This window comes from Schistocerca cancellata, chromosome 4 (assembly GCF_023864275.1).
Source record: "Schistocerca cancellata isolate TAMUIC-IGC-003103 chromosome 4, iqSchCanc2.1, whole genome shotgun sequence".
In the NCBI taxonomy this organism is placed as follows: Eukaryota; Metazoa; Arthropoda; class Insecta; order Orthoptera; family Acrididae; genus Schistocerca; species Schistocerca cancellata.
The window spans coordinates 721,764,697-722,918,129 of NC_064629.1; the positions used below are offsets into that span (position 1 = coordinate 721,764,697).

Sequence of the window (1,153,433 nt, forward strand, 5' to 3'; positions counted from 1 at the left end):
GAAAAAGAGTATTCCAGTCAACATTGTCAAAAGCTTTCTCTAAGTCTACAAATGCTAGAAACGTAGGTTTGCCTTTCCTTAATCTTTCTTCTAAGAGAAGTCGTAGGGTCAGTATTGCCTCAAGTGTTCCAATATTTCTACGGAATCCAAACTGATCTTCGCCGAGGTCGGCTTCTACCAGTTTTTCCATTCGTCTGTAAAGAATTCGTGTTAGTATTTTGCAGCCGTGACTTATTAAACTGATAGTTCGGTAATTTTCGCATCTGTCAACACCTGCTTTCTTTGGAATTGGAATTATTATATTCTTCTTGAAGTCTGAGGGTATTTCTCCTGTCTCATACATCTAGCGCACCAGATGGTAGAGTTTAGTCAGGACTGGCTCTCCCAAGGCCGTCAGTAGTTCTAATGGAATGTTGTCTACTCCCGGGGCCTTGTTTCGACTCAGGTCTTTCAGTGCTCTGTCAAACTCTTCACACAGTATCGTATCTCCCATTTCATCTCCATCTACATCCTCTTCCATTTCCATAATATTGTCCTCAAGTACATCGCCTTTGTATAGACCCTCTATATACTCCTTCCACCTCTCTGCAATTCTGACATAGGTGTCTATATTTCTCTCAACCTATTGAAATGGTTCAAATGGCTCTGAGCACTATGGGACTCAACTGCTGTGGTCATCAGTCCCCTAGAACTTAGAACTACTTAAACCTAACTAACCTAAGGACATCACACACACCCATGCCCGAGGCAGGATTCGAACCTGCGACCGTAGCAGCAGCGCGGCTCCGGACTGGAGCGCCTAGAACCGCACGGCCACCGCGGCCGGCACCTATTGAAATATTTCGTTCTCTCACACCATTGTATCGTACATGTCTCCTAAACATCCAATTTTAAAAATACACTGAAATATTCCCCTTTATTTTCTTGCCTTAAGAGTTGGAACATCAGTAATGATTACACAGAATTAGTGCAGTTGCAAGAGGTCTAGCGAACAACGCAAGCTCCATCGCTAGCTTTTGACTTGTGACGTCATACGTTACTTAGATTGTATCTACGATGTTTTTGTTTGCATGTCTCAGTTGTAGATATGGTTTATGTGTTTTGTTTACAGTACATCTATTAGTTTTTGTGAACGGTGGTTTAGATCATGTTGTTTCTTAAGCCTAAGTAGCCCTATGGACATGGCGAGTGTATTCCAGGCCACGATACAGGCCTTCTGCTTCGACCAATGCCATCACTGTCGCAACCTTTTTTCTGGTTACAGATTAAACTCTAGCACTGCCTAAGGTCTAGGTTAGTTTGGAAGGTGACAGTTGGAGCTGATGAATGTGTTATGAAAACATTTTTTAATACACTGCGCAGTCGATATTTACATTAATGAAAACCCCTATTTTCCCCCCTATTGTACAATATTTTCAATTTCTTATTGTGACTGAAGGTGTTAATAATACGAACAACCCCGTTCAAAGCCTCTTAAACCCGTGGAGTTCTAGCTAGCTCGTCAGGTTTTGTCTTGCTAATGTTTTCGTGTTGTTTGAGGTCCATAATCTTCACCGTTTCGATGATACCATCGGTCTAATGGCACAGTGTCACGTTTTTATTAATCCCGAGAAATCAAACTTCGGGTTGATCAAACTGCAAATTTCTAGTCTTAAGCGAATTTTTTAAGAGAGGTAGGTACATGTAATATGTAAAGGTTTTTATAAAAAATTACCCCTACCAGTCACAAACTTTGTCAACTATTGTATTACTTAGTTATTTTGCGACATGTTTCGAGGTAAACCTCATCTTCAGGCTAAATGGCAGTGCAAAAACAACTTTAAAATAAGGCCATACTGATGTTACATACTCTTTTCGTAAATTTTATGGTCGGCTTTTTTCTTCTGGGGTGGCAGACTGGCAGTGATGCGCTGGGATGCCTCAATTTCCGTGCCTCTCCTGGTCACTGTTCACAAAGAGTCACTAACATAGCAGTAACTTGGAAACACGATCACAAACAGTTCTGTAGTGCAGTGGACAAGATGGCGGTGGAAATACAGCTGGTTGCACCCCAGCGCATCACTATGAGACTGCCACGCCAGAAATAAAAAAAGACCACAGCATTTACGAAAAGACTATGTAACATCAGTACTTATTTTAAAGTTGTTTTTGTAATGCCATTTAGCCCGAAGATGAGGTTTACCTCGAAACATATCGCTAAATAAATAAGTAATACAATAGTTGACAAAGTTTGTGACTGGTAGCGGTAATTTAAAAAAAAAAATACCTTAACATATTTCTTGAGTCAGTCACGGTCGAAAAATAGTCAAAAAGGTACATGTAACCTGTCCGCCGCTGGCGTAATAGCCAATCTTAATCAGTTGTACTAAGTTTTAAGCCTCTACTGTCCGCAGCTCGTGGTCGTGCGGTAGCGTTCTCGCTTCCCACGCCCGGGTTCCCGGGTTCGATTCCCGGCGGGGTCAGGTATTTTCTCTGCCTCGTGATGACTGGGTGTTGTGTGCTGTCGTTAGGTTTAAGTAGTTCTAGGGGACTCATGACCATAGATGTTAAGTCCCATAGTGCTCAGAGCCATTTGAACCATTTTTTTTAAGCCTCTACCTATATCTGGTAGTTTTTGGGGAACTCTGATAATCTGATGTTGAGAAGAGAGCAATGATTGTCACTTATGGTATCTGGCACCATGAGGAACATGCGCGCAGAATAAACGTACGGAGTAGTAATCGGAGGAGAGGATAACATTAGACCTACAGTAGCACATATTCGGGGGAGGGAGGGGGGGAGGAGAGAAAGGGGAGCCAGGTTCACATACCACCTCAGCCAGGCTACCTTTAGCTATTATCATTATTTTAGGGCAAAACTCCGCCCAGTCGTTCAGTAGTAGACGTGACCTTAAAGCTTACCAAAGGAAACGAGAAAGGGGAATTATTATTACAACCCACAATCTGAAAACTTCTACGGAACTGTCTTCAGCCCCGAGTAACTCCTCTTCGCTATAGGACACAAACGTTTTATTGCTTTATTGCGTATGCGTTGCAGTACCATTTGCGAACTGCGTCTGTTTGATACAACGGACTAATTAAAATAATTATCTGTGTCAGTAGCTTTTTCTTTTCTTCCACGACTACTAGTTAGTTACTTGATGTCTTAAGATACTGAAGTCACGTCTTAAAAAAATCTACTTACAAGAAGTTACAGTCAAAATTACTCTGCAGGCCATTGTAAAGGGTGTCCCAGGACGAATGGTCCATATTCGGGGATACGACAGGAACGCTCATTTGAAGCAAAGAGCTTCATATTGACATATGTTTCATTCCGAATAGCTTCGAGATAGAAACACGTAACGTATATTTGTTTTGGGCTAGTGGAGCGCGCGCGCACACACACACACACACACACACACACACACACACTCACACTCACACACGTGTGTGCCTTACTCAACCAACCCCTTTGACATTTTATTCTAGCTCAACCTACCTCGTGCTTTCAATCTCTACGCTCGGGATCTCTTTCTGCCATTAAAATAGCCCGTTGAATGCACGATTGTCTCATGGTATGTTATGAGTGCAGTAGTGCAAGCGACTAAGAGTGTATCAGAGAGAGGCATCTGTTGATTGTGTATGTACACACGCTGATTAAAATACCACGCCTTCTACGATGGTGGTGCTCCTGCTGCTGTTGAAGAATACCGTCGGCGCTTCCCGACACGTCGAATTCCTGACCGTAGAGTGTATACCACTGTTTTCAGCACACTGGGTGAAACAGGTATTCCTCCAAGTTCCCATTTTTTAGTTGAACCTGTAGTTCAACAACCTGTGCAGAAATAGTAGTACATTGCTGAAAAGGTGCAGCATAGTCCTATTACCGGCACACGACGATTATCTACACGTATCAGTGTCTCACGAGCACGTGTATGACAAACATTACATGTGGAAAACTTGTACCCATTTCACATACAGCATATCCAGTCTTAGCATTGCTACACTGCTACACAACTTGAATTTTGACGCTGATTAAACGACAATCGCGATTTGCTACCATTAATACTATTTATTGGTGATACCACTTTTATACGGAATCAACAATACATGCAATATCATCTATGGTCACAGAAAATCCACACGCCACCTTGGAAACCAATTTCCAGCTTTGTTTTTCCATCAGAATTGTGTAATCAGTAACATGTTGTTAGATCTCCTCATTTTAGAAGAGCGAATGATGGGACAGAATTGCTTGAATTTTTCGGAAAATTCATCTGCTGTACACCTTGAGAATGTTCCTTTCGCCACGCGAACTCTGATGTAGGATGCCGTGCTGAAACGTAATTCCTCCGAAGTTTTTTATGTGAAATCTCTTAAAACTTTTTAAATAGAACAACTTTATTAACGTTCCACATGTTTATTCTTCATATCTACATATCTATTTTTCATTGTAGTCACCCTGGCAACAAACCAATTCTACCAACGGGAGACCAGTTTCTACGTCACTTTAGAATGTTCGACTTGGTTGACGGACACACAATCTTACCTCTGCTTGCATCGCTTCATCACTATAAAAGTGAAGCCCTCAAAGATGTTCTCTAAGTTTCGAAAACAGATGAATATCGGATGGCAACAAGTCGGGGCCGTATGGAGGATGATCGGACAATGAACACAAGGCATCGGATTATCGCAGATGCTGCAGCACTCGTGTGTGGTCTGGCATTTTCATGAGGGTGCTCCATGTTTGGAAGAACGCTTTGAATTCGAAACTCGATTACAGCACGCTGTTTCCGACACACCGACATAGTTACATTAAACACTGCCATGTTACACGCTACAATTCCTAGTTCTCTGGTGGCAGAAGGCTGCGAATATGTAGATATGAAAAATAAAGACATAGAACGTAAACAACATTTGTTTTATTTAAAAAGCTTTAAGAGTTTTTACATAAAAAATTCGAAGGCTTAATTTTCAGCACGCCCCGGTGCTTCCAACACAACGGACCCACTCCTCATTTTACCTGACGTGTGAGGGAACATCTCAGCCGCACTTACCCTGATCGCCTAATTGGTCGTCATACTACAATTAACTGGCCATCAAGATCGCCAGACCTTACGTCATGGGGGTTGGATTAAGTACAGTCAGTTCCACAAGAAAGTGTACGGCATAAGTTTAAATGTAACGTCCGCAGCTACATCTCTGGTAGTTCAAATGGCTCTGAGCACTATCGGACTTAATATCTGAGGTCATCAGTCCCCTAGAACTTAGAGCTACTTAAACCTAACTAACCTAAGGACATCACACACATCTATGCCCGAGGCAGGATTCGAACCGTAGTGGTCGCACGGTTCCAGACTGAAGCGCCTAGAACCGCTCGCCCACTACGGCCGGCATATCTCTGGTAGTGGTCTCGAATCTGTAATCAAGGCGTTTTTGCACAATGTATGGATAATCAGTGTGAGGGTTGAATGTTCTGTTTTGTAGGATTATTTACAGCCAATTTAAACGCTGAAAAAATATGCAGTATTTGTCAAAAATGCCATCTGAGGTCCGTTAAGAAGCTATTCTGATTCGAACGAGGAAAACTGGGTGCTTCAAGAGGATAATGATCCGAAGCATCGCAATCGTCTCTGCACAGCGTGAAAACAAGACAAAGGGGTGTCCACGATGGATTGGCCTGCAATGTCTGCGAATGCAAATCCGATCGAAAATGTTTGGTCGTATATTGGCTCAAATGCCTCTGAGCACTATGGGACTTAACATCGGATTTCATCAGTCCCCTAGAACTTAGAACTACTTAAACCTAACTAACCAAAGGGCATCACCCACATCCATGCCCGAGCCAGGATTCGAACCGGCGACCGTAGCAGTCACGCGGTTCCGGACTGTAGCGCCTAGAACCGCTCGGCCATCGTGGCTGGCGGTCGTATATTAAGATGAAGCTTAAACGAAAGCCAATGTACACTTTGAAGCAGCTGTCATAAAATCAGGACGATATGGAGAAAGTTACAGAGAGAACATGCAGAAAATCTCGCGAAATGCATGTCAAAAATGTGCCAAGCTATGATCGATAATGGCAGCGATTGGTTTAACTATTAGGCAATTGTGCAATTAGTGATAACATGTATTTTCATGTAAACGTATATTTATAATAGTGTCTCTTATTTTACAGGTCTGTGTGAGGTGTACAAAAGAAAAGTGAACACGCGAGATGACCCGCTAAGTTGCATCATCGACGCTGCTTCCCTCATTAGCGAACGCACAGAGACAATGAGACAAGCAACACAACATGTTCTCCCAAGAGTGCACAAATGCATTCAAGTTGACGGTGAAATATTCAAACATTTATCGTGAACTATACAATAGCTGTAATATGACGCATACAATCCCGCTTAGATGCGAATGTATTAAAAAATGTGTTTTTCAAATGATAGTTTGTAAAACGCATGTTATAGTGTCTACTAACTGTTGTTCATGCGTACATATGTAAACCTGACAATGTACGAATAATACAGAAAATAAATAACAATGTACGTGTACATTAAGTGTTTTCTAACTCCGAAACCAATCAGAATGGGGCATATGTCAATATGAATTTTTTTGCTTCAAACTATCGTTCCTGTCTTATTCCTGGTTATTGACCATTCCCCCTGAGACACCGTGTATACACACATTTGTACCACTGTCGCACGTAACCACAAAACGAAAACAGTCCATACATGACTCTGATATAGAAATATTGTCTTGTAAGTCAGAGAGCATTGTCACCTTACATAACGAATCAAAGGTATAAGCGACACGCACATACTTGTTTACATCTTTAGAACTTTCTAACGTAAACATAGCCTTTTTAGACAAAAAACTTATGTACATTTATTTGATGATGAATCGGTTTGATGGGTTGGGAATTAAGTGCTGGCTTGTCAAATACATATAAAATAAAAATACAAATAAAGACGAGAGGACAGTACCAAGTTACTGTCTGTCATCTAGTATTCTTCAGAAACTTCTAGAAAAGTTTATTGAGACAGCCTCAATTTCGTCTTTGAACATACTCTGTCCATGTATTCTGATGAAAATGAAAATTTTCTATCTTCAAAGTATTTATTTTGTGGTCTTTGTTAAGTTTATTAAACACTGTTAGAGTATTAACTGTATTTACAGAGGCATTCGCTGTCGTTAATGCGAACTGTTATTGCAGATTTATTTGGGGAGGTCTACCTAAATGCATTTATATGTTCGTTAAATCTAGTTGGTAAACTTCATCCAGTCTGATCAACATAGTCTGTAGCAGTATCATGTTTTCTAGTAGGAGACTTGTGGAGATGAACGAACCTACTACAGACTGGTGCAGCCTCTGGGGTGCAATACGGGCTATTGAGGGTGACATACATATTGAAACCGATCAAGCCAACAAATAACATACAGTGAGTCTCTAAGAGTCGTCATGCGCATTTTCTCTACTGTTTCGGCGGGTAACTACAGTTTCGTATTTGCAATATGTAGCTGAAGTCAGCCCAAACAAAAATCACTCATCACGTCCCTCATATGACGTCGGAAAGCATTGGTTTGTTTCCCGTTGGAAACAAAACAATATTTAAAACGGAATTTTACTTGCCCATTCGATAGAGCGGTTCCAGATTTGTCTAGTGCAGTTTTTTTTTATAGATATATATTAACAAGGACAGTAAAACACGATGAACGACCAGTACTCCAGCAACGACTGAACAGCGCTACTGTGTGGCGGCACAGTCAGCGTGGGGCAGAGCGGCACTGTCGTTGCAAGATTGCAGGAAATTCATCTTGCTTTACTGTACTTGTTAATACATATCGATAAAATCAACATCGCACTAGACTAAACTGGGAACGCTCTTTCGAATGGGACACACAGCACTGCACTGTTTACGCGCTCGATAGTTACTCACAGCTAAGAAGGTACAAACATGAGTGACTGGTAGTACATGGGAAGCAAATATATCAGTTCTCTGCGGAGCATCCCTTTAGTACACTCTGAAGCAGAATATTGCGCACCAGTTTGGTTCTACAGCGCTCGTGTGAAGAAAGTAGACGTTCTTTAGAATGCAGCTATAAAGACCGTTAGTGAGACAGTCAGATATACACCTACACGGTAGCTACCAATACTATCGAACATCTGTTCAGCTCACCTTCGTCAAAATGCGGCTCTCTAGAACCTTTGTCAGCAAGTTTATAAAAAATGAATGAATCCCGCCGGCCGCTGTGGTCGAGCGGTTCTAGGCCCTTCAGTCCGGAACCATGCGGCTGCTACGGTCGCAGGTTCGAATCCTGCCTCGGGCATGGATGTGTGTGTTGTTCTTAGGTTAGTATGGAGACAACCCCATGAATCCATGGATCCTGCATGTCAGCAGGGGACTGTTCAAGCTGGTGGGGGCTCTAAAATGGTGTGGGGCGCGTGCAGTTGGAGTGATATGGGACCACTAATACGCCTAGATACGACTATGACAGGTGACACGTACCTAAGCATCCTGTCTGATCACCTGCATCCATTCATCTCCATTGTGCATTCCGAAGGACTTGGGCAATTCCAGCAGGACAATGTGACACCTCACATGTCCAGAATTGCTAGAGAGTGGCTCCAGGAACATTCTTCTGAGTTTAAACACTTCCGCCGGCCACCAAACTCCCCAGACACGAACATTATTGAGCATATCTGGGATGCCTTTGTAACGTGCTGTCCGAAAGAGATCTCCATCCGCTCGTACTCTTACGTATTTATGGATTACCCTGCAGGATTCATGGTGTCAATCCCCTCCAGCACTACTTCAGACATTAGTTCGAGTCCATGCCACGTCGTGTTGCAGCACTTCTGCGTGTTCACGGGAGCCCTACATGATATTAGGCGTACCAGTTTTTTTGCCTCTTCAGTTGGGGGTTGGGTTGTTTGGGGAAAGAGACCAGACAGCGAGGTCATCGGTCTCATCGCATTAGGGAAGGATGGGGAAGGAAGTCGGCCGTGCCCTTTCAGAGGAACCATCCCGGCATTTGCCTGGCGTGATTTAGGGAAATCACGGAAAACCTAAATCAGGATAGCCGGACACGGGATTGAACCGTCGTCCTCCCGAATGCGAGTCCAGTGTGCTAACCACTGCGCCACCTCGCTCGGTGCCTCTTCAGTGTATGATGCCTAGCTAAGTTAAAGTATCACATGATGATCCTTTGATGAATTAAAAAAATATGTAACGTGTTACTTCAAGACTTTACATAACACTCTCAATGAGGCTGCGAAAAATTAAATCACAAAAACACCCTATTATTCTTCAACACACGCAATTAAATGTTTAAGGACACATTGCACGCCCCTCCCGCCGGAGGTTCGAGTTCTCCCTCGGGCATGGGTGTGTGTTGTTCTTAGCATAAGTTAGTTTAAGTAGTGTGTAAGTTTAAGGACCGATGACCTCAGCAATTTGGTCCCTTAGGAATTCACACATTTGAACACACTGCACATGTAGTTTCTAGTGCCTGCGATCATGAGGCAACAAGATGGTGACTGCAAAGTTAAAAGCGTTCCAGGGTAGCACTTAATTTCACTGGTATTTCCACTAGCATCCCACAAAGCCCTGTGGCCTGTAGGGTCGTACCATTTCGTAATCCCTGCAAAGTGCACTATCGGTAACTTACAGATCGACAACAAGTGTGACGTCTCCAACACACCTAAAACAGAGCTCTTTGGTTTCAACGCTATTGTGTGGTGAAATATGTCCCGTTCCTGTCTTCGAGACCTCCGTTTTGGCTTTTGGGCACACACACATTAGTGTTGTTCGAGGAAACTTTGGTACACGGGCAGGTTTACACAACAAATCGTCCACGTATTACTTGTTGGAGTGCTTCAGTAGAAGCGTCACAGCCGTCACATGCACTCACGCCGTCACATGCACTCTTCTGCATAAACCCAAAGAAATTACTGTTGAATTACATGACATAATTTGAAACGTCCCCTTAGAAAAATTAAACATGACTGTGCTTAAACTGACACACAATATTTTTTTAGCGCAACGCAGTCTGACTTTTAAGAATCCCTACAAAAGAATGGCCCTGACTGACAATAACCTATACCTTTCATCAAATCACTTGCCACACAAAAATCTTCGTTACTCGAACTACTGCAATACAGCGAGCGCCACTACTGCCAGCTAAATAAAAGATTCAAACTACGGAAGGCATTAACTACTGATAGGCATAGTTAGCAAATGAAAGATTTTAATAGAGAACAAACAATGTATTTACCTTAATAGTCATAATATATATAGCAGTTCATGACATCCATTCTTACAAATATATTGTTTCTGATGGACACACCTCCAGATTATCCATTCTCAAAAATCCGTCATCTCACTTCCCCACATCCACCACTGCTGGCGGCGCGCCTCCAACTGCGCAACGCTACGCGCTGTTAACATCCAGCTGCCCAACACTACAATGGCAGACAACAACGCAAACTAGCCACAGACTGCACACAGCACAGCTAGTGATTTTCATACAGAGCGCTACGTGGCGTTACCAATAACAAATCCTAAACAGCCTACTTACAAATTGATGCTACGCAAATGTGTGTAAAACAAAATGTTTCAAAACAAGTATTATAGTCAGTCTCATGGTCTAGCTATGGGTTCACCTGTCAGCCCTATACTTGCAAAAATTTCCATGGGCAATTTCAAACAAAATTTCTTACAGAAAGAGAACTGAATTGTAAAATTAATCACTGGTGCAGATATGTCGATGATCTGCTGTGTTTGTGGACCAGTACCACTAGACAGTTAGATACAGTGTAAGACGTCGTGGTCTCCTGACCTTCATTGCTTACATATTCCACCCTCACAATCATATTCCGCACTTCAAGACGTTTCATTCGAACCCAAACTCGATAAAATAAAGTCAGTGTTGTATGAATTTATGTAAACGATATGCAAATAACTAATAAATCGCAAGTGTGCACCGTGGTTGAAATACTCGAGGCTGGCGTACACACATACATTTCAGACACGATGGTCACAGGAGCTTTTAGTTCGAGAGAGGCAGACCACACACCAGGAGGCCAGTCCCTTCAGAGGACGGGACAACCTCGGCCGCCTGTGGAGCGGAAAGCGTTCGCCCGAGGGAAAGGAGAAACAACCCCGTGTTCGGCTTAAAAGCAAATTCTGCTACACTGTGTGGGAACGTCCAACCTACGCATTCTTTACACATAGCACGCAGTTTCAGAGATTTTCACAGGGAGACAGCAAACGCCAAACGCAGATACTACAGATATCCGGACTGGTCGCCTTAAACGAAACGTCATTCTCCCGTTTTAGAAGAGCAATGCTGATTGGCAGACGATATTTCTGACGCCTTCAGCTGAAGGAGTAATGGAAGAGACCGAAAGATATACCCCTTCACGTCTGGTGCGGAGAGGCGCCGTTCCGTTGTCGCTCTTGGAGCGAGGAACAAGTCTCTTCTCAGTACTTCACTGGGAGAGCACCTCTGTCGAGAGTGAATCGAAGTGCTACTCTATATTGAGTCCTTACGATTAAGCATTGTTCACTGTGTTGGCCGACACACTTATTGTGGGGTGTGAACGGACAGAGTTAAACGCCTGCGAGGGAATTTTTGAGTGGCATCGCGGTGGACTGGTTATCTGACCAGTGTAACACGCCAATAGCTAGACTAGGGGCGAATAGGAATCCTTGACTTCATCAAGGTGTAGGGAGAGTTAAATTGGCGAAGGTCAATTCAGATAGAACGAGAGTTATCTTATTTGTCAGCAGTGAGCGGCGCAGACAGCAGTCATCGCAGCTTACGGTATTGTGTGCTACAGCTATTGCGAGCCTCATATTTTCTCCACAACAGTACACTTCACTGCATTTCACATGCAACAACCTTGACCGTACCTATCAACATTCTAAAGGATAATTATTCAAGTTGAGTAGGCGCGCCTCTCAGCCATTCTGCCTTGTCAATAACAATCTTAAACTTTGTATAGAAATTTCATTAGCGAATCCTATCCTTGAGAGGTAACTCCACATTCCGAAAAGATCCAGGATATAATTTGTTCCATTTGTAACTAAAGTGCCATTGTGATTTCTCAGAATTTTTGCAAAATAAATAATAATTTTCGTTAGTTTCATGTTTTTCTTACACTAACTAGCACTACTCCAGTACCCAAGTATCCCACTAGTTATGTAAGAAATTTTGTGAATTTTTGTGTCATTTCTTTACAGAAGACAACTCCAGAAGATATTTATTTGCTGAAAGTTTTTCAGGCATTTCTCTTTAGAACGTTAGGAGTGTCTGTCTGACTTCTGTAGTAGTGTGGGGGTGGAAATTGCTTCTTGCAGGAGCCACGGATTAATCCGTTGGGCAGAATAACAGAATAGCAGATCAACCCCACGTTCACCACAGAAAATGGTGACCCTGCCAGGACAGGTAAAATAGGTAAGCTACCAGGATAAGAAAGTGTCAGGATAGTTAGGTATGGCAGGTCGCAGCAGTAGCACTTTGAAGACCTTTCTTTCATGTATTAAATAGCTATTTGCAAAGATTGGTATCAGAATAAATACAGGTAGTAAAGAAAACAGAATTGTAGGGAAAAGGGCGTGTGTCATTGTGTTGGAAAATTTTGCATTTTTTACTATTTTTGTGTAGCTGTTAGGGCATAAGATTTTCAGGTGATAGGCACAGACGCAGAGTGACGCAGAGACGCAGTGTGACACAGTATCATATAAGTTAGAATTAAGAAATAACATTTTTCTCCCTTTGCAAGCGCACAGGTAGAGATTGGAGACTATAGCAGAGCAGACAGGACATTAGCCGAGACGTCACGACGTTGTTGTTGTTGTTGTTGTTGGTTCAACCAACTAGTAAGTGGTTGTACAGTTTTGTAGATAGGGTTGCGGTGTGTTGAAAGAATTTCCATGTTAACGATAGCACAAGCCAGAAGGTTTACACTGGACTCGCATTCGGGAGGACGACGGTTCAATCCCGCGTCCGGCCATCCTGATTTAGGTTTTCCGTGATTTCCCTAAATCGCTCCAGGCAAATGCCGGGATGATTCCTTTCAAATGGCACGGCCGACTTCCTTCCCCAACCTTCCCTAATCTGATGAGACCGATGACCTCGCTGTCTGGTCTCCTTCCCCCAACAAACCAACCAACCAACCAACCAGAAGGTTACGTGAGAGACAGCAAGTAGACAAGATGGGGGAGAATCAACCAGATAGACAGCAAGTAAACGAGCTTATTGAGAATAGGACAGAAGGTGAACCTGAGAATTGGACAAACGGTGAATCAGAGAATAGGACAGTCGGGGAGCTGCAGAATCAGCAGGCTCAGTTAGACTGGGATAAAATTGAGAAAGATCAGACAGAGGGGAATCGAAGGAATGAGAACATCGAATTTCCAGAATATGAAATTCCAGGTAGGGCACATTCTGAGCCAGAAATAGACAGCCCACGTAGGAAATGGCAAAGATTAGAAGCGAAACGAGCACAGGAAACGCGTTTGTTTGCCGCATATTCAGGGACAGAATACGCGTCAATACAGTCAATGAACCGGCAGTTAGCTAATGTTCAAAGAGAAGTAAACAGTGAGGAAGAGGGGGAACATTTAGAATACGTCGAACCTATCGTACACATTGTAAATATGCCCCAACAGCAGACACATAATTTTGCGGAGTTACGAGCGCCACGAAAAGGTTCCGTAACAGACGCAACTGTACCTGCAGACACAAGACATACACAACAGTGAGGGCAGAATGCGGAGATGTTTGCGCCACGTAATGGTTCAATGACAAACACAACTAGTCCTCAACACAGACGGCACGGGTATTGCAGTTATCAAACTTAGAAACGCCACAGCATAGCCCAGTAAACGACGTAACTGGCCGAGTGGAAAACAATAGATCGAGAATACATAGTTCAGCACAAGGTAGTGTTACAGGACAGGACGCGATCATGGAGATGTTACAAAAAATGAACGCTAGTATGACGAAACAGAATCAGGATATTAATACACAGATGACAAAACAGTATCAGGAATTGAAACAGGATAATCAGAACTTGAGACAAGAGATAAAGACATAGATTCAACAGGTCAAAATTCAGATGGAAGAAGGGATCGCCAGAATTGATAGTCAGATCACTCAGATAAACAAAGACGCGAAAGAATCTAGAGAAAGAATTCAGGTACTAACACAAGGTCAACAGCAATTACGCACTGACGTGGACAAGGTCCAGCTGGACATCGTAAACGTTGACAAAAAGGTGGAACGTTTTACGAAAAAAGCCACTCGAACAGCAATACAAAGTTCGGAAGAACAAGCAATTCAAAGCAAGGTCACAAAGGTTGCACTGAAAAAAATATGATCAGCGGATCAATAAAATACAACTTAAAAACAAAGATCAGTTTGAAAAGCTTCGAACAGAGTTGATACAAACTATCGAAGAAAAGATCGAGACCGATTACACCTGTAGCGAAACAACTGACGCGTCAAGCATTAATTCAGTACACGAACACGCGCCGTCTAAGAAAGTTCAAGTAGAACCAAGGCTAGACGTAACACTCGCGCAGAAATCGAAACAGAAAACCCCGATTAAAGTAATACATGACATGCCACAGGACCAGGCACAGTACCTAGAAAAACGGAACACATACATTCAGCCGATACCAATCGAAAGACAGGCAACTGAACCAGTAAATCCAACGACACAACATAATAGCAGCACAGGTACGATATGACACGGATATGAGTCGAGAAATTGAGAATAGCAGACAGGCAGTAGATTACCAGAGAATAAACACGACGACACAAGCAGTGGCAGATTATTTGAGTCCATGAATCAGCCACAAACCGGATTTATGAGTAGATATGATACAGACCACTTCCTTATAGTTAGAAAATTTCAATATTTCAAGGAAGAAGGTGGTAGCTTGCATGCACGCACATTCATCGACCAGTTTCAAGTAGGCTTACCAAACCACTGGAGCGTAGCTCACAAACTTGACTTCATTTGTGCACACATGTCAGGGACAGTAGCAGAGGTGATGCAAAAGATCGCGGCTACCTGTACGTCTTACCTATAGTTCAGAACAGCATTTCTCGAACGATATTGGTCTAAGGAGGCACACAACAAAATTAAATACGAGTTACTTCAGATGACACCATATGAAAACGCAGGAGAGAAAAGCGTGGTAAAATTCTTTGACACAATGGACAAAGGGAATCAATGCCTAGACAAACCATATAGTAACGGAGAGCTGATACGTCTGTGTAGAATGAAATTACCGGTAAAGTATCAACAGGTGACAGTAGGAAAAAATGAAAATACCGAAGAATTCAAAGAGGTTTTAAGGGAACTTGAATTTATGTTTAAAGAAGACGAGGTGAAAGAAAAAAGAAAGGAAAGGGAACAGCAAAAGGAGAGGACTAGGAACGAATCCTCTGTAAGTAGGCTGTTTAGGTTCTTATATTGGTAACGCCGCCGCCACGTAGCGCTCTCTGTATGAAAATCACTGGCTGTGCTGTGTGCAGTCTGTGGCTAGTTTGCATTGTTGTCTGCCATTGTAGTGTTGGGCAGCTGGACGTGAACAGCGCGTAGCGTTGCGCAGTTGGAGGTGAGCCGCCAGCAGTGGTGGATGTGGGGAGAGAGATGGCGGAGTTCTGAAATTTGTAAGACTGGTTGGCATGAACTGCTATATATATTATGATCATTAAGGTAAATACATTGTTTGTTCTCTATTAAAGTCTTTCATTTGCTAACTATGCCTATCAATAGTTAGTCCCTTCAGTAGTTTGAATCTATTATTTAGCTGGCAGTAGTGGCGCTCGCTGTATTGTGGTAGTTCGAGTAACGAAGATTTTTGTGAGGTAAGTGATTTGTGAAAGGTATAGGTTAATGTTAGTCAGGGCCATTGTTTTGTAGGGATTATTGAAAGTCAGATTGCGTTGCGGTAAAAAATATTGTGTGTCAGTTTAAGCACAGTCTTGTATAATTGTTCTAAGGGGACGTTTCATATGGCGACCCTGCCAGGATTCGAACCTGGAATCTTCTGATTTTTTTCTTGTAGTTTGTGTAATTAGTGTAGCTATTGTTTATTGCTAGTGCGTAATTGTAGAGAGAATCTCCTTTGTAGTTGCAGTCTTTCATTGTTGTACAGTAAAACAGTTGTGGCCTGCATGTAGATTTGCACCAAGTATTTCGCAGCTGGGCTCGCAATTAACTAAATATTATTTTCAGTGCTATGTTAATGTGTTCTCTTATTTTTGCTCTTCAAATTGTGCTTTTCTGTGTTATCGTGTGAAATATTGTAACAATAACAGCGTGTGAAAAACGTAACACTAGGCTCCAAAGTAAACTGAGAAATAATAGTGACGACGAGCGTAGCTTATCAGCACCACTGTGTAGTGAATTAACAGACATTCGAAGTAGTAATTTGGTAATTGTGCATAGGGAAATGGAGCGGGCGGCAAATAATGGTGTAGACAGTGAAACAGGTAGTGAACAAGGAAGCATTATCGATCGATCGGTCGGCAACAGCTCGCCTCAGGAATCCGAAATGACAGAACACAATATTGCAAATACTGTAGACTTAGGTTTTGGGTCCTCACCGTTTTCTCAAATGAGTCAAGACACAATATCTGCTTGTCAAAATGTGAATGCTGCCGGTGAAAACGCACTGCCAAAAAGCATAGAGAAACAGATTCCATACACTAATACATTATTATTGCAATTAATGCAACAAATGGAACAAAATCAGAGACAAACACAGCAAAAGCTTCAAAAGTTAGACACAATGGAACAAAATCAGAGACAAACACAGAAAAAGCTTCAAAAGTTAGACACAATGGAACAAAATCAGAGACAAATGGGACAAAGGCTTCAAAAGTTAGACACAATGGAACAACACCAGAAACAAACACAGCAACAGTTAGACACAGTGGAACAAAATCTTCAAAAGTTAGACGCAATGGAACAAAATATTCACACCATGCTTGAACAAACACGCGAAGATTTAACTACTGAGTTACATAAAATCGAATCGAAATGTCAAAAAGTCTGTAATGACGTAAAAACACAAATTTGTACGCATTTCCAACCTATTTTTTCGCGTCATGAAAATGCATTACAGAATCACGAAGCAGCCATAAAAGAACTGCAAACTATTGTTCATGAAAATCATGAGACCTTGCAAGCTAAAATGGACTCAGTTGCATCTACCGATTCGGTTACGCAACTTGCAAAAACTCAGGAAAACTTAAAGGACACAGTAGAAAGACACATTGAGGAAATTAGTTCATTATCAGAGAAAGTAGTTGAACTTTCGGATCAGCTAAATAATTTATCTACGAAGGTAGATGATAATCTGAAAGACACAAAACCAGTAGTCTTTAATGACACAGAAGAGTGCGAACAAATTAGGAAATTCAAACAAAATCAGAATCAAATTAATACGCAATATAAAAGAGAAATCCGGAAAGTACAAGATCAGTTGGCACAAGTAATACAAAAATTTCATATTTCAGAGGACACTCGCACTCCAACATAGGAAGAGGAACTTAGAAATACGGAAAAGCTACAAAATAATAACACAGGACACTTCGGAAATTATGAAAGAAATTGGCAAGGCGCACCGAATTTTGAGATGGAACCGCCGAAACGACGTAACAATGACCGACATGTGACTCGCCGACATGATGATTTTGACTATAAGCTGTTCATTACTACATGTAAATTCAAAAGATTTAAGAATTCTGGCAACGACATTCATCCACAAGCATGGCTCCATCAATTTTCTCATTGTTTTCCTCCCAACTGGTCGTTAGAACACGGATTAGAATTTATGTGTGGCTACTTAGAGAAAGAACCAGCTGTAAGAATGCGATCTGTCATTCACGATTGCCACAGTGAAGGAGAATTTTACCATGCCTTCCTCTCAGCATATTGGTCTCAAGCCATACAAGACCGAGTAAAACATAACATCATAATGATGAAACATTTCGAACAATCTGAATTTTCCAGTCTTGTGAAATATTTTGAAGACATGTTGCACATGAATCAGTACCTGTCAAACCCATACAGCCCTTCAGAACTCATCCGCATTTGCTTAATGAAATTGCCTGAACATTTAAGAAATATTATTTTGGCAGGACGTTGCAAAGACGACATTGAAGCTTTTCAGGGACTCTTACAAGAATTAGAAACTGACACAGACAGTCGCGGGATGTGGAAAATGGAAAACAATCACTACAGGTCACATCCATCACAATTCCGTGACGACAGAAACAATAACTGGACACGACAAGTCTATTCTTACAACGCAAACCTAACCAAAACAGACACCACCCATATGACAACCACTGGCAGAGTAATACTAGTTACAGAGAAAGATTGCATTTCCGTAGTAATGAATATGACAGAGATTACCATAGAAACAGACAATATGGGAACAAAAACAATTGTTATCAAGGGAGACAGAATAACTTCAGACGCAACAGTTCAGCGCGCAGTTACGATTCCGGGAGAAATTCTCCACCACATGACCAACAAACAAGAAACTATGTAAACTACCGACAAAACGACAGGCCTGAATTCCATCAGAACTGGCGAGATTCTAACAAGGCTGGGCCCTCTCGGCAAGGCGAATTTGTAGAAGTTAGGTCTCCTAATCCCAGGAACGACGCGCGCCAACAAAGAAACAGACAATGACTCGCACCACAGGCAGCTACATGCGCCCACTGGATCAGGGAAAAATAACATAGACGCTAACCTTGAGAAAAATTCCAGTATTCTTTACCGACGTATACCACATGATAATTGGGTTAAAGTTGAAACTCTGCATACTAGGAAGAGCAAAGGGTTACACCACATTTCACATGTAAAACCATTTATTGGGAGATAATCTGCTTTTTAACTTAGTCTTTGGTATAAAATTTTTCACTTCACGTTACTAGTACTCTTTTTCCATCTTAGAAACTGTTACCATGCAACAATGTTTGAAGTTAAATATCCAGTCAAGAACCAAGAGAACTTATTTAAACAGAAATTACGAATGCATTGTTATTGCGAACAGACGTCACAGTGTTATTGTGTGTGTACATTCTTGCTTGTTAGTTGCACGATTACGAAACGGTTATAAGGCTCACATGCTTAGAACAGATACTGGTACTGCTAGAAAGATTTTAATGCCACAGTTTGGTTTACTTGAAAATACATTCTGGATTTAAAGTACTTTCTGTGAAATACCAGATGACACAGTGGTTAGTTTATGTGACAGCTACACGATTTTATCACGACGCTACTAATGAGTGACAATTTACAATGTTGCTTTTGCAGTGTATCTGTTTTATATCTGCACAGTTTTTTCTGAATTCTTCTGTAAAGTAAAACATGTTTTAGTAGTAACTTTTGTGCTATAGCTACAAGGAGACAGCCTTTTCCGTAGGACAACAATACGTTACAGCACAGTACTTCCTTGATCACAGTAAGGTACATAATAACTACGGTATCCATACGCAAAGCATTTCACTTTCGTTTATGATGAGGTAAGTACATTGACTTCAGCAGAACTTTGCTTACAGAGGACAATAACTACGACACTTCCACAGAGATTATCTTACAGCAAGACGCACATTTAGCGCTACAGGACACGTATTTGAGTGATTAATTTTGTACTTAAATCATTTATTTTTAAAGATATTTGACATACAATGACACAAAGGTTTTCCGTAATACATTTCATTCCATTCTTGTAATCTGTAACACCTGAGGGTATAATTACATTAATCCTCAGGGGGGTACACGCCTACTTTGTGTACCATGTGTTTGGCGAGGACAAGGAGCCCTAGCTAATATGGTATTTGCTTATACAACTTTTCACATCGGTACCATATTTCTCTAATACATAAATTACACAGCTATCTGATCATTCAACTGAGAGAGACAAATTTTTTTACTACATCAGTGACACATGTTTACGCAATTACACAGTTGGGTAACTTCACACTTATGAAATTGTATGTTGTCTGTACTTTGTGAACTGTTCATATTTTTTTGGAACCATTGTGATACTATGAGAGCTTTGAATGATGTATTTGGTAAGGGAGCATGATTTTAAAGTACGTTCGAGGTAGATGACGCTATTGAAATGAGCAGAGAATATTTTTTATGGTTTGAAATTATTGCAGAAAGCTACGCCTTTTTTGTGATTTGACTGAGGTGTTATGATGTTATTTTTATGATGACGATGTGTATTATGCTGTTGAGGTATGTTTATGATCAATAAGCTGATGCTATATGAGTTATTTGATTATGCTACATATTTATAATGATGAAATATTGAAGAGTGTCGATGAATATGTATATGTGTAATAAGGTAAGGAATAATGAGTAGTGGTTAGGGACTCTGATTTATGAAAAGGATGTTGGAAACCAAGAAACGTACTTTAAGAGTTATGAAATGTATGTAAATAAGTGAATGTATTACAATGCCGACGAAAATTTTTGGACACTGTTATATCAATAGGATTTTGTTTCTACAGCTTTGTAACGCAAATTCTTGACCAGTGAAATATTTTTATACGAGACTGTCACTGTACCGGAAACTGCTGTCGTAAATATTTCCATAAGAAAGTTAAGTGACCACCTGCATGTAATGCGTCGTGGGCACCCAGCTGTGTCAGACGGCTGGAGAAAAAGCCATTAGCGTGCGCCTTTTCAGAGGCACAGGTAGAAAAAAAAGGGAGGCCATTATCCTCGCTATTGACATTCCTTTGTAGAAAGCATCGTAAATACGACATCCTCAAACTTGAAAACATGATAACACTGTGGAGCTATTAATTTATGATATTTACTAAAATCCCTAATGAAATGATTAGAAACATTTTACATCTATTGTCTTTGTAGTTGAGAGATTGCTCATTTTGTTTAATATCTGGTTTCCAGCTGTGTTGCAGCATTAGTTTTATAAAATAAACTTAGATGCATTTGCTAATGTGAACACTTTCTGTCAACAGATCTATTAAATAATTATTTTACGATTCTCATTCTTCGAAAAAGGAGCTCTTGGAATGGAAAGAACAATAAGAAGGGACTAATAACAATAACTGCATATATAATTTTCTTTTCAAGTACTTGGTAATTTTTTCTAGAATTAGTTTTTGTGGTGCACCACTTTAATTACATAGACATTAAGATGTCAAATATAATTTGCATTTATAGTATGTCATTTTCTGTGTAAAGATGTTTACACATTATTAATTCTGTTCTGTTTCAATTCTCATGTGTGAAATTAATGTTTCGAAAACTATTCTCATTATTTTATTTATTTACTTATGTCATAATTCTTGTAACACTGATGTATATGTTTATTTCTATTCTTTTGTAAAGCCTGCATTACCACAAATGTTATCTGTATTATTATCTTTTTAATGATGTATTTTATACCTTTGTTATTGTATTCTTATGTTATAAAATTGTAATTGACACCAGTTTATCACATTAAGTAACTTGTAAGCATTCATTTCACTGCACACATTGCTGTTGGTCATAGTATATGGACAACATGTGAGAAGTAGGGACTGATAGTGTTTGCACGTGTGTTAATAATTCAGCAAGGGACTGGATAACAGCATTGCTGGTTCTAAGGACAATTCCAAAAACTTTGTGAGTGTACAAGTGGTGGTTTATGGACTTGCTATATTGTCTGCAAGACTTCTAAGGACAATTCCAAAAACTTTGTGCGTGCACAAGTGGTGGTTTATGGACTTGCTATCTTCTCTGCAAGACTCTTCGATGGTGATTGTGCACCTGCACAGTCGCAGCAGATGGCTGCTGGCCATCTCTACAAGGACTACAGTGGGTCTACACCTTTGCTGACTCACCAGTACCATTATTTTTACAAGGACTGCAGTGAGTCTGCACCTCTGGTGGCCCACCAATACCACAATCTCTACCAGGACTACAGTGGGTCTACTCTGTGATGACCTACCTACCAATATTCTTCAAAACTTCGACTGACTCTGTTGTGGGTTTGCTCTGTTGTGGCCCATTACCTGTCTGCATGTCAAGAGTCAGCACTGTCTTTCCGTTGGAAGGACAACACTACTTCTTCAAGACTGCATGGAAATCCACTACTTCTGTGTGCAATTTCTTTTACTAATGAGACATTGTGAAAAAAAAGTGTAATTACTATTATGATGAGTGATCAGGACTATCTTTATCGACTGTGAGAAAATTTTAGCTTTTGACCAACATTGTATAAATAAGTGTGTGCATTTGATTTCTTTGTTATTGTAATTACGATTATGAAAAATTTTAACAAATATGTATTGCCCAGTGCCCAAAACAATTTGTAAAATTTTTTGTGGGGAGCATGGGGGCTATGTAAGTAGGCTGTTTAGGTTCTTATATTGGTAACGCTGCCGCCACGTAGCGCTCTCTGTATGAAAATCACTGGCTGTGCTGTGTGCAGTCTGTGGCTAGTTTGCATTGTTGTCTGCCATTGTAGTGTTGGGCAGCTGGACGTGAACAGCGCGTAGCGTTGCGCAGTTGGAGGTGAGCCGCCAGCAGTGGTGGATGTGGGGAGAGAGATGGCGGAGTTCTGAAATTTGTAAGACTGGTTGGCATGAACTGCTATATATATTATGATCATTAAGGTAAATACATTGTTTGTTCTCTATTAAAGTCTTTCATTTGCTAACTATGCCTATCAATAGTTAGTCCCTTCAGTAGTTTGAATCTTTTATTTAGCTGGCAGTAGTGGCGCTCGCTGTATTGCGGTAGTTCGAGTAACGAAGATTTTTGTGAGGTAAGTGATTTGTGAAAGGTATAGGTTAATGTTAGTCAGGGCCATTGTTTTGTAGGGATTATTGAAAGTCAGATTGCGTTGCGCTAAAAAATATTGTGTGTCAGTTTAAGCACAGTCTTGTATAATTGTTCTAAGGGGACGTTTCAACTCCAATAACAATAATAATCGTAATCCTAACCCAAATAATTTCAGGCAATTTAACAGACAAGGACAGTGGCATAATGGGGACAATTGGCATAGAAACGATAACCAGAATAATTGATACCGGAATAGGAACGGTAATGGACACTCATACAGTGGCGGATATGGATTTAGGAATCAAAATGCCAATGGTCAAGGGTACTTTGAAAGAGGTCACGATGTTAGAAACAGCAACTGGCGAGACCAGAGCGCGAATAATTACCGAGGAAATTGTGGACCACAAAGACAAGAACAACACAGCAAAGAGAAACCAAACGTAGAAGTTAGGCCACCGAATACTGCAAAACGTAAAAATTTAATTGAAAAATGCGGAAGAGGTTAGACAAACTAACAGCCACCCTATCTTATACTAACCACTAAATAAAAGTTAAATTAATAGATCAACAAAATAACACATTAAATAAAAGAAAAAAGAGACACAATACACACTAACAATCTCTTGTAGTATCAAGTACACTACAACATGCACACAAACAATAAATGGCACACAAACAATAAATCGCACACAACAATTAAAAGAATGAAGAAGTGGTAGGACATAATTAGCATAAAGAAAAGAAATCATATATATACAATAGTTTTCGCCACTATCAGAAAATTTTTGCATTATATAAAATCAGGGTTTTTTGTACATAACAAATATATGTATAACAAAAATTGTAAATATTTCTAGGCGTCAGAGGGACATCGCCACCAACACCAATCACCAGCTCCCTTAACACCAGATGCTTCGAGATAGCGACGGAGAGGGTACAGACATGTTGAGAAAGCACTTATGGCAATAACAACAACATGAAGACCAATGCCACACTGGAAATGCAGGTTGCAACCAGGTTGGACTTCAGGAGGACAACGCGCAACACGGACATTTCATATGTCACGACACTGCTACACAACAGAAGAGCGTGGGGAGAATCATAATATAACGAGACGACAATGAAGGTACAAAAAATTACTAAGATCTACGAACTCATCAAGTAACAGTTGGAAAGGCAGTCAGATCCTATAAATCCTATACCACTCCTACACTAAAATTCACATATTCCTAGCCCAAGAAGAACAGAAGAATGCAAGAAAGAAGAGAAGAACAGAAGATGCAAGATGAAGAAGGGCAGAAGACAGCAAGATACCTTTCTTTCCTATTCTAAAAAGCAAATTGCTTCAAGCGTCATTCCATGAACTTAAAGGCACAGCAACTACTACAACCACCTCTCCAAAAATAAACCTTGAATCGTCAAACAAATACGAGCGAACAGCAAACGGAATATTAAGTAGTACCAACCAACATTATCTAGAAATAGATTCAGCAAAATGAACAGTATTCTCCCTACCATATCATCAATTACCATATCGAACCAGGTGTGAAGTACCAAGACGTCACAGCACAATATTGGGTGACGATCGTCGGTAGTCAACTACAATCACCGAACTGCCATACCGTCCCAGGTGTGACAGCAAAGGAGTACCAAGACATCACTGTTTATGCAGTAAACCACAGTCATCATCAACGGTTAAAAGTACCACTCCATGATGCGAATGTCAACAAGTAAGACCCGGCATCGCATGCTAGAGTGCTTCTCTCATGATTTGTGACGCCCATACAAATGAGTCGACGCCTTCCAGTAGTTCAGTGGGGATCATCGAGCACAGAAACTGACGCAGAAAAAAAGGAAAAAACTCACAAAACACAAATGTAGAGTTACGGAAATGACATATTTGTAAAAGTACCTTTTTCCTTTCTTGTAAAAGTAATTATTTTTATTACGTATGTTAAGTCCACAATTTATAGATACCTTAAACCTTTTGTAAAAAAACTTAGTTAGTGTAGTTATATAATCTCACAAACTCATGAAAAGTCTATTTATTTCTTTTATATGTAAAATTAGAAACGATTTATGCAGGGATTTTCTTCTTTAAGCAAGATTCAAAAACACCTTTTTGGGGTAATAATATTAACACCGAGGATAGAATTAAGAGGAAGTACTCCTTCATTCTTACAATTAAAAAGAAAGTGACACATAAAGAAAAAGATAATGCCTAAATAAATAAAGAAAAGTAGCACAACAGAGGTTTTGCAAACATTTGCGAGAAGCTTAACAAAGAAAAGATATAACCACACTAATACATGATACACTGTGCACTAACGAGTTTAGAAAAATTAATAGTGTAAAATCAATTTTTGGAAATGAAAAAGAAAAACAGAGACACGTACTGGCAACGGCAAAGAATAACAACCTTTGTAAAGTCTATATTTGCCTAACAACAAAACATAAATTGTACAATTAACAAATAGAAACAATAGCTATAAAGAAATCATTAAAAAATTGTTAAGAATGGCTGAGAAAAGTTCATTGGAAAATCTAAAAGAACAATTTTTGCCTGACTTTGTCAATGTTTTCCTCGGCATTGACAAACCCCAGACAAAAATTTTGTCAGAAGGAGGGAGGTATGTAAGACATCGTGGTCTCCTGACCTTCATTGCTTACATATTCCACCCTCACAATCATATTCTGCACTTCAAGACGTTTCATTCGAACCCAAACTCGATAAGATAAAGTTAATGTTGTATGAATTCATGTAAACGATATGCACAGGAGCTTTTAGTTCGAGAGAGGCAGACCACACCCTTCAGAGGACGAGTCAACCTCGGCCGCCTGTGGAGCAGACAGCGTTCGCCTGAGGGAAAGGAGGAACGACCCCGTGTTCAGCTTAAAAGCAAATTCTGCTACATTGTGTGGGAACGTCTAACCTACGCATTCTTTACACATAGCACGCAGTTTCAGAGATTTTCACAGGGAGACAGCAAACGCCAAACGCCGATACTACAGATTTCCGGATTGGTCGCCTTAAACGAAACGACATTCTCCCGTTTTAGAAGAGCAATGCTGATTGGCAGACGATATTTCTGACGCCTTGAGCTGAAGGAGTAATGGAAGAGACCGAAAGATATACCCCTTCACGTCTGGTGTGGAGAGGCGTCATTCCATTGTCGCTCTTGGTGCGAGGAACAAGTCTCTCCTCAGTACTTCACTGGGAGAGCACGTCTGTCGAGAGCAAATCGAAGTGCTACTCTATATTGAGTCCTTGCGATTAAGCGTTGTTCACTGTGTTGGCCGACACACTTATTGTGGGGTGTGAATGGACAGAGTTATAGTTAAATGCCTGTGAGCGAATTTTTGAGTGGCATCGCGGTGGACTGGTTATCTGACCGGTGTACCACGCCAATAGGTAGACTAGGGGCGAATAGGAATCCTTGACTTCATCAAGGCGTAGGGAGAGTTTGATTGGCGAAGGTCAATTCAGATAGAACGAGAGTTATCTTATTTGTCAGCAGTGAGCAGCGCAGACAGCAATCATCGCAGCTTACGGTATTGTGCGTTACAGCTATTACGAGCCCCATATTTTCTCCACAACAGTACACTTCACTGCATGTCACACACGACAACCTCGACCGTACCTAGCAACATTCTAAAGGATAATTATTCAAGTTGAGTAGGCGCGCCTCTCAGCCATTCTGCCTTGTCAATAACAATCTTAAACTTTGTATAGAAATTTCATTAGCGAATCCTATCCTTAAGAGGTAATTTCACATTCCAAAATGAACCAGGATATAACTTGTTCAATTCACAACTAAAAGTGCCATTGTGATTTCTCAGAATTTTTGCAAAATAAATAATAATTTTCGTTAGTCTCGTGTTTTTCTTATACTAACTAGCACTACTCCAGTACACAAGTATCCCACTAGTTACGAAAGAAATTTTATGAGTTTTTGTGTCATTTCCTTATAGCAGACGACCCCAGAAGATATTTATTGCTGAAAGTTTTTCAGGCATTTCTCTTTAGAACGTTAGGAGCGTCTGTCTGACTTCTGTAGTAGTGTGGGGGTGGAAATTGCATCTTGCAGGAGCCATAGGGTAAAGGGTATATCTCAGATTAATCCATTGGGCAGAATAACAGAATAGCAGATCAACCCCACGATCACAACATTACTACAGCTTTTAAACCGACAACACAAAATTCAATTGACATTGGAGCTTGGAGGCTCTTCTTTAAATTTCTTGCGCCTTGATGTAAATATCAGTACAAGAAAACAAGTATTTAGCATTTACAGAAAAGAACGTAGTTACTGATACAGTAATCGCTGCAAGCTCCCATTATCCCCACAGCTACAAACATGCAGCTTTCCATTCAGCGGTCCATCGCCTCATATCTGAGATTTTCAAACATAGGATTGTCACGCGTTCCGATGTACCGGGACCGTTACCGTTATGAACCTTCCTGTCCTGCCATCGCGACAAGAACCAATTCTGTCCCGGTCACCAATATACTGTTACGAGCTTGGCTCAAGTACTGAAGTAACGCCATCTGTTAGCACAACATGTATATGCAGCCTCAGTTAGTTTTATTTGTCAACAAATTTACGTTGACAAGGCCGTCTCAAAGATGATGTTGCACGTTGCATATCCTGTATCGAAAATGTAAACACCTTCTAGATCAATCCCCATCGTACGAGAAAACATCAGACTTCTCTAGTAGTACGGATCTGGAACTATTTTAGCAGCGCCACGCGGAAGAAGCGGGCAGTTCCCATTTGACTGGCGATCGGATGAGACCATTCTTTCTGAACGTAATATGAACAACGAATGCAAATTAGTAATGTTTGAAATGTTTACTGCGGGTCTACAGGGTGTGAGGTGTATAGTGACGTGTACTTCGATTATTAAAGTGTTATTGTCGACTGTTTACCGTCTAATAAACTTATCATAGTTTACGAAAATGCATAAGGATGGAAAGAGAAAGTGTCACGTTTCGGATTATTACACAAAATAGTGGTCTTTTGTCAAGAATGGACGTACGGATCAGGATGCGCTGTGAGAGATATGTGGCTGTTTCATCTCAGTAAGTCATGGAGGTAAGGCAGATGTGAGGCATCACATTTGTACGAATTCTCATACAAATAGATTCACGGTAGCATCGACATCAAAGCCTATTTCTACATTCATGGTAAAAGAAGAAACCCAGGAGGAATTCCTCGTTGCCCCTGTATAACTAACAACAGCTTGTAAAGCTGTCAAGCATCCTCAGTCCTTCAGTGCCCTTGACTGTACCATAAAACCGAATGCCGCGATGTAAATTGACTCCAAAGTCACCGCAAAGCAGTCTACAGCCAGAACCAAAGCTACAGCGATTGTTAAAAATATTCTCGCACCACACTCCGCGCCCGAATGCATAAAACAATTACAAGAAGTTTCATTTTACGGCAAAGGCACCTACACATCGGACCACAAGGCTGAAAAGATGTTTCCTTTACTTGTGCAGTACTTTACTGAAACTGACGAAATCCAATAGAAACTGTTGAGGTTTGATTCGCTGGAAAACGGAACAAATGAAGACAACTGCAAAGTTTTGTCTAGACGCTTTAAAACAACTGCAGATTCCATTAAATAAATTAATCGCTATTTAGGAGACAATACCAATACCAACTTTGCAGGGCTTCATCGACGCTGCCAGCAGAATGTGTTTCACCAAATTAAAGACGAACTAGAAAAAAAAATGTAGAAGGAACCGGATGCCCTGCCCATATTCTCCACAATACTACACTCCTGGAAATGGAAAAAAGAACACATTGACACCGGTGTGTCAGACCCACCATACTTGCTCCGGACACTGCGAGAGGGCTGTACAAGCAATGATCACACGCACGGCACAGCGGACACACCAGGAACCGCGGTGTTGGCCGTCGAATGGCGCTAGCTGCGCAGCATTTGTGCACCGCCGCCGTCAATGTCAGCCAGTTTGCCGTGGCATACGGAGCTCCATCGCAGTCTTTAACACTGGTCGCATGCCGCGACAGCGTGGACGTGAACCGTATGTGCAGTTGACGGACTTTGAGCGAGGGCGTATAGTGGGCATGCGGGAGGCCGGGTGGACGTACCGCCGAATTGCTCAACACGTGGGGCGTGAGGTCTCCACAGTACATCGATGTTGTCGCCAGTGGTCGGCGGAAGGTGCACGTGCCCGTCGACCTGGGACCGGACCGCAGCGACGCACGGATGCACGCCAAGACCGTAGGATCCTACGCAGTGCCGTAGGGGACCGCACCGCCACTTCCCAGCAAATTAGGGACACTGTTGCTCCTGGGGTATCGGCGAGGACCATTCGCAACCGTCTCCATGAAGCTGGGCTACGGTCCCGCACACCGTTAGGCCGTCTTCCGCTCACGCCCCCAACATCGTGCAGCCCGCCTCCAGTGGTGTCGCGACAGGCGTGAATGGAGGGACGAATGGAGACGTGTCGTCTTCAGCGATGAGAGTCGCTTCTGCCTTGGTGCCAATGATGGTCGTATGCGTGTTTGGCGCCGTGCAGGTGAGCGCCACAATCAGGACTGCATACGACCGAGGCACACAGGGCCAACACCCGGCATCATGGTGTGGGGAGCGATCTCCTACACTGGCCGTACACCACTGGTGATCGTCGAGGGGACACTGAATAGTGCACGGTACATCCAAACCGTCATCGAACCCATCGTTCTACCATTCCTATATCGGCAAGGGAACTTGCTGTTCCAACAGGACAATGCACGTCCGCATGTATCCCGTGCCACCCAACGTGCTCTAGAAGGTGTAAGTCAACTACCCTGGCCAGCAAGATCTCCGGATCTGTCCCCCATTGAGCATTTTTGGGACTGGATGAAGCGTCGTCTCACGCGGTCTGCACGTCCTGCACGAACGCTGGTCCAACTGAGGCGCCAGGTGGAAATGGCATGGCAAGCCGTTCCACAGGACTACATCCAGCATCTCTACGATCGTCTCCATGGGAGAATAGCAGCCTGCATTGCTGCGAAAGGTGGATATACACTGTACTAGTGCCGACATTGTGCATGCTCTGTTGCCTGTGTCTATGTGCCTGTGGTTCTGTCAGTGTGATCATGTGATGTATCTGACCCCAGGAATGTGTCAATAAAGTTTCCCCTTCCTGGGACAATGAATTCACGGTGTTCTTATTTCAATTTCCAGGAGTGTATATCAAGCGCTGTTGGAGTCTTAACTGTCGATATTGAAATAATCGTCATAAAAACATTTAATTATTTTTAGTGTACACAGTAAAGACAGATAAAATGAAAGAATTCTCCTAATACGTTGATGTCAATCTTCAGACTCTTCTATCTCATTCGAAAACAAGATGGATGTCGTTAATGCCCACAGTTGAGAGAATTCTGAAACTTCGGATTCCATTAAAACATTTTTTTGAGGCTGACGATAGGCCATCTAAAATCATTTCAAATTTTCTTCAGTAGTCTGATCAGTGATATTTACTTCATGTTGTTTCAGTCAATCTTGGCTCTGTTTGGAAAAAATATATATAAAAATCCTGGAGGAGTATAAAGTCTCGACAGTTGAAATAAGAAATATATTAATCGATGCTCAAAGATGTCTGAATGAAATTAAGACTGCCGATTTTATTGGCATGCAAGCCGAGATGAATTTGAGCAAATGAAAGAATGAGAACCCTAACCAAGAAATAATTAATTTGATTTCGAAATTTGCGGAAGAGACAATGGCTTTCTGAACCACAGAATTTGATTGCTTAGAGAAATGGGCTATTTATTTTAATAAATATCAAGTATTTGGCTGGTTGACGCTATCTGAAACCCCAGATTGGGTGAGGATTGAAACACTATCATATTCCTGACTAAAAATAGTGTGAAGATTTCTGGTGACAATTGTTTTCAGGAATATATGTATCTGAAGAGTTTTTTTAGAAACTACGCGCAACTCGAAGAATGGGAGTCTAAACACTCTGTGGAAGGAAGGTTGATTTATTTTCTTAAGAAAACCGGAACTTCTGAACGCAAATGCCTACTGGTAAAATTATGCGAGTATCTGTTTGCTGTTCCCGCACACAACGCCACTGTGGAAAGAGTATTTTCGCTGATGTCGGCCCAGGAGACTGATGAAAGAACTCGACTGCTGCCAGGAACTGTGGAATCAACCTTACAGTGCCAGTTTAACTACAAGCTGCCTTGCATGGAGTTTTATAAATACGTAAAAGGGAAAAAGACTTGCTGAAAAAGTCGAAATCTTCCGAAAAATATAGTGTACCGACTACTCCTGCGGGAACAAGTCGCATGTAATTGTGTTCTAAATTAAAAGTAATTATATTAAATAATATTTTTACTTAATTTCTGCACCCCCATCTCAGTGTAACTCCGCGCGGGGCAGCCGCGTGGCCTAGGGCGCCTTGCTACGGTTCGCGCCGGCTCCCCTCGTCGGAGGTTCGAGTCTTCCCTCGGGCACGGGTGTGTGTGTTGTCTTTAGCGTAAGCTAGTTTAAGTTAGGTTAAGTAGTGTGTAAGCCTAACTACCGATGACCTCAACAGTTCGGTCCCATAGGAACTTACCACCAAAAAATTTCAGTGTGTCCCGACAACGTACCAGTTATATATGGCAACCTTATTCAAACATAACTACAAACAATCAAACAAACTGTTTCCAGCAATGGCTATAGCTATGCCCTGATTGATAATATTCTACGAAAAAAGAAAACGAATAAAATTAAACCACTTGTGTACGCTGGCCAACAACAGTCACTCGATAGTTTCAAAGCCTGCTGCAAAACTTCATACCGCGGTAACATTTCAGACAACCTTACAAAAAAGCCAAGGACTCGCATCTACAGACTTGCATTTTATAATACCAATAACATATCAACATTTTTATTCAAAAGTAAAAAAAAAATGCACCCTTGTGACAGAGTGGTATGTATAAAATCGCTTTCAAGCAGTGTAAAAAAGTGTGTATTGGTCAGTCAGGCAGAGCTGTGGCAACTGGGCTACGTGAACATGAGAGAAGCTGGCAATTGAAGAAAGAAAGATTCGACCTTTTCTGATTATCTTCCTGATGTAGAATGTGAACTTTTACATGCCGTAAAAAAAAACCGACAATAATGGAAATCGACAAACTCATGACACAGAATGCCAGCCTAGCATTAAATAACCAGACTCAGTTTCCATTATCTCTTCTGATAAATTAAGTTTTCGTTACAAATACTAGAGTCAGTCCATAAATTCATTTTATTTCTCAGCATTTGTTATATGTGTCTCTACATAAAAACTCTGTTTATCCCCATCTTTGGTTAATGTAATTACTGTAATGTTTTCCTTATGTAATGCTGTGCAAATACTTTGACACTTTTGTATTTTCTATACAAATAATATCTGTGTAAGTCGCACGTCATGTTTATCTGTGTTTGCAACATTCAGTTGTCACTTAAAGATGACCTAAGGACCCGAAAGCCGGTTCATCACAAAATAAATATAATTTTGCGGAACATTAGGAAGTGTTTTTCTTTTTAATATTATTATCATGTTCTGCCAAGCACAGACGGAAAATTCGGTAAATGTTATAAACGGTAGGGTCTGTGTTTCATCATGTTTTCCTACATTTCTCTTGAACCCAGACTGGTATTCAATGAAGTCGGTTGCTACCAATTTTTTAAATTCTTCTGTAGCTAATTCGTGTTAGTATTTTGCAGCCATAACTTACTGAACTACTGGCTCCGCAGTAGTCACACCTACCAGCACATGCCTTCTTTGGATTGGTACACATACATTCTTCTCTAAGTCTGAGGTTATTTCGCCGGTCTCATATTCATTGCCCACCAGGTGAAATAATTTTGATATGATTTGCTGTCCTAAGGATCTCAACAATAGTGACGGAATGCGCTCAACTCCAGTGGCCTCGTTTTCACTTAGATCTTTCAGTGTGCTACCAAATTCTTCTCGCAGTATCGTATCTTGATACTCATACAGCTGCTTTTATTTCTTCCAAACCTCTCTTTAATTTTCCTGTAGGCGGCACCAGTCTTTGCGCTTGTCCTGCGTGTTTCTGCAGCTTTGCATTTGTCCTCTAACCATTCTTACTTACTCAGTTTGAATTTCCTATCAACGTCATTCTTTAGACAACTGTATTCGCTTTAGCCTGCTTCATTCGCTGTATTTGTACATTTTCTCCTTTCGTCAAATAAATTCACTATCTCCCTTGTCATCCAAGGATTTCTATCAGGCCTTGTGTTTATATCTATGTGATCCTCCGCTGCCTTCACTGTTGCATCTCTCAAAGCTACGCATTCATCTTGTATTGTATCCCTTTTCCCTGTTTAAGTCCATCGCTGCGTAATACTCCTTCTGAAACTCTCAACAGTCACTGATTTCTTCACTTTATCCAGGTTTATATCCTTAATTTCTTAACTTTTTGCAATTTCTTCAGTTTTAATCTACAGTTCATAACAAATAAATTATGGAAAGAGACTACATCTGCCCCTAGAAATGCCTTACAGTTTGAAATGTGGTTTGAAATCACTGTATTATTACATAATGGATCTGAAACCTTCGAGTGTCCCCAGGTCTCTTCCACGTTCACAGCCTTCTTTAATAATTGTTAAGCTATGTGTTAGCGGTTATTAAGTTATGCTCTGTGCAAAATTCTACCAGGTAGTTTCCTCTTTCATTCCTCTCTCCTCCCCCCCCCTTCCACCCCATCCATGTTCTCCTATTATTTTTCCATCTAATTCTTTTCCTAAGTGATATAGTATAATACTATCTGGCTCCCTTTATGACATCATAGCGACAGGTTATATCATCACATATGTGGGTAGCCTACTTTTAGGGTAGGGCAGTGACGCTGTAATCCAAGATGGCGGATCTAAAATGACGGTGACAGGAAATTCGAAAATGCAAGATGGTGGGACCTAGGATTGTGGAACTAGCACAGATCTGCTTTTCAGTCAGTCTGACATTAAAATCCTATATTGCGAAACTAACTCACTTGTGCCAGTGGCCATCAAAACGAAGAAGCCGACCAGTATGTCGACCCTGGTTCACCACCTACAAACGCACATACATTCAAACACACATTCATTCATTCATTGTTTCTTTTATGCTTCGCTAAAAATGTTTATGTCAAACAGAGGACCTAAAATCACAGCCTAGTATTTTACCAACCTTTAAAACGAAACAGCCAATCATTAGTAGTCACAGAGCTGTCATTTGGCGATGTTCAAAAGTATCCAACCGACATGAATTGTGTAAACTGGTTCCATGTTCCAAAGTATTGTACGGTGTAGATAGAATCAAGGGTTGGGGTGGATATATATATGTAGTTATTTAGATTCGGACTAGCACGGGGAAGCAACTCGACATTCGAGTATCGCTAAAATTGCAAATATTGACACCTGTATAGTCCAGTAATTGATTAGGAAAAAGTGTAACAACTATAGAAAGGAAACGCTTAATCCACATGACAAATAGACATTTAATGTTGTTTTCAGGATGTACAAAATCAAAACACTTTAATTAATACTGAATTATGCGCAACACAGTATCAAATGATGGATCATTAGAGCATCGTTAATATTACTTGTCGAATTCTCGTGTGTGCGGACCGTAGGAAAGGCGGGAAAGGCAAAGGAAGCAAAAGTACATTCCTCTCCAATTGTTGAGGCTCTAAGTTCTTGTTGGCTGGACTGTCATTCAGACAACTTCTTCCATTCCTGCAGCTGAAAAGTCGAGTACAGCGTTCATTTGTGAATTATTTTTACGAGTTCCAAACAGGAGCGATTATTTTCAATTACCTGGGTTGTTACTAGTGTAATTCTTAAATTTATTACCTGTTTATGTGATTACTAGGCACGGACTATCCTTTTAATAATTGTGTAGTGTAGAGTTTTTCTGTCTTTGGTATGGATAGGGACTGTGATGGCTGTATGTGGATGCATGCTCAGTCTGTGACCCTTCACTCACAGCTCCAGGCGGTGCTGGCTTCAGTCGTGCAGCTTGAGGCTGTTACCAATAGATATCACTTTGGGGGATCTAAGGTATGTCCAGCACATTGCAGGTTGTAACGGAACTGAAATGATGGTGGGCTGACAGTAATTTGGAGCCCGCGCGTCGGAAACGGGCGCGCTTGTGTGAGACTGCCAGGGAGTGCACCCTGATGCCATCTATTGGCGAAACTGGGAATTAGTGCTACCTGTCAGACAATGCACTAAGCTCTCGGAGTCAAATGTGTTCTTTTTCTTGGTAATTATAGGTTATTACTGTATAATTTAATGTTGTAAAGCGCTAGTAGTAAATCATTATGACTGGTATGAACTCCAGGGTAATAAATATAAATATTCTTAAATACTAAATGATTTCGGTAAAAAGGTGGTAGGGGAACGCCCCCACTCTTGGTGATACGAGCGTAGCTAGAGGTAGCTGGAGACACAGGGACTGAACAATGGAATGGCCTGGGGAGTGTTGACGTGATCGGACGTGCGTAACTGTGCTCACGCAAAAGTGATTGTGCAACAGAGAAGAGGCGAATATCGTCGCCGTTTTTGGAGTGAAACGCGACGAATGGTTGTTGAAGCCGCCTCTATGCCACTGGGGCTGATTGTAAGAGTTTCTGCTCTCAGATTTTATGGCGGACGTGCAGTAGCTTATACGAGTGCTACAGCTCGTAGTTCCAGCCGCCATTAAGGGCATGAGGCATGAAGAGCTGCGTTAGCCACATGCATCTCACCACCAGCACCGACACATCTACCCAAGGAAGACTGCTTGCAATTGTTAAGTCGAACTTTGTATACATGTAAAAGGAGAATACCAGTTTTCTTTTATGCAAGTGCAGAGGACAAAATATAGTAATGACTAAAATTACGACACATGTTGTTCATTGTAAAGTGTAGTAACCTCAAACATAGTATAGTGAAATCAGACTGAGGCCACCATCGCCTCTTTCATTTACAATTCTTTTGGTTGTAGAATACTTTAGCGTATAAGAATGTTGAAAAGAGCAATGGTCACACCAGAATGAGTCGCCTATTTATAGTTACTTAAATTTTTCTGAGTAACCTTTCAAGTAAAGTCACTTAACTAATTCTGTATCAATTGTCCAAAGAGTAATATCCAAAATCATTAAATAAGTTGAAGGATAGAATTTTGTTAACCCAAGTTGCATAAACTGTCTTGGTAGTAATTACCAAGCCAACTCACAGAAATTGAGAGAGTATTTGCTTTGTAGAATCATCTAGAATGATCAGAAATAGTAATATTCAGAATTAAGTTTAAATTCAACTCAAGCCATTTCACTTTGAAACGAGCCAAAAGTTGATTTATTCTTTTGCTCCTTCAGAGCTGGCGACCGTAGTTATAAGTATTTTCAGGAGGATTCGACGGTAAGTCTGCTGCTCTCGTCGTGCTGATAGGATTATCCACTGCTGCTAGCAGTGGTGATTGGATACATAAGCTCACTACCAAGTTAAGTGGGTCAGGTAGGCAGTGTTACCGTGTGAACTGTAGGGCACTGTAGGCCGTGGATCGAACCCGTTCAATCATCACAGCTCTTAGGGAAATAGTCCGGTTAGGAGTGTACTAATCATTAGGTAAATACTGGTGAGTAACGGTCAAAAATGTATACGCAAGTGAATTTAGCAAGGTCCACGTAGCACCTAGTTAATGTGGTGCAATGGCGAGGGTAGGAGTGGAGTAAAAGTGAGCTGAGCTTGTGGCAGCTGTGCTGTATTCAAATATTAACAACGTGAATTCACTACTACCTCTTACCATTAGGACTGAGCTATTTGCAGTTAAAATACGTAGCACTAAGCGCAAAGGCGTGACAGCTACAAGTCCGTATTGGTTTTATACATACGGAATTAGGAAGCGGGTCATTCCTTCAGTGGAGGGGGTTAAAACAACCGAGTCAGTTGAGAACATACCCCATTTACTGATGGAAAGATTCGGCGGTTCGGTCGCAAGGTGTCCCCTGATTGTTCCACTACTGTTCATGCCCCAGTTAACTGCTCACACTGAGGTTGACCCCTCACCAGTGATCAAGTGGGAGGTCGTTCCAAGGTGTGACAGGTCAGTGTAAGACTTTTGTTGGGGAGCAGAGGGAGGGCGTGGGGGTGATCGAAAGGCCTCCCTGGTTCGTCTGCCAAAAAGGTTTATGGTGCTAGACACGGCTGATACAGATCCTGAGCCATATGCTGTCACTTGTCCTGTTTTAGAGGAAGCCTCTCAGCTTGCAAGATCTGAGCAGTCGCAGAGAGTTAGATTATTGGTAGTTTGGAGCTCCAATGTTAAGCACTAACAGAGCCTGTTAGGGATATGGCTAGCAAGGAGGGGAAGAAATCTGGCCCTTCTGGATGCCATTGCGAGCACAGGGATGAGTGGCTGATTTGTGTCAGAAGAGATTCCCTTTGGTTTTGGGTGGCTAGCTGAATTGATAAAGACTGCCAGTCCTGTGAGATGGAGGCAGAGCTCACTTCCTGTAGCGTCATTGAGAAGAACAGTTGTGGATTTTTGGTACAAAGCCGAGTGGAGGATCTGAAACAGAGTCTCAGACAGTTCTGCGTCCATGTAGGCTACAGATTCTTCTTCTTGCGCCGTGAGGTGGTGGGGTATCGGGTCCAGTTAAGATATCAGGGATCCACTAGGTACAGGGAGGGGAAGGGGCTACACGGGTAGTGTGGGCTGCATGGCGTGAACTGGACGGTTTTTTAGGTAAGAGGGTCTCAGGAAAGAACAAAAAGGGTAACGTAATCTAGCTAAAACAAGAGATAAGTTCAGGAGAAATTTGTACAAAGGACCTGACGCTGCTGAAAAAGAATAGAATAAATACAAAACTTCCTGGCAGATTAAAACTGTGTGCCCGACCGAGACTCGAACTCGGGACCTTTGCCTTTCGCGGGCAAGTGCTCTACCAACTGAGCTACCGAAGCACGACTCACGCCCGGTACTCACAGCTTTACTTCTGCCAGTACCTCGTCTCCTACCTTCCAAACTTTACAGAAGCTCTCCTGCGAACCTTGCAGAACTAGCACTCCTGAAAGAAAGGATATTGCGGAGACATGGCTTAGCCACTGCCTGTGGGATGTTTCCAGAATGAGAATAAATACAGTTAGTAGTGGCCTGTTTGATGCTGTTTGAAGTAGTTTATCTTGTAGCGAAATTGAAATAGATAATTCCTGTGAGTTAGTATGGGTAGAGATATACTTGACAATCGGAATAAATTAATAATTGGTTCCTTTTACCAACATCCCGACTCAGACGATACGTCAAACAGACACATCATTCATACAACAATAGTTGGTGATGACTTCAGTCTACCCTCGATATGTTGGAGAAATTAGGTCTTTAATGTCGGTGGTAGGTATAAAACGTCGTCCGAAATCGTATTAAATACTTTCTCGTAAAATTGTTTTGAGCAACTAGTTCAGGAACCAACTTAAAGTGTAAATAGTTACGAAAACATACTCAACCTCTTAGCAACAAATAGCCCCGAACAAACAGGAAGTATTGTGACAGATACAGGAATTGGTGACTACGAGGTCGTTGTAGCGAGACTGAATACCAAATCACCCAAACCCACCAAAAATAAACGCAAAATATATCTATTTAAAAAAGCAGATAAAAATTCACTTGACACATTCCTAACAGACAGCCTCCATTCCTTCCAAATCAACTATGAAAGTGTAGACCGGATGTGGTTTAAATTCAGAGAAATAGTATGGATAGCAATAGAGAGATTTACACCAAATAAATTAACAATGGACGAAACTTGACCCCCATGGTCCACGAAACAGGTCAGAACACTGTTGCAGAAGCAACAAAAGAAGCATGCAAAAATTAAAAGAACGCAAAACCCCCAAGATCGGTAAAGTTTTACAGAAGCTCGAAATGCAGAGCGGACTTCAACGTGAATTGCTGTTAATAGTTTCAACAACGAGTGTCTGTCTCGAAATTTGACAGAAAATCCAAAGAGGTTCTGCTTGTATGTGAAGTACACCAGTGGTAAGACACAATCAATGCCTTCACTGCACGAAAGCGAAGGTGGTGTTACCGATGGCAGTGCCATTTTTTTCGTGTGACTAGCGTCTCCCGTCGGGTAGAGTTACTAAATACAGTTTACCAAAATTCTTTCACCAAAGAAGACGAAGCAGATATTCCAGAATTCGAATTAAGAACTGTAGCCAACATGAGTAACTTAGAAGTAGATGCACACGATATAGCAAAACAGCTCAAATGACTTAATAAAGGCAAGTCCTCCGATCCAAATTGTATAGCAGTAAGACTCCCCTGGCTGGCCGTAGTGACCGAGCGGTTCTAGGCGCTACAGTCTGGAACCGCGCGACCGCTACGGTCGCAGGTTCGAATCCTGCCTCGGGCATGGATGTGTGTGATGTCCTTAGGTTAGTTAGGTTTAAGTAGTTCTAAGTTCTAGGGGACTGATGACCACAGCAGTTAAGTCCCATAGTGCTCAGAGCCATTTGAACCATTTTAAGACTCCCCTCAGAGTCTGCTGATATAATTGCTCCGTACTTAATAATCACATAAAACCACTCATTCGACGAAATATCCGTAACTAAACACTGGAAAGTTGCACAGATCACACCAATACTCAAGAAACTAAGTAGGAATACTCACATGAATTATAGGCCCTCATCATGAGGTCGACTTGCAGTAGAATTTTGGAACGCATACTGTTTTCAGACATCATGAATTACCTCTAGGAAAACCATCTGTTGATATACAGTCAGCACGGATTCACAAAACATCGTTCTTGTGAAACACAGTTGCCGCTTTATTCTCACAAAGTAATGAGTGCTATGGACAGGGGATCTCACATTGATTCAATAGCTCTAGATTTCCAAAAGGCTCTTGACAACGTTCCTCACAAGTGGCTTACACTGAGGTGAAAAGTCATAGGATAACGATATGCACATAAACAGATGGCGGTAGTATCGCGTACACAAGGTGTAAAAGGGCAGTGCTTGGCGGAGCTGTCATTTGTACTCAGCTGATTCATATGGAAAGGTTTCCGGTTTGATTATGGCCGCAAGACGGGAATTAACACACTTTGAAGCTGGAATGGTAGTTGGGACTAGACGCATGGGACATTCCATTTCCGAAATCGTTAGGGAATTCAGTATTCCGCGATCGACAATGTCAAGAGTGTGCCGGGAATATCAAATTTCAAGCATTACCTCTCACCACGGACAACGCAATGGCTGATGGCCTTCACTTAACGACCGACAGCAGCAGCGTTTGCATAGAATTGTCAGTGTTAACAAAGAAGCCACACTGCGTGAAATAACCGCAGAAATCAACGTGGGAAGTACGACGAACGTATCCGTTAGGAAAGTGCGGCGATATCTGGCGTTAATGGGCTACGGCAGCAGATAACCAACGCGAGTACCTTTGCTAACAGCACGATATTGCCTGCGGGGCCTCTCCTGCGTTCGTGACCATATCGATTGGACCCTAGACGACTGGAAAACCGTGACCTGGTCAGATGAGTATCTATTTCAGTTAGTAAGATGTGAGGGGCAGGAATCGAGTGTGGCAAAAAGCCCAGGAAGACTTGGACCCAAGTTGTCAACAAGGCATTGTACAAGCTGGTGGTGGTTCCATAATGGAGTGGGCTGTGTTTACATGGAATGGACTGGTCCTCTGGTCCCACTGAACCTATCATTGACTGGAAATGGTTATGTTCGGTTACTTGGAGACCTTTTACAGCCATTCATGGACTTCACTTTCGAAGACATGTCACCGGACCACAGTTGACTGCGACTGGTTTGAAGAACATTCTGGACAATTCGAGTGTATGATTTGGCCACGCAGATCGCCCGACATGAATTCCATCGAACAGTTATGGGACATAATCGAGACGTCAGTTCGTGGACAAAATCCTGCACCAACAACACGTTAGCAATTATGGACGGCTATGAAGGGTAGATTTTCTGTTCAGGACTTCCATCGACTTGTTGAGTCCATGCCACATTGAGCTGCTGTACCACGCATGGCAAAAGATGGTCCGACACGATATTAAGAGGCATCCCATTATTTTTGTCACTGCGGTGTATAATCAAGTTGCCTACCTATGGAGTATTTATTTTATTTATTTACACATCAAATTCCGTAGGATCAAATTGAGGAGCAAATCTCCAAGGTCATGGAACGTGTCAGTACATGAAATTACAACATAAAAGTAATAACCGATAAAAATACAATGTTTATGAACCCAAAAAAGTCAAGCCATAAGTTTAAGTAAACACAATCAACAACATAACATAAGAATCAGCTTAATTTTTTTTAAGGCACTCCTCAACAGAATAGAAGAAGTGATCCATGAGGAAACTCTTCAGTTTCGATTTGAAAGCGGGTGGATTACTGCTAAGATTTTTGAATTCTTGTATGACAGCTGCTGTATGACAGCTGCTGTACCAGATTGCAACATTGGTAGTCTAAATAACTAAGGGTGAAACTATGAAGCTACATGAAACTTAACTGTTGGATGGATTTTACGAAAGTGCAGTACAGTAAAGACTCTAGTAGTAACTGTACTAGAGGACTGCTCCAGTGCTTGGGCTCCTTATCAACTCAATTTAACGTCGGATGAATTCAGATACACTGTGCTGGCATAGGTGTCCACAAGGGGTGGCTTGTCTTCCCCTGGAATATCAGTACAAGTCTTTATTCATTACAGAATTATGACGAATTTCCAGAAATGACTGTCTGCCACTCTACTAAACTGCAGGTTTAACATTGCCGAGCGCGACGAGAAATACCGTGGCTCTGGCAGTCTCTATAGAGGATGCTCAGAAACAGTCTGAAAAGCTGGTAAGGGCGTTGCAGGGTAGTTTGGGCTGCGAAATAAGTCTCAAGAAAAAAATTAGATACATTGCGCCGTTTCAGAGTTAATTAGCAATGAATTTGGGCAATCAGACCTTGCGCGTGCAAATTCAAGCAGCCCGCCGGATACAGTTAGTGTCAATTATTCTCATAGCGTAGATGATGGCACTCGAGACTGTTCAGCCTGTGGCTCCATTTCGATCCTTGCCACCGTTTCATGTCGAATTTCTGTTTCGCTTTCTTGTTCGGTTTTAAAAGCTCCAACGAAGGACAGTCTGTCGACATCGTATCTGTAACACCCTTATAATCTTTCCAGACTCTTTATGACTATCCTGTATACCATTGGTTTTTTCGATTGGCGCACTGTTAGTTGGAAATTTTGCCGATTCCTTGGTATGGCGGCGGTTTCGGCACTATTATGTACGCAAGACGAATTCGAAACTTTACAGCACCATGTCTAATAAGTCCTCTGTCGCCTAATCGCACAGCCCTTGTCTAGATGCAGAAAGCAATCGACCAAACACCTTGAGGTGCGGATTCCCATCATATCATATACAGTGCATTGCAGCTATGTGTGTGCGCGCCTAATCCATCTCAAAATCCCTAGACGTTGACTCTTCCCCTTGCTGTACAACGAAATCACAATAGTAGTATATCAACTGTATGTGGTCAATAATATCTTGACAATTCTAAGTTCTCTTTTAAACGACAGAACTGTTGAAGTGGATCCAGAAGAAAACGGTCATACAGATGTGTACTTCAGTATTAAGTCTCTAAGCCCAAATGCATCGTTCGAAAAAACAGAATACCATTTTCTGTGATCGAAGCGAAGACAAATATGTGAAATTTTAAGGTCCACCTGATGTCCTCTCCAGGAATTGGGAGCTTTTTAAATACTATGAAATGCAACACAGCGTCATATGCAGTTGTAGAGTTGAACATTTTGGAGCCCTGTTGGCATACCTACGCGACGATGTGACAAAGGGAGAGTCCAGGAATTACTTGGTTCAGCCTTAGGCTGTTAAAAGTCGATTCTACCGTCTAGTTGAGGGGGGGGGGGGGTGGACGAGGAATCTCACATATTCATCTAATCGTATACTGGCAGTGAACTACGCTTCTCGTGACCAAAGCAAAAAAGTGAGTTTCAAAAATTATTTTGTTCTACTTTGATTATGCCAACATTAGAAACAAGAAGCATAAAAGTAATACGTTAAATCTATCATTGTGATCAAATGTGAAGTTTAGTAAGCAAACAAGCTGTCATGTTTGGTATGAAAGTTGAATAAGCCGTTTCCTGTATTTCTTCTCTGTTTCTCCACTTAGATACGAATAAATGTGACAATTTTTGTTTATTTTTGTTCACACCCAACAGAATTTTCTCACTAGTTATGATTTTGATTTCTATTACAGATTTTTGATCTTCGGTTTCAACTTAACATGATGCCAATACACACATGAAAAAAAAAAAGAAATTACATCACCTCGGTTCCGAGAGTTCCGGAACTGTACAGAAAATTAGAATAGATATCAACATAAACATCATTTCCGCCTTTTTTATTGCTCGTGAAAATCACACATTGCATGTTGCACCACCATACAGCGAGACCTTCAGAGGTGGTGGTCCAGATTGCTGTACCCATCGGTACCTCTAATACCCTGTAGCACGTCCTCTTGCACTGATGCATGCCTTTATTCCTCGTGGCATAGTATCCACAAGTTCATCAAGGCAGTGTTGGTCCAGATTGTCCCACTCCTCAACGACGATTCGGCGTAGATCCCTCAAAGTGGTCACGTCATCCATAAACAGCCCTTTTCAATCTATCCCAGGCATGTTCGATAGGGTTCATGTCTGGAGAACATGCTGGCCACTCTAGTCGAGTGATGTCGTTATCCTGAAGGAAGTCATTCGCAAGATGTGCACGATGGGGTCGCAAATTGTCGTCCATGAAGACGAATGCCCCAATATTCTGCCGATATGGTTGCACTATCGGTCGGAGGATGGTATTCACGTATCTTACAGCCGTTACGGGTCTTCCATGACCACCAGCGGCGTACGTCGGCCCCACATAATGCCACCCCAAAACAGCACGGAACCTCTACCTTGCTGCACTAGCTGGACAGTCTGTCTAAGGCATTCAGCCTGATTGGGTTGCCTCCAAACACGTCTCCGACGATTGTCTGGTTGAAGGCATACGTGACACTCATCCGTGAAGAGAACGTGATGCCAATCGTGAGTGGTCCGTTTAGCATGTTGTTGGGCCCATCTGTACCGCGTTGCATGGTGCCGTGGTTGCAAATGGACCTCGCCATGGACGTCGGGAGTGATATTGCACATCATGCAGCCTATTGAACACAGTCTGAGTCGTAACACGGCGTCCTGTAGCTGCACTAAAAGCATTATTCAACATGGTGGCGTTGGTGTCAGGGTTCCTCCGACCCATAATCCGTAGGTATCGGTCATGCACTGCAGTAGTAGCCCTCGGGCGGCCTGAGCGAGGCATGTCATCAACAGTCCCTGTCTCTCTGTATCTCCTCCATGTCCGAACAACATCGATTTGGTCCAGTCCGAGACGCCTGGACACTTCCCTCGTTGAGAGCACAAAATAACAATGCAGTTGCGATCGAACCGCAGTAAGAGCTGTCTGGGCATGGCTGAACTACAGACAACGAGAGCCATGTACCTCCTTCCTGGTGGAATGACTGGAACTGATCGGCTGTCGGACCCCCTCCGTCTAATAGGCGCTGTTCATGCATGGCTGTTTACATTTTTGGGCAGGTTTAGTGACATCTCTGAACAGTCAAAGGAACTGTGTCTGTGATACTATACTCACAGTCAACGTCTATCTTCAAGAGTTCTGGGAACTGGGGTGATGCAAAACTTATTTTGATGTGTGTATTATCTATCTTTATCTCATAATTCGTTGGATACCCGGATTTAGCCATGTGAGAATGTAATTTCAGATCGTTGAATAAAAAAGATGGCATCGACGTTCATACGAGTAACATGAAAATATGCACTTTGCTAATACAAATACTATTTAAACTTGCACACTGTTATGTATCAAAGCCATCAATCTCAAAAATACTTATACTATTAATCGTTTGAGATACAATAAATGTTGAATACTTCTAGCCCAATTCTTCTCTTTGGTGCACGAAACGTTTCTAAATTCACCGAATCAGCTATATCGAAGCTACCCATTTCAGTATTTTGTCCTCTACTGGAAAAATTCCTGCAGACGCCCATGCCTGTAGCAGGTCTCTATAGCCCGTGTAAGTGTGTATGTTCAAGGAACTTAAATGGGAACCGTTGGAAGAAAAGTGACGTAGTTCTCGCGAAGGCGTGTTAAATAAAGTTAAAGAGACACACAGAGAAACAGTTCTAGTGCTTCCATCACATACTTCGCGCTAATCCCGAGAATAAAATACGATCCGTTAAGGTGTGAGTAAAGTGTCTGACAAGGATCCAGCGTCTACTCGTCATCACCGATTTTGTCCAAATTGATGTTATATACAGGGCTTGGCCAGAAACGAAAGCGACAGAAGTGAGAGCTCCAAATGGCCAAGCGTTTAAAAAAAAATACACGGTCTAGTAACATTAATGTGACCACCACCTATGGTCGAAGTCAACGTGCAGTAACACTCACAGTCGGCAGGTGGCAGCCCTAGCACTGGAGAGTATATGAAGTGTGTCGTTTGGGAGGCGGAAAACAGCGCAGTCGTTGTCGAAATACGGAAACGTGGTTGCTCTTCCAGAAGCTCTACAACGATCTCAGAGATTACCACTTTGTCAAGATCGTTGAGTCTGTTTTACAAAATGACAATTTTACGTCGTTCTCGATGGGATAAAGAGCCGATGGAGAAACCAAATACTGGACCAGAGAAGCGTTCTGCCCTCCTCCCTTTTTAACCTAAACACTAACGATCAGCCAACACCTAATCATACTAAATATTTCCGATTTTCAGATGACCTGGCAAACACATTTCAGCGGAGGACTTTCGAGGGAGTAGAGAAGAAGTTGGAGAAAGCACTCAGAGACTTGTCAGAATTTTATCAAAATAACTGCCTTAACCGAATCCATCTAAAACTCCGCCTTGCCTTCTGTATCCGCCTTCCTTCCCCCACACAGCTCCTGTATGAACTCATCCCCTTCCCCCACCTCCTCCTGTTCCTCCAACATCTCCACATCCTTTACATTGTCCACAGGCTTGATCCCCCCCACCCTCTGGTTTCCTCCTTCCTCTCCACCCCCCGCCTGTTGCCGCGCCTCTATCGCTGTATCCCTCCCTCTCTCCACCTCCACACCCTCCATCTCCTTCATCAGGGCAATTTCCAGCACCTCCCCCTCCCAGATGATGAACTTCGCTGTGACATCTACCCTTCCTTCTAACTATAACCTGGCCTTGACCCCCCCCCCTCCCCAGGGCCCCTTTTTCCTCTCCCCTCCTTCTTCCAGAGCGGATTTTCCTCCTTCCCACCCCTGAGACCCTGCACCCCATCCTTGCCTCTTTCCTTCCCACATCCCTCCCTACCTGGTCCTCTTCAGCGCGCCCCCTGCCTATCTCCCCCCCTCTCTTCCCCTCCCTCCCTTCCTTCTTCTGGTCTCCCTCATCTCCTTGCGCCTGGCAGATCCTCCGTTTTGATCATCATCAGTGTGCCACGTCAGTGTTGTGTTCAGTGCTGTTTCTCCTGTGCATCAAGAGGTGTGATTTTAATTGTGTGCTGGCCTTGTACTTAGTGTCACTGTCAGTGTTTGATATGTGCTACACCATCCGTCAATACTTTTATGCTCCGGTCATACTGTGTCTTGTGTTCTTTTAACTGTCCCAGTGTGTGGTTTTTTGTGTGCGCTACTTTTTTACGGTTTTTATCTCCATTTTACAGTAGCCCCTTTTTTTGTCTATTGCCTTCCATAATGTTCCCCCTTTTTTATATCTATGTTCACCATGTTTTCTCCTTTGTATATTTTTAAATGTCTTGTATTGTTTGTTCTATGTCTTTCGGCTGAAGAGCAGTGCATATGCTGCTGCCAGCCCGATGGGGAATTGAAATACAATAAAGGAAAAAAAAATCCTTCTAAGACACACCTTCGATGTCAGCATGCAAAGCAAAATCTCAATGTTTCCTGGAATAATACGACATTGGAACACACAGATAAACCAATTTATCTGTGTGTGACGTTGCATAAACTTCTGACATACAAATAGCACTGTGGAAAAATGCCTCGTAAATAGCAAATGGAGAGCAAAACCTACTATTTGAGAACCACCACACAAGCTCTGTGCCTCTCTATGGCTAAATACGCCTGCCCGGTATGGAACAAATCAAACTATGTGAATAAAGAAGTCGACATAAGCCTTAGTGAAACATGTCGAATAAGAACGGGGTGTAAGAAACACATGCCCCTACCATAGCCCTACAGAGCTGCTGCTCTTGCGAATCCCTACTCCCAAAGAACATCTCACTATTTCAGAGAGGCTCAGACAAACCATCGACAATCGCCATCCTCTCTTTGGTATCAAGTGCTAGCCGGGACGACTGAGATCCTGTAACAGGTTCTTAAACGCGGCCACTGAAGAACCATCCCTTGACTATCCACCAGCACAAGCAGTGTCTGGCGGCTCCACAACAAACTGGAAAACATCGAGGACCCTGCACCGCAAAAGAACAGGGATGCCTCGGTGGAAAACAAACATGATCGGGGGGTGGGGTCATGGTAACATGGATGACAACAAGTGTGGCTGTGATGCTGTGCAAGGCATGGAGCACCTCCTGGCCTGTCCAAACTGACCTTACAGGTGCACCTCGACGATTTTTGGCTGGACAAGAAAGAAGCACTGGACGAGGCCCAATACTGGGCAGAAAGACTATGATTTGGTTTCTGCACACAAAAAAGGAAAGTAATCTGAAACGGAGCGATTTACCTGACGCCCAAAAGGGCATCATCATTTTCTTTCGGGACAATGGTGGAAACATTTCCGAAACAGCTAAGTTTGTAAACCGTTCGCGTGCCGCCATGGTTAAAGTATACCGTCCATGACAAAATGGCGCTATCCAAAAGTGGTGCCAAGGCAACCATGGTACAGCACAGGCCACAAATGACAGAGGTGAACACGGCTGTGGATATGTTTACAGGCGAACAGACTTGCAACTTGATGATAATGATGAATGAAAACTACCTCAGCTGTATTTTTACATATTTATTGTGCTGCGGCCGGTTTCGTTTCTTTGAACATCTTCATGCCGAGTTGTGCTGAAGTCAAGACATAGATGGTCTGGTTGTCATATGTAATGCTAAAGGTGACATCCAAAAACACTCATCGCTGAAGGTGCCCAAAGAAACGAAACGGATGGTAATTTAATAAATGTGGTGGTTTTCATTAATCATCAACATTAATATTGGCTGTGGGCTCAACATGATCAAGATTAGACTTGCAACTGTCGAGCAACTGACCGCCCAGATGAGCCAAGGAGCTACCACCAATGTCTCCCTAACGAACGTTCAGCGAACGTTCTGCATATGGGCCTTCATAATAGATGTCTGGTTCATACGCTCATGCCGGCTGCTGTTCATAGGCGACGTAGGCTGGAATTTGCACCCCAGTACTGCAATCGGTCGTTCAGAAACGTCTGAAAGCAAACACCCTACAACAATCGTAGGTAGTGAACAGGCTGGAGGAGGGTTTAGGGAATGTTTTCGTGGCACAATGAACCAACACAAGTATGCATCTCTCCTTGGGGATCACGTCCACCCCTACATGCAGTTTGTTTTTCCTCGACACGATGGAATTTACCAGCAGGACAATACAAAGTGTCACACAGCACGCAGTGTACGTGCGTGGCTCGAAAAGCACCAGGATGAGTTTACCGTACTCCCCTGGCCACCAAATTCTCCGGACGTACACCCAGCCGCGTATCTGTGGACCACCTCGATCGGGCTGTTCGTGCCATGGGTCCACAACCGAGAAACCTAGCGCAGCTTGCCACGGTACTGGAGCCGGTATGGCTCCACATCCCCATTGATAATTTCCAAAATATCACTGACACTCTTCCTGCACATCTCGCAGCGGTCCGTGCTGCAAAAGTTGGTTGTTCAGGCTTTTGTCAGGTGGTCACAAAAATGTGACTGGTCAGTGTAGCATATTTGGTGCAGGTCGTGAGAGGCACGAACCATTTACGTTAGCCTTGACACCTGGCAGACGTTAGCGCAGCGAAAAGAGTACAGAATGGTAATTGAAAGGTAATGGGGTTGAGACCTTACGTTACTTACATTGCAAATAAACCGAAATAACGTCAAGTATATTGTACATCTGTATCGACATCTACATGATTACTCTGCAGTGCCAGGCAGAGGGTTCATCGAACCACATTTAGGCTACTTCTCCACTGTTCCACTCTCAAACAGCGCACGGGAAAAACGAACACTTAAATCTTGCCGTGGGTGCTCTGATTTCTCTTATTTTATTATGATGATAATTTCTTCCTATTTAGGAGGTGTCTTCAAAACATTTTCACACCCTAAGGAGAAATTTGGCGATTTAAATTTCATGAGACAGTCCTGCCGCAGCGAGAAACGTCTTTGTTTTAATAACTGCCACCATGTATCATATCCGTGACACTCTCTTCCTTATTTCACGATAATACAAAACGAGCTGTCCTTTGAACTTTTTCGATGTCCTCCGTCAGTTCTATCTGACGCGGATCCCACACCGCATAGCAATTCTTCAGATGACGGTGGACAACAGTAGTATAAGCAATCTCTTTAGTAGGCCTATTACATTATCTAAGTGTTCTGCCAATAAATCGCAGTCTTTGGATTACTTTCCCCGCAAAATTATTTACGTGATCGTCCCATTTTATTCGTAATTGTAAACTCTAGTTGAGTTTACAGCCTTCAGATTTGTGTGTATTTATCGTATAACTGAAATTTAGCAGATTTATTTTAGTACTCATGTGGATGACTTCACACTTCTCATTATTTAGAGTCAACACAGATATCTTGTCTAAATCATTTTGCAATTCATTTTGATCATCTGACGATTTTACAATATGGTATATGACAGGATCATCTGCAAACAATCTAAGAGGGCTGCTCAGATTGTCTCCTAAATCGTTTATGTAGATCAGGAACAACACAGGGCGTAGAACATTCCTTTGGGGAACACCAGATATTTCTTCTGTTTTACTCGATGACTTTTCGTCAGTTATTACGAGCTGTGACCTTTCTGACAGGAAATCACGAATACAGTCAGACAGTGACGTCTCAGTTGTGTGACTGGATTCGTGATCTCCTGACAGAAAGGTCACAGTTCGTAGTAATTGACGGAAAGTTATCGAGTAAGACAGAAGCAATATCTGGCGCTCCCCACGAAAGTGTTATATTCCCTCTGTTACTCCTCATCTATATAAATGATTTATTAATATCTACGTAAAATGCATAAAAATGAAAGACAAAAAAAAATTGTAGACTGCAATTAAATTTCCAAAAAATTATTGCACCTACAGCGTCGACGAGAACTCTACAAATAAGTTTCCAACAAGGGATTGTAATTAAAGCTTACAGGACATAGTATTCCGTTACCTTCATTTTGACTTTCGACCAGCCCTGGGCAGCTGTAGACAAGCTATAGTTTCCCGGTACTGGTAAAATCAGCCCATGGATGGAGAAAATGAAATCAGAGCCCAAGAAGACTATGTCAAACTACATTCCATTGTACGTCAGGTGCTATTCTCGCCAGTATTTAGTGACACGACACGTTATGCGTTTTTTGTTGCCGAACTGTACGATGAGGCAGAAACATTTATGAATGTAAACCAAGTCTGTTTTTCTACAGAAACTTTAAAACAACTGTGTAACTGTAAAAATGCGGCGTTTATAGCGTGAGAAAAATGCAGAGACACTGCTTGCTCTGCTTTTGCGATAAATATCACTCCGGCACGTGTAAATCACCAACTGTAAAACAATGAACGTGTCTAATTTTAACAATTTTGAGGATATTCAGCACATTTGTCAATCATGTGATTATTGCCACAACATGTTTCGGGACAACATTACCCCATTTTCATTTGCTAAAAACAAGGCAAACATATAAAACAATCCTCCTTATACCGATAGAAATATAAGGATTACAGGCGTCCTGAGTTGTGACCTACCTTAAAAAAATTTTATCCCATTAGACTTCGTCACAACTTAAAAATAAGCTGCACACGTGCACTGTAAATTCAAATCGTAAAAGATAAAGCATCACAAGCGGTGCATCCACTGTTCCCGACGTAGAGTTGCAAATTAAGGCCGCTGCCATCACGTACCAACGATGATATTTACTTAAACCTATTGCTCAGCAGCAACGATATTACTGTCTGTCATAAAATCCTTGAGAGGTGCCTGCCTGGTCTTAGGCCATTCTAACTTAAAACTACCTCTACGCTGAATTTGAGCACTTGAAAATGGGGTAACGTTATCTCGGAATATGGTGTTGGAATAATCACACGACTGACAACTGGGCTACATATCCTTAATATTACTTGAAGAACAGTTGTTTAATGGCTTCACATCAGTTATCCAATTATCTAATACGCCTCACAACCCATTCCTGGATACTTATTTACAATCTAAAATTTCTTTTGTTTTTCATTTTCATGCCTTTTACGAAAATATTAACAAATATAATATACTGAACATTGTTTCGGTTTATTTGCGGTGTAAGTAACACAAAAATTGAAAATAAAAAGTAGTTCCTGCGTAGGGACTCAACACAGCGCCTCTCAGATTACCGTTCTACACTACTGGTCATTAAAATTGCTACACCAAGAAGAAATGCAGATGATAAACGGGTATTCATTGGACAAATATATTATACTAGAACTGACATGTGATTACATTTTCACGCAATTTGGGTGCATAGATCCTGAGAAATCAGTACCCAGAACAACCACCTCTAGCCGTCATAACGGCCTTGATACGCCTGGGCATTGAGTCAAACAGAGCTTGGATGGCGTGTACAGGTACAGCTGCCCATGCAGCTTCAACACGATACCACAGTTCATCAAGAGTAATGAGTGGCGTATTGTGACGAGCCAGTTGCTCGGCCACCATTGACCAGACGTTTTCAATTGGTGAGAGATCTGGAGAATGTGCTGGCCAGGGCAGCAGTCGAACATTTTCTGTATCCAGAAAGGTCCGTACAGGACCTTTCGTGCATTATCCTGCTGAAATGTAGGGTTTCGCAGGGATCGAATGAAGGGTAGAACTATGGGTCGTAACACATCTCATATGTAACGTCCATTGTTCAAAGTGCCGTCAATGCGAACAAGAGGTAACCGAGACGTGTAACCAGTGGCACGCCATACCATCACGCCGGGTGATACGCCAGTATGGTGATGAATACACGCTTCCAATGTGCGATCACAGCGATGCCGCCAAACACGGATGCGACCATCGTGATGCTGTAAACAAAACCTGGATTCATCCGAAAAAATGACGTTTTGCCATTCGTGCACCCAGGTTCGTTGTTGAGTACACCATCGCAGGCGCTGCAGTCTGTGATGCAGCGACAAGGGTAACCGCAGCCATGGTCTCCGAGCTGACAGTCCATGCTGCTGCAAACGTCGTCGAACTGTTCGAGCAGATGGTTGTTGTCATGCAAACGTCCCCATCTGTTGACTCAGGGATCGAGACGTGGCTGCACGATCCGTTACAGCCATGCGGATAAGATGCCTGTCATCTCACTGCTAGTGATACGAGGCCGTTGGGATCCAGCACGGCGTTCCGTATTACCCTCCTGAACCCACCGATTCCATATTCTGGTAACAGTCATTGGATCTCGACCGACGTGAGCAGCAATGTCGCGATACGATAAACCGCAATCGCTATAGGCTACAATCCGACCTTTATCAAAGTGATGGTACGCATTTCTCCTCCTTACACGAGGCATCACAGCAACGTTTCACCAGGCAACGCCGGTCAACTGCTGTTTGTGTATGAGAAATCGCTTGGAAACGTTCCTCATGTCAGCACGTTGTAGGTGTCGCCACCGGCGCCAACCTTGTGTGAATGCTCTGAAAAGCTAATCATTTGCAAATCACAGGATCTTCTTCCTATTGCTTAAATTTCGCATCTGTAGTACGTTATCTTCGTGGTGTAGCAATTTTAATGGCCAGTAGTGTATATTATCTCCTCTACGCCAACCGCTGTCTGGTAATTGTGCTAACATAATGGCTGATATCTCGCCCGATCCGCGCCAAAAGTGCTATTTTTGTCTAAATGCTTGGCTTTCTGGAGCTCCCACTTCCGCCACCTCCATTCCTGGCCAAGCCCTGCATTCACCATAAATGTGAGTAAAAACGTCGACGACGAGTAGGTGAGGTCCCCTTGTGAGTCATACTTTCCTCGCTCTATACGCAAATGCAATAACTAAAGGAGTTGCTAATAGTCATACAACATGACCTCCACCACGTACTACAGCGTGTCTTCAGATTATAAATGCAGACGAAGATACTCTCTACTGTGATGGAGATGACATAGGTCTGTTTCAAGGCCAAATCTTGATTTTATATCTTGTAAAAACTAAGACTGTACAAGTTTAAAGTGTAGTTCCACAGTGAAGACAATGTGGAACCCTGTAAAAACGAAATACTATAAGAGGAAAACAACTGTCAGGCCAAGGAGAGAAAGCTATACAAATAACAGCATATGTTAACAACGAAGCAAATAAAAACCCTACTGACACATGTGGGGACAAAAGAAGTGAAAATTGTTTGCTCAATGAGTAATCTATTCAAAAACAAATTTAAAATTTGCGACAGTACGTTACTCTCCACATCGTTATGAAGTGTGAGACAGAGGGCGTACTTCATTGTACAAGATTTTAAGGTCCTTTTTTTAAATTTATTAGCTTTCCGAACGTGCTCATACAGCCATTTTTAAAGGTTCATCCTGTTCCACCGCTAGATGGAGTGTGAGAATGGTAATGTTTGTTCACCTCCGTTAGAGCTGTTCCTCAACTTACCTTCAATGCAATGGCGGCTTGTGGTGGCTTCAGTATGTCTTACATTCCTCGCTGAAAATTTAGTTACTAAGTGGATTTCCATCTTCGAGAACCAACTAATTCAGACCTGTCGCCTTTGTTGCTACTCCCTGCCACGAGGCAAATCGGCCTCGCTACTCTTCTTTTCATCTACTCAATATTCTCTACTACTCAAATTCGATATGGATCCCTCATCATCCGGTAATTTTCCTGAGCGTACTTTGAGCATGCATATAGCCATGCATGGAAGTGAAACATGGATGATAAACAGTTTAGGTAAGAAGAGAATAGAAGTTTTGAAATGCGGTGCTGCAGAAGAATGCTGAAGATTAGATGGGGAGATCACGTAACTAATGAGGAGGTACTAAATAGAACTGGGGAAAAGATGAAATTGTGGCTCATCTTGACTAGAAGAAGGGATCGGTTGGTCGGAGGCATCAAGGGATCACCAGTTTAGTATTGGACGGTAGCGTGGAGGTTAAAAACCGTAGAGGGAGGTTCAAATGGTTCAAATGGCTCTGATCACTATGGGACTCAACTGCTGTGGTCATTAGTCCCCTAGAACTTAGAACTACTTAAACCTAACCAACCTAAGGACACCACACACACCCATGCCCGAGGCAGGACTCGAACCTGCGACCGCAGCTGCAGCGCGGCTCCGGACTGGAGCGCCCAGAACCGCACGGCCACCGCGGCCGGCGTAGATGGAGGCAAAGAGATGAATACACTTAGCAGATTCAGAAGAATGTAGGTTGAGGTAGTTACTCGGAGATGAAGGGGCTTGCATAGGATAGAGTAGCATGGAGAGCTGCAGTACACCAGTCTTTGGACTTAAGAGCAGAACAACAACAGCTTTGAGCAGTTTCTTCCATAGATGAATTTCAGTTTTCGAGTACCCCTTCGATTTAACCAGGCCTTGGGTCTGCCAATACATCTAATTCCAATTGCGATTCGTTACACCGTAGCGAAAAATAACAAAAATTTTACGTTTAATGAAGTGCATAGCTATATATTTGTCTATATTCATGGCTTGCAATCTTTGAAACCGACAGAATCTCCTCAACATGTTAGGAGATACACGTACAATTTTCTTCTTAGTATGTGCCTTTACAAATAACTCTATTATTTACGATATCTGAATTTAGAGTATGCCGTAGAGTTCTCCAATATACTGTATAGCTGTCAGTGGTAATTATATGTACCAAATATGTCGCACTTTTCCTGCTGATAAGGGATCTGCGGTAAATTGGGGTTAATAATGAGGCTGATTCATCTACAGTCTCCATATCGAACACGACAGGGAGTACATTGTAAGGCGGGTCTTGTTGAGATTTAACGATTTCTGTCGCTCTCTGAGGTCACAATGATACGGTCCTGAAATAGTCAAATATTCCTTGATTAAATTTTGTGAAGAGACGTTTAAAAATAGCACTCCTGCTCTCATTCTAATGTTATCAGTTTCGTCCCCGCATTGTCAATATATGTCTGGACACTGATTCTGTTCGCAGTGAAGTAGTGCGTCATCATGGAGCACTGTATGCAAAGTAACATAAGGCAGAGTTGTTCGCAATTCGTGGGTTAGTTTTGTTAGTAAGTTTTTTTTGGAATTCGTACACCCTTGCTTTTCTCCGACCGATGAACTGACTTACCTAGCCGACCAGAGAGGATCCTATAGTTTAACAATGTCTCTAAACCGTGGTGCAACGTGTCATATTACGTATATACAACCACAACCATAGTCAGAGGTAAAATAAACAATAAAAATATTCTTGGGTCCACTGAGGACTGAATCCCAGGCCTTTGGATGTGCGGTGCAACACTTATTCACAGAACCGCCGAGGCTCATGTAGATGGAACATTTAGCAAAAAAAGACGAAGTATACGAAAAATGTTTCACTTAATACTATCCTTCCTCATTAAGGTCGAGTTGCACCAAGTTCATTCTGTACGAGTGAACAATTTAAACAAAATGACTCAAATGGCTCTAAGCACTATGGGACTTAATATCTGAGGTCATCAGTCCCCTAGACTTTGAACTACGTAAACCTAACTAACCTAAGGTCATCACACACATCCATGCCCGAGGCAGGATTCGAACCTGCGTCCGTAGCAGCCGCATGGTTCCGGACTGAAGCGCCTAGAACCGCTCGACCACAGCGGCCGGCCCCAATTTAAACACCTGTGCTGCTTGTACCGTAGGATAAGACAAGACATGTCAGATTAGTGGCAATAAACATCCATTATTTATACAAGCAACTTTCAAAATGGGTCTTAAAAGCATTTGATATGCTCGGCTACTTCAACTGTACAGCGACTTATCTTAAAACTATGTAACAGGCAGTCAGCAAGCCGTGTGGCCTGATTTCCAAGTATTCCCTGCCCTGAGGGGTGAGGGTAGGGGTTTGGGGGGTGGGGGGGGGGGGGAGGATGGGGGAGATGTTAGGGTTTAATGTTCCTTCGCGACGGGGTCATTAGGAACAAAAGACTAGCTCAGTTTGCACAGGGATGGTTAGGAACTCGGCAGTGTTCTTCTAAAGGAACCTTCCAGGTATTTACGTCTATCATTTTAGATAAACCGTAATATCCAAACGAAGACTGATAAAAGAAGATCTCATACCAGAAAGCAGTAACTGACTCAGCTCTCTCTATCCACTCTTATTCGCTTATTTATCAACTAACACTCATTTCTTCTATCAAGAAAAAGGCGAATAAGGAAAGAGTTTGATGGACATTAGCCGTCTTGTCGCTACACACCCATTCTCCTAGGCTCGACAACATTGATAAGTATGTCTCGTACCTCCTTAACATCCTAGGAACAAGCTGATGTGACGATACTGTCATTCAAGGCGCTAAATAAATTAAATAACTTCCGTCATCACTTTCCTCCGGAGATAAATCTTAACAGGACAAGCGAGCTGTTAAGTTGACCTAGAACATTATTCAGAGCTCACAATTTGAGAAACATGTGACTACACCGCTGTAAACAATTTACAAAGAGAGTACACATGCTTGTGTTTATAATGATGTCATTGTTGACGCAATATTCGCTGCGCACTTGTGCGGCAGTTACGGTTTCTCTCAGTCGCGAGATCCCTTCAAGATGAAACATTCCTTTGTGGCGAGGCTTCTTTCCTTGTCTAACTTATTTTCCTTTCTGATGTGACGTCAGACAAACTATGTTTATAATAACTTTACTCTATAGAGACGAAACGATCATTTTTCTGAAAAATAAAAGAAATTATCTTTCTACAGCCATCAATGGATATTGCATATGATGTATAAGGGACGTTCAAAAAGAAACGAGCAGGAGGCATACTTACATACTTCGTGATTTCCTGTCACAAAGGTCACAGTTCGTAGTAATAGACGGAAAGTCATCGAGTAAAACAGAAGTAATATCCGGCGTACCCCAAGAAAGTGTTATAGGCCCTCTACTGTTCCTGATCTATATTAACGACATAGGAGACAATCTGAGTAGCCGTCTTAGATTGATGATGCTGTCATTTACTGTCTTGTAAAGTCATCAGATGATCAAAACGACTTGCAAAAGATTTAGGTAAGATATCTGTCTGGTGCGAAAAGTGGCAATTGACCCTGAATAAGGAAAAGTGTGAAGTTATTCACATGAGTACTAAAAGAAATCAGCTAAATTTCGATTACGCGATAAGTCACACAAATCTGAAGGCTGTAAATTCAACTAAATACTTAGGGATTACAATTACAAATAACCTAAATTGGAACGATCACATAGATAATATTGTGGGTAGAGCAAACCAAAGACTGCGATTCATTGGCAAAACACTTAGAAGGTGCAACAGGCCTACTAAAGAGACTGCTTACACCACGCTTGTCCGCCCTATTCTGGAGTATTGCTGTGCGGTGTGGGATCCGCATCGGGTGGGACTGACGGATGACATCGAAAAAGTATAAAGTAGGGCAGCTCGTTTTGTATTATCATGAAATAGGGGAGATAGCGTCACAGACGTGATACGTGAATTGGAGTGGCAATCATTAAAACAAAGTCGTTTTTCGTTGCGACGGGATCTTCTCATGAAATTTCAATCACCAGTTTTCTCCTCCGATTGCGAAAACATTCTGTTGGCATCCACCTACACAGGGAGAAATGATCATCACGATAAAATAAGAGAAATAAGAGCTCGCACAGAAAAATTTTAGTTCTCGTTTTTCCCTCGTGCCGTTCGAGAGTGGAACGGTAGAGAGACAGCTTGAAGGTGGTTCATTTAACCCTCTGACAGGCACTTTATTGTGAATAGCAGACTAATCACGTAGATGTAGATGTAGATGTACAGAAACCAGTACCTGTATGTTAGAAGTATTGACCCTGGCTGTTGAGACATTTGTCCCACTGTGAAACAAGGCAGTGGATGGTTGTTTCATAAAATTCCCGGGGCTGCGATATTAACCAGTTCCGCACGTACAGTTGGACGTCTTCGTCCGAGGTGAATCATTTGCCCCTCAGAGCCTTTTTAAGGGGACCAAAAATGGTGTAATCACAGGGAGAGAGGTCCGGACTGTGTGGAGGGTGGCCGAGAACCTCCCATTTGAACTTCTGCAGGAGTGCCCCGACTGTGTTGGCCGTACGAGGCTTTGCATTGTCGTGGAGCGGAATGACCCCACGAGTGAGATTGCCTTGTCGTTTTGATTTGACCGCTTGGCGAAGGGTGGTCAAGGTTTGCGAGTAACGCTGGGCGTCCGCAACTCGTGGTCGTGCGGTAGCGTTCTCGCTTCCCGCGCCCGGGTTCCCGGGTTAGATTCCCGGTGGGGTCAGGGATTTTCTCTGTCTCGTGATGACTGGGTGTTGCGTGCTGTCCTTAGGTTAGTTAGGTTTAAGTAGTTCTAAGTTCTAGGGGACTGATGACCATAGATGTTAAGTCCCATAGTGCTCAGAGCCACTTGAACCATTAACGCTGGGCATTCACTGTTGTAACGTGCTGCAGGAAGTGAATCAGAAGGGGGCGGCCATCTTGGTCAAAGAAGAATGTCAGAATAATCTTTCCTGCACTCGTATGTACGACGAGGTCCAGCTGTAAGTGCGGAACTGGTTAAAATCGCAGCCCCGGGAATTTTATGAGACAGTCATTCACCGCCTTGTGTCACAGTGAGACAAGTGTCTCAACAGCCAGGGTCAATACTTCTAACATACAGGTATTGGTTTCTGTAATTATGCCTCTGGATCGTTTCTTTTTGAACGCCCCTTATAGAATGGACACAGTACTTTGTCCTAGACAGTGAGTGTTCAACACAGACAAAGAGTATCGTCAGGAGTACCCCAGGCAGTGTCTAGAATCGCACTTGTTCTCTATATACACAAAAAATTTGACAGATAAGATGAGCAGCAGTCTGCCTCTGTTTGCTGATGACGCTGTAGTGTACAGGAAACTGATGTCGTTGAGTGATGTAAGGAGATACAGGATGACTTGGACAGGATTTCTGTTGGGCGTGATGAATGGCAGCTTGCTCTAAATGTGGGAAAGTGTAAGTTAATGCAGATGAGAAGGAAGAAGAGTCCTGTAACGTCGAATAAACATAAGTGGTGTGCTGCTTGACACAGTCAAGTCGATAAAATAAACTGACGGAAAAAATCGCTATGCCAAAAAATAATTAATGTAGAATAATTAAATTTCGGGAATACATTTGTCTAAGCTACGTATTTAAATGATTAACACTGCAAGATCATAGTTAGTGTAAGTGCGTCATAAGCAATTGCAAATGTGAAATGCTGGTACATTAATAACCGGTGTAACCGCCAGCATATTTAATGCAAGCATGGAAAATTGCATGCATTACGTTGTACAGGAGCCAAATATCAGTTTTTAGGATGGAGTTCCATGCTTGTTGCACTTGGTCGGTCAATACAGGGACGGTTAATGCTGTTTGTGGATGATGCTGGAGTTGTCGTCCGATGATGTCCATTATGTGCTCCACTGGAGACAGATCTGGTGAATGAGCAGGCCCAGGCAACATGTCGAGACTCTGTAGAGGTTGTTGGGTAACAACAGCGGTATATGAGCGAGTGTTGTCCTGAAACTTCCTGGCAGATTAAAACCGTGTGCCGGACCGAGACTCGAACTCGGGACCTTTGCCTTTTATGGGCAAGTGCTCTACCAATTGAGCTACCCAAGCACGACTCACGACCCGTCCACACAGCTTCAATTCTGCCAGTACCTCGTCTCTTACCTTCCAAACTTCACAGAAGCTCTTCTGCAAACCTTGCAGAACTAGCACTCCTGGAGGAAAGGGTATTGAGGAGACATGGATTAGCCACAGCCGGGGGATGTTTCCAGAATGAGATTTTGATTCTGCAGCGGATTGTGCGATGATATGGAAATTCCTGGCAGATTAAGAATGTGTGCCAGACCGAGACTCGAACTTGGGAAAGTTGCCTTTCGTGGACAAGTGCTCTACAAACTGTGCTACCCAAGCACGACTCACGACCCGCCCTAATAGCTTCAATTCTGCCAGTACCTCGTTCCTACCTTTCAAACTTCACAGAAGCTCTTCTGCAAACCTTGCAGACCTAGCACTCCTGGAGGAAAGGATATTGGAGAAACATGGATTAGCCACAGCCGGGGGATGTTTCCAGAATGAGATTTTCACTCTGCAGCGGAGTGTGCGCTGATATGAAACTTCCTGGCAGATTAAAACTGTGTGCCGGACCGAGACTCGAACTCGGGACCTTTGCCCTAGGCTGTGGCTAAGTCATGTCTCCGCAATATCCTTTCTTTCAGGAGTGCTAGTTCTGCAAGGTTCGCAGGAGAGCTTCTGTAAAGTTTGGAAGGTAGGAGACGAGATACTGGCAGAAGTAAAGCTGTGAGGATGGGGGCGTGAGTCGTGCTTGGGTAGCTCAGTTGGCAGAGCATTTGCCCACGAAAGGTAAAGGTCCCGAGTTCGAGTCTCGGTCCGGCACACAGTTTTAATCTGCCAGGAAGTTTCATATCAGCGCACACTCCGCTGCAGAGTGAAAATCTCATTCTGGGTGTTGTCCTGTTAGAAAACACCCCCTGGAATGCTGCTTATGAATGGCAGCACAACAGGTCGAATCACCAGCTTGACGTACAAATTTGCAGCCAGGGTGCGTGGGATAACCACGAGACTGCTCCTGCTGTCATTACGAAATCGCACCCCAGACCATAACTCCATGTGTAGGTCCAATGTGTCCAACACGCAGACAGGTTGGTTGGAAGCCTCCTTCTAACCAACACACGGCCATCACTGGCACCGAGGCAGTACCAGCTTTCATCAGAAAACACAACAGACCTGCACCCTAGCCTCCAATGAGTTCTCGCCAGTCACCACTGAAAGCAGAAATGGCGGCGGTCTGTTGTCAGTGGAATGCACGCTACTGCCACGTGGCCGTCCGGAGCCCGGTCTTCTCGCGACCGTACATTCCCGTGTCTACAGCTGCCACCAACCATGCACAGTGCCTACATTGCTGCTAAGTCTTTCTGCATTACAGCATAAGAAACATCCAGATTCTCGTAGCCTTATTATACGACCTCGTTTGAACTCAGTGAGGTGCTGATAATGATATCTTTGTCGCCTTAAAAGCATTCTTGGCTAACATCAACTCATCACGTCCATTCTCAAAGGTAAGTAACGCTCATGATCGTTACAGAGTGTATTTAAAACAAACCTGATTTTCATCCTCGTAGTAGTGCTAGTAGCGCCACTATTAAGCGATTGTCGAGAAATTTGAACAGACGTTATCGTTCAGATGTAGAAATACGAATACCAACTTTCGTTTATGTCACACAACTTCTTCTTTGTGTCAGCGACGTTTTTTCGTCAGTGTAAATAGACGTAACCCTGAAAAACGTCATGAAATCGATCGAGCACGTATGGTCGATTGTAAGGAAGTTGAGTAGTCGATTTTTGATAATCGGGAGAATTGTAGGAAAGTATAGCTCTTCTATAAGCGAGATCACGAATAGAACCCAATCTTGAGTGCTACTCCAGTGTTTGTTATCCCCACCAGGTCAGTTTAAAGTAAGACATGGAAACAATTCAGAAGCATGCTGCTAGATTTGTTACTGGTAGGTTCAGTCAACGCATGAGTGTTACAAAAATTCTCTGTGAACTGAAACTGAATCCCTGGAGGGAAGAACACGTTCTTCTAGCGAAACACTTTCGTGAAAATTTAGAAAGTTGGTGTTTGCGACAGTCTGCAGAACTATTGTACTACTACCAACATTCATTTTGCATGAAGACCACGAGGACAAGATAGGATGAATCAAACCTCTTGGGTGGCATATAGAGACTTGGCTTTTCCTTCCCTCAGCTTTCAAGTGGAACAGGAAAGGAAATGACTAACAGTGATCCAAGGAACACTCCGCCATGCACTGTATGGTGTCTTGTGGAGTGTGTAAGTAGTAGGGCAATGCGAGTATCAGCGCGTTTTTTAGTGCAGGTAGCATACATTAAGCGGCAAACTTGACTGATTTATGACCCCTCTCCGCCGGCTGTGGTGGCTGAGCGGTTCTAGGCGCTTCAATCTGGAACCGTGTGACCGCTAGGGTCGCAGGTTCGAATCCTGCCTCGGGCATGGATGTGTGTGGTGTCCTTAGGTTAGTTAGGTTTAAGTAGTTCTAAGTTCTAGGGGACTGATGACCTCAGATGTTAAGTCCCATAGTGCTCAGAGCCATTTGACCCCTCTCCCCCCCTTAAATTACTGTCCTGTTAATTAATTTATGACCCCATCCCTCCCTCTCCCCCTTCTCTCCCCCCCCCCCCAATCCCTCTGGAAACCTCTAACCCTCATACCTCCTTGCCAATACAAGTATACTTTCAGGCCTGAATTATTAAATTAAATTGACTAATTAATTAAATCGATCCATTAATTAACCCCCCCCCCCCCACCAGGAAATTGGCTGGTCTGTGCTGGAGAGGAGAGATCTCACAACAGGAAAGGATATGCCATTTACTCATAAAATTCAATTTTCAGGGGTTGTATCTCCATTGCTCATCATTCTCTGCTATTTGGGAAGATGCAGGTATTGTAAAATACATCGAAAACAAGTAATTAAATCGATAGCCTTTTTCTCTGATCACGCAAGGAATACCATCAAAATAACTCATTGCAAATAATTACACTGTTAAAAACCTCCCAATCGTGAAGCACATGCCACCCGCCATCCACTGAACTGCACCATGTGCCAGCCACCTTGTGTATTCCCACACATGCAGATCGCACTACAACCACTTGGGCCCTGTGACTGCTGTTGGCTGCACCACACACCAACAGCCTTATGTGACATGCAGACTGGATGTCCCCTTAATCCCCAAACAAAACGTCAGGTGGTAGCAACCCTTTGATATTTGATACCTGAGTAATTCCTGTCGAAACACATGCTCTCCCTCTCTCAAGTAGCCATGCCCTGCTGTGTGCCACTGTTGTGTGCACACATGCCTTTGGTCACAGTCAGATTGAATCGAAAGGAAAGCAGCATTCACCTGGGAAACCCCCAAGCCTTCCCCTGTGGGATTTTGGCGTACACAACAACTTCTTCCAATACAAATGCCTGACTGGGAATAAATCCAGAAATACTGCTGAAGTCAATAAATTGATTGACTAATTTCTGGTCACGTGATCATGACGTAAAGGATATAAGGCAGATGTGGTAGCTCACTGGTCCTAGTTGCAGTCAGTCTCTGGATGAAAAATAACGATGAAGTGTCGACAGCACCAGTCTAAGTCGTCAGCCGCCTCTTCATCGCAGAAGAAACATAAAAGTAGGTACTCATTACATGTTGTTGTTACTATTACCACATGTTATGGTTTCTACTCCTCTTCTTTGTTAATTTCCCTTTCTTTGCTCAAATCCATGTCGCCGTCCGGAGTGGCCGTGCAGTTATAGGCGCTACAGTCTGGAACCGCGTGACCGCTACGGTCGCAGGTTCGAATCCTGCCTCGGGCATGGATGTGTGTGATGTCCTTAGGTTCGTTAGGTTTAAGTAGTTCTAAGTTATAGGGGACTGATGACCACAGTAGTTAAGTCTCATAGTGCCCAGAGCCATTTGAACCATTTTGAACTCCATGACATTGTCTGTTGATGCTTATTGTTTCTTCTTATTCTTTGTTCAGCGGCCTCTGGTGTGTCTGGACAGGCAGCAACATTCAGCATATCTAAACCAGCCGCAGCTAACATCAGCTTATCGGGACCTGCAGCAAACTCTGGCCTGTTAGGACCAGCAGCAGTAGCAGCACCATGGGATCCTGTAGTGCATCTGATCAGCATGTCAGAGCAGGACAATGAGCTGCTATTCTCCATCCCGCTCATTGATTTCATCAATGAAGACACCCAGCAAGCCCTCAACTCTCAGGAGAACTGTGCTGGGCCCTACGCAATGTGGTTCAGGTCTCTGACATACGCACCATCCCAGAACATTCTGGTGTTACTGCAAGGACAGAGCTCTGCTGTGGTGGATGAGAAGCTGCCGATTCCTCCCAGTGCTCTGCTGCTTTTCACTTCAACTTATAATTTAATAGCTACCGGATCAAAGCATTTACATATTAGTATAGAAGCATCCGTGGACAGTGACTGGCGTGTTGTGTCAGAGATTGAAAATTCATCGAGTAGTGTTAAAGTGCTCTTTATGAAGTTGGAATGGGATGAATTGTGTTGTGCAAAGCACTACATCAACCAACAAATGACCTCCAAGTATTCTCCATCTCCAGACATATACTGTACTGGCCTGATTCTGTCTATAACATTATTGTAGAATGGTGTCACACTCATGATGAGATCTGGAGGTTGATCCATTTATCTGCAACGTTCCACAGTTACAAGCTTGTTAGGCCTACAGACAGCGTTATTCTTTGTGCTGGAAAGACTGAACCATTGGCTGCCGTGTGTTCAGATTGTGTATAAAGACATTGTGAACTATCTCCGTATGTATAGTGTGCATGCAAATGATTTAGAACATGCATTAATATGTTGTCAAAAGAAGAAGCTAAAGTAATACCCATCATTTTGAGAGAAATATATGTTGAATTTACTGCATACAAGAAACATTTATTCGGGAAATAAAGTCAGAAATGAATCAGATGTTTGTATTGTTGATGTCATACAGCCTACATATCACTGCAGAAATTATATATATATATATATATATATATATATATATATATAACCACAAATCTTTGTTGTCTTTCTTATTTAACTACCCTGTCATTATGAAATGTTAGGTGTAATCATTGTAGCTCACTCAGTAAGTTTATTGCACTATAATGCTTACATCTATTATTATTATTATTATTATTATTACAAGTGATCATTCTTCTGTAAAAGCCCATTGCATACTAAAACTGGACATAGTTGATATCATGGCCGGCTGGGTGAAGCATCAGGACTTCGTTGTAAGTAACTGGTCCTGTGATGGTGTGGAAGAAGACCAGAAGAAGAAAAAGAAGAAGAAGAATGGTGTACCCCTCCCCTATAATAAAAGAGCGATTATTGTCGGTCCATCCAACTGTGACAAAACAAATGTTCTCATTTCAAGATGGAGTCCACCTTGAGCACATATGTGTATTTTAAAAATCAACCCAAGAACCAGCTGCTACAAAGGATACTGAGGATATTGATGGTGTAACATATACGACATTCAGTCAAGGCACTCAAAATTCCCAACCAGAAAAAGTAAAGCTGAACACAGTGTTCGTATTTGACATTGTAGCTGCGGGAAACGAAGATCAAATTCTGCGATATTTCTGTTTTGATCATCATATGGGTATTGACATCTTTTATTTGAGTCAGACATATTCTACAATCGTGAAACAGTTGGTGGGAACAATGCAGCTTTCAGACAAGATAATCTAAATCTAAAACACTTTTACCAAGCACATGTAGGAACCAACAAGTCATTTAATGATTTTGTAAATGTATGTGCAGATGGCTGGAATCACAAACAGTATGGGTTTCTTGCTATTGATAAATCAAGAAAACTGAATGACGGTAGGTATAGATGGAACTTCCAGAAGTTTATATTAAAAAAAGAGATGAGTATGTCAGTATACATGACAGCATGGACAAGTTCAGCGTATGTCAGGCACTCAGTCCGGGAAGATAGCAGTGCATAGACAGAGAATGAGTCTGTATAAAGATGGAAAATTTCAGTCTCTAAAACGTAAAGTTAAGGAGCTAGAGACGTATTCCCAGTCCCTTGAGAGTAATTAACGAATTAGATCCTAGGGTTAAGGAACTAGAGATGTACACTCGCGTCATTCTGAGAAAGAAAGTAGACAACATAGCTGTAAAAGTTCATAGAATTGAAAAGAGAGTACCTGACTTGACTGTAAAGCTTGAGTGAAATATATATAAGGGGTAGCAGCCCACTTACCATCTTGCAAGATGTCCACTAAGAATGAAGTCATCGCTGCATGGAAAGCGGTTCAAGAGAAGTTACTGTTGCTGAGGTTAGGGCATTTGGATCGAGAGCACACACTGAGAGAAATGTTTAAACCAGTTATTGAATCTCTCGATGAACTTTCAGCGAAATTACACAACGCTGATGATGATGCTATTTCCGGTGTCATTAACTGTCACAATGATGCTAAGACACATTCAGTGTCAGTGCTGAAAAACCATACACCTTGGGCACACAGTCTATAGCTTTAAATGAAAAAAATAATACTGATAAGAGATCGGGAATTTCAAAGCACACCGGGTCTATTGAACCTCATTTTCCTAAAACCCTCAAAAACAGTAATATTTTCACCCAAAGATCGGAAGATATACCGGTATGGTGAAATACTACAATTGACAGGTGTACACAGGAAAGAAGGAAACTAAACCATGGAGACGCTATAAAACCATTATTGTTAGGTGGTCGTTATAGCAGTGGTGATTGTATTGATATTCGGCATAAAAGAGTCTCCAATCAGCCCCCTCAGTATGTGATCAAAAGTATCCAGACACCTGGCTAAAAATGACTTACAAATTCATGGCACCCTCCATCGGTAATGCTGGAATTCAGGATGATGTTGGCCCACCCTTAGCCTTTGATGAGAGCTTCCACTCTCGCAGGCATACGTTCAATCATGTGCTGGAAGGTTTCTTGGGAAATTGCAGACCATTCTTCATGGAGTGCCGCACTGAGGAGAGGTATCGATGTCGGTTGGTGTGGCCTGGCATGAAGTCGGCGTTCCAAGACATCCCAGAGGGGTTCTATAGGATTCAGGTTAGGACTCTGTGCAGGCCAGTCCATTACGGGGATGTTATTGTCGTGTAAGTACTCCGCCACAGGTCGTGCATTATGAACAGGTGCTCGATGGTGTTGGAAGATGCAATTGCCATCCCCGAATTGTTCTTCAACAGTGGGAAACAAGAAGGTACTTAAAACATCAATGAAGGCATGTGCTGTGATAGTGCCACGCAAAACAACCCGGTGGCAAGCCCCCTCCGCGAAAAACATTACCACACCAAACCACGATCGCCTCCGAATTTTACTGTTGGCGCTACACACGCTGGCAGATGACGTTCACCGAGCATTCGCCATACCCACACCCTGACATCGGATCGCCACATTGTATACCGTGATTCGTCACTCCATCCAACGTTTTTCCACTGTTTAATTGTCCAATGTTTACGCTCCTCATACCAAGCGAGGCGTCGTTTGGCATTTACCGGCGTGATGTGTGGTTTATGAGCAGCCGCTCGAGCATAAAATCCAAGTTTTCTCACCTCCCGCCTGTCATAGTGCTTGCAGTGGCTCCTGATGCAGTTTGGAATTCCTGTGTGATGGTATGGATAGATGTCTGCCTATTACATATTACGACCCTCTTCAACTGTCGCCGGTCTTTGTCAGTCAACAAACGAGGACGGCCTGTACGCTTTTGAGCTGTACATGTCCCTTCACGTTTCCGCTTCACTATCACATCAAAAAAAGAGTGGACCTAGGTATGTTTAGGAGTGTGGAAATCTCGCTTACAGAAGTATGACACCTGACCATGTTCGAGGTCCGTGAGCACCGCGGAGCGCCCCATTCTGATATCTCACGATGTCTAATGACTGCTGAGGTCACTGATATGGAGTACCTGGCAGTAGGTGGCAGCACAATGCACCTAATATGAAAAACGCATGTTTTCGGGGGTGTCCGGATACTTTTGATCACATAGTGTATTTCCCTATTGCTGTCTCTCCTCGACAGAAACTCGAAACATTTTTCTACATCTTCAAGGAGCGGAGTAATATGTACATAATTTTTTTGTGAAAGCTGGTTGGTTTTATTCAAGATTCCGGTACACCATATCATTCCCCACTGTTTTTCAATGTAATCTCCGTTCAATTTGACGGCCTTATTACACCTTACTGGGAGGGCATGGTATCACTCTACTGGTCGACGTCGGAGACAATTTCTTGCTGTATCAGTACTCTCCCTATTAACCACGCACTACTACTCATCAAGTCCATCGTTCATCGGGTCAAACAGATGAAAGTCGGAAGGTGGGGTATCCGGGTTGTAGGGTGGATGAGGGAGAACAGCCCAATGAACGTTAGTGAGTTCCTCTGTGGTGCACATACTTGTGTAAGGCTTTGCGTTTTCGTGGCTAAGAAAAAGTTCGTTTGCGTTTTTTGGCGACCAGTACGCTGAAGTCTTTTGTTCAGTTTTTTCGGGGTAGCAGAACACACTTCAGAGTTGACCACTGCACTGTGAGGGGGAACGTCACACAGAATAATCCAGTCAGAGACCCAGAAGACTGTCGCCATGACTTTACGAGCTGAGGGTGTGGCTTTGAACTTTTTCTTTGAAGGAGGGGTGGTGTGGCGCCACTTCCAGTTCGAAGTCATGAACCCATGTTGCATCACCTGTGATGATGTTCGACAAAAAGTTATCACGATCAGCCTTGTAACATGCAAGCAATTCCGCACAGATGGGCCGGCCAGAGTGGCCGAGCGGTTCTAGGCGCTACAGTCTGGAGCCCCGCGACCGCTACGGTCGCAGGTTCGAATCCTGCCTCGAGCATGGATGTGTGTGATGTCCTTAGGTTAGTTAGGTTTAAGTAGTTCTAAGTTCTAGGGGACTGCTGACCTCAGCAGTTAAGTCCCATAGTGCTCAGAGCCATTTGAACCATTTGAACCGCACAGATGGTCCTTTGTTACTCTCTACGGTCTTCTATGAGGTGGCGTGGAACCCTGCCTACACCTTTGAGTACCCCAACTGGTGGACGAGTGTGTCAGCACTACCAACAGAGACGTACAGTTGAGAAGCAATGTGTTTGATTGTGATCCGTCGATCACTTCGAATGAGAATGTCCGCACGTTCCAACATTGCAAAAGTCACACTCGAGGGATCGGACAGATTTGCGTTACTTCTTCCGATGATGACAGACGCATCGTCAAACGACTCACCGTGTTCTTCTTTTTAACTGCCAGGTGTCTGTAGGCATTCTGCAAGGGTCTATGAATATCTGTGATGCTCTTGTTTTCCCCAAAAGGAACTCAAGACAGCTCTATGCTTGGGACACACCTCCGCTACGGACGCCATTTTGAAGGCTACGTATAGCGCCGCTATCTATTGGAACTTCATGAAGCTATAGGAGCTAAAGCGGAAATATTCCACGATATCCCACAAAAAATTCCGCATATTTTAAACCGAAATTGGCCACGCACAGCAACGTACACCAAACTAACCTGTTGCAAAACCTGACAAAATCATTAAAATTGTTATAGAATGAGTTTACACATACTTATTCAGACAAATGTTGAGCACATATAATGCTTCTGGCAAAAGTATGGGCGTCACAAAGTAAATCAGAATGATGAAACGCCATTATGCAGTCTTCGGTCCCCCTCTGCTTAAGTAAGAAGTAATACACTAGAATGGTACGTCTAATTCATTTTGGTTTCGTCAGAAGGAAACCATTGTTAAGAACACCAAATTATAGAATACCCACATGTGTAGGGGAGAGAGTTGCACCTAGAGGATAGTGTACCTAGGAACCCAATGATGTTTTTTGATCGGTACTTCAGTCTAGAGACTGATTTTAGAATCATATGGAGGAATGCACACTACAGACCACCGTGAGTAGTTACTGCCGTTTTCTACAGTTTTTGTTCTGAGACATAAGGTTGAGTTTCACGAAGCATTTGTAATTACTTCGCGTTATACACATTTAAGTGTTGTGTAATACGAGGGGCGTTTGAAAAGCCCGTGCAAAGTCCGAGAGATGGCACCACCGGCGCGTATCGAGATCATCTTTAGTTAGGAGCATCTTTGGAAAGAACACACACCAAGTTTCACCCATATTGGTCTGTTTCTTTTGTTTGGCATTCGAGTGAATCAAGGAAGTCGAGTGATTGTCAAAAAATGGACGAAGAAGAATTTCGTGTGGTGATTAAACATTACTTTATGAAAGGCAAAACGCCTCAGGAGACAAGCTTGTTAAACATTACGGTGACTCTGCGCCTTCGATTAGAACAGCTTATAAGTGGTTTCAAAATTTTTGGAGTGGCCATATGGGCACAAGTGATGCTGAACGTTCTGGACGCCGTGTGGAGGTTACGACTCCAGAAATCATTAATAAAATCCATGATATGGTGATGGATGACAGAAGGGTTAAGGTGCGTGAGATTGCTAGTGTTGTGGGCATCTCAAATGATGAGTACACAATATTTTGCATAAACATTTGGACATGAGAAAGCTATCCGCAAGATGGGTTCCGCGATTGCTCACGCTTGACCAAAAGCGGAACCATGTGAAGTGTTACAGGGATGATTTGCAGCTGCTCAGGAAGAATCTGCAGGGCTTTAAGCGTCGTTTCGTCACTGTGGATGAAACATGGATACATTACTGTATTCCTGAGACCAAAAAACAATCTAAACAATGGGTTACCAAGGGAGAATCTGCACCAAAAAAGGCGAAGACCATTCCTTCGGTCGGAAAGGTTATGGCGAATGTCTTTTGAGATTCGCCAGGGATAATCCTCATCGACTATCTGGAAAAGGGTAAAATTATTACAGGTGCATATTATTAATCGTTATTGGACTGTCTGAAAACCGAGCTGCAAGAAAAACGCCGGCGATTGGACCGAAAAAAGTCCTTTTCCATCACGACAATGCACCAGCACACACCTCAGTAGTTGTTGTCACAGAATTAGTGGAAATAGGATTGCAACTCGTTTCACATCCCCCCTATTCTCCAGAGTTGGCTCCCTCGGACTACAATTTGTTCCCCAATTTGAAGAAATGGCTGGCGGGACAAAGATTTTATTCAAACGAAGAGGTGACTGCAGCAACTAATAGCTATTTTGCAGACTTGGACAATTTCTATTATTCGGAAGGGATCAACAAATTTGAACAGCGTTGGACGAAGTGTATAAGTCTAAAAAGAGCCTACGTCGAAAAATAAAAAAGGTTCACCCCAAACACATAAGTAGTTTTTATTTTTGCACGGAATTTTCAAACGCCCCTCGTACATTAAAGTTATCTGGAATATATTGTTCATTCTTCAGGTACAGAATTTGATGGTGAGTAAAATACTATATATTTTTGGAACTATTTTACACTGTCCAGTCACGTTAATGTGATCACCTGTCAGAAATCTAAATAACCTCCTTTTACAGCGCTGACCGCTGCGAGACGTGCAGGAAGGGAGTCAGTGATGTTCTTGAAGGTGCCGAGACGGACGTGGAGCCGCACCAGCTCCAGTGCCGTAGGTAGCTTCGCTAGGCTTCTCGGTTGAGGATCCATGGCGCGGACAGCCCGATTGAGGTGGTCCCACAAATTCTCGATTGGTTTTAAATCCAAAGAGTTTGATGGTCAGTGGAGTACAGTAAATTCAACCTGATGCTCTTCTGACAATGCCCATACAATGCGAGCTGTGTGACACGTTGCATTGCCCTACTCGTAGGTGACATCGTGCTGACGGAAAACAAGGTGCACATAGGAATGGACATCGTCTGCAAGTATAGTTGCATACTTGTGTTGGCCCATTGTGTCTTTCAGAATGACGAGATCAGCCAGGGTATGACACGAAAACATTCCCCAGACCATAACTGTCGCAGCGTGTTTGCTTTCAGAAGTTTCACGCCGTACACGCCAACAGCCATCTGTCCGACAGAGCATAAAACGTGATTCATCTGAAACGGCTACCTGTCGCCAGCCAGCGGACGGCCAGTTGCGGTATCAGCGTGTAAGTTCCAGAACAGCAGTCACCATGGCTTCATGAACAAGACGCCTGCTGAGGAGACCCTTATGCAGCAACGGTCGTTGAGACGACACTGTTAGTAGTTCCTTGGTTCATCTGGGCGATCAGTTTCTCAACAGCTGCACGTCCACCTTGCTCATCTATGGACCATGGTGCACCACAATTTCCTTTGCGTCGGTTTTCGATAGCGTCATTTTGCCATGCACAGTATACTTCAACTATAGCGGCATGCGAGCAATTAATAAGCTTAGCCGTTTCGAAAATCCTTAAACCCTTGGCCCGAAAGCAAGTCACCATTCCGTTTTGAACGTCATATAAATCGCTCCGTTACTGTTTTACGACAACGACCGCACTGTTTTCGGCGCTTCCCCGACGAGCTTTAAATACCCTCCTCTGCTAGTGCTGCCGCCTTTGTCTATTTTTATTTTATTTACACGTCAAGTTCAGTAGGACAAAATTGAGGGGCAAATCTCCAAGATCATGGAACGTGTCAATACATGAAATTACAACATAAAAGTAATAACAGATAAAAATAAATGTTCATGAACCTGAAAAAAGTCTGTCCATAAGCTTAAGTAAATGCTATCAGCAATACAATAAGAATCAGCTCAATTTTTCAAGGAACTCCTCGACAGAATAGGAGTGACCCATGAGAAAACTCTTCAGTTTCGATTTGAAAGCGGGTGGATTACTACTAAGATTTTTGAATTCGAATGGCAGTTTATTGAAAATGGATGCAGCAGTATACTGCACACCTTTTTGCACAAGAGTTAAGGAAGTCCGACCCAAATGCAGGTTTGATTTCTGCCAAGTATTAACCGAGTGAAAGCTGCTTATTCTTGGAAATAAACTAATATTAGTAACAAGAAACGACAATAAGGAATATACATATTGAGAGGCCAATGTCAAAATACCCAGACTCGTGAACAGAGGTCGACAAGAGGTTCGTGAACTCACACCACTTATTGCCCGAACCGCCCGTTTCTGAGCCAAAAATATCCTTGCAGAAAGGGAAGAGTTATCCCAAAATATAATACCATACGACATAAGCGAATGAAAATAACCAAAGTAGACTAATTTTCGTGTCGAAGTACCACTTCCTTGAAGAATTAAGCTGATTCTGTGAGCGGTTATTCCACGTTGTCGTCGAACGTACTCGGTGGATACACTAATGTGAGTGGACAGTGTATAACATCCGGACAGTTAAATCACACTTCTTCGGTGTACCATTTTGTGCCTTGAAACAAAAGAAGGGCTTTAATCATGGAACTTATGTTACTTGCAAATGAATTGAGTTTCTTTAATGTCTAACAGTTCTACCTGTCTTGAAAATGGAAATTTGTGTTAGTTTCCAGCAGATTCTATTTCAAAATATATTTAACTTGCAACTGGTTTGTTATAACAGTTCTGCTTGATTTGATTTCATTTACTCATTATTGGTCTATAATAGCGTAATAATGTAACAGGCTGCTAAATAAAATGTTGACAAAAAATTTTTCTATTGAAACACTTTTAAATTTCAGTGAAATATTTGTTCCTAGTTACATGACCATGTTGTACCTTAGAACTTGTTTTCACATTTGGAAAACCTTAATTTTCTGGAATAATTTTTGTAATTTCGTAAAACGACTGCAGCACAAAAAAGTGAATGCCATCACTAAAGATTGGATAAGAAAATATATTAAACTTATATTACAGGGGCGAAAGTTTGAAAACTGTACCAAGCTACAACACTCTCCCATATATTATAAAAAAAGACAGACGTTCAATAAACTTTCTTAAGAATTACAATTTGGTGACACTATTAGTCAACATTTCTTTAACATGAGCTATTTTCTACATAGTCTCTATCACGTGTAGTAACATGTATTCCCTACTGGTGTAAGAGCTTTTTCTGTCATCACAGATGCGTTTTCGCCTCATGCATTACGCTCTCATGATCTTCAAAGTGTGTCCCAGCAGAAAATTCTTAAGCGGTCAGAGGAGATGGAAGTCCGAAGGCGCCATATGTGGCATGTAGAGTGGATGAGCCACTGATGTACAATCCAGTTTGGCGATGTGTTCCTGGATTCTGAGACTCGAGTGCTGGTGTTAATTGTCGTGTTGGAGCAAGATTTCTTTTGGATTCTTATCAGACTGAACACATCGGAAACAGTTCTCGTGTTTTTTTAAGAGTCTTCATATATGCATCTGAATTAATGGTTGACCCTCTTGGCAGCACATCCACGAGAATGACACCATCACTATCCCAATAACACTATCATCATGACTTTTCCAGCAGGGGCGCTGCCTTGAATTTCTTCTTTTTCGGTGATCGCAGATAGTGCCACTACAGTGAATGCCTTTCTGTTTCCGGCTGAAAGCGACACATCCAGGTTTCGTCATATGACACTTCTGACAAACTTCCCTAACAGTTCAAATGAATCTTATGGATTGTTGTGAGTTTCCGTGGAACCCATCTTGAGCACATTCTTGAATACCTAAAGGTCTCAGTCGTTGCACACACACTTCCAATGCTTACCGATAGCTGAAGAGCCAATTGTAGAGTTGCGATGCACTGGTCTGTATGAATAATAGCATCCGCATGAATGACAACGCGAGCTGCAGAGGCTGGGTCAGAAAGTCCCGAACAGTGCTGATAATGGAGCTCGGTTTCGACGCTTCCTGTCACTTTAAATTTCTTTTCCAATCGTCCAACAGTACTCCTATCTGTATCAGTACCATACACTGCGCACAAACGTTCATAGAGGTTCACCACGGATTCATTTTCCTCAAAAGTATCACAGATTAAACGGAAATACACAAAGGAACCTGGATCCCACCAGGAATATAGGTAACAAGTCGGACATAAAGGAGACGCTATCTGCCGATCAGGACTGGCTGTTATATTGAAGCTCATTACAAGGAATACTGGAGAGTTCTAAAAGCTATGCGGACATCAAAGTATTATGAGTAGAAGACGTTCAAATCAGAGGACAAAATAAAAACACTACGAGACACAGTGTAGAAACAGACTAGTAGAATCAAAAAGGAGGGAAAGAAGAGAACTTCTGGAGTTAACTTACGTCAACATCTAGACTCTACATACCACTGTAGATTAGTAATGAATGCAAATTCCTTTACCAAGTACTTTATTTCTGTTGCAGATAACATACTTGAAACCAGTCTTTACAAATAGTGTAGATCTGACACACTTCAGGACACTTTATAAATTTTCATAAAATATCAAGAAAGTTAGTAAAAATAGTTGGTTCAAAATGGTTCAAATGGCTCTGAGCACTATGGGACTCAACATCTTAGGTCATAAGTCCCCTAGAACTTAGAACTACTTAAACCTAACTAACCTAATGACATCACACACACCCATGCCCGAGGCAGGATTCGAACCTGCGACCGTAGCAGCCTCGCGGTTCCGGACTGCAGCGCCAGAACCGCACGTCCACCGCGGCCGGCAAAAATAGTTGTTCTTGTGAGTTCAGCAGCGTTTACACCACTTATGTAACCAGTTATTTATCATTAGAGCATTTTTAAATTGACTAACATTTGCTGAAGTTAACCCTCTGTACATTTACAAGAATTACTTCTGTTATATTTCACTTTTCCCAGTATCCCCATACAGTTTTAAAAATATTGGGTATAAGCAAATTTTTAACCATGTGTGAGGACTCTGTAAGATCTATCTCATATCTTTCCAGCTTTCTTGATTGTTCATTTCCTTTTGCTACTTTCTTGGGAGAGTATCAGTCTCTCGGACAGAAGAGTGTCATCGTATTCTTTAAGTTTACATAATTGATAAATAATGAAATGGGCCGCACTCCTTACTCTGCTCCCAAACCAGCTTATATGGAAATTAAGTCCAACAGTGGATAACAAAGAGAGAAATTATTAATGCGTACATAGGAAGAAGCTGGTGTGTATCTCAGTATTTTCACTTTGAGTGAGATTTCCCCCTGTTGTGATGAAGAGTCGTTTAAGATTAATTTCCGCCATGTATTTCCATGTAAGGTGAAACAGAGATCGATGACCATGATTTTTCAAATGCCAATATAAACCACTGATGCACAAAGAACACTGGGAAATTTACATATATTACTTTATATATCCATAAAAAACGAAATAAGACTTCGTTCACGAAGGCAGACCACTTTCAAAATATCTAGGATTTTTTTAAAAGTAATGTAGCACTTTGACATCTCACCCTTGTATGAGGTTTAGATGGACAGGCACGCAAGAGATAGATGGCCAGCAGGCAAAACACTTTAAAAATAAAGAGGAAATCGTATTAAAAGATTATCCAGTGATCTTAACACCTTTTTATTGAACTACTTGTTATAGGTAAATTTTTTAGAGAAAATTATACGAAATCACACAAGACGTTCCTCACTGGCTAAGCCCAAATAGGAACCTGTTCCCATTGTAGTCCCTGAATCACAACCGGTTTTAAAATTTCGCTCTAGGGTTTTCTTTAGAATGTTAAACTCTATAGAACCTGAATGAGATTTTCACTGCGGAGTGTGCGCTGATATGAAAGTTCCTGGCAGATTAAAACTGTGTGCTGGACCGAGACTCGAACTCGGTAGAGCACTTGCCCGCGAAAGTCAAAGGTCCCGAGTTCGAGGCTCGGTGCGGCACACAGTTTTAATCTGCCAGGAAGTTTCTACAGAACCTCTTCTCACTGAACAACTACCACTGTTTACTTTATTAAAGGCAATTTTAAGTCTCCTCTCCATATGCATTTAGTAGAACCAATCTTGGGAACGGTCTTAGTTGGCGTCTAAAAAAAAAAATTACGAGGTGGCTAAAAATCCCAAAGATGTTATGACGATCTGTCCTAATCAGCAGGGAGAGAGGGCTTAGCGCTCCATCGAAAATGGTGGACGGGAACGCAAGGAGAAGCAACATGCCGATATGCAGCTAAACCTATACAGCCCTGAAATGTAAGTTCTGTGACTAATCACAGTCTAACTTAAGAAAAAATGGAAAAGTACTTACATTTTGTATACTCTGAAGGTGTATTAAAAATTAAAATGGTGAAAAATACTTTTTGTTGAAATAAAGAGTCAAGGGAAGTATCAAGGCGCCACTCGCGACAAAAACTATCAACTGACCGGCAGCGCTATAAAGTGGGTAGTTGGAGAATCATAGCCGTTGGCTATCTCCCCCATATGGCTATCTATCTCATTTTTATCCTAAACATTAGCATTGCATTCAGCCTAGTAGCTAGCCCCCTTTTCACTAACATTTATATATAATTAGATACTCCTCTTAACATGGCAGGGAATAAGCAATGGCAACAAATAAGTCATATTTCATTAAAATAATAGTATTTTTCGTCAGATGATGCAGTGATGACTATTATTTTAGTTATTTCAATTGATTCCCGATTCGGGAGTAGATGCTTATTTCAGTGAATTTGTCAAGTACTCGTATTAGTTGCTATCCATATCCGAATACGGCCTACCCTTTTGCCGTTGGTAAAGCAGTTATATCTGCCACATCGTTTAAAATCGATTCAGTCGCGGTCTGTGGAAGTAATAACCCTTTTACACTATATTTCCAAGTAACTTGCGGGTCAGTGGTGTGTGTTTCATGTGTAACTGAGACAGTTTAATGCTTCGTGTTCATTTTGTTAATTTTGAACGAAGACGTTTCTTTAGTTTTGCCCCAAGTGTGTAGATTTTTCTGAAATAAATGTGCAGTAACTGAATTACCTTTGCTGTCATTTCGATAGTTAGTAACCTCTGTCACTCTTTGATAATAGGTTAATCAGGGCCATCAGCTATACTTATATATATGAAAGACATGTTTCTTTGAGAATTCCGTTGTGCAAAATTTATCCAAATGACAGTGTTTCAATTAACCTTCCGTTGCAACGAAGTTCCAATTTTATATACAGTGCCCCCCCCCCCCTCCAAACCTATTAGTAGCGACGTTTCATTTAAGCTGCCAGGATATTTATTCCCTATTAATAGACATTCGTTTACCTCACCCTGCCAGGATTGTAATGATTCTCTGTTAACAGATACGAGGTGTGGCTAGAAAAAAACCGGACTAGTACTGGTGAAACAATAAAACGAATGCAATAAGGCTGAAAGTCGCGTGGCCTGTCACGTGACTCTCGCTCCGCCTACTGCTCGAGTTTCATCTGCCTCCTGCACTCAGTTTGCCCATGGCGTCTGTTTTAAGTAGTTGACGTTTTGTCTGTGCGTCGGAAAATGTTGAGTGTACAGAAAGAACAGCGTGTTAACATCAAATTTTGTTTCAAACTAGGAAAATCTGCAAGTGAAACGTTTGTAATGTTACAACAAGTGTACGGCGATGATTGTTTATCGCGAACACAAGTGTTTGAGTGGTTTAAACGATTTAAAGATGGCTGCGAAGACACCAGTGATGACACTCGCATTGGCAGACCATTGTCAGCAAAAACTGATGCAAACATTGAAAAAAATCGGTAAACTTGTTCGACAAGATCGCCGTTTAACAATCAGAGCAGTGTCTGAGTTAACAGGAGTTGACAAGGAAAGTGTTAGGCAGATTCTTCATGAAAGTTTCAACATGAACAAAGTGTGTTCAAAAATGGTTCCAAAGTGTCTCACAATTGAACAGATGAAACGCCGAAGAATGATTTGTTCTGACATCCTGGAAAACATTGAAAGTGATCCCACCTTCTTACAAAATGTTATTACTTGCGATGAATCGTGGTTTTTTACTTATGATCCCGAAACTAAACGCCAATCGATGCATTGGAAAACTCCTGGTTCTCCACGACAAAAAAAAGCACGAATGTCAAAATCGAAATTCAAGGCAATGATGATTGTTTTTTTTGACATCAAAGGGATTGTGCACATTGATTGGGTACCAGAGGGACAAACAGTGAATCAGCATTACTACATTAGCGTCCTGGCTACCCTACGTGAGCGAGTACGGAGAAAACGGAACGATTTGTGGAGAAAAAAGTCATGGATCCTTCACCAAGACAATGCCCCAGCTCACAGTGCGTTGTCAGTAAAGACGTTTTTGGCAAAACACAACATTGCCATCTTAGATCATCCACTCTACTCACCTGATTTGGTCCCCTGTGACTTTTTTCTTTTCCCTAAAGTCAAGTCAGCTTTGAAAGGAACTAGATTTGAGACTGTTGAAGCAGTAAAAGAAAAAGCGACGGAAGTAATGTATGGACTTACCGGAAATGATCTGCAGCATTGCTATGAACACTGGAAAATTCGTATGGAGCGGTGTAGAGACCGAGGAGGAGAGTACATTGAAGGAGATAACATGAAATTGTAAATAATTGTAAATAATTGTAAATAAATGTTTTTTCCAGCATCAGTCCGGTCTTTTTCTAGCCGCACCTCGTATTTTTCAAATGTAACCACAAAAATATACTGTCTGAATCTTAGTTTGAATTCTTGAAGTGTTCCAATTTTGAAAAATTAAGTTTCACTGCGAGAATGTACGTACCTCATTCCATAGCTAATTACATGCTACTGGAGTAAATGCGAAATCACATAGGCTCAAAGTTGTGGCGACATCGGGGCGCTGTTGACGAGACCTGCGACTCTTTAGGTGCGGTTGGAACCTCCTAGTGAGCCGAGTGTCGCTGCATCTTCTGATACACAAACATCTGACCGGCCGCCCTCATTCAAGAGTGTGTGGCAGGCATTGGTGAGTTCGTGTATTACTGGGTGGAAGGCGAAAGAAGGAGCAGGTCGCGCAGCTGGCTGCCTACGCGTTAGCAGCAGGTACGAGGTGCTACCCAGTGTTGATGATAACTCTGAGCCAGCACGGACTGCCCCTGCTGTTGGGCCAGCGGCCGATTTTCGTGCCCACTCCGGACATTAGCAGAGGGTGGGTGTGCTTGTCCTTGGGAGCCTTAACGTTAGGCAAACTTTATCCAAATAGCAGGCAGGGCGGGAAGTGCACTCGGGTTGTTCACAGGGGGGGGGTCTCATCCGTGATGTGGAGTCGGCCCTGCCGGCAGCTATCGAGCGCACTGTGTGCAACCGGCTGCATATAGAGACATAGGCTATATCGGCACCAATGACGCCTGTCGCTTCGGTTCCGAGGGCATCCTCGGCTTCTTCAGCGGACGGCTGATATGGTGAAGGAAACTACAGGGTGGCGCACGAAATGTGTTACCATTTTGTTTTTGAATATAAACTTTATTGTCAATACAATCTGAAAGGAACATAAAATACAACGAAGAGCCGTCCATGGAGATTTGTTCTAACTCAGCACATGCTCAATATGTCCACCATTTCGTTTCCTAACTTCCTTCAAACAAACACTGAAGTTAGTGATTACCCTACGGCACATGTCTTCCGTAATTTCACTGCAAGCTTGAAGAATAAGTCTTCTGAGCTCCATTAAATCACGTGGACGTTTTGGGAAAATTTTTATCTTTAGGTACCCCCAAAGAAAAAAGTCACATGGATTGAGGTCTGGACTATTGGGGGCCAATATTTTGTCCGTCATTGAAGAGACCTGGAAACCTGAGTGAAACGATCCGCATGTCGAAATGCTCGTGTAAAAACTCCAACACAGTATTTGAAGTATGTGGTCTTGCTCCATCTTGCATGAACCACTGCGTGTTGAAGAGCAAGGCAGTAGCGGGAAGCTGTGGAATGAAGCTATTGCGAAGCATGCTCGTATAACGCTCGCTGTTCACAGTTTCTTCAAAGAAAAGGGCCCAATAAGTCCGTGACTGGAAACTGCTGCCCACGCTGTAATCCTCGGAGCGTAATGTTGTCGTTCATGAAGCACTTGTGGGTTTTCAGTGGCCCAAAAACGTACATTTCGTTTTTTAACCACACCGTCTAAATGAAAATGCGTTTCGTCTGAAAACCAAACGTTGTTGAGAGTTTCTTCCCTATCCTCCGCCCACTGAGCCAACAGTAGTCTCTGCTGCTTGTGTTCTTCAGTGAGCTTCTGTGCACAGATCATCTTGTATGGGTACATATGGAGGTCACTTTTATTTCCCAGGACTTCTCTGTACATCAACTCGTACCGCTTCAATATTCTCCGGCGAACAAACAGGCTAAGGCCGAGGTCGCTTCGCTTCCAATACTGTTCCTTCCTGTACAAATTTATCGTACAACCTGTGGATGGTCTTCTTGCAAGGGACCCATCGTGTGTTAAACTGTTGTCGGAAACGCCTCTGAGTCACAACAAGGCTTTTCGTTTCATGAAAAAGTAACACAATTGCCGATCGTTGCTGTGTCGTCAGTCTTCCATTGTCAGCCATTGCTGCTTACTAGTCTCCTAGCGGCTGTATCGTGAATTAAACGTCATTTCGTAACTCACTTGTTTTTCCAAGCTCTGCTGTAGAGATGGGCAAACTGAAACACGTAACTGTTTCGAAACAAATGAAACAGTACAATGTAATGTTTCGATACGCTGTTTCGAAACAGTGAAACAGTTTGTGTTTTGTTATCTAATAAATCTACACATTTTATCATCTTGAATGTCTACTGTATAAGTATGGACATACTTATACAGTATATAAACACAAATGAGGTGCGCGAGCGCTAATCATATCGCAGAAAGTATGAAACACTTAGGTGTCTTGGTAGTTTCGTATTTCCTGCAGCAAATGCGCTGCTTTCGTGTCGTGTGACTTTCATACTTTTCAATTTTGTCCTTCAAGGTGTTTCTAACCGTTACTATAAATTCACTATGCTTGCCAGCCCTTCCCGTTCACCATTACACTATCAGTGATATGTCAAACAGATTGCTTGCAATTATACCTACATCAAATTTATGTATATGTCTAATAACTGTCACTCTACGCCTTTTTTTATTCGAAATGTTGTAGGCTTACTTGCGTTTCGTAATATGATTACTGTACATGAACAGAGAAGCGTATGTTATAAAAAAAAGTGTAATTTAACTGAATTATTTTCACTTATTTATTATTTTGAATGTGAATAGTATGCGTTGTTTTGTTGTTTGGTTAGTGTTTATAAAGCAGATGTTACGCCATTTCGGAATAGGACAGTCAGCTAGAAACGAAGCTTTATTTTCGGATATCTTAAGCTTCATGCTATTGCTTGTCAAAAAGATTTCGACACTCTTGAAAGTGTTTCACGAAGTGGTATGTTGTGTTTCAGTACCTGTGCCGAGCCCGAATCTCACCCGACACAGAGCGGAATGAAACATCACTGTTTCGATACAATTAGTCCGTTCCAAGCACAGGTGGACTAAAACAGCCTTATTTTGAAACAACGATACAGTTTCTGTGTCTGGCTCGAGATCGAATCTGGTCCGGTTATCCGAGACAGGGGCGGAATGAAACACCACTGTTTCGAAACAGTGAACCACAGCCGTTCCGAAACACTCAAACAGTTCCACGTATCGATACACTGTATCGAAACATAGAAACAGTGGCCAAATATACTCTGCTGGTACTGCTGTAGAGACCCCAGCGGGATATCTGATGTGCGTCGTATATTGTGAAAGAAACAATTGGTAACACATTTCGTGCGCCACCCTGTAGGCTCACACGCAGTGTGCAGGCTAAGCTGTCTATTTGCGGCATCGTACCTAGTGTTGATGCGATCCTCTGGTTTGGAGCAGAGCGGAAGGTCTAAACCAGAGGTTCAGACGACTGTGTGACTGTATCGGAAGCGAATTTCTCGACCTCCACTATCGGGTGCAGAATTGTAGGGGTCCCCTTACTAGGTCAGGCGTACGCAGGAAGCGGCTAATAGGGTAGCAGAATGTGCGTGGCAGGCACATGGGACTTTTTTAGGTTGGAGAAACCCTCCCTTGCGATCAAAGACGATTTGCCTGATAAATTAGCCACAATGTCCCCAGGGAATGTTCGTCGTCGCAGGTCAGAGATGGAAAAGATTAATATGATTTTAGTAAAATGCAGGAGCATCCAAAGAAAGGTCCCAGAATTAGTATCGCTCGCTGCAGTTTATAATGCACCGATAGTATTAGGAACAGAAAGTTGGTTTAAACCGGACGTTAACGACAACGAAATCCTAAGTTCAGACTGAAAAATTTATCGTTAGGATAGGTTAGTTGCTAATGGTGGCCGCGTGTTTATTTGCAGTAAATAAGTCGATAAAGTCTAGCAAGGTTGTCACGGATTCCGATTGTGAATTAATCTGGTTGAGGTTAAGTATCATTGATCGGTCAAAAAATGGTAGTCGAATGCTTTTATAGACCATCTGGGTCAGGAGCTCTAGTGGTAGAACCCTTGAGACAGAACTTGCAGAATCGTTAGTAATTTTCCTGATCAGGCCGTTGTAATAGGGGGTGACTTCAACTTGCCAGGTATAGATTGGGAGTGTCATGCTATCAAAACTGGTGCCAGACATAGGGATTGAGGTGACATTGTTCTGGGAGTGCTAACTGAAAATTACTTTGAGCAGACAGTTAGAGAACCAAGTCGTGATGGTAAAATCTTAGACCTCCTGGTAACAAACAGACCTGAACTTATCGAATCAGTTAACGTACAGGAAGGCACCAGTGATCATAAGTCTGTGATAACTTCTACGACAATGGGTCTTACAAAGAATTTTAAGAAAGGCAGGAAGATATTTCTGCTTAGCAAGAGTGACAGACTACAAATTTCAGAGTATCTGAGCACTCATCATCATATACTCGGTGATGAGGACGAAGATGTGGGGAAACAAATGGAAGAAATTCAAAGAAATCGTGCAACATGCCTTAGTCAGGTATATGCCGAGTAACGTCTTAAGGGATGGGAAAGATCAACCAGAACTTCATCTCTGATCTAAGAGAAGTAAAAACCTAGCTGACAAACAAAAGCTGAATGAAGCGAAAATCAGACAAGGAGAGCAATGAGAGAGGCGTTCAATGACTTTGAAATTAAAACCTTGTCAACCTACCAGAGTAGTGGGTCAAAATCGGGTATTCATTCACCCAGTGACCATACTGGCACCGAAACGGAAGATAACTGAGAGAAGGCCGAAATACTGCATTCGGTCTTCCGAAGTTGTTTCACCGCGGAAGATCGTTACACGATCCCTCCTTCCAATCGTCGTACGAACGTCGAAATAGCAGATACTTAGATAACCGATCGCAGAATAGAAAAATTACTACAATCGCTTGGTAGGAGAGAGGCGTCAGGACCGGACGAGATACCTATAAGATTCTACACAGATTATGCGAAAGAGCTTGCTCCCCTTCTAGTAGTAGTTTGTCGTGGATCACTTGAGCAACAGAGGGTGCCTAGCGACTGGAAGAAAGCGCGCAGGTCATTCCCGTTTTTAAGAAGGTCCGTAGGATAGATGCACACAACTACAAATCTATATCGTTGACGACAATCTGTTGTAGAATTATGGAACATGTTTTATGCTCAAGAATTATGACGTTTTGGGAGAATGAAAATCTCCTCTATAAAAATCAACATGTATTCCGTAAACTGAGATCTTGGGAAATTCAGCTCGTTCTGTTTCTCCATAAGATCCACAGCGCCTTAGACAACGGCGCTCAGGTTGATGCCGTGTTTCTTGACTTCAGGAAGGCATTTGAGACCGTCCCGCACTGCCGTTTAGTGGGGAAAAAAAAGCTAATCGAGTGTCGGAGCAGATTTGCGACTGGATTCAAGACTTCCTCGTAGACAGAACTCAACACGTCGCTCTTAACGGAACAAAATCGATAGATGTAAAAAGGTAATTTCCAAAGTACGCCATGGAATTGTGACAGGACTATTACTGTTTACAATATATACAAATGACGTAGTAGAAAGCGTCGGATACTCTTTAAGGCCGTTCGCATATGATGCGGTTGTCTATAACAAAGTAGCAACGCCAGAAGGTTGTAACGATTTGCAGGATGACCTCCTGAGAACCGATGAATGGTGCAGGCTCTGGCAGTTGACCCTCAGCGTAAATTTAACGTATTGCGCATACATAGGAAAATAAATCCACTACTGTACAGCTACACTATTGATGACAAATTACTGGAAACAGTAAATACTGTAAAATATCTAGGAGTAACTATCCCGAGCAACATTAAGTGCAACGACCACATAAAACATATAGCGGGAAAAGCAGATGGCGGACTCACATTCGTAGGAAGAATCTTAAGGAAATGTAACTCATCCACGAAGGCAGTGGCTTATAAGGCGCTTGTTCGGCCGATTCTTCAGTATTCATCTATCTGGGATCCCTACCAGGTAGGACTGATAGAAGAGATAGATCCAACGAAGAGCGGCGCATTTCGCCACAGGATCGTTTACACGGCGCGAGAGCGTTACGGAGATGCTCAACAAACTCCATTGGCAGACATTACAAGAGAAGCGCTGTGACTCGCGGAGATATCCACTGTTGAAATTTCGAGAGAGCACTTTCCAGGAAGAGTCGAACAGCATATTACTTCCCACCCATACGTCTCACGTAATAACCACAAAGAGAAAATTCGAGAAATTAGAGCCAATACAGAGGGTTACCGACAATCATTTTTCCCACGCGCTATTCGCGAGTGGAACAGGATTGAGGGCTCAGTTAGTGTTACAAAAAGTACTCTGCGCCACACGCCATTAGGTGGCTTGTGGAGTATGATGTAGATGGAGAAGTAAAGCAAATTGTACACTTTGGTTCACGGTACACTGTGCAGTCGCATAGATGAGACCACTCATCAAAAGCCTGAAAAACCACCTTTCGCAGTGCGGACCGCCGTGAGAACCGAGTGGGGTGGCGCAGTGGTTAGACACTGGACTCGCATTCGGGAGGACGACGGTTCAATCCCGCGTCCGGCCATCCTGATTTAGGTTTTCCGTGATTTCCCTAAATCACTCCAGGCAAATGCCGGGATGGTTCCTCTGAAAGGGCACGGCCGACTTCCTTCCCAATCCTTCCCTAATCCGATGAGACCGATGACCACGCTGTCTGGTCTCCTTCCCCAAACCAACCAACCAACCAACCAACCGCCGTGAGACGTGCAGGAAGAGTGTGAATGAGGTTCTGGACGGTACGAACAGGGATGTTGAGACATGTCGACTCCAGTGGTGTGGTTATCTGCGCTAATTTTCTCGGTTGAGGATCCACGGCGCAGACAGCCAGATCGAGGTAATCGCGCAGATTCTCGATTGGGTTCAAATCCGGAGAATTTGGTGACCATAGGGGTATGCTTAACTCACCATGGTGCTCTTTGAACTAAGCATGTACACTGAGAGCTGTGTTACACATTGCATTGTCCTGCTGGTAGATGCCATCGTGCCGAGGAAAAACTACATGAAGGGGTGAACATGAACCCCAAGGATAGATGCACATTTGTGTCGATCGATGACACCTTCCAGAATGACGAGATCACACAAGGAATGCCACGAAAACATTCCCCACATAATAACGCTCCCTCTTCCTTCCTTGGTGTTTGCTTTTCGGACGTTTCACGCACTACATGACAACGGCAATCTGTCCGATGGAGCATAAAGCGTGATTCATCTGGAAAGGCCACACAGTGGATGCCCAGTTACGGTACCGGCACACGAGTTCCAGCTTTCGTTACCGGCATGAATGCATGAACAAGGTTCCTGCTGGATGGATTTTGTGGGAAGAGACCAAACAGCGAGGTCATCGGTCACATCGGATTTGGGAAGGATGGGGAGGGAGAAGTCGGCCGTGCCCTTTCAAAGGAACCATCCCGGCATTTGCCTAAAGCGATTTAGGGAAATGACGGAAAACCCAAATCAGGATGGCCGGATGCGGGATTGAACCGTTGTCCTCCCGAATGCGAGTCCAGTGTGCTAACCACTGCGCCACCTCGCTCGGTCAAGGTGCCTGCTGCGGAGGCGCATCGCAGAAACGTCTTTGAGGGGGCATCGTTGGTAGCCCCTTGGATCAAAAAAATTGTAGTAAGATCTTATGGGACCAAACTGCTGAGATCATAAGTCCCTAAGCTTACACACACTACTTAATCTAACTTAAACTAATTTACGCTAAGGACAACACACACACCCATGCTCGAGGGAGGACTCGAACCTCCGACGGGAGAACGACGGCTCAATCCCGCGTCCGGCCATCCTGATTTAGGTTTCTCGTGATTTCCCTAAATCGCTCTAGGAAAATGCCGCGATCGTTCCTTTGAAAGGGCAATGGCCGACTTCCTTCCCCATCCTTCCCTAATCCGATGAGACCGATGACCACGCTGTTTGGTCTCTTCCCCCAAACAACCCAACCACTCCGACGGGAGCCGGCCGGTGTGGCCGGGCGGTTCTAGGCGCTTCAGTCTGGAACCGCGTGACCGCTACGGTCGCAGGTTCGAATCCTGCCTAGCGCATGGATGTGCGTGACGTCCTTAGGTTAGTTAGGTTTAAGTAGTTTTAAGTTCTAGGGGACTGATGACCATAGATGTTAAGTCCCATAGTGCTCAGAGCCATTTGAACCATTTTTTGAACCTCCGACGGGGGAAGCCGCGCGAACCGTGACAAGACGGCCCAGACCGCGTGGCTACCCCGCGCGGCCCCCTTGGTTCATATGGGCAGTCAGTTTATCAACAGTTACACGTCTATCGCCCATACACATCTCTGCAGCCGTCATTCACCCCAATCATCTATCGTCCAAGGTGCACCACAGTTGCCGGCCGGAGTGGCTGTGCGGTTCTAGGCGCTACAGTCTGGAACCGAGCGACCGCTACGGTCGCAGGTTCGAATCCTGCCTCGGGCATGGATGTGTGTGATGTCCTTAGGTTATGTTAGGTTTAATTAGTTCTGTTCTAGGCGACTGATGCCCTCAGAAGTTAAGTCGCACAGTGCTCAGAGCCATTTGAACCATTTTTGCACCACAGTTGCCTCGGCGCTGGTTTTGGATAGAACCATTTTTCCATGCACGGTATACTTTAACCACAGGGACCCGCAAATATTTTACAGACTTAGCCGTTTCAGAAATTATTGCACCCTTGGCCCGAAAGCCAATGATCTTGTCATTTTGGACGTCAGATAAATCGCTCCGTTTCCGCAATACGACAACGTCTGCACTGTTTCCGCCCCCCCCCCCCCAACCTACCCCAACAGGCTTTATATAACCTTCCCTTCTAGCGGCCACATGCCGTCTTTGAATGGTAAATGTAAATGTCGTGTGATAAGGGTCTCCCGCCGGGTGCAAGTCTTTCGATTTGACGCCACTTCGGCGACTGGCGCGTCGATGGGGATGAAATGATGATGATTAGGACAACACAACACCTAGTCCCTGAGCGGAGAAAATCTCCGACGCAGCCAGGAATCGAACCCGGGCCCTTAGGATCGACATTCTGTCGCGCTGACCACTCAGCTACTGGGGGCGGACTGTGAATGGTCATGGCACGTTAACGTCGAACATGTGTAGTGGTCACATTAATGTGACTAGATCGTGTAAAACACTGCGGAAATGTAGTGGGTCTACAAAACACTCGTGTGGCCCATCCTAAAATAATGCTTCAGTGTGTGGGACCCATTCCAAATAGGAATAGCTGGGTTATTGAAAGTATACAAAGAAGGGCAGCACGAATAGTCACGAGTTTGTTTAACCTACGGGAGGGCATCACTGAAATGCCGAAAAGCCTCAACTGTCAGATGTTTGAAGATGGAAGCCAAGTATCCCGCAAACGGCCGCATATAAAGTTTCAAGAACCAGTGTTACGTGGGGAACCTAGGAATACACTACAATGCCCTATGTACCACACCTGTAGGATCGCAAAGGCAAGATTAGACTAATTACAGCGCACACAGAGACATTTAAGCGATGATTTTCCTTGCGTTTCATATGCGAACGAAACAGGGGGAAACCTTAACACGTCTACTATGGGAAGTATCCTACGCTACGCACTTTACAGGGTTTTGCAGAGTATAGCTGAAGATAACTGTTAGGCAGAACCCGGCATGGATGTGCAATGTAAGGCCATAAAACTGAGTGAATGTGAGGGTGCTCAATCACCTCCCTGCCAAGCTCCTTGATAATAGCTTCCGATATTTAAGATATTTAATTGCATTACCATCTTGCCGCAGCACTTGATCCTACCTCCTCATTTTTTTTTGTTCCCCTTCTCAAGCTCTATTAAGACGTCCGAGGTGTTGCCAACAAATGTCAGTTAAGATCACATTCTTATAAAACAGTTCATACTACACGACGCCAGTATTGTACCACCAGTCACACTGAGCCCTCTTCAATGAATGGACCGATATTTTGATATGGGCTGTTGCTTTGTTGTTCCCTATTTTTGTTATTATTTGGGGTTTAAGAGAATATATTTCGACATCAACAATAATGTTCATGTTGGCTGATGTGAACCATCATTGGTTGGTTGTTTTGGGGAAGGAGACCAGACAGCGTGGTCATCGGTCTAATCGGATTAGGGAAGGAAGTCGGCCGTGCCCTTTCAGAGGAACCATCCCGGCATTTGCCTGGAATGATTTAGGGAAATCACGGAAAACCTAAATCAGGATGGCCGGACGCGGGATTGAACCGTCGTCCTCCCGAATGCGAGTCCAGTGTCTAACCACTGCGAAACCATCATTGATTAAAGCGTTCAGAGAATCTACGTGGAAGTCCGATGGTCTTCTGAATGCTCACATCAATAGGATCCTCTTTGTAACGACAGTGCTCTGACCTTTCTCCAATAGCATTTTTTGAACCTCAACCTAATAGTTCAACTCAGATGATCACGCTGTAGAGCACCGATTACTGCTGTGTTCTCGGCTGTTGCGGATGGAAACAGCAGTATATAATGGCGGCAGTTTGCTTTGACGCGTGGTTAACTCTCATTCCGGGAAAGTTGCGTCAGAGAATAGTTTACCCGCCAGGCGTGTCGGACGCAGTTGCGTTCTCCACGGAGGAGCAGCTGCACGCAGTCAGGTGAGCCACCCTTACACAGAAACTCTCTCTCCCCATCGGCGTTTCACGTCACTTTATTGCAATTCATCGTACCAAAAACCGGCCAGTTTCCGAGAGATTTTCGATGTACTGTTGTTTTGAAACAGCATATATCCATAAGACGTAAGTTGTATTGGTGTGTAAAACTTATAATTTTCGCAAGATTTGTCACTCTACCAAGTAACATGGCTCGATGAAACTTGGACCATACACGAAAAGAACTGCTACATTATAGTACTGAAGATAACTGAAAGAAATACGCAATGAGACGAACAGAAATGATAATTTTTTTAAAAAGACAATAATAACACTGAAGTCACTGCTATTCATTACGGTCCGCTAGATATTACAGAAGGCGGAACACGGTCCTTAATAGAGTGTGACATCACCGCGGACGGCAGTGTATGCTCTGTAACGGGCTGCCACGTTGGCATAAGGTTGGTAGGGAGTTCTTATGGTACGGCGTTCCATTCCTCCACCAGCACGGTTGATAACAAAAAAATGGTTCAAATGGCTCTGAGCACTATGGGACTTAACTTCTGAGGTCATCGGTCCCCTAGAACTTAGAACTACTTAAACCTAACTAACCTAAGGACATCACATGCATCCATGCCCGATGCAGGATTCGAACCTGCGACCGTAGCGGTCGCGCGGTTCCAGACTGTAGCGCCTAGAACCGCTCGGCCACTCCGGCCGGCCGGTTGATAACAGCTGAATGGTCATTGGTGCACGTGGATGTCCAGAAATACGTCTCCCCAACGCATTCCATAGTTATTCGATGGGATTTAAGCCGGGGGAATGGGCTAGTCAATCCATTCGCCGAATATCCCCTCGTTTCAAGAACTCCCCCACCTGCGCTGTTCGATGCGGTCGTGCATTGTCATCCACAAGAAAACCGGACAAGGACCAGTGGGACTTGCGCTCCAACGGTTATAATTATGTATACAGAGTGAAAAGTATTTAAACCGACAAACTCTGGGAGGTTGTAGGGGACATCAAAACAAATATTTTTCCCTGATGTCATATTTTCCTATGAGGATTATTTAAACCGGTGGAGGCCGTATTACGCTCTTCAGTTGTTAGAGGCCGTATTATGATCTTCAGTTGTAGGCAACTGCTGTCCACCAGTGTAGTAGTACATTGTCTCTGTTTACTAATGGAGCGATACATCTGGAGTGAGTACACTGATATGGTTGGTGCGTACTACGTAGCGCACCACAAAGGACCAGCTGCACAGCGGGTTTATCAACAACAATACCCTAATCGCCGTATCCCGTATCATATGACCTTTGCTGCTGTGTACCAACGTCTGCGTGAGACCGGGTCATTTAGCAGATTACCTGGACAGGGACGCCGTCGCACGGTAAGAACGCTGCAAATTGAGGAAGCTGTCTTGCAGCATGTGGATCGGGATCCTTCACTCCGCACTCGTGCAACTGCACGTAACATGGGGACGAATCAGACGAATGTAAGAACAGTCCTTCGAGAGCATTTGTTACGTCCATTCCACTTACTGCGTGTCCACAACCTGGAACCAGTTGATTATCCACCCTCCGCCACACACCGTCAGGTGGCTTGCGGAGTATGGATGTAGATGTAGAGCACAGTTTTCGCAGTGGTACCTGGAATAGTGTGAAATGCATCCTGCATTTCCATCCTCTGTGTTGTTTACCGACGAAGCAACTTTCGGGCGTGATGGAGTCTTCAACATGCACAATTCGCATGTTTGGAGTAAGGGTAACCCACATGCCACAGTTACTAGTGCTCATCAAGCGCGGTTCTAATTTTCTCGCCAGAGCATTGCCATAATTGCTGGAAGACGACGCATGTGGTTCCAACATGACGGGGCGCTGGCACATTTCAGTCGTCGTGTGCGTCGATTCCTGGACCGACGGTTCCCAGAAACGTCGATTGGCAGAGGTGGTCCTGTACCATGGCCTGCTCGATCCCCAGATGTGTCCCCTCTGGACTTGTTTACGCAACTCCTGTTGCATCAGAAAAGGATCTGGTTGCCCGCATAGTAGCAGCAGCAGGAACAATTCAGGATATTCCTGGGGTTTTTGCCCGTATCAGACAGAACATGATCCGACGGTGTAACCTTTGTTTACGTGTCAATGGAGGCATTTTTGAAAATCTACTGTAATTGAAATTGGGTTGTGTTACTGTGTTGTCTCTTGGTCATAAAAAAATGGAAAAGTGTTTGTTGGTTTAATTACTTTGCCGCCAGAGAAATCTTCCTCTACCGGTTTAAATACTCCTCATAGGAAAAAATGACATTAGGGAAAAATATTTGTTTTCATGCCCCCTACAACCTCCCAGAGTTTGTCGGTTTAAATACTTTTCACCCTGTATAGGTCGTTCATCCATCCAGAGAATCTCGGCTATTCTTGACTTTCGAGAATGTTTTAATTTTAAGTTTAAATTTTTTGTGTAATTTCGAATTCGCTATATTAATTTTTCATTTATTTTATTAGTTTTGGAGTTATATTAACAGGCAATGCTAACTGGAAATTGTAGGTACGTTGACTTCGTCTGCTCTCATCCCTCTTGCGATTTCTGGTAAGATTTGACGGAAGTGTCCTGCGAAGACAACGGTACAGCCGACCATTGGGTCATTATTATTACGCAAATGTCGAATTGTTCAGAGGAACGCTTTGACGGATATTTTATGGGATATCGGAACCCCATCCCAAATAATGATCTGAAATCCTGCATTCGTTACTAGTATTACTTTGTTTTGAAACATTACACCTGCAGTACATGTCATAGGCATAGACTGGCATGGAAAGTTGGCATCTAGAATGAGCAGTTCGTAAATGACCTGCGATGCTAGCGCCAGTCTGGCACGATAACTGGGCGGCCTTATGCACAGCTCCGCTAGATGGCAAAGGCGTAGTTTTCACAGCAAGCGAAATATTTATAAATTACACACACAAACCTTCGTTATGAACCGCTCTACCTATTACTAAAAACCAGATCATAATCATAGTTTCTGAGATTTTTGGCGAATTACGAATTTAACAATTCCCTGTTTGTTTTCATGTACTGTTAAACCTTGCTTCTCGCCAAACTTTATGATTCCAGGTCAATGAGAAGTACCCTATAGGTTTTGATGAGTGATTTTGTGAATATCAAAAAATTGCCGTGTCTTTTGATTGTATTGACTACGAAGCTTTAGAGAGCCTGTATATGTCCATATACAGGCTCTCTACGAAGCTTAAATCTTTTACGCCACCAAGCAACCATAGACCTTGGTACATGACATAAATTCTAACTTGATACCTCTACTCGTTCCTGAGAAAAAGGAGTCTTAGCAACTGGACAGGCAGACAAACGGATGAGCAGACAGACGGACTGACAACAAACTGATACTATAAGGGTTCTGTTTTTACCCACTGGGGTACGGAAACCTAAAAATGAAATCAAGGAAGTAGGCCTACTATGTCAATAACATTGACAGGTGGGTGTACAGAGTTCAAACATTTGGAGGTCAGTGTGCGCATGCAAGGTTATGCCTACTCACATCGTAGCACCTGGGCTACACGTTCGACAATGCTGGACATACCCTCATACGGCATGTGGTGGGAACACGTAATACACCCACTAACATTGTCGAACATGTGATCTTGCGATGCACTGGCCACGTCCCCCTTCACAAAACAATAATATGTCTTGTCTTACTCAGTCCTCTACTCTTCAGAAAGCTGGGTAACATGAAATTACACGTCGTGACGTCACAAAACTCGACCAGCCCCTCGTCCTCGAACGATTTTAAGTCCCAGCTATCTCGGTTATGGCAGCCAGGGCACGTGCTCTGGGCTTGGGCGCCATTTCCATGGTGGTGCAGTTTTTTGACAGGCCAAAGGAACGTGAATGTCGAAAGAAAGGAGGAAAATGAAGTGGCAAATAGGATGGGAAGAAGACGGAGGAGGAGGATGGGCGAAGGTAATAGAGGAGGGCACTAAAATGAGAAAGGGCCGACATGTATGAGGGGGAATCTTGAAGAGATTCGAATTGGACCGTGCCGGACAACAGTTCCACATGAAGTCTGTGTGTATGTGGATATGTACAATAGTATTGACTTCGCAGACAACAGTCTGCACCAATGAGGATACATGTGAGTATATTCGTGGATATCCGCAATACTAATTACTTTTCAGTTAATAGGTAAGCGATGGTGTCAGTTTTACTATTTTTGTTTATTTTTGCATTACAGCCGCGCGGTCTAGGTCGCCTTGCTGCGGTTCACGCAGCTCCCCCCCCGTCGGAGGTTCGAGTCCTCCCTCAGGTGTGTGTGTGTGTGTGTGTTTTTTGTCCTTAGCGTAAATTAGTTTAAGCTAGATTAAGTAGTGTGTAAGCCTAGGGACCAATGACCTCAGCAGTTTGGTCCCATAGGAACTTACCACCACACAGGCTTTTTCATTACAAGTAATCAATAATAATTTTGATTGTTTCAGTCATTATTATTACAAGTACCCATTCAGGACTGAGTGCCAGTTTATTACTGGCTGGAATGCACAGTATCTTAAAAAGGGTAGATGTGTTGTCGACATCTGCAAGGGCTAAAGATAGCGATTTCCTGCAGAATTGCGCATACTTCCGGATTCCATCACACCAGCAGCTGCCTTATGTCTGGATCATTCCTGTTTCACTTACACTAACCGATCACTCGCTCAGTCACCAAAAGCTACGTGAAGGATGTTGTAAGACACCATCTACTGAAACCTTCAATTCATGGTCTGACCCCTGATTGTGTACCACATACATCATCAATAAGTTTCAGTATAAAAATCAGTGATGGTATCAACTCTTCCCTTAAATATATTTATAGGTACATGATGCAACACTTATTGCACTGAGAAGTGTAGCACATTAACAAGACTGTGAAATAATGTTCATTTGGTAACACAAGAATGAAGTTTCATGGCAGAAACATTGAATAAAATGTTTTCAGGCTCCCAGCAGCAACAAGTGGTCAAAGTGCCATGAGCTTTCAACCAAGCACTCCTTGTCCAATGTTAAGTGGAATGACTGCTGATGGGCTGCTGCTACTCCCTTGCACACTCTACCTGTCAGATGTGACACCATTGGTGCCTGCAGTATCACCATATATGGGAATGCAATGACTCTGCTTTCAATGTGGCTACTTCAACCTTGCAAGGTTGAAGCTCTCTGCTTCGATTTATAGCTCTCTGTTAGACAAATGATCTACCTGCCTGACTTGGACACTTCTTCAGTTGCACTAGACTTTAAAAGCTTCAATTCTCTTCTTGCCTGTACTGTTAAATGTCCACATCTCACTTATAGGTAATGTTACACTTCAGACAAATATGTTCAGAAAACATTAATTATCGGTACTTTTAATTACGTTCAAAGTTATGCTATTTCTCTTTTCAGAAAATCTTTTCCTTCTGTCAATGGTCTACATTTTATATCCTGTTTAGTTCTGCCACCTGCAGTTACTTTGCTGCACAAATAGTAAAACTTGTTCCTACATTTCTGCCCATTAAAACTGCAACATCATGAAGACAGCATGCAACACGCATCCAACTGGCATGATGTGTAATAAATGCTTGGATGTACAAAGGACCATTTCAGCAGAACTGCCCAAAGTATGTAGGACTAATGTTGCCTACATAAATGCATACATGAAATAAAAGTGTATGTACATTCCACATCTCCTTCTAAACCACTGTATCGATTTCAGCCAAACTGGGTACACATGTCATTTGCTGTCTGGAAAGAAACATTGAGGAGATAAGAACTACCTACCTCTCAAAGGGAATGGGATGGGCAAGAAAAACCAGCAAAGCTCACAACATGCAAATAGTTAAGACTATATTCATCCAGTATTGGTGAATGAGAGCACTTAGTGACTTGCAACAAATTTTACACATAATTTCAAACCTTTATGACTCTTTTTCTTGTTCATACTCACTCTATTTCCAATAAATTTCACAGGCAGTATCCACATACACCACTGGATGTACCTGCAGAATTATATCATTGTACGACACATAGTTCAGGAGATATGGCATCATAAACCCTGAGCCGTGTGAAAACGAAATTGCAGGGTGAAATTCACTGGAGAGGCAAGTGAAATATATGTACAAATATGTGAGAAATATCTTAAATAAATGTGAACTACATGTGACATGCATGTGTGTGCGAAGCTGCAGATAAAAAGCTCCTCCTAAACCTGTAGGTTGATTTCAACCAAACTCAGTACACACGTAACTTACCGTCTGGAAAGAAATATTGTGTGGGTAAGAACCAGCAACTGCCAATTGGAGTGGTGGTGGTGATAACATGGAGAGAGGAGTGTGGAGGAAGAGATGGACGGACAGAGCGTGGAAGGAGGAGATTGGTAGAGAGGAGAGGAGAGAGATGAACACAGAGGGGTGAGGTGAAGATGGACTGAGAGTGGGAGATGGACAGAGAGAGGGAGGAGGAAGAGATGGACAGAGAGAGGGAGGAGGAAGAGATGGACAGAGAGAGGTGAAAGGAGGAGATGGACTTGGAAGTACATAATTGTGCAATGCTGGGTACTAAGCTGATTCTTGGTTTTTCAACTCACACGTAACATTTGAATGGTGATTAGTTGTGAGAAGATTGTGTTCTGCCTCATGTAGGAAAGAGAAACATCAACCAGCATGTGTCAGAATTTGACAGGGCAGGACTTTGGCCTAACAAGACTGCAGTTTACCATTCCTTGAAACTACCTGCCTGCACTGCTCAGGATACCATGACAGTCATGAGAACATTGAATCAATGGGTTCATGAAGCCTGTATTCAACATCATGCAGATTCTCAATGGCTCCACACGACTAGTTCCTTAGGGGACTTAGATATCATTTGGTGCACCATGTAGGATGATGCAGCTATGTCATGTAGTCACAAAGAAAGTGGACGAACATCTGGAACATCACAAACGGCCAGAATGGTGACTATTTTTGCAGGTTACCTGTCATGATAGTACGTGATATGATGCCATTGGGTACACAATATCACACAACCAGTAATTAGGATACTAGCAGCTATATTTCTGACATGTTAAGGCTGGTGGCTTGTTCTATCTTCGAGATCATAGTGACATCTTTCAACAGCATTCTACAACATCACTTCTGCTGCACTGACCAACCTCAATACACAGGGGGCTTGACTGCTGCCCTGGCTAGTAAATTCTCTAGATCTGTCAGATATTAAAATCAAGATCATTAGTTTCCGAGACACTGGCAGACCATCCCCATTATATTCAGAATTTCAAAGACTGCATTGCAGCTAACACTGTCAAAAACTTTCTCTAAACCTACAAATAACATAAATGTAGGTTTGCCGTTTTGCAATATGTCTTTCATGATAAGAGGTAGGGACAAGTTTTGCTTTGGGCATTCCTATAAGTCAATGGAAAATAAACTGATCCTCATCCAGATCTGTTTCTACCACTGTTTCCATACTTGGGTAAATAATTCATGATGGTTTGTTAATGTTTTTACGTGACAGGATCTACCTTTCTCTGGTATTTGCCTAATACATTCATCAAGTCAGAGTATTAAGGCTGCTTTGTACAGGGTGTCTCTCCTAAGAGCCGCCAGGCACATTTTCTCTAATGTTTCAACATATATTGCAATTTTGTTTTCGCAGTATGCAGCTGGAGTCAGCCCAAACAATTACTGTTCATCATGTCTTTCACGTGGTACCCAGTAGTGATGGAAAGTGTCGATTTGTTCCTCATTACAAAGACAATGGTTTTTAAAGTGGAATTTTAAGTCCTAATTCTATAGCACAGTCCCAAATTAGTTGAGTCCAACATTCATTTTATCAATATTTATTAAAACATTAAGCATAACCAGTACTTTACCAGTGACAACACTGCCCTGGCCTGCACTGACTTTACCGCCAAGCACACAGCACTAATGAGTCGCTGCTGGATTGCTGTTCCATTCTTCGAATTGCACTGTCCTTGTTAATACATATCAATAAAACACATGTAGGACTATACTAATTTGGAAGTGGTGTAACGAATGGACCTGTAAAATTCTGATTTAAAATAATTTTATTTATAATGAGAAACAGACAGACACTTTCTGTTGGTACAAGGGCTTCACAGGAAAGATGTAACAAGCAGTAATTGTTTGGTTTGAATCCAGCTACACAATGCAAAAACAAAATTGCATGTATCCGTCAAAAAAAACCAAAGAAAATGCTCCTGATGACTCTTAGGAGAGACACCATGTATATACTACCTACCAAATGAAACAGTTTGTCTTGGCTGGTTTTTCCAAAGATCATAATAAATCTGGAGGAATGTCGTCTATTCCAGGTGCCTTGCTTCTATTTAGATGTCCAAGGGCTGTCAAAGTCTTCACACATCATCATAGCCACACCTCATCTCCATCCATTTCCTTATCTGTTTTCATAATGTTGCCTAAAAGTTTCCTTCCTTGATCTAGCCATTCTATATGTTCCTTCCACCATTCACACCCCCCCTCCTTTGTTTATTACTAGGTTGCCATCTACATCTACATCTACATCTACATTTATACTCCGCAAGCCACCCAACGGTGTGTGGCGGAGGGCACTTTACGTGCCACTGTCATTATCTCCCTTTCCTGTTCCAGTCGCGTATGGTTCGCGGGAAGAACGACTGTCTGAAAGCCTCTGTGCGCGCTCTAATCTCTCTAATTTTACATTCGTGATCTCCTCGGGAGGTATAAGTAGGGGGAAGCAATATATTCGATACCTCATCCAGAAACGCACCCTCTCGAAACCTGGCGAGCAAGCTACACCGCGATGCAGAGCGCCTCTCTTGCAGAGTCTGCCACTTGAGTTTGTTAAACATCTCCGTAACGCTATCACGGTTACCAAATAACCCTGTGACGCAACGCGCCGCTCTTCTTTGGATCTTCTCTATCTCCTCCGTCAACCCGATCTGGTACGGATCCCACACTGATGAGCAATACTCAAGTATAGGTCGAACGAGTGTTTTGTAAGCCACCTCCTTTGTTGATGGACTACATTTTCTAAGGACTCTCCCAATGAATCTCAACCTGGTACCCGCCTTACCAACAATTAATTTTATATGATCATTCCACTTCAAATCGTTCCGCACGCATACTCCCAGATATTTTACAGAAGTAACTGCTACCAGTGTTTGTTCCGCTATCATATAATCATACAATAAAGGATCCTTCTTTCTATGTATTCGCAATACATTACATTTGTCTATGTTAAGGGTCAGTTGCCACTCCCTGCACCAAGTGCCTATCCGCTGCAGATCTTCCTGCATTTCGCTACAATTTTCTAATGCTGCAACTTCTCTGTATACTACAGCATCATCCGCGAAAAGCCGCATGGAACTTCCGACACTATCTACTAGGTCATTTATATATATTGTGAAAAGCAATGGTCCCATAACACTCCCCTGTGGCACGCCAGAGGTTTCTTTAACGTCTGTAGATGTCTCTCCATTGAGAACAACATGCTGTGTTCTGTTTGCTAAAAACTCTTCAATCCAGCCACACAGCTGGTCTGATATCCCGTAGGCTCTTACTTTGTTTATCAGGCGACAGTGCGGAACTGTATCGAACGCCTTCCGGAAGTCAAGGAAAATGGCATCTACCTGGGAGCCTGTATCTAATATTTTCTGGGTCTCATGAACAAATAAAGCGAGTTGGGTTTCACACGATCGCTGTTTCCGGAATCCATGTTGATTCCTACATAGTAGATTCTGAGTTTCCAAAAACGACATGATACTCGAGCAAAAGACATGTTCTAAAATTCTACAACAGATCGACGTCAGAGAGATAGGTCTATAGTTTTGCGCATCTGCTCGATGTGATTTTCATGCTCATACAGCCGCTTCTCTCTTCTCCAAAGGTTTATTTTGTTTCCCTCTATATTGCATCTGTATCTCCTATAGTTATTCATGTACCTAGAGTTTTGAATACCTCCTCTAACCATTACCTTTGACAATTTTATATTTGCTCTCGATCTAATTTTTCTGACATCTATGTTCTCCTTTACTTTCTTTACTGGCTACATATATTATCCATTGATTCCCACTGGCCATATCTTTTTTGACTCATTGGTTCTCTGATGTCTTCATTATTCCCATCTCATAATGGTACCCATCCATCTTCACCTGTATTCCTTTCCCCCATTTCAGTCAATTGTTGCCCAATGCTCCCTTTGAAACTCTCAACTACCTTTGGGCCCTTAGATTTATTTGGGTACCATCTCCTTAATTGCCTACATTTATACAATATCTTCATCTTTGATCAGCTTAGGTGAAAAATTTCTTGTATCTTGTCATACTTCTTTTTTTTAATATTACCATGTGCAGAGATAGTAAGCATAAGTGCAAGAGTGGTATGTTGCAGTTTTGCATTTTTCTGGCTATGATGATCTGTTCACTATTTTGTCCATATAATTAACCTGGGTTCCTATTTTATTTGCTCATTATTAGATCTACTAGTGCATTACCTGTATTTGATTTTGTGTTGATAACCATATACTCATCTGACCAAAAATCATGTTTTCCTACCACCACACATCACAAATTGTCACAATACCTGGCTTCAGCCTATCTATTTCTCTTTTCAAGTTCTCTTATCTATGTACTCGATTAAAGGATCTAACATTCCAAACTCCAACCTGTAAGATAAAAAATCTGTTTTTCTTCTGTTAACAAAATTCTCCCAAGTATTCCCCACGCAGAGATTGGACTGGGGGATTATTTTCATTCTGGAATATTTTACCCACAAGGATGCCATCATAATTAAAGCATTCAGCAGAGCTACATGTTCTCAAGAAATATAACAGCTTTAATTTCGCCTTGCGAGGCCATGATGGCTAATGTTAAAATGCCAGATTAGTTGATTATCCAAACTTTCCTCTGCAACTTCTGTAAAGGCTGCTGCCCCTCTTCCAGAACTACGTGTTAACTTGGGCTCTCATGAGGTATCCCTACATTACAGCAGTCTGCATCTTTGAGGCATGGAAGCTACCCCACTGCAGTAAGGTCTATGCTTAATGGGCAGTGTGATATGGTTAATAAGATTACAAATAATTCCAATGAAAGCCATTTCTCTAACCACAATGACCATGGTGAAGCATTCCTAGAATTGTTACAAATATCTGAAACAGTCAATAAACCTCCTCCACTTCTGAAGTGCAATGAGAACACGAGTTTTTGCTCCAGTATATCTTAAGGATGACGTGGATTTGCAATAAATGGACAGTGGCTTCATTCCAAAGCACAGTTTCTGTTGAGATGTAAATTAAAGTGGAAGGATATGGTACTACAAGTATATTATTTTGAAATGACATTATCTCACATCTCCCACTATTTCATATTATCTGACAGGAGCACAGTGAAAAGACCTGACCACCAGATGGGATAGGAATTTAAAAAATATCGTAGTCTTGTCCCACTATTCAATTTCAATGGCATGTCACAAGAGGAAGGTGCATAATTTGAAAGAAAATGAATTATGTTTCTCAGGGTCAAAATACAAAGTTTTTCTTTGTGTCAACCATGACAAACTTCATGAGATTCCATTACTAGAAGACTATGTTTCTAAATAACTTCACTGAAATATTTTTCAATATATCCTCATAATTATCTAATTTACAAATCACAAATATGATTATAAAATTTCTTACCCACACCCAACCATTGCTGTGAATCAAAGTGGTAAATATGTGTGAAGATAGTTAAATTGTCCAAAATCAAAACAAACCAAGAAATTTGAATAATAATACTAAAATAACCTTTGGTAAAAAAATTTTATTACTGTGTATCTTAAAAGGTTTTCTTCATAGGAGGAATCTGATTCCTAAGCATAACCCTCTATTTTACATGTTTGCTGTAGAGAATATTAAATAAGTTGTCTGATGAAAGTATTTTTCACGCAGAGAAGAAACAATTCCTTGTAGCTCACACAGAATGTATCATTTTTGAAGTGCAGCAACAGAAGTAGAGCCTTTTATGGGTTAGTATAAAGAATGGAGTTCACAAAAATTAACTGATTTATGGCAGTCTGTATATTTGTGTGTGACTACTGCTGTAACCGCCTGGAGACCAGACCATCACACTTCGGGCTTGGGTGAGCCATGGCTTGGTGGGAGATGGACTGTTCTGTGCCTGAAGGCAGTAATACAACATCATTAACAAACAAGCATTTACTGTTCCAAAATACAATGTGTTTTCATTCACGGCAGCCAGCAGTGGTGGCCGGCAGCAGGGTGCTAGCCACCCTGGAATGTGCTGACACATGCACGTGTTGTGTTATATCGGCCATTGCAGTAGTGGAGGCACGTACTCAGCACCCTGAAATGTCACAGCACAATGGCCACAGCTCAGCTGGTATTGTTGGCGCTGACTCTGTGTGGAGCATTGGGTTACCAGAGAGCTCTCATTGACATCACAGACTGCACTCTGGTAAGCACCCACTGGCCCTGCACTGGGTCACACTGTGTCTTTTAACAGGAGTAACGCAAACAGCGTCACAGTACATCTACGAGAATGGAAGGGGCGGCAGCTGCAGCACGTTCCTCTGCAATGATGATTGTGGACTGCTCCCTGGCCCCATCCATCAGGCCTCCACAAGGCCCAATGGCTAATGGCTAATGTCACCCGCAGCTTCCCATCAGTCTTGACTCAAATGGGAGCACTACAGCTTGCAGTGGCGAAGTCCGCCTGGCAGGACTCCTTGTTCCATCAGAGTTTGAAGACGGTCTCCACTAACAGAGGATAGACAGACACTGGTCCTGCTTCAATGATTGTCAACTGTGAAATGTGTACAAGTAATTCAAGCTACTGGATATAGACACACACACACACACACACACACACACACACACACACACACACACACACACACAAACTGTCTCATGTGTATTGCTATTGCGAGGCTACGACTACTTAAGTTTTCTGCTTTTCTCGGCTGGTCAGCTTTCTTGACACTTCAGATATAGCTGAAAGGTGTCTAAACTTCACCTTTCAGATGCTGTGGTGGACTACTCTGCAGCATCAGTACTCTGAATAATGTCCAACTTATGGCTTGTTACTTCACTCTGTGTGGTCAACACAATGACAGACTGCATACTCCTGTCTGTATGATGTCATTCTGCTGTGCTGGCACTTAGGAGTTATTGCTACATACAATCAGAACTGAGTGTCCTGTCTTGGGGCTGCACTACATGCTACATCAGCAGTCCTTCCTTGCTTGAATTCTGCCTGGTGGTTGCATATTGACCCAATTTCCTTGCCTCCTGTGTTACAAAGGGACGACTTCTAAAATTCTACTCCATTCCCAAGCATACTATTTCAGAGCACTTCAATACTTTATTTTCATCTTGTATTCAGTCCTGAATGTAAAGTTTATGTTTTCTTAATCCATATATTAATATGACAGAAGTTCACATAGTGAACTTTGATTGTTTCACTAAAATTTCTTATTTTATCTACCAAATATTACCACATGTGCCATCATTATTCACTGTTGTAGACTTTTGATTTCATTGACTTGTATCTCCACACAAATTTATTTATTAAGTATAACTTATGGTTATAAGATCATTCATTTAGTTCACTGGAATAAAATTCCATTTCCATATGACAAATGATTTGCCTGAGTATTGTGCACAGTTGCCGCGACTGCTGTTAAACAACTGGAAGCTGCTGCAAATAGATGTGTCAGTAGGCTATCAAAAAGAACATATGGCTATCCAAAATAACATACCTTAAGTACTGTCCACTTTCATAGATATGGCTTCTTCTTCAGAAAAGTGTATCTTGCAAACTGTATATCCACTTGACTATGACTTTTGTGTCACTAGCAACACTAAATGGTCTGTAAACAGGAAGATGTATCACAGGAGATACCATTGTACTATACTCGCCAACCTTACCAAAAACTAAAAAGTGTTGTCAGAAACTGACAGTGGACCAGAGCTGGCAGGTACACTTTTCCAGTTATAAAGTCTCCAACACTCCATGCCAAGTTAAAGTAAATGTAGAGGAACACAAGTTCTACTGATACAATGAATAACAGTAGTAATAGACAAATATGAGCAACTGATGAACTGGGAAACCATGGACACTCAGTATATATGCTAGAGGGTCATTCAAAATGTAATATCATCCAACTAGGAATGAAGGTCACAAGATGCAAACAACTGACAATTGTCGTGCACACTGTAACTAAGATTTATGTCATCTGAATTCCGAGTTAACACTTGTATCCTCTTGATGACTCGCAGTGAAGACTGAAATCTACAGAATTTTTTGTGGTATTATGAAAAACCTTAAAGTCTGCAAATGTTGCTCCCAGAAGTGACCATCAATCCCTGGTAATGCCGTAATGATGAAAGCTGCTGCGTCCCCCTAAATGGCTCAAGGGTTTGTTACACACCAAAGGCAACTATTGATGGAGCTCACACTGGTGGTGGTCGGGGAAGGGAGTGGGGGTAGGGGAGGAGGATGCATGTAAGTTTTTTTACTAACACATTAAACACCATCATGTCCAGTGATGATACTATGGTTCACTAGTATGTAGTTCTGGAATCAAGCCCCAACAACTGAAAGATACTTCACTATCAAACAACTGACTGAGAAAATAAATTCTTAAGTGACAGTCAGTGCCTGTTCCTTCTCCCCCAGTCTCTCCCCAAGACCAATGGACCTTGTTGAGATTGGGTGATTTGTGTTCTTCAATTATACACACAGCCGTGCCGTAGGTACAACCACAATGGAGGGATATTTGTGGAGAGGCTAGACTAAACCATGGTTCCTGAAGAGCAGTCAGTAAAGTGTGGTGGCATGAAGAACAGAACTTATAGTCAGGTCAAGGAATATCAACACAAAATCAGTGCAGGAGGAGGCCTAAAAATGAATAAGAAAATAAGAACATGGCTAAGCTACTATGAACAGCACAGTGATCATGCTATCACAACCGAGATGGACACGAAGCCAACACACATCACACTAGTACACATTTCTACGCCAACTATCTCCACAGATGATGATAAGATTAAGACAATATATGAGAACATAAAAGAAATTATTTAAATTGTTATGGAGGATTGAAATTTAATTCTAATGGCGGACTGGATTTTATAGTAGAGAAAGGAAGAGAATGAAAAACAGTACGAGAACATGGACTGGGTGAAAGGAATGAAAGAGGAAGCTGCCAAGTAGAATCAACACTTGGTTTAAGAAAAATGAAAGAAGATTGTACACATGGAAGAGACCTAGAGACACTGGAAGGTTTAAAATTGATTATATAATAAGACAGAGATTTCAAAACCAGAATTTAGACTATAAGACACTTCCAGGGTTAGAGGGGGACTCTCACCATAATTAATAGGTACTTAACTCCAGATTAAAACTGAAGAAATTGCAAAAATGTAGAAATTAAGGAGATGGGGCCTGGATAGATTGAAAGAGCCAGAGGTTGTCAAGAGTTTCAGAGAGAGCATTAGGCAATTTTGCACTGTAAATTGAAAGCAATACAACTTAAGATTAATGGGTAACTTTGAGAGATAAAATATGGAAGACAGCAGAAATCCTTGGGCATTACATCTCTTAGGTAAACCTAATGAATTATTTCACAGAACAACATTTTAAGATGATGATTGCCTTCACACAGTTGCTAACCTGTGGCTAGTATGCAGTAGCACGTTTTGTAATGTACTGGGCTATAGACCCTAGTTACAATTTGGTAGAAAATAACCTTGGTCAATGTATTAAAAATTATTTGCAACCAATTGGCTGTGGTATTTCTCCACTGAAACATATGTACAGTTGCTAACAGACACCCCTGTTCAAAACTGTAAGATTTCTACTGGTCCAGGTATCTAAAACTAAAAAACTTAACTCCGTCCGAACTAGAGTGAGACAACATCCTAACGGCTGACTGCCATGTCACCCTCAGTCTACAGGTGTCAATGGATGCGGATATAGAGGGGCGTGAGGTCAGCACACTGCTCTCCCGACCGTTGTCAGTTTTCGTGACCGGAGCCACTACTTCTCAATCAAGTAGCTCCTCAATTTGCATCACAAGGGTTGAGTTGAGTGCACCCTGCTTGCCAACAGCACTTGGCACACCGAGTGGTCACCCATCAAAGAGCTAACCAAGCCCGATAGTGCTTAACTTCACTGATCTGACAGGAACCGGTGTTACCACTGCAGCTCAGCTGTTGGCCCTCCAGGTATCTAAGGCTATATCAAAATATAAAGACATAAAAATAAAATTGTTGTGGTTGTTAAAATTTCATTCTGATGAAGACTTGCTTACAGGGGTCAAAACCTAGGTCAATGTATTACAAATTATTTTCAACCTGTTGGCTGTGGTATTTGTCCATTGTAATGCTAGAATGTGAAGATTATATGGGGAGACAAGATTCTGCTCATGCAGTGCCTAAAATTTTATATTAATACCAACAATGTAGAATCAAATGTTTAAAGATGGCATGTTTCTTCTTTTATGGCACCTGTTCAGGTTGGATATTTTACTATTATGCCATCTCATTCATTCACATTTCACATTCTTTTTAAATAACAATAGTAATGCATGACTATGTGAACAAGCACTGTTAAACAATGTGATGATGTGCAACCTGGTGATGCTGCTGGATACCAGACATACATATTGCTATACTAAATGAAATATGCAGTTATCAGACGGTGTTCCCACGCTATACTACAATGTCTATAACTGGGTACACACACTGTGACCAGCAGTAAAAACTCTTTTTCTCATTCACTACCATATATTAATCTACTTACATGTCACTCCTCAGACCTCTTTCTACTGCCATTTGGTCATAAGAAAGATCTACAGATGACATAAATAACTACTATGGTTCAGAAAAAAAACACAGTGTTACTTATATCATATTTATGCAGTACAACATAACTATGTTTGACCCGACCCATTATATATGGCAAATGGCTGTCAGTCATCAAGGTACACGTTGAGAATAAGGGGTGAAACACACCAATTTTCCCTGACAATATTAACATTTCTTACGACATGTGAAAAGTGGGCCTTCTTTCTATCTTTTTATGCAATAAAATTGAAAGAAGTAGTAACTCACACATAAAAACATAATGACTAAATTGCAGATTTCCTTTTACAAAGAAAAAGGCTAATATATTTGGTACGAAAGCTACATTACTGTACATATTTTTCACATAAGGAACTCTTACCACTCAGAAATAAAAATTAAAGATTAACACATTTATCTCAGTTTCAACAACTCAGTACAGTACATACATTTTACTTCTTTTGATACAAGAAGTCATAAAATACTGATAAAGGTAAAGTAACACACATTTTCTCTTTAAGTATCAGTTGTGTGTTCAACAAAACAGTTTAAACACAATAACTTTTTAAGTGTGCTAGTCAGTAAAAATTAAATAAAAAGTCTTAAAGACGCTCAGTTTTCTGAGCCTTATGCTCTTGCTCCATTTCATGCTGCTTAATTCGCGCGTAGCTTGCACTAGCCACGAGCACTATCCAGTTAGATATCCACCACAAAAATGGTCTATTTTCATCATACCAGTATGATGCAATTACCGTTTGTGCACAAGCTTTTGCAGTCCCTGAAATGTTGTGTGTTAGTGGAGATGTCACCTGCAGAAAATCACATAGGATTTACATTCCACACCTAAACATGATATATTTTGATAACATGTCAACAGGTTAACACACACAGAACCACAGACAAAAAATCTGGTGAAACTGCTGATAACTACATATATTGACATATGCAGGTAAAGGAGGTGTACACACGTGTGTGAAATCTGAAATCAGTGTAGCTGTTACTATGAATTTCTTCATCCAACATAACAAATGAGAGCTAGTAAAGTGAAAGGGGAGTGGAATCCCAAGAGAACCAAAGAGAAGAGAGATTCTTCATCATAAATCTGTTTTGTTAGTTATACTGAGGTGGCATAGATGACTGAAAATTGAATGCATACTATCTCCAGACGATACACACAAAAACACAATAATTACACCAATAGGCCTTACATTATTACACAGTTGGGTGATCTGTTGTTCTGCTTTGATAATGGAAGCATGTACAAATGATAATGAACTACTAGTGTGCTTACCAGTGACCTGCATAGTGCTGACCTAGCAAGCGCCAGAGATAATGAGACTGCTCTACAATATCCGCAAGATACTCTTCATCATAGGCAGGCATCATCACAGACAAACTGCTATATGTTTGCAAACGGTACTGGCATGAATGCATCACATACGAGACATTCCTGCAAATATTCTGATCAGTTGCTCATCACCTCTGTTGTTTTTTGCCACTGTTACTTGATTATCTGTGGATGACAGTAATTCGTTTCTGGAGCTTTTGTTAGTAGTTCTGTATTAAGAAATATATTTGTAAATTCTGAGATGGTAACAATTTCAGACTGTGGAAATTGTATCATGGTAAAGATGGAAGCTAGTTGCACTGATTGATTGTTCTGTCAGTTCTTGGTAGAATATTTTATAAAGCATGAATGAAAGCACAGACATCACTGGTGGAGTATTCTGCGATATTTATTATTTATTTCACAATCTGGTTTTCAGCAGTTACGCTATCATCAGGTACAAAAATATTACTGTATGGTCAAAGATTTTAAACTAATGCATCTCTGAGTATCTCCATTCCCAAAGATGAAAATTGTTACTGCTAGATTTAGGATAAAATGAGAGAAATTGTTTCAGTGAAAAAGTGATGTACGATTATCTAACTAAGATAAAATGTGTTACACATTAACTAATGAACTATATAACAAATTACAACAACTATTCTTAGAAGAAAATAAATTGAACAAACTTGTTCCAAAGGAGAGGCTGAACAAAATAATCTTGTCTTTAACAGGTCTTAAATTACAAACAGATAGGATATACTGGAGAGATTAAGCAGGCAAGTGAAGCAGCTGTCATTATATGAAGTAATTTTTTTCATAAGTTTTCGGATTTTCTCTTAAATAACTCCTCCCATTTTATTCCTAAATCTAAAATTAACAATTTTCATCTTTGGAAAGGGAGATACTTTGCAGAGGCATTAGTTTAAAATCTTTGATCCAACAGAAATTTCAACGCACCACATATATTATCTGTGTACCTGATGATGGCTTAATAACTGAAAACCAGTTGGTGAAATACGAGGGCAGTTCAATAAGTAATGCATCACATTTTTTTTCTGAAACAGGGGTTGTTTTATTCAGCATTGAAATACACCAGGTTATTCCCCAATCTTTTAGCTACACAACACTATTTTTCAACGTAATCTCCATTCAATGCTACGGCCTTATGCCACCTTGAAATGAGGGCCTGTATGCCTGCACGGTACCATTCCACTGGTCGATGTCGGAGCCAACGTCGTACTGCATCAATAACTTCATCATCATCCGCGTAGTGCCTCCCACGGATTGCGTCCTTCATTGGGCCAAACATATGGAAATCCGACGGTGCGAGATCGGGGCTGTAGGGTGCATGAGGAAGAACAGTCCACTGAAGTTTTGTGAGCTCCTCTCGGGTGCGAAGACTTGTGTGAGGTCTTGCGTTGTCATGAAGAAGGAGAAGTTCGTTCAGATTTTTGTGCCTACGAACACGCTGAAGTCATTTCTTCAATTTCTGAAGAGCAGCACAATACACTTCAGAGTTGATCGTTTGACCATGGGGAAGGACATCGAACAGAATAAACCCTTCAGCGTCCCAGAAGACTGTAACCATGACTTTACCGGCTGAGGGTATGGCTTTAAACTTTTTCTTGGTAGGGGAGTGGGTGTGGTGCCACTCCATTGATTGCCGTTTTGTTTCAGGTTCGAAGTGATGAACCAATGTTTCATCGCCTGTAACAATCTTTGACAAGAAATTGTCACCCTCAGCCACATGACGAGCAAGCAATTCCGCACAGATGGTTCTCCTTTGCTCTTTATGGTGTTCGGTAAGACAACGAGGGACCCGTAGACATTCTGCAAGCGCCTATGAATATCTGAGATGCCCTGGTTTTCCGCCAAAAGAAACTCGATCACTGCCCGTTGTTTGCAACGCACATCCGTTACAGACGCCATTTTAACAGCTCCGTACAGCGCTGCCACCTGTCGGAAGTCAATGAAACTATACGAGACGAAGCGGGAATGTTTGAAAATATTCCACAAGAAATTTCCGGTTTTTTCAACCAAAATTGGCCGAGAAAAAAAATGTGTTGCATTACTTATTGAACTGCCCTCGTAAATAATAAATATTGTAGAACATTACACTAGTGTTATGTGTGCTTTCATTCATAACATAGAAACTAGTGCATATGCATTAAGGAAAAATAGAGGCAAGTGAGTGAAACGTGTTATATGGAAAACTATGGCCTTGATTATTGATAGTTTATAGCATTATTACGCAGGTTCAGATGGAAGAAAGTAACTGCACATTTTTATACATAAAAAGCAATAACTTCATGAAATGCAATCAACATCATCAGAAAAGCTTCAAAACTCTCCTATGTTCTGAGTTGTTTTCTGATATCTGAGTGCAAATTGAAATTACATGTAGGAAAATCTTGTGCGTATACTACAAAATGAAAAGTTCCAGAAACTTCCACATATCTTGTCAAATATCCTGCAAGCACAGGGACCATTATGTTCAAAGAAAGCTTCTTATGACAAAATATCCACAGCACTTACTTATTTTCAAATGGGCACAATTTTATCAAACAATGTAAATTTCAAACCTTTGTTTCTATTGTACAATCTTGTACAGATTTTGTTAATTTTTATTTATTCAATGTGAGTAATAAATTGTTTGCCAACTATTTTAACCATTCTTCCATTTCAGGATGTAATGGTTACAAAAAGGAACTAGAATTTCTTTTGATTACATATTAAATGTGCCAAATCCTATACAAGGTCATCTGTTTGAGTTAATGACAGATGTACTGAGAGTACCTGAGGTGTCAAGTAGATATATCCCTTTTTTATGTATATATTCATTGATAACGGTATGCATTCAGTCAAGATTCCTGTCATACTTATTTACGATCTCCTAAACTAGTAACACTCAATATTTTACTCAAACCAGAGTCCATAGTCTTTTAAATGTTATTAAGTTAAACCTTTGTTCTTTTATTGACTGTATTAATTAGACACACATCTACACATCATACAGTACCAGCTGATTTCAGTGACAATTGCCATTTTCAAATGATCACGTGCAGACTTATGCCTAATTAGTACAGTCAATAAAGGAACAAAGACTTCTTTTAACAATAACCCTCAAGCAATAAGTGCATTATTATTATTATTATTTCTTTTAACAAAAATCAGTCCTGCAGATGTTACACCAACTTAGATATAACTTACCTAAATGTTAGTCCTCAAAGTTCATCAGACATATTAAGTGATTGAAGGAAAACTTTCAGAACATAGCGACAATTACGAACCTAGCTAACATGAAGGTAAAACATTTTCTAAGTTTGCATTTTATCCACAACTTCTCTTACAATACATGTAACCAGAATGAATTGTTCACTCTGCAGTGGAGTGTGCCCTGTGGGGGCAGGTCACGAGTCATGACTAGACAACTCAGTAGGTACAAGCACTGCTTAAAAAAAAGTAATGCACCCAGAAGGAGAAGAGGAAATGAAACTTCACAAGTTGAGAGGGTATGTGATCTTATTTCAGTGATTACCCACAACTGTTATAACTGGTCCTTGATATTATGGATACTGGGACAGAGCTGACATCCAAGCTGGACCCAGACATGTTCTATCGGGGGCAGATCTGGGGTTTTGTTTGTTTGTTTGTTTGTTTGAGGTGAAAGGGACCAAACAGCGAGGTCATCAGTCCCTTGTTTCAAATAGACTCCATGCTGCTAACGGGACATCTCAGAAAAGGCAGAACAATAAAACGGAAAAAGGGGAAACGTAAAAGGGCAGTCACGTTGTCATTAGTAAAAACAAACGAGGGAAGTTGGCAAGAGAACGAACCCAACACTATGCTGAAGCAGCATAGGCAAGACCACCTGTGACTTAAAAGGGACAACCGCTATAATGCAGAAAGTACGGATGGGAATAGAAAAACTAACCAAGCCTTAAAAAGAAGGGGTAGAAACAGAGTAAAAGGGAAAGAAAAGAGGATTCCAGGCAGGGAGGTGAATCGGGAATCTCTGAACACCGCCTACAGTGGGAGACACCCAAACACTCACCGCCCTGCCCCAACACCAGAGGGAGATTAAAAACTTTAAAACTGAGAATAAAAACCACTCTCCCGGAGGAAACCTAGAACCAGAGAGACCATCCGGGAATCGTCAGCCAACATCAAAGGTAAAGTGTGGGGGAGTCTGTACTTCGCACGCAGAGCCAAAAGAAGGGGGCATTCAACCAAAATGTGGGCCACTGACTGGAAGGCTCCACAACCACATAGCGGGGGTGGCTCATCACGCAAAAGGAAACCATGGGTCAGCCTGGTATGGCCAATGCGGAGACGACACAGTGTGGTCGAGTCCTTGCGGGAGAGGCGAAAGGAAGAACGCCATGGGCCTGGATTCACCTTAATGGCACGAAGTTTATTAGACAGTGGAGTAGCCTCCCAAGAACTGGCCCATGACTGTGCAAAGTGGGATTTGATGTGAAGCCGTAAATCCGCTGCAGGAGGGGTTACAGAAAACGGGGGGTAAGTAACTGCTCCCCCAGCCAAACGATCAGCGAGCTCATTACCCGGGATACCCACATGGCCCGGGACCCATAGGAAGTCAATGGAACAAGCAGCACGGTGAAGATCAGCGAGATGGTCATGGATGGCAGAGACCAAGGGATGGCGCGAAAAACACCGGTCAATAGCAAGAAGGCCACTCATCGAGTCCGTACATAACAAAACGCGGTTGTGTTGGGATTGTTTAATAAAGGTAAGGGCCCGGGATATGGCCATCAATTCCGCGGTAAACACCCCACATGAGGGTGGCAGCAGATGATTTTCCGTTCCAACAAAGGACGTGAAGGCATACCCAACATGATCAGCAGATTTAGAGCCATCAGTGTAAAAAACAACAGCATCCCGAAACTCCCATAAAATTTGGCGGAAAAAGGAACGGAACACCACCGGGGAGATGGAATCTTTCGGACCGCGGCGGAGATCCATCCGAATTCGAGGCCGAGGAACTAACCAAGGAGGGGTGGAGGGGAGGGAGCGAGGAAGACAGGACAAAGAAGGAAGCCGGAAATCACGGGTAAGAGACGCAAGGCGCAGCCCAACCGGTAAACCCGCCCGAGGGCGGGAGTCAGGCGGGCGACGTCCATGGTCTGGAAATAGGATAGAATAGGAAGGATGAGCGGGAGAAGAACGGATAGTAAGGGCATAAGACACCAGAAGCTGGGACCGCCGAACAGAAAGGGGGGGGGATCCCAGCTTCAACCAGGAGACTATCAACAGGGCTAGTAGGGAAGGCACCGGTGGCCAAACGGATACCACGATGGTGGACCGGATCCAGCACGTGCAGCGTGGAAGGAGCAGCTGAACCATAAACTTGACAACCATAGTCCAAACGTGACAGAACTAGAGCACGATAAAGACGGAGGAGGAGGGAACGGTCCGCACCCCAAGAGGAGTGGGCAAGGAAGCGAAGGACATTGAGTTTACGGAAACATCCTACCTTCAGGAGTCTGATATGGGGCAGCCAAGTGAGCTTGTTGTCAAAAAGAAGACCCAGGAAACGAAACTGTGGAACCACAGGCAATTGTTGTGCAGCAAGATAGAGCTCTGGATCAGGGTGGACCGTAGTACGGCGACAGAAGTGGACCACCCGCGATTTTAAAGGAGAGAATTGAAACCCGTGTGAGTGGGTCCATGCAGAGGCACGCCGTATAGCCACCTGGAGCTGCCGTTCTGCAGATGCCATCGAGGAGGAACTAACCCAAATGCAGAAATCATCCACATACAGGGCAGGAGCGACCAAGGGACCGACAGAGGCCACAAGTCCATCGATAGCAATGAGGAAAAGAAGGACACTCAAGACAGAACCCTGTGGGATGCCCGTCTCCTGGGTCCGTGGAGAACTAAAAGCAGTACCAACTCTAACTCTGAATGACCGATGGATCAGGAACTGGCGGATAAAAATCGGGAGTGGGCCCCGAAGACCCCACTGATGTAGGGTTAGTAAGATGTGATGGCGCCAGGCCGTGTCATAGGCCTTGCGAAGGTCAAAAAACACTGCAACCAAATGGCGGCGCTGGGAAAAAGCCTGCCGAACTGCAGATTCCAAGCGAAGTAAATGATCGATTGGAGATCGTCCCTCTCTAAAGCCACACTGGTATGGGGACAATAGATCCCGAGATTCGAGGACCCAAGTGAGCCGACGGGCTACCAGCCGTTCAAGTAACTTACAGCCAACATTGGTCAAACTAATTGGCCGATAGCTGTCAACAGATAGGGGGTTCTGACCAGGCTTAAGGACAGGAACCACAATGCTATCCCTCCACTGAGAAGGGAAGTCACCCTGGAGCCAGATACGGTTAAACACCCGAAGAAGATGGTGCCGTTGTGGAGCACTGAGATGTTGAAGCAGCTGGTTATGAATGGAATCGGGGCCAGGGGCCGTATCATGAGAAGAAGATAGAGCAGAAAGAAATTCCCATTCAGTGAAAGGTTCGTTGTAAGATTCTGACGCACAAGTGGTGAAACATAAGGCGACAGCTTCAGCCTGCTGTTTTTGATGAAGGAAAGCAGCTGGATAGGAGGCCGACGCCGATGCCATGGCAAAATGGGTCGCAAGATGTTCTGCGAGAACTAATGGGTCCGTACAAATGCCATCTGGGAGGTGAAGGCCTGGGAGGGTGGACTGCCGATGGCAACCTTGGAGAGAGCGAAGTGTAGCCCATACCCGCGACAGAGGGACAGTGGAACCAAGGGAAGAAACGAATCGTTCCCAACATATCCGCTTGCTCTGTTTGATTAAATAACGGGCTTTAGCGCGAAGGCGCTTAAAGGTAGAAAGGCTGGCTACAGATGGGTGCCTCTTGAAGTGTTGCAAAGCTCGACGGCGATCACGGATGGCAATGGCAATGGCCGTACTCCACCACGGGACTGGCCGACGACGAAATTGGCCAGATGAGCGCGGGACAGCAAGGGTAGCAGCGCGAACAATCGCGTCAGACACGTCACGTAGGACGTCATCAATACAACCCGACAAAGAGGGAGAAAACTCGACCTGGGCAGTGTATAGAGCCCAATCGGCGCGGTGGAAAGACCAACGAGGTAACCTATCCATCGGGGAGCGGGAAGGGAGCGTGATAATCAACGGGAAATGGTCACTATCACAAAGGTCGTCGTGTGGCGACCAGTGTAATGAAGGGAGGAGAGAGGGAGAAGAAAGAGAAAGATCAATGGCAGAAAAGGTACCAGGACCAGCACTGAAATGAGTAGGGGAGCCATCATTAAGAAGGCACAGGTCGTGGTCTGCAATAAATTGGTCGATAAGAAGACCTCGTCTAGATGGAAAGGCACTGCCCCACAAAGGATGATGAGCATTAAAATCCCCAAGGAGGAGGAAGGGAGGAGGAAGTTGCTGAAGAAGGGTGGTTAAGGCAGCAGGTGTGAAAGTCCTGTCAGGAGGGAGATAAAGATTGCATACTGTGACTGCAGAGTCTAAGTGGACCCTAACAGCAACCGCTTCCAATGTAGTTTGGAGAGGAATCCACGTGCTAGCAATGTCTGTACGGACCAACGTACAAACGCCACCAGAAGCCCGCAAGGGTCCGACCCGATTTCGACAGAAAACACGGAACCCACGGAGGGTCGGTGAGTGAGCATCAGTAAAATGAGATTCCTGGAGAACCACACAAGCTGCTGAGTAGGACGAGAGAAGGGATTTCAATTCCGGAAGGTGACGATAATAGCCATTACAATTCCATTGGAGAACCACAGAACGATGGGTTAAATGAGGGCTGAACACGCTGAATCCAGTCATACCGCCGGGTCCCCACCCGTCACCGACAAGGAGGGGGCGACGTCCATAAAAGACAGGTCAGAATCCGGTTGCGAAGTCGGGGAAGGGACCTCCGGTGGTACCAGAGGCTCTTTGTCCCGGGACTTATGTTTCTTCTTCTTTTCAGGCTGAGATCGAGGAGGGCTGTGTGGCATAATGGAGCCAGCTGCAGCAAGATCAGGAACAGAAAGAGACCGGGCGACCTGGGGGCCGATAGACCGCGGCTCTCGCGGTCGCCGCGCTGCAGCAGACCTCTGACCTGGAAGGTGCCGGGAAGGGGCATCCCGGGAGAGGCGCCCTTGACCGGCAGACGCCGAAGGAGTGGGACACTTCTCCGGCTGGGGAGGGGGAGCAGCGCCCAGAGGAGAGGGGGTGGGAGCCGCAGGGGAGGGGGGAAGGAGAGGGGTCCGGGATGGGGGTAAGGAAGGGGGAGGAAGGGATGAAGATGTAACCAAGGCGTAACTAGATTGCATGGACACAGGGTGCAATCGTGCATATTTCTTACGGGCCTCTGTGTAGCTTAAACGATCAAGGGACTTATACTCCTGTATCTTTTTTTCTTTCTTATAGACTGGGCAATCTGCTGAACGTGGAGAATGACTACCATGACAATTTACACATACAGGAGGGGGAACACAGGGACTCCCCTCATGGAGTGGACGTCCACAGTCGCCACAGAGGGGGTCCTGGGAACAGCGAGAAGACATGTGGCCAAAACGCAAGCACTTAAAACACCGCATAGGAGGTGGGATGTACGGCTTCACATCACAGCGATAGACCATAATCTTAACTTTCTCAGGAAGGGTATCCCCTTCAAAGGCCAGGATAAAGGCACCAGTATCAATACGATTATCCTTAGGACCCTTCTGAACACGCCGGACGAAGTGAACACCCCGCCGTCCGAGATTGTCCCGAAGTTCCTCATCAGTTTGAAGGATGAGGTCTCTGTGAAAAATCACACCTTGTACCATATTTAGAGACTGGTGAGGGGTAATGGACACGGGAATTGTGCCAAGGTGGGTACAAGCACGAAGGGCCGCAGATTGGGCAGCCGAAGCAGTTTTTATCAGCAACGAACCCGACCGCATCTTGCTCAGGGAGTCCACTTCGCCGAACTTGTCTTCAATGTGTTCCACAAAGAATAAAGGTTTGACACTGGTGAAAGTATCTCCATCAGTCCTAGTGCAAACTAAATAACGGGGGAAAGGTTTTGCCCCTAGACGACGGGCCTGACCCTCCTCCCAGGGGGTAGCCACGGAAGGGAAGGCCGAAGGAGCAAGAGAAGCAGCACTTGAGGAATCAGTACCACGCAGAGAGACGGCCGCAGAAGAGCGGCCAGAGGTTTGGACCCGTATGCGTTTCATCTGCATAGCGTCCGCCCTGATACCACCCACTCCGATCAGGGGCTCTCCTCACGGGCGCCACCCAGCCACAGCAAGGGCCGTCTGGCACGGCGGCCATTGCCGGGAGTTCCGATGCTCCAGGATGACGAGCAACCACTCCAAGGCATGCATGAGGAGGTCACAGCTCAGGTATCAGAAGTGTGATCCCTGTGTGTTCAGGGGGCTCAACCAAAAGGGTACATAGCGACCCCACCACACGGGCTGGCTACCGTGCTGGCTATGCACCCTAGCATCAGACAACGACGTAAAAGAAAAGGTGGAATGTACTAGAAGGGCACACGTCGGAGACACTAGGTAAGGTGCTCTTCCCCAAATGGCTCACACTACGGAAGAGAAATTTTGGAATGGAGGTCAAACCCCAGAGGGGGACCAAGGAATGCCAAAAGGAGGAGATGATTACGCAACAAAGCCGGAGTGTAAAACCAACAGAACCAGGAGGATAGCGGGGGCCAACATAAGCAAGGACACCAATGGAGGGAGAGGAGAGGGCGAGGGGAAAGGGGTATGGAGGGGAAAGGAGGGGAAGGGAAAGGAAAGGCAGCCCGGGAGAGAAAGAAGGCTGCAATGGCTCGGGGCCCCGTGCTCGCCACACACGTATCCACAAAAGAGTTGTGGACCCCCTGGGGGGATCTGGGGTTTTGATGGCCATGGGAGCTTCTCAATATAATTTGGACTATTAACAGACACACATGCCATGTATGGACAAGCACTGTCTTACTGAAAAATGGTACCAGGATATAGTAGCATGAGAGGTAACACACGAGAACACAGGATGTCCGTGACATACCGTTGTGCCATGCGAGTCCCCTCAGTCATTACCAGTCATGGGATGAAGTCATAGCCAATGGCTACCCACACCATGAGATCATGAGTAATACCATTGTGCCTCTCCAAAACACTTGCAAAATGGGACATATCCCCAGGTCACCACAATCTGTGCCAATGATGGTTATCTGGGGTAATGTGAAACTACAGTTTGTTGCTGAACACAAAGCGACACTCATCACCAGCAGTCCGCACTTCCCAGTCATGGTACCCCTTCAACCACAGCCGATTGTGTTATGGTGTTAACAGCAGCCTGTACATGGAACAGTAATTTCCCAGTCTAGTTGCAGCTGATCTCTGACCGATGGTGCAAGATGACACAGAATGTTTCACGAAGTCATTATCTGTTCTCATATGGCAGGGGCAGATATGAATGGGTTGTGATGAGCTTGTGCACAATGCAGCAATCATCCTTACATAGTTGACTGGAACCTGGACAATTAGTATGCCTGCCTTCATGTTCCCAAGCAGTCAAACACTGGGCCACTGGTACAACCAAATGCCCCACAAAGATGGATATTACACAATTTGGCCAGCTGACCAAATGGAGACCCACAATGAAACCCCCTTACAAACTCTGTCAGGTTCTGGTAATGCTATATCACATGAGTACCTGGCACCACCATGTCCCCCACAGCGATTATTCACCATCTCATGCTGTCCATGCCCTCTTATACAGAGGATATGTACAATAATGTGAACTGTGGTAGTAACGGGATGGTTTGTGTTTGATGGTCAACAATGCAGGTAAGGCACGTGTCACGCTGGACTATGTGTGTTCAGTAGGCATCAGTGCAGGTTGTTTACGAGTAGTGCACACTTCGTATTTGCATTCAGAGGCTGACGTCGACATGCAATGAAAGACCTAACAGAGTTCCTAAGAGGGCAGATTGTGGGGGCCTGATTAGCTGGAGCATCAGTAACCAAGACAGCCAACTTATTGAATGTTTCAAGAGCACTTGTTTCAACAGTCATGACAGCTTACACAAGGCATGGAAAGACATCATCATGTAGACGTAAAAGTGGGTGCAAATCGAAACTAAATGACAGAGATCGTCGTATGCTAACACAAATTGTGTCAAAACAACACAAGACTATGGCAGCTAAAGTGACTGCAGAGCTCAATACCCATCTTTGAGACCCCGTATACATTGACACTGTCTGCCAAAAACTCCATAAAGCAAATATTCATGGACGAGCTGCTATACCATTAGTGACAACAACCACCACAAAGATGCATAAAACATGGTGTCGGGAGCAGAAATACTAGATGGCAATCAGTGGAAACATGTCACATGGTCTGATGAGTCAACATTTTCATTATTTCCAACATCAGGTCACATTTATGTCTGGAGAATGCCAAAAGAAGTCCACAATCCTGATTGCTTAATTCCAACGGTTAAGCATGGAGGTGGAAGTGTGATGGTGTGGGCAGCCATATCATGGTATTCTGCTGGTCCCATCATTACTATCAAAGGCTGTGTTACAGCCGACAATTATGTGAACATTTTGGGTGATCAGGTGCACCCCATGATTCAAATGTTGTTCCCCAACAATGATGCCATATTTCAGGACAATAAGGCACCCATACACAGCCAGGACAGTACAATCATGGTATGAGGAGCATGTGTCATTGCTGGCCAGCACAGTCCACGGACTTCAACACTGTCAAACCCTTGTGGGTGGTATTGGAGGGCAGACTCCAGAGCAGATTTCCGCCACTCTCGTCACTACTGGAGTTAGAAGAGGTTCTGATCGAAGAGTGGCATAACATTCCACTGGAGACTATATAATCATTATATGCCAGTATTACAAGAAGAATCACAGCTGCATTATGGCCAAATTGGAGTCCAACCCCTATTAATAAACTATTCCCAAGTAAGTACAGGTGTTAAAGTTTACTTTTCCTATCCCCTGTATATCCTATCAGTCCTGGTAACAACACTAAACACAAACAACACTATTTCACTCTGGTAAATGTTCTATCTGTCACAGAGAATTACAACACATATCCACTCATGAGGTGTATGTGTATGTGTATGAATACACATTTTCATCCCACCATGTCTTCTGGGTGCTTCACTTTTTTTTCAGGCAGTATAGATTAAATGAGAGGCTAGCTGAAAATTCACTTTGAAGAGCATTGGGAGATCATCTTTAATGCAGCTCTTAAGCACGTTGATATATTAGCATTTTATTCCAAGTTACCAATTTGAATATTTTCACTCCACAATTCTGAATTGCCAAAGAGTGCACACTTAACAAACTGTTATATTTTGTAATGAAGTAACTGTAAATTTACACACACACATTTCCCCCGAGATACTTTCCTTCTAATAAATTTGAAAATACCATGTGTGTTGTTCACAAGAAAAAATGACAACTACATGAAAAACTAATCTTGATCATGTTCAGCACCACAGCTGACACTAATGTTAATGACTAATGAAAACCACCTCAGCTGTAATATTACGCATTTATTGTGTTACAACCAGTTTCATACATTGAAGATCTTCAGGTTGCAACCTGATGATGTCCAATGAACAAAACCAGTCACAAAACAATAAATGTGTAATAAAACAACAAAGTTTCTTACTATCCTTCAATCAAGCCTAGAGATACATGCTAGTTCTATCTAACAGTCATTTCTGCTTCAAACAGTAACTGTTTTGCCCAACTGATAATCAGTACTATCTACCTTGCCCGCTCCCTGCATTCAGTCTAGACTACACTGACCTACAAAGATGTTCTAACCACCTGGGCACTGTACGACACCACCTCTTACACACTGCCTATATATTAGACTGTAAGAATGCCCATTGAAGTTAGTAATTCCCTGGCACACACATCAGGTTTATTTCTAGAGTATAGCTGTAGATATAAAAACAAATTACAACAAAATCATTATAACACAATGCACTGAAGAAATGCAGTCATATAGGGGGAAAAACTTTTATCACAAATCAGTCAGCACACATTATTTTTTGGAGTAATACAAAAACCAGAGGCACCTACCTTAATTTGAAGCGCTGTGACAAAGCCAATTGCAAGTCCAAAAAATCCACCAATTGTCATCAGAAACCAGAATAATGGACTAAGCAATTTATCATATGCTAAAATATTTGAAATTTCACCAGTCAGGGCAATGAATGGTAAAAATATGATACAAGAATAAACATTGTTGAAATAAGATAGCAACCATATCTCTTGATTTACAGCTGGAAGAACTTTCTTGGTGTATATAGAATAAAGAGAGAGGAAAAGTGAGCCCAGTACACCAAACAGCGTGCCCAGTAATGAAAATGATCCTGTGAACAAAAACAATTATTACTGTGGTGCTTCTAAACAACAGTAATACTGAAACTAAACAAGTGTTTAATACTGCTGAAATAAATTGATATACAAACCATTCTTGTGATTGCAAGCATAAAACAATTTAAAAAGGCAATTTCTGATGATATCAAAACAAAGCAAAGCCAGTAACAAACAAATTAAATATTGCATTCTCACTAAAATAGCACCAGTTAAAGGCAATTTGTTGTCAGGAAAATGCACATGCAGTTTCCTAAAAAAAAAAAGAGAGAATGTTACATTAAAGACTCATATTTTTGGAATTAAGCCAGCAGAATGTAAAGTATTACTATCCCCTCTGTAGGGACAATGCACACTGGTATCGTAATGAGAGGACAAAGTGCTTACATGTTAAGATCACACAGAAACATGTGTCTAACTGTATGATTTACTGTCCATATTAGGCACACACAGTGACTCTCCAATCTAGCAATGTAAAAAACAATTATAGTACTGGCAAAGTAAACTAATTAGAACTACAAACAAATACTCCCAAAACAACATGCAAATACTGACAAAATAACAAGGGGAAAAAATTACAGACTGACATTAGTCAGTGTGAATGTCAGGTTGCACATATTAAGAGAAATTACATGTCTTCGTGGAAATATACAATTCAGTTGGTTCAAGAAAACTTGTGATGATTTTTGCAGTATGTAAAATAGAGAAACTACATTATGAGTATCAAATTTTATCTCACATTCATTGCAGCAATTTCCACACATGCAATGACAGGTTCCAAAGAACTTAAAGTAATATTGTGCAACTGGAAGATGTAAGGTAATTACATTAAAAAAAGAGCAGCCATTTAAATACCAAGAATGAACTACAGAACTGCCCTGAACAATTGTGGATGAGATAAATTAACTCTTTCAAAATGCCAAACAGAAATTTGTCTTCCCTGGTATGAGGAAAAACAACAAATTACCATTTAAAATGAACTATTGAGCAACAGATATTTCACATGCAAGCCTTGCTGCTTAGATTCCACTCCAGAAGACCAAATTGACCTCTAATGCCCACCTAAATTCTTACACCCATCCCAAAGTGGTTCACCTAAATTCAAACATCCCGACTAGCCCATTGTGACTGGCTACTGTGGTGCCACTGATAGGATTTCTGCCATTGTTGACCACTACCTTTACCTTGCAGCCAACAAACCTAATAGCCTACATTAAAGATGCCAGTGTCCCCTCTATGCAGTCCTTATTCTTGTATCACCAGCCTTCCTGTTTGATACGGTTAATGCTGCCTCCTTATTATACATTATACATATCCTATGCGCATAGTTTTACTGCCATTACCTTCCCCAATATACTGCCAGCTTTTAATCTACTACGTCCTTTCCTGTAAATGTGACTGATTACATTCTCTAAGAAATATCCTTTAGCCAGTGCTTTTAATATAAGCATCCTAAACTGCAACTAGTTTATCACATTTTCTGCTAGGGCGTCAATAGCCTTTTGTAGTCCTCTTGAATGAGATCTTCCTCCAAATTAATCCTAACCACAAAGAGTTTTCAAAATCCACCAGTCTACAAGATCATTGTCTATCCTTATTCATTTCCACTTCAAATCCTTCATACCACATAGTGTATCTCTCTGACACAGATAAATTCAAGGTGTTGGGTTCAATCCTCAGTCAATTCTACAATTTCGATCACCCTGTTATCACTCTTTTGACCTCTGGCAATGTTTGTTAATGTGAAAAATGTCTAACTGCACTACGGTTTGGAGTCCATGTTAAACTCTATGTTCCACTACAACTGGCTGAGTAACTCTATTTCAAGGTCAGTGGAAGGTTAGAGCACACAACATCCAATAACGTCACGACTGTTAAAGCAATGTGGTGTTCAAATCAACCTTCTGGTTGATGATAGCTTTACCTTTAGGATCAGTACATACTGTACATCCGCCCACTGCCCGCCTAGACAGCCGAGTGGTCAGTGGGGCAGAATGTCATGCAAGGGCCCCGGGTTTGATTCCTGGCTGGTTTGGAGATTTTCTCCACTTGGGGACTGGGTGTTGTGTTGTCTTCATCATCATGCCATCCTGTTCGACACGCAAGTCACTGAAGTGGCATCAACTAAAAATACTTGCATGAGGTGACTGGTCTACCTGACGGGAAGCCCTAGCCACACAACATTTCATTTCATCCACCCACTATCTCCCACCCACTATCTCCTACCCAACTCCTGTCACCAAGAAAACCCTGTCCAATTAAAGATGGGGGCCCTAGTACAAATTGCCACATGATATACCTTTACTGTTACAACTGTATAAAAATTCCTCGTAGATATGGTCACAGACAAAATGCCAACCCCTGACAATTCTAGTCAAGGGCAAACTTGACACCCAATTCATTTGTCAATACTTACTGCATGCGTCAAAAGGACAGGTCGAGGGAGTGGGCATCCAGTAATAGTGGTAGTTTGAAATGAGAACGGGTGAATTAGATAAGTATAATGCATTCTGTGTTTCATGTATCTATACAAGATGCACACCTAGGGAAGGTGAGCAGGTTTCCAGCAGCTAGGAGGAGCTATCAAGGCTAAGATATAATGGAGCATCCATCATGGTTAAGATACAGTGGGCCAAAGTCAGGAATGAAAATTAGGGCATGTATTGTCATGTTGGAGGCTGTGGGCAGAGAGAGAGAGAGAGAGAGAGAGAGAGAGAGAGAGAGAGAGAGAGAGAGAGAGAGTCCCACATAGGACTGGGATGCCAAAGGTGGAAAAGCTGGTTCTCTGGCCAGTTGTGGGAAGTGGTTCCCGAAGTGGAGGGTGGTGGTAGATCTAGAAGGAAAAAAATTGAGATGGGGTGGGAGGGGGTTGGCAGCAGTGTCTCTCTCTCTTTTTTAATACTGGGCAAACTGGTTAACATGGAGGATGGTGTTCAGTACAACCGATACACAATGGTGGCTGTTCACAAGGATGACCTTCGTGGACTGATCATAGACAGTTTCCACATTTTGAGTTTGCCATGCGAAAGGGAACATCACAGACATCCCATGGGCAGCTGAACACAAGGTTTCACATCACACCTGTACATCGTAACTAACTTTTCTAAGAGGACATTTCCTTCAAAGGCTAAGATGAAAGCACTCGTTTATCTATTCAATTATCCTTGGGACCTTTTTTTTTTTGCATTGCGCAAAATGTATACTTTGCCATCTGAGATTAACCTGTAGCCCCTTGTCTGCTTGGTGTGTAAGGTCTGTATGAAAGATAACTCCTTGCACATACAAAGTTTTATGTGGGGTATTAGACACTGGTATGTCACCCAATCATTCATATGCCTGAAGAGCTTGAGACTGTGCAGCTGACGAGGCCTTAATCAATACTGATCCATTGCAAAAAATTTTCCCAATGAGTCAAATTCTCCAAGCTTTTCTTGTGTATTCCACAAAATATAATGGTCTTATTGTCACAGAAGTACCTCCATTTGTTCTAGGGCACACCAGGTACTGAGTAAATCGTTTTATTCACAGTCATATGGCTAGTCTCTCTTTCCATGGGGTAGCCAGGGTAGGGAAAACACCAGGACTGTAACTGTCCACATTGACACATGTAGGCCAGTGTGTTGAGATGAATGAATCAGAAAGGCCACTGTGTTGATTCAATTTTATATGTTTCATGAGCAAAATATCCTTGCTGATGCCACCTACTCCAATTGATGGCTCTCCCCAAGAGCACCACCTAGCTATATCAAAGATCATCTGGCACAATGGCCACTGCCAGGAGTCCTGATGCCCCTGTACAGCGGGCATCTACTCCTTGACGTGCATAAGAATCTACCATTCAGGCATCAGAAATGTGATCCCTGTGTTGTCAGGGGCCTCTAACAAAAGGGTACATGACGACCCCACCACATTGTTAGCTTTTGACCACATATATGAGTCTATGCAGTTATTGTGCACAGAGGTTCAACAACACTGTAGGCAGTAGGGAGCAGTTAATGTGTTCTTCCTGAGTTGGTCCACAATGCAGAGAAAAAAATTGAAAATGGAGGACAAACCAAGAAGGGGACCAAAATAACTTCACCCGAAAAGCGATGCAAGGTAAATGAATGTAGGTGTTAAATAAAGAATGCATAGCCCCGGGAAATAGCTTGGTCAACATCAAAGGCTGCCAGCATGAGAAAGAAAGGGAAGCAAGGATGGTTGGAGATGGGAAATTGCAGCACAAGAAAGGAAGTAGGTCCTGCAATAGCTCGAGGTCCCGGGCTTGCCATACACATACTTGCAAAAAGAGTTACATGACTCCTGGGAGGAATTAATTCTGGAAACAATCCTTAGGTTGAGATTAAGCCAACATTGATATCCATCCTTTCCAGGAATGCTAGTCCAGCAAAGTACGCAGGACAGCTTCTGTGGAGTATGGCGAGTGGGGAAGAAGTAAAGAGAGAACTGACACTATGAGGGTGAGTCTTGAGTCATTCTTGAATAAATCAGTTGGTAAGAGCACGTCCTGCGATAGGAGAGGTTCCAGGTTGTAGTCCTGGTGCAGCACACAGTTTTAATTTGTCAGGAAATTTCAAACAGCACACACTCTGTGACAGAATGAAAGATTCACTTTGAAGGATTTTTCAAGACTAAAGGAATTCATTTTCAGTGTTGACCAATAGATATTTGAGAAGGATATACACAGAAAAAGCACTTAGCTAAGGACTTGTAATATAGTACTTGAATGAGGAACAGACTTCAACACTCATATGCATCCCTATACATTTGTGCTGTGATTATCAGTAACTTAGAAACTTCGGCCCATTTCACTGACCTAGGAAGTACACTTGTGAATGTACATATCATCACACCCTGCTGTGAAAAACAATGTTCGGTAAAGCTGTTGTTATTGAATGAAGAATGTCTCTTAGCGCAAATCCAGAGACAATAATATATCACTGACTGACTTAGCGGCTACTCGTAAAATTCAAACAGTTTGAAAGAAAACTACTTATTGTGTAAATTACTAAAATTCATAACAGATGCAGCCAGTGTACAAATTGAGCTTCTAATTATTCCACCTTTAGACATCACACATTCACCCATATACAGCTATGTTACAGAGGACAGCCATTTCAAAGGGAATATTGCAGGCTACAGCTTCCATAAGGCCTAACTGCCAATTTATACTAGCATGACTGTTCATGCACTGTTTATGACAGTATACATAGCTGATCATCTCAAATTATGCACAGTTCACAAATTTATCTCTGGTCTTGACAACATCAACACTTGTGGGCATTGCGGTGCAGTAAATTTCATTTGATGTTAAGTAAATCATAGGTTTACTTTGAGCAATCTGTGAATGCTGATAATTTTATGAAATGTACCACATAGCTCTGAAGGCAGTAACTGTTTGCAAAGTTTATATATACACTTTTTATATGTAGGTGCTGTTGGTTCTTTCGGACAGGTATGAAAGAACAAACATCGTTCCTGATCCCAGAGCCATACAAACGATGAAATGAAATAAATTCTGACATTGTCTGCAATTGGGCATTGAAATAAATTTAATAGTGACAAGTGAAAATTTGTGCCAGACTGGTACTCAAATCCTTATTTCTCACTTCACACAATGGTTACCGGCCTGTGGCCTGTCTGCAGCATAATTATTCTCTGACCTCGCTGGCTGTGGACGACCGCCAGGATCCAGCATTTGTGGCAACCAAATACTAACTCCTTCCATGGGCAGGGGACGGGACTGGACTGGCCTGCACTGCCCCACACTCAACTCCCAGGCCTTCTTCCTTCCAAGTGTCTGGATTCTCCCCTCCTCATCCATCCTTGGAGCCTGCTTCTCTGCCTGCACCTCCATCTCCTCCACTGGGTGTAATATTGCCTCCTTCGCCCACATCCAATTTTTTTTAAGCCCATGCATCAGAAGCTGGATGTGGATGAGCTTCAGTACCAACCGATGGCATCAGATGGTCAGTAGGCACTTTACCAGCCAGTTCTTGCTCCTGTTACCAAGGCCTCAGATGATCTCCCCCCCCCCCCCCCCCCTGACCTGGTGCCACACCTGAGTGTCCAGCTGTGACAGAGCCATCACTGCCAGGGTCATTTCTAGCCCTACTATCCTACTCGCTGGTGGCAGTAAACAGGGAACTTTTGGCTGGTACCTGCTGACAATGTTGCGTTCATTTTCCTGGGTTTCACATGCCATCCTATGTTGCAGTGGAGAGGGACACTGGATGTGCACCATCTCACAGTCACCCCACCAAGGAAAGTGAACTGTGGTACCTCACATTACCACATCTACCACATCAGTGCCTCACCAGCTGTGAACATAACGAGATGCGAGGTGCTGGCTCATCTTGTTAAGATTCAATTCTTCCAGCCCTGCACCTGTCAACACGGGTCTGGCCATCAGGAAGTGGCATGATCAACCAATGGCAGCAGCATCACATCGAGGTTGGCATTTGCAGCCAACTGACAGTTTCAACTAGTGAGTTGGACTAGAAATCTATCAATTACAATCCCGAAGCACAGGTCAATTTTCCTCATTCTGTTCTGGTTCATTTGTGTGCTCAATTGACTGTCCTCTCAGGATGCTTGTTATTTGTTTGGACTACTGTTTCACATTAAATGTGGGTGGATATGTTAAAAACATTAGATCAATGTAGTAATGTAATTTTTATGCTCAGATAAATGCTACTATACTTTATTCCCAGTGCAGGTGGCAGTAAGTTTTATCAAATTATAAATGATATGAATTCAGGGTCAAAGCATTTTATGTGTAAATTTAAATGCAGATAAATGATGTATTAAAATTGTAAGAACAGCAGCTCTTAGTTATTAACTAAAAAAACAGCCAAAATGTTTTAGGCATAATTTTTCTCTCTTCACATACATACCTATTCCATTTTCTTGATCAATGCCAAGCCAAAAGCCTCCAACAATGAAAGCACAGCAAGCACCAACTTTAAAGGATGTTTTCTGACCTTATATGGACAAAAAATACAATTAATTATGATAAATGTTTTTATATAATAAACAAAAATCATTTAACTTACCAAGGATTATATAGCTCAGAAGTACATTGAAGACAGTAGTTAAAGAGCGACCAATGTAATAAAATGATACATCAACATATTTCAAGCATAAATTATTGAATGCTATCATTCCAGTAAACAATATTGACAAAGGGAGTACCTGAAAATTGAAATATTTTACAGTTACATACATTTTTATATGTATATATATAACAAATACACAAGTTAAATAGCAATGCAACATACTTTTAAAAATACTTCATTTTGAAAGGGGGACCCATTCGGGAAGGACACAATGCTTGGAAACCACTTGCTAAGGGTACTCAAGGAAAAACAGACAAATGATGATACGACACACTGGTACCAGGTGACAAAAAGTGGTGCATTGAGATTCACAGTTTCGCCGCTTAGGAGTGACTTGTTGACAAACACAGTTAAAATGGACACAATCCTGTAAAAAAATCAGAGAGACAAATATTTATTAATATTTGGCAAACAGTGCAGTTTTAATATTTACTATCTCTGCTATTATAATTGTGTTCTACTAAAGTTTTAAACAATCATCACAGATCTTAAACAATTAACATGATGACAAATTTCAAAACTATGAACTTTACTGACCAATAGCTAGCACCATCTACCAGTCAGCCACTCAATGACATCTTTAACTATGGTATTACCCTGACTCCATAAATGGAATAAAATACATTGTCCATCATGGAAAGATGAAGTTCTATAATATGAACTACTACTCAGTTCCATTTGAGTCAGTGACTGTGATGCTTACTGATGAATCCAACTGCCATGTAATTAAGAACTCCATATTTATTTCTTGAGAAATAAAGGCATGCCTTAATAAAAGCTGGTAAAATTGATTAGGGTCCAAAGTGGAACTGTTAATGAAGTGTACAATGCATTACTTAATTTTTTTATGAAAAATGAATAAATAATCCTAAAAATTAAGAATACTGATAATTTTATCATGTAACATGATATGTACAGTAAGGAAAAACAGCTAAATAATATATGTAACTGAGCTATACAGCATGCGCGAGTCAATGTCATGCCTGAATATAAATAAATACCATGGAAATCATGCAAACTTTGTCACTGTTTAAAGTTCAACATACCATTAACCACAGATTCCCACAACATGTCTACAACTTTAATAGAGATATGGGATTCACACCGAGCAGTGCACGGAAGGCAGTGCTTGATATCTAGAGTCTGCATAGTCCATGAACCATGGACCTTGCCGTTGGTGGGGAGGCTTGCGTGCCTCAGTGATACAGATAGCCGTACCGTAGGTGGAACCAAAACGGAGGGGTATCTGTTGAGAGGCCAGACAAACGCGTGGTTCCTGAAGAGGGGCAGCAGCCTTTTCAGTAGTTGCAGGAGCAACAGTCTGGATGACTGACTGATCTGGCCTTGTAACACTAACCAAAACGGCCTTGCTGTGCTGGTACTGCGAACGGTTAAAACCAAGGGGAAACTACAGCCGTAATTTTTCCCGAGGGCATGCAGCTTTACTGTATGGTTAATGATGATGGCGTCCTCTTCGGTAAAATATTCAGGAGGTAAAATAATCCCCCATTCGAATCTCTGGGTGGGGACTACTCAGGAGGACGTCGTTATCAGGAGTAAGAAAACTGGTGTTCTATGGATCGGAGCGTGGAATGTCAGGTCCCTTAATCGGGCAGGTAGGTTAGAAAATTTAAAAAGGGAAATGGATAGGTTAAAGTTAGATATAGTGGGAATTAGTGAAGTTCGGTGGCAGGAGGAACAAGAGTTTTGGTCAGGCGAATACAGGGTTATAAATACAAAGTCAAATAGGGGTAATGCAGGAGTAGGTTTAACAATGAATAAAAAAATAGGAATGCGGGTAAGCTACTACAAACAGCATAGTGAACGCATTGTCGTGGCCAAGATAGACACGAAGCCCACGCCTACTACAGTAGTACAAGTTTATATGCCAACTAGCTCTGCAGATGACAAAGAAATTGAAGAAATGTATGATGAAATAGAAGAAATTATTCAGATAGTGAAGGGAGATTAAAATTTAATAGTCATGGGTGACTGGAATTCGGTAGTAGGAAAAGCGAGAGAAGGAAACGTAGTAGGTGAATATGGATTGGGGGTAAGAAACGAAAGAGGAAGCCGCCTGGTAGAATTTTATGCAGAGTATAACTTAATCATAGCTAACACTTGGTTCAAGAATCATGAAAGAAGGTTGTATACATGGAAGAATCCTGGAGATACTGAAAGGTATCAGATAGACCACAATCTATTGGTTATGAACTGTAGATTAAAACTGAAGAAACTGCAAAAAGGTGGGAATTTAAGGAGATGGGGCCTGGATAAACTGACTAAACCAGAGATTGTACAGAGTTTCAGGGAGAGCGTAAGGGAACAAATGGCAGGAATGGGGGAAAGAAATACAGTAGAAGAAGAATGGGTAGCTTTGAGGGATGAAGTAGTGAAGGCAGCAGAGGATCAAGTAGGTAAAAAGACGGGGGCTAGTAGAAATCCTTGGGTAACAGAAGAAATATTGAATTTAATTGATGAAAGGAGAAAATATAAAAATGCAGTAAATGAAGCAGGCAAAAAGGAATACAAACGTCTCAAAAATGAGATTGACAGGAAGTGCAAAATGGCTAAGCAGGGATGGCTAGAGGATAAATGTAAGGATGTAGAGGCTTATCTCACTACGGATAAGATAGATACTGCCTACAGGAAAATAAAGGAGACCTTTGGAGAAAAGAGAACCACTTGTATGAATATCAAGAGCTCAGATGGAAAGCCAGTTCTAAGCAAAGAAGGGAAAGCAGAAAGGTGGAAGGAGTATATAGAGGGTCTATACAAAGGCGATGTACTTGAGGACAATATTATGGAAATGGAAGAGAATGTAGATGAAGATGAAATGGGAGATATGATACTGCATGAAGAGTTCGACGGAGCACTGAAAGACATGAGTCGAAACAAGGCCCCCGGAATAGACAACATTCCATTAGAACTACTGACGGCCTTGGGAAAGCCAGTCCTGACAAAACTCTACCATCTGGTGAGCAAGATGTATGAGACAGGCGAAATACCCTGAGACTTCAAGAAGAATATAATAATCCCAATCCCAAAGAAAGCAGGTGTTGACAGATGTGAAAATTGCCGAACTATCAGTTTAATAAGTCACAGCTGCACAATACTACTGCGAATTCTTTACAGATGAATGGAAAAACTAGTAGAAGCCGACCTTGGGGAAGATCAGTTTGGATTCTGTAGAAATATTGGAACACGTGAGGCAATACTGACCCTATGGCTTATCTTAGAAGCTAGATTAAGGAAAGGCAAACCTACGTTTCTAGCATTTGTAGACTTAGAGAAAGCTTTTGACAATGTTGACTGGAATACTCTCTTTCAAATTCTGAAGGTAGCAGGGTAAAATATAGGGAGCGAAAGGCTATTTACAATTTGTATAGAAACCAAATGGCAGTTATAAGAGTTGAGGGGCATGAAAGGGAAGCAGTGGTTGGGAAGGGAGTGAGACAGGGTTGTAGCCTCTCCCCGATGTTATTCAATCTGTATATTGAGCAAGCAGTGAAGGAAACAAAAGAAAAATTTGGTGTAGGTATTAAAATCCATGGAGAAGAAATAAAAACTTTGAGGTTCACCGATGACATTGTAATTCTGTCAGAGACAGCAAAGGACTTGGAAGAGCAGTTGAATGGAATGGATGGTGTCTTGAAGGGAGGATATAAGATGAACATCAACAAAAGCAAAACGAGGATCATGGAATGTAGTCGAATTAAGTCGGGTGATGTTGAGGGTATTACATTAGGAAATGAGACACTTAAAGTAGTAATAGAGTTTTGCTATTTGGGGAGCAAAATAACTGATGATGGTCGAAGTAGAGAGGATATAATATGTAGACTGGCAATGGGAAGGAAAGCGTTTCTGAAGAAGAGAAATTTGTTAACATTGAGTATTGATTTAAGTGTTAGGAAGTCGTTTCTGAAAGTATTTGTATGGAGTGTAGCCATGTATGGAAGTGAAACATGGACGATAAATAGTTTAGACAAGAAGAGAATAGAAGCTTTCGGAATGTGGTGCTACAGAAGAATGCTGAAGATTAGATGGGTAGATCACATAACTAATGAGGAGGTGTTGAATAGGATTGGGGAGAAAAGAAGTTTGTGGCACAACTTGACTCGAAGAAGGGATCGGTTGGTAGGACATGTTCTGAGGCATCAAGGGATCACCAATTTAGTATTGGAGGGCAGCGTGGAGGGTAAAAATCGTAGAGGGAGACCAAGAGATGAATACACCAAGCAGATTCAGAAGGATGTAGGTTGCAGTAGGTACTGGGAGATGAAGAAGCTTGCACTGTATAGAGTAGCATGGAGAGCTGCACCAAACCAGTCTCAGGACTGAAGACCACAACAACATAGGAGTCTGTCCTTTATTATAGATTGTGATGGATACAAAGATGCCGTGAGTGACATTCAATTGTTGGTGAAAATGTAATCTTTAGTCAGAGCAGTACTGTATCAGTTTACACAGAACTAACACAAAAAGTGCACTGAGAACAGTTAATAAGAAAAATCCACTGAGAAAGACTTTGTGGTTGTCCTAGAATGTCAGCTTGTTACCTATGTGATCAATGATCACTGTTGGGATCAATGAGCCAGTCCTCCAGAACTCTATAGCTGCTGCCCCTATGCAGTTAATCTTGGAATCCTTGAGTCAGTTTGTCAGACCTACCAAAAGCCGACCTTTATAAAGTGCTTTCATGTGGACAGTAGCCATTGTGAGTTCTAAGAATTGTTTTGGAAAAAGGAATGTGTCAGCCACAGCTGTCCCTCTTACTACTTCTGGCTGGTGAGATGTTATGCATAATAGTGGTGTAGACATATCTTGAGTTTGCAGTTCTTTGTTGTTATAAATTCTGTGTCATATCAGTACACTGACTTAAGTTGCATGTTATATGACATTCATGCTCTAGCCTTTACTCTTAGATTCATAGTGATGTGCCTTTCCTAATTATTCACTTTAAAACAAAACATTCATTGTTCTTACAATGATCATCCATTAAGCTTAAGCAGATGACCACATGTTTGCACGCATGGTGATTGGTGGGCTGTTTTGGGACCTATCCTGCACACGCTCATTGGGGATGTTCTTGTACTAGTACGAAAATCAATAATATTCCAATATGTGTATAAACATAAGCAAGTAGAATACCTAAAAAATGTTTACATTTAATATTACAAAACATGCCAAACCCATGCAGAATGAAGAGTACATCCCAAGTTATTAAAATATCACCCATAAATAGAACAAATACATACATCAAAAAAAGTTTTGCATCGCCTCAGTTCCGAGAGCTCCAGAAGCCATACAGAAAATTGGAATAGAGATCAACATAAACATCATTTCTTCCCTCTTTATTGCTCATGAAAACCACACATTGCATGTTGTACCACCATACAGCAAGACCTCCAGAGGTGGTGGTCCAGATTGCTGTACACACCAGTACCTCTAATACCTAGTAGCACGTCCTCTTGCACTGACGCAGGTGTGTATTTGTCTTGGCATACTATTCACAAGTTCATCAAGGCACTGTTGGTCCACCCTCCTCAATGGCAATTCAGCGTAGATCCCTCAGAGTAGTTGGTGGGTCTCACTGTACATAAACAGCCCATTTCGATCTATCCCAGACATGTTTAATAGGGTTCATGTATGGAGAATGTGCTGGCCACTTTAGTCAAGTGATGTCATTATCCAAAAGGAAGTCATTCACAAGATATGCACAATGGGGGCGTAAATTGTCATATATGAAGATGAATGCCTCGCCATTATGCTGCCGACAAGGCTGCACTATCAGTCAGAGGATGGCATCACGTATCATACAGCTGTTACGGCGCCTTCCACGACCACCAGCAGCGTACATCGGCCCCACAAAATGCCACCCCAAAACATCAGGGAACATCCAGCTCGCAGCACTCACTGGACAGTGTGTCTAAGGCATTCAGCCTGACCAGGTTGCCTCCAAACACATCTCCAACGATTGTCTGGTTGAAGGCATATATGACACTCATCAGTGAAGAGAACGTGATGCCACTCCTGAGCAGTCCATTCGGCATGTTGTTGGGCCCATCTGTACTGTGCTCCATGGTGACGTGGCTGCAAAGATGGACCTCACCATGCACATCAAGAGTGAAGTTGCGCATCATGCAGCCTATTGCGCACAGTCGAGTCTTAACATGACGTCCTGTGGCTGCACGAAAAGCATTATTCAACATGGTGGCATTGCTGTCAGGGTTCCTCCGAGCCATAATCCATAGGTAGCAGTCATCTACCGCAGTAGTAGCCCTTGGGCAGCCTGAGCGAGGCATGTCATCGACAGTTCCTGTCTCTCTGTATCTCCTCCATGTCTGAATAACATCGCTTTGGTTCACTCCAAGACGCCTGGACACTTCCCTTATGAGAGCCCTTCCTGGCACAAAGTAACAATGCAGACGTGATCTAACTGCAGTACTGACCGTGTAGGCATGGTCGAACTACAGGCAACACTAGTCGTGTATGCCTTAGTGTATCACACACAACAAATCATCAAACCATAGCTGCTCTGTGCAATAGCTAAGAGGAGTGCATTCTTTTCAGAATCAGCCTCGCCTAGTTTCCCTTTATTCTGCTCCTAGCAGGCATTTCCAGAGGTGCCAAATAGCTTATAGTGGTGTCCTCCGACTAGTTCGTGGCAGTATATCTGAACAAAATCTTTGTAGTTTTCAAGCCGCATCAGTTCGAATGAAATTCTTGAGCTTTCAATGGCTACCTCCGCCATCGTTGTCAGGAGTCATGGCTGGCACGATTTACTGCTTATATACCTATGATTACTGCCATTGGCACTGATGGTGAGTTGGGCAGCTCCAGCCCACAATGAGACCCCAGTGATGTAAGGTGGCACGAGGGGGCCAGCGCCACGTTTCAAAGTGTCACTCCTACCTCCCTACAAGAATTAAGCAGCCGTTGTTGCTTCCTTTCGACATCCAAAGACTGCCCCAAGCCTTACTCAGTGTGTAGCCTTGGTGTCTCTTAAAATTGTTGCCGTTCATTCTAATCTCAGCAACCTCTTTTGCCACAGAATCCCAGTATGCTGACGCATGAGCCAAGACTCTGGTGTTCTCAAACTGCCATGGCCAACTTGTCTAGCTTCCTACGTTTAACGTATCTCTTGTGCTCGGTAAAACGCTCTGCAACTGTGCAAATTGCCTGGCCTACACAGATGCTGCCACACTCATAAGTGACACCATACACACCAGGCACCTAAAGAGTTATGTTATCTTTAACAGGGTGCAACGTATCTCATATCTTGGGAGCAGGCCAGAACACTGGTCTCAATCCATGTCTCAGCAGCACACGTCCTAACTCACTGCTCATTGTGCCACAGTATGGCAGGAAAGCTGCCAGCTTGGCTTCTTTTACCAATTCACAAGGCGTCCTTCTTTGGTGACACCTGAAAGCATTTGCAGTACCTCTTTTGCTATAACCATTCTCTCTGAACACGTCTCTCAAGTGCTGCAATTCAGACTGTATGTGGCCATTGTCAGAAATAACTTTGGCTCTTTGTATTAACACATTCAGGACCACTTTCTTGTGTACAGGCTGGTGAAAACTATCGGCATTCAAATATCCATCAGTGTGCGTCAGTTTCCCGTACACTGAATGACCAAGCCAGCCTCCTGCCTTGCACTCAATTAAAACATCCAAGAACAGTAGCTTGCCATCCTTCTCCATCTCAATGGTAAATTTAATGTTGGGATGGACACCATTCATGTGATCCACAAACTGCTGCAGTGTGCTTTCACTGTGAGGCCACACCAGGAAGGTCACATTGACATACCTTAAGAAGCAATGCCGCCAAGTTCAGAGCCTGCTCCTCAAAGTGCTCTATGAAGAAATTCCCGACTGCAGGAGACAGTGGTGAGCCCACTGCTGTGCCATCTGTTATTTCATAATATTTGTCACAGTACAAGAAGTATGTTGTCGTTAGAACAAGATGGAACAACTTGATGGTTCGAGGTTAGAACTGTTGGGCCAAAAGATCCAGCATATCTCGTATTGGCACCCTCGAAAAAAGTGACACCACATCCAGACTAACCGTTAGCGCAAAAACTGGAACACTGTGAACATCATGTTGTAAACTCGCATACTTCTGTTTAAATGCCCAAGAAAATGAAAATAGGCCAAAATGATGTAATGGTTATTGATTCAGCCAGAGATCATCTCACAATGATACAGGATTTGCCATCATAATAATATGAAAATAAATAGCTCAAAAAACACAGAATATATTAGTACGTTTTATGAGGATAGGACAGGTGGTCAGCCATGGTCTTGATGAAGGACCCTTCCTGGCATTTGCACAAAATGATTTATGAAAGTACAAAAACCCTATGTTAGGCTGGCCAGACAGAGGAAGAGCCATCCTCTCAAACATGAGATGAGTGTTAACAACTGCAGTTTATCATTATATTGGTTCTTACTATACAATGTTCTATGATTTACAAACAATTTGCTCCAGATAACTTACTCAGCAATTCTGATTCTAGGACCATAAAATATGTGACTATACCCTATGCACATTTTCATGTCCTCCCCTCAGTCCACCTGAAAATTTAAAATAGGATCCCCATATCATGAGTGAGATGTTGAGTCCAGGAGAATAACACACCATTACTACCATGCACTGTAAACTTTGGCACATGATTTTCTAGTAAAAGTTTCACACTGTGATCACATATTGTAATGAGACAGTGTGTTGTTATTAAATTATTTGATTATGTAGTATCCATTACCTACACTGATCTACACCTACATGGATAGTCTGGAAATAACATTTAAGGTTCATTGAATCATCTTCACAATTCTCTATTATTCCAATCTTGTATAGCATGCGGAAAGAATTAACATCTATATCTTTCCGTACGAGCTCTGATTTTCCTATTTTTTCATGGTGATCGTTTCTCCCTATGTAGGTCAGCATCAACAAAATATTTTCGCATTTGGAGGAGAAAGTTGGTGATTGGAATTTCATGAGAAGATTCCTCCACAACGAAAAACACCTTTGTTTTAATTATGTCCATCCCAAATCCTTTATCATTTCAGTGACACTTTCTCCCCTATTTTGCAATAATACAAAACATGCTGCCCTTCTTTGAACTTTTTCGATGTACTTCGTCAGTCCTATCTGGTAAAGATCACACGCCACGCAGCCGTATTCTAAAAGAGGATGGACAAGTGTAGTGTAGCCAGTCTCTTTAGTAGATGTGTTACATTTCCAAAGTGTCCTCCCAATAAAATGCAGTCTGGTTAGCCTTTCCCACAACATTTCCTATGTGGTCCCTCCAATTTAAGTTATTTGTAATTATAATTCCTAGGTATTTAGTTGAATTTACGGCCTTTAGATCTGACTGATTTATCGTGTAACCAACGTTTAACAGATTCGTTTCAGCATGCATGTGGATGACCTCAGACTTTTTGTTATTTAGGATCAATTGCTGGTTTTCGCACCATACAGATATTTTTTCTAAATTTGTTTTCCAAATTGGTTTGATGTTCTTATGACTTTACTAGTAGAGAAACGACAGCATCATCTGCAAACAACCTAAGACAGCTGCTCAGATTGTCTCCCAAATCGTTTATATAGGTAAGGAACAGCAAAGGGCCTATAGCACTACCTTGTGGAACACCAGAAATCACTTCTGATTTACTATATGACTTTCCATCAATTACTATGAACTGTGACCTCTCTGGCAGGGAATCACGAATCCAGTCTCATAACTGAGATGATATTCAATAAGTAGGCAATTTCACTACATGCTGCTTGTGTGGTACAGTGTCAAAAGCCTTCTGGAAATCCAGAAATATGGAATCCATCTGATATTACTTGTCAGTAGCTCTCAACACTTCATGCAAGTAAAGGGCTAGTTGTATTTCACAAATGTTTTCTAAATCTGTGCTGACTGTGTGTCACTAGACCATTTTCTTCCAAGTAATTCATATTGTTCAAACATGATATATGTTCCAAAATCCTGCTGCATATCGGCATTAATGATATGGGCCTGTAATTTAGTGGATTACTCTTACTATCTTTCTTGAATATTCATGTGACCTGTGCAACTTTCCAGTCTTTGGGAATGGATCTTTTGTCGAGCCAACAGTTGTATACGATTGCTAAATATGGAGCTATTGTGTCAGCATACTCTGAAAGGAACCTAACTGGTATACAGTCTGGACCAGAAGGCTTGCTTTTATTAAGTGATTCAAGTTGCTTCACTGCTCTGAGGTTATCTACTTCTATGTTACTCATGTTGGCAGCTGTTCTTGATTCAAATTCTGGAGTATTTACTTCGTCTTCTTTGGTGAAGGAATTTTGAGAGGCTGTGTTTAATAACTCTGCTTGAGTAGCACTGTCTGCAATAGTATCTCCATTGCTATCATGCAGAGAAGGCATTGATTGTATATTGCCACTAGCATACTTCACATATGACCAGGACCTCTTCAGACTTTCTGCAAGGTTTTGACACAAAGTTTCACTGTGGAAACTGTTATAAACATCTCACATTGAAGTCCGCACTAAATTTTGAGCTTCTGTAAAAGATCACCAGTCTTGGTGATTTTGCGTCTGTTTAAATTTGGCATGTTTTTTTGTTGTTTCTGAAAAAGTGTTCTGACCCGTTTTGTGTACCATGGGGGATCAGCTTTGTCATTTGTTAATTTATTTGGTATAAATCTCTCAATTGCTGCTGGTACTGTTTCTTTGAATTCAAGCCACATCTGGTCTACACTTACAATGTTAATCTGGAAAAAGTGGAGATCGTTTATCAGGAAGGCATGAAGTAAATTTTTATGTATATTTTTCATTTATTTTGGCAGGATTTGGGGGTTACAATATTCAGTCTTGCTACGACACCCCTGTGCACGCTAATCCCTCTATCCATTTTGATGCTCGTTATTAACTCAGAATTATTTGTTGCTAAGAGGTCAAGTGTGTTTTCACAACCATTCACTATTCGCGGTTGTCAAGAATGACCTCTGCCCATACTGTGAGCCACCACCTGCAGTAGGCTGCACCTTATGCTCTTCATGGCATCTGGAATGACCTGTTTCATCTCTTGAATGACTCCGCCTGGTAAGCACATGGAGAGCACATTGGCTTTCTTCCCTTTCTTGGCAGCAATGTCCCTAAGGGGGCCCATAACACGCCTAACGTTGGAGCTCCCAACTATCAACAATCCCACATACTGTGATTGCCCAGATCTTGCAGGCTGAGAGGTTTCCTCTGAAACAGGACAGGTGACTGCATCTGGCTGAGTGACACTGTCAGCCACTGACAGCACCTGGAACCTGTTTGGCAACCTAACCAGGGATGTCTTTTGCTGCCTGCCATGCCCCAGGGCGACCTCCCACTCACCCAGGGGTCAACCTCAGTGCGAGTAGTAACTGGGCTGGCCAACAGTGAGGACCAATCGGAGGACTCAGACATGCTCAACGTCCATTGGATTCCCACGGTCAGCCCACAATAGTGATGCCCATCCCCTGCATCTTCAAACTGTGTAATTGAAGCCATCACAGCCTGGAGCTGAGAGCGAAGTGTCACCAACTCGGCTCGCATCCACACACAACAGCCGCAGTCCCTATCCATACTAAATACCGTGGATAACTATACTACCGAGATAAACAGACTATTGGCACATGCTGCAGAACTCTACTGTAGGCCCAGACGAAAATGCAGAAACTGTCTCTAATAAATTAGATTAATATGCAGGGATTCAAAACCTAACTACCAAAGCACTCAGGTGAAACTACATTATCTGCCCCTGATTAGGAACTTGTAATATGTCACAAAATTGGTTTACTTTTCAATGCAAATGAAAATGCGAGAACTGTGGCTATTAGATATTAATTAACACGCAGAAACTCAATAAACTAAACTATCGAAAATACAGATGAAATTATACAATTCGCTCCTGCTTAGGAACTTGTAAAAGTCACAAAATCGGTTACTTCCTTGTTGCTGTGTCTGTCTCAGGCGGTCACTGCTGCCTGACTAACGCCAACATTATGATCACTGCCCACCACAATGTTGGATGCTACCTGGTGATGTTGCGGAGATATGCTGCAGTAACGAAGGTATGTAAGCATAGCAGAGACAAACGAGGGATCACCCTAGCAAAGATATGGACTGCAAATGGGGAAATCCAATGAGACAAGCAAGTTTGACAAAGGGCAGATTATTATTACGCAGAGCCTGTGAACAAGTATCTCAAAAAACAGCAAAGCTGGTCAGATGTTCCTATGCAGCTGTCATGAGCATTTACAGAAAGAGGTAGAAGGACAGTGAAACTACCACTAGGTGCTAATGGTTGGACCTCCAAGACTCTCCACAAAATGTGAGGTTTGGAGGCTTGTCTGCTGTGTAAAGTAAGATAGATGGTTACCTTGGCATATTTGCCAAAACAGCACAACGTTGGTGCACGCACAAGTGTTTTGGGGCACACCATTCATTGAACATTGTTGAACACGGAGCTCTGCAGCAAACACCCCCCCCCCCCCCCCCTATGTGTTCACATGTTGACCCAACTACAGCTTCAATTATGATTGCAGTGGGCACAGGACCTCAGCATTTAACCGTTGATCAACGGAAATGTGTCACCTCTTCGGGCGAATTAAGTTTTTGATACATTAGGTCAACGGTCGTCTCCGCAAATACCGTCACTGAGGTGAACGGCAGCTCGAAACATGCACCACACCATGGATGCAGGCTGGTCAGAGAATTTTGATGTTATGGGAGACATTCTCCTGTGCTTGCATGAGACCTGTGGTAGTAATCAAAGACACACTGACAGTCACAAACCACCCCTTCATGCTTGATGTCTTCCCCAAAGACGAGGTCATCTTTCAGCAGTATAACTGTCCGTGTCTCAAAACCAGAACTAAGCTACAGTGATTTGAGGAGCATTATAGTGAGATCATGTTGTTGTCTCAGTGACCAAATTCACATGATGTAAATCTGCTGGAACCCATCTGGATAATTATCAGGTGCCATCACCACGTACGCAAATCAGCAGCCTGTTATTTATGCAAATTAAGTGACTTGTAAATAGACATCTAATGCCACATATCTCCACAAACCTACTAACAAGCCGTCAGATCCCTGATAACAAAGAATCAGTGATGTATTTTGTTCCAAAGATGGACAAACAAGCTATTAAGCAGGTGGCCATAGTGTTTTAACACATCAGTGTATGAAGAACATTTTAGCAGCCTTTTTGAATAGGTGTACTTTAGTAATCTTTATCATCTCCTTGGGCAATTTATTACACAATTTTATTCCCTGGCAGAAAATGCTCTTTAGATCCTTTGTTTTTCTTTGGTAAATGTAAGTTCAAACTGTCTATTGTTCCATGGTTATGCCTAGAACTATTACTGAAATACCAATATTTTTCCTGATATGCATAACAGACTGCTAGATGTACTCACTGATAGACTTACCATATGTCCAGGATTAGCATGTTCAACATAGCATTCTGAAACATTCTTTTACAGCTGTCTGTCCCTCAACCAGCCTGGGAGCAAATTTTGAAGTAAATGGGGAGGCCTGGCTACCAGTTCAGCCACAGTCAGTCAATTGGCAACATTACAGGGACAATGTGCTTATGTTGTTTCAGTGGAGTGTGCTGCTAGAGAAACTACATTTTCATTTTCATACCACACTGCTAGACACAAACTCAGTTTCAAAATATCAGAATGCATATCAAGACTGGTTAAAAAGTAATATGACCTGAAACTTTCATTTGCTAGAAACAAAATTGAGGCAGTTATTGTTAATGTTATTTCACCATTTATATTTGATAATGTGTTGAGTTCTTTGGAAAACACTAATTATGTAACAACAATGGGCTGCTCAAACAGAAGTGAAGTAAAACTTGTTCTGAGTGCTGCGAGATATTTCAGTACGGAGGAGCCAATTCAAGTTGACCTTTTAAATTTCAACGAAGAGTCAGGTGAAACTGCCCAAATGTTGACTTAGTATCACTTGTAGTCTGTGAAAAAATACAAACTTGTAGAAAAGTTTGTTTGTTACACTGTCGATACAATTATGGGAAACATTTGATCTGCAGGAAGTGGTATATTTTCAGCACCTGTTAAACTTCTGATAAATGTTAATATTAATTCAGAATGTTCTTGCTGTGAGTTTTACGAGGTAAATAAAACAAATAAATTATTTCTGAAGAAATGCCACCAGTGTGCCTGATAAAGATAATTAGTTCTGCTGTTCAAGTATTGTGGATGTCTGCCATGATAATGTAGCTATTCACCTGAGAACTCTTCACTGAAAGCTGGTTGTTTACTTTTGGCTAACAAAACAAGTAATGAGAAATCAGTTTCTTGTTACAATTGTTAACAAAAATATTTACTACCTGACAATCTTAACATTTTTTTCATACCAACAAACCACTGATGCTACAACATCTATTGGGTTGCTCATTCCATCCTCCTTAGCAACTGATTTGAAAATTCCACGTATGTTTGTTGACAAAATATATGGGGTATTATAATTTTTTCTAGGTTGTCTAACTGCTCCATAATAACTTTCAAAATACACTTCCTGGCAACAAAAGTGAAGTACCCAGAAGGGAAGGAGGGAATGAAATGAAACTTCATGAGTTGAGTGAAAATGTGGTGTTAGTTCTGTGATTACTAAATCGAGACAATTTTATAATCCCACTTATTAGTACGATGTTGCATTCTTTCTGGCCAGGACCAGGTTTGTTCTGATGGGTGTCAAAGTCGTTGTATTCCCTCCTGAGCAAACTCGCCCACAACTATACAACTACTTCTTGATATACTGGACACTGGCACTTTAACAAAGTTTATGTCTGAGCTGCTCCCAAAAATGTTTTATTGGGGACAGATCTGGGGATCTTGCTGGCCACAGGAATACCTCAACATCACACAGACAGTTAATGGACACATGTATCATATGTAGATAAGCATTGTTCTATTGGAAACTGGCACCACAAAACAGTTGCATGAAAGGTAAAAGACGAGAATTCAAGATGTCCATGACATGCCACTGTGCCTTCGAAGATCTCTTTAACACTGTCAGCCATGACCAAAAGTTATACCAGATGGTTCCGCACACCATGACATCAGGAGTAATGCCACTGCACATCTCCAAAACATTGGAAGAATGTCACCCCTCCCCAGGTTGCCACCATACTTGCTGACAATGGTCACCCAGGGTAGTGCAGGACCACAATTCATCACCCAACACAATGTGATGCCATTCATGGTCACTCCAAATGTAGCCATTTGCCTTGCAGTGGTAATGGCAGCCAATGCATGGGATGGTAATTCCCTAGTACAGCTGCTGCTAGTCTCTGACCTATGGTGGGGGATGACACAGAATGTTGAAGGGAGTCCATCACTTGTTCTCGGATGGCAGGCACAAATGTGAACAGGTTACAATGTGTCTGGTGACAATACAGTGCTCCTCCACTGTGGTGGAGAGACATGGGTGACCAAACACTTGCTGACAAATATGCTTGCTGTCATGTTCCCATGGAGTCCAACACTGGGCCAAATGTCAAATCTCAATGCTCCATAAATCTGTATATTGTACAATTCGACCATCAGCCCAAATAGCGACCCATGAAGCCCCTTTCAAACACTGTCAGATGCTGATAACACAGTTTCAAAAGAGTACATGATACTTCCATATAGTTTACCATGATTACTCAACATCTGATGTTGTTCAACCCCTTATATACTCTAACAGGCCTGGCAATAACACAAACGCACTCTGGTGGTTGAGCTACTATCAGAGAGAATTATTACTCTAATAATTTACAAAATTACTGATGGTATGTATGTGTAAAAAGTTACAGTGACATCCAATCATCTCTTCTGAAAGCTTCACTTTTAATATCAGGTAGTATATATCCTTGGTCAACAGCTTTGCCGCAATGGTAAAATTGGTCCCCATCAGTTCACCGTAGTTAATCTCTGTCAGGCTTGGCTAGCACATGGATAGGTGACCATCCGGGTCTGTTGAGTACTGTTGACAAGTAGGGTGCACTCAGCCCTTGGGAAGCCATTTGAGGAGCTACTTGATTGAGAAGTAGTGGCTCTGGTCACGAAACCTGACAACAGCCAGGAGAGCTGACAATGTACCCATCTATATCCACATCCAATGATGCCTACTGACTGAGGATGATACGGCAGTTTGTTGATAGTATTGAGCCTTCTGACACCTGTTCAGACAGAGTTTGAATGTACGTCTTCAGGTGGTAACGATGGCATTGAAAATCCTGATATTAATTTTCTATTTCAGAACTGACTGTGGATCTGCTGGATTTAGCTGACTTGATCCTGGACTATTTTCTTTTGGGTGCATATCAACACCCACATTTTGGAGGCAATGGTCAGTGATTATGAATAATACTATTCTATTGTACTGTACCAGACTGATAAAATAACTTGCTGAGGGAAATTTGAACTACACATGATGTTTGAAAATAATGCACGCCTGTGTTACCATCACTCCAGGAGGGTAGACCGAAGCGTCCGATCCCACCCGTCGGCTTTGACCCGTGACGTAAGGCTGTTGTGGTGTGTGACGTCATGACGGCACGGAGTTTGGTTTTGTGAGTGTGGCGTGTTTGTAGGTGTCGTCATGTTGCGGTTCGTGGTGCCCTCTGGTGGTGTGTTTAAGGGTTTCGTGTTATGTGGTTTAATGGGTTCAGTTTGGTCTTACTGATTCTAGTGGCTGGTTCGCGTTTTGGCTGTTTTGAGCAGAATTAGTTTCAGTGAGTTAACGGTTCAGTGGTTTTGTGTGAAAGTTATTGTAGTGCTGTTCGCTGTAGGTCGTATGTCAATGTGAGTTAATGAATTTGTTGTTGGTCTTGTTAGGTATGGATATGACCAATAAAATAAATAGTGTGCAACTCGATGCTATGATGGACGCGACTCAGTTGGAGCTGATCAAATTTCTACAGCTTTTTGGGTTGATTGCGGAGGTGGTCAAGTGCGCTGTCTGTCGGAAGGAAATGACATTGGCAAAAGTTCCGGCATCTCGGACCAGGGACAGTTATGTGTGGTGGTGCCATAGGGATAACCTACATCGCAGTTCCTGGTTCGAGAAGTCTAGGTTGGGCATGCATGAGATTGTGTTGTTGACATATTACTTTTGTTATAGATCCTCTCAAAGTTTTTGAGTGCATGAGACTGGCGTGAGTGAGAGGAGTGTGCTTGACTGGTTTTCGTTTTGCCGTGAAGTATGTTCTGAGTTTATAAAGTACAGGGGAGTTTTGGTGGAGGTGGACGAGTCGCAGTTTGGGAAAAGGAAGTATGGCAGAAGTAAGTCTGTGGTTGGTCTCTGGGTGTGAGGGGCTGTTGTACTGGGGGGGGGGGGGGGGTTCAGAATTCGGGGTTGTGGAGGGGCAGTTTAAGGTGGAATTAGTCGGGTTAATTGAGGAGTTTATAGAAACAGGCTCCACTATAGTTTCAGATGCTTTTTCTTCTTATATGGGGTTGGCTGAGAGGGGGTAAAATCGTCTAGTTGTTAACCATAGTTTAGAGTTTAAAAATTATGAGATGGGGGCTTGTGCGAATACTATAGAGGGAATGTGGGGGGTCGTTAAGTCATTTCTTGGGAGGGGGAAGAGGCGCTCTTTCAACCTTCAGTCTCATTTAGATGAGTACTGTTGGCGGAAGAACGTCCCTGAGGGCTATTATTTTTTTCGGGTTTTTTAAAGGGCTATTAGTAAGATGTACAGGATGAAGGTGGTTAGTTAGGGTAGTTTGTGTGTATGGCTGTTGCCCAAGGAGGGGGATTTAGTTGTTGGTACTGTTTGGGGGGGGGGTGTTGGTTTGTGATTTAGTTGTGGAGGATCTATTTTATCTATTTTGTTGCAGTTTTTGTTGAGTTGTAGTGTGTGATTGAGATTTTTTATTTTGCGTTTGGTTTTTGTTTATGGATATTTTGTTTTAGGGTGAGGGGGGAGGTTGGGTTGGGTCTTTTAAGTATTCAATCCAATTTGTGGGATTGGGAGCTGCTGTTGAGCTATATAGGTCAAGGGAAGTGTCCGATTCCAGAGGATATTGTGTTTAGTGGAATTTGGGGAGTTGTGTGTTGTCGGTTTTTTTCGTAGTTTTGTGTGGTTTGGTATGGGGGGTGTGTGTCTAAAACCCCCAATTTCCCACACTTGTCCCATTAGAGTCATTAGGTTTTTTTTGTGAAATGTGTGTGTGTTGGTTTTTCGATGCAGTTTCGTGTTTGTTATCATGTTTATGTAATGACGTCATAGGCGCCATATTGGAGTCATGATGTATGGTCGTTTCCGCCATATTTGTGACGCCATGGGTCAAAGCAGACGGGTGGAATCGGAAGCTTCTGTATTTCCCTCCAGGAACAAGAGAGCAAGGAGATGGCAGAGGAGTATGTGTTACAGCCATCAAGATACCTAACACACATTAGTTTAGCAAGCAGTAGGCCCTATTGTACCACTATGCAAAACTTAAGGACAAGATAGACCATGTAACAGGACATATTAACTACTTGGTTTAAATGTTTAAACTGCAGGAGTGTGTTGCCAGACGTCTCCTAGTTGTGCGCAGAACATTGGATGTCATATGGCGTGTGCTCAGCACGACTATAGCACCAAATGGGGTGGATCTTGCACCACAAGGCAGTTGAAGGATCTGGAAAAAACATATTTAACAGGACTACAAGGCATGCAAATTCACACTCTCCACTATCACTGCAACTGCATGGGAGTGGTCTCTTTGCCCGATGACCACCATGTTGTGTTCCATTGACACCCACACATTGTCAGCACCACTTGCCATAGTGCCAAGACCACAGAGACTGGATCAATGAAGAGTGAGGTCACGTGCTCTTCTCAGGTGAGCAGAGTCAGTCTGAATAGTGATTCTGGGCATCCCCCAAAGGCCAGGAGGTGGGAACCTTCTTGAATGTGGTCATTTTGGTGCTCCAGGTGTTATGGTGTCAAGAGGCATCATGTTGTGTGGGCATATTGACCTCCAAAAGTTTAAACACAGCATACTCACTGGTAACATTGTTGTGACATTGTACTCCTTCGTAATGTGCATTTTTTTCAGAGGTGCATTCAGCCCTCACTTCACTTTATGAATGGAAATGCACAACCACAATGAACAGTGCAGGTGGAGCACCTCTTGGAACAACAGGATATTCAACAAACACACACGTCTGCCCATTCTAATGACTTGAATCACATCAAGCAAGTGTGCAAGGAGACATTCTGCAGCATGTCCATATGCACCAATGACAATCAAGCAGTTGTCAATCACGCTGGTGGAGGAATGGAATTCCCTGCCACAAGAACTGCTTACCGACATTTTGGTCTGCATGATAGTGTGTTACAGAGCACGCATTGTCATCTGTATTGATCATACACCCTATTAAGAACCACGTCCCGCTTTTTATAATGCCCAAGAGACTAAAGTGTTATTTCTGTTCGTCTCAGTGCACATTTCTTTCAGTTTCCTTTCGTACAATTTTTTTGCCAGTTCTTTCTATGTATGGTCAAAGTTTCATTGAGCTATGTCACTTGGCAATGACACACAATGTGGGAGTTACTTTTGTCCATAAGTTTTGCACATCAATATACTATAATATTAGCTGTTTAAACAGGTATCAGTAAGAAACACCAATTATCAATAAATATCCAATTTTGAATTTTTTGCTTGAATAACAAAGGCTCACAAGCAACAGTATTCAGTTTACAGAAAAGCTCTCCTCTGTCAAAATGCATGAGAATCTGAGAAATGATATAGGTATGAAAACGTTTTTCCACTACCATGAACTTAAGATTTTTAATGTTGCAAAAGTGACATGGAGCAAATTAGGTCAAATGCAATAGTATTCTACGTTATGTAGGAATAATTACTAATACAAATAAAAGGTAAATCTTTTAGCATTTTTACATTAGGCATTGAGGTGCATAAAATGAAGAATCAGAAAAAGTACATGAAAAGAAGAAATTCAGGCGATCAGAAGTGGAGCAAAAGGTTTGATTGGGAATGGATGTGGAAGGAGACTGGCCATTCTCTTTCAAAGATGCCACCTTCGCATTTGACTTAACCATTATACGTAAACCACGGAAAACCTAATTCAGAATGGCCAGACTGGGATTTGAACTTACAGTCTCTAAAATGCAAGTCCATTGAGCCACACCACTCAGTAAACATTAAAGGAGAAACTATATCAGTGAAGTGTTAGCTCTGGAGCTATGCACTGTTGATGGGAAAGTGTTTTTTGCAAAAAGTATCACATGATGAAACTCACGCTCATGTTTTGAGCCACAGGCAGGCTGATGAAGTGAAAAACCAACAACAATCTCTAAAGTAAATCTGCTGAATGCAGCCGAAAAACATTTCTGCTACACCTATATGACAGAAAAAATGTGTAGAACAGAGACACCAAACAAGACTTAAATTTATAAGGTCACAAGGCTAAGAATGGTGAACAGGAGATGGCAAAAAAATTAGCCAATGCAGCACAAATACATTACAACTCTTCTGGTTCATTCTTGCTGTACAGTGTCACCGGCTGAGAGACTGACCCACACAATCGTTTCACATAATATGGCATTCTGCTACAGAACTGAACAGTGGCAGAATTTAGGTAGGCTATACAAAACCTTAAGATGAAATACACCAGAACCTATGGCTGCATCTAGCAAATAGCATAAATTATAGTTAAAGCAGTAGGTGTGAAAAATGACTACTGTTACGATGAATGGCATAACTCAGAAATTGGACAGTGCAACAGATATTGAACACATTTAATTCACAAGATCTTGGCAATCACGCTGTGGATATATACCGATAATGTAAATTTATTTACTTTGTTATTATGTGTGACCCAATAAAGGAAAAAAAAATTGTACACCTAAGCGATTATCATCATCTTCCGCAGAGATCTTTTAAATGATAATATTTTGGCGCTGTTGCTAAAATGAACGAAACACTTTGTAATCATACCAATAAGCACAAACAACGAAAAATATCTTCAGGTATTGTGCGCACAACACGTTGTCACCCATGATGCCACGTCCACCGAGCTTGGTCGCTATACACACACCCACAATTCACGAATGTAAGCTTTATCGCACACTTGCCGGCTCCATTATCTGTCAGCAAACATCACGACATGAACCTCCCTCCTTCTACTCTTGTGTCAAAACATTTTTGCAAAGCTCTTCTGCGGAAACAGAGGGCTACCAATGTTAGACATTGAATCTAAGAAACAGCAGAAAGTTGCAATCACAGCAAACATTTGTACAAAGCTAACCCAATCAACAATCTGCCATTACATCAGAGTAATTGTGTCACACGAAACTCATGTTATATATATGAATGAAGTAAGGTGAAACAGAGAATTCACGAGCGTAATTTTAGATGCAGTTGGCAGTTCTGTGCCACACATCAGCGATGTTGGTGGTATGTTTTCAGTGAAAAAAATGTAGCATAACACAATAAAGTTCTGAAAGAAAGTGGAAATAGTGTCGGTCGTGACTTGTGACATTGGCGAAAACTTTGTTTCTGAAGCTACAGTATTTTATATACTCTTTTTACTGACATTGTCTAAACTGTTTACATCCTAACGACTATTTGGAGAAATACCGAACGTCATAGAGTGACCGATCGCATGAACGTAGTGATCATAGTAGACTGACAGCTGAACATAAGCGGTTGGATCTGTTAACTTCAGAGAATATGTCAAGAAGTTAATTGTCGAAATTAGAATACATTGTGGAGCATTAGTACCCAGCAAAAATGTTCTACGAATTTTTCTGGCGCACTGTGCTTTGAAAACGTCTGGATCTCCTTGTTCACAGGTAATAAGAGCATAATTGCAGTGTGTAGTTTTTGTTTTGACGCTACAGAAAAAATAAATATTTGTACTGTTTGGTTCTGTTTCTTCGACACAATGTAACAAAGTGGGACACCATCACTGTATTGACAATTAAAGCAAAATTCGTAATAATTATTGTTCAGCGTCTTGCACTACAGCTGCCTTTATACGGGGTGACGGAACTTCGACATGTTAAAACTATATGCTTGTATGTTCGTCACGCCGTTTTAATCTGTCATTGAGTTTTATGATAGTATGTACACTCCAGTGCTTGACGGAACATTTAATCTCTAAATCTTTCAGTTGTTATTATTGCTTCGTGGACCATTTTGACAACAGTAGGAGAGACGTCAAGAAATGCATTACATAGACGCTTAAATTTAGGTATTTCATACAGGTGTGTGGACAGACTGGTTTCAGGTGCTGCTTTAATTTATTTTTGAAGGCAGACAACAATTTGATATTCTTTGTTCGTTAAAAGTTATTGTAAAAAATACTACCTGTTGCTTGTGCCTTTACATTACTTTCTATGTGATAGTCTTAGTGTTCTACTCTCATATGTCAATTGAAATTGGCTGAGCAGTGAAGCTGTAAGAAAAAAAAATAGCTCCTTATATGTACAACACTGGGACAGAATTAATATCTGGAGTTTTTTAAATTTGCCTCTACAATAATTTCTAAGAGATATTTTTGCAATAGTTTTACCAATCTTTCTACCTGCAGCTCAGTGATCAGGATGCAACAAGCTAAGTATAGGTAAATGAGACCATAGCACATATGTAATAATGTGTATGGGTTATTGGAAGCGTCTGATTCCACCTGTCTGTATTGGGGAAAAAACTAAACTCCACGCGAACAGGCCATGGAGGCGTAACGGTACCGACCGGTCGCCGTGTCATGGATGCGGGTATGGGGGGGGGGGGGGCATGTGATCAGCACACTGCCCTCCCAGCTGTATGTCATTTATGAGACCAGAGCCACTATTTCTCAATCAAGTAGCTCCCCAGTTTGCCTCACAAAGGTTGAGTGCATCCCGCTTTTCAACAGAGCTCAGCAGATTGGATGGTCACCCATGCAAGTGCTAGCCCTGCCTGAGAGCGCTTAACCTTGGTGATCTGACAGGAACAAGTGTTACCACTGCGTCAAGGCCGTTGGCTCCATCTGCTTTGACCTGTGACATAATGATGATGTGGTGTGTTACATCACTATAGCACAATGTTTTGGAGTTGGTTTGTGTTTGTACATGTTGTGTTGTATTTGATGGTGGATGTGGATGTAGATGTGTTAAGTGTAACATGTGGTGTTGGGTTCATTTGAGTCTTGGTTATCACTGTGGTAATGTGGGTTTGTTTGAGCCTGGGTATTCAGTGCCATAACATGGGTTTGGAAGTGTTTGATTTGTTTTCAATGAGTTATGATTTTTTTTTCTTTTGTTTGTGAATTTGGTGTTTTTATTAGATCTAATTAGTTTGGTGTTTGTTGTGTGTGTGTGTGTGTGTGTGTGTGTGTGTGTGTGTGTGTGTGTGAGAGAGAGAGAGAGAGAGAGAGAGAGAGAGAGATTGATTTGACGATGGGCTTCATTTTAGCTGCCATATAGGTCAAGGGAAATTTGCAGTATTGGATTTTTTTGCCATTCCAGGTTTTCGAGTGGTGTGTGGATTCCTGTTATTGAGGACTTTGTTTCAACTGTATGTGTGAAGTTAAATTCACCATACCGGTTTTTTGAATTGTGTGTGATCTCCTAGTATTGAGGGCTTCATTTGAGGCATACGTGTGAAGTAAAATTTATGATACCAGTGATTTTTGTTTTTGCATTTTTTTTTAAAAGATATTTTGAAGTTATCCACCTTGGCTGTTTTTTACAGCCAAAGTGGATAACTTCAAACTGTCTTTTAACAAATATACGGCTCTGATACTCCACAACAATAACATATGGGGCATCCCTTATTGCATTTACAAAAAACAGATGTAGCTCTTTGGGAAAGCTGTGTACAGAACTGCCTGGTGATCTGTATAATACAAGAATCAAGCATGTAGGTCCCTATAACTTAAATTCCAGTGGTACTGCCTCAAAAAACGTTCCTGTAGTGTTTGCATCTGTCCATGAAAGACTTTCCATAATATCATTTTTGATGAATATAGCAGTACCATGCCCTGTATGTTTCATTTTGCTAAAAGATTCAGTTATTTGGAAACCAGTTTTTTAAGCCCTTATTTTCTTTTCTGTCAGACCACGGTTCTATGATAATGAAAATGTCGGGTGAGTCAGAAACAGTAAGCATGTCTATATCTTCTGCTTTCCACCCAGAATACTGAATATTTTGATGCAAGGTTCTAACGTAACAAACTTGTGCCTTAGTATCCATATTTACTATTTTGCCTTTTTTCCTACTTATATGTATAAAATATCATAGTAGAAATAAATATAATGATTTAACTGTTTGAATACAATACATAAACATCACTCAATGATTAGGCATTACACCTAATACAGCTGGACAGGTGCTGTCTACTAGGCAGTATGAGATGCTATCTATGATCGCGGGACATGTGATCAGCCAATCCCTCTGGCTGTTGTTGCCAGCAGATGAATCTTGATGATGCGACTGCTTCTTTATTCCAGCAGCTCCGTCATCTGGCATCACAAGGCTGAGTGGGCCTCATTCCAGACCTCCCTACATCAGAAAAAAAAAATCGTAGGTGGTACCGGGAATCAAACGTGGGTCCTTCTGCACCAAAGGCAACAACACTAACCACTCAGCTATGGAGATGAGGTGGTCTGTTTTCCGTATACTTCTATACAATTTAATTACAATTCATGAGGGTTTTTTTGCTGATGAGGGAAGGGGAGGTGGAGGGGGTCGTGTTTTTGGGTAGAAAAAGGATTGCTTTCATGACTCGGTGAACATCACACTGCAAATTTCCAGCTTCGGGTTCAGTCCCGAGGCAGTCTGTTTTTATCTGACTTTGCTTTGTGTATGTCAATAATGACACTTAATGCAGTGTTTTGGACTCCATGTTAAGCAACTGTATTAACTGAAGTGTTTGATACTGTCTCATCTCCACTCACAGCCTGTCTCCTTTCATTCTAACCTAGACATTGGCCAGCGTTGTAGATTAGTATATTACCACGTGTAATATTTCATATGTACATTCATTATCCTCACCAATGCACAACTGACCCCCTGTACTAGCTGTGTTAGCTGTTCAAAGAAGGCTAACTTGAACTTTCAAAGATGTTAAAGAGTTATTTGATGGCTGAAGAATAAATCACTTTTATCCTATAAAAGTTTCAGATGTTAATGTAGTCATAATCTAAAGACCTCTCTCTTCTGCATAAATGTTGATACAGGAAATAGAGGTAACAGTGGAGACTAAGAAATCCCAATAAAATACATTGAAACCTCCCTTTGTCCAGAATTTTATTTGCTTTTGCAGTGAAAACACTCGAAACTTGTGTCAATTTTACAGCACAAATAAAATAAAATATTGTTGGCAGCAATGTGTGTGTTTTAAGTGCAGCGAACAAGTTGCATCTATGATGAAGTCTGGCATCTTCTCAAAATCCATTGTTGTATTTATTAATGCAAGCATTATCTAGCTTACTGTGTTACTTCTGCTGCCTAACAAGTCATTGTAAAAACTGATAATTGTTCTCAAAGAGAGACAGAATTTATCAAAACTGAATGCAGAGCCTTAGATTTTACATATTCTGAGATCTCTGATAGTGAAGAATCTACCACGTATCTTTGAATTGAAAAAGGTGAGTAGTTGAAAACCACTCATCTAATCATTTGGGAGTCTCTCACACTTCTCTTGATGAAAGAAAAAGCTATAGTTATGGAAAAGCAAATTGTTAACACGTCTCCCATATTACAGTGTAATGTTTAGTAGTCTCCCATATTACAATGGAACATTAAGTAGATTCAGGACTCGTGGGAAAAATTGAAGCTCCTGGCACATTAAATGCTATGATGCATATTATTTCTTCCCAGTTCCCCATGCTACAGGGAGGCATACAATATTGTTACATATATTATTCTAATAAAGCAATATGTTTGTTATACCTGCCACCACAATGCCGTCTAAGTAGCACAGTAAATTACTATGATGGAACCCCTCTCCTCATTTCTCCTAGTTGATTTCAGTGTACCTAACATTTTATGGGACTATTGTATCACCAACTGCAGTACTTGGTTGTATGGAAATTCACCCAGGAACAGTATAGAAGACTTTTGAATTGAGGGCAGATGACATTTTTACATAGAAACATGATCAGTTTCTATTATTTAAATGCTGCTTTTATTCTCAAGTTCTTGCAGGTATTATGGAGTGAGAAGTGGCAATATCAAGTGACTTGCAGACAGTTATTCCCCACAGTTCCAGGTCTGCATCCAAAAAGACTGGGACTCCTTTCTCTCTATTAAACCTATTTTTTTGTGGATAATGTTGAAAACAAATTTGATGAACTCTCTTCCCATAGCAAACTGCGGAGTAGTTCTATCTTAAGACAGCAAATCCTACTCAGTCCTGGGCGTTATCCTCTTTCAGGCAACTTGGGGATGCACATGTTAAAATCTTGGGAGAAGACTACTCTGGTGATGCTGAAGGTGCCAGATCCCCCCTCCCCATCGGACTCTGAATTGATGTTTGTTAGTGTTACACCATCCCCACCAGTGACAGTGATCCTAAGGCATGATCTGTCTTCCTGGCCCCATTCCACCTAAGCAGGTCATCCTCAGTGTGATAATTCAATGGAACTGCAATAGATATTACTGTCACCTGCCAAAACTACAACAACTAATTTCCTCTTGTTCTGCAATCTGTGTTGCTCTCCAACAACCACGCTTCACTGATTACCATTCCCCAACTATTTGAGGTTACCATGTATTCTGACTGTCCCCAAGAGAGCATCTGGAGGGATCTGTACATTGGTTTGCACAAATGTCATCAAAGAGAGGATTCCCCTCCACAGCACGTTGGAAAGAGTAGCACTGTGAAAGTAAACAACCCTACAATTACCATTTGTAATGTTTACCTCCAGGCAGGGCATTACTTACCTTGAGAAGACCACCTTAATCCAACAGTTCTCTCTATCTCCCACGTCTTTTCTCTTGGCAATTCCAGTATGCACAACCTACTGTGGGGAAGTCCACTTCGTCTTGTTGGGGTCTTCCGATTGAATAGCTTCTTTCCAATCTTGATCTGTGCCTCCTCAATAACAGTATTCCTATCCACTTCAGTGTACTTTTTCAGCCATTGGCCTTTGCAGATCTTTTTCCCCAAATCTCATGCCTTTACTACATTGTTGATATTTGCAACAGTGACCACTTCCCAGTGATCTTATCATTTCCTTGTCATTGCCCAACAGACCATCTACCACAATGGACTCGTTAAAGAGCCAACTGGCAGTTTCATACCAGTGCTGTTACCTTTGCCCATCTCTGTCAGATTGCACTGAGGAGGTTGTTGGAGATATCTCTGATGTGATCACCTGAGCTGCTGGAACTGCTGTAGTCCTTCCCACTTGCAGTCTCATCTACTGACTGGTGCCATGGCGGGTCAAAGTCTTTGCTGCAGCTATTTAGGATTGTTGAATGTCCTTGTGACATCCTTTACAGACTATCTTCCTCTCTTTTAAGTGGCTTCATGCTAAGCCTCACTATCTGATTAAATGCAGTAAGAAGGAATGCTGAAAGAGTTACATTTCCTCCTTGGAAATATATGGCCCATCATCCCAGATGTAGGCTGAGCTCTGTAGTATTCTCGGCTGCCAAAGATCATAAACCGTCTTGGATCTCCTTGTTTGTAGTGATATCTCTACCAGTGTGTCAGTTCTTGCTGGACACCTTGCTACCCACTTTGTGGCAGTGTCTGCATCCTCTTCTGACCCAGTTATCTTTCAAACACATAAACAACAAGGTGAAGACGTCTCCCTATCCTTCATAATTCATTACTTCAAATTACTTAATGAACCTTCCACTGACAGGGAACTGCGTCAGGTTCTTGACTCATCACATGATATTGCCCCAGGCCCTGATTCACTTCATACTCGGTTATTCAACATCTGAATGTTATTAGGAGACTCCATCTACTCACGGTCAGGGTCTTCTACCACATTTGACAAGAAGGTGTTTTCCCTCACCAATACCGAGATAGTATCATAATCCCTACCCTTAAATCAAGCAAAACACAATGTGTGTCGACAGCTACTGATCAGTAACCTCGCCAACATACTCTGGAAATAGATTGAAGGGTTGCAAGCCCAGTGATTATGTTTGGTTCTTGAATCATAAAGTCATTGGTTGACCCCCTATCAGTGTGGTTTGCAGGTGGGACAGTCACAGCTGACCATCTGATGAGGTTGAAAAGAGCAATCCAGCAAGCTTTTTCTAAACACCAAACACTTCATTTCAGTCTTTTTTTGACTTGGGTAGGGCATACAACACTGCTTGGTGGTATTGCATTTTCATCATCTTCATGACTGGGCCTTTCATGGCTCTCAACCAGTTGTTATTTGTCAGTTTTTATCCCACTGGTTGTTTCAGGTTAGACTAGGTACATCACTCAGCTCACCATGGGTCCAAGAGAACAATGTCCCACAGGGATTTTGTGCTGAGTTTACTGTCTTCCTCAGCACCATTAATGGGCTTGTAGCATCTGTTGGACCACTTGTCACCCCAACATTGTAAATCAACAACTTTTGTGTTTGACAACTTGCAGTTTGTAACCTGAGCTGAAAGCTAACTCCAAGGTGCCATCCGAAAGGCCTCTGCTTGGACCCTTTCCAAATGCTTTCAGTTCTGTCCTGTGAAAGTGTGGGTTGTGCATTTTTGTCGTCATATCACAGTCCATTCTGACTCAGAAGTCTACTCGGGTAACCAGTGCTTGAGCATTATTGCACTGTCCTGCTTTTTGGAATTCCTCTTAGATAAAAAGCTGACATCGTTACTCCATATTCATTAACTAGACTATGTGCATGTGAAAGCTTAGTGCTCTGCTTCCTTGCCCACACCTCTTGGGTGTGGATCCCATTACACTCCTCCATATTTACTGGGCCCTGGTCTTGGTCTTGTCCTGATTGGGCTGTGGCTTAGGAGCACCTTCAGCTTGGAAATTGTAGGAATAGCTTAATGATGATAGCACCCTCTTGAGTAAAATAGTCCGGTGGTAAAATAGTCCACCCATTTATATGTCTGGACAGGGACTACACAGGTGGATGTCATCATCTGAAAAAAGAAAACTGCTATTTTCTTTGGCAGAGCATGGAATGTTAGACCTCTTAATATGGTTGTTGGGTTAGAGAATGTAAAATGATAACTGGGTAGGTTGAAAGTAAATATACTAAGAGTTTATGGTTGTGGTGGTGCCGAGTGAGGAAGAACAGGACTTGAAGTCAGGTGAGGGTTCCAAGCTGAAGGTGCTCCTAAGCCATAAAACTGGCAGACATTAGAAATACAGGTGGACTACTATGAACAGAGTAGAGAACACCTTATTGCAGCTAAGACAAAAACAAAGTCAACAGCCACCACAGTAGTAAAAATTTATATGACTACTAGCTCCACAGACAATTAACAGATTGAAAGAGTATGTGATGAGAGAAAATAAATTTTTCAGATCAGGAAGGGAGATGAAAACTTGTGATGGGGGACAGGAATTCAATAGTAAGTCAAGGAAGAGGGGGAAGAATAGAGGAGAACATGGACAGGAGGAAAGAAATGAAAGAGGAAGCCGTATGGTAGAATTTAGCAGGAAGCTTAATTTAGTCATTGCTAACACTTGGTTTAAGAATTATGAAAGAAGGTTGTAATTGTGGAAGAGACCTGGGGACACTGGAAGATTTCAGACTACCCTCCCATTGACTGCCTCCAACTTGACATAGCAACACACTGTCAAATCTGTACTTACTAAAATCTGTTGCTTGCATATATTTCTTTTTTGAACTGTTTCCTACTCCTGTTTACAGGACTATAGGACTCTTCCCTTATCTCTGCTTTGCACATAAAGGTAAAACATATTACATTCATCCAACAAAGGCCACAAGCTGACAAATAAGATGCAGATTCTTTTTGTATTTGAATAATTTGTAGAATGATCTATACAAGTTATGAATTGTAGAGATTTTGATACACTTTTCATTAATAAATAGACTTATTCTTGGAGAAGGTTTGTGTGTGTAATTTATTATTGCTATGCCAGACAAGTTGTTTCGTCATAGATACTTTGTGCTATTCTTGCAAAGCCAGGACAGGTCCCTAGTAATGTATAAGGGAAACTTGTGGTCTCTTATCTAAAGTCCCATGCACCTCTCTATGTAGTAATGAAAGATAAAGGAGAAAGAAAGTAAAGCCATTGTGTTCATTAGTTTTATTTTATGAGTAAACTACAGGTACACAAAATTAATAAATGCATTTATCTTTCAGATATGCAAATCAATCTTGGAGGATATACATCATTGGTCACATTACTGTTGAATCCCAGCAAATTATATATCAACAATGAGATGGCACATAATCTACAGATGAAGACACTTCTGCTGTGCCTAGTAACATTAAGTTGCACGAGCATGCTGTTTTATTTTGGAAGCCTGCCTCGTATAGAAAATGCAGCAGGTATGTATGAGGACTCTTGGAGGGTTTTCCCAGACAGGAAAAAAAAGGACATAAATAATCCTGCAGTCAGCTAATTCATACCTACATTGGTCCTGCCCACACACTGTTGCAGAAAACGAATAGGCTAGCTCAAAATCAAGTTTTATATTTTGTCAGCAACATCATTTTTGTAATATTTGTAGTACAGTCATCAATAAGACAGCAATTCCCTAAATCATTTTCACAATGAAACTGTTGCTGTGCCAAACATCATTAAATAACCGTGGATGCTGTACGTACAAAACAGTTGTGATGCTTTACCACAGCAACTCGATGTGGCGACCACAAACGTTGTACATACAAAGCATGTTCTGGTACACTCTCTCCATCCCACCTGGTGCCTCGTCAATTTCTAGTTCATCAGCCAGAACTTGTGTCAGCAGAGCTTCCTCTGTGTCTTCAGGAATCTCATAAATTAAACTTTGCGTACAATCCCACAAGCAGTAGTCCATAGTAGTTAAATCCAGCTGTCATGACAGCCTCACAGTTGGACCACCTCAACCTATCCCTTTTTCACCATATCATCTGTTGAGATGTCTCCGGACTGCATGTGAAAAATGATGTGATGCACCATCATGCTGAAATCACATTTCCTGATGGATATTCAGTGGTACAGCCTCAAAGAACAGGTCCAGTACATGTCATCCTGTCTACCATATCGGGTATCAGGAAAAGCAGCTCTGAGACTTTTCTCTTTCCCTCAGCAGATGTGGACGTATTACACATCTGGATTGAAACCTTCATAGAATGGAAACAGTACATTTCTGGACTTGGGTTCATATTAAAAATATTATGTACTCACTCCCTTCTATAAGTCCTAGAAGTTTGTAATGGGACTTTCCAAACACCATATATATAACTACCACACACTGAACATTTACAGGTGTATAGCAGGTTACTTATTTCTTTTCGAGGATTTGTCTAAAGTGTATGTAGAGTTGTCAAGGCAAAACATCCTGAATCTTTATTTGAAAACACATGATGTTGTTCAGACGTTTCATTTCTGTTGGAGGATTGTCAGAGTTTTATAGTTTTGTATTTTACTCATTGCAGGAGAACTGGTAAATTCACTAGAGTGCAGTGCAGGTCATTTTTCTTTGTAACAGTGTGTTAGCAAATAATTCTCATTAGTGTTAAATATAAATGGTTTGTTAATAACAAATTTAATCACTGGGTAAATTTGCCATGCATCTGATGGTCACACATTCAGATCAGTAGACTAAAAGAATTCCTGAGTGAGATGTGTATTATAACCTTCACAAGTATCAAAAAGTTAAGCATGAACATGATTTACATCAAATTTGCAGCAGAATTTTGTCCTTTCCGAGGTCATATTTATCAAGAATCTATTGTCCAGTGAATACTTCCACATGACTGGGAAAGAGCTTGCATGGGTCACTCCTGTTTACAAAAAATGGTAAAATATCAGGTGCATAGAATTAGATGCAGAATTATGGAGTACATTCTAAGTTTAAACATAATGATTTCGTTGAAGAAAGCAAACATCTCTCAAAGAACCAACATGGATTCAGGAAAAACTAGTCATGTGACACTTATCTTTCTTTATTCAGTCATGACATCTTTCAAACAGTAGCTGCAGGTGAAGAGACAGATTGTAGTCTTGGATTTGCTAAAGTCATTTGGCAGTGTACCACATCTTACATTGTTTGTTCCTAAATATGTGATTGTTTTAATGAATATTAGACTAAAAGAAGCCATTATGCTACATTGGATGGTAAACCCACAAAAACCAAAGTAAATGTGGATTGCCCCAAGGAAGCATAGTAGGACTTCTTAATGTTCTCAAAAGGGTGCATAAAGGAGCATATAGACAGTCCATATGCTAATGGATTGTGAAATGAAATTGATAATATTGGTATTTTGTACCCTCTACTATGCAATTTTTAATGGTGTGTGGAATATACACGGGAAGAGCAATCTCTGTACCAAGTTTCTACCAAGAACTGGAATGGAAAGGAGTGCTTCCTGATTTAGATCGGCTTGGTGCTTCGTATGGAATGAGAGGAAGTGTGTTGAATCCATAATATCTGCCGTGTGTACACTGCTGTTGTGAGCAGAATACAGTCTTTTTGTAGAGTTAACAATGTAATGCCATTTGTGCTGTGCTTTATAGGGCAGGTCGCTCCTATGCTTTCAGTTTGTCAGAGGCAGATCTCAAGTCCAGCAGCATTAATGTGCTCTGAATGTTTCTTGTCTCAGGTCGCTGTGAAAGGATAGTTATAGCTGGTAAAATTACAGAAACGTCATGGAAAGAAACCAGTCCAGTTCTGTTCATTTACGATATCTTCATAATTTGGACTCAGGGCCAAGACACCGTATCCTCACTTTTTCACTACTGCAATGCCTTTTCTTCTATCCGCTTCACTGGTCTTCAACCCTATGTGCCACCTTCCCGGATTTTGACCTTCACCTCTTCCATTCACACCTCTGTCCCAATTAAACCCACAAACCACCAACAGTACTAACATTTCAGCAGCTGTCATCCCTCCCACTCCAAAAAATCTCTCTCATACCGTCTAGCTACGCATGGACTGCATAGCTGCAGCCTCAAGAACTTCCATGCCCAGTATGCTGAAGGTCTCACGAGGGCTTTCACAGACAGGCGTTACCCCATAAACCTAGTTAATAAACATATTTCTCATGTCATATCCTCGCACGCCCCCAGTTCTTCCACCTCCCCCAAGAATCATCCGCAAAGGAGCACCCCTCCCCCCCCCCCCCCCCCCTCTCATCACCCTGTATCACTCTGGACTGGAACAACTAAACCATATCTTTCACCAGGACTTTGATTACAGTATCTGTTGTCATGCCCTGAAATGAGGGGCATGCTATCCAAGATCATTCACACCCCTTCTAAGATGGTGAGTTGTCACCCACCCAACCTACACAATATCCTAGTACATCCCTAACCCACTACCTCTTGCCACAGGGGTCACACCTCTGTGGAAGACCCACATGCAAGACCTGCCCAATTCATCAACCCGGCACTTCCTACTGCAGTCCTGCCATAGGCTTATCTTACCCCATCAGAAGCAGGGCCACCTGTGAAAGCAGCTTTGTCATAAACAACTCAGCTGCAGTCACTGCTCAGCTTTTCATCTTGGTATGAAATTCAACCAAATGTTGACCAGAATGAATGGCCACTGACAAATTATGGCCAACAACAAAGTTGACCACCCTGTGGCACAACATGCAGCTGAGCACGTACTCAGTTTCCATGGCTTCTTCTCATCCTGAGCAATCTGGAATCTTCACTCCACCAATGTATTCTCTGAGCTACACAGATGGGAGTTATCCTTGCAATACAACATTAGCCCCCGCAACCCTGTTGGCCCCAATATCCATTAATCCACTGCCCCTACACCCTCCAACCAACAGTTTTCCCTTCCTCTGGTTTATCAGCCCTCCCAGTTCACATCTATACTTCCCCTTCATTGCTTGCTGCTCCCCACCAGCTCCAAAACTTGTGCATCACTTGCCTAGCCCGTGCACTGGCTGCCCCTCCCTCCTGCATTCCTAGCCAGCAAACCAGCTACCTCCTTCAGAGCCGGTAGCTACCTACACCCAACCCCTCCTCATTCCTCATGTCTCTCTCTCCCTTGACCCATCCCACCCCACCCCACCCCATACAGCCTCCAGCCCAGTGGTGCAGTGGTTAGCACACTGGACTCACATTCAGGAGGACAATAGTTCAAACCCACATCCAGCCATCATGATTTAGGTTTTCTGTGACTTCCATAAATCACTTCAGGCAAGTGCCAGGATGGTTCCTTTGTAAGGGCATGGTCGACTTCCTTCTGATGGGACCAGTGACCTTGCTGTTTGGTCCCTGCCCCCAAATCAACTAATCAACCAACCAAATAGCCTCTACCCCTCCTCAGTCCACCTGCTGAACTGCAATCCGGGCATTGTGCATCCAGCTGGAACTATGGAGGGGCACTGGTGTGTACTCTAGATCGAGAAAGCAGTAATACCAAAAGCTAGCAAGTTTTCTTTCTTTTTTTGTGTCGGCCTGTCAACTTGGTGCTTCTGCTGCTGTGCTGCTGTGAGTGGCTGCCTTTACTCCTAAATTATTTATATTCTACCAGAACTTTCCTACTTTAAATGTGCAACTGCAATCAATTACTCATCTAGCCCTCTGCACTAGTCTTTCACAGGAATTGCATCTACTGTCAACAGTGCTCTTGAATCGTGTCATAGAGTTGATAACTGTCAAGTGTATGGGATAAAAACATCACATCATTGTCAAGCCTATGTGAGAACTCTGAGTAAAAATATCGCACATTAATTTTGTTGTTGTGTAAGACTTTTTCCTGTGGCTTTCTTTTATATGAGGGTGTTCTGAATCTGTATGTAAAAACTCTTGAAGCTTTTTAAATAAAACAAATGATATAAAAATTCCACATCTTTATTCTTCATGTCTGCATATTTTTTCCTCTCATAGTCACTGTGGTGATGAAAGTATTTCTTCTAACAAGAGACCAGTTTGTTGATGCCGTCACTGTAGAATATTTGACTTTGTTGCCAGAGCCACAACCTCACCTCTGCGTGCACCACTTTTTCACTCTTAAAGTGAAGTCCTTGAAGGTGACCTTTAAGTTCTGAAAACAGATGAAAAACAGATGGGACCAAGTCAGACTGTGTGGAGGATGATCGAAGATGACAGTGAAGCCAAGGTGTCGGATTGTTGCAGGTGTCGCTGTGCTTGTGCGGTCTAGCATTGTCACGCCAAAGGAGAGGGTACTCCATGTGTGGGCGAACTCATCAACTTCGTGCTCTCAGTTTTCTGAGTGTCTCTTACACAGTGACATAGTTGCATTGCACTCTCCATGTTACATTCTACAATTCGGAGCCCTCTAGCAGCATAGGGTTGCGGCTTGTGTCCATGAAGAGGGAAAGTTGACCAAATAATATGAGAGACACGTAATACCTCAACCAATGTTGAGAATAGAATAAAGAAATTCTGGCGCGTTACTTTTCAGCACAGGCTTGTATTCTTACATGCCTCTTCAGTTTCACAGATTGGACTCTGAAGTATGGACCTAGTGATTAAGCTGTATCTTGTTCTATAAATCCTCCAACCTTAATTTCAGGAAAAATACACCAGTTTCTTTATATATTTAAGCTTTGAACACTGACGTGATCCTGAGTCCACACATTCAGACAGGAAGTGTGCTTTTGAGAGATAAAGGCAAGTATGTCAGTTGAAAAAGGTACATGTCAACAAAATTGATGATACCATGAGGTAAAAAAAAAAAAAAAGTGTTTAAGATCAACTTTGAAAATGTTCCTTGAGACCCTTAGTAAAGTTTGGAAAGTTGATCGACTAATTGAAATAATTTTATGTAAACTCTGTTTAGGGGATAGTGTTTTTCTGCAGCAGAAGAGATTATGGCAAGAGACTCTGGCATGAAAAATGATTATTTTTAAAGATCTGAGCTAATTCTGCAGCAGCAGAAAATGTACCTCCATAGTTCTCACAACCGTTACAGGAAATATGATTACTTCTTTCATATTAAATATAGTAATGACCTACACAGACAGCTGCATGTATTGGCATACCACTTCTGGGAGTTGGGGAGGTGTACTGGCCCCAGATTGAATGTGCCCTGCAAATTAATGATGAGGGCTGGTGTTGGCCAGCCTGGATACAGTTTTTAGGCAGTTCCCAATCTGACTAGATGAATACCAGCTGGTACCCATGTCCTGCCTCATTTACACGATCACAGAAATTCTGGAAATGTTCACACACTTTGAAACGGGGTAACACTAGATGCAAACAGATGGTATGCACAGGTTCTGTCTTTGAGGGGTGGGGGGGGGGGGGGGGGGTGGGGGAGAGGGGGGTGCAACAGGAAGGGAATCTGACCACCCATGTTATAAGGCCAGGAAAAAGATTACTTTTACATATACTAAATTCTGTGAAGTGTAATAATATTCATAAAGGGAATACTAAAGACTTCTTGTAAGATGTGTGAGCAGAAGTAATCTCCTAAATATGAGAAGGTAAAATGCAAAAGGGGAAATAAAATGCAGATTATTGGGAAATCTGAATGTTGGATTGGGAGAATGACACTTTCAATTCAGAATTTTTAACACTGTGAACATGGATGAAATGATAAAAATTCGGGAGGACGATGGTTCAATCCCGTCTCCAGCCATCCTGATTTAGGTTTTCCGTGATTTCCCTAAATCGTTTCAGGCAAATGCCGGGATGGTTCCTTTGAAAGGGCACGGCCGATTTCCATCCCTAACCTGAGCTTGCGCTCCGTCTCTAATGACCTCGTTGTCGACGGGATGTTCAACACTACCCACCACCAATGATAAAAATTTCATAGATAAAGCTGCATTATGTATACACTACATCTGCCTTAAAAAATATCAAGTTTGAAGATCATGTGCGCTAGACAGATGTTTCATAAAAACAAAATGTTGCACTTAAGACAGAGGACAAATTGTTTTATTGACATCACCTGTTTCCCTGTTTCAGCTAGTTAAAAGCATGCAAATAAAATTTACGTTTTCGTTATAGTGCCCTCTGTGCTTAAGAAATACTACTACTACTACTGGCCATTATAAATATGGAATTATAAATTTTACCCTAAACATTTTAGCATTATCAACATGGTTTTTTCCTGTATGCAATTTTTTGTTTCAGAATGCAGTGTTTGATAATTATTTCCTGAGAATTCAACACAAGTGCCAATATATACATATATATATATCTCACACACACACACACACACACACACACACACACACAGTAATTTTTTAAAGGACAGAAAATATAATTTCTAGGTTTTTTAAGTGTGGGTTTTGGTCATGTGAAACATAGTCACAGATGCAAAACTCATAGGATCATTGATAATTTCTGCAATTGTGTAAAGCAGACTGTCATAGAGTTCAAGTGAGTCAAAGCTCTGTTGTGTAATTTCAAGAATTTACGTTCATAGATTCACATCAGACTTCTGTACTTGTAAAAAATGGGGCACAATTTTAAATTGTGTTGTACAAAATGTAGTTAAAGGAATCACTACATCAAAATGAAATCAAAACATGGGGGTTTAGATTTACAATTAATCACAGTAAAATGATGTTACTGAAATTTACTGTATCAGTTACTTTAACCTGTTTTTACGTGGATGAGTGCATCTGTTCTGACTTAAATGGTTTAACTATCTGCAGCAGTGAAGAAGAAATGAGAAGGGAAAAGAAAAGACCATTCCTTTGTTAGCAGTGAGATAGGAGTGATGTTCTGAGTCCCACTGCAGATTTTGTGTTGAAATGTCAATGAAAATGTCCTATTTTTGATCCTTTTGTAGGACTATAATTATTTAGAGAAATAAATTAAAAAGTTGTGCATTGTCAAAGATATTTAATCACAGTTCACAGATATGCTGTTTTTGAAATACTTGAGACTATAATTTGTGTGTCTCAGACTAAATGACTTTGTTTTGTTACTTGTTTTTCAGGCAGTCTGTTAAAACAAGAAAAACTGAAAACTCTCTCTGCATGCTGGCTTCTATTTAACACAATGCTAACTGAAGCTCTTCTTTCAGTTAATCCTGGTTGAAAAGCTGTAACCAAGACAAGGAGCAGGGTATGTCACTTCTCTTGCTGTCTGCTATCCAAGTGTATATTATACCACTTTTACATCTCTGTAGTGTAGTAGTATATTTAACTATCTAAATACTGTTAGCAAGCGAACTAGAACTCTCTGTTGTTGGTTGAGTGTCTTGGTTTTCATGTATGAGACTAAAATGTTGTGCAGATTGTTTGTTATATTACTGGATATTTCTCTGAATTTGAGTGAATGGATTTTACATATATCTTAACACCTCGTCTCACCAAATAGATACATAATGCTTGCTTAACATCACTTTTGCTGCATGCAAAAATACCTGTATATGCTACAACATAAAAATGTAATTGCTCCATATAGTCTGCCAGTAAACTGAAGTGCTAGCAGAGCTTGTGGTGGGGGGAAGTTCCCTTTCCAGGAAGAATGCTACAGGATGACTCAAGAATTAGTTTCCCATCTGCTGTGTGGTACAGCATGAGGGGATTTACATAGATACTATTCACGTGCGTTTCTTCCATTTGACATATTAGTTACTATTTCTGTATTTTTACTAATTCTGTATTTTGTATACGTTTAATGCATTTAGTGGAAAATAAATTCTTCTCTGTGTGTCTGCACACTATGTTGGCACTAATTTAAAGGGTGCTCTGTGGGACCTTCTAAAACAGCATGTGATGTGATGTAGTGGGTTACAGATTGGGGACTCACGTGCTCTCTCTTCAGTTTGCAGACAGGACTATACTATCCAAGGTATTTCACTTCAGGTGTGTCAGTTTGAATGTTTTCTTGCTCAGAGAGTGCACTTCTCTGTGCTTTATCTGATTTACCACCTCAACAGAATTGGTCTGGGTAATATTTGATATGTACAACTTTGGTGACTGCTTCAAGTTACAGTATTGTTTGAGAAACTGTACTAAATACACTCAAGATGAAGTAAAGACTTAGCTAGTCATGTCAGAAGCCATGCATATTACAGAAGAATGATGTGACCCACTGGTACAACAGTTAATGTTACATATCCAAGTGTTGTTAATTCAAATTATAATTATCAGTTACATTTAATGGTCTTGCTATATTGGTCTTGTTGACTTAACCATTGTGGAATATTAATAAGCTGCTGGAAAGTTATGGACAGAATAGCAACAATGGAATGAGTGAAAAAAGCCACCCCCTGTATTTGGAGACATAGAGGGGGTGAGTAGTGACTAACAAAAATGTGCACACATTAGCTCATCTTAAAAATGTGCTATCTTCTTTAGCGCACACACCTTCAGACAGCACACACACCAACACACAGCTGTGTTGTTCTGGTGCTGTAGGATCATCATGCTGCATTGCTATATTCAGGTTAGGCATAAAAATGTTCACTTTCAAACTGCATTGCCTATTCTTTAATATAGATTTCATAGTACTTATGTAAGAAGTGACCAATTTCTCTCTTTGATGTAATTTGTATAACAACTTTGTTGACTTAAATAATTTGAAGGCATCATCTCCAAACTGTCAATGTGGCCCTTTTTTCCCAGAGCATGGAATTTCCAGTGGAAGTACGATAAATTTTGCTACCTGGATTTAGTAATCTTGTGGCAACAGCATTGATTTTGTAAATATACTTTCATGATTATAAGTCTTGAACAGGATGCCCATTTAATATTAGGTCTTACTTTTCCAGCATCTTTGCTCACTTTATCTAGATTGATGGACCGATCTATGATTCTCCTGTTTTTTTTTTTTTTTTTTTTTTTTTTTTTTTTTTTTTTTTTTTTTTAGCACAATGTGGCCAGAAAGTAGTACTATTGACAGGTGAAGCTTTCTCTATCCACTACTCCCTCCCAGAGCGAATTTTTCTATATCATTTTGCCTCAAACCAGACAATGTGGTAATAAATAACATTTGGTTGCTTCTTGCAGAACTTTTGGAACCAACAAATTGTATAGATTGTACTACCTGAGCTTCTAATGTTCAGGATAAGTCTTCCAGAATTCGAGGAAAGTCTCAAGTACATGCACAAACTTTATATCATCCTGACTGTATTCATTTGTAGGTTGATTATTCACTCTGTGCTTCTTGCTTACATGCATTAACCCACTCCCAACATACAGTGTATATGTGACTGTAGTAAGCATAATCAGTAATGTTTTGGAGATTGGGTTTTATGGCCTCTGATCTAAAGTTGAATCTTATTGTTTATTGAGGGAAATACATTGTCAAATGTTCAGACCATGTTGTCTTCAGTCAATGTGAATTCATTATTTTGCTTATGTATCCTTTTGTTACCTGTGAAACCAATATTATATCTCACAGTTCTTTTCAAAGATAAGTCCAATACTATTCAAGTGCAGCACTAGTGGTGTGCTAATAGGCTTGGCTACATTAATTAATTATTTGTCTGATGTTAAAAGGACAAACTATTAAAATCAGTCATAGAAAAGGGACAGGAGGCAAAGAGGCAGCTTGATTTATTAGGAGACTTATGAGAAATTGAGTTATTCTACAAAGGCTCTTGCATGCGAGACTCATATGCAGGTATTTTTATTTTATTTTATTTTTTAATTTGCATGTTTGGGATCTTCGCCCAGTCAGGTAAAAGGAGGAAAGAAAGGAATTTTAACTATGTGCCACTAAAATTTTAACCAACCAGTTTGATCAGTGTGAGTTTGTTTTGGATGTGCTCAGAGGTATTAAATGGAAATTTCATAAAATGATGTTGGAGAAGTGTAAAGAACAAATGTTCAGAACAGATTGTATGATGATTCTGCTGCCTCATTACATCCCTCACGTAAGAACCACAAGAACAGTATAAAAAGAAATAGAATTGTGTAGAGGCAGGTGTACAGCTAATTTTCGTGTGCTCCAAGACTGGAACAGAAAAGGCAATGATTAGTAATAGTACGAAATATCTCATCATGTGTTGAACAGTGACTTGGGTGTAACAGTAGGTGCAGCTATAAAAACTTAATTAATTAGCTGCCAAGGTAGAATGTAACTCTTACACACACCTGAAAGAGATGACTTTGTATGAGCTTCCACTTCCATGGCAAGTCTCATCTGCCACTCCTCTCACCTGTTGAATCCATATGCTTAAAGTATATATTTACATTTAAATTTGCAAGTACTCCTCAAAAGTACAGTAGTACATCAGAATAACAGAAACAGAGAGAACTCTTGTGAGTAAGGGCAGGGCTGGTTTAAAGTTGCACTGGGCTAGTAGCTCTGCAGTAAAACGACATGCACCATAAACAACTAGTGCCAACACACAATGAAAATTAAAAATGTGGTCATCTCAACTCATGTGGTGGTGCTAGTCATTTATGGTGTGTGTTGTTGTTCTCCATACGCCACCTTGGTTTCCTCATCATCGTAGCCCTGCTCCACCCACCAAAGGTTTACATTGTTGTGTACAGTGATTTCTTATTGCATTTGCGCATTGAAAATGACAGGCAGTGAATGGACAATGTATGTAAAGGAACATGGCAATGTAATAATTATGGAGGACTGGAACCCTGTGATGGGTAAGAAATACAAGACAGAGTTACAGAAGAATGTGGCCTCTGTATCAGGAATGATAGAGGAAGAAACTAATTGAGTTCTGAATAAACTTCAGCTAGTAACAGTGAAAACGTTATTCAAAATTCACAACAGGAGGATGTGTACTTGGGAAAGGCCTAGTTGACAGCGGGTACCAGATTGATTAAATTGTGGTGAGATAGAGATTCCAAAATTAGATATTGGATTGTAAGATGTATCCAAGAGTGGGTATATACCCAGATCGCAAATTAGTAATGATGAAAAGTAGGTAAAATCTTGAAAGAATTACAGGAAAAATCAGTGTGGAAAGAAGAGGGATACTGAAATAGTGAGAAATGTTGATGGGTGTTTAAAGTTCACTGAGGCTTTAGATACCAAGGTAATGAATACCACAGTATGGAGTTCAGTTGAAGAGGAATGGACATCTCAGAAAAGGGCAGTAACAAAAGTTAGAGAGACAAATACGAGTACAAGGAAGGTAACGGCAAAGAAACTTTGGGTGATGAAGAAATACTTCAGTTCCCAGAACGAATTTTTAACTCTGCAGTGGTATGTACACTGGTGTGAGACTTCCTAGCAGATTAAATCTGTGTGTTGGACTGCAGGATTAGCACTCTTCGAAGAAAGGATATTGTGGAGATGTGACATAGCCACATACTACTACAAGTCAGTGGCCAGAGCCCAGGGCATTAACCACCCCTTCATGAAACTCCTGTGTTAGCCATTGTGTTCATCAACCTGGCAAAATGTGGCAGTGATATCCCTTCCACCTGGTCAGCTGACAAGACAGACAGCTGTATTTATACCCCCAGTGGCCAGCGAGTCATTACCAGGACAACTGGGTCATGTTGGGCCGCCCAGACTGCGCCATTTGCTCCATTGAAGTCAAAACCATACTGATGATGTAGCCACCACTGCCCTAACTGAGCTTCGAACTGTGGACTGCTGCCTGACTGCCTAGAAACTTGGCAGCTCTGCACTCTGCCACCTCTGTGGGATGACATTGCTGGGATCCCGCTGTTGCCTCATGGTCCAAGGCAAGACTGAGATTCCTCTCAGCTCTGTGTTACTGGGGTCCACCAGCTGCTGCTCTCCAGCAATTGTTAAAGGCCCCATCACCGTCTGCCACATCACAGAGGCACTGTTCCACCACACTAGAATATGTCACCGGGATGCCGTGCCAAGCCGATCCAAGAGCTGTGTCCACTGTTGCTGATTTAGCATCAGGTCTGGCTACATTCATTGAGTGTGCATCCTGCCTTCCAGCTGTGTGTGTACACTGTGGGGCTGTCACCTGTTTTTGCCACATCTACTCTAGGACAGCACAGAATGATACCAGGCAACAACCAGGATGAGGGCACTCACATGATATTGCTAAAGTCAATGGAATAATAAAGAATTGTTAAGTTTGCATTCATGTCTGTCTGCAGCCTGTCATTCTCACACAACTGTTTTTCTGTTACAATTTTCTGTAGATGCAGAAATAATATCACACAAAATCTGGAGAAATAAAGATTGGATACTGCTGTTGCACTACCTCCTTGAAAATGTGACAGTAGAATAAAATCCTTCCTTTTTCATACTGTCTAAAGTGACCCTTGCATTGTTTAAGATACAATATTTATCCTTGCAAAAAATTATTTTGATACACTTTATATGTATCTGTTGCAACATCATTAGAAGGAAGTACAGTAACACTGAACTGACCTTTTATGAATTTTGTCTCATAATGTAGTAGGACATGAGGGAGATGTACGGGTCAGTTACACCAAACAATACTCCCATCATTTTGCAATAGTTCATTTATTCACTTCTTTACATAAGCAAGGCTTACAAAGAACTAACATGGCCATTTCGCCCAAAGATAATCTTACTTTAGTTCGAAGACAATCCTCAAATCGATGCTGGTGTTGACCTCATCGGTGCCACATAGTGCCCCCCCCCCCCCCCCCCCACCTGCAGTATGAAGTACTCTTGAGAGGCCGGGGGGGGGGGGGTGACTGGCGTCGGCAGGGGTGGTCCGTGGGAGCCAGACCACGGTCAGCTCGACAGCGTCGTCAGGGAGCTGTGTCTGTAGATGTCGTGAAGGAAGGTTCGGCCACTGAACCTGGAAGTCGTTGAAGCGCGCCGGGCGTCGTACTGGGCGTGCTGGTCGTGCGGCGACAGGGAGGCCAGCAGGTTGCGGGTGGAACAGAGCGACGACGACGATGTCTCCGGTGGGCGTGGTGAACACACGAAGCATGTCCAAGTTGACGTCGGGTGGGAGGGGAACACATTTCACATGTGGCAGGGAATGGCGGAGGTTGTGTCATGAGCACTGGATGAAGGGAAATACACGACGAAAAGTGTGTCATCGCATAGTATTATAGAGCTGTCGTGGATTATGTCCGGCGGGGGGACAGGCAGAAACACCTTGAGCAAGGGCACGTTCAAGATGGGGGGGGGGGGGGGGAGGCGGGAAACCTCAACAGGGTGAGGCAGGCAAGAGGGGAGAGGTCGAAGGGACCGGAGAAGGGCCTGGCGGCGAGGGTGTGATCGTAGGTAAGCTCGACGTGGGGAGCATGTGATCATTTGAGCGGATCTGTTTGTACTGACATGATCAAAATAAAGTTAATTCATTATAAATGAGTGAATACTTAATTTTGGGTTCGGATATTACCGTACATAACATCTAGATTCCCACACTGGTTCGGAAGAACAGGTTGAGTTGAATTCGTTGGGGCACTGCCTGAAACAAGCTGTTGTTGCTGTAGTATTCCAGGAGAGTGTGCCTCCCGGGGATGTGGCAATGACGGCTGGTCGGGTGGCAGCGTGAAGGTGACACGTTGTGGTTGAGCTTGATCCGTCGCAACGTGGAAGGCCTACGCAGGTGAGACACCGTAATGTGTTGATTGCGGTTGCGGAAGCTGAACACATTGCGGTTGTGTTTGGATTGACGTGTCGCGGAAGACCGACGCGGATGAGGCACCGGGATGTGCTGAGAACGGTAGCGGAAGCTTGACTGGTGCCATCTGTCCAGAAGCACAGTGTGGAAAATGATGTCGAATGTCAGACGGAATGTGTGAATGTTCACAGTTCGTAGTCACTCCACTCAAAACGGTGTGCGGATAAGGTGAATGTTGCGGCACAAAACACTGAGGCGTAGCAGTGGGATGGAGATGGAGGTCAGGCACAGATAACAAGTTATTGTTCATGTTGCAGGCCGAAGTATCAAAGCAGGAAGGCATATGCTGATGCTTAACTGAGGCGTGGGCGTGGTCGGATGCTGAGGAGATTGACCTGTGAACAAAGCCTGGCCACGTGGCAGTAATCCGCGTGGTACTGCACGGATTGTGGCGTGGAAAATCGTTGTCCTGGCGGTGGTAGGTTGTCCAACAAAGCATTTGCAGAAATCGGCATTGGTCCCGCACTGCACGGAGATCTGTAAGAGGTAACTGCACCTTCGATGAGGGAGGGCACATGTGGTGGGAACAAAGGCGTCAGATAGCCAGAGTCATGCACATTCCTAACTTCACTTATTGTTGCAGGCTCGAAAACGTCCGGCAAAATCGGCGTAATCGCCGAGTGAGAGGCATCGTGTTGCAGTCCCGGCGGGTGTACATTGCCCGCAATACGATGCATGTCGATCACCAAATCCGGCGTTAGGCGTTGGGCTGAAGTCATTGTTCGAATGCTGTGTCGAAGTAATACACGCGAACATAACAGACGTGGAGGCCGTGGACACAGTAAAACAGCGAAAACGGAAGACTTTACAACTCGGGGTCACCAATGAGGGAGATGATCGGGTCGGTTACACCAAACAATACTCCCGTTTTGCAATAGTTCATTTATTCACCTCTTTACACAAGCAAGGCTTACAAAAAACTAACATGGCCGTTTCACCCAAAGATAATCTTAGTTTAGTTCGAAGACGATCCTCAGATCGATGCTGGTGTCGACTTCATCGGCGCCACAGACATAAACAAACAGGTGTAGCACACACCTTAAATTTATTTTAATTCGTCCATTGACTTTTTAGTGTGTCACACCTTTTAATCTTTCTGTAGTTTTTATAAAGCTGTAATTTCTGTTCATTATTGGACATGTCCAATGTTTAAATTTAATTCTGTACAAAATATTCTCTTGTGATTGCCTAGCACATTCTTTCCTTGCCACCTATCTTATGTGCTTATTTTATGCTTTTTCTTTTTATCACACCCTACTAACAAATGTTTAGAGTGAAAAAATTGGACTTCAAACACCTGCAGTACCTTTGAAATAGCATTTATACATTCCATGTGAGCAGTGGAGCTGTACACATGTATTCCAATTGTTTTTAGTCTCAGTTATGTGTATTTGTAGATTGCATGAATTTTTTACTGTGTTAACCTTTGCATCATTTTTGTGCATATTTAAAGTATTTTCAAAACTTTGTGCTGCTGCCTCATAGCAATAAGGTGCACAATTTATTCCCTTCATACAGAAAATAGAGGATTTTGTGTAGAATAATTTCAGAGCCAGTAAGAGAAAGATGTCACCAAATAGCTTAATCTTTCAAGAGTATTTTGATGATGCATGTGGCATCATGGTTTAAGAGTTGCTGGTGTGATATTACATCACTCAGGTAATTTGAAAATGTGCGTTGCCATGTTTAACATGTCATAAGTGATAAGACCTTACTTAACTGTAGTAATTTCCTTAAAAAAGAATAGAACAAAAAATCCAAAGCACTCAGAGATGCAAAAAAGGCCTGTGTGTGAATAAAATGATTTGTAAATAAACAAATAGTGACCATTTTCATAATCATTGTAGAACCTGCAATGATGCAAACAAGATGGGAGGGAGACTTCTGAAATAGTGATACAGAAGGAGGTGCATAATCATATAAGCCTTACAAAAGTTAGGGCCAGAGTATACTAAGCAAGGAGGATAGGGGTGAGTAGGATGAAGGTAAGAATTAGCAGAGGTGAATGGTTGAAGAACAGGATGTTTGCAGTTTGAAGGGAGTCTCATATGCAGTTTCATCTCTACAATTCAAAGAAGCTAACAGCTATACAAATAACCTTGTCTCTAATGGAAGAGACTATAGCCGTGATGATCACTGGGTACTATCATTGGAGGAATGCACAGAAGAGGTCTTACATTTGCATTTTGAAATGGGTGTGATCCACATGGTAATGCTTTGAGAGCTAACATAAAGACAACACAATATTTTATGTATTGAATAGTTTGTGGGATACCCTTTTATTAGTGGTTTGGAAGGATTTTGGAAAGATCCTTTTCATTTCAGGGCACAATAGATGGTGGTCAAAACCATGGGCACAGTATGGGGTTATAGTGTCCCAATCTATAATGGTACTGTGTAATGAGGAGGAGGAAAAATGTGACATGGAAGATGTGTTTTGGGCTATGTGTTGAGGGTGACTGTGAGGGGAATCAGATTTGGGGAAGGGCTGGGGGTAAAGCCTTGTTTGGGAAGGCCTTGGCAGGACCTCAGCATAATGATAAACTTATTACTTGTACCTGCAGATGTTTTATCTGTGTATTGATTTGGGGTGGGGGATTCTGGCTTGCAAAGAGGTAGTTACCAATGTGGAGATATTTTGGTGCTTGTTGGGTTCCATATGAACAGAGATTTTTGTGGAACCACATCCCCTCTGACTTACACGCTACCCTATGTGCTAAAGACATCTCAGGTGCCTCATTATTGTTGATTTCTGTGATCCTGTATTAAACTGACCACCACATACATCCCATTGACTGCAGCCTTCCTCTGTATGTTAGTGATATATATCAATGCCTCCATTGCCTTTACAAAGTTACTGTCCAATTATTGTGCCTCTCTGTTTGCCATTGTTGATGCCACCTGCTTGTAAACTAATATCTCTCATGCCAGTGGCCTTGCTGCCATCAAACACTATCTATCCAAATCTCAAGTGACATGAAATGTAAGGACCATCATTACATGGTACACCTCTCAGTCAGTACATCTTAACTACACAATCTCTGTGCTTATCTATCTTCCATTGTGTTCTGAAATTGTGACCATCTACCTCAGAATCCTTCATACCATTCCCAAAGCTGTCATTTGTGATGGACCTAATCTGTACAAATCTTGGTTCCTTCTTATGGTATTCCTGCTTTGTCTCCTGACCAACCAATTTATCATGAGTGTTCACCGCTAAAGTGATAAGCTAACAGTCATTCTCACACTGAATTACACCAGCCCTTTACTGGAGGTGGCTAGGTGACACTTTTTGCCACCTTTCATTTGCTTTCACCTATTTCCATGATAGATCTTCTAAAGTCCACACCACGTAAACTGTTTTCCATTGAAGATATTTGGCAGACATTCTAACTATAATTCAGACATCTTAGTTTAGTTTTCCCTTAGCTTGTCTAAATCAGTTTAGTAGAACATTTTCTTTAAATGGGTCATAACCAAATGGTTTGTACATGCTGCTCAGACTGAGCAAGTAATTTGTGATGAATAATTACGTCGTCAACAATGTGTTAATCATAACCAGATTTAAAGTTTGAGTACAGGTGTCTACTGTGCCAGTATAGTGATATGCCCAGCTTTTGAAATGGTGACTTAACAATATAAACAAAGTGCTTTGGATCGGTGGTTTTTCTTATTTGATTTTAAAATGGTTGCAGTTTTAGCTTCATTGTGGGAAGGGTATTTTTAAAATGAGGTCCATTTTAATAAGAAGAAAAATGCTGTAAACATTATTTGAATTTTGTCTTTATACCTGCATACATTTATCTACTTTTCTACGTGATTCCTATTGTTGTTCAGGTCTTTGTCATTCCACTCAAGAAGTTTTAGAATTCTTACTTAATTCCTTTGGCCCCTATGGGGCATAGGGCATCTAGGAGAATTTGCCATCTATCTCTGTCTCTGGCTATTTCCCTCAATTCCACCCAGGTCTTGCCAACTCTCCTTGCTTCCTCTTCCATGTACCTTTAGGCCTGCCTGCCTCTCTTCCTTGTTTCTTGAGGATTCCATTCCAATGCCGTCTTTTTGATTGATCCATCTGGTTTTCGCAATGTATGCTTCAGCTATCTCCATTTTCTATCACGTATCTGTTCTTCTATTGGTGTCTGGATGGTTTTTCACCAGAGATATTCATTACTTATTTCTTCTGCCCACCAGATATTCATTATATGCTGAAGATACCTATTTGTGAAACTCTGCAACTGTGTTGTTATCTTTTTATCAACTTTCCAACTTTCACTGGCATACAGGACAGCCTTCACATTTATATTAAAAATGCAACTGTTAGTTTGCATGTGATGTTTCTGTTTCTCCATATTGGATACAGTTGCATGAAGGTAGGATAGGCCTTCTTTACGTGGCTCTTCACTTCTCCATCTCCACCATCTTCTGTCAACACGCTATCCAGACATGGGAATGAACTCACAATCTCCATTTGCTGCTCCGCTACAAGCACCAATACTTCTACAGCCCCAGAATGTATCCTCATTTCCTTTGTTTTACCTTTATTTATCTTGAGCCCAGCAGTCTCTTCTTCTTTTTTTCGTGAGCTTAATTTAGCTTTCATATGTCAGCCTTTGAGCTAATAAAACTATGTCATCTATGAAATCCAAATCCTCCATACATTCATGGACTCCCCATCTCCTACCCACAGTGACTCTTCTCATAACTGAGTCAAGGACATGTAAGAAGAGTATAGGTATACGCTGTGTTATTATACAGTCATGCCAGACTCTAGTTATTACAGATCTTTGATGAAGATTAGAATCTTCCATGGTGTACCATACTTCAACACCAGCCACAACACTTGCTGTTTCACATAATCAAAGGCATATTCAAAATCAATGAATTCCATGTACATGGTTGCCTGAAATTCTGTGCTTTGCTCTAATATGATCCGAAGAGCACTAATAAAATCAACACAACTGCATTGTTCTCAAAACCAGCCTGTTCCTTATGCAGTCAGTTTTCAACTGAATCCTTAATTCTGTTTAAAATAAGTGGTGAGGGCCTTATGGGCACTGACAGCAGTGTAATACCATGCCAGTTGTTACAAGCCAACAAATTTCCTTTTTTGGGAACTTTACCACCAATCCACTTTTCAATTCCTTTGGGGATTTCTCTTCCAGCCTAATATTCTTCAGCAAGGGGTGAAGCATTTTAACACTACTTTCAATATCGACTTTTAACAGCTCTGGTGTTATGTTTTATAGGCCAGGGGTCTCTGCATTTTAGGCTTCTGAAAGGACTCCTAGCTTCGCCCATTGTGGGACTTTGTAGATTATCTTCATCTGCTTTGAGTTCCTCTGGAAGATCCCTCACCTGTTCCTCTTGGTTATCTTTAAGATTTAACAGCTCCTTGAAATGATCCTCCCATCTCTGTAGCTGTGCTTGTTGGTTTGTAATCATCAACCCATCCTTGCTCTTAAATGGTCCTTCACACCTACAGTTCTTCATTGGGAGTTGTTTGATGATGATGTACAACTGCTGGGTGTACACAGCATTGGGAATAGAAATGCAAATGGTGAACTGCTGATAGATGTGTGTACTGAGCATGACCTAGTCAATGGAGGCACTCTGTTTCCACATCACAACTGCCATAAGGTAACATGGATTCCACCAGATCATGTTACTGAAAATCAGGGAGATCACAGCTGTAAGCTGCAAGTTTCGGTGCTGTGTGCTAAATATCAGAAATAAGAGATGTGCGGATGTTGTAAGTGACCACCAGCTAGTTTTGGCTGAGTTCAGATTGATAACAGTGGCAAATAGAGCACAGTTCAATCACAGTAGCAAAATAATAGATGTGGTAAGGGTAAAAGACCAACATATAAAAGAAAGATTTGCCCTTAAACAACAAAACAGCTCCCAAGTTCTCTCTGATGAAAACTTCTTGCATGAAGGAATTAAAACAGGTTTGCAAAAATGTGAAGACAGCTATCTAGATGTTGAAGAGAACAAGTTGGGATATAAGTCACATCAAAGGGAAGAATGGATATCTAATGATACGTGGAATGAAATTGGCTACAGGAAAGAACTAAAACAAAAGATAAATTTTTGTAAGACAAGAGCGCAGAAGATCGAAGGGTATAAAGAAAAGAAATTTTGAATTCCGATATCAAAGATGTCTGCCATCTGTGAAGAAACTCAGTCCATGTCTGCAGGTTTCACTTTTTCACCATTGCTGAACCATTGACTTCGAAGGAACTGCTTTAAGTATGGAAACAAGTAAAAATCTCTGGGTGCTAGGTATGGACTGTAAGGTGGATGATCCAGTTGTTCCCATCTGAAAGATGTTATCAGATCTTGTGTTTGTGCAGAAACATGTGGTCTTGCATTGAAATGGATCATCTTCATGTCAGATGGCATTAAGTCCCACCACAGGCCAGAGTTTTCTTGGGGTCACACGATATGCATCAGAATTGATTGTTGTCCCTCTTGGCAGGAACAAACTCCCTTTTCTGTCTCAAAAGGCAGTTCTGTGATCTTTCGTGCTGACATTGTCTGTCTGGCTTTCAGCCTTGTTGGCAATGTCTCCATTTCATTGACTGTTGCTTGGACTCAGAAGTCGTGTGAGGCACCCAAGTCTTATCTCTTGTTACAATGTGTTCCCAAATTTCATGTCTTTCCTGATTTATTACATCAAATACAATAAAGTGCAACCAAATCTGTTTCTTTTGTGGTCATCAGAAAGCAGTCTTGGAACCCACCAAGAATATAGCTTTCGATAGTTCAGTTTCTCCAAAACAATGATGTATAAAACTGACCTTGAAACCTGTGGAAATTCAATTGATAACTTCGAATCATGAATCATCTTGAATTTTGCTGTCCACATCACAAACCAAATCTACAGAAATTGGTCACTCAGTGTGTGGCTCATCATGCTTTTTAACCCACCCATCCTTGAACATTCTCACCCACTTTCAAGTTTTACTTTCACTCATAGCATTACTACCATAAACTTCACAAATCTGACAGTTAATTTCTGCTGCTGCCACCAAGTTTCTTGTAGTCAAGTATCTAATTACTTAAATACTATGAACTTGTACAGTTCAGTCCACAGACAGAGAATAATGCTGCAATTGACATCTAAATGCATTAAAACATGCTGAGAGCAGACATGACTGCACACTGTGGTGGTGACACATCATTCTCGCTCTTGTTCACTGAGGGACCTAATATAAAAAATACCCCTTGTATATAGTATGACTTCTGTATTACTGTATAGCTACTCATTAATTTCAAACTCTGCAGAATATTTGTTGGTGAGTGTTCGTCCTAACCAACACATATGATGTTAAGATCTATTGACATGCCTTTTTATTCTTATTTATTGCTATTTCTGTTATGATTAGACTAGTTGCTTCCACTTCCCTCACGTGTATGAGTTATCCTGGTCATACCTACTTTTCAGTTATTCTCCGCATAACATAAATTACTATTGCATCAGCTACTTTTGCATGACATGTCGTTTGCATCATGAAACGGTTTTTGTAACTGCATTATGTCTTGGGTAACTTTCTTTGTCAACCCTTCTTATTTTGAGAACATTGTTGAATGTCCAGTTGATTCAGCAGACAGAAGACTTCATCACTGTTTTGAAGTGTGCTTCGAAATTTCTACTCACAACTAATATTTTAACTAATTATGATAAATACGTTTGGTCCAAGTAGAGGTAAATGCTTTTATATGTTGCAGAAGACACTACCTTGTCTGCTTGTGCACTGTAATTTTCGTTGGCATTAGCAGATGAGGTTATGACTGTAAGAATCATTTAATTAGTAATCCTGTCGTTAGTATTGCTCTTTATGTCTGTGTTTGCAGTAGGGTTTGTAAATGGAAATATTACATTTTCAAGCCTGTTATGTGTAAATCTGAACATATGAGATCGTCACAGCTGAAGGAGATATTCTCATCGTGAATAATCTTGAGAATTTCTCAGCAGGCTCTAAAATGATAGCAGATACTTAAGTTACATGAATAAAATGGCATTGGAAGAAAAGAAACACAGTTGAATGTAGCACTGAATATATTAAATAAAAACCAACTTGTGGTGCCAAAAATTGCAGAAACATATTTGGAGAGAAATATGTAGAAAAAGCTATAGGTCAGTTTGACATTTGCCTTAATTATAATTATCGGTTCAAACTCCATCTGTTACATTGTGTGAATTTTTCTTGTTTAAGTGTTAAGATATTATTATTATTATTATTATTATTATTAGGCATCTGACTCCCTTAAAAGTAAATTTTTTCATGAATGAGTGTATTTCGACTTCGAAACTGTAACTTGTAATTTTTTTTGATATTTCAGATGTTAAACATGAATATTTGCATTATATTTCAAAACCTGTGTCAGTTGATGATCTTTATTTGAAGAGAAAGAGTCATTTAGAGAGAAACTGCCCTGTACAGCATCCACAGTTGCAGAAGGATCTCCTAGATCATATTTTAGTTGACAAAGTACATAAACTTCTATACTGTTATGTTCCAAAGGTATGTTTACTGACTGTAAATATCTAAGAAAGTTTGTGTTGGACATGAAAATATTGTTTTGACAAACAAATTGATTCATTCATTATTCAATAGAGGATCAGTCTGACTTACTTTTCTTGGTGTTGCTTCGCCAAGTTTGCAGGATACCTCAAAAACCTCTTTAAACCTTCAATATATTTTAGTGTTGGATCTAAGTAATTCATATATATGTGGCAGAACTTCACGTGGACATAATCTTGCTCTTTGTGTGTTGGTATTATAAAGGTATTACCTTTTGTGAAAAATTACCACCAATTACCAGATTCAATAAAATTCAGTAATATGTTGTACATGCAACTGCCAGGACTTGTGAATCATGGTGAACCATCTAATATGATAATGGCATCAATCCCCACAACTTATTTAAGGATTTAAAAGCTATACATGATGACAAGATAAATACTAAAAAATAGTTGTGTAGCTTTTACTGTAAAAAGTTCAGTATATTTAATGAATGCAATGCAGTTGTTAAAATGATGGAAATAAATTGTACATAATATTGGGGAATATTCAACTTACTAAAATTTAGTTTGTTTGTTTTAACTTTGAAATCTTCAACCAATTCATCAAATTCTGTACCTCCGGAGCGAGAGTAACTACCTTTTTTTCAAATACAAATGATTTCCAACTGTGTAATTTGAGGTCTCAAGAGGCAATAAATTCATAAATGAAAAACCTTCATATGACATTACAGATGCTGCAAAGACAATAAACAATACAATGTAGACAATGGAAGCACTGAAAGTATGTAAACTGGAAAGTGTCTCAAAGCAGAAAGAATTCAGTGTATCAGCGTCAATGGAAAGATATTAAAAGTGAATATATCCTTAAGTACACATCAAAGAACTGTAATAGTTTTGCCATTATTCATTGAACATTAATGACTAGGTAGATGATGGGAATTGTTCTGCAGAAATGCTAACAGATGATGATCTTGTGTACAGAAGTGTATTGGTAGATAATTACTGTAGATCACTGGAAGACTATGTAATGAATACTTGATGAAAAGAGTGGCAGCTGATGTCCAACACATGATGATCGAGCAAGGTGGTGCAGTAGTTACCACACTGGTTTGCATTTGGGAGGATGATTGTTTGACTGATTTCCTTCCCCATCCTTTTCTGGTCTGAGCTTGTGCTCCATCTTTTCGCTTTGTCTCTAATAACCGTGTTGTCAACGGGACTTTAAACTCTAAATCTTCTTTCCTTCCAGTGTAAGAAATTGACATTTTTTAACACATTTAAGCAGCTTAAAAAGTACTGTTGACAGGTACTCCAAGAAATTTCTTTTCCACTTGCCTTTCAGTTGCTGTTGATGATATTACTTTCATTTTAAAACAATATTATTTGTAAGTATCTATATATTTAATCCTGCAGTATTTTTCTTTATAATTCATTAGTTATGCTACAGATTAGTGTACCACATTTGCATTTGAAATATTAGTATGCTTAAAAAGTTCCATAAAAATGATTTAAGAAAATAATATTTCAGTATTAAATATTTTTCTGCTGATTTTATGTACTAATTGTCACATCGTTTCCTTCGTCTACTGTGTTTCATGTAATTTAACTAAACAATTTTCTTCTGCAGGTAGCCTGTACGAACTGGAAAAGGATTTTTATGGTTCTCTCTGGCAAATCAAATACAACAAATATACTTAGCATACCAGCAGATGCAGCGCATGATAAGAATTTGCTATTGAGGCTCAACAGCTTCTCAGATTCTGAAGTGGAATATATGCTGAAAACATATACAAAATTCATTTTTGTTAGACATCCATTTGAACGATTGCTTTCAGCCTACCGGAATAAACTGGAACAGCATTATCTCAGCTCCCAATATTTTCAAGCACGTTTTGGTCGGTATATTATAAAGCGTTACCGTAAACACCCATCAGAATATGCATTACTTCATGGTGATGATGTCACATTTGAGGAATTTGTTGCATATGTTACAGATCCTGAGAACAAAGCATTCAATGAGCACTGGAAACCTATTTATAGTTTATGTCATCCATGTAGTATACACTATGATATTATTGGAAAATATGAAACGTTATATCAAGATTCAGATTATATCTTAACGAAAATAGGAATGAAAAACTTAGGATTTCCATATACTTCTAAACCATCAAAGACTACTGTAAATATGCACAAATATTATAAAAATTTGACAACTGAAAGTATTTGGAAGCTCTATAATATCTATGAATTGGATTTTAGGTTATTTGGTTACACATTTCATGATCTTACTGAAAGCTGATGTCAGCTTGTGATATAGTTACTATTTTTTGTACATACAAATATAAACCAAAAGAATGTAGTCAACAAAAAGACATAATCTATCAGGTCAACATTTGCACAGTAATGAGTGATCACATTTATTCACATTGCATTTCTTCTCATGTGTCCATTAATGAGGACTTCAGAACATACAGATGATGTTCCCTAGCTTTTGATCAAGTTAAATTTAATATACATTGACAATAAACCTTCCCATTGTATTATGAAACTCTCAGATAGTGTGAGAGGAAAAATTTTGTTTTCAAGATTCAGATATTGTATTGAATGTCGACAATATATTTCTGTAGCAGCTGTTTTAACAGGTAACTATTCTTTGAGACTGTGATTACAAGTTTCATTACTTGCTAAATGTTAGTGTTTCAGGATTAAATAGTTTTCAGTGTACACTGAATGTAGGTCATTTTTCGGAATTTACTATCGAAAGAGAAAAACACACACACCGTGTGTATTTTTCATATAACTTTTACTTAACTGCTGTAGCTTTCATTTGTGTATGCAGTGCTTAACTTCGAAAAAGTTCATTACTGTGTTTGATACTTTGTTACTAGAGTGTCTGGCTATTGGAATCATCCCAATGGTGTGAATTGCTGTAGATGTAAAATATTGTAAGAAATAAAGGTAGAGAGATCCACTTGTTCTTCGAGCATAGCTCATCCAGTGCAATAAAGGTTTTGTGCAAAGTAGTATTCGTTTTCTTATTTTAAGCTTATTAATTGCAGTTGTCTCTTAAATATGAAAAAAGCCCTCCTGTTATTTGTGCAGTTATCCACTCTTCTGTTAGTGTCATATATTGTGTAAGCTATGATTCTGGAATCAGCACGCAGTTAGAACTACTAGTGTTTTTTGGGACTCAACAAGTCGAAAATCCTGATACGACGTTAGAATGTATTGCTTCCCACGCCCTGCTCTGATACCAGTGAGGTAAAGCTGGACTGTCAGCTGTATTTTCTTGCATTCTGTAGCTTTATTGCAGTGCTAGTAGTTGTTGCTTATCTTCATGTGCTCTTCCTACATGAAAATTTAAATATTTTTTTTCTGATTCATTCCTGGAAATAGTATCTGCTACTTACCTGGTATAGCAAATTGCTCTGTACAAACTGTCATAGAGAGAATGCCCACATAATATGACTGTTGGCAGACACACTTCATTTGAAGACCTATGTCCCAGCCAGGATGTCAATCATCCCATTTTGTGGACCTGGGTGCCTAATTTTCCTTAGTTCCCTTATACACTTTCTTAATGTTATGACACTACATCCATCTGAAGACATTTGCATCAAAATTGCAGTCGGATCTTTAGAACTTTTGTATGTTAATGCTCAGACTAAATAGTTTACAGTTTGCTCCTCTGAAGTCGTAAGCTTCTACAAATACTAGTTATTGTTATCTCAGCATTGTGGAGATTACTTTGAGATCTATTGCATCCAGGCCAAAATATGATTTGCAGTATAATGGTGTGGTGAAGGAATGTCTCTTTGCTTCTGCACAACTTTATCATCTGAAAAGTGTGTTCTGCAATGCTGTCAACAAATTCTACCCCTCGCTCATCTTTTTTGTAACACTGCTGAGGTATAGGGTTGGCATTAGTATTATGCATCAAAATGTAGTATTGGTGTCTAATACTGCAGCACCAGTTAACAAATCCAGCTCTGGATGAATTTTGTGAAAACATTGAAAGTAAATGTTTCTTACTGAATATTTTCCTGTTGTTGCTATGACTCTGATAGTAATTTCTAGCTCATTGCACAATTAATGATTTTTGTCACAATTGGAGACAACTGTGATTGCTACAAAGCTTTTTCCCTAGTATATCATCTAAGCTGTAGATGGTGTTAGTGCAAATTTCTCAGTTTTCATTAATGGCTCCAGAATGCACAATATATCTATCCATAATTCTGCAGCTGCCTTCAAAATCTGTTATTTCAAAGGTACATCGTGTAGCCTTCATCTGCTCCACTTTTATCAATCTCTTTCTGCAGTCCATCATTGACATCTAATGTGAAGATGGTCTCTTGGAACTGGCTGCACACCTTCCATGTGAAATTGCCAAATCCCAGAAAACATGTTATTTGTTTTCTTTTCCTTATTGCCAGTGTCAAGTAATCTATTATTTATTTATCTCATTACTTAATAGAACGTTTTTAATTCTGCTGGTTGGGGCTCCCTTTGCTATAATCTGTGCTTTAAATTTCCATTTGAAGCAGTATTTGATGTGTTTTCCCACCACAAAAGTACTTTTGACCTTTTATATAAAGGGGATGCATTTAGTGGGTGCTTGACATTGACAGTTTTTGGTGTCCTTCCTCTCCACATTAGTTATACAACACTGTTTTCAGTTTACAGAATTTATCAATATGATGAAGGTTATTGCAGTTGGAGGACTTTTGAATCATGAGTAAATGTTTTCTAGTGATTGCTGTAAAGTCAGTGTAGCTGTGGTTCATCTTCAGTAGTAGCTTTCTCATTTTTTGATTCATTTTTATGATATGGGTGGACATTGTCCTGCTGTCTCACATTATAGATGTGTTTCAACTTGCTCAAATGAATATTCCACTAGCTCAACATCTTTCATCTCAGTTAGTTGATCATAGAGGACAAAAAGTTGATATCTCTTGTATGATAGGTGGCATTGTATTTCCTTGTTATAATTTTGAATTTTACATCTTGCTCTGTTCTTGTGATAGCACTCTCTTTTGTGTACTGATGATAATTATCTATAGTTTGTCTCATTACATAAATAATGTGCTTGTTTGTTTCTTTTTTCTGCTAGACTCTCATATTGGTGACTGGCTTCTGCTTAGTATAGGTGACTGCCATTCTTGCATATTATGTTGGTATTTGCCTCGTATTTAACTTTTCTTGTAGTCAGACATTTTCTTTTTCAAGTCGTGAGTACTATTTGGTATTAGTTTATTCTTTTTGTTTGCTTCTAATTTCAATTCATTAGTCTAGTCTGAACAATTGTCCATATAGTGCTTCTTAAATTCAGCAAGTTTCTTTGTATACATTTTCTTATTGGCAGTATCCTCTGTGAATTTCCTAATCTCATTATAGTTACATTCTAGTCATTAAGAAAGATGTGTCAGAGTTGTGTATTTTTTCTTCTATGTGTTACTGACTTTCAGTGAGAAGAACCCAGATTATTGACTAGAATTACAGAGTGCCTTTCAGATGTCAGCTATTCCCAAGGCCATTGTTCTCTTAAGAGCACCTACAGGATGTAGTGCACAATGACCTCACACTCTTCTTGTGGTGTGATGTACTGCTTGTTGAATGTATCAACCATCAGCTATTTGCCACCACTACCCCACCATACAAGCTTGACAGCAAGGACATTACATTTCATGACCTCTCACTAACAAACAGGAAAGAAATAATGAGTGTAGCCATAACATTCAAAAAAGAAAATGCAGTGTCAGTCAGACTCCAGAATACTCCAGTGTAACACCCATTCCACTACTTGGAAGAAACAAGTTAATGATTACTGCTGCAGCACCATTTCTTGCCAGTTACATAACTGATATTGTGAAGACTTAGTAACAGTGTAACAGTTGTTGCTTGGGTCACTTCTACAGAAATGTAAACACACACAGTACTTAGTCTAACTGATACTGAACAACATCATATAGAGCATGGTCTTCCAATAAGCCCTGAGCAGTTTAACATGAATATTTCATAAATGGTGCTTGAATAACTATTGCTACACTTCATCTACTTTTGGCATAAGTTCAGAAATATCATGTGCCATGTGTTGAATATTTGTGTGTCTGATCAAATAATAAGAAGCAGACAAGATGAAATGTGGTAGATTCAAGAAATTACTGAGGAAGTGCATGGTATGTTTTGAAGGTAATAAATAAAAATAAAAACAAAGCTGAATTATTTCAAAGTAACTGTGAAAGAGAATACTGAATTCTGATAACTGAATTGTCATAATAGTGGTAATTTGGTTGGGAAAATATTTTTGTTTTATATCAGAGCTGTGGTGTTTACTAGATGCAAATCATGTTCTATTATTAACATTATGCAATGGTTTGGAAATGAGAGAGGAAAATGAAACTTCATGCCACTAGTAATGTCGTTTGTCATCAAAATACATGCGTAAGTACTTTTTTGTGACATCATGTAATGTAATAGTCATTTAATAGGCTACTGTTTCTGTAAAATTACTTGATAATGAAGTAATGTTTACAAGCCATGTCTTATTTATTCAGTTTCTATGTAGGTGATTTCTTTTGTATTAGAAATGTGATATTCATTGTGTCTTTCATGCTACTAGATTGAAAAAATTTTCATTGCATTCTTAAAACTCTTGCCTAGTGTTGATACATTTTAAAAATTGGAAGCTTGATTAGTAGATATAGTGTCATAGTTAAATCCTGTTGCCAAAATCAAGATTGTAATGAATTAATGTGTAGGTGATGTCTGTTGCTCATTACATATTTTAAAAAATAAATATATATCAGCAAATTGTATTCCTTTTTTAATACATAAATTTTGTCTTGTGTTGTGTGGGATATTATCCTCTCAGTTATAGTCACAAAATTCTTTGAAACGACATTCAGGAAGTTACTGTCAGGGCTTCCACACAGCTGTTTGAAGGACTTCCTTTATATTGTATCATACAGGCTTTTGTTTGTTTAGTTAGAACAGCTCAGTGTCGGTCAGACCGTCAGTGAGAGTGCACCGCTAGTTCCTGCTACTAATAAGGCGAGTACACGAATCACTTGTTACATATGTTTATGACTTTCGAACAGGAGTGAATGCAGTAATGGATAGGAACTGTGATTGTTGTGTGCAGATGCGAGCCGAGTTGGCGACCCTTTGCTCACAGCTCCAGGGTGCTTTGGCTTCAGTCACACAGCTTGAGGCTGCTGCCAAGGGGCGTCACTGTGGGGGATCGAATGCGGGGATGCGAGGGACATCGAGCATGTCCCACGTGTCCTCCGATCGGTTCACTGCTGTGGCCGCCCCAGGTACTGCATGCACTGAGGTTGACCCCTCACACGTGGTTGAGTGAGAGATCATTCCAAAGTCTGGCAGATATTGAAAAACTTTCCGAGGAGCCGATCATAGGGCCTTCCCGGTTCATTTGACAAACAGGTTTCGGGTGTTATCTGTGGCTGACGATATCTCTGAGCTGGATGCAGTTGTCCACCCTGTTCCAGAGGAAGCTTCTCGGCCCGCAAGGTCTGAGCATTCACAGAGGGCGGGTTTGCTGGTAGTTGGGAGCTCCAACGTTAGGCGCATAATGGGGCCCCTTAGGAATATGGCTGCCAAGGAGGGGAAGGAAGCCAGTGTGCATTCCGGACAGAGTCATTCCATATGTGGAAAGGGTACTTCTGGATACCATGAAGAGTACAAGGTGCAGCCAACTGCAGTTGGTGGCTCATGTCGGTACCAGTGACGTGTGTCGCTTTTGATCTGAGCAGATTCTGTCTGCTTTCAGGCGGCTAGCGGAAATGGTAAAGACTGCCAGTCTTGCTTCCGTGATTAAGACAGAGCTTATCATCTGCAACGTTGTCAATAGAACCGACTGTGGTCCTTTGGTGCAGAGCCGAGTGGAGGGTCTGAATCAGAGGCTCAGGTGGTTCTGTGACCGTGTAGGCTGCAGATTCCTTGACTTGCACCATTGGGTGGTGGGTTTCCGGGTTCCGCTTAATAGGTCAGGAGTCCACTACCCACAGGAGGTGGCTACACGGGTAGTTGGGGCTGTGTGGAAGGGACTGGGCGGTTTTTTAGGTTAGAGGGTCTCAGGGAACCACAGAAGGGATGTATGTCTAAAAATGGGCAGGTAAAACACAGTAAGGTAGTTGTAGAAACGATTGGTATTATAGTTGTAAATTGTCGTAGCTGTGTTGGGAAAGAACCAGAGCTCCAAGCTCTAATAAAAAGCACTGGAGCTCAAATAGTTGTAGGTACAGAGAGCTGGCTAAAGCCGGAAATAAGTTCAGCCAAAAAATTTTCAAACCATCTAACAGGGTTCAGAAAGGATAGATTAAATGCAGTTGGTGGTGGAGTATTTATTGCTGTCGGAGGTAGTTTGCCTTGTAGCGAAATTGAAGTAGATAGTTTGTGTGAAATAGTATGGGTAGAGGTTGTACCTGACAGACTAAACTGTTAATTGGTTTGTTTTACCGACCCCCTGACTCAGAAGATAAAGTTGCTGAACAGTTCAAAGAAAACTTGAGTCTCATTTCAAATAAGTTCCCCACTCATACAATTATAGTCGGTGGTGACTTCAATCTACCCTCAATATGCTGGAAAAATTAGACGTTTAAAGCCGGCGGCAGGCATAAAATATGATCTGAAATTGTGCAGAATGCTTTCTCAGAAAATTATTTTGAACAATTAGTTCATGAGCCCACTCGAAGCGTAAATGGTTGCGAAAGCATACTTACCTGTTAGCAACAAATAATCCTGGACAAATAGCGAGTATTGAGACGAATATAGGAATTAGCGACCACAAGGCAGTTGCTGCTAGGCTGAATACCGTAACACCTACAACCATCAAAAAGAAATGCAAAGTATATCTATTTAAAAAAGCTGATAAAAATGCTCTTAACGCTTTTTGAGAGGCAGTCTTCACTCCTTCCGATCTGATCATGTAAGTGTAGAAAAGTTGTGGAATGTTTTCAAAGAGATAGTATCGACAACAATTGAGAGATCCATAGTACACAAAACGGGTTAGATCATTGCAGAAGCAATGAAAAAAGCATGCCAAATTTAAAAGAACGTGAAATCCCCAAGATTGGCAAAGTTTTACAGAAGTTCGAAATATGGTGCGTACTTCAGTGCGAGATGCTTTTAATAATTTCCACAATGAAATTTTGTCTCGAATCCGGCAGAAAACCCAAAGAGATTCTGGTCATACATAAAGCACACAAGTGGCAAGACGCAATCAATACCATCACTACGCGATAACAATGGTGAAGTCACTGATGACAGTGCTACTAAAGCAGAGTTATTAAACATGGTTTTCTGAAACTCCTTCACCAAGGAAGACAAAGTAAATATTCCTGAATTCCAGTCAAGAACAACTGCCAAGATGAGAAACATAGAAGTAGAAATCCTTGGAGTAACGAAGCAGCTTAAATCACTTAATAAAGGCAAGGCCTCCGGTCCAGATTGTATACCAATCAGGTTCCTCTCAGAGTATGCTGATAAAATAGCTCCATATTTGGCAATTATACACAGCCACTTGCTCACAGAAATATCCATACCTAAAGACTGGAAAATTGCTCAAGTCACACCAATACCTGAAAAGGGAAGTACGAGTAATGCGCTGAATTACAGGCCTGTATTACTAACGTCGATTTGCAGTAGGGTTTTTTAACATACACTGTATTTGAACATTATGAAGTACCTCGAAGAAAACAATTTGCTGACACATAGTGAGCACGGTTTCAGAAAATATCGTTCTTGTGAAACACAACTAGCTGTTTATACTCGTGAAGTAATAAGTGCTATCGACAGGGGATGTCAAATTGATCACATATTTTTAGATTTCCCGAAGGCTTTCGACACCGTTCCTCACAAGTGTCTTCTAACCAAACTGCGTGCCTACAAAGTATCACCTCAGTTGTGCGACTGAATTTGTGATTTTCTGTCAGAAAGGTCACAGTTCGTAGTAATAGACGGAAAGTCATTGAGTAAAACAGAAGTAATATCCGGCATTCCCCAAGGAAGTGTTATAGGCCCACTATTGTTCCTGATCTATATATTTTTTTTAATGGCGTGTGACGAGGGCCTCCCATTGGGGAGACCGCTCGCCTGATGCAAGTCTTTCGATTTGACACCACTTCAGCGACTTGCGCGCCGATGGGGATGAAATGATGATGATTAGGACAACACGACACGCAGTCCCTGAGTGGAGAAAATCTCCGACCCAGCCGGGAATCGAACCCGGGTGCTTAGGATTGACAGTCCGTAGCGATAACCGCTCGGCTACCGGGGGCGGGCCCTGATCTATATTAACAACATAGGAGACACTCTGAGTAGTCATCTTAGATTGTTTGCAGATGATGCTGTCATTTACCGTCTTGTAAAGTCCTTGGCAGTAAAATGAAAATCAAAACAAGGCATTTATTGTCCATCAACAAAACATTCCAGTGAAAACTATTCCACTGAGAGCCAAGGGAGGAATAGTGTAAGTCATAAAGCCTGTCGTAATCACTGAATACGATGACAATAAAATGTTTCGAGAGATCGGATCAGCTCTTCAGCTACTATCCATATGCCCAAAAGACTGTGAAATGGTGGGAAAAACTATTTTTCCACCTTTTTATTGTGTCAACAGTCGACAGCTTCATCCTATATAAAGAGAAGACCAGGAAGAACATATCCGTAGTAGACTTTATGAGTGTAGTGAGAAAGAAACTGGCTGAAAAGGGAGGAGACATTTCCGTGCAATAACCAACTCTATCCTCACAAACTGAAAGGACATTTGCACACCATTTTCCAGAGAAAGTTCCACCTAGTGGAAGTAAGGTGAATACAACTTGATACTGCAAGGTCTGTTCAGACAGAGGGAAAAGGAGTCTGGTAAGTGCATCAGAAAGGAAAGTAAATGGTGGAGCAAGATCTGCAATGTTGGCATTTGTGTCCCACAGTATTTCCAGGATTACCACACGAAAATTAATTACATGTGGACAACAGAAAATACTTGTAGTTACAGATATCTACTTTTAGATCTTGTACTACTTTTGTGACTATAGAATGAGTAGTAATTGGGTCACTCAACGGACAGAACATGTAAAACTTTTCTTTTTCATGATTCTTATAGGTTTTTACTTCTAGTTATACCCTTTGTTTGTATTGTATATTCTAAAATAAAATAATATTTGTCTAATGTGCAGTGTTGAAAGTGTTAACCTGTCCTTTTAAAAACCAGTAAAATATGAATTTCAAACAATTACTAGCATAAAAAAAAGTTGCATAAAAATTTTGTTGACCTCACACACTTGGTAAGTTACTTCAGTGAACCATTCATGATCAAATCAAATTTTTCTTCTGTAAATACAGTCTGTTAGATAGTATACAGATGGATTCCAATTAAGGTGATTCATAACAATGGTAGTAGTAAGTTTTCCTCATGAAATGTTGAGCAGACAAGACAAAGTAAACTGTCATTGGGACTTTGAGATTTGTCTAAGACTTTTAATTCTTTGAATTGAGCTGTGTGCTTACAGAAACCAGAAACTTCCTATAAGGGAACTAGCATTAGTTTCATTAAATTCTTATGTCTGTAACAGTTGTCAATATGCCAAGCTATATTATGAAAGCAAAGCAAGAGACTGGCTGGCCAACATTAACCTTCAGGAGATGAAATTTCAGTACTGCTGATAAACACATTTAAAGGTGATAGCACTTCATAAACTTTTACATCTAGATCTATACTCCACAAGCCACCTCACAATCACGATGTATCACTATCATTTCCCCCTTCTGTTTGATAATTGTGTGGGAGTAAATTGCCTGTTGATAAACTCTCCATGAACACTAATTTCTCTTATTTTCTTCTTGTGGCTATTTTGCGTGACATATTTGGGAGGAAGTAATGTACTGCTGGACTCCTCTTACAACTTTCACTCTCAAAATTTCAACTGTAAACCTCTTGGTGGTCCAAAATGCCTTGCTTGTAGCACCTGTCGCTGGAGTTTGTTGAGTATCTCTGTAGTGCTTTTGCACTTACTAATGATCCCACAATGAAACATGCTGTTCTTCTCTCTTTCTCTTCTGCAAAGTAGCCCAGACTAATAAACAATACTAATCATTCTGAAAGCCATTAAAGAGCTTAACTGTTCTTCTGTGGATGAATTATATTTTCATAATATTCTTCCAAAGAATATCAGTCTGCCATCTACTGTCCTTACAACTAGTTTTATATAGTCATTCCGCTTCAATTTGCTTTGGACCGTTACTCGTAGAAATTTTACAATTCTCCTCTGAGATCATGATCTTTCTCTAATTACAGTAAGTAATCCAACACCCACCCTATGGAGGGGTTCTAACGTTTTTTTTATTTTTATTATTATAAAAAGGCAGTGAGTAGGACTTTTACTCTGAGGATTCTGTACAAACTTAATTATGTATTATGATGATGATGATGATGATGATGATGATAATGATAATGATGATGATCATAATAATAATAGTAATTTCATGTGGCTCACTGGCTGGGTGCATATCGTCATATTGCATGCCACTTTGGTGACTTGCATGTCCTTAATCTATCCCAGTTATCCAACTGGTAAAAGAGCCCTACAGTTTAACAAGGAATCCAAAGCACATTTTGTTTCTGTTGACTCCTCACACCATTGAGAGGTAAGGGCCTGGTTAAATCAAAGACTGAAAAGCCTATGGTTTGACCAAGATTCAATATGACTACCTCTTCGTTTCCAGGCACACCCTTTACCCCTGGACTGCCAGGGGCGATATTTGTACACATAGTTTCGTGAGTGAGTCTGAGAATATCAAGATGTGTGACAGACATGGACGTAACTTTTGATTGCATTGACATAGAAGCTTAAATCATTTTGACTGCCAAGGGACCATAGATCTTAGTATTTGACTTAAATTTCAGCTTTGTACCTCTATCCGTTCCTGAGAAAAAGGGGTCTTAACAGGCAGACAGACAGATGAACAACTAAGTGATTCTATATGGGTTGTGTTTTACCAGCTGAGGTACAGAACCCCAAAAATGCGAAAGCCACACGTACTCTGCTAATAAGATAATCACGTTCTATGGGTGTTACACACCCAACCTATTGAGAGGCCCTAAAATCCTCCATTTGATAGCAGAGGTTAAGGAATTCACATCTGATATTGAAGCAGAATCATCTAAGCCACAGATTAATTCTAAGTACAAGGGTGCAAATATCAAGCCATGCTTCCACCCTTCGTGTGAAGCTAGTGTCTTCATCAGTTCAGCTAATCATCTAAAGGATAGCCTCAGAACCCAGCCAACAGCATCATTCATACCAAAGGCTACTATTTTCACGTGGTTACACCCAGTGTATTAAATAGTCACCAACATAGCCTTCTCCATATCTCAGATGAGACCTACAAGCAAGCATCCACATAGCACATTGCCCTCCTTTCCTGACCACCATGTAGTTTCTTGAGGGGCTCCATTACCTGCCTAATGTTACAACTCCTAATAATCAGCATACCCATCATACTTGGCAGGAAAATCAGGTGCTGGCCTAACACCTGCGGAATCCTGTGCTGATTCAGATGTCTTCTCTATACTGGGAAGCACCTTGTGCATGTCACTAGGGTAGAAGGGAACTGCTGTCTGGTCAGTTCCCATAATTTCCTTCTGCCCAGATATATGAACCCCCCATGCATCCTTGAGTGAGGAGAAACTGGTCAGACACTGCTCATTGGAAGAAGCAGTGACATTGGGTTTTCCAAAGATTTCCAGTGGCGACAAAGGTGTCGCATATTTTGAAACTAGTGCCCCAACATAACTGCAGCTTAGTGCAGCTGCCTGAAGCCTGTCAGCTGTGGCCAACACAGCTTCTGGACGGCAGCCAATTCACCTGGTCATTGCACACAAGTGTCATGGTGCCTATCCACTTCCAGCTACATAAAAGTAAGTAAAGTCACAGGAAAAAAGTATTACTGCTAAATCAGTCAGAGATTATCCAAAAAACTAAAATAAAAATGCTACAAGAGATCATACCACCAATTGTGGCACTGCAGGAGGCGTAAATATGAACTATTAAAATTGCAATACAGTATAGCTCCACTTTTAAGTTCCAGGAATTAATGTTTTCCCGCCGTTTACGATATTTTTTTTTACATTCTCGTCAAATTTCCTATGTCCACAATGCTGATCTGCACCTGATTTTGTGTCGATGTATTTATAATTTTCCCATGATTTATGCATTACGAAAAACTGTTTGTGGAGAAAAAAATGATGCTGGCATGATGTTGGTCATCCTGTAGTGCTTACAAATATTATGTGGTTAAGTTTCTTATCAGGGTGCTATATTCAGCAGATTTGAATTGGTAAACATGTAAAAGTTGGAGCAATTCGTGCTATATCTCCCGCAGCTGCCAAGCTCTACTTGGCGTGATGGCTGATGGGAGTAACTGGATTTGTTCGAATAAAGATATTATGTCCGATCACAACCATTTCTAAACTGAGCATGTACTTCACTTAGCAAACAAAGACCATAAACTCACCCTGCTGGAAGCCCTGGAAATTAACAAACATCTTGCTCACAGTCCAGATCTCATCCTAAATGACCAGACACAGCTCAACACTTCCCCTCTCCTAAACTTCATATAAGCATCTTTGTTGTTCATTACTTCCCACACTCTCTTTTCATACATATTCACATTTTCCTGTATTCATTAAGTTGTTTTGTTTGTTGAAGTTGTCTTTGTATTCCACATAGACTGTAGTTTCAATAGTTAAGGCATTCTTTTAACTGGTACTTGTATTACTGTCCATGTTGAACACCCCTTTTAGTTGTCTCATCAAATACTGTTCATATTTTACTTTGCTTATTTATTTAATGAAAACTGGTGCACAGCAACTGCTTTGATTATAATGTTAACACTGGACTCGCATTTGGGAGGAAGACGGTTCAATCCCGTCTCCAGCCATCCTGATTTAGGTTTTCCGTGATTTCCCTAAATCGTTTCAGGCAAATGCCAGGATGGTTCCTTTGAAAGGGCACCGCCGATATCCTTCCAATCCTTCCTTAACCCGAGCTTACGCTCCGTCTCTAATGACCACGTTGTCGATGGGACGTTAAACACTAACCACCACCATTATAATGTTAATGTTAAAATGCAGTACCACCACACACTCAAACTGTAGGTTCCCTCAAACACCTCTATTTTCCTGCATTTACTAATTTCTGCTTATCTTATTGATATTGCTTAAGCTCCTTATGTATTCTGTATTTACATTGATAACTGTCTCTTCTTTTAATTGGTTGTGTATCTCCATGTTTCATACCACCTGATGCAGCCTTGTCTAGTACTAATTTTATTTTAATTTATTAGTTTTGTTTATTAATAGAAACTGTTATGTAGACATGCTATTCCTATTTTGTGTTAAAGGTTTTCCTGTCTACTCCATTGTTATTTATGTACTGTCCTGTTTTTACTTTTCATTGCAAAGATGTTACTGTATGTTTCTACTTCAGTCTAGATGTGTTACTTCTCTTCCAATGTTGTCTGCTAACATTTAACTTTTTTGGTGATAATACTCAGTAAATGTCTGAAGATGAAGATGGCCTTGTAAGCCGAAAACCGGTTAACAATAAAAGTAATATTGTAGAACAAAAGCGAACTGGTGCTTTTCATTTATTATAATGTTGTTCTACCAAGAACCGATGGAAGATTCTGTTAATATGATTTCCAAACTGTCTTTACTGCACAAACGCAGTTACACGATTGTTGTGATGATCGTGACATCTTTATCGAAACATAGTTAGTGTGTTTCGGCGTTTGGCCCCTTGTAGTGCTTGTTGATACCGTCAGTCACTTTTGGGTAATTTCCAAGAATGTTTGCCTATTGGAGCCGCCGGCTCCAAACGATAGATATCGAATGTGCATTTGTAAATTGATCCTGTGACTGTGGTGGCGGGCATTATAAGCAGTGTTTACAGTGGTCACTACAGCAACGACAAAAGAAGACCGTTGACTAAAATACTTGTAATTACAAAGAAAAAGACTTACCTCATTCGCTGTCGATGTCGTCGTCATGAGAAAGTCGATTTGATGTGTATGCTACAGGATGCATTCATTCCCTTTTTGCCATAACCTTGGTTAGACTTTGCATATGTCGTGCAAAAATTTGTGTAGTGTGTCACATGCGTCAACTTTTCCTTGCAACCACAAGTTATAGAAATACAGATACTGAAACATCTATGTACATCTTCATCTACATGGATACTCTGCAAATCACATGTAAGTGCCTGGCAGAGGGTTCATCGAACCACCTTCACAATTCTCTATTTTTCCAATCTCGTATAGCGCGCGGAAAGAATGAACACCTACATCTTTCCTTACGAGCTCTGATTTTCCTGATTTTATAGTCGTGATCATTCCGTCCTGTGTAGGTCGGTGTCAACAAAATATTTTCGCATTTGGAGAAGAAAGTTGGTGATTGGAATTTCGTGAGAAGATTCCGTCACAAGGACAAACGCCTTTTTTTTATAATGATTTCCAGCCCAAATCCTGTATCATTTCTGTGACACTCTCTCCCATATTTCGCGATAATACAAAACGTGCTGCCTTTCTTTGAACTTTTTCGATATACTCCGTCACACCTATCTGGTAAGGATCCCACACTGCACAGCAGTATTCTAAAAGAGGACGGACAAGCATAGTGTAGACAGTCTTCATAGTAGGTCTGTTACATTTTCTAAGTGTCCTGCCAATAAAACGCAGTCTTTGGTTAGCCTTCCCCACAACATTTTCTATGTGTTCTTTCCAATTTAAGTTGTTCATAATTGTAATACCTATGTATTTAGTTGAATTTATGGCTTTTAGATTAGACTAATTTATCGTGTAACCAAAGTTTAACGAGTTCCTTTTAGCACTCATGTGGATGACCTCACACTTTTCGTTATTTAGGGTCAAATGCCACTTTTCGCACCATTCAGATCTTTTTTTCTAAATCGTTTTGCAGTTTGTTTCGATCTTCTGATGACTTTATTAGTCGATAAACGACTGCCCCATCTGCAAACAACCTAATACGGCTGCTCAGATTGTCTCCCAAATCGTGTATATAGATAAGGAACAGCAAAGGGCCTATAACACTACCTTGGGGAACGCCTGAAATCACTTCTGTTTTACTCGATGACTTTCCGTCAATTACTACGCACTGTGACCTCTCTGACAGGAAATCGCAAATCCAGTCACATAACTAAGACGATATGCCATAAGCACGCAATTTTACAATGAGCGGCTTTGTGGTACTGTGTCAAATGCCTTCCAGAAATCCAGGAATACGGAATCGATCTAAAATCCCTTGTCAATAGCACTCAACACTTCATGTGAATATAGAGCTAGTTGTGTTTCACAGGAACGATGATTTCTAAACCCATGTTGAGTGTGTGTCAATACACCATTTCCTTCTAGGTAATTCATAATGTTCGAACACAATGTATGTTCTAAAATCCTGCTGCATGTCGACGTTAATGATATGGGCCTGTAATTTAGTGGATTACTCCTACTACCTTTCTTGAATATTGGTGTGACCTGTGCAACTTTCCAGTCTTTGGGTACGGATCTTTCGTCGAGCCAACGGTTGTATATGATTGTTAAGTATGGAGATAATGCATCAGCATACTCCGAAAGGAACCTAATTGGTATATAGTGTGGATCAGAAGACTTACTTTTATTAAGTGATTTGAGTTGCTTCACTACTCCGAGGATATTTACTTCTACGTTACTCATGTTGGCAGCTGCTCTCGATTCGAATTCTGGAATATTTTCTTCGTCTTCTTTTGTGAAGGCATTTCGGAAGGCTGTGTTTAGTAAATCTGCTTTGGCAGCACTGTCTTCGATAGTATCTCCATTGTTATCGCGCAGAGAAGGGCATTGATTGTTTCTTGCCGCTAACATACTTCACCAGAATCTGTTTGGATTTTCTGCCAGGTTTCGAGACAAAGTTTCGTTGTGGAAACTGTTGTAGGCGTCTCGCGTTGAACTCCGCGCTAAGTTTCGAGCTTCTGTAAAGGAACGCCAATCTTGGGGATTTTGCGTCTGTTTAAATTTGGCATGTTTGTTTCGTTGTTTCTGCAACAGTGTTCTAACCCGTTTTGTGTACCAAGGAGGATCAGCTCCGTCGTTTGTTAATTTGGTATAAACCTCTCAATTCCTGCCGATACTATTTCTTTGAATTCAAGCCACATCTGGTCTACACTTATATTATTAATTTGGAATGAGTGGAGATTGTCTCTCAGGAAGGTGTCAAGTGAATTTTTATCTGCTTTTTTGAATAGGAATATTTTTCGCTTATTTTTCGAGGATTTGGGGATTACAATATTCAATCTCGCTACGACAACCCTGTGTTCACTAATCCCTGTATCGGTTTTGATGCTGGTTATTAACTGAGGATTATTTGTTCCTAAGAGGTCAAGTGTGCTTTCACAACCGTTTACTATTCGCGTGGGCTCATGAACTAACTGCTCGAAATAATTTTCAGAGAATGTGTTTAGCACAATTTCGGATGATATTTTGTGCGTACCTCCGGAGTTAAACATATGTTTTCGCCAATATATTGAGGGTAAATTAAAGTCATCACCAACTATTATCGTATGAGTCGGGTACGTGTTTGAAATCAAACTCAAGTTTTCTTTGAACCTTTCAGCAACTGTATCATCTGAAGTGGGAGGTCGGTAAAAGGATACAATTATTATTTTATTCCGGTGGACAACAATGACCTCTGCCCATACTAACTCACAGGAAGTATCTACTTCAATTTCGCGACAAGTTAAAGTTCTTCTAACAGCAACAAACACGCCGCCGCCAACCGTGTCTAGCCTATCTTTTCGGAACACCGTTAGATTCTTCGCAAACATTTCGGCTGAGCTTATATCCGGCTTTAGCCAGCTTCCAGTGCCTATAACGATTTGAGCATCAGTGCTTTCTATTAGCGCTTGGAGCTCTTGTACTTTCCTAACACAGCTACGACAGTTTACAACTGCTATACCAATGGTTCCTGTATCTATGTTCTTTCTGTGTCCAGCCTGCACCCTTTGTGACTGAAGCCCATCTTGTGTTTTCCCGAGATCCTCTAACCTAAAAAACCGCCCAGTCCGCACCACACAGCCCCTGATACCTGTGTAGCCGATTCCTGCGTATAGTGGACACCTGAGCTATTTAGCGGAACCCGAAACCCAACCACCCTTTGGCGCAAGTCGAGGAATCTGCAGCCTACACGGTCGCAGAACTGTCTGAGTCTCTGATTCAGACTCTCCACTCAGTTCTGTACCTCTGTACCAGAGGTCCGCAATTGGTCCTGTCGACTATGCAAGTAGTCAGCTCTGCTTTCATCTTGCAAGCAAGAGTGGCAGTCTTTACCACTTCTGTTAGCCGCTCGAAACCAGAGAGAATCTCTTCTGATCCAATGCGACACACATCATTGGTACCGACATTAGCAACCACCTGCAGTTGGCTGCACCCTGTGCTCTTCATGGCATCCGGGAGGACCCTTTCCACACCTGGAATGACTCCACCCGGTATGCACATAGGGTGCACATTGGTTTTCTTACCCTCCTTGTCAGCCAAGTCCCTAAGGGGCCCCATAACGCGCCTAACGTTGGAGCTCCCAACTACCAATAGTCCCACCCTCTGCAGTTGCCCGGATCTTGCAGGCTGAGTGGTTTCCTCTGAAACAGGACAGGCGACAGCATCCAGCTCACTGATAGTTTCAGCCACAGACAGCACCTGGAACCTGTTTGTCAGACAATCCGGGGAGGCCTTACGTGCGGCCACCTAGGAAGTCTTTCGCCGTCTGCTTCGCCCTGGGGCGACCTCACACTCGACCACAGGTTAGGGGTCAGCCTCAGTGCGAGTAGTAACTGGGCTGGCCACCGGTGAGGACTGATCGGAGGACTCTGATGCGCTGGACGTCCGCTGGATCCCCACAGCTGGCCCACAACAGTGGTGCCCATCCACTGTAGCCTCAAGCTGTGTAACCGAAGCCATCAAAGCCTGAAGCCGAGAGCGAAGTGTCACCAACTTGGCTCGCATCCCCATCCACACATAACAATCGCGGTCCCTGTCAATACCAAATACTGTGGAAAACTAAACTATGCTGATAAACGGACTATCGGCATGTGCTGCGCAACTCTAATGTAGACCCTGACGAAAACGCACGAACTGGATCTAGTAATACGCAGATATTCAAGAATCTAACAACCGAAGCACACAGGTGAAACTAAATAATTCGCCCCTGATAAGGAACTTGTAATATATCACAAAATTGGTTTACTTTCTGATGCAAACGAAAACGCGAGAACTGTGGCTATTAGATTTTAAATTTACACGCAGAAACTCAAGAAACTGAACTATTAAAGCAAACAGATGTTATAACAAAACTCGCTCCTGGTTAGGAACTCGTAAATGTTACAAAAGAGTGGTTTACTAATCTGTTGCTGCGGCTGTCGCGGTCGGCTACTACCGCCTGACAAGTAGAGTTCTTTCAACAACTTTATTTTGTCCACCGATCGGTACACTGTCGTTCATCAGTATTACATAAAACCCTTCTCTGCAAAATCCAAAATAGTCGCACAGGGTATTGGTGGATAAGTCAGTTTCTGATGCTGTTGCTTATAGGGTGGAGTCCCTAATCCAGCAAAATACATTAATTATGTTGCTCTGGATCAATGATTTTTTAATAGTCAAACCAAGTATTTTTCCTGATAGTCGTTTGTTTACCACAAATTCCACAAATAAATTGTAAAGGTATTTTACTATCAGAGCTCTTCTAATGAACTTTTATAAGCTTCACCCCTTCCTTTCGTCATCCGGTATCAGTCCATATTTCTGACAAAAATTCAAACAATTTTCTACATTACATTAGCATGGAATTAGATTCGTCCACGTGAGGCAATGGGCCGAAGAAACGTCTACGACCGCAGACATCCCAACTCACTTCCGGCATAAATCGTGTAGGTTTGCCTAGCAGCTCACAAATAATTTATCATAATGCCCGCCACAACAGTCGCATTATCCATTTAGAATCGCATGTTCGATATCTATCGTTTGGAGCCCACGGCTTCGACAGGCAAACATTCTTCGAAATTACCCACTTTTGCGTCGCTCAAATGTTTTTAGTATAAACAGAGCGCTGGTTACATAATTTTTTCATGCTGAGCAAAACGTTTCAAGAATTTATTCTCGTTGTCAAGTTCTCTATTTATGTATGTATTTTTTTGTGATGCTACACAAACAATGTGAGTGATAATTTGCATGTGTGTGGTTTTCTAGATAACTGAGAAGCAGCAGTACCTGATAACCTCAAAAAGATGAATACAGTAGAGAGACGCAGAACAACAATGCAAACACAACACAAAATACTTATCTACATATTCATTACTTTCAATACCATGAAACTTTCAGAGCATGTCAAAGCAGATTTCCTTCGGTAAACATGCATCCTTATGCCCTCACCCCAATGAGCATTTTTAAATGCCAGAACGTTAAGCACACTACTCTCGCATGGAAGGGAGAGACTGTAGTATCTACCTTGTAGAGAGGAAGATACAGGAGCTGAAAACTAGGAAGCATTTCCCGTATTGAAGATCAAAAAGATCTATAAAGTCATGCAGCCTCCAATAGTCACTACTTCCTTCGCTATAGCTAAAAGCCTATTCCAAAAGCCAATGCCTATATCAAATGGAAGTTGCTAGTGTCAGTACTACTACCTGCCTTTATCATAGCACTTGTAAAGGTTCTTTTATGTCAGAGCCTATAGCTACTCCCAGAATGTCAGAAAAAGCCTGGCACGTGCAAAGACAGACCAGCACTGCCACTGTCACTCCTAAAAGGCCTTCCCAGGCAAAAAAGGGAAGCTTCAGCAACATACACAAACAGGTAGTAAACTGCCAGACCATGTTGACATCATTTGACCTGACAGCTTCAGAGCCAGTGGAATACGAATTCTGCCTGTGGCAACCATCTCGCCCCAAGACTCAGCCTCCACTTGTTGCAGGCTCCCCAGCCCAATAGAGAGACTGGGTTAATGGTTGAAAGTACATGTTTGCCTACTACAGTGGAACATCAATAGGTTCAGGATGTGTGTAGAGGAACTGCAGCTCCTAGCACACAAACAGCCTCTGTGTTTATGTTTACAAGAAACACATTTAAAAAGCTACTTGTGCCGCTGTGATATGGGGCTGTACCCACCGCCGCAAGGGTGGCATGACTGGGGAAAGAGCCAAGGGAGGGGTATCTACGATTGCCAATAACACACACCACTTCTCTGCTCTCTCCTTGGCTACTGACCTACAAGCAGTTACAGTAGAAGTTCATGTGGGTCAGAGGATCACTGTCTGTCACTGTATTTACCTCCACAACATGCGATAGCTTCTGAGGCTCTCATACATCATATAGAAGAACTTCCCCGACCATTTCTCCTACTGGGAGAAGTAATGTATTGTGGGGCTTGAACTCTACTTGTCCTAGGGACCTTTTGGAGACCTTTACGGTGTCTCAGGAGCTGTGGATCCTCAACATAGAAAATCTCACTCATTTCCATGCTGCCACTGGTTGTCGTCACCCATCGAGCTCTCTTTCTACTTTCCAGCTCTAGCAGATCCCCTCAGTGGGAAGCAACTGATGACCTTCATTCCAGTACCACTCTCCTCTCCAGATCCACCTACTGGATGGAGCTGTACTTCAAAAGAAGCCACTGAAATGGATGGTCAGTGAAGCTTACTGGATGCCATTCAGCAGCTGGCTGTGTTTGAACACCAAGGTAGCATCCAGGAATGGGGGGACCACATCACATGTGTGATCCACCATGCCGCTGACCTGCCTATCCTGAAGTTGTCAAGTCATCTTCGAAGGCAACCTGTACCTTGGTGGAATGATGGATGCCACACAACTATCTGGGTCAGGCATGTGGCTCTGAGATGATTTAACTGCTGTCCAACAGTAGAAAACCTTACAACCTTTACAGTTGTGAGGGCAAAAGCGTGACGCATAATGAAGGAGAGCAAGAAAAGGTCGTGGCATGCATTCAGGTGTTTTGCATAATGCCTGGGGACATTGCACAGGCGAAGACATAGCCATTGGCTATGACTACTGCTACTGCCAGCGTGGATCCAGCATCGTGCCACTACCGTGTGACCGTGGAGAGTGCCGAAGTCCAACAATTCTGAGTCTTACAACTGCCCTTACTCCATGTGTGAGCTGGATTTGGTACTGTCAGAGGCTTGTGATACAGTGCCTGGTCATGACCATCCATTACAGGATGCTTCAACATTTGAAAGCTGAGTTGAAGGAAATCATCCTTGGCTGTTTTAATTTGATATAGCAGGCAGACCACTTTCCCAACTTGTGTAGAGAGGCAATTCTGATACCTTTCTCCTTAGATGCTCTGAGTGTGGATTCAGGAGATGTTGATCCACTGTTGACAACCTGACACTGCGAGAGGTGACTGTCCAGCAGGCTTTCCTATCTAAACAGCATTGTATAGATACATTCTTTGACATCAGTAAGGTGTACGACACTACTTGGAGACACAAAATTCTAAGACAGATGCAGCAATGGGGCTTTTGCAGCCACCTCTCCATCTTCATTTGATCCTTCTTATCTAAATACTTCTTTGGGTACTGAAATGGTGAAATGCTGTCAAATAGTTTTGAGCAGGAGAATGGTGTTCCCCAGGGAAGTGTTTTAAGTGTTGCCCTCTTGGCCATAACCATGAACAGTATAACCTCTCTGGTAAGGAGTCCTGTACAACACTCATTATTTGTGGACAATTTTACAGTTTTGTGTTCCTCCTCCAAACCGCAACAATGACTCATCAGTTGCAACTTACAGTGCAGAGGTTGGCAGAGTGGGCTTCTAAGCTGGGTTTTCAGTTTTCTGCAGAATAGTGTGAGTGTTCATTTTAATCATTCTTGTTGTATTTCTAATTTACCTAACTTATATGTGAGGGAAACCATTCTACATCTTAAAGACTGTGTGAGGTTTCTGGGCTTCATTTTTTATTCCAGAATGTTGCGGTTACCACACTGGAGGACCTGAAAGCCAGGACGCTGTAGGCAGTGAACATCTTAATGTGCGTTAGCCATAGGTCTTGGGGAGTGGACAGGGCATGTCTGATCCAGTTTTATAGTGCTTTAGCACAATTGTGGCTAGACTTTCTTACCTGAAGATTATTGTTGCTATCCACCATGAATAGATCAGGTTCGCCATGGTTGCTTACAGGACTTAATCCACACTGGGTTTCCATGCTGACACTGGGGATCCACCACTCACTATCTGGTGGTAACTCCTCCTGGTGCGTCTGGCATGTAAGTTCCTTGCTGCTCCCAATTCACTAGCAAATCATATTGTTTGCTTGTGTGTGTATGGACTGCCTTTTTTCCAACTGTCCATGAGCAACAAGCCCGTTTGTGATCCACATGAAGCATGTGCTGGAGTCACTTGGTGTGGACCAAGTACAACTGGAAACCATGGCTTTAACTAACTGCTAGCTTGGTTACTGCAGAGGCCCAGAGTAATTTTAGATTTAGTGCAGTATGGAGAGGCTATAATTCTGCATTTATTTTTAATACATTATTTTATGACATTTTAACTAAGCATTACAACTATGTTGTGTATTTACAGACACATTTAAACATTGGGACTCCATTGTTTGCTCTCTTGTTTACTCTGATTGTGTCCTCAAGATCTGACTGCCTCAAGACTTTACTGTCTTTGATGAAGAATTATACACAATCTTACTGGCAGTGGAGCAGATGAGATGTATTGTGAATGCTAAATTCCTCATCTGCTCCAATTCCCTGAATGTGCTTCACTCTCTAATGATGGTATCCAGCAAATAATATAGTCAGCAACACCCAGGACCTACAAAGACTGGGGTAGGAGATGTCTTTCCACTGGGTGCCAGGGCACATGGGTTTTAATGGGAATGAAATGACAGATTTAGCAGCCAAGGAGGCATGCTGCGATCCTCAGATACTTCAGTGTGCCATCTACCTATATAGTATCACCTTTTGATGCTGAGGTAGAGTTATGGATCAATGGGAAGAAGGGCTGGAAACAACAGGCAACAAGCTGCGTCTAGTAAAGTCCACAACACAGCTATGGCATACCTCCTTCCAACCACGCAGACAGGATTAGGTCCTTCTTACTCATCTTTGAATGGGACACAGCCCTATGATACTTAGGGTGGTGTTCCAGTGAGAGGACCCTTCTCATAGCACAGTGGTTAGCACTCGGGACTCACATTGGGGAGGATGATGGTTCAAACCCATGTCTGGCAATGCCAGTTTAGGTTTTCCATGATTTCCCTAAACTGCTTCAGCCAAATGCCAGGATGGTTGCTTTGAAAGGGCACAACCACTTTTCTTCTCCATCATTTGTAATTTGAGCTTGCGCTCCATCTCTAATGACCTCATTGTCAACAGGATGTTCAATACTAATTTCCTCCTCTGAGGGCTCCGCCCATGTGTGTTGCTTGTGGCATGTACATCACAATACACCATATTTTAGTAGACTGTATTTTGTAGTCAAACAAAAGGCAGCAGCTAACTTGCCAACTGATTTGCCCTTTATTTTAAATGACAATGACAGGAATGTGATACTTTTAAAGTTTTGTACAATGTGTGACTTGTTCTCTAAAATTTTAGGACAACAGTTTTAAGGTGTTGTTAGGGTGGCTGGCTCCTACGTATTTCTTGTAAGTGATCAGTCAGTCACATATTCTTGTGAATCTATTTTAGTTTTCCTGTTGTCTTCCTTGTGTTTTAACTGACAGTTTTAGAGCATGTGCCATTTTTAAAGCTCTCTTGCATGGTGTGAGTGAGTGTGGTTGTGCGGGTGATCATGGGTTAGACGGAGAGAGAGTGTGATTTTTTTAATATACATTTACTAATCTCCATATGGGTGCTGATAATCTCATCAGTTAGCACCCCTAACCCATAAACACAGACAATCTTTTCACAATCTGTACCCAGTATCTCCTCCCCCAATCCTCCTGCCAACATGGTGCTATATCTTCAATTTGTGCCCAGGTAAGTGTGCTGGTGGCACCTCTGCTGTTCCTCTGTCTGCCCCCAAAGTCAATTTGTTGTGGGATATCTCCTTCCTTAAAGGATCACAGCTCATATGCTGGCAAAAAGACACCTATTTAACTGGTTGCCAACTTATATAAAGAAAATCCATGGAATTCTTTTTAAGTACAAGTTAAAACAGTTATTAATTAGGAGATGTATATATTCAATGATTTCTGAACTCCATTTTCTATGTTACTATTTTACTAGATCAAGTATATTTGCAGTAGTAAATTTACTTAATGATATCCGAACCATATTTTATGTGCTATTGTTTCATATGTGTTCCATCATATTTATAGTATGACTTTATTAATGTGATATTAATTAAATAAATATGATGGCCAAGGCTGTAAAGTTATTTTGGACAAATAAGAATGATTATTATTTATGTCAATTTAAGAAACTGTTACTTTATGGTACTAATCATGAGGCTGCAATGGAATCCAAGAGATCAAAATTTTAATATTAACTGCTTACATCATGAATTATTTTTACAGAAAAATACGCACAGTTCTCATGAATGTATACTGAAGATGTCACACCTTTACATTTTAGGTCAGGTGATGTACTCGGCTGAGCAAAACCTTTGCAGATTGGTGGAATAAATTCTTAAATACAACATGTTTGCCAAACATTAGATTTTCTTATGCTTTCTTCACATTCTGGCAATTAAACTCTGAAATACTTTATGAACATATGAGTAATCTTACCTTCCTTCCTATGTAATGCAACAGGGATATAAACTTGTCTATAAGAATACAGATTCTTGTGAATCTTTTTCATTCATGTGTTTCACATGTATGACATTTTTAAACCGGGAACATGGGAGTTGAGATGGGGAAGTCTCAATATAGCGGCATATCGGCCTGTGTGTAGTAGAAAAGAGTTTCGTGCCTCCCTCTTTTTTTTCCCTGAGAACCTGTGTGTGTGTGTGTGTGTGTGTGTGTGTGTGTGTGTGTGTGATGCAAGGTTTTGTACTTTTAAGGTCAAAGAGGAAGATGGAGAGAAAGAAGCTCCCTGGCAAATATCAGAAAGTACATGTAGGTCCTTAGGTTAAAAGGGACACAGCAACAATATCAAAACTGTAACAATTTGCCATATATTTGTCTTCTTTTCTCTTTCTCCATAACTACAAAAATAGTGTGGTTTGTGAATCCTCTGTAAACAAACTCTTGTTTCTAATGAATAGGTATTTTGTATGTCATCTGTAAGTTGGCAAATTTTGGCATGGGCCCTTTCTGTACAGAGAAGATGAATTCTAGTAAGCTATAAACTCATGGGAAGGCCCAGCTGGACAGCGAGTGTCTGTAGGTGGGAGGCAGGTAACACTCAAACACAATATCAATTATGTCTGGGAAAAGCCTTTGGAGACCAGTATTCTGGAGGCAGGAGATGGCTTCCATTCTGAGCTCAGCATACTCTGGTGAATGATGGAGCAGATTTGTGTTGAGTGAATATATAAGTATATGTGGCAGATAAAATAAATAATAGGGAAATATACCAACACAAAGAGGGTAAAAGGACAGAATTGCTGATACTAACACCTTTACTTTTGAACAATTACTTTAGAAATTACACTATATGAAGTGCTCTGGCTCTATTAAAAGTTATATCTTTATTAATATTAATCAGATTGTGACAAACCAGAAGTCGGTGATTAGCTTCTGTTAAGAGCAATCTGTTTAGCTGCACAGCACTTACATGCAATACCTGACACAGATACCATAGTGTGAGGTGGTAGAATAATAGAATTAATTATCTTATTGCCACTTAGGGGTAAGGTACAGATTGACACTTGGCAACATGCCATTCTAAGACCACAATAACAATATAAATCAAAATCAGAAGATGCAGCTGATTCATATTTAAGTGGATAAGTTGTTGATTAATTATGATACAGTTAAATATACAAATTAGGAGAAAATGATGGTAAATAACTCAAATCCGAATACAAGATGAGAAATAGAAGACAATTTCCTTTCAGAACAACACTGAACACTTATGAATATTTTGTCTTGTATGCACATTTAATTTGTTTTATAAATTATGCAATTTCAGAACAAATAGTTAATAGCATGTAACTTGGTTACCAATCATCCTGGAGTCATCCACTTAGTATTAATTGTTTTGTTGCATTAGCATGCATGTGTAGACTATATTAATGAATGATTAACAATTTAAATAATTTATGCTGTACTTGTGAGATGCAAAAAAAGTGGAAATGAGTGTATGGCGTCAGTGACCGGGAGTTCCCAGACGGGAAGTTCGACTGCCAAGTGCAGGTCTTATTGAGTGTGACACCACATTGGGCAACCTGCGCATTGACATTGGGGATGAAATGATGATGAGGACAGCACAACACCCAGTCCCTGAGGGGAGAAAATCTCCCTCCCCAGCCAGGAATCGAACCCGGGGCCCCGAGCATGGCAATCCAATGCGTTGACCATTCAGCTAATGGGGCGGATGTTGATATGTGATGTCGGGTCTAGGGAGAGTCTATGGGAGGACAGGAAGCCATGAGTGCAGGTAGTTGTGGTCAGTGGGGGCAGTTAGCATGAGAGCGGGGTGGTGACCAGTTGTGTGGTAAGAAGGGTCAGCAGTTTGTTGTGGCAGTTGTGTTTTGTATGGTAGCTACCACATGATGAACAGTGACCTGAGGGGCAAATTGCCCACTTTAATCAACCATATAGAAGTATGGAGATATTTAATGTCAGTGACATTGTGAATTGTGTTTAGATTTGCAGCTGGTTTGACCAGTGAATTTGGGTGACAGAATTCTAGCAGGATTATTAGCTGTTCATTGAATAATCTGTGTTGGGTGGATATGTGAATTGGTTTTGTTTTACAAAGGAATAATTCATGCCAGTTTTGTGGTGCACCTGCTCTGATAAGACTCAAGATCTGTTGTCTCAAAGGAATGTGTAATTAGGCTGAACTTCAATTAGACACAATAAACTTTTATTGAAATATAGAAGATCTCATGTGACACCTAAATCATTTTATGGACTAATCCATATCTAATGAAATTTCACAGACTTTCAGCAAGACACTGCAGACCTACACTTTAAGGGAACACATAATTAAAGCAGTGTGCAATACCCCTAAGAGCCATAGTATTCAGTATGTTTAACTGCTATGCTGGAAATATAAGTTTAGCAATTTTGCAGCTGAAGCCAGTGTGTCAGCTTGTACTTCATAATATTCTTATTTTCATTTTTTTGTCATTTGCTATTGTGTGTTAATTTGAGAAAACATTGATTCAAATAACAAAAGTCATAGTACTTTATGCTGTAAATAATTGTTGGGGAGATAATAGACTCTTTTTCAAAATCACAGATTTTCTAAAGAAAATGAAGCATTACTACCTTTATGAATTATTGTTGTCAGTAGAAGTGTTCGAATACCTAATCGGTATGAAATAAGTGCCCTGAAACTGACCACAGTAGTATTGTTAATCCAAACTGTTTCACCAATAGTATGAATAAATTAATAGTGGGTTAATATAAACTGTGTTTATGTTTAAATGTGAATCAAAACAATTTATATACATCTTTTTCACTGCATATTTTTTTACACAGCTCAAAACAAAGAAAATACTGACATTTATTCCTCTTTCTCTTTGTGTGCCATTCCAACTCGCTGTTCATTTGGATCAAATTTCATACTGTGTGAGAGACTGTGATAACTTGGCACATAGTGTTAAAACTTGTTGCTTGTAGTTACGCATTTGTTAAAATGTGCAGGCATTTAAGCTAACTTATTTTTGTTAAAAATTAAATAGGAACTATTTATTCATCATATTGGAACCATTCAAGATACACATCCATATTTTCATCACAGATTCTGCGCATGAGTTCATTATTATGATGTTTGTTGATCCCCTGGCAGCACCATATCCTGATAACAGCTAGTTCATTGTCCAAGTCAAGAAGATAATGGAGACTTTGGTTTGTAAGCCCATGACAGTGGTCCAGAGTTACATGTGAAATATTCTTCATTGGATTGATCTGAAAAAAAAAAATGAAAAAAAAATCAGCAGCATAATATCCAGTTATTGCTATTGTTAGTTTTTAACTATTCAATGAACTTTCACAGAAACTGTTTTCACATCTGAATGGTAAACAATCTTTACTGGGAAAAATGTCACTGCAAGTTAAAGGGTGTAAAGATATTAGAAATTTAGCGCAGTGTCTCAGAAATAGGTCACCACAGTTGTATACTGGAGAATATTGTTTATATTACTACTGCAGAATTTTCGTTTGTACTAGGACTTGCTTTGTACAGTCTTTGTGAACAGTTGGAAATTTCACCTTCCCAAAAAGTAGTATTGTCCTTCAGGAATTAAAAAATTACACTACATATAAAGAGCAAGTAATTGGCAGAAAGACAGGAGGAAATCGAGCTGTTACATAATAAATTTTAGTAAATAGAATCCTCATTTCTAAAATGATTGGATCACACATTACCTACAGGTGTTTCATTATGTAATGTGTGAGTTATTTGCTGGACAAGGGAGCATTTTGGTATTTCTGCAGGGTGATTCCATGATGACGTTACAAACTTTCAGGGATGATGGAGTAGGGTAAATGTATGAGTTTGAGTTAAAGGACCCTAGTCCAGAAATGATTGAGTTGAACGTTATAAGTGAAAATTTTTCTAATACCATTACCTCTGACAGTCAAATACATGTGCCAGTACTGCTGTTGTTAAGACTGGGGTAGGCATCTTTCAGAGGTGGTAGTATAGACCAAAATTAGAAAAAAGTCTAGTAAACATCAGCTCTAAAATGCATACCTTAAGATCTACTGTGAAAAACATCTCATCTACTGAGCAAGTGCCAATACCTCTTAAAGTATGCATTTTAGAGCCCATATTTACTGAACTTTTTTCTTTGTTTTGATCCACACTGTTTCCTCCAAAACTATGGAAATCAAATAGTCTGTAGTAGAAGTGATGTGTTTCACAATATTGAAATTCAACAAGTGCTCATAACTTTTGATGGTGGTAAGTTCCTATAGGACCAAACTGATAAGGTTATCGGTCTAGCTTTTGAGGTATGCATTTTACAGCGCATGGTTACTAGACTTCTTTTTCATTGTTTAGGTCCATCTACCACCTCTGAAAGTTGCCTATCCTACAATCTTAGAAATAACAGTACCGGTAAAAGTATTCCACTGACAGAGATATTAGAATGGTTGGGTTGCTTATAACTTTTGACTTGGTTTTTCTGGACCAGGGTCCCTTACCTCAAGTAGGTACGTCTACCCTTCTTCATCATCTGTGAAAGTTTGTGACATCATCACTGACTCACCCTGTATATGTACACTGATGGAAAAAAAAATTGCAGAGCCAAGGAGGAGTTGTGCAACATAAACGAAAGTTGGAAGATGTGTTTCTACATCTGAAAGATAATGTTCATTCAAATTTTGCACGAGTTGCAGAAGAGTGGCCCTAGTAGCACCACTATGAGGATGCAAATCAGGTTTGCTTTAAACACATGCTATAATGGTCACGAGCACTAGTTACCTTTGACATTGGACATAATGGGTTGCTGATAGTCAAGAATGCTTTTAAGGCAACAAAGATTCCATTATCAACACCTCACTGACTTTGAATGAGGACATGTAATAGGACTATGAGAAGCTGGATGTTCCTTCTGCGATACTCCAGGTAGACTTGTCAACAATGTAGCCACTGTACATGACTGCTGGCAGCAATGGTCATGAGAATGTATGACCGTAAGAAAAATGGGCCCCAGATGGCCACATAACACTACTGCAAGGGAAGACCATCAGCCTATGACTGTGGCACATTGTACTGTAACTGCAGCAGCAATTTGAGAAGCAGTTGGCACCACAGTGACACATCAAACTGTTACAAATTGGTTACTTCAAGGACAGCTCCGAGCCAGACACCTTTGAGCATGCAGCCATTTGTGTACTTCAGTGGAGGGCAAGGTGGAGGTCTGTTGTGTTTTCTGATGAAAGCTGGTTATACCTCGGTGCCAGTGATGGCCATGTGTTGGTTAGGAGGAGGTCAGTTGAGGGCCTCCAACCATCCTGTGTACATTCTAGACACACTGGACCTACACCTGGAGTTATGGTCTGGGATACGAATTTGTATGACACCAGGAGCACTCTTATGGTCATCCCACACACTGTTACTGAAGTGTCGGCAGACGTGCCAACACTGTTTGTTGGAGGAGACCGAAATGCTCGCTATAAGCTCACGCAGGCTGGCGTGAGGTCTGAAACAGGATACGTAATGAATGCTATAAAGAAAAGTACGTAGCTTCTGGAATACTTAACTTTAATCCACATTTGTAGAACATTGCTCTTGATGATACATAAGTATTACAGCAATTGAATACGGCGCCTTGCTAGGTCGTAGCAAATGTAGCTGAAGGCTATGCTAACTATCGTCTCGGCAAAGGAGAGCGTAATTCTCAGTGAACCATGGCTAGCAACGTCGGCTGTACAACTGGGGCAAATGCTAGTACGTCTCTCTAGACCTGCCGTGTGGTGGCGCTCAGTCTGCAATTACTGACAGTGGCGACCCGCGGGTCAGTCGTATACTAGCGGACTGCGGCCGATTTAAAAGCTACCACCTAGCAAGTGTGGTGTCTGGCGGTGACACCACAGTTACTGCATATTTTTGCATCAGTCTGATGATTTTGACCTGTTGTGCTGCCATTCATGAGCAGCATGTCAGGGAGTGTTTTCCAACAGTATAAAGTGCATCCACATACCACTCTAGTAACCCAAAATGCTCTATAGTGTGTTGATATGTTGCCCTGGCCTGCTTGATCACCAGATCTATCTCCAATTGAGCACATTGGGACATCATTGGAAGACAATTCCAGCATCATCCACAACCAGCATTAACTGTCACTGTATTGACGGAGCAAGTGCAACATGCATGGAACTCCATCCCACAAACTGACATTTGACAACTGTGCAATACAATGCATGCATGTTTACACGCTTGCATTCATCATACTGGCAGTTACTCTGGTTATTAATGCACCAGCATTTCACATTTGCAATGGCTTATCTCAACCTTACATTAACCTATGATCTTACAATGTTAATCACTTAAAAATGTTACCTAGACAAATGTATGCCTGAAATTTAATTACTCTACATTAACTATTTTTTGGTGTTGCAATTTTTTTCCATCAATGTATTTATTTATGAAGTAAGTGTACTTCAAAGTAGTTAAATGTTTACTGTATTTCTACTATTCTTAATATAACAGATGTTACATTTCCATCATGTGCATATATGTGTATGAAAGTACACATTCTGTCTTCAAATGTAATTTTCTGTTGCTTTGAAAATTTACCAGAATGCTTTTTATACAATATTTAGATTTTTGGTTGGAATTCACTATTGATTATAAAATTTTTATTACTGGTCCATTATTTGCATGAAACATTATATGTAGGTAATAACATTAGTACAAAAATGGAAATGACAAAAATTCAAAACACAATATAAACATGACATGGAAAATCATTGCCTACTATTGGTGAAGTTAATGAAATCATATCCTAAACTAGAAAGTACTGTGTTCATACCACATAATATGTTTCCAGATAAAACATTGGGGTTTAATTCTTAGTTACATGGTCTAATATCTATACACATAAAAAAAAGTTTTGCATCACCTCGGTTCTGAGAGTTCCGGAACCAGTACAGAAAATTGGAATAGAGATCAACATAAACATCATTTCCGCCCTTTTTATTTCTCATGAAAACCACACATTTCATGTTGTACCACCATACAGCGAGACCTTCAGATGTGGTAGTCCAGATTGCTGTACATACTGGTACCTCTAATACCCAGTAGCACGTCCTCTTGCACTGATGCATGCCTGTATTTGTCGTGGCATACTATCCACAAGTTCATCAAGGCACTGTTGATCCAGATTGTCCCACCCCTCAACGGCAATTTGGCATAGACCCCTCAGAGTGGTTGGTGGGTCATGTCATCCATAAACAGCCCTTTTCAATCTATCCCAGGCATGTTTGATACGGTTCCTGTCTGGAGAACATGCTGGCCACTCTAGTCGAGCGATGTCGTTATCCTGAAGGAAGTCATTCACAAGATGTGCATGATGGGGGCAACAAATTGTCATTCATGAAGATGAATGCCTCGCCAATATGCCTGCTGATATGGTTGCACTACCAGCTGGAGGATGGCATTCATGTATTGTACAACCATTACGTCGAATTCCATGACCACGAGCGGCTGGGGGAGGCTAATGCAAAGTTATGCTTGTCCATTGTAGGCAAATCTTGACTGTTTAGGACTAAGCAGTCAGAAGTAGCTTGGCTAAATTTTCACTTTATTTTGCTTCATACTTGGAGGTTCTTGTGTATTGTTATGATTTGCTTTTTGTTTCATCCAGCATCTTAGTCCCACATTTTTACTCAATTACATTCTGTAGTCCTCTTTTTCTTTTAATATTTATTCTTGATTCTCCTTCATTATTCACCATCTTTGTGGTCTCCTCTCAAAGCCTGTTTCATAAATACTTTGTATATTTCTAGTCATTTCCAACCCAATATTAGTTACAGTTTCATTTCTCACATTTAAGTAAGACAATGGAGTCATATTCACGAGCATAGTGGTTAAAATGCCCATGTGGCCATCCAGCATTAGGTTTTCTGTGATTTCCCTAAATCCCTTTAATTGAATGCTGGGATGGTTCCTCTGAAATTGCATGGACTATTTCCTTTGCCATTCTTGATTAGTATGAGGTTTTGCTCAGTCCCTAATAATCTTGATGTTGATGGTACCTTAAACCATGATCTTCCTTTCTTTGTTCTTTCTAAATTGATTGTTCCAATATTTTAGTTGCAGTGGGGCCACAGCATACACAAATTTCCTAATGACGATAGTGTGCCACAATGGTTGCCATTATGTAGGTCAAAATACCCCTTTATTTTGTATTCTTCACTGCTGAACATTAACAGTTGTGTACCAGTTTTCAACTTTATAGTATTATCAACTTATCAAACAGACATATTTGACTTTCAGTCAAAACTTATATTCTTCATACACTATTAAAATGCAGTGGAGTGTCCAGGCTTTTTTAAAAAAAAATAGCATGACACCATGTTTTTCCTGAACAGCTGTGATGTAATACACCACCTAGTAGTAGTTACACATGCAGCTTTCTCTGTGACTGCGAACAGCAGACTTCTGTGGTGTACCCAAATCCAAATGTCCACTGCTTGCAGTTTCCTTTGCAATGTCTTCTCAGGAACTGTCTGAGTGGACCTGAATTCACTGACAGCAGCAATTTCTGTCATATTTGAAACCAGACTGTAATTCAGAAGGTGTGACACTCATCTCCAGTCCCTGTCAGTTAGGCTCTTTCTACGACCACTGTGTTTGCACCATGTTAAACGGCTGTGAGCGGTAAGCCATTCCTTGATGACATGTTGTACTATCTGTGATCTGATACACCGACAAATTGGGCAACTTCATTCATGGGATAGTCGTGGGCATGTCCAAACACTGTAGCTCACTGCTGCGGTCCTGTCACATCTTCATGTTGACCAATCATACTGCACTGATTCCATACAACTGACTGGCACATATGCACCACTTCACTGCTATGACTTGGGTCACCAGTGGAGGGTCACATTACTGCCTCATACCAGTTGTACACCATGTACATGGCACCAAAGTGACTAGTGGGCTGTCTGAAGGGGCAATTTATATTTTGTCCTGTAAACTTACGTAGCTAGCTGAAGATACATTTAGTACTCCATCTTCATAACCTCTTTCACTCATTGACTCATAGTGTTCTGTAGACAGTATCATAAAGGAGAATCTTCAAGGACATACAAAAATTTAGCACAGGGTGGAAAAGAAATGGAGGAACTTATTATAAGTTGAATCTTTGAGTTGGTTGAGGAAGAATGCTTAGTTGGTATAATTGGTAGCACATTGCTTGCTGAAAAGGGATTTATATTCAAATCCTTATCCAGTAAACCATTTTAAACTGTCACATAGATTAATAGTTGTCTAAATTTGTTACAACAGTGGTCTATTTACAATCACCACTGCTAGTTGTCATACAGCTAATAGGAATCTTCAGTCCTTGAACTTAGATAATCAGTTATTTGTAGAAGCAGTGGCTAATCAGTTGTGTTTGGTTTTCTTCTGAATTTGCAAGTATTGGCAGTTATTCGCTTTCTGTATAATGGAAACTTGATTATGACCATTACAACGTAATACAGAAGCCAGTGTCAACCATACATAAGAAGACAAAATGCATATAAAAATAACTTTTTGTATTGTAGCTGTATAAATTACAGTTGCACTGCAACAGATTTTCATTCTCTACAAATAGCTTCATGAGGGAATACTGGGAAGGAAATGTAACAATATCAATATCTTGGAGAAGGTCTCTGGACGATGTGCTGTTGTCTACTTTGAGAGTAGAAATGGGTCCAGTATAAAACCATGTGAGTCTTCATATTTTACATTCCCCTGTGCTGAGTTTAGTTTTATTCATGTTACACATTTTGTCAATGTACCCATCTGCTTTCTGTCATGAAGGTAAGACTCAGTCCACATAGCTGATGCCATTAATATCACAAATTTAATTTTCCACATAGAATTTTGTGGTCTACACAAGCAAACGCCTTCATAATATCATAGAGTATTACAACAGGCAATTTTCTTATTAACTTCCTTCTTATTTCATTCTGGGAGAATGTCAAATGTAAGAGCATATGTGGGTATCTCCACAGAGAGTCACTGATGCACAGTTATAACAATAATATGAGAGGGAATTGAAGAGTTTCTAGCCTAAAAAATAAAGAATGACAGAAATTTCATAACAACAATTTATTTTTCAATATAATCAGTGTTAAATCATCATCCTTTGAGGTCTTTTTTTAGGTTTGGGAAAAGAAAGAAGTCTGATGGAGCCAAATCTGGAGAATATAATGGATGACATAACAATTCAAACCCGCAGTCCTGCAGAGTTTCCAGTGTTGTGAGAGCTTTGTGTGATGTTGCATTGTCTTGATGCAAACGAATTCTGCACCTTTTTTTCTTTATCTCTTCTCTCAAACAGTGCAGGAGGGTGCAATTGAATGATGCATTGAGAGTTACACCCTTTTGCAAGTAATCCATGATAATTACCCCTTCTACATCCCAGAAGACCGACGCAATCATCTTACTGGCTAATTTTTCACCCAGAATTTTTTTGGGGTAGTGGATGGTGAATGTTTACATTGATGTGGCTGTTGTTTTGTCTCAGGATCAAGGTGGTGAACCCATGTTTTGTTCACAGTCACATACCTTGCAAGAAAGCCGTCTTCATCTGCTTCAGATTGGTGGACGATTTCTTCACAACACTGCACATGCTCTCATCTCTGATCTGCATTCAAGTCTTTCGGGTCCCACTGAGATAAAACTTTCTGCATTCCCAAAATATCCACAACAATGTCATGAGCATGCCCACAGCAGATTCCAAATGTGGTTTCAATGTGCTGCAATGTTGTTTGATGATCCTGCAAATTTGTATTGTGAATTGCAGTCACTGTTTCATCAGTGGCAATGGTCACAGGTCCCACTTCTTGGTGCATCTTTCACACTCGTTATTCCATGTTTGAAGTTGGACACCCAGTTTTTCACTGTAGCATAAGACAAAGACCTGTCTTTAAGTGTATTTCACATTTTCTCTGTTGGTATTATTCCCTTCAGATGAAGATATTCAATCATAGCACAGTTCTTGATTCCCTTGATATTCACCATTTTGCATACACTACAGTATACAATGCATCCTACCAGCAAAACTAATGAAGCTGGAGCCACGAAATTTGCCTTACATACCCACAAAGGGTCACCATAATAGTGGGTGGTGGTGGTTGTGTGAGACATTACGGTAACTATCTTGGGCTAGAAACTTTTCGACTGCTGCACATATGTCTGAATTTCCTGTGACAGTTCTTTTTCTTCTTTCTTTTAGAACCTTCAAAGTGATTGACATAGCAGCAGATTTTAAAAGAGGAATATATACTCCTTTATTGACTATTGATGCAGCCCAACCTTGTCCTCTTTTGATAACACAATCTCTTAATTTTTAGATATATGTTAAAATATTGGTTGCCTAGGATCTTTCTGTAAAGCATTGTTCCAATTCTTCGATATATACATTTGTAAACCTGCCTTTCTGTGATACTGAATGTTACTTTCGATTAATGGATGTTTTTCTTTTTGACTTGCCAATTTTCCTTGTATTTATAGATTCTGTATCTTGAAATAAAATATCATGCTGATGAACTGGTTATATGGGAAAAATTCTTGGAATGAGTATAAGATCATCATTTACCCAAGAAATCATATAATTTTTTGTGATTGATTAACTTTCATATCAATGTTAAGAAATGGCCATCTTGAACTGGTTATTATTGTCTTTCCAACTAAAAATACCTAGACTGAACTACTTTGCAGCATTAAACTGCCAAAGAAAGGATTGAGAAGCACAAACCACACATGCAGGAACTACAGTTAGTATTGCTAATCCATTAAATATTATACCATCAGTAGCATAATATTTCTTGGTTTATATAAATACAAGAAATTCTTTACCTGTAAAATCTCATTCAGCAATTTGTCAGTAAGGTTCTCACATCCCTTGAACAGTATGTTACGTAATGAAGGGCTGAAGAGCAAGAGTTGCCTGAACAGGTTAGGTCCCAAGTCAGCCTGTGGGTCTGACCAGAGCTCAAGAGCCTGCAGCTGATTGAAACATTCAGGACTGGGAGTTCCAATGTCCTCATATTCTGCGACATTTGAGAGGGCCAGATTTAAGAGTTGTGGGCATGCTCGTCCAATTGCTGAAACCATCAGAACATAACATTAATGTAAAAAGTGGCTGGTAGATATAGTGCTCTGCAGACTTTATATGTTGAAATATGCCCTTTTGAAATAAACCACTAATTTAGGAAATTATGTCATTTATTAATGTCAAACTAGCACAGGATGGCAGCCAGTTTTCAGCAGCACATATTTTGCAGTTTATAGTGAGAAATTTATATCACCCACTCTATAGCTCCATAAACTACCAGGAGGTAGAGAGTCCCAGTAGTCCACCAATTAGGTGAGCAACATTATGCATAAAGAATGAGTGAGGCCTACTATTTGCTGTATAACTAAATAAAGTTTTAAAAGATACCAAACCCAACTGAGAAACCACCACAAAGGGGAAAGTAAGTAACTGATCTACTGAAGCTGTAATGAAGTAATTATGGTAGAACTACCGTATGATACATAATGACACGCGCTACCGCTGGATTGCAGTGTCTTCTTTCGATGGCTCTGAGCACCATGGGACTTAACATCTGTGGTCATCAGTCCCCTAGAACTTAGAACTACTTAAACCTAACCAACCTAAGGACATCACACCCATCCATGCCCGAGGCAGGATTCGAACCTGCGATTGTAGCAGTCGCGCAGTTCCGAACGGAGCGCCTGAACCGCTAGACCACCATGGCCGGCGATGTCTACAAAGAAGCAATGTTCTTTACGGAATAGGATGCCGTCCCTATAGGAAGATTTTGTCTTGTTCCCAGTAGGTGCTTGCTTTCTGTTGATATTTCTCTACAAAATACAATTTTTATATGGAGAGTCTGTCATGACCTCTGATCGTCTGGCTTGTTGCCTCCTCTTTATAGGTTGTATAGCTTTCGGTAAAGGCAAGATTTTCGCTGGATACACTGCTGTTTCTGCTGTATTCTCACTTCCCACAAACAGAGATTTTCTACCTGTGTCATCATTAGAGGTGCTGCTACAGGCTGCCTCTTCGGGTAGAATTTCTTCTGTGTCTCTATATTTCTGGGTTAGATTTTCCTGGCATTGATCAGCTACTTTATAAGGAAGAAACACATCCTCCGAGACTGCTTCGGGGTCGAATGGGCAGGCCGGCCGCGGTGGTCTAGCGGTTCTAGGCGCTCAGTCCGGAACCGCGCGACTGCTACGGTCGCAGGTTCGAATCCTGCCTCGGGCATGGATGTGTGTGATGTCTTTAGGTTAGTTCGGTTTAAGTAGTTCTAAGTTCTAGGGGACCGATGACCACAGATGTTAAGTCCCATGGTGCTCAGAGCCATTTGAACCATTTGAATTGAATGGGCAGAGTCAGGCCCCTCTTTCCCACTGGGCACGTGTCCACGCCCCTGCGATCGATAGGGGCCTCCAAGTTCCTGCCAGATCACCAAACGATAACTGAAGTTTATTACCGAAGAGCAAATTTATTCGAAAAAATCGAACGACAATGACTGACTACAATACCTACTTGCTTATTAGCTTTGTGCGGCGCACAGTTCTGCACGGAGCGAATGGCGCTGTAAAATTAAATGTGGGCAACCGACTTAAATAAACCGACTCGACGGTCGGGAATTCCCCAGTATTTGTCAGTGGTGTTGTGACGTTTGTTTTGTTTGTAGTTCTTACTTACTTTGCTCTGAGGTATTCTTTGATTAAATCTTCGTTTGCCTGTTTGTTTTTTGTTAGCGACTATTTTCGGTGCAAAAAATAAATACTGAATTATAATATAAAATGTTGAAACGGTCATATCCTAGTGGATCTGAAAAAGGAAAAATGCTGTACATCAGCAGGAAGTAACTGAAAAGTTACCAAAATCAACAGCATATTATAATACTACTACTACTACTACTACTACTACTACTACTGGAGTAACTTCTGTAAGTAGCAATCAGATAATAAATCTTCCACATGATGAATCGTGTCGATCACAAATTGCAGGATTTTTTTGGAAATTTGTGTTAAGTTCCAATGGGACCAAACTGCTGGGGTCATCGGCCCCTAGGCTTATACACTACTTAATCTGACTTAAACTAACGACAACACACACACCCATGCCCATGCCCGAGGGAGGACTCGAACCTCTTTCCGGGTAGTGGGGGGGGGCGGGGGGGGGGGAGGGGAGAGGGATGGGGGAGCCGCGTTAACCATGGTAAGAGGCCCAAGCCCGCTCGGCTACCCAATGCGGCTGCAGGAATTTCCCAATGTTTATCTTTTACACGAATTTCAGATTTCTATCGATTTAGGAAAAAGAGACTCAATCAGAAAGCGAGCATCCCTATGACGAAAGTGCAACAACTTCAGTGAGTTCACCAACACCAACAACAGTGTCAGTCGAACAACAGTTTTCCAACCCATAAGAAATATCACATGATTCCCCTGATTATTTTGATGAAAATTTTAGGGAAGGGAATCGCGAAATTTTGTTTCGCAAGGGACACGTATATTTTCAAAATCAAGGTTCTGTCTTTTCCGAGGCATACAGAACCTACAACGATGGTAATAAATCAGTAACTAGGTATTTCAACGAAGCATTATTTATTCGCAAAATAAAAAAACAACGACAACGCCGAAAGAAAATGGTTGTTGTACTCGTCTTTCAAAAAACTCTATTTTGTTTTTCGTGCTGCTTATTTAACCCTTTGGATGAACCATGGACCTTGCCGTTGGTGGGGAGGCTTGTTTCCTCAACGATACAGATAGTCGTACTGTAGGTGCAACCACAACGGAGGGGTATCTGTTGAGAGGCCAGACAAACGTGTGGTTCCTGAAGAGGGGCAGCAGCCTTTTCAGTAGTTGCAGGGGCAACAGTCTGGATGATTGACTGATCTGACCTTGTAACACTAACCAAAACGGCATTGCTATGCTGGTACTGTGAACGGCAGAAAGCAAGGGGAAATTACAGCCGTAATTTTTCCCGAGGGCATGCGGCTTTACTGTATGGTTAAATGATGATGGCGTCCTCTTGGGTAAAATATTCTGGAGGTAAAATAGTCCCCCATTCGGATCTCCGGGCGGGCACTACTCAGGAGGACGTTGTTATCAGGAGAAAGAAAACTGGCAATCTACGGGCCGGAGTGTGGAATGTCAGATCCCTTAATTGGGCAGGTAGGTTAGAAAATTTAAAAAGGGGAATGGATAGATTAAAGTTAGATATAGTGGGAATTAGCGAATTTCGGTGGCACGAGGAACAAAACTACTGGTCAGGTGAATACAAGGTTATAAAAACAAAATCAAATAGGGATAATGCACGAGTAGGTTTAATAATGAATAAAAAAATAGGAGCGTGGGTAAGCTACTACAAACAGCATAGTGAACACATTATTGTGGCCAATATAGATACGAAGCCCACGCCTACCACAGCAGTACAAGTTTATATGTCGACTAGCTCCGCAGATGACGAAGAGATTGATGAAATGTATGGTGAGATAAAAAAAAGTTATTCAGATACTGAAGGGAGACGAAAATTTAATAGTCATGGGTGACTGGAACTCGATAGTAGGAAAAGGAAGAGAATGAAACATAGTAGGTGAATACGGAATGGGGGGGTAAGGAATGAAAGAGGAAGTTGCCTTGTAGAATTTTGCACAGAGCATAAATTAATCATAGCTAACACTTGGTTCAAGAATCAAAAAAGAAGGTTGTATACATGGAAGAAGCCTGGAGATACTGACAGGTTTCAGATAGATTACATAATGGTAAGACAGAGATTTAGGAACCAGATTCTAAAATGTAAGACATTTTCAGGGGCAGATGTGGACTCTGACCACTATCTATTGGTTATGAACTGTAGATTAAAACTAAAGAAACTGCAAAAAGGTGGGAATTTAAGGAGATGGAACCTGGATAAACTGATTAAACCAGAGGTTGTAGAGAGTTTCAGGGAGAGCATTAGGGTACTATTGACAAGAATGGGGGAAAGAAATACAGTAGAAGCAGAATGGGTAATTCGAGAGATGAAATAGTGAAGGCAGCAGAGGATCAAATAGGTAAAAAGACGAGGGCTAATAGAAATCCTTGGGTAACAGAAGAGATACTGAATTTAATTGATGAAAGGAGAAAATACAAAAATGCAGTAAATGAAGCAGGGAAAAAGGAATACAAACGTCTCAAAAATGAGATCGACAGGAAGTGCAAAATGGCTAAGCAGGGATGGCTAGAGGACAAATGTAAGGATGTAGAGGCATATATCACTAGGGGTAAGATAGATACTGCCTACAGGAACATTAAAGAGACCTTTGGAGAAAGATAATCACTTGCATGAATATCAAGAGCTCAGATAGAAACCCAGTTCTAAGCAAAGAAGGGAAAGCAGAAAGGTGGAAGGAGTATATAGGGGATCTATACAAGGGCGATGTTCTTGAGGACAATATTATGGAAATGGAAGAGGATGTAGATGAAGATGAAATGGGAGATATGATACTGTGTGAAGAGTTTGACAGAGCACTGAAAGAGCTAAGTCCAAACAAGGCCCCGGGAGTAGACAACATTCCATTAGAACTACTGATAGCCTTGGGAGAGCCAGCCCTGGCAAAACTCTACCATCTGGTGAGCAAGATGTATGAGACAGGCGAAATACCCTCAGACTTCAAGAAGAATATAATAATTCCAATCCCAAAGAAAGCAGGGGTTGACAGATGTGAAAATTACCGAACTATTAGTTCAATAAGCCACGGCTGCAAAATACTAACACGAATTCTTTACAGACGAATGGAAAAAACTGGTAGAAGCCGACCTCGGGGAAGATCAGTTTGGATTCCGTAGAAATATTGGAACACGTGAGGCAATACTGACCCTACGACTTATCTTAGAAACTAGAGTAAGAAAAGGCAAACCTACATTTCTAGCATTTGTAGACTTAGAGTAAGGTTTTGACAATGTTGACTGGAATACTCTCTTTCAAATTCTGAAGGTGGCAGGGGTAAAATACAGGGAGCGAAAGGCCATTTACAATTTGTACAGAAACCAGATGGCAGTCGAGGGGCATGAAAGGGAAGCAGTGGTTGGGAAGGGAGTGAGACAGGGTTGTAGCCTATCCCCGATGCTATTCAATCTGTATATTGAGCAAGCAGTAAAGGAAACAAAAGAAAAATTCGGAGTAAGAATTAAAGTCGATGGGGAAGAAATAAAAACTTTGAGGTTCGCCGATGACATTGTAATTCTGTCAGAGACAGCAAAGGACCTGGAAGAGCAGGTGAACGGAATGGACAGTGTCTTGAAAGGTGGATATAAGATGAACATCAACAAAAGCAAAACGAGGATAATGGAATGTAGTCGAATTAATTCTGGTGATGCTGAGGGTATTAGATTAGGAAATGAGACGCTTAAAGTAGTAAATGAGTTTTGCTATTTGGGGAGCAAAATAACTAATGAAGGTCGAAGTAGAGAGGATATAAAGTGTAGACAGGCAATAGCAAGGAAAGCGTTTCTGAAGAACAGAAATTCGTTAACATCGAGTATAGATTTAAATGTCAGGAAGTCTTTTCTAAAAGTATTTGTGTGGAGTGTAGCCATGTATGGAAGTGAAACGTGGACGATAAATAGTTTAGACAAAAAGAGAATAGAAGCTTTCGAAATGTGGTGCTACAGAAGGATGCTGAAGATTAGATGGTTAGATCACATAACTAATGAGGAGGTTCTGAATAGAACTGGGGAGGAGAGAAATTTGTGGCACAACTTGACCAGAAGAAGGGATCTATTGGTAGGACATATTCTGAGGCATCAAGGGATTACCAATTTAGTATTGGAGGGCAGCGGGGAGGGTAAAAATCATAGAGGGAGACCAAGAGATTAATACACTAAACAGAATCAGAAGGATGTAGGTTGCAGTAGGCAATTGGAGATGAAGAAGCTTGCACAGGATAGAGTAGCATGGAGAGCTGCATCAAACCAGTCTCTGGACTGAAGAGCACGACAACAACATGTAAATCTATGCTCTCCGAGTGGATATATTGACTGTAAGCACATTAATCACATAATTTTTACACACAAAAATAGCCCAGCACATAGGCAATCCTTGATGACTTATCTGGCAAGAAGTAAAGCAGTTGATAGATTAGATATAGCTTTAGTATGTTACAATATGAAAAAGAAGTGAATTACTGGAGAAATGTACTTCTCCAGATTGTAGCTGCTGTAAAATTTTTGGCGTCGAGAGGGCTTCCATTTCGCGGGGACAATGAAAGCCTAGTATCTCTCAACAATCGAAATTATATGGAATGTGTGGAATTGAGTGAATTCGATCCATTTCATGCAGAACACTTACAAAAATTTGGGAATCTTGGAATAGGTAACACTTCTTATTTATCAGCGAATATCTGTAATGAGTTTATTGATGTAATGAGAAAACAGTTCCGAAAATATAAATTAAATTAAATTAGCAAAATATTTTTCCATTAGCGTTGACAGTTCGCCCGATCTGTCTCATGTTGACCAGCTTATCTTTATAATTCAGTATATAAAAGACAGTGTTCCTGAAATTTATACCTATTAAAGACCATACCGAGCGAGGTGGCGCAGTGGTTAGCACGCTGGACTCGCATTCGGGAAGACGTCAGTTCAATCCCGCGTTCGACCATCTTGATTTAGGTTTTCCGAGATTTCCCTAAATCGCTTCAGGCAAATGCCGAGATGGTTCCTTTCACAGGGCACGGCCGACTTTCTTCCCTAATCCGACGAGACCGATGACCTCGCTGTTTGGTCTCTTCCCCCAGATCAATCCAATCCAATCCAAAGACCATAAGTCTGAGTATTTAGCGGAAACAATCTTAAATTTTTTAGAGAATCATGATATTCCTATAGAAGATAGCGGAGGACAAAACTACGATAGTGCTTCAGATATGTCAGGGAAGAATACTGGTCTACAAGCAAGACTCAAGGAGAAATGTGAATTTGCCACCTTTTTACTATGTGCGGGACATTCACTAAACTTGGTAGGTCTCCAAGCTGCTGGGTGTGTATCAGAGGCAACAATGTTTTTTGAAATGGTTGAGAAAGTGTACAACGTTTTGTGGAGCTCTACCCACCGATGGAATATATTGATAGAACATTTAGGTTCAGAAAGAGTTGTTAAAAACCAGAGGATCAGCCCGAGCTGATGCAGTAAGTGCCGTGCATGAAGGTCATAAACAAATTATAGAAACTTTTATGTCCATCGTAGAATATACAAAACGGCCAAGAGAAACTAGAGTCGAAGTTCTTAGTCTGTCCAGAAAAATGGGAAAGCTAGAATTTATTATACTAACGGAAATTTGGAGCTCTGTATTATAAAGAATAGACAAAACAAGTAATTATCTTCAGAAAGAAACAATAACACTGCACATTGCAAATAATTTGCTCGCTTCACTTGATGATTTTATCATTAACCTCAAGGATAAATTTGATGACTTCGAATCGTCTGCCAAAGAAGGAAATCCGGAATATGATTACAAGGATCTATCTCAAAGATCAAAATGTAGAAGCTCGCGCCAGAGCTTTAGATGGCTCTGCACCGTCAGTGCAACTGAATGGAAAAGAGAAATTCAAAGTAGAATCTTTCTTCCCACAACTGATACTCTCAACATTCATCTAAAACAGCGATTAAGTTCGTATGAGAACATTAATCAACGTTTTAGTTTATTTATTCACTCGAAAACTGAATTCCGAAGAACTGAGAAAAAGTTGCAAACAATTTTTTGAAATTTATTATGTAGACGTTGACGAGCAAGAGCTGGAAATGGAATGCCTGCATTTAACAGAATACTTGAAAATTGTTCAAATTAAAAATGGGGGAACTAATAGTATATTGGAAATAATCACCTTTTGAAAGCAAAGAAAATTGGAGACACATTTCCAAATGTAAAAAAGAAGTAAAAATATATTTAGAACCTCACTTATCTACTTTCTTTGTCTCTTCTAACAAAATAGTGCTCTGTCAAGGTCATTGGGGCCCCATTATCCTAACGTGCGCAGGACCTCCAATAGGTTAAAGATGGCCCTGTATGAGCCTATTGCATGGAAGGAATGTTTCGCCGTCTGCTGAGTGGTAACGCCTTTATTGGCATGAGGAAAAACCAGGCGGATGTCATTCTATGTAATTCCAGTCCCTGGGTGGTTATGCATTCATTTTTCAGCCTCAGCTGTGTCTGCAATTTTCAGTGGCCCAAAGAGGCCACAGTCTATGGGCTGAAGCTTATGACTCACGTGTGACGGCAGGGATAACAATGTTATGTGATGATCTCTACAATGGAGCACAGCTTGAAGACTGCAATGTGACATGCGATTGTCGAGTGTCAAAAGGACTAGCTCATCTTTAGTCGGCTTGGCATAGTCACTGAAGTGCTTTAGCCAGTAGATAAACAGACCAGAGTTTATGAAAGCACTGTCTGAGATCAGGGAGAGAGTTGCTTTAGGAGCATCTTTGAAGAGCTCAGATTTCATTCTCTTTCACTGAAAAACTATGGCTTGAAGAAATCGACAGGATTCGTTGCATACACAACTGTGACTGGCCTCTTTCTGCTGACCAACCTTCCTTTTGGTCTCATGTCCTTTGGGATCTTGTCTGGAATAGAAAGTATGTCTATCTCATCCATGTTATAGATGCCATGGGCAAGGTGCTGTTTCTCTTCTACTGTCTGCTTTAAATTAAAAAAAAAAACTCTTGGTTTCGGTTTTATTGAATCCAATACTTCTGCCTACACTGCATTTCTCTGGAGTTCGGAGTGTAGGATGGTGCCTTTTGCAGAAATCTTGAGCCCAGCGCTGTCTAGCGGCCTTTGTGTCCTCATTGATGCGGACATTTAACTCGTTAGCCTCTACGTGCTCATATGCCAATTGCATGATCTGCTTCCAGCTGATGTCGTAGAACCTAGAATCAAGCTCCCTGGGGCGATTTCCTCATTTCTTTTCCATCTCATTTGAGAACATCTTTTTTAAACATCTCACCTGGCCCTGGTACAGTGCCCTAAAAGAAAACGCAGCCAATAATAAGGATGTTTTGGTCATAGCCTATTTATTTTTACACTGCACGTTTAACAAGAAAACGTCAAAAATATATTCTCTACTCACAGCCTCCAGTCTTTTTCTTAAAGCAGACTCCTTCGTTCCAAGAACAGTGGCAACCTTTCGTTGGCTTTCTCCATTTTCGATTCGTTGCCTGGAGCTCTTTAGAAAAGATAAACTTCCCGTCCGAGATTTTCGTACTTAATTTGAGGTCATTCTGGAACAAGACCTACCCTTCAGGATCCAAAGTATACCTAAGATGATACAAATCTGCAGTTGTGCCGTAAAAAGTACGCACGCACTCTTTGGGGAAGTTACATGCACGCTCTTTCGTACATTGAAAATGATTCCAAGTATAGTCAACAGATGGCAGCACACATCACACTTGAAAACCATGTGGATGCAGTACAGTAGAGGGAAACCAAGCCTTTTATAATGCAGTCAAGAATTAAAGGCTATTGATTGTGTATCTGTGAATAACTTACACAACAGAGTACCAGAATTATACCAATGAAACTTAGAAGCGATTTCTATTTCTCTTCGTGAATATGGGATTTGTTCACACAAATTGTAACTGGTGGCTCTGCTACTGATCTATGGAAAACTTCCCATCTCCTGCTGTTCCCTAAACCCAACAAACCCCCCTCTGATACCTCTTCCTGTCGTCCCATCTGCGTCACCTCCATGTTCAGTAAGGTCTTCAAGACCATCCTCTTTTGCCGTATCCACTGCCACCTTAACCAGCACCACCTCCTTCCCCTTAGCCAGTGTGGCTTCTGGCCTTCATTTTCAGCCGACGACCAGCTCCTTAACCTTACCAATCTTCTTTCCCTCCAACTTAATTCCCGTAACTCCGCTATCTTTGTTTCTCTTGACCTCCTGAATGCCTACGACCATGTCTGGTATCCCGGGCTCCTCTTCAAACTCCAGACCTATGCTCTCCCTATCAGTTTCGTCCATCTCGTTGCTTCCTTCCTCTCCCATCGTCCCTCCTTTGTCACTATCCACAATTCCAACTCCCATACCTTTTATCCCTCCGCCGGCGTGCCCCAAGGCTCCGAAATTTCCCCTCTCTTCTATCTCCTGTATACTGCTGATATGCCCAAACCTCCCCCACCTGTTCATCTCCTCCAAATTGCTGATGACACCGCCTTCCTAGCGCTTTATCCTACTCTTCAACGGTCCCAACGTACCCTCCAAACCCACCTAGACCAGTTCACCACTTGGTGCAACCAGTGGTTCCTTTGTATCAACTCCTCCAAGACCTAGGCGATCATCATAGAGCGCACCACCCGCTCCTTCTGTCTCCATGAGTTCTACCTAGCCTGGCCGTCCTATCCACTTCACGCCTACCCTCAAATACCTTGGCCTCACCCTCGACCGCCACCTCACCTGGACTCCCCATATCCTTACAGTCCAACACAAAGCCCACAACAGACTCTGCCTCCTGAAACTCCTGTCTGGCCGGACATGGGGACTGCATCCTTCCACCATCCTTCACACCTACAAATCCTTGATCCACCCCATCCTTTGTTATGCCAGAATCGCTTGGATTTCCGACCCTCCCAGGTTCTATAAAGTCCTCCAAATCCAAGAACACCACGCACTCCGCCTCACCTTCTATATTCGCTTTCAGTCCCCCATGCGCATCCTCTATGACCTTATTCCCTTCCCCCACCTTCTCCTTTTCCTTGAACACATCCACACCCTGTATATCTGTATATTGTCCTACAAATCGATCTCCCTGCCCCGTGGTGTCGCCCTTCCTCTCCACCCCCTTCCCATTGCCACGCCTTTACCGTTGTGTACCGCCCTCTCTCCATCTGCGCTCCCTCCACCTCCTTTCCCAACCCAACTTCCAGCACCTACCCCACCTGGATGATGACCTTCACCCTGACGTCCTCCCCTCCCACCAACTCTAACCCCACCTTCCTTCTGCCTCCTCCTCAGGGCTCCCTCTCCTCCCCCTCCCTTCTACTGAGCGGTTTTCCCCCTCCTACACTCCTCTCTCTCCTGTGCTCCCCTTCAGTGTCTCTGTGACTCCCTCCTGCTTTGTCTTCCCTCTTCATCTCCTGCACTGCCTGTCTCCTGCTTCTTTGTTTGCCTTCTGCTCCCTTTTTTCCTCTTCCTCCCACTCCCTCAGCCCCCTCCCCCCACCACACCTTCCACCCCTCTTTTTCCCTCCTCTCTAGCCTCCAATCCCTCTGCAGGTCCCTACCAGCGATTTTTTTATTCTTTGTGAGTGCTCCATCACTTCCAGTGGTTTTTTAAGTGTTGTGCTCAGTGTGATTTTTATCCTATGGCCGACTTTTCACTTGTGTTTGACTCCAGTGTTCTTTTTACGTGCACTTTTATTTGCCAGCTGTGTTCTTTTAACTTTATGTCCACTTTTAACTGTCCCCCAGTGCATGTCCCCATCTTAATGTATATTTTAACTCCCATCATCTCCATTTACTGTGTTTTTATCTCCCCCTTTTTATGTAATCACACTTCTGTATTTTCATAAAGCCAATTGGCTGAACAGTGGTGGACTGTGCCGCTGCCAGCCTTCCCCTGCCCATATGGGGTATGAAATTACAATAAAGAAAAAAGGTAATTAAACATCCTTCTAAGTCTACAGATTATACTGCCTGGGCTACATTCAGGGTGTAATCTACGGTTTTGAACTGCCTGTTGCTGTTGCCTACCTGCCTTGCTGCCGGCCAGCCTCTGTCATCCATCCGCCATCCACTGTCGTCCATCTACTTGCCTGCCTGCCTACCTGCCTGCCTGAATGCCTGTTAGCAGCCGCCCGGAGCTCACTACTGCCATTGGTGCCACTGCCAGTTGAGGTTCCTGGGCCACCCCCTTTTGCTATCATCGTCCAGCCTCTGCCCAGAGAGCTTCACCAGATCACCTTCACTGCCTGCCAGAGGGGCTGCCACCCCCTTTCACTGAAGACTACCTTACCGCCTCTGCCGCCATCATCATTCACCACCGCCACTGTCCTTGCTGCTGCTGCCGTTGTAACGCCGGATATGCATATCCTCCTATTTCCATTTATTGTACTATAAATTTGTTTTTCTTATTTTTGTTACCTGAATATAAAACATTTCTGTGTCTTCGTATATTGTAATTGTTTTACTATTTGCATATATATATTTATGCATTTATGTCGATGTATAATTGGTTTGTTTCGTAAATATTATTTGTATTTTTACGCTGGGTCTTGCCTAGGGAAAACTGCTATCGAACGATTACATCGATAGGTCGTGTGAAGAATCAAAGTGTGTAGGATCTTTGGTAGTGTTAACTCTGTCGCGTGGAGCGCGGGCTGAGCAGAGAGAGAGTCTGGCTGGAGTAGTGCGGTTGAGCAGGTGTGTTGTGTGACGCTCCCGCGAGTTGCCGCGCTTTCGGGGTTTGGCAGCATGTAATTGCGCTCGCCTTGCGATGATAGTTTCTGACATGGTGTCGCGGACGGGAAGCATTAGCCGGAGGATATCAAGAGCCCGTTTCGTCTGGTGACCGTGTCGAGAAGAAGGCGCGCCAACATCCAGCTTCTGCAACAGCGACGGCCGACAATGTGTGACTGTCGCCACCTCCTCGATCGACGGCTTCAAACCTTCCATCAACCAACAAGGAAGACTGGGAGCACGTAAAGTTTTAGAACTGTATGGCAGACCTCAGCTTTTCAAACTGTACCATTTTCGTAACTATGATTACAGCAACTTAGCATGAACATTTGTTGCTCATTGTCCCAATTGCATTACCAAGCAGGGTCCCTTCCTTTTCCGGAATGAACCCGAGTGTCGTTGAAATTCAAACGCCAGCATTAAAATAATAATATAGCATTTCACTACTTTAATTTCGAAGTTCAGTTAAAGTATTGATAGCTGGTTGGCTACAATACTTAGATTACACAAGCACAAATTAAGAGTGCGAGTTTTGTTACCATATTTTAGCTTACCTGTGACTGCAGCTCAGCTTGGTACGTACTAAATTTTACTACTGTTAATTGTTCAGAATCATGTAATTCAAGTTCAAAGTTAAATCCCTGATTTCTAAATTGCGTAGATTAAAGTAGCTTTTGAAATGATTGTTGAGGTAGTCCAAGACTAACCGTATTTTACTGAATTTCGATGTGCTTCAGAAAGAAAGCTCACTATTAACTTCAGTCACTAAATTAACTTTCGATTTTCCGGTTTTATTAATTCTTTTACTAAATTAAGTCAGAGTGTAGCGAAATTTATTACTTCTGACAAACTTTCAGTTTTCACGCTTCTAGTGCTAATTATATGTGTAATAACCTTTCTTTTTCAGTTACTATAGTAATTTTCCTTAGGACTGGCGACCGTAATTTCCCCCAAATCTCAACTATCTAATTACCGCTAGTTAATTGTTAACGTAACGGCCGCACATTTACTGTCTTTATTAACTTTACCGCTTTTCAAAATTAATTTCCACCAGTTTCATTTGCATTTTTCCTTTCATTTAGATGTAACCCTTTCCTCCCTCTTTACCGACAGTTTAACTTCGGTGACGATTGCTTTTTCCAAATTTCCATTAGGTACACGCGGTTTAATTTTTCACTGTCATTAAGGTCGATAAGTGAGGGGGAGGTTACAGGTGGCGACCTGGTGACAGGACAATCTTCGGATTTGAGGTTGTTCTGGACACGAATTTTGCATTGTGCAAATCTCGTAACAAAGCACTGGTTACGAAATGTTCGATACATCAGCCAGAATATTAGTGTGAGGAATCCTAATTAGATTTGAGATTTGGCATTTATATTGAAAATTATTAAAATGAGTGAAGGCAACAATTACCAAAATTTGGTAGGCTTGGATAAGGAACAATCGGTCGAACAGCGGGAAACGCGCACCGCGGTACCCATTGTTCAGCGGCCGGCGGCTAGCATGAAAGACGCGACCGCCGAAACGCAACAAAGAGCAGAAATGGAATTCCACACTTTAGAAAATGTTTCGGAATCGGAAGTGAAAATCAAATGTGAATCCCTTGATGACGAATACGGGGGGACAATTAAAGAGGAAGCCGCTACGGAAGTAAAACCGGTAGTTTCCGGGAATTTAACTGATTTATTGAATGTTTTGAATAACGAAATCAAGAGTCAATCGGCCAAGCAAGAAGCTCAGTCTGAAAAAATTGAACGAAAGCTAGACAGTCAGAACAATGCTATTAATGTTGTTAACAACAATGTTGGAGTTGTTAACACAAAAGTTGATAAAATCAAAGAAGATATTGTTGTGATTAATACCGAAATCGGTAATCTTAAACAGGAAATGATAGGCGTTCAGGCGGAAATTGCGAGCATAAATACTCGTTTTTATTCCGAAATTAGCAGAATCGAGAAAAGTGTAGGAGAATCAGTTGCTCCGATCATCGAGAATAAGGTGACGGAACAAATTCAATTAGTGAAAAAAGAGGATCAAAAGAAGGTGGAAACTTTAAAGGCTTTAGTATCCGAAGTAGATACCAAAGTGACGAAGCAGGCTAATACCTGCGAAGAGAAAAAAAGGGAAGTAGAAACGCTTGCGACAACCACTTGCCAAGTAATTACGAGAGTGTCGGAATTAGAAAAGAAACTTGACGAAAAACAGAGCTATGTGCCAATCTATGCACATAGTTCGGAATTGTTGACGAAAGAGGAGCGGTTCGACCCCTTGAAAATAGGCGGTATACACGTGACGGATTTCATTAAGAATTGTGAAAGAGTTTTACCCAGATCATTGACTAATGAGAGAAAAATTAATGCGATTATTGATGTGTTGGCTGGTGATGCCAAGCGTTGGGGCTTAAACCTCAACATTACGAACCTGATTTTTGACGAATTTAAAAATTTGTTTCTGGCTGAATACTGGTCACAGCAAAAACAGCAAAGTGTCTGGCGCGAATTTGTCGTATCGAGGCCTTTCGATGCGAATTCTCGCGGTTCGATGAAGGAGTTTTGTGAGGGCTGGATCCGCAAGTTGGAATATTTGCGTGATCGCCGCACGGAATCCGAAATAGTCTGGGAACTCTACAAAAAGCTTCCAGATGATACAAAACGCTACGTAGGAAGCAATTACAGGACAATAAATGATTTCCTGGAAAGAGTGGAAGACGAGGACAATTGGCGCAATAATCGCGACAGTGGTAGAGGCCGTGGTAACAACAACGGGTACCACAGCAACCACAACAACGATAACCATGGGAATAATGCATACCGCAACCATGGCAGCAATAACAATAATGGTTCGGACCGTAATAACAATCGGTACAATGCAAATAATAACAGGAATGACGGAAACCAGTATCGTACTAACGTGATACGGGCTTCACAGAATAGTAATAACGCCAGAGGGTGTGATCAGCCGCCTCAGCAGCATCCGGGGACCGTATCTGCTGGGACGAGACAGGGAAACCATTAGCCGCGCCGGTGAGGGGCCGACCGGGCGTGGAGAAATTTTGGCGGCCCAATAACAGGAGAAAACCCAGGTGTCGTCGTTATGAAAATTCCGTGTGGAATAATCAACGGCGGGAGAGTGTGCCAGTGTTAGGAGAAAGGAGTGCGCCCACAAGTAGTAGATCAGCTGTATACACGGCAGTAGGAAGTTCATTCACTGTCAGTGAGAACAATTTAAGTAGTGTTCCGGAAATCGATTATAAAGTGGCAGCTGTAATACCCACAGCGGAACTGGAGATTGAGTTTAAGAATGATTCGCAAGTGTTGAGAGAAGATCATATGTCGGATAAAACGTCCGTCATCGAACGAGGGGATGCAGAGTGGGATGAGGTCTGGTTAAGGCAGTTCGGTCGCTTATACGACGAACTAAGAGATTATAGGGGTCTGTATGGGAGAAGCGTTTATGGGGAGCGCGTGCAGGATTTGCCGCGTCTCGTCCCACAGGAAGATAGTGTTTGTGAAATGAGAGAAAGTTCTGGCCCTAACCGGCAGACTTTACCAGAAACAGTTGATGTTAATGGGGAGCACGAGCAAGATTCGTCGTGTTTCGTCCCGCAGGAGTTAGATGTTGAAATAGTAACGGAAAGTTCTGGCCCTGACCGGCAGACTTTACCGAAAGTTATAGTGGTAGAAGTAGCCGACCCATCCGACGCAAAACTTCAGTTTAAACACTGCGAGAGTATTAAGGAGAAAAATTACGAAAATTTTAGTGATAGCCGGACACGATTGGTAGAAAAGCTCGTAGATTACAGCGTGTATGAGGTTAGAGCTGACGTTATACGGTCAGACGATAGCAGTGTGGGTTGCGCAGATCTAGAGGAAGTAATTGCAGATACTACTGGGCACATTTCTCCAGGTAGATTGACAGATGAGATCAATCTGACCAAAGAGGAATCAACGAAGGTGACAATTAGTGAATTGATAGCAAAGCAACACTCACTAGTTGACGAGTTACAGGAAAAGGTTTCGGTATTGGAGGCGAAGCTACAGACTAAGCCTCAGGACAAACGTGTTGAAATTAAAACTGTATGTGAACAGAGGCTGAAAAAGCCGCCAGATAAGCCGGATTTAGGATCAAAGCCGGATGGTTTTTTCTGGAATGACCTGGATATAGACGAGGATTTACTGTGGGAAAATAAAGAAACAGTCGAGGACAAGTGTAGACAGACAGTAGGGTCTGTTAATATGTACGACCTACAACTAAACGTGTTGATTGACACCGGTGCAGAATTGAGTGCTGTATCTGGGAAAATATTTGAGTTACTGAAAGACAGACCTGGCATCGTAGTTATGCCAGTAACAGGAGTGAAAATTATCGGTGCAACTGGGAAGGCCAGTAAACCAGTCACAAAACAGATTTTTGTCAACTTCGAGATATGTGGGGCACGATTTGAACAAGAGTTTGTCGTCGTGCCAGACTTGACTACGGAAGTAATTATCGGGTTAGATTGGCTATTAAAGTACCGTGCAGTGATTAATTGCGAAAGCAAAACTTTGACATGTACGTCACAAGATAAAACAATAGTAGTTAGTTTTGACGAGGCAGGAGACTGTGTGCATAGGCAATACCAGCCTATACACATTGTTAACTGGCCGGATGCTATTGACGTAGGTATGAATTTGAACTACTGTAATGTGAGGAATCTCGGCATTGACAATATTGTAGAAAGTGATTTGGAAAGTATTGTAGACGGTGTGTCAAACGTAACACACGAACAAAGACGAGACCTGTATGAAGTAATAATGAGGAATAAGAGTGTATTTCCAGACAAACCGAGTATTGGTGTGAAAAAAGATCGTTTGCCAGAAATAATGAAGCTAAGAACCGATGGTCGTATACGTCGTCATGACGCTAAAGCGCGTTTTGCTAAGTTTGCAATCGGAGACTTAGTACTTGTAAAAGCTCACGAGAAATCGAGCGAGATAGACCATGAAATCTCTAAATTTAAGTTTGCTTATAATGGACCATATAAAGTCATTGGTATACCTCACACAAATGCTTATTGCTTAGAGTATCCAAGCTCTGGAAAGCTATTAGGTATACGGAACATTGTAGACTTGAAATTGTACCAACCTAGGATCGATTAATACCACACAATGGGTAATTTGTACAGTATGTAAATATAGAGTGTAAGATTTAAGGATGTGCCATGTTGCGATGCTTTTGCCTGACCTAGAGGTCATTAAAGAAGTTGTAATTAATAAGTAATTAATGTTGATTAAATGATTTAAGAGTTACTGAATATTAATCAATTTTAAAACCAAGCTGCTATTTTAAGTTTTCAGCTGAGTCACAGTAGATTAAGGAATGTAAATATGATTTTGTAACTAGCTGTAAGATTTCATGCATGCGTGTTTTACTAGTCATTGCCGATGTACTTAGACGCTGTTTTACCTCTTGTGCCTTGTCGGCTCTTGTGCCGCTGTCGGCATTCTTTGTACTTGCGAGTACGGAAGGCGGAGTTGTTTTTCTTCCCGGACAGCTGATGTGAAAGAATTCTGTTGTCAATATTTATGTTTTTGTTGATCTGCTGTATATTATTTTCTTGTTTAGCGTTAAATGTACACTCATGACGAGAATATTAATTATGAAAAATTTATATAAAATACGTATTCTATGTAATTAATTATTAATTTGCGTATTTTGATATACCTGTTTTCTATGACCATGTAGTCTGATTAATTTTGTAAATAGTATTCCATTTCTTGATACTGCTAGGAATTTAGATTTTTAGAATAGCTAAATCATTTTCTATGTTTTCTATGAATTTTAATAAGTTGTCAACCTGTTTTATTTTGATCAAGATGACAGAGTGGAATAAGATTAAGAGTGTCTCCACTCAATTATTATCGTCTAAAAATTGGTTTATGGTTAATTAGGCGAATGCTAAATTTTGTTGATGTTTTGAGCATATGCATTTCCGCTGTTTCTTTTTGGGACATTTTCTGAGTCTGTTTAGGTTACACGAACATCCGCAGACAATGTGGGGCACGTGTAACGCCGGAAATGCATATCCTCCTATTTCCATTTATTGTACTATAAATTTGTTTTCCTTATTTTTGTTACCTGAATATATAACATTTCTGTGTCTTCGTATATTGTAATTGTTTTACTATTTGTATATATATATTTATGCATTTATGTCGATGTATAATTGGTTTGTTTCGTAAATATTATTTGTATTTTTACGCTGGGTCTTGCCTAGGGAAAACTGCTATCGAACGATTACATCGATAGGTCGTGTGAAGAATCAAAGTGTGTAGGATCTTTGGTAGTGTTAACTCTGTCGCGTGGAGCGCGGGCTGGGCAGAAAGAGTCTGGCTGGAGTAGGGAGTGGAGCAGGTGTGTTGTGTGACGCTCCCGCGAGGTGCCGCACTTTCGGGGTTTGGCAGCATGTAATTGCGCTCGACTTGGGATGATAGTTTCTGACATGGTGTCGCGGACGGGAAGCATTAGCCGGAGGACATCAAGAGCCCGTTTCGTCTGGTGACCGTGACGAGAAGAAGGCGCGCCAACATCCAGCTTCTGCAACAGCGACGGCCGACAATGTGTGACTGTCGCCACCTCCTCGATCGACGGCTTCAAACCTTCAACCAACCAACAAGTTGTAGAATTTTGGAACACGTATTGTGTTCGAGTATAATGACTTTTCTGGAGACTAGAAATCTACTCTGTAGGAATCAGCATGGGTTTCGAAAAAGACGGTCATGTGAAACCCAGCTCGCGCTATTCGTCCACGAGACTCAGAGGGCCATAGACACGGGTTCACAGGTAGATGCCGTGTTTCTTGACTTCCGCAAGGCGTTCGATACAGTTCCCCACAGTCGTTTATTGAACAAAGTAAGAGCATATGGACTATCAGACCAATTGTGTGATTGGATTGAGGAGTTCCTAGATAACAGGACGCAGCATGTTATTCTCAATGGAGAGAAGTCTTCCGAAGTAAGAGTAATTTCAGGTGTGCCGCAGGGGAGTGTCATAGGACCGTTGCTATTCACAACATACATAAATGCCCTGGTGGATGACATCGGAAGTTCACTGAGGCTTTTTGCAGATGATGCTGTGGTGTATCGAGAGGTTGTAACAATGGAAAATTGTACTGAAATGCAGGAAGATCTGCAGCGAATTGACGCATGGTGCAGGGAATGGCAACTGAATCTCAATGTAGACAAGTGTAATGTGCTGCGAATACACAGAAAGATAGATCCTTTATCATTTAGCTACAAAATAGCAGGTCAGCAACTGGAAGCAGTTAATACCATAAATTATCTGGGAGTACGCATTAGGAGTGATTTAAAATGGAATGATCATATAATGTTGATCGTCGGTAAAGCAGATGCCAGACTGAGATTCATTGGAAGAATCCTAAGGAAATGCAATCCGAAAACAAAGGAAGTAGGTTACAGTACTCTTGTTCGCCCACTGCTTGAATACTGCTCAGCAGTGTGGGATCCGTACCAGATAGGGTTGATACAAGACATAGAGAAGATCCAACGGAGAGCAGCGCGCTTCGTTACAGGATCATTTAGTAATCGCGAAAGCGTTACGGAGATGATAGATAAACTCCAGTGGAAGACTCTGCAGGAGAGACGCTCAGTAGCTCGGTACGGGCTTTTGTCAAAGTTTCGAGAACGTACCTTCACCGAAGAGTCAAGCAGTATATTGCTCCCTCCTACGTATATCTCGCGAAGAGACCATGAGGATAAAATCAGAGAGATTAGAGCCCACACAGAGGCATACCGACAATCCTTCTTTCCACGAACAATACAAGACTGGAATAGAAGGGAGAACCGATAGAGGTACTCAAGGTACCCTCCGCCACACACCGTCAGGTGGCGTGCGGAGTACGGAAAAAAAAAAAAAAAAAAAAAAAAAAAAAAAAAAAAAAGGGAGACTGGGAGCACGTAAAGTTTTAGAACTGTATGGCAGACCTCAGCTTTTCAAACTGTACCATTTTCGTAACTATGATTACAGCAACTTAGCATGAACATTTGTTGCTCATTGTCCCAATTGCATTACCAAGCAGGGTCCCTTCCTTTTCCAGAATGAACCCGAGTGTCGTTGAAATTCAAACGCCAGCATTAAAATAATAATATAGCATTTCACTACTTTAATTTCGAAGTTCAGTTAAAGTATTGATAGCTGGCTGGCTACAATACTTAGATTACGCAAGCACAAATTAAGAGTGTGAGTTTTGTTACCATATTTTAGCTTACCTGTGACTGCAGCTCAGCTTGGTACGTACTAAATTTTACTACTGTTAATTGTTCAGAATCATTTAATTCAAGTTCAAAGTTAAATCCCTGATTTCTAAATTGCGTAGATTAAAGTAGCTTTTGAAATGATTGTTGAGGTAGTCCAAGACTAACCGTATTTTACTGAATTTCGATGTGCTTCAGAAAGAAAGCTCACTATTAACTTCAGTCACTAAATTAACTTTCGATTTTCCGGTTTTATTAATTCTTTTACTAAATTAAGTCAGAGTGTAGCGAAATTTATTACTTCTGACAAACTTTCAGTTTTCACACTGCACGTGTCAACCTTCAGTTGCCACGCTTCTAGTGCTAATTATATGTGTAATAACCTTTCTTTTTCAGTTACTATAGTAATTTTCCTTAGGACTTGCTACCGTAATTTCCCCCAAATCTCAAATATCTAATTACCGCTAGTTAATTGTTAACGTAACGGCCGCACATTTACTTTCTTTATTAACTTTACCACTTTTCAAAATTAATTTCCACCAGTTTCATTTGCATTTTTCCTTTCATTTAGATGTAACCCTTTCCTCCCTCTTTACCGACAGTTTAACTTCGGTGATGATTGCGTTTCCCAAATTTCCATTAGGTACACACGGTTTAATTTTTCACTGTCATTAAGGTCGATAAGTGAGGGGGAGGTTACACCGTCACCACCGTCACTGTCTCTACCCCCCACTTGCACACCACCACCATGTCCCACCCCACCGCCTCCATCATTTTTACCTCCCCCTAGGCTGCTCCAACCACCATCACATGGAGCCATCCCTGTCCTCCCTTCACTCCCTGTTCACCCCAATCCTGTTTCGTTTTCCGGTGTCACTTCCCTGACTCTCCCTCACCCTTAGCTGTCGCCCCATCGCCGTCTATAGACTTCCCATCCTTTACTGCACCTCCTATGAGAGGCTCCCAGCCAGCATGGATTTCCACCCGCCGCACCACAGTCTCTGTGACACCCATGCTCCCACATGCTGCATAACCCACCCCCCAGGGAGGACTTGCCCTCTCCCCCTGCTACCCATCCCCCAGCCCCATCCCCACCCTGCCCTGTCCAAGAAATCTGCTAAATGCTCTAATGTTGATGCCACCCCCACCGTCTCCACAAAGAAAACCCCTGATCCCTGCAACCCACCCACTCCCATGGACGCGATCTTGGCCCATACCCCTACAACCCCTTATACCCACACCTTCATCCTCTCCAATCCTGACCCTCAATTCCTCAATGCCCATACCCTCACCTTTGCCATCCGTAAATACTTCCCCAATGCCCCCATTTCCCTTTTCATTCCTCGAAAGGACTCAGTCCTCATTAAATCCCCCAATGCTTCCTTCCACACTGATCTCCTCTCCAAAATCCCACATATCCAATTTGGCCCACAAGCCACCCTTACCCCCTACCACACCCCGTCCACTCCCCAACAGCCTGAACCTCCCTGATGTCCACTGACCTACACTGCGGTGATCACAAAGCTTAGGCCCGTGGTCACAGTGGCTGAGGTGTTGGCGGAACTAAATTCCCATCCCAACATTGAAATCTGCTCGGTCTGTCGCATCTTTAATGATGCCGGGGCAACTTACCTAATGCACCTCTTCACCGAATCCTCCTCCTCCATCGACTGCCTCCTTACAGAGAGAGCCCTAATCTACAATAGACTTCATAAAGTCCCCCTCCCGTTCCCCCCTCCAATCCTACCACAGCCAATGCTGCCTAAAGTACAATGACTATGTCACTGCTGCCTGCAAGAGCCCCACTACCTGTCCCCACTGCAAGGCTTCCCACTTCTTGAAGAACTGCCCAAACCTCGCCTCTCCCCCCTCCTGTAATACCTGTAATGAACCCCATCCTACTTACTCCTCGAAATGTGAAGCAAAACCTCCTCCCATCATCCCTGAGCTCACTGTCCCTGTCTGGCCCTTCAACGACCCCATCCACCCCAACAACTCGCTCCGCCCTCCCCCTAATGCAGAGGACATAATCCGTTTTGTCACCATAGTCCTACAAAACATCCACCCTTTCCAATGCGCTCACACCCTTTCCCAAATCGCCCTTGCTGCCCATTCCATCTTCCACCTCACCACCTATGCCACCACAGGCCACAATCAGGCCAACTTCACCTTCACCCCCTCACCATCCTGGTCTAAATCTCCCCTACCATGGCGTGCCAACATTGCAGCATCCTTTACCATAATATTCGCCCCCTGCCCACCCACAAACTCCTCTTCCTCCACACCCTCCAACAACACTGTGTGGATGCCTTCATCCTAAATGAAACCTTCCTACAACCCCATATCCCCATCTCCACAGCTCTTTACACCCTCCACAACACTGATAACCCATACACCCTGGCACGTGGCGGGGTTGTTATCGGGCACCTCAAGCACCTTCCTGTTCAGCCCCAACCTTTCGTCAACAACCCTACCAAGCATCTCCCCCACAGCCTCTTCTTCCCCACCCTTACTGTCACATGTGCCACCATCTACATCTGCCCTTGTATCCCCATCCCATACGATTTTCTGGCCCACATTGACCACACCTTCTTTACCTATGGAATTGTTGCAGACTTCAATATCCACAGCTGTGCTGCTGCTGATCTCCAGTTGTGGCATTGGTTTATCACCACCCTCCAGGGAGACCTGGTCCCCTCCCCCAACACATACGACCCGAATCCAACACCACTTCCAAAGTGATCCTAGCCTCTCCCAACCTCCTTGGGCGTGTCACTGCAGATGTCCTTGACCTAATTGGCAGTGACCCTGTCATCACTATCTCTGATGGTCGCCATCCCCCCCCCCATTCCTCACCCTGAAATTTCTCCTAAACTTGGTCACAACACTCCTGCGCCAACTGGAATGCCTACCAGGACTCCATACACACCCAGGTCGAACAACATGACCCTAACCTCCAATTCCTGCTGACATCTCCTGAACCGCTGCCTTCCTCCATGGCACCTTGTCTGATGCTGTCGTCACCCATATCCCTCCCAAAGCTATCCAAACTCACTGCCTGGCCCTGCCCCCACAGGCTGTCCTTCTCCTTTGTGAATCCCTTTACCTCTACCAATCCTTCCTCTGCACTCATGACTGGGACACACTCACCCACCACCGGCAATTATGATGACACATCCCCAACATGCTTACTGCAAAGAAATGTCATGCCTGGCGACAGAGATGCACACAACTCCATGCCATGCTGCCAATAAACTCTTCCAAGTATTGGTCTGCTTTCTACCGCCTCACTGGGAACTGCCCTACCCCACATTACACTCTCTTCCTTGGTGACCATCCCTTTCCTGATAATCTCAGTAAGGCCAACCACTTTGCCTTCCATCTATCCTACGTCTTTTCCATTCCAGATGATTCCCAATTTGATTATTCCCTCTTCCCCAACGTCATCGAATGCATGTATACCTCCACTCCTCCCCTTGCTCCTAGCTTCCAGTACTTGGGCCACACACTACCATCAGGACTTAAAACTCCCTTCACTACACAGGATATCAGCCTCACACTCTGCACTAAATGCAACACTGCTCCCGGCCACGACCGCATTACTTACCGCCATCTCAAACACTGCCCTTCCGCCGGCCGGAGTGCCTGAGAGGTTCTAGGCGCTACAGTCTGGGACCGCGCGACTGCTACGGTCGCAGGTTCGAATCCTGCCTCAGGCATGGATGTGTGTGTTGTCCTTAGGTTAGTCAGGTTTAAGTAGTTCTAAGTTCTAGGGGACTAATGACCACAGCAGTTAAGTCCCATAGTGCTCAGAGCCATTTCAACTGCCCTTCCTCTTTCCTTGCAGTCCTTGCCACAGTCTACCTTGTCATTGGCTTCTACCCCAACCTGTGGAAAACCTCCCGTATCCTGATGTCCTCCAAACCCAACAAGCCTCCATCTGATGCCTCTTCATATCGTCCTATATGTCTCACCTTGGTGTTCAGCAAGCTCTTGGAATCCATCCTTACCCAGCGCATCCATCACTACCTCCACCACTCCACCTCTTTCCCAACACCCAATGTGGCTTTCGACTTTCCTTTTCTGCCGATGACCAACTCCTATGCCTCACTTATCTCCTCTCCCTCCAGCTTAACTCCCATCGCTCTGCCATTTTTGTCTCCCTAGACCATGAAAAGGCCTACAATCGTGTATGGCATCCTGGTCTCCTGTTTAATCTTCAGACCTACACCCTTCCTATCAACTATGGCTGTCTGATTGCCTCCTTCCTCTCCCACCACCCCTCCTATGTTACTATCCATAAACCTGATTCCTACACCTTCTACCTCTTTGTGGGTGTGCCCCAGGGCCTGTCCTCTTCCCTCTCCTCTGCCTCCTGTACACGGCAGATATGCCCCAAACCCCCCCCTCCCCCTCTGGTCCACTTCTTGCAGTATGCCAATGACACCACCTTCCTTGCCCTCTCTCCTACCCTTCAATGGTCCCAACAACTTCTCCAGAATCACCTTGATCTTTTTGCCACATGGTGTAATCAGTGGCTCCTCAAAATCAATCTACATCTACATCTACGTGATTACTCTGCTATTTACAATAAAGTGCCTGGCTGAGGGTTGAATGAACCACCTTCAAGCTGTCTACCATTCCACTCTCGAACAGCAAGACCCAGGCAATCATTGTAGGTCGTAGCACTTGCTCCTTCTGGCTCCCTGATTTTTCCTTTACCATCTGCACTAGTCCTGCCCACCTCTCTCGCACCCGCATCTACCTTGGATTGAACGTCACGTCACCTGGATCCCTCACCTCTGCTCTATCCAATCCAAAGCCCACAACTGCCTCCGTCTCAAACTCCTCTCTGGCGAGACATGGAGGTTGAACCCTTCTACCATTTTCCACACCTACAAATCGTTAATCAGTCCCATCCTTTGTTATGCCAGTCCTGCCTGGATATCCACCCCCACCCCAAATTCTATAAGTCCCTCTAGATCCTCGAGTGCCATGCACTGTGCCTTGCCTTCTGTATATGCCTCGCATCCCCCTTGCGGATCCTCTATGACCTGATTCCTTTCCCCCATCTGCTCCTTTTCCTCGAACATGTCCGTGTCCTCTACACCTCCTTCCAACTTGATCCCCCTCATCCCCTGGTTGCTCCTCTACTCTCCAACCCTTTCCCACTGACACACCTTCACTGTTGTGTCCCCCATACCCTCCACCTCTACACCCTTCATCTCCTTTCCCGAGGTGGCTTCCATCAACTCCCCTTCCTGGATGATGCCCTCTCTCCCTCCATTTATCCCTCCTATCAACTATGATCCTTGCCTCCCCCTCCCTCCCTCTGTCTTTTCCCGGGCTCCCTCTCCCCCCTTCGATCATGTTTTTTCTCCACCTACCTACTCCTTGACTCCATTCTCTCCCCCTGAATCCTTTTTCTTTCCTCTCCACTGTCTTCTCCACCCCTTTCTCGCATCCACCCTGCTCCCCACTTTTTCTGTGGCCTCTCCCTCTATTGGGTCCCCCCTTTTCCTCCCCCTCATCTGTTTGGGTCCTACCCCCCCTCCCATACCCATATGTCTTTGTACTCTATAGTACAGTGTTTTCCATGAGTGTTCAGTGTTGTGTGTGTCCCCTTTTTAAAGTGCTGCGAACAGAAATCAGACTGTTGCTGTGTTTTTTAATTGTGTCTGTCTGTTTCCTAAGTACTTTTAATCAGCATCACTGACCCCTTTGTTTTTTTATGTTTTCTTCACTACTTTTTCGCCATGTACCAGTTTTAAACAGCCACAGTTTTATCACCTCTTTTTGTTGTTATATCTCCCCATTATGTTTTTTAACTTTTACGCTGCTGCCAGCCTGCCCTTCTCTGGGGTGGAATCGAAATACATTAAAGAAGAAAGAAAAACTGTCACCCTTCACAAAACCAACTCCCGTCTCTTTCATCCCACTGCTGGCGTCCCCCAGGGCTCTGTCTTCTCCTCGTTCCTCTATCTCCTGTACACTGCCGATATGCCCAAGCTGATGACACTGCCTTCCTGGCTCTCTATCCTACACTTCAACAGTCCCAGCGCACCCTCCAAACCCACCTTGACCAGTTCACCAGTTGGTGTAACCAGTGGTTCCTTCATGTCAACCCCTCCAAAACCAAGGCAATCATCATAGGTCGCACCACCCACTCTCTACGTCTCCATAATTTCTACCTCACCATTTATGGTTGTCTCATCCTGCTCACCCCCACCCCGAGATACCTTGGCCTCACTTTGGACCATCATCTCACCTGGACCCCTCGTCTCCTGACCATCCAGCAGAAAGCCCATTCCCACCTCCGCCTTCTGGAACTCCTGTCTGGCCAGACATGGGGTTTTCATCCTTCCACCATCCTCCATACCTACAAATTCCTCATCCGTCCTGTCCTCTGTCATGCCAGCGTTGCCTGGATCTCCGCCCCCTCCCCCATGGCTTTCATAAAGGCCTCCAAATCCTAGAACACAATGCGCTCTGCCTTGCCTCTTGCCTTCTGTGTCCACCTTCCTTCCCCCAACATGACTCCTGTATGACCTCCTCCCCTTCGCCCACCTCCTCCTTTTCTTCCAACATCTCCGCATCCTTTACACTGTCCTCCTGGTTTCCTCCTTCCTCTCCGCCCCCACCCATTGCCACACCTCTGTAGCTGTATCCCTCCCTCTCTCCACCTTCACATCCTCCATGTCCTTCATTAGGGCAATTTCCAGCATCTCCCCCTCCTGGATGTTGAACTTCGCCGTATCTACCCTTCCTACCTGATCTTCTCCGAGAGGGAATTTTCCTCCTTGCCACTCTGAGTCCGTGTACCCCCTCCTCAGCTGTTTTCTTCTCCCATTCCTTCCATCCCTGAACTCCTTTGGCGCGCCCCCCATCTCATCCCCCTTCATTTGCCCTCCTTCTCGCCTCCTTTTCCCTTCTTCCTTGTCCCTCACCCCTGGCAGATCCTCCCAGGTTATTGTTCATTATCAAGTGTGCTGTGTTAGTGTTGTGTTTGGTGAAATTATACAGTATCATCAAGTGTTGTGGTTTTAATTGTGTGCTCAACCTGTGTATAGTCCATGATTTTTCGTGTGATTTTTTATACTGTGGTCGACTTTTTAACTTGTGTTTGACTCCAGTGATTTTTAATTGCACAACGAGTTGCCAGTTGTGTTCTTCTAACTTAATGGCGACTTTTTAACTGTCCCCCTGTGCATGTCCCCATATTAGTGTATCTTTTAGCTCCCTCATCTCCATTTACTGTGTTTTTTATGTCCCCCTTTTGTCCCCCATTTTGTTGTAAGCATTCCCGTATTATGTAAACCCGTTTGGGTGAAGAGTGGTGGACTGTGCCGCTGCCAGCTCTCCTCTGCCCATATTAGGCAGGGGAATGAAATAATGAAATTACAATACAGAAAAAAAGATGAAAAATGTGGCCGTTCAGCTCCTGGATTGGATGGCATTTTAAATGAACATCTTTGCAGCCTTCCGCATATGCCTCTCCTCTTGTTCACAAAGACTTTAAACGGTTGTCTCACATCTGGCTTTTTCCTCCCTCAGTGGAAGCAAGCCAAGCTGATTGTGATCTCCAAGCGGTTCAAGGACCCTATGGTCCCCACCAACAACAGGCCCATCAGCCTCTTAAATATCATGGCGAAGTTCCTTGAATCTGTGATCCCCCACCAACTTTCCCAACCTCTGGCGGTTTCTGGGACGATACGTGCTGAACAGTTTGGGTTTACTTCACACCTCTCTGCCGAATTTCAGGTCCTACGACTCACTGAACATGTCAGCAAAGGCTTCAACACCGCCAAGTCGACAGCTTCCATATTTCTAGACTTGCAAAACACCTACAACAAGATCTGGCACTACGACCTAGTGCACAAGATGAAGATGCTGACACAGACCACTATACCAGATATCTATGTTAAGATTGTGGATGACTTTCTCCGTGGTAGGACTTTCCTAGTGGCTCAACGGGGAGTGCGTTCTGGCCTTCGCCAATTGTCGGTGGGCACTCCACAAGGATCTGTGCGGTCTCCCATTCTTTTTAATATCTACATCTACATCTACATTTATACTCCGCAAGCCACCCAACGGTGTGTGGCGGAGGGCACTTTACGTGCCACTGTCATTATCTCCCTTTCCTGTTCCAGTCGCGTATGGTTCGCGGGAAGAACGACTGTCTGAAAGCCTCTGTGCGCGCTCTAATCTCTCTAATTTTACATTCGTGATCTCCTCGGGAGGTATAAGTAGGGAGAAACAATATATTCGATACCTCATCCAGAAACGCACCCTCTCGAAACCTGGCGAGCAAGCTACACCGCGATGCAGAGCGCCTCTCTTGCAGAGTCTGCCACTTGAGTTTGTTAAACATCTCCGTAACGCTATCACGGTTACCAAATAACCCTGTGACGAAACGCGCCGCTCTTCTTTGGATCTTCTCTATCTCCTCCGTCAACCCGATCTGGTACGGATCCCACACTGATGAGCAATACTCAAATATAGGTCGAACGAGTGTTTTGTAAGCCACCTCCTTTGTTGATGGACTACATTTTCTAAGGACTCTCCCAATGAATCTCAACCTGGCACCCGCCTTACCAACAATTAATTTTATATGATCATTCCACTTCAAATCGTTCCGCACGCATACTCCCAGATATTTTACAGAAGTAACTGCTACCAGTGTTTGTTCCGCTATCATATAATCATACAATAAAGGATCCTTCTTTCTATGTATTCGCAATACATTACATTTGTCTATGTTAAGGGTCAGTTGCCACTCCCTGCACCAAGTGCCTATCCGCTGCAGATCTTCCTGCATTTCGCTACAATTTTCTAATGCTGCAACTTCTCTGTATACTACAGCATCATCCGCGAAAAGCCGCATGGAACTTCCGACACTATCTACTAGGTCATTTATATATATTGTGAAAAGCAATGGTCCCATAACACTCCCCTGTGGCACGCCAGAGGTTACTTTAACGTCTGTAGACGTCTCTCCGTTGATAACAACATGCTGTGTTCTGTTTGCTAAAAACTCTTCAATCCAGCCACACAGCTGGTCTGATATTCCGTAGGCTCTTACTTTGTTTATCAGGCGACAGTGCGGAACTGTATCGAACGCCTTCCGGAAGTCAAGAAAAATAGCATCTACCTGGGAGCCTGTATCTAATATTTTCTGGGTCTCATGAACAAATAAAGCGAGTTGGGTTTCACACGATCGCTGTTTCCGGAATCCACGTTGATTCCTACATAGTAGATTATGAGTTTCCAAAAACGACATGATACTCGAGCAAAACACATGTTCTAAAATTCTACAACAGATCGACGTCAGAGATATAGGTCTATAGTTTTGCGCATCTGCTCGACGACCCTTCTTGAAGACTGGGACTACCTGTGCTCTTTTCCAATCATTTGGAACCTTCTGTTCCTCTAGAGACTTGCAGTACACGGCTGTTAGAAGGGGGGCAAGTTCTTTCGCGTACTCTGTGTAGAATCGAATTGGTATCCCGTCAGGTCCAGTGGACTTTCCTCTGTTGAGTGATTCCAGTTGCTTTTCTATTCCTTGGACACTTATTTCGATGTCAGCCATTTTTTCGTTTGTGCGAGGATTTAGAGAAGGAACTGCAGTGCGGTCTTCCTCTGTGAAACAGCTTTGGAAAAAGGTGTTTAGTATTTCAGCTTTACGCTTGTCATCCTCTGTTTCAATGCCATCATCATCCCGGAGTGTCTGGACATGATGATTCGAGCCACTTACTGATTTAACGTAAGACCAGAACTTCCTAGGATTTTCTGTCAAGTCGGTACCTAGTATTTTACTTTCGAATTCACTGAACGCTTCACGCATAGCCCTCCTTACGCTAACTTTGACATCGTTTAGCTTCTGTTTGTCTGAGAGGTTTTGGCTGCGTTTAAACTTGGAGTGAAGCTCTCTTTGCTTTCGCAGTAGTTTCCTAACTTTGTTGTTGTACCACGGTGGGTTTTTCCCGTCCCTCACAGTTTTACTCGGCACGTACCTGTGTAAAACGCATTTTACGATTGCCTTGAACTTTTTCCATAAACACTCAACATTGTCAGTGTCGGAACAGAAATTTTCGTTTTGATCTGTTAGGTAGTCTGAAATCTGCCTTCTATTACTCTTTCTAAACAGATAAACCTTCCTCCCTTTTTTTATATTCCTATTAACTTCCATATTCAGGGATGCTGCAACGGCCTTATGATCACTGATTCCCTGTTCTGCACTTACAGAGTCGAAAAGTTCGGGTCTGTTTGTTATCAGTAGGTCCAAGATGTTATCTCCACGAGTCGGTTCTCTGTTTAATTGCTCGAGGTAATTTTCGGATAGTGCACTCAGTATAATGTCACTCGATGCTCTGTCCCTACCACCCGTCCTAAACATCTTTGTGTCCCAGTCTATATCTGGTAAATTGAAATCTCCACCTAAGACCATAACATGCTGAGAAAATTTATGTGAAATGTATTCCAAATTTTCTCTCAGTTGTTCTGCCACTAATGCTGCTGAGTCGGGGGGTCGGTAAAAGGAGCCAATTATTAACCTAGCTCGGTTGTTGAGTGTAACCTCCACCTATAATAATTCACAGGAACTATCCACTTCTACTTCACTACAGGATAAACTACTACTAACAGCGACAAACACGCCACCACCGGTTGCATGCAATCTATCCTTTCTAGACACCGTCTGTGCCTTTGTACAAATTTCGGCAGAATTTATCTCTGGCTTCAGCCAGCTTTCTGTACCTATAACGATTTCAGCTTCGGTGCTTTCTATCAGCGCTTGAAGTTCCGGTACTTTACCAACGCAGCTTCGACAGTTTACAATTACAATACCGATTACTGCTTGGTCCCCGCATGTCCTGACTTTGCCCCGCACCCGTTGAGGCTGTTGCCCTTTCTGCACTTGCCCGAGGCCATCTAACCTAAAAAACCGCCCAGCCCACGCCACACAACCCCTGCTACCCGTGTAGCCGCTTGTTGCGTGTAGTGGACTCCTGACCTATCCAGCGGAACCCGAAACCCCACCACCCTATGGCGCAAGTCGAGGAATCTGCAGCCCACACGGTCGCAGAACCGTCTCAGCCTCTGATTCAGACCCTCCACTCGGCTCTGTACCAAAGGTCCGCAGTCAGTCCTGTCGACGATGCTGCAGATGGTGAGCTCTGCTTTCATCCCGCTAGCGAGACTGGCAGTCTTCACCAAATCAGATAGCCGCCGGAAGCCAGAGAGGATTTTCTCCAATCCATAGCGACACACATCATTGGTGCCGACATGAGCGACCACCTGCAGATGGGTGCACCCTGTACCCTTCATGGCATCTGGAAGGACCCTTTCCACATCTGGAATGACTCCCCCCGGTATGCACACGGAGTGCACTTTGGTTTTCTTCCCCTCCCTTGCTGCCATATCCCTAAGGGGCCCCATTACGCGCCTGACGTTTGAGCTCCCAACTACCAGTAAGCCCACCCTCTGCGACTGCCCGGATCTTGCAGACTGAGGGGCAACCTCTGGAACAGGACAAGCAGCCATGTCAGGCCGAAGATCAGTATCAGCCTGAGACAGAGCCTGAAACCGGTTCGTCAGACAAACTGGAGAGGCCTTCCGTTCAGCCCTCCGGAATGTCTTTCGCCCCCTACCACACCTTGAGACGACCTCCCACTCTACCACAGGTGAGGGATCAGCCTCAATGCGGGCAGTATCCCGGGCAACCACAGTCGTAGCCCGATCGGGGGATGCGTGGGACGAGCTGGCCGTCCCCGACAAACCCCCATCCGGACCCCCACAGTGATGCCCATTGGCAACAGCCTCAAGCTGTGTGACCGAAGCCAACACTGCCTGAAGCTGGGAGCGAAGGGATGCCAACTCAGCCTGCATCCGAACACAGCAGTTGCAGTCCCTATCCATGCTAAAAACTGTTGTGCAAAGAACGTCTGAACTAATCTACAGAGAGCGCAAGCAAAACGACACAAAATTGAAACGGTTATTAAAATACAAGATTGCCTAGTAAATGCAGTAATGCTGCCACTTGTGCACTGCTGACACACTGCTCGGCGGCGGAAGGAGACTACGCGATTTAACACTATTCGAGTACTAAAACGCGATGCTACAATTCTCAAATACTATAATACGCCCGAAATTTATGAATTAAACAATGCAAGTACCAAAAACACGCAAAGAAATTAAGAATTAAACTATGTAACAAATGAGTGAGCTAGGAGTATACGACTTGCTGCTGCAGCTGCTTATCCAACGGCGGCAGGGAGTGAATGATATGCCGGTCATCCTCGAGTGCCACCTGGCACAATGTGCTGACGACACAGCACTATACACCACTGGCCGTATCACTGACGACGCGGTCGTCGCCCGCCACCAGCGACAGGTGGACGCCACCATCACCTGGTGCCAGACAAACAAAATAGCTCTTAATGCCGACAAAACTATGGCAGTCTATTTCACGAAACGGCACCCAGTCCTCCACCGCAATACTTCGAGTGCAGGCGTACAGAGGCCCAGGTCCCCAACGACCACCTATCTAGGGGTTCGGATGGACCACAAGTTACTATTCCACTGTCATGCAGAGTATGTCGCCAACAAGGGGCAAAAGCTGACCAGGGCTTTATACCCCTTCTTCCGCAGTAGGGAACTTTACCTACATACCAAGCTCTGCATCTACTAAGCAGTTATCCTGCCTGCCCCCACATATGGTTTCGCTGCATGGGCCACGATTAGTGTCACCAGGATGCAGACGTTGCAGCGCCTGCAGAACAAGGCTCTCAAGTGGAGCCTGCACGCCCCACCACTCATGCGAATTGTGACTCTCCATGAGGAAACGGATCTCGTCCCTCTCAAGAGGACCAGACACAATAACGCGCGGTGGCTCTATGAGAAAGTGGATGCCCTGCGGGACACTGTCCATGGGTCACACTTCCAGGTCGCTGGCATTAACATCCGGTTCTTCTTACCATCCTAGAGGACTCAGATACTGATCTTGGCTAACGATAGACCTGGCACGCCCACTGCAGCTACATCCTTCAGCGGTGCTAGCCCCACATTCTACATCCAATACTTTCCCACCCTACCTGCCCCTGTTGGCTGTGATTTTCTGTCTGACTGATGTCATACTGTCACCGTTGGAGGGTGGTATAGGACTCCCAGTCTCACTGTCACACCTCCACAGTGTATCGCAGTGACGCTGTGGATGAATTTACTTCCTCACAACACAGTTAGACCGCGAAAGACCGGTGATGCTGTATGGTACCATATCACACAGGGGAAAAAAAGGTGATTAAAGGAAAACATTGTCAATCAAAGCAAAGTAGGCATTGGGTACGAAATCGCTCTGCCAGTTAAGTATACAATTCTCAATGCTCCCTATAGAATATCCAGTTTGAGATAAATGCTGTCTCAAAGCAGTTTTGTTCCGTGGCTGTGAATGTTCTTTAAAACTTCAGTTAAAAGAGCGGCCCGTCTGACCAATATAATATTTCAAATTCAAATGGCTCTGAGCACTATGGGACTTAACATCTGAGGTCATCAGTCCCCTAGAACTTAGAACTACTTAAACCTAACTAACCAGGACATCACACACATCCATGCCTGAGGCAGGATTCGAACCTGCGACCGTAGCAGTCGCGCGGTTCCAGACTGAAGCGCCTAGAACCGCTCGGCCACCGCGGGAACGATATAATATTTGTCACAGTTGCTGCAGTCAATCCTGTATACTCCAGAGCCATCAAATTTGTCGTACTTCCTTTTCAATTTATGTTTTATTCGACATTTTAGCGTGCTGTTAACTTGAAAGCCACGTCTGACATCAGATTTTTTAAAACATTTTTTCTATCTGCATGGACATTTTGCCGTTAAATGTCATAGGAAGGGTTTTGTTCGTTCTTTACTGGTTGTATTTTGTATGTGTGTGTGTGTGTGTGTGTGTGTGTGTGTGTGTGTGTGTGTGCCTCCTGTTTGTTATACGTTTCTTTAGCCTACTGTAGGGGCGCGTGACGTCAATTACAGAAAAGCCGTTAGTTACCACAATCTGCTTTAAAATGCCGAGTTCTTTACGTATTTCGCTTTCGTGCAAAGGTAGATGAACGAGCCGGTGAACCATGGAGGTGAAGAGCTAGCAAATACAATCAAGGATATACATATACCAAATAATGCGACATTAGCATTCTTGGATGTAAAAAACTTCTACAGTAATGTCCCAGTAAAAGAGACTGTTGACATCATTAGACGTAATCTCCTGTTCCATAACAAGATGAGTACTGCGGAGTGTACAGAAATAATTGAATTTCTACAATTTGTCTTAGTTTACAATTTTTCTACCTTCAATGACAAAATATTTTTTGAAAACCTACTTGTACAGATAATGTAATCACTGGGAGTTCATGCCATCCTCCCCTCCATGGTTCACCGGCTCCTTCGTCTACCTTTGGACGAAAGCGAAATACGTAAAAAACTCAGCATTTTAAAGCAGATTGCGGTAGCTAACGGCTTTTCTGTAAATGACGTCACGCGCCCCTACAGTAGGCTAAAGAAACGTACAACAAACAGGAGGCACACACACCCACACCCACACACAAAATAGAACCAGTAAAGAAAGAACAAAACCCCTCCTATGACATTTAAAGGCAAAATGTCACACCAAAAAGAAAAATGTTTTAAAAAATCTGATGTCAGATGTGGCTTTCAGGTTAACAGCACGATAAAATGTCGAATAAAACATAAACTGAAAAGGAAGTACGACAAATTTGAAGAAAGAACCAACAAAACTGCTTAACTAGCAGAGCGATTTTCGTACAGAGTGCCTACTTTGTTTTAGTTTGACAATGTTTTACATTAATCTTTTTTCTCTTTATCGTTATTTTAATACGTTTACAATAAAGGTAGGCCGACAGCGGCCTATCTACGCCGCTCTTCGGCTACAGTGAACACATAGAGGCAACAGAAAGACAGAAAAACAAACAAACATGGTGGGACAAAAACGGGAGACAGACACAGTAAAATAAATGAAGCCGTTCACGGGCGCACTATTGGTATAAAAAATGTTCGTCACTGTACACAACGGGGAAGAACCGAGTTTACACACGTGAACGGAGGAGCACAAACGGAGAGACACGAAGCACTGACGCGAAGACTCACACAAGCACTGGCGATGATCTCCGGCACACGAAGATGTACTGTTCACGCGTAAAGCCGGGGACCTGACAAAGGGAAGAGGTGCAGGTAGGAGGGAGAGGGGGAAGGTGCTGATGCCAGTGGGAGAGGACAAGGGAGGGGGAGGGGAGAGGGTAGGGCGGGCTGTGGAAGCCCAGGGGGGAGGGAGAGAGAGGGAGGAGGAGAGGAGGAGAGAAGAGAGAGAGGGTGCCCTTGAAGGAAAACACAGGGGGAGGAAGGGAGGAAGTCGTAGGAGGAGATCGACGGTAGGAGGGGTAGATCGGAGGGGGAGTTGAGGGCAGCATCTTTGGGGAAGGGTATGGCCTGTGGAGAGGACGAGAGCATGGGAGATGGAGTGGGTGAGATTGGGAGTACAGGCATGGCAGCGGACGGGGTGGGAAAGGATGGGAGAGACAAGCAGGTGAGGGGGATCAAGTTTGCGGAGGTGCAAAGGATCCTTACCCGTTCAAGGAAAAGGAGGAGGTGTGGGAACGGAATTAAGTCGTAGAGGATCCGCATGGGGGAGGGGAGGCGGATGCGATAGGCGAGGCAGAGCGCATGGCATTCCAGGATTTGAAGGGATTTGTAGAAGGTATGAGGGGCGGGCGATCCAGGCAGGATGGGCGTAGCAGAGGATAGGGCGGATGAGGGATTTATAGGTGTGGAGGACAGTGAAGGGGTCCAGACCACATGTATAGCCAGAAAGGAGCTTCAGGAGGCAGAGTCGGGAGAGTGCCTTGGCTTGGATCGTCTGGAGATGGGGGGTCAGGGAAGGGCGACGGTCAAGGGTGATACCAAGATACTTGAGGGTGGGGGTGAGGTTGATATGATGGTCATAGATAGTGAGATAGAAATCGAGGAGACGGAAGGAAGAGGTGGTTTTGCCTGCAATGATCGCCTGGGTCTTGGAAGGATTGACCTTGAGCAGCCACTGGTTACACCAAGTTGGTGAACCGGCCAAGATGACATTGGAGAAGGGTGCTGGGAATGTTGCAGGGTGGGGATGAGGCAAGGAAGGCGGTGTCATCGGCGTACTGGAGAAGGTGTAAGCGAGGTGAAGGCGGCAGCATGTCCGCCGTGTAAAGAAGTTAGAGAAGGGGGGAGAGGATGGAAGTTTTGGGGCGCACCGGCGGAGGGGTAGAAGGTGTAGGAATCCATGTTATGGATGGTGACATAGGAAGGACGGTGGGAAAGAAAGGAGGCGATCAGACAGACGTAGTTAATAGGGAGGGCGAAGGTTTGGAGACCGGAATGCCATACATGGTCGTAGGCACGTTCGAGGTCAAGGGAGAGGAAGATGGCAGAGCAACGGAAGTTGAGTTGTTCGGAGAGGAGGTGAGTGAGGTGGTGCTGGTGGAGATGCTGGTGGATGTGTAAGGTGAGGAATGGGTCCAGGACCTTGCTGAAGACCGAGGGAAGGCTGATGGGGACGATAGGAGGAGACAGCAGATGGTGGTTTGTCAGGTTTGGGGAACATCAGGATCTGTTACTTTAATATATATTTTTTTCCTTTATTGTATGTCAATTCCCCATCGGGGCGGGCTGGCAGCAGCATATACGCTGCTCTTCAACCGAAAGACATAGAACAAACAATAGAAGACATTTAAAAATAGCAAAGGAGAAAACATGGTGAACATAGATGTTAAAAAAGGGGGAGCATCATGGAAGACAATAGACAAAAAAAGGGCGACTGTAAAATGGAGATAAAACCATAAAAAAGTAGCACACAAAAAAAACCACACACTGGGACAATTAAAAGAACACAAGGCACAGTATGACCAGAGCATAAAAGTATCGACAGATGGCGTAGCACATAACAAACACTGACAATAACACTAAGTACAAGGCCAGCACACAATTAAAATCATACCTCTCGACGTGTGGGAGAAACAGCATTAAACACAACACTGACGTGGCACACTGACGATGATCAAAACGGAGGATCTGCCAGGCGCAAGGAAATGAGGGAGAAATGGAACAGGGGAGGGAGGGGAAGAGAGGGGGGGAGATGGGTGAGGGGGCGCGCCGAAGAGGGCCAGAGAGGGAGGGACGTGGGAGGGAAAGAGGCAAGGATGAGGTGCAGGGTCTCAGGAGGGTGGGAAGGAGGAAAATCCGCTCTGGGAGAAGGAGGGGAGAGGAAAAAGGGGGCCCTGGGGTGGGGGGGATCAAGCCTGTGGACAATGTAAAGGATGCGGAGATGTTGGAGGAGGTGGGGGAAGGGGATGAGTTCATACAGGAGCCGTGTGGGGGAAGGAAGGCGGATACGGAAGGCAATGCGGAGTGCATGGCGTTCGAGGATTTGGAGGGCCTTGTAAAAGCGGGTGGGTGCGGAGATCCAGGCAATGCTGACATAACAGGGGATAAGCGAAGCCTCTGTTATATATAGTTTGTTGATAGTTTCACCTAGTATAGAGTGCCTTACATAATTACTTCGATTTCGTACATTGTGAGCATAATTCTAGTATTTTATTGTTCCTTCTCTGTTTATACAATATACTGCATTAGCTAGATAATCTTGTTCATGCACTGGTACGGAGTTTTATCATTCTTTTCTTGCAATGGCGTGCCGCAGGGTACGAGGGGTCCTCTGGTGGTCACGTTCCTCTAATCACTTCTTGCTTATGCGTAATTCTGGCGTTAGCGCTAACAGAGGGCGCTGATTATGTGCATTAGTTTCTAGGCTATTTTACTTTTTAGATTAACAATCTAACTTTTGTAGTGTTTTATTTCATCGTTTTTGTTACTGTAATGCATCTTACACCTTATAAGCCCATTACATACTTTACCGATTGTCCTCCCCCCCCCCCCTTTATTTTAAGTTGTTTAGTTAATCATTGAAGACTTGTGTATGCCTACAGTAGCGACATGTGGTGAACTTACAATATAAACATCTCGTGGCTACTGTACGGCAGTTTGTTTTGAACAGTAGTGCTGCTGACAAGATGACCCTTGCATATGCTGTTATTTATATACACTCCTGGAAATTGAAATAAGAACACCGTGAATTCATTGTCCCAGGAAGGGGAAACTTTATTGACACATTCCTGGGGTCAGATACATCACATGATCACACTGACAGAACCACAGGCACATAGACACAGGCAACAGAGCATGCACAATGTCGGCACTAGTACAGTGTATATCCACCTTTCGCAGCAATGCAGGCTGCTATTCTCCCATGGAGACGATCGTAGAGATGCTGGATGTAGTCCTGTGGAACGGCTTGCCATGCCATTTCCAACTGGCGCCTCTGTTGGACCAGCGTTCGTGCTGGACGTGCAGACCGCGTGAGACGACGCTTCATCCAGTCCCAAACATGCCCAATGGGGGACAGATCCGGAGATCTTGCTGGCCAGGGTAGTTGACTTACACCTTCTAGAGCACGTTGGGTGGCACGGGATACATGCGGACGTGTATTGTCCTGTTGGAACAGCAAGTTCCCTTGCCGGTCTAGGAATGGTAGAACGATGTGTTCGATGACGGTTTGGATGTACCGTGCACTATTCAGTGTCCCCTCGACGATCACCAGTGGTGTACGGCCAGTGTAGGAGATCGCTATCGCTCCCCACACCATGATGCCGGGTGTTGGCCCTGTGTGCCTCGGTCGTATGCAGTCCTGATTGTGGCGCTCACCTGCACGGCGCCAAACACGCATACGACCATCATTGGCACCAAGGCAGAAGCGACTCTCATCGCTGAAGACGACACGTCTCCATTCGTCCCTCCATTCACGCCTGTCGCGACACCACTGGAGGCGGGCTGCACGATGTTGGGGCGTGAGCGGAAGACGGCCTAACGGTGTGCGGGACCGTAGCCCAGCTTCATGGAGACGGTTGCGAATGGTCCTCGCCGATACCCCAGGAGCAACAGTGTCCCTAATTTGCTGGGAAGTGGCGGTGCGGTCCCCTACGGCACTGCGTAGGATCCTACGGTCTTGGCGTGCATCCGTGCGTCGCTGCGGTCCGGTCCCAGGTCGACGGGCACGTGCACCTTCCGCCGACCACTGGCGACAACATCGATGTACTGTGGAGACCTCACGCCCCACGTGTTGAGCAATTCGGCGGTACGTCCACCCGGCCTCCCGCATGCCCACTATACGCCCTCGCTCAAAGTCCGTCAACTGCACATACGGTTCACGTCCACGCTGTCGCGGCATGCTACCAGTGTTAAAGACTGCGATGGGGCTCCGTATGCCACGGCAAACTGGCTGACACTGACGGCGGCGGTGCACAAATGCTGCGCAGCTAGCGCCATTCGACGGCCAACACCGCGGTTCCTGGTGTGTCCGCTGTGCCGTGCGTGTGATCATTGCTTGCACAGCCCTCTCGCAGTGTCCGGAGCAAGTATGGTGGGTCTGACACACCGGTGTCAATGTGTTCTTTTTTCCATTTCCAGGAGTGTATATTTGACGATGCTGGTGCTCAATTTGCTTTTAACATTGACGATGCCACTATGGCTGCAGTACGTTACGCCATTGTTTTTATAAAACAAGTATGCCTCTTCATACTTAAATGGTTCAAATGGCTCTGAGCACTAACGGAACTCAATGCCCCTATCACTACACAGGATCTCATTGCTACACTCCGCACGAAACTTAACACCGCTCCTGGTCACGATCCTGTCACCTACCGTCACCTTTGTAAAGCTCCTGTCTCTTTCCTCTCCACCCTGGCCAGGCTCTACAATGTAGTCCTGTCCACCGGTTACTACCCCGACCTGTGGAAAACCTCCCGTATCCTGGTGTTCCTTCAACCTGGTAAACCGCCGTCCGCCGTCTCTTCCTACCGTCCCATCAGCCTTACCTCGGTCTTCAGCACGGTCCTGGAATCTACCCTCACCCGCCGCATCCACCAGCATCTCCGCCAGCACCGCCTCCTTCCCGTTACCCAGTGCGGCTTTCGGCCGTCCTTTTCTTCCGACGACCTTCACCTCACTCATCTCCTTTCCGAACAACTTAAATCCCGTCGCTCTGCAATCTTCCTCTCCCTGGACCTCGAAAGTGCTTATGACTGCGTATAGCATTCCGGTCTCCTCTTCAAGCTCTAAACCTTTGCCCTTCCCATTAACTATGTCCGTCTGATCGGCTCCTTTCTCTCCCACCGTCCTTCCTACGTCACCATCCATAACACGGATTCCTACACCTTTTTCCCTTCGCAGGTGTGCCCCAAGGCTCCGTCCTCTCCCCCCTTCTGTACCTTTTATATACGGCAGACATGCCGCCACCGTTACCCCCCATCCACCTTCTCCAGTTTGCCGATGACACCGCCTTCCTTGCCCTTGCCCCCCCCCCCCCTGCACCGCTCCCAACACCTTCTCCAATCCCATCTTGACCAGTTTACCACTTGGTGCAACCGTGGTTGCTCAAGGTCAATCCCTCCAAACCCCAGGCGATCATTGTAGGCAAAACCAATCCCTTCCTCCCGCCTCCTTGATTTCTCTCACCATCTATGGCCGTCCTATCGCCCTCACCTCCACCCTTAAGTACCTCGGCGTCACCCTCGACCGTCGACTTTCCTGGACCCCCCATCTGCAGACAATCCAAGCCAAGGCACGCTCCCGACTCCATCTCCTCAAGCTCTTTTCTGGCCGTACGTGGGGTCTGGACCCCTCCACCATACTCCACACCTACAAATCCCTCATCCGCCCTATCCTTTGTTACGCCCATCCGGCCTGGATCACCGCCCCCCCCCTAACTTTTATAAATCCCTTCAAATCCTTTAACGCCATGCTCTCCGCCTCTCCTATCGCATCCGTCTCCCCTCCCCCATGCGGATCCTGTACGATCTCATTCCGTTCCCCCACCTCCTCCTTTTCCTTGAAAGGATATGGATCCTGTACACCTCCCGCAAACTCGATCCTCCTCACCCACTTGTCTCGCCCATCCTCTCCCACCCCCACCCGCTGCCGCACCTGTATTCCCACGTCCCACCCGGTCTCCATCTCTCCACCCTCCTTACCCTCTCCCAAGGTGGCTTCTGCCAGCTTCCTCTCCCTGATGATGCCCTCCTCCCCTCCATCTACCCCTCCTACCAACTTTGATCCTCCCACCCTCTTCCTGTGTTTGCTCCTTTGGGCACACTCCCTCCCTTCTCTCCCTCTTCCCTCCCTCCTCCATTTCTCCCCACTCCTCCCCTGGGCTTCCCCTCCCCTGTCCCTCTCCTCCTCCCCCCACTCCTCAGCCATTGGCATCTTTGTTCTCCCCTCTCCCCCACCTCACCCTTATTCCCCTCTTGGCAGGTCCCCGGACTCGCACACACTAAGTGGACATTCACGCGCCGGAGATCATCGCCATTAGTGTCTCGTGTGTGCCGTCGTGTTTAGTGTTCAGTGTTCACCGTCACACTCCATCGTTCACCAGTGCCATCAACATCTTCAGTGTTTGTGCTTCGTGTCAACAGTTTGTAGTGTGGATTGTCATCGAGTGTGAACGGCTTCATGTTTTCTATGTTCCTGTGTCTACTGTTTTTTCCCCGCCGTTTTGTTCCAACTCATGTGTCTTCTCTGTTTTTATCATTGTACTATCTTTGGCTGAAGAGCGGCGTATTGTGCTGCTGCCAGCCTACCTGTTCTACGGGTTTTAAAATCACAATAAAGAAAAAAAAATCTGAGCACTAGACGACTTAACTTCTGAGGTCATCAGTCGCCTAGAACTTAGAACTAATTAAACCTAACTAACCTAAGGACATCACACACATCCATGCCCGAGGCAGGATTCGAATCTGCGACCGCAGCGGTCGTCGGTTCCAGACTGTAGCGCCTAGAACCGCACGGCCACTCCGGCCGGCTTCTTCATACTTAAAGCACAGAAATGTATATGTATGTTATGTATGTCAGTAGTACTTTTTGTTGTGAACTGGTAGGAGCCAATTCACGGAGTTGGAGGAAGCCGAAAGGCATGCGTTTAAGCTTACGCAGGCTGGTGTGAGATCTGGAAAATGACAAGGAATTATAGTAGCCAAAAATAGTACATAGCTTCTGGAATACTTAACTTAATCCATAATTGGAGAACATCGCTCTTGATACATAACTACAATCTCAATATAAACTGGTAATGGCGCCTTGCTAGGTCGCAGCAAATGATGTAGCTGAATGCTATGCTAACTATCGTCTCGGCAAATGAGAGCGTATTTGTCAGTGTAGCTTCGCTAGCAAAGTCGGCTGTACAACTGGGGCGAGTGCTAGGAAGTGTCTCTAGACCTGCCGTGTGGCGGCGCTCGGTCTGCAATCACTGACAGTGGCGACACGCGGGTCCGACGTATACTAGCGGGCCGCGGCCGATTTAAAGGCTACCACCTAGCAAGTGTGGTGTCTGGCGGTGACACCACACTTTTCATTATGGTCCATTTAATTGTTTTAAGCTGTAGAGAATCTGCTAATGTATTCATGTTTTCCAATATTCTGCTGCAGATCTGAAGATGGTCACCGAAACCTGTAATCTGTTGACAAAAATTTTGTGGACATAGACCTAAAGTAATGGAAATTTATTCGATATTCGGATCACTGTTTTATTCGCGTAAATGTTGCAGCTTGTGAAACATATGTAAACTGGCAATCATGGGCGTACCCAACGAGGGGCAGGGGGTGGGGGCAGCTGCCCCCACCCTAGAAGATAGTAGCAGTTTTTCACTAGTTTACTGTTTTATTTAATAAGAAATGCTGCATGTTTTCTCGGATTGTACAAGTGCGTTCTTGTATTTAAAATGTTTATTAAAAGCAGTTTTTCACTGGTTTACTCTTTTATTTAATAAGAAGTGCTGTTTGTTGTCTCGAGTCCTTGTTACCTGAGACTAGTATGACCTGCCCCCCCCCCCCCCCCCCCCTGTTCAGATCCTGGGTTCGCCCTTGCTGGCATTCTTGATTTCCCTCACATCATACGCGACATTTGGTGAAGAAGTAGTGTGATACTAACTACGACTACGTGAACACTGATAATTCACTCTTACGCCAACTGGCACCAAATATTATCTCTGACCTTTAGAATCTGTAGATGGCCAATGTGCAGCTGAAACTGGTTGTGATTGTTATTCTTTCTTAACTGTATCTAAAACAGAAGTGTGTAGTATATTAATTATATCTCTACGTAAACAGAATGTAATTAAAAAAAATTATCTAGACAATGGACGTAAGTTTGTAGGTGCCCCTCGCACTTTTTTGAGAGAGTACAAATACTGAGGAACTGTAAGTCTACTCGTGTGTCTTTGTGTTTCAGTGGTAAAGTGCCAGACTACAGACCCACATGTACGGTGTTCAAGCCAGTACTAGTGATTTATTATCTCTTTCACCCCCGGTAGTTATTGTTAGTGTGAAAAAATGTTCAGCTGTAGCATAGTTCAGAGTCAGTGTTAAACTGTAGGCCACTACTGGTTAAGTCAGTACTAAAGTCAGAGGAAATCAGTGGCGCACTACCTCCAGTGGGGTAGGTCCTGCTAACGCACTGTAGTGTTCAAACTGACCTTCGAGTTGATGACAGCGTGACCTTTAAACCTACTTACCCAGGATATCAATGAAGGTGAAATTGGAGAGAATAAGATTCTGCAGGTTTCCGCCTATGACACACAGCAGTGGTAGGACGCCTGCTTCGAAGTCGAGCGTGAGTCCATCACAGTTGGTGAGTGAGAGGGCGCACAGGTTCTCGAAGAGCATGAACTTGTAGAGGGCCTCGGAGGGCAGCCAGGCGTTGGAGAGCGCGACGGTCTTGGTGTCGGGGCAGAGGCGCGTCGCAGAGTCCAGCTGGTGCTCCTGCGCGCGCTCCGTTGCCGACAGCAGCGTGCTGAGGCGAAGCCGCTCCGGCCGCGGGCTGCCCTCCTCCGACAGGCGGATGCCCAGCCCCGACAGCAGGCGGTGCTCCAGCTCGTGGTCCCACGTCTCCAGCAGCTCCAGCGTCTGTGCAGTCAAAAATGTAGCATGACTCCAGTTCGTCGTCTCAGGTCTCCAGCCTGTCCGATCAAAAATACACTATCTGTTCAAAAGTATCTGGGCCACTAGATGTCATGAGATGTGAATCCGTCAATGTAAGTATTGTGCTGTCAGAAGAGAAGCAGTAACAGCAGAATGGGTCAGTCAGGAAAGCTCAGAGACTTCGAATGAGGACGAGTCACGGGATGTCATCCGAGTAACAAATCAATCGGGGACATTTTGACCCTTATAAAGGTACCCAAGCCGACAGTTGGTGATGTGACTGTGAAGTGGAAACGCAGGGGATGAACCACAGGTCAAGCCAATATCAGACAGAACTCACCGTGTGTCAGTAGAGAGTCACCGTGTGACTATCGAGCATTACGGAGGGTGCTTGCAAAAAAATGGCGTGAAATCAGTGGTGGGAAACATTTGTGAGTTCCAGAGTGCTACTAGCATTCCAGTTGGCAAAACGATTGTGCATAGGGAGTTAAAAGAAAGGACTAAAATGGCCGAACACATGCCCATGAGTCACACATTTCTGTAGTCAATACCAAGTGACGCTTGAGGCCATGTAAAGAACGACGCCACTGGACAGTGAATGCATGGAAACGAGGGGTGGGAGTGGTGAATCACGCCATACTCTGGGTCAATATGATAGAAGAGTTTGGGTTTGGTGTATGCCTACAACACGTTGTCTTCCATCACATGTAAGGCCAACAGTGAAATACTATGGAGGTATGTAAAATGAGCGTTTGGCGTCATTGGCCAGGAGGCCCATTGCGGGGCAGATGCGGTCGCCTTGGTGCAGGTCTTATTACATTTGACGCCACATTGGGCGACCTGCGTGCCGGATGGGGATGAAATGATGATGAAGACAACACAACAACCAGTCCCTGAGCGTAGAAAATCTCCGACCCAGCCTGGAATCGAACCTGGGCCCGTAGGACGGCAATCCGTCACGCTGACAACTTTTTTTTTTTTAATCTCATTTTGTTCACTTTTGTTCGTTGCATCTGCTCGGGGCGGACGTCGTAAGACATCTGTTTAAGTTCGTTGTTGATCGTTTAGCTCAGTTTTTTTATTACAGAGGGCTGCTAACCCTCTGACCGAATACGCTGAGCTACCGTGCCGGCATAAATCTCACTTTGTTTCCTTTTCTTCGTTGCATCTGCTCGGGACGGACGTCGTAAGACATCCGTTTATGTTTGTTGTTGATCGATTAACTCAGTTTTTTTTATTGTAGAGGGCAGCTAACCCTCTGACCGAACACGCTGAGCTAACGTGCCGGCAACCACTCAGCTATCGGGGTGGATACTATGGAGGTGGTGTTATGGTATGGTTTTTTTTTCATGGTTAGGTTGTCGTCCCCTTGTTATCCTTAAGACAACGGTAAATGCGGAAGAGTAGGAACACATTTCACAGCATTGTCTATTAAGTTTAGAAACTTAGCCGTTTCGGAAATTCTCCCATCCCTGGCTCGAAAGCCAGTGATCATGCCCTTTTGGAAATCACATAAATCGTTCAGTTTCTGCATTATGACAACGACTACACTGTTTTCCGCTCCCCCGCCCCCCTCCCCGATACACTTTATATAGACTCCACTGCTAGTGCTGCCACCTCCCGTCTGTGAGTGATTATTGCTCGTTGGCGTCGAACACAGGCGGTGGTCGCGTTAATGTGACTAGAGCGTGTAATACTTCTGTGGGATAATTAATGCTAGAGTGGGAAATATCCCCATTTTAGTAGTAGTGCGAACAAAGGGAGAGAAGACTGTAATAAACGAAACGCGACAGCAAGGAGATAGACTATGCAATCAAAAGTATCCGGAAACCCTCAAAAACATACGTTTTTCATATTAGGTGCATTGTGCTGCCACCTTCTGCCAAATACTCCACATCAGCGACCTCAGCAGTCATTGGACATCGTGAGACAGCAGAATGGGACTCTCCGCGGAATTCATGGACTTTGAATGTGGTCAGGTGATTGGGTGTCACTAGTGTCATACGTCTGTACGCGAGATTTTCACATTCCTAAACATCCCTAGGTCCACTGTTTCCGACGTGACAGTGAAGTGGAAACGTGAAGGGACATGTACAGCACAAAAGCGTACAGGCCGACCTCGTCTGTTGACTGACAGAGACCGCCGACAGTTGAAGAGGATCGTAATGTGTAATAGACAGACATCTATCCAGACCATCAGACAGGAATCCCAAACTGCATCAGGATCCAGTGAAAGTAATACGACAGGTGGGAGGTGAGAAAATTTGGATTCCATGGTCGAGCAGCTGCTCATAAACCACCCATGATACCGGTAAATGCCAAACGACACCTCGCTTGGTATAAATAGCGTAAACATTGGACGATTGAACAGTGGAAAAAGATGTGTAGAGCGACAAATCACGGTATCCAATGTGGCGATCAGATGGCAGGGTGCGGGTATGACGAAAGACCGGTGAACGTCATCTGCCAGCGTAAGTAGTGCCAACAGTAATATACGGAGGCGGTGGTGTTATAGTGTGGTCGTGCTTTTCATGGATGGGACTTGCACCCTTGTTGTTTTGCGTGACACTATCATAGCACAGGCCTACATTAATGTTTTAAGCACCTTCTTGCTTCCCACTGTTGAAGAGCATTTCGGAGATGGCGACTGATTCTTTCAACGCGATCGAGCACCTGTGCATAATGCACGACCTGTGGTGGGTATTTTACACGACAATAACAACCCTATAATAGACTGGCCTGCACAGAGTCCTGAGCTGAAACCTATAGAACACCTCTGGGATGTTTTGGAAAGCTGACTTCGTACCAGGCCTCACCGACCGACGTCGATACCTATCCTCAGTGCAGCACTCCGTGAGGAATGGGCTGCCATTCCCCAAGAAACCTTCCAGCACCTGACTGAACGTCTGCCTGCGAGAGTGGAAGCTGTCATCAAGGCTAAGGATAGGCCAACACCATATTGAATTCCAGCATTAGCGATGGAGGGCGCTACGAAGTTGTAAGTCATTTTCAGACAGGTGTCCGAATATTTTGATCACATAGTGTACATGTCTATCATAGATTATGTAATAACCAGCGACAAACTAGAAGGAATAGCAAGAGACTCCAGAGTTTTTAGGAGATACGATGTGGGATCCCATCATTTTGTAGTAATAAGCAAAATAGACATGTTCACAAAATGGAAGAGGAACTGGAAGTTACCAAAAGAACGAAAAGATGATGAAATTTCTAAAGTATGTTTGCTTAACGAAGATGGGGTGTGAGACCTTTATCAAAGATGACTATACAGCAGAACATATCAAGCGCGAATGGAGCAATATAAGAAAAGCAATAACGAAGGCTGCTGATGAGGAAAAGGATTTGACAAAAAAGGGGCCTCAAAATCAGAACATCAGACATTGGAGCGAGCATAAAGCTCAACTATAAAGCTTACCTTTTATTATCTTACTAGCCCGGAAAAAGAGGACCAACAGAAGAGCAACTCAAACAGCAGCAACATCTGCCCCAGGAGCATGAGCGACTGCGCCAGGAAGTAATCGTTAAACCATTTAAGAATCATCGGTCGAAGAAATAGGTGTCACTACGCTTGCAACCTGTGAATGACTGTAACGAAATAACTTCATGTCAGCCAGCTCCATTGTAATTATACCAGCAGGAAAGTAGCAGGCGAGATGTGGGACCAGCAGCCGTAATTACGACAGTGGTTCATAATCCCAGCGCTGGTCCGGCGAGCCATCCGGTGGTGATAACACGGACCACCGTAATTATTCACCCACCCAGAAACACGGTGGATGCTCCTAGGGGAGAGGATGCGCACGGTGTTGCCTTTACAGATGGCCACTGTCGACATGCTGCCAAGCACCGTGCTTCAGCCTCGCGATGAGCCACTTCGCCATTACTGGTGCTACTCAAAACTCCACGAAACATCGTCACGTTGTGGCATGCTTAGCGCTCTTTCAGGGAGGCAATTATTGAACTACATGAAAAAAAAGTAAGTTAGTTACAAACTACGGCGTGCAAATACTTCATTCAACATGTAAACGTCAATACAGATATTCGGATTTAGGTTATGACATGTTCGATATGCCTACTATCATTAGCGATGATGTGGCGCAGACGAATAGCGAAATTCTGCATGACCCGCTCAAGTGTCGGAACATCGATGCTGTCGATGAGCTCCTGAATAGCTGTTTTCAGGTCAGCAATGGTTTTGAGGTTATTGCTGTACACCTTGCCTTTAATATAGCCCCCGCAAAGAGGGGCGCATGTGTTCAGATCCGGAGAGTGTAGCGGCCAATAGAGGCTCATGCCAGTGACCTCTGGGTACCTCAGAGCCAGAATGCTGTCCCCGAAGTACTACTCCAGAACATCGACCCTCTCCTGCTTCAATCGGGTCGAGCTCCGTCTTGCATGAAACACATCTTGTCGAAATCAGAGTCACTTTGGATAATGGGGATGAAATCATCCTCCAAAACCTTCATGTACCGTTCGCTAGTCACTGTGCCATCAACGAATATCGCACCGATTATTTCGTGACTGGACACTGCACACCACACATTCACACAATGAGGGTAAAGAGACTTCTGGATCGCGAACTGCGATTTCACAGCCCCCAAGTGTGCCAATTTTGCTTAATGACGAACTCCTTCAAATGAAAGTGGACTTCATCGCTAAACAAACCATAATGCACATACCAATTCCCATCGTGCCTCGCGGCCAACCGTGCAGTGTGAACGTCCTAACGCAAACCGTTTAGAAGTTATGCGATTTTATTTTATATAGTTCAATAATTGTCACCCTGTAACAACACGCATTTACACTACTAGCCATTAAAATTGCTACACCAAGAAGAAATGCAGATTATACACGGTTATTCATTGGACAAATATATTACACTAGAACTGACACGTGATTACATTTTCACGCAATTTGGGTGCATAGAACCTGAGAAATCAGTACCCAGATCAACCACCTCTGGCCGTGATAACGGCCTTGATACGCCTGGGCATTGAGTCAAATAGAGCTTGGATGGCGTGTACAGGTACAGCTGCCCATGCTACTTCAACACGATACCACAGTTCATCAAGAGTAGTGACTGGCGTATTGTGACGAGCCATTTGCTCGGCCACCATTGACCAGACGTTTTCAGTTGGCGAGAGATCTGGAGAATGTGCTGGGCAGGGCAGCATTCGAACATTTTCTATATCCAGAAAGGCCCTACAGGACCTGTAACATGCAGTCGTGCATTATCCTGCTGAAATGTATGGTTTCGCAGGGATCGAATGAAGGGTAGAGCCACGGGTCGTAACACATCTGAAATGTAACGTCCACTGTTCAAAGTGCAGTCAATGCGAACAAGAGGTGACCGAGACGTGTAACCAATGGCACCCCATACCATCACGCCGGGTGATGCGCCAGTATGGCGATGACGAATACACGCTTCCAATGTGCGTTCACCGCGATGTCGCCAAACACGGATGTGACCATCACGATGCTGTAAACAGAACCTGGATTGATCCGAAAAAATGACGTTTCGCCATTCGTGCACCCAGGTTCGTCGTTGAGTACTCCATCGCAGGCGCTCCTGTCTGTGATGCAGCGTCAAGGGTAACCGCAGCCGTGGTCTCCGAGCAGATAGTCCATGCTGCTGCAAACGCTGTCGAACTGTTCGTGCAGATGGTTGTTGTCTTGCAAACATCACCATCTGTTGACTCAGGGATCGAGACGTGGCTGCACGATCCGTTACAGCCACGCGGATAAGATGCCTGTCATCTCGACTGCTAATGATACGAGACCGTTGGGATCCAGCACGGCGTTCCGAGCTTTATCAAAGTCGGAAACGTGATGGTACGCATTTCTCCTCCTTACACGAGGCATCACAACAATGTTTCACCAGGCAACGCCGGTCAAGTGCTGTTTGTGTATGAGAAATCGGTTGGAAACTCTCCACACGTCAGAACGTTGTAGGTATCGCCACCGGCGCCAACCTTGTGTGAATGCTCTGAAAAGCTAATCATTTGCATATCACAGCATCTTCTTCCTGTCGGTTAAATTTCGCGTCTGTAGCACGTCATCTTTGTGGTGTAGCAATTTTAATGTCCATTAGTGTAGAATTTGAATGCCGCCTGACGGCGTTCAAAAATTGCTCTGAATACTATGGTACTTAACATCTGAGGTCATTTGTCCCCTAGACTCAGAACTACTAAAACCTAAACTAACCTAAGGACATTACACACATCCATGCCCGAGGCAGGATTCGAACCTGCGACGGTAGAAGCAGCGCGGTTCCGGACTGAAGAGCCTGCAACCGGTCGGCTAAAACGGCCGACCCCGACGGCGTGGATCCATGGTTCTTCTATGGGAAGGGGAGGGAGTAACAGTTTGTTTTTGGTCCTCTCTCTCTCTCCCTCTCTCTGTCTACACCCTCCCCCAAAAACTAACTTCCCGAACTTCGAGAAGACATGGTAGGATGTCAATGTAATATCGCACAAGTATATACATCGGCGGGTATGTAAATGATTAGAGTTGCAATTCTGTTTGACAGGTAGAACAACCACCAAAGTGCGTTACATTGTTCTTGCATACTGTTGCTGCCAGGTCTGGAAAGGTATATATGTGGGGCGTGAAATGTGTCAGATGTTGAGTGATCGCTATGAAGGAGACGGAGGTGCTACGTAATCGTGTAAGACAGCGTTATCAGCACCTGTCACAGTCTGATAGGGGCCTCATTATAAATCTCCCGTTTGGCCGGCTGGTCGAATCACGCATTATCCATATTTGTGGGGCATTGGGATGTGATAATGGACCATTGTCGGACTCCATGCGAACGTAAAGGCAAGGATACTCGTCATCAAGCTTCCAGTCGACTATGTCTGATCACCGCAATGGAGGACTGTCGTATTTTGCAACAGGTACATCGCAACTCCTTCACACATACACCAGCCATCCGAGAACAAGTAATGGACTCCCTACAACGCTCTGTGTTATCCTGCAGCATAGGTCGGAAACTACACTTCTGGCCATTAAAATTGGTACACCACGAAGATGACGTCCTACAGACGCGAAATTTAACCGACAGGAAGAAGATGCTGTAATATGCAAATGATTAGCTTTTCAGAGGTTGGCGACACCTACAAAGTGCTGACACGAGGAAAGTTTCCAACCGATTTCCCACACAAACAGCAGTTGACCGGCGTTACCTGGTGAAACGTTGTTGTGATACCTCGTGTAAGGAGGAGAAATGCGTACCATCACGTTTCCGAATTTGTCAAAGGTCGGATTGTAGCCTATCGCGATTGCGGGTTATCGTATCGCGACATTGCTGCTCGCGTTGGTCGAGATCCAATGACTGTTAGCAGTATATGGAATCGGTGGGTTCAGGAGAGTAATACGGAACGCCGTACTGGATCCCAACGGCCTCGTCACTAGCAGTCGAGATGACAGGCATCTAATCCGCATGGCTGTAACGGATCGTGCAGCCACGTCTCGATCCCTGAATCAACAGATTGGGACGTTTGCAAGACAACAACCATCTGCACGAACAGTTCGACGGCGTTTACAGCAGCATGGACTATCAGCTGTGAGACCATGGCTGTGGCTACCCTTGACGCTGCATCACAGACAGGAGCGCTTGCGATGGTGTACTCCACGACGAACCTGGGTGCACGAATGGCAAAACGTCATTTTTTGGGATGAATCCAGGTTCTGTTTACAGCATCATTATGGTCGCATCCGTGTTTGGCGACATCGCGGTGAACGCACATTGGAAGCGTGTATTCGTCATCGCCATACTAGCGTATCACCCGGCGTGATGGTATGGGGTGCCATTGGTTACACGTCTCGGTCACCTCTTGTTCGCATTGACTGCACTTTGAACAGTGGACGTTACATTTCAGATGTGTTACGACCGTGGCACTACCCTTCATTCGATCCTGCTAAACCCTACATTTCAGCAGGATAATGCACGACCGCATGTTGCAGGTCCTGTACGGGCCTTTCTGGATACAGAAAATGTTCGACTGCTGCCCTGGCCAGCATGTTCTCCAGATCTCCCACCAATTGAAAACGTCTGGTCAATGGTGGCCGAGCAAATGGCTCGTCACAATACGCCAGTCACTACTCCTGATGAACTGTGGTATCGTGTTGAAGCTGCATGGACAACCGTACCTGTACACGCCATCCAAGCTCTATTTGACTTAATGCCCAGGCGTATTAAGGCCGTTATTACGGCCAGAGGTGGTTGTTCTGGGTACTGATTTCACAGTTTCTATGCACCCAAATTGCGTGAAAATGTAATCACTTGTCAGTTCTAGTATAATATATTTGTCCAATGAATACTCGTTTATCATCTGCATTTCTTCTTGGTGTAGCAATCTAGTATGGTGGCGACGTGGGGACTGGTCCCATCACTCCAATGTTTTGGAGAAGCACAGCGGTATTACTCCCGGTGATATGATGTAGGGACCCATCGGGTATGACTTCAGGTTATGACTGGTACTGATTAAGGGAGCTCTGACGGCACAACGGTATGTCCCGGACAACCTAAGTCCTCATGTGTTTCCTCTGACACGCCATTTGTTGTGGTACCTTTCTTCAGCAGTATAATGCTCGTCTAAATATAACACGTGTCTCTATGAACTGTCTATTGATTTTGAGGTAATACCACGTCGAGCAAGATCCCCACAGCTGTCCCACATAGATAGTGTGTGGGACCACCTCGGACGTCAGCTCCATCCCAGTGCTAGTATCCAGCAAATGAAGGACCAATTACAACAGTTGAGGACCAGTTTGCTTCAGGAGAGGATACAACGGCTTTATGACACTCTTTCCAACCGAATCAGATTATGCATCTAGGCCAGAGAGGTTGCAACATCATAGTGATAAGTTCTTTGTAAATTTTACCCGCGCGATCCGTTAAGTTTCATTATATTTCCTCTTCCCCTTCTCCGTGCTTCACGTTTTCTTATCATGCAGTGTAATTACTTAAAGGAACATAGGAACAAAAACTGAATATAGACATTTCAAAGGTTAAGTGCTGCTGTCTTCTATGTACTGGCTTGCTATCCGAGCTCTTGATATTCATATACTTGCTTCTCTTTCCTCCAAAAATCTTTTTAAATTGTCTTTTAAGCTGCAGCTATCTTTTCCCTCGTCATGCGTCTTTATGCAGTCTTGCATTTGTCCTCTAGTCATTCCTATTCAGCCATTTTGGATTTTCTGGCAATCTCATGTTTAAGACGTATGTAGTCAGTTTCGACAGCTTCATTTTCTGCATTTTTATGATCTATCCTTTCGTTAATTAAATACAGTACCTTCTGTGACACGCACGGATTTCTGCTAAAAACTGTCTTTTTATCATTGTGATCCTCTGCTGCCTTCCACGCATCTCTAAAAGCTACCAATTCGTCTTCTGTTAGTCTCCTTTCCTGTATCTGACCCCAAAGTTGTCTAGTGTTCCCCGTGAAACTCTCAACAACCTCTGGTTCATTCAATTTATCCACATCCTGCCTCCTTAAGTTCCTACCTTTTTGCATTTCCTTCAGATTCAGTCTGCAGTTCACAACCAATAAATTATGGCCAGAGTACATATCTGATCCTGTAAATGTCTTACAATTTAGAATCTGGTTTGAAATCTGAGTAAACTGAATCCGAAACCTTACACTGTCGGTATTTTTCTTCCACACATGCAACACTCTTTACTGATATTTAAACCAAGTATTAGAGGTGAGTAATTTATGCAAAATTACACCACGCTGCTTACTGTTTATCATAAGTTAAAGTCATGCTGACATAAGGCTTGATGTAGGGACAAAGAGGAAGAGAGAGAGAGAGAGAAACTGAAAACTCATTTCAAATACACTGAAGCGCCAAAGAAACTGATATAGGCATGTGTATTCAAATACGGAGATATGTAAACAGGCAGAATACGGCGCTGCGGTCAGCAACGGTTTTATAAGACAACAAGTGTCTGGCGCAGTTGTTAGACCAATTACTGCTGCTACAACAGCATGCTATCAAGATTTAAGTGAGGTTGAACGTGGTATTATAGTCGGGTCACGAGCGATGGGACACAGCATCTCCGAGGTAGCGATGAAGTGGGGATTTTCCTGTACGACCATTTCACGAGCGGACCATGAATCTCAGGAAACCGGTAAAACATCAAATCTTTCACATCGCTGCGCCTGGAAAAAGATCCTTCAAGAACGGGAGAAACGACGACTGAAGAGAATCGTTCAAAGGCATTGAAGTGCAACCCTTCTGCAACTGCGCAGATTTCGATGCTGGGCCATGAACAAGTGTCAGCATGCGAACCATTCAATGAAACATCATCGATGTTGGCTTACGGAGCCGAAGGCCCACTCGTGTACCCTTGATGACAAACATCAAATCTTCGACATCGCTATGGCCGGGAAAAGATCCTGCAAGAACAGGACCAACGACGACTGAAGAGAATCGCTCCACGTGACAGAAGTGCGAACCTTCCGCAAATTGATGCAGATTTCAATGCCATGCCACCAACAAGTGCCAGCGTGCAGACTACTCAACAAAACATCATCGATATGAGCTTTCGGAGCCGAAGGCCCATTCATGTACCCTTGATGACTTCACGACACAAAGCCTTCCGCCTCACCTGGCCAGTCGGACTGTTGATGACTGGAAACATGTTGCCTGGTCGGACGAGTCTCGTTTGAAATTGTATCGAGAGGATGGACGTGTACGGCTATGGAGGCAACCTCATGAGTCCACGGACCCTGCATGTCAACAGGTGGAAGCTCTGTAGTGGCGTGGGGCGTGTGCAGTTGGAGTGATATGGGACCCTTGATACGTCTATATACGACTCTGGTAGCTGAAACGTACGTAAGCATCGTGCCTGATCACCTGCATCCGTTCATGTCCATTGTGCATTCCGACGGAGTTGGGCAATTCCAGCAGGACAATGCGACACCTCACAAGTCCAGAATTGCTACAAAGAGGCTTCAGGAACACTCTTCCGCGTTTAAACACTTCCGCTGGCTACGAAACTCTCTAGACATGAACATTATTGAGGATATCTGGGATGCCTTGCAACATGCTGTTCAGAAGAAATCTCCACCTCCTCGTATTGTTACGGATTTGCGGACAGCCCTGTACAATTCTTGGTGTCAGTTCCCTGCAACACTACTTCAGACATTAGTCGAGTTCATGCCACCCTTGCTCGCGGGGGCCCTACACGATGTTAGGTATGTGTACCAGTTTCTTTGGCTCTTCTGTTTATCTGTACCATCACATCCCCCCACAAGCAATAACTAGTACGAAAGAGGCCCGCTTTACACTCACTTCGAAGATGTTGTCGAAGTCGAACTCTGAGAGGCAGGGCAGCGACTGCAGGGCAACTGCGGCGCCGCAGACCGTGACGCTGGTGTCAGCGACGGCGAGCCGGGCCAGGCGCTGGCAGAGGCGCGTGCCGTCCGACCCCACGCACAGCCGCACCAGCCCGCGGTCCGTCATCGGCGTCGACACCAGCTGCAGCTCCACCAGCAGCGGGCACTGCAGCCCGATCTGCTCCAGCATCTGCCCGCACACGTTAGCTCATCTGTCGTGGGGGCACTGTTGGCAGGGAGAGCTTTTCGGGATGGGAATTTAATTCGGATTCCACCTGCTCAGTCGTAGTCGCTAGGTCAATCCTCCTCCATCACTTCAGAGAGGATGAGAAGTCGTCAGAGAAACTGGGAATTTGTGACCAGGAGTGTTGTGTTGGCAGAAGAGCTAACACCGTGTTACGAGAGGAGGCCGAAAAGCACGCGTTTTAGCTCACGCAGGCTGGCGTGAGGAGGGAAGGACTATACTGACGTGAGGTCTGGAACATGACAAGGAATTAGAATTCAGAAAGCGCACATAGCTAGCTAGTTTGATACTTAACTTTAATCCATTAATGATGAACGTCGCTCTTGACGGTACATGATTCATAATATTATGTGTTCAGAAGACATATAGTAACTCAATATGGCGCCTTGCTAGGTCGTAGCAAATGACGTAGCTGAAGGCTATGCTAAATTGTCGTCTCTACAAATGAGAGCGTATGTAGACAGTGAACCATCGCTAGCAAAGTCGGCTGTACATCTGGGGCGAGCGCTAGGGAGTCTCTCTAGACTAGACCTGCCGTGTGGCGGCGCTCGGTCTGCAATCACTGATAGTGGCGACACCTATGTGCCTGGCGGTGACACCACAAGGAGAATGGTGGTTAAATGAGCTAAAGTGATGTACGGGGCAGAGAGTGTAGCAAGGGGAATTTTGTGGAGGAAGTTCTAACAATACCACTACTTGCAAAGTAGGTTAGAAATCAGATTAATAATATTGCTCACGCAGCATATGTTCGCTTTATTGGGCAACAACAAAGTTATTGACTGCGGATGGTATCGTCAAAATGGAAATAATGAAGTCACTGTAAAAAAAGTCATTAATTTTGGCACTTATCTTGAATGGATTCCCACGTAGATTTCGTCGAAGTTGTTATGGCTCATTTTGTTCATTCTAGGGTGATTCCACTTTGACTGCTAGAAGTTCCAGATCTGTATTTTAGCAATATTTGAAGACCTAAGAAATGGGTGTTTCAGGAAATTCTTAATTATCAAACAATCCCAGATCAAAACATTGGTATGGTACAAATAATTTTTGACTTGGTGTTGACAATCCACATTTTTATTAAACTTCTTGTAAATTCAAATATACTTCTTCTTAATCGTCACATCATCAAGAAAACAGTTTTGTATCAATCTTCATATATTTAATTTCCACTTTAACCAAACACAATACTTGACTGTTCTTTTACAAAGCGAAATAACAACTTAACTTCTGCAAAGTGAAACAAAGACTGCCCTGTGCCCATTCGCGGCAAAACTGTTACAAATAAGTCAAAGATTATTACAGTCTCACAGAAATGAATACACACAAGAACCATATCACTGTAATATATCGATACATCGGAGTAGCTATACATTAATAAAACCAAATGAGAATATTGTCACAAAAATATGTCTGTTACTTCGCAGAAAAGTAGTACGATACTACTGGTATCAAGAACTGGAGTTGGAGTGCCGCAATGGTCACGTAAATAAAGAACCATCACAAAGTCAGTGTGGGCATTTGTGTGTGAGGAAGTTACTAGAACGTGATTTTTTTTTGGCAATAATTCGTTGTATGGTGCGGATTGGGTGTACTTTTCAGTCTCAAAGATCTGGAAGTTAGGAAGTGACGTGGGAAAAAAAATTCTTTTTACTGATGACAGCAGAGCACCTGCTTAAAGTAGGCCATAGTTACAAGGTGAAACATGAAGTATTACATCACACCCATAAAGGCAGGAAGATGAACTATCTTGAAATTTTGGAAATTAATAAACACATGTCCATCAACCCAAGCTTAATACTTAATGATCAGACACAGTTCCCTTATTGGCCACTTCCAATTGCAGATACTACTCATAGCCCCATCCAAGCCATGTTGTAAATGACTCCTCTTACTCACATGCCCCATTTTATTTCGGTTGCTATAATTTATCTCGTTGTGTTAAGCAATTTTACTTTGTATAATCACAGCTGCTTCACTCACCTGTCTAATATCACTATTGTATCTTATCTGTTTGTAATTTAGGACCAATGAAAGACAAGACTATTTTGTTGAGCCACATATTTAGAATATGTCACCAAAGTTTATTGTTCAATTATTTTCTTCTATGCACAACTGTTGTAATTTTTCTATAGTTCATTAGTTAATGTGTCACATTTTCTATCTTAGTTAAATGATGTTACATCGCATTTACACTGAAATAATCCCTCTTGTTTTATTCGTAATTCTAACATAACTTTTTCCTCTCTCTCAATGGAGATGCGCTAGTTTAAAATCTTTGATCCAACAAAATTTCAATGCACCACTTACTTATCTTTGTACAGCCGAAAACCTGTTCGTGTAACAAATAATAAATTTTGTAGGATATCACACCAGCGTTGTGAGTGTTTCAATCATGATGACAGCAACATTGTAATCCCAGATGAAAAAAAGACAGCACCCCTAGTAGGGAAAGAAAATCAAAGTCTGACGGTTGTTTATAATTAATCGTCAGGTAATATATTACACTGAAAATAAAGAAAACAAACAACTCTAATTTCTGCGTAAAGAGCGGAGAATAATTCTGTAAAAGTAAATGTGGATGAAACTTTCATAGACAGCACAGCAAATACAAACTTTTTTGGAATTAATTTTGATAGTCACGTGAAGCGGAATGATACTCAAATATACGAGCAAAGAAAATGTGATCAGCGTAGTATACCCTTAGAGTCTTGTCATCAGAGTGTAACAGAAATGCGTTATAGTTACATACTATTCCTATATAAACTACAGTTTTAGCTATGTGAAAGGTGTACATATTAATAGAAATGGTTGTAAAAATTTACCATAAGAAGTATCAGTTTGTTAAGAATGATTGCCACAACGAGCGTCTTTAGGTGCCTGAACACATGAGTGATATCTTCTTTGGTTACCAAAGGTTGTTTTATTGTGTAACAGTCCAGTTGCAGTTGTTACCAGTAGGAGTCAAGTCGGCCAAAGAGCGCGAGAGAATGTTGTATCGTGACAAAGTGAGGAGATTGGATTACAGATGTGCCGCACAAAGAATGAATTTAGAGTTTGAGATGGTGTAATCGAGGGCAAAGAATAAAGGCTGATATTTTAGAAAGTATTTTGTAGAGGATCGGCTCATTTGAAAAAAGGTAATCTGCAATAAGTTTTTAATTGCTGGAAGTTCTAGCTCAGTAATTACGAGTATTATCGTAGCGTAAGGTTTTCTTTGTGCTTAACAGTATTTACGTGCTAGTATCCACAATGAATTATCAGCCACATGTTTAGTAGTGTTTAGTGTGTGTAGTGTGTGTAGTGTGGGCAGTGACGAGTGGTGTGATACAAACGAACAGTTTGAAAGTAGATTCTGATAAGATAGTATTACTGTATGAATGGCGTAGCTATTTTTTTAAATGTTTGCTTTTTTATTAAGATGACGTGCCAGATATTTCGTAAATGATCTATGGAAGAATAAACGACTATTTAACTAATTTGAGATTTGAGTGGACTAGAATCAAAATTTTGAATGAAGGTAGGAATATTGAAAGTTAGCGTCCCGTCAACGACGAGGTCGTTGGAGATGGAGCTAAGACTTGGACTGGGGAAATAAAGCGAGTGTTTCCTTTTAAACTGAATTATCCCACCAGTTGTCTCGAGCGATTTAGTAAACCTCTGAAAGCCTAAATCTGAATGACTGTACGGAAATTTGAATCACCGTCCTCTCAGATGCGAGCCCAGTGTTATCAACGAAGGTTCTAAATCAGGGTAGAGTGGGGCAGTGGAAGGAAATGTGTCCATACACAAGGTGAATCACCTAAAACTTGCAGCCCAGACATGGAAGGTTATGCTGATGTGCTGTTTTCACAGATATGAGATGTATCCAATGGCCCACAATTGTAACCCACACACATATAGAAATAATCACTAGAATGATCGTTTATTTTATAAAGTCGCGATTTTAAATGACAGAATGCTCATTGGTATTAACAAAGTGAAACTGGTGTAATGGGATCAGCAAAGCGTGCCGGTACGGTAGCTCGGCGTGTTTGCCGGCACGGTAGCTCAGCGTGTTCGGTCAGAGGGTTAGCTGCCACCTGTAATAAAAAAAAAAAAAACTGAGTGACTGGATCAATAACGAACGTCAACGGGCGTCAGGGGACGTCCGCCACGAACAATTGCAACGAATTATAACGAACAAAATGAGATTACAAAAAAAAGAAAAAAAAAAGCGTGTTCGGTCTGAGAGCCGGTTGGCCTCTGCAATAAAAAACTGAGTGGAAGGATCAACAAACGAACTTGAACGGAAGTCATGTGACGTCCGCAACGACAAAACACAACAATCAACAACGAACAAAAAAAGAAAAAAAATGTGGTCAGTGCGACAGAATGTCAATCCTAAGGGCCCGGGTTCGATTCCCGGCTGGGTCGGAGATTTTCTCCGCTCAGGGACTGGGTGTTGTATTGTCCTAATCATCATCATTTCATCCCCATCGACCAGCAAGTCGCCGAAGTGGCGTCAAATCGAAAGACCTGCACCAGGCGAACGGTATACCCGATGGGAGGCCCTAGTCACACGACATTTACATTTACATTGGTCAGGACGGACACTTCTGCTCCAGAATGATGAGTGCAAAAATTATGGGTTACGTTCTATCAGTACCACGGTGAGTGCGGACTCAGGAGAGGTCATACAGTACAAACATCCTTTGATCAGTATAACTTCCGTATAAGAGATATATATATATGTCTGCGTCCCGTCGACGTGTGGACATCCAGGTAGCAGCGCGCTACATCACATAACTCGCTGGTGCTAACAAGGGAACCTCCCCATCGCACCCCCCTCAGATTTAGTTATAAGTTGGCACAGTGGATAGGCCTTGAAAAACTGAACACAGATCAATCGAGAAAACAGGAAGAAGTTGTGTGGAACTATGAAAAAATAAGCAAAATATACAAACTGAGTAGTCCATGCGCAAGATAGGCAACATCAAGGAGAATTTGAGCTCTGTGGTGCCGTGGTCCCGTGGTTAGCGTGAGCAGCCACCGAACGAGAGGTCCTTGGTTCAAGTCTTCCCTTGAGTGAAAAGTTTATTTTCTTTATTTTCGCAAAGTTATGATCTGTCCGTTCGTTCATTGACGTCTCTGATCACTGTAATAAGTTTAGTGTCTGTGTTTTGCGACCGCACCGCAAAACCGTGTGATTAGTAGACGAAAGGACGTGCCTCTCCCATGGGAACCGAAAACATTTGATCGCAAGGTCATAGGTCAACCGATTCCTCCACAGGAAATCACGTTTGATATATTCGATACGACACTGGTGACGGGAGGTGCTTCACATGACAGGAATATGCTGTCGACCCACCTAACTTGTACACTTGGCGAATGGGTAAAAAGATTCTTCTACCTTGCCCGATTTAGGTTTTCTTGTGGATGTGATAATCACTCCCAAAAAATTGATGAAAACATAAGAGTTTGTCACATAAACTGAAAATCAAAAAAATAAAATTTCCTTTCGAGGGAAGGCTTGAACCAAGGACCTCTCGTTCGGCAGCTGCTGACGCTAACCACTGGACCACGGCACTACTGAGGTCATACTCTCCTTGATGTTGCATATCTTGCGCATGAACTACTCAGTTTGTATATTGTGCTTATTTTTTTCATAGTTCCACACAACGTCTTCCTGTTTTCTCTATTGATCTGTGTTCAGTTTTTCAAGGCCTATCCACTGTGCCCTTTTATAACTAAATCTGAGGGGGGTACGATGGGGAGGTTCCCTTGTAAGTGTGGCCCCTCGCCAGTGTGTGTGGGTAAGTTAGGCAGCGAGCTTGCCCCAGCGGAAGATCTGCTGTCGGGGATGTGGCCTCGCTGACGCAAGGAAGGCATCACCCGGTAGCCAGCAAGCTGACTCTGGTCTGTAGGTAGCTCCTAACAGTCGGTCACGTGCAACTTGAAGTGGATTGGAATGTCAAATGTTGACACCTTTGACGTAGCCTGCACTCGGTGTCTCGTAGACATGGGGCTAACTTGTTTCGTTGCTTGGCGGGGTGGGAGCTGCTCGGTAACACATTGCACCGACGGCTGGATGGTCACGGCGTCGACTGGAGTCGGAAATCTAGGACTCTGTCGAAGTACTAGTACAATTGCTGCTAACGGCTGACCGATGAGCATTTATAGTCTCTCTGACCGGCTATGTTGCCTTCTGTCTTATGGGTGGCTACGGAAGTGCAACGTTGTGCCATGGCATGGGGAAACCCAGTACACCGATAGGGCAGACTGTTGTATTACAGAGTGCTGCGTCAGCAGTGTTCTGGCACCCGTCGATGGGCTGCGAAGTTTGGTCGGTGATTGATGTCACAACACTAGGAGGATTCTGGTATAAGTAATCCACGAGCAATCGCATTTTGAGAACTGTAAACGCTGATAGTCGTCGGCTCCATGTACCAGCACAAACTTCAGGAAAAAAGTGAATAAATCAATTCTCTGAGTTCTGAAGAAGAAAGAAAATTGGCATTGAAAGGTGGTTTTCAAAATGTTGATATCAGCATCAATTCAAGCTTCTACTTAACGGCATTGGCCAGTACTTAGCATTTATCGCGTAAAGTCCAAAGCGACTGGAAAAGGGCGCTGGTGACTGTATATAACAGAGGTAAAAGAACAGTTCTCCGTAATTACAGACCAGTGTCCTTAACATCGTTTTGCTGCAAAATTGTTGAACACATTCTGAGTTCGAATGTAGCAACTTTCCTTGGAACAGAAAAGCTTCTGTCCACAAATCAGCAAGGATTTAAAAAGTATTGCTCGTGCGAAACTCAGCTTGATCTTTTCTCATATGATATAAGAAAAACCATGGATGGAGGGCAACAGGCAGATTCCATGTTCCTAGATTTACAGACAGCGTTTGACACGGTTCCCCACTGCAAACTGTTCACGAATGTCCGAGCACGCAGATTAGGTGGCCAGATTGTCAACAGCTCGTAGAATTTTTAAATAATGGGAACTAGTATGTTGTCTTCGACGACGAATACTCATCAGAGAGAAAGTTATCGTCATGAGTGCCCCAGGGAAGTGTGATAGGACCCCTCTTATTCTCTGTATACATAAGTGATCTGACGGACAGGGCGAGTAGCAATTTACGGCTGGTTGCTGATGACGCTGTGGTGTGCGGGAAGCTGTCGTCGTTGAGTGACTGTAGGTGGATACAAGATGACTTAGATAGAATCTCTAGTTAGTGTGATGAATGGCACCTTGCTCTAAATGTAGAAAAATGTAAGTTAATGCGGATGAATAGGAAAAACAATACTATAACGTTCTAATTAAAAAATAGTAGCGTCCAGCTTGACACAGCTACATCGATTAAAATATCTAGGCATAACGCTGCAAAGCGATATGAAATGGAATGAGTAGGTCCGGTTGGTAATAGGGAAGACGAATGGTCGACTTCGGTTTATTAGGAGAATTTTGGAAAAGTGTAGTTCATCTACAATCGAACGGTGTATAGAACGCTAGTGCGACCCATTCTTGAGTACTGGTCGAGTGACTGGGATCCCTACCACATCGTATTGAAGGATGACATCGAAACAATTGAGTGAAGACATCATTAGGTTCACTCAGCATGCAACTATTACGAAGATGCTTTGGTAACTCAAATGGGAATTCCTGGAGAGAAGGCGACGTCCTTATCGAGGACCACTATTGAGAAAATTTAGAGAAACGGCGTTTGAAGCTGCCTGCAGAACGATTCTACTAGCGCCAACGTAGCCAGACCAGTTAGCCGTGTGGTCTAACACACAGCTTTCCCGATTGGGAAGGAGTGCCTGGTCCCCGGCACGAATCCGCCTGGTCTGGTAAGCTGGCCAGTCTGTGGATGGTTTTTAGGCGGTTTTCCATCTGCCTCCGCGAATGTGGGCTGGCTCCCCTTATTCCGCCTCAGCTACACTATGTCAGCGATTACTGCGAAAAGAAGTTCTCCACGTAGGCATATACCACCATTACTATACCATGCAAACATAGGGGTTACACTCGTGTGGTGTGAGACGTTCCCTGGCGGGGGGTGGGGGAGGTCCTCTGGGAGCCGAACCGCACAATAACCCTGAAAGAGTGGGTCAGTGTGGGGCGGTGGAGGGTGAAGTGGACTACGGTAGTCGTCGTGGGGTTGTGGACCACTGCGGCTGCGGCGGGGAGGGAGCCTCTCCGTCGTTTCTAGGCCCCCGGTTAACATATAATACAATACAATAAAATACCGCCAACATACGTTTCACGCGAAGACCACGAAGATAAGAGAAATTGCGGCTCGTATAGAGGGATATAGATGGTCGTTTTTCTTTTGCTGTATTTGCGAATGGAACAGAAAAGGAAATGACCGATAGTGATACTACGGCGTGCACGGTACGGTGGTTTGCGGAGGCTGTATGTAGATGTAGTACATCATTTAAAGACTGATACAATGTTCGAGGTTTTCATAAAATGTATCAGAGGAGACAGCATGTCATCTGGTGTAGTCGGTATATCCTTTTAAACGCTATCTTTTAGCTTTTCTCAGAGAAAAAGATGTAAGGAAGTCTAACCTGGCTAACTCGGCAAGTAAAGTATAGAGCCTCTTCGTCCATTTCGAAGATTTGGAGACATTGTTTGAAGGCAAGCTATAGTACATCATACATTTTGCAGAAGACAGCCATCAGCTTGATATGGCCTGCAGTGGGACGTTTTTTAATATACTTTGAGAGAGCACAGCTCAGTAATTGTGTCTAGAAACTTTCAAAGCAGACGCGGCCACGTATGCCTCTTCTGTTTGTGATGAGCCACAGGCACGGGCGAGCCAGCGCGAATGTTTTGAGTACCGAGGAGTTGTGGGGACCGAGCCAGGCAGAGCTTAGTAGTCACACGGGTCTCCCAGTGCCATCAATAGATGGTGGCACCCTTTGAGCCTCTGTGATTGGCGGACACTGAGTATGAGAATTACAAACAGCGCTAGCAGTCCCTGGCCACATGATCGGGAAAACCCAGCCTTTGGCGTGAAACATGGAGTGGTAACCGCCATGGCTGATTTAAGCTTCCAGATTAAATTCCAAATGGAATTAAACGCAAAAAATTAAACGCATCTATTTACAGAGAAGCAGTGTGCGATTTGCAGGGGGGGATGAGGGGGATTCCCCCCCCCCCCCCTCTGCATCAGACCATTCCCTCCTCTGGTTTTAGTTTATGCATCCCAACCTGGGATGTTTATTTCCCACGCGCTGGAGTAAAACTTTACATATAATTTAAATTTGTGGAGCCGAACACTGAAAGTTTTTAATACAGTCTTACTATTAATATGTTTGCTTATTAATTTTGAAAAAGTGTTATGCAGTAGTTAAGCATTTCAAAACATTTAGAACTAAATGACAAGACGACGCACGCCACGTTTCCACAATGTCGCAAGACGTCGCCCCAGCGTAAATGAGGCTTTAGAGTCAGGTCTGTATTGTATGGTGGATGTGATGTGTTGCGTACGAAACTAAAACCTGCAATCAGATCCAAACGTCGTGGGAAACTGTGAAGAGGTGTCATCCTGCAGCAAGATAACGCTCGCCCACATTCTGCCAAACGGACAGCCGACGGAATAAAGGAGATGAGATTCGAGGTGCTGGAACATCCAGTATACAGCCCAGACCTGGCTCCAAGCGATTTTCACATGTTTGGACCCTTAACGGAAGCACTACAGGGAAGAAGATTTGAAAGTGATGAAGACGTCATTGCTGCGGTGCAAAATTGGTTACAGATGCAACCGATAAACGTATTTTCTGATGAAATAAAAAAACTCGTAAAACGTCGGGAAAACTGCATTGAAGTCCAGGGAGGTTACGTAGAAAAATAACGCATGTTTCTGTTTTCTATCATCAGAATAAGTACAGCTTTTCACAAATGTGCCTTTACTTTTTGAATTCCCCTCGTATACCTGTATGTAGATGATTTTGTAAATAAGCTTTACCTGTAATGTACTTTTAAAGATATAACAAGGGATGGCTTTTCTGATAGTGCATACGCGTGAATAGTGAGTTTCGGCATTAACATCTATTTATAAATAACTGTTTAACCATGGGTAACGCCACGGTCCAAGCAAGTAACATATATAAATATACTAACCCCCTAAGACATCCCCCCCCCCCCCCCCACTGCTAAAAGCACAAATCGCACACAGCAGAGAAGACAGTATGCCCTAACATGGTTACAAAGACAAAATTAAGACAACGATTACGTGCATAAAAACCCGATTTTTTACACAAATAATTGTAAGGTGGCTGCAATTTCGCACCTTACAAGAACTCATCCACATGTTTTGCCGTGATCTACAAACACAATTAGTTATCACGTGATAGGTTGTACATCGTATATATGAATATATAAAGAAGACTGACATTGTCACGTCCGTCTTGTAAATAATTGTTAACGCTTATTGCATGAAAGGTAACGGAGTTTATTATAAAAACGGCGTAATGAATGATCGCCTATACTAGTAGAGATTGGAACGCTAGTGGAGATGAAACGGCAGGCAGAACTGAAGCTCTGGGTGGAAGGCCCACACAGTGTTGGTCCTGCTTAAACACAGGAAGTAGCTAGACAGACGTCGTGACACCTGAGCTCTGGAGCACAATAGGGTGAGGATCGGCCGCTATTGTTGTAGGGGCCGGAAGGATAACCGGATAATACTTCCGAACGCTGGAAATCTTGGACGCAGGTGAGAGGAACGAAGAAGCGGCACCTCGGAAACCACTCAGGGTGGGTTATTTCCAAGGATTTTTACTCAGAAGCGTACTATTGTACGAGTATAGGTTTTTCCTCGCAAACTTTCCGTGCTGGACGACAAAAGACGAAAATATGGTTGGTCGGCGTTCGGAAGAATCTGTAGAGAGGGAGAATCTGCCGTGGTTTCGGGAATATGATTCGTTTTCGGAATTACGATGGTGGGGATCCAAGCCTTGTTGGGAAACCAGTGCTGGAGGGAGGTGGTCTTCCATTGTGAGCGCCCGTGTATGACGGTCACTCGATATCAGCTTTGTTGGTACAGATGGACTTGCTGTCTTTGCTCTCAGGTGAGTTTATAGTTAGAACAGTTGGGCACTGTACTGTTGCGAACCTATACGATTCTGGACTTCACCGCGGGTTGGAAGTCGTCGTTGAGTACGCAGCGTTCAGTAATTGAGAGCACTTCCTCTGTCTATACTTACGTTGAGACGTTATCTGAACTCCGTCGTTGTGGCTGGGAGTTCGCGTTTCTCGTCTGTAGAACACAGAGAGGAGAAGACAATATTAGAATATATTAGTCAGAGGACCGCCTTCTGCCGTCCTAGTGTTTGAAAGAGTTTATTTGTGGCTGGAGTGCTTCCATCATCACAGACGAGTACGAGAACCATCACTTCGACACACCGGACGCAGTACATACCGTGATATCGCAAATTGCTTCGGCTTATTAGGGCTGTAAATGCTAAACAGCTGTGATCACGTTAATTTATTTCCACTGAGGTTCCACACCACCGTAGATCATCTTTGAAAGTAGCGTCTTCTAGTGTTTGGTACGCAGATGATATCAGTCATTTCGCGTTATTGATATTAGACGGCGCAGTAATAATAAGGGGCAGAGTTCGGCAATTGATTAGTAATTTTACTTAGGAAACGAAAATTTGTAATATAAAGTTTTTTTAATCTACAATAAATATATAAGCAGGAATAATGTTTATCATTTAGTAGGATTAGTTGCCTTCATCATTCATTTATGTTTAGATTGTAATTTATAGAATTAAGAGATCCTAAGATCTGCTTCAGGGGGTAGTCAGACATGGACAAATTTTCATTTTAGCGCATATTGTTTTCCGTTGCGCACGTTCATTTTACACCCTCCTGGAGTAGCATCTTGGATAATAAATGAAACGTTAAAAGTAGCGGTAGCATTACGAAGTAGTCATAGACAGGGAAATATGACTGTGCCTAGTTTTAATTATTTATGTCTATTAGTAACAGAGCAAGGCGGAATAGTGTATACATGGACAGAATCATTATTTATTAACAAACTGTATATGTTAGAGAAGAATTAATAACAGCCCTAGAAAACTGAGGAAATTTACATGTTAATCGGTGAATGAGACATATATATAAAACTTTTATCCATTGTGGATGTGGAACACTGCGACTGTGGTGTGAAAAGGTTTTCCGAAATTACTGCAACCAGTCGCCTTTTATGTAGATGTATTTTATTTAACCATGACCGGTTTCGAGCTGCCTAGGCGACTGGTTGCAGTAACCTTTACATATATATAACATTAAATTTATAGTTTTCAAGCATGTTGTGGAAATCGGAAGTGTTTAAGCTTGACTCACGTCGAGGCAAGGGCTTCGATAGGGACAGCCATCTTGGTATGAAGACATTTTGCACTTTACTTTTGGATCATATGTGGAGCAGTCGGGACTGAGATCTGGAACGAGGAGTGTGTATGAGCGGCAGTAAGTCGCCTCTCTAGTGTGTGGAAATCTATATAAATGTTGAGTCATCAACTTTGATATTTGTGTGTGTCGCTTCTGAATACTTCGAAAAGTAGAAATCTTTTCTACACGTCAGGTGAATCTACTCTGAACATTAGAACTTTACTGTAGTTATTTTCGCGAGTGGTATGCACTCGAAATTTAGTTAGTTTGCAATTGTGGAACTTTAAATTTAAACTTGCACTGAGTGAATCGTGATTTTTTCGCAAGTTTACGCGAACGTGATATGCTGTTCCATTTCATTTAAGCCCTCGCTCAGACGTTAATTTATTCAATGTTAAATGTTACAATGAACGAATAATTTCAGTTTTATTAAAGTTCCAAACTCTGTGAGTAATGAACATTATTTTTCATTCCAAATTCCCTCTTGCATGAATTTGAACTTTGTACCCGGACTTTTTAGGGTTTCTGTAAGCGAGTACGCCCGTGATTGGAGTTCGCATGTTAGACTGCGCAGGAACTGTCTAGACGGAAGGGGTATGATGGAAGAGACAGACTTGTAGAGGGTTAATTACAGCAAATAAACTTCATTTCCTTCCGTGAAAACTTGTGTTTTGTGTGACTCTTGATTTACGTAACTTTGAGCCATTGTCCTCTCCTGTCTTTGTAAGAGTTACTCGCGGAAGTCCCAGGGGATCAGTTGGTGGCAGTGTACTGACTGCTATAATCCGTTCATCATAAGAATAAATCAGATGTAAACAAACACAAAGGCGAAGATTGGTCAGAAGCTGTAGCACACGAACACTGGTGTTGCTACGTTCTTGGAAGTAGGTCCTACTTATGTATTAGGTATCTTATTTGGTTCAAATGGCTCTGAGCACTATGGGACTTAACATCAGAGGTCATCAGTCCCCTAGAACTTAGAACGACTTAAACCTAACTAACCTAAGGACATCACACACATCCAAGCCCGAGGCAGGATTCGAACCTGCGACCGTAGCGGTCGCGCGGCTCCAGACTGAAGCGCCTAGAACCGCTCGGCCACAACGGCCGGCAAATTCTTAATTATCGATGTTTTATGAAAGACTGTTCATACAAGTTGTTTAAATTAGGAAACCATAACAATTTAATTTTTAAGGGAAAAATGAAAAACCAAATCCCCTTTATTTGAACTACGTCCATCGTTTTATACCACAGAGGTAGATAAGTATCGTAGAAACATGAAAAACAATCATTTTCACGGCATCGAGCCCATCGTACAAATGCCGCATTTTTACGTTTGCTACTGTACCATTACAATATGAACCCAACAGAACTGGTCTGGAGCCAAGCTGCGGGATACGGCCCGAGAAGTAACAAGATCGTTAAGTTGCTAGACGTACTGGGACTAACGCACGCAGCTTTTTCACACGTCACTACCGAGCGCTGGCGGGATATACAACGGCTCGTCATAAAAGAAGAAGAGAAAATGCTGCGCCTGGTTGGCTTCGTGGATTCTGTTGTTGATAGGCTCGTTATCCACGTATAAGGCGATATTTCCAGAATTGAAATGTATTTCTAGGATTCGTATAAGGAAGGAGCTAAGAGATTACCAGACGACTGACTGTAATACCTTCAGTGGCTTCAGTATTTAACTATACGGCTAAATCCTTGAATACTCTCTTACATTATGTGGTGTCACCGCCAGACACCACACTTGCTAGGTGGTAGCCTTTAAATCGGCCGCGGTCCGTTAGTATACGTCGGACCCGCGTGTCGCCACTATCAGTGATTGCAGACCGAGCGCCGCCACACGGCAGGTCTAGAGACACTTCCTAGCACTCGCCCCAGTTGGACAGCCGACTTTGCTAGCGATGGTTCACTGACAAATTAAGCTCTCATTTGCCGAGACGATAGTTAGCATAGCCTTCAGCTACGTCATTTGCTACGACCTAGCAAGGCGCCATTACCAGTTACTATTGATGCTGTAAAACATGTACCGTCAAGAGCGATATTCACCAATTATGGATTAAAGTTAAGTATTCCAGAAGCTACGTACGTTTTTTGCTAGTCTCAATTCCTTGTCCTGTTCCAGACCTCACGCCAGCCTGCGTGAGCTTAAACGCGTGCCTTTCGGCTTCCTCATAGTGGGTTGGCTGTCTTGCCAATCCACAACACATTACACACAGCTTATGCAGAAAAATTACCTTGTGGTTAAGTCAGGAATTTTCATCATTCTTGTTTTTAATTAAGATAGTACGTTAGATGAAAACGATAACGTGTTGCGGTTTTCGTGTAGTCGTCTAAGAAGCGTGCTGTGGGAGATTTGCAGTGTATTATTTCATTTTGATTAAAAATTAAATGACATGCGAAGCTGTATTGCTCCTCTGCTCGTCTCTTTTTACGTGTGCACTGCAACTGGCCAAGTCACTGCAGGCTAGCTGTACCAGCTGACCGGCCAGTCCAAGTTAAATGCGCCGGTAAAGCTGTTGTTCCGTATTATCGCTAAGTCGATGTGCGCGTAACGCACAGCCAAAACGTACCTTTATTACCGTACTTGACAGTACACGAGACAGCTTGGCTGCAGTCCGACGTGAAACGGAAATCCAATGAGGTTCCAGCAAACGCGGAAGAATACATAGTGCAATGTTTACATCAGGTTTATTCTTATGATGAATGGGTAATACCAGTCTCGCGGTTCTAGGCGCTCAGTCCGGAACCGTGCGACTGCTACGGTCGCAGGTTCGAATCCTGCCTCGAGCATGGATGTGTGTGATGTCCTTAGGTTAGTTAGGTTTAAGTAGTTCTAAGCTCTAGGGGACTGATGACCTAAGATGTCCAGTCCCATAGTGCTCAGAACCATTTGAACCATTTGATTATACCAGTGTCGGTTTCCAGTTCAGTTGCGGACCTTGGATTCTTCCTGAAAGCTGTTAACTTGCTGCGGAGCATTTATGAATGGTACTGGTGTAGTGTCTATTTTGACCCTGCCTAGTAGGACAAAGCGAAGCTACCTTCATTAAAACTGTTTTTAAAGGTGTAGCATAGTGGAGAATTCATCAGGACCTGTATAAAAGTGATTCCTTGATTATCAGCGGTGTAGCAGGCTTACGTCGCGTAATTTGCCTCGCAAGCTGCACAACGCTAGGAGGGCGCGGATTCCGCCTGCGGATGTGCGTGAGACTTATCTCGATGCCACCCTATCAGAGATGGCGAGAAGAAGGAATGGTTGGTTTGGAGCCCTTTTCTGTGTGTGGGTGGAAGCAGTTTCGGAGCTTTGGCGTTTAGGAGAGATTTTGGTGATGGAGGGGAGTTTTGGTGAGGTTGGGAAGCGGCCGAATGTGTGACATGCTGCTCTTGGGTGATGCAGGTGCTTCAGGATGGCTTGAGTTGCTGGGTGATCGGTGGCTTGTTAACGAAACGGCTGCTGGTGAGGACTCACATTGTTGCTGCGAGGTTGCTGGTTTGCACATAGCTAGTTGCCTGGATAGAAGGAATTCAGTCGCAGAGTAGACGTGGCAGAAGTTGGGGAGGTGGTTCCGGGATGAAGAGGGTGGTTGTAAGGCGGAGAGCGGGAGGGTCAGCTCCGTGTTGTTACAATTGGAGAGTAGATGGGGAAGTGTAAATAACTCTGAAGGTGGGGAGATACATGGAAATTACTAGATCGATTATACACTCCTGGAAATGGAAAAAAGAACACATTGACACCGGTGTGTCAAACCCACCATACTTGCTCCGGACACTGCGAGAGGCTGTACAAGCAATGATCACACGCACGGCACAGCGGACACACCAGGAACCGCGGTGTTGGCCGTCGAATGGCGCTAGCTGCGCACCATTTGTGCACCGCCGCCGTCAGTGTCAGCCAGTTTGCCGTGGCATACGGAGCTCCATCGCAGTCTTTAACACTGGTAGCATGCCGCGACAGCGTGGACGTGAACCGTATGTGCAGTTGACGGACTTTGAGCGAGGGCGTATAGTGGGCATGCGGGAGGCCGGGTGGACATACCGCCGAATTGCTCAACACGTGGGGCGTGAGGTCTCCACAGTACATCGATGTTGTCGCCAGTGGTCGGCGGAAGGTGCACGTGCCCGTCGACCTGGGACCGGACCGCAGCGACGCACGGATGCACGCCAAGACCGTAGGATCCTACGCAGTGCCGTAGGGGACCGCACCGCCACTTCCCAGCAAATTAGGGACACTGTTGCTCCTGGGGTATCGGCGAGGACCATTCGCAACCGTCTCCATGAAGCTGGGCTACGGTCCCGCACACCGTTAGGCCGTCTTCCGCTCACGCCCCAACATCGTGCAGCACGCCTCCAGTGGTGTCGCGACAGGCGTGAATGGAGGGACGAATGGAGACGTGTCGTCTTCAGCGATGAGAGTCGCTTCTGCCTTGGTGCCAATGATGGTCGTATGCGTGTTTGGCGCCGTGCAGGTGAGCGCCACAATCAGGACTGCATACGACCGAGGCACACAGGGCCAACACCCGGCATCATGGTGTGGGGAGCGATCTCCTACACTGGCCGTACACCACTGGTGATCGTCGAGGGGACACTGAATAGTGCACGGTACATCCAAACCGTCATCGAACTCATCGTTCTACCATTCCTAGACCGGCTAGGGAACTTGCTGTTCCAACAGGACAATGCACGTCCGCATGTATCCCGTTCCACCCAACGTGCTCTAGAAGGTGTAAGTCAACTACCCTGGCCAGCAAGATCTCCGGATCTGTCCCCCATTGAGCATGTTTGGGACTGGATGAAGCGTCGTCTCACGCGGTCTGCACGTCCAGCACGAACGCTGGTCCAACTGAGGCGCCAGGTGGAAATGGCATGGCAAGCCGTTCTACAGGACTACATCCAGCATCTCTACGATCGTCTCCATGGGAGAATAGCAGCCTGCATTGCTGCGAAAGGTGGATATACACTGTACTAGTGCCGACATTGTGCATGCTCTGTTGCCTGTGTCTATGTGCCTGTGGTTCTGTCAGTGTGATCATGTGATGTATCTGACCCCAGGAATGTGTCAATAAAGTTTCCCTTCCTGGGACAATGAATTCACGGTGTTCTTATTTCAATTTCCAGGAGTGTAGATACATGATGAAAATGATGAACAATGTGGGGAGATGTCGTAGTGATGAAAAGTACAGTGATGATGACTAACAGACGAATGGCAAAGACGTCAGTAGAAAATGGAGACACATGATCCACGAAACACACGTTGTCGACGGCGAGACGAACGTGCAGGCGGCAGGCAACTGCAGCGTGAAGACGGCGTACAGGCGCTGAGACATAGCGACACGAACGATGAAAGCGTAAAATTTTTCACTACCCATGACCAATTCTAACCAACAGACTTGTCAGATTGCGTACGATTAGCAAAGGGATTCCGAAAAAATTAAGGCTATAGAGAATGAGCAATTGTTCCCTTGGAGAAACAAAAACAGCCAAGGTTGCTTAAGTAACAGTTTTGACATTTGTACGAGGGACCTTCAAAAACTAAGTTATGGTAGACAAGCCCGCCCGGTTGGCCGTGCGGTCTAACGCCCGGCTTTCCGGGTGGGAAGGAGCGCCGGTCCCCAGCACGAATCGCCACTGCGGATTTGTGTCGCTGTCCGGTGAGCCGGCCAGTCTGTGGATGGTTTTTAGGCGGTTTCCCATCTTCCTCGGCAAATACGGGCTGATTCCCCTTATTCCGCCTAAGCTACGCTATGTCGGCGATTGCTGCGCAAACAATTTCTCTACGTACGCGTACACCACCATTACTCTACCACGCAAACATAGGGGTTACACTCGTCTGGTGTGAGACGTTCCCTGGGAGGTCCACCAGGGGCCTAACCGCACAATAACCCTGGGTTCGGTGTGGGGCGGCGGAGGGGTGAAGTGGACTGCGGTAGTCGTCGTGGGGTTGCGGACTACTGCGGCTGCGGCGGGGCACACCCTCTCCGTCGTTTCTAGGTCCCCGGTTAACATACCGTAACATAACATAACATATGGTAGGCAAAGTAACTTTTATTGATTGCTGCACTACATTTAAAAGTGACGCACATACATAACACTACTTTTCAACATAGTCACCAAATCCCTGTAAACAACGATCGGGACGTAATACTAATCGTTCAGTACCCCGTCAATAGAAATCCGATCCTTGGTCATGGAGCTATCCGAGGACCGCTGTGTGTACATCCTCGTCTTTGGAAAATCTGTTTTTCTCCCACTTGTTCTTTCAGTTTGCCGGAAACATGGAAAACGCATGGTGCAATATTTGGACTTCCCAATCTGCATGACCGACGTCTGTGCAGGCTTGGCAAATTGTTGGAGCAATTTCATTACTGCTGAACGGGGGATTGCACCTGATCCACATATCGCCAGAAGTTCACGGTGAATCTGTATGCAGTTTAGACCTTTCACCCACAAGAATCGTACTGTTGCGCATAATTCGACTATGGTGTATTTTTCCAGTTGCCGTACCATTTCAGTCACACACTATTATGCAGCTGCCTGTGATCCGTACCGCAACAGAACTGTAGCTGCAGGACACCCAGAACAAAATGGTTCAAATGGCTCTGAGCACTGTGGGACTTAACAGCTTAACTAGGGGACTATTTTGAAGAAAAAGTGCTATAAGATACCCTTGAAAAACGTACAAGATCTGTATTTATCGCCGCCCAGGGTAGCCGAGCGGTTCTAGGCGCTACAGTCTGGAACCGCGCGACCGCTACGGTCGCAGGTTCGAATCCTGCCTCGGGTATGGATGTGTGTGATGTCCTTAGGTTAGTCAGGTTTAAGTAGTTCTAAGTTCTAGGGGACTGATGACCGCAGAAGTTAAGTCCCATAGTGCTCAGAGCCATTTGAACCATTTGAACCTGTATTTATCCATTTCGAGACGTCTGGAAGCTGTTTTGAATGCCAACGATCTTCCTGCACCGCATTAGATATTGTAATGTATTCTATTTGTGGTGTTTCCATTATTTTTGTCAAACCTGTGTATCTATACGTATTATAAATTCAAGTTCCCCTCACTCCCGCGTCCGGCCATCCTGATTTAGGTTTTCCGCGATTTCCCCAAATCGCTCCAGGCAAATGCCGGGATGGTTCCTTTGAAAGGGCACGGCCGACTTCCCTCTCTGTCCTTCCCTAATCCGATGAGGCCGATGACCTCGCTGTCTGGTCTCCTCCCCGAAACAACCCAACCCAACCCCCCCCCCCCCCCCCCCTTCAAGTTCCCCGTCGTGTTTTTCTGCCTATATGTGAAGGGAAATCACAGGAACTACTATAGAGATTTTGATAAGGTTTTCACTAATGGGTAGACTGATTCACTAGGAAGGTACGTGTCTATAATTTATTTCCGGTGCAGCAGACAACCCGCCCAGATAGCTGCGTGTGTTAGCTCGCCGCTTCTGGGAGTCAGGCAGGGGCGCCGGCTTCGAATCGAATCCTCCCGGCGGATTAGCAACGATGGCCGATGTGCCGGCGAGCCTGGATGTGGTTTTTAGGCGGTTTCGCATATCCGACTAGGTGAATATAGGGCTGGTACCCACGCCCCGCCTCAGTTACACGATTTGCAAGTTAGAAAACGTCCACACACTTTCAGATGGTTCAAATGGCTCTGAGCACTATGGGACTCAACTTCAGAGGTGATCAGTCCCCTAGAACTTAGAACTACTTAAACCTAACGAACCTAAGGACATCACACACATCCATGGCCGAGGCAGGATTCGAACCTGCGACCGTAGCGGTCTCGCGGTTACAGACTGTAGCGCCTAGAACCGCACGGCCACTCCGGCCGGTCCACACACTTTCACATGGATGGCACTATACGCAGACAGTTCGAGTGCACATATTTCATCCTGGGGGCGGGGGTAAAGGGCTTGGCAACAGTAAGGGTATCTGGCCACCCTCTAACATTAACAATGCCAAATCGGATAATAACCATGCCGACCCCTTTGTGGTGACCGAATCACGAAGGGTTGCCTGATAGGAAAATCATCTAGGTACAAACACTAACAGTAAACATGATAGCTTAGATGGAGGCATTCGGTGTCAGTCGCTTTCGCCAGTCCGGTCTGAGGTCGTACACATTAAGAAACCGCTTATTTCACGCTCACGGATTATGAATTGGACGCAAAAAGCGACCCAGTCACGCACCGTCTGTAAGTAAACAGGGCCAAAGGCAGTATACAGAGGCCGCGAATCGGTAAGTGGGGCAGAGTTCCAGGCAGTAGCAGAATTCGACCAGGGCCTCGGATGATATCTCCTTACCTGTATGCTCTGGACTGTGGTTTGTGATTTCTTTTGAACATTTGCGTGTATGTACCTGAATATTTTTGTCAGTTCCATTTTGACGTGTAACGGAACCAAAGGGTTCGATTATGGCAGTAGAAACTGGTTCTTTTCATGATTCGTGGTCTGGAATACCATCGTTTGACGTTTCTGTGTGTTCCATATTCCTAATATAGTTTCAGGCTCGCGTGACTATTTGTTATAGCAGTTGGTTAAGCAACTAGTAATAGAGTCCAGTTAAAAGCCTCGTCTGTGTTTTATACTTGCGTTAAATGGGTCTTAGGAGTCAAGTGATAAGTCAGTGTCTGTGCTCTTCAGTATGGTCATGTAAACACGTGAAGAAGCATTAAAACGGACCAAAAGCCAACCCAGAGACTCATTTCCTTATGAACACCATGTCTACCTACTCAGCCTGACATTCGATTCGTTTTTTACTGTCTGAAACCTTAGAGATCTGAAAAATGTCAACCTGACCCTTCCGCAGTCTAGTGGCTAGCATTTCTGTCTCTGGATCACGTGGTCCCGGGTTTGATTCCCGGCTAGATTGGGAATTTTTCTCTGCCCTGTGACTGGGTGTTTGTGTTGTCCTCATCATTTCATCATCATCATCAAACGTGACAATGGTTCGATTGAACTGTGTAAAAAAATTGGGACTTTGTACGGGAACTGATGACATGTGCCTGAAATGGATGACCTCAAGTCCCACTTCACCTCCAGTCTGATTCGACATCTACATCTATACTCCGTAAGCCACCTGACGGTGTGTGGCGGAGGGTACTTTGAGTACCTCTATCTGTTCTCCCTTTTATTCCAGTCTCGTATTGTTCGCGGGAAGAAATATTGTCGGTATGCCTCTGTGTGTGCTCTAATCTCTCTGATCTTATCCTCATGGTATCTTCGCGAGATGTACGTAGGAGAGAGCAAAATTTTGCTTGACTCCTCGGTGAAGGTATGTTCTCGAAACTTCAACAAAAGCCCGTACCGAGCTACTGAGCGTCTCTCTTGCAGAGTCTTGCACTGGAGTTTATCTATCATCCCCGTAACGCTTTCGCGATTACTGAATGATCCTGTAACGAAGCGCGCTGCTCTCCGTTGGATCTTCTCTATCTCTTCTATCGACCCTATCTGGTACAAATCCCACACTGGTGAGCAGTATTCAAGCAGTTGGCGAACAAGTGTACTGTAACCTGCTTCCTTTGTTTTCGGACTGCATCTAAAGCAGATGCAGTCCGACAATTAATTTTATATGGCCATTCCATTTTAGATCACTCCTAATTCCTACTCCCAGATAATTTATGGAATTAACTGCTTCCAGTTGCTGACCTGCTATATTGTAGCTAAATGATAAAGGATCTTTCTTTCTATGTTATCGCAGCACATTACACTTGTCTATATTGAGATTCAATTGCCATTCCCTGCATCATGCGTCAATTCGTTGAGATTCAATTGCCATTCCCTGCATCATGCGTCAATTCGTTGCAGATCCTCCTGCATTTCGGTACAATTTTCCATTGTTACAACCTCTCGGTATACTACAGTATCATCCGCAAAAAAGCCTCAGTGAATTTCCGATGTTATCCACAAGGTCATTTATATATATTGTGAATAGCAACGGTCATACGACACTCCCCTGCGGCACACCGGAAATCACTCTTACTTCTGAAGACTTCTCTCCATTGAGAATGACATGCTGCGTTCTGTTATCTAGGAACTGTCCAATCCAATCGCACAGTTGGTCTGATAGTCCATATGCTCTTACTTTGTTCATTAAATGACTGTGGGGAACTGTATCAAACGCTTTGTGGAAGTTATGAAACACGGCATCCACCTGGGAACCCGTGTCTATGGCCCTACGAGTCTCGAGGACGAATAGCGCAAGCTGGGTTTCACACGATCGCCTTTTTCGAAAACCATATTGATTCCTAAAGAGTAGATTTCTGGTCTGCAGAAAAGTCATTATTTTCGAACATAATATGTGCTCCAAAATTCTACAACTGACCGACGTTAGAGATATAGGTCTACAGTTCTGCACATCTGTTCGACGTCCCTTCTTGAAAACGGGGATTACCTGTGCTCTTTTCCAATCCTTTGGAACGCTACGCTCTTCTAGAGACCTACGGTACTCCGCTGCAAGAAGGGGGGCAAATTCCTTCGCGTACTCTGATTGTGAGATTTAAAGTAACTATGTTGCGATCTAGTCGGGTTACAGCATCACATAAAGGCAAAAAGAAAAGGAAGAAGGCCGTTGCCCAAGCCGTAGATACTTAGTACTACCCATGCGAAACCAATTTAGTAAACTTTCTCATTGCGTAGTTCCGTCATCATCTAGCCGCGAAGAATCAAGCAGTGTTATAACTTTTTCAGAGAAGAGTACGGAATGAAGCAAAGAGTGTTAAGTGCGATTTGTGTCGACAATTATATACTGTCGACAATTATATACTGTCGACAATTATATACTGTCAGAGGAGGGTTCACAACAAGTTTAAAGTATAACTGACGCCATGTCATAGGAACTGTGAACTCTTTTGTTGTAATAAATATGGCCTTGCGGTTCTAGGCGCTTCAGTCTGGAACTGCGTGACAGCTACGGTCGCAGGTTCGAATTCTGCCTCGGGCATGGATGTGTGTGATGTCCTTAGGTTAGTTAGGTTTAAGTAGTTCTAAGTTCTAGGGGACTGATGACCTCAGAAGTTAAGTCCCATAGTGCTCAGAGCCATTTGAACCATTTTTGTAACAAATAAACAAAATGGTTCAAATGGCTCTGAGCACTATGGGACTCAACTGCTGTGGTCATAAGTCCCCTAGAACTTAGAACTACTTAAACCTAACTAACCTAAGGACAGCACACAACACCCAGCCATCACGAGGCAGAGAAAATCCCTGACCCTGCAGGGAATCGAACCCGGGAACCCGGGCGTGGGAAGCGAGAACGCTACCGCACGACCACGAGATGAGGGCAACAAATAAACAAACACCGCTCTGATCCCAACATTTTATTACCGATTACCAGCACAGATTGAAACTGGTAGTCGGCAGTATAAGGCTGTGATCCAGACGGTGTTTGCTTATTTAAGTTTAAAACGATCAAAAATGGCTCTGAGCACTATGGGACTTAACATCTGAGGTCATCAGTCCCGTAGAACTTAGAACTACTTAAACCTAACTAATCTATGGACATCACACGCATCCATGCCCGAGGCAGGATTCGAACCTGCGACCGGAGCGGTCCCGTGGTTCCAGATTGAAGCGCTTAGAACCGCTCGGCCACACCGGCCGGCTTAAAATGATCATTTATATGCAATGGCATTCACTAACGAAAGTAACAAGTAACGAATACTTTGTAACGGGAGTATGTCTCGAGTATACTGAATGCATACAGTAGAAAATTTAGTCGTTCCTTTTACAGCCCTACTCGAGAAGAATACTAATACTAGGATCTTTCCTTTTTCGTGCTTGTCAAACTGAGCTTGTGCTCTGTCTATGATGACGTATACTTGTTCAGCTCTAAAGTACCCCCCTTTCTTCTCTAAGCGCGACGTCCCCAACGGACGTCTAACGGGATTATAAGTGTTTCTTAATTATACAACTTTTAATTGTTTTCGCTATGTCCTTCATCAGTGAGAAAATTGTACAGCGTTAATTTCATTCGCGAAGATGATTAATTTGAAGTAGTGTTCTCCAGCTTTCATAACGCGTGTGGCGCGCCCTCAGACTGCCCTTGGTTCCGGGCGACTTTGCAGGAAGAGAACAAACAGCTGTGGGAGCCGAGTGTACTTGGGAATGTACGATGTGTGAGTCACGCATTTAATTAGCGCGCCCCGCAGGCCTGGGGCAATAAACGAGCAGCGAGGGTTCGCGCCGTTTCTCTCCAGCCACGCTGACTGCTCTACGCAGTCACAAGACGGAGTATAGTCATCACCCTCCTTGCAACGACTGAACGAGGGCTGTCACTACACAAGGACTGTAGCTCACTGGGCCATACGCGCACATTACTCACGCCGCACCTAGGTTACGAATATTCCACACTGGGTAACACCGTAGTAATATTTGGGAAAGAGTTAGAGATTTAAAAAGCAACTAAATTATCAAACCAACTCCCCGACCTCACATACACATTACACTGTCTGATCAAAAGAATACGGACACCTCTATGAACTGCGGAATTGACCATCAGATGTCACGAGAGGCGGATCCGCCAGTATAATGGGAGGTGGAGAGTATTGTGTTCTTATTAGAGAAGCAGTAACAACAGAGTGGGTCTGTCAGTAGAACTCGAGAATTCGAACGTGTACTAGTCGTAGGACGTCACCAAAGTAATGAATCCACCAGGAAAATTTCAACCCTTCTAAAGATACCCAAGTCGACTATTTGTGATATTATTGTAACGTGGAAATGTGAAGGAAGAACCACAACTAAGCCAATAGCAGGCAGATTTCATTTACACTGAAGACCCAAAGAAACTGGTACACCTGCCTAATATCGTGTAGGACTCCCACGAGCACGCAGAAGTGCAGCTACACGACGTGGCATGGCCTCGACTTGTAGTGCTGGAGGGAACTGACACCATAAATCCTGCAGGGCTGTCCATAAATCCGTAACAGCACCAGGCGGTGGAGATCTCTTCTGAACAGCACGTTGCAAGGCATCCCAGATATCCTCGATAATGTTCATGTTTGGGGAGTTTGGTGGCCAGCTGAAGTGTTTCAACTCCGAAGAGTGTTCCTGGAGCCACTGTGTAGCAATTCTGGACGTTTGGGTGTCACATTGTCCTGCTGGAATTGCCCAATTCCGTCGGAATGCACAACGGACATGAATTGATGCAGGTGATCAGACAGAATGCTTACGTACGTGTCACCTAGCACTCCCATATCACTCCAACTGCACACGCCCCACACCATTACAGAGCCTCCACAACCTTGAACAGTTCCCTGACATGCAGGGTCCATGGATTCATGAGGTTGTCTCCATACCCGTACATGTCCATCTGTTCGATAGAATTTGAAACGAGACTCGTCCGATTAGGCAACATGTTTCCAATCATCAACTGTACAATGTCGGTGTTGACTGGTCCAGGCGAGGCGTAAAGCTTTCTGTTGTGCTGTCATCAAGGGTACACGAGTGGGCCTTCGGCTCCGAAAGCCCACATCGATGTTGTTTTGTTGAATGGTTCGCACGCTGACACTTTTGGTGGCCCAGCATTGAAATCTGCAGCAATTTGTGGAAGGGTTGCACTTCTGTCTCGTTGAACGATTCTCTTCAGTCGTCGTTGGTCCCGTTCTTGCAGGATCTTTTTCCGGCCGCAGCGATGTCGGAGATTTGATGTTTTACTGGAGTCCTGATAATCGCGGAACACTCGTGAAGTGCTCGTACGGGAAAATCCCCACATCATCGCTATCTCGGAGATGCTGTGTCCCATCGCACGTGTGCCGGCTATAACACCGCGTTCAAATTCTTAAACCTTGATAACCTGCCATTGTAGCACCAGTAACCGATCTAACTACAGTGCCAGACACTTGTTGTCTTATATAGGTGTGGCCGACATCAGCGCCGTATTCTGACTTTTTACGTATCTCTGTATTTGAATACGCATGCCTACATCAGTTTCTTTGGCGCTTCAGTGAACTAATGGAGAGGGATCGTCGAGCATTTCGCTCGGTAGCTGTAAAAAATCGCGTGAAATCTTTGGAAAAATCACTTGTTTGTTGCAAAGTGCTTTTAGCACTCCAGCGAGCATAATGACTGTGAGTTGGGAATTAAAAAGACTGAGGTAGAATGGTAGAGCAGCTCTTCATAAGCCACACATTACTGTTGTCAGCCACGCGGGGTAGCCGTGCGTTCTAGACGCGCGGCACCCCCGTCGGAGGTTCGAGTCCTCCCTCGGGCATGGGTGTGTGTGTTGTCCTTAGCTCAAGTCAGATTAAGTAGTGTGTAAGCCTAGGGACCGATGACCTCCCCACTTTGGTCCTATAGAACTTACCACAAATTTCCGATTTTTTTTTTTTTTTTTTTTTTTTTTTGCTGTAGTCAGTGATAAATCGACGGTTGAGGTGGTGTAATGAGCGACGTCACTGAGGGAATGCCTGAAAACGAATGATTTTGAATGATGAATCATGCAGTTCCCTGTGCAATCCGATGGAAGAGTTACCTGCCGTTTTGTAAAGTACCAACAGTGAAGTACGGAGGAGGTGGTGTTACTGCATGGGGATGATCTCTGTGGTGACGGTGGAGGTCTCCTAATTGCGCTTGATAAAACACAGATTGCTGAAGGATATGAACACAGTTTACAGCACTGTGTACAGAGCACAGCAGAGGAAAAATCGAAGACGACGATTTTGTGTATCAGCATGACAATATGCCCTGTTATGAAGTAGCATCTGTGAGACAATGGTTTGTGGACAATAACATTTCCGAACTGGACTGGCCCTCCACAGTCCCGACGTGAGCCCTATGGGACACCTTTGGGATGGATTAGAATACCGACTTCGCTACAGACCTTAGCATGCAACATCGCTGTCTTCGCTAATTTCGGCTCTTGAAGAAGAATACGTTGCTATTTCGCCACAGACATTGAGACACGTCACTGAAAGTGTCCCGAGCAGAGTTCACGTCGCCATAAAGGCGAAGTGTGGACACACTCCATATTAACCTATAGTCTGCAATACAATTAAAGGAGCACTTCTTCGAAGCCCCATAATTGTCTCCAATTGTGACATTACAAATTTGGTTCAAAGGTACCGACAACTTTCTCTGTAATGGCGCTGCGACGGCAGCCTCGGTCTCGATGACACTTGAGTGCTATTGGCAAGGGATTTCATATCGATTCCGTATACCTGGATTTCCGGAAGGCTTTTGACACTGTGCCACACAAGCGTCTCGTAGTGAAATTGCGTGCTCATGGAATATCGTGTCAGTTATGTGACTGGATTTGTGACTTCCTGGTTGGTTGTTGTTGGTTGGTTTGGGGAAGGAGACCAGACAGCGTGGTCATCGGTCTCATCGGATTAGGGAAGGATTGGGAAGGAAGTCGGCCGTGCCCTTTCAGAGGAACCATCCCGGCATTTGCCTGGAGTGATTTAGGGAAATCACGGAAAACCTAAATCAGGATGGCCGGACGCGGGATTGAACCGTCGTCCTCCCGAATGCGAGTCCAGTGTCTAACCACTGCGCCACCCCGCTCGGTTGTGACTTCCTGTCGGAGAGGTCACAGTTCGTAGTAATTGACGGAAAGTCATCGAGTAAAACAGAAATGATTTCTGGCGTTGCTGTTCCTTATCTGTATAAACGATTTGGGAGACAATCTGAGCAGCCGTCTTCGGTTGTTTTCAGATGACGCTGTCGTTTATCGACTACTAAAGTCATCAGAAGATCATAACAAACTGCAAAACGATTTAGAAAAAATATCTGAATGGTGCGAAAAGTGACAGTTGACCCTAAATAACGAAAAGTGTGAGGTCATCCACACGAGTGCTAAAAGGAACTCGTTAAACTTCGGTTACACGATAAATCAGAGTATGAAACATTGACACATGCATGAATAAAACGGCATAGGGTTCCTCTAAGACTTCACAGATCGGCAACAAAAGATAGTTTTAGAATGTTTTAAAGCTCTCTTAAACTTTTTAATAATAACCTCCTCATCTATGTTTCATATGTTACATTCAGAAACATCTTTTATGTATTCTATCAGCGCATGGAGAGCACTTTTGAGTACTACAAATTTTGCATCAGTTAAGATCCTTATAATTGTTTAAAAAAATTTTCTTAATGTTTTTATGAAGCTCCGTTAAAATATTTCAATGTTATTAAATTCGGCATCAGTATTTCGTGCTATGCTCAGGAGTATTTTGTGTGAATTACAACAGTCCAGAATTGGAGGGCGCTTTTCAGCGCCGTATGTGTTGCACCAATCAGGTTTCTTAAAAAAAAAAAATTAGAAAGACGCAGCAGGCTAGTGTTGGCTAGTTATGACATTAAGCTATCAGTTCCGTTATTCTGTAACTGTAACAAATAGTATGTTGCTCAACTGTTATAATGCAACTAATTTCTGAAGGATTTCGAAGCTTTCTAAGCACAAATCTTAAGTCATCTGTAATTTGAAGCATTTATAATTTAAATTTTTTGAAATAGATCTGAAGATGGGCAGCTGGTATGAAACCGGTCATGTGGAAATAAAAAAAAGCAATCTGGAGAGTAAATTTGGAGAGTTTTGTACAAGTAATGATCGTGGACAATCCCTGATGACAAATAGATCTAGTTTTGATAAATGAAAAAAAAATCAATACTAACTCCAAGCAATAAGAAATTGCCATTCTGCGAAGGACACCATTATATTTTTAACTCGTTTATTTCTGAAAATAAACTATTCTCTGGCTCAAGCACAATGGTTTCAATACGAAATTACCAGCTTCAGCTGTCACCGACCGCCTTCACATAGTGTGATTTCATATGAACTGGTAATTTTGCATTGAAATTATTGTTACTGTACTGGACAGGTATGCGGAAGCCTAATATTTAATGATATTTGTGATGAAATGTTTTACAATAGAACAGCGATATAGGCGTTCAAAGCAGACGTTGAATGGAGCAGTTTCCGCCTCATTACTGTGTAGCTAATAAAAAAACCGTGCATGCGAGCTCGAATCGTTATGATAAACCCGCAGAGAATTTTGTTACTTTGTATCGTTCAGCATAAAGGGTGAAGGGGATGGGGGGGGGGCGGTCAATAGATCATGAATTATATAGCAGAATTTGCTGCAGCTGGGCGATATGAGTGTTCTGCACAAGTAGCGATCGGTAAGCTTCCCTCTTAATTTAAAAAACTTATAATTTGCTTACCTTCCCCATTATTTTAAAATGAAGTTGAAAAATAATAATAGTAAAGAGCAAGTTCGCTTGAACATTCACACAGATATTACGAGTGCAATAGGTACGTTAATGTAATTTAAGAATTAGACAACATTTAAAAACTTGTGTTTGACCGGTAGTCGGGTAAAGATCTTCGGTTTTCGTATGGGACGATCTCTCGAGCTCACAAATCTCTGAGCATTTCATAATGCGTGACGGACGGCGTACAAACTTAGCTGTGTGTCACCTCAGGGAGAGTATCTACTCGAAAGTCGTTTAACGAATTATGTGTGCTCTGGGACCAACGCGGCAGTCTAAATGACAGTCTCTGCCATACAGTCAATGAGCAACTGAGAATACTTCGTACTGACGTCTATTGTTCAAACATTAAAATCTGCCTTAAGCTTATACACTCTGCTTTGCCTGTCTGTTTACTTGACTCGTTCTACTTTATGTGTATGCCTGAAAAGGGAACCACAGTGAAGTTTGCCATTATAGTCACCTTAGCTCTTACACCAAACACATTTTCGAGGGACTTTGTTCTTAAAAGTAGATTCAGTTAATAGTTCAAGCCGTTTCTATTCGTTGGATCCATAACTTTTGTAATAACCCGTAAATCTTCCATTACAGAGGTATTAGTAATTTTTTTGAAACATTCAATTCAGAAGAAAGCAACAGCCAAATTCCTAAGGTTCCCATTAAACAGAGTGGAAACTATCACAGTTTAAACACATTTGTAGAAAGACGAGTACAGGACGTAGACGCATGGTGACACATGGAGGTCTGGGTCTGTTCGACAGACATGGACGAATAGCCGAATGCCGGCACGGTAGCTCAGCGTGTTCGGTCAGAGGGCTGCGTGCTCTCTGTAATAATAATAATAATAATAATAATAATAACTGAGTGAAGGAATCAATGATAAACTTGAACAGATGTCTTGTGACGGCCGCCCAGACCAAACGCAACGAACTATATGGAAAAAAAAGAGGCGGTGGCCTCCTGTAATAGTAATAATAATAATAATAATAAAAAACTGAGTAAAGGTATCAACGATCAACTTGAACGGATGTCATGACGACGTCCACCGAGACCAAACGCAACGAACAGCGCCGAACAAAATGAAGAGGAAGAAAAAGAAATTGGCACCGGCACTGTAGCTCAATGTGTTCGGTCAGAGAGTTAGCTGCTCTCTGTTCTTTTTTCTTAAAAAAAAACCTGAGTGAATGGATCACGGAAGAATTTGAATCGGTGTCATGGGACGTCTGCCCCGAATAAATACTACAACGAACAATACCGAGCAAAATGAGATTAAAAAAAGTGGTTGAGGCGACCGCCCACGTAAAGCAGGAAGTCCGGGTTCGATTCCCGGTCAGCACAAATTTTCATATGTCACTAATAAATTGTGCAGCTGAAGTCTAATGGTATTCGCAACTTTGAATACATTGCTTTTATTTCATACAGATGTACATCGTAGTAGTGTCTGTTCCTTCAGCATTGCGTGCATTTCTGAACGATACTGCATAGTACACTATAGGACACAGACACTGCAAAATACTAAATACATTTAGATTAACAACAGCTATAGGTTCCGTAGAAAATTCAATAAACTCGATAACTTTCATCACTGTGATGCACGCTTAGGACAGAATATAGAATCGCACACGACAAAGAAAATGATGAAGCAGAAATCCATATAATTAAACAAATAGCCAGAAACATCACCATGAAACTGAAACCATAAACAAGCTTAATAACTATGTGCTTCACTCCTGAGATAGAAGAATGATCAACTCCTAACCCTCACTTAATCGTCCACAGTAGCAAGAATGTAAGAACATCAACCGAGATAAAATAAACGGAACTTAGAAATTAACACATAGAACAGGTAAATGTTAACAAGGAGTCAAATGTCAGCTGGAACTCAAATTTTGTAGATATCTCCATAGGGCCTGCGATACATAAGTAAAGAATAGTTACGAAGAACATACTAGAAGCTGGATATGTAAAACGATACAATCTGTTTATATATAAGTGAAAGAGCCCAACCGTTCCCGAGCAACTACAGAGAGAGATTTAAAAGAAAAATATTAGAGAAATTAAGCCTCCTGTTATTCCAGTATAATTGCCATTTTCAGCCGACAAGAGCAGGGGTAAACAAATAATAAACGACCAGATAAATTTCAGCCCCTAAGCCCTAATAAAATTTTCTACAGATGTTACAAAATGAAACACTTTCAACCCTCCATTCCCTCTCCCTGCCCCCCCCCCTCTCTCTTTCTCTCTCTCTTTCTCCCCCCTCCACCCACCCACCCACCCACACACACACACACACACACACACACACACACATTTTCGTGATTTTTTTTGTTCTTCGCCTCTCCTTATGTGCTTCTGTATTCTTGGAGATGTGGTTCGTGTAATGTAACTAAATGAAAGGCTGTTTGTTTTGTGCCATACGCGTTCGATTCTTTTTATTTGTTAAGCACCTTCAGTGGCCTTTAATACATGTTTGTTTTCGTATATAATGATTGCGTTGTATAATAATTGCAGATTTGTTACTACATTAGAGTTTTTTGCTATTCACGTGTTGTTAGATGAGAAACAAGTTTTTGTAATACAAGTTTGATGAGGTTAAATTTCTGTTTGTTTCTACATACAATTTGTGATCTTATTAGCGCATATCTGCCGTCCTGGAAATGTGCTTAGTTGGTCTGCGTACTATCCCATTTTCGGCATTTTATTGTCCCATTTCGACTTCCCACCTCACATCCACTGTTCACTGTGTTTTGAAGTGGTGTGTTTACTGTATGTCATATCGCCAGCCGTCGCTCTGTGATTGTCGTTCATCTTTTTTTGTGTTTCGGTGACTGTAAGTAGTTTAACGTTCCTCTCTCTCTGTGTGTGTGTGTGTGTGTGTGTGTGTGTGTGTGTGTGTCTGTGTGTGTGTGTGTGTGTCTGTGTGTGTGCACGCGCACGCGCACGCACCCTTTTTTGCAGGCGGGGGGATACTGAGTTATTACTTAGTCTAGTTATGTTCTACATTTCTGTGTGTTACTGTTTTGTCACTTACGTTGAACTTATAATTTATTAGGTTCTCATTCATTACAGGAGCGCTTTGTATCTCAATGCTTTCCTGTAATGTTAGGAGTTTTCTGTTGTTCACCCTAAAATTTTTTATATCCTGTTCTATATTAGATTGTTTTTCTGTTGTGATTGTTCATCCTAAAAAAATTTATATCCTGTTCTACACCACTGGCCATTAAAATTGCTACACCATGAAGAAATGCAGATGATAAACGGGTATTCATTGGACAAATATATTATACTAGAACTGACATGTGATTACATTTTCACTCAATTTGGGTGCATAGATCCTGAGAAATCAGTACCCAGAACAACCACCTCTGGCCGTAATAACGGCCTTGATACGCCTGGGCATTGAGCCAACAGAGCTTGGATGGCGTGTACAGGTACAGCTGCTCATGCAGCTTCAACACAATAGCACAGTTCATCAAGAGTAGTGACTGGCGTATTGTAACGAGCCAGTTGTTCGGCCACCATTGACCAGACATTTTCAGTTGGTGAGAGATCTGGAGAATGTGCTGGCCAGGACAGCAGTCGAACATTTTCTGTGTCCAGAAAGATCCGTACCGGAACTGCATTATCCTGCTGAAATGTAGGGTTTCGCAGGGATAGCATGAAGGGTAGAGTCACGGGTCGTAACACATCTGAAATGTAACGTCTATTGTTCAAAGTGCCGTCAGTGCGAACAAGAGGTGACCGAGTCGTGTAACCAATGACACCCCATACCATCACGCCAGGAGATACGCCAATATGGAGAAGACGAATACACGCTTCCAATGTGCGTTCACCGCGATGTCGCCAAACACGGACACGACCATCACGATGCTGTAAACAGAACCTGGATTCATCTGAAGAAATGACGTTTTGCCATTCGTGCACCCACGTTCGTCGTTGAGTACACCATCGCAGGCGCTCCTGTCTGTGATGCAGCGTCAAGGGTAACCGCAGCCATGGTCTCCGAGCTGATAGTCCATGCTGCTGCAAACGTCGTCCAACTGTTCGTGCAGATGGTTGTTGCCTTGCAAACGTCCCCATCTGTTGACTCAGGGATCGAGACGTGGCTGCTCGATCCGTTACAGCCATGCGGATAAGATGCCTGTCATCTCGACTGCTAGTGATACGAGGCCGTTGGAATCCAGCACGGCGTTCCGTATTACCCTCCTGAACCCACCGATTCGATATTCTGCTAACATTCATTGGATCTCGACCAATGTGAGCAGCTGCTCGCGATACGATGAACTGCAATCGCGATAGGCTACAATCCGACCTTTATCAAAGTGGGAAACGTGATGGTACGCATTTCTCCTCCTTACACGAGGCATCACAATAACGTTTCACCAGGCAACGCCGGTCAACTGCTGTTTGTGTACGAGAAGTCGGTTGGAAACTTTCCTCATGTCAACACGTTGTAGGTGTCGCCACCGGCACCAACCTTGTGTAAATTCTCTGAAAAGCTAATCACTTGCATGTCACAGCATCTTCTTCCTGTCGGTTAAATTTCGCGTCTGTAGCAACCTCCTTGGTGTAGCAATTTTAATGGCCACTAGTGTATATTAGATGGTTCATGTCCATGCTTTATTAGGTGCTCAGCAAAAGTTGAGTGGCTGTTTTCATATTTCCAGCTTCTTATATGTTCTTTGTACACTTCTGGCCGCTGAAAACTTGTAGGAAGCATTCAGATCAGATGAAATTTCTAGTATGCGTTTGAGGTGACGAGAGATGCCTTATATCAACGCAGGCGCACCTCACGGCCACAAGTAGCGCCACCTGCAATAGCTGTATAATGGGGGAACAAACGGTCATGTGGACGTACTGGAATAGTTCTTTCGTGCGGTTGTTTTGCATAATCAGCTTCATTATGCCTCCTAGAAGACAGCGAGCGGCTTTCGAGAACGTTTCGAAATTCGACCGAAGAAGAATAGTTGCCTACAGAGATTGCGGATTATCCTTAAGAGAAACCGGTGATCGTGTCGGACGGAACCAAGTAACAATGGAGCGGGTCTGTAGTCGCTGGATGCAGGAGGGTATGACGCTCCGACGGGGCAGATTGCACCCACCTCGTGATGACAGGCACATTGTGCGCATGGCAGTGATGGATCTTTCAGCACATCACGAACCATATGACAACGAATTCTGTCTGTTATGCAACAAGCAGTGTCCGCGCGTACCATTCGATGTTGTTTGCAGCTCAGTGCACTGTCCACAAGGAGTCCATTGCTGCGTTTACCACGGACGGGGGGGCCCTCTATACTGTAATCACGGATTTTGATGCGCTTCAAATATTTTGTAGAGGCACTTACCCTGAGTACCTGGGTATCCGGTTTTTTAGCGACGGGCCTTGGTTTTTGAGAAAATAGATTTTGAAGTTCATTGTGTGCTTTGTATATGCGTAATATGATGTACGTTCCTAGCAAGTCAGAGTAGCGCAGGCCTAAAGGTTCACTGTTACCGCGCTGGAGGTACCGCGTTCGGAGCCTGCTAGAGTACTCTCTTCTTCTTCTTTTTTTTTTTTAAATCGACCGAATTTTTCAATTTTATTTCAAAGAATATCAACAGTGTAAGGTGTGCGAAATTATAAAGACATATCCAGTTATCAATTTTTTCAAATATTCATTCTGTTTGTGGTTCGCAGTTGAAGTTCCATGTTCGTACAACTGTCGCTTCTAGTATTACCTGAAATCAATCTTCCCCCATTATCGTCCCCTCTCCCGTGAATACCTTTAGTCGTAACGGGAACCCCAGCTCCTAATTGCGTCCAATAAGGACGCGAGTTGCATTCCTTTACGTTCGCATCTAACTACAGCGTCAGTTGTTCGCAAAGCGTCTCTAGTGCCGTGTGTTAGAAAAATTCTGAGAAATGGAGGAACAATGCGTTTCTGCAGTAGTGCAGCCAAAAGAAGATCCAAAAGCAAAGGAGTTGAACGAAGAATGAAAAGGCAAAATCACAAATGCCATTAAATACGCTGTAAATCTACTCCACGAGCAGGATTCGAAGACGGTACCTCCGGGGGCCGTGAAACTTTACCACTGCGCTACACTGACTTGCTCGAAACATATGTAATGTTACGGGTATACAAAGAGCGCAATGAACTTCAAAATCTATTTTCTCAAAAACCAAGGCCCGTCGCTAAAAAACCGGATAGCCAGGTACTCAGGGTAAGTGCCTCTACAACATATTTGAAGCGCATCAAACTCTGTGATTTACAGTACGGAGGGTCCCCTTCTGAGTCAACGCCACAGGCGTTTGCGTCGGCAATGGTGCGATGAACGACGGACATGGACAACTGGATTGAACGCTATTGTTCTTAGTGACGAATCCCAATTCTGCCTGCATCACCACGATGGTCGGATAAGAGTTTGGAGACACCGTGGTGAGAGACTGTTGAACTGTTGCCTTAAGCATCGCCATACTGGTCCTGCACCCGGTACTATGGTTTGGGGTGGTGTTAGATTCCACTCCTGCAACCCCCTAGTACGCACTCCTGGTACACTAACAAGCCAGCGTTACATCTCAGAAGTGTTGGAGCCTGTTGTCCTTCCTTACCTTCGGAGCTTGCCGACGGCCACATTGCAACAGGATAATGCGCAACCACACATGGCACGCAATGTTCAAGACTTCTACGTCACCTATCGGATCGCATTACTGCCTTGGCCTCTCTGTTCTTCCGATCTCTCGCCTATCGAAAACGTCTGGTCGATGACTGCGGAACCACTGGCGCGGGATACCCCACCCGCTGCTACACCAGATCAGCATAGGTAATATGTGGAAGGATCACACATCCAGAGCCTCTTTGATTCAATGCCGAGGCGTGTAGCAGCGCCGGCCGCTGTGGCGGAGCGGTTCTAGGCGCTTCAGTCCGGAACCGCGCGACCGCTACGGTCGCAGGTTCGAATCCTGCCTCGGGCATGGATGTGTGTGATGTCCTTAGGTTAGTTAGGTTTAAGTAGTTCTAAGTTCTAGGGGACTGATGACCTCAGATGTTAAGTCCCATAGTGCTCAGAGCCATTTGAACCAATCATCAGTCCCCTAGAACTTAGAACTACTTAAACCTAACTAACCTAAGGACATCACACACATCCATGCCCGAGGCAGGATTCGAACCTGCGACCGTAGCGGTCGCGCGGTTCCAGACTGAATCGCCTAGAACCGCTCGGTCACAGCGGCCGGCGCTATGTGTAATCCTTGTTTCTTTAGTATATTTGCTATTCTTTGAGCAGATCTATTTTGTATGTTAAATTATTTATTCCTTATTCTCACTGTCCACTTATTTTACTCACAGATAAGTGATACAACTTTAATCTGAAAATGATAAATATGGCAACAAGAGAAACCGTAAGCATATCTAAAATTAAAGAAGGAAACACAGAGCTCAGTCTTTGCATAGCATTGATATGACATTTAAAAGAAACTTTGTTGTACGTGCTTTCTGTGACATATTTTTTTTTAAATATAGGGGCTATTTTTTTCAGCGCACGATCTGTCGCGAAATTAAAACCACAGACAAAATCCGGTGACGCTTCGTACAAGTGTGTTGCGCAGTGTCTCTAGTATGCTCATCTATCACGTCATGTCTCACTTTTCAGTTCTGAGCACACAGTATGCGCGCAAAGATAGTATTGTTCTAACAATGCTACCTCCCGTCAAGTGTGAAGAAAATGCTGAGGGGTTTCGTCTGATTTCATGCAGCCAACATAACCTATGTATCATGTGTTTCCATCTTCACGATCATTCTTGGTAGCATACTGCAGGTACAATGCTACTGCAGCGTTTTCGGTGGGAATGTTTGATCACCCATTATACAGTCCAGACTCCCTCTACTTTTCATCTCTTCTATCACATGAACCACTGGGCACGAGCACAGTATTTTTGCACAGACAGTGTAGGGAATTAGAACGTCCCGGAATCAAAATTGTGAAAAACATCACCAAATGTTGTCCACGGGGCTGTGTTTGTGGTCCATAGTTCTGAGGTGTTGGCGTAGGGTCACCACTAAACCAGCTTCAGAGTATAACAAACAATAGAGGTTGCATCGCCTTTGCAGACGATGTGCTAATTATACTGTCTGTCAACTCAAGGGCTAAATTAGAGGATAATAGTAAAGTGGTTCTTGAAAGACTACCGAGGGAAACTCCCCATCGCACCCACCTCAGCTTTAATGATGAGAGGGGCCACTGGATACCTTGTCAAAAATTGAACACAGATCGAGCATGAAAAGAGGAAGAAGGTGTACTGAACTGTGAAAAAAAAGCAAAATACACTCCTGGAAATGGAAAAAAGAACACATTGACACCGGTGTGTCAGACCCACCATACTTGCTCCGGACACTGCGAGAGGGCTGTACAAGCAATGATCACACGCACGGCACAGCGGACACACCAGGAACCGCGGTGTTGGCCGTCGAATGGCGCTAGCTGCGCAGCATTTGTACACCGCCGCCGTCAGTGTCAGCCAGTTTGCCGTGGCATACGGAGCTCCATCGCAGTCTTTAACACTGGTAGCATGCCGCGACAGCGTGGACGTGAACCATATGTGCAGTTGACGGACTTTGAGCGAGGGCGTATAGTGGGCATGCGGGAGGCCGGGTGGACGTACCGCCGAATTGCTCAACACGTGGGGCGTGAGGTCTCCACAGTACATCGATGTTGTCGCCAGTGGTCGGCGGAAGGAGCACGTGCCCGTCGACCTGGGACCAGACCGCAGCGACGCACGGATGCACGCCAAGACCGTAGGATCCTACGCAGTGCCGTAGGGGACCGCACCGCCACTTCCCAGCAAATTAGGGACACTGTTGCTCCTGGGGTATCGGCGAGGACCATTCGCAACCGTCTCCATGAAGCTGGGCTACGGTCCCGCACACCGTTAGGCCGTCTTCCGCTCACGCCCCAACATCGTGCAGCCCGCCTCCAGTGGTGTCGCGACAGGCGTGAATGGAGGGACGAATGGAGACGTGTCGTCTTCAGCGATGAGAGTCGCTTCTGCCTTGGTGCCAATGATGGTCGTATGCGTGTTTGGCGCCGTGCAGGTGAGCGCCACAATCAGGACTGCATACGACCGAGGCACACAGGGCCAACACCCGGCATCATGGTGTGGGGAGCGATCTCCTACACTGGCCGTACACCACTGGTGATCGTCGAGGGGACACTGAATAGTGCACGGTACATCCAAACCGTCATAGAACCCATCGTTCTACCATTCCTAGACCGGCAAGGGAACTTGCTGTTCCAACAGGACAATGCACGTCCGCATGTATCCCGTGCCACCCAACGTGCTCTAGAAGGTGTAAGTCAACTACCCTGGCCAGCAAGATCTCCGGATCTGTCCCCCATTGAGCATGTTTGGGACTGGATGAAGCGTCGTCTCACGCGGTCTGCACGTCCAGCACGAACGCTGGTCCAACTGAGGCGCCAGGTGGAAATGGCATGGCAAGCCGTTCCACAGGACTACATCCAGCATCTCTACGATCGTCTCCATGGGAGAATAGCAGCCTGCATTGCTGCGAAAGGTGGATATACACTGTACTAGTGCCGACATTGTGCATGCTCTGTTGCCTGTGTCTATGTGCCTGTGGTTCTGTCAGTGTGATCATGTGATGTATCTGACCCCAGGAATGTGTCAATAAAGTTTCCCCTTCCTGGGACAATGAATTCACGGTGTTCTTATTTCAATTTCCAGGAGTGTAGAAACAGTGAACGGTCCAAGGTTAACAAGTGCAACATTGAGCAGACTAAAAGGGCCACGGCGTCGTGGCTAAGTGGTCACAGCATTCGATTACAACGGGAGCGAGCCGTGTTCGAAGCTCTCTCATGCTGATTTTTTTTCGCTGTTCCCTGTATTCAAATTTTGTCGTCTAGTGGCTGGCTAGCGTTGCTGCTTCTGGATCACGGGGTCCCGGGTTCGATTCCCGGCCGGGTTGAGGATTTTCTCCGCCCGGGGACTGGGTGTTTGTGTTGTCCTCATAATTTCATCTTCATTACCATTCAAGAAAGTATCGAGATTTGACTGAGTAAAGATTGGGAATTTGTATGGGCCCAACAAACCAAACATCATCATAATCTCCTAAGAGTTGTCAGGCATATTTTAAGCTTTAAATCAATTGTTCATTGTTTCCGTCGGCTTTTGGCCGTCGTCGCGTGCGGACCGGCTCCGCGCGCCGGACAGCGCACCGCAGTTGTTTACTTCTGCGTCGCGGTATTTCGTGTTGTGTAGCGTCCATTACTGCTGCACTTTGTGGCCCACTGTTACCGCCGAGCGACACTTAAAGCAACATTCCAAGCCGAACTTGCACGAACACGCGCTTATGAAATTGAACAATTCATTCGCGAAGAGCTACGTCTGAACCCCCAGGAAGTGATAGGTATTCACTTCTCTATCACTGGTAGTATCGCCTATATTAAAATGACGACGGAGGAAGCATGTGCTATGGTATTTCGACAACACGTACGCGGACTCAAGTTCAAGCATTCTGATAGGCATATTGGAGAGGTCACGGTAGATCACGCTGGTTTCGGTCTTCGTACAATTCGGGTCTTTGAGCTCCGTTTCGAAGTGCCACAAGATGCGGTAATCGAAGCTTTCCGACCCGAAGGAAATGTTGTGAGTCACATCGCGAAAAAATGGCAGACTTTCACGACATACTGCGTGTTGAATGGTGTCCGCCAAATCAAAATCGAACTCTCCAACCATGTACCATCCTATCTGCTGATAGGTGGCGTGCGAGTCATCGTTATGTATGATGGCCAGCCGCGGACGTGTGCCGGTTGCGGACAAGAGGGCCATGTTCGGTCAGACTGTCTCTGCCGACGTTTGCTCCAGGTCCCGATCAGTGACTCAGCTCCCAAAGCGACGGTCACTTCTTTACCAGACAGCTACGCCACAGCCGTACACAGCCCCGATGTGTCACTTCAGGAAGCGCCTGTTATCCCCCCTCCCCCCCCCCCCCCCCCCCGGCTCTCCCACTGGAAATAACGGTGCTGCCACGGCCTCACCGCCACCATCTCCTCCGACGGCTACGAGACCACCTGCTCTCCACAGCTCGACAACCAGCGCGCCTTCTGCAATGGTCATCGATGCGAGTGCGGTGCCCACCTCTGCTTTTCTTCAGACGGGCGCGACTTCGGACATTGAACGTCTACATTCCGATACAGAACAGCACCTCCGAAAGCAGCGGTCGCCCGAAAACGGAAGATGAGAAGTCAAACGCCATCCGACTACACACTTCTTCATGTGGCATCACAGGCAGTGGAGCGGATCTCCCTTCGAGCTCCCTGACGACAGGAGTGGCTGCCCCTGATGTCACATCTGAGGAACTATCCCACACGACAACGATGGTTCCCACGGAGGGAGAGTCGCTGGACTCCGCTACAGCAGCATCACCACAACTCCTCCTCGATGAGTGCGACAGTTGCTTGCCACCTGTTCCAGTCTCCTGGGCTGATGATGTCGACAATGGAGGAGATCGAGATGGTGGCCCTCCCGTCAGGCACTACCCCTTGGAGAAGCCTGACCCACCTTCCACCCAGTGATTGCAGCTACAGCGGCTGCGCCGGATGTTATATGCCAGCGAGACATGTCTGTCGAAACATCTGTGCCAATGGTGGGAGCACGCCCACAACACTACCGCATCGCGACGATGAATCTGGCCACCATTCGGGCTTCCAACAAACTAGCAATGTTCAGAGAGACCATTTATACTGCTGATGTCGACATTGCCCTCCTCGAAGAAGTGTGTGTCACTGATTTCTACGCCCCCATTGGCTACACAGCACACATTGCCCATGCTTCTGACAACGATAGTGGAGTCGACATCCTCCTCCGATCTGGACTCCCTGCTGAAGATGTAGTGTACCTTCCTAATGCTAGACGTATGGCCCTCACGCTGTTCAGCGTCCGCATCCTCAATGTATATGCCCCGTCCAGCTCCAGTCGACGTGGTAACCGACACACCTTCTTTGCTGATGAGGTAACGCCGCTTTTCGAGGGTCATCTGGATGATATGGTCCTCGGTGGCGATTTAAACTCCACAGAAGGGCCTGAGGACCAACTTCCACATCATTCCCCATGTGCGGCCCTCTCTGTCATCATCGACAGGTTTCAGCTTGTTGACACATGGTCAATGGTTCACGGCACCCACGCAGGTTTCACATATATACGGCGCATTCTTCTAGTCACCTCGACTGTATATACCTCACACGTTCACTTACTGCTGACACTCGATATGCCGAAGTTTGGCCTCTGGCTTTGTCTGACCACGACGCCTACATCTGCGATGTCGCCCTCGCCCGCCAACAGGTGTGGCACAGCCGTGGCCTGTGGAAGTTAAACGTTTTGTAACGCCGGAAATGCATATCCTCCTATTTCCATCTATTGTACTATTTTTTTTCCTTGCTTTGTTACCTCGAGATATGACATTTCTGTCTCTTTGTATATTGTAATTGTTTTACTATTTTGTATATTTATGCATTTATGTCGATGTATAATTGGTTTGTTTCGTAAATATTATTTGTATTTTTACGCTGGGTCTTGCCTAGGGAAAACTGCTATCGAACGATTACGTCGATAGGTCGTGTGAAGAATCAAAGTGTGTAGGATCTTTGGTAGTGTTAACTCTGCCGCGTGGAGCGCGGGCTGAGAGAAGGAGTCTGGCGGGAGTAGCGAGTGGAGCAGGTGTGTTGTGTGACGCTCCCGCGAGTTGCCGCGCTTTCGGGGTTTGGCAGCATGTAATTGCGCTCGACTTGCGATGATAGTTTCTGACATGGTGTCGCGGACGGGAAACATTAACTAGCGCACATCAAGAGCCCGTTTCGTCTGGTGACCGTGTCGAGAAGAAGGCGCGCCAACATCCAGCTTCTGCAACAGCGACGGCCGACAATGAGTGACTGTCGCCACCTCCTCGATCGACGGCTTCAAACCTTCAATCAACCATCAAGGAAGACTGGAAGCAAGTAAAGTTTTAGAACTGTATGGCAGGCCTCAGCTTTTCAAACTGTACCATTTTCGTAACTATAATAACAGCAACTTAGCATGAACCTTTGTTGCTCATTGTCCCAATTGCATTACCAAGCAGGGTCCCTTCCTTTTCCGAAATGAACCCGAGTGTCGTTGAAATTTAAACGCCAGCACTAAAGTAATATAGCTAATTCTATTTCACTGCTTTAATTTCAAAGTTCAGTTAGCTGGCTACAATATTCAGATTACACAAGCACAAATTAAGAGTGCGAGTTTTGTTATCGTATTTTAGCTTACCTGTGACTGCAGCTCAGCTTGGTACGTACTAAATTTTACTATTGTTAATTGTTCAGAATCATTTAATTCAAGTTCAAAGTTAAATCTCTTATTTCCAAATTGCGTAGATTCAAGTAGTTTTTTTGAAATGATTGTTGAGGTAGTCCAAGACTAATCGTATTTTACTGAATTTCGATGTGCTTCAGAAAGAAAGCTCACTATTAACTTCCGTCACTAAATTAACTTTCGATTTTCCGGTTTTATTAATTCTTTGCTAAATTAAGTCAGGGTGTAGCGAAATTTATTACTTCTGACAAACTTTCAGTTTTCACACTACACGTGTCAACCTTCAGTTGCCACGCTTCTAGTGCTAATTATATGTGTAATAACCTTTCTTTTTCAGTTACTATAGTAATTGTCCTTAGGACTGGCGACCGTGATTTCCCCCAAATCTCAAATACCTAATTACCGCTAGTTAATTGTTAACGTAACGGCTGCACATTTACTTTCTTTATTAACTTTACCCCTTTTCAAAATTAATTTCCACCAGTTTCATTAGCACATTTCCTTTCATTTAGATGTAACCCTTTCCTCCCTCTTTACCGACAGGTTAACTTCGGTGACGATTGCTTTTCCAAAACTCCCATTAGGTACACGCGATTTCATTTTTCACAGTCATTAAGGTCGGTAAGTGAGGGGGAGGTTACACGTGGCGACCTGGTGACAGGACAATCTTTAGATTTGAGGTTGTTCTGGACACGAATTTTGCATTGTGCAAATCTCGTAACAAAGTATTGGTTACGTACAGGCCGTTACGTCAGCGAGAATAAGTAGTGGGAGTAATCCTAATTATATTTGAGATTTGGCATTTATATTGAAAATTATTAAAATGAGTGAAGGCAACAATTGCCAAAATTTGGTAGACTTGGATACGGAACAATCGGTCGAACAGTGGGAAACGCGCACCGCGGTACCCATTGTTCAGGGGCAGGCGGCTAGCATGAAAGACGCGACCACCGAAACGCAACAAAGAGCAGAAATGAAATTCCAAACTTTAGAAAATGTTTCGGAATCGGAAGTGAAAATCAAACCTGAATCCCTTTATGACGAATACGGGGGGACAATTAAAGAGGAAGCCGCTACGGAAGTGGAACCGGTAGTTTCCGGGAATTTAACTGATTTATTGAATGTTTTGATTAACGAAATCAAGAGTCAATCGGCCAAGCTAGACAATCAGAACAAAGCTATTAACGTTGTTAACAACAATCTTGGAGTTGTTAATACAAAAGTTGATAAAATCAAAGAAGATATTGTTGTAATTAATACCGAAATCGGTAATCTTAAACAGGAAATGATAGGCGTTCAGGCAGAAATTGCGAGCATAAATACTCGTTTTGATTCCGAAATTAGCAGAATCGAGAAAAGTGTAGGAGAAGCAGTTGCTCCAATCATCGAGAATAAGGTGACGGAACAAATTCAATTAGTGAAAAAAGAGGATCAACAGAAGGTGGAAACTTTAAAGGCTTTAGTGTCCGAAGTAGACACTAAAGTGAGGGAGCAGGCTAATACCTGCGAAGAGAAAAAGAGGGAAGTGGAAACGCTTGCGACAACCACTTGCCAAGTAATTACGAGAGTGTCGGAATTAGAAAAGAAACTTGACGAAAAACAGAGCTATGTGCCAATCTGTGCACATAGTTCGGAATTGTTGACGAAAGAGGAGCGGTTCGACCCCTTGAAAAAAGGCGGTATACACGCGACGGATTTCATTAAAAATTGTGAAAGAGTTTTACCCAGATCATGGACTAATGAGAGAAAAATTAATGCGGTTATTGATGTGCTGGCTGGTGATGCCAAGCGTTGGGGCTTAAACCTCAACATTACGAACCTGACTTTTGACGAGTTTAAAAATTTGTTTCTGGCTGAATACTGGTCAGAGCAAAAACAGCAAAGTGTCTGGCGCGAATTTGTCGTATCGAGGCCTTTCGATGCGAATTCGCGCGGTTCGATGAGGGAGTTTTGTGAGGGCTGGATCCGCAAGTTGGAATATTTGCGTGATCGCCGCACGGAATCAGAAATAGTCTGGGAACTCTACAAGAAGCTTCCAGATGATACAAAACGCTACGTAGGAAGCAATTACAGGACAATCAATGATTTCCTGGAAAGAGTTGAGGACGAGGACAATTGGCGCAATAATCGCGACAGTGGTAGAGGCCGTGGTAACAACAACGGGTACCACCCCAACCATAACAACGATAACCATGGGAATAATGCATACCGCAGCAATAACAATAATGGTTCGGACCGTAATAACAATCGGTACAATGCAAATAATAACAGGAATGACAGAAACCAGTATCATACTAACGTGATACGGGCTTCACAGAATAGTAATAACGCCAGAGGGTGTGATCAGCCGCCTCAGCAGCATCCGGGGAGCGTATCTGCTGGGACGAGACAGGGAAACCATTAGCCGCGCCGCTGAGGGGCCGAGCGGGCGTGGAGAAATTTTGGCGGCCCAATAACAGGAGAAAACCCAGGTATCGTCATTATGAAAATTCCGTGTGGAATAATCAACGGCGGGAGTGTGTGCCAGTGTTGGGAGAAAGGAGTGCGCCCACAAGTAGTAGATCAGCTGTATACACGGCAGTAGGTAGTACATTCACGGTCAGTGAGAACAATTTAAGTAGTGTTCCGGAAATCGATCATAAAGTGACAGCTGTAATACCCACAGCGGAACTGGAGATTGAGTTTAAGAATGATTCGCAATTGTTGAGAGAAGATCAGATGTCGGATAACACGTCCGTCATCGAGCGAGGGGATGCAGAGAGGGATGAGGTCTGGTTAAGGCAGTTCGGTCGCCTATACGACGAACTAAGAGATTATAGGGGTCTGTATGGGAGAAGTGTTTATGGGGAGCGCGTGCAGGATTTTCCGCGTCTCGTCCCGCAGGAAGATAGTGTTTGTGAAATGATAGAAAGTTCTGGCCCTAATCGGCAGACTTTACTAGAAATAGTTGATGTTAAGGGGGAGCACGAGCAAGATTCGTCGTGTTTCGTCCCGCAGGAGTTAGATGTTGAAGTAGTAACGGAAAGTTCTGGCCCTAACCGGCAGACCTTACCGAAAGTTTCAGTGGTAGAAGTAACCGACCCATCCGACGCAAACCTCCAGTTTAAACATTGCGAGAGTATTAAGGAGAAAGATTGCGAAAATTTTAGTGATAGCCGGACACGATTGGTAGAAAAGCACATAGATTACAACGAGTATGAGGTTAGAGCTGACATTATACGGTCAGACGATAGCAGTGTGGGTTGCGCAGATCTAGCGGAAGTAATTGCAGAAACTACTGGACACATTCCTCCAGGTAGATTGGCGGATGAGATTAATCTGACCAAAGTGGAATCAACGAAGGTGACGATTAATGAATTGATAGCAAAGCAACATTCACTAGTTGACGAGTTACAGGAAAAGGTTTCGGTATTGGAGGCGAAGCTACAGGCTAAGCCTCAGGACAAACGTGTTGAAATTAAAACTGTATGTGAACAGAGGCTGAAAAAGCCGCCAGATAAGCCGGATTTAGGGTCAAAGCCGGATGGTTTTTTCTGGAATGACCTGGATATAGACGAGGATTTACTGTGGGAAAATAAAGAGACAGCCGAGGACAAGTGTAGACAGATAGTAGTGTCTGTTAATATGCATGACCTACAACTAAACGTGTTGATTGACACCGGTGCAGAATTGAGTGCTGTATCTGGAAAAATATTTGAGTTACTGAAAGACAGACCTGGCATCGTAGTTATGCCAGTAGCAGGAGTGAAAATTATCGGTGCTACTGGGAAGGCCAGTAAACCGGTCACAAAACAGATTTTTGTCCACTTCGAGATATGTGGGGCACGATTTGAACAAGAGTTTGTCGTCGTGCCAGACTTAACTACGGAAGTAATTATCGGGTTGGATTGGCTATTAAAGTACCGTGCAGTGATTAATTGCGAAAGCAAAACTTTGACATGTACGTCACAAGATAAAACGATAATAGTTAGTTTTGACGAGGCAGGAGACGGTGTGCATAAGCAATACCAGCCTATACACATTGTTAACTGGCCGGATGACATTGACGTAGGAATGAATTTGAACTACTGTAATGTGAGGAATCTCGGCATTGACAGAAGTAAAAGTTTAGTGGAAGAGATAATCAAATTCCCTCCACGGATTGACATTAGTATTGGTGTGAAAAAAGATCGTTTGCGAGAAGTAATGAAGCTAAAAGCCGATACTCGCATACGTCGTCATGACGCTAAAGCGCGTTTTGCTAAGTTTGCAATCGGAGACTTAGTACTTGTAAAAGCTCATGAGAAATCGAGCGAGATAGACAATGAAATCTCTAAATTTAAGTTTGTTTATAATGGACCATATAAAGTCATTGGTATACCTCACACAAATGCTTATTGCTTAGAGTATCCAAGCTCTGTAAAACGATTAGGTATACGGAATATTGTAGACTTGAAATTGTACCAACCTAGGATCGATTAATACCACACAATGGGTAATTTGTACAGTATGTAAATATAGAGTGTAAGATTTAAGGATGTGCCATGTTACGATGCTTTTGCCTGACCTAGAGGTCATTAAAGAAGTTGTAATTAATAAGTAATTAATTTTGAGTAAATGATTTAAGAGTAACTGATTAGTAATCATCTGAAAAATCCAAGCTGCTAGTTTAAGTTTTCAGCTGAGTCACAGTAGATTAAGGAAAGTAAATATGCTTTTGTAACTAGCTGTCAGATTTCATGAATGTGTGTTTCATTAGTCATTGCCGATGTACTTAGACGCTGTTTTAAGTTTCAGGCTAGTACATGCGTGTCATGATGGACAGTGTTGAGTTATCCGCTGTGATAGTGTTTATGGACTCCTTGAGATTACTCGGGAGTGAATTTTTCCGAAAGAATTCAGTCAAACGGACGTTCTGGAAACGCCGTTACCAGGGGGAGTGAGATCAAGTGTGCCGCACCGGCGGGCGCAACAATAATGGAAAGACCGAGCCGCTGTCGGCTCTTGTGTCGCTGTCGGCTCTTGTTCTGCTGTCGGCATTCTTTGTACTCGCGAGTACGGAATGTGGAGTTGCTTTTCTTCCCGGACAGCTGATGTGAAAGGATTCTGCTGTCAATATTTATGTTTTATTTTATCTGCTGTATATTATTTTCTTGTTTAGCGTTAATTGGACATGACGAGAATATTAATTATGAAAAGGTTACATAAAATTGTGTATTCTATGTAATTAATTATTAGTTTGCGTATTTTGATATACCTGTTTTTTATGACCATGTACTCTGATCAATTTTGCAAATAGTATTCCATTTCTTATAGTGTTACGAATTTTAATGATTTTGGAATAGCTAAACCATTTTCTATGTTTTCTATGGATTTTGATAGGTTGTCAACCTGCTCTATTTTGTGCAAGATGACAGAGTGGAATAAGATTAGGAGTGTCTCCACTCAATTATTATTGTCTAAAAAATTGGGTTATGGTTAATTAGACGAATGCTAAATTTTTTTGATGTTTTGAGCATATGCATTTCCGCTGTTTCTTTTTTGGGACATTTTCTGAGTCTGTTTACGTTACACGAACATCCTCAGACAATGTGGGGCACGTGTAACGCCGGAAATGCATATCCTCCTATTTCCATCTATTGTACTATTTTTTTTCCTTGCTTTGTTACCTCGAGATATGACATTTCTGTCTCTTTGTATATTGTAATTGTTTTACTATTTTGTATATTTATGCATTTATGTCGATGTATAATTGGTTTGTTTCGTAAATATTATTTGTATTTTTACGCTGGGTCTTGCCTAGGGAAAACTGCTATCGAACGATTACGTCGATAGGTCGTGTGAAGAATCAAAGTGTGTAGGATCTTTGGTAGTGTTAACTCTGCCGCGTGGAGCGCGGGCTGAGAGAAGGAGTCTGGCGGGAGTAGCGAGTGGAGCAGGTGTGTTGTGTGACGCTCCCGCGAGTTGCCGCGCTTTCGGGGTTTGGCAGCATGTAATTGCGCTCGACTTGCGATGATAGTTTCTGACATGGTGTCGCGGACGGGAAACATTAACTAGCGCACATCAAGAGCCCGTTTCGTCTGGTGACCGTGTCGAGAAGAAGGCGCGCCAACATCCAGCTTCTGCAACAGCGACGGCCGACAATGAGTGACTGTCGCCACCTCCTCGATCGACGGCTTCAAACCTTCAATCAACCATCAAGGAAGACTGGAAGCAAGTAAAGTTTTAGAACTGTATGGCAGGCCTCAGCTTTTCAAACTGTACCATTTTCGTAACTATAATAACAGCAACTTAGCATGAACCTTTGTTGCTCATTGTCCCAATTGCATTACCAAGCAGGGTCCCTTCCTTTTCCGAAATGAACCCGAGTGTCGTTGAAATTTAAACGCCAGCACTAAAGTAATATAGCTAATTCTATTTCACTGCTTTAATTTCAAAGTTCAGTTAGCTGGCTACAATATTCAGATTACACAAGCACAAATTAAGAGTGCGAGTTTTGTTATCGTATTTTAGCTTACCTGTGACTGCAGCTCAGCTTGGTACGTACTAAATTTTACTATTGTTAATTGTTCAGAATCATTTAATTCAAGTTCAAAGTTAAATCTCTTATTTCCAAATTGCGTAGATTCAAGTAGTTTTTTTGAAATGATTGTTGAGGTAGTCCAAGACTAATCGTATTTTACTGAATTTCGATGTGCTTCAGAAAGAAAGCTCACTATTAACTTCCGTCACTAAATTAACTTTCGATTTTCCGGTTTTATTAATTCTTTGCTAAATTAAGTCAGGGTGTAGCGAAATTTATTACTTCTGACAAACTTTCAGTTTTCACACTACACGTGTCAACCTTCAGTTGCCACGCTTCTAGTGCTAATTATATGTGTAATAACCTTTCTTTTTCAGTTACTATAGTAATTGTCCTTAGGACTGGCGACCGTGATTTCCCCCAAATCTCAAATACCTAATTACCGCTAGTTAATTGTTAACGTAACGGCTGCACATTTACTTTCTTTATTAACTTTACCCCTTTTCAAAATTAATTTCCACCAGTTTCATTAGCACATTTCCTTTCATTTAGATGTAACCCTTTCCTCCCTCTTTACCGACAGGTTAACTTCGGTGACGATTGCTTTTCCAAAACTCCCATTAGGTACACGCGATTTCATTTTTCACAGTCATTAAGGTCGGTAAGTGAGGGGGAGGTTACAGTTTCCTACCTGACTGTTCCCGATTGCCGACGGATCGTTGAGGATGCGAAAGCCCTCTGTCGTCGACGTCGCCCCGCGTACACATCCACCTTATCCTGGTGGCTATCCTGCGCGAAACCAGCTCTATGCAGGGCACTGATGGGATATGGCAAAGATTTCAAAGCTTGGCAAGCGAGCACTCTGAACTTTTATTACGCGTTGATTCGTGACTGCACTTCGATGGCATTTTCTCCTGTCCGTCAGACGATAGTGCATCGTGCTAAAGCGCAGATCACTTCACTCATGCGACGACGCTTGGAAGGGGCGCTTTTCAGATCCTGCACCCGTGACCATATGCCTCACGAAACGCGGTCGATGTACCACCTCCTCACAGAACGCCGACGTCGTCATCGAGCTCTCATCCACGACCTCACCGATGCGGAAGGACGACGATACACTACGCAATGCGCCATTGGGGGTACTTTCTATTCCCATTTCCGTGGGCAGTACGCTGCCGTCCCACATCCCCCGACCCTAATATAGGAGGTAGCAGCACTAACTGTCAACACCATGCCAGAGGATGTGGCTCAAGAACTTCAGGGGCAAGTGACCTCCGATTAAGTCCTAGATGCTATCAAGGTGGTAACTGCCAACATGTCCCCTGGACCTGACGGTCTGCCCCTCGAATTATACAAGTGTTTTGGCTATCCTTTGATACCTACTTGGTCGTCCATCTATCGCGAACCGCCCACACGACGATCCCCAGCCACCTTCCTTGATGGGGTCATCATCCTGTTCCCTAAGCCACATGGGCGATCACGGATCTGTGATTACCGGCCCATAACTCTGCTCAACAGTGACATGAAAATTTTTACCCGTATATTGGCCTCACGACTCAAGAAGGCGGCAAGATACGTCACTTCCCTTGATCAGACTTCGTTGGGCGGTGACAACAATATCCATACGGCCCTTTGCCGTTACAGGGACATGATCACGCTCGCAACATTTACCTGGAGAATTAGCATCGCTTGACTTCGCATTCGACCGTGTCGACCATACCTTTCTGAAATCGGTCCTCCAACACATGGGTTTTCCGGCTCATATAGTAACAGTGGTAATGCGGCTCTTGAACGGTGCGACTTCAAGAATACTCTGTAATGGTCGCCTCACCGCGCCTCTAGCGATCGAGCGCTCTGTCCGACAGGGCTGACCACTTTCCATGATACTGTATGCTTTGGCGTTAGAGCCCCTACTCCAGGGGCTTCGCCAACGCCTGGTAGGCCTGACATTGCATGGGCACCGCTTCTGTTGTACAGATTATGCTGACGAGCTAGTTCTCTACCTCCGCAATGAAGACGATGTTCGCGCGGCTCTGACTTGGGTGGCGACATATGGGGAGGCATCGGGCAGTTCTCTTAACAATACCAAATCGAAGGTTCTGCTCATTGGTGAGGATCTACCTGAGCGATATATCGCTCCTCTAAGTGTGGCCACCAGCGTCCGCTGTTTGGGTATTGATTTTATGAATGACCTACATCGCTCAGCGGCAACCAACAGTAGACGTCTCCTCCAAACGATCAGGGCTGGCCTTGTGGACCACCGACTTAGATCCCTCGACATTGTACAGCGTACGCAATACGTGAATGTTTACTACGCCTCACGCATCCCCCATGTGGCACAAGTGATCCCGGTCTCGATTACCCTCGCACGCCTTATTTTGATGGCGATGGGATCCTTTGTCTGTACCGGGATGTTATTTAAAGTTCAATATTCCTCCCTTGCCCTCCCGCGGGAGCGTGGTGGGATGGGCTTATTCAATGTGCCAGATAGAGTTACGGCGCTTTTTGTTAGCTCCCAACTGAAAGTCGATCGTCGCTGCCCGATGAGCCTGATCGGACTGCTTTTGCATGAACACGCAGTCTCAAAGTCAGCCCCAGTCATGTTATCAGACATTCCACCCCCCTTTTATCACTTTCGGCACTTCTTTCTTGAATGAAGTTACATCCTGTGCTCCTTAACCCTTGCACGTATACTCCGGACAAAGACTGTACACGACACAAATGTGTCGAACCCCCAACCCCATCGAACACAAGTTTCCCCTGATCATATGGCGTCGTGTATGGAAAGCCGTACATGCTGGTTATCTCGACACCAGTGTCCAGTCCACCTGGTATATCACCGTCAATGCAAACAGGTCAACTTGTTTCGTTTGCACGGCATCCGCCTCGCTGACATACCGCTCTGTGTTCACTGTAGAGGACACAGACGCTCATCGATTCTCATGTGGTCCGTCGTATGACGTCTGGAGGGTCGCGCAGTGCATCTTGGCTTTCCTTACCCGACAGACACATGCTCGGGTCACTTTCCTGACGCCTTTATTCCCGGATGTGATTCATTACCCCGCAACAAAAACTGACGCTGTGAATTCGATACGCGATCATACGGTCCGCTACCTTTTTGGCCCCGACGAGAAATAAGAACTAAGTTATTGGACGTACCTTAACGATCGACACTGTGCACTTGTTCGCAACCCCATATACAAGCTGTTCCTTTCCAATTTTCTATGGAGCGCCTTTCATGACCCACCAACCAACTGGAACGTCCAAGCCATGAGATGATGATACTCGTACTTTTTTGCCGACATAATGTTCCGAAGGGACTACAAACGGAATCTCCATTAAATTTTCGAGAAGACACGTTTGGATGTTCTGCCACTCAGAAGGCGCTAGCGACTCCTGGAATTCTGGTACATAGACTAATTTAATTAAAACAAATTAAAAAAAAACGAAAAAATTAAAAAAAGTAAATCAATAAATCAAAGAAAATAAAAATATATATATACCGGGTGATCACAAAGTCAGTATAAATTTGAAAACTTAATGTACCACGGAATAATGTAGATAGAGAGGTAAAAATTAACACACATGCTTGGAATGACATGTGGTTTTATTAGAACAAAAAAAAAACAGAGTATTGCTAGACGCGTGAAAGATCTCTGGCGCGCGTCGTTTGGTGATGATCGTGTGCTCAGCCGCCACTTTCGTCATGCTTGGCCTCCCAGGTCCCCAGACCTCAGTCGTGCGATTATTGGCTTTGGGGTTACCTAAAGTCACAAGTGTATCGTGATCGACCGACATCTCTAGGGATGCTGAAAGATAACATCCGACGCCAATGCCTCACCACAACTCCGGACATGCTTTACAGTGCTGTTCACAACATTATTCCTCGACTACAGCTATTGTTGAGGAATGATGGTGGACATATTGAGCATTTCCTGTAAAGAACATTATCTTTGCTTTGTCTTGCTTTGTTATGCTAATTATTGCTATTCTGATCAGATGAAGCGCCATCTGTCGGACATTTTTTGAACGTTTGTATTTTTTGGTTCTAATACAACCCCATGTCATTCGAAGCATATGTGTCAATTTGTACCTCTCTATCTACATTATTCCGTGATTTATTCAATTTTCAAATTTATACTGACTTTTTGATCATCCGGTATATATACAAAAGCGCAAAAAACAAAAAAATACAATAAAAAACTAAAAAAACAAAAGCCCATTCCCAACTACTTTCATTTTCATCGCTACTCTCTATGTTCTTCCCCCCTACTTTCTTCGTTTCCCAACCCTTGTAGTAACAGGTTAGTTGTTTTGGGATAGGCCTAGATAGGCGCCAACGCCTGAAGTGGTGCATTTTATTTATTTTTTTGTTAGGACACGAGTGGCGGTGGCAAGTAGATTTTTTTGTAGTCTTCCCTTTCCTGACCAGGGGCAAAAAAAAGGATAAAAAAGTGGTCACAGTGTTGGATTACCAAGGGAGCGAGCCGTGTTGAAAGGTCTCTTATGCAGTTATTCTTCCCCTGTTCCCTGTATTCAGATTTTTGTCTGTGTCACTGTGTAACATCCGTTTGTAACAGTGAGGTGTAAGGAAGGGGCCTACAATGAAAGCTGATTCTATCCAACTACTCTATGAGCAGCCGATAGGAAGAGGCTTTCAAATGGGAACCGCAAACGTTTGAAGACAAGGCGACAAGTTAGCCGAATCCTCCCCCGGAAAACACGTCTGGTGTGTCATACACGGCAGTAGTAACAATACGTGTGTCATATGATAGGAATCTCTTATCGACGCACCTAACTTGTATGCCTGATGAATGAGTGAGACATGCCTCCTTGCCCGATTTAGGTGTTCTTATGAATGTGAATGTGATCACTCCCAAGGGAATGATGAAAAATAATGGTTTGTCACATAAGCTGCAAAAAATGAACGCAACAGTGTCAATATCACACAGTTTCTCTACGCTCTATCAAAACATATGTTTTTTAACGTTTTTGAAGTTGCGTTCCGTTTTCGTAGTTCTGACTCTTTAATTCCTTTGTCGTAACATAGTTCACACCCGTTTATTTATTGTTTTCGTTTCTGTGAGGTGTCTATGTGGAATATCGCCTGTTCTTACTATACATCACATTTACTTGCGATGTAAAAAATGTGTGTGAAATCTTATGAGAGTTAACTGCTAAGGTCATCAGTCCCTAAGCTTACACACTACTTAATCTAAATTATCCTAAGGACAAACACACACACCCATGCCCGAGGGAGGACTCGAACCTCCGCCGGGACCAGCCGCACAGTCCATGACTACAGCGCCTTAAACTTACTTGCGATGGTAACGTATTCTTACCACATGACTCGTTTCCTATAACCAGTGTATAGTATGACAACTGCCAAAACTACAGAAAGAGAACAAACATTTCAGTAACCGGACGAACAGTTCATAATGTTTTGAAAAAATAAATAAATACACATGGAAGTTTTGATCACGGCTCATCTGCTTTGTATTCCACCACGTGACCACTTAACGACAACGTCGTGTGTGTTCCAAGTTGCTCGATGATGCACTTGTTAACCTTGGACCGTTCACTACTTATATTTCGCTTTTTTTTTACAATAATTCAATACACCTTCTTCCTGTTTTCATGCTTGATCTGTGCTCAGTTTTTGACGGGCTATTCAGTGGGCAATTTTACCACTAAATGTGAGGTGGGTGCGATGGGGAAGTTTCCCTTGTAAGTAATTGGTGTGTGGAAAACAAACTAACAATAACAGCACACAAAACAGTTTATATGTTACTAAAAGGATCATTATCAAGAACGAGAAATCTCACAGTCAGAATAAGTGACCAATTGTGAAAAGAAAGGTAGTTTATAGTTGCCTTGACGTATTTAGGCACATTGACGAAAAGTAAAACTTCCATGTACATTTGGAAATCGTCTGCCAGAGAGGTATTAAAATCGCGAGCAGAAATACCAAAGAAGTAAGCGCAATAAGAACGTACCACACACAACACGATCTTAATTGCTGTTGTGTGCTACAGTTTGACCGTTTGGTCTCATGGAGCCAGAAAGGCAAGGATAGCACAGGCGCTACGGCGAGCACAGAAAAGTGTACTCCTGCGCGTAACAGGCGCGTATAGAACTGTACAGACTCGGGTGTTGCTGCTGATACTAGGCTTGCTTCCTCTGTGCCTAGCAGTAAGAAAGAGACGTTGCAACATAGAAGGGGTAATATTTGGGGAAAAATGTTTTTTTTTAAATGTTCTGTTGTTCTTGCTGCTTTCGTTCTCACTTTTCGCAGACTGATTTTGCTCCAGAAGAAACAACAGAAATATCCTTCCACACCATCCACAACAGTTTATTATTAAAATATTTGTCAGTGAGAGAACGTAAGTAAGTCAAACTCTAGAAAATCCACGAAAATTATTCAGCACACTTCTAACCTGAAGTTTATGTAATCACGAACTTACAATATTTTTAACTGCAAATTACCATCAACAATGACTGCATAGGTGTTTAGAGTAAGTCGGCCACACGAAATTATTCAGAGTACACACGCAGAAGAATGTTTGAAACTCTTTGCTTCGACACGTGTGAAATATTTACAAGTCCAAACTACCATTTATGTGACATGAATTTATTTTTCCTCCACAGAATACTTAGAATGTATTTCGGTTACACACATCAAGCGACTTCCAGGCTCACACATGAACCGACTGCACGCGAGCCCCGTTTCAATTGTCTCGCAAAATCCAAGTGCCGCGCGAAAATGGTCGTCGTTACTCATTGCCTCGCACTGGTATGAGTCAATTCAAGTATTTCCGACTTTCTAGAACATATATAAACTATAAAATTAATGTTATATAGACATATTACTAATGAATTTGGGATCAAATTTCATCAGCTTTTCAATGCTGATCTTAGTTTTCATGCAGCTTTAATAGTTTTCTCACAAATAGTGCTTTTGCTCATATGGAAGCTATTTTGAATCGTTATATCACTAATAAATATTAAAAATTAAACTAATTAGTTATGTATTTCTAATTACCTGTGTTTAGTAATGATGCAACTTCTTTTACTGTTTCACATTTTATTCACTACATTCCGCCCTGTAATTTTAAATACGAAATATTCACAGAAAATCTATTAAAACAATTTCATAGTGTTCACTGAGCTCTATCCATTGACACTATGTTGGTCTGAATCGCTTAAGGCGTTAGTGAATTATTAATTTTTATAGCTTATTTTATATCCAAAACTTTTAACATTTAGTAACTTGTAAACTAAATCTCGTAGCGAGGGCACGTCTTCACTCAACCACTCATCTAATTTTTCTTTTTAAAACTAACTGGCTGGTTTCTCTGTCACTGGTTTGGTTCAGTTATTATTTAGAGTTTCCCTTATTTCGTATTTTCTTTATTCAGTTAGTTCGGCGATGGTGGCCACCCTCTGCAGTTCCTTCAAACGGGCGGGATTTCCGCACCGCGTGTTCAACGTGTCACGCTAGCTGGTCTGTAGTTGGGATTTCTCATACGTTGAGCTCCCCCAGTCATCGCGCGTCAGACGTGCGGGCCCCAACAGACCACGCCAAACAGCTTCCCAAGCCCATAACATGACCCACAACTGTTAACCACCCAACAACACCTGCCGACTCAGCTGCCAATGTTAGGCTAGGCGCAAATTGAGAAGCGTATAGCACGTGTGACGTGACACGACACCACAGCGCGACACGCACGTGTCGCACGGGTCCAGCGCATATTGCGACGCGTACACCATACTTCGCACGCGCAGTCTGGCGACGCTCTGCGCTGACTGAACCGAAGCACGTGCAAACGATTTTACAGAAACTATTCTCTGCAAATATATGATTTTTGCCTTATTTGTAGCGTTATACGTCAGCTTCGTGACGAAGTGCCCATCACCTCGCTAATGACCATTCTTATTGTGATGTACACATTTTAGTAAGACAGTACGCAAAACTCAAAAAGTTTGCAACGAAAATTAGGGGTCGCTATGATTTTGCGTTTGGTGCGTATTACACCATATGTTGCTGCGTATGAAATTTAGCTAACATGCTGAATTTTTGTTTAGACTTGGGAGGAGATCTCTATCTGCCTCCGATCTCGAGAAAATGGATCCCATGTAGCGCGCTCATTTCCGATCTCACGCCCGCGAGAATGAAATACTCGCAAAATCTCTCGTATCTCCTAAACCGCTCGAGACATCGAAAAGGAAGTTTGGCGAATGATAGCACACAAGGAGGAGAGTGTTTTGCCAATTATTAAAAACACGGAACTTTCTTATTTGTGGCGATATAACGTACTTATACTTCTTTTTTTATTTATTTCACTCCAGTGACTAATTTTTTAAGTTATCGACAGCCAGCGAAACAAGAGCTTCCTAGTATGAAAATAAACATGAAACTTCTTCTTTTATGTTACTGCAAACCGATACTATGAGGTTTTTCGTAAGCTATTGAGCTCTGTGATTGCCAATTACTTGTTTAATGAGACCCTCCGTTTCGGAATTCTGTCTCAATAGCTGCTGTGAGATGAGTTTGGAAAATTACATTGTGACAAAGGAAGTAGAATTAAACCAGTCACCAAGAGAAATGTGGCCTTTACTCATAAATGGTGATGCTTCTTCGAATGAGAAAAGGTTAACAACTCACACAAAAACAGATTGGCAATTCTGTTGGGATTTTGGTGGAATCCCCGTAACCCATCGTATTTTTAACACTGAGCGACTGGAATGGAAACTTACCAAAGGATTTTATTCCTTCTCTTGATCTGAGCAGTATTAAAACAATGACGAGCGTTCCTTCAGGCGGAATGATAGGCACATACCAGATACTGTTTACTCACCTAGGCCTTGCCAAACTGACAATGCGTGATTGCGAATAAAATAGTTGTTATTGAGAAAAATAAACAATTGATCTGTCGCACAACACAATGGTCAGTGTATTGTCAGCAGCGAAGGATATTGCGCGTGACAGGAATGCAAAAGCTAGCCATGTGTGCCTTGTGAGATGGAGCTCGAAAAACATAGTCATGAAAGTAGATCTGCCTTTGTCAGCAGCACATTTCAACAAATTAAATATATCTAATCATAACACTCTTTTAGAAAATTCCTACTTTCTTAATAATACCGACCATCTTCTTCATTTGTGTAGCCTGTTGTTGTATAACTAGTTTATTAATGCTGATAATATCCATGCAACAATTGAAATGCGTTTTCTCATCACGGCGAACCAATTAAAACATTATTATTTGTGACTGCTTTTCGACTGTTTCTAGCTTGCGTTGGAAATATGTTGTTCACATGCATGTAGTACAGTGTGTCGCATTACATTATTACATCCATATCAGAGTAATCACAGTGAAACTTCTGTACTTCAGATCTTGGACGCTTTTTGCCAGAAGCATAAAGGGATCACACCTGTGGAGATTATCCCTTTCTAAATTTTTGTAACAGATCGTACAGATATGCTAGCTTACTAGGCAATGAGAAGATAACCTTGCTTTACTTTCCTGCCTTGATTATTAATCACATGATTTTATAATATTCCTTGCTTCCTTATTCACTACCCTCTGTTCCTTCTTGCGATCTGAAAACATCGCGGAGGCATATGGTGCAATTCCAGCGGCCAATGGCTCATTAGTTACTGAAGTATATATTTTTCTTGACAGAAAAAAAACAAAACAAAACTATGCAGATACAGAAAAGTATAACGTGCTAACGAAGAAAGCTGGAGCGTTTAAATGGCGAAAACCGAAACACTACCCAAAGGCAATAAAATTCAGTACACAGTAAGGCAAAATTTATTGTATGGACAATATTACCACTGCTCATATGCGCCGTTCCGATGTCAGCATATGGCCGGGCTACTTTTCCGCTCCCCGCCTCAAATTTCTCACAATGCTAGCGAGGCAAGCGAGACGCGCGGCGCGAGAAACTGTGCCTCAACCACAACGCCGCGCGACATGGCGCAGACGCGTGTCGCGTTCCAGTCGTGTCGCGTCGCAATTTGCACGGTCCCATTTGAACCTGTGATGTTACAAAAACGCGCGCTGCGCTACGTCGCGCCACACGCACTAATCTCTCAGAAAGGGCGAATATGATATATTAAAGGAGATACTGGACGTAAGAGCCACATCGAATTAGGAAATAAAGGCTTGCATTCATAGAGAATGGCAAGAAATCTGTGACAAGGCAGAAACAGGGAGGAGAACTTACCATTTCCTTCCTAACATAAAAGAAAGACCATTCGCCCACGACACTCAGAGGGCCATAGACACGGGTTCCCAGGTAGATGCCGTGTTTCTTGACTTCCGCAAGGCGCTTGATACAGTTCCCCACAGTCGTTTAATGAACAAAGTAAGAACATATGAACGCTCAGACCAATTGTGTGACTGGATTGAAGAGTTCCTAGATGACAGAACGTAGCATGTCATTCTCAATGGAGAGAAGTCTTCCGAAGTAGAGTGATTTCAGGTGTGCCGCAGGGGAGTGTCATAGGACCGCTGCTATTCACAATTTATATAAATGACCTTGTGGATAACATCGGAAGTTTACTGAGGCTTTTTGCGGATGATGTTGCAGTATATCGAGAGGTTGTAACAACGGAAAATTGTACTGAAATGCAGGAGGATCTGCAACGAATTGACACATGATACAGGGAATGGCAATTGAATCTCAATGTAGACAAGTGTAATGTGCTGCGAATACACAGAAAGATAGATCCTTTATCATTTAGCTACAATATAGCAGGTCAACAACTGGGAGCAGTTACTTTCATAAATTATCTAGGAGTAGGCATTAGGAGTGATTTAAAATGGAATGGCCATATAAAATTAATCGTCGGTAAAGCAAATGCCAGACTGAGATTCATTGGAAGAATCCTAAGGAAATGCAGTCCGAAAACAAAGAAAGTAGTTTACAGTACACTTGTTCTCCCACTGCTTGAATACTGCTCGCCGGTTTGGGATCCGTACCAGATAGGGTTGATGGAAAAGATAGAGAAGATCCAACGGAGAGCAGCGCGCTTCATTACAGGATCATTTAGTAATCGCAAAGCGTTACGCAGATGATAGATAAACTCCAGTGGAAGACTCTGCAAGAGAGACGCTCAGTAGCTCGGTAGGGACTTTTGTTGAAGTTTCGAGAACATACCTTCTCCGAGGAGTCAAGCAGTATATTGCTCCCTCCTACGTATATCTCGCGAAGAGACCATGAGGATAAAATCAGAGGAATTAGAGCCCACACAGAGGCATACCGACAATCTTTCTTTCCACGAACAATACGAGACTGGAATAGAAGGGAGAACCGATAGGGGTACTCAAGGTACCGTCCGCCACACACCTTCAGGTGGCTTGCGGAGTATGGATGTAGATGTAGATGTAGATGAATGTCACACTTTCTTCCAACCAAGGAAGCTATACACTGCCTGTCGGGACGTGGTTCGCATTGCGCTACTTACTGAAAATATGACAATGCATCACAGTCACTTGAGTCTGTGGAGGAATCTGTACCTGTACCACATCATCTGGGGATGTGCCAGTAGACAAGATGTTACAGACAAAGAAAGGAACATCTTTGGTAATACAACAGTCTATAACATAATAAGGTATGAGAAACTGTTGCATAAGCTGTAGTGGCTGATATTATTTGCCCAAGAAATTCACAGTGCCGTAGACACTGGCGAGCAGATTGATGCCGTATTCTTGGACTTCAGGAAGGCATTTGATACGGTTCCGCACTTACGTTTAGTGAAAAAAATACGAGCTTACGGAATATCGGACCAGGTTTGTGATTTGATTCAGGATTTCCTAGAAGAAAGAACACAACATGTCATTCTTAACGGTTCAAAATCTGCAGATGTAGAGGTAATTTCGGGAGTACCGCAAGGAAGCGTGATAGGACCTTTATTGTTTACAATATACATAAATGACTTAGTTGACAACATCGGTAGCTCCGTGAGGCTATTTGCAGATGACACGGTTGTCTACAAGAAAGTAGCAACATCAGAAGACTCGTACGTACTCCAGGAAGACCTGCAGAGGATTAATGCATGGTGCGACAGCTGGCAGCTTTCCCTAAACGTAGATAAATGTAATATAATGCGCATACATAGGGGCAGAAATCCATTCCAGTACGATTATGCCATAGGTGGTAAATCATTGGAAGCGGTAACGACCGTAAAATACTTAGGAGTTACTATCCGGAGCGATCTGAAGTGGAATGATCACATAAAACAAATAGTGGGAAAAGCAGGCGCCAGGTTGAGATTCATAGGAAGAATTCTAAGAAAATGTGACTCATCGACGTAAGAAGTAGCTTACAAAACGCTTGTTCGTCCGATTCTTGAGTATTGCTCATCAGTATGGGACCCTTACCAGGTTGGATTAATAGAAGAGATAGACATGATCCAGCGAAAAGCAGCGCGATTCGTCATGGGGACATTTAGTCAGGGCGAGAGCGTTACGGAGATGCTGAACAAGCTCCAGTGGCGGACACTTCAAGAAAGGCGTTACGCAATACGGAGAGGTTTATTATCGAAATTACGAGAGAGCACATTCCGGGAAGAGATGGGCAACATATTACTACCGCCAACATATATCTCGCGTAATGATCACAACGAAAAGATCCGAGAAATTAGAGCAAATACGGTGAAAGGTATCTGTTGGATTCCTTTCATGTTTAATTTCTTAAATCTGTTGCCATTTATGGAATAAATTCCTCTTCTAAATGTACTGTGGCGTTTCTGACTATCTGGGAGGAGACTGAGCAGTGGAACGTGTTACTTTTACACATAAACAAGAACGATCTGTCACACTACTACACTTTAAAGCACAGTTTATATGTAATTCTTATATGTAATTCATGTCACACAGTCTCATACGGAACCTACATCCGCTTTCTTTTATATACTGTATATGATAAGATACTGTCATCCCCCTTCCCTTTTGTGTGAGAGGATGAATGAGCATATGTATTTCTAGTTGCATGCCTGAGGGTAGCAGACAAGGCTGTCTGCTAGAGAACAGTAGGACCAACGTCGGAACAGGTAGCTACGCTTCCTAAAAGCAAAGAGGATTCTATCCTTAGTATGGTCCTGTCCGTCCGTTGTCATGTTGGTATAGGAAGCTGCCCCTCTGGCCACTTCCGCTGGTCTTTGTGAGCCACCCTCAGGAAGTACGCTCGGCAGTAGGGCAGTTGCAGGGTGGCCGTGGCGAGCGTCTGAAGTGGTAAGATCTCCGGCTAAGCGCGTGTCTGTTAAGTCCGTAGGACAATGGATTTCTTAAGTTCGGCCTAACTGAAAATTTAATCACTTTTATTTCGGGTTTAGGTCTAAAATATCCGATGTTATCTTAAATTGCAGCGCAGTGTAATTATCGTGTGAAGTTCAGATTATTTTTCGGTAGTTGCTTTGTTACTACTTTGTGAGTAAAGTGGAACCACGTGTTGATCAGTAACTCTAACTAAGTTCATCAATCTTAAATCCGAATGTGCGTGAGATTATAACGTCTCGTCTTGAGAATATTTTTTTAATATAGCAACTTTTCTTTATGCTTTTCTTTATGTTCAACCCACGTGGGGTGTACTTTGCGAGACCAGTACCACGTGCTTATATAACTGTTTGACCCATCAGGTTAATAGTAAGACGTTAGTAACCAGTTCAAGGTTTTTCTTTTGTCAATTGCTTTTCGATCTAATGTATTTTAATTATCAAAATTATTGTGGAGTTGTACGCTTTGTGTAAACCAAGTTGACCACGTGGAGCATGTGGTGTAATCATCAAAGTAGCCCTCAGCTATTCTTTTTGCGAAGACTTCACAAAGAGTTAATATGAATTTAGTATATCAGTGTGTGGTAATTACATGACGGACAGGATTGTGGTATGAACGTAATTTCTTTGGGTAAAAACTGAATCTGTTGGTTGTGGTTAATTTCTTCTTGCTTATGTTTCAATGTTCTTCGTGTGTTATTTTATGAATGGAGTGTTGTATGCAGTTCTCCAAATCTTGGCTCCATATTTTATGTGTTCCGTAAGATTACAATCTCACATTCTTTTCAATCGTAAATAAGGCACCAGCTCAGTTATAACTCACGTATAATATGCTGAAATTTCAATGAACAATCTTAAAATAAATTTCCAAATATAAACTGATTTCTTTCTTTTTATTTAAATTCTCCTTTTTATATATATATTTTACCGGTTTTGTATGACTATTAAAAGATTATCATTAATGTTAGTCTACTTGGTAAACCTAGACTAAATATCTGATGAAACAGTTGCCCAGTAATCCACGGTTAATGTCCCCAGACAGATCACGGCTTTTAACCCACTTTCATTGTCAATTAGCACCGATTACAGCATACCAAAATTAAAGTTACAACATTACACATTCAGCATACAAAATTAAAGTTACAACATTACACATGGCGACCCTGTTCTGTGATTCCGCTAGACTCTGGAATCTCTGAAATGTTAGATTGCGAGCGTGTTATAATCTTAATTTTTTTTCCTTACAGCGCTCAAACAACTTCTGCGTTGTTTCCGAGCAGACTTTCAAAAGATTCACGGCGTTGTTGATCGGCATTGCGTTGTTTGTCTTGTTGTGTTTTTTTTATAATTGTGTGTTTTATATATCTGTGTGTTTTTTTATTCTCGCTTGTAAATTCCACTGTTTCGATCTAAGATAAAAATTTGTTTTGCGTGTGAAAAAGTGCGTACTAGGTTGGGTATCTTTCGTGTGACTGTCGTAATTTTTGTGGGACACATTTATTTTGATTAGTGTGTCGCATACCGGTTATAAATTGCACTAATGCAGACACGTAACCAAACTAAAAGTAAGCGGTCCGACAACCTAACCAACATGGACCAAGGGGATAATTTAATTTCGAATGTTAACGCGTCGGGCGGTTCCGAAAATGCAATGGGGAATACTTCAGACGAAATGCAAGACAGGACGAACGGGCTCACATCAGAGCCACAAATTAATTTGCCTCCAACTAACCAAATTGATTTGGCAGAACTCATGAAAGCCTTATTGCAACAAAATAAAGAATCATCCGAAAAATCGACCCGCGAGCTAGGCGAACAAATGACGCAGAAATCTGAAAAATCGATCCGAGAGCTAGGGGAACAAATGACGCAGAAATCTGAAAAATCGATCCGGGAGCTAGGGGAACAAATAGACGAAAAACTAATCCAGCAGACAAATAAAGTCGACAAGTCGATGCAGAGAGTGTCCGATGATATCTCACAAAGAATAAACAATCTGGCAAGTGAGATAAAAAGTGATATTATGAAAGAATTAGGCCGTACATTTGAACAAATCGATGATCGTCTGCAAGCCTTAGAACAGAGCATGCGGAGGGGCGATGCCGAATCTAAAGAAAGCGAAGAACGGCTGCTTAGGAATTTCCTAGAGCTGAGGGAAGAATGCCAAAGGGAGCACCAGCAGGTACTCTCGAGTGTCCAAGAGGCGGAAACGCATTGTCCCACGTCCGTTAGAAACACAATAGCGGACAACAGTTTAGCGATCCACGCGTTGGAACAGCAAATAGAACAATTGAAGCAGACTGGGGCGGAGGACAAGAGACAAATTGATGATAAGATTGCGGCATTAGCGGACATTGTAGGCACGATGAAGCTGACGGAAAGCGAGAACAATACTACACTGGTAGCGGCCGCAGAGACCGAAGAAGTGCGTTCTCTTCTGAGATTTCAGAAGGGACAGTTCGAAGTGAACAGGCAAAACAGAGCTGTAACAGGCGAATTGCAAAAACGCGTGGCGCATCTGGAAAACCGCATGGCGTGTGATTCCGAACTCGTCAATAGCATTAAAAATAGCCGTACGAACAGTGCAGAGAGGGACTCCGGCCACGAGGGAGATTTTGACGACAGGGAAGAATGTAATTTGAGGGGCAGACATGAGAATAATAGAAACATTCAAGGGCCTCGCCAGGAGGAAATGCGGGGATTTGATTTCAAACATTTCCTTACGGTGAGAAAGTTTGAGATATTCCGAAATTCGCAAAAAGGAATACATCCACGAGCATGGCTCGAGCAATTTGAGTTCTGTCTTCCTCCCGACTGGGCAAGTTCACATAAGATAGAATATATGTGTGGCTATTTGGAAGGCGAACCGGCGATTCGCATGAGGTCGGCAGCGCGTCACTGCAACTCCACTCGGGAGTTTCGACAAGCCTTTCTGTCCGCCTATTGGTCGGAAGCGGCACAAGATAGGGTCAAACATGGCATAATTATGCTGCCAAATTTGAACCAGTCTGGTTTCGGCAGCCCTGCACGCCTATTCGACCACATGCTGCAGGCAAATCAATTCCTATACGACCCATACGGGCCTGCGGAACTAATTAGAATATGCATCACCAAATTGCCGATGCACTTGCGGCACGTCATTCTTGCGGGACGATGCAAAGAGGACGTGGAAACGTTTAAGACGCTTCTCCAAGAGTTGGAATACAATACAGGAGAATGCCCGCCTAATCAGGCACAAAGTTATTACGGGGCACAGCAGCGCGACCGCAGTCGTGGCCGTAGTACTAATCAACGGCGTGACTGGTCGTCGCGACGCGAACGAAACAATAATCGGGACCGGCCGTATAGAAACTGGGGTAACAGTCGCGAACACAGGTGGAACAACAGAAATGATCGAGGATGTAGACAGAATCGTGAACGCTACAGGTACGGCAACCAGAATCGACACTATGATGAATACGGTGGGAATAGGACTGTAGGCGGAGCACCTCATGATGTGGAAATTCGGCCGGCTAACCCTAGACATAATCCAGCAAATGGAAATGAACGAAACCGGCAATGACAAACGATCAGCGCAGAAGGCGCCCAATCGGAACAAATGAGCGACATGGCAAATGACTAGAAAGGACAGTGAGAAGTAGAGAGGACAGTGAGGAGAAAGAATTGATTAGTTTAAATTTGTGACGAATGCATTTTGAATAATATGTTGGTAAAAATTAATGATAAAGATGTTTCTGTGTGATGTATTGAAGTGATGTTTTAATTTTTTTCTCTCCTTGTGCAATTAGGATTTAGTTTGATTCAAACGTGAAGATAAAAGGTTTCTTTGTGAACGAGTAAAATGCTGTTTATGTTTTTGTGTGTAAATTGAAAAGAGTCGCTCCTGAGGAAAGCAAGATCGTTGCTGAATTAGTGCATAAACTCAGGGGAATATCCGATCTGTGGGTATTATGGGTCTGGCAAACCCAGGTCCCCAGCTGTTAGTAGCCTTGTTTCCGATTTTCTGCTTTCAGTGCTACTATCTATCTATTACTATTATATATCTGTCAGTATAAATGAGGATCTCTTACTATAATATGCGTGCTGTATGAATATTTTAAGATAGGAGAACTCTGAGAAAGGAATGAGTAAGTTTGGAATCTTGAAAACAGGCTGCGATAATACGATTGTTGAACCATTGGCTTCCAATATGCGATGATATGTTAATATTGATGATATATGTCTTTTTTTTGTTCTTTATAGCTGAGTACGTAAAGTGCTGTCTGTGGATTTCGTAAGTATATTGATTCCCTTTAAGGTGAAAGAAGAATTGTGGTTTGTGTAATTTACGTGGCTCTGAAATATTATTGTGGTAGTCAAATACGAGCAGCTTTTCAGCAAATGGAGAATGGAACGGAAATATGGATCCTTTTTGTAGTCTTGATTGATGTTGAGCCAAAGCCTAAAAAAATTATTCTGCGTTAATACTTGTCCTAGAAAAGCGACGTTTATGTGTTTTGCTGATGCTGTGAGCATTACAGCTTACTGTTTTCGCTGGTGCGGGATGCACTGCAGCCTATATGATTTGTACTGAGGAAATTTCCCTCTTGAAGGTAGAGGATGATTAAATAATTTTGATTATGGGAACGAAGGAAAGCTTGGTTTAAGGTAATAAGGATAAAGCAAAACATTTGTCATTTAAACTACAGGAGGATTCGGATCTTTTGTGTCTGTTGTAAGTTGAATATGTTAAGATGATACTGTTTTACAGAATAGAGGTGACCACAATTTTGCCATTCATGAGAAATGAATCCAGAATAACCACCACAGGCGAAATAACTGATTAGGAAGCGAAAGGTAACGTAAAGAAGGAACGAAATCGCAGCAAAATGGGTAAGAAAATGTAATATAACCTGTATAATGCAAATATTTTTAACCTTCTCAGAGTCATCTGCGTGATTAATTGTTGTGATAACGTAATTTTAGGTGAAATTTTCTTACTGTTTTATGTGTGAATATATGAATATAATAAATGTATAATTGCGAGTCTCTTTTCAGGTGTGCGAACTGGTATAAATGTTTTGGCGTGTAAATAACCATTGTTCTTTTTAATGTGTATGTTTAAGGAAAGTTCTCCATATTTATCATGCGACAAGACGTATGCCGCGAGCGTCAAGAAGAGGACGAATTAGAACAATGTTGTAGTGGTATATACACGGTGTTGAAATAGCATTGAAGTAGCTTATTGGCTTAACTAGTAGTGGATAGAAGTAGAATATTGAGTAATGCATGTTTATGGGTAGTTAGTTTGTAGAATAGACAACAGGTGTGCATGTATGTGTGTAAATAACATGTGAACCCTATGCTGTCCTGACCTATACTTGCACAAGGCATAATCCTATTAATTTTAGTGAATTAATAAATAGCATTTGATTTATTAAAACGTAAGTGAACCACATTAGTGATGTGGATTTAAATATTATATTGTCAGTTCATTTAAATTTTTATTTTTATACTGTCAAGTCATTTCACTTTTATTTTTTTTACATTGTCAAGTCATTTAAATTTTATTTTATATTGTCGATTCATCTAATTTTTTTATTTAAAAAAAATATTAAGTCTCACTTTGTTCTTAAAAATTGTGAAAGACAATACTAAGTGGTATTATGTATGACATTGTGTAATCACATAAGGATGATGAAAAATTTCTGTGAATGCAGTTGAGAACGTGAAAGCGAACCGGCAAAACTATTAAGAGACAGCGGAAGCAGCCGGACTAGTTGTAAACTGGCGGGTTTCCCAGCAGGACACCCTGTCAGCCAGGCCACTTTGGGAGCGCGGCCGACAACAAAAGAAGGTACGCGGCAAACACTTTCCCTTGTACCTGGAGCTAATGGGCGGCCGCCCCGGGCGACCCTTCCTCGAGGCGATGACCTGAGATGGGCGAGCGGTCCACCGCGCGGAAATCCATCTGCTGGCAACGCACCACACGCACGCGACCGTGACGAGACGGCCGCGGTGAAACAACACAAGGGGCGTGGAGCCTTTTGACAGGTTCTGCCCAGAGAAACTTGCAGACGTCAACGACGCCTATTGACATTTCCTGATGGATGCCTACTGTCAAGCGACAGTAAATAATGGTTCGATGTTCTCTGGTCGCTAAGGGTGGCACAAAAGAAGAGCCATTAAGTGTCATCCTTGCCCAGGAATATCAAACCGGCGAGCCAATTGAGGATAACCCAAGAATGTAACAACACAAAGGGCGTGGAGCCTTTTGACACATACTGTCCAGAGTAACTGGACAACACAAACATGGAACCAAATCGAGATGACGTGACACGGGAGAAACTTCATGAGAGGGCAGAGACGGCGGGATCGCACGCAACAGATGGACAAAAAAATCCCTACTGACAGCTGCGGCGACGAACCCCCCCCCTCTTTCCCCTATATTGTGCCTCGGAACAGTGGAAGTACTGAGTGTGTCAGTGAACAGTGATTATACGGTTCTTAGTCCAGTGCATATACGTGTGTTTCTGTCAGAGAAACTCTGACTCGTGTGTTTTGCAGGAGTTCGATTTATTGGTGTGTATTAGACTGACTCTTGTATTTTGCAGGTGTTCTATTTATCTTTTTTTAGACTTTGACTCTTGTATTTTGCAGGTGTTTTATTTATAGGTGTTTTTATTTTGTTTTAGATGTTGACTATTGTACTGTTTTATTTATCAATGTTTGTTTTTGTGTGATGTATTAGATTTGTGATATTTTGTTTCGTAAATTCATTGCTGTGGCATTGCTTCGTTTATCAGTCAGATAGCTCATTGAACTGTGATCAATTAGCCTTTGCATGGGGCATATTTACTGTGAGGAACCCCTTAAGGGTAACAATCACATAATTATTGTAGTTTCAGTATAATGACACAGTGCTCATTGTTTGCTAGCTAACTGAAATATAGTAGAGTGATTAGATGAGTGCCACATAGTTATTTTAATTCTACAAATTATTAGTTTTATACGATATAGAATTTTTTTGCGATAACCACTTTGTAAAACATGTTTTTTCTCTTATCATTTTATTGCTTTTGCAGATTGTGCATTGTTATGTTCTGCTTTTTAATACCGATGTTATTTGATGTTCTTTTTTTAATTGCTGTGGCACCTTTGCTATTTTCATAAATTTTGCTTGTTAATAAACAGTCATAAATTTTCGTGTGATCAGTTGGCTCTTGCAATGAGCAAATACTGGTGAACTCCATAAGGGTAACAACCAGAAATTGTTTTCATATTAATGACACAGGAGCCATTGTTTTTACTTGCTGACCGAATTAGGTCTACACTACCTTTTAAATAGGTGTCACAGATTGTGTTCTTTTTTTTTGTTTGAAATTGGTAGATTCTAAAGATGTGTTGAAATTATTGTGTTTTAGCAAGTAGCTGGTGTCCTTTTGCCTTTTCTTTTACACTTTTGGTTTAAGTAGGGTGTGAGAAGCCTGCTTGGGAATGTCCTAGCATGGCCAGAAAATTCCCTGCACAGTCTTATCCCGGAGCGTTGGGGTTATGAAAGGTATCTGTTGGATTCCTTTCATGTTTAATTTCTTAAATCTGTTGCCATTTATGGAATAAATTCCTCTTCTAAATGTACTGTGGCGTTTCTGACTATCTGGGAGGAGACTGAGCAGTGGAACGTGTTACTTTTACACATAAACAAGAACGATCTGTCACACTACTACACTTTAAAGCACAGTTTATATGTAATTCTTATATGTAATTCATGTCACACAGTCTCATACGGAACCTACATCCGCTTTCTTTTATATACTGTATATGATAAGATACTGTCATCCCCCTTCCCTTTTGTGTGAGAGGATGAATGAGCATATGTATTTCTAGTTGCATGCCTGAGGGTAGCAGACAAGGCTGTCTGCTAGAGAACAGTAGGACCAACGTCGGAACAGGTAGCTACGCTTCCTAAAAGCAAAGAGGATTCTATCCTTAGTATGGTCCTGTCCGTCCGTTGTCATGTTGGTATAGGAAGCTGCCCCTCTGGCCACTTCCGCTGGTCTTTGTGAGCCACCCTCAGGAAGTACGCTCGGCAGTAGGGCAGTTGCAGGGTGGCCGTGGCGAGCGTCTGAAGTGGTAAGATCTCCGGCTAAGCGCGTGTCTGTTAAGTCCGTAGGACAATGGATTTCTTAAGTTCGGCCTAACTGAAAATTTAATCACTTTTATTTCGGGTTTAGGTCTAAAATATCCGATGTTATCTTAAATTGCAGCGCAGTGTAATTATCGTGTGAAGTTCAGATTATTTTTCGGTAGTTGCTTTGTTACTACTTTGTGAGTAAAGTGGAACCACGTGTTGATCAGTAACTCTAACTAAGTTCATCAATCTTAAATCCGAATGTGCGTGAGATTATAACGTCTCGTCTTGAGAATATTTTTTTAATATAGCAACTTTTCTTTATGCTTTTCTTTATGTTCAACCCACGTGGGGTGTACTTTGCGAGACCAGTACCACGTGCTTATATAACTGTTTGACCCATCAGGTTAATAGTAAGACGTTAGTAACCAGTTCAAGGTTTTTCTTTTGTCAATTGCTTTTCGATCTAATGTATTTTAATTATCAAAATTATTGTGGAGTTGTACGCTTTGTGTAAACCAAGTTGACCACGTGGAGCATGTGGTGTAATCATCAAAGTAGCCCTCAGCTATTCTTTTTGCGAAGACTTCACAAAGAGTTAATATGAATTTAGTATATCAGTGTGTGGTAATTACATGACGGACAGGATTGTGGTATGAACGTAATTTCTTTGGGTAAAAACTGAATCTGTTGGTTGTGGTTAATTTCTTCTTGCTTATGTTTCAATGTTCTTCGTGTGTTATTTTATGAATGGAGTGTTGTATGCAGTTCTCCAAATCTTGGCTCCATATTTTATGTGTTCCGTAAGATTACAATCTCACATTCTTTTCAATCGTAAATAAGGCACCAGCTCAGTTATAACTCACGTATAATATGCTGAAATTTCAATGAACAATCTTAAAATAAATTTCCAAATATAAACTGATTTCTTTCTTTTTATTTAAATTCTCCTTTTTATATATATATTTTACCGGTTTTGTATGACTATTAAAAGATTATCATTAATGTTAGTCTACTTGGTAAACCTAGACTAAATATCTGATGGAACAGTTGCCCAGTAATCCACGGTTAATGTCCCCAGACAGATCACGGCTTTTAACCCACTTTCATTGTCAATTAGCATCGAATTCAGCATAGCAAATTAGAGTTACAATCTTACAACGGAGACTTACAAGCAGTCGTTCTTCCCACGCACAATTCGTGAATGGAACAGGGAAGGGGGGGATCAGATAGTGGTACAATAAGTACCCTCCGCCACACACCGTAAGGTGGCTCGCGGAGTATAGATGTAGATGTAGATGTAGATGTATTTAATATATCAGCTTATTCGATGAAACCCTTCATGGCTGAGAGACAAGCAAGAAGAGCACATACATCATGACAACAAGACGCCCAACAGCAGAACATCCATCTGCAACAAACTTCCGGCAGTATTAAGAAGAAGAAGCTCAGGGTTGCTTCTGGGTTGCAGATGAGCATGTATCTGTGCGCCACATAGCCAAATGAAGTATGTAGACATATTTATGTTCTATTTTTAAAATTATATTTTCTTTTATTTAGATTTTTTATGTAAGCTTTTCCTTTAAGCACCACAATGCTTAGTTATACTAATACATTTGATATTATGTTAAAATATTATGTGCTATAATCATGCCAATTCTTGTATCTAGGTAACAGAGTAAAAGAAAGAAGTAAATAAATAAACAAATAAATAAAATAAATGTCGGGAATTGGCGGAATCCAGAGGCGGCTACCTTCAATGCCATGGGTACTGGAAAGTTGGTACAACACTCCGGCAGATGTCTGAGTCGTTAATTCCATATTTTTAGATATCCAGAAGGCTTTCGACACCGTTCCTCACAAGCGTCTTCTAATCAAACTGCGTGCCTGTGGAATATCGCCTCAGTTGCGCGACTGGATTCGTGATTTCCTGTCAGGAAGGTCACAGTTCGTAGTAATAGACGGAAAGTCATCGAGTAATACTGAAATAATTTCCGGCGTTCCCCAAGGAAGTGTTATAGGCCCTCTAATGTTCCTGATCTATATTAACGAGATAGGAGACAATCTCAGTAACCGTCGTAGATTGTTTACAGATGATGCTGTCATTTACGGTCTTGTAAAGTCATCAGATGACCAAAACAAATTCAAAATGATTTAGATAAGATATCAGTATGGTGCGAAAAGTGGCAATTGAACCTGAATAAAGAAAAGTGTGAGGTTATTCACATGAGTACTAAAAGAAATCAGCAAAATTTCGATTACGCGAAAAGTCACAGAAATCTGAAGGCTGTAAATTCAACTAAATACTTAGGGATTACAATAATAAATACCCTAAATTGGAACGATCACATAGATAATGTTGTGGGTAGAGCCAACCAATGATTGCGATTCACTGGCAGAACACTTAGATGGTGCAACAGGTCTACTAAAGAGACTGCTTACACCACGCTTGTCCGCCCTATGCTGGATTATTGCTGTGCGGTGTGGGATCCTCATCAGACGGGACTGACATCTGACATCGAAAGAGTACAAAGAAGGGCAGCTCGTTTTGTATTATCGCGAAGTAGGAGAGATAGTGCCACAGACATGATACGTGAATTGGAGTGGCAATCATTAAAAGAAAGGCGTTTTTCGTTGAGACGGGGTCTTCTCATGAAATTTCAATCACCAGTTTTCTCCTCCGATTGCGAAAACATTCTGTTGGCACCCACCGACATAGGGAGAAATGGTAATCACGATAAAATAAGAGAAATCAGGGCTTGCACAGAAAAATTTAAGTTATCGTTTTTCCCGCGTGCCGTTCGAGAGTGGAACGGTAGAGAGACAGCTTGAAGGTGGTTCATTGAACCCTCTGCCAGGCACTTTATTGTGAATAGCAGAATAATCACGTAGAGATGTTTTTCCTGCTTTCCCTCTATGCGGTATAAATCTACGCTAGGCTGTCCCTTGTAAAACCAAACACTTTGGCTCCCTTGTTTACGGAAGCACCCACCATACGAGCAACGGCAATTTTCTCACGTTCGACTTCACTTAGCCTCGACACAGAGCACTCACAACCACACAGAACACTGTCCTGAGCACGACTGACCCTTTCAACGTACTGAGCACATTGCACAGGTGCCGTTCGTGTCGAAATACAACATCGCGACCTGCAGGCTTAGTTAGCATCTGCATTTATGTTCAAGCACGAATTCCTCGCGGTTTTTCCATATTTTTGTGCTACCCCTATAGTAGAGCAATTATTGTGTTAGACAGGCATACGGATAGTAATTATGAGGGACGATACAAAATTTTCTGCCCGAAGGCCGTACAGTTCAGAATCGGTATGCCGATTAGGAAAAATCGCCATTAGCATCGAGGTAATCATCCAACCAACGCATCAGGTTGAAGATACCAGTTAGGTAAACCGTCGTGTCCTGCTGCGTACCGAGCGAGGTGGCGCAGTGGTTAGCACAGTGGACTCGCATTCGGGAGGACGACGGTTCAATCCCGTCTCCAGCCATCCTGATTTAGGTTTTCCGTGATTTCCCTAAATCGTTTCAGGCAAATGCCGGGATGGTTCCTTTCAAAGGGCACGGCCAATTTCCTTCCCCATCCTTCCCTAACCCGAGCTAGCGCTCCGTCTCTAATGGCCTCGTTGTCGACGGGACGTTAAACAACAGTAACCTAGTAACCTAACCTGCTGCGTGAAGAACTCTGTAATAGCCTGCTGCACATCATCGTTCGACAGGAACTATCGACCCTTCAAGGACTTTTTTAAGAGACCTATAGCGTAATAATCGTACGTAGTGAGATCATGACTATAGGGCGGGTGCTCGAGTGTATTCCACTTGAGATGGCGTAACTTCTGTCTTACATTTGCGATACGGGGCGTGCTTTATCATGAAGCTGCAGCACCCATTCCACAACGATGGTTTTCGGCGGACTGGCTGTCACATGTTGTATGTGTTGTATGTGAACCGGAGACCTAGCAACGACGGAGAGGCTCCGTCTCCGCCGCAGCCGCAGTGGTCCACAACCCCACGCCGACTACCGCAGACTCCGCCACCCAATACCGAATCCAGGGTTATTGTGCGGTTCGGTCCCCAGTGGACCCCCCAGGGAACGTCTCATACCAGACGAGTATAACCCCTATGTTTGCGTTGTAGAATAATGGTGGTATACGCATACGTGGAGAATTTGATGCGCAGCAGTCGCCGAAATAGTGTAGCTGAGGCGGAATAAGGGGAACCAGCCCGCATTCGCCGAGGCAGATGGAAAACCGCCTAAAAACCATCCACAGACTGGCCGGTTCATCGGACCTCGACACAAGACCGCCGGGCTGATTCGTGCCGGGGACAAGGCGCTCCTTCCCGCTCCGGAAGGCTGTCCCGTACACATTCTCCATTCTTCGATAGATATCTGCCGGTGTTCGTCTTTCGGCAGCCAAGGAAAGAACAAGAGCACGTTGGGCCTGTCGGACGCATTTGATAATAAAGTGTCGTCATATTTCACGTTTCCTCATTTGTCGCACGCACGCCGGAAAGACACGAATGCTACACTCAGCCCTATCCTACGTGTCGGTCCTTGTATACTCCATAAGAGTAGCTCTACGTTGCGTATACGCTGCAGCAATGCCCTCAAATGTAAACTTTTTGATCGTGTTTATAAATATTTCACTGCATATTTCAGTTTCTTGTATTACATCTATAATGAAATGTTAGTTACTTTTTTTAGAACGGAAGTTATAGTTTAGCATTCCATCAGAGCCGACATCATTACAGACGGAGCACTGAATGAGCTACATAGGGACGAGGAATAAATTCCAGTATTCTTTTCATTTGACTGAAGGAAGCCACGGGAAACCTGAATCTTGATGGACGGAATTTGGTATCGGCTCCTCTCGAATCCGTCGGCCGCTGTGACCGAGCGGTTCTAGTCGCTTCAGTTCGGAACCACGCTGCTGCTACGGTCGCAAGTTCGAATCCTACCTCATGCATGGATGTGTGTGATGTCCTTAGGTTAGTTAGGTTGAAGTAGTTTCTAAATCTAGGGGACTGATGACCTCAGATGTTAAGTCCCATAGTGCTCAGAGCCACTTGAACCATCCTCTCAAATCCGGATCCAATATCTTAATTACTGCTCCATCTTGTTCGGTGAAAGTAGACAGACGGATAATTATCAGGAGCATCGTAAGCGTCACTCAGTAAGAAACTCCGGAGAGATTTACGATTCCATCCACTGTAATCAAAGCTAGATGCCGAAACTCCTGTTACTGGTAGCCAAATTCGACAGATGGAAATGGAAATGAGCGTTTGGCGTCATTGGCCGGGAGGCCCCTCGCGGGGCAGGTCCGGCCGCCTTGGCGCAGGTCTTATTACATTCGGCGCCACATTGGGCGACCTGCACGCCGGATGGGGATGAAATGATGATGAACACAACACAACACCCAGTCCCTGAGCGGAGAAAATCTCCGACCCAGCCGGGAATCGAACCCGGGCCCGGAGGACGGCAATCCGTCACGCTGACCACTCAGCTACTGGGGCGGACATTCGAGAGATAAAACTCTATCACTCATCTGTGTTATTAGGTGCCGCCTCTGGTTTGATCGAGTCACATAACGCAGTGGTAAGGAAACTGCTCCTCTAAGAAGCATGATTAATATCAGCATCTCGCTTTACTGGTTTCAATTTCCCGCCATATCTATGAAGGATTTTAAGGGCATGTAGAGATGCGTCCTCCTACAAGCCACGATCGGATTACTTTCCAACATTTCGTCACGTCAGTTTGCTTCCTGTCTCTAACAACGATGATGTCGAAGAGACGTTAAAGAGTAACCTTCCCTCTTTATGTTCTCATTTGTGTCCTACCGTGCAACATATCTCTGTCACGAGGATAACAGCCTGTATAGTCGTTAATCTGCTGTTGGGAAACGCACTGATAAGTGGGTGAAAGTACAAAGGCTAGTAGGCTAATGCAGAATCCTTGTGGCAGCACCAAATTGTACGTTTCTATGCAAGTAACATGTTCTTGGAAAAAAAATAGATATCTTTCGGGGGACGTGTTGGAGTATGTGGCTTCATAAAACGCATAGTACAAGTAAATGCAGTCTTGCGTAACAGAACATCGCCAGAAAAAATCGTAACAACAACAAGGAAGCAGGAAGGAAAGAAGGCGTCTTACCTGGTCAGTGGCCATGGTCATGCTGAGATTGAGGCTAACCAGGGAGTTGAAGCAGGGCATGAGTCCCAGCAGGATGTTCGGCGTCATGTGCCGCAGGTAGGAGATGTTCAGCTTCTTCAGGTTCTGAAATATACAACAAAAATGTTTAGATAATTCTGTCATAATGTTTTCATTTGTTGTTTACTAGCTGACAAACCCGGCATTGCCCGGGTATTCATTCTGACAATTTTCTATAAGAAACTAAAACAAAAAATGAACTGTTTTTGTAGTGAAGTATCGAAAAAGCTTCATTTCCACGTGTTCATGAAAACACCTTTGAAATTCTGAATCAGAAATACGAAGAAGTACGCATAATGTACAAATGCATAAGTACAATATCCAAATTAAGAAACATGATCCCGGGCAGTTTCTGTACGCTGGGAGCAGCTACTTCGCGTGTCTACAACGCGATTTTGTAAACGTCTCTATGGCAACGCCTCTTGCATTGCTCTGTAGACTGCTATTGTGTTCGCATACAGCCGTTTGCACTTCGCAGTTGAAAGCTGTCAAAAGCGTAACTAGGTGTCAGGGGTTACCGTAAGTTGACTTGACTCCAGGAGTGTCTTCCTAGTAAAGAATAAATGTATTAAAACGTCATGGTTGATATGGCATTTTTTTACGAATCTCGCAATTTATGACGTCATAACTTTTGGACTATGTCATACAATGACATATTTGTGTAGGTGCATTCAGAAGCGTATTTTGATACTCTTAATGGCTCAAATGGCTCTGAGCACTATGGGACTTAACTTCTGAGGTCATCAGTCCCCTAGAACTCAGAACTACTTAAACCTAACTAACCTAAGGACAACACACACATCTATGCCCGAGACAGGATTCGAACCTGCGACCGTAGTGGTAGCGCGGTTCCAGACTGCAGCTCCTAGAACCGCTCGGCCACTCTGGCCGGCGGATACTCTTAGCAAAATGTGTTGCGATTAGAGTTAGAAGCGGAGAAGTTATAAATTTAATGTGGTAGTTTTTTTACACATCTCACCGTTTATGACGTCATATCTCTGAACTATGCATGGTAACAATATACACTTTTGTAGGCGATTTAGCAGCACATGTGGATACTACCTGCGAAATTTATTGCGAATACAATTAGTAGCATAGAAGTAGAACATTTAAATGTCATTCATGACGCGGCAGTTTTTCACCCATCATACGGTTTATGATGTCATAGGTGGTAGGTAGGTGATACTTATTCCCAGCCCCCCCCTGCCCAGTTATTGTTTGTTACCTGATAGTAATTGATCTGTGTACCAAGTTTGGTTGAACACACACACACACACACACACACACACACACACACACAAACATTTTTATAACATGTATGGATTTCATGCTTTACATGGTGGCGAAATGTCACCAACAAAATAGCGGCTCTCTGTATACATGCTCTTCAAAATTTAAAATAATGAAATCCATTAAAATTAAGATTGAACTGCACTACATACAACGATGTGGGTGGTTAATAAAAAAAAGTGCACTTCCGGAACGCTGATGATCAAAGATACGAAGATACGAGTTAACGTCTCGTCGACAATGAGGTCATTAGGTACGGAGCACATACTCGTCTTGCTAAAGTATAGGGAAGGAAATCAGTCGTGCCATTTAGAAGGAACCACTCAGACATTCGCCTTCAGCTATTTAAGGAAAATGCGAAAAAGCGAAATGTCGATGACCAGACGGAGATTTAAACTGGCTTCCTCCCGGAAACGAATCAAGTGTCTTCATGCTGCGCCACCACTCTCGGTCTGATAATAAGGGCACTGCCATCGTAAAAAGCAGCGGTCTTTGGATAGAGAAGTCCGTGTACAGGAATTACATGACTATGATGATATTACGAGTCTGAAGTGACATTTGTGCGGCCGTGTCAAATGGAGTGCTCGTCAAGATTTTTATGGAGATAATATTTTACGAAGTTACAGGTAAAGATTCAGATAACAGAGCCTCGATTTACGTAACGGATGGGAGAAGTACAGACTATAGCTGACAGGGAAGATAGATTCCGACACAGGGCTATGGATCAGGACGGAGGTTCAAATGGTTCTGAACACTATGGGACTTAACATCTGTGGTCATCAGTCCCCTAGAACTTAGAACTACTTAAACCTAACTAACCTAAGGACATCACACACATCCATGCCCGAGGCAGGATTCGAACCTGCGACCGTAGCAGTCGCGCGGTTCCGGACTGAGAATCCCTGACCCATCAGGACGGAGAAGTGCGTTAAGGTTAACAAGTTAAAGTCATGTAGGTTACCTACAGGCGGAATGCCGAGTCAGTACGGGTCAAGAGAAATAGGCATACACTCACCAGCCAGAACATTATCACCACCTATCTCATAGGCGGTATGTCCATCTTCGGCACTTGTAACAGCGGCGACGCGTAATGGCGTGGAAGCAATGAGACCTTACAAGGGAACCTCCCCATCGCACCCCCGTCAGATTTAGTTATAAGTTGGCACAGTGGATAGGCCTTGAAAAGTTGAACACAGATCAATCGAGAAAACAGGAAGAAGTTGTGTGGAACTATGAAAAAAATAAGCAAAATATACCAACTGAGTAGTCCATGCGCAAGATATGCAATATCAAGGACAGTGCGAGCTCAGGAGCGCCGCGGTCCCGTGGTTAGCGTGAGCAGCTGCAGAACGAGAGGTCCTTGGTTCAACACAGCCGGCACGGTAGCTCAGCGTGTTCGGTCAGAGGGATAGCTGTCCTCTGCAATAAAAAAACTGAGTTAATCGATTAACAACGAAGTTAAACGGATGTCTTACGACGTCCGCCCCGAGCAGAAGCAACGACCAAAAGCGAACAAAAGGAGATAAAAAAAAACTCTTGCCTCGACCGAAAAGTTTAATTTTTTATTTTTAGGCAATTATTATCTGTCCGTCCGTCCGTCCGATGCGAGGTAACTGCGCCGTAGTATGGGGACGCTACACCTATACAAACATCGAAACACACGTCAGTCGACTATCGCGCACGGAAGAGAGTGTGTTCCTGCTAACGAGGCTCCCTGGCTGGCAGTTGACTGTTCGCTACTTTGGACGAGAGTGCATTAAATACGTGAGATGTATTCCGTGGGCAATATGAATCCAGCAAATATAGCTCGCGACTTCAATAACAATCGCACGATTTTGCGGTGCGGTCGCAAAACACAGACACTAAACTTATTACAGTGAACAGAGACGTCAATGAACGAACGGACAGATCATAACTTTGCGAAAATAAAGAAAATAAACTCTTCACTCGAGGGAAGACTTGAACCAAGGAACTCTCGTTCTGCAGCTGCTAACGCTAACCACGGGACCACGGCGCTCCTAAGCTCCCGCTCTCCTTGATGTTGCCTATCTTGCGCATACACTACTCAGTTTGTATATTTTGCTTATTTTTTTCGTAGTTCCACACAACTTCTTCCTGTTTTCTTGATTGATCTGTGTTCAGTTTTTCAAGACCTATCCACTGTGCCAACTTATAACTAAATCTGAGGGGGGTGCGATGGGGAGGTTCCCTTGTTAGTAGGTCGTTGGAGGAAATTGGCACCACATCTGCACACAAAAGTCACCTAATTCCCGTAAATTCCCGGGAGTGGCGGTGATAAGCTGTAACGCCACGTTCAATAACACCCCAAATGTGTTCGATCTGGTTTAGATCTGGTGAGTTGGGGGGCGAGCACATCAATTGGAACTCGCCATTGTGTTCCTCGAACCACTCGATCACATTCCTGCCCTTGTGACATGGCGCATTATCTAGATGAAAAATGCCACTGCCGTCTGGAAACACGATCGCCATGATGGGCTGTACGTGGTCTGCAACCAGTGTACGTTACATCTTGGCCGTCATTGTCCCACAGCACAGTGGAGCCGCCGCCAGCTTGTCTCTGTCTCGCAGTGCAGGTGTCAAGGAGCTGTTTCCAACGACGGATTCGCTCCCTGCCATAGGCGAGATGAAGAAGGTATCGCGATTCATCAGACGAAGCAATGCTCTGTCACTGCGCCAACGACCAGTGCCGATGGTCACGTGCCCATTTCAATCGTAGTTGCCGGTGGTGTTAACATTGGCATATGCACTGGTCGTTGGCTACTGAGGCCCATCGTTAGGAGTCTTCGGCGCACTGTGTGTTCAGACACATTGTACCATGTCCGGCGTCAATGTGTGATATTAGCTCCACTACAGTTCGCTGCCTGTCCTCTATTACCAGTCTGCCCTGTCTATGACGACATCTGTAATCAGAGGTGGTCGTCCAACCGCACGACATTTGGACGTGGTTTCGCCTCGTGTCGAAGACACTCACCACAGCACAGTTCGAACGCCCGACAAGTCCTGCAGTTTCCGAAATGCTCGTGCCGAGCCGCGGGGCCATCATATTCTGCCCTCGGTCAAACTAACAAGGGATCCATCCCATCGCACCCCCCTTAGATTTAGTTATAAGTTGGCACAGTGGATAGGCCTTGAAAAACTGAACACAGATCAATCGAGAAAAATGGAAGAAGTTGTGTGGAACTATGAAAAAAATAAGCAAAATATACAAACTGAGTAGTCCATGTATAAGATAGGCAACATCAAGGACACTGTGGGCTAAGGAGCGCCGTGGTCCCGTGATTAGCGTGAGCAGCTGCGGAATGAGAGGTCCTCCGAGGTTCAAGTCTTCCCTCGGGTGAAAAGTTTAATTTTTTATTTTCAGACAATTATCAATGTTAAGGTACTCACACATAATCAACTTCGCTCTCCAAAATTCCAGTACATGTTCAGATTTGCTTGGACATATGCACGATTTGACGGTCTACACACGAAAAATTTGAAAACGTTAAAAACATATGTTTTGACAGAGCACAGGGAAAACTGTGCAACTGTTGTATTCATTTGTTGCAGTTTATGTGACACACACTTACGTTTTCATCACTTTTTTGGGCGTGATTATCACATCCACAAGAAAACCTAAATCGGGCAAGGTAGAAGAATCTTTTTACCCATTCGCCAAGTGTGCAAGTTAGGTGGGTCGACAACATATTCCTGTCATGTGACGCACATGCCGTCACCAGTGTCGTAAAGAATATATCAGATGTGTTTTCCTGTGGAGGAATCGGTTCCCATTGGAGAGGCAAGTCCTTTCGTCTACTAATCGCACGGTTTTGCGCTGCGGTCGCAAAACACAGACACTAAACTTATTACAGTGAACAGAGACGTCAATGAACGAACGGACAGATCATAACTTCGCGAAAATAAAAATAGTAAACTTTTCGTTCGAGGGAAGACTTGAACCTGGGACCTCTCGGTCCGCAGCTGCTCACGCTAACCACGGGACCACGGCGCTCCTTAGCTCAATTTATCCTTGATGTTGCCTATCTTCCTCATGGACTACTCAGTTTGTATATTTTGCTTATTTTTTTTTTCGTAGTTCCACACAACTTCTTCCTGTTTTCTCGATTCATCTGTGTTCAGTTTTTCAAGGCCTGTCCACTGTGCCAACTTATAACTAAATCTGAGGGGGGTGCGATGGGGAGGTTCCCTTGTAAGATTCATCACGAACCTTCCCCATTCTACTCACGGACAGCACACACATTGGTACTAGGTGCACGTCCGTGTGTCTAAATAGCAGTTATTCCTCGCCAGGTGGTGCTGCTATTGCCTGCATGGGTTTATATCGATAGCAGGTCGGTGGTCATAATGTTCTGGCTGATTAGGGTATGTTGTCACAGGCGCGACAGCGCTCATGTTCATTAGGGAGTGGAGAGAGGCTGGTACTTCGCTGCGAGAAGTCTAGGTTTTACGGGGGAATCTAAAGAGGTGTGCAAACCTAGTTAGCTGTTGAACGATGCATCTGGGAGAGGGTCGACGTAGGTGAGAGAGCTCACAAACAATGTGACGATAACGGACTTCAGCGAGTGACAGAAATCGAGAAGAGTGAAAACCCAGGCAAGGATATTTGCGGAAGAAGATATGAAATCTCACACTATCGAAATGCATTTTAGCCAGTGATACACTGTCGGCAAGCTGCAACCAGCCACAAGTATTTTAGAAATGATTTTATTGTACCGTGACGTGTTTCGGGCCTCAGCCTATCGTCAGACGGTAGCGTTGATTTATTAGCAAGTTTTACATTTGTGTCCTACAATATAACTAAGTTTTTTTATTACATGGTTTAGAAACCATTTTACATTTTTATCCCAAAATATAACAAACTTTTTGTGACTAAATAGTTTTCAAAAGGTTTTACGTTGTATACAAACTTCATACACTGAAGAGCCAAAGAAACTGGTACACGTGCCTAATATCGTATAGGACCCCCGCGAGCAACACGAAGTGGCATGGACTCGACTGATGTCTTAAGTAGTGCTGGAGGGAACTGACACGATGGGTCCTGCAGGGCTGTCCATAAGTCCGTAAGAGTACGAGGAGGTGGAGTTCTCTTCTGAACAGCACGTGGCAAGGCATCCCAGATACGCTCAAAAATTGCCATTTATGGAGAGTTTGGTGGCCTGTGGAAGCGTTTAAACTCGGTAGTGTTATGACGCCACTCTGTAACAATTCTGGACGTTTGGGGTGTCACATTGTCCTGCTGGAATTGCCCAGGTCCGTTGGTATGCGCTATGGACTTGAATGGATGGAGGCGATCAGACAGGATGCTTACATACGTGCCACCGGTCAGAGTCGTATCTAGAGGTACCAGGGATCCCATATCACTCCAACTGCACACGTCCCACGCCATTACAGACCCTCCACAAGCTTCAACAGTTCTCTACTGACCTACAGGGTCCATGGATTCATGAGTTTGTCTCCATACCCGTACACGTCCATCCACTCGATATAATTTGAAACGAGACTGGTCCGACCAGGCAACATGTTTCCTGTCATCAACAGTCCAATGTCGGTGCTGACGGGCCCAGGCGAGACGTAAAGCTTTGTATCGTGCAGTTATCAAGGGTACACGAGTGGGCCTTCGGTGGCGGAAGCAAATATCGATGGTGTTTCGTTGACACTTGTTGATGGCCCAGTATTGAAATCTGCAGTAGTGTACGGAAGGGTTGCACATCTGTCAAATTGAAGGATTATATTCAGTCGTTGTTAGTCCCGTTCTTGCAGGATCTTTTTCCGGCCGCAGTGATGTCGGAGATTTGATGTTTTACCGGATTCCTGATATTCACGGTACACTCGTGAAATGGTCGTACGGGAAAATCCCCGCTTCATCGCTATCTCGGAGATGCTGTGCCCCATCCCTCGTGCGCCGACTATAACACGCCACATTCAGACTCACTTAAATCCTGATAACCTACTATTGTAGCAACAGTAACCGATCTAACAACTGCGTCAGACACTTGTTGTCTTATATAGGCGTTGCCGACTGCAGCACCGTATTCTGCCTGTTTTTATATCTTTGTATTGGAATACGCATGCCTATATCAGTTGTTTTTTGTACTTCGGTGTACATTGCACTTACTTCATGAAAATCTCGCCTTTACGTTCTATAAGAGAGAGGTTCGATTGTCTTTTTCGTTCCATGCTGATCCACGAGTTAAACAAAATACAAGTTGGCGGATACATTTGTTTACATCGGCTGCTGACTTGATGTACCAAAGAACGTGATATGTGTACAGATATGGCACTCTTCTAGAGCTACTGAAAACATACTTATTTTGTAGTATAGATAATTTAAAAGCTATACATTTAATTATTTATGTTTGAAAGCGGTTGGTAATGTCCAGTGATGAAAGTTCTGTATGTCAGTAGAGTATTATTTCTAACATTTCAAATTAAACGAGTTGTATGATTTTTAGGTATCATGTTCTTTGGCACATCAAATTTGAAGCCGATTTAAGAAAATATATCCATCACCTTGTATTTACTTTAGCTCATGGATTAGCACGGATCGAGAAAGAGAATCAAATCTCTGCATTGTAGTATGTAAAGGAGAACTTTCATAAAGTAAGTACAATGTGTTGAGCTTATATACAATACAAAAACTTTCGTAAACTATGTAATCACAAAAACTTTCTAATATTTTAGGCCAAAAATGTAAATGTTACCAAGAAATTATCGTTACCATCTGACGATGGGCTAGGTACGAAACTAGTAACGGTAGAATAAAATCATTTCTAAAAAGCTTTTGGCTGGTTGCAGTATTTCCTACAGTGAAATTTACGTATCATATACTTTCTGGAAGGCCACTGACAATGTATATAGCATTTTTTTAAATCTTCACTTAGCCGCTGCATAAGGTGCTGTTAGCAGAATAGCCCTCTTGAAAGTAGTGAGCGCGTCAGATCGCGCGCCTTACGGTTGCCGGCATTTGTATGCCTCGAGGGAACACTGGCATGATGCGTCACCTCATGTGACCGGGGTCGCTGATGCACGGAAAGCTTCATACGCAATGGACTGGCTTGCTTGGAAGAAAATTTCTATAAGACGGGATTGGTCAAAAATATTTCCGGAAGGCTTTTGACACTGTCCAACACAAGCGGCTTGTAGCGAAATGACGTGCTTATGGAAGTTATGTGACTGGATTTGTGATTTCCTGTCAGAGAGGTCACAGTTGGTAGTAATTGACGGAAAGTCATCGAGTAAAACAGAAGTGATTTCTGGTGTTCCCCAAGGTGGTGTTATAGGCCCTTTGCTGTTCCTTATCTACCGGGTGATCAAAAAGTCAGTATAAATTTGAAAACTGAATAAATCACGGAATAATGTAAATAGAGAGGTACAAATTGACACACATGCTTGGAATGACATGGGGTTTTATTAGAACCAAAAAATACGAAAGTTCAAAAAATGTCCGAGAGATGGCTCTTCATCTGATCAGAATAGCAATAATTAGCATAACAAAGTAAGACAAAGCAAAGACGATGTTCTTTACAGGAAATGCTCAATATGTCCACCATAATTCCTCAACAACAGCTGTAGTCGAGGAATAATGTTGTGTACAGCACTGTAAAGAATGTCCGGAGTTATGGTGAGGCATTGGCGTCGGATGTTGTCTTTCAGCATCCCTAGAGATGTCGGTCGATCACGATACACTTGCGACTTTAGGTAACCCCAAAGCCAATAATCGCACGGACTGAGGACTGGGGACCTGGGAGGCCAAGCATGACGAAAGTGGCGGCTGAGCACGCGATCATCACCAAACGACACGCGCAAGATATATGTCGGACATTTTGCGAACATTGTTTTTTTTGGTTCTAATAAAACCAGGCATGTGTGTCAATTTTAACCCCTCTATCTACATTATTCCGTGGTTTATTAAATTTTCAAATTTATACTGACTTTTTGATCACCCGGTATATAAACGATTTGGGAGACAATCTGAGCAGCCGTCTTAGGTTGTTTGCAGATTACGATGTCGTTTATCGACTAATAAAGTAATCAGAAGATCAAAACAAATTGCAAAACGATTTAGAAAAGATATCTGAATGGTGCGAAAATTGGCAGTTGACCCTAAATAAGGAAAAGTGTGAGGTCATCCACATGAGTGCTAAAAGGAAATCGTTAAACTTCGGTTACACGATAAATCAGTGTAATCTAAAAGCCGTAAATTCACCTAAACACCTAGGTATTACAATTACGAACAACTTAAATTGAAAGGAACACATAGAAAAAGTTGTGGGGAAGGCTAACCAAAGACTGCGTTTCATTGGCAGGACACTTAGAAAATGTAACAGATCTACTACGGAGACTGCCTTCACTACGCTTGTCCGTCCTCTTTCAGAATACTGCTGCTCGGTGTGGGATCCTTACCAGATAGGACTGACGGAGTACATCGAAAAAGTTTAAAGAAGGGCAGCACGTTTTGTATTATCGCGAAATATGGGAGAGAGTGTCACAGAAATGATACAGGATTTGGGTTGGACATCATTAAAAGAAAGGCGTTTTTCGTTGTGACGGAATCTTCTCATGAAATTCCAAACACCAACTTTCTCCCCCGAATGCGAAAATATTTTGTTGACACCGACCTACATAGGGAGATACGATGACCACGATAAAATAAGGGAAACCAGAGCTCGTACGGAAAGGTACAGGTGTTCCTTCTTTTCGCGCGCTATACGAGATTGGAGTAATAGGGAATTGTGAAGGTGGTTCGATGAACCCTCTGCCACTCACTTAAATGTTATTTGCATAGTATCCATGTAGATGTAGATATAAACACCGTGAGAAATCCATGCCTGTACAGAAATGCAGATGCTAAGTAAGCCTGTAGGTTGTGCTGTTGTATTTGACTGCGAACGGCGCCTCTGCAATGTCCTCATTACGTTGCAAGGGTCAGCCGTGGTCAGAACAGTGTTCTGTGTAGTTGGGAGTGCATTATGTCGGCGCTAAGTGAAGCCGAACGTTGGCAAATTGTTGGTTCTCGTATGGTGGATGCTTCCATAAACAAGGTAGCCTAGCCAAATTGTTTGGTGTTAGGAGAGACATCCTATCGTAAATTTATACCGCATAGAGGGAAAGCAGAAAAATTTAATACGCTAAGTTGAGTTATCATGACTGACTGTCACTGAAGAGCACTCTCACGAAAAATAAGAGGACGACAGCTGTAAAAGACACGGGATCCTTGTCAACACCAAAACAACACAAAGAGGACTCCACAAGCTGCGAAACGCACGACGAGCTGGAATTCCAAACCCACTCATCGTGATGCAAATGCCCTTAACAGGAAAACGTGGTGCTGAAACCATAAAACCGGGGACATGGGGCAATGGGAGAATGCCATTTGGCCGGATGAGTCTGTTTTCACCTTCGGTCCGAGATTACGTCGCAAGAGTGAAACACGGCTGGGGCTTCGGTGACAATTTTGGCAGCCATATGGTGACATTCCGTGGGTCCCATGGTTACTCTGCAATGTCGCATTACTGCAAGGAATTATGCGACCATTTTGGCTGATAAGGTCCAGCCCATGGTGCATTGTTGGTTCCAAAACGATGGTGCTGTGTTTCAAGACGAGAGGTCCACTGTTCACATAGCTCACTTCGCCCAGGACTGGTTTTGTGAACACGAGGGTGAATTTTCTCAACTCCCCTGGCACCCAAGGTCAGCAGCTCTCGGTATTATTGAGCCTTACTGATCTACTTAGGAGAGAAGGGTCCATGATCGCTATCCACCTCCATCATTGTTACCTGAACTTCCCACTATTTTCAGGAAGTGTGGCACAACATTCCTTTGAAATATTTCAGGTCCTGTATTTATCCATTCCAAGCAGACTGGAAGCAATTTTGAATACCAACAGGTTTCCTACACCGTATTAGGCACGGTGATATGTTCTGTTTGTGGTGTTTTCAAATTTTTGTCCACCCCTGTGTGTTCGACGACTACACTGCGTATGTTCTACGCTTAAATGATTTTCACACGAAGAGAATCTTAACCTCAGCTAAACCATTAGTTTCAGTTGTGAGAGTCCATATCGGACTTATCCTGAGTGTACTTGACTACGGATGAGAGCGGAACACCTTTTCAAACTAATGTATTCGCATAAAAATTCATTCTCCCACAGAGGCAAGTAGAGCAAACTTATCGTATTGAAGACAAAGCTATATAAAGTTATCTAAAAGACAAAAAATTAAAAGCATATGATACGTAAAAAATGTAAGTTTTTCAAGAGGAATGGCCATGCTAAAATCATATACTCGTACTTGGAAGGTTCAAGCAAGATAATAAAAAATAGGAGAACATTTCTTTGCTTCTTTGTACCTTAAGAAGAGGACTATTTCAGCCATCTGAAGATATACAAGTGTGTTCAAAACTAGCATATTAAAGAAAGGGAATGAACGGTGGCAGAATATTCCAGTACAGTCACAGAGTTCACAAACGGATATGTTTATCTTAAAGTTTTTATGTTAAAAATAGTAAAACATTCTGCACATTGACCAGTAGTACAGACTACCGGGGGTAACAGAAACCTATGCCATTTTTTACTGCATAGAATAGCCGGCCGGTGTGGCCGAGCGGTTCGAGGCGCTTCAGGCTGGAACCGTGCGACCGCTAGGGTCGCAGGTTCGAATCCTGCCTCGGGCATGGATGTGTGTGATGTCCTTAGGTTAGTCAGGTTTAAGTAGTTCTAAGTTCTAGGTGACTGATGACCTCAGATGTTAAGTCCCATAGTGCTCAGAGCCATTTGAACCATTCGAGCTTAACGCCTTATCTAAATCGAGGACGTCTAGCACAGTCAGAGAATGATGCAAGAGAGAACCGAGGTGTTGTCAAGTAAGCAAAACTGGTATTTATTTTTAGCGATGCGGATAGACGAGGAAAACGTAATTCAGGACGACTACACAGTGATGAGAACTCAAATTCTCCCCAATACGAGCCCACTAAGTGAACCGCTGCTCCAGCTAACACGGTTTTTATTGCAAGAGAACAATAAGAAAGCTACGTGGAAAGTTGTTTCCTTTAGTGCAGTTAGCGAAATGTTAATTAATCTTCTAAATGCAACGAGAACTGTGATATATTCTGAACAGACACAGGCCTGCCTATAAGAAAGGCGGGAGACCCATTGTCGTCATCGCATCGCAGATGCTGAACGTACCGGAGGTGCTTCCTCTCACTGACATTGGCAGCTTACAGTACAGGCAAGTAGTAAACTTATAGCGACGTTTCCTTCTGTTTTGCCAATAACGCTATGAATGGGTGTTCTGATCCGAATATAGAGCAACATTGAACCAAATACACTTTCGGCAGTTTCAAAACATGCAAATGATTTCATGCAATATAGTGTCCTGCTTCCGTTACAAAAAATGGTTCAAATAGCGCTGAGCACTGTGGGACTTAACAAAAAAAAAGGTTCAAATGTGTGTGAAATCTTATGGGACTTAACTGATAAGGTCATCAGTCCCTAAGCTTACACACTACTTAACCTAGCTTATTCTAAGACCAAACACACACATCCATGCCCGAGGGAGGACTCGAACCTCCTCCGGGATCAGCCGTGCAGTCCATGACTGCAGCGCCTGGGACTTAACATCTGAGGTCATCAGTCCCCTAGAACTTAGAACTACTTAAACCTAACTAACCTAAGGACATCACACGCATCCATGCCCGAGGCAGGATTCGAACCTGCGACCGTAGCGGTCGCGCGGTTCCAGACTGTAGCGCCTAGAACCACTCGGCCTCCCAGGTCAGCGCTTCCGTTACACTAAGTGGTATTAGGTAAGATGTGCTAGGCATTCGACTGCAGGGAAACAGTGGGAAAGTGATATTTTTCATTCCTTAAAATATACATTACATTTTATTGTTATGAAACACTGTGCATCTAGGGTTATACGCAGTAGATCGTTGGTAAGTTTAAAACGTTGCGTAACGTACGCTATCTGACAAAAAAAGTGAAGCACCAGAAGAGGAGAAGCAATATCTATGACATTAACGGACTGAAGGGGAATGTGATAATATTTCAATGATTTTACACTTAATCGCTAAAGAATCTGGTATTGGCATGCGTATTCAAATACAGAGATATGAAAACAGGCAGGAAACGGCGCTGCAGTCGGCAACGCCTATATAAGACGACAAGTGTCTGGCGCAGTTGTGAGATCGGTTAATGCTGTTAGAATGGCACGTTATCAAGATTTAAGTGAACTTGAACATGGTGTTATAGTCGGCGCACGAGCGATGGGACGCAGCATCTTCGAGGTAGTGACGAAGTGGGGATTTTCCCGTTCGATAGTTTCACGGGTGTATTGTGAATATCAGGAATCCGGTAAAATATCAAATCTTCGACATCGCTCCGACCGAAAAACGATCCTTCAAGAACGGGACCAACGGTGACTGAAGAGAATCGTTCAAAGAGACAGAAGTGCATCCCTTATGCAAACTGAGCAGATTTAAATGCTGGGTCATCAAAAAGTGTCAGCATGCGAACCATTCAGTGAAACATCATTGATGTGGGTTTACGGAGCCGAAGGCCCACTCGTGTACCCTTGATGACTGCACGACGCAAAGCTTTATGCTTCGCCTGGGCCTGTCAACACCGACATTGGACTGTTGATGACTGGGAACATGTTGCCTGGACGGACGAGTCTCGTTTCAAATTGTACCGAGCGGATGGAAGTGTAAGGGTATGGAGAAACCTCATGAATCCATGGACCCTGCATGTCGGCAGGGGACTGTCCAAGCTGGTGGAGGCTCTGAAATGGTGTGGGGGATGTGCAGTTGGAGTGATATGAGACCCTGGTTCGTCTACATACGACTCTGACAGGTGACACGTACGTAAGCATCCTGCCTGATCTCGTGCATCCATTCATGTCAATTGTGCATTCCGATAGACTTGGGCAGCTCCAGTTGGGCAGATCGACGCCACACACGTTCAGAATCGCTACAGGAACATTCTTCTGAGTTTAAACACTTCCACTTGCCACCAAACTCCACAGACATTAGCAATATTGAGGACATCTGGGATGCCTTGCAACGCGCTGTTCAGAAGAGATCTCCACCCCCTGGTACTGTAACGGATTCATGGACAGCCCTGCAGGAATCATGATGTCAGTTCCCTCCAGCACTACTTCAGACACTAGTGGAGTCCATGGTACGTGTTGCGCACATCTGTGTGCTTGCGGGGCCGTACACGATATTAGGCAGGTGTACCAGCTTCTTTGGCTCTTCAGTGTATAAACGTGACAAATTTACAAAGAACTTGGCAGTATTAGCTCATTTATGAGTATGACATTGCTTTTCTTCTGGACTGGATGCATGCACTGGTTCGGTTGGGAAGGCTGTCGTAAAGCTGTTGTATCCTCTCCTGAAGCAAGCTGGTTCACAACTGTCTTAACAGGTCTGCGGTATCCAGGATACTGGCACTGGGAGGGAGCTGACGTCCGAACTGGTCTTTCGGGGACAGACCTTGCTCGACACGGGAGTACCTCAATAGCACAGACAGTTCATAGATACAATTGCCATGTGTGGACGAACATTATCCAGTTGAAAAAAGGCTCCACGAAACTGTCTCATGAAAGGTAACACATGAGGACTCAGGATATCCATGACGTACCTTTGTGTCTTCAGAGTTCCCTCAATCACCACCAGCCGTGACTTGAAGTTATATCCTATGGTGGTCCCTCCCGCCGGAGGTTCGAGTCCTCCCTCGGGCATGGGTGTGTGTGTTGCTCTTAGCATAAGAAAGGTTAAGTTAGTTTAAGTAGTGCGTAAGTCTAGGGACCGATGACCTCAGCAGTTTGGTCCCTTAGGAACTCACACACACACATTATACCCTATGCCTCCCCACACAATGAAGCGAGGAGTAACAGCGCTGTGGCTCTCCAAAGCATGGAAGAACGGTACCTCTTCCGAGCTCGCCGCCATACTCGTCAACGATGGTCATCCAAGGTACTGCAGAAATGAAATTCACTAATGTAAACAATTCGACACTATTCATCAGCAATCTATGCTTCCCGGGCACAGCATCGCACCAGACACAGTCGTTTGTGTTGTGGGTAACTTCAGGCTACGCTTGGGACAGTAATTTCCGAGTCTGGTTGCAGCTAGTCTCAAACCACTGGTGGTCCGCCCCGATATCTGAATGGTGTGCGTGGCGGACTACCGTCCTAAGGGGTCCGGGTTCCATTCCCGGCTGGGTCGGGGATTTTTTCCTCTCAGGGACTGGGTGTTGTGTTGTCTTCATCATCATCATCATCATCATCATCATCATCATCATCATCTCATCCCCATCCGGCGTGCAGGTCGCCCAATGTGGCATCGAATGTAATAAGACCTGCACCAAGGCGGCCGGACCTGACCGTCAAGGGCCTCCCGGCCAATGACGCCAATCGTTCATTTCCATTTTCCAACCAATGGTGCGGGTTGGCAGAGAATGGTGCAGGCAGTCCATCAATTACTCTCGGATGGAAAGTGCAGATGTGAACGGGTTAAGATGTGCTTGGCGCATACAGCTGTCCTCCTTTGTGGTGATCACATGTGGCCGACCGGAGCCTTGGCGAAGAGTGTGGCTGCGTTCACGACCCCAACATTGGGCCACTGTCACATACGAATACTCCACAAATCTGGATATTGCATGATTCGATAAGCCGGTCAAATGGAGGCCCGCGATGAAGCTCCATTCAAAGTCTGTGCAGTTAACGCAGTCTCACACGAATACACGGCTTGTCCGTAGCCTTCACATTGATCACTCAAGATCTGACGATGCTCATGTCCCTTATATACCGTATAAGGCCTGATAATAACAACAAACCCGCACAACAGTAATGAACTTTTGTTGTCGTTCTACCTGTCAGAGAGAATCGCATCTCTAATCATTTACGTACTGGCCGATGGTGTGTTTGTGTACGAATTTAGGTTACCATCCGACCATATTTTCGGGGTGCTTCACATTTATTTTATCAGGCGGCGTATTTACTTACCTAGTCCGGATCCAATCAAGTTGGTCGCTTTAGCGTTTATTTATGCAGCTGTCATGGAATGGTTGTGAATGTCTTTAGAGTTTAGATCACTCTTTGAGAAAATGCATTTATGCTTTAATCTGAATTTTGTACTGCTCTGAACTGCAAACCACGATTCGAATCTCAGATAACTGTTTGATTAATATGTTTGATGCCATGTTCTTCTCCAGAAGAATCAGTGAGCCCGAACTAAAATATACACGAAGAAATAATTGTCTGAGATGGTTAGTTCCATGAATTAGCTCTCCTTAAGGTGCAGATGGTATCGCGAAATTTTTAAGTTCCACTAACTGTAATGCTACAATCTAGTATCACAAGTCACCATACTTTATTGAGGTGTGAAAATTGATTGCCATGGGATGCTTAACGGTCTAATTTAGCCGCCGCTTCTCTCAAACAAATTACTGGTCCACGACTTTAAAAGGGGTGAAAAGTCGAATTTCAGTATTAAGTCTGTAGAGCGCACACACCCTACCCTCCCAATTTCGGTGTGGTAGCGGAATTTTTCTAAGATCTTTCGTCAACCGAGGCGAGGCGGTCAGGACACAGAACGTAACTGGCTACCGCCTGTTATCTTCTGCTGTGACTGTCTTTATGATCCAATTACTTATAAGAACTCACACTGTAATCTGATGATTGCGAGCTCCAGAATTTATGGAGCATCTCTCTTACAAGAGCCGCCGATCAGATTATAGCACACTTCTTAGTTCGTCCCATCTGAATAAAAACACCTTCGCCTTTGTAACGCCTGATCTTACCTAACGACTAAAATTTTGATGTTAAATAACTTGCAGCAATCCAGTTGGTGTATGTACAACAAGATGAAGTTGGACAAAGTGTGTCTCTCTTGAGTTTTTAAATCACTCACTTTTGGTGCATGAATGCATTGAACAAACACGTAATTAATTTCCTGTATCTGCAGTTCTTAGATGACAAATCTCAAATTTGGTAGATATTCATAAATGACAAAAAATTTACGTGCTTAAGTTTCAGGTTCACGGATTTACTATTTTTTAATGTACGAAGTTTAGGCAAAAGTATGTAAAAAACAGAAAAAAGAAGAATAGCTTCTAAAGTGTTTTAGATATCTCAAAATGGTCGGTTGTGGATGTTTCTGTTATGAAAACATATCGTACTGCAAAATTTCGCTTTATGGAATTAGTTTGCAGCGGGCTCGGAGTTCGATTTTTGTGAAGTTACTGAAAAGTATTTGGCCAAAAACTATGAAATTGTTCATAGTAGATATTGTAAATATAGCTAAAAATCTGGCATGGAAAAAGCAGTAGGTCACACATGAACAACCATTTGCGATGGCGATTGCGTAACTTCACGTCAACCACTTACGCACGCGTTACGAGGGCGATTACCTACAATGCGGAGATTAACCTAATATTTGTGCGGGAAGTTACGATTTGCTTCCTCTGAACAGCAGATTATAACGAAAGGTCCTCGAACTGAAAGAGGTGGTGCAATGATATTTTGTTCATGAAGAATAACTGCTCTTAATATTTCCCCTGAAAGCAAGAAATTCAGTTTCAACAGCAGCGTATTTATCTTGTGTATAGAGGAGGAGAGCTTAGCTGCATTATCTACATCTACATCTACATCTACATGGTTACTCTGAATTCACACTTAAGTGCTGGGCAGAGGGTACATCGAACCATTTTCATACTACTTCTCTACCATTCCACTCTCGAGTGGAGCGTGGGAAAAAGGAACACCTAAATCTTTCCGTTCGAGTTCTGATTTCTCTTATTTTATTATGATGATAATTTCTCCCTACGTAGGTGGGTGTCATTTTCGCATTCGGAAGAGAAATTTGGTGATTGAAATTTCGTAAATAAATCTCGCAGCAAAGAAAACTGCCTTTGTTTCAGTGACTGCCACCCCAAATCGGGTATCATATCAGTGAGACTGTCACCCCTATTGCGCGATAACACGAAACGAGCTGCCCTTCTTTGCACTTTTACGATGTCCTCCGTCAATCCTACCTGGTAAGGATCCCACACCGCGCAGCAATATTCCAGCAGAGGACGGACAAGTGTCGTGTAGGCTGTTTCTTTAGTGGGTTTGTCGCATCTACTAAGTGCTCTGCCAACAAAGTGCAGTCTTTGTTTCGCCTTCCCCACAATACTATCTATGAGGTCTCTCCAGTTTAAGTTTTCCGGTAATTCCTAGGTATTTAGTCGAATTGACAGCCCTTAGATTTGTGCGATTTATCGAATACCCAAGATTTATCGGATTTCTTTTAGTACCCATGTGGATGACCTCGCACTTTTCTTTGTTTAGTGCCAATTACCACTTTTCGCACGATACATAAATTCTCTCTAGATCATTTTGTAATTGGAATTGATTGTATGATGATTTTACTAGACGGTAAATTACAGCGTCATCTGCAAACAATCTAAGGGGGCTACTCAGATTATTACCTAGATCATTTATGTAAATCAGGAACAGCAGAGGGCCTATGACACTACCTTGCGGAACGCCAGATATCACTTGTGTTCTACTCGATGATTTACCGTCTATTGTAAGTAGGCTGTTTATGTTTTCTTACTGGCAACGTTACGTAGCGCTCTGTATGAAAATCACTTCACTGGCTGTGCTGTGTGCAGTCTGTGGCTAGTTTGCATTGTTGTCTGCCATTGTAGTGTTGGGCAGCGGCAACTGGATGTGAACAGCGCGTAGCGTTGCGCAGTTGGAGGTGAGCCGCCAGCAGTGGTGGATGTGGGGAGAGAGATGGCGGAAGTTTTGAAATTGAACTGCTATATATATTATGATTATTAAGGTAAATACAGTGTTTGTTCTCTATTAAAATCTTTCATTTGCTAACTATCCCTATCAGTAGTTAGTGCCTTCCGTAGTTTGAATCTTTTATTTAGCTGGCAGTAGTGGCGCTCGCTGTATTGCGGTAGTTCCAGTAACGAAGATTTTTGTGAGGTAAGTGATTTGTGAAAGGTATAGGTTAATGTTAGTCAGGGCCATTCTTTTGTAGGGATTTTTGAAAGTCAGATTGCGTTGCGCTAAAAATATTGTGTGTCACTCTAGTGAATGTTTGAGTACGTTCAGTTCTGCTCAGCTGTTTGAAAAGCAAATAGTGTAAGAGGTTTATCAGCACAGTCGTGTAAAAATTGTTCTAAGGGGACGTTTCACTATCACTACGAACTGTGACCTCTCTGACAGAAATTCACGAATCCAGTCACACAACTGAGACGATACTCCATATGCACGCAATCTGATTAATAGTCACTTGTGAGGAATGTATCAAAAGCCTTCTGGAAATCTAGGAATACGGAATCGATTTGAGATCTCTTGTCAACAGCACTCATTACTTCATGGGAATAAAGAGCTAGCTGCGTTGCACAAGAACGATATTTTCTGAATCCGTGTTGATTATGTATCAATAAGTCATTTATTATTATGACTGCAGACACATCTGTGACAGGTTGGACATACAGAAAACTAGATGAGAACATCAGACAGTGGGTTACAAGGACCTTCTCGCCTTTGGGGGGGTTGTCCCGCTCTTGCAGAGTACCGCTCGTAGTGCATGTGAGTTATTTCTGTGACCAGATGTCATTCCTGATGATGCGACACTACATGAATCTGTGGTGGGGAGAATTAAAAAAAAAAAAAACGCGTGTGACGAGGGCCTCCCGTCGGGTAGACCGCCCGCCTGGTGCAAGTCTTTCGATTTGACGCCACTTCGACGACTTGTGCGTCGATGGGGATGAAATGATGATGATTAGGACAGCACAACACCCAGTCGGAGAAAATCCCCGACCCAGCCGGGAATCGAACCCCGGCCCGTAGAATTGACATTCTGTCGCGCTGACCACTCAGCTACCGGGGGCGGACGTGGGGGGAATGACGTGTGTATCATTGGTCTGCGAAACGCACCACTTTTTTCCAAGTGTTTCCATGTTTTAACCTTCAATGTGTTTTGTTTCTGAGGCCGGAACGGGTTACCAGCCCGGTGACGTAGTGACATGCGACAATGATTAAGATACTGAAATCATACTTGAGTGGAGGGTGGTTCAAATCCTCGTTCGAACATCCTGATACAATGTTTTGTGGTTCCCCTAAAGAATTTTAAGCGAATACTGCGGCAGTTCTTTAAGAAATGTCGACTGCCGAAGTCCTCCATATCTTGAAAACATAGCTTGTCGACTCTGATGACCCCATAGTTGACCTACGTTACAGTGCCATCTTCCTTCGTTCGCTTTTCGACAAGCAATTTATGGGCAAAAGCGACGGTTGTCATAGCCTTTTTCGAGGGTGCCTGTTAAAATATGGAAACATGTCATCAACAGGAAAGCCTAGCACATAAATAAAATGCAAACAGAACACGTGCGTCTCCACCTGTGAAATATTGCGCTAATGGAAGTTAACGGCTGCAATATTTCAACGGCCATTTTAACTGTGCTGGAAACTAGCTTCAGCAAAATTTCTAGGATCGGTACATCCAAGGCCGATAGTAATACGTTCTGAACGGAGTAACATTAAATGAGCGGATTTTGCGCCAGCGATTTTGGTGTTGCAACCAGTTCCGCAAGTGGAGTTAACGGGTAGCCTGACTAACAGGCGAATCCCTCTGCCGTTATAAGGGACACTGCATACAAGGAAGCGATACAGGCAAACGTGTTCATCTGTCTCTCAGCAATCGGGAACTCTCGTTCATCCGGATCATTTTTTAAGCACGACGGCTATACAGTATGTCAAACAATCGACGACAACAATCATTAAATTTAAACTGAGCGAACTGCTATACACAGACCCTGTCTCGGTTTTAATCAACAAGTTAACTGAGTTGCAAAGTACTGCAGTGCCCCGTTTGTTGCGACTGTAAAATGACATAAAAGAGAAAGTAGGCGGTATTGGCCATAGACAAAGAGCTAGATGCGCTGCATGGAATGGGTAGAGGAGAAATGTTGAAAAAATGTTGCTGAATTTAGTGTTGGAACGCCAACGGTTTTTTATTGGAAGAAAATCCGGAAGGAAACTGAAGACTTTTGTTTAAAAAAGATGATTCCTGATGATAAAATCATCGGCATTTTTTCATCTGCAGACAATGACGCTGGTTATAACGGATTCTCTGACGAAGCTGGTGCTTACTATGAATTGTGAGACGTACGCAGACAACAACGCAGCTGGACAAATTAATGAAATTTGAAATCATACGCTGAAACAGCTTGTGCCGAACAAATGCTGGTGAAACGCCTGCGTGACCGTACTGCACATTAACGACGTAAGAACCTGGCTCAAAAGTAGCTTACTGACTATTGCGGAGTGAAAAATTCAGTGTTTTTTTAAATATCTTATGGAAAATTACGGTATAACTAGTGTAGAATTTCCGAAGTTCCGTGTAATTAGATTTAACGTGTGAGGTTAATGGCATTTAACTCACACCATTCAAACTTCTAGGATATCTGGATTTTCAACAACCCGGATGACCTACGGTCCAACCAAGACTGACGTCGATTTGTTGTAGAACCATGGAACATATTTTGTGTTCAGACATAATGAGTCTAGAGTCTGAGAAGCTCATCTGCAGAAACCAGCACGGTTTTAGGAAACCAGCGGTCATGCGAGACACAGCTGGCCCTCTTTGTGCATGATATACAACAGGCTCTAGATACTGGCTCCCAGGTTGATGCCATATTTCTCGACTTTCGAAAGGCGTTCAACTCAGTTCCGCACCGTCGCTTGCTCCAAAAAGTGCGCGCTTACGTTCTATCCGATGACATATGCGGTTGGATAGAAAGTTTTCTAACATACAGGGAGCAGTATGTCGTCCTGAACGGGGTGACTTTAACGGAAACAAGCGTAACTTAAGGTGTGGCCCAGGACAGCGTAATAGGTCCGCTGCTTTTTACGATTTACATAAACGATCTGGTTGATGGTATTGAGAGCAGCATTAGACTGTTTGCCGATGATGCTGTAGTCTACAGGAAAGTAGTATCACACGAAAGTTGTGAACAAATCAATAAGGATTTGCAGAAAATAAATGCGTGGTGTAATAATGGCAGTTATCTCTCAATATTAGTAAGTGTTATAACAAGGCGAAAATCCCCATTAATGTACGAGTACAAAATAAATTCCCTGTCTTTGGAAGCGGTAACATCCGTCAAGTATCTGGGTATGACAGTTCGAAGTGATCTCAAATGGAATGATTAGATTACACAAGTAACGGGTAAGGCAAACGCTAGATTGCGGTTTATCGGTAGAATCCTGAAGCGATGCAGTCCTTCGACAAAGGAAATAGCTTACAATACGTTAGTTCGTCCAGTCTTAGCGTATTGTTCGTCTGTATGGGACCCTTACCAGTTGGGTCTGATTCAAGAGATTGCGAAGGTCCGAAGAAGAGCGGCAAGATTCGTGACTGGTAAATTTAGCCATCGCTAGAGCGTTACAAATCTCATAGAAAGTTTGAAGTGGGAGACACTTGCAGATAGACGGAGCGCTAAACAGAAGGGGCTGCTCACTAAATTCCGAAATCCGACCTTCACAAGGTCACTATACAATTTGCACACGCCCAGATAGGACAAGATGTCGTCATCGAGTGACGATTTTAGGAGTACACGAGATGTCTTAGAATTTCTGGTTGATTTGATGAATGACAGCTAAGAGTAGAAAAAATGAGCAGGAAAAATAAACCTTCAACGTTCGAATACAGCATTAGTACTGTGCTGCTGGACGCAGCCACATCGATAAAATATCTAAGCGTTACGTTGCAAAGCCGTATAAAATAGATTGAGTACGTCATGCTGGAATGGTCGTCCTCGTTTCATTGGGAGAATTTTGGGGAAATGTACCTCGTCCATGAAGGAGACAACGTATAGAACGCTAGCGCGACCCCTTCTTGAGTCCTGTTCGAGTATTTGGAATCCCCGCCAGTCGGATTGAAGGAATACATCGAAGCAACTCAGATATGTGCTGCTAGATTTGTTACTGGTAGATTCGACCAGCATGCAGTTATTACGGAAATGCTTTGTAAACTCAAATAGGAATCCATGGAGGGAAGAAGCCGCTCTTTTCGCGAGGCAGTATTGCAGAAATTTAAAGAACCGGCACTTGAAGCCGACTGCAGAACGATTTTGATGCCGCCTACGTACATTTCGCGAAAGGATCACGAGGGTAAGATGCGATAAATTAGAGCTTGTACGAAGGCTTCTAGATCGTCGTTTTTCTTCATTTTATTTGAGAGTGTAACAGGAAGGGAAATGACTAGTAGTGGTACGTGGTACTCTCTGCCAAGCACTGTACGGAGGCTTGCGGTGTATTTGTGTAGATGTAATGTAGATGTAGATGAAGACAATAATAGGGGGTAATTCGGTCGCGTTCATTTCAAAGAAAATTTCGTGGTATTCGCCTTAACCGGTTTAGATCCGGGCCGACCACGGCCCGCCATGCCGCGCGTGAACCGCACACGGGGGTCGAAGCTCAGACAGTCTCGGCTTTGCTCGATTATAGTCAGAAGTAACCCGTACAAGGCGACATTTCATTTAGTATTGCTGTGTGACATTTTTCAGTCGGCAGAACTCTCTTCAGTGCGGCAAAATCGTGATGTCAGAGCCGTTGAGCCCTTCGTTATTTGTTCGTGGCATGAAGGACGTTCATAGGTTCTGCGGCTGTTTATACAAAAAAAGACAATATAGCGGTCTACCGTCACAAGCTTTTAAAACTGACTGAGGATGAAAGACGAGAGGGATGAGAATTCTCAATCTCTATTATGCAGTCGCGTAACTGACGGGTACTGCCAATTTTCTATGAAATGACGTCACAATACCATGCAGAAATAATTTAAAGATTTAGTTGACAATAAAAGTACAAAAATTACAACGGTCGACCGACGGGATTCATAGTTCTGTTCATAAAAAAGCCCTTTGTGCTGAACTTGCAGGTATGGAGCACGTGAAGGAATTTGTGGTATGAATAGTAAAATTTCTGAAGTGGCATGCATTATTCCACTGCCAGTTGCAACAATTTTTGATTAAACTGAACGAAGAACATGTAGACTTTAAATATTACTGCAAAGTACGTTGGTAAAACCAAGGAGCTTGCCTAGACGATTTTTCGATTTAAAACTCGCCATTGTTGAATTTATGAGGGAAAAAGTAGTGCTGAATCGAAAATTGAAACATTCGGAATGGATTGCAGACTTCGCATTTTAATTGGACTTGACCGTGCACTGCCCACAGAAGACACTACAAGGCGTTAAACGACTTATTTCGCATTTGATGGGTGTGCATTTAAAAAGAAAATCGCATTGTAGAAGGAAAAAATTATGTCAAACACGGCCCAGTTGCCTAAGCTCAGTGGCGTTAAAGAAAACGCGAGGTATGAAAAATTCATTGCGACCTTCAAAGAATTACAGGGATAGTTTTACAAACGTTTTGAGGCCACTGCCATTCTTAGATCTGTTTTCGAGACTATTTTCCCTTTCAGTTGAAAGCGTCCCTGGCCTATACAGGTATAACTTACTGATCTGCAAGGTAATTCCCGTTTTAAAGTCATATGTTTTAGGTCTGCCTGCTTAGCTGAGTGGACAGCCGGCATGGTAGCTCAGCGTGTTCGGTCAGAGGGTTAGCAGCCCTCTGTAATAAAAAAAACTGAGCTAATCGATCAACAACGAACTTAAAACGGATGTCTTACGACGTCCGCCCCGAACAGATGCAACGAACAATAGTGAACAAAATGAGATTAAAAAAAAAGTGGTAACGTGCCCCCCCTCTCATGCAAGCGGGCCCGGGCTCGATTCCCAGCCGGGTTGGAGATTTTCTCCACTCGGGGACTGGGTGTTATGCTGTCCTCATCATCATTTCATCCTCATCGTCGGCACGCAAGTTGCCCAATGTGGCGTCGACTGAAATAAGACTTGCACTTGGCGGCCGAACTTCCCCGAATTGGGGCTTCCCGGCCCACGATGCCATACGCTCATTTCATTTTTTCATATTTTTACGTTAAAACTACCCAGGACGTCTACATTGTTTTACTCAGGTACAGTTTCCACGTCTCCATAATGAGGCTGCAAAGGTGTTGCAATATTCCTATCAACATATGAGTGTAAAAGATTTTTTCTCGATTACGAAACTAAATAACTCGCGATTACGTGGCAACCTGAGTGCGAAAGTCTGTGAAACTGTGTGCGTCTGTCCGTATGCTGCCCCTTAGTTCCAAAAATTATATTATGTCTTTGCGCGCCAGAAATAACGAAATAACGTTGAAAATCTGTTTTCTTTGTGATCTGTGTTGTTGAGAAATGTGATATATAAAACTAAGGCCGTATGGAGTGCGAGTGCACTGCCATTTAAAAGCGGCTCGTTCGCAGTTTCCTCATCGTCCCGCTTCTCAAGGTGAGACAGTGTACTGTGGCGGTGGCAAAAATGTGCATCTAGGCTGAGAACTATGGCACTCGTATCAGGACATGGGTAGCGAGCCAATTTCTTACCCACCCCTGGTTTAAAGGAAAATCTAAATACAGATGGACGGACCGGGGTTTCAACCATTTTCCTTCAAAATGAGAACCCAGTGCGTTAGCCATTGCGTCATCTCACGTGGTGACCATACTACACTAAATAAACGATTCATAGATCATTAACAAATCACTTGCTTGATAAGTAAGGTAATTTGACAAATGAAAATCGATAATATCTCTAATGAGTCCCAGATATGTGAAGTATGGAATAACATATCTGTGTTACTATTGCACTTTTTTAAAAATTCTATTATAAGTAACAAAAAGACCTTGACCATTTACGCTGCAAATGTGCTCCCGTTAATTATTTAAGAAATGAACGGTATTCCTCATAGGATCATTCCAGATTTTTGTTCCAGTACTCTGTACGATTCGGCTGGTACAACTGGGCAGAGACTTTTTTCATTTTTTTTATCATTTCCATGAAAGATTTTACTCATTACAGACAACTTAACCAGGCTTAATACTGAGTTTTAAGACTAAAATAAAACTCAGTTCGTGCACGCTTTTCGGAGAAATTTCTGACGTCGTTTTTGGTGCCTTTCAGCTATGAATAGCAAGGATGAGGCGAAATGTGCTGACTAATCCAACTAGTGCCGAGAGGAAGTGGCTAAATCGATTAAAAGCCGCCCGGGCTGACCGCCACGGCAGAATCACATTTCCGTAGCATCACAATGTGCCTCTCCGCAAACCTCGAATTAAAGGTCAATGGAAAACGAAGACCTGAGAGGAAGCACTATTGCTGGGCAGCGGTTCAGAGTGACCGACCAGGAAGAGAAGGAGGCTGTTACCAGCTACAAGCGCGGTGCATTAGCGCCGTGTTTGCTCGCAACCGTGGCCACAGAAAACACCGCACCACATCCCATCGACCTACATCCTGCGCTCTCCCACCCCCGCCCCAGCAAAAGCCATTGACGAGGGCAGTGTGTGTGGGGCCCTTCTGCTCGGCCTTTTATGCCCCGAGATTATCAGACGGGGTAAAGTACTAGCATACCGGCTTAGTGTCTCTGCACTCGCTCACAATAACCGATTGCTTTCTCACTTGTTTTAGAGTATGCTCATTCCTACGTTTTATTGGCAGGACACTTAGAAAATGTAACAGACCTACTAAGGAGACTGCCTACACTACGCTTGTCCGTCCTCTTTTAGAATACTGATGCTCGGTGTGGGATCCTTATCAGATAGGACTGACGGAGTAAATCGAAAAAGTTCAAAGAAGGGCAGCACGTTTTGTATTATCGCGAAATATGGGAGAGAGTGTCACAGAAATGATACAGGATTTGGGCTGGACATTAATAAAAGAAAGGCGTTTTTCGTTGCGACGCAATCTTCTCACTCAATTCCAATCACCAACTTTCTCCTCCGAATGCGAAAATATTTTGTTGACACCGACCTACATAGGGAGGAACGATCATCACGATAAAATACGGGAAATCAGAGCTCGTACGGAAATATATAGGTGTTCATTCTTTCCGCGCGCTATACGAGATTGGAATAACAGAGAATAGTGAAGGTGGTTCGATGACCCCTATACCAGGCACTTAAATGTGATTTGGAGAGCTGTAGATGTAGTTGTAGAAGCCATACAGTCGAGCATCGGTATACCAATCAGGCAAAATTGCCGTGAACATCGAGACAAACATCTCACCGGCCTACAAGGTTGAAGATAACCGTTTCGTAAACACCGTGTCTTGCTACGTGAAGAAGTTTGTAACTTCTCCTGCACATCCTCGTCCAATATAAAAAATCGACTCTTCAGGACATTTCTTAAGGAACCGAAGGCGTGATAATCGCATGTGGAGAGAGATCAGGACTATAGGGCGGGTGCTCGAGTTTTGCTCACTTGAGTTGGCGTAAATTACGCGTTACGATATTTGCGACTGGAGACGTGCGTTATCAAGAATTAGCAGGTCCCCTTGTCGCAGTTGGTTTTTTTCATTCTCGGAAAGGGGTCTACCGGTGTTTGTCCTTCGGCAGCCAAGAATAGTATGCCCGCCGGTGTGGCCGAGTGGTTCTAGGCGCTACAGTCTGGAACCGCGCGACCACTACGGTCGCAGGTCCGAATCCTGCCTCGGGCATCGATGTGTGTGATGTCCTTAGGTTAGTTAGGTTTAAGTAGTTCTAAGTTCTAGGGGACTGATGACCTCAGATGTTAAGTCCAATAGTGCTCAGAGCCATTTGCCTATATGTAGGTGTTTATACACTCGGATCGGAGTCGCGCTATGATGCATATACACTGCAACAAAGCCCCCAAAAGGAACCTTTTGATCGCCCCCTTACAGTATAGGAGCAACATGAAATATCTTAACTTCAGTGACATCTTGTTTTGTTGTATTAACCCATGTTGCGCAATAACGCAAGTCAAGTGCCAGCTTCGTCTTCAGAAAAATATGGGGTTAACCCAAACTCGAAGTTTGTTAAGCGATATTTTATTTTCGGTATTTTGCTATTAGCAACCCGTCGTCTCCAGTTACCCATTGCGAGGTACTCGTATTTTGTTAGCTTTTTTACTCCCTTTTATCTTCGTATATGTATTTCACTGAAAATACAGTCTGCTATAGCACCTAAACTAATAAAGTTATGCACACCATGTCTGGCTTGTGTAATAGACAAACTCACGAAGCTTTGTATGTATTTGTTCCAGGTTGTCGCGAGTGAAGCATAATGAATACGTTTCACGAAAAGGCTCAGTGTGTGGAATGGTTTATTCAGACCAAATTGAACACGCAGGTTCAAGGGAACTTCCAAACACTGTACAGAAAACAACCACCCTCGCGGACGTCGATACGCCGGTGGTTCAAATGGTTCTGAGCGCTATGGCACTTAATATCTGAAGTTTTCAGTCCCCTAGAACTTAGAACTACTTAAACCTAACTAACCTAAGGACATCACACACATCCATGCCCGAGTCAGGATTCGAACCTGCGACCGTACCGGTCGCGCGGTTCCAGACTGAACCGCCTAGAACTGTTCGGCCACTGCGGCCGGCTACGCCGGTGGTACGGCGATTTTATGCAGACGAGAAGCGTTGATGTGAACCGTCATACTGGACGACCTGGAATAGTGAAGCTGTCACGAAACGGATACGGTTGTCTTATAACGTCCACCGAAGAAGTTTGTTCGGAGGGCGTCGCAGGAGATGCAAATCTCTAGGGCGGCCTTCCACCGAGCCCGTCGTAAACGTTTACAAATGTACCCATACCGATTGCAACTGTTGCATGGATTGAAACCAGACAACAAGCCACAACGTAAGCATTTCGCTGTGGACGTCTCTCACCGTTTAGATATTACACCGATGGACTTAATTCCATGGGGGTATATCGAGGACAGAGTCTAAAAACGCCTGTCAATCACAACACACAACAATGATTTAAAGAACCGAATAGTTGCTGCCATTTTCACAACTGATGCGGTATGTTGCACCGGTTACAGACCGAGCTTGAATATAGACTGGATGTTGTGCATGCCACCAGAGATGCACAAGTTGAAACTGAGTGAATGACATAAAAACTTTGTGGGTCACGTAAGCCAAACATGGCGTGAATGTCGTAATTAGTTCGGATGAGTACCGTACCTATCGAGATTGTACATCAACGCACGTGTCAACTGTATGCGCTCCCTATATTGTTTGAAAACAAACCAGTTCCATTCACTCACGGTACTTGCCGTTGATTAAGGTAATACTCAATTTACTCTTCGTCTTGAAGCTTGCGATCAGTACATCTCGGTTCCGTCTCGGCTTTGTCTTTCCAGCAATGTTTGCCGCAAGTGATACACAGTGGTGTGGATGCGTTTGCTGATGAAGTTTTGGCCGATATGCATCTCGTGTAAGGGCTCACTGAATCAAATGGCAGAGCGATACAACGAAGCTATTCTGAGCTGTTCCCGCAGCGATGACAGCTACACCATAGTCTCGTCTCCTGGTTGTTGCATTACTCTGTATCTTGTGCTACATTTTTTGGCAATTTATATAACAGACTTTTTTAGTGTTGTGAAGGTATTTTCAGCGAAACAAAGGTAAGTGAGTAACAAATCGTAATTACATTTTAACTCTGTAACCAGCCACAGGAGACCTTAGGTCCTTTGTACCAAAAAACTCGCAAAAATCCCGGAAAACCTCATTTCATCAGTTGAGTCCGGGTTCATCCGATACAGTTTTTTTTTTTTTTTTTTTTTTAAAGTAGTCTTTCTGTACGTGCTTGATTGAAACGCTTAAACTGGAGTACGATGATGTCATAAAACTTTTTATATTTGACTGGTTTACCTCCAAGAGATATTCATCCATAGTTTGTGAAGGTTTACAAGGTGACAGTTCCTTCACATTCTCAACAGTTCAGGAATGGGCCATGGACTCAAATGTAGTCATGTTTCTCTCCAAGGATTTTCAGAACTTCAACCACAGATGATAACATAGAGAATGAGCGCAGTATGGGATTGGATGATTTGACACGGGCCGTGAATGAAATAACTGAGGCTGCAATCATATTACGTGAAGAATTAAGTATGAGAAAGCTACGTAAAAGCGGATGCCGCATTTGATGAATTCCCACTAAAAACTAAGATCGATTTATCACCAATGTTTTTACTGTCGGAAAATGAAGCAAACCTATTTTGTGTACTGATCTGTTACTGTGGATGAGTTGCTAGATGTTGGGCTTATGTAGTTAGTTAACTGTAGCGTGTCGTTCGAGTGGGGCTGTACCAAAGAGGTCGCCACATTACGTTGCTTGAAATAATCGTTGCAAGGCTTCCACCAGTTGTCTCATATTTCTGCCTAAGTATTCAACTGCTATTTTCTAGCTGTATTAGCAACAAATAATCCTGAGCTAATGACGAACATCAAAACGAATACAGGGATTAGTGAAAACAAGACTGTCGTAGCGAGAATGAATGCCGTAACTTCCAAATCCACCAAAAGTAAACGAAAAAATGCCTATTCAAAATTGCAGATAAAAATTCGCTTGACGCCTTCCTAAGAGAAAGTTTGCACTTCTTCCAAATTAACAATATAATTATAGACCAGATGTGGCTTGAATTCAGAGAAATAGTATCGAAAGCGATTGATAAATTAACAAAAGACGGAGCTGATCCCCCATGGTACACAAAATGGGCCAGAACACTGTTGCAGAAACAACGAAAAAGCATACCAAATTTAGACGAACGCAAAATCCCCAAAACTGGTTATCTTTTACAGGATCTCGAAATTTTGCGCGGACTTCAATGCGAGATGTCTATAGTAATGTTCACAACGAAACTTTGCCTCGAAAGCTAGCACAAAATCTGAAGAGATTCTGGTCGCATGTAAAGTAAGACACTATCAGTGCCTTCTCTGAACGATAGCAATGGAAATATTGTCGATGACAGAGTTGCTAAAGCAGAGTTACTAAACACAGACTTCGAAATTCCTTCACCAAAGAAGACAAAATAAATAGTCCAGAATTCGAATCAAGAACAGTTGCCAACATGAGTAACTTTAGAAGTTAGTGAGTAGTGAAGCAACTTAAATCACTTAATAAAAGCAGGTCTTTCAGTCCAGATTGTATACCACTTAGGTCCCTTTCAGAGTATGCTGATGCAATAGCTCCATACTTAACAGTCATATACGACCGGTGGCTTGGCGAAAGATCCGTATCTGTAGACAGGAAAATTGCACAGGCCACACCAATATTCAAGAAAGGCAATAAGAGTAATCCACTAAATTACAGGCCAATACCATTAACATCGATATACGGCAAGATTTTGGAACAGAAATTGTGTTCGACCATTATGAATTGCCTCGAAGAGAACGGTCAAAAAAATGGTTCAAAGGGCTCTAGACACTATGGGACTTAACATCTGGGGTCATCAGTCCTCTAGACTTAGAACTACTTAAACCTAATTAACCTAAGGACATCACACACATCCATGACCGTTGCAGGATTCGAACCTAGGCCCGTAGCAGCAGCGCGGTTCCGGACTGAAGCGACTAGAACCGCTCGGCCACAGCCGCCGGCGAGAACGGTCAAACGACACATAATCAACATGTATTTGGGAAACATCGTTCTTGTGAAACGCAACTAGCTCTTTACTCACACAAAGTGTTGAGTGCTATCGACAAGGGATTTCAAATTGATTCCGTATTTCAAGGTTTCCAGAAGGATTTTGACCACATACCTCATTAGGTCTTCTAACTAAGTTCGCAGCTCGTGGTCTAGTAGCTAGTGTTGCTGCCTCTGGATCACGGGGTCCCGGGTTCGATTCCCGACCGGATCGGGGGATTTTCTCCACTCGGGGACTGGGTGTTTGTGTTGTCCGCATCATTTCGTCATGATTGATGAAAGTGGCCAGTATGGACTGTGTAAAGATAGGAACTTTGTACGGGCACTGAAAACAGCGCAGTTGAGCGCCCCCACAAACCATCTTGTAATCAAATTGCGTGACTATGGAATATCGGCTCTTTTATGCGACTGGATTCGTGATTTCAGTTCATAGTAACTGACGAAATGTCATCGAGTAAAACATAGGTGATATCTGGTGTGTCCCCAAGGTAGTGATATAGGTCCCGTTTCTTATCTATATAAACGATTTAGGAGAGGACGTGAGCAGCCGTCTTAGATTGTTTACAGATGATGCTGTCGTTTATTGTCTAGTAAAGGCATCAGAAGATCAAAACCAATTGCAAAACGATTTAGAAAATATATAGGCACGGTGCGAGAATTTGCAACTAATCCTATATAATGAAAACTGTGAGGCCATCCACAGGAGTGTTAACAGGAATGCTAACAGGAACTTCGGTTACACGATAAACAATCAAATCTAAAGACTTTAAATTCAACTAAATACCTAGGAATTACAGTTACGAACATCTTAAATTGGAAAGAACACATACAAAATGTTTTGGGGAAGGCGAACCAAAGACTGCGTTTTATTGGCAGAGCACTTAGAAGATGGAACATAGACTGCTACTAAAGAGGCTGCCTACACTACGATTGTCCGTCCTGTTTTGGAGTGCTGCTGCGCGGTGTGGGATCTTTACCAGATAGGATTAATGAGTACATCGAGAAATTTCAAAGAAGGGCAGCACGTTTTGTTTGATCGAGAAATAGGGAAGAGAGTGTCACGGACATGACACAGGATTTGGGGTGGAAATCATTAAAACAAAGACGATTTTCGTTGCTGCGGGATCTTCTCGCGAAATTTCGATCAGCAGCTTTCTCCTCCGAATGCGAAAATATTTTGTTGATGTCAACATACAGATGAAGTGTTGTGTACACAGTTCCGCATAGTCAGCGCGTACCCAACTTTCCCACTAGAGCGCGCCACGCTAAGCACAACGGCGCAGTCCGCAGCTCGTGGTCGTGCGGTAGCGTTCTCGCTTCCCGCGCCCGGGTTCCCGGGTCCGATTCCTGGCGGGGTCATGGTTTTTTTCTGCCTCGTGATGACTGGGTGTTGTGTGATGTCCTTAGGTTAGTAAGGTTTAAGTAGTTCTAAGTTCTAGGGTACTGATGACCATAGATGTTAAGTCCCATAGTGCTCAGAGCAATTTGAACCATTTGAACCACAACAGCGCAGGCGCAGCGCTCGTCCGTCTCCGCATTACGAGATGGCGCTGCCTTAGAGACGGACCAAATTCTGCTTCCGCCGATCCGCATATTAATATGTAACGCAGCCAATGAGATTGCTGCTAACGTAGAACCTTTTCTCCTCGCGGATCACACTCACGCAGTGATACCTGAATGCTCGAGGTATTATAACGAGTGTACAGACCTCCAATTAGTCAGTCTGCATTTGTCTGCACCAGTGTGTACGAGTCTGCATTAGTCTGTACCAGTCTATAGTCAAGTTTCAGTCTGCGCCTAATAAGATTACCATATTCCTGTACATAGCCATGAAGATAAATGTATAGACACTTTGTCAAGTATCAGAGATATGTGAGAATAAGATTAACGTACCAAGACCAAAGGAACTTCAGACTGTCAATTGTAAATAGCATCCAGAATCAAGTTACGTAATGTTTATGCTTGTTATTATTTTAATAAATGTGTGTGAAAATTAATAAAGTTCTGTTTAAAGTTGGTCATCGCCAATCTGCTACTCTAAGCGTGCAAGTGGCATTTCTATCGTCTGACCTAAAGGCAGAAGATAAAACGCCACGATAAGACCACGAGACATATTGCTGACACTCGCCTACTTCGTTAGAGCGACAAGTCAAATAATCTGATGGTGTGTGTACCGAAGGTCTTACAGAACGCACACCACATGAAGAAACGAACATCATAATAAAAGAAGGGAAATCAGAGCTTGCACAGAACGATACAGATGTTCGTTTTTCCCGTGCGCTGTTCGAGAGTGGAATAATAGAGAATTAGCGTGAAGATGGTTCGATGAACCCTCTGCAAGGCAATTAAGAGTGATTTGCAAGTAGCCATATAGATGTATAATTTCTTTTGCAAGCTCTTTGACGTTAATAGCCAGTCTCTCCCGATCCTGAGTGTTCGATGACTAGTCCAGGAATCAAGGAATCAATATAACAGTTCATTGTTCCTCTTATTTGGAAGCTTTGGCATCTGTTCCTACAAGAATCCGTAGAGAGTGGAGTGGTGTGTTGACAAATTGCACAGTCTATTGTCACAAGCTACATTTTCAATGGGAATTACAAGTAAATAAGCAACTACTGGTGACAATTGTAACACCACGAAGTAAGCAAGTGCGATGTTAGAGGACCTGGCTTGTAAATTACTTATTTCAGAGTAGCAGGCCGCACATGACCTGAGCAGAGACCACTGAACGGCCAAGAGAGCAATGTTCAACTGCCGGCCGGGGTGGCCGAGCGGTTCTAGGCGCTACAGTCTGGAACCGCGCAACCGCTACGGTCGCAGGTTCGAATCCTGCCTCGAGCATGGATGTTTGTGGTGTCCTTAGGTTAGTTAGGTTTAAGTAGTTCTACGTTCTAGAGGACTGATGACCTCAGATGTTAAGTCCCATAGTGCTTAGAGCAATTTGAACCATTTGAACCAATGTTCAACTTTAGGCGTCACACACTGCCAACAGTGAATGTCGCGAGAGAGACCACTAATGTTTACTGTCACCAGTGGGATACATACAATCGAGTTATGCAATGCATACAGAGTATAAACGATAACAATTTAGAATGTACCACTGTGGTGTAGGTGAAACCGAATTAACAAATTGCTGTAGAACATTTGTCGTCTATCAAGCCTGGAAACAGCCTCTAATCGGCCTACAAAAACCACCCAAGCAGCAGCGCATGTGAAAATTTAGGCTAAAATCGTCCTTTAATATCAAAATTTTCTTGTTATTGCACTTAAAAAATCAAAACTCGACGTTTGTGTAAATTTTGCCTCAAAAATTGTGAATTTTAACAGCATAAAATTAACAATTAAATAGTTTTGTTTGTCTGGTCTTCTTACTGCGAAACTAATGAGCTTTTAAGGGTTCCTCATGGAAAAATTTAAATTAAGAGTGTTAACGAAACAACCGACTGAGTCGGTGGCGTAAGTGAGGGGGAGGATATTGCAAATCTAGCGCGGCGCGCTTGCACTGTAGCTTTAAGTTGGCTTGTGTAGACCAGTTGAGGTTATTTCTCGGCTTGATAGGCTGCAAGTGTCCAGTAGCAGATTGTTCGTCTCGCTTCCACCACAACACTGCCATACGATATATCTTTGTGTGTCACACTGTAGGGCTAATCACTTGAGGCGAATGCTGGAATCTGAATCATTTACTGTAATTCTCTTTTCCGCCTTTTTAATCATGCCTCATTTTAGTTTGAGACGCAGCTATACAAGTGTAAAATGTTATAAAAATAATCGGCATCTCCCAGGTAGAAGTATCAAACGAAATCATGACGTGAACATTTGGGGCACCCTTGATTATCATGACTTATTATGGGTGTTCCAAGTTTTCGGGTACTGTCAACACCGGACACGTCAGGGAACTTGTAGAGTCGGAAATGATATCTGTCTATAGCATATTCCACAATCTGTATTCCAACACAACAATCATAGTCTTCATGTTGTGAGGAATTCTCGAAACATCTGTATTGCATATTCTGTTTCTCCCATGAGCTACTCATCCACGTAACTTGTTACTATTAAAAGTATGTGAGATCTCGTCGATCGGCGAATCACTCGTATCTCTTTGCCAATTAAATTAGGATTCGTGCAGAGGCTGACTGAAACGCCAGTCTTCAGGATTACATTTTACAGCTCGTTTAAACCGATGCTGTCACGTTCGGCGCCTAGTATTAAACGCCTGGAATAGTCGTCATTTATTAGTTTCAGACAGAACATTATGACGAGCTACCTACTATCGGTATAAACCCGTCCAGGCGATAGCAGTCACCTGGCGAGGAATAACTGCTAGTCAAAAACATTCACAATGCATGTAGTATCAGTTAGTGTTCTGTCCGTGTGTAGACTGGGGACGGCACGTGATCTATCTGAGTTGACCGAGAGCAGATTGTGGGCTCGGCAAGAGCATTTCGGAACCTGCATGATTTGTCGGGTGTTCGAGGAGTGCGGTGGTTAGTATCTTCAACAGGTGGCGAAAGCAAGGTGAAACCACGTCCAGATGTCGTGGGGTTGGGCAGCCACCCCTCATTACAGATGTCGGACGTCGTAGGCTTAGCAGACTGGTAAAATAGGGCAGACGAGAACAGTGACGGAACTAACATCAGACTTTAACGATTGACAGACTACAAGTGTGTCTGAACACAGAGTGCATCGAACACTCCCAACGTTGGGCTTCTGCAACCGACGTCCCATGTATGTGCGAATGTTAACACAACGACGTTAGCAACTGCGACTGAAATGGGCACCTGACCATCGGCACTGGCAGAGCGTTGCATGGTCTGATGAATCCCGATACCTTCTTCATAAAGCCGATGGGAAGGCCCGAATTCGTCGTTTTCCAGAGGAACAGCTCCTTGACACCCGCACTGCGAGACGGTGACAAGCTGTCGGTGGCTTCATTATGCTCTGGAGAACCTTCACGTGGTCATCCACGGGTACAGTGGAGCTCGTGCACGGCACCATGACGGCCAAAGAGAATCGTACGTTGGCTGCAGACCATGTACACCCTTTCATGACGATCATGTTTCCCGACGACAGTGGTATTTTTCAACAAGATAATGCGCCATGTCACAAGACCAGGAGTGTGGTGGAGTGGTTCGAAGAACACAGAGGCGAGTTACAATTGATTTCCTGGTCGCCAACTCGCCAGATCTGATTGAACGAGGGGTCAGAGCTCACCGACCCCATCCGCCCCCCCCCCTCTCTGGAACTTACGGGAATTGGGTGACTTGTATGTGGAGATGTGGCACCAAACCTGCCAAGTCGCGTCGTCGCTGTTATAAGTGCCAAAGGTGGGCATACCGGCTATTAGGTAGGTGGTCATAATGTTCTCGCTGATCAATGTAATTTGAATGAAATGGGATATATGATACAACGAGAAGAATTTGACAGAATACTGAAAGACCTAAGTCGAACAAGGCCACTGGGGCAGTCGACATTCCGTCAGAACTACTGAAAGCCTTGGGAGAGCCAGCCATGACAAAATTCTTCCATCTGGTGTGCAAGGAGAACGAAATAATTCTAATTCCAATGAAACCAGTTGCTGACACGAGTGAAATTATCGAACTATCAGTTTAATACTAGTAGGAACCTTTAATACTAGTAGGAACCTTTTACAGAAGAATTGAAAAACACTGGAAGAAGTCGACCTCGGGGAAGATCAGTTTGAATTCCGGAGAAATGTAGGAACAAGCGAAGCAATACTAACCCTATGACTTATCTTAGAAGGGTTAAGGAAAGGCAAACATACGCTTACAGTATTTGTATACTTAGAGAAAACTTTTGACAATGTTGACTGGAATATTCCCTTTGGAATTCTGAAGGTAGAAGGGGCAAAATACAGGAGCGAAAGGCTATGTACACAACTTGTACAGAAACTAGACTTCCGTTATAGGAGTCGAGTGACATGGAAGGGAATCAGTGGTTGAGAAGGGAGTGAGACAGCGCTGTAGCCTATTCCTGATGTTATTAAATATGTGCACTGAGCAAGCAGTAAAGGTAATCAAAGAAAAATTTGGAGTAGAAATTAAATTTCAGAAAGAATAAATAAAAAGTTCGAGTTTTGCCTATGGCACTCTAATTCTGTCAGAGACAGCAAAGGACTTGGAAGAGCACTTGAACGCAATGAACAGTGTCTTGAAAGGAGGATATAAGATGGACATCAACAAAAGCGTCCGACCCCGGTAGCTGAGTGGTCAGCGCGACAGAATGTCAATTCTAAAGGCCCGGCTTCGATTCCCGGCTGGGTCGGAGATTTTCTCCGCTCAGGGACTGGGTGTTGTGTTGTCCTAATCATTATCATTTCATCCCCATCGACGCGTACGTCGCCGAAGTGGCGTCAAATCGAATGACTTGCACCCGGCGAACGGTCTACCAGACGGGAGGCCTTAGTCACACGACATTTAAATTTTCATCAACAAAAGTAAAACAAGGGCAATGAAATGTAGTCGAATTAAATCAGGTGATGTTGACGGAGTTATATTAGTAAACGAGATATTTAAAGTAGTAGATGAGTTTTGCTATTTGGGCAGCAAAATAGCTGATGATGGCGGAAGTAGAGAAGATATAAAATATAGACTGGAAATGGTAAGCAAAGCGTTTCTGAAGAAGAGAAATTTGTTAACATTGAATATAGATTTAAGTGTTAGGAAGTCTTTTCTGAAGGTATTTGTCTGGAGTGTAGCCATGTATGGAAGTGAAACACGAACGATAAACAATTTAGAAGAGGAAGAGAATAGAAGCTTTTGAAATGTGACAGTACAGAAGAATGCCGGGCAGATCACGTAACTAATGAGGAGGTACTGAGTACAATAGGAGAGATAGGAAATTTGTGGTGCAACTTGACGAAAAGAAGGGATCGACGATTTAGTTTGCAGTAGTTATTCGGAGATGAAGAGGCTTGCACAGGGTAGAGCAGCATCAAGATCTGCATTAAACAGTCTTCGAGCTGAAGACCACAACAAAAACATTTGAAGTTTTCTTTATTTTAGTAAAGGTGGTATGGGGATTAAATTTAGAGCTCCCACGTTTCGAGTTTCTAACATTATGGAAGTATTTAGATATGTTCCTTTCAATTCGTTTTTTTCAGAACACACTATGTCATACAGAATTTTCTGACCAGTAAAAAATATTTGATGGAATGGTACTTTGCTGTGATAACTAGTTTGACGCGTCATTTTGACAAGATTCGACTTTCTGATAGGGGAGGCACAACATTGTTACCTTGTTTCTGCCGTATACATGTGTACAAATGAACACGATTTCAAATGATGCGTTACTTTGGACGAAAGTGTCTAATTACGTGTAGGCATGGAACGTCTAGGTCTCTCTAACCTTCAGAATTCAGATTTCATAGTGCAGGCATTTAATAGCCTGAATGCATGTGACCAGCTGACCTAGTACGTAGGCAGCTGAAGTGTTCTCTTGGATGTGTGAAAACTCCAGGTAGATTATGTTTTGCCTGTCAGTGAATTACAGGAACTGAACTTTGCCCATCATAGGAAGAGTCCCTCTTGCGTGCATAGCGATACAATCAAGAATCGTACCAGCTGTTGATAAAAGTTTGTCTTTTGTCGCCATGCACTGCTAAGTAAAAGTCTGACACGCATTGTTATTTCCAAGCTTAAGTTTGAGCAGCTGAAGCAACAACCAGAGCGTCGTGGAACTGCACTCTGCCTGAACAAGCAAAGTGCTGTATACATAATGAACCTGTCACGAAGCACATACATTTCATCAAAGTAAGCAGTGAAATGGAGCTCTGATGTGTTTTAGTCTCAGCTGTGTAACCTCCCACACTTACTGCTAATAGGAACTGCTTACTGAACCCTCCGCACGCTCAGGACACAATGATTTCGAAAGAGGTTATAGACGCTGTCGCATAATGATAAGAAAGCCGCGCACTGTTAAGAAATAGGAATCACCTCCAAAAGAACATGAATTTAAATCGTGTGTAGGCATAAATTAGGCTATGGTTTGGTACCCTACATATATTGGTGGCAGTTAAAATTACAGCACCTAGGAGGCGACATGTAACAAACGTCACACTGGCATGAAGTGTACCAAATAGTTGGAGCCCGAGTGGCTAGCCGTGCGGTCTAACGCGCTGCTTCCCGAGCTGAAAGGCGTGTCGGTCCCCGGCACGAATCCGCCCGGCGGATTAGTGTCGAGGTCCGGTGTGCCGGCCAGCCTCTTGATTTTCCATCTGCCTCGGCGAATGTGGGCTGGTTCCCCTTATTCCGCCTCAGTTATACTATGTCTGCGATTGCTGGCAAACACTGTCTCCATGTATGCGTACACCACAATTACTCTACCACACAAACATTTGGAGTTAAATGTAATTCTGCAGGCTTTCGTGGCCGTTGTCACTGAAGTTAAAATCTACTGGGTTATTACACCACGTCATATTTCTACTAGGAGAAGTGGATGCCATAAGGTCCTGAGGAAGATCCCAGCAGAGGGGTCGAAACGTCGATCATTTTAGTAGAAATATGACACGGCCTAATAACCCAGAAGATTTTAACTTAATTTGGGGTTAAACTCGTCTGATATGAGACGTTCCCAGGGGAAGGGTCCACTGGGGGCCGAACCAAACAATAACCCTGGGCGGTGTGCAGCGGCGGTGGGTTGGGTGGACTGCTGTGGCATGTTGTGGGGTTGTGAACCACTGAGGGCTACGGTGGGACGAAGCATCTCCGTCGTTTCTAGGTCTCCGGTTCAATACACACAATACAAACACAAATAGCTGGAGTGGAAATAATTAACATTTCAGTGGAACAGCACGAAGAAGTCACGAGTAACGCAGTCAACATTCTCTGTATATAGGCCCCACCTACACACGCTCCAAACGACCAACCGACAAACTGAACGTGTATAGACGCTTTGGCCAACCTACTGACCAATTTTTCCTGTCGAGGCGGTCGGCTGGGTTCGACCACCCGACACCCCACCTACCCCATTTAGAAAGACCCCTACCACCACTTCACCCAACTAATTGTTCCGTGTATAGAGCTGATGTGCTAGTCGTCCGACAAAAGTTCGTCTTTTGTCTCTGCGGCGCCACAATTGTCGAATGAAGTCGATCGGGACGTATATAGGCAGCACAGGAACTTGGTCGGTCGGTCGGCTGGTGCGTGTGGAGGACCCTTGTTTGTGAGAAGATTGTGTTACGCTTCTTGCAAGGACTCGGTGGGTCAGAACACATTAACATGAAGCCGAGAGAGGGCGCGCTACATTTGCATATGTGCCAGCAGGCAACCAGTTCAGTTCAGTGGACAGCACTTGGCGAGCAGGGAGGAGTCGCTTAGTCTCAAAAGGGAATCTCGTCATAGGCTGCTCTTTGGTACAATCGAAAGATGGCAGAGTGATGGATGAAAAGAATAGGATACCTATTTTGTCTTCTACATCTACATTTATACTCCGCAAAGCACCCAACGGTATGTGACGGAGGGCACTTTACGTGCCACTGTCATTACCTCCCTTTTCTGTTCCAGTCGCGTATGGTTCGCGGGAAGAACGACTGTCTGAAAGCCTCCGTGCGCGCTCGAATCTCTCTAATTTTACATTCGTGATCTCCTCGGGAGGTATAAGTAGGGGGAAGCAATATATTCGATACCTCATCCAGAAACGCACCCTCTCGAAACCTGGACAGCAAGCTATACCGCGATGCAGAGCGCCTCTCTTGAAGAGTCTGCCACTTGAGATTGCTAAACATCTCCGTAACGCTATCACACTTGCCAAATAACCCTGTGACGAAACGCGCCGCTCTTCTTTGGATCTTCTCTATCTCCTCTGTCAACCCGATCTGGTACGGATCCCACACTGATGGGAAATACTCAAGTATAGGTCGAATGAGTGTTTCGTAAGCCACCTCCTTTGTTGATGGACTACATTTTCTAAGGACTCTCCCAATGAATCTCAACCTCGCAACCGCCTTACCAACAATTAAGTTGATATGATCATTCCACTTCAAATCGTTCCGCACGCATACTCCCAGATATTTTACAGAAGTATCTGCTACCAGTGTTTGTTCCGCTATCATATAATCATACAATAAAGGATCCTTCTTTCTATGTATTCGCAGTACATTACATTTGTCTATGTTAAGCGCGTTGCCACCCCTTGCACCAAGTGCCTATCCGCTGCAGATCTTCCTGCATTTCGCTGCAATTTTCTAATGCCGCAACTTCTCTGTATACTACAGCATCATCAAAAAAATGGCTCTGAGCACTATGGGACTTAACTTCTAAGGTCATCAGTCCCCTAGAACTTAGAACTACTTAAACCTAACTAACCTAAGGACATCACACACATCCATGCCCGAGGCAGGATTCGAACCTGCGACCGTAGCGGTTGCGCGGTTCCAGACTGTAGCGCCTTTAACCGCTTGGCCACCACGGCCGGCTCAGCATCATCAGCGAAAAGCCGCATGGAACTTCCGACACTATCTACTAGGTATCGACACGCAATAGCTACCAAGAGTCCGCAGCTCGTGGTCGTGTGGTAGCGTTCTCGCTTCCCGCGCCCGGGTTCCCGGGTTCGATTCCCGGCGGGGTCAGGGATTTTCTCTGCCTCGTGATGACTGAGTGTTGTGTGATGTCCTTAGGTTAGATAGGTTTAAGTAGTTCTAAGTTCTAGGGGACTGATGACCATAGCTGTTAAGTCCCATAGTGCTCAGAGCCATTTGCACCATTTGAACCATTTAGCTACCAAGAAAGTGACGGTCAAAGTTTCGACGCCACTTCATCTGAATACTCGTTCGGCCTTAAAACCAAGTGCGTTGGTATGGCGATGCCTAAGAGCAAATTTGGAAATTTTGCGCCCAGTGTTCAAATACTGTGTTATGTTTTCTTTCCTTTGTCGTCGCGGAAGTACATGACATCAATATTTATTATGACATAGTGAAATACAATGGAATTAAATGGTAAAATAAACAAAGAATTCAATTAAAAAAATTGATTTTATCACCACAATTGACACGGATTAAACTTCTCAGAAAATTGCTGCCAACAATTTTCATTTGTCTCGAAGAAGTTAGTGACAAATTTGCTCATCGAGACCATCAAGAGGTAAACAAATTAATGAAACGACATCAGAATGAATACGCAAACAGACACAAAATTGGAATGCTCACAAAGGACGCCTATGATCACTCTCTGAAGAAGGTTTTGCGACGTTACATAAAATTGTAGACGTTTCTGTACATTATTGACTAGTGAGGTGGGCAAAACGACCACTCTTTATACGATGGGCTGTTTGTTGATAAAATCAGAATACAGACATGTTCATTAAAAATAATTCCGCCAAAGTGTATGCTTTGCTATGTATTTTTCGAAGTATACTTTTACTGAAAGGTGAAGAATTACGTCCGCCGATTTATAAAGTGAATAATGGGGTGAGAGTACTCAAGATAGAATTCAAAAAGCGTATTCCGTCGCATGCGGCAATGCAAGCATTCCGAATACTAATTATATGTGATGACCAGCAGCGCACGTGTGCTGTTTGTAGAGCAATGGAGCACTTTCGCGTGCAAAGTCCTAAATTAAAATCTTTCATACCAGTTACACCTGAAAGGCTAGTATCAGAAGATTGTGAATGAACGACAACCCCTACGTATGCCAGCAAAGCATCAGGTCACACGCAGGTGCAACCAAGCTGGTCTCAATTGAACCCTCATCTAAATGCAGGACAATAGACACACCCCAGTGACAAATATTGTAGCAGCCTCACATTTAATACCACAGACACGGACAAATCAGTCAGTACAGAAGCAGCTGGCGTGTCGAGAAGACCAATAACAAATTGGTAGGAACAAACTAGCAGAACAAACCGAGAAAACATACACTCCTGGAAATTGAAATAAGAACACCGTGAATTCATTGTCCCAGGAAGGGGAAACTTTATTGACACATTCCTGGCGTCAGATACATCACATGATCACACTGACAGAACCACAGGCACATAGACACAGGCAACAGAGCATGCACAATGTCGGCACTAGTACAGTGTATATCCACCTTTCGCAGCAATGCAGGCTGCTATTCTCCCATGGAGACGATCGTAGAGATGCTGGATGTAGTCCTGTGGAACGGCTTGCCATGCCATTTCCACCTGACGCCTCAGTTGGACCAGCGTTCGTGCTGGACGTGCAGACCGCGTGAGACGACGCTTCATCTAGGCCCAAACATGCTCAATGGGGGACAGATCCGGAGATCTTGCTGGCCAGGGTAGTTGACTTACACCTTCTAGAGCACGTTGGGTGGCACGGGATACATGCGGACGTGCATTGTCCTGTTGGAACAGCAAGTTCCCTTGCCGGTCTAGGAATGGAAGAAAGATGGGTTCGATGACGGTTTGGATGTACCGTGCACTATTCAGTGTCCCCTCGACGATCACCAGTGGTGTACGGCCAGTGTAGGAGATCGCTCCCCACACCATGATGCCGGGTGTTGGCCCTGTGTGCCTCGGTCGTATGCAGTCCTGATTGTGGCGCTCAGCTGCACGGCGCCAAACACGCATACGACCATCATTGGCACCAAGGCAGAAGCGACTCTCATCGCTGAAGACGACACGTCTCCATTCGTCCCTCCATTCACGCCTGTCGTGACACCACAGGAGGCGGGCTGCACGATGTTGGGGCGTGAGCGGAAGACGGCCTAACGGTGTGCGGGACCGTAGCCCAGCTTCATGGAGACGGTTGCGAATGGTCCTCGCCGATACCCCAGGAGCAACAGTGTCCCTAATTTGCTGGGAAGTGGCGGTGCGGTCCCCTACGGCACTGCGTAGGATCCTACGGTCTTGGCGTGCATCCGTGCGTCGCTGCGGTCCGGTCCCAGGTCGACGGGCACGTGCACCTTCCGCCGACCACTGGCGACAACATCGATGTACTGTGGAGACCTCACGCCCCACGTGTTGAGCAATTCGGCGGTACGTCCACCCGGCCTCCCGCATGCCCACTATACGCCCTCGCTCTAAGTCCGTCAACTGCACATACGGTTCACGTCCACGCTGTCGCGGCATGCTACCAGTGTTAAAGACTGCGATGGAGCTCCGTATGCCACGGCAAACTGGCTGACACTGACGGCGGCGGTGCACAAATGCTGCGCAGCTAGCGCCATTCGACGGCCAACACCGCGGTTCCTGGTGTGTCCGCTGTGCCGTGCGTGTGATCATTGCTTGTACAGCCCTCTCGCAGTGTCCGGAGCAAGTATGGTGGGTCTGACACACCGGTGTCAATGTGTTCTTTTTTCCATTTCCAGGAGTGTAGTTAACTACATCAACAGTAGATTATACCAACCACTAACAGTGTGAGAAGAGACAGTAGAACCACCGGAATCAGGTAATCAGTGGGTTATGCAGACGGAGGATGCGTCAACAAGGGAAGCACGGAACACGGAAAACTTCAGCAATAGATGGTTAGAATGGAACACATCACAGCTGAGTAGGCCCAAGAGGCTGTCACGAGCGAACTAAGAGGAGAAAAGCGGGAAAGAGAAAAGAAAAAGGTTAGCACGGGGAAAAATAGGAGGAATAGTTTAGAACGGAGAAACAACAGGAGAAAAATTATACCTGAAATGGAAAGGCATAAAAGAAGTCCGCGCTCGGAGTAGGGGGTCGAGCCCAATCAAAACAAGGGAAAAGGAACAGGAATAATCTGAGCGGACAATATCGACGTAGACATGGGTAGCCAAGAGTAAATGCAAAAGTATAAAATTACCATTGTGAATATAAATCGAATAGCCTACGTTTCTAGCATTTGTAGACTTAGAGAAAGCTTTTGACATTGTTGACTGGAATATTCTCTTTCAAATTCTGAGGGGTTAAATATAGGGAGCGAAAGGCTATTTACAATATTTACAGAAACCAGATGGCAGTTGTAAGAGTCGAGGGGCATGAAAGGGAAGCAGTGGTTGGGAAGGGAGTGAGACAGGGTTGTAGCCTATCCCCGATGTTATTCAATCTATATATTGAGCAAGCAGTAAAGGAAACAAAGGAAATCTTCGGAGTAGGAATGAAAATCCATGGAGAAGAAATAAAAGCTTTGAGGTTCACCGAGACAGCAAAGGACCTGGAAGAGCAGTTGGACGGAATGGACAGTGTCTTGAAAGGTCGATATAAGATGAACATCAACAAAAGCAAAACAAGGATAACGGTATGTAGTCGAATCAAACCTGATGATGCTGACGGAATTAGATTAGGGAATGAGACACTTAAAGTAGTAAATGAGTTTTGCTATTTGGGGAGCAAAGTAAGTGATGATGGTCCAAGTAGAGAGGATATAAAATGTAGACTGGGAATGGCAAGGAAAGCATTTCTGAAGAAGAGAAGTTTGTTAACAACGAGTATATATTTAAGTGTCAAGAAGTCTTTTCTGAAATTATTTGTATGGAGTGTAGTTACGTATGGAAGTGAAACATGGACGATAACTAGGTTAGATAAGAAGAGAATAAAAGCTTTCGAAATGTGGTGCTACAGAAGAATGCTGAAGATTAAATGTGTAGACCACATAACTGCTGGGCAGGTATTGAATAGAATTGGGGAGAAGAGAAATTTGTGGCACAACTTGACTAAAGAAGGGATCGGTTCGTAGGACATGTTCTAAGGAATGAAGGGATTACCAATTTAGTATTGGAGGGCAGCGTGGAGGGTAAAAATCGTAGAGGGAGACTAGGAGATGAATATGCTAAGCAGATTCCGAAGGATGTAGATTGCAGTAGGTACTGGGAGATGAATTAGTTCGCACAGAATATAGTAGCATTGAGAGCTGCATCAAACCAGTCTCTGGACTGAAGACCACAACAACAGCCATCCCTCAAACAACTAGCCTTTAAACGATACTTATGGGCGGCTGGTCAGCCATTATCCTTTCGCAAGAGGTTTAAGTAAAACGATTCATAACATTACAGCGTTTGAAGCATTGCATAATACACGATCCAATCACATTAAAGAGATATCCGCCTATGTTAGATGTCAACGTGCATTAACCACTCACAGACGGCAGATGATAGCAGAAGGCGCACTCGTTGTCGTATTGCGGAAACGGAAAGATTTATCTGACGTCCGAAAGAGCGTGACCGTTGACTTTCGGAACAAGGGTTGAAGCATTTCCGAAACGGCGAAGTGTGTAAGCCGTTCGCGTGCCGCCGTGGTTGAGCTATACCGAGCATGGCAAAATTGCGCTATCCAAAGCCGGCGTCGATCCAACTGTAATGCACCACGACGGTTGCGGCGATGCGTACGGGTAAATTTACGTGCAACTGTTGCGAATCTGACCGCCCAGATGAACCAGGGGTCTACCAATGGTGTCTCAACTACCATTCAGCGAATGTTGCTGCTTATGGGCGTCCGTAGCAGCCACCTGGTTCATGCACCCATGCTGACTGCTGTTCATTGGCGACCGAGGATGCAACAGGTGGTCCTTCAAGATGAATCAAGTTTTATGATCCATCGGAGTGAAAGAAATGACACTGCAACAATCGTCGGAAAGGCCCAGGACGCATGGGAGAGCTTTATGCTTTGTGGAATGTTTTCATGTCATTTTCTGGGTGATCTTATCATTCTGGAAGGTACAATGGATCAACACGTGTATGCCTCTGTCCTTGGAGACTATGTCCACCCCTGCATGCAGTTTCGTTTTCCTTAGCACCATGGCACCAGGCCGAGTCTATCGTACTCACCTGGCCACCAAAATCCCGGCATTTAAACCCACTCGAGAATCTGTGGGACCACCTCTATCGGGCTGTTTGCGCCATAGATGCTCAACCGAGAAGCCTAGTACTGCTGTCCACGTCATTGCTCCACATCCTTGTCAGTATCTTCCAGAACTTCGCTGACTCTCATCCTTAACGTCTCGCAGCAGGTTGCACTGCAAAAGGGCTTTTGACTGATAATCACAATAATGTGACTGAACAGTGTAAGATTGGAAATGAAACAGACATTGCCATTCGTTTTCGTTAAAAAAGGCACAGGGTGCTCGTTCCAAGCACTGGTGCCCTCAGGTAGAGGCCTTGCTATAGATTTAAATGGGCTACAAATTATAAGTATCTGTACATCGACAGGCATCAATGCCAGAAAAACGAGACGGCGTCTTTAAAGTGAGGAAAGCACACCATTCTTTACAAATTATGGCACCTCAGTTTCGCTGTGCGTAGATTTTAGCTGTGTACTGGAGAGAAGTGATCAAACCCGGGCTTAAATTATTGTGAAGAACTCCAAACAATGACCCAGAACTTGCAGGTAATTGATACATGGAACTAGATGCATTTGGGAACAATAGCTTTTTCATAAGTTTCTGATCAGCTTCAAATATTCAAATGTGTGTGAATTCCTAAGGGACCAAACCACTGAGGTCATGCTAAGAACGACACATACGCCCATCCCCGAGGTAGGACTCGAACCTCCGGCGGGAGGGGCCGCACAGTCCGTGACATGGTGCCTCAAACCGCGTGTCCACTCCGCGCGGCTCTGATCAGGTAACTAGTGGATTAGACACAAGCTACCTGGAAGCTACGTGCAAGCCGACGTAATTAATAAACTGGCGGACAGTGAGTTTTCTCGGGCCGTGTAGCATACCAGCTATTTTTAAAGCATTCACAACGGAAGATTTTTCGAGGGTGTATAGTTTTTGGCATTTAAATTGCGAACTTGTCAAGGATGCAGGGATGGAAGAACATTTACAAAGAGTCTGGATGAAGACCTTGACAGAGACCAGAATCAATGCCGGTGTAGAGTGGCGGACTAAACTAGCCAAACCAAGACTAGTACAGTTTTTTTAAGACACAAGCGAGAGAAACTGGTGAGTGAGCAGGGAGGACAAAAGAATTTTACTATACAGGACAAAGACAAATTTAAAGTAGGCCAGAACTTATACTACAGCAAATTTAATCAGTAATCTGGTTTACGGCCAACAAAATTAACATAAATGACTAGTCTGTTCAGGTTTTCAAGCATTCTGCCTACGTATTCCATATTATACAACAATTTAGGAGAGCGCAAGATCAGCTTATCACAACATGAAAGGGTTAAGGGAACGTGAACTACACTATTCACACAGAAATATGTCGGACCATCTTTCAACGCTTTCAAAAATGGACACATCAGATGCTCTAGGGAGCAAGATAGCGGAGTGGCACGCAGCGAGTGTAGAAAGTACTCTGGTGTGCAAAACTTAATCACGAAAGGAGCTTTCACGTGTGTCATTGCCAAGTCACATAGCTTGACGAAATTTGGACCATACATAGAAGCAGCTGGTACAGTATAATACATAAGGTAACTGAAAGAATTACGCAATGAGACGAACAGAACTGACAGTTTTATTCAAAGGCAGTAACTACAGTGAAGTCATCGCGATTTATCACAGTCCCCTTTACGTTACGAAAGATAGAACATAGTTCTCAATAGAGTGTTTGATCAACACGGACGACAATGTATGCTCTGTCAGGTGTTTCAATGTTGGCCAAAAGTTTGGTAAGGAATTCTTGAAAGTCTCTTCGTGTTTGCTGCCGGATCCTAAAATCAACTTGACTCGATATTTCGATGCTCCAATTGGCCGCCATCTTCATGTAAATGCAGAAGCAGCATTTTCCTCAAGATGGCGGCCGTTTGGATCGCCGAAATATCGAGTCAAGTTGATTTTAGGATCCGGCAGCAAACCCGAAGAGACTTTCAAGATTTATTACGCCGGGAAAGCCTACGTAATCACATTGGTAAGGAGTTCTTGTGGTAGGGCGTTCTATTTCTCCATCAGCGCTGTTGACAACTGCTGGAAGTCCTTGGTGCATATGGACGCTTTGCAATACGTCTCCCCGATGCATCCCACACGTGCTCGATGGAATTTAAGTCGGAAAATCGGGCAGGCCGGCCCATTCGAGGAATATTCTCTATTTCCAGGACATGCGCTGTTTGATGCGGTGACGCACTGACATCCATAAATCTGAAGTCAAGGTCGGATGCACCCCGACAAGAAGCTCATGGGGAGGAGCAGAGATCACAATATGATTTACATACACGATCTGGTTGATGGTATTGACAGCGGCATTAGACTGTTCGCCGATGATGCTGTAATCTACAGGAAAGTAGTATCACACGAAAGTTGTGAACAAATCAATGAGGATTTGCAGAAAATAAATGCGTGGTATAATGAATGGCAGTTATCTCTCAATATTAGTAAGTATAACCTACTGCGTATAACAAGGCGAAAATCCCCATTAATGTACGAGTACAAAATAAATGCCCAGTTTTTGGGAGCGGTAACATCCGTCAAGTATCTGGGTGTGACCATTCGAAATGATCTCAAATGGAATGATCAGATTACACAAGTAACGGGCAAGGCGAACTCTAGATAGCGGTTTATTGGTAGAATCTTGAAGCGATGCAGCCCTTCAACAAAGGAAATTGCTTACAATACGTTAGTTCGTCCAGTCTTAGAGTATTGTTCGTCTGTATGAGACCCTTACCAGCTGGGTCTGATTCAAGAGATTGAGAAGGTTCAAAGAATAGCAGCAAGATTCGTGAGCCATGGCGAGAGCGTTACAAATCTCGATGAAAGTTTGAAGTGGGTCACACTTGTAGATAGACGACGCGCTAAACGGAAGGGGCTGCTCACTAAATTCCGAAATCCGATCTTCGCCGAGGATGTACAGCATATATTATAACCACCAAATCGCGCAATGATCACCATTCAAAGATAAAAGAAATTAGAGCTCGTAATGAGGCGTTCAGACAGTCGTTTTTCCCTCGCGCGATCCGCGAGTGGACCAGGGGGGGGGGGGGGGGAAATATGATTTTGGCGAGAATTGTGCCCTCCGCCACACACCGCTTGGTGGCTAGCGGATTATATATGCAGATGTAGATGTAGATGTAGACCGGCGAGTGTACCGCGTTGAACGATTTGGATGTCAGTACGCCGATGCTACATTAAGCCTTCCCGTAACACCTGGACCACCAAAACGGTCATGTTCGGCAACGTTTCTGGGTGCATCACTTGTTCCCTTCTCTCACCATGTGAGGTTACGTCCAGAATCACTACTCAGACAGGATGTGCCCTCGTCCGAGAAGAGCACGCGACGCTACTCCTCGTTCTTCCAGCCCCTGTGCTCTTGGCCCCGTCACGAGCGGTGCTGGGAATGTGCGGGTGTCAACAAAACACAACGTATTGATCGTCGGGCAAAGAGACCACTGTGGAGTGCGAATTTCCGTGCCTTGCAGTAATGTACAGTATGGCTGCAATCACACTCGCCGTTTGGCGTGGGTCGCTTCTTGCCTCTTGCGCAATGCAGCATGCATCTGCTGCTGTTAACTGTTCCTGGTCAGCCACCCACTCTGCTTCGGGCGGCAGTGCCTGTGGTTCGCAACGCTCCCGTTGCACGTGAAACAATGCTGTGAGCAATACCAAACTCCTAGGCTACACTCGTCACACTTCGTCCTTCTTTCCCCGTGTGAAGTCATCCAAAAGTTGCCTCCGGATCATGTTGGATGAAGAACACCAACACAGAGCACCGAAACTGTTTGCTGATTGGCACACACTGTCTTCTCTCGTTCCTTCTACTGCCTCGTATTGCGGGGCCAGTCCCATTTCACGCCATGTGACGTCCAGATTTCTGCGCACGACTGGGAGACATCTCGTGACATGCTCCCGCACTTTCATTCATTTCCACGGAGTTGTTAATATGTTGTGTTACTTTATCTATCTCGTAACAGCGCAGCGAAACCACGCCATTCTCGAACCATTGTCATTAGCGGAGGCGAAGAAAGCATTGGCTTCAGTCCCTGCAAAAATTGGTTCAAATGGCTCTGAGCACTATGGGACTTAACATCTGACGTCATCAGTCCCCTAGAACTTAGTACTACTTAAACCTAACTAACCTAAGGACATCACACTTGGCCGGCCGTAGTGGCCGAGCGGTTCTAGGCGCTGCAGTCTGGAACCGCGCGACCGCTGCGGTCGCAGGTTCGAATCCTGCCTCGGGCATGGATGTGTGTGAAGTCCCTAGGTTAGTTAGGTTTAAGTGGTTCTAAGTTCTAGGGGACTGATGACCACAGAAGTTAAGTCCCATAGTGCTCAGAGCCATTTAGCCATTTGACATCACACACATCCATTCCCGATGCAGGATTCGAACCTGCGATCGTAGCGGTCGTGCGGTTCCAGACTGAAGCGCCTAGAACCGCTCGGCCACATAGGCTGGCTCAGTCCCTGTTCATAAAGCTTATCAGTCGAGCTGTACATGGTTTACTCGCACATTATAGGACCAAAACTTCAAACAATATTTAACGATCTATTACTGGGACGACAACTGCTGGAGGCATTAACAGGAGGAGTGACGATTCTGATTCCGAAGCAACCTTAAGTTAAGGATATTTCAAAATATCGTTCAGTAACCATCCTCAACTTAGATTTCAAAATTTACTGGGCACTACTTAATGGCAGACTGAGAAATACACTCCTGGAAATTGAAATAAGAACACCGTGAATTCATTGTCCCAGGAAGGGGAAACTTTATTGACACATTCCTGGGGTCAGATACATCACATGATCACACTGACAGAACCACAGGCACATAGACACAGGCAACAGAGCATGCACAATGTCGGCGCTAGTACAGTGTATATCCACCTTTCGCAGCAATGCAGGCTGCTATTCTCCCATGGAGACGATCGTAGAGATGCTGGATGTAGTCCTGTGGAACGGCTTGCCATGCCATTTCCACCTGGCGCCTCAGTTGGACCAGCGTTCGTGCTGGACGTGCAGACCGCGTGAGACGACGCTTCATCCAGTCCCAAACATGCTCAATGGGGTACAGATCCGGAGATCTTGCTGGCCAGGGTAGTTGACTTACACCTTCTAGAGCACGTTGGGTGGCACGGGATACATGCGGACGTGCATTGTCCTGTTGGAACAGCAAGTTCCCTTGCCGGTCTAGGAATGGTAGAACGATGGGTTCGATGACGGTCTGGATGTACCGTGCACTATTCAGTGTCCCCTCGACGATCACCAGTGGTGTACGGCCAGTGTAGGAGATCGCTCCCCACACCATGATGCCGGGTGTTGGCCCTGTGTGCCTCGGTCGTATGCAGTCCTGATTGTGGCGCTCACCTGCACGGCGCCAAACACGCATACGACCATCATTGGCACCAAGGCAGAAGCGACTCTCATCGCTGAAGACGACACGTCTCCGTTCGTCCCTCCATTCACGCCTGTCGCGACACCACTGGAGGCGGGCTGCACGATGTTGGGGCGTGAGCGGAAGACGGCCTAACGGTGTGCGGGACCGTAGCCCAGCTTCATGGAGACGGTTGCGAATGGTCCTCGCCGATACCCCAGGAGCAACAGTGTCCCTAATTTGCTGGGAAGTGGCGGTGCGGTCCCCTACGGCACTGCGTAGGATCCTACGGTCTTGGCGTGCATCCGTGCGTCGCTGCGGTCCGGTCCCAGGTCGACGGGCACGTGCACCTTCCGCCGACCACTGGCGACAACATCGATGTACTGTGGAGACCTCACGCCCCACGTGTTGAGCAATTCGGCGGTACGTCCACCCGGCCTCCCGCATGCCCACTATACGCCCTCGCTCAAAGTCCGTCAACTGCACATACGGTTCACGTCCACGCTGTCGCGGCATGCTACCAGTGTTAAAGACTGCGATGGAGCTCCGTATGCCACGGCAAACTGGCTGACACTGACGGCGGCGGTGCACAAATGCTGCGCAGCTAGCGCCATTCGACGGCCAACACCGCGGTTCCTGGTGTGTCCGCTGTGCCGTGCGTGTGATCATTGCTTGTACAGCCCTCTCGCAGTGTCCGGAGCAAGTATGGTGGGTCTGACACACCGGTGTCAATGTGTTCTTTTTTCCATTTCCAGGAGTGTATAACAGTACGTCTTCTCGGACCGTTCCAGGCCAGTGCGATAACCCTCAGATCTATGTTAGACATTTTATTTACGTATGGAGTTCTGGTATGTATAAACTGGCTATCGCATGTTACAGGGGACTGTTCAAATGTGTGTGAAGTCCTATGGGACCAAACTGCTGAGGTCATCGGTCCCTAAACTTACTCACTACTTAACCTATCTTAAACGATCTTACGCTAAGTCCGACACAAACACCCATGCCCGAGGGAGGATTCGAACTGTGGCAAGGCGCCTGAAACGGCACGGATACCCCGCGCGGCTACAGTGGATTTAGCGTTTTTGGACTTCATACATGGTTACAATAGAATGACATCTAATTACGCAGTGGACGTTGTGCTTTTCATAGAACTTCATTGGAATAATACACTGAAGCGCCAAAGAAACTGGTAAAGGCATGCGTATTCAAACACAATAATGCGTATTCAAATTCAATAATATTCAATGAACTGTGGATGAAGCCCGACCAACAGGCATTACATGCATTGATCAAAAATGATAGTGCATTGAGAATGGCTAGTTTCTAGCTGAAATCTAGATCTGCCAGTAAAATTTAAAAAGGACGATTGATAGCTGAAATCTATTATTTACAAGTCACTGTAACAGTCGCTGAGTGCAACAGCCTTCCGAATGGAAGGTAACCTGATGGTTAACAGATTGCTTTCCTCATCGTCATATGTGCCCAGAATAAGGTGTGATATGGGATACCAATGTGGATAAAAAACGATAACCTCTGGTTGGCGTAGCCGGTAGTTTGAACAGCCGCCTTTACATGTCCGATGTCTTAAAGCAGGTAGCTGTACGCTATGTCTGAGGTTTCTGTGACATCATCTTTCAACAAGATAACGTATGGCCGCATGGTGCTGTGCTGTACTGAACTATCTCGATGCAGAGCATGTTCTACTGCTTCTCTGGCCAGCCAGTTCTCTAGATATCTCATCCATTGCAAATATCTGATCACTGGTTGCTGAGACACAGGTGCGCCACCACCTGCCAGCCACTACAATTGATTATCTCTGACGTAGAGTTGCAGCACCGTGGAGTGACGTACCCCGTCTGTAATCGAAGCTCGATTCGATGCTAAGCTGGGTTAGAGCCGTCATTACTGCTAGAGATGGCAGCTCTGTGAACTAATTTTTGCATCGCGTATGCCCCCAACTTAAAAAATTTATACCCATAATGAGTACAATTTCCTTATTTGCTATCCTTACTTATGTTGGTATTTTAATGGACCGCAGTGTAATTTCTGGCGAACTTTGCGCTTCTTTATCAACACCACCATGTTTCTTAGAAAACTAAGAACCTCGTAGATATGAGCTGTTATATTCTTAAAAAAATATAAAATTCAATAGTGGTATAATTACGTTAGTTCCGCGATATTTTTCCCGGCGTATTTATAATTTGTAAAATTCCCGGGTTACCAGTTAACCTTGCGCTTATTGGACGTCCAGTCTCACCTACGTACACCAGTCCACATTCGCACCCGGTTTCATAAACTCTAGCGGCATGAAACTTGTCAATTGCATCTTTCGTCGTGTCCAGAATGTCTTTTATTTTGTTGTTGCTATGAAAAATCGGCTTAATACCTGCCCGACGGAGAATTTTGCCCAGACGTTCAGTAACCCCTTGTACATATGGTAGCACGACGTTATTCTGTGCTTCGTTCTGCATTTCCCTGTTACCCTCCTCCTTCGGTGCCATTGTTTTGTGTATCGTCTTCATGTCGTGGCCATTAGCTCCGAAAATGGACCTGAGGTTCTGTAGTTCAGCTTGCAGGTTGTGTTCATCGCTGATCCTGTAGGCTCTCTTAGTTAAAGTGACGTCGTAAGTTTTCCATGATACTTTGGCAAACAGACTCTTTGCCATCTTTAGATACTTTGTGATACTACTCTGCGAGATTAAAGAGGCGAGTGAAATTAGGGTCCAAGACTGTCTAATCAACAAAGATAGCGGTCTTAGACTGAGTCAGGCGTGTAACCCTGCACTGAACGGAGCGAAGCAAATCGTTCCCTTATGGCGAGGGGCGCGACCCACAGAGATTGGAGACCGTAGTTCGCAGCCGGTCGTGGTCGCCGCCACTACTGACACCTCCCACCGCGGCGGCTGCACGTATAGCGACAGGTGCGGAATGATGTAGGGAGCAACGGCCAACGTACATAGCATGCCGACCCGTGGAGAGCAGCAGTCACCAGGAACCACCTGACGATGGCTACGAGGTTGGCTGGCGAAACATCGTGGAGGACTTACGTGACCCAAGAAGACACCTGGGGAGAATTCCACACATTATACTTATTTTTGAAGATGGAGTAAGAATTGAGAAAGTTTCGCATACACCTTTGATGATAACTCATCGAATCTGTCTGTTAAATGAATTTGTCGCCGTAGGTTATTACACTACTGGCCATTACAATTGCTACACCAAGAAGAAATGCAGATGTTAAACGGGTATTCATTGGCCTCATATATTATACTAGAACTGATATGTGATTACATTTTCACGCAATTTGGGTGCATAGATCCTGAGAAATCAGTAGCTAGAACAACCACCTCTGGCCGTAATAAAGGCCTTGATACGCCTGGGCTTTGAGTCAAACAGAGCTTGCATGGAGTGTACGGGTACCACAGTTCATCAAGAGTAGTGACTGGCGTATTGTGACGAGCCAGTTGCTCGGCCACCATTGACCAGACGTTTTCAATTGGTGACAGATCTGGAGAATGTGCTGGCCAGGGCAGCAGTCGAACATTTTCTATATCCAGAAAGGCCCGTACAGGACCTGCGACATGCGGTCGTGCATTATCCTGCTGAAATGTAGGGTTTCGCAGGGATCGAATGAAGGGTAGAGCCACGGGCCGTAACACATTTGAAATGTAACGTCCACTGTTTAAAATGCCGTCAATGCGAACTAGAGGTGACCGAGACGTGTAACCAATTGCGCCCCATACCATCACACCGGGTGATACGCCAGTACGGCGATGACGAGTACACGCTTCCAATGTGCGTTCACCGCGATGTCGCAAAACACGAATGCGACCATCATGATGCTGTAAACAGAACCTGGATTCATCCGAAAAAATGACGTTTTGCCATTCGTGCACCCAGGCTCATCGTTGAGTACACCATCGCAGGAGCTTTTGTCTGTGATGCAGTGTCAAGGGAAACCGCAGCCATGGTCTCCGAGCTGATAGCCCATCTACATCTACATCTACATTTATACTCCGCAAGGCACCCAACGGTGTGTGGCGGAGGGCACTTTACGTGCCACTGTCATTACCTCCCTTTTCTGTTCCAGTTGCGTATGGTTAGCGGGAAGAACGACTGTCTGATAGCCTCCGTGCGCGCTCGAATCTCTCTAATTTTACATTCGTGATCTCCTCGGGAGGTATAAGTAGGGGGAAGCAATATATTCGATACCTCATCCAGAAACGCACCCTCTCGAAACCTGGACAGCAAGCTACACCGCGATGCAGAGCGCCTCTCTTGCAGAGTCTGCCACTTGAGTTTGTTAAACATCTCCGTAACGCTATCACGGTTACCAAATAACCCTGTGACGAAACGCGTCGCTCTTCTTTGGATTTTCTCTATGTCCTCCGTCAACCCGATCTGGTACGGATGCCACACTGATGAGCAATACTCAAGGATAGGTCGAACGAGTGTTTTGTAAGCCACCTCCTTTGTTGATGGACTACATTTTCTAAGGACTCTCCCAATGAATCTCAACCTGGTACCCGCCTTACCAACAATTAATTTGATATGATCATTCCACTTCAAATCGTTCCGCACGCGTACTCCCAGATATTTTACAGAAGTAACTGCTACCAGTGTTTGTTCCGCTATCATCAATACAATAAAGGATCCTTCTTTCTATGTATTCTCAATACATTACATTTGTCTGTGTTAAGGGTCAGTTGCCATTCCCTGCACCAAGTGCCTATCCGCTGCAGATCTTCCTGCATTTCGCTACAATTTTCTAATGCTGCAACTTCTCTGTATACTACAGCATCATCCGCGGAAAGCCGCATGGAACTTCCGACACTATCTACTAGGTCATTTATATATATTGTGAAAAGCAATGGTCCCATAACACTCCCCTGTGGCACGCCAGAGGTTACTTTAACGTCTGTAGACGTCTCTCCATTGATAACAACATGCCGTGTTCTGTTTGCTAAAAACTCTTCAATCCAGCCACACAGCTGGTCTGATATTCCGTAGGCTCTTACTTTGTTTATCAGGCGACAGTGCGGAACTGTATCGAACGCCTTCCGGAAGTCAAGGAAAATAGCATCTACCTGGGAGCCTGTATCTAATATTTTCTGGGTCTCATGAACAAATAAAGCGAGTTGGGTCTCACAAGATCGCTGTTTCCGGAATCCATGTTGATTCCTACAGAGTAGATTCTGGGTTTCCAAAAACGACATGATACTCGAGCAAAAAACATGTTCTAAAATTCTACAACAGAACGACGTCAGAGATATAGGTCTATAGTTTTGCGCATCTGCTCTACGACCCTTCTTGAAGACTGGGACTACCTGTGCTCTTTTCCAATCATTTGGAGCCTTCCGTTCCTCTAGAGATAAGTTCGTACCGACTAAGGTCCAAAGCGAGGGGAAAGATCCACCGTGGTATAACAATCATGTACGAAAGGTACTACGGAAACAAAGAAAGCTTCATCATAGGTTTAAGAGTAGTCGAATCATAGCTGATAAGGAAAAGCTGAACGAAGCGAAAAAGAGCGTAAAGAGAGCAATGAGAGAAGCATTCAACGAATTCGAACATAAAACATTGGCAAACAATCTAAACAAGAACCCTAAAAAGTTTTGGTCATATGTAAAATCGGTAAGCGGATCTAAATCCCCTATTCAGTCACTCGTTGACCACGATGGCACCGAAACAGAGGACGACCGAAGAAAGGCAGAAATACTGAATTCAGTGTTCCGAAACTGTTTCACTGCGGAAAATCGTAACACGGTCCCTGACTTCAGCCGTCGCACGGACGCCAAAATGGAAAATATTGAAATAAACGATATCGGAATTGAAAAACAACTGCTATCACTTAGTAGCGGAAAAGCATCCGGACCAGACGAGATACCCTTAAGATTCTACAGTGATTATGCTAAAGAACTTGCCCCCTTTCTATCAGCAATTTATCGTAGATCGCTGGAAGAACGTAAAGTACCTAGCGACTGGAAGAAAGCGCAGGTCGTTCCCATTTTCAAGAAGGGTCATAAATCAGATGCGAATAATTATAGGCCTATTTCGCTTACGTCAATCTGTTGTAGAATAATGGAACATGTTTTGTGTTCTCGTATTATGACGTTCTTAGATAATACAAATCTCCTTCATCATAACCAACATGGATTCCGCAAACAGAGATCATGTGAAACTCAGCTCGCCCTATTTGCCCAAGAAATTCACAGTGCCGTAGACACTGGCGAGCAGATTGATGCCGTATTCCTGGACTTCAGGAAGGCATTTGATACGGTTCCGCACTTACGTTTAGTGAAAAAAATACGAGCTTACGGAATATCGGACCAGGTTTGTGACTGGATTCAGGATTTCCTAGAAGAAAGAACACAACATGTCATTCTTAACGGTTCAAAATCTGCAGATGTAGAGGTAATTTCGGGAGTACCGCAAGGAAGCGTGATAGGACCTTTATTGTTTACAATATACATAAATGACTTAGTTGACAACATCGGTAGCTCCGTGAGGCTATTTGCAGATGACACGGTTGTCTACAAGAAAGTAGCAACATCAGAAGACTCGTACGTACTCCAGGAAGACCTGCAGAGGATTAATGCATGGTGCGACAGCTGGCAGCTTTCCCTAAACGTAGATAAATGTAATATAATGCGCATACATAGGGGCAGAAATCCATTCCAGTACGATTATGCCATAGGTGGTAAATCATTGGAAGCGGTAACGACCGTAAAATACTTAGGAGTTACTATCCGGAGCGATCTGAAGTGGAATGATCACATAAAACAAATAGTGGGAAAAGCAGGCGCCAGGTTGAGATTCATAGGAAGAATTCTAAGAAAATGTGACTCATCGACGAAAGAAGTAGCTTACAAAACGCTTGTTCGTCCGATTCTTGAGTATTGCTCATCAGTATGGGACCCTTACCAGGTTGGATTAATAGAAGAGATAGACATGATCCAGCGAAAAGCAGCGCGATTCGTCATGGGGACATTTAGTCAGCGCGAGAGCGTTACGGAGATGCTGAACAAGCTCCAGTGGCGGACACTTCAAGAAAGGCGTTACGCAATACGGAGAGGTTTATTATCGAAACTACGAGAGAGCACATTCCGGGAAGAGATGGGCAACATATTACTACCGCCCACATATATCTCGCGTAATGATCACAACGAAAAGATCCGAGAAATTAGAGCAAATACGGAGACTTACAAGCAGTCGTTCTTCCCACGCACAATTCGTGAATGGAACAGGGAAGGGGGGATCAGATAGTGGTACAATAAGTACCCTCCGCCACACACCGTAAGGTGGCTCGCGGAGTATAGATGTAGATGTAGATGTAGATGTAGACTTGCGGTACACGACTGTTAGAAGGGGGCTAAGTTCTTTCGCGTACTCTGGGTAGAATCGAATTGGTATCCCGTCAGGTCCAGTGGACTTTCCTCTGTTGAGTGATTCCAGTTGCTTTTCTATTCCTTGGACACTTATTTCGATGTCAGCCATTTTTTCGTTTGTGCGAGGATTTAGAGAAGGAACTGCAGAGCGGTCTTCCTCTGTGAAACAGCTTTGGAAAAAGGTGTTTAGTATTTCGCGCTTTACGCGTGTCATCCTCTGTTTCAATGCCATCATCGTCCCGGAGTGTCTGGATATGCTGTTTCGAGCCACTTACTGATTTAACGTAAGACCAGAACTTTCTAGGATTTTCTGTCAGGTCGGTACATAGAATTTTACCTTCGAATTCACTGAACGCTTCACGCATAGCCCTCCTTACGCTAACTTTGACATCGTTTAGCTTCTGTTTGTCTGAGAGGTTTTGGCTGCGTTTAAACTTGGAGTGAAGCTCTCTTCTCTTTCACAGTAGTTTCCTAACTTTGTTGTTGTACCACGGTGGGTTTTTCCCGTCCCTCACAGTTTTACTCGGCACGTACCTGTCTAAAACGCATTTTACGATTGCCTTGAACTTTTTCCATAAACACTCAACATTGTCAGTGTCGGAACAGAAATTTTCGTTTTGATCTGTTAGGTAGTCTGAAATCTGTCTTCTATTACTCTTGCTAAACAGACAAACCTTCCTCCCTTTTTTTTATATTCCTATTAACTTCCATATTCAGGGATGCTGCAACGGCCTTATGATCACTGATTCCCTGTTCTGCACTTACAGAGTCGAAAAGTTCGGGTCTGTTTGTTATCAGTAGGTCCAAGATGTTATCTCCACGAGTCGGTTCTCATATTAATTGCTCGAGGTAATTTTCGGATGTGCACTCAGTATAATGTCACTCGATGCTCTGTCCCTACCACCCGTCCTAAACATCTGAGTGTCCCAGTCTATATCTGGTAAATTGAAATCTCCACCTAAGACAATAATATACTGAGAAAATTTATGTGAAATGTATTTCAAATTTTCTCTCAGCTGTTCTGCCACTAATGCTGCTGAGTTGGGAGGTCGGTAAAAGGAGCCAATTATTAACCTAGCTCGGTTGTTGAGTGTAACCTCCACCCATAATAATTCACAGGAACTATCCACTTCTACTTCACTACAGGATAAACTACTACTAACAGCGACAAACACGCCACCACCGGTTGCATGCAATCTATCCTTTCTAAACACCGTCTGTGCCTTTGTAAAAATTTCGGCAGAATTTATCTCTGGCTTCAGCCAGCTTTCTGTACCTATAACGATTCCAGCTTCGGTGCTTTCTATCAGCGCTTGAAGTTTCGGTACTTTACCAACGCAGCTTCGAAAGTTTACAATTACAATACCGATTGCTGCTTGGTCCCCGCATGTCCTGACTTTGTCCCGCACCCTTTGAGGCTGTTGCCCTTTCTGTACTTGCCCGAGGCCATCTAACCTAAAAAACGGCCCAGTCCACGCCACACAACCCCTGCTACCCGTGCAGCCGCTTGCTGCGTGTAGTGGACTCCTGACCTATCCAGCGGAACTCGAAACCCCACCACCCTATGGCGCAAGTCGAGGAATCTGCAGCCCACACGGTCGCAGAACCGTCTCAGCCTCTGATTCAGACCCTCCACTCGGCTCTGTACCAAAGGTCCGCAGTCAGTCCTGTCGACGATGCTGCAGATGGTGAGCTCTGCTTTCATCCCGCTAGCGAGACTGGCAGTCTTCACCAAATCAGATAGCCGCTGGAAGCCAGAGAGGATTTCCTCCGATCCATAGCGACACACATCATTGGTGCCGACATGAGCGACCACCTGCAGATGGGTGCACCCTGTACCCTTCATGGCATCTGGAAGGACCCTTTCCACATCTGGAATGATTCCCCCCGGTATGCACACGGAGTGCACATTTGTTTTCTTCCCCTCTCTTGCTGCCATATCCTTAAGGGGCCCCATTACGCGCCTGACGTTGGAGCTCCCAACTACCAGTAAGCCCACCCTCTGCGACCGCCCGGATCTTGCAGACTGAGGGGCAACCTCTGGAACAGGACAAGCAGCCATGTTCGGCCGAAGATCAGTATCAGCCTGAGACAGAGCCTGAAACCGGTTCTTCAGACAAACCGGAGAGGCCTTCCGTTCAGCCCTTCCGGAATGTCTTTCGCCCCCTGCCACACCTCGAGACGACCTCCCACTCTACCACAGGTGAGGGATCAGCCTCAATGTGGGCAGTATCCCGGGCAGCCACAGTCGTAGTCCGATCGGGGGATGCGTAGGATGAGCTGGCCGTCCTCGACAAACCCCCATCCGGACCCCCACATTGATTCCCATTGGCAACAGCCTCAAGCTGTGTGACCGAAGCCAACACTGCCTGAAGCTGGGAGCGAAGGGATGCCAACTCAGCCTGCATCCGAACACAGCAGTTGCAGTCCCTATCCATGCTAAAAACTGTTGTGCAAAAAACATCTGAACTAATCTACAGAGAGCACAAACAAATCGACACAAAATTTAAACGGTTATTAAAATACAAGATTGCCTAGTAAATGCAGTAATGCTGCTACTTGCGCACTGCTGACACACTGCTCGGCGGCGGAAGGAAACAACGCGATTTCACAGTATTCAGGTACTAAAACGCGATGCTACAACTCTCAAATACTATAATACGCCCGAAATTTATGAATTAAACAATGCAAGTACCAAAAACACGCAAAGAAATTAAGAATTAAACTATGTAACAAATAAGTGAGCTTGGAGTATACGACTTTCTGCTGGCAGCTGCTTATCTAACGGCGGCAGGGAGCGGTTTGTCTGACGAACCGGTTTCAGGCTGATACTGATCTTCGGCCGGACATGGCTGCTTGTCCTGTTCCATGCTGCTGCAAACGTCGTCGAACTGTTCGTGCAGATTGTTGTTGTCTTGCAAACATCCCCACCTGTTGACTCCGGGGGCGAGACGTGGCTGCACGATCCGTTACAGCCATGCGGATACGATGTCTGTCATCTCGACTGAGGCCGTTGGGATCCAGCACAGCGTTCCGTATTACCCTCCTGAACCCACCGGCTCCATATTCTGCTAACAGTCATTGGATTTCGACCAGCGCGAGCAGCAATATCGCAATACGATAAACCTTAATCGCAATAGGCTACAATCCGACCTTTATCAAAGTCGGAAACGTGATGGTACGCATTTCTCCTCCTTACACGAGGCATCACAACAACGTTTCACCAGGCAACGCCGGTCAGCTGCTGTCTGTACAGATCGTGAATACCCAAGCGATGTCCACTGGCAGCTGTGTCATCCTCTGCATTGTGGCGTCGGTATGGAGAGGCATGTGGTCAGCACACCGGTCTCCTGGCCGTACTGCAGACCTTCCAGACCGTGGAGCCTCTACTATTCGGTTAACTAGCTCCTCAGTCGACTTTGGAAGGGTGAATGCACCCTGTTCCAGTCCTCTCACCAAAGAAAAACCCTTGTCAGTATCGGGAATCGATCCACGGTCTTTCGCATGGCAGTCATCTATGCTGACCAGTTAGCTAAGGAAGCGGACTATTTGTGGCATCCTTTAGGCTAATGGACATCGTCTGCACAATCTGCTCATAAGTATACAATGTTAAGTGTGAGAAGTAATTTGTGATTAACTGTGCAAGCGTACACGTTTTTTTTGTGTGAGTCAGCTAGGTCGGCAGGTTGTACGATATATAGGCACTTAACAGAGTGTAATCAAACAGCTATATCATCTTTTGGAGTGAGAGAGACTGGTCAGGGATTTTCTCTGCCTCGTGATGACTGGGTGTTGTGTGATGTCCTTAGGTTAGTTAGGTTTAAGTAGTTCTAAGTTCTTGGGGGCTGATGACCATAGATGTTAAGTCCCATAGTGCTCAGAGCCATTTGAACCATTTGAAGTGAGAGAGACTAAGCTATACATTCTAAAGATGTCTGGTCGGCCGGTGTGGACGAGCGGTTCTAGGCGCTTCAGTCTGGAACCGTGCGACCGCTACTGTCGCAGGCTCGAATCCTACCTCGGGCATGGATGTGTGTGATGTCCTTTGGTTAGTTAGGTATAAGTAGTTTTAAGTTCTAGGGACTGTGACCTCAGATGTTAAGTCTCATATTGCTCAGAGCGATTTGAACCATCTGAACTAAAGATGTCTGCAGGATTTCCGATCCGTCTTCGGGTTGCAAAAAACTTTTACGTGTGGAAGTAGAACTGAATATGTTATAGTTTTGAATCATTGTTTTCTCTAATTGCTCGTGAAGTTGAAGCCACAGTGCACTGGCTTGCAACGCAGAAAAGTGAGACAGATCCTGGACCGAACTAGTGAGGCTTATTAACTACCATTCGTCTGGCATACAAGTTAGCCTGAGTGTTTTTCCTAGGCGGTTTTTCACTCTCGTTTAGACAAATGGTGGGGTTGACCCCAATCTCCGTCTCAGAAAATGTGAACAAACTGTTAAAATACCATAACTCTCATACTAAAGATAATGTGATGCCCCAACATGTGGTGCATACTTCATTTCTCTGTTAGGTTAATTAACGACTTTGGCGATAAGAAGGGCATTAAGCAGCAAAGCTAAAACAGATAACGAAAGCAACGGGCCTGTATGATGCAATGAACGCTAGGGGAAAGGGAGAGATATAGAGAGATAGATAGAGATTGAAGGATAAATATAGACATATACAATATGAGATCAAAAGTATCCGGACACTCGCAAAACATACGTCTTTCATATTAGGTACATTGTGTTGCCACCTACTGCCAGGTAATCCATATCAGCGACCTCAGTAGTCATTAGACACCGTGGGAGATAGAATGGGGAGCTCCGCGAAACTCACGGATTTCGAACGTGGTCAGGTGATTGTGTGTTACTTGTGTTATACGTCTGTACGCGAGATTCCACTGTTTCCGATGTGATAGTGAAGTGGAAACGTGAATGAACACATACAGCACAAAAGCCTACAGGCCGACCTCATCTGTTGACAGAGAGACCGCCGACAGTTGAAGAGGTTTAAATGGCTCTGAGCACTATGGGACTTAACTTCTGAGGTCATCAGTCCCCTAGAACTTAGAACTACTTAAACCTAACCAACCTAAGGACATCACACACATCCATGCCCGAGGCAGGATTCGAACCTGCGACCGTAGCGGTCGCGCGGTTCCAGACTGTAACGCCTAGAACCGCTCGGCCACTCTGGCCGGCACAGTTGAAGAGGTTCGTAATGTGTAATAAGTAGACATCTGCCCAGACCACCACACTGGAATTCCAAACTGCACCACGATCCACTGCAAGTACTATAACAGTTAGGCGGCAGGTGAGGAAACTTTTATTTCATGGTCGAGTGGCTGCTCATAAGCCACACATCACGCCGGTAAATGCCAAACGACGCCTCGCTTGGTGTAAGGTGTGGTGTCACCGCCAGACATCACACTTGCTAGGTGGTAGCCTTTAAATCGGCCGCGGTCCGTTAGTATACGTCGGACCCGCGTGTCGCCACTATCAGTGATTGCAGACCGAGCGCCGCCACAAGGCAGGTCTAGAGAGACTTCCTAGCACTCGCCCCAGTAGGACAACCGACTTTGCTAGCGATGGTTCACTGACAAATTACGCTCTCATTTGCCGAGACGATAGTTAGCATAGCCTTCAGCTACGTCATTTGCTACGACCTAGCAAGGCGCCTTTACCAGTTACTATTGATATTATGAATAATGTACAGTCAAGAGCGATGTTCACCATTTATGGATTAAAGTTAAGTATTCCAGCAGCTACGTACGTTTTTTGCTAAAGTCCAACTTCCTTGTCCTGTTCCAGACCTCACGCCAGCCTGCGTGAGCTAAAACGCGTGCCTTTCGGCTTCCTCTCATACCGGTGTTGGCTCTCCTGCGAGCCCACAACATAAGGAGCGTAAACACTGGACGATTGAACAGTGGAAAAACTTTATTTGGAGTGACAAATCACGGCACACACTGTGGCGTTCCGATGGCAAGAGGTGGGTATGGCGAATGCCCGACGAACGTCATCTGCCAACGTGTGTAGTGCCAACAGTAAAATTCGGAGGCGGTGGTATTTTAGTGTGGTCGTGTTTTTCATGGAGGGAGCTTGCACCCCTTGTTGTTTTGCGTGACACTATCACAGCACAGGCCTACATTGATGTTCTATGCACCTTCTTCCTTCCCACTGTTGAAGAGGAATTCGGGGACGGCGATTGCAGCTTTCAACACGATCGAGCGCCTGCTCATTATGCACGGCCTGTGGCGGAGTGGTTACACGACAATAACATCCCTGTAATAGACTGGCCTGCACAGAGATCTGACCTGAATCCTATAGAACACCTATGGGATGTTTTGGAACGTCGACTTCGTGTCAGGCCTCACCGACCGACATCGATACCTCTCCTCAGTGCTACACACCGTAAAGAATGGGCTGCCATTCTCCAAGAAACCTTCCAGCACCTGATTGAACGTATTCCTGCGAGAGTGGAAGCTGTCATCAGGGGTAATGGTGGGCCAACACCATACTGAATTCCAGTATTACCGATGGAGGGTGCCACTGAGTTGTAAGTCATTTTCAGCCAGGTGTCCGGATACTTTTGATCTCATAGTGTATATGGAGATAGACAGATAGATAGAGATAGGGAGAGGCAGATAGAGAGGTATAGAGAGAGATAGAGACAGATAGAGGTAGATAGATACATAGATAGATAGCGAGAGAGAGAGAGAGATAGGAAGAAATAGGGAGAGAGAGAGAGAGAGAGAGAGAGAGAGAGAGAGAGAGAGAGAATTATAGTCCTATCTGAGCTTCAACTCCGTCGCTAATCATGTCGTCGTCAATGGGGAATTAAAATCTAAGTTTTTTTCCTTTCTTCGTTCTGTGATTCACAGAAGTGTTGCGTAATAATACCGTGTACACTTTGCAGTTAGCCCTGGCAAGGAGTCGCATAGAACTCTCTACTGTCTATATGTTCAGCATTTTCAACGCTTTTCTTTTTTTTTTAAATTCGGTATTTTGCCAGACTGAAATATGCAACTTTTTAACATGTGAAGATGTGATATAAAGTTCATTGACATATTATACACTCCTGGAAATGGAAAAAAGAACACATTGACACCGGTGTGTCAGACCCACCATACTTGCTCCGGACACTGCGAGAGGGCTGTACAAGCAATGATCACACGCACGGCATAGCGGACACACCAGGAACCGCGCTGTTGGCCGTCGAATGGCGCTAGCTGCGCAGCATTTGTGCACCGCCGCCGTCAGTGTCAGCCAGTTTGCCGTGGCATACGGAGCTCCATCGCAGTCTTTCACACTGGTAGCATGCCGCGACAGCGTGGACGTGAACCGTATGTGCAGTTGACGGACTTTGAGCGAGGGCGTATAGTGGGCATGCGGGAGCCCGGGTGGACGTACCGCCGAATTGCTCAACACGTGGGGCGTGAGGTCTCCACAGTACATCGATGTTGTCGCCAGTGGTCGGCGGAAGGTGCACGTGCCCGTCGACCTGGGACCGGACCGCAGCGACGCACGGATGCACGCCAAGACCGTAGGATCCTACGCAGTGCCGTAGGGGACCGCACCGCCACTTCCCAGCAAATTAGGGACACTGTTGCTCCTGGGGTATCGGCGAGGACCATTCGCAACCGTCTCCATGAAGCTGGGCTACGGTCCCGCACACCGTTAGGCCGTCTTCCGCTCACGCCCCAACATCGTGCAGCCCGCCTCCAGTGGTGTCGCGACAGGCGTGAATGGAGGGACGAATGGAGACGTGTCGTCTTCAGCGATGAGAGTCGCTTCTGCCTTGGTGCCAATGATGGTCGTATGCGTGTTTGGCGCCGTGCAGGTGAGCGCCACAATCAGGACTGCATACGACCGAGGCACACAGGGCCAACACCCGGCATCATGGTGTGGGGAGCGATCTCCTACACTGGCCGTACACCACTGGTGATCGTCGAGGGGACACTGAATAGTGCACGGTATATCCAAACCGTCATCGAACCCATCGTTCTACCATTCCTAGACCGGCAAGGGAACTTGCTGTTCCAACAGGACAATGCACGTCCGCATGTATCCCGTGCCACCCAACGTGCTCTAGAAGGTGTAAGTCAACTACCCTGGCCAGCAAGATCTCCGGATCTGTCCCCCATTGAGCATGTTTGGGACTGGATGAAGCGTCGTCTCACGCGGTCTGCACGTCCAGCACGAACGCTGGTCCAACTGAGGCGCCAGGTGGAAATGGCATGGCAAGCCGTTCCACAGGACTACATCCAGCATCTCTACGATCGTCTCCATGGGAGAATAGCAGCCTGCATTGCTGCGAAAGGTGGATATACACTGTACTAGTGCCGACATTGTGCATGCTCTGTTGCCTGTGTCTATGTGCCTGTGGTTCTGTCAGTGTGATCATGCAATGTATCTGACCCCAGGAATGTGTCAATAAAGTTACCCCTTCCTGGGACAATGAATTCACGGTGTTCTTATTTCAATTTCCAGGAGTGTATATATAATAGTTCATGATGTTTCGAATGCTTAACTGCAATTGGTATATATCTTGGAAGTAAGAAATTATGATATAACGTTCGCAGCTCGCGTATCAGCAACGTAATTTTACTAGCTCTCGTTGCTATTCAAGCAGTAATTATAACATTAATTCTGAGGTGCTGCTATTGCTGAGAGCTCTCCAGCCGCGCAGTTACTCTCCGCCCGGTCACTACGCGAGGTGAGTCACAATTGAGGGAAAATATTCCGGGGATGTGAAGTCACTTTGCATGCAGTGCCCGTCCGAGGCTATTTCCCCGCAGGGGCAATCTCATTTCATCGCCGCCTCCGTCTACCCACGTGCTTGCAATCACGGGCTTCGGCCTCCCTCTTCAGTTTTTATCACCTCCGAAGTCGCCTGGTCTGGACATTTTTTTCTTTCCTGCTTACATCATTCGAAAACGTTTCCATTTCCATCCGAAACATAATATGTTGGAAGGGATATTATGGATTTTAGGACTATTGGCTGTTAGAACCATAGGGGGTAGGTTGTATTGCCTAATTGGTAAGTTTTCTGGTTTTCTTCCTTCAAAAAGTACGGCACCAATTCTTTCTAAATCTGAGAGCTGTGTATCAAATGTTTAATATCTTAAAATAGATTATAATTATGAGTTCGTCTAGAATGATGTATCAATGTTATCGATGACGGAGCGGGAAAAGAGAATGAAAGGCGAGCGGATCGAGATCAACAGTGTCACATGCCGCCGCTCAGCGTGGCTCTACAGAGTGGTTTGTTGTCGAAGTTCGGACATTGATTTACAATTTCCTGATAAGTAATATACCTCCAGAAACGGCATCACACGCGATTTGATCGAACGTCGCCGGTGACTTCGACTACAGAGGTGAATATGGAATAAGGAAAATTCTCACGACTAAAATGAATTACATAATATACGGGACAGGGAAATACCTTCCTCGTAAGGAGACAACCTCTCGCAGCCAGTTCTTAATCACACAGCGCACCAATGCGCAAACTTAAATTGACAGAAGACACAGCAGAGCGCTGTTAACGCAGCAGGAAAATCAGGGAACATGAATCATGTGTTTATTGAGTGGTAGCGTGTTCTCTCACGACGATACAGGCCGCAACGAGACGAAGCATTGCTACACCCATTCAAGTTTCGGGTGTCACGATCAGTGTCTGGCATGCTGGCTGAGGACTGAGAAAATGTTTTACCAGCACTGACGATTACAAGCGGAATCCGCTCTAGGGATAGAGTACTATTACAAATGATGTCCATACCTGGTAATGTCTCATGCTGCACGCAATGAGGTGGGCTGAGAAGAGTGTTTTTGTAGTGCAAAAATGATTCAAATGGCTCTGAGCACTATGGCACTTAACATCTGTCCCCTAGACTTAGAACTACTTAAACCTAACTAACCTAAAGACATCACACACATCCATGCCCGAGGCAGGATTCGAACCTGCGACCGTTGCAGCAGCGCGGTTCCAGACTGAAGCGCCTAGAACCGCTCGGCCACCGCGGCCGGCTTTTGTAGTGCACATTCATGCTGTGTACAACTCGTCTTAATGGCGTAATGCTGGGCTAACGAACGCCCTCGGTCTATCACTTTGATTTCCGTAATACTCGCGTGCTGATCGAACCTACCTGTAATAAATCTAGCAGCACGCTTACGAATTGCTTCGATGTCTTCCTCCAATCCAACCTGGTGAGGATTCAAAACCTTGGAGGATAACTGAAGACTGGGTCTCATAGGTGTTCTGCACGCGGCCTCCTCTATAGATAATGTACGCTTTTCTAGTATTCTCCTACTAAATCAAAGTCGGCCATTGATATTTTATAGACGTGACTGTGTCAAGCAGCACGTCACTGTTGCTATTTTAGAACATTGGATGGTTGTTTTCCCTACTCAGGTGCGTTATCTTACATTTTCTCACATTTCGGACAAGTTGTCCTTCATCACAACAAATAAAAATTCTGTCCAAGTCATCTTGTTTCCTTTGACAGTCACTCACTGACGACACTTTTCTGTGCTCTACAGCATCATCAACAAACAGTCACAGATTGCCTCTCACCTATACGTCTGATCTTTTATGCAGAGAGAGGACGAGAACCGTTATATCGCACTTCCCTGAGCACGCCTCCCAATACTCTGCCGAACACTCCACGTCGAGGGCAACGTACTGGGTTCTATTACATTAATCGCATGTCTGAGAACATATTCTGTATGCTCGGAGTCCGCAGTGTGTCACTATGCCAAACGCTTTGTTGAAATCTAGGAATATGTAATCTGCCTCTTGCACATCATCCGTGGTTCGCAATATATTGTGCGAGAAAAGGGCAAGCGGTGTTTCACTCAAGCGATGCTTTCTACATCCGTGTCAGTTTGTGGATAATAGCTTTTATCGCTCAAGGGACTTCATTATAATCGAACTCTTGCACCCATGATAATCTCTTGCCCTGTAACGTACGATGAGCAGCGGCACACATGTGGTATTTCTGGCTTCTGTAACCCCATAACGAAGAGCTGGTTCTGGACGATAACGCTGTTCAGTATTTGTTATTCTTGTTGGCCAACAATGAATTGAAGAGGCACTATTTGTGAGCCGTCAATCCGCTGTTAAAATCCGCGAAAGTGATCCGTTACTAACACTTTTGTTACCCTAGTTGTCTTTTTTTGCTCTGGAGGAGGTACACTTCTCCGATTCAAGGTATGCACTGTAGGTATGCACTGAAATGACACGTGAAAAATTCAGCACTTAAACGACCTCTGACATGCAGTGTTTCACGCGACGGGCGCTTACGCTCTGACAACGATAAAGTGCGCTTATATAGTGAGTCTTGTCAGCTCTGCGGTCGAATATTGCGCCGACAGCCAGTATCAGGTTTGACGAATTTCTCTCACGCGATACTACTAAATGTTCCATTCGCTGGGGTAGTGGAAGCAGTCCCTTTCTCTCCAACGGTGGGACTTCATTTACTTCAGTTGATCGTTAGGGTGTGACTGGGTGGAGTAACCAACTTGGGTATTTATATGTAGCCGCATTGCCCCAGTGGTCAAAGTTTGTAGTCGTTGCTTTGTCTGCGAAAATAAAAATACCCATCTCATGCTTTGATTTCTCAAGGAAACGTGACTCGGTATTGATATTGAGTCAGTCCATGTAGTTAATTCATTTACAATGATCAAACAGAGAAAGGTAAAATACTGTCTTCACGGAAATGCGTCGTAATTGTATTTTGAGGTTAATGAAGTGCGGTCTTACTAGCTTCGTGTAGCCATGTACATCAATAATATCTGAGGTGTCTTAAGTCTAAGGACATCTCTTGTAAACATAAACTCCAACCACAGGACTTGGAGAGCCTATCGACACCGACCGGCCGCCGTGTCATCCTCCGACAACGGCGTCATTTGCTGCGGAATGAAGGGGTGTGGCTTCAGCACAGCGCTCTCCCGGAAGTTGTCACTTTTCATGAGCTGCAGCCGTTACTTGTCTGTGAGGCAGCTCCTCAATTGGCATCACGAGGCTGAGTGCCGCCCCTTCCAGTCCAGCCTTGGAAAAATGCCTGGCAGTACTGGGAATCGAAGCGGGCTCCTCCGCATGGCAGGCAACCGTGCTCACCACTCAACTGCGGAGGCGGACAAGAATGTCTCACCGTCAGCGAATGATCGTTGGGAGCGTATGCTGCAATCCAAAATTATCATCCTGCGCTGGTGGAGGTGGTTTGCCGTTGACTTCTTCCGATCTGTTATCAAGTGCCAAGTATCCGTCCGTCGTGTGGATGACTGATCTGAGTGCTTGTCCAAAGTAATGTTGTTTGTGTTACGGATGAATTGAAGGGAAAATGTGAATCCCGGTGCCTGTACATCCTTCCGAATTGTACGAAGGGTATTTCCGAGCTTGAAGAACCCATCCGACGGACAGATCACCATCAACGATGACATATGCCCCACTCCATGAGACCCTCTGGAGGGGTTTGGAATACGACCCATAACATTGGCTCTAAGCTTGCTGACCAGTGATTGTACTCTACCATATCTCCTCCGCTTTCCGGTCAGATACTAGCAATGAACAGTTCTTCCATCACCAGGGTTCGGACCACCTACGTCAGAGTCGTGCGCTACTGCACCAGTGTGCGTTTGCGATCAGGGCTACGGAGCCGGATATTTGAAATTTACTCGAAATATTTTCGAGATAGAGACGTTCCCTTCAAAGCTGAGAAAATGTAATGCTGAGATTTCGACTTGTCTTGTTTAATGATAATGTCCATCCACGCACTACAGCACGCACGCACCGTCCACGCGAGCTGCCACCCGTCCAGCCATTTTGTCGCTTCCAGTGACGATAAACTATCCTAAACCTCCAGAAACAACACCAAGTGAAGCCGTGCAGTGGTTAAGATACTGGACTCGTATTCGTTAGATGCAATGTTGGAATCCTCTACCGAATATCGCGATTTACGTTTCCAATGGTATACCAAAATCGCTATAAATGGGTTATGGGAATACTTCCTTTTCCAGCTGTCTTACTGTTTTGTCTCGAATGAAATCGATCGAGCTAGGCAGAGCAGTGTTTAACGCGCTGCCATCGCATTTACGAGGCGGGGGTGCGTGGGTAGGTGAGGATCAAATCTCGTCGGACAAATTAGATTCGTGGTTACCATGCTTTCACTGTCAACTCAAGTACGCTGCTGGGCATTAAAATTGCCAAATCTGGAAAGACATCAGCTAACAAAATTTCACTTATTGTGTATACGCGATGCCCCAGGAGGAATAGTCAATATTTAGAGGAATGATGGGAACGATCATTCGAAGCATAAAAGTCCAATAAACATGGGCTTTAAAATGCACACCTCAAGAGCTATGAGCACTTGTTCATCTTCGTTACTGAGAAACAAATTTGCAAATTCTTTACTTTCCATATTTTGGGAGTAGTAGTATGCACCAAATAATGACAAAAATTGTCTTCTAAACATAGATTCTAAAACGAATACCTTAATCATTATGAGCACTTGATCGGGAGAGAGGTATGTTTCACTTTAGCGCAAACGAAAAAGTGCTCATAGCTCTTGAGGTATGCACTTTAGAGCCCATGTTTACTGGACATGATTTTCTTGTTTTGGTCCATACTACCATCTCTAAAAATATGGAAAGCAAATAAGTTGCATAGAAGAGATTTGTTTCACTGTATCGAAGATGAACAAGTGTTCATAGGTCTTAAGGTATGCATTTTGGAGCCCATATTTACTAGACTTTTATGCTTAACATTCTTCGTGGGCCATTATGTTTACAGTTTAGTAAGAAGAACATGATCACGTTTGTAGGTAATCTGGGGGTGTACAGAGTACGAAATTTAGTACAATGAGCTACCACCTATGGTAGAAACACGGGCTTTAATCCAGCTGGACATAGTGAAACTGAGCTTGGATGACAGGCATGGGTACGTCATTCCATGCTGCTTCTACTTGATGTCAAAGTTCAGTCATCACAGTGGCTAGCGAGTGGTAACGTGCCAGTCTCTGGGCAAACCATGAATCGATGTTTTCAGTGGATGAAAAGGCTGCAGAACGTGCTAGCCAGGTCAACAGCCGAACATCGTCTGTACCCAAATGGGTCAGTGGGATACTGACAAAATATGGCCTTGCGTTAACTTCTGAAGATGTGTTACGACCTCGAAGACAGGGAACAGTCACCGACCCTAAAAGTCAGAAATGTAACGGCTACAGCCCAAATTACCAGTTATGCTAACAAGGGGTTATTGCGTTGTGTAGCGCTCCATACCATAATGCCAGATTATAGGCCCGTATACAATCTGACAGTGTACCGGTAGATTCTCCTCGAACACTCCGCATATGGATACATACACCATGATGCTATGCACGGAACCGAGGTTCGTGTGAAAAGGCAGTGCAGTGCCACTCCTGTGTACAGAGTTGTCATTGGTCACACTGCTGTCGGAGTGTCTCTCTGCTGATGCATCAGGAGAAGCTACATCAATGCTGCAAATATCGTCTGGTGGATAGTTGTCTTGCAACAAAAAAACCCATACCATATTCAAGGTGCGGGACATAGGTGTTCTGTCCTGCACATCATAGCAAAAACTGTCTGTCCTCTCGGGCGCTTATCGCTTGGAGCCGCCGATATCCTGCGTGATCTTGAGTATGGTCCTCCTACACCCATCGATTCCATACTTGCTTGACAGTCCTGGGATCTCAACCAACACAATTAGCAATATCGCTCAATTCCTTGCGATCCATAAGAATATTAAAAAAAAAAAAAAACGAATAGGTCGTCAGCAGTGTATAACGCTTCGACAGGACGATCCCAGGGAACACGGGCGATTTCCTGAAATATGAGATGTGCTCTGTCTTTAACGATGTAGTTGTGGACGTAACGTCAAACCCTTATCTTCCTTCTATTATGCCGGCCGGTGTGGCCATGCGGTTCTAGGCACTTCAGTCTGGAACCGCTTGACCGCTGCGGTCGCAGGTTCGAATCCTGCCTCGGGCATGGATGTGTGTGATGTCCTTAGGTTAGTTAGGTTTAAGTAGTTCTAAGTTCTAGGGGACTGATGACCTCAGATGTTAAGTCCCATAGTGCTCAGAGCCATTTGAACCATTTAAACCTTCTTTTATGTGTCGATTTCGATGAGACGCAAATAGATTACTTTCAGGGTTCTGAAAATAATGAAGAGTTGAATACTATAGTTTTGAACTGGCTGAAATCCCAAAATGGAGCTGCAGCACTCTTTACAAAAGTTTTAAGACTGATTAAATGGTGGTTGTAAAAGTGCATAGAGGGTGATAGCGACTTTGTAGGTCTCTCATTTATCTAGATCATTCTTCCTTTCATTTAGGACAATTTTAGTGATGGATTTTAAGCTTGAATATTTCTCTTTGCAAATTCGTTCTGTATTGAATTTTGTTCCTCGTCGTTTATAGGTTCCTGTGGTGTCACCGCCAGACACCACACTTGCTAGGTGGCAGCTTTAAATCGGCCGCGGTCCATTAGTACATGTCGGACCCGCGCGTCGCCACTGTCAGTACTTGCAGACCTAGCGCCACCACATGGCAGGTCTAGAAAGACGGACTAGCACTCGCCCCAGTTGTACGACGACTTTGCTAGCGACTACACGTACGAAGCCTTCTCTCATTTGCCGAGAGACAGTTAGAATAGCCTTCAGCTAAATCCATGACTACGACCTAGCAAGGCGCCATTAACCATATCTGGAAAGAGTCTAATTTGTATTATCAAGAGCGATGTACCACAAGGATGGAATAAAGTTAAGTATTCGAGGAGCTGCATACTTTTCTTATTAGCGTTTACTACTTATCCTGTTCCAGAATTCACGCCCGTCTGCGTTAGATAGCGTGCATTTCGGCCTCCTCTATCTACAAGGTGTTGGCACATTTGCCAACACATCAGTTCCATAACACAATACTTCAATAGCAAGGAAGAGTGCGCTGCGTAACTGTCGTACTCAATATCCGATTTTATTTGACGAAGTAGTTTTTTTGAATATTTGACTATGATGCTTGGTTTGTGGGGCGCTCAACTGCGCGGTTATCAGCGCCCGTACAAATTCCCAATCTTTATGCAGTCCAGTCTCGCCACTTTCCCGAATGATGATGAAATGATGAAGACAGCACAAACACCCAGTCTCCGGGTGGAGAAAATCCTCGACCATGCCGGGAATCGAACCCTGGACTCCGTGATCCAAAGGCAGCAACGCTAGCCACTACACCATGAGCTGCGGACGGTAGTTAATATTTGAGGGTTTTCGTTTGTCTCTGCACTTCATATAAGGGGCGATCAAAACGTTTCCGTTTGAAGGCCGTACAACAGTGAATGGATATGCCAATCAGGCAAAATCGTCGTGAGCACTGAGACAATCATTCCACCGGCGCATCAGGTTGAAGATACCGGTTTGGTAAAACACAGTCTCCTGCTGCGTCAAGATCTGTGACTGCCTGTTGTATATCCTCGTCCGGCAGTAATCGTCGACCCTGCAAGGTATTTTTTTAAGAGACTGAATGCCTGATAATCGCTTGGGGAGAGATCAGGAGTGCAGAGCAGGTGCTCGAGGGTATCCCACTTGGGTTGGCACAACTTGTCCTTTACGACATTTGCGACATGGGGACGGGCGTTATTACGAAGCAGCAGCAGGCAACTTGGCGCACCATTCCACAACGGTGATTTTCGATAGACATCCTGCCCCATACACATTCTCAATTCTCTGATGGATGTGTGCTGGCGTTTGGTCTTCGGTAGCAAAGAAAAGATTAACAGCACTTGGTCCTGCTTGGACTATGTCGTAATAACTTCACCATAATTCACGTTTCAGCATTTGCGACACTCTGACCCTTTGCCTACGTGCCGGTACTAATACGGCGGTGTCGTGCTACATTGTATATACGCTGCAGCAACGCCCTCAAATGGAATCTTTGTGATCGCCTCTTATGTTACTGTGTGGTTAAAAGCTTTTATATATTATACTGACAATATTCTAGCTTGGGAAGGTAATTCCTTAGTTTCGCGGCTGCTGCCTGCTAATCTGCCATCAATGTTGCGGAATAACACGAAATGTCGCAAGGAGTCCTCTACTTTTTCTCGAATGGCAGGCACAGATGTGAATGGATTACGGATAGTATAATGGTATCTCGGAGTTTCTTACTCCGTCAATCTCACATTATACTGTGGTGTAGGACGACTCTTGACGATACAGATATTAACATGCTTTTATGAAATGAAAGAAACGCAGCTATAACACTTATACCGTAAACGAAAACTGTAACGTAACTCGAAAATTCTTGTCGAAATTAATAGGTTCTGTTGTATTTAATGCGAATGACAGTCTCCGCTTGATACTTACGACGCTGGGAAACTGCTGTCTGCCCAGGCAAGGGATTGCATATAGAACCCCTGTACGACCTATAAATGTTTATGAGTCATAAAGCGGCGAACTAACAGAGGACATCGCAGGTGCACAGCGTGGATCACCTAAAGCTTTTACCACTTTTATTTCATGAACGGTTCAAGGTAGCGAAACGAGGTTTTCGGCAAATGATAGCAGGCAGAGGAGAACGTAACTTTGCTGTATGAGTAATGCTCTTAACTCGTGTGTTACCTGAAGTAATGAAAGAAGTATAGTTTCTTTAAAGAAATGATGTGCTTTTTTAACGGCGTTCAGCATCTCTTGAAAAGACGAGTCCAGTGATATAACGCAGAAACTTTTCGCAAAATAGTCCGAGAACTGTAGAAAAGTCTATCATACCAGAACGAGTTTCAAAACTATTTCAAACGTATGTAGATGCTCTTGTTTATGTGAACAGATACAGTAGTTTCGAAACAAGTGGAGAGTCGAAATGCTTGATACAACGGCTGAGCCGCTCCCCCTCTCCCTCCCCCCCATTTGACCGTTGCCGGAATTTACACCACAATAACCGATACGGCCATTCGGCCTCCCCCCCCCCCCCCCATGAACCATGGACCTTGCCGTTGATCAGTGATACAGATAGCCGTAACGTAAGTGCAACCACAACGGAGGGTTTTCTGTTGAGAGGCCAGACAAACGTATGGTTCCTGAAGAGGGGCAGCAGCCTTTCCAATAGTTGCAGGGGCAACAGTCTGGCTGATTGATTGATCTGGCCTTGTAACATTAACCAAAACGGCTTGCTGTGCTGGTACTGCGAACGGCCGGAAGCAAGGGGAAACTACAGTCGTAATTTTTCCCGAGGGTATACACCTTTACTGTATGGTTAAAGGATGATGGCGTCCTCTTGGGTAAAATATTCCGGAGGTAAAATAGTCCCCCATTCGGATCTCCGGGCGAGGACTACTCAGGAGCACGTCGTTATCGGGTGGAACAAAACTGGCGTTCTGCAGATCGGAGCGTGGAATGTCAGATCCCTTAATTGGACAGGTAGATTAGAAAATTTAAAAAGGGAAATGGATAGATTAAAGTTAGATATAGTGGGAATTAGTGAAGTTCGGTGGCAGGAGGAACAAGACTTCTGATCAGGTAAATAAAGGGTTATAAATACATAATCAAATAGGAGTAATGCAGGAGTAGGTTTAATGATGAATAAAAAAATAGGAGCGTGGGTAAGCTAATACAAACAGCATAGTGACGGCATCGTTGTAGCCAAGATAGACACTAAGCCCACGCCTGCCACAGTAGTACAAGTATGTATGCCAACTATCTCCGCAGATGACGAAGAGATTGAAGAAATGTATGATGACATAAAAGAAATTATTCAGATAGTGAAGGAATGCGAAAATTTAATAGTCATGGAGAACTGGAATTCGATAGTAGGGAAAGGAAGAGAAGAAAATGTAGTAGCTGAATATGGAATGGGGGTAAGGAATGAAAGAGGAAGCCGACTGGTGCCGGCCGTGGTGGTCTAGCGGTTCTGGCGCTGCAGTCCGGAACCGCGGGACTGCTACGGTCGCAGGTTCGAATCCTGCCTCGGGCATGGGTGTGTGTGATGTCCTTAGGTTAGTTAGGTTTAAGTAGTTCTAAGTTCTAGGGGACTTATGACCTTAGATGTTGAGTCCCATAGTGCTCAGAGCCATTTGAACCATTTTGAAACCGACTGGTTGAATGTTGCACAGAGCATAACTTAATTATAGCTAACACTTGGTTTAAGAAGCATAAAAGATGGCTGTATACATGGAAGAGGCCTGGAGACACTGGAAGGTTTCAGATATATTTTATAGTGGTAAGACAGACATTTAGGAACCAGGTTTTAAATTGTAAGACATTTTCAGGAGCGGATGTGGACTCTGATCCCAATCTATTGGTTATGAACTGCATATTAAAACTGAAGAACCTCCAAAAACACGGGAATTTAAGAAGATGGAACCTGGATAAATTGAAAGAACCAGAGGTTGTAGAGAGTTTCAGAGAGAGCATTAGGAAACGATAGACAAGAACGGGGGAAAGAAATAAAGTAGAAGAAGAATGGGTAGCTTTGAGAGATGAAATAGTGAAGGCAGCAGAGGGTCAAGTAGGTAAAAAGATGAGGGCTTGTAGAAATCCTTGGGTAACAGAAGAGAAATTGAATTTAACTGATGAAAGGAAAAAATGTAAAAATGCAGTAAATGAAGCAGGCAAAAAGAAATAGGAACGTCTCAAAAATGAGATTAACAGGAAGTGGAAAATGGCTAAGCAGGGATGGCTAAAGGATAAATGCAAGGATGTAGAGGCATAGATCACTAGTGGTAAGATAGATACCACCTCCAGGAAAATTAAAGAGACCTTTGGAGAAAAGAGAACCACTTGTTCGAATATCAAGAGCTCAGATGGAAAACCAGTACTAAGCAAAGAAGGGAAAGCAGAAAGGTGGAAGGAGTAAATAGAGGGTCTATACAAGGGCGATGTACTTGCGAGGAATATTGTGGAGATGGAAGAGGACGTAGATGAAGATGAAATGGGAGATATGATACTGCGTGAAGAGTTTGATAGAGCACTGAAAGACCTAAGTCGAAACAAGAACTACTGACGACCTTGGGAGAGCCAGTCCTGACAAAACTCTACCATCTGGTGAGCAAGATGTATGAGACAGGCGAAATACCCTCAGACTTCAAGAAGAATGTAATAATTCCAGTCCCAAAGAACGCGGGTGTTGACAGGTGTGAAAATTACCGAACAATCAGTTTAATAAGCCACGGCTGCAAAATACTAACACGGCTTCTTTACAGACGAATGGAAAAATTGGTAGAAGCCGACCTTGGGGAAGATGAGTTTTGATTCTGTAGAAATGTTGGAACGCGTGAGGTAGTACTGTCCCTACGACTTCCCTTAGAAGATAGATTAAGGTAAGCAAACCTACGTTTCTAGCATTTGTAGACTTAGAGAAAGCTTTTGACAATGTTGACTGGAATATTCTCTTTCAAATTCTGAAGGTGGCAGGGGACAAATACAGAGAGCGAAAGATTATTTACAATTTGTACAGTAATCAGATGGCGATTATAAGAGTCGAGGGGCATGAAAGGGAAGCAGTGGTTGGGAAGGGAGTGCGACAGAGTTGTAGCCTATCCCAGATGTTATTCAGTCTATATATTGAGCAAGCAGTAAAGGAAACAAAAGAAAACTTTGGAGTAGGAATTAAAATCAATGGAGAAGAAATAAAAACTTTGAGGTTCGCCGATGACATTTTAATTATGTCAGAGACAGCAGAGGTCATGGAAGAGCAGTTGAACGGAATGGACAGTGTCTTGAAAGGAGGATATAAGATGAACATCAACAAAAGCAAATCGAAGATAATGGAATGTGGTCGAATTAAATCAGGTAATGCTGAGGGAATCAGAATAGGGAATGAGACCCTTGAGGTAGTAAATAAGTTTTGCTATTTGGGGAACAAAATAAGTGATGATGGTAGAAGTAGAGAGGATACAAAATGTAGACTGGCAATGGCAAGGAAAGCGTTTCTGAAAAAGAGAAATTTGTTAACATCGAGTATAGATTTAAGTGTCAGGAAGTCGTTTCTGAAAGTATTTGTATGGAGTGAAGCCATGCATGGAAGTTAAACATGGACGATAACTAGTTTATACAAGACGAGAATAGAAGTTTTCGAAGCGTGGTGGTACAGAATAATGCTGAAGATTAGATGGGTAGATCACAAACTAATGAGGAGGTACTGAACAGAATTGGGGAGAAGAGGAATTTGTGGCACAACTTGACTAGAAGAAGAGATCGTTTGGTAGGACATGTTCTGAGGCATCAAAGGATCACCAATTTAGTATTGGAGGGCAGCGTGGAGGGTAAAAATCGTAGAGGGAGACCAAGAGATGAATACACTAAGCAGATTCAGAAGGACGTCGGCTACAGTAGGTAATTGGAGATGAAGCTGCTTGCACAGGATAGAGTAGCATGGAGAGCTGCATCAAACCAGTCTCTGGACTGAAGACCACAGCAGCAACAACAACAAGAACAATAACCAATCCGGCCGGGTTCTGTTTCGCTAACAGCACATTTCTCGGATATTTTTGCAAAACGTTTCGACGCCACTAGTAACAAACATTATACCATCTTACTCAAATTTTCTACAGCTTTCGATTGCTGTTCCACACATATTCGTTGTAAGACAATTCAGCAAATTATACCGATATTAAAAAATATATATATACCTTTTATTTTCTAGGCCCAATTGCATGTTTTTACAGTATAACTACTTTCGGTCTACCTGGATCATCGTCTACATCTATACTCTGCAAACCATCGTGAAGTGCATGGCAGAGGGTACGGCCTATTGTACCAGTTATTAGGATTGCTTCCCGTTCTGTTCACTTGTGGAGCACTTGGAACGTCTCTTTGGGTGCACTAATTATTCTCGTCTTATCCTTACGATCCCTATGTGAACGATACGTAGGCTTCTGTAGTATATTCCTACAGTCATCATTTAAAGCCCGTTCTTGAAACTTTGATTTTCTCGGGATAGTTTACATTTATCTTCAAGAATCTTCCAGTCAGTTCCTTCAGTATCTCTGTGACACTCTACCACATATCAAACAAACCTGTGACCATTCGTGCTGGCCTCCTCTGTATACGTTCAGTATCCCCTGTTAGTCCTATGTGGTACAGACCCCACACATTTAAGCAGTATTCCTGAACTGGTCGCACGAGTGATTTGTAAGTGATCTCATTTGTAGATTGACTACACTTCACCAGTATTCTACCAATAAACCGAGGTCTGCCGTCTACTTTACCCACGATTGAGATTATGTGAACGTTCAACGTGATATCCCTACAAAGTGTTGCACCCTGGTGTTTGTATGAGTTGGCCGATTCCAGCAGTGACGGATTGATATTATAGTCATTGGGTTCTACGTTTTTCGTTTTGTGAAGTGTACAATTTTACATTTCTGAAAATTTAAAGCAAGTTGCCAATCTTTGCACCACTTTTAAATCTTATCAAGATCTGACTGAGTAATTATGTAGCTTCTTTGAGACAGTACTTCATTACAGATAACTGCATCATCTGCAAAAAGTCTGAGGTTACTATTAATATTTTCTGCAAGGTCGTTAATATACAACACTCTTCCCTTGGGCACACCTGAAGTTACTTCTACATCTGACGATGCCTCTCCATCCCAGGTAACATGCTGCGTCCGCCCTACCAAAAAGTCCTCAAACCAGTCACAAATTTCACTTAATATAGAAACAGATATAAAAACAAAGTAACCCGAAATACGTACTGTCTATTATTTTACAAGAAGTATAAAAGGATTGTACATTACTGCTGAACTGACTTATGTAATTGCATGAGCAGCATGTTGTGTCTGTCTCGGAACTACACGTTAGAATACTATGGTATGCAACTACTATCTATTTTTAAAGAAGTGCTTGATGGAAGGAAGATAGGGGGAGGGGGAAGGAGAAAAATGAGCAAAAGTGGAGTGTGTGGGATTGGAGAGGAGAAAGAGAAAGCGAGTGGGCGTGGGGGGAGGGAGGGAGGTGGCGTCGGGGAAAGCAAGCCTAACGGATTTAGATTCGGGAAAATATTAGAGTAACCTGCAAAAAAGGAGACTTACTCAAAAATTATGAAAAATAAAATTATGTAAAAAATGAATCGTGTCAATAATAAGAGTGTAGAACGATGGAAGTTAAAGTAAGGAAGCTATAAAACAGTAAAATAATAAAATTGGAACTATGTGAAGTAACTAAAATCAAAGGAAATGTCTTAAAACATCAGAACTGTAAAACGCAGGAAGTATAAGACTATAGAAGGATTAAAACAATAAAATTATGAAACGAACCGTGTGAAACAAGTAAAACTGCAGGAAACAAGATGTGGCAATTGTATTTGGTTCTGCTTGATGGGTCGTATGACGCGCAGGTTTTACACTGTGTGCGGAAGCCAGTCTGCACGGACGGTTGGTGCTAAGACGTTGTGTGGGTCGATGCGCTGCCGTTGTCCGTTCTCGGTGAGTGGAGCTGTTGTTTATACGGGCGTTTTGTCGAGGTATACAACTGAAAGAAGCCTTCGAAGATTTTTAAAAAATCCAGAGGTAATAAAATCGTTCAGCTGATTGCCAGGTTCTTGTAAACAGTGTTTAAAAAGCTCAGTTTCTTCAAATATTGCCATGAGATGTCCCTTAGTTTCATTCTGCAGCACTTCCAAATGCGTGTCAGTGGTTCCAATACAGTGGTTTGATGTTAGAAGATGTGCACTAAACGCTGTTTTATTATGCCTATTATTTTTACACATAGTTTACAAGATCCATGTCATTCAGTAAACCAGCAGAACGAGTTTATGAACAGTGCCTGTTTTAGGTCCTGTATTGTTCCTCATATATGTAAACTATCTTCCGTCTAATATACAACAAGCAGAATTAGTTTTTCAGCAGATGACTCTAATATTGAAATCAATCCAAGCATACATATAGAGACAGAAGAAATGGTAAACAATGTTCTTAAAAGTATCATTGAGTAGCTTTCAGCGAATGTTTCCTCCCTCGGTTTTAAAAACACACAACATATTCCGTTCTGCACATCCAGAAGTGCTACACCAATAATAAATTCAAGACATGTTGAGGAAATGATAAATAGGGTGGAAACTTCAAAATTCTTAGGTGTCCATATTTATGAGAATTGGAACTGAAACAGAAAACCCGTTTTGGAATTCCTAAAACAACTTAGCTCAGCCACATTTACACTAAGAATAACTGGAAATCTCGGGAAGAGACACATCAGTAAGCTGAGATATTTTGCATAGATTCATTCAGTTATGTCATATGGAATAATGTTCTGGCGTAATTCATCTTTAAGAAAGAAAGTATTCATTGCTAAAAAAACGGGCTGTAAGAATAATGTGTGGTGCTCTTGCACGATCATCTTGTAGACATCTGTTTAAGGAACTGGATATTCTGATTCTGCTTCACAGTATATTTATTCCGCCATGAGTTTGTTGTAAATCATCCACTGCAGTGCAAAAGGAGCAATGATGTACATAATTACAATACCAGACGGAAAAATGACATTCATTGCTCCACATTGAGACTATCTTTAGCACAAAAAAGGCTGCACAATACTGCAACGAACATTTTTGATAACTTATCCCGTGATATAAAATGTATGACAGACAGCAAACTAAAATTTGAAAACAAACTGAAAAAGTTTTTACTTGACAGTCCCTTCTATTCTGTGGAATACTTTTGTTATTGTAATGTGTAAAAGGTGGTGGGTAGAAATTGCTAACTTTCATCTGTATATTTAATAACAATAATTTAAAAAAACATAAATTTTCAGTATGTAACCATATTTACAAATTAATTTGCGAAGTGAATGTGAAATGACTCGTTCCACATCATTACGATTTGTCGTGCAAATGATCCGTGGAACATGGAACTAGCCAACTAACTAACTAGAAACTTCGACAGCCTCTTACAGTCGTGCACCTAGACTGCAATGCCCATATCTCCTTTTACACAAGTTGCTATAATGTTTTACCGATTATAAATTCGTTATGTTGATGACATCCCTCCCACTTTACCTCCCTGCCTTATCTCTCGTTTTCCAGTCCCCCTCGTTCCTCTATTTCTCTCCTCTCCATCTTTCCCTTTCCCTTTCCCTCTCCTCCCCCTCTCCCTTCCTCCTACCACTCCCCTATGTAAAACATATATGCAATTACGTACTACAATATTCTGATATGTAGTTCCGATACAGACACGTCGGTTTGCTCACGGAACTACGTAGGTAAGTTCAACAGTTATGTACAACACTTTTCTACATTTTATTAAATAATAGGTAGTAAATATTTAGTTTTAATTTGTTTTTAGGTGATCATGGGAGAACGGAGCTAGTAATAATTTAAAAATAAGCAACTGAGACTAGAAAATAAAGGACATATAAATATTTTTAAGTATATTGCTACACTAAATGACTCAAAAGCAGCAAACCAGTTGCTATGAAACGTGGTTTTATTCATCCTTTTACCATGGTTTCGACGGATGTCTTCTTCAGAAAAACAAGTAACCTGAAGACAATGTAACAGGAATAATTACAATAAATGTCAAAATTATGCGTCGTACAGAGACTAGATCCTCACAAAAGGATGAGAATATCACGTATATCATAAGACAAAATCAAAAGTATAAACTAGTACTTACAAACTTACACACTGGAAACACAAATAATAAAGCGATCTGACATTTGTCCAATGAAAATATGCTGTCAGCGCACATCATTGCATACAATATAAAATATGCTGGCCCCTATGATCACGGCTTGTCAAGTAAACATAGTTAAAATCAAGAAATAAACCAATCAAATAAAATGTCAGGCCATGTTCTGAGCCGCAAGCCGACTAAAAGGAAACGGAGATCACCAGGAAAACAGGACAGGGGCCAGCGCGCCGGGATCGATGTACGCTTTCGGCATAAACGGCCAATAAGTGGAAACGCATTGAGGGATACGCTGACTTACATTAAAAACCTTGTAAGATCACAAGTACATTATCCAACAAAAAGTAATAAAGTTAAGGCGTAAACGAGCTGTGATAAAAGTACGTGACGACGAAAAACATCATATAGTTCACGTAGTTCAACTAATAGTTCATCATATAGTGAAAAACATATAGTAGCAAGAGTAGCTAAAATCAATGTCTTCACAAAATATAAAACGAGGGAAACGAACATGTATGCACAAATAACGCATATTAGAATCTTGAGGAGTGGACAGCTCGTAAAAGCTACCGGCAAAAGTATGAATATTTTATCCCGGAGGTCCAGTTTGCTCCCTTTGACTTCTCTGTGCAAAATAACTCTGTCTTTCAAATTCTTCGGCCGGCCGTAGTGGCCGTGTTGTTCTAGGCGCTGCAGTCTGGAACCGAGCGACCGCTACGGTCGCAGGTTCGAATCCTGCCTCGGGCATGGATGTGTGTGATGTCCTTAGGTTAGTTAGGTTTAATTAGTTCTAAGCTCTAGGTGACTGATGACCTCAGAAGTTAAGTCGCATAGTGCTCAGAGCCATTTTTTTTTCAAATTTTTCGGGGTATGATTAGCAATCAGTAAGTGTCTGGAAAAAGTAGAATTATGCACATTCACTTCTTTCTTTCCTAACAGATGCTCTTTGCATGTTGTCTTCACAGCTCTGCCTGTCTGACCGATGTAATAACATCGGCAATCATTACAAGTCAGTTTATGGAGGCCTGAATTGGAAAACCAGTCACCAGTATTTTCGATTGTGTGCGCAACTATTTTCTTTTAACTTTTGTCTGTAGAGAAGGAAACATTACAGTTATAATTTTCTACTAGAAGGCGCTTAATCCTGTAAGAAACATTTCCCAAGAATGGACAGATATGAATTTACTAGCATCTTGTTATTTTTGGAAGAAGTGTTGTTGCTCAAAGTCGATCAGATTTTCGAGGTTTTCTTATTGAAGATGTAATCTACCATGCCCTGCTCATATCCATTATTGTCTACGACAGATTTAATCACATTTAGCTCATTTTGCTGATTGTTAGGCGATAAATGGGTGTACTACTCATAACCAAACCATAAGGTGCAATATTGTTTTGCCTTTGAACGTGATGTAGTTACATCTGAGAACAACTTTAAGTTCAGCAATCTGAACTGTATTAATTTTTTTATGTTTTGGTAGATTCTTCTCTATGAGAGCTAGAGTTGCATCGACAGGAACATTAGTATATAAACCAACAACATCACAGGAAATCAACCTAGAGTCGGCTGTGCGCTGCATCACTTGACTTTCGTGATTAAATCTTTACTATTTGTAATGAAAAAGTTATGTTCATATACAATGTAAATGTAAATATTCTAAGTTTCATGAACACGTACTAATTGCTAACCATATCCAGAAAAATTTGGAAGTCAGTTGTTCTGAACAGAGAAATAGTGATATTTAAACATTTAGAGCTCAGGATCGGAAATTTACTGAATGACAAGCTGCATCTGGATGGAGACAATTTTTTGAGCGCTTCAAACATATATTGTGCAAAACGGTTGCCGGTAGCCTTTGCGAGTTGTCCATTACTCAGGATTCCAATATGCATCATTTGTGCATACGTGTTCGTTTCCCCCGTTTCATATTTTCTGAATACATTGATTTTATCCACTCTTGTTAATGTATGTTTTTCACTATACGATGACCCATACACTTACCTATTTTATTACCTTACATTTTATTTGATTTGTTTCTTTCTGGATTTTAACTATTTTTACTTAACAAGCCCTGATCATACGGGTCAGCATATTTTATAATGTATGCTATGATGTGTACTGATAGCATATTTTCATTAGACAAATGTCAGATCGCTTTATTATTTGGATTTCAAGCGAGAATTTTTGTAAGTACTAGTTGATGCTGTTGGTTATGTTTTACGATATATGTGATATCTTGGGCCCCTTCGTGGGAATCTAGTCTGTGTACGACGCATAATTTTGACGTGTGTGTTTCGAGTTTGTAGTTATTGCTGCTACACTGAAGTGATCTCTAATCGTTGCTGAAGCGCAGCCTTGTTCCAAATATATTGCTGCACTTATATGTATATTCTTGTTTCTTATATAGGGTGGTCCACTGATATCTCACGAAATAAGCATCAAAAGAAAAAACTACAAAGAACGAAACTCTTGTAGCTTGAAGGGAGGAACCAGATGGCGCTATGGTTGGCCCGCTAGATGGCGATGCCGTAGGTCAAACGGGTATCAACTGCGTTTTTTTAAATAGGATCCCCCATTTTTATTACATATTCGTGTAGTACGTAAAGAAATATGAACGTTTTAGTTCGACCACTTTTTTCACTTTGTGATAGATGGCGCTGTAATAGTCACAAACGTATAAGTACGTGGTATCACGTAACATTCCGCCAGTGCTGACGCTATTTGCTTCGTGATACATTACCCGTGTTAAAATGGGCCGTTTACCAATTGCGGAAAGGTCGATATCGTGTTGATGTATGGATATTGTGATCAAAATGCCCAACGGGCATGCTGCTCGGTGTTGTGGATGACATCATCCAAGTGTCCGGACCGTTCGCCGGATAGTTACGTTATTTAAGGAAACAGGGAGCGTTGAGCCAGATGTGAAACGTCAACCGCGACCTGCAACAAATGATGATGATGCCCAAGTAAGTGTTTTAGATTCTGTCGCGGCTAATCCGCACATCAATAGCAGACAAATTGAGCGAGAATCGGGAATCTCAAAAAGTCGGTTTTGAGAATGCTACATCAACATCGATTGCACCCGTGCCATATTTCTATGCACCAGGAATTGCATGGCGACGACTTTGAACGTAAAATTACCAAATAAGCAGCAACAGGGCGCAAAATCATGTTTTCTTTATTTACTTTTGCAAATCTATTTCAACTGATTATCAGCCATCATCGGTGCTTTCAACGAATATGTGCCCTGAGTAGTAACACTGTCTTAATGGTTCAAATGGCTCTGAGCACTTCTAAGGTCATCAGTCCCCTAGCACATCACACACATCCATGCCCGAGGCAGGATTCGAATCTGCGACCGTAGCGGTCTCGCGGTTCCAGACTGCAGCGCCTAGAACCGCACGGCCACTTCGGCCGGCACTCCGGCCGGCAACACTGTCTTAAGCAGAGGTCAAACATCACTTTATGTTTGACCTCTGCTTAAGACAGTGTTACTACTTAGGGCACATATTCGTTGAAAGCACCGATGATGGCTGTTAATCAGTTGAAATCGATCTGCAAAAGTAAATAAAGAAAACATGATTTTGCGACTGGTTGTTGCTTATTTGGTAATTTTATGGTTTACGGTCGTTGCACAACTTGCGAACCACATGGAGCCCACCTTTCAGGATAATGAACGTCGTGTACAGTTCTGCCACTGGGCACAAGAGAAATTACGGGACGATGACAGATTTTTTGCACGCGTTCTCTTTAGCGACGAAGCGTCATTCACCAACAGCGGTAACGTAAACTGGCATAATATGCACTATTGGGCAACGGAAAATCCATGATGGCTGCGACAAGTGGAACATCAGCGACCTCGGCGGGTTAATGTATGGTGCGGCATTATGGGAGGAAGGATAATTGGCCCCCATTTTATCGATGGCAATCTAACTGGTGCAATGAATGCTGATTTCCTTCGTAATGTTCTACCGATGTTATTACAAGATGTTTCACTGCATGACAGAATGGCGATGTTCTTCCAACATGATGGATGTCCGGCACATAGCTGGCATGCGGTTGAAGCGGTACTGAATAGCATATTTCATGACAGGTGGATTGGTCGTCGAAGCACCATACCATGGCCCGCAAGTTCACCAGATCTGACGTCCCCGGATTTCTTTCTGTGGGGAGAGTTGAAGGATATTTGCTACCGTGATCCACCGACAACGCCTGACAACATACGTCAGCGCATTGTCAATGCATGTGCGAACATTACGGAAGGCGAACTACTCGCTGTTGAGAGGAATGTCGTTACACGTATTGCCAAATGCATTGAGGTTGACGGACGTCATTTTGAGCATTTATTGCATTAATGTGGTATTTACAGGTAATCACGCTGTAACAGTATGCGTTCTCAGAAATGATAAGTTCACAAAGGTACATGTATCACATTGGAATAACCGAAATAAAATGTTCAAACGTACCTACATTCTGTGTTTTAATTTAAAAAACCTACCTGTTACCAACTGTTAGTCACAAACATATGGCTCACAATTTTCACGATTACAGCGCCATCTATCACAAAGCGAAAAAAGTGGTCCAACTAAAACATTCATATTTCTTTACGTACTACACGAATATGTGATAAAAGTGGGGGTTCCTATTTAAAAAAAACGCAGCCGATATCCGTTTGACCTATGGCAGCGTCATATAGCGGGCCAACAATAGCGCCATCTGGTTCCCCCTTCAAGCTACACAAGTTTCGTTCTTTGTAGTTTTTTTCGTTTGACGATTATTTCGTGAGATATTTGGCCCGGTCACGATCAATGGGCCACCCTATATATTATTCTCGCTTCAATATGTTGGTACTGTCCGTGCGACAGGATTACATGTTCGTCTCCCTTCTATCATTTGCCGAAAACCTCGTTCGACATCTAGAACCGTTTACAAAATAAAAGGGTGCAAGTTTTACGTGATTTAAGCTGTATGAACAGTCAGAAAAAGTCTGGAAATATTAAAGACTGAAATTTGAGGCAAAACACATATTGTAGACACCCGCTTAGAAAATCCCACTATCTGTTTCTGGGAAAAATCTGGGAATAGTTTTAATCCATGTATTACACCACAGAGACGATTGAAAGAAATTATGTGGGACGTATTTTTCAGAGTCTTTTATTCTCGGTTAGAACGACAGAATACTTCAATGCATGGTAAAGTAAGACGTACGCTCCCAGGCACTCGACTGTGAATTGCAGAGTACGGGTGTAGTGGGAATTGCCGCCGATGGAGAAACTTGGCCTCCATTTATGAACTATGTGCGTGAATGCGGTCGAGCATGCCTGAAAGTAACAATCGCCAGGGAACCAAATCCACGCGGTCGGATGAAACCGTCATAAAGCCCACCCCAAAGACAACTCCTGCCAATCGTGAACTTAAAAGAAGAATTTATAATGAGGGTACTGACACTAAAAGCCTTACGAACATAAAGAAACAGCAGACGACACGTAAGCGTCGGAGCATAGCTTTGAGACAGTTATTCCCTTACTGCTGTGTTACATCAATAATAAGACTTGATACAAAATGTATTTCGGGATGAATGATTCTGTATTTGTTGGAGTTAATGTCGACAGCTCGATTTCAACAGCTGTCGTAATGTTTTGCGCAGACTTACGGCGAAGCTGCGTGTGCGTGTGATTGCTGCCGCAGGGGAGAACCCTTGTAATAACGCACAGACTACGCTTCCCCTCGCCACCCGGGGCACGTGCGCACTACGCATCGGAGTTTCAACGCAGCGTTATGCGTGCACTCGGCACGTTGCAGTACTGCACCCATCTTTAGTCTACTCCTGAAACGCACATCTCCCATGATATGATTCAGACAACTAAAACAAGCTATCGACCTCGTGGGATTTCTTCTGGCAGCCAAACACTCGTGTGATACTTGCGAACTTCTAAGATTTCTCTTCGGCGTTGTGACTAATAGATGAGTCTTCTGCTACACAGGTGGAGATATCGCAGCGTATCGACATTTTGCCAGGGGAGAAATGTTATTCATAAATTTGCAAGCATTCAAGTTCTCTATGGCCTCTGGATGTGACATCTTTGGTCACAGATACGGTGAAAAATTAGGTTGATAATATGTGTAATCGCAAAAATAAGTAGAATTATTTAGCATAAAAAGAAAGAGTAAAGAACAGTTACCTAAATCCCTGTCTAAAGATACTAAACACCCAGTTCCGTACTTGTGATAATAGAAATCTGTTTAGTCTGCATATGCAGGATGGTCATAAGGTTGTAGCTATACCTCGAAGCTGTAAAGTTTCGCAGTTAATTTTTTGTTTGTTTGCACGTACGTGTCTGCAGGAGGGAAAAAAGTGCAGCGCATCTCCATTCAGTGTGCCGTACCATTTTGTTTGAGGTGTGGATACTTTTCTTTAAGCAAATTCCTCTGAAAACAAATTATTTCTACGGAATAACGCATCTCTAAAATCTTTCGAGTTAATACGAAACGAGGCGGATTGCGCACTTAGGAGAACCCAAATATGTAACTCAACCCTAAGAAAATTTCGTCAATTTCTTTGTTTGTACGAGTTGGATCTGGCACAAAGATAACGAAAAAAAAAACCAATATAATATTAAAACACAAAGGCTATTTTTACACAAAATGTAGTCTATAATTTGGGAATTTCCTATATTTGATTTACTTAAACAATACAGCCATATGTGTAGTAGTAACTCATGTGCATCTTTGCGTGGGCATAAGTATTCAAATTTAAAGTTAAATACTGTATACTTACGTATATGTTCTTGACTGAAACAGTTGCAATTGAATGTATGATAGTACTTTGAGTAGCAGTTGCAGGAATGAAATGTAGATACACTATAATTATTTTAACTTTGGTTACTTTTATTATAATTACTTTAACTGTAATTACTTTCACTTCCTATGAGTAATTTGCTTAAAGCTACAATGAAATCTGATTATGGCTAGCCATTACAAAAAATCACAATGTTAGATATATTACTTTTACAATACTTAGTATGTTAAACGTTTCTCTCTGTGAATTCGTGATTTTATCCATTATTTCCTAGTTATTAAATTTATTTCCTAGTTATTAAATGAGATCTTATTAGATCTTAAAATTAGTGCCATACGTGACAGGTATTGTTCTGATATACACAGTAGTCCTGCAGCTACGAACACCACAGTCTGTACCTCATCATAAATTATCAAAATAAGTGGAAACCTTGGCAGGGGCTTCCACGTAGTCTGAATTAATGCGTGGCTCTTCTTGTGTCATAGTAGGTAGGTTACTGTTGTGAACCAGTCTCTGCTAGGCTACGTCTGACACATGGGATTCAAGCAACCTGTACTGAACACAGTGGCATTAGCCTAGCCGTGATCTAACAGCCATGTCGCCAGTATTTACTTTCAAAATCTTGAGTTAAGTGTCAAGCAAGAGGTTTCAATAAGTCTAAGGAGGTGGTCTTCTGATGCAACAGTATTTCTCTGTCGTACCTTTAGCAAACACTGCACAAGACAAGAACTGCATTTAAGTAACCAGCTTGTGTTTCCAGTCCCGTAAACAAATTATTTGTTAAAAACAAGTGTGACGTTATGAGATGTCTATATCCGATTACACACTTACGCCCATTTAATCGAAATGATTCACAAGTTCCACACACTTCAACATGGACACAAGCTCTGGGAGAATAAAGTTTAGTCAGCTCATAGTCTAATGGCTGACAAACTCAGAATCCCAGTTGCACTCTGTTTGCTGACACTAGTACCGATATCGACCGTCACGTTGTCTCCCTTTGGTATACTGATGTTGACTAAACCAAACTTGATCACTGTTTTTTGACGAGACATACCCTTCTCTGTATTCTGTTTTGGTCCTTGTAAGCACACATTCCAGTATGTAATATTTCAATTATTGCTGTTGTTTTTGTTTGCCAACTTTTTAATTTTGTGTGTAATTCTCTGCTGCTGCATATTAAAATTTTTCACGAAATTAACACAAAATTCCTTTAAAAGACTTTCTTCTTTTGGTAGAGAAAGGAAGTTGCATACAGCTATATGTAATATCATTTTGTTACGACCTATTTGCCTTTTGTAACTACGCTGGATAGTGAATATTAAATTTACAATAGAACATGAAACGAACTGACCATAAATTTATTAGATCTTAAAATTAGTGCCATACGTGACAGGCATTGTTATGATATACACAGTAGTTCTGCAGCTACGAACACCACAGTCTGTACCTCATCATTCTATGCCCAGTTACACGAAGTTGAATTTTTCAAAGGAATGGTACACAGCTATAAATTTTAAGAATATCCAGAAAATTTAGGAAGTCAAATAATAATTAGTAAACAAATTACTTAGAGGAACCACAAATTCCATTTACCATATTAATTTTCAAAGAATTATATGTTTTTGTTTTCTCTTAAAGTTGTGACAGGAACAGAGAGCCGAACGTAGTCTAAAATTTATTGACAGTATCTCGTATAAAATTCCTAACAAGAATATTAACTTCAGCACAAAAATAACTCGTCTTTAATACATTACATATTTCAATAATTTAAAAAAGTTAACATAAAATGGATTGTATGAAATCACTGTCACATCTGTAAATAGTTGATAATCAAGCCAAGAGGACTACTTATTTATTTTAAATTGAATGATATAACGCGAAAATCATGGCACACTCATTTCACATGACTCTGGTCTATTTACACACAATGTCATACCCTCCTATGATTTCAGTGAAACCATTTATTTGAGAAGAATTAGTTTTCTCAGTATATATGGAAATTAAAGGTACGTACCTAATCATATGTATCTGAAATGTTTTTCTCCATGTTTGGTTTTATCCCTGAACTATCTGCTTCGTTAAAATGAATTTTATACATACGAATTTAAAATTTTGTCTTTTTGTCACAGCCTATCTGTAGAGAAAGGATTGTTTTCAATTAATCTGAAAAAATGGAGAAAATATTCAGAAAAAGACGTTGTGTGGGTGGTTTTATAATGCCCCATTATAGGGAGCTGATTATATTCTGTTTGATTTGCTTAGTCCTCATTCTAGAACTGTACAATGTTTCATTTGCTTTGACAACTTCTTGGGCACCCAATTTATGTAACGGTCCATTTATTAAACAATCGTGTGCTTTGTTGTGTAGCTGATCGTGTGGCGCTACTGTACTATATCACATGCGATACAGTTACCGCAGAGTGTGACATACAGCAACTACTGATGCTGTACATCGCTTCGACATTTTCCCATGGCAGGGGTGTGCTGCCTCGAGATGTCCATACTGAAGTGGGCAGCATACACAAGTCTAACAGTGATATATAAGAGCCATCTCGTCAGAGGTCTTGGCAAAAAGCGTTAGCTGTCTAAGGCAGGAGCCCGACAGTCTAATTATTTATTAAAACAGTCATCACATTTAACGATCGTCAATCCAGATCATTTAACCGATCTAAATTTTTCCAGTGATTTCCTTCTTTTCCGTGCGTCAGTAATGAGACTCTGGTAAACCGATAGCACAAAATTATCATAATTTCAAAAGGGAATTAGGTTGACCCTATACGTAACTTAGCATGTTGCGAGCGTACTGAAAGTAGTGCATGTTCAATAGAAATATTTACTAACTGTTATGATCAAAGTGAATGTGCTACTCGAACTACCGGTGATTGAAAAAATCTTGGTAATCGGTGTGCACTGAATCGATCATTCTATTCGTGGTCTTTCGGACAAACAGATAGTGCAGTATAACTAGGTAACTCACCAATTTTTCCTACAATGAATTTTCAAACATAAAAACATTTGGATACCTTAAACGGTTTGTAAAATTTCTTGGGTATCCAGGTTACACAGGGCATCTTGTATATAACGAAACCAGAATAAAAATATTTACTGTCTTAATACGTTCTATCTAGGAAACGCATCTTTTGTATCGCGAGAAGGTACTGCGTGACTATTGATCCAGTGTGATATGTTAAGAATAAAACTGTGAGGTGTATTTGACAGTTGGTTTGAAACATTTTTTATTTTATTTTATTTATTTATTTAGTTTCTTTTTTACTGTTCTGTACATGATTGTGAGCACAAACCACAGCGTAGCTGAAAAAGAGGAGAACGTATATGTTTTCTGCAGCTTGTGTTACAGAAAGGCAGAGCAACTCATTCAAAGTAGGACCCGCATTCTCTGAACTGTCCTGTTTTTGTGCTGGTAGATTCAGCTGGAAACCCGCCAACGCCTGGAACATTTCATCTTCACTAGAGAGGAACAAACGAGTTTTGGCAAACAGCCGAGTGTAGGAGTGATTCTTTATGGGTAAAACTCATTTCAAAACACTTCACGCACACGTGACGTCGTTTTGGCGGCATACGCAGTATCGAATACAATAGGAACCGCTATCGACTTACCCTAATGTTCGATGTGTGATGATTGGTACTCGCCAAATTGGATTTCGTATGAACACTTAGGTGTTTCCATGCGTTTCAAGGCCAAGGCTCATAAAAGATTTATAAAAACACGTTGTTCTTGCTACGATTTATGTAGTTATCGCCAGTTTAAGCATTCATGAGATCAAAGTTCAGCATAAAGTGTGATACTCTGTCATGTCATCGTGGCGGGTTCGTGTCCAGCCGTTTCCAATTTCTTTTCGTCTTAGCATTTCTGAAAGAACCTATTACTTCCTTATTAATTTAAAAGCAGTATGCTCTGTAGTACTTGATGTTATATACATATAAGAGTGCTCTCCCAGGAGTGAGTTGTCATTTTCAATAATTTACAAATAAAGATTGAAACGCGCAAATCGAGTAAAAATTCAAATCACATCGATCACCTGGTGAAACAAACTACCACTCCGAATAAAAGCACAGGAAAGACTGACATATTTGCAAAATAATTAAAAGGTAACTTAGTGTCATCTACCCCCATGAACCATGGACCTTGCCGTTGGTGGGGAGGCTTGCGTGCCTCAGTGATACAGATGGCCGTACCGTAGGTGCAACCACAACGGAGGGGTGTATGTTGAGAGGCCAGACAAACGTGTGGTTCCTGAAGAGGGGCAGCAGCCTTTTCAGTAGTTGCAAGGGCAACAGTCTGGATGATTGACTGATCTGGCCTTGTAACACTAACCAAAACGGCCTTGTTGTGCTGGTACTGCGAACGGATGAAAGCAAGGGGAAACTACAGCCGTAATTTTTCCCGAGGGCCTGCAGCTTTACTGTATGATTAAATGATGATGGCGTCCTCTTGGGTAAAATATTCCGGAGGTAAAATAGTCCCCAGTCGGATCTCCAGGGGGGGGACTACTCAGGAAGACGTCGTTATCAGGAGAAAGAAAACTGGGGTTGTACGGATCGGAGCGTGGAATGTCAGATCCCTTAATCGGGTAGGTAGGTTAGAAAATTTTAAAGGGAAATGGATAGGTTGAAGTTAGATATAGTGGGAATTAGTGAAGTTCGGTGTCAGGAGGAACAAGACTTTTGGTCAGGTGAATACAGGGTTATTAATACAAAATCAAATAGGGGTAATGCAGGAGTACGTTTAATAATGAATAAAAAAATAGGAGTGCGGGTAAGCTACTACCAACAGCATAGTGAACGCATTATTGTGGCCAAGAGAGACACGAAGCCCACGCCTGCTACTGTAGTACAGGTTTATATGGCAACTAGCTCTGCAGATGATGAAGAAATTGATGAAATGTGTGATGAGATAAAAGAAATTATTCAGATAGTGAAGGGAGACGAAGATTTAATAGTCATGGGTGACTGGAATTCGAGAGTAGGAAAAGGGAGAGAAGGAAACATAGTGGGTGAATATGGATTGGGGGAGAGAAATGAAAGAGGAAGCCGTCTGGTAGAATTTTGCACAGAGCATAACTTAATCATAGCTAACACTTGGTTAAAAAATCATAAAAGAAGGTTGTATACATGGAAGAATCCTGGAGATACTAGAAGGTATCAGATAGATTATATAATGGTAAGACAGAGATTTAGGAACCAGGTTTTAAATTGTAAGACATTTCCAGGGGCAGATGTGGACTCTAACCACAATCTATTGGTTATGAACTGTAGATTAAAACTGAAGAAACTGCAAAAAGGTGGGAATTTAAGGAGATGGGACCTGGATAAACTGACTAAACCAGAGGTTGTACAGAGCATAAGGGAACAATTGACCAGAATGGGGGAACGAAATACAGTAGAAGAAGAATGGGTAGCTCTGAGGGATGAAATAGTGAAGGCAGCATAGGATCAAGTAGGTAAAAAGACGAGGGCTAGTAGAAATACTTGGGTAACAGAAGAAATATTGAATGTAATTGATGAAAGTAGAAAACATAAAACGCAGTAAATGAAGCCGGCAAAAGGGAATACAAAAGTCTCAAAAATGAGATCGACAGGAAGTGCAAAATGGCTAAGCAGGGATGGCTAGAGGACAAACGTAAGGATATAGAGGCTTATCTCACTAGAGGTAATATAGATGCTGCCTACAGGAAAATTAAAGAGACCTTTGGAGAAAAGAGAGCCACTTGTATGAGTGTCAAGAGCTCAGATGGAAACCCAGTTCTAAGCAAAGAAGGGAAAGCAGAAAGGTGGAAGGAGTATATAGAGGGTCTATACAAGGGCGATGTACTTGAGGACAATATTATGGAAGTGGAAGAAGAAGTAGACGAAGATGAAGTGGGAGATACGATACTGCGTGAAGAGTTTGACAGAGCACTGAAAGACCTAAGTCGAAACAAGGCCCGGGAGTAGACAACATTCCATTGGAACTACTGACGGCATGGGAGAGCCAGTCCTGACAAAACACTACCATCTGGTGAGCAAGATGTGTGAGACAGGCGAAATACCCTCAGACTTCAAGAAGAATATAATAATTCCAATCCCAAAGAAAGCAGGTGTTGACAGATGTGAAAATTACCGTACTATCAGTTTAATAAGTCACAGCTGCAAAATACTAACTCGAATTCTTTACAGACGAATGGAAAAACTGGTAGAAACCGACCTCGGGGAAGATCAGTTTGGATTCCGCAGAAATGTTGGAACACGTGAGTCAATACTGACCCTACGACTTATCTTAGAAAATAGATTAAGGAAAGGCAAACCTACATTTCTAGCTTTTGGAGACTTAGAGAAAGCGTTTGACAAATTTGACTGGAATATTCTCTTGCAAATTCTAAAGGTGGCAGGGGTAAAATACAGGGAGCGAAAGGCTATTTACAATTTGTACAGAAACCAGATTGCAGTTATAAGAGTCGAGGGGCGTGAAAGGGAAGCAGCGGTTGGGAAGGGAGTGAAACAGGGTTGTAGCCTGTCCCCGATGTTATTCAATCTGTATATTGAGCAAGCAGTAAAGGAAACAAAAGAAAAGTTCGGAGTAGGTATTAAAACCAATGGAGAAGAAATAAAAACTTTGAGGTTCGCCGATGACATTGTAATTCTGTCAGAGACAGCAAAGGACTTGGAAGAGCAGTTGAACGGAGTGGACAGTGTCTTGAAAGGAGGATATAAGATGAACATCAACAAAAGCAAAACGAGGATAATGGAATGTAGTCGACTTAAGTCGGGTGATGCTGAGGGAATTAGGTTAAGAAATGAGACACTTAAAGTAGTAAAGGAGTTTTGCTATTTGGGGAGCAAAATAACTGATGATGGTCGAAGTAGAGAGGATATAAAATGTAGACTGGCAATGGCAAGGAAAGCGTTTCTGAAGAAGAGATATTTGTTAACAACGAGTATAGATTTAAGTGTCAGGAAGTCGTTTATGAAAGAATTTGTATGGAGTGTAGCCATGTATGGAAGTGAAACATGGACGATAAATAGTTTGGACAAGAAGAGAATACAAGCTTTCGAAATGTGGTGCTACAGAAGAATGCTGAAAATTAGATGGGTAGATCGCATAACTAATGAGGAGGTATTGAATAGAATTGGGGAGAAGAGGAGTTTGTGGCACAACTTGACAAGAAGAAGGGATCGGTTGGTAGGACATGTTCTGAGGCATCACGGGATCACAAATTTAGCATTGGAGGGCAGCGTGGAGGGTAAAAATCGTAGGGGGAGACCAAGAGATGAATACGCCAAGCAGATTCAGAAGGATGTGGGTTGCAGTAAGTACTGGGAGATGATGAAGCTTGCACAGGATAGAGTAGCATGGAGAGCTGCATCAAACCAGTCTCAGGACAGAAGACAACAACGACAACAACAGTGTCAGCCATTTATAAAATATAAAGAAAATATTATCTAGTTCTTTTAGGATACTTCTTTGCTAAACAAGAATGTCTTCAATTAAAATGCGTTTTTAACCAACAATACGATGTTTTTCATCATTTTGTTATAATAAATTCTACCGATATCGACGTGTTTTCGGGAGATCCCCAATATGCTGATGTTCTGAAACAGCATTTATCCATAGAGCTTAAGTTACGTGACGTGCAGCTACAATTTGTCTGCTAGAATTGCTGTCCACCCTTTTTAATTACTGCCCAACTCCTGAAATTAGATTTTACAGTGTCTAAAAATAAAATTACGTTGTTGAGACAACCCAATGAACAATATTGAATATATAGCGTACGTTAAATGGATTCTGTACTGGCTGGCTTTCGCTTGCTTTTTGCTTGTAAATCAGCAAGTCGTCTCACGTTCAGGGTTGGTTAAGGCTTATTAGAAAAAATAATTAATACTACTTCTTCATTACGTCTAGGAATCTGTTCTTGCAAACACTTCAGTGTCTCCCTTAGCCACTGCCCAGTCTACTTAAATGCAGTATTTTGCCAGCTTATAAACAATGTAACTTCTAGGTTAGTGTACGCTAGAGTAAATAAAACCGTAACTTCCAGTTCTCTCTAACTGAGATGAATGTTATTACTTTGAACGTCATTTTCATCTTACGTGTTGTGAACTTTACAATGCAGATCACGAAAGTCGACAGACAGCTCTTTACGTCCTCGATAGCGTGTGGCGTCAAAACGTCGTCAAATGTGCATGAAGTCTTGAGAAGTGAGTGTTTCCCTTCTTTATTGGGAAAGTAGTTGAGGAGCGCTAGGAGAAAACGACACGGCGCTGGACCAAAACATGCATGGGTTCATTTCTGATCAATCACCGGGCACTCGGTATGTACCCAACTCTACAAAGCATCAACTATGGTAGAAGGAAGGATGAATAGGATATGACGTCCCTTTGACGAGGAGGTCGAGCACATCATCGTACTGGACAAGGATAACGTAAGAAATCGGCCTTGTTCTCTTGAAATATACTATCCCGGAAAATCGAAATCTGATCTTAAACTAACTCACAACACCAACATATTCGGTCCGCTGAGGCGGGTTTTTCAATATACGTATATTTACCTATATATTTAACCTCTTCAAAATGGTTCAAATGGCTCTGAGCACTATGCGACTTAACTTCGCAGGTCATCAGTCGCCTAGAACTTAGAACTAATTAAACCTAACTGACCTAAGGACATCACACACATCCATGCCCGAGGCAGGATTCGAACCTGCGACCGTAGCAGTTGCTCGGCTCCAGACTGTAGCGCCCAGAACCGCACGGGCACTCCGCCCGGCTAACCCCTTCCGTGCTAATTTTACGCCCTTGAAGGTTTACGACAAAGGACATCACGGAATAAACATACTGTCAAACAGTTTCCAAAATGTCGAGATTTTGAAAATTGCCTCTAAAGAATTTGTAGCGCAAACACTAGATACTTTATTTATAATGTGCTCTTGTATTATGAAAATATGGTCCCTGTAGGCCTAAGAGTAATTTACCCAAAATATGTTCCCATAACTCGTTAATGATTGGAAATATGGAGAATAAACTATTTTACATATACACAGACGGGAAAAAAACGCACACACACAAAAAAAAATTAACTTAGAGTAATGAAATTTCGGGAACACATTTGTCGAGAGAACATTTTTCAGTGATTAACACTGCAAGATCGCAGTTGAACCCCTTAATGCCTGAACAAATTTCTGAATGAAAGATAAAAATCAAAACTCGTGGTGCTGTAGAGGTACCCAAAACACTCTGGAGAATGCAACACTTGTCAGAATCGTTGGTGGCTTCATGAAGAATCAGCATCTGTCGGCTCTGGCGTTCTAAAAGTTAGAGTTAACCTAGCAGTTTGCACGACAGTATTGATATGAGCCGAATTGTAGAATGAAATTTTCACTCTGCAGCGGAGTGTGCGCTGATATGGAACTTCCTGGCAGATTAAATGGCTCTGAGCACTATGGGACTTAACTTCTAAGGTCATCAGTCCCCTAGAACTTAAAACTACTTAAACCTAACTAACCTAAGGACATCACACACATCCGTGCCCGAGGCAGGATTCGAACCTGTGACAGTAGCGGTCGCGCGGTTCCAGACTGTAGCGCCCAGAATCGCTCGGCCACACCAGCCGGCCCTGGCAGATTAAAACTCGAGACTCGAACTGGGGACCTTTGCCTTTCGCGGACAAGTGCTCTACCAACTAAGCTACCCAAGCACGACTCACGCCCCGTCCTCACAGCTTTAATTCCGCCAGTACCTCGTCTCCTACCTTCCAAACTTCACAGAAGCTCTCCTGCGAACCTTGCACAACTAGCGCTCCTGGAAGAAAGGATATTGCGGAGACATGGCTTAGCCACAGCCTGGGGGATGTTTCTAGAATGAAATATTTTCACTCTACAGCGGAGTGTGCGCTGATATGAAACTTCCTGGCAGATTAAAACTGTGTGCCGGACCGAGAATCGAACTCGGGACCTTTGCCTTTCGACGGGAAGTTCTCTACCAACTGAGCTACCCAAGCACGACTCACGCCTCCTCCTCACAGCTTTCATTCTAGAAACATCCCCCAGGCTGTGGCTAAGCCATGTCTCCGCAGTATCCTTTCTTCCATGAGTGCTAGTTCTACAAGGTGCGCAGGAGAGCTTCTGCGAAGTTTGGAAGGTAGGAGACGAGGTACTGGCGGAATGAAAGCTGTGAGGACGAGGCGTGAGTCGTGCTTGGGTAGCTCACTCAGTTGGTAGAGCACTTGCCCGCGAAAGGCAAAGGTCCCGAGTTCGATTCTCGGTCCGGCACACAGTTTTAATCTGCCAGGAAGTTTCATATCAGCGCACACTCCGCTGTAGAGTGAAAATATTTCATTCTAGAAACATCCCCCAGGCTGTGGTCCGAATTCGCGACACTCGGCATTAAGGGGTTAGTGTAACTTCGAGATAAGCCGTTGCACATTTGATTTTTGGGTGCATTAATCACCGGTTTAGCCGCAAGAATGTTGAATGCAAGGAGGAAAACGTGCTTGAATTGTGTTGTACAAGTGACGGATGTAAGTTTATGGGATGGAATTCCATGTCCTTTACAGTAGGTAAGTCCATACAGCGACTGTCTGAGGACGACGCTGGAGTTGCCGCTCGATGATGTCCCATATGTGTTCGATTGGGGGAAAAATTTCATGATCGAGCAGGACAAGGTAACACATCGAAACTCTGTAGAACGCGTTGGGTTATAACAGCGGTATGTGGGCAAGCGATATCTTGTTGGAAGAACACCCGCTGGAAGGCTGTTTACGAATGGCAACACAAAATGTCGAATCACCAGACTGAAGTACAAACCTGCAGTTACGGAGCGTGGGATAACACGGGAGAGCTCCGGCTGTCATACGAAATCACACCCCAGACCATAACTTCAGGTGTATGTCCAGTGGGTCTAGTATGCACACAGGTTGGTTACATCCTTCAGCTGGCCTCTTTCTAACCGACACATGGCCATCATTGGCACCGAGGCAGAACCATCTTTCATCAGAAACACAACGAACCTCCACCCTGTCCTCCATTGAGCACTCGCTTGACACAACTGAAGTCGCACACGACTGTGGTTTGGGATCAGTGGAATGCGCTCTGCAGGGCGTCTGGCTCGGAGCTGTCCTTGAAGTAAGCGATTTGTAACAGTTCGTTGTGGCACTGTGGTGTCAACTGCTGACCAAATTGCTGTTGCAGATGCAGTGCAATGCGCCAGAGCCATACGCCGAACACGATGGTTGTCCCTCTCGGTAGTGCCACGTGTGCGTCCGGAGGCCGTTCTTCTTGCAACCGTGCGTACTCGTGACCACCGCTGCCAGGGGCCATGTACAGTGGCTACAGTCCGGTCAAGTTTTACTGTAATATCGCAGAAGGAACATCCACCTTCTCGTAGCCCCATTACACGACCTCGTTCAAATTCAGTGAGGTGTTAATAATTTCCTTTTTGTCGCCCCAACAGCATTCTTGACTATCAAATGGTTCAAATGGCTCCGAGCACTATGGGACTTAACATCTATGATCATCAGTCCCCTAGAACTTAGAACTACTTAAACCTAAGTAACCTAAGGACATCACACACATCCATGCCCGAGGCAGGATTCGAACCTGCGGCCGTAGCAGTCGCGCGGCCCCGGACTGAGCGCCTAGAACCGCTAGACCATCGCTAGTCACGTCTAACCTCAAACGTCACTAACGCTCACGACCGTTACAGCTTGTATGTAAAGCAAACCTGATTTGCATCCTCGCCGGCCGATGTGGCCGAGCGGTTCTAGGCGCTTCAGTCTGGAACCGCGTGACCGCTACGGTCGCAGGTTCGAATCCTGCCTCGGGCATGGATGTGTGTGATGTCCTTAGGTTATTTAGGTTTCTAGGGGAGTCCCATAGTGTTCAGAGCCATTTGCAACCTCATAGAGACGCTACTAGCGCCACTCTTATGCAAAAAAAAAAAAAAATGGCTCTAAGCACTATGGGACTTAACATCTGAGGTCATCAGTCCCCTAACTACCTAAGGACATCAGACACATCCATGCCCGAAGCAGGATTCGAACCTGCGACCGTAGCAGCAGTGCAGTTCCAGACTGAAGCGCCTAGAACCGCTCGGCCACCACGGCCGACCACTGTTATGCGACTGGCGCGAAATCTGAATAGATATCCTCTTTCAGATGTCGAAACACGCTTACCAATATTCGTTTATGTCACGAAACTCCTTCTTGGCGTTGCTATTTTTTCCGTTAGTGTAGTTTGTGGATTTCTGTGGGAGGCACTGAAGTATATGTACAGTATCTTTTCAAATTTTCATGATAAACCATTTGCTTTGGATAATCTGTTGATCTTTTCAAATATTTCATTAGCTACTATTTCGCTGAGGTAAATGATATTACTTTTTATTCTTGTCACTGTATCACGCGCAAAGAGGAACGAAAATCATTTTCGAATAATGTAAGTGTAAGATCACTTACATATATTAAACAATAGAGGACACAATATAGCACAGTGCAACACACCTGGCGTAATTGGTTCGAACGGAGAGTGTTTATTGCTTTGTGATCGATATGGGAGTTACACATACTGAGTTCCGTAATGAATATAAGATAAAACTGTGAAGCTACTATACATGCTATTACATAATTCTGCAAATTTTGGGTGAGGATAATGTAGTTCACACAATTAAGTACCATGTCACAAAGTATTAGCAATGGTAATAATTAATGATGCACTGATTCTATTATAACTGTCACGGTAAATATAGTCTTCTCAGTTAAGTCCTTTTTGAAGTTAAAACTGTTTATTTTTCTGCGAATATTTTCTTGCGTTTAATGCTGAAAAATTTTATTGTACGTAATCTCCTCGAAAATACTGGAAATAATGAAATGAATCATTAAATCTCTACCTTTCTTTGTAATTTCTGGTTTCGTGTAGTGGTAGGGCAACAGCAAATTTAAGTATATTTTGAAAAATACCGTTTTGAAAATAAGCATTAGGTAAGAACCTTGGCGTATTGTAAAGCTCAATTGAATAACACTTGATAATTTTGCTGATGATTTCATTGTAAACACTTGAGCATTTTTCATTCACAAAATTACGAGTGTAGCAATAACCAAAGCACCCAGTAGATCACAGATAATGTGTGCCTCTGGATCACGGGGTCCCAGGTTCGATTCCCGGCGGGGTTGAGGATTTTCTCCGCCCGAGAACTGGGTGTTTGTGTTGTCCTCATTTCATCATCATTCATAGAAGTGGCAGGATTGGACCGAGTAACGATTGGCAACTTGTACAGGCGCTGATAAACGCGTAGTTGAGTGCCCTACAAACCAAACATCATCATCGTCATCGTCACAGATGATGTCTATGGGGAGGTGATCTCCATTTAACAACTTGGTATGAAGCTCAACCGAAAATGAAAAAAAAAAGACATAGGTATCCACTACTGTATTATTTTTTCTTCACAACACATTTTCGTGTCTGCACTTACGCTCTATTTGATGTACGTGCACTCTGCACTGGAACACGTTTTGCTGCTCTGATTTGAGTGGTTTCCGGGTAGACTCTGATAGATGGTTAATTAATAATCATGCTTGTGTATGCCGACAGGAAATAATACTGACTTACAAGAATATTTTCGCATCTGTATATGAGAAGTCAGTGACAGCGCGTCTGTCTACTGCAGGAAGGTCTTGGTTTCAATTCCCATACCACCAAAGAGAAATGAGGAAGAACTTGAAGGAGGAACAGATAGCACGGTGAGTTACAAATTATACTCAAACTAGTGGAGGTAAAATCGACTTCTGCAGTTTTTATTCCTGTGCTAAGCAACAACCTTTTATGACATCCGTAATATTATATGATTTGAGTAAGATAAATGTTGCATTTTTAATTTCTATTATCCGTTACCCACTTTCTTAAATCTTTTCAAACTCCTACCAGGCTAGCACGCAGACCGACGTAATAGGCACAGGCAGTGAAGACTCCTGTGCATTTTGTAAGCAGCCAGTGAAAAGTAATATACGATCAAACACCAGATACTGGATAGCAGTTACAAATCTCTGCTGCTTGCCTCTCAAAAACTTCTATGCTGTTAATGAATATATCTTTGCAAATGAAACATAGATGAAATAAAACGCCAGACCATTGCCCATTTCGTCATAAACCATTTCCAGCACTTCATGAGTGCCGTTGCTGACGTTGTGGGATGGTTAGTTTAAATCATCGAATGTTTCACGTATCATGTCCAGGTCCGAGCTAACTGTGTACGAAACTGTAAAGGTAACATTTAGTTGCACTTGCCCAGTTTTCCTACAACTAATATAGCATAGCCTAACACAGTGTAAAAGCTCAATGAATGGACATATTATTGTCTTAATGAAACGAAAATTTCTAATATGAAGATGATTAAAAAATAGAAGCTGTTAAGGTGCATTGTGATCCTCAGAGAATAAATACTCTGTTATAACGATTTCTTCTTACGCACTTTTCTTCCCCTGATAATTCTGAAGTATACCTCAACTGTCATCTTCCGAGTGAACTGTCGAAATGTCAGTGAAATAAATAGAGTTCGATCAGTTTAGTATTGGGACAGGGCCGGCACCATTCCAAAATACCGAATGTATCCGGCACGTGTTGCCTCTCTAGTCGTTATTACCGTAGCGGGTTGCGACATAGAGAGAGTCCATTCCAAAGCATCGTTAGTAGACAACAACAAGGTCGCACGCAGTGTATCCGGCAAGTGTTGACTCTCTAGTCGTTATTACCGGCGCGGGGTTGTGACATAGAGAGAGAAACCCTTTCTGGAACTCGAACCCTGCTCCTCCTGGGTGGAAAGGCCAAGTGCTCCCACCTAACACAATTAAACCACCAGACACACATGGAATTGATGGTAAATTAAAAATGCCGGAGCCCTTTCTGGGACTCGAACCCTGGTGCTCCTGGACGGAATGCTCAAGTGCACCCCCAACACATGAAACCTGTCTAGATGCGGGAGAGGAGGGTTAGGTTAGTGTACTTTATTTATTTTAGTCGAGAAACTGACGCAAAGATCGATCCTAATTGCGTAATTAATCACAAAGATAGGTCCTAATTACACAACTATATGCAAAGCACTACAGAAGGACGGCATAAAATCGCAATACGCCGCGAAAACTGACGATACCATACAACTGGTGTTATCCTGCCAAGAAAAAAATTCGCAGAACCACTCGAAACCAGCGACAGAAACATCGAAACTCTACCCTACACCTACAAGCTGCCAGAGTCGATATTAGCTAACTTTGAGACGAGTGTATTTCCTGCTTTTCATGTATGCGTGTTTCTACTGCATTACAGAGAAGTTATTATCAGAGTTTTTTTTTTCTTTGTATACGTCTACGGCATTGCATGTTTCGAATTCTTTAAGTTCAATGGGCTCCATGTACAATTAATCTTAAATAGAGTGATGGTAGTACTGCTGTCTGGACGCTTCCATATGAGGTCTACTTTTTTCGTATTTGGTCTTCGTGGTCCTTATGCGCAATTAATGTTAGTTGCAGTAGAGTCGTTTGGTAGTTACCTTGAAATGAGGGTCTCTAAATTTTGTGTTTACAGTTCCTAGGAAAGAACACCGTCCTCCAAGGACTTCTGTTTGAGTTCTGAAAGCAGCTCCATGGCACTTACAGGTAACAAATCTAGAAGCCATTCGCCGAAATTCTTCAACATGACCTAGAACGGATCAATCCTACCAGTGAAGTAAGCAGGACGATAGTAATACTTCACCTGAAAGTTACTGGTTTATTATTCCTACTCATCATCATTAACTTGCATTTTTTCCGCATTTAAGGCTAGCGACCATTCATCACACCAAATGGAAATTTTGTCTAAATCGTCTTGTGTCCTCCTACAGTCACTCAGCTTTGATAACTTATCGTAGACCGCTGCATCGTCGGCAGACTACTGACCCGCCAAATCATTTAAGTATAAAGAGAACAGCAGCTATCCAATTGCACTGGGCTGCATATTGGGTATAGCCACTCTCTTATCTCTGAGCCTGTTACATATGCTCGTGCCTTCGTTAACGGGCTGCGATGGGAGATCGTGTCATATACCTTCCTGAAATCTAGAATATGTAATCCACCTGTTACCTTCCTTTATAGTTCTAGATATATCACGTGAAATAAAGGCATGCCGAGTTTTGAACGAATGATGCTTTCTAAAATCAGGCTAATTCATCAACATAAACAGCTTAGCCTCAAGAATGTTTATTATATTCGAACTGAGAATACGTACAAAGATTCGGGAGCAGTCCGAAGTTAGGGATATTGGTCTGTAATTTTGCGGTCTGTTCCTTCATCTTTCTTGTATACTGGAGTGACCCGCGCTTTCTTTCTTTCCTTTATACCATTCGTTTCGATCTTTGTGTTGGACGAGAAAGAAAGAGAGAGGGAGAGAGGGAGAGGCGGGGTGATGGACCAATTCCCTGGAGTACTCCTTCTAAAATCTAACAGGAATGCCATCCGGACCAGATGATTTGTCTGTTTTTCAAATCTTGACGGTGCTTCCTTATGTCAGTTACACATCTTCCATACGGGGGTCCGTCCGAAGGTCAAGAGACTGCATGTTTGTACGGTTTTCATGCTTGAACGATGTCTTAAACGTGAAATTTTAAACTTAGGTTTGGCTTTTGCTATCTTCAACTGCCGCACCAGACGTGTCAACAAGGAACTGAATGGAATCCTTAGACTCGCTTACCGATTTTACACACGGCCTGAAAGTTCTCGGCTCCCTGCCAAATCTTTTGCTAAGTTGTGACGGTGGCAGTTACGTGCTTCACGCATTAATATTTCGGCAGCAGGCTAATGACTTACGAGGCCTCGATTCAATCTATTAAACGTGCTTGATTCGATTATTCTATTCCCTACAGCTTACAGCCATGAAATATCGGTCAAATTATACATCATCTTCGTTTTCCATTAATGTCGATGGTACTTCATTCCTAAATATACGGCTTACAAGTAGTATTGTTTAGTGCTCGTCGCAGTTATGAGTACCGGTAACTACAAGCGAGGTTCATTACAAAAGCGATTCATTACAAAAGCGATACTGTCTGACTCGAAATATCTATGACAGGGTATGCTAATACACAGAAAATTCGGTGCATAACTGATTCTTTGTCTATGTGATGCACAAAACTAATTTCATTTTGTTTTGATGTTATTTATTTATTTATTGATTTTAGTTTCAGAAGCTATCCCCGATAGCTCCGCATCGCCGTCACCACTACCATCACTGCCAAGATGGTACTTACTTCCGGAGGAGGGGTATGGAAAAGATGATAATGATGACGATGATGATGATGTAATATTTCTCTGTGAAATAATAAATATCGACTAAAAGCACTACATATTTTGGAACACAACCTACGAGCAGCTTAGAGACAGAAGTGATGACACTTTCTGCGGGACCTGACCATCATTTTGCAGAACAATGCTCAAGCACGTAGAGTGCAAACTGTTACTGATTTGTTTGACTGATGGGAGTGCTGAGTGCTGTACCACCTACTGAGGTCCCCTGACGTAAGTCCTCGTGTGTTCAACTCGATTTCTGACTGAAGGAAACACTTCACGGCATTTGCTTGACGACTGCTGCAACTCATCGATTAACAGACCGCGCCACTCGAACTGTCGACACATGTGACACTGCTAAGAGCATCACTGGCAAGGGTTATACACTATGCTGGAGACTACTTTGAAGGTCAATAAAACTTTGAAAGACATATTTATTTTGTACGAGCTGTAAGTAAATAGTTTCCACTGTTAAATTTACAATCCTCGTATATAAACTCTCTCCTAGTATCCACCATCTTCTACAAGACGAGTCCCTTACAACAGAGTATACCACAGAGGTGCATGTGTGTTTGATGCTCTAGAAATACGCAGTGTGTTGCCTCTACAGTTGCTAAATTCATCATAGCATCCACAGTGAATAAATGATACACTGTCACTGTTGCGGCCAAAGATGCCAATACAGAGATAGAATGTATTGTACTTAAACTGCCAACAGCCTTGTTCAGTCTATTTCAGTAATGTCCAGCCTCGTACCTATCCATATATCCTCAATTTACACTATAACTTTGATGCCACTGGCTGATCTCCATGACAGCAGCAATATCTCCCTCCCTGTAATACTATTACTTGGAGTGCAATAAGACTCTCTTCACCAACTGTTCGGTGTTGTAATCAAGGAAGAAATTAACCGCATATTTACCTTCTCAGAGGAACCGAAAGTATAGGACCACTCGGATTACGTTTCGCAGACTCATCCATCATTCAATTTGATTTCGTTTGGCTCCCATACAGCTCAGCTGATGACGCCATTCTTACGTGCTCTCCGTCCCACTCAGCAACTTGTGTGATGAAGACGCTCGATCTGCTCACCACACAACGAATTCAACCACTGATGGTGTTAAAGATTAATATGTTTTAGAACAGTTAGTCTAATTCTGAAGACGACGCTAGTTTGACTGATTATGGCATTGGTCTTCCGCTCCTAGTCTGCTTCTGTCTGTAACGGCAGGCTCAATTCAACGTCATGCTTATCTGTTGAACAAAACAAGAGTTAGTTTTACACGTTACAACAAGTAAAAATCAGTGATAGTGGTCATGGTTCATGGATGGACTTGAGAGCATCTATCTTTTGTGATGACCTTCATTATCATCCTTTAAACTGACTGGCGTGTTGTCACTTAACTCAAATAGTTAAGCCTAGACTCGGCTAGCGTCGCTAATACGTCTCTACAACACTCCTACTGCCCAAATCATCAATAAGCTCTGTCGATCACGCTATTGCGTGCGACCAGCCACCTGATTTACGTCTTTCTATGACGGCTCAAAACTCGTCTTTTCACACAACATCCTCATCGCACCGATTACGAATTATCCATGTTTGATGCGTCCCTATCGCCTAATTTCGATTGACTGGCCACCGGATAGTCGTTTTGATCACCGTACTCACACTATCAACACAATTGAGATAACAGGTGCGTCTCGAACACTACTGCGTCGGACAGACCACCTCATAATTATCACCCGAAACACCCACAATCGCCATACGCCGATAACGCAACGGGTGGGTCCTGAACACTACCGCATCGGACGTCATACCCTGCACTCGTCTCAAGAAACGCAACACATTCGGTGGGACGCAATATCCACCTACCACATCACAACACGCTCAACACACCCCAAATCCATCCACCACAGAGCCAGATTTTATCCTGAAAGCTCTCCTGTCCAGTAGCCTTGCCATAAAATGTTGTATAGGAAGTTATCTACATAAGATAACCCCTTCTATAATTAATCTAATACTTCTAAATATTGTTTGTGTCATAGCTGAAGCAAATTTTCTATACTAAGCGACCCAGTGCTCCCCATACAACAAAATTTAACATCAAACACATAATATACACACAATCCATACCAAAATAAGACAAGCACATGAAAATTGGAAAATAAATACACACAACATAAAACAAATAATTACAAAACACAAATAAAACACTACCTATACTAATACAAATAAACATCGCCAACAAATCACAAAATCTAATCTAATTATACACTACTTTGTTCCCGGCCGCGTTCTTCCGCTGCCGAGTGTGCCGCCCTAGTCATTCTTGTCTGTTTTGCGCAGTTTGCGTACGGCCAGGGTTCGCCGGACGTATTTTGATTATTTGTGTAGGTTCTGGATTGCGGTCTTCACCCGCTCTCCAGTTCTGCACTGGTTGATCCCTTCCATTTTTATTGGTTGGGTTCCAGTTATTATTACCCTGGTTCCACCTACGTTCCTGTGACGGATAATGTTTGTCCTCTATTATCGCGTCACTGTGGATTGTTTCTTCAAGTTGCATGCTTTGTGGGCTGCACTGCGGAACTTACCCGTAAGATGACAATGGTCTCTACGAGGAGTCTCAGCTTTTCTATCTAAGGCCAGCCCGCAAATATGACAATTAACAGCCTTTTCATACAAGTCATCATTTTCCTTTCATTTGGTCATGGGAATATTGATGCTGTAGAGCTTGTGAACTTGCCATGAAAGTTTTCCAAGCTCAGTGAGAAGCCAAACCGCCGGATCGCCCCCTACATAAGACTGATAGCTATTAAGTTTTACAATCATATGCGCATACAACTTGGAACACAGCCGCATAAGGTACGTGTTTTTGTGTGAAGGTTGTGTGTGAGGCTAAGGGGTTCCCTTCACAACGAGTAATAGGAGCCAGCAAGCATCAAAATCGGCGTACACAACAAAAGGACAACGCTGCTGGTGGTGAGCATTTTTAAATTTAATGAAGTTATTTTCCTCATTGGGCATAACAACATGTACCGGGTCCATGCATGCACAATCTAATAGATGTGTCGCTAATAACTCTTGAGATGAAAAATAATTCAAACACCTTATACAAATATGTTGTTTATGTTCATTTTTACTTAACTGGGAGGAAATGAGTCGGGACATGTCTTTGATCCAGACGTAGTGATAATTATCACGTTTGGAGAAGAGCAGCATGTTGACATGCAACTCTCGCTCACATGCAAATTTTGAGAAATGGAGGGGGTCTACTACTGTATGCTTGTTCTGCTCATCTGACTTGCTTTTCCTCTCCAAGCCACAAACATGGACCGATATTGCGGTATTCTGAGCTTAAAACTTAGGTATGTCCTGGATTCTTAAAGGGAACTCTATTCCATCAAAGTTGTACTGTCTCTTAATATCTTTGACTTTGTAACTGCTGGGACGCTCGGGATGATGTTTGTAATTGTAATTGTAATTTCTCTCGCAAGCCAGGACTGACCATGCAAAACACGCATTATCATACTTATTTTGAACATTAATGCACGCCTGCTTTTTCTCAATATCTATAGGGAGTTTAATATAACTGAACCCTCCATTCATTGGATCATAGACATGTATATGGATGTCGAGGTGTGGTATACTGCTGAGCGCTTTAGCGGATCCACGTACTTCCATCTCGGAAAATCGGGCCATAATAGCGCTCAAGGTGGATTCTCGGTACAACTCAGCAATCGATGTGCTCCGAGAAATAACACCATTTTCACCCCATATATAATGCAGAGTAGCCGTCTCCGCGTCACCTTGATGTTTAGGGGGGTGACTCAGTTCACTGCATAATACCGCACTGCATTTAAAGGCGTTAAATTCCGGATCTTCTAAGAGTTTGAGGAGCTCGGTTTCCAAGACGGGGAGGCACGCCTCCAAAAACCTCACATCTCGGAACGCATACCTTGCGTGGGCGGCGAGCTGCTGCTTCTAGAGGAGGAGGGGGTGACAGCCGGTTTGAAGGGCCAGGCTGTGGCGACGGCGGACGGGCTGCGCAGCCAAACGGTTGCGACAGCGCTGGGGGAGGAGATGGCGCTAACTCTCTCTTGGCCGCGGGGTTGTAACACAGAAGATCCGGAATTTAACGCCTTTAAATGCAGTGCGGTATTATGCAGTGAACTGAGTCACCCTCCTAAACATCAAGGTGACGCGGAGACGGCTACTCTGCATTATATATGGGGTGAAAATGGTGTTATTTCTCGTAGCACATCGATTGCTGAGTTGTACCGAGAATCCACCTTGAGCGCTATTATGGCCCGATTTTCCGAGATGGAAGTACGTGGATCCGCTAAAGCGCTCAGCAGTATACCACACCTCGACATCCATATACATGTCTATGATCCAATGAATGGAGGGTTCAGTTATATTAAACTCCCTATAGATATTGAGAAAAAGCAGGCGTGCATTAATGTTCAAAATAAGTATGATAATGCGTGTTTTGCATGGTCAGTCCTGGCTTGCGAGAGAAATTACAATTACAATTACAAACATCATCCCGAGCGTCCCAGCAGTTACAAAGTCAAAGATATTAAGAGACAGTACAACTTTGATGGAATAGAGTTCCCTTTAAGAATCCAGGACATACCTAAGTTTTAAGCTCAGAATACCGCAATATCGGTCCATGTTTGTGGCTTGGAGAGGAAAAGCAAGTCAGATGAGCAGAACAAGCATACAGTAGTAGACCCCCTCCATTTCTCAAAATTTGCATGTGAGCGAGAGTTGCATGTCAACATGCTGCTCTTCTCCAAACGTGATAATTATCACTACGTCTGGATCAAAGACATGTCCCGACTCATTTCCTCCCAGTTAAGTAAAAATGAACATATACAACATATTTGTATAAGGTGTTTGAATTATTTTTCATCTCAAGAGTTATTAGCGACACATCTATTAGATTGTGCAAGCATGGACCCGGTACATGATGTTATGCCCACTGAGGAAAATAACTTCATTAAATTTAAAAATGCTCACCACCAGCAGCGTTGTCCTTTTGTTGTGTACGCCGATTTTGATGCTTGCTGGCTCCTATTACTCGTTGTGAAGGGAACCCCTTAGCCTCACACACAACCTTCACACAAAAACACGTACCTTATGCGGCTGTGTTCCAAGTTGTATGCGCATATGATTGTAAAACTTAATAGCTATCAGTCTTATGTAGGGGGCGATCCGGCGGTTTGGCTTCTCACTGAGCTTGGAAAACTTTCATCGCAAGTTCACAAGCTCTACAGCATCAATATTCCCATGACCAAATCAAAGGAAAATGATGACTTGTATGAAAAGGCTGTTAATTGTCATATTTGCGGGCTGGCCTTAGATAGAAAAGCTGAGACTCCTCGTAGAGACCATTGTCATCTTACGGGTAAGTTCCGCAGTGCAGCCCACAAAGCATGCAACTTGAAGAAACAATCCACAGTGACGCGATGATAGAGGACAAACATTATCCGTCACAGGAACGTAGGTGGAACCAGGGTAATAATAACTGGAACCCAACCAATAAAAATGGAAGGGATCAACCAGTGCAGAACTGGAGAGCGAGTGAAGACCGCAATCCAGAACCTACACAAATAATCAAAATACGTCCGGCGAACCCTGGCCGTACGCAAACTGCGCAAAACAGACAAGAATGACTAGGGCGGCACACTCGGCAGCGGAAGAACGCGGCCGGGAACAAAGTAGTGTATAATTAGATTAGATTTTGTGATTTGTTGGCGATGTTTATTTGTATTAGTATAGGCAGTGTTTTATTTGTGTTTTGTAATTATTTGTTTTATGTTGTGTGTATTTATTTTCCAATTTTCATGTGCTTGTCTTATTTTGGTATGGATTGTGTGTATATTATGTGTTTGATGTTAAATTTTGTTGTATGGGGAGCACTGGGTCGCTTAGTATAGAAAATTTGCTTCAGCTATGACACAAACAATATTTAGAAGTATTAGATTAATTATAGAAGGGGTTTTCTTATGTAGATAACTTCCTATACAAAATTTTATGGCAAGGCTATTGGACAGGAGAGCTTTCAGGATAAAATCTGGCTCTGTGGTGGATGGATTTGGGGTGTGTTGAGCGTGTTGTGATGTGGTAGGTGGATATTGCGTCCCACCGAATGTGTTGCGTTGAAAGGGTACAGTACCGCCCGACATTGAAAAGAGGTACAACATACTTCATTATTTTTGTCAGAACAACACATTTTTTTTTGTAAAATTACTCAATTTCAATTAATACAGCGAAGCCGGATACCAGTGTAGGAAAGAATGACAATTTATTTATTTAATTTATCATATGTGCACTCCCACAAAATAAATCCCTACATCCAGTTTGGTGAGATCTTTTGAAATGAATGAATGTATGGTCGTCTGCTAACCGCAGATAGTGAATGTGAATAAATGATCATCTTTGAGTCGATCCTTTGGTGGAACCAAAGAGATGAAATTTACCAGAGCTTTGAGCGCCTGAAATGTGGCTGACCAATAAGGTAGCAAGGTGCTTCTCCCACTTCGACAGAGGGGCGAGAGAACCTGAATACGGCCATGTTTGAGCACTCTGCCGCTGGATCCTGTCCTGTTAAGACTTGTTTTAGTTGCGCTCCGTAATGACGAAAGAGTGGAGTCATGGTATGCATGTGGAATATTTAAGAGTAGTTTGAAATAATAATTTCTCTATTTCAGGAACTTTTGTGGGGAGAATTAAAGGTCAGGCAGGTAATATTAATGGGATTGTAGTAATCTTCGGAAGTGACCAACGGTCACAAAGAAACCACGTGTAGCAATAAGTTGAAATACTTCCGTGTGCTTAAGTTAAGCTGAATTACTAGCGTGTGTACAATAAGTTGAAATATTTAAGAAATAGCGTGTGTACCATAAGTTGAAATATTTAAGAAATGGCGTGTGCAGGACTTGAAATAAGAGACGAGTACTTCCACGTGGTGAGTACTGTGTGAGTCTCAATCTGTGTATGAGACGAAGGATAAAGAGAAGTACTCGTCCATGGTATCAATTGAGGACTCGCGTGTGTGATGATTATGTTCTTAATATTACTTTGCGTGTGACGCTAGATTCAAACTCTGAGAGAGAAGCAAGGTGAGTCGGCCGTCTATCTAGCAACGCCACATGGCTTGCATTGCACAGGAAGACGTGCATATATCTCCAGAGTTCATAGTAGGAAAGTAGAATTACAAAGTGGGGCAGTGTCGTGTGAAACTGGGATAAATATTAATTGAAGTGGGAAAGCTGAAAGTGATAATGTTGTGACTATTCACTGTCTTGTATTTCATATTGTAGTGTGGTGTATGTCATGTAATTTGGGTATGTGTGGTTTGCATGGGAGAGTAGCAAGGTAGTTTCAAAAGATTAGTGGGTTATGCTTGTTCCTTCAGTACCGCTCGGTCTGGAGGATAGTTTCGTGATGATGATTGTGAGAGTCGAAGTGTGAGAGATAATAAAAGATCCACCATCCTACCCAGAAAGTGCACTGTAGCGTTAAATAAATTACGAGACCATAATATAGAGATTCACTAATGTAAAGCCATGCCCACTGGGCGGAATTTCTCATCTGTTATTGTTGTAGGTTATAGAATTTGTGTGTTTAGGTTAGAGAATTTATCGGAATAAATCAGATAGTGAAAAGAAAGAGATTGGTAGACTATTCCTTCAAATTGTATGTTGTCATAATGTCCCGAATTTATAATGTGTGCGCCATTCATATTCAGTGGGATGGCCACGTGTTAATAAAAGCCGTCAAATAAAAGACAAAAAGAAAATGTGGTACTGCCAGTGTGTAGTGTACAGTCAGAGTTCTGTAAACCACTGATAGTCAGATATGCGTTTCCGTTGCGTAGTAATCATATAGGAGGATAAAGTGTAACGAAGTGTGAGTACTAGAGTTCATGTTACTCGTTAAATTAAGAAAGAATCCACTCGCTTGGCAGACCACTCATCTTGCAGGCCTGACTGCTTGATGCCACAGTATGAGCAAGGCATGTGGGTGCCTCTCAGCGTTTCTTGAGACGAGTGCAGGGTATGACGTCCGATGCGGTAGTGTTCAGGACCCACCCGTTGCGTTATCGGCGTATGGCGATTGTGGGTGTTTCGGGTGATAATTATGAGGTGGTCTGTCCGACGCAGTAGTGTTCGAGACGCACCTGTTATCTCAATTGTGTTGATAGTGTGAGTACGGTGATCAAAACGACTATCCGGTGGCCAGTCAATCGAAATTAGGCGATAGGGACGCATCAAACATGGATAATTCGTAATCGGTGCGATGAGGATGTTGTGTGAAAAGACGAGTTTTGAGCCGTCATAGAAAGACGTAAATCAGGTGGCTGGTCGCACGCAATAGCGTGATCGACAGAGCTTATTGATGATTTGGGCAGTAGGAGTGTTGTAGAGACGTATTAGCGACGCTAGCCGAGTCTAGGCTTAACTATTTGAGTTAAGTGACAACACGCCAGTCAGTTTAAAGGATGATAATGAAGGTCATCACAAAAGATAGATGCTCTCAAGTCCATCCATGAACCATGACCACTATCACTGATTTTTACTTGTTGTAACGTGTAAAACTAACTCTTGTTTTGTTCAACAGATAAGCATGACGTTGAATTGAGCCTGCCGTTACAGACAGAAGCAGACTAGGAGCGGAAGACCAATGCCATAATCAGTCAAACTAGCGTCGTCTTCAGAATTAGACTAACTGTTCTAAAACATATTAATCTTTAACACCATCAGTGGTTGAATTCGTTGTGTGGTGAGCAGATCGAGCGTCTTCATCACACAAGTTGCTGAGTGGGACGGAGAGCACGTAAGAATGGCGTCATCAGCTGAGCTGTATGGGAGCCAAACGAAATCAAATTGAATGATGGATGAGTCTGCGAAACGTAATCCGAGTGGTCCTATACTTTCGGTTCCTCTGAGAAGGTAAATATGCGGTTAATTTCTTCCTTGATTACAACACCGAACAGTTGGTGAAGAGAGTCTTATTGCACTCCAAGTAATAGTATTACAGGGAGGGAGATATTGCTGCTGTCATAGAGATCAGCCAGTGGCATCAAAGTTATAGTGTAAATTGAGGATATATGGATAGGTACGAGGCTGGACATTACTGAAATAGACTGAACAAGGCTGTTGGCAGTTTAAGTACAATACATTCTATCTCTGTATTGGCATCTTTGGCCGCAACAGTGACAGTGTATCATTTACTCACTGTGGATGCTATGATGAATTTAGCAACTGTAGAGGCAACACACTGCGTATTTCTAGAGCATCAAACACACATGCACCTCTGTGGTATACTCTGTTGTAAGGGACTCGTCTTGTAGAAGATGGTGGATACTAGGAGAGAGTTTATATACGAGGATTGTAAATTTAACAGTGGAAACTATTTACTTACAGCTCGTACAAAATAAATATGTCTTTCAAAGTTTTATTGACCTTCAAAGTAGTCTCCAGCATAGTGTATAACCCTTGCCAGTGATGCTCTTAGCAGTGTCACATGTGTCGACAGTTCGAGTGGCGCGGTCTGTTAATCGATGAGTTGCAGCAGTCGTCAAGCAAATGCCGTGAAGTGTTTCCTTCAGTCAGAAATCGAGTTGAACACACGAGGACTTACGTCAGGGGACCTCAGTAGGTGGTACAGCACTCAGCACTCCCATCAGTCAAACAAATCAGTAACAGTTTGCACTCTACGTGCTTGAGCATTGTTCTGCAAAATGATGGTCAGGTCCCGCAGAAAGTGTCATCACTTCTGTCTCTAAGCTGCTCGTAGGTTGTGTTCCAAAATATGTAGTGCTTTTAGTCGATATTTATTATTTCACAGAGAAATATTACATCATCATCATCATCGTCATCATTATCATCTTTTCCATACCCCTCCTCCGGAAGTAAGTACCATCTTGGCAGTGATGGTAGTGGTGACGGCGATGCGGAGCTATCGGGGATAGCTTCTGAAACTAAAATCAATAAATAAATAAATAACATCAAAACAAAATGAAATTAGTTTTGTGCATCACATAGACAAAGAATCAGTTATGCACCGAATTTTCTGTGTATTAGCATACCCTGTCATAGATATTTCGAGTCAGACAGTATCGCTTTTGTAATGAATCGCTTTTGTAATGAACCTCGCTTGTAGTTACCGGTACTCATAACTGCGACGAGCACTAAACAATACTACTTGTAAGCCGTATATTTAGGAATGAAGTACCATCGACATTAATGGAAAACGAAGATGATGTATAATTTGACCGATATTTCATGGCTGTAAGCTGTAGGGAATAGAATAATCGAATCAAGCACGTTTAATAGATTGAATCGAGGCCTCGTAAGTCATTAGCCTGCTGCCGAAATATTAATGCGTGAAGCACGTAACTGCCACCGTCACAACTTAGCAAAAGATTTGGCAGGGAGCCGAGAACTTTCAGGCCGTGTGTAAAATCGGTAAGCGAGTCTAAGGATTCCATTCAGTTCCTTGTTGACACGTCTGGTGCGGCAGTTGAAGATAGCAAAAGCCAAACCTAAGTTTAAAATTTCACGTTTAAGACATCGTTCAAGCATGAAAACCGTACAAACATGCAGTCTCTTGACCTTCGGACGGACCCCCGTATGGAAGATGTGTAACTGACATAAGGAAGCACCGTCAAGATTTGAAAAACAGACAAATCATCTGGTCCGGATGGCATTCCTGTTAGATTTTAGAAGGAGTACTCCAGGGAATTGGTCCATCACCCCGCCTCTCCCTCTCTCCCTCTCTCTTTCTTTCTCGTCCAACACGAAGATCGAAACGAATGGTATAAAGGAAAGAAAGAAAGCGCGGGTCGCTCCAGTATACAAGAAAGATGAAGGAACAGACCGCAAAATTACAGACCAATATCCCTAACTTCGGACTGCTCCCGAATCTTTGTACGTATTCTCAGTTCGAATATAATAAACATTCTTGAGGCTAAGCTGTTTATGTTGATGAATTAGCCTGATTTTAGAAAGCATCATTCGTTCAAAACTCGGCATGCCTTTATTTCACGTGATATATCTAGAACTATAAAGGAAGGTAACAGGTGGATTACATATTCTAGATTTCAGGAAGGTATATGACACGATCTCCCATCGCAGCCCGTTAACGAAGGCACGAGCATATGTAACAGGCTCAGAGATAAGAGAGTGGCTATACCCAATATGCAGCCCAGTGCAATTGGATAGCTGCTGTTCTCTTTATACTTAAATGATTTGGCGGGTCAGTAGTCTGCCGACGATGCAGCGGTCTACGATAAGTCATCAAAGCTGAGTGACTGTAGGAGGACACAAGACGATTTAGACAAAATTTCCATTTGGTGTGATGAATGGTCGCTAGCCTTAAATGCGGAAAAAATGCAAGTTAATGCTGATGAGTAGGAATAATAAACCAGTAACTTTCAGGTGAAGTATTACTATCGTCCTGCTTACTTCACTGGTAGGATTGATCCGTTCTAGGTCATGTTGAAGAATTTCGGCGAATGGCTTCTAGATTTGTTACCTGTAAGTGCCATGGAACTGCTTTCAGAACTCAAACAGAAGTCCTTGGAGGACGGTGTTCTTTCCTAGGAACTGTAAACACAAAATTTAGAGACCCTCATTTCAAGGTAACTACCAAACGACTCTACTGCAACTAACATTAATTGCGCATAAGGACCACGAAGACCAAATACGAAAAAAGTAGACCTCATATGGAAGCGTCCAGACAGCAGTACTACCATCACTCTATTTAAGATTAATTGTACATAGAGCCCATTGAACTTAAAGAATTCGAAACATGCAATGCCGTAGACGTATACAAAGGAAAAAAAAAACTCTGATAATAACTTCTCTGTAATGCAGTAGAAACACGCACACATGAAAAGCAGGAAATACACTCGTCTCAAAGTTAGCTAATATCGACTCTGGCAGCTTGTAGGTGTAGGGTAGAGTTTCGATGTTTCTGTCGCTGGTTTCGAGTGGTTCTGCGAATTTTTTTCTTGGCAGGATAACACCAGTTGTATGGTATCGTCAGTTTTCGCGGCGTATTGCGATTTTATGCCGTCCTTCTGTAGTGCTTTGCATATAGTTGTGTAATTAGGACCTATCTTTGTGATTAATTACGCAATTAGGATCGATCTTTGCGTCAGTTTCTCGACCAAAATAAGTAAAGTACACTAACCTAACCCTCCTCTCCCGCATCTAGACAGGTTTCATGTGTTGGGGGTGCACTTGAGCATTCCGTCCAGGAGCACCAGGGTTCGAGTCCCAGAAAGGGCTCCAGCATTTTTAATTTACCATCAATTCCATGTGTGTCTGGTGGTTTAATTGTGTTAGGTGGGAGCACTTGGTCTTTCCACCCAGGAGGAGCAGGGTTCGAGTTCCAGAAAGGGTTTCTCTCTCTATGTCACAACCCCGCGCCGGTAATAACGACTAGAGAGTCAACACTTGCCGGATACACTGCGTGCGACCTTGTTGTTGTCCACTAACGATGCTTTGGAATGGACTCTCTCTATGTCGCAACCCGCTACGGTAATAACGACTAGAGAGGCAACACGTGCCGGATACATTCGGTATTTTGGAATGGTGCCGGCCCTGTCCCAATACTCAGTTTCATGCCTTAAATATAGTGGGGCACTTAAAGATGTTTACGACGTTGTTTCAGTTGTACGATAAATAACACAAAGTTAAAGATTGTATGTTCAGGTAAATACCTAGAGATCTCAATTACCGACGACTAGAAATTAGAACGACAACATAGAAAATATTGCCAGGAAGGCGAACTAAGAACTGCGTTTTATTGGCAGAACTCATACAAGATGCATCATGTCTACTAAAGAGGCTGCATACACGACACTTGTCCGTCCTCTCCTGGAAGATTTCTGCGATGTATGACATCCTTACCTGATAAATTTACGGAGGACATCCAAAAAGTTCAAAGGAGGGTAACCTGTTTTTTACTATTGCGATACAGGGGAGAGGGTTTCACGGACATGATAAGCGAGATGGAGTCGTATTCATTTGGTTGCGTTGAAATCTTTTTACGAAGTTTCTGTCACCAACCCTCTCCTAAAAATGCGAAAATATTTTGTTGACGCGCACTTACAAGGTAAAAAATGATCACCTTAATAAAGTAAGAGGAATCAGAAGTCGCACTGAACGATTTAACTGCACGTTTTTCTCGCGTGCTGTTCGAGAGTGGAACGGTAGAGAAATAGTCTGAAGCTGATTCGATGAACGCACTGCCAGGCAGTTAAGTATAAACTGAAGAGCAAAATGGTTCAAATGGCTCTGAGCACTATGCGACTTAACTTCTGAGGTCATCAGTCGCCTAGAACTTACAACTAAGTAAACCTAACTAACCTAAGGACATCACACACATCCATGCCCGAGGTAGGATTCGAACCTGAAACCGTAGCGGTCGCTCGGCTCCAGAATGTAGCACCTAGAACTCCGGCCGGCAAACTGCAGAGCAGTCATGTGCCTGTCGATGTACCACTTAGTTTCAAATGCCGTACTGTTATTGGGTGTTATACTGGACTCAGTGGCAAACAGATATTTTTTCCTTTATTGTTATTTCATCGCTCCCGCCCCATTTGGGGAGTGGAGGGGGGGGGGGGGTTCTCAGCGGATACAATTTACCGCCCGTCAGCAACATGAGAGTAAAAAATAAAAATAATAACGTGGTATAAAAACTAGACAGGGCTATTGACAAAAATGAATATTTTGCACAAATAAAGAAGACAGATCGTCAGTTACATATGTAAAAATATGAAAGGCTGATTGTGTGATTAATATACAGGGTGGTCCATGATCGTGACTGGGCCAAATATCTCACGAAATAAGCGTCAAACGAAAAAACTACAAAGAACGAAACTTGTCTAGATTGAAGGAGGAAACCAGATGGCACTATGGTTGGCCCGCTAGATGTCGCTGCCATAGGTGAAACGGATATCAACTGCGTTTTTTTTAAAAAAATAGAACCCCCATTTTTATTCGTATAGTACGTGAAGAAATATGAATGTTTTAGTTGGACCACTTTTTTCGCTTTGTGGTAGATGGTGCTGTAATAGTCACAAACATATGGCTTACAATTTTAGACGAACAGTTGGTAACAGGTACGTTTTTTAAATTAAAATACAGAACTTAGGTACGTTTAAACATTTTATTTCGGTTGTTCCAATGTGATACATGTACCTTTGTGAACTTATAATTTCTGAGAACGCATGCTGTTACAGCGTGATTACCTGTAAATACCACATTAATGCAATAAATGCTCAAAATGATGTCCGTCAACCTCAGTGCATTTGGCAATACGTGTAACGACATTCCTCTCAACAGCGAGTAGTTCGCCTTCCGTAATGTTCGCACATGCATTGAAAATGGACTGACGCATGTTGTCAGGTGTTGTCGGCGGATCACGATAGAAAATATCATTCAACATTCCCCACAGAAAGAAATCCGGGGACTTCAGACCCGGTGAACGTGCGGGCCATGCTTCGACGACCAATCCACTTGTCATGAAATATGGTATTCAATATCGCTTCAACCGCACGCGACCTATGTGCCGGACATCCATCATGTTGGAAGGACATCGCCATTCTGTCATGCAGTGAAACATCTTGTAGTAACATCGGTAGAACATTACGTAGGAGCCGGCCGCGGTGGTCTAGCAGTTCTGGCGCTGCAGTTCGGAACCGCGGGACTGCTACGGTCGCAGGTTCGAATCCTGCCTCGGGCATGGGTGTGTGTGATGCCCTTAGGTTAGTTAGGTTTAAGTCGTTCTAAGTTCTAGGGGACTTATGACCTAAGATGTTGAGTCCCATAGTGCTCAGAGCCATTTGATTACGTAGGAAATCAGCATACATTGCATCATTTAGATTGCCATCGATAAAATGGGGGCCAATTATCCTTCCTCCCATAATGCCGCACCATACATGAACGCGCCAAGGTCGCTGATGTTCCCCTTGCCGCAGCTATTATGGATTTTCCGTTGCCCAATAGTGCATATTATGTCGGCTACGCTAAATACACTCCTGGAAATGGAAAAAAGAACACATTGACACCGGTGTGTCAGACCCGCCATACTTGCTCCGGACACTGCGAGAGGGCTGTACAAGCAATGATCACACGCACGGCACAGCGGACACACCAGGAACCGCGGTGTTGGCCGTCGAATGGCGCTAGCTGCGCAGCATTTGTGCACCGCCGCCGTCAGTGTCAGCCAGTTTGCCGTGGCATACGGAGCTCCATCGCAGTCTTTATCACTGGTAGCATGCCGCGACAGCGTGGACGTGAACCGTATGTGCAGTTGACGGACTTTGAGCGAGGGCGTATAGTGGGCATGCGGGAGGCCGGGTGGACGTACCGCCGAATTGCTCAACACGTGGGGCGTGAGGTCTCCACAGTACATCGATGTTGTCGCCAGTGGTCGGCGGAAGGTGCACGTGCCCGTCGACCTGGGACCGGACCGCAGCGACGCACGGATGCACGCCAAGACCGTAGGATCCTGCGCAGTGCCGTAGGGGACCGCACCGCCACTTCCCAGCAAATTAGGGACACTGTTGCTCCTGGGGTATAGGCGAGGACCATTCGCAACCGTCTCCATGAAGCTGGGCTACGGTCCCGCACACCGTTAGGCCGTCTTCCGCTCACGCCCCAACATCGTGCAGCCCGCCTCCAGTGGTGTCGCGACAGGCGTGAATGGAGGGACGAATGGAGACGTGTCGTCTTCAGCGATGAGAGTCGCTTCTGCCTTGGTGCCAATGATGGTCGTATGCGTGTTTGGCGCCGTGCAGGTGAGCGCCACAATCAGGACTGCATACGACCGAGGCACACAGGGCCAACACCCGGCGTCATGGTGTGGGGAGCGATCTCCTACACTGGCCGTACACCACTGGTGATCGTCGAGGGGACACTGAATAGTGCACGGTACATCCAAACCGTCATCGAACCCATCGTTCTACCATTCCTAGACCGGCAAGGGAGCTTGCTGTTCCAACAGGACAATGCACGTCCGCATGTATCCCGTGCCACCCAACATGCTCTAGAAGGTGTAAGTCAACTACCCTGGCCAGCAAGATCTCCGGATCTGTCCCCCATTGAGCATGTTTGGGACTGGATGAAGCGTCGTCTCATGCGGTCTGCACGTCCAGCACGAACGCTGGTCCAACTGAGGCGCCAGGTGGAAATGGCATGGCAAGCCGTTCCACAGGACTACATCCAGCATCTCTACGATCGTCTCCATGGGAGAATAGCAGCCTGCATTGCTGCGAAAGGTGGATATACACTGTACTAGTGCCGACATTGTGCATGGTCTGTTGCCTGTGTCTATGTGCCTGTGGTTCTGTCAGTGTGATCATTTGATGTATCTGACCCCAGGAATGTGTCAATAAAGTTTCCCCTTCCTGGGACAATGAATTCACGGTGTTCTTATTTCAATTTCCAGGAGTGTAGAACGCGTGCAAACAATCTGTCATCGTCCCGTAATTTCTCTTGTGCCCAGTGGCAGAACTGTACACGACGTTCAAAGTCGTCGCCATGCAATTCCTGGTGCATAGAAATATGGTACGGGTGCAATCGATGTTGATGTAGCATTCTCAACACCGACGTTTTTGAGATTCCCGATTCTCGCGCAATTTGACTGCTACTGATGTGCGGATTAGCCGTGACAGCAGCTAAAACACCTACTTGGGCATCATCATTTGTTGCAGGTCGTGGTTGACGTTTCACATGTGGCTGAACACTTCCTGTTTCCTTAAACAACGTAACTATCCGGCGAACGGTCCGGACACTTGGATGATGTCGTCCAGGATACCGAGCAGTATACATAGCACACGCCCGTTGAGCATTTTGATCACAATAGCCATACATAACACGATATCCACCTTTTCCGCAATTGGTGAACGGTCTATTTTAGCACGGGTAATGTATCACGAAGCAAATAGCGTCAGCACTGGCGTAATGTTGCGTGGTACCACGTACTTATACGTTTGTGACTATTACAGTGCCATCTATCACAAAGCGAAAAAAGTGGTCCATTTAAAACATTCATATTTCTTTACGTACTACACGAATATGTAATAAAAATGGGGGTTCCTGTTTTAAAAAAACGCAGTTGATATCCGTTTGACCCATGGTAGCGCCATCTACCTGGCCAACCATAGCGCCATCTGGTTTCCCCCTTCAAGCTAGACGAGTTTCGTTTTTTGTAGTTTTTTCGTTTGATGCTTATTTCATGAGATATTTGGCCCGGCCACTATCAATGGACCACCCTGTATACACAGAGGAATAGAAAATGAGTGTTACACACAAATATATAAAAGGAGCGAGACAGTTCCATGAGGTAGAATGTAAAAGGCCGATATGTTGACTGATTAAAATAGATACATGGGCGAGTGGAATGATGAGTGGATGTAGACTGCCAGGGATAAAGGTATCATCGGAATGTAGCATTCAGGGGTAATGGTTTGTGGGGACGGATGTACGGAGGAGGAATTTGGGAAAGTGAAGAGGGCTGCTGTGTTCCGGACCAAGCCTTAGGATGTGGGTGGATGGGTGGAGTGGAGGAGGGGGATCCTGACGGGGGCAGGTGGCCTGTGTTCTTTTCGATCTGGGAAGAGTACATATCACAGCGGATTTCATGGTCGGATAAGGGAAGGCGATTGAAGTTTCGTTGTGAGAGGACGTGGAAAGTGTGGAGGTGTAGTGTTGCGAGAGCTTGGTGGTAGAGGCGCTGCAGGGTACCAATATTAGAGGGCAGGTGGGGAACTATGGAGTGTGTAGTATCGAGTTTGCCGATATCGTATATTCGAAGATATTCATGATGGAAGAGTGGGGTGGGGAATCTTGTAAGTTGGTAGAGGATGCAGATGGTGGATGATAAGCGGATGTGAAAGGCTATGCTGAGTGCATGGCGTTTCGGGGATCTGTAGGGCGTTATAAAAGGTTGCAGGAGTGGAAGTCCATACCACATTTGCATAGCAAAGGATGGGTCGTATCAGCGGTTTATAAGTGTGGAGGATCGTGGGAGGGTGCAATCTCCGAAACAGATATTTCGACGATCAGCTAAATATGACTGCTTTTAGTGACTAAGTTCAGACATATTTTGATCGATGTTCTCTATTTCTATGGCACGATTATTTCGTAACAAAATGATGCTGTTCCACTTCGTTTATTGACAGACTCGTATGAGGACAAACAGAAAATTGGTCAGCCTGGCACAGAGATGACGTTCATAACACTGAAATTGCGCTATGACTTAGGGCAAGTGTCAAACTGATCAGAGGAATAGTTTTGTTTATACGGCTTTTTAAAGCTGTCTTGCAGCACCTGTTTCGTTAAATGGACAAATTGGAAGGCCGAGCCATCGTAAATTCTCTTTGTTTGTCGCGAACGAAAATTCATTCAAAGTTCACAGTGGTTTATAAGGTGCCGACTTCTTCATCTTCACCGAAATTCAAACTTTTACCTTTATTGAATGCTGGCCAAAACCAAATTTAAAAGCGAAGTATCAGCGCTCTTTGAACGGTTTCCTTTTGAATACAACTGATTTTGTGCTCAGATTTGTTACTGTGGGTGAGACGTGGGTCAAATAAGCCTACTTCACGCTTGGGACGAAACAACAATTAAATCAGTACATGGAAGCCGATGTTCCGTCATCAATAAAGGTCGTGGTTTGATGGTGTGGAGTGGGATTATGACTGGTGCACGTACACCCCTGCATGTCTTTGATAGAGGAACTGTAACAGGTCAGGTGTATCGGGACGTCATTTTGCACCAGTTCCTGATAGATAACTCACGCCCCCACCGAGCTGCCATCCTGGAGGAGTACCTTGTAACAGAAGACATCAGGCGAATGGAGTGGCCTGCCTGTTCTCCAGACCTAAATCTCATCGAGCACGTCTAGGATGCTCTCGGTTGACGTATCGCTGCACGTCTTCACACCCCTAGGACACTTCAGGAGCTCCGACAGGCACTGGTGCAAGAATGGGAGGCTATACCTCAGCAGCTGCTCGACCACCTGATCCAGAGTATACCAACCCGTTGTGCGGCCTGAGTACGTGTGCATGGTGATCATATCCCATATTGATGTCGGGGTACATGTGCAGGAAACAGTGGTGTTTTGTAGCGCATGTGTTTCGGGACGGTTTTCTCAAGTTATCACCAATACCGTGGACTTACAGATCTCTGTCGTGTGTGTTTCCTATGTGCCTATGCTATTAGTGCCAGTTTTGTGTAGTGCCACGTTGTGTGGCACCACATTCTGAAATTATCCTTAATTTATGAGTATGAGTATAGAAAGGTATTCTGCGCCAGATGTATGAAAACCTTCGCGAGAAGAGTCCTGGTTCGAAAAAGAAGACAATAGTCTTTTATCAAGAGAATTCATCTGCCCACGAAATTTCTTTGGCAAAGGAAAACTCTGAGGAAATTTAAGTGTAAAATGGTGTATAATTTACTCTATTCACAAAATTTGTCACCTTGTGATTTACACATTTTCGCTCTGGTGGCTTGTTGGCTAAGTGGGTGATCGTCAGAATGCAAATCTAAGCTTTGGCGTCCAATACTCTGTCGGTTTCTGTTACTAACCGCCTTTTTCATCACTGTAAATGATTTGTAATTGTGAAATTACCAAGCTTTTTGTAGTTTGGTTTGCTGGATTAGAATAACAAAGTAACTGACAATAAGACACGGAAAGGGGCGATGTTGTGTGTTCGCCGTTACTCGCAGCCCTAATATGGCCGCAGTGACGACGACTGTGCAACACAGTACTGCAATCTTTCGTACATTTCCCATTAATCTGCAGTTCTGAGTTGGCCTTGGAGGCTCATAATAGCCTTAATACTTTTGTGATCATTTTATCTACTAGCTGCAAGGTAGGAGACGAGATACTGGCAGAAGTACAGCTGTGAGACCGGGCGTGAGTCGTGCTTCGGTAGCTCAGATGGTAGAGCACTTGCCCGCGAAAGGCAAAGGTTCCGAGTTCGAGTTTGCGTCGGGCACACAGTTTTAATCTGCCAGGAAGTTTCATTGTTTTGCATGTTATAAAATGTCAGCACAAAGAAACACAGCACATGACGAAAAAGAGTCTCAACAGCTACATTAGTTATCGTGATTGTCGTTCGCAGAGCGAAATGACGACGGCGAAAAAGACAGAATGCGCCACCAAGCTCATTCTGTAGCCGGCTGCTGCCGTGGCAGCTCTCGGTAGCCAACCATCTGCCAGTCACTTTATTCATCTGATCCGGGTATAAGAATGCTAGTTTCATTCATTTCGAAGGTCGCAGGAAGGCAATGGAATTTCACTTCTAACTGCTACAAGCCTAGTAAAAAGAAGGAAGATTGGAATTTAACACTGCCGCCGATGAGGAAGCTAATGACACGTGGAGAACACACTCGGATGGGGGAACGATGAGCAAGGAAATTGACCTAGTCCTTTTGAAAGGAATCATTCCGGATTTTGCCTTAAACGAAAACTTAAATGTGGATGGCTGGAGCAGAATTTGACACACCGTCCTCCTAAATGCGAGTCCACTGTCTTATACATATCCCTCATTCGTGAGGACGACAGTTCAATCCCTTGTCCGGGCATCCTGATTTATGTTTTCCGTGATTTCCCTAAATCGCAAATGCCGGGATGGTGCCTTTGAAAGGGCACGGCCGATTTCCTTCCCTGTTCTTCCCTAATCCGATGAGACCGATGACCTCGCTGTCTGGTCTCCTTCCCCAAACAACCCAACATATCCCTCCTCGATCGGTCCCAAGCCAATCAAAGCAATGTGGTGTTCAGTCCAGTCAGCATCATTTTACAAGGAAATTTGTGGCTGGAAAACATTTTGAGTCCAATGAAAAAGTTTAGAAAGCTGTAGATAGCCTTTTTTTTTTTTAGGATCTCGAGGATCGTGTTTCAGGGATGGACTCTATTCACTGGAAAAACCTTGAAAAGAGTGAACTGTGCAAAATAAAGACGAAGTTGAAAATCAAGTGCTTTTTCACCAAAAACGCAACCTTTCACAGTCCATTCGAGAAATTTTCTTCTTGAGCATATTAGTTACCCTCAGGAGACATATCTAGTCTTGATAATGACAATTCGGGGAGGAATAGAGCACAAAACTTTCTCCATATACATATCGGATGGTTATAATTAAACTGACGGTGTGCCGAGTGCTGTAATGCGGACTGTGTACATCATAGGATGCCGAAACATCGTAGGTATGTGCATTGATCGGTGCACTCGCGGAGAATGCTGGAAAAAATAATAGTTTCACTTTCTGCCACCAGGTGAAAATATGGCACTGTAAGCAGTCAGAATGTGGTGTGGGTGCAGGAAAAAGGGATGAATGATCAAATATATGATAACAGTGGTTCTGGAACGTTTATTAGGATATGGTTACAAGTTACCACATATGTTCAATGTGGTCTCCTGAGTCAGCAACATGCAGCATTCGTGACAAGGCATGGTCATTAGTTGCTCACAGCACATCTGGTGTGATCAGAGCGATATGTCGTCGTGTGCTATCCTTTAGATCAGGAAGAGTCCGGATATATCCCAGATAGTCAACATTTTCAGATAGCCCCAAAACCAAGTCACATGGATTTAGATAGGGGGACATGGAAGACCACATATCTTGGAACTGCCTGGAAATGATGTAGGAGTTACCGAAAGTTACTCGAAGCGAACCATTCACCTGGGATGAGGTGTCGCCCCACTTTGGTTGAAAATAGTAGTGCGGACAGTTGCGTTCTTGCAAAGCTGGCATCACGTGCTGCACAAGGACGTCCTTGTAAGATGCAGATGTCACTGTACACATAACAGGCACGTGAAGTGTCATCTCCTTGAAGATAAACGGACCGAGAACGGAGAAGCCCGTGAAACCACGCCACACGGTCACATAAGCTGAGTGCAGCGGAGCAGCGGAGCAGAACCCCAAATGTGACAGTTCTGTGCATTCACGGCACCGTGCGAAGTTAAATGTGCCTCATCCGCCCAGATAATGCTAATGGTCCAAATGGCTCCGAGCACTATGGGAGTTAACATCTGAGGTCATCAGTCCCCTAGAACTTAGAACTGATGATGATGATGATGTTTGGTTTGTGGGGCGCTCAACTGCGTGGTCATCAGCGCCCGTACAATTATCCAATCTTTGCTCAGTCCAATTTCGCCACTGTCCTGGATGATGATGAAATGATGAGGACAACACAAACGCCCAGTCATCTCGAGGCAGGTGAAAATCCCTGACCCCGCCGGGAATCGAACCCGGGACCCTGTGCTCGGGAAGCGAGAACGCTACCGCGAGACCACGAGCGGCGGACAACTTAGAACTACTTAAACCTAACTAACCTAAGGACACCACACACATCCATGCCCGAGGCAGGATTCGAACCTGCGACCGTAGCGGTCGCGCGGTTCCAGACTGTAGCGCCTAGAACCGCTTGGCCATTCCGGCCGGCCCAGATAATGCTCCCAAGCCACATGACATCCATTTCCATGCTACCCAAATAACTGAGGGAAAAGTCATGACGTTGAAGCCTATCTTGGGGACTCATTTGGTGCACATTCTGAATCTTGTAGCGATACCAGTGTAAAATGCACCTCAAAATCTTTGGAAGTGTTGACCAGGGGAGAGACAATTTCCGCTGCACGGTCGGCTCTAGCAACAACAAGTTCACAAAAAAACTGCAGTGGGCACTGGCTGCCCCCCTCTCCCTGTTGCACCACCAAATTCACTTGGTTCTTTAAATTTCTTGATCATATTGTCGCAATCCAGCTCCGCTATTGCTGCAGTTCCGATAAAATAACTTTAGCAGCAGTTCACGGACTCTCTTCACAATAGCCATTTCATTTCGCACTGAAAACTTCGACCTTCTTAACACTTTACATCAACGGTCACTTCACAAAAGCAGTCGCCGGCCGGTGTGGCCGAGCGGTTCTAGACACTGCAGTCTGGAACCACGCGACCGCTACAGTCGCAGGTTCGAATCCTGCCTCGGGCATGTATGTGTGTGATGTCCTTAGGTTAGTTAGGTTTAAGTAGTTCTAAGTCTAGGGCAGTGATGATCTCAGAAGTTAAGTCCCATAGTGCTCGGAGCCATTTTGAACTAATCAACAATTTTCGAATAAAATCTGAATTAAACATGGACAATTTCAGTTTTTCTATAAATAATGTTTATTTTTAAGTAACTGACAGGAGGATAACTATGAAGAACGAAAACGTTCCGTAGGTAACACGGCCATTTACACAGGATGAGTCGCGTAAGACGAACACCCCCATTATTCCGTTGGCGATTGCACGTATCGACAAGCGGTGTTCGGCGAATCATAGCCGACTTTGGGGCACATACTTTGGAACATGTACAACAATCACAACGTGTATTTTGACCGAGATAATGAGGCAAGTACATTTTTTAAAATGGGGCGCTATACTTTATTTACCATCATTCTAACGCTCTGGAAAAGACGCGTATAGTGATGTAATGCATGTTGCAATTGTTATTCAAACTTCGCTTAAAAGACGCTGGGAAATATTGTAGGATTGAAGGTCGAGGCGGTCGGAAGCGGCTGCAGACTGTAAACACGCCTCGCGCGACGCGCAGGCCGAGTTGCCGTGCTCTATGCAGCATGCATGGCCTACGCTACGTAGGTAAATCCTCATCCGCCCTCTTTTAAGCAAAGTTTGAATCACAATAGCAACATGCGTTACATCACTATACGCGTCTTTTCCAGAGCGTTCGAATGATGGTAAAAAAAGTATAGCGTCCCATTTAAAAAACGTGTACTTGCCTCATTATCTCGGTCAATATAAACGTTGTGATTATTGTGCATGTACCAACGTATGTGCCCCTTAGTTATTATTTTTAATGACTTCTTGAATTGGTTCTCCTCAAATGGTCTCTCACTTAATGCAGATAAAACTCATTATATGAGGTTCTATACATCACAAAGTAATCTCGATGAAATTAACATAAAATGTAGAGATCAACCAATACAGAAAGTTGAATATATAAAATTCCTGGGTGCTTACATAGGCAGCAAATGTAATTGGTCAGTTCACATTCTTCATCCAGGAAAAAACTTAGCTCGGCAACATTTGAATTACGGGTAATTTCTTCAGTGGCTGAAGTTGACACCATTAAGGTTGCCTACTTTGGCTACATCCACTCATTGATGTCATATGCTATCATATTCTGGGGGAACCAACCACTTGCAAAAAAAAGTTCTCACCATCCAAAAAAAAAGCAATCAGAATAATGTGTGGGGTCCATCAAAGACACTCTTGCAGGCACTTGTTTCGGAAGATAGGTATCCTAACAGCTGCCTCACAGTATATTTTTTCCTTGCTGACCTTTGTGTGCAAAAATTATTCTATCTACCAAGACAACAGTAAATTCCATGGCTATAACACCAGAAAAAAAAACAATCTACAGTTCGAAATGAAACGTCTCACTCTGGTACAAAAAGGAGTTTACTGCTCCAGCAGTAAGCTGTTCAATGCTCTACCACTACATATGAAGTGCGTTCATACAGAACTGCCAAAATTTAAAGTTCTCGAAGATTACCTGACTGAGAAATCCTTTTATACTGTGGATGAATATCTGAAAGAAAATGTATACCATCACTAAACTTATTGTGTCTAGAAGTAGTTCAATTGATTTTATTGTGCATTTGAGCATTAGTACACTTTTTGTAACAACAAATTGGCTGTACCTGTATTTACACTTGTAGGCCTAATATCTGATTTAACTTTGTGCTTTTATCTTTAACCTTTATTTGAAACTCCTTTTTCTGTTAAATGATTGTTATGTTATCTAGCTGACATTGTATCTATTACTGTGTTTATAGTATGTCTTACTTAGTCTACGTACAATTTGGCATTGAATTGCCCTCGTATTTATTGTAAGTTTAAATTGAAACCTGTACAATTTGACACGATCCATATCTTTGTGATTGACTCACTATTTGGATCTACGGAACATGAAATAAATAAATAAATAAATAGTCCGCTATGATTCGCCGAAAACCGCATGCCGATACGTGCAATCGCCCCCGAAATAAAGGGGGTGTTACGTCTTACGCGAATCACCCTGTATATAGTCATTCAGTTTCTACGCGGTTCACCGATTTCTATTTATAGGGGAATCTACTAAGACACTGATCATACACGTAACCAAAGCGGTCGGTACAAGGTAAAATCCGATAGGTATGCAACACACGTCACGTACAGGTAACGCCGGTACGATCCTAGCTGACCAAGACTACTACGAAAACTACCATAGTCTTACGCTTACATATGATAGTTTACGGTAGGCTACGATAGTTCTACAACTTCAGTCGTATGTAATGTGTTGAAATTCAAAGAAAATTAAATTTGGAACTCTACAAAGAAAAAAGGAAATCTGTAAGAGGAAGCTAGCCACTTGGGAAATCATCGTTAAGGGTTTGGCGGGTCTCGGGTAAACGTAGCAGGCGGAAGCGGATTCGGGTGTCGGCGGGCACTGGGGGCGTACTGGGTTGCACTGTTGCCAGGGGACTCCGAGGACGCGCTGATGGAGGCTGGCGGTAATTGGTGCGCCGGTCGATAGTGCAGCGCTAACAAGCGCAGCCGCCACTCGTGCTAATCTCCGCTATTTGTTACCGCGTCAAGACCGCCCTGGCCGCTGCTAACCGCGTTAAAGGTAACGGCAGAAACGCTAACCAAAGGTATCCGATCTCTAAATTTTATTTAATTGGCTTCAATTTTACACTCGGGTCACGTGAAAGATAAGTGATCGCGGAGTAGAAAAGCAACTTCAGTCGCTTAGTAGTGGAAGGGCAGATCAGATTAGATACCTGTTAGATTCTACAGAGGTTATACGAAAGAAGTTGCGCCCCGTCTAGCAACAGTCTATCATCGGTCGCCGTAGTAACGAAGGGTACTTAGCGACTGGAAAAAAGCTTACGCAATTCTCGATTTCAAGAAGGGCCGTAGGTCAGTACAAAGGAAGCAAGGTAAAATGAAAAGAAAATATCTCGGAACGGATGTGACCATCGGAGGAACACAAAGTGTGCAAAGAGTGTCTGGTCGTCAGACTGTGTAAAATTCCAAACCCCTGTTCATGTTTCTGTGGTCTTCAGTCCAGAGACTGGTTTGATGCAGCTGTCCATGCTACTGTATCCTGTGCAAGGTTCTTCATCTCCCAGTACCTACTGCAACCTACATCCTTCTGAATCTGTTTAGTGTATTCATCTCTTGGTCTCCATCTACGATTTTTACCCTCCACGCTGCCCTCCAATACTAAATTGGTGATCCCTTGATGCCTCAGAATGTGCATCCAACCTATCCCTTCTTCTAGTCAAGTTGCGCCACAAATTTCTCTACTCTCCAATTCCATTCAATACCTTCTCATGTGATCTACCCATCTAATCTTGAGCACTCTTCTGTAGCACCACATTTCGAAAGCTTCTATTCTCTTCTTGTCTAAACTACATATCGTCCACGTTTCACTCCCATACATGGCTACTCTCCATACAAATACTTTCAGAAACGACTTCCTGACACTTAAATCTATACTCGTTGTTAACAAATTTCTCTTCTTCAGAAACGCTTTCCTTGCCATTGCCAGTCTACATTTTATATCCTCTCTAGTTCGACCATCATCAGTTATTTTACTCCCCAAATAGCAAAACTCATTTACTACTTTAAGCGTCTCATTTCCTAATCTAATTCCCGCAACATCACCCGATTTAATATGACTACATTCCATTATCCTCGTTTTGCTTTTGTTGATGTTCATCTTATTAGTTATTTCAAGACACTGTCCATTCCGTTCAGCTGCTCTTCCAGGTCTTCAAAACCCTACTCACCAAGGTGTGACATGCGCCATTACTTCCTTTGTTTCCAAACCCCCAACTCATCTAAAAACAAAGGAAGTAATGGCGCATGTAACACCTTGTGGCACAGCCAATTTGACACAGCTGGCAGCTCGAACGGTGCGACAGGTATTCTGCTGCCAGAAGAATACTCGTGGATGACAGCATCGTTGTTAGCTCGAATTGCAGCAACGCGGACTGCAACTGTTCGTAAGCATTTCCTTGCAGCCTCTCACTGACCGGTATGAAGTTTCGTTCCGATGAAGTAATTTGCAACATATGGGTTGCAGATGGCGCCTAGCCTGCCAGATTCCATACTTGAACTACTGATACGAAAATAGTTTTAGTTGCAGCTAACAAGGAAAACTCCGCATTGCATCCCCCTCAGATTTAGTGGTAAAATGACCCTCTGGATAGCCCGTCAAAAACTGAAGACAATCAAACATGAAAAGAGGAAGAAGGTGTACTGAACAGTGCAAAAATAAAAAGTAAAATCGAAACAATGAACAGTCCAACCCCAAGTGTAGAACGTCGAGCGAATTTTAATAGCGATGGAGTCGTGGCTATGGGATCACGGTGTTGGATTACGAAGAGGGAGATCCACGTTCAGATCTCCTTCGTCTCTCATTTTTTTCCACAAAATTATGAACCGTCAGTCCGGTCACTGAGGTGTCTGTTCGCTGTATTCAAATTTTTGTCGTGGTGTAACGTCGAATTAAGTCGGGTGATGCTGAGGGAATTAGATTAGGAAATGGACACTTAAAGTAGTAAAGGAGTTTTGCTATTTGGGGAGCAAAATAACTGATGATGGTCGAAGTAGAAAAAAAATGTTCAAATGTGTGTGAAATCTTATGGGACTTAACTGATAAGGTCATCAGTCCCTAAGCTTACACACTACTTAACCTAAATTATCCTTAGGACAAACACACACCCATGCCCGAGGGAGGACTCTAACCTCCGCCGGGACCAGCCGCACAGCACACGACTGCAGCGCCCTAGACCGCTCGGCTAATCCCGCGCTGCTGGTCGAAGTAGAGAGGATATGAAATGTAGACTGGCAATGGCAAGGAAAGCGTTTCTGAAGAAGAGAAATTTGTTAACATCGAGTATAGATTTAAGTGTGAGGAAGTCGTTTATGAAAGTATTTGTATGGAGTGTAGCCAAGTAAGGAAGTGAAACATGGACGATAAATAGTTTGAACAAGAAGAGAATAGAAGCTTTCGAAATGTGGTGCTACAGAAGAATACTGAAGATTAGATGGGTAGATCACATAACTAATGAGGAGGTATTGAATAGAATTGGGGAGAAGAGGAGTTTGTGGCACAACTTGACAAGAAGAAGGGACCAGTTGATAGGACGTGTTCTGAGGCATCAGGGGATCACAAATTTAGCATTGGAGGGCAGCGTGGAGGGTAAAAATCGTAGAGGGAGACCAAGAGATGAATACACTAAGCAGATTCAGAAGGATGTAGGTTGCAGTAAGTACTGGGAGATGAAGAAGCTTGAACAGGATAGAGTAGCATGGAGAGCTGCATCAAACCAGTCTCAGGACTGAAGACCACAACAACAACAACAACAACAACAACAAACAACGTCCGTTTGCAACGAGGTGTAAGGAAGGGACCTTTCCTATTTGTTCTACACAAGTACCGCATGTTATAACCCTTGTGTTCCGTTTTGGAAGCTTTGACGCTTTAATTCCTGTGTTGTAACATAGTTGACACCCGTTTATTTGTTGTTTTCATTTCTGTGAGGTCTATGTGACACTTCGCTTGTTCTCACTAATCATCACATTTACTAGCGACAGTAATATATTCTTACCATATGACTCACATTCTATAAACAATGTATGACAATTGCCTGGACTAGAGAAGGAGAATAGACACGTCGATGACCGGGCGGAAAATTCATAATTTTGTGGGAAAAATAATATGCATGAAGGAGATTTGAACACAGATCTCCCAAGTCGCAGTGCAACGTCGTGACCACATAACCTCAACGCCGTGGCCATTAAAATTCGCTCAATGTGACACATCTTGAGCTTGGACCGTTCACTGTTTCAATTTTGCACCTTGTTTTCACAGTTCAGTACATCTTCTTCCTGTTTTCTTGATTCAAATGTGTTCAGTTTTTGTCGGGCTATCCACTGGGTCATTTCACCACTAAATTTGAGGGAGATGATCTGGGGAGTTTTCCTTGTAAGATCCACATCTCACCAGTACGCAAAAGCGGTTCTTTTGCCGCGGCCGCCAGTGTCACGCTTATCAGACAACGAAGTCAGCATCTTTGGTGACACAAGATTTACACTGGCTTGCTGTTAATTGGTAGCGCATCCAGTACGAATTATGAAGTGATATTAGAGGTATCCGTCAAGAAGCTTGTTCGTTCACACGATCACGCTGCACGAATAGCAACGGGTGACCGTCCAACTTCTTACCAGTGGTCAGCATTAGCGTGTAGTTGCTTTCGTTTCAAAGATTACCAAGCCGCATCACAATCTTACGCCACATGTGGGAGACTTCACACATACCGAAGCCCAATAATACGAGCGGAAGTGCTCCCATATTACAGTATGATTTTACGTCAACTGCCGTGGTGGAAATGTAGTAACGTACATGACGGACAGACAACTGTAAAAACAATGAAATGGGCTAGAGGTATGTGTATAGTCGAGTGGCGCCTTAATCACATGAGTGTTTGTATAAATACGTAGAGTGTTATCGGTTTTTTGGGTTGTATCTAATGTATGTTGTAAAAATTTTTTTGTGTGATTACGGCTAGGATAACCCGATACCCAGCGTGGAGGGTACGCAGAGACTTCATTTATTTACTAAGGACCTGCCCTGAATTTGCACAGGCAGCACTAAATATCCACAAGCGGGCGACTTGTCTAGAGTAACTGTATTAAATTATATACACAAACCTTCGTCGTAAATCAGTCTATTTATTAGCGAAAACAGGATCAGAATTTCTACAGTAAAATTTCTGCATTAGTTCCTGAGATTTCCCTCCAGATACAGACAGAATAATGCGCTGAGGTACTTTAATTCATAATGGGTACACATTTTTCAGATTGCATGAGACCATGAGAGGAAAAGTTACTTGGTCATGGAACGAATCGGTACAAAGTTTACAGAACGCTGATTAGAGAATTTATAAGCAAAAGATTTAAAGGATCAATACTACACGAAAAATATGGTGTGTGAATTTACAAATAACTAACACGTTACAGAGAAATCTTCTGAACTACTGCGAAGAACTCCTCTACGGGACAGAAGGAGTGTTGCTTAATGAAGCCTTCCAACTTGACTTTGTATACCCGAGTTTTATCACTTAGTTTTTCGGTTCTGCTGGAAGTTCATTGAAAATGAGACCTTATGATTAGTGTACACCTTTCTGTATAATGCTTAAGCGAGGCTTGTACAAGTGCATATCGTTTTTCCGTCTAGTAATGTTGAATGAATATTGCAGTTTCTTTGAACGAATCAATATTGTCGACAAAAATCCCGTTATGGGCAGTGTAGCGGCCAACCACGTGAAAGTAATGACCGTGAGCGCCAACAACGGAGCAGAATAATACCTACTAACACACAGCTGCCACTAAGTCACCCAACATCCGATATCACGTTATTGAAATGAGATCAGCGCGCTTCAACAACATTCAATAGGTTTTTGTTGACTGAAAACCATCAGTAAGTCAAATGTTTCAAGATCACGTTTGGTGCAAACTTATGGCATGAACCCTGTAGTCAACGTCACTGTACAATAAGATGGCCGTTTAGCAATGTAATGATTTGGGTCCTAAAGAGGATGTGAACTCAGCATCGAGAGAAAATCGGTACATTCAGTTTCTAGGCTACAATGTAAGCCACTTCACGGATTTCATGTGACCTGCTAGTAACATCATTTGACAGAATGTCTAGGTGTCATTATGAAATGACCGCGAAGATGTTCTAATATTTTCAGTGGGTAGAAAGCCTCCAAGTTCGAGATAGTGTGCTGGTTGTCCGCACTGAAGATCGGAATTAGTACTAACAAGGGGACAACACGGCACTCTGATTTTTGTAGCTTTTTGTATTTACGGCAAAAGACGTTCAGAACTCAAATATACCTCTCCCAAAGCAGTTCGATGCCACTCTCCAAAAAACCAACTTTGAACTTTTTCGACCATTTTTTAAAGTGGTATTTTTTCGACAAGCAGCGTGGCTATACAAGAGAGCGCTCAACTGACTTGTGGGGTGGGGGTTGATACGAATATTAGCGAAATCGAATTTTTATGCATGGATGTATGCACTATGAGCATTTACGTGAAGTATAAAATACACAAAGATAAAATCCAATTTATAATTTTTTATGTTATACAATATTGATTATCTATGTTTTATAAACGGCCGGTAACTAAGAATTTTTGTTTTACATGAAAACTCGATTTTTGTGTGCAATATACACACATTAAAAAAAGTTTTGCATCACCCCTGTTCCCAGAACTCCTGAAGATAGACGTTGACTGTGGAAATTTTATCACAGACACAGCCCGTTTGACTGTTCAGAGATGTGACTAAACCCACCCAAAGATAAAACCAACCATGTATGAGCAGCGCCTATTAGGCAGAGGGGATCGGACAGCCGATCAGTTGCAGTCATCTCACAGGGAAGGAGGCACACAGCTCGTGCTGTCTGTAGTTCAACCACGCCTAGACGATCAGTACCGCGGTTCTATAGCGTCCGCATTGTTACTTTATGTCAGGAATGGCGTTCAAAAAGGGAAGTGTCCAGGCGTCTCGGAGTGAACCAAAGCGACGCTGTTCAAACATGGAGGAGATACAGAGAAACTGGAACTGATGACATGCCTCGCTCAGGCCGCCCAGGGGCTACTACTGCAGTAGATGACCGCTACATACGCATTATGGCTCGGAGGAACCCTGACAGCAACGCCACCATGTTGAATATTGCTTTTAGTGCAGCCACAGGACGTCGTGTTACAACTCAAACTGTGCCGCAATAGGCTTCATGATGCGCAACTTCACTCCCAACGTTCGTGGCGAGGTCCATCTTTGCAACCACGACACCATGCAGCGCAGTACAGATGGGCCCAACAACATGCCGAATGGACCGCTCAGGATTGGCATCACGTTCTGTTCACCGATGAGTGTCGCATATGCCTTCAACCAGACAATCGTCGGAGACGCGTTTGGAGGCAACCCGGTCAGGCTGAGCGCCTTAGGCACATTATCCAGCGAGTGCAGCAAGGTGGAGCTTCCTGCTATTTTGCCGGCCGTAGTGGCCGAGCGGTTCTAGGCGCTACAGTCTGGAACCGCGCGACCGCTACGGTCGCAGGTTCGAATCCTGCCTCGGGCATGGATGTGTGTGATGTCCTTAGGTTAGTTAGGTTTAAGTAGTTCTAAGTTCTAGGGGACTGATGACCTCAGAAGCTAAGTCCCATAGTGCTCAGAGCCATTTGAACCTGCTATTTTGGGATGGCATTATGTTGGACCGATGTACGTAGCTGGTGGTCAAGGAAGGCGCCGTAACAGCAATACGGTACGTCAATGAGATCCTCTGACCGAAAATGCAACCATATCGGCAGCATAGTGGGGAGGCATTCGTTTGTATGGACAACATTTCGTGCTCCCACCGTGCACATCTTGTGAATGACTTCCTTCAGGATAACGACATCGCTCGACTAGAGTGGCCAGCATGTTCTCCAGACATGAACCCTATCGAACATGCGTGGGATAGATTGAAAAGGGCTGTTTATGGACGACGTGATCCACCAACCAATCTGAGGGATCTACGCCGAATCGCCGTTGAGGAGTGGGACAATCTGGACCAACAGTGCCTTGATGAACTTGTGGATAGTATGCCACGACGAATACAGATATGCATCAGTGCAAGAGGACATGCTACTGGGTATTAGAGGTACCGGCGTGTACAGCAGTCTGGACCACCACCTCTGAAGGTCTCGCTGTATGATTGTACAAAATGCAATGTGTGGTTTTCATGAGCGACAAAAAGGGCGGAAATGATGTTTATGTTGATCCCTATTCCAATTTCCTGTACAGGTTACGGTACTTTCGGAACCGAGATGATGCGAAATTTTTTTAGATGTGTGTTTAATTAGAAATAAGACGTGCACTTTCCATAAAAATGACAATTAGACGTGCTAGGAAGCCCGTATTTGAAGAATTTTATATTGAAATGACGTACGTAATCGACCTGAACGGAAAGAATGACTGGAACGATACTCGATATAGCGATACCAGTCACGTGTGGTTTTTGTATTCTACAGTTCATCGAAATGCTCGTGGAACATGCACCTTCGTTTAAAAATTGGAATCGAATACAGGCCATCCAAACAGCGAGCAAATTCTCTACCACAGAGCCACCCTGCTCGTCCAGAAATACAAATCTAATTTTTTAGCATATTAAACGTGGTTGAAAGACTTCAAAGCCTATTTTTTCGAGAAATTTGGGAGTTACGCCGGACTGCTTTGGGACAGGTACCGGGTGGTTATAATTAAAGTATAGCTACTCAGAGAGGTTCAGTATGAGCTGTGATTATCGTATGGCAGTGAAACTTGGAAGATATTCTAATGCATTAATGCGCAACTGATTTACGCCACCAACAAATTGGTTCCAATTTTGGCAACCAGGTGCAAATCTGGCACTATGAATGCGAGAAAGACGAATGGAAATATTCCGATATGTATTGGATTAGGAACTGGACGTGGACAGAAAAGTTCAAACAAACGTGAAAGACATAATGTTGATTTTATTATTAATCGTTATGGCTCGTCAAATGACAGCGTGGATGTCATACCGTCGAACAAACAGCGTACAACTCCAGATTTGCACCTGGTGGCCAAAATCTGAACTATTTTTTTCCAATGTAAATCGGTTCGCATTTACGCATTAGCGTATCTACCAAGTTTCGCTGCCTTACGATAATTACAGCCCAAGTTGGACCTCCGCGTGGATGTCATACCGTCGAACAAACAGCGTACAACGCCAGATTTGCACCTGGTGGCCAAAATCTGAACTATTTTTTTCCAATGTAAATCGGTTCGCATTTAGGCATTAGCGTATCTACCAAGTTTCGCTGCCTTACGATAATTACAGCCCAAGTTGGACCTCCGCGAGTAGCTGCACTGTGATTATAACCATCCGGTATAATTGAGTTCTGTACTTCACATATCATAAACATAAAAAAATTACAAAAATACAATTGTCGTGTGGTCTCCTTGTGAGTCAAGCGAAGCCTTTGCAGCGTGAGAAGCCAGGAAAACGCGAGTAAGTGGAGCTATTGTCTGGAAAAATTTGCGTTTGCTAATAACATCCCCGGCGGCTCCCAAGAGGAATAAAGGGCAGTAGGCCGTGAGATAAGATAAAGCCGCGCAGTCGGACGACTCGCAGAGCAGCAGCACTCCGCCACGGAGCAGCGAGATATTCCATTCTGAATGCACGTTTCTTTCTCGATGTATTGAGTATCTCTAAGGGGATGCCGATTCCGCAGCACTAAAACTGGCACCACCGTAGCTGAAGAAAATACGGCTATTAAGCTACTAGTAAGCAACATCCACCCATTATGTTCCGCTATACTCGACCACCACCGCAACAGCCGCGGTGATTTTGTGGGGAACACCTCTAGTCCAGCCACCTAAAACAACCATACTACACAAAGTCACTATGTGAAATCGTTCTCGAAGCATTTGAAGATCATCATCCCCAGTTTTAACGAATATTGATCACAATTCACTAAGCTTGAATTAGGTTAGTCATCTTTGGGATTAGATCGAATAAGCATTTCCTTTACGAAATTTGCAAAACCCCCTGTGTGTAAGTGAATTTAACTGAATCAGAATTAATCGTGAAACAGGCACACCCTTAAGACTTATTGCTGAATTAGAGTATTCAACAGATTTACAAATGCTATAAATTATTTATGCCCTATATCATCATATCCAGCGATCACAGGCCCTGCAGACCACGCGTTGCTTCCACAAACTGCCTCCATCCCTTCCTGTTTTGTGCCCGGTTCCTCCAGTTGTCTTCAGTTCCCAGGCCTGCTAGGTACTTCGCCAGGTCGTCCATCCAGCGCTGCCTTGATCGTCCAATGGGGCATCTGGTGTTTGGTTTCCCCTCTAGTGCCATCTTCGCCTGTCTTCCATCTGGCATACGAGCTACATGGCCCACCCATTGTATTCTTTTGCACTTTTTCTGTAGGATAGTTGGTTATCGCATCAGAAAGTAGATTTCCTCATTTTTCCTCATCCTCCATTCTCCGTTATCTAAACCTGGTCCCCATATCTTCCTCATTACTCTTCTTTCAAATATTAATAGTTTATTACCTTGCGATGAATTTTACGGTGGGGAATTAACATAATATTTATCACTGTCTGGATTACATTTCATAAAACTCAAGATTTAAATACTCTCTACGGTTTATTATAAAAAAATTGGAATCAAAGTATTCAAAACAATATGAAATTATCAACATTACACCGCCGGCCGGTGTGGCCAAGCGGTTAAAGGCGCTACAGTCTGGAACCGCGTGACCACTACGGTCGCAGGTTCGAATCCTGCCTCGGGCATGGATGTGTGTGATGTCCTTAGGTTAGTTAGGTTTAAGTAGTTCTAAGTTCTAGGGGACTGATGACCTTAGGTGTTAAGTCCCATAGCGCTCAGAGCCATTTGAACCATCAACATTACAGTGACAAACATTCCGATGAGAATTGCAGAACTATTGGTCGGAAAAGTTACTCAGTGGTGTGGAGTTGCTTAATAATCTCTCATCTGACTATAACATCTATCGCCACCTGTAACATGACGATTACAGTGACCGTTTGTCTGAATCAGGAACCCAAGAATTTCAAACATCTGAGAATGCATTGACGGACGTAAGACAGTGAAACTTATCATGAATTTGAACTACAAACTTTCGCTCATCCTAACATGCCGGTGCTGTTAGCGGCGCTCACCATAATCTTCAGTGCAATACGAGCAGAGTTGGGTACTCGAACACTGGACCCCAGACGTCTCCTCCAGTTGAGAGCGCACACCGAAGAGGGCCAATTTGTTCACCTCCAAGTCCCGCGATGAAGTCTACTTTGCAGATCCAAAAAGAGGTGCTTGCTCCCTCTTCCCGCCAACAAAACATGACCACCAATCCCATGAAAATTTACTAGGCACGCCACTGGTTAACTGATTCTTCTAAACCAGGGCTTCACAACATACGTGCTCGCGGAGCAAGCTGTGAGCAGCAAGGCGCGTGCACAGAGCAGCGCGAGCACGCTACCCCCACTACCGGACCAGAGCGGAGAGTGGGGAAAGTCACGTGGGGCACACAACAGCTGCCGCCAGTCAATGTAAATCCGCGGCCACGTGCAGGGATATCACCCCGCAGGGATATCACTCACGAATTATTAGTGCGACAAATGAAACAAATAAAGGAGAATGTACACATGCCACATAATTTTATTAGCTTAGTGTATACCTCTACATTCGCATTAATTTGTGAACTGTTACACAATAAAAGGTGTCACTGAAGTGTGGGATTCTCGGTTATCTTGTACTTTTTGCCCTTTACAATTGAGTCTACGTTCGGAGTAATTGTTCTTGTGCATTTTAGGCGCAGCGTGCAGTTTAAATTTCGATCAGACAATGCGTTTCTCAGGCGCGTCTTGTTACATTTCATTGCAGAGAACAGTTGTTCACAAAAATACGTGGAGCCGAACATTGATATTATTGTAGCCGCCAGTTTGTGCAAACGAGGAAATCTATCCTGAGGGAAGTGTCTGTAGAATTCCAAAATGTTTTTCTTGTTCTGAAATCTGTCTCTGTATTCTCTGTCACAGTGCAGGTCAATAATTTATAGTTGCAGCTCAGGACGAATCTCGTAAATATTCGCTGAATATGAAGAGAACAGATCAAAATCACTGTCTAGTGCTGTCAGATCTTGAAAGCGCTGATCAACTAAACTATGTGAATAACGTTCACAGTCTTTGTGAACATCTTGCATGGATGATAATTTAGGAAAATGAGCTAGGTTTCCTGTTTCCACCTGACTCACCCAAAGTGTCAATTTCATTTTAATGCTCGTATTCGATCTATGAAATGAGTAATTAGCAGATCTTTACCTTGTAGTAAAATGTTCAAAGCATTCAGACGGCTAGTTAAATCTGCTAAGAACGCGAGATCACATTCAAACGTGCGTGCGCATTTCCCCTCCCTTCCCTCCCCCCTACTCCGCGACCTTGCACCTGCTCGCGAGCACGTGCCTGAGCAGACGCGAGTAATCGCGCTCAAAACCGGCCAGTTGTTAAGCCCTGTTCTAAACCTTTAGTAGGTCAGAGCTGTTTTGCCATGGTTTTTCTAAACCTGAGAGATGTTTATCTGTTGAAGCATTTCTCTCAACATGATCCGGTGCCTACCACCCTCTGACAGAGTTCCGTCCTCTGGAATGAATGCTTTTGTCTCGGCCGTCCACTACTGATCCATGCTATAAACAGTACAATACCCCTGTGCACACTGCCCGGTGAAGCGACTTTCTCCTCAACAAGACGAGGCGGCTGGATATGTGAAAATATGAAATTTGCACCCTACCAGAAATCTGTGAAATTTGCATATGTTTACCTGGAACCTACCTGCTCACTGCGTCACAGCCTGTCTTAGAGCTCCTACATAATAGGCTAAATCGTCCGCCATTTAGGCCGGCCGGAATGGCCGTGCGGTTCTAGGCGCTACAGTCTGGAGCCGAGCGACCGCTACGGTCCCAGGTTCGAATCCTGCCTCGGGCATGAATGTGTGTGATGTCCTTAGGTTAGTTAGGTTTAATTAGTTCTAAGTTCTAGGCGCATGATGACCTCAGAAGTTAAGTCGCATAGTGCTCAGAGCCATTTAAACTCTTTTGCTCTGCAGTTTATACTTAACTGCCTGGCAGTGCGTTCATCGAATCAGCTTCGAATCATGTTTTCCCCAACTCTGGGGATTCGGCAACGTTTACCTTATGGGTGGTTAACCTAGTTACCTATTTTTTTTACACTCCTTCTCACAAAATATTTGATATTGCGTGTATGAACTGTATGGAACAGTAATTACTGATTAGAGATATTTAGAATGTCCTTTTCATATAAAAGAAAAATTGAAAAATGGTTCAAATGGCTCTGAGAACTATGGGACTTACCTTCTCAGGTCATCAGTCCCCTAGAACTTAGAACTACTTAAACCTAACCAACCTAAGGACATCACACACATCCATACCCGAGGCTGGATTCGAACCTGCGACGGTCGCGGTCGCGCGGTACCAGACTGTAGCGCCTAGAACCGCTCGGCCACCTCGGGCGGCGAAAAATTGAAATGTAATATTTCACAGCTATAGAAAAGTAGGCTCGGAACTTTCGTGGTATTATGTAAATATTCAATGTAGTGAGTTAAGAATTTGGTACCAATTTCTTCATTGGTTTTTGCCTGGATATAGGAACTTGCAAAAGTTGTTTTTATTTTTTAATCACAGCTAGGTACTTTAAAAATGTGCCATTTTTATTCTACATCTACATCTAGATGGATACTCTGCAGTTCACATTTAAGTGCCTGGCAGACGGTTAATCGAACCACCTTCGCAATTCTCTATTATTCGAATCTCGTAAAACGCGCGGAAAGAACGAACACCTACATCTTTCCCTACGAGCTCTGATTTCCCTTATTTTATCGTGGTGATCGTTTCTCCATATGTAGGTCGGTATCAACAAAATATTTTCGCATTCGGAGGAGAGAGTTGGTGATTGGAATTTCGTGAGAAGATTTCGTCGCAACGGAAAACGCCTTTCTTTTAATGGTGTCCAGCCCAAATCCTATATCATTTCAGTGACACTTTCTCCCATATTTCGCGATAATACAAAACGTGCTGCCCTTCTTTGAACTTTCTGGAAGTACTCCGTCAGTCCTGTCTGGTAAGGATCCCACACCGCGCAGTAGTATTCTAAAAGAGGGCTGAGAAGCGTAGTGTAGGCAGTCTCCATAGTGGAACTGTTACATTTTCTAAGTGTACTGCCAATAAAACGCAGTCATTGGTTAGGCTTCCCCACAACATTTTCTATGTGTTCCTTTCAGTTTAAGTTGTTTGTAATTATAAATCCTAGGTATTTAGTTGAATTTACGGCCTTTATATTTGACTGATTTATCGTGTAACCGAAGTTTAACAGATTTCTTTTAGCACTCATGTGGATGATCTCAAACTTTTCGTTATTTGGGGTCAACTGCCACTTTTCGCACCATTCAGATATCTTTTCTAAATCGTTTTGCAGTTTGTTTTGATCTTCTGATGACTTTATTAGTCGATAAGCGACAGCGTCATCTGCAAACAACTTAAGACGGCTGCTCAGATTGTCTCCCAAATCATTTATATAGATAAGGAACAGCAAAGGGCCTATAACACTACCTTGGGGAACGCCAGAAATCACTTTTGTTTTACTCGATGACTTTCCGTCAATTACTACGAACTGTGACCTCTCTGACAGGAAGTCACAAATCCAGTCACACAACTGAGATGATATTCCATAAGCACGCAATTTCCCTATAAGCCGCTTGTATGGTACAGTGTCAAAAGCCTTCTGGAAATCCAGAAATACGGAATCGATCTGAAAACCCTTGTCAATGGCACTCAACACTTCATGCGAATAAAGAGCTAATTGTGTTTCACACGAACGATGTTTTCTAAACCCATGTTGACGATGTATCAATAGACCGTTTCCTTCGAGGTAATTCATAATGTTCGAACACAATTAATGTTCTATGATCCTGCTACGTATCGACGTTAATGATATGGGCCTGCAATTAAGTGGATTACTCCTACTACCATTCTTGAATATTGGTGTGACCTGTGCATGGGGGAAAAGTATAGTTTCATGTTACAGTAAAACGAATTTTTATTAATAGTTTCATCTATCATTTAATCAGTATTCATTTTGTGTACTTCATGATAGGTTTGTTGATTGCTGAGTTCTGGTGGAAAACTTTTCTTTGAAGGTTATGTTACTATAGTGCAGGTTACTTCACAATGACCAATTCACTATAAAAATATCTTAATTATCACTCGTCCTACCGTATCTATATAAGAAATGGGGTTAAGTATGTTTCAGTTTGTGTATGTATATTTATGATAACGACGTATAAACATATCACAAATATTCCTCTCCACTTTGACAACTGAGAGAATATTTCAGGAATCTAACAATTTTGAGGCGAACTGCTTCAATACAGTTTACAGCTGGGGGAAGAAACGCAGTCGCATACAACTGGTTACATATTCTTAACTACTTTAATAAACGTATATTTACAATACACAATTGAGAGCCATTTCCTGGTTCCCAGTTGTCTCTCCGGCAGTTTACGGCCCATGTTTTTGTTCGTTGGAGGTGACTTGGAAATCTAAACATACGAAAACCATTTTTGTAATAGTTAGTGCAGTTCACAGCTGAGTGGTCACCCGTATTTACGATGAACTCTTGAAAACACTTAATTAGAAATCTCCACTCGCATAGTGACTCGTATGTAAGCAACTGCAATATCCTATACTTGTGGAAAACATGGCGTACAGTTCAGCTCAGCTTATAGGAGTCTTCGCTCGACCTATCCCTCCGGCCGCAGAAACGTGTTGGGAGGCCTCGACCGAGTCGCGTCGGCACCGTCATGCAAATGATCAACGTGAACAAAATATCCTACTGCGGGAAGAAGAGCAGGAGCTCCACCAATTACCTACATAACGCTCTACGATATTTTCTCTTATGTACACATATTACACTGGTTCTACTTGTTTTAACGTTTATATCCTACCTCTCCTTTTTATGGATATCTACATCTACATGACTCCTCTGCAGTTCACATTTAAGTGCCTGCCAGAGGGTTCATGAAACCACTTTCACAGTGTTTCTGTACCGGTCTGCTTTCGAAAAGCGCGCGGCAAATTCGAACATCTAAGTTCTTCCGCAGAGGGCGAGCTCTGGTTCCTCTTATTTTATTACGCCGATCGTTTCTCCCTACGTAGTGGACCGTCAAGAAAACATTTTCGCAGTCGGGCAGAGCTTTGGAGATTCAAATTTCGCGAAAAGATCTCGCCGCAACGAAGGACGCCTTTGTTTTGATTATTCCCATCCCAACTCGCGTATCACATCTGTGACACTATCACCATTACTTGGCAATAATACGAGAAAAGCTTCCCTTCTTTGGACTTTTCCGATATCCTCCGTCAATCTTATCTCGTAAGGAACCCATACCTTACAGTAATGCTCTAGCAGAGGACGGACAAGCGTAGTGTAGGCAGTTTCTTTAGTAGACCTGTTGCATCTTCTAAGTGTTCTCCCAATAAAACGCAGTCTTTGGTTTGCCTTCCTCACAACTTATGCGTAGGTACATAGTTAAACTGACAGCTGTTGGATCTGTGTGATTTATAATGTAACTGAAATTTAACGGACTCCTTTTAATACTCATGTGGATGACCTCACAATTATCACTATTTGGTATCAATTGCATCTTTTCGCCCCATACCGATATTTCGTCTAAATCGTTTTGCACTTAGTTTTAATATTTTGATGAGTTTACCAAGATAAATGATAACAGCATCTACAAACAACATAAAAGGGACTGCTCAGATTGTCTACTAAATCATTTATATCGATCAGGAACAGCAGAGGGCCTATAACACTTCCTTGGGGAATACCAGACATCACTTCTGTTTTATTCGGCATCAATAACTACGAACGGTGACCTTTCTGACAGGAAACGAAGAACTCAGTCTCACAATTGAGACGATATTCCACAGGCAATCAATTTGCTTAGAAGTAGGTTGTGAGGAACGGTGTCAAAAGCCCTCTGGAAATTCAGAAATATGGAATCAATTTGAGATCCCCTGTCGTTAGCACTCATTACTTCATGAGAATAAGGAGCTGGTTGTGTTTCACAAAAACGCTTATAATGAATCCGTGCCGACTATGTGTCAGTGATTCGTTTTCTTGAAGAGAATTCATAATGTTACAAAATCGTACTGTAAATCGACGTCCGTGACATGAGTCACTCCTATTTCCTTCCTCGAGTATTGATGTGACCTCTACAACTTTCCCCTTTTTTGGTACGCATCGTTCGTCGAGCGATCGATTGTACATGACCGCTAAATATGGAGCTGTTACATCAGTGTACTCAGAAAGACACAAAAATGGTATACTTTCACGACCGGAAGGCTGATTTGAGTTGTTTCGCTACACAGAGGATATCTACTTCTGAGTTACTCATGTCGGCAAATGTTCTTGATTCGAGTATTTATTCCCTCTTCTTTGGTGAAGGAATTACGGAAAACCGGATTTAGTAACTCCCTGTTAGTGGCACTGTCATCGGTAACGTTACCTTGCATACTGTGTCCCAATATGAAAAACCTTTATGCTTTGTCAGGTTAATTTTTTCTTTTGTAACGTTGTAAGGTGGCTGTAATTTCGCACCTTACAAGCACTCATCTACGTACTTTGCCGTGATTTACAACCGGAATTAGGTATCATTTGATAGTTTTTACATAGGATATACGAAGTGCATTCAAGTTCTAAGGCCTCCGATTTTTTTTTGTAATTAACTACTCACCCGAAATCGATGAAACTGGCGTTACTTCTCGACGTAATCGCCCTGCAGACGTACACATTTTTCACAACGCTGATGCCATGATTCCATAGCAGCGGCGAAGGCTTCTTTAGGAATCTGTTTTGACCACTGGAAAATCGCTGAGGCAATAGCAGCACGGCTGGTGAATGTGCGGCCACGGAGAGTGTCTTTCATTGTTGGAAAAAGCCAAAAGTCACTAGGAGCCAGGTCAGGTCTGTAGGGAGCACGAGGAATCACTTCAAAGTTGTTATCACGAAGAAACTGTTGCGTAACGTTAGCTCGATGTGCAGGTGCGTTGTCTTGGTGAAACAGCACACGCGGAGTCCTTCCCGGACGTTTTTGTTGCAGTGCAGGAAGGAATTTGTTCTTCAAAACATTTTCGTATGATGTTCCTGTTACCGTAGTGCCCTTTGGAACGCAATGGGTAAGGATTACGCCCTCGCTGTCCCAGAACATGGACACCATCATTTTTTCAGCACTGGCGGTTACCCGAAATTTTTTTGGTGGCGGTGAATCTGTGTGCTTCCATTGAGCTGACTGGCGCTTTGTTTCTGGATTGAAAAATGGCATCCACGTCTCATCCATTGTCACAACCGACGAAAAGAAAGTCCCATTCGTGCTGTCGTTGCGCGTCAACATTGCTTGGCAACATGCCACACGGGCAGCCATTTGGTCATCCGTCAGCATTCGTGGCACCCACCTGGATGACACTTTTCGCATTTTCAGGTCGTCATGCAGAATTGTGTGCACAGAACCCACAGAAATGCCAACTCTGGAGGCGATCTGTTCAACAGTCATTTGGCGATCCCCCAAAACAATTCTCTCCACTTTCTCGATCATGTCGTCAGACCGGCTTGTGTGAGCCCGAGGTTGTTTCGGTTTGTTGTCACACGATGTTCTGCCTTCATTAAACTGTCGCACCCACGAACGCACTTTCGACACATCCATACCTCCATCACCACATGTCTCCTTCAACTGTCGATGAATTTCAATTGGTTTCACACCACGCAAATTCAGAAAACGAATGATTGCACGCTGTTCAAGTAAGGAAAACATCGCCATTTTAAGTATTTAAAATAGTTCTCATTCTCGCCGCTGGTGGTAAAATTCCATCTGCCGTACGGTGCTGCCATCTCTGGGACGTATTGACAATGAACGAGGCCTCATTTTAAAACAATGCGCATGTTTCTATTTCCTTCCAGTCCGGAGAAAAAAAATCGTAGGCCTTAGAACTTGAATGCACCTCGTATGAATTTTTATAGAAGACTGATATTGTCACGTACACCTTGTAAATAGTTGTTAACGCTTATAGCATGAAAGGTGATGGAGTGTATTTATTATCGAAACGGCGTAATGATGATTGCCTGTACTAGTAGAGGTTGGAACGCCAGTGGAAATGAAACGGCAGGCGTAACTCAGGCCCTGAGTGGAAAAGCCCGCAGAGGTGTGTTGGTCCAGCTTAACAGAGTAAGTAGCCCTAACCGGACAGTCGGGGCGCATGAGCGCTGAAGTACAGTAGAGTGGCGGCTGGCTTGTCTTGTAGCTAGGCCGGAAGGATAACCGGAAACTCTGAAAATCTTTGACGCAGCAGAGAGGAACAAGGAAGCGTTACTTCAGAAATCACGCAGGCGGGGTTAATTCCGAGAATTTTTACTCTGAGAAGCGTGCCACTATATGAATTCCTAATTAACAGGGACAGGTATTTCCTCGCAAACGTTCCGCGCTGGACGACAAAAGACTAAAATATGGTTGGTCGGCATTCGGAAGAATCTGTAGAGGCGGAGAATATTCTGTGGTTTCGAGAATATGATTCGCCTTCTGCAGTTACGAGGGAAGGGAGCCGAGCTTTGCTGGGAAGCCATCAGTGGAGAGGATGAGGTCTTCCGTTCTGAGCGCCCGTGTTTGACGGTCGCTCAGGATCAGCTTTCGTTGGTACAGACAGACTTGCTGTCTTTTCTCTCAGGAGATTTTATAGTTAGAACGGTTAGGCACTGTACTAGTGCGTACTTATACGATTCTGGACTTCGCCTCCGGGTAGGGAGTCGTTGTTGAGTACGCAGCGTTCAGTGATTGAGAGCACTTCTTCTGTCTATACCCACTTAGAGATGTTATCTGAATTCCATCCTTGTGGGTGGAAGTTCTCGTTTCTTGTCTATAGAACACATAGAGGAGAAGACAGTATTAGATTATATTACTCAGAGGACCGCCTTCTGCCGTCCTAGTATTTGAAAGAGTTTATTTTGTGGCAGGTGTTCTCCCATCGTCGCAGACGTGTACGAGAACCATCACTCCGGCGCACCAGACGCAGTACACACGGTGATATTGCTAATTGCTTCAGCTTATTAAGGCTATAAAGGTAAACAGCTGTGATCACGTAAATTTTATCTCCACTGAGGTTGCACACCACTGTTGATCACCTTTGAAAGTAGTATCTCCTAGTGTTTGGTACATAGATGATGTCAGTCATCTCGCATTATTTATATTAAATCGCGTAGCCATAAAAAGAGGCAGATTTGGGCAATAGATCAATCATATTAGTTAGGTTGGTTCAAATGGATCTGAGTACTATGCGACTTAACTTCTGAGGTCATCAGTCCCCTAGAACTTAGAACTACTTAAACGTAACTAACCTAAGGACATCACACACAGCCATACCCGAGGCAGGATTCGAATGTGCGATCGTAGCGGTCGCGCGGTTCCAGACTGAAGCGCCTAGAACCTCTCGGCCACTCCGGACGGCGAAGGAGGAGATAATATCATCATTAAGAGACCCTAAGATCTTCTTCAGGGGGTAGTCAGAAAGGGTCAAATCTTCGTTTTCGCCTTCAGTATTTTCGATTGCGCACATTCATTTTGCACCCGCCTGGAGTAGCACCTTGGAACGTAACTTGTGATGAATACTCTGTTCTTTCAGTGTATCTTACGTAGTGTACAATTTTATAATTATCATGTATCTTCGACTTGGCAATAACGGCAATGATGTAGGATTAACCAGGAGTACTGCTCCATCATAATTCTTGCATCACTTTAAGGAGAAGTGTCAGCGGTGTCGAGAAAAAGCTGTAACTGCTAAATTAGAAAAAAAAGAGGCACCACGAAGGAATTATCCGAATGGGGTGAAAATCGGTAATTGTACAGACAAACAAATGATTACAATTTCAGAAAAACTGAATGATTAAAAAAAGCGAAAGAGTTTCACAAACTGAACAAGTCAACAACGCATTGGTCTACCTTTGGCCCTTATGCAAGCAGTTATTTGGCATGGCATTAATTGACAGAGTTGGTGGATGTCCTCCTGAGGTATATCATGCCAAATTCTGTCCAATTGGCGCATTAGATATTCATAATACCGTGATAGTTGGAGGACCCTGCCCATAACGCTCCCAGCTTTCTCAGTTGGGGAGAGATCCGGCAAACTTTCTGGCCAAGGTAGGGTTTGACAAACACGAAAACAAGCAATAGAAACTATCGACGTGTATGGGTGGGCATTATCTTGCTGAAATTTAAGCCCCGGATGGATTGCAATGAAGGGCAACAAAACGGAGAGTAGAATATCGTCAACGTACTGTTGTGCTGTATAAAGGTGCCGCGAGTAACAACCATACGGGTCCGTACTGCTATGAAAAGAAATGGCACCTCAGACTTTCACTTCTGGTTGTAGGACCGTCTAGCAAGCGACAGTGAGGTTGGTATTTCGCTCCTGTCTAGGGCGTCTCGAGACACGTCTCCGCTGCTCCTCGGAGCTTAGGTTGAAGCGGGACTCATCACTGAAGACAATTCTACTCCAGTCAATGAGATTCCAGGTAGCTTACAGCACAGCGGTACCTTGACGATATTCTACGTCCCGTTTTGTTGCCCTACGTGGAAAGGCATCCTGGACTTACAATTGAACCGTGTCGTTTGCCACGCTTCCTGTTTTTCGCTTGGTTTACTCCTGTTTGGAGTTTCCGCGCTTTCCTAGAGGGCGTTGGGGAACCGCCGCGAGCGCGCTGCTAGCGCGCCCGCTCAACACCGACTCAAAGGAAGGCCTCGGCGCTTGTTCGCGACGTCACGTCAGCTAGGCTCGGCTAACGCCAGCTCTGTTGCAAGCATACTCATAATGGTGGTGTCTCCCTCTCTGACACAAGAAAATGTGAAACTATTGGCGGTAGTTGATGAATACACATTGTTCTGAGAGATTTCTGCAATCAATTAATTGTGCAATTATTTACTTTTCTTAACAAATAGTGTACTCCTGAACTTAAATATCCACCTGTTTTAAGGATTGACATACAAAAACAACTTCATGGTCCAGCAGCAACAGAATTCGTGCTTTTTTACCTTATTTGTAAATCTGAGGAAGTTACTGGGTTGCTTTTACAAGAAACTGAACATATTGGTGCTCTTCTTTCGGTATCTTGGTTGACTATGGGGTGAGGAGCACTGAATGTTAATGAAATATCTTGCGATTGTACACGTTGGGGGAGGGGGTGGGGGACAGAATGAAGAGGCAAGATAGAGATACTTGTTTTATCAAATGAAATTTTTTTATTTTATAAAGTTTCTCCTTTCCGTTGCAAGAGGGGCATAATTATATTTTCTAATGTGCATTTTTAAAAAAGTTTAAGCTCAGCAGTATTTTCGACGTATGAAGCTATTTTCTTTCCTGTTTAGAATTCCTTTCGTTGAAAACGACTTTAATCTAATGACTGGCAACAGTTGGACATTTACACATGTAAATTAGTTCACATTTCCAGTGACGATGTCAAACGAAAATAAATAAATAAATAAATAAAAGAAACGAGTTAATTGTAAGAGGGTTGGGGTAAGTTTCGATAACAAAATGGATCAAGTAAATATAATTACTTGGATGTAAAATTTCCGAAGCTTGCAATGGGGCAAAGCACTTCTCATATTGATCTACGTTTGTTTCGACAGGATTCAGTAATACAGAACTATGATCTTCATTTGTAGCTTTACGATAGTAAGAAAATCTTTCATCTAAATAAAACTGCTGAATCCAAAACAATACCAAACATTTTGTCCAAAAATAAGAGATTTACAGTGATAAGCACGCCCAGGCGTTTCTGCCTGCAACAGACCTGGCGTTCGCCGTGCCTAGCTGACGTGACGTCACCAACAAGCGCCGAGGCCTTCCTTTGAGTCGGTGTTGGCCCGCTGGGAGGAGGCGCTGTGTGCTGTGCCGAGGGCGGACGAGGCAGTTGAGACGAGTGTTTGGCCCTGGACGACCGTTCTGCAGCGGGACGAATGGTTCAAAATGGTTCAAATGGCCCTGAGCACTATGGGACTTAACATCTATGGTCATCAGTCCCCTAGAACTTAGAACTACTTAAACCTAACTAACCTAAGGACATCACACACATCCATGCCCGAGGCAGGATTAGAACCTGCGACCGTAGCAGTCGCGCGGTTCCGGACTGCGCGCCTAGAACCGGCAGCGGGACGCTCGGCCCCTCTATGCTAAATCTGGATGGACCCAAAAACCTGGGGCGTGAGGACACTAGAGGCCGTAAATCTGTGGACAACGTTTGGTTTCCGTTCATGGGCTGAGGAAGCTACGAAGTCCGTCTGCGGCTGCCAATAACCTCCAGAAGGTGATGTCACTGAAAGTTAGACTTCATCTAGTTAGTGCAACGGTCGTCGTCTGGCGGGGCCAATCTCCCGGTGTTGTGGGAGCTATTAATAACTGTGTGGCAACGTTTCTCTGCTTTGAGTTTGTGTTCGGAAATTGCCTTGCGTGTGTGTTACTGCCCCCTTGCATGATCGTCCGTTTGAGCGCCATGCTGACTTAAGGCACGCGTCGTAAAGAAAAAAAAAATTAGCTGTGGACATTCTGCAAGCCGTTTTCCCATGGACGGCGTAGGTCACTGTTCGGATAAGCACGTTGTAAAATATTAAATAACCGTGTACTGTCTGGCGGAGAGATAGAGTGGACTGTAGCCAATTTTATGGACGTCTGAAATGCGAGATTATGTTAATGTTCGCCAATATCTGTTGTTTTAGAACGTAGGAATATTTAACTTTAGTCATTGTTATTGTGTATATATTCCTGTGTTAAGAAGTTTAGTCCCCGTGACATTTAAGTGCTCTATTCAATTATATTTAAGGTACTGCTAGGGTTTCTGTTTGGTAATCCGCCTAGCCACGACTGATGTCGGTTGCTCGGTCTGTTTGAAATGTTGGGCCTATTGGATAGAGACTTGCTCTCCTCAGCTCCGAAGGTCCGTATTGATACTACGGCGGTAGTTCTGCCGGAATCTCATTTGCAGAAGTTATCAGTTCTAGTGAGCACAAACAAAGCTCCCTTTGCCTCTGTAATTTTCGTCCGCTGGCCAACAAGCTTTGGTTAATGATTAAAAATCGCGGAAATACGGAAGTGTCCGATCCCGCCCGTCTGCTTTGACCCATGACGTCACAAATATGGCAGAAACGACCACAAACCAAGATTCCAATATGGCACGTATAAAGTCGTTACGTACACATTACGAGGGCGAAAATACATCGAAAAACAAACACCCACAATTTCCAAAAAAGCCTAATGACACTAACGGGAGAAGCGCGGGAAATGGGGTGTTTTTGGATGGGAGCAAACTAAATATAAACAAATTTAGACACCCACCCCCATACAAAACGACGAAAAAAACCGACATCACAAAACTCCCCAAATACCACTAAACACAATTTCATCTGGACTTGGACACTTCCCTTGACCTATACAGTTCAACAGCAGCTTCCGATCCCATAAATTAGGATCAAACATTTCCCTTGGCCTATATAGCTCAAAAACATCTCCCGATGCCATTACCAACATACATAGCCAGCCAGACATTGGGATCGGACGCTTCCCTTGACCTGCGCAGTGTTAATTTTATCCGTCATATACATTCCTGAACAAAAACAACAACCGATTTATTGTACTAAAATTACCACGCGACGTACAGCGAACAACACTAAATTAACCTTCACACAAAATCGTTAACTCACTGAAACGAATTCCACTACAAACACAGCCAACACTCGAACAATTCTTGATAATGAGCAAAAGCAAACTGAGCCCATCACACCACACAAACGAAAACCCTGAACATACCACCAGAGAGCACAGCAAACCACAACACGACGACATCTACAAACACGCCACACTCCAAACCAAACTCCGCGCCATCATGACGTCACACACAACCCCCTTACGTCACGGGTCAAAGCCGACGCGTGGGATCGGACGCTTCCGTCGACCCAAAATCGCCATCTGGTCTTCGTCCAACCTAGTGGCTCGTGTTAGACGAGTTCCCTTTCCTGTTCGGCTAAATGTTTCCTCCTCCTGGTGGAGCCATCCTCTTTCCCGAGCCACGCTGGGGTAAGAGTTGCCCGAGTGTCTATTGCCGCCCAATGTTCCAAGAGCATGAAATAAGAGGTTAATTATCTACTCCATCGTTATGTCCAAGAAAGGCGAATTAGTGTAGTTCTGGATAACCGAAGAATTGTACACTATTAAGATAGTTCTAGGTTTGGAGAAATTGCTGTTTGGTAAAATTTAGCCTTCTGTGTCGGTAATCCGGCGTATTCCACGATCCAACATTGTTATAGAACTGAAAGATTTGGTTTTGATACATTTTCTGAGACGTGACTTAATTATACGCTATTGATGTTAATTGCTTTAAATGAATCTTCTTTAATTTGCGGCTATAATTCTTTGAGTGAGCGTCCTTAATGGTGTAACATTTAGTGTACGTCTGATTGTCGCCTGTCACCTACTGACTTAATTCAGATACTGAAAAGGCGACCCTTGCTCAAGTTTATGGGACTTTATTAACCGTTGATCTTTTATCGTTTATGGTCTTTAAAAATGTTTGTTAAAAAGGAATAATCTTAGGTTCCTATAGTTTATTAAGTAATTCTTAAGTTATATGGCAAATATTACGAGTGCAAATATTCTCATTGTTACACTTGCTAGTTCTGTGGTTTTCACTGAAGGGTGTAACAATAAATGCAAAATCTAAAGTGAAGCGTTGGGGCGAATTAATCCTTTCCCTTATCATTACCTTTAAAGATAACTGATTTTTTGCCGCTTGTTATTGAAATTGGTTGGGAGAATAGTTTATTGATTGATCCCGTAGAAAGCGTATATCAACATTTCTGCAAGATAATGCCAGAACACACACTGCGAGTGTTTCTACTGCTTGTCTTCGTGCTTGTCAAAACCCACCTTGGCCAGGAAGGCCGCCGATCTCTCCCCAGTTGGGAACGTTTGCAACAGGACCCTTCAACCACCTCGGGATTTTGACGCTCTAACTCGCCACTTGGACAGAATATGGCACGATATCCAACAGGAGGACATCCGCCAACTGCATTAATCACTGCTAAGCAGAATTACTGTTTGCATAAGGGCCAGAGGTGGACCAACGCATTATTCGCTTGCTCGGTTTCTGAAGGTCTTTCATTTGAATATATCATCCAATTTTTTGATATTGTAATCATTTAGTTGTCTGTACATGTCCATCACAGCTGCCGACTTCCGTCTCATTCGGCTAATTCCTACGTGGTGCGTCGTTTTTTGTTTTTGTTTTAGAGTATATTCTGAGCTCAATCGTAATGCGGTATCTTCTCCATACAGCATGGTTTACAAACACATCGACCATATGAAACCCAACTCGCAGGTTTTTCACATGATAACCTGAGAACAATGGATCAAGGCGGGCAGACGCAGTATTTCTCGATTTTTGCAAAGCATCTGACTCCGTACAACGCCTACGATTACTATATAAAGTACAGTCGTATGGGATATTAAGCGAAATTTATTACTGGATCGATTATTTTCGATACGGAGGACGCAGGAAGTTGTCTTGGACTGAGTCATCGACAGTGTAGACGTAGCTTTCGGGTTGATCCAGGGCAGTGTATTGGGACTATTGTTAATATTGTATACTAATGACCTTGCGGACAATATTTTAGTAAACTGAGATTTTTCGCAGATGATGTAGTTATCTCTAAAGAGGTACTATCTGAAAAAAAACTGCACGAATATTCAGTTAACCTTGATAATATTTCAAAATGGTGAAAAAAACCTGAGAACTTGCTTTAAAGGTGTAAACATGTAAAATTGTGCACTTCACAAAACGAAAACAGCGTGGTATCCGATGTCTACAATATCAACGAGTCATAATTGGAATTTGTCAACTCACACGAATAACTAGGTGTATCACTTTGCAGCCTCAGTCGTAGATAAAACAGTGGGGAGTCTACGGTGCATTAGTAGGACACTAGGGAAATAAAATCAATATACAAAGGAGACTGCATACAAAACATTCGTGGGAACCATCCTACAATAGTGTTCAAGTGCGTGGAACCCGAACCAGATAGGACTACCAGGGTATATTCAACGAAAAGAGAAATGCAGCATTAATGCAAAAAATTGGTAGAGGCAGCCACGTGCAAACTCCCACTAATCAAACAAACCTGTGACCTACAATGTACATTGAAGGAGGGGGGGGGGAGGGGGGGCAGGAAAAGAAACGGCAGGGACTATTGATTTCAGCTGCATCAGAACTCTGTGCGGCATCAGCGGCGACGATTGAAAAGTAGGGTCGGCCGAGAGGCGTGCTGAGATAGTCCACCCGGTTACGATATACACGGTATCTGAATATTGCAACTGAGTCGGAAATAGATGCCGGTCCGACACACATATTCGCCCATCGCCGCAGATGCCGCACAAAGTCCAGATGTCCAGTAGTCACATTCCTTTCCTTTCTGCCCCCCCCTCCCCCTCCTCCTTCAGTTGGCATATAATGTATCACAGCTGTGGATTCCGTGAGGTGTCTGTTCTTTCGGATAGTCCGAAAGAACAAGCACCGCGGATTCATATAAACCCGTGACCATTAGTGCTGGCATAGGTTTCTTTATTGTGGGACCTGCAGTGTATATTATGTCACAGAAGGACATTATGCAAAGAATTGGTAGACAGTATGCTACTTGATATTTTATTTTAGTATATAAGCTTATTTCGGCCTTATTGCCTACTCCTACAAAAATAAACAAAAAAACTTACAGACAACAACGCCATAGCAGCCAAATCCGATTAGAGTAATAGTATAATTATGGCTGACTATAATGATTAGTTAAAGTAAAAAAATCCTTGAAAGAAATAACATTACTGATGACGTATAGTTTGTGGGGTGCTCAACTGCGCGGTCATCAGCGCCCATACAAAGTCCAAATTTTTACACAGTCCAGTTTTTTGCACAATCCAATACAACCACTGTCACGAATGAGGACGAGGATGATGAAATGATAAGGTCAACACAAACACGTAGTTCCCGTGCAGAGAAAAATCCCCAACCCGGCGGGGAATCGAACCCAGGACCCCGTGAACCAGAGGCAGCAACATTAGCCACTAGACTACGAGCGCGGTCTATAACATTACTGAACTACACAGAAATCCAGCAAATAAATCTGTAGGACAAATCAGGGAACAATAAAAAATTTCAACACAATATTGTCGGAATTTAAAAAGAAGACAAATATCGTAATGAACCCAAGAACCTTAACACTTAATGGGTAAATAAAGGAACATAAATTTTTAACTCTTATAATAAAACGCTCAACAGACTGCTGAGAAAATACTTTACGTATGGGATAAGCTACACTATCAGAAATTCCAGAGTATTTCCAAATATACACTACTGGCCATAAAATTGCTACACCAAGAAGAAATGCAGATGATAAACTGGTATTCATTGGACAAATATATTATTCTAGAACTGACATATGATTACATTTTCACGCAATTTGGGTGCACAGATCCTGAGAAATCAGTACCCAGAACAACCACATCTGGCCGTAATAACGGCCTTGATACGCCTGGGCATTGAGTCAAACAGAGCTTGGATGGCGTGTACAGGTACAGCTGCTCATGCAGCTTCAACACAATAGCACAGTTCATCAACATTAGTGACTGGCGTATTGTGACGAGCCAGTTGCTCGGCCACCATTGACCAGACGTTTTCAATTGGTGAGAGATCTGGAGAATGTGCTGGACAGGGCAGCAGTCGAACATTTTCCGTATCCAGAAAGGGCCGTAAAGGTCCTGCAACATGCGGTCGTGCATTATCCTGCTGAAATGTAGGGTTTCGCAGGGATCGAATTACGGGTAGAGCCACGGGTCGTAACACATTTGAAATGTAACGTCCACTGTTCAAAGTGCCGTCAATGCGAACAAGAGGTGTCCGATACGTGTAACCAATGGCACTCCATACCATCACGCCGCGCGATACGCTAGTATGGCGATGACGAATACACGCTTTCAATGTGCGTTCACTGCGATGTCGCCAAACAGCGAAGTCGCCAAACACGGATGCGACCATAATGATGCTGTAAACAGAACCTGGATTCATCCGAAAAAATGACGTTTTGCCATTCGTGCACCCAGGTTCAAATGGTTCAAATGGCTCTGAGCACTATGGGACTCAACTTATGAGGTTATTAGTCCTCTAGAACTTAGAACTAGTTAAACCTAGCTAACCTAAGGACATCACACACATCCATGCCCGAGGCAGGATTCGAACCTGCGACCGTGGCGCGTGCACCCAGGTTCGTCGTCAAGTACACCATCGCAGGCGCTCTTGTCTGCGATGCAGCGTCAAGGGTAACCGCAGCCACGGTCTCCGAGCTGATAGTCCATGCTGCTGCAAACGTCGTCGAACTGTTCGTGCAGATGGTTGTCTTGCAAACGTCCCCATCTGTTGACTCAGGGATGGAGACGTGGCTACACGATCCGTTACAGCCATGCGGATAAGATGCCTATCATTTCGACTGCTAGTGATACGAGGCCGTTGGGATCCAGCACGGCGTTCCGTATTACCCTCCTGAACCCATCGATTCCGTATGCTGCTAACAGTGATTGGATCTCGACCAACGCGAGCAGTAATGTCGCGATACGATAAACCGCAATCGCGATAGGCTACAATACGACCTTTATCAAAGTCGGAAACGTGATGGTACGCATTTCTCCTGCTTACACGAGGCATCACAACAACGTTTCACCAGGAAACGCCGGGCAACTGCTGTTTGTGTATGAGAAATCGGTTGGAAACTTTCCTCATGTCAGCACGTTGTAGGTGTCGCCACTGGTGCCAACCTTGTTGTGAATGCTCTAAAAAGCTAATCATTTGCATATCAGAGCATCTTCTTCCTGTCGGTTAAATTTCGCGTCTGTAGCACGTCATCTTCGTGATGTAGCAATTTTAATGGCCAGTAGTCTAACAAAGAACATACAGATCCCACACAATGCCAAACTTGTTTCACTGGACACAATAAACCTCTACACTAACATACCTACAGAAGAAACAGTAGATATTATAGAAATAATCCCATGACTCATAAAAAACTAACAAATGAAGGCATATGTGAAATTTTTCAACTTGTCAAACTAACCCATCCGCAAAACTATTTTTAGTTTAACTAATAAATTTACACACAGCTAGATGGTGTGGCTATAGGGAGTAATATTGCTGGAACTGTTACGCCGTAAAGTCAAGCGCTGGCACGCCAGTCGGGAACGAAAGAGACTAGACGGCTGTTAGAAGATGCTAGCCAATTGCACGCTGACCGACCCCCTTCCAGGACGACAACGCGACAGCAACTGCTCCTAGGTGAAAGGGACATAAGCGCCGCGCCAGACTGGTGGCACCGCACTTGGATGGCAGCTTTAACGTTAGCAGTTCAGGGCAGACTTTTGTCAGTTAGAGATCAGCAGTCACTGCAAAGACTGATTATTTCGTATGTCGCCCTTTGCTTGCGACACATCTGTGTTACCGCCAAAGTTAAGTATCTGTAATGTTTTTTTTGTAATAAAACTTATTAATACGAATCGTTTGATTGTTTGTCTAGCGAACCGAGTAGGCAGGATTCCTAGACACAGCAGGAACCATAGGCAATATATTCCTCAATAAACTCTAAACTAAATTCTTCAGCTCACTACAGCTCTTTCTAAGAAAACAGCCGCGAGGCATTAGCCGAGCGGTCTGAGGCGCTGCAGTCATAGACTGTGGGGCTGGTCCCGGCGGAGGTTAGTCCTCCCTCGGGCATGTGTGTGTGTGTGTGTGTGTGTGTGTGTGTGTGTGTGTGTGTGTGTGTGTGTGTTTGTCCTTAGGATAATTTAGGTTAAGTAGTGTGTAGGCTTATGGCCTAATGACCTTAGCATTTAAGTCCCATAAGATTTAAAAAAGAAAAAAGAAAGGAAGAAGAAAACATAATTTACTACCACCGCTATGTCGATGACACATTTCTACTCATACAAGGAAATGATCACGACATGCAAGCAATACACCAAGAATTCAATGATTTACATCCTAACATGGAATTCACGATAGAAATTGAAAAAAAATCGTTAATTTTTCTGGATCTCACAGTAACGAACAACTACAAACACACTTTTGAAATCTACAGAAAAACAAGCAATACAGATGGAATAATTAACCATACCTTTTCACATCGAAAATCTCACAAATACGCATCCTTTCATTCCATGATTAACAGAATCCTAAATCTGCCATTTCAACAAGAGGCCATACCTGAAGAAATAACTGCACTACAATACATCGCATACAAGAACAATTATGGCCTTAATGTGGTTCTACAACTATACAACAAAAAACATACCCTAAAAAATGCCCCGTAAATCATGAATTACACTAACGAGAGAGACTGCATTAAAAAAAAGACCATCTACGTACCAACAAACCACATGGGAAAACTATCTGATAAAATAAACGCTCTACTAAAAATACAAACGTGAAATTAGCTTTCAGATTGATAAATAAAATTAGCACAAAACTAGTTTAGGAAAAGCCCTACTCCCGAAACACTTACACCCTGAAATCTACAAGACTAACGCTAATAATTGCTCAAAATTTTATGTAGAACAGACGGGAAGAAATTTCATTGTTAGATTCAGAAAAAATACGAGAGAAACATATAACAACCTATCCCCCACCTACACAGACCTCGAAAATGAATAACGTAAAGTTGACAACATTGAAAACGCACTACAAATCCTGCAAAAATCCCAAAAAGTCAAGGCGTGAATATTTTGGAGGAATTTGAAATATACATACACACTAAGGATTTCTCTACGATATACTAAAAGAAGAAACCGCTTTCAAGCACTCACAGTTAAAACAATTACGGAAATTTTATATAGGGACAATGGGTAACCAAAACACCAGAGGTTACAAACACTTCAACAGCAGTTCCGTAGATAAACGACCCACAACAACAAAAATATCTTTGAGTAAACAACTAGTTATCGAACTTGAATTTCTACGACTATCAAATAATAAAAATGTACTGTAACATACAAGCAACAGCAAATTGCCGAACAGCTTTAAAACATCACTGAAAGAAATATTGCATCCGACAATTACAGATAACAATAATAGTTTATTCAAAGTCGACAAATGTCCATCTACAAAGTCAGGACATGAGTACATCACATGTAAAAAACCTTTATAAACTATATATTATGTAAATTATAAATAAACGCGGTTGTTTGCAGATGTACTGATGAAGGCAATTAAGCCGAAATAAGCTTATAGACTGAAATAAAATATCGAGCAGCATACTGTCTACCAATTATTTGCATAATGACCTATTGTGACATGTGTATATGCTGCAGGTACCATTGTAAAGAAATTTATGAGAGCACTAATGGTCGCAGGTTTATATGAACGTGTGTTGTCTGTTCTTTCGGACGTATCCGAAAGAACAGACAACGCGCGGAATCCGCAGCTGGGATACATGTTGTGTAAAGTGGAGGAGGAGGAGGAGGAGAGAGAGGGGGGGGAGAAAGTAAAGGGACGAGACTATTGATATGAGCTGCATCAGGACTTTGTGCGGCCATGAGTGAAAACGTGATCGGACCAGGGTTCGAACCCAGCATCTTCTGCTTATGAGCCACTTGCGTTAACCACTGCACCACTCGGATACTGTGTTTATCGGAACCACGTGGAACATATTTTTCACTCGTCGGAACTGATGTCACAAAATCGTGATTTGATATCAATAATCCCTTCCGTTTCCTTTCCTTTCTCCTCCCTCCTCCTTCAATGTACCTAGTAGGTCAAAGGTTTGATCAGTGGGAGATTGTCACGTAGATTACGACGAAATTGAACTGGCAGTTGCTTGAAGATGGAGACAAATTATCCCGATAAAGCCTAGTTAGTAAGTTTCAAGAACCAGCTTTAAATGATGAATCTAGAAATATACTGAAACCCCCCTACGTGTTGGACCCGTTGGGGTAGCGAGAACAGTTCGGACTAGCTGCAGCGACCACTGAGGAGTTTAATCGACCGTTCTTTCCGCGCTCCATACGTGAATAGAATGGTAAGAAATGTTAATAAATGGTACAGTGGGAAGTACCCACTGCCATGTATTTCACAGTTATTTGCACGGTATGGATGTAGATGTAGAATTATTGCTATAAAGAAAATTGTTTTCATGTTTTTAAGTCAGATACAGAGGGCGCACGCTTGTAGTACTAAGAGTGGGAGAAGAAGATACGTACAGCTCATGTCACCTATACAGGGTGAACTGGGAATCTACCGGGTTTGTTCAGGGATGTTTTGTGAGTGTGGCCTCTTGTGGCTTGTCACAAAATAATAATGGAATTATGACTTAATAGGCTTTGTTATGAGAATAACCTGTTTCTGTGAAATACTTTCACAAAATTGAAAAAGGCTGTCATATGCAATCACCAAAACGTAATAACACGAAGGGCTCTGGTTATTTGTGGATGCCTTTGTAATGGTATAAAACTGCTGTTATGGGGTTGCCATCACTGCGGGAACAGATCAGCATATTGTTGTCGTGCTGTTTTTCCATTTCTGAATCCATCGACGTGATGCATATTGGCCGATTCTTAATAAGTAAACTTATCTTGCACTTTTGTGTTTCTCCGTTACCATACGACTAACGCTTCTGGAAAGACCAAGCTGAGACTTGATTGAGCACTACTGAATGCAACCTTGAGGACCAAGAGTAAAGTAGGCATTATTATTGTCAACAGTAACTACTGAGTGTGAACGGAACAAGTTTGTTTACAAACAATACAGACAGTGCATACCGTCTACTTTGCACTACTGTGCAGATATTTTTCAGTGCAGTACTGATATAAGGGATACGAAATCAAATGAAATGTAATTACTCAGCAACTAACGATGGGAGACTGTAGTACCTTACAGCTGCCGGAGTGTCCGAGTGGTTCTAGGCGCTTCAGTCTGGAAACGCGCGACCGCTACGGTCGCAGGTTCGAATCCTGCCTCAGGCATGGATGTGTGTGATGTCCTTAGGTTAGTTAGGTTTAGGTAGTTCTAAGTTCTAGGGGACTGATGACCTCAGCAGTTAAGTCCCATTGTGCTCAGAGCCATTTGAACCATTTTTTTGTAGTACCTTACACCAAAGTACTCGGAAAATATCCTTGGGAAAGGTCTGAACTTTGTCGGTGAAGTTCTGGTTCACCTTGTACACATGTAAAATGGCATTCTCTTTAGAAGGATAAAGCATCTTATGCACAGTACATGTACCATATGTTGAAATTAGACCATACTTGATTTTGAAGTATGTTTTGTATATGAGATACAATGTTTAAAATCCGTATTTCTAATGGGTTTTAATGTTTTCCATTGTATTTTCTGAAGATCTGGTGATAAGTACAAAAACTTATTGTTGGGTCTGAGAGACAAAAAGGAAATTACAATCACGCACGACTGGAAAAAATTAGGCATTACAGTTCTTGTTCGAGCATCTCTAGTCCTCTTCAGCACCACACCACAAAAAGGCGCCCATTCGCATCCCGATTGGTCCGCCGACCCGTCCGACTCTTGTGTGGAAGCCGACGACTGCTTGGCGGACCCAACCCACCTGCACTGACGGATTACGGCGGACCTAGGCGGGCTCTCGGCTCTTATACCTGGGAGGGAGGGATTAGTGGACGCTTCCTCTACCTTTTTTCGGTGTAAATTTCACTGGGTGCAGTTTACAGGACACCGAGGCGGCTATTCCTGCCGCTCTCTTCCCCTATAATTCTGCGAAAGCCTGCGTGCCCTCACTTCCCAGGGGTTCGTGCCCTCAGTTCCCCGGGGTTCGTGCCCTCAGTTCCCCGGGGTTCGTGCCCTCAGTTCCCTGGGGTTCGCTTTCGCCGAGCCTCGCTGCAAGTAATCTGTCTCATATTCACAGCGCTCCTAATTTCCAAAACTCGCCCATAAAAGCAAATTGATACAGTTAGTATCATGTAAGATTTCAGAACGTTAAAAAGCAGAAATGAAATCAGCTCATATAAGCAATGAAGCTCATTAATCCCATTAAACTAACTCATCTCCCTACTGTCGGTTTAGTAAATATAAACAAATGAAAAGAGACGAACCGAAGGGCTTATTGCTTTTCCGATTATAAATGGCTATCAAAAAATGGTTCAAATGGCTCTGAGCACTATGGGACTTAACATCTGTGGTCATCAGTCCCCTAGAACTTAGAACTACTTAAACCTAACTAACCTAAGGACATCACACACATCCATGTCCGAGGCAGGATTCGAACCTGCGACCGTAGCAGTACCACGGTTCCGGACTGAGCGCCTAGAACCGCTAGACTACCGCGGCTGGCAAAAATGGCTATCGATAAGACATATACAGAGTTGTTTTCCGAGGAATTTCACCGTTTGGCGGACTTCTCTCCACTTGAAGCCTTTGTGGTTCGACAGGATAAAAAAGATTTTGACGATTTTCGGGTCAAAGACAACGTGAATACAAAGAAGATTTTCATGATGTTGGGTGCAGGGGTGAGAGAAATTAATATGAATAACAAATAATTCGAAGAAATAGTTTTAAGACTGCTATGAAACGCTCTAGCTTTCTGTTTAGTTTCCGCTCCATGCCGTATGGAAATGTTCTGTCAATGCAGGATAGATTTTACCTGTGGTTGTTGATTTATGTTGTGTACTTATCTAATGACTTACCAACTTCTCAGGTGCTATTTGGTTCATGCATAACAACAGTTGAAAATTGACTAGGGGTATACGGAAAAGCTGTATCTACTTTCATGACTGCTCAGATTTTGTGGAAATTGTGGGGTTTATGTAATTTTTAGAGTCTATGGGAAATGAGTCTAACCTATTGGGTTACAGGACGAGTCACTACACAGAATGCTGAAAAGGATACATCAAAATATTTGAACATGAAAAAAGCACAAAAAACGATGTACACTGCTAGCCACTAAAACTGCAACACCAGGAAGGATAACAGATAACGAAGTTTTACTTACTGTTCGTGAACATCGTAATATGAGAAATATATGATTAAATTTGTGGGAAAATTGGGGATTGCACAGGGTGCGAAATTTTGTACATAGAGCTGCACCCTCTGGCATCAACAATGACTGGAACTCAGCTTGGGTGGGAGATGACGAACCTGCCCCTGTCGAATTCCTGACGCTCTCTGACAGACGTTTTTCTTTCTGACACGAGATATAACGAGACCTTCAAAAACAACCAACATTCAAATGCTATTTTTTGATGAGAAAGTTACTGCGTAATCTTTCCTTATATGCAGAATATATTGCGTGGTTGTAACTAGAGTGCAGCTATTCAGAGGTCCAATGTGGGCCGTAATTATCGCATGGCAATGAAACTTTGTAGATTTTTAATGCGTCAATGCAGGATAGATTTTACCTGAAAAAAATTAGTTCCAGGTTTGGCCACCAGGTGCAAATCTAGTGCTGTGAATGCACAAGCCGGCCGGTGTGGCCGAGCGGTTCTAGGCGCTACAGTCTGCAACCGCGCGACCGCTACGGTCGCAGTTTCGAATCCTGCCTCGGGCATGGATGCGTGTGATGTCGTTAGGTTTAAGTATTTCTAAGTTCTAGGGGACTGATGACCTCAGAAGTTAAGTCCCATAGTACTCAGAGCCATTTGAACAATTTTGAATGCAAGAAAGACGTATAGAAATGTTTCCATATGTAAAGGATTAGGAATGGGACGTGAGCAGAAAAGGTCAAATAAGTGAAAATGCATTATGTTGAATTCATTTTTACCCATTGCTTGTATAGTTCGTTCAATATGAACACGGGAAGACGTCGAAGAGATGCTGTACAGGGCCAGATTTGCACCTGGTGGCCAAAATTGGAACTATTTTTTCCAGTGGTACTGGTTCTGCATTAACGCATTAACATATATATATCAAATTTCGCTGCCATTCGATAATTAAGCCCACACTGGACCTCCGAGAGTAGCTGCACTTCAATTACAAACACGCGGAAAATGGCGTTACTGCCGGCTACTTTGTGTGGCTGCATTGAAGTGCCAATCAGTTGCGTAACCATGGATCTAGTACACTTCGCACCAATTCGATGTCTGTTGTGTACTGTTTTCATGTGACAGCAGTGTTAATGGTGAGCAGTGTATTTGATATAGAACATGCAAATACAAAACACGTTGTAGCAAAAACCTACTAAGAAGAACTCTTGTATACAGGGTGAGTCACCAAGAATAATTCCTAAAGTATGATAGGAGCTGAAAAGTTTGTGGGACAAAAGTTGCATGGGGCAACGGGGGCCATAATTTGACGTTGGTTTTTTGTTGCTATGTGGAGGTGCTTCATAGATATGAAGGTCAACTTTGTTGTTGTTTTTTTTGTTTTAATGGGATGCTGTAATTTGGTACTTAATTTCTGATAGCGGCTATCGAGACGAATCCAGTGATGTGTAACAGTAAGGTCTTTGAATGTCAACGAAGGTCACAAAGGTGGGATGAACGTCCATTAACAGGTGTTCGAAGTGATGACCATTGGTATCAATGCATTGTTGCAATCTTCTTATCATGGATTGAGTGGTATTCCTTATCACATCGAATCCTGCCTCGGGCATGGATGTGTGTGATGTCCTTAGGTTAGTTAGGTTTAAGTAATTCTAAGTTCTAGGGGACTGATGACCACAGATGTTGAGTCCCATAGTGCTCAGAGCCATTTGAACCAACCTTATCACATCGGCACTTATCGAAGCACATGCTCTGACAATTCTCCCTCGTATATCTTCATGTGTAGAAGTGTACCGAAGTGATAAGGAATACCACTCAACCCATACGAAGATTGCAACGCAGCATTGATACCAATGGTCATCATTGGAACACCTTCTGTAAATGGACGTTTATGCCGCCTTTTTGACCTTCGGTGATCTTCAAAGACCTGTTACACATCACTGGATTCGTCTCGATAGCCGCTATCGGAAAATAAATACCAAACTATAGCACCCCATTTAAAAAAAAAAAAACCTTCATATCTCTGAGGCGACCACACCCAGGAACAAAAAATCAACGTCATATTATGGCCCCCTTTGTCCCATGCAACATTTGTCCCACAAACTTTTCAGTTACTATTATACTTTCGGAGTTATTCTAGGTGGCAACAGTTAGTGATTCACCCTGTGCAACAAAAGCATTGTGTTTAAATACAGTCCTTCATATTAGATGAATCCATATTGTAAACTGCGAAACACATGAGCGCCTAGAGTTAAATATAAGGATAGCAGAGTAAGTTGTCTGAGACACTTGCACAAATATGTGCAAGGAGTTCACAAGCTGTTAACACGGGTCGTCTTGACCGCCCTTTTCACGGCTTGGGATATTTAAAAAAAAAAAAAAAACACAGATTCGCCGAAAAGAGTCATTGAACATGACAGACAACAAATGGACATTATGTAGTTTAATATGACAACATTGAGATTAAACTGATTCTTAATCGCGCTATGGAGAAGTATGTGCTGAGTAAGTAGAATAAGGACGGGAAAGCCCCACTGGGTTTAATGACAAAATTCAGAAAATGTTGAGGATACAGAGGTTGCTGCACTATCTGTTAAAAAATAACGTAGATGTTTTGACTTGTAAAAGTTAATAGAAATTTGTGTGTCTATAAAAAAGTCGATCCGCAAAGCATGCAACTTTCAATGATTCGTTAGCGAACGATCTTGCTGAAAACACTAGAAAATTCTTGTATTATGTAAAATAGTTAGGGAGATCTAAGGCTTCCTTCCATTCAGTCACTCGTCAACTAGACTAACCAGCAAAAGAAATACTGAATTTCGCATTTTAAAAAATAAAAGAAAAATCGTGCACGCAAGAGGCTCGTATTCACATCCGATTGTGTGACCGCCGCTCAAACTCCTGTATGGAGGAAATAGAAACTGGCATCCCTTGCGTTGAAAAGCAGCAGATAGCGTTGAAAAAAGAAATAAATCACCAGGTCTAGATGGTTTTACAGAAAGTTCTCTTCAGAATTGGCCCTCTACTTAGGTTGCATTTACCGCAATTCTGTCGCCCGACTGGAAAAAGGCGCAGGTTGCTCCTGTATATAAGAGAAGTAGAAGAATGGGCCTGCAAAATGATAGGCCTGAGCTTTGGTTTGCTGCTGAATTCTTGAGTATATTCTAAGTTTGAATATAATAACTTAAAAGCTTCTATCCACAAAGCAACACGGATCTAGAAACCGTCGCTCGAGCGAAACTTAACTTGTCCAATTTTCGCACAATGCCCTTCGAACTATGGATAAAGGGCAGCAGGCATTCCTATATTCCTAGATTTCCGGAAAGCGTTTGACACGGTGCCACACTGCAGGCTGTTAACGAAGGTCCCAGCAAAAGGAATAGGTTCTCGGATATGAGAGTGGCTTGGAGACTTTTTAAGCGGTAGAACCCAATACGTTGTCTTGGTCGCCGAGTGTTTATCGGAGGAAACGGTATTGTCAGGAGTGCATGAACGAGCTCGTAAGGTGGGTTGTACGGAAGGCGAACGATGTACTTCGGTTTATTGGGAAAGTTCTAGGAAAGCGTACCTCAACTAGGAAGGAGATCGCGTACAGAGGCCGGTTTAATGGAAGACATCGAAGCAATTGGAAGGGAAGCAATTGGGAGGGAAGACGACGTTCTTTTCGCGAAAGACTATTGAGAGAGTTCAGAGGACCGGCATTTGTGACAGATTGCAGAACGGTCCTTCTGTCATCAACATACATCTTGCGCAAGGTCCGTGAAGAAAAGATAAGAGAAATTAGAGGAAATACAGACAATCGCTTTTCCGATTTCCCATATGTTAGTGGAACAGCACGAGGAATGACTAGCAGTGGTCAAGGTACCCTCCGAATAGGTCGTGTGATGGCTGGCTGAGTTTGCACGCAGATGTAGATGTAGATGTAGGGTAGAATTCAGCAAAGCAAACAGGCTTTCGTGCTTCACTGTTATTGGTTACGAAGTCATTCATATAATTAAGACAGCTACACTCATTTTTTAACAACATCCTGAATGTTGCACGTTCAAGAACAAGTTTCAACTATCATTTGTTAGAAAAATTTCTATGTTCGGCTTTGCAAATTTGACCAAATTACTCTAATAAAATTTTACTTCTACAAGAGTTCCCTGACAAAGATTGCATGAATTGCGTTTTGTTACCGATAAATGGTAATCTGTCCTCTTTAAAGTTCATGCTGCTGTTACCCACTACCATAACTGTTAAGTCGTGTACATGACATTCCACATGTTCCGCAATTACTTTAGTGAGAAGTTAGAATAAGAAATTGCTTAGTAGCGGATCATTGTTTCCTATTTGTCAACACTGGAGCGAAGCGTTCTGCTTTTTGTATGCTAGATACGTAAGAAATCATTGATGCGCTTTTCCCCTAATCCATAATTATCCACCTTATGTAAAAGTTAGATCAGAGAAAATGATTACTGTCCTCAATTTGTCATTGAGTTCTAAAAATGCCTCACATGCGAACGAATAAACCTCATTTTCTGTTAAAATTTCCTTCCTGAAGAGAAACTGTGATTCCGACAGGAAAATATGTGTACCAATACGTTTTGCAACACTTTTAGATATAGGCTTTTCAAAAACTATTAGAAAACATTGGTAGTATGGAAATGGTCTAACTTTTGTCAGGATCATCCACTCCTTGTTTTTATAAAGTGGCTTTACTTATGATTATTTTACTGTCTGGATACTGACCATATTCAGTGACTAACAAATAAACATTTTGTATACGTAAAGTAGCACGTTAATGAACACTGAATTCAAACCCCAATGTACGTAGCAGTTTCATTAGAAGTACTACTCAGAAGACGAAATTACTGAAAGAGTGTTGCATTCATCGTTAAATGTTATTATAAGTGGTAATTAACACATATGATGTAAGCTCGTTACCCACTGGCGTCAGGGAAGGAGCTATATCCCTGAGGGTTGACGTCAGGCAGGACAAATGCTGGCCGTTGTGTCTAGAGGGGAGTAGTGGACGAGTGCTGGGGACGAGGAAAAGCTGCACTGGCCGCCGCAAGTGATTCGTGATGACTGAGGTCGAAATACGTGAAGGAATGGGGAGATAATTAACAGAATACTGAGGGTGGAAGAGTGTGCTGAATATTGACTGTAATAGTAGTCGAAAAAGTTTATTTTTGACAAAGTGCAACCGAGCAAAACTTGTGGTGCAATACGTAGTAACAGTGTATGTTATCCGTTTGTGTCGCAATATAACAGTAACTAGTAAGTGATAGGGTAAAGAGAATGAGTATAGGTCTCTCTTATTTCCGTAAAACATTTGCCTACACATTTAACTCAGGAAAGGACCGACAGTATTGGGACAGGGCCGGCACCATTCCAAAATACCGAATGTATCCGGCACGTGTTGCCTCTCTAGTCGTTATTACCGTAGCGGGTTGCGACATAGAGGGAGTCCATTCCAAAGCATCGTTAGTAGACAACAACAAGGTCGCACGCAGTGTATCCAGCAAGTGTCGACTCTCTAGTCGTTATTACCGGCGCGGGGTTGTGACATAGAGAGAGAAACCCTTTCTGGAACTCGAACCCTGCTCCTCCTGGGTGGATAGGCCAAGTGCTCCCACCTAACACAATTAAACCACCAGACACACATGGAATTGATGGGAAATTAAAAATGCCGCAGCCCTTTCTGGGACTCGAACCCTGGTGCTCCTGGACGGAATGCTCAAGTGCACCCCCAACACATGAAACCTGTCTAGATGCGGGAGAGGAAGGTTAGGTTAGTGTACTTTATTTATTTTGGTCGAGAAACTGACGCAAAGATCGATCCTAATTGCGTAATTAATCACAAAGATAGGTCCTAATTACACAACTATATGCAAAGCACTACAGAAGGACGGCATAAAATCGCAATACGCCGCGAAAACTGACGATACCATACAACTGGTGTTATCCTGCCAAGAAAAAAATTCGCAGAACCACTCGAAACCAGCGACAGAAACATCGAAACTCTACCCTACACCTACAAGCTGCCAGAGTCGATATTAGCTAACTTTGAGACGAGTGTATTTCCTGCTTTTCATGTATGCGTGTTTCTACTGCATTACAGAGAAGTTATTATCAGAGTTTTTTTTTTCCTTTGTATACGTCTACGGCATTGCATGTTTCGAATTCTTTAAGTTCAATGGGCTCCATGTACAATTAATCTTAAATAGAGTGATGGTACTACTGCTGTCTGGACGCTTCCATATGAGGTCTACTTTTTTCGTATTTGGTCTTCGTGGTCCTTATGCGCAGTTAATGTTAGTTGCAGTAGAGTCGTTAGGTAGTTACCTTGAAATGAGGGTCTCTAAATTTTGTGTTTACAGTTCCTAGGAAAGAACACCGTCCTCCAAGGACTTCTGTTTGAGTTCTGAAAGCAGCTCCATGGCACTTACAGGTAACAAATCTAGAAGCCATTCGCCGAAATTCTTCAACATGACCTAGAACGGATCAATCCTACCAGTGAAGTAAGCAGGACGATAGTAATACTTCACCTGAAAGTTACTGGTTTATTATTCCTACTCATCAGCATTAACTTGCATTTTTTCCGCATTTAAGGCTAGCGACCATTCATCACACCAAATGGAAATTTTGTCTAAATCGTCTTGTGTCCTCCTACAGTCACTCAGCTTTGATGACTTATCGTAGACCGCTGCATCGTCGACAGACTACTGACCCGCCAAATCATTTAAGTATGAAGAGAACAGCAGCTATCCAATTGCACTGGGCTGCATATTGGATATAGCCACTCTCTTATCTTTGACCTTGTTACATATGCTCGTGCCTTCGTTAACGGGCTGCGATGGGAGATCGTGTCATATACCTTCCTGAAATCTAGAATATGTAATCCACCTGTTACCTTTCTTTATAGTTCTAGATATATCACGTGAAATAAAGGCATGCCGAGTTTTGAACGAATGATGCTTTCTAAAATCAGGCTGATTCATCAACATAAACAGCTTAGCCTCAAGAATGTTTATTATATTCGAACTGAGAATACGTACAAAGATTCGGGAGCAGTCCGAAGTTAGGGATATTGGTCTGTAATTTTGCGGTCTATTCCTTCATCTTTCTTGTATACTGGAGTGACCCGCGCTTTCTTTCTTTCCTTTATACCATTCGTTTCGATCTTCGTGTTGGACGAGAAAGAAAGAGAGAGGGAGAGAGAGAGAGGCGGGGTGATGGACCAATTCCCTGGAGTACTCCTTCTAAAATCTAACAGGAATGCCATCCGGACCAGATGATTTGTCTGTTTTTCAAATCTTGACGGTGCTTCCTTATGTCAGTTACACATCTTCCATACGGGGGTCCGTCCGAAGGTCAAGAGACTGCATGTTTGTACGGTTTTCATGCTTGAACGATGTCTTAAACGTGAAATTTTAAACTTAGGTTTGGCTTTTGCTGTCTTCAACTGCCGCACCAGACGTGTCAACAAGGAACTGAATGGAATCCTTAGACTCGCTTACCGATTTTACACACTGCCTGAAAGTTCTCGGCTCCCTGCCAAATCTTTTGCTAAGTTGTGACGGTGGCAGTTACGTGCTTCACGCATTAATATTTCGGCAGCAGGCTAATGACTTACGAGGCCTCGATTCAATCTATTAAACGTGCTTGATTCGATTATTCTATTCCCTACAGCTTACAGCCATGAAATATCGGTCAAATCATACATCATCTTCGTTTTCCATTAATGTCGATGGTACTTCATTCCTAAATATACGGCTTACAAGTAGTATTGTTTAGTGCTCGTCGCAGTTATGAGTACCGGTAACTACAAGCGAGGTTCATTACAAAAGCGATTCATTACAAAAGCGATACTGTCTGACTCGAAATAGCCAGGTATCTATGACAGGGTATGCTAATACACAGAAAATTCGGTGCATAACTGATTCTTTGTCTATGTGATGCACAAAACTAATTTCATTTTGTTTTGATGTTATTTATTTATTTATTTATTTATTTATTTATTTTAGTTTCAGAAGCTATCCCCGATAGCTCCGCATCGCCGTCACCACTACCATCACTGCCAAGATGGTACTTACTTCCGGAGGAGGGGTATGGAAAAGATGATAATGATGATGATGATGATGTAATATTTCTCTGTGAAATAATAAATATCGACTAAAAGCACTACATATTTTGGAACACAACCTACGAGCAGCTTAGAGACAGAAGTGATGACACTTTCTGCGGGACCTGACCATCATTTTGCGGAACAATGCTCAAGCACGTAGAGTGCAAACTGTTACTGATTTGTTTGACTGATGGGAGTGCTGAGTGCTGTACCACCTACTGAGGTCCCCTGACGTAAGTCCTCGTGAGTTCAACTCGATTTCTGACTGAAGGAAACACTTCACGGCATTTGCTTGACGACTGCTGCAACTCATCGATTAACAGACCGCGCCACTCGAACTGTCGACACATGTGACACTGCTAAGAGCATCACTGGCAAGGGTTATACACTATGCTGGAGACTACTTTGAAGGTCAATAAAACTTTGAAAGACATATTTATTTTGTACGAGCTGTAAGTAAATAGTTTCCACTGTTAAATTTACAATCCTCGTATATAAACTCTCTCCTAGTATCCACCATCTTCCACAAGACGAGTCCCTTACAACAGAGTATACCACAGAGGTGCATGTGTGTTTGATGCTTTAGAAATACGCAGTGTGTTGCCTCTACAGTTGCTAAATTCATCATAGCATCCACAGTGAGTAAATGATACACTGTCACTGTTGCGGCCAAAGATGCCAATACAGAGATAGAATGTATTGTACTTAAACTGCCAACAGGCTTGTTCAGTCTATTTCAGTAATGTCCAGCCTCGTACCTATCCATATATCCTCAATTTACACTATAACTTTGATGCCACTGGCTGATCTCCATGACAGCAGCAATATCTCCCTCCCTGTAATACTATTACTTGGAGTGCAATAAGACTCTCTTCACCAACTGTTCGGTGTTGTAATCAAGGAAGAAATTAACCGCATATTTACCTTCTCAGAGGAACCGAAAGTATAGGACCACTCGGATTACGTTTCGCACACTCATCCATCATTCAATTTGATTTCATTTGGCTCCCATACAGTTCAGCTGATGACGCCATTCTTACGTGCTCTCCGTCCCACTCAGCAACTTGTGTGATGAAGACGCTCGATCTGCTCACCACACAACGAATTCAACCACTGATGGTGTTAAAGATTAATATGTTTTAGAACAGTTAGTCTAATTCTGAAGACGACGCTAGTTTGACTGATTATGGCATTGGTCTTCCGCTCCTAGGCTGCTTCTGTCTGTAACGGCAGGCTCAATTCAACGTCATGCTTATCTGTTGAACAAAACAAGAGTTAGTTTTACACGTTACAACAAGTAAAAATCAGTGATAGTGGTCAAGGTTCATGGATGGACTTGAGAGCATCTATCTTTTGTGATGACCTTCATTATCATCTTTTAAACTGACTGGCGTGTTGTTTTAGCGTCTCTGCTTAACTCAAATAGTTAAGCCTAGACTCGGCTAGCGTCGCTAATACGTCTCTACAACACTCCTACTGCCCAAATCATCAATAAGCTCTGTCGATCACGCTATTGCGTGCGACCAGCCACCTGATTTACGTCTTTCTATGACGGCTCAAAACTCGTCTTTTCACACAACATCCTCATCGCACCGATTACGAATTATCCATGTTTGATGCGTCCCTATCGCCTAATTTCGATTGACTGGCCACCGGATAGTCGTTTTGATCACCGTACTCACACTATCAACACAATTGAGATAACAGGTGCGTCTCGAACACTACTGCGTCGGACAGACCACCTCATAATTATCACCCGAAACACCCACAATCGCCATACGCCGATAACGCAACGGGTGGGTCCTGAACACTACCGCATCGGACGTCATACCCTGCACTCGTCTCAAGAAACGCAACACATTCGGTGGGACGCAATATCCACCTACCACATCACAACACGCTCAACACACCCCAAATCCATCCACCACAGAGCCAGATTTTATCCTGAAAGCTCTCCTGTCCAATAGCCTTGCCATAAAATTTTGTATAGGAAGTTATCTACATAAGATAACCCCTTCTATAATTAATCTAATACTTCTAAATATTGTTTGTGTCATAGCTGAAGCAAATTTTCTATACTAAGCGACCCAGTGCTCCCCATACAACAAAATTTAACATCAAACACATAATATACACACAATCCATACCAAAATAAGACAAGCACATGAAAATAGGAAAATAAATACACACAACATAACACAAATAATCACAAAACACAAATAAAACACTGCCTATACTAATACAAATAAACATCGCCAACAAATCACAAAATCTAATCTAATTATACACTACTTTGTTCCCGGCCGCGTTCTTCCGCTGCCGAGTGTGCCGCCCTAGTCATTCTTGTCTGTTTTGCGCAGTTTGCGTACGGCCAGGGTTCGCCGGACGTATTTTGATTATTTGTGTAGGTTCTGGATTGCGGTCTTCACTCGCTCTCCAGTTCTGCACTGGTTGATCCCTTCCATTTTTATTGGTTGGTTTCCAGTTATTATTACCCTGGTTCCACCTACGTTCCTGTGACGGATAATGTCTGTCCTCTATTATCGCGTCACTGTGGATTGTTTCTTCAAGTTGCATGCTTTGTGGGCTGCACTGCGGAACTTACCCGTAAGATGACAATGGTCTCTACGAGGAGTCTCAGCTTTTCTATCTAAGGGCAGCCCGCAAATATGACAATTAACAGCCTTTTCATACAAGTCATCATTTTCCTTTGATTTGGTCATGGGAATATTGATGCTGTAGAGCTTGTGAACTTGTGAACTTGCCATGAAAGTTTTCCAAGCTCAGTGAGAAGCCAAACCGCCGGATCGCCCCCCTACATAAGACTGATAGCTATTAAGTTTTACAATCATATGCGCATACAACTTGGAACACAGCCGCATAAGGTACGTGTTTTTGTGTGAAGGTTGTGTGTGAGGCTAAGGGGTTCCCTTCACAACCAGTAATAGGAGCCAGCAAGCATCAAAATCGGCGTACACAACAAAAGGACAACGCTGCTGGTGGTGAGCATTTTTAAATTTAATGAAGTTATTTTCCTCAGTGGGCATAACAACATGTACCGGGTCCATGCATGCACAATCTAATAGATGTGTCGCTAATAACTCTTGAGATGAAAAATAATTCAAACACCTTATACAAATATGTTGTTTATGTTCATTTTTACTTAACTGGGAGGAAATGAGTCGGGACATGTCTTTGATCCAGACGTAGTGATAATTATCACGTTTGGAGAAGAGCAGCATGTTGACATGCAACTCTCGCTCACATGCAAATTTTGAGAAATGGAGGGGGCCTACTACTGTATGCTTGTTCTGCTCATCTGACTTGCTTTTCCTCTCCAAGCCACAAACGTGGACCGATATTTCGGTATTCTGAGCTTAAAACTTAGGTATGTCCTGGATTTTTAAAGGGAACTCTATTCCATCAAAGTTGTACTGTCTCTTAATATCTTTGACTTTGTAACTGCTGAGACGCTCGGGATGATGTTTGTAATTGTAATTTCTCTCGCAAGCCAGGACTGACCATGCAAAACACGCATTATCATACTTATTTTGAACATTAATGCACGCCTGCTTTTTCTCAATATCTATAGGGAGTTTAATATAACTGAACCCCCCATTCATTGGATCATAGACATGTATATGGATGTCGAGGTGTGGTATACTGCTGAGCGCTTTAGCGGATCCACGTCCTTCCATCTCGGAAAATCGGGCCATAATAGCGCTCAAGGTGGATTCTCGGTACAACTCAGCAATCGATGTGCTCCGAGAAATAACACCATTTTCACCCCATATATAATGCAGAGTAGCCGTCTCCGCGTCACCTTGATGTTTAGGGGGGTGACTCAGTTCACTGCATAATACCGCACTGCATTTAAAGGCGTTAAATTCCGGATCTTCTAAGAGTTTGAGGAGCTCGGTCTCCAAGACGGGGAGGCACCCCTCCAAAAACCTTACAGGATCGCGATACCTCCCGCATGGATTCTCAATTCTGGTGAAAGAGATTCGCCCATCAAACGCTCTAGCAACTGCTGAGTATTCTAAGGGAGTCATTACGCCGTTATTCTGATCGAATTCGTTATCGATAGGACGGGGGAGAGAACTACCGCTAGCCATAAGGAAATTACTATTATTACTGTTGCTACAACTAGGAGTCCATCCGATAGATGAATGGACTGGTGATGGGTGATCGTAATCATCATCATTTGCGGGGAGAGGTATACGTCTCGGAACGCATACCTTGCGTGGGCGGCGAGCTGCTGCTTCTAGAGGAGGAGGGGGTGACAGCTGGTTTGAAGGGCCAGGCTGTGGCGACGGCGGACGGGCTGCGCAGCCAAACGGTTGCGACAGCGCTGGGGGAGGAGATGGCGCTAACTCTCTCTCTATGTTACAACCCCGGCTCTGTGGTGGATGGATTTGGGGTGTGTTGAGCGTGTTGTGATGTGGTAGGTGGATATTGCGTCTCACCGAATGTGTTGCGTTTCTTGAGACGAGTGCAGGGTATGACGTCCGATGCGGTAGTGTTCAGGACCCACCCGTTGCGTTATCGGCGTATGGCGATTGTGGGTGTTTCGGGTGATAATTATGAGGTGGTCTGTCCGACGCAGTAGTGTTCGAGACGCACCTGTTATCTCAATTGTGTTGATAGTGTGAGTACGGTGATCAAAACGACTATCCGGTGGCCAGTCAATCGAAATTAGGCGATAGGGACGCATCAAACATGGATAATTCGTAATCGGTGCGATGAGGATGTTGTGTGAAAAGACGAGTTTTGAGCCGTCATAGAAAGACGTAAATCAGGTGGCTGGTCGCACGCAATAGCGTGATCGACAGAGCTTATTGATGATTTGGGCAGTAGGAGTGTTGTAGAGACGTATTAGCGACGCTAGCCGAGTCTAGGCTTAACTATTTGAGTTAAGCAGAGACGCTAAAACAACACGCCAGTCAGTTTAAAGGATGATAATGAAGGTCATCACAAAAGATAGATGCTCTCAAGTCCATCCATGAACCTTGACCACTATCACTGATTTTTACTTGTTGTAACGTGTAAAACTAACTCTTGTTTTGTTCAACAGATAAGCATGACGTTGAATTGAGCCTGCCGTTACAGACAGAAGCAGACTAGGGGCGGAAGACCAATGCCATAATCAGTCAAACTAGCGTCGTCTTCAGAATTAGACTAACTGTTCTAAAACATATTAATCTTTAACACCATCAGTGGTTGAATTCGTTGTGTGGTGAGCAGATCGAGCGTCTTCATCACACAAGTTGCTGAGTGGGACGGAGAGCACGTAAGAATGGCGTCATCAGCTGAACTGTATGGGAGCCAAATGAAATCAAATTGAATGATGGATGAGTGTGCGAAACGTAATCCGAGTGGTCCTATACTTTCGGTTCCTCTGAGAAGGTAAATATGCGGTTAATTTCTTCCTTGATTACAACACCGAACAGTTGGTGAAGAGAGTCTTATTGCACTCCAAGTAATAGTATTACAGGGAGGGAGATATTGCTGCTGTCATGGAGATCAGCCAGTGGCATCAAAGTTATAGTGTAAATTGAGGATATATGGATAGGTACGAGGCTGGACATTACTGAAATAGACTGAACAAGCCTGTTGGCAGTTTAAGTACAATACATTCTATCTCTGTATTGGCATCTTTGGCCGCAACAGTGACAGTGTATCATTTACTCACTGTGGATGCTATGATGAATTTAGCAACTGTAGAGGCAATACACTGCGTATTTCTAAAGCATCAAACACACATGCACCTCTGTGGTATACTCTGTTGTAAGGGACTCGTCTTGTAGAAGATGGTGGATACTAGGAGAGAGTTTATATACGAGGATTGTAAATTTAACAGTGGAAACTATTTACTTACAGCTCGTACAAAATAAATATGTCTTTCAAAGTTTTATTGACCTTCAAAGTAGTCTCCAGCATAGTGTATAACCCTTGCCAGTGATGCTCTTAGCAGTGTCACATGTGTCGACAGTTCGAGTGGCGCGGTCTGTTAATCGATGAGTTGCAGCAGTCGTCAAGCAAATGCCGTGAAGTGTTTCCTTCAGTCAGAAATCGAGTTGAACTCACGAGGACTTACGTCAGGGGACCTCAGTAGGTGGTACAGCACTCAGCACTCCCATCAGTCAAACAAATCAGTAACAGTTTGCACTCTACGTGCTTGAGCATTGTTCCGCAAAATGATGGTCAGGTCCCGCAGAAAGTGTCATCACTTCTGTCTCTAAGCTGCTCGTAGGTTGTGTTCCAAAATATGTAGTGCTGTTAGTCGATATTTATTATTTCACAGAGAAATATTACATCATCATCATCATCATTATCATCTTTTCCATACCCCTCCTCCGGAAGTAAGTACCATCTTGGCAGTGATGGTAGTGGTGACGGCGATGCGGAGCTATCGGGGATAGCTTCTGAAACTAAAATAAATAAATAAATAAATAAATAAATAAATAACATCAAAACAAAATGAAATTAGTTTTGTGCATCACATAGACAAAGAATCAGTTATGCACCGAATTTTCTGTGTATTAGCATACCCTGTCATAGATACCTGGCTATTTCGAGTCAGACAGTATCGCTTTTGTAATGAATCGCTTTTGTAATGAACCTCGCTTGTAGTTACCGGTACTCATAACTGCGACGAGCACTAAACAATACTACTTGTAAGCCGTATATTTAGGAATGAAGTACCATCGACATTAATGGAAAACGAAGATGATGTATGATTTGACCGATATTTCATGGCTGTAAGCTGTAGGGAATAGAATAATCGAATCAAGCACGTTTAATAGATTGAATCGAGGCCTCGTAAGTCATTAGCCTGCTGCCGAAATATTAATGCGTGAAGCACGTAACTGCCACCGTCACAACTTAGCAAAAGATTTGGCAGGGAGCCGAGAACTTTCAGGCAGTGTGTAAAATCGGTAAGCGAGTCTAAGGATTCCATTCAGTTCCTTGTTGACACGTCTGGTGCGGCAGTTGAAGACAGCAAAAGCCAAACCTAAGTTTAAAATTTCACGTTTAAGACATCGTTCAAGCATGAAAACCGTACAAACATGCAGTCTCTTGACCTTCGGACGGACCCCCGTATGGAAGATGTGTAACTGACATAAGGAAGCACCGTCAAGATTTGAAAAACAGACAAATCATCTGGTCCGGATGGCATTCCTGTTAGATTTTAGAAGGAGTACTCCAGGGAATTGGTCCATCACCCCGCCTCTCTCTCCCTCCCTCTCTCTTTCTTTCTCGTCCAACACGAAGATCGAAACGAATGGTATAAAGGAAAGAAAGAAAGCGCGGGTCACTTCAGTATACAAGAAAGATGAAGGAATAGACCGCAAAATTACAGACCAATATCCCTAACTTCGGACTGCTCCCGAATCTTTGTACGTATTCTCAGTTCGAATATAATAAACATTCTTGAGGCTAAGCTGTTTATGTTGATGAATCAGCCTGATTTTAGAAAGCATCATTCGTTCAAAACTCGGCATGCCTTTATTTCACGTGATATATCTAGAACTATAAAGAAAGGTAACAGGTGGATTACATATTCTAGATTTCAGGAAGGTATATGACACGATCTCCCATCGCAGCCCGTTAACGAAGGCACGAGCATATGTAACAGGCTCAAAGATAAGAGAGTGGCTATATCCAATATGCAGCCCAGTGCAATTGGATAGCTGCTGTTCTCTTCATACTTAAATGATTTGGCGGGTCAGTAGTCTGTCGACGATGCAGCGGTCTACGATAAGTCATCAAAGCTGAGTGACTGTAGGAGGACACAAGACGATTTAGACAAAATTTCCATTTGGTGTGATGAATGGTCGCTAGCCTTAAATGCGGAAAAAATGCAAGTTAATGCTGATGAGTAGGAATAATAAACCAGTAACTTTCAGGTGAAGTATTACTATCGTCCTGCTTACTTCACTGGTAGGATTGATCCGTTCTAGGTCATGTTGAAGAATTTCGGCGAATGGCTTCTAGATTTGTTACCTGTAAGTGCCATGGAGCTGCTTTCAGAACTCAAACAGAAGTCCTTGGAGGACGGTGTTCTTTCCTAGGAACTGTAAACACAAAATTTAGAGACCCTCATTTCAAGGTAACTACCTAACGACTCTACTGCAACTAACATTAACTGCGCATAAGGACCACGAAGACCAAATACGAAAAAAGTAGACCTCATATGGAAGCGTCCAGACAGCAGTAGTACCATCACTCTATTTAAGATTAATTGTACATGGAGCCCATTGAACTTAAAGAATTCGAAACATGCAATGCCGTAGACGTATACAAAGGAAAAAAAAAACTCTGATAATAACTTCTCTGTAATGCAGTAGAAACACGCATACATGAAAAGCAGGAAATACACTCGTCTCAAAGTTAGCTAATATCGACTCTGGCAGCTTGTAGGTGTAGGGTAGAGTTTCGATGTTTCTGTCGCTGGTTTCGAGTGGTTCTGCGAATTTTTTTCTTGGCAGGATAACACCAGTTGTATGGTATCGTCAGTTTTCGCGGCGTATTGCGATTTTATGCCGTCCTTCTGTAGTGCTTTGCATATAGTTGTGTAATTAGGACCTATCTTTGTGATTAATTACGCAATTAGGATCGATCTTTGCGTCAGTTTCTCGACCAAAATAAATAAAGTACACTAACCTAACCTTCCTCTCCCGCATCTAGACAGGTTTCATGTGTTGGGGGTGCACTTGAGCATTCCGTCCAGGAGCACCAGGGTTCGAGTCCCAGAAAGGGCTCCGGCATTTTTAATTTCCCATCAATTCCATGTGTGTCTGGTGGTTTAATTGTGTTAGGTGGGAGCACTTGGCCTTTCCACCCAGGAGGAGCAGGGTTCGAGTTCCAGAAAGGGTTTCTCTCTCTATGTCACAACCCCGCGCCGGTAATAACGACTAGAGAGTCAACACTTGCCGGATACACTGCGTGCGACCTTGTTGTTGTCTACTAACGATGCTTTGGAATGGACTCCCTCTATGTCGCAACCCGCTACGGTAATAACGACTAGAGAGGCAACACGTGCCGGATACATTCGGTATTTTGGAATGGTGCCGGCCCTGTCCCAATACTACGATGACTGAGGTCGAATTCCGTGAAGGAATGGGGAGATAATTAACAGAATACTGAGGGTGGAAGAGTGTGCTGAATATTGACTGTAATAGTAGTCGAAAAAGTTTATTTTTGACAAAGTGCAACCGAGCAAGACTTGTGGTGCAATACGTAGTAACAGTGTATGTTATCCGTTTGTGTCGCAATATAACAGTAACTAGTAAGTGATAGGGTAAAGAGAATGAGTGTAGGTCTCTCGTATTTCCGTAAAACATTTGCCTACACATTTAACTCAGGAAAGGACCGATAACACACTCTATAGCAGCTCCACTCATTTTAAACAATAAAATTTTATTGCGCAACTTGCGAGATAGTACTCAAGACAAAGAAGACACCTTCAAGAGAACAGCTTGGGAACGCTAGTGTTGTCTCCGTGTCGCAGAATTTAAAAATAACTTCTATTGCAGTCAAATTCAATTCATGAACGCAAAAAATGGCTCTAAGCTCTATGGGACTTAACATCGGAGGTCATCAGTCCCCTAGACTTAGAACTACTTAGACCTAACTAACCTAAGGACATCACACACATCCATGCCCGTGGCAGGATTCGAACCTACGACCGTAGCAGGCAGGATTCGAACCTACGACCGTAGCTGCAGCGCGGTTCCAGACTGAAGCACCTTTTTTCTTTTTTTTCATTTTGTTCAGTATTGTTCGTTGCGTTTGGTCTGGGCGGACGTCACAATTCATCCGTTGAAGTTGATCGTCGATTCCTTTACTCAGTTTTTTTATTACAGAGGGCGAGCTGCCGTCTGGCCGAACACGCTGAGCTACCGTGTGGCGACGAGCCGCTCGGTTAAAGCGGCCGGCCTCATGATCGCAGTCAGATTCAGTAATATGAGCAGACATACAAATTCCGTTATACGTAAACATTACCATTTAACAGACATCTAACAGTAGGCTAATTATTCTTGTCTACCCGTGCCGGTGTAAGATATCAGGCATATTATATTTGGCTTACCACACCAGACTAAGGCAATTATAACGAAAGGCCACATTAAACTTGGCTCAGTCTACCAGGATAAGAAACAGCACAAACTTTAGAGAAATCGATCCATATTTTGTGTAGTGTTGTGCGAGAATTACTCGCCTGTTTTCAACAGTTCGTGAAGAGTGGCTAAATTCGAAAGAGGCCGTAGTTTTCTTGAAGGACGTACCAAATCTGAAGCTGTAGATGGAAATATTGTGAAAGTGAAGAATATTGTACTGTCCAGCCGAAACGAAAGGGCTTGAAATAACTGACACACTAGGCATTCTGAAGGAGTATGGTAGGTTTGACATGAGGAATTAACTACGATACAACTGTGTGTATAATGGGTGAATGCTGGCCGAAAGCAAACATGGAAACTATTTTCTCAGCGATGCAAATTATTTGGTGCTCCGATTTGTGTTATAGGTAATATTTTGGTCAATTACTTAATGCCGAGAGCCGAAGCAGAAATGCAAGTAGTGGGAGGAAACTGATTTGATCTGCGATGAGGGTTATGGCCACTGTTTTATACGATTCAAAATCGCTCTTGAGAAGGGTAAAATATTAACTGTCGAATCCTATGCGCCAGCCGGTGTGGCTGATCGGTTCTAGGCGCTTCAGTCTGGAACCGCGCGACCACTACGGTCGCAGGTTGGAATCCTGCCTCGGGCATGGATGTGTGTGATGTCCTTAGGTTAGATAGGTTTAAGTAGTTCTAAGTTCTAGGGGGCTGATGACCTCAGATGTTAAGTCCCATAGTGCTCAGAGCCAAATCCTATGCAAGTCTTCAGGACTAAAAATTATGCTTCATGAAGACAATTTATATGCCAATTAGGATGTTGAACATACGGAAAATTAAGAATTTCAAACAAGAACTTTTGAAACATTTCTATTTTTCAATTGATTTGGTACCTACTGACAAATACACTCCTGGAAATGGAAAAAAAGAACACATTGACACCGGTGTGTCAGACCCACCATACTTGCTCCGGACACTGCGAGAGGGCTGTACAAGCAATGATCACACGCACGGCACAACGGACACACCAGGAACCGCGGTGTTGGCCGTCGAATGGCGCTAGCTGCGCAGCATTTGTGCACCGCCGCCGCCGTCAGTGTCAGCCAGTTTGCCGTGGCATACGGAGCTCCATCGCAGTCTTTAACACTGGTAGCATGCCGCGACAGCGTGGACGTGAACCGTATGTGCAGTTGACGGACTTTGAGCGAGGGCGTATAGTGGGCATGCGGGAGGCCGGGTGGACGTACCGCCGAATTGCTCAACACGTGGGGCGTGAGGTCTCCACAGTACATCGATGTTGTCGCCAGTGGTCGGCGGAAGGTGCACGTGCCCGTCGACCTGGGACCGGACCGCAGCGACGCACGGATGCACGCCAAGACCGTAGGATCCTACGCAGTGCCGTAGGGGACCGCACCGCCACTTCCCAGCAAATTAGGGACACTGTTGCTCCTGGGGTATCGGCGAGGACCATTCGCAACCGTCTCCATGAAGCTGGGCTACGGTCCCGCACACCGTTAGGCCGTCTTCCGCTCACGCCCCAACATCGTGCAGCCCGCCTCCAGTGGTGTCGCGACAGGCGTGAATGGAGGGACGAATGGAGACGTGTCGTCTTCAGCGATGAGAGTCGCTTCTGCCTTGGTGCCAATGATGGTCGTATGCGTGTTTGGCGCCGTGCAGGTGAGCGCCACAATCAGGACTGCATACGACCGAGGCACACAGGTCCAACACCCGGCATCATGGTGTGGGGAGCGATCTCCTACACTGGCCATACACCACTGGTGATCGTCGAGGGGACACTGAATAGTGCACGGTACATCCAATTTGTCATCGAACCCATCGTTCTACCATTCCTAGACCGGCAAGGGAACTTGCTGTTCCAACAGGACAATGCACGTCCGCATGTATCCCGTGCCACCCAACTTGCTCTAGGAGGTGTAAGTCAACTACCCTGGCCAGCAAGATCTCCGGATCTGTCCCCCATTGAGCATGTTTGGGACTGGATGAAGCGTCGTCTCACGCGGTCTGCACGTCCAGCACGAACGCTGGTCCAACTGAGGCGCCAGGTGGAAATGGCATGGCAAGCCGTTCCACAGGACTACATCCAGCATCTCTACGATCGTCTCCATGGGAGAATAGCAGCCTGCATTGCTGCGAAAGGTGGATATACACTGTACTAGTGCCGACATTGTGCATGCTCTGTTGCCTGTGTCTATGTGCCTGTGGTTCTGTCAGTGTGATCATGTGATGTATCTGACCCCAGGAATGTGTCAATAAAGTTTCCCCTTCCTGGGACAATGAATTCACGGTGTTCTTATTTCAATTTCCAGGAGTGTACATTCACACAGTTAAAGAAATTTGTGGCTGGTAAACGTTTTGTATCGTATTAAGGGATTAAGACAGTAGTACATGAGAAACATGCAGACCACCCAGGATCACCCTTCAGGGACACTCTGGTAAGACACTGGACAGAATACATTCACCTCAGAGGGACTATGCCGAATATTACGAGGGGATTCTGAAAAGTAATGCCTCCGAATTTTTTTTTGGGTGAAAACCCCTAAAGAAACTCTTATAGATTTTTAAATAAAGCATACGTTATTAACATTCTACATCTTTATTCTTCATATCTACAGATTTGTTTCTCAACATAGTCATCCTGGCGGCGAAAATATTTCTCCCAACGAGAGACCAGTTTGTTGATACCGTCCCATTAGAATGTTTGACTTTGATGACAGAGACACAACCTCACCTCTGCTTGCATTGCTTCGTCGCTATCAAAGTGAATTTATCGAAGGTGTTCTTTAAGGTCTGGAACAGGATGAAAATCGGATGGGGCCAGGCCGGGACTGCATGGAGGATAATCGATGACAGAGAACCCAAGGCGTCGGATTGTTGCACACGTCACAGCACTCGAGTGCGTTCTGGCATTGTCATGCTAAAGCTGAGAGTGCTTCATGTGGGGAAAACTCTTGAATTCGAACATCGACAACAGCACGATAATGATGTGCTGAAATCAAGAGAGCTTCTTGGCAAATAATGATGCTCTCACAGGAACACCACAGCAAGGACCTCAAAGTGGTGGGGGAAATGTCTAAATTTGGAGAAATGGATGGTTCAGAAGGAAGAGCTCCCTCCTGGTCACTCAAAGACTTGGACAACACGGAAGGCTCAACAGACTCGTACCACGAGATATGAGACCAGCCTGCAAAAGTGGGGCCTTCATTTGGAGTCATAGCGTTTTTATTTTATTTTTTTATTCTTAAAGTGTGGTGGGGTACCATGTATAAACTGATGTCAACGACCGATTTCCTTCTGTTGATTATTTACTTCGAAGTTCCGACACGATAGAAAATAAGTGATATACATGCACCGAGCCCACGAGGATTAGCTAATTTAACGCGCAAAATGCAATTCTTAAGCATAATATGCTGATCAGCCAAAACAATAGGATTACTACCCGCCACTAGACTATATGCCAACTGGTGACGCTGCGCTCACGTAATGTAAGAACAAAAGTATACAAGTGGACCAGAGACGACTGGAAAATCATTCTAGCGATGACACGGATCGCATATGGAGAAAGTCACTGGCATAGATGACTTTCACAAAGGGCCGATTGTTACGGCAAACACGTGGAAACGAGAATCACGGAAACTGCGAAGCTGGTCGGCTGCTGGCATGCAACTGTCATGACCATCTATGGAAATTGATTGGAGGACGTGAAACATGTGTTGGCGACAGTGTTGGGCGTCCAAACATCATCATAGAACTTGTAGGACCTAGTCTAGCACGCACTGTAAAGCAGAATAGGTGGCGACCTGCGGTAGGTCCGACGACAGAATACGATGCTGGTTTAGCAAAGTGTTTCCGAGCACACCATTCAGTACAGGTTGCTGAACAGGGGGCTGCGCAACAGTCGCCCCCTGCGTGTTTGCATGTTGACCTAATGACATCCACAATTGAGATTACAATAGGAATGAGATCGAGACTGGTCTATGGATTAATGCAAACGTGTCGCCTGTTCGAATGAATCACGTTTCTTGTAACACCAAGTCGATGTTGTATCCGTATACACTGTCATCCATCCTAACGGCTGCTCGACACATCCATGGTACCGCATATGCAGGGCTGTGGGGACAGTACTGTGCTGTGAGGGATATTCACCTGAGAGCCATCGAACCTGTGGTAATAATCGAAGGGACCCTGGCAACTGTTTACTACGTGAACGTAATTGCGGACGACTTGCATCTCTTCATACTTGGTGGCTTCCCCGACTGGTTAGCACAGAATTAGTCATCCCAGTGCGCACGCGCAGATGAGCCGTGAAGCGTTTATAAATGGCGCAGCGATCGAGTCACGAGGTCAACTGCGTGCGCACTGCCTCTAACAAGGGAACCTCCCCATCGCACCCCCATCACATTTAATTATAAGTAGGCACAGTGGATAGGCCTTGAAAAACTGAACACAGATCAATCGAGAAAACAGGAAGAAGTTGTGTGGAACTATGAAAAAAATAAGCAAAATAAACAAACTGAATAGTCCATGCGAAACATAGGCAACATCAAGGATAGTGTGAGCTCAGGAGCGCCGTGGTCCCGTGGTTCGCGTGAGCAGCTGCGGAAAGACAGGTCCTTGGTTCAAGTTTTCCCTCGAGTGAAAAGTTTACTTCCTTTATTTTTGCAAATTTATGATTTGTCCGTTCGTTCATTGACGTCTCTGTTCACAGTAATAAGTTTAGTGTCTGTGTTTTGCGACCGCACCGCAAAACCGTGCCATTAGTAGACGAAAGGGTGTGCCTCTCCAATGGGAACCGAAAACATTTGATCGCAAGGTCATAGGTCAACAGATTCCTCCACAGGAAAACACGTCTGATATATTCTATACGACACTGGTGACGGCATGTGCGTCACATGACAGGAATATGTTGTCGACCCACCTAACTTGTACACTTGGCGAATGGGTAAAAGGATTCTTCTACCTTGCCCGATTTAGGTTTTCTTGTGGATGTGATAATCACTCCCAAAAAGTAATGAAAACATAAGAATTTGTCACATAAACTGAAAAATTAAACTTTTCATTCGAGGGAAGACTTGAACCAAGGACCTCCCATTCCGCAGCTGCTCACGCTAACCACGGGACCACTGCGCTCCTGAGCGCACAACTTGCTTCATGTGTCCTATCTTCCACATGGACTACTCAATTTGTATATATAGCTTATTTTTTCATAGTTCCACACAACTTCTTCTGTTTTCTCGATTGATCTGTATTCAGTTTTTCAAGGCCTATCCACTGTGCCAACTTATAACTAAATCTGAGGGGGGTGCGATGGGGAGGTTCCCTTGTAAGTGAGCCTAAGGCAATGTCCTACGTGAGCGACAGCGAGCGACGTCTGGATATGCGACACTCCAGCGACAAGCAGCAGCGTCGAGCGACAACCTTAGGTGTCCTGCGTGTGAGAGACCGTGTCGCACTACAAGATGGCTGCTTAGAGACAACCAGCTGTTTCTATAAAACGGTGTCCTTAATCCATAGAATACTGTAGCTGGACAGTAAGGCTACAGAATTAGGTTTACTTAAGAAAATAAAGCGAAAAGGAATGCTGTGCATGAAATTTACAAAGGGAGGAATCTCCATGAGTATCGTCAACTACGAAATCGCCAGACAAATTCTTCGAATACACGTGAATGAGCAGAGGAGCATTAGACTATCTCATCAATAAATTAAATACGAATGTTTTTTTACATGATCAAGAACTTTTAACAGCCAATAAATGTGAAGGAATGACTATTACATGACTAACTACACTAAATACGAACATAAGCACACACACTGACTTCAGTGAATAATAGCTAGCTGTGGTGTAGAGGTGGCGTGTTCACTTCGAAATTATGTGTGTGGATAAAGATCTGGGTTCGATTCCGGGCTGTTCTTATAATTTCACTGATGTTACGATTCTGTATACTAAGTTTTATGTATACTGTTAACACTGCAACGCTAAGTGTATTTTTAAGGTATTGCCAAAGAACTTGATCTTCACACCTATCCCAGTGTATCAAACACATTTAATTCCTAATAATGAACCATGAAATTTTACAGATATTTGATGTTGCAAACGTAATTCATCAGCGGTCAGTGTTAAGGCCTAGCGTTTCAATTGCTCTACGTAGTCTGTAAAAGTAAGGCTTCCAAAATTTAAAAAAAAAAGTCAAATGTTTTGTGTAATGATTTGTCTAAAAGCATAAAATAAAAATATTATGGAAACGTTTGGTGCACCTCATTTTCTATACATGATTTCGAGCATCATTCAAAGGCATGTAGAACGTTTCTCTGATCTATTTATTTCTTTTACACAAATTATTTCATAAAATATTTGATTTCTTCCATTTTTGAATTTCAAGTTTTATTCAGAAAGCATGATCTTACTGACCCCATGTTTGCCGTCCTAACGTACTTGATTCGAAGGAAGCCTTTTTGTTATTTAAATACCGCACCAATGTATCTTTTTATGTGCAAAATAGCTAGGTCTTGATCAGATGAAATTTTTGACACCTCATTTACAGCAGCTTTTCGTGAAATATTTCAATTTTTCCTCAGTTTATTAATTAAGTTTTCGTTCATTACCTTGATTACTTTCAAGCACTTAAATATTTTCATGCCAAACTAGACCTCTTGCTGGTCACTTTGATACCCCATTTACCTGTTTCTCTCCCTTTGTTTGGCTATGAAAATTTGGATGAAACCTCATGGTGTAAGTTATAGGGAGTCCTGTTTTCGCTCTGCTCATGCGTTTACAAAAACGTATAGAGTGTTAATCATACGATAAAATAGTCCTTTCTGCGTGCTGTCATTTCCAAAAATCGACGTTCCGATACCTTGAACCATTTCTGAGATACGACGATTTTTACGACCACCTGATTCCTGAAGAGCAGGAAAGGTTCGGACGCGCCGCGCGTGACCCGTCCGCGGAAATAATAACCAATATCTCAAGAATGAAGAGAGATATAATTCAGGTCTCAACTTTAAATACAACTGAGATATATTGGTTACATTTCATACGCAATAATGTATGGCCTTAAATGAACTATACGGAAAGTCTGCACAATGTGATTTTACTTCTGCAAATTCTTAAAAATTTTGTGCAGCACAGTAACTATGACGACGAATAACGAAAATAAATTCTGACCTTTATCCTTTAAGGATATCAGGCTATAGGTTGCGGAAGAATCAGTTTTTTTCACCGAATAGTTTTCTTAAAATCGGATGTTAAGTAGTTCATAACTGTCATCGCGTCTGCTCCACTGCTTTGCAAAGACACGTGGCTGTCGCTCTGTGTCACGTGTGCTGCAGCGACAAGATTCAAATACGTTTGAATTCAAACGTCGCTAGTTGCAGTGGGAGACAGGCAGCGACACAGATGTCGCTCACGTAGAACACTTCCCTAAGTACACCTGCAGTTGTGTTTCATCGCCTGAAGCTGTCGCGCGCTGTCACTCGCTTCTGTCGCTCATGTAGGACATGAGCTAAGGCAGTAACGATCAGTGAGACATTTATGTTTCAAGCTGACGTTGTACGTAAACACGGCTAAATGTGAAGACTTAACAGAGTTGCAGAAAGGAGCAATCGTGTTTGGCCGTGTCAATGACTATACGGTGTGTGAAGTTGGTGAATTTGTTGGTCTTTCGCGGCAGACTACAAGCAGTGGTGTAGCACCCGTGACCCCGTAACGCGTCAGTATTGTGGTCGGAAAAAGATCTTGACTGAGATGAGCGGAGACGTGTTTCACGGCTTGTGAATCAAAATCGCTCCCAAACCCAACAGGAATCGCTGCAGTCAGTGAATGAAGGTCCATTCCCACCTATTAACGCGACAACATTACGACGGGAACAGCGTGCAATGAACTTTTGGAGTCGACCACATCGCAAGGGGCCATTGCTCACACTGGCATATGAAGCTACGCGTCTTAAATGGGATGGAAATCATCTAATGTGAGCAATATCTGACTTGCGGAACGTAATGTAGTCTGACAAATCACGTTTTTGCCTATATTCAAATAACGCACGTCGTCGACTGCACAGAACGCCAAATCAAGCATTTCATCCTGAATGTGTGCAAGGTCAGGTTCAAGTCAGAGGTGGATCTGTAATATTTTGGGGGTGTTTTTCTTATCATGAATTAGACCCAATCCCTAAGGTGACTGCTAACATGAAGCAGCATGTTTATGTAAGCATTGTGAATGATAGGATGTTACCTTTCAGTCGCAACATTTGCATTATCGATATGCTATAGACACCCCTATTTTTTAAGACAGCAACAATGGAGTTCATTGGGCTGGAAGAATGTGTAACTGGTTTTCTGAACACTGAACACAGAACATCTTTACTGACCTGTAAAATCACCTTACTTGAACCCCATAGAGAATCTGCATGACATGTTGGAACAACCGTTAAAACGCCGGCATCAGTATCTCCACCATTTGGTGGAACTGGGTTATCAAATCCTCGGCGAGTGGCTTAACCTGGACGTGATGTACCTGCATAACCTTATGGACTCGTTTCCTAAGCGAATTCGGGCGGTTATCAAGTCCACGTGCGGCATTACGTGGAATTAAATGGTGTTTGTTATGATTTCTGTAGGGGTGACTAATTTTTTGTCTGGTGAGCTTGTCTACCAGGAGGATAATTGTCTGTGTCGCAAGACCAGAATCGTGCTACAGCAGTTTGAGGAGTATGATTGTAAACTCAGTTTGGTACCTTGGCCACCAAATTCACCTGATTTGAACCTTATGGGACACATCTGGGTCGCAACCAGGCGCAGCTTCGCGTCCGCAAACCATCGGTCCGTGAATTACGGGAACTGTATGACCTGTACGTAGAAATCTAGAGCCGTATACCTCTGGAACCCTACCAAGGACTTATTGAATCAATGTCGCACAGAATCCCTGCTGTATTGTGTTCCAAATGTAAACCAGTACGCTACTAAGCAGATGGTCATACTGCTTTGGGTCGTTGGTATATGTCATAGAGTATGTGTTCCTATGGAGTGAGCATAGTCTACTGCGCCTGTTATCAACAGCATACCGAGATAGTCACGTGATTTTGGGACTACACTGTTTGTCTACAGTTTGCGGTAATGGCGAAATTTGAATACTGCACGTATTCGCCTTGTTTTATATACGTTTCTGCACGTTTGAGTTTTAGTAACAGCTATGGTCCAGTATTGTCTTTGCCACAAATGTAAAGAGAAGTATGTGAAAGGAGGATCTGTTATTTTTCATAGGTATGTACAATAAATATGTGTAATTGTAAATGTCATGCTGATACGAGGCACTTTCATGTTGAAAAATATCGGGACATGACATTACAAAGTGTTGCACTGTAGGGATAAATTCTGCTATTTATGGCCATGTATTTACAAGAGAAGTACCAGATAAATTTGCAAGTGTGTTTGAGTAAAATGCCAGACATACATGGTAGTCTGATTAATTTCCTCCAGTTTATGCAGGTTCTCACACCCTTGTGTGTATCTAAGTATTTCCGCGTGAGACAGTTTCGTATGCAGTGTCTTTGTAACGTAATTAATTAGAACAATTTCGACAATGTGAATGAGTGCAATAGAAGACTATTGTTAGCTGCCACTTCTTCTATTAGTCAAAAATTCAAGCATTGATGCTGTATTTTTTATTTTTTTTGTGGAAGTGTATGGAAATGGAAATGAGCGTTTGTCGTCTTTGGCCTGGATGCCCCTTATGGGGTAGGTCCGGCCGCCTTGGTGCAGTTCTTATTATATTCGACGCCACATTGGGCGACCTGCGGGCCAGATGGGGATGAAATGATGATTAAGACAACACAACACCCAGTCCCTGAGCGGAGAAAAATTCCCAACACAGCCGGGAATCGAAACCGGGCCCGTAGGACGGCAATCCGTCACGCTGACCACTCAGCTATCGGGGCGGATTGTGAAGCGTATGATTTTACTTTTCTGATGGGAAGGCGAAAAAAGTTACAGATATATTACTTGTCTACAGAAATGAGAAGGGTAAATAAAGAAGAATAGAAAATAATAATGGACAAGCAGGTGATGCAAATCGCTTACCTTATTTACCGTAACAATTTCGATAGTTCCAGATGCGTTGTTTTTTCGTGACACTTTGGCGTCGTCTACAGTGTCCTTGTAACGGAATTAATTAGAACAGTGAATCGACAATATGAATAATCGCAATACAAAACGTAAAAAAATTGTTGTCTGTCACTTCTTATCCCATTAAAAACGTCAATGAAGTGGAATATCTGAGCTATGATCTTGATGCGATAAAGCACAATGCCATCGCTCTTAAAATCTTTGAGGCAGCTTCAGTTCCTGGTATCAGTTTAATAAGCTCTCTGACAAATGCGTATACAAAGTTTCGCGGTACCTCTGAAGGTGATCTATCTGTAGCAGCGAAGTAACAATGCCCATAATACGCTAAGCGCTATACGGCCTAAAATACACGTGACTTGAGCTGCAGGAGAATTCGCGGACAGAACTCTCGTTATGCGCATCTGAATGCTCACTCTACTGACATTTATGCTCTGTGATATAGGTCGGTGTTCGTACTCCATAACTGGCCATTACATTAATCACTCCATGAAGACGGGACACAACTTCAAATTGGCATGAAGTGTACTCTTTGCTTGGATATGCAAATGATTAGCGTTTCAGCACAACCATACACAGTACGTAGGGTAACATTTTGTATACAGGCTAATTTTGCTAAATGAGGACGAACTCCAGGAAACGGCCCCTGTTAGGACAAGGACCGATAAAGGTCATTTGGACATAGGACTGGAAATACGTTCGAAGGGAAGTACACACATTTGAGGATAAACGATCTTTGACAGTGTGCTCGATATCAGCACCAGACAGCATGGTATAGGCCAGACGACCGTGTGGAACATTCTCCACGACAACAGCCACTAACAGTATCAACCAAAGCGGTAGTTCTGGTTGAAAATTTAAAAAACTGATTTTTTATTTTTAAGCTTAAAAATGTTCTTTAGGATTTCTATTTTATTGTAGTGTTCATCCAAAGTTCGCCAGTTGCAAGGCAATCTGTGAAGAGGTGTCTCCGAAAACCATTCACAATGGGAAAAACAAATAGTAGACATGTAATTTCAACGACGGTTCAACAGCCACTATGGAAATTACGAATGTGCCTGAACTTAAGATCGAACCAACCTGTAACAATTTCTGCACAAAATCGGACAAAAAGCGAATCTATCGGGCAGAGCAATGGATAACAAAAGTTGCCAAAGAGGCCCGCTGGTCCACCGTAGCCACGGAGAAGGTGGAGCAGGGCCTCTATTTGGATCTGGGAAAATTGCTGTATGGTCCAGAGATCGCTGACTGGAGGTGTGTTTAACATAACTACAAGAAATACAATCCAAAATTTTAAACACGTATCTCTCGAAACCATATTTTTCAGATTGGCGGTAAACATAATTTGAAACGGTACATAAGATTTTGATCGGACTTTGATGCCGGCATTCTAAACTGAATTCTTTGTCAGAGTACGTACCCGTTTTGCAATATCTTCAAGAGCCTGTTTTCGGTGCACACTCGTGTGTCAATATTCTGGGCGAGAAAATGTAGCATTTGCTTCAACACGTGACCATTTTGTTAGAACTTAATATTTTTCAATTATCCTACGTATGTTGGTAGAAAACATATTGAAAATGACTTATGTAAAATTAGTTTGTTACAGGTACAGTAGGAGGGCTTCGAGAATTCCCGTCGATGACAAATGTTCAGACTGCAAAGGGTTCTTCCACCTGGTGCAGCGGTTACAGAGAGCGTACCCCCAAATAACCTAAAAACTTAATCGTGTATTCGTAGAACTAGAAGTGACGGCACGCGCATCAAGCTCTGTCGTTACTCGTGATCTTGACAATTGCTTCTGCTGGGGTAGCGAGAAATTCGAGTATGAACAACACACTCGGTCGTAGCGGAAACGGCTAATATAGTGAAGGAACTGCAATTAAAACTCCAAGCTTCGTAAATACAACTTAGTGAATATATTATTTCTTTCTTATAATGTTTTCATCTCTGCATTTTCTTCCCATCTTACTCACAAACAGCGTTGCATCAGAAAGCAGCCACGCTTTTCATTCGATGGGCATGTGCCTTGAAGCAAAATTTTTGTGTACTGTAGTCACACTCAGTTTACGAAGTTATTTTATGACTGTTTGCCGCGCAGGATTAGCCGAGCGGTCTATGGCGCTGCTGTCATGGACTGTGCGGCTGGTCCCATCGGAGGTTAGAGTCCTCCCTCGGGCATGGGTATTTGTGTTTGTCCTTAGGATAATTTAGGTTAAGTAGTGTGTAAGCTTAGGGACTGTCGACCTTAGCAGTTAAGTCCCATAAGATTTCACATACATTTGAACATTTTTATGACTGTTTATGGGATATTCTTCAAGTCTGTGGCATTTGAGTAACGCTTCGTATCCTGCTGTTCTGCACTTAACGCCTCACAAGACTAAAATTATTGGTTTCAGCCACCATCTGAAATTAAAAATAGTGTTGTTGTATATTCGTTTTGTCGAATAGAGCTCCCTATCTCGTTCTGTTACCATTTCAAAATAATAATGCAAGTTTTCCTAAACGAGAAATCAGCAACACAAAAGCGTAGACGACAATATTGTGTTGATTCTTCCCATAATGGTCCAAGTCGAAAGTTGGACAGTTTCATCGGTAAATAAGAATTGTTATTCAAATTATCGATGAAATCGAAGGAAAGCTTTATCTAAAAACTGTTATCAAATTTTATTTTGCCCTTGAGTTCATCTTTTAGAATTTATTTAACACAATGTCTGACAATATGCTCGCTCCTTTGTCCGTATTTGAACTTTTTAGCTTTATATGGAATCGAGATAACTTAATGAAGATAATGAGTCAAAGAAATCCACCAGTTTTTATTATTTTAGCATGTTACTGTTCAGAAACAATAATAATTCTGAAATAAACTAATGTACTCTCATTTCAGATGGTTGTAAGAGTCAACGGAAAATCTCCAGGAAAATCCAACAACATTGGTTTGGGCACCTCGTTCACCGGACATTAAAAAATTAAACAACTAGCAACTTGAAATTATCGCAGCTGGAACTACCCCTGCTTATTCCGAGTCTATTCAGTAGAAAGTACGTCTCCTCAGTTAACTTTCTCAAAACGTCCTCCGTCGAGCGTAGCATTATGACAACAGTCGATTGTCAACGATCTCACGAGCAGTACACGCACAGTGGGACGTCGATGGCTTGCTGCACCAGATGTCTGTCCCACTGCACGTCATGGTTGCGAGTATGCGACGAGCTTACGAGTGAGTCTGAAGGCTAAGACAACTAGCTCCACTTTCAATTGCACTATTTGATGCTGTGCGGCTGGTCCCGGCGGAGGTTAGAGTCCTCCCTCGGGCATGGGTGTGTGTGTGTTTGTCCTTAGGATAGTTTAGGTTAAGTAGTGTGTAAGCTTAGGGACTGATGATCTTAGCAGTTAAGTCCCATAAGATTTCACACACATTTGAACATTTGAACTATTTGATGATGTCTTGAACTCTGCTGGAGGAACTTAGAATAAGGATTCTGGCATCATATCGACTCAGCGACAGCCTGAAGAATCAGGAGACGTACCAGCCCAGCCATCGTACGTGAGAGAGTCCGCTTTACTCGCTAGTGCCTGGACCTGACCAACAAAGCACTTTACAACTTATATCTACAGCTGGCCAAACAGTTCAGTTCTTGGACGTGGGACTGGATTGATTGTGTCACATTGGTCATAGCAGATTCTGCCACCGGACACCAGACATCGAAATTCGATTGTATACCTGAGAGGCAACCTCATGATATTCTTTGAAAGACTATCATCAATATCACGGACAAGCAGCTGAATGAGGGTGCGATGCCAGCTCTTAAGAAAGCACTGAATTTTGCACCCGCTACTAAATCCGCACCTGTCACGAAAAATAATCAATTCAGTTAAATAGGCAGCAGCACGACTTCTTCCTGAAACAGCAAAAGAAGTATGTCACGAAACCTGTCGTGCTCTCACGCAAACAAAATCTATGAAACCGAACATCTCTAGCAGGGGAAGGATAGCCATAAGGGAACTAAGAGAATATCCTGACACTGTGATCTTACCAGCCGATTAGGGCAACGAAACTGTGGTCCTGTCTCATCAGAAGTACATGGAGAAAATGCGGGGCCTGTTAGAAGACAGTGTATATCGGAAGATCGACACTGTCGCTGTCAAGAGGGTGGAGAGGAAGACCATGGCGCTTCTCAAAGAATCCGGCTTGCCAAACGAGGTTATTAGGAAGCTAAGCAAAAAGCATTAGTTCCACCAAAACTTTGTGGACTATCGAAGGCTCACAAGGATAGGGTTCCCTTACGTCCCATTGTCAGCAACACTGGTGCTCCGACATACTCACGTTCTAAGAATCCAAAGGATTTGCTTGGCCATTACGTCGGGAAGTGCTCACATCACACTCGCAACTCACTGGATTTTGTTGGACGCCATAACAACTTCAAGCTTAAAGATACGGACGTCCTTGAGACTTTCGACGTCGTTTCCCGTTTTACCAGAGAGCCTTTACAAGACTGATTAGAACTTATTGGTCAGAAATTTGACGCAGAGACAACCAACCTTTTTAGGGACGTCTTGACGTCGACATACTTTCTTTTCGACGGTGTCCACTACGAGCAAACGGGAGGAGTAGCCAAGGGGAGTCCTCGTTCACCAGTTTTCGCCAACATGTACATGGAATTTTTCATGGCGAAAGCCCTGGAATCAGCACAGACGAAACCTACCTGTTTCTTCCGGTATGCATATCACACTTTCGTCACATGGCCACATGGAAGAGACAAGCTGAATTACTGCCTTACACACCTCAGTTCCACACACCAGAATATAAAATTCACCATGGAAGTCGAGGTGGAGGGAGTGCTCCCCTTTCTGGATGTCCTGGTTAGAAGAGAGGACGGCAATTTGGGCCACAGCGTGTACCGGAAGAAGACGCGCACCAACCTGTACTTACATGCTGACAGCTGCCCCCGCCCTTCTCAGAAGAATGACGTGCTCAAACATTAGTACATAGGCTAGCTATATCTCTGACAACTAAAGTATCAACGAAGAACTTGAACATCTGAGGGTAGTTTTCCGGAAGAATGGCTACAGAGAGTGGCAAATTCGGAGCGGTCTATGTCCTACACCCTGTGTTCAACCGGAGGAATTAGAAGAAGATTCTTAGGAGGACGCGCCCATTGCATTAATTCCTTTTTGTGTCGCGTTATCCGGCAAGATAGGACGATTTCTTCGATAACACCAAGCGAAGACGGTCGTCCTCTCACCAGCCAAAACACAGGCGCTACTTAGTAGTGTGATAGACGACCCTGAACTACGGAAATCCGGAGTCAATAAGATACCCTGACAATGTGGTAAGACTTACATAGGTCAGACGGTGTGTACTGTCGAAGATCGTTACCGAGAACACCAGCACCATACCAGATTGTAGCAGCGTAACAAGTCGGCAGTCACAGAACATTGCCTGACGGCATTGCATGGAATGGACTGTAACCACACCATGGTTGTGACACAGACGTCCAAATTCCGGGACTGTGTCATTAAAAGGAGGAGGAGATTAGTGTTTAACGTCCCGTCGACAACGAGGTCATTAGAGACGGAGCGCAAGCTCGGGTGAGGGAAGGATGGGGAAGGAAATCGGCCGTGCCCTTTCAAAGGAACCATCTCGTCATTTGCCTGAAGCGATTTAGGGAAATCGCGGAAAACCTAAATCAGGATGGACGGAGACGGGATTGAACCGTCGTCCTCCCGAATGCGAGTCCAGTGTGCTAACCACTGCGCCACCTCGCTCGGTGTGTCATTAAAAAGATTCGTTTAAGGGGACCGCTGATAAATTGTGATAGCGGGCACGTACTTAGCAGGGCATCGGACTCCGCTATTAGAGTCGTCTCTACATCTACATCCACACTCCGCAAGCCACCTGACGGTGTGTGGCGGAGGGTACTTTGAGTACCTCTATCGGTTCTCCCTTCCATTCCAGTCTCTTATTGTTCGTGGAAAGAAAGATTGTCGGTATACCTCTGTGTGGGCTCTAATCTCTCTGATTTTATCCTCATGGTCTCTTCACAAGATATATGTAGGAGGGAGCAATATGCTGCTTGATTCCTCGGTGAAGGTATGTTCTCGAAACTTCAACAAAAGCCCGTACCGAGCTACTGAGCGTCTCTCTTGCAGAGTCTTCCACTGGAGTTTATCCATCATCTCCGTAACGCTTTCACGATTACTAAATGATCCTGTAACGAAGCGCGCTGCTCTCCGTTGGATCTACTCGATCTCTTCTATCAACCCCATCTGGTACGGATTTCACACCGGTGAACAGTATTCAAGCAGTGGGCGAAAAAGTGTACTTTAACCCACTTTGTTTTCGGATTGCATTTCCTTAGGATTCTTCCAATGAATCTGTCTGGCATCTGCATTACCGACGATTAATTTTATGTGGTCATTCAATTTTAAATCACTCCTAATGCCTACTCCCAGATAATTTATGAAATTAACTGCTTCCAATTGCTGACCTGCTATATTGTAGCTAAATGATAAATGATCTTTCTTTCTATGTATTCGCAGCACATTACACTTGTCTACATTGAGATTCAATTGCCATTCCCTGCACCATGCGTCAATTCGCTGCAGATCCTCCTGCATTTCAGTACAATTTTCCATTGTTACAACCTTTCGATATACCACAGCATCCTCCGAAAAAAGCCTCAGTGAACTTCCGATGTCACCCACAAGGTCATTTATGTATATTGTGAATAGCAACTGTCCTACGACACTCCCATGCGGCACACCTGAAATCACTCTATTTCGGAAGACTTCACTCCATCGAGAATGACATGCTGCGTTCTGTTATCTAGGAACTTTTCAATCCAATCACACAATTGGTCTGATAGTCCATATGCTCTTACTTTGTTCATTAAACGACTGTGGGGAACTGTATCAAACGCCTTGCGAAAGTCAAGAAACGCTGCATCTACCTGGGAACTCGTGTCTATGGCCCTCTGGGTCTCGTGGACGAATAGCGCGAGCTGGGTTTCACACGATCGTCTTTTTCGAAACCCATGCTGATTCCTACAGAGTAGATTTATAGTCTCCAGAAAAGAAGAGGAATAAGATACTAGACAACGAACTGAGTTCGGGGGCAGGCGGAGGAAAAGCAGAGGTCCCACCAGCACACGCACCTGGGCGCGAACCTAGGACTGAACACTGGGTCGGCGGGAGTAGTGGGGCTAGGGATGCTGGCCGCGGACGGCCGATGGAGCGGACGATCAGAGGGAGCGGGGGAGGAGATCAAAGCGCGGCGCCGGTCCCCATCAGTCAGTTCATCAGCGCACCTGATGATGGCCACGTGCTCGTCTGCCGAAATATTGTGCCCGTAGGACACCTACGTCGGGCAGTTCACCCTTAACCTATTTCGACATTAATTACGCCGGGAGAAGCTGAAGAATTAAAAATATCTTCATTATCCAACATAGTGGATGGCGAGAACGCTGCCACATGTAGTAATAGCAGTAAATAAAATATCACCAGGCTGCAGTTATAGTGCTACAAGTCTTATTGCACGATCGGTTTCGGGAATTCACGTATCTACACCGTAACTGCGGCATGAGGCTGGTTTATTTATTGTGATATATAAGTCTTGCAAGCGAATCACCTTGAGAATGATTGCAAGGTTGTCTGCCGAAATATCGGAACAAAAACTAATAATATCCCGGAGGCACTACCGAAAGATGATGTCTTTTTAAGAGACAGTCTTCTCTCTTTCGCCAACCCTGTGGTCGACCGGTTCTAGGCGCATCAGTCTGGAACCGCGCGACCTCTACGTTCGCAGGTTCGAATCCTGCCTCGGACAGGGATGTGTGTGATGTCCTTAGGTTAGTTAGGTTTAAGTAGTTCTGAGTTCTAGGGGACTGATGACCTCAGATGTTAAGTCCCACAGTGCTCAGAGCCATTTGAAACATTTCACTCCTTCAGATCTGATCATGTAAGTGTAAAAAAGTTGTGGAATGTTTTCAAAGAGATAGTATCGACAGCAATTGAGAGAGATATACCACATAAATTAATAAGTGATGGTACTGATTCCCCATGGTACACAAAACCTGTCAGATCGTTGTTGCAGAAGCAACGAAAAAAGCATGCCAAATTTAAAAGAACGCAAAATCCCCAAGATTGGCAAACTTTTACAGAAGTTCGAAATATAGCGCGTACTTCAATGCGAGATGGTTTTAATAATTTCAACAACGAAATTCTGTCTCGAAATCTGGCAGAAAACCCAAAGAGATTCTGGTCATACATAAAGCACACCAGTGGCAAGACGCGATCATTACCTTCACTGCGCGATAACAACGGCGAAGTCACTGATGACAGTGCCACTAAAGCAGAGTTATTAAACACGGTTTTCCGAAACTCCTTCACCAAAGAAGAAGAAGAAGAAGTAAATATTCCTGAATTCCAATCCAGAACAACTGCCAAGATGAGAAACATAGAAGTAGATATGCTCGGTGTAACAAAGCAGCTTAAATCACTTAATAAAGGCAAGGCCTCCGGTCCAGATTGTATACCAGTCAGGTTCCTCTCAGAGTATGCTGATAAAATAGCTCCATATTTAGCAATTATATACAACCACTCGCTCACAGAAAGATCCGTACCTAAAGACTGGAAAATTGCTCAAGTCACACCAATACTCAAAAAGGGAAGTAGGTGTAATCCGCTGAATTACAGGCCTCTATCACTAACATCGATATGCAGTAGGGTTTTGGAATACATACTGTATTCGAAGATTATGAAGTACCTCGAAGAAAATATCGTTCTTGTGAAACACAGCTAGCTAGCTCTTTATACTCCTTTATAGTCATGAAGTAATAAGTGCTATCAACAGAGGATGTCAAGTTGATTCCATATTTTTAGATTTCCAGAAGGCTTTCGACACCGTTCCTCACAAGCGTCTTCTAAACAAACAGCGTGCCTACGGAGTGTCGCCTCAGTTGTGCGACTGGATTCGTGATTTCCTGTCAGAAAGGTCATAGTTCGTAGTAATAGACGGAAAGTCATCGAGTAAAACAGAAGTAACTTCCGCAAGGAAGTGTTATAGGCCCTCTATTGTTCCTGATCTATGTTAACGACATAGGAGACAATCTGAGTTACCGTCTTAGATTGTTTGCAGATGATGCTGTCATTTACCGTCTCGTAAAGTCATGTGATGATTGAAACGACTTGCAAAATGATTTAGATAAGATATCTGTATGGTGCTAAAAGTGGCAATTGACCCTGAATAGAGAAAAGTGTGAAGTTATTCACATGAGTACTAAAGGAAATGAACTAAATTTCGATTTCGCGATAACTCACACAAATCTGAAGACTGTAAATTCAGCTAATTGCTGAGGGATTACAATTACAAATAACCTAAATTGGAACGATCACATAGCTAATATTGTGGTTAAAGCAAACCAAAGACTGCGATTCATTGGCAGAACACTTAGAAGTTCTACTTAGTAGGTCTACTAAAGAGACTGCTTACACCACGCTTGTCCGCCCTATTCTGGAGTATTGCTGTGCGGTGTGGGACTGACGGATGCCATCGAAAAAGTACAAAGAAGGGCAGCTCGTTTTATTATTATCGCGAAATAGGGGAGATAGCGTCACAGACTTGATACGTGAATTGGAGTGGCAATCATTAAAACAAGGTCGTTTGTCGTTGTGACGTCATCTTCTCATGAAATTTCATTCACCAGTTTTCTCCTCTGATTGCGAAAATATTCTTTTGGCACCTACCTACATAGGAAGAAATGATCACCACGATAAAATAAGAGAAATAAGGGCTCTCACAGAAACATTTAAGTGTCCGGTTTTCCCGCGTGCCGTTCGAGAGTGGAACGGTAGAGAGACAGCTTGAAGGTGGTTCATTGAACCCTCTGCCAGGCACTTTATTGTGAATAGCAGAGTAATCACGTAGATATAGATGTAGATGCGAATAAGGATTCTAGGTATCAGTGCAGGAATGACGGTCCATTCTTTCTCAAGGGCCGAAACCAGAGAAGTTGAGTGATGTTGGACGCTGGGGTCTGCAGAAAAGTTGACGTTCTAACTCATCCCAATGGTATGCATTTAGATTCAGGTCGAGATGCCGGTCAGATCAGTCCGTTTCAGAAATTTTATTGTCCACAAATGATTCTCACAGACGCTGCTTTATGACAGAGTGCATTGTCATGCTGAAAGCAGTCATCGTGTCCGAACTATTCCCCTACAAAACACAGTACACAACTTTATACAGCGTGTTCATATTCTTCAGCATTTAAGTTTTCTTAAACGCAATAAGAAGAATACACCCTAACTCCGAGAAACACCTCTACATCGTAACACAACTGCCTCTGTAGTTTACTGTGGCCACTACACATGATGGTAGGTAAAGTTCTCCAAGCGTGCGCCAAATCCTACACCTCCGATCGCATTGTCACAGCGAATAGCTTGATTCATACAACGAAATCATTCGTTACACGTAACTTACTGTCCAAGAGCATCGCTCTTCACACGACTTCAAGAGCCACTTAGCTTTGACTACAGAAACACGTGGCTTACGAGGAGCTGCTCGACCCATTTTTTGTAACTCCCTAAGGATAGTCATTGTCCTAGCTGGATTGCTGGTGGCGCTTTGGAAAACACGACTGATTCCTTCCACTAATCTTATAGAATTTTTACAACCACACTCTTCTATACTCGACGGTCCCTGTCCGTCAGTACACGATGTCTGTCTGATTTTGTTTAGCTGAGGTTGCCCTTCGCGTTTCCCCGTCACCAGCACATCGCCAACAGTTCAAAATGGTTCAAATGGGTCTGAACACTATGGGACTTAACTTCTGAGGTCATCAGTCACCTAGAACTTAGATCTACTTAAACCTAACTAACCTAAGGACATCACACACATCCCTGCCTGAGGCAGGATTCGAACCTGCGACCGTAGCGGTCGCGCTTCCAGATTGTAGCGCCTAGAACCGCTCGGCCACGCCAGCCGGCCCTGGCCAACAGTCGACTTGGACAGCTTTGGAATGGTTGACATGTCCCTGATGGCTTTGTCAGTCAGGTGAGATCCAGAGTGACTAGACCACATTCGAAGTCACTGACCTTCTGGATCACAGGGTCCAAGGTTCGATTCCTGGCCAGGTTGCGGATTTTCTCTACCCAGGGACTAGGTGTTTGTGCTGTCCTCATCATTTCATCATCATCATCATCATCATCGTCATCATCATCGTCATCATCATCGTTCGTGACAGTGGCAAGATTGGACTGCGTAAAAATTGGACTATGTAAAAATTGGGACTTTGTACGGGCGCTAATGACCGCGCAGTTGAGCGCCCCACAAACCAATCATCATCATCATCATCATCATCATCAAAGTCACTGAGGCCTACTGACCGACCCATTCTGCTGTTACTGCTTTTCTGCTCAAAACCCAATACTCCCCACCTCTCGTGACGTATAGTGGGTACTTCCGCATTACTGAGGGAAGGCCGTATACTTTTGATCAGTGTATACAGTACATGCACTATAAGTGAAACATCATTGTGTGCTATCTTGCTGGTGTTGCAACCTGAATGGGTAGCAGCCCCTGCGCGACGTACCTTGCAGCGCAGGGCGAGCAGCGGGAAAGCGACGAGCAGGTCCCCGACGCCGTGCGCGCGCCACGACGTGAGCGGCGGCGTCAGCAGCAGGTGCAGGTGGTGGCGCCGCAGGTGCGTCACGTGCTTCACCTCCTCCGCCAGGTCCTCCAACAGGCTCGCCGCTGCCACCACACCACACACTACACTCAGTTTGCGCGCCACGCTGCATTCTCGTGTTACAGGAGCGGGGCTTGTTTCCTCGTGTCTTACGGAGGCGGCATAAATAAGCTCACTGGACAAAATATTAGTTACCCCTTTGAAAGAGCTCACTGGTTCCATTTGGAGCGCCGTAGACGGTGTGGAATTGGTACCAGGCGGTCACGGGACTACCCCCGCCGACGTCAGTCATGACAGCGAAGAGGTGTGTATTTGCTAGTCGACTGTATAGAATCATTGCAAATATACAGGTCGACGTACAGACGTGACAGGATTTACGAGGGGCGTTAAATAAGTAATGCAACACATTTTTTTCTCGGTCATTTTCGGTTGAAAATTGTGGAATTTGTTGTGGGACATGCAGTGAACAAAAGCACGGTGAGTCGTTGGGCGAGGCGTCTGTCACCATCGCAAGTGCCGACACACTCGTTCACTGTTGGTTTTCTCGCCGACTAACAGCGGACCATAAGGAGCAACGGAGGACCATCTGTGAGCAATTGCTTGCAAGTTACAAGGCTGACCGTGAAAATTTTTGTCGGAAGTCTTTACAGGCGATGAAACGTGGGTTCATCACTTAGAACCGGAAACAGAACGGCAATTCATGGAGTGACGTCACACCTCTGAAGAAAAAGTTAGAATAAGCACACTCAGCCTGTCTTCTGGGAGCCTGAAGAGGTTATTCTGTTTGATGTCCTCCTTCATGATGCAATGAAATGTGTCGTGCAACCCTTGGGAAACTGAAAAAAAGACTTCAGTGTACCCGTCACCACAAAAATGCAAACTAGCTTATCCTTTTCCATGACAACGCAAGGGCTCATAACGCAAGGGCTCATACAAGCCTGAGAACACGAGAGGAGCTCACAAAACTTCACCCTCATCCACCCTACAGCCTGGATGTCGCACCTTCGAAGTTCCATCTGTTTGGCCCAATGAAGCATTACGTGGATGATGGGTAGGTTATTGCTGCAGCGATACGTTGACCCCGTCATCGACTAGCAGAATGGTGCCAAGCGGGTATACAGGGGGGCGTAAGGCGTTCGCACTGAACGTAGATTACGTTGAAAAATAAGGTTTTGTAGCCAAAAGACTGGGAAATAATATGGTGTATTGGAATTCTGAATAAAAGCAACCTGTTTTCAGAAACAAATTGTGTTGCATTACTTATTGAACACCTCTCGTAGAATGGAGCTATCGTCTTCGAAAGTGTCCATGACCACAGCCTGAATGAAATTTGTTGGTGTATCGGCGGGGTTTGTCCAACGCGCCTGCAGGCAGTTGTGTGTCTCTTGCAACCGTGCAACACGGTGTAAGAGCAGTTGTCGTAAAAAGCTAACCAAGAGGGAACGGAGGGGAGTGTGACGCCTTGTCAGTGACAATCGCTGCCAAACATGACAAGAATTGCTACCGTGAGTGACCGTATGACCATCTCAACCATTTTCCGAGTGAACTTTGTGAAGGGAACTGCATGCAGTGAAAATTTGGATAAAACTCAGAAAAAACATTTGTCATAGTAGCATATAATGCTGCAGCTCTTCAATGAGCCAATTAACACAGAAACTGCACATTAGCTAACTCGAGACGTATAGTGCGGTCCAGAAAGTTGAGATTTTGCCACTTTTCAAATGATGCAAGGCATCGGGTGCACCTGCTGCCCAAAGAGGCGTTCAATTCGTGCTGTGTGGCGTGTGCAGTTCAGGTTTGAGGTTGCTCTGTGATGTCTGGGGTTGTTTTTTTTTTGTCCGCCGCTCGTGGTCTCGCGGTAGCGTTTTCGCTTCCCGAGCACGGGGTCCCGGGTTCGATTCCCGGCGGGGTCAGGGATTTTCACCTGCCTCGAGATGACTGGGTGTTTGTGTTGTCCTCATCATTTCATCATCATCCAGGAAAGTGGCGAAATTGGACTGAGCAAAGGTTGGGAAATTGTACGGGCGCTGATAACCACGCAGTTGAGCGCCCCACAAACCAAACATCATCATCATCATCAATCTGGGGTTGTTTTTGAACGTGAAAATGAACCAGGTTGTTTACATCAACATTCTCGTTCACCAGGTGTTGCTTTTTCTTCTGCACGTTCATGATTAGTATGGTATGGACACTCCCGTATTTCAAGATGACCTCAGCCATGCTCACACGGCAGCACGTATGAGTTCCTGGTTTGAAGAGCACTGGGGCTTCCTATGGCACCTCGGTTGGTCTGTAAAATCTCCCGGTCTTAACAGCACAGAAAATATACTATTAGAACAGTGGATGAAAAGGAGCAATTCACTGGGTGGTTATAATTAAAGTGAGGCTACTCACAGCGGTCCAGTGTGAGCTGTAATTATCGTATGGCAGAGAAACTTGGTAGATATGCTGATGCGTTAAAGCGGAACCGATCTACGCTTGAAAGAAAAGTCAGTTCCAATTTTGGCCACCAGGTGCAAATTTGGAGCTGTGAATGAGAGAAATACTTATAGAAATGTTTCCATATGTAACAGATTAGGAATGGGACATGGGTAGAAAGGTCAGACAAGTGAGAACGCCGTAATGTTGATTTTGTTACTAACCGTCGCTTACTCAACTTGTTCAATATGAGCACCGAGGGGGCGATGAGATGCTGCATCCGTAAAACAACGTGATTAACATTTGCTCGCAGCATTTCCGATAGAATCTGACCAACGTGTCCCTGTGTACTAGCCTTCAGATCAGGTAGAGACCGCATGTGTCCCTGGTAAACCTGTTCTGTTAGATATACCGTGACCCAAAAGTCACATGGATTCACATCAGGTGATCTTCCTGCCATGCATTGTAAAGCCTCCGCAGATAACACATTTGTGGAAACTTACAATAAGCAGATCTTTCACTAGGCGAGCGACATGAGGTGTTGTCCCATCTTCAATGAAAACAATGTATTCCATGCAGCTGCGCTCTTCCAAAGTAGAAATCACACGCTGTACAAGGAGCTCTCGATTAATACGCTGACATCACGGGACACCTGACAGGCCTTCTGGGCGTATTATTTTCAAGGGAGAAGAGACTTATAACAAGGGTGCTTGTGAATCCACACCACACAATCACATACGGCGAGTACAATGGCTCTTCGTGGTGAAAACGCTGGTTAACAGTAACCCAAATTCGGCAGTTTTGTGTAATCACTGCGCCCTGCAGTGTGCAATACGCCTCGTTACTCCATGGAATATTGCCCGGCTACATGCCATCAAATTAGATCCGTGCCAGAAACCGATGAGCGCATTCCGAATGTTGCTGCGGATCATGAGGTTTCAGATGCTGCATCGTCTGGGTCTTTTACGGGTACCATTGTAAAGTAGACCAAAAAACTTTCCATGCTGCTGACCATAGGATGGACAATTCTCGTTACACTGGACGAACACTAACACTACCTCGGGAACATTCTGCATGGTGAGCAACTTCCTCCGGGATAGAATACCTTCCTTTTCCTCGTGCTCACCCGTGTTTTAAATTTTCATTATCATCTTTTTTTAAATCATTTAATGACATCGGGCCTCTCCTCAGACCATTCAGTTGGTGATACACTCTCAATGGAGCACTGTAATTGCTGCCGTTAACACAAAACAGTTTCACTAACAGCACACGGTCTCTCTTCTCTATAGCCATTCTGTTCACTCACGTTATGGCATGTCAATTGACAGCGTGGGTGTCATACCGTCATAAAAACTGTATACAACGCCATATTTGTACCTGGTGGCCAAATTTGGAACAACTGTTTTTCCGGCGAATATCGGCTCCGCATTAACGCACTACCATATCTATCAAGTTTCGCTTCCATACGAGAGTTACAGTCCACGCTGTAACTTCGTGAGCAGTAGCACTTTACTCTACGGGATCTAATCACTAATGAGTAAGGTTAGCTGGGTACGCCATACCGTTTCAATCTTGTGAGTTCTCTTTCTCGTCTAAGTGAAGCTGTCAAGACTAGAGGCGGTGTTACGCAGTATTGGTTTGATGTCTCCTTGGGTTGACTAATTATTTGTCCTGTGTGCTTATTAGTAACAATTAGGGGTATGGATGGTGTAATAATGATAACAACAGACAGGCAGCTATGGGAACGGAAACGTTGATGATATGAAGGAAATGATGGATGAATACTACCACTGTAGCTCAATCAGATTTCATCTCAAGAGTATGAGTAACCTGACGCCCAGTTATATTGCAGACCGATAGCTCAAGGAGTTACCTGGAGAGGTCTCAATGGTCAATCGTCTCCGACTGTACAGCTTGCCTATGCAGGCCTGCCCTCGTAACTGGAGGGCACGCAAATACTAGTTCGATTTCCAACCTGCTGATGTTCCCGTAAATCACGCAATGGGAATGTGGTTCCACGAAAAAAAGTTACGGACCAGTCAGTATCGCAGTCTCGTCAAATCTGAGCAAGTGTTCCGTCTCTAAGGACCTCGCTTTAGTTAGGGCTTTAAATTATAGTAATAAAAGGAAGAGATACACACACGTGCACACACACACACAGGTTTAATCTTATTCATTAGGTCTGAAATGACCTTGCCTGGGGTAAATGAGCCACACAGAACACTTCATGCTACATTTTGAGGTTCCAAGGATCTATTTTCAGATGGTTGGTCTTCATCATTTGGCTTTTGATGCTCTAACAGCAGTCGCATTTGCAGACTAAATTTTGGGAGTTGGGTTGCAGTTGATTTTGCAAACAACACAGTCTGTTCTTATTTCCCAAACAGGTTTCAGCAGTTTCGTGCCATCATCAGGAGGTCATGTTTTATTCGGGTCTTAGACTCTAGAATGTTAGGTCTTGCAGGAATTTCTTTAAATGATCATACAGCAAGTCGTATATATTCTCGTTGTCTTCGTCCTTATATATATGTATGTATGTTCATCTCTAGAAGATAGGCAGAGACATAGACCATATATAAGTTTAGTGAACAGCATACATCTTAGGGCATTGTGCTTACAAGGTACGATTTTATGAACCATCAGATCTGATCCGTTGATGGCACAAATATACTAGAACATGTTCGGAGCATAAGAAGAGATTATGTTGCTCATATAATCAGGTAGAATCAAATTTCCACACTACAGATGGATAGATTTTTAAAGTGTTTGCAAGTATCTTGTTATGTGTTGTCTTGGAAATGTTGATAACGAAACTGACTTTGTGTGCAATATGTATTGTTAACGTCAGAGACACCCCTTAGCAATATGGAAACGTAAAAACAGCCCCAGAAACCTAAGTAATACCATATCGGCACAATGTAACATTATTGCTCATCACAGCACTTAATACAAGGGCGCTATGAAGCACAAATAATACGCATGAACCAATCAAACACAGAAAATTTTTAAAGATGTTGTTATGAAGCTGTGTACTATATTTAAAGGTATAACCTTTTACGTATTGCGTCACACGCTTTCTTGTTGATTTCAGAAACTAGATATCTGCATACATCTAACTAGCATTCTTGCTCTTTGTCTGAAATGGCTAAATGTAAGAGAAGTGCATCAAAAAGTTCTGTTAAAGTCATGTTTGCAAAATGTAGTGTTTCCATTCAGGAAATTTGCAGTCTGTTGTATTGTGCTGATTATGAAATTATCTTTGTTTCTGAAGCTATTTTACGTCGGCACATTTCCAAGGAATGCCCTTATCATTAATAGTAAGTTGCTTTTGTCGTATCTTTATATCTGCTTTATGTGACGCCGTTCCTTTGTTAACACCAGACACAAGAAATCACACAAGATTGGGTAAATTTTGCAAAAATCAAAGCAACCGAAGTTAGGCTCATAAGATCTAAAATGTTAGCGTACACAATATCAAATGAAATTATAATGACTGTAAAAGGAATTTGGAGATACATTCATTTGAGACATATAAAATTAAAAAGAACTGAACACTATTCGTACTCGGCCAGAGTCGGTTTCAAAGTTAGATTCAGTCGTATTAATTCAGGTTCCTGTTACCAAATAAAAACAAATAGCATCTACTGCAGGATTAAATGAAATGAGATGTGGACTCCGTTCCTATCCTGAAGGGATGTCGCAATAGATATTACAGTAGCGGCCATATTCGCGTAGGTACTCAGCTTACCAATCAACACATGTCCCAGAATTTGCACTAGACGTCATGTCACGTTACGTCAATTCGCTTAGCCCAGTACCGAACGGTAAAAGTGAGATTTTGAGATACTATCCACGATACAAAAAGTCGGGGCCGGCCGGAGTGGCCGTGCGGTCCTAGGCGCTACAGTCTGGAGCCGAGCGACCGCTACGGTCGCAGGTTCGAATCCTGCCTCGGGCAGATTAGTTAGGTTTAACTAGTTCTAAGTTCTAGGCGACTGATGACCTCAGCAGTTAAGTCGCATAGTGCTCAGAGCCATTTTGAACAAAAAGTCGGAGTATAGTATCTAACTTGAACTAACAACAATAAAGTTTATTCATGATCAACACAAGCTTCATAACGGATGTTCTTCATCAGTTTTGCGTAGGAAAGTGCTGAGAAGTGAAATAATATTTCAGAACATCGACATTTCTTCGTTAGTGAAAATGTATAGATACAAACACATCAATCAATAAATAAGGGAATAAATAGAGCTTGTTTACCTTATCCATTATGTTTTTTCCTTACATACCAAACAACGTCATAAACAAATGCATTTTTGCCTTCAATAGAGTTGAGTTTTTCTCACGAAAAACTTAATTTAATGAAAATTGATTCATCAACTTATGTTCTTATTTACACATACTGTAGGTGTCAGCTATATTCTATTATTGTAAAACCTAAATCATTTTTCGTTTTCAAATATCTGGCCTCGCTTATGGAAGAAAAAACTCAATGGAAAAATTATCCAAGTCGTCATGGAACATCTGGAATTTGTCACGAAAATGAAAGTCAAATAATAAAATAAAGACTAAAAAGATACAAAAAAACGAGTGTACATGTTGAAAATAGGTTAACGTCTGATGTAAGCAGACTACTACACAGTTCCCCCAACGATCGTCTTGTATTGCCAAAGATTTATTTTATAAGGAGCATTGCACTTGTGCTCCTCGATTCTGATCTAGAAATGGGACGCAACTTTCGACATGTTACAAAATCTGTACGTCCTCACTCTCAACAATTTGTATGGCAGACTTTCAAACTCTTTGGAAGCAATATAAAGTACATCCAAACAATGAGCAAACGCAATATGGCTTTGCAGTAGACACCACACTTCTACATCGCGAAGAGAGTACTTTCTCGAATCGCTGGAACACCATCAATGTCCAGCACCTGCGAGCTGCTTACACAGTTTTAAAGAAGAACGATGGGGCCTACCATAGGACGCTACTGATATGCGATATTATTATTATTAATTTAAAGGTTACCATATTTATTGTTACAAAAATAGGTCATTCTGTCCCTGACGGGCCAATCGGGACCGGCTGAATGCCGTGTCATCCTCTGTCGCTGGCGCCATCAGATGTGGTATGCAGCGACATGTGTTCAACACACCTCTCTCTCAGTCGTTGTCTATTCTCTTGGCCTTGGAAATGCTACTAATCGGCCATGTAGCTCCTCAGTTGGCCTCATGAGGCCGAGCGCACTCCGTAGCAGTATTCCTCCCAAGGAAAAGTCCCTGCCAGTGCCGGGAATCGAACACAGATCCCTCATCTACAGCGGCGGACTGTTAACGACAATCACAGCTCATGAACTGGCCCAGTAGTTTGTTTACAGTGAACGTGTAAATAAAAAGTGTTATAAAAAAAATAGAAACTTCACCAGAAGGTTATTGTAAGACGACTTTTTGTGATTTTCGTAATATTCTAACTCAATACCAATGTCTCGAGTCAATATATTTAGCTTTTAATAATCAATCAGATTCCGAAAAAAAACTGTTTACAATGGTTTGCTAAATTCCGTCGTGGTTACGCTGCAGTCAGTGGTGAATTACGAGAAGGTTAACGAGAAACGCCTGTTTTTCCAAAAAAGCATACAAACTGTGCGCAGCACGATTAAAGAGAATCGTCATGTGATTTATCACGAGATAAATGTAACATTAGCCTTATCGAAAGGTGAAGTACATTCGAATTTGCATGAAGACTTATCTGTGAAAAAGATCTGTTCTGTTAGATTCTACTGAGTTTGACTGAAGCTCAAAAGTAGACTCGTGTCAGATGGTGCTAGCTAGGATTTGCTCAAAAACTCGAGCGAGAAAATACAAAAGTCATATACAACAAATAACAGGCAACATAAACTTACGTATACTTCCTGACAAAAAAAGAAGAAAACTGTACCTCCTAGAAGGCACCGTCAAATGTCAGTATAGCATCCTACACGAACACATCATCGGTGGGTGTGTAAATGGTTACAGTTCTAATTCTGTGACAGGTAGAACGGCCACCAGAGAGCATTAGTGTTGTTCCTGTTCATTGATATTACCAGACTTGGTAGGCTATATAAGGGGCGAAGAACGTCAGATGTTTAGTGATCATTGTGAAGGAAACGGAGACATACTCGTGTGAGAAAGCGTTATCAACATCTGACAAGGTTCGAAAGGGGCTTCATTGTGGGTCTTCGTTTGGACGGCTTGTCGAATCATGCAATTTCCAAATTTGTGGGCCATTCGGGTGTGACAATGACCCGATTTTGGACCGCTCAGGAACTTGAGGGCAGATGTATTTGTTGTCAAGGTTCTAGCTGATCCCGTCCGACCATCCCAATGGAGGATCGCCGTATTGTGCACCAGGCATATCGTAGCCTCTTCACATCTGCACTTGCCGTCCGAGAACAAGTAATGGGTTCCTTGCAACATTCTGTCTCATCCCGCACCATCGGTCGGATACTAACAGCAGTCGGTCTAAGGAATTACCGTACCACGCGTAGGCTGCCGTTAACGCCGCAACACAAACGGCTGCGTTTCGATTGGTGCCGTGGTCGGGAAGCATGTCTGATGGTGAACTTCATCACGTTTTGTTCAGAAATGAATAACGATTCTGCAGTTCCCCGGATGACAATCGTCGGAGATTATGGCGGCGACCTGGGAGAGGTCCCATTCTTTCAATGTTTTGGAGAGGTGCAGCGGTGTTGTGGTAAGCCATCAGATATGACTTCAGGTCGCGGCCGGGAGAGCTGTGTGATGACCACGTGCCCCACAATACCTGCATCTAGTGACGCCTTCGGGCTGAGGATGACATAGTGGCCGGTCGGTACAGTTGGGTCTTTGTAGCCTGTTCGGGCAGAGTTTAGTTTAGTTTTTATCTAACTACACCCAGAAAGATTCCGAGATCCAAACACTGAACTGGAAGACGGGCACCCAGTATACCGGTTCCAGCTGGTTCCTTGTAACGTCCAAAGAAATTTTAACACAGATAAGATCGTAAAAAAGTTACATCGGCAAAACCAGATCAAGCAGACAACGCAGTTGCGAATTTCGAATGCCATTCTCCAAGAAAATGTAGAAATCTTATAAACAGTACCTTTTGAGCACGTGAAGACTACGTATGATACAAATGCATGTTCAGATACTGAAGTTTCGCCTTGACCTGCTGTACTGTTCACTCGTTCCTTTTCATCAGAAGAAATGAATATTTTTCGACTACAGCAATTAAATCCCCCCTTAGAAAAAAACGTTGAAAAGATGAAGATACGATGAATCCGATATCAAACTTTTGCAGTTAGAATAGAAGAAATCGAACATTTATCTTTTCATTCCATTTTTTTTTAAAGAGGATTCATATGTTCTACTCGAAGAATATTCATTACTTAGAGTTGCGCAGCAGGTTACGGCGACCTGTCTGAATCTTGACATGTATTGGCTACTTTTAATGACACGCGCCTTTTCGTTCCTCCTGAATCTACAATACTCATTGTATTTATCACTTGTTTAGTCTGGTTGTCGATCAGCATGTCGACTGCATAGAGCGGGAGCTCTGTATCTTTGCTTGTGTGAACATGTGATCGTCTCTTTTTAGATGCTAATGTATCTGAACCCTGGTATGTCAACTGAAACGCTAGGCAGTACTTTCGCTGGTTTTCCGGTCACGCGGTTCCGAGCACACATGGCACTCGAAGTTCTACTTCTGATGGTCGATCGTTCGGGGCTGACGCGCTGGCTAGGAACACGACATATTCAAGCAGTTATTCATGTCCTCTGTCTAATGTACAAGATGGAAGCTTTTGAACAGCCTGTTGTGATATAATGTGATAATTCATACTGATGCTCTTCTTTAGTTTCGTTTCAAATGAACTCTTGTTTATCGGATAATCGGGTTGTAATTTCGTCTTGTAAATATAAGTCTTAATTCTGCCACTTATTTAAATGTTGCGTGTCTTACACCACAAGTCACTTTCACGCAGCTTATCTCACTTTAAACGACATATTTTTCCCATGTGCCATATTACGTGTTTCCTTTGGTGTGGTTTCAAGATATTGTTAAAGATATTGTTCAAGATATTGAACCTGGGAGTAAAACCACTGAGTGCTAAACTGTGAACTTCATATTGTTTTTCAGTTATAGCTTCAAGTAATTTAATTTTTTACCTATGGGCCAGCCGGTGAGGCCGTGCGGTTCTAGGCGCTACAGTCTGGGACCGGGTGACCGCTACGGTCGCAGGTTCGAATCCTGCCTCGGGCATGGATGTGTGTGATGTTCTTAGGTTAGTTAGGTTTAAGTAGTTCTAAGTTCTAGGGGACTGATGATCACAGATGTTAAGTCCCATAGTGCTCAGAGCCATTTGAACCATTTTTTTTATCTATGTAAATAATTTTTAGTCCATTTTTCTAGAGTTATTCACTTGGCATGTGCTATGGCATCCATGTTAGAATTTTTAAAGAAACCACTCAACAAGCCGATATGATTCGTAGAATCTGGTATTCTCAGACACACATATAACTAGCGCGTTCCATTGGCCCTTATTTTTTGTAAGTGATTTTTCAACTCGAAAGTAAATTTAGATGTGGACTACAGCCTCCCCCCCCCTCCCCCCCCCCCACCACTCCCCGGCAGCCGTGCGTGTAAAAGCGCCGCTTCCAGGACGGCGAGCTGCATGGGCCGCGGATCGAATCCGCCTGGCGGATTAACGACGAGGTGTGCCGGCTAGCCTGGATGTAGTTTTTAGGCGGTTTTCCTCGTGCCATTATGTGAATAATGCCTGAGTTACACGATTCGGAAACATTTAGAAAGGTTCCGCTCACTTTCACATGAATAACACTCTCACAATCTGCTGGGGTAGACATTGTTCTGGGAGGGGGCGGAGGGAGGGGTTAATGGGGTGTCGACCAGGAGGGTATTCGGCCGCACCGTAAACTAACCACGCAAAATATGTTAATAAAAATGCCAACCTTGCGCCGATGCGGGACAAAGGGACAGGAAAGGAACGTAAATCTGATGTGGATGCAGTTTTCTCAGATCTTCCGGCGGGGGAGACGAACAACTTTCCTCATTAGTATCGATTAAAAGACTTGGAACTGAGAGGATAAACAAGTAAAATCGTCATTCCAAATAATCTTGCTGAAGGCAACCTTCGGCGCTGAGACAGACAATTGTACCGGTCGTGGTTCACGGTCCAATCATATTAATGTGACCACCGCCTATGTTCGATATCAGCGTGCAAAACCACTTACAGACGGCAGGTGACCGCAGTAGCAATGGACGGTATATTATCTTAGGGGATAGCGATAGCCGGCCGGAGTGGCCGAGCGGTTCTAGGCGCTACAGTCTGGAACCGCGCTACCGCTACGGTCGCAGGTTCGAATCCTGCCTCGGGCATGGATGTGTGTGATGTCCTTAGGTTAGTCAGGTTTAAGTAGTTATAGATTCTAGGGGACTGATGACCTCAGATGTTAAGTTCCATAGTGCTCAGAGCCATTTGAACCATTTTGATTGCGAAATGCACATACACTCCTGGAAACTGAAATAAGAACACCATGAATTCATTGTCCCAGGAAGGGGAAACTTTATTGACACATTCCTGGGGTCAGATACATCACATGATCACACTGACAGAACCACAGGCACATAGACACAGGCAACAGAGCATGCACAATGTCGGCACTAGTACAGTGTATATCCACCTTTCGCAGCAATGCAGGCTGCTATTCTCCCATGGAGACGATCGTAGAGATGCTGGATGTAGTCCTGTGGAACGGCTTGCCATGCCATTTCCACCTGGCGCCTCAGTTGGACCAGCGTTCGTGCTGGACGTGCAGACCGCGTGAGACGACGCTTCATCCAGTCCCAAACATGCTCAATGGGGGACAGATCCGGAGATCTTGCTGGCCAGGGTAGTTGACTTACACCTTCTAGAGCACGTTGGGTGGCACGGGATACATGCGGACGTGCATTGTTCTGTTGGAACAGCAAGTTCCCTTGCCGGTCTAGGAATGGTAGAACGATGGGTTCGATGACGGTTTGGATGTACCGTGCACTATTCAGTGTCCCCTCGACGATCACCAGTGGTGTACGGCCAGTGCAGGAGATCGCTCCCCACACCATGATGCCGGGTGTTGGCCCTGTGTGCCTCGGTCGTATGCAGTCCTCATTGTGGCGCTCACCTGCACGGCGCCAAACACGCATACGACCATCATTGGCACCAAGGCAGAAGCGACTCTCATCGCTGAAGACGACACGTCTCCATTCGTCCCTCCATTCACGCCTGTCGCGACACCACTGGAGGCGGGCTGCACGATGTTGGGGCGTGAGCGGAAGACGGCCTAACGGTGTGCGGGACCGTACCCAGCTTCATGGAGACGGTTGCGAATGGTCCTCGCCGATACCCCAGGAGCAACAGTGTCCCTAATTTGCTGGGAAGTGGCGGTGCGGTCCCCTACGGCACTGCGTAGGATCCTACGGTCTTGGCGTGCATCCGTGCGTCGCTGCGGTCCGGTCCCAGGTCGACGGGCACGTGCACCTTCCGCCGACCACTGGCGACAACATCGATGTACTGTGGAGACCTCACGCCCCACGTGTTGAGCAATTCGGCGGTACGTCCACCCGGCCTCCCGCATGCCCACTATACGCCCTCGCTCAAAGTCCGTCAACTGCACATACGGTTCACGTCCACGCTGTCGCGGCATGCTACCAGTGTTAAAGACTGCGATGGAGCTCCGTATGCCACGGCAAACTGGCTGACACTGACGGCGGCGGTGCACAAATGCTGCGCAACTAGCGCCATTCGACGGCCAACACCGCGGTTCCTGGTGTGTCCGCTGTGCTGTGCGTGTGATCATTGCTTGTACAGCCCTCTCGCAGTGTCCGGAGCAAGTATGGTGGGTCTGACACACCGGTGTCAATGTGTTCTTTTTTCCATTTCCAGGAGTGTATATAGATGGCGGTAGTATTGCGTACACAAGGCACGAAAGAGCAGTGCACGGGGGGAGCTATCATTTGTACGCAGGTGATTTATGCGAAAAGGTTTCCGACGTGACTATGGCTACACGACGGGAATTAATAAACTTTGAACGCGGAATCATAGTTGGAGGTAGACCCGTGGGACATTCTGTTTCGAAAATCGTTAGGGAATTCAGTATTCCGAGATCAATAGTATCAATACTGTGCCAATAGTACCAAATTTAAAGTAATATCTTTCATCACTGACAACGTGGTGGCTGACGGCATTCACGTAACGACCGAGAGCAGCGGCGTTTGAGTAGAGTTGCCAGTGCTAACAGACAAGAAACCCTGCGTGAAATAATCGCGGAAATCAATGTGAGACGTATGACGAACGTATTCGTTAGGACAGTGAGGCGAATTTGGCTGTACTGGGCTATGGTAGCGGACGATCGACGCGAATGCCTTGGCTAACAGTATGATATCGCCTGCAGCGCATCTCCTGGGCTCTTGACGGTATCGGTTGGATTCTAGACTACTGGAAAACCGTGGCCCGGTCAGATGCGTATCGATTTCGGTTGGTAAAAGCTGATGGCACGATTAGAGTGTAGCGGAGACCCCATGAAGCCATGGAGCCAAGTAGTCAACAAGGCACTGTGCAAGCTGCTGGTGGCTTCATAAAGATGTTGGCCGTGTTTGCATGGAATGGACTGGGTCCTCTGGTGCAATTGAGCCGATCATTGACTGGAAAGAGTTATGATGGTTATGTTATGCTACTTGGAGACCACCGAGCGAGGTGGCGCAGTGGCTAGGACACTGGACACGCATTCGGGAGAACGACGGTTCAATCCCGTGTCCGGCCATCCCGATTTAGGTTTTCCGTGATTTCCCTAAATCGCTCCAGGCAAATGCCGGGATGGTTTCTTCGAAAGGGCACGGCCGACTTCCTTTCCTAATCCGATGAGACCAATGACCCCGCTGTCTGGTCTCCTCCCCCAAAAGAACCCAACCAACCCAACTTGGAGACCATTTGGAGTCCATTCATGGACTTAATGTTCCCAAACAACGATGAAATTTTTATGGATGACAATGCGCCATGTCACAGGGCTACAGTTATTTGCGATTGGTTTGAAGAACATTCTAAACAGTTCAAGTGAATGATTTGGCCATCCAGATCTCCTGACATGAACCTCATCGAAAATTTATGGGACATAATCGAGAGGTCAGTTCGTGCACAAAAACCTGCCCCGGAAACACTTTCCGAATTATGGATGGCTATATAAGCGGCATTGCATTTCTGTATGAGACTTCCAGCGACTTGTCGAGTCCATGCCACGTCGAGTTGCTGCACTACGCCGGATAAAAGGACCGACATGGTATTGGGAGGTATTCCATGACTTTTGTCACCTCAGAGTAAGATGTATGAACGCGGAAAATAGTGCACTCCTCGCCTTAATACAGAAATGGAGTGACTTTTCTGACATCATAAAGAGCATGATCATTGGCTTTCGGGCCAAGAATGAAAGCATTTTCGAAATGGCTAAGTTTGTAAACCGTTCGCGTGCCGCAGTGGTTAACGTATACCATGCATGATAAAATTGCACTGTCCAAAACCGGCGCCAAGCCAAATGTGGTGCACCTCGCTTCATAGATGACGATGGCTGCGGAGATGTGTATGGGCGAATAAACGTGCAACTGTTGAGAAACTGAGCGACCAGATGAACCATGGGGCTACCAACAGTGTCTCCTCAACGGCCGTTGAGCGAATGTTGCTGTGTATGGGCCTCCACAGCAGATCCCTGGTTCATGCACCCATGCTGACTGCTGTTCGTCGTCGACGAAGGCTGCAATTTTCACGCCAATACTGCAACTGGATGTACACTGAGTGGCGACGCTACAGTCGCCGGTTCGAATCCTGCCTCGGGCATGGATGTGTGTGATGTCCTTAGGTTATTCACTTAAAACTTCCGGGCTGATAGGCCGTGGTCGAAGTATAAAACACTCTCCTGACGTTTCGTCTCCGACTGCGGGAGACATCCTCGGAGGTAAAGCGGCGAACTGCCTACCTCCGGGGATGTCTCCCGCAGTCGGAGACGAAACGTCAGGAGAGTGTTTTATACTTCGACCACGGCCTATCAGCCCGGAAGTTTTAAGTGAAGACAATACCGGCCGTGAAAGCTTACATTGTATGGTCCTTAGGTTAGTTAGGTTTAAGTAGTTATAAGTTCTAGGGGACTGATGACCTCAGATGTTAAGTTCCATAGTGCTCAGAGCCATTTTTTTGAGTGGCGACAGATGACCTTTTCAGGTGAATCACGTTTATACTTCATCGGGCATGGCCATTGGCGGGTACGGCGTGAAACGTATGAAAGCAAACACCCTGCAACAATCACGAGAAATGTTCAGAATGGAGGAAGTGGCATGTAAAGGACACCAGTGGCAAAAAACAGTCAATACCGTCACTGCGCGATAGCCATGGAAATGTTACCGATGATGGTGCCACTAAAGCGGAGTTACTAAATACAGTTTTCCTTCACGAAAGAAGACGAAGTAACTATTCCATAATTAGAAACCAGAACAGCTGTTAGCATGAGTGACATAAAAGTAGATATCTTAGGTGTTGCGAAACAACTCAAATCACTTAAGAAAGGCAAGTCTTCTGGTCCAGATGGTATACCAATCTGGTTCCTTTCAGAGTATGCAGACACAATAGCGCCTTTCTCAGCAATCATATACAACCGCTCACTTCACGAAAGATCTATTCCTAAAGATTGGAAAATAGCACGGGTCACACCAATAGTCAGGAAAGGAAATAGAAGTAACCCATTGAATTACAGACCCATATCACTGACCTCAATTTGCAGTGGGATTTTGGAGCATATGCTGTAATCGAACATTATGAATCACCTTGAAGAAAATGACTTATTGGTACATAACCAACACGGATTCAGAAAATATCGTTCTTGTGCAACACAGCTAGCTCTTTATTCCCATGAAGTAATGAGTGCGTCGACAAGGGATCTCGTATCGATTCCATATTCCTAGATTTACACAAGGCTTTTGATACCGTTCCCCACAAGAGACTATTAATCAAATTGCGTGCATATAGAGTATCGTCTCAGTTGTGTGACAGGATTCGTGATTTCCTCTCAGAGAGGTCGCAGTTCGTAGTGTAGAGTAGAACAGAAGTGATATCTGGCGTTCCGCAAGGTAGTGTCATAGGCCCTCTGCTGTTCCTGATTCTGCTGTTCCTGATTTGTATAAATATTCTAGGTGATAATCTGAGCAGCCCCCTTAGACTGTTTGCAGATGACGCTGTAATATACCGTCTAGTAAAATCTTCAGACGATCAATTCCAATTACAAAATGATCTAGAGAGAATTTCTGTATGGTGCGAAAAGTGGCAATTGGCAATAAACAAAGACAAGTGAGAGGTCATCCTCATGGATACTAAAAGAAATCCAATAAATTTTGGGTATACGATCAATCGCGCAAATCTAAGGCCTGTCAATTCGACTAAATACCTAGTAATTACTATTACGAGCAACAGAAATTGGAAAGACCACTTAGATAATATTGTGGGGAAGGCGAAACAAAGCCTGCGCTTTGTTGGCAGAACACTTCGAAGATGCGACAAAGCCACTAAAGAGAGAGCCTACATTACGCTTGTCCAGTCCGCCGCTCGTGGTCTTGCGGTAGCGTTCTCGCTTCCAGAGCACGGGGTCCCGTGTTCGATTCCCGGCGGGGTCAGGGATTTTCACCTGCCTCGAGATGACTAGGTGTTTGTGTTGTCCTCATCATTTCATCATCATCCAGGAAAGTGGCGAAATTGGACTGAGCAAAGATTGGGTAATTGTACGGGCGCTGATAACCACGCAGTTGAGCGCCCCACAAATCAAACATCATCATCATCATCATTACGCTTGTCCGTCCTCTGGTGGAATATTGCTGCGCGGTATGGGATCCTTACCAGGTAGGATTGACGGAGGACATCGAAAAAGTGCAAAGAAGGGCAGCTCGTTTCGTGTTATCGTGCAATAGGGGTGAGAGTGTCACTGATATGATACGCGAGTTCGGGTGGCAGTGACTGAAACAAAGGCCATTTTCTTTGCGGCGAGATCTATTTACGAAATTTCAATCACCAAATTTCTCTTCCGAATGCGAAAATATTTTGTTGTCACCCATCTATGTAGGGAGAAATGATCATGATAATAAAATAAGAGAAATCAGAGCTCGAACGGAAAGATTTAGGTGTTCCTTTTCCCCACTCGCCATTAGAGAGTGGAATGGTTCGATGAACCCTCTTCCAGGCACTTAAGTGTGAATTGCAGAGTAACCATGTAGATGTAGATGTAGTTTACGGTCTGGAGAGCGTTTTCGTAGCATTCCCTTGTTGATCTCGTCATTCTGGAAGAGACAGTGGTTAACACAAGTATGGTTCAAATGGCTCTGAGCACTATGATACTTAATATCTGAGGTCATCAGGCTCCTAGAACTTAGAACTACTTAAACCTAACTAACCTAAGGACATCACACACATCCATGCCCGAGGCAGGATTCGAACCTGCGAGCGTAGCGGTCGCGCGGTTCCAGACTGAAGCGCCTAGAACCGCTCGGCCACAACGGTCGGCTAACACAAGTATGGATCTATCCTTTGGGATCATGTCCACCCCTATATGCAGTTTGTTTTTCCTCAGTACGATGGCATCTACTAGCAGGACAATGCACCACATCACACACCTCGCGGTGTAGGTGCGTGATTTCGAAGAACAACAGGATAGGTTTACTTTACTCATCTGGCCACCAAAATCCCCCAATTAAAACCGAATCGAGACTCTGTGGGACCACCTAGAACGAGCAATTCGCGCAGTGGTCCCTCAGCCGAGATAGCAAGCACAGCTGGCCACCTCTCTGGAGTCAGCAAAGCTCCACATCCCTGTCGGTACCTTCCACAACCTCAATGACTCTTTTCCTGGACATCTCGCAGTGGTCTGCAGCGCTAAAAGGGGTTATTCTGGCTTCTGACACGTGCTCACATTAATGGTCAGTGTATATGTTAGCCTTACTTAATCATGCAAGGAGTTAATTGTTCTGACTGGGCACCACATCTTCAACTTTGTTAAGAGATACTTGGGCAATGATCGTCTAGGATAACTGCGATCGGAAGTTAAAATCAAAGACTTTATCGCAGCGCTACCAACAATCAGGGAGCGGCTCCAGACAGGACACATCAACGTTTGCTCCTGGGCCTCACACTACACAATTTTCGAGAACATAACGTATGCGAGGTGTAACGGCTGTAAGGGCAGATATTACATGTGGCTCCTTAATATCTACACACACTACTGTGTTGGTTGTTTTTTCTCTGCGTCAAACAGTCTTCCCACAGATACGTCACAAATTGTACGATTTGATGATTTCTGCGCGTTCGTACTGGAGCAGTCACCAAGTGGACTATGCCTGTCAGTATAGACTAACCGTTTTGAATCCACGCGTCCATAATTTAACACCTGACCTTCTGCCCAGGGGAAGTTAAGCATTAGTGGCTTGCTGAAGGTACTAACCGTCCTAAAAACATACGACTTGTACTGGCTATAACTAGCAGTCTGCAGATGACGTAAATAATTATGTAATGTTATTCATTACACCGTCCTCAGTCCTCAGCAGAAATATCTGCACTTACATCCCGTTTCACCCTGTACATGTATGGTGACGAAGTGGACCCCTAATGCGATTCCACGGGCTCAAGTGTTCGTGCGTCAACCTTCTACAGAGCGTGTGCGTGGGCGCCACTTGCGTAATGTTGCCGTGAGCAGAGACGATTTTCCTTTGTGCGGCCTTACAAAAGACGCCCTCGCTAACCGCGGGGCGGCTGATTGCCCGTCTCTAACAACAGCTCCTCTCTAGATGAGAGTAGGAATCTCCTTTCCATACTGCTTGTATAAAAATTTTCCCATGCAGTGCCTCTACTGGGAAAATCAACTACATTACGACGACAAAAAGGTCAGAGAGAGGTAGATACGCCAGATTTGAACAACTGTCTCTGTTAATGTTCGAGTATCATTTTTATTCCTGTTGCCCGAGTGTCGCAAATTTGTATCACATAAAGCGAAAATGAACGGAGCAGTCAGAGAACTGACTGATGCCTTTCGAGGGTAATCCACCACATGAGCGTACTGCCGAAATCTCCTGACGGGGTAAGGGGAGGGGTGTCAAGACGAAGCAGTCCAGGGGCGTTTTGCACCACGACAACGCCCCAACTTATTGTACAGAATATATAGTAACACATGCTGCTTCTTAGGGCTATGAAGTTTTGCAAAAAAAAAAAAAAAATGTTCAAATGTGTGTGAAATCTTATGGGACCTAACTGCTAAGGTCATCAGTCCCTAAGCTTACACACTACTTAACCTAAATTATCCTAAGGACACACGCACACACCCATGGCCGAGGGAGGACTCGAACCTCCGCCGGGACCAGCCGCACAGTGCATGAGTGTAGCGCCAAGACCGTGCGGCTATGAAGTTTTGCCTCACACCCATGTTGTCCTGACATGGCTCTTTCCTCGGATGAAGTAACTATTGCGTAGATGGCGTTTTAAGAAAGATAACGAGATAATTTTCTAGATAGAACGTTTCCTGAACAGGTACAGCAAAGGTTTCCGCCAAGTCATCCACCGCTTGGAACAACGCATCGCAATGAAGAGCGAATATGCAGAGAACGGCCAACTATAAGGGTCGCAGTTTGATTTTTCGAGACGATAATTAAAACTATATGACTACCCCTCATAAATAAACACGGGGTGTCCATAATTAAAATTCAATTTTCTAAACGCTATAGAAAGAGAGAAATTGCTCAGAACGACGTCAAATTTCTGCAGCTTGTTATTGACACAGGGGAAAAGTCGTGGGAAAACATTCGGAAAATTTCATCAATAGATAGCACTTTAAGCGTTTTAACGTAAATTAGGTCGGCTACAAATGACAGATTAACCGCAATATGTATAAGGTCTATGGTTTGAATTGCACATCCACACTATTCAGTATGCATGACAGCACAAGTTAGGCAGTCAACAGTTGGGATGCTGTCAGTTAGGCAAGCCCATCCACCACGGCAACGTCGTACCACATCGGATGGGAAAAATCGGTTCACAACTGTCCTGAGGTCTAAAACCACATAAAAAACAAAATGGCGTCGGTTTCTAGCAGTCGTGAGACTGACGCAAGACATGTTCAATATGCTGTCCACCGCTTTCTGCTACAAGTTAAAATCGAGAAGCAGCATGTTACATAACACATATGAGTGTCTCGGGGGTCATGTTCAGAATGCGTTGCGCAATACGCACCTTTAGTTCATCTAGATTCGTAACTGGAGCAACATGATTCAGACAACCCCACAGCCAGAAGTCACACGGATTAAGGTCAGGTGATCGGGACGGCCAAGCTGTAGGGAAATGACGACTGATAATTCTAGCATTTCCGAAATGCCTCTGCAGCAGTTGCTTTAATGGCTATGCAGTGTGCGGAGGAATGCCAACCCGCACAAAAATGATCCTACCCACATATCCACGCTGTTGAGGGGTAGGAATGATGTTGGTGGGCAAAAGATTCTCGTAGTGTTTACCAGTGACGGAACAGGTAAGAGGACACGCAGGACTCAAGTCCACGAAAAAATGGGGCCATACGATAAACAATGCCGTCAACTCGTACCACACAGTCACTTCTAACGAATGAAATGGTGCCGGTTGATGTGCAGACTTTTTCCATTGCCCATATCCTGCAGTTGAGCGTTTTGACATGTCCTTGAAGTGGAAATGGGCTTCGTCTGTCCACAGAATTTTCCACGGCCATTCATTGTCCACCTCTATGCGAGCAAGGAATTCCAGAGCGAACGTTTGTCTTGCTGGCAGGTCAATAGGAAGCAATCCTTGAACATGGGCGATTTTGTATGAATTGCAATGCAGGACGTTTCGAAAGATTTTATGCACTCGCAGGCATATCCAACGTTCGGGCACACCCTGCACTGCATGTATACGCACCACAGCTCGATCCCTCCTGCAACGCTGTTGCCACATCTTCGACTGCTTTCCTTCCTCTGCCACACTGAATTTCAAAAGAACCTGTTTTTTTCAATTTCTGTGATTATTTTCTCCAGATCCTTAGCAGATATGAGACCAATGCCTTTTTTCGTACACCTAAGTGTCCGGAACTTCTGCAGGGCTGTTGGTGCACAGTCACCATTCTTGAATAAGATCATTACCAGCAGCGCGCGATCGTTCATGGAGACAGTAATTCTGGGCGTCCTGCACAGAAGATGAGAAAGAGCTTTTTGACGCGGTCTGTTAGTGTGTATCTTCTGACGTTTACAGTGGTATCTGTTGGTCAAATTTTAGTTACTTTTTTTGTTCCATGACGTTTCGGCCTGCGTCAATAATATGCTGTTCCCATCTGACGTCATTCTGAGCAGTGGTTTTCAATCTACAGCGTTTTGAAACTAGAACTTTAAATACTGATACCCCGTATGTCATGATGTTCGTTAGATTCGGTCGACCGTGTCTTAACTACACGTTGTCGCTTTACGATCGTTAATTCGCTGTTTGTGGGGCTCGGTACCAAGATATAATTTATAGTTGGACTTGAAAAAGTAAGTTGCACATTATTTATTATGGCAGGCCAAGTAACTTTTATTGACTCTTGCACTAGAATTCAAAGCGATACAGATATACTATTTTTCAGCAGTCATTAAGCCTCTCTAGACAACCGTCGGGATGTTGCACCAAGCATTAAATCCCCCGACGATAGAACTTCGCGCCTTGGTCACTGAGCCATTCAAGAACCTCTCATCTTTGGAAAATCCCCTCCCGCCTTCCCGCAGATGTGATTCCAGCTTTCCGAAAAGATTTAAATCGCATGCATAAGATATAGACTTCTTGACCTTCACCCACGCCTCAGTCGATTTCATGGCACCATTTCATATGGTTCAAATGGCTCTGAGCACTATGGGACTTAACTTCTGAGGTCATCAGTCCCCCATAACTTAGAACTACTTAAACCTAACTAACCTAAGGACATCACACACATTCATGCACGAGGCAGGATTGGAACCTGCGACCGTAGCGATCGCGCGGTTCCAGACTGTAGCGCCAAGAACCGCTCGGCCACCCCGGCTGGCACCATTTCGCTAAGGATGGACGCGACATTTCAATTAGTCCACATACCAACAGCCTTTGACCATAAATATGTATGTAATTTAGATGTTTTGACAACAAGAGTCGTACTGTTCCGTGTTCTTCATCTTTGGAGTACGTTTCGAATATTTGCACCATTTCTTTCCCCCACTGTGATGCAAGTGTTATCCGTACCGCAGCAGAAATGTGTGTGCAGGAAACTCGGAGCATATGCTCTGCTGAAAATGCGCTACTCTTTTTGTGTATTGGTATTAGCGTCGGACGAGATGTGTACCTCACTTTCTGAAGTTCCTATGTACGAGGGGTAGTCAACAAGATTTGAAAAACATTTTTTTAGTGAAAGCACGTTGGTTTTATTTAGGACTCCAATACACCATATCATTTCCCGCTCATTCGGCCAAAAAACTCTACTTCACAACAAAATCTCCGTTCCATGCGACGGCCTTACCTCAATTTACTGGGAGGGCCTCTGTGCCCCCATGGTATCACTCTATTCGTCGACGTAGGAGCGAACCCCTTGCTCCATCAATAACCTCCCACACCATCCATGTACTACTTCCCGCGGAGTGTATCCTTCACTGGGGCAAACACATGGGAATCGGAAGGTGCGAGATCCGGGCTGTAGGCTGGGTGAGGAAGAACAGTCAAACGAAGTTTTGTGAGCTCCCCTCGGGTGCGCAAACTTGTGAGGCCTTGCGTTCTCATGGAGAAGAAGTTAGTTTCAATTTTTGTTTCCGGTTCGAAGTGATGAACCAGTTTCATCGCCTATGACGATGTTCGACAAGAAATTGTCACGATCAACAGCGTAAGGCGCAAGCAATTCCGCACAGATTGTTCTTCGTTGTTCTTTATGGCCTTGTGTTAAGCGGGGAGCAACCCAGCGGGCGCACACTTCTGAGTACCCCAACTGGTGGACGAGTGGACGAGTGAACAGCGAGCAGTGAGCAGCGTGGTGTTTGATTGTGAGCTGTTGATCAACTCGAATGAGAGTGTCCGCACGTTCCAACACTGCAGGATTTACAGCTGTGTGTGGTTTCAAGCACGCGCGAGATCGGATTGGTTTGCGCGATGAAGACAGACGTCCGCCCAACGACAGAGGATGACAGACTAAAGGCCGAAATACTAAATGTCTTTATCCAAAGCTGTTTCATAGAGGGAGACTGCACTGCAGTTCCTTCTCTAGATTGTCGCACAGATGACAAAATGGTAGATATCGAAATAGATGACAGATGGATAGAAAAACAATTAAAATCGCTCAGAAGAGGAAAGGCCGCTGGACCTGATGCGATACCAGTTCGATTTTACACAGAGTACGCGAAGGAACTTCCCTCCCTTCTTCCAGCGGTGTACCGTAGGTCTCTAGAAGAGCGTAGCGTTCCAAAGGACTAGAAAAGGGCACAGGTCATCCCCGTTTTCAAGAAGGGACGTCGAACAGATGTGCAGAACTATAGACCTATATCTCTAACGTCGATCAGTTGTAGAATTTAGGAACACGTATTATGTTAGAGTATAATGACTTTTCTGGAGACTAGAAATCTACTCTGTAGGAATCAGCAAGGGTTTCGTAAAAGACACGGGTTCCCAGGTAGATTCCATGTTTCTTGACTTCCACAAGGCGTTTGATACAGTTTCCCACAGTCGTTTAATGAACAAAGTAAGAGCATATGGACTATCAGACCAATTGTGTGATTGGATTGAAGAGTTCCTAGATAACAGAACGCAGCATGTCATTCTCAATGGGGAGAAGTCTTTTGAAGTAAGAGTGATTTCATGTGTGCCGCAGGAGAGTGTCGTAGGACCGTTGCTATTCACAATATACATAAATGACCTTGTGGATAACATCGGAAATTCACTGAGGCTTTTTGCGGATAATGCTGTAGTATATCGAGAGGCTGTAACAATGGAAAATTGTACCGAAATGCAGGAGAATCTGCAACGAATTGACGCATGGTGCAGGGAATGGCAATTGAATCTCAATGTAGACAAGAGTAATGTACTGCGAATCCATAGAAAGAAAGATCCTTTATCATTTAGCTACAATATAGCAGGTCAGCAATTGTAATCAGTTAATTCCATAAATTATCTGAGAGTAGGTATTTGGAGTGATTTAAAATGGAATGACCATATAAAATTAATCGTCGGTAAAGCAGATGCCAGACTGAGATTCATTGGAAGAATCCTAAGGAAATGCAATCCGAAAACAAAGGAAGTAGGTTACAATACACTTGTTCGCCCACGGCTTGAATACTGCTCACCGGTGTGGGACCCGTACCAGATAGGGTTGATAGAAGAGATACAGAAGATCCAACGGAGAGCAGCGCGCTTCCTTACAGGATCATGTAGCAATCGTGAAAGCGTTACGGAGATGATAGATAAACTCCAGTGGAAGGCTCTGCAGGAGAGACGCTCAGTAGCTCGGTACGGGTTTTTGTTGAAGTTTCGAGAGCATACCTTCACCGAGGAGTCAAGCAGTATATTGCTCCCTCCTACGTATATCTCGCGAAGAGACCATGAGGATAAAATCAGAGAGATTAGAGCCCACACAGAGGCATACCGACAATGTTTCTTTCCGCGAACAATACGAGACTGGAATAGAAGGGAGGACCGATAGAGGTACTCAAAGTACCCTCCGCCACACACCGTCAGGTGCCTTGCGGAGTATGGATGTAGATGTAGACTCTCCGTGCTTTTGCTCACTGCTAGGTCTCTGTAGACATTCTGCAAGCGCTTATGAATATCTGCGATGCTCTGTTTTTTTAGGCAAAAGAAGTTCAATAACAACTCTCCGCTTGTAACACACTTCCGTTACAGATGTCATTTTGTAAGTTACATATAGGATCGTCACCTATCGGAACTTCATGAAACTACAGGATGAAGCGGGAATATTTCACGACGTCCTACAATAAATTCCACATTTTTTTTTCAACCGAAGCTGGCCGAGAAACAAAATGTGTTGCATTATTGAACGCCCTCGTATAGTGGAGCCGGAAAGCTCTGTCTGACACGGCATTACGCTGCAGTGTAGCCTCAGCGGCAGTGAGAGCGAAGCGCGGCATTTTGTATATTTTTTGCCTCCCGCTGAGAGCGACAGCGTCAGTCGTATTTGACTGTGAAGCTTTTGGTGCGTAAGGCTTAGTACGGTATCGACGGTGTCTATGTATACCGCACACCCTGCGCCGCGCGCCGCTCACAGCTCCACAGAGGAAGCTGCTTTTAAACGGGTCGCCATCAGCTACTGCCCTGAGCCTCGCTAGTTACGTGCTCCGCCGTATTCAGATTGCGTTTCAACTCTCTGCATGCAAATGTAACCCTGCGCTCGTCTTTTTAAGACGCCGCACTCACAGCTCGCTCCAGATCTAAAAAGACTTGCGGTGAGCCACTACGTACTAGCACAACGCTACTGATATTATTACAGCTCTAAAGTGATGATAATTATTAACAAGTGATTTGCCTTATTGTATCAAAGACAGGTCAATTATCTAACGGAACAGAGACTTTGCTGAAGCGAACTCAAAGGATACGAAGATACGTAGTCGTAAAATGTTATTATTCTGTACATATTGTGAATATCCGTATTGGTTCTTGTGGACCCTGTGGCTGTTAATGACAATTGGTGAATGACTTAACCAGCCTCATATATTTTTTAAAACGTTTTATTTTAGTGTCATAACCGGTTACGGGTTACCACAACCATCTTCAGATGGCTGATATTTTCAGGTATATAGATGTATTGATCAACTGCAACTTAACATTATCTACAGCACCAAAATTATCATCCTAGGCCTTGAAAAGTCAGAACTTTACTGGACTGTTTGTGGCAATTGCCCCAGCTTTTATCTTGAACAGACTGGCAGAAGCTTCAGTATAAGATAACGTGAAGACATAAAATTCAAATAAATCTGAAATAGCACCCACATGAGTCAATATGGTCATTCTGTTTTTAACATTGACAGCTTACAGATATTACGTACTATTAACAAAGGCAAGAAAATAGACTTCTTAGAGTAACTACAAATATATATTCACACCCTCAGTTCACCCCCAACACATTATAAAATTCTAAATGAGCGGCCGGAGCTATCCAGTAAAAAGTTTCTGAATAATTTCCTTTGACTGTTCGCAGAACTCAAACACAAACAGGACCTCTAAAATCACAACTGTGTGCAAAAGGGGAAAAAATACCCTGTGTAAGATATAAGTAAAAATTCTATAAATATAAACTGTCATGGTGAACAAATGTGTTGCTCTCATCCCACCCTCTACCTTTTTAATTTTGTATTTCCCGCAACGAACTTATAAACTGTAACGATAAGTCTGTATATGTAAATATGTGCAGATGTATAATATACAATAGATTTGCTTTAAAGTATTTCGTCGGAATGTCCGCTGACAGTTAAAAGAAAACATACTGAAAACAATTTGTCCTACAGTCTTTTAATAGTAACTTTACTCTTAGAGTGCAAATATTTTATGTCATTAAAGTTCTGCATTTTTCAGCATATCATCTTTGTTCTGTTTACATCCTAGGTCAATAGGAAATGAATGATATTTTTGTATCTTTCTTTACTGATAACCTTTGCACTGTATACAAAAACGTCAAGTTTATAGCACATGTGTGACCCTCGACACTGACGTTAAGAATATTATGAAGTGTGGCATAGTAATTTATTTACAATGTGTGTGCTGTTTCCAATTAAACATAAACAGCGACCTGGAAAACTACATGGAACGCAACGAAACAAATCGCCATCTACTGGAATTTATGCAAGGGAATACAACTACTCCACGTTTTATCTAAATAAATACAAGTACTTCATCGTGTTTTTGTTAATGGAACAACTTATGAAGTGGCACTAAATATTCAAATATTTTTGTGCAGTGTGGGAGCTGTCGACATGCTGTTGATCAGAACATCTGTGTAACTGAAAATATTAGCCACCTGAAGATGGGCATGACAACCCGAAACTGGTTATGGTGCTAAAACTAAACATTTTAAAAAGTATATGTGGCTGGTTACGTGATTCACCAACAAAATTTATTAAATGTTTGAGAGTGTCATACCCCTGCCACCTCGTATCAACTACGTACACAATACAGAGAAAACGTTTTGTGTGTGGAGTTCTACGCTGCACTTAGAATCATTTGATTGTTATCTTGTATAGATTTGGAAAGTTGTTTACACTTACTGTCATGCGATTTGAATTTCAGAGCAAGATATGTTGTAATTGTGATGTTTGACGGTTTTGGGAGATTTTGTTGAAAGATATTTTAAATATATTCCGCTAGCCGTTGATTTTGTGCTATTAAAGTTAAATTTTCGATGACAGGTCCGACTTTTTGAATCCACAGTGTTTATTCCAAAGTCAACTTTTTGGTGATTATTTACATTTTTAAAGGACTGCTAAAACCTTTTGCGGATGAAACATAATCATTTTTTGTGATTGAGAATGCTACGACCTGAGGTTATTTAATAGTAATCATCGTAATATCCGAAGTAAACAATTATAAAAAGTACGCACAAAAAATAATACGTATATGAGAAATTATGTTTACCTTTCAGTTTTGTAAATCTGGCCCTCGTCATGACTTTCTGTATTCCCGGTATCCTCCATATGAAAATCTGGCAAGAATCCGAATGCAGGAGGTATAGTGTTTTTTTTTCCGTCAGAAATTTTAGCATCCAGTCATCTCTAACGAGGCTGCCTAGTGCAAGCCTCTCCTAGAGATAGGCAACGATAACGAATTACATATTAATACCCTCACTCCTTCCCTCCTCCACGCGTGGTCATAACCACATGTCAGATGAATAATTTTTCGTCCGGTGAGCTTAATTTTACGATGTCATTAGGTAAGTTCATATCGTATACAGTGAGTGAGTGTTTCCCTTTAACAAACAAAGTTTGTGACCTCGAACCTCAGAACTGTACTAAAATTACCTTATAAGTCATATATCCCAAGAACAGTGGTAGGAAACGTTTGTATTCTAAACTGCTCGTCTTACCACGTTAGACATTTGAATGATCACATATTCAAGATTAAAGAGAGTAATTTTGGCAACGTGAAGGCACAAAACATCGGTATAGTAGAAACAAACACACGTAAACGGACAAAATAATGGCGACATCTTGATGTGTACTTCTTTAGGCAGTAAAAGCTCTACACGAGAAGCATCGTTGATTATGTAAGATTAAAACGTATAAAACCACAAGTAAAGTTGCACCATCGTCACTTCACCATCAACTTTACTCTGTGCAATACAATCAACTGCACCTTATTCCAAAACTTTTTTACAATATGCTTGACAAAAGGCAGGTTATGACATTGACATACAAATATCATCGTTAGAAAATGTAATTAGCGTGACGATTGACAATGGACTCGTTGAATACAGAAGTGATATTGAATGTGAAAAAGCGGCTTTAGTCAAGTGTACTTACTGTTCTATTCCACTTCGCTCTGCTCCACTTCATTGATATACTACACGTGCACAATGAAGACTGAATACCTGCGCAACACTATCAGGTCAGTACAAAAAGTTTTTTGTTCAGCTATCTTAATTATTTTAAGCAGAGGGAAATATATCCGTAAGTGAAGCACAGAAATATGCGTGTTTTTGGTCCTATTATATGGATATTATGTTTCTTCGGGTTCCTGATTAGGTGATCGTTCATTTAGTGATTTATATTCTAAGCACATTTTCGTGTTGTTTCTGGGGGTTCGAGATCACGCACTTCCTTTACAAGAAACACTGTCAGATTTCTGCGGAGCAGCTCTACATGCATAACAGCAACGAGCTCTATTATGGCTCACTTAAAGATATTGGTTGTGAGACTAAAAAAGGCGGCAGAGTTTATGGACGCCGACCTCACGCAGGCTGCGCGGTCGCAAAATTCGATGCGTCCTGCCGTGTTACGTGGGACACGCCCATTGCCCGATACCGGAAATACACCGGAACCCACTACTCTCTACCACTCTGGCTCAATCGCCTCCACTGCGTGCTCTCAGAACGTTTCACTGCTTGATTTCATTACCATCTTCTCTATGAACTCAGTAGATTGCATTTGGTAGATGTACAGTTAATGCAAATAAACCTGAAGACCATAAACATGATGTGCAGTCGACCTGTCTCAGTTGTTCTCCAGCATCGGAAGTATTACCATAGTGTCAGGCGGAACCCTCAGCAAGTAAATACCGTGGAAGAGCACATTCGAAATTGAAAATGCCACCAGTAAACGGGCAAAGTTCTTCATAGTCAAACCCATAAAGTGGTGCAAATGTGTACCAGCTTATGAAGAAAAATCTCTGCTACGTGCTCCACTGAAACGAAAATCCACATTTAAACAACTGGCCGAAGCAAGTGGTGTATCGTTTACTTCTGTAAGGCAAATCAACGGAGAGCTGGAAAGAGTCTATGCAGGTGAATCCTCGATACATCATAAAGAAAGGCCCAGAAAATCTTAGAAGGCTACAGTAGTTCGCCACGTGGCGAATAATTTCTGCACTACAGTTAGAAGACTACCCCCTTTAAAGAAAATTAATAAAAATTTACAGAGTTTAATAAAGTTTGAAGGAAGTGTAAACACACTTGGTAAAATTTTTCGCAGTGTAGAAATTATGTTGAAGACCAAAAAAACATGGGAAAACAGACTTTATATAAAATAATTGATGAAATTACATGAAAAAAGAGCCTTTTGCATTCTTCACCCCCTCCCACTCTCCCACCCAACCCATCAACCCCACCCCCTCCCCCTCCTCTCAATTTCATTTCACTTCTTGCTCACCACCTACCTCCCCCTAACACACATTCCATCACACTACTATTCACTTATGTCCCCTCGTCATGGTTTCTCCCTTCTGCATGCAAAAAAGAAGCTCCATTTCTATTCCCTCCCTACAGTTCCACAGCATATAAATACCCAGCGACATAAGTAAATAGGATTACACACATACAATAATATAAAAAAGAGATTGTAGGTCAAAGACAAACTAGTGGAAAGGTTATCTTGGCAACACTACAAACCACAACACATACTTAGAAGTACAAAAATAAACAGAAAACAGTGAATGCGTAGTACTGCGGAACAACTAAAAATTAGACCACCAATATCAGTGCCTAAAGAAGTAAAACTTCAAAGATGTGGTAGCAGGTGGCATTTCTCGATCTAAGCAAGAAGTCAAGCGAAAATCATACGTACAAACCAACGTGTTGTTAACGAACTGTTTTTCGATCTTAAAGCAAATCCAATTGTAAATAAATGTATTAAAGACCACTGATGATGCTTTACCTCAATAAAGCGAAATGCGTATGATGAAGAAAAAAAGAAAACACACGCATTTTTGTAGTTACAACGACGAAAGAACGGATGTACCCTCAAGAATTGTAAATCAACTACGGACAATATGGCCTCACAAACGCTTGCTTAAAAAGTATTCAATAGAGACATGAGTGTTGTCCAGTCTGTATGGGCGAGACGTTTGACAGTCATCACGTAGCATCATACGGATGGAACGGCAATGCACAACGGGTCTACTGAATCCCCTTTCGAAAGGAAGATGTAGAATGTTAATAACGTTGGTTTTATTTTAAAATGCTTAAGAATATTCATATAAAGAATTCGAAGCATTACGTTTCCGCACAACTGCGTATCTCTAATTACTCTAAAGATCGACGAAGTCTTGCTAACAGTCTACTGTTTACGACGAAACTGTACGTTTCATATGACTGTGATTTTAAAATAAACCCCCACACACTCTATGTATGCCTGTACCGCGCCTAACCCTTTCGCTCGTCCACTGCACCGCAGTACTCACCCCTTCCTTGAATTTCCCCTCCTGCACATACGGGTGTCGTCCTCTACGTGCATGAACTGCGAACTATTGAATATCTTCTGCTGTTATAATGAAATGTGAGTAGTGTAGCAGCTGCATTCGGTAGCAAATATTTGTGGATTTCACCCTTAAAGTTAAAATTTTGTCACTAAGAATCGTCGGTAAAATCTATTAGTGTTATCTTCCGCGAAGTTCTTTGTACTGAGCTGGAACTAATTGATGTCCTCCTCGGCCAGTGATTAAATGATGCCTAGCCCGGACAACCAGATTCAGGGCCTTCGTGGTTTCCTTAAACAGTTAATGGCAAATATCGGGATCGTTTGAAAACGACAAGATCATTCCTTTCCTATTCTTGTCCTACGGAGCTTGTGCTTCGCATCTACTGGCTCCATCGTCGACGAGGCGTTGAATTATAATCTTGCTAGCGAGTGAGGTGGTGCAGTGGTTAACACACTGGACTTTAATTCGGAAGACGACAGTTGAAATCTCCGTCCGGCCATACAGATTTAATTTTTTCGTGATTTCTCTAAATCGTTCAGGCAAATACCTGGATAGTTCCTATGAAAGGGCACGGCCGACTTTCTTCGCACCTCTCTATCTGCATCTATATCTCCATACATACTCCGCAAGCCACCTTATGGTGCATGGTGGAGGGTACATTATAACAATATTAGTCATTTACTTTCCTATCCCACTCACAAATAGAGCGAGTGGAAATTGACTGTCTACATGCCGCTGAACGAGCCCTAATTTCTCTTATCTTATCTTCGTAGTCCCTACGCAAAATGTACGTTGGTGACAGAAGCATCGTTCTGCAGCCAATTTCAAATATCAGTTTCATAAATTTTCTCAATTGTGTTTACCGAAAAGAACGTCGTCTTCCCTCCAGGGATATCCATTTGAGTTCACAAAGAATCTCCCTAATACTCGCCTATTAATCGGACACACCGGACTCAAATCTGACAGCCCGCTTCTGAATTGCTTCGATGTCTTCCTTTAATCCGACTCGTTGGGGATCTAAGACACGCAAGCAGTAATCAAGAATGGGTCGAACTAGTCTTCTGTACCCGGTCACCTTTACTGATGACCCGCATTTTCTAAAAATTCTCCAATTAAACCGAAGTCGACCATTCAAATTCCCTATTACCATCCTTATGTGATAGACTTCACATCGCCTTGCAACTGTACGCCTAGATATTTAATCCATGTGACTCTGCCAAACTGCACACTGCTAATGCTGTGTTCAAACATTATGCGATTGTTTATCCTACTCGTCTGCACTAAATTACATTTTTCTGCATTTAGAACCAGCTGACGTTCATCACACCAACTAGAAATTTAGTCTGAGTCACCTTTATTCTTCATGTCTAGATATTTATTATTAATAGAGTCACCCCGGCGACAAGCACATTTCTTCCAACGAGACACGATCCTGTAGAATGTTTGACTTCGCTGACGGAGCCACAACCTCACCTCTGCTTGCACTGCTTCAGCACTATCAACACGAAGTTCTCGAAGGAGTTATTTAAGTTTTTGAAACAGATAAAAATAGGATGGGGGAAAAGTCGGGACTGTATGGAGGGTGATCGATAACAGTGAACCCAAGGCGTCGGACTGTTGCAGATGTTGCAACGCTCGTTTGCAGTCTGGCATTATCATGTTGTAATAAAGGGTGCTCCATGGATAGACGAACTCTTCGAATTCAAAACTCGACTAAAACACGCCGTTTCTCACGCACCAACACAGTTACGTTCCACACAGCCATTTTGCACGCAACTATTCGGAGCCCTCCAACGGTAGAGAGCTGCAAATCGGTAGACAGGAAGCATAAAGATGTAGAATGTTAGTAACGTCTGTTTCATTTAAAAAGCTTTAAGGGTTTTCACATAATAAACACAGACTTTATTCATTCTTACGCAAATTATTACTATCAACAGCAGTTCTGTTTTCCTAAGCATTGGCAAAATTATCCAATTTTACATCTAACACAGTACTACTTCCCATCACCATAACTATTTTTGCTATTAATGAAGACTATTATTTAATCTGCAGTGCAATTGGGATTGTGAGGCCGAAAGTGCAGGAGGTCAGGTCCATATGTAGGAGGATAAGAGTGGAGAAACTTCAGGATAAGGCACGAGTACATAACAGCGATCTCAGAAAGGTACCAGTTAGTTGAATGTAGTCAATTACAGTCATTGGAAAAGGAATGGACAAGGTACAGGGACACAGTACTAGAAGTGGCTAAAGAATGTCTTGGAACAGTAGTGTGTAAAAGTAGGATGAAGCAAACAGCTTGGTGAAATGATACAGTCAAGGCAGCCTGTAAAAGGAAAAATAAGGCGTATCAAAAATGGCTACATACCAGAACCCATGTAGACAGAGAAAGTTATGTTGAAGAAAGAAACAAAGCCAAACAGATAATTGCAGCATCCAAGAAGAAATCGTGGGAAGACTTTGGAAACAGGTTGGAGACTATGGGTCAAGCTGCTGGAAAACCATTCTGGAGTGTAATTAGCAGTCTTCGAAAGGGAGGTAAGAAGGAAATGACAAGTATTTTGGACAGGTCAGGAAAACTGCTGGTGAATCCTGTGGATGCCTTGGGCAGATGGAGGGAATATTTTGAAGAGTTGCTCAATGTAGGTGAAAATGCGATCAGTAATGTTTCAGATTTCGAGGTAGAATGGGATAGGAATGATGATGGAAATAGGATCACATTTGAGGAAGTGGAGAAAATGGTCAATAGATTGCAGTGCAATAAAGCGGCTGGGGTGGATGAAATTAAGTCGGAACTCATCAAATACAGTGGAATGTCAGGTCTTAAATGGCTACACAGGATAACTGAAATGGCCTGGGAGTCGGGACAGTTACCATCAGACTGGACAAAAGCAGTAAGCACACCAATCTTTAAACATGGAAACAGAAAAGATTGTAACAACAACAGAGGTATCTCTTTAATCAGCGTTGTGGGTAAAATCTTCGCAGGTATTGTTGAAAGGAAAGTGCGAGTATTAGTTGAGGACCAATTGGATGAAAATCAGTGTGGGTTTAGGCCTCTTAGAGGTTGTCAGGACCAGATCTTTAGCTTACGGCAAATAATGGAGAAGTGTTATGAGTGGAACAGGGAATTGTATCTATGCTTTATAGATACAGCAAAGGCATATGACCGGGTTCCTAGGAGGAAGTTACTGTCTGTTCTACAAGATTATGGAATAGGAGGCAAACTTTTGCATGCAATTAAAGGTCTTTACATGGATAGTCAGGCAGCAGTTAGAGTTGACGGTAAATTGAGTTCATGGTTCAGAGTAGTTTCAGGGGTAAGACAAGGCTGCAACCTGTCTCCACTGTTGTTCACATTATTTATGGATCATATGTTGAAAACAAGAGACTGGCTGGGTGAGATTAAGATATGTGAACACAAAATAAGCAGTCTTGCATATGCGGATGACTTAGCTGTGATGGCAGATTCGATTGAAAGTTTGCAAAGTAATATTTCAGAGCTAGATCAGAAATGTAAGGACTATGGTATGAAGATTAGCATCTCCAAAACGAAAGTAATGTCAGTGGGAAAGAAATATAAACGGATTGAGTGCCAAATAGGAGGAACAAAGTTAGAACAGGTGGACGATTTCAAGTACTTAGGATGCATATTCTCACAGGATGGCAACATAGTGAAAGAACTGGAAGCGAGGTGTAGCAAAGCTAATGCAGTGAACGCTCAGCTACGATCTACTCTCTTCTGCAAGAAGGAAGTCAGTACCAAGACTAAGTTATCTGTGCACCGTTCAACCTTTCGACCAACTTTGTTGTATGGGAGCGAAAGCTGGGTGGATTCAGGTTACCTTATCAACAAGGTTGAGGTTACGGATATGAAAGTAGCTAGGATGATTGCAGGTACTAGTAGATGGGAACAATGGCAGGAGGGTGTCCACAATGAGGAAATCAAAGAAAAACTGGGAATGAACCCTATAGATGTAGCAGTCAGGGCGAACAGGCTTAGATGGTGGGGTCATGTTACACGCATGGGAGAAGCAAGGTTACCCAAGAGACTCATGGATTCAGCAGTAGAGGGTAGGAGAAGTCGGGGCAGACCGAGGAGAAGGTACCTGGATTCGGTTAAGAATGATTTTGAAGTAATAGGTTTAACATCAGAAGAGGCACCAATGTTAGCACTGAATAGGGGATCATGGAGGAACTGTATAAGGGGGGCTATGCTCCAGACTGAACGCTGAAAGGCATAATCAGTCTTAAATGATGATGATGATGATGAGCGTTTGGCGTCATTGGCCGGGAGGCCCCTCGCGGGGCAGGTCCGGCCGCCTTGGCGCAGGTCTTATTACATTCGGCGCCACATTGGGCGACCTGCACGCCGGATGGGGATGAAATGATGATGAACACAACACAACACCCAGTCCCTGAGCGGAGAAAATCTCCGACCCAGCCGGGAATCGAACCCGGGCCCGGAGGACGGCAATCCGTCACGCTGACCACTCAGCTACTGGGGCGGACAGTCTTAAATGATGATGAATGAAGACTACACAAGCTGTCATACCTAACTATGTCTATGATTGTTGTTCCCATACAGCTTATTACCTTCCTACTGCATGTGTCATTAGTATACACTGCATCACATATCACTTATAATTTTCGTTCGACTACAACAATGGTTGCGAGAAACTGGTACGTTCGCATCCAGGGGGTTGACTGGTTATCCGTGGCCGCGCGGCACTCTCTCCTTTGAAGGGGACCTGATTAACCACGTACAAGAGATCACGGCGACGAGCACTCGAAACAATGCCCACACCATGAGGTCCTGTAGAGCACATACGTCAGAGCTCATTGTCTCCACTTTGTGCCTACTGTGAAGTATGAGATTTGGAAGTGATCCTATCCTCAGATTTATTTTACATCCAGACGATGCATGTCTGGATATGGGTTCCTTATAAAAACTTTATGTGCAACCCCTGGAAGCATGTAATAGGAATTGTGAAACACCCGATAGATCATTCAGTGTGGACTCCATAGGATGGACACGGGCGAGGATCCAAAGGGACGGTCATGGGGGTAATGACCTGCAGAGAACAATCTACTAAAACTATTTATACTTTTACATAAATCACTTTCCAGATTTTTAAGCCACTTTCGAGGAATAATACAACATTGAAGCTGTGGATCTTGATAATGTCAAGGAATTCCAGTTTCTAGTTGCCTGACTTTGTCCACGTTGATGGCTGTTGGAAACATTCCGTTCTGCTAAAGGCACAACCACAGAAATGTTGAGCTTTCCCAAACGTAGGCAGAAACGATCGAAACGATGGATATCCCACACATATACAAGTTTACATAGGAATAGTGTGCAGACCTATATTCTCAGGCGTAGAGCTAAGTGAAACACTGATAATGGCGAGTGTAGATTTTATTTACATATCGTGTAAATTAGGACGTCGTCAAAGTTACAAAAGGTTGATGCTGTTACTGTTCTTAAATCAACTGCATAACACATGTATTTCTCAAACTTTTGGATGAGTCCTTTGAAAATCTTGTATTTCTCTGACTTTCAGTATCATTGAAATCATGTTATAGTGATGTACTAATAAATAACGTAAATAAATTATTATATTAAAATACTAGGCATGTGAGAAAACTTGGGGTAAAAGCAAACTATATACGTAGGATGGGGTGGAGTAGAGGGGCGGACGGGAGGATAGTAGCTGTAGACAAATAATCTGCAGTGAAAGTAATCTGCATACTGTAAAACAATGAGGAATCTGTTAAGGGTGCATCCCTCCTCCGCTGACAGAAACGCTGAGGATGAAATATGTTTTGAAAATCCTTCTAAATCGCTAACAAATTGATTACCCTCCTCAGACCTGAGCCCTGGATCCGCGCCTGCGTTGAATCTCAAGTATAACTTAACCAGTCTAAATTGTTAACAGTCGCACACAGAATTCCTGATTACACAGTTAATAATCCATTTTTTACCAAACGCAAAAGTGCGCCGCGGGAAAACAGTTGACGAACTGTTGCGAAACATTCAGACACACGAAAAAATTCATGCAGCTGGTAAGCATCTGAATTACATACATCCATTCATCTTCCCCCCTGGCTTTTTTCTTCATCCCCTGGAACAAAGTACAATGGAACTAAACCGCATCGAAGTCTCACAGTTTTGTGTTATACTTGCGTCGTGGTCATTGTACTGAGAGGCATCATGAGGAAGAGTAATAGTGTGCGAGCCCACAACAAAAAAGTGCAACTATTTTAAACTGCTTGGCGTTTTAATAAGTTGTTACTGACGGCTTAACCAGCAAAAGCCTGTTATTAAAACTTTTCGATTCTAGGACATGTGATGCCCACGCACTTTTGAGCGTGTCGTAAAATAAAATGTTCGGAAACTACCTCGTACTATGTAAGACTTGCTTTATTCATTATTAGCAATGTAAATTGTTGATAGGAAAAGAATCTAGCAGGGACTAACGCAGTCAAAGGCGTCAACAAAGTATACTCTCTGAAACCTTTGTCTTTTGATTTGTTTCTAATCATACGAGATGTAGTGTATCTATCTATTTGGTCACAAAGTGCGCCAGAGCGGAAGTTAGTTGCAACAGAGCCAGCTGCAGGCAGGCAAGATTGTTATGCGTAGCGAAGCAAAACACTGCCGACAGGCGAAGAAAGCAGAGCCAGCTGCGCGCGGCATAGCAACAGCCGATGCTGCAATATGCCAGCAAAAGGACGGAAGCCTTTACTCGTTTGCCACCTCGGGCCATGAAGTAATTGTTCAAAATTATCCCCATTTGCTTCAGTGCATAAAGTCAGTCGTCTGCGAAAGTTGTCTACAGTTTTTAGCAGCACATCCTGTGGTATGGCTGCACACGCTCTTCGAATGCATTGCTCCATATTGTTTCGGGTTGTGGGCTGTCTGTCATAAACAATGTTTTTTAAATAACCCCACAAGAAAAAAATCAGGAGAGGTTAGGTCTGGTGAACGTGGAGGCCACTGAATTGGTCCCCAGCGACCTATCCACCGAACAGGGTACCGTAAATTTAAAACGTTTCACACACTTTTAGAATAATGGGGAGCTGCTCCGTCCTGTTGGAACCACGTTAGTTGCCTAGATTCTAAATCAACGTCTTCCATTAGCTCCAACAAGTCATAGCGGAGAAGTTGTAAATAAGATTCCCCAGTAACATTTCGGTCAGAAAAAAATACGGTCCTTTCATGTAGGTTGTTGTGGTCTTCAGTCCTGAGACTGGTTTGATGCAGCTCTCCATGCTACTCTATCCTGTGCAAGCTTCTTCATCTCCCAGTACTTACTGCAACCTACATCCTTCTGAATCTGTTTAGTGTATTCATCTCTTTGTCTCCCTCTACGATCTTTACCCTCCACGCTGCCCTCCAATACTAAATTTGTGATCCCTTCATGCCTCAGAACATGTCCTAACAACCTGTCCCTTCTTCTTGTCAAGTTGTGCCACAAACTCCTCTTCTCCCCAATTCTGTTCAATACCTCCTCGTTAGTTATGTGACCTACCCATCTAATCTTCAGCATTCTTCTGTAGCACCACATTTCGAAAGCTTCTATTCTCTTCTTGTCCAAACTATTTACCGTCCATGTTTCACTTCCATACATGGCTACACTCCATACAAATACTTTCAGAAATGACTTCCTGACACTTAAATCAATACTCGATGTTAAATTTCTATTCTTCAGAAGCGCTTTCCTTGCCATTGCCAGTCTACATTTTATATCCTCTCTACTTCGACCATCATCAGTTATTTTGCTCCCCAAATAGCAAAACTCCTTTACCACTTTAAGTGCCTCATTTCCTAACCTAATTCCCTCAGCATCACCCGACTTAATTCGACTACATTCCATTATCCTCGTTTTGCTTTTTGTTGATGTTCATCTTATACCCTCCTTTCAAGACACTGTCCGTTCCGTTCAACTGCTCTTCCAAGTCCTTTGCTGTCTCTGACAGAATTACAATGTCATCGGCGAACCTCAAAGTTTTTATTTCTTCTCCACGGATTTTAATACCTACTCCGAACTTTTCTTTTGTTTCCTTTACTGCTTGCTCAATATACAGATTAAATAACATCTAATCTATCGTGTAACCGTTTAAAATTCCACACTAGACCATTAACGTCCATTTTTGTTGATTGTCAATGGGTCTGTGCCAGTGTGGATTGACAAAGGACCAATAATGACAATCACGATTTAATTCGCCATTGTTTTCAAATGTGGCCTCATCGGTGAACATAAAATATCTAAAGAAATTATTGTCACCTCTTATCACTTCCACGGCCCAATGGAAGAAATGCACGTGTATTTGCATATCTTTCAGCGTTAATGCCTGTCTCTGTGTGGTATGATACGCATGATATTGATGTGCCTTCAAAATCCTGAAAAACAGTTGATTTCGGTGTTCCAGTTTGTCTCTGAATCGCACAATTACCCATTTCGGTATCCAGTTGAACACAGGCGAGAACGGTAATGGTATGAGCGTCATTTTCATTGTATTCGCAATGACAAGGTGGACGGTGCATGTATCCATTTCGAGTTCATTGAGTGCAATTTCGAATAACGTTTTCACTTGGATGTCGTCTGTTTGGGAAACGATATGCATACAATTGCGCACTGCAGCGTAATTGTTATGGCATTCACTTAAAATTAAGATCATATCAACAATCTCTGTAGGAGGATAGTGAGCCATGTTTTGCTAAATTGGTTCAAATGGCTCTGAGCACTATGGGACTTAACTTCTGAGGTCATCAGTCCCCTAGAACTTAGAACTACTTAAACCTAACTAACCTAATGACATCACACCCATCCATGCCCGAGGCAGGATTAGAACCTGCGACCGTAGCGGTCGCGCCGTTCCAGACTGTAGCGCCTAGAACCGCTCGGCCACTCCAGCCGGCTCATGTTTCGCTAAGGAATAATTTACTTTCGTAGGTTGATGCTTACGGCGCACAATCTGAAGGTGAAGTGACGTTTGATCGCAGTGCACCGACCTTTATACTGAGCCATAGTTCGCAGTTTGGCCATGGTAGTGCCACAGTTGGGTGAGTAATGCAATTGTGAAGAGTTCCCTAACGAGATTTTAATACCATTCCGCCTCCCTCCATCAAAATCTGTGGCGGGTGGAATACATTTTATGAAAAAAATAGCTTAATTTGGTGTAACGAAAGAATTGGTGTACATTTTGTATCGATTTGACGCGTCTTTCACGGATCATTCTAAATAAATTGGAGTTCTTCCCCATTTTTAATTTTTCTCGATTTCAACGCCATCTGTTAATGGTTTAAAAAATATTTCAGGCAAAACGTGATTACCTTTTTATGGAGAATCCGAATCTGCAATAAAAAATGGGTGTTTCCATTTAAGATTTAAATGTTGCCCCCGGCCCCACCCAAGGGGGCGGGGGCTGGAGGTCACGTGTAGTATCATTTGATGTCCCCCTTTGAGCTTCAGAACTTGTCTTACCCACTATTTTTACCCGATGAATAGTTTTCGTGATAATCTCATCCGAAACTTCAGATGGACTACCCTGTATATGACACTATTTTTAACATAGCCATAACGTCTCTATAAACAAAGATCGGAACGTTCTTCCAATAATTCAGTTTCTCGACGATAGAAATTTGATTCTTTGTCACGGAGACATTCGAGAACCGCTGTCTGAACGTCCTCATCGTTGGAAAATCTGCCCTCCCCCCTCCCCCCACTCCAGATCTTTAGTTTGCCGAAAAGATGGAAATCGGACTTAACCGAATTGTTACTACCATTTCACTACGGCAGGACGCGACATTGCATTTAGCACCTATACCGCCAGAGCTTCATGGTGAAACTGTGTGCAATTTAGACGCTTTGCCTACAAGAATCGTACTGTCCCGCGTACTTCGACTTTGAAGTACGTTTCTACTTCCCACGCCATTTCTCTTTTACTGCGACGCACCTGTTATTCGAAACGCAGCAGCACTGTGTCTGCAGTTAATCTAGAACATGTAGTCTCTTCTGGCAATGCACCACTCTTACTGCGCAATGTTTTTAGCGTGGGACGACATGCGTAACTTACTTTCTGAAGTCCGTACTTTATTATGCTTGATGATGGAAACCAGTGAGTTTGTTTCATTTATGTCAGCTCTGTCTCTTCCAGCTCAGAACTGCCTCGCTGCATTCATTAATAAGGGGTTCCGTTGAAAGGACTACAAGCAAGTCACTCACTCGATTTGTTTTGCTGTGTTAAATTATTCAGTAGCCACAGATATGTTTGTTATAGAAGCTTTTTTCCATTTTTGGTGTTTCAGTACAAGAGTCAGTGAACATCGTCTCGGAAAAGATTCCATTTTATATTGTGAGTTTGCATTGTTTTTTTTCTTCTGATACAAAGTGAAACACCAACGATGGGGCATAAACATCTCTACAGCGATGCTGTTATATTTTGCACAGCAGGTACTGTTGTGCTCTGAAGCTGACAGTTAACGAAGTAGATCGGCTCAAATTCTTTGGCAATATCAAATCCGTCTCTCCTATCTTTAGCCAACACTTTTGGTAACAGTCAACAAACTGAACTGACATCTAGCTCCTTGCGAAGGTTTTGAGTCTTATATGACCCATAGTGGGATCATTTCCATGTTGGAAGGCCGAGAAAGTGACTGCGAAATTTAACTGAGTTAGTAATTTTATAAAATCGTTCCAGTAGCTGTATACCTTACGCTGCGAGTTAGGGGTATAAGTGCTGATATTGGGGTCATTGTTATACTAATATCTAACACTTCAGTGTGTTAGCGGCTTTTTTTCTGCGTCAAAAGGTCTTACCGCAAACACGTCATGTAATTTATTACCTGATGTTTTCTGCACGGTCATAACTGCACCACTAAGTGGGTTACGACTGTCAGTGTAGAGTGGCCGTTTTGCGTCCACACATCCACATTTCAACAGCTGACCTGCTGCGCAGCGGAAAATAAGCATAACGTCTTGCTTTTGCCCCATGTACTTGCAGATACTATCCAACCAAAAAAGTACTACTCTTAACAGCTGTAATTACACTACTGGTCATTAAAATTGCTACACCACGAAGATGACGTGCTACAGACGCGAAACTTAACCGACAGGAAGAAGATGCTGTGATATGGAAATGATTAGCTTTTCAGAGCATTCACACGAGGTTGACGCTGGTGTGACATGAGGAAAGTTTCCAACCGATTTCTCATACACAAACAGCAGTTGACCGGCGTTGCCTGGTGAAACGTTGTTGGGATGCCTAGTGTAAGGAGGAGAAATGCGTACCATCACGTTTCCGACTTTGATAAAGGTCGGACTGTAGCCTATCGCGATTGCGGTTTATCGTATCGCGACATTGCTGCTCGCGTTGGTCGAGATCCAATGACTTATCAGAATATGGAATCGGTGGGTTCAGAAGGGTAATACGGAACGCCGTGCTGGATACCAACGGCCTCGTATCACTAGCAGTCGAGATGACAGGCATCTTATCCGCATGGCTGTAACGGATCGTGGAGCCACGTCTCGATCCCTGAATCGACAGATAGGGACGTTAGCAAGACAACAACCACCTGCACGACAGTTCGACGACGTTTGCAGCAGCATGGACTATGAGCTCGGAGACCATGGCTGCGGTTACCCTTGACGCTGCATCACAGACAGGAGCGACTGCGATGGTGTACTCAACGACGAACCCGGGTGCACGAATGGTGAAACGTCATTTTTTCGGATGAATATAGGTTCTGTTTACAGCATCATGATGTTCGCATCCGTGTTTGGCGACATCGCGGTGTACGCACATTGGAAACGCGTATTCGTCATCGTCATACTGGCGTATCACCCGCCGTGATGGTGTGGGGTGCCATTGGTTACACGTTTCGGTCACCACTTGTTCGCATTGACGGCACTTCGAACAGTGGACGTTGCATTTCAGATGTGTTACGACCCGTGGCTCTACCCTTCATTCGATCCCTGCGAAACACTACATTTCAGCAGGATAATGCACGACCGCATGTTGCAGGTCCTGTACGGCCCTTTCTGGATACAGAAAATGTTCGACTGCTACCCTGGGCAGAACATTCTCCAGATCTCTCATCAACTGAAAACGTCTGGTCAATGGTGGCCGAGCAACTGGCTCGTCACAATACGCCAGTTACTACTCTTGATGAACTGTGATATCGTGTTGAAGCTGCATGGACAGCTGCACGTGTACACGCCATCCAAGCTCTGTTTGACTCAATGCCCAGGCGTATCAAGGCCGTTATTCTGGGCACTGATTTCTCAAGATTTTTGCACCCAAATTGCGTGAAAATGTAATCACATGTCAGTTCTAGTATAATATATGTGTCCAATGAATACCCTTTTATCATCTGCATTTCTTCTTGGTGAAGCAATTTTAACGGTCAGTAGTGTATTTGAAGAGATGCCCCACTACGAGAAACCTCACTACTAACTAAGCGAGCCAGGACTGGTATCGTCGTTCGGAGGAGCTCGATTGAAATCGCCATCCAGTTACTTTGGCGCAAATATTCCTCGAATAAAGGCTGTACATAAACGTGTTAAACGTAAGCGGGACTGCGACGCAGTAGCGGGATTTGCAGAGGCCGGCGAGGGAGGTGTGCGCGTCCCCTACACGGCAGACTCGCCATGCCCTTTCACTGGCTCCCCTCACAGCCAGACCCCTCGTATTGATGAAGGGGGCGGCAAGCAACACGCGCTTACAATAAATATTTACTCAGCCGCTCTGCCCTTAAAACCATTTCTTCCCAACTAACCTGCAGCGGAAATAAGGAATAGCAGACGAGAAAACATGCTTTCATTCGTGGTGAGACGTAACAAAAATCTTCTGTTTCTTTTCGTTAGCGTTTATCCAGTCCAGTTACGAGCTCCGCGGTACTTAAGTTTTGGAAAATTTATTTTACTTATGTTTGCGGCCGGTGCCGTTCCTGTCGTTACAGTCGTCAAAGCAAACTGAGCGAGTAGAGTCTGAGAATTCTGTAAACGTACCTCTGTGTGTGGTCGAATTTTAACTGTTAATGTATTATATTTTCTTACGCAGAAAGTGGGGATCAACCAATAATTTCCCTAAACGAGTGCGGAAAATCCCCTAAAACTACACCCAGGCTGGCCAGTGCACCAGTCACTGAAAGGCTGAAGTTAGATATAGTGGCAATTAAAGGACCTCGATGGCAGGATGAACACGACTCCTGGTCGGATGTTTACAGGGTTATATAAATGCTAAATAAGACGTAATGCAGGAGCAAGTCTGATAATGAATAACAAGACATAGGGTACAGTCACATTAATGTGGCCATAGCCTTCGTGCAATAACCACTCACAGAGGGCAGGTGGCAGCACTAGCAGTTGAGGGTATATAAAGCGTGTCGGGGGGTGGGGAGGGGGGGGGGGGAGGGAACGCAGGAAACAATGCAGTCGTTTTTATGCAGCAACGGAGCGAGTTACCTGACGTCCAAAATGGTGTCATTGGTTTTCGGACTAAGGGTGGAAGCAATTCCGAAACAGCTAAGTTCAAATGGTTCAGATGGCTCTAAGCACTATGGGACTTAACATCTGAGGTCATCAGTCCCCTAGACTTAGAACTACTTAAACCTAACTAACCTAAGCAGAACATACACTGGTAGCAGTTACTTCTATAAGATATCTGGGAGAATGTGTGCGGAACGATTTGAAGTGGAATGATCATATAAAATTAATTGTTGGTAAGGCGGGTACCAGGTTGAGATTCATTGGGCGAGTCCTTAGAAAATGTAGTCCATCAACAAGGGAGGTGGCTTACAAAACACTCGTTCGACCTATACTTGAGTATTGCTCATCAGTGTGGGATCCGTACCAGGTCGGGTTGACAGAGGAGATAGAGAAGGTCCAAAGAAGAGCGGCGCGTTTCGTCACAGGGTTATTTGGTAAGCGTGATAGCGTTACAGAGGTGTTTAGCAAACTCAAGTGGCAGACTCTGCAAGAGAGGCGCTCTGCATCGCGGTGTAGCTTGCTGTCCAGGTTTCGAGAGGGTGCGTTTCTGGATGAGGTATCTAATATATTGCTTCCCCCTACTTATACCTCCCGAGGAGATCACGAATGTAAAATTAGAGAGATTCGAGCGCGTACGGAGGCTTTCTGGCAACCGTTCTTCCCGCGAACCATACGCGACTGGAACAGAAAAGGGAGGTAATGACAGTGGCACGTAAAGTGCCCTCCGCCACACACCGTTGGGTGGCTTGCGGAGTATAAATGTAGATGTAGATGTAGATGTAAGGACATCACACACATCCATGCCCGATGCAGGATTTGAATCTGCGATCGTAGCCGCAGCGCGGTTTCCGGACTGAAGCGCCTAGAACCGCTCACCACAACGGCCGGCTAAACAGCTAAGTCTGTAAGCTTTTCGCGTCGTGGTTAAAGTATACCACGTGTCGGAAAATGGCGATACCCAAAACCGGTCCCGAGGCAACTGTGGTGCACCAGGGGTCATAGATGACAATGGTGAAAGACAGCTGCGGAGATTTTACGAGCGGATAGACGTGCAACTGTTGAGCAACTGTTAAACAAATGTTGCTGCGTATGAGCTTTCGTAGTAGGTGCCTGGTTCATGCACCCATGCCGACTGCTGTTTGTCGGCGACGAAGGCTGCAATATGCACACCAAAAGCGCAACTGGACGTCCGCTGAATGGCGACAGATGACCTTTTAAAATGAGTCAAAATAAGTCAATTTTTTGCTCCATCGGGCAGAAGGCCTTTGCCTTGTACAGCGCGAAACGCCTCAAAGCAAACAACCCTGCATGTGTTGTAGTCTACGGAATGTTTTCGTGGTGTTACTTGCATATCTCGTCATTCTGGAAGGCACAGTGCATCAATACAAGTATGCATTATCGTTGGAGACCATGTCCACCCCTACATGCAGTTTGCTTTTTGTCGGCAGGACTACGCAACGTCTCGTATAGCTCGCAGTATACGTGCATGGTTCGAATAGCATCAGGATACCGTACTGACATGGCCACCAAATGCCCCAGATTAAAACCCAATCGAGAATATGTGGGACCACGTCGACGGGCTGTTCGCGCCACGGATCTTCAACCTCCACTTGAGTCGGCATACCTCTACATCCCTGTCGCTACCTTCCAGAACTTGACCTCCTTCCTGCAGGTCTCACAGCGGTCCGCGATGTGAAAGGTTCCTATTCAGGCTTTTGACAGGTGGTCACATTAATGTGCCTTGACCGTGTAGGAATATGGGTGAGCTACTGTTATCAGCATAGTGAATGCATTATCGCAGTGGTTCCCAACAGGTGGTCCGCGGACCCTTAGTGGTCTGCGAACTACGCCAGAGGGGTCCGCAAGATACTATTAGAATAAAAAATATATTAAATATATTTCATATGATAACAGATGTTTTGTTTTGGCCGCTTCCAGCATGAGCAGAGCTTTAGCGAACGCTAACTTCTGTGTTTAGCGACTTCCTAGAGCCAATTGACACTAGCACACTAGCGCAAAACTAGAATTAGATAGAGGCAAATAGTTCTGCTGGATGCCGCCAGAATCGGCTCGGCATGCGGACGGATTTCAGAGTGAAATTTTCAAATTTGGAAAATAATATTTCAGAAATAATGGGCTCAAAGGTCAGATTGAACTCATCTCATTAAGAACTGAAAATTAAAACTAACTGTATACTGATGGAGTACTCTGTTATAACTGTATTTTTTTTTTCAAATAAATAATACCTTGTATGAAATTAGTGTTTTCTTATTTTTCACACATGTCTACTCAATGGAATCTCTAATGTAGTACACTTGAAAGACCAATACACTCAGTTTTAATTTTTTCCTGTCATTTTCAGTTCATACTCAATTTTTATTTTTTTAAAGAGTTTGTTATACTAAACACCCAAATTTGAAGACAAAGATTTTGAGCAATAATCAAAAATTTAACAATAACAATGATGGCCAGATTGAAAAAGTTTTAAGCTCAATATTTTTTCAGTAATGAATATGACAATGTTTTTTCTAAGTACCAAAAATAGAAAACTTATAGAAAGACTCTTAAATTGGCTTTTTTAGGTACTTGATACTGTGATATGACAAGGCACCAATCGTGCTCGGTGATGGGGTCCTCGAGAAAATTTTGTTGGGAACCCCTGCATTATCGTAACCAAGACGGAAACACCAACAACATCCGCCACAGCAGTATAAGCTTATATGCCAACTAGACGCGCAGATGAAGATATCGAGGAAATGTATGATGAAATAGAAAGGAATTATTCAGACAGTTAAGGGACAGGAACATTTAATTGTGATAAGTGACTGGAATTCGGTAGTAGGAAGAGGACGAGAAGGAAATATAGTAGGAGAATATGGACTGGGGGAAAGGAAGGAAATAGGATGCCGCTAGGTAGAATGTTAGACAGACGATCATTTAATCATAGCTAACACTTGGTTTAAGAATGACGAGAGTTGGTCGTATAGGAGGAAGAACTCTTGATGCACTGGAAGGTTTCAGATTGGTTAGACAAACTAAGACAGAGATATCAGAACCGGATTTCAAACTATAAGACGATTTTCAGGGGCAGATGTGGATTCTGAGCATAATTTATTGGTTATGAACTGTAGATTAAAACTGAAGAATTTTCAAAAAGATAGGATTTTTAAAAAAGGAAGGAAGATGATAGATAAACCCCAGTGAAAGACTCTGCAAGAGAGACGCTCAGTAGCTCCGTGCTGGCTTTTGTTGAAGTTTTGAGAACAACCTTCACCGAGGAGTCAAGTAGTATATTGCTCCCTCCTACGTATATCTCGCGAAGAGACCATGAGGATAAAATCAGAGAGATTAGAACCCACACAAAGTCATACCGACAATCTTTCTTTCCACGAACAGTACGAGACTGGAATAGAAGGGACAACCGATAGAGGTACTCAAGGTACCCTCCGCCACACACCGTCAGGTGGCTTGCGGAGTATGGATGTAGATGTAGATGTAGAAGATTAGTGTTCAGCGTCCCGCCGATATCGAGGTCATTACAGACGAAGTACAAGCTCGGATTGTTTCAAGGATTGGGCAGGAAATCGGCCGTATCCTTTCAAAGGCACCGTCGTAGCATTTTCCTGGAGCGATTTAAGAAAATCACGGGAAATCTAAATCTGGACAGCCGTACCCGGATTTGAACCGTCCTTCTTCCGAATGCGAGTCAGAGTTTGTTGACAGGTGCAAAGGGAGCATGATTCAAAGATTGACTGAAACAGGGGAAAGGAATACAGAAGAAGAGAAATGAGTAGCTTTCAAGGACGAAATAGTGATGGCAGCAAATCATCAAATTAGTAAAAAGGCAAGGCCTATTCCAAGCCCCGATATCACAGGAAATACTGAATTTAATTGATGAAAGGAGAAAGTATAAAAATGCAGCTAATGAGACAGGAGACAGAGAATACAAACGTCTAAAACATGAAGTTGGTACAAAGCGGTCGCCTGCCGCAACTTGATTGAAATGCAAAACGCGGACAATTCTTTTCTGGAAAAATTATCACGGGTGATGACACTTGGTGTTATCGATACGATCTTACCACAAAATGACAAAGTGCAAAAATTCGTATGAAGGGTCGACACTCTGACGACATAACCGACATTCAAGACAACGTGACACGCGAGTTCAGCCACATCCCAAAGAAGGACTTTTCCGACTTTTTCACGTGGTTATATGAACTTTCTGTGAGTTATACTCATGTTGGGGGAAACTATGTAGAACACCTGAAAGCCCGCGGAGTGGCCGCGCGGTTAGAGACGCCATGTCACTAATCGTGCGGGCCATCACGCCGGAGGTTCGACTCCTCCCTCGGGCACGGCTGTGAGTGTTGTCTTTAGCGTTAAGTTAGTTTAAGTATTGTGTATGTCTAGGGACCGATGACCTCAGCTGTTTGGTCTCTTAGGAATTCACACACAGTCGTACATTTTTGAACAACTGAAACATTACAACTATCATTTTTTAAATTATTATACAATCTCGAAACTATTTGGGCTGATGGGGTATACAGGGTGGTCAGAAACAGTCTGAAAAGCTTGTAAGGTTGTTACAAGGTAGCCTGTGCTCAGAAATAATTGTTCAGAAGAAAGTTAGGCACGGTGTGCCGTTTCTGATTTAATTAGCAATGACGTTGGCTAGTCAGGTCTTTGTGGGCGCAAATTCAAGAACTTACACGCACTCTACAATGCGGTAATGCACAGGCATCTTTGGGTCCGTGAGTCATCACTTGTTCAAATGCTCATTACCAGTTAAGATGTGTCTTTTCCGGAAGTGATAAATGATATGTCTGCGTAAGCAGAAGAAACTAACGATAAAAGTCCGAAAACAATTTATTGAACTGTTCAGTTAACCTAAACAAATTCTCCAGGTATAACACCAACACAAAACAGTGATCCATCTTCGAATCACAACTGCATACAAGAATAATATAGAAAACAACTGAAACAATTTCCTACTAGTCTCCACCAGAGACTTCTCCGATATACCAAGTCTAATCCAGAGATCGACGAGAATATCCAAGCCAGGCTGCCGGGGCGGCAGCTATCCACGTCTGCTGGCGGTCGATGAACTGCCCACGTGCGGCCGAGCGCCGGCCTTTATAGCGCTTCGGCGGATGAGTACCTCGGAACTATTTTCCATCACGTGGTTTGACGTGTGAAAATAGTTCTGGGATCTGCAGCGACCTCTTCCTTATGTTTATGTGGGCCGGTAGTGGCCCCTGGTGGCCGCTGGTGTCTCTGCTGTGTTGTTGTAGTTGTTGTGGCCGTTTATCAATATTGCCTGTTGGTTGTTTAGTGCTTCGGGGTGCTTGCGAAGCGGGCAACTCGCGGCTGCAGGCTGTCAGTTCGGTTGCTGATACTCTAGGCGCCGTGGTGTCTGGTGGAGAAGGCCACAGCAATAAACTTAAGCTACGTGAGCAAAAGCTACTTTCGTTCAGTTTGAGGAAACAAAACGAAGAATGTGTTTGACGACACTGTCTCTGGCAGGTTGGTTGGGTTTGCGCGCGCAACGGCCTGATTGGCTAACACCAATGCTAATTAAATCGGTAACGTCGCAACGAATCGAATATTTTTCTCAAGAATTATTTCTCGGCACAGACTTCTCTGCAACACCGTTACAAGCTCGTCAGATTTTTTCTTATCATCCTGTGTTTTTATTATGCACAGTGGCGAAATTTTCGTGATGTTACGTAACAGTTTAATAAGTTTGAAAATTAAAAAAAAAATAGAAGTCATAGTCACTTACATTTATTGAACAATGTTATCAAAAGACGTAGTGAGGTTCTGTTCCACCACTTTAAGTAATTTTTGGGGCTGGCAGTTGTATGACAGTGTCGGCACGTTGCTTGCCGACTCTTAGGAGGAGCGGTATAGGAGTATAGCAGTGGGGGCGGCGGATGACGTCAACTGCGGCGTCTCTCCCTCCTGCCACCGCGCCGCAACAGGCGACCGCGTCTTCTGCCTGGCCTCGTATTACGGTCCCACCCACACGAGGCGGAAGTCGCGTCTGCATAAAGGTCTCTGACCCCTGAACAACGTTCGCTATTACAGCTGCCGACTTCCGCAAACACTAGGCCGAAGCATGGCTGACTATGAACGGCTCAAGAAGCACGCGCTGTTAGTCAAGAACACTACAACGAACAGTCTGCGTCGCGCGTCAGCGTTATATTATCCTTCATAACTAACAACTGCAAATAAAGCTACACTACTGGCCATTAAAACTGCTACACCACGAAGATGACGTGCTACAGACGCGAAACTTAACCGACAGGAAGAAGATGCTGTGATATGCAAAGAATTAGCTTTTCAGAGCATTCACACAAGATTGGCGCCGGTGGCGACACAACTTGCTGACATGAGGAAAGTTTCCATACACAAACAGCAGTTGACCGGCGTTGCCTGGTGAAACGTTGTTGTGATGCCTAGTGTAAGGAGGAGAAATGCGTACCATCACGTTTCCGACTTTGAGAAAGGTCGGATTATAGCCTATCGCGATTGCGGTTTGTCGTATCGTGACATTGCTGCTCGCGTTGGTCGAGATCCAATGACTGTTAGCATGATATGGAATCGGTGGGTTCAGAAGGGTAATACGGAACGCCGTGCTAGATCCCAACGACCTCGTATCACTAGCAGTCGAGATGACAGGCATCTTATCCGCATGGCTGTAACGGATCGTGCAGCCACGTCTCGATCCCTGAGTCAACAGATGGGGACGTTTGCAAGACAACAACCATCTGCACGAACAGTTCGATGACGTTTGCAGCAGCATGGACTATGAGCTCGGAGACCGTGACTGCGGTTACCCTTGACGCTGCATCACAGGAGCGCCTGCTATGATGTATTCAACGACGAACCTGGAAGCACGAATGGCAAAACGTCATTTTTTCGGATAAATTCAGGTTCTGTTTACAGCAACATGATGGTCGCATCCATGTTTGGCGACACGCGGTGAACGCAAATTGGAAGCGTGTATTCGTCATCGCCATACTGGCGTATCACACGGCGTGATGGTATGGGGTGCCGTTGGTTACACGTCTCGGTCACCTCTTGTTCGCATTGACGGCACTTTGAACAGTGGACGTTACACTTCAGATGTGTTACGACCCATGGCTGTAGCCTTCATTTGATCCCTGCGAAACCCTACAGTTCAGCAGGATAATGCACGACCGCATGTTGCAGGTCCTGTACGGACCTTTCTGGATACAGAAAATGTCCGACTGCTGCCATGACCAGCACATTCTCCAGATCTCTCACCAATTGAAAACGTCTGGTCAATGGTGGCCGACTAACCGGCTCGTCACAATACGCCAGTCTCTACTCTTGATGAACTGTGGTATCGTGTTAAAGCTGCATGGGCAGCTGTACCTGTACACGGCATCCAAGCTCTGTTTGACTCAATGCCCAGGCGTATCAAGGCCGTTATTACGGCCAGAGATGGTGGTTGTTGTGGGTACTGATTTCTCAGGATCTATGCACCCAAATGGCGTGAAAATGTAATCACATGTCAGTTCTAGTATAATACATTTGTCCTATGAATACCTGTTTATCATCTGCATTTCTTCTTGATGTAGCAATTTTAATGGGCAGTAGTGTACTTTAAAATAAAATCAGCGTTTTTACGCTTTCGGATATACGATTATGTGATCAGTCATTCTGAACGAACTGTTCACGATACTGCTCTCTGTAGTATCGAAATTTCGCCCATGCTCCACGAAGAACAAGGCCATAGCGCGCTTGCATCAAGTCTCATTCTATCTCATACAGCGGTGGCTTAAGTTAAAGACAACAGTCGCAGTTCAACCTTCGATACACGAATAAACCTTCTCGTGGCCAGTTCAGGAATTGAGAACGAAAGAAAGAGCAGAAAAGTGTCCAAAATACTGACTAAGCGTCTCCTGTATATAATGAGGATCTTCTTTTTTCTGGCCTTTATCCCTTGTCTTCACATGGTCAGGGTGTTAATTCCTCGGATTAGACAATGTGGTAAATAGTGGCCAGATGCCCTTCCTCTTACTGTCGTTATTCCTCTCCCCTCCCCCCCTCCTCCCCTCATCTCTCGCCAGAACGGAATTTCTCTATTCTATCACCGCCTGCAGTGTTATTCCACGAGAAAGTGTGCGAACGTTTTCTGAATGTATGCGATTCCTGTAACTGAGGCGGAACGTGGGCATCAACACGATATTCACCTAGTCGGATGTGGTAAACCGCCTAAAAACCACATCCTGGCTGGCCAGCACACCGGGCCCCATCTTGGGCCGATTCGATCCGAAGCCGACGTGCGTCCCCGAATTCAGGCAGCGGCTTGCTAATGTGCGCAGCTTTCCTGTTGGATCTCTACATTTAATGAAGATGATGATCATTGTAGTCAACTTAAATTAGGTTTATCCATTTATCAGTAATAATTACGAACTAAATAAAAACGAGCAGTCCTCAATATATCCAATAATTAAATTACAACGCAACAATGAGAAATAAATACAATGAAAATACACGACATTAGTACAATATTGTCTTTTTATTTCTTTGCTTTTCCTTGTCCCTCATTTCTGAGGACGATTGATTGAGCGCTATTAAGACGATTCTCTAATTTGGAACATTTCACTTGTCAGTCTTATTTAACATATTTTCACAAAGAAAAAAATACTGTTCGCAATTCATCCTTAATCCAAAGAGACTTAACTTCCGTGTTGCATCTCTATGAAGTTTCTGGAACCATATTTGTGGTAAATGTTTGTTGTTCAAAGTTTTTGTGTTCTGATGTCTGCCTGTTAATTCAGTATCGCACAGTATTTTATGATTTTCATCTCCAATGCTTGATTAACAGAATCAACATCCCCAGAAAGCATTGCGAGACGAAAGTAGTAATTCTACTTCCAGATGCGATGGATCGACAAACTTTGTATCAGATTTTGGCAGTCAGCTTACGTAGAACGTCTACATTGTGACCAAAATCTCGTAACAATATCAATGTTGGCTAATGACGAGAGGTTCGGATGATACGAGGGATTTATAATTTACAGTTACTTCTCCCAGAGCGACAGTTTCATCTTGAACACATTAGCTTTGCCATTTAAATGAATGATGACCACATATTTGCCTTTAGTGACACTTCAAAGTAGCGTACATGTCATGTAGCACCAGTTAAATGACTGTATCATACAGTTCAGGAACATTTCTTCCGTCTCCATGATTAAAGGTTTCTCTTGATAAAGTTCACAAAACGGCTGAAATAATATCATGGATAATCACTAATTTGCAACAGAAATCGTCAAAAAATGCCTTCAAATGCCAGTGGCAAATTCCTTTCACACTTTTGTTTTACGACTTCTTACAACTAAGCTCATTCAGTTACTTAGTTTTTCAATATCTGAACGCAGAATTTTGCAGCTGAGTCGTACAATGTATAGCAATAATCGACAGCTCATAATTCTCCATTTTTATTTTCATGCGGCTAACCCAAGGATTTCACCAAGAATAGCTGAAGCGCTTGTGTTACAACGGCGTCCAGAGAATCAAACACATCTTGTTGTGTCCTTCAGTCCAAGCATCCAGAGGCAAAGAAAGTTCAACACTGTTGATGATTTTCGTTGTTAGATGCGCCACCGTATCTTCTGCAAAATCATCTTTTTGGGATATTATAATCTATCGAGAAAGGGACTCCGACTGCAATTACGGAACCAACTGAATACACAGCTCTGCTGCTATTACGTCCAAGAATTGTTTGGCAAATTGACCTTCCACAAATGATCTCATATGGACAGCGATATGAAGATAAATTTTGCTGCTAATTCTCTCAGTCGAATTCCTTTGTGGGTAATATGCGCCCCGCAAATAATGAGACATTTTTAATCAAATAATATCACTAACCTAATTTCAGTAATCTAAAATCGCAACTGTTGTTGAAGTAAAAATGATTTTTTCATTCTATTGTCGTCAGATTGTAAACGATGCCAGTTGTGGTTTGAAAACTTATTTCGCTTAACAAACTTTCTTTTGATAATATTTATGGAATATTTCGTTATTCCTTGGAGGAACATAGACACAGTAAGTACCTGAATACACAGTATTAATGTTCCACAATAAAAGTCTATTTATTTAATAGCTCGTTGTAAACTGGCTTTCGGATTTCTAGGCCATCATCTAACTTAACGCTAAAGAGATAGTCTACATAACTTCAGGGAGAGTTCAGAGATGTACAAAGATTGTTCTTCGAAGATACGTGACATTTTACATCTACATCGATACAAAAACGCAAGTGTAATGTAATACCCAAAGATGCTCTGAGCAAATAAATCTTGTATCACAGTATATTCAAAGATTAAAAGTATATGAATATATAAGTCAAATATGTTTTACGAGTGCAAGCTAGTAATGGCACACACTACTACATTATGTACACAAACTGGTGAGTGTGATGAACAGCCTGAAAAAGTGGGATGGGGCAGAGGGGAGGAAGGAGTCAAAGGAATGTGCATGTGGAACAGTTATAACAAGCATATTACCTAATGGTGAGATAAATATTAACTGGTTTCTGTTACTTTAGTGAGCGTGAGTAAGGGAACTGTGTTTAGTTTTTAAGGACCAGATCAGGATTCTTCAATTGGTGTTTATTAATGGCCAGAATTTCGAGTAATGTTATTTTTCTGCCTTTGGTGCTTCTAGGGAAAACATCACAGTTAAAATCAAATGAATGACATTCATTCAGATCAGGTCCAGCAAAGGTGGACTAACCTTCAGCTCCTTTTATGCTCAGTTATTCTAGTTGTTATAGCTCTACTCCGGTAACTGAATGGTCAGCGTGAGAGATTGTCAGGCCTCTGGGCCCGGGTTCGATTCCCGGCTGGATCGGGGAATTTTCTCCGCCCAGGGGCTGGGTGTTGTGTTGTCCTCATCATCATCCTATAATCCTCATCGACGGCAGGTCACTGAAGTGGCGACAAATTGAAAGACAAGCGCCCGACGAACGGTCTTCCCGACGGGGGGCCCTAGCCATACGCTTAAATAAATAAGCCCTACTTGTTTGACCTGCATATAATTTGATACACAGACTACAGGAAATGCTATAAATTTCACCATATTCTAAAGATTGAACCTTACTTTTATTGTTGAACACAATGTGAGCAACAGCATTCGTAGTGTAAAAAGCTGGAGTATTTTTCATGGATTTCAGATTTTTGGCAATTATATGCGAAGTCTTACCTACACATGGGATGGTGGCCCATTTCATAGACAAGTTCCTCCCCTCTGTCTCCCCTATTTTTCAGGCTGTTCATCACCAATTTGCCCATAAAACTAAGTAGTCTGTGCCATTAATCACTTCTACAACATATTTGGCTAATACATTCGTATACTTTCAGTCTTTGAATATACTGCTATACAGGAGCCTCTTTTGGTATTGTATTATGTTCGTGTTTTTGCATCTATGTAGCCGTATAATGTCACATATCTTTGAAAAACAATTCCAAGCAGAATAAATGCTTGCCTGAGTGCCAGAGGTGGACCAACACGTTATTGACATGCTAGTTTGTGAATCTGTTTCTCTTGAATAAATCATCCTATTTTACTGAAATTGTAATAATTTATCTGTATATAAATATACATCACGTCTACCAGTTTCCGTCCCCTTCGGATAATTCCTTCGTGGAGAGTCTTTTTTTTTTGTCTCTGAGTGTATATCTGGTGGCAGTCGCTTATGTAGATCACCACCTCTGACTTAAGTCACGGTATTGAAGTGGTGCGTATGTGCGTCATTTGTATGGAGTTAGTGCAGTAAGATGGATCGATGTGGTGACGTGACAGAAAGTCAGAAAGCAGCTACCATGTTTGAATGACACATATTACAGCACCCTGAATGAGGACACCTTTTTTGTTGCAGCATCGAAGCAGACAGTCCTATGTGTGCGCGGGGAACGGTATACTGTAACACAGATTAGCAACACCTGCCGTAAAATAGATCCGAACCGACAGGGATCGGAGACGAGTGTCGGGGCATGTCAGCAACAAACGTTTTCAAACCACACAGGAATATGGTACTTGACTGTTTTCTGGTAATCGTCTTGAATGATTGATAATTTTATTTTATGCTTATAGCATGTTTTCCTTCTTCATGAATTTTGGTATTAGAAAAACAGGAAATGATATTCAAAAAGCTTGAAATCCCGCTAAAACGCTCCATTTGATTCATGTCATGCTTACGACGCCACTGGTTAGCACGCTGCTTCTACTGTCGGAAAGGTCATTCACAGTGATAACTTGTTTTGGAATTTACTCTTGGAAAATGGGTTCCAAAGGACGCGTAGTACTACATTGTGCAAATGCATCTGTAATAACTGCTAAAATTTTTTTCTGAGTATTTCAAAGAATGAGAAGATGCGTAAAATGTGGTTGCAACACCCTCGCAGAGATAGAAATAAGGTAGTGGTCACTACACGTGTTTATTTATGTGAGGATCATTTTGTAAGTAAACACTTCATCTAAACGTGTTGTCGCTTGTAATGTAATAGGAGGCGTGCTGGATTTCAAATGCAATGATCGCAAGGTCGAGCTTCACTTTTAGCAGGTGTTTCTTTTTCTTTTTCCTTCCTGTTCTCTTCGCTCAATACTAGCGTCCCCTTAAGTTTACTTTATTCATAATACAGTTATGTAACAGTTTTAAATTCTATAACATCTATAACATACTATTTTTTATTATTTATTTTCATTTATTAGCTTCATTTTACTCCTGATAAATTTGAGATGAATCACAAGGATGGTGTTCAGAAACTGTATTTCATGCCCGATGTAGCTCACTGAAGAATCTGAGAAACGATTAAAAATTTCCGACCAAATTATTATTCCATAACAAGACGTTGAAGACAGTAATTTGCCACTACCAACTGTCTCCATTGATTCTGTTGTAGCCGGCCGGGGTGGCCGAGCGGTTCTAGGCGCTACTGTCGCAGGTTAGAATCCTGCCTCGGGCATGGATGTGTGTGCTGTCCTTAGGTTAGTTAGGTTCAAGTAGTTCTAAGTTCTAGGGGACTGATGACCTCAGAAGTAAAGTCCCACAGTGCTCAGAGCCATTTGAATCATTTGATTCTGTTGTAAAGCTGTAAGAATTTGACAAAGAGGAAAATTGAACAATGCTTGAAACCTACGAGGAAATGTAATAAGATCAGGGAATCATGACAAAATGAAAGTTGTCCTGCTTAACCACTTTTAAATCATAGTGTTTCAGCAGCGGTTAAGTATGCAGTAGAACAACAGATACTTTAATTTTCTGCTGCACCATCTGCTTATTTTATAGACGTAATTTTCCTGTGGTTTACATTAATGACCTGGAGAACAGAAAAACTGTAATATGTGAAGCTGTTGAAGGCAAACACAATGATACTCTGCAGTTCCCTAAGGGTCTTATTATACTATCTGACTTTTTTGAAAATTCAGAAAAGAGGTATCTGGTAAACAGTAGTAGTTCTGGTAATAGCCACAGCAGTTAACAATCAGAATTATCTTCTTAATGAAGAATATTCCACTGTGTTTTTTGTGCAGGATTTCACAAGTCGCCCTGGAAAACCATTTGAGCATGGACGGAACAAATAATCCAGTTCCAGATTCCCTCATTTTTAAAACAATTCTGCGGCTTATTACTGAGTCGCAGTACTTCCGTCTCAGTAGCAATGCAATGCAGTTTTCACGTTTCTTATTTCCGGAACAGTAGATTCTGAGTTGTTTTTGAAGAACGAAGGAACCATAAACGCATCAACTTTCGGAATGTTTCCACTATCAGTCTTCACAAAATTCCTTTCCATTGTTGCTTAAATCCTTTACAGGAAAAGTAAGGAAAAACAGTTGTAAATTCGGCTTACACTTCTGCAACACATGTATCACTTCATCTTACTCCTAGCATGTGTCGTCCCCAGTGCATCAGCCAATAACAGAGCGTTTTAGATCACTTGACCAAATCTTGAAATTTAAAGATTTTTAATCTTCAATTACCTAAAAACAGATATTTTGTGAGCATATGACCGAAAATGTTGTTGTTAACATATGAGAGTCGCCTATTGCTACTGTTTGTGGGCCTAGATCCGTCTCAACGAGATCTCGAACGACCATTGTGAAACAAACTGCATGCAATACACACTCGTAAAAGACAATTGCTCATAGCGGCACGTACTTCTTTCATGGGCCAGAAAGCACAGAGAGTGGTCAGTTCATCAGCACATGGTGACATGTCTGATTCTCGAAATACGTACTTTGGCCGCTGGGCTCCATGAACCGGCAGTACGCGTGTGGACTGTTCGATTAGCCTGAAAATAGCTGTACTCATCAAAATATAAGTGAAGTTGGTGACAACGGGGGAGCGGAAAATATAAATTTCAGGGAAAGTTAACCATATAAATTTTGAGATTGGCAGGGAGCACATGAAAACATATCCAAAAAAAGAAGCAAAATTCCATTTTAATATCAGCACTGGTTCTAAGGAAAATTGCCGCTTGCTCGAAAGTGAGAAAAATGAGTGAATGAAAAATATGTAGGTACAAAGAAATGCTGGCCAACGCCTCAAGGACTTCACACTGTTCCAACTGAAATGATTCGCAACCAGAAGATAAACAGAGTGAACAAAGACTTCTCAGCCCTGCGGGGCACATTCTCCAATAAAACTTGTGTGAAATGTGGGAGCCGCATTCACCGAACAACATGCCTCGTATCTTGCCTGGCCTGTTTATTAGGCTGAAATGTAACCAACTAAAAGTACTGTTGTCTACGGTACTTTCGTAGATCAGCACTCAAAAAAATACAGTCTTGAATGTAATACCTCAAATCACAACAAATACTTCGGTAATTTGATGATCCCACATAAATACGCTTTACTAGAAGTCTAAATGACGATAAAAACAGCAAATTTTGCAGTAATAACTTCGTGTCAGTCGGAAACCATTTTCTCGTATCATCATTCGTTTTGTGAGGCTAATTTTTCGCTTTTTTTGGCGATAACTTCATAGTGTTTCAATAATGGTATCCAATAGGCACTGTAACTCTGTTCTAACTGTATATCACGAATCGTAAGTAAAGAGGAAGTCATTAATTACAATTTCATTCTTTACATACTAACTTATTCGAGACTTACACATTACAGACAGTATAATTTCTCCAAAAAATTTAGCGGTTGTGATTAGTTTGGGCTTGAATTTACAGTAAAAGATATTTGATGGTTTTCGTAAATCACTTCAGACGAATGGCAGAAAGTTTCATCTAGCAAAACGACGTCCCCTGAACCTATCTCACCCTATCTGAGACAGTGCTCTGTGTCAAATGACATTGATTTCGATGAGGCCTCAAAGCTAAACATTCCGTCCTTTGGTTTCATCTGAAAGGAAGTTGTCTATCCACTCCATGAAAAGTCAGTATTTTTTAGTTTCTCACTTTCATTTTATATTTTGAAATTTTTCTAATGAAAATTAAAAATATATTTTATAAAATTCAATAGAATGATCTGAATGCTGTAGAGTGTAGAGAAAGCACAATTTCGGTGTATCAGAACGGGACGGTGCACCGAATGAAACCATAGAAAAAGGAATAATGACATTCTTATAATAGTAATATTATAATAAAAATATATTTCACTGTCGTAGATGACGCATTGCACTGCTTGTGGATTCATAGCTAACTTTATTTTAAATTCAGTAACATATTCTAGGGACGTTTCTTATGTACTGTTGTTTTATAGTGTTTCGAGCTACTTTTCCTTTGGAATCTACAGACAGTATTTCCAGAGGGAGTAATGACGAACTTATCTCACGTATATATTGCATTTTTAATGCGAATATGTTGTTTGTGTATATTGGAAGCAATCAGACTATTCATTAAAAATATATGACCAGAACCAAAGGTAAAGCATTAGGCTTATTGTTGGACATCATAAACAATTCCTTGTACTTCTGAAATACGATGATCATGGCTGCATTGAAACTTACATTTTTCAAATAATAAATTAAATACTAAAATACATCTGTATAAAGTTTTCATAGTCGTAAACTAATGTTAACAATTGTGGTTTCGAAGCAAAATCCGTATGATGCCTTCCTTATTTGTTCCTGGTCTTTTCAGCTTGGATGATGTGGTATCCTCGTAGTGTTTGGCTGTGACCAGCCCAGTAATAAAGTGGACGATAGAACATGATAGAAATGGAGGTTAACATTTTAATTTGTATGAGATATTTGTTGGCGGTAGCAAATCGATTACTAAATCGTTTAACGCCAAATAAAGTATACTTAGTTTGTAAGCGTTATTTACTGGGCTTTCGTAACCAATAACGTTACCCTCGCTATTAACCTTTCCCAAGCGGTCTCTGCCATTCATTCTACTGCTCTAGCGTTGCCACGGAAGCCGCACGGCCGGCATTTCATTAGGGCACCTCTGTTCCGGAGTAGCTAGTGAATCACGTGGCCCTCTTTGTTCTTGTTAGTGATTAATGCCTCGCCCAACGAGAACTGCTTCTCCAGTATTCATGAGACGTCAGGCCAATCGCGTCTCCCGTAGCCTTCGTGGCTCCAGATGAATTGCCGCAATTTCTAGCGGACCTCCATACCACGGAACGAGTGCCAACATCAGACACAAGCCAAGCCACTGTTTCACGCTACGTGTGCCCTGTATTAAGTTATACAGACTAATACTGTGTCGTTAGATCATCGCTGATAGCAAACGTGCTACGCCTGTCTTAATCTGTATCAGTGAAACGACAGATGAAACTTCCTTACATTACAGCATAGCGGACAGAGACTAAAATCCTGATGTTGGCCAGTGACAAGCAATGCTATTACGGTCTGAATTATTCAACCACAACCCACGAACTGCCATTCAGCTTCCAAACTTCTACAACTCTCTCTTGCATACCTTTCTGGGTTAGTAGCCTTGAGAGATGGTTTACCAAAGATGAATCTTTCTTTATGAAGCAAAGCGTAGGTCATTAAGAAACTTCCTGGCAGTTCAGTACGTTTTTTCAACTGACTGGAATCTCCACAGAAGTTTACAATTAACTGCAAAGTAAAAGATTCGTCCTAGAGGTGACAGTAGATCTGTAAAAGATAGAGAAGATACTTCAGGCGAACGGAGGTATATACACTCCTGGAAATTGAAATAAGAACACCGTGAATTCATTGTCCCAGGAAGGGGAAACTTTATTGACACATTCCTGGGGTCAGATACATCACATGACCACACTGACAGAACCATAGGCACATAGACACAGGCAACAGAGCATGCACAATGTCGGCACTAGTACAGTGTATATCCACCTTTCGCAGCAATGCAGGCTGCTATTCTCCCATGGAGACGATCGTAGATATGCTGGATGTAGTCCTGTGGAACGGCTTGCCATGCCATTTCCACCTGGCGCCTCAGTTGGACCAGCGTTCGTGCTGGACGTGCAGACCGCGTGAGACGACGCTTCATCCAGTCCCAAACATGCTCAATGGGGGACAGATCCGGAGATCTTGCTGGCCAGGGTAGTTGACTTACACCTTCTAGAGCACGTTGGGTGGCACGGGATACATGCGGACGTGCATTGTCCTGTTGGAACAGCAAGTTCCCTTGCCGGTCTAGGAATGGTAGAACGATGGGTTCGATGACGGGTTGGATGTACCGTGCACTATTCAGTGTCCCGTCGACGATCACCAGTGGTGTACGGCCAGTGTAGGAGATCGCTCCCCACACCATGATGCGGGGTGTTGGCCCTGTGTGCCTCGGTCGTATGCAGTCCTGATTGTGGCGCTCACCTGCACGGCGCCAAACACGCATACGACCATCATTGGCACCAAGACAGAAGCGACTCTCATCGCTGAAGACGACACGTCTCCATTCGTCCCTCCATTCACGCCTGTCGCGAGACCACTGGAGGCGGGCTGCACGATGTTGCGGCGTGAGCGGAAGACGGCCTAACGGTGTGCGGGACCGTAGCCCAGCTTCATGGAGACGGTTGCGAATGGTCCTCGCCGATACCCCAGGAGCAACAGTGTCCCTAATTTGCTGGGAAGTGGCGGTGCGGTCCCCTACGGCACTGCGTAGGATCCTACTGTCTTGGCGTGCATCCGTGCGTCGCTGCGGTCCGGTCCCAGGTCGACGGGCACGTGCACCTTCCGCCGACCACTGGCGACAACATCGATGTACTGTGGAGACCTCACGCCCCACGTGTTGAGCAATTCGGCGGTACGTCCACCCGGCCTCCCGCATGCCCACTATACGCCCTCGCTCAAAGTCCGTCAACTGCACATACGGTTCACGTCCACGCTGTCGCGGCATGCTACCAGTGTTAAAGACTGCGATGGAGCTCCGTATGCCACGGCAAACTGGCTGACACTGACGGCGGCGGTGCACAAATGCTGCGCAGCTAGCGCCATTCGACGGCCAACACCGCGGTTCCTGGTGTGTCCGCTGTGCCGTGCGTGTGATTATTGCTTGTACAGCCCTCTCGCAGTGTCCGGAGCAAGTATGGTGGGTCTGACACACCGGTGTCAATGTGTTCTTTTTTCCATTTCCAGGAGTGTAGTTCGAAAATATTGTGACTTAGAAGCGATGACTTGAAACATAAACACTACAACGCCTGTTATTTGTTGTTATTTGTTCAATTGAAAAATAGAATAGGAAGAAAATTTGGTAAGAAGCTATAGTATAATTCTACATTTCTCAAAAATAATTTTTGTTTTCCTAGTAGTTGGTATTACAGCAAAAAGTTTATTAAAAGAAGGTGACATTTTTCAACTTCTGCTGTATGAAAAAACAGTTTTACAGAACAGAAAGTTCTCGATAGCTTCAGTGACAGTGACCAATGACCAATTAAAATCGTCCATACAATAAATGAAGTTTAAAATTTAATCTTACCTCTCCACATACTTTAATATTTTTTATTTAATCTTTATTTTCAGTATTATTTTTATTTCTTACTCTTTATTAACTTTCCTTAAATACCACAAATAAATATGTAGTCTTAGTAGCTTTATTCTTTGCCCAGTGTAGCAGCTTTGCAAATTTCATGCCTTATTAAAATGTCAAACTGTCAACCCAACAAGACAGCATATGTGTAAACTATACCGAACAGTCGTCATAAAAGTTTTCTGGGTATGGTACCGCGTCATAATGTATAAAACTGTTGCTGCTGGAGAAAAACCAACTTTTCGACCACGGTTGCAGCGGCCTTCTTTTAGGTCTGGGTCAGAAGCCCAATGGACTCAGAAGAAGGCCGCTGCAACTGTGGTTGAAACGTTGATTTTTCACCAACAGCAACAGTTTTATACATTACGGCGCGGTACCATACACAGAAAACTTTTATGTCGACTGACTCTGGCAGCGGAAGCCTACGTAATTACACATAACGAACAGATCACTTAAATTTAAAGACACAACCATGTTCATGCTTGCCACATTTTTCTATTGCTGGTAACTAGCTTTCTTATGAGTTTCCGATAAATTGCATTCATATCATTACAATTCTATTCATCGATGTTATGTAGTGTGCTCTCTTGTATACGGAAAATTACTTGAAAATAGCATAAAAGGCAGAAACTAGTAGTGTTACAATAAAATAAATACAGCAAAAGTGGAAATGATTTTTGTGTTGTAACCACATAATTTTTTTAAAATAAAATGAATGAAGATTCCAATTGTTTTTACGAACTTTGAGTGCTTTGTGAGTCATTCTAGGAATAACTCCTTGAATGGAATCACTCTCAACAGATACTGGTTAGTTAAGAATAAAAAATACACTTGAAGACAAAGGAAAAAAAAAACGACGCACCACGAAGGAATTATCCAAATGGAACTGAAATTTTTAGATGTGATGTACGTGTACAGATAAACAAATGATTACAGTTTCAGAAAAATTGGATGATTTTTTCACGAGGAAAAGCTTCACAGATTGGGCAAGTTGGTACACCTCTGGCCCTTATCCTAGCAGTTTTGTAAAATTCTGGCCAAATGGGGTGTTAGTTCACCAAAATCCCTAGTTGTTTGGAGGGCCCTGTCCATAATGCTCCAAAGTGAGTAATTATCTGTTGGCTACCTCCAGTAAAAGGTAGTAAATATGTCAGCACATCTTACGTTACATTTCACTCCCGTCATTAATACAAGCTACGACACTGTTCGCTCAAAAAAGGATGAAAGTGAGGTCACTGCAGTTACAGAATCGATTTACCCACCGCTCTGCGAATTCGAAAGGCAGAAGTGTACCTTTCTGCTCAACTGAATCGATTAGTGATAAAGGCTACGTTTATACATATGCTAGGTTGGCGAAAAAATAAAGATTTATTTCAAAATCAAACAATTGGTCCGAGATCAAAACTATTTCTTTACTTCAGTATTGAACATCTATATCTGTATCTATACTAATAATAAAACCGTAAAACCGTCGAGTCTGTCTATTCGTCTGTTTGAGCACGTCAGTCTCCAAAACTGCTAGACGAACCTTCATGGGGTTTTCACACGTAACTTGACCGTAACTTGGGGCAAAATATAGGCTTTATTTCATCTAAATCTGGTCATGGAAAGAAGATATCCATACGTATTATAAAAATGTATATATGTATGTTCCACATCTCCTCCTAAACCACTGGACCGATCTGAACCAAACTTCCTAGACAAATCACTTGCTGTCTGGAAAGAATCGCTGTGGGGGGTGAGCCATGTAGATGCCAAAGCAGTTGGAATGAAAAAAATGTAGCCTATGATGTGCGAATACCCAGGCTTTATTCATAGAATATTTGAGAATTAAAGCACTTGAGAGCGACTTGCAAAAACTTTACAGATTCTTTCAAAAGATTACAAAACTTCTTGTCATTGACAACCCTCACAAAATAAAGAAAGGGGAAAGATATTGCTTAATACAGTTTCGCTGTTCATAGTTTAAAACTGCCACATCAGACATGAAGCTTTAATTTATTACTTCTTTATTGCTAACTCTATTTACGACACATTTTTCACACAGTATACACATATATCAATGAATGTATCACATCCTATGTAAGCAGCTGAAATTTGATGTTTAGGCCTACACTTGGTGTAGGCCACAGTGGACCCTCAGATTAAATATTTGCACATGTAAATTGTTCTCTGTTTCTTGTCAAGCGTCATAATATCAAGTAAACATGTAAAATGTCTGTAAAATTACCTCAGCACCACAAAAATACAATGTTTGTGTCTAGCGTAATGAAATTATTTTCATGTTTCAAATGTTCATTAGACAGGCTACTATTGCTATTTCTTACATGTGGTTTAGGCATTCCTGAAGTTATGTGTAAAAATGAACTTTTGAGGAAGCATGCAACATGTACTGATCAGAACTACGATGTCATGACTCTCTAAAACGTTTACAGACCATGTTTCCGTAAACAACTACAAAAAAATACCAAAAATCTGGTCATAATTCTTCAAGATACGAGATGTTAAGGTACACAACATGACTAAAGACAAACGAACTGACCAAGCACAATTTTACGATGTATCTTTATTGGACGGTAACACAAACTACATATTATCGTGATACGTAAGTAAAAATTCACAGTGCTCTGGATCCAAGATGTAAACATGACCAAACACAATGATGGAACAACAGAGGGATCAAAGGTCGAGATCTCGAAAACACAATTGTTGCGTCAAAATAGAATTAATTATCTAAGTAAACGGCCATGCGAATTACAAAAACATACACACAGGTTGCTTATTGTCATATAGAAGTACATTTATGGATCTATGACCATAAACGAAAATTTTAACTTTGGACCAAAACAAAATTATTTCTCAAATTAAGAAAGATTTCCAACACAAAACACACATGACACTACTGTCATTACTTCATTGTTCTATAAGATTTAAAAAATACACATAACTTGCATATTGGCACTGTTGATGCAACTTACACGTTATGCAGCAGTTATTGATGACCAAAGATTGATATGCATACCACACTTTACAAGCACAGTGGACCATCCAATTAAGTATATCTGCATCCTAATTGTCTATATTGCTTATCAAAAACAACATGTGTTGCTTTTTGGCACTTCTGAAATAAACTGTAGGTTAGTCGATTAGATTAATGCGATCTTTGTACCATGCATTACAGAAACCAAAATGCATTAAAATTGGTTCTATAACATTACAAAACCTACGTGGACAATGCTGCTGATCTAACTTATAAATTAACAGCACTTATCGGTGAGAACAATTTGATCATTGTATCAAAGTAATCGATGTAACCACATTGTAGTGAACCCCCATGCTACGGTATTTGCTTCATCTTGTAGTTCAAAATGTTTGCCATGTTCTGCTAATAATGCTAAACCATACTGTTACACAGTGGAAACTACGTGATATTTGAAGAATTGCCATAGTGAACAGTAGTAGTTCACATTCGTATAGGTGAGAAATGGAGGCTCGATATGCTTTCAGTTATCCACTTTCAGTCAAACTCTGTAGCAATCCAATCCTAGAATATTAACTTTATTTTGCAGTACAAAGGTTTGTCGTCTTCTTGTAGCACACAGTGGAGACTACGTGACACAGTACCCCATAAACCGTCATTTTACAGCAAAAATGTACCAAATTGCCCCATACATCACCATGTTAAAGCAAAACTGCAAAAAACTGTCTCATGTTTGAGCGAAACTGTGTAACTGTGCTGCATATCACCTTGTCACAGCAAAACAGTAACAAAATGCTCCATATATAATCATGTTGCAACAAAATTGTAACAAATTGGTCCATATATCAGAAATGTAACAAATTTCCCCATGTTACAGCAAAAATGCAGGATATAGCCCTATGTTACAGCAAATTTGTAACAAACTGCCCCATACATACAAATGTTACAGAAAATTTGTAACAATTTGCCTCATATTGCCGTAAAATTATAGCAAACTGCCTCATGTTACAACAAAATTGTAAGATATTAGTCCTCAGACAGCATAAATGTAACATTTTGGCTGATGTTGTAGCAAAATTGTAACAAATTACCATTCATCGACAGGTTATAACAAAAGTGTAACAAATTACCCCATACATTCTCTGATCAGGCTGCCGTATGACAGAAATGTGTGTGTGTGTGTGTGTGTGTGTGTGTGTGTGTGTGTGTGTGTGTGTGTGTGAGTGTGAGACAGAGAGAGAGAGAGAGAGAGAGAGAGAGATAGAGAGAGCACTTTTTTTTAATTTCCCATCATTAACTTCTTAATTTTTAAATATCCTATCAACATTATCTTGCATTTTTAAATTTATAGCTGAATGTCATCTTGATGAAGTAATGCGATCAAAGTCTTTGACTGTGTCATGCATGCATGTGTTGGACACATTATGATCTTCAGCAGATGCTTGAAAGTAAAAGTGTGCAAGAACACACATAGCATTGTAACTGTCTTGCTGTTTCTCTGACTGTCTCCTGTTATTGAGCAATTCAATTGGGAACTCTTTGTACGTAGAATCGTGCAGCAGCAAAGACATTGCCGTCAACTTTGCTGTCTGCAAGGAGCGTACTGGTCATTTCGTTACTTTTGTACTGGTACTTAGTGTAATGCTGTCTACAGTTACTGCACTGGTAGACAATACAACTAAACAATTATGACGTAAAGCAAGAAATATCCATAGATATAGCCCATGCACAGGTAGGATATTATACATTCTTCGTGAATTCACTAATGACTAATGGATTTCATAAGTAATTGTGATACTAAATTTAATTCAAACAAGCTTGAAGGCTCCAGACGTGAGTTCCCTCTTCAGAAATGGCAAGTTTACCATCCTGCAGAACATACTAAGTGTTGGAATCTTTCTGTGCATCGAGTACGTTCCCTAAAAGGTAAAGGTTGGCAGGTATACTCGAGAAGCTAAAACTGGCAATTTTAGGTTTGACTTCTTGACATGATGTGAAAACAAATCAGGCACACGTGTTTGTTCATAGTGGACTCACCTGGTGACTGCCAGCATCAAACTTCCAATGGAATAGGATCGAAAGTGGTAACTAGGTAAGCATTGAAAAGAAATCTACTAATGATAATCAGACGGACTTCAGACTTTTCATTTGCCTCACAATATAGCAGAATTCTTAAATACCACAAAAATATTTTAAACTAATCAAGAACTGAATGAGTACCATCCCAGTTGGAGCGTGACGAGTAGTGCAGTCCATTTACAATTAAAAGTATACTCAAGATCAGTGTTTTACAACTACCAAGTCTGCTATTGCAAGTAGGAAGCTATGTATTATACTAAAATATGAATATCAGCAGCATCGCAGTGATTACTAACTAAGAAAGAAAAACGGATTGATGAAGTGATTTCTGCAGAACGAATGGCGTGTGGTATTACGAACTGAAATCGTTTTGGATATGATCGGAAAGAGAAACATTATTGTTAGCCTCAAGATCAAATAAAATGTGTGTTTGATGATAGATTAAGGCATGGATTCAAACGCTCACCCCGACGATAGTAGCTTTGTACTGTTTACATATTTTGTTTTTTATATCTAGCATGGAGCGGTAATATAAATAATTTTGTTTATGGTGGTGCATTGTGTTCTGTCGGAATGCATTAAAGAGGTTGGCAACTTAAACAACAGCACAGTGAACTATGCCCCATTCAACGAGTCATGGTAAGGCTGGTGGTGGTTTGTTAGAGCAGGGATCTGAAATAATTAGTCTGTTTTTGTATCAGTGCAGAGCTACAGCTAGCAACTGTAGACCTGGAACTGATCCTTCGATAATCCCTTGTGTATAACTGCGGACTCCAAAAAATGGTTCAAATGGCTCTGAGCACTATGGGACTTAACTTCTGAGGCCATCAGTCCCCTAGAACTTAGAACTACTTAAACCTAACTAACCTAAGGACATCACACACATCCATGCCCGAGACAGGATTCGAACCTGCGACCGTACCGGCCGCGCGGTTCTAGACTGTAGCGCCTAGAACCGATCGGCCACACCGGCTGGCGCATAGGATTCGACAGTTAATATTTTACCCTTCTCAAGAGCGATTTTGAACCGTATAAAACAGTGGCCATAACCCTCATCGCAGATCAAATCAGTTTCCTCCCACAGAGAGGGAAAAGCAGAGGATGGACAGAGAGAGGGGGCAGGAGCAGGTGGACAGATAGATGGCGAGGAGGAGATGGACTAATAGAAGATTGGAATACATACGTATCTCGGCAACGCCAAATACCTAAAGTTGACGTCAGGCCGATGTGAATGGTGCATCATTTTGTAAATGAGATGAGAAGCCGAGAATTAGTAAATGGTAACTGACAATATTATGGAAATGGAAGAGGATGTAGATGAAGATGGAATGGGAGATATGATACTGCGTGAAGAGTCTGACAGAGCACTGAAAGACCTAAGTCGAAACAAGGCCCCGGGAGTAGGCAACATTACATTAGAACTACTGACAGCCTTGGGAGAGCCAGTTCTGACAAAACTGTGCCATCTGGTGAGCAAGATGTATGAGACAGGTGAAATTCCCCCAGACTTCGAGAAGAATATAATCATTCCAGTCCCAAAGAAAGCAGGTGTTGACAGATGTAAAAATTACCGTACTATCAGTTTAATAAGCCACAGCTGCAAAATATTAACGCGAATTCTTTACAGACGAATGGAAATACTGATAGAAGCCGACCTCGGGGAAGATCAGTTTGGATTCCGTAGAAATGTTGGAACACGTGAGGCAATACTGACCCTACGACTAATCTTAGAAGAAAGATTAAGGACAGGCAAACCAACGTTTTTAGCATTTGTAGAATTAGAGAAAGCTTTTGACAATGTTGACTGAAATACTCTCTTTCAAATTCTGAAGGTGGCAGGGGTAAAATACAGGGAGCGAAAGGCTATTTACAATTTGTACAAAAAACAGATGGCAGTTATAAGAGTCGAGGGACATGAAAGGGGAGCAGTGGTTGGGAAGGGAGTGAGACAGGGTTTTAGCCGCTCCCTGGTGCTATTCAATCTGTATATTGGGCAATCAGTAAAGGAAACAAAAGAAAAGTTCGGAGTAGGAATTAAAATCCATGGAGAAGAAATAAAAACTTTGAGGTTCGCCGATGACATTGTAATGCTGTCAGAGACAGCAAAGGACTTGGAAGAGCAGTTGGACGGAATGGATAGTGTCTTGAAGGGAGGGTAGAAGAGGAACATCAACAAAAGCAAAACGAGGATAATGGAATGTAGTCGAATTAAGTCGGGTGATGCTGAGGGAATTAGATTAGGAAATGAGACACTTTAAGTAGTAAAGGAGTTTTGCTATTTGGGGAGCAAAATAACTGATGATGGTCGAAGTAGAGAGGATATCAAATGTAGACTGGCAATGGCAAGGAAAGCGTTTCTGAAGAAGAGAAATTTGTTTACATCGAGCATTGATTTAAGTGTCAGGATGTCGTTACTGAAAGTATTTGTATGGAGTGTAACCATGTATGGAAGTGAAACATGGACGATAAATAGTTTAGACAAGAAGAGAATAGAAGCTTCCGAAATGTGGTACTACAGAAGAATGCTGAAGATTAGATGGGTAGATCACATAACTAAATGAGGAGGTATTGAATAGAATTGGGGAGAAGAGGAGTTTGTGGCACAACTTGACTGGAAGAAGGGACCGGTTGGTAGGACATGTTCTGAGGTATCAAGGGATCACCAATTTAGAATTGGAAGGCAGCGTGGAGCGTAAAGATCGTAGAGGGAGACCAAGAGATGAATACATGAACAGATTCAGAAGGATGTAGGCTGCAGTAGGTACTGCGAGATGAAGAAGCTTGCACAGGATAGAGGTGCACGGAGAGCTGCATCAAACCAGCCTCAGGACTGAAAACCACAACAACAACAACAACAACTGACATAAAAATGAGTGCCGTGTTTTATCCCTGAAGGAAAAAAGCTGTGTCTTAGGTCCAAAGTACTTATAACGAGGACTCGTAGATGGTGTTAATGTTACACTGTCTGCAGAGGTTGATCTCGTGCGCAGTAAAATTTTTGAGAGCCAATGGAACTGACTTGATGCGCAGTGGTATTCTGTTTCGTAGTGGATCAACTGTAGAAGTTTATTGTGACATGTGTGTGTGTGTTTGTAATTCAGCGTGTGTTGATCCTCTTAATTATACACAAAAGCGTGTAATCATTGTCAACTGATTGGGATACAATGTTCCCTGACAGAAAGCTTCCGAGCAAGCGGACGCAGTGATCAGGGCACTGGACTCGCATTTGGAGAAACAGATTAAGGTTCATGTGATTTTCTAAATCGATTAAAGACAACGCCGGGTTGCTTCCTTCGGAAATGGTAAAGTCGATTTCCTTCGTTATTTTAGTCTATGCACGCATTTGTTGCATTTCTGATTACCATGTTGCCGTTGGGATGTTATACCACAAACTCCTTTTCTTTTGACAGTTTGCCTTAAAAATAAGAGTGGCTTGTACGGACTCCCATTTTGAGAAAGGAAAGGTCAATGAACTGATTCATTTCGACGTAGCTGTTTCTTGGATGACGTCGGCGCTTACAGTAATTAACATAGCCCACAAGCAGGCAATAAACTGAAACAGCAGCTGGGAAAAAGAAATCAATATTGCGAAAGCTATTGCGCAATAAAAGTGAGTTCTGAAGGTTAACAGCTGTGTCTATAAAATTAAGATACACTTTAATAATCGAGTGCAGACATATTAAGGGTTATTAGTGTCACTAAGTGCTCGTTCGTAATGCGCGTTAACCAATAATCGAAAGCTGTAATGCAGGGCATAATTAGCGCCGGGGTCGTTTAATAGTACTTAGCAGTACATTGTGCTGCTAATTGCGTTGCCTGTCATGCAGGAGGGGTGTGGCATTATTTGATTGCAATCTGCCGGGTTCCGATGTGGGGGCGGGATGAGTTGATCTATAAGCTGTTTCCCACATTCATTTAGGCGAACTCTGTGATGGCGAGGATCCCGTGTCCTTGCTCGTTCTCAAATTAAAGTCTGCGTTTCAGAGAGGTTTTGAATCTCGCAAACGGACGAGCTGCATTGAAAGTTACCTTTTTCCGGCTGTAGTCACAGGGAAATGTATTTTGAGCTAAAACACTGCCTGATAGATAAGGCTTCACATGAGATCTATTGTACAGTCAGAGCATTGGAGATGCCATGCTATCCCGGAATGGGAGGGAATCGTATGCAAATTTGTCCACAGAACCATTTCGATGTTCCCTTATTGAGAGACACGGCACTAAATTCATGGCGATCACATTGTGGTTTGAGCCCGCTTCCTACCGAGTAGGAGTGTAGCACGGTCGTTGCATACAGAGAGACCTAAGCCACGCTGAAGCCGTCCTCTCACGGTACGGGAAAAAGTACGTAGACGAGGAGCTGGTGACGTCACAGCCTGGAATTCCACTTTCCACTACACTGCGAAGCGTGAAATAAAGAATCCGGTCTGTCAGATTTTCGTCTCATGGAGAGGAATGCGATGAAATTATACTGTTTCAATGCTTTGGTACAGTTTGTCATAGTTAAATATCAAATAATGACACTTGTAGAAACAGCTGTTCCACAGTGTATTCCATGTAACTGATATGCTGCTGCCATATGGAAGTCGTAGTGCATTAGATAGCGTCGGGAATTATTAAGAGAAATGTAGCAGGTTTGCGTCTAGCTACTTCAAAATTTTTTGTCACCTGTTGCTTTTTGGAATATTTTGAGTATTTCTTATCAATTTAATAGAAGTATTATCTGCAATAGACGATATTATTTATTATAAGTAATGTATATGCTGCAACTTTTGCATAAGTCAATGATAGGAATGTTTCTCCAGTGGACAGATATCTTAACGTGACTGCCGCACAGCGGGCCAGCTGGCTTCAAAACCAGGACATAGCAGAAGAAGATAAAAAAAAAGAAAAAAATTATGTTATGTTTAATTCGGCGGCACGTCGCGAGTCACATTGCCGTTTTATTCTTGTTTCTTGTTACAATGCTATCGTATTAGTTTTCGTTCCCTCTAATGGATGTACCCAAAATTCCGCCTAAAAAAAGAGAAAAACACTTATGTACACATCATAAGAAATGGGAAGAAACTTATTTATGGGTTACTCTGGTAAAAGGTAACAATTATAAAGCGTTTTGCTCCCTTTGAAAGCGTGTGTTCAGCATAGCACATAGTGATAATACTGGCAGTCGGCAGCACGGCAAAACCGAAGGACACAATAACAAAGTTAGGGGAATTAATTCATGTGATAAGTTATCCAGCTATTTTCGGTGCACAAGCGATAGTCCTAATTGTGTGGAATTCGAGAAAGCTTCTTTAGGTGGGTTAGTGGTGTTGTATCACATTCAGCTAGACATAGCCGAGGATAACCTACTCGGTGAATTTTTTTCGTTGAAAGATATAACTACAAAAATTTCCGTTGATGGTAACACAGTGCAAAATTAGATATCTCTAATGACTGAAACAGAAAAAAAGGGTTTAAAGTCCAGGAGATAAATAGGCTTCTTCGCTTTGTTCTCAGTATACTGCCATCTAATGCTCACACACAAATAATTCTTTCTTTGATGAACAGTAAATGATAGGAAGAACCGTTCTAATGCAGGTTTAATGAAAGCTGAATTACAATTGAGTGTTAATTTTGGTTACACATGTCAAGAATTTGTTAAATTTGCGAAGAATGATCGCAAACTTCAGGATGCTGCCAAAATTGTAAGCAAATATAGTTTTAAGTAAAACAGTCTGTAGACCTTCAGTTTGTAACTGTTAGGAAGACGTTTTTGGTTGGTTGATGCAGTAAACCTGTTTTAAGATTTAAAAAATAATGCGTTAGCCTATTTATTTTGTCGGATCACAGTCTTCCTAATTTTGTCAAAAAAAAAAAAAATAAGAAAAGAGTTGGCAACACTAGCTGCACGTGCTGGCTTTGGACGGGCACTAAACTTTGCGCTAGAGGGCTGATGTTAGCTGATAATTAGTTTTCATGAAACTTAGATAACGAAATGATTACGATGGGAAAATGAGACATTAGAGCTATTAGATCTCATACGGAGTCATAGCGATAGTAGTTCTTCCAAGGTACCATTTCCGCATGGACCATGAAAGGGAGAGATCATAGCTGTACCGGTGGTACATTCTTATTTTTCGTGCACTTTTGTACTGTATCGTCGCTAGGTCGGTACTGTTAGTCTAAGGGGTTGCTGGACGCTCTTCCTGCCGCCTATCCGTTACCCCACAGTACGGAATATGTGCATCACAAGTGTCTGCGTGTAGTGTCATTCATGTGAAAGTGAGCTATAGTTTTCTAAGTGTTTGCGAATCGTGTAACTGAAGCGGGTCTTGGGTACCATCCCGGTATTCACCGAGTGGGATGCGGGAAACCGCCTAAAAACCACACCCAGTCTGGCCGGCAAATCTAACTTGATCGATTCGATGTGGGGCCGGCACACCTCTCCCTACCGGATACGGTGCTTTAACACGCGCGGATGTTTGGGGAGGTGACGAACGTGTCTTCTTATGGCATCAAGCTTTGTGATTCTGTTAAGCAACATATCTTAGTATTGTTTGGTGTGAAGAATGTTCCAATACGACCTCCAGAGAAAATTCTAATTTTGCAAAAGCTTATATGTCCAATACTACACGACCCTCCCCTACGTAGCACACTTTTCTTCTAATCTGCAGCCGCGCGGGATTAGCCGAGCGGTCTCAGGCGCTGCAGTCATGGACTGTGCGGCTGGTCCTGGCGGAGGTTCGAGTCCTCCCTCGGGCATGGGTGTGTGTGTTGGTCCTTAGGTAATTTAGGTTAAGTAGTGTGTATGCTTAGGGACTGAAGACCTTAGCAGTTAAGTCCCATAAGAATTCACACACATTTTCTTCTAATCTGCTGGCGAACGGACTTCCTCGCATAATGCATGGGTGAAAATTGATCAAAAGTATGAAGTTTAAATTTTTTTCCAAACTGATGAGTTACTGATAGGAGACTTTGTGACTTCTTAACAAATGCTGTGTGGCGTAGTAATTCGAGCAACTACTCATTAGCGAAGTAAGTATTCATTTCTGAGTAACTACTAGTAACTATAAAATATGATGCCTACCCTTGGACCTCTGTCGTTGGTTGGGAATATTGCCAATCTCGCGTTAAAATTCTTTTCTTTATGAAGTCTTAGTCAACATTCACTAGCATGAAACATTAATTGTAAAAAATGTAGCACTAAAATGGAACCTGAACTACGCTAACCATTACTCGACCTTAACATGGACCAGAAAGAAGCGAAGTGTGCAGCGATAAACATCTTTGACCATTTACAATGCGTTCTGAAGTTTCTAATAGCTAATATAAATACAATTAAATTATGAGTGTTTGACAGATATCTCTATTCGACAGAAGAATTTTTTAACAGATTTTGGTGTGATTGAAATTTTTCCTTATTCCATAGAACTGGATGAGGTCCGTGGCTGTCTTACTAAGTTTATACACATTATGTTATAGCCACGTTTGATATTAATATTTAGTTTGGCGCAACGCGTTTAGATAGTATTCTGTTGCCATAAAGTGCCTATCTACAATGTTTTACATTTTCCTTTCTACATTATCCGTAAGTATTACAAACGTAAGACACATAAAAGTACGAAATGTTGTATTATAACTTACAGTAAATTTTCTGGGCAGAACTGATGAAATTTCGCCACATAGCCTCACTGGAATACCCAACAATAACAAACACGTCGCAGTTACGTCAAATGTAATGAGGCAAAATAATGTGCATAGGGACTTCAGAAAAGTAAGTTACACGTGTAGTCTCACGCTAAGATCATTGCTCAACAGGAGTGGTGCATTGTCAAACGGGTGTACATGTTCTGGGTTTTCTGGAGACAGCGTTCTACTGTGGTACGGATAACAGGTGCATCATAGCGTGAAAAGGCATAGCAACTGGAACCGTACTCTAAAGCTGCAGTACGAGGTACAGTACGATTCTTGTGAGCAAAACTTCTAAACTGCACACAGATTCACCTTGAAATTCTGGCTTTATATGGACCAAATTCAGGCTCGTACCCAGCCACAGTGAAATGGTGCCAACGATATCACTAAGGCCGCACAGAGGTGGGTAATGCTGGTCGGGAAGGAAGACCATCGACAACAGCAGACAATGTCCAATCCATCGAAAAACTGATTCTCAGCAATCCCAGAGTGACTATCGCGGACAATGCTCAGCACATGCGCATCTCAATAGAAAGTGCTCATTCCATTGTCCGAGTTCGTCTGCAGCATCGGAAGTTGTGCTCACACTGGGTTCCGCGATCACTGTCGCTTGCACTAAGGCCTTAGTCGCATCATTACGGGCGATGAGACATGGTTCCTTCATTTCACACTTGCAACAAAGAGCGATTCCAGATCTTGCACCACTCAGTTTCCACCGTTTCGGCGAGCTGACAGAACATCTGCGGAAAGAGATTTTTAAAGGACAAGGACGCCCACACAGCGTTGCCGACGAGTGCACGGACTGAACGACTGGTAGAACATTCGGTCGTTGTTACAGAATCATGGTGACTATGTTGAAAAATAGTACCACTTATCTGTGTCATTCTGAAGTATAGCGTAGCATTCAATAAAAATTACTTGGCCTGTCATAATAAAACTGATATGAACACTTGATTGAAAGAGAAAAGCGTCTTGTTTATAAAAAAATGGCGTTACTGCGTAGAACGACATTTGTTTTTCACTGTTTAACCAAGATTTAGTTATAGAAATACTTTGATTTATCTGATACGTTGATGATTCAATAAGTTTACGTGTCCTACACCACACCAAGAGCCATAAAACTGACTTGAGAACGCGATTCTGTCCAGCGCCAACGTTAAACCCTCCTTCCAAATGCAGTCGGTTGTAATTTTAAAATCTGCTATGATTTACACTCATATTAATGTTACCATCTATCAAAAGCAAGGATAGATGCATACCTGTTTTTTGATCTATTTTAACTTCCAGAATGACGAGATTAGCCATGGAATTCCACGAAAATATTCCGCAGACTATAACACTCCCTCCTCCGGCCTGTGGCCTCCCGACGATTGCGGCAGGGTGTTTACTTTCAGACGTTACACGCCTACACGCCAACGGCCATCCGTCCGATGGAGCATAAAACGTGATTCATCTGAAAGGGCCATCTGTCGCCGCACAGTTTACGTCCAGCTGTGGTACTGGCGAACAAATTCCAGCCTTCGTCGCCGAAGACCAGCAGCCAGCATAGGTGTATGGACCGGGCGCCTGCTTCGGAGGTCCATACGCAGCAACATTCGCTGAACGGTCGTTGAAGAAACATGTCGTAGCCCTTTGGTTCATCTGAGCGGTCAGTTTTTCAACAGTTGCACGTCTATTCCCCCGTACAAATCTCCGCAGCCGTTGCCTCGGTGCCAGTTTGGGATTTCGCTGTTTCGCCATGCACGGTCTACTTTAACCACGGTGGCACGCGAACGGTTAACAAAACTTAGCCATTTCGGAAATGGTTCCATCCTTGGCCCAAAAAGCAATGACAGTGTCCTTTTGGACATCAGATAGATCGTTCCGTTTCTGGATTGAGACAACTGCTCTGTTTTCCGCGTCGTCCCCTATCCCCACTCCCCCCTACACACTTCATAAGCCTTCCACTGCTACGCGTCCGGCCATCCTGATTTAGGTTTTCCGTGATTTCCCTAAATCGCTCCAGGCAAATGCCGGGATGGTTCCTTTGACTTCCTTCCCCGTCCTTCGCTAATCCGATGAGACTTATGACCTCGCTGTTTGGTCTCCTCCCAACCCAACCCAACCGCCCCTCCACTGCTAGTGCTGCCTCCTGCCGTCTGTGAGTGGTTATTGCACGTTGACGCCAAACATAGGCGGTGGCCACATTAATGTGACTGAACAGTGTAAATTATTGTAAATTGTTGCTAATTTGTGTTACCAAAATTTCTGCAACAGTTTGCCAAAACCTATTTGACTTTGTGATGAGGCTGTATAGTTGTGCGTGCGAGCAAGTCACCTCAACAACAGCAACTACTTTCGGTGATAGAGGGTTCTCTTTCTGCCACATTTATGTTGGACGCAGAAAGTAGTTGTTCAACGCAACAGACAGTAAACAAGTGAAATAATGACACTGAATAGAGGATGCATTTGAGGTGTGAAGCGGGATGAACGAATTATAATCGGTGGAGGAGAAATAAATCAATTAATCTGCCGGCACAGCACTAATTGGTGGCAAGGCCTCAAATATCAAACAAATTTCGTGAGTAGCTTTGAATTCGGAATATCGGTAATCGCCGGCCGAGGTGGCCGAGCGCTTCTAGGCGCTACAGTTTGGAACCGCGCGACCGCTACGGTCGAAGATTCGAATCCTGCCTCGGGCATGGATGTGTGTGATGTCCTTAGGTTAGTTAGGTTTAAGTAGTTCTAAGTTCTAGGGCACTGATGACCTAAACAGTTAAGTCCCAAGTCCTCAGAGCCATTTGAACCATTTAGCAGTAATCTATAATGGGCCTTTACAGTGGGAGTAGGCAAGTCCGTCGAGTCCCGGACGCGGGTTGTTATCAAGAGTTTTGGGCCTAATCAGGCAGAAATAAACTACACGGTGCCTGAGGAAATCAAAGTGCCGGCCGGTGTGGCCGTGCGGTTCTAGGCGCTTCAGTCTGGAACCGCGCGACCGCTACGGTCGCAGGTTCGAATCCTGCCTCGGGCATGGATGTGTGTGATGTCCTTAGGTTAGTTAGGTTTAAGTAGTTCTAAGTTCTAGGGACTGATGACCACAGATGTTGAGTCCCATAGTGCTCAGAGCCATTTGAACCATTTGAAATCAAAGTGTTTGTGTTTGGTGTGACTTTCCGATTTCATATCTTTGAATTGTTATCCCGTGAAATTTTTTTCGTTCATGTCGCTAAGCATGCAGCAACAGACCAGTTGGTGGTTAAAGGGTCAGCCATGTTCGCTGATTAACAGGTCCTTGGGTGACAAGCGCGTGAATAGCGTGAGTCACAAAGTACGTAGCGCAAGCCGTCACGCGGACGTGCTTCCTCGACCTCATGCAACTGACAAGTGAACCTCCCCATCGCACCCCCCTCATATTTAGTTATAACTTGGCACAGTGGATAGGCCTTTAAAAACTGAACACAGATCAATTGAGAAAACAGGAAGAAGTTGTGTGGAACTGTGGAAAAATAAGCAAAATATACAAACCGAGTAGTCCATGGGGAAGATAGGCAACATCTAGGACACTATAAACTCAGGAGCTCCGTGGTCACGTGGTAACGTGAGCAGCTGCGGAGCGAAAGGTCCTTGGTTCAAATCTTCCATCGAGTCAGAAGTTTAATTTTTTATTTTCATTTTATGTGACAAACTCTTATGTTTTCATCTCTTTTTTGGGAGTGATTATCACATCCACAAGAAAACCTAAATCGGGAAAGGTAGAAGAATCTTTTTGCCCATTCGCCGAGTGTACAAGTTAGATGGGTCGACAACATATTCCTGTCATGTGACGCACATGCCGTCACCAGTGTCGTATAGAATATATCATATGAGTTTTCCTGTGGAGGAATCGGTTGACCTATGACCTTGCGATCAAATGTTTTCGGTTCCCATTGGAGAGGCACGTCCTTTCGTCTACTAATCGCACGGTTTTGCCATGCGGTCGCAAAACACAGACACTAAACTTATGACAGTGAACAGAGACGTCAATGAACGAACGGACAGATCATAACTATGCAAAAATAAAGAAAGTAAACTTTTCACTCGAGGGAAGACGTGAACCAAGGACCTTTCGTTCAGTAGCTGCTCACGCTCCTGAGCTGACACTATCCATGATATTGCATATCTTGCCCATGGAATACTCAGTTTGTATATGTTGCTTATTTTTTCACAGGTCCACACAACTTCTTCCTGTTTTCTCAATTGATCTGTGTTCAGTTTTTCAAGGCCTATCCATTGTGCCAACTTATAACTAAATCTGAGGGGGGTGCGATGGGGAGGTTCCCTTGTGAGGAATGGGAGAAGTGAATCGTTATACTGTGAGAAGAAATTTATCACTCTATCTGCACTCGTTTCTGATATTCTCAGAGGTAACACGAATTTACATTCCAACAAAGTGAATACATTACAGCGTAACATAAGAGTTTAGATGGTACTTTACCAGTGTTTGCTTATCTTTCCAATGCGTATTCAGTATGGTGTTTCTAATATTTTAGATGGTTCCTTGCACTATATGTTTTTGTTCCTTTTTTCCCAATGTGTTTCGGATGTTCTTCCCGTTTTCAACATATGTGGCAACTAATTCGCACTCCCTACCTCATTTTTATGTAGAGTTTCGATGACTGAGTCTCTTCACGACATACTTATCAAGAATAACCGTTGCTGTATGCGGTATCTTAATTCATGACAGCGGAAAAGCCGTAAATGCTAACTCGTTGCTGTGCCGGTAGAGTAATTGATTTATTTCTCCTCCGCCAGTGAAAGTTGAAGTCCCCTGTCTTGAAGTCAGGTATTTTTAACTATTAAATGTGAAGCGTCAAGTATTTTGCAACGTGGTCGAAGTGTGCACATTTTCTAAACCGTCCATACTTTGCTCTCTTCACTGTGCGACATGTGTTACCATAAAAACAGGACAACTTCGAATTAAGTAATATATACTCTGAATTGCCAAAAACAAGCCGTAGTACAACATTTCCAGTGTTGAGATGGCTTTATGGGCACATTCCGGACGCCAATAAATAAGTGAAATAAGAAAAACAGTACGATGCATGTGAAGTGAAAGTACCACCCTGTCATCTCGCAGGTGTGTTATATCAGTCATAATACCCTCGCGGTAACGTAGTCAGCTTCTCCGTAAACTTGCCCAGTACCGAATAATGTACTAAACTTCCAAGTTAATTGACGCTCACATCGAGTTGCTAAATGTTTTTCACAGCAAAAGTTTCGGTTGCATAGACTGACTGTTCCTTCTGTTCTTCGTAGAATATTTTATACATTATGAATGGCTCAAATGGCTCTGAGCACTATGGGACTCAACTGCTGAGGTCATTAGTCCCCTAGAACTTAGAACTAGTTAAACCTAACTAACCTAAGGACATCACAAACATCCATGCCCGAGGCAGGATTCGAACCTGCGACCGTAGCGGTCTTGCGGTTCCAGACTGCAGCGCCTTTAACCGCACGGCCACTTCGGCCGGCATTATGAATGAAAACATACACGACACCGGTCTAATATTCTACAAGATTTATTATTTTCTTTTAAAAACCGGTTCTAGGCTGTTATGCCATCATGAGGTACAGAAATAAATATGTGTGGCTGTGAAATTTTTGTAGGATTGAAGATTAAACTAGTGCATCTACAGAGGAATTATTTGAATGAAAATTAGATTAAAAATTATTGGATTTAGATAATATATGTGGCACATACAATACTGTTCCAAGTGAGTCTTGAACAGATCAAATATCACAAACAGGTGAGACATTCAAGTGAGATTAAGGATGAAAGTGAAGCAGCTGTGACTACACAAAGAATTTTTTTAACAGGTTGAGTGAAACTATAGTAGCTGAAATAAAGGAAACTGGGGCATGTAAGTAGGAGGGATTATTTGCAAAGTGGCCTGGTTGGTATTATGAGTAGTAACCGCAGTTAGAAGTGGCGAGTAAATGAATTTCGTCTGATCGCAACTGCTTCACATACCTCCTTAATCTCACTTATATATCTTACCTGTTCGTAACGTTGGACCTTTTGAAGACAATATTATTTTGTTCAGCCACTCACTTGGCAAAGTCACCAACGTTTGTTGTTCATTGATCCCACAAAAATTTCACAACCACACATATTTATCTTTGTGCATGATGATAGCGTAACAGCCGAAAACCGATAGTAAAAGAAAATAATAAATACAGTAGGATATTGAATCAGTATCGCGTTTTCATTCATAAAAATTCCATTGCGCTGAAGAGAGGATGAGAAAAATCTGCGTATTAGGTAAATAAGTACTGAATTATGAAGAATTTTTAACTGGCGGTCTATGAGACTGTGTCGGGCCTACGTTTCCAGTTCCATTAGCTGGCGGGCTTTGGGAAGAGAACGCCAATTTTCCACGGTACAGTTCATTCGAATCTCCTTCCGTCGCCCCGTGGCAGCCGAGCTCTAGTTGCTTGCAGCACCACCTAGCTAGCAACACGAGCTCCCTGCACGCTACTACCAGACACGAATACATACGCCCACAAACGTCGCCCCTGCAATAAGAGGATTTAGAAGCGATCATCGGTTTTCATTCTTCGCGCACGTCAGCACAACATGTATGATATGGTCTCTGAAGTACAAGCTAGGAACATTTCTTTCTCTCTACCTGTCTCACATATTCACTTCCAAGGAGCAAAGACCTGTGTTAGAATTGTCTCTTGTTTCTCCGTTTTTTTAATCGTTTGGCCACTTTTCAAAGTTGATTCAGTTGTTATATGCAATGGAAAGGACCTTACCTACGTCTGCAGTCATGTCATTTTGCAATAGGTTGAAGTTTGGGAAGTTCATACTTGTGCGTAAAACTGCCGTTAACCAGTCTTCTGGAACTGTTTGGTAGCTTAAGGTTTGGCCTAATCATAATCTACTCTCGAGTGTAGCCATTTACGTTTGAGTCATACCACACTTGCAAAACAGGGCTACAATAATTTATTTATGTACTCACGTCTGCTGGGTGACTGAGACACTGTGTATGACACTGCTGCTCATTGTTTCCTGACACCCGCGCCCGGGTTCCCGGGTTCGATTCCCGGCGGGGTCAAGGATTTTCTCTGCCTCGTGATGACTGGGTTAGTTAGGTTTAAGTAGTTCTAAGTTCTAGGGGACTGATGACCATAGATGTTAAGTCCCATAGTGCTCAGAGCCATTTGAGCCATTTTTTTGTTTCCTGACAGCCGCATTAGTTGTTGACAGAGGTTCCACTGTTGTGGTATTTTGTTTTTTCCGCTTAAAATTTAAATTTTTGCGACTAGCGTATGATATCTACACGGGCCAATCTTTAACTCCTGACGGTAATACTCCCGCGAGTCTTAAGCCTAAACTTGATAAGATAAACCCTCTCACTTCCCATATTACTGAAATGTGGCCAGGAAAATTACTATCAACGTTCTACAAGTTTCCTCTGAAGCGTCCTTCCTCCATGTCTCCTGAAGGATCTCATCTTTAAAAATATATTTGACCCACCTTTGATACTTCATCCAAAATTGCATTTGGAATAAGCAATGACCGTACTAGATAAGATCAAGTACTTTATGACAGTAAAGACACCTCCATCATTGGTACCAAGCTTATCAACGCAATGTATATATTGTGATCAGAATTTAAAATTCGCTGCCATTCACTTTCGGTTTCAGTCAGCCTTCTGTTCCTAACATTATGTGGGCATATTATGTAATTAGTGGTGAAGAGGAAAAAAAAGGAAAGGAAAGAAAGGAACGGATGATATCAGCTGTATCAGGACTTTATGCAGAATCAGTGGTGATGAGTAAACACGTGTGACAGAACGGGACTCGAACCCGAATCTCCTACTTACGAAGCAGTTGTGTAACCCACTGCGCCATCCAGACACAGTGTTTATGGCAAATGCACGGACTATTTTGGCACGTTCCTCGGCCGACCCACAATCCCACCCAGCACCGCGTACCTCCACTTCTCATTCATGTCCTCCACTCTCACTATTTTAGATACCCATTGGAGGTCGAACGATAATGTACACCTACACTGAAGGTTGTGGATTCATTGCTCATCCAGGCGAATTACTTATCTGAATGCGTGGTGTCTGTTCTTTTTGACTTGTCCAAAACAGACATCATGTGTTCATATAATTATGTGGGTATTTTTCATGTCAGTAACTGAGTCCAATTTTTGGGACCTCCCCTTCTCCTTCCTGACTGTCCTTACCAATCTCTTTAACGTCATCCTCTCTACCAGCTTCTACCCCGACCTGTGGAAGACTTCCTGCGTTCTCTTATTCCTCAAACCCAACAAACCCCCTTCCGTCACCTCTTCCTATTGTCCCATCTGCCTCACCTCCGTCTTCAACACAGTCTCCGAATCCATCCTCTCCCATCGTATCCATCAGCATCTTAATCAACACTTCCTCCTCCCTCTCACTCAGTGTGACTTCCGACCCTCCTTCTCCACCAAAGACCAATTTCTTAACCTTGTTCACCTTTTCTCCCTCCAGCTTAACTCCCATCGCTCCGCCATTTTTGTTTCCCTCGACCTCCAAAATGCCTACAACTGCATATGGCATCGCAGTCGCCCCTTTAAATTCCAAACCTACGCCCTGTCCATCAATTTTTGCCGCCTGGTCACTTCCTTCCTCTCATGCCGTCCTTCCTATGTCACTCTCCACAACACCAATTCTCGTATCTTTTATTCCACTGCTGGCGTCCCCGAGAACTCCGTCCTCTCCCCTCTCCTCTTTCTCCTGTACACTGCCGATATGCCCAAGCCACTCTCTCCTCTCCACCTCCTCCAATATGCTGACACTGCCTTCCTGGCTCTCTATCCTACCCTTCAATGCACCCTCCAAACCCACCTTGACCAGTTCACCACCTGGTGTAACCAGTGGTTCCTTCGTATCAGCCCCTCCAAAACCTAGGCAATCATCATAGGCCCCACCACCTGCTCCTTCCGTATCCACAATTTCTATCTTACCATTTATGTTCATCCCATCCAGCTCACCTCCACCATGAGATACCTTGGCCTCACCCTTGACCATCACCTCACCTGGACCCCTCACCTCCTGACCATCCAGCAGAAAGCCCATTCCCACCTCCACCTCCTTAAACTCATGTCTGGCTGGACATAGGGATTGCATCCTTCCACCATCCTCCACACCTACAAATCCTTCATCCATCCTATCATCTGTCATGCCAGCGTTGCCTGGATCTCGGCCCCCACCACTTCTACAATGCCCTTCTAATTCTTGAATGCCACGTGCTCTGCCTTGCCTTCTGTATTTGCCTTCCTTCCCCCACATGACTCCTGTATGACCTCATACCCTTCTCCCACATCCTCCTTTTCCTATAATATCTTCACATCCTTAACACTGTCTGTAGGCTTGATCCCCCCCCCCCCCGCCCCAACCCCTGGATTCCTCCTCCCTCTCCACCCCCCACCCGTTGCCGAACCTCTATCGCTGTATCCCTCCACACTGTCCATCTCCTTCATCAGGGAAATTTCCAGCACCTCCCCCTCCCAGATGTTGAACTTTGTTGTGACATCTACCCTTCCTACCAACTGCAGCCTGGCCTTGTTCCCTCGCCCCCTTCCCAGCGCCCCCCTTTTCCTCTCGCCTCCTTCTCCCAGAGCGGATTTTCCTCCTTCCACCTGAGTTCCCTTCTCCCTTGTCCCTCGCCCCCTCCCCACACACCCCTGGCAAGTCCTCCAAGGGATCAGCACATCCGCATTTCTCACTTGTTCGGACCTTCCAGTACTGTCGCCCCCATTCCCAACAGTTTAAGCGTCCCATGCTTAGATGTAAATCCAGTAATGGTCAGCACCTCATCTCCGTTTTTAATACGCAATGACACAGTTATGTAAACAGTACCCGCACTCGTCTTTCGCCCAGGGTTTCGCTACACCACCAATTTCTGCTATTGTCCTTCCAATGAGGGCGAACCATTAAGGCCTGGAACTGCAACATGAGGGATCTCAGACGACTCCAGCTTCAGCCCCAGGTGCCCCAAGGACACGGCAGCAGCCTGAAACCTGCCGATCAAAGACCATGCAGCTTGTAGTTGTTTCCGGACAGGAGCCAAATCCGCCGCATCTGTACGCAACATGCTTAGCCACCGATAGTCATCTCGAATTAGCTGCCGGATCGTAAGATCAACATGACTCGATATTTCAGCGATACATATGTCCGCCATCTTCATTAGAATGCTGCTACTGCTGAGTCCCGATGAGAACTGATGCCAACGTTGCACAGCGTCGTCCTGTATAGGTCTCTACATCACACTCGGCGTGCCGCGCGGGATGGCCGCGCGGTTAAGGCGTCATGTCACTAATCGCGCGGTTCCTTCCGCCGGAGGTTGGAGTCCTCCCTCGGCCGGCAGGAGTGACCGAGCGGTTCTAGGCGCTACAGTCTGGAACCGCGCGACCGCTACGGCCGCAGGTTCGAATCCTGCCTCGGGCATGGATGTGTGTGATGTCCTTAGGTTAGTTAGGTTAAAGTAGTTTTAAGTTCTAGAGGATGATGACCACGGCAGTTAAGTCCCATAGTGCTCAGAGCCATTTGAACCATTTTTGAAGTCCTCCCTAGGGCACGGGTGTGTGTGTGTGTTGTCCTTAGCATAAGTTAGTTTAAGTCAGGGCTTAACAACTGGCCGGTTTTGAGCGTGAGTACTCGCCTCTGCTCAGGCACGTGCTCGCGAGCAGGTGCAAGGTGGCGGAGTAGGGAGGGAGGGGAGGGAGGGGAAATGCGCGCGCACGTTTGAATGTGATCTCGCGTTCTTAGCAGATTTAACTAGCCATCTGAATGATTTGAACATTTTACTACAATTTAAAGATCTGCCAATTACTCATTTCATAGATCGAATACGAGCTTTTAAAATGAAATTGACACTTTGGGTGAGTCAGGTGGAAACAGGAAACCTAGCTCATTTTCCTAAATTATCATCCATGCAAGATGTTCACAAAGACTGTGAACGTTATTCACATAGTTTAGTTGATCACCGCTTTCAAGATCTGACAGCACTAGACAGTGATTTTGATCTGTTCTCTCCATATTCAGCGAATATTTAAGAGATTCGTCCTGAGCTGCAGCAAGAAATTATTGACCTGCAGTGTGACAGAGAATACAGAGGCAAATTTCAGAAGAAGAAAAACATTTTGGAATTCTACAGACACTTCCCTCAGGATAGATTTCCTCGTTTGCACAAACTGGCGGCTACAATAATATCAATGTTCGGTTCCATGTATGTTTGTGAACAACTGTTCTCTGCAATGAAATGTAACAAGACACGCCTGAGAAACGCATTGTCTGATCGAAATTTAAACTGCACACTGCGCCTAAAATGCACATGAACAATTACTCCGAACATAGACGCAATTGTAAAGGGCAAAAAGTACAAGATAACCGAGAATCCCACACTTCAGTGACACCTTTTATTGTGTATCAGTTCCCAAATTAATGCGAATGTAGAGGCATACACTAAGCTAATAAAATTATGTGGCATGTGTACATTCTCCTTTATTTGTTTCATTTGTCGCAGTAATAATCCGTGAGCGATATCCCTGCAGGTGGCCGCGGATTGACTGGCGGCAGCTGTTGTGTGCCCCACGTGACTTTCCCCACTCTCCGCTCTGGTCCGGTAGCCGGGGTAGCGTGCTCGCGCTGCTCCGTGCTCGCGCCTTGCTGCTCACAGCTTGCTCCGCGAGCACGTGTGTTGTGAAGCCCTGGTTTAAGCAGTGTGTAAGTCTAGGGACCGATGCCTTCAGCAGTTGGGTTCCTTAGGAATTCACACACATTAGAGCATTAGAACACTAGGCGCATGTGCCGCCCACAACAGCTGCTACCCTCCAAGACTGGGTTAGTGGCGCCGCCCTCAGTAGAACACCGGCGGCAACGATATGTCGCACTCAGAGATTATTTTCAAGCACCTGGGCTGGCCGCACGGAAGAACGTTGTGTTTCCATGTGAGATAGTACAGGTTTCCACGTCCTGCTAAGAGGAAAACCATTGTCTCTGTTAATGAAATTGTCTGCCAACCTAATTTCTATTGTCTGTTTATAAACACTGTTCCAAAAACCGAAGTATTGGCAGCTATCAGATTATAGTCAAATTTCATTCCGTGTCCGTCGTTTAGGCAATGTTCTGTTACTGACGATTTTTCAGGCTTTGTAGCCTCCTGTCACGGCGATATTCCGTGCACCTATCCTGAACTGTGCGAATCGAACGGCCGATTGAAGTCTTCCCACATTTTCACGGTATTTTGTATGTGCCAGGCTTCCTAACAAGGAATCCTCCCCATTGCACACCCCTCAGATTTAGTTATAAGTTGGCACAGTGGATAGGCCTTGAAAACCTGAACACAGATCAATCGAGAAAACAGGAAGAAGTTGTGTGGAACTATGAAAAAAATAAGCAAAATATACAAACTGAGTAGTCCATGCGCAAGATATGTAACATCAAGGATAACGTGAGCTGAGGAGCGTCGTAGTCCCGTGGTTAGTGTGAGCAGCTGTCGAACGAGAGGTCTTTGGTTCAAGTCTTCCCTCGAGTGAAAAAATTACTTTCTTTATTTTCGCAAAGTTATGATCTGTCCGCTCGTTCATTGACGTTTCTGTTCACTGTAATAAGTTTAGTGTCTGCGTTTTGCGGCCGCGCCGCAAAACTGTGCGATTAGTAGACGAAAGGACGTGCCTCTTCAATGGGAACCGAAAACATTTGATCGCAAGTTCATAGGTCAACCGATTCCTCCACAGGAAAACACGTCTGATATATTCTATACGTCACTGGTGAAGGCATGTGCGTCACATGACAGGAATATGTTGTCGACCCACCTAACTTGTACACTTGGCGAATGGGTAAAAAGATTCTTCTACCTTTCCCGATTTAGGTTTTCTTGTGAATGTGATAATCACTCTCAAAAAAGTGATGAAAACATAAGAGTTTGTCACATAAACTGCAACAAATGAATGCAACAGTTTCACAGTCGCACAGTTTTCCCTATGCTCTGTCAAAACATGTTTTTAACGTTTTCAAATTTTTCCGTGTGTAGACCGTCAAATCCTGCATATGTCCAAGCAAATCTGAACATGTCCTGGAATTCTGGAGAGCGAAGTTGATTATGTGTGAGTGCCTGAACTTTGATAATTCACACACGATCACGTAAACAATACTGCTCTGTGTACCTGTGCAGCTTCGCAAAATAATTGTCTGAAAATAAAAAATTAAACTTTTCACTCGAGTGAAGACTTGAATCAAGGACCTCTCGCTCCGCAGCTGCTCACGCTAACCACGGGACCCCTGCGCTCCTGAGCTCATGTTATCCTTGATGTTTCTTATCTTGCGCATGGACTACTCAGTTTGTATATTTTGCTTATTTTTTTCATAGTTCCACACACCTTCTTCCTGTTTTCTCGATTGATCTGTGTTCAGTTTTTCGAGGCCTATCCACTGTGCCAACTTATAACTAAATCTGAGGGGGGTGCGATGGGGAGGTTCCCTTGTAAGCCTCAAATCATCTTTCACAGAGCCAAGTAGTGTCCTAATCTTGGAAGGTGGACAGAACAAACTCTTAATGTTAAAATGCATTACAATTCTTCCAGTATTAAAACGATATGCGATCCAGCATAAGGAAGAAAAGCCACAGATCTATGCTTCTCTTCATGGTCCAAACTCCATAGCCCGACGAATCTGCTTCTCACAGTATCCATTTTCCTTAAACACAGCCGTCAAATGATGCAAATACTTGGGTTGAACTGCCCGCGTAGGAAGTGGCATATGCTCTCCTTAGGAGAGTCCTCAGGACGCCATTTCGTAGGTACGGTGAATGGTGAGTCTCAAGTTCGGCATCACCAGTCCAATTATGGAGGGCGGCAACTGTGGTGAGCGGCGCATGCGCCGTGTACGGTACGGAAGCCTACGTGCAATGATGATTTGCAGCACTGATATCAGTTTTCAGTAGGACTTAGCAGCAGCAGTAGCAGCAGGGTTATCTGCCGAAATATCGATTCGTGTTGATTTTACGATCCGGCAGCAAACACGAGGAGATTATAAGGAATTCTTATCCGGGGAAAGCTTAAGAAGTCAGATGCTTAGACCCTATTTCACTATTTGTAACTATATAGTAAGATGGAGCAGGAACTAACATAAGTAATCGGGGACAAACTGTAGTTTACAGTGAGACAGCAACAATAAGGTATTAAACAATTTGAATATGACGCTGCAGGAGGTGGAAGGCTATAGGCTTTACCACTATAATGCAAACAAACACCGCCCGAAAGACCTTGAAGGACCAACGGTACCGACCGGCCGCCGTGTCATCCTCAGCCCTTAGGCGTCACCGGATGCGGATACGGGGCGCATGTAGTCAGCACACCGCTCTCCTGGCCGTTGTCAGTTTTCGTGACCGGTGCCGCTACCTCTCAACCACGTAGCTCCTCAATTAGCCTCACAATGGCAGAGTGCAACCCGCTTGCCAACAGCATTCGGCAGACCCGGATGGTGACCCATCCAAGTGCCTAGCCAAGCCCGACAGCGCTTAACTTCGGTTATCTGACGGGAACCGGAGCTACCACTGCTGCAAGACCTTTGGCCTACTACCATAATACGCACTGGAAAAAGAATGAGGGCAAGAAAACGAAACGAACCACAAGATTTCTTAGACGGTGATCAGTACTAACCAAACTCTTTCTCAAAGGCAGGAATACAAAGTAGTGGGTTAACTCTAAGTACTGAGTCAGAGATCAATCTAACTGCACACGGCAAACACTCAGGGAATCGGCTTTATGATACCCAAACTACACGACTTGCGTGCTGTGAGTGAGTCAAACATACAATACTAACGTTTGAACTACGAAGACTAACAACTGGTGTCCAAGATTAATCGCGTTCGAGCATTAGCGGTCGAGTATTTTTTTGTCCTGTAACACGTTGAACCTTGCTGCGACCATTGTCTGCATCAAGACTGAAGGGAGAATCGTTGCGTAATTCTACAGGTAGCCATTCCTACGTGCAGTTGTAATATTTAATGCACTAGTGACAATGTGTCTTAAAATAATGAGATGTCTGCGTAACGAACGCATAAAGGCCAGGCTTCTTTCACAGGCGACAGCAATGTGGGCTCTGCTACCCGCAATGTCATTCTGAATAAGGAGCCGTTGGCTAGTATTGCACGCCGCTGGATACAACAGTTTCAACTCTTTGTGTTGTCTTTGGGCTGCATGATATATGGCATCGCTCTACGGGTGTCTGAGAGAGAGAGACAGAGAGAGAAAGAGAGAAAGAGAGAGAGAGAGAAAGAGAGAGTGTGAGAGAGAGAGAGAGAGAAGAGACGGGGGGGTTGGGGAGAGAAATCGATTCTATTGTTGATTGGGAAACTTTCAAGGGTTGTTCCACCGACAAATTCCAGGCGATATCTTTCTTTGCGCATATTGTAATGCTCCCTAAGTAACGCATCCGATGTGTGTTTTGTTTCACTGTTGATGATGTAATTTGAGGAAATATTATGCTGCCACAGGCTTACTCGTTTCGGATAGCTCTAAAGAGGCAATGGGCGTTAAGTTCACGGACAGACTAGTACTCATATTGGCACACGTCTTTCTCCTCGGGACGCAGCCGAACTGTTTTAGATTTAACCGAGCATTTTGTCTTACAATCTGGTGATCATGAACTGTCCGTCCCCACACTTCACACTCCTTATGAAAATTATTTTCTACGATCGGGGTTCGAAGTAATGACCTCCGGGTCGAGTCTCACGCCTCTAGCTTGCGATAGCGACTTCGACCACAGAGCGTTGATCCATTGGTGGTGTTATGAACCGAAGAAGAGCTTTAATACCATCCTGATATCGACCTTGGTGTATACATACTGCATGATCCCAATGAGACGTGTTTGACTGCTTGTGATCCGTGTGGCGACACCGTGGCATAAGGACAAATCTTGACCTTAAAACGAGCACTGCACAGCCTGTTATCCGTCTCCTTCAATAAGTGGGGATGGAAAAAGAGTACCCTCGGTCTCATGCGTTCTGAATTTTCCGATGCCGCTCAGTATTTTAATCACCTTAGAACGAAATATATAGAACGGACTCACGTTTCCCTGCCAAAAACATAAAGTAGTATAACTGTGCAGAAAGTGTGAGGCATGTGTTCAGCGTAATAATCGATAGCAAATTTCGTACGGGATTGGAAAGGAGGACAGCATGGAGGTACATGAAACTAACAAAATAACTAAATAACTAACTCCATGGAAAGTAATACTCAGGTGTTTCGTCTGTAAGCCCTGAAGTTTTAGCGATTGCAGCTAAAAATTAATACCGCGATAGTTGATTTACGATTTCCTTTATATCATCGACATTTCCACATCATTTGAATTCTGAAGTTATGAAAAATATATATTTTTAACCTGTTCAGAGCTGGTTTCTTACCACACACAGACACACAAATACCCACCCGCCCCCCTCCCCGCACACACAAAATAATGTTTTCCTTACCGACATGGGGGATAACGCATGGTCTCTTTGATAATACACACATTCCCATTAGAGTAAAGTATGGTCTTGACCTAGCTGTGTTTAGCGTAATTTCCGTGTCCACCAGTGAAGTTATGTATGTTTCGCAATTTAAAATACTCCTCACATCAGTTTGTTGCAGAAAAGAATTCCTGCATTAAGTTTTGTACCAAAGCTTTTTTTCACGTATGTTCATGCCTCAGTCTCCCTTACACGGAGTGCGTCCTTTGAAAATATCATGCTCACGATTTTCGGGATTTCTTGAATTTCAGTGGAAGTTACTCCATACCAAATTATCAGAAAATTCAAAACTACAGGTAATTTCTTCTTAAAAGCAATCTCTAATTATTACTAGCGCCTTTCATTTTCAGAAAACCAAAGTTTCGCCGTTTCTAAACTTGACAGGATTGCCTTCAGAGGGCAATAAACCATTTATACGATGTCTTTTTCATTCTGTTGTTGACAGTGGATTGGGAGTTCACTTTTGCAGTACCGTCGCGCCGCGACTTAAAATGTATATGGTGGCGGTACCGTGGAAAATTACTATCTTAGGGACAAGTCGTCGCAGTGTTGAGATATATATGGTGCTCTGTATCGCGTGTAAAGTCAAGTGGAATAAATGGTTCTCGTTTTCTTCTTTTTTCTTACGTACTGCTACTGTACAGTCAGAAACATCACGAAGCCGATTGCCTTTCAGTCTCTCAGCGACGCCACAGAATTTTCCGAAACCGCTCAGTATTTTAATCTCCTTAGAACGAAATATATAGAACGGGCTCACGTTCCACTGCTAAAAGCATATAGTAGTAGAATTGTGTAGAACGTGTGATGCATGTCTTCAGCGTCATAATCGATAGCAAATTTCGTACGGGATTGGAAAGGAGAACAGCAGGGAGGTACATGAAACTAACGAAATACCTAACTCCATGGAAAGTAATGCTCAGGTGCTTCGTCTGTAAGCCCTGAAGTTTTAGAGATTGCAGCTGGAAATTAATATCACGACAATCGATTTACGATTTCCTTTATATCATTGACATTTCCACATAATTTGCAATCTGAATTTATGCAAATTATATATTTTTAACCTATGCAGAGCTGTTTTCTTACCACACACAGACACACCAATGCCCCCCCCACACACACACAAAATAATGTTTACCATACCGACATAGCGGATAACGCATGGATATCTTAAAGAAGGTAAATGATCAGTTTTGTAATGATTTTCTACATTAGTTAGGAAAGTTAGACGAGTAAGTATTACGAAAATCGTGTACGAATTGACAATTATTTACGCAGTCAAAGAGATAATGCTGAAAAGTAAAGAACTGTAATATTAAATATTTTAAATATGCGTAATATTTTGACAGCTAAACTTACACTTCTTTAATTAAAGAAAGCGCTCGTAACATGCTGTTCTGAGCTTACAAGGTGAGGATGCTCTTCTGAATGCATCAGTGGACCAATGAAACTCGATTATGTTCACATACCAATCGAATATCTTGCTGAGTCGCAGAAGATAAAAGGCTTTTTCGACCTAAAACAGAAATGCGTGGGCGCCTCCACACTGCAGGAGTTTATGAAGTGACGTGCGGCAAAGCATGTATCGTCGAAACTGGAATGACAGTAAAAGAACGCTTTATAAAGCACGAACGCCACATATGTTTAAGATCAAAGAACAGATCAGCGGTAACGGAGCACTAATTACAATGTGATCAGGATATGGATTTTAAGAACACAGGCGTGCTCGCGAGAGGGAGTACCCTTCTATTTATAGAAAGGAAGTCTGTGAAGCAGTCGAAATGTCGAATAATGAGTACAATTTCAATAGAGAATACGACTACAGGCTTTCGTCTTCGTGGCTACCAGCTATCACGGAAGTCAGCAATCAACCACGTTGAGCGAGGAACACACAAGACGACCACACTATTATTGCTCCTGGGAGAGAAGGCGCCTCTGTCGGCTTATCGGCAGTTCTTATCATGGTATTTCACGAGGACACGCTGGAAAACTTGATAGTATGTGCACAACTGCCCTTTAAGCCTTCACAGTGCGATGCATTTTCTTTAGTCACTCCTATACTTGTTTACTTTGCCGTAGCCGCATGTTTCCGATATCGTCCACTGGAGACCTAGTACAAAAGTATCGCGGTAGGGAGAGAGACAGCTATTAGGAATCAACCGAGGCAGTACAACAATAATATTTTGGATGCCCCCCCTCTGTCAGTATCTGCTTTCAGTATATACCTAATGAAGACGGCCAATCAAGAGCAGCCGTAAAATTGCTATCCACTAATTCCACTTGCCCGAAAGTATCCACTAATTCCACTTGCCCGAAAGAGTGCTAGAAAATAGCATTTTGTATGCGAATGCGACACTGTCTTTCGATAGTGCTTAGCCACACAGCGATACCAATGGAGTCCTGAAGAAGATCCCAGTAAAGGGATCGAAACGTCGAGCAGTGAAGAATTCTGAAGGGGCACATTACGGCGATCAAAGACTCAGAAGGTTTTATCGTCAAAGACAACGGCCACAAAAGCCTGCAGGGTTATATACACAATAAGGTGACAGAAGCTATGGGACAGCGATATGCACATATACAGATGGCGGTACTGTCGCGTACTCAAGGTATAAAAGGGCAGTGCGTTGGCGGAGCTGTTGTCTGTGGTCAGGTGATTAATATGAAAAGGTTTATGACGTGATTATGGCTGCACGACGGGAATTAACAGACTTTGAAAGCGGGATGGTAGTTGGAGCTAGACGCATAGGAGAATCCATTTCGGAAATAGTTAGGGAATTCAATATTTCATAATTCACAGTGTCAAGATTGTGTCGAGAATATCAAATTTCAGGCGTTAACTCTCACCACGGACGACGCAGTGGCCGTCGGCCTTCACTTAACGACCGAGAGCTGTGGCGTTTGCATAAAGTGGTCAGTGCTGACAGACAAGCAACAATACTTGATATAACCGCAGAAATCAATGTGGGACGTACCATGAACGTATCCGTTAGGACAGTGTGGTGCAATTTGGCGTTAATGGGCTATGGCATCAGACGACAGACGCGAGTGCCTTTGCTAACAACACATCGCCTGCGGCGCCTCTCCTTGGCTTGTGACCATATCGGTTGGACCATAGACGACCGGATAACTTTGGACTGGTCAGATGAATCCTGATTTCGATTGGTAAGAACTGACGGTATGGTTCGAGAGTGACGCAGACCCCACGAAGCTGTGGACTCAAGTCCTAACAAGGCACTGTGTCAGCTGGTAGTGGCTCCACAATGGCGTGGGCTCTGTTTACATGGAATGGACTTTGCCCCGACTGAACCGCTCATTGACTGGAAATGGTTACCTCCGGCTACTTGGAGACCATTTACAGTCGTTCATAAACTTCATGGCCGGCCGGAGTGGCCGAGCGAGTCTAGGCGCTACAGTGTGGAACCGCGCGACCGCTACTGTCGCAGGTTCGAATCCTGTCTCGGGCATGGATGTGTGTGATGTCCTTAGGTTAGTTAGGTTTAAGTAGTTCTAAGCTCTAGGGGACTGATGACCACATACGTTTAGTCCCACAGAGCTCAGTGCCATTTGAACTTCATGTTCCCAAACAACGATGAAATGTTTAGGGTTATTATGCGCCGTTTCACCGGGTCATACCTATCCGCGATTGGTTTGAAGAAAGTTCTGGCCTATTCGAGCGAACAATCTGGCAACAAAGATATTCCGACATGACTCCTGTTGAATATAATCGAGAGGTCAGTTCGTGCACAAATTCCTGCACCGGCAACGCTTTGGCAAATTGTGCTTGGTTATAGAGGCAGCGTGGCTCAGTGACCTCCTACAAAGAAAAACTCCCGGACTGGGTCCGCCTCATGGCATTGAGCCGCGCTGACCACCCAGCTACGGAGGCAGACAAAAAGCGATGAAGAATACCGATATTGCCTGACTACTAGGTCGACCGTCAGTCAATGATACCATTTACAGCTGTTTAGTATGAGGTAGCATCTGTCCGTGACGAGCCGGCCAGTGTGGGCGAGCTGTTCTAGGCACTTCAGTCTAGAACCGCGCGACCGCTATGGTCGCAGGTTAGAATCCTGCTTCGGGCATGGATGTGTGTGATGTCCTTAGGTTAGTTGGGTTTATGTAGTTCTAAGTTCTAGGGGACTGATGACCTCAGATGTTAAGTCTCATAGTGCTCAGAGCCATTTTTTTGTCCGTGGCGATTTGAGGTGCAGTGTTATCCAAACCTTAAGTTCATAGTACAGAGACTCCAGGCTTCAATATGGGGTCGAACACACATCATGCATAATTATTATCACGTTAAAATTGTAGAAATTCGTGCTCATAAAGAGGGGTTCTGACTATCTTCTACCTTCATGCCATTCGCGAAAGGAGTAGGAAGGACGAAAATTATCTTGACGAAATACATTCCCTCTGCTACACATCATACAGAGAACAAGCGTACAGTGATCAGTAACATTCTGAAAAGCGTGTAAGGACGTTGCAGAGGAGGCTGTGATGAGAAACAATTGTCAAAGAAAAAATTACATACGTAGCGGTGTTTCCGAGTTATTTGGCTTTGAAGTTAGTCAATCAGGTCGCTGCGCGCGCAGATTCAAGCGGCCTGCCAGATACAATTAGTGTCAGTTGTCATTGAAATGTCCCCTTAGAAAAACTATTGAATTACTGTGCTGATAAACCTCGTACATTATTTGATTTTCAAACAGCTGAACAGAACTGAACGTACTCAGACATTTCGCTCTTTGCCTGTTCTGATCAACTGACACACAATATTTTTAGCGCAACTCAATCTGACTTCCAATAATCCCTACAAAAGAATGGCCCTGACTAACATTAACCTATACCTTTCACAAATCACTTACCTCACAAAAATCTTCGTTACTCAGACTACTGCAATACAGCGAGCGCCACTACTGCCAGCTAAATAAAAGATTCAAACTACTGAAGGCACTAACTACTGATAGGCATAGTTAGCAAATGAAAGATTTTGATAGAGAACAAACAATGTATTTACCTTAATAGTGTTCAAAAGTCATAATATATGTAGCAGTTCATGTCATCCATTCTTACAAATGTACTTTTTCTGATGGACACACGTCCAGATCATCCGCTCTCAAAGCCGGCCGGAGTGGCCGTGCAGGTCTAGGCGCTACAGTCTGGAGCCGAGCGGCCGCTACGTAGCAGGTTCGAATCCTGCCTCGGGCATGGATGTGTGTGATGTCCTTAGGTTAGTTAGGTTTAATTAGTTCTAAGTTCTAGGCGACTGATGACCTAAGAAGTTAAGTCGCATAGTGCTCAGAGCCATTTGAGCCATCCGCTCTCAAAAATCCGCCATCTCACTTCCCCACATCCACCACTGCTGGCGGCTCACCTCCACCTGCGCAACGCTACGCGCTGTTAACATCCAGCTGGCCAACACTACAATAGCCAACAACAATGCAAACCAGCCACAGACTGCACACAGCACAGCCAGTGATTTTCATATAGAGCGCTACGTGGCGTTACCAATAAAAAAACCTAAACAGCCTACTTACATCCTTACAGCGTGGATGTTAGCTCACGAGGCTGCTCAGCCTGTTGCTCGGGTTCGAGCATTACTATTGTCACCTGTCCAATTTTTATGCCGCAGCGACTTGATTGGCTCAAATCAACGTTAACTTACTCGGAAACGGCGCAACTTATCGAATTGTTTTGCTAATAAGTAGTTCGTAGTACAACCTCCCCTGCAACATCCTTCCAAGCTTTTCAGACTGTTTCTGACAACCCTGTAGTTGTACTCTGATGAGACAACACATTTTTACTACCTGCTTATACTGTGTTGGTCCAAAACACTGTAGCGATTCTGCAAGGCATGGATTCGTTAAGTCCTTGCTCGTTTTCCGGAAGTAAGTGATTACAGTTGCCTACGCACAGGATACGTAATAGCCGTAAACTACGGGCCGAAGACTGTTATCGCATATATGGAGCCCAATTGCGACCCAGACATTCAGATGAGGCGAGTATGGCGGGAAAAACATCAGCGTGAGTTCAGTGAAATGCTCCTAAGACCACTAGAGCACGATTATTGCCGTGCGAGCCCGACAGTTATCCTAGTGGAAAACGCTGTCAGCATCGAAGAAGATACGAGGTGCATTCATGTTCTAAGGCCTCCGATTTTTTTTCTCCGGAATGGAAAGAGATAGAAACATGCGCATTGTTTTAAAATGAGGCCGCTTTCATTGTCAATACGTCCCATAGATGGCAGCACCGTACGGCAGATGGAATTTTATTGCCAGCGGCGAGAATGAGAACTGTTTTAAATACTTAAAATGGCGACGTTTTCCTTACTTGAACAGCGTGCAATCATTCGTTTTCTGAATTTGCGTGGTGTGAAACCAATTGAAATTCATCGACAGTTGAAGGAGACATGTGGTGATGGAGTTATGGATGTGTCGAAAGTGCGTTCGTGGGTGTGACAGTTTAATGAAGGCAGAACATCGTGTGACAACAAACCGAAACAACCTCGGGCTCGCACAAGCCGGTCTGACGACATGATCGAGAAAGTGGAGAGAATTGTTTTGGGGGGATCGCCGAATGACTGTTGAACAGATCGCCTCCAGAGTTGGCATTTCTGTGTCTTCTGTGCACACAATCCTGCATGACGACCTGAAAATGCGAAAAGTGTCATCCATGTGGGTGCCACGAATGCTGATGGACGACCACATGGCTGCCCGTGTGGCATGTTGCCAAGCAATGTTGACGCGCAACGACAGCAGGAATGGGACTTTCTTTTCGTCGGTTGTGACAATGGATGAGACGTGGATGCCATTTTTCAATCCAGAAACAAAGCGCCAGTCAGCTCAATGGAAGCACACAGATCCACCGCCAGCAAAAAAATTTCGGGTAACCGCCAGTGCTGAAAAAATGGTGGTGTCCATGTTCTGGGACAGCGAGGGCGTAATCCTTACCCATTGCGTTCCAAAGGGCACTACGGTAACAGGTGCATCCTACGAAAATGTTTTGAAGAACAAATTCCTTCCTGCACTGCAACAAAAACGTCCGGGAAGGGCTGCGCGTGTGCTGTTTCACCAAGACAACGCACCCGCACATCGAGCTAATGTTACCCAACAGTTTCTTCGTGATAACAACTTTGAAGTGATTCCTCATGCTCCCTACTCACCGGACCTGGCTCCTAGTGCCTTTTGGCTTTTTCCAACAATGAAAGACACTCTCCGTGGCCGCACATTCACCAGCCGTGCTGCTATTGGCTCAGCGATTTTCCAGTGGTCAAAACAGACTCCTAAAGAAGCCTTCGCCGCTGCCATGGAATCATGGCGTCAGCGCTGTGAAAAATGTGTACGTCTGCAGGGCGATTACGTCGAGAAGTAACGCCAGTTTCATCGATTTCGGGTGAGTAGTTAATTAGAAAAAAAATCGGAGGCCTTAGAACTTGAATGCACCTCGTATTAAGCATGAATGGGTGCCTTAGAATGCTACCACTAGTCATATGGAAGCCCAGATGAATATCGTCCATAGCATGCACCCAAAAGTCTGTCTCAGAAGCGTGATGGATGTTTCGAGCAGCTGTTCTCCTGGTGACAGCCTATCCTGACACGACTATCTACGTGGTGTAACAACGAACGTGCTTCATCCGATCAGACGACACGTTTCCGTTGATCTATGGTCCAATCTCGAACAGTTCGTGTCCACTGCAGTCCCAGCGGACGTTGTCGTTGGGTCAAAATGGAAAAATATGAGGGTAGTCTGTTGCGGAACCCCATGTCTTGCTCCAGGAAAATATAATTTCATACAGGGAAACGGTTGTGTTTTGACGTCTGGAATCTAGCCACAGGTGATGGCGTAATTTGGTGATGTGAAGCTGTACTTATACATCGCTTACATTTCAATGTAAATTCATCTGACAGCGGGTTCCGAGTTTTGGGTCGAGTGAATCTGATCGTGGAGACGAACTAGACTCATAACGAGAGTCAATAAGGCCGAGTGACCAAGCACAAGCGTGATTTACAACAGAGCATGAATAATTGACTAGATTTTCGTGGGTGCTATACTTTTCCAATTACATTTTACGCAGTGCAGCTTGCTAATAAAATTGACGGGGTTCTCGGTTGTTTTACAAAACACTGACATTTTCAGTGGACGATGGGAGGAAGATTTAAATTGCTTAGGTATATCGTTGAAACTTCTACGTTCGGCGGCACTCACACAGGGAAAAAAAAAAAAAAATCAGTCTCCTTCTCTTCCAATGATGATAGTAAGAACTGCAACTAGAATGAACTCATGAAGGCTATCCCTTAGAAACTCGTTATCTCTGAAAGTAGTGTAACATTATATTCTCTTTACCCAGCAAATTGGAGAGTGCATGTATAAATATGCAGTCATCCTTTCAGCACAATTGTGTTGTTCCAGCAAATGTTCGGTGCTACAAGCTTTATTTCTGTCGTGTATGCGTTGGCATACGCAGCGGGGCGTTCCGTATTTTCGGGTTCAGCTGTTTAGACGCTTTGCTGCCAGTACCGCTGTTCCATAAAAATAGCCGGGACCCGCGCCCGAGAAATTTGCGTCTGTTGAGGACTTGGGAGCAAACTGCAGACTCCACGGTCAAGATGATTTATGGTAGAAGCATCTGTTTGTTTACCTTTCGTTACTAAGGCTGTGTTGTAATCAACAGTACGATTTCCTGCTGAAAAAGAAGTGTCCCAGGCATCTCAACTGTTACTCAAGAATGATCACAACTATCTGGACAGTCGCTCTGGACATGCGCTCGCCATCTGCATTTCACTGAAGTGGATTATCATCCGTTTTTACAACAATACCGTGCCCGACGCCTACAGTCGATACGGCAAGAAAGGAACCCTAAGATTTAAACTGGCCTTTGAGCATCTGCCATGGCCAGTCGCGTAACACGCTTTTGTTTATGTTTCTGTGTCAAAGTCACAGAGTGATACAGTGTCAGGCAACTAAGGCTTTTGGTCTGTGTTGCGTCAGATGTTTCCGCTTCGTGACTGAAAGCTGGCATCAGCACTGCTAGGTGTCAGGGACGTTCTCTCGTTGTAAAGAGTGTAGTAAACTTCTGCTCTCTGTAGCTATTTTTTCTGCTATTTTTCTTCGTTACATGAACTCGCAGATTTGTTTGTTTTTCTATCTACTCAACAGTGAAATGTACATCTTCAGTTTATTAAGGAGTACACGGACGAGAGCATTTGTTATTGTATTCATCATCATCACACATAAATCTGTCAAAAGAGGCGTTTCAGCTGAACCTCCTCTGAAATGATCGATTCTTTTCGTTACTGGTCAGATATTCCTTCGTTAAGATACGTCCGCATCTCACATTTCTACCTCTTCTCCTTTTTCCTTCTGTTCTTCCTTTAATGACAAATTTTTGCAAACAGTGTTTTTTGTAGAATGTGTTCAACGCAGTCTGCTTTCCTCTTTCCACATAGTCACGGAGTATCCAATTCAATTCAAACATTTAATAATTCAAGACTGGAAGTAGGACAGCATCGATCGTAAATTTTTAATTTGTTTGCTGCAGATGGAGTTTAGCTACTGTGTAGCTATCTTCAGTGCAATTATATACAAGTGATGATAACTCACAGTAAATATAATAGCATGTGGTACCACATGAAATTAGTTTAACCGGTGTTTGTTATCTTTAATGTCAAGTGGCGTCGTGTTCTATTATATTTACGATGAGTCATAAAGCCTTGGATATAACATAACTGAAGATAGATACACAGGAACTGAAATCGATCCGCAATAAACAAATTAAAAATTTACGACGATGCTGCCCTTCTTCCTATCTCGGATCTCATAAATACGGTTGTGGAGCGCGCTGTTCCTGATGGAAACGAACCTGAAGAGCAATTAATAATTGTTTAACCTACTGATCCATTTAACTTCCTCCATTCTTGTCTTGTATTTTTGACGCGTAGTCAATAAATACAGAACTTCCTCGCAGCCTAGTAAATCAGATTTTGCAGATTAAAACTGATGAGTGTCTTGCACAAGAACGATAATGTCTGTCAAATGACACTGCAGTTAAATTGTTTCTTGAAGACTTCCCTGGCGCGTCGGTAAAGAATATTGGTATTGCTGGGATAAAATACAAGTACACTACGCTTTGCGACTTCGTGGTTTCTGTCAGCAATGCGTTTGAATTAGGTGGTCTTGCCTAATGGAAAGTACAGATACAGCTTCTACTACTACGTACAATTATCGTGTTATCTAAGCAATAGTTAGAAACATGTTGTGCAAGTTGCGTGTGTGTGTGTGTTTGTGTATTTTTGAGTGGCTGGGTGAGTGACTGTGTGTAATATGTGCCCTCGCACTACTGAACAGACACTTAGTCACGAATGTATATCTGTCTACCTATCTATCTATCTATCTACAGTTAAACACTTGGCCATATGTGAGATGTTCCTGTTTCTCCAAAGATAGTACATAAAGTTACACCAATAATCGTCTCATCTGTACAGAAATGAAGGAACATACGCGATGTTAACCCTATAAATCAGTGGACTTGTACAGAGTAGAGACAGTTGTTTCATGTATTATAATTATGCTTTGAATAAACAGGAAAAAGGCCAGAGTCCTACATATTATACAATCGTACGCAGCTTGTTCTGCTCCACCTAAGGTATACCTCTAAAACGATGATAATACAAGCGATCTTGACTGTACACTGTTCTAAATAAGATTAGTACCTGCAATATGACTTTAAGAGGAAAGAGTTCTGGTTTTCTATAAGAGTGCTTACAATTTGTAATTAATCGAATACCAGATTCTCTAATTGAGACAGAAAGTGCAAAATGGCTCTGAGCACTATGGGACTTAACATCTGAGGTCATCAGTCCCCTAGAACTTAGAACTACTTAAACCTAACTAACCTAAGGACATCACACACATCCAAGCCCGAGGCAGGATTCGAACCTGCGACCGTAGCGGTCGCGCGGTTCCAGACTGAAGCGCCTACAACCGTTCCAGAAAGTGCAATTCTCCGTCATCCAATGTACGTAACCTTAATTTTTTTCACAAAAGTACTCTTTATTATCATAGTAAGCAACGGAAACTAGAAAACATTGGCAAACAGTAATCAATCAATTGTTTTGAGGAGGTTATTTCACTGTGGAACGACAAGGAGACACAGTTTTCAACCAGCTATCATCTCGTGTGATATATTTGAAAGCAAATTCGCATTTTTCAGACACACTCCCACATATCTAAACTTTTATGAGCTCATAATTCCCAAAACAGCTATAGTCCTAAATAACAAGGAAAATGGGCCTAAAATTTAACAAATTTTATATCAAAACTACGTACTTCCCTAGTGGTTTGAAACCACTCATAATAGTGGTACCACAAACTCAAATTTACGCTACAATAGCTTTAGATATATTTACTTTCACTTTCTATGATCTCTTCGATATGGTCACCATAAAAAAAACCATGTTGTAGTATCCCCCAATCATGTTGCTTTGAACGCGGCAAGTGACTGACTGCTACAATACACTTCATTCGTAGAAGTAGCTCAGTGTACCACTATACGTTTCTGTCTTACAACAGCATAGCATCAGTGCTTTGATGCTAAAGGCAAGTTGATAAAATTTGGTTTCAAGTCGAAACCACCGGTACGCATACCGTTAAAGCGCAACAACAAAGGTGCCTCCGTGAGCAGCTTCAAAACGCTCCTTCCGAATCGGCCATGTTCTTGTAGTAAACTAGAGAATTTCTCCAAGAACTTTATTGCTTGGTAGGTCTCAGTTTATGATGATAAACTACTGTCTTTTTACATGCTGGGATATAAGTATGTAAACGATTAATATACACTCCTGGAAATGGAAAAAAGAACACATTGACACCGGTGTGTCAGACCCACCATACTTGCTCCGGACACTGCGAGAGGGCTGTACAAGCAATGATCCCGCACGGCACAGCGGACACACCAGGAACCGCGGTGTTGGCCGTCGAATGGCGCTAGCTGCGCAGCATTTGTGCACCGCCGCCGTCAGTGTCAGCCAGTTTGCCGTGGCATACGGAGCTCCATCGCAGTCTTTAACACTGGTAGCATGCCGCGACAGCGTGGACGTGAACCGTATGTGCAGTTGACGGACTTTGAGCGAGGGCGTATAGTGGGCATGCGGGAGGCCGGGTGGACGTACCGCCGAATTGCTCAACACGTGGGGCGTGAGGTCTCCACAGTACATCGATGTTGTCGCCAGTGGTCGGCGGAAGGTGCACGTGCCCGTCGACCTGGGACCGGACCGCAGCGACGCACGGATGCACGCCAAGACCGTAGGATCCTACGCAGTGCCGTAGGGGACCGCACCGCCACTTCCCAGAAAATTAGGGACACTGTTGCTCCTGGGGTATCGGCGAGGACCATTCGCAACCGTCTCCATGAAGCTGGGCTACCGTCCCGCACACCGTTAGGCCGTCTTCCGCTCACGCCCCAACATCGTGCAGCCCGCCTCCAGTGGTGTCGCGACAGACGTGAATGGAGGGACGAATGGAGACGTGTCGTCTTCAGCGATGAGAGTCGCTTCTGCCTGGGTGCCAATGATGGTCGTATGCGTGTTTGGCGCCGTGTAGGTGAGCGCCACAATCAGGACTGCATACGACCGAGGCACACAGGGCCAACACCCGGCATCATGGTGTGGGGAGCGATCTTCTACACTGGCCGTACACCACTGGTGATCGTCGAGGGGACACTGAATAGTGCACGGTACATCCAAACCGTCATCGAACCCATCGTTCTACCATTCCTAGACCGGCAAAGGAACTTGCTGTTCCAACAGGACAATGCGCGTCCGCATGTATCCCGTGCCACCCAACGTGCTCTAGAAGGTGTAAGTCAACTACCCTGGCTAGCAAGATCTCCGGATCTGTCCCCCATTGAGCATGTTTGGGACTGGATGAAGCGTCGTCTCACGCGGTCTGCACGTCCAGCACGAACGCTGGTCCAACTGAGGCGCCAGGTGGAAATGGCATGGCAAGCCGTTCCACAGGACTACATCCAGCATCTCTACGATCGTCTCCATGGGAGAATAGCAGCCTGCATTGCTGCGAAAGGTGGATATACACTGTACTAGTGCCGACATTGTGCATGCTCTGTTGCCTGTGTCTATGTGCCTGTGGTTCTGTAAGTGTGATCATGTGATGTATCTGACCCCAGGAATGTGTCAATAAAGTTTCCCCTTCCTGGGACAATGAATTCACGGTGTTCTTATTTCAATTTCCAGGAGTGTATTTATAGCTTTCACAGCAGGATGTGTCACGTCAAATTTGAATCACAGACTGATTTACATCACTATGTTAGCTCAGAGTGGGCATGGTGGTCTAGCGAGTAAAGCACTAGACTCTAATCCCGGATGTCCCATCCCGGGCTCAATACACGACAAGGGAGAGTACTTTTCCATATTCCAGTCCCTTCATGATGGACCCAGGTCCACTCAGCCTGCTATCATACGAGTAGCCGGGATAAAAGGCGGCCAGAACGCTGAATTCACCATCTTGTATCAAATTATACGACTGTGTATAAAACAAAAAGAAATATGCACTATGTGATCAAAAGTATCCTGACACCCCCAAAAACATGCGTTTTTCGTATTAGGTGTATTGTGCTGCCACCTACTACCAGGTACTCCATATCAGCGACCTCAGTAGTCATTAGACATCGTGAGAGACAGAATGGAGCGCTCCGCGGAACTCACGGTCTTCGAACGTGGTCAGGTGATTTGGTGTCTCTTGTGTCATACGTCTGCATTCGAGATTTCCACGCTCCTAACCATCCCTATGTCCACTGTTTCCGATGTGATAGTGAAGTGGAAACGTCTATTGAATGACAGAGACCGCCGACAGTTGAAGAGGGCACTGATGTATAATAGGCAGACATCTAGCCAGACCATCACACAGGAATTCCAAACTGCATCAGGATCCACTGCAAGTACTACGACAATTAGGCGGCAGGTGAGAAATCCTGGATTTAATTTTCGAGCGGCTGCTCATAAGACCATATCACGCCAGTAAATGCTAAACGACGCCTCGCTTGGTGTAAGAAGCGTAAACATTGGATGATTGAACAGTGGAAAAACGTTGTGTGGAGTGACGAATCTCGGTACACAATGTGGCGATCCGAAGGCAGGGTTGGGTATGGCGAACGCCCGGTGAACGTCATCTGCCAGAGTGTGTAGTGCCAACAGTAAAATTCGTAGGCGGTGGTGTTATGGTGTGGTCGTGTTTTTCATTGAGGGGGCTTGCACCACTTGTTCTTTTGCGTGGCACTGTCACAGCACAGGCCTATATTGATGCATTAAGCACGTTCTTGCTTCCTACTGTTGAAGAGCAATTCGAGTATGGCTATTGCATCACGACAATAACATCTCTTTAATGGAATGGCCTGCACAGAGTCCTTAGCTGAATCCTGTAGAACACCTTTGGGATGTTTTGGAACGCCGATTTCGTGCCAGGTCTCACCGACCGATATCGATACCTCTCCTCAGTGCAGCACTCCGTGAAGAATGTGCTGTTATTCCCCAAGAAACCTCCCAGCACCTGATTGAACGTATGCCTGCGAGAGTGGAAGCTGTCATCAAGGGTAAGGGTGGGCCAACATCATATTGAATTCCAGCATTACCGATGGAGGGCGCCACGAACTTGTAAGTCATTTTCAGGCAGGTGTCCGAATACTTTTGATCACATAGTATACGGTTCGTCAATCATTCATCTCCATAGATGGACGTCGTTTTTCCAAAGACTACCCATGCACACAGTCTAATATACACTATTCAATCACATTAATGTGACCACCTGGCAAAAGCTTGAATAACGACCTTATGTAGCGCGGATCGCTGAGAGACTTGCAGGAAGCGAGTTAATGAGTTTCTGGAAAGTACCGACAGGGATATGGAACCATGGCGACTCCAGTGCCGTGGCAGTCTTTGCTACCTTACTCAGTTGAGGATCTACAGTGCGAACAGTCCGAAAGAGATCGTCCCAAGATTTTGGACTGTGTTTAATCCGGAGAGTTTGGTGGCTAGGCGAATATGGCAAACTCATCCTGGTGCACTTCTAACCACGCACGTACACTACGAGCTGTGTGACACGTTGCATTGTCCTACTGGGAGATGTCATCGTCCCGAGGAAAAACAAAACTGCATTTAGGTGTATACATGGTCATAATGGATATGTGCATAATTGTGTTAATCGACTGTCCCTTCCCGAATAATGAGATCATCCAAGGGATGCCACGAAAACATGCTAATAACGCTCTTCCTCCCTCCTGTACCCTTCCGACGACTGTTGAAGTGTGTCTGCTTTCAGACGTTTCACGTCGATGGAGCATAAAACGTGATTAATCTGGAAAGGACACCTGTCGTCACTCATGTGACTCCAGTTGCGGTATTAGCGTGCAAATTACAGCCTTCATCGCCGATAAACAGCAATGAGTATGGATGCATAACCTACGTTCCTGCTGTGGAGGCCCATACGCAGCAACGTTCGCTGAACTGTTGTTGAGGATACACTGTTGTTAGCCCCTTGGTTCATCTTGGTGGCCAGCTGCTCAACAAATGTATGTCCATTCGTCCATAAACTTATCAGCAATCGTCATTCACCCCTGTCATCTGTGGCCCATGGTGCATCACAGTTGCCTCGGTACCGGTTTTGGATAGTACCATTTTGCCATACACTGTACACTGCTAATCCAAAACATTATGTCCTCTGCTAACCGCGATGGTGCATGCTACCTGGTGATGCTGCCGGCACGTGACACGTTAACTAAATTATGTAAACGGAGCAGACACGGACGGGTGATCATCCTAGCGAAAATATGAGCTGCAGATGGGGAAATCCATTGAGATAAGCGACATTGACAAAGGGCAGTTTATTACAACGCGGAGCCTGTGAACGAGTATCTCGAAATCGGTGAAGCTCGTCAAATGGTCACATGCTATTGTTGCGAGCATTTACGGAAAGAGGTAGAAGGACACTGAAACTACCGCTAGGCGCTAAATGACTGAACATCCACGACTCTTCGCAGAACTTCGGGTTCGGCAGCTTGTCTGCTCTGTGGCACCTCTCTCAAAAGAGCACAATGCTGATGCTCACAGAAGTGTTTCATAGCACACCGTTCATCGTACATTGTTAAATATGGAGCTACATAGGAGATCAGATCAGCTCTAGGTGTTCACATGTTGACCCAAAGACATCGCCAAATACGATTGCAGAGGGCACGGGACCATGGGGATTCGATCGTCAATCAATGGAAACGTGTCGGCCCTTCGGGTGAACCAAATTTTCGCTTCACTAGGTCGAGGGGTGTTTCTACAAACGCCATTATCGATGTGAACGGCGGCTCGAAACGTGCAGCGCGTCACGGAAGCAGGCTTGTGAAAGCAGTATTACACTATGGGAGACATATTCCTGCGCTTGAGTGGGACCTGTGGTAGTAATCGAAGTCAAGCTGACTCTGCGAACCACCTGCATCCCTTCAGGCTTGATGTCTTCCTCGACGGTGACGTCATCTTCAGAAGTATAACTGTCCGTGTCTCGGTGCCAGAACCATGCTACAGTGGTTTGAGGAGCATTATAGTGCACTTTGGTTGATGTCTCAGCTACCAAATTCGGCTGATGTAAATCTTATGGAGCCTATCTAGGTCGCTATCGGGTGCCATCACCGCGTACACAAAACAGCGGCCCGTCATTTACGCGAATTACATGAACTATGCGTAGACATCTAATGCCACATAACTCCACAAAACTACTACCAAACAGCCGGATCCCTGATTCGCAGAATCAGTGACGTATTTCGTTCCAGAGACGGACAAACAAGGGTTTAAGCGAGTGGTCATAATGTTTTGGCTCATCAGTGTATGCTTCAACCACGGCGCACGGGAACAAACTTAGTGATTTCGGAAACACTTCCACCCTTGGCCACAAAGACAATGATGATAGCCTTTTGGATGACAGCTAAATCGCTCCATTTCTGCATCACAACAGCGGCTGCACTGTTTTCAGCTCCCCCCCCCCCCCTCCTTTCCGATATGTTTTATACACCTCCTACCGCTAGTTCTACCACCTGCCGTCTGTTATTGGTTTTGCATGTTGACTATGAACATTCGCGGTAGTCAAATTAATGTCACTGGTCCGGTTAGCTGTCACTTCGCTGGTCAGTTCGAAGCGGGACTCATAACTGAAGAGAATTCTACACCAGTCAAATAGATGCCAGTCCGAAGATGTGACTGGAGACTCTCCAGACACCGGTGGGATACCAACCTGAATGTCAGCCGCCACACGCCCGTCAACCACGCTCTTGGGTGTCATTTCTGTTCATAGCAGGGTCTCTTTGGTTGTCATCCGCGGCACCCCTACGAAACAGCGGTATGGCGACGATATTCTACACCTCGTTTTGTTTCCCTTTATGGCAAGCCTAACTTTTTCAACATTTCACGGCACGAGTTCCTACTGCGTGTCTTCGTACGTGCCCAACCCTACCTTGGCCAACAAAGTCGCCGGATGACTCATCAATTGAGAACGTTTCGAGCATTATGAGCGGGACACTCCAACCAGCTGCGGATTCTGACGATATAACACGCCAATTGGAGAGAATTTGGCACGATAACCCAATGGCCGAGCGGTTCTAGGCGCTTCAGTCCGGAACCGCGCTGCTGCTACGGTCGCAGGTTCGAATCCTGCCTCGGGCATGGATGTGTGTGCTGTCCTTAGGTTAGTTAGGTTTAAGTAGTTCTAAGTCTAGGGGACTGATGACATCAGATGTTAAGTCCCATAGTGCTTAGAGCCATTTGAACCACTTGACACCCAACGACTCTATCAATCAATGCCGGGCCGAATAACAACTTCCATAAGAACCAGAGGTGGACCAACGATTGTTGACTTCCTTTATTTGTCCTATCTCCTCAATAAATCATCTAGTTTTTATGAAACTGTAATAATTTGTTTGTTTGTACATGTGCATCACATCTACCGATTTTCGTCCTATTCTGCGTCATTTTTTGTCTTGGAGTGTATATGACACACGCGTACACGGGTGAAGCGACAGGTATAAAGCGAGTATATTATAAAAATGTACGTATATACACTGGTGAGCAAAACGTAAGGACGAAAGTAACTTTTTCACGATGCGTCACTGAAAGTAACATAGCTTAATGAAACTTGCACCATACACAGAGAGAACTGCTACAGCTTAGTACAGGAGGTAACAGAAAGAAGTACGCAATGAGAGGAAGAGAAAAGACACCCTTATTCAAGCACAATAATTACACTGAAGTCACCGCGACTTATAACGGTCCCCTGGACATTTGAAAAGGCTTGACATGGTTCTTAATAGAGTGTGTGATTAGAATCACTACTCAGACTGACCCTGCACTCAACCGCGAAGAACACGCAACCCCACTGCTCGCTGCTCCAGTTATTATGCTGTCAACATAACAAAACAAATTCCTGGCCTACACTCGTGACACTTCGTCCTCCTTCCAGTTTCCCAATGATTCTTCCCCGTGTGAAGTCATCCAAATGTCATCTCCGGGCGTGTTGTACTGAAGAATACCGACACAGTGCATCGTAACTGCTCGCCGATTGACACAGTTTTTCCTGTTTCTTCAACTGCTTCGTGTTGCGAGTTCAGTGCCATTTGGCGCTATGGTCAAGCTGACCTTACGCCATGCGACATCTAACTTTCAGTGCACGACTAGGGACCCCTGGCAACATGCTCTGGCACCTCCATTCGTTTCCACAGCGTTGTTAATTTACTATGTTACTTGACCTTAAGTTTTTCAGAGCAGTGTATGTACTACACTCCTCCTAAACCTCTTCACCGATTTTCACCAAACTGGCCATACAAATCACTCACTGTCTGGAGTGAAGTACTGTGAGAGTAAGAACCCCCTACGTCCCACTGTGGTTGGGTGAAAATGGTGTGGCATAGCAGATGGACAGAGAGAGGGAGCGCAGAGATTGGGGACAGTGAGGTTAGGGGATGAGGAGATGGAGACAGTGTGAAGAGGGACGAGGAAATTTGAAAATTTGTGGTAAGCTCCTATGGGAACAAACTGCTGAGGTCATCGGTCCCTAGGCTTACAAACTGTTTAATCCAACTTAAACTAACTTACGCTAAGGACAGTACACACACCCACGCCCAAGGGAGGACTCGAACCTCCGAAGGGAGGGGCCGCGCGAACTGTGGCAAGGCGCCCCAGACCGCACGGCTACCCCGAGGGCAAGGGGGACGAGGAGATGGAGATGGGGACAGAGAGAGGGTGGAGAGGATATGGACTGAGAGAGGGGAGAAGAAGACGGGCAGAAAGGAGGGCGGGGTGCAGGGGCAGTAGAAGATAGAGAAGGCTAATGGGCGGGTGGAAAAGGAAAAGGGTGTGAGGAGCCAAGTGGAAGAGGGACAGGGTATGAGGGCGCAACTGGATGAGGGACAGGCTTTGGTGAAGCAGGTAGAAGAGGAGAGAGATGAATAAAAATGGGGAGATAGCTTAAGGACGAGATTTAAATGTTTCTTGATTATTTTGATGAAACCACAGCTAACTTCCATTATCATGTGGGCAACTGGCGTAGGTTCCTTCGATCACTTGGTGCTGTTTTCCTGTATGAAGTTCAATTTGTCTATTGTTTGTGCTGTTTAGTGTGTCAACCAGATCACGACAATGAGCTGATAATTTTGTCAAATTGTTTAAGGACGAAGGATCTTGCCGCACAGCTGAATACCACAGATAAATAATATTGTAGAACAAAAGCAAACTGGTGCTATTCATTTATGATAAATAAGGTGTAAAACAGCAGAGATTCAGACGTGTTTGTAAAATTTGTGACATACGTGTATCTGGGCAAAGCTGTGAGTAAAAAGGATGTATAAAATAAATGGATGGTGTAATTCTAACAATAACAGCCGGTGTGGCAAATTGATGTTATCCAAGCATTTACTTTGACTAAATGAAAGTACCATTTAACAGATACCTTTAGTAGCGTACAATACTAGAGAAAGATAGTTCAGAAATAGCTGAACCTCATTTGCTGTTTATCGAAGAAGTGTTTTGAGAAATTTATAAGCATAGTTGGCAACTATATCTAACAACATATGTTAGTGAATATTTCACACGCGCGCACGTCAGACATAATTATGAAAAGAAAGAAAAAGAACAACAATTTTGGGATGAACGGCGCTAGTAACGGGTTGGCTAAATGGTTCAAATGGCTCTGAGCACTATGGGACTCAACATCTGTGGTCATCAGTCCCATAGAACTTAGAACTACTTAAACCTAACTAACCTAAGGCCCGTACAGGACCTGCTACATGCAGTCGTGCATTATCCTGCTGAAATGTAGGGTTTCGCAGCGATCAAACGAAGGGTAGAGCCACGGGTCGTAACACATCTGAAATGTAACGTCCACTGTTCAAAGTGCCGTCAATGCGAACAAGACGTGACCGAGACTTGTAACCAATGGCAGCCCATACCATCGCGCCGGGTGATACGCCAGTATGGCGATGACGAATACACGCTTCCAATGTGCGTTCATCGCGATGTCGCCAAACACGGATGCGACCATCATGATGCTATAAACAGAACCTGGATTCATCCGAAAAAATGACGTTCTACCATTCGTGCACCCAGGTTCGTCGTTGAGTACATCATCGCATGCGCTCCTGTCTGTGATGCAGCGTCAAGGGTAACCGCAGACATTGTCTCCGAGCTGATATACATGCTGCTGCAAACGTCGTCGAACTGTTCGTGCAGATGGTTGTTGTCTTGCAAACGTCCCCATGTGTTGACTCAGGTATCGAGACGTGGCTGTACGATCCGTTACAGCCATGCGCATAAGATGCATGTCATCTCGACTGCTAGTGATACGAGGCCGTTGGGATCCAGCACGGCGTTCCATATTACCCTCCTGAACCCACCGATGCATATTCTGCTAACAGTCATTGGATATCGACCAACGCGAGCAGCAATGTCGCAATACGATAAACAGCAATCTGGATAGGCTACAATCCGAACTTTATCAAAGTTGGAAACGTGGTGGTACGCATTTCTCCTCCTTACACGAGGCATCACAACAACGTATCATCAGGCAACGCCGGTCGACTGCTGTTTGTGTATGAGAAATCGGTTGGAAACTTTCCTCATGTCAGCACATTGTAGGTGTCGCCACCGGCGCCAACCTTGTGTGAATGCTCTGAAAAGCTAATGATTTGTATATCTCATTATCTTCTTCCAGTCGGTTAAATTTCGCGTCTGTTGCACGTCATCTTCGTGGTGTAGCAATTTTAGTGGCCAGTAGTGTAATATGAGTATAATGACGTAACCAAGGCCCACCTAATCTTTTCACGGACGTCTGCGGCGTGCAAGGCTCGCTTCCAAAAATTTCGCGGAATTCGGAAAATTCCACGAGCGTGGAGGCAATCTTCTTCTCCAGGCACCTTCTCTGAGCTACAAACTCAGGGCCAGAAGTGTTCCAGCATGCAACATGTGATGGGCTCCAGGAGAAGAAAAAAAAGAAAAAAAAATATGGTGATAACTTGGAAACAGCAGAAGTGAAGGGGGACGGTCCCGTGTTCCTTAAAGAGGACGGCCAGGCTGGAAACTGAGGTGCGCTGCTAAAGAGCGCAAACACAGATGTGGGGCGGATGTTTTCAGGACGCTTGGCAGCGGCGCGGCTATCGACCCTAACCACAGCATCTACGTCTCGTCACATCCCACGCCGAGGGGACCAAAGCAAAGCGACGGGCCACAATTCCCGGCACGCTCGCAGGGCTGCTCGTTTACTGCTTTTATCTTACAACAATTTGCCACACTCCACGGAAAAGAGGCCGACGCCGTAGCAGAAACGCGCCCAGAGAAATTTCCGCGGCGGTGGCGCTGGTGAAAGAAAGTCATTTGGAAAATGCGACGACTGTTCTCTCTTTTACTGCCCGTTTCGGTGTCAGAGTTATATTTCTTTATGAAGTCAGCTCAGCTCCTGGAAGGCGTTGACTCTTTTCAAGTGCGCAGACGGTCTCCAGTTCAGTACCGACAGAGAATATTGCTGCTCATCGGCATTAGCAGATTTAATTATCTCTCTCTTCTCTTTCTTCTGCCTTTCCTCTCTTTTGGCACTGGAGACGATTCCCGTTCCATATCTGCTATAAACGAGTTCCGTTCCATATCTATTTCTATTATCAAAGTTTCTTTTATTCCTCAGTTCCTTTACTGTTAGGTTTTTCTGATCAGTGATCTGGCAGCGGGTTCGTTGATTTACCTTTGTTTTACCAGCAGCCAAATATGTCAGAACTATTTCAGGAGTTCCTGTTCAAAATGGAGCAGTTATTTTACCAATGATTAAAATTCCTTGTAATACGGTAGAATGTATTTTAATTTATTACATCTAAGATTCATTCTCCAATTGAATGCTTAAACCTTTCATGCGCCAGAGGTTAATGTACAGACCCACGTTTTTATGTTGACCAACATGCTTACCAGTAGTCTGATAGCAGAACCATGTCTTTTACTGGTACCTACTGATACCTAGTAGCCACCCACAGTGCACGTTTTCCGCTATCCCCGGCTGTGAGTTTACCGCTGTAACTCATACTTGTTATGTGCTCCGCTGTCTGTAAGTTGTTTCTTGTTTCTGATTATACGGTTCAGAGAACTTCAGCGTTTGTTTGATGGTAAATATTGATGTTGCTTTAAACGTTTTGCGTGCTGTCAGTCATTACTAAAATCAGCTTTCGTACTAAAAAAGATAATCATTTTTGTTTCCAGTGCATAACCACTGGCTGGTAAGAACCGAACCGAGTTTTCTCCTCTTCTCAGCCACGCGATCTTGGAATTTCTGTGATTCTGACTAGACTACTAACAACCTATATGAGTTACTCATGAATTACCAAATGAGGTGTACACAGTAAAACCCAGAAATTATAATGAAAGTGGAATTGGAGACCTGCACAATGTGGCATTTTCTTGAAGTGGCTGTAGCCAATGTTAGCGTAGCATTCAATGAAATTAATGCAGGAAATAGGATGAGTTTGAAGAAGTTTAGAGTTGCTGTCATTGTAAGGTTTTGTGGTGGCATAAACATGTTCTACAGCACCAAAGGTTAATAAAGCACTACACTGAGACGGCTGTGAAAGGAACATCAGGAAGGTGTGCATTGGGTGGTAGAGTGAGACATCCCATTGCACTAAATGGACGTCACACAGGTGATTTTGGTCTCTGCATGAGAAATAAGAGTTGTTTTCCAGAGCATCATAAAAAGTGGATAATCCCTAGTTTACTACTTCTTTACATCAAAATACCGTGTAACACTATTTTCTGAAATTATTTGTACTTACGTTGATTTGATATGTACATGATTCTGAATATATTAAGAAAATAATAGTTCTAACAAATATTTTGTTGTTAATAAAAAATGGATTAAAAAGTGCAGTAATCTAAACGTATATAATGAAGACGGAGAAAGTCTGAAGGAGGAAGATAACAGTTTAACATCGCGATGATGTCAAAGATGTTGGAGGCGAAAAACAAGTTTAGGCAGATATTGTAAGTAGGCTGTTTATATTTTCTTATTGGCAAAGTTACGTAGCGCTCTATATGAAAATCACTGGCTGTGCTGTGTGCAGTCTGTGGCTAGTCTGCATTGTTATCTGCCATTGTAGAGGGGCAGCTGGATGTGAACAGCGCGTAGCGTTGCGCAGTTGGAGGTGAGCCGCCAGCAGTGGTGGATGTGAGGAGAGAGATGGCGGAGTTTTGTAATTTGTCATGAACTGCTATATATATTATGACTATTAAGGTAAATACATTGTTTGTTCTCTATTAATATCTTTCATTTGCTAACTATCCCTATCAGTAGTTAGTGCCTTCTGTAGTTTGAATCTTTTATTTAGCTGGCAATAGTGGCGCTCGCTGTATTGCAGTAGTTCGTGTAACGAAGATTTTTGTGAGGTAAGTGATTTGTGAAAGGTACAGGTTAAAGTTACTCGGGGCCATTCTTTTGCAGGGATCTTTGATAGTCAGATTGCGTTGCGCTAAAAACATTGTGTGTCAGTTTAAGCACAGTCTTGTATAAATTGTTCTAAGGGGACGTTTCATATGTCGACCCTTAGCCGAGGATACCTCACTGGAACTTCTGATTTTTTCTTGTAGTTTGTGTAATTAGTGTAGATTTTGTTTATTGCTATTGCGTAATTGTAGAGAGAATCTCCTTTGTAGTTGCAGTCTTTCATTGTTGCACAGTAAAACAGTTGTGGCATGCATGTAGATTTGCACCAAGTATTTCGCAGCTGCAATTAACTAGATATTATTTTCAGTTCTATGTTAATGTGTTCTCTTATTTTTGCTCTTAAAATTGTGCTTTTCTGTGTTGTCGTGTGAAATATTGTGACAATAATGGCGTGTGAAAAACGTAATACTAGGCTCCAAAGTAAACTGAGAAATGACAGTGAAGACGAAAGTAGTGTGTTAGCGCCACCATGTAATGAATTAACTAATGTTCAACATAGTAATTTGGTAATTGTGCATAGGGAAATGGAGCGGGCGGCAAACAATGGCGTAGGCAGTGAAACAATTAGTGAACAGGGAAGCATTATCGATCGATCGGTCGGCAACAGCTTGCCTCAGGAATCCGAAATGACAGGACACAATCTTGCAAATACTGTAGATTCAGGTTTTGCGTCCTCACCCTTTTCTCAAATAAGTCAAGACACATTTTCTGCTATTCAAACTGCGAATATTGCCGGTTCAAATGCGTTGCCGAATAGCACTGAGGAACATGTTTCAGACACCAGTGCACTGTTATTACAGTTAATGCAACAAATGGGACAAAGGCTACAAAAGTTAGACACAACGCTTGAACAAAATCAGAAACAAATGGAACAAAATCAGAGACAAACACAGCAAAAGCTTCAAAAGTTAGACACAATGGAACAACACCAGAGACAAACACAGCAACAGTTAGACACAATGGAACAAAATCTTCACACCACGCTTGAACAAACACGTGAAGATTTAACTACTGAGTTACATAACATTGAATCGAAATGTCAAAAAGTCTGTAATGACGTAAAAACACAAATTTGTGAGCATTTTCAACCTATTATTTCGCGGCATGAAAATGCATTACAGAATCACGAAGCAGCCATAAAAGAACTGCAAACCATTGTTCATGAAAATCATGAGACCTTGTGGGCTAAAATTGACTCAGTTGCATCTACCGATTCGGTTACGCAACTTGCAAAAACTCAGGAAAACTTAAAGGACACAGTAGATTCGATTTCAACACAAATGGACACTCTGAAACTTGGTTCAGGAAAACACACTGAGGAAATGTGTTCACTATCGGAGAAAGTAGCCGAACTTTCGGATCAGGTCACTAACTTATCTAGAAAGGTAGATGATGATCTGAATGACACAAGACCCGTAGCCTTCACTGACACAGAAGAGTATGAAAAAATAAGAAAATTCAAACAAAATCAAAATCAAATCAATACACAGTACAAAAGAGAAATCCGGGAAGCACAAGATCAGTTGACGCAGGTGATACAAGAATTACATATTTCAGAGGACACTCGCGCTCCAACACGGGAAGAGGAACTTAGAAATACGGAAAAGCCACAAAATAATAACACAGGGCATTTCGGTAATTATGAAAGGAATTGGCAAGGGGGACCGAATTTTGAGATGGAACCGCCGACACGACGTAACAATGACCGATATGCTACTCGCCGACACGATGACTTTGACTACAAGCTGTTCATTACTACACGTAAATTCAAAACATTTAAGAATTCTGCCAACGACATTCATCCACAAGCGTGGCTCCATCAATTCTCTCATTGTATTCCTCCCAACTGGTCATTAGAACACAGATTAGAATTTATGTGTGGCTACTTGGAGAATGAACCAGCTGTAAGAATGCGATCGGTCATTCATGATGGTCACAGTGAAGGAGAATTTTACCATGCGTTCCTCTCAGCATATTGGTCACAAGCTACACAAGACCGAGTAAAACATAGCATCATGATGATGAAACACTTTGAACAATCTGAATTTTCCAGTCTTGTCAAATATTTTGAAGACATGTTGCACAAGAATCAGTACCTGTCAAACCCATACAGCCCCTCAGAACTCATCCACATTTGCTTAATCAAACTGCCTGAACATTTACGGCATATTATTTTGGCAGGACGTTGCAAAGACGACATTGAAGCTATTCAGGAACTCTTACAAGAATTAGAAATTGACACAGACAGTCGCGGGATGCGAAAACAGGAAAACAATCACTGCAGGTCACATCAGTCACAATTCCGTGACGACAGAAACAATAAATGGCCACGACAAGCCTATTCTTACAACGTAAATCGTGACCAAAACAGACACCACCCATATGACAACCACTGGCAGAGTAATAGTTACAGGGAAAGATCACCTCTCTGCGGTAATGACTATTACAGAGACAATCAGAGAAACAGACAATATGGGAACCAAAACAATTATTATCAAGGGAGACAGAATAACTTTAGACGCAACGGTCCACCATATGACCGACAAACAAGAAACTATGTAAACTACCGACAAAATGACAGACGTGAATTTCATCAGAACTGGCGGGTTTCAAACAGAGCTGGGCCCTCTCGGCAAGGCGAATTTGTGGAAGTGAGGCCTCCTAATCCCAGTAACGAGGCGCGGCAAGAAAGAGACATACAATGACTCGCATCGCAGGCATACACGTGCGCCGGCTGGCTCCGAAAAAAATAACATTATATCTGGTACTGCTAATGAGATTTTAATGCAACATTTTGGTGTACTTGGAAATACATTCTGGATTTAAAGTACTTTCTGAGAGATACCAGATGACACAGTGGTTAGTTTATGTGACAGCTACATGATTATATCACGACGTTACTAATGTGTGACACAATTTACAATGTTGCTTTTGCGGTGTATCTGTTTTATATCTGGACAGTTTTTCTGAATTCTTCTGGAAAGCAAAACATGTTTTATTAGTAACTTTTGTGGTATAGCTACAAGGAGACAGCCTTTTCCATAGCACAACAATACGTTACAGCACAGTACTTTCATCATCACAACAATAAGCGTAATAACTAAGATATCTCTACGCCAAGCATTTCACTTTTGTTTATCATGAGGTAAGTACATTGGCTTCTGCAGAACTTAGCTTTCGGAGGAAAATAACTACGACACTTCCACAGAGATTATCTTACAACAAGATGCACTTTCAGTGCTACAGGACACGCATTTCAATGATTAATTTTGTACTTAAAACATTTATTTTTAAATATTTTTGAATTACAAAGAAAGTTTTCCGTGATTCATTTCATTCCATTGCTGTAATCTGTAACACCTGAGGGTATAATTACATTAATCCTCAGGGGGGTACATGCTTACTTTGTGTACCATGTGTTTGGCAAGCACAAGGAACCCTAGCTAATATGGTATTTGCTTATACAACTTTACACATCGGTACCATATTTCTCTAAAACATAAATTACACAGCTATCTGATCATTTAACTGAGAAATAAACATGTTTTTTACTACGTCAGGGACACATGTTTGCGTAATTACACCGTTGGGTAACTTCACACTTACGAAATTGTATTTTGTCTGTATTGTGTGAACTCTTCATATTTTTTCGGAACCATTGTGATACTATGAGAGCTTTGAATGATGTATTTGGTATGAGATCATGATTTTTAAAGTACGTTTGAGGCAGATGACACTATTCAAATGAGCAGAGAATATTTTTTATGGTTTGAAATTATTGCAGAAAGCTACGACTTTTTTGAGATTTGACTAATGTGTTATGATGTTATTTTTACGACGTTGATGTGTATTATGCTGTTGAGGTATGTTTATGTCAATAAGATGATGGAATGTGATTACGTGTTTATATGTATATGAATAATGAATAGAAGTTAGGGACTCTTGACTTGTGAAAAAGGATGTTGGAAACCAAGAATCGTACTTTAAGAGTTATGAAATGTGTGTAAATGCGTGAATGTATGACAATGCCGGTGAAAATTTTTTTGGACACTGTTATATTCATAGGATTTTGTTTCTACACATTTGCAACGTAAATTCTCGACCTGTGAAATTTTTATATGAGACTGTCACTGTAGCGGAAACTGCTGCCGTAAATATTTCAGTAAGAAAGTTAAGTGACCACCTGCACGTGCATCGTCGGCACACACCTGTGTCAGACACCTGGAGAACAAGCCATTAGGGTGTGCCTTTCCGGAAGCACAGGTAGAAAAAGAAAAGGGAGGCCATTATCCTTGCTATTGACATTTCCTTGTTGAAAGCATACTGTGGAGCTCGTAATTTATGATATTTACTGAAATGCCTAATGAAATGACGAGAAATATTTTTACATCTGCACACCTGATTACGACAAGCGTCTTTCTACGAGAGTTGAGAGAATTTCTACTAACTTATGAAATGTCACATGACTATTGAATGATATTTTTATGCTTTGCTTTTTGTAGTTGCTTATTTCATGTGATATCTGGTTTCCAGCTGTGTTGCAGCATTAGTTTTATAAAATAAACTTAGATGCATTTGCTAATGTGAACACTTTCTGTCAACAGATCTATTAAATAATTATTTTATGATCCACATTCTTCGAAAAAGGAGCTTTTGGAATGGAAAGAACAATAAGAAGGGACTAATAACAGTAATGGCATATATAATTTTCTTTTCGAGTACTTGGTAATTTTTTGTAGAATTAGTTTTTGTGGTGCACCACTTTAATTACATAGACATTAAGATGTGAATATACATTTCCCTTATCTGGATTGTTGTTTTTACTGTAATATTTTTTCTGCTTGAGCTATGTCATGTTTAGGTATAAGTTGCTGCTGTTTGCCAGGCATAGTGTTATTGAATTTGACTTTGTATTATTCTGTTAAGCCAGTTTTACTAATTATTTATTTTTATTGTTTGCTGCACATTGCCTTAGATTAGTTGTAATATTACAATTGCTTTGCTAATTTCTTAATGCTGCTTGCTTCGCAAATCTGCGTTTTTTTCATTGCTGTTTATATTAATTGTTTTATGTGATGCTGCATTGCCTCGTCCCTTGGTATATATATCTGAGCTCAGTAGATTTAAGTTAGCTTAAGAGGGGTAGACTATATAAGAAACTAACTATGATGACTTGGAAGAAATGTATTGAGAAGCTATATGAAAATGGTTAGGGCAAAAAAAAAAAAAAAAAAAAAGGATACTGTACAGTGGAGAAAAACTATTTTTGACAGAGGATGTGAACAGAATACAGAAGGCAGGCTTAGATAGGACTTTTGGGAATAATGATGAATGAAGGGAGATCTCCAAGAAGCAAAGAAAGTTTTGTTTGCAAAATACTGCAATGAAACAAACCCTGTCCTTTCCTTTTGTGTTATCCCACTATGTGTTTGGGTACCCGTGTGTAATTATGTTCTTCCTGTCTTTATATGTTTATCTGATAAGACTTATGTTGTAGAATTTTTCTAATACTAAGCTACATTCACTATGATGAGGAATACTGTTATCCTCGAATATAATTGGCATTAATAATATGTTATTTACTTTGTAAAGATGTTAGACATTATTTATTCTGTTTTGTTTTAATGCTCATGTGTCAAGTTGATGTTTCGCAAGTTATTCTGATCTTTTATATATTTACTTCTGTCATAATTCCTGTAACACTGATGTATATGTTTATTTCGATTCTATTGTAAAGCCTGTACTACAAATGTTATCTGTATTGTTATGTTCATTAATGATGTATTTTGTACGTTTGTACTTGTATTCTTATGTTATAAAATTGTAATTGACACCAGTTCATCATATTATTAACTTGTAAGTTCCATTTCACTGCACACGTTTCTGTTGGTCATAGTATATGGACAATATGTCAGAAGTTGGGACTGTTAGTGTTTGCACGTGTGTTACTAATTCAGCAAGGGACTGGATAACAGCATTGCTGGTTCTAAGGACAATTCCAAAAAGCTTTGTGAGTGCACAAGTGGTGGTTATGGACTTGCTATATTCTCCGCAAGACTCTTCAATGGTGAATGTGCACCTGCACAGTCGCAACAGATGGCTGCTGGCCGTCTCCACAAGGACTACAGTGGGTCTGCATCTTTGATGGCCCACCAATACCATTATTTCTACAAGGACTGCAGTGGGTCTGCACCTCTGGTGGCCCACCAATACCACAATCTCTACCAGGACTACAGTGGGTCTACTCTGTGATGACCTACCTACCAATATTCTTCAAAACGTCGAATGACTCTGCTGTGGGTTTGCTCTGTTGTGGCCCATTACCTGTCAGCATGTCAAGAGTCAGCACAGTCTTTCAGTTGGAAGGACAACACTACTTCTTCAAGACTGCATGGAAATCCACTACTTCCATGTGCATTGTCTTTTACTGCTCAGACTTAGAAAAAAAAAAAAACCACTGAAATTTTACTGTGATGAACAATCTGGACTGTCTTTATGGACTGTGAGAAAATTTTAGCTTTTGACCAGCATTGTATAAATAAGTGTGTGCATTTGATATCTTTGTTATTGTAATTATGAAAAATTTTTTCAAATCATTATTGGCCACTGCCCAAAAATATTTTGTAAAATTTTTTTTGGGGAGCATGGGGGCTATGTAAGTAGGCTGTTTATATTTTCTTATTGGCAAAGTTACGTAGCGCTCTATATGAAAATCACTGGCTGTGCTGTGTGCAGTCTGTGGCTAGTTTGCATTGTTGTCTGCCATTGTAGAGGGGCAGCTGGATGTGAACAGCGCGTAGCGTTGCGCAGTTGGAGGTGAGCCGCCAGCAGTGGTGGATGTGAGGAGAGAGATGGCGGAGTTTTGTAATTTGTCATGAACTGCTATATATATTATGACTATTAAGGTAAATACATTGTTTGTTCTCTATTAATATCTTTCATTTGCTAACTATCCCTATCAGTAGTTAGTGCCTTCTGTAGTTTGAATCTTTTATTTAGCTGGCAATAGTGGCGCTCGCTGTATTGCAGTAGTTCGTGTAACGAAGATTTTTGTGAGGTAAGTGATTTGTGAAAGGTATAGGTTAAAGTTACTCGGGGCCATTCTTTTGCAGGGATCTTTGATAGTCAGATTGCGTTGTGCTAAAAACATTGTGTGTCGGTTTAAGCACAGTCTTGTATAAATTGTTCTAAGGGGACGTTTCAATATGTATGCGTGGGGAAGCGACTGCGCCCTCTTTGAAGTAACTATCTTGAGATTTGCCTGAAATTTCAGTGATTGAGAAACAAAGTAAATCTTAAAGTATGGTGGTCAGCCGAAGACTTAACCCAACCTGTCTAGAAGGCAAGTTTGTTTGGCTCGCCCCATAACTGAAACGTGGAAGTTATATTAAAATGAGAAGTTCATTATACACTACCAGCCATTAAAATTGCTACACCACGAAGATGACGTGCTACAGACGCGAAATTTAACCGTCAGGAAGAAGATAATGTGATATGCAAATCATTAGCTTTTCAGAGCATTCACCCAAGGTTGGCGCCGGTGGCGACACCTACAACGTGCTGACAATGAGGAAAGTTTCCAACCGATTTCTCATACACAAACAGCAGTCGATCGGCGTTGCCTGATGAAACGTTGTTGTGATGCCTCGTGTAAGGAGGAGAAATGCGTACCACCACGTTTCCAACTTTGATAAAGGTCGGATTGTAGCCTATCCAGATTGCTGTTTATCGTATTGCGACATTGCTGCTCGCGTTGGTCGAGATCCAATGACTGTTAGCAGAATATGGCATCGGTAGATTCAGGAGGGTAATATGGAACGTCGTGCTGGATCCCAACGGCCTCGCATCATTAGCAGTCGAGATGACATGCATCTTATGCGCATGGCTGTAACGGAACGTACAGCCACGTCTCGATACCTGAGTCAATACATGGGGACGTTTGCAAGACTACAACCATCTGCACGAACAGTTCGACGACGTTTGCAGCAGCATGTATATCAGCTCGGAGACAATGTCTGCGGTTACCCTTGACGCTGCATCACAGACAGGAGCGCATGCGATATTGTACTCAACGACTAACCTGGGTGCGCAAATGGCAAAACGTCATTTTTTGGATGAATCGAGGTTCTGTTTACAGCATCATGATGGTCGCATCCGTGTTTGGCGACATGGCGGTGAACGCACATTGGAAGCGTGTATTCGTCATCGCCATACTTGCGTATCACCCGGTGTGATGGTATGGGGTGCCATTGGTTACACGTCTCGGTCACTTCTTGTTCGCACTGACGTCACTTTGACCAGTGGACGTTACGTTTCAGATGTGTTACGACCCGTGGCTCTACCCTTAATTCGATCCCTGCGAAACCCTACTTTTCAGAAGGATAATGGACGACCCTATGTTGCAGGTCCTGTACGGTCCTTTCTGGATACAGAAAATGTTCGACTGCTGCCCTGGCCAGCACATTCTCCAGATCTCTCACCAATTGAAAACGTCGGGTCAATGGTGGCCGAGCAACTGGCTCGTCACAATACGCCAGTCAATACTCTTGATGAACTGTGGTATCGTGTTGAAGCTGCATGGGTAGCTGTACCTGTTCACGCCATTCAAGCTTTGTTTGACTCAATGCCCAGGTGTATCAAGGCCGGTATTACGGCCAGAGGTGGCTGTTCTGGGTACTGATTTCTCAGGATCTATGCACCCAAATTGCGTGAAAAGTTAATCACATGTCAGTTCTAGTATAATATATTTGTCCAAAGAATACCCCTTTATCATCTGCTTTTCTTCTTGGTGTAGCAATTTTAATGGCCAGTAGTGTATCTGTGTAGCAATATCCAAGTTTTGTGTATTGAGACAGTTAATTCAAGAAGGATGTTAAACGCTCGACCTTAGGTTACTGTGTGGAAGAAGAAAGTAATCGATCCTTGAGCAGACAATAAATCAACTAATCAGTCAACCATGAAGGTCAGTGCTCAGCTCGCCCCGCGCAGCTCATATATGCTGATGTTCTTTGATGATGTCCCCGCTGTAGGTGGCGATTCTGAAATAGTATGGTTCTTTAATTGACAATTGGACAGTTGCTGGTCGTACAGGAAAAAGAAGCCTGGGATGCCAAATGAAAGCATTATGAAACTGAACTTGTTGGCCAATTCAAAACTGCATTCATGGAATCAAAACAATCAGCTAACTTGGCGAAGACGGCTCCCATGTATAGCACGAACTGAACAAAATGTGTGTGCCCTGGTGACTGGTAAATGCATGACCATTCTTGTCAATGAGGCACCCTATTCACTCGAAGGACACAAAATAGTAACAGTGCCTGCTTCATACATACTGTATTCCACTTCAGTTTGGACTCGATTTGATAGTGCTCTCAGATCTTTCCTTAACCCCTTTTTACAACTAATAATCTGTATGGATTCAATGTGAATAACAGCAAAAAATTCAGACCGATATTTCACTGTTTGGTGCCATACTGTTTCGGCTCTGCAGGGATAAAGATACTCCGTTCTGTAAAATCCTATTTCTCGTCTGCTGTCATATGACCGCGGAGTATGCTGTCGGCAGAAATTACCAGTACGAAGTTATTTGAGTCCTGGAATACTCAGCTGATTCTCGAAGGCAGTTGCAAGGACAAAAGTCAGAAATTACCATTACGTAGCTATTTGAGTCCTGGAATACTCACCTCATTCTCGAAGGCAGTCGCAAGGAGAAAAGTCATTCTCCATTGTAGCAAAACATCACACAGTGTTACTAACAATTTGTTAATTGAGATGTGACGGATCATTCGGTTTCACTAAATTGGACCGGACCTATGCATTTTCTGCGCTCAGAATTAAACCTTATCAGAATAATACATTAACCTGAAAGCTCTAAGACCTTACCTTGGTCTGAGAAATATATCAACGAAGGTATAGTGGCAAACAGGCACTGTTTTCAAACGTGGAGTCATGTGCTGCTCTGTTTAGCAACTGAAAATCTATGTCATTAAACAGATTGAAATTGTCAAGGATCTAGCAAATTAATCATTACTCGTATTTGTATTAACAATACTTAAGGCAAAATATTTAAAGCGTAAGGCTTTATATTTCGAAACGGAGAAGCAATATTTCGATTTTAAGCTCAGTTTTGCTTCATTGTGTGTGTTTTAAGTCGCAGTACGCTTACGAATGCACTAGGAAGTAAAATCTACTACAAAACGTCAGTAGAAAATAAAATATGGAACTCTGAGATTTAAGAATATACTTTGAGAAGCTAAAAGTATAACACAAAGGTTAAAATTGAAGGCCACATTTATTTTGACGGGGCACTCCATCTTACAGGCATCCGATGATGTAGGTGTTCGTTATCATATTGTCGAAGTAAGACACAACGACCAGAAATATTTTCATTTCATTTTCTGATTTTTTTAAATTCTCAAATGTACGTTTTGAACATGGTTTCAACAGTGATACTGCAACAGTTTAAGGTTTTCATTTATGTTAGCAAACTCCAAAACTGAGGAGTGAAGTTATGAAACTGTGTTAAAAGGTTACTGTAAACAAAAGTTAGCTTCGGGTAAACGTAAGCTTCCGCGGCCGTTGTCACAGTGAGCACGTTATCACAGTTAGCAATACACCCTGAGGGAGGCGTCTTGCAATAGTCGCCGAAACGTCGGAATTTTATAATTGACAATGCGGCCTCACACCCAGAAGATTTTATTGAAAGTCAGCTTCTACAAAAGCATTTTTTGGAACAATTAGTTAAGGATACAGCAAGTGTAACAAAAATATTTTCAGATTATTGTAACGTAACATTTAGAAAGTGCTTAATAATATTTACGAATAAACTTTACTATTCACTTATAAACTCGTTACACTTCGAGTTTCAAAATCGACTATAACTTCAATTATCCTCACATTTTTACTTTACAGTACCCATTCTTCACTTTGTTTACTGTTTCCTATTCTGCTACAGAACGATATTCAAATGTTTAACACTGTGATAGTTCAAGGATCTTATGGAAACACTTGGTATATTGAGGTACACAGTATACACGATCGCTGTCTACAGCTGCAGCCATAGAAAATTTAAATAAGAGTGTACAGATGGTAATTTGATTCCAGCTTCTACCAAATATGACTCCATTGCCGTAAGCACTTCCTCATCCCGCTTTATTTCTCCTGCTGAACCCTACCAGTGCCTTAACCACTGCGACATCAAACTCGGGCAATGGCTGCATACGTAACAGCTGTTAATAAGTGACAATAAATGCCGGAATGAACAGCGCTCTTCTCCAGGACTCCATACCTCGACACTGCCGTCAGAAGATTACGACTATGACACACGTCAAAACATCGCAGTATTTTATCACTACCACCTGGCTGGAAACCTGAGAACTTTTCACCAACAGTATATGCCAGTAGCGGCTACATTCACAGTGCAATATTCATTGTCACATTGAATACTTCCTAAATTATTAGGTCCAGCTGCAGTAGTAGTCTTACAGATGTAATATTTTACGTTCATCCCAATTACTAAAAACTAGGATGACAAAAGTCGTAGGATAGCGAAATGTACATGCACAAATGGCTGAGCTGTCATTTGTTTGCAGGTGATTCATGTGAAAAGGTTTCCGACGTGATTAGGGCCGCACGACGGGAATTAACAGGGTTTATACTCGGAATGGTAGTTGGACATTCCATTTCTGAAATCATTATGGAATTCAATATTCCGAAATCCACTGCGTCAAGTGTGTGTCAAGAATACCAAATTTCAGGCACTACCTCTCACCACGGACGATGCAATGGCCGACGGTCTTCACTTAACGACCGAGAGCAGCGACGTTCGTGTAGAGTTGCCAACGCTAACAGAGTGCGTGAAGTAACAGCATAAATCAATGTGCGATGTACGACGAACGTATCCGCTAGGAGAGCGCGGCGAAATTTGGCCTTAATGAGCTATGGCAGCAGACGACCGTCGCGAGCGCTTTTGCTAACAGTACCACATCGCCTGCAGCGCCTCTCCTAGGCTCATGACTATGTCGGCTGGAAAATCGTAGTCTCGTCAAATGAGTCCCGGTTTCAGTTGGCAAGAGCTGATGGTAGGTTTCGAGTATGGCACAGACCCCACGATGTCATGAACCCAAGTTGCTTGCTTTGCTCGGTTTGTTGAGTAAAGGGACTAAACGACATGGTTATCAGTGCCTGAGCCCAAATTGTCAACAAGGCAGTGTGCAAGCTGGTGGTGGCTCCACAATGGTGTTTTCATGGAATGCACTAGGTCCTCTGGTCCAACTGAGCCGATAAGTGACTGCAAATGGTTATGTTAGACTTCTTGGAGACCACTTGCAGTCATTTATGGCCTTCATGTTCCCAAAGATGTCACCTGGCCACAATAGTTCGAGATTGTTTTGAAGAACATTTTTGACAATTAGAGTGAATTATTTGGCCAACCAGATCACCACGCATAATCCAATCGAGCATTTATGGTACATAATCGAGACGTCAGTTCGTGCACAAAAGCCTGCACTGGCAACACTTTGGCAATAATGGACGGCTATAGAGGCTGTGGTGCTCAATATTTCTGCAGAAGAGTTCCAACGACTTGTTGAGTCCATACCACGTCTAGCTGCTGCACTACGCTGGCCTAAAGGAGGTCCGAAAGGATATTAGGAGGTATCCTATGACTTTTGCAACCTCAGTGTACATATACGTATATTAGGTAACGGACAAGAAGTATTGAAAGCTCTGCGAATAAACTCCGTACTCAGATCATTTTACTGCTACTAGAAATAAATGGATGTTCCGTACACATTACTGACCTTCTGGGACAAGGTATAGTTCAGATACTACATTATTCATAAAGATGAACGACGTGTGAAATGTGTATCGAAAGAACTGCTTGAAAATAAGAATACAGTTATAAACGCAGCGTCCCCGTCCATTGACAGTTTGATATACCTCAACGCCTTAGGGTGGACAGAAGAGGTTAGGAAAGTAATCCAGGTGCTAAGACTATGACAGACAAGGCAGAAGCTATATCACACCAGAACACATTGATTTTGAAACACATCAGCCAGTGACTGTGTTCAGAAAAACATCTAAGAAATAGTGCTGTGGAGCCATATTCTTGGCAGACAAGGGACTAGATATTGACCAAGGACATTGTTCTATATACACCTTGTTAGGTACATTGATAGAGTCAGTATTGAAGGTATATTGTCTGACAGTTATCGTACTTACTTTGCGTATCTCGCTCAGAGATAATACTGTAACAGGAACTACAACAAGCTCCGCATACGGACAGTAATTTTTTCATTACTGAGGGTGCGGTTGGAACAGGACAAAAAGTCCCTAATGCTAGCTGCAGGTTCCCACCGCCATGTACTATACAGTGGCTTGCGGATTATACGTATATGTAAGTGTAAGGTGACGATCATCTTAACTCGCAACTGATTTCAACACTGCAGTGCTTTATCAGACGCGATCCTATTACAAGATATATTTCCTTGCCTTCCAGCCACGTTTAAAAAGACTTACCACATCACCCACTTGTACGTCAGCAATGTGGCACGTGACGTTCACAAATAATCTACGGCGGAATTAGTTGGCCACCAAGTAGAGAGCCTGGTGGAAACAGAAGTAAAGCCCGAACGGGGCAGGGGAACTTATAACACTATCAGTTATCACTGCCAGAATAAGTCCCGTATAATGTTACTGCTTCGACAGGAATTAAAATTTGATCTTGATTGTGTGCTAGTGGAAAGTAATTGGGCGAAGTTTCGTCACCAAAAAGATTTTTTATTGAAAGGGAATAGCAGTAAATTAACTGATGTATGTAACTTTACTTGGAACATAAGGCTGTTATGTAAATCGGACACAAAAACAACAGCACACTCTAGCTTGTATTGGTAAAGCAGCTAGCTATGAGCAACACGGATAAAAGCTTTAACTTTATTGGTAACAAACTATCTCTGACTAACGTACACTGTTTGTTTTAAAGTGTGAAAGACAATGGTTTTTAAAAAGTGCTACTTAATATGGGATAAACACAGATAAATTGGACGTGAAGTGGCTTTAGTACTGTACTATTGAAAGACAGTAATATTGACATTGCTACCAATTCGTCATTTTAACTACATGAACACTATTTGTTCTCAGTGGGAGCGTATTACTCTTTGCATTTAAGCAGAATGTAAGTGAAGCGTGGGGGACCAAGAATCTGTTATGGTTTTAATAAGTTATTGCCAGTTGTATACACAAGAAAACAAATGTATCTAGAATGATTGCCAAACTACATAAACATATTCACTATAAGATTTACTAAGCTACTAGCTCAACGTGTGGTGGGTGAACAAGAAACTGTTCTGTCTATTAATTATGTTTGGGCTAACACTTCCAACATGACACTATACTAATATACACATAAACACAAAAATATGAATGAAAGCAACATTATTAACCTGTAAAGCAAATAAGAAGTCTGTGCCCTCTGATCTCTTACGACCTGTATTTGGTTTTACAATCATTGTTCCGTTATGTCACTTTTAGTACTAAGCAAAGCTTTTGATAAGTAATGAAAATAGTCACTGCAATGATGACCTTTTCCTTGCACTCATTCTTTTGAGAAGCTTTAAGTATTCACTTGACTGACCAGGTGGAGTATTTCATTCAAAAGGCTAAAGAAACACTTGAGAAAATTATTACTCCACTAAAGTTAATACACAATTTTGAACAGTAATGATTCTGAAGTCCAATAATTCAGACGCTCGGAATATTTCAACACTAGGGGGACATATCCAGGTAAATGACTGAGGTTAAATCAGTGTTCTCGACACAGAATTGAAACTGGGACACTTATTATTTGAACAGTAAGCAGATTACTGGTCCATGCTAAAATGTACAATACTAAACTTTACTTGTACTGAAGGTGCTGACCGTAGTGGTCTTCTGTGGCAAAAGTATGAAGTCGTCATACACGATCATGGCTCTTAATCTAAAATGCTCTGTAAACAGTGTTCTTGGCTTCGGAATTTTTCGATTCAGAGCAAAGCTATAAATGCAATGATATAACTGCCAACATACATCCACATCCGAGGCATAACTAATCCACTTTAATTGCAATCTTTGCCTCAATGAGCATTCCGGATATTAGCAGTTTGGACTCTGGCCATCGACTATAGCTGCCACGAAGATCTATAGCGCTACTGCGCTCCAAAACACCTTTTACACTCCCGCATAAAGCGTTTCGTTGCGGAGAGACTTCCCTTCACGTTTTACATTTCATACAACTCTACAGTCATAAATATAACTCTTTACCACATTTATATTATGAGAGACTTTAGTTTTAAAACATAAATTCAAAAATTAATTCTGGTGACATAATTTTATAGAAATAAGAACAATTACTTCCATATGTGTTGAGTCAAAGCACATTACGACACAGGTATTACAGCATTCACAGAAAACATCAAATTTGCATAAAATAGGTACAATCGATATGGTACATCAGTGTTACAAACTCTCGTTCCAAACAGTTGCGCTTATGAGCTGTTCCGAGAGCTTCTAGAATTCAAGTTTATGACTATTGGTGCCCACACGACGAAAAGAATCCTTGTACAACATGACGTCTCGACAAGCACGCATTGATAAACACATTAACATTTACAAGTTTTAGGACAGAGATGAGTGACCTATTTGGCACGAAGACATTCGCCGAAAATACTTAGTATTCGGCACCCAATACCTTCATAGTCATCCTAATGTTACTGTTGTTTTAGATATAGTTCTTCAACACAAATATATTTTTTGTACTCAGTATGTGTGTACGTTTGGAAAGTAAAATTTTCTTGCATTCGTCTCCTCGGTTTTATTTGTCTAACACTCTGAGCAGTTTATTGGTCTGCTGACCATACTATATCATTTAAGTTAGACATTTCATGGTTTTAGAATTTTAGCAACTACTTAAGCTCACAGTTTCGTAAGAAAAATACTGTGATACTTTAATTTTGCAGCTGATGCCGCCTTTCGTCAGTCGTCACAATCACTATAACAAGAAGCTGAAATCTATTAATTACGTTGGTTTCTTTACTATTCCTGAAATATGTGATCCAATTTACAAATCACAAACTTATGCCTGCTCTTAGAATAAATCAACTAAGGCAGGCCTTGATCCAGTTTCGCACAGCCTCCTCTACATTCTTACCATTCGTAAATTTTTGACCCTCTCAAACGATTATTGAAATATTAAAACAATTTAATGTCCTGTGGGACAAAGTCAATACTCAATTTTATGTGTATTATAGCCTCAAATTGTAGAGTTCGTTGTCCAACAGCTGGGTATTCGATCATATTGCAATTTACGTCGTCATGAACCACAAAAATTTCAGTTAGGAATCAATGGGTCGATTATTGATTTCCGTTTCACCTTTCCCCATTATGTTTGCAAATAAGAGTTGTATAAGTCCTAAAAGGGACTTGTCTACCGAGTGATCAGAAACAGTCTCAACAACTTGTAAGGCTATTGCAGGGTAGATTGTGTGGGGAAATAACTGTTAAGAAACGATTACAATACGTTGCGCTGTTTGCGAATTAATTAGCACTGAAGTTAGTCAATCATAGCCGTTCAGCGCGCAAATTCAAGCAGCTCGCTACAGACTGTGTCGTCAAACGTGCCCTTCGTTTGGTTTCCTAAAAGCGATCAAGAGAGCGATACAAAAATTGAACATGGGTCGGCAGTACGGATCGAATCCTAGTCAAAGGTTGAACAGTCTCGTACGCAGTCATCTACTCTGTGAGAACAACTGACACTTGCTGTAGCTGGCGACTGCTTGAATAAGCGCGCGCAACGGCCTATTGGCGCACTTCAACGCTAATTAACTCGGAAACAGCGCAAAGTATCAATTTTTTTCTTATCAATTATTTCTCAGTTAAAGCTCCCCTGCAACAACCGTACAAACTTTTCAGACTGTTTCCCATCACCCTGTGTACTACTACGGGACTATCCCGGAACCTGGAACCGTATATTAGTTGCACGTTGCCTATCTAATGGCTTCCAGGGGGAACAAAAATGTGATTTTCAATATTTCGCGTAATTATTATTGACCGAATTTAAAATGCTGGTATAGTCTACTCATTAAGAGGTATAATCTTATGTCATAAGTTAAAACAACAACTCAAGTGTTGCAGTTAGAAACCGTGTTTGTCTTAAGACAGCATAACTGACGGCACAAATGCACGGACTTCATTCACCCAGTACTTGAGAATTACAGCACTTAGCGACATCGAACAAACTTTACACATAATTTCAAACAGTTATGGCAACGGTCTTGCCGCTGTGGGTACCCCGGTTCTCGTGAGATCACCGAAGTAAAGCGCTGTCGGGCGTGTCTGGCACTTGGTTGGGTGACCGTCCGGGCCGCCATGCGCTGTTGCCATTTTTCGGGTGCACTCAGGCTCGTGATGCCAATGGAGGAGCTACTCGACTGAATAGTAGCGACTCCAGTCAAAGAATACCATCATAACGACCGAGAGAGCGATGTGCTGACCACACGCCCCTCCTATCCGCATCCTCAACTGAGGATGACACGGTGGTCGGATGGTCCTGATGGGCCACTTGTGGCCTGAAGACGGAGTGCTTTGGTGCTCAAACACTTATGAAACTTTTTTTCTCTAGCAGCCGCCATAAAAGATGAAAGGAGAAATGATTATCTCTTACATGCAGCAAAAATTCAGCTTCAGACATGGCGTTTTAGTTTATTACTTATTTACCACTGACTCTTTTCGCAACACAGTTTGCAAGCAGTATTCACATATACCACTGAATGTATCTGCAAAATTATATGGTTGTACGACACATAAGTCAGGAGATATGACGTCATAAACACTGAAATTCGTTAAAAACTTGCCTTTGGTTAAAATTCAGCGCAAAATTACCCAGACTATATTTATACAGTGGTTAATAATGAGAGCCTTAGCGACTTCCAAAAAACTTAAAGCACAATTTCAAACATTTTCTAAACTTTTTCTCGCTTACATGCTTAACATTAAATATTTAACATAATAATTCATTTTTAACCATATGTTCGAAGCTGTTTTATTCATGGACTTCTATTCTTTAAGGAATCGTGGGTTTACCGGTACGCCCTAAAGCTATAGTTTAAGAGCTACAATTCATATGCATGAGAGATGAGATGCATTTCCACTATACGTGGTGAGTCATCTGTTCGTACCGATGTCGTATTATGCAACAACGTGCGAGATTTTCACATTCTTTCGCTCGCTGCGCGCAAACTATTAGTCCCACAGAAAAAATTAACAGGACTTTTCTGTAGGAACGTAGTCAAATTTTGTTCTCGGATACGTCTTCACTAGAGAGTGTAGTTTTCGAGTTACTCAAAAAAACGTACAAAAGTGACCTCAAAACACAACCCCACATCCACAACACCCCACACCGGTCAGGATTTCTATTATGTGGTTCATGGCACTTCCTCGTACCATTGTACAAATATTTGCGACTGCGCGAATTATTTCCTACATTCGACCGTGTTTGGTCTTCCCCGACTGGCGTTATTACGTCGTCGGCTTAGTCTAGCACTTACAAACTGTAAAATTGACTTTTGTGTAAATTTTACCATCAGTTTTGTGAATATTAAGAGCATAGAATAAACAATTACATCGTTGTTTTCGTCATGCCTTCTGACTACTAAACTACTGTGCCTGTAAGGGTTAAGTTTATTTGGGTCGAATTGTCAACGAAATTAGTTGTAGAGTAACGTTTTCAAATGTCGTTTTTCTTTCATTATTCATTATTAAATTAATAATGTTAATGAAATAGCCGAGTACACTAGTGGCGAAATAGCCTAATCATTGTTGTTGTGGTGGTCTTCAGTCTGGTTTGATGCAGCTCTCCATGCTACTCTATGCTGTACGAGCCTCTTCATCGCCAAATAACAACTGCGATGTAATATGCTTACTGTACTGATTTCGTGTTCTCCCTCTACGATTTTTATCCCCTACACTTTCCTCCAATACTGATCTAGTGTTCCCTTGATCTCGCAGAACGTCTCATATCAGCCGACCACTTTCTTTGGTCAAGCTGTGCTACAAATTTCTCATCTCCCCATTTCGTTTCAGTACTTCCTCATTACGTGATCGACTCATCTAGTCTTCAACATTCTTCCGTAACACTACATTTCGAAAGGGACCCTATTCTCTTTTTGCGTAAACTGTTTATCATCCATGTTTCACTTTAATACACGGCTACAAAAAAAAAAAAAAAAAAAAAAAAAAAAAAAAAAAAAAAAAAAAAAAAAAACTTCACAAAAGACTTACTAACACTTAAATGTATATTCGATGTTAATAAATTTATCTCCTTCAGAAATGCTTTCCTTAAAATTGCCAGTCTACATTTTATATCCTCTCTACTTCGGTCATCATCAGTTATTTTGCTGCCCAGATAGCAAAACTCACCTTCTGCTTTAAGTGTCTTAATCTGATTCCCTTAGCATCACCTGATTCAAATCGACTACATTCCATTATCCTTGTTTTGTCTTTGTTGATGTGTCATCTTATATCCTCCTCTCAAGTCATAGTCCATTCCGTTCAACTGCTCTTCCAAGTGCTTTGATGTCTCTGCAGAATTATTTCATCGGCAAACCTTAAAGTTTTTATTTTTGTCTCCCTGAACTTTAATTCGTATTCCAAATTTTTCTGTGGTTTCCGTTAGTGCTTGTTCAATGTACAAGTTGAATAAGGTCGAGGATAGGCTACAACCCTCACTCTCTTTTCAGCTACTGCTTCCCTTTCATGCTCCTTCACTCTTATAAATGCCGTTTTGTTTCTGTACAAGTTGTAAATAGCCTTTCGCCCCCTGTATTTTACGCTTGCTACTTTCAAAATTTCAAAGAGAGTGCCGGCCGGTGTGGCCGAGCGGTTCTAGGCGGTTCAGTCTGGAACCGCCCGACCGCTACGGTCGCAGTTTCGAATCCTGCCTCGCGCATAGATGTGTGTGCTGTTCTTAGGTTAGTTAGGTTTAAGTAGTTCTAAGTTCTAGGGAACTGATGACCTCAGACGTTAAGTCCCATAGTGCTCAGAGCCATTTAGTTCAAAGAGAGTATTCCAGTCAACATTGTCAAAAGCTTTCTGTAAGTCTCAAATGCTATAAACATATGGTGTATATTGCCTCGGGTGTTCCTAAATTTCACCAGAATCCAAACAGATCTTCCCCGAGGTGTAGAGAATTCGTGTTAGTATTTTGCAACCATGACTTATTAAATTGATAGTTCGGTAATTTTCACACCTGACAGCAACTGCTTTCTTTGTAGTTCGAATTATTACGTTCTTCTTGAAGTCGGAAGGTATTTCGTCTGACTCATACATCTTGCACAACAGATGGCAGAGTTTTGTCAAGACAGGCTCTTCCAAGGCTATCAGTAGTTCTGACGTAATATCGTCTACTCCCAAGGCCTTGTTCGACTTATATCTTTCAGAGTTGTGTCAAATTCTTATCGCAGTATCATATCTCCAATCTCATTTTCATCTACGTCCACTTCCTTTTCTATACTAATGCTTTCAAGTTCATCTCCCTTGTATAGACTCTCTATATACTCCTTCCAACTTTCAGCTTTACCTTCTTTGCTTAGGACTGGTTTTCCATTTGAGCTCTTGATATTCATACATCTGCTTCTCTTTTCCCCAACGGCCTCTTCAATTTTCCTGTAGGCGTAATATATCTTTCCCCTGGCGAAATATGCTTCTATTTCCTTACAATTGTCCTCTAGCCATCACTGTTTAGTCGTTTTGCTCTTCCTTTCAGTCTCATTTTCTGAACATTTGTATTCACTTTCGCTTGATTCATTTTCTGCATTTGTAAATTTTCTTATTTCATCAATTAAATTCAATATGTCTTGAGTTATTCAAGGATTTCTACTACACTTTGTCTTTTTACCTATTTGATCCTCTGCTACCTGCACTATTTCGTCTCTTAAAGCTATCGATTCGCATTCTACTGTATTCTTCCCCCTGTTCTAGTCAGCTGTTGCCTAAAGCCCCCTCTGAAACTCTCAACAACCCCTGGTTCTTTCACTTATCCATCTCCTATATCTTTAATTTCCTATCACTAATTCAAAAATTACACATTATAATTTCAAAATATATTGGCCGACAACTAATATTTAGGAAAAATTACTGTAATATGTCTTTCATTTACTAATATCAGTGAAAAAAGAATATCTTAATGAGTTTCTAGTACATTTAGGATTTTAAAACTTTGACATTTGTTATATGCCACCTTGAGATGTTGCAGTTTATATGGGGTTACCTGAATCATCTGGTGACTTTTGTTGTATATTACAGAGTTCTGAAATATTGAGTTCACATTCCATGGAGCCATACAGCAAAGAACAGTGATTTTAATTATGAGAAAACAGAGATGGAAGACGCCCACAGTTCATCTCTTCATAATTCTTTTACCTCTGCCAAAGATGTTGTCTTTGAAAAGTTGATATTGTTTGTATTCAGAGCAGCAATTAAAAAATTACACATTATAAATCAAAACTATATTGGTTAACAATTGACATTTAGCAGAAATTGCTATAATATGTCTGTCATTTACTAATATTACTGAAAAAACAAACTCTTAATGACTTTCTAGTACACCTGGTATTTTAAAACTTTTTGACAATAGAAGCAGATGCTGTCGACAGCCCAATAACACTTTTAACACAACTAAACAATAGAAATGTTAAACAAGCTCTATAAGATCTGAAAACAATAAAGAAAACACCAAGAGATATCTTTATAAATCTTCTACATGAACATTACATATATAGAATATAGAAGATAAAATAAACTATGGAGCTGATAGGCTGCTTTTATAGCACATATGATTCATAATAATGAACATATATTCTTTATTATTGTGGCAAACCATAAACAGCAAACAACTAAGACATATGAATATTCGGCATACAGAAATCGAAGAATTAACGATAATAATGAAAAACTGAAATTTTACCAAATATAAGGTCTTTCTTTAAACACAAAAGATTAAAAAAGGCTTATTGTATGTACTGCTATCTAACAACAAAAATGCAGTGTGATGTTGCTTGTTTGTCTTAACACCAAATGTATTAACCGTAAAAGAAACTATAACATATTCTGACGCCAGAATAGTAGATCATTGCCAAAGGAAAATATTTGTGATTAATCACATTGTAATGCAAGTAACATTCTCCAGCTTCACAAACTATTGGGGAGCAGAAGCTCATAACAGCTAACTTCCTAATTGTGAAAACTATGTGTGAAGAACTTAAATGGTACTTTGAACAAGAAGGTGAAGACCAAATAAAGTTACACAGTGGTGATGACTAAATGTAGCTTCATGACTATATTTCAGGAACAGAGAATGATAAAGAAACTGTGCCAATGTTTCTTATCAAAACTGTAAGAGTTCCACATATGGTGATATGTAGGGACTGTTTGTGCATCTAAACTCACGTGATTGTACAGCAATTTGCACGTAATCCACCAACAGCGTAGGGACTGTTGACAGACAATGCAGCCAGACAAAAGTACAATAAACCCTTTTAGACCTGATTTTTTTCTAGAGGATGGAAAATTTTCCTTTAGTCTTAAGTGTTTTTTAAAAATTATTTTTGAAACAAGATTTATACAAAAATATATACCTGTTTTCAAAACGTACTTTGTACACTTGAATTCATTTTATGGACTAAAATAACTAATTACGAAATATTCTATGTTGTAATAATTAGTAAAACTGATCATTCAATACCTACCATGCAAAGTAACAATAATAGTATTCAGTTATACAGTGGAATATAGTGAACCAAACACATCCACGCATTTTGGCGGTTACGAGCGGCTGCACACTGCTACAATGACTTGCTGATATTTTCACACTGATTATCACTAGTTGGCAGCATTTATGCGTGATGGAAAGGTCGAACATTCACAAATGTGTACCTGAGGTTCCGTTGGTAAAAAATACTTCTATTGCAGCTAAGACAAAGTAAAAGTTAATGTACACAATTGCAGACAGAGGGTCTGAAAGGGCTAAGAAGCACTATTTTACTGCCGTGATACGGCTAGTTGCGTTCTCGCTCAGTAATACTTAACCGAATGACTGCCACTAAGTTCTAGGTGAGCCAGTATGGATAAAATAACACCAACAATATACTTGTTTGGAAAGTTTTTTGTTGATTATACTTCACACACTGTGCCAAAGTGACATATTTGAGTGCTTACAGAGACAACTGATTTCTCATGAACGTATTAAAATAATTAGGACTAATGCATCTGTAACTAAAGGTATCAATGCTATGGTCATTAACATCTATCTTTTTATTTTATTTCTCCGATAACCCTTAAATGGTTTCATAATATTTAGGTTTCTTTTAAACAAAACATACAGCAATCTTATACACTTGTAACAACAACGACGCTGTACTATTGTACATATAAGTAAATGTTTTTTCCATCTGATATTTCGATAAACTAGTGTAATTGATGTTCTGATTTCGTTTCTTTTTTGCTTCATGTCATTGTGTTAAGAAAACTGTAAACAAGTTTCAATGTGAATATTAATGTTTATGTCAAATGTCAAGCAATTTTGTAATAGAATTGAAATGTAACAAATGTTGAAACTGTTGTAAGATGTTTAAAATTGTAACTGCGCGTCTGGTCCATACGTAGGCAATGTGTTAGGATATGTAGAATGCAAAACCTCGGGTGAATACCATGTCTGTAAGGGAGCGGTAAAAGGTGGATGGCAGGCGAGCGCGGGAAAATGCGCACGGGCACTGCACGGCGCAACGGGCTCAGCAGCAGTAGTAGTTGGAGTTTGGCACTGGTCTGAGCAACACCTTCTGGAGCGAGGAGGCTCTCCTGGAAGACGTAGTTTCACTGAGCCTCGGGTATGCTGTTCCAACGCCCACACAGCATGGCAAAATTCCATAGGCACTAAATGGAAAAGTACTGCGGCGCTAAGAAGAATTAAAGTGCCGATACGTCAAGAGCCATAGCTGTGGTTGTATGTGTGCTCTGTGCCTAGCCATGTCGCCGCCCGCCAACCGCCGCATCGATACAAGCAGGTTGAAACTTTTAGCACTGTATTCGTTGCTTTTGGTCCATACTGACGTGTAATTGCATTTCGAACTTACTTGACGGATCATTGTTATTACAGAGTGAGTGTAAGTCTGATTTGCCACCATTCAGGTACGCACGGTCGATATCTGTAAGAAAATCCTTTCTCATAAGGTGAACCCCGCTCAATTACCATAGCACAGGCTTTAACGAGTATTGTGTGCCCCACGCGCACGTTACACATTGATCAGAGAAATGTAATTCAAGCACATTCCTTCTGTTGTATATTATAAAGATTGTGAGATTCTTATACAATTTTGTCAGCAAACATTCTAGAACTCATATTCTAATTTATATATTTCTAATGATATTTTATCAATTACTGAAATGCTCACATCTATAAAGAATAGTTATAAGTACTGATTTTCCAAAGTAATTATGGGTGATATCTTTGAAGCAAGCAAAAAAATTATTGACTGTGATATTATATGCTTCTGCAGTTCATCGCTAGTTTGACATGTATATAAAATTGTCCATAGTTTCATATTTAATGTTTATTTGCATTTAGGTACAGAAATCTCTTTAGACTGTGTCTTGTGCCGAATGAGCTGGGGTACTGTTGTGAAGCGAAAACACCCGCTGGACACATTCCTGCTATACTTTGTCTTGATAACTTCGTCAGAAGATTTTGGTTGTATGCACCTGTGATTGCTTGCTCTTACGAGCACAATTTGTTGACATCACACTACGGTAGTCCAAGACACACACTCAGCATCATCTTAGCCACTGATTGTTGTGTCTTCGACTATTTAAACATGTGTGAATCAACATGATTCTACTGCTTGATTTGCTCCTTTCTTTCGAAGTTATAGTGATACACCTTGCACTCGTACATGGTGATGAGACCACTAAATAAATCATCTGGACAGTCCTGACGCAGCTGCAACATGTTCTCTCCTGCCTCGGTTCAGCAGCTTTCACAGAACCCATCGAGCGACGACCTTTGTCCTGTTCAGGATATCGTTCAACATGATGATAGTGATCCATGACTGATTTTTACTGTTTACACTATCGCCTCAGTTGTGATATGCCGGTGTTCAAGTACCTCCACGTTTCTTGTAATTCGCAGTTATTCACAAAGACATGGATCAACCACTTTATTCTTGGCCACTTAGATTCCTACACAATGGAAGCATGTTCACCACCTACAGTGCCATATTATGAACCTTTTTGTCATACATTTTCACCAATTCAGCGCAGACTATTGAACCGTTGCTTCCCCTTAGAAGGCAATATACGTAACTTCTATCAAAGTACAGTGACATTTTCATTTGGCTCCTCAAGCAGCGTGCTATAGTACTGTGCGAGGAACATTTCATTTATAGATTCAGTCCGTAACATAATTAATTGAAATGTAACTTTGTCACTTGGTGTAGCGTTCATAAAACTATTAGTGATATAAACATTTTCTATCACGATAGCAAAGTACACTCCTGGAAATGGAAAAAAGAACACATTGACACCGGTGTGTCAGACCCACCATACTTGCTCCGGACACTGCGAGAGGGCTGTACAAGCAATGATCACACGCACGGCACAGCGGACACACCAGGAACCGCGGTGTTGGCCGTCGAATGGCGCTAGCTGCGCAGCATTTGTGCACCGCCGCCGTCAGTGTCAGCCAGTTTGCCGTGGCATACGGAGCTCCATCGCAGTCTTTAACACTGGTAGCATGCCGCGACAGCGTGGACGTGAACCGTATGTGCAGTTGACGGACTTTGAGCGAGGGCGTATAGTGGGCATGCGGGAGGCCGGGTGGACGTACCGCCGAATTGCTCACCACGTGGGGCGTGAGGTCTCCACAGTACATCGATGTTGTCGCCAGTGGTCGGCGGAAGGTGCACGTGCCCGTCGACCTGGGACCGGACCGCAGCGACGCACGGATGCCCGCCAAGACCGTAGGATCCTACGCAGTGCCGTAGGGGACCGCACCGACACTTCCCAGCAAATTAGGGACACTGTTGCTCCTGAGGTATCGGCGAGGACCATTCGCAACCGTCTCCATGAAGCTGGGCTACGGTCCCGCACACCGTTAGGCCGTCTTCCGCTCACGCCCCAACATCGTGCAGCCCGCCTCCAGTGGTGTCGCGACAGGCGTGAATGGAGGGACGAATGGAGACGTGTCGTCTTCAGCGATGAGAGTCGCTTCTGCCTTGGTGCCAATGATGGTCGTATGCGTGTTTGGCGCCGTGCAGGTGAGCGCCACAATCAGGACTGCATACGACCGAGGCACACAGGGCCAACACCCGGCATCATGGTGTGGGGAGCGATCTCCTACACTGGCCGTACACCACTGGTGATCGTCGAGGGGACACTGAATAGTGCACGGTACATCCAAACCGTCATCGAACCCATCGTTCTACCATTCCTAGACCGGCAAGGGAACTTGCTGTTCCAACAGGACAATGCACGTCCGCATGTATCCCGTGCCACCCAACGTGCTCTAGAAGGTGTAAGTCAACTACCCTGGCCAGCAAGATCTCCGGATCTGTCCCCCATTGAGCATGTTTGGGACTGGATCAAGCGTCGTCTCACGCGGTCTGCACGTCCAGCACGAACGCTGGTCCAACTGAGGCGCCAGGTGGAAATGGCATAGCAAGCCGTTCCACAGGACTACATCCAGCATCTCTACGATCGTCTCCATGGGAGAATAGCAGCCTGCATTGCTGCGAAAGGTGGATATACACTGTACTAGTGCCGACATTGTGCATGCTCTGTTGCCTGTGACTATGTGCCTGTGGTTCTGTCAGTGTGATCATGTGATGTATCTGACCCCAGGAATGTGTCAATAAAGTTTCCCCTTCCTGGGACAATGAATTCACGGTGTTCTTATTTCAATTTCCAGGAGTGTATTTGTATTAACAGATGTCCAGTTTCAATGCTTTATGTATCATCATTACATGGATATACTTAACTACAAATAGAAAGAGATTGTGAATTGTAATATCAAAAGTAGCTAACTGAAAACAAATTATTATTACTGAGAATTTTCTTCTGACTAATAGTACTGCCACAAGTTTCAAGGTCCAGATATAAAAAGTGTTTCTTTATTCTACAATTGGAAATCTGCTGATTGTGATACTGCAACTCTCATTAACATGCTATTCCTATGCAAGAAATTTGTATTTGATTATGGTGCATAGAATGCTGAAGATGGTCATATGTTAATGAAAATACTTTAAGGTCGAGACAGAAAATAATTTATATTACTAACATAATTCCATTTCTATTTGCTTCCTTTGACAGTTAAGTGTCAAACAACTAAATTTTAGAATCACAGTAAGGCATATTAGAGCTATAGCCTTTCACTGAATTATGTCTACTTGGTATAAGTAATTTTCTTTAATTTAAGTTATAATAGTAATTCTGATTTTCGATATGAGTAAAACAAATAACAAAGTGCTAATTTATCATATATAAAATGTGAATACTAAATAGAAAAATTCTTCCCCACATGAAGTTAAATCAAATCTGGTCTTGCCATGATTTACATTGCCCATACATCTCCTCCATAAAATCCAAGATGAATTTCTTCAATCTTTTGTGACAGAATATTAAGAAGACATATGCAAATCAGTTTCTATGAATTGAAAACTAAAAATATAGATAGAATACTTATTTTAAGACGAGAAAATTTTGCCCTGAGTGGCTGCTGTCATCAGAACTATTACAGACCACAGTACAACGAATAAAATCAAAAAGAGTGGGCTTTAATTTCTGTTTGCTTTATATTTTGTATGTAGTACCTCTCTGAATAATCTTGTTAACTTTTTAAACAATTTAGTGAAAAGAGATTGTACTTTTTATCATCCTTCTCATGCGGTAGTGCACAGGGTGATCCCGTGATGGTGTTACGAATTTTCAAGGATGATGGAGAAGGCTAGCTGTATGAATTTGAGGTAAGGGGCCTTGGTCTGGTAATGGTCGAATAGAAAATTATAACTGAAATCGTCCTATGTCTCTGACAGTGGACTTCTTCTGCTTCGGTTTCTTTGCTTTACATAAATTAGAAGGAGGCAGTATTAACTAAAACAAGAAAAAAATTGCACTTCCAGAGTCTGGGTCCCTTACCTCTAATTCATACGTTTACTCTTTACCCCATCGTCCCTAAAAGTTTGTAACATCATCATAGAATCTCACTGTATACGCTACAAACACAGCTATCAAATTTTTATTTTCTGGTTAAAACCAAATTAACAGTACTGTTCTAAAAATGTGAAGTAAGCCATTGAAATAAACTAATGAAGTACAGTAAACCAATACGATTTTTAAGGTGACATAAAAAGAATGTACCACATTCATGCCAGATATTATGTTGTTATCAAAAAAATTTAGGTTGGTAACATTTTTATTGCCACACGATAAAAAATGTATGCAAATGAATTTATCACGCTTAGGATTCTCAAAATGTATTTCCATTTTCATCACGTGTCAGTATTCGATGGAGAAACGACTTTCTTTCGCATCTGACGAGCAGCATTACACAGGTGGTCTTTCGATTTGCTTGCTGTCTTTCATTCATTTAATGCAGAATCCATTTACCCACTTTCTGCATCTTTTCCATAGCTTTCAACCGAAAAGAAAGGGCTTTCTGCTTCACATTCAATTATTCCGCGATTTCTGGTTGAGTATGAGTATCATCATCATCCAATAAGGCCTACAATTCGTATTCTTCGAGCTTTTTTGGTGGTTTCCCACACTTGTCGTTTCTCACGTCAAAATCACTTTTGAATTTCTTGAACCACTCGGAACACCGCGTTCTCCCAAGAGCATGTTCACCGAAAGCTTCAATAAGCATTCGATGCGATTCTGCAGCAGTTCTCTTCAAATGATAACAGAAAACCAATGCTGTCCGCAAATAGTAGTTCGTAGGCACAAAAGTCGTCATGTTTACGGGTTATGTATGGAACATAGGTTACTGTGTGTTGACGTTCGTCGTCAGCGCTGCAGACGCTGCAGACCCTTCTCTGATGGCACACGCCATCTATAGGGAAATTCCGATTTCGTACATCTACATCTGATATGTACTAAAAAATTGCCGTACAAGTTCCTTTACTAATTCAACCATGTCAGTGTATGCTAGATTGGTTGGAAGACATAATTTACCTAACAGCGTAAGTTTTGTGAATGATGAGAGCGGAATGGAGTTGAATAAACATTGTTATTTTCCATTAATTGTTATAAATTTATCTGCTCAACACACAGACGCTACGGTGATATCCACAAAAGGAGGTGCTTCAGATATACTCTATTAGGATAAGTTCCTTCCTCTGTTTTTTTTTTCTGTTTCAGGGTTGGAAAATTTCCTCTCGCCCTGTTGAAAGTAGTTTTAGTGGTATGGAAACTTTGTGTAACTCCTCTTCCAAAACTGAAATTTCATTATCTGATGGAAGGTATAACATTTAAGAATGTATTTTTTACGTTCTAAGATAAGTTGAATCGGAACCTTGTTCATTAAAAAAACTGAGACAATACTGTTGATTGTCTGAACGCGAGCGCGCTCGAGCACACACAAAAGCACACACACACACACACACACACACACACACACACACACACACACACACACACACACACACACGCTGATATTTACAATCACAGATCATAGTTTTTCTGTTAGTAAGAAGCTACAGAAGTAAACTACGTATCAAATGGGCGTTGATTTTGGATGTTTATGTACAGAAATTTTTGTTGATGTATACCTGGAATAAAACTGCTCTTGAAATTCACATTATCAGCATTAGCAGAAGGCACACTCTACCATCTTAATAACTAAAATGTATTGTACAATCTAAATTTACAGTTACTCATTAAATGTCAAATTTGCGTTATGACTTCGTTAACTCGCCATAAGTGCGCAACAAGATGCGCATTCAGTGATTAAACGAAATTGCGTATTTGTGCTAACTACGCTGCCTGGCAAGGAAGTGAAGCACCCAGAGAGAAAGGAAGAAACGAAATGAAACTTCGCGGGTTGTGAGGGTACGTGTGTTACTTCAGTGATTATAAAATCGAGTCGAATGTACGAGGAGATTGGAAGTAGGAGCCCACATATTAGTATGCAACTGTGTCTCCTTTGTCCTGGATGCATGCACTGGTTGGGTTCGAAGGCGTGTTATAAAACGGTCGTATCCTCTCAGGAGGCAAACTGACCCACAGCTGTTGTATCTGGTCCTTGATATCCTGCATACCGGCACTGGGATGGAACTGACGTCCGAGCTGGTCCCACACATGTTCTGTCGGGCACGGAGCTGGGGATCTTGCTGGCCACGCGAGTACGTCACCATCTCGAAAACGGTTCATAGAGACATGTGTCATGTGTCGACGAGCATTATCCTGTTGAAAAATGACACCACGAGACTGTTGAATGTTAGCTAACATACGAAGACGCAAGATGTCCAGGACGTTCTGTTGTGCCAACAATTGACCTGAAGCCATATCCTTTGGGTTGCCACACCGTGACACCATGGGTAACACCTCTGTGCCTCTCCAATACTTTAGAAGAGCGTGGCCATTGCCGAGGCCGTCGCCGTATTCGCCAACGATGATCATCCGGGCCAGTGAAGAACGGCGATTCATCGCTGAACACAATGTGACACCATTCAAGATAGTCCATGCTTCTCGGTCACAATACAACTCCAAACGCAGCCGTTTGTATTGTGGTGTTAACAGCAGCCTCCACACGAGACGGAAATTCCCTAGTTCCGCTACTGCTAGTCTTTGACCAATGGTGTGGCATAACATAGAATGTTGAAGCGAGTCCATTACTTGCTCTTGGATGGCATGCATAGATGTGAAGGGATTAATAGGTGTTTAATGCACTACACGGCAATCCTCCTTTTTGGTGGTCAGACTTGCTCGTCTGGAACCATGACGACGAGTATGACTACCCTCAGGTTCCCGTGCAGTTCATCGTTGGGTCACCGTCAAATCCGAATACCCCACAAATCTGGACATTGCACTATTTGACCAGCCGGTCAAATGGGGACCCATACTGAGGGCCGTTTCAAACTCTTGTCAGGTGCTGATAACGCTGTCTCACAAGAGTACCTGACATCTCCGTGTCACTCAGTATCTGACGTTGTTCATGCACCTTATGTATCCCACCAGGCCTGCTGACCACACTAAATGCGAACAACACTAATGAACTCTGGTGGCCGTTCCACCTGCACCAGAGAACTGCATGGCGCTAATGATTTACACACCCGCCGATGGTGTGTACTTCTACGAAGTTACGTTGACATTTGACCATTTCTTCTGAGTACTTAATTTTTGTTAGTTCGGGCAGTGCATAAGGCGTTGTTACTACTACCTACTTTGTACGGTTGCGCTGAAACAACAATTATTTGAATATTTAACTATATGTTGTACATTGTGCCAGTTTGAAATTGGTTGCAGTTTTAATAGCCAACAATGTATGAGACAGTTTTCCATTTCCTGTACCAGTGTGTTGCGATCCTAGTAGCTTGTCTTTGAAGTTCTTAAAAGGCTGCAATCAGGCCGACTTAACAAGAACTCAAAAAACTGGAGCAGTACTCTGAAACAGGTGCTCCAGAAACTTGCGTGCATTTACGTAACCTATTATCTGCACTTTTCCTAGAATATTCCGAAGACATCTAAGTCTCCCGTTTCCATTGCCTGAAATTCATTTACGTTATAACTGCGTTTTACCTCGCTCTTCAGTATTACTCCTTGATATTTGAACAATGTGGCAGAATCCAGACATTTACCACTAATGTTTTATTGGGTACTATATGGTTATTGCTCTTGTTTTATCTTGTATGATTTCACATTTAAGTAGAGCCGCCAGTCGTTGCACCGAGTAGAAATGCGTTTTTTTACAATCATTCAGAGACTAAATTGTCCTTTCGACAGAAGCATCGTCAGACAACTATCTGAGAAAATTGATAATCCTATTCGATAAGCTGCTAATGTGTATTTTGAACATTGATATCCGAATTGTGCTTCCTTAGAACATAGCCGCTATCCGTTTCGTTAATAGAAAAACGTTTGAGCTTTGGGTCATTTCAGCTGTCTACAGTTCCCTTTGTACATATGTACATACATACATAAATACTTGTTCCATAGATCATTAATACGACATTTCGCAATGATGTGGAACGTGTCACTTTAACACAAGTTTCCTTTATACAAAACAGTATTTTTTTATGTTACTACTTCATACCTGAAAATTTATCTATTGAATAGAAGGAATTGTCATTCAGAAATTATTTTAATTTGTTTTTAAATGTTGGTTGCCTATCTGTCAGACTTTAAACGCTGTTTGGCAAAAGACGACAGACTTTTGTAGCAGCATAATTCACGCCTTTCTGTGCCAAAGTCAGTTTTAACCCAGAATAGTGAAGATCATCCTTTCTTCTAGTGTCTTAGCTATGTACTTCACCGTTATTTTTGAACTGGAATGGGTTATTAAAAACCAATTTCATAAGTGAATATTTGTATGAACATCCAGAGTTCCTTAAATAAGTGTCTGCAAGGTGATCCTAGGTGGGCCCCAGCTATTATTTTGATTACATGCTTTTGAGCAATGAATAATTTTTCTCTTAATGATGAATTACTCCAAAATATGACGACATATGAAAGCAGTGGATGAAAATAGGCATATTAGGATAATTTACCGATATGTTTATCACAAAAATTTGCAATAATGCTAATAGTATAACTATCTTAACCTAACCATTTCAGCAGATCATCGATGTGTTTTTCTAGTTCAATTCCTCAGCAGTGCACACAACCAGAAATTTTGAATATTCTGCAACAGACTTCTGTTCATAGTCTATATTTAACAATGGTGTTATGCCATTTACTGTACAGAATTTGAATATACTGTGTTTTTTCAAAATTTAGTGAGAGTCCATTTGCAGAGAACCACTTAATAATTTTCTGAAAGACATTATTTACAATGTCCTCAGCTCATTCTTGTTTGTTGAGTGTTATTACTATACTTGTATCATCACCAAAAAGAACTAGCTTTACATCTTCACGAATACAGGTTGGCAAGTCATTAATATATATTAATAACAATATGGGACCCAAGAATGAACCCTATGGGACACCATTCTTGACACTTCTCCAATTAGAAGACTCTTCTCTGATTTTTGCAGACTATCTGTACTGTTAATTTAAATCTTCTACTTCCAGTTAAATATGAATTAAACCATTTGTGCACTGCTCCACTTATACCACAATACTTGAGCTTATCTAGCACAATTTCATGATTCACACAATCAAAAGCAATTGAGAGATCACGAAATATCCGAATGGGTGATGTTTGGTTATTCAATGTATTTAATATTTGATCAGTGAAAGCATATATAACATTTTCTGTTGAAAAGCCTTTCTGAGAACCAAACTGAAGTTTTGTTAGTACTTCATTTTTACAAATATGTGATGCTGCTCTTGAATACATTACTTTTTCAAGAATTTTGGGAATCTGTCATAAGTGAGATTTGGCAATAGTTGCTAGAATCACACCTATCCCCTTTTTATGCAATGGTTTAACAATAGCGTATTTTAGTCTATCTGGAAAAATTCCGTATTTCAATGAACTTTTACATATGTGGCTGAGAATCCTACTTATCTGTTGGGAACAAGCTTTCAGTACTCTGTAGGAAATGACATCAATTACATGTGAGCTTTTACTTTTGAGTGAACTTATTATTTTCCTAATTTCAGTAGGAGAGGTGGGTTGAATTTCAGTTTTATCAAATTGCATAGGTACTGCCTCTTCCATATACTGCCTTGCATGTTTTAAAGAATAGTTGGTTCCTATTTTCTCTACAACACTTAAAAATGATTATTAAAAATGTTTTATACTTCTGACTTCTTGTTAACAAACTTTTCAATGCGTTTGATAGAAATACACTCTTCCTGTGCTGTTGGTTGCCCTGTTCAACATTATTCCAAATTGTTTTAACTTTATTAACAGATATTATAATCTCAGACATAATACACATACTTCTGGACTTTTTGATAACTTTTCTTGATACAGTGTAGTAGTTTTTATAATGTTTCACTGTTTCTGGATCATTACTCCTCCTAGCTGTTAGATACATTTCCCTTTTCCCTTTACAAGATGTTTTTATCCCTTTAGTAAGCCATGGCTTAAGCCATGGCTTTCTTTCAAGTATACTTCTCTGTCTTCTTAGAGAAAAAGTTTTCAAATATGCTCACAAAAGTTTCATGAAATAGGTTAAATTTTAAATTAGCATCACGTTCCCTGTAAACATCATCCCAATCTAACTGTTGCAAGCGTTCTCTAAAATTTTAAATTGTAAAATCGTTAATTGAACACACTATTTTGGAGAATTGTTTTGCATTACTGTATCGAGATATTTCATCTACTGTAACTAGCTGTGCATTATGATCAGACAGACCATTCTTAACAGGAAAAGTTTTTATTTGATTTAATTTATCTTGGTCTATAAAAACATTATCAATCAGTGTGCTGCTTTCCTGTACCACCCAAGTAGGAAAATCAATAACTGAAGTCAAATTGAAAGAACCAAGTAATACTTCAAGGCCAAGCTTTCTATCGGACTCTTTCAGAAAATCTACATTGAAATTTCCAAAAACAATAATTTGCTTCCCTCTGTCTGACAGATAGCACAACAAAGAATCCAAGTTTTACAAAAATAGCTGAACATTTCCAGATGGGGACCTACACACGGCTACAATTATAGAAGTATCGTTATTTAGTTTAATCTCACACGCACATGCTTCTGTATGTTGCTCTACACGAAATTTTTTATTAAAAATTTTTTTCACATTCTGGCAGATTTTAACATATATGGGAACTCCTCCTCTCTCCATAGTGTCTTTATTTACAACTGCTGAAAGCTTATATTCACATGCATTTACCATTTCCATAACTGTGACTATATGATGTTCAGACAGGCATAATACATCTATTCCACCCTCAATCTCTAAATGTTCCAAACAAACTAGAAGCTCATCTACGTTGTTTTTCAATCCTCTGATATACTAATGCAATATACCTACATTATTTTTCACTGTGCTTTTATGAGAATCTTGTGACACACTAATATTATTTTTCATTGTACTGTGATGAGACTCTTATGATATTTTAACATCTCTAATACCTGCCTGTCCAAGCTTCTCATTAAGCTTAATTTGAATCAATGTTGGATGATTGGACACTGGTCTTAGCCTAAAAGATAAGTACTCCCATGAGTTTCAGCGCCCCCACCTTAAATATTTTGCTATCATCTCAGTCAATTTACCCTTCCCTTTCCTACTGAGATGCAGGTCATGTCGTGTGAGGTCACACCTACCAATACTATCAACAGGAACCAAACCTACGCCTGGCAAAGTAGCCGCTCCAAGCAGCTGATCTAGCTCCATATTGACCCTCCTGACAGACCTGTTCAGTACCGCATGTAAGAACCAACCAAGCCAACATTTGTATGGTTCGTTGCAGATGCTGTTTTTATCAGTTCACACTCAATATTGTAGCCCTGATCCCTATCAATACTGTTTCCCACTCCATCCACTGCCACAACTTGATCATGCTTTATAAAAGCCTTGCTTAATGATCCTGTATCCTCTATCACTTGGCTAAGACATGCACTGGCTTGAAAATACTTGTGACCCGGTATCTGACACCTAATTTTTCCTGCAAGATCTGTCCAGTGCCTCTTTCACGGCTACTACCTAACAACAGAACTTTCCTCATAATTGTTTTGTAATAAAGCGTGTTATTAATTCAGCAGCTCTCATTTGTGAACATTAACATGCATTAGTACACTGTTCACGCCAGAATTTAATCTGTCACCTACCAAAATATTCTCGTTTGTATCGCTATCTGCCTGAGCCATTAAAAAACAGATTGGATGTTTAGATTCGTTCATTGACTTAACAGAGAACCGGAATCTCTTAGGGTACTATGAAAGATCTTCCATCAAGATCTGACGGGAAATTGTCGTAAGCGTCATGCAGAGTTATGGATGCACAATTTCCTGTTAAGTTTTCATAAACATTCCAGATACAAGTTTTCGAATCATTTCCCAAATCCTATCATTAAGAAAATGTATGACTTCTGTATTACGCTAGTTTGCGTTCAGTCATCTAGAGAGCAATTCGTAATATATTTAAGTTTTGATCATAACTCTTGTACGTCTGTCATCTTCGCACAAAATTTTCTCATTCTGTCTTTTAGGTTTAAGTCAGACATTAACGATAATCTAGGAGTTCTACCAAACACAAACTATCTCTTAGTCTTCTGGATTTTTTCTTTTTTTTCTCTTTGGTGTCCACTGTCACTGTAACAGCATGATATTGATATGGTCGCACGTGTTCGTAACAAGAAAGGCTTAGGTACAGTGCCTGACAAAAAAAGTGAAGCACACAGAAATGGACGAGGACACGAAATGAAACTTCGTGGGCTGAGAGGGTATGTATTTACAGTGATTACAAAATCGAGCCAGATTTGCGAATAACTTTACAGTTTGAGCCCAATCATCAATATGACGTTCCACTCCCTCTCGCCTGAATGTATGAACTCATTCGTTTGGGAAAGGTGTCGAAATGCCGTTGTGTCTTCTCCTGAGGCAAGCTGGCTCACAACTGTTGTAACTGATGCTTTGTATCCTGAATACTGGCACTGCAACGAAGTTGACGTCCGAGCTGGCACCAGACATGTTCAATCGGGAACCAATCTGAGGGTCTTGCTGGCCATGGAAGTACATCAACATCATGCAGATGGTTCGAAGAGCCACGTGCCATTTGTGGAGCTCCGTTGTCCTGTTGAAAATGGCACCACGATTTTGTATTGATTCTTGAAGACAATGTGAAGACATTCGTCAACACCCTCTGCTGATAAAGCTGACTCACACAAATCCGTGGCATCTCCATGTCATTCACAGTGATTACTCAAAATCTGACTGTTGACGCCCTTTAAACATCCCACGTGGCCTGGTAAAAATATGAACAACGCTAACGCACTCTATGGACGCTCTGTCACAGGAAATTGCAACTCTAATCATTTACGCTAAAGAGCCACAGAAACTGGTACACCTGGCAAATATCGTGTAGGACCCCCGCGAGCACGCAGAAGTGCTGCAAAACGATGTGATATGGACTCGACTGCTGTCTGAAGTAATACTGGCGGGTATTGACCCCATGAATCCTGCAGAGCTGTCCGTAAATCCTTAAGAGTACCAGGGGGTGGAGGGTCTTCTGAACAGGCGTTGCAAGGCATCCCAGATATGCTCAATAATGTTCATGCCTGAAGAGTTTGGAGGCAAGCGGAAGTGTTTAAACTCAGAAGAGTGTTCCTGGAGCCACTCTGTAGCAATTCTGGACGTGTGGGGTGTCGCATTGTCCTGCTGCAATAGGCCAACTCCGTCAGAATGTACAATGGACATGAATGGATGCAGGTGACCTGACAGGATTCTTACGTACGTGTCACCTGTCAAAGTCATATCTAGACGTATCAGGGGTCCCATATCACTTCACATGCACACGCCCCACACCATTACAGAGTCTCCAACAGCCTTAACAGTTCCTTGCTGACGTACTGGGACCATGGTTTCATGTGATTTGGCCATACCAGTACACGTCCATCCATTCGATACAATTTGAAATGAGACTCGTCCGGCCAGGCAAAATGTTTCCAGTCATCAACAGTCTAATGCTGGTGCTGAAGGGCCCAGGCGAGACGTAAAGCTTTCTTTCGTGCAGTCATCAATGGTACATGGAGCCGAAGGCCCATATCGATGATGTTTCGTTGAATGGTTCGCACGCTGACACTTGTTGATGGCCCACATTGAAATATGCAGCATTTTGTAGAAGGGTTGCACTTCTGTGACGTTGAACGATTCTCTTCAGTCGTCGTTTGTCCCATTCTTGCAGGATCTTTTTCCGGCAGCAGTGATGTCGAAGATTTATCGGATTCCTGATACTCACGGTACACTCGTGAAATGGTCGTACTGAAAAATCCCCACTTCATCGCTACCTTGCAGACACTTGTAGTCTTATATAGGCGTTGCCGACAGCATCACGGAGTATTCTGCCTGTTTACAAACACTATGGGATCAAAAGTACCTGGACACCCCCAAAAACATACTTTTTTCATGTTACGTGGATTGTGCTGCCAGCTGCTACCAGGTACTCCATATCAGCGACCTCAGTAGCCATTTGACACCGTGAGAGACAGAATGGGGCGCTCCTGGGAACTCACGGACTTTGAACGTGGTCAGGTGATTGGATGTCACTTGTGCCATACGTCTCTGTACCCGAGATTTCCACACTCCTAAACATTCCTAGGTCCACTGTTTCCATATATGATAGGGAAGTGGAAACTTGAAGGGACACGTACAGCACAAAAGCGTACAGGCCGACCTCGTCTGTTGACTGACAGAGACCGCCGACGGTTGGAAAGGGTCCTAATGTGTAATAGGCCGACATCTATTCAGACTGTCACACAGGAATTCCGAACTGCATCAGGATCCACTGCAAGTACTGCGAAAGTTGGATTTTATGGTCGAGCGGCTGCTCATAAGCTACACATTGCGCCGGTAAATGCCAAACGACGCCTCGCTTGGTGCAAGGAGCGTAAACATGGGCCAACTGAACAGTGGAAAAACGTTGTGTGGAGTGACGAATCATGGTACACAGCGTGGCGATCCGATGGCAGGGTGTGGGTATGGTGAATGCCCGGTGAACGTCATCTGGAAATTTGTGGTAAGGTCTTATGGGACCAAACTGCTGAGGTCATCGGTCCCTAAGCTTACACACTACTTAATCTAACTTAAATTAACATACGCTAAGGACGACGCACACATCCATACCCGAGGGAGAACTTGAACCTCCGACGGGGGGAGCTGCGCGAACCGTGACAAGACGCCTGGGACCGCGCGGCTACCACGCGCGGTGAACGTCATTTGCCAGTGCGTGTAGTGCCAACAGTAAAATTCGGAGGCGGTGGTGTTATGGCGTGGTCATGTTTTTCATGGAGAGGGCTTGCACCCCTTGTTTTGCGTGGCACTATCACAGCACAGGCCTATATTGATGTTATAAACACCATCTTGCTTCCAACTGTTGAAGAGCAATTCGAGGATGGCGAAAGCATCTTTCAGCACCATCGAGCACCTGTTCATAATGCACGACCTGTGGCGGAGTGGTTACATGACAATAATATCCCTGTAATGGACTGGCCTGCACAGAGTCCTGACCTGAAGCCTATAGAACACCTTTGGGAGATTTTGGAACGCCGACTTCGTGTCAGGTCTCACCGACCGACATCGACACCACTCCTCAGTGCAGCACTGCATGAAGAATGGGCTGCCATTCCCCAAGAAATCTTCCAGCACCTGATTGAACGTGTGCCTGCCAGAATGGAAGCTGTCATCAAGGCTAAGGGTAGGCCAACATCATATTGAATTCGAGCAGTACCGATGGAGGGCGCCACGAAGTTGTAAGTCATTTTCAGTCAGATGTCCGGGTACTTTTGATCACAAAGTGTATGTCTGTATTTGAACATGCGTGCCTATATCAAGTTTTTGGTGCTTCAGTGTAGATTCCCGTCGATGGCGTGAACGTGTACAAAGCTACATTAGTATCCGACAGTGTCTTCTGGTTGCGTCACTTTTCTTGTCAGGCAGTGTATTTCTTTCACGGATGGGATATCGGTCCTTTGGTTTGACTTAGTTGTCTGGTACAATATTTTGTATTGGAAGAACATGTTGTCCCTGCCGCTATTATTAGTGTGCGCGGTTTCCGCAGTCGACACTAGGCAGACTAAAGTCACGCTTACTAATGGCGTATGACTTGGGTATTTCCGCGCTATCGCTCTTAGACTGTCACTGAGTCATTCGCCGAATGATGTGCTGAATCTGGCTGTCAGTATAGCTGTCTTGTAATTAAGTTCACCTGCTCTAATCGCAGATGTTATCGAAGACGACATTATTTTCCAATAATGACCACGACATCGACAAAAGGAGATCGAGTATCCTTTAATCCAGTTTCATTCAAGCCAGCCTGATCCACGGGATTGCCAGCAAAGATATAAATTTCACCTACAGCCGATTTAGTGGGCCGTAAAAGGCAAGTGAGCTATTGCAGTGCTACGCAATGCTCATAAATCATGTTGTATTTTGCTTGCTTTATACTGCTCGGTTGCGTGGTGGAAATGTCAGCAGCTAAGGGATACAAATGGTCGACAGTAATATTGACGTACTGTGGTCCACAACTTTCACGCTGTGTGCTGCAACAACCGTATGTCGCAGGGAACCTCTGGAGAATGTTCTTCATAGCCACTCGCCACTCGCCGTCTTTGCATATTTGACGGTGCATTTGTCGAGTAACACACCCCATGAGGACAGCACATGCTGACACGTCCGTTGATGTAATGTAATGGGAAGAAATATTTGTTCGCTTCTCAAGTCGTCATTGCACCTCTGCTGTGAACTTCCCTACCGGTTGTCGCCTAGTTTGCTGTACAGAGCATCCAAGGTTTCGACGACCACTCTGTTAGGTGGTTCTTGATCATCGAACACCTTGTTTTCTTTGAGACGTTTCACCACCATTCATCTCCTATCATCGGGGGCTGATGATGGGAGCATTTGGACACCTGACAGTCCTTACTGCAATACGTGTTCTAAATCGTAGAGTTATCTGCATCTGCTTTTTTGTCAAAGTCATGTTAATCAGTAGCTTTTTCAATTACCTACACATAAAGTTGAAAGAATGAATTCGCTACGTATAGCACAACAATTATAAAAGTTCATGCCACGTTATGGACTGTCCAGATGCTGTGGAGGAATGGCCATAATTTTCTGAGTGGCCAAAGTAAATAGACAAAAGTGAAACAATCTCATTTTGTGTCTTCATTCTTAAACTATGCTTTGAATGCATCAACTAATCTCAAACCGCTGTAAAGTAATTTGCAGGAGTCATTTACGCGTTCCATAAGGGAATACTACATCCTGGTATTTTAAAACAAATTTAAAATATTCCCTCCACAAAACATTCTCCATCTCAATTTAAAGCTAATTTAATAGAACGTCCACTATGTATTACTCGTTCTTCGAAAGTTTTTTCTGTCGAAATATTTGTTTTTTCCTTTCCTCAAAATAAAGCATGTCTTTCTTTAAAGTACCTTCTGATGCTTGTAACTGGATACTACTTCAGTCTTCTACATTTGTAGTTGCATCTTATCTTCAAGTATCACTCCTCATCCTTGTAAAGCACAAGTCCCGTCAGTGTGACCGTAACCTTAACCGAAGGCAGAAGCTCTATTATTTAAAATATACTGGGAACATACATTTCATGATAACTATGAGAAGATGTGAATGTGACTACAATCAGACGAAGGCCACTAAAATAACAACACTAGTCATAAAATATTTCTAGAACAGACTTGCAAGAGACAATCACACAAACTATTTATTTATGTAAGAAAATGAAACACCTGCAGCCCTCCTTATGATGTCATTTATTGTGTGGCCACCAGTTTCGGCGCTTTGGTGCACCATCTTCAGACCTTAGCTGATGCTGAAGGGGTTAACACTACGAGGCATCAGTAGCCAACGTAACTCGTTTACGCAGACTACTTGTAACTACGATGTTGTCTCTCCAAAAAAGTTGACAGTTGATGGTTGGAGAGACAACATCACAGATACATGTAGTCTGCGTAAACCAGTTATTTTGGCCACAGTAGCATTGTGTATACGGATGGTGTTAACCTCAGCTAAGGTCTGAACGTGGTGCACTGAAACGCCGAAACTGGTAGCCACACAATAAATGACATCATAAGGATGGCTGTAGGTGTTTCATTTTCTTAAATAAGTGAACGTCCGAAGTCTCCCAGACCTCCAGTCACAAAGATGGACATACAAAAACTATTTTTGACTCACAAACAGTTTAAATTGGTGACGAATGAGAGAATGAGAATGCAAAAGTTGAATCAAAGCAAATTAGTTTCCTGTGTTTAAATCGGGAGTGGACTGTTACCAAAAACGTTAATATTACCATTATTAGAGACTGGAAGGGGATGCATAATAACAATGAAATGAGCCTCAAACAAATTTGATCTTTCTTGTGGGCCTTTTAAGATGATGCATGCTGAATCAGGGTTTTGCACATAAAACCTAATCCGAAGAAATTATTTGTTTACCGAAGACCGTAGTGTGACTGGAGATTGAGTAGCTTGATAGCTCAGGACTACACACATCTCACAGTTTCAAGCTAAAAACGAAGCTACGTAGGAATACCATTGTAATTGATAAAATATTATAAATAATTAACATATTCCTGCAACATCAGGTCTCCATCACATTTGTAATAGACACCTTACATAAGGTCCAGTGATATCCAATCAATAATTTTCTGCTAGATTTAAAGCCAAAAGTTGTGTGAAATAATGTTACTGTTGACAATGACAAATAGCAACGAATAATGGAGCTGAACGAAGAAGCTAGATCAGAATATCGTCAACACAAATAAGCAACATGATAAGTTAAATTGTATCGGCAAAACGAAAACATACGTGTTTGATTTTAATTAGAAAGCAAATATTAGGAAAGTGCATTTTACTGGGTAAAACAATAAAGCAAATTGTGAAAATATCCTGGAACAACAAGAAAAGATAATCACTATTAAAAGCAAACGTTCTCAATAAAATTAATCAGTGGTGTCAATAAATGGTCTGTGGGACGTCAGAAGATAATGCCTGCATTTTGAGACAAAAAACAAGAATTTATTTTTTGCATAGATGTTTGAATAACTCGGATTCTGATCCCACTCTACTGTCACTGGGCCACCTATCTTCACTCGACCTACCTATCCCTACATTTATCCACTTTTTTATGTTGAATTCAACTTTCCCCGTCACTACTCATTTCCGTCATTCTTGTTCATACGCCCCTAATGTGTTCCTCTTTATTCATTCACTTTTATTGGCCACTGGAATGAATTATAAAGGGTTATTCGAAAACATGAAGAGCAGTCAAATAAAATCCGAAAACCCGCCACAACAGAAGAATGGAATGGTTCCATTCAAAAGCAATCAGCACACCCACTAATACAGTTACCTCACTGGGTGACGACACGATCAATTCCTGTTTCGTAGGACGCGGTCAGCCGCTGAGGGATCTACAACCGCGTCCACTCTTTCACTTCCCCGCCCGACTGAAACCAATGTCTACGCATGTCTTTCTTCTGGGCACCAAAGACGTGAATTTTCACGATGGAAGATCCGGACTGTGCGGAGGATTTTGCAGTATTTCCCTATCAAATCTGAAGCGTAGCCTTCGTCCGATTGGCAGTATGGCTGCGGGAGTTATCGTGGAGCAGAATGGTTTAGCCCTACAGTATTCCTGGTCATTTTGACTTTATAACGTGTCGCATTTTCTGCCAAGTGTCTTCATAGCACTGCGCATTGATTTTGGTTCGACACTCGAGAAAAATCGACGAGCAGAGGGCCGCTACAATCGAAGAAGAACTTACGCGAACAGTTTCGGGTTACTTGGAGGGCGGAGGGGGGGGGGCGAGGGGGGGAGATGTTGGACATTTCCAATGTTGGCTTTGTCATTTGCCCCGGGCTCGAAATGGTGGTACATACAACGTTTCGTCCCCTGTAACGATACGGGACAGAAACACATGCCCTTCCTCGTGGTACCACAGCAGATGAATCAGACTTGAAGCCATTCTGTCCATCTTCTCCCCCTACGTCACGTTATGCGGCACCCATTGCCCGAACATTTGGCGGTAATGCAAGTAGTCTTTGATGATGGCATAAACGGAGCGATGGCTGATGCAGAGCTGAACACGAATTTCTTCCTCCGTGATTCGTCGGTCTACTCGAGTAAGGCTATCAATCCGCCCCATCAGATCAGGGGATAATGGCTAGATGGACCTCTCTTGGCGCCGATTGTCTTGCATTGAAGAGCCCCTTCTCGGAAACTACTCTGCCACTCGTGTATACACCTCAGAGACATGCAGTGTCCACCGTACACAGCGGACATGCGACTGTGAATTTCGCTTATGCCAGCAAATTCAGCCACCAGAAAACGAACCACACCTCTCTGCTCCTTTGCTTGCCTCAATGTCAGCAGATGGGCGGACACGATAGACTAGTCCGCCAACAATCAACGTGACAACCGATCATCTGTATGCACCGGTGAAGTGGCACTATGCCGTTCCCCAGCCAGAGCGGTGACAGTATCGAAACGTAACAACAGTGGGACCATCTATGGTGCGGTATATGCATTATGGCTGGAGTTCCAGTCTCATTTGACAGACACTTATACCTCTGGGATTTCAGAAGAAGCCTGCATAAAAAACTACGAGACATACAGAAAAATGACACCAGTCGATACAGCATCTCTCCAAGTCTCGATTCATAATATGCTCCGTGATGACATACCTACAGTGCGTATCACTAAGGAGTATGCGTGTAAGAACATGTGAAAAAATTATTCGCTCCATATTGTTACAGGTAATTCGCTTGAACCTGCGGATAGACAACCCAAGGAACAGATCTCCAAAAGGTGGCGGAGGGGGTCAGCATCAACAGCGATTTCAACAAGTCGCACGCATATATTGACGTTTATCGCACCACAACCCTTATTGAGCTCCTGTAATATGAGTTAAAAACTTGGAAAGATGCTCTGCCCAATGATACGCATCTGTTATCTGCAGGTCTTGTAATTTTTGCGTAATCGTCTTCTCAAATCCCATAGGTACTTAACGAATAAGCGTGTGTTTATCAAGCAGCCGATGTGCTGCTTATTACTGAAGCAGCGTCATTATTGTTTCTGTCTTTCCTCTGTGTTCGCAGCTTATTTATACCATCGTTTTTCCTCCCTAGTTCCACAAACATCAAGAAATTATTTCCCTAAACTTTCTACGGAAGTTTTATAAGGGGCGATTAAGAAGTTTACGCTTGAGGTCGCTGCAGTGTATACGCAACGCAGCGCGACTTCGATGCGAGTACGTACGCACCGACATATAGACAAGGAATTAGTGTGGTATTCGCATCTTTCGGTCGTGCGTGCGATAAATGCGGAGATGTGAACGATGGCGACGTTATTACCAAATACGTCCAAATAGGACCAAACTGCTGTTATTCTTTCCTTGGCCGCCGAAGGACAAACACCGACAGACATCCATTGGAGAATGAAAAATTTGTATGCAGCAGCATGTCTGTCGAAAACCAACATTGTGGAATGGTATACCAAGTTCCGTACTGGTCACGATTCGACACAATATGCCGGTTGAAGCAAACCAGGCGCTGTATCATTTGTGAGATACAGAGGCGAGCCAGTGCGCCGGGACTTACCCCAGTTCACTGCTAGTAGCGCCACGTCACCTTAACGCGTCTGCATGTAGCACACAAGTATTGCACCACAATTTAGTATGAAATTAAAAATCAAAATTTATGTTTAAAACTTTGTTAAATTATAGTTTAGTGTAATAATGTTCCAAATACCAAGTCTTGATGTTCTAAACTTAGGAAAAATGCCGTTTTACGAGAAAATCAGAGGCGCTAAATAATGATGCTAGGAAGCCAGAATTTGGTCAGAAGGTACAGTTGGAAGTTATAAATAAGTGATGCTGGTTTCCAAAACCATAAAACAAAAATTAACGCCAAAATCCACGTTTTTCGGAAAAATCAGAGGCACTAAATAATTGACTTAGAAACTTGAAAGTTTGTTTTATGCTTCAGTACACCCAAAAATTATAACAGAGAGTCCACGTTAATCTACCACTTATAGTTTTTGAGTAATTAAATAAAAACTAATTTTGTAACTAAAACGTACCTAAGTGTTGTAGATTAAGTACTTGAAATTTTAATGATAGAGGATTTTGGTTAAACCAGATTATCAAATATATCAAATAATAGAGCTACACCAAGTTTAAGACTTGTAACATAAATAGCAACTGATATAAGTCTTAGCAAAGGTATGATTCAGAGGCAACAATCTACCATTAGTTCCACTAAATAAATTCTATTAAGCAAAGTTTTCATTCTAGCAAGCTGAAACTTTCTACGTGCTTTTACACTGCTTATCTGCATACCAGAAAAAATTAAGAAGTTTCTGAACTAATTAGTAACTTTATTATTAAAGATTATGTGCCCGAGATAGCGGTCGTTTGTAGACTGCCGCCGTAAGCAAATAGACAGAGACAACAGATGTTTTCTCGGCAGTCCGCACCAGCACCTTATAAATACAGCCCATAAAGCAGCAGAAAGGTTCACTTCGCTCTCAGACCCTGTGAGGTCCACGCCAGTTAAACGTCTGGTCGCGCTCTGCCTCGGATGACGTGAGACCCGAACTGTGACAAGCGCGTATTTGGCAGTGAAAACGGATAGTGAACTCGCGAGGACTGTACACAGTCCTGGATCGTTTAGAATTCGGTAAAATAACTGTTAGTGTGCCGTCCGTGTGAAATTCAATTCCGCGTGGCAAGTGGTGAATTTATTTCCACTTTTATGGCGAGCATTAAGTTTTGAACATTTGTTGCGAACTTTCAATTGAGTGATGTTAGTTAGGGCGAAAAACAATCTGGTAGGAAGTTACCGTAGAGGTCGCCTCTGAACTGCTAAAGGTGCTGTTAGGTTAGAAAGACTTGTTTTCAATTTAACATAACGCAATTTTAAGTGCTGTTTGTGAGAAACTTAAATTAAATCTTTGGAACTTTAAACTTTTACTGAAATCATAGTCCTGATCCCGCAAAGAAATGGAAAATAGACACTTTTCTGCACTTCCGTGCAGACTGGAAACTAAGGTCAGTATGTTTCCCTTCGCTTTCTGGCTGACCACCAAATTAGTTGCCAGGCTCACGTGATTAAAGACGGCATCAAAACTTTAAACCGGTCAAGTAACTTACTCCCCGCCCAACACGGTCAGTCCGGGAGGCATGCGAGCACCCACCCTATAGTCCTCCTCTCTCACCATGCGACGATTACACCTTCGGTCCCTTAAAAAAGTCCTTGAAGGGTCGGCGACTCCTGTCAGACGAGGATGTGCAGCAGGCTGTTACAGACTTCTTCGCGCAGCAAGACACAGTATTTTACCAAACAGGTATCTTCAACCTAGTGCTATGGTGGGATGGTTGCCTCAATGGTCAGGGTTATTTTGCCTGATTGGCATACTGATTCTGGACTGTACGGCCTGGGGAAATTTTTTATCCGCCCCTTATACAGGGTGAGTCACCTAACATTACCGCTGGATATATTTCGTAAACCACATCAAATACTGACGAATCGATTCCACAGACCGAACGTGAGGAGAGGGGCTAGTGTAACTGGTTACTACAAACCATAAAAAAATGCACGGAAGTATGTTTTTTAACACAAACCTACGTTTCTTTAAATGGAACCACGTTAGTTTTGTTAGCACATCTGAACATATAAACAAATACGTAATCAGTGCCGTTTGTTGCATTGTAAAATGTTAATTACATCCGGAGATATTGTAACTTAAAGTTGACGCTTGAGTACCACTCCTCCGCTGTTGGATCGTGTGTATCGGAGAGCACCGAATTACATAGGGATCCAAAGGGAACGGTGATGGTCCTTAGGTACAGAAGAGACTGGAACAGCACATTACGTCCACATGCTAACATCTTTTTATTGGTCTTTTTCACTGACGCACATATACATTACCATGAGGGGTGAGGTACACGTACACACGTGGTTTCCGTTTTCAATTACGGAGTGGAATAGAGTGTGTCCCGACATGTCAGGCCAATAGATGTTTAATGTGGTGGCCATCATTTGCTGCACACAATTGCAATCTCTGGCGTAATGGATGTCGTACACGCCGCAGTACATCTGGTGTAATGTCGCCGCAGACTGCCACAATACGTTGTTTCATATCCTCTGGGGTTGTAGGCACATCACGGTACACATTCTCCTTTAACGTACCCCACAGAAAGAAGTCCAGAGATGTAAGATCAGGAGAACGGGCTGGCCAATTTATGTGTCCTCCACGTCCTATGAAACGCCCGTCGAACATACTGTCAAGGGTCAGCCTAGTGTTAATTGCGGAATGTGCAGGTGCACCATCATGCTGATACCACATACGTCGACGCGTTTCCAGTGGGACATTTTCGAGCAACATTGGCAGATCATTCTGTAGAAACGCGATGTATGTTGCAGCTGTTTGGGCCCCTGCAATGAAGTGAGGACAATGTTTCAAGCGTCAACTTTAGGTTACAATATCTCCGGATGTAATTAACATTTTACAATGCAACAAACGGCACTGATTACGTATTTGTTTATATGTTCAGATGTGATAACAAAACTAACGTGGTTCCACTTTAAAAAAACGCAGGTTTGTGTTACAAAACATACTTCCGTGCATTTTTGTATTAAACAATTACACTAGCCCCTTCCTCACGTTCGGTCTGTGGAATCGGTTCGTCAGTATTAGATGTGGTTTACGAAATATATCCAGCGGTAACGTTAGGTGACTCACCCTGTATAACTCTGACAACCTCCTTGCTAAAACATTACTTATCACATGTGTGTCCCCACCAGCAGACTATCGTCGCTGGCAAACTATAAGTAACGGCTGACTACTTTCTCCATTTGAAAACTATCGCCCACGTCACGCCAGTAGCGTCTCAGTGCCTGTGGCGGAGGGGCCGTGTGATGCACATGTTCACTGCCTCCGTCCCTGCACGGGAGTGAGCTGTTACCTGGGACGTACCTTGCAGCGCTGGAGCATGAAGCGGAAGCCGGAGAGCGTGTCGCCGGTGCCGAGCGACAGGTCGAGGCTGGTGATGGCCGGCGTGACGAGCATGTGCAGGTGCTTGCGGTGCAGGACGTGCTCCTCCGCTATGGCGGCCAACAGGTCCTCCAGCAGCTCCGGCGCTACAACACAAACCGTGCACGCCGTCCACTCCCGTCCTGTCGCTCGCACCATCAGCTGTGAGTAGCAACGCTGCCGTACCAGCCCGACGGCACTTCCCAAACAGCGACGCTCTACAGCCTGCACGTAGTTCTACATCGATCACATTGTGCAGATCATCACCAAAACCCTGACACGGTTCTATGGGTATTGATGTCAAGAGCAATGAACATTGATCGGTTACTGGATTACGACCACTTTGTTGCCCCATAAATAATACACTACTGGCCATTAAAATTGCTACACCAAGCAGAAATGCAGTTGATAAATGGGTATTCATTGGACAAATATATTATACTAGAACTGACACGTGATTACGTTTTCACGCAATTTGGCTGCATAGATCCTGAGAAATCAGTACCCAGAACAGCCACCTCTGGCCGTAATAACGGCCTTGATACGCCTGGGCATTGAGTCAGACAGAGCTTGGATGGAGTGTACAGGTACAGCTGCCCATGCAGCTTCAACACGATACCATAGTTCGTCAAGAGTAATGACTGGCATATTGTGAAGAGCCAGTTGCTCGGCCATCATTGACCAGACGTTTTCAATTGGTGAGAGATCTGGAGAATGTGCTGGCCAGGGCAGCAGTCGAACATTTTCTGTATCCAGAAAGGCCCGTACAGGACCTGCGACATGCGGTCGTGCATTATCCTGCTGAAATGTAAGGTTTTGCAGGGATCGAATGAAGGGTAGAGCCACGGGTCGTAACACATCTGAAATGTAACGTCCAGTGTTCAGAGTGCCGTCAATGCGAACAAGAGGTGACCGAGACGTGTAACCAATGGCACCCCAACCATCACGCCGGGTGATACGCCAGTATGGCGATGACGAACACACGCTTCCAATGTACGTCCGCCGCAATGTCGCCAGACTCGGATGCGACCATCATGACTCTGCAAATAGAACCTGGATTCATCCGAAAAATGACGTTTTGCTATTCGTGCACCCAGGTTCGTCGTTGAGTACACAATCGCAGGCGCTCCTGTGATGCAGCGTCAAGGGTAACCGCAGCCATGGTCTCCGAGCTTAGAGTCCATGCTGCTGCAAACGTCGTCGAACTGTTCGTGCAGATGGTTGTTGTCTTGCAAAAGTCCCCATCTGTTGACTCAGGGATCGAGACGTGGCTGCACGTTCCGTTACAGCCATGCAGATAAGATGCCTGTCATCTCGACCTCTAGTGATACGAGGCCGTTGGGATCTAGCACGGCGTTCCGTATTACCCTCCTGGACCCACCGATTCCATATTCTGCTAACAGTCATTGCATCTCGACCAACGCGAGCAGCAATGTCGCGATACGATAAACCGCAATCGCGATAGGCTACAATCCGACTTCTATCAAAGTCGGAAATGTGATGGTACGCATTTGTCCTCACAAAAACGTTTCACTAGGCAACGCCGTTCAACTGCTGTTTGTGTATGAGAAATCGGTTGGAAACTTTCCTTATGTCAGCACGTTATAGGTGTCGCCACCGGTGCCAATCTTGTGTGAATGCACTGAAAAGCTAATAATTTGCATATCACAGCATCTTCTTCACGCCGGTTAAATTTCGCATCTGTAGCACGTCATCTTCGTGGTGTAGCAATTTTAATGGCCAGTAGTGTATCTAGTTTGTGTTAAGGAGTTTGTTCCAAAAGTTTCGGGGATAAAATTCTCCAGCGAACCAGCGAACCGTTTTCGGCTGTAACGGAGGTGACGTTCCTTGGATAACGAATGCGACTTGGCGCAGTCACTTCCCGGCACTGTCAGAGTGAGGATCACAGTTGGCGCTTATTGTGTTTTGATTACATGTCGAGACTCAAGATGCAGCGGTTAATCGAGCGGCGACATTCAATCAAATTTTGAGTTGAACTCAGAATATCGGGTTCTGAGACGGTGGGCCTGATTCGAGAAGGAAGCCATCTCTCAACCAAGAATTTACATGTGGCACACAATGTTCCGGGAGATTCGAGAAAGTGTCGACAACAACGAGCGTTTTGTGAGTGTCTCAACATCCCAGATGCACAAAAATGTGGTGAAATTACGAAATATTCTGAACCGGGATTGATGCCTGAGTGTAATAATGATGGCGGAGGACTCTTGTATGCCGAAATCGAAGGTAAATGAGGGTAGTCTACAAGAAAAAGAACGCTTGTAACAAATAATTTGATTGCCAAGATGAAGAATCTAGGCTGGTCGATCAAGGGGACGCAGCGAGGATGAATTTTGCTTCAGGGAAGAAAGGAAACAGAAGGATACCCTCATGAAGATGTAGACGAACCAGTCACTTTAATGCGACCACCACCTGTGTCCGACGTATACGCCCAATAACCAGTCACAAACGGCAGGTAGCAGCCCTAACAGTGGAGAGAATATAAAGCGTGTCGGGGGACGTGAACAACAGTGCACTCGTTGTCGTATTGCGCAAACGGAGCGAGTTATCTGACGTCCAAAAGGAGATGATCATTGGCTTTAGGGCCAAGGATGGAAGCATTTACGAGAAGGCTAAGTTTTTAAACTGCTGGAGTGCCACCGTGGTTAGAATACACCGTGGATGGCAAAAGGGAGCTATCCAAAACCATGGTCAAGACAACTATGGTTGTAAGGTGTCAGGCAAATCCAACACCTTCCATGAAAACCCTGACATGATAAGCAAATCCAGTTGTATGTCACATAGCTCCGAATAAATCGTGACATTAAATTAACCAAAGTAATACGAGTAACGAGTGAGCAAATGGAATACCACAGACTAGCACAAGAATGCCTAAATGCATGTCATACCTTCCCAACGTGAGACAGACGCAGTTCCGAGGTGAGAAACGAGAACAAAAGCCGAGCGCAGAACCGTGTTAAGCTAGGAGGCCCTACGATAAGGGACGGACACCCACGTCGCCAGCTAACCGCCAGGACCACCCCCCAGCCCATGTTAAAAGATAGAGCCCTCCAGAAGAACAATATAGATCTTACGATAACACTAAAAGGGCCACACCAGCTGCAAGTTTTAGCGTGAGACTTTTTCGCGTCTCTGTTACGTTGCAAACGTTAAAAACATTGCCCCACCACGAAACGTATAACGTTTCTCATTGGATGGACAGAATTTTTGTAGGCGGAGCTTAAGGTTAACATTGAGACCCTGATTGGTCAGATGAAAACCCAGCCAGATAGCTTTTTTAAACCAACTTCGGTAAATTGTAGTAAGGAGAAGTTAGGAAGGAGTTGCTTCCGAGACGGCGAGGTGCGTGGAGCTGTGCCGACCGACGCCCCCTGACACTGCCTAAGCAACGACAAGGTAATGAACGCACGCGATGCCGCATAACAGCGCATAAAGCTTCACTCAGAACTGCAGAAGTCTCATCTGTTACACCCCCGTATTGCGCAACACTAGTGTCGATCGTCAATTAAAGCTCATGGTATTCACTTTTGCTACGTAAGTTAAAATCTGAAACGCGATGATTTTTCTGTTACATAATTATTGAGAAGCCACATCAGCCACTGTAATTTATGACAAGTTAGATAAGTAATTAAAGAAAATTGAGGGTCACTGTAGACCATTTTGATAGTTTTCTCTTTTGTGAAACTTAATTTAAACCTAGATTATAGATGTGATTGGCATAGGTCATCCTTCGATCCATTGTAGAACTTTGAAACCCATTCAGGGAATATTCGTTCACATTTTTGTTGAACGCAGTTGGTTTTTATCATCCTGTATTAAAACATTTCCTTTTATCAAATGGTTCAAATGGCTCTGAGCACTATGGGACTCAACATCTTAGGTCATAAGTCCCCTAGAACTTAGAACTACTTAAACCGAACTAACCTAAGGACATCACACACACCCATGCCCGAGGCAGGATTCGAACCTGCGACCGTAGCAGCCTCGCGGTTCCGGACTGCAGCGCCAGAACCGCACGGCCACCGCGGCCGGCTTTCCTTTTATCAATAGTGCAGTTTATAAACAACGTTTTGTGAGTAGAATAAAATTGCCAATGGTAAACTTGACTGCTTTTTCGACGTTATTTTACCAGCTAACTAAAAATAGGAAAGCCTTGAACCCCTTCCACTAAATTTAGTTAGTATTAAGATTCTTTTACAGGGAGTGCAGTGGAGCTGACGCTGAAATCATTAAGTATTTGGTTATATCATCGCTAGTCTCACTGAACTCTTCTGAACTCTACATGTCATGTGTGGTCTGGCGTCTCCTTACCAGCAACAGGTCCCAGGTTCAAACTAGTCAATTCCCTAAAAAACACGCTCAGAGCGTCGTTGCGCGAAAGCGGTAGGGAGACACGACATAGAACAACAGACACCACGCAGAATGTTAGATGGTGCAAAACGGGCCATAGGCGACAGGGATGCACCGGAAATGTGTACGGGCGAATAGACGTGCAACTGTCGGGCAACTGACCGCCCAGATGAACCAGATGAACGTTGCTGCGTATGCACCTCTGCAGCAGGCACCTGGTTCATGCACCTATGTTGGCTGCCGTTCATCGACGACGAATGCTGGAATTTGCACGCCAGTACCGCAACTGGCTGTCTACTCAGTGGCGACAGGTGCCCTTTCCAAATGAATCATGTTTTATGACTGAAAACAAACATCCTGCAACGATCGTCGTAAGAGGGAGCATTACCGTCTGAGGAAAGTTTTCGTATCCTTAGGGATGTCCATACCTACATGAAGTTTGTTTTTCTTCGGCATAATGGCATCTACTAGCAGGACATGCAACATGTCACATAGCTCCCAGTATACGATGGTGATGCTAATAACACCAGGACGAGTTTGCTACACTTCCCAAAACACCAAAATGCCCGGATTTAAACCCAATTGCCGGCAACTGTCGCCGAGCGGTTCTAGGTGCTTCAGTCCGGAACCGTGCGACTGCTACGGTCGCAGGTTCGAATCCTTCCTCAGGCGTGGAGGTGTGTGATGTACTTAGGTTAGTTAGGTTTAAGTAGTTCTAAGTTCTCGGGACTGATGACCTCAGATGTTAAATCCCATAGTGCTTAGAGCCATCTGAACCATTTGATTTTTAAACCCAATTGAGAATTTATGGCACCACCTCGGTCGGCGTCATGGATCTTAAACCAAGAAATCTAGCGCAGCTGGCCACGGCACTGTAGTCGGCATAGCTCCACATCCCTGTCAGTACCTTCCAGAACCTTATTAACTCTCTTCTTGCACGTCCCGCAGCGATCCGCGCTGCAAAAGATGGTTATTCAGGCTTTTGACAGATGGTCACATTAATGTGACTAGAGTGAGGACTGATGTGCGATTTTTCAGTGTCTTCTAAGAGGACAAGACTTAGGCTCTGAGTGTATTATACATGCACTTAGTCATTGCTGGGAGACGCCTGACGCAGTTCAACCCGGCTGCCATAACGTACACAACAGCAGCCGCCTGGAATATGCATTCCTAGGACTCTCTGGACGTCAACGCCATCGAAATATTGCCTGGTAATGGTGTGGAAGGAAGCAATCCATAAAAGATCATTAGCAACTGTTCGGTTTGTCTCAAAATAACAATATAGACCCAGAAAAGCAACTATAACGAAATTGTTAATTTTATAATCATATTATTGTTTCATTTTAGTGTTGTGATGGAAACACGTTCATTGTTTCAGAAAAGATATAACTCACTCACTCCGCCTTCAGGCCACGAGTGGCCTACCGGGTCCATCCGACCGCCGTGTCATCCTCAGTGGAGGATGCAGGTAGGAGGGTACGGGGTCAGCACACCGCTCTCCCGGCCGTTATGATGGTTATTCCAGACCGAAGCCGCTACTATTCGGTCGAGTAGCTCCGCAATTGGCATCACGAGGCTGAGTGCACCTCAAAAAATGGCAACAGCGCATGGCGGCCTGGATGGTCACCCATCCAAGTGCCGACCACGCCCGGCAGCGCTTAACTTCGGTGATCTCACGGGAACCGGTGTATCCACTGCAGCAAGGCCGTTGCAGAAATGGTATAACAGATAACAATAATTAATTTAGAAGTAACAGACATATTGTGAAATAAAAGCAATTATTTCATATTTTAAATACAATCAAGTGACTGCCACACCTGACTCACTTATTTGGTACTGACTGCAAATGCCCCATGCAAGTACAGTTTCATATCTAAAAAAATAATTAATATAAATTACACAGAGGTGACAAAAGTCGTGGGGTAGCGATGAGCAAATATACAGACGGCGGTAGTATTGCGTATAAAGCGTATAAAAGGGTAGGCACTGGCGAAGCTGTCATCTGTACGCAGGTGATTCATGTGAAAAGGTGTCAATGTGATTACGGCCGCACGACGGGAATTAACAGACTTTGAACGCGGAATGGCAGTTGGAGATCAGGAGTGTTTGCGCAGAGTTGTCGTTGCTAACAGACAAACAAAACTGCTTGAAGTAACTGCAGAAACGTATCCGTTAGGACCGTGAGATGAATTTGGCTTTTATGGGCTATAACAGCAGACGACCGACGCCTGTGCCCTTTGTAACAGCACGACATCGCCTCTGCGCCTCTCCTGGGCTCGTGACCATATCGGCTGGGCCCTAGACGACTAGGAAACCGTGGCCTGGTCAGATGCCTATCGATTTCAGTTGGTAACACCTAACGGTAGGGTTCGAGTGTGGCGCAGACCCCACGAAGGCTTGGACCAAGCTGTAAACAAGTCACTGCGCAAGCTGGTAGTGGCTCCATAATGGTGTGAGCTGTGTTTACGTTGAATGAACCGGGCCCTCTGGTCCACCTGAACCGATCATAGATTGGAAATTATTATGTTCGGCTTCTTGGAGACCATTTGCAGTCGTTTGTGGCCCTCGTGTTCCCAAACATGTCACCGGGCGTAGTTCGCGAATGGATTTAAGAAAAAAAAATGGTTCAAATGGCTCTGAGCACTATGGGACTTAACTGCTGAAGTCATCAGTCCCCTATAACTTAGAACTACTTAAATCTAACTAACCTAAGGACATCACACACATCCATGCCCGAGGCAGGATTCGAACCTGCGACCGTAGCGGCCGCGCGGTTCCAGACTGTAGCGCCTAGAACCGCTCGGCCACTCCGCCCGGCTGGATTTAAGAAACTTCTTGACAGTTCGAGTGAATGATTTGGCCACTCAGATAGCCCGACATGAATCCCAGCGAACATTAATGTCAGTTAGCGTACAAAATCCGTCACCGGCAACACTTTCGCAATTATGGACGGCGACAGAGACATAACAGGGCAGGGGACATAAAGTGCAGGGGACTTCCAACGACTTGCTGAGCCGATGCCACGTCGAGATACTGCACTACGTCAGAGAAAAGGAGGTCCGACACGATATTAGGAGGTATCCCATGACTTTTGTCACCTCAGCTTCTCAAGCTGTTAAATAGAATACGAGGGTTGGAACTTTAATAGTGGCAACTATTTATTTACAGCTCGTACAAAATAGATACGTGTTTCAAAGTTTTACTGACCTTCAAAGTAGTCACCAGCATTGTGTATAACCCGTTGCCATCGATGTGTGAGCCGTAGGATACTCTTAACAGTGCCAGTTGTGTTGACAGTTCGAGCGGCGCGGTCTACTGCCCGACGAATTTGTAGCATTTCTGAAGCGAATGCGGTGAAGAGTTTCCTTCAGTTTAGAAATCTTGTTCAACTTACGAGGGCTTAAGTTAGGGGAGTGCAGTATGCGCCATAGCACGTAACAGCCCCATCAGTCAGACGAATCAGTAGCAGCTTGTACTGTACGTTTTTGAGCAGTGTTCTGCAAAATGATGGTCAGGTCCTGCAGAAAGTGTCATCACTTCTGTCTCTATGCTGTTCATTTTTGGAACACAACCTACGACCAGCTTAGAGACAGAAGTGGTGACACTTTCTGCAGGACCTGACCATCATTTTGCAGGACAGTGCTCACGCGCTTACAATGCGAGCTGTTACTGATTTGTTTGACTGATGGGGCTGCTAAAGGCTATACCACCTACTGCACTCCCCTGACTTAAAGCCCTCGTGAGTTCAACTCGATTTCTAAACTGAAGGAAACTCTTCACGGCATTCGCTTCAGAACTGCTACAAATCCGTCGGGCAATAGACCGTGCCGCTCGAACTGTCAACACAACTGGCACTGCTAAGAGTATCCTATGACTTCCACATCGCTGGCAACGGGTTATACACAATACTGGTGACTACTCTGAAGGTCAGTAAAACTTTGAAACACGTATCTATTTCGTACGAGCTGTAAATAAATAGTTGCCACTATTAATGTTCCAACCCTCGTAAATCCACCACTGTACTAGTAAGCTTCCCATAGGAGACCAAACAGACTGCTCACTAAAAGTGGCAATTGACGAAACATCACACAGCTCTGCGTCACTTAGACACACAACATTTTTTTGAAAAAAATTAACTGTTGGCCTGAAGGTTATTCAGTGACAGTGGCAGATTTCTGAAGCAGTAGGTCTTGTAGATTTAGACTGAATCTAAGCCACACAAAGGGTATACTCGTAAGGTGTTCTAGAGCTTAACAGGTACAGCATGCTGAGAGTTTTGTAAGCAGTGAAACAGTCAATAGTCGACACTAGTTTGGAGGGCAGTGAAATGCTCATACTTCTTGCAGCAATCCAACAACGTGCCTCTGACAATAATACACGCACAAGGCGTACAGGGGTTGGATAAAAATACGGAAACACTATGAGAACTGTATGCTTGAACATAAAGGCAGACTCTAGCCAAGCCGTCAGCTTGCGCTGCTGTATTTGACCACGAACGGCACCTGTGCAATGTTCTCAATAATTTGCAAATCTCAGCCGTGGTCAGAACAGTGTTCTGTGTAGTTGTGAGTGCATCACGTTGGAGATAATTAAAAGAGAATATGGGCAAATTGTTGGTACTCGTGTGGTGGGTGGTCCCTAACCAGCGTAGTTTGGTGTCTCAAGAAGCACGAAGTCGAATATTTATACCACATAAAGGGAAAGCGGGAAAATGTCACCCACCACGTCACAACGCAGCCGAAGGTGTATGTTGAGAGACGGTCATTGAAGAAGACTGTGATGAAAAATATGTGGGCGACAGGTGCAAAAGTCACTGCAGAACTGAATGTCGCAGGACGAGGTGGAATTTCTAAGCCTTACCTCAGTGATGCAAATGTCCGTAACTACATTCATGCTCATAAATTAGGGATAATATTGATACATGGTGAAATAACGCTCTGGTGGGCGGTTTGCTGGTTTACATCATCTGGGAGTATGACCATGCGGTGCATTTGACCAGCGGTCGTCGCACGGTGGCGCTGGCAGCATCCACATACGCAGAGGTGTGGTGGTGCATGTCAGAGTACTGTGCAGCGACTAAGTCTGCAGACGTTTTCAGACGTGCTTATGGCGACTGTGTGTTGAAAATGGCTCAAAGAACTCATATTGATGGTGTTATGAGGGGTAGAATAACTAGGGCGACTGGAGGCTGGTCAAACACAGCAGGTCGCAGCAAGGGGCCTCCGTGTGCCACAAAGTGTGACCTCAAGATTATGGCAACGATTCCAGCAGACAGGAAACGTGTCCAGGCGCTACAGTATGGGACGTCCAGAGTGTACAACACCACAAGAAGACAGATATCTCACCATCAGTGCCTGCAGACGGCCACGGAGTACTGCAGGTAGACTTTGCTCGGGACCTTACAGCAGCCACTGGAACAGTTGTCTCCAGACACACAATCTACAGACGACTGAACAGACATGGTTTATTCACCCGGAGACCTGTAAGGTGCATTATACTGACCCCTGGTCACAGGAGAGCCCGTAAAGCCTGGTGTCAAGAACACAGTACATGGTCATTGGAACAATGGTCCCAGGTTATGTTCATGGACGAGTACAGGTATAGTCTGAACAGTGATTCTCGCCGGGCCGGCCAGTGTGGCCGAGCGGCTCTAGGTGCTTCAGTCTGGAACCGAGCGACCGCTACGGTCGCAGGTTCGAATCCTGCCTCGGGCATGGATGTATGTGATGTCCTTAGGTTAGTTAGGTTTAAGTAGTTCTAAGTTCTAGGGGACTGATGACCTCAGATGTTAAGTCCCATAGTGCTCAGAGCCATTTAAACCATTTTTTTTAATTCTCGCCGGGTTTTCATCTGGCGTGACCAGGAACCAGATACCAACCCCTTAATGTCCCTGAAAGGAACCTGTGTGGAGGTCGTGGTTTGATGGTGTGGGATGGGATTATGATTGATGCACGTACACCCCTGCATGTCTTTGACAGAGGAACTGTAACATGTCAGGTGTATCGGGACGTCATTTTGCACCACTATGTCCGACTTTTCAGGGGTGCAGTGGGTCCCACCTTCCTCCTGATGGATGATAACGCACGGCCCCACCGAGCTGCCATCGTGGAGGAGTACCTTTAAACACAAGATATCAGGTGAAATGAATGGCCTGCCTGTTCTCCAGACCTAAACCCCATCGAGCACGTCTGGGACGCTCTCTGTTGACGTATCGCTGCACGTCTTTAAACCCGTAGGACACTTCAGGAGCTCCGACAGGCACTGGTGCAAGAATGGGAGGCTATACCCCAGCATCTGCTCGACCACCTGATCCAGAGTATGCCAACCCGTTGTGCGGCCTGTGTACGTGTGCATGGAGATCATATCCCATATTGATGTCGGGGTACAAGCGCAGGAAACAGTTGTGTTTTGTAGCACATGTATTTCAGGACGGTTTTCTCAACTTATCACCAATACCGTGGACTTACAGATCTCTGTCGTGTGTGTTCCCTATGTGCCTATGCTATTAGCGTCATTTTTGTGTAGTGCCACGCTGTGTGGCACCACATTCAGCAATTATCCTTAATTTATGAGCATGAGTGTAGAAAATGTACCAAAGGCATAAACCCTTCACTATGGAGCAATGGAAGTACGTTGTCGGATGAGATTTATTTCACACACTTTCCAACTTCTGTCCAAGTTTACATCCCAAGAGTGAAACGTGGTGGGGTTCGATGATGATGTTGGTGGCCATATTGTGGTATTCCATGGGTCTCATGGATACCGGTACCCTGCTTCCAGGGCTGTGAGTGCGAGAATGACCTATCGTATCTTCCCTGGCCACCACAGTCAGCAGATCTCAGTATTATTGAATATTTGTGGTGTAATTTGGAGAGAATTGTACGTAATCGCTATCCACCGCCATGAGCTATGTCACTAATCACGCCCTGCTGCGTTCTACGATCTCTACATCTGCAGCTACATGTTTACCCGGCATGCCATTATTCAGTGTATGGCGCATGTTACCTCGTACGAAATTGACCGGTTCACTGATCTATTCCACTCGAGTAAAGGGCGAGAGGAAAGTGACAATTTGTATCTCCTTGTACGCAAGATGATCTCTTTTATCTCACTGTCATGGGCTCCATGGGAGACATATTGTTTAAGCACCAGTTGCAGTTACGTCGAATATCGGTTTTCTAAATTTATGAAATGTTCAAATGTGTGTGAAATCTTATGGGACTTAACTGCTAAGGTCATCAGTCCCTAAGCTTACACACTACTTAACCTAAACTATCCTAAGGACAAACACACACACCCATGCCCGAGGGAGGCTTCGAACCTCTGCCGGGACCAGCCGCACAGTCCATGACTGCAGCGCCTCAGACCGCTCGGCTAATCCCTCGCGGCTGTACGTAGGAGGATCAAGACAGCATGGACGGCATGTGGTATTGCTTTGTATAACTGGTAGATAACATCACGGAGGCTTCGAAGAGAGGCATTAACACCCCAGAAATGTAATACCTGCTGTCCAAATTATCTGCTACGTGAAACAGATGTGGTCATGTTGTGTAGGTAGTGCCACCTCATAGCATCACGTCAGGTGCTTGGCCCACATGAACGATGACGCAAGCGATCTGGCCACGTTCATTTTCTTTGCATCCTCCACATACGGCACGTTAGATAGTGGCGTTGCACACAGAACCGGGAGACAACGTGGAGCCTATTCTGTGTCCATTCTTCTCTGTGGCGGCGTCACGATCGACGTACCTCCTTCCACTACCACGTCAAGGAAAAGCGCAACAGTTGTCACCATGGTGCTACAACATTCGACACACTGTCCGTGCGTAGACTTGTCTCTCTGAAAATAAGCCCATTTCTTGACTCAAGGTTCGTTACGTGGGTGTACGATCCTGTGCGGCCGAGGGAACAAAATGTCTGTCCTCTCGGGGGTTAGTTAAGTGGCACCTACGAGAGATCGTCACCAATGGAAACAACACAATAAACGGCAATTTCAGTAGCCCATGATCCTGAGACTGTCGAATTACGACACATGCTGAGAGATGGTTCTCCTTCTTACACGACCCATAACACGATTTCTCACAAAAAACCAGCTGACCTCTGAATGAGAAACCGCTGATTTATCTTCCCTTATATACAGAATCTAGATGACGTTACTTCTACTTCGTGTGGTTGTGTTGAACATTTGTATATCCATGTGTGTAACACACTTAATGTCGAACTGACGATTTTTACACGCCACCTTCATGATGCTTGAATCGTAATGGCTATTAGTGTAAAAAACTCGCATTCCTTCTCTTCCTCATGGAGTGAATACGTATTAATAATCGAAAGCAAACCCTGTGCTGCATGTCTATTGGAAGGTTAACAACTGGGAGTAAGATTCTACTTTATATTTCTCATTGAATTGACAAGTACATCCTGGATCCAGAAAACAGACGATGTCAGTGCTCCAGTGGCAGCTTGTGCAAAATTTTATCAATGTGCCACAATGCGATGGCACAGCCTTTTGACTTACAAGGATAGTAATTGTAACTTAACTGAATATATTAATTTTATGTATATACACTGAACTGTTTAAATACATTTAAATGTTATAATTAATAGTTTAACATTTCGAGGAACATAAAAAAAGTGCTGGCAATGGGAATCGAACTGAAGCTGACAAAATTGTCAGTCAGTTCATTTTTTTACCTTCATTTTGTTCGTCATTATGTTCGGCATGTTGTCTAGGAGGACGCATAAGGTGCCCCTTAAAGTTCATCGTTGAGTACCACACTCAATTCCCAGCCTTCTGACTAAACACGCTGAGCTACCATGCCGGCATGCACTTGACAAGTCCATGGCACCATTATGTCAACTGCTACTCAAAAATCCCTCATATCCTAGCCTTGTACTTTCAAAGAAAAATACTGACCTGGTGCTGTGCATGACGTGACATCAGAACATGTCTACTCAGAAACACACAACTGTGTCCCTTCTCTGAGTTGATCGTATTGCGACAGACCAACGCTTCAGCACTCGACACTGGTTTGTAATTATCGCAGAGAGAGCGCTACAAAACATGTTTTCCTCCGCTTTATTTGCATGTCAGCCTGCATTCGAACAGAAGTGGCATAATTTTAGTATGATTAGCAGTCCACATTCGAATAGAAATACCGTAATTTTTGTGCTATTTCCAGTTCGAACTCGTAGAGAAAGAGCGTAATCTTAATGCGATATTTATAATGTGCTATAGCACATTAGCACATGATACCCTGTCGCCGTTGCAGTGTTCGAATGAAATCGGGTACATGTATAAATGGTAATACACGGTAGAATACACCTTTGGTTTACAGTATTCCTATAACCATATGGCTGAAAGCATCTGCCAATACTGCATTTTTCCCTAGCTGTTGTACTTATATTTTAGAACAACAAAGCACATGTCTGTCACCCACAACTTGATCACGAATGTTTCTTGAAACATAGTGACTTCCACTGTTTATTATGGAGCCTGATGCATAGGTCTCAGATGTACAGAGTACTTGTGTAGCTCTTCAAAATATTACCACGCAGGATCACTTCAGTTCGTAATACGAAATAGGGCTCAAGATGTTTTAAACAGCTGATCATAATTTCTCATCACCGAATGTCATTATGCTCGTATGGCGCGTAGTGACTGGAGCACCCATTAGAGAACTTCCATCACTGAAATGGAAGGTATTGTTTTGAGCACTTCACGTAGATTACGTCTTCCATAATGTTTCTACGTAAATTATTTCTACAAATGGTCAATTGAACTCTATTTTCATATAGAGCAATATGATCACACATTTAAAAGAAAACGAATATGTGCCTGTGATTAAATAATATTTCTTGACTAGTAGGTGTCTTTCAAGACTAGAGAATATGTGGTCTCAGAAACACCGTAAATAAAATCACAAATTTTTACTAACGATTCGGAAAACGTGCACTTGAAACTATGGGAATTAAGAGATTCTGTTTTGTATGAATCCTCTGATTTTTAAAAATTATTTACAAATCTACAGTGTGAATACACTTACTGACACCTGATTAGGTAACAAATAACAGCCGTCATTTCTGAAGTTTAGGGTCTTTCAACTATAATGCTGCTTAAACTAATACGAGATCTCACTAATGGCGACAGCAAACATTAATTATAATAAAATCAAATTCTCATGTCTGTGAACAGCTTTTCACACTACAGAAGTCTCCTTAACAATACAAGCAAACAAAGTGATGAGCATACTTCTTAAAACAGCATAAAGGAAAGTATTTTCATTGATGTAAGATAGACAGGTAGAATGTTTAGGATGTGCAAAAATGAAATTCGCTCTTATGAAGCTACCGGCCGTATTATTAGTCCAAGTGACTACTGCATGTATCACATTTTGAAATTTATGGCTCCTCCTTGACGAAGACACTTTATTTATTCTTCCTCAAATACTTTTTGGCGATAGAACACCAAAATCGGAGGTTTTCTTTTATTCTTTACCACGTGAATAGTGACTGTTATAAAGTTGAACATTTTATTTTTTTAAATATTGCTATGAATTACTTTTCGCTAAAACGTGAGTTAACACATAATATGCTCTCTTAAGAGTCAGCGAACCTTCTGGTTACAGCGGTAATTTTACGATTTAGGAACAAAGATGTTATGTTAAGTCATAGATAAATTTCATTAACAGTAAGGCACTCATGGTGCAGATGGTTTGCTATTTGAGAAAGACGTAACAGACCACCAAAGTTGTGACATATAATAAATTCAAAAAGTAAAAGGAACCGTGTTGAACTTTAGCAAAAACTAATTCAAAGCAACAATAAAAAATTAAGGTGTTTCTCTATGTGGCAATTTACACTAGTGATCCAAAACATTATGACCACTTGTGTAGTAGTTTGTTTATCCGTCTTTGGAACGAAATACATCACTGATTCTGCGTATCAGGTAACCGACAGTTTGTTGCTAGGTTAGCGGAGACATGTGGTATTAGATATCTATGCACATGCGATATAATTCGAGTAAATAACGGGCCGCTCATTTGCGGCCGTTCCTCACAAGCGACTTCTAATCAAGCTGCGGGCCTATGGGGTATCGTCTAAGTTGTGCGACTGGATTCGTGATTTCCTGTCAGGAAGGTCGCAGTTCGTAGTAATAGACGGCAAATCATCGAGTAAAACTGAAGTGATATCAGGTGTTCCCCAGGGAAGCGTCCTGGGACCTCTGCTGTTCCTGATCTATATAAATGACCTGGGTGACAATCTGAGCAGTTCTCTTAGGTTGTTCGCAGATGATGCTGTAATTTACCGTCTAGTAAGGTCATCCGAAGACCAGTGTCAGTTGCAAAGCGATTTATAAAAGATTGCTGTATGGTGTGGCAGGTGGCAGTTGACGCTAAATAACGAAGAGTGTGAGGTGATCCACATGAGTTCCAAAAGAATTCCGTTGGAATTCGATTACTCGATAAATAGTACAGTTCTCAAGGCTGTCAATTCAACTAAGTACCTGGGTGTTAAAATTACGAACGACTTCAGTTGGAAAGACCACATAGCTAATATTGTGGGGAACGCGAGCCAAAGGTTGCGTTTCATTGGCAGGACACTTAGAAGATGCAACAAGTCCACTAAAGAGACAGCTTACACTACACTCGTTCGTCCTCTGTTAGAATATTGCTGCGCGGTGTGGGATCCTTACCAGGTGGGATTGACGGAGGACATCGAAAGGGTGCAAAAAAGGGCAGCTCATTTTGTATTATTACGTAGTAGGGGAGAGAGTGTGGCAGATATGATACGCGAATTGGGATGGAAGTCATTACAGCAAAGACGTTTTCCGTCACGGCGAGATCTATTTACGAAATTTCAGTCACCAACTTTCTCTTCCGAATGCGAAAATATTTTGTTGAGCCCAACCTACATAGGTAGGAATGATCATCAAAATAAAATAAGAGAAATCAGAGTTCGAACAGAAAGGTTTAGGTGTTCGTTTTTCCCGCGCGCTGTTCGGGAGTGGAATGGTAGAGAGATAGTATGATTGTGGTTGGACGAACGCTCTGCCAAGCACTTAAATGTGAATTGCAGAGTAGTCATGTAGATGTAGATGTAGATGTAGATGTAGATGCGTACGCGGTGATGGCGCCAGATAGCGACTTAAACGGGTTCCATAGGATTTACATCAGGCGAATCTGGCCACTGAGACATCAAAGTGAATTCACTGTAATGCCCCTCAAACCGCCGTATCGCGGTTCTGGCAACGAGACGCGGACAATTCTACTGCTGAAAGATAACATCGCCGTCCGGGAAGACGTTCAGCATGAAGGGATGCAGGTGGTTCGCAGCTGTCAGAGTGTCTTCGATTACTACCACAGATCCCATGCAAGCGCAGGAGTATATGTCCCATAGCATATTACTGCTCCCACCAGCCTGTGTGCGTGGTGAGCTGCACGCTTCGAGCCTCTGTTCACCAAGATGGCGGCGTTTGTGGAGACGATCGGCGACCTAGTGTAGCAAACATGTGATTCACCGGAAGAGCCGACATGCTCCCATTGATCGATGGTCGAATCCTGATGGTCCCGTGCCCACTGAAATCGTAACTGACGATATCGTTGGGTCAGCAGGTCAACACGTAGGGGAGCTCCATGTGTAACAATGTACGATGAATCGTGTGCTCCGAAACACTAGTGCGTGCACCAGCATTGTGCTCTTTTCGGCAGAGATACCACATATAAACATCTATCCTACTTTACAGGCCAAACAAGCCTGCGAACCCCCCGTTCTATCAAAGATCGTGGACGTCCAACCATTTAGCGCCTAATAGTAGTTTCGCTGAGCTTCTACCTCTTCCCGTAGACGCTCACGACAGTAGCACGTGAGCATTCGACCAGCTTCGCCGTTTCCGAGATACTCGTTCACAAACTCTGCGTAATTGTCAAAGTCGCTTATCTCTATGTATTTCCCCGTTTGCAGCCCGCATCTTCCCTAGGGTGATCCCCCGTCCGTGTGTGCACCGCTTACATATTTTTGTTACCGCATCACGTGCCCACAACTCCACCCGACGATATCCATCGTCGCGGTGGGCAGTGGTCATAATGTTTTGGCTTATCAATGTATATTCACGTTTTATAGGTTCAAACCAAAACCACTGATGACGATAAGCTATCGCTAGTTTGGTGTAAATGAGCAAAGAGTTTGCATAAATGCGAACTCACGAATTTCTTATTGCTTTTGTACAGACATGGATCATTTCCAAGACTGGTTAAGTGCACAACGCTCGTCTATATACTACACATACTGGATTTCCTATATTGTCAACACTGTAACCTTATTTCGCGCCGGCCGATGTGGCCGTGCGGTTCTAGGCGCTTCAGTCTGGAACCGCGTGACCGCTTACGGTCGCAGGTTCGAATCCTGCCTCGGGCATGGATGTGTGTGATGTCCTTAGGTTAGTTAGGTTTAATTAGTTCTAAGTTCTAGGCGACTGATATCCTCAGAAGTTAAGTCTCATAGTGCTCAGAGCCATTTGAACCATTTGAACCTTATTTCGCAGCTTCCGACTACTAACTTGTCTAAAATAAATGTGTGTAATTGGTAGTAGGCGATGCACGTGAGAAATGTATTTAGAAAACTGAAATGTGCATAAAAACTTGACCATGTCTATATCAACACAGACTGATCAACCAGAAGAGTGTCACGTACCTTCAATTTCTGTGGCGCAATTAGAGGCTTTTAATATGGACGAATGACCTAGTGGAATGTGCTATAGCCAGCGACGATGGTGTCACGATTACTGACGTGGTTGACAGTTTCCCTGGTAGTTCAGTGAATGCCCCCGTAGCGTAAAACTAACACTGCTTGAAGCATAGGTCGCGCTGACCTTGCATAAAGTGGGTGTTGTCCCGGGAGACAGCGTGTGTGACACGACCACCAACATTACCTAACAGCAAGTGTGACTCTGTTGACGAGGAATCGCATTATCATTGATTCATAGTCTTATTGCGACGTATTTCTGTCACTGCAGTCATAACTGACGATGGAATTGGCTCTAAATAGTACGAACAGAACCCCATCCTGTGTAATGTCTGAGAAGATACATACTCCGAGAAATTCTGCATTTATGAGGGCTATTTTTTTCAACCCCCGATCAATTGCGAAATAAAAAACACGATGAAAATCCGGCGAAGCTTTGCGCAGGTGTGTTGCACATTGTCTTTAGTATGCCCGTCTATAGCTGACGTCGAACTCTTCGGTGCTGAGCACACGGGGAGCATGTAAAGTCTGCTGAGAGATTTATCTGTTTACATGCATTCCACGTAATATAGCTGTCACACGTTTACCTCTTCATGTCAATTCTCAGGCGCATACTGCTCGTGCAACAAAGACAATCCTACAGAGTTTAGGATGCAAAGTGTTTGATCACCCACCATACAGCCCGATCTAGGCTCCCTCTGATCTTCATCTCTTCGCACACATGAGTCGCTGGTGATGGGGATAACATTTTGGCCTACATGACGAGCTGCAGACCAAAGTAGGAACTTGGAGGAAATCACAGTTGGCTGCCTTCTATGACGATATTGGAAAGTTGGTACCATACTACTGAAATGGAACTTCTTGTCCCGTGATGTATTTTTCTCAATAAATTCCGGTACAGGAGAATTATAGCGAGTGTTTTTACTCTGCAGAAGTAAATCCGTGGGTAACAGGCAGGAAAGAATGGACCAATCGGTGTTTATTTATTTATTCATTGATTTCTTTTAATTCTGTGTACCACGGTTCCTTGCATCCTCTCGCTTATGCGACCTTGGACTGTATGAATGAGATATTATGTGAAGTAGCGGTATGCTTTGGTCAGAGGTCGTAGCAATGCATGAGTAGAGTGGTTCTGTGGTAGGATAGTACCAACCCCTAGACGCGAACAAGTTTGGCAAAGATAGTATTAAAGTCAGGTCAGAGAGGTTGCGAAGGCACGAGTATTAGCTCTGTCAGGCTGGCGAACAGTCCCCTCCACCACCTTTGAACGGAGAGCGGTTAGGCGAGGTGTTCGCAGGCGCACTTGTTTCTGGGTAGCGGCGTTGGACAGACATGGAGACACAGCTCTCGATTTTGGTAGTGTTAACAAAGGTACCAGAATGTCGCAAAACTGCTAATAATAAAGTCCAGATGTTGAAATCAGGTGTGCGATTACCACCAAACCCCCATAAGGGAGTTTAATTTCATAATTTAGTCAAATTCCAGTAAGAACTTTGTGCCTTGGTCAGGCCACGCACGATGGGCCTTAAGCTCACAGTCGTATTATTGCTCTGTGTTTAACGGAAGTTCACTCATTTAATGTACTTTGATGTGGTATTTCTTTTACAGTAATATTTTGGGGGCTTTTTAAAAAGATTTATGTTTTCTTTGTGTACTTGCTTTCACGCTACGTGGTCGGTCGGAGCAGCTGCCACGTTGGTAAAGTGCAGTTTCGGTCTGAAAACGTATAGTAGACGAGTGAATAACCATACAGTAGTGGGTTAGTGTAAGATAGGGAAGAAACAATGTTGTGTGCCCGTATTTTTTACATTTCTGTTGGCTACCGCAACTTGGCCACGTGTGTGGAATAGTATTGATGTGATGGTTAGTTAGTGTTTCTTGTCCCTCCCATAACTCTTTGATTCGCCTACAATGAAATGCGTTACGTAAAGTACACGGTTTAAACTCTTGTGTTTAGGAAAGTTCAGATTTTAATCCCCATTGATGGAATAAAGACTTGCAAAATTTTCCCCCCATATGATAGAAAATTTTCTCCCCCCCCCCCTCCCAGCTTAGTGATGTGGTGTTGTTTCTGAAAGAAAGATTCAGTCATAGTTAAGTGCACCACTTGCTACCGTTTCTTCAGCGTATGTTTTAACAAAAACTGAAATAATTAGGCAAACACTCTTCCACCCTGACCGAGTTTGCTTGGCGAAAGTGAATCATGTTAACCAGAGAGACCAGTTGTGATGGTGTATATTCCAACAGACACAAAGGCTAGCTACTGAAATGCCATCGGTATTGAATAAGTATCAATTAACCTATACCCTCAACTGATTATTTCCTCCCTTCATCATAAAGAATAGGTGAAAGTCATTACCATAGTTGAATGCTGGGTCAAGAAATAAATAATGGCTCTATGCTCCCTATTAAGCCCTGCATAGGTGCCTTTCGTAGTGGTTCCAAAAAATATTGCGTTATCCGTTGCGATCAAATTTTTACCGGTTGTTTAATCCCTCCAGCTAGAAATTATTTACACCCCAGTAGTGACTCGCAGGGGCCTGTAATTTCGTGGACAACACAAATTTGATAAACCATTACTACAGAAGGTAGCTTGCAGGAGCTGTAGGACATGACAAGCGACGGTAATCTTCCTACTAGTTCGAGTTATAACTTTAACTATAGCACCACCAGTAGGAAGGTTACGTTGCACTATGGCAAAGTGTAAGTCGGAGCTGTGACTATGCAGAGATGTAGCTGGAAGGTGGAGTTAATGTTGCAGATATAATAGGTTTGGTTTTCATTATGGTTTCCATTTCACAATCGATCGGAGATTGAAAAGAATTGCCTTCATATTAACATTGTACTCCGCTGTTAGTTGCACCAGATATTGCTTATTATTCTCATTTATAGGAGTTATGAGTGTCCGATGACTGCAATCTTGACTGAGATGCGTACTTACAACGCCTTGTCGTTTACATGTGGTTTCACTGGAATTAGGCTACTTTCTGCAACTACTAATGGCCACAACGTATTTACGTCCGAATATCTTCCTTATTTCCTCGATATTTAGTCCGAGCCAACAGGCCATCACCTTTTTTCTCTGTCAAAATCGATTAAATTAGTGGTTACTCTCGTTCTGTGCTCTGTATATCCAATACCTCTTATATAATTGTCATATACTGACTGCGTAGCGCTCATTTTCACGGTAACTGACTGATAATAATATTGTGGCTGATTTGGATGAAGTGCCATAAGTGTGCAAAAACCTAAGCTCCGTATTTTGGACACTGTAGTTTCTCATCTGTTATTTACTGACTTTCAGTTTTCTTCTAATTTTAACAGGATATTCCTTATATTCTGACAGAATTCCTGCAAGATAGGCATCAATGGATGTGCAACAAATTCATGAACTGGACGTCGTTGTCAATGGAACGGTAAACCCCCCTGAACTGCTGTGTACGCAGTCACACACGGTATACAGCGGCATCACCAGCGGATGCCACCAAACAGGCACTCTCCATGTTAGGTGCCTCTCAGTTCCGATCTGTCGCCACCTAGATGGCGTTCATAACCTCGCACCTATTTATGTTTCCGCCACAAAATCTTCAAAGGTTCCGCTCCGTCGGCCGCTAGAGATGTCAGTCGTCACATAGGGCGCTGATACCTGGAAGTGCTTTCTCCTTCCGCAAAACAGAGCACACATGAACATCGTGCTGCCAAATGTTTTTTATTTCAGTCTTTGATCACAATATGAGTTCTTTAGACGATGACCGGTTTCAGTCCGTAATGACCATCCTGAGATCTTTTAAATCTATATGACGCTGCTATGCTGATTACATTTATATGTTTTGACGATGCTATTATGGCCTTACCACTTTAGGACATGGTGTAAAAAAGATCTGAGGATGGTCATTACGGACTGAAACCGGTCATCGCCTAAAGAATTCATATTGTGATCAAAGACTGAAATAAAAAACATTTGACAGTATTGGATCACTGTATACGCGACCAGAAACTAGTTTTCTGTAGTAAGGGGATAACTTCCTGGTAAGTTGGGCGTTGGGCATCAGACTTGTTTTGGTGAATACAACACGAGAAAAACGCCGAGAAATATGATAGAGTCCTATTTGGCATGAGTTGTATATTTCAGCTTTGATGTGTTAGTTTCTCTATGGATCCACAAAACAGAAACATTTTGTGTACACCATTCTCCTCATGCAAATAAAGAGTCAAACGAAAACTGTTGTAACATCATACTCCCTGCAGACAAACACTCCTGTGGTATCTGATCGTGGGTAATACATGGCAGATGACCTTAGTCAGCCATCCGACACCTCAAAGTTGAAAACAATTCCTAAAGACCCATTTCCTTCCATACAGAGTGAGCTGCAGAGAATTCCTAGTACCCCTAGCCTTTGACTTATAAGTGCCTGCATAGAACCCTTTACTCGTCCTACCCATGCACCGTTACTCTTTACCTGCCTCCCAAAGTAGACAAAATCAATCACCCACTCTGTCCCATTGTAGCAGATTTCAAAGCCCCCACCAAAGACATCTAACTTTCGGTAAATCAGGCACTCCAACCAATCACACAGTGCCTCCAATCCTACATTTCCTGGAACCTCTCAAATCGATCCCATCCCTCTCGACCCTGGAACCTTCTTGTAAGTGCTGATGTGATCTAACTCTACATTACCATCAACCACGCCGTGTCCCCTCAGCCTTAGAACACTATCTCTCCCAACACCCAACCGATAGTCTCTCTAACACCTTGTTTACTGTCATTCTACCCAACTTCAGCCAGATTCATTACTGCTTCACATGCGACAACCAGAACTAACAAATAAATCAGGGAAACTGCTTTGGGAACCTGGGTACCGTTGTACATTGTCAATCCATTCATGTGCTGCACAAAAGAGGCATTCCTCAAGAGGTGGGAGGGTAAAATGGTTTAAGTCCAAATATCTATCTTTACAGTTGTTGTTCTGTCAGTAATCAATTGCTAGTAGTATTGTATTAATGATTTTGAGGTTATGTATGTGTGCAACTGAATAACCAAGTTCCACATGGATTTGATAAAGCCACTGAAGATATATCAATAGATTGGGGCGAGACACTTATGGCCAAAGTTAAATTGCATTTAATCAGTTGCTAACATATATAAAATGAAACTTTTTGACATAATATATGAAGACATTTTTCTGTTTACACTTATATAATTATCTGTTCAAATGGCTCTGAGTACTATGACGTTTTGTCAGTCGTGCACCCAGGTTCGTCGTTGATTACACCATCGCAGGCGCTCCTGTCTGTGATGCAGCGTCAAGGTAACCGCAGCCATGGTCTCCGAGCTGATAGTCCATGCTGCTGCAAACGTCGTCGAACTGTTCGTGCCGATGGTTGTTGTCTTGCAAACGTCCCCATGTGTTGACTCAGGTATCGAGACGTGGCTGTACGATCCGTTACAGCCATGCGGATAAGATGCCTGTCATCTCGACTGCTAGTGATACGAGGCCGTTGGGATCCAGCACGGCGTTCCATATTACCCTCCTGAACTCACCGATGCCATATTCTGCTAATTGGATCTCGACCAACGCGAGCAGCAATGTCGCAATACGATAAACAGCAATCTCGATAGGCTACAATCCGACCTTTATCGAAGTCGGAAACGTGATGGTACGCATTTCTCCTCCTTACACGAGGCATCACAACAACGTTTCACCAGGCAACGCCGGTCAACTGCTGTTTGTGTATGAGAAATCGGTTGGAAACTTTCGTCATGTCAGTACGTTGTAGGTGTCGCCACCGGCGCCAACGTTGTGTGAATGCTCTGGAAAGCTAATCATTTGCATATCACAGCATCGTCTTCCTGTCGGTTAAATTTCGCGTCTGTAGCACATCTTCGTGGTGTAGCAATTTTAATGGCTAGTAGTGTAGATGATGGGCAACACACATTGCATGCAACAACCGCAGAGTGCCTAAGTCCTGCCAACTCTCAGGGACAGTCTTAAACCATGTCTTGTGTCGCCAGAAAGCACCAGCAAACATTTTGTCTGTGGCAAAAATTGTTCCCCATACCACGATCTAACACCCCTAGATGTTTGCAGCAAAGGCTCTGAAACACCCTGTATATGGGTACATGTTATTTGCCGGCAGGATACTGTACCGTTCGTTTAGTGGCGACGATATAAGACGTATCATGATACCACTTCATGTAAACACTTCTCATCTATGGGTTGTATTACAGTACTGAGCTGCAACCACTCGCAAGAGTGACTCTTCTCGTATAAGGGGCAGTCAAATGAAAACCGAACATCCGCCACAACAGCACCGTGGAATGGTTCCATCTCACGCGTTAAGACGTTTATCCCACTGGAGACGAGACGAGTAATACCTGTTTCGTAGAAAGCAGTCGCTCGCCGACAGATCCACAAGCGCACACGCTCTGGCACTTCCTTGTCCAACTGAAAACAACATTCTTCTAGTTGCCAAATATATGAGAATCACACGGTGAAAGGTTCGTGCTGTACGGAGGATGTCGCAGTGTTTTCGTACCAAATCGCTAAAACGGAATCAACCCAACTCTCCCCCTCGAAAGATATTCAAAGCCGTTTACACAAGTTCCAGTAAGGTCAAGATGACCCTCTCCTTCAAATGCAGGGGCCCTCTACCCGTCGAGCTCCTTGAGCGAGGAACGACAGTCAATGGGCAGCGATATGAGGACATTTTGGAGAAACTGCCACACGCCATTTTGTCAAAACGCCCAGGAATGCTATCGAACTTAATCATCCGCCCCCACAATGCCAGTTGTACGAAGGCTACACTTCAGTGAATTGGTTGGAAAACACTGCAGCATCCTCCGTGGAGCTCGGATCTTTCATCGTGTGGTTTTCACATCCTTGGCGACCTGAGGAAAGATATACGTGGACGTCGGTGTCAGTCGGACGAGGACGTGCAAGAGTGGGTGGTATTCTGCACACCTTTTTGCACAAGAGTTAAGGAAGGCCGATCCAAATGCAGGTTTGATTTCTGTCGAGTATTAACGGAGTGAAAGCTGTTTATTCTTGGGAATAAGCTAATATTGCTAACAAGAAACGACAGTAAGGAATATATATATACTGAGAGGCCAATGTCAAAATATCCAGTCTCATGAGCAGGCGTCGACAAGAGGTTTGTGAACTTACACCACTTATTGCCCGACCCGCCCGTTTCTGAGCCAAAAATATCCTTCGAGAATGGGAAGAGTTACCCCAAAATACAATACCATACGACATAAGCGAATGAAAATAAGCAAAGTAGACTAATTTTCGTGTCGAACGGTCACTCACTTCAGATACCGTTCAAATATTAAAAATGGCAGCATTATGTCTTTGAACAAGATCCTGAAGTGGGCTTTCCACGACAGTTTACTATCTATCTAAACACCTAGAAATCTGAACCTGTTCAGTTTCACTTAATCATATGCCCGTTCTCTGAAATTAAAACTTCAGGTATTGTTGAATAGTGTGTTATAAACTGTAAAAACTGAGTTTTACTGTGATTTAACATTAGTTTATTTTCTACAAGCCATGAACTTAGGTCATGTACTGCACTATTTGAAACCGAGCCAATGTTGCACACAGCATCATTTACTACAAAGCTAGTGTCATCAGCAAACAGAAATATTTTAGAGTTACCCGTAGTACTAGAGGGCATATCATTTATATAAATAAGGAATAGGAGTGGCCCCAACACTGATCCCTGGGCACACCAACTTGACAGTACCCCACTTAGACCCCACACCACAGCCATTATCAGCATCATGAATAATGACCTTTTGCTGCCTGTTGCTAAAGTAAGAGGTGAATCAATTGTGAGCTACTCCCCGTATCCCGTAATGGTCCAAGTTCTGGAGCAATGTTTTGTGATCAACACAAACAAATGCCTTAGTTAAATCAAAAAATATAGGAAGCGTTCGAAGCCTTTTGTTTAGCCCATCTAGTACCTCACAGACAAAAGAGAATATAGCATTTTCAGTTGTTAAACTGTTTTTTTTTTTACTTTATTGTTATTTTAATACCTGTACAAATCAGGTAGGCTGGCAGCGGCACACTACGCCGCTCTTCAGCCATAGTGTTGACAATAGTATAATAACGGAGAATGAGAATGAACATAGTGACGGGCAAAAGGGAGAGGTCACAGAGACACAAAAAACACGGAGTTGTTCACACGTGACGATAACAACACTGAAAACACGTTGACACGGCGCACAGAACACTGATGAATCCGACGGCACAAGTGAACGTAGTAGCGGGACGGCGGACACTAAAAACACTAAACGACGTCACACACAAGAGACACAGAAGGCGATGATCTCCGGCGCGCGAATGTTCACTATGCGTGTGCGAGTCCGGGGACCTGCCAAGAGAGGAGGAGGAGGAAGGGGAGTGGGAGAGCGAGAGGGGAGAGCAGAGATGCCACGGGCAGGGGAGAGAGGGGGGAGGGAGGAAGGGGGAGGTCATCAGAAGGCGGTTCGGCGGAGCTCCACGATTTGCAGCGGTCTGGAGACCATCCCCACCTGACATGTTGCAGCGAGCTGATGATATCATTCGCCAGGACATACGCATTTCCACTCGGTAGTTGGCGCTGCATCTGCCAATCAGCAAAGGAAGTGTGGATGCAATTATCCCCACTCGTGGATATTCAAAAGTGTATGCAAGATGGGTCCCGCGGTGATGGTGGTTCACAAATAGCACAGAAAAAATCATTTGTCTTTATTTGTTGGAATGTTTTGAAGCTGAGGGGGTGGCCTTCTTGTCCCAGATTGTGACAGGGTATGAAACCTGGGTTCACCATTTTGAGCTCAAAACAAAACGACAGTCGATGGAATGGCGCCATTCCCACTTCCCACATAAGAAAATATTCAAACCAACTGCTTCCGCCGGTAAGGTCATGATCACCGTGTTCTGGGACTGTGAAGGTGTGATTCTCATTGATGTGATTCCAAGAGGCGGTACCATTAATTCAGAAGCGCATGTCAACACATTAACAAAACTATAGACGTGCTTCAGGCGACTTTGGCGTCACAACAATCCAGGAGATGTTTTGCTGCAAGACGATAACGCTAGGTCCCACACAAATCTGAGGACTGCTGAACACATCCCAAAACACGGTTGGACAGTGTTACCCCATCCACCCTACAGCCCTGACATAGCCCCCTCTGACTTCCACTTGTTTGGGCCATTAAAGGATGCCACTCTTGGAAGACTGTGTGAATCTCCTCCTCATCGTCTTCAAACTGTCAAGCATTGGCTCCACCACCAGGAGAAGGATTGATACCGACAGGGCGTACGCGCCCCTGTTTCTCGCTGGAAGAAGATCATAGAACGGGATGGAGATTACGTGGGAAAATAGGGTGTGTAGATAAAACACCATTCTTTCGTGTGTGTAATTCTCATTGTGTTCCATAAAGAATTGTTGAAGAAAAAAATTTAATGTATTACTTTCTGGGCAACCCTCGTGTAATCATAGCCAGCCACAGGTGGCCCTTATCATCTACACACTGTATGCCGCACCAGTTTACCCTAATGGCCACTTTGTGGCGTGTAAAGGCACACCACATGCGTGACTTTCCAGGTGAGTTCTCCCTGTACGTTATCTACAACGACCTGCCCCTCTGAGAGCTAATGTTTTGCCCGCTGCCATTGTGACTGCCAGTGAAGTAGGCAGTGAAGGTCTCGTGATATGACGGTCACGCAACACTTCAATCTACTGCACTCGCAGTGGGAGAGGTGTAATTCACTTACTCGTAGGAGTATAAGTATAATTTTTAATACAGGGCAGCAACTAGGACACAAGATGTACACATCTGAAAAAATAACGTACAGTTCATAAATAAATAAATTAGGAAAAATGGCCGGCTTGAACCAGTCACAAAAGTTTGAACAGATTTATACAATGTTTTGTTTTAGTACAGAGGTAGCGATACCTTTGGTTATTTTAAAAATGGTGAAATAGGTTACCTCGTGTCGTTTTGAGAAACAGCCGGCTGCTGTGGCCGAGTGGTTCTAGACGCTTCAGTCCAGAACCGCGCTGCTGCTACGGTCGCAGGTTCGAATCCTGCCTCGGCGTGGATGTGTGTGGTGTCCTTAGGTTAGTTAGGTTTAAGTAGTTCTAAGTCTAGGAAACTGATGACCTCAAGATGTTACGTCCCATAGTGCTTAGAGCCATTTGAGCCATTTTTTTGAGAAACAACAAATATTTACCTGGAAATCACGATAAAACTAAGTCACTCGTCAGAGATTCTTTTTCCCTGTTTTTCACGTTGTATCTTCCTGTTCTGATTGCTCTTCTAGTTTGAGAGCATAAAGTCGTTCCTGCTTGCATTGTATGTAAGAGCGTGTTTAATTGATTGTTCTGTAAAATGACGGAGCCCAAAATCTGTTTTCAGATAGCTATTTGATACTATAAAACGCAGTGTACTACAAAATATGCACATTGAAATAATTTTTGTTCTTTTATGTTGTGACAAATATTTCACTTTCCACCCACACCAAGCAAGCGCCCTCCATACAAAAATCGAAGTGAGTGACGAGGGATCGTTACAAAGTCTTTGTTGAATAAAGCGTACCCAGGTTAAATAATGGGTTGTAACATTATGAAAAAGAGTTATAAAATAAATTTTTCTTTATTCTCCACATTCCAGCAATCCGGTGCCCATAGTAAACTAGCTACATACCGGTACTGAATTAGGCGTACATTGTTACTACACTCCTGGAAATGGAAAAAAGAACACATTGACACCGGTGTGTCAGACCCACCATACTTGCTCCGGACACTGCGAGAGGGCTGTACAAGCAATGATCACACGCACGGCACAGCGGACACACCAGGAACCGCGGTGTTGGCCGTCGAATGGCGCTAGCTGCGCAGCATTTGTGCACCGCCGCCGTCAGTGTCAGCCAGTTTGCCGTGGCATACGGAGCTCCATCGCAGTCTTTAACACTGGTAGCATGCCGCGACAGCGTGGACGTGAACCGTATGTGCAGTTGACGGACTTTGAGCGAGGGCGTATAGTGGGCATGCGGGAGGCCGGGTGGACGTACCGCCGAATTGCTCAACACGTGGGGCGTGAGGTCTCCACAGTACATCGATGTTGTCGCCAGTGGTCGGCGGAAGGTGCACGTGCCCGTCGACCTGGGACCGGACCGCAGCGACGCACGGATGCACGCCAAGACCGTAGGATCCTACGCAGTGCCGTAGGGGACCGCACCGCCACTTCCCAGTAAATTAGGGGCACTGTTGCTCCTGGGGTATCGGCGAGGACCATTCGCAACCGTCTCCATGAAGCTGGGCTACGGTCCCGCACACCGTTAGGCCGTCTTCCGCTCACGCCCCAACATCGTGCAGCCCGCCTCCAGTGGTGTCGCGACAGGCGTGAATGGAGGGACGAATGGAGACGTGTCGTCTTCAGCGATGAGAGTCGCTTCTGCCTTGGTGCCAATGATGGTCATATGCGTGTTTGGCGCCGTGCAGGTGAGCGCCACAATCAGGACTGCATACTACCGAGGCACACAGGGCCAACACCCGGCATCATGGTGTGGGGTGCGATCTCCTACACTGGCCGTACACCACTGGTGATCGTCGAGGGGACACTGAGTAGTGCACGGTACATCCAAACCGTCATCGAACCCATCGTTCTACCATTCCTAGACCGGCAAGGGAACTTGCTGTTCCAACAGGACAATGCACGTCCGCATGTATCCCGTGCCACCCAACGTGCTCTAGAAGGTGTAAGTCAACTACCCTGGCTAGCAAGATCTCCGGATCTGTCCCCCATTGAGCATGTTTGGGACTGGATGAAGCGTCGTCTCACGCGGTCTGCACATCCAGCACGAACGCTGGTCCAACTGAGGCGCCAGGTGGAAATGGCATGGCAAGCCGTTCCACAGGACTACATCCAGCATCTCTACGATCGTCTCCATGGGAGAATAGCAGCCTGCATTGCTGCGAAAGGTGGATATACACTGTACTAGTGCCGACATTGTGCATGCTCTGTTGCCTGTGTCTATGTGCCTGTGGTTCTGTCAGTGTGATCATGTGATGTATCTGACCCCAGGAATGTGTCAATAAAGTTTCCCCTTCCTGGGACAATGAATTCACGGTGTTCTTATTTCAATTTCCAGGAGTGTAATTTCGAACTCGCATTCTAAGGAACTAAAATAAAAAATAAGTAATCCAATACCCTCCCACCCCCCCCCCTCAAATGACTGCCGTTCTCTATTCTACTATTTGACAGTGGTTTAGAGTTTCTTCCACAGAGAATGAATCTGGTGTTCAGTGAACTATCCAGGAGGGATGTAGGAAGGAGAGGTAGTGTCAGCAGTTGGTAAAGCGTTGAAGTTCTATTGAGTGTAATACGTGTTATGTACACCGAAGACTAGAGTAAATTAGACAAAAATTAATGGATAATTAAGCACATTTAACATGGATAAACTGTGAGAGCCAAAGCCTACGATAGTCACGGCCAATGAGACTCGTGAGAAGTAATACCTGTTTAGAAAGACGGACTCAGGAGTGTATGTCAAACGCGAATAGATTTACACCTCCGTTTACCAGCGGTACCATCAGAGTCAAGTGTAGAAAAATTCAGTGTCTTGCATCTCTATCCTCTCTCCCACCCTTCATTGCACGGTTTTAAAGTAATTTTTGCACATTCAGGTATGCAGATACTGACAAAGTGCGAATTTATAGTTTTCTTAATATCCCATGCTTGTTAAATGTCTTGTAAAAGTGGCTCAGAAGAATTAAATACACCCAAAATTTCTTGCACTACCCCATGGACACCAAAGTATTAGCACGATTTTTACAAAACTGTTACAAACCTGTTCAGAAATTTTGCAAAAACAGACATAATGTCTGATGAGATACCGCAATCACTGTTTATACAATGTTACTTATAATCTGTCTTCATTGCAATCAACAAGGATTATAAGTAACCATGTTTAGAAAGATCAACGACACAAATTAAATCGAATACTGTAGTCTCTCAGTCAGATGTTCGAGGGGTGCTTTACACTGTGGTGAGAAAAGTCATAGGATAGTAATATGCACATATACAGATGGCGGTAGTATAGGGTACACAAGGTATAAAATGGCAGTGCATTGGCCGAGCTGTCACTTGCACTCAGGTGATTCATGTGAAACGATTTCCACCGTAATTATGGCCGCACGACAATAATTAAGACTCTGAACGCGGAATGGTAGTTAGAGCTAGACGCATTGGACTTTCTGTCTCGGAAATGGTTAGGGAATTCACTTTTCCCAGATCCACAGTGCCAAGCGTGTGCCGACAGTACCAAATTTCAGGCATCACCTCTCACCATGGACTACGCAGTGGCCGACGGCCTTCACTTAACGACCGAGGGTAGTGGCGTTTGCGTAGAGTTGTCACTATTAACAGACAAACAGCACTGCGTGAAATAACCGCAGAGAGCAATGTGAGATGTACGAGGTGCATTCAAGTCCTAAGGCCTCCGATTTTTTTTCTGATTAACTACTCACCCGAAATCGATGAAACTGGCGTTACTTCTCGACGTAATCGCCCTGCAGACGTACACATTTTTCACAACGCTGACGCCATGATTCCATGGCAGCGGCGAAGGCTTCTTTAGGAGTCTGTTTTGACCACTGGAAAATCGCTGAGGCAATAGCAGCACGGCTGGTGAATGTGCGGCCACAGAGAGTGTCTTTCATTGTTGGAAAAAGCCAAAAGCCACTAGGAGCCAGGGCAGGTGAGTAGGGAGCATGAGGAATCACTTCAAAGTTGTTATCACGAAGAAACTGTTGCGTAACGTTAGCTCGATGTGCGGGTGCGTTGTCTTGGTGAAACAGCACAAGCGCAGCCCTTCCTGGACGTTTTTGTTGCAGTGCAGGAAGGAATTTGTTCTTCAAAACATTTTCGTAGGGTGTACCTGTTACCGTAGTGCCCTTTGGAACGCAATGGGTAAGGATTACGTCCTCGCTGTCCCAGAACATGGACACCATCATTTTTTCAGCACTGGCGGTTACCCGAAATTTTTTTGGTGGCGCCGAATCTGTGTGCTTTCATTGAGCTGACTGGCGCTTTGTTTCTGGATTGAAAAATGGCATCCACGTCTCATCCATTGTCACAACCGACGAAAAGAAAGTCCCATTCATGCTGTATTTTCAGGTCGTCATGCAGGATTGTGTGCACAGAACCCACAGAAATGCCAACTCTGGAGGCGATCTGTTCAACAGTCATTCGGCGATCCCCCAAAACAATTCTCTCCACTTTCTCGATCATGTAGTCAGACCGGCTTGTGCGAGCCCAAAGTTGTTTCAGTTTGTTGCCACACGATGTTCTGCCTTCATTAAACTGTTGCACCCACGAACGCACTTTCGACACATCCATAACTCCATCACCACATGTCTCCTTCAACTGTTGATGAATTTCAATTGGTTTCACACCACGCAAATTCAGAAAACGAATGATTGCACGCTGTTCAAGTAAGGAAAACGTCGCCATTTTAAGTATTTAAAACAGTTCTCATTCTCGCCGCTGGCGGTAAAATTCCATCTGCCGTACAGTGCTGCCATCTTTGTGACGTATTGACAATGAAAGCGGCCTCGTTTTAAAACAATGCGCATGTTTCTATCTCTTTCCAGTCCGGAGAAAAAAAGTCGGAGGCCTTAGAACTTGAATGCACCTCGTACGATGAATATATCTGTTAGGACAGTGTGGCGAAATTTGGCGTGAGTGGGCTATGGTAGCAGACGACCAACCCTACTCTCTATGCTAACAGCATGACAACACCTGCAGCGCCTCTCCTGAGCTCGTGACCATATCGGATGGACCCTAGACGACTGGATAAAGTTGGCCTGGTCAGATGAGTCCCGATTTCAGTTGGTAAGTGCTGATGGTAGAGTTCGAGTGTGGCGCAGACAGCACGAAGCCATGAACCCAAGTTGCCAACAAGGCAATGTGCAGGCTGGTTGTGGCTCCATACTAGTGTGGGCTGTATTTACATAGAGTGGACTGGGTCCCCTAGTCCAAATGGACCTACCATCGACTGGAAAAGGTTGTATTCGGCTACTTGTAGACTGTCTGCAGTCATTCATGGATTCATGTTCCCAAACAACGACGGAATTTTTATGGATGACACAGTTGTTCGCGATTGGTCTGAAAAACATTGTGGGCAGCTCGAGCGAATGTTTTGACCACCTAGATCGCCCGACATGAATCCCATATATCATTTATGGTGCGCAATCGAGAGATCAGTTCGTGCACAAAATTCTGCACTGGGAACGCTGTCGTAATTATGGACGGCTATAGAGACAACACGGCTCAGTACTTCTGTAGCAGACTTCCGACGACTTGTTGAGTCCAAGCCACGCCCAGTTGGTGCAGTATTCTGGACAAAAGGAGGTCCGACACGATATAAGGAGGTATCCCATGAACTTTTTCACCTCAGTGTAAGATAATTCTTGTGGCAGGATATTGTTATACTGCCAAAGAAAACCAGATGTAGTGCAAATTAATTTGTGGGGTCCAAGTGTTGTGTGCTGTATATAACGATTCTGATTTCGTCAGGAAATCTAGCCTTCATGCGAGGGCTATCCAGAAAGTAAGTTCCGAACGGTTGCGAAATGGAAACCACTGTAAAAATCCGATGAAGCTTTGCACAGATATGTTGACGCTCGTCGATCGCGTCACATCGCTCTTTTCAGTTTTGAGCGCATAGTGAGCACGTAAATGTACCTAGAAAATAGTATCTCCCGCCAAGTACGAGGGCCTGGTGAGAAATTTCGCCTGAAGCTATGCAGCCCACGTAACACAACTGTCACGCCGTTCCTCTTCATGACAATTCTCAGCAGCACTCTTCAGGGGCAATGAAGATCCTCCTACAGCGTTTTCAGTGGGAAGTGTTTGATCACCCACAATACAGACCGCAATTGACCCCCTGAGTTTCACCTCTGCTCGCTCGAATCTCTGATTATAAAGACAACATTTTGGCGCAGACAACGACCTGTAGATCTGCCTAGAGAATTAGCAGAATGCACTGGCGGCTGGCTTCTATTACAAGGGTATTGAAAATTGGTACAACGCCACGACAAATGTCTAGGTCGGAGCGACGGTTATTTAGATAATTAACTGGGATTTGTGGCTGTTGTTGTTGTGGTCTTCAGTCCTGAGACTGGTTTGATGCAGCTCTCCATGCTACTCTATCCTGTGCAAGCTTCTTCATATCCCAGTACCTACTGCAACCTACATCCTTCTGAATCTGCTTAGTGTATTCATCTCTTGCTCTCCATCTACGATTTTTACCCTCCACGCTGCCCTCCAATACTAAATTGGTGATCCCTTGATGCCTCAGAACATGTCCTACCAACCGATCCCTTCTTCTGGTCAAGTTGTGCCACAAACTTCTCTTCTCCCCAATCCTATTCAATACTTCCTCATTAGTTATGTGATCTACCCATCTAATTTTCAGCATTCTTCTGTAGCACCACATTTCGAAAGCTTCTATTCTCTTCTTGTCCAAACTATTTATCGTCCATGTTTCACTTCCATACATGGCTACACTCCATACAAATACTTTCAGAAATGACTTCCTGACACTTAAATCTATACTCGATGTTAACAAATTTCTCTTCTTCAGAAACGCTTTCCTTGCCATTGCCAGTCTACATTTTATATCCTCTCTACTTCGACCATCATCAGTTACTTTGCTCCCCAAATAGCAAAACTCCTTTACTACTTTAAGTGTCTCATTTCCTAATCTAATTCCCTCAGCATCACACGACTTAATCCGACTACATTCCATTATCCTCGTTTTGCTTTTGTTGATGTTCATCTTATATCCTCCTTTCAAGACACTGTCCATTCCGTTCAACTGCTCTTCCAAGTCCTTTGCTGTCTCTGACAGAATTACAATGTCATCGGCGAACCTCAAAGTTTTTATTTCTTCTCCGAATTTTTCTTTTGTTTCCTTTACTACTTGCTGAATATACAGGTTGAATAACATCGGGGAGAGGCTACAACTCTGTCTTACTCCCTTCCCAACCACTGCTTCCCTTTCATGTCGCTCGACTCTTATAACTGCCATCTGGTTAGCTGTTGCAAATAAAACATTTTTGATTTTTACAGTAGTGCCCATTTCGCGGACGATCGGATCCTACTTTCTGGATAGCCCTCCTACGTGACGTGTTAAGAACCCATGTCCCTAGCGTATTTGTGTAGATACTTAAGAACATTTTTAGCTCTGAAACATACATACTTAAGTTAGATAAATATAAATAAACGATAGTGACGCATACTTAACCGTGTTTTACGTCAGTGAATAGGTAGTGTTGCAAGTCAATGAAAAATGTCGAAAAGACCTGCACCAAATGCGAGAATACCTGTAAAATGTCCATGCTGACGGCACCTTCTGGTGTAAATAGAATAAATACATGTTTTTAGCAGTTGCAAAGAAGGATCTCAAATACCTTAAGTAATTATACGGTAGCTACGGACATCATGGCCAAGCAAATGAAAAATTTAGTGAATAATTAGTTTAACATAAGCAACTTCCGTTTTATAATAACAATTTCAGCACGTAGAAGCTGTTAAAAGTGATGACCATTAGTCTAAATGCATGCACTACAATGTCGCATGATGTTCAGCAGTCTCTCTGGCGTCTGTTGTGCAAGCAGAGACTTAGCTAGGGCCCTATCAACTTACTCTTCTTGAGGTTTTACTGAGCTTTGATACACCAAAGACACCGCTTGACCCCATAAAAAAAGAATCTGCGCTCGACACAACATAATAGATTCTGAAAGGCTATGAAAGGTAGCGATATAAGAGTCGATTGAAAACAAGTGCCTCACATGCACTACTTGTTCAAGACCTGAAATATTCATTTCCGACTATTGATTCCTTATCTCAAAATATTCAAAGAATGGTATCACTAATCCACCAAAATCTGCTGTAATGTGTATTTATTTATGGAGTACGAGTTTCGGTCAAGCAACTATCTGCAAGTCACACATGGATTAACAAAAATATGTAAGAAATAAATATATAAATCAGTCCAGCTTTTGATATATAGTATTTCTGAAACATTTTCGGTGATATCTGCGAGACATGGAGACGGTCGCTTGGAAGGATCTGTTCGTCCGTAAATAAATACGCATTACAACAGCTTTTGGTGGCTTCGTGATGCCGTTCTTTATGTACAGTGAAGCTGTTCTGCACAGTTTACAGAAAATATCAAAGTACACAGTTTGGGATCTTCTACCGTCTGTATAACTTTAACCCTAAAGGGTTAGAACACCCAGTACAGATAAGTTACTAAATACGGCTTCTACGTACAACTCTGCTCCTTATCCCTACAAGCTATTGTAGCTGTGAAAATTAATGTTAATGTTTTCAGTTTAGGTATACTGTTTTAATTTTTACCAAAATATGTATTTATTCTGCACTAAAGTCTTTATCACTGTTGTGAAACACTAGCTCGGATTTCGTTAGAGGAAGAAATCGTTCGCCCTTAACCATTTAATGAAATTGCATAAAACACGGAGGAGATTAAACGAATAGTGACGTAACGTTTTATTATCTAAAACATGGACCAGATTTTCGTCTCAGTCGTCAGAAGATCCTATGTCCTTACGAGCACTGCAAGTAACATAATTGTGCTGATGTGGCTGTCTATTTCACTAATTTCGTTGCAGTTACACATTTGTCTACAATATCGCAGACGGACAATGTAATATTCCCTTATTTCCTTGTCACTGAATAACACTGACTTATGGATGGCGCTGCTGCCAAAACCAATACACAGGCTGTTATGGTAGTTGTGAGCTTGCCTCATTCTAGTAGTTTCTTCTTGCTTTGGATAGACTCGTTTGAGGTATAGTTGTAATATTGGACTGTACATTATTTGCAATCCATATTCCATTATTTTCTTGTAATTTGGGTCGAAATAATCTATAAATTCTTTAATGACGTAATTTTCAGATTTTGGTTGTCACTGATTCTATTGTGGAATTTTTATCTGCACACTGTTGATCTCCTATTACGTTTATCTTGACGAACTGTATTATATTTTTGGAGATGCTTGACAGTGTCACATAAGCCAAAATGTCAATAACACTATAAAAACAGTTACAGCCAAAAGTGGAAAATGACGACATATAAACCATGTGTCATTGATTCTTTGTTTCATTGGTCAAATAAAGCAAGCAAGCTAAATGGTTTTCAAGATACATAGGTGGTCGGAAATTCCCGTTACAGACTTTTAGGACTTGTAGAGGGGAGTGAGTACATCGTATTTTGAATACGAACCCATGTCCGGAAACGTCATCCAACGAGACTACAGAGCGTCAAAGTTATAGGCGCGCGCGTCTGTAAATGTACATATACACGGGGTGATTCCGTGATGTCCAATAAACGTGGGCTCTATATTGCATACCTGAGGAGCTATGACCATGCGTTCATCTTCGCTAATGTGAAACACATCTCCTCTACTGAGCAAGTGTTCATAGCTGTTAAGGTGCGCACTTTAGAGACTATAATTATTGGACAGTTTTTCTCATTTTTTTCCGCACTACTACCACTAAAAGTTACCAGCCCTACACTCTTCGAAACACAAGAACCGGTACATGTATTCAACTGTCAGAGGAATCAGAACGGTTTTCGTTTATAACTTTCGACTCGCCCGTTTCCGATACATGGATCCTTACTTCAAATTAATACATTTATCGTTCTCCATCATCCTAGAACGTCTGTAACATCATCACGGAATCATTCGGTGCATTCGTGCATTTATAGACGCCGGCGCCTATAACTTTGATGCTCTGTAGTCTCGTTGGATGACGTTTCCGGACTTGGGTTCCTATTCAAAAGAAGTCTGTAACGGGAATTTCCGACCACCCTGTAGATCTAATTTTGTCTCACCATTCATCCATTCATAGTCATTGATAACAGCTTACTATCACACTCAAAATTCTTAACTGGCCCTCGAACGAGAATTGGTCTGCAAACCTCATTTTCTAATATTAAAAAGGACTACTGCAAGGGATCAACTGATAACTGGCTGAACATGGAATAATTTCTTCCTTCTTTCTACACATCTCTAACCTTCTCATTCTGTGTATCATTATCTTCGATCGCTTCGGATGGGTGATCGCCATTTTTAAATTCAACCACTCCCTACATGTACACAACGGCAATGCTCTGCGGATCACTTCCCTCTCCGACTTCCCTCTTCCATATGTATCCTCTGCCAGTTAACGAAGTTTTTTCCTCAACTCAAATTCCTGTAAAATCTCTGAAATGACTGTACCTCTCTTAAACAAGAACAGAAAAACTACATCCTCTCCCAAGTCAAATCATATCCTGCACCGCTGCCACGCCCTATACCGACGTAATCTCCTCATCTTTATCTCAATACAAATCAACTGCTCTGCCCTTGGAACGCATTCGCTTCAGCAATGGCCCTACATTACTTCTGCTACTTGGATACAGTTTCATACGTAAGGTCAGTTTCACAGCAATTTCTTTCTCTTTAAGACCTAGTGTGACCAGCGGAGTCATTAGTGTAGTAGAAGTAAGACGCTTTTGGCAAGGAGTGTCGAAATAAACATCCGTGACCTTCTTGAAATATTCGTACGATATTTTCCTGAAATGAGTTAAAAAAATGATTAACAAAGTAAATTTGCTCGACTATGCGTGTTTTTGTACTCAATTCATTAATAAAACGACGCCAATATTTCACTTCTGTGTCTCCTTTCACTGTTTGCCTTATCCTGTCACATGCAGGTACACTATGTGATGAAAAGTATCCGGACACCCGGCTGAAAATGACTTACAAGTTCGTGGCGCCCTCCATTGGTATTGCTGGAATTCAATATTATGTTGGCCCACCCTAAGCATTGATGACAGCTTCCACTCTCGCAGGCGTACGTTCAGTCAGGTGCTAGAAGGTTTCTCGGGGAACGGCAGCCCATTCTTCACGGAGTGCTGCACTGAGGAGAGGTATCGACGTCGGTCGGTGAGCCCTGGCACGAAGTCGGCGTTCCAAAACATCCCAAAGGTGTTCTATAGGATTCAGGTCAGGACTCTGTGCAGACCAGTCCATTACAGGGATGTTATTGTTGTGTAACCACTCCGCCCCAGGCCGTGCGTTATGAACAGGTGCTCGATCATGTTGAAAGATGCAGTCGCCATCCCCGAACTGCTCTTCAAAAGTGGGAAGCAAGAAGGTGCTTAAAACATCATTGTAGGCCTGAGCTGTGATAGTGCAACGCCAAACAACAAGGGGTGCAAGCTCCCTCCATGAAAAACACGACCACACCATAACACCACCGCTTCCGAATTTTACTGTTGGCACTACACACACTGGCACATGACGTTCACTGGGCATTCGCATTATTATAGATTATATGATAGCAGAACAAACACTGGTAACAGTTACTTCTGTAAAATATCTGGGAGTATGCATGCGGAACGATTTGAAGTGGAATGATCATATAAAATTTATTGTTGGTAAGGCGGGTACCAGGTTGAGATTCATTGGGAGAGTCCTTAGAAAATGTAGTCCATCAACAAAAGAGGTGGCTTACAAAACACTCGTTCGACCTATACTTGAGTACTGCGCATCAGTGTGGGATCCGTACCAGATCGGGTTGACGGAGGAGATAGAGAAGATCCAAAGAAGTGCGGCGCGTTTCGTCACAGGGTTATTTGGTAACCGTGATAGCGTTACGGAGATGTTTAACAAACTCAAGTGGCAGACTCTGCAAGAGAGGCGCTCTGCATCGCGGTGTAGCTTGCTCGCCAGGTTTCGAGAGGGTGCGTTTCTGGATGAGGTATCGAATATATTGCTTCCCCCTACTTATACCTCCCGAGGAGATCACGAATGTAAAATTAGAGAGATTAGAGCGCGCACGGAGGCTTTCAGACAGTCGTTCTTCCTGCGAACCATACGCGACTGGAACAGGAAAGGGAGGTAATGACAATGGCATGTAAAGTGCCCTCCGCCACACACCGTTGGGTGGCTTGCGGAGTATAAATGTAGATGTAGATGTAGATGTACCCACATCCTGCCATCGGATCGCCACATTGTGTACCGTGATTCGTCACTCCACACAACGTTTTCCACTGTTCAGTCGTCCAATGTTTACACGTATTACACCAAGCGAGGCGTCGTTTGGCATTTATCGCCGTGATGTGTGGCTTATGAGCAGCCGCTCAACCATGAAATCCAAGTTTTCTCATCCCCAATGTAACTGTCGTACTACTTGCAGTAGATCCTGATGCTGTTCGGAATTCCTGTGTGACAGTCTGGCTAGATGTCTGCCTATTACACATTACGACACTCTTCAACTGGTGACGCTCTCAGTCAGTCAACAGACGAGGTCGCCCTTTAAGCTTTTGTGCAGTACGTGTCCCTTAACGTTTCTACTTGACTATCACATCGTAAACAGTGGATCTAGTGATGTTTTGGACTTTAGGAATCCCGTGTACTGACGTATGACACATGTACACCCAATCACCTGACCACGTTCGAAGTCCGTGAGTTCTGCGGAGCGCCCCATTCTGCTCTCTCACGTGACTACTGAGATCGCTGATATGGAGTACCTGGCCGATGGTGGCAGCACAATGCACCTAATATGAAAAACGTATGTTTGGGGTGTCCGGATACTTTTGATCACATAGTGTATGTCCCCTATTCCGCTGCGTTTCGGTGGTTGATCATCTGGTAAGTTGCGTTGATAAATCATAGGAGCACTCCCGTGCGGCGGATACTTTGCGATTGCTCCGCGCAAAGGATATTGTTTGGGTTATAAATGAATATACGAGTGAAAACAGGTGTGTGCAGTGTTTATAAAGAGGAACAGACACAGTCTACACAAGTGAGAGTCTGACCGTGATACGTTTCGGAACGCACAAACCTTAACAATGCTTGAGGTTTATGAGAATGAAAAAATTGAGTGAATTAATGGTCATTTGAATGCGGATTCTCCATTCAGAACGTAATAATCCAAATTAAATGCAGAACTGGTACAAAGGGTTGGTGTGTCGACTGAAAAATGCTCACATTTCACGACGACAACATTTGCGTTTTGATGTCGATGAAGAAGTGAATTAAATTGTTACCACTTCATTACTATCGCAGACAGCATTTGGTGCTGTGTGGAATGTGGAAATTTGGAAATTTGTGGTAAGGTCTTATGGTCATCGGTCCCTAACTTAAACTAAGTTACGCTAAGGACAACACACACATCCACGGCCGAGGGAGGACTCGAACCACCGACTGGGGGAGCCGCGCGGACAGTTACAAGGCGCCATAGACCGCGCGGCTAACCCGCGCAGCATGGACTGTGGAAATTGGCTCAAGTGGCTAATGCAATTCACTCGGATCCGCTGCTGTAACTGACGGAAAATATCAAATGTGATATACTTACTGCCGGATTAAAACTGCGTTCCTGACAGGAAATCGAATATGGGACCCAGTTTTCATCTGCACACAGTTTTAATCTGCCTGGAAGTTTCATATCAGCTCACACTTCCCTACTGAGTGAACATTCATTTGGGATTGTATGCTAGGTCTGGTACAGAAAAAAACGAGAGTAATGCTACAAATTAGTGCACTTAATAAATTTATTCATTCACTGGTGGTCACTTTCAAAGTAGATCCCATTTGATTCCATACACGTCTGCATTCGTTTCTTCCCCTGCGTAAACATTTCTGCACGTTTTAATCCATGATGCTGCGCAAGACCACCGCTTTTTTTGTTTTCTGCTGCAATTGCATTTGCAGTTGAGAAAACTATTGTCTATATTAAGGTCGAATTTGGGTGTGACAGTGAACAACAGGTCACTGCGAAATCAAGTTAATTGTTAGATGCTTTAACCGACCACCCGATTCCACTGTGACAGTTTCAGAGTCATTCAAGGAAAATCTACGGTCAGTATCACGAAAATACCCAGATCGTGCAATATTAGTTGGGGGTGTCTTTAACCTACAGAGCATAGACTGGAACGTCTGTGGATTCAGTGCACGTGGTACGGACAGTCTTGTGAAATACTTCTGAACATGTTTTCCGAAACTACCTCGAACAAATACACTCCTGGAAATGGAAAAAAGAACACATTGACACCGGTGTGTCAGACCCACCATACTTGCTCCGGACACTGCGAGAGGGCTGTACAAGCAATGATCACACGCACGGCACAGCGGACACACCAGGAACCGCGGTGTTGGCCGTCGAATGGCGCTAGCTGCGCAGCATTTGTGCACCGCCGCCGTCAGTGTCAGCCAGTTTGCCGTGGCATACGGAGCTCCATCGCAGTCTTTAACACTGGTAGCATGCCGCGACAGCGTGGACGTGAACCGTATGTGCAGTTGACGGACTTTGAGCGAGGGCGTATAGTGGGCAGGCGGGAGGCCGGGTGGACGTACCGCCGAATTGCTCAACACGTGGGGCGTGAGGTCTCCACAGTACATCGATGTTGTCGCCAGTGGTCGGCGGAAGGTGCACGTGCCCGTCGACCTGGGACCGGACCGCAGCTACGCACGGATGCACGCCAAGACCGTAGGATCCTACGCAGTGCCGTAGGGGACCGCATCGCCACTTCCCAGCAAATTAGGGACACTGTTGCTCCTGGGGTATCGGCGAGGACCATTCGCAACCGTCTCCATGAAGCTGGGCTACGGTCCCGCACACCGTTAGGCCGTCTTCCGCTCACGCCCCAACATCGTGCAGCCCGCCTCCAGTGGTGTCGCGACAGGCGTGAATGGAGGGACGAATGGAGACGTGTCGTCTTCAGCGATGAGAGTCGCTTCTGCCTTGGTGCCAATGATGGTCGTATGCGTGTTTGGCGCCGTGCAGGTGAGCGCCACAATCAGGACTGCATACGACCGAGGCACACAGGGCCAACAGCCGGCATCATGGTGTGGGGAGCGATCTCCTACACTGGCCGTACACCACTGGTGATCGTCGAGGGGACACTGAATAGTGCACGGTACATCCAAACCGTCATCGAACCCATCGTTCTACCATTCCTAGACCGACAAGGGAACTTGCTGTTCCAACAGGACAATGCACGTCCGCATGTATCCCGTGCCACCCAACGTGCTCTAGAAGGTGTAAGTCAACTACCCTGGCCAGCAAGATCTCCGGACATGTCCCCCATTGAGCATGTTTGGGACTGGATGAAGCGTCGTCTCACGCGGTCTGCACGTCCAGCACGAACGCTGGTCCAACTGAGGCGCCAGGTGGAAATGGCATGGCAAGCCGTTCCACAGGACTACATCCAGCATCTCTACGATCGTCTCCATGGGAGAATAGCAGCCTGCATTGCTGCGAAAGGTGGATATACACTGTACTAGTGCCGACATTATGCATGCTCTGTTGCCTGTGTCTATGTGCCTGTGGTTCTGTCAGTGTGATCATGTGATGTATCTGACCCCAGGAATGTGTCAATAAAGTTTCCCCTTCCTGGGACAATGAATTCACGGTGTTCTTATTTCAATTTCCAGGAGTGTAGTTGGCAGCCCACACGCAATGGAAATATTTTAGACCTTGTAGCTACAAACAGGCCTGAGCTTAACGGCAGTTTTAGTATAGAAACAGACATTAGTGATCGTGAGGTCATCGTAGCAGTGATTTTTACTAAAGTTAATAAATCCTTCAAGAATGCCAGAAGAGTGTTAACGCAGACAAGTGGTTGTTAACGTCCCACTTCAACAATGAGTGGACATCATTTAGTTCCAATATGACGGACGTAGAGGGGTTATGGGCAAAGCTTAAACTGATCATAAATCGTACTCTGGAGACGTATGTGCCAAGTAAGTGAGTTAAGGATTGAACCGATCCTCAGTGGTTTAATGATCAAATTCGTAAAACAGTGACAAATCAGTGATTTTTGCACATTAGGTTAATAAAGAGTGTTGAAATGCTGAAAGTCCAAAGATAGTAGAAATTCATGCGTCCGTAAGAAGAGCAATAAGCTAAGCATACAGTAACTTCCACTGCCATACGTTAGTGAAAGATCTTGGCGAAAATCCGAGAAAATTCTTGATGTATGCAACCCCCCGCCATGAACCATGGACCTTGCCGTTGGTGTACAGGCTTGCGTGCCTCAACGATACAGGTAACCGTAACGTAGGTGCAACCACAACGGAGGGGTATCTGCTGAGAGCCCAGACAAACGTGTGGTTTCTGAAGAGGGGCAGCTGCCTTTTCAGTAGTTGCAGGGACAACAGTCTGGATGATGACTGATCTGGCCTTGTAACATTAACCAAAACGGCGTTGCTGTGCTGGCACTGCGAACGGCTGAAAGCAATGGGAAACTACAGCCATAATTTTTCCCGAAGGCATGTAATCACTTCTTTCTCTATGCTGCTCATTTTTGTAACACAGCCTACAACCAGTTTAGAGACAGAAGTGATGACACTTTCTGCAGGACCTGACCATCATTTTGCAGGACAATGCTCAAGCTGTTGCTGATCTGTTTGACTGATGGGGTTGCTAAGTGCTATAACACCTACTGCACTAGCCTGACTTAAGCCCTCGTAAGTTCAACTCGATTTCTAAAGTGAAGGAAACACTTCACAACATTCGCTTCAGAATTGCTACAAATTCGTTAGGCAATAGACCGCGCTGCTCGAACTGTTAACGCAACTGGCGCTGCTAAGAGTATCCTACGACTTCCACATCGCTGGCAACGGGTTATACACAATGCTGGTGACTACTTTGAAGGTCAGTCTATTTCGTAAGAGCTGTAAATAAATAGTTGCCACTATTAAAGTTCCAACCCTCGTGTCTAGGCATAACGTTGTAAAGCATATGAAATGGAATGAGCACGTCAGGTTGGTAATACGGAAGGTGACTTCGTTTTATTAGGAGACTTTTTGAAATGTGTAGTTCATCTGTAAAGGAGACGGGATAGAGAAAGCCACAGCGACCCACTCTTGAGTACTGTTCGAATGTTTGGGATCCCCACAAGATCGGATTACAGGAAGACACGATGCAATTCATAGGCGGGCTGCCACATTTGTTACCGGTGGGTTCGATCAGCACGTAAGTATTTCGGAGATGCCTCTTGAACTCAAATGGGTATCCCTGCAGGGGAGACGATGGTCTTGCCATAAGGCACTATCGCACAAATTTGGCGAACCGGCGTTTGAGACCGACTGCTGAAAGATTCTACGAGGGCTATCCACAAAGTACATTACGTTTTCGTTTGTGTCCGTTAGGGGCGGGGCTAGCGCGGCCATCTTGGTGTCATGGCATTCCGCCGCTCAGTCAGCATCCTGCCGTGCTAGTAAGAGGTTCGTGCTGTACTCCGTTGAGTTACTGTGACAGTTTGAAATGTCAGCGTTAATTGAAAATGCCGCAAAGTGTGAAGTGCGTGCTGTAATAAGGTTTCTGACTGCAAAAAACTGTACACCGATAGAAATCTATCGGCAGCTTTGTGAAGTGTATGGGGACAACATAATCACTGAAGGTGGAGTGCATCAATGGGTCATAAAATTTAAAAATGGCCGAACTAACGTTCACAACGAAGAGCGAAGTGGAAGCCCCAGCATAGTGACTGCCGAACTTGTCGAAAAAGTCGATGCCGCGGTCCGTGAAAACCGTAATTTCACAATAACGGAACTCTTTATGAGTTTTCCACAAATTTCACGAAGTTTGTTGCACGAAATCATTACCGAAAAGCTTGGTAACCACAAGTTTTGTGCAAGATGGATACCAAAAATCTTGACAGAGATTCACAAAAATCAGCGAATGGCTGCAGCGTTAACGTTTTTGGACGCTTACGAGAAAGATGGCGACTCATTACTCGATCGCATCGTTATTGGTGACGAAACATGGGTTAAGCATGTGAACTCCTAGACAAAATTGCAGTCATTGCGGTGGGGGCACACAAATTCCCCCCCCCCCCCCCCCCCCAAAACACAAGAAATGCATGCAGACAATGTCGGCAAGGAAGGTGATGGCGACTGTCTTTTGGGACAGAAAAAGTGTGATTTTTGTGGATTTCCTGGAAAGAGGCACTACAATAAACTCTCAAAGGTATTGCCAAACTCTGCACAACCTCAGAAGAGCAATACAAAACAAGCGCAGGGGAAAGTTGGGCTCAAAGATCTTGCTGATTCACGACAACGCCCGGGCCCACACGGCAAATGCCACTCGTGAGGTTCTCGAATCTTTTAAGTGGGAGTTGTTCCTCATCCGCCGTACAGTCCCGACCTGGCACCGAGTGACTTCCTCTTATTCCCAGCAATGAAGAAGTGGTTGGCTATGCAGCGTTTTGATGACGACGCACAGCTTCAAGAAGAGGTAACGACGTGGTTGAAGGCGCAGGCGGCCGAATTTTACGACGAAGGAATTTCCAAGCTCGTCCATCGCTACGATAAGTGCCTTAATTTAAATGGCAACTATGTAGAAAAGTAGTATTTAAGTGTGGTTTTCATCTGTATATAATAAAAAAAATTTCAATACTTTATTTATTTTTAATTCCAAAACGTAATGTACTTTGTGGATAGCCCTCGTACTTGTAAAATTCTCAGTTCAGAAACTGTGCATGTTCGCGAAGTTTAGAGACTCCACCAGCAGAGAAAAGTGATCTTGGAAGCGGTAGCGGCGACAGTGACTTGTTGGTGCGGACGCGTCGGTTTATTGGCCGCTGCCGATGGAGGGGGCTATTTGAGGCAGCGCCTTCAGCTTCCAAGCCACCGGTCAAAGAGGCGCCGCAGTTGCGCGCAATCTCTCGCTCTAGCCTGCATACAAAACCACCAGCAAACCGCCTCAATGACCAGCAGCTCGGGTGCACCAGTGTCAATACGAGACACAAAAAATTAATGCTCACCATTTTTTGTTGATTTTGCTAATCTATATCTACACGACTACACTACATTTCACACCTAAGCGCCAGGCAGAAGGTTCTTTCAACCACTTTCAGACTATTTCTCCACCGTTCCACTACAAAGACTGCGTTTCATTGGAGGAACACTAAGAATATGCAACACATTTATTGAATAGACTGCCTACACTACGCTTGTCCCACCTTTTCTGGAGTATTTCTGCGTGCTATGGGACGCGTACCAAAATGGAATGGGTAGAGGATAGCTCGTTTTCTACTATCGGGAAATAGTGAAAAGAATTAGCACAAAGGCGTTTTTCGTTGCGGCGAGATGTTTTTAAGAAATTCCAAATACCATCTTTCTCTTCCGTTGTTGACACACGTCTTCATAGGGCTGAAAGACCATTGTAACAAAATAAGAGAAATAGGAGCTCTGACGTGAAGATTTAGGTGTTAATTTTTCCACGTGCTACTCGAGAGCAGCAGCGTTAGGTTGTTTACCGCCTAGTAAAGTCACCAGAAGTTTAAAAACAATTGCAAATCGATTTAGAAAAGATATGTATGGCGAGAAAATTGGCAATTGGCCCAAATTAATGAAAAGTGTGAGGTTATTCACTTGAGTGCTGCTACACGTTAAATCAATCAAATCGGAAGACCGTATATTCAACTAGATTGAGGCGCAGCGCCATATAACGATCCTTCCTTGGAGGCGATTAAGTGGGAGATGTGTCTCAGAGCTGGATAGTGACAGATGGTGACGCGAGACTGGACGCACACGTAGTTTATGTATCAGCCGATAGAGGACAATAGCGGATAGGGGGACTGTGATTTTAGTTTCGATTGTGCCCACTAGAGTGCAATAAAGTAATAGAATGTTTTTCATAAACTGTTCTAGTATTTTCATAAAGTGTTATTATGTATTTTTGTGTAGGCAAAATGATATAAATGTATTTTAGCAGTATGAATGACGCGTGAGTGTGGTTTAAGATTAATATGGAGATAATTGTTTAACGAGTTATGTAGTGGGATATAGTGTGGAAACATTTCGAAGAAGTATGGATATGGACCAAGGGGATTTATGTAGAATAGATTTGTAAAGTAAGTTTATGGTAAAGGGAAAGTTAATTCAGGTATAAATAACAACAGTAAATAACCTTATGCATAAGCAAAACTTCAGTATGTTAGACAATTCGGTAAAAAGTGCAGTCGCGAGGTTTACTATTTTGCGATTGTTTATGGATGAAAAGCGCGGACTGACGCGGGAGAGTGTTGTTTTGCTATTGGCTGTTGAGTAAACTGACCAATGGTAAAGCAATATTCTTCGCGCGCCTTTCTCTGCTGGTAGAGAAGACTTAGATCTTAGCTTAGAGTATTCTAGACAGGAGTCGAAGGCTAGCCATGAAAGAGATCGGACGTGTGCAGTAGTAGTTCCGATGGAAATAAGTTGCCGGATATAGCAAAAGTGTTGGAAAGTGACGGCATAATTATTCCGATGTGTGTGTAGAAATTTCGGAATTTTTAAGCGAATTTTGTGACGAGAAAAGACATATTCCGCGTGGCGTATTGAGTAGGTCGGTGGCTAAAAACTGAGACTGCATTAGGTACCGACAAACTTAATATTTGGCGAGCATTCTCAATCAAAAACAATCAGTATTTTTGTAGCTATTACGTTTTCAGGAAATGCAACACCATAAACTTGCTAACGTGAGTGAAAGGGATTGTGAGTGACTGTGTTAAGACTAGCATGGGCTTGTCAGTGATACTTGTTCACCTAAGTTTCAGAATATATTAATTGAGGACAAAATTTCCAACCTTTCATTTCGTGTTTCTCCCGAAACGCAGATTAGTGACTTCAATTGCAGCCTGGTTCTCGTCGAAGTACAGTAGGTTTCACTCGGCTTTCCTATTGATGATCTGCTGAGACAATGTTCACAGATAGGTGCAGGTCCGTCGTAAAGGGACGGAAAGAACCGCGCCGCCGCAAGATACCAAGAATTATGATTATGAACAACTTAAATTTGAAAGAACACACAGAAAATACTGTGGGGATGATGAACCAAAGACTGCGTTTTATTGGCAAAACACTTAGAACATGAAATAGATCTACTAAGGAGACTGCCTACACTACGCTTGTTCGTCCTCTTTTAGAGCATTGCTGTGCGGTGTGGGAGCCTCACCAGATAGGGTCAATGGAGTACGCAGAGAAAGTTCCAGGAAAGGCATCATGTTTTGTATTATCGAGAAACAGGGGAGAGAGTGTCACGGACATCATACAGGATTTGGGGCGGACATCATTTTAAAAAATGCGAAAATATATTGTTGGCGTCCACTTACATATGGAAAAACCACTATCATAGTAAAATAAGGAAAATCAGAGCTCGCACGGAGATATATAGGTGTTCTTTTTATCCGCGCGCTGTTCAAGAGCGGGATAATAGAGAATTATTGTGAAGGTGGTCGATGAACTCTTTGACAGGCACTTAAGTGTGATTTGCAGAGCATCCATGTAGGTGTAGATGTAGATATAGGAAAGGGCTACTCAAATTGTCTGCTAAAGAGTTTACTTATGCTGTCCTACAAAAAAAACCGAAGCACCCAGAAGACACTGTAACAACACTAACGTTATACTATTGTATATGTAATAAATTTTTTTCTTCTGAATTTCGATAAATTAGTATAATCGATATTCTGGTTTCATTTCTTTTTTGTTTCATGACATTGTGTTGAAAAAACAATAAACAATTTTCGATGTAAATTTTAATATTTATGTCAAATTTTAAGTAATGTTGTAATCGAAGGGAAGTGTACCTAATGTTGAAACTATTGTAAGATGTGAAAGTTGTATTTGTACACCTGGTCCATACGTAGGCAATGTATTAGAATATGTGGAATGTAAAACCTTTGGTGAATACCCTGTCTGTAGGGGAGCGGTAAAAGGTGGAGGCAGGCGAGCGCGGGAAAATGCACACGGGCGCTGCACGTCATAACGGGCTCAGCAGTGGTAGTCGGAGTTGGGCATCGATCTGAGAAACACGTGCTGGATCGAGGAGGCTCTCCTGGAAAAAGTGGTGTCATTGAGCCTCGGATGCGCTGTTTCCGACGCCTATACAGCATGGCAATATTCCATAGGCACTAAATGGAAAAGTATTGCGACGCTATGAAGAAGTGAAGTGCCGATATTTCATGAGCCATTGCTGTAATTGCACGTGTGCTTTGTGCCTCGCCATCTCGCTGCCTGCCGACCGCCTCATCGATACGAACAGGTTGAAACTTTCAGTACTGTATTCGTGTGGACCAGTGTTACTTTTGCTACATACTGTTCAATAACAACTTAAATTTTACCAGAACTGTCCTATCAATTAATTATCCTCACAACTAACCTAGACAGGGTCCTTTACACATGTTGTGCAATCCGAGTATCCCAAGATGAAGATTTAAAGCTTATGTTAGTAATAATTACCTGCAGACCTATCAATGTTAAAATGATGTTTAAAGAACTTTGTTGTTAATGAAATACTGGACGAATAATATAGGTCTGACCAAGTTGGAAGATAATGTTGAAATTGGTTTAGTAATGAAGTTTATTTAAATTGAGACAAAAATAACGGTAGTTAAATGAGCAAGAAATAAGATAAAAAGAGCGGTAAATCATATTTTGGAAATCTTGAATGCTTAATGCTCTCAATAATCAAACTTTCACTACAGTGATCATAATAGTTTCAGGGTCCCCCCTTTTTTTCTTTTCTATTCGTTTGAATTCTGAAGTGTACTGAACTGATTTGACCAGCAAAGTTAAAGTCAATATAAAACCTAAATTTATCAGTGTTTTACCCTTCTTAAAATTGACATTGTATGTGTGTTTCAAAAGTGCTATTTCTAGGGTAACCCATGCCCGATTTCAGTCGGATCAATAGACAAAACGCTGTTTGTAGTAATCATTATAGTGTAATGTTGTGTATTTATAGCTTATCCAAATTAGTTCAGAAAGTGAAAATATTAGTTCAGTAGATTTTTCTGCTTCTAGAATTTACCATATAATGCAGTATTATTACGTGTTGTTATGCTTGCACGTACATCCACTTGTACAAGGAAAAAACTCAGTTAATGCCTACTTAGGCTGGTGACCGTATTATTAACAATTGGTAGCATCTGCTGTGTATGTTTCTTGCCCGTCCTAACGTGTAGTTGCACTTTAGACTTGTTTGATGTATCATTGTTGTTACTGAGTGGGTGTAAGTCTGATTTTGCCTCCATTCAGGTACACGCGGTCAATATATTTACTAAAATCCTTTCTTATAAGGTGAAGCCCGGCAACTTACCATAGTACAGGCTTTAAAGAGTTAACGTACACCCGAGCGTAGATGTTACAAGTGGCGACCGTGACAGGACATCCAGTTGTTGTCGGTCACAAATTAACGTGAATACCGAACAGTGGATGTTCAGTGGCACGAATTGCAATATTAATTAGTAAAATAAATAGCAGTGATCGTCAAGTACGGTAGGGTGGTGTAATCTGCATTTAGTATGGACAGGAAAGTAGACAGGGTAGATGTGCCGAGCGTAATGGAAGGGGCGCATGACAATAGCAGGAGTTTACGTGGCCAGGTAACAGATGGGACTGCCAAAATGAAAATGGGCAGTGAATGAGCCATAATATAAAGGACTGCCAAACACCAAGGAGGGCAGATAAATAGTCAAAGGAGAATTGTAAGTGTGATATAGGAGATGTGACAATATGAGGTGAAAAGGACTGCCCAAATCTGAATAATAGGCAGCAAATGTGTGTAGTAATTTCCTAAATATTATTGTGTGTTTTTTTAGTAAATAAGGAAATGGACTGCCATTCAATACAAGCAGCAACAAATTATTTTATAGTGTATATAGATAATCGTATTTGCTTTTGTAAATAAGTGTTTGTGTTCCAAATTTGGTTTTTGTTTGTCTGAGAAATTGAACAATGATGAGTAGTTTTCTACTTAAATAATGTTGTGATAGGAGGTTGGACTGTGCCAAAGGCACTTAAGCAAACGATAGATAAATGTTCTTGATATGTTAAAAAATTATAGACTTATGTAAAGTGAGTGAAAGGAAGTTTGTGCTATAAATTTTTTTTTTGATGGGACAATCACACAAAGATTCAGAACCACTGTATAAATATAAAGTTCAGTGTTCCCATCAAATTTGCACTTAATGAAATTTAATGGAAACAGGGGCATGTGTAACAACACTAACGTTATACTATTGTATATGTAATACATTTTTTCTTCTGAATTTCGATAAATTAGTATAATCGATATTCTGGTTTCATTTCTTTTTTGTTTCATGACATTGTGTTGAAAAAACAATAAACAATTTTCGATGTAAATTTTAATATTTATGTCAAATTTCAAGTAATGTTGTAATCGAAGGGAAGTGTACCTAATGTTGAAACTATTGTAAGATGTGAAAGTTGTATTTGTACGCCTGGTCCATACGTAGGCAATGTATTAGAATATGTGGAATGTAAAACCTTTGGTGAATACCCTGTCTGTAGGGGAGCGGTAAAAGGTGGAGGCAGGCGAGCGCGGGAAAATGCACACAGGCGCTGCACGTCATAACGGGCTCAGCAGTGGTAGTCGGAGTTGGGCATCGATCTGAGAAACACGTGCTGGATCGAGGAGGCTCTCCTGGAAAAAGTGGTGTCATTGAGCCTCGGATGCGCTGTTTCCGACGCCTATACAGCATGGCAATATTCCATAGGCACTAAATGGAAAAGTATTGCGACGCTATGAAGAAGTGAAGTGCCGATATTTCATGAGCCATTGCTGTAATTGCACGTGTGCTTTGTGCCTCGCCATCTCGCTGCCTGCCGACCGCCTCATCGATACGAACAGGTTGAAACTTTCAGTACTGTATTCGTGTGGACCAGTGTTACTTTTGCTACATACTGTTCAATAACATCTTAAATTTTACCAGAACTGTCCTATCAATTAATTATCCTCACAACTAACCTAGACAGGGTCCTTTACACATGTTGTGCAATCCGAGTATCCCAAGATGAAGATTTAAAGCTTATGTTAATAATAATTACCTGCAGACCAATCAATGTTAAAATGATGTTTAAAGAACTTTGTTGTTAATGAAATACTGGACGAATAATATAGGTCTGACCAAGTGGGAAGATAATGTTGAAATTGGTTTAGTAATGAAGTTTATTTAAATTGAGACAAAAATAACGGTAGTTAAATGAGCAGGAAATAAGATAAAAAGAGCGGTAAATCATATTTTGGAAATCTTGAATGCTTAATGCTCTCAATAATCAAACTTTCACTACAGTGATCATAATAGTTTCAGGGTCCCCCCCTTTTTTCTTTTCTATTCGTTTGAATTCTGAAGTGTACTGAACTGATTTGACCAGCAAAGTTAAAGTCAATATAAAACCTAAATTTATCAGTGTTTTACCCTTCTTAAAATTGACATTGTATGTGTGTTTCAAAAGTGCTATTTCTAGGGTAACCAATGCCCGATTTCAGTCGGATCAATAGACAAAACGCAGTTTGTAGTAATCATTGTAGTGTAATGTTGTGTATTTATAGCTTGTCCAAATTAGTACAGAAAGTGAAAATATTAGTTCAGTAGATTTTTCTGGTTCTAAAATTTACCATATAATGCAGTATTACTACGTGTTGTTATGCTTGCACGTACATCCACTTGTACAAGGAAAAAACTCAGTTAATGCCTACTTAGGCTGGCGACCGTATTATTAACAATTGGTAGCATCTGCTGTGTATGTTTCTTGCCCGTCCTAACGTGTAGTTGCACTTTAGACTTGTTTGACGTATCATTGTTGTTACTGAGTGGGTGTAAGTCTGATTTTGCCTCCATTCAGGTACACGCGGTCTACATATTTACTAAAATCCTTTCTTATAAGGTGAAGCCCGGCAACTTACCATAGTACAGGCTTTAAAGAGTTAACGTACACCCGAGCGTAGACGTTACAACACAGTCAGATGTTAATGTACAGGGTGACAATTACTGAACTATATGAAAAGAAAACGCAAATTAGTGTCAAACTACGGCGTACACACACTTTATTCAACATGTAAACGTCACTGGAGATATTTGGATTAATGTTATGATATGTTCGATATGCCTGCCATCATTGGCGATGATGTGAAAACGAAAAGCGAAGTCCTACATGACCCGCTGAAGTGTCCGAACATCGCTGCTGTCGATGACCTCATGAATGGCTGTTTTCAGCTCAGCAATGGTTTTGAGATTATTGCTATACACCTTGTCTTTAATATAGCCCTACAAAAAGGCGTCGCATGTGTCAAGATCCGGAGAATATGACGGCCAATCGAGGCCCATGCCGGTGACCTCTGGATACCCCAAAGGCGGTATGCGGTCCCCAAAGTGCTCCTCCAGGACATCAAACACTCTCCTGCTTTTGTGGGGTTAAGCTCCGTCTAGTGCGAACCACATCTTGTCGAAATCAGGGTCACTTTGGATAGTGGGAATGAAATCATCTTCCAAAACCTTCATGTACCGTTCGGAAGTCACTGTGCCATCAAGGAATATCGCATCGATTATTCCGTGATTGGGCACTGCACACCACACAGTCACCCATTGAGGGTGAGGAGTCTTCTTGATAGCGAAATGCTGATTCTCAGTCCCTCAAACGCGCCAGTTTTGATTATTGACGAACCCATCCAAATAAAAGTGGGTGTCGTCGCTAAACCGAACCATACTAATTCCCACCATGCCCCTCGGCCAACCGTGCAGTTTGAACGTCCTAATGCAAACCGTTCAGAAGTTATGACGATTTTATTTCACATAGTTCAATAACTGCCACCCTGTAGCTTTCTACATGTGCACTCCAGAGGCGGGTCATCATCATCATCATCATCATCATTTAAGACTGATTATGCCTTTCAGCGTTCAGTCTGGAGCATAGCCCCCCTTATACAGTTCCTCCATGATCCCCTATTCAGTGCTAACATTGGTGCCTCTTCTGATGTTAAACCTATTACTTCAAAATCATTCTTAACCGAATCCAGGTACCTTCTCCTCGGTCTGCCCCGACACCTCCTACCCTCTACTGCTGAATCCATGAGTCTCTTGGGTAACCTTGCTTCTCCCATGCGTGTAACATGACCCCACCATCTAAGCCTGTTCGCCCTGACTGCTACATCTATAGAGTTCATTCCCAGTTTTTCTTGATTTTCTCATTGTGGACACCCTCCTGCCATTGTTCCCATCTACTAGTACCTGCAATCATCCTAGCTACTTTCATATCCGTAACCTCAACTTTGTTGATAAGGTAACCTGAATCCACCCAGCTTTCGCTCCCTTACAACAAAGTTGGTCGAAAGATTGAACGGTGCACAGATAACTTAGTCTTGGTACTGACTTCCTTCTTGCAGAAGAGAGTAGATCGTAGCTGAGCGCTCACTGCATTAGCTTTGCTACACCTCGCTTCCAGTTCTTTCACTATGTTGCCATCCTGTGAGAATATGCATCCTAAGTACTTGAAACCGTCCACCTGTTCTAACTTTGTTCCTCCTATTTGGCACTCAATGCGTTTATATTTCTTTCCCACTGACATTACTTTCGTTTTGGAGATGCTAATCTTCATACCATAGTCCTTACATTTCTGATCTAGCTCTGAAATATTACTTTGCAAACTTTCAATCGAATCTGCCATCACAACTAAGTCATCCGCATATGCAAGACTGCTTATTTTGTGTTCACATATCTTAATCTCACCCAGCCAGTCGATTGTTTTCAACATATGATCCATAAATAATATGAACAACAGTGGAGACAGGTTGCAGCCTTGTCTTACCCCTGAAACTACTCTGAACCATGAATTCAATTTACCGTCAACTCTAACTGCTGCCTGACTATCCATGTAAAGACCTTTAATTGCTTGCAAAAGTTTGCCTCCTATTCCATAATCTTGTTGAACAGACAATAACTTTCTCCTAGGAACCCGGTCATATGCCTTTTCTAGATCTATAAAGCATAGATACAATTCCCTGTTCCACTCATAACACTTCTCCATTATTTGCCGTAAGCTAAAGATCTGGTCCTGACAACCTCTAAGAGGCCTAAACCCACACTGATTTTCATCCAATTGGTCCTCAACTAATACTCGCACTTTCCTTTCAACAATACCTGCGAAGATTTTACCCACAACGCTGATTAAAGAGATACCTCTGTAGTTGTTACAATCTTTTCTGTTTCCATGTTTAAAGATTGGTGTGATTACTGCTTTTGTCCAGTCTGATGGAATCTGTCCCGACTCCCAGGCCATTTCAATTATCCTGTGTAGCCATTTAAGACCTGACATTCCACTGTATTTGATGAGTTCCGACTTAATTTCATCCACCCCAGCCGCTTTATTGCACTGCAATCTATTGACCATTTTTTCCACTTCCTCAAATGTGATCCTATTTCCATCATCATTCCTATCCCATTCTACCTCGAAATCTGAAACATTACTGATCGCATTTTCACCTACATTGAGCAACTCTTCAAAATATTCCCTCCATCTGCCCAAGGCATCCACAGGATTCGCCATCAGTTTTCCTGACCTGTCCAAAATACTTGTCATTTCCTTCTTACCTCCCTTTCGAAGACTGCTAATTACACTCCAGAATGGCGGGTATGAAAAATAATTAGAGCTGTAATTCTCTGCCACAGGTAGAACGGCTGCCAGAGCGCATAGTGTTGTTAGTGTTTAGTGTTGTTACTAGGCTTCATAGGGTGTATAAGAGGGGTGAACAGCTTCAGAGCTTGTGTGGTCACTGTGAAGGACACGGAGATGTCGCATACACGTGTGAGACGGCGTTATCGGCACCTGACAGTTTGTAAGGAGCCTCCTTGTGGTTGTGCCTTTGGCCAGCTGGTCGAATCCCGCAGTATTCAGATTCGTGGGGCATTCGGATGAGACAGTTGTCCGATGTTGGACTGTATGGGAACGAGAGAACAGACATACTCTTCGTTAAGGTTCTGGTCGAGCACGTCTGTCTACCATAAACGAGGATCGCCAGTTGTGCATCGAGCATACCGTAACATCTTCACATCAGCGTCTGCAACCCGAGAGCAAGTAATGGACTCTGCAGCTTTCTACTTCGTTCCGCACCACTTATCGGAGATTCACACCAGCCAGAGCAGAGAAATATCTCTCATGCGTGGACTGCCGTTAACACAACATAAACTGCTGCATTTTAAGAGGTGCTGAGACAGGGAAACATGGCTGCTGATAAATGACGTCACAATGTGTTCAGCGATGAATCGCTGTTCTGCAGTCTTCCAGTGTTTTGGAGAGACGTCATGGGGTGGGGAGCCCTTGGCTATGACTTCAGATAGCGCCTGGTAGTGATTGAAGAACTCTGCTGGCACAACGGTATATCATGGATGTCTCGCGTCCTCATGTGTTATCCCTCACACGACATTTATGAACAGGGCAATACTCTTTCACACATGGTACGCGTCTCTATGAACTATTAGCATGGTTTTGATGTACTTAGGTTCAAAATGGTTCAAATGGCTCTGAGCACTATGGGACTTAACATCTGTGGTCATCAGTCCCCTAAAACTTAAAACTACTTAAACCTAACTAACCTAAGAACATCACACACATCCATGCCCGAGGCAGGATTCGAACCTGTGACCGTAGTGTACTTAGGTGGCCAGCAAGCTCCCTAGACCTGTCTCCGATAGAACATGTGTAGGACCAGCTAAGGCGACTCTGCCCCAATGCCAGTATCCAAGGAGATGTATGTGAAGGAATATTTCTCTGTAGCATCTACATCTACATTTACAGCCAAGGAATTGTTACTCAGATCACCGATACATCTTCATTGCTAACAGAATCTACTCCAGTAGCATCTTTCGACATTGCTTTACTGCAGGAGGAGGAGTCTATACGAGATTTATGGATACGAAATTCAGCATTGAGCAGCAAATCGAATCTGCATCTTTATTACAGATATCGATTTCAGCTATTTAATAGCTATCTCCAGTGCGTTTAACGGAGAATCTGCATAAAAAAAAGATCAAATGTGTGTGAAATCTTATGGGACTTAACTGCTAAGGTCACCAGTCCCTAAGCTTACACACTACTTAACCTAAATTATCCTAAGGACAAACACACTTACCCATGCCCGAGGGAGGACTCGAACCTCCGCCGGGATCAGCCACACAGTCCATGACTACAGCGCCTTAGACCGCTTTTTTTTTTATAAAACCTTTATTAAAAAAAACAATGTTACACATTCCAAATACATACTAAGTTATACATACATGAAGTTATTTAAACAAAACGGCTCGGCTAATCCCGCGCGGCGGAGAATCTGCCAATGTATTGCTTAAAATCGTATACTAACATTGTTGTCACAAGCTTGAAGTGTGCATATGACTGTTAAATGCACTGAATATAGCTGTTCAGTAGCTGAAATCTAGATTTGTAATAAAAGTACAGATTGGATTTGGGAGTGATTGCGGAATTCCTTCCTTGAAATATACCACAGTCCACTGTGCACAACTGTTACGATGGAATCAAACTTTGGTAGAAAACTATGCTACTGATTGCATACTGGCACTGTTTTTATGAAAAAGGGTGAAGTCAAAGTAACAAAGGTAGAAATGTTATTAAACGGTCGCCGAATAGCTTTTGACATGACGGAATTCACGTCACTAATATTTGTGCCCGAGCAGGAAATAAAAGCAGAGGAAATCGAAAGAAATTGTACTGAACCGATACAGAAGAGAAAATTACGAAAACCTTATCCTAGTAAGTCATTTTGTCTGCGTACTAGCAACTAAACACAAAACTTCAGGTTTCAATAAAAGCGAAGAACTGGATTATGTTATACACACCGTAGATCTAGAGGACTTGTGGGATTTAACTGACGATACCAGGTGAGGATATACTCTTGTAACAGAAAAGCCAGCTAGCAGAATAGACGGGATATACGTAGCCAGTAAATTGAAAGACCAGCTGACTGGAGCCGAGGTATGGCCCATTTGCTTCTCGGGCTGTAACGCTTAGTAAATTAAAAGCAGTCTAAAATCCCAACAAATCTGCAGAAAGTGGAGTTACTGTAAACTGGATGCAGGTGTTTTCCAGACTATGGAAGTAGCAACCAAAGTATCTCACACTTCGAACACGAGCAAAAAGGCGGGTGTGGCATTGTCCCCGAATGGTGGTTACAATCCACAAAGCCGAAATTATGTAAAACAGTGATGTCAGTATCAACGTTAGCACGAGAAAGACAAAAGAGAGCCAAGGAATTATTATTCAGATCATTGAGACACCTTCGTTGCAAACAAAATCTACATCCAGAATGAGATTTTCACTCTGCAGCGGAGTGTGCGCTGATATGAAACTTCCTGGCAGATAAAACTGCGTGCCCGACCGAGACTCGAACTCGGGACCTTTGCCTTTCGCGGGCAAGTGCTCTACAGACAGACAGAATACTGGCAGAAGTAAAGCTGTGAGTACCGGCCGTGAGTCGTGCTTCGGTAGCTCAGATGGTAGATCACTTGCCCGCGAAAGGCAAAGGTCCCGAGTTCGAGTCTCGGTCGGGCACGCAGTTTTAATCTGCCAGGAAGTTTCATATCAGCGCGCACTCCGCTGCAGGGTGAAAATCTCATTCTGGAAACATCCCCCAGGCTGTGGCTAAGCCATGTCTCCGCAATATCCTTTCTTTCAGGAGTGCTAGTTCTGCATGGTTCGCAGAAAAGCTTCTGTAAGGTTTGGAAGGCAGGAAACAGGATACTGGCAGAAGTAAAGCTGTGAGTACCGTAGGTAGGAGACGAGGTACTGGCAGAAATAAAAAAAAAACTGTGAGTACCGGGCGTGAGTCGTGCTTCGGTAGCTCAGATGGTAGAGCACTTGCCCGCGAAAGGCAAAGGTCCCGAGTTCGAGTCTCGGTCGGGCACACAGTTTTAATCTGCCAGGAAGTTTCAAAATCTACATCAATACCCTAACGAAGCAAAGAAGACAAAGACAAAATATTAAAATTGAGGAGACAGCAGGCTTTATATTGAGAACGAAAGTGGAATTAATACCCAAATATGAAATCACGTTTATATTCCACATAGTCAAAAAATGAGAGATGCAAAGGAGTTAGTTACTGAACTACCGACGGGAGCAGGCTCTAAAAGCAAAAGGAGACACTGCAAGCCACTGCAATCCATGTATGAAACTTAGTCACAGAATAACAGGCAAATGAGAAACTGCTGATACAAACACGTACAAACATAGGCAGTTAAGAAAACAACAGAATGACGGAGCCAGTAACAGAACTAAGAGACTCTAGATGCGACGAAGAAAAGTCCCAAAAAGAATCTCTTGGCCCTAACGGTCTACCAAGGGAGTTCTATGTAACGTATTGGGACTTGGTGAAAGAGCTGCTGGTATGTATGTACAACGAGATATAACGTATGATCTCAGATGTATCACAGATGCGAGAAGAGATAGTAGTAATGATCCCAAAAGAAAAAGACACGAAAGATGTAGAAAATAATAGACCAATAACCTTGCTGAATTCAGACTTCAAACGTTTAGTCATATAGTAACAATCAGATTGACAACAATCACGAATAAAATTCTATGCACATACCAAACTTACGTAGCCACGGGTAGATCTATGCTGAGCATAATACGAACCTCGGGGACAACTTAGCAGTGTTAAGCGTTGTGAAAGTGGCCATTACTTCATGATATTTTTACAAGTGTTCTGATCTTGTTAACCACTAACACCTAAATAAAACTTCAAAAAGAAGAGGGATGTGTGACACATTCTATAACACATTGCAAACGGTGATTAATGGCGGGTTTCCAAGGCCTTATTCAACTGAATCCAAATCAGACCACCAAAAATGAGATCAGTGTGACAAGAGTGCCTCCGCTCCCCCTTCAACCCCCGTCTACAGTATTGTTTGCTTTCGCATTTGTATCCTTGTTGTCCGCTGTCAGGAGACCAATGAAATAAAATTCTATGACGAAAAATTAGCGGATGATGTAAATATTATAATCACCAAAAATAAGGACACAGAAAATATTGGAGAACCCGTAACTTGTTACTCAAGCGTTTCAACCACGAAGGTAAATAATCGGAAATCGAAACTGATGAATGTCGGCCCCGATGCAGAACTGTTATCAGTGGAATAGACCCAGCCCCGCGAAAAAATGAAAATATTAGAGATCGAAGTCACCAAGAATCGTTCAGATAGGACAGCTATTTAATTTTCAGAAAATGACTATGAAAGATAAGTTTGGAATTAGTAGACATAAAATAGAAATTCTTGACGATATTCCTTCGCAGTATGTTAATACATCGTAACATGAGAAATCCAAGTGTCACTAAATACGAAATACAACCACAAAGAAGGGAATCTCCAGTTAAATTCGGCTACAAAAGCAAGCAATTTCAGCATTTCCGGAACGTTTTTTCTGCGGAGCAACTACACGAAGAAACACACAGATACAAGATCACAACTAGAAGGATACACAATGAAATGCAAAAGGAGAACGTCTGTAAAATCGAAAGCGATCACAAACATGTAAACTGAAAAAAATTATGAAAAAATTTGCACAATTCACTAATCAGCTCAAACGTGCACTTACTGTGGCATAGAAAATCACTAACAACTAAGATTTATTCCTTATCTCTGTGTACTTTAACATTAATATAGAAGATACTGTAGCGCATAGGTTTACATGTTGTGAAAACCGGAAATGTGGCGGTGGACTTGGGAAAAAGAGGCCATTATAACTAAAACAGAAGGAAATACATGCACCTCAAATAATGTATTACTACCAGACAACATGTTCGCGTCCGTGACATTCCTAAAGTCACACGTGTCCTCTGGGTAGTGCTAAAGAACAGTCACTTCAAGGCAAATACCTAAGGCAGAGAAGCAGAAGCAACTAGGTAATCTCAAACATCTCTTGACTAAAATAAATTTGGCACACGGCTATTTTCAGGGTCCCCTGTCTATAAACTTTGGAGCAGGGAACACATTATTACCAAAATAGAAATGAGGTGAGTACCACCGGCTATTATCCATTTACACGAATTACGTCATAATCAAAAGAGGAGATCTTACTCTGGACGATTATTGGCAATATTTAACGACAGAGCACACCACGTTAATACAATATCCGAAGTAGAAAACCCATTAAGTAGGTTCGTAATAGTAACAATGCCACATTAAGAAAAAATATTAAACTCAAGCTGAACACCAGTTTGTACTACTGGAATAGACAATATTCCATAGTGTAGTAACAACCAGATACAAGAATTTTAAACAGAATAGAATAAATAGCAAAGAGTAACATTTATTTACAAATAAAGTAAATTCACAAATATGTTCATGTTCGGTTATTCCCTGTATCCACGCTTTCTTTCTCTTTATTTATGCGACAAGATGTCCAAGGATATTTTGTTTACGATAACACCGTTCTATTTTGCTTGATAAGAATTGTAGCATAGAGGCCAATTAATGAAGGCTGTGAGTCCAAAAAGATCATTGTTTGCGTTAACACCGTTTCTCTTTCCTGACAACAGTTATTGCATAGAATACTGACAAAGGAGATGTTAAATCGGAGAAAGTTTGTCAACGTTGACACTGTTTCTCTTTATAGGAGATAACTGCGGAATAGACAGTGCAAGTCTGGGCTGTAAGAGAGAGGAAGGAGGCCCCCGGAGAAGATGCTCTCAAAAGAGAGGATCTGCGTTAGAGTTCCTGTCCGGCACACATTTGTAATTTGTAAGGACGCTTCAGTGAAAAATCTAGTTTTCTATATGTGTTTTATAAAGCTCTGATGTTGTAAGAGGTGTACTTTGGAGGAAAATGAGTTTGATTGAGTTTTATATATGTGAGAACCTTGGATCCACATTTAATCACGATATTTATAATTAAAAGAATTGTCAAACCAAATAATAGCTACAGGGTACGCAATGAAAGAGGTACTGAGTACGACGCTTAGAAATAGACGCTGGTGTTTATAAACAGCACGGGTATTTGAAACCGGAAGGCCACTGGCTCGGTTCCAGAAAAAACACATCCCACGCTCCTTAAAGCGGATTGCTGCACTCTAATAACAAAAGCGGTAGTACAGACGTCTGAAGCACTAATTACAACCACTAACACTCTAGCTGTAGAAATATCATGCAAGAATGACAACAAAACACTCCGCTGTTCTCGGCCTAGTGATACCTTTCTAAACAAGATAATTACGCCCTTTGCCCTCAATTCCAGATTATAAGCTTTCAAGCCCACACTGAGATATTCCACCGTGCGTGCTCTGCAACGAGCTCGTATGCTGGCCACAGGGCTGGTAACGATTTCTTGCGGTAGGGCGTCCCATTGTTGCACCAGCGTGGTAGACAACTGTTCACTGGTGCATTGCGCTGTTCGATGCGGTCGTGCTTTGTCATCCATAAAAAGGAAGACGAGCCGAATATACACCTGAAAGTACGCGAATGGGTAAGGAGTACATTGCGACAATAACGCGTACAGCCAAGTGTACCTTTATACGTGAGTGCAGGCTTTCTCGGCGAATTTCATATATGAAGTCTTCACTGGTTGTCAGCCGAGTAGCGTCGCCGTCTCGTAACAACGTTTCGATGAAATGCGTCTCCATCTGAAGATGATGGAGACGCTGACAACCCGTGAAGACTTCACATATAAGAAAGTGTATCTTTTTCAAGGATTTGGAGGTCAATACGCAACGTTATACCTCCCCGAAACATAACATCTGGAGCACTAAAACGATAATGTTAGACAGTTCAGAACTTCCAAGAGATTTCCTTCTAGTGTGTGTATAAAATATGATGGCATGGAAGTAGGGGAAGTTGAGAGTGTAAAATTCTTGGGATTACAACTTGATAATAAATTCAGTTAGAAGCGACATACTAACGAACTGCTAAAGAGCCTAAACAAGTCTGTGTTTGCAATGCGAATGATGTCAGACATAGGAGATATAAATATAAAAAGCTGGCGTATTTTGCTTATTTTCACTCCATTGTGCCATATGATATCATATTTTGGGGTAACTCCACAAACCGAGAAAATTTTTTTAGAGTACAGAAGCGTATAATAAGAGTAATGTGTAGTGTAAATCGAAGAACATCATCTCGAAACCTATTCAAAGAACTGGGCATACTAACCACAGCTTCTCAGTATATTTATTCCTTAATGAAATTTGTTGTAAATAGTACATCTCTTTTTCCAACTAACTGCGTAGTACACAGTATCAATACTAGGAATAAGAACAATATACATAAAGATTTAAAATCACTTACTCTTGCCCAGAAAGGAGTCCAGTATTCAGCAATGCATATTTTCAATAAGTTACCAGCAACCGTTAAGAGTTTACTTTCAGACAAGGCACAATTTAAACATAATTTAGAAGAAGTTTTGGTGGCCAACTCCTTCTATTCCATCGATGAATTTCTCAACAAGTGCAGTAGAAAATTTTAATGAAAATTTATTATACTTTAAGTTTTGACAATACTTGGTTGTAACAGCCAAGTAACTACCTACTGTGTGAATGATGGATGTATGGAAAACAGATCCAAGTCTTAAGTCTGTAAGTAGTGGAAGTTTAATTTTAAATCTTGTACGTAATTTGACTGTTCTTAACTGAGGATCATTGAAATGAATAATTTAATTTTTGACAATACTTGGTTGTAATAGCCAAGTAACTAGCTACTGTGTGAATGATGGATTTAATGAAAACAGATGTAACTATTAAACCTGTAAATATTAGAAGTTTAATTTTAATTCATGTACATAATTTTACTGTTTATTGACTGAGGATCATTAAAATTAATGAAACTCAGGTTTTTATAATTTCATTTTTGCAATGTGTTTATCTGACATGTTCCACACCAAGGAGGATTCCCTGTTTTGTGGGTCTATGGAATGAATAATTAATCTAATCTAGTATTCCTGGTTGCATTACGAACCCTCATATGGAGAGAGGTGGGAACACGTAATTCACTCAGGAATGTGGTTTAACATGATCGTTTTGGAGGTCCAGTGATTACGGTGTGGGGAGTCATAATGTTGCGTGGACATACTGACCTCCAACCGTTTGGACACGGTACATTCCCCGCTCAACGCTATTGTGGCACTGGACTTCTTCCCCATTCTCAGGGGTGCACTCGGCCCTGGCTTCCTTTTTATGGATTAGAATGCGCGATCGCAGCGAACAGCTGTGATGGAGAAGCTCTAGGAACGAGAGGATATTCGGTGAATGGACTGACCTGGCGGCGGCTTCAGTTCCACTGAGCACGTGTGCAACGTGGTGGGAAGACTTCTACATGCACCAACAGCCATTCAGCAATTATTAATCGCGCTGGTGGAGGAATGGAACGCCCTACCACAAGAACTCCTTACCAATCTTGTGGCCAGCGCGTTACAGAGCATGCATTACCATCTGTGGTTAACACATACTTTAATTACAACCATGTCCATCTTCAGGCCACAAGTGGCCGATGGAGACCATCCGACCGCCGTGTCATCCTCATTTGATGATGCGGATGGGAGGGGCACACCGCTCTACCGGTCGTTATGATGGTTTTCTTTGACCGGAGCCGCTACTATTCGGTCGAGTAGCTCCTCAATTGGCATGACGAAGCTGAGTGCACCCCGAAAATGGCAACAACACATGGCAGCTGGAAGGTCACCCATCCAAGTGCCGACCACGCCCGACAGTGCTTAACTTCGGTGATCTCACGGGAACCGGTGTATCCACTGCTGCAAGGCCGTTACCTAGAACTACGTCCAGCCTTTTGTAATATCCCGGGGCCCATCACGAATCGCGATGACTTCAGTGTAATTATTGTCTTTGAATAAAAATGTCATTTCTGTTCGTGCCATTGCGTATTTCTTTCCGTTACCTTCTGTGCTAGACTGCAGTTCTTACTGTTTGTGGTCCAAGTTTCATTCGAGCTACGTCACTTGGCAGTGACACATCATAAGAAAGTTACTTTCGTCATTAAGTTCTGCACACCAGCGTAGCTGCAGTGTTAAAAAAATAAAAAAATAAAAGAAAATGAAAAATATAAAAAATGCTATTGCCGCCACGGCAAATTGTCGGTTAGACGTATTGCGTCTCATTTCAGGACAGGTAATACACGTGATATCAATGTTAGATCCCGAGTCCCCGGGAAGTGGTGAAACGCGCCAGTGGTGAAACGTGAGCACCTGGATTCGTGAAAAACAGTTACTGCAGAGGCAAAGACGGCTTGATGACAGCGTTCGCCGTCGACTACAGCAGATTGTTACAGCCAGTATAGGCCTCACAGTGCAGAAAACCGCTCATAATTTCAATACTGGACAGTACCGGCGAGTCAAAAAAAAAAAAAAAAAAAAATTAGACTGGATTAATACAAAGTAGAGGAAAATTAAGAAGATGGTTTTAATGTTTCAGCTGTTTTACTTAGTCTCCCCCCACATGAGCATAACCCACAGTATGTTCATACAACCATGTGAAACTCTCAGAAATGTCCTTCTTCGGGATGCTGTTCAACTCGCGCAGCACATTGCCTTGAATGTCGGTTATATCGTTAGAGCGTTGACGCCGTATATGAAATTCTGCTCTTTGTTGTTTTGAGGGTAGGTTGGTATTGATAACAATAAATCTCGTCACCCGTGACGATTCTTTATAGCAAATAATTGTCTCCGTTTTGCATTTAAATCAAGTCGCGGCAGGCGTCCATGCGTTGTTGCTCTTACTCGAGAGTCAAGGTGTGCGGGACAAACTTTTCACACACTTTCCTTCTTCAAAACATTCTATATTATATACTGAACACTTAATTTACAGACGTTGCACTATTGTGATTTGTGACACAACACTGTTGACACACTTAGACCGCACGTACACTACTTAACACCGCCTGCTCACAACGACTTGCTCAAATGCTCGTCTGTTCACAGTTTTTCGTTAAAGCTGCCACAGTGGTTACTGTGATGATGTCGCTTATACGTCAGGAAGAAAAGTAGTCTCGGAATATGGCTCTGAGCACTATGGGACTTAACATCTGTGGTCATCAGTCCCCTAGAACTTAGAACTACTTAAACCTAACTAACCTAAGGACATCACATATATCCATGCCCGAGGCAGGATGCGAACCTGCGACCGTAGCGGTCACGCGTTCCAGACTGAAGCGCCTAGAACCGCACGGCCACACCGGCCGGCAGTCTCGGAATATTGTGGACGGATGGTGTATAAAACATCGTTATTCTGGTAGAAATGTTTTGCGCCTGAGTATATGTATTAATCTAGATTGGCCCCTGTATGAAGCAGCCGACGCACAACTTAAAGGGTGATTGCTAAAAAAACGACAGTGCCATTAATATTCATATAATTATCATGACCAGAACGTCACAGTGTGAGCATTCAATTACACCGTGTGATTCGTTACAATTTCATTCATTAATCAAACGTTACTAACGCGTAAGATTAGAACGATACTCGCTACGGTCGCAGGTTCGAATCCTGCCTCGGGCATGGATGTGTGTGATGTCCTTTGGTTAGTTAGGTTTACGTAGTTCTAAGTTCTATTGGACTGATGACCTCAGATGTTAAGTCCCATAGTGCTCAGGGCCATTTTTGAACCATAGAACGATACTACAGACTTCGAAACTTTGAATATTTGTACGTTGCTGGTAACTACAGTACTTTTCAGTACTGGAATATATTAAAGCAGTTTTTATGTCTATAACACTTATCTCAATATTAAGCTTCTATTTCTCTTTATAAACTTTAACTCCGGTGTGGCCGAGCGTTTCTAGGCGCTACAGTCTGGAACCGCGCCAGCGCTACGGCCGCAGGTTGGAATCCTGCCTCGGGCATGGATGTGTGTGATGTCCTTAGGTTAGTTAGGTTTAAGTAGTTCTAAGTTCTAGGGGACTGATGACCTCAGAAGTTAAGTCCCATAGTGCTCGGAGCCATTTGAACCATATGAACTTTAACTGTAATCGTTGATACATACCTCCAGTTATCTCTGTTTTTTTTTTTTTTCCTGCGACAGTTTTTGGCACCCATTCTCGCTTCGCCTTGCAGTAAGCACCGTTCCTTGGCTTGTAGCCCAGTGATGTCCGTCGGCCCCAATATTCTGACCTCTTGGGGGGCGAGTTCCGCGAATGTGTACGAAACGTCGATGATCTGTAAGCGATCCATCGCGTAGCCCGCCTCTGCCTCACGCCCCCCCCCCCCCCCACCCAACCCCAACCGCGTTCCTAACCAACGCGTTAAGAAAAACAACTGCTAAGAATCCAGGACCATTGCATCATTGATACACACTGAAGCTCCAAAGAAAGTGGTATTGGCATGCATATTCAAATACAGAGATATGGAAACAGGTCGGCAACGCCTATACAAGACAACAAGTGTCTGGTGCAGTTGTTAGATCGGTTACTGCTGCTAATATGGCAGATTATCAAGATTTCAGTGAATTTGGACGTGGTGTTATAGTCGGCGCATGAGCGATGGGACATAGCATCTCCGAGGTAGAGATGAAGTGGGGACTTTTCCGCACGAGCATTTCACGAGAGTACCATGAATATCAGGAATCCGGCAAAACATCAAATGTCCGGCATCGCTGCGGCAGAAAAAGGAACCTGCAAGAACGGGAGCAACGACGACTGAAGAGAATCGTTCAACGTGACAGAAGTACAAGCCTTCCGCAAATTTCTGCAGATTTCTGTGCTGGGCCATTAACAAGTGTCAAAGAAACATAATCGATATGGGCTTTCGGAGCCGAAGGATCACTCGTTTACCTTTTATGACTGCACGACACAAAGCTTTACGCCTCGCCTGGGCTCGTCAACACCGACATTGGACTGTTGATGACTGGAAACATGTTGCCTGGTCGGACGAGTCTCGTTTCAAATTGTATCGAGCGGATGGACGTGTACGGGTACGGAGACAACATCATGAATCCATGGACCTGCATTTCTGCTGGGGACTATTCAAGCTGGTGGAGGACCTGGAATGGCATGGGGCGTGTGCAGTTGGAGTGATATCGGACCCTGATACGTCTAGATATGACTGTGACAGGTGACACGTACGTAAACATCCCGTGTGCTCACCTGCATCCATTCATCTCCATTGTGCATTTTGAGGGACTTGGGCAATTCTAGCAGGGCAATGCGACACACACCACGACCATAATTGGTACAGAGCGGCTACAGGAACACTCTTCTGAGTTTAAACACTTCCGATGGTCACCAAACGCCCCAGACATTACTATTATTGAGCCAGTCTGTGACGCCTCGCAACATACTGTTCAGAAGAGATCTCCATCCCATAATACCACGGATTTATGGACAGTCCTGCAGGATTCATGGTGTAAGTTCCCTCCGGCACTTCTTCAGACATTAGTCGAGTTCATGCCACGTCGTGTTGCGGCATATCTGGTGTTCGCGGAGTCAGGTGTATCAATTTCTTTGGCTCTTGAGTGTATATGCACTGCCTAATAAAGAGTGTGAAGGACTCAGAAGCAGAGAACGAGACGAAATGAAACTTCGCGGGTTGAGAGGGTATGAGACTGTATTTCAATGACTGTAGTATTGAAAACAAATTTACAAAGAACTTGGTAACATGAGCCCACTTAACAATATGGTGCTGCACCGCGTCTGGAGAGGATATATACACTGACGTTGGGCTGGGTATCATAAAGCCGATATATCCTTTCCTGAGGTAAGCTGAACTGGGCATTGATATCCTGCATACTGGCGCTGGGACCAAGCCGACAACCTAGCTGGTTCCACACTTGATCTATTGGAGATTTAGAGAAATTGCTGACCACCCGAGTAATTCAACATCAAGCAGACACTTCATAGAGACACGTGCCATGGGTAGATGATCCTTGTCTGTTGAAAAATGGCGGTAGGGTTCCCTTTGCCTCACCGAGACATTGGAAGAATGGAACTCTCCTCAGGTCTCCGCCATAGTGACCAACGATGGCCACCCGGGGTAGCATTATAACACAATTTCTTTTAACTATTGGTTATCCGTATATATCAGTTGTCAGTGGTATTGAGGGTGCTATTCATCTCATCTTCTGTAAAGTGCACTGTGACTGGCTGTACAGATGTGTAAACAGCAGCCTCAGTTTGAATTAAACTATGTGCATGCTAAGGTCGTGTAATAACATGTGCAGTTATAAGCCTGTTGAGGCTACATGACTCTCTTCAGACTGTATGTTATTTACTATGAGTCTCCAGTTCTGCCCGCAGCTCGTGGTCGTGCGGTAGCGTTCTCGCTTCCCGCGCCCGGGTTCCCGGGTTCGATTCCCGGCGGGGTCAGGGATTTTCTCTGCCTCGTGATGGCTGGGTGTTGTGTGATGTCCTTGGGTTAGTTAGGTTTAAGTAGTTCTAGGGGACTGATGACTATAGATGTTAAGTCCCACAGTGCTCAGAGCCAAGCCTCCAGTTCTGTATACTGTGATACTGATCTCATTTTATACCATTCTTTGTCTGATTCCTATGTATTTCTTATATTTTTAGCACTGGTGATAGCTATTCTGTAGCTGAAATCTAGATCTGCCTTAAAGTACAGATTGAAATGCGACTGATTGCAGACTTCCTCCCTGTTCTGGATTAAATCACAGTCGTGGAGCACAACGGTTCTAATGGCATCCACCCTGATTAATGATTTCAGCTTTTTCTCAACGTCACTGACACTAACATTCTTTTCATTTAGCTTTTGAGTTGTACGAGAGTAAAATTGAGGCAGTTCTTCTGGGCTTTTCTTTGTAACGCAATATTTGAAAACGGATTAATGCATTGCTATTTTTGATTTGCTGCTGTGAATTTCTGTTCCTTTCTCATCCGAGAGCGACTGGACGTTAACTTCGGTGCCACTAACAGTGTTTACATACGGCCAGAATTTCTTATGTGTTGTGAAAAATCATTTGACAATATTCTACTACGTTAGTTATCGAAGGCTTCGCGCATTGCTCTCTTGACAGCCAAACACGTTTCATTTACCAACTCTCTAGCTCTATGCTTTGTTTTACACATATTATACAGTTCCCTACTGGTATCCGACTAATGATGCAGAATGACGTAGTAGGTTGCAGGGAGCGCATTACATGTTTTGGGATGGCGGGCGTAGATGTGAAGAGATTACGATGGGCTTGGTGCACTCTTGTGGTGGTCAAGTGTGGTCGACCTGGAACCTTGACGACATGTATCCCTGCCCTCATGTTCCCAAGCGGTCGAACATCGGGCCACTGCCACATCTGAATGTACCACAAGTCGGGATATTGCACAGTTCAGGCAGCGGGCGTGGTTTGATACAGCACTCCACCTTCGTCTATCCTGCGCGAGCCTCTTCATCTTTGCGTAGCTACTGCAACCTGCTAACCATAGCCAAACCTTTGTTTCCTTCTAAAATTTTAACCTCTCGCGCTTCCTTCCAATACCAAATTCTTTGATACTTTAGAATGTTCTTGTCAACCAATCTCTTCCTTTGTGCCATAGATTGCGTTTCATTCCAATTCTGTTCAGTAGCTCCTCATTAATTATCCTATCTACCCATCTATTCTTCACCATGATTCTGTAACATCACATTTGAAAAGCTCCTATTCTCGTCTTGTATGTTCTGCTTATTGTGACAGTTTCACTTCCGTACAAGGCTACACTCCAGATAAATAGCCGAGCGGGGTAGCCGCGCGGTCTTGGTCGTATTGTCACGGTTCGAGCGGTTCCCCCGTCGGAGGTTCGAGTCCTCCCTCGGGCATGGGTGTGTGTGTTGTCCTTAGCGTAAGTTAGTTTAAGTTAGATTAAGTAGTGTGTAAGCCTAGGGACCGATGACCTCAGCAGTTTGGTCCCATAGAAACTTACCACAAAATTAAAAAAAATAATTCCAGATTTATACCTAGGGCTACACTCCAGATAAATACCCTTAGAAGAAACTTCCTAACCCTAAAATTTATATCTGCGTTAATAAATCTCTCTTTTTCAGAAATGCATTTCTTGCTATTACGGATCTACAATTTACATCCTCTCTACTTCCAGCATCGTCAGTCATTTTGCTGTCTAAATAGCAAACCTCAACTATCTTTAGTGTCTCATTTCCTGATGCAACTCTCTCATAACCGTCTGATTTAATTCGGCTGTATTCCATTACCCTGGTTTTAAACTTCCTGGCAGATTAAAACTGTGTGCCCGACCGAGACTCGAACTCGGGACCTTTGCCTTTCGCGGGCAAGTGCTCTACCATCTGAGCTACCGAAGCACGACTCACGCCCGGTACTCACAGTTTTTTTTTTTATTTCTGCCAGTTCCTCGTCTCCTACCTTCAAAAAAAAAAAAAAACTGTGAGTACCGGGCGTGAGTCGCGCTTCGGTAGCTCAGATGGTAGAGCACTTGCCCGCGAAAGGCAAAGGTCCGAGTTCCAGTCTCGGTCGGGCACACAGTTTTAATCTGCCAGGAAGTTTCATATCAGCGCACACTCCGCTGCAGAGTGAAAATCTCATTCTGGAAACCTGGTTTTACTTTTGTTGATATTCATCTTGTAATCGCTTTTCAAGAAACTATCCGTTTCGTCGACTATAATTGCAGATTGTTGTCTCAATAATAGTACTGTCAGTATACTGAGATGTAGCTTCAAACGTAGATTAAAGTAGATTGTGAAATCCGATACTCGCAGAACTCCTCGTTTATGGGGCACAAAGCTCATTTTTCGTTGTTTCATAATATTGGGTTACCACTTTGTGACTGCGTGCAGAGAAGCGTAAATGTAAGAAACAGTCGGCAGAGACGGGAAGAGTCCAAAGATAAATGATTAGGAGTGTTAAAAATGTTTACGGGCTGCAAATTCAACGCGGAGGCCTGAAGTTGACCGCAAGCACTCAGCCTAATGAGCTGTGTGAGAATGCCTCTCAGCGCAGCGAAGAATTTTTTTTTTTTTTCCCCTCACAACACGTCACCCGTTCCTTGTAACAACATACCACCCACTTCATTAAATGTCCCCGTCTTTGCGGTACTGGAGAAATTGCAGCAGTGTTATTTCAATGCAGATTCCATTGATAAGAAAGAAAAATCTGCCTCACGAATTAATGAGCGAGAATAAAATTTTGCTAAGTGTCCTTTATGCACAGTCCGATCAAAAACTTCCCGTTTGACGGCGTTGGTGCAGCGTATAGGGGTATTTAAGCACCGACATATAGGCAACGGATCAGTGTGGAATTCGTGTCTTTCCGATTTGCGAGCGGTAAATGAGAAAACGTGAAGTATGGCGATGTTATTACCAAATCATCCAACAGGACCAACGTGCTGTTATTCTTTTCTTGGCTGCCGAAGGACAAACACTGGTAGACATCCATCTGATAATGAAGAGTATGTCTGCGGCAGCATGTCTGTCGAAATTCTCCGTTGTGAAATTGTGTGCAAGAAGGGGTGCTGCTGCTTCGTGATAACTGACGTCCTCATACCACAGGTGTCGTAATTCAGAAGTCACGCCAACTTACGTCGGAGCCACTTGAACACACACCCTATAGTCCTTATCTCTTCCCACACGACTATCTCGCCTTCGGCCCCTTAAAAAAGGCCTTGAAGTGTCGACGATTTCTGTCGGACGAGGATGTGCAGCAGGTAGTTACGAACTTTTTTGCGCATCAGCACGCGGTGTTTTATCAAACGGGTATCTTGAACCTGGTACGTCAATGGGATGATTACCTCAATGTTTACGGCGATTTTGCCTAATTGTCGTGCCGATTCTGGACTATGCGGCCTTCGAGAGGAAACTTTTTAATCACCCCTGATAATAACAAAAAAGAAATACTGATGAAGACTCTAATATAGAACGATAATGACAGATGTAATAAGAAGGAGACTTTATATGGTAAAATAGTAGCGTTGTAATATTTCTGGCTTAGTCAGCCATCATATTAGGCTCCAAGAAGCTGTTCCCAGAGCAGTGGAGATGCGAGATGTGTATAGATGACGAAATGTGGTGTGAGGTACCTGTGACAGATGTTACATTCGGTACCATTCCCGTGAGAAAGACCGCCTGCATAATGCTACTGCTCTGTGATTGGTTGCTGTGTTCGGAGCAAGGGTGGCAAAACGTTAAAGTATAGCTATTATTATTAGTTAAACTACTCATTGGAATGACTTCATTTTTTAATACACTCCTGGAAATTTAAAAAGAACACATTGACACCGGTGTGTCAGACCCACCATACTTGCTCCGGACACTGCGAGAGGGCTGTACAAGCAATGATCACACGCACGGCACAGCGGACACACCAGGAACCGCGGTGTTGGCCGTCGAATGGCGCTAGCTGCGCAGCATTTGTGCACCGCCGCCGTCAGTGTCAGCCAGTTTGCCGTGGCATACGGAGCTCCATCGCAGTCTTTAACACTGGTAGCATGCCGCGACAGCGTGGACGTGAACCGTATGTGCAGTTGACAGACTTTGAGCGAGGGCGTATAGTGGGCATGCGGGAGGCCGGGTGGACGTACCGCCGAATTGCTCAACACGTGGGGCGTGAGGTCTCCACAGTACATCGATGTTGTCGCCAGTGGTCGGCGGAAAGTGCACGTGCCCGTCGACCTGGGACCGGACCGCAGCGACGCACGGATGCACGCCAAGACCGTAGGATCCCACGCAGTGCCGTAGGGGACCGCACCGCCACTTCCCAGCAAATTAGGGACACTGTTGCTCCTGGGGTATCGGCGAGGACCATTCGCAACCGTCTCCATGAAGCTGGGCTACGGTCCCGCACACCGTTAGGCCGTCTTCCGCTCACGCCCCAACATCGTGCAGCCCGCCTCCAGTGGTGTCGCGACAGGCGTGAATGGAGAGACGAATGGAGACGTGTCGTCTTCAGCGATGAGAGTCGCTTCTGCCTTGGTGCCAATGATGGTCGTATGCGTGTTTGGCGCCGTGCAGGTGAGCGCCACAATCAGGACTGCATACGACCGAGGCACACAGGGCCAACACCCGGTATCATGGTGTGGGGAGCGATCTCCTACACTGGCCGTACACCACTGGTGATCGTCGAGGGGACACTGAATAGTGCACGGTACATCCAAACCGTCATCGAACCCATCGTTCTACCATTCCTAGACCGGCAAGGGAACTTGCTGTTCCAACAGGACAATGCACGTCCGCATGTATCCCGTGCCACCCAACGTGCTCTAGAAGGTGTAAGTCAACTACCTTGGCCAGCAAGATCTCCGGATCTGTCCCCCATTGAGCATGTTTGGGACTGGATGAAGCGTCGTCTCACGCGGTCTGCACGTCCAGCACGAACGCTGGTCCAACTGAGGCGCCAGGTGGAAATGGCATGGCAAGCCGTTCCACAGGACTACATCCAGCATCTCTACGATCGTCTCCATGGGAGAATAGCAGCCTGCATTGCTGCGAAAGGTGGATATACACTGTACTAGTGCCGACATTGTGCATGCTCTGTTACCTGTGTCTATGTGCCTGTGGTTCTGTCAGTGTGATCATGTGATGTATCTGACCCCAGGAATGTGTCAATAAAGTTTCCCCTTCCTGGGACAATGAATTCACGGTGTTCTTATTTCAATTTCCAGGAGTGTATAAATATCTCTCAACAGCTGACTATCAATCAGTCATTTAGTCATTTTAGAATTATTAAAAACAATTAAAATCAAAAACAAAAGACTGACGAAATTGTAGACGAAGCACTTCGGAAGCGTTTGGGTCACACCTTTTCTGGTATGGCGCGCGAAGTGCTTCGGGCTGTTCGTCACTCTTGGATTAGGCAGTCAAGAAGAACAGACATGTTGTCTGTCGTAGGATTTGTTTCCAATTTTTATTTAAGTTCCTGTTCGTCACTCTGGATTAGGCAGTCGAGATGTACAGTCATATTGTCTGTGGCAGGATGTGTTTGCCAGTATTCAGTATTAAAAAATTCACTCCGGTAGTCATGAGGCACAGACACGTGCCACAAATAGTGTAAAGATATATTGTCGTAAACATTGTGTTTGATCATGTACTTTTCAGAACAGAACCTCGCTAATAGTCAGTTTCAACCTAAGGATACAGAACCTACGACCTGAATGCTGGTTTCTACGCTGGGGACATCAACTTGAAGACAGCGGGTTAGTGAACTACAACAGAACCTTTGTATTCCACACAGTGCAGTGTAAACAACTAGGCGCCTCACGTGTACTGCATGCACAGAACAAATGTGCTCAGTGACACGCCATCTGCAGTAATGCAGAGGAGGTAAAGGAGGATGATCGTTATTAACACCAACAATCAATTCAGTCTTCCTTTCTTGCCGTAGCGTCTACTACTGCAACGACGTTCAACCGGACAAAACATTAATTACCACCTCAAAAGATCCCAGTGTTCACTATGAGGTGAGTCTGTGGTATCAGGCAGTCCTGTGACACTCCACCGCTGACTAAAGTCATGACAATGAAATGTGTGTCAAGGCCAGTCGGTCGCATAGATCAGCGCAGTAAGATGAGTCGTGTAAACGTGACAGAATGGCAGAAAGGGTCTACAGCGTTTGGAGGTGCCCCTGACTACACTGTGAGTAAAGTTGCCCAATTTGTTGATGTATCACCGCGCACTGTCCAACACCTCTACAAGGAATGGTGTACCTCTGAGAGCCATGCAATACGGCGTAATATCAGTGGACGTATGCATATCCTAACTGAGAGCGGAGCGAAGACGAATGTCATCCATTAAAAATGACAGGCGGTTTCAAACCCTCTTGTCAGTGACTCAACCAATTTTAGAGCAAAAACTTCGATGGAACCTCCTTCCGACGCACTTTTAGAAGCGGGTACCTCGCAAAAGGCCGTTGCTTACAGTGGCAGATAGGGCTGCACGTCTTCAGTGGCCAAGAAACAAATAATATGGGCAGTAAAATGGATGTAGTGTGGTCAGGAAAGTCACGATTTTGCCTCTTTTCAAATGATGCATGGCGTGGAGTGCACCCACACTCCAATGAGACGTTTAACCCTCAGTATGACGGGGGTTTAGTTCAGAGCAGATGTGGTTCTGCGATGTTTTGGAGGTGCTTTCCGTACCATAAACTGCGCCCACTCGTGCAAGTTACCGTGAATATGAACTTGGAAGTTGATTTCAAGATTCTTCCTCCTGTGAAGACACGTCAGAGGTACACATACAGCAGGACTCCGACAGTGAAGAGCACTCTGTGGAAGCCTTTTGTACACCGTTTGGCTCTATACAAGACGTCCAGTGGATGCTGTGAGGTCAGCTGCCAGTTGCCGTGCAGTACTAAGGCGATACTGTCTTGCCCTTACAGGAAAATAACGGTCCTCTCTTTCAGATGTCACACGAGATCGGCCATGTCCTGGTCTTCGGAATACAGTTTCGGTCATGTAAACTGTCGCCACATCCGAGAAACAACAGAACGATTCTCATTAAGTCATCGTGCCACATCAGGTTGCGACTATCTTGCTCCCATGCTTCCTATGGCCCTCCACTGCACAGAGTTTGGTAGGCGTCTTCTGTGATCCATACGGAACCGTCTGTGGTTGTGTACACAGCGATTGTGGATGTAGGACTATCAGGCAAACACTCCACGTTTGAAAGGTGCCCTGACGTCACCGATGGCGTGGCTGTCCGTTGACGGGGATGCCATCTTCCGTGCAGAACACCAACATACGGACATCTATTGACAGTTTGTATGATTGTATCGTGAATTAGACACAGGACGGGGAAATAGCGGTTTGTTGCTTTATTTTTGGACACCAATGTGGCTCACTGGCCCTTGCGGAAGCTTGTGACATGCCTGCTGCGACTTGCTTTCAGAGATTTGGTACTACATGCTAGTTGAAGTTTTCTCCTCGTGTACTTTCAAATACGCTCTATGAGACAATGCAGGCCAAGGTAGGAAAAACAGATAATGGTAGAATTTTCCGAACGTATAACGGCAACTTCACTGTTCCAAGTTACATCGTGTTGGTGTGAGAGTTCACTTTGGTCTTCTGTGAGTCTTCTGTATACACAATTCTGAGGGCTATGTGCACGTAGATATGAGACCAGTACAAGCGAGTGAAACGACAAGAGTGCGCCTTCGTGTGTTATTCTGTGTCACGCAAAGCCGCCAAGATGTTCATAGTTGCTATCACGTGCCCATTGTTCTAAATTCTGTGTAACATATTGGTTTAAACCACCCTGGTGACAGTTAGTTTATGCAAGAGCAATCGAGCTTGGTAATTGAGCTTCCGAGTGTTGCTTGATCTTTCTGAAGAACACAAACTTTCGCTGTGGTCCTCGTATCCTTTAACTACACCACTCCTCATCATGGTATCATAAATGATACAACTGCATAAAGTTCTTGCTGCTTTTACTCAAATGATGATATGTGGTGATTATTATTACACTAGTTGTCATTAAAACTGCTATACCACGAAGATGACGTGCTACAGACGCGAAATTTAACCGACAGGAAGAAGATGCTGTGATATGCAAATGATTAGCTTTCCAGAGCATTCACACAACGTTGGGGCCGGTGGCGACACCTAGGACGTGCTGACATGAGGAAAGTTTCTAACCGATTTCTTATACATAAACAGCAGTTGACTGGCGTTGCCTGGTGAAACGTTGTTGCAAGGAGGAGAAATGCGTATCATCACGTTTCCGACTTTGATAAAGGTGGGAGTGTAGCCTATCGCGATTGCGGATTAGCGTATCGCGACATTGCTGCTCGCGTTGGTCGAGATCCAATGACTGTTAGCAGAATGTGGAATCGGTGGGTTCAGAAGGGTAATAAGGAACGCCGTGATGGATCCCAACGGCCTCGTATCACTAGCAGTCGAGATGACAGGTGTCTTATCCGCATGGCTGTAAAGGATCGTGCAGCCACGTCTCGGTCCCTGAGTCAACAGATGGGGACGTTTGAAAGACGACAACTATCTGCACGGACAGTTCGACGGCGTTTGCAGCAGCATGGACTATTAGCTCGGAGTCCATGGCTGCGGTTACCCTTGACGCTGCATCACAGACAGGAGCGCCTGCGAAGGTGTACTCAACGACGAACCTGGGTGCACGAATGGCAAAACGTCACTTTTTAGGATGAATCCAGGTTCTGTTTACAGCATCATGATGGTCGCATCCGTGTTTGGCGACATGGCGGTGGACGCACATTGGAAGCGTGTATTCGTCATCGCCATACTGGCGTATCACCCGGCGTGATGGTATGGGGTGGCATTGGTTACGCGTCTCGGTCACCTCTTGTTCGCATTTACGGCACTTTGAACAGTGGACGATACATTTCACATGTGTTACGACCCGTGGCTGTACCCTTCATTGGATCTCTGCGAAACCCTACATTTCAGCAGGATAATGCGCGACCGCATGTTGCAGGTCCTTTACGGACCTTTCTGGATACAGAAAATGTTCGACTGCTGCCATGACCAGCACATTCTCCAGATCTCTCACCAATTGAAAACGTCTGGTCAATGGTGGCCGAGCAACTGGCTCGTCACAATACGCCAGTCACTACTCTTAATGAACTGTGGTATCGTGTTGAAGCTGTATGGGCAGCTGTACCTGTAACGTCATCTACATCTACATCTACATCTACATCCATACTCCGCAAGCCACCTGACGGTGTGTGGCGGAGGGTACCTTGAGTATCTCTATCGGTTCTCCCTTCTATTCCAGTCTCGTATTATTCGTGGAAAGAAGGATTGTCGGTATGCCTCTGTGTGGGCTCTAATCTCTCTGATTTTATCCTCATGGTCTCTTCGCGAGATATACGTAGGAGGGAGCAATATACTGCTTGACTCTTCGGTGAAGGTATGTTCTCGAAACTTTGACAAAAGCCCGTACCGAGCTATTGAGCGTCTCAGCTGCAGAGTCTTCCATTGGAGTTTATCTATCATCTCCGTAACGCTTTCGCGACTACTAAATGATCCTGTAACGAAGCGCGCTGCTCTCCGTTGGATCTTCTCTATCTCTTCTATCAACCCTATCTGGTACGGATCCCACACTGCTGAGCAGTATTCAAGCAGTGGGAGAACAAGCGTACTGTAACCTACTTCCTTTGTTTTCGGATTGCATTTCCTTAGGATTCTTCCAATGAATCTCAGTCTGGCATCTGCTTTACTTACGATCAACTTTATATGATCATTCCATTTTAAATCACTCCTAATGCGTACTCCCAGATAATTTATGGTATTAACTGCTTCCAGTTGCTGACCTGCTATTTTGTAGCTAAATGATAAAGGATCTATCTTTCTGTGTATTCGCAGCACATTACACTTGTCTACATTGAGATTCAATTGCCATTCCCTGCACCATGCGTCAATTCGCTGCAGATCCTCCTGCATTTCAGTACAATTTTCCATTGTTACAACTCTGTTTGACTCAATGCCCAGGCGTAACAAGGCCGTTCTTACGGCCAGAGGTGGTTGTTTTGGGTATTGATTTCTCCGGATCTATGCACTCAAATTGCGTGAAAATGTAATCACATGTCAGTTCTAGTATAATATATTTGTCCAGTGAATACCCATTTATCATCTGCATTTATTCTTGGTGTAGCAATTTTAATGGCCAGGAGTGTAACTTTAGCTATGGACAACACACGCACCCATGCCCGAGGGAGAGCTCGAACTTCCAACGTGGGGAGCCGCACGGACCGTGACAAGGCGCCTCAGCCGAAGGCATCACTTGCGAGTTCCATAGTGCTACTGACAGTCCGTCTAGCACAATGACTAAGCGTAGACAGGTAAAAAGTATGGGCAGCAATGGTCGAGCAGCTCCTCATAAGCTACTCCAGTCAGCGCTAAGAGACGCTTAAGATGGCGTTAATGGCGACGCCACTGGATAGTGAATGACTGGAAACGAATGATCTGGAGTGACGAATCACGCTATACGCTGTACAATCCGATGGGAAGGTTTAGATTTGGTGAATGCCTGGAGAACGTCACCTGCCGTCGTGTGTAGTGCTAACAATGAGGAACAGATCAAATGGAGTTAAGGCGGCCACACACATAACTGCATGCTTGACAATCACGCTTGCGCAAGCATTGATGAGTAAGCGTGCATAAATTCCTCGCACTTCCACACGATTCAAGCATGCCTCTACAAGCATTAGTCTGTTTACCAGGAAACGTCGAGCTCAGATGACAATGTGCTGGCTTTGGTTAGCCTTCCTGCTTGTGTTACGAAAAAAAAAAAAAAAAAAAAAAAAAACGAAGGAGGAAACCTGATATGTGGAGTAAAGAGTGGTTAAAGAAACGAAAATATTACTCCCATATTAACTACTCCCGGCAGACTCACTATGGAATCTGCCATGGTATCGTTGATTATCCTTTCTTTTTCTCGATGTAATACTATATTTTTTGACTTGTGCTACATTACTGTACAACCTTTCTACATAATGTAATTTAAGAGGTCCAAATAAAAATTATATCAAATCGAAATTTTTGTACAAGCCTATACACGATTGAAGCTTGTACAAGCATGCATAATCGAAATTCGATGAAGCATCAAGTTGCTTGTACAGTTCTAACGCTCGCGCAAATTTATTCTACACACACTCAAGCATTCTTGGACAAGCAGACCTGGGCAAGCGTGCTTGTCAAGCATGCAGTTACGTGTATCGCCACGTTCACAGCATAATTTGTTTTCGTGGTTACGGTGTGGTTCCCTTATTGCGGTGAAGGAAACGCTAAGTGGGGAATGATATGAACACATTTTATAACACTGTTTTCTGCTTACAGTAGTGGAACATTTCGGAGACGATGATCTACTGTAACATCATGACAATGCACCCTGTCGTAAAGTATCATCTGTGAGACAATGATTTTTGAACAAAATTACATTCGTAAAACGTACTGGGCTGCCCGGAATCCCTACCAGGACGCAGTCGAAGACATTTCACATGAGTTATAATGTCGACTCCGCTTCAGGCCCCAGAATCCATCAATGCCTTCTCTGGTTTCGGCTGTTGAGCATGTATGGGCTGCCATTCCTCTAGAGAGACTCAGGCACGACATTAAAATTGTTCATACGTAAAGTTCAAACCGTCAGTAAGGCGAAAGGTGGGGACATCCCATATTAATGTCCACTAATAGGTGTCCGGTTACTTTTGGTCAGATAGAATATAATGTATTTTAAGTTATTATAAAAAGTTTAGGTTTATCATGCAGGAATATATTGTATCTTCGACACGTAAGGGGAAGTGTTGGGTGGGTAACATAACTGTTTCAAATTACAGGAGTCAGTTTGTGATTATTCATAGGCCTGCTGTGTCATGGATGAAGTATTTCTAACAGCTCCGTGTTGCCTCTGGGAAGCAGACAGAAGCTAGACGCACAAAAGGGAAATATAAGCTGTTACGGTAGCCCCACACAACAACAGATCTGAAATACTGTGGTAGTGACCTCTTGAACAATGGGTTAAAATGGCGTCGGAGGAATTCGTCGATATCCTTTGCGAGCGAATTTCCTGAAGTGTTTGGTATCCGACATCGCCCCAGAATAGATAACAAGCTTACTTTTCATTTGTATTCTGGTGTTTGATGTTTATTTTATGGTTGTAGGCCCGACGTAACGCTCTGCGATGATATATTCCGATAAAAAGGAACGGTCCCTACTGTTATGAAAACATTCACTATAGTTACGACCTTCCAAATTAATGATTGAATACACTTACATCACTAGGACGAATGCTTATCTCTCGTACTGTGTTCGTATTGTGACAGAGTTGTAATCTTCATTAACAGCCGTCTCACGAAGTCCTGCCCTGTTCAGTTTCTACATCAGGCAGTTGGAAAGATATTATGGTATTGGACACGAAATTCTTTAGTGACCATTGTACCAGATTAATGCTTTTTTGCAATAAAACAAAAATATTTAACATCATGCAATAACTCTCATACATAATATGAAATAGAATTAGCATAAATTCCCTTCCAATTAAAAAAGAACACTCAGATGATGTGAATACTTTACATTTGTTACTGTTCTAAACACGTTGAAAGCTTCTTGGCTATCTCTAAAAGACTTCCAGTTTTGCTACTCTCTTGGCATATGTTCAAACCTAAGTGACTATTCCTAAATTTCTGGATTTCCGCCGCTTTCTTCGTGTCTCGAAGCCACGCGAATGTTCATGTCCGTGAAAATGGCTCGCTCTAATTCTAATCTACCATGAATATTAAATTTGTGGTTAAAACAAACTCGCATATTCATATTAAAAGTCAAAAATTTAGTTACAAGAAATATTAAATGATTAATATGTATGTGTAACGGACCTGTAGTTCCGTTCACGTAAGACTCCTCCTCCGAAATCTCCTAAGGGTTCAAGGAATGCTGTGAATGCTATGTCTCTCTCTGTGTTACGATTATCTTTCTCCTATCTTCAGGTGTAACAGTAGAATGCATTCAGAATCGGCCTCATCATTGTGGCGATTAAACGCCATTCTTACTGATATTGGCACTTAAAGTAAGAGCTCGTGCACGAAATTAAGGTTCTCTAATGTCGATAGTATGTCCTGTTACATCGATCGATAACACTAGCATTGCTTCCGTTATAAGGTGGTACACAATGCATAAAAGGACTAATTTCCTAGCGTATGTAGTCGATGTGCTATATACGCGTAAGTCCTGACCACTGCGCATTGTTGCATTTGTTTCCGAGCACTAATCTTTAATCTCAAAAAATGCTGAGGATACGGATCAAAGTCACTGATAAGACCAAAATTCCGTAACTTGGTTGCACGTGTTCCAATTTAAATGTTTTCTTAATTTCTTGCAATATTCAGGGTGGGGCAAATAAAAGTGGTTTGGAGAGCAGAGTTCCAAGGTACAAAGAAACACAGCAGAGGAAAGGAAATACGGTACTAACCTGATTGTAGCAGATGCTGAAAATGACCACCAGTCATCTCTTGGCACTTTTGGATTCTGGTCAGCAAGTTGGTGAAGACGGGTCGAAGCTGGACTGCTGGAATTGCTGCAGTCTCATCCGAACTGTGCTGCTACAGTTCTTGTAGGCTATGAGGATTGTTGCGATACATCTTAGATTGTGGACTCCCCAAACAAGGTAATCGACACTGACAGATCAGGTGACCAGGGTGGCCAACTAGGGCCGCAACCAGACTGACCTCTGCTAACGACTCTGAGGCGTGAGGATTATATAAATGTGCTCCAAGGTTCGGCCGGCTGTATGGGCAGTTGCTCCACGCTGATGGAACTAACTGTAGGTCTTTTCCTCGCCCCCTAATGCTGCCACAAATGGTTTCTAAATGTTGGCAATGTAACGTCCCAAAGTCAGCGTCTGATGGAAGAAGATGGGACTGTGGCGGACTCGAGTGTTAATATTTGTAAATTGTATCTCTGAACTTTGTTTACATTCTTATTACTTAGAAACTGTTATCATCTCTGACCTTGCTGACATCTACAATGTTTTGAGTGTTTATTGAACGTACAAATGCATCATTTCTTGTCTTTTATGGTCCTTCTACCATAAACCATAAACCACATTGGTGACCCCGACGTGATTAATAAGAAGCGGAACGCATTTGTGATTAGTGAAGTGTAAAAATGATCGGCAACAGCACCGACGCAAATCCAACGCCCGCATCAGTACGGAACGAAGCGGATATTGCTCGTGTTTCAGTGAACATTTCATCCGTCTGGAAGAAAAACATGAAGGAGTTGTTCCTTCAAGTTGTAGCACAGTTTACCATGTTGGGTATCACTAACGAAACCACGAAATTCAATCATGTTGTTGCGTCACTAGAAGCGGATGTCGTAGAATAAATTTCCGAATTTTTTACTCTACCATTATATACAACTCCGTTCGCAGAGCTTAAAACAAGACTAATTCAGGAATTTGAAAAGTCAAAAAATAGAAAAGTAACGAAATTATTAACAGAAGTGTAATTAGGTGATAAGGAGCCAACTCGGCTCTTACGTGAGATGCGAACCTTACCTGGTACGCACGTAAAGGACGATTTTTTGGAAACTATATTTATGCAGCGGCTTCCTGTCACCGCACGTTCAATACTAGCTACAAGTAAAAATGATCTTGACACCAGAGCCACTATGGCTGACAAAACTGCCGAATTTTCACAAACGGGGTAGAATATGTGTGCTCAAACCTTGCAGGCAACATCCACTATTGCAGTCAGTAAAGTAAATGATACCAGCAACGATAGACTCTCTAAACTAGAGACGCAGATTGCTGAATTAACGTTGACAGTCAATGAACTGAAAACACTGGCACGTTCAAGAACCAACTCACATTCACCTCGCTGCTCACCAAGTATATCACGAGACAGGTCACGATCATGCCAGTGTTTTAAACCTTATGGAGTACTATGTTGGTGTCACTTTAAATATCGACACAGGGCAAAGAAATGTTAGAGCTCATGCTCGTTTCGACCATCTTCCACCCAAAATTCCAACAAACAGCCAAACTCAAACGCTCCACACTAGCGGCGGCAGGTGATCGGGCCATCTTTTACGCCGTCTATTTCTCACACACAGAAGTAGCGGAAGTCGTCACCTAATTGACACCGGAGCTGATATCTCTGTGAATCCGCCTTCGGATAGTAATCGCCGAAAGAAACCAAATCGTAAACTTTATGCTGCAAATGGCACTGCTATTAATATTTACAGAGAGCGTCTATTATTACTGAGCTTGGGTTTACGGCGCAACTTCACATGTAATTTCGTAATTGCAGATGAGCAATCGCAGATTATCGGAGCCGGCTTCGTTCACCATTACGATCTCTTAGTAGAACTCAAGAACAGACGACTCATTGACCCGGTAACGTCAGCAGCAACATATGGAACATTGATTAAGGTCTCGGGCATAGAAGCAGTTCATGTAATGTCACCAGATGAAAAATATGCTGCCATTCTAAAGAAATTTCCAAACTTGCTCCAAGAAAACATCCATTTTGACATCTCAGATACCATTGTTTTTCATACGATTGTCACAGAAGGACATCCTGTAGCAGCAAAGGCACGACGACTACCATCAGATAAACTTAACGCAGCTAAAGCAGAGTTCCAACAGACGATTAACAAGAAAATCTGCCAGCCGACAAAGAGCTCCTGGGCAAGCCCCCTCCACTTATTTCCCAAGAAAGACGGATTCTACAGGCCTTGCGGAGACTGCCACGCTCTCAACAAAATCACCAAGCCTGACAGGCTTACTATTCCTAACCTTCAATATTTTAACAGCCAACTGCATGGAAAACAAATATTTTCAAAGATCGATCTAGTCAAAGATTATCATCACAACCCTGTACGTCCAGAGTATATACCTAAGACCGCAGTGATTTGGTTTCTTTTAGTGTTTGCGACTTCCGTTTGGTCTCCGAAACGGAGCACAAACTTTTCAAAGGTATATCGATAATATACTGAGAGACCTCGATTTCGTGTACTGTTATATAGATGACATTCTAGTGGCATCACAAGATGAAGAACAGCACAAGAAGCATCTTCAATTGCTTTTCGAATGCCTCAGTAAATTCAACATCAGAATCAATCTGAACAAATGCATTTTCGGTTCAATAGAAGTACCTTTCCTGGGATATATAGTAACTGCAGAGGGAATTAGACCACTACCAGATCGAGTACAAACCATTGTTGACTATCTGCTAACTACAACAATAAAAGAACTGCGCCGGTTTCTTGGCCTCATTAATTTTTACTGAAGAGCAGCCGGTAAAGAAGCATAGTATTTGATCCTACTCCATGGGACTAAGAAAAATGGTAACAGGAAATTAATTAGACAGATAATATTCGACAAGCCTTTAATGACCTAAAAATAGTTTGGCCAATTCAGCACTTGTGGCTCATCCATCTTCAAATTTACCTCTAATTTTAATGGTTGACGCCTCATATTATGCTGTTGGTGCATCTATACAACAAATCAAAGACAATAATCTGCAACCAGTAGCATTCTTCTCCAAGAAACTGACAACTGCAGACAGGAATTATTCAACCTATGACAGAGAACTCCTCGCTGCCTACTCAGCAGTGAAGCGCTTTCAGTACACATGCTTGAAGGACGTGATTTTCCAATTTACACCGACCACAAGCCACTCACCTTCATCTTCAAGCAACGTTTAGACAAAGCTTCTCCACGTCAGATCCGACACATTAGTTTCATCGGACAGTTCACCACAGACGTACGTTACACTACGGGGAAGGAGAACCTCGCATCCGACGCTTGTTCACGAATTGCTTCAATCACTATACCTCCAACTGTTACTATGGAACAAATTGCGGAAAACCAACGACGTGACGATGAGCTTCCACACATCAAGAATACGACGTCCCTTGCACTTCAAACAATAATGTTGCCAAATGGTAAAGAACTTGTTTGTGACATAGCTGGATATATGATTCGCCCATATGTACCTCAACAACTACGACAAGCAATTTTCAACTCGCTATACAATCTAGCTCATCCTAGTGTTGAAGCAGCCATGAATTTAGTAAGAAAGCACTTCATTTGGCCATCACTAAAAACAGACGTGAAGGCCTGGACTTCATCATGTATTCCTTGCTAACGAATTAAAGTCTGGAGACACATCAACAGCGCAGTGGGACGTTATCGTCAAACGACAACAAGATTCGGTCACATTAACGTGGACAGTCACATTAACGTGGGCACGGCTGGGTCCCTATCTCCATCACAAGGATATCGCTATTTACTAACAATTATTAATCGTTTTTCCCGATGGCCAGAAGCAGTTCCATTAGCTGACATCACAGCAGAAGCATTTTCATTTGCCATAGCCTCAACACGGATATCCCGTTTTGGCGTGCCTCGTATCACAACTACTGATCGCGGAAGGCAGTTTGAATGTCAGCTTTTCAAATGTCTCACAACCACACTGGGCATTGCCCACATTAAAACTACAGCATATGAAGGGCTTATTTCAATAGTGGTACAAGTCCATTTTTGTTCACTCTGAGATACAGAGTCCTAAAGTTAAATGAGCGCTGAAAAATCTGCTGTTGAGATACCAGAAATATTCAAGTATATGGCTTGTTGCTAGATATGAACCTCTCTTTCTACTTGTTCAGATCATTAATTTCAGCAGCATTATAGGCAGAAAAGTGGAGGTAATGGAGCTGTACCACTACTGAAATAAAATAAATTGAACATTGTCTATAAACCTGTTAATGTGTCACTTTAAATAGTGTTACGGCAATGTTTATGTCCCTGTTTTGCCCACCACACGTGTCACTGTACGCAACTAACTGTTTTTGAGAAGTGATACACTTTTCAATATATTTCAATAAACAGATACCAATTTCCTGTGAACTCCTTCATCCAGATGTTTCATCCCAAAAATACATATGGATTTTGCCGTCAGTTAAATTGTGGCAACCAAAGTTATACAAATACATGTTTCTTTTGTAGTACGATAACGATGTTGTCAGTTTAGGAAATGCAAGTGCTTTTTGCAAGTCAAAGGTAAACACGAACACCTGGGAATCTGCCTCTTCACTACATGCTATGTCTGTAGCCATCGCTGTTCTTACAGCTTCAGCCCTCCTAAGGTGAAGGTCCTTTTCAGTTTGAAGCTTTCTTTTTTCTTCTGAATTGGTAGCAGCGTCCATTTCAAAGCTCAATTTGTCAAAAAAAGAGCTACTGTCTTTACTTGGTGGTCGATATGACAGGTTGAAGTTTTTGTTAAAGATTTTTCGATAGACGTGCTCCCCCACAATTTCTTTATTCTGAGATATGCATTTATCTTTGTACGAATCGTACATTTTGGCCACACACAGCTCAAGGTTTAAAAACTTTTGTGGGGATTATCCTTCCTTGCATAATGGCTCTCGGAAACTGGAAAGCTTTTAATGTGTTCCTTTACATCACTGATCACAGCTTCCGGTACAGAGAATTTGTTCTGATGCTTGCCCCTTCCATGAAGGTGAGGTGTACCTTCTTCCTCGTTTTTTGTTAAAAGCCTAGAGAGTCGTCCATTAGAAATATCAAAAGTATTCAAGAAAACCTTCTTGCATACTATTTCACAGTTTCCGTTCACAAGTAATCGATATTCATAAATACAGCTTTTCTGAGAACCAGAGCCATCTCTTGGTTGTCGGCAGTTAACTGAATGATACGTGCATAAACCATTCAGATAACTATTTTGGCGATTAATATCACCCATAGCCCAGAAATTCTCAAATAACGTCTTCCTCATCCTCTGAAATTTTATTGAAACATTTACGTGCACACCTGCAGGCCACATTGCGAAATGTTTTTGGAGGGATTATTTTACCAGTTTCTGTGACGTATAACACCCCAGTGTTTCTTTTTTTCTTTCGAAATTGCTTTTTATATGTGCCCGTTTTCCTTGCACCCTCCTTGTTTCGAGCACGCTTCCTTTTTGTCTGCATATTTGCGGCTGTGACGTTCGCACAGGCATAAGTAACAATGTCTCCTGTTCCGTCATTTTTTGCACTTTCATAGGAAGTTTCATCGTCATCGGTACTGGTATCTAGATAGAAAGTAACGCAAGTTATGATTTATACAGCACCAGGTGACTGAAAACATATGTATAGGTGAAATAAATTAAGATGGACACCCTCATTTTCCATTGTTATTCTTAACATGAACTTCATCCTCGTATATTCCTTTTTTTGGAACAAAATTTCTATAATGCTGGGAGAAAAGTAAGTAAATTCTTTTTACCTGCAAATCCATGATCTTCGCAAGAAATAGCAACACGCTGCAATGCACAAAAGCACACGGACTTGTACCGCTACTAAAATAAATTCCTGCTTGCTTTCTCTAATACGTCAGCATTGAGTTGCTCGCTGTTGGCAGCAGGACGACGCTGTAGCTGTCCCACAATGCAAATAAATTAAAAACGAATTGTGTGAGTACGTACGTGAATGAAGCACAATGGTCCATGTCCTCTAAAAGATTAAAAATGGAAGGAGACACAACAAACTTCCGACATCTTATAAGCAGAAATTATCCACAATAATCCTTGGAAGAGTAGGTGAAATTGATTCATACACCCATAATTTTATTGATGTGCTATAAACTTGGGATAATAACTGAATTTTTAACTTTGGCGTTGCTTTAGAGTGAAAAATTTATGTGATCCAAAAACGACGGTGCAGGAAAGTTATCAACTTGTGGCCTTTCTCTCTCGCGGTCGCTGCACCCGTCTCCGTCATCTTCGCCATCTTTACTGGAGGCACTGAGGACGATTTCTGACACAGCCTCAACCTCACATCGATCGAGCTCTCCTACTGCATCTCCTCCATTAGAAGTTTTAATTTCAAGTTTTGTTCGAAATATATGTTTACTGCTAGAACTAATAGCAATAAAACCCCGAAAATCGGTTATTTCAGGAACTGGATATTTTGAACGCCCCCCCCTCCCCCCCCCCCCACCCCCCGTCATGAACGCTAGTGCCTAACTAAGCTTCGGAGTGGAAAAGAATATTTTGAACGCTTTCATTTTTAAAATAATCGAAGGTAAATAATAATCAATTTTGTAGGTGTTTTATGAGTCAATGAAACAATTGGTAACGCTTATTTCTCTCAAACTTTTTTATCAAATGATGAAGCAATTATCAGTGCACCGCTGCCTACAACTCCTCCCAAGAAAATTTAATGAGAGCAGATGACTCTTACAAAACATACTTCCTCTGTACCAGTTCTCTCACCAGTGAACCTTACTTCATCCTCATCCTACCACTCATAAAAATTAAGCAAGGTAAAATGCGTACACTATGCTTATTGTTTTTAAATTAGTTGGTTACTGGATTCCTTACATCGGAACTGGCGCAAACTGGAAGTCTTTAGGCTGCCAATATTTTGTGTCTGACCACTGCCACTAATAATAATAATAATAATAATAATAATAATAATAATAATACATATGCCCTATATATGGCATACAGCGGTTGATACCCATTATATCAGGGCTTCACAGCAAACGTACGGAGCAGGATAGTGTAGTGGTTAGCACAATGGACTCGCATCCGAGAGGACGACGGTTCAAACCGCGTCCGGCCGTCCTGATTTAGGTTTTCCATGATTACACTAAATCGCTTAAGGCAAATGCCAGACTGATTCCTTCGAAAAGGCACGGCCGCTTTTTTTCTCTATCCCTCCCGAATCCGAGCTTGTGCTCTGTCTCTAATGACTGTGTTGTTGACGGAACGTTAAACGCTAATCTCCTCCTCCTCCACAGCAAACGCAGTGAGCGCATGCCAATGAGCAGCGGGTACTGCATCTCCTCGATCGTTATGCCCGTTTTACACGAAGAACGAACTTGTGATCGATTAACAACCAGTTGCGTGAATGGCAGCCGTGAGTCGTGTGAACAGGCTGACTGTTATGATCGCGTTAGTAGCAACGCGCGATAATTCCAGGGATAAAGGAATAGGGCCAGTTCTAAATTCGGTACTAGTGGCCTCATTGCGCATGCGCGAGCTAGTAGCTGTCTGCTGTGGTCACGTCTCTGCTGAGTGCTGAGTCTGCCATATTGCTTTCTGGTGCACTGACCGTTATGTTCACTTTTGTTACTGTTTATGGTCGTTTCGTTATCACAAGGAACTTTCTGAGCAAGTGAGTATAGTGAACTTTTCACGGAAATTTTTAAATCTTTGTAAATTTCATAAATATTTAACATGTGTGTGTGAATTCCTAACGGACCAAATTGCTGATGTCATCGGTCTCTAGACTTATACACTATTTAAACTAACTGAAACCAACTTATGCTACCTTTATCCTACCCTTCCACGGTCCAAACGTACCCACCAAACCCACCATGACCAGTTCACTACCTGATGCAACCAGTGGTTCTTGCGTATCAAGCCCTCCAAGACCCAGGCGATCATCATAGGCCGCACCACCCGTTCCTTCCATCTCCATGATCTCTACCTAACCATTTATGGCCATCCTATCCATCTCACTCCTACCCTCAAATATCTTGGACTCACCCTCGGCTGCTACCTCACCTGGACTCCCCATCTCCTTATAATCCTACACAAAGCCCACAACAGACTCAACCTCCTGAAACTCCTCCGGACATAGGGGCTGCATCCTTTCACTATCCTTCACATGTACAAATCCTTTATCTGCCCCATTCTTCGTTACGCCAGCGTCACTTGGATTACCGCCGCTCCCAGGTTCTATAAAGCCCTACAAACGCCATGCACTCTGCCTCGCCTTCCGTATCCACCTTCCATCCCCCACGTGCATCCTCTATGACCTCATCCCCTTCCCCCACCTTCTCCTTTTCATTGAACACATCCACACCCCGTATATTGTCTGCTGACTCGATCCCCCCCACCCCCTGATGTCCCCATTCCTCTCCACCCCAACTCATTGCCTCACCTTTACTGTTGTATCCCACCCTCTCTCCAGCTCCATACCCTCCACCTCTTTGCCCAATGCAACTCCTGCATGATGAGCTTTGCCCTGACAACTACCCCTCCTACCAACTCTAACCCCACCTTCCTCCTGCCTCCTCCTCAGGGCTCCCTCCTCCCCCTCCCTTCCCCTGAGCGGCTTTTCCTCTCCTACAGCCCATCTACCTCTCGTACTCCCCTTCTGTGTCTCTGCACTCCCTTCTGCCTTGTCTTCCCTCTTTATCTCCCGCCCAGCCCGTTTGCGGCCTCTTGGTGAGCCCCCTGTGCCCCTCTTTTCCTCTTCCTCCCGCCCCCCATCACCCCTCCCCTCTTTTTCCCCCCTCTCCGACCTCCAGTCCCTCGGCAGGTCCCTACCGGCGGTTTTTATTCTTTGTGAGTGTTCCATCGTTTCCAGTGGTTTTGTTTTTTAAGTGTCTCGCTCTGTGTGATTTTTATACTGTGGCCGACTTTTAACTGCTTCAGTCTGGAACCGCGTGACCGCTACGGTCGCAGGTTCGAATCCTGCATGGGGCATGGATGTGTGTGATGTCCTTAGGTTAGTTAGGATTAAGTAGTTCTAAGTTCTAGGGGACTGATGACCTTAGGTGTTAAGTCCCATAGTGCTCAGAGCCATTTGAAAGAATGTGCAACAAACACTTTACAAAGATTTTGCAAGTTGACACTGTACGTTGGCTGCCATAACCCTTGTGAGACGCTTGATAGACGTGTTTGATAACGGTACCACGTGGAATCGTCCACTTGAAGTGGACATAAATGTTCAGTTGTAATAAACCAAGTGTTATTTTATTAATTCACGTTCTATGAAAAGGCGCAAGGGCTTTGCTAAAAGTAATGCAACTTTGCAGGCTGACTCTTACAAGCCTTACGCCTCAGTAGTGTGTTTACACTACTGGCCATTAAAACTGCTACACCACGAAGATGACGTGCTACAGACGCGAAATTTAACCGACAGGAAGAAGATGCTGTGATATGCAAATGATTAGCTTTTCAGAGCATTCACACAAGGTTGGCGCCAGTGGCGACACCTACAACGTACTGACATGAGGAAAGTTTCTAACCGATTTCTCATACACAAACAGCAGTTGACCGGCGTTGCCTGGTGAAACGTTGTTGTGATGCCTCGTATAAGGAGGAGAAATGCGTACCATCACGTTCCCGACTTTGATAAAGGTCTGATTGAAGGCTATCACAATTGCGCTTTATCGTATCGCGACATTGCTGCTCGCGTTGGTCGAGATCCAATGACTGTTAGTAGAATATAGAATCGGTGGGTTCAGGAGGGTAATACGGAACGCCGTGCTGGATCCCAACGGCCTCGTATCACTAGAAGTCGAGATGACAGATATCTTATCCGCATGGCTGTAACGGATCGTGCAGCAACGTCTCGATCCCTGAGTCAACAGATGGGGACGTATTTAAGATAACAACCATCTGCACGAACAGTTCGACGACGTTTGCAGCAGCATGGACTATCAGCTCGGAGAACATGGCTGCGGTTACCCTTGACGCTGCATCACACATAGGAGCGCTTGCGATGGTATACTCAACGAGGAACCTGGGTGCACGAATGGCAAAACGTCATTTTTTCGGATGAATCCAGGTTCTGTTTACAGCATCATGATGGTCGCATCCGCGTTTGGCGACATCGCAGTGAACGCACATTGGAAGCGTGTATTCGTCATCGCCATACTGGCGTATCACCCGGCGTGATGGTATGGGGTGCCATTGGTTACACATCTCGGTCACCTCTTGTTCGCAGTGACGGCACTTTGAACAGTGGACGTTACATTTCAGATGTGTTACGACCCGTGGTTCTACCCTTCATTCGATCCCTACGAAACCCTACATTTCAGCAGGATAATGCACGACCGCATGTTGCAGGTCCTTTACGGGCCTTTCTGGATACAGAAAATGTTCGACTGCTGCCCTGAGCAGCACATTCTCCAGATCTCTCACCAACTGAAAACGTCTGGTCAATGATGGCCGAGCAACTGGCTCGTCACAATACGCCAGTCACTACTCTTGATGAACTGTGATATCGTGTTGAAACTGCATGGGCAGCTGTACCTGTACACGCCATCCAATCCCTGTTTGACTCAATGCCCAGGCGTATCAAGGCCGTTATTACGGCCAGAGGTGGTTGTTCTGGGTACTGATTTCTCAGGATCTATGCACCCAAATTGCGTGAAAATGTATTCACATGTCAATTCCAGTATAATATATTTGCCCAATGAATACTCGTTTATCATCTGCAGTTCTTCTTAGTGTAGCAATTTTAATGGCCAGTAGTGTACATTTTGCGGCGTGCAGTTGCAGCTGTAGTGGTTATAAAGCTAAGTACTGACAAAGTTATTTGTGCACTGTTATACATTTATTAAACTTAATAGTTTTCAGCGGTGTTTCGTGCTGTTTGTGGCTAAATAACGATTTAACAAACTTTTGGAAACGTTCTGTCGCTGTGTTTTTTAGAGTTTTCTGTGCGTTGAAATCGTTTAATAAATTTCGTGCTTTAGTTTTCAGCTGACGTTTCTTATTGTTTCTAGTGAAATATTTCAGTAAAATTTTCATTCGGTGTTTTAACTTGAGTGTTCCAGTGTCCGCTTTAATTTTCGGTTTTAGCTAATAATGTTGTTAATTGTTGTTGGTATTGGTATTAGTTGTGGTATAGTAGCACTAATTTAAGTAGTTGCTTTCTTAGTAGAGAGAGAATTTCGAGACCGCGATTGCTAATTCCATAAACACACTCCTGGAAATGGAAAAAAGAACACATTGACACCGGTGTGTCAGACCTACCATACTTGCTCCGGACACTGCGAGAGGGCTGTACAAGCAATGATCACACGCACGGCACAGCGGACACACCAGGAACCGCGGTGTTGGCCGTCGAATGGCGCTAGCTGCGCAGCATTTGTGCACCGCCGCCGTCAGTGTCAGCCAGTTTGCCGTGGCATACGGAGCTCCATCGCAGTCTTTAACACTGGTAGCATGCCGCGACAGCGTGGACGTGAACCGTATGTGCAGTTGACAGACTTTGAGCGAGGGCGTATAGTGGGCATGCGGGAGGCCGGGTGGACGTACCGCCGAATTGCTCAACACGTGGGGCGCGAGGTCTCCACAGTACATCGATGTTGTCGCCAGTGGTCGGCGGAAGGTGCACGTGCCCGTCGACCTGGGACCGGACCGCAGCGACGCACGGATGCATGCCAAGACCGTAGGATCCTACGCAGTGCCGTAGGGGACCGCACCGCCACTTCCCAGCAAATTAGGGACACTGTTGCTCCTGGGGTATCGGCGAGGACCATTCGCAACCGTCTCCATGAAGCTGGGCTACGGTCCCGCACACCGTTAGGCCGTCTTCCGCTCACGCCCCAACATCGTGCAGCCCGCCTCCAGTGGTGTCGCGACAGGCGTGAATGGAGGGACGAATGGAGACGTGTCGTCTTCAGCGATGAGAGTCGCTTCTGCCTTGGTGCCAATGATGGTCGTATGCGTGTTTGGCGCCGTGCAGGTGAGCGCCACAATGAGGACTGCATACGACCGAGGCACACAGGGCCAACACCCGGCATCATGGTGTGGGGAGCGATCTCCTACACTGGCCGTACACCACTGGTGATCGTCGAGGGGACACTGAATAGTGCACGGTACATCCAAACCGTCATCGAACCCATCGTTCTACCATTCCTAGACCGGCAAGGGAACTTGCTGTTCCAACAGGACAATGCACGTCCGCATGTATCCCGTGCCACCCAACGTGCTCTAGAAGGTGTAAGTCAACTACCCTGGCCAGCAAGATCTCCGGATCTGTCCCCCATTGAGCATGTTTGGGACTGGATGAAGCGTCGTCTCACGCGGTCTGCACGTCCAGCACGAACGCTGGTCCAACTGAGGCGCCAGGTGGAAATGGCATGGCAAGCCGTTCCACAGGACTACATCCAGCATCTCTACGATCGTCTCCATGGGAGAATGGCAGCCTGCATTGCTGCGAAAGGTGGATATACACTGTACTAGTGCCGACATTGTGCATGCTCTGTTGCCTGTGTCTATGTGCCTGTGGTTCTGTCAGTGTGATCATGTGATGTATCGGACCCCAGGAATGTGTCAATAAAGTTTCCCCTTCCTGGGACAATGAATTCACGGTGTTCTTATTTCAATTTCCAGGAGTGTAGTTCTACTGGTGTAACTGAACTAAGGTAACGTAGATGTATAGTTTTTTTTTCAGTAACTGTAAAATTTTACCATGAGTAAGAAGTGTGGGCCGTGTCGTAGATTTGTGAGTAGTGGGTTACGGTGTGGGTTTCGTTCTAAGTATTTTCATTGGGGGGGGGGGGGGGGGTATGCAGTGGGGAAGCCAGTGGGCTTTCTAGCGAGATCCTCTCCTGGGAATGGAGAATCTGTAGTAGAAATAAGTTGAAAGAGGAGCTGGAGCGTAAATCTGTGCCCTTCAGGTGCAGTTACAACACGCAAAGGAGGAACTAGATAGGTTGAGGAGAGTGAAGGGTGCTGGGGAATGGGAACTGGCAGTTGGCAAGAAGGCAGCTAGGAGGATGAAGTATTCAGATAGTTATACTTTGCGTATATGCAATAGATTTGACCAACTGTCAGAGTTGAGTGGAGAGGAGCCTCTTGTAGCTGTAGGTGTAGTGAACATGCAGCAGTCATCAGCAGTTAGGAGGCCTAGGTCAGTTGCAAAGTCTAACAGAAAGATGAAGGTTCTGCTGCAAGGTAGTTCACACGGTAGAAGTGTGGGCCAGCAGTTGCAGGAAGTGTTGGAGGGTGAGTACCAGGTCACCAGCATTGTGAAGTCTAGTGCAGGGTTGGCTCAGGTGACTTACAGCCTAGGAGAATTACGAGTATGTAGGAATTTTACGAAGGAGGATCAGGTAGTGATGGTGGAGCAGGGAACATTCTTGACAGGGACGGGGAATATGATGTAGATAGTGGCCTGGTAAAGATAGCTACACAAACTGGTGGCACTAATGTGCATTTCATGCAACTGTTTCAGCGTCATGATCGGCCCCATCTTAATGTGGTTGTTACGTGCGTTAACATGGGGCTGGAGAGGGGACTGATGGCAGTGGGCATGGGTCACATTTCAGTGGTGTCAGTTGAGTCTATCAGTAGATAGGGTTTCACTAACCATGGCCAGCACCTCTATAGTTTTGGGAAGGGGAGGCTGTCAAATCTTATAGGTGACAGTGTACTGAGTGGTGGTGGGATCACTAGTGGAAAAACTCCTGTAGTAGTTGGTGTTAGAGCTGCACAATTTTTAAATTGAAGTCAGCTGATAGGAACACCTACTTAAAGGAAGTCCTTCTAGCTAAGGGCTCACTTTCAGAGGATGTCATGTTTCCAAGTAGAGAAGGAATTAGCATATTTCATCAAAATATAAGAGGTATTAGAGATAAAGTTAGTGAACTGCTTACAGATGTTAACTCTGAAATTATTGGTATATCGGAGCACCACTTAATTAATTTGACGATTCAGAGGCTTCCTTTACCAGAACATATTTTAGCTGGCTGGTTTTCAAGGAGTTCCTTGCGGTGTGAGGGAATGGCCATCTACGTAAAAAATAGTATTCCATTTGAGTCCACAGATGTATCACGACACTGCACTGACCAGATAGTTGAATGTTGTGCAGGGGCAGTTGAATTTAATGAAACTAAACTTCAAATTGTTGTTGTTAGTAGGTCCCCTAACTCTGACTTACGAGCATTTCTGTTCAACCTAGAGAGTGTTCTTGATTCACTTTATAGAAAGTACCAGAAATTAGTTATATGTGGTGACTTCAATATAAATTTTGCTTATGGTGGTGCAAGAAAAATGATGTTGGTAGATCTCCTAAATTCATATTATCTGATGCAGAATGTCTTTTTTCCAACTAGGGTGCAGGGGAACAGTAGCACAGCCATAGACAATATTTTTATTCATTCTTCATTACTAGATCGGTATCTGTTAGTAGAAGAGTGAATAGCCTTTCAGACCATGACGCACAAATTTTAACATTAAAACATTTTTGTACTCAAAGAAATGTCACATATAGTTACAAACTATGTAGGAAAGTAAACCCAACAGCAACAGAGAGTTTTCTAAACCTCGTCAAGGAACAAGAGTGGCTGGATGTTTATAGTGCTGATAACAAAGATGACAAATATAATGCTTTCCTTAACACATTTCTCATGCTCTTTGAGAGCTGCTTTCCATTAGAACGTTCTAAACCGGGTACTAGCAGTAAAAGGCTGCCTGGGAGGCATAATAGTGGGATAAGGATATCATGTAGAACAAATCGGAAATTATATCAAAATGTTAGAAGTAGTCACAATCAAGCTACAGTAGCCCATTACAAACAGTACTGTAAGGCGCTTAAAAATGTTATTACGGGTGCAAAGACTATGTGGTATCCAAATAGAATAGCTAATTCATAGGATAAAATTAAAACCATGTGGTCAGTTGTGAAGGATGTATATGATCAGCAGCACAAGGTCGACGATATAAAGTCAGTTCGCAGTAAAAGTATTTCTGTTACTGATAAATCAGATATATGTACAATATTTAACAATCAGTTTCTGAGCATTGCTGGTGAATTAAAAAAAAATTAGTTTCTACAAGGAATCATATAACTCTCTTGGCAAATGCCTTTCCGAGATTGGTGCCTAAAATACTCCTCTATGATACAGACAAGGGGGAGATTGAGTCAATAATTAAATCACTGAAGACTAAGGACTCTCATGGATATGATGGAGTGCCTAGCAAAATATTAAAATACTGTGCTGCACATGTTAGCCCTGTATTTAGCCATATCTGTAACTTTTTCTTTAGGAATTGCCAGTTTCCAGAACGATTAAAGTACCCAGTAGTAAAGCCGCTTTATAGATAGGGAGTAAAGGATAATGTAGACAATTTTAGAGCTATTTCTACGCCATCAGTGTTTGCTAAAGTTATTGAGAAGGCTGTGTATGTAAGGATAATTGATCGTTTTATACGAGTATCACACGATTTTGTATAAAATGTGCAGTTCGGCTTTAGAAGTCGTTTAACGACTGAAAATGCTATATTCTCTTTTCTATGTGATGTATTGGAAGGGTTAAACAAGATGTTTCGAACGATATGTACATTTTTTGATTTAACGAAGGCGTTTGATTGTGTTGATCACAAAATATTGCTCCAGAAGTTTGACCATTAAGAAATACGGGGAGTAGCTCACAACGGATTCACCTCTTACATTGGCAACAAACAGCAAAAGGTCATTATTCACAGAGTTGATAATGGATGTGATGTGAGGTCTGAGTGGGGTACGGTCAAGTGTGGGGTGCCCCATCGATCAGTGCTGGGACCACTCCTGTTCATTAATTATATAAATGATATGCCCTCTAGTATTATGAATAACTCTAAAATATTTCTTTTTGCTGATGACACTTGGTAGTAAAGGATGTTGTGTGCAACATTGGCTCGGTTTCAAATAGTGCAGTTCATGACATAAGTTCATGTGGTGTGTGTGGTAGTCTTCAGTCCTGAGACTGGTTTGATGCAGCTCCCCATGCTAATCTAGCCTGTGCAAGCTCCTTCATCTCCCAGTACCTACTGCAACCTACATCCTTCTGAATCTACTTAGTGTATTCATCTCTTGGACTCCCTCTACGATTTTTACCCTCCACGCTGCCCTTCAATGCTAAATTTGTGATCCCTTGATGCCTCGGACATGTCCTACCAATCGATCCCTTCTTCTAGTCAAGTTGTGCCACAAACTTCTCTTCTCCCCAATCCTATTCAATACCTCCTCATTAATTACGTGATCTACCCATCTAATCTTCAACATTCTTCTGTAGCATCACATTTCGAAAGCTTCTATTCTCTTCTTGTCCAAACTATTTATTGTCCATGTTTCACTTCTATACATTGCTACACTCCATACAAATACTTTCAGAAACGACTTCCTGACACTTAAATCTATATTCGATGTTAACAGATTTCTCTTCTTGAGAAACGCTTTCCTTGCCATTGCCAGTCTACATTTTATATCCTCTCTACTTCGACCATCATCAGTTATTTTGCTCCCCAAATAGCAAAACTCCTCTACTACTTTAAGTGCCTCATTTCCTAATCTAATTCCCTCAGCATCACCCGACTTAATTCGACTACAATCCATTATCTTCGTTTTGCTTTTGCTGATGTTCATCTTATATCCTCCTTTCGAGACACTGTCCATTCCATTCAACTGCTCTTCCAAGTCCTTTGCTGTCTCTGACAGAATTACAATGTCATCGGCGAAACTCAAAGTTTTTATTTCTTCTCCCTGGATTTTAATACCTCCTCCAAATTTTTCTTTTGTTTCCTTTACTGCTTGCTCAATATACAGATTGAATAACATCGGGGAGAGGCTACAACCCTGTCTTACTCCCTTCCCAACAACTGCTTCCCTTTCATGCCCCTCGATTCTTATAACTGCCATCTGGTTTCTGTACAAATTATAAATAGCCTTTCGCTCCCTGTATTTTACCCCTGCCACCTTTAGGATTTGAAAGAGAGTATTCCAGTCAACATTGTCAAAAGCTTTCTCTAAGTCTACAAATGCTAGAAACGTAGGTTTGCCTTTCCTTAATGTTTCTTCTAAGATAAGTCGTAAGGTCAGTATTGCCTCACGTGTTCCAACATTTCTACGGAATCCAAACTAATCTTCCCCGAGGTCGGCTTCTACCAGTTTTTCCATTCGTCTGTAAAGAATTCGTGTTAGTATTTTGCAGCTGTGACTTATTAAACTGATAGTTCGGTAATTTTCACATCTGTCAACACCTGCTTTCTTTGGGATTGGAATTATTATATTATTCTTGCAGTCTGAGGGTATTTCGCCTGTCTCGTACATCTTGGTCACCAGATGGTAGATTTTTGTCAGGACTGGCTCTCCCAAGGCCGTCAGTAGTTCTAATGGAATGTTGTCTACTCCCGGGGCCTTGTTTCGACTCAGGTCTTTCAGTGCTCTGTCAAACTCTTCACGCAGTATCGTATCTCCCATTTCATCTTCATCTACATCCACTTCCATTTCCATAATATTGTCCTCAAGTACATCGCCCTTGTATAAACCCTCTATATACTATTTCAACCTTCCTGCTTTCCCCTCTTTGCTCAGAACTGGGTTTCCATCTGAACTCTTGATATTCATACAAGTGGTTCTCTTTTCTCCAAAGGTCTCTTTAATTTTCCTGTAGGCTGTATCTATCTTACCCCTAGTGAGATAAGCCTCCACATCCTTACATTTGTCCTCTAGCCATGCCTGCTTAGCCATTTTGCACTTCCTGTCGATCTCAGTTTTGAGACGTTTGTATTCCTTTTTGCCTGCTTCATTTACTGCATTTTTATATTTTCTCCTTTCATCAATTAAATTCAATATTTCATCTGTTGACCAAGGATTTCTACTAGCCCTCGTCTTTTTACCTACTTGATCCTCTGCTGCCTTCACTACTTCATCCCTCAGAGCTACCCATTCGTCTTCCACTGTATTTCTTTCCCCCATTCCTGTCAATTGTTCCCTTATGCTCTCCCTGAAACTCTGTACAACCTCTGGTTTAGTCAGGTCCCATCTCCTTAAATTCCCAACTTTTTTTTAATTTCTTCAGTTTTAATCTACAGTTCATAACCAATAGATTTTGGTCAGAGTCCACATCTGCCCCTGGAAATGTCCTACAATTTAAAACCTGGTTCCTAAATCTCTGTGTTACCATTATATAATCTATCTGATACCTTCTAGTATCTCCAGCATTCTTCCATGTATACAACCTTCTTTTATGATTCTTGAACCAAGTGTTAGCTATGATTAAGTTATGCTCTGTGCAAAATTCTACCAGACGGCTTCCTCTTTCATTTCTTAGCCCAATCCATATTCACCTACTATGTTTCCTTCTCTCCCTTTTCCTACTGTCGAATTCCAGTCACCCATGCCTATTAAATTTTCGTCTCCCTTCACTACCTGAATAATTTCTTTTATCTCATCATACATTTCTTCAATTTCTTCATCATCTGCAGAGCTAGCTGGCATATAAACTTGTACTACTGTAGTAGGCATGGGTTTCGTGACTATCTTGGCCACAATAATGCGTTCACTAAGCTGTTTGTAGTAGCTTACCCGCACTCCTATTTTTTTATTCATTATTAAACCTACTCCTGCATTACCCCTATTTGATTTTGTATTTATAACCCTGTATTCACCTGACCAGAAGTCTTGTTCCTCCTGCCACCGAACTTCACTAATTCCCACTATATCTAACTTTAACCTATCCATGCCCCTTTTTAAATTTTCTAACCTACCTGCCCGATTAAGGGATCTGACATTCCACGCTCCGATCCGTAGAATGCCAGTTTTCTTTCTCCTGATAACGACGTCCTATTGAGTAGTCCTCGCCCGGAGATCCGAATGGGGGACTATTTTACCTCCGGAATATTTTACCCGAGAGGACGCCATCATCATGTAACCATACAGTAAAGCTGCATGCCCTCGGGAAAAATTACGGCTGTAGTTTCCCCTTGCTTTCAGCCGTTCGCAGTACCACAACAGCGAGGCCGTTTTGGTTAATGTTACAAGGCCAGATCAGTCAATCACATAGACGGTTGCCCCTGCAACTACTGAAAAGGCTGCTGCCCCTCTTCAGGAACCACACGTTTGTTTGGCCTCTCAACAGATACCCTTCCGTTGTGGTTGCACCTACGGTACGACTATCTGTATCGTTGGGACACGCAAGCCTCCCCACCAACGGCAAGGTCCATGGTTCATGGGGGGAGGCATAAGTTCATGGCTTGTAGAAAATAAACTAACGCTAAATCATAATAAGACTCAGTTTTTACATTTTCTAACACACAATTCAACAAAACCTGACATTATAATTTCACAGAATCGGCATATGATTAGTGAAACTGAACAGTTCAAATTTCTAGGTGTTCAGATAGATAGTAAACTGTAGCGGAAAGCCCACGCTCAGGATCTTGTTCAAAGACTTAATGCTGCCATTTTTACTATTCGAAAGGTATCCGAAGTGAGTGATCGTTCGACACGAAAATTAGTCTACTTTGCTTATTTTCATTCGCTTATGTCGTGTGGTATTATATTTCAGGGTAATTCTTCCCATTCTAAAAGTTTTTTTTTGCTCAGAAACGGGAGGTTCGCGCAATAAGTGGTGTAAGTTCATGAACCTCTTGTCAACCCCTGTTCACGAGTCTGGGTATTTTGACACTCTCAATATACATATTCCTTACTGTCATTTCTTGTTAACAATATTAGCTTATTCCCAAGAATAAGCAGCTTTCACCCAGTTAATACTCGAAATATTAGCTTATTCCAAAGAATAAGCACCTTTCACCCAGTTAATACTCGACAGAAATCAAACCTCCATTTGGATTGGAATTCCTTAACTCTTGTGCAGAAACGTGTGCAATATACTGCTGCATCCATTTTCAATACGCTACCACTAGAATACAAAAATCTTAGCGCTTTCAAATCGAAATTGAAGAGTTTCCTCATGGGTCATTGCTTCTGTTCTGTCGAAGTGTTCCTTGAAAAATTAAGCTGATTCTTGTTGTATTGTTGATTGCGTTTACTTAAACTGATGGCTTGACATTTTTCCGGTTCATAAACGTTTTATTTTTATCTGTTATTACTTTTCTGTTGTAATTTCATGTACTGACACGTTCCATGACCTTGGAGATTTGCTCCTCAGTTCGGTCCTACGGAACTTGACGTGCAAATAAAAATAAAAGAAGACAGTAGCAGACAGCCGCTTTTTACAACGCTATTTCTTTATTTAAATAGCGCTGTTACCTGTTTAGAACTGAAAGGCTCATCTTCAGACTGCTATTTCACGTTACGATACCTTTTAGATCTTAACGTGACTAAGAGTCTGAAGATGAACCTCTCGGTTCGAAACGAGCAACGGCGCTATTTAAATGAATAAATAGCATTATAAAAAGCGGATGGTTGTTTTTATCTTCTCTGTAAGAGTCAATCTGTATTTTGTACACAGCCACAGGCTCAGAATGACATTTTTCGACAAAATAGCATATTGCAATATTGTATTTCATCCGAACGTAACACTCGTGTGATTTTAATTCTCTTTCATTCGAGAACTTCCTTTTAAGTTTTAATATCTCTTGTACACGCTCAGGTCCTTCACATTTTCCGTTTCCATTTTATGATGCACTAAGCATTTTGCGAACACATCTTTTTGTGTAAACAAATAAAGTTCCTCGCATTGCAGATTTAAATGCGAAAACATTGTCGATGTTACACAACGCTGACTCACCGTTGCTGCTGTAAAAGGACACCGCTGTCAAAGCAGACCCCGTATTTCACAGTTAGCGCTTCCCCCTTGTCATCGCGACAACAGATGCGCGCACATTTCCCTCACTCCTCACCACACTGCAACTGCTCTGCTAGCAAGCAAGAGCGTGAAACAGGCGTGAGTGCTCGCACTCAAAATCAGCGAATTGTTAAGCCATGTATCATATAATTACTGTTCTGTTGTGTTGTATGTTCTTTTATTGTTACGAAGTGAGTACTAAACTATTATCTGGTCTGTTGCGGGAGCTACCTACAACTCGGACAAAGCTTTGTCACGAGATACTCGTATATAAGCATATGAGATATACACTGAAGCGCCAAAGAAACTGGTATAGGCATGCGTATTCAAATACAGAGATACGTAACCAGGCACAATACGGCGCTGCGTTCGGCAAATCCTATAGGATGTATAAGACAGCAAGTGTCCGGCGCAGTTGTTAGATCGGTTACTGCTGCTGCAGTGGCAGGTTATCAGTATTCAAAAGAGTTTGAACGCGGTGTTACAGTCGGCGCACGAGCGATGGGACACAGCATCTCCGAGGTAGCGATGAAGTGCGGATTTTCCCGTACGACCATTTAACGAGTGTACCATGAATATCAGGAATCCATTACAACATCATATCTCTGACGTCGCTGCCGCCGGAAAAAGATCCTGCAAGAACGGGACAAACGACGACTGAAGAGAATCGCTCAATGTGACAGAAGTGCAACCTTTCCGCAAATTGCTGCAGATTTCAGTGCAGGGCCATCAGCAAATGGTTCAAATGGCTCTAAGCACTATGGGACTTCACATCTGAGGTCATCAGTCCCCTAGACTTAGAACTACTTAAACCTAACTAACCTAAGGACATCACACACATCCATGCCCGAGGCAGGATTCGGACCTGCGACTGTAGCAGCAGCGCGGTTCCGGACGGGCCTTCAACAAGAGTCAACGTGCGAACTACTCAACGAAACATAATCGATATGGGCTTTCGGAGCCGAAGGCCCACTCGTGTACCCTTGATGACTGCACGACAGGAAGCTTTACGCTTCACGTGGGCCCGTCAACACCGACATTGGACTGTTGATGACTGGAAACATTTTGCCTGGTCGGACGAGTCTCGTTTCAAATTATATCGAGCGGATGGACGTGTACTGGTATGGACACTATCACATGAATCAATGGACCCAGCATGTCAGCAGGGAACTGTTAAAGCTGTTGGAGACTCTGTAATGGTGTGGGTCGTGTGCAGTTGGAGTGATGTGGAACCCCTGATATGTCTAGATACGACTCTGACAGGTGACACGTACGTAAGCATCCTGTCTGGTCACCTGCATCCATTCATGTCCACTGTGCATTCCGACGCGCTTGGGCAATTCCAGCAGGACAATGCGACATCCCACACGTTGAGAATTGCTAAAGAGTTGCTCCAGGAACACTCTTCTGAGTTTAAACATTTCCGCTGGCCACCAAACTCCCCAGACATGAACATTATTGAGCATATCTGGGATGCCTTGCATTTTGCTGTTCAGAAGACATCTCCACCCCGTCGTACTCTTACGGATTAATTGACATCCCTACAGGATTCATGGTGTCAGTTCACCCCAGCACTACTTCAGACGCTAGTCGTGTTAATGCCACGCCGTGTTGTGGAACTTCTGCCTATTCGCGGCGCCCTACACGGTATTGGGCAGGTGTACCAGTTTCTTTGTCTCTTCAGTGTATATGTCTCAATTTTACTGTCACCGATTCATCGTACAGTGTACAGGCGATGTGTGTAGTGGGTGAACTATGTGAGGAAGATGTCCGATTATTCGTTTCACAAGCTCTGACACACACCACATTCTGTCATGCGTTAATGCTAGTAAAGGAAAAAAAACGTATTATTGCTATATAATCAGCATTACATTCTTAAGAAATAGTGATTATCCTAATGATATTCTAAAACTATTTTAGTTTCGTGACCGGAACACAATCGAGCCCTTTTGTTTTTACTTCTCAGGGGATAATTACCCCCAGGTATTGCTAACTACTGCTATACTTGTAGAGCTTCCTTTAGCTCAGTCTGCAACACAGTGCGTGTCAACACGCCACGTTACAGGAACCTACATCACACCAATGTTGCAGTTTACATTACCATTCAGTATCGACTATGGATAGTGACACCATGTAACTTTTACGGTTAATTTCTCATTCTTGCGACTCATGCTTTCTAATCACTCATAGCACTTAAACATTCTATCCGGGTCGTCGTCATCCGTCGAATACAGGAGACGTGAAATGTACGAGGCGTAGTAATAAAGTTTTAATTGCTGCCTCGAGAAAATGAAGTTACATAATTAATTTTTGTTTGTTTAGTGGTACATGTCTACAGACCAGCTATGCAATAAAATCCACGCTTCGTGGCCGAGCGGTTCTAGGCGCTACAGTCTGGAACCGCCCGACCGCTACGGTCGCAGGTTCGAATCCTGCATGGGGCATGGATGTGTGTGATGTCCTTAGGTTAGTTAGGTTTAAGTAGTTCTAAGTTCTAGGGGACTGATGACCTCAGAAGTTAAGTCCCATAGTGCTCAGAGCCATTTTTGAAAATCCACGCTTCACAGTGCTGTAACACGCAGCTAGAACAAGGAAAACAAAACAGCACAACCCATTCAGATCGTGCAATAATCTGTTTTCGAAAACATCTTAAGGGCTGAAGGTCTGCCCAATAGCTAAAGAGGTCGTTGGCCCGTCGCAACTGTGACATTTTCGCTGTTGCCGGAAACGAATCACCGTACGATACTGCGCTTTAGCAACGGCCTGTTCCAATTTGTTTTGGCTCCTCTTGCAGCATAGTATGGTACAGTAGCGCAGGGATTCCAATATGCATGAAGACAGAAGATATGTCCATGCGAAGAAACAAAAAATTAATTACGTAACTTTTTTTGGGACAATAATTAAAAATTTATGATTATCCATTGTGCATTTTCCGCTCTGCAACTGTGACCCTACAGTAAGCAGTTTACGCTAGTTTCACGCCCACACAGCTCTTTACGGTAACCATAAGTATTGTGATACAGTGGTTTGTAGACTGTACGGTCGATCCGACCAACGGTACATGGACATTTAGTTTCATAGCTTTAATAAAAAAGAAAAGATTTGGAAAATTTTATATTTTGATATGATACTGTAAAAACTGTATGTTGTTCCTTCTTTTTCATGGTACGAGCGTTAGGCGTGGCAGTGGCAGCACCAACAGTCTTCCTGTCGTAACGCAGCCATCGTTGCTGAACTACATTAGCGTCGAATCAACGGCCGTGTTCCAAAGGAAACATCCTGAAGTGACTCGCCCAACTCTACACTAATAATGATGACAAAAGAAAACTGTAAATTCGAGTTGTAATACATTAAAATTTGTATTCAGTTCTTGTTCAGAGTTGGCCACGACCGGCTGAAATCTCTCAATATACGTTGTTAACGTTCGAGACGTGTGTAATGTTGCTGTAATAAAGTTTTAAAGAGTGAACGAAAATATGTTTGAAGAATTTGGAATTCTGATGGAAGAATAACTTGATGAAAGTTAGCTTATTTACAAAATGAAAAATAAGGCCAGGTTCAGCTCTAACAACAAGACTAGGAGTTGTTGGCAGTCATTGTCATCGTACTGATTTCGTTTTTCATGCTTTCATTATAACATCAGTACTGTCTTGCAGTACTGATGTGCTGAATAACTTCAGTTTACAAAATTCGGGAAAATGAGATGCTATGTACTTAGCTCCATCACATAAACTGTGCAGAAAGTGCATAAACCGTTTCATACAATCCAGAATATAGATTTTACAAAGAACTTAAATGTAGAACAAATGGCTAGAGCATGTGCAGAAGCGTGTAAGCACTTTGTTTGTTCCTTGTTTGTGTAGAAGCTGCATCGTCTGGTACTTCGTACCGTCAGTCGTCTACCGACGGATGATTCACAGGGATAAGACTCAGCCGTAAATTTAGATTGCGAGTTGGCAGTCGTATGCTGGCAGCGCTGTACGCACTCTGCAACCTTCGAAACTTCTGACTTCACTACGTTCCTCCCCTTCCCACAGTGTATACAAGTCCTGACAGGAAAGCACATTTTGCTGCACTTTCAGTTTAACAATACATGCAGTGACAACAACGGAAAGTGTTATACCATGAACACCTTGATCAAACACCGCCTAACTGATTCTCTGGTATTTCCATGCCTGCGGGATACGCTAACTAAAGTTTTATCCCAATACGAACTTATTTTCAGTACAGAAAAAAGTCACTCCTAGTGTTGAAGAATACTTTGAGTACGTGATAGTTACTGTGAGTCGTTGTTGGAACTGTTCCTGTGGAGATGACAACAAAACATGCCCAGAGGACGTGCACGTACGGTTCACATTTCCTACAATCACAATTGAACCGCAAATGAAACGGAGACTTACTGATTACTTCATGGGGATAAACGATTGTAGCCACGAAAAATTCTGTATAAAGCGTGTTACTTGCAATACTAACAAAGAGGCCTTCATGCATATCAGAGCAGCATCTGCTGGACACGATGACATCACAGTGCAAATGATGAACCTTATTACTGAGCCACTACTGCCCACTATAACAGTTTTTTCAACCACTCTTTAACCACAAGTGTTTTTCCTGCGGTCTAGAAAAAGGGACTAGTTAAGCCACTATCGAAAAAGGACGTTGCCACAGCACCCTCTGATTGGCGGCCGATGTGCAGCCTCCTGGCGCTGTTTAAGGCCTTAGAATATACAGGGTGGTCCATTGATCGTGACCGGGCCAAATATCTCACGAAATAAGCGTCAAACGAAAAAACCACACAGAACGAAACTTGTGTAGCTTGAAGGGGAAACCATATGGCGCTATGGTTGGTCCGCTAGATGGCGCTGCCATAGGTCAAACGGAAATCAACTGCGTTTTTTAAATAGGAACCCCCGTTTTTTATTACACATTCGTGTAGTACGTAAAGAAATATGAATGTTTTAGTTGGACCACTTTTTTCACTTTGTGATAGATGGCGCTGTAATAGTCACAAAAATATGGCTCACAATTTTAGACAAACAGGTGGTAACATGTAGGTTTTTTAATTAAAATACTGAGCGTAGGTATGTTTGAACATTTTATTTCAGTTGTTCCAATGTGATACATGTACCTTTGCGAACTTATCATTTATGAGTAAACATGGTGTTACAGCGTGATTACCTGTAAATACCACATTAATGCAATAAATGCTCAAAATGATGTCCGTCAACCTTAATGCATTTGGCAATACGTGTAACGACATTCCTCTCAACAACGAGTAGTTCGCCTTCCGTAATGTTCGCACATGCATTGACAATGCGCTGACGCATGTTGTAAGGCGTTGTCGGTGGATCACGGTAGGAAATATCCTTCAACTCTCCCCACAGAAAGTAATCCGGGGACGTCAGATCCGGTGAACCTGCGGGCTTCGACGACCAATCTACCTGTCATGAAATATGCTATTCAGTACCGCTTCAACCGCACGCGAGCTATGTGCCGGCCTCCATCATGTTGGAAGTACATCGCCATTCTGTCACGCAGTGAAACATCTTGTAGTAAAATCGGTAGAACATTACGTAGGAAATCAGCATACATTGCTCCATTTAGATTGCCATCGATAAAATGGGGGCCAATTATCCTTCCTCCTATAATACCGCACCATACATTAACCCGCCAAGGTCGCTGATGTTCCACTTGTCGCAGCCATCGTGGATTTTCCGTTGCCCAATAGTGCATATTATGCCGGTTTACGTTACCGCTGTTGGTGAATGACGCTTCGTCGCTAAATAGAACGCGTGCAAAAAATCTGTCATCGTCCCGTAATTTCTCTTGTGCCCAGTGGCAGAACTGTACACGACGTTCAAAGTCGTCGCCATGCAATTCCTGGTGCATAGAAATATGGTACGGGTGCAATCGATGTTGATGTTGCAATCTCAACACCGACGTTTTTGAGATTCTCGATTCTCGCGCAATTTGTATGCTACTGATGTGCGGATTAGCCGCGACATCAGCCAAAACACCTACTTGGGCATCATCATTTGTTGCAGGTCGTGGCTGACGTTTCACGTGTGGCTGAACACTTCCTGTTTCCTTAAATAACGTGACTATCCGGCGAACGGTCCGGACACTTGGATGATGTCGTCCGGGATACCGAGCAGCATACATAGCACACGCCCGTTGGGCATTTTGATCACAGTAGCCATACATCAACACGATATCGACCTTTTCCGCAATTGGTAAGCGGTCCATTTTAACACGGGTAATGTATCACGAAGCAAATACCGTCCGCACTGGAGGGATGTTACGTGATACCACGTACTTATTCGTTTGTGACTATTACTGCACAATCTATTACAAAGCGAAAAAAGTGATCCAACTAAAACATTCATATTTCTTTACGTACTACACGAATGTGTAATAAAAAATGGGGGTTCCTAGTTTAGAAAAACACAGTTGATATCGGTTTGACCTATGGGTTGGTTGGTTGTTTTGGGGAAGGAGACCAGACAGCGTGGTCATCGGTCTCATCGGATTAGGGATGGATGGGGAAGGAAGTCGGCCGTGCCCTTTCAGAGGAACCATCCCGGCATTTGCCTGGAGTGATTTAGGGAAATCACGGAAAACCTAAATCAGGATGGCCGCACGCGGGATTGAACCGTCGTTCTCCCGAATGCGAGTCCAGTGTCTAACCACTGCGCCACCTCGCTCGGTTGACCTATGGGAGCGCCATCTGGTTTCCCCCTTCAAGCTAGACGAGTTTTGTTCTTTGTAGTTCTTTCGTTTGATGCTTATTTCGTTAGATATTTGGCCCGGTCACTATCAATGGACCACCCTGTATAATTTACGACCAGCTAACCAACTAATTAACTACAAACAGCGTACTAGACAGACGCGAATAAGGTTTCCGTAAACATCGCAACACAACATCTGCCTTAATAAGAGTGGCGTACGACCTGAAGCTACCCATGGATAGACAAGAGGTGGGTGACTGTTCTTGGTGATCCGTCCGTCGGATGAGGACGATAAGCTCGGTGATTTCTTTGGTGCTGTTCGAGAGGAATGGGCTACGTGCCGGCGCCGGATTTCGCCCTCTCCCTCGTTTCATCACCATCATACAACACAGACGTAAAACTACACTATACACGCATCCATTACACTCATCTACACTCTAAAAACACACATATGACGTAAGTCTCACATTTCACAAAGAAAGGGGCCGAAGAACGCCATTTCTGGCAGGCGTCTGAACACACTTGGTTGGATATCCTAATCAAGAATTCCATAAGACATTTACATTTTTATGTAAACGCTTCATACTTGACCCTTGTTTCAGAGTGCCGATAACATGCATGTACAATCAGAGCCTCCACAGTCAGCAGGGATTCATCGTTAATCAACAAGTTATCAAGTGCATCTCAACACGAAAGTCATGAGGCTTCATTCGTTTAAATTAAACATATTTTTAGAAAGAATCATATGTGTTTTAATTTTTTGTGATAAGTGAAACTTGGAATATTTACTGCGGGGTATGCATTTCTGTTATTTAGGGCCCAGGTAAGAACAATAAAATTGGGGTTACAACAAACACTTCACTCTGAGATTTTCACTGTGCAGCGGAGTGTGCGCTGATATGAAACTTCCTGGCAGATTAAAACTGTGTGCCGGACCGAGACTCGAACTCGGGACCTTTGCCTTTCGCGGGCAAGTGCTCTACCAACTGAGCTACCAACTGAGGAGACGAGGTCCTGGCAGAAGTAAAGTTGTGAGGAGGGGGCGTGAGTCGTGCTTGGGTAGCTCAATTGGTACGCCGGCACGGTAGCTCAGTGTGTTCGGTCAGAGGATTAGCTGCCCTCTGTAATAAAAAAAACTGAGTTAATCGAAGAACAACGAACTTACACGGATGTCTTACGACGTCCGCTCCGAGCAGACGCAACGAACAAAAGCGAACAAAATGAGATTAAAAAAAAAAAGTTGTTAGATCACTTGTCCGCGAAAGGCACAGGTCCCGAGTTCGAGTCTCGGTCCGGCACACAGTTTTAATCTGCCAGGAAGTTTCAACAGTTCACTCTGTTTCCTCTTTTGTTCCATAGGGGTTCAGATACTGAAGAGTTTATGCGTTGATTTATGCAGTCATTAACACGATAGTCGTGGAAAGAAATTCTCTTTGAACGAAGCTCACGGGTGATGCAGCTAAAATGAATACTTTACTTACAATAACCTCCAAAAGGAATATAAATAACACATTTCTTTATAACACCACTACGATTTTCGATGGTTCACACCATAATTTAAAGGTGAAGAGTTAAGTAGTTGCATTCTTGGTATTAGTTCAAACCACAGACACTTTTTCATGGCAGCAGGCTAAGTTAAAACAGGTCAAGTTTCGACTTTTGAGGAAAAGTATAGTCAAAAAGAGGCTGCATACTGCTATTTTTGAACGTGCTCTTCACTATACGTGAGATGTTACACTGTTACTACATACACTAATGCAAAATGCTACTGTAGCAGTTACACTCTCGGGGACAATCCACGAAAAAATTAACTTGTCTTCTACTTTGCGGATTTCAGCAGAATTTTAAAATCATGTCTACTTCGTAAAGATGTACCAGTGCCCTAGCTTTGAAGTCCGGAGCTATATTGGTTTCTGAGTTTTGACTTTTTGATATGATTTTGGCTCAAATGGTTCAAATGGCTCTGAGCACTATGGGACTCAACTGCTGTGGTCATCAGTCCCCTAGAACTTAGAACTACTTAAACCTAACTAACCTAAGGACATCACACACACCCATGCCCGAGGCAGGATTCGAACCTGCGACCGTAGCAGCAGCGCGGCTCCGGACTGGAGCGCCTAGAACCGCACGGCCACCGCGGCCGGCGATATGATTTTAGTGGTTTGTTTGAAAAGCAACTTTGGGTACTCAGACCTCAATTTTCACATTTGAGAATTTTTAGGTGCTTCCACAAGACAGTTTTCAACACTTCTATGCATTCATTTTATGGAAAACATTACTGATTTACTTTCAGCAATTTTTTCAAATTTCAAACTTAAATTTTCTTAAATTACCGGTTAATAAAGGTGATAATAATATAGACAAACTACAATGTCGATCATATTAATACCTCAAAACTATTTCCTACAAAAAATTGCTTTGAGGTTGGTTAATATTTAGGATAAAAAAGTGGGCATTGAATTTAGAACGACAAACTTATGGAAAAAATGGATTTCAAAATTTTATTAAAATGAATTCTAGGACAAGACACATACCCATAAAAATTCACCAGCATCATAAGTTTTCCCTTCCTGGTCCTGTAAGGCTTCTTCTTGTAATTTCAAGACCAGGGCAGCATTTCTCTTGAATTTTTCCTTCTTGAGGCAGCAATTTGTAGACTACTTGACCTGTCGTTGACCTCTAGATAAGCAGATTTTCTTCTGGGAGAGTGAAAGGGAACATTTCAACTCCTGCTTTCTTCAGTCATCAAACACGCCACACTGAACTGAGAAAAAGTTTCTGCAAGACCCATAAGCAGATTTTCTTGTGGGAGAGTGATAAGGGAATACTGCAACTCCTGCTTTCTTCAGTCATCAAACATACCATACTGAACAGAGAAACAGGTTCTGGGAGACACAAAAGTATCTTTTTTTTCTTTTTCTTTAGGATGCTTGGACCAGATGACGCTATGCAAACTTTCATTTGTATTTTGTGTCTTACCATCAGTACATTTTGCTAGCAGTGCACCAGATGCAAGTCTCTGATACACATGTACTAACTCAACCACTTTGGCAGCAATTGTCAGTGTGCCACGGCCCCTCACACAGTCCATATTTCAAATATTTACTAGACGTAATTCGAATACAGCCACATCGGTTTGGGATCTAAGGTTAAATACTCCAAGGACTTGAAATAACCATTAAATTTTTTTAAAATAATTGAAGTTTTAGGGTGGAACCTCCCCTTAAGGCACTTTACACGAAAATCGACGAAGATGCTTCAACTAGAAATGACAGTCATTAGAGACGGAGCACAGACTCGGAATACCGAAGAACATCGATCATTAGATTTCCAGAGGACCCATCCCAGTATTTGCCAGAAATAATTTCCGGAAACCTTGGACACCTGAATCTGAAAATGGGGATACGAAAATGTGAGAGGGTATTTGAGTCCTGCAGTATATGAATAAAACACTCACTTTCCTTACGTGATAAGTGCGAAGGCGGAACTGTTAAATTTCTGAGAGTAGGTAATCATTGCATATTTACATTTATTGGACTATTTGTGCATTACATTTCATGTGAAACTATATTGTCTCAAAATGAACAGCTGTCTAATTTCAATAACTGCCTTCAGTAAGACTAAAGCAAATTGATAACTAAAAACCTGAATGCAGCATCGAGAATGGAGTTTAAGTTTCTAATTGTGACCGACATTGGAAAAAATAGAGTGGACGGAAAAAGCTTGAAAGTGGCCTGTAACGCACGTCATCTTTCAGCTTCTCATATTTTCTGCGTCTGCTAACTCGCGAGCACTGTGTCCACTAATCGATGTCTGTAGTGAAGACAGTCTTTGCTCAGCCAAGATGGTTAGTCTAACGACGCTCTTTGCCGAGCTGCGTGTTTTGGCCAATAGGAGATCAGCGCAGACTGCGCCGAGACAGCGTGGCCGGTATTCGAATAGGACACAAAGTGTCTTCCGCTTGGTCTGTGGCTAGTCTGATATATGTAGTCGGACAGGTTGACTGGCGAGAAAACTTACGAGATTTGCTTCCTGCATTCTGTGGTTGCGAACTGCATGTTACTAGGTTTGTTATATTGCTTAGAGCAGCTTGGCGTGTTATATTAGTGCAAAGAATTCACGTCTGTACTGAGCCATTACGAGTTATATTAATCATTGTTTTGTAACGTTGGGCATCCAGTCTCAATTCACGTAGACCATAATTTGTTTCCTCTATATTACGCACATTAATCGTAGGCGAACGACATAAATCATTCCTTCATTCATCTAAAGGTTCTTAGTATTTTCATCGGCTTCTGGAATATGTTGTGAGTAAATTCTTTGTTGTGCTGTGGTACACAATGCCACGTGGTTCACATAAAACCAGAAATGTTCTTCCATGTACTGTGAGCTGTGTTCTGAGTTGAAATAATTAGTAATTTTCACACGATCTCTCTGAATTAATTTAAGCTCCTTGTCATTATTAAAGTTACAGTATTCCTTTAACAATTATATTTAGTAAGCCACGTGCTCATGGACTTCATAAATTATACTTTAGTGGGGATTCTACGATGATCAGCTAAGATATCTATTAACGGAGACTTGCTAGCGTGTACGACACTCATTTACGCAGCACAAGATTGCCAGTAACGTTTCCGTATAATTATTTCAGGTTGCAGAAGATTAAGTTTACTTCGAGATCTTCAGAGCAGTTAATTATACTCCAGGATCCATTCGTTGTTTTTCTGTAATTCAATATTTTCAGTCTTTGTGTCTAAAGGTAGTTAAGACAAAACTGTGAGTCAGGCATGGTCATAGCACATATTTCGCCTGTGAGCTGGAGGAATTTATAAGTTTCGTAAGTAAAGTGATGAATTCATTGATAGGAAACTTGATCAATAAAATGTATTTAAATGTTCATTTAAGCCCATTGACTAACTATTGTTCGAGGTAAGTAATTCCTGTGTTAACTTGTTCTTAAAGTCAATGACATCAAAATAAAATTTTCATGGGTAAATATTCTCTGTTTATAAGTAAGCATTTTAATTAGGGTAATTTCCTGTAGGCATTATTACATGTACTCGGAATTTAAGAACAACCAGAGCACTTACAAGTTTATTGTTATTACATAATAACCTATTCTACAAGTTAAAATCGTGGTATGGACCGAGACCAAAACGTTAATTGACCTTTTCACTAAATACAATAATGATTAGTAATAGTTTTAAGGCAGATGTTATTAACATAACCAGTGACAATAAGGACAAAGATCAGGCGATTGAGACAAAAGCCTTACTTGCATTGAATTATAATAATAATAATAGTAATAATTATAATAATAATTATTATTGTAGTAGTAATTGTTAATGTTATTAGTAGTAGCAGTACTAATCAGTACTAGTGGTAGTAATAATAGCAGCAGTAGTAGTAGCAATAGTTTAAGGTAAATGAGGTATGGCAGCACAAGTCGTGAAGAGAGGTTGAAGAAATTGGCGAAACAGAAGGATGCAAAAAAAGCAAGCGATAGAGAATGCAAATAAAGTGGGATAACTAACTGACGATAAAAGGATAGGACATAGAGATATGTGTATGGATTTAATTAATTGTTAACTGAGGGAAGTACTTTTTCCGTTACCGCGGTAAATCTACAGTCGTAACACCACAAAGCACTTCACTTTACTATTGCACGTAACCTGGTGTTGAATCAAATGACTAAATGCACATAATTCAAAACGACTGCAATAAATAATGAAGCCAATTTCCCTATACTTTATACTGCGTTCCTGATAATTAAACAAGCTAGTACCACTCTGATATCTTAATGGAACTTAGAATTCTGAGGCGCTACTGCGTGGCTTAATTTTAAAGCACTGAATATATATATTAATAGATACAAATTAACTAATAAGTAGGCAAATAAATTATTAAGTAAATGTTGAATGCTTTATTCGCAGGATTTACAGAGCTTCTGAAAACTGTCAATGAAGACGTCTTTCGGAGTAGATTGTAGTGTAGATGTTGCATTTCTTCGGCTGTCCTGTATCTCTGCAAAGTTTGAGCCGACTTGGAACACGTTGAGACGGGGCACAAAGAGAAATCTACATATGCCAGGAACAGGGAGTACGGTGGTTGCTGGAGAACAGTAATGTGCGAGGAGGAAGAGTCATACAGCAAACGCCTTTTCCCAGTCCATCACCAGTTTTGTTGACTCAGATGAGTAGAAGCAGCTGTTCCATGCACCCCTGGTATAACTTGACAAGAGTGTTCGACTTTCAAATGCGTACTGGCGATCATGACACTGATTTCGAGAAAGGGGGTCAGCCTGGTCTTGATTCCGAGCTCTCTCGTTCCCTGCAATGATGGTTTCCAGAAATACTGCATTTCTGTGAAACCTATCAATGAACTCTCCAGAAGTCAATTTTTGTGATTTCCGCTTTCCGAAGCACTGTACTCGCTAATTCCTTATTTCTGCGGTACCATTCTCAGAGACAATCATCTGCTTTGTGTCAGTACCTATAGCACTTGCTCCATGTTGTCTATCAATATTTGTTGTAACGATCGATTCGAATTTCGCTAATATCATCGACCATCTTTGTCACGGAGAAGTTTCAGCCTGATGTAAATTCATTTACTGGTCATAGTTAATGCCCCATATACTTACACAAACATCGCATGTGTTCGTTAACCGGAATGTTGGTTGGAACATCGCAATGCTTTGTAAGGTATAATCCTATCGGAGGCGGTATACCCCTGCATTCTTCCTACCTTTTAACTGACACCCAGCCAGTAAAGGGGACGTACAGTTTAATGCTGAATCCGAATCGCAGTGCTCCTTAACAAATGTTGCCCGAGATGAACAAAAGCGATAAGCGACAGAAACAACTGAGTAATCAACCGGGGAATGATCCATGAACGTATGGCTTTGTAGTCAGGTACTTTTCCACACTGTCATCAAACCACAGATCTGTAGCATATGGTTGGGGCACAGATCTGGAGGCAATGTAGCTCAACAGTTGTTAACCTAAAGGCTAGTTTCAAAAATGTTTATAAGGCATGAAAGTGGTATGTCTTTGCCCTCCTCCGACACATCTTGTGGTGGTAGTTACCTATTGTGTAACATAATGTGTGTAAGTAGGCTGTTTATGTTTTCTTTATGTAAGTAGGCTGTTTGTTTTCTTTATGTAAGTTTGCTGTTTGTTTTCTTATTGGCAACGTTACGTAGCGCTCTGTATGAAAATCACTGGCTGTGCTGTGTGCAGTATGTGGCAAGTTTGCATTGTTGTCTGCCATTGTAGTGTTAGGCAGTGGTAGCTGGATGTGAACAGCGCGTAGCATTGCGCAGTTATAGGTGAGCCTCCAGCAGTGGTGGATGTGAGGAGAGAGATGGCGGAGTTTTGAAATTACATATATTATGACTTTTGATGATATTAAGGTAAATACAGTGTTTGTTCTCTATTAAAATCTTTCATTTGCTAACTATCCCTATCAGTAGTTAGTGCCTTAAGTAGTTTGAATCTTATTTTTAGCTGGCAGTAGTGGCGCTCGCTGTATTGCAGTAGTTCGAGTAATGAAGATTTTTGTGAGGTAAGTTATTTGTGAAAGGTATAGTTTAATGTTACTCAGGGCCATTCTTTTGCAGGGATCTTTGATAGTCAGATTGCGTTGCGCTAAAAATATTGTGTGTCAGTTTAAGCACAGTCGTGTATAAATTGTTCTAAGGGGACGTTTCATGTGCCATCTGAGACCTGTATGTAATACCTTAGCGCATAGAAAGTACTACCATGGGTAGCTCCAAAGCTAAATTCCAGAACAAGTTCTACAACAGATTAAAAACCTAGGACTTTCGTTTATTAAAGTGGCAGTCTTTTGAGTAACAACATGATGCAATCTACGAAACTGATACAGAATTTTTGTAGATCGATGTGGAAGTCTTGAAAGGCAAGATGGACAGTTTAACGTAGAAACTAATGTGCAAATATTGGTTCAGATTACGGTAAGTGTGATATTACAGCCGCCTGAATTTGGCGCTGCTCCACCTTTACACGGAAGATGTACTACATGACTGGATTTTTGCCTATGTAACATTGTCAATGCCCATTTGTCTCCATGAAAACTGTTCCATTGTGATGTTTTCATGAATGGAGATAGCTTCGAAACCATTAGTAACGTGAACAAATTCCTCTACGAAAATCCAGTTGCCCGTTGTGAGACACTTTCGCTGTACACTGACGGACCAAAATGTTATGATTGCTATCCACCGGGAGACTGAATACTGCGTGGTGACGTTTCGGGCATATGAAACGGTGATGAAAGTGTATAAGCAAAGCAGAGACAAATAGGGTCTCAGCCTAGCGATGGTTGCGGGCCGTAAGTAAGGAAATCCAGTACACAGGCGACTTTGACAAAGGGCATATCGTTGCGGCCCAGTGCCTGGGAACGAGCATCTCGAAAATGACGAAGCTGGTCAACCGTTCACACGCGACCATCCTATCTGTGGAAAGTGGTTGAAGGACAGTGAAACCACGAGTAAGTGACAAGGTACTGGACGCCCACGCCTCATAACAGAAAATGAAGGCCGAAATCTTGCCCGGTCTGTAAAGTAGGATTGGAAGCGATCTGTGGCAGATCTGACGGCAGACAACAACATTGTTGCACACCATTCGGCGCACGTTGTTGAACAGGTGCTGTACAGTTGACGACCCCTACGTATTCCCCTGTTGACCCAACGAATTCGTCAATTACGACTGCAGTAGGCACGTTTAGTCGAGATTGGACTGTTGATCAATGGAAACTTGTCGCCCATAGGACGAACCACGTTTTTTGTTACAGTAAGTCAATGGTTGTGTCCGGGTACCCAAGCCTCCAGGCGAAAGGCTGCTAGCAACATGCACCGCGCAAGCAACGGATGCAGACCGATCGGGACAGTATTATGGTATTGGGAACATTCACCTCGGTTTCCTTGGGACCTGTATTAGTAACTGAAGACACTATGACAGTCGTGGACTACGCGGGTTATCTGCATTCCTTCATGTTTGATGTGTTCTCCGACGGCGATGGCATCTACCGTAGGAATGACTTGTAATGGTTCTTTATTTACGTGACCATTACGGCACCCCAACCCCAGTTCTCGATACCAGTAATATCGTACTATTTTTCTGCGAAGTAACACATATTTTTGTGACAATATTCACATTTGGTTTTAGTAATGTATAGATACTCCGATGTGTCGATATATTTCAGTGATATGGTTCTTGTGTGTATTCATTTCTGTGAGACTGTCATAATCGTTGGCTTACTTGTAACCGTTTTGGCGCGAATGCGCACAGAGCAGTCTTTATTTCACTTTTCAGAAGCTAAGTTGTTATTTCGCTTTGTAAAAGAACAGTCAGGTCTTGTGTTTGGTTAAAGTGGAAATTAAATATATGAAGAGTGATAAAAAATTTCTTGATGATGTGACAATTAAGATGAAGTATATGTGAATTTACAAGAAGTTTAATAAAAATGTGGATCGTGAACACCAAGTCAAAAATTATTTCTACCATACCATTGTTCTGATGTGGGATTGTTTGATCATTAAGAATTTCCTGAAAAACGCATTTGTTAGGTCTTAAAATATTGCTAAAATACAGATCTGGACCTTCTAGCAGTTAAAGTGGAATCACCCTAGAATCAACAACATAAGCCATAACAACTTCGACGAAATCTACGTGGGAATCCATTCAAGATAAGTGCCAAAATTAATGACGTTTTTACAGTGACCTCATTATTTCCATTCTGACGGTACCATCCACAGTCAATAACTTTGTTGTTGTCCGATAAAGTGAACATATGCTGCGTGAGCAACATTATTAATCTGATTTCTAACCTACTTTGCAAGTGGTGGTATTGTTAGAGACTGTCCTTTCCGTAGCACCTAAATTGTACTACAGTGCTTTAAGTAGTATGATAATGTATTGCCGGCCTCGGTGGCCGTGCGGTTATAGGCGCTGCAGTCCGGAACTGCGGGACTGCTACGGTCGCAGGTTCGAATCCTGCCTCGGGCATGGATGTGTGTGATGTCCTTAGGTTAGTTAGGTTTAAGTAGTTGTAAGTTCTAGGGGACTGATGACCTAAGATGTTAAGTCCCATAGTGCTCAGAGCCATTTTTGAACCATATTTTTGATAATGTATTCATGTTGAATGTATAGCCACTAAATTCGTCATATCTAAACCCGGTGTAAAACACCTGAGGCGATATCAGGCGGCAACTCCGCATCACCGACCCGTAATTTACGGAAAGAGAGTGAATTGTGTGTAGAAATCTGTCTCATACCTACGGAAACATACTAAGGACTTGTCGAATCCCTGCCACGCAGGAACGCTGCTGCATTGCTTACCAAAAGTGGAGCAATATGTCGTTAAGCAAGTGGTCAAATGTTTTGCCTAATCGGTGTAGTTATTTGTAATTCTGTCGTACACTGTGATCGACAGTCACTTGACTGTGCCTTTAGTCTTAAGAGTCTCACCAGATACACCCAGCAGAACGAGCTTCCATAGCCTTTGGAGTACATTATATTCACTGCAAGAGCTGTCGCATGCTTCCAGCCATAGTATCACTTAGCCATGCCATGGGGCAGGCCAGTCAAAGCTTACATTCCTCGAAAAACCGATCGACAGTAGCAGTTACTATCGTTGCGCAGCGCTGTTCTCGTCTATTACACAACTGGAATTAAGTAGACAGATGTGGATGAAAAATAATGTCCTTAGAGTAAAGGTCAACACGATTGTGTGTTTCGCTCGAATAATGAACATTGTTTAACTTGTAACAGAACGCTTAGAATTACTATGTGTTACTTACACTAGAACTATATAATACTTTTGAAGTTTGTGGTAATACTTCGAAAGAAATATTTTAAACTTTTGGAAATTTTTCAGCTGTTAAAGCTATAGGTATTCAAGTTTTCCTCATGTGTTATTTCATTAAAGATCGTTTACTGCGCTGTTTCTTAATACTGCTCTTGTTGCAAAATTAACTCGTTCAAAAGATTCTCAGACGAATTAAAATACTGCTTATAACGGAACGGAAATGAAGCACCAGTACGTTCCATGTAGTTTAATTACGTACCGTAAGGCTTCATTCACCAGTGTGCAGCCAATAAAACAGCTATTGTTTGCCACTGCTTTCTTTCCTGTTTCCTGAATATTGAAATGTGTACAGGTGATACCCTGACGCCCGGCACTATTGTCTTACGAATAGGTCTACAGATAACGTTAACTGAAAAGAAATAGTGTTATGAGTAACAGCAGAGCCACCTGAATATGTTCACGGAATAAAGTCGTGCAAAATTCATTTCATCACACCCCAAGAAAATTAAGAAAATTTCGTAGCAAAACTAATGTGCAACTGTTTACACATTTCTGTCGTGTTTTGTGACGCTGTTTCTGTAATTTCACAAAACTCCTTGTACTTTGAAAGTGAACATTTTAAGACTAAGTAAGTGTGTTGTGAACATAATTAAAATATTATTTCGAATATGCACATTTTCTGCAATGCGGTGACAAAAGTCATAGGATACTTCCTACTATGATATGGGAGAGAGAGTCACAGAAATGATGCAGGATTTGGGCTGGAAATCATTAAAAGAAAGGCGTTTTTCGTTGCGACGGAATCTTCTCACGAAATTCCAATCACCAACTTTCTCCTCCGAATACGAAAATATTTTATTGACACCAACCTACATAGGAAGAAACGATCACCACGATAAAATAAGGGAAATCAGAGCTCGTACGGAAAGATATAGGTGTTTATTCTTTCCGCGCGCTATACGAGATTGGAATAATAGAGAATTGTGAAGGTGGTTCGATGAACCCTCTGCCAGGCACTTAAATGTGATTTGCAGAGTATCCATGTAGATGTAGATGTAGATGTAGATGTAGATGTGTCGTACCTCTTTCTGCAGCAACTCGACGTGGTATGGACTCAACAAGTCGTTGGGAGTCTCCTACATAAATAATGAGCCATGCTGCCTGCATAGCCGTCAGTAACTGGTAACTGGTAACTGCGAAAGTGTTCCCGATGTAGGATGTTGTACAAGATCTGACCTCTCCGGCACGCCCCCCCCCCTCCCGCCCCCCTTTCGGAGGTTCAAGTCCTCCCTTGGGCATGTGTGTGTGTGTGTGTGTGTGTGTGTGTGTGTGTGTGTGTGTGTGTGTGTGTGTGTGTGTGTTGTCCTTAGCGTAAGTTAGTTTAAGTTAAGCTAAGTAGTGTGTAAGCCTAGGGACTGATGACCTCAGAAGCGTGGTCTCATAAAACTTATCACAAATTTCCAATTTTCTGACCTCTCGATTATGTCCCATAAATTTTTCGATGGGATTCATGTCGAGCAATCTGGATGGTCAAATCATTTTCGCGAATTGTCCAGAATGTTCTTCAAACCAATCGCGAACAATTGTGGCCCAGTGTGATGGCGCATCGTCGTTCACAGAAATTCCATCATTTTTTGGGAACATGAAATCCATGAATGGCTACAAAACGATTCCAGGTAGCCGAACACAACCATTTCCAGTCAATGATCGCTTCCATTGTAGCAGAGGATTGAGTCCATTCCATGTAAACACTGCCCACACTACGCTACGGTCGCAGGTTCGAATCCTGCCTCGGGCATGGATGTGTGTGATGTCCTTAGCTTAGTTAGGTTTAAGTAGTTCTAAGTTCTAGGGGACTGATGACCCCGATGTTAAATCCCATAGTGCTCAGTGCCATTTTTTTTGACCAGGCCACAGTTTTGCAGTCCTCTAGGGTCCAACTGATACGGTCACGAATCCAGGAGCGGCGCAGCAGGCGATGTCGTACTGTTAGCAAAGACATTCGCGTCGGTCGTCTGCTGCCATACCCCAGTAACGCCACTTTTCACCTCACTTTCCTGACGGATACGTTCGTCGTGCGTCCCACATTGATTTCTGTGGTTATTTTACGTAGTGTTTCTTGTCTGTCAGCACTGACAACTCTACGCAAACGTCGCTGCTCCCCGTCGTTAAGGAAGGCCGTCGGCCACTGCGTTGTCCGTGATGAGAAATAATGTCCGAAAAATGGTATTCTCGGCACATTCTTACCACTGTGGATATCGGAATGTTGAATTCCCTGATGATTTCTGAAATGGAATGTCCTATGCCTCTGGCTCCAACAACCATCCACGATCAAAGTCTGTTAATTCCAGTCGTGCTGCCATAATCAGGTCGGTAACCTTTTCACACGAACTACCTGAGTATAAATGGCAGCTCCAGCCATGGTCTGCCCTTTTATCTCTCATTTACTCTATACTACCGCCATCTTTATACATGCGTATCGCTTTCCCATTACTTTTGTCACCTCAGTCTGTAACACTATACCTTACTGAAATGATCATTAAATTCTAACAGTATTTCTCGTTCACTGTCATTGACATTACATGAACCTAGCACCGATTTTGTTTTCATTGATAAAACCATCATATTCATAAGAAAATAGCCGTTGGTAGTAATAGTGATTTTCAATCAAGCAAGGTCTGGAACCGAGCGGGGTGGCGCAGTGGTTAACACACTGGACTCGCATTCGGGAGGACGACGGTTGAATCCCGTGTACGGCCATCCTGATTTAGGTTTTCCGTGATTCTCTAAATGGATCCAGGCAAATACCGGGATGGTTCCTTTGAAAGGGCACGGCCGACTTCCTTCCCTAATCCTATGAGACCGGTGACCTCGCTGTCTGGTCTCTTTCCCCAAAACAAATTAACCAAGGTATGGGACCAAGCCTTGAGCATGGTCAGAGCACAGCGATATTCTACGCTGAACTCCGCTACCGTCGTGGCAGCTGAAGAAGACGAGGACGCATTGTTCCCAAACCGGCGGAAACAGTGGCCGGCTGCGGCGCGAGTGAATACCCTGTATCGAGAGCTGACGCCGCGCTTCATGGAGGCTGCGGGCGAGGAGAAGGGATGAATACGCGGTGTGTAGCACGAAACAGTCAGTCATCAGGAACGCCTGAATATGTCAATACTCCGCCCGAACAGGCCATGAAATCCCAACGGTGCCGACCGGCCGCCATGTCATCCTCAGCCCACAGGCGTCGCTGTATGCGAATATGAGGGACATGTGGTCAACACACCGCTCTCCCTGCCGTATGTCAGTTTACGAGACCGGAGCCCGCTACGCTACTTCTCAGTCAAGTAGCTCCTCAGTTTGCCTCAGAAGGTCTGAGTGCACCCCGCTTGCCAACGGCGCTCGGCAGACCGTCCAAGTGCTAGCCCATCCCGACAGCGTTTAACTTCGGTGATGTGACGGGAACCGGTGTTACCAGCCGCCTTAAAATATCGCGCTTTCTGGACGACGACGCCCGGCTGAATACTCGAGAGAAATTCAGGAGTTGATATCCTTTGCTACGACTCAAGGCCGGCCGCAGTGGTCTAGCGGTTCTAGGCGCGCAGTCCGGAACCGCGCGGCTGCTACGGTCGCAGGTTCGAATCCTGCCTCGGGCATGGATGTGTGTGGTGTCCTTAGGTTAGTTAGGTTTAAGTAGTTCTAAGTTCTGGGGGACTGATAACCACAGATGTTAAGTCCCATAGTGCTCAGAGCCATTTGAACCATTTTGCTACGACTCAATAGCAACAATCCAAAAAATCCATTTTAGAACGGAGAGAAAGAGCAATGGCGAGGTTATTTTTCTGGATGTATCAGTAATCCAAAGAATGAACAGGACTTAAGGTGCACAGGAAAATGACTCTCACTGATCAATAGCTCCATAAGGAATCGAGACAGCATCCAAGACAAAAGAAGGGAGATGTCATACAAATTTTGGTGGTCAGGGTTAATAAAATTTACTAGCCGGTTTATTTATAAGTTTCTTCCCTTTTGTTTATAAGATTACTGATCCCATAGGTAAAGTGCTGGACAAGTACAGGGTAGTTACAATTAAACTTTCGCTACTTGAGTCAGTGAAGATGAAAAACGATTTACTGTACCCAACTTTATAAGAATAATATTCACACTGTGCGTTACAGGATTTGCGTTGTTAGTAGGGGTCGTATCATGACTTACCATTAGGCACTGGTACTTGTGCGGCGGCGTAGGGGTGCTATACTAGCATCAGTGTGCGGTACAGCTACAGAGAACGTGGCTCTGGACAAGGTGAGCAGCGCTTTACTCTTAAAGCTGTTTAATCAAAACAATAGGTGCAATAAAGGAATACAGCCGGCAGCTGTGGCAGAGTAGTTCTAGGCGCTTCAGTCCGGAACCGCGCTGCTGCTACGGTCGCAGGTTCGAATCCTGCCTCGGGCATGGATGTGTGTGATGTCCTTAGGTTAGTTAGATTTAAGTAGTTCTAAGTCTAGGGGCCGGCCGCGGTGGTCTAGCGGTTCTGGCGCTGCAGTCCGGAACCGCGGGACTGCTACGGTCGCAGGTTCGAATCCTGCCTCGGGCATGGATGTGTGTCATGTCCTTAGGTTAGTTAGGTTTAAGTAGTTCTTAGTTCTAGGGGACTTATGACCTAAGATGTTGAGTCCCATAGTGCTCAGAGCCATTTGAACCATTTTAAGTCTAGGGGACTGATGACTTCAGATGTTAAGTCCCATAGTGCTTAGAACCATTTGAATCAAAAGAATACGGAGAGGTCCTCTTTCCGCACCAGGATTGAAGAAACATGATTCGGTAGTTCAAATTAACTGGCAATTTGGGAAATCTTCTCGTGAGTGGCGTACGGCCAGTTCCGCCTAAAGTGTTGCCATGGCTGTTAATGCTGGACACACTGTGCGATCTTCAAGTAGTGTACGAGCTGTGCCCCGATAACTGAACGTTCCATGGTCCATTTTTGAAAAATGGTACGAACAATTGTGAAATGGTATCTTTAGTGCGGTTCCACGCTGTCGTGGATGCAGTTAACAAATGTTACCCTCTCATGTGGAAATTAAAATGTGTTTCTTTCACTGGCTTATTTGTCTTTTCTCTTCCGCGTATCCCTACGAATGTTTCCACCAAAGTTTCATTGTGCTACGATCTCTCGTTTGTCATGGGGCCCTCTCAAGTAGCGAAAGTTTAATTACAACAACGCTGTATGGCATGGAAACAATCTTTAGACCCACACAGAAAACAAAAGAACGCCTGAGAATGCCAAAAGGTGTATGTCGTGCATTAGCGGCACGTGGGGTTTGTTGAGTTCCGCGTAGTTGTGGGCAAGTGTACATCGGAGACACACGCAAAAGCAACGCCCACTCAGCCGAACATAAACGAAAGTGCCGCCTGATACAAAGTGAAGAATCAACCGTAATGGAACTCGTTTTCCGAGATGGAGACCATGACAAAAAATATAATCAGTGACACTAACGTTTAGCAAAGATAACGCACTATTATGCACGCTTGTATAGGGAGGTCATAGTGGTCTACAAACACCATGATAAAAATAACAGAAAATAAGAGGATGCTGCCTTAGTTTCATCAGAATAACGATCGATTACCTTTAATCGATTACGATGACGCCAGCAGGAGTTAATCATGCATTAGGTGATGCATGGCGAGTGGTGCTGGCTTGTATGCAGCCCTATGATTTCGGGTCCACTCAGGTCTTTGATATACACTCCTGGAAATGGAAAAAAGAACACATTGACACCGGTGTGTCAGACCCACCATACTTGCTCCGGACACTGCGAGAGCGCTGTACAAGCAATGATCACACGCACGGCACAGCGGACACACCAGGAACCGCGGTGTTGGCCGTCGAATGGCGCTAGCTGCGCAGCATTTGTGCACCGCCGTCGTCAGTGTCAGCCAGTTTGCCGTGGCATACGGAGCTCCATCGCAGTCTTTAACACTGGTAGCAAGCCGCGACAGCGTGGGCGTGAACCGTATGTGCAGTTGACGGACTTTGAGCGAGGGCGTATAGTGGGCATGCGGGAGGCCGGGTGGACGTACCGCCGAATTGCTCAACACGTGGGGCGTGAGGTCTCCACAGTACATCGATGTTGTCGCCAGTGGTCGGCTGAAGGTGCACGTGCCCGTCGACCTGGGACCGGACTGCAGCGACGCACGGATGCAGTGCCGTAGGGGACCGCACCGCCACTTCCCAGCAAATTAGGGACACTGTTGCTCCTGGGGTATCGGCGAGGACCATTCGCAACCGTCTCCATGAAGCTGGGCTACGGTCCCGCACACCGTTAGGCCGTCTTCCGCTCACGCCCCAACATCGTGCAGCCCGCCTCCAGTGGTGTCGCGACAGGCGTGAATGGAGGGACGAATGGAGACGTGTCGTCTTCAGCGATGAGAGTCGCTTCTGCCTCGGTGCCAATGATGGTCGTATGCGTGTTTGGCGCCGTGCAGGTGAGCGCCACAATCAGGACTGCATACGACCGAGGCACACAGGGCCAACACCCGGCATCATGGTGTGGGGAGCGATCTCCTACACTGGCCGTACACCACTGGTGATCGTCGAGGGGACACTGAATAGTGCACGGTACATCCAAACCGTCATCGAACGCATCGTTCTACCATTCCTAGACCGGCAAGGGAACTTGCTGTTCCAACAGGACAATGCACGTCCGCATGTATCCCGTGCCACCCAACGTGCTCTAGAAGGTGTAAGTCAACTACCCTGGCCAGCAAGATCTCCGGATCTGTCCCCCATTGAACATGTTTGGGACTGGATGAAGCGTCGTCTCACGCGGTCTGCACGTCCAGCACGAACGCTGGTCCAACTGAGGCGCCAGGTGGAAATGGCATGGCAAGCCGTTCCACAGGACTACATCCAGCATCTCTACGATCGTCTCCATGGGAGAATAGCAGCCTGCATTGCTGCGAAAGGTGGATATACACTGTACTAGTGCCGACATTGTGCATGCTCTGTTGCCTGTGTCTATGTGCCTGTGGTTCTGTCAGTGTGATCATGTGATGTATCTGACCCCAGGAATGTGTCAATAAAGTTTCCCCTTCCTGGGACAATGAATTCACGGTGTTCTTATTTCAATTTCCAGGAGTGTAGTTGCTGTTTGACTCCGAAGACGTCTCCTGCAGTCGGAAACGAAACGTCAGGGAATAGTTTTATACATCGAACATGGTCTCGCAGCCCTTGCGTTTTAGATGAAGTAAACACCGGGCGTGATAACCTCTATTGTATTTTTCCGAGTTTTTTGTAAAATGTGAAATATGATGGAAAACAGCAAAACTCTATATTTGGTTTTACTTGGATATCAAAAAACTCATCACCATATTCCGAGCATAAAATAATAAAGCACTCCCAATTTTCAGTTTTGTAGTGTAGGCAGTACTTCATGGTTCAGAGAGCCTTGAATAAGCAGATTCGGAAATGAAAGACTACTTACTACCAGTTCCCATTTTTAAAATCACCAGTATCCGCTTTTGAGTAGAGGCTGCAGTTTCATTCAGATTATCTGGAGAACGATTTCCTGCAGCAGAACTATTTGACATTTGTTTCGGACCCCAATTCGAAGTTATTCAAATTTTGTGCTGCACAAGGGGACTGTTTTAGCCTCTAGTCGACTTCCTTTTGTAGAAAGTTACTCGTTCTCTCCTCCATTCGCAACACTGAGCGTTGTGCGAGACGGTCCGAAGCAGCGCAAGAAGTCTGTCGAAAAAGTGTCAACAGTCTCTCGGAGAAGCGCATGCAGATTGTTTCAACAGCGGAAGCAGTTCTATCATTCGTGTTCGGAAGTAAAATAGCGTGCATCTAATGACTATGTTGGACAACTATGGTATCTCGAATGAGACTATTTTAATGTATTGTGAAGATTCACAAAACTGATTGTTCGAGTGATGTTTGAAAGAAATATAAAATGACTGGCGTATTAAATTATTCGACAGTTCGGGATTTCGTGTATGTTTCGTGAGCCGTCTGAAATACGGCCTGGCGCATGGATTATTGTAAACATGTAACAGATCTAACCGGCCAGTAGTTCATAAAATTCGTAAATAGGAACATGGACACGACTGTTGACTTTATAATCTGAAGAGTACGAGGTACCGTGTGTCACTTCGTTGTAAAAGAGCTTGCTTTCGACGAGTGATTAAGAGGATTTAATATACTAATTTTAATAAGTACTGACTTCATATCATTTATCACGAAACACACCATACTGTCACATAACTTAAAATAGTCATGGTTTTTCAGCACGTAGAGCTTCAGTATCAACAAATGAATGAAAATTACGAGTAATGCTTTTAGTCTATTTTCAGATTATGTAATTGAGTGATCGGCACGCCCTTCTTGCCTGGGTGAAATAAATGAGGCTGATAAGAATTTTAGAGGACGGATAGTGAGTATTAAATTACCTCTAATTACATGACAAAATATAGCAACGGTTAGGTTTCGTTGTGAATATATCGTTTTTAAAAAACGTAAGCAACTTTATTACGCCGACGCCACTCAACACTGTATTTGCTTTCTCGAGGCAAGAATTCCTAATAGCACGAACTAGGTTATTTAAGCTCTCTGAAATCTCCAGCCCCTTCCCCTTAATATTTTCCCCTGTTTTTATCACGCCTGGAGAGACGTAAATTTGGCGTAACAGCTCTTAATTTGACCTTCAGTAATTTTTTGAGAGCTATTTTAACATTGTTTTTCAGCTACTGTCCTTTTTAGGACGAAGTGACTTAAGTCGTCCACCATTATCAAGATAAGTTCAGCATGCTGATTTTCAGTGATACGTCTAGTATCCCTATGTATATATTAATTTCACCACTATGCTGAAAGTACTTGTATACGAGGTATCATGTGCTGAAAAGATAGATTCTCCCGCAAGCACATGCTCACCTCACGTGCAGCCCTCGGAGCTCCACTACAGGTGTTAGTTACCACTGTGGAATTTCTCCTGCGTTAGTGGCTTGTAAAACTTTTGACATCAGAAGGATTTTTTCTGGTTTGACGTATGTCTTTCTAAGTAGGCTGTTTAGATTTTCTTATTGGTAACGCCACGTAGCGCTCTGTATGAAAATCACTGGCTGTGCTGTGTGCAGTCTGTGGCTAGTTTGCATTGTTGTCTGCCATTGTAGTGTGGGGCAGCTGGATGTGAACAGCGCGTAGCGTTGCGCAGTTGGAGGTGAGCTGCCAGCAGTGGTGGATGTGGGGAAGTGAGATGGCGGATTTTTGAGACCGGGTGATCTGGACGTGTGTCCATCAGAAACAGTACATTTGTAAGAAGGGATGTCATGAACTGCTATATATATTATGACTTTTGAACACTATTAAGGTAAATACATTGTTTGTTCTCTATCAAAATCTTTCATTTGCTAACTATGCCTATCAGTAGTTAGTGCCTTCAGTAGTTTGAATCTTTTATTTAGCTAGCAGTATTGGCGCTCGCTGTATTGCAGTAGTTCGGGTAACGAAGATTTTTGTGAGGTAAATGATTTGTGAAACGTATAGGTTAATTTAGTCATGGCCATTCTTTTGTAGGAATTATTGAAAGTCAGATTGCGCTGCGTTAAAAAATATTGGGTGTCAGTTTAAGCACAGTCATGCATAATTGTTCAAAGGGGACGTTTCATCTTGTATAAATAGATTACATTGAATCTCATCTTCTCGACCAGTATCCCGATTTCACACTTACGGCATGTTGCTCTTGACACTGACCAGTGCTGTGTGTAATCTAATTACCTCATTTTATATACGCGACAGTACTCCTGATTACGTAATACTGTGATCGTGATTGCTGTGGTCTGAAACCTATTTTACGGTGGCTAGCTACCAACTTGTTAAAGGTGCTTTCAATGTCGAAGTACTTCTCTCTTCTGTTAAGGTGTAAGGTGGCTGCAATTTCCCACCTTACAAGCACTCGTCTACACACTTCGCCGTGATTTAATGCCGGAATTAGGTATAATTTGATAGGCTGTACATCGTATATATGAATATTTAAAGAAAACTGACATTGTCACGTACACCTTGCAAATAGTTAACACTTATTGCATGAAAGGTGATGGAGTGTCTTAATTATCAGTATCTGTACTAGTAGAGGTTGGAACGCCAGTGGAAATGAAACGGCAGGCGTAACTCAGGCACTGAGTGGAAAAGCCCGCACAGGTGTGTTGGTTCAGCTTAACAGAGTAAGTAGCCCTAGCCGGACGGTCGAGGCACCTGAGCGCTGAAGCACAGTAGAGTGGCGGCTGGCTTGTCTTGTAGCTAGGCCGGAAGGATAACCGGAAACTCTGAAAATCTTGGACGCAGCAGAGAGGAACAACGAAGCGTTACTTCGGAAATCACGCGGGCTGAGTTATTTCCGAGGACTTTTACTCTGAGTAGCGTGCCATTGTACGAATTCCTAATTAATGGGGATAGGTATTTCCTCGCAAGCTTTCTGCGCTGGACGACAAAAGGCTAAAATATGGTTGGTCCACGTTCGGAAGAATCTGTAGAGAGGAAGAATATTCCGTGGTTTTGAGAATATGATTCGCCTTCTGCAGTTACGAGGGAGGGGAGCCGAGCTTTGCTGGGAAGCCAGCGGTGGAGTGGATGAGGTCTTCCGTTCTGAGCGCACGTGTTTGATGTCCGCCCCGTATCGGCTTTTGTTGGTCGAGACGGACTTGCTGTCTTTTCTCTCAGGAGATTTTATAGTGGTTAGGCACTGTACTGTTGCGAACTTATACGATTCTGGACTTCGCCTCCGGGTAGGGAGTCGTTGTTGAGTACGCAGCGTTCAGTGATTGAGAGCACTTCTTCTGTCTACAGTCACGTAGAGACGTTATCTTAATTCCGTCCTTGTGGCTGGGAGCTCGCGTTTCTTGTCTGTAGAACACAGAGAGGAGAAGATAGTATTAGATTATACTAGTCAGAGGACCGCCTTCAGCCGTCCTAGTGTTTGAAAGAATTTATTTTGTGGCTGGAGTTCTTACATCGTTGCAGACGTGTACGAGAACCATCACTCCGACGCACCGGACGCAGTACATACGGTGATATTGGCTCTGAGCACGATGGGACTCAACATCTTAGGTCATAAGTCCCCCAGAACTTAGAACTACTTAAACCTAACTAACCTAAGGACATCACACACACCCATGCCCGAGGCAGGATTCGAACCTGCGACCGTAGCAGTCCCGCGGTTCCGGACTGCAGCGCCAGAACCGCTAGACCACCGCGGCCGGCACATACGGTGATATTGCTAACTGCTTCGGCTTATTAGGGCTATAAGGTTAAACAGCTGTGATGACGTAAGTTTTATTTCCACTGAGGTTGCACACCACTGTAGATCATCTTTGAAAGTAGTGTCTTCTAGTTTTTGGTACGTAGATGATGTCAGTCATCTCACGTTATTTATATTACATCACGTAGCCATAAAAAGGGGCAAATTTTGGCAATTGATCAGTAACATTAGTTAGGAAATATAAACATTTGTAATATAAAGAGGTTTTTAATCTACAATAAATGTATAAGCAGAAACAACTTTTATCAGTTAGTAGTTACTAGTTCCCTTAATCATTCATTTATGTTTAGGTTGTAATTTATATGTTAAAGAGCAAGAAGGAGAAAATAATATCACAATTAAGAGATCCTAAGATCTGCTTCAGGGGGTAGTCAGACAGGGCCAAATCTTCATTTTCGCGTTCAGTATTTTCCGTTGCGCACATTCATTTTACACCCGCCTGGAGTAGCTTCTTGGAAATGAACTGAACCACTAAGGCCGTTAACTAAAGTTTGGTGGGCTGCACATTCATCGTCTTCAACTGATTTCTGCACACAGCCATCGGAATGGGGCAAGTAATTTCATGCTCCCTGGGCTCCCCATTGTGATAGTGTGTTTCTTTAAGTCACGACCCATTCCAGTCTGGAGAGCTTGAAAAGTCTTACAGGTTTGTAGAGTAGATTTTCCCCGCTTGCCTATCTGGAGAAACATCATACACCCATGTAACGTAACTGGAATTTAATACAGCAAATATTTGAAAAAAATTCTGATTTGGTGATAAAGGCTACTCAGCTTCCGGCTACCCTTTTTTTATTCATATGAAATGCAGATGTGCTCGTAATCTGGTTTTCCTGAAGCTCTCCCAGCAGGGACTTCTTGATTTGGGAATTGTATCACTGGACGGTATCACTTCTGTCTGACCAGTGTAAGTCTGGGATCTAAGTATCTCTTTAATCTGAACTGGCACGAAGCAGGTGACACTACTATTGCATCGAAATTACAGTTTCAGAAAGAGGAATGCACAATAAGATCAAAGGCAGTAAAGGCAGACTGTGAAGTTGGCGCAAGAACTTCAAAATCGTCGATCGCCGAAGAGGAATGTGGATAATACTTTATCTGAAATTGAAGAAACTATTTTCAGGCACATCTTTTATACAGACTGGCAATGAGATTCAAAGTAGGTGCTGACTATAGCTACAAAATTTGTTTCTACGTTTAAAACTATGGAAGCTACAGTTAACGTTTGAATCCATGGATTCGATGAGAACGTGAGTTTGCAGGATGACCGTTTGGACAAGCTATTAGATATTTTGCCACACTGATCCTAATGAACAACCCGCAGTAACGGTAACATTGGACCATACTCCTTGTCAATTTCAGACAGACAATGAGTAAGTGCAACAAAGTAGAGAAAATCGCCGATCTCAGATTTGGTGAATTTGCTGTAGCCTTCTTTGAATACATAATTTAAAAAAAAAATGGTTCAAATGGCTCTGAGCACTATGGGACTTAACATCTGTGGTCATCAGTCCCCTAGAACTTAGAACTACTTAAACCTAACTAACCTAAGGACATCACACACATCCATGCCCGAGGCAGGATTCGAACCTGCGACCGTAGTACATAATTCAAACACCGGGATAATTCCAGAGGCAATCTCACGAAAACAAGACACGTGAAAGAATTAAAAGACGGTTTTACATAGGAGAGTCATGTTGACTTTGTTTAATTTTTGTAGGGATTTTAATTACGCACCAGTAACTTGCTTTCGCTTTTTGTTACGACTCTAAAATCATTTGTCATGCGAAATCTGTTTGCACTCTTGGACTTTTAATTAGTTGTAACAGACATAAAAGCGGAGACAGCAGAAAAAAAACTACTAAGTACTCATTTGTCAGCTTCAGATGTCATTCCTCGCTGAGAAGCGTGTCGCGTGCGAATGCCCGTCCATCACGCGTTGCCTTTGTAAACTTTAAACTTCATATAATTAGCTGTTGAGTAAAATTACACTGCAACACCTTTTGAGATTTCTCTCCCTTTATTACTGTGCTGATTAGAGAAAATATGGAATGTAATTCCTTATTTAAAAAGATCTGTTAAATTGTGAAAGTATTTGTATAGTTACTAGCTTGTTTAACTCAGATTATAACAGAAGGTATTTTCTTTCGACGTAGCCGAGTGTTTCTGCAAAGTAGCCAGTGGTCGGCGATATGAATTACTTTCATTTGCCACCACGTTCCAACAGTCAAAACACAAAGCTGACTTTGAAGTGTCACTAGCAGTCTGAAATAAGCAATTAACTGTACACCATTCAACTTCGACAAAAAATGTCCAGGATCAGGAACAGACTTCTGCAGCTTACGATAACAAAAATATGTAGTGAAACGTTTGTAGTTTACGTGTCACGGAATGTTCAGCGTTGATATGGGAGGCAAGTGCAAGCACTTTAATGCAGAACGGGATAAACATACGATGGTATACTGAAAAATCATGCCTCCGAAATTTTTTATTCTGTTCTGAATATCGGATGAGGTATTCCATGCCACGCGGCCGGCCGCTGTGGCTCAGCGGTTCTAGGCGCTTCAGTCGGGAAGCTGCTACTGTCGCAGGTTCGAATCCTGCCTCGGGCATGGATGTGTGTGATGTCCTTAGGTTAGTTAGGTTTAAGTATTTCTAAGTCTAGGGGACTGATGACCTCAGATGTTAAGTTCCATAGTGCTTAGAATCATTTGAACCATGCCACATATATTACTCGGTGAACTTCCATGCTTTGCTAACGCAAGTTGCAACTCTGTTTCGCTAGAGGGCTCCGAATAGTAACGTGTAACATGACAATGTGTAACGTAATGTCGGTACGAGGGAAACCCTCAGAAAACTGAAAGCACGAATTCAAAGAATTCGTCCACACATGAAGCACCCTCTCCTTTAGCATGACAGTGCCACACCACACACGAGCGCAGCCACATCTGCAACAGTCGAATGACTTGGGTGCACTGCCATCGATTACATACCATACAACCCCGACTTGGCCCCATTTGATTTTCATCTTTTTCCGAAACTTAATGAGCACCTTCCAGGACTTCACTTCCATGCGGCGTTTCGCGGATGATGCTGTAGTATACAGAGAAGTTGCAGCATTAGAAAATTGCAGCGAAATGCAGGAAGATCTGCAGCGGATAGGCACTTGGTGCAGGGAGTGGCAACTGACCCTTAACATAGACAAATGTAATGTATTGCGAATACATAGAAAGAAGGATCCTTTATTGTATGATTATATGATAGCGGAACAAACACTGGTAGCAGTTACTTCTGTACAATATCTGGGAGTATGCGTACGGAACGATTTGAAGTGGAATGATCATATAAAATTAATTGTTGTTAAGGCGGGTACCAGGTTGAGACTCATTCGGAGAATCCTTAGAAAATGTAGTCCATCAACAAAGGAGGTGGATTACAAAACACTCGTTCGACCTGTACTTGAGTATTGCTCATTAGTGTGGGATCCGTACCAGGTCGGGTTGACGGACGAAACAGAGAAGATCCAAAGAGGAGCGGCGCGTTTCGTCACAGGGTTATTTGGTAAGCGTGATAGCGTTACGGAGATGTTTAGCAAACTCAAGTGGCAGACTCTGCAAGAGAGGCGCTCCGCATCGCGGTGTAGCTCGATGTTCAGGTTCCGAGAGGGTGCGTTTCTGGATGAGGTATCGAATATATTGCTTCCCTCTACTTATACCTCCCGAGGAGATCACGAATGTATAATCAGAGAGATTCGGGCGCGCACGGAGGCTTTCCGGCAGTCGTTCTTCTGGCGAACCATACGCGAGTGGAACAGGAAAGGGAGGTAATGACAGTGGCACGTAAAGTGCCCTCCGCCACACACCGTTGGGTGGCTTGCGGAGTATAAATGTAGATGTAGATGTTTATAGTGACGAAACCTTTCAAACAGAAGAGAGGTTGTGGCTCGGTCAACAGAGTCAAACATTCAACAGTGACGATATCAACAAATTAGTCTCTCGTTGGGTGAAATGTATTCGTCGCCAGGGACACAATGTTGAGAAATAAATACACAGACCTGAAGGATAAAAATTTGGAACGTTATTAATGTTTACTTTATTTCAAAATTTTTTAACAGTTTTCACATAAAATTTCGGAGGCGTTATTTTTCAACTCTCCCTCGTATATCCAATCAATTACTGAAAATGCGAACCAGTGGCAGCAAAACGAGACACCACAGTCCCATAGTGATTATTCATTTCAAGGTGCCCAGGTGTTGCACAAATGCCCAAAAAATATCGCCTGACTCTGTCACGGGTCGTCTGTTAACGAGAAATGAGAATTGTGTTGTCAAGTTGCCTTGAAGTGTGCTATCATTAAGAGAACCGGAATCGTCATTATTAAAATAATCACCGCCTACACAGTAACCCTTTTAACTTCCTCCATCTGCCAGAATAACTGGACATTGTAGACGTAGGTTTCAGCCATAGAACATATGCTCCATATGCTCTATTTGATAGTTTCACACAGATAAACCGGTTAGTGAAGAACCTGTCATCACAATCAGAAGTACATCTACCTCTTCTGTCAAACAGTCATGTTTAGGTTTCAGAAACACTTGTGTAGTATGAAAAAATAGATTGCAACTGTCTTATCTGGTAACAAGAAGTACCTCTTAACTGTCACATCGGTGGTTCAGTATTACTAGACCACTTAGCCACTCCTGGATTCACCGTCACAAAGATATCGTCTTTGTCGAATTGACGTCACATAGGACGGCTTCAGCCTACTCTCTTCAACAGGAAGACTACATCAAGACAAAGAATAAATGCGGTCCTTCTGCAGAAATCTGCATAAAGATCAGCATTCGATTGCTTATAGCTTCTGCTACCCCCTTCACTCATTTAAAGCTACATCTTAAGATCAGGATTTACTACCTCCAGAAAAAGAACCCAACTTGCTTAGATACTGAAGCAGGCATATCTCTACTGAGGGAAGTTGCTCTAAGCAACAACAGCTAATTACTGTTACACCCTTCAAATGAGCAAAAGCGAGGCAACTCTGATAATTGACAGTTCTACATCTTATTAGTCAACTCTTTCTCATTGTGCTGTGATTGTATTTTATGATGTTTCTGAGCACTTACAATTATAGAAACAAGACAGAGCATATCTGAGGAATTTTATCCAATAAAAAGTACGACGTATCAGCATTAATTTGTAATTCCAAGGGGTCCGCTAACTGGTCCTAATTCCTCAGTTTATGTCTCTCTGGTACGTCATGTTAAGTTTCGATGGTCGTAAATACTGCGGTGGATAATTACAGAACCAAAATCAGTAGGTGTCTGGTAGGCAACTGGTATTTCCTCCATGGATTTCAATTATGGTGGTTTATTTTGTTTTCCGCAACAATTCTTGAATGCGTCTTTCAGTGGAGTCATTGTCGATGCTTTTAATGCTCCTTGTAAAGTGTTAGTGTTCAGTCTACAGACGAAGTCCTATCGACAGGCTCGTAGACTGCTGGAAAGATGTGTTGGAATTTACACCGGCGGTCAATGAGAACCCTAGTCAGGAAAGTCGTTAAGGCATAAACTTCTTTGTCACAAGGGTCTGAATTCAGTGACAAAGGATTGCAAAACTTGTGTATTTTAATGATAAATGTTCAAATAACATAGAATTTTTGATTACAAGTAAACACATGCAAACGGCATCTTGGAAATGAATTCATTACATGTGGTTCGCAGGCATTACTTTATCGTTAGACACACTCTGCTTAAGAAGGGGCATTTGCATCAAAATGTGAGAACCACTTTATATCTGTCATATTAACTGCGCCCACCTTCATGTTCAAAATCAATTAAGTATTCGACTTTGGAATGCCTGAATCCTCGATAATCAATTCGAATACCCATACTATACGAAATTTTCATTGTCAGTTCCACATTGCCCGACTGTGAAACTAAATCCTGCGCTAAATTTCATATATTTCTTTACTGGTACAGAATGATAGCATATAGCGCAATTGGTGCGATCCTCGCACTGGGCCGGCCACTGTGGCCGAGCGGTTCTAAGCGCTTCAGTCCGGAACTGCGCGACTGCTACTGTGGCAGTTTCGAATCCTGCCTCGGGCCTGTTCAAGATGTATGTGAAATCTTATGGGACTTAACTGCTAAGGTCATCAGTCCCTAAGCTTACACACTACTTAACCTAAATTATCCTAAGGACAAACACACACACCCATGCCCGAAGGAGGACTCGAACCTCCGCCGGGATCAGCCGCACAGTCCATGACTGCAGTGCCCGAGACCGCTCGGCTAATCCCGCACGGTGCCTCGGGCATGGATGTGTGTGATGTCCTTAGGTTAGTTAGGTTTAATTAGTTCTAAGTCTAGGGGACTGATGGCCTCAGATGTTAAGTCTCATAGTTCATAGAGCCATTTGAACCATTTGAACCTCCCATTGGACGAGGATATTATTGCCGCCTGCTGTGTTCAAATGGTTCAAATGGCTCTGAGCACTATGGGACTTAACTGCTGAGGTAATCAGTCCCCTAGACTTAGAACTACTTAAACCTAACTAACCTAAGGACGTCACACACATCCATGCCCGAGGCAGGATTCGAACCTGCGCCTGCTGTGTCGCAGTGTTCGAGATGTGTAGGCTATGTGCCAGTACTAATTCCACTTTCTCCGTTATTCTGGTTTCTATAAAAATGCCATCCTTTCTGAAGCTGAAGGATAATTACTGGACTTGTTTGACTGGATGAACAGTCCTCTGGACACAAAATCTGGATTGAGAGTAAACAGAGTATTGCAGAACAGTGGAAATGAAACTACTGGCAAACTCATCACTAAAATTGGGGACCACGTAGAAGACGAGGTGAAGAAATTATTCTACGCTTGAAGCAAAATAACGCACTATGGACGAAGCAAAGAGGACATCAGATGCAGTCTAGCACAAGAAACGAGAGCATTCCTTGCTAGAAAGAATTTATTAACATCAAATATAGACCTTATTCTGAGGAAAAAATTTCTCAGAATGTACATCTGAAGCACAGATTTGTATGGAATGGAACCATGGACTGGGGAAAGACCGGGAAAGAAGAGAATCGAAGCATTTGAGATACGGTGCTACACAAGGATGTGGAAAATGAATTAGACTGGTAAGGCACAGGCAGTATAGACCAACTGCTAGGGGACTTCAAAAAATAAGTTACACATTATTACGGCGTGCCAAGTAACGTTTATCGAATGCTGCACCAGGCTTCAAAGAAACACAGAAACGTGACACTATTTTTTCAGCTTAGTCGCCAAGTCCGTGTAAACAACGGTTCGGAAGTTCTACCAATCGTTCAGTTTCTCGACGATGGAACTCCGATCCTTGGTCACGGAGTCATTCGAGAACTACTGTGGGAATGTCCTCATTGTCTGAAAAACTTTCGCCCACAGCTGTTCTCTTAGCTCTCTGGAAAGATGGAAATCGCATGGTTCAAAATCTTGTCTTCGCGGTGAGCATCACTCACTTCTGTGCGGGCCAGGTTTAATTAATGTTGGCTCCATTTCATCACAGATGGACGCTCGACAGTGCGTTCAGTCCCTGCACCGGCAGAATTTCGCTGTGTGTCTGTAAAATTTAGCTGTTTTGTCCACAAGAATTGTACTGTCCCACGTATTTCAACTTTGGCGTAGGTTTCTAGTTGCCGTGCGATTTCAGTCGGGCACTGTGACGCACCTGTTACCCGTAGCACAACAGAACTGTGTCTGCAGCAAACCCAGAACGTGTACTCTCTTCTGACAATGTACTAATCTTGTTGCGCAACGGTTTTATCGTGGGACGACATGTGTAGCTTACTTTCTAGACGTAGATGTCGTGTGACTCTGGCCTCCCGCCGGGTAGACCGTTCGCCGGGTGCAAGTCTTTCGATTTGGCTCTACTTCGGCGACTTAGCATCGATGGGGATGAAATGACGAGAATTAGGACAACACAACACCCAGTCCCTGAGCGGAGAAAATCTCCGACCCAGCCGGGAATCGAACCCGGGCCCTAAGGATTGACATTCTGTGGCGCTGACCACTCAGCTACCGGGGTCGGACAGCTTACTTTCTGAAGTTCATACGTAGAAGAAGGACTAAAATTTCAGGAGCAGTGTTAATATATCAGAGAATAACCGTCTTGACACAGGAGGGAGTCGAAAAAAATGGTTCAAATGGCTCTGAGCACTATGGGACAAAACATCTGTGGCCATCAGTCCCCTAGAACATAGAACTACTTAAACCTAACTAACCTAAGGACATCACACACATCCATGCCCGAGGCAGGATTCGAACCTGCGACCGGAGCGGTCACGCGGTTCCAGACTGAAGCGCCTTTAACCGCACGGCCACACCGGCCGGCGGAGGGAGTCGTAGATGGAAAAAAATGTAGGAAAGGACAGAGACTGGAATATACAGGGCGGCCAGAAGCAGGCTTAAAAGCTTGTAATAGTGTTGCAGGATAAGTTGTGCTGAGAAGTAATTGTTAAGAACAAAACTGACAAGTTACGGCGTTTACAAGTTCATTAGCATTGAAGTTAGCCAATCAGACCGTTACGCGCTACATTCAAGCGGCCCGCCAGAGACAGTGTAGCCAAACGCGTTCTTCGTTTGGGTTCCTAAAACGGAAAAAGGGAGGGATAGCAAAATTGGACACGTGACGGTAGCAAGGATCGAACCAGAGGCAAAGGCTGAGCAGTGTGATGCGCTGTTATCTATGCAATGAGAACAACTGACACTAGTTGCATCTGGCGGGCTGCATGAATCTGCCCGCGTAACTGCCTGATTGGCTAACTTCAGTGCTAATTAACTCGGGAACGGCACAATGTATCAGATTTTTTTCTTAATAATTATCAGCGCTACCTACCCTGCAAAACTCTTATAAGCTTTCTAGACTGTTTCTGACCATCCTGAATGCAACAAATAACTGAGGATGTCGATTGTAAGTGATACATTGATATGAAGAGATTAGCAAGAAGAAAAATAATGAGCTGTACACACACCGCACTGAATTTTTTTTTAAAATTAGGAGTGGTACTGGGGCAATCCAAAATTTTTGTTGAGTCATGTCTTTGTCCCAGTGGGCTTAGAAAGTCCCTGTAATTTTCCCCATCTCTAAAACTCTAAAATGGTTCAAATGGCTCTGAGCACTATGGGACTTAACTTCCGAGGCCATAAGTCCCCTAGAACTTAGAACTACTTAAACCCAACTAACCTAAGGACATCACACAACACCCAACACCCAACCATCACGAGGCAGAGAAAATCCCTGACCCCGCCGGGAATCGTACCCGGGAACCCGGGCGTGGGAAGCGAGAACGCTACCGCACGACCACGAGATGCGGGCAAGGGATTTAAAATCTGAGGTCATCAGTCCCTATACTTAAAACTACTTAAACCTAAGTAACCTAAGGACATCACACACATCCATGCCCGAGGCAGGATTCGAACCTGCGACCGTAGCAGCAGCGCGGTTCCGGACTGAAGGGCCTAGAACCACTCGTCCACAGCGGCCGGCTCTCTAAAACTCTACATTTGCGTTTCTGATCGACTGACGACGTAAATGTGAGATGCGAGTGTGTGGTCGTGGGAAAACACTGAGGGCGCTCCGTGTGTCGGTAGCAGGAAGCAGGTCCGCGCGCCGTCCACAGCCCACAGCTGCTTGGCCAAGAATAGCGCCACAGCTGCCGCTTCCACACATCGATTCGCTGGGCTCCCAGCTTTAGCTCACCCCTTCACATTTTGCGCCGCGCACTCTTCCCTCATCGGAAACAACGCACCGTCGACTGCAAATCGGGCTTTTATTAGACAGCGTACAAACAGCCGCTCGGGCGAGCGTCAGAATATTTGGCTTTCTCTCTGACCGGGCTGACAGCGCGGGATGGCGTCCACTGCTCTTTCGAAGGCTCAAGCGCATCGGTACATTTAAATAGCGGAATAGTTACAGTGCTCGAATTGGGGCCCGAAGTCATCAGCTACCAGTGGTGATACCGCACCAACGCCTCCATATGGTCACAGTTTCATGTATTATACGTTTGTGATTGGATTCAGGATTTCCTAGAAGAAAGAACACAACATGTCATTCTTAACGGTTCAAAATCTGCAGATGTAGAGGTAATTTCGGGAGTACCGCAAGGAAGCGTGATAGGACCTTTATTGTTTACAATATACATAAATGACTTAGTTGACAACATCGGTAGCTCCGTGAGGCTATTTGCAGATGACACGGTTGTCTACAAGAAAGTAGCAACATCAGAAGACTCGTACGTACTCCAGGAAGACCTGCAGAGGATTAATGCATGGTGCGACAGCTGGCAGCTTTCCCTAAACGTAGATAAATGTAATATAATGCGCATACATAGGGGCAGAAATCCATTCCAGTACGATTATGCCATAGGTGGTAAATCATTGGAAGCGGTAACGACCGTAAAATACTTAGGAGTTACTATCCGGAGCGATCTGAAGTGGAATGATCACATAAAACAAATAGTGGGAAAAGCAGGCGCCAGGTTGAGATTCATAGGAAGAATTCTAAGAAAATGTGACTCATCGACGAAAGAAGTAGCTTACAAAACGCTTGTTCGTCCGATTCTTGAGTATTGCTCATCAGTATGGGACCCTTACCAGGTTGGATTAATAGAACAGATAGACATGATCCAGCGAAAAGCAGCGCAATTCGTCATGGGGACATTTAGTCAGCGCGAGAGCGTTACGGAGATGCTGAACAAGCTCCAGTGGCGGACACTTCAAGAAAGGCGTTACGCAATACGGAGAGGTTTATTATCGAAATTACGAGAGAGCACATTCCGGGAAGAGATGGGCAACATATTACTACCGCCCACATATATCTCGCGTAATGATCACAACGAAAAGATCCGAGAAATTAGAGCAAATACGGAGACTTACAAGCAGTCGTTCTTCCCATGCACAATTCGTGAATGGAACAGGGAAGGGGGGATCAGATAGTGGTACAATAAGTACCCTCCGCCACACACCGTAAGGTGGCTCGCGGAGTATAGATGTAGATGTAGATGTAGATGTACGCAAGTCGGTGATGAAGTCAACATAGGCAAACGAATGATCGCAGTTACCTGACGTACCAATCCGGGTATAAGGTTAGATAGAGGGTTGCATTAAAGTTGAAATACAGTAAGTTATCATAGAGTATCAGTTGTCAATAGATGAAAAGTGGAATGAAATTTTCACTCTACAGCGGAGTGTGCGCTGAAATTGTGTGCCGTACCGAGAGTCGAACTCGGGTCCTTTGCCTTTCGCGGGCAAGCGCTCTAACAACTGAGCTACCCAAGCACGACTCACGCCCCGTCCTCACAGCTTTAATTCCGCCAGTACCTCGTCTCCTACCTTTCAAACTTCACAGAAGCTCTCCTGCGAACCTTGCAGAACTAGCACTCCTGGAAGAAAGGATATTGCGGAGACATGGCTCAGCCACAGCCTGGGGGTTGTTTCTAGAATGAAATATTTCACTCTACAGCGGACTGCTAGCTCTGCAAGGTTCGCAGGAGAGCTTCTGTGAAGTTTGGAAGGTAGGAGACGAGGTACTGGCGGAATTAAAGCTGTGAGGACGGGGCGTGAGTCGTGCTTGGGTAGCTCAGTTGTTAGAGCCCTTGCCCGCGAAAGGCAAAGGTCCCGAGTTCGAGTCTCGGTCCGGCACACAGTTTTAATCTGCCAGGAAGTTTCAGGTGAAAAGTAATTTCTCAGAGACGTAATAGGAGCAGTACTGGTCATGTCATACAGGGTAGGCAAAGCAGCACTAGCCCGGAAAATATTTCACACGCGTTAAGATAGGCAACCTAACTTACGTCATCCGTATCCAGGGCAAATTGTGTAAGTTGGGTTGACTGTCTTGAGGTACATAAACAATTTCTGGGCCCGTTTTGTTTTCCCACCCTGAACATGCCGTTAATCACCAATATTTTCGGAATCGTTGAAGAATGTGGTGCTACGAAGATGAATGAGTATTTTTCTGTTTATATAATCCACGAACTTTTTTTTTTTTAGATATTAAAGCATATATGTATTTTTAAAGAAACGACTTCTTTCTAAAGGTGTTCGAGAGAACTTGAAACTATGAATAAACTTAAATGATGGTTTTTGTGGTTGCAGCTAAACTGATCGAAAAATTATGACAATGTTTTGTATACGATGGCTAATACAGCACAGTTTCGTCTGCTCTGAAAAGTTGACAGTAGATAGCTGGACGGAAGCCGTTTATCTTCGCAAGTTTGACCTTCATATTTAGCAAATTACCCGCATGTTTGTAAACGTTTTCACAGCAAACCGTAACGAACGACATATTATTATACATATCATTTTATATGTTCTCGAACATCTTTGAAAGAAGTGAGTTCTTCCATTATAAAAAGCAGCTGCTGCAGTACGTTAGCGTATGAAACAGTTACTGGCGTTGTATACGCAATTAAAGACTCATCCCACTGCGCACTATGCTGTATCGAAAAGTCTTCTTTCATAATCTTCAACGGTTTCGGAAATAATTATGATGTTTTACGCACACTGTACTTTACCACTATGGACAATGACATTAGTTATAACGTCAAAAATTTGGCGGACGGTGGGCTTACCTATATGGAGCAGTGTCCAAAAACACAGTGTACAACCTAAGAAAGGTAAAGGCCTGTTGGGAGTTTTATGCAACGTTTCACAGCTGGCTGTAATTTCTTAAACGTCTCTCTGTGCGCGGTAATTAGTCTAATTTTGTCTTCGCGATATCTACGGGTCCGATATGTAGGTAGTTGTTGTAATTCCAAGATTCGTCACTTAAAGTTAATTCTAGAAACTTCCTAAGCGTTTGCCAGTACAATTCTTTCAGCATTCCCGTGTCACTTTCCGATAGGTTAAACAATCCTGTGCTGCTCTTCTCTATACACTGGTGTCCAAAATTACAGCAACAAACCGCTGTTTCCCGGTCCTGTATCTAATTCACCATATAATCATACAAACTGTAAACCAGATATTCGTACTATCGTGCTCGCATGGAAGATGGCATTCCGGTGAATGGACAACTATGCGAACGATGCTGTCACGGCATCTATCAAAGGAAGTAGTGTTTGCCGGGTAGCCCCACATCCACAGTCGTTGTGTACACAGCCACAGACGGTGCAGTATGGTACAGAGAACATGCCTACCAGACTCTCTGCGGTGGAGGACCATAGAAAGAAAGAAAGCAGAACAGTCGCAAACTGATGTGGCCCAATGGCTTAATGTGAATCATTCTGTTGTTTCTCGGATGAGGTGGCGACAATTAATAGAGACAGAAAGTGTATCCCGAAGACGAGGGCAGGATCGCCCAACTGTGACTTCAGAAGAGAGGGCCGTTATTTAGTACCACCTTAGTACTGCATAGCAACTGGAATGTCAGCTCGCAGCATCCACTGGACATTTTGCATCGAGCCAAACGGTGGGGGTTGGGTTGTTTGGGGGAGGAGACGACACAGCGAGGTCACCAGTCTCATCGGATTAGGGAAGGACGCGGATATTCGTCCACGATACTCAGAGGGCCATAGACACGGGTTCAAAGGTAGATTCCGTGTTTCTTGACTTCCGCAAGGCATTCGATACAGTTCCCCACAGTCGTCTAATGAACAAAGTAAGAGCATATGGACTATCAGACCAATTGTGTGATTGGGTTGAAGAGTTCCTAGATAACAGAACGCAGCATGTCGTTCTCAATGGAGAGAAGTCTTCCGAAGTAAGAGTGTGCCGCAGGGGAGTGTCATAGGACCGTTGCTATTTACAATATGCATAAATGACCTTGTGGATGACATCGGAAGTTCACTGAGGCTTTTTGCAGATGATGCAGTGGTGTACCGAGAGGTTGTAACAATGGAAAATTGTACTGAAATGCAGGAGGATCTGCAGCGAATTGACGCATGGTGCAGGGAATGGCAATTGAATCTCAATGTAGACAAGTGTAATGTGCTGGAAATACATAGAAAGATAGATCCCTTATCATTTAGCTACAAAATAGCAGGTCAGCAACTGGAAGCAGTTAATTCCATAAATTATCTGGGAGTACGCATTAGGAGTGATTTAAAATGGAATGATCATATAAAGTTGATCGTCGATAAAGCAGATGCCAGACTGAGATTCATTGGAAGAATCCTAAGGAAATGCAGTCCGAAAACAAAGGAAGTAGGTTACAGTACGCTTGTTCGCCCACTGCTTGAATACTGTTCAGCAGTGTGGGATCCGTACCAGATAGGGTTGATAGAAGAGATAGAGAAGATCCAACGGAGAGCAGCGCGCTTCGTTACAGGATCATTTAGTAATCGCGAAAGCGTTACGGAGATGATAGATAAACTCAAGTGGAAGACTCTGCAGGAGAGACGCTCAGTAGCTCGGTACGGGCTTTTGTTAAAGTTTCGAGAACATACCTTCACCGAAGAGTCAATCAGTATATTGGTCCCTCCTACGTATATCTCGCGAAGAGACCATGAGGATAAAATCAGAGAGATTAGAGCCCACACAGAAGCATACCGACAATCCTTCTTTCCACGAACAATACGAGACCGGAATAGAAGGGAGAACCGATAGAGGTACTCAGGGTACCCTCCGCCACACACCGTCAGGTGGCTTGCGGAGTATGGATGTAGATGTAGATGTAGATTTAGATAGAAGTCGGCCGTGCCCTTTCAAATTAACTATCCTGGCATTTGCCTGAAGCGATCTAGGGAAATCACGAAAAACCTAAATCAGGATGGCCGGACGCGGGATTGAACCATCGCCCTCCCGAATGTGAGTCCAGTGTGCTAGCCACTGCCACACCTCGCTCGGTACCAAACGGTGTGCCGAAGGCTTCGGCAGAGTGGCCTTTATTGTCGGAGACCTGCTGTATGTGTGCCTCCAACGCGTTTTCACGGAAGGGAACGTCTAGAGTGGAGTCACCAGCACCTGAGCGGTTGAATAGTGGGCCAATGTTCTTTTCGAAAATAAGTCCTGATATAGGCTGGACAGCGATTTTCGATGGATTCGCATTCGCATATGGAGGGAACGTGGAACACGATTTCGGGACCCAAACATTGTGGAAAGAGGCCGATATCAAGAAGGATTCCTAATGCTGTGGGCACCACTCACATCGGTCTTCATAAAACTGTACGGGTGAATCGGCAGGGTTTAACTGCTGTCAGGTATCGTGTCGAGATCTTGGGACCTCATATACGGTTGTTGAGAGGTGCTGTGGGCCTAGACTTCGTATTGATGGACGACAATGCTCGACCTCACAGAGCACGGGTGGTTGATGTTTTCTTGGAAACGGAAGATATTGCACACATGGCGTGACCTGCTCGCTCTCCCGATTTCCATCCATAGAGCATGTCTGGGATGCACTAGGGAGGCGGCTTGCATCACATCAGCATCCACCAATCACTCTCCAAGATTGCGAGCAGCTCTGCAGCAAGAGTGGGCATTATTACCTCAACATGAGTCTGATGGCATCATTCACAGCATGCCCCGTCGTTGTCAGGCTTGTATTGCTGCCACAGGTGATCACACACCATACCGAGCACATTAACCAGTTGTCGGAATGGGTGTGCAAATCCGTTAAGTTGGAAAAAAACGAAGAACATTTTTGTCTACCTTTATGCATGTTGCAGTTGTTTACGTTCTGTATTCTTTGTATTCTTTATACTTTACTATCACCTATTTATACTACTTTGTGGCAGAATAACAGCAACCTTGCAAAATTTCCGTTTGTTGCTATAATTTTGGACACCATTGTACACTACTGCCGATTAAAATTGCTACACCATGAAGATGACGTGCTACAGACGCGAAATTTAACCGACAGGAAAAAGATGCTGTGATATGCAAATGATTAGCTTTTCAGAACATTCACACAAGGTTGGCGCCGATGGCGACACCTACAACATGCTGACATCAGGAAAGTTTCCAACCGTTTTCTCATACACAAATAGCAGTAGACCGGCGTTTCCTGGTGAAACGTTGTTGTGATGCCTCGTGTAAGGAGGAGAAATGCGTACCATGACATTTCAGACTTTGATAAAGGTCGGATTGTAGCCTATCGCGATTGCGGTTTATCGTATCGCGACACTGCTGCTCGCGTTGGTCGAGATCCAATGACCGTTAGCAGAATACGGAATCGGTGGGTTCAGGAAGGTAATACGGAACACCGTACTGCATCCCAACGGCCTCGTATCACTAGCAGTCGAGATGACAGGCATCTTATCCGCATGGCTGTAACGGATCGTGCAGCCACGTCTCGATCCCTGAGTCAACAGATGGGGACGTTTGCAAGACAACAACCATCTACACGAACAGTTCGACGTTTGCAGCAGCACGGACTATCAGCTCGGAGACCATGGCTGCGGTTACCCTTGACGCTGCATCACAGACAGGAGCGCCTGCAATGGTGTACTCAACGACGAACCTGGGTGCACGAATGGCAAAAAGTCATTTTTTGGGATGAATCCAGGTTCTGTTTACAGCATCATGATGGTCGCATCCGTGTTTGGTGACATCTCGGTGAACGCACATTGGAAGCATGTGTTCGTCATCGCCATACTGGCGTATCACCCGGCGTAATGGTATGGGGTGCCATTGGTTACACGTCTTGGTCACCTCTTGTTCGCATTGACGGCACATCGAACAATGGACGTTACTTTTCAGATCTGTTACGACCCGTGACTCTACCCTTCATTCGATCCCTGCGAAACTCTACATTTCAGCAGGATAATGCACGATCGAATGTTGGAGGTCCTGTACTGGCCTTTCTGGATACAGAAAATGTTCGACTGCTGCCATGACCAGCAAATTCTCCAGATCTCTCACCAATTGAAAACGTCTGGAAAATGGTGGCCCAGCAACTGGCTCGTCACAAGGGATCGAGGGCGTGATAATGGAATGGGGAGAGATCAGGACTATGGGACGGGTGATCGAGTGTCTCCCGCTTGTCAGTAATGGCTGGCCTCGTAGGTCGAGAAGCGTCTTGTGTCGAATCTCGACCGACACAGAACTTGGCGCACCATTCCACAACGGTAGTTTTCGCCGGACATGCTGCCCTATACATTCTCCGATGGATTTCTTCCGGTATTTGTCTTTCGGCAGCCAAGATAAGACTAATATCACGTTGGTTCTGTATGGGCGCAATTGGTAATAAAGCCACCAAAGTTCACGGTTCCGCATTTACCACAAGCACGTTGGCAAGGCACGATTGCCAAGCTCATCTTTGCCTCTATGTCGATGCTTATATACCCGAATCGGTGTCGTGCTACGTTGCGGAAAGGATGATAAAATATCAATCATGTACCGAGACCAGCACTTCGCCATTTTGCAGGTGTGGTAAATCAAAAAAATGTCTGCGATAAAGCTTGTACAGCTTGAAAAAATATGTAATTGTCTGTATCCGGTATTGTTTCTGAACCATCTGTGTTTCTCTAGTCTTTAGATCGTTTATCCTTCGGACATCTGTTTTCTGCAAATGAAGATGTTTTACAGATGTCTATCTTGATGAGTGATAGAACAGACACACCACCTTATTTTAAAATGCTTCTAACTCGTTGTTAGCCGATCGAGCTTCGGTACTTCAGTTCTCAGTGAATTAGAAGCCAAATAAAGTAGATCTCGAGTGCTCCGTAGCAAAACAGTCCTAGCGACATTATCGCTGACTTGTACTCTGCGCTAAAGTGCAGCGGTCACGTTAAGGATTCAGTTGGGAACTGGGAAGGGAAGGATGTAGTTGAGCTTCCAGTAGAGCATTGACAGGTTTATATCACGTGATTAGCGTAGCATAATAACAATATGAAGATACTGAGAACAGAGTAAGTGAATAGTTTGGAGTCCTGAGACACGTATTTCTTTGACGAAAACTCATGTGTTTGGCAGTCTCGGGAATTTGTCATTCATTCTGTAAACGGTATTGGAGGAATGGCTACAATAACCATCTGAAACTAAGTACAATACTCCTCTGGCGTTACTATATTTCACAACTAAAGTTGTAGTGCGGTCGTTTCACTTGATTGCAGAATGTGCTTTATAATGCCCGTATCACAAAGCTGCGAGGACTTACACTGGCCACTATCTGATTCCTAAAAAATGTAACTTTAGCTTATTCCTCTTTAGTAATCATATGTAGAATATAAGATTAGATCGTGCCATCGACAACCATTCGTACCATCAGCAGATACGGAAGATTCAATATCGACATTGTATGTTTACGAATTATAAGCAGTTGCAATCATCTTAAGCGGTTACTGTAATCTGGCTGAACCCAAATCATAAATTTGATCAAAATGTTGAGAAATGTTAGATATAAACCGATCAACGGGACAATGTAAGAGAAACATATATCCTGCAATGGATAATTACTCATTTTTATTTAGAAAATGTTTCATTTCCATTAGCGTTCTAACCTGTAAAAGACAGATCGAAGCTGCATCGCCATGCAGTTGACATGGCCATTAATTTTGAAAACGTAAAGAGGTGGAAGATACAAACAGAGCTCATAGTTAAAGGAATTCTGTGATTATTAGTTCTGGACAAAATCTAACGGACGTTGATAATCTTCATATTTTAGTTATAAGATTTCCTGCGGTAGGATAACCAGTTGCACTATCTACAGGATGATAAAAGTTGTGTTGTGGAATCTGTCAACAACAATGCCAAATGCAGAATTTGGTGAAATAGAGCTTGCGTTCTGTGTGTTTAATATAAGTGAGTCGCGCGCCTACATAGAAAGGCACTGGTTCACAGTTCCCTCAACAGTCCTGTGTTTCAGTAGTTCAATTAAAAAAATGGAATCCCTTGTACACCTACAGTTGTCACCATTTACAGCTCAGGTATCTCCAGCTACAAACTGACCCAAAGTAAATCACGGGCCTGGACAACACTGCAGCCACAGCAAAGTCAGGCGCAGACTGTCACCCTGCCGCGTTTATTACAGTTACAATATCTGCCATAATTGAAGAGACTACTGTCTGAATATCTGAAAGGAATAATAGCAATTTCATTGCTGATAAGAGCTGAAACTTCGGTGACATTCAAGTAAATTCATCAGATGGATGGCCTTGGTATCATTAGCTTCTATATAAGTACTTTGTTATTGCTAATACTATCCTATCCTCATCTGCATGGTTTATCCGCCACTACACACATCTCATTGGGTTTTTTTTCTGTTAAGCTGTAATCTGCGTTGGCCTTTCCTCGTCCTTTTCTGTATACATGCTTCATTATTTTTAACATGAACATTTGGTAAGAATTGTCGCTTCTAGCACTGGTCACTGGTTTTCTTGCTTGTTTTTTATTTTCTGCAATATACACCTCCCATATTATGCTCACGTTAAACTATTATACCACGTCCATACCACTGCGTTTGTTTTGTTATTATTGTGTTTCTTCAGTAAACAAAAACGTCAACAACTCTAACATGGCCTTTTGGTCACTATGTGGTATTGAAACATGAGAATCATGTGGGCTGAAAATAAAAGAAAAAGAAAACGGATATATGCATGCAAATACATCTTCCCGTGGAAGCAGAAAGAGACGACGACATCTCACAACTTACATTGGCTTGAACGGATAAAATGAAACGCATGTGGTGATGGAAAAACTAATTTTGGAGTTGCGTAGCCAGTTTCAGCGTTAATACAGTAGTTCAGATAAAACTTTGTACTAATTCTTCCGGAAATTTAAACATATTAATTTATGAGAAGTGAATTAATATTTGCATAACTGTATGCTATTTGAATGTTCGTGACATCGTAGGGACAGAATTTTAAGCAAAGTAAATAATAGCATGGAAATCACATGGTACTTCTACGCCACTAATTCTGTGTTTATGTATAGAGGACATAAAGCGCTTAACTAATCCTTAGAGACGGTCACAGTTTGCTCAGATTGACAACAACGAGAAAGTCCCTTATATTAAAAGGCTCTTCCAATAACTCCATTAGGTTACTGAATATTACGTCTGTTTATTGCAGAGGAGTATGGTTAGTGATGCGGAGTTTGTCAGTGACTAAGTGCACTTGTTTAGGTCTGTGCAAGTCGGAATAGCAAGCAGCCGGGAGCTTCAGCTGCTGAATTACGATATTTGAACAACGTTTAATTACGTTTTGGAATCGAGACATCTTTTATTATTTACGATTCACGTTTGACTCTCTGTGAATATTAAAACTGGCGACTTTGGAACTGTTGTTTTGTATTTACTTTGGCAAAAAATGTTTCACGAGATTTTTTACAGGCGTTGAGTAAATTGCTGTTTCTGTCTTTCTTTCTTTACAGTAGACGCACTTAAACGTGATATATACGAGTTCGTCTAGAAGAGGACAACTCCTTTCTACAACATACTGTACACAGATATTTTATGAAAAGTAGCATATTCTTCTACAGAAATAGATATCAGTAAGAACTACTGCTCAAACGGAGGAAGCAACTGCTGAAACCTGAAGGAACCAGGTGAAACACGTGTACGTAAAATAAACGCACACAATTATTTATTAGTATCTCATCGAAGAAGAGTGTCACATTTAATGAGATGATGCATGAAATATGATGGGTGACATGTTGAGTCATACGGTACTCTCATTGTGTCTTATTTTTGATTCGTTAGTATTTGGACTATTCGTGTAATAGCTGTTGCTGTGTGTTAAGGGCAAGGGCAGTGGCTCGCGGACGCTCGTATTTTTGGGAGGAGGAGCCAGCCGTGATACTCACGGAAGTGCTGGAAGGGTCCGTCGATGTCGAGGTAGGCGTCGGACTGGATGAGCTCGGACATTTCCTTGCTGTTGCGCACACCGTAGCACAGCAGCTCGAAGTGACTGGCGATGGTGGACATAGCGGCGCGGCGAAGCGCGGGAGGCTGGTTCCGGAGGGGCATCTTGGGGCCGACTGGCCACACCGCAGCCGCCAGCCGACAGCTATTCCCGGACCACCTACCACCTGCCCCCGCCACTGCGGCACCAGTCTCAGCCACCAAACGTCAGCCCCTCACTCACTGAGGTCAGTGGCACACACTTCGGACGGCATTCTAATCCGTACTGGCGATGTTGGCCACTAAAATTGCAACAGGAGAGAACGCAAACGACGAAATTTTACACTACTGGCCATTAAAATTGCTACACCACGAAGATGACGTGCTACAGACACGAAATTTAACCGACAGGAAGAAGATGCTGTGATATGCAAATGATTAGCTTTTCAGAGCATTCACACAAGGTTGGCGCCGGTGGAGACAACTACAACGTGCTGACACGAGCAAAGTTTCCTACCGATTTCTCATACACAAACAGCAGTTGACCGGCGTTGCCTGGTGAAACGTTGTTGTGATGCCTCGTGTAAGGAGGAGAAATGCGTACCATCACGTTTCTGACTTTGATAATGCGGTTTATCGTATCGCGACATTGCTGCTCGCGTTGGTCGAGATCCAATGACTGTTAGGAGAACATGGAATCGATGGGTTCAGGAGGGTAATACGGAACGGCGTCTGGATCCCAACGGCCTCGTATCACTAGCAGTCGAGATGACAGGCATCTTATCCTCATGGCTGTAACGGATCGTGCAGCCACGTCTCGCTCCTTCAGTCAACAGATGGGGACGTTTGCAAGACAACAACCATCTGCACGAACAGTTCGACGACGTTTGCAGCAGCACGGACTATCAGCTCAGAGACCACGGCTGCGGTTACCCTTGACGCTGCATCACAGACAGGAGCGCCTGCGATGGTGTACTCAACAACGAACCTGGGTGCACGAATGGCAAAACGTCATTTTTTCGGATGAATCCAGGTTCTGTTTACAGCATCATGATGGTCGCATCTATGTTTGGTGGCATCGCGGTGAACGCACATTGGAAGCGTATATTCGTCATCGCCATACTGGCGTATCACCCGGCGTGATGGTTTGGGGTGCCATTGGTTACACGTCTCGGTCACCTCTTGTTCACATTGACGGCACTTTGAACAGTGGACGTTACTTTTCAGATGTGTTACGACCCGTGGATCTACCCTTCATTCGATCCCTGCGAAACCCTACATTTCAGAGGGATAATGTACGACCGCATGTTGAAGGTCTTGTACGGGTCCTTCTGGAGACAGAAAATGTTCGGCTGCTGCCCTGGCCAGCATATTCTCCAGATCTCTAACCAATTGAAAACGTCTGGTCAATGGTGGCCAAGCAACTGGCTCATCACAATACGCCAGTCACTACTGTAGATGAACTGTGGTATCGTGTTGAAGCTGCATGGGCAGCAGTACCTGTACACGCCATACAAGCTCTGTTTGACTCAATGCCGAGGCGTATCAAGGCCGTTATTACGGCCAGAGGTGGTTGTTCTGTGTACTGATTTCTAAGGATCTATGCGCCCAAATTGCGTGAAAATGTAATCAAATGTCAGTTCTAGTATAATATATTTGTCCAATGAATACCCGTTTGTCATCTACATCTCTTCTTGGTGTAGTAATTTTAATGGCCAGTAGTGTATTTACTTTGCGGATACAGTACATTACAAGAAATACAATATTTTTTGTTCATCAATGGTGCCTACTGTAAAGTTAGCAAGAAGGAAGATGGGAATTTAACGGATATCGGCATCGAGGTCATTAGAAATGGAGGACAAGCGCTGACTGTTTTAAGGCTGTACAAGGAAATCATCCGTGCCCTATCATGGGAACGTCCGCCCCTATAGCTGAGTGGTCAGCGCGGCGGTCTGTCACGCCAAGGGGCCCGGGTTCGATTGCCTACTGGGTCGGAGGTTTTCTTCGGGCAGGGACTAGGTGTTATGTTGTCCTCACTATCATTTCATCATCATCAGTGGAAGGCAACGTGAAACCACCACTGGAATTACTTCCCTGGACGCTCATGTGGGGGCCCCATTTGACGAGGCTTCTCCCATGACAAGACCTACCGTAAGGCAGAACACAGAGTTTTACCAAAGAAGCCATTAGGGCATTTGTCTGGAGCGGTTTAGGGATATCATGGAAAATCTAAATCTATCAGTCTGGCTTTAGCTGTCGCCGCGGTCGCACGCTCCTCATGTTTGCTCCGTGACCGTTCAGTGTTTACGCCAGTGTTTTCGTGTTTCGTGATTGTTTATTGGCGTTTTTCACGTGACTTAAGTGTTATAAATTGAGGTATTGGTCTTCGTTCGTTTCGTCTGCCTACGTAGTGCCGGTGGGATTTCGGCGTTGTCCGAAATTTCTTCGCTGCAGAACACCATGGCAAACTCCGTGAGAAATAACACCGTGATTTTTAGTTTCGACAAGTACACCCGTCGAGTACAGCTCTCTGCACTTGAAATACACGACTGGATTACCGAGGTAATTGGGCTTCATTATGAATCTGTTCATTCCATGCAGCTAGACTCTGATGAATACTGCTTTTTTGTAAAGTTTAACGATCCCGTGAGCGTAGACCGCTTTATGGAAAAATTTGGTTATGAAACGGAATTTATACACCTTGATGGTACTAAAAGCACTGTAAAACTCAGGAATTCCGAGTCTGTAATTAGAAATGTTAGGGTTTTGAATATTCCTATAGAAGTAGATAACTCGAAAATTAAAGATGTCCTTTCAAAGTATGGGGTTGTCACGCAAATAGTCAACGAAAGGTGGGCTTCGCATTTCAAGCTGCAGTGCTTTAACGGTATTCGCTCCGTGGAGATGGAAGTGAAGGCAAACATTCCTTCCCACATCTTTGTTGACGGGCACAAGGCGCATGTTATTTACTCAGGGCAAACCCCTACATGTCATGTATGTAACGAGTCTGGTCCCCTCCGTCAGGACTGCCCTCACCGTGTTTTTGTGCTGAAAACTAACCTTACGCAACGCCGGAAATTAACACTCAATGATTTGTTTCCAGCCAGTAATACAACAGAGCCGGCGGCTGCCGTGGATCCTGTTACTAATTCTGAAAATGTTGCACTCAATGTTAATGAATTTCCGTCTTTAAAACCTGCATTAACTGCTGAAATTCCGTCCCGTGACAGCGAGATTCCCACTAAAAAGCGTCCTCTAGAGGACACTGACAAAAACGTTGATGAGGACTCTTCTTGTGAAACACCCGTTGCCAGGAAGCCGAAGCCGAGTCCTGAAGATCTGTTGGAAGTGGAAAAAGGAGATGAAATGCAGGTCGATGTGGCTCCCACTTCCGCACAAGGAATTATGCCGCCACGAAAAGATAGTGACGCAGCTGGTAGTGACATTTCACAGAAATGTGACCCTGAGCCTGAGGTCACAGCGGCAATAACCGCATCGAGTGCGCAGCCCATACAGTGCGTACAGTACGAGGAAGTACCAAGTAAACAACCTGCTGACTCCGAAGCGCAACACCGCGCCGAAGGCGGAAATAAACAAGCGTCATCGCCTCGCCAGCAAGACAACACAACAGACAACACGCCGGAGCCAAATATTGACGACTCGCAAGCCACCGCCGTTGCGCCAGACGGCCACCGTCGGAGGCTGCGACCGAAACCAGGCCTTGCTGTCACGCGTCATCAAGCGAAAGCCACACCAGAGAAGAAAGACATCAAGAAAAAGAATATTAAATATGAAGTCATCAGGGCCAACACTGACGAGGAGAAAGACCACGGTGACTTATAGCAATGCATTGTCAGGATTTCAGGACAATTTTCTTTTCAAGCACTTTGTTTAAAAACAGTAAAAATTTTTCTAGGAAGTTAGTACATGTAATGGGCACACAGCTTGTAAAGATCGTGACTTGTAGAGAAGCACGTTGCTGCTATAATCATACCGATCCTCATCCCAAACAGCATCTTCTGGTATGTCTGTAATGCAAGCTTACAGCATTACTACTATTAACACTAATAAAATACAGTCACCCTTGAAATTGGCAGCACTAAAAGAATTCTTGTACCAGTCTGGGACAGATATCGCGTTGATACAAAAAGTTGCGATAACGGAATTTCGGATCTCAGGCTTTTTTGAAACTGTTAATGTTTCTACGGAAGCCACTATCGGTACAGCCATTCTTATAAGGGACGGCATGCCAGTGACTGAAATCGAACGTCTAGAATCAGGAAGAGCCGTAGGCATAAAAATTTTCGATGTGACCGTGCTTAACCTTTACGTCCCATCAGGAAATTCCCATAAATTGGATCGTGCGAAGTTTTTTCAAGATGAACTAATTTATTTATTGAGGAAAAATCCGTGATCTCTTCTACTAGGTGGAGATTTTAACTGTGTTTTAAACCAGAAAGATCAACAACCCAATTTCAACTACTCGCCACAGTTAAAAAAGTTAGTAAGTGATCTACAACTTAAGGATGTGTGGGAACTTCAGTACCCGACGTCAGTCGAGTTCACGTATATAACCAGCCACTCCCGGAGCAGACTAGTTAGAATTTACGTGTCACCAAATTTGCAAAATTTTTTATTAAACGTTGAAACTGTTCCCGTGTATTTTAGCGATCACAGTACACTTTTAACTTGCTTTAATTTAAGTGTACAGACAACCCGGCGATTCAGAGGCCAATGGAATTTGAATATCTCTGTTTTAACTGACGAAGAACTGGAACAGGAAATAAGAGTAGCGTGGACTATGTGGTAGACTGGTGTACTAGGAGGGCTAAACCGAGGCAGCGGAAAGTTGTCATGCAGTATAGTGTAGCGAGGCAAAGGGAATTGAGGAATACAATGGAGTTTTATTATAAAGTTTTAAGAGACTTATATCAACAGGCTCATGATGACGTAATTCGTCTAAATGATATCAAAAAAATAAAAGCCAAGTTATTAAGCATTAAACGGCAACAGATGGAGGAACTAAAAATTAAATCGAAAGCCACGTCAGTAGTAGCAGATGAAACAGCTTCTCTGTATCACTTGGTGCGGCATGCTAAAACAGACGTCAAACTTTTATTGATGAAGTCCAGACGCATACTGGTACAAGGCTCACATGCCAGAAAGAAATACTGGATGAAGTCCACAGGTACTATGACAACTTATATGCCCTTCCCACAGTGGACGATGCAGCTCTCGAGGACTTTCTCACTATTTTAGTTCCACAAGTGTCGGGAACAGAAAACGCTGACATCCTGTCACCTTTTACTAAAGATGAAGTGCATGGGGCAGTGCGTAACTCACCTCTCAAAAAATCTCCTGGACTCGATGGCCTCCCTGTGGAGTTTCATGCCCGCTACTGGTCGATAATTGGGGACAAGATCACTTCCATGGTGAATGAGGTCCTGAATGGAAAATCAGTCCCTGCAGAGTTTAAGGAAAGTAAAATAGTACTGATTCCTAAGAGTAAAGGCAAAACCAACTTAAACAATTTTCGGCCTCTTTCTCTACTAAATTCTGATTATAAAATAATTTCGCGTATTATCAACAAAAGACTGTCTGCCTTTTCCAACAAAATATTGAGTCATCATAAATCTCGTTCTCCAACCAGAACGATATTCGAAAGTCTATCTGCATACAGAGACGTCATTGCAATTACCTCAGTGACAAGTATTAAATGTGCTTTAATCTTCATAGATTTCAACAAAGCGTTTGACCGCGTTAGTCATAGATACCTCTTTGCGACGCTGTCAAGAATGGCTTTCCACCCTCAGATTGTCAACATGCTAAGAAATATTGCAACAGGTATAAATGCGAAAATAGCAATCAAATGCCAAACATCTAAACCCATACAGATAAGGCGAGGGGTTCCACAGGGCAGTCCCTTATCTATGTTTTTGTTTTCCTTATCTTTAGAGCCCTTTCTCCGCACTGTCCACGCAGGATTAACAGGCATAACATTGAGTGGTGAGAAAACTGTCATACGATCTTATGCTGATGACGTGGGTGTTGTAATAAGGAATAAGGAGGAGACAGTTACACTGGAAAGAGAAATCCAAAAGTATTGTCTAGCGTCGGGAGTGACAACAAATCAAAACAAAAGTAAGATATTGAATTGCGGGGCCTAGATCACCTCCGACTGGCATGGGCAAAAGAAGACAACAAACATAAAACTTTGGGAATAACCTTAATGGCATGTCCGATGAGGATGGCTGCTTTTAACTGGACGGAAACTAGGAGGAAAGTTCATGGTGCTGTAATGGAGAACATCCATCGAACTATGGACCAGGTGCAAAAAGTCAGATTCATCAACTCCTGCATTTTGCCTAAAGCGTATTTCACTGCACAGGTATTTCCCATCCCCAAACTAGTAGCGAAAGGGATCATGTCCACTGTTACCAATTATTTATGGCGAGGAGACATATTCAGGGTTGGTGCGACTACCGTTATACTCGATGTCAGAAACGGGGGATTCGCTTTGGTGGATATTCGAAATAAAGCGTCTGCTCTGTTCCTCAAACGGACTTACCATATACTCAGAGAACTTCCACAATGTATAACCGCAAAGCTCTTTGAGGCTGTGACACCCCATAGCCTGCAAGCACCGATTGATGTGCGAAGGATTAATGCCCGTCTGCAGTATGTGAGGAGCTTTTCCCTCGAGGCAAGTTAGCTTAGTGACAAAATCAGAAGCAACACATGTATCACAGCGCGCGACATCATACTTGAAAGGAAGTTAAATGAGGGCAGAAACAAAATTGAGAAGATATTCCCTAATTGTGACTGGAAAGCTGTATGGCGGAATATCAACTATGCCGGGATATCTACAGACGCTATTTCGGCATGGTAGAAAACAGTTAACAATGTCATCAGCACCAACGAGAGACTATATGGGATAGGTTTAAACAAGACACACCTTTGTGGAAGATGCAATCTGGTGGATACACTCATCCACAGATTCACCTGTGGCGGCTATGTGAATAACTGGAATTGGATCAGGCAACAAATTGCCTTTCTCACCAGATCCTCGACGGAATATATAACGCCATCGCTCCTCCTGAGACCAGACATGACATACTTTCCGAAATTAGAAACCAGCGCCATTAGCTGGTTACTGGGAAAATATGTTAGTTATGTCATCAACAGACTTGGGTCGGACAACGAGATAGAATTCCGCATTTACATGAAGTGTGAATACGCAAAAATCAGCACGTATCGCAACCACAAGAAGCACTACGGCAACATGCTGAAGATCATTTTTGAAAGAATGTGTGTCAGTTAAATATGTGGAACCACTACAACAGCTTGAACGAGAACGAACAGAAGAAAATTAAGTCACTTGTGTTCTTATTATTATTTACTATTACCTTGCTTCCGACACTTCTGTATTACACGAGTGTTTTTTTTTTCAAAACATTTTGTTCAGAATTACTCGTGTTTGACTTCCAAAGTATTTGTGTGATTCAAGAAGAATTGTTAAGTTTTATCAGTGTTCAGTTTCTACTCAGAGAAGAGGTTTCTTTGTCTTTGTTAGATCGGAGAATGGGAGTTTTGTGTTAAGATTTTTGCACACTTAGTGCTACGACCCAACAGGGGACATGAAAATAAAAAAAGAAAAAAAAGGAAAAAAGAAAAAAAAGTAGTCAGCGCGGCGGTCTGTCACGCCAAGGGCCCGGGTTCGATTCCCTACTGGGTCGGAGGTTTTCTCCGGGCAGGGACTAGGTGTTATGTTGTCCTCACTATCATTTCATCATCATCAGTGGGAGGCAACGCAAAACCACCACTGGAATCACTTCCCTAGACGCTCGTGCGCTGGACCCCTTTGACGAGGCTTCTCCCATGACAAGACCTGCCGTAAGGCAGAACGCAAAGTTTTACCAAAGAAACCATCCGGGCATTTGCCAGGAGCGGTTTAGGGATATCATGGAAAACCTAAATCTGTGTGGCCGGACGCAGATTTGACCGCCGCCCTCCAAACTGCGAGTCTACTGTGTTAACCACTGCACCACCTCGCTCGATAAGGCAGCAGGAAGCGAACTCCCTACCACAGTAAGTAGTTGCTGTATTGACGTAGCGCGCTTGCACGCTACAATTGTCTAGTAGCAGGAAAAAGCATAACTACTCCAAAAATAGTGTTGCAATACGATGAAATACCAATAACAGTCATTTATTAACATAACATGTACACAAATCAATACTCAGCCTCAATTTGACGAGAAAGCATGGCACTGAAGTAAAATTATTGAAGACAGGTCTAGCCTAACGCTGTGAATGGTGGATAAGTTATCTAATTGTAGTTCAGTCTGAATTGCTGTCGGTGACAGTATATAAGTTCATGCCCGAAATAGATACATACATTTGTGGTATTTTGTATTATTTTAAAATTATCTTCTTATAAAATTTATATTACTCTTAAAAACGACATCATGTGGTAACAACGTATACAGAATGATTCTTATTAACGTTTAAAAAACCCCGTAGCGGCGTAGACAACGCTGAGAAAGGTAACTTAATACACTCAAGTGCCAGAAACTGGTATAATCATACCTGTTCAAATACAGAGTTACGTAAACAGGCAAAATACGGTGCTGCGGTTGGCAATGCCTATATAAGATAACAAGTGTCTGGCGCAGTTGTTAGATCGGTTACTGCTGCTACAATGGCGTTTTATCAAGATTTAAGTGAGTTTGTACGTGGTGTTATAGTCTGCGCACGAGTCATTGGACACAGCACATCCGAGGCAGCGATGAAGTGGGGATTTTCCCGTACGACCGTTTCACGAGAGTACCGTGAATATCAGGAATCCTGTAAGACATCAAATCTCCGACATTGCTGAGGCTGGAAAAAAAATCCTGCAAGAACGAGACCCACGACGACTGAAGACAATAGTTCAGCGTGAAAAAACTGCACCCCTTCCCCAAATTGCTGCAGATCTCAATGCTGGGCCATCAACAAGTGTCAGCGTGCGAACCATTCAACGCAACATCTTCTATATGGGCTTTCGGAGCCGAAGGCCCGCTCGTTTACCCTTGATGACTGCACGCCACAAAGCTCTACGCTTCTCTTGGGCCCGTCAACATCGACACTGGACTGTTGATGACTGGAAACATGTTGCCTGGTCGGACGAGTCTCGTTTCATTGTATCGAGCAGATGGATGTGTACGGGTATGGAGACAATTTTATGAATCCATGGACCCTGCATGTCAGCAAGGGACTATTCAAGCTGGTGGAGGCTCTGTAATGATGTGGAACGTGTGCAATTGGAGTGATATGGGACCCCTGATTAGTCTAGATACGACTCTGACAGGGTGACACGTACGGAAGCATCCTGTCTGATCACCTGTATCAATTCATGTCCATTGTGCATTCCGACGGACTTGGCCAATTCCAGCAGGGCAATGCGACGCTCCTCACGTCCAGAATTGCTACAGAGTGGTTCCAGGTACGCTCTTCTGAGTTAAATCACTTCCGCTGGGCACCAAACTTCCACAGATATGATCATTATTGAGCATATATGGGACGCCTTGCAACGTGCTGTTCGGAAGAGATCTCTACTCCTTCGTACTCTTACGGATATATGGACAGCCCTGCAGGATTCATGGTGTCAGTTCCCTCCACCACTATTTCAGACATTAGTCGAGTCCATGCCACGTCGTGTTGCGGCACTTCTGCGTGCTCGTGGTGGCCGCACACGATATTAGGCAGGTGTTGTTGTTGTTGGGCTGTTTTTGGGGAAGACCAGACAGCGAGGTCATCGGTCTCATCGGATTAGGGAAGGACGGGGAAGGAAGTCGGCCGTGCCCTTTCAAAGGAACCATCCCGTCATGTGCCTGGAGCGATTTAGGGAAATCACGGAAAACCTAAATCAGGATGGCCGGACGCGGGATTGAACCGTCGTCCTCTCGAATGCGAGTCCAGTGTGCTAGCCACTGTGCCACCTCGCTCGGTATTAGGCAGGTGTACCAGTTTCTTTGGCTCTTCAGTGTATAAGACACATGGGGCCGCAAACGTCGAGAAAGAACCCAAAAGGGTATGACAAATGTTGAACATGTGACGTCAAATCCAAATTACGGACGGTATTTTCTGGCGCGCAAGTGAATGGATGATTGAGCAATGCAATACTGGCTTCAAGCAAACGGTGCGAATTTCGAATACCTTTTGTAAATTTTATCTATTGTAAATGAAGGTTACAAATTATTGTCCTCTCTGTAACTAAACAGAAGCTGTTTTTATGTTGCGTTTCTTTCCTTCCCACCTTTTTTATAGATATTATGTAAAAAAGAAAACATAGGTTACTTATTGGTAAAGATGCAGTTCAGAAGCTTATACTCAGTTACTTGTGACACAATACGGCAGGTCTTCGTTCTACTGCACTTTCCAGTACACCAGCGGAGACTGAGTGACTGGTAAATACATTCATACCTCGATGTAAACACATACAGTGATGAGCCAAAGCATTATGACCACCTGCTTAACAGCTTGTTTGTCCGTCTTTGGAACGAAATACATCACTGATTCTGCGTTTCAGAGATCCAACAGTTTGCTGGTAGGTTTGTGGAGGTATGTGGCATTAGATGTCTACGCACAGGTCATGTAATTCGCGTAAATAACGGGCTGCTGATTTACGTACGCGGTGATGGCTCCCGATAGCGACCCACAGGGGCCGGCCGAAGTGGCCGTGCGGTTAAAGGCGCTGCAGTCTGGAACCGCAAGACCGCTACGGTCGCATATTCGAATCCTGCCTCGGGCATGGATGTTTGTGATGTCCTTAGGTTAGTTAGGTTTAACTAGTTCTAAGTTCTAGGGGACTAATGACCTCAGCAGTTGAGTCCCATAGTGCTCAGAGCCATTTGAACCATTTTTGACCCACAGGGCTTACGTCAGGGGAATTTGGTCGCCATGACATCAACGTGAGTCCACTATAATGCTACTCAGACCACTATAGCACGGCTCTGGCTCCGAGACACGAACAATTGTACTGCCGAAAGATGACAGCGCTGTAGGGGAAGACATCAAGCATGAAGGGATGCTGGTAGTTCGATGCAAGCTCAGGAGAATATCTCCCATAACATAATACCGCTACCACCAGCCTGCGTCCGTGGCGCGCTCCACGTTTTGAGCCGCCATTCACTTCGATGACGGCTTTTGTGGAGCGGACCACTTGACATAATGTAGCAAAAATATGATTCACTGGAAGAGCCAACACGTTTCCATTGAGCGATGGTCGAATTCCGATGGTTGTTCAACAGTGTAGGATGAACGGTGTGCTCCGAAATATTTGTTCGTAAACCAGCATTGTGCTCTTTCAGCAGAGAGGCCACAGATCTTGCTTTACACAGCAGACAAGTCTCTGAACCCCACGTTCTGAGAAGAGTCGTGGACATCTAGTAATTTAGCGCCTAGTGGTAGTTTCAATGTTTTACCTCTTTCCCTAGATTCTCACGATGTCACGACAATAGTACATAAGCCTTCGACCAGCTTCGCTGTTTTGAGGTACGCGTTCACAGGCTGTGCGTAATAATAATCTGCCCTTTGTCAGAGTCGCATATCTCAATGGATTTCCCCGTTAGTAGCCCATATCTTCGTTAGGGTGATCCCCTGCCCGTGTCTGCTCCGGTTACATACTTAAGTTACCGCGTCACGTGCCCGCACGCCACCAGACATCATCCAAATGGTTCAAATGGCTCTGAGCACTATGGGACTCAACATCTTAGGTCATAAGTCCCCTAGAACTTAGAACTACTTAAACCTAACTAACCTAAGGACATCACACACACCCATGCCCGAGGCAGGATTCGAACCTGCGACCGTAGCAGTCCCGCGGTTCCGGACTGCAGCGCCAGAACAGACATCATCCATCATCCAAAGTCGCGGTGGGCAGTGGTCATAAAGTTTTGGCTTATCAGTGTAATTGTCTCACACAATTAAAAAAATACTACCTGCTAGATCAGGGCTTCACAACATACGTGCTAGCGGAGCAAGCTGTGAGCAGCAAGGCGCGAGCACGGAGCAGCGCGAGCACGCTACCCCCACTACCGGACCAGAGCGGAGAGTGGGGAAAGTCACATGGGGCACACAACAGCTGCCGCCATTCAATGTAAATCCGCGGCCACCTGCAGGGATATCGCTCACGAATTATTACTGCGACAAATGAAACAAATAAAGGAGAATGTACACATGCCACATAATTTTATTAGCTTAGTGTATGCCTCTACATTCGCATTAATTTGGGAACTGTTACACAATAAAAGGTGTCACTGAAGTGTGGGATTCTCGGTTATCTTGTACTTTTTGCCCTTTACAGTTGCGTCTATGTTCGGAGTAATTGTTCATGTGCATTTTAGGCGCAGCGTGCAGTTTAAATTTCGATCAGACAATGCGTTTCTCAGGCGTGTCTTGTTACATTTCATTGCAGAGAACAGTTGTTCACAAACATACGTGGAACCGAACATTGATATAATTGTAGCCGCCAGTTTGTGCAAACGAGGAAATCTATCCTGAGGGAAGTGTCTGTAGAATTCCAAAATGTTTTTCTTGTTCTAAAATTTGTCTCTGTATTCTCTGTCACACTGCAGGTCAATAATTTCTTGCTGCAGCTCAGGACGAATCTCTTAAATATTCGCTGAATGTGGAGAGAACAGATCAAAATCACTGTCTAGTGCTTGTCTAGATCTTGAAAGAGCTGATCAACTAAACTATGTGAATAACGTGAACATCTTGCATGGATGATAATTTAGGAAAATGAGCTAGGTTTCCTGTTTCCAGCTGATTTACCCAAAGTGTCAATTTCATTTTAAAAGCTCGTATTCGATCTATGAAATGAGTAATTAGCAGATCTTTACCTTGTAGTAAAATGTTCAAAGCATCCAGATGGCTAGTTAAATCTGCTAAGAACGCGAGATCACATTCAAACGTGCGCGCGCATTTCCCCTCCCTCCCCTCCCTCCCTACTCCGCGACCTTGCACCTGCTCGCGAGCACGTGCCTGAGCAGACGCGAGTACTCGCGCTCAAAACCGGCCAGTTGTTAAGCCCTGTGCTAGATGCATGACTCGAACCCTGAGTCCCACGTGGTGAAGTCACATACGTAGGTACGGAGCCACACTGAAGTGAATACTTGACTTAGGTTGGGATGATCGGGTGCGGTAGACCTATAGGCTCAACCGATGCACGTGCTGCAAGGGACATCATCTAGTGACGTTACACGTTCAACATTTGTCATCTTCTTCTGGGGAATTTTTCGACATTTGCGACCCCATATGTGTTATACTAAAATGTTTGTCTGAGCGTCATCTACGTCACTTCGGAGGTTCAAATGGCTCTGAGCACTATGCGACTTAACTGCTGAGGTCATCAGTCGCCTAGAACTTAGAGCTAATTAAACCTAACTAACCTAAGGACATCACACACGTCCATGCCCGAGGCAGGATTCGAACCTGCGACCGTAGCGGTCATGCGGTTCCAGACTGAAGCGCCTAGAAAGGCACGGCTACACCGGCAGGCCACTCCGGAGCTTTTAAAACGTTAGTAAGAATCACCCAGTATATAAAACACTTGTTTGTTTTCAAATTTGTTAATACTTTTTTAAAAACTCAAATCTATATACGTGCTGGTAGCAAGGAGCACTTTTCCTGTTGTTTAATAGAAAGAAAGTTAATCCCCATCAATATACGAAACCACCTATAGAACACTTGCGCGACCCATTCTTAACACTGCTCGAATGTTCATCTTGATATTGAAGCTCTTCTGTCTATGTTGGCTTACAAATAAATTTGTTGCTGGACGGGATCAGCCTTGAGCAAAACACAACTTTTTCTTCTTTTACAGAGACATGTTTCGCTGAAGTTACAGCATCACTCCCACATTTAGGCCAAGCTGCCATTAACCACACTAAATAGAAATTTTATCAGTATGCTCCAATAGCCACTCAAAGAGACACGTTCCCGTTCACCGCGGCGTCATCACCAAATATCGACAGATCGATGCTCGCATTATCCGTCACATGGTTTATGAATATCAAAAACAAGAATGGCCCTATTACATTTTCCTGGGGCATTCCCGAAAATATCTTTCTATCTGATGAACACTTGCCGTTTAAGGCAACGTCCTGTATTCTATTACTTATCTGAGGACCCACTCTTTATGCTCGGACCTTCTTTAACAGTATGCAGTGGGGCACCGTGTCAAACGCTTTCTGGAAATCTAGGAACATGGTATCTGCCTGTTGCTCTTGATACTTTGTTCGAAGGATCTCGTGCGAGAAGAGTGCAAGTTGATTTTCGCATGAGCGATAATTTCTACAAGGGGCAGTCACAGGAAAACGAGATAGATGGAAAAAAATAAGCAAACTGTTGGTCATTTCAAAAGCAATCGCTCTAACTGTTGATGCAATTATTATATTCTGAGACAAGACTTTCAGTGCCTTCATGGGAAACTACTTGTGTTTGCTGAACGAATCACATTTACACCCAGGCGGGCACCTCTTCGTCCGAAGCAAGTCGTCAGCCACGAATGCCTTTCTTCAGGGCTCCAGAAATATGGAAAACGCACGGAGAGAGATCGGAACTGTGTGGAGGATATATAAGAGCTTCCCAGCGAAACTTCTGCAGTGTGGTCGAAAGAACCTTGGTAACAAGTGGCCCCTATTACCCTCAAGGAAGTTAATTTCATTCGAACTTAGAATATGCTAAAGAACACTGCAGCAAACCCGGGTTAAGGATATTGGTTTGTTTATTCTTCTTGTACACCGCAGTTGCCTGAGCGATTTTCCCGTCGTAAGGATCTTTCCGGTTGGGAAGAGATTCACGATAAATGCAAGCTAAACAAGGGGCCAGTACCGAAGAGATCTTATTGTGGAACCGAATTGGGGTTCCGTCTGGGCCTGGCCGCTTATTTGTATTCAACTCTTTCAACTGCTTTTCAGGGCCAGCGTCCACAGCTCGTGGTCTAAGGGATAGCGTTGCTGGCTCCGGATCACGGGGTGCCGGGTTCGATTCCCACCCGGGTAGGGGATTTTCTCTGCCCGGGGACTGGGTGTTTGTGTTGTCCTCATCATTTCATCATCATCATCATTTGTGACAGTGGCTAGATTGGATTGTGAAAAGAAAATGGACTGTTTAATAATTGAGACTTTGTACGGGCGCTGATGACCGCGCAGTTGAGCGCCCCACAAACTAAACATCATCATCAAACATCAACGCCAGCGATACCTCTTTCTACGTCCGTCATAAGGAATTTTCTGTTGCGGTCAAACGATGGTATGTCAGTACAATCCTCTCACATGAATGATTTCTTAAACACGAGATATAAAACTTCAGCTTTCGTTTTGCTGCCTTCTCTTGCCACACCAGACCGGTCTACAAGTGACTGAATGGAAGCCTGCGGCCCGATTAGTAATTTTACGTACGACAAGGATTTTCTAGCATTTCGGCAAGATCTTTCGCTTACGTATGTCGTTTCATGCTCCACGCATCGATCTTTTTAGTGTCCCAGGAACTTCTACTAGCTTTTGCCTGTCGACATTTCAGCGATTTTTTTTAAGTAAAAAAGAAACAAGATTGTAACAGCTCCAGTTTATCAGCATTTTTCGAATTTCGTTATTAAACCTCGGTAGCCCTTATTCTACTTACTTGGCACATACTTCTCCAGAAAGTGTTTTACAATCGGTTTCAACTTTGTCCATCATTCATCTACGTCCATCAGATTGGAACTAAATGATGTTCATTCATTGTCTAAGTCGGATGCTAACAACTGCTTATCTGGTTTTAACAGGATAAAAACTACCCTACCCTTCTTGACGATTTATGAAATTTCCTAAGCATCGTGTCTATTATGATATCGTGATTGCTAAAATCTTTCTCCCTTCTTACACTGTCGATAACCTCAGGTCTGTTTGTAGCTAATAGGTTTAAAATAATTCCATTGGACGTGGGTTGTCGCACTAGCCCCTCAAGATAGCTTCCGGAGAAATCATTGAGAACTTCTTCCGTATCAACTGCAATGAATCCATAGAAGTCACAGCCTGTACTCGGTTGGTTAAAGTCACGTGCGACTAATATTTCATCATCGGGGTACTTCCACACTGTTGAGCGAATGATTGTACAACTGTTACATAGGAATCGGGTGGATGGTAAAAGCACCTGATGATTAATTTGAGTTTATGTTGAGGGGTTACTAGCGTCCAGATAACTTTCCAGTGAGACTCAATTATGACCTCGCCGGATATAATATTTATGTCGATTGAAATGAACCCTACACCTCCTTTGATGTATAACCAGTCTCTTCGATATACACTCCGTACCACGTTAAATATTTCGGAACGTTTATCATCGGATTTCGTCCTATTCAAGGTTTCGATAATAATTTGAGCGCGGCGGCTGCCCTGGAGGGCGGAAATTCAGGGATTTTGTTATGAATACTTTGATAGTTCCTGTCCCTTTCATAAAGACTGATGAAATGTGCCATATTTAGGTAATTCAGAAACCCCCATGATATCTCTACCTTAGCGAGACTGCTGTAAAGACTAATGTAAGGAAAATGTGTCGAGTCGAGTGTTTTAACACATTTAAGTTCCTTCATGCTTTATTCCATGTCCGACTGCAGTTGGGTGATCATGTGGCTAGTTAAGAATTAACGCACCATTGTGGCAGGAGAAGGAAAGATCCAGTAGGGGTGGGAACATCGGTTTGGTTTTCAAATCTTAACGAAAACTGCCTCAGCCCAGAAGAGCACGTTACTTTGAGGGTAAGAAAGGCGTGCCTTGCGTGAGGAAGGCGGCAAACTGCAACGGAAATCTTTCCCCGCCGTCTGAAAGAGAATGTTCCTTTAGAAGTGAGGAGAGGCCCATGTATGAGGGAGATGGCAAAAAGCGGAACTGCAAATGAGAGAACCATTGACGTGTTTAAATTCTAACGACGACTTCTCTCCATCACACTGTAGACTGAGCCAGCTTTGGACATGCACGAGAAGTTCAGGACTACGGTCGCAGGTTCGAATCCTGCCTCGAGCAGTTAGATTTAAGTAGTTCTAAGTCTAGGGGACTGATGACCTCAGATGTTAAGTCCCATAGTGCTTAGAGCCATTTGAACCATTTTTTTAGACGTTCAGGACGGAAAAGGTACAGAAAAACGTGTGGGCCACGACTGTGTGTTTCAGATCCCCCTGCCTCTCTACTGGCGTCCTAGCACCGTTTTGGAGGAGAGGAGACGGCCAAGCGTGAGAGAGACAAAGGGATGCTGAGTTGCAAGCCTTCGAATGACTGGAAATCTTAAAATCTAGTGAGCTTTTACTCTCTCCCTTTGGATGCGAATGTAACATTCGCGGGAGAGTGGGGAAAGCAGATGAGAGACTGAGGCAGAGTTGCAGAAGAAAATGGCTCTGCGTACTATGGGACTTAACTTCTGTGGTCATCAGTCCCCTAGAACTTAGAACTACTTAAACCTAACTAACTTAAGGGCATCACAAACATCCATGCCCGAGGCAGGATTCGAACCTGCGACCGTATTGGTCGCGCGGTTCCAGATTGTAGCGCCTAGAACCGCTCGGCCACTCCGGCCGGCAGTTCCAGAAGAGGGTCGTAAAACTAGGACAGGAGAGGGAGTGGAGTGTGTGATCAGTCACTTCCAAAGTTAACGCATATTGCTTTCGCCCGCTGTTAAGGGCGGTGGCCTGGGTGCTTACGGGGCAGAGTGCACCGAGTGAGAAGCGAGTATAGGGTGCTGACAGACAGAAGGAGATGTGAGCGCTGCTGCGGTCTATGCTGCTAGTAAATTCGCCGAAGCGAGTGTGTGGCGTATTCTGCTGTTCTTGGGAGGATCACTTTAGGCCATGATAGGTCGCGTTCCCATCGTTTACCCTTATGCTTACTTGATTCAGTCGAATCAGATAGAATTTTGGTGTCGTTCTTTCGTCTCATAATGATTCTGGTTGAAACCGGAGTCTCAGCTGTGGTGTTTCCGCGCTAGGCCGTAAATTTTCCTCATTTTGCCACCAGTGCTGGAAATAGTGGTCGGTGGTTAGCAGAGAAGCATGTTTCTCAGGTGTGTCAACAAGATATTAGAGAGAAATATAATTATCCCTTCCTGTACGTAACGATTTCGTTATTTGCCTCCTATCAGGGGTGTATTCCCGATGACTCTATACAGTTGCTGCGTTAGGGGCAGTTTGCCATGTTGTGTAATGATTTCGTAATCAGTCATCGTTTGGGATCTTGTTTTGGTATAATTACTATATTTTCGACTATTTGCTCATGTTTTAAGAAATAAAGATTATTTGTGACACTAAACCAAACTGTCAGTCTCCCCCAAATCATTTTCCTCTACCTCATCGCTAGAATTTGTTCCCTATGCACAACATTCGATTATTGCCATCTTGCGGGCTTTCAGAACAACTATGCACCCCCTGACTCAAAGTTGAAATATTAGAAGTTTTGGCTGGTTTCGTTGTCTAGGGGCTGGGATACGTAATTTGCCACATTACAGACCAAATACTGCTGAGTCTACAGTATACGATAAGAATATACACATGGATCTAATGGTCGAAGGTTTCTATCACTCGGTAATTGCGAATTATGAATGTAGCATATAAATTTGCAAATGGAAGATAGCAATTAAATAAAATCTGCAGGTACTATCTTAACGACTTTACATGATGAGTACGATAGTAGAAGTACTTTTGAGAATGTGGTATATTTCTGCAAAACACTTATTGGTGTCAATGGTTCAAAAATGTTCAAATGTGTGTGAAATCTTATGGGACTTAACTGCTAAGGTCATCAGTCCCTAAGCTTACACACTACTTAACCTAAATTATCCTAAGGACAAACACACACACCCATGCCCGAGGGAGGACTCGAACTTCCGCGGGGATCAGCCGCACAGTCCATGACTGCAGCGCCTAAGACCGCTCGGCTAATCCCGCGCGGCGGTGTCAATGGTCCAACAATTAAATAAATATAAGTGAAATAACAGGGAGACAATAGATTGGTACTGCACGTAATTAGTCAAGAACAACAACATAGCTCACGGGATATTCACTTCTAAACGCACACTACATCTTCACTGTAGAAGTCACGGAAATCTCACAAGTGCACAAGTCGGCACTCCAAAGTTTTTCTATCTCCCGCAACCACAGGCAAACTGCTCCACACCCTCCAAGTCTCTCCGCGACTGTCCGTCACGTCTTCACGTCCAGCACTTTCAGTGTCCTGTCCCGAACAGCCTACTCTCAGGACTACCTCGTGTTCTCTCCGGAAATGATGTTCCTCCCGAACCTCCATACGTCTCTCTTAGTAACGAGCACTGTGATTGGCTAGAGCGCTCACTCCATGTCTCCTTGCCAACGTACACTCACAAACATAATTAAACATATATGAAATATTGGGTTTACATTTAAATAACTTGAAATTAAATAAATATTCCTACGGCTGGACCATAAACATGCTCTAACACACATTATTAAATACATAAATAGTTAAATAAACATATATCAAAAGAAAAGAAGCAAAAGGTAGGCCAGGAGCCTAATGTCTCTGTGCTATCTAGAACACAGTAAATAATTGACCAGTTTCTTCATCAGTAGCATATATCGGATATTAACAAAGACATAGATGAATCAATATATTTATAAGAATGCTGCTACCGTTTTTTCCGAGTAACTGTGGAGTATTTACGGCCCGACTCGATCGATAGTAATCGGTCACTTTGACCTCCAATAACTCATGTACTATGTAAGTTACATGCCTGTAATTCATACCAATTTAGGTTTACACTAATAGCATTCTAAAGTCACGTAGATCAATGAAATCGGAAGAACCGTTTAGATTTTGGAAATTCGTTGCTGGGTATTACTTGTATAATTCATCCTCAGATCATCATCATCATCATCATCATTTGAGACTGATTATGCCTTTCAGCGTTCAGTCTGGAGAATAGCCCCCCTTATAAAATTCCTCCATGATCCCCTATTCAGTGCTAACATTGGTGCCTCTTCTGATGTTAAGCCTATTACTTCAAAATCATTCTTAACCGAATCCAGGTACCTTCTACTTGGTCTACCCCGACTCCTCCTACCCTCTACTGCTGAACCCATGAGTCTCTTGGGTAACCTTGCTTCTCCCATGCGTGTAACATACCCCACCATCTAAGCATGTTCGCCCTGACTGCTACATCTATAGAGTTCGTTCCCAGTTTTTCTTTGATTTCCTCATTGTAGACACTCTCCTGCCATTGTTCCCATCTACTAGTACCTGCAATCATCCTAGCTACTTTCATATCCGTAACCTCAACCTTGTTGATAAGGTAACCTGAATCCACCCAGCTTTCGCTCCCTTACAACAAAGTTGGTCGAAAGATTGAACGGTGCACAGATAACTTAGTCTTGGTACTGACTTCCTTCTTGCAGAAGAGAGTAGATCGTAGCTAAGCGCTCACTGTATTAGCTTTGATACCAAACTTTAAACTAATACAGATATTGAAAATCTGATTACACAATTAGAATCGTCGTGCAAATAATAGTAATGTATGTTGTGACTTGGGAAGACTGTCAAGCCACTATGAGAGGAAGCCGAAAGGCACGCGTTTAAGCTCACGCAGGCTGGCGTGAGGTCTGGAACAGTTAAGGGAATTTATAGTAGCAAAGAACGTAAGTAACTACTGGAATACTTAACTTTAATTCATAATTGGTGAACATCGGTCTGAGGGTACATGCATCACAAGATAAATAGCAAATGATAATGGCGCCTTGCTAGGTCGTAGCAAATGACGTAGCTGAAGGCTATGCTAACTATCGTCTCGGCAAATGAGAGCGTATTTTGTCAGTGAACCATCGCTAGCAAAGTCGGCTGTACAACTGGGGCGAGTGCTAGGAAGTCTCTCTAGACCTGCCGTGTGGCGGCGCTCGGTCTGCAATCACTGATAGTGGCGACACGCGGGTCCGGCGTATACTAATGGACCGCGGCCGATTTAAAGGCTACCACCTAGCAAGTGTTGTGTCTGGCGGTGACGCCACAATGTACATGTTTCTTTTTGAGGTATCATGATTCATCTGGCTACTATTAATTTCTATGCGAACCGTGAAACTTCTGCCCGTAAGGTTTCACGAAGTCCGCCATCTTTGGCCCTCCCGGCGCACAGCGTCACCAAGGAATTCGCACCCACGCGGCAGTACCGGCCGTTGTGCGCCATCACGCAGTCGCTAAGCTAACGTCGGGGTCGCCTGCCGAGCGACCCGTGCCCGCCGTGCGTGCACGCCGACTCATCACTTAGAATATTTTCAGGGCGCCACATCTCGCCCGTTATCTCACAATCTGTGCAGCGATTTAATCTCTATTCATAATTTATAAAGCGGCAGGGAAGGAAGTTGGGCTGGAAGTGCATGCAGAACTGTAATATTACGTTATGCCTACCGCACTAGACGCTATTTTGAACTTGTAAGATGCTTAACAGGTACTCCATTTGTTAGTTTTCCCACCGGAATGTGTATTAATGACCCAAAAAAAAAGCTTTCAACTGTTCGGAGTGTGTCTATCTTGTAAAGGCCTTATTACACTAGGCCGCCAGCGGCGCAGCCAACTGCGCTACTTGTTCAGGCTACGGTAGTTCGGCAGTTCTCGCTAATCGAGCAGTCTGTTTTCCTCGCACACTTTTCTGCGCACTTTTTCAAAAAGGGCTCTGAGCACTATGGGACTCAACATCTTAGGTCATAAGTCCCCTAGAACTTAGAACTACTTAAACCTAACTAACCTAAGGACATCACACACACCCATGCCCGAGGCAGGATTCGAACCTGCGACCGTAGCAGTCCCGCGGTTCCGGAGTGCAGCGCCAGAACCGCTAGACCACCGCGGCCGGCCGCACTTTTTCATTTGCTTCATTATGTCTAGTGAACTTCAGATTGTCACTGTGGAAAGGAGTGAAAAACATGAAGCTGGAAGAAGCACTTAAAAAGAATGCCAGAAGTTATTGGACACGCAAGTGAATACCAAAGATTTCATTTGTGAAGTTGAACAGCATCCCGCAATTTGGGACTCCAGTTCTGAAGCTTATAGTAGTAAGCAGTTAAGCCGGCCGAAGTGGCCGTGCGGTTATAGGCGCTGCAGTCTGGAACCGCGAGGCCGCTACGGTCGCAGGTTCGACTCCTGCCTCGGGCATGGATGTGTGTGATGTCCTTAGGTTAGTTAGGTTTAACTAGTTCTAGGTTCTAGGGGACTAATGACCTCAGAAGTTGACTCCCATAGTGCTCAGAGCCATTTGAACCATGCAGTAAGCAGTTAAAACTAAACGCTTGGAATGAAATTATTTGTTCACTCCTACCGGATTTTGAGCAGCGGTTCTTGGCTGAGAGGAACAACTTTGTAAGTATTCAAAGCAAAAAAAAAAAAAAAAAAAAAAAAAAAAAAAAAAAAAAAAAAACTTCAATACAATTTATCGTTTTACTAAGAGTTTTTCTTTTGGAGAGATACACTTTCTCATTTTCGTTTCTTTCCCGATAATATCAGCCTTTATCAACGACAATGCAGCTCGTGGTCGTGCGGTAGCGTTCTCGCTTCCCGCGCCCGGGTTCCCGTGTTCGATTCCCGGCGGGGTCAGGGATTTTCTCTGCCTCGTGATGACTGGGTGTTGTGTGCTGTCCTTAGGTTAATTAGGTTTAAGTAGTTCTAAGTTCTAGGGGACTGATGACCATAGATGTTAAGTCCCATAGTGCTCAGAGCCATTTGAACCATTTATTAACGACAATAACTCAAAGAAAGACAACTGTGACATTCGCAGGTAATTAAAAAACTTGTTGTCGTCTAAACACAGTTCATCAAAAAGAGTATAATGCAACCCTTTAGATTCTCTTAACAATAGCATAGGGTGTACATGCATCTTCCTCTCCGTTCGCCTTCTCCTTTTTATTAAAAGTGCTAGGAGGAGCATGTATGTATAGTTGTTGTCCGACGTGTTCCCTGGCGACTAGTGCACAGTGAACTGACGACATGGTGGCCAAACCGAGTGGTAGTGGCAGGACTGGCTGCGCCGCCTGGCGACTCAGTGTAAGAGACTCCGGAAAAAACGACATTTAGTCTATGGAGTGCGTGATTGATTATTTTATAATTTTTTTGTTTATTTATAGACACAATCACATTTTCATGACAGTCATAACCGGTTTCGGCCATAGAATGACATCTTCAGATGCTAAAACAATACAAAATAAAATTTATTTTAAAAGCTAAAAATAAGTGCAACATTTAACCACGCTTATTTGTGATCTAACTGAATTTATGCGAAATACTTACAGCTCATACCTAAAGACGGCATACACTGAACACAGGCTTATGTGTTGTCAAACTAGCTATAAAACGTAAAACACCGGTCTTATATAGATAAAAAATTTGTTAGATTTTGTTCCCCCGCTTTGCGCTAGACGCGCGCGTCCTCTATAAGATAGTCTTAATTTTTCAAAAGCCTAAAATAGACAAATTTACTATTAATATTTAGGTCAAATGTACATAAATTTAAGGTTACACAACAGATCGTTAAATCAGTAAAATAACATTTCAGAACAAGGAGAAAACATTGCTATAGATGAAAATAGTAGTAGCACTTGTAGAGTGTATTTCTGACGTCTGTTTGCCCGATATAGCTTTTTTCGCATTCATGAATGCAGCAGAGCACTAAACTCGTCGTCCTGCCCGTGTCGTCCCTGTCGTACTAATGGACAACGGCATAAACAGGCAACAGCCGGAAATACAGCGCCATCTGGCTTCAGAAATACACTCTACATGTCATGCGTATTATTAGGTCCATTTTCCCGCTTTTTGGACGCAAGTTACAACCATTGCCGCCAGAGGACTCTGAACTGTAGCGTATAACATGACGTTGTGTAGTGTAACTGTGTCTGCGCGTGAGAAACTGCGTGCTGTAATCGAATTTCGAATTCGAAGAGTTCGTCCACACATGAAACACCCTCTCCTTCAGCATGACAATGCCAGACCACACGCGAACGTTGCGACATCTGCAACAATCCGACGCCTTGTGTTCACTGTCTTCGATCACCCCCATACAGCACCAACTTGGCTTCATCCGATTTTCATTTGTATCCAAAAGTTAAAGAACTCCTTCGAGGGTTTCACTTTGATAGTGATGAAGCGTTGCAAACAGAGGTCAAGTTGTGACTCCGTCAACAAAATGAAACATACTACAGTGACGATATCAAGACACTGGTCTCTCGTTGGGAGGAATGTGTTCGTCGCCATGGTGACTACATTGAGAAATAAATATGTAGACATGAAGAAAAATTTGCAGAATTTTAGTAACACTTCTTTTATTTCAAAAGTTTTAAGAGTTTTCACACAAAAAATTGGAAGGCGTTACATTTCAGCTCGTCCTCGAAAGATCGTTACAGAACCGACGGAGACTCAGGTCGAGACTCTCCTCTGGGCTCTATGCCGAAGGCAGAAATATCGAGTGCACACTGGATTTCTTTCCAGCCCTCGACGCTATCTCATTAAGAGGTTCCATAGCGCGCCTAGCATTTAGCTCCTGATAACTAATAAGGGACGAGGCGAAACACGATCTTCTCAGGAACAGCCAACATTCAAATGCCATTTATGAAAGAGAAACCCGGAATTCCTTACACACGGAATGTAAGTGGTCCTAGTCGTACCTACTTTGTGCAGGTATGCTAAACTTATAATCATTTGGATATCGAGGTCTGTAAAAGAAGTCATGGCTACAAGCCATTCTTGCACAGTGATGCAATTTTAATGGCCAACAATGTATATCTACACACGAACAACTGTGCTGTGCTCGGAGGAGGAGAAGGAGGGGGGGGGGGAGGGGGAGACTGAGGAGAGAGGTCACAGTCTCCTGAATGGTTTGATGCGGCTCCGTTAACACTTTCTGCTCTCACTGTTAACATAAGTTTTTTTCTTATTGTAGTTTGATTTTCCGCACGAAATAACTTCACTGTATCAATTAATCAGAGTAACATGTATTTCCATCGTTCTCAATTGTTTGTTGAATATATTCCGGTCTCCGAATTTGCCTACAATTTTTGTCATCTGTTGCTTCCTCTAGTATCATGGAAGTTATTTCCTGATGTCATAACACCAGTCCCATCACCTAGTCCCTTTTTCCAGTCAGCGTTTTCAATACATTCTTTTCTTCGCCAAATATGAGAACCTCACTCCACTTAATTTTTAGCATGTTTCTGTAACATCACATGTAAAATGCTTCGGTTTCCTTCTCTTCTGGTTTCCCCACAGTCAACAATTCGCTTTCACGCGATACTGTGTTCCATAATAACATTTTCAGAAATGCCTCAAATTAAGGCCTATGTTTGACGCTGGCAGATTTCTTTTAGCGAGAAATGCCCTCTTTGCTTGTGCTAGTCTGCTTCTTATATCCTCCTTTCTTCGTCCGTGATGGATCAATTTGCTTCCATGGTAAAATAATTCCTTCTCTTCGTCTAATACGTGGTCCCCGATTTTGATTCTAAGTTTCAATACCCAAGTCTTTGCTACTCCTCATTATTCTCTTGTCTCTTTTTTCTTTTGTTAATTTCATTACGTCACCTTCACTGAGTATACCAATATAATCATCGAATCTTATCATTGATATCCTTGTATCCTGAAATTTAGTTCCACTCCTGACGTTTTCCTTTATTTCCATCATTGTTTCTTCGATTCTTCGATGTAGAGCCTGAACAGTAGGGTGTAAAGACTCAACCCCTGCCTTACGTTCGTCTTAATTCGAGCACTTGTCGCTTAGTCTTATGTTTTTAATAATCCAGCTTGATTTTTGTTATTAACCGTATTTCCGCGTATTTTTCTCAGAATTTCGAACATATTGCATCATTTTACGTCGTCGAACACTTTGCATAGGTCGAAAGGTCCTATGAAAATATATTGATTTTTCTTAAGTTTTGCCTCCATTAACACGCACAACATTAGAATTGCTTCTCTGGTGCCTTTACCCTTCCTAAAGTCGAAGTGATCGTCGTTTAACAAAGCTTTTCTACTGAGTCATGAAAAAGAAAGTGTTTTAGGCCTGACTATATTCCATCTTCAACAAGCGTGACGTCCTACGAGAAGCTACAAATGCGACTACTTTCTGTGTCTTGACTTCTCCTTGAACTTCCACGTTTGATACACATTCGACTCAGCATTCTATGTCCACCTTACCTCTTTCTTCATAGAATTTCTCCGTAATGTTCACTCCAAATCCGCTATTATAAAAAACTATGTTCGTTCCATCACCTCTCAATCAATTACGACCCTACTTAGGACAACATTAGCAACATCCATGAGACACTCCAACTATTTCCCGCCTTGATTACTACTCGGATTGGGATATGCGGAAGAAGTGAACCGCAGTGAATGCCAAAGAAAAATTAACGTAACAAAGTCATTAAAAGTAATAAAATATGAGCATGAAAAAGTAAGAAGCAAACGGCATCCAATGACATCAAAAGAAAACAATGACCCCTTATAAACAGAGGGCTATGCGAAAAGTTGAAATGAAACGTTGCCTTTAAGCAGGGACTAATGTCATTGAAGAGTGTCAGATAAGGTATATTGCTAAAAAAAATATCAAGGGGTACTCTGCACACATCAGTTAGTGAGACAACTACGACAAAATTTTTGTTCATGTTGTTTGCTCAGGACAATTTCATATTTCATCTTTGACTGTAAATAAATGTAATTGAATTACAGCAGAATTAAGACTGCTCATTTAGTTTTTTTCCTGGTTGCCACATATTTTGAATCTACCAACGAATTATTCAGCCGCAAAATTGCTATTAATGCCATAGGGACAATCAAATGGATGAAGAGAACTGATTATATGCTATATGGACGGGAGTTGGTAAGAGATGAATTAGTTTCAATGTTGGCGTAACCTCAGGTGTTTTGTAAACTCTACAGACGGGTGCTAACCCTGCTCGCATGTGGCGAGATTATTCATCTCTCATAACCCTTGAGCTGTGGTGACTCAGAACGGTGATCTGAATGTGAATAATACCGGTTGAATCATTAGTTGGTGGTTTTTAAGTTTTGTGATCAGCCGTTTCGTAATTCGTAAGTATGGTAGATGCGGAATAATAGTTCGCCAGTCCACGAAACACAGTTTAATGATGTTAGGATTCTTGACGACTGATATGCCAAACATAAGAAAGAAAAAAATTATTTTCTGTGCTGTCATCAAGTGTTCAGTGTGCTCGCAGACAAGTAAATCACGTCCTATAGATAAGAGCTAAGGAGTCTCGACGCTTAAGACGATAATACCTGTCTGTTTCAAGATCTAGGAAATATTTAATATGGCCGTTAATACAATGTGCTTTAGCGCAGTGGTTGCCTAATATTGTCCTGCAAAATTAACATGCCAGTGCTTGACATCGTGCAGTTGCTTGAATTTCTTTACGTGGTTACCTGTCACGCAGTTTGCTTATCCCCGGGTAAGGGGAGTTGTTGAACTAATTGCGCCAATTATCACACCATTTCAAAGCTTATTTTTTAAACTAAGTTTGTACTTCCGCATCGCTGTGCGTGGACGTGAGCGTGCGTGCGTGCCTATGTGTGTGTGTGTGTGTGTGTGTGTGTGTGTGTGTGTGTGTGTCTGTGTGTGTGTGTTTTTTTTTCTGCGTACATCATATGATATGTATGGCAGTGGCACATAAATTCGTTGCTCCATGACTAATTTCTTTGGGTTTATCTGCGATTGTTGGTGTACGTTCGTAAACCGACGACCTTTGCAGAAATCAGTGCAACTGTGCAGGATGCAACTTACGTCATAAAGTTGTTATGTTTTGATTCTCGCTTTTATATCTTTAATATCTGTAATTGTGACCCGGCAGGAAAGCTGAGAGCCTAACGCGCTGCTTCCTGGACTCGGGTACGCGCGCCAGCCCCGGATCGAAGCCGCCCGGCGGATTAACGACGAAGGCCGGTGTGCCGGCCAGCCTGCATGTGGGACGGTCGGAGTGGCCGAGCGGTTGTAGGTGCTACAGTCTAGAACCGCGCGACCGCTACAGTCGCAGGTTCGAATCCTGCCTCGGGCATGGATGTGTGTGATGTCCTTAGGGTAGTTAGGTTTAAGTAGTTCTAAGTTCTAGGGGACTGATGACCTCAGAAGTTAAGTCCCATAGTGCTCAGAGCCATTTGAACCATTTGAACTTGGATGTGGTTTTTAGGCGGTTTTCCACATCCCGCTAGGAGAATACCGTGATGGAACCCCACTTTCCGCCTCAGTTACATGGCTTGCAGATATCTGAACACATTCGCACTATTCCGTGGATTACACTAGCCACAGAGAGTTGGGGTACACTAATTCCTTCCTCCCGTGGTGGCGGGGGGGGGGGGGGGGGGGTTTACAGGGTAGCGACAGGAAGGGCAACCGGCCATCCCTTACAATTAACACGCTACATTCGATTAACCAGCAGACCTCGCCAGTCGGAATTAATGCTTGGACAGGGAGAATATCTGTAATTGTAATTTCAGTTGTGGGGTCTTCCATACAGACAAATATGTTGTGATTTGGTAGAATGCACGTTGTGATTAGAATTTCTAGAATAATTAATTCATATAGGATTAGTTTATGCTTAAAGGATTCAATTACTTCATTGATCTAGACACCAGGCTGGTTATTACAAGCCAGTTGCCGGCCGCGGTGGCCGTGCAGTTCTGGCGCTGCAGTCCGGAACCGCGGGACTGCTACGGTCGCAGGTTCGAATCCTGCCTCGGGCATGGGTGTGTGTGATGTCCTTAGGTTAGTTAGGTTTAAGTAGTTCTAAGTTCTAGGGGACTTATGACCTAAGATGTTGAGTCCCATAGTGCTCAGCGCCATTTGAACCATTTTAGCCATTACAAGCCAGTTACAACATGCTACAGTGTGATTACTATTATGTAAGAGAAGATATTAGGAATTTGATACCGAAATTGGGATATCAGGTAACGAAACATTATTTTTCTCAAGTGGGAGGGGCGTTCAATAAGTAATGCAACATGTTTTTTTAAAGCAGGTTGGTTTTCTTCAGGCTTCCAATAGACCATATTGGTCCCTACCCCTTTGGCTACTGAACTCTAATTTTCAACATAATTTCATTCAGTGTGACAGTCTTACAGCACCTTATTGGAAAGGCCTATACGCCGGCTTAGAACCTCTCTAATGGTTGACGTCGGAGCCAACATGTTGCTGCATCAATAACCACCCCCTCATCCACGTACTGCTTCCCGCGGAGTGCATCCTTCATTGGGCCAAAGAGATGGAGATCTGAAGGTGAGACATACGGGCTGTAGGATGGATAAGGAAGAATAGTCCAATGTAGTTTTCTGAGCTCCTTCGGGTGCGCAGACTTGGGTGAGGCCTTGCGTTGACATGGAGAAGGAGAAGTTCATCTGCATTTTTGTGTCGACGAACACGCTGAAGTCGTTTCTTCGGTTTCTGTAGGGTAGCACAATACTCTCCAGAGCTGATTGTTGCAGCATGAGGGAGAACATCAAGCAGAATAACTCCATCAGAGTCTCAGAAGAGCGTCGCCATGACTACCGGCAGAGTGTGCGGCTTTGAACTTATTAGTGGCGTGGCGCCACTCCGTGGATTGTTGTTTTGTTTCCTGTCCGAAGTGATGAACAAATGTTTCATCACCTGTGACAACGTTCGACAAAACGTAGTCACAATTCTCATAACTCGCAAATAATTCCGCACAGATGGTCCTTCGTTCTTTATGGTCTTCTCTCAAGCGGCAAGGAATCCAGTGGGCACGCCTCTTTAAAGTCCAACTGGTGGACGAGTGTGTCAGCACTACCAACAGAGATGATCAGTTGATTAGCGAGGTGTTTGTGTCCAGTCGATCACAAATGGCTCAAATGGTTCAAATGGCTCTGAGCACTATGGGGCTTAACGCAGTCCCCTAGAACTTAGAACTGCTTAAACCTAACTAACCTAAGGACATGACACACATCCATGCCCCAGGCAGGATTCGAACCTGTGACCGTAGCCGTCGCGCGGTTCCAAACTGAAGCGCCTAGAACCACTCGGCCCCGTCGGTCGCCTCAAATGAGTGCCCGTACGTTCCAACTCTGCAGCAGTCATAGCTGTGTGCGGCCGGCCGACACGAGGCAGATCGGGCAGGTTTTCCGCGACGTTGTTGCGATGAAGGCGAAATGGCTCGCCCAACGACTCGCCGTGCTTTTTTTCACTGCCACGTCTCCGTATTCATAGGCAAGCGCCTACGAATATCTGTGATGCTCTGGTTTTCCGCCAAAAGAAACTCAATGACAGCTCTCTGCTCGGAACGCACCTCCGTTATAGACGCTGTTTTTGAGGGCTACGTATAGCGCCGCCACCCATCGGAACTCCGTGTAACTATAGAGACGAAAGCGGGAATATCACACGATGTCCCACAACAAATTCTGCATTTTTTCAACCGAAATTGGCCGAGAAAAAATGTGTTGCATAACTTATCGAATGCCACTTGTACACGTTTTGAGCATGAGAAGTAAGCGTACGCTATGGTCGCAGGTTCGAATCCTGCCTCGGGCATGGATGTGTGTGATGTCCTTAGGTTAGTTAGGTTTAAGTAGTTCTAGGGGACTGGTGACCTCAAATGTCAAGTCTCATAGTGCTCAGAGCCATTTGAACCAAGTAAGCGTAAACAGCACGACAAAGCTTCTACAACGAGTGAATGAAAAAATTTCCATTATTGGCCTGCTGTTCAGAAAGAAAAATTCTCTCGGTGTATTTAGGCAGGGTAACAGTAAAACAGTAAAGAAGAATGTTATATAAGATTAAAGTATATGGTCTGCATGGGGACAAGGCTTATGAAAAGTGAGAGGATTACAGAATCAGGGACCGATCGACGTCTAGCCAAGTGAAGGTACAGGGGTCGTACAAAAATATGGAAACACCGCGAGAAACGCATGCTTGAACATAAATGTAGATACTAGCCAAGCCTGCAGGTCATGCTGTTTGACCAAGAACGGCACCTGCACAATGTCCTCAATACGTTGCAAGTGTCAGCTATGGGTCATGTCAGTGTTCTGTGTACTTATGAGTTATGTCGAAGCTAAGTGACTTCGTAGGTGGGCAAATTGTTGGTGCTCATAGAGTTCGTGCTTTCATAACCAAGGCAGCTGAAGTGTTTGGTGTTCCAAATGGTTCAAGTGGCTCTAAGCACTATGGATCTTAACATCGGAGGTCATCAGTCCCCTAGACTTAGAACTACTGAAACCTAACTGTTAGTTAGGTTAAAGTTAGTTAAAGACATCACACACATCCATGCCCGAGGCAGGATTCGAACCTGCGACCGTAGCAGCAGCGCGGTTCCGAACTGAAGCGCCTAGAACCGCTCGACCACAAGGCCGACGGTATTTCAAGGGGCACGAAAGTGTGTGTTGAACGATGGTGACAGACGGTAACTGAAGAGGATTTCTGCGTCACTTATTAAAATGCACCCAAGATTAAATTATTCTAGAGAACTACAGCAGATCTAACTTAGAGATTCTAGTGATACAGTACTACTTATGATCTAGTATCTGACATACATCTGGTGTTAGAATTCTATATAAGACCTAGTAACACCAAACCCCTAATGCCAAACGCCCAACGCTAACGCAACATAGTTTAAGTGCGGAAATAATTAGTTTTCTTGCAAAGTTTGCGAAATCTTAAATATGATACAAGTTTATTTCGCTAGAATTGTTATAGAGATCATGGATATTAGAGCTGACAGTCATGTTTTAGGCACCAATTTAACGAGTATCTGTGTATGTGGAAAATAACTAGCGTTACTTGATGTAAATATAGCACTTTTTTGCACTACTGATGTATTTTTGCAGACATTTTAGAACTGGAAGGAACATTGTGACACTCGACAACCATCATAGATGTGGAAAATAAATAATTTTCGGCTCTGCTGCGTCTTAAACAAAGCGTTGTACTTAGACTGAACAATGAACATATTACCAGAGCAGGTAACTGTTGCTGACTGCAAGCAACTGGAGCATACAACAGTTGATTTTATTTCGCGTTTTTCATTGTTTACATAATTGTCTTTAAAGCAAGAATCACCTTCAGCAACTACATATTGCTAATTCATTAATTACAATGGATAAACAGATGCTGATTTTTCCCTATTTATGGAGAGTACCATTGGAATTTTCCATAGCAAATGACACATACCTTCTGATGAAATTTAGCAGTGCGTCAGAGGGGCTGTCCTATAAAAGATTTTTTGAAGTCAATAGTGAAAACACAGTTGACAACATTTTCGCCGTTTTACGCAATTCAAATATTTTTGTAAAACTTTGAATTAGCTTTTACCGAGTGGAGTATCATTACACTGCAAGTGCATTACAACGAATTTTATTTTCTTTCGTCATTAACTTAAGCTCACGGCTAAATTTCATTATGATTACTCGGAACGGAACACCGCAGTCCTAAGCATAACTTTTACCATATTTAAGAAATTAAAACTTTACCAAAGTGATTCACTACGTAGTAAAATAATTGCTCACTCTACTTATGACTTCAGTGTCGCGTCTCTATGTTTGAAATATTTATAGATTTGATGCAAACTCTGAATATTAATAGGAAGGCTTCCATGTACGTCAGGGAACTATATCCCAAGTGACACCGACTATACCGTGACCCTGAACTAGCTGCTCCGCTGCAACTAGTTTTGGAAGCCCATATGCGTATGTTTTTGCTATTATGTCCATGTGCTGATCTGACCTGGGCCACTTGCTTGCATTAGTTGATTCTATTTGCATCACATGCACATAATGATGAAATATGAAAAGAAATATAATCTTATGCATATCTGGAGGCATTGGGAGGATGGCAAATGGATGGAAAGCACATTAGTAAATGCCTGCTGTTCTTTTGTTCTTCATAATATGGAGGTAATGTAACATGGGCCGCATGACAGTAAAAAAAATGAAAAAAGGTTAAGAAAACTATATGAGGATTATCTGTATCGGAACACTGAAAGTGAGATTGTACAAGCGATGATTTTTCTAAACAACAACTGAGGTAAGACCTACCTTTATAGGCCTGAAGTTCAGGCAACGTGTTCTGTCAGCATTGTGAGTGCAAAGAAGCAGATGAAAAGTTTCCAGAAGTGACATGAACCTCTTAAATTTTATATACATTTATAGTTAGATACAGAAAAGATCTGAAGCCCTGGAAGCAGTGATGAAAACAGACTCTCTCTCTCTCTCTCTCTCTTTCACAGTGAACCAGATTTTTAGTAAGTTTACCGACGCACCTACCCACTCGTTCGTTTCAATAAATTTTAGGAAGCTCGATTCATTAAATTTTCGAAAACGAAGAATTCATCGGAAACAAATGATCGGACAAGGTACATTAGTATTCCGCGCGCTATTAGACAGCTTGATATGTGCTGTGATTCTGTGTGCCGTACGATATTGCCGGATCCAGGACGCGAACCCATATTCCTTTACCATCACAGTGATAGCCAGGCACGCCTTGGGAACACAGGGCAAAGATAACAGAGCGGCTCTACCGCTTCAAACAACTTAGTACTCCAGCGTTCAATATGCTCCAGACCAAACAAAGAGAGAAACCATCAAACTAAAATTTGTGTGTATGATGAACAACGTCAGAGATGAGGAAAGGAGATGAAAAACACTCCTTTCAACTTTTACGTTTACACTGTCCAAGGGATAAGGCATGTCGCGTCCGGTAATCCGGGCTACACCCATCAGTGACGTGTAAGAATCAACTCATTAATGTTGTGGACGGCCGAAGTCCCCAGCGAAAACAGCGATGGTTACTTTGAAAACGCCGCAGCTAACTTCCTTTGTCACTCTGACACAATATGAACTTGGTCTGCGTCTATAATGACCTTATCTAGCGTATGTTAAACCCTAACCATTCTTCTTTTTTAATTTTTTGGAAGTGTTAAAATCACATTCACGTGCTACAAAACCCGTATGATAAAAGCTATTACTCAAAATAGCTGTGTTACTTATCAGTGAACGAACTATGATGCATCTGTGTCATACCCATCCAATATTTTATGTTGTGGACTGGCAAGACAGCCAATCCACTAGGAGGAAGCCGAAAGGCACGCGTTTAAGCTCACGCGGGCTGGCGCCTTGCTAGGTCGTAGCAAATGACGTAGCTGAAGGCTATGCTAACTATCGTCTCGGCAAATGAGAGCGTATTTTGTCAGTGAACCATCGCTAGCAAAGTCGGCTGTACAACTGGGGCGAGTGCTAGGAAGTGTCTCTAGACCTGCCGTGTGGCGGCGCTCGGTCTGCAATCACTGATAGTGGCGACACGCGGGTCCGACGTATACTAACGGACTGCGGCCGATTTAAAGGCTACCACCTAGCAAGTGTGGTGTCTGGCGGTGACACCACATTTTATCCAAGATATTCTAAAACACAAGTTCCCAGTCCGTAAACTTATTTTTCAGGACTTGTATGGGGATAGGAAACTAGTTAATCAGTCTTTTATCCATTGTGGATGTGGAAACACTGCGACTGTGGTGTGAAAAGGTTTTCAGAAATTACTGCAACCAGTCGCCTTTTATGTAGATGTATTTTATTTAACCATGACCGGTTTCGAGCTGCCTAGCAACTCATCATCAGATGGTATATACATTTAGTGCTTTTTTGTACCCATTGTGTGGGTGGTTGAGTATCTGTGGCTAAACAGAAACGAGAACAAATAATCGCTACATGTGGTACAGTAAACCGAAATATTTACAGAATAATTTATGTTTAACGTATAAGAGCAAATAATCACTACATGTGGTACAGTTACATGAAATATTTACAGTTTAATTTACGTTTTGAGGTGTTACTTACAGATAAATCTTTCTGCAGGTATATATATCTCTTTTAGGACGTATTTTTGAAACCATTGTGTCTTGTTTTTCACAATTACACAAGTTAAAACTTTCACTAGATGTATATTACTTTTATGAGGCACTGTTGGAAACATATATCTTGTCTTTCGTAAACATCGCTGAACACACTTAGCCACAGATACGAATACAGGATTTACACATTATAAACAAGCCAAAGATTGCAATATAACTACAGTATCAAAGATTTCAAGTTGACCAGAGGCATTATTAGTCATCGCACACACTGACAAGAGATTTGTCTTTATTACATAGAAAATAAATGTAAATTAGCTTAAACTATTAAAATATTTATTTATAAATTAACTGTGCAATTTTAACAGGTATATTAAACTAAATTTTTTACATAATATTTCAGTTACATTTAAGATTATTGGTATTGAGAGTATTATGACAGCTAATTTCTTGCTCCTTCCATTGGCTGATCTTGGCATATGATGTCAGGGATGAGAGATTGATGGTTAACTTGAAATAATAAGTAATGCTGGTACTTGAAAGGGTGTGGAAAAGGAGTTGGCGGTGGGGGGGGGTGTATAGGAAAAAGGAGAGGGGGGGGGGAAGGAGGGGGGGGGCATTTTGTTTCTGAATGACTGTTTAGTTTTTTAAGTTCAAAGAATCCTTAAAATTCTGAAAGAAGGAGTTATTCGCCAATTCTGTCTGCTCATTTAAAATGGTATGTGGGGAATTATGTTTGTGGGTGAAAATCTCTAATTGTTCGAGAAGATCCATCTTGAATCCCTTGTCTACAGTGTGTAGGATTTGAAGGTTAGTTTTAATGTCTGTTATGGAATGTTTATTATCTGCTAGATGGGTAGCAAAAGTGGATCTATTTAAGTTGTTTAGGCGAAGTGCATCAGTGTGCTCTTTGTATCGGATCTCAAAATTTCTACCTGTTTGCCCTATGTAGTAGCAGGAGCAGCTGTCACATCTTAATTTATATATACCAGATTTTTGGTAGGGTGTGCTGGCTATTTTGGTGTTGTGGACTATTTTGTTCTGTATTTTGTTGTTAGTGTGAAAACTTATTTTGACATTATGTGGTTTGAATAGCTTAGCAAGTTTGTAAGAGATATTGCCGAGAAACGGCATACAAACGAATTTGGTTTCTTCTGCTACTGAGGTCTGGCTTGCTGGTTTTGCTTTGTTAGATATAATGTTTTTATCTAATTTTTCAATTATGCTTGGGTCATAAGCATTGTTTGATGCTATTGTTTTTAATATATTGATTTCATTAATTTTTGCAGTAGGATCAGCTTGAATCTTGTTGATACGGTTAAGTGCTGATTTGAAAAAAGCTAGTTTATGCTGATTTGGGTGGCATGATGTATTGTTTATTATGACATCTGAAGTGGTGGGTTTCCTATATATCTGAAATTTATGTTTGTTGTTGTGATGTGTTATGTTTAGGTCAAGAAAATAGATACCTTTTTGGGTTTGGTGTTCTACTGTGAACTGTATTTTGGGGTGAACATTATTAAGTTTACCAGCTAAGGCCTCAATTTCAGTGGCTGTCCCATCATATAACAACAGGGTGTCATCAACATATCGTTTATAATAAATGATTTTGTCTGTTTCTATTGGGTTTGCTTTAAAGAATTTAATTTCGAGATCATTAATGTAGATGTCAGCAAGAAGGCCAGCTAGACTACTGCCCATTGCTAGACCATCATGTTGAATATATATTTTGTTGTTGAAGGTGAAGTAATTGTGGGACAGCACTAATTCAAGTAAATCCATCAGCTCACAGATTTCCATGTCACTTAACTTTTTATGTTGTAATAAGTTATTTTTTATTATACGAAGTGTGTCTATTATAGGTATGTTTGTGTACAGGTTAATCAGTGTCATACTCGCGGTTCCTTTCAAATGAAAATAGCATCTCCCACACTTTTTTTTTTCTTCTCTCTGAATTCAGGCGACGGGGTTATTCAAGGAAACTGTCTGGACTTTAGGCTCTGTTGCCTTCTACAGTTGCCGCTGCGTTAATGTATATTTGTGAACAGTTTCGGTCTCTTACACAGAAATATCTTTCCTGATGCTAAACCGCACCTCGTCCACTTTTGAAGTATGATTGAGAAAATACAGGCAGTGAGCTAGACAATATGTCATTTGTATGAAGATGGTATCTGTTCTTTCGAACATGTCTGAAAGAACAGATACCATCTTCATATAGTTCAGGGTAACCGGCCTTTGACGTCCTTCTTCTGTGCGGATGCACACGTATTGCCCGAACTGTTACGGGACTTGCGAATGGTCTTCGCATCGAGTCCTTTTTGGAACATTAAATCATTTTTGAAACCAGCGTCTTATTGCCGTTATACTGTTTTCTGACCTTTGGCATTCGAGTACTAGAAAAACACATCGTTCAACGGAATACATGATTCAACGTCTTCTTTCGGTACGATAATCTCCTTTCACTATTCAACAGTGGAACTGGTCGCTGTGAAGTGCGGCGCATTATGTATAGGTAGGTACCACGTATTGCGGCTAGAGCGCCAGCTGTTAGCCGATTCTAGAACTACTACGAAACTTCTATGTAACTTCTGTATAAAATTCTTACAGATTCCAAGGTTCCACAATAAACATACCGTTTGTTCTACTCGTCTATCAATCTTAGTTTTCGATATATTTAGTTATGAAATCAGAGATCGCCCGCCGACCATTCAATATATAAGAGGGCGTCCTATAAAGTAATGCCACCATTTTTTATATGAAAACTCTTAACGATTTTTAATAAATCAAATTTTATTAACGCCGGCCGGTGTGGCCGAGCGGTTAAAGGCGCTACAGTCTGGAACCGCACGACCGCTACGGTCGCAGGTTCGAATCCTGCCTCGGGCATGGATGTGTGTGATGTCCTTAGGTTGGTTAGGTTTAAGTAGTTCTAAGTTCTAGGGGACTTATGACCACAGCAGTTGAGTCCCATAGTGCTCAAAGCCATTTGAGCCAAACTTTATTAACATTTCACAGTGTTCCTCGTTACACCCCTCTACCATCCTCCACACCTACAAATCCTTAATCCGTCCCATTCTCTGTTATGCCAGTCCTGCCTGGATATCTGCCCCCCCCTCCCCCCAAATTCTATAAGTCCCTCTAGATCCTTGAGCGTCATGCACTCCGCCTCGCCTTCCGTATATGCCTCCCGTCCCCCACGCGGATCCTCTATGATCTCATTCCTTTCCCCCATCTGCTCCTATTCCTTGAACATATCTGGATCCTCTACACCTCCCGCCGTCTTGAACCCCCTCACCCCCTGGTTGCTCTGCTCCTCTCCTCTCCCATCCCCGCCCCCTGCCATGTCTTCACCCTTGTGTCCCCCCTACCCTCCATCTCTACACCCTACATCTCCTTTCCCAAGGTGGCTTCCATCAACTCCCCCTCCCGGATGATGCCCTCTCTACCTCCATTTATCCCTCCTATCAACTCTGATCCTCACCCCCCCTCCTTTCCTCTGTCCTTTCCCTGGGCTCCCTCTTCCCCCCTTCCGTCCTCTTTTCTCCCCACTAAACCTCTCCCTACCTCCCTTCTCCCCCCCCCCCCCGAGTCCTTTTGTATTCCCCTCCTCTGCCTACCCCACTCCCTGTCGCGTCTGCCCAGCGCCCCCCACCCCTCTTATGGGTCCTCATCCTCCATCAGCTCCTTTCCCGGCTCCCCCCCCCTTCGCTTTTCCTCTCCTTTCCCCCCCTTTTTTATTTTCCCATCATCTGTCCAGTTTCCCCCCACCTGCTCTCGACTGTGATATGTCACATTTGCCAACTTTTTAGTGCAGTGTTCCAGTGACTATTCAGTGTTGTTTGTCTTTCTCGTGTTGTGAACAGAAACCATGCTGTCGCTGGGAGTGAATTTTATGTCTTTTGCAAACAGAAACCAGACTGTCGCAGTGTTTTTTAATTGTCTGTCTTTTGTTTTACCTGTCTGCTTCGTATGTATTTTATTAGCATCATCATCCCTCTGTTCTTTGTTTTAAGTTCCACGATTTCTTTTCGCCATGTTACTCTTTAAGTCTCCAATTTTATCGCCTGTTTTTATTATTTATTCTCTTCATCTTTCTAACAAAGTCTGTAGGCTGAAGAGCGGCATACTAAGCTGCTGCCAGCCCGCGTCCTTCGGGGGGAATTGAAATTCAATAAAGAAAAAAAAATTTCTTCTTAGGTCGACAGATTTAGTTCACAACATAGTCACAATGTCGACAAAAACATTTCTCCCAGTGAGAGATCACTTTGCTGATACCGTCACTGTAGAATGTTTGACTTCGTTGAAGGAGTCAAAACCTCACGTCTCTTGCAGCATTTTATCACTATCGAAGTGAAGTCCTCGAAAATGTTCTTTAAGTTCTGGAAACAGATGAAAATCGGATGGGGCCAAGTCGGAACCGTACGGAGGATGATCGAAGACAGTGTACCCAAGGCGTCGGATTGTTGAAGACGTCGCAGCGCTAGTGTGTGGTACGGCATTCTCAAGCTGAAAGAGAGGATGTTCCATGTGTGGACGAACTCTTCGAATTCTAAACTCAATCAAAGCACGCTGTTTCTCACTCTCCGATATAGTTTCGTTGCACACCACACTGTTAAGTGCTACAGCTGGAAGCCGTCAAGAGACAAACGGTTGTAACTTGCGTCTGCGAAGCAGGAAAGTCGACCGAGTAATATGCATAACATTAATACCTCAGCCGATATTGAGAACAGAATAAAAAATTCGGAGGTATTACTTTTCAGCATGCCCTCATTGTTACTGGGATCAGTTTTGAATACTATTCAGTGCAGCTGTAACAAAACAAATGACTCTGAGCACTATGGGACTTAACCTTCTCCGGCAAGGTCCCGACAGTCACAGAGGGCGGGCCTATTAGTTATAGGGAGCTCCAACGTTAGGCGGGTTATGGAGCCCCTCAGGAAAATAGCGGGTAGGTCGGGGAAGAATGCCAGTGTGCACTCGGTGTGCTTGCCGGGGGGTCTCGTCCGTAATGTGGAGGAGGCCCTTCCGGCAGCTATTGAACGCACTGGGTGTGACCGGCTGCAGATAGTAGCACATGTCGGAACGAATGACGCCTGCCGCTTGGGTTCTGAGGCCATCCTTGGTTCCTTCCGGCGGATGGCTGATTTGGTGAAGACAACCAGCATCGCACGCGGAGTGCAAGCTGAGCTTAATATCTGCAGCATAGTGCCCAGAGTCGATCGCGGTCCTCTGGTTTGGAGCCGTGTGGAGGGTCTAAACCAGAGGCTCAGACGACTCTGCGACTATAATGGTTGCAAATTCATCGACCTCCGTTATTGGGTGGAGAACTGTAGGGCCCCCCTAGACAGGTCAGGCGTGCACTACACACCGGAAGCAGCTACTAGGGTAGCAGAGTACGTGTGGCGTGCACACGGGGGTTTTTTAGGTTAGAGGGACCCCCCCCCCCCCCTTGGGCGAAACGATAAAATACCTGACGGCTTACCAGAGAGGACATTATCATCGTTGATAAAGAACGTCCGTCCTCAGAGACCAAAAACAGGAAAAGTTAACGTAATATTGGTAAACTGCAGGAGTATCCAGGGCAAGGTTCCTGAATTAGTATCTCTTATTGAAGGAAATAGTGCGCATATAGTATTAGGAACGGAAAGTTGGTTAAAACCGGAAGTGAACAGTAACGAAATCCTAGACACAGAATGGAATATATACCGCAAGGATAGGATAAACGCCAATGGTGGAGGAGTATTTATAGCAGTAAAGAATTCAATAATATCCAGTGAAGTTATTAGCGAATGCGAATGTGAAATAATCTGGGTTAAGCTAAGTATCAAAGGTGGGTCAGATATGATAGTCGGATGCTTCTATAGACCACCTGCATCAGCAACCGTAGTAGTTGAGCGCCTCAGAGAGAACCTGCAGAACGTCGTGAAGAAGTTCCGTGATCATACTATTGTAATAGGGGGAGACTTCAATCTACCAGGTATAGAATGGGATAGTCACACAATCAGAACTGGAGCCAGGGACAGAGACTCTTGTGACATTATCCTGACTGCCTTGTCCGAGAATTACTTCGAGCAGATAGTTAGAGAACCAACTCGTGAAGCTAACGTTTTAGACCTCATAGCAACAAATAGACCGGAACTTTTCGACTCCGTGAATGTAGAAGAGGGTATCAGTGATCATAAGTCAGTGGTTGCATCAATGACTACAAGTGTAATAAGAAATGCCAAGAAAGGAAGGAAAATATATTTGCTTAACAAGAGTGATAGGGCACAAATCGCAGAATATCTGAGTGACCACCATCAAACGTTCATTTCTGAGGAAGAGGATGTGGAACAAAAATGGAAAAAATTCAGAAACATCGTCCAGTACGCCTTAGATAAGTTCGTACCGACTAAGGTCCAAAGCGAGGGGAAAGATCCACCGTGGTATAACAATCATGTACGAAAGGTACTACGGAAACAAAGAAAGCTTCATCATAGGTTTAAGAGTAGTCGAATCATAGCTGATAAGGAAAAGCTGAACGAAGCGAAAAAGAGCGTAAAGAGAGCAATGAGAGAAGCATTCAACGAATTCGAACATAAAACATTGGCAAACAATCTAAACAAGAACCCTAAAAAGTTTTGGTCATATGTAAAATCTGTAAGCGGATCTAAATCCCCTATTCAGTCACTCGTTGACCACGATGGCACCGAAACAGAGGACGACCGAAGAAAGGCAGAAATACTGAATTCAGTGTTCCGAAACTGTTTCACTGCGGAAAATCGTAACACGGTCCCTGACTTCAGCCGTCGCACGGACGCCAAAATGGAAAATATTGAAATAAACGATATCGGAATTGAAAAACAACTGCTATCACTTAGTAGCGGAAAAGCATCCGGACCAGACGAGATACCCTTAAGATTCTACAGTGATTATGCTAAAGAACTTGCCCCCTTTCTATCAGCAATTTATCGTAGATCGCTGGAAGAACGTAAAGTACCTAGCGACTGGAAGAAAGCGCAGGTCGTTCCCATTTTTAAGAAGGGTCATAAATCAGATGCGAATAATTATAGGCCTATTTCGCTTACGTCAATCTGTTGTAGAATAATGGAACATGTTTTGTGTTCTCGTATTATGACGTTCTTAGATAATACAAATCTCCTTCATCATAACCAACATGGATTCCGCAAACAGAGATCATGTGAAACTCAGCTCGCCCTATTTGCCCAAGAAATTCACAGTGCCGTAGACACTGGCGAGCAGATTGATGCCGTATTCCTGGACTTCAGGAAGGCATTTGATACGGTTCCGCACTTACGTTTAGTGAAAAAAATACGAGCTTACGGAATATCGGACCAGGTTTGTGATTGGATTCAGGATTTCCTAGAAGAAAGAACACAACATGTCATTCTTAACGGTTCAAAATCTGCAGATGTAGAGGTAATTTCGGGAGTACCGCAAGGAAGCGTGATAGGACCTTTATTGTTTACAATATACATAAATGACTTAGTTGACAACATCGGTAGCTCCGTGAGGCTATTTGCAGATGACACGGTTGTCTACAAGAAAGTAGCAACATCAGAAGACTCGTACGTACTCCAGGAAGACCTGCAGAGGATTAATGCATGGTGTGACAGCTGGCAGCTTTCCCTAAACGTAGATAAATGTAATATAATGCGCATACATAGGGGCAGAAATCCATTCCAGTACGATTATGCCATAGGTGGTAAATCATTGGAAGCGGTAACGACTGTAAAATACTTAGGAGTTACTATCCGGAGCGATCTGAAGTGGAATGATCACATAAAACAAATAGTGGGAAAAGCAGGCGCCAGGTTGAGATTCATAGGAAGAATTCTAAGAAAATGTGACTCATCGACGAAAGAAGTAGCTTACAAAACGCTTGTTCGTCCGATTCTTGAGTATTGCTCATCAGTATGGGACCCTTACCAGGTTGGATTAATAGAAGAGATAGACATGATCCAGCGAAAAGCAGCGCGATTCGTCATGGGGACATTTAGTCAGCGCGAAAGCGTTACGGAGGTGCTGAACAAGCTCCAGTGGCGGACACTTCAAGAAAGGCGTTACGCAATACGGAGAGGTTTATTATCGAAATTACGAGAGAGCACATTCCGGGAAGAGATGGGCAACATATTACTACCGCCCACATATATCTCGCGTAATGATCACAACGAAAAGATCCGAGAAATTAGAGCAAATACGGAGACTTACAAGCAGTCGTTCTTCCCACGCACAATTCGTGAATGGAACAGGGAAGGGGGGATCAGATAGTGGTACAATAAGTACCCTCCGCCACACACCGTAAGGTGGCTCGCGGAGTATAGATGTAGATGTAGATATGGTCATCAGTCCCCTAGAACTTAGAACTACTTAAACCTAACTAACCTAAGGACAGCACACAACAACCAGCCATCACGAGGAAGAGAAAATCCCTGACCCCGCCGGGAATCGAACCCGGGAACCCGGGCGTGGGAAGTAACAAAACACATCAACTGCTATTGTGCGGACAAAGTAATGGCTTACGAACATTGTCATCACACAACACGATCGTCGAAAAATTCTGAAAATAAATCTGTTGTGAATACTTTCAAAATTCTATATTTTTTAAATTTTAATTTTTTTGTCTCATCCTTCAATTAATGTGACAAAAAATTACTCAGTATTACTGTACGCAATTTGCAACAAATGCAAATACATCACTGAGAACAATACTTTTCGTTAGCAAAAATTTCATCGTGCAAGATAGTTGTACCGTTGATTCAACAAAAAATTTAGCAGATGTAAAGTAGCTAATTGCGAAAAAGCTACGAAATAACCCATTTTTATTTTTCCAGCGATGTTTGTCACAGATAGTAAAACTCTAAAGTAAAAGAGAGGTAAATCTATAACACCACTATAAAGGGTAATTTTTGAAAAAAATTGAATACTGGAATTACTGAAGTGGGAGCCTTTTCACCGCTCGCCATGTTACGTTCTCTGGTATCGCACACTGGCGATCGCCCCAGTACTGCTGTATAGCGTGTGATATATGTTGCATGGCTTCTCCGGGAGGAATCTTTTTATATCGCCTTCCGTAGAATTCAGTGCATCTTTCCGCTGTCGTATATCGATTACTATACATCACGTACCACATACCGCTTTGGACTGAATCGGTTCTCGTGAGGTCGTGAGCAGCATAATGTATCTGTGTTTACTGTAGTCTATCAGCACATACAGAAAGGAAGGGAAGGAACGAAAAGCAGTACTGGCGCATAGTATCAAGGCGGGTGCTGAGTTTCACATTCCCATTCAGCGTCAGCAGTCATCTTACACGCTTACACCAGGGGATGCCGCAGAGGACTTTGGAATCGTCGGAAAATGTAATGACTAGGGAGTATATACTGCGACATTCTTTTATTTTAATAAAAAATTTTAGTATTGCATTTCGTTTCACGTCAGGATTTGAACTATCGTCTGAGTCTAAGACTATTCTACGTTAACAAGTTTTACAGATCTCCAGACTGCGGCGGATCGGAAAATTATTCGTTTACGGAAAGGAATCCACGATTTTTATATATTGTTGATTTAAGTGTGGTAGTTTTAAGAGTAACCGACTTTTATGATTTATTTAATAATTTTTAAACTGAGGCCGGCCCCGTTGGCCGAGCGGTTCTAGGCGCTTCAGTCCGGAACCGCGCGACTGCTACGGTCGCAGGTTCGAGTCCTGCCTCGGGCATGGATGTGTGTGATGTCCTTAGGTTAGTTAGGTTTAAGTAGTTCTAAGTTCTAGGATACTGATGACCTCAGATGTTAAGTCCCATAGTGCTCAGAGCCATTTGAACCATTTTTTAAACTGAGTCTGGAAGTGTTTCCGGCAGCAACAGTTACGGGGGATGTTCTTATACTTTTAATTACTACTTTGATAAAATGAAGTTACATAAATAGTTTTTTCCGTTAGTACGTAAATATCTGCAGTCCTAGTAGTAATCTCTAAAATTTGGCGCAACTTATTGATAAAATGAAGATAGGATGCGCCATTTTGTTTTGACTTCTCTACCGGCGTGCTACGGTACTGTGGCACAAAAATTCTTAACTCTGTTTTCGAAAGTTCCTTCACAAAGGAAAACCCAAGAGTACTGCCCTCATTTAATTATCGTACCACTGAAAAGATGAGTGAAATAGATATTAGTGTCAGTAGCGTTGGGAACAGCCGAAATCGTTAAAACTCAACAGAGCCCCAGGACCAGATGGAAATATTGTCAGATTCTATACCCAATTTGCAGCTGAATTTGCCCCTCGGCTAACTATAATCAATCGTAAATCCCTCGAACGAAAAACCGTACCCAGTAATTTGAAGAAAGCACAGGTCACACCTGTCTACACGAAGGATAGCAGCAGTGATCCCCAAAAATACCGTCCAATATCCCTGACATCTGTTTGTTGTAGAATCTTAGAACATACTCTAAGCTCAAACATAATGAGGTATCTCGAACAGAACGACCTCCTTCATACTAACCAGCACGGATTTAGAAAACATGGATCATCTGAAACCCGACTCGCACCTTTATCATGTGACATGCTGAAAGTCATGGACCACGGCAACCAGGTAGATAAGGATTTTCTCGATTTCCGAAAAGCATTTGACTCAGTACCACACTTATGCTTATTATTAAAAGAGCGATCATATTAAAAGTGCTATTGTATGGGATATGTGACTGGATTGGGGATTTCTTTGTAGGGAGGTTGCAGCATGTTGTCGTGGATGGAGAGCGATCGACACATGTAGAAGTAACTTCGGACGTGCGCCAGAGAAGTGTGTTGGATCCCTTGCGGTTCATGTTGTATATTAAAGATGTAGTGGACAATATTAATAGTAACCTCAAACATTTTTGCAGATGATGCAGTTACCTAAAGCGATATATAGTCTGAATGAAGCTGCGCAAATAATCAGTCAGACCTTGACAAGGTTTCAAAGTGGTACAAAGATTAGAAATTTGCTTTAAATATTCAGAAATGTAAAATTGTGAACTTCACAGGACGGAGAAACATAGTATCCTACAAATTTAATATCAGGGAGTCACAGCTGGAATCTGTAAACGTATACAAACACTTGGATGTAACACTTAGTAGGAACATGAAATGGAACAACCACGTGGTGTCTATCGTGGGTAAAGCGATAGCAGATTTCGGTCTGTTGGTAGAGTACTAGGGAAGTGCTTTTATTCTACAAAGGAGATTGCTTCCAAATCACTCGTACGACTCATCATAGAATAGTGCTCAAGTGCGTGGGACACCTACCAAACAGGACTAGCAGGGGATATTGAATGTATACACAGAAGGGCAGCAAGAATGGTCACAGGTTTGTTTGACCGTCGGGAGAGTGTCGCAGAGATGATGAAAGAACTGAACTTGCAGAATCTTGAAGATAGACGAAAACTATCCCGTGAAAGCTTATCAACAAAGTTTCAAGAATCGGCTTTGGTTCAAAAATGGTTCAAATGTCTCTGAGCACTATGGGACTTAACATCTGTGGTCATCAGTCCCCTAGAACTTAGAACTACTTAAACCTAACAAACCTAAGGACATCACACACATCCATGCCCGTGGCAAGATTCGAACCTGCGACCGTAGCGGTCACGCGGTTCCAGGCTCAAGCGCCTAGAACCGCACGGCCACACCGGCAGGCAACGGGCTTTAAATGATGAATTAGGAATACACTAAAACCCACTACATCGTGGGGATCGTGAGGAAAAGATTAGATTAATTATAAACACGTCAAAGAAAGTTTTGCGCATCACCTCGGTTCCGAGAGTTCCCGAACCTGTACAGAAAATTGGAATAGAGATCAACATAAACATCATTTCCGCCCTTTTTATTGCTCGTGAAAACCACACGTTGCATGTTTTACCACCATACACCGAGACCTTCAGAGGTGGTGGTCCAAATTGCTGTACACACCGGTACCTCTAATACCCAGTGGCACGTCGTCTTGCATTGATGCATGGCTTTATTCGCCGTGGTATGCTATCCACATGTTCGTTAAGGCACTGTTGGTCCTCAACGGCGATTCGGCGTAGATTCCTCAGAGTGGTTGGTGGGTCACGTCGTCCATAAACAGCCCTCAGCCCTTTTCAATCTATCCCAGACATGTCGATAGGGTTCATATCTGGAGAACATGCTGGCCACTCTAGTCGAGCGATGTCGTTGTCCTGAACGAAGTCGTTCACAAGATGTGCACTATGGGGACGCGAATTGCCGTCCATGAAGACGAATGCCTCGCTAATATGCTGCCGATGTGGTTGCACTATCGGTCGGAGAATGGCATTCACGAATCATACAGCCGTTACGGCGCCTTCCATGACCACCAGCGACATACGTCGGCCCCACATAATGCCACCCCAAAACATGAGAGAACCTCCACCTTGCTGCACTCCCTGGACTGTGTGTCTAAGGCGTTCTGCCTGACCGGGTTGCCTCCAAACACGTCTCCGACGATTGTCTTATTGAAGGCATATGCGACACTCACCGGTGAAGAGATCGTGTTGCCAGTCCTGAGCCGTCTATTCGGCATGTTTGTGGGTTCATCTGTACCGCGCTGCATGGTGTAGTGGTTGCAAAGATGGACCTCGCCATGGACGCCGGAAGTGAAGTTGCGCATCATGCAGCCTATTGCGCACAGTTTGAGTCGTAACACGACGTCCTGTGGTTGCACGAAAAGCATTATTCAACATGGTGGCGTTGCTGTCAGGGTTCCTCCGAGCCATAATCAGTAGGTAGCGGTCAGCCGCTGCCGTACTAGCCCTTGGGCGGCATGAGCGAGGCATGTCATCGACAGTTCCTGTCTCTCTGTATCTCCTCCAAGTTCGAACAACATCGCTTTGGTTCACTCCAAGACACCTGGACACTTTCCTTGTTGAGAGCCCTTCCTGGCACAAAGTAACAATGCGGACGCGATCGAACCGTGGCATTGACTGTCTAGGCCTGGTTGAACTACAAACAACACGAACCCTGTACCTCCTTCCTGGTGGAATGATTGGAACTGATAGGCTATCGGATCCCCTCCGTGTAATAGGGGATACTCATGCATGGTTGTTTACTTCTGTGGCGGGTTTAGTGACATAACTGAACAGTCAAAGGGGCTGTGTCTGTGACACAATATCCACAGTCAACGTCTATCTGCAGGAGTTCTGGGAACTGGGGTGATGCAAAACACTTGTGATGTGTGTAGCACGCCAAGAGGCATTTAAACAATCATTCTTCCGGTGATCCATACGTGAATGGAACTGGGAAACTTATAGAGTGGGACCTTTGCCATGCACTTCTCCGTGGTTCGCAGAGTGCAGATGTAGAAATAGATGTACATATAGATGTACATTTCAGTGTGTACCAGGACTACATATATGTATCAGCAAACAAACAAGAAATTAATTACATAACTTTACAAGTTAAACCTTACCTTCATCCCTTCTCTTTCGATATTTCGGCTGCGAACCTTGCAGCCACAATGGCGACTCGGTAACTGAGTTCCGAGTGCCCAACCATACTTATTTATAGGCTGAAATGCTAGCACTACGTGATCGAGTGCTGTACTGTGGGGTAACCTGTGCATGTGTCACAGATAATACAATTGGCACAACAGCGCCTGTCATAGATCAAACTTATGTGTCAAAAAGGGAAGTGTTGCAAGCGCTGACTCTAAACAAATATAGAGCAGCTGCAATTCTACCGCGTCTGCCAAACACGTTTTTAATGACTGAAATTGTTGGCAGCTGTCGGACTGCTGGGAAAAAAAAGTTTGAGAACAAAAATTCTTTTGAGAGCTCAGACGTGAAATAAAAGGTTTTCATGAAATGCCGAGAGCAAAGTCCTCGAAGGATGAGCAGGTTGTCTGCCACTTGTATTTCCACAGCTTCCTTGACGATTGAATCCAGATACAATGAGGCTCTTCCAAAACCCTATTTCTTACATCAATTACGAAATAACGTATTGAAATACAATGTCTGCCACCGCAGATTCGTTACGAAGTCGGACGCGTGTGTAGGTTCACTATTGGCGATCGGTGCACCGTTAATGTACAGTGCTTGTGGTGTACTCTTTATAACTGGTACCTTACTGACAAGGAATTTCATAGCTTCTCATTGTCTCAATACTGAGTCTAGATCAAAATATCATTTATTTTCGATGACTGGTTTGAGCCAGTATACACCATTTTCATATCTACAAATTAATATTAAAAAATTAAAATTAACCTTATGTTACAAACACTAAATATATCGGTCAGAAAAGTAAATACACTAGAATATAAATGAATGTATCTGGTTACCTAAAGGCTCGTCACAGCAATAGGGTATTTATCTCTTTGCTGGAAATCGTCTTCAGTGGCTAATTAGTCGTTTTATACTCATAACATGCTTTTATCCTCATGAATTTTTGTATTAAAAAAAAAGGAAATGAAATTCAAATAACCTGAAAACCCTCTAAAACGCTGAACTTGAGTCATACTATGCCTGTGATTACACTGGCTAGCACGCTGCTCCTACCATAGTAAAGCTTAAATTCCTAATTAATCCCACTGTAGTAGAAAGGCATATTTTACTATGCCCATAACTCATACAGCATCGGTAACACAACATCTTTACCACCTCAACATATTTGAAAATATCGTTTGTGTTACTCACGTGAGGCTCGGCCACGCTTTGTAATTGTTTGTCGTATGTGCTGCCATCAAACAGACAATGTGTGGTGTGAGTTAACGAGCATTGCGCTTTCATTTAAATATATTGCCGAAAGAGTCAGCCTTCAGGAATTGTGAAACGAACCGAGTCGTCCAGGACCGCGTGCACAAAGCGTGCAGATTCACCACGAGATGGGGAAACTCACACGAGTCTATTGCCTTTTGAGGCCTAGCGCTGTAGTGTGCGAGTGAGACAGACGAGAACCTACGTGCCGGCCGATGTGATCGAGCGGTTCTAGGCGCTTCGGTCCGGAACCGCGCTGCTGCTACGATCGCAGGTTTAAATCCTGCCTCCAGCATGGATGTGTGTGATGACCTCAGATGTTAAGTCCCATAGTGCTTAGAGCCATTTGAACCATTTTGAGAACCTACGTCATAGGGAAACCCAGTAGAAGCCGTTTGTGGCCAAGGAGATGTAGCAGTGTTAAATATGGCAGACCTAAGACTGGCCATAAAGGGAAACATTTATGAAAACTATTTAATTCTGTAGCAATTTAGGTAATGAAGCCACAGTAATTTTAATCTACCATCCTTCATTAATTTTCATAGTGATCCCAATAGAACTTGAGTACTGATCATGTCTATAACAGTTTAGGATTTACTGTTAAATATACATTTCATATTGAAGCGCATCATTAAAATGACAAATGTAAATATCAACTTCATTTGTTTAAAAAATATGATACATTTAAATTATCAGTATTTTCAGTTAAGCATCAGATCATCATTTCCTCCACACCAAACGCATTGCACGATGTCTGCATGACACCTTATTGAATCATTAAGTAATGGAATACTTTTTGTAAAGTTTAGTGCATAATAGTTACTTTTGTTCTTTATTTATTTAGCAGAAATCACATTGGTGCAAGGCTACAGGCCGTGACATTCAAAGTTAAGAATGAAATTGTATTGGTTTTATGTAAAAGAATTTAACAGTGGGTAACCGGTCTTTAGGCAGCTAGGAAGCGAAACGACTTAGAAAGTTTCGCGTTGTGTGGTATCGCGGGACAGTCTCTGAGCGGTGAGCAGCCGCGCGCCTGGTGTGAGCTGTTTAAATAAATGACGAGGTGGAGTATCGGACTTGTGTTTCACGATGAGACAGTGGATGATCGAACTGTGTCAAATGGATATTCGCTCGAGTGTGACAGTAACACTAAATACGACCACTGTTGCAATTAGTTTGCTTTCTGAACAAACATTATTCTAACCAAATGGCAACTGAGTGACCTACATCATTTATGGGTCGTTGATTTAGTTCCCGATATTATTATTACTGTTATTATATGTTATATTAACTCTGTATTTCGTAAACTTACCATGAGCCAGACAATTTAGAGCATATAATGTGACACGCGCGGTTCAACCCCTAGACGAGTTTGAACCAAGATATTTCGATGAAAGGGAACCACATGTGAGCCCGAAAATCTTTGGGATGTAAACTAGCAATTGGGGGCTCGTGTCTGGGCTAGGAATTTGGAAAGTATTAGTTGAGGGATAAGAATCTTGTAAAGTTTTGGAACAGGATTGGATTTTGGAAAGTGTTAGTTGCTGAATATGAACTCTGGAAAGTTATAATTGGATTTGATTTCTGCAGAATGTTTCCATATGTATTATCTGAACTTCGATAGGCAGGACCTCTCGCAAAAGTTAAATGTGAGATCGGTTCGGGACTGGATATTAGGTTTCTTTATTCTCACAGGATGGCAACATAGTGAAAGAACTGGAAGCGAGGTGTAGCAAAGCTAATGCAGTGAGCGCTCAGCTACGATCTACTCTCTTCTGCAAGAAGGAAGTTAGTACCAAGACTAAGTTATCTGTGCACCGTTCAATCTTTCGACCAACTTTGTTGTATGGGAGCGAAAGCTGGGTAAATTCAGATTACCTTATCAATAAGGTTGAGGTTATGGATATGAAGTAGCTAGGATGATTGCAGGTACTAGTAGATGGGAACAATGGCAGGAGAGTGTCCACAATGAGGAAATCAAAGAAAAACTGGGAATGAACTCTATAGATGTAGCAGTCAGGGCGAACAGGCTTAGATGGTGGGGTCATGTTACACGCATGGGAGAAGCAAGGTTACCCAAGAGACACATGGGTTCAGCAGTAGAGGGTAGCAGGAGTCGGGGCAGACCAAGGAGAAGGTACCTGGATTCGGTTAAGAATGATCTTGAAGTAATAGGTTTAACATCAGAAGAGGCACCGATGTTAGCACTGAATAGGGGATCATGGAGGAATTTTATAAGGGGGGCTATGCTCCAGACTGAACGCTGAAAGGCATAATCAGTCTTAAATGATGATGATGATGATGATAATAGTTGTGAAATTGCAATTGTAATTCTCACAGTTAACGACGTTCTGTGAGCTAGGTCCCAAGTCTGTGGCAGTTTAGGCAATTCCTTGGAGGCTCTGAGCTACGAATTTTGCAACAGTTGTGTGCACCGAGTTTTAGCAGTGGTTAGGAGTGATAAAAAAAAGTAACGCGGAAGAAGAGGAAACATCGAGAGCACGTAGTTCCAGCCAGCAGAGGCATCTTCAACGGCGATTCATCGCGCAGCGGCGGTTACAGTACCACAGCAGGGGTTACGAAATCTTCAGCGTCGGCTTTAACTACAACATCGGCAGCAACACCATGACAGAAGGATCCAGCACGACAAAGCTAAGTACCTCCGCTGATAGCGATTTTATGTATGACTCTGTATTTCAATCGCCAATAATAGAGGTCGTTAATATTACGCAGTCAGCCAGTTTGCGTGGGTCCGAAAGTACTATCGAGCAGCTTAGCTCGAAGTCGGAACGGGAGAGTGTGATCAGTGGTGAATTTAATAGGACAAATAGGCCGAAATCAGGCAAGGGAAATGAATTTGGGGAAACATGATGTCGCAATTAATGCAAATGATAAGAGGACTGGGATCTAAAATTGATTCTGTTAAAACCGATATGGTTGATGTAAATTTAAAAATTGATTCGGTTAAGTCCGAGATAGCTTCTGTTGTCAAAGGCGAAGTAGGTAAAGTGGCTAGTGGAATCCAGGAATTGATAGACAGAAAATTAAAAACTATTCGGGATGAAATGGGCAAAATTTCTAATGAACTTGGGATGCTTGACTTTAAAGTAGATGAAACGGAGAAAAATTTCAGTGATAAGGTGGAGAAGTTTCAGGCAGATCTGGGAGGCAACGTAAGAAATTGAATGAGTAGGGAAGATGCTGTAATGGCTGAGACGACTGTTAGCAACTTATCCGTTAGAATAGGTAAAGGGGAGAAAGTAGTAAATAAAATAAAGAAACAAGTAGAATCTGGCATTAAAATTGAAAACAATGAATTTAAAAATCAAATCAGTGAAATAAAAAGCGAATTGAATTATGTAGTTGCACATCAAACCTTTACGATGATCAGTGTTCCGTGGATGAACTCGGGATCGGTCAAATGTTTTGGAGACGACGGGAAATATCACCCAGTAAATTTTCTAGCAGCATGCTGGGATGGTTTAATAAGGGGAATGTCCGACAAGGCGAAGATAAAATTCGTGAACAGACATTAGGAAGGTGAGCCGCAATCGTGGGCAAATATACACAGTGATACGTTCACTACCTACGAAATATCTGAAAGCAGTGTCCTGAACAAGTTCCGAAGTGAAGCAAAGCAAACACGACTTCAAAATGAGTTTCCGAACGGGACAACATTTAAATACGAGAATGGGTCGATGCGAGAATTTTGTAAACATGAACTTGCGAGATTAATGCATGTGAAGCGTCCATTCGGAGTGCTTACTGAAAGTACGATGTTGAAAAGGCGGTTACCGGAAAATTTGCAGTGGGGTCTAGTTCACAGTCCTAGCAACTCAGTAGGCGAATTTTTGGGCTTTGTAGAAAAATTAGAACGGGCGTTGAAATTTAAACCGCAAAGTAAGCAGGCACGTAATTTTCAGAGTGGAAATCATAACTACAGTCCGAGTAATTACTATGAGAGACATCCGCGAAATTATCAACGGAACGCAAACAGCAGTTTTGATAGGGGAAGCTGTAACAGGAACACATCCAATGATAAATTTCAAAGGGGTAATGGGAACGGATACGTTCGTGACAGTGACCGACTCCAAGAACGTAGATTTGAGGGACCGGTACCTGGCGAAATGAACCAGCGTAATGGGAGACCGGGAAACTAAGTTTCGCCGCATCTCAGGTCCGGAGATGGCAAAATAAACCGGCGATGAATATGACGCGAGTAAACGGAAATGTGATAGGTGTCAATAAATCGGCAGAAAGGCACCAGAATACTGAAATGATATTAGTAAGAGATGAGAATCAAGTAGGTAAATTTTCAACTCAGATCATACGTAATAGGCGTAATCCGAAGATAATGAAAGACAACGATAAAGGTGATGACGACGATTTAGGGCTAAACGTTTTGTTTTATGAATGTGAGACGAAAGATTGTGTGAATGTTAATACAATGGAAGATTCTATGTGCCAAAAGGAGGCTGAGATGGAGCTGAATTTGGTGGAGTTAGATGGTATAGAAAATTCCAAAGAGATACTAACGAGCGGTAACGTTTATAATGATGAATTTGATGATGTTCCAGGTGATATTGTGACGGCGAAAGTTGTTAAGCAGCTTAATACGGACGGCGTAGCATTAGTCTCGTCAGCTGTTGGTGAATTTGTGTGTGTATCGGCGAATATTGGTGAATTATTTTTGAAGGAAGGTAGTAGTGATGTTTTATGTGCTTAAGTTACGAAAGTTGAAGCTGCTGGTATTGATACTTCAGAGGAAGAAATCTGTGCGTGTCTTTCTACTATTGGAGGTGAACCCGAAATTCTGGATGGATCAGTGGATCTTGAATGTTTGTTTGAGAACGAATGTGGATATGAATTTGATGTGCGATCTGCTATTAATGTGGCGCAGGAGCGTGTAGGAGACAAAAAAAAAATATTATGCCCAGGTTTAAATCAAAACGCAGTGGAATGTAATGGTAATGTTAATTCTGAAATTGCACGACGCTGTAGCTACAATTTATGTGATGTAACGGCAGAGGATGGTGAAACTATGAACGGTTCTTATGTTGTTTATTTGTTGACGGAGGTAAATGAGGTTTTGTGTAGCGAGTTGTATGATGTATCAGAGGCTGTTGAAAGTGCTGTTTGTGAATGTTGTTGTAATGATGTGGAAGTAAAAAGTAATGCTTTGTTTCATGATAATGATGTCGAAGCTACTAATGTCGATAATTTTAAGGGAGAATACAGTCAGTTTGATTCCAATATAGAAAGTGATATTCGGACAGAATGGTATCTTAAGGAGGAATGTGACTGTACTGTAACTGATTGGCAATGAAATAGTGGAATATTACAATCGTTATTGCCTCATTTGTGGACTCGAGAGAATTTTAAGATAGCGAGAGGTCTAGAAGGGAGAAAAAATGAAATTGGGACAAAAGAAGCGTTAAATGAATTATTTTGGGACGAGCACGAAATTGAGGGGTGGATCGAACAGGATTTGTGTACTCTAGAGATGGAAGAGAAGGAGATAGTAGGTTAGGAAATAAGTGCACCTGTGTTTAGATTATAAGATTATTTGGAGCGGTAATTTGCAGTGTTTTATGTCAGGATTAATTGCAGCTTGTTTGTTGGTTCGTCGCATAAGGATTTTCTTTGGGCACAAGGTATGTGTAATTATAAAGAGGTAGTTTAGACGCACATTTGGGTGCGAGGAAGTCGGACAACTCAGTTATTTGGTGAACGGTATAAGTCAACAATCAGTGCACAGTATGCATATAAATTAGGTTTTTGGGGATATATAAGGGATTTATTTGTGTGTATGTATGTGTTAGGCTTAAGTATTTGGATGGTTTTATGTTTGTTGTAATTTCCAAAACATAAGTTATGGTCACGTCAATTTGGGTGCATGGTGGTCGGAGAAATTTTGAAAATGAAAATTAATAATGCTTATCTAGGAAGACAAATGTATGTTTATCTACTTATCTGAGAATATTTTGCGGGAATAATTTATTGTTGTATGGAGTAACGATTTGTGTACGCAGCTTCACTGTACGGAATTAAACAAGGGGTGAGATTTGTTCATATTTGTTGTTACTTTTGAGTCAAAGGGAGTTATTTAAATTAAAAGAAAATATTAATTAACCGATGAAGTCAATAGGGAATCTGTCACGAGATGCATGTCTATAGTGGGACTTGAAAACTTGTCAGAATCACTGAAGAATTTACGAGCATCTTGCAAACGCTGTAAATTAACTGTTTACTGTGTAGTTGGGATATGTTTGTATCGATTCCACTGGGAGAAGTGTTCAGTGCAGATCCTGGATGATTTCGGAGACTTCGTTGTGACAAGAAGTTTGTGTGAAAGTGAGCGCAGTGGCGCCGATATTTCTGCGGCATTTCAATAGAGAGTCGATTTTGATAAATGTATGGTTTTATTTGGCATTTAATTAATATTCCGCAATTCATAATTTATGTTAGATATAAGTTTCTTTAAATTTAAAGCATGCTGCATCAACACCACTACAAATAATTACACTGTGGATCTGGCGCTTAGGATATTTATGTTACTGTATTATGAATTTGTGTCTTGTAAATTTGGGTGCGACTTCATAACATATGTGGCACGCCAACATGTTATGAAGTGGAGGTGTGTGAGTTTACGAGCATTGTGCTCTCCTTTAAATATATCTCCGGAAGAGTCAGCGCACAGGAATTGTGAAACGAACCCTGTCGTCCAGGACCGCGTGCCACAAAGAGCACAGATTCACCACGAGATGGGGAAACTCACAGGCGTCTATTGTCTATTGAGGCCTAAGCGCTGTAGTGTGCGAGTGAGACAGACGAGAATCTACGTCATAGGGAAACCCAGTAGAAGCCGTTTGTGGTCAAGGAGATGTAGCAGTGTTAAATATGGCGGACCTAACATTGACCATAAAGGGAATCATTTATGGAAACTATTTAATTCTGTAGCAATTCAGGGAATGAAGCCACAGTAATTTTAATCTACCATCCTTCATAAATTTTCATGGTGATCCCAATAAAACTTGAAGATTGGTAATATCTATAACAGTTTAGGATTTACTATTAAAGTGAAATTCACAAGTTTTGTAACATAAACCTGAATGCTAAAATCTGAACGCTTTAGTCGATGTTAACGATCGACATTTCATATAGAAGCGCATCATTAAAATGACAAATGTTGTATATATCAACTCTGTAACTTCATTTTTTAAAGGATATAGTACATTTAAATTACCAGTATTCTCATTTAAGCTTCAGATGATGGTTTCCTCCATACAAAACACATTGCACGATGACAGCATGACACCTTATTGACTCATTAGGTAATTGAATATTTTTGTAAAGTTTAGTGCATAATAATTACTTTTTTTCTTTAGTTATTTAGCAGAAAGTAGACTGGCGCAAGACTACTGGCCATCACATTCAAATTTAAGAAGGAAATTGTATTGGTTTTATGTAAAAGAAATTAAGGTTTATTATGTAATGGATATTGTTATTACTTTATTTAGAACATGAAAGTGGTCACACTTTGATTATTTAAATATATTAAAATGTAAAATAATGTAGAATAAGCCGTAGCCAATCAGATGGACGGCTTCAGGAAAGGAAACTGCGCTAGTGGGTTGAGCGAAGATGTTCGGTGCACGGGAAGCGCGGTCGGTGACGGGCAGAGGGACAATGCTGGTACAGACGCGAAAGCGGACAGTTCGGCTGGAGGCACCAAAGAGTAAAGTTGAGATTGAGACGCGAAAGTGGAGAGCCGGTCTTTAGGCAGCTAGGAAGTGAATCGACTTAGAAAATTTCGCGTTGTGTGGTATCTCGGGACTTAGTCTCTGAGCGGTGAGCAGCCGCGCGCCTGGTGTGAACTCTTAACTTTTCGAGTAAATGACGAGGTGTTTCGCGATGAGACAGTGAATGATCGAACTGTGTCAAATGGATATGCGCTCGAGTGTAACCGTAACTCTAAATACGACCACTTTCGCTATTAGTTTGCTTTCTGAACAAACATTATTGGAACCAAATGGCAAATGAGTAGCCTATATCATTTATGGGTCGTTAATTTAGTTCCCGATATTATTATATGTTATATTAACTTTGTATTACACAAAGTTGCCATCAGCCAGACAATTTAACCAAAGGCTAAGTGTCTAATTTAGAGCATGTAATGCGACACGCACAGTTCAACCCCTAGACGAGTTTGAGCCAAGACATTTCGATGAAGGGGAACCGCATGTGAGTCCGAACATCTTTGGGATGTTAGCTCGCATGTGGTGTACAGAGTTTTCCAGTAAATTGAAGAGACTCACATAGTGCACTTCCACAAATGTGTTAATTTAAAATTCGTAACAAAAACACAGGGTGATTTCGTCATGCAGAATCATACAGTTCGTAAGTTTTTCCTATGTTCCACGGTTTATAAACTTTTTCAAACTTTTCATAAATGTTTAGATAAAGGTCAGAAGAACTAAATCACTCTTAAATTTTACCGAACTGTGAATATAATTCTTCCTGTCTATCTTAGTGCAGGAAATCAATACTGAATATAAAACGAGGGCCTAGTAAGAAAGTAAGTAAACCTGTAACAATCATCTGAAAATGGATTTCTAAGAAATCCATGGTTTGATACAAGCAGACCTTCCCCTTGCGGGTCTTGGGGTTAGAATAGGCTCGAGGTATTCCTGCCTGTTGTAAGAGCCGACTAAAAAGTGTCTCACACTATTCGGCCATATGAGTTCATGTCCCATTTCATGGTTTGACCTGCCACTTTCCAAATTCTACAGAAGTGTGGGCCATATGGGGAAGGACGCCTTACGTGGTGCCCAGTTATCCATAGTGCTATAAGATTCCATCTCTTGAACCTCTTCTCATCATGGCTTTGCATCTCCACCTGCAATTCAACTACAAATATTTGGGCGAGGACACTTTCCAGGTTACATCATCTTCTTCGGTTGTCTCTTGTCCTCTTTCACCCGCATGACACTGTTGGATTTCTCTGCGCCTAATATCCAGCCCAGTAGCCAGTCCGTTGTGGTGGGGCCGTCATGTAGGCTCTGAGCACTATGGGACTCAACTACTGTGGTCATAAGTCCCCTAGAACTTAGAACTACTTAAACCTAACGACATCACACACATCCATGCCCGAGGCAGGATTCGAACCTGCGACCGTAGCGGTCGTGCGGTTCCAGACTGTAGCGCCTTTAACCGCTCGACCACTCCGGCCGGCACACGCCGTCATGTACCCATTTGGTGGTAGCCCCATGACAACACAGGGATATCACTGCTGATGCCTGAGTTGCAAACTCCCCACGTATGCCAAGGAGTAGATGCCCATTTCCTTGGGGCATCAGGACTCCCGGCAATGGCCATCATGTCAGTTGGCCTTTGTTGTGGCTGGGTGGTGCCCATGGGAGAGCCTTCGATCGGAGTGGGTGGCATCAGGGTGGATGACCCACGATGAAGCGGACTAAATTATCTTTTGCTGAGGACCGAATAGCCCCAGCAGTCTCTAAGAAAGGTAAGGTTGATTGTCATGCTGACAGGCATGATCCTAAATCATTCCTCTCCCTCGCAACACCTTGGAAGGAACGTAAAGCTTCAGAGCGACAGGATCCATATTCGCCACGTTACTTAGCGTGCAGCAGAACTGATGGGTACTCCTTTCTGGAAACGAAGCCTCTGTTTTTGTTGAACACCTGGAGGATACGTTTGCGGAAGTGAGAGCGCGGTCCAAAATGCGCAATGGGTCGGTTTTGATTCATATGGCATCCCCAACCCAGTCCCAGGCGTTACTCGCCTGTGACAAGCTGGGTGAAATTCCTGTTTCTGTCACTCCCCACAAAAGCCTCAATATGGTCCAAGAAATTATTTTTCATCTCGACCTCCTGTTATAGTCCGATGAAGAGCTATGTGCCAATTTAGAACAGCATGTTGTTCATTTCGTCTGACGCGACAATAGAGTTGCCACTGGTGCCTTCATTTTGGCATTTGAGGGTGATTCATTGCCTGATAAGGTCATGGTGATGGTGTACCGATTAGACGTCAAACCCTATGTGTCCCCCCTATTTGGTGCTTTAAGTGTTGGAGATTGAGGCACATGTCCTCCTGGTGCACTTCCAGCGCCACATGTAGAGACTGTGGATGTTCGCTGCATTCGAATATTCCATGTGTGTCTCCTCTCACCTGTGTAAACTGTGGACCGTATCACTCCCCTTGCTCGCTGGATTGCCTGGTACTAAAAAAGAAGCGCAAATTATGGAGTACAAGAACCTGGACAGTCTTACCACGAGGCTAAATTCAAATATGAAAGACTAAACCCTGTTCCCATGCTATCTTCTTATGCTGCCCTGCCGCCATGGCGGCGACGCCATCGATGACACTGTTATGCACTTCACCTAAGGTTACTCCAATGGACCCTCAGGGCCGCCCATCTTCCTCCCCCCTCCAGTAGGCTGAGGGCTCTGTTGCTCCCATCGCTTCTACTTTGGGAGCATCACTCCCCAAACAGCCGGGGACATCGGTCCCCTCCCCCCCGACCTAAGAAGCAACGGCCTCCTCTGGTTCCTCTTATGCAGAAGGAGTCCCTTGGGACTCTACTTACCACGGTCTGCCCCAGTGGTTGAGTGGACACCAGAAAGTGGTTGAAGGAGCTACTGGTTGCTGGTCGAAGGGCTTCAAGATCTTCCTCTGTCCCTGAAACTACTTCTGAGAAGCCCTCCCATCCAGCCCTTAAGGAGCGGCGAGAGGGCAAAACTTCCAAGAAGTTGTCCACTAAGAAACGAGAGCCTCTGGTGCCCTCTACACCAGCACTCCCCCATGGCAATGCATCCAAGGACGAGGTGGAGTTTCTGGCGTTCCCCGATGACCTAGATCTCGCTGACACCTCAGATGCAATGGTACTGGATGCCAACACTCAGCCAGTGGCGACAGGTGATGCTGAGGCCTAATTTGTCTCCTTGGTCACTCCATGCCACCCCAGACAACAGAAAGCATCATTCTCCAATGGAACTGCATCGTTTTTTTTCCCACCTGGTTGAGTTACTTCACCTTTTAAGCAGTACACCTGCTTTTTACATTGTCGTTAAAGAGACATGGTTTCCCGCAATGCAGATCCCCGCCCTTCATGGCTATTGGGGGTGTGACAAAAACTGTCGTGCCTGTGACAGACTGTCAGGTGTAGTATGTATTTTCGTCCTTACCTCTGTCTGTAGCGAACCCGTGCCCCGTCAAACACCTTTAGAAGCTGTGGCTGTCAGGATGAGGACAGCCATCTGCAACATCTACCTCCCTCCACATGGTGAACCACCACCCCATGTTTTGGCTGCACTCATTTTCCAACTCTCCCCACCTTTTCTCCTTCTGGGTGATTTTAACGCCTGTAACCCTTTGTGGGGTGGAGCTAAGGTTAATGACTGTGGCAAAGATGTTGAGGACATACTCACCTCGAACTTTGCCTCCTAGATACAGGTGTCCCCACACATTTCATTGTGGCACATGGCACATATTCAGCCATTAATCTTTCGGTTTACAGTCCTGGCCTTGTCCCATCTATCCACTGGAGACCACATGTCGACTTGCATGGTAGTGACAACTTCCCCATTTTCCAGTCGCTCACCCGGCGTTGTGCCCATGGCCACCTTCCCAGATGAGCTTTAAACAAGGCAGACTGGGAAGCCTTCACCTCTGCAGTCACTGCTGAATCTCCCTCACATGGTGCCATCGATGTGGTGGTTGGACAGGTCACTACAACGATCGTTTCTGCGGCGGAAAACGCGATCCTTTGTTTCTTAGGGTGCCCACAGCGAAAGACAGTGCCTTGGTGGTCACAGGAAATTGCTGAGGCCATTAAAGAGCCTAGTCGGGCTCTACAGCAACATAAGCGACACCTGTCCCTGGAGCACCTAATAGCTTTTAAACGGCTCCATGCCCGCGTTCGCCAGCTTATAAAAATAGGAGTGTTAGGAGAGGTACATCTCGTCCATTCGGTGCCATACGTCACTTTCCCAAGTCTGGACGAAGATCAGACGTGTTTTTCGGTACCAGACCCCAACAGATGTCCCTGGCGATAACGTCAATGTCGTGTTATCTACCGACGCAAACGCGATTGCAGAGCACTTTGCTGAGCACTATGCTCGAGCCTCTGCATCTGAGAATTGTCACCCAGCCTTTTGCACCCTCAAACGATGGATGGAAAGGAAAGTCCTCTCATTCACTACACGCCACAGTGAACCCTATAACGCCCCATTTTCAGAGTGGGAGCTCCTCAGCGTCTTTGCACATTGCCCCGACACAAATCATGGATCCACAGTCAGATGATTAAACATCTCTCGTCCGACTATAAGCGACATCTCCTCGTCATCTTCTACTGGATCTGGTGCGATGGCGTCTTTTCATAGCAATGGCATGAGAGCACCATCATCCTGGTGCCGAAACCCGGTAAAAACCCGTTTGACGTGGATATCTATCGGCCCATCAGCCTCACCTACATTCTTTGTAAGCTGCTGGAATGTGTAGTGTGTTGGCAGTTGGGTTGGGTTCTGGAGTCATGTGGAATATTGGTTCTGTGCCAGGACGGTTTCCACCAGGGTCTCTCTACCACTGATAATGTTGTGTCCCTTGAGTTGCCTTGGATTTTAATTTGCGAAAAGCTTATGATACGACCTGGCGACATCTTATCCTTGCCACATTATATCAGTGGGGTCTCCGAGGCCCGCTCCCGAATTTTATCCCAATTTTCCTGTCGCTCCATACTTTTCGTGTCTAAGTTGGTGCCTCCCATAGTTCCCCCCATATCCAGGAGAATGGGGTCCCGCAGTGTTCTGTATTGAGTGTATCTCTATTTTTAGTTGCCATTAACGGTCTAGCAGCAGCTGTAGGGCCGTCCGTCTCACCTTCTCAGTATGCAGACGACTTCTGCATTTTGTAATGCTCCTCCAGTACTGGTGTTGCTGAGCAGCACCTACAGGGAGCTATCCACAAGGCGCAGTCATGGGCTTTGAGCCACGGCTTCCAGTTTTCCGCCACAAAGTCGTGTGTCATGCACTTCTGTCGGCGTCGTACCGTTCATCCGGAAGCAGAACTTTACCTTAGTGACAATCCACTCAGTGTAGTGGAGACACTGACGACTGGTTTTCGACGTCCGATTGATGTGGCTTCCTCACCTTAGTCAGCTTAAGCAGAAGGGCTGGCATCAGATCAACACCCTCCGCTGCCTGAGCAACACCAAGTAGGGTGCAGATCGCTATACGCTGCTGTAGCTCTACAGAGCCCTTGTCCAATCCCACCTTGACTATGGGAGTCTGGTTTATGGTTCGGCGGCGCCCTCAGCATTGCGTTTACTCGACCCAGTGCACCATTGTGGCGATCGACTAGCAATGGGAGCTTTTAAGACGAGTCCGGTGACCAGCGTCCTGGTGGAGGCCAGAGTCCCTCCATTGACGGTTAGGCGTGCACAACTGCTCGCCAGTTACGTTGCACACATTCGTAGTTCTCCTGAGCATTCAAATTACCATCTCCTTTTCCCACCCATGGCGGTTCATCTCCTGTATCAGCAGCCTTTGTCAGGGCTTATGATCGCAGTTCGTTGCAGATCTCTTCTGTCTGGAGTCCTTTCCTTTACCACCTCCCATCCTAGTCCATCTGCATACCTAGGACGTGGCTTCGTCTGGACCTTTTGCATGGCCCCAAGGACTCATTTCCCCCTGCTGCTCTCTGCTGTCGCTTCCTTTCGATTCTTGCCATGTCCCAGGGCTCTGACGTGGTTTACACCGACGGCTCGTTGGCTGATGGTCATGTTGGCTTCGCCTATGTTCACAGAGGGCACGTTGAACAGCACTCCTTGCGAAATGGCTACAGTGCTTTCACTGCAGAGCTGGTGGCCATATCTCATGCTGTTGAGCACATCTGCTCTGTACTGACTCCTTGAGCAGTCTCCAAGCTATCAACTAGTGCTATCCGCACCATCCCTTGGTAGCGACCATCCAGGAGTCCATCTATGCCCAAGAACGGTCCAGTCGTTCAGTGGTGTTTGTCTGGACCCTGGGACATGTCGGAGTCCCCAGCAAGGAACTTTCTGACAGGCTAGCAAAAGAGGCTACGCGCCAACCGCTTCTGGAGATGGGCATCTCTGAACCTGACCTGCATTCCATATTACGCTGCAAGGTTTTTCGACTTTGGGAGATGGAATGGCATAACAGTTCACACAACAAATTGTGTGTCATTAATAAGACTATGAATGTGTGTAACTCTTCCATGCAGGACTCTCAAGGGACTCCGTCGTTCTCTGCTGGCTCCGCATTGGCCATACGTGGCTAACACATGGCTACCTCCTCCATCGCTAGGACCCACCTTGGTGTCACTGTGGTTCCCCTATGACTGTCGTCCACATCTTGCTGGACTGCCCAATTTTAGCCGCTCTGCGGCGGACTTTTAATCTTCCCAGCACCCTACCTTCAGTCTTGGGCAACAGTGGCTCAACAGCAGATTTAGTTTTAAGTTTTATTCGTGAGGTTTTTTTTTATCATAACATCTAAGGATGGGTGCTTGGCCTTCTCTCAGGGGACTCCACCCTCCCTCCATTTTAACACTCTGTCACCCTTTCTTTACATTTGTTTGTCTTCGTGTTAGTCCTATCTCTTCATGTGTTCATCTCGCCTTTTCTTTTGGGTTGGACATTTTAGTGTGTTGCGGAGAGGCTGCCTCATCCTCTTTTATTCATGTTATCAGTCAGTCCAGACCTTCTGCTCGATGGTTTTAATACCTTCTTCTACGAGGTGTGATTGAAAAGTTTTATGAATGGAAAGAATTGATCCACTACAGCTTACTGGTTTGACAGGCAGGTACATGGAGGTTTGGGAGTGAGTCATTGCCTTGTTATTGAACGCCCTCGGACAGGAACTGCGTTTCCTTTATTCAGTTCGTTGTGCCAGCTGATTGAGTGCGGGTCTGTTAGGGCTTGTTGCCGGATTCTGTCTGTATGAAAATGGAAGTAAAAACGGAGCAACGAGTTTGTTTGAAATTTTGTTTTAAAACCGGGAAATCTGCTTCTGAGACTTATGAACTATTAATAGCAACTTTTGGAGATAATTGTATGAACCAGTCGAATGTTTTTGATCGGTTCAACAGATTTAAAAATGGCCGCGAATCATTTGAAGATGAACCACGGTCCGGTCGTCCTTCCACGTCAGAAACGAATAAAAGTGTTGTGAAAGTTCGCGACTTAGTGCGCTCTGATCGTAGACTTACAATTAGGGAGATGGCTGATAAACTTAATTTAAGTTTCTGTGCAGTTCAGCCAATTTTAACTGAAGATCTGAACATGTGTCGAGTGTCCGCAAAATTCATTCCAAAAGTATTGTCAAGTGAATAGAGACAATTCCAACTTGAAGTGTGCCAAAAACTGACTAATCGAACTAAAAATGACCCAGATTTGTTAAGTAGGGTAATTATAGGTCACGAATCGTGGGTATATAGATATGATCCTGAAACAAAATTGCAGTCTTCGCAGTGGAAGACTCCAGGTACACAAAGACCGAAAAAAGCACGGCAAAGTCGGTCGAAGGGAAAGGCAATGTCGGTGAATTTTTTCGATTCTGCCGGTACTGTGCATCAGGAATTTACGTCCGGAGGACATACAATTAACCAGGAATACTACAAATGTGTCCTTGAGCGTTTACGCGAAAAGATACAGCAGGAAAGGTCTGCATTGTGGAAAGACAGGAGTTGGGTTCTTCACAATGACAATGTTCCGGCTCATCGTGCCTTCTCCATCGTTGAATTTTTGACCAAATTCAAAATTCCTCTGCTTTCACAACCGTCATATTCCCCCGATTTGGCCCCTGCGGACTTCTACCTGTCCGCTAAACTGAAATTTTCACGGAAAGGAAAGCGATTTAACTCGATTGAAGACATCCAGGCAAAAACGGGGAACGTCCTTAACACACTTCAGGAAAAAAATTTCCAGGAATGTTTCCAAAAGTGGATACACTGTTGGAGTCGGTGTGTTCAGTCAGAAGGGGACTATTTTGAAGGAGATGCATCACAGTAGCATGTAAGTACCACCATTGTACAATTACAAGCCCATTCTTAAAACTTTCCGATCACACCTCGTACTTTTGCTTGTGGTGCACGTTTTCCCCGATTTTTGTTCGTTCCATTCGTTTTCTTTTTGAGTGTGGTTCTGCATTCCTTTTCCCCCTTTTACTTCCCCAAACGAACTTTGGGTGTTATCTTACCATGAGCCTTGTTTACGTCAGGAAAAAGGGACTGATGATCCTTTAGTTTGGTTCTTTCATACCACAAACCAACCAACCAACCGAGTAGACCTTTTTTACCGTACTTGTGGCTGATTGCTGTTTAAATTATAAACCTTATAGTACTACAGCCATGGTCCTCAAAATGTCAAGTTTCGACAAGATAGCGTTAAGCTTACCTAGCCAGATGTTGAGAGTATTACATCTTTAAGGAAATGTAAGACTGCTGTAGTGAAAACAGTTCTTAACATAAAATTCAGCAAAAGATGGCTGTTAGGGGAAGTGACCTCAAGTTACGTTCAAGTCAGCTCCCCAGCCCAAAGCAGCTAAGTTTGCAAAGGCAAAATGTGAAACTATTTGGTTGAAAACAGAAATTAAGTTACAATATGAGAAGAAAGAAAAGCTAAATAAGTCTATGTAAAAATTGAATTTACAGTTGGGAAATAGCCTCTCACCTCTACAGTTCACATATGTAGTCCACCGTTTTGCTTGCGCTTTCAGCAGGAAGCAACAGAAAATCTTCTCTAGACACAAGAAGATTGGAATTAAACTCAAAGCAAATGAACCTCAAATAAACGAAGAACAGCAGAAGGACTCGTTCTACAAAAGAGGGATATACACAATCGTATCTATATCAATTATAATGAAGTTGACTTTTTAAACATAGGCCTCAAGCCAAACACTGACCCAAAACTTACTAGCAAGACTACAAAAGACGTAGCAGCAGCTACACTGTTTACATGTGATAGTGCGAAACTAGAACCTAATGAGAAAACGCCTTGGCATAGGAAGGCAACGAGCTCATCACTGAACACATGCTTTCAGCAAATAATATAATTAACAATGAATACAAAATCTTTATACATATTGTGGGGCGGTAAGTAATAACCATGTGGTCTGTGTTTTTCGTTATGTCGTTATGAAAAGACTCTTAAATTGTCTGTGCGTGCTATCCGCCTACTTTCGCCGTCTACTAAACACTGAAAATTATTTTTGCGGTCAACCAGAAATCCACGGAGAACATATTGACCATAACTTCCAGTCTGCGAGTCCACATCACTCTTTGTGCTCAATGATAGAAAATGTTCCCACTTTCTATTCACTCAGCGATATCAGGAATAGTGACTATAAATAAAAGTTTTGAGTTTTAAATGATTGATATATACTATAATAGTTGACATGCACAAAATATAGGTCTTAGTATTGTAACTAATATCCCTATCAGAAACAGCACTATTAACAATTCGGAGGCGTCCTCTATGGGAAGTAACAAATGGTTCAAATGGCTCTGAGCACTATGGGACTCAACTGCTGTGGTCATAAGTCCCCTAGAACTTAGAACTACTTAAACCTAACTAACCTAAGGACAGCACACAACACCCAGCCATCACGAGGCAGAGAAAATCCCTGACCCCGCCGGGAATCGAACCCGGAAACCCGGGCGTGGGAAGCGAGAACGCTACCACACGACCACGAGATGCGGGCAGGGGAAGTAACAAGTGAAGTGGTCTATCGCCCTGACTTCTAGCCGGCCCTTGTGGCCGAGTGGTTCTAGGCGCTTCAGTCTGGAACCGCGACCGCTACGGTCGCAGGTTCGAATCCTGCCTCGGGCATGGATGTGTGTGATGGCCTTAGGTTAGATAGGTTAAAGTAGTTCTAAGTTCTATGGGACTGATGGCCTCCCATAGTACTCAGCGCCATCTGAACCTGACTTCTAATTGCGAAAAGGTAATTGTTCATTTTAAAAGTGGAAAATAATCTCGCCACTTGCCACGCAGTTTCGTCGACATCACGGGCGGCATACCTACAGTTACTTTCGTGGAATTTAAGCGATAGAGGACGGTGTATTGTCCTCGCGAGTTCACTTCCTACTTCTACCGGAAACGCATTTCGTCTGAGGCACAACGCACACGGTCGTTTGACTGACACTGTCAGTTTGATATCTCGGTAGGAACTGTGTTTACCACCGTCTCTTTGGCTGTATTTATAAAGCGGCGCAGCGTACCGCCAAACTGAACATCTGCTGTCAACCGCCCTAGGCAGTGGTAGCAGTATCAGTATCTAATCGGACACGTATTATATAAAAGCTCTGTCGATCAGCAGTTTACAGTCACCTTAATGTAATTATAATTATAAATTTCTATTGCAAATACAATTGATAATTGATCTACCATGAGTAAGGCAAGTCTCCATTCCAAATTTGGTTGCTAGTAAATAACTTGAATACTAATATAGTTAGCTTACTGGTGTCACGTAGTCAATGTTTTACATTAAAATGAAGCTACATACGCTAACATCTAGCGGCTTCTATTTTTCGTAAAAAGGCCGATTTAAACCAAAATACTGCTCTGATCAAGTTGACACTTGTAAATTTTAATTGTGACATACATTTGTATAGTCTGAACAATTTTTAGCTTTGTGGTTTTATTATTCAGCGCTACCTATTTTATCTTAAGATATTCATTTGATCGTCCTGAGACTTTGTAATGTTAACATCTTAAGCGTACACTGACGAAGTTTGTAAAAGTTATTTTAAACTTTAATTTCTCTCTTAAATTATGGTGCAGTCCTTTGTATGTTAAGCATGGGCGCACTTACGATGAAGTGACTCTGATATTAGTGAACTGGAGTAACCACCAGCACAAACGCTCGCCTCTATACCTCTTACAATGATACAGCGCTTATTTTATCTCATCAACCCCTTTTTTTTATTGCCAAAAAAATTTATTTTTGAAAAAATTAAATGTTGTAATCAAGTGATGTTACTATAGCTGTCCCCTTTTAAATTAAATTGATTGTAGCTAAATTTTTCTTAATAATACACCAACAAAATTAACCCTATATTTATATCGACATCTACATCTACATCTACATGACTACTCTGCAATTCACATTTAAGTGCTTGGCAGAGGGTTCGTCGAACCACAATCATACTATCTCTCTGCCATTCCACTCCCGAACAGCGCGCGGGAAAAACGAACACCTAAACCTTTCTGTTCGAGCTCTGATTTCTCTTATTTTATGTTGATGATCATTCCTACCTATGTAGGTTGGGCTCAACAAAATATTTTCGCATTCGGAAGAGAAAGTTGGTGACTGAAATTTCGTAAATAGATCTCGCCGCGACGAAAAACGTCTTTGCTGTAATGACTTCCATCCCAATTCGCGTATCATATCTGCCACACTCTCTCCCCTACTACGTGATAATACAAAACGAGCTGCCCTTTTTTGCACCCTTTCGATGTCCTCCGTCAATCCCACCTGGTAAGGATCCCACACCGCGCAGCAATATTCTGACAGAGGACGAACGAGTGTAGTGTAAGCTGTGGACTTGTTGCATCTTCTGTGTCCTGCCAATGAAACACAACCTTTGGCTCGCCTTCCCCACAATATTATCTATGTGGTCTTTCCAACTGAAGTTGTTCGTCATTTTAACACCCAGGTACTTAGTTGAATTGTCAGCCTTGAGAATTGTACTATTTATCGAGTAATCGAATTCCAACGGATTTCTTTTGGAACTCATGTGGATCACCTCACACTTTTCATTATTTAGCGTCAACTGCCACCTGCCACACCATACAGCAATCTTTTCTAAATAGCTTTGCAACTGATACTGGTCTTCGGATGACCTTACTAGACGGTAAATTACAGCATCATCTGCGAACAACCTAAGAGAACTGCTCAGATTGTCACCCAGGTCATTTATATAGATCAGGAACAGCAGAGGTCCCAGGACGCTTCCCTGGGGAACACCTGATATCACTTTAGTTTTACTCGATGATTTGCCGTCTATTACTACGAACTGCAACCTTCCTGACAGGAAATCACGAATCCAGTCGCACAACTGAGACGATACCCCAAAGGCCCGCAGCTTGATTAGAAGTCGCTTGTGAGGAACGGTGTCAAAAGCGTTCCGGAAATCTAGAAATACGGAATCAACTTGAGATCCCCTGTCGATAGCGGCCATTACTTCGTGCGAATAAAGAGCTAGCTGCGTTGCACAAGAACGATGTTTTCTGAAACCATGCTGATTACGTATCAATAGATCGTTCCCTTCGAGGTGATTCATAATGTTTGAATACAGTATATGCTCCAAAACCCTACTGCAAACCGACGTCAATGATATAGGTCATATACATTGAAAAATATAATGTACTGGATTCTGACAAATCATGTACGTAAATTAACACAGAAAGACGAAACAAAATTTTTGATTATTACAAAATTAGATTTGTGATTTAGAATTTTCAGTCTTTATCTGACAGAGAAACACACAAAAACATTTCGATCTGTTATAGCTTTCCATACTCACTCATTTAATCACAAACGTAGGCACTGTGGTGTATGTCCTTACGAACCACTTTTACGAAAACATCTAAGGGAGAGGGTGGAAGCCACTATGGTTGGTTTCCTTTTCGACATTATATTACAACAAAGGGAGGAGTCATTGTAGTTTGTGTCCTCCTCAATTCCTTCTCCATACAGCTCATAGGCTATCTTTCATGAAGCTTCCATATCCCTGAGAAACAGATAACAAAGCCTAAGCTTCTGTTTTCAAGTTATATCAAAGGAAGGACAAAACACATTCTTACTCTATTTTCCTTCTATTATTTAAGAAATTAATTGATGAGTTATCACAAAGAACTTTCTTTCTAAAATTTAGTATTCGGAAAACTATTACTAACTTTCTCAGAACTGACAATACGCCGCTTCATAACATCGTGACGTTACTCCAGCTCACTTCTTCTAGCTACTTCATTCGTAAGCTTGAATTACGAACTTTGGATGCTCTGAAAGTCAACATAGGTTTTTAAAATAGCCACATTTCGAGCTAGTTTGCAATTTAGTTAATTAACATAGATGTTGCTTTACTTAGAAAATCAAGTAACCTTTGTAAGCTCTATCTTCATTTGGCTCAATTATCGTACGGATCAGTATAGTAAAGCAGTTATTTGCTTCACAGCAGTTACTTTGCTTTGTAACACAAGTAACTAAAAAGCTGTTTTCATTATAACATACAGTCTGCTTTTCTTAACACATCGTTTATCTGTATTCTTGCCAGTATTGATCATCTGCTTTAAGCAAGATTGCAGTTCTCAACTCCTTTCATTAGGCGTGAAGGAATTACACACCAGTTTTCCACCATTTTACTTCATCTGTCAGGTTACTGACTTCGTTACTCCTGTTTCTCCCTATTTTCATTTATCCACACATTTCACTTTTCTACATATTTCGACGCTTCTTCCTCCCTTTTATGTGCGTCATCCTATTGACGTCATTATTTACACATATGCTTGGTGTGATCCTCCACTACTGTCACATATCTCCTTTAATTACCATCAAAACGCTTTGTCTTGCCTCTATTTTCAGCATATTATTACTCTCACTTATCTACAGACCTCACTTCCAACATGAAAATTATTAATTTATGCTGAGTTTATTCTTTCGGATTTTAGGATTTTTCAGCTTCTTACTTCTCTTAATGCAAAGTATCTGTATTTTGTTGTTACTAATACTTTTTGTGGGTCTTATTTATTGTTTGTTTACTTTAGCCAATAATTTTTTATCATTGGTCTTCATAAGTTACCCATTGTTATTTTAATATCTAGAATTTACTATTGAAAACAACCTCTTATATTCTCTTATAAGTCATCATTCGGGTATAGTCATTTTCGGGATCATTCTTACTTACTAGGAGGATATTACAAACTAATAACATAAGCACAACATGAAGGCATATATTCCTTACTCACTATATATAGAATAGGAGAAGAGAATGAAACCTGAAAGGGAAATAAAGTTTCATCCAGCTGGAACCGTACAGAACGCCAAACCGTGTATCCCCCAAGGAGTGGCGGACTCCCTACAGAATCTAATTACTGTCAATTTTGAAAGGCGTCAGAGCTACAGTGTTTCGTAGACCTAATTCTCTGTTATTTTTCGGGTATTCCAAATGGTATGCATTGGCATGAGGCTTAACTATTATCCTGAATGGTCCTTGATAAACATGCATAGCATCTTGCACATTACTCCCGAATTCAGTATATTCCCTTATTCCGCATTACGCTAACTGGCAGTTCTATGCTTCATTGTTACTGTCCACATAATTTCCAGTGAAGGGCTCCGTAATCACTCCAGAATATGGTGAAGTTAACACTAAGTGGCTCTGATCAAAGTCGTTCTTTCCTTAATATTTGTTAAAAGGCCTGTACCAATCAACATGTCGACACTTAATCCGAACACGATTAAACAGGGATGATCTATTATTATGTTACCTGTGCCAATTGGTATCAAACCTCGTGCTGAATTGACTACAAACTTTTTAGAACCTACTGTTCTTAAACCACTCACTTTCGTGACAGTTAACTCATTCTTATTAGGAATAGAAACAAAGAATGCTTGGGAGAAAGCACTTGCTTCGCTACTACTGTCAAGAAGAAAACACACTGTTATTCCTGAGACGATAGTTCTTATAATAGGTTGAATTATTCTAGTTTGAATAGGTTCCACATGAAAGTCTGTAATAACTCTTTTTTGAATATGTATCGAGCTAAAGTAATTTAGTTCAGATGCAAGGATATTTACACTTAGTTTCACAGGGTCATCATACGCAGCTGCCTTTTGCAACCTGGCCACGAATTTTAAATCAAAGGACTTGACGACATCCTCTCCTTATGTTTACTGCACATTAGATAAACTACACTCTACCTCCGAGCAACTGCGTCCATGCACAACACTGCTATGTATAATACTATCGTATGCTATTACAGTTTGTGGCATTTCAGTACAGCTAATAGGTTCCCTGACCTCATTGTTATTGCTATTTCCTTCATATAACAACTACTCCTCTTCCTCAGAACCTTGCCTAATCTACGCTACTTTATCCACGGAAACTTTCATCTTCAGACTGCCATCATTGTCGAAGATGTAAACCTTTACTTCATCTTCTTCTTCGTCTGATTCAAACCAGCTAAGTTGTTGCGTCCTATTATCAGTAGCGTTTTCTTTTTCCTTTTTATTCCATTGTTCTTATGTGTCCAAAAAGCTGCCAGCCAAATAATGAGTGGTTTAGTACCTTACTGGTACTGTCTGTTCCTATTTCGTCATTGCTGTTATCGATTTGCGAGAGATGACTGACTGTGGTCTGTGTTTTTGTTACTGGCTGTATTCCTATTCCCGCCTGGTGAGCACCAGTTTCCTCATGGGCGGGACTTTGGTTTCTACACACAGCTTACTGTGTTTATTCGATTCATAATGAGAGCAGGTAGCATTATACTCCCCGTTTTGTCTCAATGGTACGTTCATTCATTCATTCATTTCGTATAGGCCATCTTTGGACCACGTTATTCCAACTGTCTTTCTTTACGTGATCTGATGTTTGCCCACTGCTCCCGCATTCGTTCTCGGTGTTGCTCCTTCCTCTCCTGGGTCCAAGCCTTTCCTGTTTTTAGTTTTGGCTTTTCTTGGAAACATTTTGTTTTCTTCTCCTGAAAGTAGGTGATCATACGATTGGTGAGTCTTCCAGGGCTCATTCGGATCATATGTCCATAAAACATAATCCTTCTTTTCCAGATGGTATCGGTTATCTTCTCTATGGGGGAATGCAGTTCATGATTATGACGTCTTCTATATTCCCCATTCTCTTCGATAGGACCCAAGATCTTTCTCAAAATCTTCCTTTCCTTAGCCGCCAGTTTTTTGATTAGGCCGTTGTTGTTCATTACTGGGCATTCGGAAGCGTTCAAGACCTCCGGACGGATATCACTGCAGTAAGGCCTCAACTTTGTATTGAACGATACTGATCCTTTGTTGTAGATGTTTTTGGTTAAATGGAATGCCATTTCCATTTTGTTCATGCGTGATATGAAAGCTTTTTCCGATAATAAGGCGGCTGTTATCCATTCTCCGAAATATTTACACTTTTCAGCTCGCTTAATTTTGCCTTGATCCACTACAAGCTCCCTTGGTGGTGAATTTATGTTCGTTATAAACTCGGTTTTCTCAAATTAAATTTGGAGGCCAGTCTTCTGTGCTTGTACGTTAAGCTCATTAATCGGTCTTCAGCTGTTTCCAGGGAATTAGTAAAAAATTGCAAGATCATCTGCAAAAGCGAGACAATCGATTTCATGATTTTGTTTCCTGTAACCAAGCCTGACACAATTTTTAATTCCTTAGTTTTCCAGTTCTTTCCGCCACTCACGAATCACCTTCTCGAGGGCACAGTTGAAGAGCAGAGGTGAGATCCGCCAGTCTTTATTTCAAAACATTCTGATGTTTCTCCTCTAAATTTCACTTTTGAGATTGTGTTGGTTAGTGTTTGCTGGATTACCGCTTTGGTCTTCTTGTCTAGGCCAAGTTCTTCTAGAATATTGATCGTGCTTCTACGATCAATCGAGTCGTATAACTTTTTGAAATCCACAAAGGTCACAACAAAATTTTTATTCCTGAGCTTCAGGTACGAAAGGATGGATCTGAGATTCATTATATGTTCGACGCATGATCGCCCCTTCCTGAAACCTCCTTGATACTCTCTCAGCTGTAGGTATAGCTTTTCTTCTGTCCTAGTTAACAGAGATTTCGACAGAATCTTACAGGTTGTTGAAATGAGTGAGATACCACGATAGTTATTTACATCTATTCTGTCGCCTTTCTTATGAAGAGGATGAATTAGAGCAGAATTCCAGGCATGTGGGAGTCTTTCAGTTTCCCAAATCTGGCTGATAATTTCTGTTTTTTCATCTACTGCCTTATCCCTTGCATACTTCCAAAGCTCAGCAATGTTACGTTATTGATATTTCTGCCTTGTCATACAAATTTTTGCGAAAGCGCGGTGGCTGTCTACCTCCTAATCCTCTACCACAGCCATGACCACGATAATTAGATAGTGTATTTTGAACTTCCATAGTTCTAGCTTTCATCTTCCCACTGCCATTATTTTGATTGCTTATATGACTGTTAGAGGGCCTAGTCCCATGATCATCATTTTCGGTTTCATCTTTTCTGTCAGACGTGATACCTGTGAAACCACTTTCTAGAGAACTCAATAACTGATTCACGACCTGAAGTAAACTTCTTACCTCTCCAAAATTCTCTCAAAGAATCATTTTGTTTGCTGTGTGACCAGTACTCATTAAGAAACACGGTTTTCATTTCAGAAATGGTTATAAGTCTAATCATTACGTCAGCTGCCCATCGCAAAACAACTCCTGACAAATCAATTCTAATGAAAGAAATTTTCTCGCTTTCTGACCATGCATTCGGTAAACCATCCTCAAAATCATCCGAGAACTCTAACGGATAAATTTGATTCTCTGGATCAGAAAGTAAAAATTCACGAAATCCGATAAAAGCTGCGTCAGCTGAAGCTACATGTTGTACAGTAGTACTACAAGAGCTCTACCAGAGGTTACTCTATTTTCTATGTTAGTAATTCTACACTACTGGCCATTAAAATTGCTACACCACGAAGATGAAGTGCTACAGACGCGAAATTTAACCGACAGGAAAAAGATGCTGTGATATGCAAATGATTAGCTTTTCAGAGCATTCACACAAGGTTGGCGCCGGTGACGACACCTACAACGTGCTGACATGAGGAAAGTTTTCAACCAATTTCTCATACACAAACAGCAGTTGACCAGCGTTACCTGGTGATACGTTGTTGTGATGCTACGTGTAAGGAGGAGAAATGCGTACCAACACGTTTCCGACTTTGATAAAGGTCGGATTGTAGCCTATCGCGATTGCGGTTTATCGTATCGCGACATTGCTGCTCGCGTTGGTCGAGATCCACTGAATCTTAGCAGAATATGGAATCGGTGGGTTCAGGAGGGTAATACGGAACGCCTTGCAGGATCCCAACGGCCTCGTACCACTAGCAGTCGAGATGATAGGCATCTTTTCCCCATGGCTGTAACGAATCGTGGAGCCACGTCTCGATACCTGAGTTAACAGATGGGGACGTCTGCAAGACAACAACCATCTGCACGAACAGTTCGACGACGTTTGCAGCAGCATGGGCTATAAGCTCGGAGACCGGGCTGCTGTTACCCTTGACGCTGCATCACAGACAGGAGCGCCTGTCATGGTGTACTCAGCGACGAACCTGGGTGCTCGAATGTCAAAAAGTCATTTTTTCGGATGAATCCAGGTTCAGTTTACAGCATCATGATGGTCGCATCCGTGTTTGGCGAGATCGCGGTGAATGCAAATAGGAAGCCTGTATTCGTCATCGCCATACTGGCGTATCACCCGGCGTGATGGTATGGGGTGCCATTCGTTACACGTCTCGGTCACCTCTTGTTCGCATTGACGGCACTTTGAACAGTGGACGTTACACTTCAGATGTGTTACGACCCGTGGCTCTGCCCTTCATTCGATCCCTACGAAACCCTACGTTTCAGCAGGATAATGCACGACCGCATGTTGCAGGTCCTGTACGGGCCTTTCTGGATACAGAAAACGTTCGACTGCTTTCCTGGCCAGCATATTCTCCAGATCTCTCACCAACTGAAAACGTCTGGTCAATGGAGGCCGAGTAACTGGTTCGTCACAATACGCCAGTCACTACTGTTGATGAACTGTGGTATCGTGTTGAAGCTGCATGGGCAGCTGTACCTGTACACGCCATCCAAGCTCTGTTTGACTCAATGCCCAGGCGTATCGAGGCCGTTATTACGGCCAGAGGTGGTTGTTCTGGGTACTGATTTCTCAGGATATATGCACGCAAATTGCATGAAAATGTAATCACATGTCAGTTCTAGTATAATGTATTTGTCCAATGAGTACCCGTTTATCATCTGCAATTCTTCTTGGTGTAGCAATTTTAATGTCCAGTAGTGTAATATTTAGATCTTCTACTTGTAATTCTACTGCCTCCATTCTGTCAGAAAATATTTTATCAACGTCTTCACATAATCTCACACAGTCAGATTTTATTTTCTTAATACCGTTCCGATAAGCATTTACTTTAGTAGTTACTTCCTCAAACCAATTAGAGCAAAACTTGGATTCTCTGCGTATTATTTCTGGCAACCTCCGTTTCATAAAATCATCTGCGTCTTTGAAATCTTTATGAACTTCACCAGTTTTGGTTTTGAAAATACTATGCAATTTAGTAAGCTGTTGCCTTACTATAAATTGAAAATGACGGTGGTTAGAATCAATTTTGTAATTTAAACTATTTAGTCTTGAGGTCTTTTCATCCTTTAGTTTTTTACTACTACATTCAGTCTTATTGTTCAGTTCTTTATCATGCGTTTCAAGTTTAGAAAACAGTAATTGCTTCCAATTTTGTGCCACTTCCTTGAGATTTGACATTTCAACCGCTTCTAAAGGAGTGTCTAGCGACTTGACGGAATTTCAGAAATACCGAACTCAGTTTCATTATCTGATAACGCTATAAGTTCTACTTTTTCTTTTTTAACTTCAGCTTCAACCACATAATCATAAGAAATTGTTTATAACTTCGCATAACACGGAAACTTACCTCTGAGTCTACTTTTGACAAATCACCTTCATATTTTGGATTTATTACAACCGTCCTCGTTAATTTCAATTTCTAATTCTGAGGGTTCATCGTCAGACCTGGTTCCATCTTAACTTTCACATCGTTCTTATTTGTACATTCCATTTTTAATAGCCTGCTAGAAGCAATTAACAAATATGTGATTCTTCAGTTTCTCCCGGCGTATTTGTTGCTCGAACAGTCCATGGGTATACTGCCGGTTCATAGTGTCCAACGGGCACAATATTTCGGCGATCAGACATGTCGCCATCGTCACGTGCGCTGACGAACTGAGCTCCTGAGGGCGGGCGGCCGATTTAAATCCCCTCCTCCCGCGAAGACGTGGGCGTCAGAATCTGCCGATGTGCTTGCTACGTCCGCCCTGGTCGCCAGTTGTTGCTGAGAGTCTTCTTAATTACATTCAAGGCCGGGTCCCAAGCCTTGCTGAGATTGTAGTCGCAATCTCGGTTGATAAGATCTTCCCTGTTGCGAATATCGATAGCCTCACTTATAACGCTGTCCCAACATTTAGAGGTCTGAGCCAGGATCTTGGTACGCTCATAATCCATCCCGTGTTTCTCGGACAAACAGTGCTCTGCTACCGCCGATTTATTTGGATATTTCAGACGAGTGTGCCTTTGATGTTCTCGGCAACGATCTTCGATGGTGCGTACCGTTTGTCCGATATAAGTCTTCCCACACTCACAGGGAATTTGATATATGCCGGCCTTACTCAAACCGTGTTTTATTGGGCGGGCAAAAGACGGTTTTAACTCGGTATTTCTTTAATATACGGCCGATTTTCCCCGATAATGCGCCATTGTACGGAATAAAGGTAGTGGCTACCTCTTCTTCCGTGACTTCATCCGTCTCCACAGGTTAACAAATACTTTAAATATTCTTGACTTAATTGCTTGACCTCGACGAGGGATGCCCGGGCGGTGCACCAGCTGACGTGATCCATCGGTGGTGGTGGTGGTTAGTGTTTAACGTCCCGTCGACAACGAGGTCATTAGAGACGGAGCGCAAGCTCGGGTTAGGGAAGGATTGGGAAGGAAATCGGCCGTGCCCTTTCAAAGGAACCATCCCGGCATTTGCCTGAAACGATTTAGGGAAATCACGGAAAACCTAAATCAGGATGGCCGGAGACGGGATTGAACCGTCGTCCTCCCGAATGCGAGTCCAGTGTGCTAACCACTGCGCCACCTCGCTCGGTGTGATCCATCGCGTTGCGACGTAAATGGAGTGAGCAGCAGCAGGTATGGCAGTTAGGATGGCGGGGGGTATCGCCTACTGCAACATCTCCAGGTGGGCCTAGGCACCGGTGTGCGCGCGCGCAGTAGCTTGCAGGTAACTGCAGCTCCACGCAGCTCCGCGACGACGCACAGTCTTCTTCTAAGCTCAGCGACGGCGGCAGCCGCGATGTAGTGTTGTCTTCTTACCTATTTCCGTCTCGTTCAACGTTGCTGTGGTTAACATGCACAATTTAGTTTTCACACTCGCGAGCAAATCTTAACACTGTTCTCGCGCTGGTTTCGGCGTATTTCACTTCGGTATCCAGTTAGTGCTTACCGAGTTCCCTATTTTGTACCGATCACTTTCCCAGTTCTGCTTCTCAGCACCGATGCACCATATGTGGGGCGGCGGGTAGAAATCATCTGGTCTGATGGCTCTGAGCACTATGGGACTTAACATCTGATGTCATCAGACCTCTAGAACTTAGAACTGCTTAAACCTAACCAACCCAAGGACATCTCACACATCCATGGCCGAGGCAGGATTCGAACCTGCGACAGTAGCAGTCACGCGGTTCCGGACTGAAGCACCTAGAACCGCTCGGCCACAGCGGCCGGCCTCTGGTCTGAGTTTTTCGTTATGTCGTTATGAAAAGACTCTTAAATTGTCTATGCGTGTTTTCCACCTACCTTCGCCGTCTACTATAGCCTGGAAACTATTTCTGCAGTCAACTAGAAATTGATGGAGAACATACTTACCATAATTTTCCAGTCTGCAAGCCCACATTACTCTCTGTGCTCACTGAAAGAAAATGTTCCTACTTTTTATTTACTCAGCGGTATCAGGAACTATAACTACAAATGTAAGTTTTGAGTTTTAAGGGGTTGATATGTTCTCTAAAAGCTGACACGCACGGAAATAGGTCTTAGCATTGTAACTAATATCCTTGCCGGAAATAGCACTATTAACAGTTCAGAGGCGGCCTCTACGGGACGTTGCAAATAAACTGCTATATAGTCCTGACTTCTCATCACCAAAAGTTAAGTGCTCACCTTAAAAGTGGAAAATAATCTCATCACTTGCCACGCGGTTTTGCCAACATTGCGGGCGACACACTGAAACACGTATATTGTGTGGCGGCGATGGTGAGGCATTGCACAATCTCTGACCAGAGAGCATAGAGTTCAGTTCTGCTGCGAGAGAGTTAGTAGCGAGCCGCGAGAGTAAGTAGTTTGTTGCGAGTTAGCAGTGTAGTTGCATGTCGGTAGTCGGAGCTAGTAGCGCGCGAGAGACAGTCGGGTTGTGTGTGAGGAGTCGGCGGGCGCCGACATGGCTCTGGTCAAGATTCAGGACGAGGTATAGGTTAAATAAGGTAATGAAGCAGCTTTGCGCTCAGCTAATAATGTATTGTAATGGATCTTAAGTGTAATTAATTTGTTTAAGAATCGCCCCAATAATAATTTGTTTTCAAACTAAGCATTTTTAACAAACAATCCTTTTTGAAATAATATCTCCCTTGCATTTCCTTAAAGAAAAGTTTCCCTTACATTAAAAAATATATATATATTTGCGATGCATTTCCTCCAAGCTATGGCGAAAAATAAGAGCAGATGCAGTTTTATTGAGGTAAGAATTTGAGTTTAGTCAGGGCCTAAAGATCGACATTTCGGTCAATTTGTGTTTTGATTGTCACTGAGATTTCATTCATTTCTTATTAAATTGACTTACATTTTGTGGGGAGGTTACACTTAGCACGATTGTAATTGTCATTTCAAATTATTGTCATTTTAAGAAAATTTCTCTGGGAGGTTACACTATTGTCTTTGTTCTCATACATTTCTGTCGGGAGGTTACACTAGGCTCCATTTATAATAAAATAATTGTCTTACGAAATTTTGTGGGTAGTTTTCACTTGGCGACATCCGGTCCAGGATCGTATTTCGTTGAGAATCTTCTGAAAAGTAGTCAGAAATCTGCTCTTATTTGCTTTAATATAATCAGCATTTGGCGCAACGCTTTTATTAATTTTGTGACTTTCTTTCCTCAGATCATCGGCAATTCGTTGCTCTGTTGTATTTGTGTGTTGCTTTTGCATTGTGCTTATTTCTTTTGTGAATAATTGTGACTATTGTAAAAATGCCGCGAAAGACTGTGAATAGTGTATCGCGAGGTATTATGAATGAAATTACCGACTTAAACAACGTGACCGATAGTAATTGTGACACGCAGTGTAATGATGACAATTCACTGTATATTGACAATCATCCTAATGATGAACAAGCGAACTCAATTGTGTCCTCTGTCAATTTGACGACAATTGATGACACGGGGCGCTCTGTTGCAATGAGTGCTGCCCAGATTAACACACCCGGTTTGCTGGATTTACGTGATGAACAGATAAATTTTTCCAATGAAAATGAACAGGATACTCAAAGTACGACTGATCTATTTAATTCCGAAATAGTGTCTGACAGTGTACATCCGACTGGCAAACCTTTTTGTAAGTCTCAGAATAACCAAATGGTTACAGAAAGCGAGACAATTCCAGATCCACCATTAAACAGCACAGAGAATAGAGCCGGTAATATTGACTTGGAACAAATTATGGCAAGATTGCTACAACAACAATTTAGTGAACAGAACAAAAAATTTAATCAAATTAATGAAAAACAAGACAATAATAATGAAGATCTCAAACAACTTAGTGAACAGAACAGACAGTTAAATGAAAAATTAGACAACAATTCCAGACAGTTAAATGAAAAATTAGACAACAATTCCAGACAGTTAAATGAAAAATTAGACAACAATTCCAGACAGCTTAGCGAGCAGATTGCAGCCGTTGCCGCGCAGTGTCATGACACTAAGGAACAGTTACGCGAGGAAATTGAGGCTTGTTCAAAGAAAAGTAGCGAAGAAATTAGATCTGTTGCTCAAGAATTAAGGGATATGCAAACAGTTACAACAGAAACACTTAGAGAGGAAATTAGCGCAGTCGGTAAACAATGCTCTGAAAAGGCTACACAATTACGCGACGAGTTTAAAGCAATGACAGCAGAACTTTCGCGCACAATGGATGAAAAGATTGACGCGAAATTCGACCAACAGAACACTCAAATTGACGAGCGTTTTAATCACCACATAGAAAACAGTAATACGCGTTTCCGCAAATTTATTCAGGATCAAAATAAAGTAAAACGTCAGGTAATGGAAACAATCACTGCACAGAGACAGGAAGACAAACGTAAATTGTTCGCGAAAGCGAAGACATATGTAGACAACAATATTGCTACAGTGTCCGACGAATTTAATACCATCAAACAGTTGAACACCGAATTACGTAACGAGATTTCTGATCTTAAATCAAAAACAGATACACACACATTCGAACAATTAGAACTAACACAGAATTCCGATGTCGTCAAAGCTGACGTTAAAAAATTGAACGAAACCACACGTAAATTACAAAAACAGATTAATGCTTCTGACAGTAAAAGTGATGATCAGGTAAAAATACTGACTGAAAAATATGATGAATTGGCCAGTCGTATTGATGTCATCGAAAGTACTAATGACAATAAATCAGACGATACTGCACCGATTTCATTTAACCAAACACCTGAATTCCAAAATTTACAGCAGACAATTAATGAGATCGATTCGTCTAATAACACGTTGCGTAGAAAATTGTCAAGTTTACAGCAAGAAGTAACAGAGATGAAAAGTATTTCAGTTAATAACGCATCACAGCAGACGCCACTTCACGAACATTTTTCAGACTCACGCAGCGCGTATAATTTGGGTAATCTACAGAGAGTACGGTACTTAGATTCCGAACAGACACAGACAAATAGATTCTCTTACAATCATGAACCTGTTCCGTCATACAGAGACGATAATTTTGATTACAAACATTTTCTGTCAGTGAGAAAATTTAAAGTGTTTAAAAATGACAGAACACAGATTCATCCACTGGATTGTATTCAACAATTTAGCTTTGCTTTTCCACCGACTTGGCCCGTAACGCACAAACTTGAATTTATTTGCAGTTTTTTGGAAGGCGAGCCGGCAACTCGTATGAGACCGATCGCGAGGCAATGTTACTCGGTAGAAGAATTCCAGAATGCTTTTCTGTCAGCGTACTGGTCGAAGACGACACAGCGCGGAATTAAAGATCAGTTAATTAGCTTACCAAATTATGAGAACACAAATTTTCCCAGCGTCACGCAATTTTTCGAGTATATGGTCCAACAAAACCAGTACCTAAGTGAACCGTACAGTGAATCTGCACTTATACAATTATGCATTTCTAAATTACCACGATCATTAAGAGTGTCACTTCTAACGGGTCAGCAAAAAGAAAACATTTCGGCATTCAGAGATCTGTTACAGCTCTTGGAACAGAACTTTAATAACAGTCAAAATTCTAATTATCAGTATCGAGAGAATTATCAGCAAGAAGAACCACATTTTAGTAACAATAGAGGCTTTTCACAACAACTGCAACAAAACCAGCCGGTTAGAATACCTAACCAACAATGGAATGCACAAGGTCAACCTAACTTTAATGTTTCGCCGCGTGCACGTATAATCCCTGATACTACAAATAGTAACGCACGGCAGCAAGGAAATAACTATGTACAGAGAAGACAGTATTACAATTCCTATCGCAATGCACCGTATAGGAATGACTATCACGACAGACGTAAAAATAACGAGCACAATTTTCAGCGTACATCTAACAACCGTCGGTCTTACCAACAGCAAAATTATCCACAAGAACATGTTCTCATGAATGAACCCGACAGTAGATTTCATCCAGAGCGTAATGCGTCTGGAAGAAGTAATAGAACAGTTCAAATAGTAGAAATGCCACAGAATCGTCCTGACAATAATAACACGTCCGATAGAATCTGACTAGATACTGTACAGGCCACATCTTCCAGTAACACAAGCACTTCTTTTGACACGCAGAATGTTGTTCACGAAAATGTAATTACTTTTGACGATATCCGAGACACTCTTTTACAGGAAAGACCAGTTGTTCAAAAAACTATTTCACACCCTGTCATCCAAATTAAAATTGGTTCATCGAAATTTTCAGCAGTAATCGATTCCGGATCACCTATGTCAGTAATAAATGAAGAAACTTTTAACGAGTGTAACAAAGAGAATACGTATCCTACATTACCACTAGGTAAAACGAAAGTAAAAGGAGCAGTATCGAGTAAAGGAGTAGACGTTAAATTACAGACACACTTATCATTTTGTATTGCAGGTCACACTTTTCACTCAAATTTTTGGATTGTTCCTTTATTGACAACAGACGTTATTTTAGGTACTAATTTTCTCGTACAACACGACGCAGTGGTTGATTTTCAGAATTCCTATTTATTGCTAAAGGATGAAGATGTACAATTGGCTTTAGAATTTCAGCACTCACTATCTGCGGAAGAACAAACAATTAATTGCACAGAGGTCATTTCGGTATCACGTGGCATAGACTGTAATTCCACATTGTCCATAATTGTGTAATGAGTAATGAAGTGATTTTTTTTGCAGATGATAATGAGTGATGATGAATAATGATGAAGCATATGATAATATGGATAATGAAGTTTTTCTTTACAGGTGATGATAATGATGGAGTTATGGATAATGAAGTGATGGATAATGAAGTTTTTTTTTTCTTTACAGATGAGGATGATGTTGAAGATTATGTATTTATGCTATGTAGTTATTTAAGTATTTGTTGCAGTTTGCTTTGACAGCAGGTGTTATATTGCATAGTAGGATGACGGAAGGTTTTAGAAAGGACAGCTATGGAACATATTTTTTTATACACATTTCACTACCTGTTAATTCGAAGTTCACTACTTTTCAGCAAAGTATACGTTTCTTCTTTCAGCTCAATAATCCATTTTGTATTTTTTCCAGCAGAAGCTTTTCATGATACTTGCTAAACCTGTTACTTATTATACCGTTTTAGTACTTGCATTTTTTTTTACCCATTTGTGTCTATCATTTATAAATGTGATCACATGTACTGCCTTGTTTCACAACCTTGCTATAGCTGACTCATGACGAATGACGTTACACATTTTTCATTTACAGGAACAACCCAGAACCAATTTTTTTCTTTTTTCTCTTCTTGCTTTCTCTTATAATTACCCAAAAAAATGCATTGCTAACTAACAAAAAAGAAATGTATTACCAGTCCCACATAATGCTACTGGTTTAAGAGAATTCTAAATAATACTGATCAGCTATGAATAATATGTCACCTGAAAAATGAGTAGTACTAATTACTATATAGAGATGACCAATGCTTTGTAACTAGGAAAAGAATGCTCCTAATTATCTTTGTAATTAGGAAAAGAATGCTACTAATTATGCTTTGTAACTGGAAAATGAATACTATTAATTATTAATGCTTTGTAACTAAGAAAAGAAGGCTACTGATTATTACTATATTGAAATGACAGATGATTATTTAATAATGCTTTGTAACTAAGAAAAGAATGCTACTAATTATGCTTTGTAACTAGAAACTGAATGCTACTAATTATGCTTTGTAACTGGGAAAAGAATGCGATTATTTAATAATGCTTTGTAACTAGAAAAGAATGCTACTAATTATGCTTTGTAACTGGAAAACAATACGATTATTTAATAATGCTTTGTAACTAGGAAAAGAAGGCTATATTGAAATGACAAATGGAAAATGAATACTACTAATTAATAATGCTTTGTAACTGAGAAATGATGACTGTATTGGGATGTCCAATGATTGAGTATCAACATTATTATTGACTACCTCCTGTTTTAAGTAATGACTCCTGATGATTTGTAATTAGAGAACAGTGCAAATATTCTATGTAAATCAATTAATGAACATTTTTCTGTAATACTACATTCATGGTACAGAAATGTTCAATAGTTGGTCTATGAATGCCTCAAACTACTAATATAATTACTAATGACAACTTGTATGTGACGTAATGTCCTTCACTTTCTGAGCTAACTACCCGGAGTTACTGTAATATCCCTTTGTCCTGTCTATCCTCATGATCATGGAGCACTATATTTGGTTTTGCACTAATTCTACGTTGGTGTGCCTTGTAAAAGCGTGGTGTTGACACGACATGCTGTCCACCACCGTGAGCGATGAAGACGTTATTATGGTCCCACTGTTTGGTGTACCTGATGCACTGCTAAAATGATAACTGGGAATATTACTACAACATTTCAGTGTCTTGGATACGCTGATAAATACTTCTGGGAAAAGAACTGCAAATTGTCTCACTTGGTGTTGTATTTCTGTGGAAAGATATGGACTTTCAGTGCAGCTGCGTGCAACCTAAGTGCTACAACCATGACGCAATCCTTCCTATTCCTTCCCTAATTATTGTAAAATGAAAAAGTCATATACAGTGCGTGTGCACTTCTTTTCTTTTGTTAATGAGATCAGTTATCCTGAAATTACTAAAGACTTCTATAGTGCATGTGCACTTTATTACACTCCTTGATTTGTTTGTTTGTTGTAGAAAAACATCTTCTGTACTACAGTATGTGTGCACTTTTACCATTTATTAATACATTTTGTGATTTGATGATATGTTTTAAACTGCAGTGCATGTGCACTTGTCAACATGATTTTTTGCCATTGTTTATTTGTTGTGAAAATGATAAAGAATTTTTCAGTGCGTGTGCACATTGTTATCTATCAAATAATTTTCCTGATATGTTTTGTACTTATATTTTGTCTTTGTCTGAAATGTTTTGTACACGGTGCATGTGCACCACATTTAATTCATGTACTACATCTGAATATTCTGTAAATTGTAAAAGTTGATTAATTGAAGAAAAAATTTTGCCGCGCTTGGCAAGTCCAAATGACTCACCATCGCTGCCAAATTTTTGCCCCCTAGTGGAGGGTTATGAAACACGTATATTGTGTGGCGGCGATGGTGAGGCATTGCACAATCTCTGACCAGAGAGCATAGAGTTCAGTTCTGCTGCGAGAGAGTTAGTAGCGAGCCGCGAGAGTAAGTAGTTTGTTGCGAGTTAGCAGTGCAGTTGCATGTCGGTAGTCGGTGCTAGTAGCGCGCGAGAGACAGTCGGGTTGTGTGTGAGGAGTTGGCGGGCGCCGACATGGCTCTGGTCAAGATTCAGGACGAGGTATATGTTAAATAAGGTAATGAAGCAGCTTTGCGCTCAGCTAATAATGTATTGTAATGGATCTTAAGTGTAATTAATTTGTTTAAGAATCGCCCCAATAATAATTTGTTTTCAAACTAAGCATTTTTAACAAACAATCCTTTTTGAAATAATATCTCCCTTGTATTTCCTTAAAGAAAAGTTTCCCTTACATTAAAAAATATATATATATTTGCGATGCATTTCCTCCAAGCTATGGCGAAAAATAAGAGCAGATGCAGTTTTATTGAGGTAAGAATTTGAGTTTAGTCAGGGCCTAATGATCGACATTTCGGTCAATTTGTGTTTTGATTGTCACTGAGATTTCATTCATTTCTTATTAAATTGACTTACATTTTGTGGGGAGGTTACACTTAGCACGATTGTAATTGTCATTTCAAATTATTGTCATTTTAAGAAAATTTCTCTGGGAGGTTACACTATTGTCTTTGTTCTCATACATTTCTGTCGGGAGGTTACACTAGGCTCCATTTATAATAAAATAATTGTCTTACGAAATTTTGTGGGCAGGTTTCAACACCAACAGTTACTTTCGTGAAATCTAAGCGATTCAGGACGGTGAATAATCCTCGCGAGTTCGCTTCCTACTTTTACCGAGAACGAATTTAAGTCTGCCCAGTTCTGTTGTGAAGGGGTTATTTCAACAGTGAGTGATACAAGTCCATTTTTGTTCATATTGAGATACAGAGTCCTAAAGTTAAATGAGCGCTGAAAAATCTGCAGTTGAGATACAAGAAATATTCAAGCATATGGCTTCTTGCTAGAGATGAACTTTTCTTTCTGTTTGTTTGGCTCATTAATTTCAGAAGCGTTATAGACAGAAAAGGGGAGGTAATAACTCGTACCACTATTGAAATAAGCCCTTCATGTCATCCGAGGCATAACGCATGCGAGCGTTTGAATGACGCTGGCAGTTTGATATCTCAGTGCGAAGTGTGTCTACCACTGCTGCTGCTGCTCCATGACAGGGACAGATGGGTCGCCGTTGTTCGATGGAGTCCAAGCGGGAGAGCTATGCCTCCAAACTGACGAGTGTGTGGGTGTGATACTGGCATCGTGATTGTGTCCTATCGGTCGGCTGGAACAGTGCCGTCCTGGAGTACTTGCGGCTTAGCGGTCACGAAGCAGGTGGGGGCCATCTGGTAGCGTTGAGACGCTGCACCCGATGGCCCAGAGTTCGGAGAAGCGGATTTGTGGACTGGGCGGTCTTCTCATAGAAGAGATGAGCAGCCTGGTGGAACCTATCTCGGACAGTACGTAAATTGGAGACCCTGACGAGGTCGGCCGACGGGAAGTCCCGAAGCAGATGCAACGCCAGTCGCAGGATCCGGTTCTAAAGGCGTTGTAGACGGTAGATGTTAGTCGCTGCGGCGTTGCCCTAAACCACAGCGGCGTATGCGAAGAGTGGAGGGAGCGTAGTCGATGGGTTGAGGAAGGGGTACAGTTGGGTCATTCGACCCCTGGACTTTCGGATGACGCCGTCGACGTGCTGTCACCACGTTAGCCCCTGTCCAGCGTCACACCCAGATACTTAGCAGTAGTGACCCAAGGTACGGCGGTTCCCCTGATGGTGATCTGTGGAAGGTTGGCCGGGATGTGCTTTTTCGTGCTGAGGAGGACTTGTGTCTTAGCCCCATCGAAGCTAAGACGCCACCTCCTCTCCCACTGACTGTGTGTGTGAGCCACTGCCTGCATGCGTCGGTGGAGCAGTGCTGCATTCATGCTTCTGGTGGAGAGCGCCGTGTCATCAGCGTAGAGGGCGAGGTGGACTCTGTCCACCCGAGGCATATCTGAATTGTAGAGAGTGTATAGTATGGGGCCAAGGACGGAGCCTTGAGGAACTCCGACCCCGACACGGCGGCGAGTCGACAGGTCGTCTGTCCGAACTTGGAAGCTTCTGTCGGTGAGGTAAGATTGCAGGAGACGGACATGGGGCAGGGGCTTATAGAGGAGCTGTCTACCACTGCGTCTCTGGCTGTATTTATATAGAGGCTCACCGGACCACTATACGGAACATCTGCTGGTTGGTTGGTTGTTTTGGGGAAGGCGACCAGACAGCGAGGTCATCGGTCTAATCGGATTAGAGATGGATGGGGAAGGAAGTCGGCCGTGCCCTTTCAAAGGAACCATCCCGTCATGGAACATCTGCTGTCAACGGCGCTAGGCACAGGTAGCAGTATCTAAATGTCTCATTTCTCGGACACGTATTAATAATAACACTGTCATTTAACAATTTACAGTCTTCTTAATTTTTATATAACTGCAGTTCATTTTGTTTTAGTTACTGAAAAGGTTTTAACTTGACTACATTTAAACTTTGCCTTCTAGAATTTTTAAAACAGAGCCGACTGTAGGACATGACCTCTGAACTGCCTCTTTAAGACTCCACGTAACCACTGTTATTTACAATACAGTCTGGAAACTTGGTACAGCTGTATTATTGCAAGAATATAATCATATGCTGTACTTAGAACTTTCTACTATAAATACAAATTATACTGAAACTAGCATGAGTAAGGTAAGTCTCCATTCCAAATTTGGGTTTTAATAAATAACTTGAATACTAATAGAGGTAGCTTATTTTTACATGAATCTGAGGCTGCATACGAATTTTCAGCTTTCCGAGTTTAATATTTAGCTCTACAATTTTTATTAAAATGGCCGATTTTGACCAAAATATTGCTCTCATCAAGTTGAGACTTGTAACTGTAAATGGTGTCATACATTTGCATATTCTGAACAATTTTTAGCTTTGTAGTTCTATTATCCTGCGCTACTTATTTTTTTCTTAAAATCGTATATTTTGTCTAGCATATTCATTTGATCATTCTGAGATTTTACACTGTTAACATCTTAGGCATACACTGACGAGGTTATTTCAATCTTTGACTCTTAAATTATGGCGCAGTCCTTTGTATGTTAAGCTTTAAGAGTTTTCACATAAAAAATTCAGAGGCGTCCTTGTAACGTGAAGAAGACATTTGAAAGTGCCTGGCATGTAAGTGTGATTTGCAGAGTATCTATGTACGTGTAGAAAGGCTTTAGTAATATGAAGAATACATTTCAAAGTGCAGTATCAAAGGCTGTAGCAAATTCATGGTGATCTCTACATGCGCCGGAGGTAGGCTGGTAGTGCGCGGAACAGGAAAGTGGCCCTCCCACGTGTCCGGTAGCTGGAACCACGCCTTTATCTCGCCACTGGCGGAAGTTCTTATCCACACCTGCACAGGACGCATGCTGTGTATACCCAGCTCCGCAGCACTGCACCACTTGAATGAGGACAAGGGAAAACTGAAGCACTAATTTCAAAAATAAATGTCAGATCAAACGTAGACTTGAATCTAGCTTACGAATTTTTTTATCTAAACAGAAAGTTTTTTCAAATCAGATAGCGTCTGTCACATAAATGAGTAAATGATCAAGCAAATAATATTGGTTTCCTTATTTAGGGTGAGACCTTCAGAAGCGGCTTTGCCATTTGCTAGTCTTGTGGTGATCAGTTCAAAGATTGCTTTGATGCTCCTCTCCATGCTAGCCTATCGTGTCCAAGTTTCTTTATCTCTGCAGAACTAGTGCAGTCTCCATCTACTTAGACCTCTTTGCTGTGGTCAAACCTTCGTGTCACTCTACAATTTTTACCCCCATATTTCCCTCCATCAAACTGACTATTCCCTGCTGCTTCAGAATGTGTCCTATCAACCTATCCCTTCTCTCAGCCGAGGTTTCTTTGGCCCATGGGAGTGAGTCACGGAGATACAACAAAATCCGAACTGAGATACAACTGAATGTGGGCACTAACTCCCGTGAAATCTTAGTTACGAAGTTTCAAGTTCCATTTTAAGTGAGAAACCTGGGATATCTGTACTATTAGGTTAGTGCGTAAGTTCGTTGGATTTTTCCATAATTTTAATAAACACAACAGATGCACTTAACAGAAACTTTAATCATTAGTAATATATTCTCCTTCAATATTTGCAACAGTCTGCCAACGCTAGGGTAACTTTTAGATTCCGCGAATGCAGAAATCACGTGGTTTTGAGGCGAAGACCACGATGCGGACGGGCGTTATTGTGTAATAGCATCACTTAACGCAGTCTTCCTGGTCGTTGTTCTTGGACTGCAAGACCTCTCAGTTGGTGAAAATAAATGTCGACAGTGATGGTTACACCTCGGGGAAGCAATGTTTAGCACACCATATCCTCGCTGTCACACCAGATGCGGGTCTTGTTGCGGAGAGTTGATGCTTTGTTTGGACTCAACCATTCCTTTCTTTTCCTTATCTTAGCATTAAGACATAACTTCTCGACACCTGTAACGATACAGGATAGGAATGGTGGGTGTTGTTCATCAGCCAATTGATGACGAGCCACCTGCTGGTTCTTGTGATTCTTGCTTAGAGTATGCGGCACCTATACATCCGATTTTTGAACCTTCCCCACTGCATGCAAATGTCACACGATGGTCACGTTTGTCAGTTCTCAAGTTCACTGACGTGGATCATTGTGGGTTAGTGCGTTTAAACGATCTTCATCAAACGCCGAAGGTCTTCCAGAACGTAGAGGGTTATCAATGCCAAACCGATCCTCCTTAAAACAAGAAAAGCATTTTCTTTGCCGTGCTTTGTCCAGTGGAATTATCCTCAAGCACGGCGCAAACGTTTGTGCCTGCCTCCGCTGCTGTCACCTCTCTACTGAACTCAAACAGAAGAATATGTCGGAAATGTTCCGATTTCTCTACTTGGCACTCCATTTTCTATCGTCCAGAGCTCTACTCATTATCTCCAAATGAGCAAATAACAGTCTGTCAACTCAAATACAACAGTGAACTACAAATAAAAAGAATGACAATCGATAAGTAAACCCATAGCAACCGGAACACCAACTTGAAAAACCAAACCGCAACGTACTTATTCAACGACCTAATACAATCACCTACGTATCGCTCCACTACAGAAGCGTTTAAGAGATCATTCTCCCCCGTTCCATACGCTAACGAAACGGTAAGATGCCCTAAAAATGATTCAGTGGGAAGATAACTCTCTTTTCTCTCCGATTTGATTCTGTAATCCTTCATTACTTATCCTATCTCCATATTTAATCTTCACAAGTCTCTGACTTTTAGAGAACGTTTCAAAGTTCGCCGGGAGCGATATTAATGGTATTTAAGCAAAGACTATTGCAGAATTCCTGAATCGAAATTAATGAACTCCTAAATACCCAAATAGGTATGGCCGGGAGAAAGGTCTTTTTACCGTGGTAGTAAGTCGTCCTATCCAGATTTCCATTAGAGCAGTGTTTTGACCTTTATGGGACACCCGCCTCCATAGACGAGGTTACTCACGCGCGGCTGTGCGCTGGCGCTCGACCCGGAGATAAGTCGGTTCGAAACCTGCTGATGAAAGAAATTTTCACTGCCAGTATTTGGCCGGAAAGAGGAGGCGTGTTCGTGGCGTAAGGTTACACAGTGCCAGTGTTTGCGCCAATATCCCGGATCAAATTTCAAACCTCTCCGTTGTGTCTCAGAAAGTGAGGACGTATGGCACCGTTATTCGAAAAGAGTAAACTATGTGACGGCACCAGATTTCATCGTTTCCCTTCACTTCATCCATGATGACACAAACCCAACACTGTACTATAAAAGCACTCATCACAGCCACAAACACGACACAGATACACTCTTGACTCTTCATAGCAGGCAATGGGAAAGTATTTCCACTACGACCTGCTAGCCTACACTCAGTCCCTGAGAATGACACCAAAAAATGATTTGAATGTAAAGCTAATACTACGAGGGCAGTTCAATAAGTAATGCAACACATTTTTTTTCTGAAACAGGGGTTGTTTTATTCAGCATTGAAATACACCAGGTTATTCCCCAATCTTTTAGCTACACAACGCTATTTTTCAACGTAATCTCCATTCAATTCTACGGCCTTACGCCACCTTGAAATGAGGGCCTGTATGCCTGCACGGTACCATTCCACTGGTCGATGTCGGAGCCAACGTCGTACTGCATCAATAACTTCTTCATCATCCGCGTAGTGCCTCCCACGGATTGCGTCCTTCATTGGGCCAAACATATGGAAATCCGACGGTGCGAGATCGGGGCTGTAGGGTGCATGAGGAAGAACAGTCCACTGAAGTTTTGTGAGCTCCTCTCGGGTGCGAAGACTTGTGTGAGGTCTTGCGTTGTCATGAAGAAGGAGAAGTTCGTTCAGATTTTCGTGCCTACGAACACGCTGAAGTCGTTTCTTCAATTTCTGAAGAGTAGCACAATACACTTCAGAGTTGATCGTTTGACCATGGGGAAGGACATTGAACAGAATAACCCCTTCAGCGTCCCAGAAGACTGTAACCATGACTTTACCGGCTGAGGGTATGGCTTTAAACTTTATCTTGGTAGGGGAGTGGGTGTGGCGCCACTCCATTGATTGCCGTTTTGTTTCAGGTTCGAAGTGATGAACCCATGTTTCATCGCCTGTAACAATCTTTGACAAGAAATTGTCACCCTCAGCCACATGACGAGCAAGCAATTCCGCACAGATGGTTCTCCTTTGCTCTTTATGGTGTTCGGTTAGACAACGAGGGACCCAGCGGGAACAAACCTTTGAATATCCCAACTGGTGAACAATTGTGACCGCACTACCAACAGAGATGTCAAGTTGAGCACTGAGTTGTTTGATGGTGATCCGTCGATCATCTCGAACGGGTGTGTTCGCACGCTCCGCCATTGCAGGAGTCACAGCTGTGCACGGCCGGCCCGCACGCGGGAGATCAGACAGTCTTGCTTGACCTTGCGGCGATGATGACACACGCTTTGCCCAACGACTCACTATGCTTTTGTCCACTGCCAGATCACCGTAGACATTCTGCAAGCGCCTATGAATATCTGAGATGCCCTGGTTTTCCGCCAAAAGAAACTCGATCACTGCCCGTTGTTTGCAACGCACATCCGTTACAGACGCCATTTTAACAGCTCCGTACAGCGCTGCCACCTGTCGGAAGTCAATGAAACTATACGAGACGAAGCGGGAATGTTTGAAAATATTCCACAAGAAATTTCCGGTTTTTTCAACCAAAATTGGCCGAGAAAAAAGATGTGTTGCATTACTTATTGAACTGCCCTCGTATCAGCACTTCTGCTGCTGCCACTAATAATAATACTAATAATAATAACAATAATACAATAGTAATGAAACTAATGGTATTGATATCAGCAGGTACAAAAATATTCAGAGGCGTACTGAAGTATTTTCTGATGCATCGAGTTCCTAGGGTGGGAAAATTAGACAGACTGCACCAGCTAAGAGTACTGGGAAATGAGTAAGATCTGGATGGGAAAGAAGGATGCAATGGGGTGACGACTGCGTACAAGGATAAAGGCAATCATTTTTGTTGTTTCCGTAGGTACAGGGTAACAGTTATTGAACTATAAGAAACAAAATCGTCATACATCCTGAACGGTTTGCGTTAGAACGTTCAAACTGCGCGCTTGGCCGAGGGGCATGATGGGAATTAAAATGCGCATTACGGTTTGGTTTAGCGACTAAACCCACTTTCATTGCGATGGCTTCGTCAGTAAGCAAAATTGGCGCATTTGGGGGACTGAGAATCCACATTTCTCGTTCCAGAAGTCTCCTCACCCTCTACGGGTGAGTGTATGCTGTGCAGTGTCCAGTCACGGAACAATTGGTTCGATATTCCTTGATGGCACGATGATTACCGAACAGTAAGTGAAAGTTTTGGAAGATGATTCTATCTCCCTTATCCAAAGTGACCCTGATTTCGACAAGATGTGGTTCATGCAAGACTGAGCTCGATCCCATCGAAGCAGGAGAGTGTTGGATTTCCTGGAGGAGCAGTTTGGGGACCGTATTCTGGCTTTGGGGTACCCAGAGGCCATTGTCATGGGACTCGATTGGCCGCCATATTCTCCGGATCTAAACACATACGACTCTTTTTTGTGGGGCTATATTAAAGACAAGGTGTACAGCAATAACCCCGAAAGCATTTCTGAGCTTAAAACAGCCATTTAGGAGGTCATCGACAGCATCGATGTTCAGACACTTCAGCGGGTGATGCAGAATTTCGCTATTCGTCTACGCCACATCATCGCCAATGATGGCAGGCATATCGAACATGTCATAACCTAAGGCCGAATACCTGTAGTGACATTTACATGTTGAATAAAGTGCGTGCACGCTGTAGTTTGTAATTAATTTAGGTTTTTTTCATATAGTTCAATAATTGTCATTCTGTATGACATTAACTGCCTTTTCAAGCTGGAGATGTTATCCTGTTCAATAATGAGGGAAGGTGTTCCAAAATCGGGATCTTGCTACTAAAAAGAAGGATTTCGAAAAATCTGCTGAGTGATGGAGTGGAACGGAAAGTATCGTGCTCTAGTGGGAACGAGTGTTTTTGCCATGTTGTTCAGATAAGAGGGATTAATTCGAGGAGACATATGATGGATAAGTCAGTAGAGAAGACAGAGTGAATGGTCGTCTGCACGTAACCAGGATAGCTGTGCAATAGATAGTGAAATATGATCAAAGAGTCGAACGTCACTGATATATACACATCAAAAAAAGTTTTGCATCACCCCTTTGACTGTTCAGAGATGTCACTAAACAGCCCGAAGATGTAAGCAACCATGCATGAGCAGCGCCTACTAGACGGAGGGGGTCCGACAGCCGATCAGTTCCAGTCGTTCCACCAGGAAGGAGGTTCTCGGCTCCTGTTGTCTGTAGTTCAACCAAGCCTAGACGGTCAATACCGTTGCCGGATCGCTTCCGTATTGTTACTTTGTGCCAGGAAGAGCTCTCAACAAGGGAAGTGTCCAGGTGTCTCGGAGTGAACCAAAGCGATGTTATTCGGACATGGAGGAGATACAGAGAGACAGGAACTGACTATGACAGGCCTCGCTCAGACCGCCCAAGGGCTTCTACTGCAGTGGATGACGCTACCTACGGATTATGGCTCGGAGGAACCCTGACAGCAACGCCACCATGTTGAATAATGCTTTTCGTGCAGCCACAGGACGTCGTGTTAAGACTCAAACTGTGCGCAACAGGCTGCATGATGCGCAACTTCACTCCCGACGTCCGTGACGAGGTCCATCTTTGCAACCACGACACCTTGCAGATGGGCGGTGCAGATGGGCCGAACAAGATGCTGAATGGACCGCTGAGGATTGACATCACGTTCTCTTCGCTCATAAGTTTCGCATACGCCTTCAACCAGACAATCATCGTAGACGTGTTTGGAGGCAACTCGGTCAGGCTGAACTCCTTAGACACACTGTCCAGCGAGTGCAGCAAGGTGGAGGTTCCCTGATGTTTTGGGGTGGCGTTATGTGGGGCCGACGTACGATGCTGGTAGTCATGGAAGGCGCCGTAACGGCTGTACGATTCGTGAATGCCATCCTCCGACCGATAGTGCAACCACATCGGCAGCATATTAGCGAGGCATTCGTCTTCATGGACGACAATTTGCGCCCCCGTAGTGCATATCTTGTGAACTACTTCCTCGACTAGAGTGGCCAGCATGTTCTCCTGATATGATCCCTATCGAACATGCCTGGGATATATTGAAAAGGGCTGTTTGTGGACGACGTGACCCACCAACCACTCTGAGGAATCTACGCCTGCTGAGAAGTGGGACAATGTGGACCAAAAGTGCCTGGATGATCTTGTGGATAGTATGCTACAACGAATGCGAATGCATTAATGCAAGAGGATGTGTTACTGGGTATTAGAGGTACCAGTGCGTACAGCAGTCTGGAAACCACCTCTGAACGTCTCGCTGTATGATGGTACAACATGCAATGTGTGCTTTTCATGAGCAATAAAAAGGGTGGAAATGATGTTTATGTTGATCTCTATTCCAATTTTCTGTACAGGTTCCGGAACTTTCGGAACAGAGGTGATGGAAAACTTTTTTTGATGTGTGTATCTTAACACAGGCGTTCATAACCAGTTTCAGATGCAGTAAACTTCCCTGAGAAAGACTTTACAGGTCAACATCGCTGTAATCAACGAGTGGCGGTATAAGTGTTTGTAGAAGTTCCTTTTTCAAACCAAGAGGAAGGATTTTTTTATATTTTTGTACAGCATCGAGAGATGGTGATGCCTTCTTGATCATTGCAGCTATGTACTCAGTCCAATTTAGATTTTAATTTATTATTACTCCGACGCTCTCTGCTGAGGGAGAGAGGATGGTATTTGTCCCATTTAGGAATGTAGATTGTGGGTATTCCGGACATTTCGGGCTTATGAGTCTTGATGTCCAACCAGGAGCGCTTGGGTTTTGGGTGGGCTGAGCTTTAACACATTAGATAGTGCCCATTTAGATAGTGCCCACAGGTCAATACTGAAATTCTCGATAACTATCTCTACATTTATTAGCTTTGCACTTGGATACAACTGGATGACATCTGCACGCACGTGGTATTTTCAGCAGGATAAAACTGATGAAATGTCATTGCCAAATACTGAGAAACATATGAAAAGAGCACAGGATCTAAATCAGAACACGGTGGCGGCTGATACTACCTATCTCCATCGTGACTTTACTGTGCCGTACAAAATCCGAAAGGTGCTGCCAAGAGACAGATAACAGCAGTTAGCAAATCTAATGACAGTAGCTGTTGCTTAGGAAGAAGTTCTAGAATCTGGGCTGCAGCAACTGTTTAGCTGAACCGCCTTAACCTTCAATAGTTTTCTGCGGTTGTTCAGAATTAAAAATATGAGGAGATGTACGTCATGAAAAGTCAAGTGAGTCCGTCGCTGACCATCATAAATTGCGGAGTCAGGCTATGCCGTCCTGTAGGACGCAGGATTGAGGTTACAATTTTTCGACGATACGTGGTGACAGGGTTCTGATAATTGTGATTTCGAAAATGGAGTGGGTTGTTGTTTAGGTCAGGCTGATGTAACTATACAGTAGCAGACTTTTGTTAACTAACAGCTAGATGAATGCGATAGTTGTCGAAAAAGGGCGTTGTCAATGCTTGTTAAAACCATATTAAACTGTGTTCTTTCCAAGCAAATTGAAGATTTCGGTTTCGTGTCACTGTTTGAACCTCTCATTTTTAAACTATTATTGACAGATTTTCTACGCTCAGATTCCGAATAAATTGCATATGATTAGTCTGGAGGTTAAGTGGAGATTTGTCGCAGTGTATTATTTTCAGTCTAGCGTTTCTATCGGGAGTCTAAGTACAATTATATTATTGTAGGGATGATACATGTGGTGTAATTAAGGTTAGTAACCTTCTCTCGGATGTCAAAGTGAGGCTGGCGACTGTTTATCGATATTTCACAAATGCAGGAGTGCGTGAAGTTGATATGAATTCGGAAATGACTATTTCATGTAGTGTTCATTGCTTAATGTCATAGCGGAGTCGCTTGTATAGCGATTCCCTAGCACTACGTCGGCGACGGCAATGGGTGTTTCGTACGAATTAACGCGCCAGGAAGAGGCAATCTACCTCCGGGACTGTGTGACAGAAGAGGCCATTCAAACTAGGGTCCAAGAAAGTCTAATTAACGAAGATGGCGGCCTACAACTGGATGCCTCCACTGAATCGAGAAGAAGCAAAGTATTCCCGTACAGTAAGGTCCGCAACCGGCGGCGATGGTGCGGAGTCTGGAGACCGCAGTTCGCAGCCGGGGGTCGCTATCCCGACAATCGCCATGATCCAACGCAGCAGCTGCGCGGATAGCGCCAGGATAGGAATAATGGAGGGAGTAACGGCCAACGTATACAGACTATCCCTGGAGGAATGATCAGTATTCAGGGATATGACAGGAACGATCATTTGATCAAAAATATTCATATGGACATATGCCCTATTTCGTATGGTTTCCAATATAGAACACACATAATGTGCATTGCTATTTATTTTCTGTATGATTCAGTACATTATCATTGTTTACTACGCACAACAGTAGTGTGGAGAAAGTCGAGAAGAACAATTTGATACTGGGCACTTGTGGTCCATTAAGTCGGGAAACAACCTCAAATTGTCCTGCAAAAACTGCCTAAGGTACAACGTATGCACGTCGCGCGAGATGTTCGGTATTCTCTCTCTCTCTTCGCGAACACTGTTAGTTCTCGTGAAAAAATGAGTGGGGCCGTTTCTGTAGAAAATTTAATGTAGTTTAATTATGAACTGCGACACGTTTTCAATGAAGGCCACCGTTTTAGAATTAATCAAGAAAAACTTACAAAACTTATATTAAATTTGTTCTATCTCGGAAACCATTCGGAATAAGGCATATGGCCATACGAAGTTCTTTGCTCCAAATAAGCATTTCTGTCATAGCCCTGAACATCGACCACCTCTTCCGGGACACCCTGTGGAGGACGCCCATCTTTTTAGTCTCGAACAAATGGCTATATCTAATGGCAAAAGAATAATAGTTACTTTCGTACAACATAAGCGATCGAAGACGGTGTGCACTGTCCTCGCGAGTTCACTTCCTACTTTTACCGAAAATGCATTTCAAATGGTTCAAATGGCTCTGAGCACTATGGGACTCAACTGCTGTGGTCATAAGTCCCCTAGAACTTAGAACTACTTAAACCTAACTAACCTAAGGACATCACACACATCCATGCCCGAGGCAGGATTCGCACCTGCCATCGTAGCAGTCGCTCGGTTCCATACTGTAGCGCCTAGAACCGTTCGGCCACCCCGGCCGGCGAAAACGCATTTCATATGAGGCACAACGCAAGAGGGCGGTTGACTGACACTGATAGTTTGATATCTCGATAGGAAGTGTGATAAGAAGTGTGCTCTGATTAAGTTGACACTTGTAACTTTTAATTGTGACATACATTTGCATATTCTGAACAATTTTTACTTTGTGGTTTTATTATTCAGCGCTACATGCTTTTTTCTTAGGCTCATATACTTTGCCTAATATATTCATGTGATCGTTCTGGGACTTTGCAATGTTAACATCTTAAACATAGAATGAGATTTTCACTCTGCAGCGGAGTGTGCGCTGATATGAAACTTCCTGGCAGATTAAAACTGTGTGCCCGACCGAAACTCGAACTCGGGACCTTTGCCTTTCGCGGGCAAGTGCTCTACCACTGAGCTACCGAAGCACGACTCACGCCCGGTACTCACAGCTTTACTTCTGCCAGGAAGTTTCATCTTAAACATACATTGACGAAGTTTGGAGAGTTATTTCAATCTTTAATTTCTCTCTTAAATTAGGTTGAAGTCCTTTGTATGTTACGCAAAGGCGCATTATGATCAAGTGGCGCTGATAGTGGCGAACTGGGGTAAGCCCCAGCACACTGGCTCGTCTCTGTACCTCTTACAATGATTCACTCATCACAACCTACTTATTTTTGTGAAAAAATTTATTTTTGAAAAAAATTAAATATTATAATAAAGTCATACACTATAGCTGATATGTTTTAAATTAAAATGATTGGAGCTAAATTTTTCGTAATAATACAACCACAAAATTGGCCATATGTGTATATACATAGAAAAATATAATATACTGGATTCTCACAAATCATGTACATACAGTAACATAGAGATACGAAACAAAATTTTCAATTATTACAAAATTAGATTTGTGATTTAGAATTTTCAGTCTCTACCTGACAGAGAAACATACAAAAAAAAACATAGCCTAAGCTTCTGTTCTCAAGTTATATTTAAGGAAGGTTAAAACACATCCTTGTTCTATTTTCCTTCTATAATTTAAATAATAAATTGATGAGTTATCACAAAGAATTTTTATTTTTAAAATTTATTATTCGGAAAACTACCACTAACTTTTTCAAAAAGATTATTGACAATAGGATGCTTCATAAATATCTGACATTACTCTTGCTCACTTCTACTAGTTATTTCATTATTAAGCTTGAATTACGAACTTTGCAATTTTTTTATAAACTATAGCTAACATGCTCTGAAAGACAACATAGGTTTTTAGAACAGTCACATTTTGAGAGAGTTTGCAATTTATTTCATTAACATAGATGTTGCTTTACTTAGAAAATCAAGTAATCTTTGGAATCTCTATCTTCATTTGGCTCAATTATCGTTCGGATTAGTATGCTAAAGGAGGTATTTGTTCAGCTGTCACTTTGCTTTGTAACACACATAAGCAAAAATCTGTTTTCATTATAGCATACGAATATTCTACAGTCTACTTTTCATAACACTTCGTTTACCTGTTTTCTTGTCAATATGTGCCAATATTTATCTGTTAATTGATCATCTGCCTTAAGCAAGATAGCGTTTCTCAACACTTTTCACGAGGCGTGAAGGAATTATATACTAGTTTTCATCATTTTATTTTATATATCAGCCTACTGACTTCATTACTTCTATTTCTCTCTGTTTTAATTTATCCATACATTTCACTTTCATACATATATCGGCGCTTCTTCCTCCCTTTTATCTTCGTCATCCTGTTGACCTCATTATTTGCACATATTTTTGGTATGATCCTCACACCACTTAATTCTCTCTCTCTCTCTCTCTCTCTCTCTCTCTCTCTCTCTCTCACACACACACATACACACACACACACACACACACACACACACACACACACACACACACACACACAAACATCATGAATAGAAGTTGCTTTTAAACATATACTTCGTTAGGTAGCAACATGTAGGTAAACAAACCAAGAGGAGGAAACACACAATGAAGTTACAATAATTACGTTGTTCCAAGCACAGTGTTCGAACGAATAGCTATAGCTAATGGCAAAAGAATAATAGTGTGCCACAAAAAGAAGGAGAAACATAGTGAACAGTGTGAAAAAGTTTGGAATACTAACTTGCACTTGCTTTTCGGAAATAAAGTGGTAGTGCGACCTCGAGACCAGATGAAAGGAAACGCAGATTACAGCAGACTGTAAGTAATTATTTATTTACATAAAAAATGCGACGTGAACTGTCTGATAATCTACAAATAACAAAACAGTATCTCTACAGTTACCACTGAAGATGCCTTAGAGCAAGAAAAAGGCGAAAGGCGTCTGGGAAAAACAAATTAAGTTGCAGCAAGGAAAGGCGGCTTTATTTACAAAACAAGTATTTCTGTGCTTGCTGCGGAGAATGGTCACGCAAACAAACATGTTATTTCAGTATTATGTAAATAATACTAGATGGGTACATACATTTTTTTCTGTTTTGTTATTACAATTCCTCGCAATGATTGCAGGTTGGTAGTGGATAAATCTGCTTTACAGGCTAAGTTCAAATGGTTCAAATGGCCCTGAGCACTATGGGACTCAACTGCTGTGGTCATAAGTCCCCTAGAACTTAGAACTACTTAAACCTAACTAACCTAAGGACAGCACACAACACCCAGCCATCACGAGGCAGAGAAAATCCCTGACCCCGCCGGGAATCGAACCCGGGAACCCGGGCGTGGGAAGCGAGAACGCTACCGCACGACCACGAGATGCGGGCTACAGGCTAAGTGTTACATAGTTTACGAAGTTACATAACATTAAACAACTAAGGCCACAATTTCGTTTCTGAAAACTATTCACAGATAAAAATTTGATGTATTTTCAATTCGAAAGACGCTCTAGGTGACAGTTGAAAATATATGTACCTGATGATGTCGGTGTATAATGTGAGCTGCTGATTTTGAAAAAAAAGTTATGTTCGCGATGGGAATGAAAAGCTGTTTACGATAATGCGTTCACTGAGAAAGACAGCGGGTATATGATGTTGAATTGGACGTGGTGGTGAGGGGATAGAGGGGAGAGAGGGAGGTAAGGTAGAATGAGGAAGAAACGATCGGATACGTTAAGATATGGCTGGGATGGAGTGTTGCAGTCTCGATAGGATGTTCACAGTGAATACCGCCTTGAAACCCTCAAGGAAGTATTCAAAAAACTTGCCACACGACTACACAGGAACTCAAGACACTCGAACAATCCTTTCATCCTTACTCTGAGAAACTATGATCATAACCATAGGTGGAAGCATGCATAACCACCTACGGCGAGCTAACACATCCTCACAAACGACAACATTGGCAAGCCTCTGTCAATTAGCAACAATGGGTGGATATGCGAGCTACTATCAAAGCCGACCAACAGGCTACAGCAGGGAAGCCTACAAGTTCGCGCACTAACGCATAAACAAACCACCAACACTACCCTACACTGTGAATCCGATATATGACTTATCGGACACTAAACGATGATGAACCATCTGTTACAGGTATGCTGATGCTGACCGCAAAGCCAACATTGGTACCCAGCTGCAGCCGCCGAGTAACACCACTGCATAACATCAGAGGTATCCGCTTGCATAATACCCACTACTACAAAGCCTACCCTTGCATGACCTGTCGCAGGCAGCAAGAAAATCGCTACTGCTCTTACAACCCGACCCAGCTATCGCAAAGGTTTTTTCTCCCTTGGCTCTTACCTTGCCATTTTTTTTCCTCTGCCCTTCAAACCGCTACCCTTCTTTCACCTTTCGACCCAATCTACGAGGCGTGTTTTTTAAGTAAGTACCGTTTTGAAATTTAAAAAAGGACGTGCTAAGATATCTCAATAATTTTATTTTTACATGAAAGTCTGTATCTTAATCTACGCACTGACGTCATTACAGTCTGATTCTTCCTTGTTTACGTTGTGTACTGAGTGTTTAAGACGCCTCCGAAAATCGTGAGTCCCACCGACTGTGAAGTACGGGCTGTTATAAAATTTCTTAGTGCTAAAGGCCTAAAAGCGATCGATATTCATGGTGAGATCTGTGCAGTTTACGGAGAAAACATTATGAGTGATGGAATAATAAGAAAGTGGGTAAGAGCATTTAAAGATGGCCGCACAAATATTCACGATGAACAACGGAGTGGGCGACCTTCGGTCGTTAATGAAAGTTTGGTGCAGGAAGTGGACAATAAGGTGAGAGAAAACAGACGCTGTACGATTTCCTCCTTGCAGGATGACTTTCCTAATGTTTCTCGTAGTGTTTTCTATGGCATTGCGACCGAGCACTTGATTTACCGAAAATTGTGCGCACGTTGGGTACCGAAAGTGTTGACGGATGTGCACAAAACCAAACGTTTAGACAGTGCATTGACTTTCCTTGAGTGGTACCACAACGACGGTGATGATTTCTTAAGCCAAATAGTTACAGGCGATGAAACTTGGGTGGCCTACGTCACACCAGAATCAAAGCAACAGTCCATGGAAATTGAGCAAGGGTGTCGTTTTGCTGTAAGACAAAGCCCGTCCGCATCTGGCGAATCAGACCAAAGATCTCATCACATCTTTTCGATGGGAAACTCTAGATCATCCTCCGTACAGCCCCGACATTGCGCCCAGTGAATACCATATGTTTTTACACTTGAAGAAACACCTGGGCTGTCAGCGTCTTCGAGAAGATGACGAAGGCAAAACAGTGGAGGTGCAGTAGTTAACAAGTCAGGCGGCAGACTTCTATGAGGAGGGTATTCGAAAACTGGTACAACGTTATGACAAGTGCCTCAATATTGACGGAAATTATGTAGAAAAGTAGATTAAGGTACAGGCTTTCATGTAAAAATAAAATTATTGAGATATCTTAGCACGTCTTTTTTTAATTTCAAAACAGTACTTACTTAAAAAAAAAACACACCTCGTATCTCCAGATGAGCGCGTATGAATGGTTAATCATAAACATACATACGCAAACATAGCAGTGCCCACATCCCGCGAAATCTCACTTACTAAAAACTAACCAATAAGCAGAGATGGCAGTAGACATTTTGTGTTGGCCGTCATGACAGTGTGGGCGTGGAGGGGCTCCAATCTATATAAAAGATAAGAGGTGTGTATGTCGAGGCGGATTTCAGTGTTGAGAAGTGGTAGTTGGTTGTGGTGGATATGATAAGAGATGCATGGAAGGTGGAAGATTGGATTAATGGAGATGCAAAGTACGTGGATTGGAGATGGTAGGATAAAACGCGCTTGAAATGTGAGTTTCCTAGTTTATTAGCGAATTCAAGGTGCTATAGGAAGAGTAAAAGGTGTGAAAAATGGAATAATTTGCAGAGGGTGTGGTTTGGGAAAGTCAGTAGACTTTGACAGCTGAGGTGGAATGCATGTGTCTCTAGGAAACGTAAAAATTTGTAGAGAAAGAGATCGACATACAGATGCTCTCCATGCTCATGTAATATAACGTATAGTCGCCGGTAGAAGAGAACACATATTAAAATTCCACCAACGCGCACAACTCTTCTGCTACCGTCCAGTCACCTTAGCGAGCAGTGCTATCTGGGTCGGAAAATCCGCGAAGTTTGAGAAGAAACGTTCCGCCTCTGAGAGCTGCAACATCTGCCGTAGGTTAAGACTGCGGACATAACCCTGCCGCAGAGGAAATAAATTTTCTCGCCGGCGCGAAGTGTGGCGTGCGGCGCTCAGAGCAGAGCCGCATTCATGACTGGGAATACTTGGCTCACCGCCTCCGGGAAGGAGGCAACTCATTACGACGCGGCTGCGAGCTTTCTCACGGCCTCCCCCAAAATTAATGCTACAGAAATGACGCGCTGAGCCTTAAATTCCCCGAGCACTTAGCTCCCTCCGCGCCCCGGGTGACAGTTCTGAAACCGTCTAGATAGGTCAACCTACTTTGGCCTGGGATTTTGAAGTTTTTGGGGAAGATTCTGCAGTGTGGTTTGTGCATATTGCGTTACATATATTATGACGTTACATCTCGTGCTCGGTGTTCTTGCTGGAGATTGAAAAGTAAAAGACGGCTTTGTGTGATGGCGTTCTACAACAAATGACTAAAGAAACAAAAACAGTGAATGAGACGGCATAGAGAGGAGAATAATAATATACAGCTGTTTTTTTCTTGCTACGAAAGCAATAAGAGCTCCATCACAGATTTAAGCGAAATCAAAATCTAGTTTGCAAACAAAAGCTGAACGAAGCCAAAATCTACATCTACGTCTGCATGACTACTCTGCAATTCATACTTAAGTGCCTGGTGGAGGATTCTTCGAACCACTTTCAGACTATTTCTCTAACAGCGGCTGGGAAAAATGAACACTTAAATCTTTCTGAACGAGCTCTGATTTCTCTTATTTTGTTATGATGATCATTTCACATTCAGAGGAGAAAGTTAGTGACTGAAATTTCTTGAAAAGGTGGCGCCGCAACGAAAAACATATTTGTTTTAACGATTTCCACCGCAATTCACTTCTCATATCCCTGACACTCTCTCCCCTGTTTTGCGATAATACAATAATAATGAGCGTAAGGAGAGCAACGAAGGAGGTATTCAATGAATTCGAAAGTAAAATTTTGTCAATTGATCTGATTAGTAATCCTAACAAGTTTTGGACATACATGTAGTCAGCAAGCGGATCGAAATCACCATTTCAGCCGCTCATTTAACATACTGGCACAGTAATGGAAGATGACAGAGAGAAATTCAAAATACTGAATTCTATTTTCCAAATTTTTTTCACAGTGGACGGTGGTAATATGGTTCCTCCTTTCAACCATCGTACGAACGCCGAGATGGCAGGTGTTCAGGTTAGTGACCGCGGAATAGAAAATCAAATAAAATCGCTCAGTAGTGGGAAGGCATCCGTACCATGTAAGATACCTGTGTCATTCTACAGAGATTATACGAGAGAACTTGCTGCTCTTCTACCGACAGTTTGCTGTACGTCGCTTGAGCACCGAATGGTGTCAAGTAATTGGAAAAAGTGCATTTGATTCCTGTTTCAGGAAACGTCGAATAGATGCTCATGATTATAGGCGAATATCGCTGACGTTGGTCTGTTGCATAACTGTGGCATTGCATGTCGGCCTACTACAAGATACATTTTGGAATCCAAAGAAGGCAACCCGCCCCCAAAGAAGGCCCGCCCTCCGTGTCGATGACGTCATTACCCTTAATCAGTGACGTCAGCAGCCTTCTGAATTACATCATCACGTCACAAGTAACGCCCCTTTCTCCCTCTCCTCCCTCTCTCCAGCTAATCTCAAGGTTTTAAAATGAGGCAGCCAATGAAATGTAGCTGTGAAATTGGGCAATCTTCTTCTGAACTGCGGCCAGATTAGAAGATACTCTCCGACAAAATTACCTAACCTTCAGTTCAACAGGACCCAAGGTGAAAGATATTTGCGTAAAGTAGCGGTATGTTCAAAGATATTTGCCTCTGATCTGCGTACACACACACACACACACACACACACACACACACACACACACACACATACACACACTCACTCACTCACTCACCCACCCACCCTGCATAACATATAACATTCCACTATTGTAAATACTCTACTGTCTTCTCATTAAATTTTATCTTACATGTGTGCACAAAACATGTCCTATCTCTCGCTCTCTCTCTTTCTACCCCTGCCTCGTCAATAATTTCATCTCACATGTGTGCGTGATTTCCACATCTGCATCATTATCATCGTTTCTAAGATTTATACACCATAGTGAATTTCATATGTCTTTCTTTCCACCCCTGCCTCTTCATTAGATTTCATTTCACATACGTGTGCACACAGCATGAAAAAATTATTTCCACATCTGTGTCATCACCATCATGTTAATATATTGCAGGGGGAATGAAAGGAAAAACAAAAAATAACATACGAACAAACTTTATTATAAAAAATACATACAATAGATCACAGTGAACTTTGAGTTGCTATCACATCCAGTGCAAACATACGAAATTAAGCATCGTCTTCCTCACTTCTCAAAACGTCATCTATTGCAAGTAATAGGCTATCACACTTTGAGTAAAATACTTTATACTTCTCCATTAGACAGTCACGTTTTCACTGCTGTATCTGCCTTAATAAAATCGAAATGGCATTGAATTGCATTTTGCAGGCAAACTGTGCACAATAGGAGTAATACATTTTTAATGTAGCAATCAACCAGTTTACCATACTAGAACAGAAAAAGTTCACTGTAATAAACACATTCATATCTATTGTAAACTTCAGAAACAACAAAGTGTTCAGAATCTGCAAATCACTCCCTCTTAAGCGAGCGTATTATTTTTGCATACACTTCTGAGAAAGCATTTAGACTACACCCAAAACCAGTGATTTATATGTGAGAACCAAGCACTCTTCCGAATTAAACAAGAAGCAACAATAATCTTCTTCGTGATACTTTGTGAATAGAAAAAGACATTTGTATTTAGATACAGTTCTTTTTCTACTACGCACAAAAAATTACGTATCACTATTATCGAAATCGACTGTATCCACGTTCACTCTTACACAATATATCATGAACACACTTCTTTTGGTGAGGAAGAAGTTCATCAGCACTGCTGGATGAGAATCTTCATCGCAGATACATTTTGCAGTCTTTCAGATGGACCAGAATCAACCCGCCAAAACTGGTGTTGATGCACCTCGAGCTCGGTATTGGATGGTGCCACTCTTTCTCGAAAGCCGATATTCTTTCATTGTGTATTGTGCTTCCCAGATACTTCAAGTTCTGCAACAAAGAAGCAGAAAAATCCCTGCTTATTGTATTACAACAAGCACTTGATAAGCAAAATATATAGAGTCCATTAGTAATAAGGTGTAGAGCGTGTTGTACTTACATTTTGTAAAGAAAGTAGGAACAGTCATAGGGACTACAATGATAACAGCATCTCTGACGGTGCCGCAACAACGACAAAGTTGTTGGAGTGAATCATCCGTCTTTTATAACACACCACCATGCTGAGCCAGCAGGCAAAAATGTGATTATTAAGCATTATTCGCCAGCTTGTATCTTGTTACCGTAAGCATCATATGTTGGATTTCCCACGTCTGCGAGCAACATGATCTTAAAGGAGTGTCTAATCAAGGAAACTCAATCTCGGATGTGCGTGTTGAAACTCTGAAGTGGGAAACAGATAAGTATATTCAAGGAACTCTACATTTCTCTTCTGTGGCTGAACAAAATTTTGCAGTAAAAATTTTTTTCTCTCTTTAAGTCATGTGTAATAATAACACAAGCATGGGTGCACCACAATAATCGTCAGCACTCACAGATCTCCACGCACAGCTGGACACAGTCTCAGGATGGCGCACTTTGTTATATAGATGTAATATTGGCAGTTCGGTCCATATTTTTCGCGGAATGTATGTTGGCGGCAATAGAATCGTTCGGCAGTCAGCTTCAAATGCCGGTTCTCTAAATTTTCTCAATAGTGTTTCCTGAAGAGTACGTCGCTTTCTCTCCAGGGATTCCCATTTGAGTTTCCGAAGCATCTCCGTAACACTTAAATGTTGTTCGAACCTACCGGTAACAAACCTAGCAGCCCGCCTCTGAATTACTTCGATGTCTTCCTTCAATCCGACCTGGTAAAGAGCCGCATAAAGAAGGCAAATGCTCTCTTTATGCAACTGCATCCAATATGGAGAAACAGAAACATCACATACAAAACTAAAATTTTTATTTTCAATACAAATCTGAAGTCTGTCCTTCCGCACGACTGTGAAAGTTGGAAACTACATAAAAAAATAACATCACACTTACAGAGATTCATAGATAGGTGTCTCCGGCGCATAATGAATTTCTGGTGGCCAGAAAAAATTTCTGGAGGAAAACAAATCAGACACCTACAGTAGAACAGATACACTATGTGATCAAAATTACCCGGACACCCCCAAAAACATACGTTTTTCATATTAGGTGCATTGTGCTGCCACCTACTGCCAAGTACTCCATATCATCGACCTCAGTAGTCTTTAGACAGCGTGAGAGAGCAGAATGGGGCGCTCCGCGGAACTCACGGACTTCAAACGTGATCAGATGATTGGGTGTCACTTCTGTACGCGAGATTTCCACACTCCTAAACATCCCTAAGTCCACTGTTTCCGATGTGATAGTGAGGTGGAAACGTGAGGAGACATGTACAGCACAAAAGCGTATAGGCCGACCTCGTCTGTTGACTGAGAGAGACCGCCGATGGTTCAAGAAGATCGTAATATGTAATAGGCAGACATCTATCCAGACCATTGCACAGGAATTTCAAACTGCATCAGAATCCAATGCAAGTACTATGACACTTAGGAGGGAGGTAACAAAACTTGGATTTCATGGTCGAGCGGCTGCTCATAAGCCACACATCAGGCCAGTAAATGCCAAACGACGCCTCGCTTGGTGTAAGAAGAGTAAACATTGGACGATTGAACAGTTGCATAACGTTGTGTTGAGTGACGAATCATGGCACACAATTTGGCGATCCGATGGCAGGGTTTTAAAATTCGGAGGCGGTGGGGTTATGGTGTGGTCGTGTTTTTCATGGGGGGGGGGGGGGGGGCTTTCAACCCTTGTTGTTTTGCGTAGCACTATCACAGCACAGGCCTACATTGATGTTTTAACCACCTTTCTGCTTGCCACTGTTGAAGAGCAATTCGGGGATGAAGATTGCGTCTTTCAAAACAATCGAGCACCTGTTCATAATGCACGGTCTGTGGCGGAGTGGTTACACGACAGTAACATCCCTGTAATGCACTGGCCTGCACAGAGTCCTGACCTGAATCCTATAGAACACCTTTGGGATCTTTTGGAACGTTGGCTTCGTGCCAGGCCTCACCAACCAATATCGACACCTCTCCTCAGTGCAGCACTCCGTGAAAAATGAGCTGTCATTCCTGAAGAAACCTACCAGCACCTGACTGAACGTACGCCTGCGAGAGTGGAAGCTGTCGTCAGGGTAAGGGTGGACCAGCACCATATTGAATTCTAGCATTACCGATGGGAGTGCCATGAACTTGTAAGTCATTTTCAGCCAGGTGTCCGGATAGTTTATCACATAGTGTATGTGAGAGAAAGTGAAAATGACTGGGGCACACATTCAGAAAGCCAGATGGAGCAATAGAAAAGAAAGCATCGTGGTGGAATCCCCAAGGAACAAGGAAGAGAGGCAGGCCTAGGGGTACATGGAAGAGGACTGTAGAATGGGAAGCAAGGGAGTTGGCAAGAACTGTGCAGAATTGAGGGAAATAGCCAAAGAAAGAGATGGATGGTGAGTTCTCCTGGATGCCCAGTGCCCCTATAGGGGTCAAAGGAATTAAGTCAAATACGTAAGTCACTCATAAGTATTTGGAACTATTCTACTAAGAAGTGGAGTGATAAAAACAGAGCTTACAGTCGCGGAAGTCATTAATGTTGTACTATCGTAGCTGTCAGTATTGTTTACGGATTTTTCTTTCAAGGTCACATGTGCTGCCAAACATCGTAACTCTGACAAATTCATAATACTTTTAACAATCTTACATCCTTAACCTACTGGTTACTTGCTGGAATCATGCACGCTTTTTATCTCATTTACTGTTGCAATTTCTTCAGGCAGCTGGAGAGGGAGTAGTGACTGTCGGTCATCTCCCACAAAAATATACTGAAATTCGTGACGTGTAGCAACTCTCTGCAAAAAAAAAAAAAAAAAAAAAGAAATGTAAGTCTGAGATGTTTCACCTACTGCTTCTTCTGATTATGCAGTCTAGCGTTCAGGCGTTAGTTTCTGTCTCACATCCGTTTTGACAGTTTCCAATCTATTCAGACATGATACATCTGTGAATGCCAGTACCATGCCTTTTCCAAATTCACATTACTATTAATATTCTACTCATTACTTGCTGTAACTCATGAACACTTTTTAATTCAATGTTGCAGTTTTTGCAAGCAGCTGAAGACAGAAGTGATAGTGATTTCTCAGAAAAATGCACTGAAATTCGACACGCCCAACAACTCTGCAAAAAATGCAAGTCTTCTTTTTCTTCCTGAAACATTTCTCCTTATGCTGTCTATCAATCTGGGATTTGTTATACGTGATGGATTCTTTGTCATACTTACGAATGCAACAAGATTTACCCGCTACTCTGACATGTGCTCCATTCAATATTACAGGATCTGCAACATGCGAACTGATATGATCTGGAGTAACTCCCCCACTTCCGCCCCCTCTTCCCAAACTCGAGCACCGGAGAATTTGCATGCAGCTGCAAGCAGCCGCACGATCAAGCAGCGGAGAATGTGCAGCGGTCAGAGAAGGAAAACATCTAAGTCTCTCAGTAGGCTGAATTAATTTCAACTTTCAGGCTAACCTAGTAATACAACTGTATTAGCAATAATGGCTGAACTGGCACCAAAAGCTCTTGAATTGGATAATCTTGGATGAGTTGTTGTAGAGTCTGCATTTAGAAACTGAATACATACAGGTGTGATAAGTAATGGGATTGAGTTTAAAGAACTTAGTCATTCCTTGTATGCCTGTTTTCACATTTTCGATAACAAAGTTCACCTAACTAACCAACCTCTTAAAATCAATTTTTTTCTGGTCTCCAAGCTTCTTTTGACTGAGTAATGTAAAGAATGCGAATTGAACGCCATCCGAAATTAGTGATGACTGGTATTCAATTAACGTCATTCCTAAGGTGTTAAAGAAGCTTGAGACTTTTCACTAGAGAAATTCCAGTTGGACATTGAAAGAAACACTTCAATTGTATGTTAATGTCAATGAAAATAAGGGATTTCTGCAGAAGTATTCATAAAACTGCTCGAAATGATAGCAAATAAACACACACTAATAAACGTTCATTCATATGATAAAAAACGTTGTAATTCATCAATTATGGCATTCTTATAGTTTATAAATAAGCATACAGAATATGTGTCTAAATATATTACATATGCAGACAAATTAAACTTTTGTCAACGAACTGTTTCCTACTGACATGAAACTTGTTCACATTTTCTAAAAACGGAACAAAAACATCTCTGTTAACATCTAACGCATCCAATAGTTTGAATACGAATGGATGATTATGGGTAACAAGAGAAATGAGAAAAAATTCGGATCTTACTGCTATATATTATAAACTTCCATCATGAGAAACATGTAAATCTGTTAATGTTACTTGTTGGTAATTCTGATAATTGCATTTCTGTTACGTGAAAAACTTTTTTTATGTGTGCTCTTAGCAGCGTCGCTCGTTCTCATTGTTATATTGTAGTATGTAAACACTGTCTGAGTTATTCTCATTTCAAAAAAAACTAGATGCACACACAGTTGAGTGTGCACAACATAAACCAGTCAACAGAATACTGCCTAGTGACATGGACGAGTTTATAAAATTTACAAAGTTTAGTAACAAACTGAACCAACCTTTTGTAATTTATGCTGATACGGAATGTGTGTTACAACCACTTGCTGCTTGCGGCCGCGGTGACTCTGGTTCGCACTCCTATGAGATTCATTTGCATAAACCATCTAGTTTTGCCTACTATATGCACTGGGGCTATGACCAGGGACATTTCAAGTTTAAATTAAACAGAAGCTGTATGGATGGTCCCCTGAACAACTGCGTGCAATCACTGAAACGCGAATGCCTTTTATGGCAATATAAAAAGATGGGAACAAGTCCTAAAGAAGAATTAGTGTTTCTCTTGACAGAGGTTTGCCATATTTGCAGGGAACCATTTGAGGAAGGTGATTTAAATATAGTGTTGTTGTTGTGGTCCTCTGTCCAGAGACTGGTTTGATGCAGTTCTACATGCTACTCTATCCTGTGCAAGCCTCTTCATGTCCGAATAACTACTGCAACCTACATCCTTTTGAATCTGCGTACTGTATTCATCTGTTGATCTCCCTCTACGATTTTTACGCTTATCTCCAGTACTAAATTGGTCATCCCTTGATACCTCAGAACGTGTCCTACCAAGTGATCCATTTTTCTAATCAGATTGTACCACAAATTTCTCTTCTCGCCATTTCTATTCACCACCTCATTAGTTACATGATCTGCCCATCTAATATTCAGCATTCTTCTGTGGCACCAAATTTCAAAAACTTCTATTCTCTTCTTGTCTAAACTGTTTATCGTCCATGTTTCACTTCCATACATGGCTACACTCCATACCAATACTTTCAGAAACGACTTCCTGACACATAAATCTATACTCGATGTTAACAAATTTCTCTTTTCTTGCCATTGCCAGTCTACATTTTATATCCTTCCTACTTCGACCATTATCAGCTGGTTTTCTTCCCAAATAGCGAAACTCATATACTGCTTTAAGTGGCTCATTTCCTAATTCCCTAATTTCCTGACTTAATTCGACCACATTCCACTATCCTCGTTTTGCTTTTGTTGATGTTTATCTTATATCCTCCTTTCAAGTCACTGTCCATTCCGTTCAACTGCGCTTCCAATTCCTTTACTGTCTCTGCCAGAATTACAATATCAGAGGCAACCTGAAAGTTTTTATTTCTTCTCCCTGGAGTTCAATTACTACTCCAAATTTTTCTTTCGTTTCCTTTACAGCTTGCTCAATATACAGATCGAATAACATCGGGAATAGGCTACAACCCTGTCTCACTCCCTTCCCAACCACTGATTCCCTTTCGTGCCCCTCAGCTCTTACAAGTGCCATCTGGTGTGTGTACGAATTGTAAATAACCTTTCGCTCCCTGTATTTTACACCTGCCACCTTTAGAATTTGAAAGAGGGTATTCCAGTCAACATTGTCAAAAGCTTTCTCTAAGTCTACAAGTTCTATAAACGTAGGTTTCCCTTTCCTTAGAGACCACTGCAATTTCACGGGTGCATACTCAGGTGCAGCACACCCCAGCTGCAGTGTCAACTACAGGCCTCACTTTACAGTCCCTGTCATATTCCACAGTCTGAGCAATTATGACGGGCATTTCACTCTTAGCATCTTTGTGACTGATGTGAATTCTCATAGTCATGTGGAAATACTTTTTTCTGGTTGGCTAGATTAAACTTACGGAAAATATGTTTTCATTATCTTCAGTTCGGTCGATTTATGCTTTTCGATGAAAATCTAGTGTGTCTGTGAGCCATCGTAATTGCTCAGAAGGAACACCTTGAGTGCGAGGTAGCAAAACGCTAATGATGTTTGCGGCATTCAACGCCCCACATACTGTCTACTGTGCAACCAAAATATTGGCCGCTAATGGGAGCAGGAAGCGGGACTGGAGATATCCAATGGTGAGCACAGCATGAGGCAGCGGAGCGTACTTTAAGTACTTAGTCGACGGCTAACTCACAACACAACTACAATCCTAGTGGTGCCAATACAAAGCAGAACAATGATAATGATAAACAACGAAAATATTGCATTGTATCTGAAACAACAGTTGCCGAAGTTGACATTTCGTCAGAAAGAAGCCCAAGGAATTTTGCAGTGTGAGAAAGTAGTGGCAGGCGAAATATTAGCGTCGTAGAACTTGCAGTGGATCCTGATGCAGTTTGGAATTCCTGTGTGATGGTCTGGATAGATGTCTACCTATTACACATTACGACACTCTTCAACTGTCGGCGGTCTCTGTAGGTCAACAGCCGAGGTCGGCCTGTACGCTTTTGTGCAGTACGCGTCCCTTCACGTTTCCACTTTACTTTCAAATTGGAAACAGCGGACCTAGGGATGTTTAGGTGTGTGAAATCTCGCGTACAGCCGCATGAAACTATTGACACCCAATCACCAGACCACGGACGAAGTCCGTGAGCTACACGGAGCACCCCATTCTGCTCTCTCACGATGTCTAATGACTACTAAGGTCGCCGCTATGGAGTACCTGGCAATAGGTGGCAGCACAATCCACCTAATATGAAAAACGTACGTTTTTGGGGGTGTCCGGATACTTTCGATCACATAGTGTAAATCCGCTTATGCAGAGGAGGTTCCTTGCTGAGTCGATGACAGGATGCGCGTTGACTTTGCGCAAATTGCAACACACAGAATGATTTCTCTTGTGGTGTATTCGCCATGTTACTACAAATAGCGCAGATGCTTCAAAACTATGAATCTTCCTCTATCCACCGACTTGCGCAATGAGTTTCTGTGTTTTATAGTTTTTCTGTAATGAACAACTGAAATCTGTTCTTTCTTTTTGATTCGCACAGTACATTCCGGAACACGGAACTTGCGAAACAAAGCTCATTCTGTTCGTCCATGAAATCTAAAGGGCCATGGACTTAGACGCCCAAGCTAATGCCTTGTATCTTGATTTTTGGAAGTCATTGTATACAGTTCAGTACTGTTGTTAAGTGAAAGAAAAAAAGAGTTTACCGAGTATCGGACAATGTTTGCGAATTGATTCAAGACTTCCTAGCACATAGAAGTGGACGCATTATTCTTAGCCAGACGAATCGTCTCTTGCTGACAGTACGGGTAATGTAACTGATGATGATAAACAGAAGGCCGAAATTCTAAACCCATCTTTCAAAAACTCGTATACGACAGCGAACTGCAGCACCATTCCCCCTATCAATTATCGAACAAACGAAAGGATGGCTGACATAGTGTTTAGTGTATCTGGAATTGTAAAACAGTTAAGTTCCTTAGACGCCAGAAAGGCATCTGGCCCAGACGGTATCCCTGTAAGATTTTATGTTGACTGTGCTACAAATATAGCACCATTCTTATCCGTCATCATTGGAACAGCGGAAAGTTCCACGAGACTGGAAGAAGGCCCAGGTCATAGCAGTCTATAAAAAGGGTAGAAAATCGGATGCACATAATTAACGGCCAATTTCACTGACATCGATTTGTTGTAGAATCATGGAACGTACACTCCTGGAAATGGAAAAAAGAACACATTGACACCGGTGTGTCAGACCCACCATACTTGCTCCAGACACTGCGAGAGGGCTGTACAAGCAATGATCACACGCACGGCACAGCGGACACACCAGGAACCGCGGGTTGGCCGTCGAATGGCGCTAGCTGCGCAGCATTTGTGCACCGCCGCCGTCAGTGTCAGCCAGTTTGCCGTGGCATACGGAGCTCCATCGCAGTCTTTAACACTGGTAGCATGCCGCGACAGCGTGGACGTGAACCGTATGTGCAGTTGATGGACTTTGAGCGAGGGCGTATAGTGGGCATGCGGGAGGCCGGGTGGACGTACCGCCGAATTGCTCAACACGTGGGGCGTGAGGTCTCCACAGTACTTCGATGTTGTCGCCAGTGGTCGGCGGAAGGTGCACGTGCCCGTCGACCTGGGACCGGACCGCAGCGACGCACGGATGCACGCCAAGACCGTAGGATCCTACGCAGTGCCGTAGGGGACCGCACCGCCACTTCCCAGCAAATTAGGGACACTGTTGCTCCTGGGGTATCGGCGAGGACCATTCGCAACCGTCTCCATGAAGCTGGGCTACGGTCCCGCACACCGTTAGGCCGTCTTCCGCTCACGCCCCAACATCGTGCAGCCCGCCTCCAGTGGTGTCGCGACAGGCGTGAATGGAGGGACGAATGGAGACGTGTCGTCTTCAGCGATGAGAGTCGCTTCTGCCTTGGTGCCAATGATGGTCGTATGCGTGTTTGGCGCCGTGCAGGTGAGCGCCACAATCAGGACTGCATACGACCGAGGCACACAGGGCCAGCACCAGGCATCATGGTGTGGGGAGCGATCTCCTACACTGGCCGTACACCACTGGTGATCGTCGAGGGGACACTGAATAGTGCAAGGTACATCCAAACCGTCATCGAACCCATCGTTCTACCATTCCTAGACCGGCAAGGGACCTTGCTGTTCCAACAGGACAATGCACGTCCGCATGTATCCCGTGCCACCCAACGTGCTCTAGAAGGTGTAAGTCAACTACCCTGGCCAGCAAGATCTCCGGATCTGTCCCCCATTGAGCATGTTTGGGACTGGATGAAGCGTCGTCTCACACGGTCTGCACGTCCAGCACGAACGCTGGTCCAACTGAGGCGCCAGGTGGAAATGGCATGGCAAGCCGTTCCACAGGACTACATCCAGCATCTCTACGATCGTCTCCATGGGATAATAGCAGCCTACATTGCTGCGAAAGGTGGATATACACTGTACTAGTGCCGACATTGTGCATGCTCTGTTGCCTGTGTCTATGTGCCTGTGGTTCTGTCAGTGTGATCATGTGATGTATCTGACCCCAGGAATGTGTCAATAAAGTTTCCCCTTCCTGGGACAATGAATTCACGGTGCTCTTATTTCAATTTCCAGGAGTGTATTTTGTGTTCAGATATAATGACCTTTCTAGACTCTGAGAAGCTCATCTGCAGAAACCAGCACGGTTTTAGGAAACAGCGGTCATGCGAGACACGGCTGACCCTCCTTGTGCATGATATACAACAGGCTCTAGATACTGGCTCCCAGGTTGATGCCATACTTCTCGACTTTCGAAAGACTTTCGACTCAGTTCTGCACTGTCGCTTGCTACAAAAAGTGCGTGCTTACGGTCTGTCCAATGACATATGCGGTTGGATAGAAAGTTTTCTAACAGACAGGGAGCTGTATGTCCTCCTGAACTGGGTAACTTCAACAGGGCTGGCGGAAGTGGCCGTGCGGTTCTAGGCGCTGCAGTCTGGAACCGCGAGACCGCTACGGTCGCAGGTTCGAATCCTGCCTCGGGCATGGATATGTGTGATGTCCTTAGGTTAGTTAGGTTTAACTAGTTCTAAGTTCTAGGGAACTAATGACCTCATAAGTTGAGTCCCATAGTGCTCAGAGCCATTTGAACCATTTTTTGATAACTTCAACAGAAACAAGAGTAACTTCAGGTGTGCCCCAGGGCAGCGTAATAGGTCCTCTGGTTTTTACGCTTTACATAAACGATCTGGTTGATGGTATTGACAGCGGCCTTAGACTGTTTGCCGATGATGCTGTAATCTACAGGAAAGTAGTATCACACGAAAGTTGTGAACAAATCAATGAGGATTTGCAGAAAATAAATGCGTGGTGTAATGACTGGCAGTATTAGTGAGTGTAACCTACTGCATATAATAAGGCGAATATCCCCATTAATGTATGAGTACAAAATAAATGATCAATCTTTGGAAGCGAAAACATCAGTCAAGTATCTGAGTGTGACCATTTGAAATGATCTCAAATGGAATGATCAGATTACACAAGTAACGGGTAAGGCGAACTCTAGATTGCGGTTTATTGGTAGAATCCTGAAGCGATGCACTACTTCAACAAAGAAAATAGCTTACAATACGTTAGTTCGTCCTGTCTTAGAGTATTGTTCATCTGTATGGGACCCTTACCAGTTGGGTCTGATTCAAGAGATTGAGAAGGTCCAAATAAGAGCGGCAAGATTCGTGACTGGTACATTTAGCCATCCCGAGAGCGTTACAAATCTCATAGAAAGTTTGCAGTGGGGCACACTTGCAGACAGACGATGCGCTAAACGGAAGGGGCTGCTCACTAAATTCCGAAATCCAATCTTTACCGAGGATGTAGAGCATATATTATTACTACCAACTTTCAAATCGCGTAATGGTCATGATTCAAAGATAAGGGAAATAAGAGCTCGTACTGAGGCGCTCAGACAGTCGTTCTTCCCTCGCGCGTTCCGCGAGTGCAACAGAGGGGCGGGAAATATGACTGGCGCGAATTGTGCCTTCCGCCACACACCGATTGGTGGCTAGCGGAGTATATATGTAGATGTAGATGTAGATGTAAACGTAATTCTGGGGCATACCAATGGGTCGTTATTATTTGCAATACACAGGATGGATCACCAAAACTTAGCACCCCTTTTATTTCTTGAACCGTTCTGTATATCGAAACGACGTTTCCGGCACTTGAAAGAGGCACATAATTTTGTATCTTGTGTAACCTAATTAACTCTTGTATCAACCGAAATACTGAAGAACATATGATTTTTCCAGTGGAACAATATACCTTTTTCCACGGAATTCGAACTCTCTTGGAAAGGCAAATATAGTGATATAACAGTTCTCAATGTTGCTATTAGCCAATAGACAATTCTGTCCGCCTTGTCTTTCCACTTCAGCTCATTTTTCTCATACTATTGCGAAAATTTTGAACGATGACAGTACGTGACTGTATGGGTGTAGTGTGGTTCAACGAGTCGGAATTTTGCCTCTTTTCAAATTACAGCCCGTTGACGCGCTTAATTCGCTGTGTGGAGATTGCAGAATCGGCCGCAGATGGCTCTGTGATATTTTGCGGCTGACTTTCGTATCATAGCTTTGACCCACGATTCAGGTTACAGTGAACATGAAACAGGATGTGTATTCCAACAGTGTGGGTGATCAAATGTTACCCTTTCTTCTAAATGTCTATGACGAGTCTGCTGTGAACACTCTTATCCTTCAAGATGACAACAGCCGTCTCAGAGGACTCCACGCATACACTGAGGTGGCAAAAGTAATGGGATTCGTCCTAATCTTGTGTCGCGGCTGCTTTTGCTCAGCGTAGTGTAGCAGATAGACGTGGTATGGACTCAACAAGTCGTTGGACGTACCCTGCAGAAATCCTGAGCTATGATGTCTCTGTAACCACAATTGCGAAAGAGTACCCAATGCAGGATTTTATGCACGAACTGATCTCTCGATTATGACCTATAAATATTCCATGGGATTGATGTCGGGTGACCTGGGTGGCCAAGTAATTCACTCGAATTATCCAGAATGTTCTTATAACCAATTGCGAACGTTAATGGAGTGGTGACATGACGCATTGTCGTACATAAAAATTCCGTCGTTGTTTGGGAACATGAAATACGTGAATGGATGCAAATGGTCACCAAGAGGTTCAGTTCTACCAGAGGACCCAGTCTGCTTCGTGTACACACAGCCCACACCATTATGGAGCCAACACAAGCTTGCACAATGCCTTGTTGACAACTTGGGTCCATGGCTTCGGGTCTGCGCTCAAACCCTACCATCAGCCATTACCAACTGAAATCGGAACTCATCTGACCAGGTGACCAGGCTATAGTTTTCCAATCGTCTAGAATCCGAGCGATATGGTTACGAGGCCAGGAGACGTGCTGTTAGCAAAGGCACTCGCGTCGGTCGGCTGCTGCCATAGCCCATTAACGCCAAATTTCACCGCACTGTCCTTACGGATGCTTTCCGTTTCCGAAATGGGATGTCTTATGCGTCTAGCACAACTACCATTCTGCGTTGAAAATCTGTTCATTCCTGTCGTGCTGCCATAGTCACGTCGAAAACCTTTTCACATGAGTAACCTGAATACAAATGACTGCTGCGACAATGAACTGCCCTTTTATATCTTGTGTACGTGGTACTACCGCCATTTGTATACGTACACATCACTATCTCATGGATTTTATCACCTAAGGTTACCTAAGGTTACCCTTGAAAACTCTCAGGTACCGTATTGCACCTGGAGTGCCTCGCTAAATCACACGATGTTAGTCCCACCGAAAATGTCTGGACTATTTGAAATTTGAAATAGCAGGTGAAACGAAGCAGCAGCTGTTTGACAGCTCTGCGGGATCAAATCATCAGTGAGTGAGTCCGATGGATATGGAATGTCCGAAGATACCTGTAGACTCCCTCTCCGAATACAGGCCATTATCAAGGCTAGAGGCAGAGTTACACGGTATTAGCGCCATCTTTCCAAGAGGTGATTTGCTTTTCTGTCTTTGTATGTATTTCACCGGACAATCCACATCCACTGTTTTTGAGGGAAATGGGCTGAATGATAGGAGTATGTTACCCAGTCTACAAGGTGTCCCATGGGGAATGGTCAATACTCAGGGATATGAGAGGAGTGATAATTCTAAGCAAAAAAGTCTACTAAACATGTGTTCTAAAATGCGCATCTTAAGAGCTGCGAGCACTTCTTCGGTTTCGATACTGTCAAGCAAATATCTTCTATCTCAAGCTATATGCTTTCCATATTTTGGGAATAGGTAATATGAACCAAAAACAGAAAAAATTGCCTACTACACATAGGCTCTAAAATTTCTAAAGAGATGTGAGCAATTGTTCAGTAGAGGAGATGAGGTCCACAGTAGATGAACAAGTACTCATAGCTGTTAAGGTATTCGTTTTGGAGACCATGTTTACGTGTCTTTTTTGCTTCGAATGATAGCTCCTGTCACATCCTTGAATATTGATCATTCCTTCTGAAACACGGTATGCAGGGTGACTCACGTAAAAATTTGCACCGCAGATACTGCGAAAATGTAAAGTGCTATTGATGTGCGATTTTCACAGAATGGACTGATAGTCAGGAGGTCGTATTGTTAGCCAATCAACAGATTGTAATAATACTTAGAAAGTGTATATTTTGTGCAAAGATACACTTTTTAATGTAACAATGCCTAAGAAAGTAAAATTAGATTAAATTAGAACGTCAATGGTGATTCTTGCAGGATTCTAATGAGAGTCGTTTACAAGATATCGTACTTTGAAAAAATTCGACATCGACACTTGTTTGTGCTATTCAACCTGCGTAGTTGCCAAGTACGATGTTGTTATGTTTGCTTACAGTGTACTGTGTGCTCCTTGAGAGCATTGCGACTTGCTAGTCAGTTACTGTGTGACAGTCCAAGCAGCAGGTCGTCAGTGGACGATGGGATTTTCCAATGCAGAAAATGTCTACATGCTCATGGTGAATGGAGGGTATAGGAAGAATGCAGCCCGTTCTTGTACGGTGTACGCTGTAAGATATCCCTACAGACGTTAACCATCTCGGCAGTTATCTATCGATCTCTTCAACCAGTTACGTGAATGTGGTAGTGTAACATCTAGACAACGTAACAGAAGGAAACAAGTGAAGACAGATCAGGGGGAAATTAATTTTCTTACTGCTGTTGCTGTTGAATCGTACGTTAGCTCCTTCACAATCGCACGAGGAAGTGGCATGTGTCAGGCAAGTGTCCAACGCATTCTCCATCGATATAGGATCCACCCCTATCACATTTCTCTCCATCAAGAACTGCATTGAAACTGTTATGAGAATCGTGATAACTTCTGTAGGTGGATGCTCCAGATGTATCATGTATCTTATTTAGTGATGAAGCCATATATTCCAATCATGGCCAGGTATACCGCGGAAACACGCACTAATGGTGTGTTGACAATCCCCGTTGGCTTTGCAGGTGGAATTTCAGTGTCCAAAAAGTGTTAACTCGTGACCCTTAACATAGACAAATGTAATGTACTGCGAATACATAGAAAGAAGGATCCTTTATTGTATGATTATATGATAGCGGAACAAACACTGGTAGCAGTTACTTCTGTAAAATATCTGGGAGTATGCGTGCGGAACGATTTGAAGTGGAATGATCATATAAAATTAATTGTTAGTAAGGCGGGTACCAGGTTGAGATTCATTGGGAGAGTCCTTAGAAAATGTAGTCCATCAACAAAGGAGGTGGATTACAAAACACTCGTTCGACCTATACTTGAGTATTGCTCATCAGTGGGGGATCCGTACCAGATCGGGTTGACGGAGGAGATAGAGAATATCCAAAGAAGAGCGGCGCGTTTCGTCACAGGGTTATTTGGTAACCGTGATAGTGTTACGGAGATGTTTAACAGACTCAAGTGGCAGACTCTGTAAGAGAGGCGCTCTTCATCGCGGTGTAGCTTGCTCGCCAGGTTTCGAGAGGGTGCGTTTCTGGATGAGGTATCGAATATATTGCTTCCCCCTACTTATACCTCCCGAGGAGATCACGAATGTAAAATTAGAGAGATTAGAGCGCGCACGGAGGCTTTCAGACAGTCGTTCTTCCCGCGATCCATACGCGACTGGAAAAGGAAAGGGAGGTAATGACAGTGGCACGTAAAGTGCCCTCCGCCACACAGCGTTGGGTGGCTTGCGGAGTATAGATGTAGATGCAGATGTAGATGTAGACGTGGAATGGTGAAAGATCAGCTCATAAGCTCGCTTTCCATAGACGGAACACTGAAAGCGCACATGTTCCGCGCCCTTCCAACATACCATCTTCCACGGATGCTGGAAGTTCCTCTGCAGACTAGGAGGAACTTGTAGTACTAACACGATGGCTGTCCAGCCTGCAGTGTATGAAGTATTACAACATGTCTTCGCGAATTGTTTCGAAATCGCTGGATTAGACGCAAAGAATTTGTACCTCTTCCGGCCTGTTGCCCGGATTTGACGCCTGTAGACTTTTTCTCTGTTGGGAAAGCTGAAAGACGCTATCTACAAGGATATACCAGCTACACCCGAAGATATGCAAAGACGTATTACTGCAGCCTGCTCGGACATCTGCGCTGAATTCTAGCACGTGTGCAGCAGTCGTTCCATACCAGGCTGGAAGCGTGTATTGCCGCCGCCTGTGATCATTTTGAACACAACCTGTAATGGTCAGTTGCCTCGTTACTGGTCAGAATCCATATAACTCGTGTATGCACTTGCGCTGTTCTTTAGTGTGCGCTACCAGACGAATTGCACAACTGTCGGGGTGGAAACTTTTCAAAATGCGATATCTCGTAAACTACTCACACTAGAATCCTGCAACAAACACCAATGACATTCTAATTTACCCCATTTTTAGTGTGTTAATCGCTATAGGCGTTCTTACACTTAAAAAAGTGTATGCTTGCACAAAAAATACAGGGTGATTCATGAAGATATGCAAATATTTTAATATGTTATTCTACAAGTAAAACTAAAGAAAAACGTTCATACAAACGTAGGTCCGCAAATGTTTAGTTACGGAGTTATGGCTAATAAAAGATTTTGCCTGAAATTTAGCAACTTCGCTAATATGAAACCATCGCAAAACTGTACGATGTTAAAGTAAAGGACAAATTCAGGACATGTGAGGCATTACTTGCTCGCATTACGAACGCAATGGACGGAATTAAGAACAACCCTGTGAAACTGAAACGAGCAACAAGATCTGTTCATCCACGTGCAGCTAAATGCATTGAACTCGGTGGAGACATTTTTGAACATTAATTGTGAAAGTATTATGAAATTGTATGTACACTGTACAACTTTCTTAACACTGAGCTTTGTTTTTTTCTGGTTTAACATGAATTCGCGTGTGCTATGTAATCAATAAAAGCAGATTATGTGACACAGCCATACAGTTTCAGTTAACATTATTACCATCATTTTTCCATAATTAAATTCTCTACAACTTCTATTGAAAACTTTGTGCAACTGTCTGCAATTAAAAAAAAAACAATTGGGCCAAGTAGTTAATAAATTAAAATTTTTACGAAATTACTTCTTTGCTTCTCTGGATGTTCTATAAAACTACTGCAGATACACGTCTGGACATGTTTTAGTAAATTCACCAGATCAATAATAACAAAATAAATGGAAATTGTGCTTTACTTTACCCTCGTACAGTTTTTCGATGGCTTCATATTAGCGAAGTTGCTAAATTTCAGGCAAAATCTTTTATTAACCGTAACTCCGTAACTAAACATTTGGGGATGTATGTTTATATGAACTTTATTCTTTAGTTTTACTTGTAGAATAACATATTAAAATAGTTTCATATATTCGTGATTCACCCTGTATGCTTTCTAAGTATTATTACAATCTGTTGATTGGCTAATAGTACGAGCTCCTGGCTACCAATCAATTCTGTGAAAAGCGCACATCAATAGCACTTTACATTTCCGCAATATTTGCGGTGCAAGTTTTAGGTGATTTACCCTGTATAGTACACAGTCAGAGACTAGGGTTCAAGATGTAGGGAACATACGGTCACACTATGAATAAAAACCGTGAACAAGCCAAACTTCGCTTTGCTGTTAGTTCAAAACGAACATATCGTCACAGATTCTGGAGACAACACTGAACTGCTGCGCACTTACAACACAGAAAAAAGGTAAACCTGGTGGTAGAAACTAAAATCTACACATGAACGGTACTACAAACGGGATAATGAACGTAATTTTGGCTGATAATTTCCAGGATATTTTACTTTAATTAAATATGCAACTCTATTTTAAGATTAAGCCAATTGGCAATCTGTGTACATAGCGCTCTGTTCGCGTAGTATCATTACAAACCTCAATATTATACCAGTAAATAAATCAGGTGCGTTTAATTTTGACATACACACGCACACACACACACACACACACACACACACACACACACACACACACACACATACACACATACACACACACACACATTCAGGCACACACACGGAAACAAACGACACGAATTCCACACTTTCAAAATATTCGTCACTTTTCGTGTTTCATTAATATGTTATGGGGATTTGCAAGAGGATCCAGTCTTTTCGTCTAAATTTCTTTGGGAAGAAATAAAGTTGTATAGACAATAACTGAACTTCTTCAAAAAACTAAAATCCTGTGTTTATCATTGGTACATTATATCTGTCAATAATTTCATAATAGCTGTTATGGGTCTATATTTTATCTAACCTATCTAAAATAAAATGCATCTTCAACATACATTCAGTAATCTAAGAGAAATATGAACGTCAGTGAAATACAAAAATAGCGTATCTGGACAGAAACAGATAAGATTCTGATTAAGTAAGTATTTAAGAAGACCAAATCCATGGGTCTCACACCTTTCCCACCTACCTGCCCAAGATAGAAGCTATGAAAACAATCTGTCTATGAGTGGCTCAAATGGCTCTGAGCACTATGGGAATTAACAGCTGTGGTCATCAGTCCCCTAGAACTTATAACTACTTAAACCTAACTAACCTAAGGACTTCACACACACCCATGCCCGAGGCAGGATTCGAACCCGCGACCGTAGCAGTCGCGCGGTTCCGGACTGCGCGCCTAGAACCGCGAGACCACCGCGGCCGGCCTGCTCTATGAGTGGAGTACATTCTGTGTGGAAGTGAGAGAAAGTTCAAAAATGGCTCTGAGCACTATGGGACTCAACATCTTAGGTCATAAGTCCCCTAGAACTTAGAACTACTTAAACCTAACTAACCTAAGGACATCACACACACCCATGCCCGAAGCAGGATTCGAACCTGCGACCGTAGCAGTCCCGCGGTTCCGGACTGCAGCGCCAGAACCGCTAGACCACCGCGGCCGGCTGAGAGAAAGTGTTCTAAATTTTTGCGTAGCGTGTATCTGAGGCGAAATGTGGGAACCACCCCAGTGTTCACTTAGTGGGAAGTGGGAAACCGCCTAAAAACCACATCCATGCTGGCCGCCACACCGACCTCTGGTCGTTAATCTGCCGGGCGGATTCATTCCAGGGCCGGCGATCTTCCCCGTTCCAGAAGCGGTCGCGTTAACACAAGCGGCTACCCTGTCTCTCAGTTAAAATCGATTACACTATCATTTTTAGTTTGTTAGCTGTTAGCTGCGTTGAATTTTATATGCTTTTAAGATTTCTATAGTACGCATTCCCATATGAATTCTATAGGCAGATCAAGAGAGAAAAAGAATAAATTTCGATAAAACGAGAATGAGTCCTTATTTACAACGAATATATATGGACTAAATATATCTTCACATTTCGACAATGGTCGTCAAAGCATCTGAAACCGACCAATGGAATAAAAATTAAAATATAGGAACTAACAGTTGAAAATTCTTTCACCAGTTCCATCGATAGTTTGTTGGTCCATCTTCGACACGGGAAACGCTGTCACCGCAGCGTAGGAGGCACGTGGAAGGAGATAGCTGCTAAAATACAGTTTCTATCATCTACGAGGCCAAGTCCGCTAGTGCTCAACTGGGATGATATACGATTAGTCAAAAGGCATTCCTTACAGAATCCTCAGGACACTGCAGGACGACGATTTATACGTGAGAGAATATTATCCAACTGGAACATGCTACGTACGCTGGAGAAAATATCGGTCACGTTATCTTCTGTAATACGGGGGCGTGATGGAAGATAATGCCCCCGAATTTTTTAATGTGAAAACTCTTAAAGCTATTTAAATATTATTTATATATTTATTTTTCAACATAGTTATCCTGGCGACAAACATATTTCTCCCAACGAGAGACAAGTTTGTTGATACCGTCACTGTAGAATGTTTTATTTTGTTGACGGACCCGCAGCCTCACCTCTGTTCGCAACGCTTCATCGCTATCAAAGCAAAGTCCTCAAAGGTGTTCTTTAAGTTTTGGAAACAAATGAAATTCGGATGGGACCATATCGGGACCGTATGGAGAATGATCGATGACAGTGAACCCAAGTCGTCGAACTGTTGCAGATGGTTCGGCACTTCTGTGTTTGGTCTGACATTGTCATGCTGGAGGAGAGGGTGCTCCATGTGTCGACGAAATCTTCGAATACGAAACTCAGTTACAGCACGCTGTTTCTCAAATCCGACATCATTATGTTACAGTCGACCATGTTACACGCTATAGTTCGGAGTCTTCTAGCCGCGGAGGGCTTCAAATATGTAGACATGAAGAACAAAGATGCAGAATGTTAATAACGTCTGTTTTATTTAAAAAGCTCCAAGAGTTAACAATTTAAATTTAGGAGGCATCACTTTTCATCACGCCCTCGTAACTTAATCCAAGAAGGCGCTTACGAACGTTTTCTTTAATATTAGCACTTGTGTGTGTACGTTGCGTTGTGCATGTAGCAATCTGGATTTCTGTATGGCGAATGGCATCACAGCCACTGACTAGATATAGCAAAAAATTATTCGTACGCCTTCAGTCTAAAATGTATCCAGATTGCATTAATAGAAAGTAGTGAAAATATATGGTGCCAGTTTTAACGCTTCAGGTGTTCTACAAAGTCTCCTTACGCTTGAGTACAACGCACGGTTTGTTCGCGCAACCATGTGACACTCTCAAAAAAATTCTTCTTTGGGTAGTTGTTCATCTCGCGCGTCACATAGTTTTGGACGTCAGTTATGTAGTCAAGACTTTGACCCTTCATGTGAACTTCTGCACTTTGCATTTTGTGGCAGGTTCGTATTGATAACACCAAGTCTCGTCACCTGTGGTGATATTTTACACAAAGAGTTGTCCGTGTTTTGAACTTCAATTAAGTCTCGGCAGGCGTTTACGAGTCGTTGTTTTTGCTCTGGAGTCAGGGAGCACGGTACAAACTTTTCCGTTCATCAAAATATTCTGGAGAATGCCTTGAAAATCTGATTTAGTTATTTGCTCCATTGCGATTTGTGACACAACAACTTTGGCACACTACGACCGCATGTCCACTATTTAACGCTGCTGCTCCCAACTGACTGGTCGAATGCACATATATTGTTTACAGCTGCTAGTTCAAGCTGTAACCATAATTCTTGTGCTGACATTGCTTACACGCCAGGAATGAAATCAGTCTTGAGACTTATTGAATGTTTTCTGTAGTTTCATGACTCAACGTCAGTGACCATATGCCAATAAGAGGCTTTGGGGCCAAATATTACACATGCGAATGTTGTCCGAAGAGACGACGCAGTTACAACGAGCGAAGAGTGGTGTGCTCAGTAGTACTGGACACGTTGTACTCCACTTTAGCTGAGTCACAGAGTATAGCTAATCTTCCATTAAAGAGAGCCCCACATCTCCCATCTCTAGGCTAGAATGAAATATGACCGAGCGGGGCAACGCAGTGGTTACCACACCGGGCTCGCTTTCGGGAGGACGATGGTTCAAACCCGCGTCCTGCCATCTTGATTTCGGTTTTCAGCGGTTTTCCTAAATCGCTCAAGGCAAATGCCCGGATGGTTCCTTCTAAAAGGCACGGTCACTTTTCTTCTCCATCCTTCCCCAATCCGATGATGATGATATTTGGTTTGTGGGGCGCTCAACTGCGTGGTTATCAGCGCCCGTACAAATTCCCAACTTTTGCTCAGTCCAATCTCGCCACTTTTATGAATGATGATGAAATGATGAGGACAACACAAACATCCAGTCATCTCGAGGCAGGTGAAAATCCCTGACACCGCCGGTAATCGAACCCGGAATCCTGTGCTCGGGAAGTGAGAATGCGACCTCGAGACCACGAGCTGCGGACCCCCAATCCGACCTTGTGCTCTGTCTCTAAAGACCTGGTTGTCGACGGGCGGTTAAACACTAATCTTCTCCTCCTCTTCCTAGAATGAAATATGAACCTCTAGTTATTATCCACTAGCAATTTCATCGCCGTCATCCATTTCGACAGATCCAAAAGGCCACAGTAGATGGTTTTTGTCGGACTTTGTTTCCCAACTTCTGCGTATTATAACCTGCTCTTTACTATAATTTAATGGTATCGTGCGTAACTGTGCAGACATTTTCGTCAAGTGTCACTGATTAACCCTTCCACAGCTACCAGGCGAGTAAGTGTGCCTGCAAAATCCTTAGGGTTATACAGGGTAATCAACAAAAAATCGGTACGCCTCACACCAGAGATTCGAGTAATAATGAACTAACTAAAAAGGAATAGATAATAGTAACGCCAAAAAAAAAATGCACTCAACCTTGCGATAAAATGCAGTGTAGCCAACTTTCCAGATAGTGTTGCCACTTCACAAGCAATTTGACCAGAGATGATTAAATCCGTACGTGAGTTGTACCTGTTTTATGTGGGACGCCCTACATTACCTTTTACATTATTTTTAATATGTATTTTTATGACGTATCATGGATGCGACTGTCTAACCTAATGTGGCTACTGTGGCAACAAACGTAATCAGAACAGCTACGAAATGTTTGCTGCCTGAAGTTAAATATATAGTTTTCAAGTAGCGTTTCACTGCACACGCTCTATCACCGTGAAGTTAACCGTAAATTATCAGTTGACAGCAGCTTTATAAAAGTGCTTAGTCACCTGCACGACACTCTAAAGTTTAGTACGGCACAATCCAAAACGCAAATTCAGAACACTGTTATCTTTAAGTAGCCGTGGCCTAAAAAACCTACACTTGTCGTTTTTAAGGCGTTATTCTAACGAGTCTAATATACAATTACATGGCTGTTTCTAAAGCACATTGACACTGTAATTTAGACTGCTCACCCGTATAATGATTCAACTGCATACATTTCTTCGTAGAAATGCAGTGCCAGTAATCATAAGTTAGCCAGCGACCAGTACAACTAACCTTTAGAAATTCCACTTGTGAGTGTCTTGTCATTAAAATCGGTCGCCAGTGCCAATAGGATGGTTACTTACTTTATACTTTCTTTGCCCAACTTTTCTGCTTTGATAAAGCTCAACATAGTGAAAAAGCAGTAACTTCATTTTTTTGTATCAGTGTCATACATCTTTCCTCACTAACAGAGTTAGTTAAAATTTTATATGTTGCAAGAATGACTCTATTAGTGCAAATATTTTGCACAGATCATTCGTGAAGAGGTGACAAATAATAGCATGCCTTTTACTATAGCGTTCATGAAATGACAGCTGTAGATAGTAGTCCTCGTGGTTCAGTAGTAACTACACACGAATAACAAAGCTAAGTTTAATCTTAGTTGTCACATTAAAATTAGGTTAGCTGATGTGTCGCTAACAAAATAGACAAGAAATTACAACTCACAAATGAATTCTTTTTTTCAAAGACAAGAAAACAAGAAAAAGGAACCACCGCTCAGAAAAGGAAGTCAGTGGTAAACCTTAATCTTAGCACTCACAGAGAGCAGGAAAGCATCGATATCCTTTTCGGAATTATCAACAACACAGTTTTGATGCTGAGTGTCCGAAAAAAAACCTCCCTCTGAACCAGCACGATGATGTTACATCTTTAATGTTAGTGATTTTTTTTAGCCAAATACAAATGAGGTTATACACTTATATCGTCCAGTAACATCAGCATGTTGTCTGTAGTTCAACAAGAAAAATCTTCTCCTCTGAAGCGCTAACTGGAGCTCTATGCTGGTATGATGCTAGAGCAGTGCGTTAGCAATTATGCAGGTTGCAGAACTACAAGGCGCTGTCCATCGTCGATGCGGAGACAGGTCGGGGAGACGAGCTTATTCCAAGTTAGTTGGAAGTACATAACGGTGGTAAATCTGTGCTGGTTGTGCGCGATATGATCTTATTGAAAACGGTCGTGGTTTGGAACGCTAAAATCCTCTGAATGTAGATCCTGTTCAAATTTAACGTTCTATAAACACAATGGTCGTTAGACACTAAGCATGAACAATGATGGGGAAGGAAATCATCTTTGACTCGGTGGTAAGAACCTGCCCGGCATTCACCTTAACATGATGTAGGTTAACAACAGAAAATTTAAATTGAATGATCGAACTTGTGTCTGATTTTCCGCTGTCACACAGATGAAATCACATCCGGTTGCTCATTTACAAGGCCGTACTCAAAAGTAGTACCTCCGAATTTTTTTCTGTGAAAACTCTTAAAGCTTCTTACATAAAATATACATTATTATATTTCTATATCTTTATTCTTCATGTCTACTTGCCCTCTGCCGCCAGAAATCTTGGAACTGTAGGGTGTAACACGGCGGTATGTAACGTAACTATTCGCTGCGTGAGGAACGGTGTTCTGTAATGGAGTTTCGAATTCGTAGAGTTCGTCCACACATGGAGCACGGTCCCCTTCACAATGACTATGCTAGACCATACACGAACGATTAGACATCTGCAACAATCCGACGCCTTGGATTCACTTTCATCGACCATTCTCCTTACAGCCCGACTTGGTCCCATCCGATTTTCGTATGTTTCCAAAACTTAATGAATACCTTAAAGGACTTCACTTTGTTAGGGATGATGCGGTGCAAGCAGATGTGAGGTCGTGGCTCCGTCAACGAGGTCAAACACACTACGGTGACGGTATCAACAAACTGGTCTCAAGAATAATAAAGATGTATAATGTTAGTAAGGTTTGGTTTATTTTAAAATCTTCAAGAGTTTTCACATAAAAGAAATCGGAAGTATTAGTTTCAGCCCGACCTCGTACATCTCAGATAATATATGTGCATAGGTATGCAGCGGGTCACAGCTCAGCACTTAGCAACGATAGGCGTCTGCCAGTGTGCAAAATTACCATCAATGCACTGTTTGCGGTTCTTACCTTCTCTGCCAGCTCAGTCAGTAAATTGTCAAGGACGCTACAGCCTAATGAGGCATCAGAACCAAGCAGATCTCGTGGGTGAAATTCTAACATTCTGCGTGGTGTCTGTTTGTTCTATGTACATATCACCACCCTTCGAACTTAATTTTTGCACTGAATTTAGGCAATGATTGAATCGTTGTCTAAGTCAGTCAAAAATTATTCCTGTATCTAAATATTGTTGCCTACTGTTCAGCCACGTTATTCTGGTTCTATGCTAGTTTGTATTACTAATTTATATTTTTATATTCTTCCACATTATTCTCAAAAATGACAAGAGAAGAATATTTTTATGCTTTTATTAATTTTTAATTATTTTCTTTCTTTATTTAAGTGTGAAGTTTGTTTTTTAAGAAGTTTGTTATCGAAAGTGAGGTGTCTTTCACATCGATTTTCTTAGAAATATATTTTTTTTTATAAATGTAGTAATTAAGTAAAATCTATTCCTAACACATTTTCTAAATATCATGTACAAGTAAAATGTTTTTGTTTCTAGACACGCATTTCAATATTGTTAAACTAACAAATAAGAATTATTTCCAAGAATTGCTTTGACAAAGAAATATACATACACAAGTATTGAGATGTTATCCTAACAAATGGTACAAATGTTAAAAAAGGGAAAACATCCAACAAGATAATTTTTTATTCTTTGTTTTCATAAGGAGAAAATAAGTAAAATATAGTTATTCTTTTATTTTTATGAGGAGAAAATAAGTGGCATATAGTTTTAGTGTTTATAATGCCTTACTTTTGTTCTTTATATACTGTCCATTTCAGAACTAATGACTTATTTTTATCGATAGTCTATTTTTTACTTAAGTCCATAGTCAATGACTGTTATTTTGTAGTTTATTAGCTGTCTGGTGTGCTTAACTTATTTAGTTCTTCACACATTTCTTTTGCATAATTCCTACACCACATAATTTGATTTCACACATTCACGCAATCCTATGAATGTTTAAGCATGAGGTTGGCGAATGTTTTTTTGCACAAAGGTGATGGACTTGAGCGAGATGGATGTGGGCAAGTATTTGATGTACAGCTTCATTCGTCGTTCCTTGTTGACTTTGCAAGTGTGTGTTGCTGTTGTGGAGGTCCCATAATGGAATGGAGCTGTGAGTGCAGAATCTCGTGGTTTATTGGCTTTGTATATGTGAAAGTCATCGTTATGTGTCGCTGAAAGCGGTCGTTTTTCGTTGTAATACTTCGCAGACGACTAGTTTACAATAGGATAGGGATTTGGAAAGGTATGTCGTCTATTCTTCACCCATCTTCTTTCTTGGTCTCTATCTTGCCAGTCTTCAACTTCTGTTCTTCCTGCTTTTTCTCTGCTTCTTACTTGCTTCTTGGTTCTTCTCTGGGCAGGATATGCAAATATTTATTGATAACTAGTCGCTTTGCAGTTCTCCTCTTAGTAATAGTTTGATAAATTATTTGTGTGTGTCATTTTTACTTTGTGGAAGTTTTCTTCAGTTTCGTGCATCAGCATGCTGTTTAATAGCAGTAGTGTGACTTTTACACAGTTTTTTTTTTGCCAGTGGTGGCTTGCCCAAGCAGTCTTCTGGTCGGGCCGTTTTTTGCTCACTCCGCTGAGTGGGGGTGTCCCGGGGTTTATGAGTGGTGAAAGTCTGGTGTTTGCTTGTCAGTCCCTGCACCAGTCGTCCCTTCTGGCGTTCAGTGTCTCTGCAGTGTTCCAGTGTTCTGTCCCAGCAGGGTTCCACCTAGCGGGCAGATTTACGGCCCACTTCCGATACAAGGGCCTTCTGTTGGTCTCGCTGTCCTTTCCTTTCTCTCGACGCTTCTGCCTTGTAGTTATCGTGTCTTGCTAATTATGTCCTTTTCTTTCTTGATACTTCTCACGTTGCAACTTGTGGGTCATTGCATCTGGTCTTTGTTGGAGTTTTTACAATGGTTCTTACAAAAAGTTTTTCTTATATTCATCTAACATTTGTCTAGTACCTACATTGTTTTACGCCTTCTTAAAAGCTTTAGAAATTTCGGCGCCCTTTCCGTGTTACAATTCTAAGATATTTTGAGTTTTAACGTCTACAAGAATCCTCAAATTCGTTTTTTATTTTTGTGTAGTGTCGTGGTGTATAGCATTTTAGTATTTCATGCTGTTAGACTATCTATGCTTTATCCCTTCACCTTAATCTATGGTACCATTGGTGTTATTTCTGTTTTTGTTTTTATTGAAACTACTTTCTTTTTCCCACCTTCCTCTCTCTTCATTCTTCTTTCTCCTGACGATCTTATCTGCAACATAATCTTGAAATATTGTGCTGATTATTTACCAGTAATATAATTAATCTTCAAACTTGTACTGAAAGTGTTTAATACTGCCAGTCTTAGGTAAAAATACCTCTGCTTTATCTCGTAAAATACCCTCTAATTCTCTTTGACTGTGTTCTGAAATACCTTGAACTTCTTGCAATTTTTTGTCGATTTCTTTATGGACTTCTAACATGAGTTGAGGCAATTCCCCCTTTTGTGCATACCATTCTAATTCTTCATCCTCTTTATCTCATGTCATTCTTAATTGTTTGTTTATAACTGGTATTTCTTCTAATTTTAGCTTTTGCTCAGAGAGAAGTGTGACATTCCCGAATCTATTATCGCTCGTCTCTCATTTAAAAAATCTGTACCTATAATCAAATCTACAGTTAGATTAGGTATAATCACGAAGTTGGCTTCGATCTTTTGACCTTGGCACGAAAGAGTTAACCTTGTTTGTCTCTTAACTTCCGCAGCATTGTTTCTAATAGGACCTCTTACTTTAATCTTACGTGTTTTCAGAACTGGCAATTCCTCATTGGCATTACACTGCATGAATAAATTTTCTGAGATCGCAGGCAGTTCACTTCCGCTATCAATTACAATATTGACTGGGATATGCTTTACCATGGCCTTCACAATTGGTTGAATTTGAAAGGGTTGGTTCTGTTTTTCTTCTTCTTGCATCAACGAATCCTCCACTGAATCATACATGAGTCTTTTTAGGAATTCTCTATTTCTTCTTTCATTTACGCTTTCTTCAGCATCCTCTACTTTTTCCTCATCCTCATCTATCTTCTCCTTCTTCGTCGCTACTTATACATAATCGCATCTAAATGCTCTAAATATCGCTTCATAACTTCCTTCATTATATACGTTGGGTTGTGTGCCCACTTGTAACTTATTTTCAACTTCTGTCGACTGTGCACTATCCTCATTGAATTCGCTTTCCCTGGCTTCCATCTCAAATAGCTCTGCAATACTCATTACTTCGTCCTTTCCTCTTACATTCGTTGTGCATGCCTCTGGTAATTCATCTTGCTCGTCAGTATTCTCCCAATTAATTTCGTCCCAACACGATATTGTTATTTTCCTGTCTTCGTTTTCATCTGGTCCCTGCGGTTTTGTTTCTTCCTTCTTCTCTTCTCGTGATAAGAATTTTACTTCTCTGTTCAAGGTGCTGCAGTTGTCCTGGGTCGGTGCGTCATTCTCTTTGGCATGGGCGCTTAGCTGTCAATTCGAACGTTTATCGGGGTTTGGTGGTCTTACCTCCACCTCTTCTATCTGTATTCTCTTTTCTAGTTCAGTTTGTTGATAGTGGTTTCTTTGTTGATAATTTGTCGGTCTATTGGTTCTCCAGTACCCGTTCCGGTTGTCGTTATTCCCTCTGTAATAGTTGTTGCCATTTCTGGGTGAATTATAGCTATTGCCATATTCTCTTCTAAATCCATAACCGGTTCTTTGTTGAAATCTATTGTCGTTTCTTGGTGCGAAGTTATCACATGGTTCGTAATTATTGTTTCTTCGTACTGTGTCTTGTGGATTCCACTGCTTTTTGCTTTCGTTTTCACGTGCGCTTCGTCTTTTTCTTGCGTCATCTTCCGAAAATATGAACTCTAGTTCCCTTAGAATACCTTTAAATGCTTCGACGTCATTGCCTCCGCGACCTACTAATGATTGCTGGTATTTCAATGGTAGCTTCATCGCGCATAATTTAATCAACTCTCCGTCACTGTATGGTACATCTAAGCATTGATTTTTCTTTGCCATTAATTTGAAAAATTCCACGGGACTCTTCTCTCCTGAATTTTCAAAATATGGGTTCTGTAATAATTCGTACTTCACTCTGTTCTGTGCTTCGCTGGACCAATATCGTGAGAGAAACTTCTCTCTGAAATCTTCTTACGATTGGCATGTCGCTGCAACATTCTGCATGGTTTCTGCGACTGTTCCTGACATGTGTGCACATATAAAGTCTAATTTGTGTGCTAGCGTCCAGTGTTCTGGTAATCCTACTCGAAATTGATCAATAAAATTTCGTGGATGTAATGAGTTTCCTTCTCGAAAGTGTTGAAATTTTCTGACTGTGAGGAAATGATCGTTGTCGTACTTCGTCATAGTTCCATATGAAATTCGCGATTCTTCGCCACTTTTGTTTCTGATCATTTCTCCCGTCGTTCTTTCCGGTTGTGGTAGATCCATTGGATATTGTCCACTGTAACTTTCACCTACCCTTGCGTAGTATCGTTGGAGTGGTACGCAATAATTTTCTTCCATCGGTTGTGAACGTGTAGCTGAATGCATTGCACTGTACTCTTCGCGACCTGGCTTTCCATTATCGGGTATTGGTTCGGTATCTTGTGTGGCTAACCTTGCTGCTTCATTGCACGATCCAAGCTGTCTTGAAACATACATTTGTGGTTCCGCATGTGTTTGTGATGACGTTTGTTCATCAAGAATTTCGAAATGTATTTGTTGCTGTGCAGGCTGTCTGATTTCACGTATGTTACTTTCCGCCTGTGACTGGAAACGCAAATGCGTAATATCTACGTTAATTGCTTGTTTTTCCGGTGCTGTTACAGATACGGATGTGGCTGCAGACTCAGTGCTTGGTCGATCATGTTCACTACGCTCTTCAATGGTTTACAACAACTCTGTTCGCAATTTCTGAAACTGTCGCTTCGTTTGCGCTTCTGTTTTGACTATGCGGTTATCATATCTTTTCAGCGCTGCTTTTGTGATACGTTTGCGTAACACACTGTTTTCAACAATTTTACGTGCTGTACCTGCTGCTTGTCTAGTAATTACGCTCATCTGTTTCTCTAGTTTCTTGACTACTCCCTGGGTGTTGTTACGTAATGTTTTGATCTCGTCCTGAATGTCATTACGCAATGTTTGTACGTCCACTTGTACCTTGTCATGTCTGTTCTCAATTCATTGTGACCTGTTATTAAGTTTCTTATCACTTCTCGAGATTCTTTTGCCTCGCCTTCAATACGACTGAGGTGTAACTGATTTTTTTTGTTTTGTTCTTTAATCTGACGCATTTGTCTCGTGGTTTCTGCATTATGAATTTGAATTTGGTTCGCTATGTCTTGGTTTCCGTAATTTGTTGTAATAATTCTGCCAGATTGGTCGGTCCTATTGCGTTTTCTTCCGACGTCCTACGCTCTGTGTTTTCACCCAAGTGTTGGTTCGCAACCGATTGCATTGAACTGTGCTGTGACACGTTTCTGCTCGCATTCCTTGTACTCTGTGGTGAGGGAGCTCTGATTACTTGTACTATGGGTTCTACGTATTCAAGACGGAAGTTAGAATCCTCATCGACTGTCTCTCTAATTTCCTGCTCCTCTGTCGTATGCTCTTCTATGCCTTGACGTACATTATCTTCGTTATGGTGCGTTATATGTCCTATTTCTCGTGATACTGCATCGTCTATTGTACTGTCCTCTATTCTCTGTCCATTTTCATGCTGGGTCTCTACCTCAATTCGGTCAAGGTCTCGATCTGCCATTGCTAATCTTTCCGAATCCCTTATTTTCTGTTTTAAAAGCAATTCACGCGCTCTACTTCGCGTCAACATGCGCTCATACAATCTCACGCGTTTCATACACTTTTTGTTCAGACGACTTGACTTGTTGGGTCAGAACCAACTTGTCAACGATGTATCCGCCACCTGTGCTCTTGCACTGGAGAGAAAGCTTAATTCCAACAATTTTTAAAATTCATAACTTAATTAAATTATTGTCTCTGCCAGAATGTCTAACTTTTATTGGATACTTTCTTACTATGTATCGCTGCAGCTACTGTTTCCGACTATTTATAACGTTCAAAAAAAATTTTTTTTATTACGAAAATTTTTCAACAGGATATCTTTCTGACCTAGTTAGGCATGTGGTCGACCTTCAATCATGGTATTTTACCATCCTGGCAGGGTCGCCATTTTCTAACATTCTGCATGGTGTCTCTTTGTTCTATATCGTGTCTCCCTACTACTTTTGCACAACAACGCTCTGAGCGTGTTTTTTAGGGAATTGACTAGTCTGAACCTGGGACCTGTTGCTGGTAAGGAGACGCCAGACCACACATGACTGTAGAATTCAGAAGAGTTCAGTGAGACTAGCGATGATATAACCAAATACTTAATGATTTCAGCCTCAGCTCCACTGCACTTCCCGTAAAAGAATCTTAATACTAACTAAATTTAGTGGAAGGGGTTCAAGGCATTCCTATTTTTAGTTAGCTGGTAAAATAACGTCGAAAAAGCAGTTAAGTTTAGCACTGGAAATTTTATTCTACTCACAAAACATTGTTTATAAATTGCACTATTGATAAAAGGAAATATTTTAATACAGGATGGTAAAAACCAACTGCGTTCAACAAAAATGTGAACGAATATTCCCTGAATGGGTTCCCAAGTTCTACAATGGATCGAAGGATGACCTATGCCATATCACATCTATAATCTAGGTTTAAATTAAGTTTCACAAAAGAGAAAACTATCAAAATGGTCTACAGTGACCCTCAATTTTCTTTAATTACTTACCTAACTTGTCGTAAATTACGGTGGCTTCTCAATAACTATATAACAGAAAAATCATCACGTTTCAGATTTTTACTTCAAGTGGAAAATGTGAACACCATGAGCTTTAATTGACAATCGACACTAGTATTACGCAAAAAGGGGGTTAACATATGAGACTTTTGCAGTTCTGAGTGAAGCTTTATGCGCTGTTATGCGGCATCGCGTGCGTTCATTACCTTGTCAGTGTTCGTCAGGGGGCGGTGGGCAGCACAACCCCGCTCACCTCGCCGTCTCGGAAGCAACTCTCCTCTAACTTCTCCTTACTACAATTTACCGAAGTTGGTTTAAAAAAACTATCTGGCTGTGTTTTCATCTGACCAATCAGGGTCTCAAAGTTAACCTTAAGCTCCGCCTACAAAAATTCTGTCTATCCAATGAGAAACGTTATACTTTTCGTGGTGGGGGCATTGTTTTTAAAGTTTGCAACATAACAGAGACGCGAAAAAGTCTCACGCAAAAACTTGCAGCTGGTGTGGCCCTTTTAGCGTTATCGTAAGATCTATACTGTTCTTCTGGAGGGCTCTATCTTTTAACATTGGCTGGGGGGTGGTCCTGACGTAACAGAGACGTGAAAAAGTCTCACGCTAAAACTTGCAGCTGGGGTAGCGCTTTTTGTGTTATCGTAATATCTATACTGTTCTTCTGGAGGGCTCTAGCTTTTAAGATGGGCTGGGGGGTCGTCCTGACGTAACAGAGACGCGAAAAAGTCTCACGCTAAAACTTGCAGCTGGGGTGTGGTCCCAGCGGTTAGCTGGCGACGTGGGTGTCCGTCCCTTATCGTAGGGCCTTCCAGCTCAACACGGTTCTGCTCTCGGCTTCTGTTCTCGTTTCTCCCCTCGGAACTGCATCTGTCTCACGGTGAGAAGGTATGACATGCATTTAGGCATTCTTGGGTTAGTCTGTGGTATTCCATTTGCTCACTCGTTACTCGTATTACTTTGGTTAATTTAATGTCACGATTTATTCGGAGCTGTGTGACATACTACTGGATTTGCTTATCATGTCAGGGTTTTCATGGAAGGTGTTGGATTTGCCTGACACCTTACAAAATAAGGAAAATCTCAAACTGACAAAACAGTTCACGAGTAGTGCAACAAATCTGCATTGTTTTGACAGTCTGAGACAACAAATTTGCCCCAATGAACTGTGGATATATTGCCGAGGTGGGGTGGCTTGCATGTCTCAGCGATACAGACAGCCGTACACCTGTCGACCACAACAGAGGGGTACCTGCGGAGAGGACAGACACAAATATGGTATCTGAAGAGGAGGAGCAGCCTTTTCAGTAGCTGCAGGGGCAACAGGCTGAATGATTAACTGATTTGGCCTTGAGACATTAGCCAGCATGGCCTTGCTGTGCTGGTACCGCGAACGGCTAAAACCAAGGGCAAATTACAGCTGTTATTTTTTTCTGAGTGCATGCAACTCTACTGCATGGCTTCCTCTTGAGCAAAATATTATGGAGGTAAAATATTCCTTCTTTCGGATCCCCGGGCAGGTACTACTCTGGAGGATGTGGTCATCTGGAAATAGAAAACTGGAATTCTACGGGTCGGAGCGTGGAATGTTAGATCCTTTAATTAGGTAGGTAGACTAGAGAATTTAAAAAGGTGAAATGGATAGGTTGGCGTTAGACACAGTGGGAATTGGTAAAGCGCCGTAGCAGGAAGAATGGGACTTTTGGTCAGGTGTGTAAAAATGTATCAACAAAAACCAAATACTGGTTATGCAGTATTAGGCTTTATAATGAATAAGAAAACTGGAATACGGGTCAGCTACTATGAGCCCCATAATGAAAGCATTATCTTAGCCAAGACAGACTTGAATGCGCAGCCCCTCCCGCCGGAGGTTCGAGTCCTCCCTCGGGCATGGGTGTGTGTGTCGCTCTTAGCATAAGTTAGTTTAAGTAGTGTGTAAGACTAGGGACCGATGACCTCAGCAGTTTGGTCCCATAGGACTTCAGACACATTTGAACATTTGAACAGACATTAAGCCAACAGCCACTACTGTAGTACAAGTTTATTCATGCCAATTAGCTGCGCAGATGATGAAGAGAATGAAAGAATTTATAATGATATAAAAGGAATTGTATAGGTAGTTAAAGAACTCGAAAATTTAATTGTGGTTGGCAACTGGAATTTGGTAGTAAGAAAAGGAAGAGAACGAAAAATGGTAGAATTTTGCACATTTAATCATTGCTAACACTTGGTTTAAGAAGCCTAAAGGAAGGTTGTATACGTGGAAGAGACCTGGGGACAATGGAAGGTTTCAGATTTATTACATAATGGTAATACAGAGACTTCGATTTCAGATTTCAAGCAGTAAGAAATTTCCAGAGGCACATGTGGACTGACCGAAATATATTGGATATGAATTGCAGATTACAACCTAAGAAAGCGCAGAAAGGTAGAAATTTAAGAAGATGGAATCTGTATAAATTGAAAGAACAAGAGGCTTTTGAGAGTTTCAGAGAGAGCATTATACAATAACTGACTGAAACAGGGGAGAGGAATATAGTAGAAGACATACAGGTAACTTTGAGAGATGAAATAATGAAGGCAACAAAGGAGCACATGGGTAAAAAGACGAGGCCAATTAGAAATCCGAGAATAATACAGGAGATATTGAATCTAACTGATGAAAGGAGAAAATAAAACTCAGTAAATAAAGTTGTGAAACAAAATACCAAAGTCTAAAAAATGAGACTGACGGAAAATACAAAATGGTTAAGCAGGAATGGTTAGACGACAAGTGTAAGTCTGTAGAAACATGCATGATTAGGTGAAAGACATTTATTTATTCGCTGTTTTCATTTAGTTTTTTTAAATCTAGATACAAGAACAGACCAAATGTTGCACATTGATTGGTGTGTATAAACATAGTACATAATATTTTATGATAACATTTCAAATATAGTAGTTTAACTTAGCATTATGGCGTTCATGAAAATATATATAAAATATTTACTTAATAATTTATAATTAAATTTAATAATTTATAATAATAATAGATAAACCTTTGTATTACACTTCGACTGTCTACTGCACAAATATATGCCCACACAGAATTCAGAAGACATGTGCTAGTGGTCTACTCCACTATATCCCATTGCTACATCACAACTGTTGTGATTTATAGTTCTACATTACACGATACTATAAAACACTACCCTACACACTAAGTCCGCAGCTCGTGGTCGTGCGGTAGCGTTCTTGCTTCCCGCGCCTGGGTTCCCGGGTTCGATTCCCGTCGGGGTCAGGGATTTTCTCTGCCTCGTGATGACTGGGTGTTGTGTGATGTCCTTAGGTTAGTTAGGTTTGAGTAGTTCTAAGTTCTAGGGGACTGATGAGCATAGATGTTAAGTCCCATAGTGCTCAGAGCCATTTGAACCATTTGAACCTTGCACTGCACTAATCTACTGTACTTGGTACCAGAGACAAAACTAGATTCCTACATTCTGTGCGAACTGTAGGCCTCCGGCGCGCTGAGACGCAACTTAGGATTCACAGTGGCTGTTGCTATCATGTCATCCAAGGTGTAAAGATTGGGAGATGGGTGTAAGTGAGTCAGAAAAATCTTTCTGGTCCTCCCAGTCGCTGCTCCCGAAAGATCTTTGTGGTTGAATGTACTGGAGTGGTGCGTCTAGTTGGCATGATGCATTGTTTCTTCTTTGTTGTTTATCCGCCATTTAGGCTTGCAGTTCGTAAGCCAATATTTTGGCTGTCAGCTCCTTATTCTTTATTATTGTATAATCTGGTGTCTCCAACATCTTGTCTAATGGCACACTCTCAGACGATGTAATACAGGGAGCCGATTGCTCCCGGTCACAAGTGTCCATGGTGCTCTTTTCATTAAGTAACTGGGATATGGACCACGTCTCGAGAGGTAGTGTATTGCTTTCTTGGTCTGTCCAAGGTTTCTAGCCATTCTCTATAAATTCATACCTTTATTTCCTTTTTCTACGTGGCCATTGTGCTCGGTATCTCATTTACCGTTTCATATTTTTCCTATCAGAGCCAATATTGTAAACCTCTCTTTCTCATGGCTAGATCTGTGCTCGTCTAAGAGCCTCTACTGTCTTTACCCTTCTGGCTCTGTGAACCCATACGCTCAACCCGTAGCTCATAATGGCGATTAATATTGTGTTGTGGTTCGTTCTTATTGTGCTTGGAGTCAGCTGAAAGCTTCATTTGCCAGTCGATACTGTTTTGTTCAATATTATAAAGCATATCTGGAAAACGATTTCCACGTATACGGAAGTATTGATTTTCGTTGATGTTGTTACCTCTTTTCTCTATGCAGGTTGGTCATGTAATCTGACTGTAGGGTTTCTCGATCTGTTTTGTCTGCTCCTATCGTTAATGTACTTTCTACACACGAGTTGTTAAGTGTTTCAAGAACTTCCCTATTATATTCCTCAAATTTAGCCCTTGTGTTGGCACATAATTTCATTAGCAGATCGTCTGCGTAGGTGATACAGCCTTTATTGCTTCTCATATTGTGAAGTTGGTTCAGTAGGGCATCTGTGCCAACATCGCAGAACTCTGGTCCATAAACAGAGTCCTGTGAGCAGCATTTGGCGATGATTCTCTTAATTTTCTTTCCGGAGCATTCCAAATTCACATGCATGCCTGTGCAATAATCTCATAGGCTGTTATACAGACACATGGGACATCTACATCTACATCTACATTTATACTCCGCAAGCCACCCAACGGTGTGTGGCGGAGGGCACTTTACGTGCCACTGTCATTACCTCCCTTTCCTGTTCCAGTCGCGTATGGTTCGCGGGAAGAACGACTGTCTGAAGGCCTCTGTGCGCGCTCTAATCTCTCTAATTTTACATTCGTGATCTCCTCGGGAGGTATAAGTAGGGGGAAGCAATATATTCGATACCTCATCCAGAAACGCACCCTCTCGAAACCTGGCGAGCAAGCTACACCGCGATGCAGAGCGCCTCTCTTGCAGAGTCTGCCACTTGAGTTTGTTAAACATCTCCGTAACGCTATCACGGTTACCAAATAACCCTGTGACGAAACGCGCCGCTCTTCTTTGAATCTTCTCTATCTCCTCCGTCAACCCGATCTGGTACGGATCCCACACTGATGAGCAATACTCAAGTATAGGTCGAACGAGTGTTTTGTAAGCCACCTCCTTTGTTGATGGACTACATTTTCTAAGGACTCTCCCAATGAATCTCAACCTGGTACCCGCCTTACCAACAATTAATTTTATATGATCATTCCACTTCAAATCGTTCCGCACGCATACTCCCAGATATTTTACAGAAGTAACGGCTACCAGTGTTTCATACCTGCAAAAGACATTTACTTAATAACAATGTCAAATACGAGACAATGTGGTCAACTAGCTGATGCAACGCAGCTGCCATAATTCTATCTGGTCCTTGTACTTCCTTCCTGTTTAACCTCAGTATTGCACCCTCACCTCCTTGTGGGCAAATGAAAACACAATTCTATTACTCACATGCAGCTCAAGTAGTTAAGAGTGAAGTTACTGATCGTATTCTCTGTTTTCTACCTTCCTATCATCCGGCAACGAAGTTCTCGGTAGGTGGTGGTGGTGGTGGTGCTTAGTGTTTAACGTCCCGTCGACAACGAGGTCATTAGAGACGGAGCGCAAGCTCGGGTTAGGGAAGGATTGGGAAGGAAATCGGCCGTGCCCTTTCAAAGGAACCATCCCGGCATTTGCCTGAAACGATTTAGGGAAATCACGGAAAACCTAAATCAGGATGACCGGAGACGGGATTGAACCGTCGTCCTCCCGAATGCGAGTCCAGTGTGCTAACCACTCCACCACCTCGCTCGGTCTCGGTAGGTACTTTTGATGTCTTCCAGATTGTAGTCATGGTGCCATCAAATCGTCTCAAGGCTGATAACACAGTTGGTTTAACATATTCAAGTTAATTATCATAAGTCACAGGAGGAAACTGAAATTGTTATAAATATTGTTCGCCGTCTTCTACGAGAGCCTGGCAACTATTTTTGTGGACAGCCAGAAAGCGACGGAGAACATACTGACCATAGCTCCCAGTCTGCAAGTCCATATTCTTGTCCACCTCACTGGAAGAAATGTTTCTATTCTCTATTTCGCCCTGACTACTGATAATCAAAATAAATGTTCGCCACAAAAGTGAAAAATAACTGTCACCTCCTGCCACACGGATTTGTTAACATTATGGGCGGCACACTAACACTTCCTATTGCGAAATCTAAGCCATCCAGGACGGTGTACAGTCCTCGCGAATTCACTTTCTATTATTACTGAAAATATGCATTTTGTAACAGCCTGTCTCTGACGTCACCCGAGGCAGCGCGCACTCCGGCGGTTGACAGACGCGGATCTTATGGTGGCTGAGTGCGAAGCAAAGCCTAGTTTTGCCTCTCGGGCGGTATTTATACAGGGTGTTACAAAAAGGCACGGCCAAACTTTCAGGAAACATTCCTCACACACAAAGAAAGAAAATATGTTATGTGGACATGTGTCCAGAAACGCTTACTTTCCACGTTAGAGCTCATTTTATTACTTCTCTTCAAATCACATTAATCATGGAATGAAAACACACAACAACAGAACGTACCAGCGTGACTCCAAACACTTTGTTACAGGAAATGTTCAAAATGTCCTCCGTTAGCGAGGATACATGCATCCACCCTCCGTCGCATGGAATCCCTGATGCGCTGATGCAGCCCTGGAGAATGGCGTATTGTATCACAGCCGTCCACAATACGAGCACGAAGAGTCTCTACATTTGGTACCGGGGTTGGGTAGACAAGAGCTTTCAAATGCCCCCATAAATGAATGTCAAGAGGGTTGAGATCAGGAGAGCGTGGAGGCCATGGAATTGGTCCGCCTCTACCAATCCATCGGTCACCGAATCTGTTGTTGAGAAGCGTACGAACACTTCGACTGAAATGTGCAGGAGCTCCATCGTGCATGAGCCACATGTTGTGTCGTACTTGTAAAGGCACATGTTCTAGCAGGACAGGTAGAGTATCCCGTATGAAATCATGGCGGTGAATCGAGGAAGTACAGTACATACTGACGAAACTAAAATGAGCTCTGACATGGAAATTAAGCGTTTCCGGACACATGTCCACATAACATCTTTTCTTTATTAGTGTGTGAGGAATGTTTCCTGAAAGTCTGGCCGTACCTTTTTGTAACACCCTGTATATGTGGCGCAGCGGACGGCCAAGCGAACACCTGCTGTCATCCGCCCTATGCCCACGGTAGAAGTCTCTAAACGGCCGCTTTCTCGGACACACAATATTTAATAACAGTGTTATGAATCAGTTTAGAATCTTCGTAATTTTTGTACGCATGTAGGTAAGTTGGTTAAAATCATGGAAAAAGTTTAAGGTCGCCTGCATAAAAACTTCACCTTCTAGAATTTTTAGAACGAAACTGACAGTAGAACATGTCCTCTCTCTGAACTGCAACTTTAAGAGACCTTGTATTGGTTGTTGTCAATATCAAGTTCCTAAAACTTGTTATTGCTGTATTATTTAATAGGTTTCATCACATGCTGTAACCAAAACTTTCTAGCATAAATATAACAGATACTTAATCTACTACAAATAAGGACGTCTTTGTTCCAAATTTAGTTTTCAGTAAATTACTCGAAAACTGTTAGAGGTTGCGTAATGGGATCACGCTACTAGCAGTGTACTGGGGTAGATCGCGGGCACACTCAAAATGGTTCAAATGGCTCTGAGCACTATAGGACTTAACATCTGAGGTCATCAGTCCCGTAGAACTTAGAACTACTTAAACCTAATTAACCTAAGGATATCACACACATCCATGCCCGAGGCAGGATTCGAACCTGGGGCCGTAGCGGTCGCACGGTTCCAGACTGAAGCGCCTAGAACCGCTTGGCCACTCCGGCCTTATTTGTTGCAAGTTTGTATGGAAAACCTGAAATAACTGTTAAAATTTGGTCCTTGACGTATTTCTGGCATTTTCCTACTCCTGTTTTGTGTAATAGCTCTTTACATTCTTGTTTGGCTGTTCGATAGAAATTCAACGCTCTTTTTCGTCTGTTTCCCGTATAGATCTCTAATAGTATCTTCTCGCCTGCTTTTCTCTGAGTCTTAAAGACTGCAGGGCGGTACACTGGTGACTTTTGAACTCGTCTGACATTATAAAAAACGTTAGCTCATTGATTTCAGTATTTGTTGCCACAAGTGCGAAATTTGGGAAAGGAGGCGGGTTAAAACGCCTATTCCTGACCAAAGCCCAAGTTCTTGGATAGCGTCTTGAAGGCGAAGCTGTTACATCATTTAATCTTCTGTGACAGAATGTTGCTTTCGCATTTGCATCCATTACAAGAATATGTCTGTCGTACAGTGGTTTTTGACTTTTCTATATCTTGCTGTATCTGTTGACTGTATTGAATATGTTGACTGGTTGTACAAAATTTCCCCACGGCATCCATTATTTCTGTTGTCAGCACGTGTTTGTTCATCAGTTGATGTATCTATGTTACTGTTTGTTACGTATCAACCCTGGCCGCAGAATTTCATAATTGCGAGACCTCATTCACTTTGTGTTCCTTGCGGGAGAGTCAACAAGCTCGAAACGAAATGGCAGCGTTTCATCACGTTAGCAGGTCAACGGCATGTTAGAAGTTGAAAGAAAGTGGCGGCAAGCCCATCCCTCAATAAATCTTGTCGGACAGGCTCACCGACGTACGGGGCAGACAGAGCACCCCATTGTCGAGACAGGTCTCCAGCACGACAATGCCGCTATATCCGCACTGGCGCCAGCCAAAGGCTGGACTGGCACTATGTACTGAAAAGATGCCTCAACACAGTGGAGTCGTAAGCCAGGCATTGTGTGCAGCATCACACCCAGTAAAAACTCACAAGTTTTCGTGTTCGCCGATACTGCAAATAGGCCTGTGACCCACTTCCATCGGCTGTCTCGGTCATATAAGAAACTCTGGCGTCTGAGAAACATTTAGAGATAGAATCTTTATGACACTTCATAGCTAGGGCTAACATGCTCCAAGACACAGTCGATTTAGATAAAGATCTTTAAGTTTGTGTTTGTTTGCTTGTTGCCACGGGAATCGACGAGATTTTGGAGAAAAAAATCTTCTCCCTCCACAAACACTTAAAAAGGCCAGTAATTGGCGGTCCCTTTTTTTTCCAGAGGCGCAGGTTTCTTAACCCTTGCACTGGTTCGACATGAGTTTGTGCTGTCGTGTAGCAGGGGAGATTTAGCGCCTCTAAAGCCCTGTGATTGGCTCAGGATGAGGTGAAGGCGGTGTCATTTGTGCACTTTGGGGAAAAATAGAATTTTTTTATCCAGGGAGATGCGAGGGACTCGGTTTCTGGACTTCAGTCTAGAAGCATCTTCTGGTCGAAGCTCTGGCATGTGTGATTGGTGCTTGGGACCTGTCCTGAGACTGACTTCACTTGCAAGTAGTTAGACTGGAGAGCCTGTGGTAAAGTTCTTGCTGTACCGACAGTGTGACTTCAAATGTCTCGGACTATTAGTTTGCCGAGGACACATTTATTTGTTTTTCGTTTACCGGTCTTGAGGTTTGGTACCCTTGCGCACTCTGTCGTATAAGTGAGCCAAATTGGTCCTCGGTACGACCAGCGAATGGGTGTGTCACACACTGATATCTACCGTGATTTCAGGGGTCTGGTAGAGAGTAAATTGCGATCCGTCTGCCTGATTGCTAAACCGTGAGATTTTGCATTTCTTTCATGGCCGCAATCGATTCACAGGTGCCGCCATAATCCTCGCGTCTGCCGCACACATCTCGCCAGCTGCAAGTTACATCGCTGCACGAAGCAAACAGGGTAACGTACTGCTGCTCTGGCCTTGTCAGGGCGTACAGATCTCAATCGCCACTTGCTCTCAGCTGCCCCAATATAAACTTCTGTAGATCTGAACAGCTAAAGTCTGCTCAGCCTCAGATCAATTCAGATAGCGTTATCCACATTTTTAGGGCCAGAGTACTTGACTCACTACTGCCACCCAGGATCCTTGTCCATTGTGGTCTTAACCAACCTGTTAGTTATTTATGATATTCTATCATAACGTGTTTATCATAAATTATGCGCCGGCCGCGGTGGTCTAGCGGTTCTAGGCGCTCAGTCCGGAGCCGCGCGACTGCTACGGTCGCAGGTTCGAATCCTGCCTCGGGCATGGATGTGTGTGACGTCCTTAGGTTAGTTAGGTTTAAGTAGTTCTAAGTTCTAGGGGACTGATGACCATAGATGTTAAGTCCCATAGTGCTCAGAGCCATTTGAACCATAAATTATGCCTGTCTTTGTTTTTGGAAAAATAAATGTTGCCAGTAAACTAGATTGCCATCATTATTTTTATATAGCCCCCAAACATGTTAACTTTCAAAGTATCACTTCACCTTGTTACATGAAGTAAGAAACCTCGCCGCTAACGCAAGAAGGCGTACACAATATTGTTACAGACCAGTCTGGTCGTATAACAAATGTGTTAAGCAAATAGGGCATGATATGAATCGCTGATACATTAGTATCTGGAAAGCCTATGCTGTCATTACAAGTGACGTTGGGTCAACAGCAGCAGATATTTCACACTATAAATACTCCAGCATTTAAGTTCAGAAGGGAGTTGGCCAGAAGGATCGATGGGATACAGGATACAGGAAGCTCGTACTCTATTCCCTCAAACGGTATTAACGCTGTTCTGGATTTCCTGCTCGTACTCAACAACACCAACAGCCGCCGGAGAGGTGTCTTCCTCTCCGTAGGCACCAGTCACGAATTCGGCTCTGCTGACAGTTTCCAACGCAGATGGGGAGGCCTAGAGGTCTTCCGTGTCGACTTGGGCCAGGACACTTCAGCAGAGCCACGGGGTCTACCTGTTCTGCAGGCCAGGGTCGGTGCACTTCTCGACCACATAACAACCGTCATCGCGGTTCCCCGCTGTGCGTGCTGAGGTTGGAGACACAGCATCCACTTCCTGAGTAGCTGCCAGGCGCTCGCGGCGCACCCGGACAAGCAGCGGCAAGGGGATCGCCGTAGCATCACTAAAGGAGAGATGTATTGGCAGAAATTAGCGGGTAAAAGTCACTCATTTTTTACTGCGCCCACTGGCGTACACAGGTTACAACCACCTCCTCTTCCCTAAGGAACCGGCAAGTGCCGAACTGGGAGAGTGCCTCCTGACACTCCATCCATCTGCCACGCCTCCCGATAGTCACCACCTGCATGTGATATTGTTATCTCTCAGCACAATGGCGGCCATTTGAAGCTGACTTGGTGCTATGACCTGTGCCGTACCTGGTACGTGGGGCAATTTCCTATTTCTGGAATATGGCTGTTGTATATATACTACGAGGTATGTCCACAAAGTAATTTCCGTTTGGTTATATAAAACAAACGTGTACAGATACAGGAAAAATATTTATTGTACAAAAATCTACAACTGTTAAATTTCTTTTCTACATAGCTTCCAAAATTTTGTAGGCACTTGTCATAGCGTGGCACAAGTTTTTGTATGCCTCCTTCATAGAAGGTTGCCGCCTGTGTATTCAACCATGTGGTAACCTGTTCTTTCATATCGTCATCATCGTTGAAGTGTTGAGCACCAAGGACAGATTTTAGGCGTAAGAAGAGATGAAAGTCGCTAGGAGCGAGGTCCGGGCTGTATGGAGGATGATGAAACGCGTCCCAGTGAAATTTCCGAAAGAGTTGTTTGATCACATTCGCCGTGTGAGGTCGGGCGTTATCGTGAAAAAAAAAAACAACACCTTTTGACTGTAATCCTCGGCGCTTGTTCTGTATTGCGCGGCGCTATTTCTTCATGGTCTCGCAGTAACAATGTGCATCGATTGTTTGGCCTCGTGGTAAGAAACCAATCACCAAAATGCCTTTTCTTTCCCAGAAAACGGTGCACATGATTTTTCGAGGTGTCAAGATTTGCTTAGGCTTAATCTTCGTTGGGGATGAAGTGTGCCTCCATTCCATTGATTGCCGTTTTGTTTCAGGGGTGTCGTACGATACCCAAGTTTCATCCCCCGTGACTATCAGAGAAAGAAAACCATCGCCTTCTTCATTGTAGCGTGTCAAAAACAGAAGTGCACTGTTGTGTTGTTCAGTAAGAATTTTGGGCACCCAGCGTGAGCAAAGTTTTCGAAATTTCACTTGTTCAGTAACAATTTCATGAATTAGTGATCGTAAGATTTGCGGAACTTCCATAGCAAGGGCGCTAAGTGTAAACTTGCGTTTGTGCTTAATCTTCTCTTCAATTGTGTGAACCAGTTCATCAGTAATCACAGCCGGGCGTCCACTTCGTTGTTCATCGTGCACTTCATCACGGCCTTCATTGGACAGTCTGACCCATCTTCTAACCATTCAATCACTCATAGCATTTTGTCCGTAAACCTCGCAGATTTGCTGATTTATTTCCTTTGGTTTAACTTTCTTTGCGTTTAGAAAACGAATCACAGATCTGATTTCACACGCGGCGGCATTTTCAATTACGGCTGACATTGTAAAGAAGCACTACAAAACACACGTCGGCAGTAGCGATCTGAAAATGGCGTACATGTCTTCTCCTTGAGTCAGAGTAACTGCCGCGCATGCTTGGAACTGCTATGGTAGCTCTGCCGCGGATAGAAATAGAAACAGAACATACTTTGTGGACTACCCTCGTATGTGTAGATCCATCTCTTTTAAGACTTGCCCTAATTCTTGCATGGTCATGGCGTTGTGCATGACATTTACCTGGCCAATTTCAATCATTTGCCGGCCGGAGTGGCCGAGCGGTTCTAGGCGCTTCAGTCTGGAATCACGCGACCGCTACGGCCGCAGGTTCGAATCGTGCCTCGGGCATGGATGTGTGTGATGTCTTTAGGTTAGTTAGGTTTAAGTAGTTCTAAGTTCTAGGGGACTGATGACGTCAGATGTCAAGTCCCATAGTGCGCAGAGCCATTTTTTTTTAAATCATTTGTCTACGTTCCATTGCCGTTATGGTGCGAGCTGATTGTATGTGAGTGCTATGGGAACTTAGAGAAAACATAGCTATAGGACGACTATAGCCCGCGATTATGTACAACTCCACCATGTGTTATCACTAACTGCTAGTACAGACGCTAAGTATCGAGGGTCTTCTACTTCATTCTAAAGACGACGTTAAGCAGAGTCTGCGGTTGCTCTCTGTTTTGTATGCAAGTTATTGACACTGAGCTGAATGCGATCAGCTTCCACCGTGACAGGAAAATTTGTGGTACAGCCTACTGGATGACTGTGCATAATCAGTTGTCTTATTGCTGTGATTAACACATGAAATCCTTAAGTTTACGAGGTCGTTTCTGTTCTCAGTATCTGACGCAAGTTGCAACCCTTCGCCGCAAAAGATGTTCAAACTGTAGCGCGTAACATGGTCTTGTCTACGTAACTATGTGGATGTGTGAGACACAGCGTACTGTAATCCAGTTTCTAACCGCAGAAAACTTCATCCACACGTGGAGCACCGTCTCCATCACCATGACAATGCCAGGCCACACACGAGCGCTCCGATATCTACAACAATCCGACGCCCTGAATTCGTTGTCATCGATCAACCTCCATAGATCCGACTTGGCCCCATCCGATTTTCAACTGTTTCCAGAACTTAAAGATTACCTTCGAGAACTTCACTTGGATAGTGATGAAGCGATACAAGCAGAAGTGAGGACGTGGCTCCGTCAACAAAGTTAAACATTCTACAGTGGCGGTATCACCAAACCGGTCTCTCGTTGAGAGAAATGTGTTCATCGCCAGGGTGGCTACACTGTGAAATAAACATCTAGACTCGAAGGATAAAGATTTAGAATGTTAATAGCGTTTGTTCTATTTAAAAAGCTTTAAGATTTTTCATACAGTCAACTTCCCCCTTGGATTTTGTTTCTACTAAGAACTGCTCCTTATCTACAGTTCTCTCCAAGTTCTGTTCGTATAATCACTCAATTAATTTGCTTCATTGCATGATTAGCGGGGAATCATATACCATCACTACCGGCCACCGTTTCCTTAGTGGCTCTCATATAATTTCTTTATTTGCTTCCGAATTTTGTGTCAGTTTCTTGTTTTCTTCTTCAATTTGTTTCTGTTTCAACTATGAATACATTGTTTTCTGTCTTCACGTTGTTGGTTACGATCTTCTATTTCTTCGGATGAATTAGAAGGCACGTCTCTGTTTCGTTTGAGTCTTTCTTGTCCTTAGAATTGATGAATAGCGTGCTACCTTCCGTAGCCTGTGTGCTTTCAATCTTTAATTTTGTGGCAGCCGTCTGAGCGAGTGGAGCAGTAGCTGCCACATTAGCGAATGGCCGAGTAACCTTGTTTCTTTGTTTAGTTGTTTTATATACCCAGTCCGTCTTGCATGTGATTTCCCGAACGGATGAATTTATATTTAACCCTTTTATCTTTACGGTAGTGAACTTCGTGGTACACCGGAGTTCCTCATCAATGAATTTCAACATGTCCTCCAGTTCGCTGAGTCAACATTGCTGATTTCTGAGAGATCGGAAGTGTTTGCTCTGGTAGAAGGCATTATTGCGCTCTCTTTGACACTTTTTGCATCATCATTGTTTCGTACTGCGTGGATGAAATGCCTAGGCCTTGCTGTGGAATCACTTCACTATATTACGGAAAGTATTCGGACATTCCTATGTAATGCGGAATCGACCGATATATCTCACGAGAGACGGACCCGCTATTATAAAAGGAGGCGGGGAGTATCGCATTGTCTGTAGAAAAGCAGTAACAACAGAATGGGTAGTTTAAGAAAGCTCATTGACTTCAATCGTGGGCAAGGCGCTGGACGTCACCAGTATAGCCGGTCCCATTGTCTGGGTGGTCAGTGCGTCTGACTGCCGTGCAGAGGACCTAGGTTCCTTTCCCGGCTAGTTCGGAGATTTTCTCCGCTCGGAGATTGGGGTTGTGTCGTCCTCCTCATCATTTCATCATCATCGACACGGAAGTCGCCCAGTGTGGTGTCAGCTGAAAAGACTTGCAAGCCGGCGACCGAACTTCCTCCGGAGGGGACTCCCGCCCTTAAAGGCCACACAATCATTTCAGTTTACCTAAGTAATAGATCCATCAGAGATATTTTAATCCTTCTAGACCTGTCCGGATCTTAAGTTTTCCCAGCGGAGTTCATGGCGTGTTCAAGGCGAAGGGTGGGCACACCGATATTAAAATCCGCTAATAGGAGCCCGGATACTTCTGACAGTGTATGCGTATTGACGCCGCTATTGCTGACGCTCCTGCTGCCTCCGTCTTTGCTGACGTCACACAACTCCTCCGCAGCCAAAGGTGATATCTCTCGTGGCAGGCGGTGTGTCAGCTGGTGCCGGTGCTGCTGCTGCTGACATTAAGCTGCTCTCTTCTCTGCCTAAAGGCAGACGCTGAAGCTTTGCAATCCGATGCGACGCGAGAGAGCACGGGCCACGGAGACCGACTGCTACATACTGGCGAATTCACTAATAGTATTTACATGTCTGTTATTATCATAGTATCCTCTACGAGGATCACATTCACTCACAGCAGCATTGATGCTATTACAATGACGGAAAATAAAATTGCAACAAAAAAAAGTAGTTAATGACGAATGAGCTCCCTGCCACCGTTGGATAAGCAGCAGCCAGCAGCATGTCGCACTCGTAGCTCACTTATTTGTTTTATAGTTTAATTCTTAATTTCTTTGCGAATTTTTGGTACTTGTATAGTTTTGGGCGTATTATAGTATTTGAGAGTCGTAGCATCGCGTTTTCGTACCCGTATAGTGTAAATTCGCGTAGTCGCCAGTCATCTGTTAGTTTTGAACGGTTTGTGAGATAAAAGAGAGGAAAAACAATTTTTAGGGATGAATAGGGACTGCACCTGTTGTGTACGGATTCGGGGGGGAATTGGCCACCGTCCGTAAACAACTGGAAGTTGTGTTGGCCGTGGTCGACAGGTTTCAGGCTGTTGCCCTGCGCCGTGCTGACATTGGGGCACCAGAGGCGAGCGCTTTGGCGCCTCTAGAACCTGTAGCATCGTCTGGAATCTCTAATACCACTGCGCCCTCGGATTCGGACGTCCCTTCCTGTCGACACTTGCCGGGCGGTGATTGGCGAACCGTGGCGGGGTCGCGAATCCCTGGGCGGAAGGCGAAAGTTGGTGCTGGCCGCAAGGCTGTACCCTTACGCCTCCGTAACAGGTTTGAGATACTGCCCACTGCTGAAAGTACTCTTGAGCCAGCAAGGGCGGCCTCGCCTGTAGCGCCAATGGCCGGTCTTCCTGAGAGGTCGCATATTCTAATCCTGCCTCGGGCATAGATGTGTGTGATGTCCTTAGGTTAGTTAGGTTTAAGTAGTTCTAAGTTCTAGGGGACTGATGACCATAGATGTTAAGTTCCATAGTGCTCAGAGCCATTTGAACCTGAGAGGTCCGGCCAATCGCAGAGAGTGGGACTGCTTGTCATTGGGAGCTCCAATGTTAGGCGGGTGATGGAGCCCCTTAGGGATATGGCAGCTAAGGACGGGAAGAAAGCCAATGTGCACTCCGGGTGCATACCGGGGGGAGTCATCCAAGATGTGCAAAGGGTCCTTCTGGATGCCATGAAGGCTACAGGATGCAGCCAACCGCAGGTGGTGGCTAATGTCGGCACCACTGACGTGTGTCGCTATGGATGGGAAGAGATTCTCTCTGGTTTCCGGTGACTATTTTAGATAGTGAAGACTGCCAATCTTGCTAGCGAGATGAAGGCAGAGCTCACCATCTGCAGCATCGTCGACAGGACCGATTGCGGACCTTTGGCACAGAGCGGAGTGGAGGGTCTGAATCAGAGGCTCATACGGTTCTGTGAGCCTGTAGGCTGCCGATTCCTCGACTTGCCCCATAGGGTAGTGGGGTTTCGGGTTCCGCTAAATATGCCAGGTGTCCACTACACACAGGAGGCGGCTACACGGGTAGCAGGGGCTAGGTGGCATGGACTGGGCGGTTTTTTTGTTGTGTTGGCTGAAGAGCCAACACCGTGTTACTAGAGGAGGCCGAAATGCGTTTTAGCTCACGCAGGCTGGCGTGAGGAGGGAAGAACTATACTGACGTGAGGTCTGGAACATGACAAGGAATTAGAATTCAGAAAGCGGACGTAATTAGTTTGATACTTAACTTTACTCCATTAATGATGAACGTCGCTCTTGACGGTACATGATTTACAATATTATCTGTTCAGAATACATTCATAGTAGTCTCAGACGGTGTTCAGGAAAGATAGATTAGGCAGAATTGGTGGTGGAGTGTTTGTGTCTGTCAGTAGTGGTTTATCTTGTAGTGAAGTCGAAGTAGATACTCCGTGCGAATTGGTATGGGTGGAGGTTATACTTAAAAGCCGAACTAAGTTAATAATTGGCTCCTTCTACCGACCCCCAGACTCCGATGATATAGTTGCTGAACAGTTCAGAGAAAATTTGAGTCTCGTAACAAATAAATACCCCACTCATACGGTTATAGTTGGCGGGGACTTCAACCTCCTCTCGATATGTTGGCAAAAATACTTGTTCAAAACCGGTGGTACGCAGAAACCATCTTCCGAGATTGTCCTAAATGCTTTCTCCGAAAATTATTTCGAGCAGTTAGTCCACGAACCCACGCGAATTGTAAATGGTTGCGAAAACACACTTGACCTCTTAGCCACAAACAATCCAGAGCTAATAGAGAGCATCATGACTGATACAGGGATTAGTGATCACAAGGTCGTTGTAGCTAGGCGCAATACCGTTTCTTCCAAATCCACCAGAAACAAACGCAAAATAATTTTATTTAAAAAAGCGGATAAAGTGTCACGAGACGCCTTCCTAAGAGACAATCTCCATTCCTTCCGAACTGACTATGCAAATGTAGACGAAATGTGGCTCAAATTCAAAGATATAGTAGCAACAGCAATTGAAAGATTCATATCTCATTAATTAGTAAGAGATGGAACTGATCCCCCATGGTACACTAAACAAGTCCGAACGCTGTTGCAGAGGCAACGGAAAAAGCATGCGAAGTTCAGAAGAACGCAAAGTCCCGAAGATTGGCTAAAATTTACAGACGCGCGAAATTTGGCACGGACTTCAATTCGAGATGCCTTTAATAGGTTCCACAACGAAACATTGTCTCGAAATTTGGTAGAAAATCCGAAGAAATTCTGGTCGTATGTAAAGTACACAAGCGGCAAGACGCAGTCAATACCTACGCTGCGCAGTGCCGATGGTACTGTTACCGACGGCTGTGAGGCTAAAACGGAGTTATTGAACGCAGTTTTCCGAAATTCCTTCACCAGGGAAGACGAATGGAATATTCCAGAATTTGAAACACGGACAGCTGCTAGCATGAGTTTCTTAGAAGTAAATACCTTAGGGGTTGCGAAGCAACTCAAATCGCTTGATACGGGCAAGTCTTCAGGTCCAGATTGTATACCGATTAGGTTCCTTTCAGATTACACTGATACAATAGCTCCCTACTTAGCAATCACATACAACCGCTCGCTCACCGATACATCTGTACCTACAGATTGGAAAATTGCGCAGGTCGCACCAGTGTTTAAGAAGGGTATTAGGAGTAATCCATCGAACTATAGACCTATATCATTGACGTCGGTTTGCAGTAGGGTTTTGGAGCATATACTGTATTCAAACATTATGAATCACCTCGAAGGGAACGATCTATTGACACGTAATCAGCATGGTTTCAGAAAACATCGTTCTTGTGCAACGCAGCTAGCTCTTTATTCGCACGAAGTAATGGCCGCTATCGACAGGGGATCTCAAGTTGATTCCGTATTTCTGGATTTCCGGAAAGCTTGTAAGTAGGCTGTTTATGTTTTCTTATTGGCAACGTTACGTAGCGCTCTGTGTACTAGTTTGCATTGTTGTCTGCCATTGTAGTGTTGCGCAGCGGCAGCTGGATGTTAACAGCGCATAGCGTTGGGCTGTGGGAGGTGAGGCAGCTGGATGTTAACAGCGCATAGCGTTGGGCAGTTGGAGGTGAGCCGCCAGCAGTGGTGGATGTGGGGGGAGAGATGGCGGAGTTTTGAAATTTGTAATACTGGATGGCATGAACTGCTATATATATTATGATTATTAAGGTAAATACATTGTTTGTTCTCTATTAAAATCTTTCAATTGCTAACTATGCCTATCAGTAGTTAGTGCCTTCTGTAGTTTGAATCTTTTATTTAGCTGGCAGTAGTGGCGCTCGCTGTATTGCAGTAGTTCGAGTAATGAAGATTTTTGTGAGGTAAGTGATTTGTGAAAGGTATAGGTTAATGTTAGTCAGGGCCATTCTTTTGTAGGGATTTTTGAAAGTCAGATTGCGTTGCGCTAAAAATATTGTGTGTTAGTTTAAGGACAGTCTTGTATAATTGTTCTAAGGGGATGTTTCATATGTCGACCCTTAGCCGAGGATACCTCACTGGAATCTTCTGATTTTTTCTTGTAGTTTGTGTAATTAGTGTAGATTTTGTTTATTGCTAGCGCGTAATTGTAGAGAGAATCTCCTTTGTAGTTGCAGCCTTTCATTGTTGTACAGTAAAACAGTTGTGGCATGCATGTAGATTTGCACCAAGTATTTCGCAGCTACGCTTGCAATTAACTAGATATTATTTTCAGTGCTATGTTAATGTGTTCCCCTATTTTTGCTCTTCAAATTGTGTCTTTCTGTGTTGTCGTGTGAAATATTGTGACAATAATGGCGTGTGAAAAACGTAACACTAGGCTCCAAAGTAAACTGAGAAATGACAGTGAAGACGAAAGCAGTGTGTTAACGCCACCATGTAATGAATTAACTAATATTCAAAGTAGTAATTTGGTAACTGTGAATAGGGAAATGGAGCGGGCGTCAAACAATGGCGTAGGCAGTGAAACAATTAGTGAACAGGGAAGCATTATCGATCGATCGGTCGGCAACAGCTCGCCTCAGGAATCGGGAATGACAGAACACAATATTGCAAATACTGTAGACTCAGGTTTTGGGTTCTCACCGTTTTCTCTAATGAGTCAAGACACATTTTCCGCTTGTCAAAATGTGAATGTTATCGGTGCAAATTCACTGCCGAAAAGCACTGAGGAGCATGTTTCAGACACCAGTGCATTGTTATTACAATTAATGCAACAAATGGAACAAAAGTTTCAAAAGTTAGATACAATGGAACAAAATCAGAGACAAACACAGCAACAGTTAGACACAATGGAACAACACCAGAGACAAACACAGCAACAGTTACACACAATGGAACAAAATCAGAGACAAACACAGCAAAAGCTTCAAAAGTTAGACTCATTGGAACAAACTCTCGAACAAACACGTGAAGATTTAACTGCTGAGTTACATAACATTGAATCGAAATGTCAGAAAGTCTGTAATGACGTAAAAACACAAATTTGTGAGCATTTCCAACCTATTTTTTCGCGTCATGAAAATGCATTACAGAATCATGAAGCAGCCATAAAAGAACTGCAAACTATTGTTCATGAAAATCACGACACTTTGCAAGCTAAAATTGACTCAGTTGCATCTACCGATTCGGTTACGCAACTTGCAAAAACTCAAGAAAACTTAAAGGACACAGTACATACGATTTCAACACAAATGGACACTCTGAAACTTGGTTCAGAAAAACACACACAGGAAATAAGTACACTATCGGAGAAAGTAGCCGAACTTTCGGATCAGTTCACTAACTTATCTGCAAAAGTAGATGATGATCTGAATGACAAGACCTGTAGCCATCACTGACACAGAAGAGTGCGAAAAAATTAGGAAATTCAAACAAAATCAGAATCAAATTAATACGCAACACCAAAGAGAAATCCGGGAAGTACAAGATCAGCTGACACAGGTAATACAAGAATTACGTGTTTCAGAGGCCACTCGCGCTCCAATACGGGAAGAGGGACATAGAAATACGGAACAGTCACAAAATAATAACTCAGGGCACTTCGGAAATTATGAAAGTAATTGGCGAGGTACACCGAATTTTGAGATGGAACCGCCGACACGACGTAACAATGACCGATATGCTACTCGCCGACACGATGATTTTGACTATAAGCTGTTCATTACTACACGTAAATTCAAAACGTTTAAGAATTCTGCCAACGACATTCATCCACAAGCGTGGCTCCATCAATTCTCTCATTGTTTTCCTCCCAACTGGTCATTAGAACACAGATTAGAATTGATGTTTGGCTACTTAGAGAATGAACCAGCTGAAAGAATGCGATCAGTCATTCACGATTGTCACAGTGAAGGAGAATTTTACCATGCCTTCCTCTCAGCATATTGGTCTCAAACTACACAAGACCGAGTAAAACATGGCATCATAATGATGAAACATTTCGAACAATCTGAATTTTCCAGTCTTGTGAAATATTTTGAAGACATGTTGCATAAGAATCAATATCTTTCAAACCCATACAGCCCCTCAGAACTCATCCGCATTTGCTTAATCAAATTACCTGAACATTTACGACATATTATTTTGGCAGGACGTTGCAAAGACGACATTGAAGCTTTTCAGGGACTCTTACAAGGATTAGAAATTGACACAGACAGTCGCGGGATGCGAAAACAGGAAAACAATCACTACAGGTCACATCTGTCACAATTCCGCGATGACAGAAATAATAACTGGACATGACAAGTCTATTCTTACAACTTAAATCGTGACCAAAACAGACACCACCCGTATGACAACCGTTGGCAGAGTAATAATAGTTACAGGGAAAGATCGCATTTCCGTAGTAATGAATATGACAGAGATTATCATAGAAACAGACAATATGGGAACAAAAACAATTATTATCAAGGAAGACAGAATAACTTCAGACGCAACGGTCCACCGTGCAGTGATAATGCAGGGAGAAATTCTCCACCACTTAACCGACAAGAAAGAAACTACAGGAACTACCGACATGACGACAGACGATGTGATCGTAACGACAGACGTGAATTTCATCAGAACTGGCGGGATTTAAACAGGGCTGGGCCCCCTCGGCAAGGCGAATTTGTAGAAGTTAGGTCTCCAAATCCCAATAACGACGCGCGCCAACAAAGAGACAATAGGCAATGACTCGCACCGCAGGCAGCCACTTGCGTCCGCTGGCTCAGGGAAAAATAACATTGACGCTAACCTTGAGCAAAATTCCAGTATTCTTTACAGACGAATACCGCATGATAATTGCATTCAAGTTGAAACTCTGCGTACTGAGAAGAGCAAAGGTTTACACCACATTTCACATGTAAAACCGTTTATTGAAAGATAATCTGCTTTTTAACTTTGCTTTGCCATAAAACGTTTCATTTCACGTTACTAGTATGCTTTAGAAACTGTTACCATGCAACAATGTTTGAAGTTAAATATCCAGTCAAGAACCAAGAGAAATTATTTAAACAGAAATTACGAATGCATTATTATTGTGAACAGACGACAAAGTGTTATTGTGTGTGTACATTCGTGCTTGTTAGTTGCACGATTATGTAATGACTATAAGGCTCACATACTTAGAACATTTACCAGTACTGCTAATGAGATTTTAATGCAACATTTTGGTTTACTTGAAAATACATTCTGAATTAAAGTACTTTCTGAGAGATACCAGATGAGACAGTGGTTAGTTTATGTGACAGCTACACGATTATATCACGACACTACTAATGAGTGACAATTTACAATGTTGCTTTTGCGGTATTTCTGTTTTATATCTGCACAGTTTTTCTGAATTATTCTGGAAAGTAAAACATGTTTTAGTTGTAACTTTTGTGGTATAGCTACAAGGAGACAGCCTTTTCCGTAGCACAACAATATGTTACAGCGCAGTACTTTCCTCATCACGGCAATAAGCGTAATAACTAAGATATCTATACGCAAAGCATTTCACTTTTGTCTATCATGAGGTAAGTACATGGACTTCTGCAGAACTTAGCTTTCAGAGGACAATAACTACGACACTTCCACAGAGATTATCTTACAGCAAGACGCACATTTAGCGCTACAGGACACGTATTTGAGTGATTAGTTTTGTACTTAAAACATTTATTTTTAAAGATTTTTGAATTACAAAGGAAGTTTTCCGTGATACATTTCATTCCATTGCTGTAATCTGTAACACCTGAGGGTATAATTACAATAATCCTCAGGGGGGTACACCCTTACTTTGTGTACCATGTGTGTGGCAAGCACAAGGAGTCCTAGCTAATATGGTATTTGCTTATACAACTTTACACATCAGTACCATATTCCTCCAACACAGAATTACACAGCTATCTGGTTATTGAACAGAGAAACAAAAAAATTTTTTATGTCAGTGACACATGTTTACGTAATTACACAATTGGATAACTCCACACTTATGAAATTATATTTTGTCTGTACTTTGTGAACTGTTCATATTTTTTCAGAACCATTGTGATACTATGAGAGCTTTGAATGATATATTTGGTATGGGATCGAGATTTTTAAAGTATGTTTGAGGTAGATGACACTATTGAAATGAGCAGAGAATTTTCTTTAGGTTTTGAAATTATTGAAGAAAGGTACGACGTTTTTGAGATTTGACTGAGGTGTTATGATGTTATTATTACGACGACGATGTCTATTATGCTGCTGAGGTATATTTATGATTAATAAGCTGATGCTATATGAGTTATTTGATTATGTTACGTATCTGTTATGATGAAATATTGAAGAAGTGTCTATGAATATGTATATGTGTAATAAAGCAAGGAATAATGAGTAGTGGTTAGGGACTCTGGTTTGTGAAAAAGGATGTTGGAAACCAAGAATCGTACTTTAAGAATTATGAAATGTGTGTAAATACGTGAATGTATCACAATGCAGGCGAAAATTTTTTGGACACTGTTATATTCATAAGATTTTGTTTCTACAGATTTGTAACACAAATTCTTGACCTGTGAAATATTTATATATGAGACTGTCACTGTAGCGGAAACTGCTGTCGTAAATATTTCGGTAAGAAAGTTGTGACCACCTTCACGTAATGCGTCGTGGGCACCCAGCTGTGCAGCAGACGCCCAAAAAAAAGCCATTAGTGTGCCTTTTAGAGGCACAGGTGGAGAAAAAAAAAGGGGGCCATTATCCTTGCTATTGACATTCCTTTGTAGAAAGCATCGCAAATACAACACGCTCATTACTTGGAAACATAATTTATCGTACTTTGTGCTACTTACTGAAATGCTTATGAATTGATGGGAAATATTCTTACATCTGATTATGACATGTGTCTTTCTATGAGAGTTGAGAGCTACTGACTTACGAAATGCCACATAGCTATTGAATGATGTTTTTATGCTTTTGTTTGCGTAATTGCTTATTTCATTTGATATCTGTTTTCCAGCTGTGTTGCAGCATTGGTTTTATAAAATAAACTTAAATGCATTTGCTAATGTGAACACTTTCTGTCAACAGATCTATTAAATAATTATTTTATGATCCACATTCTTCGAAAAAGGAGCTCTTGGACTGGAAAGAACAATAAGAAGGGACTGATAACAATAACTACATATATAATTTTCTTTTCAATTACTTGGTAATTTTTTGTAGAATTAGTTTTTATGGTGCACCACTTTAATTAGATAGACATTAAGATGTGAATATACATTTCCTTTGTCTGCATTGTTGTCTTTAGTGTAATGTCTTTTTTCTGCTTGAGCTATGTCATGTTTAGATATAAGTTATTTCTGCTGCTGTTTACCAGGCATAGTGTTACTGAATTTGACTTTGTGTTACTCTGCTAAGCCAGTTTATTACTGATTTATTTTTCTTGTTTGCTGCTCATTGCATATTAGTTGTAATATTGTTGCTTACTTTGCCAATTTGAATTTTTTGTCATTGCTGTTCGTGTTAATTGTTTTGTGCTGCTGCATTGCCTCGTCCCTTAGTTTAGCATCTGAGCTCAGTAGATTTAAGTTAGCTTAACAGGGGGTAGACTATAAGAGAATGAGTTGTGATGAATTGGAAGAAATGCATTGAGAAGCTATACGAAAAAGGTTTGACCAAAAAAGTAGTGTACAGTGGAGAAAAACTATTTTTGAAAGAGGATATGAACAGAATAAAGAAAGCATGTTTGGATAGGATTTTTTTGGTGGAAACAAACTTTGAAATAAGACGAACGATCTATGGAATGAAGTTTTGGGTTGGACTGCAGTACCAAATGTTACACTGAAAACGAACCCTGTCCTTTCCTTTTGTGTTATCCCGCTATGTGTTTGTGTACCCTTGTGTATTTGTGTTTTTCCTGTCTTTGTGTGTTTAGCTGATAAGATTTATGTTGTAGAAATTTTCTAGTACTAAGCTACATTCACTATCATGAGGAATACTGTTATCCTCAAATATAGTTTGCATTAATAATATGTTATTTACTTTGTAAATATGCTTAGACATTATTTATTCTGTTTTGTTTTAATGCTTATGTGTAAAGTTGATGTTTCAAAAGTTATTCTGTTCTTTTATGTATTTACTTATGTCATAATTCCTGTAACACTGATGTATATGTTAGTTCGATTCTTTTGTAAAGCCTGTATTACTACAAATGTTATCTGTATTGTTATGTTTTTAATGATGTATTTTGTACCTTTGTAATTGTATTCTCATGTTATAATATTGTAATTGACACCAGTTCATCAAATTAAGTAACTTGTAAGCATTCATTTCACTGCACACATTTCTGTTGGTCATAGTACATGTACAATATGTGAGAAGTAGGGAGTGTTAGTGTTTGCACGTGTGTTAATAATTCTGCAAGGGACTGGATAACAGCATTGCTAGTTCTAAGGACAATTCCAAAAACTTTGTGAGTGCACAAGTGGTGATTATGGACTTGCTATATTCTCCGCAAGACTCTTCGATGGTGAATGTGCACCTGCACAGTCGCAACAGATGGCTGCTGGCCGTCTCTACATGGACTACAGTGGGTCTGCATCTTTGATGGCCCACCAATACCATTATTTCTACATGGACTACAGTGGGTCTGCACTTCTGGTGGCCCACCAATATCGTAATCTCTACCAGGACTACAGTGGGTCTGCTCTGTGATGACCTACCTACCAATCTTCTTCAAAACGTCGAATGACTCTGCTGTGGGTTTGCTCTGCTGTGGCCCATTACCTGTCAGCATGTCAAGAGTCAGCACTGTCGTTCCGTTGGAAGGACAACACTACTTCTTCATGACTGCATGGAAATCCACTACTTCAGTGTGCATTTTCTTTTACTGCTCAGACTTTGAGAAAAACACTGCAATTTTACAGTGATGGACAATCTGGACTGTCTTTATGGACTGTGAGAAAATTTTAGCTTTTGACCAACATTGTATCAATAAGAGTGTGCATTTGATATCTTTGTTATTCTAATTATGAAAATTTTTTATCAAATCATTATTGGCCACTGCCCAAAACAATTTGTAAAATTTTTTGTGGGGAGCATGGGGGCTATGTAAGTAGACTGTTTATGTTTTCTTATTGGCAACGTTACGTAGCGCTCTGTGTACTAGTTTGCATTATTGTCTGCCATTGTAGTGTTGCGCAGCGGCAGCTGGATGTTAACAGCGCATAGCGTTGGGCTGTGGGAGGTGAGGCAGCTGGATGTTAACAGCGCATAGCGTTGGGCAGTTGGAGGTGAGCCGCCAGCAGTGGTGGATGTGGGGGGAGAGATGGCGGAGTTTTGAAATTTGTAATACTGGATGGCATGAACTGCTATATATATTATGATTATTAAGGTAAATACATTGTTTGTTCTCTATTAAAATCTTTCAATTGCTAACTATGCCTATCAGTAGTTAGTGCCTTCTGTAGTTTGAATCTTTTATTTAGCTGGCAGTAGTGGCGCTCGCTGTATTGCAGTAGTTCGAGTAATGAAGATTTTTGTGAGGTAAGTGATTTGTGAAAGGTATAGGTTAATGTTAGTCAGGGCCATTCTTTTGTAGGGATTTTTGAAAGTCAGATTGCGTTGCGCTAAAAATATTGTGTGTTAGTTTAAGGACAGTCTTGTATAATTGTTCTAAGGGGATGTTTCAAGCTTTTAACACCGTTCTTCACAAGCGACTTCTAATAAAGCTGCGGGCCTATGGGGTATCGTTTCAGTTGTGCGACTGGATTCGTGATTTCCTGTCAGGAAGGTCGCAGTTCGTAGTAATAGACGGAAAATCATCGAGTAAAACTGAAGTGGTATCAGATGTTCCCCAGGGAAGCGTCCTGGGACCTCTGCTGTTCCTGATCTATATAAATGACCTGGGTGACAATCTAAGCAGTTCTCTTAGGTTATTCGCAGATGATGCTGTAATTTACCGTCTAGTAAAGTCATCCGAAGACCAGTATCAGTTGCAAAGCGATTTAGAAATGATTGCTGTATGGTGTGGCAGAAGGAACGTAAAAAGCGTGCCAAATTCAGAAGAACGCAAAATCCCCAAGACTGGCTAAGTTTCACGGAAGCTCGAAATTTAGTGCCAGTGTCAATGCGAGATGCTTTTAATAGTTACTACAATGAAACATTGTCTCAAAATATGGTAGAAAACCCAAAGAGATTCTGGTTGTATGTAAAGTACACCAGTGGCAAGAAACAGTCAATACTGTCACTGCGTGATAACGATGGAAATGTTACCGATGATGGTTCTGCTAAAGCGGAGTTACTAAATACAGTTTTCCGTAATTCCTTCACGAAAGAAGACGAAGTAAATATTCCAGAATTCGAAACCAGAATAGCTGTTAGCATGAGTGACACAAAAATAGTGAAATTTCTGGAACACATTTGTCTACGTAACATATTTAAGTTATGAACATTGCAAGATCACGCGTTAATGTAAGCATGAGATAAGCCACTGCAAATGTGAAATGCTTGTACATTAATAACCAGTGTAACCGCCAGAATGTTGAATGCAAGCATGCAAACGTGCAGGCATCGTGCTGCACAAGTGTCCGGTATCAGTGTGTGGGATGGAGTACCATGTCTGCAGTACTTGGTCGGTCAATTCAGGGAATGTTAATGCTGTTTGTGGATGACACTGGAGTTGTCCTCCGATGATGTCGAAAATGTGCTCGATTGGAGACGGATCTGGTGATCGAGTAGGCCAAGGCAACATGTCGACACTCTGTATAGCATGTTGGGTTTCAACAGCAGTATGTAAGCGAGCGTTATCCTGTTGGAAAATACTCCCTGGAAAGCTGTTTAGGAATGGCAACATAATGGGTCGAATCACCCGATTGACGTGCTAATTTGTAGAGTGCGTAGAATGATCAGAAGAGCGCTTCTGCTGTCATACGAAATCGCACTCCAGATCATAACTCAAAGTGTAGGTCCAGTGTATCTACAACGCAGGCAGGTTGGTTACAGGCCATCAATTGGCCTCCATCTAACTAATAAAATGCCATCACTGGCATCGAAGCAGAACCAGCTTTCATCGGAAAATGCAACAGGCCTTCATCCTGCCCTCCAATGAGCTGACGCTTGACACAAGTGAAGTCGCAAATGGCAATTTTTTGGGGTCAGTGGAATTACATTACATGGGATCTGGCTCGGAGCTGTCCTTGAAGTAACAGATTTGTAACAGTCCGTTGTGTCAGCATGGTTGTGCGGATCGTAGGTCTACTGATAGTGCCATATTTGACAGCATTACTAAACTAGACGTTGCAAATAGGTAGGATGCTGGCGATATAGAAAACAGCTGGAGCAGTAGTGATTACCAAGGGAAAAGATAAAGACCCGGCATCACCGAAACGCCGTAAACTTATTTTCTTATTAAACATCTTGGCCAAAGTTCAGGAACATATTCCCTGTGATCGGTTGCAGCACATAGAGAGCTCTTGGATCTAAACCAGTGTCAATATGGAATCAGCAAGGTAAGTCTTAGATGATGCGGTTAATAGAGCTCTTTAGATTGTAGAAAATTAGACAACGAGGTATGCAGTCGCGCTTATGACTGACATCGCAGCACATTCGACAGTCTTTGGTGGCCTGCGATCTTCGCATGCCTTAGAGATCTCAGAGTCCCCAAATCACTGTATAAGAGCTTTGTAGATTATTGTAATGTATGTAGCGTTCAGCGGCTTGTAAGGCAGAGCACGGCAGTCAAAAAGAATACCAAGGATTTCCTCAAGGCTCCGCAAGTAGTCCACTGTTCTGGGATCTTAGTATTGAACCTCTACATGTTAGACGGGCCAGATGGTGCTGAAGCAGTTCTTGCATACGCAGATAACAAACTAGTAGTTGTGCCTGCAGACTCCAGGGCGAGACTTGAGGAAAAGGCTAGTGATGTGCTTGCTAAATGAAGCACTGGTGCAAGAGCAACAAATTTGACTACAGCTGTTCAGAAGATCACATTCATATTTCTGAGGGGAAGACTTTCTCTTGCCATAAATCCTTCCTTGAGGCTTGACGGAATACCTGTCAAACGCAACATAGTTTGTAGATATTCAGGCATTCTTCTAGACGAGAAAAGAAATTTTCTAGAACATGTAAAATCCGTTACTCAGAAAGCGGCCAAAGTTATGCGTAAGATTGCCCTGCTGACACTATCAATTACCGCTGCACGTGGTGCGGTCATATCACGAAGCTACCTTCAACCTCATTGTGAGCTTCGCTGACAGCGTCTGGGTGCATAGTCTGACTAGGCAGCTACAAAGCCATATTGCGACGAATTCAGCGGAGCGTACTTCTGAGGCTTACCGGTGCCTTTCGCACTACATCTGTAGAGGGTTTACTGGTGATCCTTGGGATATGTCCAATGGATTTCGTGGTACGTTTTAGGGGAGCGTTATTTTGGTTGTGGCGTGAGCAATATGATCGTGTGTACGAGATCACATTAACGTATATTACTGATAAGACATTTACGAGCCTGGAAATTAGATGAATGGCAGTCTGACTGGGACTCTAGGAGCTCTGCAAGGCGTAATTACAGCATATTTCCAGGCATCAGGAGCAGGCTCAAACTGCGCGACATTGCCCCAACTCCAGGTATGGTTCACCTATTAACAGGTCACAGTCCATATCCCAGAGAAGAATTAACTGATGAAATTGTAAACGATGTTTTTCAGAAAACCATTAAGTGGTTCTCTGCAAATGGGCTCCCATTTAACTTTGACAAAACACAGTATATACAGTTCCACACAGTAAATGGAATGACATCATTAATAAATATAGACTTCGATCAGAAATCGGTAGCTAAGGTAGAATATTCAAAACTTCTAGGTGTATGCATTGATGAGGGGTTGAACTGGAAAAAACACACTGAAGATCTGCTGAAACGTTTGAGTTCAGCTACTTATGCTATTAGGGTCACTGCAAATTTTGGCGATATACATCTCAGTAAATTAGCTTACCACGTCTCTGCTTTCGTATCACATCATATGCTGAGGTAACTCATCATTGAGTAAAAGAGTGTTCATTGCACAAAAGCGTGTGATCAGAATAATTGCTGGAGCTCATCCAAGATCATCCTGCAGACACTTATTTAAAGAGCTAGGGACCTTCACTGTAGCCTCACAATATATATATTCACTTATGAAATTTGTTATTAACAATCCGAACGAATTCAAAAGTAATGGCAGTGTACATGGCTACAACACTAGGAGAAAGGATGATCTTCACTTCTCAAGGTTAAATCTAACTTTGGCTCAGAAGGGGGTAAATTATGCTGCAACAAAGGTGTTTGGTAACTTACCTAATAGCATCAAAAGTCTGACAGATAGCCATATAGCATTTAAAACGAAATTAAAAGAATTTCTGAGTGGCAACTCCTTCTACTCATTAGATGAATTTGAATTTTTGGATATAGGAAGTGGGTAATTCCCCTCCCCCCCCACCCCACCCCACACCCCCAAAAAAATATTAAGTGTCACGTAATATTTTGTGTAGTGTAATGTCTTGTATAGACACCTTTTATTAACCTGACACTTTCCACATCATTACAAAGTGTCGTATTCATGATCTATGGAACAAGTACTAACCTAATCTAATCTAAACGTCTGCATCGAGTGGGATGTAGTAACACACAATCTGCGAATGTGGAGAGGAGGGTTTTGCTGATGATGTCGATCTCAGATGCCCCATTTTGCAGATAGAGGAAGACTAAAGACAATTAGACTGCGATCTGTATACAACTGCAAGTGACCAAAACTTGTGGACTAAAGTCAATATGATTGTTGTTGTTGTTGTTGTGATCTTCAGTCCTGAGACTGGTTTGATGCAGCTCTCAATGCTACTCTATCCTGTGCAAGCTTCTTCATCTACCAGTACCTAATGCAACCTACATCCTTCTGAATCTGCTTAGTGTATTCATCTCTTGGTCTCCCTCTACGATTTTTACCCTCCACGCTGCCCTCCCATACTAAATTGGTGATCCCTCGATGTCTGAGAACATGTCCTACCAACCAATCCCTTCTTCTAGTCAAGTTGTGCCACAAGCTCCTCTTCTCCCCAATTCTATTCAATACCTCGTCATTAGTTATGTGATCTACCCATCTAATCTGCAGCATTCTTATGTACACCACATTTCGAAAGCTTCTATTCTCTTCTCGTCCAAACTATTTATCGTCCATGTTTCACTTCCATACACGGCTACACTCCATACAAATACTTTCAGAAACGACTTCCTGACATTTAAATCTATACTCGATGTTAACAAATTTTTCTCCTTCAGAAACGCTTTCGTTGCCATTGCCAGTCTACATTTTATATCCTCTCTACTTCGACCATCATCATTTATTTTGCTCCCGAAATAGCAAAACTCCTTTACTACTTTAAGTGTCTCATTTCCTAATCTAATACCCTCAGCATCACCCGACTTAATTCGACTACATTCCATTATCCTCGTTTTGCTTTTGTTGATGTTCATCTTATATCCTCCTTTCAAGACACTGTCCATTCCGTTCAACTGCTCTTCCAAGTCCTTTGCTGTCTCTGACAGAATTACAATGTCATCGGCGAACCTCAAAGTTTTTATTTCTTCTCCATGGATTTTAATACCTTTTGTTTCCTTTACTGCTTGCTCAATATACAGATTGAATAACACCGGGGAGAGGCTACAATCCTGTCTCACTCCCTTCCCAACCACTGCTTCCCTTTCATACCCCTCGTCTCTTATAACTGCCATGTGGTTTCTGTACAAACTGTAAATAGCCTTTCGCTCCCTGTATTTTACCCCTGCCACCTTCAGAATTTGAAAGAGAGTATTCCAGTCAACATTGTCAAAAGCTTTCTCTAAGTCTACAAATGCTAGAAACGTAGGTTTGCCTTTCCTTAATCTTTTTTCTAAGATAAGTCGTAGGGTCATTATTGCCTCACGTGTTCCAACATTTATAAGGAATCCAAACTGATCTTCCCCGAGGTCGGCTTCTATCAGTCTTTCCATTAGTCTGTAAAGAATTCGCGTCACTACTTTGCAGCTGTGACTTATTAAACTGATAGTTCGGTAATTTCCACATCTGTCAACACCTGCTTTCTTTGGGATTGGAATTATTATATTCTTCTTGAAGTCTGAGGGAATTTCGCCTGTCTCATACATCTTGCTCACCAGATGGTAGAGTTTTGTCAGGACTGGCTCTTCCAAGGCTGTCAATAGTTCTAATGGAATGTTGTCTACTCCGGGGGCCTTGTTTCGACTCAGGTCTTTCAGTGCTCTGTCAAACTCTTCACGCAGTATCATATCCCCCATTTCATCTTCAACTACATCCTCTTCCATTTCCATAATATTGTCCTTAAGTACATCGCCCTTGTATAGACCCTCTATATACTCCTTCCACCTTTCTGCTTTCCCTTCTTTGCTTAGAACTGGGTTTCCATCAAAGCTCTTGATATTCATGCAAGTGGTTCTCTTTTCTCCAAAGGTCTCTTTAATTTTCCTGTAGGCAGTATGTATCTTACCCCTAGTGAGATAAGCCTCTACATCCTTACATTTGTCGTCTAGCCATCCCTACTTAGTCATTTTGCACTTCCTGTCGATCTCATTTTTGAGACGTTTGTATACCTTTTTGCCTGCTTCATTTACTGCCTTTTTATATTTTCTCATTTCATCAAATAAATTCAATATTTCTTCCGTTACCCAAAGGTTTCTAGTAGCCCTCGTCTTTTTACCTATTTGATCCTCTGCTGCCTTCACTATTTCATGCCCCAAAGCTACCCATTCTTCTTCTACTGTATTTCTTTCCCCCATTCCTGTTAATTGTTCCCATATGCTCTCCCTGAAACCCTGTACATCTGGTTCTTTCAGTTTATCCAGATCCCATCTCCTTAAATTCCCACCTTTTTGCAGTTTCTTCAATTTTAATCTACAATTCGTAACCAATAGATTGTGGCCCGTGTCCACATCTGCCCTGGAAATGTCTTACAATTTAAAACCTGGTTCCTAAATCTCTGTCTCACCATTATGTAGTCTATCTGATACCTTTTAGTATCTCCAGGGTTCTTCCATGTATACAACCTTCTTTCATGATTCTTGAGCCAAGTGTTAGCTATGATTAATTTATGCTCTGCGCAAAATTCTACCAGGCGGCTTCCTCTTTCATTTCTTAGCCCCAATCCATATTCACCTACTATGTTTCTTTCTCCCCTTTTCCTACTCTCGAATTCCAGTCACCCATGACTATTAAATTTTCGTCTCCCTTCACTACCTGAATAATTTCGTTTATCTCATCATACATTTCATCAATTTCTTCGTCATCTGCAGAGCTAGTTGGCATATGAACTTGTACTACTGTAGTAGGCATGGGCTTCGTGTCTATCTTGGCTACAAAATGCGTTCACTATGCTGTTTGTAGTAGCTTACCCGTACTCCTATTTTTTTTATTCACTATTAAACCTACTCCTGCATTACCCCTATTTGATTTTGTATTTATAACCCTGTATTCACCTGACCAAAAGTGTTGTTCCTCCTGCCACCGAACTTCACTAATTCCCACTATATCTAACTTTAACCTATCCATTTCCCTTTTTAAATTTTCTAACCTACCTTCCCGATTAAGAGATGTGACATTCCACACCCCGACCCGTAGAACGCCAGTTTTCTTTCTCCTGATAAGGACGTCCTCTTGAGTAGTCCCCGCTCGGAGATCCGAATGGGGAACTATTTTACCTCCGGAATATTTTACCCAAGAGGACGCCATCATCATTTAATCATACAGTAAAGCTGCATGCCCTCGGGAAAAATGATATGAAATATGATAGCACATCGTATAACTAAAAGCTAACTGCCTAACTTTCAGTCTATAAGATCAAGTGGACGGTCTGAATATCAAAATAATATCGATGGGTCACAAGATGCGTTTCCTCAATTACTGATAATGACGGGCACATATAAATTTAACCAAGAGAAACTTCAAATATATATATAAGAAAAAAAAGGAAAACGAAATAAAAAGAAAAAAGAAGAATTCTATGGCCACCCACACGGGTATGCGTAGACTCGAGAACTGCTGAGGCACACTGATACCAGTGTGGGTGATGTAGAATAGTGTAGCAACAATAGGTTTAGAAGTAGGCATAGTTGTAGTTAGTCGGCAAACTTCGAGTTCATCTGAGGCTGCCAGTAACATATCTAGTAATGTAATATGGAAGTTGCTCACTCGGGACTTGCGCTAATTCCTTTTATTTTAAGTTATTTTTAATTGATTCTTATTTTTCAAATGTTCTGTTTTATTTCTACATTCGTATTATCAATGGTTGCTGTTAACATGATTTACTACTACATACATAATGTAGAATATTGTATGTCACCATGATTAACGAATATGGACGACCTGTTTAGAGTTTCCAGATAGCAGGTCTAAAATTCGAAGCAAAAAATTGAATTTAAATGAGAAAAATTGTCACTATGGTACCAACTGCTGCTCAGATTACTACTAAAGCTGTTGTTCGATGTCTCAGAGCCATACGTTGATGAGATGGTCCTCCGTAGCCTGGTCTTCCTGGGGCCGTGCATTCTCGTGACTGCTGCTGCCAGAAACCATGTACAGTGGCCACATTACTGCCAAGTATTTCTGCAATATCGCGGAAGGAACATCTAGCTTCTCGTAGCCCTATTACACGACCTCGTTCAAACTCAGTGACGTGTTGATAATGGCCGCATTGGATTAGCCGAGCAGTCTAAGGCGCTGCAGTCATGGACTGCGCGGCTGGTCCCGGCGGACGTTCGAATCCTCCCTCGAGCATGGGTGTGTGTGTTTGTCCTTAGGATAACTTAGCTTACGTAGTGTGTAAGCTTAGGGACTGACCTTAGCAGTTAAGTCCCATAAGATTTCACACACTTTTTTTGTTGATAATGTCGTCTTTGTCGCCTTGAAGGCATTCTTGACTAACATCAACTCACCACGTCCTACGTCAAAGGGAACTAACGCTTACGATCGTTATAGCGTGTATTTAAAGCAAACGTGATTTGCATCCTCATACTGGCACTATCACTCTCATGCAACTGCCGCGCGGGATAGCCGCCTTGACACGGTCCGCGCGGCGCCCCCTTCGGAGGTTCGAGCCCTCCCTCGGGCATGGGGGCGTCCTTAGCGTAAGTTAGTTTAAGTTAGATTAAGTAGTGGGTAAACTTAGGGACCGGTGACGTCAGCAGTTTGGTCCCATAAGGCCTTACCACAAATTTCCAAATTTTTCTTATGCAACTGGCATGAAATCTGAATAGACATCACTTTTCATATGCTCGAACACGCTACTAACTTTCGTTTATGTCACACAATTCCCTGTTGGTGCTGTATTTTTTTCGGTCAATGTTCATGCATTTGGTAATCGAACCCGGGCATCAGTGTATTACTTTTTCCACAATAGATACATTATACCACCGGAGCGGATGTTAAGTATAACCGACACGGTGCACATAGGGGTATTTCGCCCTAAAAGCTGGCCAAAAGTCCACTTCTTAAACGCGAGTAATTCCCGGAATGCATAACTTCCTGCAATAGTCTGATAGATGGAGCATTCCTGAGGGAGTGTGTTACTTGCATATTGCGCAGTGATACGCTATAGAGCTATTCTGTATTTACGTCATGCTTGCAGTGCCTTTGAAGCTTGAAATCACTGCGTTTGTGATGTGGTTTTCTTTTTTTTTTTTTAATGTTCAAGTGTGTGTGAAACCTTATGGGACTTAACTGCTAAGGTCATCAGTCCCTAAGCTTACACACTACTTAACCTAAGTTATCCTAAGGACAAACACACACACCCATGCCCGAGGGAGGACTCGAACCTCCGCCGGGACCAGCCGCACAGTCCACGACTGCAGCGCCTTAGATGTGATGTGTTAATGTATATTTTTACTTGAAGTGTGGTGAAAAGCAATATGGGTTCTGAAGATCCAAGTACGTACCGTTATTTATAACTATTTTCCTCATATTATTTACTACTTTTGTTAGTAACCATTGTTTCAGTTATAGTTCAGGGTGTTTTCCTGCATATTTGTTAATAGTGTAATAGAAAAAGCATTCCTCTACTGGAATTTTAAGAAAGTTGCAGCTGAATACCGCAGTCTGATTTTGTATGCTTATTTTACATTAATGAGTTGTCAGCTACAAAATGTTTGTCATATCCGAAATGAATTCTGAAAGCTTCTATACAAAGATCTAAATATAGACAAGCATTATATCGGAGTCGTAGAGAGTTACAAGCAAGAAAACGATTTTCACATACCCAATTCTTGTCAATGTTTGTGGAAGCCTCGCTGATAAGGAAACAAAACGAAATAATGTGATTAGCTTATAAGAAGGCTTGTTCCTGTTGCAATATTCTTCAAGAGCAGTGCTACTCTGTGACTGAATTCTATCAGGTGACTCAGATGTGCAGAGATTCAACTTCAAACATTGCTTGATCAGACATGTTCGCTATTAACATTGTATTTAGAAGAGATTTTAAATTATCTTCCAAATGAAGACATTAATGCATTGCAACGTATCTATAAATGGGTTTTGATGGTTCACAAAAAATTCATTTTAAACAAAAATTTGAAACAATCACGATTTTGATGGCAACATATTTCAATCATCTTTAGCGCCGGTCTAACACGCTAGACGATCCAATAGTGACCTAATTGTTTGGGAAAATACTACACCAGCATCTCATCGCTACTGTAGATCAATAAGAGTTAGATTTATTCATTAAATAGCTGATATTGCTAATAAAAAATTGTTGTGTCAACTGGAAAATTGAATTATTACGAGAAACACAGAGGGTGATTTATCCATAAAACACACATTGCTAATGACAAAGGTAGATGCAAAGATCTGCAGCGCAGCAACAGAGAGCATCGACAATAAGATGGTAGATTTGCAAAGCTACCTCGGAAGACTTCAATGACTTGTCGAAAACCAAAGTAGTAAATACAGAAGTTCTTCAGTTTGGTCTGTCTATACACTATTACCGAATTAGACATCTCGAATTTTTGTTTCATTTGTCCTATAAAATAAACATCAAGAAGTGGCAAACCCGTTCAAAAGAGGAAAAGAAATTAGTTCAAGAGAGGAAAAAAGTCACTCCAGAAATATTAAAAAATCGATTGGAATTAATTGCTGATTTTCTCAATCAAGGCTATGGAAATAGCAGTGATGAAAATGAAATAGAAGTTTTTTTGCAAATTCTGAAATATCAGCAGGAATAAGAGGTGTAACTATGCAACTCATCTGTCGAATCAGGACTATTCTAGAAAATATTTCCAGTTGACGTAAGACAGACATAGACAAATTTTCTGCTGATACTGTTGGAACAGCAAGGCTGTGTGTTGATTTATATCCACGCATTCTACGTCTCCCACTGTACACAAGGATTTGGTGCATTTCCCAACTGTCATTGAATATGACCTCTTACCCATAGGCAGTTTCTCAGAAGCAGCAGATCAGGGGTGCAACAAGCACCTTCGTCTCCACAGACAAATATTTGCCAGGAAATTTTAACGAGAAGAATGCAATCTGGATGTAATAAACAGGCTACGACTGACATCTAATCCATTAATAAGAAGCATGAGACGAAAGCGAAAGAAAACCAGCAAACCTTTCTTAATAGAAACACCACATCCACTGCTCTCAAGCGAAGGAAGGATTAGGCAGGTCCTTCAAGCTGAAAACGTTCCTAAATAGAAACAGATTGCTCAGATGAACAAGCCTGGCAGATGTCATCTGAATAGTGGACACTATTGTAATTAAAAATAAAAGAATGTAATAAAAATATCATACTTTTGTTTTATTTCATGTTATAAATTTGCGTAAATACATTATTATCCAACAAATACAGTCCCTAGGATCTGAAAGTACAGAAAATACAAATACTAATTTTGGACAAGTTCTTGCATGAAATACCTCTATGTGCTGCGGCAGTCCTGCTGCGGCTAGAGGAAGGATATATGACGCCCGTAGGAGAATTAAACAGGCTTTTGGAGAAATGAGAAGCAGCTGTATGAATCTCAATAGCTTAGATGGCAAGCCAGTACTGAGAGAAAGCTTAAAGGCGTAAGGAATATATAGAGGGTCTATAAAAGGGAAACAAACTTCAGGAAAGTAGTATAGAAAGAGAGTGAAGGTGAGGTGGTACTACGAGAATAATTTGGGAGAGTACGGAAACACCAGTGTAGAAACAAGACATCTGGAATATATGACATCCTCTCAGAATTACTGAGATCATTGGAAGAATCAACTGTGACAAAACTACACTAAAGCGCCATAGAAACTGGTATAGGCATGCGTATTCAAGTACAGAGATGTGTAAACAGGCAGCATACGGCGCTGCAGTCGACAACGCCTATATAAGACAAAAAGTGTTTGGTCCAATTGTTAGATCGGTTACTGCTACTACAGTGGCAGGTTATCAAGATTTAAATGAGTCTGAACGTGGTGTTATAGTCGGCGCACGAGCGATGGGACACAGCATCTCCGAGCTAGCGATGAAGTGCGGATTTTCCCGTACGACCATTTCACGAGTGTAACGTGAACATCAGGAATCCGACATCGCTGCGGCCGGAAAAAGATCCTGGAAAAATGGATCCAATGACTACTGAAGTGCAACCCTTCCGAAATTTTTTGCAGATTCACTGCTGGGCTATGACCAAGTGTCAGCGTGCGAACCATTCAACGAAACGTTGAAATGGGCTTTCGCAGCCGAAGGCCCGCTCGTGCAATCTTGATGACTGCACATCACAAAGCTTTACGCCTCGTCTGGGCCCGTCAACGCCGACATAGGACTGTTGATGACTATAAACATGTTACCTGGTCGTACGAGTCTCGTTTCAAATTATATTGAGTGGGTGGAGAGTGCGGGTGTGGAGATAACCTCATGAATCCATGGACCCTGCATGTCAACAGGGGGCTCTTCACGCTGGTGCAGGCTCTGTAATGGTGTGGGGCGTGTGCAATTGGAGTGATATGGGACCCCTGATACGTCTAGAAATGACTCTGACAGGTGACACGTACTTAAGCATCCTGTCTGATCACCTGCATCCATTTATGTCCATTGTGCATTCCGACTGACTTCGGCAATTCCAGTAGGACAATGCTACACCCCACACGTCCAGAATTGCTACAGAGTGGCTTTAGCAGTACTCGTCTGAGTTTAAACACTTCCGCTGGCCACCAAACTCCCCAGGCATGAACATTATTAAGCATATCTGAGATTCCTTGCAACGTGTTCTTCAGAAGACACCTCCACCTCCTCGTACTATTATGAATTTATGGACAGCCCTGCAGGATTCATGGCGTCCATTCCCTCAAGCTCTACTTCAGATATTAGTCGAGTCCATCCCACCTCGCGTTGCGGCAGTTCTGCGTGCTCTCGGGGGCCCTACGCGATGTTAGGCAGGTGTACCAGTTTCTTTGGCCCTTCAGTGTATTTCTCCTAGTGTGCAAGATACATGAGGCAGGGGAAATACTCTCAGACTTCAAGAAGAACATAATAATTCCAGTTCCGAAGAAGTCAGCTGCTGGCAGGTGTGAATACTACTGAACGATCAGTTTAATAAGTGGTGTTCGCAAAATATTGACAGGAATTATTTACGGAAGAATGGAAACACTGGTAGAAGCTGACCTCTGGGAATTTCAGTTTGGGTTCCGGAGAAATATTAGAACACGCGAGACAAAAACTGACCGTACGTGTTATCTTAGAAGATAGGTTAAGCAAAGGCAAACATACGTTTATAGCATTCGTTGATTCAAAGAAAGCTTTTGAGAATAGCCGATGGCTATTTACAACTTGGAAAGAAACCAGACTGCAGTTCAAAAAGTCGAAATACATTAAATGGGAGCAGTAGTTGATAAGGAAGAAACATACTGTTGTACCCTATTTCCCCTGTTATTCAACCTGTAAATTGAACATGTAATAAAGGAAACCAAGTAGAAATCTGGAAAGGGAATTAAAGTTCAAGGAGAAGAAATAAAAACTGTGAGGTTTGCTGCTGAGATTGTAATTCTGTCACAGGTGGCAAAGAACTTGGAAGAACAGGTGATCGAACTGGACAGCGTCTTGAAAAGAAACTAAAGATGAAGATCAACAAAGTAATACAAAGGCAAAGGAATGTAACTGGATTAAATCAGGTGACGCTGACAGATTTAGTTTAGGAAATAAGACACTAGAAGTAGTAGATGAGTTTTGCTATTTGGACAGGAAAATAGCTAGCAATCCCCGAAGTAATTTCTGAAAAAGAGAAATCTGTTAACAATGAATATAAATTTAAGTGTTCGAAAGACTTTTCTCGATGTGTTTTCCTTAATTGTAACCTTGTACGGAACAGAAACGTGGACTATAATCGGTTCACACAAGAAGAGAGCAGAAGTTTTTTAAATGTGATATTATCGACGAATGTTGAAAATTAGATGGGTGGGTCGAATAACAGACAAAGAAAGATATGAGTAGCTCTCTACGACGGATCGTGGGTAAGACGAGAGGAGGAATGGTAAAAAAAAATGCAAAGCACGCTTCAGATCAATCCCCTAAAAGAAACTAGACAGAAATAGGCAAAATGAATCGGCCAAGTTAAAAGAAAGGGAAAAGGAAGACTACTAAGAAGATCTCAGGGATACACAGAATCTGGAAGAGGTCCAATTGTAAAGACACGAACATTATGGAGAGGCCATATGAAGGATGATGTGAATCGGAGAGGATTACATTGGGAGAAAATGCTCAACAACAGGTTGTGGAGAGAAAAAAAAGATTGGAAGCGGTATTGTGAACAACCTGCATGAGCAGAAGCGTTTCGGGAAGGAGCAAGAGTAATAGGAGTAATAGGAGGCAGATTTCAGACTACCTAACAGTTCAAAACGAAAACTTCTATTCCAATACAGACAATGTTGAGTGCTTACGGAAAAAGTTAAAGGCAATCGTAAAATGCGTTTTAGACAGGCACGTGCCGAGTAAAACTGTGAGGGACGGGAAAAACCCACCGTGGTTCAACAATAAAGTTAGAAAACTATTGCGAAAGCAAAGAGAGCTTCACTGCTAAAACGCAGCCAAAACCTCTCAGACAAACAGAAGCTAAGCGATGTCAAAGTTAGCGTAAAGAGGGCTATGCGTGAAGCGTACAGTGAATTCGAAAGTAAAATTCTATGTAGCGACTTGACAGAAAATCCTAGGAAGTTCTGGTCTTACGTTAAATCAGTAAGTGGCTCGAAACAGCATATCCAGACACTCCGGGATGATGATGGCATTGAAACAGAGGATGACACGCGTAAAACTGAAATACTAAACACCTTTTTCAAAAGCTGTTTCACAGAGGAAGACCGCACTGCAGTTCCTTCTCTAAATCCTCGCAAAACGAAAAAATGGCTGACATGGAAATAAGTGTCCAAGGAATAGAAAAGAAACTGAAATCACTCAACAGAGGAAAGTCCACTGGACCTGACGGGATACCAATTCGATTCTACACAGAGTACGCGAAAGAAATTGCCCCCCTTCTAACTGCCGTGTACCGCAAGTCTCTAGAGGAACGGAAGGTTCCAAATGACTGGAAAAGAGCACAGGTAGTTCCAGTTTTCAAGAAGGGTCATCGAGCAGATGCGCAAAACTATAGGCCTATATCTCTGACATCGATCTGTTGTAGAATTTTAGAATATGTTTTTTTGCTCGCGTATCGTGTCATTTCTGGAAACCCAGACTCTACTCTGTATGAATCAACATGGATTCCGGAAACAGCGATCATGTGAGACCCAACTCGCTCTATTTGTTCATGAGACCCAGAAAATATTAGATACAGGCTCCCAGGTAGATGCCATTTTCCTTGACTTCCGGAAGGCGTTCGATACAGTTCCGCAATGTCGCCTGATAAACAAAGTAAAAGCCTACGGAATAGCAGACCAGCTGTGTGGCTGGATTGAAGAGTTTTTAGCAAGCAGAACACAGCATGTTGTTCTCAATGGAGAGACGTCTACAGACGTTAAGGTAACCTCTGGCGTGCCACAGGGGAGTGTTATGGGACCATTGCTTTTCACAATATATACAAATGACCTAGTAGATAGTGTCGGAAGTTCCATGCGGCTTTACGCGGATGATGCTGTAGTATACAGAGAAGTTGCAGCATTATGAAAATTGCAGCGAAATGCAGGAAGATCTGCAGCGGGTAGGCACTTGGTGCAGGGACTGGCAACTGACCCTTAACATAGACAAATGTAATGTATTGCGAATACATAGAAAGAAGGATCATTTATTGTATGATTATATGAGAGCGGAACAAACACTGGTAGCAGTTAGTTCTGTAAAATATCTGGGAGTATGCGTACGGAACGATTTGAAGTGGAATGATCATATCAAATTAATTGTTGGTAAGGCGGGTGCCTGGTTGAGATTCATTGGGAGAGTCCTTAGAAAATGTAGTCCATCAACAAAGGAGGTGGCTTACAAAACACTCGTTCGACCTATACTTGAGTATTGCTCATCAGTGTGGGATCCGTACCAGGTCGGGTTGACAGAGGAGATAAAGAAGATCCAAAGAAGAGCGGCGCGTTTCGTCACAGGGTTATTTGGTAAGCGTGATAGCGTTATGGAGATGTTTAGCAAACTCAAGTGGCAGGCTCTGCAAGAGAGGCGCTCTGCATCGCGGTGTACCTTGCTGTCCAGGTTTCGAGAGGGTGCGTTTCTGGATGAGGTATCGAATATATTGCTTCCCCCTACTTATACCTCCCGAGGAGATCATGAATGTAAAATTAGAGAGATTCGAGAGCGCACGGAGGCTTTCCGGCAGATGTTCTTCCCGCGAACCATACGCGACTGGAACAGGAAAGGGAGGTAATGCAGTGGCACGAAAAGTGCCCTCCGCCACGCACCGTTGGGTGGCTTGCGGAGTATAAATGTAGACGTAGATGTAGGAAAGGAGAAGCAGCCCGAATTACTAATGTGGAGGTAGTGAATCGAACTGGGGAGAAAAGAAATTTATGGTACAGCTTGACTAGAAAAGGCATCAGAGAGTCCTCAGTTTGGTAATGTATAGGGAGACGAAGACATGAACACAGTAAGCCGGTTCATGAAGGTGTAGGTTGTGGTAGACACGGAGAGAAGGAGAGGCTTGCTCAGGATAGACTATCGTAGAGAGCTGCTTCAAACCAGTCTTCAAACTGAAGACCACAACAGTACAAAACTTATTATTCTAATTTATTATTTACACAAATATTTCACTTAAACCAAAAACAAACAAAGTATTAAAACGACAAGCTCACTGGGTGTCAGTATGCTAACAGAAGATGCGTCTAGAAATGCACTTCCAAGCTGCTTAGGACAGTTAATAACGGTTTCAACAGTGGTGGAGAGGCTTGATAACGTCTTGGACTTTGTCTGTATGAATGGTGAAGGTAGTGTGTGCCAAGTCGTGCAGATCAGCAATTAATATCAGAGGTTTGGATACTCACAGAAAGTAACAAACAAGCTCAGTCACAACTTTAGAGACATAAGAGTCAGTCTTACGGAGAGGAAGTTGCTCACCGAGCGAGGTGGTGTGGTGGTAAGACACTGGATTCGTATTGGGAAGGAGAGGAGTTTAAGTTCCCGTCTATCCATCCAGATTTAGGTTTCCCGCGATTTCCTGAAATCACTTCAGGCAGATTTTCGAAAGGACGCGGCCGATCCCATTCCCAGTCGTTATGCAAACCGAGCTTGTGTTCCGTCTCTAATGACCTATTCATCGATGGGACGTTATACTCTAATCATCCATTCCTCGGCTTCCCCTTTCCCGTATTCTTTCTGGTGGCAGCGTACAGGATTCTGGTGCTGTTTCTCTGCAATATTTTATATTTCCATCAATCATCCAGAGTAACAGACTGTCGACGAAGGTCCGAGCATAGGGATTAGGTTGCGAGTGGCTTGAAGAATTTTTAAGTAATAGGACCCAGAGACAACGATATCGTCAGGGCCGCTTCTCTATGTACGAAGAGCGTTCATTAACTAATGCAACACAGTTTTTGTGGGCTAATTTCGGTTGATAAAATACGGAATTAGTTGCGGGACATCGTGGAATATTCCCGCTTCAGCCCGTATAGTTTTATGAAATACCGATAAGGTGGCGCTATTGTAGCATTCAAACTGGCGTTTTTAACGGAGGTACGTTCCAACCAAATAGCTATCATTGAGTTTATTTTGGCGAAAAACCAGAGCGTCGCAGATATTCACAGGCGCTTGCAGAACGACTATGGAGAATTTGAAATGAATAAAATCACTGCGACTCGTTGGACGATTCGTCTGTCATCATCGCAAAAAGGTCGCGAAAACCTGTCTGATCTCCCGTGTGCCGGCCGGTCGTACACAGCTGTAGTTCTTGCAGTGTTGGAACGTGCGGACACTCTTATTTGAGATGACTGGTGGATCACAGTCAAACACCTCACTGTACAACTGGACGTCTCTGTTGGTAGTGCTGACCCACTCGTCCACCAGTCGGGGTTCTCAGAAGCATGTGCCCACTGGCTTCCTCGCCGCCTAACAGAAGACCATTAAGAGCAACGACGGACCATCTGTACTGAATTGCTTGCCCGTTGCGAGGCTGACCGTGAAACTTTTTGTCGAAAATCGTAACAGATGCTGAAACGTGGGTTCATCACTTAGCACCGGAAACAAAGCGACAATCCATGGAGTGACGCCACACCACCTCCCCTCCGAAGAAAAAGTTCAAAGCCGCACCCTCAGTTGGTAAAGTCATGGCGATGGTCTTCTGGAACTCTGAAGGGGTTTTCTATTCGATGTCCTCCCTCACGGTGCAAAGACCAACTCTGAAGTGTATTGTGTACCCTCAGGAAACTGAAGAGACGACTTAATGGTTTCGTCGCCACAAAAATACAAACGAACTTCAGCGTTTCCATGAGAACGCAAGGCTTCGCACAAGTCTGTACACACGAGAGGAGCTCACAAAATGTCATGGGACTGTTGTTTCTTATCCACCATAGAGCCCGAATCTCGCACCTTCCGACTTCTATCTGTTTGGTTCAATGAAGGATGCACTTGGCGAGAAGCAGTACGTGGATGATGAGGAGGTTACTGATGGAGCAAGATGTAGGCCCCGACGTCGACCAGTGGAGAGAGTGGTACTACGTGGACATACAGGCTCTCCCAGTAATGTGGCGCAAGGTCGTTACATTGAACGGAGATGGTGTTGAAAAATTTTAGCCAGGGCAGTGGGGAATAATATGGTGCATTGGAGTCCTGAATAAAAACAATCTGCTTTCCGGAAAAAGAACTTGTGTTGTATTAACTATTAAGCACAACCTCGTACACTAATGATTTGAAGGCTGTTTACTGATGACATTGTTGTGTACAGGAAGGTGTTGTAGTTGAGTGACTATAGGAGGATACACGAGGACTTAGACAGAATTTGTAGCTGGTGTGGTGAACGGCGCGCCAACGGCCTTGCCACAGTGGTAACACCGGTTCCCGTCAGATCACCGAAGTTAGTGCTGTCGGGCTGGGCTAGCACTTGGATGGGTGACCATCCGGTCTGCCGAGCGCTGTTGGCAAGCGGGCTGCACTCAGCCCTTGTGAGGCAAACTGAGGAGCTACTCGATTGAGAAGTAGCGGCTCAGGTCTCGTCAACTGACATACGGCCGGAAGAGCGGTGTGCTGACCGCATGTCCCTCCATATCCGCACCCAGTGACGCCTCTGGGTTGAGGATGACACGGCGGCCGGTCGGTACCGTTGGGCCTCCATGGCCTGTTCAGACCGAGAGAGAGATAGAGAAAGAGGGAGAGAGAGTGGTGAATGGCAGGCGGCTCTAAATGTAGACAAGTGTAAGATAATGCGGATGAGTAGAAGAAACAATCCTGTAACCTTGGATTGCATCATTAGTAGGTAGTGCCTGAGAAAATCACATCTATTAATTATCTAGGCGTAACGTTGCAAAGAGATACGAAATGTATTGAGCACGTCAGGTTGGTGATAGGGAAGCGAATGCTCGACTTCGTTTTATTGAGAGAATTTTGGGAAAGTGTGGCTCATCTATAAATGAGAAGGCGTAATAACGCTTGTGGCATTCATTTTGAATACTGTTCGAGTGTTTGCGATTCCCACCAAGTCGGATTAAAAGAAGACATCGAAGCAAATCAGGGCCATGTTGCTAGATTTGTTGCCGGTTAAAACAAATATTCACTGATTTTTCTTCTTCATTATGCTCCCTGATGATTCTCTTTCGCCGTTACATTACCGACATTCACCTACGCATGTGCAAACTCTCGAAGCTTGTTAGGCATTTTTAAAAAAAAAAAGGTTCAAATGCCTCTGAGCACTATGGGACTTAACATCTGCGGTCATCAGTCCCCCATAACTTAGAGCTGCTTAAACCTAACTAACCTAAGGACATCACACACAGCCATGACCGAGGCAGGATTCGAACCTGCGACCGTAGCGGTCAAGCGGTTCCAGACTGAAGCACCTAGAACCGCACGGCCACACCAGCCGGCTTAGGCATTTCATTCAAGTTTAAAGCACATGGAGTAAGGTCTTTTACTCGTCACTGTGTGTAAATCTTGCTAATGGCACAGAAGCAAAGGTCACTTCCGCAGAAATTTCTTTGAGTCTTCTAGAAGGAGGTAATTACACGTCCTTCCGCTTCTGTCGATATCGGTTTTCCTCGAAGAAATGATCTTACTAGTTGGTGAACTGAACAAAGTATTTAAAAGCCAATTATAGAGTACTGGGAACTTCCAGTCGCCGTAAGCGGCGTTTCTTTGACGTGCAAGTATTCCGCAAAGGATGGGATTCGGCGGTGAATTCCGGATCTTGACTGCCAGTATTTAGCCTGTCTTCCATTACCTTCCTTTGTTCCTTCTTTGCTTCAGTTCATTTTAGACATGTGCTTCACAAACAATTGATCTTTGCTATAAACTTCATACAGAGTGACAATTATTGAACTACATGAAAAAAACTTAAATTAGTAACAAATTACGGCGTGCACACTCTTTATTCAACATGTAAACGTCACTACAGATATTCGGATTTATGTTATGACATGTTCGATATGCCTGTCATCATTGGCGATGATGTGGCTCTGACGAATAGTGAAATTCTGCATGACCCGCTGAAGTGTCGAAACATCGACGCTGTTGATGACCTCCTGTATGGCAGTTTTCAGCTCAGCTATGGTTTTGGGGTTATTGGTCTACACCTTGTCTTTAATATAGCTCCACAAAAAGGAGTCGCAAATGGTCAGATCCGGAGAACATGGCGGCCAATCGAGGGACATGCCAGTGACCTCTGGGTACCCCAGAGCCAGAATGCAGTCCCAGAAGTGCTCCTCCAGGACATCAAACAATCTCCCACTTCGATGGGATCGAACTCCGTCTTGTGTGAACTACATCTTGTCGAAATCAGGGTCACTTTGCATTATGGGGATGAAATAATCTTAACCTTCACGAACCGCCACCGTGCCATCAAGGAATATCGCACCGATTATTCTGTGACTGGACGTTGCACACCACAAAGTCACCCGTTTAGGGTGAAGAGACTTCTCGATAGCTAAATATGGGTTCTCAGTCTCCAAAATGTGCCAGTTTCCTTATTGACGAACCCATCCAAATGAAAGTGGGCTTCATCGCTAAACCAAACCATAATGCGCGTACTAATTCCCATCATGGCCCGAGCCAACAGTGCAGTTTGAACGTCCTAACTCAAATCGTTCAGAAGTTACGACGACTTTATTTTATACAATTCTATAACTGTTACCCTGTACTTACCAATGATTCGTCTCCGACACAGCACACAATCAGTGAGGAGTCATCGATGCTGACTTACGCTCGTAAGGAACACCAGTGTGGCCAATTGGGCCGATACAAACGTAGCATCGATAAATGAAAATCTTCACGTATTAGCTAAATCCAGTACTGAACCCAAGTTGTCCCTTTATAAACAACGTTAACGCGTTGCCCTAAACTTACAATAATTATGTCCACATAACTGATTAACTAACTATTTAATAATTAAAATAGGAAGACGCTTTTCAGCAGCAGTCTAGCATACTCAAGCCAGTTAGTAATGCCTCACAATGTTCCACATGACAGTATACACGCTTTCTTGCCACATTTTTTTTTCAAGTCGATGGTGGTTGCAATTATTACGAAGTGTTTCTACCTTGTCACTTTATGGATTTGATTCACGCTGTATAATGTGGAAAACGTTTATAAAATGCCATACATGCTCTTCATTCACTTTTTATTTAAAATCTAACCCTTCAATAAAAACTGACAATATAAATTACTATGGTGAAGTAGTGAAAAATTTCTGACAGAGAAAGACGTTCTTGTGAACCCACCGTCTATTTTCAGGACGTGTTAATATCAGGTAATGATCATATTGAGTAAGGGTGTGTAACAGCTTTTGGAAGACGAGATCCACTGTCACGTGGTGAAATACACTCCTGGAAATTGAAATAAGAACACCGTGAATTCATTGTCCCAGGAAGGGGAAACTTTATTGACACATTCCTGGGGTCAGATACATCACATGATCACACTGACAGAACCACAGGCACATAGACACAGGCAACAGAGCATGCACAATGTCGGCACTAGTACAGTGTATATCCACCTTTCGCAGCAATGCAGGCTGCTATTCTCCCATGGAGACGATCGTAGAGATGCTGGATGTAATCCTGTGGAACGGCTTGCCATGCCATTTCCACCTGGCACCTCAGTTGGACCAGCGTTCGTGCTGGACGTGCAGACCGCGTGAGACGACGCTTCATCCAGTCCCAAACATGCTCAATGGGGGACAGATCCGGAGATCTTGCTGGCCAGGGTAGTTGACTTACACCTTCTAGAGCACGTTGGGTGGCACGGGATACATGCGGACGTGCATTGTCCTGTTGGAACAGCAAGTTCCCTTGCCGGTCTAGGAATGGTAGAACGATGGGTTCGATGACGGTTTGGATGTACCGTGCACTATTCAGTGTCCCCTCGACGATCACCAGTGGTGTACGGCCAGTGTAGGAGATCGCTCCCCACACCATGATGCCGGGTGTTGGCCCTGTGTGCCTCGGTCGTATGCAGTCCTGATTGTGGCGCTCACCTGCACGGCGCCAAACACGCATACAACCATCATTGGCACCAAGGCAGAAGCGACTCTCATCGCTGAAGACGACACGTCTCCATTCGTCCCTCCATTCACGCCTGTCGCGACACCACTGGAGGCGGGCTGCACGATGTTGGGGCGTGAGCGGAAGACGGCCTAACGGTGTGCGGGACCGTAGCCCAGCTTCATGGAGACGGTTGCGAATGGTCCTCGGCGATACCCCAGGAGCAACTGTGTCCCTAATTTGCTGGGAAGTGGCGGTGCGGTCCCCTACGGCACTGCGTAGGATCCTACGGTCTTGGCGTGCATCCGTGCGTCGCTGCGGTCCGGTCCCAGGTCGACGGGCACGTGCACCTTCCGCCGACCACTGGCGACAACATCGATGTACTGTGGAGACCTCACGCCCCACGTGTTGAGCAATTCGGCGGTACGTCCACCCGGCCTCCCGCATGCCCACTATACGCCCTCGCTCAAAGTCCGTCAACTGCACATACGGTTCACGTCCACGCTGTCGCGGCATGCTACCAGTGTTAAAGACTGCGATGGAGCTCCGTATGCCACGGCAAACTGGCTGACACTGACGGCGGCGGTGCACAAATGCTGCGCAGCTAGCGCCATTCGACGGCCAACACCGCGGTTCCTGGTGTGTCCGCTGTGCCGTGCGTGTGATGATTGCTTGTACAGCCCTCTCGCAGTGTACGGAGCAAGTATGGTGGGTCTGACACACCGGTGTCAATGTGTTCTTTTTTACATTTCCAGGAGTGTAAATAGTTGTTTCAACAGCCTCTACATGTAGCTATAGGTCGATGATAATATTTGTCGTCTGCTCTGATGAAGCAGATGTACACACAGAAGACAAAAAAAGGTCATATCATATGACTATTTCTTAAACATTACAAACATATTTAGTAATATTTAATGTCTACGAGAGATCACAAATAGTGGCTGCGTTACACTTTTAATGCAGAGAGGTAGTTTTGACATGTTTGTCTGTAAGTATTTTGAAATTACAAATACCGTACCTTATTCTTCCCCAAAAATGTCTCTTGAATTGTATAGAAAAGAAACTTTCTTTATGTACTGAACAGTCTGCAGCTGGAGCTGCTGCTGCACAAACAGCACACCTTCCGGTTACTAGTTCAGTATGCCAACTGCTGCGTCAGCTCTGTTGCTCCTACTCAGTTAATGATGTGATTAACATGTTACAAGCAAATGTAGGCATCGACATTCGTGTCTGTGCTATTTACATTGCCCTTAATAGGAAAAGGAAATACAAAATAACTGAAGTTAATGTGATTTATTGAAAAAGATACAGGCTTGCACAGTTCAGCAGCTACCAGGGGACAAGTACAGGTTCTGAGAAAAAAAAGTAATTTGATATAGGTTAGTATGTGGGTATTACGAGTGGAAACTGTTCGTAATAAAAAAAACTACCAGGTTTTGTCCGTGACTGTTACAAATTATGACGTGACAGATCAATCTTGTTTTAACTTCAAGAATGTTGTGATACTTTTCTTGGGCTCTTTTTAAGTCAATTACGAAATTTTCCTTCTTCCACAACGCACAGTTATTAAATTATTAAATACTGAAAACCGTGATTTATATAGCAACTTTACAAGCTGACTAAGGAGCTTCCTCCTCTCCGCCACCACCGTAAATAGATCTGAAGTTGATAAATGTGCATAATGATAGTAACAGCACTTATTACATTTAGAACAATCACTCAGCGAAGTTCTTAGATGATGTGGAATCTGAAAGTGCTTGGCATAGGTCTGCTATTGAGGAGTCTTTGCTGCGCCATCACGATAGACCATCAAATAGTAGGCTGCCATAACAGATTCATTCCAGAAGCTCTTATAACGGTTCTGATAGCCTCAAGATCCTGGTAACTTCTTTCGCCCATCTTGACACTCGTTTCAGCAAGCCATCGTACGGCAACTTTTGAAGAGATGCAACCCATATCTCTTTTCCAGGCTGAGTACCCTCTGCATAATCAGGAGATTTGGTTTTTCTCTAGAAGGTAATACAGACCCACAAGAAGCTGTCAATATCTCACTTATGCCTGGTCCAATGAACTCGAATTCTTGCAGTTCATCAGATGAAATCGTGAAAAACTTTCTCGTAACGTATCATAATCCTGTTGTACTCTTCTTTCATACTGGTATAAAACATTTCATCCAAGCCAAGCTTTATCTAGAGTGGTGGATAAACAATGGGACGAGATTCATATCTTCTACAGCATTCAAGAGATGTGCTAACTTCTAGGTTTACAGTCTGATTCCCTTATATTGCGACTACTCCTGCAAGCTGGAGCTAAACGTAAAAATACATGTATCGCCAATAGCATGTCAGCCCGCCCGGCTAGCCGCACAGTCTAACGCGCTGATTCCCGAGCGGGAAGGCGTGCCGGCCCCAGGCACGAATCCGCCCAGCGAATTAGTGTCGTGGTCCGGTGTGTCGGCCAGCCTGTGGATGGTTTTTAAGGTGGTCTGCCTCGGTGAATTCGGGCTGGTTCCCCTCATTCGGCCTCAGTTACACTATGTCGGCGATTGCTGTGCAAACAGTCTCCACGTACGCGTTCACCATAATTACTCTACCACGCAAACATTTGGGGTTACACTCGTTTAATATGAGACGTTCCCGGGGGAGGGGGCACTGGGGGCCAAACCGCACAATAACCCTGGGTTCGGTTTGGGGTGGCGGTGGGATTGGTGGACTGCTGTGGCCTGTTGTGGAGCAGTGAACCACTGAGGGCTATGGCGGAATGAAGCCTCTCCGTCCTTTCTAGGTCCCCGGTTCAATACACAATACACAATAGCACGTCAAATACAGTGTTGATAGACATTCCGTAGATGGAATTGATTCCAGCACTATGTGTCATATAATCGTAATTTACTTCTAAGTCACCAACATAAGGAATGGATATTGATAATTTCATGTTTCCATTGGACAGAAGTAATACCAGATTGCAGAAGACGCTTATCTGTAAATTTAGAAACTGGAAGTTTGGCTTTGTCTTTTCAATGCGACTGACGACATCATTTATTACAAACTGTGAAGATCACCGCGGTTCAGCACTGTACGCTTCAAGGATTTAGTCAGAAAAAGGACATTATATTTATCCGCTAGCTGTGTCTATACCACTTTAAATTTCCTACAAATGGGTTTCAGTAACTGGAGAACACGAAATTGGCTGGTGTCATCACGACGAACCGCTCTTGTGACAAAATTTATGTTTAGGTAATTTTGTTCCTTTGGTTGATATTTTTTTCTAGATTGTCATCAGAATTGTAAACCAGATCATACACTGTACATAAAGTTGTATACCTATATCACATAATATATATGCAAAAATTACAAGTATGAAGTTTGTTAATATATTTAAGCCTTATGGTGTTTAAAGAATGAAAGTAAAATATACACGAGAGTAAAGGAACCGAGAGGGAGAGAGAGAGATCGATGCATTTCGGAACCTGTGGGCCCATCTTCAGGTGCAAATCGTCTTAATATGTACATTATTTACATTATTTACTTTTGCTCTTGAGTGAAGTGATGTAAAATGCAGATTCCTGTTGTGAGAAGATTGAGGTTAGGTTTAGTAGTTCGTGAGTCAAATGATGGAAAATGTGATGAGAAACAGTGAAAAACTATGAAAAATGTACTGAAAAATCAAAGAAGGAAATTTTAACGTTTTAACACAAGTAGCTGTTTGTTTATACTTTCTACACTCACATATGAAGTTATCAATGGCGCACATTTTTAGGGGAGAGAGGGGGGGGGGGAGAAATCAGAAAAAAAATAATAAATTACCCCAAAATTGTAAACAGCAATGGAAGTGGTTTTATGCTGGAGTGCTTGCAGAAAAGCCATTATTTTTAACACATTATGACACATATTAATAATGTAGGGTTAAGTTCCTCACACTGAAATGTAGATTTTTAAAATAATCCGCTGTGTAATTAAAAGTCTTTTATTTACATACATGTTTGGTTGACGGTCTTGAAAGGTGGAGGAAACTGATCAAAAAATGCAAGAAGATTGTAAACAGCAATGGGAGGGTGTCAAATGCCAGTGCTTTTAATACAGTAAAACGTCACACGTTAATGCAAGAAGATGTTCCTTACAGTGGTACGTAGCCTTGCTATGTAGCAAGAGTTTATTTTTTATATGAAGCACTACAGGTTGAAGACATTCATTTATTTCGTTTACTTTTAATATTAGCTAAAATTGAAGGGTATACATGTATGTAGAAGTACGTACGTAATTCCGTAACTCCGTCAGGTACTGATGATTCACCATACATACTCCACACATAAGAACATCATTCATTGAAATTCTTTACATAAATGTCCTCTAAAGTGTTGTGATGGGTAAGCTTCTCAAATGTACCATACATACCCTAAAAACCCACACACATACTCACACCACCAGACACGCTCATTCACAGCACACTAGATGGTTGAGCTACCACACATCAAGTTTCCGAACACTGATTCCAGAAAGTGAGGACACTCACTGGTGTTTCTATTGTTCTACAGGGTTTTAGGAATATAAATGCAGCCGACTGAGGACACTGCACACTGATGAGCCACAACTTTATGACCAGTTCCCACCTCGAGGCTGAATGTCTGCCGGTTGCGCTGCGAGCACGTGACACAGCAAGGAAAGAATGTAATTTTTGTAAGCGGAAGCGAAACGAATGGGCAGTCATTATAGCGAAGATGGGGGCCGCAAATGATATTAGCTCTTTTGACAAGGATGCTGTTGTCTTGGTCCTGCGGCTAAAACCGAGAATCTCTGAAACGGCGAAGCCGGTCGGCTATTTGCGTACTACTTTCGTGAGCAGCTATGGAAGGTAATTGAAGGATGGTGGAATAACGCGTAAGCCGCATGCGGATGGTACTGGACGTACACATCTCATCACAAAACGCGGAGGTCGAAGGATCTCCCACTGTGTAATCTTAGAGAGCGATCTGTGGCAGTTCTGACAGCCACAGATGCAGGTCGGTGAGAGCAGAATTATGTTATGGGCTGCATTGAGTTGCAATTCTATGGGATCTATGGTAGTAGACGAAGATACCATGACAGCAGCGAACCACGTGAACATTATTGCGGACCACCTGCATTCCTTCATGGTTGAAGTCTTCTTTGATGGCGATGACATCTTCCATCAGGATAACTCTCCGTGACACAAAGCCAGAATCGTGCTGCAGTGGTTTGAGGAGCCTAGTTTACACGACGACATTGGGTTGCGCCACTCGTTGCTTGGAATGCGTTGCACGTAAGTGGTTTCATGTATGACTGTAGACACGGAAAAACCGGTATACACTTCAGTTTCGTCGTTTTATGGGTCCCTGAGTTGTGTCTGAAATGAAAGTTTTGGCAGCTGCACGTCGCACGAGTTGTGATAGGGTTAAAGCTTGTTGCGCGGGATCGCTGCATGAGAAAAAAAATAAGAAACGTGTGTCGATTCGTGACTGGATTCTTGCTGAAATAATTTATAACGGAAGATCCAAGAAGTTCTTTTAATTGTCTTAGAATGTCACCAGAACTGTTCACGTTACTTCTAAATAGAGTTAATTATGCGAAAAGGGTTAAAGGTACTGTAATGCATGAAGCACTGTCACCAGAACTGAAATTACATATCATTTTGCGTGCATTACAATTGAGAACATTCGGCATGCTATAAGATGCGGTTTTAGTTGGTGATGACGCTATTTCATTAACACCAATAATTATTAACATTAACAGTAATAATTACTAAAATTAGCACCAATAATTATTCGAAGCAGGCCGCATTAACAAGAGAATGGTTTGCAAAGTACTCTCTTGAAGATAGAGCTGTACAGTGGCAATATTTCAAAATTCTAACATATGTGAACGGGGAGTACTGCAGCGACATTTTAATTAGGTGAATATTGAATAAAGAATGCAGCTTCTTGAATTTGCATAGCCTTCCATCCTTTCATCAATATTCCTTAACAATGAGTTGACCAACTCGAACGATGGGCTTTTAGTCTTGTAGCATTGCCACAGCTAGAATTACACTTGCTTGTATTTTTCCTAATTCAGTTGTATATGTGCTCCTAAGTCGATAAATTTTGCCCTGCAGTTCAGATATTGTCAAACGATCTATGTTATGATCGCACATGACGGTCTCAGCGGCAGCAATATGTTGCTTATTTTTGTAATCAGCATCACTGAAATCCCACAAACACCAATGCATATATGCATATATATCCAAAAAGCGAACATTGTTCTCCGTTCCCCACTTCATATTTCAGTTTGTCTACAACTCTACGAACACACACAACCTCAAAACTCATGCAATTAGAGTCGCCAAAGTTGGAACACCCCGAACGTATATTTTCACTGAGTTGCCCAAATGCGCGGCTCGCATGCGCAGTGGCCGATAGCGCAGTTGCCTGCAACCTAGTGTCGTCGTGTAAACTAGGCTTTACGCTGATATCTCAGCCAGCAAATTCCCCTGCCTGATTTGTAACCATTGGAACACATACCAGTCTCCAGCTTCATGCCCACAAACCACCGTCCCGTAATTTGTGGGAATTTAGTGACCTCTGAGTGAACGTCTGGTGCCCCATACTTCTGGACAAACACGCTATTAAACAGGGGTCTTAATGTTTTGGCTCATCTGCGTATTTGTGATACCATTTGAAATATCTGCTCACATTCGTCCTTTGTACCAAAATTATTCCTCCACTTTGACAGTGAACTATCTGACTCGCTAACGTTTCCCAGCCCACATACATTCGGTGACTGTTTAATCACACAGTCTCCATTTCCAACGGTAGCCCTGCCAAATTCACACAAGTTCACACTTTTGTCGTCAGTACTTAACCTTTGTGCCATAATGTCTGCCTCTGCTGTGCTCCTGCCGCCGACGGTAAAGTTGGGGCCGCCCTTTGAAGACGTTGTCAGTGCCGACGGTGAAGTTCTCGGATTCACTGACGTAGCCCCGCTATGCTGCAGCCTATACCGAAGTCTCTTCTGCCAATTATCGTGATCTAATTTTTTTTCCGACACCGCTTCATGTCTACTTTTCCCCAAGCCTAACTTCTGCTACATATCCATATGTACGCAACTGCTGCGAAATTTTCAGCTCGCAGATTCCAAGCAAAACTGCTGCTGTGCTCAGATTACGTCTCTAGATCACGAAATATTAGCAGTTCTAATTACATTAACTTTGCAACTGCAAAATAGATTGGATTCCAGTCATTGACGAGCTCACATTTGCGACATACCAACTGTTAATGAATACGGGTAGATTTTCTAATCGGGTTCCGTGACGAGAATCGTATTTGTGACGTGCCAAAATAAAGTGATTGGTGGGTAGTTGGTATTTTGGCTATGTATTGCTCTGTTCAGAAAATGAGGCTCGACGTCGTCATAGTGCAGAGCAATGCACGTACGTTTCCACGCCCGTTAGCTAACATAGCTGAAATAACTGTTACAAATTACGATCCTCCTGTCAAACACCTAAACTAATGGCAAGTTAAGCGAAATTTTAAGTAAGCCCAAACTGCAAATAATGAATAGTAATAAACTGCAATAAAAGGTTATTATCTGCTGATAATAAATTTATGGAGATGACACCACAAACCTGTGTTGAATAAAGTGATAATTTATCTGCAAATGGTGGTCCTTTAATAATTCAGTTTAAAAGATACAAATTGATAAATATTCAGTTGCATTTAAGATTGCGTAAATCTATGTAATCAGAACTCGCCAGGGCAGCCGAGATCGCTAATGCGCTGCTTCCTGGACTTGGGTAGGCGCGCCGGCCCCGGATCGAATCCGCCCGGCGCGGCGGATTAACGACGAAGGCCGGTGTGACGGCCAGCCTGGATGTGGTTTTTAGGCGGTTTTCCACATCCCGCTAGGTGAATACCGGGCTGGTCCCCACGTTCCGCCTCAGTTACACGACTCACAGACATTTGAAAACGTTCGCACTCTTTCATGACTTGCACTAGAGACAGAGAGCTGGGGTACACTTATTTTGTCCTGGGGGGCGGGGGTGTTCGGGGTGGCGGCAGGAATGGCATTCGGCCACCCTCTGCCACTAACATTGCCAAATCCGTCATAACAAGGCCGACCCTGTGTTCCTGCGGGATAAAGGCCTACAGGAAAAGAAAGAAAAGAAAGAAAGAAATCTGTGTAATCAGTATGGTAGTAGACTCCCCAGAAATCAATAAATCATCACTATTTCGCCAAACTATCAAAGTCCCATGCTTTGAACTACGCACAAATGATCCCAGAATGGTAAGTAAATCATGTCAAAGTTCCTTGAGGCACATCGTGTATTGATCGCTCACCAATATAGTTCATACTAACTCACTGAGTCAAGTCCCAATTGTCTCGGAATTTTACTAAGTGTGATCCAATTTTAAAGTATTCGCTACCGCACTAATTGTTCTGCAATGTCACGTCTCCCCTCTCTACATCTCAACACCAAGTCTTCCTTCTATCTCATCTCGACAGGAAATACACTGTATCACACCGCTATGCGAAGTGCCTCCTACCGCATCTCTACATGAAGGGTTTCAACTCTCTGCCTCTCCCCGATACCCCACTTTGTCCCAAGAGCCACTCCACGAACCAGAATGTCCTAGAGCCTTGCCGCTCGCGCAAAAAAGAAACATTCGCTACCCCACCAAGTAGCATAATTTACTGAAATCTATAAAACGGAGCACCATTTTCAGGAAAATTAAGTTACAGATTAGATACACGGCTTAAATTAAAGAACATTTTCTCCCTCTTCTACAGAGACCCAGCATGATTTACTTATTTACTCCATGGCACTACAGTCCTCTGAGGACCTTGGCCTCCGCAGTCACAGACTTCCAGTCGTCTCGGTCTTCAGCACGCCTGCTCCTCCATCTCACTCCCACTGCGCTCAGGTTGGCTTCCATATCTTCCAGCCATCCCACACGCGGTTGTCCTCTCCTTCTTCTACCACCAGGCCGTCCCATCATCAGCTTCTTCGGGAGCCTTTCTTCTGTCATCCGCTGGACATGTCTTAACCATCTTAGCCTTCCCCTTTTCACTGAGGGTACCAAATCAGGTTCTTTGTACACAGACCTTATTTTCATTGCTAACCGGTTTTCGGCTTATAAGGCCATCTTCAGACATTGTAAGATGGCCTTATAAGCCGAAAAACCGTTAGCAATAAAAGTAATATTGTAGAACAAAAGAAAACTGGTGCTTTACATTTATTATTATAATGTTGTTCTACCAAGAACCGACGGAAGATTCTGTTAATATGACAGACCTTATTTCTTTATTAGTACTAGTTCTCCATACCTCTTCTTCTTTTACACGACCAAAAATCTTCCTCAGCACTTTCCTTTCCCAGATATTTAGCTTCTTCTCCAAAGTCTCCGTCAGTACCCATGCCTCACTGCCATACATAAGAATTGGTTTGCATTTTTTTGTAAAGTGCCAGCTTTAATTTCCTACTTAGGATCTTACTTTTGAGCATGGAGTATAGTGCTCTATATGATCTGTTGACAGCCTTAATTCGGTTTGCCTCCACTTTCAAAAAATGTTCAAATCTGTGTGAATTCCTAAGGGGCCATACTGCTTAGGTCATCGGTCCCTAGACTTACACACTGCTTAAACTAACTTATGCTAAGAACAGCACACACACCCATGCCCGAGGGAGGACTCGAGCCTCCAATGGGAGGGGCCTCCACTGATGTTATTACTGAGCCATGATATATGAAACTGTCTACTCTTTCGAAGCTGTACCTTCTGACTGGAGATTATCTATCTTTCTTCTAACTCTCTCAGTTACCATGTACTTAGATTTTGTCTCACTAATTTCTAGACCAGGGTTCTTGACAGCAGCTTCAAACTCTTTGAAAGCTGATGGAAGCACCTCCGTACTTCTAGCACTTATTACCACATCATCTGCATAGGATAAAATTTGAAGAAGTTTATTGTAAATATTGTCTCCTGGATTGTGGTTATTGATTTTACTGCATTCTCTAATACCAGGTTGAATAGTACTGGGGCCTTCTTCCGTTGGAAACGATCTCGACAGACATCCCTGAACTTTAACCTGGCGTCTGTTGTTTTCCAGGACCATCTTAGTTAATTTTATTAACTTCTTAGGAAATTTGAATGGCTGCATTGTTTCCCACAGTGCTGATCTTTTAGCTCTGTCATAGGCCTGTTAAAACTCTACAAATATATGTTCTAATCGTACATTATATTCGTAGGTCTTCTCCAGCATCATACGTACTGTAAAGATATGGTCAGCTGTAGACCTCCCAGATCTGAAGCCTGCCTGGTACTCGCCTAGAATCCTTTCTGCTCGTCTACGTACCCTCTTTGTTACAGCAGTAGACGGGATTTTGTAGACGACGCTCAGTAGAAATATTCCTCGGTAGCTCTTACACTGCATGCATGATCCTTTGTTACGTAGGCCCTATAGGGCAGATGGTTACTAACGTCCAATCCTCTGGCATTTTCTCTGTTTTCCAGGCCATTGTAAATATTTCACCTCTGTGTTTGATCATTTCCGCCGTTATGAGGTCGTGTCCAGGAGCTTTGTTATTCCTAAGTTGCTTTATAATTTCTCTTAACTCTTATATCGTGGGTGGTTTTGTGTCTACTACATCATCATCTCCATCCTGTGAGGTGACAGGCTTTGGGGAGCGCATGTAGAGTCCGCATTTTCGGTAGTAAGAATCGCGGCAAAGTGGCAGTCGAGAATCTGGCGTGTTTACATCTCAGATGGGTGTGTGTCAGCCGTCTTGACAGCAGCAGAATCATCCTAGTTTCGCCACTGACAGACAGATGACGGTACTTAAAAATGGGTACGGTCAGACGGCGTCCAGCCACGTGACGGGGAAACTCAACGGCCAGCACGCTGGCTCATGGCGGGCTTTCTCCGGCCGCTTTTAGCATAGAGCTAAAGTGAATGTATGATGTAGAAATAAAATAAAAACTGATCCCAATGTGGCACAAAGGAGCTTATAGGCTCATTTTAAAGCAGAAAATTATCCGGTTGTGCTCTTATAAAAGCGCTTCCAATCGTCCTGGCAGTTTTTGAATTATAATAAATTGAATATTGTAATAACTAAGTAAGATTGTAAATTGGACATCATGGAGACGCTTTGACAAAATTTTACGAACGAGGTGTCAAATGAAAGGTCTGAATGAGTAGTATTAAGATATCTATGTAACTTTTTTTTACATATTTTAAAAATTCAAATGAGGAGCCGGAACGCTGTTTTCGTGATTAAAAATGTAGAATTTTGATAAATAAAAAAATAGGAACTATAAAGATAGCGGCAGTATGGAAAATTAGACATAAAGAAATAGGTAATACAATAATGATATCAGTTATTTATGCTTTGAAAACATTTTAAATAATGAAAAGTTCTATATGAAGAACACATAAATTTTAATAATATGAGAATAAGCTCCCGTACAGAAATTCTGATGATGAATCTGAATTCAGCGGAAAATTTCCGTCTGAATAGAAGTGTTACATGCATTTCATTGTATCTATATTAAGTGTAAAAGTAAATTTTATATGCAAACAAACTTGATTTGACTTCAGAGTGTTCAAACCGAGGGCTTTAAAGGGCGGCCATTTTCTGTGGTGGGGGCAGTCATTCAGTTGAGTTGAAAGGGGTAGCACGTGTAACTGGCAAAAGTCCGTGCACGAATTGGACTTAGAATATTTTCGGACCGCGAAGTCGCATGGAACTTGTGATTATCAGCATTTGGGTGCTGCTGGACTTTGAAGAATTCTCGGTGGTGCGTTTGTGAGACTTGTAAAAATTTCGCGCAAGAGTTGAACTTAGAATATATCGCGAAATCGTGTCGAAATTTAGCGCTGAACAGTCACTGTGGGACATAGTGATTTCAGCTAGCGGTTGGACCTCGGATTGTGTTTGGTTTATTATTACTTTTCGAGAAGTATTCTCCGCTCGGAACTTTGTTCATCTTGGGGTTTCAGCTATTTTAAAAGAAACATTAAGTGAATAACTGCTGAATGATTGTGATTAATATTTGAGTGGCGCTGTCGAACTAACTCGGTAAATATCTGCGGTCAAATCAAGAACACTTAACGGTATTTCAGTCAAATCTATCCTGAACAAGTTAAAATAAACTCCAATTAGTTAAAACTGTGTTGTGTTCACTAAAAATTATTCCTGCCTGCTAACATTTGTTTTTATAAACTTGAAATTAATTTAAAATTACTGGGGAAAGTGCAACGGGTGTGGTTGGCACCCCTCAGACCTAACGTAGCCAATTTAGTTAATAAGTCCAACCACATTTTATGGAACCCCAAGGGGATGCGTGCTATGTACGTGCTTGGGTCATAATTGTTTCCTTGTTCTTCTTGCAGAAGCACATGGGGGCTCGAGACATCTAGTTTTACTACATAACTGACTTTGAACTAAAATTATTGTGATCACCCAGTGCAACCAGTGTGTTTCTCTCGATCTCGCGCGCAAAGAGAAACCGTAGCACGTCGCAAATGATTTTCGCGACCCAACGATGTCTCTGAAATGGGTATTTCTAGTCCGTAGTAGCTCGCAATTCAAATCTTGTTCTTCTTTAGTTTCTTCTGTAAACCCTCCATTTCTTTCTTCACTAACTATGCTTCTGTTTCACAGTAACACTTCAAAATGTTGTGCCCATGTTTCAGCATGTCCACCCTTGGATGATATCCTCTCTTTGTTTGTTCCACACCATAAAAGAATTTCCGCCCCTGCTTATTTTCAAAGTTCTGCTGTATTTCATCCATCCTTTCCCTTTCCTCTACTCACTTTTTATTCCACGCTAAATTCTTGCCTATCCTCTTATCTTTAAACATAGCCAAATTATTTCGTGTGGGTCTCTGTAACATTCTTTGTCAAGCTTGATTTCTATCATCCAGCGCCTTTGACAGTTCTTCATCAAACCATCCGCTTCTTTTCTGTTTTCCTCTTTCTCCGAGCACCTCTTGAGCTGTTGTATTTAATGCTAATTTAGTTTCCTCCCACAGTACGTTGATATTCTTTCCCTCCATCACGCGACCTTTTGCAACTTCTCTTGCACTTTCCTCCTATACTCTTCCTCTTTCTTCTGGTCTTTAAGCATCTCCACATTGTAAACCCAGCATGATATTATCCATATAAAAGCATGGACATAATAAATCAAACATGATCTAGCGCATACTCGCTTAAAAAAATAATAAAAAATACATGTTAAAACATGTGAAATGTAATTTTGGCCTGCTCAACTGATGTGTGTTTTCGCGTTCGATCTATTCATCGTATTAAATCTTATGGAAAATCTACTGTTTTTAAGTTACAAATGTCTTAATACTGGCCAACATAACATTTAGTTATTATTCAGAAACTTCTTTCTGGCCGATTTCTCGAGCATACGCGTTGTGTAACAGTGAGAATCAAATCCCCACCTTGCAATCCAGATTCACGCGGTTACCGTAAATCGACAATGGTGAATGCCATGATGATTCGTTTGGATTGTTATTATTTATTTAACCTGAGAAGATTCGGGCCATCAAGCCCTCTCTTACATCTAACCAGGCATTCTACATACTTTAAGTTACACTCAGTGTACTTAATGGGGCGCAGGCGCACTAAGGAGTCGTTGACGTAAACATAGCGTTTGGTAATCGCGTAACTATTTGGACGCAAACAACCTAACTGGCCGTATAAACCGTTGGCATGTTCAAACAGATGGATGTGGCAGATTTAACCCACGCAAGCGTTTATGTATAGCTCTAACAGTCTAGTGTATTCACTACTAGAGTCGTGTTACATTACATCGCAATATTGAAGGTTCGTTAGAAAGAGAGATTTAACAAGTTTACGTTTGACATCTTGTGGAGATATGTTCAGAAATTCCTGGATGGCATAGTAGCAAAAGCTAATGTGGCATATGTCGACAGCATCATCTGCTGAGCTGAGGTGCTCATGCAAAGTTACACCCAAGTTCTTCACTGGGTTCTGGTATAGCACTGGAGGATCATCGAGCAGAATAGGATGCAATTGTTCGTGGAGCTCAGTGCTTAATAATTTGATTCTTCACTGCATCTACATCTACATGGATACTCTGCAAATCATATTTAAGTGCCTGGCAGAGGGTTCATCGAACCATCTTCACAATTCTCTATTATTCCAATCTTGTATAGCGCGCGGAAAGAATGAACACCTATATCTTCCCGTACGAGCTCTGATTTCTCTTATTTTATCTTGGTGATCGTTCCGCCATTTAGTTGAAGTTCCAGTTCTACTCCCATCTTAATAGTGAAGACAGATCATCATTAATATGACATTTAGGTATGGCTGGAGGTCATCAGCATAGAAATTGTATTTACAAGAGGACAAATGAGATGTTATTGACATACAAGCAGAAATACAGTGGGCTCAGTGACTAACCCCTGTGACACTCCTCTGAGAACATGCTTCCAGAACAGCTCTTCCCATAGACAACACTTCCTGTCTGTTTCTCAAGTAACTTTCAAATCACTTAACGGTATTATCTGAAAATTTTAGCTTTCGTATTTTTCTGGGCAATATGTGAATGACGACATTCAAATGGCTCTGAGCATTATGGGACTTAATATCTAAGGTCATCAGTTCCCTAGAACTTAGAACAGCTTAAACCTAACTAACCTAAGGAAATCATACACATCCATGCCCGAGGCAGGATTTGAACCTGCGACTGTAGCGGTTTCAGACTGAAGCGCCAAGAACCGCTCGGCCACACCGGCCGGCGAATGTTGAGGGTATCCGCAGCTTGGCTGAGGTCTAGAAGTCTCAATATTGTGGTCTCACGGTTGTCCACAGCATATTTCAGGTCTTCAAGAGCCTTTATTATTAATCTATAGATTAAAAGTCGCTGACCCGTCCAGAGTACACACAGGCAGACAATTTCCTTTAAGAAAAGGGCAACATACATTCCTCTAGGTTCTCCTATGCTTACAGAAGTGCACACGCATTTGTTAAGTTAATGTGGTCACCAGACTCCCATGAAGGCACAATGTGTGATTTTTATTGTTGTTGTTGTTGTGGTCTTCAGTCCAGAGACTGGTTTGATGCAGCTCTCCATGCTACTCTATCCTGTGCAAGCTTCTTCATCTCCCAGTACCTACTGCAACCTACATCCTTCTGAATCTGTTTAGTGTATTCATCTCTTGGTCTCCCTCTACGATTTTTACCCTCCACGCTGCCCTCCAATACTAAATTGGTGATCCCTTGATGCCTCAGAATATGTCCTACCAACCGATCCCTTCTTGTAGTCAAGTTGTGCCACAAATTTCTCTTCTCTCCAATTCTGTTCAATACCTCCTCATTAGTTACGTGATCTACCCGTCTAATCTTCAGTATTCTTCTGTAGCACCACTTTTCGAAATCTTCTATTCTCTTCTTGTCTAAACCATTTATTGTGCACGTTTCACTTCCATACATGGCTACACTCCATACAAATACTTTCAGAAACGGCTTCCTGACACTTAAATCTATACTCGATGTTAACAAATTTCTCTTCTTCAGAAACGCTTTCGTTGCCATTACCAGTCTACATTTTATATCCTCTCTACTTCGACCATCATCAGTTATTTTGCTCCCCAAATATCAAAACTCATTTACTACTTTAAGTGTCTCAGTTCCTAATCTAATTCCCTCAGCATCACCCGACTTAATTCGAGTACATTCCATTACCCTCGTTTTGGCTTTGTTGATGTTCGTCTTATATCCTCCTTTCAAGACACTGTCCATTCCATTCAACTGCTCTTCCAAGTCTTTTGCTGTCCCTGACAGAATTACAATGTCATCGGCGAACCTTAAAGTTTTTATTTCTCCTCCGTGGATTTTAATACCTACTCCGAATTTTTCTTTTGTTTCCTTTACTACATGCTCAGTATACAAATTGAATAACATCGGGGATAGGCTACAACCCTGTCTCACTCCTTTTTCAACCACTGCTTCCCTTTCATGCCCCTCGACTCTTATAACTGCCATCTGGTTTCTGTACAAATTGTAAATAGCCTTTCGCTCCCTATATTTTACCCCTGCCACCTTCAAATGTGTGATTAATAGTAGTATAAAAAAGATGTTCATAGATAATGGTTCTTGGTAGTTACATGTACAATACCTGCAAATATTTATTGGTTGCTTGAGTCGGAGGAGGGGACCAAACTGCGAGGTCATCGGTCCCATCGGATTAGGGAAGGATGGGGAAGGAAGTCGGTCGTGCCCTTTCAAAGGAACTATCCCGGCATTTTCCTGGAGCGATTTTGGGAAATCATGTAAAACCAAAATCAGGACAACCGGACGGGGTTTGAACTGTCGTCCTCCCGAATGCAGGTCTAGTGTGCTAATCACTGCACCACCTCGCTCGGTCAAATATTTTTTTTTATTACACACATTAAATTCTTTTTGATTTCAGCAAATGAACAGGTCAGTATTACATCAATACCAGTAACTTTTCAGGCCGTAGATACCCTGTGTCACGAATTTATAGACATCTCCTTATATTTATTACACAAGGGAACGTTATTCACATTTCGCATAGCTGAGCAGGCAAAAGCGATCTCTACGGCTTTCCGTACCTACCCCGACCCCAATAAAACTCGAGACATTTTAAACACAGCAAGAGTATGCCTGTTCTCCCTTGGTATAGTTACAAACACGCGATCTGTTACATTGGCGTTACGTTGTTATCACGAAACCTAACAGGATCTTAAGACTGTGAAACGATTTTAAGGCCAGGATTGAGGCTCAAACAGTGAATGATCCTTAACCTGGTAAGTGAGTGTCCGCCATTTGAAATAGCTAGCGCACCAATATATTTCAGCGTTGCACACCTCATTCAAAATCTACTAATATGTAGGTACCACAAGGCAAAGTGGCATGTACAACTTTAACCTTCTGCTGTCACAACAGCAAAACCAGGAGGTTAAAATGCAACAGCTCAGAACAGAATTTTCTTAGTCCTCCACTGATGCCTTGTGTTCATTTTGAGTAAGAAGGGGATTTACATCCAGCATCATCTCATAGAAGAAACTGACGCGCGTATGTAGGGGTGCAATGAATCTGTCGAAATGCCGTTCACACAAAAATGTTTTTTGAAATGAAAACAATGTTTCATTACTAATGTGTGTATGCTCATTTAACGTACGTTATGTGTAGTTGGAAAGATTTATTTGATAAAATCATTTCGAACTATTGTACACAGTCGAGTGGTCTAGCCGTAAAGTAAATGCTTTAAATAGAAAAGGCCGCCGAGGTCGCGGGATCGAAACCCGGTCGGAACGCAGATTTTCCTGTCTCCCTTTAACATAACCTTCAAAACTCAACGATGAGGGGATTCGCGAGAAACGACACATAGTTCAGATTTCACGTTAAACTATAGGTCCCACGGATTGCTAACCGAAGGAGTCCGGGGTCTGTTTACCGGCTAGGTAAGAGATTTTCTCCACTTGCCGACTGGATGTTATGTTGTCCTCATGTTCGTGTCGTCATAACTGAGATTCCACTATTGAGACGGCTGCAATGGTACGTATCGAAAGGCAATAATTAAAATAAAAATGTAGGTCCCCTTTGCCTGGTTGGATAACGCGGTAGATTAGCGACACGCAAGATGGCGAAGTGGCGTCCAGTTGAAAGGCGTGCTCCAGGACATAGAGCCACACGAAATTATTATTACCATTTTGTTGTACGTGAGTTTCGCTCAAAACTGTCGTGCTTGATTGCCATAGTGACGTGAGGTGCAAGTAATCTCAGCAGAATCAAGGCGTTTGGGATTGGCGGAGACATGCTGGCCATGTGGCCAGAGCAACACAATGGCGCTTTCAGGTACGCCACGACATAAGCACAGACTGGCCCACTTCTGTGAGCCGCACCCGGAATATTCGCCGACGCATTAAGCCGTCTGTGCATCTGATACGTTACGTAACGACAGTCCCAAATAAACTTTACGAAACAGTACAGAAATTTGTACAATGCAGGCTTTCGTGCTTGATATTTACATAATTGAGGAAATCGATTTTCAGGCAATTAAATAGCAGTCTCATGTACACTATTTGATCAAAAATATCCGGACAGTAGAATCCACCTTCGCCTTAATGAAGGCTTCGTCACGTCATTTTAATCATTGTATTAACTCTTTCTTTTGCTCGCATTTTTCTCCCTCTTTCTTTTTCCACCTGGAACCTTCGTTCATGTGATTTTATTTATTTTTATGAATTAACTCCTATTTAATTTCTTCAGTATTATCATACTGTATTTTCGTCCACGTTACTGCATTTATTAGCTCTATTCCTCATTTTGCTTGAGTTTCATTTTTCTTAGTATCCCTTCTTTTGCTTAAGTATTTTTCGCGTTATTTTTTCCATAGTCCAATAAGAATTTAGGTGTTGAGTTTTTGGATGACGATTACCATCCATAAGAACTACATCTTGTAACGAAAAATACGTTTCCAACACCACTGCAAAATCAACAATTTTTTAACAGATAGATCGGCATTTTCAAATGTTTAACTATAATGATAGATAATTGAAAATAAGGAAACTCATGTTCACAAATATTACAAGTGAAAGAAGAATGACAGAAAGAAAACTAAGACCCACTGGATAATATGGTGGTTAAAGTGATCTGATAAAGGAACAATTTTTTTTTTGAAGGTGACTGTCGACAGCAGTTAAGTGATTTACAAAATGTATATATGTATATTTGAACTATCAGCTACTTTTATTTTGTTTTGGACCCAAATATCAACCGCTTTCCGTCTTTGACCATTTTCACGGATAAGGGTTAAAATGGTTTGAGCCACCAGATTGCATTAGTCATTATTTAAATGTTGAGTGCATGCCATTTATGTAAATATATGAAACAGGACTTTAGAAACAGACGTACGAATACTAAATGGGTAAAGAGCTGTACTGAAGAGAAGATCAGGACTCCTGATCTTTTCAGTACTGCTCCATATACATTTAGTATTCGTACGTTTGTTTTTAAAGTACTGTGTCATATATTTACATTCATGGCATGCACCACACATTTTAAGTAATGATTAATGCTATATGGTGGCTTAAACCTTTTTAACCCTTATCCGTGAAGATGGTCCAAGACCGAAAACGGTAGATATTTGGGTTTAAAATAAAAGCAGCTGATGATTCAAATATGCGTTTTATACATAGAATTAAAAAAGTTACATTTCAAGGAAATAGCTGAATAAAGCTAATGATCAAAGTCATTTTGATAAAGATTAAAAAATAAAAAGTTTTAAAGCATATGATGAATTTAGAACCCGCAATATTTTGCATACAAGAATTGTAGTTTAACCATTTCGTTACGCAAGCACTGTGTGGAATACGTCTATCTAAAAGATCTATAGCATCAGGCAAAATTGCGAAGAATTTCGTCGTCTATTATTCACGAACGAGGGCCCACTAGGGTGAATGGCTGCAGGCCGTGATACCTGGGAACTTAACCTACATCACCGTGTAGATAGTTTCAAAAAGTTGATCCCACGATTGGGGATCTCACCTCGTTAAAGCACTTCCAACAGAGTTTCACATGCATTCGACAAGTCTACTCGTCGTGCCAGCCGAGAGTTAGCCATTCGTCTTGCGTCTGTATGGCAAGTTTGTTTGTGAGGTTTGTATTTCAAATCATACGGCATTCGATGTCTACAAGCCCTTTAACGATGTGTATAGTTTTGTGAATTCATTCTGCGTGAGGAGGTGGAAAATAGCTATTTTCTTTAAAGTTTAGAGTTGAGTGATGAGATTAAGTTCCATTTAACTGGAGAAGACAAACACCACAACGTAAGAATATGTGGAACACGGAAGTCACATGGCTCTGAGCACTATGGGACTTAACATCTGAGGTCATCAGTCCCCTAGAACTTAGAACTACTTAAACCTAGCTAACCTAAGGACATCACACAATCCATGCCCGAGGCAGGATTCGAACCTACGACCGTAGCAGTCGCGCAGAAGTCACATACCACTGTCGAACACGACATAGAATCTCCAAAGCTTCACGTGTTGTACGCTGTTCCCTGAAAAAATATTACGACCCGTTCTGTTTTGCGAAAAAGGCTTTTGCAGGAGTTACGTATCTGGATATGTTAGATCTGTATTTTACCGGGACTGCGAGAACATGCCGGAAATTTTGTTTCTCTACAGGAGGCAGCATCACTGCACTGACAGCTGCATGTACACTGATGAGCCAAAATATTCTGACCACTGCCAACCCCGAGGCTGAGTGCTCATGGTTGTGTAGTGGGCACGTGACGCAATAACGAAACAATGTAAGCGGAAGAGAGACGAGTAGGCAATCATTATAGCGAAGATATGTGCCGTAAATTCGGAAATCCACTGATATAAGCGGTTTTGACAAAAGGTACATTGTCGTGGCACTGCGGCTGCAAACGAGAATCTCTGATACGGCGAGTGTGGTCACCTTCTTGATACTACTGTCGTGAGTACCTATGGAAAGTGGTTGAAAGATGGTGGAATAACAGGTTCTGAACGTCCACGTGTCATCACAAAACGTGGAGGTCGGATGATCCCCATCTGTACAATCGAGGATAGGGAGCAATCTGTGGCAGGTACGACGACAGAATACAATGCTGGAGCAGGCACCAGTTTTTTGGATCACACCATTCAAAGGCCATTGTTGAATATGGAGCTCCATATCACACGACCCCTACTTGTTCCTGTGTTGACCCAATGATACCGTCAGTTACGATTGCAGTGGCCACATCACTGAGTTTTCACCGTAGATCAATACAAACATGTCACCTATCGAATGAATCGCATTTCTTGTTACATCAGGTCGATGGTTAGGTCCTTTCCGGCCGAAGTGGCCGTGCGGTTCTAGGCACTACAGTCTGGAACCGCGCGACCGCTACGGTCGCAGGTTCGAATCCTGCCTCGGGCATGGATGTATGTGATGTCCTTAGGTTAGTTAGGTGTAAGTAGTTCTAAGTTCTAGGGGACTGATGAACTCAGAAGTTAAGTCCCATAGTGCTCAGAGCCATTTGAACCATTATTGCGGACCACTTGCATCCCTTCATGGTTGAAGTCTTCTCTGATTTCTAGGACGTCTTCCAGCAGGATAATTGTCCGTGACACAAGGGCAGAATGGTACTGCAGTTGCTTGAGAAGCATGACAGTGAACTCATATTGATGTCTTAGCCAGCAAAAGCCTCTGATCCCTACCCATTGGAACACACATCGGCGTCCACCTGCGTGCCCACAAAACACCACCCCGTAATTTGCGGGAATTTAGTGATCTATGAGTATGTATCTGGTGCCACATACTTCTGGAAAGTTATTAAGGATTTGTAGAATCCGTGGCAAGAAGAATCGCTGCTGTGTTGTGTTCGAAATTTGGACCAACACGTTATTAAACAGGCGGTCATAATGTTTTGGCTCAACAGTGTAAATTCTCGCACAGAGAGTGTGGTATCTACGAGTAAACGTTGAATAAATTATGAAAGAGGAATTTAAGCTCCCGAAATCAATTCTAATATTAAAACTGTTGATAAAAAATTCGATCTGATAGGGGAAATGATAAGAAATGGACTCGATGGATTACAAGATGGGATATTTAGCTGCGTGGAGGGCTGGGAGCCTAAGCAAAATACACTTGAGGAGGTGACTAAGTAGAATATCAGTGAAGTAACAAACATAGTAGTTGATTTAGATAATAAAGTAGCGGAAAGTAAAAATGATGTCGAGGACGAAGACAGTGGCGCAGCGCAGTGCAGGAGGAACAGCAAGTAGGAATTACGAGCTGCACTGGGACTCAAAATTGTGATAACATATCGGATATGGTAATGGATTTCCAGATAAATCGTAATAATAAGACGATTGTCTCCTTGACAATGTAAAATGTAAAACTAATTGTTAGGGCAAGGTCAGTAATGAAGCAACGCAGCGAGAACGGGAAATAAAATTTAAGTACTTGGCTCGTGATCATGTTAGTGATAATATTAAGAATTTTCAAGATCGTAAGAGCTGTAAATTTAGATATAGGGATCGTAAACATGTGTTCGGGGAACCGGCGAATCAAGGACCGCAAAACAGATACATGAGATCGAAAAACTGATTTTCGTCGCATCTCAGGTCAGGGAGTGGCAAGATAAATCGGCTCGAAAGCGTACACGTAATGGAAGGAATTTGTTTATATATTATAATGTGATAGATGATGCTCAAAAGTCGGAGATGAACGTCGTTAGGAAGATAGACAAGTTTTGGATCAGTATGAAGTAGCACAGCATAAAATACAACGCGCAGAAGCTAGAAAAGAGAAATTTTGATTTAGATAATGAAGATATGGGGCTGAACTTTTTATTTTATCCGGGAGAAGAAAAAGATAGAATTAGTGTGAGTCTGTATTTGGAAGAAAATCAGAGGCGAATATGAACTTAGAGGATGTTGAATGTAAGGAATATTCAGATGAGGTACTATATAGTAGCAACAATTTTAATGATGTATGCGGATTAATTTTTGGTGAAGATATTGGTGAAGGCGGCATAGCAGTGTTCTCGTCAGCTGGAGATGAAATTTATGAACTATCGGCGGAAATGGGTGTTATTTGTAAAGGAAAGTGAAAATGTTTTAGATGATTAAGTTGCGAAGGCTGAAGCTACTGATATAGGTAATTTGGAGGGAGAAATTGGTGCGTCGATCTCTGTTGATGGAAGTGAAACGATGTCTTTGATGGAAACGTGAATTATAAGTGGATATTGAAGGATGAATGTGAGGACATTGTGATAGATGAGAGGTCACTCAGTGTAAAGCAGGAAGATGTTCGATTTACGTGGTAAAATAATAAATATAATGTAGCAGGAGTTTCTGAGAAATGGGAAGGTAAAACGGAGACAAAGTTAGGTCCCAAACGGCGGAAATCGAGTATATTGTAAGTTCTGAAGAGATTCGATTCAGTAACGACAAATTTTGTGTTGTAAACTGCGTATTGTTAGACAGAAACATCTGTGAATGTGGCGTAACTATGATCAGGTCAGCTGGAGATAACATGTCGGCGAAAGCAAGCGGAATTATTTGTGTTGAATTTTTTGATGTGTCGTCGGAAGTTGGTAAAAGTGTTTGTGAAGAAGTTTATGTTGTATTGGCGAAGTAAGTAATGAATCGTTGAAGTGGAATGAATGTGATGCTTCATGTCGTGTAGTTAAGTGTGACGATGTTGCAGCTGCAAAAATCGTTACGTTGGAAGAAGGAACCAGTGTATTCATTTCTCAAGAGGAAAGTGAACCAAAAGTCTTGACGGACGCGTACATTTTCAATGTACACCAGAAGAGATGTAGAAACACGGCTACCAACTTTTCTTTATGCCGCACAACTCATTCGTGGTATTGCAGTTTTTCTCCATCATTAGATTTATGGTATTAAATCTTACGCAGCATTTACCGTTTTGAAGTCACAATCGTTTTAATACTGACCAACATAGCTTTTAGTTATCGTTCAAAAAGTTAATAATTTAGATAAACGGAACATGATGAAGAATGGCTAGACCTGAGAGTTGCCATACTGCTTTCATTTCCTATGGAGGATACTACGATCTGACATTCACATAATAAAATGATATACGAGGGTTATTCGGAAAGTAAGGAACGATCGGTCTGAGATGGAAAATACAGTGAAAATCTGATGCTTTGCACAGATGCGTTGGGCACTGTGAGTAGTGTGCCTGTAAATAGCATCATGTCGCTCTTTTCAGTTCTGAACTCACAGTGAGAACGTAAAGATAGCTAGAAATTTGCGTCCCCCCCCAAGTTGAGGCCCTGGCGAAAGATTTCGCCTGAAGCTATTCAATCCACATAACATAACTATCATGCAATTCGTTCTGCACGACAACTCTCGGCTGCACTCTGCAGGGCAACGAAGATGCTCCTGCAGAGTTTTCGATGGGAAGTGTTTGATCACCCACAATACATCCCCCAGGGGGTCCACAACTCTTTTGTGGATACGTGCGTAGCGAGCACGGGACCCCGAGCTAATGTGGCCTTCCTTCCTTTCCGGGCTGCATACCTTCCCTTTCCGCATCCTTCCCCATCCCTCTCTTCGCGCCTCCTCCCCTTACCTCTGGCTCTTTCCTTCCCTTTCTCCCCATCTGGGAGTATGGTTTGTGCCTACGTCCAGAGACGGACGCTCGTAAATGTACTGCATTCTTCGCCTTCCTTGCTTTTATGTCTTCTTCCTTCCTTTGTCCTTCTCTTTTCCTTACCTCTTCTCTTTACCCTTTTCTCCGCTGCGGCGTTTGAGACCTCTCTTCTTTCCTTTCCCTTTCTCTTTCTTCCTCCGTGTGCGTGTCTGAAGGCCGACCCACTCCTTTTGTGCGTAGCCGGTGACGGGGTAACGCGTAATTCCCCGCCCCGGGTAGACAGGTAGGACACGTACGTACCCCCTGGTAACGGCCAGGCCCAGGGAGGGGTGATTACCCGAGCTGATACCTTCCGAAAGTGCCGATTGGTCCCTCCGTCCGTTTGTCGGGAGGTGTGACCTGAGGTGTGAACAATCACCTAAGGCGGGAGTGCCCTCAGAGAGGGCCCCCACAAGGGAGGAGCGCGCCATCGGAGACGCCGGTAATCATGGGGGATTCTTCCGCAATGGTTTCCTCACCTTCTGCTATGTCTGCTCACAAACGTAAGCATACTGAGTCTCAGCCACAGGCGATTCTTCCATCGTTGCCACAGTTCCTTGTTGTTTTTCGGTCTGACGAAGGTCACGACTTCTCCACGGTCAACCCTTTCATTATTCAGAAAGGTGTCGACGCAATTGCAGGTCCTGTAAAGTCTTGTTCCAGATTACGGAATGGCACCCTGTTGTTAGAAACACACAGTGCCCTCCAGGCACAAAAATTGCTGCGTACTTCTCTGCTCCATACCTTCCCTGTCCGGGTGGAACCGCACCGTACCTTAAATTCCTCACGTGGAATCGTTTATACACGCTCCCTCGATGGATTGTCTGACGAAGAAATTCTGCACTATCTGTCTGACCAGGGCGTAATGGCTGTTCATAGAGTTATGAAACGGGTTGACACGAACATCATCCCAACCCGCACTGTCTTGTTGACATTTGACAGAGTTCAACTCCCATCGAAAATCAAAGCAGGCTATGAGATAATTTCCGTTCGCCCTTACGTCCCAAACCCTACGCGTTGCTATCGATGTCAGCGGTTCAATCACACCAGCCAGTCCTGTTCCAATCCGGCCAAATGTGTTACATGTGGCAAGGATGCCCATGAGGGTGCTTGTCCACCTCCATCCCCTCGCTGCATCAACTGTATGGGTGACCACCCTGCTTCCTCTCGCGATTGCCCCGTTTTTAAGGACGAAAAGCTCATCCAGGAAATAAGAGTGAAGGAAAAGGTGTCGACCTTTGCTGCTCGAAAATTATTCGCCAGTCGACAGCCCACCATGCCTCAGGCAGGAAAATACAGCACTGTCCTTGCTTCTCCTCGGCCAACAAAGGAGGCGGCCACGCAGTCTTGCGACCTCACCTTTAGTGCCACGGTCGTCAGATCGGCCAGCGCAAAGATCGCCCGTTCAACCTCACCACTTTCGCCTGCCCACTCTATGGCTCACCCTTCATCGGGTTCTGCAAAATCTCGAGCCCAAAAGTCAGACACCAAGCCTTCCAAAAAAGAGCATACTCGTGAAGAGTTTTTACGTACCGCAACTTCCCAACCATCGGTTCCTCCTTCATTTAAACATCATACTTCTAAGAAGGCTCAAAAGAAACCCAGTTCCTCTCCTTCTCCGCCAAGACGTGTCCCATCTACAGCACCACCTGGCGGAAATCGCCCTCGGCCATCTTCTGTGTCGCCGAGGCGCACTGCTGGTGGCCGGTCAACCGGCCGATCGCTGGTGGCAGGAGCTGCTCCTGACCAACCTATGGATCAGGATCTTCTGCCTTCGGCTGAATGCCATTCCATGCTGTCGGTCGCTAGCTCCGAGCAGTCTTTGAGTTGACAGCATCTTTGGTCACATTCCTCCATTTTCTGTTCACCCCATGTCCATTATCCACTGGAATATCCGCGGCATTCGACCCAATAGGGATGAATTGTCGATCCTCTTACGATCCTACTCGCCGGTCATCTTCTGTCTTCAGGAAACAAAGCTGCGTCCCCATGACCGCTTTGTTCTCCCTCATTTTCAGTCCGTCCAATATGATCTCCCCTCTGTTGAAGGCTCTCCAGGCCATGGAGGACTCATGATTCTTCTGCATGATACTCTCCATTATCACCCAATCCCCTTAAACACTTCCTTCCAAGCTGTTGCCGTCCGTCTTTCCCTTTCCGGATACACGTTCTCTCTTTGTACTGTATACACTCCATCGTCCACACCAATGGCACGAGCTGATCTCCTTCATCTTCTTGGTCAGCTTCCACCCCCCTATTTGCTGGTTGGGGACTTCAATGCCCACCACCCGCTTTGGGGATCTCCACATCCTTGTCCACGTGGCTCACTATTGCTAGACGTCTTCCACCAAGCGGATCTAGTTTGCCTCAACACTGGGGTCCCTACATTTTTGTCTGCCTCCACGACACATTTATCTCATTTGGACCTTGCGGTCGGTACTGTTCCGCTGGCTCGGCGCTTCGAATGGTTCGCCCTTGATGATACACACTCGAGTGACCACTTTCCATGTGTCCTTAGACTGCAGCCTCCACTGCCATATATGCGCTCGCGACGCTGGAAATTTGCCCAAGCCGATTGGACACTTTTCTCGTCTAGCGACATTCGATGACCGTCACTTTCCCAGCGTTGACGATGAGGTCACACACGTTACCGACGTTATTCTTACAGCTGCGGAACGTTCAATACCACGCACCTCCGAATTGCCCCGGCGCCCCCCAGTTCCTTGGTGGAACGAGGCATGCCGTGACGCAATACGTGAGCGGCGACGTGCTCTTCGCATTTTCCGTCACCATCCTACTTTGGTCAACTGTATCCGCTATAAGCAGCTCCGTGCGCGATGCCGTCGCGTCATCCGCGATAGCAAGAAGGCAAGCTGGAAATTCTTTATTAGCTCATTTAACACCTTCACTCCCTCCTCGGAAGTTTGGAGTCGGCTTCGACGGTTCTCAGGCCCGCCTAGTTTCTCCCCGGTCTCTGGGCTCACTGTCGCGCATGATACCTTAGTGGACCCCGTCGCAATTTCTAACTCGTTGGGTCAGCACTTTGCTGAGATTTCGAGCTCTTCAAATTACCCGCCAGCGTTTCTCCCGAAGAAACGTGCAGCGGAAGTGCGACATCTTGCTTTCTCCTCTCAAAATCACGAAAGCTACAATACTGTTTTCTCCATGATGGAACTCCAGCATGCCCTCTCTTCTTCTCGCTCCTCCGCCCCAGGACCGGATGGTATCCATGTCCAAATGTTGCTGCATTTATCAACCCATAGTCTGCGTTACCTCCTTCGCCTTTATAATCGAATTTGGACCGACAGTACCTTTCCCAGACGGTGGCGGGAAGCTGTTGTCGTTCCCGTTCCGAAACCTGGAAAGGACAAACATCTCCCCTCTAGCTATCGCCCCATTTCTCTCACGAGTAGTGTCTGTAAGGTTTTGGAGCGTATGGTGAATTACCGTTTAGCTTGGTGGCTGGAATCCCGCAGTCTTTTAACACCAGCCCAATGCGGATTTCGGAAGCATCGTTCTGCAGTTGACCATCTTGTTGCTCTCTCCACTTATATCATGAACAATTTTCTCCGGAAACGCCAAACGGTAGCAATATTTTTCGATCTGGAGAGAGCATACGATACCTGTTGGAGGACAGGCATCCTCCGCACACTGTTCTCTTGGGGTTTTCGAGGCCGGCTGCCCCTTTTTCTTCGCGAATTTATGGCAGAGCGCACTTTTAGGGTGCGGGTGAACACTACTCTCTCCCGTACTTTCTCCCAAGAAAACGGGGTACCCAGGGATCCGTGCTGAGTGTTGTACTGTTTGCCATCGCCATAAATCCAATTATGGATTGTCTCCTTCCTGATGTCTCGGGCTCCCTCTTTGTGGACGATTTTGCGATCTACTACAGCTCTCAACGGACCAGCCTTCTTGAACGACGTCTTCAAGGATGTCTCGATCGCCTCCACTCGTGGAGCATCGAAACCGGCTTCCGTTTCTCACCCAGTAAGACCGTTTGTGTCAATTTTTGGCGACGTAAGGAGTTTCTTCCGCCCTCCTTACATCTAGGTCCTGTCAACCTTCCGTTTTCAGACGTCGCTAAATTCTTGAGTCTTATGTTTGACAGAAAACTGTGCTGGTCCTCCCACGTTTCCTATCTTTCGGCTCGCTGTCTGCGATCGCTTAACACCCTCCGTGTCCTGAATGGTACCTCCTGGGGAGCGGACCGAGTGGTCCTTCTCCGCCTCTATCGCGCCTTAGTGCGCTCGAAATTGGATTATGGAAGCATAGTCTACTCCTCTGCTCGGCCGTCTATTCTTCGGCGTCTCGACTCTATCCACCACCGTGGATTACGTTTAGTGTCTGGAGCTTTTTACACTAGCCCTGTGGAAAGCCTTTATGCTGAGACTGCTGAACCTCCGCTGTCCAATCGGCGAGCAGTCCTCCTGAGTCGTTATGCTAGCCATCTGTCTTCCATGCCTGCTAATCCAGCCCATGCCCTTTTTTTCGACGCCTCCTTTGATGTAGGGTATGCAGGCCGCTCCTCCTCCCTACTACCCCCGGGTGTCCGCTTCCGTCAACTGCTCCATTCTCTTTCCTGCCGCCTTTCTAAAACCTTCGTGACAACTTGGGGTACAGCACCGCCTTGGCTCCGTCCCCGGATCTGCCTGCTCCGTGACCTTCGTCAATTTCCCAAGGATGGTACCCCTACACTTGTTTATCGTCGGGCATTTGCTGCTCTATGTGCAGAAATGACGGACGCCACATTTATTTACACCGACGGCTCGAAAACATCGTTAGGTGTAGGGAGTGCCTATATTGTTGGCGACACCCCAAATCGCTTTCGGCTTCCCGACCAGTGTTCGGTTTATACTGCGGAGCTTTACGCTGTTCTCCAGGCTGTCCACTACATCCGCCGCCATCAGCGGATACAGTACGTTATCTGCTCAGACTCTCTCAGCTCTCTCCTCAGTCTCCAAGCTCTTTACCCTGTGCACCCTCTGGTCCACCGGATTCAGGACTGTCTGCGCTTGCTCCACCTGGGGGGCGTCTCGGTGGCGTTCCTCTGGCTCCCGGGACACGCTGGTATCTGTGGGAATGAGGCGGCCGATATAGCGGCCAAGGCTGCAGTCTCTCTTCCTCGGCCAGCTATTCAGTCGCTTCCCTTCACCGATCTACGGAGCGGTTTATGTCGCAAAGTTGCTCATTTCTGGCATGCGCCTTGGTCAACACTTCCCCGTAATAAATTACGGGAAGTGAAAGCCCTTCCTTGCGCTTGGACCTCTTCCTCCCGAACGCGTCGTCTGGAGGAGGTAATTTTAGCTAGACTCCGGATAGGGCACTGTCTTTTTAGCCATCGACATCTTTTAAGCGGCGATCCTCCCCCACTCTGTCCCCACTGCTCTCAGCTGTGGACGGTAAGACACCTTTTAATTGAATGCCCCTATTTTAATCCGTTACGCTCCCGTCTACAGCTATCGCCTGATCTATCGTCGATTTTAGCAGATGACACGCGCTCAGCCGACCGCGTTCTCCAGTTTATTAGTGACAGTGAAATGACGTCAGTCATTTGAATCTTTTTTTGGGGACGACCACCCCCTTTCTGTAGTGGATTTTTAAGTATTCCTTCTACATTTAGTTTCTCCAATTTTATGACTTTGTTCCCACTGCTGCTGGTTTTCAATTTCGGTTTTTTACTGTCTTAAGTCATGGGCTGGGCGCTAATGACCATAGAAGTTTTGCGCCCTAAAACCACAAAAAAAACCACAATACAGCTCGTAATTGGCTATCCCTGAGGTTCGTCACTACTTAAATGAACCGCTGGCTATGAAGACAATATTTTGACACAGACAACGAGCTGCAGTCCAGCGTAGAAAATTGTCGAAAAGCTGGCGGCTGTCTTCTATAGCGAGGGAATTGAAAAGTCGGTACAACGCTACGACAGATGTCTAAGTCTGAGCGGCGACTATGTAGAGAAGTAGCTGGAAGGTGTAGCTAACCATAACAAATAAAACAGTTTTGATTTTGACTGTGGTTTCCATTTCGCGACCTACCGTTCCTTACTTTCCGAATAGCCCTCACAGACTGAGCATGAAAAGACAAATCAGCTGTGTAGTCCAAACTAACATTTCATATGTTTTAATGTGTATACTTTATTAATTGTTACAAGCGCGTTTGGTCTCTACAGAAGCAGGGGAAATGTTCTTTAATTTCAGCCGTTTGCCTAACTGTAACTTTATTATTATGTTTTTTATAGATTTTAGTAAATCATGCTATTTGGTGGCGGAGACAATGTTTCTTACTGGCGTGAACGGTGCTGCTGCCAAACATTTTGATTCGTGGAATGGCTCTTGGGAGCAAGGTTGGATTTCGGAAGAGGTAGGGAGATGAAACAGTTGGTATAGAGATGTGGCATCAGACACTTATTGTGAAGATGTGGTATAGTAAACTTTGTGCCGAGGCAGGACAGAGGTAAGACTTGGTGTCGAGATGGTAGTGAGGACAGACGTATTGCTGTAGAACATTTTGTGTGGTCAAATTTTTGGGCTGTTACCTGTCGAGAATACTTTAATAATCGCTCATACTTAGTAAAATTTCGAGGGAAGTGGCACTTTGAGTCGTGAGCTAGTATGAAACTTAACTGTGGGCGATCATCATACGATGTGCTTCAAGCAACTTTCACATGATTTACTTGTTGTTCTGGGATTATTTGTCCGTAGTTCAAGGGGTGGGACTGTTTTGTTTTACCGAACTGGTAATTTCCAGGGAGTGCACAACCATTGTGATAACTCAGACTCACGCAATCTTAATTGCCCAGTTCCAAGCTGCAGGCGGTAAAATTTTACCAAAATTCGATTTACCAGTAGCATACTTATAAATATAAGTAGATGTTGAAACGCAACAGTTCATGGTAATTAACACATTTGCCGGCCTTTATAAATACGATCGCCTATGATTTGATGTAGAGAGCACACCAGTTGTTTTCCAGTGATACCTGCTGGGACGTTGTGATGTATATGTACAGACAAACAAATGATTACAATTTCAGAAAAATTAGATGATTTATTCAAGAGAAAGATCTTCATAAATTGAGCAAGTCAGTGTCACGTTGGTCCTCCTCTGGCACTTATGCAAGCAATTATTCCTCTTTCTCTTGACTAACAAGTTGTTGGATGCCATCATCAGAGATATCGTGCCAAATTCTGTCCAATTGGTACGTTAGATCGTCAAAATCTCGAGATGGTTGGAGGTTCCTGTCCATAATGCTCGAAACGTTCTCAGCTGGGGAGGGTTCCGCCGACCTTGGTGGCCAAAGCAGGTTTTGACAAGCACGAAGACAAGCACTAGAAACTCTCGCCATGTGCAGGAGAGCATTATCCTGCTGCAGTCTAAGCCGAAGATGGCTTTCTATGAAGGACAACAAAACGGGGTGTAGAATAAGGTCAATGTACCGGTGTGCTGTAAGGGTATCACGAATGACAACCGAAGGGTTTCTGCTATGAAATGAAATGCCATCTCAGACCATTCCTCCCAGTTTATCTCCGCCACCCTTACTGCATAGAGGTACGTCGACGATTTGCTACGACCCATTTTGTTGCCCTTCATGGCAGGCCATCCTGAGCTTACATTTCAGCAAGATACGAGGTGCATTCAAGTTCTAAGGCCTCCGACCTTTTTTCTCCGGACTGGAAAGAGATAGAAACATGCGCATTGTTTTAAAATGAGGCCGCGTTCATTGTCAATACGTCCCAGAGATGGCAGCACCGTACGGCAGATGGAATTTTACCGCCAGCGGCGAGAATGAGAACTGTTTTAGATACTTAAAATGGCGACGTTTTCCTTACTTGAACAGCGTGCAATCATTCGTTTTCTGAATTTGCGTGGTGTGAAACCAATTGAAATTCGTCGCCCTTCTGAAGGAAACATGTGGTGATGGAGTTATGGATGTGTCGAAAGTGCGTTTGTGGGTGCGACAGTTTAATGAAGGCAGAACATTGTGTGACAACAAACCGAAACCACCTCGGGCTGGCACAAGCCGGTCTGACGACGTGATCGAGAAAGTGGAGATAATTGTTTTGGGGGATCGCCGAATGACTGTTGAACAGATCGCTTCCAGAGTTGGCATTTCTGTAGGTTCTGTGCACACAATCCTGGATGACAAACTGAAAATGCGAAAAGTGTCATCCAGGTGGGTGGCACGAATGCTGATGGATGACCACATGGCTGCCCATGTGGCATGTTGGCAAGCAATGTTGACGGGCAACGACAGCATGAATGGGACTTTCTTTTCGTCGGTTGTGACAATGGATGAGACGTGGATGCTATTTTTCAATCCAGAAACAAAGCGCCAGTCAGCTCAATGGAAGCACACAGATTCACCGCCACCAAAAAAATTTCGGGTAACCGCCAGTGCTGAAGAAATGATGGTGTCCATGTTCTGGGACAGCGAGGGCGTAATCCTTACCCATTGCGTTCCAAAGGGCACTACGGTAACAGGTGCATCCTACGAAAATGTTTTGAAGAACAAATGCCTTCCTGCATTGCAACAAAAACGTCCGGGAAGGGCTGCGCGTGTGCTGTTTCACCAAGACAACGCACCCGCACATCGAGCTAACGTTACGCAACAGTTTCTTCGTGATAACAACTTTGATGTGATTCCTCATGCTCCCTACTCACCTGACCTGGCTCCTAGTGACTTTTGGCTTTTTCCAACAATGAAAGACACTCTCCGTGGCCGCACATTCACCAGCCGTGCTGCTATTGCCTCAGCGATTTTCCAGTGGTCAAAACAGACTCCTAAAGAAGCCTTCGCCGCTGCCACGGAATCATGGCGTCAGCGTTGTGAAAAATGTGTGCGTCTGCAGGGCGATTACGTCGAGAAGTAACGCCAGTTTCATCGATTTCGGGTGAGTAGTTAATTAGAAAAAAAATCGGAGGCCTTAGAACTTGAATGCACCTCGTAACGCCCTCCCGCACAGCGCGAGAGTTTCTACTGCTTGTCTTCGTGCTTGTCAAACCTACCTTGGCCTACAATGTCGCCGAATCCTCCCCAACTGAGAACATTTGGAGCATTATGGGGAAGGCCTTCAAATCAGCTCGAAAGTTTGACGGTCTAACGCCGTAGTTGGGCAAAATTTGGGACGATATTTATTTAAGGTAATTTCCAGTTATCAAGAGGTGGCATCATGACGTTTACGATTGCACCATCTTCGTCGAAACTTTCAATAACGTTAGGGTAATCTTTATTTTCATACTGTATAACCACAAATACACAAGCCTACATGCTGATGGTTCCAGTTTTTCCAGTGGTTTTGACAGGGCCTCTTCATCCTCTGTAGACGCTATGATAATGATGTTTAATTGTGGGGCGCTCAACTGCGCGGTCATCAGCGCCCGTACAATGTCCCAATCTTTTTACAGTCCAATTTTTGCCACGTTCACGAATGATGATGATGATGATGAAACGATGTGGACAACAGAAATACCCAGTCCCCGGGCAGATAAATTCACCAACCTGGCCGGGAATCGAACACGGGACCTCGTGATCCACAGGCAGCAACGCTAGCCCCAGCTGCGGACTGTGTAGGCGCTGTGAACGCGTCCATTTGATTTCTTCTGTATGATTCTCAGTCTTTGTCTGATCTTTCGTCAAGCATTTCTTCTTTTAATAGCTTGTCATCACTAGAATAAGCCGGCCGGGGTGGCCGAGCGGTTCTAGGCGCTTCAGTCTGGAACCGCGCGACTACTACGGTCGCAGGTTCGAATCTTGCCTCGGGAATGGATGTGTGTGATGGCCTTAGGTTAGTTAGGTTTAAGTAGTTCTAAGTCTAGGGAACTGATGACCTCAGATGTTAAGTCCCATAGTACTCTGCGCCTCACTAACACTAGAATAATAGAACACTGTCTAGATTTTCCTCTTCTTAAATTGTTTACTAGAACCTGGCACTAGTTTAGACGCATTTTGTGATATTTAAAGCAAGTGTTCCATTTATTATGGATTACAGGCATTCTTTCAGATTTCAGTGTTGTAGTCTGCATAACGCTGAAGTCCTATCTTCCATTTATACTAGTACCATTCTGCAACATAAATCTCTTAGCGGTACCCATTTTCAAAGTAATAATACTTATCCCAAGCTGAAACAGGTCCTAAACTAAGTAATGAAAATACCGTGGAGCTACTTTGACACATTTTGACAGTGGTGCAAAATTACTACAGTTTTACCAAAAGTAATCTTCACGGCTGCTTTAGATTATGCGGTGATAAATAATGTGTTGATCACAGTCTTGTGGGTAGGATTTAGACATGTCCATTATAATTATCCGGGCTGTTATGCCGTGGTTGGTTGATGAATTCAGTGTCAATTCCCAACGTTTCGTCTACGACTGCGGGAGACATCTTCAAGGGGGTCCGTAGCTCGTTCGTTCCAACACACCCACTGGCTCGCTACTGACTGCCGCTAAATTCCGTGTCCGCGCGCTCCCACGCTGCGGCGTGACGTCACGTGTTTTGAAAACGTGCAATTGGCCGCTGTCCGTCGCCGTCGATCGCCGTTGCCATCACCCAGAAGTGGACGGCTGGTACACATCTTCCTAAGGGATCTGTAGACTGTCACAGTTACGAGAGTAGTATTCTGCAGTAACTACTCACAAGCACATTCTTCTAGGTCATATTCTAAAAACAATGATTGTTTCAACATTTCTTACTACGTCCAACTTTTACATATGTTGTAACACCTTCTTCCATGTTAACTCTGCACGAAAATAATGCTAGTCTATAATCCCTGATCTTTAACTTCTCCATCCTTGTGGTTATATGGTGTTCAGAGAGGTACAAAACATATATCGTTACATAATTTTACGCATCCCCTAGATATACAAGAAGCTCATTGATATTATTTTTCAGCCCCCTAATGTTATGATGGCAAAAATTAATTTTACTCTTCTGGAAACTGTTACATATACGTTGGTTGGAACTTAAATAGTGGCAACACTGCTGTGAAGACACTATGCAATGGAATCTACTATTGTCGCTGATAGCGCACGTTGTTGACATACGAGGGTTGTCCAGAAAGTAAGTTACGATCGGTCAAGGAATGGAAACCACTGTGGTAATCTAATAATGTTTTGTACATATGTGTTCGACAGTGTCTCTAGTATGCCGGTCGGTTGCATCACTTCGCTCGTTGCAGAAATGGATGTGTTACGACGCTGCTCTGACGCACTTTAGGCCTATTAGCGCGAAGGAGAGGCTTTCTTACCCCGTATCGTAACACTGGATAACACGTGGGCCACATCGTACGAGCCAACACTGAAACGTCAATCCAACAAATGGCGTCATTATGGGTCATCGCGAAAGCCGCAAGTGCGTCAGAGCCCCAGTATGGTGAAAGTTACGGTGATTCTCGTGTACGACGGTGATGGTGTTATCCTAACGCATTACGTTCCTCCACGGCAGACCGTCAATGCACAATATTACTGTTCGTTTTTGGAGCATCACCTGCGACCAGCTTTGCGAAAGATGCGGTGACACTTTCTGCGCAACCCACCCATCATTTTGCACGACAATGCGCGGGTGCATAGAGCGCAAGCTGTGGCTGCTCTGTTCGGTCGATGGAATTGGGAAGTAACTTCCTGGCAGATTAAAACTGTGTGCCGGACCGAGACTCGAACTCGGGACCTTTGCGTTTCGCGGCCAAGTGCTCTACCACCTAGCTATCCAAGCACGACTCACTCCCCGTCCTCACAGCTTTACTTCTACCAGTACCTCGTCTCCCACCTTCCAAACTTTACAGAAGCTCTCCTGCAAACCTTGCAGAACTAGCACTCCTGAAAGGAAGGATATTGCGGAGACATGGCTTAGCCACAGCCTGCGGAATGTTTCCAGAATGAGACTTTCACTCTGCAGCAGAGTGTGCGCTGATATGAAACTTCCTGGCAGGAGAGCACTTGCCCGCGAAAAGCAAAGGTCCCGGGTTCGAGTCTCGGTCCGGCACACAGTTTTAATTTGCCAGGAAGTTTCATATCAGCGCACAATCCACTGCAGAGTGAAAGTCTCGTTCTGGGACTGGGAAGTATTTTACCATCCACCATACTCCCCGGACTTAAATCCTTGCGACTTTGATTTGATTCCGAAGATGAAGGAACCACTCGTGGCATTCGCTTCAGAACTATTCCAGAGATTCGACAGGCAGTAGACCGCCTCATTCGCATCATCAACAGAACAGTCTCTGCTAACGGTGTAATATGCCTTTCACATCGCTGGCAACGGGTTCTACACAACGCTGGTGATTACTTTGAAGGACAGTAACAGGTACAAACACGTAACTCTTTTGTATCGGTTGTGAATAAATAGTTTCCACTATTTAAGTTCCAACCCTCGTATTATGTTCCGCTTTTTCTAATTTCTTTTAAACTGCCTTTCTATAACCCAACTAAAACATAAAAAATGTGCTCCTCTAATTGCAGCACTCACAGGGATTTTGCCTTCTGTACTTGTGGCACCCCTTACACTTTCTGAAAGACGCATAGCTAATCGGTCCTTCCCGCTTCTATTAAGGTGCAAGTCATGATTTATGTACCCCCATCTCCCAATTGCAGCAACAGGTGCAGCACTGATGTAAGACTGTTTCAGTCAGAAGCAATCCACTCAGCTCTTTGTTTGCGTCGCTGACAGCTGTGTTAACTCAGATCTGCTCATGGCCCTGTAAAACTTCCAGAAACCCCACATGAGTGTGTGTTACTGCTGCTCCTATGAAGGCGTGCCGCGAAGTAATGCTTCCGCATTTTCTATGTGAAAATTCTTGAAGCTTTTTAAATAAACCGAACTTTATTAACATTCTACATCTTTATTCTTCATGTCTACATGTTTATTTCCAACTTATACACCCTGGTTACGAACACATTTCTTCCAACTAGAGACCAAATTGTTGATAGCGTCAATGTAGAATGTTGGACTTTGTTGACGGAGCCACGGCCTCACCTCTGTTATTAAAATGAAGTCCTCGAAGGTGTTCTTTAAATTTTGGAAGCAGATGAAAATTGGATGGAGCCAAGTCAGGACTGTATGGAGAATAATCGCTGACAGTGAACCAAAGGTGTCGTATTGTTACAGATGTAGCAGCGCTCGTGTGTCGTCTGGCATTTTCATGCTTAAGGGAAGGGTGCTCCACGTGTGGACGAACTCTTCGAATCTGAAACTCGATTTCAGCACGCTGTTTCTCATGCACCGTCATAGTTGCGTTACACACCACAATGTTACATGCCGAACTTCGGAGCTCTCCAGCGACAGAGGGCTGCAAATATTTCCTCCTGGTCATCTTTAATACTATACTGTAAGTTACTAGTCAGACTTTCCTGCTCCTCCTACTATAAATATCTGATCTTTTTCATCAGAATCTCTGCACAAGGCACCTATGTTTTCTGTCGCTTGGCGAAGCTTGGTACTAGGTTTCACAATGCTTGTGACCTCGTATTTACACCTAGATTTTCCTGTAGCAGTTGGCCTACATCCATCTCGTGGCTGCTACCTGCCTAGCAGCAGGACTCTTGACTTTCTACCTGACTTTTCTATCGACTTACCCTTAAAGTTGTCCCTAGGAGTCTGCTACACTCTAGTTTGCTCAAATACTAGTTGAGGCTCTTCTTTTTCAGCTAACATGCCAAACTAATTGGTAACCGGAATCGGAAATGTGATTTCTCAAGTGTTTTCTTTTTGCTTATTACTCGTTACCTTTCCTGAGTTCCCATTAGCTCTTTCCTCCGTCAACCTGGCTAATCCAAAATACGCTATTTTTAATTCTGACTGAAGGTTGCAAACTTTTCTTCCCTTTTAGACAATTCTCTCGTCTGGACTACATAACCTACAACTCCATGAGAAAACCTCATCTGATATTTTATTGGCTTCCCCCCTGTAATCGTCACAATGGAGCACCAACCCACAATCCTGACATATTTCTCTCATACTAAATAACGCACAGCAACATCCACATTTATCAGACATGTGGCTATTTTTACAGTAAATCTAAAAAACACTAACACACCTCTAAAATGCAGTAATGTAAGAATTAGTCAATATTTATCTTCCGATTAGTTGCCCAGCTACAGAGGCGAACAAAAGTATTCAGACACTGGGAGTAATTGGAGAAGTAAACCTTAAATGTGTTTTTAACTCAAAACATATATTTTATTCTTTACAAATGTGTAATACACATGTCAGTCAGAACATATGCAGAACGACAAGTAACAAAATACGCCTTATATAAAAAAAAATCGAAATATACAATGGGCAAAAGTATTTAGACACTCAGCAGACAGTGTTTGGTAATGCGTCCCTTTCTCTGTATTACAGCCCTCAGTCTTGGTGGTATGGCATAAACAACCTTTTTCGTTATATCCGAACCGGTATTCACCCATTCTTCTTCTATAAATTCACGCAAATGTGCCAAACTGCACACATTTCGTTTGTGTAGTCTCGTTTTCAGTTTATTCCAGATGTTTTCGTTGCGATTGAGGTCAGGAGACTGCGGTGGGGTAATGAGGTGATGAGGCGTGTTGTATAGCATTCACAATTCGACAACTTTCCGCAGTACGAGTATGATTAGGATCGTTGTCTTGTTGGAATTAAAAGTCACCTCCAAGATCCAACTTCGCAGCACTTTTCGTCAGATTTTGTTTGAGTATATCGAAATAGACAAATTTGTCCATGGTGCCTTCAATAAGGACAAACTCGCCAACTCCTCTGGAAGACATGCATCCCCACACCATCACCGCCTCCATGTTTGATGGTTGCCTGCAAGTTTTTGGGCTCTCACTCTGTGTTTGGTTGACGCCACACTAAACTACGGTCATCCACGTGGCTCAAAGTAAATTTTCATTCATAACTCCATAGAATCTTGTTCCAAAAGGTCACAGCCTCGCTCTGGCCCCTTAGGGACTTGGCTGACAAGAAGGGTAAGAAAACCAATGTGCACTCCGTGTGCATACCGGGTGGAGTCATTCCAGATGTGGAAAGGGTCCTCCCGGATGCCATGAAGAGCACAGGGTGCAGCCAACTGCAGGCGGTTGCTCGCGTCGGTACCAATGATGAGTGTCACTTTGGATCAGAAGAGATTCTCTCTGGTGTCGAGCGGCTAACAGAAGTGGTAAAGGCTGCCAGTCTTGCTTGCAAGATGAAAGCAGAGCTGACCATTTGCAGCATAGGCGACAGGACCGATTGTGGACCTCTGGTACAGAGCCGAGTGGAGGGTCTGAATCAGAGGCTCAGACGGTACTGCGACCGTGTAGGCTGCAGATTCCTCGACTTGCGCGAAAGGGTGCTTGGGTTTCGGGTTCCGCTGAACAGGTCAGGTGTCCACTATATGTAGGAGGCGGCTACACGGGTAGCAGGGGCTGTGTGGCATGGACTGGGCTGTTTTTTTAGGTTAGAGGGTCTCGGGAAAACACAAGAAGGGCTTCAGTCACAAAGAGTGCAGGCTGAACATAGGAAGAACATAGATACAGGATCCATCGGTATAACAGTTGTAAATTGTTGTAGCTGTGTTGCGAAAGTACCAGAGCTCCAAGCGCTAATAGAAAGCACTGATGCTCAAATCGTTATAGGCACTGAAAGCTGGCTAAAGCCGGATAAAAACTTAGCCGAAATTTTTGCGAAGAACCTAACGGTGTTCCGAAAGGATAGGCTAAACACAGTTGGCGGTGGTGTGTTTGTTGCTGTCAGAAGTGGTTTAACTTGTCGCGAAATTGAAGTAGACACTTCCTGCGAGTTAGCATGGGCAGAGATCATTGTTGGCAACCGGAATAAAATAATAATTGGATCCTTTTACTGACCTCCCAATTGCGATGATACAGTTGCTGAAAGGTTCAAAGAAAACTTGAGTTTGATTTCAAACATGTACCCGACTCATACGATAATAGTAGGTGATGACTTTAACTTACCCTCGATATGTTGGCGAAAATACATGTTCAGTTCCAGATGTACGCATAAAATATCACCAGAAATTGTGCTAAACGCATTCTCTGAAAATTATTTCGAGCAGTTACTTCATGAGCCCACGCGAATAGTAATCTGTTGTGAAAACACACTTGACCTCTTAGCAACAAATAATCCTGAGTGAATAACGAGCATCAAAACCCATTCAGGGATTAGTGAGCACAGGGCTGTCGTAGCGAAACTGAATATTGTAATCCCCAAATCCTCGAAAAATAAGCGAAAAATATGCCTATTCAAAAAAGCAGATAAAAATTCACTTGACGCCTTCCTTAGAGAAAATCTCTACTCATTCCAAATTAATAATACAAGTGTAGACCAGATGTGACTTAAATACAGAGAAATAGTATCGGCAGCAATTGAGAGATTCATACCAAATAAATTAACAAATGACGGAGCTGATCCTCCTTGGTACACAAAACGGGTTAAAACACTGTTGCAGAAACAACGAAACAAACGTGCCAAATTTAAACAGACGCAAAATCCCCAACATTGACTATCTTTTACAGAACCTCGAAATTTAGCGCGGACTTCAATACCAGATGCTTATACCAGTTTCCACAACGAAACTTTGTCTCGAAACCTGGCAGAAAATCGAAAGAGATTCTGGTCGTATGTGAAATATGTTAGTGGCAAGAAACAATCAATGCCTTCTCTGCGCGATAGCAATGGAGATACTATCGAAGACAGTGATGCCAAAGCAGAGTTACTAAACACAGCCTTTCGAAATGCCTTCGCAAAAGAAGACGAAGTGATATTTTATGCGTACATCTGGAACTGAACATGTATTTTCGCCAACATATCGAGGGTAAGTTAAAGTCAGAATTCGAATCGAGAACAGCTGCCAACATGAGTAACATTTAAGTAAATATCCTCGCAGTACTGAAGCAACTTAGATCACTTAATAAAAGCAAGTCGTCTGGTCCAGACTGTATACCAATTAGGTTCCTTTCGAAGTATGCTGATGCATGAGCCCCATACTTAACAATCATACACAACCGTTCGCTCGACGAAAGATCCGTACCCAAAGACTGGAAAGTAGCACAGGTCACACCAATATTCAAGAAAGGTAGTAGGAGTAATCCAATACATTACAGGCCCATATCGTTAACATCGATACGCAGCAGGATTTTAGAACATATATTGTGTTCGAACATTATGAATTACCTCGAAGGATGCGGTCTTTTGACTCACAGTCAACATGGCTTTAGAAAAGATCGTTCCTGTGAAACACAACTAGCTCTTTATTCACATGAAGTGCTGAGTGCTATTGACAAGGGATTTTAGATCGATTCCGTACTTCTGGATTTCCGGAAGGCTTTTGACACTGTACCACACAAGCGGCTTGTAGTGAAATTGCGTGCTTATGGAATATCGTCTCAGTTATGTGACTGGATTTGTGATTTCCTGTAAGAGAGGTCACAGTTCGTAGTAATTGACGTAAAGTCATCGAGTAAAACAGAAGTGATTTCTGGCGTTTCCCAAGGTAGTGTTAAATACCCTTTGCTGTTGCTTATCTATACAAACAATTTGGGAGACAATCTGTCGTTTATTGACTAATAAAGTCATCAGAAGTTCAAGACAAACTGCAAAACGAGTTAGAAAAAATATCTGAATGGTGCGAAAAGTGGCAGTTGAACCTAAATAACGAAAAGTGTGAGGTCACCCACATGAGTGCTAAAAGGAACTCGTTAAACTTCGGTTACACGTTAAATCAGTCTAATCTAACAGCCTTAAATTCAACTAAATACCTAGGTATTACATTTGCGAACAACTTAAATTGGAAGGAACACACAGAAAATTTTGTGGTGAAGGCTAACCAAAGATTGCGTTTTATTGGATGGACACTTAGAAAATATAACATATCTACTAAGGAGACTGCGTACACTATGCTTGTCTGTCATCTTTTAGAATACTGCTGCGCGGTGCGGGATCCTTACCAGATAGGACTGACGGAGTATATCGAAAAAGTTCAAAGAAAGGCAGCACGTTTTGTATTATCGCGGAATATGGGAGAGAGTGTCACAGAAATGATACAGATTTTGGGCTGGAAATCATTAAAAGAAAGCCGTTTTTCGTTGCGACGGAATCTTCTCACGAAATTCCAATCACCAACTTTCTCCTCCGAATGAGAAAATATGTTGATGACACCGACCTACATATGGAGGAAGGATCACCACGATAAAATAAGGGAAATCAGAGCTCGTACTGAAAGATATAGATGTTCATTCTTTCCGCGTGCTATACGAGACCGAAATAATAGAGATTAAATGTGATTTGCAGAGTATCCATGTAGATGTAGACAAATTCTTCCGCTTTTTTGTGTTACATTTACTGACGATCGGTTTGCGCCTTTGCACTCTAGCATTCTACCTAACACGGTTTAGGCATCTGCGCACTGCTCTAACGCCAACTTCGGTACCAACGCCTTCTGCCAGTTCTACCACAATAACAGGGGCCGTTGTCTGCGGGTCGTTTTCACCATTCGAGCTATCTTCCTCTTGCGTCTGTTCGTGAGTTTCTGAGAACGCCCCTGTCGTGGACGATTGACGAGGTTTTTTTCTTCTTTCAATTTCTGTACGATACTAAATATAGTTTTCCGGTTTCGGCTGACTACCTTGCCATTTTCTGCATATGGTTTTCCCTCACTATACAGCCACACAATAAGCCTTCGCTCTTCCGCTGTCGTTTCCCTACCTTTACGGGGCATGTAGCTACGTTGGCCTTTTTTGACGAGACCTGTGCTTTCCTGTAGAACGAGACAACTGCCTTGCGTACACAGACTGCTTGCTGCCGCCGAGTTGTGCCTTCAGACTACGGTTACCTTGTCAAGCGGGGCGGTGTCTGATTACTTTTTCCCGCGTGAAACTCACGCCCATGATTGTAACACAGAACTAATCGTTCCAGGTAGAGGGTACCGTAACATTTGAGTAGTCGACGTCTTTCGAAATATTCCCTGCATTATGGCACATATAGAGATACATATTCTGTGTAAGAATCAGTCACAATTGACCGTGAAATACGCATGCGACCTGTGTCTAAATACTTTTGTCCGCCTCTGTAGCTCCTAGGCGGTAGGCATATGTAAAACATGAGAATGTAAACATCACACAGATATTCACAGAACAAAAGTTTCATTAGCAAAAGGCACGAAATGAAAAATGGTTCAGATGGCTCAAAGCACTATGGGACTTAACATCTGAAGTCATCAGTCCCCTACAATTAGAAATACTTATATCTAACTAAGCTAAGGACATCACACACATCCATGTAGAATTGGAACCTGCGACCGTAGCAGCAGCGCGGTTCCGGACTGAAGGGCTTAGAACCGCTCGGCCACAGAGGCCGGCAGGCACGAAATGAATGAAAGTTAAAAAGAGCGATATTTAAAAAAAAACTATGTTAAACACACGTTACTAGGTAATTATGAAAAGCATTGGAATGCAGTACTTTCGGTACTTGTGAGGACCTCTAGGAAATTCGAGCGATTGTAGGACAATGAAGCTTTGTGAAAACATTTGTAAGGACATGTGGAAGAGAAATCACGAATATACCATCGAAAGAAACATATTTTAATTTCTACATGACAGGGTAATATTTGTGAAGTGCGTATCATGTTAACGTACCTGATTACAAACGTTGCTCAAAGTGACGACCATCTACACTCCTGGAAATGGAAAAAAGAACACATTGACACCGGGGTGTCAGACCCACCATACTTGCTACGGACACTGCGAGAGGGCTGTACGAGCAATGATCACACGCACGGCACAGCGGACACACCAGGAACCGCGGTGTTGGCCGTCGAATGGCGCTAGCTGCGCAGCATTTGTGCACCGCCGCCGTCAGTGTCAGCCAGTTTGCCGTGGCATACGGAGCTCCATCGCAGTCTTTAACACTGGTAACATGCTGCGACAGCGTGGACGTGAACCGTATGTGCAGTTGACGGACTTTGAGCGAGGGCGTATAGTGGGCATGCGGGAGGCCGGGTGGACGTACCGCCGAATTGCTCAACACGTGGGGCGTGAGGTCTCCACAGTACATCGATGTTGTCGCCAGTGGTCGGCGGAAGGTGCACGTGCCCGTCGACATGGGACCGGACCGCAGCGACGCACGGATGCACGCCAAGACCGTAGGATCCTACGCAGTGCCGTAGGGGACCGCACCGCCACTTCCCAGCAAATTAGGGACACTGTTTCTCCTGGGGTATCGGCGAGGACCATTCGCAACCGTCTCCATGAAGCTGGGCTACGGTCCCGCACACCGTTAGGCCGTCTTCCGCTCACGCCCCAACATCGTGCAGCCCGCCTCCAGTGGTGTCGCGACAGGCGTGAATGGAGGGACGAATGGAGACGTGTCGTCTTCAGCGATGAGAGTCGCTTCTGCCTTGGTGCCAATGATGGTCGTATGCGTGTTTGGCGCCGTGCAGGTGAGCGCCACAATCAGGACTGCATACGACCGAGGCACACAGGGCCAACACACAGCATCATGGTGTGGGGAGCGATCTCCTACACTGGCCGTACACCACTGGTGATCGTCGAGGGGACACTGAATAGTGCACGGTACATCCAAACCGTCATCGAACCCATCGTTCTACCATTCCTAGACCGGCAAGGGAACTTGCTGTTCCAACAGGACAATGCACGTCCGCATGTATCCCGTGCCACCTAACGTGCTCTAGAAGGTGTAAGTCAACTACCCTGGCCAGCAAGATCTCCGGATCTGTCCCCCATTGAGCATGTTTAGGACTGGATGAAGCGTCGTCTCACGCGGTCTGCACGTCCAGCACGAACGCTGGTCCAACTGAGGCGCCAGGTGGAAATGGCATGGCAAGCCGTTCCACAGGACTACATCCAGCATCTCTACGATCGTCTCCATGGGAGAATAGCAGCCTGCATTGCTGCGAAAGGTGGATATACACTGTACTAGTGCTGACATTGTGCATGCTCTGTTGCCTGTGTCTATGTGCCTGTGGTTCTGTCAGTGTGATCATGTGATGTATCTGACCCCAGGAATGTGTCAATAAACTTTCCCCTTCCTGGGACAATGAATTCACGGTGTTCTTATTTCAATTTCCAGGAGTGTATATTCACGACAGCCCGGAACCTCACTAAAGATACCATTCAACAAATGTTCGCAGCACTTTTCGAATGGTGGACCATGCAATGTTCAGCGGTCGTGACACAGCTCTTACACTGCTTGAAGATCGCACATAACGTCCAGAATTCTCAGCCACTGCAACAGTAACTCCTTCAACAGTTTTCGGCACAATTGGCCGTCGGCCCCTCCCAGGAGCAATTCCCAAATCGACAGTGAATTCGAACAAACGAATCATGGCCTTCAACCACGTTGCGTAAAGGGGACCTCTCCATTTTCCTTTAACGGGTGGGTGCTCGCGAAGAGTAGGAACACTTATTGCTGTTGTTTTAATAAAACAGCTTTACGAGTGAAGCAATGCTTTCGTTGTCGAGAACCTTGTCGACTGTCTGCAACAGTAATACACACGTATGTTGCGTTTCAACCCTGCATCGCCATACCAGTACCGGCGCCTAACGGCAAGTCATAACACTAACGCTACTAACAACGCAAATTCTGCAGCGCAGTCTCAACATCATTCCTATGTAGTGGGTGCCCATATGAAACACGCTCAGGGGGTTCATGGAGTAGTTCATTTCGTATTAGAGGGGAATATGCACGTGGATGGGGGGAGAGGGGATTTTAGAGGAAGCCAACGGCTTGACTACAGCAAACAGGTTCAAATGGATGACGGTTGCAGTAGTTATGCGGAGCTGAAGAGGCTTGCGCAGGAAAGACTAACGTGGAGGACTGCAATAAATCACTCCGAAAACCACAAAAAAACACCTGCAACTCTGACATTTGTATTGTCACCTGCGGTAGTCTGACTATGGACAAAATTTGACTGGGCTACAATCAGTGTTCCAGGCGTAGAGTTGTCAATGGGATGTCGAAACCCTTCTGCGTCTCTTTGGGGAAATAACTGTCCTAGTGCAGGGTTGTAATTTCGCCCGTGGGTGCAGGTATCTTGTTTGACACGGCTGACTTGAATGTTACCATAAGTTGGGTGAACGCACAACTGAAGGATGACGTCCATACAAACATTTTGAAGTAACATTTAAGTTTCCCTTCTTGCACAGTTGAGAAAAAGATGACGCAGATACAAAACGTGTTCCTGTCTACTAGTCGCAGGTACCATCAAACAAGGGGATGCACTCTCTATAACACTTTTCCATCTGACTCATGAAGCAGCCAAGTGGAATCTTCAGATATCTGCTTACATAGACACAAAGTCGACTCAGATATGTGCATATGCTGAAGATGCAGAAATTATTGGTAGAATAAGGGTAGCACTAGAGAGGACAATAAGCAAGCTGAAGGAAGCCACCTGTAAACGAAACAAAGGCTAAGTACATGAATTTCACTAGAAACGAAAATAATAACTTGGATAGACTATCAGCAGACGGTTTAAATTTTGAACATGTGCAGAAGTTCGACTATTTAGACTCTAATATTAACAACACAAACTCCACGCCAACTGAAATAAAACTGCGCATCCTAACTGGTAATAGATGCTGCCACACGTTTAAGAATTTGTTGGCCGCTAGGTTATTAAACAGCAGTGCCGTATGATTGTTCGCCTGCCTGGGTTAATTCCCTTCAAGTGGACCCCTGTCGCAGTAATCACAGAACAGAGCGATCATCAGCTCTCCACCAGATCACTGGCTATTGAACTTCTTAGGACGAGAGGACAATGTATGAACCAGTGCATCGTCGACGCTTTCGACTCAGGTCCCCGGTGGTCAGACCAGCTTCCGTCGTCTAAAAGACACATATACATCGGAATATTCCAGAATTAGAATCGAGAACGGCTTTCAACATGAGTAACGTAGAAGTAAATATCCTCGGAGTAGCGAAGCAACTCAAATCACCCAATAAAAGCAAGTCTTCTGGTCCAGACTGCATACCAGTTAGGTTCCTTTCGGAGTATGCTGATGCATTAGCTCCATTCTTAACAGTCATATACAACCGTTCGCTCGACGAAAGATCTGTACCCGAAGACTGGAAAGTTGCACAGGTCACACCAATATTGAAGAAAGCTAGTAGGAGTAATCCAATACATTACAGGCCCATATTGTTAACGTCGATATGCAGCAGGATTTTAGAACATATATTGTGTTCGAACATTATGAATTACCTCGAAGGATGCGGTCTTTTGACTCACAGTCAAGATGGGTTTAGAAAACATCGTTACTATGAAACATAACTAGCTCTTTATTCACATGAAGTGCTGAGTGCTATTGACAAGGGATTTCAGATCGATTCCGTATTCCTGGATTTCAGGAAGGCTTTGACACTGTACCACATAAGCGGCTCGTAGTAAAATTGCGTACTTATGGAATATCGTCTCAGTTATGTGACTGGATTTGTGATTTCCAGTCAGAGAGGTCACATTTCGTAGTAATTGATGGAAAGTCATCGTGTAAAACAGAAGTTATTTCTGGCGTTCCCCAAGGTAGTGTTATAGGCCCTTTGCTGTTTCTTATCTATATAAACGATTTGGGAGACAATCTGAGCAGTTGTCTTCGGTTGTTTGCAGATGATGCTGTCGTTTATCGACTAATAAAGTCATCAGATCAGAACAAACTGCAAAACGATTTAGAAGAGATATCTGAATGGTGCGAAAAGTGGCAGTTGACCCTAAATAACAAAAAGTGTGAGGTCATCCACATGAGTACTAAAAGGATCTCGTTAAACTTCGGTTACACGATAAATCAGTCTAATCTAAAAGCAGTAAATTCAACTAAATACCTAGGTATTACAATTACGAACAACTTAAATTGGGAAGAACACATAGGAAATGTTGTGGGGAAGGCTAACCAAAGGCTGCGTTTTATTGACAGGAGACTTAGAAAACGTAAAACCTACCTAGGAGACTGCCTACACTACGCTTGTCCGTCCTCATTTAGAATACTGCTGCGCGGTGTGGGATCCTTACCAGATAGTACTGACTGAGTACATCGAAAAAGTTCAAAGAAAGGCAGCACGTTTTGTATTATCGCGAAATATGGGAGAGAGTGTCACAGATGATACAGAATTTGGGCTGGAAATCATTAAAAGATAGACTTTTTCGTTGCGACGGAATCTTCTCACGAAATTCCAATCACCAACTTTCTCCACTGGATGCGAAAATATTTTGTTGACACCGACCTACATAGGGCGGAACGATCACCACGATAAAATAAGGGAAATCAAAGCTCGTACGGAAAGGTATAGGTGTTCATTCTTTCCGCGCGCTATACGAGATTGGAATAATAGAGAATTGTGAATGTGTTTCGATGAACCCTCTGCCTGGAACTTAAATGTGATTTGCAGAGTATCCACGTAGATGTAGATGTACATGTAGATGTAAACACGAAAGCCACACTAAACCCTTGCCTACATATCGTCTCATATATGGCCCCATCGGAGTCGCGCTACGTTGTGTATACGCCGCAGAAACGACCTCAAACGGAAAATTTTTAATAGCCCCTTATAAAATGCATAACATGGATCTTGCGCAATTAGTGTTCTGAGAAGAACTTACAAACAGATTGGGAGATATCAGTTTAAAACTAAATTAGCGTCTTATGTTGATTGAAGCAGCGCATCAGATTCGGAACATATGAACTCTCTTTATGGAGGATAAACATTGTCATTATATGTCGCAGAGTTTAAAGTCAGTGTAAATGCGACTAGCTTCTGTAGTTCACAGTTCACAGTCTTCAAAATATTGTACCATACTAACGCTCTCTTAGTTCCTCTGTTCCTAACGTTATTCTTCATTTACATCCATCAACTCTCTGCATGAGACAACATCCTTGCCAAATGTAAGACTGTCGTGCAATTTGACTAACATTCTGTAGCATAGCAGAATTTCCGGTTATTTGATCTTCTCGACCTACTGCGCTGTAGTTGTTTCTACCAAAAGAGTGCCATTCATCAAACGCTTAACAGACTACGGCAAATTTGCTCTGCACTGCAAGCCATTGTGGACGTAAAATTATCGAAGAAATACTCTTCTCTTTTTGTTATTATAGTAACATTCTGTATATTGTTAGTCAATTAAAGACGTTTCTGAGCTGGTTCTCCTAATATGTTCTCAGAAACACTCTTTGTTCAGTGGGTGTTATTTCTCCCAAAATGTACACTCATCCCCTTGAGAGAGCTTTATTGATGGAAGTTTTGATACCATGGAGTCCTCACGAGCGTCTAGATAAATAAATAAATATCGTTATAAATAAAAGTCGAGCCAGATAGGGATCCACTTATCTCGAGAAGCCTAATACATAGGGGTGCGGAGGATGTCCTAGAGATGCCCATTAACGAATGTTTAACTTCAACTGCTAATCCTCTTTACTGACATGTAACACATTATGAAGTTGAATTCTTTTTAATATGTGCTTGTTTCAGTCTCATGACCCGGATGGTTGAGCCAAGATCTTGTTTCACTATGCAACAGAATGTATCACTACTTGACCACTCTCACCAGCACCCAGTTCAGGAATTCCTTGTTCACCAAACCTGTATGTAATACCCATATTCACTCTTGCATATGTATTTCATACTGCTGTTGGAAAATGAACTTGAAATTGATTATACCGCTTTTTTTCTGTATCCACTGCTTCTTTGAAAATTAAAGATGTTTTGAAACGCACGTGTATTGTCTTGACTTTTAGTTAAGAAAAATTGGTGTTCAGGTATTTAATGAAACAGACAGATAGCAGTAATAGCTCATATTGACATTATTCGAACAGTTAATCCAGAAATGCGCCATCACAAAACTACAGAAGAGTGCGAGTTCACTGTGCCTTTATTCTAGAGATGGGCAAACTGAAACACTTAACCGTTTCGAAACAAATGAAACAGTACAATATCATCTTGAACGTCTACTGTATAAGTATGTCCATATAAACACAAATGAGGTGCGAGAGCGCTAATCATATCGCAGAAAGTATGAAACTATCACTTAGGCGTATTGGCAGTTTCGTATTTCCTGCAGCAAATGCACTGCTTTCGTGTCGTGTGACTTTCATACTTTTCAATTGGCTGAGGACAGCCATAGCTGAAGACAGAAGAACCACCACGAACGGAACTGGAGGTGGGAGCAAACTGCAGAAACTACGGATATTCTACTGGGATTCCCACATTCCGTTAGTATGGGTAATATACCCATTCTGCTAATTTCCATGCACACAAAGGGAATCATTGTGGATAATAGGTATACAACAGAAAAAAATTTTGTCTTTCAAGGTGTTTCGAACCGTTACAATAAATTCACCATGCTCCCCAGCACTTCCCGTTCACCATTACACTATAAGTGATATGTCAGACAGATTTATTGCAATTATACCTACATCAAATTTATGTATATGTCTAATAACTGTCACTCTACGTCTTTTTTTTTAATTCAAAATATAGTAGGCTTACTTGCGTTTCTTAATATGATTACTGTACATGGACAAAGAAGCGTGTGTTATAAAAAAAAGTGTAATTTATTTGAATGTTTTCACATATTTATTATTTTGAATGTGAATAGTATGCGTTGTTTTATTGTTTGGTTAGTGTTTATAAAGCAGATGTTACGCCATTTCGGAATAGGACAGTCAGCTAGAAACTAAGATTTATTTTCGGATATCTTAAGCTTCATGCTATTGCCTGTCAAAAAGATTTCGACACTCTTTGAAAGTGTTTCATGAAGTGGTGTGTTGTGTTTCAGTACCTGTGCCGAGCCCGAATCTCGTCCGACACAGAGCGGAATGAAACATCACTGTTTCGATACACTTAGTCCGTTCCAAGCACAGGTGGACTGAAACAGCCTTATTTTGAAACAACGATACAGTTTCTGTGTCTCGCTCGAGATCGAATCCGAGACAGGGGCGGAATGAAACACCACTGTTTCGAAACAGTGAACCACAGCCGTTCCGAAACACTGAAACAGTTGCATGTATCGATACACTGTATCGAAACATAGAAACAGTGCCCAAGTCTACTTTATTCACGGCAAACACACAACATATTTCCTGGGAATCTTTAGTACTATTAGAACATTTAGGGGAAAGTCGCCTAATTGTGGAGGTATTTTAAAATAGGGTATAGAAGGACATTTATGTTAATAAATGTTTCAAATGGCTCTGAGCACTATGGGACTAAACTTCTGAGGTCATCAGTCCCCTAGAACTTAGAACTACTTAAACCTAACTAACCTAAGGACATCACACACATCCATGCCCGAAGAATGGATTCGAACCTGGGACCGTAGCGGTCGCGCGGTTCCAGACTGTAGCGCCTAGAACCGCTCGGCCACTCCAACCGGCTTATGTTAATACAAACACTAAATATGCTTTATTTAACATTTTAGAATCATGATGGATGCTTAATTTATGTTGTTTTTATACGTTTACATAAGATATGCTGCAAAACAAATAATTTTGCAAAATTTTCTCTCTTGAAAATGTGTTCGTAATTCGGGGAGATCTTGTGACCACTGTATATAAACCAAGCAGTCGGATATTTGGCACCTGCAGCACCTTTAACGACACATATCACAAACATATCTCTTAACTGTAGAGTTAGCACTTGCTGTGTTCACACATTTCATACGCTTTGAGCACCGAATCCAGTCTCCATTGTGATCGTCTGAGAAGAACCCTGTACAACATATGCACTCCTCGCCTTCATTGTTTGTCGCTATCTTTGCTGTCATCGGGCAGTTCAATTTCATCTGCTTCGGACTCTGATGAAGATTCAACGACCCTCCATTTCTTGCCAGTCGGCTGGTCACGTCCAGGAGCCTGGTTTTATGCTCCGCGTTTAGCACGTCCTGCATTCCCAACGTACTTCGGTGTTTCTACTCTTTGTTCTGAGTTCACTAACTAACGCTTATAAGGAGACCCGTGATCAGCTGAGCAGAACCAGTGCGGCATCTTGTGGAACATATTTGGCTTCTAAATTTTGAAAAGAGGACTGATGCCAGTTGCTATGACAAATCTGGATCTTGAAGTTTGAGAAAAAGCACTTTCTTCAGATTTCACTCAGAAACGGCATTTTTTTGTGATCCCCACGAAGTTCCTCCTTTCGGATCCTCATTTGCAAATAGTCTGTTCTCAGGAGGATTAGCCGGTTCTTATACAACAACAAATTCATTGGGTCGGAAATTCTGACTGGTTCGTAGGAACATATCTGCTTTTCGGGAACTATTTGCTGCTATTTCTTCTGTTGCTGCCTGTACGTATGCTTTTCGAAAAATATCGCTTACTTTGTACACAGTTGTAATACGACCAACATGGAACTTGATCCAACTCTCACTCTCCTGAACATGAAATGTCCTCAGTGGCCCCATAAACGAAGCAACTAATGGCTGCATTTTATGGGTGCTATGAGGTAGCAGAGACACAATGGAGACATGGTTATTCTTGGCAAGTTAATCATGTCAATTTTATGACATGAGTGAGGCGTCCATCCACGAAAAGAACCGCAGGATCATCTTTCGATGGTTTCATATGAAACAAAAAGTGGCGAAAGCATTGTGTAAAGATGTCTGTTTGAATCAACCCTGATAGACGGTATGCATAAATGGGACTTAGAGAAGCATCATCCAGTAATTCCGTCTTCATATTCTTCTGTAGGATGATCATCAGAGACCGTATGAAGTGCCCCGAAGGGTTCATGCATGTCACTACAGCAATGAGTGCACCCCTTTCAATAACCTGTAAAGAAGCGATTTGTTTTTCCCCCCTTCATTGCAACAATTTTAGCGTGCTTATGCTGCATAAGTGTGATACCTGTTTCGTCACAGTTAAACAATCTGTATGGGTTGCTTTTGACCGAATCTAAGGCCGGCTCATAAACGTCAAGAAACTTACTGACAGCTTTGGTTGCGAAACCCTTACCTCAGGTGAATGAAATGGCTGGGGAGATAACACAGAGTTGTAAATTACTTTTTAGGAAGCTGCGTAACCATTTTTACCAGCTTTCAGTTTTTCTTTCGAAAATGGGTTTTCAGTGTTATTTTTTATACACTCATGGAAATGGAAAAAAGAACACATTGACACCGGTGTGTCAGACCCACCATACTTCCTCCGGACACTGCGAGAGGGCTGTACAAGCAATGATCACACGCACGGCACAGCGGACACACCAGGAACCGCGGTGTTGGCCGTCGAATGGCGCTAGCTGCGCAGCATTTGTGCACCGCCGCCGTCAGTGTCAGCCAGTTTGCCGTGGCATACGGAGCTCCATCGCAGTCTTTAACACTGGTAGCATGCCGCGACAGCGTGGACGTGAACCGTATGTGCAGTTGACGGACTTTGAGCGAGGGCGTATAGTGGGCATGCGGGAGGCCGGGTGGACGTACCGCCGAATTGCTCAACACGTGGGGCGTGAGGTCTCCACAGTACATCGATGTTGTCGCCAGTGATCGGCGGAAGGTGCACGTGCCCGTCGACCTGGGACCGGACCGCAGCGACGCACGGATGCACGCCAAGACCGTAGGATCCTACGCAGTGCCGTAGGGGACCGCACCGCCACTTCCCAGCAAATTAGGGACACTGTTGCTTCTGGGGTATCGGCGAGGACCATTCGCAACCGTCTCCATGAAGCTGGGCTACGGTCCCGCACACCGTTAGGCCGTCTTCCGCTCACGCCCCAACATCGTGCAGCCCGCCTCCAGTGGTGTCGCGACAGGCGTGAATGGAGGGACGAATGGAGACGTGTCGTCTTCAGCGATGAGAGTCGCTTCTGCCTTGGTGTTAATGATGGTCGTATGCGTGTTTGGCGCCGTGCAGGTGAGCGCCACAATCAGGACTGCATACGACCGAGGCACACAGGGCCAACACCCGGCATCATGATGTGGGGAGCGATCTCCTACACTGGCCGTACACCACTGGTGATCGTCGAGGGGACACTGAATAGTGCACGGTACATCCAAACCGTCATCGAACCCATCGTTCTACCATTCCTAGACCGGCAAGGGAACTTGCTGTTCCAACAGGACAATGCACGTCCGCATGTATCCCGTGCCACCCAACGTGCTCTAGAAGGTGTAAGTCAACTACCCTGGCCAGCAAGATCTCCGGATCTGTCCCCCATTGAGCATGTTTGGGACTGGATGAAGCATCGTCTCACGCGGTCTGCACGTCCAGCACGAACGCTGGTCCAACTGAGGCGCCAGGTGGAAATGGCATGGCAAGCCGTTCCACAGGACTACATCCAGCATCTCTACGATCGTCTCCATGGGAGAATAGCAGCCTGCATTGCTGCGAAAGGTGGATATACACTGTACTAGTGCCGACATTGTGCATGCTCTGTTGCCTGTGTCTATGTGCCTGTGGTTCTGTCAGTGTGATCATGTGATGTATCTGACCCCAGGAATGTGTCAATAAAGTTTCCCCTTCCTGGGACAATGAATTCACGGTGTTCTTATTTCAATTTCCAGGAGTGTAGTAAGGTGATAAGCAAGTCTACGGGTATCGTTTCTAGAGAGACCATAGAATCGCTGTTCCATTTGCATGCAGTAATTCTTGAAGTTCACTTTCAGTTCTCAAGAAAAAATAAAATTCCTTTCTATTTTGGTGTCCATAGAATCATATGGGCGTATGTTGTCTTTAACATAGCTTTCCAATGGTGTCTGAGGAACAATGGAGCGGCGAGAGGCTTTATTGCCCCATTTCTTTAGCAGCGCGGGGTAGCCGTGCGGTCAGGGGCGCCTTGTCACGATCGCGCGGCTACCCCCCTTCCACCCCCCACCCCCCCGTCGAAGGTTCGAGTCCTCCCTTGGGCATGGGTGTGTGTGCTGTTCTTCGCGTAAGTTACTTTAAGGTAGATTAACTAGTGCGTAGGCCTAGGGACCGATGACGTCAGCAGTTTGGTCCCATAGCCCTTACCACAAATTTCCAAATCTCCATTTCTTTACTTCGCATAGCTGAAATGTCAGCATCCATTTGGCGTAGACTATTGTCAGCGACTCTTTCTCTGTGTCTATTAAAGTATTTTCTTTGGTATACCATTCGACATAAAAATAAAAATATGTTTACAGGTATAAAAGTAGGATTTCTCTAAAATTAATTTTCTATAAAGCAAATGTGATTGAACACACATATAGACGGAGTTGCAATTACAACGAATAATGTGGGATCGCAAGTTGGGGACTCACAAATTAGGAATCCTAGAATTCCCCAAATTGAGATTCCTGCACGTACTAACAAAACGGGTTCCATTAGTGCATTTCGCAGTTCGTGAACAACGAAACTGTTTGTCAGTGCAGTATTAAAGCGGTTTAGATTTAATGTAAGTATACTTATTTAATCATGTACTCGTATCTTATAATACATTTACAGCTTTATGATAACACACAAAGCCTTCAGGAATGTGAGCAATGCTTTCCTGCTTCTATCAACGCAGTACGATTGCGCTCTATTGAAAACGTGGGCTTCCAAGATCAGACACATGCCTGTCCTCTAGTTCAAATATTCATCGCATGATGGCACCAACTACTTGACAGAAATATATTTCCTCCTCAAACTGAGGAACCTCCCTAAAATAGGGGACTTTCCCCTACTTCAATTAATCATTTCTTTCTTTAATGGTGTCGCATCTTCTTTTTTCTGATATTATCCGTATCTTCACGCTATCGGCACTTTGATCTGGCTTTGGCAATGTTAGTGGTAGAGGGTGATCGGATGCCCTTTTTCTGTCGCCTACCCTCCCCCCCACAATCCCCACCTTGCCCCCCCCCCCCAAAACACACACACAGGGACGAAATTTGTGTAGCCAATCCGTCTGTGTGTAGTAATATTCCATGTGACAGAGTAACAATGTTTTCTAAATGTTTGCGAATAGTGTAACTGAGACAGGATGTGAGTACCAGGCCAGTATTCACCTAGTCGACGGTGGGAAATCACTTAAGCCCACATCCAGGCTGGCCGGCACACCAGCTCTCATCGTCAATACTCTGGACCGATTCGATACTGGGCTAGCTAGCCCCCCCCCCCCCCCCCCCCCGAAACCAGGAAGCGGTGTGCTTACGAGCGCACCTATCCGAACGGGTCTTTAATAGTGTCGGATAAATGGAATAATACACAGTAACAAAAATATCCCCAATTTTTCAAACGCTCATTCATGCAATGAAAAGGAACATTAAATTATTTAAGGCTGTTGTGGTGCTGTGTCATATTCAAATATATTACGAATATAAGTACGAATGGAAATGAATTCCCATGCTTCTTGACATAGCGTAGGGAAGGATGCGGGAGACCCGCACCGCCGTACTAGGCAATGTCCTAATGGAGGTGTTTTCCGTTGCCTTCCTCCGACCGTAATGAGAATGAATGACGATGATAAAGACAACACAACAACACCCAGTCATCTCGGGGCAGGTGAAAATTCCTGACCCCGACGGGAATCTAACCCGGGACCCCGTGCTTTTTTTAACAATATCGTAAAACTTCATTTCTTGTAACGATGTACAAAGATAACAATGAGGTATAAAATTTGTGAATTTCGTCTGTTTCAATTATTACAAGTATTAAATGTTCCTTTTATATTTTCCTTTTGTTGTTTGGCTTCATGTCAAGAGTTCGTAGGATAGTTCTTCAGAGTTATTTGCTTGTATTCTGTTTTAGGTACACAGTTCGCTACATCAATGTCAATTTTGTTAATTTTGCGGCATGGCAGTGAAAACGGTAATAATAGTGGCAAATATACAGCACAAATCATTACAAAGAAAGGGTATTAGATTTAGCAAAGGTTACATAAGTCTTGGAGCGAAGAAACACAACACATATTAATGTCATCAAAAAAAGCAGAAAAAGAAGGAATTTAAGTACGAGAGCACTAATATACACAAGAAGGGATCAAATTAAGTATGAATGTAGATGATAGGGGTTGACGGGTTCGGCACGATTTTGAGTTTCGTCGAATCATAGAACCCAGTACGTTGTCCTCGATGGTGAATGTTCATCGGAGGTGAGGGTATCATCTGGAGTGCCCCAGGGAAGTGTGGTAGGTCCACTGTTGTTTTCTATCTACATAGATGATCTTTTGGATAGGGTGGATACAATGTGTGGCTGTTTACTGATGATGCTGGGTTACGGGAAGGTGTCGTCGTTGATTGACTGTAGGAGGATACAACATGACTTGGACAGGATTTGTGATTGGTGTAAAGAATGGCAGCTAACTCTAAATATAGATAAATGTAAATTAATGCAGATGAATAGGAAAAAGAATCTCGTAATGTTTGAATACTCCGTTAGTAGTGTAGCGCTTGACACAGTCACGTCGATTAAATATTTGTGCGTAACATTGCAGAGCGATATGAAGTGGGACAAGCATGTAATGGCAGTTGTGGGGAAGGTGGATAGTCGTCTTCGGTTCATTGGTAGAATTTTGCGAAGATGTGGTTCATCTGTAAAGGAGACCGCTTATAAAACACTTATACGACCTATTCTTGAGTACTGCTCGAGCGTTTGGGATCCCTATCAGGTCGGATAGACGGAGGACATAGAAGCAATTCATAGGCGGGCTGCTAGATTTATTACTGGTAGGTTTGATCATCACGCGAGTGTTACGGAAATGCTTCAGGAACTCGGGTGGGAGTCTAGAGGAAAGGAGGCGTTCTTTTCGTGAATCGCTACTGAGGAAATTTAGAGAACCAGCATTTGAGGCTGATTGCAGTACAATTTTACTGCCGCCAACTTATATTTCGCGGAAAGACCACAAAGATAAGATAAGAGAGATTAGGGCTCGTACAGAGGCAGATAGGCAGTCATTTTCCCCTCGTTCTGTTTGGGAGTGGAACAGGGAGAGAAGATTCTAGTTGTGGTACGAGGTACCCTCCGCCACGCACCGTATGGTCGATTGCGGAATATGCATGTAGATGTAGAATCAAGTTTAATGGGAGAGAGTGGCACAGATTTGAGATTAGCACTTCTGTGGGTAGAAATCACTGTGTATCACTTTTGTATGCACAATCGCTGGGGCACATTGATTATTTTTGCGCACTTCACTAGGGCACTGTTGCTGAGATAAGAGCGGAGAGCGGTTGACGGGGCGTGGCCGGGAGCGGGGGTGGCGGTTGCGGTCTGCGGTTTGGGAAGCGAGAACGCTACCGGGACACCACGAGCTGCGGACATTTTACAATATATCACTACTAAACCAATTATAAATGCAATGAAACTTTGATGTGAACTCTTCTTCCCCATAGTAATATTTCCTATACATTACCCTTTCATTTCAGTACTAAGTTTTAACAGTTACAAGCAGAGTATAGCAATGCTGGTAGCAACAGCGGTAGAAATGCTGTCAAGTACACTGCAATGAAACTTCGATGTGAACTCCGCTTCCCCATAGTAATATTTCCTATACATTACCCTTCCGTTCCAGTACTAAGTTTTAACAGTTAGAAGCGGTAGAAATGCTGTGAAGTACACCCTGGATACAACTACCACGAAAAATACATCACGCACAATACACTTGAAGATAATGTACGTATTTTGGGTTTCACTTTCAAGTATTTTCAAAGATTTTTTAAGACCAACTAATTATTTTCAGTCTTCAAGACGGAACAAATGTTTTCTTGCAATACAGCGAGAGTGCCCAAAATCATTAACTTTACTGCATTGTTCTTTGAGTAGAAAATCTTTTTATATTACTCACAAAATTTTAATATGGCACTTTGATAAGCAGTCTTAATTTTAGTACTGTACTTTAATAAGCAGTCTTCTAGTTTTACTTCCCATAAGTTTATTGTTACGATGCTGAAGTTCAGAAATCTATCCTAGGTGACGTGACAGAGGTTAGCCAATACTTGACCAACAATTTTAAATATTACTTGATAATTATTGAAAAATAAAACATTGATGCATACATATATAAATCTAGACCTTGCTTTATCCGAAGGTAGAGTGAAACTGCGTCTACTACAATGTATATTGAATACCAGTTCCATTTAGCCTTTCCGCATTGATAATACCACATGGCATTCTTAATGCACAAAATAGTGTCTTACTATTGCAACATACCCTAGCTACACAGTAACATACACCCGAGGCTTTGCTTTAGCTTCGCTGCTCCAAAACAGATCTTCTCATCATTAACATATAACATCAGATGATGTCATATTACTGTACTACCTTCGGAACCAGCAGCTCACAATACAACTTTTACTGGCCGATTACTTTCACTCGACTGACTTAACTGTTCGACCGACTCACTGACTCGGGCTTGGTGTGCACTCACTTCTGTTCTCCACCTCCTATTTTGGCACCCATATGCATACATATACACACAGACGTCTCTTGGTTTTCCTCCCCTACCATTACATTACCAATACTTCATGTAAATACCCTCCATTGACTTGCACTGAGAGCGGCGTAGGAGGCTGCGCTAGTGGTTCAAAAATGGTTCAAATGGCTCTGAGCACTATGGGACTCAACATCTGAGGTCATAAGTCCCCTAGAACTTAGAACTACTTAAACCTAACTAACCTAACGACATCACACACACCCATGCCCGAGGCAGGATTCGAACCTGCGACCATAGCAGTCCCGCGGTTCCGGACTGCAGCGCCAGAACCGTTAGACCACCGCGGCCGGCGGTGCGCTAGTGGTGACTGTGGTGTAATACTCGAGGACTATATGAACAAATATATCTTATACTACAGTATATTTAAATATTAAAAGTATATAAATGTAAAAATCAAGTATGCTGTACCAAGTGGGTAGTGGGTAGTGGCACAGACTACTATGTTCTATGTTACAAACTGGTAAATATGATGAACAGGCCGAAAAGGGGAGGGGGTGAGGGGAGGGGGCGGAGAGGAGAAGGGAGAAAGGATTCTATGAAACGTGGGTGTGGAACAGTCACAACAAGCACATTATCTAACGATGACAGAAATATTAACTGACGGCTGTTACTTCACTCAGGATGAGTAATGGAATTGTGTTTGTTCATTAAAGACCATGTCAGGATTCTTTGCTTGGTGTTTATCAGTGGTCATAATCTCGAGTAATATCAGTTTCCCGTCTTTAGTTCCTCGATGCAGAACATCACATTTAATATCATATGAATGACATTCATTCGGAGCATGTTCAGAAAAGATGGAATCTTTCTTTTTCAGTCTCCAACTCGTTTCGTTATTCACTCATACGGAAACAGCAATAACCAGTTAACTCTTTTCTCGCCATTAGATAATATGCTTGTTGTATTTGTTCCACACCCACATTCCATAGCGTCCTTTCTCCCCTCTGTCCCCCCACCCCTCCCACCCATTTTTCGGCCTGTTCATCACATTCACCAGTTTTTATATGTAACATAATAGTCTGTGCCATTACTCACTTGAACGACATATTTGGTTTACACTTTAGTATACTTTTAATCTTTGAATGTACTGTAATATAATATTTATTCGCTCAGAGCCTCTTTAGGTTTACATAATGCTTGTGTTTTTGTATCGATATAGTTGTAAAATGTCACATATCTTACGAAAACAATTTTTATACAGCTATGAACTCTCGTTGAAATCACGAACTATTAAATAAATATTGTCGTGTGTGATAAACCTTTTGCATTTCTTTTAGAGAAAAGATGAAGCGGTGGCCCATCATAGAGCCTATGCCTACCGTCAGGTATTTTTGATTTTCAGTTGTTAAAAAACAGAGGAGATTTTCTGGTACCTGTAGGAGAAAGGAAGGATTCGCGCTCAGCTAGTGAACGAGTGAGAAGCATGCCATTTTTAGCGAGTAATTGTAGACCGCCATTTTGGGATCGCTATGAATAAGTGAGGAGTATGTATCTCATATGTGCACCGTTTAGAAAAATACAGTATTGTTTTATTAACAGAAAGGTCGTGTGAGTTGTTATTTCAAATAGTACAATAACTACAAGAACTGAAGCCCACCTGTGTACTTTGGAAAATTACGAAGATCCGATAAGCTTAATGGGAACACGGTCAAGACTTCAAAGGTGAACACGGCGACCAAACGTACCATTATAAAGAATGGTAAGCACAAATCTACAGCGGAGAGAGAAGCTACTTCGCCCTGCAAAATAATATGAACTAATACGAACTTATTTCCAGGCATAGCTCAGCTTATTGTGCTTGTCATTCATGCCGAAAAATTAATCTCATTAATTCAATACATTTTAAAATGCCACGCATTTCAACATTTTATTATCATCTATTCCTTTATTTTATTATATTATACGTGGAACATTAATACTGTGTATTCAGGTTTTTTACTGTGTCTATGTTCCTGCCAGAACCGAGGAATATGAAATAAATAGAATAAAAACTATTACCTGTGACAAATGTTGCACATACACTAGCAGAGTCACCAGATTTTCCAGAGGTGTTCGCCGTTTGCCATGAGTCGAGAGGGGGGAGGGGGGGGCGGGGAAGGGGGGCCACTTGTGGCTTATCCAGTGCCACGGCAACGGCAAGAATTACCTCCCAACAGTGAGTAGACGGGCCACAATGGAAAATCACTCACCAGTTTATGGTTGTCCAACAACAACTGGTTAGCAACCTTACCGTACGAAATCACCTCCTCGCTGTGTGGTACAGAAACCACCGCCCCACACAACGATTCTCTGGTCATCGCACGTCACAGGACGCAGAGCTTACCTTGTGTGCAACAACCCCATCATGTGACGCTTTAAGCACGGGAAAATGTCTCGCACACTCGTGAGTAGAGGCAAACGTTGGTACACGCAGATGCCAGGACGTGAGTTCGCTGAAACCCCACACGACGCGTCACTTTTATCAATAGGGCACGGTTCACTCAAGTGGTGGATGACGTTATACGAGGCGTTATTAGGCCCGTAAAGTATTTGCCGCTGGCTGTCAGAGGTACATGAACCTCGTCATATGCATCTATTTGTTCCACGCAGGCGACTACATGTGAAGAAAATCAACGGAACAACTCACTTCAAAGTCAGTGGCTATGATAGTGTCAGGATAGTATATGGAACACACAGTGAGTGTTCTTGTACCAATCTAACCTGACCTCAACTGTATGGAACACATATAAAATCTATCGAGGGAGATTTGAGTGTCGCGGGTCCAACTCTCACCAGCATCCGAGAGTTGCAAGCGATGATTGAGTGGTTATGAGTCAGTGCTTTCAGTGCCTTGTGTAATCTCTCTGTAGATGCGGCTAGGGCGAAAGGAGGTGCTGTTCGCCACTAGGTAGCAGTCTCTAATTCAATTACTCGGCAGTGCAATATTCTCAGGGCGCCTAATTTATATTTCTGCGTTCACTGATTTGGAAGGTTCTAATCTGTTTCCTGCTAGGCCGGGCGGTATGGCCGAGCGGTTCTAGGTGCTTCAGTCAGGAACCGCCGACCGCTACGGTCGTAGGTTCGAATCCTGTCCCGGGCATGGATGTGTACGATGTCCTTAGGTTAGTTAGGTTTAAGTAGTTCTAAGTTCTAGGGGACTGATGACCTCAGATGTTAAGTCCCATAGTGCTCAGAGCCATTTGAACCATTTCCTGCTAAATCTGAGCTAGCTGATGAAAAGGAGTAACTGGTGATGGGTAACACATGGATAACGACAGCTGATCTCATTGGGTCGTTGGGCTTCATCAGCACTAGTTGTATTCTGCGGATTCGGAGTATCGTCGATGCCTAGCGCGGGTTCCAGCCTCGCCTCGGCGATGAGTGTTTGATAATGGGAAAAATGTAAACAAAGGGTAAAAACTGTGTTAATACTAGTAAATGTAACATACACTACTGGCCATTAAAATTGCTACACCACGAAGATGACGTGCTACAGACGCGAAGTTTAACCGACAGGAAGAAGATGCTGTGATATGCAAATGATTAGCTTTTCAGAGCATTCACATAAGGTTGGCGCCGGTGGCGACACCTACAACGTGCTGACATGAGGAAAGTTTCCAACCGATTTCTCATACACAAACAGCAGTTGACCGGCGTTGCCTGGTGAAACGTTGTTGTGATGCCTCGTGTAATGAGGGGAAATGCGTACCATCACGTTTCCGACTTTGATAAAGGTCTGATTGTAGCCTATCCCTATTGCGGTTTATCGTATCGCGACATTGCTGCTCGCGTTGGTCGAGATCCAATGACTGTTAGCAGAATATGGAATCGGTGGGTTCAGGAGGGTAATACGGAACGCCTTGCTGTATCCCAACGGCCTCGTATCACTAGCAGTCGAGATGACAGGTATCTTATCCGCATGGCTGTAACGGGTCGTGCAGCCACGTCTCGATCCCTGAGTCAACAGATGGGGACGTTTGCAAGAGAACAACCATCTGCACGAACAGTTCGACGACGTTTGCAGCAGCATAGACTATCAGCTCGGAGACCATGGTTGCGGTTACCCTTGACGCTTCATCACAGACAGGAGCGCCTGCGATCGTGTACTCAACGACGAACCTGGGTGCACGAATGGCAAAACGTCATTTTTTCGGATGAATCCAGGTTCTGTTTACAGCATCATGATGGTCGCATCCGTGTTTGGCGTTGTCGCGGTGAACGCACACTGGAAGCATGTATTCGTCATCACCATACTTGCGTATCACCCGGCATTATGGTATGGGGTGCCATTGGTTACACGTCTCGGTCACCTCTTGTTCGTATTGACGGCACTTTGAACAGTGGACGTTACATTTCAGATGTGTGTGTGTGTGTGTGTGTGTGTGTGTGTGTGTGGCTCTACCCTTCATTCGATCCCTGCGAAACCCTACATTTCAGCAGGATAATGCACAAATGCATGCTGCAGGTCCTCTGCGGGCCTTTCTGGATACAGAAAATGTTCGACTGCTGCCCTGGCCAGCACATTCTCCAGATCTCTCACCAATTGAAAACGTCTGGTCAATGGTGGCCCAGCAACTGGCTCGTCACAATACCCCAGTCACTACTCTTGATGAACTGTGATATCGTGTTGAAGCTGCATGGGCAGCTGTACATGCCATTCAAGTTCTGTTTGACCCAATGCCCAGGCGTATCAAGGCCGTTATTACGGCCAGAGGTGGTTGTTTTGGGTACTGATTTCTCCGGATCTATGCACCCAAATTGAGTGAAAATGTAATCAGATGTCAGTTTTAGTATAATATATTTGTCCAATGGATACCCATTTATCATTAGTATTTCTTCTTGTTGTAGCAATTTTAATGGCCAGTAGTGTAAATGTCCAAGGCAGATGTATCAAAACAGATGAAATGACTGTGTGGCCTGGTAACCGTATGTCAGTAAACAAAAGAAAACAAGTGTCGACCAGCTGAGTTGGGGACAGGATTAGACCAGCCGTGAGTCGCGAGGCAGTTTGAAGTCACAAAACGTGAGTTATAGGACTGACTATCCTGGCGCCAACACTTAGCGGAGCCGTGTGACAGCGGAAGTAAATATTCACAGGCACCGCACCCAGGGAGACTGGCGCTTCCAGTCTAATGAAAATTACCTTGGAGTGCCGGACGTGCGACCACGCCCAACTGAAATTCCCTCATTTGTCAACTGTGGAAGAAATGTCGCTAATAAGCATCCAGATATCGGCATGTTTGCAAACGCAGCGTGTTGGCTTACTCTTCCTACACTTCCCAACTGCTCACTCACTTGACAGTTTTCACCATAATCCACTACTCGTGCCATAAACAACATTTTCATGGCTTCAGGCTATCTCCGGCAAGAAGATCACCATACCTTCTCTTCATTTTGTGAAGCTGAGGCAGAGACCGCCAATAATTCCTTCGTCGTGGGTGAGATCTACATCTACATCTACATCCATACTCCGCAAGCCACCTGACGGTGTGTGGCGGAGGGTACCTTCAGTACCTCTATCGGTTCTCCCTTCTATTCCAGTCTCGTATTGTTCGTGGAAAGAAGGACTGTCGGTATGCCTCTGTGTGGGCTCTAATCTCTCTGATTTTATCCTCATGGTCTCTTCGCGAGATATACGTAGGAGGGAGCAATATACTGCTTGACTCTTCGGTGAAGGTATGTTCTCGAAACTTCAATAAAAGCCCGTACCGAGCTACTGGGCGTCTCTCCTGCAGAGTCTTCCACTGGAGTTTATCTATCATCTCCGTAACGCTTTCGCGATTACTAAAAGATCCTGTAACGAAGCGCGCTGCTCTCCGTTGGATCTTCTCTACCTCTTCTATCAACCCTATCTGGTACGGATCCCACACTGCTGAGCAGTATTCAAGCAGTGGGCGAACAAGCGTACTGTAACCTACTTCCTTTGTTTTCGGATTGCATTTCCTTAGGATTCTTCCAATGAATCTCAGTCTGGCATCTGCTTTACCGACGATCAACATTATATGATCATTCCATTTTAAATCACTCCTAATGCGTACTCCCAGATAATTTATGGTATTAACTGCTTCCAGTTGCTGACCTGCTATTTTGTAGCTAAATGATAAAGGATCTATCTTTCTGTATATTCGCAGCACATTACACTTGTCTACATTGAGATTCAATTGCCATTCCCTGCACCATGCGTCAATTCGCTGCAGATCCTCCTGCATTTCAGTACAATTTTCCAATGTTACAACCTCTCGGTACACCACAGCATCATCTGCAAAAAGCCTCAGTGAACTTCCGATGTCATCCACCAGGTCATTTATGTATATTGTGAATAGCAACGGTCCTATGACACTCCCCTGCGGCACACCTGAAATCACTCTTACTTCGGAAGACTTCTCTCCATTGAGAATAACATGCTGCGTCCTGTTATCTAGGAACCCCTCAATCCAATCACACAATTGGTCTGATAGTCCATATGCTCTTACTTTGTTCATTAAACGACTGTGGGGAACTGTATCGAACGCCTTGCGGAAGTCAAGAAACACGGCATCTACATGTGAACCCGTGTCTATGGCCCTCTGAGTCTCGTGGACGAATAGCGCGAGCTGGGTTTCACATGACCGTCTTTTTCGAAACCCATGCTGATTCCTACAGAGTAGATTTCTAGTCTCCAGAAAAGTCATTATACTCGAACACAATACGTGTTCCAAAATTCAGCAACTGATCGACGTTAGAGATATAGGTCTATAGTTCTGCACATCTGTTCGACGTCCCTTCTTGAAAACGGGGATGACCTGTGCCCTTTTCCAATCCTTTGGAACGCTACGCTCTTCTAGAGACCTACGGTACACCGCTGCAAGAAGGGGGGCAAGTTCCTTCGCGTACTCTGTGTAAAATTGAACTGGTATCCCATCAGGTCCAGAGGCCTTTCCTCTTTTGAGCGATTTTAATTGTTTCTCTATCCCTCTGTCGTCTATTTCGATATCTACCATTTTGTCATCTGTGCGACAATCTAGAGAAGGAACTACAGTGCAATCTTCCTCTGTGAAACAACTTTGGAAAAAGACATTTAGTATTTCGGCCTTTATTCTGTCATCGTCTGTTTCAGTACCATTTTGGTCACAGAGTGTCTGGACATTTTGTTTTGATCCACCTACCGCTTTGACATAAGACCAAAATTTCTTAGGATTTTCTGCCAAGTCAGTACATAAAACTTTACTTTCGAATTCATTGAACGCCTCTCGCATAGCCCTCCTCATACTACATTTCGCTTCGCGTAATTTTTGTTTGTCTGCAAGGCTTTGGCTATGTTTATGTTTGCTGTGAAGTTCCCTTTGCTTCCGCAGCAGTTTTCTAACTCGGTTGTTGTACCACTGTGGCTCTTTTCCATCTCTTACGATCTTGCTTGGCACATACTCATCTAACGCATAATGTACGACGGTTTTGAACTTTGTCCACTGATCCTCAACACTATCTGTACTTGAGACAAAACATTTGTGTTGAGCCAACAGGTACTCTGAAATCTGCTTTTTGTCACTTTTTCTAAAAAGAAAAATCTTCCTACCCTTTTTAATATTCCTATTTACGGCTGAAATCATCGATGCCGTAACCGCTTTATGATCGCTGATTCCCTGTTCTGCGTTAACTTTTTCAAATAGTTCGGGTCTGTTTGTCACCAGAAGGTCTAATATGTTATCCCCACGAGTCGGTTCTCTGTTTAACTGCTCAAGGTAGTTTTCAGATAAAGCACTTAAAAAAATTTCACAGGATTCTTTGTCCCTGCCACCCGTTATGAACGTTTGAGTCTCCCAGTCTATATCTGGCAAATTAAAATCTCCACCCAGAACTATAACATGGTGGGGAAATCTACTCGAAATATTTTCCAAATTATCCTTCAGGTGCTCAGCCATAACAGCTGTTGAGCCAGGGGGCCTATAGAGACATCCAATTACCATGTCTGAGCCTGCTTTAACCGAGACCTTCACCCAAATCATTTCACATTTCGGATCTTCGTCAATTTCCTTCGATACTATTGCACTTCTTATCGCTATAAACACGCCTCCCCCTTCACTGTTCAGCCTGTCTCTACGGTATACATTCCAATCTGAGTTTAGGATTTCATTACTGTTTACGTCTGGTTTCAGCCAACTTTCTGTCCCTAGTACTATATGGGCATTGTGACCGTTTATTAATGAGAGCAGTTCTGGGACTTTTCTATAGACGCTCCTGCAGTTTACTATTAGCACATTAATATTGTTATTCCCTGTTGCATTTTGCCTACTCCTACCTTGCCGCGTCTCAGGAGGCGTCTTGTCGGGCCTAGGGAGGGGATTCTCTAACCTAAAAAACCCCCATGTGCACTCCACATATACTCCGCTACCCTTGTAGCCGCTTCCGGCGTGTAGTGCACGCCTGACCTATTCAGGGGGACCCTACATTTCTCCACCCGATAGCGGAGGTCGAGAAATTTGCACCCCAGATCTCCACAGAATCGTCTGAGCCTCTGGTTTAAGCCTTCCACTCGGCTCCAAACCAGAGGACCGCGATCGTTTCTGGGAACGATACTACAAATTGTTAGCTCTGATTCCACCCCGCGGGCGAGGCTTTCCGCCTTCACCAATTCCGCCAACCGCCTGTACGAACTGAGGATGACCTCTGAACCCAGACGGCAGGAGTCATTGGTGCCGACATGAGCAACAATTTGCAGTCGGGTGCACCCAGTGCTCTCTATCGCCGCCGGTAGGGCCTCCTCCACATCTCGGATGAGGCCCCCCGGCAAGCAGACAGAGTGAACACTGGCCTTCTTCCCCGACCTTCCCGCTATTTCCCTAAGGGGCTCCATCACCCGCCTAACGTTGGAGCTCCCAATAACTAATAAACCCCTCCCCCCGTGTGCCTGCTCGGACCTTGCTGAAGGAGCAGCCACATGTCCACTCACAGGCAGAGCGGGCGATGCCACACGGCCAGCCTCCACATTGACCCTCCGCCTCGTGCGCCGCGAACGCCGCTGAACCCGCCACTCCCCTTGGGGAGAGGGTGGCCCAACCGCGCCCGGTACCCGCGAAGATGTCTCGACAGCAGGGACAGTGTGTGAAGCATGTAACACCTTGGTTGTACCCTGCGACGCACCAGACTCCCCACTGCCGCTACACTCCGAGGCAGCAGCCTGAAGACGGCTGACCGCGGCCATCAACACGCTCAGCTGTTCGCGAACAGTGGCCAGCTCCTCCTGGGTCCGTACACAGCAGTCACACATCCTATCCATCCTAAGGAATCAATTTACTGAAGAGAGTTGTTCAACCTTTAACTAGACTACTAATTCACTAAAGGCGGCTGTTTATTCACTAAACTGGGGTTGCTAGCCACTTCTTGTAGAAAACAATGAAAATTGCACTACCTGTCTCTGGACTGTATTGAAAACAAACACTAGCACTACTGGCACTATGGTTGACTAAAGGGACTCTCTCTGACTCTATTCAAAACAAACACGAAATCTATGGAACACTATTAATAGCACCAGACAATTACAGCTTCCTAAAAGCAAATACACACGGAAGAAGAAGTGACAAGTAAGAAAAATACAGTTAATACTTAAATTAAGGTAGCTCGCTGCACAGCAGACGTGAAGCAGACGGCAGTTACGACGACACTGACACTGACTGTGGCTGACTAAAGGGACTCTCTCTGACTGTATTCAAAACAAACACGAAATCTATGGAACACTATTAATAGCACCAGACAATTACAGCTTCCTAAAAGCAAATACACACGGAAGAAGAAGTGACAAGTAAGAAAAATGCAGTTAATACTTAAATTAAGGTAGCTCGCTGCACAGCAGACGTGAAGCAGACGGCAGTTACGACGACACTGACACTGACTGTGGCTGACTAAAGGGACTCTCTCTGACTGTATTCAAAACAAACACGAAATCTATGGAACACTATTAATAGCACCAGACAATTACAGCTTCCTAAAAGCAAATACACACGGAAGAAGAAGTGACAAGTAAGAAAAATATAATAGACAAAAATTTACAATATCGAAAAACGTAAAGACTGGTCAGTGTGTGAGATCTGACTCTAATTTCAAAAGTATTTTCGTTGGACATTGCACTACCTTAATGGGGTCCGTGTAAAATTTGTTTTCGCTATAGAATGCTGTATACAAATTACGTTATAAAATCTTTTCATTTTATGCCTATGCACGCAATTGTTCTTTACTGCACAAAGTATTTTTCTTGGACTGGAATCTGAGAGTCATACACCCACTCCACTAAGCCTTGTAAGAGCGAGCACTTATCTGTGAATTGTTTCCTTGTCAACTACAACCCGCAGCCTCCATAAGGGTCGCTAAGATACATTACGAACGTACGACAACGCATAAGAAATGTTGATTTATAGAATCTAGTCTTAATCCTTGGCTGTCATTCACAGCAGACGTCTTCCACCTTTGCAGCACTGCTACAGACTGATGACTGCAGAAATTTTTTAGAGACCTTAATGAAGCTGACCCATCAAGGACAGAAATAAGAATGTGAGTACTGTCTATTTGTTATCTTACAGTAAAGTTCCAAGAATAGGATACGCTCTGATCTGTGCTCATTACAAGGTGTATAAATACAGTATCAACAGCAAATATGATTTTGTTCGAGACATCAAACTGAATATTTATGAAAATGGAGTTCATGTCCACGAATGCTGGGGAGGGCACCGGACGTCTATGTTTGAGAATGTGGCGTCGAAGTTTCTTCGGGTTGTGTTTGGTGTCCTAGGAGTTTCTGCAACCCATGATCAAAATGCGTCTAATACCTTCCCTTGGTATACACTAAAATTATGCATATTCCATGTTTTCATCGTAACTAAGTAACTTAGCTAGTGTGACAGTGCATTACCGTTTTCAGCAGCTTTACGACATGGACTGACTTTGGTGCTCTTTGTGGATTAATGATCTTTCTCATTTGATATTATGGTGAACTTTACCTGCTTGTGCATATAGGTAGACGAGAAGTCATGTTCACATGTGATTAGATCTCGCTAACACAAGTGCAATGTTAACGTATGGGATAGAATAATTGGAAACCAGGCATTGTGGCGTATCATTCGCCCAACAGACAACCATAACTTGAGTACCTCGCTTTGCTAAAAGATTTTTAACTGCACTTTTGGATGTGGTGCTACTACCGTTTCATCAAGTAAGGTGGCTTCAGCTCGAAATAGATGTACCTCACTTACTGGCAAATGCGAGGCGACACGCCAACGGACTGGTGGAGCTGCCTGTTCCATGGCTACTGATATTGCCACGGCTCATATTTCGTTATTTTCTGTTATGTTACACGAAGAAAGTTGTCTACGCTATTCTGTAGCACAAAAGGAGACTTTATTGGGTCAGTTCAAGAAGCAACAGAAATAATGACTTTACAGCCGAGCTTCATCAAATAAGTGCTTGTAACTTTGAAAGGTCCACGTTCGGTATATATTTAAGAAGAAAGCTAAAGGTTATAGCTCTTTTTGTACGATGTGACGCTCTTTTTGTTTCCCCACAAAATCTGAAATACTTGCACACCAACATATCCTAACCAGTCTCGAACTTCGAAGCCCCACGGTGCCCAAAACTTGCTTTTCCGGACCAAGCTTTCCCTCCTGGAAACGGTAGTACGATTTCTCAGGGTGGTTTTTAATTCAGCTTTCAAATAAATTCCTATTTCGTGATAACTGAATAAATGTGTGGCTACCGATCCAGTGTAAGCCTTTCGAATTGACGCCACGGCGACGGCTTCTTTCCTTGTTTACTTATATAGGTTCTCACTTGGCCTTATGAAGCTATGTGGATTGTAATCCCAAACATTTCCACGGCGCAAAAATGCAAAGAGGTCACCAGGAATCGAAACAAGTACTTCCCCGTCAGTGGCTGTTAATACTCCCATTACATCACACTGCGGTTTTATGCAACAGTGGTCACATCACACGACGAAGTGAACTCACTGCTCTCGGGAAGGAAAGCCCGATGCAGAGACAGATTTGTATGGAAATCTTGGATGGTAAAACCAATCCCAGACTAATTCTATAAAACGTTGATAACACTAAGAGACACATGAGAGTGGAAAAAAATATAATCATTGAAAGCGCTATTATCGAGTGTGGTGACTCGTTAACAGAAAACGTCATCTGCATTTGTGCCAATCGAAATCACGTGATGGCTAACGTAAGAGAAGTGTATACGACACCTGTAATAGAAGCTCGTCTTTGAATTGGAATTTATATTTGACCATACCACAGGGCCGAATGTTAGGCTAGAGTCTTGACAGTCTAAAAATATTTTAATATTTTTTTTTCCAAGGGTGGTAGTGATAGCGAGATGAGGAAAGACGAAATCGCTCGCTCGTAATGATATTTGTTAATGTTCGATAGGACCTGCAGCGTAGTGTAAGTCAACAAGTGATATATTTACTAGGAGTGTCCAGATTCGCTGTTGTGTGATATTAACTTTTATTTCTCTCCTTCCAGTACAGATCTGTTTCGGCTAAATTGCCAGTATCAACTGACGTACCGGCACATATTCTCTAGATGAACTGACATACATATAACACCGTTGGCAGCTGTATTTTGACTGTCGTTCTGTATTAGCTGAGTTCACTACCACATCAATTCCGCAAATACAGAACGACAGATAGAATGCAACTGCCAACGATGTTATTTGTTTGCAAGTCCATCTAGACGATATACACTGAAGCGCCAATGAAACTGGTATAGGAATGCGTATTCAAATACAGGGATATGTGTATAAGACAACGAGTGTCTGACGCAGTTGTTAGATCGGTTACTGCTACTACAATGGCAGGTTATCAAGATTTAAGAGAGTTTGAACCTGTTGTTATAGTCGGCTACACTCCAAAGTAGCGATGAAGTCGGGAATCAAAAATGGTTCAAATGGCTCTGAACACTATGGGACTTAACATCCATGGTCATCAGTCCCCTAGAACTTAGAACTACTTAAACCTAACTAACCTAAGGACAGCACACAACACCCAGCCATCATGAGGCAGAGAAAATCCCTGACCCCGCCGGGAATCAAACCCGGGAACCCGGGCGTGGGAAGCGAGAACGCTACCGCACGACTACGAGATGCGGGCAAGTCGGGATTTTTCCGTACTACGATTTCACGAGTGTACCGTTGAAAGGGTACAGTACCGCCCGACATTGAAAATAGGTACAACATACTTCATTATTCTTGTCAGAACAACATATTTTTTTCTAATAATAACTCAATTTCAATTAATACAGCGAAGCCGGATACCAGTGTGGGAAAGAATGACAATTTATTTATTTAATTGATCACATGTGCACTCCCACAAAATAAATCCCTACATCCAGTTTGGTGAGATCTGTGAAATGAATGAATGTATGGTCGTCTGCTAACCGCAGATAGTGAATGTGAATATATGACCATCTTTGAGACGATCCTTTGGCCACCTTTGGTGGAACCAAAGAGATGAAACTTACCGGAGCTTTGAGCGCCTGAAATGTGGCTGACCAATACGGTAGCATGGTCTTCCCCCACCTCGACAGAGGTGCGAGATGACCTGAAGAACGGTCATGTTACAGCACTCTGCCGCTGGATCTAATGTTGGTAAGACCTGTCTTAGGCGTGCTCCGTAAGGACAAAAGAGTGGAGATATGGTATGCATGTGAAATACTTAAGAGTAGTTTAGAATAGTAATTTCTCTATTTCAGGAACTTTTGTGGCGAGAATTAAATGTCAGGCAGGTAATATTAATGGGATCGTAGTAATCTTCGGAAGTGACCAACGGTCACAATGAAACCACGTGTAGCAATAATACTTCCGAGTGCTTAAGTTAAGCTGAATTACTTGCGTGTGTACTATAAGTTGGAAATATTTAAGAAATGGCGTGTGCAGGACTTGAAATTAAAGACGAGTACTTCCACGTGGTGAGTACTGTGTGAGTCTCAATCTGTGTATGAGACAAAGCATAAAGAGAAGTACTCGTCCATGGTAGCAGTTGAGGACTCGCGTGTGTGATGAATATGTTCTTAATATTACTTTGCGTGTTATGTTTCCGTGTGACGCTTGATTCAAACTATAATACTCTGAGAGAGAAGCAAGGTGAGTCAGCCGTCTATCCAGCAACGCCACTTGGCTTGCATTGCACAGGAAGACATGCATATATCGTCCAGAGTTCGTAGTAGGAAAGAAAAGTTACGAAGTGGGGCAGTGTCGTGTGAAACTGGGATGAATACTAATTGAAGTGGGAAATCTGAAAGTGATGTGATTATAATGTTGTGACTATTCCTTATGTCGTATTCCATGTTGCAGTGTGGTGTATGTCATGTAATTTAAGTATGTGTGGTTTGCATGGGAGAGTAGCAAGGTAGTTTCAGAGGTAGTGGGTTATGCATGTTCCTTTTGTACCGCTCGGTCTGGAGGAAAGTTTCGTGATGATGGTTGCGAGAGTCGAAGAGTGAGATATAGCAAAAGATCCACCATCCTATCCAGAAAGTGCACTGTAGCATTAAATAATTACGAGACCATAAGATAGAGAATCACCAATGAAAAGCCATGCCCACTGGGCGGAATTTCTAATGTGTTATTGTTGTAGGTTATGGAATTTGTGTGTTTAGGTTATAGAATTTATCGAAATAAATAAGATAGTGAAAAGAAAAAGATTGGTGGCCTTTTCCTTGGAATTGTATGTTGTCATGATATCCAGAATTTATAATGTGTGCGCCATTCATATTCAGTGCGTTAAATAAGAAAGAAAATGTGGTATTGCCAGTGCGTAGTGAATAGTCAGAGTTCTGTAAATTACTGATAGTCAGATGTGCGTTTCCGTTGTATAATATTCATACAGGAGGGTAATTTGTAACTTAATTGTGAGTTCGAGAGTTCATGTTACTCGACAAATAAGAATGAATCCACTCGCTTGGCAGACCACTCATCTTGCAGGCCTGACTGCTTGATGCCACAGTATGAGCAAGGCATGTGGGTGCCTCTCACCGTGAATATCAGGAATCAGGTAAAACATCAAATCTCCGACATCGCTGCGGCCGGAAAAAGGTTCTGCAACAACGGGACCAACGACGACTGAAGAGAATCGGTCAACGCGACAGAAGTGCAACCCACAGAAGCGTCAGCGTGCGAACCCTGCAATGAAACATCGTCGATATGTGCTTTCGGAGCAGAAGGCCCACCCGAGTAAACTTGATGACTCCACAACACAAAGCTTTACGCCTCACCTCGGCCCGTCAACACCGATATTGAGCTGTTGATGACTGGAAACGTGTTGCGTGGTCGGACGGGTCTCGTTTCAAACTGTATCGAGCGGGTGGACGTGTACGGATGTGGAGACAACCTCATGAATCCATGGACCTCGAATGTCAGCAGGGGCCTGTTCAAGCTGGTGGAGGCTCTGTAATGGTGTGGGGTGTGTGCAGTTAGAGTGATATGGGACCCATGATACGTCTAGATACGACTCTGAAGGTGACACGTACGTACGCATCCTATCTGATCACCTGCATCCATTCATGGCCATTGTGCATTCAGACGGACTTGGTCAATTCCAGCAGGACAATGCGACACCCCACACATACAGAGTGGCTCCAGGAACACTCTTCTGAGTTTAAACACTTCCGCTGGCCACCAAACTCCCAAGACAGGAACATTGTTGAGCATATCTGTGATGCCCTGCAACGTGCTGTTCAGAAGACATCTCCACTCACTCGTACTCTTACGGATTTATGGACAGGCCTGCTGGATTCATGGTGTCAGGTCCCTCCAGCAATACTTCAGACATTAGTCGAGTCCACGGCACGTCGTGCTGCGGCACTTCTGCGGACTCGAGAGGCGCCTACACGATATTAGGCAGGTGTTCCAGTTTCTCGGCTCTTCAGTGTATATGTCACTCGACAATGACAACTTACCAAAAACAGGTCTGAAGTAGAAGGGAAGAAATTAAGATTAACATCACACAGTAGCGAGTCTTTACACTCCTAATAAAACAATATTAATTATTTGTTTATGATTCGGACGACAATGAAACTTTCTCAGAATGTGGTGATAACGGGGAACTGTTAGTAAATGGTTACTTACATTTTTATTGCAATATTTGTGAAACTATATATGACGGTAGTATCTGTTCCCGAAAGAACAGTTACCGTGGATGACCATGCCGCTTTGCTAGAAATGAAATGATAATTAAATGGACACCCTAGCTGCAAACAGGAGTTGATGTACTTCATTGGGGACATGTTGAAAATGTGTGCCCCGACCGGGACTCGAACCCGGCCATTGACCTTCTTGTGCGAACGCACACGCTATGCCCGAACTCGTACGGGACTTGGTAGATTAATCTGCCACGAGTAATGAGTATGATGGGCAAACATCTATTAGGCGCACTACGAATGTAGTGGTGTGGACATGTTGGGAATGTGGATCTCACGGGGAGCGTGCAACGGATAAGTCCCTGCAGACGCACTATCCTCTGTGCCCGCGGTGGCTCAGATGGATAGAGCTTCTGCCATGTAAGCAGGAGATCCCGGGTTCGAGTCCCGGTCGGGGCACACATATTCACCATGTCCCCAATGAAGTACATCAACGCCTGTTTGCAGCTAGGGTGTCCATTTAATTATCATTTCATATTTGTGAAACAATGTTATTCACTCATAAATGCAGCAACATGTAGTATGAGATCAATGTGAATAATTGTTTCTTTTTATGTCCATAAAATTTCGTTTTTCTTCTACAACTGCGAAGGAAAAAAGGTTAACTTTAGGTCCCACCAACATCATCGTCATTAGTAATATCTTAAAACGGAATCTAAGGCAGAGTTCGCAAAGGAAATATGACAGCTCAAGACTAATATTGCTGGATGACAATACAGAACACTTAATCTTGGCCGGCCGAAGTGGCCGAGCGGTTCTAGGCGCTTCAGTCTGGAACCACGCGACTGCTACGGTCGCAGGTTCGAATCCTGCCTCGTGTATGGATGTGTGTGATGTCCTTAGGTTAGTTAGGTTTAAGTAGTTCTACGTTCTAGGGGACTGATGACTTCAGAAGTTAAGTCCCATAGTGCTCAGAGCCATTTGAACAATTTGAACTTAATGTTGGACGACAGGATGGAGTCTTGATCTGTAGTTCTCCCAGTTCAGAATCCAGTGTATTACCCAGAATATTCACTTCTAATGCGATGATATCTAACTGATTCATGCTGCTGAATTGCTCTTCCAAACAGCATCCCATAAGAACAAATCAGGTGTGTCTTTACCTGTGGTTACTCGTGCTTTAGGTACTAGGGCTATGCGCGGTTCTATTTAAAAAGAAGAGCTCGATGTAGTCGTAGGGTCGAACCACGCACGTAAACTTTCATGCCCCACAGCTAATTCGCTGCATATAATAACCTGTAACTGTGATACTACGGTAATACAGTCTATGCATTGGCTAAAAATGAGAATTAAAAAAAATACACAGAAATACAAAATAAAAATTAAATGAATAATTTAATAACAAGGGTTGTATTCTAACGTGTGTAGTTGATGTAGACGACAGAGAATGATGTGCAATAGTGATTGTCCAAGAAATGACATCTCAAATAAGTGGGAAGAAATCCCACGATGTTCATTTAAAATACAGGCAAAAAATACCCTTATCAAAGGCAGTAAAGTTACTTTAAAAGAGTTGTGATAATTCACTTTTGCTACCGATCCTCAGTCCTGCAACTGCTGAAAAATCATTTTCTGAGAGCCCCCACGCAAGGTGCCTCTCATGCAATAGACTGGCGATCTGGCTCACAGAATATCGTAAAGTTGTAATTCTAAAGGAATTAAATTCACATCTCGGGACGGACCAAACGGTTTTATGCTGCTGAGTTGCTCTTCCAAACAGCATCCGATACGAGAAACCTAGTTGCGTCTTTACCAGTGGTTATTCGTATTTTAGATACTTCGGCTATGCATGGCTGTGTTTGAAAAGAATAGCTCAGTGTAGTCGTAGCGTCGAGATGCTTTCATGCCCCACAGCTAAATCGCTGCAAATAATAACCTGTAGTTGTTATCCTGCAGTAGGCTAGAATTGCGAGTTAATAAATTATACAGAAATACAAAATAAAAGTTAAATGAATGATTTAATAACAAGGGCTGTACTCTACGTGTGTAATTGATGCAGACAACAGGGAACGATGTAAAATAATGTTTATTTAAGAAACGACATCTCAAACAATCTCCGGCCAGTCACTCCTTGTCTCTGCACCTGGCCGCATGACATCCTCGTCCCGCCGACTCGCACCCAGTTAAGCAAGCAAATTAAGCTCTGTTCATTACCGGCCCTAGGTGGTCAAATACTCGTAATGGTACTCTGTCGACGGGAAGTTAAGCTCGAACGTCTCTCCAGAACGTTTATTGCTGTGAATAGGTCACGTCTTCAATGTGTGTAAAGTTTGTTACAGGAGATTTTTTATTCATATCAGCTGGCATCTTCATCTGCTACTCGCGTGTTGCTCCTGTTTATACTTACTTGACCCTCTCTGGGGACCTCGAAATACTAATACTCACAGCATCTAACGTCTACCTCGTAAAAGCAAATATACACTCCTGGAAATGGAAAAAAGAACACATTGACACCGGTGTGTCAGACCCACCATACTTCCTCCGGACACTGCGAGAGGGCTGTACAAGCAATGATCACACGCACGGCACAGCGGACACACCAGGAACCGCGGTGTTGGCCGTCGAATGGCGCTAGCTGCGCAGCATTTGTGCACCGCCGCCGTCAGTGTCAGCGTTTGCCGTGGCATACGGAGCTCCATCGCAGTCTTTAACACTGGTGGCATGCCGCGACAGCGTGGACGTGAACCGTATGTGCAGTTGACGGACTTTGAGCGAGGGCGTATAGTGGGCATGCGGGAGGCCGGGTGGACGTACCGCCGAATTGCTCAACACGTGGGGCGTGAGGTCTCCACAGTACATCGATGTTGTCGCCAGTGGTCGGCGGAAGGTGCACGTGCCCGTCGACCTGGGACCGGACCGCAGCGACGCACGGATGCACGCCAAGACCGTAGGATCCTACGCAGTGCCGTAGGGGACCGCACCGCCACTTCCCAGCAAATTAGGGACACTGTTGCTCCTGGGGTATCGGCGAGGACCATTGGCAACCGTCTCCATGAAGCTGGGCTACGGTCCCGCACACCGTTAGGCCGTCTTCCGCTCACGCCCCAACATCGTGCAGCCCGCCTCCAGTGGTGTCGCGACAGGCGTGAATGGAGGGACGAATGGAGACGTGTCGTCTTCAGCGATGAGAGTCGCTTCTGCCTTGGTGCCAATGATGGTCGTATGCGTGTTTGGCGCCGTGCAGGTGAGCGCCACAATCAGGACTGCATACGACCGAGGCACACAGGGCCAACACCCGGCATCATGGTGTGGGGAGCGATCTCCTACACTGGCCGTATACCACTGGTGATCGTCGAGGGGACACTGAATAGTGCACGGTACATCCAAACCGTCATCGAACCCATCGTTCTACCATTCCTAGACCGGCAAGGGAACTTGCTGTTCCAACAGGACAATGCACGTCCGCATGTATCCCGTGCCACCCAACGTGCTCTAGAAGGTGTAAGTCAACTACCCTGGCCAGCAAGATCTCCGGATCTGTCCCCCATTGAGCATGTTTGGGACTGGATGAAGCGTCGTCTCACGCGGTCTGCACGTCCAACACGAACGCTGGTCCAACTGAGGCGCCAGGTGGAAATGGCATGGCAAGCCGTTCCACAGGACTACATCCAGCATCTCTACGATCGTCTCCATGGGAGAATAGCAGCCTGCATTGCTGCGAAAGGTGGATATACACTGTACTAGTGCCGACATTGTGCATGCTCTGTTGCCTGTGTCTATGTGCCTGTGGTTCTGTCAGTGTGATCATGTGATGTATCTGACCCCAGGAATGTGTCAATAAAGTTTCCCCTTCCTGGGACAATGAATTCACGGTGTTCTTATTTCAATTTCCAGGAGTGTACATTGTGAATGGTAACCAAAAGCGAAAACTGACATGGGTAAAAGTATACGACCATAGGAGCAAAAACGTTCCATTAATCGTCTTGCTCGGATTTGAAGTTCC

At 43.1% G+C, this 1,153,433-nt stretch overlaps 3 protein-coding genes, 1 non-coding gene and 2 pseudogenes across 7 annotated transcripts; 3 read left to right on the top strand and 3 right to left on the bottom strand.

Moving 5' to 3' along the window:
- Positions 1-106,615: 106,615 nt before the first annotated feature.
- On the bottom strand, positions 106,616-149,666 carry LOC126183765 (GDP-fucose transporter 1). Of its 2 annotated transcripts, XM_049925994.1 has the most exons (6): positions 149,341-149,648; positions 128,497-128,701; positions 128,272-128,410; positions 128,113-128,199; positions 120,920-121,212; positions 106,624-107,327 (listed from the first exon to the last, which is right to left on the bottom strand). In XM_049925994.1, exons 1-6 carry the CDS (start codon positions 149,400-149,402, stop codon positions 107,121-107,123), a joined length of 993 nt encoding a protein of 330 aa, XP_049781951.1. In that variant the 5' UTR covers positions 149,403-149,648; the 3' UTR covers positions 106,624-107,120. The 2 variants fall into 2 exon arrangements, with proteins under 2 accessions (XP_049781953.1, XP_049781951.1); XM_049925996.1 differs by lacking the exon at positions 128,113-128,199 and having other exon boundaries at positions 106,616-107,327; positions 149,341-149,666.
- Positions 149,667-149,800: 134 nt separating this feature from the next.
- LOC126183766 (carbohydrate sulfotransferase 11) lies at positions 149,801-188,275 on the top strand. Of its 2 annotated transcripts, none has more exons than XR_007536806.1 (4): positions 149,801-150,197; positions 158,638-158,826; positions 166,359-166,486; positions 181,290-181,418. XR_007536806.1 is itself a non-coding variant. In XM_049925997.1 (4 exons), the coding sequence occupies exons 2-4, from the start codon at positions 158,640-158,642 to the stop codon at positions 183,770-183,772; spliced, it is 1,041 nt and encodes a 346-aa protein (XP_049781954.1). In that variant the 5' UTR covers positions 149,801-150,197; positions 158,638-158,639; the 3' UTR covers positions 183,773-188,275. The 2 variants fall into 2 exon arrangements, 1 of the variants encoding a protein (XP_049781954.1); XM_049925997.1 differs by lacking the exon at positions 166,359-166,486 and adding an exon at positions 183,101-188,275 and having other exon boundaries at positions 181,290-181,471.
- A 20,905-nt stretch (positions 188,276-209,180) lies between these two features.
- LOC126183770 (uncharacterized) lies at positions 209,181-885,119 on the bottom strand. Of its 2 annotated transcripts, none has more exons than XM_049926002.1 (7): positions 884,925-885,119; positions 730,655-730,818; positions 353,705-353,827; positions 276,442-276,675; positions 264,720-265,110; positions 220,206-220,453; positions 209,181-211,591 (listed from the first exon to the last, which is right to left on the bottom strand). In XM_049926002.1, the coding sequence occupies exons 1-7, from the start codon at positions 885,085-885,087 to the stop codon at positions 211,373-211,375; spliced, it is 1,542 nt and encodes a 513-aa protein (XP_049781959.1). In that variant the 5' UTR covers positions 885,088-885,119; the 3' UTR covers positions 209,181-211,372. The 2 variants fall into 2 exon arrangements, with proteins under 2 accessions (XP_049781959.1, XP_049781960.1); XM_049926003.1 differs by lacking the exon at positions 730,655-730,818 and adding an exon at positions 564,626-564,786 and having other exon boundaries at positions 211,358-211,591; positions 884,925-885,118.
- Positions 736,675-736,792, bottom strand: LOC126185973 (5S ribosomal RNA; annotated as a pseudogene).
- Positions 885,120-1,070,196: 185,077 nt separating the features above from the next.
- Positions 1,070,197-1,070,313, top strand: LOC126186037 (5S ribosomal RNA; annotated as a pseudogene).
- A 79,501-nt stretch (positions 1,070,314-1,149,814) lies between these two features.
- On the top strand, positions 1,149,815-1,149,889 carry Trnat-ugu (transfer RNA threonine (anticodon UGU)). The gene has a single exon. It is a non-coding gene; the product is annotated as a tRNA-Thr (tRNA).
- Positions 1,149,890-1,153,433: the final 3,544 nt, after the last annotated feature.

Coding starts and splice junctions, on each gene's coding strand:
- LOC126183765 (XM_049925994.1), bottom strand. CDS start 149,402: ATGGGTGACAACGTGTTGTGCGCACAATACCTGAAGATATTTTTCGTT. Junction 128,411..128,496: donor AAAATGAAGTATTTTTAAAA/GTATGTTGCATT, acceptor TTCAATTTTCAG/GTACTCCCTTTGTCAATATT. Junction 128,200..128,271: donor TCTGAGCTATATAATCCTTG/GTAAGTTAAATG, acceptor TGTCCATATAAG/GTCAGAAAACATCCTTTAAA.
- LOC126183766 (XM_049925997.1), top strand. CDS start 158,640: ATGCAAATCAATCTTGGAGGATATACATCATTGGTCACATTACTGTTG. Junction 158,827..181,289: donor TCGTATAGAAAATGCAGCAG/GTATGTATGAGG, acceptor TTGATATTTCAG/ATGTTAAACATGAATATTTG. Junction 181,472..183,100: donor TATACTGTTATGTTCCAAAG/GTATGTTTACTG, acceptor TTTCTTCTGCAG/GTAGCCTGTACGAACTGGAA.
- LOC126183770 (XM_049926002.1), bottom strand. CDS start 885,087: ATGCCCCTCCGGAACCAGCCTCCCGCGCTTCGCCGCGCCGCTATGTCC. Junction 353,828..730,654: donor TCATGCTCCAGCGCTGCAAG/GTACGTCCCAGG, acceptor TGTATATTTCAG/AACCTGAAGAAGCTGAACAT. Junction 220,454..264,719: donor CACCTTCATTGATATCCTGG/GTAAGTAGGTTT, acceptor TGATGGTTTCAG/CAATTGGACGAGCATGCCCA.